The 1,153,433-nt window shown below is 35.5% G+C and overlaps 2 protein-coding genes and 1 long non-coding RNA gene across 52 annotated transcripts; 2 read left to right on the top strand and 1 right to left on the bottom strand.

Moving 5' to 3' along the window:
* Nucleotides 1–200,112: 200,112 nt before the first annotated feature.
* On the bottom strand, nt 200,113–1,056,226 carry LOC105463581 (adhesion G protein-coupled receptor L3). 50 transcript variants are annotated; one of them, XM_071093422.1, is made up of 30 exons: nt 1,054,784–1,055,232; nt 877,804–877,869; nt 863,437–863,493; nt 769,251–769,478; nt 749,042–749,245; nt 677,501–677,714; nt 580,216–580,325; nt 526,132–526,146; nt 523,210–524,010; nt 459,507–459,587; nt 380,797–381,099; nt 377,886–377,989; nt 362,988–363,173; nt 359,934–359,972; nt 335,843–336,026; nt 334,826–334,948; nt 329,762–329,970; nt 328,617–328,793; nt 297,880–298,089; nt 293,597–293,817; nt 280,301–280,367; nt 278,406–278,497; nt 245,085–245,111; nt 242,304–242,472; nt 236,433–236,558; nt 228,470–228,566; nt 226,066–226,107; nt 209,432–209,560; nt 204,873–204,890; nt 201,368–202,929 (listed from the first exon to the last, which is right to left on the bottom strand). In XM_071093422.1, the coding sequence occupies exons 4-30, from the start codon at nt 769,303–769,305 to the stop codon at nt 202,130–202,132; spliced, it is 4,803 nt and encodes a 1,600-aa protein (XP_070949523.1). In that variant the 5' UTR covers nt 769,306–769,478; nt 863,437–863,493; nt 877,804–877,869; nt 1,054,784–1,055,232; the 3' UTR covers nt 201,368–202,129. The 50 variants fall into 50 exon arrangements, with proteins under 50 accessions (XP_011709073.2, XP_011709074.2, XP_024643037.2 ...); XM_071093421.1 differs by lacking the exon at nt 863,437–863,493 and adding an exon at nt 843,461–843,582; XM_071093431.1 differs by lacking the exon at nt 1,054,784–1,055,232 and adding an exon at nt 883,666–885,068.
* LOC112423432 (small ribosomal subunit protein eS12-like) lies at nt 499,290–499,762 on the top strand. The gene has a single exon (XM_071093458.1). It carries the CDS (start codon nt 499,299–499,301, stop codon nt 499,695–499,697), a length of 399 nt encoding a protein of 132 aa, XP_070949559.1. The 5' UTR covers nt 499,290–499,298; the 3' UTR covers nt 499,698–499,762.
* Nucleotides 1,056,227–1,115,006: 58,780 nt separating the features above from the next.
* On the top strand, nt 1,115,007–1,118,455 carry LOC105463580 (uncharacterized). The gene is made up of 4 exons (XR_976420.3): nt 1,115,007–1,115,608; nt 1,116,734–1,116,800; nt 1,117,508–1,117,561; nt 1,118,094–1,118,455. It is a non-coding gene; the product is annotated as an uncharacterized lncRNA (long non-coding RNA).
* Nucleotides 1,118,456–1,153,433: the final 34,978 nt, after the last annotated feature.

Raw genomic sequence — 1,153,433 nt, 5'->3', positions numbered from 1 at the left:
AAGGGAAAGAGTTGGGAAATAGGAAGAGATGCAAAAGTTAACTTCACAATACTATTCTCTCTCGGGGAATGGAATAAATGCTTTCTCTAGGAAATAGATTTATAGGGAAATAAATTGCACTGTATCACTCCCCAGATCTTATTCTCTTAACCTATGGGTCTTAACAATTAACCCTTAATAATTAAAAGTTCTGCCCTGGGTGGAGCAGACCATTATTCTCTCAGGCTAGTGCTACTCCCACTTCCTAAAACAATTGCCCTATTCCAAATACAGCCTTTTTTCGTATTATCCTGGGACCACTGGATGTGGATTTAGCTTTTGCCTCAAGAAAATATAAGATTAAATCAAAATATTACACAAAATTAATTCCAAGTTCACACTACCCCACAGGCTAATAAAGTGAAATAAAATAAATTGCTTCCTAGAATAATTTCCATCCTAAACATCATATCTTGTAGCAAAGATTGATATAGCTTTCTAGAAATTTGGTAATTAGCTCGATGACAGAAGAAATATGCCTTAAAGAATACAAATATTTATATGTCTAACATGTAAATGTTATTAATTCCTCTCCCCTTTAGGACAGTCCAGGAAAATGTTAAAGCCCAAAATTTAATTTCACTCCAAAATTAATAAAATCTCAAGAAAGTCCACAATCATCATTCTCAATTTCTTACTCTGCTCACTCTCAGCCAGAGGGTTCTCTTGGAATCCCAGGATATTATTCTGTTGACTGGTTTTCCCTCGAAAAAACAAATTTCTTTTAGGTTTTAAAGTTGAATTAATCGAACCTTAAATCTATTTATATTTTAAATTCCAAATGAAGACCTTAAAATAACAGTGTCTGGCACATACTGAGAATGATAAAAAAAATTATTATTATTATTGTATGTATTATTGTATTAAAAGAGCCTTTTACGATTGCTAGGACATGTATTGTCATTGCAAGACCAGCCCTATACTCTGTTAAAAGAAAAACTTCAGCTGAATTAAAGTTAAAGGAGTTTAATTGAGCAACAAATGATTCATGAATGAGGAACCCCTAGAATCACAGCAGATTCAGAAAGACTCCAGCATAGGCATATGGTGGGATAGGGTTTATAGACAAAATAAGGAAAGTGAGGTAGAGAAATCGGAATTGAGGTACAGAAACAAGTGGATTGGTTACAGCTCAGCGTTGGCCTTATTTGAACAGTTTGAACACTCAACAGTGTATGAGTGGTTGAAGTATGGCTGCTGGGATTGGCCAAGACCCAGGTACTGTTACAGGCACACATTCCCATGTTAGGTTCTCGATCTTGTCTACCTGTTAAGTTAGGTTGCAGTTTGTCCACAAAAACACAAATATAGAAGTGCGGAGTCCTTCTCAGCCTATATTTAGTTTCCTTTAACAACTCATAAAATTTAGAAAACACAAGAAATTCCCAAGTGTCCATAGTTAATATTGTATTTTTATTGTTATACATTCTCCATACTAATGATCCCAAAAATTCCTGTTATCTGACAAAAGGCTTAGACACCAAGATACCATGATAAGCAAGGAAAAATCTTTTTGGTTTCACCTCTAGTGGATGCCAATTAGCCTGTGAAGACTGATGGAGTTCACAACCACTGAGTTTCCTGTCAATGGACAGAACAGTTGGTTATGTCACCTTTATCATATCTCAAGACTGGGGGAGTAAGATGAAGTGGGATCAACCTCTTCTTTCTGCCTTCTTTCCCAGCAATTGACATTTGTGATGACCTGTTTTCATGTAAAATGTACAAGTCTGCAGCAATGACTCCCACAGTCCCTGGGTCTAAAGTGATGTTCCTTGTTTCTTCATTGGGCATTTTAAGCCACTTACTATTGCCGCTTGCTCTGTCCATTGCTTAACCCTGTTTAATCTTCCTACTAAGGAGAAGTTTCTCCTCACAATTTTTTTTCCTTAGCTGAAAAATTATCCAAGGAAGAATCTAGAATCAAAATTACATCTGTTCCTTCTGACGCATGTCCTGAAATTCAGAGAACCATAAATGCACCTTAAAAATTGTCCTTTTAACAGCTTTTTCACTTTTTGTATCTTGAGCAATTTCTACTACTTCAATATCAACGTAAACTTTTTTTTCAACAATTGTTTTTGTCTGCTTTAATGAGACATCCCCTAGTGTTCGATTTTCCCCTGTGGTTTCTCTATTTCCTTGAGGCAGGCTCAGCAGAGTGGTTAAGATTTTAATTTTTTAAGCTATCCCTTTGCTTCTCTTCCAATTGTACTTTCTTTTCGTTTCTTTTCTTTTTTTTTTTTCTTTGTTTTTGGATGAAGATATTATATTTTGGTTTTTTGTTTGTTTTGTTTTTCATGATTCTTAAGATTAAATGTTCAACTAGCCCAGGATTAGACTCCATCTGTTAATGTCCTGCCTGGTTCCCCTTTAGTATATTTCACACTTTGTGTGCCTTCCCTTAGAGTCCTAACTATATATTTTGCTGGTATGCTATCCAACGGTATATGTCACATTGAAAGTAATCTAAAAATGGTAAGACATGTCAAGATTATCTTCTGAGGCTTCTCTCAAATTTATTCAAATTCTTATTTTTTACCCATTTTAATGTGTTCCATTCCTCAATGCATGATTAGTATAAGTGCTTTTATTACTGACTTGTATCTGAAGTTTAATGAGGTGCCTCTCAGGGTGTCCTGGGATCCAGCCTTTCTGTGGGTTATCACTCCAGTTCACTTCATGAGTGAACTCTTCTTTTCTGTTAGCTTTCTCTGATCCGAGTCAACCAAGTAATAACTCACATATAACTGCCCATATTATTAATACCATTCAAAAAAGTTCTGAGTATATCTGTGGAAGATGAGCCATACAAAGGGCAGACATTTTTGTCTTACTTTTTTTTTTTTTTTTTTTTAATGTGAGGTATGGCAAGGGCCTAAGAAAGTATTTTTTAAATGAATAAATAAATCTATATTTTTAGCCTGTCATCTAAATCTAGTTTGGTTTCAATAACCTTGCCCCTTTTTAAGTACGCCCCTCCTGTATGCCTTGATACTTCCACAGCGCGCTTGCTATTTCCAGAGCTAAAATCACTTCCTGAATTTCATTCATCTAACATCTTGAAATTTCTCTGATGTCCCAATTTCTTATAGTCTTTCAGATCTAACAAATTCTCTACAGTAAAACACCCTAAGTACAAGCCTTCTTTACCAACTTTGACCTTCAGATGTACGACAATCTCATCCAAAATTTTTTCACCCCTTCCAAATGAAAGTAATATTTTCATGGAAATAGAATCCCCTCACCCTTTTCTGATTTATCTACTCATTTATAAATATTCACCACTTTTCCGTGGTTGAGAACCCTGACTGGCTTTTGAAGCAAGATCCATAGTCAGAGCTTCTATAATTAATAAATCAGACATGCTTAAAAACTGCATGTTCGAGAAGTAGTAGTTGTCCTCAAAACTATTGGACAGGCCACATAAATACAGGAAGTTATCTGCAATGTTGTTTATTTGATCCTGAATACAGCTAATAAAAAGATAAAGTAGAACAATTATTTGTCTATTGATTTAATATGTCAACTAAGGCTGAACACTAAAATGACAAGGCTAAAACCTCATGTTCTAGTGCTTGTACCTCATGTGACACATAGCTTCTCTTTGAGGTTTAAAGTCACAGCCTGTAGGCTTTATTGAGAAAATACAAGGAGGAAAAGGTCTCTCAGTGACCAGTGTATACAAAGCCTGTACACTGCTCTCTTTGAGGTAAAATACCCTCTATTGAGACTAAAAGACTCTCTTTTCTTGGTTCTGTAATCCCTGGCTCAGCAGTGCCTACTTGGGTTTCCTCTGTAATTCAAGGTCAACCTCAGAGGCATGGATAATCATATTGGCTAAAAACAGCCACCATTTTTCCTTCCTTTGAAAAAAGTATCTTGAATCTTATCACTAAGTACTAAGAAATATTTATCTTATTTATTTCTCCAATTGATATTTATTGAACACATCCTAAATGCCAGACAGTCCAGTAAGTGGTAGGACTCAAATGGTCCACACAAGCCACATGGCTTTCAGACTAGAGACAGACATTAAATAAATAACACAAAACAATTATATATAAGGTTTCATCAGTTTTAAGACACTTTTTTTTTTTTTCACATTTTATTGTACTTTACCATTGCATGGTATCTTACAACCAATGGGGTTTCATAATCTCTAAAAGCCAGGCAAGAGTCACCGTGCAGTAGTCACTGTCGGCATGACTGAGCTGTCCATTGTTGTCACTTAACTTGAATTATGTGTATTGTTGAATATACACTGGTAAATTTCAGTGACATTTTAATGTCTCAGAGAGAGAACACTATGATTTGACCTGAAATTTTAAAGGTTATTTTGTGTGCAGAAAAAGACAAACGGGGAAGGGCAGTGTCAATGTAATATGAAAGAAGAAGTAGTCAGTAGTCAGATCTCAATGGTAGCTTGGAGGCTACAGTAATAAATTTTAATTTTTATCTTAAGTGCAGTGGTGAGTCATCGAAATATTTTAATCAGGTAAGTAACATGTTCCAATTTGTATTCTAATAGATCAGTGTACCTGTAGGTTAAGCTAATTGAGAAACAATAACAGAAGGGGGACCACTTAAGATATTGATTGTTGTATGTTATTGATAAAGTAGGATGGTGGACTAGCAGAAATTGGGAGAAGTATACGGATTTGGGATATACTGGGAGGTGGAACTTAAAAGAACTAGATGTTAAACTGAAACTAAATTTAGGGAGAGAGGCTGGTCGCATTGTTCCACTCCTGTAATCCCAGTGGTTTGGGAGGCTGAGGTGAGCAAATCACCTGAAGTAAGGAGTTCGAGACCAGCCTGGCCAACATGGTGAAATCCCATCTCTACCAAAAAAATACAAAAATTAGTCAAGTGTGGTGGTGCACATCTATAATTCTAGAAGTAGATTCAAATGGGTAGCTGTTACCTCTAGACTGAGGAAAAGAAAGAATAAAGGAACTAAGAACTAGGTGAGACCACCACTCAGAAATGCTGTGATTCAGACTTCTACAAAGACAGTATGGCTACCAAAGGAACACGTAGCCTGTCAGTGACGAAACTTGTCAAAGGTGTTGGACTAACAATAGTTTCAGAAGCAACCAGCTGTTGGAATATGGACAGGCTGGAGCCTTCAGGAGGACAGAAGAGCTGCTGGTGGGAAGAACATGGCCTGAGGGCACAACTGGGGCATGTCTGCACAGACCCCTGGAATCATAGGCTGAAAAGTCAATATGGAGAACTTGAATCTGGAAGGGTAGTATTTTTCTACTACTATCTCTTTGTAAGATGACTTGCAAAGGAGTTTACAGAGCCTAGCTCCAATATCGCAAAGCAAGGTAGACAAGGTTAGATTTGGAGCTGACAGGCAATACATTGATCATTGGCACAGTAATTTATGTATTAATTGTTTTAATAATAATTTACTGTTTATATATAGTCAACTTAATTTAATCTACTATATTTAAGGTTTTTGCTGCATATAAGGCTATCATTAGCTAACAAATTTCTACAGATGTCAAATAAAAACAACTCCAGACATTGATATAGAAAGAGTTTATCAGAAAAGACAATTGCATGAGTGGGAAAGGGACTATTGTAATGGCGTGGGGAGACTATCGCAATAGAGAGAAGGCTCAGACCATGAGATCTGCAAGTATCTCAGAGGTCAGTCAGAAAAGGGCTTTTCTTTTATAAGGAGGAGTAAATAAGACAAAAATGGATGAGAAGTGGGCTGAAAGGAAGGTAGTAGATCAGAAAATGTTTTATCCTCAGGTCAGCCTATTCTTGGGAGAGGCTATTAAGTAGGGGTTGTTTGCTGGTTCAGGATGTGCTTATACCAGTGTTCTGGGCCTGGGGAAGAATAGCTTAACCAAAGTCTGGTTAACAAGCATTTTGTTCCTGTTGATCAGCAGGGACAAGCAGTTCAGCTAATGATTTATGAAGCAAAAAATGAGAATTTGAAGGGTCTGTGTCTGGCCTTGTCTTAGGTTAAGAAAAGACACATCCATGAATTTTATCTCAGCCATGTGAGGAGGGATGATTTTTTGCACTAAACTCTTTTCTGGAACTTTAAAAAGGTGGGGGAATTTATCTAACCATCGCTGTTTCAGAATCACATGGCTTGGGTAAAGATCAGCATTGTCACTACTGATCTATTTGGAAAATAAACATTGTCCTTTTCAGGATTGTTTCTATAATAAACAAACCAAGTATACAGTTTGTCCTCCAATTCTTTCTAGTAAACATATACACAATTCTTAAAGTTAGAATATGCAAAACAGTCTGTAAGTGCCATTGGACAATTTCTCCTTGGCCTTCTGAAGGTTCTGAAAAAAATCAACTGACAAAAGACAAATTAGTTGTAGAAAACACATACAAATTTATTTAACATGTATGTAGGGCAGTGTGCAAAATGGAGACCCAAAGACACAGGGGAAATTGTCCATTTTTATGCTTAAGTTCAACAGAGGATGGACAGTCATGTAGAAATATGATTGATCAAAAGGTTATGTTCTAATCCCCACTGAATGGGGAAACCCAGCAAGGCCTGTCTGTCTAGATTCTTCCTGGCCTCTCTGTCTGTGTGGCATTTCTTTCTTCTGGGTGTGGGGTAGGGCACTCTCTGGAATGTGGACCTTATGACTTACACTCAAACAAGGTAGGTCAGATCATTTCTTTATGGTCAGTTTTTACACAGAAGGGTGGAAGGAAAATAAAGTAATGTTTTTATGTTTTATGGCTGACTCTGGAGAAAAGATGTTCTGATTTCTATGACCTGCCTTTGGGAAGAGGTATTCCCTTTCTATGGCTAACCCCAGGGGAGAATCGGACTGAGAGACAGGAGAGCAGGAAGAGGGCAGCAAAAAACTTTTGCTTCAAGGCTGCTTCTGAGGCCTTCATTTTGGGGTATTGTTTTCTCAGCCTCAACAGGCCCCTTTCAAATTATTCAAAACTTACAGTTCAGAAAATATAGCAGAAAGGAAAAAGTTAGAACGACAAAATTATAACATAAACTCTATTAGTCAGGGTTCTTTAGAGGGACAGAACTAATAGAAAAAAATATATATATATATATTCTATTATATATCACAATAATCAATATCTTAAGTGGTTCCCCTTCTGTTATTGTTTCTCAATTAGCTTAACCTACAGGTACACTGATCTATTAGAATACAAATTGGAACATGTTACTTACCTGATTAAAATATTTCAATGACTCACCACTGCACTTAAGATAAAAATTAAAATTTATTACTGTAGCCTCCAGGCTACCATTGAGATTTGGCTACTGACTACTTCTTCCTTCATATATATATATGTGTGTGTGTGTGTGTGTGTGTGTGTGTGTGTGTGTGTGTGTGTGTATTTATGTGTGTGTGTGTATATATATATATATGAAAGGGAGTTTATTAAAGAGAATTGACTCACACAGGACTATCACAAGGTAAAGTCCCAACATAGACTGTCTGCAAGTTGAGGAGCAAAGAAGCCAGTGGTGGATCAGTCCAAGTTCCAAAACCTCAAAAGTAGGGAAGCCAACAATGCAGCCTTCAGCCTGTGGCCAAAGGCCCAAAAGCCCTGACAAACCCAGAGCTGGTATAAGTCCAAGAGTCCAACAGCTGAAGAACTTGGAGTCTGATATTCAAGGACAGGAAGCATCCAGCACGGGAGACAGATGATGGCCGGAAGACTCAGCAAGTCTCTCTCAAGTTCAAAGTTCCACAGATCTCTAGGGCAGGGGCAAAATGTCACCAGTCTTTTAGCAAAGCAAGAGTGACCTTTACTTCAGTTCGTATTAAGTTCCTCACCTCAATCTGAGACCTCCTCAGCCTGAACTTCATTGTCCATATCACTGTCAGCATTTTGGTGAAAGCCAAATGCTTTCAACAATGCTTTTCAACAAGTCTCTAGGAAGTTCCAAACTTTCCCACATTTTCCTGTCTTCTTCTGAGGCCTCCAAATTGTTCCAGCCTCTGTGTCTCTTAACCAGTTCCAAAACCGCTTCCACATTTTCGAGTGTCTTTACAGCCGCTCCCTACTACCTAGTACCAATTTACTGTATTAGTCCCTTCTCATTCTGCTAAGAAAGATATACCTGAGACTGGGTAACTTATAAAGGAAAGAGGTTTAATTGACTCACTGTTCAGCATGGTTGGAAAGGCCTCAGGAAACTTACAGTCATGTCGGAAAGGGAAGCAAACACGTCCTTCACATGGTGACAGCAAAAGGAAGTGCAGAGCAAAGTGGGGGGGGGAACCTCCTTACAAAACCGTCAGATCTTGTGAGAATTCACTCAGTATCACAAGAACAGCATGGAAGTAACTGCCCCCATGATTCAATTTCCTCCCATTGAGTCCCTCCCACAACACGTGGGGATTATGGGAACTATGGTTCTAGATGAGACTTGGGTGGGGACACAGCCACACTGTATCATAAGACTTTTATATAAAAACACCTTTAACTAAAAGGACTGTAAGTTAAAGCATTTTATAATGTTTGCAACTCAGAACAAATCCTAGCATGGCTATGCAAAACAATATAGGAAAATAAATCCATCATTAGAGCTAAGAAAAAATAAAAAGGGAAGAAAATAAAGTGCAGAGTTCCACAAAGAGCTACGTTATTTAGTACTTTGCCAGATAAAGTTCTTAAATAGATCCCACAGGTATGGTTGTCCTTTTGCTTTCTACCCGTCTCTTTTTGCTATCTGTTTTCACACATAGACCAGAAGAGAAAGCCTTAACTGCAACTATTTAGAAGCAGCCCATCTATCATATCCTGTCACTATCTGGAGAGTGTTATGAAGACTATTTCAGCATGAAATGCTAATGTAACTAGTGTTGTAATCACAGTGAAAATGTTAATGATGATAATGCTGTTAACAATGATGATGATGATGGTGATGCTGTGAAAGAATGCCCTAAGAAAGCCATAACTCTGAAGGGTTTTACCATTAACAGGGAAGAAGAGATTTTCAACATCAGGCCACAAGCCTAATAGAAAGTTAATAATCTTGACTTTTTTCCTACATTAACCAATTTATTTTAACTACATCTCAATTTTAACTGCCATTTTTAGGAGGACAATATTTTTCTACCTTGGAAGGCTATTGCAAGGGAGAATTAACTTAATTTCTGAAGGCCTTTGTAATTTGAAGTTATCCTTAAATCATTCCTTTCAACCACTCTGGTAAGGAGATACATCCAATGCCATGCTTTAAGAGCCAATTAATTTTTAAAGTCAGAAAGATATAAAATAGGCATGTACCTGCCCCGAGAGAATTTTGTTTATTATTCTTCCTCATAGAAGGTCCCAAGGTTAGGTATATATGCCTATATAAAGGTATATGTGCCTTCCTATCAAAATGTATTTAAAGTCACAAACTATAAATTAGTCTGAAAAAGGATGACACTATTTACTTCTCCTTGTCTAATCCTCAGTAATAGACTTTTATTCTGTTTGACCACAAACCATAAATAACTTCTTTTTCCTTTTACTTTATTATTGCACTTATCCATATAAACTCTGACAAAGACTCTTTCTTTTGGCCAAAAGTTTAGTGAGGCACCTCTGAGTTTTCTGTTTGACTAGTCTTGACCTTGGGCTTTCCCCCTCTGTCTGTAAAATTCATTTTGAGCAAGAATCCTGCTAAGTCTCTTGTTATCTGAGCACCCTGGGCATCTTATCACCCTGACCTGCCTTTAGCAATACTCCTCTCAAATAAGTTTAGCCAGAAACCCCTTATCCTTGATATTTCCTCTTAGTAATTTTCCATCCACTCACCCTCATTCTTCCTTTTGGTTGTAAGTCTCCAATTGTCCTTGTCAAAGTTAGACTTGAGTTCAATCTCTCTCCTCTACTGTGAGATCCCATTGCAGTCGTTCCTAAAGCTATCTCCATGGCCCCATCTCAATAAAACTTGCCTTACCATCTTTAACAAGTGTCATGAATATTTTTTTTCTTTATCTCGAATGCACCAGTTATTGAAAAGCAAATGTTGCTGTGCCCTGTTTCCTTTTATATTCACAGGGCCTGGATCATGGTCAGTCCTCAAGGACTGGGCCTCAATACTCTTACCCTAATGCAACTCAGTTGGGAATTCTCCTAAGGTTCAAATTTTGAGAATCAATAGCTAGCCTCCACACTTCATTTACTGGCTATTCCAGAGTACATCTCAATAGCTTAATATTTTTTTCAAACTGGGAAACTTATTTCTTAATGCTTTCTTCTATTGTCTAAAACAAGTTGTCCTTCACTAAGTCACACACGCCTTTCACATATTTTCAGCTTATTTTCCTAATTGCATTTGCAACCAATCCATGTGCACACAGCAACAGCATACCTTGACATTATTTTTAAATGCAAATTCATCTTGGTTTGAATACACAGCCGCTATGCAAATTTGACACATAAATTCATGATTTTACTAAAAGAAATGAGTAAAAGAGGATGCTACTCACAGGGATGGAGAACCAAAGGTGGATCTTTAAAGAGTTGAATTTTATAAAATATAGGAAGAAGAACCCAAAAATATAAGTAGACACAACTGCAGTCTGGTGAGAAGAAAGTCACAACAACCATGTGGAATGGAAGTTCTCATACTTCTGATTAAGAATGGCTGAATAAGAGAATTTTGATGAGGTGAAGAAAAGATGAGGTAGTTGCGGTGGGTAAATTTGGCAATTAATGATTACAAGAGAGGAGATGCAAGCTAAGGGAAAGGAGGTATTTTTGTCCACTAGACCTAGTTATAACCACCACAGATCTCAACATTTTGGAGATGTAGTCTTTAATGAACTCCTCTGATGTAATTTAATTGTTTCAAATTGATTATTCACTCTTTTATATTTCTTGCTTAAATAAACCATACCAAAGTTTTTATTAAGCAGAGCTAACATTTCAACATGAAAACAACTGCAGAAAAAGAAAAAAATACACTGCATTCATGAGTGTAATAGTCACATTTGTTAAGTGTCTATTTGGATGAAAGCTGCTATACAATGTATGCCCATCATTTGCATACATAGATTACATCTACAATTGGTTTGCAGAAGTTTCTTAAGAGATTTCAACCTCTTAATTATTTTCTCTGAGCCCCTTCTTGCAATAACCATTCATTATTGACAGCACTGTAATGCAATTCTTCTTTCAATAAAGGGCTTTATTGATTTAACTAACAAAACACAGTAACTCAGAGCTCCATGAAGGAACTTCCCTAATGATAAAGAAATATAAAGCAAGAATAAAAATTCCTACAGATGATTTCAATGCAGGTATCAGCCAAAATATGTTTCTCATGTATTCAAAATATAAAGAGGGGTTTCCATATGCAGATGAATTGAAAGGGAAATGATACTCACTTCAGTTCCTACTTATTTACTTTTATTTCATACTGTGTTGTGCCTTCAGAGTCTACAGACACTACTAGTAGGAGAGGTGATTAGAAATGAAATCTCTTGGTACATGTTTGAGGTTGTTGAGTCAAAAAGCTCTCCAAGAGTGTTATTAGGAAAATTACACTCTTCTTGAACAGATCCCATTAATGAAAAAGCATCGAGCCCAGCAGGTGCTTCTAGTAAGAGTGACAGACTCAGGAAAAAAGAGAGCAGGTCATGTTAATAAAACCAGTTATTTTTTGTTTTAAGATTGGCTATAGAGAACAAACAAAATTAAATGTTGATATTTCAAACCTTTCTACCAGTTTCTTTGTCTTCTAGAGTAAAATTTTTTTGTTTCTCTTGCTATGAATGTGTATGTAAATCAAGTGAAGTTAGGGGAAAAGAAAACATTCTCTGAGAGGGTAAGACTAAAAGAAGTGTATTTTTCACTAAAGAGATAGTTTCTGAAAGCTGTCTTTTTGATTGTTTGTTTTTTGTCTTTTTTTAAAAAAAGAATACATAGGTAGAAACTGACAGAGAAGAGTTAAAGTAGGGCAAACATTTACAATCATCATTCTCTTTAGTATAATTTATCTGTCTCAATTATTCTGAGATATTGTATTGAATGTACCCATGATTATATAATTTCACTTCAGAATTTTCACTTCTTATTGATAAAGCTTAATATCAAAAATCACTTCGATATACGCATTTAAGTTTTCCTTGGGAATTTAAATTGATATGCTCTACAACATAAGAACCACCTATATGGCTTAATTGAGTTTTACAACATGCAAACAAATTTGAATGAAAGTCAATATTAAAAATCCTGTAGCAGTTAAGAAGCATAGGTTTAGATAATGATAAGAACACACTTACTTAATATTCTATGCAATTTAATTGAATTTAGAAATCTTGGCAGGGCACTGTGGCTCACACCTGTAATCTGAGCACTTAGGGAGGCAGAAGCTAGAAGACAGGTTGAGCCCAGAATTTCAAGGCCAGCCTGGGCAACACAGTGAGACCCCATTCTCCACACACACACACACACACACACACACACACACACACACACACTTACTTCAGTTTAGAAATCTTTTTTCCCTTGAAGATGCCCATGACTGGACTTCAAAGGACATTCCGTCTAATATAACTTCATGTAAATTAGTCTTCAATTTAAATAATCTCTTTTTATTTCCTAAATTTAGGAACTACAATATGTTGTTCAAATTCAGGGGATAATGGGACTTATTTTGTTATAGTAATAAATAATGACAAATTTTTTAAATTAAAGGGAATTTAATTCTAGAAGCTAACCTTCAAATGCAACCAAATTTGAAGTTACCACAAAAAATATCTATATCTAATGTGTTTATCTTTGGAGATGATGCTTTCATATGGTCTAGAAAAGAACTCATACACAAATTAATGTTCTATATTTGAAAATATTTTTCTTACTTCAATCTATGACATAATTCAAGAAATAAAGACTACAACCTAGCTGTCATATTTTGATTTACTAAGGATTTTGTTATAATAAAAGCTAATAGAAATCCTAGAATAAGCCAAAGGGCACCAAAAAGCCAACATGATCCCACTATTGCAGTTATAATTTTCTTGAGGGCAAGAATTCTAGAGAATTTCTATTTATGTGCTTTATATGGCCTTTAGCATAGTACCTTGCATATAAAAAACACTTCACAAATATTTACTAAATGAATAGTTTTGAGTTTATACTGGTTTTCTGTTGTTGGGTTTTTTTGTTGTTGCATGACAAATTAGTACAAATATAGCAACTTAAAACAACATACATTTATTACCTAACAATTTATGTGGATCAGGAATCTGACTATAGGTTAGCTGGGTCTTTTATTCAGCATCCCATGTAGCTGCAATCATGGTCTCAAGCAGGCTGTGTTCTCCTCCTGAGGCTTGACTGGGGAAGAATCTATTTTCAAGCTGTTTTAAGTTACAGGCAGAGTTTATATCCTTGCAGTTGTATGAAGTCATGTAGGCTTCTCTAGCATGGCAGCTTACTTCAGCAAGCCCACAATGGAGGGCCTAATTCCTATTTTACAGGCTTCTGCATGATTATATCATGTCCACTCAAGTTAACCTCTTTCTTGCTTAATTCAAAATCAGCTCATTTAGGAACCTTCGTTGCATCTTCAAAATCCCTTAACCATTTCCATATTCTGTTAGCTAGAAGCAATTCATAGTCCTACCTCCACTCGAAGAGTATGACGATCAAGGGTAGGAATCATGAGGGCCACTCCAGGGTCTGTCTGCTGCAGAGATGATCTGACTCACATAAATAATACGAGTCTATAGTTAGACAGACATATCCATACTCTTATTATCTATATGACCTAGGACAAATCATTTAACCTGTGTAACCCTCAATTTCCTTAACTGTAAAAAGGAAGTGATAACAACTTTTTACAATTGTTATCAATATGAATAAAGTATTATGAATATGTAGGAATTTGTATATTGGTAATCATTTTTATAATTTAGCCACTGTGTGAGAAATCAAAAAGATTAGACCTGACTTTGTCTTAATTAAATTTATTGAATTTGTCAGACCTAAAATAAAGCAAACGTATCTGTCACTGATGCATTCTCACTCTTGCCCTCAGATTTTAGTTGAATGTTACAGTAAGCCAATTGCACAAGTGAAGAGAAGATAAGCTACTGTTTATCACTGGTTAACTGGTTCGATCAATAGATGGAGATAGAGATGATAGACATAGAGATAAATGTGTGTAAATATATATGTCCATATATGTATATATGTGTGTGTGTTTGAACATATTAATAACATCCAAACATGTGGGGAGAGGGAAATATTGTTATCCTATTTTACTTCAGAAAACTGAAGCTATGACTCTAAGATAAACCAAATGGCCTTCCCCTTGTCACATGTAGTGAGAACAAGATAATTTAAGTCAAAAAACTACTTTGAAATGATAACTCTACCGTTAAGCAAATTATTTAATTTCTCTCTGTGACTAATAATACCTCCATAGAGTTGTACAAGTGTTAATAGAAATAACATATGTAAAGCATTTGCATTAGCCTAAAACCCAATTACTATTAGCTATTATTATTATCATGATTATCATTCTTAGTAGTAATAGTAGTATCATAATTGTTTGGAATTGGGATTTCATTCCAAGGTCTAACCTATAATGATTATCTTTCCACTATGACATTACATAGTGCTAATTCTTCTTGAAACTAAAGGTGCACACTGTAGAGTGCCCAGCCCAGAGTTGCACCTGCTTAAGAAACTCTCTAAGGTAGCTGTAAACTGTTGAGCATACATTTTCCCAAGTAGAGCTAGAGGTTGCAGAATCTAACATAGAATAGGTGGAGTTTACAAAGACCTGTAGCCTGGAAAAGTGCATTCCTGCTTAGACAATAAAATAGGGAATTGCAAATAGCCTAGTGTGCTCTTCAATTTAGCAACTGTCACAGACAAAGGCTAGGACTCTTCAGTGGCCTGACACCTATTCAGTAGTCCTTCCTCTCCATGTAATTATATTATAGTTTTTAATACTTCAATAATTTTCACGGTTTTTCCCTGCAATCCACCTCTCTCTCTCTCTCTCTCTTTCTGTCTCCTCCCAGTTCCCACTTTCTTTCTCTCTCTCTCTCTCCTTAAACCAGTTAATATGTCTCTTAATAAAATCTAAATAATAAAATATTACCTCAAAGCCCATCCATCTCAGTAACACAGTTCTTTAGAGGAAGAAAAACCAACCAACCCACATTAACTAAATACTGATTAGTCATCTTCATGTATGTTAAATAGTTCATCACTCTACTACATTGGTGGTAAATTTTACCGTTATCTAGTAAAAGAGTACATTTTCTCTCTAGAATTTGCCCTAGAGATCAATTGTAATATCTTAACTTTCAGCTTTAAGTGTAAATGGAGAATAGTGTAGAACAGGTACAATCCAGAGGTCATATCTGTTGACTAGATATATCTGTTAACTAGAAACACAATGGACTATATCCATTTTTATTTCATTTATAATTTCTATAAATTAAAAAGAAAGATAAATTTATTCTCATCTGAAGATTGCAAACCCAGAATTTGAGTTTTCTTGTCTTCTTTCTAACAATTGTAAATCACCAATGTATCATCAGATTTTAGCTTTGGAGGACTCTGGGAAATCATCCAGGCTGCCTCTTCATTTTCCAAATGTGTCAAGCAAAGCCTGGGGAGACTTAACAATTTGCCCACATTTCCTAGTTATTAGCTCCTAGTGAAGGATGAAAAGTCAGGTTTTTCTGATTCCTAAATTCTATCTTGTTCCCATCAAGTTTCTTACCTTTTTAACAGAATTATTTTTCTTACTTCAATCCAGCTCACCCCCCCCTTTTTTTTTTACCTTTGACAGTTTTATACCTATTACTTTTCACAGCACATCATCAGTGATGCATTTATTACCGCACATCTTGATGTTTTATAGTTGGCCTCAAATATTGAAGGCAGATGCATTTTGTAATGGTTTGTCAGTTTTTCAATAAAGGAAAAGACGGCAACTGAGGTATGTACCTGTTCTATTAAAAACAAGGCAGAAGGACTAACAAGTTTTAAACTACTTTTGATAGCTTATATTAAGAATCCTTGTCAGAATAAAGGGAAGTCAAATTCTGATTGATTAGAATTGTCTGTTACATCATTGTCCGCTGCCATAGACCAAGGGTCTTGTGTTAATGCAATTTGTGTGCTACTGAAGCCTGTCAAAATGTGATCACACAACTGCTGTTCTGCTGCCGCCTTCACAAAAATAACTTGATGCATTTTATAAGAGCTTCTCAGGGTGCAAAAATTTTTCAATAAAGAAAAAAATGTGACAGTACCATGCAGTATTTCAAGAATACTGTTTTGTTTGTCTACTTATTTTTTTAGATACTGTCCTCAAATGTGTCTCTACTTTACCTGTGTATCGTTTTCTCTAACTTAGTATCTTAAATGTAAGGAATGTTGAGATCTGGCAAATGTATTCTATTGTTTGGTTATTATTTTGTTTCTGGAAAATATTTCTTAATGTGAAGAACAGAATATTATATGATGTTTTCCTGTGTTTCTCTTTCTCTAACATTTTGTTTTCTTTTTAAAGGCTGTGAAAACTCTAATCAGTAAGGAAAATCCTATTTTACACATCGTATTTAAGATACAGTTCAGGTAGCCCAACTCCATAGTTACTGTTTAAATTGCTTACACTGTCTTTGCTTAATTAGTTCCTGTTTTCTTTACTTGTAGTTTTTGCATTGAGTTTATAATACAGCAAATATCGAAGGGGCTGAAAGCTGCGAATAGTTGCTTAAAGATGTTCTTGCCAGAGTATTTTGTGTATTGTTACTGATATTAACTCCTGAAATCAACTTTACCACTGGCAAATATTTTTATGTGTCCAATTTAGATCAATCAGGTCTGAGTGTTGATTTATCTCACCCTTTCAAAAAGTGTTTAATAGTCATCAAATGAGAAGCAAATTTAGATAGCCATCTACCTACCCTAGCACTTTTAATATTTTTACAAACATACTTGCTTCCGGGGAAAAACTTATCTGCCAGTTGTAACTAAGCTATCTAGTTCAAAATATACAATTAAAACCATGGATTGTATTATCTATCATGTTTACTCTAGGTGGAATTAAACCTCTTACAAAATTCTTCTGTAATACCTTTTTTGGAGGGGTTGGGGATGGAGTCTCACTCTGCTGCCCAGACTGGAGTGCAGTGTTGCAATCTCGGCTCACTGCAACCTCTGCCTCCCGTGTTCAAGCAATTTTCCTGCCTCAACTTACCAAGTAGCTGGGATTACAGGCATGGGTCACCACGCCCAGCTAACTTTTGTATTTTTAGTAAAGATGGGTTTTGCCATGTTGACCAGGCTGGTCTCCGACTCCTGACTTCAGGTGACCCATCTGCCTCGGCCTCCTAAAGTGCTGGGATTACAGGTATGAGCCACCACCACACCTAACCTATACTTTTTTTTTTTTTTTACCTTTTTTTTTTCCATTTTGGCTTCAAAATTTTGATTCTAATAGTCAAAGAAATTCTACCTACAGCAAGGGCTTTTTAACATCACTTTATGAGGACAATGAAAAATTTTACTCAAATTAAATGATTGACAACCATACCATCAGAAAAACAATTTAAAAAAATATGCATACACTTAAATTAATATATTTTAAATAATATGCAAATAGGTACAGGTGTTTCTGTGTGTGTGTGTGTGTGTGTGAGAGAGAGAGAGAGAGATTTAGAAAATTCTCAAATCTATTTTCAGTTTCTCGGTAAGGAAACATGATAATCCTTAACTAGTATTGTTAAAATCATTCTTTCTATTCTGATCTAGTATGGATTTCACTACAGAAGTTTCAGTGCATCACTTCCCATTACAAACAGGTTTTAGTTTGTCCCAGACTATTTGCAATAGTATGAATATTTGTTATTTTAGGAATTTTATAAATATTTGCAAACCTATTTGTTGAAAGGACAGAAATCAAGTGCCGATTCTTTAAAAGTTGATATGGAAGAATGACTCATTGAGAGAATGTCATTGTTCCTGTAACTTTCTCTCTGAATATATACTAACAGTGGACAGAAATCGGAATGGTGAGGCAGGGCTGGCATGACGCCACCTCTGAAGACAGGAGTGGGAGGGATTGACTGCCACTCTTGAATGGTGGCAAATAAAACTTGCCTGATCTTTTAGGATGAATGGCAGCAATATAGGCATCTTGGCAGACTTTCTGGTATATAGAACGTAAGAGGTGGCAGGGTGAAGATGATGTCTACTTATGCTGTTGGAAATTACAAAAGACCACAGTTTATGATCTAACTAAATACTTCTTTTAGGGGAACTTAGCATAAATGGGAGCCATTTTTTACCTTCAGTGGATCATGCTGGCTTCTCCTGGGAACTAGAGCCCAGCCAGACTTCATGCACGGTGGATGTTCATCCATGGCAACACATGGGAGTCCAGACACATATGTAATAGAAGTCAGAAACACGACCAGCTAAATCCACAAGGCTATGGAAGATGAGCTTTCTTCTCACTATTTGAAAATATGTTAGCCCTCCAGGTTTCTTGGACAACTGGGCAGGAAGGGGGCCTTACAAGAACATTACCATAATTCCAGAGATTTAGCAGAATTTAATTTGATTTAAAAATAAACTAAACAAATGGGACTCATTGAATGTAATTCTGGAACCAATATTATTCTTCCATCCTAAATATTCATTCATAGTCATCGTGTATGTCTGGTTCTTCCCTGACCCTGAGTAAAATCTTGGGCAGGCCTTAAAACTTACCTTCTAACTCTCAGACAATAAAAATTATTTCTTAGTGTTTAGTTATGGATCTAATTTCATTCACACAACTAAAATGTCCATAATATGCAATAATCAGAACTCTGAATTACATTTCAAATATATTTCTCTCTTTTCTTTAACTTGGACATGGTGTCGGTCACAGTCTTACTTGACTATTACTGTCATGAGGGTCATGGTATATTCTGGACCAGGTAGATAATTAAAACAATCTCTTTTTCTCATGCTGTAGTTCTGTGGATCTCTAAATTCCCTCCCCCATGGCTGGAGATACTTTATGTTCTTCATTAATGTCTAAGACAGCCTAAGATTGGCTCTGTGTTTTGTCTATGGCCCAAATTTGGTCAACAAGAGACATACAGCCTTGATCTACTGTATCAGGAGTGGGAGTGTAGTTACTTTGCTAATGCAGCAGTCTGTTCTGTTGCTACAGAACATTTCAGCCAGCCTCTTGCTTCTAAACTTTTTTGAGAGGAGAGAGTGACTGGAGAAGGTATTGAGATATGCATCCAGTACCATCCAGTTCACTATGCTCCCAAACTGCAGGCACTGTAAATCAAGACCCACATGCTTGACTTGAAGTGATGTAAAACATTGTCTCCCCTACTCCGTGTAAAACAAGTGCAAACTTCCTTAAGAAATCTAATTCCCAAATGTAGCCTTTGAGGCTGAGGTGGATATTGAGCTAAAGATTGCCAAATGAAGTTTTAGTCTCTTCATTTACATGTCTAGCACCTCAATTGGAATCCTGAAGCACTTAGCAACTGATATTTTATTCTTGGTCTTGCAGGATCATTTTGGCATTCTGGTACACAGACAAATAAATAAATAAATACAATGTCATTCACACCTTAAGTTAGTAGAGCTATTCATATCAATTTTCTTCCTCCTAATATGTTATTCAAAATGGTGGCTTCCAGCTTCATTAATTGAAAAGCATGACTGAATATTGTTGCAGTTTTAACCTCAACTTTCTTATTCTATGTTTTTGTCAATAGTAAGCAGTATCCTTTCTTCCCTAGTCAGCATGCTCATCATCATCGTAGTTTTGCCTACTGTGATAATATTAAAGATGTCTTAAATTCCTTTGGCAGAGAGGTGCATTCGCTGTTGAGATCTTTTATGGGCAGAATTATGCCTCCCCAAAATTCATATATTAAGGTTCTAACACCCAGTACCTCTGAATGTGACTATCTTGGCAGATAAAACCTTTAAAGAGGTAAAGCTAAATGACAATGAGGTCATTAGGGTGGGCTCTAATCCAGTATGACTGGTGTCATATAAGAAGAGATTAGGGGCCAGGTGCGGTGGCTCACGCCTGTAATCCCAGCACTTTGCGAGGCTGAGGCTGGTGAATCACCTGAGGTCAGGAGTTGGAGAGCAGCCTGGCCAACATGGTGAAACCCTGTCTCTACTAAAAACGGAAAAATTAGTCCAAGCGTGGTGGTGGGCGCCTGTAATCGTAACTACTCCGGAGGCTGAGGCAGGAGAATCACTTGAACCCGAGAAGTGGAGGGTTGCAGTGAGCCAAGATCACGCCATTGAACTCCAACCTGGGCATCAGAGCGAGACTCTATCTTAAAAAAAAAAAAAAAAGGGAGAGAGAGAGAGAGAGAGAGAGATTAGGGCACAGCCAGGTACAAAGGAAAGATGGCCTGAAGACACAGAGAGAAAATGACTTCTACAAGCCAGGGAGCGACTTCAGAAGAAAACAACCCTGCCAGCAACTCCATCACAGACTTCTGGCCTCCAGCATTGTGAAAAAATAAATTTCTGTTGTTTGAGCCATGCGGACTGTGGTACTTTGTTATGGTAGCCCTAGCAAACAAGTATAAGGTCCAAGCAGAAAACCGGATATTATGAATAGGATATTCCTATGCAAGTCCATTAAAATTACCTTCTCAGTCTTCATGCTATAGAAACTCAGAAAGGGGTCCTATGTAACCATTTCAAACTCATTATTATATAGTTGTGACAGTCTATGAATCATAGCAGTAATTATATACACCAATCTTCATTTAAAGAAAAAGGAAGACACTTTCTCATGAATAAGGTATTATCTTCAAAATGAGAAAAGAAATTAATACATGTTAAAATTCCTATTAAATTTAAAATATTTGTGTAAAATTTGTTTAAGCTGAAAAGGTGGAAGAAGGAAATGAAGTTTTAACAATTCAATTGCTATTTAAGTTTTGTGTAAATCATTCAATTGCAGTTTAAATTGTGTGTAATATGTAAACAGAGTTGAAAGAGAATCTGCTTCCTTAATTCTGCATATTTGACTAATTACAGATGGCTAGATAGATCTAAATGAGCTTTTAGTTTTCATTTAAATATATTGCTTTGTGTGGACATGGTTCAACTTTACTTTCAACAAGTGAGATAGGGAAATCAGAATTTTTGATGTTTTATAATAATAGAAAAATAAACCCTATAAAAATAATTCATATAAACAAATAATTATCTAAAAGGTGTGTTTCATTTTCTAAGATGCTCAAAGATAACATATCCAACGAAGTAATCAATTTAGGTCAAATTATGTTTAACTGCAATAAAGCAATTATTTGTTTTAATCAAGAAAAATCTTATTAAAATTTCTCCCTAAGAATAAAGACAGCTATTCCTTTAAAAGTGTTCATATAATTTAGAAAAAGACCTAGCTACATGATATGAGGTCTACTTATATTTATCCCATGAATAATATTAGTGAAGTTAAGGATCAAGAAAGTAATTAGCACCTAATCAATTTTCTCATATACATTTCTGCATTGCCTCTGTGGTAAAGGCATTTCATTTTTCTAATGGCATAAATATGATTAGAAGTCAAATAAATTATTTCACGTTCATTTCCAAAGACAAAACTTCTCTTTTGGACTTAGTGATTTTTGTTTTAATTGATCCTCCGTAGGATCAATTGTTCTGTTAAGGTAACATTTGTTTAAGTGAGGTCAGACCTTTTAAAGATCCATGCATCTTCAATTTGATTTAAAGGTGGTTTTCTTTTCCAAAATGTAATGATTCCTAAATAGCTAGCAGACATTTTTATAGATGTTGAAATAAAATATATGTACAACAGGCAGTTCAAGAATAAATAGTAACATGAGAACTGTAGAAATCTCTTGCATGGCAGCAGAACAATAAAGTGTATAAAGTTGAAATACACTGTTAGGAAGTACACAGTAACCAAACTTGAGAGGGTATAAAGTAGATGAATACATTTGTATATCTTAAATTTTATGTGTACTTCAGGACAAATGCCACATCAGGATTGGTCTATCAGACATTATGATTTGTCATGATTTAACAGAACTCATGGCGATGAATTGTGCATATGTTATAAATGTGCTCATCTTGAGAAAACCTATCAAGATAGTGTAAACCTGCCCATTATAAACCCTATATAAGTTGAAACTAAGTCTTTTTTGCAAATTCTGGTGCCTATGCTACATTATCAACAAAATACTTCCCCATTAATGATTTCTGTAATTTGTACTCCATTGTCTAGTGACTGGGCTCCAGTCCTGTCTCCATGTTCACTTTCTTATCTAAAAGAGTTCTTAGGTGGACTTAAACAGCAGGACAAACTCATTTACCCTGACCTTTTTAAAATTATTATTGCCTTTGTCTTGACCCTCATTGCCCAGGATAGATAATGACAATTAGGGTCCAGTAGTTATCTTGAAAACATCAACAACAAACATGCCTTAAGGAAGAGGGAATAAAAATGAGAAAGAGCCTCATTTCCTGCTTATATCATATAAATTAATGCCAGTACTGAAATTCCTACCTTCAGACCCTTTTATGTTCAGAAATAATAATAATAATTAACATCACTGTTTTCCAGGACTCTCAGTTGATATGTAAATTCAACCAATATAATAGCTATATCATTTGCAAATAATGACCATTTTTCTTCATTTTCCCCATAGTTTTGCTACCTACATTGTATATGATTTTTGTTTATTTGTTTGTTTGTTTGTTTGTTTTTGAGATGGAGCCTTGCTCTGTCGCCCAGGGTAGAGTGCAGTGGCGCAATCTCAGCTCACTGCAACCTCCGCCTCCCTGGCTCAAATGATTCTCCTGCCTCAGTTGTATACAATCTTATTACATTGGCAAGACTTTACAAATCGTGTTAAATAATAACAGTGACAGCTTCTTGGATCTAAAACTAAGTTGAACATTTTTCTATGTCCCTAGGAGTCCCATCTGCCCTATATACAGGTCCCCAATATTTAATATATTCTAGTTCACATTCTGGTGGGCATCCTTAGAATTAACAGACCACTCAGTTTGTTGCCATATCCAAATTCTGAGCTTTGACTCTGCCTTGCAGGGGCTACGCTTCGTTCATTCTCAAAGTGATTGAAATGATTTCACTTTGACCCTGTTCCATTTGTAACTGCAGCAAATGTGAAAGAGAGTAATGCAGGGGATCACGCTGGAGAGTGAGGTGTTACTTATAATAGCCGATCAGTGGTCTGGAAGCTACATAGAATTCTATGACTATTTGAAGTTTGAAAATAAGGTTGCTGATATAAAATTAAAATCTGTGATATAAATGTGAAAAACTGTATCAACTAAGTGAGATAAAAGCTAGCATTTAGCCTTTTATTAAAAGTCTTTAGGAAATTATATGTGGTCATGAAAATGTTATATTTCAAAAGGGCCTTTCAAAACTACAGAACTATCTTTGGGAGCACTTTTGTGATTACGAAAGAGAATTATTCCCTGCACCTAGCATGCACCTAGCATGGTAGAACAATGCACCTAGCATGGCAGAAATGGGAAAGTTATTTTTTTTTTACATGTAAGTGCTTCTAAGTTTATCAATAAGAACAAATATTAAAGTGCAAAACAGAAAAAACTCAATCAGATAATAAGTCCATTAAGAGTCATGTTGTGAAAAAAATATGAGTTTCAGTATCTGATGTATTAAAACTCTCCATCAATAACTGTAAAATAAATATAATAGTAATTTTATTAGAAGTGAAGAAGTGTGATTAAAATTCATAACAACTAACAGAAATTGCAAAAGACAGAGTAAGAAATGCCTGAAGCCATGGTTTGTTTGAAGAAGTGATTAAATGGTTGCAAATAATAAGAAAGTGTAATGGCTAACTACATATGGAGAAATATGACACATAAAGTATCCTTTGTGGTAGTTAGAAATTTGTTATATCAAAGACTGATTCACTTTTATTTCCATACAAATTCTCTTTCCTTGTCCTTCATAAGGACCTTTGAGAAAAAGAACAGGACCTTGTAATCTTTAATATTAAAGAAACTCTATACCTGGGGTCAAAAAGAAAAACAGCTGTTAAACAAGAACTTAAAAACTGATTTCTCTCCTCTCAACTAGGAAGGAACTAAGCTAGGCTGAAAATTAATAAGAAGAGCTGTAATGAGAAATAAGTGGTAGCTCATGCGGTGATACGTCTTCTGCTCAAACTGACTCCATCCCACCACTACATTCTCTTGCCAGGAAAGGAAGGCAAAAAAGAGACACAAATATGAGCTCAGGAAACTTATTGGTTGAGCATAGAGTAACAGAATTGGAGTCTGATGATTTGGGGAGATTTAGTCTTTCTACCTTGCTATCTCTCAGTATTGTGGCCTTGTCTGCAAGCTAGTTCTACATAAAGTTGAAGACAGCTACCACACATCCAGCCATCTTCAAATGCTCATTCAAAACAATGCCCACAGGAATGTGTTTTGTTCAGAAATTCTCAGCCATCTCAAGAGAATTTTTTAAGTCCAATGCTAAAGCAATTTTTCTGAAGAATGAAACTACCAAAATAAGCTTAATTTAGGTCAGGTGCAATGGCTCATTCCTGCAATCTCAGCACTTTGAGAGGCTAAAGCAGAGATCACTTGAGGCCAGGAGTTCAAGACCAACCTGGGCAACAGACCAAGATCCCATCTCCACTAAAAGTAAAACAACTAGCCGGGTGTGGTGGCATGTGCTCATAGACCTAGCTACTTGGGAAGCTGAGGCCAGTAGATCTCTTGAGCCCGAGAGTTTGAGGCTGCAGTGAGCTATGATCATGCCATTGCATTCCAGTGTGATTGACAAAGTGATACTCTTTTTGCTTAAAAAACAAACAAACAAACAAACAAACAAAAAAAAAACAACGTGAGGGGTTAAGACAATAGAGCAAATGATGCACTGGGGCATGTTCCAGTGCAGGAATAATAGTGTTCTGTTTGTTTTGTTTTTTCCAGTCAGGCACTAGTAGACAACAAAATGATATTAATATTATTTACTCTAATTCTGTTCTTAACACAAAATCTTATAATTTGCCTTCCCTGTTGTTTGTCTATGGGAAGATCATATGTATAGGAAGATAATACGGAAGTATTAAAATCTTGGCTGTTTCACAGTTGTTTCGCTCTCTGAAGTAATACATTGGCTTGCTGATTTCACTAAAGTAAGAAAAGAGATGATGTTACAGCCAAAAATTCCTGAAACCAGTCATGTCAAACAAATCCCTTCCAAGGAAATTTTCTAGGATACTGTTTACAAGGTGGGAATAGAAAGTGACAATAAAAGTATAAATTGACTTGGCTTATCTCTATCTCTAACTTAAGTGTAAATATTGAGATTATAATGCTTGGCCAGCTTCATGCTATAGGAACTTGAAGCTTTGATAAGATCTTTAGAGAAAAAGTGTGGATGTCATTGATTCTATATGTTATAAATGCAGGAATATGTATCAGACACCACATGTCACTGAATCTAAAAAGTCATTAATTTAAAAATTATCATTATTTATGATATTTTAACCATTATTTCATTTACCACTAAGAAAATTCATGACAAGTAAATTATGACATCATTGTCAAGAACTGTAAAGGATCTGAGATTTTATTCCACTCAAGTAAACCAAACAAATTAACTTTCTATAGTCTCACAAATGCTGGAGAAGACATGAGGCCCCTTGGTCAGGAGGCAGAATATCAGCATTCTTGTGCCGATTTTCCAATTGATTATTCCCACTGGGCAAAGTAAAGAGGAGTATATGACAACTGTATACATCGTGAGCTGCATTACGGTGGAGAAATTGAGTTAATGGAACATGAATCTATTATAATGGGTAGTCAGATATTTTGTGGACATCTCAGGTAGGCAATTTTTAGGTCTCATTAGCAAAAACAAAATTACTCATGATGACAATGATTTCAAGTTTATGAGATTATTAAATAAGATAAAATGTATAAATGTATATGTAGGATAATTGTCACATAATAAAAGTATTAAATAAATATTTGTTTTCTTTTTTTCTTCTCATGTTTTCTGCTGTGAAAAAGGCACTCTAGAAATGTCACACCCTAGCTCCCCAAATTCTACAATCACTAACTACTTAAAACCTGACCTCTTAATAGAGAAAGATGTTGCATTTGGAAATTAGATGTTGCATTTCAAAATATCTGAGTTACAGATATTTCAAAAATTAAATATTCACCTTATATGGGGTGACAAAAGAGCAGCAGAATTGGTACATGTGAGGATACAAGTTACTCAGTAAATGAAGAAAATATGGACAAAAGAGGACCTAACATTGAGCGAATAAAACTGGAGTCATGAAGGACAGACGTCGCTTAACTATTTAGTATTTGGACGAGTCCAGGCTTGCAACCACCCATACGACTTAGGCAATGCATTTCCTTCCATAGACCTCTTCTACAAAATAGGACATGGAAAATGTTGGCCCAAATCCAAATTGGAACAGTTAGGGTATCAATGAAATGCTGTCTTGGTGACAGGATGGATGAGGCAGCTACGTTGTGAGCAGCAGTTGTAGACTATGTGGGCTGTGGCTTTCACAGGAATTCGTCAGGCTAGGCTAGATTTCATGTGAGAAACTTGAAGCACACTTAGTGAGCCTGTCTACATGGGCTGGCACAAGTGTTTCTCACTATTGCCGTAGGTCGGCTACACACATCGCCTTCTCTCACCTTTTGATTTGGAAGCCAACTGTCAGTTTTCGATGACTTCACCTGATAAAAACTGCCTAAGAATCATTTTATTCCACTGTGGATTTAGTTAGTGAAAGGGAAGCAGATAAGCATGCAATTTTAATGTTGAGGAAAGGGCAGTGCATAGCATTCTACCCATTTTCATTACCTTTGGCAGTGTCTTGTGTTTGTGACATTGTGTGTGCTTGTGTATGTGTGTGTGCCCGTGGGTTTTTTGGGTTTTTTTGGTTTTTTGTTTTTTTGGTTTTTTCTCCTGCTCCTTTTCTTTTATTGCCATATTGACAGAAACCTGCGCCCTTTTGGACATACCCAGTCAAAATAGAGAGCAATCTAATTTGAAATGGCAATTTTAAAGAATAATTGGCTTGCAGAGACAGAAACCTCTAGTGGGAAAGAAAAAAGGAGTACAGATGATAAATGAACAGAGGTCTGAAAATTATTAACAGAAAAAGCCCTCTCCCTCTATGGTAATGCCCATTCTTCTCCTTGCCTGTTCTTCAGAGGTCATTTTAAAGCTCTCATCCTCTGTGAGGTCTTCCCTAAACGTTTCTAGCCGTAACAATTCTTCTCACCCCTAAACTAGTGTATTACGTATGGTTTACAGGGTACATTTCACTCTTCATCATTTTCTAGCTATTCTGTGAATTAAACTGTGATTTTCTATGAAAAGAAATAAATGTCTTTTTAGAACTATTTCCTTGTGTGTCTTTGTACTGGATTAGGGACAGAGAGAACAACAACCACAAAATGTGGACCTTGTCCACGTGAAGGTTACTTTTTATTGGAAGGAAACAGACAAATAATGAAATAAAATATATTCACATAGTCATAGGTGACACACAGAAATTATAACATGCTGATGTGATACAAATGGTGGGAGTGAGGACAGCATATTACCTTGGGAGATTAAGAAAAGCCTTTCAGTATATGAGCTGAGCTCTAATGTATGAGAAGGAGCTAACCAAGTACCCACCTAGAAGACTGTACCAGGCAGATGGGACAAAAAATTACTAATTGGTTAACTGAATTTTGTTACCTTCAGGGAGAAAAACATTTATCTCTGTCTCCACAATTTGGTCCCCATTATACCTCTTGGCTTTTTACCCTTGCCCCTAGCTCTTCAGTTTATCCTTTTAATCTCTCCAATTGTGTTTCCTTAACACTTTTCCTTACCTCCAGGAGTGGGTAAAAAATATAGGAGTGATGCTGATCTAAAGAAAAATTAGAAGTGGAGAGGGTAGTGGGGAAAAATGGATGTTAATACAAAATTAATGAGCGAGAAATACACAAAGATCTGACAAAAAAAAAGGAGGTTATCTTTGGATAACCTATGGAAAAGCAAAGTGATCGAGTTTTCTTGAAATCATTTTGCTCTTTCTATGGAAAGCAGAAGCATATTGTTCTATGTTTGAATCATATTGCTTTATGGAGACCAGAAATTAGCTCAAACTTTCTTTTCCAGCAAGAATGGCACTAAATTTTACCATGAAGGACGTCACCCAATGAATTAGGACACAAAGTTTGCTTTAAATGCTCTTTTGGGGGAGGGGACACCACACTTCTATTTAATGAAGAGAAAAATAAAAGGGCTAACTTCGGAATCCAAAAGTTGTTATTTTATGCATTTTATTTACACCGTTATGCCATGAGTTCTTAGAGAATAGATTCCAACAGCTTAAGCCTCTTTCAACTGATTCTCAAAGTGTGTTTCTCAGAGTGGAGCAGGCTGATTCTTCAGGTCAACCTGGGTATCTTTCTTTTTGGCTTCCTTCTTTTTCTGATTTTCCTTCACTCATTTTAGAAAGCTATCTTAGCTCTTAGAGTGCTTAATACAGCCAATACCTATATTAGTTTTCTTGGCAAGAGTCTTGGCTTTAACTTGCTTATTTACCAAGATGACAACAGCATCCTGGGTAACACTGTAGACTCTTCTAGTTTTGTCATGGTAACATTTGCTGGCATTTCTTTCTGATCAGTGCCATTCCCTTGATGTCTACAATATTTCTTTTCTTGTACACTCATAGGTATATGGCAGAAAGAAAAATTCCAAGTTTTCTAGAATGCCTAGAGAACATATAATGGGTATCTTTCTTCTTTCTTTTTGTGTTTATCATTTTGGTGGATTACTGGAAGATGGAAGTTCCAGCTGAAAGGAGCTCAAACATTTCATTGCATGTAAAAACAGCACCTAGTGTTTTATTATAATTTTGAGGGGAAGCACATAGAAATACAGCCCTGAAGGATGCCCCACTTTAGAGAAGACAGGCCAAGCAAGTCTGTCTGAAATGACTACCAATGCTCCCTGATCTTGTCTTCACAAGAAATCAGAAGTAACCACTGCCTGATTTAGCATCTTTGACTGATGTAACTGAGGATTCACATCCATTTCATACGGTGAAGTCTCTATCAGTGCCTCTCAGTGACTGACATTCTTATATTACGAAATAGTCTTTCTGTATGTGCCACTACCCCTCCTCTTGATTAATTCATTCAAGAATACTACACATATAGATATTTTAATCAGCTCAGGAGAAATGGATCTGTGTTGTGGTGACTAAGTGGGAAAATAAGGTATCAGGAGGTGGTGCTGCCACTATAAAATCATTGCTTTTTGCTTGTTTTTTTTTTGTTTGTTTGTTTTTTGCTTTGTTGTTTGTTTCTTGTTTTTCCTGATTGATGAGTGTAATTGTTTTGTGTAACTTCAGATCTGGAAAGTCCTTCTAGAACATAGCTTAAATGCAAGCCTTTCAGGAAATATATTTAAAGCATACTTTAATATTTAAGTGAGAAAGTGGTTGAAGGATTTACATCACAATAAAATATCAGTTGAAAACATACTATAAAAAAAAAAAGAAAACATACTATGTTAGTCATAAGTATTATTAAGAACTATTTAACTTAGCCTTTCACATTTCATGTCCTCATTAAACTATTGTGGTCCTTACTCCCCTCTAGTTCTCCCATGTCCCTTAGGAGGGAGAAATGCTTAATAACATTTTCATTTTATTTCCTAGAACTATGAGAACTATTCATAATTCAAATTTGTTGAGAATGTTTAAAGTTGTTTCAAAGAACAAAAGAGAACATAAAAATGTTCTTAAGAATTTAAATATAGGCTCATTTTAAAAGCAAGCATGTTAAAAGGTTCAATGTATGTCTTAAAGAATGTTTCCCTCTTTATGTTTCTAGAAACCTTGACTTTTTAAAAGTAGTCCTAGGAACCTGGAACTACTGAACTGAAGAGGGCATTTGAGGTGTCAGGAGAGCAGGTGTGAAAGCATAAAGTCATGAAATAGCTGAACTATAAATATATGCGTTCAACATATGAGTTTGGACTGCACCCTGTAGTTGCACAGAGCCACTGCAAATAAACGTGAAAGCAACATAATCACATTTGCACTAAAAAAATTCTGGTGACAAAGTAGAAAATGCAATGTAGAGAATAAAGCTGCATGCAAAATTACATAGGAAAAACAGTCTAGGTTGGAAATAAAAATAAATTTTAAAGGTGGGAAATAAAGACATGAACTTGGCCAAAGGAGATGGTGCTAAGACTAGAGAAATATTTAAGAGAGAAGATCAACAGAGAAAGGAATGTGGGACCCTCTCAGGACTCTGGTCATTTTTATTAGACAAGTATTTACTGATCATCCTTTGTGTGTATATTAATATTCACCACAAGAATCAATTCATCAAGGAATCTTATATTATCAAGTGGACTTCTATGATAAAATATTGTTATGTAAGGAAGTTTTTTTTTTTTTTTTTTTTTTTTTTTGAGACGGAGTCTCGCTCTGTCGCCCAGCATGGAGTGCAGTGGCGCGATCTCAGCTCACTGCAAGCTCCACCTCCCGGGTTCACGCCATTCTACTGCCTCAGCCTCCTGAGTAGCTGGGACTACAGGCGCCCGCCACCTCGCCCGGCTAGTTTTTTGTACTTTTTAGTAGAGACGGGGTTTCACCGTGTTAGCCAGGATGGTCTCGATCTCCTGACCTTGTGATCCGCCCGCCTCGGCCTCCCAAAGTGCTGGGATTACAGGCTTGAGCCACCGCGCCCGGCCTGTAAGGAAGTATTTTAATACACCAATATCTCATTTTTGTAAGACATGCATGTCTCTATGTAATTTAAAAGTGTTTAAGTAAAACCTCGCTCCCATCCTAAGGCTCCTAATGAATAATAGCTAGATGCTCATTGAGGTGCCTCACCCAAAACTGACTTCCAGTTGCTAAATAGCTAAATGATGCTGACCATGAGCGACCTACTTTGGCTTTAAATGTCTCTTCTAGAATTGTTTTTTAGTTCTCCTAAATGTTCTTTATCATTTCATTTGAATAATATGGTATCCCATAGTTTCTATTGCACATTAATAATTAAATTTTAATAGGTTTATATTAATTTAATAAAAATCTATTAACATCTGGTATTCCCTGAAATAACAGAGTCTATTTCCCTTTTTTAACTGTGTATTTTCCAAACATACATAACCTGAGGATTATTAGTATATAGTAAGTCAACACCCAACAAAACAATAATCCAAGAAATGCGCTTTGGAGACTACCACTAAAGAACTCTAAAGATGATTTGCTTATGAAAATGCCTGAACAAATAGAAGATAGTTGCTGCTAAATGTCCTCCAAGGAGAAATGTGTGTGTAGGTGTGTGTGTATGTATGTGTAACTAGGCAAAACATTTTATTACAGATTTCAATAGGGACAAAAAACAGAACGGATTAATTTTAGTCTATAGTTCAGTTGTTCCTTATGTAGACTTTAATGTAAGATGTCATCTGTTATATAGTAAAAAAAAAAAATACTTATTTTATGAACTGTCAGATAATTATTACACTGATTACAGCTAGAAACAAGAAGAAAATTCTCATATTTATATGCATGTGTGTCTCAGCGTATGTATTTGCATGTATCCATGTATATAAATCCATATTGAAGTTTAACTATGAGAAAGTGGTAAAGATGAAAATACTGAAGCTCCTGTAATCACATAAAGGCTTTAAAAGATTGGAAGAAAGCTGATGTTACAAGCTAGTGCTTTGACCCATGAAGGTGCTAGTTATATAAATAATGTTGAAAGATTTCTCTTTTTATACAAATAAAAGGATCAGTGATGCTAGAGGTTCCTGGTATGAGAGCCATAATATAGCAAGGCCATAAGCGAGGGATTGATATCAAGGGACTTTGACCAATTAAAACTGTAGCAATGTGGATGGACCAGACAGATCAAAGCATGCTATTTCAAAGGGCATTGGTGTAAGCTGGAAATGTAAGGACAAGAGTCATGAAGATCAAGGCTGCTGCCTTCTGACCAGCCTGTCTACTGCTGTCCTTTTGAGGCAGCCTAGATCTAAATTGAACCAAGTCTCCTTTAAGTGACCTTCTTATGCAAGAGAGCTAGAGCAGTCACTCTAACTTGGTTGTCTTAATTTTACCACTTCAGACTAAAGTTGGGCAAATGATTTAAGAAATTCACTTTTTTAAAAGACTAGAGATTTTAGGAAAATTTTGCATATGTTAAACATATTTTATATGCTAAATTAGCCATTTAACAGATTTATCACAATGCAAAATCACATGTCTTCTCAAGTTCACTATTTTTATACTCTGGTGAAAATGGCAATTTCTATTTTCTAGTCTGATTATAGTTAGAAAAGCAAGGAGAGATTTCAGAGACACAAGAAAGAATCGTACAGTAATCAATAATGTCATCCTTAGGTAACATATTCCTAGATGGGATATTCATACATATGATAACAACAATCATTTAATATTTCATACATTCTGAGAGTTAGAGATTCGCAAATGGCTTAACTGGGTGTTTATGTCTCAGTGTTTCTCATGAGGCTGCAACCATATGACATCAGGTGTGTTATAGACTGGAAGTTTGGGTTCCTCCAAAATTCCTTTGTTGAAACTTTACTCCCTTCCCAGTGTGATGGTTTTAGAAAGTGTGGCCTTTGTGAAGTAATTAGGATATGGTATGGTCATAAGGATGGAGCCCTTATGAAAGGACTAATGCTCATATGAAAACAGACTAATACAAATGGGAATTGTGCCCTTATACGAGTTATAAGAGTCACAGAGAGCTTGTGTCTCCTCTCTGCTCTCCTCCATGTGAGGATACAACAAGAAATTGGCAGTCTGCAACCCAGAAGAGAACTCTCAACAGAGTCTGACCATGCAGGCACCCTTCTCTTGGACTTCTAGCCTCCAGAACTGTGACAAATAAATTTATGTTGTTTATAAGCCACTTGGTTTATGGTATTTTGTTATAACAGCTCAAATTGACTAAGACAGGTGCTGCCATCTCAACGGTCAATGAAGAGAGGATCGCTTCTAAATCCACTTACACGGCTCTTCGTTCTCAAGGATCTATGTCCAAACTCACTCATATACCTGTTGACAGGGTTCATATCTGCTTCCAAGTTCACTCGTGTGGGACTCTCCACAGGCTGCTTTAGGACATGAAAACTGACTTCTCCCAGAATAAGCAAATATAATAAAAATTGAGAGAAACACTTAAGACAGAAGTCATAGAGTTTTTCATGCCTAATATCAGAATTGCCTACCCAACACCTTTTCTTATATTCCATTCCTCAGAAATAAATTCATTTAAGTCCAGCTCACAGTCAAGGGGACAAGATTATACAAGGGCATTCATGCTGGGAGGGGAAGATCACTGGGACTATTTTTGTGGCTGCCTACCATTTAAAGAAAATAAAGTAATTGAGTCCTCAAAAAGTTAACTGACTTGACCAATAGAACATGAGTTTCTTGACAAATTAACATTTAAGTGCCTGTTTCTAGGAATAACATATAGCTGCTGAACAATTTTAAACAGTAATATTTTGGCATGATGTGAAAGCCAATTGTAATAAATAACACCTAAATAAGTAAAATGTATGGGAATGAATTCAGTATCATAAACATAAGACAGTAATCTTTGAATTTATTATGATGAAAATTACAAAGTTTGTAAATTTTAACAGCAGTACAATTATTAAATTATTTGCTACATAATGTAAGTTAGCAGTGGTATCCTTCCCCTACAAATATTGGCAGTTGAATGCAAACTATTTGTAGCTTTTTTGGTATTGGCATCAATTGTCCAGTATTTCCCTATCAAGAGACAAAATAGACAATTTTGAAATTGACACTTTAGCACCAAAATGGAAACAGAGTCCATCATATATATTTACAGTGTTTGAAAAAAGCATCTGGTTCAATTTCAGGTATTCCAAAGCAAGAATTTCTTATAATTACAGACCTTAAGTTATAAAAGTATTCTTAGAAATCACGTGGTCTAATGGTAATTAAACTTATTTTTGAGTGCCTACTCTGGAGCAAGGAGAGGTTAGTCTAATAGCAAACATGAAATGCAAAAGTCCGAAATGGAAGCATGATTAGCATGTTTGTGCAAACAGCAAAGATGTCCAGAGGACAGGTAATGCAGAGAAAGCAAAAGAAACTTGGAAAGGGATGAGACCAGAGTATGTAGAAGGGGACAGCTCACACGGGTGCTTGTGATATCATTATGGAGCAAGCCAGAGAGGGCCTAAGTGATCAGATATCATTGAAGAGTCATAAGCACAAAAGTGAACTGTCTTGACTTATCTTTTTAAAACCATTATTCAGACTGTTCTGTTAAGAATAGACTGTATGGTAACAAGAGTATCAAAGAAGACCAACTGGGAGGTTATTGCAATAATGTAAGTAAGGAATGATAATGGTTTGGAACATGGTAGCTAACAGTGGGGCTAGTAGGAAATGATCAGAGTCTGGATGTATTTTTGAATACAGAAGCAGTAGAACTTGTGTCACTTATGGACTGTGAGAAAAATAGAACAGTAAAAAATGAAATCAATTGTTTTATTTTAGTAGTAAAATATTTTCTTTAATTAAAATATTTAGAATAAGTAGGAACAGAATCAAACTGGTTAAGCAAGGGGTGATGAGCTCAGATCTCTCACCCAAGTCACCCCTTTGCCCTTGATGTCGTTCTGAGGGCCTAGACCTGTAGATCTCTTCAGAGAATAGTTTGAAAAACACTTGCAGTGCATACACATTTCTCAATCTATATTTTATTTTTTTTATTTTTTACTACAACCGAACTTAGTTTTTGTCTCAAACTTTTATTTCAAGTAATCATCAAAACCATGATCTTACTAAATCTCAGATAAACACTGTCATTTCAGGTATAGTAACTTTAATTTAGGTTAGTACCCTCTACAGCTTTTTGCATCCAGGGATTCGTTATTATTATTATTATCATTATTATTATACTTTAAGTTCTAGAATACATGTGCAGAACGTGCAGGTTTGTTACATAGGTATATACGTGCCTGGTGGTTTGCTGCACCCATCAACCTGTCATCTACATTAGGTATTTCTCCTAATGCTATCCCTCCCCTTGCCTCCCCCGACTGACAGGCCCCAGTGTGTGATGTTCCCCTCCCTGTGTCCATGTGTTCCATTGTTCAACTCCCACTTATGAGTGAGAACATGCGGCATTTGGTTTTGTGTTTCTGTGTTAGTTTGCTCAGAATGATGGTTTCCAGCTTCATCCATGTCCCAGCAAAGGACATGAACTCATTCTTTTTATGACTGGACAGTATTCCATGTGTGTATGTGCCACATTTTCCTTATCCGGGCTGTCATTGATGGGCATTTGGGTTGGTTCCAAGTCTTTGCTATTGTGAATAGTGCTGCAATAAACATACATGTGCATGTGTCTTTATAGTAGAAAGATTTACAATCCTTTGGATATATAGCTAGTAATGGGATTGCTGGGTCAAATATTTGAAGTAGCTCTATCAAGTTCCCTATAGCACTCAAGGTGGATAAAAATGTGGTTTCATTCCATTGTACTTCAGTAAATTAAAGGAGACAAAACAGTTGAAAGAGGCATACATATGTAGAACATATCTCAATAAGAGCTGTTTATGAAAAACAGGTATTTCTGGCTCTAGATCATTGAGGAATCACCACACTGTCTTCCACAGTGGTTGAACTAATTTACAGTCCCACCAACAGTGTAAAAGTGTTCCTATTTCTCTACATCCTCTTCAGCATCTGTTGTTTCCTGACTTTTTAATGATCGCCATTCTAACTGGCGTGAGATGGTATCTCATTGTGGTTTTGATTGGCATTTCTCTAATGACCAGTGATGATGGACTTTTTTTCATGTTTCCTGACCACATAAATGTCTTCTTTTGAGAAGTGTCTGTTCATATCCTTTGCCCACCTTTTGATGGGGTTGGTTTTTTTCTTGTAAATGTGTTTAAGTTCTTTGTAGATTCTGGATTAGCCCTTTGTCAGATGGATAGATTGCAAAATTTTTCTCCCATTCTGTAGGTTGCCTGTTCACTCTGATGAGAGTTTCTTTTGCTGTGCAGAAGTTCTTTTGTTTAATTAGATCCCATTTGTCAATTTTGGCTTTTGTTGCCATTGTTTTTGGTGTTTCTGTCATGAAGTATTTGCCCATGCCTATGTCCTAAATGGAATTGCCTAGGTTTCTTCCAGGGTTTTTATGGTTTTAGGTCTTACATTTAAGTCTTTAATCCATCTTGAGTTAATTTTTGTGCAAAGTGTAAGGAAGGGGTCCAGTTTCAGTTTTCTGCATATGACTAGCCAGTTTTCCCAACACCATTTATTAAATAGGGAATCCTTTCCCCATTGCTTCATTTTGTTAGGCTTGTCAAAAATCAGATAGTTGTAGATGTGTGGTGTTATTTCTGAGGTTTCTGTTCTGTTCCATTGGTCTATATATCTGTTTTGGTACCAGTGCCATGCTGTTTTGATTACTATGGTCTTGTAGCATAGTTTGAAGTCAAGTAGCATGATGCCTCCAGCTTTGTTCTTTACGCTTAGAATTTTCTTGGCTATATGAGCTCTTTCTTGGTTCCATATGAAATTTAAAGTAGTTTTTTTTTCTAATTCTGTGAAGAAAGGCAGTGGCAGCTTTATGGGAATAGCTTTGAGTCTATATATTACTTGGGCAGTATGGCCATTTTCACAATATTGATTCTTCCTATCCATGAGCATGGAATGTTTTTCCATTTGTCTGTGTCCTCTCTTATCTCCTTGAACAGTGATTTGTAGTTCCCCTTGAAGAGGTCCTTCACATCCCTTATAAGTTGTAGCCCTAGGTATTTTATTCTCTTGGTAGCAATTGTGGTCAGGAGTTCACTCATGATTTGACTCTCTGTTTGTCTATTATTGGTGTATAGGAATGCTTGTGATTTTTGCACATTGATTTTGTATCCTGAGACTTTGCTGAAGTTGCTTATCAGCTTAAGGGGTTTTTGGTCTGAGGCAGTGGGGTTTTCTAAATGTACAATCATGTCATCTGCAAACAGAGACAATTTGACTTTCTCTCTTCCTATTTGAATACCCTTTATTTTTTTCCCCTGCCTGATTGCCCTGGCCAGAACTTCCAATACTATGTTGAATAGGAGTGGTGAGAGAGGAGTGGTGAGAGAGATTGTCTTGTGCTGGTTTTCAAAGGGAATGCTTCCAGCTTTTGCCCATTCAGTATGATATTGGCTGTGGGATTGTCATAAACAACTCTTATTATTTTGAGATATGTTCTACATATGTATGCCTCTTTCAACTGTTTTGTCTCCTTTAATTTACTGAAGCACAATAGAATGAAGCCACATTTTTATCCACCTTGAGGGCTATAGGGAACTTGATAGGGCTACTTCAAATCCCATTTGCCACTTAGAACTTGAGCGATTATCTAATTTATCAACCAAAACTAGGACATGTGGTCATGGATAAATGTTACTGAAAAGCAGATGTAAATCAGAAATGTCCTGGGCAAACTAAACTATATAATTATCTTACATCCAGCTCTGATAACCATCTATCTTCTCTTGCTCTCATGCCACAGTGACACCCCAGAGCATTTGCAAGGCTGCCATTTTTAGGTTTAACAGACACTTCTGGAGAGCATGGCCTCCTTTATACTTTCAGATGCCCAAACTTATCTGAGATTTTATTCTCCCAAACTTGGATGCTAAGGCTTAGGGTTGACATATCTGTGTTTTATTCTCCCAAACTTGGATGCTAAGGCTCAGGGTTCACAAGTCAGAGCACAAAGTCTCTTCATTCACTGTGGTCTACTTTGACTTCCTGTCATTCTCATGTCTAAACCTCAGCCCAGAGTTTCAATCTCTTATAGTATGGGGACAACTTACACAAAAAGTATTCTTCCAGAACTCCTAATTTTACCCGTGGACTGTGACTTAAGAGTCAAGCATGTACAGTTTCTATTCACCAGCTTTACTAACATGACCTTGTGACTCAAATGGGCACTTGCATGCGGTTACGGGGAAGAATGAGGTGAAGTAAAAACACAATAGAACTTTATATATAAAATCATTCATGCAACATTGACCAAATAAAATCACTTTATAGATGGCATTACTTATATCCCAGATCACATAGCTAGATAATAGCAGAGTTAGGATGCCAAATTAGTTCTAATGCCTCTACTATTGGACTTGATTGTTTAGTGGTACCTTTAAAAATTCTGAATTGTTTAGTTCATGTTCTTATTGCCTCCACACTCCCATTGAGTAATACTGTTTCATTTCTTAAATCTTTAAGCTTTATAATATGCATAACAGCTTGAGATAAACTCAGAGTGTCTACTTTCTCTTAATATATGCCATCTTCTTGATTTAATACACCATATTTTAAAGTTATCTCACTCTATTTTAAAGGCCACTTAGTATAAAATATGTAGAGAAATAATTCAATCAATTAGTTTAAGTGAAAAAAGGAAATCTTTATATAAGATAATCTTGCTATACAAACTACAATGAATTCAAAAATCTATTTGATTCCAAAAATTATTGGATTTTTATGATTTACTGAGTATAGTAAAATGTATCCACCATCTTACACTGAGTTTCAGAAACTTAAATGTGTAAAAGGTTGAAATGTTTAAAATTGATGGCATCTTGGGATAGCTAAAGATTATACTATTCCATTTATAAAATGACTATTAACCAGTAGGGAACAATTCAGAACATGCTATGTTTCCAAGAGGAGGTAAATTGTAGCATGTAAGGCTAGAATACCGAAGACATAAATTAGCAACATAAAAAAGAAATAACCCATTTTGTGCATATGGAAAAATAATTTAAGTATAAACCTAAAGTTACATGTGTGTTCATATAAACCCCCTAATTCTGACTTAAGTTTATCTAATTTAATTCAAAATATTTTATTTATTCTCTTTGAATCTACATATGCAATAGGATTAGGAAAAAAAACAACTTGTTAAATTGAGCAACTGAATTTTCCTTAGGAGTAACTTAGTGAACTACCTATAATGCTAAAGAACAACAAAATTAAAAAGTAAAAGAAAATGTGCGCTTTCAAATCATTTACTTACTCATCTATTCATTTATTTGTCTTTTTTTAATATTGAGTATTGTTTAGGTTCTGTTCTTGGAGGGCTAACGTAGTGAACAATACAAAGTACCTATACTCAGAATAACTTACAATCTAATAAGGGGAGGAGTCCATTTAGATAAATTTAAAAATAGCTACTTAGAACTATAATATGAAGTACTTTTGAGCTATGTAAAAATAAAACGGGTAAGAGGATAAAGAACAAAAGAGGTAGAGAGTGGAGGGCGCTATTTCAAACGTCATAGATCTCATTCCCTCAGGAAGAGCCTGAGTCAAGGGTAACTTTCAAATGATTTACTGAAGTGTTTTCAGGCCAAGGGGTGCAATGGAAGTGGATAAAGGAGAGGAAAAAAACATAACAAGAATATGTGGTATCAGCCAGAAAGTAGCTTCAGCCTAATTTCATAGAGAAGTTAGGGATATAAATTGCCTTGCAAACTTGACCTCATGTCTCTGTTAACTAGTGACTGACCAGTGCTTCTTGATTAAGTATTTTGAAGAAGAAGGTAAAGTTTCAGGAGCTTCCTTCTCACTTTCCTTCTAGCTCTCACTCCACAGATCAAGGAAAAAGTGTGAAGGTTCTGCCAATATAAATCCAGTGGACCCACTTTAAGGTGGACCTGAGCTCTGTTTATAACTTGATCTTATAATTCTGAGTTTAACAGGGAGGACACTTTAGATCCTTAAATATCAGTGCCAACTCAGATTCTGCATCCAAGAATCCTCTAAAACCCTGGTATTCTCCTTTCCCAAATGTGTAGCTACCCAAATAAAAGGCCATCGGTCCTTCTTTAGAGGAGCTCAGGAGATCACTGCAGCTCAGTCCATGAGCTCTGGGACAGAGAAATGGCTCTTGTGGAGAAATTGAACAATGGATCATGACCTTCCTTTGGGGCAGGTGAGCTCCACTTCTTGTTTATTCTTGAACTTCTAATACGTAGGCATTAAGCAGTAAACTGTTGGCTTCTTATCTATCTTGCCCCAAGAATATGATGGATCCCATCACATCGTATCAAAAGCCACATGCCATTTGAATTAATTTTCAAGTATTTTCATGTATTTCTCCAATTTTACATAATTAATGTTACTAAATAATATTCTTCATATTATAATTTTGACAATTAAATTATATGTTAAAATGTTTAACATTTAAAATAACACTCTTCTGTGTAAAAAAAGAGAACTATTATGCATTAGGCACTGTGTTTGGCATTGTGTTAACTTAGAAATAGAAGTACTGCATTCAATTGCTGTGGTAATTTTGGAGCGCCAAAGACAAATTTTCTAAAACTCAGTTCTTCCAGTCTCTACTAAAAACATTTGCCCTATAATATCTTTCAGTTTTGAAGTTCCACATTAACATTAAATAGGTTTTGTTGGCCGGGCGCGGTGGCTCAAGCCTGTAATCCCAGCACTTTGGGAGGCCGAGGTGGGCGGATCACAAGGTCAGGAGATCGAGACCACAGTGAAACCCCGTCTCTACTAAAAATACAAAAAATTAGCCGGGTGCGGTGGCGGGCGCCTGTAGTCCCAGCTACTCAGGAGGCTGAGGCAGGAGAATGGCGTGAACCCAGGAGGCGGAGCTTGCAGTGAGCCGAGATCGCGCCACTGCACTCCAGCCTGGGCAACAGCGTGAGACTCCGTCTCAAAAAAAAAAAAAAAAAAAAAAAAAAAAAAGAAAAAGAAAAAAAAAAAAATAGGTTTTGTTGGCAAATATAAAAGCCATCTATAAATATCATTTACATAACTATGTTCATTTGTGCAGAATGTCTTAGGTGTGTAATATTTTAGAAACTATATGTGCATGCATATATGTGTGTGTTTAGATATATAGAGAGAAATTAATATATAAATTATAATGACTTAGAACATCGATAATATTTACCAATAACCACTTTTAGCTCATACAACGTTACCTTCTTTTCACTTTTTAAAATTTACTATCCTGGTCCTAAAATATAAACTGTTTAAAAATTTTTTAATTTAAATCTAGTCCTTCCACTACATGACATTTTTTGCTTCCATAAAGGCCTCCTTGTAAAAGCTACAAAAGACTCTAACACTTCAAATAGTTCCCTCAGATATTTCGAAACGTGTAAATGAATTTTTTAATCTTCTGGCAGATTCATAATGCCCTGCAGATGTGTCTCTGGCTGAGAAAATCACATGGACATCTCTGTAAGAGGAATGCTATCCCCCAACAGCTGCTGGATTGCTTCCGGTGCCTAAAGTGCTATTCCCAGCTGCCATTTCATCCTTCCTAGAGTGCTTTTCTGTTACAAACTTCAAGTTAGTAGAGCTTCTCTAATTACAGCAGATCAGGAGCAGCTTTCTTCTGACAAACTCCACTGCATATGACCTGAGACTCAAATAAGAAAACAGCCACTGAGTCACTTTAAAAGTTACTTGTCAAAAGCAAAATTTCCCTGGGAGGAGAGAGACAGAGCCATGGAGAGAAGGCAGAGGAAGAAGTAGGGAGGGAAAGAGGAAGGGAATGAGAGAAGTTTACACTGAAGCAATTTGTTTACTGTATATTTTATGAGTAGAATGTGTTTATTCACCCAGAAAAGCATGTATGCATAAGGAAATACCACTGAGGCATGTTCTTCAACAATATTTGTGCTGAGGAACCCCAAGGGCAGACAGAAAATGGAAACAATTCAATCTGAATATTGCTCAATGGTACAACTCAAAAATTTTCACCCATGAATCGTGTCCTCTCATAAACTTAGTTTACATTATCAGATGTTTAACATTAACTTAAAGTGATCTACAACAGTATAGTTTAATTATGTGAATTAAAATAGCGCAAGTACATATAGCACAAATATATCTTGAACATGACACTGGTTATTTCCTATCACCTCTCCTGTTCTATACATGTATTTAATGAGACGTGGCTTAATAGGTAAATTTTACTTGTTACCAGATGTCATTTTTTTTTCTACAAGCATCAGGCATTTTATTTCAGTACTTCATTTTTCAATTTCATTTTCTCATTATAAAATGTATTCATTTTAAAGATCTCCTACTTTAACAGGTATTCACTTCAGAGGGCTTTTCTGGAATGGATTTTCTACCAGGAAGGTAATTTATCGTATTGAGTACTGTCTCTCAAGCAAAAAAAGAAATTGGTAGATAATAAACATTCTCAATATACCCTATGTATTTGCAAGTGCAGTCTTTAAAATAAGACAGATACAGTTGAAGCAGTTTAAATGGTGTATGATGCAGTGCCTAACATGTGTATACATTTAGTCCAAACTATCTTTCTTGGCATACTGTAGTAAAGCGTTTATAAAGTGTGAAACCTAGTCATGTTTTAAGATAACCTGAAGTTCCACTTTTATTTTACAACACATATACCTATTATAATAACATTCTATTTTAAGAAATCCTTACATAGAAACACAGCTTTATAATATATATATTATTTTTAATGTTAATATATTTACCAAAGCTTTCTAATTTTTTTACAGTTAATGTTTTTTTTCTAAAAATTGATTTTAAAATCAAATTTTAAGTATATATGCATTTTCAGGAAAAAAAGGTCAAAGACTACATCTAACATGTAAGTTCATGAGAAAATTGGCATGTAACATGACTCTTTTGGTATTAAGGTCTCATTTGAGGAGAAAATCTGTATCTTTTTCTGCATCTAAGTTCCAAATTATACTTTAGGAACACGTATTGAATGGGAAATTGGAAAACACATTTTACAAAAGCATTTTGGTTGACTTCCTAAGCCTTCTTTGCCATTCTGGTTGTGCAGAAACTTCTGATACGTGGAGACAGTGACATCATATGTTGAACAGCCAAGGCCTTTCCAGAACTTCATTCATTCATGTAGCACAAACTCACCAAGTACCACTGTGGACCACAAACTTATTTTTAACATGATATGAATTCAGCAGTTGTCAAAAACAGTCTTTTCTCCATGGTACTTAATTCTATTTGGATATTTTTTAGGTAAACAAATATTTCAGAGAGTGCCAAGAGCCATAAAGAATATTAAGCTGTGTAAGGGATGGAGACTGACTTAGGGTTGTGGACTGGGGAGGGGTTTTAAAATATTTTGGTTAGAGAGAGGCTTGCTGAGAAAAGGACATATGAACACCGAAAGACATCACAAGAAAGAGTGAATCATTCAAAGATCTCAAAAAGTGGTGTTCCAGGTGAGGGAAGAGAAGAATGAGGGGAGAGACAAGAAACTTAAACAAGACCAGCTGGAATCTTGTGAATCATTATTTCTAGCCTTCATTTATTCTAGCTGAAAAGGGAAAGCATTAAAGGTTTTAAGCAAGGAAGTAGCATGCTAAGATTTAAAATTTTTAAAGATCACATTAGAGAGAAATATTGTGAGCATTCCAAGGAGCTATGAGCAAGTTGAAGGCAAGAATAATATCTAGAATCTATACTTTTGTATCTCCATTACCCAACGCAGCCCTAGACATCATGATACTCAATAAATGTTTGTATAATTACTGATTTCAAAACAGTTATGAAATTGCAAGAGACAGAAGGCAACCTTAATCCTACCCCTGGTAGTGTTCTAGTTCTTTGAGAAAATATTTTAACTGTTGGTCTATTATTTGTAATAGGGAAAGTATATTCTTTTATTATTTGTGTGTTATTTACCAAAGAATTTCATTTCTAGGAGTAAAATTCCAGTAACAGGTCATTACCACTGTCCACATTGTCCAAAAGGTAAATTTCCTTTATCTGGCAACAAAGCAGTTTCTTTATACCCACTGAAGCAGCATGATTTGTAAATATGATTTCTAGAATATTTACTCATAATCCACAGATAACTTGGTATGTTCAATATATACTTTATTTCAAGGAATGTAATAGTAATATATTATAAAGGTTTCTATATTAAATCTTTCACTGTGTACACATGAAACAGTGAATAAAGACTACAAGAATTTCTCATAGGAATCATATAGTCAACGCCTCTATCAAAATTAAAGGGTGATTTTATTTTGAAATTTTTTATTTGACTAAATGTTTTCAAACTTGGATCTAATTCCCGGTGAAACTGATAGCACATATTTAGAAACGATACATTTTTTAGCATAGTCATTACGCAGGCATTCTTTCTTCTGGGAGTGTTTTATACATGAGTCCCTTTTTCATGCTTCACTCATTTTCAATCACATTTCAGTTTCATTGTTTGGAGAATAAAGCCCTAATTCATTGACACATACAATTTACCACACTGATGTTTGGGTGGACATTTTTTTTTCTCTTAAAATGCTCGCATACACATACTGCTGCAGCACCAACCGTCTTTGGAAAACAATCTAGTAATGATAGCTACCAGTTCTGTTATCTGTCAGAAACTTGATGGCTGCAGCTCGGCTGCCCTGAAGCATTCACTGTGTCACAGCTCTGTCCTTTTACTCTCTTCCTCTCTGTTAATTTGGTCACTGTGCTTCGGTTTTCAATTCATCCCAGTAGTTAGTTTATACAACAGACCAGGATCTTTCCAGCTTTTCTTTGTACTATGCAAGGTGAAAAAAAATACAAGTGACCTGATTCTTAGGATCAAAAATACAGAAAACTCTCAAGTATAGAAAAGTGTAGACATAGAGATGAAAATAATGGAAGACAGCAAAAGAAATATAATGAAGGAAAACACAATTTGGGAATACTTACCCTGCCATTAATCCCTAACCTAATAAAAATTGATATATGTTAAAAGAGATTCTCTAATCTAATCATATATTCAGTCACTTCAGTCCTGTTAAACATCTGTCTTGTGCCAGGCTTTACACTAGTGCTTAGATTAGAGTGATGAGCAGGACAGATTCCTATTTCTTAAGAAACTTAGATTTTCGTAGTAAATATATACTGGTAAAAATGTAATCCCAATGTAATGAGAGAAATGTTACCATGGGAGAAGTGTGAATTAATTAAATATTTTTTCAAGCTTTTTTGTGACAACTTAAAAGAATATCTCAACCAGATTTGGGGTCAATAAAGGTGCCTATAAAAAGTTATATTTAAACTGAAACCTTAAATATGAATAAGATTCTTGGCAGAAAGGGCTCTGGGCTAAAATTTCTGCATGTGCTGCATATCAGAGCCAAGAGATAACATAACCTTTCTCAGGGAATACAAGCTTAGTCTGGCCGAAGGATGGAGGGTAAGAGATGAGTGAGAAAAGACAAGGGTGGAGAAGTAGACGGAAGGCAAGGATACGTAAGTAGCAGGGAGCTCTATCAAATCATGTAGGGAATTTGACCAAATTCTGTGGTCAATGGGAAGTCACTGAAATGTTTATGCAAAATCACTCAGAAGGTTGAATTTGAGATGAATTGAAAGGAGTTAAAAATATGACAATTACGGAAATGGTATTAGGAAGTTTCTGTAGTAGCTAGCCAAGAGAAAAGCTAACCTATTCATATTGAGACTGGAGAAAAGTCAATAGGTTGGACAGATATTTAGGAGAGAGAACAAATCTTATTCTCCCAGGCAATTCATGAAATATTAGAAGAATGAAGAGTTAAGAATGATTTCCAGTCTCCTGACTCAAGCAGTTGCTGTCATTGCTGATGGGTAATACAAGCAGTCAGTAAATATCAGACCAAGAGTCTGAACAGTATATGCTATTCCCCTGGTTACTCAGGGTATGTTTTAGAGTTTCTAATTGTTCCAGAAATCTAAATCCTTGTGATTTTCTGTTATGGACTGTATCACGCTCCTACAAAATTCAGATATCTATCTCCCAGTGTGACTATATTTGGAGACAAGGCCTTTAAAGAGGTAATTAAGGTTAAAGAGGTGATAAGGGTGGGCCCTAATTCAATATGATTGGTGTCTTCATAAGAGGAGATTAGGACATTTAGTGACACCAGGGATGCACACATACGAAGAAAATGCCATGCAAGAACATGTTGAAAGGAGAGTCATCTGCAAGTCAAGGAAAGAGGCCTCAAGAGAAACCAACCTTACAGACACCTTGGTCTTAGACTTCCAGCCTCCAGAACTGTGAGAAAACAAATCTCTGTTGTTTAAACCACGCAGTATCTGTAACATTTTGTTATGGCATTCCTAACAAATTAATATACCTATACTCCCTAAAGCAGAATTCATCTAAATAGCAAATTCACCTTAAGCATATCAAAAATGAATCATATTGGTCAGAGATCCTGTTAAAGTTCAGTTTTAAAATAAACATTAAAAATACAGCTTTTGACTGGGTGCGGTGGTCCATGCCTGTAGTCCCAATGATTTAGGAGGATGATGTGGGCAGATCGCTTGAGCCTAGCCTGGGCAACATGGCAAAACCCTGTCTCTATAAAAAATACAAAAATTAGCCTGGCACACATCTGTAGTTCCAGCTACTTGGGAGGCTGAGGTAGGAGGATCTCTTAAGGGAAGTGAAGGTTGCAGTAAGCCAAGGTCACACCACTGCACTCTAGCCTGAGTGTCGTTCTGTATCAAAACAAAACAAAACAAGCAAACAACAGCAACAAAAATCCTTTTAAGGACGAATAGCAAGTATATATTAACTATATATCAGTAATATAACAAATATTCTTTCTCAGTTAATGTCATTGTAAGTAAATTCAGCATTTGTTCAGGTCAATGGAAAATGTCCCAAGAAATTAATTATAACAAATTAGTTTATTTAACACACTAAACTCATTCAATGAATGATTCATCCAGTGGTTATTGCATGGGTGGGCTTGAGGATGGTGTCTCCTCCATCTCCATTAGCCCCCTATCATCTATATTCTGTGGAAAAATGATGGGCTTCCCAAATAAACTCAGTCATAAGTCAAGTCTACTAACCCATTCTCCAACCAGATTGCTGTCCCTAAAATTCTGTTCCATAAAGTTTCTTGTGCTACTATTAATCTTCTGCAGGTTTTTAATGTTTTCTTGGTTTCCTGGTTATCTGTAGCATTTTCAAGGCTATACTGGGAAATTAAATGAATGGCCCAGCAGTTTATCAATTTTCACTGGGCTGTAATTATTTACACAAATGATTTCTACTTTCATAAATTCATAACATTATGTAAATTAAACCTCACATATTATAATATTTTTTCAAAAGTTATGTACAGTATCTAGGATTGTCTACATTATTTGCACTATTTGCTATAATCAAGTAAAAGTAACAGTTGTACTCTCTGAAATCAGAAGTGTTGAATTTACGAATAACCTTGCTCTGAGACTATTTTGAAGATAAGCATTAGTAAAATTTGAAGAGGCTGTTTTTTAAATAAATTGCATACATAAACATAAAATATTTTGGGGTTAGGTACCTATTATTATGTGGAAATAAAATAGCAAATGATGAAAAAAACTCCTTTGCTGTACTCCTATAATATGTTTTGCCATTTTAGAACATTTTCTATGTTTTAATTTTTGTACAGTTATTTGCAGTTGCCTTCTATTCCCTAATATATTATAGAAACTAGAAAATAGCCTTGTGTTATTTGCTTTGATTCCTACACAGTGCCATTCACAATGGTACATACACAATATACATTTCTAGATTAAACAAAACCAACTATACCACCATATATAGAATTACTGAAAATCACAACATTTTTTGTAGAGAGCCTGGTGATTCCAGAGAGATTAAAGAACATACTAGGCATTATTCCTGTCAATGCAAAAATGAAACATGTGCTCCAACTAGACTTCATCATTGATGTAAATCTTACCAGATGACTATTACCAACAAAGAAAATAAGCTTAAATTGCATTGAAGGAAATATCCACAAGGAGGTTTTATTCTTTTTAATTATTAACATCAAAGGGCGAATTCAGCGGTATTAATCCAGGTTTGAAAGAGAAGGCACGCTACCTTTGGAAATACAGTTCCACGGGGATCAATTTATAAAACCAATACAACTGAAAATGCAACACTGTTTAACAAGTCTAAAGAAAAAAATAGTTTAAAACTGCTGCATAAAGTAATCTAGTCATCTAGTCTTTTTCTGAATTATTATTTCAATAGGCTCATGGAAAATATATTTATGGCTCAAAACTACTGTTTGATGGTGATAAGAATTTCTGTTCTCTTCCACATCATATGTATCATAAAGGATCTTTCCCCATGTCCTATTCATTGAGTGATTTGAGTTATGTGTCTGTGTGTGTGCACCCATGCCATGGTGGTAGAACTGAAAAAGTGTCAAAAGACAAAAAAGAAAAAGATGCAAAAAGTATTTTACTGCCATTGTAAATGTTGTATAATGACATCTTTGAAATACAGAAGTTACAGTTATTTAATATGCAAACCAAAATGAAAATAGCATGTCAATCCAAAAGGGAATTTATGAGTGCTTTGGTTTTGAAATTTAGATTCCTAAGATACGGAGTAGACTCTGAAATATTGGTCTCTACACATCCAGATGTCAGTTTTTGGGGTTTTTTTTTTTTGTTTGCTTGTTTTTGTTTTGTCCCTCATAGTCAGTTGAAGAGCAAAGAAAGTACAAAATAGAACCAGGGATAGAGCTTGCCTGAAATGGAATACTGGAAGGAATTTTTTAATGAAGAAAAATAAGAGTAAATCACAGACTGAAGCCACAGTGAATATTGATGGGTTTTCATGAGACAAAAAGGAAACTCTATTGACCTTTGAGCCTTTGAGCTAGTTGTTACTGAAGAATGTATGAAGAAGTATTTCTCAGAGTCAGGAGATGGAAAGCAAAATCAAAGTTATAGGACTTAGGAGACTGCTCATGAGCCATCAGACACCATACAGATTACATGTATTTTCAAATACCAAATTCCTACTACTCCCAGAAATCTGGACAGACTCATTCTTTAGTAAATATAATATTACTTTAACCTATAGACTATCTATTGTAATAATTCACAAGATTTTTTAATGATGTGAAATAAATTTGCAGTTTTGTTTCTAAAAACTGCATACTGTCAGGTAAACAATATGCATAGGCCTCATGTTAATATTCATTTGAATTGATACAACTGAATATTTGCAATGCGTAAGATTTTCCAACATCTAAATGCTCTATATTTCTTCATCTTTTGTGAGTATTAGGAGCTTACAAGAACAGTGTCATCTAAGCAAACAGTAACAATTTCAATACAAGAAGATAGTGCCCTAAAATAAGCGTACAGCTAATTAACCATCACTTGAATATTTAGGACAAGTAAGTAGAATACATTAATTTAACAAAACTAATGTGCAATGGTGCTCTCTTTTTACTGTAGTATATGTGCTCTATTTAAGACTGGAGCTATGAACATGAAATTCACTAATTATGAGTTACTGTTAAAAATTTAACAAAAACATGACCTAAAGAAACTGAAAAGTGTTTTCAGTTACTAAGATTAAAAATTTTTAAGGGTATGGTGGCTAGTGCCTTAGTCCCACTTAAGTGGAAGGCTGAGGCAAGAGGATCGCTTGAATCCAGGAATTAGAGGCCGTGGTCCACTATGATTGCACCTTTGAATAGCCACGGCCTTCCAGCCTGGAATTCTTTTTAATTTTGGCCACTATCACACAGCTGTACAGCTGGCATCTATTTTTTTTCAATGACATGTGGCAACATCACAGATTGAAGAGTTTTTCTTACGTGGACAGTAGACGTTAGAATCACATTGCCACACTATTTCCTCTAAGTAGCATGATGCTTTTCCTTCTTGCAAACAAACCAGGTGATAATTTGAAAATTTTGTACCTATCTTGGCACTTGCAACATGTGTCACAAAGTTTAAATAACAATATACTGCCAGTTTGTTATCTCTCTAGCTTGCATCAAATACTCATGTTTATGGTGCCTCTTACATTAGTGCTAACATCAATACAAGATCTAGGGTATACACACGCATGATATATATGAAGGGAGAGTTTTGTCTTCATAAGTAAATGCTAAATTTCAATGCCTTTCACTATTTAATTAGATTTTTTCAAGGATTCACAAAGGAGATTCACAACTTCTATCAAATGTTTGAAAATGATTCGGAGCATTTTCTTTCACAGGAAAATTCTGCACTTGAAATTTTTCTCCTAAATAATTGTACTTTGAGTTTTACTTCAGAGATTTGGACATTTTCTTCCAAAGTTATCTTTTTAGGAGAACTACTGAATTTATGTGAGTAATAGAATGTATTATTCCAATTGTAACTCTGGAATGCACAAAAAGCATACAGTTTTATTCCTTTTGTTATGATAGAATAAAATATAACAGTGTTTCATTAGTTAATATGGCCAGCTGTAGTATCAACACACAATCGAAAAGAAGTACAATTTCTGTGATTTCTCTATCAAAATAGAATTTTTTGAATTTACTGTTTCTCACTTGTCTCAGTGTAAAATTGTTTTGACTTACTTGAAAATAAGAATTCTCTTCATCAACACAAACATGCTTCTCATTGCTCTTCAACACCCACTACTGGTATGGCCAAGCTATTTTACCTTGCTCTCACTAAAATAAATTCTCTTCTCCCTCGGACATTGATTAGCATTCTCTTTCCCTTTGAGAATGTACCAAATATTCTCTAGGCACCCAAACATCACTCCTGTTATAGCCCACACATATAGGTGACATACTATTTCAGTGAGTTTACTAATAAGCAAATCAGGAAACATTCTTATTGATGAATATTGACATTATCTAATCCTTTTATGTTATATATATAGAAACATTGAAACTATTGAATAAAACCTTGCATATAAGTTTGAAGTTTCTTAGAGAAACAGCTAAATAAAGAAAATTGCTAGCAATTTACTGTTTATTAAATACTGTGTTGGAAATTATAAAGGCAAAAAGGATTTAACTTTAAAGCAAAATATTGGGTAAAATACAAATGCATTTATATGACTGTGTCTCAGTTATTATCATGCCAATTTAAATTGCTAGCTGTTCTGAGCTCAGCTGTTCCTTTTGACTTTAGTCCAGTTACACCCAAGGCAGCCTCAGAATGAGAGCTCCCAGCTCTGGGGGAGCTGGCCTCATTAGTCTTCAGAATTTTTTGACATACTTAAAATTTACTCTGGGAGATCTCAGGAAATTTTCTAAGAACAATTTTGCAGAATAGTTGATTCCAGCACGTCCGATCTTTTGCTATAACTACTCTCTTTCCTCAGATGAAAGATGAGCCTTAAGATTTGGGGGGTTGCCAGACAGGAGGCAGTCACAGAGAAATGGAATGCAGAGAAGAAGAATTGCAGGAACTGAGTGGAAATGAGCGGCTGGAGGGTTTGTCCGTGAGGGTGCCAAGTTTGTTTGGGCAGAAAGTAGTGGTGAAAGGTCAGAGAAATAAAAAAGAGGAGGAAGAAGGCCCAGAAGAGAATAGGGTTGCTGATTGATAGCACACCAACTAAAATGATGGTACTTGGGGGGCTTTAAAGTAGAGCAGATGTTAGAATAATGAAAGCATTTTGACTCCAGAAATAATCCACACACTCAGATGAGGAGGGGAAAACAGTTTGTGATAACTTCGACGAGATAGAACTTGGGACTTCACATATTAGAGACTTCAAAATCTCTGTTTAAGGGCATATGAACTGAATCTTAATTCATGTTGGCAGGCTGGAGGTAGAGAGGCTCCTATTTCAAAAACTGTGAATACATGTGAATACGTGGGTTCTAAAAAGTAATTCCATTAATTAACTCAACAAAAAATACTGTCCTCCTCCAGCACTTCCACGTGTCAGACTCTGCACTGCGTGCAGGAAGAAATATGTTGATGCTGGCTCCCTGAGAACGGCTCCATTGAGCATCTTTTTAAAGGTCGTTGTGTTATATTTCTCTTCTAGTGTTCCTAAGCCTTCAGTAAAATCTTGTTAAACATTACAACCTGTTCTCAGTGATTCCTGTGGGGAACTGAAGAGGCAGCTCACTGCCCAAAATTAGAAGGAAGCAGTTCGGACCAGTAGCAGCTGCCTTTGAGAAGTTAGACTGAACACAGAGGATGACATGACATGCTACAAGGGCCTGGTAAACCGTGAGCAGGAGGATTCTAGGTCAAGGTGGTTGCTGGATGTGGCAAACAGTGACCCGAACAGATATATATGCATTCCCTGGAGAATGCCAGAAGGTCAAAAGTAGTATAGTCTGGTAGAAGCCCAAATAGAGTGTAGTCAGGTGAAACTTCAGCTCTCTGCTGTGCATTAGAGGGAAGGATTATGACACATCATCTACTATATCCTAGGATATTTCATTAGCATTATTATTAGATTAATAACTATGTATTTAATTATACATACTGTGAATGCATCATCATTTTTTAAAAAGAGTAAATACATCCAAGATTTGTTTTTATTTTGGTGTATTTGATTAGTTTAAAATTCTATGGCTTAAAAAATTTAAAGGCTATACAGGTCTCAAACTAAGTAATTTTAATTATGTATTCACCTATTAATTATAACTTCTAAAATCTACTAATTCATAGCTAACTCCTTTTCTCAGTAAAATCTAGACTATTATTTCTCAAATGCCTGAATAGTCTCATGGACTTTGGTCATTCACCGGCAGGAAAACTAATGCAACTCAGTAGCAAATCTAGAAATGAATCTGACCATCATTCTCAGACTATATATGAACCAGGGCTTTGAGTAGATTGGCAAGTGAGGGAGAGGAAACAAGAAGAGGCAATGAAATGAAGTGAGCAAATTGTAATGATAATACAATAGGGAGACTTCCCTACCCCTTTTTCTCCATTTTGAACACAAATGCAACTCTAGGTGCATATTAAGCATGAATGGACTCTACGCTAGATATACCTACACATGCTGACACACACAGAAAATCATTTAATGTATATATCCCTCATCTCTTGAAAAGAAGTCATATCTTCCTGAAGGCCTGTAGTCTATATATTACCTCAGAAGGAATAAAACTTCAGAAGAATTCTTTCAGTTATGCTTAAGAAAATATAATATGAGAATTCTTACCTAAAATTTTATTGGTAAGGACCTCAGTACTATATATATATATAGTGCTGAGTTATATAGTACTATATAACTGAGATTATATATATATGTAACTAGATATAGTGCTTCAAGAAAATATAATGCATTTAAAATATGAAAATACTATACCTTTATTCCTATCATATGTTTATTAATTTTATATTTCAAGGTACATCTAAATTATATTTTAGGAATCTCACAAAGTAAGAAATTAAGAAATTAAAGACTGAGAGATTTCTATATTTATAAAAATATGATCTAATTATAGTATAACTTTAATGTAAATGAGACTTGCTTCACAGACACTAAAAATAAAAATTGCTGGTGACTTTTAAAAAAATCTCATAGTTATTACACAGTGTCTAGGATCTTATATTGTGGCAGATTTACTATTATTTTAAATTAATAGAATATAGTTAGATCTTTGTAGAACTATGAATTACATTTTAACTGAAATTTGTTCTGAGATTCAATGTAATTGTAATTTTTGCCAGCAGTAGTATAAATTGTGTAGCTTTAAAAGTTATGAATGTTAAATTTACTCCTTAAATTTCTTTTCATCTAATTTACCTCAGCAAGTCACAAGGTGGTTACGTACATTTCCTTTCACTTACAAATATTGAATTCATTCAAAAATGTTTATCTAAGTTGGGTCAGAAGAAAATGGATTCAACAAGTATAAGAAGTGAATGAATAAATAATTAAATATTCTTTCCAATTGATAGTGACTTTTTCTAAACAGAGATACATACATCTAATTTTAATTGCATTTTTCCATGACAACTAAGATGTTTAACCTCAAACCTTTGTTGAGAAATAAAATGTATTTATGTTTTAACTATTTATTATACTACCCCCCTTGATTTCTAATGTATAATTTCACAAATAGCTTACATTATACTTCATCAATTAACACAAAAATATACTCCTGGTTCCTTATAATTACACTGTGTAATTACATTCATATCATATTTCATCATTCAATTTATGAATATCCCAAATACTAGCTTTTTGTTCCATTGGTGAGGAAAGAAAACATTATATACAATGTAGCTTACATACACAAAGGTTCTTATTGAATCTGATGTTTCAAATAGCACACTTGACAATTTTATTGTTGTCAGTGATAAGAGTGCAACTCAAACAAAACAAATGCCCTTTGCTGTCAAAGACAAGGATATCTCATGTCCTGAATGCCATCACAGGCAGGAAATTTTTTGCACTGGCTTGAAACAGGAATTTCAAGAAGGTAAAGGGAAAGTCTTCTTGACAAACTGCGTTCTTCAAAAAATGTCCATCAATCACAGCGGGAAAAAATCTTTAGATTAGATGTTACTTCTTTTAACAGATGCATGTGGCTATGCCAACTATTCTCCATGCAAGAAAAATCCAGGGATTTTAATAATCAAAAGAGCATATTCTGAGAAACTTACTGAGTTTCATCTATTTTGTTGAATTACAGTTAATTAAGTCACATAATAAAATGAAAGTATGTTGAAACATGCATGTTAACTATAATTTTAGATTACATTGCTTAAACACATCAGTAAAATGTGTGAAAGTTTAAAATAAATAAATCTTGATTGTTCTAATTTTTAAAACATATAGTTTATAATGCATGCATTTAAATGAAAAAATCCGTGGGATAAATAAACCACACAAATATTTTAAAGATCACATACTAGAAATACAGTTTGGGGTATGTTCTCCTCAAATTCAGTGTTACCAATATCTTACTCAGTTATTTGTGTTACAATCTCAGTTGACTGGCAACTAATTATCCAGGTACGTTGGCTTCCAGAGTAACAAGTCCTTTTATTGCAGTTTCTTTCCTTTGCACCTTGCCACAGTCTTTTTTTTTTTCTATTAAGAGACACTTTTGCAAGTGTGTTCAGCACAGTTTGGAGAGGAAAAGTCTTCAATTTTCAATTGCCTCTGGGATGAGGTAAGAAAATTAATTAAATGTATTATTCTATATACTGATTGGAAGACATCAATGTCATTATTTATATTTCTCAAAGTATTGCTACCTATCACAAAGGCAAATCTGATTTAGGAAATAAATCCCAGCCCATGAGAAATGGGATTAAAAAGTAGTTGCTCACAAATGAATAGAATTTAATCAATAATTCTTGATAATCCATCTTATCAGTAAGTTATTGCAGAACTCATATATATTTCATGATAAAAAGATATAAAGTAAAACAGGGTGAAATATCATTATTTTTTTCTCTTAAATTAATAGAATAAGAACATAAAGATTTAGGAGGCATTTGTGTGTTTGGGACTCAGTGTGAGTGAGGTGTTAGACGAATTGGCTAACAAAGAGCCTGTGCTTAAACCTGTGACTGAACTGGAAAAATATTGTCACTAATGGAAAAAAGGGCAGAGGCTTTACATCTTTCCCATATTCCATCTCGCTGTGAAGTCAATGGGGCGAGAAATATAGGCAAGTACAGAACAGAGATTCATGGCTGAGAACTCACTGAGAAACAGTTTAACATCTTAGAAAGAACAGAGAAGGCATTCCCAGTCATTAATTATCAAAAAGTCACAATAAAAAGCATTGCATTGAGCCTGCTATCCACCAAACTCGTAGCATTTAGCTGGAGGCAATATTATGTAGTACTCTGAGATGGAATTTGGGTGTCAGACAACATAGGCTCTTTTTTTGGATCTGTCACTCCAGTGTTTTGTAACTTTGGCAAACTCAATTAATAATCTTTCTTGGCTTTCATTTATCCTTATTGACAAATGAAGCTAATACCTACAATACTGAAGTACACCTATGCCTGCAAGTCAATTTCTGCTGCTTTCGACACTGCGCTGATGAACCTCAAATATTGACTTACAATAACTTCCTTCAAGTCACCAATTGATTAAATCACCATGGTACTCCATTAGTTACTGATAGTCTTCTTAAGATCTTAAAGTAAAGATCTGTTTAAAGTGATGACTTCGAAAGTTTTACAGTATGTCAAAAGCTGTATACTTGCCAATTCCTGTAAGTAAAGGAAAAAAGATCTATGATTTGAACAAAAAAGATAAATTCTACCTAACATGACCATATTAGGTGAACAAGTTCAAACTGCCCAAGAAAACTGACAGGAAGAGTAGATAGTATGTCCTTTTATATTCAGATGAAAGTATTTGAATGGTATTGACTGGAATTTCTTTCCCTATGGTGCTGACAGAACTTTGTGTAACAGTCATATAAAATTTCTGGATATTTATGTCTGTAATGAAAGAGATTTCTTATGAAAACAATACCTCATTCTACATTTAGGACAGGTGACTTATTCTTGCAATGAGTATCTAAGGATCATTCCTAATTTTTCTAATTCATTATAATAATTCTAATAAATAAAAAGATGAATATAAAATTAAGATATATTTTATTATTAAGTATTGAAAAACTAAAAGAGCAAAGTAATTTATATTATTATAGTCAGACTTACTCTTGCAAATAGGTTTTAAGTAATAAAACTGACTAATCTATGCAGTTCAGATGCCCATTGGCCTTCTTTCTGTTTCTCAACCACCTCTCAGGCTTTGTGAAAACACCTTTGCAAAAACTATAACAGTGAGAAAATTATGAGAGCGAGAGAGATCTGATCTAACCCACCCCATCTTGCCTCTAACCTCCAGAGTATCCTTTTTTATTCCTGGGCATAGACTGAACTCACTTTAGGAGAAATTTAGATTATAGTTTAATTTGAAACTAAGATGGTAACAGCTCTTTCTTGAAATGAACCCCTTTTTGCCTGGAGACCAGACTTCCTTTGTAAGACACAGAGAGAGATCACATTTCAATGGCTAGTTTTCTATCTTTTCTTTCTCTATTCCAACTCTAAATCTACCTTCCCTTAAAAAAGTGGAGTAGGGGAGGGGGAGAGAAGGTTTAGATTGCCCTTCCTGTCGCCCATTGCCCATTCCTTATTCCCACCAAATGTTGCCAAGAGCCTCAGCAATTGATACTGTTTACTACCAAGGGAATTATTTTGGATAATGCCCAAAGGTAAATTGGTTCAAGATAATGAACCTTGAATGCTCTCTTGAGGTGTCTGTGCATTTAACAGTAGATAAGTCATGCCATTAAAGGTATTTGATCAAAAATTTGGCAGCATCATGTCTGTGTTTTGCAAAGAAACTTAATGAAAATTGAGAGAATAGAGCTACACAGAGACTGGAAAAGTCAAGAAGCTATTTTAACGGTTTAGACTACAGATGTTAAGTTTCTCACTTACTGCAATGTCAGTAAGGTTGTAATCAGAAAGGACAAATTTGAGAGATATTTCAGGAACAATCTTTAAGAGACTCAATGAAAATTAAGGGGCAGGCAAATGTAAAGGATGACTTTCTTGTTTCTATCTTGAGTCATAACTTGGATGGTGCTGACATGCACTGATGGAGAGTCAGAAGAGCAGATTTGGCTGTGAATGGAGAGAGGACAATGAGTTCAAGGAAGAAGAGAGATGAAACAAAAGCTATAATCAGTCTAAAAGTAGGTAGGCATGCTCAGGCTATAAAACCCAGGATTTACCACAAAGAATATGAGTTCATCTTCTCACACATTAACCAATCGGAAGAGTTTGATTGTAGGCTTTCTTGAAAGTGTGGCACACAGCTGTGCCAGTAAACTGGTAGGAATCTTTAAAAACTGTTTTTAAACCCTTATGATACTAAGTTTTATTTCCAAAGGTGTTAACAATCTCTCTTTCCGTCCACTTTGTCCCAGTGTTACCACACCGCCACACTGCTCACCTGTCATTGCATTTCCTCTAAGCTTTGACACATTTCCAGCCATGACTAGCCATTTGGAAAGTATCATCCATCATCCACTAACTGAATTCTTGAGATGAGCAGTTTGTCTAGAACCCTACTAGATAATGTGTTTTCTTTAAAAAAAAAACATATCATAGATTTGACAGTTATTAACTTATGCAAATACTATAAAAAGCGATAAAATTAGTGGAAGATACAGAAGAAAATTCGCTGAATCCAGTTGGATCCAATGTGGGAGGAAAGAACACAAGGGGCTAAATACTAGGAGGCGAGGGCCATTGGTGATTACCAAAATAGATAAAATAGAAAAAATTTTGCTCAAAGATTTTTTTTTTTTTTTTTTTTTTTTTGAGACGGAGTCTCACTCTGTCGCCCAGGCTGGGGTGCAGTGGCCGGATCTCAGCTCACTGCAAGCTCCGCCTCCCGGGTTTACGCCATTCTCCTGCCTCAGCCTCCCTAGTAGCTGGGATTACAGGCGCCAGCCACCTCGCCCGGCTAGTTTTTTGTATTTTTTAGTACAGACGGGGTTTCACCGGGTTAGCCAGGATTGTCTGGATCTCCTGACCTCGTGATCCGCCCATCTCGGCCTCCCAAAGTGTTGGGATTACAGGCTTGAGCCACCGCGCCCGGCCTAGAATTTTGTTAAATTAAATCTGAAAGATCAATATAGCAGTGTTAATATACAATGATAAGCTTATTTTATTCACAGTTAAAAGTGAACATTATCAAGTCACATTCAACTTATTGTTAAATTTTAATGTTCAAAAAATGTATTTTCAAATGTCCTTATCTTTGTCAAAGATACCTTTACATTTGGGAATGTGAAATAAGACCATATTGATAATCATTAAAATAAATTCAATTGAATCCAAGTAAAGTTTGAAATGCAAACTACTTCACAGACCATGTTAGAAAAAGAAGTCACGTAAATTATAAACCTTAGCATATTAACAGTCAAATTAAGTGAACTTCTATTTATAATTTTAAACCTGCACATTGAAATCATTATGGGAATATTTCATAAGTCCAAATGTCTAAATAAGGGTACCTAACTAAATTATATATTAATAATAAATTTTACTTTGCTATATATCAAAATAATGGGAAAAATGAGCTTGCTTGGTTAGCAAATGTTTAACACACATTCTTGGATCTATGTTGTCTTTCTGTCTCTCTCTCCCTGCCCACTCTCTCTCTCACACACACACACAAGCACACACACACAAATGCAGAGGCTATTCATCTTTCAAGATGCTTTATAGATGCAGTAGTCTATGTTTTGTAGTTTATTGATCATAATGTCATAAACGATCTACAATTTCTGGAATAATTACATTATGCCTGTTTTGTTTTTTCCTTATTGTTAGTATTTTACACAGAATATTATCCTTTGACTTTTTTTAACCCAATAACTATTCAACAATCAGTATATTATCTGAACATCCAAAGTGATATTTTTAGATTTCTGCAATATCAAAAAGCATAGAAAAAAATCGCAAAAGTGTCTTAAAGGCAAAGTCTACTTCATGGTCTCATCAACCACAAAACAAAGTACTGTGCTTTGCACTTAGAAGATATTCAATAAGTGTTTATGTGGTTTAATAGCATGGAGTGAAGGGAAGATACTGTAATTTCATAAGATCTTGAAAAAGCAATTTGGTTTAATGTGAAGAAAATTATGCATAGAATACTGCCATCAATTTTGGAAAGAGGAAAAATGTATTTGCGCACATTATTCAAAAATGGAGAAATGAACCTAAAACAAACAAGCAAAACCAGCTTTCAGATCAAAGGAAATAAGAGTCAAAAGAATTATATAAATATTTTCCATAACTACTAAACAGAAGTTGTTTTTAAATTTTAAAATTCTAACAAGTTAATAAAAAATAGGCACAGCTTGTATAGAATTAATAAAAATAACTACATTGGGAGGAGATATTTATTTCAAGTGAGTGTTAAAACAGAGTAAATTGGTTGTTTATTCCCAATGTGATATACACTAAGAAAAAAATTAGAAAAGGAAAAGTCCTCAAATTGTTTTCAGTAATCATACTTTTGAGTACTACTATGGTTTTCCTGAATGTGCTACACAGGACAAAGCAAATAAATAATAATGATATCATTAAGAATTGGAATTTTGAACATGAGAAAAAGGAGACACACATGTGAGAGGAATTTGGTTAAGAAAAAAATCCTGAATTCCTGAATTTGCTAAATTTGACTTGGAGTATAAACATGAATATATGGTATATTGTATATATTTTTTAAATATGTGATACTTCTGTTCACTAAAAAAGTGAACTGAGCAGTACTTATTGTTCCTGAGCAGCAGAAACAAGAATTCTTTCACCCAGATTTTTGTCTCCAAATAGCATTTCTCACAAAGGAACTAGGGTTCTTAAAAAAATTTTAGATTTCAAGCTGGGACAGCAAATATACATGTTGCATCCAGAACATATTGTCAAACCAGACAATAAGAACACAAAGACTGCTGTGATCATAATAAAAAGGACTCAGGAGCCAAGTGAGAGAAACTCACACTATCCAAAGCTGGCAAGTTTGAACACCAATAAGAATTACAATTTTACTTCGTTAAGACAAATTAGGTGTTTAAAATCCATAAGCTCTTAATAACATATATTTTTACAAAACAAAATTAATCAATCTGCAAGGATACTGGGAGCCAACTCATTATTTTGAATACTGGTAAATAAGAAAATTACCAATACATTTATATTGCAGTTCTATCCTATATGCTCTGAACTCAGCAAAACAAATATTTGATGGAAGATAATTTTTTATTCATCAAAGTAGTTCAGATAATAATTAAAGTTATTTAATTATAATATCACCCTTTTATAACCCTTTATGAAATAATGGATCTAGCAGTAATCATCAATGGCTACTAAATGCACAAAAAGAGAAACAGTCAGATATTAAGGGCCTTTTATTGGAATATAATAGTAGCTGTCACATATTTTTGCTAAAAAAATTCAAGCGTCAGTCTGATCAATTTATGAGAAAAGGAGCAGTGGACCCATTCAGAAATACCACAAGAATGTGATCAGGGCATGGTGGCTCACACCTGTAATCCCAGCACTTTGGGAGGCCAAGGCAGGCGTATCACTTGGAGTCAGGAGATGGAGACCAGCCTGGCCAACGTGGTGAAACCCCATCTCTGCTGAGAATACAAAAATTAGCCTAGCGTGGTGGTGCATGCCTACAATTCCAGCTACTCAGGAGGTTGAGGCAGGAGGATCACTTGAACCTGGGAGGAGGAGGTTAGCCTGGGCAACAGAGCGAGAATCTGTCCCAAAAAACAAAAACAAAACAAACAAACAAAAAAATAATGCAATCAGCAAGATACAGACTAGGGGAAACTATAACACAACCTTCAAGATTTTTTCAACAAATAATTGCAGAAAAAAAAAACACACACAAAACAGTGAGTTGGAGATAGGAGCTAAAGATTAATAGAAACTTTAGAAATATGTTCACTAATTGCTATACATAGAATTGGTCGGGCACCTGATTTGAATAATTAATTTCTTAAAAAGACTGAGAATTGTGGAAATTTAAACAATTTTTGTATATCCAAAAAAAATTACGGAATTTTTGTCAGTATTCTGTGTGTCATAATAGGGGTAATATTTTTAAATGAGTTATCTTTTAGAGATATATTCAAAATACTTGAAAGTCATATGATGTCTGGTGTTTTCTCCAAACTAATCCAGGAGAAAGGAAGAGAAATAGCATGGTAGTATAGATAAAATAATTAGACAGAATTAATAATTATGGGAGCTGGATGATGCAAATCTGGGGGTGAATTATATAATTTCTCATATTTTGTATACATCTAAAATTTTCATAATAAAAACATTTGAAATACTAAAAAAGTTGCAGCCATCAAAAAGGATGAGTTTGTGTCCTTTGTAGGGACATGGATGCAGCTGGAAACCATCATTCTTAGCAAACTATCACAAGAACAGAAAACCAAACACCGCATGTTCTCTCTCATAGGTGGGAACTGAACAATGAGATCACTTGGACTCAGGAAGGGGAACATCACACACCGGGGCCTATCATGGGGAGGGGGACGGGGGGAGGGATTGCATTAGGAGTTATACCTGATGTAAATGACGAGTTGATGGGTGCAGCACACCAACATGGCACAAGTATACATATGTAACAAACCTGCACGTTATGCACATGTACCCTACAACTTAAAGTATAATAATAATAAATAAATTTAAAAAAAAAAGAAATACTAAAAACGTTAAAGTAAAAAATAAAACAAAACAATTGCCTGAGTCTTGAAAACCCCATGTAACCAGAACAAAAATAAAAAAGGAAGAGAATGGCCCAGGGAAAATGTTCAAGGAACAATCCATTTCCCATGTCCTCTCCTAGTACGTCCCCGGTCAAAGCCCTCAAGTTTTGCTATCTTTTGCACCTTCTGCCTGAAGGAATGATGCAGTCAATGAGGCTAAAGAATCGAAATGAAAAAAAAAAAAAGACAGAATACAGAGACATTTTTAAGATCATGAGCTATCGAATTGACCATCTGTATCTCAGGATAAAATGTTTAGCAAAAAACAATAAAAACCAAAGATGGAATCTGTAATCATTATTTGCCCACATTCTTATCTGAAAAGTAGCACTGGGGAAGGAACAATAGAAAAATAGATCTACATTTGGTTTTTATTCATTCAGTAGCATTTCATATATATGAAAACCAACAAAGCTACTAAAATCAGGAGTGGTCATTTTTTCATCGATCAAAGTGGACAGTTAAGAGAAGACACTCTCTGAAGTCTATGCATCAGGAAACAGATGTTCAAGCATATTATATAAATTTATAAAGTTAAATGTGCACCAATATGAAAGTCGAGATAGCAGATTTAGAAAGTTTATTAAGAAACAAGTAAACAAAAGCAGAATCTGTGAAATAAGCAAAGCACTAATAAAATAAAAATGACAGAAGTATGACACATGATACATATAGAACATACTATTATGATGGCAGAAGATACTACTATAACATGCTACTTACATTTCTTCTTAAGAGATCATGAAACATTTATAAAAATTGATCAAGTGAAATGCTCAATAAATCACAAAGTAATTTTTGAACTACAGATTCTATCAGCTAAAAACTATGTAATCATTCTAAATAGTGTTAAAATTCAGGAAAGAAACAAAAATATTTAATGGGCCAGGTGCAGTGGCTCACACCTGGAATCTCAGCACTTTGGGAGGCCGATGCAAGCATATCACTTAAGGTCTGGAGTTCGAGACCAGCCTGGCCGATGTGGTGAAACCCAGTCTCTACTACAAAAATACAAAATTTAGCCAGGTGTAGTGGAACACCCCTGTAGTCTCGGTTACTCAGGAGGCTGAGGCATGAGAATCACTTGGACCCAGGAGGTGGAGGTTGCAGTGAGTCGAGATCACACCACTGCACTAGGGCCTGGGCGATAGAGCAAGATGACTCTGTCTCAAAAGTAATAATTATTATAATTATAATAATATTTAATGTTATTTCAAATATTTTAAACTCAAATCAAAAAGTACATAAAACATAAATGCCCAATTATTTTAAAAATTATTGTAGCAGTAATTGGGACCGTTCACGAACATTCCATTTATTTTTTATTGGTAGGCACATGGTCTATTTCTCCTCTGATATTTCCATGTCAATAAGCATGAAGATATCAATTCTTTCCAGTTTATTTACAAATAAAATGACATCCCTTTAAAAAAAACCCAACGTTTTAATGGAATCAGAAAAACTGATTTTAATGAATGAAGTACCTTTACAGAAGAGAAAAAAAAAATGACAAAAATAGATAGCTTTTTTTTTTTTAACTGTGGTAGAATATTCCAGTAAAAGCTTCTAGAAAGACAGAGTAAACCGGTGAGGTACTGAGAACAGATATAGGCAAGTGAAGCAATGAACAGAAGGGAGATTGCAGAAACAGACTGATATTATATATAAATAAGAATTTCATCCATTATTAAGTTGGCCTTTGAATTTAGCAAGAAGTATGCAGTTTACTTAACAAATAGTTTGAAGATAATGTTTAGAATTATTCAGAAAAAAAGTAGTGAAATCCATACTTCATGCCTACCTAACGAAAATTCTAGTAGCTTAAATAGTTTAATATAAGAAAGATATAATGATATGCTTTTATTAGTTTGGAGGTAACAAATTATTTCTAAGTATGACACAAAACACAGAAGTCATAAAGGAAAAGATTGACTTACAGAGTTACATAAAAATGCAAAACTTCTAAAATACAAAAGCTATCAATAAAAACTTAAAAGTTAAAATAAAGAAAATATTTTTAATTTATAAAAAATAGCTTAACATTCTCAATATATAAATTATTCCTAAAAATCAAAAGGAAAATATAAATGATCCAATAGAAAATACAGTCGAAGTTTGTTTAGAGGTTTCTCACAGAGAAGAGAATAAAAGTGGCCACTAATCATATATGAAAATCTGTTCAAACATAATATTCTGTTAAGAACTTGATATCTATTTTTCATTGCACAGATAAATTTAAAAATTTGTACATTTATTTTTGATAAAATAAGTTGGTGAATTCATTGAGTAAAAATTTGTGGAACCTTAATGAAAGGTAATTTTTCATTGCCTATCACTCTAAGGAATTTATTCTTTAAAAATATTCCTATATGTTTACAAAGACATGTGTACAAGCTATACACTTGTTTTTAAATAAATTAGATTAGAAACCATATAAATGCCCAACAAAATATGTAAATAGTACACAAATTATGTTTCTTCTATATTCAGCAATACTATGTAGTAATTTTAAAAATAGTATAGCTATTCTAAATACGGGTTTCTCTTCATGTATTAGTAAGTTAAAAAATCAAGTTGTAGAAAAAACTTAAAATTATCATTTATTTTATTATATTTATAAAAACGAATCAGACATAATGTGTGTGAAAGCATATGTGTATGTATGTATTCATGTTTCTGTTTAAATTCATAGAGCTATGTCGGAAAACATTTGCAGAAAACTGAAAAATGTTACAGTTAGTAGCAAAGAAAGGCTACTTTGAAAAATGTTACAGTTAGTAGCAAAGAAAGGCTACTTTCTATTTTAAGTTTTTGCATCTACATGGTTTAAATTTTTCATAATAAAATGTATGTAAAATAAGTGGAATTATCTAGATTTTTTCAAAATCCAAAAGGCCTAGCATCAATGCTAGGTCTGGTAACTACCATTACGGTTACTTTGAGACTCAGTTTTCATATGAGCAATAGGGATTAAATAGAAGTGGCTCATTCTCAGGGTCTCTGAAAAATAAAATCCTTACAAAAACTGCAAAAAAAAAGTCAAGGAAACTTAATATATTATTATTATTTTTATATTCGTATGACCCTTTGGTTCTATCAGTGGTGTATCATATTGCCCACAGGATAATACGATATATAGACAGATAATGCTCTTCTGCCCGTCAGAAAACCTGAACAAATCAGCCTTATCTACAAAAACAGTCTATGTTGGCAATACTTATCAAAGACATATTAGAATGAAGTTCTGTCTCTAAAGAAGCTTCATGTACCTTGAAATCATATTTTACCTTTATAAGTAAAATGTACATTTTTAACTAAAACTACCTGGTTTCTCCCTTTGGAGAGACAAAAAAAAAAAAAAAAAAAAGCAACTAAATTTTTTGGAATAGTTTTCACACATCGTAGAGTGTTAAATAAATGCCAATTGATTTCTCCTCACTTGATTGTCTTTATGTCAAGGTAAGTCTAGCCAGTCTCACCTATAACTTACTCATTTCCCTAAGCTTTAACAGACTGATTCTTCTTAATAGAACAATTATGCCCATGTAACTAAATCAATCATTCTTCATGAGGCATAGGGTTGCATTTACTCATCTGGATCAGGAAGGCTGAGGATAATGGTTCGTTAAGAAGAAAGCTTTTCCTAGCCACAAAAAAATCATGAGGCTTATTGGCAAAGAATCAGTTTTTACTCATTGTTTGAGTAAGAAGGAAAATCTTAAGAGGGTCAATTTGTTTATAATTGGCTTGGAACACTGCCCTTTCCTTTAAAGCCCCATAGTGACAGAATTGCTTATTTTTACTTCAGAATAATTATTTTAAATTAGGACCATACATTTATGGGATTACTGACCCTGGAAATCTTTTATGAAAAACAAACAAAATCATCTCTGATTATCAAATTTTAGATAACATCATATTAATAACCTAAAGCTGTTTTGAAATAAAGAAAATGTGTCTTTATGTTAAGTCATATTCAAAATATGGAGAAAAGAGTAACTTAACATTTAGAACAGGATCCTAAATGATTTCTCTCTTTCCCATCCTAAGCAGCATATTTGAATTGATGACTTGCCAAATTCACATAAAAAAAAAATCTGTTACTCCCATTTGAACTTGGTCATTTGCAATAAGAAAAATAAGTATGTGATTCTAGAAAAAAAGGTGATGGTGAAAATGTTTCTTGTCTCTAAGAAGTTCATCTCTAAGGTTCCTGCTAGCTATGAAATACCATGAACATGAACCAAAGACAACTAGACTGCAGAGATGTAAAAATAACTTTCTGATTACTTACCAAGAGAAGAGTGTGTATGAGAACTGACATACAACTCTACAGAAGCACATAAAAGCCAAGCCCTTCTTTCCCCAGACCAGAAAATGCCCCAGTCTGTAGTGATAGCCTGTTTGGGGAACACTTTCTCTTTGATTGCGCTTTCCTCTTTTGCAAGCTAGTATCACTTGGAAGTGGCAGCACAATGCCTAGGAGCACTTTCTCAGTGAGGCATTTATTTATGGAGAGATGGGCTAATAATACCAATGGGAAGAGTTGGCGGGAGATTTGCATCTCACCTCGGTATATTAGCCTGATAGAATCAACTTCCCCTGTTTCTCAAACTGTCCTGTACCTGACAAAGTGACCTACATTTTGGCAGCCCTTCCTTCAGTGCAAACCTTCTAGCAAAAAAGCAAATGCCCTTTGAATCCCAGGCATAAAACCAACAACAAAAAAAAAATTCAAAGATGCCATAATGGTAACTTTCATATTTTTTTCCATTGTATATTAAAATTGGTATAGTTAGGAAAAATAAAAAAATTGAATGAACTCTGTAGCAATTAAAAGAGAATAGCCTTTTTAATAGCTCAAGTCTTTTTAACAATAATCCCTACCAGAAGTTATTAGCCAATACCTATTCTTTATTAATGAGCTCTTATTGTTATGCCTCATGAATGGTGTCTTATCAAAAACTGCATTTCTAAGCCACTGATTTATGCTTTTAAATTGTTTTCAAAAATATTTCTTTACTGTCCCAATAAATTCTTTTTTTATATAATTTCGTAAATAAAAAAGTGACACACAGATGGTAAATATAGGACCATAATTTTGTGGGTGAGAAAGCTAAATCCTATGTGCAAGTTAGGGATTTTAGAATCCCAGCTGTTGATTCAGCTGCCGCAGCAAAATCTCCCAAATGTGGTATTAGTGGGAGCTACTAGGTGCTGAGCTCGCTCTACCCTCCTGTTTCCAAGAGTGACCTGAGGTGACCTCAATTTGAAAACCAACTTATTTACAAAGTATCTATTGCCTGAAGAATAGGATTATATCACCTTTTCACAAATTGGACTCACACAAATCCCAGGTCAACTCCAAGGAAAAAATAAATCACTTGTCCAAGTCATACAGAAAGCCATATAACAGCTATTACTAAGGACCTCAAGCTAAAATCCCTCAAGAATATAAGGTCTGTGAAAGTGGGGACTTGTCTGTTTTGTCCTATGTTCTATCCCGTCTTGATTAACAATGCCTTAAAATAATCTGTCTAAAATTGGGAAGCTGGGAGATCTATTGCTCATTTTCAAGACAAACCAAAGAATTGTTCACTGCTGTGGTTTGGTTCACTTCTGGATGTAGCACCCTATTTGACCTGCAGAAGCTGCAGACACACAGGTGCAAGTGTCGTACTCAATTTCAAGGTGGCATGTTGTAATACATCGTAACAGCTCTGAAATCTGATCATCTTACAATCAGTAGAGTTTTACTATTCACTATTGATCAGTTCTGACACAGTGGTCATTGTGAATGTCATTATTTGGTTGCTCCTCCTATGACATGACTGGAAAATTTCCTCCCTAAACATTTCAATGAATAAACCATTTAAGGATCTTTTGAAGAAAGAATATGCATCCTGATTGTTACCTATCTTTCGAAAAGATCAAGAAAGTAACTTATAGGAAGGATATCAGGTACTTGGAAGAGAATCCTATCAACAGTAATAGAACATTTTAAGAAATATCCCATTACTAATGTTCTTCATGACACAGAACAGGAAAGTATGTAGAAAAATTCAGATATCAATGACACCGAGTCTCAGGAATTCAGTTATATTACACTGAATATGAAGACATTTTAGAACTACATTAATAAATGTACTTCACTTGCAGCTTTCATTTTTATGTATGTAGTAGGATGTTTAAAAATTACATAAATAAATTTAAAAGAATTTCTTCCATAATAAAAAAATAAAAACTAGAAGTGATAAAAATAAACATTAGGATTATATCACAGTATAATTGGCAACAGGTTTTTTTTTTTTCTTTCTTAGTGGTGCATAGAGGTATGGTTTTTAACCATTAGCATCTTAGATTCCATAAAATACCGTATATCAGTTCAATTCTCACCACAACCCTGTGAATAAGTAATAGTTTCCCATTATCTTTCTTCTTAAAGCTTTGAAGGGTCCGAAAGAGAAGTTTGTCAGTAGGGAAAGAAGTAAGAGAAAGAGAAAAGAATCCAATTATATCCATTACCTAAAAATAGGCAGCCCGCCCAAAGAAGATGGGAAAACCAGAAAAAGCCTTATCTTTGAATGAATATTAAACTGTCCATTAATACAGAAACCAGAGACTTTCATGCCATGAATCAATATGTAGTTTGCTATTTACAGTCGCCAAACACTTGCTATTAACAAAGAGTGAATTTAAAAGTCATGGGTATTGCCTGAGTTTTCATCAAAGATTAATGAAAAGTCTTTTCTGTTTCAGCAGGGGGACAAAAAGACAGTAAGAAGACAAAAATAAAGTTGCTTTTAGGATTATTCTCCATATATTTTTCCTGTTCAGTGTACCTACTACACATGGAGTAAGCTCCTATAAGAAAGTCCCAGTGTAATTAATGTAGTCATCTTGCATATGTTTTCTTTATATGTAGATGCAAGATGCACATAGAAATAGGTAACATAGAAATATAGATATATAGGTACAGATATAGATTTTCCCCCCAACAGACCACATTCCTGAATGGTTTTTGTAGGTGATTGGGCAGGGCCTGGTGACAGTTTTGCAACAGGATATAGGGATAAAGAACCAGCATGCAGGGAACTGGAGACCTTCCTTTCTCCCAATAGTATCTGAAAAATTAAAAAGAGTATTGGCCAGGTGCAATGCCTGACACCTGTAATCCCAGCACTTTCAGAGGCAAAGATGGCAGGATCCGTTGAGTTCAAATGTTTGAGACCAGACTGGGCAACATGGCAAGACCTGTGTCTACAAAAAATTACCAAATTAGCCAGGTAGGGTGGCTTGAGGTTGCAGTGAGCCGTGATGGAACCACTGCACTCCAGCCTGAGCAACAGAGTGAGACCCTGTCTTAGAAAAGAAAAAGAAGAAAAGGAGGAGGAGGTGAGAAATAGAAGAAGGAGGGAGGAGGAGGAGGAGGAGGAGGAGGAGGAGGAGGAGGAGGAGGAGGAGGAGGAAGAAGAAGAAGAAGAAGAAGAAGAAGAAGAAGAAGAAGAAGAAGAAGAAGAAGAAGAAGAAGAAGAAGAAGAAGAAGAAGAAGAAGAAAAAGAAAGAAGAAAGAAGAAAGAAGAAAGAAGAGGAGGAAGAGGAAGAAGAGGCAGCCACAGAGGCAGTGGCGGCAGCAGCAGGGGAGGAGGAGGAGGAGAAGGAGATTTCATTGTTGTTTCTTTGCTCTGCTCCTATCCCCAAATCCATCATGCAAGTCTGTGTTTATCTCAGATTCTGCTGTTTCTCTCTCAGAAACCAGTGCTCTCACACCGGAGGCTGATTGCAAAGTCTTTCTAGAGCAGTTCACTGACTTGAGCCTAAGGATAAAAGTCATTGTTGTCAGCCTATTTGTTTACAAGAGAAATAAAGAGGCAGTTACAAGGCTGTTTAATGAATCACTGTTCTCATTACTCCCTGGCCCATTCCCTTGCACAAGTTAGTTCTGACTTTCAAGTCTCTAGAGAAGATCTATGCTTACATCTAGTGCCCAGGGCCACAGTTTTCTCTTTTCTTTATCCCTCAGTCTTATTTTTATTTCATTCTTTAGGAATTCTTTTAACTTTTGTTATTCTGAAGGAAAGTTTTCTTGATTTCTAATGACAATATTACTTCTTTGTTGTTTTTAAGGTTTTTCTGTAATTGAAGCAGAATCCTCAGAAAAGAGGAAATAGATAACTGAGCTTAGTATTCAGACTCTTTCAAATGGTTGGATTCAGCCAGAGAGATGTTTTGTTTTTTTCTTTTCTTTTCTTTTTTGAGCCATAGTCTCGCTCTGTCGCCCAGGCAGGAGTGCAGTGGCACCATCTCGGCTCACTGCAACCTCCACCTCCTGGGTTCAAGCAATTCCATATAGAAACAGCAAAATTTAATCTGTGATGTATCAGGTGGCAAGTTTAAGCTAAGCCACATGTAAATGGAAGTTATGTGGAAATAGAAAAGCCCCTCAGAGAGGAAGTGTTTCCAAATAGACAAAAGGTGTGGTTCATGTTCCATGTCTTCCAGCTCCATCCTGTAACCCACCTGAACTGTCAGGTTCCCCTCTATAGTTTTTTGGAAAGAGATTTTAAAAAAAAATGAAAACACAAACCAATGATGTTCTCAAGTGATAAATAGAAAAGTCATTTTATTTTATTTTATTTCTTTTGAGAGAGAGTCTCGGTCTGTCACCCAGACTGGAGTGCAGTGGCGCAATCTTGGCTCACTGCAACCTCTGCCTCCCAGGCTCAAGTGATTCTTGTGCCTCAGCCTCCCAAGTAGCTGGGATTACAGGAGCATGCCACCACACCCAGCTAATTTTTGTATTTTTAGTAGAGATGGGGTTTCACCATGTTGACCAGGCTGATCTCAAACTCCTGACCTCAGATGGTCTGCCGGCCTCAGCCTCCCAAAGTGCTGGGATTACAGGTGTGAGACACCATGACCAGCCCAGAGAGACACTTTTCAAACAATGGCAGTAATTATTAATAATATACTAAATGGATCTTTGTCAGAATTTGAATGGTTATTCTTTAGATTCAGCTTAAATAATTCAAATATTTTCAAGCTTTTCATTTGTGTGTGTGTGCAGAAATATTGGCATGAAATAGTTATTTTTCATCTTCTAAGAACTGGAACAAAATTTAAAATGCCTTTTCTGGCTGAGCACAGTGGCTCATGCCTGTAATTCTGGCATTTTTGAGAGGCCAAGGCAGGCAGATCACTTGAGGTCAGGAGTTTGAGACCAGCCTGGCCAACATGGTGAAACCCTGCCTCTACTAAAAATACAAAAATTGGCCAAGCCTAGTGGCACAAGCCTGTAATTCCAGCTACTTGGGAGGCTGAAGCACAAGAAACACTTGAGCCTTAGGCCGGGCGCTGTGGCTCAAGCCTGTAATCCCAGCACTTTGGGAGGCCGAGACGGGCAGATCACGAGGTCAGGAGATCGAGACCATCCTGGCTAACACAGTGAAACCCCGTCTCTACTAAAAAATACAAAAAACTAGCCGGGCGAGGTGGCAGGCGCCTGTAGTCCCAGCTGCTCGGGAGGCTGAGGCAGGAGAATGGCGTAAACCCAGGAGGCGGAGCTTGCAGTGAGCCGAGATCCGGCCACTGCACTCCAGCCTGGGGGACAGAGCAAGACTCCGTCTCAAAAAAAAAAAAAAAAAAGAAAGAAAGAAAAAAAAAAAAAAGAAACACTTGAGCCTGGGAGGCTCACTTGCAGTGAGCCAAGATTGTACCACTGCACTCCAGCCTGGGTGACAGAGTGAGACTCTCTCATCAAAAGAAAAGAAATAAAATAAAATAAAATAAAATAAATGACTTTTCTATTTATCACTTGAGAACATCACTTTTTGTGTTTTCGCTTTTTTTGTTTTTAATCTCTTTCCAAAAAAACTGTAGAGGGGAACCTGACAGTTTAGGTGGGTTACAGGATGGAGCTGGAAAATAGGGAACTGGAATCACACCCTTTGTCTCTTTGGAAACACTTCCTCTCTGAGGCGCTTTTCTATTCCCGCATGACTTCCATTTACATGTGGCTTAGCTTAAACTTGCCACCTGATACATCACAGATTGAATTTTACTGTTTCTATATTATTCATTTCATTTTCCTCTGTCTCTTGAAAAAGGCTTCTCATATGAGATTAGAAGTAGTTGTGGCACACAATGAATAATAGACCAAAAATCAGAAGATCTTAGTAGCCAAGATCTTATTAGGTCAAGTGTGAGGTTTGGCCTTTGACTTGAGGTTGTATATGTTGGCATACTTCTGGTGTGTTGTGTCCCATTTCCCTTGATTCTTCCCTTAGGGTGAGCTGCTGCATGGGCTGTGGCCTGCTAGCATTTGATAGGTGAGCATGCGCAGTGTGTTTACTGGAGTTACATGCATGCTCATCTGAGACAGTCTTCCCTTACCGGTCAGATGCCCCTGGGAGATCACATACTAGCTAAACTCTGCCATTTTGCCTCTTAGTGTGCATGCTTGAGCTCATTTACCCAACTCCTGAGATCTTAGGAAGCTGCCGATCACTAGTTTCAGGTGTGTCCTATCTGTAGGGCGACTGCCTTTCCCTGGTGCTGGCTGCAACCTATTATTATTTTAGAGAGGCAGTGTGACAACGGCCTGACCATCACCTGATGGTTGCCTGACTTTCCTGGTGGGGTGTGGGGGCCTCTCCTGCCCTGTTACTGTCTGAATAACCACTAAAACAATCTCAATTCAAAATCTAGCCAGATGTTCAGCTTGTCTTTAAACCTCTAAGACTCCTTCATTTCCAATAAAATGACATTAATAAGAAATTTCACGGAGTTTTCAGGATCACATGTGCATTTTTTAAATGGGAGAGCATTATAAAATCTATATAAAACTTAGTTGTTATTAAATGGAAAACATCATCTTTTATAGTGAGAGTTGACATCATCTGGCCATAAGCTTAATTTAATATGAATTATAAACATTTTTTCACATCTAGTAATTTATTGTTTCTCAATTTGGATATAATAGGACACAATTCAAAATATGCATTCACCACCTGAGGAAAATATACCTGTCATTTTTCTGAAATCAATGCTTCTGTTTCTCACTAGCAAGCTAAGTGGAAAAGGTATATACAGGTCAAATGTAGCAGGTTAGACTGTAAAAAAAAATTACACATAACTCTCGACCTGACGGAGGGTATTCACTTTCCCTAAAACAATCTTTTAACCACTGAAAAGTAAACTTCAAATTTCAGAAGTTCAGTTGAATTTAAGCACCCCCAAAATTTGGCTGTTGATCCAAATGTTATTTGAAACTTTATACCACATATAATTATACTGAAAAATGTATTAAAACAGGATGACTGTCTGGTACTATTTTCATGCATTTTGCCTTTTTATATAACCATAACAGAGGGTCAGAAACATACGTAAAAATAATTTATGAAAATAAGCCACATTTTTTGGAAATATCGGACAGGACTAAAATTGGATCATGCTTATCATGTATAAAGTTCAAATTGTTTTAAATGCATTCCCACGCAGCAGTTCAAGAAAGTGAAAAGTAAATGGTTCAGGTGATGGTTTTCTCTTTAAGGTGTGAAAGCAGATAATACAGCGATGTAAAGAAAGCCACCAATTTCTTCACATATAGTAAGATAAGAATTGTTATTCCATATGTAGAATACTGGAGAGTATGTATATGAAATACCCATCTTGCTATTGGCTGATAAAGGTTTACTTAATCAAAGACTATAAAATTCTCGAAGTTATGAGCTGTGGTGGCTCAGGCCGGTGTCCTGGTGCATAAGGAAGTGAGACTACGTGTTCACGGCCAACATGGGCAACATTATAAACCTCTCATCCATTTAAAAAAAAAAAAAAAAGGCCGGTCACACTGGCTTACACCTGGAATCCCAGCACTTTGTGGAGCCAAGGCGGGTGGATCGCAAGGTCAGGAGTTTGAGACCAGCCTGACCAATATGGTGAAACCCCGTCTCTACTAAAAATACAAAGCAATTAGCTGGACATGGTGGCACACGCCTGTAATCCCAGCTACTCAGGGGGCTGAGGCAGGAGAATCGCTTGGACCCAGGATGAAAAGGTTGCAGTGAGCCGAGATTACGCCACTGCATTTCAGCCTGGGTGACAGAGTGAGATTCCATCTCAATTAATTAATTAATTAATTAAATACAATAAAATAAAATTCTTGAGGATACAAATTGTACTATATTTGAAAAGACATCAGCTAATTTGAGTTTTATCTCCATTTAAGGTCAATGAATTTGCAGCTATGGGATATAAATTTAATTGCCCTCCCTTTTCCAAATAGTATTCCACAGCACAAGTAGATGTTACTATCAGTTACTTTATTTTAAAACGTGTAAAAGAATAACACAATTTTTAAAACCTGAAAAGTACTCCGAATTTGTACGTGAACTATACCATTGTCTCATTCCCTAAAGGAAAGAGAAAGAGCAAATAGCATTTTTTGATGTCTACTCTGTGTCAAGTTTTGTTTTCTCATACTATTTCATTTGCCATCATTTGGTCTTGATTTAAAAAAAAAAAAAAAAGGACTGGGGGGCTATGCATATAAATAATAAGTATTGTTAAAATATTTGTGGAGTAGGGAAAGTAAGTGTGAACACAGAGCCTGGAACTTAAAATCAAGCTTTATTTCCTTTTGTTTGAAGTACATTTTGGTATACTCATGCATATGGCCTCTTTATGCATATGTGTCTGTATTACTTACCAATCCAAAAGGAGAGGAGTGGGGAGGGAGACAAGAGAGAAAAAGAAGAAAAAAAGCAGCAGAAACCTCTGCAGACGCAAACGACTCTGTCTGACAGCTTTGAAGAGAGTGGTGGATCTGCCAACACGGAGGTTGAGATCTGAGAAGGGACAGACTGCCTGCTCAAGTGGGTCCCTGACCCCTGAGTAGCCTAACGGGGAGACATCCCCCACTAGGGGCAGTCTGACACCCCACACCTCACAGGGTGGAGTACACTCCTGAGAGGAAGCTCCCAAAGTAAGAATCAGACAGGTACACTCGCTGTTCAGCAATATTCTATCTTCTGCAGCCTCTGCTGCTGACACCCAGGCAAACAGAGTCTGGAGTGGACCTCAAGCAATCTCCAACAGACCTACAGCTGAGGGTCCTGACTGTTAGAAGGAAAACTATCAAACAGGAAGGACACCTACATCAAAACCCCATCAGTACATCACCATCATCAAAGACCAGAGGCAGATAAAACCACAAAGATGGGGAAAAAGCAGGGCAGAAAAGCTGGAAATTCAAAAAATAAGAGCACATCTCCACCTGCAAAAGAGCGCAGCTCATCGCCAGCAACAGATCAAAGCTGGACGGAGAATGACTTTGACGAGATGAGAGAGGAAGGCTTCAGTCCATCAAATTTCTCAGAGCTAAAGGAGGAATTACGTACCCAGCGCAAAGAAACTAAAAATTTTGAAAAAAGAGTGGAAGAATTGATAGCTAGAGTAATTAATTCAGAGAAAGTCATAAACGAAATGACAGAGATGAAAACCATGACACAAGAAATACGTGACGAATGCACAAGCTTCAGTAACCGACTCGATCAACTGGAAGAAAGAGTATCAGCGACTGAGGATCAAATAAATGAAATGAAGTGAGAAGAGAAACCAAAAGAAAAAAGAAGAAAAAGAAATGAACAAAGCCTGCAAGAAGTATGGGATTATGTAAAAAGACCAAATCTACGTCTGATTGGGGTGCCTGAAAGTGAGGGGGAAAATGGAAGCAAGTTGGAAAATACTCTTCAGGATATCATCCAGGAGAACTTCCCCAACCTAGTAGGGCAGGCCAACATTCAAATCCAGGAAATACAGAGAACACCACAAAGATACTCCTCGAGAAGAGCAACTCCAAGACACATAATTGCCAGATTCGCCAAAGTTGAAATGAAGGAAAAAATCTTAAGGGCAGCCAGAGAGAAAGGTCGGGTTACCCACAAAGGGAAGCCCATCAGACTAACAGCAGATCTCTCAGCAGAAACTCTCCAAGCCAGAAGAGAGTGGGGGCCAATATTCAACATTCTTAAAGAAAAGAATTTTAAACCCAGAATTTCATATCCAGCCAAACTAAGTTTCATAAGTGAAGGAGAAATAAAATCCTTTACAGATAAGCAAATGCTTAGAGATTTTGTCACCACCAGGCCTGCCTTACAAGAGACCCTGAAGGAAGCACTAAACATGGAAAGGAACAACCGGTACCAGCCATTGCAAAAACATGCCAAAAAGTAAAGTCCATTGATGCTAGGAAGAAACTGCATCAACTAACGAGCAAAATAACCAGTTAATATCATAATGGCAGGATCAAGTTCACACATAACAATATTAACCTTAAATGTAAATGGACTAAATGCTCCAATTAAAAGACACAGACTGGCAAACTGGATAAAGAGTCAAGACCCATCAGTCTGCTGTATTCAGGAGACCCATCTCACATGCAGAGACATACATAGGCTCAAAATAAAGGGATGGAGGAAGATCTACCAAGCAAATGGAGAACAAGAAAAAGCAGGGTTTGCAATACTAGTCTCTGATAAAACAGACTTTAAACCATCAAAGATCAAAAGAGACAAAGAAGGCCATTACATAATGGTAAAGGGATCAATTCAACAGGAAGAGCTAACTATCCTAAATATATATGCACCCAATACAGGAGCACCCAGATTCATAAAGCAAGTCCTTAGAGACTGACAGAGACTTAGACTCCCATACAATAATAATGGGAGACTTCAACACTCCACTGTCAACATTAGACAGATCAACGAGACAGAAAATTAACAAGGATATCCAGGAATTGAACTCATCTCTGCAGCAAGCAGACCTAATAGACATCTATAGAACTCTCCACCCCAAATCAACAGAATATACATTCTTCTCAGCACCACATCGCGCTTATTCCAAAATTGACCACATAATTGGAAGTAAAGCACTCCTCAGCAAATGTACAAGAACAGAAATTATAACAAACTGTCTCTCAGACCACAGTGCAATCAAACTAGAACTCAGGACTAAGAAACTCAATCAAAACCGCTCAACTACATGGAAACTGAACAACCTGCTCCTGAATGACTACCGGGTACATAACGAAATGAAGGCAGAAATAAAGATGTTCTTTGAAACCAATGAGAACAAAGATACAACATACCAGAATCTCTGGGACACATTTAAAGCAGTGTGTAGAGGGAAATTTATAGCACTAAATGCCCACAAGAGAAAGCAGGAAAGATCTAAAATTGACACTCTAACATCGCAATTAAAAGAACTAGAGAAGCAAGAGCAAACACATTCAAAAGCTAGCAGAAAGCAAGAAATAACAAAGATCAGAGCAGAACTGAAGGAGATAGAGACACAAAAAACCCTCCAAAAAATCAATGCATCCAGGAGTTGGTTTTTGGAAAAGATCAACAAAATTGATAGACTGCTAGCAAGACTAATAAAGAAGAAAAGAGAGAAGAATCAAATAGACGCAATAAAAAATGATAAAGGGGTATCACCACCGACCCCACAGAAATACAAACTACCATCAGAGAATACTATAAACACCTCTACGCAAATAAACTGGAAAATCTAGAAGAAATGGATAATTTCCTGGACACTTACACTCTCCTAAGACTAAACCAGGAAGAAGCTGAATCCCTGAATAGACCAATAGCAGGCTCTGAAATTGAGGCAATAATTAATAGCCTACCAACCAAAAAAAGTCCAGGCCCACATGGATTCACAGCTGAATTCTACCAGAGGTACAAGGAGGAGCTGGTACCATTCCTTCTGAAACAATTCCAATCAATAGAAAAAGAGGGAATCCTTCCTAACTCATTTTATGAGGCCAACATCATCCTGACACCAAAGCCTGGCAGAGACACAACAAAAAAAGAGAATTTTAGACCAATATCCCTGATGAACATCGATGCAAAAATCCTTAATAAAATACTGGCAAACCGGATTCAGCAGCACATCAAAAAGCTTATCCACCATGATCAAGTGGGCTTCATCCCTGGGATGCAAGGCTGGTTCAACATTCGCAAATCAATAAATGTAATCCAGCATGTAAACAGAACCAAAGACAAGAACCACATGATTATCTCAATAGATGCAGAAAAGGCCTTTGACAAAATCCAATAGCCCTTCATGCTAAAAACGCTCAATAAATTCGGTATTGATGGAACGTACCTCAAAATAATAAGAGCTATTTATGACAAACCCACAGCCAATATCATACTGAATGGGCAAAAACTGGAAAAATTCCCTTTGAAAACTGGCACAAGACAGGGATGCCCTCTCTCACCACTCCTATTCAACATAGTGTTGGAAGTTCTGGCTAGGGCAATCAGGCAAGAGAAAGAAATCAAGGGTATTCAGTTAGGAAAAGAAGAAGTCAAATTGTCCCTGTTTGCAGATGACATGATTGTATATTTAGAAAACCCCATCATCTCAGCCCAAAATCTCCTTAAGCTGATAAGCAACTTCAGCAAAGTCTCAGGATACAAAATTAATGTGCAAAAATCACAAGCATTCTTATACACCAGTAACAGACAAACAGAGAGCCAAATCAGGAATGAACTTCCATTCACAATTGCTTCAAAGAGAATAAAATACCTAGGAATCCAACTGACAAGGGATGTAAAGGACCTCTTCAAGGAGAACTACAAACCACTGCTCAGTGAAATAAAAGAGGACACAAACAAATGGAAGAACATACCATGCTCATGGATAGGAAGAATCAATATCGTGAAAATGGCCATACTGCCCAAGGTTATTTATAGATTCAATGCCATCCCCATCAAGCTACCAAAGAGTTTCTTCACAGAATTGGAAAAAACTACTTTAAAGTTCATATGGAACCAAAAAAGAGCCCGCATCTCCAAGACAATCCTAAGTCAAAAGAACAAAGCTGGAGGCATCACGCTACCTGACTTCAAACTATACTACAAGGCTACAGTAACCAAAACAGCATGGTACTGGTACCAAAACAGAGATATAGACCAATGGAACAGAACAGAGTGCTCAGAAATAATACCACACATCTACGGCCATCTGATCTTTGACAAACCTGAGAGAAACAAGAAATGGGGAAAGGATTCCCTATTTAATAAATAGTGCTATGAAAATTGGCTAGCCATAAGTAGAAAGCTGAAACTGGATCCTTTCCTTACTCCTTATACAAAAATTAATTCAAGATGGATTAGAGACTTAAATGTTAGACCTAATACCATAAAATCCCTAGAAGAAAACCTAGGTAGTACCATTCAGGACATAGGCATGGGCAAGGACTTCAGGTCTAAAACATCAAAAGCAATGGCAGCAAAAGCCAAAATTGACAAATGGGATCTCATTAAACTAAAGAGCTTCTGCACAGCAAAAGAAACTACCATCAGAGTGAACAGGCAACCTACAGAATGGGAGAAAATTTTTGCAATCTACTCATCTGACAAAGGGCTAATATCCAGAACCTACAAAGAACTCAAACAAATTTACAAGAAAAAAACAAACAACCCCATCAAAAAGTGGGCAAAGGATATGAACAGACACTTCTCAAAAGAAGACATTCATACAGCCAACAGACACATGAAAAAATGCTCATCATCACTGGCCATCAGAGAAATGCAAATCAAAACCACAATGAGATACCATCTCACACCAGTTAGAATGGCAATCATTAAAAAGTCAGGAAACAACAGGTGCTGGAGACGATGTGGAGAAATAGGAACACTTTTACACTGTTGGTGGGATTGTAAACTAGTTCAACCATTATGGAAAACAGTATGGCAATTCCTCAAGGATCTAGAACTAGACGTACCATATGACCCAGCCATCCCATTACTGGGTATATACCCAAAGAATTATAAATCATGCTGCTATAAAGACACATGCACATGTATGTTTATTGTGGCACTATTCACAATAGCAAAGACTTGGAATCAACCCAAATGTCCATCAGTGACAGACTGGATTAAGAAAATGTGGCACATATACACCATGGAATACTATGCAGCCATAAAAATGGATGAGTTTGTGTCCTTTGTAGGGACATGGATGCAGCTGGAAACCATCATTCTTAGCAAACTATCACAAGAACAGAAAACCAAACACCGCATGTTCTCACTCATAGGTGGGAACTGAACAGTGAGATCACTTGGACTCAGGAAGGGGAACATCACACACCGGGGCCTATCATGGGGAGGGGGGAGGGGGGAGGGATTGCATTGGGAGTTATACCTGAGGTAAATGAGGAGTTGATGGGTGCTGACGAGTTGATGGGTGCAGCACACCAACATGGCACAAGTATACATATGTAACAAACCTGCCCATTATGCACATGTACCCTAGAACTGAAAGTATAATAATAATAATAAAAATAAATAAATAAATTAATTAATTAAAAAAAGAGAGAGAAAAAGAAGGGGTGGGAGGGAGGGAAAAGAGAAAAAGAGAGAGAGAGAAATTCATACAGTTGATGGAGCTCATTTTACTTAATTAAATGTTATGAGTTAGTGTTATATTCAACTTTATATGACAAAACAAACAAACAGGCCTACAGGATTTAAACAAAAAAGTGTAATTCACTCTGGCAGTCCAGAGTGGAGCTAGCAGCACTGCAGTTATCAGGGGTCCAAGTTTTCTCACCCTGCTGTACCAACATCCTTCTGAGGTCTTGAGTTTGAATGCTAACTTGGGATCCAAAAAGTCTCAAGGCTAAAATTTTATATTATGGATTTTCATTTCCATAAAAGAGTATACGTATCTAACCATCTTTTATTTCAAAGATATTTCTTCACAAATCAAGTTTCCAGGGTGCCAGACTATATATTTTGATTACCAACTAATTCAATAGTACTTCTTATTTGAGTTGGAAACTGAAAACAGGCCATCCTGAAATGCAAATTCACAAAGTGCTACCAACCAGATGAAATATAATCCGTACTCAAATACTTCAGTCTTTTAGGCAGACTGGTGGCAAATACTATCTGACACTTACACATTTTACTTCTGAGTCATTTTACACAGCTCAGTCCAAAAGTGTTTTTTCTGCCATAAATTTTAAAACTAGTGCTTTTTTTAAACAGAAGGATAAATCAATGAATGAAGAAATTCAAAGTAGCTTTTCTAAAATCATGTAAAGCAAAGTATTCATGGAACACAGACAGAAATAACCTCACCCCGTGTAGTCTTAATGCAGAAAGCACACTCGACCTATAAGACCACAGCATGCTTTTAGAAATCCACTGAGGTATATTTCCTCAAGTCATATTCCTTAAGGCATATTTTAAATGAGTATTTTGCCCAAAATGTGAGGGTAGTACAAATTATATTCCATTTAATAATTCCTCAGTGGTATTCCAACTTTCGAAGTAGTTCAGTATAATTTATATTTATAAGCTTCACTTAAGGATAAGGAAATTACCTGGATATTTTTATTTATTGACAGCATTGCTGCAGTCCTGAGATGCAGTTGGCTGTCACTCTCTTAGCACTAAGAAAAAGGGACCCTAAGATTTAAGATAGTGAATGTAGAACCAGAGCCAGCCATTATGAGATCATGAGAATGTCTCATCCTTGGTTTTTATTCATATGGTTACCAAACATTAAAAAGTAGCTTAGGCCGGGCGTGGTGGCTCACGCCTATAATCCCAGCACTTTGGGAGGGCGAGGCAGATGGATCACCCGAGGTCGGGAGTTCAAGACCAGCCTGACCAACATGGAGAAACCTCGTCTCTACTAAAAATACAAAATTAACTGGAGTGTTGGCACATGCCTGTAATCCCAGCTACTTGGGAGGCTGAGGCAGGAGAATCACTTGAACCTGGGAGGCAGAGGTTGCGGTGAGTCGAGATTGTGCCGTTGCACTCCAACCTTGGCAAAAAGAGCGAAACTCTGTCTCAAAAATAATAATAATAATGAAATTAAAGAGAAATAAATAGCTTAAGGACTAAATGCCATTGCTATTTTCCACCAAGTTTAATAGGTTCCTTTATATCATTGTAGAAAGAATCAAATGCTATATGCAAGGGCCTGCTTCAAGAGACTGTGAATTTCAGTTACTTACCATTGTAAATGCAATTATTAAAGCCATCATCTCACCTTAAAATTTGCTCAATTATCTTAACTAGATTGTTTTTTAAATAAAAAAATTAATTTTGTTAACTATTGATGAACACAGTCTTCTGAGGAAAGTGGAAATAATCCTTGTCATCCTCATTCCAAAAACTTTCTTCATATGGAATTCAGTTACATAAGATTAAAAACTAGCTGGGAAATTATATAACAAGAAAAAAAATGTTTTCTTTTTCTATTTTGATAACTGATGTCTTCTTTGCACAACCCTAGAAATTCTGCTGGAGTACATGTCTTAATTTGACACCTGTCAGAGACAGCCAGCCCCACCAATTAACAGCAAATCTCTTTTGCTGCTAAATCCTGGCAGCCAACCTGTATTTCTGTAGAAAAGAGCCTCTAGAAATCTCATGAACTGCTTTTTCCTCAAAAGGCATGAGAAATGAACCTCTATATTAACAGAAAGATAATATTAAACAGCTGCTCAGAATCTCTTTCCAAAAGCACTTGATTTCTATAATAAACAGAATTAAATTGTGTCCATTTCTGGTCCTAAACAACAGGACTGGGCTTAAAAATGTAGCCCAGGCACATAAAATGCCACTGTAAAATTCAGCTTCTATCATAAATAGGGTAGTCTAGGGAAATTCCAGATTGAAATCGTGAGCCAAAGCTTATTAACCAACCACTTTAAAATGACATAGACAAGTTTTGTTTTAATTATTATTTTTTTTAATTCCTGCAAACCAAATGTTTTAAAAACTCACTTTTCGTTTGAAAAAACAGTGAAGTTTTTCTTTTCGATTTTTTTTTTTTTTTGCCTTTCTAATTTGGATGAAGATAAAATTAAAATTGCCATTTTTGTTTAAATGCCAACCCCTGTCATTGTGCCCAAATGGCTTTACTCTGTGTACCAGCCCCATCAATTAAAATCCACAAGTAGAAGGGACCAGGAGATTTAGTGCTTTGCCTGCTGCGCGGCTGGTGAGCAGAGGAGAGAATTTCTTTCCTTTCATGCATAATCCCTGACGACTCCAGGACTGCACACAAACTCTGGTGAGGATAGTTGGATTATTTCCAGACTCCTTACACCTCCCCAAAGCCCTTAGAAGCTCGGTTGTTTTGTTCTGTGTGCCCTGAAGACATCAGAGCAGGGCTCTTGGATCTATACCACATAGGACGCAATTCCTTTGGTCCATTTGTTTTAAGTACTCCCTCTTCTAATGCTTGAATGAAAAATAAAAGCACTAAAAACCAGAGGAAATCAGGGCAGAAAGCCCAGAAGAAATATCTGAACGGCAAGAGACCTGAAGGGCAGACATTTTGGGAAGCTTCTCCTTTTTTCCTTTAATTGTGACTAGATTCTACCCTAAACAGCAAGAGAAATAACAATAGTAACTTGAGCTTATAAACCTCTCTAAATGTTATGCCTCTCAGATTCCTAATTCAGGTATAAGGGCCAGATAGAAGCTAAGGAAAAATACCCTGAATGAGGCCCTGGCCATTCAGAGACAAGCACTGCACTGGAAAATAGCCAGTTTACTAACTTGAGTAAGCTGACCAAGTGACAAGATTGGCTTTGTCATGATCTACTGGCTTAAATAGTTAAAAACTGTTTTAGACAATCCTAACTTCACTGAAAATGTGTACGATTCATTCAGTAAGTAATTTGGGCTTGATCAGCAATGACAACAGACATTAACAATGAAAACAAATCATAGCAAATGTTTACAAGAGTATTTTTTAAAATATAAATTTACTTCCATAAAATGTATATGTATTATAGAAACAAACAAACTCACACAATTGGCCTGGTGTTGTGGCTGACGCCTGTAATCCCAGCACTTTGGGAGGCCGAGGCAGGTGGATCACCTGAAGTCAGGAGTTCGAGATCAGCCTGACCAAGATGGAGGAAACCTGTCTCTACTAAAAATACAAAAAATTAGCCAAGCGTGGCGGCGGGTGCCTGTAATCCCAGCTACTTAGGTGGCTGAGGCAAGAGAATCTCTTGAACCTGGGAGGCAGAGGTTGCACTGAGCCGAGATTGCGCCATTGCACTCCAGCCTGGGCAACAAGAGTGAAACTCTGCCTCAAAAAAAAAAAAAAAAAAAGAGAAAGAAAGAAAAGAAAAGAAATAACAGAAACATTAATAAGTGTTTGGACTTTCCAGATTACTGAACAAAGAATACAAATTTCAGCCTCAAACTATTAACAATTATTTTATTTTATATAATTTTTTTATGGACCATGAGTCTTGCTATACTGTCCAGACTGGTCTTGGACACCTGGCCTCATGCGATCCTCCCACCTCAGCCTCACAAAGTGCTGGGATTACAGGTATGAGCTACCATGCCTGACCTATTTTAAACAGTAAGAAATAATGTTCTGAAAGTCATATGTATGATATATACTCCTTTATATAAGTTAGTAAAATTGAAGATTTTTTCTTGATAATGAAATTTTTAGTAGAAATACCTTGAAATTTTCTTTTGAAAAGAGAAAAATACTGTGAGACTATTTCAAAAGTTTTCCTTGGGTGACATTGAGAATCCCAAAATCTATTTTTTTTTTCCATTTTTGGATGCTTGGAAAATATTTCACCAAATAAGTATAAAATGAAAGTGTGAAAACTTACAGATTATAAGCTCTCTAAACAAGGAAATATTAAAACACACACACGAAAACCCTTAACTGTCTGCACTGAGTTACTTTCTTGAAGGAAGTTCTGAAAGTCCAACGGAGAGATTTATTTATTTACCCCTGAGTTACTTATTTACAGTACATTACATGACTGAGCTTTCATTCTCGTGGAGAAACTTAAAGGATCGCATATTTTGAAGTCAGACAAGGTTTCATGACACAGACCCTCAAAGCATAACCAAATGTTAAGCTAGTCCCAGCAAATGAGGCACGAATGTTGCTGAGTGAATAAAAATGATCAATGACAGTAAAATTAGAGAGAAAAACTGTTTTAAAAAAACACAATTTTGATGTCATTATAAAAATATACTTGCTTAGAAATGAGGGATCCTCATTTTAATTTACTGTCTAATAATAATGAAAGAGCTTAAGGAGATTTCCTGGTTCTTTCTGGCCACTAATATTTTCTCTGAATTCCTTATTCAGTGGCTAGTAGCCAGAAAAGGTGAAAAAATAAAATGAAAATGAGTCATTGATTTTCTAGTCAACATGTTCCAAGTTGGCAAATTGTTTCCAGATCAGGCTTCTAGTTGTGTTTTAGAATGTTTTTTGGGCTAAAGCCTATTAAAAAATGCAGTGTCAACTATTGCCTTTATTTTCACTTTTTTATTTATTTTTCCTCCTGGAGAACATTTTTTAAATCAATTACTTATGAACAGTAATAACAAGTAAAATTTTATTTGCAAATATATTAGTAACATATTATAGATATATGAAGTAGAATATTACTTACAAACAGTAAATAACACCCATTTTAAGCATATAGCTCTGAGTTTGGCAAATGGATACTGAAATGTAACCACCACCACAATCAAGATATAAAACATTTTCATCACCCTGAAGTAATCCTTTGTTCACCTTCCTATTTGATTCATCCCACAACTCCCGGTCATCTTTTTCTCCTCTAAATATAAAATCCAAAGCCAACATTTATACTGAATCTTTTTTTAACTTGACAAAAGCTAACATTTGTGTTCTAAAGTTCTAGATTGAATTTTCTTCATCTCGACTTCTCTACTATCTTCTTGAATTTGTCTTTTCATAACAGTTGACCACGGTCTTCACAAAGTTAAACTCATTCCACATTTGGCCAAACTTCCTGATATGTGTCTGACAGTACAATATTGTGAAATCTCAACTGCATGTCTCTTTAGAAAAAAAAAAATCACTTAAATATTGATATTCATGTACCTCAATACCATTAAGAATTTACTTTGTGATGGTCTCAGAATATGTTGTTAAATAATTTAGATAAACTCTCTGGCTTCATGTGGATTAAAAGCTAAGTCGAATAAATTTACTGTAAACCAGACCAAATATCTCTAATTTTATTAAACCTAATGTATTATATACAATTTTAACACCACAAAAATAACAAAACTGCTTCAGCTAAACAGAAACTCTATGTATTTTACATGTATACAATTAAATGTATATGAACAATAACATAATTTTATATTTAATGAATTTTTTCCATTTTTTGATTTATTGACTTCATTAATTGGATGGTTTGAAGAATTACATTATCTACATACATATATAAGATAACAGTTTTGAAAACTGGTACCAAGAATCTTTTCTTCCATTAAAAATGATTAACACAATACATTATATGACAGCAAAACTCTTCTGCTAACATCAATTCATATTCCTTTCAGTGTCTGTCACCTTACTCATCAATCTGACAGCTAAAATGATTCTTACACTCTTCTATTATTTCTCATAATTCTGTGACACCTTAAACAAACCTTTTGAAGTCTAAATTTTTATACAAATGTATTTCTCCCCTGAGTTAAAATCATCTCTACAAAATATAGAAATGGCTTAACTGAATGTGTGTGCAAGCTAGAGAGCAAAACAGCACAGTCTCTATTATATGTTACTCGATGAAATAGAAATGAATGATGAACTGAATGAAAAAATATACAAGCAAAAATGGCATGCAGCCAGAGAGCTGGTAAATGGAAGGTTGCAATTAAGCAGGCACCTAGTGGAATAGAGGAAATTAGACTGCTGCTGCTGTGTTTCTGCTGCCAGCACAGAGTGCTTTTTAACTCAAAATAGTCAACAGCCTACCAAGAGGACTGTAATTATATATTTTTAATTTTATTTCACAGGGTATGATTGCAGACAAGATAGAAACAACAAAAATTGAGAAAACTGCCACTATTAATGATACTAAGTTTTGTTAAGTATATATCTATGTGAGAAAAGTTATCAAAGTTTAACTTAAAAGTTGGATTGTGTATTTATTTTAATTCCAGTCATGTGGCATTCAGTCAAGTCTCCAAGATAGAAATCAAAAGGTAAATATGTGAAGGATTTCATTGCCAGTATCCTGCACAAGAACATCTGGCATCGTAATCCTAAAATAACATATATGAAGAGCAAATGCCTTGAGCTGAATAAATAAATTCAAAGCATCTCAGGCTAGAGCATCTACATTTTGAATTAACTCTGTTTCTTAGCAACTTTGATTGAGGGCCAGCTTTCCGGAAAATATACAATTCAAGGAAATTTTCAGAGGACTTATCTATTAGCTGCCTCTTCCTTTTATACACTGTCCTCTTACCAACCTTTCCAACTGCCAATGTGTCTACAACCCCCATTCAGTTACCATGAGCTTTCCCGATTCTAGTTCCCCACGGTATTCCCCACAATGGCTCCCAGTTTGTTAGTCTTTGTGCCAGAAGCAAATCTGACAACTTAAATCTCAATCACTAAATGAATAATGTCTTTATGTGCTACTGGTTCTAAAGAACATCCACTTCTATCAGGTAATATTACAACTGCAATCTAGGTGGTAAAGGAAAATAGTGACAAAACTTCAGGAAGTTGGAGGAAAAAAGTTCCAGAAATTAATGCCTCATCTGATGTGATAGCTAGATACCAAATGTCAGATCATGACGACATGGCTGATCATCCCTTTCTCTTTCATTTCTACCCTCAGATTGTGTTATAGGTGTCTGCTTCCTTTTCCACTGCTGCTACCAATTATAACACTAACTGCTCTAGATCGGTCATTCTGACACAATTCTCTATTTGTTTTTTTTTAATTGTTGTGGGTACATAATTGTTGTATATATGTATGGGGTACATGAGATGTTTGGATACAGGTATGATATTGTTAATAATCACATCATGGAAAATGGGGTATCCATCCCCTCAACAATTTATTGTTTGTGTTATCAACCGTCAAATTATACTCCTTTCGTTATTTTTAAGTGTACAGTCAAATTATCATTGACTATGGTCACCTCATTGTGCTGTCGAATACTAGGCCTTATTCATTCATTCTAACTATTTTTTGGTACCCGTTAATCATCCCTACTTCCCCCAAGAACCCCCACTATTCTTCCCTGCTCTGGTAATCATCCTTCTGTTCTCTATCTCAATGGGTTTAATGTTTTGATTTTTCAATCCCACAAATAAGTGAAAACATGCAATGTTTGTCTTTCTGTGCCTGGCTTATTTCACTGAATATAATAATCTCCAGTTCCATCCATGCTGTTGCAGATGATTGAATCTCATTCTTTTTGATGGCTGAAAAGTACTCCATTGTGTATAAGTACTCTATTTTCTTTATTCCTTCATCTGCTGATGGACACTTAGGTTGTTTCCATATCTTGGCTATTGTAAACAGAGCTGCAGCCAATATAAGAGTGCAGATAACTCTTGAATATACTGATTTCCTTTTGAGGGTTATATATCTAGGAGTGAAATTGCTGAATTATATGGTAGGTGTATTTCTGACAACATACCCTTTAAAAATAGGTTGGGTAAGTCAGTTGACTGCCATCAAATGGCCCTCTGCCTACTGAGACTGTCATGAGAAACTGCATGAAGTACAGCTACTGGGTAAATAGGCTCTCAACAAATATTTCACAACTAGAAGAGTGAAGAGGCTTGCAAATCAATATAATTGAGATATGAAACTATCCTACATATGGAAAGATTGTGAAGAATCACTTTCGGAGTTACTGGGAAGTGTTTAGAATTATGACTTGGTTGCTGAAAACTGGACATAATTAAGTGTGGGCTATTGAATAACTATTGTCCAAAAAATAAAGAAAAAAAACTGGCTTTAGGCAGTAAAAGCACTTTTATTATAATTCATTCACCCAATTTGCTATGGAGCAATTAAAATTATATAATTTTAGATATGGAAGACACTTTAGGGATGAGGTAGCTAAATACTTTCATTTAAAACATGATGAAACAGAGTCCTTAAGGAATAAAGCAATTTACACAGTCTAAAACAAGTTAAAACCAGAAGATTCAATCTCATGTCTTCCAATTTTCAATGCAGTATCTTTCCTTGACAGCAATGAAAACTGAAGATTTTTTTCATGCTGATCAATTCAGGGAAATTAAAATGATTATTGGCGACACGTTTTTCTTCATTCAAAAGTAAAATAATTGTATTAAGACTATAAAGGGAAAGAGTATATTCTGTATATTAGATTGCTAACACAGGGTATTTCTGAGGAGTTAGGTGACTGGGAAATTTCACTTTCTATTTGGCATACGTAGTCAACGTATTCCAAAGTCATGCAGCCTTCCCAAGTGAGCCTTTAGGAATATCCTAATGAAGTCAATTCAAGCCTCCATCCCATGAAACTGGAACAGGTTTATTCGTATTTCTGAGACTTCCTGAGATGACAAACAATAGGGGCATGCAGAAGGGATACTTATACTTGCCAAGATATTTTACTCTGAATCCCTGCTACTGGTTCATTTTTTGATTACGCAGTTAAACCCCAATGCTTCCACAGGCTGCTCTAGTTTTCCGTGGGTCATTTTATTCCAAAACCTTTTTTTAGTTTTTACTATATGCCTATCAGTGGTCTAAGACCTTTATACACATTAACTGATTTAATCTTGACCATAACTCTATGGATTCAGTACATTTTGCTCCCATTTTGGAGCTTAGGTAAATGAAGCACTGAGAGGCTGGTAGTCATGTGTTAGAGTCAGGATTTGAACTTACATAAGCTTGGCTGCCAAACCTGTGTTCTTAAATGTCTGCATTTTAAAATACAATGAACATAACATTATTGTATGGATCTTTTAATAAATCCATGGTATACTAGAGGATAATTGCAGCAGAACAAAAATATAAAGATTAAAAGCTAAATGGTGGCCGCTATTGTTACTAAATTTCTAGCTATCTGTGACACAAATAATTTCTTACTTTCCTTTTTTTGTTTCCCAGTTTATCACATCATTGCTCCCCTTTTAGGGAATCTCTTACCCATTTCCCTTCTTCCTTTGAATCTTTAAGGCAATCCAACGTCTTACCTCCTGAGTGTTCAATAGATAAATGAAAACTCAAATTTTCTGTTATTATTTTAAATAAAGAATACCTAGTTTTATTTGTCCCCTCTCTATAGTGGCCCGAGCTTTGACCTTCACTACCAAAAGACCTACTGATGGGAGCTCATTCTTAAACAATTCATTTATCCTGATCAATTCCAATTTTTCTTCCAAAATGAAGATGCAAATGTAGTTAGATTTTTTTTTTTTTTTTGGAGCTTTTATTTTAGGTTCAGGTATACAGGCACAGGTTTGTTAGATAGGTAAATTGTGTGCCACAGGAGTTGGATATACAAACCATTTTGTCACCTAGGTGATAAGTGTAGTAACTGATGGGTAGTTTTTTCATCCTCACCCTCCTCCCACCTTCAACCTTCAAGTAGGCCCTGGTATCTATCGTTCCCTCTTTGTGTCCATTTGTACTCAATATTTAGCTTCCATGTACAAGTGACAACATGAGGTGTTTTGTTTTCTGCTCTTGTGTTAGTTTGCTTAAGATGATGGCCTCCAGTTCCATATGTTGCTGTAAAGGATATGATGATCTTCTTTTTTATCACTGCGTAGTATTCCATGGTGTATATATTATTATTATTTTGTAATCCAGTCTGCCATTTATTATCATTTAGTTTGATTCCATGTGTTTGCTATTGTGAATAGTACTGCAGTGAATACGTGTGAATGTCTTAATGGTAGAATAATTTATATTCCTTTGGGTATATAACCAATAATGGATTGCTAGTTTGAATGGTGATTATATTCTAAGTTCTTTGAGAAGTCACCAAAATGTTTCTCACAGTGGTTGAACTACGTTACATCCCATCAATAGTGTATAAGTGCTCCCTTTTCTCTGCAACCTCACCAGCATCTGTTATTTTTTGACTTTTTAATAATAGCCATTCTGACTGGTTTCAGATAGTATGTCTTGTGGCTTTGATTTGTATTTCTCTGATGATTAGTGATGCTGAACATTCTTTCATATGCTTGTTGGCCACGTGTATGTCTTCTTTTGAAAAGTGTCTGCTCATGTTCTTTGCCCACTTTTTAATGGGGTTGTTTGGTTTTTGCTTGTAAATTTGTTTAAGTTTCTTATAGATGCTGAATATTAGACCTTTGTCAGATGCATAGTTTGCAAATATTTTCTCCCTTTATGTAGGTTGTCTGTTTATTGTGTTGATAGGTTCTTTTGCCATGCAGAAGCTCTTCAGTTTAATTAAAGTTAGTTAATTAATTAGTTACTTAGTTCCCACTTGTAATCTTTTTTTTTTTTTTTTTTTTTTTTGTTATGTTGCAATTGCCTTTGGCGTCTTTATCATGAAATCTTTGCCAGAGCCTGTGTCCAAAATGGTATTTCCCAGGTTTTCTTCTAGGGTTTTTGCAGTTTTAGATTTTATATTTAAGTCTTTACTCCATCTTGAGTTGATTTTTGTATATGTTGAAAGGAAGAAGTACAGTTCCAATCTTCTGCATATGGCTAGCCTTAATAATGGTTGAAATGCTATTCAACTATTTTTTTTTTTTTTTTGAGACAGAGTCTCACTCTGTTGCCCAGGCTGGAGTGCAGTGGTGCAATCCCGTCTCACTGCAAGCTCCGCCTCCCAGGTTCTCACCATTCTCCTGCCTCAACTTCCCCAGCAGCTGGGACTACAAGTGCATGCTGCCACGCCTGGCTAATTTTTTGTTTTTTTTAGTAGAGAGGAGATTTCACAGTGTTAGTCAGGATGGTTTTGATCTCCTGACCTTGTGATCCACATGCCTTGGCCTCCTAAAGTGCTGAGATTACAGGCATGACCACCGTGCCCAGCTGCTATTCAACCATTTATTGGATAGCACCATTTATTGAATAGGGAGTCCTCTCCCCATTGCTTGTTTTTGTCAACTTTATCAAAGATTAGACAGTTGTAGGTATATGGCTTTATTTTTGGGCTCTCTATTCTGTCGCATTTGTCTGTGTGTCTGTTTTTGTACCAGTACCATGCTGTTTAGGTTACTGTAACCTTTTAGTATAGTTTGAAGTGGGGTAAGGTGATGCCTCTAGCTTTGTTCTTTTTGCTTACGATTTATTTGGCTATTTGGGACCTTTTTTGGCTTCATGTGAATTTTAAAATAGTTTTTTCTATTTCTGTGAAAAATGGCATGGGTAGTTCGATAGGAACTGCAATGAATCTGTAGATAACTTTGGGCAGCATAGCCATTTTAACAGTATTGATTCTTGCAATCCATGACCATAGTGTGTTTTCATTTGTTTGTGTTGTTTCTGATTTCTCTGAGCAGTCTTTTGTAATTCTATGACAAAATCATAACCAACATTGTACTGAATGGGCAAAAGCTGGATTTCCACTGAGAATCTGAACAAGACAAGGATGTTCACTCTCACCACTCCTATGCAGTGTAATACTGGAAGTCTTCGCCAGAGTAATTAGGTAAGATAAAGAAATAAAAGGCATTCCAATAGGAAGAGAGGAAGTCACACTACCCCCGTTTGAAGACAATATTGTTTTGTACCCAGAAAATCCCATAGTCTTTGCCCAAAAGCTCCTAGACATGATAAACAACTTCAGCAAAGTTTCAGGATACAAAGTCAATGTACAAAAATCTGTAGCACTTCTATATACAATGTCCAACCTGAGAGCCAAATGAAGAATGCAGTCCCATTCACAACAGCCACAAAAAATAAAAAATAAAATAAAATACCTAGGAATACAGCTAATCAGGAAGGTAAAATATCTCTATAGTTAGATATTGTTTGAATTTTTTTCTTACCATTGCATTTATTTTACAAAAAGAACATCTTATTTTTTGAAATTAGAAGTTACTCTAAAAGTATAGTTTGTTTTATACTTAATTTTTAAAGTATCAATATAAAAACTGACTATTTTCTAGACATTAAATGTAATACAGCAACGTGTTTGAGAACTCAAATAGTAGAGGTTCCTTTCTACTTTTTCTTGCTGACTATAAATGAAGGACTCCACTATAAATCTAGATGGCCTCATGTCTGTTAAGCTATGGAAAATTGCTCTGTAATGAGGAATCAAAAAGGAAAAAACACCATCTATGCAAATTACTTTAATGTAATAATTATAAATTATTATTTATCACCTATTATGTAATCATTATTTGGACTATTAAAAATTAACCATCTATGATAATTTGAGATGTTTTTCACTTTTTGAATTACTAACTCGGAATTGGATGAAAATTACAGACCCTTTAGGGAGAAAAATGCACATATATACATACAAAAAGAATTTTTTATAAAATAACAGAAAGTTGACCCAACAGGAAGAGATCCAATGGGGTACCTTTGATCCCTAAGTTGAAATAATAAAATGTTATATTCGAAATGCATATTTTGGGAAGATGCTGTGGCGATTCCTCAAGGATTTAGAACCAGAAATACCATTTGACCCAGCAATCCCATTACTGGGTATATACTCAAAGGATTATAAATCATTCTACTATAAAGACATATGCACATATATGTTTATTGTAGCACTGTTCACAATAGCAAAGACTTGGAACCAACCCAAATGCCCATCAATGATAGACTGGATAAAGAAAATGTGGCACATATACAACATGGAATACTGTGCAGCCATAAAAAAGGATGAGTTCATGTCCTTTGCAGGGACATTGATGAAGCTGGAAACTGTCATTCTCAGTAAACTAACACAAGAACAGAAAACCAACCACTGCATGTTCTCACTCATAAGTGGGAGCTGAACAATGAGAACACATAGACACAGGGAGGGGAATATCACATACCAGGGCCTGTTGTGGGGTTGGGGGTTAGGGAAGGGATAGCATGAGGAGAAATACCTAATGCAGATGACAGATTGATGGGTGCAGCAAACCACCATGGCACATATATACCTATGTAACAAACCTGCAGGTTCTGCGCATGTATCACAGAACTTAAAGTACAATTTTAAAAATGCATATTTTGTACAGATATTAATCCTGTTTTTACTAATGTTAAATGGTAAACTTAGGCACATTTAAAGTTTAAATAGTTTATTTGAGTAAACAGTGATTTATGACCCCAGCAGCATCAGACCACAAGTGGTTGGGCTATACCCAGGGGGAGCCTTTTGTAAGGTGCTTCCCACAGAAACAAGGCAAAGAAAATACTTTCGATTGGTTCAAATAGAAATTCCCTAGTTAGAGACTAGTTTGACAGTTTCTCATTGTTTAAACTTAAATTTCCTTTTACTTTTTGCCTTGACTTGGACTTCTCTTTGCTTAAATAGGAACCCAAGGCACTAGAACGGTCTCAGGGTAATGGCTTCCCAATTATGTTTTCTTAACACTAAGGAATTTTGTTTTTAATTTGGAATATACAGTTGATCTTTGAACAACACAAATTTGAACTGTGCAAGTCCACTTATACGTGAATAGTTTTCAGGCAAACCCAGTATTCACAGGATACAAACCTGCATATAGAGAGGACCAACTTTTCATACCTGCGGGTTTCACAGGGCCAACTACAGATGATTGTGTGTGGATTTGGGTATATGCAGAGTCCTGGAACCAGTTTGCGCTTACCAAAGGATGTGTGTGTTACCATATTTAATTATATGTTGGTCATCGCCATTTGTAAGATGCCCCATTATTTTATGTTTAAAGATAAAAATCATTACATTTTAATTGTAGGGTGTCATTAATGGTAAAATGTCTCCAGGTTTCAGAGATGTTAAAAATGTAAAAAGTGCATCTTAGAATCAATAAATTATGGTATTTCTTTTTACTTTAGACATGAGAAATTGCTTTTACTTCAGACAAATGAATATATAAAATACATTAGGTCTTATAACATCTGCCATTTCTATTATTTTCCAAGAACTGAATTCACCTTCCTTAGGAAACTCATACATTTGTATCTAATTTTATTGTAGATCTATTATTTCTAAAAGAGAATCTTAACATCGCTGACCTTATCCTATAAACTTTTGACCTCCTTCTTGCTTAAAATGATATCTCAAGACCTGAGCCTACCCACTCTAGCAAGTACTATAAATAGAGCAGAATCCAAGCAGCCTGCAATTTCTAGAATCAATCATAATCATTCTCTGATTTCTTAGATATCTAATCTTACCTTCTGATATATTTCAATCAGGTCTTCAGAGTCTAGAACTGAGGCGTCTGGCAGACCATTCATACTTGTGTGGTTTTTTTTGTTTTGTTTTGTTTGGTTCTGCCTCCCTTAATCAATGTTATGTTGATGTAAAGGTCTCCTGTATCTTTGATCCGAACATTTGCTTCAAACCTGTCCTAAGACTATCCTTCTTATCCACCTTTGCCAGAGGTACCAACAATGCCAACAAATAACTGTTAGACTGGCAAGATTTTCCATCTGGGACATAGTTTTTGGATCTGATAGCTCTTCCTCCTCATTTCCTCATAAGATGAATTTTATATCATTATCTTTATTGACAGAAACCAAATGTCAAAAGTCAGTGAGCCAAGAGAGAGCTAAGAAAGATTAGAAACCTTAAGGTATTGAAGACACAAAGCCATATCAACTTTCTGCTAGTTCTGCTAGAAAGAAACCATAGGTGGAAATGCTGATGGGAGTTAGGCTTATTCGTGTTTCAAAATTTTTAATTTACCAAGTGTCCTGGGAAGTCATTTGACTGATGAGGCCTATTCAACTCATCAGATGTGTGAACAAAATAAAACATTTATTTTAATCTTTGAATAAACATTTATATCTTTGGACAAAGATGGAGAATGATTAATTAGTTAGATCATTACCTTTGAATGTGTTTAGAAACTGAAAATATATTAAAGGATGTGGACACTAGATTTTCTGAAGGACTATTTGAATAATGGCTGAAAGATTTTGATGTATCCAAGTAAAACTAAAACCCACAAATTATAGTCAAATTCATAGATGCAAAAAGGTTTTCAAAGTATTAACATTTAACATGGACAACCAAATAAAAGCAAATATATATAACTTCCTAACATCACATTTATCTAATAATGGAAATACGTTAAGAATTATCAGGGTTCAGTGGTTTCAGTGCCAATACAGTACAGAATTTTTGTATATGCTATATCACTAACTTACATAATCCCAGCTTTTACATGCATGTGTATGTTTTACAGTTTGAAAAGCAGTAGTATTTGTCAAGTATATATATTTGTTATCACACACACACACACATACAGCTTATCCTCATTGCTCACAGATTTTATATTTGTGAATACACAAATATAAATTTGGGGCAAATTTATTTTTAGCCCCAAATCAATACTCATGTCACTTCTGCCGCCATTCAGACATGCTCATCTACAGGGAAGCAAAAAATCGGGCCTACCCAATGCTCACATTCCCAGCAGATTTTGAACAAGTTCATACTCTGCCTTCTTGTTTCAGTTCTCACACTGTAAACCCGTGTACTTTTTGACGTCTGTCTAGTGTTACATTATTTGCATTTTTGTGCTGTTCATTGGTAATTTTGCTGTTTAAAATGGACCCCAACAGAGTGCCCAAGTGCTATCTAGCATTTCTAAGTGCCAGAAGGCTATGATGTGACTTACAGAGAAAAGGCATGTTAGATAAGCTTTGCTCAGGCATGAGTTATAATGCTGTTGGCCAAGAGTTCAATGTTATTGAATCAACAATATATATTAAATAAGGTATCTTTAAAGAGAAACACACACAAAGCAAGGTTGTGTGTTGATTGGTTGATGAAACTATTGTGACCAGAGGCTCACAGGAAGCTATACCTTTATTTTCTTTAAAGGCAATTGCTTAGCACTCCGTAATTCAGTGTTTTCAGTGACTTTATAGACTATAACTACTGTAATTAACAAGAATCAACTGTCTATATAACATGGGATGCCACATTTAGATGACAACTGTTTTTGCTTAGTTTCCTTTTGTCCAAAACCTCTTTCTATTTGGTGGTGGAAATTCCCCTATTGTTCAAGTCTTGATTGGAGTACAAGTTGGCAAGCTGAAGGGAATCAGATACTGTCTCTCCGCACTCCTGGAAGTAAGGATGCAGGCACTTGACCTAGATTCAGCTGATTAAATGCTGCTACCTAGGACACTGAATGTTGAGCTTGGGGTGTAAAGACAAAGGCTCACTTCCTAAAAAAGATACATTTATTCCCATTGGCAGCTTGCAGCAGCAGCAGTGTTTGGCCATGGAGATCACACTAGACAACTTTACAATGTGACCAGAGCTGAGAATGTTGATGCTGATGCTTTCTTGTTTCCTTTCCATTTTCTGAACCTGATTCTCTCTAGTCTTCCCATCAAATCTGTGAGTGACAGCCCCATACACTTTCAATAAATTATTTTTCTTATAACTTAGCCAGATCTTGTGTTCGTGCCTTGCAACCCAGAATCCAGATGGATACAAGCATCATATGCCAAGTGTTATGCCAAACGCTGTCAAATTATATTAAAAATCTATATTTTATGATTCTGGGAGTATTACAAAAAATATAAAACCTATGTGCAGTAAACATATTTCCCTTAAAGGACTGTCATCTTTTGTCAGCTCTTTACCTAATATTTTATCTAAATTATAGAGGGGAAAGCCAGAAGTTTTTAAAGATTTTTAAGATATTTTAAAGATTAATATTTATTTGATAGAACTATTAAAATATACATTAAAGACTTCGAGTTACATAAAATTAGGATCTGGACTTAATCAATTATTTTACTTATAAATTGGTCTTAATTTTTACTCCTTAGAAAGAGCTTTCACGAAATTTTACTTTTCTACAATCATTCTGAACTTTAGGGTTGACATTTTCTCTGCAGAAATACTTTGAAATTATTATCTATAATTGAATTGCCTTTCAACTCCATCAAAACATGTAAATATATATTTAAATAAGAATTAAAAGTTAATGAAGCCAAGCAGCTATTCTATAGATGTTTCTTACAAATATAAGTTTAAGAAATCTGATAAAATATGAACGTTGATTAGCCACATATAATTCAGTATTTATAGAGTAATTTTCCCGGCATATAGGAATAAATGCTTTGCTTACAATTTATTTCCTATTGGCTGCCTATAAAGTAGATAAAGCCAACAAAGATATTCAGGCTTCTAGTTAATCCTTCCACCTCCTGTACAAACTATTCAGTCCTATGGTGCTTTGGTTTTGTTTTATTTCATTTTCACATTCAATTTCAGAAGTGTTGAATAATAAAACTGTTTTCGCAGATTATATTACTCAAAAATGTTTAGATATACTTGCAATTTCTTTCACTTCCTAAAAAAGATGATTCCCAGTCCCACATGTTGAAGTGTTAAAGGCCCCAGGGGGAAGAAATAAGAGTTTTGTTACTCTCAGATTAAGCCCATCCCTGAAAGCAGTCAGAAACATTCCTCACATGCTGGAAATGCAACTGTTGAATTCAAGAAAGTACAGCCATCGGCTCCACCTGAGAAGCACAGACACAGGCCAAAAAGAACCTCTCGGGGTGCTTAATGTCTTGGCAGCTTCTGAATGCCCATCCCTGGGTATTCCTAAACCAGACAGGCAAACTAGGCCATCACAGAAATATGTAAACATGTTATCTGTTCAAATAAAATCTGTTAAAGTTAAAAAGGAAATATACAGCCATTACACAGTGACCAGTGAAATTAGCATTGCTCGGCACCGTGGCTCATACCTGTAATCCCAGCACTGTGGGAGGCGGAAGTGGTCGGATCACTTGAGGTCTGGAGTTCTAAATTACCCTGGCCAACATGGTGAAACCCCATCTCTACTGAAAAAACACAAAAACTTAGCTGGGCATGGTGGCAGCACCTGTAATCCTAGCTACTTGGGAGGCTGAGGCAGGAGAATCTCTTGAATCCGGGAGGCAGAGGTTGCAGTGAGCCAAAATTGCACAACTGCCCTCCAGTCTGGGCAACAGAATGAAACTCAGTCTAAAAAATAATAATAATAATAATGGCAAGACAGAAAAGCCAGAGGGCCAAAAAGATACTCTGCATCCTATCATCTACACTCTCCAAAAAATTACCCCCTTTCTTTGGGGATTTTTTTTAGAAACATATTCCTAGAAATATGTCTGAATTCCAATACTTAGTTTTTTATATCAGGATTTTGGAACTATTTTTCCAATTTTTTTCAACCTTCCCTTAAGATTATGAGCAATTTTATAGGGAAGATAGATAATAGTATATATTCCCTGTATAGTGTCACCTGCTACTTTATCTACTTTCCTACAGTAACTACCAGTTAATTCAAGTTCTTGATTCTCTACTCACTAACGTGGCCAATTTTCTGCATAACATATGCAGAAAAGTAGCAAGGAATGCATTTAATTTGAAATAAAATTAAATTCTTGGATATTATGTGAATTTAGAGATCTCAAAACTACAATTTTTTGTTTCTATTGGATAGTTATGATCTCTAACATAAAATTGAATCTCAAAGGCACTGTGGCACTATCAACTTTCCTACATAGCTTGTAATGAGAAATTGACATTAGGTTGATGGGGATAATAATTCCATTTTTACAGCAATAAAAGGTACTCTTTTTCTAGAAAGAAAGCAATTTCTAAAAGCAAAGTAATCATGTAACTATTGATTTACCATCAAAAATGTATGTCTACCTGGTAGTGAAAATAAAATTTAGAGATTTAAAACAACACTGCACAAATTTATAATTATTTTCCTCCTTCAACTCAATAGCTTTTAACTGTGTCTTATCTCTATCCTGAGATTAATTGATATTTTTTACACTTGGAGAACGATTGACTTTTAAATTTTTTCCTGACACTATCTAATATTGCTTTGATCTCCTAAACTCTACTCTGAACCACTGCAAAGATACCTCTGTCCTCATAATTCCATTTACAACCTTCTTCATTACCTGTAATATTTCAATAAGAAATGTTGTCCATGGCCTTATGCTTCTCATCTGGACTTTAAAAATATTCCCAATAAGCAAGCTCTTTATTATTATAAATAAGAAATTTAAAAGATGAAGAATTAACTGCATTGCTACTCTTTTTCCTCTAGTTTCCTAAGACATCACAAGTTGCCTTCTGGACGAGAAACAGATGAATGGATTATTAAAGTCTCAAGACAGAAAGGAGTTTATTTTCTCCTCTCTAAGCTACTCACTCTCATCATCTTGTAATTAATGAATGAATTACATTGAACGACAACATGTAATGTTAAAAAGAAAACATATTTGTCATTGTTGTTGTTGTTTTAGAAATTGGCAAGCTAAAATTTACATGAAAAGCCAAAGAACTCAGAACTGAAAAACTAAGTTGGGGGATTTATAATACCTGATTTCAAAACTTACTAAAGGCCAAGAGTAATCAAAATAGTGAGTATTAAGCTCTGATTTTTTTTTTTTATCTTATCCCAATTCCTAAGGGGTCTGGGGAGTCATGCCCTACAAACCATAAATTCTCATCAGATGCATTTTATTTAACCCTATATATTGTGACTTACTTTCCAATCTGACTCTGGCATAACATTATGTGACAAAGAAGAAAGTCAAAATATTTTATCCCCAAACATGTTTCTTTGACATATTTTGAAATGGCCCTGCAAAGCTGTCCTTTGTGGGAGAGAATCTGCCTCTGTAAAGAATATCTATTAACATGGCTAGATCTTTTTCTTCCAGACTCTCCCAATCCTAAAGAGATGAACTAAGAGTCTAGCACCTTTAAAAATCTGAATAGGAAACATTCGTCATCTGCTATCTCTAAGGCAGCCACTATAAGACTTCAAAAGAACTTTGGTCTCCACAATATTTTATCTTAACCTGAACATTTTCTTTCCGTGGATGCCAGGTCTTTACACAAACTCAACCAATTGCCAATCAAAAAATGTTTAAATCTTTATATTTACCTATAGTCTGAAACCCACCTCCCCACCCCCTCAGGCCCCCCATACCTCACATACCCCCACTCCTGTTGCTTTGAGTTCTCCTGCCTTTCTTAACCAAACCAATGTATTTCTTAAATGTATTTGATTGATGTCTCATGCCTCCCTAAAATATATAAAACCAAGCTGTACCCCTACCAACTTGGGCACATGTTCTCAGGACCTCCTGAGGGCTGTGTCACAGACCATGGTCACTCATATTTGGCTCAGAATAAATCTCTTAAAATATTGTATAGAGTTTGACTCTTTTGTTAACAACAGCTTGGAATGGGCATAAAGACAGAAAAAAAAATCATAACAATGAGACAGAATAGAGTCCAGAAATACACTCAAACATGTAAGATCAATTGCTTTTCAACATAAATATTAAGACAATTCAGTGGGAAGTATAGGGGTTTTCCAAGTCAGATGATCCATTGATAAATCCTAAAGAACCAAGCAGTGTAACTCTGAACATTTCTAATTTCTCTTAATGCTTCAATTTTCCTATCTGAAAAATAGAAAAATACTAATACATATTTTACAAGGTTTTTTTAAAAGAGGCTAATAGTGACATATTTAATTGTTTAGCACACTGGTACATTTGCTATTCATTTAACACATTTATTGATACCTATTATTGATGCCTATGCTTTTCTCAGACCTGAAAATACATTCTTGTGACTAACCCCATAGATAATCCCTGTTAAACCGCAGATACACACTAGAACGAAAAACAAATTCTTAAAACTCCAAATAAATTCTGTGTTAAGAAACAGAAAGACACAATAATGAAAAGGTAGCTACTTAAGATAGAGGATTCAAGGAAATTCTGTCTAAAGAGGAAAATTTAAACCAGCATCTAAATCACAAAAGGATCAAGATAAGAGAAGATCAAAGAGAAATTCATTCCAGGTAGAAGGAACAAGACCAGAATTATCTTGGTGTGTTTTAGAAACATAAAGAAGCCTAAGTTGATGAAGCAGGGAGAACAAGTTGGAGAGTGATAAGAAATAAAAGTCACAGAATAGACAGGTCTCTGCAAACCATTATAAGGAATATAGGTTTTATCCTAAATGTAATTGGAACCATTGGAGGGTTTAGTAGAGAAATGACAAATTGGATGTATGTTTTACAAAGCTCACTGTGGCCTCATGGAACATTAATTGTGGTAGGTCAAGAATAGAGACTAGCTGCAGGCTACAAGGTTGTTCAAAAAAGAGGTGTGTTGGCCTTTACTTCCCGGTTGTAATGTAGATGGTGAACAACTGTGTCGGACATTCTTGTGGCTAACCCTACAGATAATTCCTGCTCCCTTTTCCCTTGCTATCTCCTCAAATAAAGGTTGGAAAAGCTAAACTTTTACTTTTTCTAAGTCCCTTAAAGCAAGGTATAGCTATTTGCCGCAGATATGGCCAAAGAGAAACAGAAGCCTGTTGGGGGTTTTTGGAGAAGCTTTTAGCTTCCTGATAAAGGGGATACTCCTTGTTAATGCAGATGTAAAGCCACAACTGCAGAAGCTCTTCTGCTCATGAGGAAATCTGATAAGCAAGAAAAATGTCTGAAATAGCCATTTTGTTGATGCAGGAAAATAAAGCGTATTGGAAAGTGAAGTAGAATTATTTATTTATTTTATTTATTTATTTATTTATTTTTTTGAGACGGAGTCTCGCTCTGTCGCCCAGGCTGGAGTACAGTGGCCGGATCTCAGCTCACTGCAAGCTCCGCCTCCCGGGTTCACGCCATTCTCCTGCCTCAGCCTCCGGAATAGCTGGGACTACAGGCGCCCGCCACCTCGCCCGGCTAGTTTTTTGTATTTTTTAGTAGAGACGGGGTTTCACCGTGTTAGCCAGGATGGTCTCGATCTCCTGACCTCGTGATCCACCCGTCTCGGCCTCCCAAAGTGCTGGGATTACAGGCTTGAGCCACCGTGCCCGGCTAGAATTATTTAAATAATTAAAAGAGGAAAGGGAAGCAGGTAGAGAATAAGAGATTGGATGAGATGCTGAAGTCATCCTGAAAAAGGGAGTGAAATGAATGGAGGTTTATAGATAACTGCTACAAAGAGATGCTGCAGGAGACAGAGCCTAATTATGACTTTAAAGAAGGTGAAAATTTTATATGTACAGGGAGGAGAAATATTTTGAAAACAAAAAAGTATAAAGCAAGAATAACATCTGTTCTCACCTCAGATATTGTTGTATATGGGGATGTTAGAGAGAAAGAGAGGGAAAGAGAAAAAAAAAAAGATTTCCCTCAAGAAAGTGGCTAGAAAGTAAGGTCAATGAGACATAGCCAGTTTGCACTGGCATAAGAGTGTGAAGGGCAGGTTTAGGGAAGAGGGTCAGAATATAGGGATTTTTGCTGTTGACAGACTATTTAAATCCAAGAGAAAAAGATTGATAAAGCAGAGATTAGCAAGAGAAAGAAACTGGGCAAGGTTAATGAGTGCGCAGAGAAGTAAGCAGAAGTAAATCAAGGAGATGATTGATAATCTAGAGTGCTTTGGTTCTAATGGTACCTGGAATGAACAGGGACAGATGCATTTATTTCTCATAATTAGGTGAAGTGAAAACTCTATCACATGGCACCATGAACAACTCTTCTTCCCTATGGTTATCAGTGATGCAGTAGCGTGGAAGGAGTCCAAGCTTCTCAATGGGCTTACATTATTTATTTATTTAATCAGTATCATCAAGTATTTATATTATGTGAAGCTCTTTTAGGTTGATAAAAGAGGATGGAGAAAAGCAAAGTCTCTTCCCTAAAAGAGCTCACAGGACAATGAGGAAGGACTGACAATAAAGACATAAAAAATATAGCTACTATATTAAGTGATGGTAACTTAATACAAATCAAGCAAGGTAAAGTAGATAGAGAATTTCAGGGAGTTGTGCTGCCTCCTCTCTGAGGTGGTGATGGTTGATAATTGGGTGAGGGGTAAGCTGTGCAAATGTCTTGGTAAAAAGCACAATGAAAACAGTAAGCACTAAAGCCCTGAGATGGGAACATGTTTTGCATGTTCAAGAAACTGAAGGGGAGTAATAGATCACAAAAATGCCAAGGAAGCCAGATCATTAGACTGGATAAGGACTTCAGATTTTTGCTTTGTGGAGATGGATCACCACTAGAAGGCTTTGTAGGAGAGTGACATAATCTGATGTGTTAAAAAGAACTCTCTGGTTGGATGAGACTAACCTCTAATAAGACAAGGGTGATAATTATGAGGCTACTGCAGCAATCCAAGTAAGAAATGCTGGTGTTTGGATGAGAATGGTTTCAATGAAAGTGGTAAGAATTAGTGAGATTCTATATTGTCTTTCAAAAATAGAGATGATAGAATTTGCTATTGATTTGGATGTAGGATGGGAAACCTTGACATAGTCAAGGTTTTTGGCTGAGCAGTGTGGATAACAGAATTGACTGTGAGGGAGGATTGAGGAGGGAGAGGGAAGTAAATATGAGAAGGGAAATCAGGAACTCAATTTTTGTTGTTATCTGTTTGAAAAATCTAAGTGGAGATGTTGCATGGAAATTTGACATACATGTCTGGGGTTTGTAGAAATGGTTCAGGCCACAGATACAAACTTAGAATCATCAGAAATATTGATGTCATTTGAAGCCATGTGTCCTGATGAGATCACTGGAGGTGGGCAACTAGATTGATAGGATTAAAGCCTTTAGATTAAGCCCTGAGCACTCCAACTTGGAAACATTAGAGAAAGCAGAACAAGCAGAACAGACGGAGAAGTAACAGTCCATGAGGTAGAGGAGAAACAAGAAATAATTCTGTCCTGGAAGTCAGGAGAAGAAAGTGTTTTAAAGAGAAGAGGTTGGTCGTCTATTTCAAATGTAGATGATGGATGAAGTCTGCATCTAACCACATGGAGGTCACTTGTGTTATCCTAAGCTTCCAGGAGCATAAAATGCTATGAAGCCATTTTCATTCTAGAGACTGTAGGGTGACTGCTGGGCAACGAGTTGTCTCATATGAAGTAGGAACCCAGGGACCTCCTCTTTTCCAAGTTCATTGCAGCAAGATACCCCATCCTATTCATAATGAAGGGATCATGACCAGTGAAATGATCGGTTTTATACTCTGTCCTTGAAATCTCACATTCAAACTTCAGACCACTAATTTTACCATTCAGAGTGAGTTCTGCCCCAGCCACACCCTCCCAGGGCTATGACAAATTCCAGCATCTGTGAAAAAATGATAGAGATTGGATTAAATGACATTAGAGGCATCTTAATTAAGAGGATACATTGCAGAGAGAGTGGAAGAGTAATGTGATTTCAGAGTTACTGGAGTAAATGAATCATAATCGTTCAAGGTACTTTTCATAATTTATACAGTCTTTTTATAATTCAAAAATTAGTTATCTCATTGCTATCAGTTGAAGAGGCTACCTCCCACAAGAGTTTTAATTTCCTGAGGGCAGGTTTCATTCATATGTATATCTTCAAATGTTGGCATAATGCTTGGCCAATAGGTTTTATTCTTAATAAATGTGTTTTATGAAGTTACCAAAACCCAGCCTCATCTAGTGTGTGAATAATTGCCCTATTCTAATGCTTTATGGTTCACTCATGGTTTTATAGGTCTGAGATCCAGACTATCTCCTAATATTGCTAGTTACAGAATCTTAACTTGCTTATATTGAACCATATCTCCATAATACACTTCCTGTTGTTACCAGATTCATTTCCTGTTACCCGTCATTTAGATCAATGTCCTTCAAACACTGTGTCTTTATAACAATACCATGAAGGAAACAGGGGAAGACATGTTGATCACCATTTGATGCTAGAACGTTTAGAAACATCATGCTCAGCATGGTATTGAAAAGCAAAGAACAGTAGATTATTTTATCTCTGTTTTTTAAGGTTGAGGCCATTTGCTTTCGATTCAAAGGATAAAAGAATTGTGCTCTTTATAGGGTTACATGAGACCAAGGAAAGATTAACTATGAAGCTAATTTAGTAGCTTAAACTTCAGGGTCATCACTAAATCACACCAGTGCCAAGGTCCTAGGAGTAGCCCCAGTAGTTGTATGTTTGTAATTCAGTATTTTATTTCTTTTAGAAAGCTTCCACATTTTTATAAGCTTTAGGAACTACAAAATCTGTATGCACGCTGACTAAAATTCTTTCATTTGATAGATAGATTAAAACAAACCTAGTCACACAACACAAAGTACCATTAATTAGTATTTGTTGGATAAATCTACCTCACAATAGAAAGACACTTTATTTTTTAAAATTTTATTTATTTATTTATTTATTTTTTGAGATGGAGTCTTGCTCTGTTGCCCAGGCTGGAGTGCAGTGGCCTGATCTTGGCTCACTGCAATCTCCATCTCCCAGGTTCAAGCAATTCTCCTGCTTCAGACTCCTGAGTAACTGGGACTATGGGCATGCGCCACCATGCCTGGCTAATTTTTGTATTTTTAGTAGAGTCGGGATTTTACCATGTTGGTCAGGCTGGTCTTGGAACTCCTGACCTCGTGATCTGCCTGCCTCGGCCTCCCAAAGTGCTGGGATTACAGGCATGAACCACCGCGCCCAGCCCAAAGACATTTTTTTTAAATGTATACTATTTGTTCTGTTGAACACAAAAAATACTATCTTTGTAAGGATAGCAGAAAATGAAATGTATTATGATCAAAATAAAAATCAATGCTGCAGGTTTATTTATAATATTCTAAATATTTTCAAAATTAATTCAGGACTACTGTCCCATTTTAACCTATCAGGTCTCTTTGAGTAAGAAACTATGAGCCTCAGTTGTAACAATATATAGGTTTTATGTTTCGATATATCAGCCTTCAGTCTTACAATCTTTGACAATAGATCTTAGGAAGAATATTTAAATTGACATTTTTTATGAGTTCTTAATATTAGTGTTTGTTTAAGACTTACCAAATAACTTCTATGAAAATCTGTATCTTTGTCAATGTGCCTGCAAAATATGGTAACTCATTTTATGGGGAACCTTTCATTTTTGAGACAAAAGATTAAGTGAAACTCACATCTGCCTGCTCTGCCGGCAGTGACTGTCAATCTTCCAGGTGCTCACCAATCCTCCTCTGACCATCCTGTAATTTAAAAGTGGTCACAGGAACTAAGACAGAGCTTCACTAAATATTGCTCAGTTTGTTCAGGGAAGATCAACTAAAATGAGTTTTCAAAAAAGTGTTTGTGTGTTTTAATTCAATCTGTTTTTCTCCACATTCTCCCAAACTTAAAACAAACAAGTGTAATTCAGTTTCATTCTGACTCTTTTTCTAAATATTGTCTGTCTCTGCATCTCTGCATTTATTTTTCTTTCTCAATTCCACAGTTGTTATATGAAGTAGGATTGCAAGCTCAAAATGAAGAGAATCTAATTCTTGTTTTGTGTGAAGTTCTTGTGCAGATAAGTAAACCTTCTGTCCACATAGGGAATTAAATGTCTATAAAGCTTGTGCATGATGGAGGCCCTTTCTCTTCAGTTATAGCTTATTGCTTCACCTATTGACTTGAGCATATTAATTCTCATGCATTTAATTTCTTGCACTGATGAGAGAGAGGTTGAAAAGCACAAAATTTAAAACTGCTTGCACACATAAAGTGTAAGTATGCCAGTCCTCTTACTCTTTTCTCTCTCTCTTCACCATTTTTTTCAAAGCCTAGGAAACTAGGAAGAGAAAGAACATGTTATAAATAGAAAACACAGCACATCCATGGGTTGTCCCTTTGTCTTCAAAAAATGTAAGAGAAGCATGAAGTTAGTTTCCTATTAGTCCCAATAGACCAAAGTGATGACTAGAGACAAATATGTCCCTTGCAAAATATTACAGAATTTCTGGCTCTCACTTCAACCTTCTTTTTGACTATGAACAAAATTAAATTTTTCTTGGTTATTACTCAATTGTCAAAATGTTGAAATAATAAATGAAAACTTTTGATCATTTTTGAAATATATTACTGACCATTTGCATAGATAACTCTGTATTGCAAATGGCAACATCTATGAATCTTCAATCTTTCCACACCTTTTTTTTTTTTGCAATGTGTCTCTCTCTTCTGCTTTCTGAAAAACCACTTAGAAATTTTAGTTTAGAAAACTAAATTTGCTCAAAGCAGCAAAAAAGATATTGGTGGAGATGGGCTTTTAAGAGGTGTCATCCAAGCTATGAAACTTAATAAATAATATCAAAACTTAGTAGGGGAAAAGATTTGAGTCAGCTATTATGGCAATTTATACCACATTACCCACAATGCCCAGTACTTGGAATAGTATTTAAGAAGTCATCATGATTACAAAGGAAAGAATACAAAGAAAACCTTAACAACTATTCAATCTAAATCTCAAAATCAAATTTGTGATAATCACCTATTAAGTTGTGCTGAGATTTGCTTTTCCGTGCTGTTTGTAAATAAATAAAGAAAAGAACATGAAACGAAAGTAATTTTGTCACACAATAAGGGATTGCATTTTAGTGCAAAAACAGGTCTCTGCAGGGCCATCAGACAGCTTCCTGGAGTGGAATAATTAAGGTTGAGATTGCTGGAGGGGACTGCAATGGTATTTTAGTTTATAGCCTCAAAACCAAGGGGATCCATTAAAATGAAATAAGTGAAATTGTACTAGCTCCTTGTAGGCCAAGTACCTGAGTGACATCACCATCATCAAGGTAACATGCTTAAATTATGCCAGACTACATTTAATAACAGCACAATCTCAGACAGTCTTTCTGCCACACAGGGATAAAACAATACTCTAAGGAAAGGGATCTGACAGAAAACGAGCCAGGAAAGGAGAAACAATTAATTAAAGAGTCATTTGGGAGCTGATAAACAGTCATGAGAAAGCCACTAAAATCTGATATTAAATGTGATTTAGCTGAATTAGTTTAGAAGATAATTTCACATTGTGATTTCCAGACAGTCTGACACCAAAAGTCAGAGTTTTCTCATCTCCAATGGGAGATAGGGGACACAGCAATATGGCATGATAAGTATTGACCCCAGATGACAAACTCTTAGTAACATAAGCAGTACTCAGTTTCTTCTGAGAATCACTAAGTTTCAAATGAGCTATATTATTATATAACCTAAATAGTATGGAACACATGTGAAATATTAAGCAGGCATGATTTTGTTATTTTAATAGTGGAAATGATGGAGATTAAAATGCTTCAGCTGAAAACTAGATACTGTTACAGTCCACCCATTATCTATGGCACTGAGAAAAACAGGAATATTTCACGTAAAAAAAGAATTATTGTATTAGGGTTCTCTAGAGGGACAGAACTATTAACAGAACAATTAATGGAATTGATGTATATATAAAGGGGAGTTTATTAAAGAGTGTTAATTCCCACGATCACAAGGTCCCACAATGGGCCATCTCCAAGCTGAGGAGAAAGGAAGTCAGTCCAAGTCCCAAAGTTGAAGAACTTGGAGTCCAATGTTTGAGGGCAGGAAGCATCTAGCACCAGAGAAAGATGTAGGCTGGGAGGCTAGGCCAGTCTAGTCTTTTCACGATCTTCTGCCTGCTTTTATTCTAGCTGTGCTGGCAGCTGATTAGATTGTGCCCACCCAGATTAAGGGTGAGTCTGCCTTTCCCAGTCCACTGACTCAAATGTTAATCTCCTTTGGCAATACCCTCACAGACACACCCAGGAACAATACTATGCATCCTTCAGTCCAATCAAGTTGACACTCAGTATTAACCATCACAAGTTTACCCTTTGTCAACTTGAACTCATACACATTTCCTAAAATCATATATAATCTTCAAATAAAGACAATAATAAGGTCATAATTTTGCCTAACAAAATACAATATCCTTTGTACAACCAGAAATGCACCAATCCACAACCCAAATGCTATTACACAAAGTTAACAACACTTAAATGCTGATATGAAGTCAATAAATATTATGTCACATGATAAAGGAAAAAAGGAAATAAAATGAAGATGTTTTCTTACTACAAGTGTATACATGCACAAACAAGTTTTTAACAAAAGAAGGAGGAAATACTCATGACAGTTATGGTCCTCGTTTCTGCAATTTGTCACATGTTCGTAGCTGGTATTAATGACTACCTTCTTCTACTACCCATTCTGTATTCCCTCTGCCTTCAGCAAGCACCTCAGCAGGTTGTGGGTTTTTTCTTTCCTGGGGGAGTGACCCAAACCTTCATTTTTGACAGATCTAGGCCATTTGTAGTCCTGCTTGGACTGGGCTGCTGTAGCTTCCCATTGACCTTAATCACAGGGCATGGTAATTCTAAGAGATGCCCTAATGGATCTCCTGTATACTATGCATACTCTTCCTTACCTTCATTGTGGAGTAATAGGCTGATTTCATCTTGATAGTCCAGGTCAATCACCACAGCCAACACAGTTACTCCTTCTTAGCCTGTTGACTTACAGGTAGGAGGAGCCCAAACTGTCCAGGTGGCAATCTTAACTCCCATTTTAATGAAATTGTTCTTGTGCCTCCTAGTGACAGTGTTCCTCCCTCTGGAACTAATACCTCTAGGCCAGCAGAACATAATGTCACAGGAACAGGAAGCAAAAATTTTGCTAGTGCGTTACTAGGGGTGATGGTGAGTGGTGCCACTTCCACTTCCACCCCTTGATTTCTGGACCCGTGAATCCTGGCTATGGGAGAAAGAGTACCATGTATTGGACACTGCTTCAGAGCATACAGGATATTCTGGAGAATTTTGCCCCAGCCCTGCAAAGTATTGTTGCCTAGTTTGCATTGTCATTGTAACTTCAAAACGCCATTCCATAGTTCTATTAATCCAGCTTCTTCAGGATGATGGGGAACATGGTAAGACCCATGAATTCCATGAGCATGAGCCTAGTGTGTTTGCTACTTCTCACTCACTGGATCCAGTCAGCATAATGTCATCAGTTTTGTCCATGAAAAGAGTTGAACTCTACAAAATATTTGAAGAGATTTATTCTGAGCCAAATATGAGTGGCCATGGCCCATGACACAGCACTTAGGAGGCCCTGAGAACATGTTACCAAGGTGGTTGGGGAACAGCTTGGTTTCATACATTTAAGAGAGGTATGAGACATTTAAGAAATACATTGGTTTGGTCCAAAAAGGTAAGATGAATCAAAGTGGGGGCTTCCAGGCTATAGGTGAATTTAAACATTTCCTGATGGACAATTTGTTGAGTTTGGCTAAAGATCTGGGATTGATAGAAAGGGAATGTTCAGGTTAAGATAAAAGATTGTGGAGACCAAGGTTCTTTTGAAGCCTTATACTGGCTGCCCTTACAGACAACAGATGACAAATGTTTCCTTTTCAGATCTTAGTTAATCTCTTTAGGATTGAGAGGGTCTGGAAGAAAAAAATCTGGCAATGTTAATAGAGCTTTTTTACAAATGCAAATTTCCCCCAACAAAGAACAGCTTTGCAGGACCACTTCAAAATATATCAAAGAAACATGTTTTGGGGATAAAATATTTTGATTTTCTTCTTTGTCTAGTAATGTTGTGCCAGAGTCAGGTTGGTTACGACATATAGGGTTAAATAAAACTCATCTGATGAGAATTTATGGTTTGTAGGGCATGACTCCCCAGACAGCTTAGATTAGAATTTGGGCAAGTTAAAAAAAAATCAGAGTTTAGTCCTCAATGTAATGGACCAGTGTGATATCTTGTGGAAGGGAAAATTGATCAAGGTCTCTCTGAACAAGGCTATGACACAAAGCTGAAAAGCTGATATACCCCTGAGGTAGGAGAGTAAAGCTATATTGCTGTCCTTGCCAGCTGAAGGCAAACTGCTTCTGGTGGGCCTTATAGACAGGAATGGAGAAAAAGGCATTTGACAAATAAAGGGCTGCATATCAGGTACCAAGAAATATGTTAATTTGCTCAAGCAATGAAACCACATCTGGTACAGCAGCTGCAATTGGAGTCACCACTTGGTTAAGCTTACAATAATCCACTGTCATTCTCCAAGATCCACGTCTTCTGCACAGGACAAATAGGAGAGTTGAAGACATTAGTCTTTTGTCCACTCAGCCTGGAAGTATTCTGCTTATTTAAATTAAGTAGGAATGCAGTAAATTTCCTATCAATTTCACTTCTAGGATCACCGTGTTTAACTAGCCAATGACAGAGCTCTACATAAATCAAACTATTCTGATTGTTGCTTCGCCTCTGTTGTCCTTGATGGTAGCCATGCCCACTGTGCCTTTGATGGATGAGTGTCACCACTTGGCTCCTGCCACCTTGGGTTCCAATTATTCCCATTGCATTTATATTTGGTAGTTGAGTGACTATGGTTCCCACTGTTAGATATGGCATATGGAGAAAAGCAATACATACAGAACTCTTCAAAGATGCAGGTGCTGCCCTCACAAATCTGTTTTCCAAAGCATTGGTAAAGGGTATATCTTCTGGACCTTCCTAGCTAGTATAAGTAGGCCTAAAGCGACTAATCCACTCTAGCATCCCAATCTCCCTAAGCCTTTGGATCCCTTCCTCTACATTAAACCAAGGGAGGAAATCAGGCATTTCCAGTTCGCTCACAGTGAGCCATCTCTTAATCCATATTTCAGCTAATGGAGCAAATAAACTATTAGAACCTTTATTAACTCCCTGAGCTGCAACATAAAATGTAGAGTCCCTACTTAATGGGCCCAAATCAATAAATTCAGCCTGATCCAACTGTATGTTCTTTCTACCATTATCTCATACCCTTAATATTCATTCTCATACCTGTTCTCCAGATTTCTGTTTATATAAATTGGAAAACTCAAGCAATTATTTTCAAGTATAGTATACCTCCTTGTGGGTCACACTCTGAACCTCACCTCTAGGGGCCTGCCAAAACTTTAATTATAAGTCTAGAAGCAAACAGGGGTGTTGGGGGGCAGCAGGGGGGAGGATCCTGAGGAGAATCAACATTATCTTACCGAGTAACTGCCTCAGGGGAGGCCATCACTCTTGCCTCAGGCAAGGCAGGATTCATCTCCTCAGACAAAGATGGAAAGGCTAATGGCAGCATGAGTTGGGGAGGGGATGTTGCCACTACTGGGGATGGAGAAGCTGTTCCTTCTGGCGGAAAAGTTTCATCAGAGTTTACCAGCTCAGTGTGCCCAGCTTCATCAGGGTCCTCCCACATATCCCAATTCCAAGTTGCAAGGTCCCATTCTTTTCCAATCAATGCTGTCACTTTAATAGTAGACACCTGGCAAGGCTGTGCATGCACCTTTTGTTAAAGGTCAGCCACTCACATGGTAAGTCTGTGTCTGATTTTCCAAATTTCAGCTCTTTCTCTGCGGGAGATAAGACTCACTCAGGGCAATCTTAGCAGATTTGAGGCTCAGTATCTGCTTCTGAAGCCAGGAGTTAGAATCCCTGAGTTCATCATTTTCTTTCATCACTTTGTCCAGTGAACTTAAGAGCAACGAATCAACTTCATTATGTTCCTTAGTTCTCCACATATAGTCAAAGGTATTATGTATTAAGTCACTAAACTCCTTGTCTTTCATGAGCAGTGAATCAAGAGTGTCAAATGCATTTATTTTGCATAATAACTCTCTAAATTGTTCATGCCGAGGACTATCATTGTTCTCCATACTATTAGAATTAGAGTCCTTAGCATTTTTAGGTCTAATCACATTAAGAAGCCAACTCCAGAAACCTGAAAACCAACAAAAAAGACTCCATTTTTAATATTCTTTTCCTCTAGAACCACTCCTGGTACCAACATCTGTATTAGTCAGGATTCTCTAGAGGGACAGAGCTAATAGGATTGATGTATATACAAAGGGGAGTTTATTAAGGCATATTAACTCACACGATCACAAGTTCCCACCATAGGCCATCTGCAAGCCAAGGAGCAAGGGCAAGGAAGCCAGTCAAAGTCTTAAAGCTTAAGAGCTTGGAGTTCAATGTTTGAGGACATGGAGCATCCAGAACTGGAGAAAGATGTAAGCAGAGAGGCTAAGCCAGTCTAGTCTTTTCACATTCTTCTGCCTGCTTTTTATTCTGGCCATGCTGGCAGCTGATTAGATTGTGCCCACCCAGATTAAGGGTGAGTCTACTTTTCCCAGTCCACTGACTCAAATGTTAATCTCCATTGGCAACACCCTCCAGGCACACCCAGGAATAATACTTTGCATCCTCCAATCCAGTCAAGTTGACACTCAGTATTAACCATCACAATTATCAATCATAGTACTTACTGCTTGGATTCTATTAAGCAGTATAACTCATATGATGACAAAACTGGACTTCAGACATGAATAAAGTACAATCTCTTTTTTTTTTTTTTTTTTTTCCTCCCACTTAGGGGAAGGTAGGTTAGGAAAAGACATAGAGACCATCTTCCCCATCCCTGTACAGAAGCTCATGTAGGTCCCAAAGTTTTTTGGCACATTGTTAGAGAATATATCACAATATGATCACTTTAATTTGCAAACACGTTTCAGTCCAGTAATTAGAATGTCCATTACAAGATAGATCCTCAAAGTATTCCAACCTTGATGTAGCCTTAAATCTCTTTTTTCTCCAATTAGATGCTTGAGGAAAATGGGCTAAGGTGATATCTGGTGCCTCTACTATCTACTTTCTGGAGTTCCCTTTCTTCTGCACTTGCAAGCTGTTGTTTGGCTCTGTATCACATTTAGTTTGGGTGGCTTTGTGCTATCTGGACAGAGTAGATCAGTGAAGCTGATATTTTTCATAAACTTGCCAGATGATTAAAACCTACTCTCTCTCTCTCTCATGATTTTGATTATAGGAGCTTGCTAATAGTTCCTTGCTCCTCCTCTTGTCTGAAATGCTCTTGTCTTGGGCATATCAGTGTCTACAACTTGTGGATTCTTCTGACCCTTCCCTAATCCAAGGGCATCCAGCAATACACTTGCAGCCCTTATCCCTCCTGAGATCCCAAATGGACAGGTCCAAGAAGATCCCGTACCACATAGCCCACATCCAACTTACCAGAAACAATCAGCACACACATCCGGTATCCTGACAAAGCTAGGAGAAAGTGAACCAATCTCAACATAGTAGCATCCCCTGGCTCAGCCACCAGCACTGTTAGACCTTCTCTCTTCTCCTGAACCTCCTGGGAAGGAAAGACCTCAGAACACTAACTGCTTTACCTTCCTTTGCTGGGATCAGGCACTTATCCTCAAGGTTTTTTGACCATTTCAAAGATCTTCAACTGGGTGCCTAGAAGCCCACCCTCTTCAATATCGGGACTGGAAAGTAAACCCCTGCCTAATGTCTGTCCCCTAAACGAGGATGCAACAGCCTGCATGTGAAGTGCACTCTCCAAAGCAATGGTTTTAATAACCCCTTTCTTAAAACCTTCTCTTGAGACCGTGATTCTCTTGCAAATTTCCTAAGTACGTGAGAGAGTTCAGGAATTAAGAGTTTCAACAAGTTTCTTTTAAAGTCTCCATACGTCAACTATTCTCACAGGATATTTGGTGTCCAGTAACAACAAAATGGAGTCTAAGTTGAAAATGAAGCAGGAAGAATCCCACCCAATCACATTACCTACAGTCATAAATGACATGTTATCTTTGATTAGAGATAAGCTTATTGAGCTTACTAAATTAAATCATTGGAATGCACAAATGAAATATATGGCTTTCAGGAATGTCACTTGGGTAGAGTTGAATGCCTTGGAAATGAAGTGAAACTAGTCTTTATTTGAGCAAAGCCTGTCAAAACCAATAGTGTTCCTGGATTGTAAAGACCAAAATAACATATCGCCACTATCCATTAAAAGGCAGAATAATTCATATATTTAGTGAAACATTTAAAAAAGAGGAGAAATTAGATCTTTGCCTGCAAAAAAGTAGGAAGCTGAAATTTCAGGGAATCTTAAGGTTTGAGGGGGTCATGGATAATCAAATTTTAGAACAGGATCATACCAAATGGGCCACTTCCTGCCAAAATATCATGCAGGTATGCACACACATGCACACACACAAAAACATGGGGACAAATGCATAAATTATTGCATGAAATTTCAGAACTTCACAGATAGCCTGAGGCTGTGAACCCTAAAGCACCTCTCAGGGACATGGACAGTCACAGGTTTCTTTGAACCAGGTTGCTACCTTGAGGAGCAATTTCTGTGTTATATAATTCTGTTGTCACATCCTCTGCCAGACAAACTTCATTAGTGGAGCCCCTTAGTAGAGTTAAAAAAAGAAATATTTCTCACTGACAGTATAAAGAGATTCCTTCTGGGTTGTCCTGCTATCTATATACAGTGTCAATCTGGGTTTTATTTCAACCTCCAAGTTTAGTTTAGTTTATATATATACAAAACTTTACAGAAAAAAATACAGAAAAATGAAAATACAAAATAGGGAGAAAGAAGTTACAGAAATGCCTACCCTAAACGTTACTTTTGTTGCTCAATTCAACAAATGCACTGAAATTTAAAAATGTACATTTTTATAAAGAAAATGTAAATTAACTTTTTCTATTATTGCTGAATAATGGGGGAACCAGAGTATGATTCCTGACCTCCATTTTCTATTTCTCACAACAGCCACACTGTTCCTTGACTACATCAGCTGCTCACCACATTTGCAGATAAAGCATGGAAATTTTCAGTAGAAATTACTATCTCACTTGCTTACTTCTCAGTTGTAATTAAAGGGAATTAAATAAATGAGCAAATAGGAAGCTTGATCTGTGGACAAAAGAAAGTAAATTGCTGAAAGGGGAAAGATCAGATGACTAACTTTCTTTAATTTTATGCCACCTTTTACCTCTTCGCAAAATTTTTATGTCAAATGACACTTAATTATCTTGCATAATAAAAATTTTCTTCATAACTTATGCACATGCATATATATGTATATATACACACATATGTATGATAGTACTTGATATCTCTGTACTAAGCACCTATGAGGATCTCATTAATATTTTCATTTTTTAACATGTACTAATTAGATATTCAATTAGAAAGATAAAACATTTGAAAATTAAATGATGCATCCTCTTTATGATGATGAAAATGCTTTACCAGTTAACACTGAGTTGATCTAATTTATTAGTTTAGATTTTAAAATCTCCTCAGTCTCATAAATATTTTAGTCGTAGCAAAACCATAATTTTGAATATATTTACAAATAACCATACACAATATTTAGGGTGCTATACTTCTCTCATATTAAATCTAGACTTGAAAACTGTACCTACTCAGGAAAACATCCAATGAGTAGGTCCTCTGGCAGTTGGTCTCAGGTTGAAGTTTTTACTATGCTACAAGTAAAACCAGATTACTTTAGGTCCCTGATGACTAAGAGAATATTATAGCCTGAGAACAATAACATATTAAAGGATATAGCCAAGGGATAGGTGAAGACTGATATATGTGTGTATATATACATTAGAATATTGATGACCTCTGAGATTTTATAGACCTCTGACAGTGGATATAGAGCAGTGCTACCAAAACAATTTTCCATTTTTATAAAAAATACTTTGTAATAAATGCTTTACCACCTGAAATGAAGATCATGGATATAAAGGTCTACCTACACATAGCTTTTTGAAAGAGTCTATATAGTGCCTTATCTGAAATTTAATTTAAGTATAAATAACAAGACAGCAGTTCATTAAGAAGAAATCTGAAGTTCGTTATGTATATTCAGGCGTGACTACATGAGAAGATTGCATGAAACAGTCAGATGCTGACCTCTATCTGTATAATCACACGAGTTAAAAACTACAAATGCTGCTTGACTCAAGTGTTATGGACTCAAATTCTATCAGCAACTTGCTATCACTGAAAAGATTTTCAGAAAGGGTGGTTGATACTAGATAATGATGGAAAAAAATTAATAAAATAAAGTGCAATAATTACTCAATATAAATAGCAATTGTATTTCTGGAAAATATGAAAAAATACTTTACTCTTCTGTCTGTCTATCTACTCTCTATATAAATCAGAATTTGGATTATGCTCAAGTAAATATGAACAGTTTCTGCGTTAATACCCTATGTATCATTTGAAAATCACTCGAGACAAAGGACGATTGCATATATCACGTTTCTGATCCCTACTTACTAAAATGGCTAGTAGCACCCACTCCCAAACATTATGACAAGGGAAAAATGACCCCATATGTTATCTACATGCCCATAAAGAGTGGATATATGGACATTTAAATGTGGAATGGACATTAAAAACCATCTATCAGAGCTTAGAAACTCACTTCAAGAAGTCTTAAGATTAATTCAACGACTCAGGTTGGTATTACCACTCTCAAACTGGTCACAGTCCCCATTCGAAGTGACTACTTCCTGCATTTACTTTTCCTTCTAGCTCCTGAAATCGTTTGGGTAAGCAATTACTGATTTCAGTCAAATTCCCTCACTTCACAAAAAAGTAAGTTGAACAGTTGAGTTGAATGTCAAATATAGAGTGAAATCAAATCTTGCTAAGTGCTTTTTCACTCTAAAGTTCCAAACTCACAAACTCATCTGATGCTAGTGGAGGGATTTTGTGTTAAGCATGTATAGCTGGTGGTGAAGGGAAACGTAATCCAATGCCCAAGAATCAGTAACCCTGACCCAAAGTTTAGCACAATGCGGCATTAGCTACCCAACATTTTAAAGAAAGCTGGTTAACAGTTAAGGCAAGCATTGTATCCCCCAACACCTACTCCTGAATTTATGGGATTGGAGAACTAGCATTAACTCTACCACCAGCTACATTGTCACTTTCCTTCCCAATGCAGGAAAGAAGGTGAGTCAGTATGGAATTAAGGAGATAAAAATATCAGGTTGTTGTTCTTGTAGAAACTGTAAGCTCTTGGAGAATAATTATTAACTCCCCTCCCCAAAGGGACAGGGGAGCTGCTTCTCAAAAAATCAGAAACCATATGACACTTTTAGAAATCGATTTCTGACAAGAAATGGCATACCATCCGCCTAGTTAGTTGTCTGTTAGACAGTAAATCTAAAGCAGAGTGAGAAAACTGAAGACAGCTACAGAAGTGAAGGGAATAAAGCAACCTGTCTTTTATATCTTGCACGTTGAGAATTTCTGAGTTTCTCAAGATCAGTGGGATGCCACCAAAGGACTAAACTTTCTTACCAGAACTGCACACCATAGATGAAAACTTACCTCAAGACAGGAGGATGATATCTGCATGAGCTTTGGCTATACTCCAAGTTACGGGAATGAAGAGGAAGGGAAAGTTACGTTTAAGGCTGACCTTCCAGACTGGGGAAATGCAGTGGAGAGACTCTCTAGGATTCTCTTAAGAACTCACACATGCAAGTCAACAGAGCAAACATTTGGATGGCTGTCACAGAGGCATCATGAGTTTGTATTAGTTTCCCAAGGCTGCCATTATAAATAAGCACAAATTAAGTGATTTAAACTAACAGATATGTATTATCTCACATTTCTGGAGTTCAGAAGTCCAAAATCAAGGTGTTGAAAGTGTTGCTTCTTTGTGGAGGCTCTGAGGGAGAATTTATTCTATATCTCTTATGCACTTTTGGTGTCTGCCAGTAATTTTAATGTTCCTTTGCTCATAGATGCAGAATTTCAATCTTTCTCTATCTTCACATGACTTTTCTTCCTGTGTGTCTCTCTGTGGCTTATTTATTTATTTATTTATTTATTGAGACAGAGTCTCACTCTGTCACCCAGGCTGGGGTGCAGTGACGTGATCTCGGCTTACTGTAACCTCTGCCCCCACCAGGTTCAAGCAATTCTCGTGCCTCAGCCTCCCAGTAACTGGGATTACAGGTGTGCACAACCATGCCCAGCTAATTTTTGTATTTCTAGTAGAGATGGAAATTTCCTCATGTTGGCCAGGCTGGTTTTGAACTTCTGACCTCAAGTGATCCACGTGCCTTGGCCTCCCCAAGTACTGGGATTACAGGCGTGAGCCACCGCCCTTGGACTGTGGCTTCTGTTTTTATTTTTTTAAATTTTTTCTGTTTAATTTAATTTAATTAAAAAATTTTTTTTCTATAGGTTATTGGGGAACAGGTAGTGTTTGGTTACATGAGTAAGTTCTTTAGTGGTGATTTGTGAGATTTTGGTACATCCATCACCCAAGCAGTATACACTATACCATGTTTTTAGTCTTTTATCCCTCACCCCCTTCCACCTTTCCCCCTGAGTCCCCAAAGTCCATTGTGTCCTCCTTGTGCATTTGCATCCTCATAGCTTAGCTCCCACATATCAGTGAGAACGTACAATGTTTGTTTTTCCATTCCTGAGTTACTTCACTTAGAATGATAGTCTCCAATCTCATCCAGGTTGCTGCGAATGCCATTAATTCAGTCCTTTTTATGACTGAGTAGTATTCCACTGTGTGTGTGTGTGTGTGTGTATATACACATATATATATCACAGTTTGTGTGTGTGTGTATATATATATCACAGTCTCTTTATCCACTGGTTGGTCAATGGGAATTTGGGCTGGTGTCACGTTTTTTGCAATTGCGAATTGTGCTGCTATAAACATCCGTGTGCAAATATCTTTTTAATATCTTTTTCGTGTAATGATTTCTTTTCCTCTGGGTAGATACCCAGTACTGGGATTGCTGGATCAAATGGTGGTTCTACTTTTAGTTCTTTAAGGAATCTCCACACTGTTTTCCATAGTGGTTATATAGTTTACATTCCCACTAGCAGTGTAGAAGTGTTCCCTGGTCACCACATCCATGCTAACATCTACTATTTTTTTATTGTGGCCTTTCTTGCAGGAGTAAGGTGGTATTGCATTGTGGTTTTGATTTGCATTTCCCTGATCACTAGTGATGTTGAGCATTTTTTCATATGTTTTTTGGTCATTTGTATATCTCCTTTTGAGAATTGTCCATTCATGTCCTTAGCCCACTTTTTGATGGGATTGTATTTTTTTTTATTATTATTCTTGTGATGTGTTTGAGTTCATTGTAGATTCTGGATATTAGTTCTCTGTCAGATGTATAGATTGTGAAAATTTTTTCCCACTCTGTGGGTTGTCTGTTTACACTGCTGACTGTTTCTTTTGCTGTGCAAAAGCTCTTTAGTTTAATTAAGTCCCAGCAATTTATCTTTGTTTTCACTGCGTTTGCTTTGGGGTTCTTGGTCATGAAATCCTTGCCTAAGTCAATGTCTGGAAGAACTTTTCCAATGTTATCTTTTAAAATTTTTATAGTTTCAAGTCTTAGATTTAAGTCCTTCATCCATCTTGAGTTGATTTTTTGCATTGATTGTTGGTGAGAGATGAGGATCCAGTTTCATTCTCCTACATGTAGCTATCCAATTATCCTAGCACCATTTGTTGAAAAGGGTATCCTTTCCCCACTTTATGTTTTTGTTTGCTCTGTTGAAGATCAGTTGGCTTTAAGTATTTGGCTTCATTTCTAAGTTCTCCATTCTGTTCCATTGGTCTATTTGCCTATTTTTATATCATTACTATGCTGTTTTGGTGATCATGACCTTATAGTATACTTTGAAATCAGGTAATGTGATGCCTCCAGATTTGTTCTTTTTGCTTAGCCATGCTTTGGCTATGAGGGTTCTGTTTTTGGCTCCTTGTGAATTTTAGAATTTTTCTAATTCTGTGAAAAATGATGGTGGTATTTGGATGGGAATTGTGCTGAATTTGTAGATTGCTTTTGGCAGTAGAGTCATTTTCACAATATTGATTCTACTTATCCATGAGCATGGGATGGTTCCATTTGTTTGCATCATCTATGGTTTATTTCCTCAGTGTTTTGTAGTTTTCCTTGTAGAGGACTTTCACCTCCTTGGTTAGGTATGTTCCTAAGTTTTTTGTTGTTGTTACTGTATTTTTTGCAGCGATTGTAAAAGGGGCTGAGTTCTTGATTTGATTCTCAGCTTGGTCACTGTTGTTGTATAGATGAGCTACTGATTTGTGCACATTAATCTTGTATCCAGAAACTGCTGAAATTTTTAATCAGTTCTAGGGGTTTTCTGGAGGAGTCCTTACAGTTTTCTAGGTAAATAATCACATCATCAGCAAATAATGAGAGTTTGACTTCCTCTTTGCCAATTTGGATGCCCTTTATTTCTTTCTCTTGTCTGATTGCTCTGGTTAGGACTTCTAGTACTATGTTGAAGAGGAGTGGTGAGAGTGGGCATCCTTGTCTTGTTGCAGTTTTCAGAGGGAATGCTTCAAACTTTTCCCCATTCAGTATTATGTTGGTTGTGGGTTTGTCATAGAGGGCTTTTATTATTCTGAGGTTTGTTCCTTGTATGCCAATTTTGCTGAGACTTTTAATCATAAAGAGATGCTGGATTTTGTAAAATCCTTTCTCTGCATCTATTGAGATGATCGTGTGATTTTTGTTTTTAATTCTGTTTATATGGTATATCATATTTACTAACTTGCATATGTTAAACCATCCCTGCATCCCTGGTATAAAACCCACTCGATCATGTTGGATTATCTTTTGATATGTTATTGGATTTGATTAGCTAGTATTTTGTTAAGGATTTTAGCATCTATGTTCATGAGAGATATCAGTCCATAGTTTTCTTTTTTGGTTATGTCTTTTTCTGATTTCGATACAAGGTGATACTGGCTTCACAGAATGATTTATGGAGGGTTTCCTTTTTCTCTATCTTGTGGAATAGTATCAATACAATTGGCACCAATTCTTCTTTGAATGTCTGGTAGAACTCTGCTGTGAATCAATCTGGCTCTGGACTTTTTGTTGTTGTTGTTGGTAAGATTTTAAATTACCATTTCAATCTTGCTGCTTGTTATTGGTATGTTTGGGATATCTAATTCTTCCTCATTTAAGCTAGGAGGGTTGTATCTTTCCAGGAATTTATCCATCTCTTCTAGGTTTTCTAGTTTATGCACGTAAAGGTGTTCATAGTACCTTGAAGTGTCTTTTGTATTTCAGTGGTATCAATTGTAATATCTCTCATTTCATTTCTTGTTGAGCTCATTTGGGTTTTATTTATTATTTTCTTGGTTAATCTTGCTAATGGTCTATCCATTTTATGTACCTTTTCAAAGAACCAGATTTTTGTTTCATTTATCTTTTGAACTATTTTGGTTTCAATTTCATTTAGTTTTGCCCTAATCTTGGTTAACACTTTTCTACTGCTGATTTTGGAACAGTTTGTTCTTGTTTCTCTAGTTCCTTGAGGTGTGACCTTAGATTGTCTGTTTGTGCTCTTCCAGACTTTTTGATGTAGGCATTTAGGGCTGTGAACTTTCCTCTTAGCACCACCTCTCCTGTGTCTGAAAGGATTTGATAGGTTGTTTCACTATTGTCGTTCAGTTAGAATAATATTTAATTTCCATCTTGCTTTCATTTTTGACCCCATGATCATTTAGGAGCAGGTTATTTAATTTCCGTTTATTTGTATGGCTTTGAATGTTCCTTTTTGAGTTGATTTCCAGTTTTATTCCACTGTGGTCTAAGAGTGCTTGGTATAATTTCAATTTTCTTAAATTTCTTGAGGTTTGTTTTGTGGCCTATCATATGGTCTATACTGGAGAAAGTTCCATGTGCTCTTTAATAGAATATGTGTTCTTTGGTTGTTGGATGGAATGTTCCATATACATCTGTTAAGACCGTTTGTTCCAAGGTAGTTTAAATCCATTGTTTCTTTGTTGACTTTTTGTCTTGATGAACTGCTTGGTGCTATCAGTATTGAAGCCCCCCATTATTATTGTGTTGCTGTCTATCTTATTTCTTAGGTCTATTAGTAATTGTTTTATAAATTTGGAAGCTCCAGTGTTAGTTGCATATATGTTTAGGATTGTTATATTTTCCTGTTGTACAAGGTCTTTTACCATTATATAATTTCCCTCTTTGTGTTTTTTAACTACTGTTGCTTTAAAGTTTGTTTTGTCTGATATAAGAATAGCTACTCCTGCTTACTTTTGGTGTCCGTTTACCTGAAATGTCTTCCTCCCCCGACCCCTTTACCTTAAGCTTGCATGAGTCCTTATGTGTTAGGTGAGTCACTTGAAGGCAGTAGATAGTTGGTTGGTGAATTCTTACCCATTCTGCAGTTCTGTATCTTTTAAGTGGACCATTTAGGCCATTTATATTCAATGTTAGTATTGAGATGTGAGGCGCCATTCCATTCATCATGCTATTTGTTGTCTGTATGCCTTGGTTTTTTTATTTTTGTTTTTGTTTTTGTTTTTTAAGTTGTATTTTTGTTTTATAGGTCATGAGAGATTTATGCTTTAAAGAGGTTCTGTTTTGATGTGTTTCCAGGATTTGTTTCAAGATTTGGAGCCCCTTTCAACAGTTCTTGTAGTGGTGGCTTGGTAGTGGCAAATTCTCTCAGCATTTGTTTGTCTAAAAAACACCATATCTTTCCCTCATATATGAAGCTTAGTTTCACTGGGTACAAAATTCTTGGCTGATAATTGTAATGTTTGAGGAGGTTGAAGATAGGGTTCCTATCCCTTCTAACTTGTAGGGTTTCTGCTGAGAAATCTGCTGTTAAACTGATAGGATTTTCTTATAGTTACCTGGTGCTTTTGTCTCACAGCTCTTAGACTCTTCCTTCATCTTAACTTTAGATAACTTGATGACAATGTACCTAGGAGATGATCTTTTTGCAATGAATTTCTCAGGTATTCTTTGTGCTTCTTGTATTAGGGTATCCAGGCCTCTAGCAAGGCTGGGCAAATTTTCCTCAATGATTCCCCCAAATATGTTTTCCAAACTTTTAGATTTATCTTTTTTCTCAGGAACAGTGATTATTGCTAGGTTTGGTCATTTAACATAATTCCAGACTTCTTGGAGGCTGTGTTTATATTTTCTTATTCTTTTTTCTTTGTCTTTGTTGAATTTGGTTAATTTGAAGACCTTGTCTTTGAGCTCTGAATTTCTTTCTTCTACTTGTTCGATTCTATTGCTGAGACTTTCCAGAGCCTTTTGAATTTCTGTAAGTGTGTTCATTGTTACCTGAAGTTTAGATTGCTTTTTATTCATGCTATCTATTTCCTTGAGTATTTCTCTCTTTACTTCGTGTATTATTTTTCAAATATCTTTTCTCTCTCTCTCTTTCTCTCTCTATCTCTTTCTCTCTCTCTGTCACACACACACACACACACACACACACACACACAGAGTTCAGTTTGCAGTATTAGTTCACGCACTTTCTCCACCATTTGAGTGAACTTACATAGAATAGTGAATTTAGCACAGTTTCCAGGATTCTTGGCATTAACATTTCCTAGTTTGTTTAGACATACATCTAGCTTTCTGACTCAAAGATACGAAGCAAGAAGAGAATGTTTTTAAAAATACCATTTAACACACAGCTACTTATTTTTGTGAAAGTTATAAAAACTCTGCTTGGATTTACCTTACGAAGCAAGAAGAGAATATTTTTTAAAATACCATTTAACACAAAGCTACTTGTTTTTGTGAAAGTTATAAAAACTCTGCTTGGATTTACCTTCCTTAAGTCATTTAAAAAAATCTTTCTTTGATATTTTTACTTTGATCTCATTGCTTCCTTTGATACAAAGAGAAGTCTGGTAGAATCTTTCAATCTACCCATAGTGGACCATCCTAAGAACAACAGGAAATGTTTTAAAAGATCCTGTGTCCTAGAAATAGTCAAATATTTCATCTTGTTAAGACTCCTGCAGGATTATGAGTTTTTGATATTTTGCTTCTTCATCTGTTTTTACCAGTATTGTTGACAGCTACATTTTTTTCAAAGAGACACAATTTCCTCGCATTACATGGAACAATATTTTTGTTTATAATTCACACATAGTAATTATACATATTATGGAGTATAGTGTGATGTTTCAACACATGTATACATTGTATAATGATCAAAGCATGGTATTTAGCATATTCATCGTATCAAACATTTACCATTCATTTACCATTTCTTTGTGATGAGACATTTAGAATCCTCTCTTGTAGTTGAAATATACACCATAACATCATTTTCTATATTCACCCTACTGTGCAATAGAACACCAAAATGTATTCTTCCCATGTAACAGTAATTTTGTACCCATTGATAAATCTGTCCCCATTCCCTCTTTCCAAGCCCTCCCCAACCTCTGGAAATCACTATATAATTCTATTGATATCTTTTTTTTTTTTTTTTAAGATTCCACAGTGAGTGAGATTATGTGCTATTTGTCTTTCTGTGCCTGGCTTATTTCACTTAAATGTCCTCTAGGTTCCTTCAAGTTGCTGCAAATGACAGGGTTTCATTACTTTCTGTGGCTGAATTGTACTCCATTGCCTATATATGTTTTCTTTATCCATTCATTCATTGATGGACACTAAGGTTGATTCCATATTTAGGGAATTGTGAATGCTGTTGCAGTAAACATAGGAATGCAGATAGCTCTTTAAAGTACTGATTTCATTTCCTTTCGGTAAATAGTAGTGGAATTTCTGGATCATATGGTAGTTCTATTTTTTATTTTTTGAGGAAACTTTACACTGTTTTTGTTGTTGTGTGTTTTTTGTTTGTTTGATTGGTTAGTTTTGGGGGGGTTTTTTGAGACAGGGTCTCACTCTGTCACTCAAGTTAGAGTGAGGTGGTAATGATCACAGCTTACTGCAGCCTCTATCACCTCAGCCTCTTGACTAGCTGGGACCACAGGCCTGTACCTCCATGCCTGGATAATTTTCCTTTATTATTTGTAGTGACCAGGCCCGTCTGTGTTTCTCAGGCTGGTCTCAAACACCTGGGCTCAGGCGATCCTCCCACTTCGGCCTTCTAAAGTGCCGGGATTAGAGGTATGAGCAACCATGCCCAGCCCTTCATACTGCTTTCTATAATGGCTATATCAATTTACATTCTACATGGAATAATTCTTAAAGTTACAAATTGCATTGCTGTTATAATAGAAAAGGCTTATAAAAGAAAATGAAAATAACATTTATGAGTGAATATGCTAGATCAGTTTTTCAGACTACCTCACTCTCTATGTGTTAAAAGCCGAATGTTCATTTTCCCCCCAAATTTTTATGTTAAAATCGAATCCCGAGTATCCTGGTATTTGGAGATAAGGCTTTTGGGAAGTAGTTATGTTATGAGGGTGGAACCCTCATGAATGGGATTACAGCCCTTATAAAAATAGGCCAAAGAGCTATCTTACGCTCTTTTTCACCCTGTGAAGATACAATAAAATGGCAGTAATCTACTCAAAAGAGGACCCTCACTGGAACCTAACTATGCTGGCACCCTGATGTCAGACTTGTAGTCTCTAGAACTCTGTCAAATAAATCTCTGTTGTTTAAAAGTTACCCAGTTTATCATACTTTGTTATAATGACCCAAATTGCCTAAGACTCCATGTAACAATCCAGAGAAACTGATATTATTTCTATATTATTTGTCCGAAGTCACATGATTAGGAGTTGAAACCTTGGGATTACAATCCTACATATATCAATTATTAATAATTATTAGCTATAAGACCATAAAAAATAAATTATTCCTTTGAAATTTAATTTCTAATCTGTAACATGGAAATAATAGTATATGTCCTGCTAAGTAACTGATAAATTTTCTGAAAGAGAGGCAAAGACTAAAAGAACAGGGAGAAAGAAAGAGAAAAAGAGAAGAGAGAAAATGAGGTGGAAATGAAAGGTGATTTGATAATTGCAAGGTACAATATAGGTATGATTTATTATTATTAATTAGACAATTATAATTATAGAGTACTTACATATGGTATATAATCAAAAACTAATATCAATTGACAAAAACCAACTTTGTGCTTGAATAAGCATATTGTGTCTCCTAACTAAAATCTGTCCTGATACATTACCATCTCTTTCTGAAATTATATACTTAAATATTTATTAATATAGTATTTCTGTTGATATTTTTATGAATATATGAATACATGATATCTTGTAGAACAAGGGTTTGTGGTAAATCTGAGCTAAGACAATTGCATGTCATATTTTATAGCTGGAATTTGAAGATGAATAGAAAAGCAGTTCAATGAAGAGCATATGAAATGTATCTCAAGATTGCAAAATATAAAATCTTAACTCATTCTTTAGACAAGTAAAAATGGATGCTAGTATAATTGCGTATTTCAATGAGTAAAAATCTCACACATCTAACTGGAAAAGTCAATCAGAATCTACATGAAATTAAATTAAACCCAATTATATTAAATCTTAATTATTTACATATTACTGTGAGCAGCACCAAGAAGTCAAAAGACATGGATACTGTCCTGATGGAAATTAAAAGCCAATTGGGAAGATAAGACTTAAAAAAAAATGAAGAATTTAGATACCAGTGTGGAATAATTTTTAAAGAGTTGTAAAGCAACAAGTAATATAAGATTTCAGAGGAAAAAGTGTTAAAGGGGGCCAATGAGGAAAATTTATTTGAAGAATTGAAATTTGCAGAATAAAACTATCAGAAGACGGCATTGCCAGGTGAAAGAAACACATTTGTAGATGTATATTTATTTTACTCAAAACATCACTGTTGTGGTTTAAATGTGTCCCCCAAGATCCATGTGCTTGAAATGTAATCCCCAATGCAACAGTCCTGAGAGTTGGGATCTTTCTAAGATAATCAGTGCTATTATTCTGGGAGTGGGCTAAATATTGTGGGAGTGGGATCCTGATATGAGTATAATTATAAGAGTATTACTATCTTCCTCTTTTACACATGCTCTCACAACGTGATGACTTCCACCATGTTATGTTATGACATAGCAAGACCTTCACTAGATGAGGCCCCTCAGTCTTAGACTTCCCAATCTCCAGAGCCATGAGTCAAATAAACTTCTATTGTTTATTAATTACCCAGTCTGTAGTATTCTGTCATAGCAGCACAAAATGAACTAAGACAACAACATAAAACAAGAATTTCAGTATTTGTAAATGTAAATGACTAAGAAAAATATCTTAACATTATAGTAGTCTCATTGTAGAATCTGACATATTTACTGATTGTATTAGGCTTTTCTTGCATTGCTATAAATAAATACCTGAGATTGGGTAATTTATAAAAAAGGAGGTTTAATTGCCTCACAATTTTGCAGGCTGTACAGGAAGCATAGTGCTGGCATCTGATTTCTGGGTGGCCTCAGGAACGTCACAATCATGGCAGAAGGCAAAGTGGGAGCAGGCACTTGACATGGTGAATGTAGGAGCAAGAGAAAGAGTTGGGGGTGGAGGTACCACACTTTACAACAACCAAATCTTGAGAGAACTCATTCATTATTGAGAGGACAGCACTGAGACATAAGGGATCAACCCCCATGACCTAAACACCTCCCACCAGGCCACACCTCCAACATCAGCGATTACAATTCAACATAAAATTTGAGTGTGGACAAATATCTAAACTGTATCATTCCAGCCCTGTCTTCCCCCAAATTACCTATTCTGTTCACATGGCAAAATACAATCATGCTTTCTCAGCAGTTCCCCAAAATGTTAACTCATTTCTTCATCAACTCAATCAAAAGTCCCAAGTGAAAAGTCCCATCTGAAAATGAGTTCCTTCCACCTGTGAGCCTGTAAAATCAAAACAAGTCATTTACTTCCAAGATAAAATGTGGGTGCCAGCACTGGGTAAACATTCTAATTCCAAGAGAAATAAATCGGGCAAAGAAAGGGACTAGAGGCCTCACACAAGTCTGAAAACTAGCAGGACAATCATTAAATCTTAAAGCTCCAAAATAATCTCTTTTGACTCCATGCCTCACATCCATGGCATGTTAATGCAAGGGGTGGGCTCTCAAGGCTTTGGGCAGCTCTTCCCCTGTGACTTTGCAGGACACAGCCCCATGGCTCCTTTCAAGTGCTAGAGTTGAGTGCTTGCAGCTTTTCCAGGCATAGAGTGCAAGCTACCAGTGGATCTACCTTTCTTGTTTCTGGATGATGGTGGCCCCCTTCTTACAGCATCACTAGGCAATACTCCAGTGGGGACTCTGTGGGCTTCCAACCCCACATTTACCCTCCACAGTGCCCTACTAGAAGTGCTCTATGAGGGCTCTGCCCCTGCAGCAGGCTTGTGCCTGGACACCAGACTTTTCCATACATCCTCTGAAGTCTAGTCAGAGGTTACTAAGCCTCCTTAACTCTTGCACTCTGTGCACCCACAGGCTTAACACCATGTGGAACCTACCAATTATTATATCTTGTGTCCTCTGAAGTGATGGCCCAAGCTTTACCTGGGCCCCTTTGAGCTGAGACTGGGGCCAGAGTGACCAGAATTTGGGGAGCAATGTCTCAAGGCTGTGCAGGGAAGCAAGGTACTGGGCCTGGCCTACAAAACCATTCAGTCCTCCTAGGCTTCAGGGCCTGTGGTAGGAAGGGCTGCCAGGAAGTTCTCTGAAATGTCACTGAAACCTTTTTCCCATTGTCTTGGCTATTACCATTTGACTTCTTTTCAGTTATGCAAATATCTCTAGCAAACGGTTGCTCAACAACCTGCTTGAGTTTCTCTCTTGTAAAAGGTTTTTATTTATTTGCTACATGACCAGGCTGGGCAAATTTTCTGAACTTTTAAGCTCTACTTCTTGTTTAAATGTAAGTTCTAAATGTAAGTCATTCCTTTGTGACTCCATCTGAGCATAGGTTCTTAGAAGCATCCAGGCTGCATCTTTATAATTTGCTGCTTAGAAATTTCTTCCACCAGATACTGTAGGTCATCATTCTCAACTTCAAACTTCCACAGATCTCTAGGGCATAAAAACAATGCAGCCAAGCTGTTTAGTAAGGAATAATATGCATAATCTTTGATCCCAATACATTTCTGATTTCTATCTGACACCTCAGCAGCCTGGACTTCAAAGTTCATATTACAATCAGCATTTTGGTCACAACTATTTAACCAGTCTCTAAGAGATTCCAAACTTTCCTTCATCTTCCTGTCTTCTGAGCCATTCAAGCTCTTCGGACTGCTGCTTGTTACCCAGTTCCAAATTTCCTTTCACATTAGCAGATATCTTAATAGCCATGCCTCACTCCTGGTACTATTTTTCTGTATTAGGCCTTTCTTGCATTGCTATAAAGAAATACCCATGACTGCGTAATTTATAAGAAAAGAGGTTTAATTAGCTCACAGTTCTGTAGGCTGTACAGGAAACATGGCACTGGCATTTGCTTCTGGGGAGGCCTCAGGAACCTTCCTATCATGGCAGATGGTGGAGCAGGAGTGGGCACTTGATATGACAAAAGCAGGAGCAAGAGAGAGAGTTGGGGGTGGAGGTGCCACACTTTACACCAACCAGATCGCAACAGAACTCACTCGCTATCTAGAGGACAGCACCAAGACATAAGGGATCAGCCCCTGTAACCCAAACACCTCCCACCAGGCCCTGCATCTAACACTGGGGATTACAATTCAACACGAGATTTGGGTAGGGAGTAATATCCAAACTAAATCACTGATATGTTAAAATATACACCAAACTATCATGCTCTATCTAGGGCAAAGTGATAATTGACCAATTCTTTCAAAATATTCATTTCTGAAATATTTTATTGGAAAACGCTTATGAATTTGGGTGAGATTTTTACTAACAAATCTCCTGAGTTATGTCAAAGGAAATGAATTTTTAGTATCAATGAACCCTTACAAAGAAAAAACACGAAAGTCAATTTTATCAAATAACATGATATGTAAAAGAGTTAAAATAATTATACCCTTATAGATATCAATATATCTTTCTTATACTAAAGAACTATATTTCACACAATATGTGGCAAGTTTTATGTACATTATTATGTATATGATACTAATAATACTGCCATTTTTTAATGGACTTTTTCTTATCCAAGTAATGATCCAGGCAACTAACTTTCCTGTTAACGAAAGTCCTGTTAAGGAATTTCCTTTCCTTCAAGTGGCCTCTTTTGCCATTTTTAAGGCAGTTAATACAGGTTTATTATCAAGAGTTTAAGAGAAAGCTATTCCAAAAATGCAATTTTATTTCTTTGCTGCCATTACTTTCAATGGCAAAAAATGCAAATACTTTTGCATCAACCTAATAGCTTATTTCTGGTTAAAAGACTAAGAGTTCATGTTCATTTAAACAAATGGATTTTTAAAATTATTATTGAGGAATATTTATCAGGGATAGATAAAATGTCTTTAAGGAGCCTGAAACATAATATGGAGGACTCTAAGAAAATAAGTAAAAGTTACATATTTGAAAAAAATGATGGTAGCATAAACATTACAAAATGTATTTGTATTAACTGCCTGATGCATTTGTATACCTTTCCTATATGTACTTCAATAATGCAGAATTAATGAAATTACAACTTACAAATACAATTTAAGTTAAATTTTGCATTTGCTTTTAGGTTATATTATCCCACACAAGTGTGTAATCAAATTATTAGTGTATGCATAGGTAGGCAAAGATGAGTAAGTTTTCTCACCAGATCACTTGATTCTTCTGGGTGTTTTGCAACATTGGTGACAATTTTCCAAGCTGTTTCATAGGAGCTGCCATATTTTCCCAAGATAATATATACCAGTTAACACTACAACATAATATTTTTTGTAATTAATTAATTTTTATATCTTTAGGGGGTACAGGTACAAGTTTCCTACATGTATATATTGTGTAGAGGACACAAGTCTAGGCTTTTAGTATACCCATCGTCTGAATAGTGAACATTGTAACCAATAAGTAGTTTTTCAACATTCTCCCCACTTTGACCCTCCCACCTTTTATAGTCTTCAGGGTCTATTTTGCCACACTGTATGTCCACATGTATCCATTGTTTAGCTCCCACCAATAAGTGAGAACTTGCTGTATTTGACTTTCTGAGTTATTTCACTGAGGATAATGGCTTTCAGTCCCATCCATGTTGCTACAAAAACATGATTTCACCCTTTTCTATGGCTGAATAGTATTCCATACTATATAGAGATTTATTTTCCTTTGGGTATATACCCAGTGGTGAGACTGCTGAATCTAATGGTAGTTCCATTTTTAGTTCTTTGAGAAAGCTTCATACTGTTTTCCATAAAGGTTGTTATGATATACATTCCCAGCAACAGTGTATAAGCATTCCCTTTTCTTTGCATCCTGGTTAACATCTGTTGTTTTTTGTCTTTTTTATGATAGCCATTCTGACTGGTGTGAGATGGTATCTCATTGTGATTTTAATTTGAATTTCTCTGATGATTAATGATGTTTAGCATTTCTTTCATGTTTTTTGGCCACTAGTATGTCTTGTTTTGAAAATTATCTGCTCTGGTCAGGCACCGTGGCTCACACCTGCAATCCCAGCACTTTGGGAGGCCAAGACGGGCAGATCACCTGAGATCAGGAGTTCTGTCCAACCTGTCCAACATGGTGAAACCCCATCTCTACTAAAAATTCAAAAATTAGCCAGATGCAGTGGCATGCACCTGTAGTCTCAGCTACTCGGGAGGCTGAAGCTGCAGAATCACTTGAACCTGGGAAGCGGAGGTTGCAGTGAGCTAAGATCACGCCACTGCACTCCAGCCTGGACAACAGAGTGAGACTCCATCTAAAAAATATATATATATATATATACACACACACACACACGGATGTGTATATATATACATATTTATATATGTATATATATTTTGTTATTTTTCATATTTTTATGTGTGTGTGTGCATATATATATATATATATATGCACACACACATATCTGTTCATGTCCTTTGTTCACTTTCTAATGGGGCTATTTATTTTTTCTTGAGCTGATCAAGTTCCTTGTAGATTCTGGGTATTAGCCCTTTGTTAGACGCATAGTTTGCAAATATTTTTTCTCATTCTGTAGATTGTCTGTTTATTCTGTTTATTGTTTCTTTAGCTGGGCAGAAGCTTTTTAGTTTAATTATGTCCTATTTGTTTATTGGTTGTTGTTGTTGCATTTGCTTTTAAGGACTTCATCATAAATTCTTTGCCTATGCCATTGTCCAAAGGAATTTTTCCTATCTTTTCTTCTATGATTTGTATAGCTTCAAGTCTTATGTTTGGATCTTTAATTCATGTTGAGTTGATTTTTTTATATGGTGTATGAGTTTGTTTTCACACTGCTGATAAAGACATACCTGACACTGGGAAGAAAAGTAGATTTAATGGGACTTATAGTTCCACATGGCTGGCAAGGCTCAGAATCATGGCAGGAGGCGAAAAGTCCTTCTTACATAGTGCTGGCAAGAGAAAAAATGAAGAAGATGCAAAAGCGGAAACTTTTAGTTGTTTACAATAACTAAACTTAAGATTACATGTCTGAGGATTGGAAAATATTTCTACAGACTAGCTTCTGGCTCTGTAATTTTCAAACTTTGCTTCTTGTCCAAAATCACATAATTTTGGTGCGGAATGTAATGGGATATAATATATGTTCATATAAGATTTAAACTCTGCCTCTGCACTGAAGTACACCAATGCCAGATAAGTCAACAGAATGGCCAGTAAGAGGATTCCTAGAAGTCATTTTCACACTTGAATAACAAGCAATATCCAAACTGTACCTAGAGGAAATATTAGCCATATAAATATACTCCACTAGAGTAAAAACCAAATATACTCTTAACTCTTAACTCCACTTTACTTGGATAGCCAAAATGCCCTAAACACTCCAGTGCCACCCAATATCTGGCAAAGTGTGATAGAGAAGAAATCAGGGAGGGGAGATACAGGTAACTTAATCAAACATGGTTAAAATGTGTCTTCATTTTGCAAACTTTACAAATGCTTGACCTTCTGAACATTTTCCTAGTGTCTCTTTGAAAGCCTTAGAAGGTTCCTGTGCAAGGAAGAGACTAGAAGTTAGAATTTTATTCATTTCATGATAAATCTGATACAACAGAGTGTGGAAGCTCTATTGATGCACTTCTACCCAGACTAAATAGGAATGAGAACTGTTGGTTTCTCTCAGTCTACACAGAAAACAAAAGAGAACACAGGCAATCATCTGGGTTAACGTGCTCAGCCAGTACATGGATGAGCAACTTTATTAGCCAAGGTACTGTATTTTATCCCACATTCTCACTTCAAATTTCTTATCAGTCATGCTTTCCTAACTTTTTAGGTTCTCCATTTTCTTCATGATTCTACAATAATATTGAAGTGGTTTGGCTCTGTGACCCCATCTAAATCTCATCTCAAATTGTAATCCCTACCTGTTGAGGGAGACACGTTATTGGATTACAGGGGTGGTTTCCCTTTGCTATTCTTGTGATAGTGACAGAGGCATGAGGCAGACAAATCCTAGGCAGACAGGGGTGGGTCCCTGGCAAAACCTGACCTTCAAGCCAGGACAGTTTAAAGTCTAGCTACAAGTCCCAGGTAAATCCTCAGGCTGGATCGAGAACCTGTCTTCCCATTTTCCATGTGTTTCTCTGATTGATCCCCACCCTTCACCTATTTTACATATGCTTATCTTTCCCTAATTGGTTTTTTATAATGTCATGCCCACCTTTGAGTGGTGTCTTTGTTTTAACCTTTTTTGCATCCTCACAAACTGATCAGCACTCACTCTTCATTCTGAGCCCATAAAGGCCTCAAACCCAGCTGTGAGAGAGACTACACAACTTCGGCTGGGGCACCACCCTCACGTTCCCTCTCTGCTGAGAGCTGTTTCATTGCTCAATAAAGTTATTTTCCACCCTCCTCACCCTTTGATTGTCAGCATAACCTCATTCTTCTTGGACATGGTGCAAGAACTCAGGACCCACTGAACATGGGTACAAAGAAGGCTGTAACACTGTGGCCCTCTGCCCCACATACTGGGAAGTAGCTCAGCCCCGGAGCAATGGGCCCAAGTAGGACAAGGGGTTGATAGAGCTGTTAACATGCTGCTGTCCATCGGGCTGCAGACAGCAGGCCTGAAAGAGCAAATTAGCATGCTGTAACACCCTGTCTGGGGCTTCAGGGTCACAGACACCACTGCCTGGGCACCACCACATTTCCTTCATCTGGACACTGGAATCCACCATGAGAGTCACTTGTGACATGCCTGGTCCAGCCACAAGCCCCACATTGAGCCCTCTCTTTTTCCAGCACTTGGGATGGCTAGCTGGACCCTGCACTTGCTCTCTCACACACCCCCTCCAGCCAGGGACTGAGTGCTTAGTTGCGGCAGCCACAGGATCCACACACTTACCACCATATAAGACATGCCTTCTTCCCCTTCTGCCAAGATTGTAAGTTTCCTGAGGCCTCCTCTGCCATGTGGAACTGTGAATCAATTACATCTCTTTCCATTTTAAATTACCCATCTTGGATCTTTCTTTATAGCAGTGTGAGAACCGATTAATACACATATATCCAAAGTGCAATTGAGTTAAACAGAAGTTATCAAATGATCACGTTTGCCGACCACTCCGCGACTTCTCTCTCCTCCCATTTTTACTTCACATTTTCCAATATTTGGGAGGTGACAGCAGTGTCAAGAGAGCATGACGAAAGCCACTTTAGTGGCTGCTTCCACCCTTTTAATAAATGAATGAATAAAATAATTCTATTCAACATTTAGTGATGGTCAAATGTAGTGCAGGCACTGTTAGGCTGAACCTCACAGTACTGAGTTGTTCTTTTCCCTGGCTTCAGATTTTATCTCCTAAGATAAAATTATTTTGCTTAAGAGTCTTTCTTTTCTTTTGCTTTTTTTTTGAGATGGAGTCTCGCTCTGTCACCCAGGCTGGAGTGCAGTGGTGCTATCTCAGCTAACTGCAGCCCGTGCCTCCTGGATTCAGGCGATTCTCCTGCCTCAGCCTCCTGAGTAGCTAGGATTACAGGTGCCCACCACCACACCCAGCTAATTTTTGTATTTTTAGTAGAGATGGGGTTTCACCAGTTTGGCCATGCTGGTCTGAAACTCTTGACCTCAAGCGATTCACCCGTCTCAGCCTTCCAAAGTGCTGGGATTACAGGTGTAAGCCATCATGCCCGGCCTAATTGCTTAAGAATCTTCATTGTGTATTACGAATGATTTGCAACACACTTACACAAGTAGCACAGTGCCTGGAACATACTAAGTGCCCAATTCTTTTGATAGATCATTTCCTCAGTGATCACTGATTAAGAGTTCTTTAAAAGTTCAAAGACAATAAAAATAGTATATTTTTGTGATTACTTCTTATTCTTACATAAATTTTAGTGAATTAATGAATTTAATATTTTTAAAGTGCCACAACTGACAAAGATGACCTTCAAATGCTGTGTTCAACCTTGGGTAGCCTTGTAGGGTGATCCTATGCATGTATCAAATACAGCGAGTTTGAAATAGCACATTAAATTACATATTTTCAATTATCAGAGATCTTGCAATGTTTGCCTATTTGAGCCTCATTCTATCACTACATCACATGTTATTCATGTCCAATTTTGTTTTTTCATTCTCTTACCTTTTTTTGTAATCCACATACCCACAGTATAGTTCTTTATTTGATGCTTTCATCTTCTAGCTCAAGACTAAGACAATGTAAAGACACATGATGAAAAGAAATTTGGATTTGTAAACATAAACTCCTAGATCTCAAGCATTCTCCAAGTTTGATTATGTTCCCCCTACCCAACAACGAGAAAAAAAGTGTTAGACTCAACATGCATAAATATTGAAAAAAATGACTTGCCTAAACTGACTGAATTTTTGTCACTTTTAATGGGAACTCATAACAATGACACAGCTTCCTTTGTATATCATGGACTTAAAATACTGCCAACTGCACTTTTACTGAGCCTCTAAGTCATGTGTTGAGCATGCGAAGGTGAAGGATTCTATCAATTTTATTTCACTCTTCTCTTGGCCTCTGCATTGCACATCTTTGAATAGATTTTTCAAATAATCTCACTGAAATCGAGACTCTTAGAGTCCCCTCTGGCAGATCTATAAATCACATGCTTTAATAGAGACTTCTATATTCTGGACCTTCTCTATTTTTCTATTAGTTTGCACATAAGGTTGTTGTCTACCTTACAACTTCCATGAGCTATAAAGTTATATCCTTAAGCATAGTGTTCTGATTTTCTTCTGGATCAGCTAATTTAGCTCTTTACTTTTGTCATAAGAGTAACAATAATTTATTTTGGACTTCTGTATACAACTGCTTCTAAACTTCCGAGATTTCTATTGCTGTTACAAATGACTGCGTGTCTGTAACACCGATTATCCCAAAAACTTTTCTCTGAGCCTGCTAGCTAATAAAGCAATTGCTAGACCAAGGAACCTAACTTTTGATAAATGGTCAAGTACTTTAGGGTCGTTATCTATATAAAACAAAGAACCTTTCAGATGACCTTGTGGATACTTCAACACCTGGTAAAGGTATAAATAAATTTAATTGCCAAAGATCCACACTTAGGAAGATAAAAGGGGCAAAGGAGACTGAACCATACAGATAACACCACAAACTTCATTTAGTCATTAGATTGAACTTCACTCTTGCAGTTTCATCTCCTCCTTTTTTTTTTTTTTTTCTACAATGAAGTTTCTGAAAAGTAGTACAGCAGGCAAAGAAAATCTGCAGGAGACAGCAGAAGGAAAAGCAATTATTCTGAATAATCTACACATAAAATGAGTGAATATCTTTATTTAAAAAAATCTAAGTTGGTGGCTGGCACATAGCTTTTATTCCTGAAACAATGGCATAAACCTATTGCTCTGAATTAAAAAAAAATAATAATAATGATAAAGAAATTAAAAGTAAAATTGACCTAATCAACCCCAAAAGAAAGAAAACCCTGTAGAATCATTTATTTGAAAGTCTAATTAAATATGTGACGATTTAGAAATCTGAAGTAGTATTATTTGGCAGCCTTTCTGGGCAAGACAAAATGAATTGAGTATAAAGATTAAAATGAAGCTAAACAATACATAAAATAAAGATCAATTCAGTTCCAATAACAGCATCTGGCAACTTACAAACTCAAAGTAACTATTTTTGAAATTAAAAATATAAGCACAAGATTAAATTGAAAGGATACATACCATCTCAGTAAAATTTATGAATTGCTTCAAGAATAGGACTTGACTTCTTTTTAAAGGTTTAGTCAAAAATGTTTGCATTCATACGAGTTTATAACAGTGTTCTATTTCTATTTGATTATTATCAGAACCACTATTAATATTAAAAAACCATTTCCTGTGGCCAAAGAACATATTCTTTTAGAATTTTCATATGCAATGAAATTGTTTAAAAATAGTTAATTCTTTGCCATTCCTCCAGGAACCACATTCTCTGTCAATCTAAAGGATTCATGTGGTGACATTCTATGTTCCAATTTCAATCTTAGTCACAAAGTCAAGCTTTCTAATTCTGTCATTATTTAATGATAGACAGATGATTTTGCACTCATTTGACCTTTACCAAGCTCTCTTGTTTGATTAGCAGCTCATTCCTGTTCTCTTATAATAAAAGGTAGAATGGATTAACCATTCAGAATTCAGAATATTGAAGTAGTTAAAGCATAACAACAGACCACTGCTGGCATTAATGGAGACATTAAAATTCTAATGACTCATTCCCCTGTCGCAGATGAGGAAAAGAATAGAAATAGACATAAAAAGGATCTGTTCTTCTGAAACTAATTATAACAGGAATTTGAGATGGTAAAGACTTCATCTATTCATGTAAATCAGTGTTTCCTTTAACTTGGTAAAGAAGGCCCTGTGATTTACCAAAATTGAGGATTTCTGGACTCAGGTTAGTTTAGGGTTCAGTACTAAAAGAGTTCTTTTGAAGATAAAAAGACAGAGGGTGATGTGAAAAAAGAGAGAAAGGGGGGTTATAAACATAGGTATACCCTCCTGAGGGCATAATTTAAGAAAAATTTTGATTTTTTTTTTTTAAAAAAAACAGACTTTAAGGAAAAAAATTATAATCATTCTATGACAAGAAGTGAATGTCTATACAAAATGTTTCCTTTTTTGTGTTATCATAATATAATCTCAGATATTAAACACTATTCTTATCCTACACTGTAGGAAATAATAGTTATAATAATTAATATGTATATTTCTTGAACCCAGGACAGGTTCTTTGCAAGGCCCTAGTGATATCAGATGATAAATACAACATGTTTCCTGTCCTCTTGGAGCCTACAGTTGAGTTACTAAGAGATACATTAATCAAATAATCACACAAAGAAATATAGCATTGCCACTGTAATAAGAAATATGTTAGTCACACTGAGATTATTAGAATCTCTAATGTAAGGACCTGACCAAGATAGGGGGTCCCAGAAAGCTTAGCCAAGGAAGTCATGATTGACTGAAACTTGGAGGAAAGGGAAAATTAATTGGTGAAGAGGAGAAAGGACTCCTGGTAGAGGGAATCTCTGAAAATGGAAGGACAGGAGAAAACACAGCAGTTTTGAGACTATGAGAGATCAATGTGCTTGGGCTGTACAAAGATTGAGGGAAGGATTTTGCATTAGATGGAGAAAAATAGGAACCAAATTATATGCAAGGGTTTGTATCTTATATTCCATGTTAAGTATTTAAGATCTGTTCTTTTGGCAATTTCAAGTTTGTGTTATTATTAACTATAACCACTCTGCTATGCAATAGAATTAGAGAACTTACTCCTCTTGTCCACTTGAAAGATTGTAACTTTTGGCAAACATTTTCCCATATCTCACCCTCTCCCAAGCCCCAGATAACATCACTCTAGTCTCTGAGTTCTACATTTTTAGATTCTACATATAAATGAGATCATGCATCATTTGTCTTTCTGTACCTAGCTTATTTCACTTAGTATAATATCATCCAGGTTAATCCATGTTGTTGGAAATAACAGAATTTTCTTTCTTTGTAAGGCTAAATAGTACTCCATTGTGTGTGTGTGTGTGTGTATGTGTGTGTGTGTGTGTGTGTGTGTGTGTGTTTCAGAGGAAAACTCCAAAACTGCATTTTTCTTTTGCCTCACTTCACCACAATCATCAACACAGAAGACGACTCCTGTGACCAAAGGCGTGGGAGTTTTTTCACACACACCAAGCAGTGGACACCAGCTGGGTGTCCTTCAACCCAGTTTTAACACCATCTACCCAGAGAGAGTGTCAGAATTCACAAGTCGAGGGCTCAGTCTCCCAAGACCGCCCCCTCCTTCCCTCTAGTCACATGTTCGGGCCTCTAGAAATTCTGACTGACTGGCTTCAAGGCGGAGTTTCTACAACCTTCTCTTTGAGTTCAGTTAATGTGCTAGAGCAGCTCACCGAAGTCAGGGCGACGTTTACTTACACTTACTGGTTGAGTAAGGAGATCTTAAAGGACAAATAAACAGCCAGATGAAGAGACACATGGGGTGAGGTCTGGAGGGGTCTGGAGCGCAGGAGCTTCTATCCTCATGGAATTGGGGTGTTCCACCCTCCTGGCATGTAAATGAGTTCTTCTTTACCTTTCTGTCAACCTCCATGTATCCAGCTTTCCAGAAGCTCCCCAAACCCTGTCCTTTGGGCCTTTTACAGAGACTTCATTTATTGTCCATGATGGAAGCATGAATAACCATGTTTAATGTGATTGGTCAAAAAGAATATAATCTAAAACCTCTGAGGCCTGTATGTTGAGATTCTTCTTTCCCTCTCTGTGCAGAGTTGCTTCCTCCAGAGAAGCAAGCAGGAGTCTCTGGAAAGAGGGTCTTATGACCCACAGTCAGATTAGAGTCCTGCCTTAGGCAAGTGAAAGAGGGACACAAAAGGGTCAGAGAGACAGGTTTTGTTTCCTGAGTTCTGCTTCTGAGGCTTTAAGTGCCTCAACGTCATAACAAAAGACTGTAACAATGGTTATGGGAGTTATGAGCTATGAACCAAGGCTGAAAACCACTCTACAAATATATTCATAATATCACAGTGTATATATACCACATTTTCACTATTCATTCATTCATTGATGGTTGCTTCTTTGTGTTGACTATTTTGATAATCCTGCCAGAAACATGGGAGTACAGGTATCTTTTCCACACACTGATGTCATTTTCATTGAATATATAGCTAGACACAGAATTGCTACATCATATGGTACTTCTATTTTTAATTTTTTGAGGAATCTCCGTATTAGTTTCCATAGTAACTGGAGTAATTTACATTCCCACCAAGAGTTTACAAGGGTTCCCTTTTCTCCACATCACCAGCTCTTATGTTTTGGCTTTGTGATACTAGACATGATAGCGCATGTGAGGTAATATCTTGTTTGGTTTTAATTTTTATTTCCCTGATGATTAGTAATATCAAGCATTATTTTCATGTACATGTTGTTCATTTATATGCCTTCTTTCGAGAAATATCTAATCAACTTATTTGTTTTCTTGCTATTGAGTTGTTTTATTTCCTTATATGTATTTTGGGTATTAATTACTCATCAGATATATGATTTGCAAATATATTCTCTTACGCTGTATGTTGTCTCCTCACTCTGTTGATTGTTTGCTTGGGTTTTTTTTTTTTTTTTTTTTTGAGACTGAGTCTGGCTCTGTCACCCAGGCTGGAGTGCAGTGGCCGGATCTCAGCTCACTGCAAGCTCCGCCTCCCGGGTTTACGCCATTCTCCTGCCTCAGCCTCCAGAGTAGCTGGGACCACAGGCGCCCGCCACCTCGCCAGGCTAGTTTTTTGTATTTTTTAGTAGAGACGGGGTTTCACCGTGTTAGCCAGGATGGTCTCGATCTCCTGACCTTGTGATCCGCCCGTCTCAGCCTCCCAAAGTGCTGGGATTACAGGCTTGAGCCACCGTGCCTGGCTGATTGTTTGCTTTGTTATGCAGAGATGTTTTGGTCTGATGCAATCCTATTTGTCTAGTTTTGCTTTTGTTGCCTATGCTTTGAGTCATATTCAACAAATCATTACCAAAACTAATGTCAAAAATCTCTTTTTGCATATTTTCTTCTAGGAGTTTTATAGTTTCAGGTCTTATGTTTAAATATTTAATTCATTCTGAATTAATGGTGTCACATAAGGATCCAATCTGATTCTTCTGCATGGGGATATTGTTTTCTCAGCAGTATTTATTGAAGAGAATCTTCTTTCCCTATTGTGTATTCTTGGTACCTTTGTTAAAGATCAATGACCATAATTGCCTGGATTTATTTATAAGCTCTCTATTCTGTTCCATGGGTCTGTATGTCTATTGTTATGCTATTCTTATGCTGGTTTTGTTTGTTTGTTTGTTTTTGTTTTAGAGACAGGGTTTTCTTTGGCTGCCCCATGAGGTAGAGCTCAAACGATCCTCTTGACTCAGCCTCCTGAGTAGCTAGGACTACAGGTATCCACCAGCACACTCGGGTTTTTTTTTTTTTTTTTTTTTTTTTTTTTGGTAGAGATGGAGTCTCACTATGTTGCCCAAGCTGGGCTCAAACTCCTGTCCTCATGTGGTACTCCCACCTTGGCCTCTGAAAGCACCAAGATTATAGGCTTGAGCTACCATGCTCAGCCCCCGTGCTGTTTTGATTACATTAGCTTTGTAGTATATTTTGAGATCAGGTAGTATGATGACTCCAGCTTGTTCTTTTTGCCTAAGGTTGCTTTGGCTATTAGATTCCAGAGGTTTTACTTACACATTTTTATTAATTTTTTCTCCTCTTACTGAATGATTTGAAATAATCTGTTTCTGAGTTTCCTTATTCTTCTTCTTGTTCTCATTTTGTGTTGAAGCCCTGTATTGGATTTTTTAGTTCTGTCATTGTAGTCTTCAGCTCCCAAGTTTCTGTTTGCTATTTTTTGTTTGTTTGTGTTTGTGTGTATGTGTGTTTTACATTTTTCTATCTCTTTGTTGCTCTTTTCCTTTTGTTCTTATATTGTTTTCCTGATTTCATTAAATCATTTATCTCTGTGCTTGTAGCTCACTGAGCTCCTTTAGAACATTTATTTTGAATTCTTTGTCAGGCAATTAGTGAATCTTCAATTCTCTGGAATTAGTTACTAGATGTTTACTGTGTTCCTTTGGTGGTGCCATGTTTCTGATTCTTCATGATTTCTGTAACCTCATGTAGTTCTCTACACACTTCAAAAAGCAGTCTACTCTTCCAGACTTTTTGAACTGCATTTATATATGAAAATCTTTGTAAAAGAATTTTACTTGTTGGGGTTGAGGGCACACTGGAGTGTGCTGTTGCACCTGGTCTAGTGGTAGGGGGCACTAAGTATGGAGGTATGGATAGGTTGGGGGGGTGTAGTGTCTTGGGGGTTCGGGTAGTTAGGGTCTGTGACACTGGCAACTGCATGGTTCTTGGTTGCAAGAAATACAGAGTTTTACAGTAGTTGTAAGGGCTGCTGGGGTCGTAAGCAATGCCTTTGGGTCCAACAGCCGAAGACCAGAGTTGGGGCCAGTGGTGTTCCTGTGCTGGAGTATGGAGACTAGCTCCAGCATATGTGTAGTAGCAGGGGCCAGCTATAGGCACTCTCACAGTGGCAAGGGCTAGGGTCATGAGCAGGGACCCTGGCTGACTGCAGGTTCATGTGCTGGTGGGAACTGGAGCTGTGTCCAAGCACAGCTATAGGAGTTAGGGCTGGCAGCTTGCATGTCAGTAGTTGCAGGGGCTAACTGGGGGCTGTGGACAGGGGTTAGGCCAGCTATGTATGGCTGTGTTACTGTGGAGACCAAAGTTGGCCTTGGGCACATGCACACATCCATAGCTGCAGAGGTCCTATGCAGGGAAGCATGCAGCAGTGAGAGCTGGTAACAGAGGTCAGATGACTGCATCTGTGTACTCAGCTGCAGGAACTGGAGCTGCACATGTAAACACAGTGATCAAGGCCAGAAATGGGAGTTGGACCCAGCTGCTTGTGTATACACAGCTGTGGGAGCCAGGACTAATGTTATATATGAACCTGGCTACAGGCATATGTGCTGCAGTGGGAGCCAAGGGCAGGGCCTGCAGTGTGGTCCCAGGACCATTTTCATGCATGTGTAGTGTGGCTGCTCTGGGTCCCTGAGCCAAGGCACCTGGTATGACAGCAGCTGGTGTGGTTCCTGTGAGGGAGAAGGAAGATGAGCAGTGGCTCAGGCACCTGGAAACCGCAAAAGCAAAAAGCTGTGGAATCCCCTATGGCAAAACCTGCAGGGCATCCATCGAGGCTATGTTGGTTGTTGATTTCTTGTAGCAAAAGCTGCTAATGTCTATGACAGCGAACACTGCAAAGTCCTCAGCAGTGAAACCTGCAGTGCGTGCACAGTAACCATGAGGACTATTGAGGTCCTCAGTGGAGGAGGCTGCTGGACTGTGTCCAGAGCAGGGCACTGGGGACTTTAGTAGATTCTGCTCGTGTAGAATCTACTAAAGTACTTTAGTACTTTAAAGTCCTACTAAAGGACTTTAGTAGATTAGTGGCTTGTGCTGATAGATCACATCCATCTTCTTTGCTTCTGGTTGTCTCCAGACATCACAGATAATACCAGTCTCCTTAGCAATCCGGGTGAGGTGAAAGAAAACACGTTTGTTTGAGCAGTGCCTTGAAAGACTGGGGAAACTAGTTGTTCACACCATATTCCTTTTCTTTATGAGAGAAAATCGAGAGCTTGGGTGTTCCCTTTCTGTGTTGAGCAGTACAGATCTGGGGGATGGGATGATGTCGGCAAAAGAAAACACTTTTATCTATTTTGTGTGGTTATTTTAGTTTTTTTTTTCTTCGAGAGGTATGGCTATAGGTTCCTAAGTGGACTCCTTAGCTCTTCTAGATTTATTTTCATTTTCATACAGCAGTCTAATCATTATTCTTTATGGGGAAAATAAAGGCTGAGGTTTCCTACTCCACCATCTTACAGATAAGAAAACAAAAATAACTCTATGGTTAAAAAAAATTCCAAAAATTTCATTTAAAAAAATTATTTTAGATTGAACTATTGCCCCGATTCTTCTCCCCTACCTGCACTCACACCATTGTCATGGCCTCATGATGGATGTACTTACTCAATTGTTGACTTTGGGCTTGGTCAAACGACTTCCTTTGACCAAAGGTTTCTATATAGAAATCACAGTTTGCCAGTGTCAAGCCTGAGTCTTAGGAGGATGCACGTATTTGTGCTTATTCTCTTGCACCTCTGCCAGTGATATGAAAGGAAGAAATATCTCTGGCGACCTGTCTGACACAAGGAGAGTGAAAGACACTGAAGCTGGAGCACCCACCCTGCCTTCAGTTCCTAACTTGGAAGCAGGATGCTAACTACCATGGACTACAAAGTGCTACCAGTTGAGTCCAACCAATATTAGCCAAGCCCCCAAAGACACACAGATGTACAGGAAGATATGAGTGTTGCTTTAATTCACTGAGTTTTGGGGTGGTTTTATACAGAACATTGCTGTGATTTCTCAGAATCTTTAATATGCTAGGAGTCTGAGGATGCCTCCTTTGGAGGTGGAGTTCTCTCAAACAGCACTGAGAAATGCTAGATTAGAATAAGGTATATCAGTCAGAAATAATCTTTTTCTCTAAGTCTATCTTAGTTTAATATGCCTTCATTTTTCTGAACAGCAAATGAGCATATTCATATATGCCATATGTTATAGAATGTTGAATAGGTTGCTTCCTATCTACTTGAAAATTCTGGCTAATTCCCCAGAGCTACAGATAGTAGGTAATATATTACACTCACATTAAAAGAGAGCTACAAACATATTCCCACAGAGCTTACTAACAAATGATTAAATTGGTCCTTCAGCTACCAACTACTATCACCCACTTCCAGTCTCTGTTAAAAGTGACTGGAATATACACTGAGGAAATTACTTAAAGGAAATACATATGAATAGAGAATGCTATGATCTCTCCCTTTCCTACTCCCATGGGGAGGGTTTGTCTCTCCACTGCCCCCCAACCACCAAGTGAAGAGAGGTGCTCAAGAGAATCATTCCTACTGACAGTTATTATCTGTAAAAGGGATGATAAGCATCTCTCTCCCTAACTGCCTGTGGTGCCAGTTAAGCTGCAAGGATGTAGGGTATGGAAGAATTCTTAGGAACAACTGGATTAGTTCCTAGGATTTGTGAGCATAAATGAAGATGAAGTTTGGAATATGCTTCTCTTGGGAAATTCACTGGACAAGATGCAAGCCTTGGTAACCTTCCAAACTTCTTCTGAAATCCAGGTGGAGGTTCTCAAACCCCAATTCTTGACTTCCGTGCACTAGCAGACTCCATATCATGTGGAAGCTGCCAAAGCTTGAGTTTTGCACCTCTGAAGCCATGGCCCAAATTCTATGTTGGCCCCTTTCAGCCAGGGCTGGAGTGGCTGGGACACAGGGCACCAAGTCCCTAGGCTGCACACAGCACAGGGATCCTAAGCTGGGCCAACAAAGTCACTTTTTTCTCCTAGGTCTCTGTGCCTGTGATGGGAGGGGCTGCTGTGAAGACCTCTGACATGCCCCGGAGACATTTTCCCCATTGTCTTGGGGATTAACATTCGGCTCCTCATTACTTAGGTAAATTTCTGTGGCCAGATTTAATTTCTTCTCAGAAAATGGGGTTTTCTTTTCTATCTCATTGTCAGACTGCAAATTTTCCAAATTTTTATGCTCTGTTTCCCTTATAAAACTGAATGCCTTTAACAGCACCTAATCACCTCTTGAATGTTTTGTTGCTTAGAAATTTCTTCTGCCAGATACCTAAATTATCTCTCTCAAGTTCAAAGTTCCACAAATCTCTAGGCAGGGGCAAAGTGCCACCAGTTTCTTTGCTAAAACTTAGCAAGAATCACCTTTGCTCCAGTTGCCAACAAGTTCCTCATCTCCATCTGAGATCACCTCAGACTGGATTTCATTGTCTATATTGCTATCAGCGTTTTAGTCAAAGCCATTCAACAAGTCTCTTGGGAGTTCTAGACTTTCCTACATTTTCCTATCTTCTTCTGAGCCCTCCAAGTTTTTCCAACCTCTGCCTGTTACCCAGTTCCAAAGTCGCTTCCACATTTACAGGTATCTTTAAAGCATCGCCCCACTCTACTGGTACCACTTTACTATATTAGTCTGTTTTCACGCTGCTGATAAATAGATACCCAATATTGGGCAATTTACAAAAGAAAGAGGTTTAACTGGACTTAAGTAATACATGGCTGGGGAGGCCTCACAATCATGGCGGAAGGTGAGGAGAAGCAAGTCATGTCTCACATGGATGGTGGCAGGCAAAGAAAGAGAGAGTTTGTGCAGGGGAATTCCTCTTTTTAAAACCATCAGATCTCATGAGACTTATTCACCATCAAAAGAACAGCATAGGAAAGACTTGCCCCCATAATTCAATTACCTCCCACTGGGTCTCTCCCACAACACATGGGAATTCTAGATGAGATTTGGGTGGGGACAGAGCCAAACCATATCAGCCCTCTTTGCTTATTATATTATTTTATAATTAGAATCCTTACCATAGTTCCTCTTAGAACAATTTTAAGTGTACAATAGACTATTTTTCTTCATTGGCATTATGGTATACAGTAGATCTTTAGAATTTATTCATCCTGTGTAACTGTACATTATACTTCATTCTCCTTTTTCTCTGTGGGCATAGAACTACTTACAAGCCAAGAAGATATTTCTCAGTATTCTATTCTGCAGGCTTGGGGAAGACATGATGTGAGTCATGTAAAATTGTTCTTACCATTTTCAATGCACCTTATTTGTTTGTTTCTTTCTGTGCTCCATCCAGTTGCTGTAATTTCTCACCTGGATTCCAGAGCTCTCATGAAGATATTTTCATCCATGGATGGTTGTTAAATCTGTGTTTCTATAAAAGAGCTGGAACATCTCATTTAACTAAGACTTTTTGTGTATAGAAGTTTCTTTTAAAGGACATAAGTTGTCTAGTTTTTGTGATTTATTTCCTTTGTTTTGTACTATAAAAGTCCTCTCTATAATACAATTTGAAATTTACTTATTTTTTATCTTTTTGTTGTTGTTGTTGTTGTTTTTTTTTTGTTTTGTGTTATTTTTGAATACCTGGTTATGGTCCTCATATAAAATACAAAGAAGACATTGGCATGCTGAAAGAGTAGTTTACGTCTTTCTGAAATTTGACTGCCCAATTTTCTCTCTTTGAGAATGCAGACAACTGTGTAAACTGTTTATATTCTTTAACAAAAATTTAAAGACTCTGTCACTCTCAGGAAATCCAAAAACTGTGTGTCTCCCACATTGTTTGCAAAGACTAGCTATCCATAGAGCTTTGCAACCATAGACCTTACCAATTCCGTTAACAACAGAGAATGCATTCCTAATGAGTGGTAGTGCATATTGTGGTCATGTTTGATATGATTTGACAGTCTAAGGTCATTTCTCAGAAGAAAGAAGAAATAGTCCATTGGATAAAGATTTTCTTCCATCTTCTAGTTATGAAAGATTTTACTCTACCTTTGTCTTATTTGGATTTACTCATAATTCAGCACCTTACAACATTCTGGTATTACACCAGGAAACAATACTAAAAATAGTCAAAGATGAGGAGCTGAGTAGGAAAATTTTGCCTCATTGTCTTTAACAAGACAACTGTCTCTGACACCTCTTAAATAGCAGAAGAAAACTGTCGAGGGCCTCTCAGCTAAAAGATTCCCAGGGGCTTCACCAAAATGCCTTAGTATCCTAAATAACAGGACTTTTGTCTAGTTTGTAGCATATGTTTCTTATCTTTTTCTTGATTTGTGGGGTCTGCAAAAATCAGTAACATCTAATTCCATTGTGGGGTTGAGGAAATAAATTCAATACAATGGATAAACCATAAAAATGGTTAAAATCGTAACTGTATATGTGCAACAGAGGCCTAATGGAAGGGTCAAATCTGTGAGCAAACTGTGAACTCTGGCTTGTCATTTATTTTAATGCAAAATGCATGGCCTCCTTGTGAAAGTACCGTGAATTCTGACAGTTAACTTCAGAATCAACCAAGAATCTATACAGGGTAGGCACCAGAAATTCCCTTTGTCTTATTTTACCACAATATACATATTAAAACAAGCAGCAAATTTATGAAATTTACCTCCTAAGAAATGTTTAAGCTCATCCACTCTATTCCATTTGTCATTTTTGGGATGAAGCCACTGTTCTGTCTCAACTGTATTAATGTAATAGGCTCCAAGCTACTTCACCCAAACCATCTCCAAGCTTGCCATTTAATCTAGCCATACAAGCTAAAAAAGATCTTCCCAAACACCAGTCTTGCAATAGCAATACATTTCAGAGGCTCCATTTTACTCTTTTGTTTTTCCTTTTCTGAGACAGAGTCTCACTCTGTTGCCCAGGCTGGAGTTCAGTGGCATGATCTCGGCTCACTGCAACCTCCACCTACTGGGTTCAAGTGATTCTCCCACCTTAGCCTCCCCAGTAGCTGGGACTGTAGGCCTGCACCACCATGCCCAGCTAATTTTTGTGTTTTTAGTAGAGACAAGGTTTCGCCATGCTGGTCTCGAACTCCTGACCTCAGATGATCTGCCCACCTCGGCCTCCCAAAGTGCTGGGATTACAGGTGTGGGCCACCGCGCCTGGCCCCATTTTGCTCTTTATATCGAATCTAAATGTCTTAAAGTACTCTCAAAATCCTCAGGATCTGGCTAATCTCTCCAGTCTTCTCTTCTCAGTACTTGAAATGCTTCAGCTGTCCCAAAATTCACTGAGAACTTTACAAATGCTGTACTCTTTTATTCTCCAGGTTTTTGCTTCAGACTTTTCTTTCCTCTTTGAAAACTGTATTCTCCCTACAGCCATCAGTCCTACCCATGTTTGCACACATCCTTTGTCTATGGACAGCTGTTAAGTCTCACCTTACCAACCATTTTCTCCAAGGGCCATCCTCACACTCTCCAAATCAGAGTTAATCGCCCGCCAATAGGCTACCCACAGTACCCTGAATCTCTAGCATATCATCCTGGATGATAATTACCTGCCTTTTTAAATTTCCTGTACCTAATTGTGAACTTCTTGGGCAGAGACTGTAGCTTTTATGTTCATCAGCATAGGCATGATGTGTACTAGATGTTTAATCATTATTCATATCCTAGCTCAGTAGAAAACTCATCCTGTCTTTGGCAAAAGGCGAAGTTTTCATCTTGAACAGCTTCTGTTAATGAGGCAGCTGATGGTAATATTCTCCAATGAAACCCCAGGGAAATCTGCTTGAAGCGACTTGTGAGAGAAGGCTGTAAGAGATCTATAGATGTCAATTAATTATGGAGTGTACATTAGACCTGGTTAAAAAAAAAAAAAGAAATGCAGGTGAGGAGGAGGGCTCAAATACTGGGTCAAAATATCAGGGTGATGAAGGGAGAAAGAAGCCCTGCCTTGCATACATGGTTGAGGACTCATGATGATGAACCGACTCAGTCTCAGTGCCAGAGCTGGATACATCAAGAGCAGAGCCATGATGTATCAATAATACAGGAAAATGCAAGGTGGACATTTTTGCAGATCAAAGGATGAAAAGTGAAAATCAGGAAATAGGCAGAAAAGAAGATTTAAAAGTACCATAGAATGCAGACATGCTTACTTAGAATTATGTGAAGGAAAAGAAGGGATTGGGTGTCCTTGGAATCCCAGTATTCCACAAGGTGAGACTCAGAGAGAAAGGCAATTTCCACCTTTATTGCTTTTGTAATCCACAGTCTTTGAATAATATTGATAAGGTTTGGCTGTGTTCCCACCAAAATCTCATTTTGAATTGCAGCTCTGATAATCTCCACATGTCATGGAAGGAACCTGATGGGAAGTAACTGAGTCATGGGGATGGATTTTTCCCCTGCTGTTCTCATTCTAGTGAATAACTCTCATGAGAGCTGATGGTTTTATAAAGGGCAGTTCCCCTGCACACACTCTCTTACCTGCTGCCATGCAAGATGTGCCTTTGCTCCTCCTCCACCTTCTGCCATGATCGTGAGACCTCCCCAGCCATGTGGAACTGTGAGTCCATTAAACCTCTTTTATTTATGAATTACCAAGTCTCGAGCAGTTCTTTATAGCAGTGTGAGAACAGACTAATACAAAAATATCACACAACAGTGTAGTTTTGAAGGAAGCATGTGATCCCAATGTGTATAACTATAAATTCACCTCTTTCACAATAACAGTAACTTAAAGCACTTATTGAGTAAGCATTTACTTAGAGGCAGTGTAAAGTACTTAACGTGCATCATCGTATTTATGGTAGGATGAATAATGGTGCCTAAAATGATCTGCATCTTAATCCCAGAACCTACAAATGTTTCCTTATATGGCAAAAGAAACTTTAGAATGTCATTAAACTAAATATGTTGATGCACACATATGTTTACTGTGGCACTATTCACAACAGCAAAGACTTGGAACCAACACAAATGCCGATCAGTGATAGACTGGATAAAGAAAGTGTGGCACATATACATCATGGAACACTATACAGCCATAAAAAAGGATGAATTCTTGTCCTTTGCAGGGACACAGATGAAGTTGGAAACCATCATTCTCAGCAAACTATCACAAGAACAGAAAGCCAAACACCACATGTTCTCACTCATAAGTGGGAGTTAAACAATGAGAACACATGGACACAGGGAGGGGAACAACACACACTGGGGCCTGTCAGGGACTTTGGGGCTGGGGAGGGATAGAATTGGGTGAAATAGCTAATGTAGGTGATGGGTTGATGGGTGCAGCAAACCACCATGGTATGTGTAGACGTATGTAAGAAAACTGCACCTTCTGCACATGTACTCCAGAATTTAAAGTATAATTAAAAAAAAAAAAAGTATGTTGAAATGGGAAGTCAATCTTGGATTATTTGAGTGGGCTCTAAATACAATCACAAGGAATGTAGGTGGTCACTAGCAGTTGAAAAAGTAGGAAAACAGATTCTGCTCCTCAGAGCCTGCAGAAGGAACCAGTCCTACTGACACCTTGACTTTAACCTAAAGAAACTGTTAAGAATTCTAAGTTCTAGAACCACAGGATAACACATTTGTGTTATTTTATGTCACTAAGTTTGTGTTAATTTGTTACAGTAGCAACAGGAAAGTAATACTGCACTTACTCCTCATAACCACTCAATGTAGAAACTGTCATTATCCCTTTTTATATGTGAGGGAATGGAGGTACAGAAAAGTTAACTAAGGTGACGGAAGTAGGATCCAGTCCAGGCAGTTGGATTCAAAAGTCCTTGTCTTTAGCCACCATGCTATATTCCATGATAAGAAAACTGACTGGCTTGCTGTGTATACATCTATGGTCCATCCAACCACACATGGGTTTTTAAATTAACCAATTTCATAAATATTCAAAAACGAAAATGCACATTTTTAAAGGGAAACTGGAAATGATCTCAGCCATTTTTAAGTTTCTGAGAAATATTATGAGAAATAATCCTGCAAAGGGAACTAGCCCTGCTGACACCTTGACTTTAACATTCCTGATTATTTCTCATAATGAAGAATAATTACTCCTTCTACTGTAACAAAGATTTTGAAAAACTATCCAAAGACATTAATTCATTAGCTATTGTCATCACATTATTACTATAGTCACACAAATAATATGCTCAATTGTAATCAATGTATGATTCTGTTCCAAGAAAAAAAAAGCTTTAAAGAAAATGTATAATGTGCATAGTTGACTATTAGAGACTTGAACTTAACAAGTTAGCAGACATGAATTTAAGCAGCACATTTACTCCTTAGAGTGTAACCTTTAGCAAGCAATTTAACCTCCATTGATTCCCTTATCTATCAAATGTGGAGTTTGCCCTATCAGCCACCTTCCTTTTCTAAGATTCTGTGTGTCTGTGATTTGATTTGTTCTTCAAGCTTGTTGGTGACACTGGATTTTTCCATATAAAAAATTACATCTTTGCCCTGTCCTCAGCATACTATTCCAAATTTGATTCTAAGCAGAAATCCATCCTTTTGGCCTATTATTAGCTTCTTTTAGCCTGTTGGTACTCTTTGACTTAACAGCAGACAGAGGCATTTCTAGTGTCATTTCCTGTGGAACCAAAATATGATGAACGAGGTGGAGGAGCTTTAAGTATCTTCAAATACTTTTGCTTAGTATCTCCCTAATCCTCAAAATAACCCTTGAAAATAAGTGTACCCTTCTAGTTTAATAGATGAAGAATGTAAGAGACTATTTAATAAGGGTTTTTAAGTTAAAAGTGGCAAATGTCCTGACCACCAATCCTTGCGTTTTCCACAATTTCATACTATATCGTATAAAAGTAATAATAGCTTCTATATGTTGAGTACTGTAGAAGATTTAATTTTCTAAAGATAATCACACAATATATGCACCCCCATCCCACATGCTGTTTTCATAATGTGAATGAAAATTCTCCCATCAATAGATCGGGTTCCATTTTTCTTCTACTTGAATCTAACAAGGGTTTGTGGCTGCCTTAACCCACAGAGCATGGCAGTACGATGTCATATGACTTTGCAAGCTAGGCTATATAAAGGATGCAGCTTCTACTTGGTGCTCTCTCAAGACAATTACCCTAGCAACCCAGCTTGCTGTGAGGAAGCTAAAGTAGCCCTCACTTAGGGAGCTGATGTTCTGAGATACTAAGGCCCTCACATGACAGCTAGCATCAACTCTAGATATATTAGTTGATGATTTCTTCAGATAATTCCAGCCTCCATCTTCAAGTCTTCCAGCTGAGGCCAAAGACATTGCAGAGCAGATATGAAAATTGAAGTATTAAAATGTGCCCTGACTTGCAGACTCACAAAATCCATGAGCATGGGTGTTTTATACCATTATATTTTGGGAAATTTGTTAGGCATCCCTGGAATAAATATGTATCATGTGCACAGTACCTTAAATTCTTGCCAGATTACAGGCATGAAAATAGTCTCCAAGAGATTATATGACTCACTGAACCACACAGTTAGTACATGAAGACTAACTTAATCTTCAGATGAATCTCAAGGGATTAAAACACAGGTTGTGTTTTATTTCCAAAACTTATAATGCTGAATTATCTCCTAAGAGAAATCCAATTTGGAAGTTGTTGAACTTTAACTTTATGGATACTCACTAGCCTATAGAAAAATACCACATTTTAGTACAACATTAAATTTTTGATATTTGATAAATCTAAGACCATTCCATATATGCAATCTGATACACTAATAAACAAATGAATAAAATATGCTTTGGGGAAGACCACATTACTTCTAGGTCATCTATAGCTTGCACCAACTTTTATTTGTTAATTTATCTATTTTCATTGACTTTAAGTTACATTTTTATGTTTATTATGTTTGACTATATACATTTTTTAATTTGGGGGGTGATGAGAAATACATCAATTAATATATGAATGTAGCAATACATTAACATTATACTTCAAGTGCATTGAATAATTTGACTACACCAAGAGTAATTTCAAATAAGCCCTTTAAGCAGAGGTGGACCATTGCCTATCCAAAAACCTTTCTGTCTTTATCCTTGCTCACAGAAATATGATTTTGCTTGATATTTACCACTCCCTTCAATTCTGAGGAGAGATTACTTCCAAATATAAGTAAAATGAATTCTGCTAATCTAAATATTCTTGTTTTTCTGGAAAAAAATATTTTAAAGAAATTATATGATAATGTGAAGGAGAAATCTCTCAAGTAATATTTTAAAGCAAAACTTAAAATTCACTGTATAGATACAATGTATATCCTATGTTTGCCTTGCAACCTCAATAATTATTACAAAAAAGTCTTTAATCTTGTATATTTCTATTGCTTAAGACCTGATGTCATTTCCCCTGTACCTTAAGGGTAGTTTATTTTAAAGGACTCTTCCTTTTAAAAATGAAATCACTGAAACACTAAGTAAACCTCAAAAGAGTACTTTGTTCTGATTATTTATTTTAAATTTCCCCCATAATACAATTTCTGCATTTCCTCTCTGAATTCAGGCAATTTTTCAATTTTTTGAAAACTCTCTGTGGAAATAGGTCAATAATTTTGCTGTGAGATTAAATGTTGACCTTCCTTTCTTTAAACATGAAGGAATATAAGTGCTGGTCAATAGAACTAAATCTTTGCTATGCCTTCTCAACAATAATGCGCAGAGTTTCTTACAGGAGAACTTTCTCCTTAAAGTAAATTAAGTAGTATAATTGTTGCAAAAGAAATATGAGACCACTTTTAAGATATTGTGCCTTTTAGTAGTAATTTAATAAATTCAAAAATGCCAGCTTACTTCCTGAGAAATGTTTGTCACTGATAGAATCTGGTTCACAATGAATGAAATGGCAGGCATTTTTTAAACCAAACATATGTTTCCAATAACACTCTTGTATATGCAGTGCAGTGTTTTAAATGTAGATGAGGTACCCTGGTGACATCATTCTTTAAACTCTCTTTAGGTAAACCAGATGGCTGGCTTGTATGCAGTAAGAATGCTATTAAACTGTCCAGAGAGAATAGTTTAATCATCTTTAATAATGTCACTAATACCCAACATGTGTATTTTTAAATGGGTAATTGTATTGAAAAAGCTGATGTCACAAAATCTGTTTCAGACACTTTTCATTTAAAGTAAGTGATAAAAGTTGCAAGGTTTTTAAAAAACACACAAACAATAGTCTTGAAAACAACAATCAATATGTAAAATATCTGTATACTAGCTAGTGATTTGTTACCAAACTACAAAATCAATAGTATTAAAATTTGTGCCATACTACAAATCGATAGTATTTTGTTACCTACTATCAATCAATAGCTATAATTTAGTTTTTATGTTGAAAAATAAAAAGAAAAGAAGCTTCTAAAGAAGTTTGGAGATTAAAAAGAAAACAAATATAAAGGTAGAACATAGAAGGAAAAACAGGCAAGGAGAAGCAGAATTCAAGTTTATCCATTCATTAAATTTTAGAGCCTAGAACTCTGACAAATAAATCTTGTCTCCATAGCTTTCTTATGCATTCCACACACAGGGTTTCATGGGAAGAGATTAGCTTCTTATGATGATGTAATGAGTCTAATTGAGGTTGGAGCTGGAGGAATCCAAGTAAATTGAGTTGATCCAATGAAAAAGAAAAGTAAAAACATATTCTAAATTTGATACTTGAGATTTCTATCTATGTAATTGCATTTTAATTAATGCTTTGCCCCGAGACTTAAACAACGAGCTTCCTTCCATGCCTGAACTTAAAATATTAGAGAGAAAGTTGAGCAGAATAAAATACACAAACTTAGAAGAGGTTTGGCAAAGAAGGTATGTCCTTTAATTGACAATGTTAAAAAGGAATTTAACAGCATTTAAAATATATATTCAATGATACATTTTAATTCATATTTCCAAAGAATGGGCTAGATTTTATTATTCTGAGTGTTGTAAATCCCTACTTATTCTTATATAAAATATAAAATACTATTTAAAACACTTCAGTTGAATAATCTATCCTTAGATTCTAATAACTATTCAGAATGTTAAAATACTATTATTTACCAGTTCTTAGAATGCCTTCAATTCCATTGTATAATTAAAATTGTGTGGTATCTTGCTGAATTATCTTGAGAAAAAAATACGGAGAAGCTCAAGTTACCTTGATGGTAGGAAGAGAAATTATCTTGATGATGGTATTGGAAGAAAGAAACATGTATGACTCATGGCAACCGCTGTGCTTCTATTTTGTCTGCAGGAGGCATGTGTGCTGAGTTGTTCTTTATCTCATTTACAAAGGTATTGAAAAAAGGCCTCATATGTCCACTCTAGAACTGTACAGTTCTCCCACTAATAGCATGAGTTAGTCTAATACAGAAACAGATTATTAACAGAACAACCTAGCCTTACATTTAAATTTACCTTTAACAATTAATCATAATTGGAAATAAACATATTTTGATCTTTGACCTCTAAATCGATCTTTCAGTTCATTTCAAACTTGAGAAAATAAGAATAGCCTTATTTATAGTCTGCTATAACTCCAAAATAAAGAATTCAATGTGTTTTTATGTGAAATACATTCTACCTAAATTTTTCATCTTAGAAAGTATACGAGATGAGACATAAGAAATGAAATATTGAATCAGAATAATATTCCACCTAACCCCATGTTTTACAGAGATATTAAAGGCTATTTGCAAAGTTTTTTTTTTAAATAAGTTTTAATGAGATCAAAAATTATCTTTGTGATTATAAGGAGGCATAAATTTACCACATAACTTTCTAACCTAGAGTTTTAGACCTAAAATGTTGCATAGGATATCTGTGGCAAATCTAATATTGAATTAGAAAGTTAGAGTTCTATTTATGGAAAGAAATTGGCAAAAATATATGTAAACATCACCAAACAATGTTTTCCATGTTGACTTTTCTCTCTGCTTAGCTGTTTCTGACATTGTGTGTATACCACGGTGTAAGATTACATGAAGTCAACCTAAACGAAGAATTCAGTGAAAAACTCCAAATGGCTCTTACTGTCAAATTCAGGCAACACATGCTATTTTCAAGTTCTTATTTAAAAAAGAGAGCTAATGATAATTACTATCTAACCTAAAGCAACCACAATTGGCTCAGTAAGAAATAGGCTGATTTTAAGAAGAAAACTCCTTTTCCAAGTAATCAGATAGAGTAAAACTAGTTCTAAATACAATAGGAAGAAACTTACTGTCATGAACCAAATGAAATTAAAAATGATCACATAATAAAATACATCATTATAACAAAAGTAATTTTTATTGATGCTTCCCCTATGCTAGAATATATACATGTTTCTCTTAATCCTCATAACTTTATATAGAAAGTATAATTATTATTTTCACGCTACAGATGGGAAACTGAGGCTTAAGAAGTTGATATGCCTAACTTGAGCTTATGCAACAAGAGGTTGAACCACAATTCAAATCCTTGTCCATTCAACTTCATATGCCAAGCTTTAGAGTGAAGATGTATACTACAGCAATAAGAGCAAAAAAGAAAACCTAGCTAAAAACAACCATATTTGTAAAAATTGAGTTATATCAAAATCTAAACAGAAACAAACATAAATCAGAAAAACCTATGTAAATTATTTGGAAATGTTTCTGGCATGCAATAAGCATTAATAACACCTAGCTAATAATGTTTTACTCCACAACATACACCTATGTGAAAATTAAAGGTATATAATACCTAAGAGCTAAGGACTTCCATTATTTAAAAAATTTTTACCTAGGTTACTTGGATTACTTGTTTCCATCTGAGTTGCCAAATCAGCTATTTCTTTGGCAATTAATGTAAATGTATCATACTAGTAAAATTTAGAAATATTAGAAATACATTGTCAGTGGATATATTGTGCTATCTTTTATACATAAAATTGAAACTATTGACCCACATTATTAAGACCTGTACCTTAAATTGTTTGACTTTCCGCTAGGGGAAATGAATTTGCAGTAATATATACAGTCACTCTAAAGATTCCCTTTATATTATAATTTTAAAAATATATTTCTACTGTAATCCCAGCACTTTGGGAGGCCGAGATGGGTGGATCACGAGGTCAGGAGATCAAGACCATCCTGGCTAACCCGGTGAAACCCCGTCTCTACTAAAAAAATACAAAAAACTAGCCGGGCGAGATGGCGGGCGCCTGTAGTCCCAGCTACTGGGGAGGCTGAGGCAGGAGAATGGCGTGAACCTGGCAGGCGGAGCTTGCAGTGAGCTGAGATCTGGCCACTGCACTCCAGCCTGGGCGACAGAGCGAGACTCCGTCTCAAAAAACAAACAAACAAACAAACAAACAAAAATATATATATATATAGTTCTAAAACAGTTGATAGGGATTCTTCAAGGATGCAAAGGTTTAACTCAGAAGGCTAAATGGTTAAGTCTGGTTAGGAGTAAAATGTACCTTGAAATAAAATCAATTTTTCACACACCTGGGTACTGACTTTTTAATAGACTAGAACCATGTTTTTAATTTTTAATGTGATACAAATCACTTGAGAATCTTGATAAATGCAAATCCTAATTCATAAGGGGTAGGGTAGGTTTCAGAGTCTAAATGTCTAACAGGCTTCCTGGTAATATTGGTGGTATTCCATAAGCCACACACGCAGCCTCTGGCTATATGCAGACAATTACTGAATTTTTTTTCCGGCATCTCTTTTCTGGAAACATTCCTTTCTCCTTTCATCAACACTGGTAATGTGGCAGCCACCACATTCACACTTGCTCATCACTTATACCACGGGGATGAGCCCTAAACTCAACCAATCTGTCCTCTTTTCAAATATTGGGAACTGAGATCCAGACAAAGTCAATTCAGTATTTCTCAATTACTTCATGATTTTACATAAATTACATAGCATGTGTTGGTAGTTTTCTACCTATGAGACTGAACCAGAAAAAGCTATTCTGCGACCAAGGAGAAAAATAAAGCATGACATACAGAGAGAAGTAGACACGATAGGCACCAAGAGAGAAATTTAATGGATTCTTTAGTGTGTTGCCATTCTAATTCTATTCCTGAGGCCCAGGTATATTGCTGCCCTAATAAATTACCTTTTTGCTCAAGCTGAGTGGGTTTCTATTTTATACAACCTAAGGAGTACTAACTTTATGCTCTAAAGTGTAATGTATTTTATCTCTGTACAGCTAAAAGCACATAAGATTGGGATCCATAATCACAGCCTCATTTATGTGAAGTGCTAAGAATCTGTGCTAAGAGGGAAAATGTATGTATGTCATAATATATATTACACATGTGCAAATTTTTGTAAAAATTTTTTGCATCAAATTTATTTCAGCACATCTGTTACTTTAGAACTTGGTGCTAAATAAATAAAGATAACAATCATTGAACTTACAGATGCGCAATGATAGAAAAATCTATTAAGTGCCACTTTAGAGTGAATATTATATTTCCATAAGCTAAAGAGACTTTTTAAAAATGTATGCATTTTTTTCTTTAAGCAGCTCACTAGTTAATTAGAAGGATGAAAACCCTTACATTAAATGTATTTGTGGATTGCTAACAAAGGCGCCAGAATGGTATTCTCCTTTAAATAAAGGTATTTAAAACTACTGTGGTGCTTAAATTGTTATTCACAGGATATATATGTTTTTTTTTTACTGCTTAAAAGTTTAAGCTGATTAAGCAAAATGTTTACAAATAAGCAGTGCCATAAAAACATCTCCAGTTTTTGGGCTGTAGCCAAATCAGCTTCCTGTAAACATCCAATGTTGAATTTTATAACTAAATAGCTAATAAACCCATCTAACCTTAAATCCTAAAATGAATTCATACATTTGTAGCAATCAGATCATTTCAGTTACACAGGTGTTATAAAGCTATCACAGAAACTAGGATCTAAATAAAATAGCAGATCTCATATTCCTCAAGTACTTAAACTAATTGCAATGCAAGCTCAAAGTTGGTTTGTTCATCGTAAACACAACCAATTACATTATTTGAATAAATCACCAACATTAAATTCCAAAAGCAAATGTATATTATAAAATTGGCCTTGCAAAGTAGTAACTACAGGTTGGTTCTCAGCTGAATTTGCAGTCAAAAATTCACATTGTATAGGTAACCCATAAAAATGAGTCATAAATTTACAGTACAATTGTTAGAGATTGGTAGTACTTTCAAAGATCTTAAAAAGGCAAACAAAAATCTTCTCTAGAGGAGCACATCTTCATCTTAGAACTCAAAGAATCCTCATCAACAATTTCTCCTCAAACCATAAGCAATTCTAAGAAAGAAAAAAATTTAAAAATACTGAAGGAGATAATACACTATGTGTAAGAATCAGTCCATCCCCCCTTAAAAAAATCAAAAACCAAACAACAGAAATAGACCATACATTCATCATATAATCACATTATTAGAATAAAAAGTAATTATGCTGGCTAGAATTTGAAAAACAAAATACAAGGTGAACTCTATCTCTAGGGATCTGGAAGCTATAAGGAAAAGTAAAGGAGTTTTGAAAATAGACAACTCACAGAAACTAAAAATATAAAAATTGAATGAGAAACTCAATGAATGGCTATATCATTATATTGAAAAGAACAGAGAGAGTTAGCGAGATGGTGGACAGGTGAGAAGAAATTAAACAGAGTATAGCACATAGAGAAAAAAACACGGAAACTATGAAAAATAAGTTAGGAAACGGTAAAATTAACTAAGTCTAATATACTCCCAATTAGTGAACCAGATAGAGAGAAAAGAATGAATTAGTAAAAAGAGAATGCCTGAGAATACTCCCTAACTAATAAAAGATATCATACCAAAAATTCAAGAAGTCCAATATATTATTTGTAGAACAAGTCAAAAGAAATCCACATCCAGAAATATCTGCAGAACATCAAATAAAAAGATACATTAAAGAAATGTGAGGAAAAAAAGGCAGATTATGTTCAAAGTATTGAAAAATGAACAGCTAACCTTTTAGCAATAGAAATGCAAGACAATTTCAAATGACAGATCAGACCAAATCTTACAGACAATAAAAAAGAGGAAATCTTTCAAACTAATTCTACTACTTCTGGAAACACCTGATATTAAATATATATATACATATATATATATATATAAAATAATAAAGGCAAATAACAGACACATTTTACTCATAAATATGGATGCAATATCCTAAACAAAAGATTATAATAGCAAATTGAATCCAAATGTATTTTTCAAAAAATATAGCTTGGCCAACATTATATTCTCATTGTATGAGAACAGATCAATATTTTCAATTTCATACATTCAATTTGACAAATTAACATATTAAAAGAGAGGAAAGATGATCATTTACTTAGGCTGAAGAGAAATATTTAATAAAGTTCAATACCCATTCATGATATGTATTGTTAGGAAATAAGAAATAGGAAAGAATATCTTTAATCTTATAAAAATGATATATATAGGGTAAATATTTTCCTGAAAGGGGAAAGATTTAAAGAGTTCCCTTTATAAGCAGGACCAAGATAAGGATGCACAATGTCAGTACTCTTATGCAACATTGTATTAGAAGTCATAGCAAGTGCAATAAGACAAGAAAAAAAATGGAGACATAAAGATGCAAATTAGGAAAGATGTAACCTTTTACATAAAAAATGAAGAGTCTTCAAATTACTACAAATAAGTTAGTAAATTGGTTGTATATAAAATTCACATTTAATTAAATATAATACAACATTTGTCAGTTGCATTTCTAATTACCAGTAACAAACATCCTAATAATACAATTAAAGAGAGATTATAATTTACAATATTATCACAGAATATCAAGTATCTTTTCAAATATTCAAAACTACTAAAGGGAAATTGCTTCAGTAAAGGATATTAAGGAACACTTCAATATATGGGATGATATGCCAAGTTCACGCCTACAAGAATGTAGTATTTGAAAATAGTATATCTTTTGCTAATAATCATATCCAATATAGTTCCAATGTATAACAAGGTTATTCATGATCTGATAAGATGATTTTAAATTTTATATGGAAGAGTAAAGGGCCAAAAATAACCAGAAAGAACAGAGACAAAGAATTGTTCAACCAGCTAATGGAAATTATTATAAAGCTATAATACATATGATAGTGTAGAACTATAACAAATGAGAATAGTGTGGAGATAAACAGTGTGACACCCAAAATAGAACAGAGAACTCAGAAACATATCCATACATGTTGATTTTTGACAGAAGTGACATTTTAGATCAGTAGGGAAAGGGATGATTGGAGAATAAATGACTATCCATATGGAAAGAAGAAAAAATTGAAGCCACTTCACACTATATAAACATAAACTGCAGAAAATGAAAGATAAATGTCAAAGTGAAATGTCTAAATAACTACTTGAAAAAGTTCATTTGGAATGTGTTTAGGTTTAGTGGGATGAAAAAGTTTATTTAAAATATTTTTTAAGGCTGTTCTGCCTATGGAGTTACCATTCTTTTATTCCTTTGCTTTCTTAATAAACCTGCTTTCACTGTACTCTATAGAAAAAAATAATAAAATAAAATAAAATATGTTTTTTTAAAAAAGAGTTGATCATAAATAAGAAGACCTATAAATTTGACTATATCAAAATTGAGAATTGTTACAAATCAAAAGACATATTAAAAGAAGTGAAAATATTATAAACTGGGAGAAAATATTTATGATACAGATAACCAACAAAATATTAAGATGCTATTTAAAAAAAAATTTTCCACAATTCAGTATGAAAAACTTTTAAAAGATAGAAAACATGTTCAAAGGCATAAAGAGACTTTTCACAGAAGAGAAAATGTATATGACCCATACAAATATTAGTAGTGATCCCAGAAATACAAAACATGACTATAGTAAAGTACCAGTTTACATGCACTTAATAACAAAAATTAAAATGAATGACCACTCCAAGGGGAGGAGATACGTCAATCTAGGTTTTATGTGAGTCCAGAGGTTTATTTAATTTGGTAGTTCATTCTCTAAGAAAAATACATAAAAAATTAGCTAACAACAAAAATTAGTTGCACTTTATAATATTTATTTGGAATGAGAAAAAGAAATCAAACCAAATTACAGGTTTTAAAAAGCTGACAATACATTAAATGACATACGCCAAAATAAAAACTTTTAAAAATTTCCTTTTGAACACATATATATAAAATATTATTTCCTTAAATACTTTGGCTGCATACTTTTTAATTTTATAACAACAACTTTGAAAACTTTTGGCAAACAGGATAGAAAGATAATTCCAATTATTTAAGGATCATTACAATTTGGTTTTAATACCGATAGTATAGAAAAGTTTCAGCTTTATGACTAGTTATTAGTAATAACCACACAGATTTTTTAAAGATTTTTGTCAAATTTGGGAAAACCTCCCTATGTTTATTTTCTACATAAGCTGTGAGATTTTAGAGCGTTTAAAGTTTTATTGTGCAGGGAACTATATTAAAGAATTATGAACTCATTAACTAGATTATTGTTGATAGCCTCCTCGTGTGGTGGATTTTATGTTATATTCATCAAAGTTAGTATTCGGGGTCACATTAGCAGGAAATATACATCTATTTTTATATGAGCAATGGCATCTGGGGCTTATAGAACACGATACATCAGATATACCAAGATATACTCCCATATGTTGAGGTGCATAAAACGTGAGACTTGAAGACACTGACCCATTTATTTGTAGAATGCCTAAAGATTTATGCCCTACAATGCATAGGCCGTCTAAAATATTCTATTGTGTAAAATACTTTTAACAATTGCATATTTATAATTGTATATGTGAATCACTGAGTGTATACCTGATGAGAGGAAGCTTCTGTTTTGACTAAACATCAAAAAGAACCAAACAGGCTGGGCATGGTGGCTCACGCCTGTAAACCCAGCACTTTGGGAGACCGAGGTGGGCGGATCACGAGGTCAGGACTTTGAGACCAGCCTGGCCAATATGGTGAAACCCCCTCTCTACTAAAAGTACAAAAATAAAAATAAAAATATTAGTTGGGCGCGGTAACGCGTGCCCATAGTCCCAGCTACAGGGGAGGCTGAGGCAGAAGAATCGCATGAAGCTAGAAGGCGGATGTTGCAGTGACAGAGCGAGATTCAATCTCAAAAAAAAAAAAAAAAAAAAAAAAAAAACCCTTTGCTTGCAATTTTAAATATCTTTGATTGGAAGAATTTTACATTCATATAATTCAAATTTTATTTCTGCATTCATACATTTCCAAACTTATTTCCTCTCCACTCACACATGTGTTTGGTGCCAGGTACTGTAGAGCAAGTTCTTATAGCAGGGCAACCTCAGGTTATAAGTATTGTGAGATGATGCCAGCTGAGTTAGCACAATGCATAGCAGGAGGATTCCTGGAAAGCTTTCCTATACTAATATGGCACACAATAACTAAGTATCCAGGAAAGTGACTCTAGAAGTCACATAAATATATTCCTCTACACCTACTTTAGCTTAACCACCAAAATTCCAATGGCAATTTCATTGTCATTTATCAGGTAGGGAAGTATGAGCAAGAAAAAACTGCATGGGAAAAAGCAGCAAACTTATTCAATAGCAGTCAAGATGCCTATATTGCGTAGTTAACCAAAACATATGGCTAGTTAATATATTGCTAAGGCCTTTCCAAAGGTCTGGCTACATGTACAAGAAACATCTAAAATTGGAAAATAAGAAAGTTGAAAGTAACAAATTTTTTTGAAGTTATAATCAAATTCTTATCAAAGAAAGCTTGCATAGCTCTATAAATATTAGACAAAGTAGACTTTATGTCAAAAAGTACAGGTAAAGACAGTGATTTCATAAAGATAAAACATAATCATTTTAAATTTAAAAAGATATTCAGGTAATAACAAAACCAGAAAAAAATAGACAAATCCACAATGAGGCAAGTAAAATTTCCTTACAACAACACTATTCACAATAGCAAAGACATGGAATCAACCTAAATGCCTTTTAATAATAGGCTGCATAAATAAAATGTGGAACATATATACTGTGGAATACTAGGCAGCCATAGAAAAGAATGAGATCATGTCTTTTGCAGGGAAATGGATGGAGCTGGAGGCCTTAACCTTAGCAAACTAACACAGGAATAGAAAACCAAATACTGCGTATTCTCACTTATAAGTGAGATCTAAATTATCAGAACACATGGATACATAGAGGAGAACAACACACACTGGGGCCTGTAGGAGGGTGAAGGGTGGGAGGAAAGAGAAGATTTTTTTACAATAACTAATAGATACTAGGCTTAATACCTGGGTGATGAAATAATCTGTACAACAAACCCCTATGAAACAAGTCTTCCTGTGTAACAAACCTGCACATGTACCCTGAACTTAAAAATAAATAAATGAAGTTAAATAAATGTGTGATTGCTTTACAATTATTCCTTAAACTATACATTTTGGGATTCTTATACAAGTGTGTGATATATTTTTTCTTTTTTTTCTTTTTTTGAGAAGGAATTTCACTCTTGTTGCCCAGGCTGGAGTGCAGTGGCGCAATCTTGGCTCACTGCAATCTCTGCCTTCCGGTTTCAAGTGATTCTCCTGCCTCAGCGCCTCAAGTAGCTGGGATTACAGGTGCCCACCACCATGCCCGGCTAATTTTTACATTTTTAGTAGAGACGGGGTTTAACCATGTTGGTCAGGCTGGTCTCGAACTCCTGACCTCAGGTGATCTGCCCGCCTTGGCCTCCCAAAGTGTTGAGATTACAGGAGTGAGTCACTGTGCCAGGCCATATGTTATAATTCTTAAATGTGTAAAAATAATGTGTGGGGTAGCATTAGTCAGGAAAAGACTATAAGAAGGAGAAGTATAGGTAATCACTAGTTGAATGAGTGAGGAAATACCAGTCAAAACAACCTACCTATTTTCTTTCAACAGATGTGCATTGAATGAACTGACTTGAATGACTGACTGCAGAGTCATGGTACAGAACACGGGCTGGTTTCAGGACCTGTGGAAACCAATAGGTGCAGGAGCCTGAGTGCTATATTTAACTATTTAGTTTTATTAATTAAATTTGTTTCCTACTAAATGTTTTAACATTTTCTTAATCTCATTACTCATTGAATGCAAGAGTAATTCTTGACAACATATCTGTCTGTCTATCTATCTATCTATCTATCTATCTATCTATCTATCTATCTATCCATGTCCCATGTTTTATTCCTCTTCAATTTGGAAAAACAGCTTATTTAGTAGATGTCTGATACATAATACACAGGAATTAATACCAAATTTGCACACGTGCTCCATTATAAAATGACTTTCTATTATCTAATGATTATCTAAAATCTAATGATTTTTACCAGACTCATCTAAAACCCTTTTAAAACTTCTTTTATTTTAATTAAAGCTGGTCTCTTAGTTAAGTGAATACGTCCTTCATGCCACAAAGTGACCTCCTGCCGAAAGCATTCTATTCAACTGAGAAAAGGACATATGATATGTCTTTCTCCTGAAGGTAGTGCTCATGTACCCTGGCATGAACACTGCAAATGCTGTTCTATTAAAAGTAATGAAGTAGGAATGTCAGTACAATTATCTGCAAACAGTTTGTGTCTGTTCAGGCTTTTTCACAGTTCAGGGTAATAACTGCTGTAGGCTTATAAAATTGATGTGCAGCATAGCCTAACTGCACGATGTTTATGTGGATGTTAACTCATAGTTGGCTTTTTTTTCTTCAGATACCCAAAGGCCTACCGAGAAGATGATTTTGGTCTCAAAATCAGTTACTAGAAGTGAATTGGGGAGTATCCAGTTCACAATATTTAGACAAAGGCTGTGTGTATGTATGTGTGTGTATAGTGTTTTACACTGTTTATGAAAAGGTTTTTTTTAATATGTGTTTATATATACGTATATGTATACACACTTTTTTTTTCATGCTGTAGTGGTATCAATCACAGAGTTGGAGATAGGCTGACTAGTTTTTGCTAATTGTATGATTTGGTGCATTTACTTAGATTTTTCTTTGCCCCAGGCTCCTCAGATATAACAAGGGAAAATAGTATTACTTAACTCTTAGAATTATGCTGACAACCTTATATGAATACTAAATGAGATCAAACTTGTATGCTATTTATCTTAACATTGGGCATATAGTATCTAATAAATGTTAGCTGTTAGCAGTAATAGTAAAAATATTATCAGTAATAGTAAAAATAAAGAAAATACTGATATATACATCCCATGCATATCTAGATTTACTTTTATTGATAATAATTGATAAATATGCTTCTTTTCTTTGGCAACCCTCTATTTCATAGATAAACCAATTTTGCAGAATCAGTACAGAGAGAAAAATTGTAGGCAGACTTCTAAGATGCCTGTAATGACTCTTGCCTCATATTATTCATGCCCTTTTCTAATTCCCTCCACTTGCATCTGGGAAGAACCTAGTAACCCACTTCCAGTGAATTGCATAAAGCAAAGGTGATGGGATGGTACTACCAAGATTAGATTAGATGGCACTACCAAGATTAGATTAGTGATTGCCATCATGCTAGCACACCTCTCTCTTGTCTTTTTGCTTGTTCACTCTGATGACGCAAGCTGTTATGCTGTGAGTTGCTCTACAGAGTGGCCCAAGTGGCAAGAAATTGAGGGCAACCTCTGACCAATAGCCAGCAAATAACTGAGACTCTCAGAGAAACTGACATCTTCAGTATGACAACCATGAGCAACTGAATTTTGCCAGGGACCATGTGAATGGGCTTGGAAGGGGACTTTTTTTTTCCAGTTGAACCTTTCTATATCTGCAGTCCTAAACCCCACCTTGATTGCAACTTGAACCAGAACACTCAGTCTGGCCTCACCTGGATTCTCAAACTATGAGACAATAAACGTTTTTGTTTTAAGCCACTAAGTTTAGGTAGTTTGTTGTGCAGCAACAAATAACTAATATAAGGAGCAAGGATTTGAAACAAGAGCCATGTTTTCCAGTATACCAAATAATCTCTAAAGAGAAATTAGGGGACGTTAAGACCTTTATGTGTAAACTACAAATACAACTGTTTTGTAGAAGAGATTGTGCTTACTCTGTTTCTTTAAATCTAAGCCTTGCTTTTATTCTTTTTAAAGCATTCTTCTCTACTTCCATAAAAAATGAATCCAAACAATAATTATTTTAGAAACTGTCTTTGTACCCAACTGATGTATTTATGATATTAAAAATGACTACTTTTATGGGTTTAAAGGCTTTATAAAGATTTATATATGATTTTCTGAAGGGAAATTGGAAATAAAAAAGGATAACAATAGGATATTAGGCAATAAGCAAGTCCAGAAACAAAGTAATTTATCTTTGTAGCCTTAGCAGTTAACACAGGATCTGGCACACAGAACACAACACAGGTTTGTTTTTCTTGCTCTATGAAAACAATCGTATTTTTTTAAAATAAGAACTATGTAAATAGAGTACAGATTTTAGAGCCAGGACTATTTTATTTCAAATGCTGCTTCTACCCACCACTAGCTATGTGACCTCAGGCAAGCCACTGTTCCCTTAGAAATGGAAAATTACAACTGAATTTCATTTTGTAAAAAGAAAAAATTGAGAAAGTTTGTTGAGAGGGACATAGTCCTTGTATTAGTCCGTTTTCATGCTGCTGATAAAGACATACCTGAGACTGGGAAGAAAAAGAAGTTTAATTGGACTTACAGTTCCACATGGCTGGGGAGGCCTCAAAATCACGGCAGGAGGTAAAAGGCACTTCTTACATGGCAGTGGCAAGAGAAAATGAGGAAGAAGCAAAAGTGGAAATCTCTGATAAGCCCATCAGATCTCATGAGACTTATTCACTATCATGAGACTAGCATGGGAAAGACCAGTCCCCATGATTCAATTACCTCCCCCTGGGTCCCTCCCACAACACATGGAAATTCTGGGAGATACAATTCAAGTTGAGATTTGGGTGGGGACACAGCCAAACCATATCAGTTCTGATAGATATTAAAATATTATAATGATACTTTTAAGTGAATGTTTATAGAAAATAATAGGCACACAGTTCAGTGACTCAATATTAAGTGTCCATTAGTCAATCTAAGTACAGTTTGGTAATTTAAGAGTAGTAAATATAGGATTTCAAATAATTTAGGGAAAAAGGATATTTGGATAATAGGATGTTTAAATAATGGGATATTTACAAAAAACAAAAGACATGGAATACTTTATGACACATAAAAATTACCATGTTAAAACTCCCAAAATAAACTTGTTAGTATACTAAAATACTAAATTAATACAAACAAGGCCATTAACCTGTAAGAAATGTGTTCAAAGGATACAAAGCATAAATCCATAGGAAAACATACACGATTGTCTAGTACATCCGGGAAAAAGGACAGATTACCTCTCCTTTAAGTTGCAATCATGAAAGACCATGTAAAGCACTGACTTATAATTGCTTATTGGTTAGATTGCCAAAGATGAAAAGTATTGGTAGTATCAAATGTGTGTCATGATGCAGGGATGTTACCCAAACACCAGGGTTTGATTGGGGTTCTAATACTCACTGCATAACCAGCCAATAATTGAGACAATGAATATTACCAGGGAAGAAGCCTTTATTCAGATGCGGCAGCTAAGGAGATGGAATATAAATCTTGAATCCATCTCCCCAATTCTCTGACTATAATTAAGGGTTTATATAGTGAGGAAGGAATGTAACTATGTGCAGGAAAATGGGAATTAGGGAGGGAAGGAAGAGGATTTGGTCAACAGGAAGCAGACGATCAGTTAGAAAAGCAGGAATTAGGGGTTAAGGAAGAGGCATTTCAGCTCCTTAATAGTATCTGGGAAGCCTGGGGGTTGGTTTCCCTAGGAGGGAATTCATATAAGACAAATGCAAGTTTCTAGCTTTAAGACCAGGAAGGTCAATTTCTATGTTTATTCAAACAAAAACAACAATAAAAACAAAAATCAACTGTAAATATAAGTTCTATGGGGAAATTGAACCTGTTTCAGGGAAACAAACTTTTATAAACTCTATGTGAGATAATACAATGAACAAGTCTTTACTGAGGGGCATTTGTCACTATCTATGATAAGTAAGAATCCACACACCATTCTAGGCCAGGCACAGTGGCTCATGCCTGTAATCTCAGCACTTTGGGAGTCTGAGGTGCGTGGATCACTTGAGGTCAGGAGTTTGAGATCAGCCTAGCCAACATGGTGATACCCTGCCTCTACTAAAAATACAAAACATTAGCAGGTGGTGGCATCTGTAATCCCAGCTACTTGAAAGGCTGAGGCAGAAGCATCACTTGAACCTGGGAGGCAGAGGCTGCGGTGAACCAAGATCGTGCCACTGCACTCTAGCCTGGGAGGCAGAGCGATACTCGCCTAAAAAAAAAAAAAAAAAAAAAAAAGAGAGAGAGAGAGAGAACCCACAAACCCACACACCACTCTTCTAGAAAATTCTGAGGGGATGGTTATTGTGGCATAAAGTTGGAATTTCCAAAATCAAATTGTAAAAAGAGACACAGAAAGTAGGATAGCAAAACAAAACCTCGCAGCAAGCAAACACAACAAAAATGGATAATAAAGTATCTCCATGGACTCCAAAATACAAGCAGATGGAATAAACCACCAATAACAATATTATTGCCTTGTACAAAATGTCTAGGAGGCATGAGAATAAAGCCAATGGACACCTAAATGACCTGGAAAAGATTCTCACCAGAAAACAGTCACTGCAAGTGAAGCCTGGTAAGATGCAAAATTCAGATTGTTATAAACTCCACAAAGTAAACAACATGTTTTCTTCAACAACAACAACAAAATGTAAGGAAAAAAAAGGGATAATGGGATGCCCAGGAAGCATTATATCAGGTTCCTGATTCAAGCAAACTATAAAACAACTGACAACTGAAAATATGGACACTGACTAGCTAGATATTTGAGGATTTTTAAAAAGAACTATTTTAATATGTACAAGTTGTATCACAGGTTACAATTAGAAGTCAGTATCTCTTAGAGAGTTATATTGAAATATGTATAGATGAAATGGCATGATTTGCTTTATAAAAAGCAATGCTAATCATAAAAATGATATTCTTCAAAATAAAATGGGAAGGGAAGAAGTGGATGGGAATATAGGTGAAACAACACATGCTGTTTGTCGATAATGATTGAAAGAGAATGCTGATTACTTGTGGGTTTTGTACTATTCTTTTTTAGTACATGTTTAACATTTTTGATAGTACATTAAAATTGCATACACCATTGACTTGGTAATTTTACTTCTATCAGTTTATCTACAGATATATTAACAAATATAATTGTGAAAGAGATGTAAAATGAACAGCAAAAAATCTAGAACTAACTTAAAGGAGAGGTTGTACCCGGTTGAAAATCATAAAGTGTTATAACAATAGGTATTAAATAGCAAGCTTCCTGTGGACTAACCATAATGTTAAAAAAAGAAACTTGCACCAAATTATTTATCCTAAGTAATATATTAAATCTACATATAGCAGTCCTCCCTTATCTATGACTTCACTTTTCATGATTTCAGTTATCCACAGACAACTGCAGTTCAAAAATATTAAATGGAAAATTTTAGAAATAAACAATTTATAAGTTTTAAATTGCATGTCGTTCTGAGTAGCATGATGAAATCTCGCATCATCCTGCTCCGTCCCACCCAGGATGTGAATCATCCTTTCGTCCAGCACATCTATACTGTACGGTATGAATGCATAGAAAAAATACAGTATATATAGAGAGGTCAGTAAAATCTTCAGTTTCAGGTATCCACCGGAGTCTTGAAACATATTTCCTGTGGATAAGGGCAGACTACTATATATAAATTTAGGTCAGTGAGATATATATATAAAATTAAATAAAGTGTGTGTATATATGCTTGTAAATATATATATACACACACACATATGTGTGCACACACACACGACCACACATATACATTGTATGTCCCTAGAATATTTTTGGTAGAATATGCACCCAATTGGTATCAGTGGCAAGTTTTATAACATGGTTTTTTTTGTTTGATTTTGTTTTCATTATCACTTATCCGTTTATTCACTCATTCATTTAACATATATTTATTTAGCATATACTATTGTCATGTACTATTGTAGGTATTAGAATATGCTACTTAACAACACAAACATAAATCACTGTTCTCCCAGAAATATGATCTTGAGAGATGGATAATATACCAGATAAATACGTAAGAATTATAGTATGTCAAGAGAGAAACAGAAAAGGAGTGGGAGAGGGAGATTGATGAATTTTTAGATAGAATGGCTAGGGAAAGTCACATTGAAAGGGCAACTTTTAAGTAAAGACCTGAAGGAAATGTGGGAAATAAGCTTAGTGATTTTCTTGGCAAAAAGCTGTAAAGCAGAGAGAACAGCAATTAGAAGATTTTGTAGCAAGATTATGTCTTCTAAATTTGAGGAACAGCTTGGAGAACAGTGTGGCTGAGAGGAATGTGGGGAACGGTTGTAGGAGATGAATTCAGAGAGGAAGCTGGGCACTGAACCTTGCAGTAAAGATTTAGTATTTTACAATGAGAGAGATGGGAAAAGGCATCAGATCTTTCTTGTTTCTGGAATACTTGCTTCGGAGATTTTCCTTTTATAGTTGTTTTGTTGTGATTTATAAGAAGTTTGTATTATTTTTCATAGGAAGATCTTTATAAAAAGACATCTCCAATTGTCTTCATTTAATTTGAAAGTGTTACGATTTCCAAAAAAAAAAAAGGCTTTCTATTAGGTTGGCTGTCAATGGCCATTCATCTGTGTGAGAACCACAGAAACCAAACCTTGAGTCATTTTTAAATAGTCTTGAGTTTACCTCTAATAATCTTCACTATTCCTTCTTGTAACCACCTGCTAAAACTCATCTCTTCACGTGTCACTGCACCTAGATCTACTCTGTGTTTGTTCTGTGTAACTCCCGATAACAGAAATACCTGCATGCAGACACAAGATGTTGCTTTTATGAACAGAAATTCATTTTCCCAACAAGTGGTTTTACCAACCAATCACTTATAATATACAAGTAATTATATCATGCTGGTCACATGTCTTGTGTGTCACCTAAAGAGAGCGTTACATCTTTCTAAAGTCATTCAGTAAGATGGCATGTCCTCATGAAGAGAAAAGTAATATCCCATATATGATCATCTCTCCTCTAATAAGATAGTAGAGCTTTCCTTCAATGGTCACCTCATGGTGTGTTTGCCAGTATAGCCCTTGCTAAACCTTATTTAGTGCTGGTTCCTAATTGAGTAGTTAAGTGTTGGTATAGACAGCTTTTATTTATGAGTCAAGAAAGAAAAGAAAGATATGTGTTGCTATCAAGTTTTAATTGAAGCACACTTTACTATCTTTTGACGAAGTACCTCATTGCCATTTTCATAATGATTACAACCTTGAGAGGAAGCTCTTCTGATGACTGCAGGCTGGTAATGAGAAAGCATGCTGTGCTGTAGCTAAATGACAGGTGAGATTTCCCTCACAATAATATATAATCCATGAAGAGATTAGAATTAAATGGAATTGTCCTGTTTTAAGCAGTCTAAAAGGAGCCTTTGATATGAACTTGCAGCTTAATGTTGAAATGTAAAGCTCTGTCGCTCTATCCTTATGTTTAAAGAAATGGCATGATATTACCTCTCCTCACCTCCACCAAAAAAAAAAAAATACTAATTTTCACTGAATGCTCTATCAGTTAGGAGTTATGTTTAACTGTCTATGACAGGAATGTCTAAATAATGATGACTAAAACAAGACATATTATTTCCTCACTGATTAAAGAGGCCTGACAACAAAAGCCAAAATTGACAAATGGGATCTAATTAAACTAAAGAACTTCCTGCACAGCAAAAGAAACTACCATTAGAGTGAACAGGCAACCTACAGAATGGGAAAAAATTTTTGCAATCTACTCATCTGACAAAGGGCTAATATCCAGAACCTACAAAGAGCTCAAACAAATTTACAAGAAAAAAACAAACAACCCCATCAAAAAGTGGGCAAAGGATATGAACAGACAGTTCTCAAAAGAAGACATTCATACAGCCAACAGACACATGAAAAAATGCTCATCATCACTGGCCATCAGAGAAATGCAAATCAAAGCCACAATGAGATACCATCTCACACCAGTTAGAATGGCAATCATTAAAAAGTCAGGAAACAACAGGTGCTGGAGAGGATGTGGAAAAATAGGAACACTTTTACACTGTTGGTGGGATTGTAAACTAGTTCAACCATTGTGGAAAACAGTATGGTGATTCTTCAAGGATCTAGAACTAGAAGTACCATATGACCCAGCCATCCCATTACAGGGTATATACCCAAAGGATTATAAGTCATGCTGCTATAAAGACACATGCACACGTATGTTTATTGCAGCACTATTGACAATAGTAACGACTTGGAATCAACCCAAATGTCCATCAGTGACAGACTGGATTAAGAAAATGTGGCACATATACACCATGGAATACTATGCAGCCATAAAAAAGGATGAGTTTGTGTCTTTTGTGGGGACATGGATGCAGCTGGAAACCATCATTCTCGGCAAACTATCACGAGAACAGAAAACCAAACACCACATGTTCTCACTCAGAGGTAGGAATTGAACAATGAGATCACTTGGACACAGGAAGGGGAACATCACACACCGGGGCCTATTGTCGGGTGGGGGAAGAGGGGAGGGATGGCACTGGGAGTTATACCTGATGTAAATGACGAGTTGATGGGTGCTGATGAGTTGATGGGTGCAGCACACCAGCATGGCACATGCATACATATGTAACAAACCTGCACGTTGTGCACATGTACCCTAGAACTTAAAGTATAAAAAAAAAAAAAAAAAAAAAAAAGAGGCCTGAAAGTTGGCAGTTTACATTTGTACAGAACTTTGGCTTCTTCATTGTCTTTGCTTTGCCATCTTTAGCATATTGCCTTTTTTTCTTTCTTCTTTTTTCTTTTTTTTTTTTTTTCTCTTTTGTCCACGCTGGAGTGCAAAGGCAGGATCTCGGCTCACTGCAGCCTCCGCCTCCTGAGTAGCTGGGATTACAGGTTCCCGCCACCATGCCATGCCAGGCTATATTTTGTGTGTGTGTGTGTGTGTGTGTGTGTGTGTGTGTGTGTGTATGAAGATGGATTTCGCCAAGTTGGCCAGGCTGGTCTCGAACTCCTGAGCTCAAGAGATTCGCCTACCGCAGTCTCTCAAAGTGCCGGGATTACAGGTGAAAGCCACTGTGCCCGGCAGCCTATAGCTTTTTCTATTTCAAGCTTTCCTAATGGTCCAAGATGGCTGCTAGAGTTCTAACCATCATAGCAACATTCCAGCAAGAATAAGGAAGAAGAAGAAGAAAGGTAAAGGACTCACTGCTAGCTGAGGCAGCTCCCTGGAAAAAAAAAAATCAATAATGTCTACCTACATCTCATTGGCCAGCTCTCACTATAAGAAAGAATCAGCAATATAGACTTTTAGATGGGCTAATTGCATCTTTATAATATAAGGGTTTTATTAAAAGTAATTGCAAACACTGCAATTACTTTTGCACCAACCTAATAGTAAGAGTACTCATAGTTTACTTGGCTGACCTCTGCTGATATTGATCCTGCCTTTATAAAAGGGAAGCTCCGAATGACGGCTGGGCCTGAGTAACAAATAGCTGGTTAGTCACTAAAGAGTGAGTTTACTCTGTCACTCCTTTCCAACATTTTAACTATAAAAGAGAGCACATTTGAAAGCCTGCTGATTGAGGAGTAGGTCAAGAAATCAATGATTGTGGACTTAATAATGGAACCCTAAAGTTTTTTCTAATTTGATTTCCTTCCTTTATATCCTATCATTTATCTTCCTAATGAATATTTGGTTTATGCTTTCTGTAAGGAAACACAGAGTGAAGGTTAGTGTGTTAAAGCTTTTGCTGACCCTGCTGTTAAGAAATGTGTTTAAAGGTGGGTACAGTGGCTCGCACTCATAATTCCAATGATTTGGAAAGCTGAGGCAGGAGCATCACTTAAGACCAGAAGTTCAAGAGTAGCCTGGGCAACATATCTGGACCTCCATCTCAGAAAGAAAAAAAGAAAGAGAGAGAGAAAAATACATTTGAATATGTTTGATCTAGTCTTTCTGAAATTACTGAGCTTCAGAAACCACCTCCTCTTGCCTCGCCTTAAAAACACACATAACATCTCAAAGAACAGAAAAATACCAAAATAGTTCGGGAAACATGGAGTTAAGTCTTAGAGGAGTTTCTTTATGCTTCATCGAGACAGAAATGTTATCATGATTGAGATTATTTTGAAGGTATGATAACTTTTTCTAACTCTTTGAATAAGAGATATAATATAAATACCAATTTACTGGGAACCACTAAGCTTACTTTGAGAATCAGTAAATCAGTATTTTTTTCTGTTTTTTTTGAAGAACTACAAAATGGAAATACTTATCCAAAAGCTTTATCTTTAGCCCTTTGTATTTCAGTTTTTAACACAGTAAACCTTCTCTTGCCAAGCCATGGTAGCTTTTGGTAGAGAAAAGAACCCTAGCAGGATGTGTTTAAAAAACAAACAAACAAAAAAAAAAAAAACAAACCATAAATAAATCCCTGGAACTTATAAGAGACCCTCTTTATTCTGCCATTTTTTTCACATTACTTTCCTTCCCCAAGTTCATTTAATGTAGTTTGGAGTTCCAGTTCAAGTTCCAAGTGGATCCCTGTATGATTTATTACAAAAGAGATCACATAATAGCAGCTAAATAAAATGCATGTCAGGTCATCTATTCTTTCATTTAAGAAAAATGTTTATTAGAATAGTTGGCAAGATGGCCAAATAGGAACAGCTTTGGTCTGCAGCTCCCAGTGAGATCAAGGCAGAAGGTGGGTGATTTATTCATTTCCAACTGAGGTACCTGGCTCATCTCACTAGGACAGGTTAGATAGTGGTTGCAGCCCACAGAGGGTGAGCCAAAGCAGGGTGGGGCATCCCCTCACCCGGGAAGTTCAAGGGGTCAGGGAGCTCCCTCCCCTAGCCAAGGGAAGCCTTGAGGGACTGTGTCGTGAGGAATGGTGCATTCCGGCCCAGATACTACACTTTTCCTATGGTCTTCACAACCCGCAGACCAGGAGATTCCCTCCGGTGCCTGCTCCACCAGGGCCCTGGGTTTCAAGCACAAAACCTGGTGGCCATTTGGGTAGACACAGAGCTAGTTGATGGAGTTTTTTTTCATACCCCAGTGGCGCCTGGAAGCAAGACAGAACTGTTTACTCCCCTGGAAAGGGTGCTGAAGCCAGGGAGCCAAGTGGTCTAGCTCAGCAGATCCTACCCTCATGAAGCCTAGCAAGCTAAGATCCACGGGGTTGAAATTGTTGCTGTCAGCACAGCAGTCCGAAGTCGACCTGGAATGCTGGAGCTTGGTGGGGAGAGGGACATCCGCCATTACTGAGGCCTGAGTATGTGGTTTTCCCCTCACAGTGTAAACAAAGCCTCCAGGATGTTCAACTGGGCGGAGCCCACTGCAAGTTGGCAAAGCCGCTGTAGCCAGACTGCCTCTCTAGATTCCTCCTCTCTGGGCAGGGTATCTCTGTAAGAAAGGAAGCAGCCTCAGTCAGGGGCTTATAGATAAAACTCCCATCTTTCTGGGACAGAGCATCTGCGGGAAGGGGCAGCTCTGGGGACAACTTCAGCAGACATAAACATCCCTGCCTACTGACTCTGAAAAGAGCAATGGATCTCCAGGCACAGTGTTCAAGCTCTGCTAAGGGACAGACTGCCTCCTCAAGTGGGTCCCTGACCCCCATGCTTCCTTACTGGGAGACATCTCCCAGCAGGGGTCGACAGACACTTCATACAGGAGAGTTCTGGCTGTCATCTGGCGGGTGCCCCTCTGGGATGAAGCTTCCAGAGGAACGAACAGGCAGCAATCATGGCCGTTCTGCAGCTTCTGCTGGTGATACCCAGACAAACAAGGTCTAGAGTGGACCTCCAGCAAACTCCAGCTGACCTGCAGCAGAGGGGCCTGACTGTTAGAAGGAAAACTAACAAACAGAAAGGAATAGCATCAACATCAACAAAAAGGACATCCACACAGAAACCCCATCCAAAGGTCACCAACATCGAAGACCAAAGATAGATAAATCCATGAAAATGAGGAAAAACCTACACAAAAAGACTGAAAATTCCAAAAATCAGAATGCCTCTTTTCCTCCAAAGGATCACAACTCCTTACCAGCAAGGGAACAAAACTGGAAGAGAATGAATTTGGCAAACTGACAGAAGTAGGCTTCAGAAGGTGGGTAATAACAAACTCCTCCGAGCTAAAAGAGTATGTTCTACCCCAATGCAAGGAAGCTAAAAATCTTGAAAAAAGGTAAGAGGAATTGCTAACTATAATAACCAGTTTAGAGAAGAACATAAATGACCTGACAGAGCTGAAAAACACAGCATGAAAACTTCATGAAGCATACACAAGTATCAATAGCCAAATTGATCAAGCAAAAGAAAGGATATCAGAGATTGAAAATCAACTTAATGAAATAAAGCATGAAGACAAGATTAGAGAAAAAAAGAAAGAAAAGGAATGAACAAAGCCTCCAATAAATATGAAACTATGTGAAAAGACCAAATCTACATTTGATTGGAGTACCTGAAAGTGATGGGGAGAATGGAAACAAGTTGGAAAACACTCTTCAGGATATAATCCAGGAGAACTTCCCCAACCTAGCAAGGCAGGTCAACATTCAAATTCAGGAAATACAGAGAACACTGCAAAGATACTCCTTGAGAAGAGCTATCTCAAGACAAATGATCCTCAGATTTACCAAGGTTGAAATGAAAGAAAAAATGTTAAGTGCAGCCAGAGAGAAAGGTTGGGTTAACCACAAAAGGAAGCCCATCAGACTAACAGGAGATCTCCCTGCAGAAACCCTACAATCCAGATAAGAGTGGCGGCCAATATTCATTCTTAAAGAAAAGAATTTTCAACCTAGAATTTCATATCCAGCCAAGCTAAGCTTCATAAGTGAAGGAGAAATAAAATCTTTTACAGACAAGCAAATGCTGAGAGATTTTGTCACCACCAGGCCTGCCTTACAAGAGAGCTCCTGAAAGAAGCACTAAATATGGAAAGGAAAAACCGGTATCAGCCACTGCAAAAACACGCCAAATTGTAAAGACCATTGACACTATGAAGAAACTGCATCAACTAATGGGCCAAATAACCAGCTAACATCATAATGACAGGATCAAATTCACACATAACAATATTAATCTTAAATGTAAATGAGCTAAACGCCCCAATTAAAAGACACAGACTGGCAAATTGGATAAAGAGTCAAGACCCATTGGCGTGCTGTATTCAGGAGACCCATAACATGTGCAAAGACACACATAGGCTCAAAATAAAGGGATGGAGCAATATTTACCAAGCAAATGGAAAGCAAAGAAAAAGCAAGGATTGCAATCCCAGTCTCTGATAAAATAGACTTTAAATCAACAAAGATCAAAAAAGACAAAGAAGGACATTATATAATGGAAAAGGGATCAACGCAACAGAAAGAGTTAGCTATCCTAAATATATATGCACCCAATACAGGATCACCCAGATTCATAAAGCAAGTTCTTAGAGACCTACAAAGAGACTTAGACTCCTATACACGATAATAGTGGGAAACTATAACACCCCACTGTCAACACTAGACAGATCAACAAAACAGAAAATTAACAAAGATATTTAGGACTTGAACTCAGGTCTGGACCAAGTCGACCTAGTAGACATCCACAGAACTCTCCACCCCACATCAACAGAATATACATTCTTCTCAGCACCACATCAAACTTATTCTAAAATTGACCACATAATTGGAAGTAAAACACCCCTCAGCAAATGCAAATGAATGGAAAGCATAACAAATACTTTCAGACAACAGTGCAATCAAATTAGAACTCAATATTAAGAAACTCACTCAAAATTGCACAACTACATAGAAACTGAACAACCTGCTCCTGAATGACTACCAGGTAAATAACAAAATTAAGGCAGAAATAAAGGTGTTCTTTGAAACCAATAAGAACAAAGACACGATGTACCAGAATTTGTGCACACAGTTTACAGGGAAATTTATAGCACTAAATTCCCATAAAAGAAAGCAGAAAAGATCGAAAATCAACACTCTACCTTCACAATTAAAAGAGCTAGAAAAGCAAGAGCAAACAAATTCAAAACCTAGCAGAAGACAAGAAATAACTAAGATCACAGCAGAACTGAAGGAGACAGAGACATAAAAAACCCTTCAAAAAATCAACGAATCTAGTAACTCGTTTTTTGAAAAGATTAACAAAAAATATAGACTGCTATCCAGATTAATAAAGAAGAGAGAATAATCAAATAGATACAATAAAAAAGGATAAAGGGAATATCATCAGTGACCCTACAGAAATACAAAGTACCATCAGAGGATACTATAAACAACTCTACACAAATGAACTAGAAAATCTAGAAGAAATGGTTAAATTCTTGGACACATACACCTTCCCAAGACTAAACCATGAAGAAGTCAGATCCTGGAATAGACCAATAACAAGTTCTGAAATTGAGGCAGTAATTAATAGCCTGCCAACCAAAAAAAAAAAAAAAAAAAAAAAAAGCCGCGGACCAGTTAGATTCACAGCTGAATTCTACCAGAGGCACAAAGAGGAGCTTTGAAACTATTCCAAACAATAAAAAAAGAAAGACTCCTCCCTAACTCGTTTTATGAGGCCAGCATCATCCTGATACCAAAACTTGGCAGAGACACAACAAAAAAGGAAAATTTCAGGCCAATATCCCTCAAGAACATTGATGCCAAAATCCTCAATAAAACACTGGCAAAATGAATCCAGCAGCATATCAAAAACCTTATCCACCATGATCAAGTCACCTTCATCCCTGGGATGCAAGGATGGCTCAACATATGCAAATCAATAAACGTAATCCATCATATAAACAGAACCAATGATGAAAACCACATGATTATCTCAATAGATGCAGAAAAGGCCTTCAATAAAATTCAACACTCCTTCATGCTAAAAACTTTCGATAAACTAGGTATTGATGGAATGTATCTCAAAATAATAAGAGCTATTTATGACAAAACCACAGTCAATATCATACTGAATGGGCAAAAGCCAAAAGCATTTCCTTTGAAAATCAGCATTAGACAAAGATGCCCCCTGTCACCACTCTTATTCGACATGGTATTGGAAGTTCTGACCAGGGCAATCAGGCAAGGGAAAGAAATAAAGGATTTTCAAATAGGAAGAGAGGAAGTCAAATTGTCCCTGTTTGCAGATGGCATGATTGTATGTTTAGAAACCCCATCATCTCAGCCCAAAATATCCTTAAGTTGATAAGCAAGTTCAGCAAAGTCTCAGTATACAAAATCAGAAGCATTCCTATGCACCAATAACAGACGGAGAGCCAAATCATGAGTGAATTCCCATTCACAATTGCTGCAAAGAGAAAACCACACCTAGGAATACAACTTACAAGGGATGCAAAGGACCTCTTCAAGGAGAACTGCAAACCACTGCCAAGGAAATAAGAGAGAACACAAACAGGAAAACATTCCATGCTCATGTATAGGAAGAATCAATGTTGTGAAAATGGCCATACTTCCCAAAGTAATTTATAGATTCAATGCTATCCCCAATAAACTACCATTGGCTTTCTTCACAGAATTAGAAAGAACTGCTTGAAATTTCATATGGAACCAAAAAATAGCCCATATAGCCAAGACAATCCTAAACAAAAAGAACAAAGCTGGAGGCATCACACACCTGATTTCTATACTACAAGGCTATAGTAACCAAAACAGCATGGTACTGGTACCAACATAGATATATAGACCAATGGGATAAAACAGAGGTCTCAGAAATAACACCACACAACTACAACCATCTGATCTTTCATAAACCTGACAAGAACAAGCAACGGGGAAAGGATTCCCTATTTAATAAATGGTGATGGGAGAACTGGCTAGACATATACAGAAAACTGAAACTGGATTCCTTCTTTACACCTTACACAAAAATTAACTCAAGATGGATTAAAGACTTAAATGGAAGTCCTAAAACCATAAAAACCCCAGAAGACAACCTAGGCAATACCATTCAGAACATAGGCACGGGCATAGACCTCGTGACTAAAACACCAAAAGCAATGGCGACAAAATCCAAAATTGACAAACTGGATCTAATTAAACTAAAGAGCTTCTGCACAGCAAAAGAAACTATTATCAGAGTGAACCGGCAACCTGCAGAATGGGAGAAAATTTTTGCAATCTATCCATCTGACAAAGGGCTAATATCCAGAATCTACAAAGAACTTAAACAAATTTATAAGAATAAAAACAAACAACTCCATCAAAAGTCGGCGAAGGATATGAACAGACACTTCTCAAAAGAAGACATTTATGCAGCCAACAAACATGAAAAGAAGTTCATCATTGCTGGACATTAGAGAAATGCAAATCAAAACTACAATGAGACACTATCTCACGCCTGTTAGAATGGCGATCATTAAAAAGTCAGGAAACAACAGATGCTGGAGAGGATGTGGAGAAATAGGAATGCTTTTACCCTGTTTGAGGGATCATAAATTAGTTCCACCGTTGTGGAAGACAGTGTGGCAATTCCTCAAGGATCTAGAACCAGAAATACCATTTGACCCGGCAATCCCATTACTGGGTATATACCCAAAGGATTATAAATCATTCTACTTTAAAGACACATGCATGCGTATGTTCATTCCAGCACTGTTCACAAGAGCAGAGACTTGGATCCAAACCAAATGCTCATCAATAATAGACTGGATAAAGAAAATATTGTTCATATACACCATGGAACACTATGCAGCCATAAAAGTGGATGAGTGTATGTCCTGTGCAGACACATGGATGAAGCTGGAAACCATCATTCTCAACAAACTATCATAGGAACAGAAAACCTAACACTGCATGTTCTTACTCATAAGTGGGAGTTGAACAAGGAGAACACATGGACACAAGGAGGGGAACATCACACACCAGGGCCTGTGAAGGGGTGGGAGGCTAGGGGAGGGATAGCATTAGGAGAAACACCTACTGTAGATGACAGGTTGATGGTTGCAGCAAAACACCATGGCACGTGTGTACATATGTAACAAACCTGCACATTCTGCACATGTGTCCCAGAACTTAAAATACAATAAATAAAATGTTTATTAAATGCTTACTATAGGCAAGGCATAGTTCTGAGCATAGTGTTAAATATTTGCAAAATAATTGGAAATAATTTTTTGGCTAAGCTGTTTCCATCTAGCAGCAGTTATGTATTTATTATTCCACTGACCCTAACGGTGTACTCTAACTTAATATGTAGTAGTAAATAAATATCTAATGGGATAATTAAATCTCAATAGGGACATAATTGCTGAATAGCATTCTAAAACTCTGGAGACACCAGAGCTCTAGCTCATTTAGTCAAATAAATTTTATTATATGCATAGACAGTTTGTATTTTCTCTCTGAAGGATGGTCTTTACAGCACCTGTTTTTCTGTAACAGTTACATCAGGATTTATTTGTAGCACAATATGCTTAGTTACAATAGTCTTGAGAGTTATAATCCTTTAAAGCACTCCCTTCTATTGAAAGCATTTTCAAACACTTTGGGCATGCGACTACATAAGCCCCAAGTGTGATTTAATCCTCAGTATTGTGTGTTGATCTTGAAGCTGATACTCCTCTGAGCAAATTTAAAGTATATGTTGATTTTGTATGTTGTTATTTATCTGGGATAACAGGAAATGAAAATCACAGATCATTCTATCACCTACAAAACTATAGTTTACCAAAATCATGCAATTGCTTTAATGTGAAGCCTACATACATAAAGATATAGTTCTTTTTTTATAATCAAATTCCACAATTCCAAAATAAATCTAGCCTTTTAAATCTAGCGAATCTTCAATCAAGCATTACCATTCACTTGAACTTTTTTAACTTGATAAAATTTAATCTTATCTGTAATTAAATCACAATTAGGTTTCAATTATTCTAATTAAAGATTTGTATCATTTTTTTATGATAATCTCCTCTGTAGCTTGTTTTAAATTAAATCTATTAGAAATAACAAGTAATTTATTCCGATGTATGTCCAAGTCAATGAGTCTCAGATTTGGAACACTTCAATCTATTTTTTTAATGAGACTACTCAATAAGTTTTTATTTTTGTCTGGCTTTTCATATTTCTGGAAATACTTCAAGAGAAAAATGAAATTTTAGCAACACATCTTCTTTTTGTTTACTTATAAAACCTCAGGCCACTTAGAATAAAACTGAGAATCCCAAAAAATAAAACACAACTCTATACACAGATGGATCATGGAGCAGAAGAAGCAGAATTGTAATTGCTCTTAACTTCTGCATTCTTTTGGTAACTGGAAATCCTATGGCATTATACAAGGAATTGTATCTTCTCCTCGACTCAAAGAATGTGCATCACCCAGTGCATATTGCCTGCATACTCCTCTTAGAGTCTCTATGAAATTGGAAAAAAAAAAAAAGGATTCCTTTTTGTCTGCTAGAATTGTGTGTATATGTACACACACATACAGAGCACCCATCCTACACTGCTTAAGTGTTTCTCCTGGGGAATGAACCCCCTCCGCCACGCCATGCTTTTGGCTTGCCCCAGACATGAGTTTGAAGCCCTCTGGCAAAAAGACTCAGAAGCTGGAGACTGGAAGTCACTGAGATGATGGAAAATAAACCCCAAAACATATTTGATCCTGGATTTATCTTCTCCTACTTCAAAGCACACTGTGTGTCCAAATATTGTGGTCTGGTAGAAGTTACTCTCAGTTAAGAGAAAAGATAGTTGGGTCTTAGTTCTGATTCTGCTGTGTGAGCAAGCCAGGTCCTCCATTTCCCTGGGCCTCTTGTGCCATAGTTCTAGACGCTGGGAAGCCCTCGGTCAAGGAGACGACAATCTGGTGAGGGCCTTCTTTTTGTCTTTCAGACTGTCACATTTGTCCTTCCTTGCTGCTGTTGGTGACTCTGCTCCACAGAGAACAATCTTCCCTTCTCATCCCTGTTGTGAATATATATATATATATATATATATTTTTTTTGCACTTCTTTCTTTTCCAACAGCCGAGTGTGTGTGTGTGTTTGTGTGTGTTGTGTGATAAGATCCGTAATCCATATTCAGATAATATGCTTAGGTGCAAAGTATGCCTTGGGAAAGTTCCCCCAATTTTATCTGAAAGATTGTTTCAAACTGAAAGAAGAATCCTTTTGAGTGTAACAGTTATTGTATTTAGATATGCATATTGTGGTGGTGTGTATCCCTCAGCTATAAGCCTTCGGACTTGCTGAGAGTAAAAGCCTTTCTGGATATCTCTTGCTAATCCTGGATTAAACCTAATAGTATTTTTATTTCTATCCTATTTTGAGAAGGACTTTTCATCAAAACCAATTTAATTATCTTTTCAAGGACATGTAAGTGTTTAGAAAAAGTAATATTTCTGTATTTGAAAATTTCAAAGTTACAGAATGAAATTCAATGTTTTGTTATGAAAATGAGAAGAGTAAATAGAAGAACTAAACTTTTTCTGATTTCCTAATGTTTACAATCAAGGCCTGTTAAGGACAGCACAGAAATTAATTACAACCAATAGTAACGTGCAGCTTTGTAATATTGATTGAATTGGGACTTTAACTTTTGCTTTTTATTAGCATTACACTGGTGAAATGGAAATGGAATTGAGTAAAGATAAATAGCCACTCTCAATCAGATGTGAAGCACGATTCAGATATGAAAGAATGAAGTTCATGCAGATCATATCTCAGACAGACTTGGCAAGCTGTAGTATTGTAACAACCGATGCTAATACCGGTGTATCTGTTCAGCTTCCCCCTCATGCCAGCTTCTAGTAAGACTTCGCTGTTCTAGCCAAAGATATCAGTAGACTAGGGTGGACCAATCATGGTACCCAATCCTTTGGGCAAAACTGGTTCAGGGAAAGTTGAAAGAACCAAGCGTGGTGAGTCTGAATCCTTCCTGGCAGCTTTCTAACTAGTTTACAGGGAAGAGATCTTTCATAGTCTCATGGAGCCATTTGATTGAAATTCCAAGCTGCTTTCAAACATGCCTCTGTCTATGAAAAGAGGCTGTCCTGCTGCAACAATGATAGGTTGCAATCCTTAAGCATTTATTATGTGTCAGGCACTGTTCTTAACAATTTAGTAACTCATGCTTTTAACTCTATTACCCAGCAGCCCTGTGTGGTAGATTTTATTATTTTCCCAATTTTACAGAGTAGGGAGCTAGGGGCAGACAGGAATTTGCTCAAAATCACAAAACTAGAAAATGGAGGAAGCAGGATTTTAACTCAGGCAGTCTAAAGTCAAAGTCTGGACACTCAGCCACCATAAAATCGTGCCTTTCAGTAGAAAAAAATCAAGTTATTACGCAGGAAGAAACAGAAATAAGACGCAGGAAGAAACAGAAATAAGACACAGAAAAAGTCTTTAGTGTGTTTATTGTCCTGGTTCCCAACCAGCTCTGGCACCATCCAAAATCACCCCTGATGAGGTGAATCAATAAATTCCATTAATTCCATTAAAAGTACTTTTAATTCTAGTAAAGCATTGGTTTTTTATTTTAAGTTTACCATAAGTAAATGTGAATTATGACTCTGTTATTTAAAACCAAAGTCTCCTGAAAAATACCTAGTAGGAAAGGAGAAACTAGATCACATATGAAACAGATATATCATGGTAGGAGGGTTTAACAAGGTAAATAGAAAAAAAAAATAACAGGAAAATGTGCTGATTAGGAAACCCTGATCATTAATTAGCTCTGCCATGAATGAGGTGTATAATCAGATGTCCTCTGTAGTTCTCAGTTTACCGTCTATAAAGGAATTGGACTAAATGGTTTCAAGAATTGTTTCAGGTCTTCAGTTCTGTGAATTTACATTATGCACAGAAAAGACAAAAAGCTTAGAGTGATAGGTGGAGAAACCCTGGGAGATGAATGAAAATGACTAGAATAAAATGCAGCTGAGGGCCGAAGTAAACTGGATTTGGGACTACTGAGAGACAGAAGGGAGACAGGAAAGAGCTAGTTGGTAAGTAAATCTCTAGACCAAGTGAGACAAGACGCTGCTGATTGATGGAACAAAGAAATATCAGATAAGATATAAATGACTTTTGTGCAACATAGAAACAAAAAGAGAAAAAGACTAAGGCTAAGATTAAACATAAAATGAAGACTGAGAATAACATTGATAGGTAGGAAAAGAGTAAAAAAGAGAAAAAAGATGCTGTATTGCAATGAGATTGAATGGAGCTTAGTCCAAATCTTAAGGGAGACTGGTTAGGAATGTGGCCAGATGGAAGTGATGATTGGATAAAGAAGAAACCTCAAGTATATACCTCTGTGAAAAGTAATGTAAAATAAAATCATTCTAAACATCACTTTATATAAGTAATATAAATTAAGCATCTGGAACAAGCAGAATATATGATATAAATAATTTTTCTGCTCCCTTTAGAAAATATTATCTATCATTGCATAACCAAAGTAGCTATCATCAAAAAAAAAAAAAAAAAAAAAAGGTTTAGGGCTCCAAACTCTTCTAAAATATGTGTGTCAGTTATTTGTGTTAACAACTTGTATGTCAGAGATGTCATATAAATTGCACATGAGTTGATCATTTTCACCTTGGTTCTTTTCCCCGTCATAGCAGACATAAATAATCCATTAAAGCATTCTTTTTTACGAATACTATAGAAAGCGTTTGAGGACTGTGCTCTGAACAGACATTGCCAGTTGATCAGGAGTTGTCACTAGAGTCAAAAATTATTTGCCGCCCCATCACATTATCCATGAAAGTTATATGTTAATTGGTTTAGGCAATTTAGATGCATAATTCTATGTGTTATTCCAAAAATTGAAGGAGAATACTGGTGGGTGTGAGAAAGAAACAGAAGTGATTCTTCTATCTAATGAATTTGTTCTTATCTTCGATGCAGTCCTCCATACTATTCCTGTCTAGAGAACCTTTTAGAAATCACTGTCAATTATTTACTAAAACTTAAAAAGAAGAATGTGATTTGGGTGACGCACGAAAGCTAAATACAACACTTAAAGTCATATTGAAGAAACAAGTATTATTATTTTCATTATTTATTGTGAATAAGAACATGACAATCCTTCAGCTTATAGCTTTACTCTATGGAATTATACACAACTAAGTTTTACAAAGAGTAGGTTTTTGATAGTTGTTACGCTGTACTAAATGCCATGTAGACATATGGTCCAAGGATTGCTAAATTTTCCAGAAAAACTTGATTTTGTTCCATGTAAATAGTTCCTGATATGTGTCTGTGATTCTGCCTGATTTAAAGTTAATAACTGACCTCTTTCTACTGTGATAATATTCATAATCCCCTCAAATGATGATAGAAACACAGATATTTTTAAAAAGAATGTTTATTCTGTGAATTAAATCATGAAAAAGATGATTTAATAATCAAGTTGTTTTGTACTTGAATAATATACTATCCATTTTATAAACTGGGAGGTAAACCATATTTAGGCAATTAGCTGGATTCATCTGGGGACAAGAAATTTTCTATTTTGAACTTCCTTATTCATCTTTCTTTCTTGCTTTAAAAAGTAAGAAACATTTAAAATGTTTTTAAATATTTCAAGGATATTTAAACATGATTAATGCAAATACCTAATATTCATTAAGCAATTAACTCTGTGATTCTCAGTCCAAACTGCACATTGAATCATTGGAGGGCTTTTAGAATTTACTTATACCTGAGAACCACCCCCAGAGATTTTGATTTAATAAGTGTGGTGTGAGACCTGGACTTTTTTTTTTTCTTTTTAATGTGCTCTAGTGATTCTAATGTAGGGAAGCCTGGGAAATACAAAACTACTCTATTGACCTTCACAGTATTTGAAAATAGAAAGATAAGTTTTATCAAGGTCTTTCCAAAATAAGTGACTAAAATGTAACACTGAATTATTGTATTTTTCATAGGGTCAGTAATCAGTCTTGACTCTGTCTTCTTGAATATTATTCCATTTTTAAAAACCAAATAATATCATTATTTATTTTTAATCTTTTAGGCAACGTACGTACACATAGTTTGCAACTGCAAAAAATTTCTATTAATTAAATAATTTTAGATTATAGAGGAAAAAGCCTAACAAATCATGAAAATTTGATAAATGAAAATTTAAACTAAAGACTAAGCTAGGGCTGAAAAACTACCTATTGGGTACTCGACTCATTACCTGGGTCATGGGACCATTCTTACCCCAAACCTTAGCGTCACAGAGTCTACCCATGTAACAAGTCTGCATATGTAACCCCCTGAATCTAAAATAAAAGTTGAAATTATTTAAAAAAAAGTTTTTATGCATTTTTCCAGTTTGTCTATATCTTCTTACTGTGTTATTCCGCATTAATGGAAACTAATGGAATTCTGTTTTCATCAGTTACAATGGAACGATAGAATTAACAATGTGCTAAAGACTTTCTAAGATGTGAGAAATGACCAACTTTAAGAGGTATAAAGGGTAAGACAAGCGGAATTTTATTTGAGTACACCTTATCTTTTCTTCCCAACATTTAAAATTAATTGTTAATTTTGGAATATGGGCTTGATTCATGGAATTAAGGCTGTATACTAAATATCAAATACAAATTCTTTACATCTTGTGGTAAGCAAAGCATGAATATCAAAATAAAAATAAAATATTTTAGTGAAGTTTTTTTTTCCCAATTGGAAACATAAAGAGAATTAATATCTTGGAAATTCAGTATGAGTCTTGCTTTCAGATAATTATGATTATCTGAAAGACCATGTTCATTATAAGGATTATCTAATTCATAATTAGACATTTTTGTTTAATACAATGATGTGTTTTGACATTAATACATTTAACACACAATCACCAATCTGGACAAGATCTTTTATTTCAATGTATACATAAAATCTTCAGAGCAGTTAACATCCTTGAAACTTTTGGATAAAACATTTATATTTTCTACTGCCATTAATGGCAGTAAATCCCGAATAACGTGTCTCAGAGGTAAATAGAGAAAACAAGTTCACTTTTATCTATGAGATATTTTAATCAAAGAAGATTATTTGCTAGCAATAAAGTTTTTAGTATTATAATGAAACAAAAAATTATAATTGATATTTTTAAAAAGTATTTATAAAATTCAAAGTGATATTACTTCCTGGACATTCTTTAATTTTTCACTTCTTGTCATACCTACCTATGTGATTATTCTCCACTTTACACAAAGATAAGACCAGCAAGTATCTCCAATTGCAACAGTCAGATTAATGTTTCACATGCTAAAAATGTTAGTTATCTCTAATAGCTATTTCCACCATGTCTTAGATAAGTGTTTATGAGGAAAATAACACTTAGCTAAGATCATTTTTCATGATAAGCAATTACTTCATGTATATGTGTATATTTTACATGTATATGCAATTATATATATGCAGTTACACAGAGACATACACATAAACACATAAGACACACAGACACACACATACATGCGTGTGTGTGTGTGTGTGTGTATCCTTTTCCCATGACGTTTTTCACCTAACATGCTGGACTAAAAGAGCCGTGGCTTTAGCTTCAGTACCGTTGTAACCATTACCAGCTTTGAGAATACGCTGTATTTATTTCCAAGTATCAAAACATATTTATCTTTTGGTAAAATTGAGCAACATCTAGACATGTTTTTCTCCTTTCCTATAATATATTCCCTAGTACCTAAAAGTTACCACTCAGAGGAAATAATAAACCTGATCACAGGCATATGGAAGACATGGAGAAAGCCCAAGTGCCCTGATACTAGCTGGAAGAGCCGCAGAGTCATCACTGAGCACTTGTTTGAAATGCACCACTTCAGACCCCTCACCCCCAAAGACTGACAAAAATCCAAATTTGCATTTTAACAAGATTTCCATTTCATTTATTTGCAGGCATCTCTGCAGTTATTTGCAGGTAGTCTCCTTTTCCCTCCAGTTGCTGCAGCCAGATAGATACTTGATATTAGAAGATAGGAAGCTATATTAAAATATAGAGACTCTACGGTTAGGGCAGAATTCTTAGGGCAGTATTAGTCTCAATTTTTCTTTCTTCACCTAAAGATTAGCAGCAGAAATTTAGTGGGGATACTTTAAAAATATTAAATCATGAGTTATAAAGCCAATTAATACCTGTATTGGAGGAGTCACACCTCCAGTATTTCATGAACATAAAATATTCAGAAAAAAAACTCAATAGTAAAAAAATATTTTGAGGGGTGTTTCACAAACTGTGTTTCATGAATCAACAGGTTCATAATGTATTGCTCTTCAGATTCCTTGAGGATTTCAGGTCCAAACAATTTTAGTAAACAGCACAATATATGCTCCTCTTGGAGTTTTGCAGTGCATTCTCTGAAATCCTACAGTTTAAAAATCTGTGTTGTATTTCGTTTCACATCTCCTAAATGTATTTAAACTTAGAACCATCTTTTTTTTTTTTTTTTTTTTTTTTTTTTTTTTTTTTTTTTGAGAAAGAGTTTCGCTCTTGCTGCCCAGGCTGAAGTGCAATGCCATCTCTTTTTATCAGGTGCAAACTGCTGCAAATAGACTACAAAATGATGTGTTATCACATTGGAAATACAGTTGTTAAAACTGTAAAGATTAAATTTTGAAAATTTCTGTACATAAACTTCTAATTATTATACATGCCATAACAATCAAATGAGCCAGCCATACATATTAAAGTGGAACTTTAACTAGAATTTGATTTCAGAAACAGATTACTATTATCTAACCATTATTGGGGGTGAGAGGACTAATAGAATCAACAAGACACCAGCAAAATGTACTTAGTACTATCCCAGAATCTGTTTAAGAATTTCCTGGATGAGAATTTTATGCGTACCTAGTACACTATATATATGTGTATCACAGACAAAATGCTGTATTTAGATATTTGGAGATGAGAAACCCTATTCTTAGAGAAGTTAATTTGTTGAAACTTACAGAATAAGTGACAGAACCAGAATTCAAAAGTCAGGCCTCTCTTCTCTCTCAATAGATAGATAGATAAATAGAAATAGATATATTGATCTCTTTCTATCTTTGTACGTATATATTATATTTATAGATATATTAAATACCTTATAAAGCAGGTTCACATAAACTGTGAGTTCCACGTTATTGCAACATTTCTTCAAATGCCTGTTTCCTCCCCTTATTTAAATGAAAAGGGTTTGGTTCATTTCTTTTCAACTAATCATTTTGTTGATGCAGTATAAAATGATTAATAAATAGAGATTTTGGTTCAAAACACAATAGCTCTGTGACTGTGAGATCTGAATTTCAGTTTCCTCCATAAAAGGAGTACACAGTAATATATTCCCTTTTGTCACATTATTGGGAAGATCAAATGAGGCTATGTAAAGGGCCAGACATACACTAGGCACTCAGGAGCTGCTGATTCTCTTCCATTTCCTTTGCTGAATATTTCTTATGGAAATGAATTTTCAATGTTATAAAAAACTGGTATCTGAATTTGATTTATCCAGCTGATATTTGCGCTCATTCAACCGACATTCAGAGTTAGTAAGCTAAATAATCAGAATCCGTGACACTACAGAATAATGATTATATGACATCTATCTTTGTGATCCAAAATATTTACTAATATATATACAACTTTTTATTCAAAAGAAGAATGACATGTCAGAACGCATAGCTCTAAACTCTTATTTGGACCAGAGGTTGGTTGGTGACTGACTGTCCTACTCCCTAGTTTGAGATAAGGAGAAATACGACCAGACAGTAGATATAAGACTAAATTTGATTATATCTCATTAATGGCAAATTTCAAGGTCAAACAGTAAATTCTTAATTTAACTTTCTATCTTTCTGGAAGAGAAAAATTGCCTTATAGACGCCTCTGGTGGCAGCAGGTCTCTGAAAACAAAAGTTAAAAAGGTCTTTCATTATATTTTCAATGCATGAAGGGGAGGGTGGCAGGGTGTGAGGTAGTGGACATAGGAAATATATTAGGAACCCATGTTTCAGTTATTATCCTGAAATTTGAAACACTATCCCAAAATCAAAGTTTTGGTAATACCATATAATAACAGTAACTACATCACTTCTTGTTTACTGATATTTTTATTGAGGTTTGTAGCTGATGACTTTACATGTGATTGTACAGAGCATTTAAGGAAAAAAAAAAGGATGTAAAGGTTGTACAAGGGAAATATCCAATAGCTTGAAATCTGGTAGGTGTATATGAAAAGAATAACGCCATGTGTAAATATATGAGGATCCTAGGAGACCAAAGCCACAATAGCTATACTTGTTTCTAAAAAGTGAGTTTTCTTATCAACAAGGAATAGGACAATTAGTTGTTAGTTTTAAAAATAAACTACTGTTTTTTAGAAAGACATATTTTGAATTAGATTTAATGCTTGGCAAGGCGGAAAACAGTATGGAAAAACTTCCAAGTTATCCATCCACTTCCAATGCATTCGCAGAAATCAAATGAAGGCAAATCAACCTGACTCTACAAATCTTGATTTTCTAGTTCACAGGCAAAGGTCAGCGTTAAAATATACAAACAAGTGATACTTTATAAATGAACACATTCTGATTATCTGTAGTTGTTTCAAGACATATCAGTTTTTATTACTTAGGGTGATGAAGGAAATCCTTATTCTCAAATGAGACATGAAAACCAAATTTGAATGTTTTTTCTCATTTTTATTGATTCAAAATGTCATTCAATATGTAAACCAGTTTGACAACTTGAAATTCAGGGCATTAAAAAAATACTCCAGAGGACTAGGCACTGATTAGTCTAAGAATATACTCTGTCCTAGTCACTGTATCCTGAGTTCCAACCCCAAAGACTTCTACCTACTGCTAAAGCATTGAAGATACTGACTTAACTTTGCCAAACATCTTTTAATAACAATCAGTATATTTCATTTTGAAGTCAGGATCATTTTGCCTGTTTTACATTCAGAAGAAACACAGGGATTTTTAAACTTAGAAAGCTATTTTAGGTCTTGGTTTTAAACATATTTCCTTGCCAATTTAGCATGAATTTTTGTAGTCTTGGATCATTGAGATGAACTTAACTACTTTAAGATTTAAAATCCTCTGATTTTGAACTAATTGTAAATCTTTTGTAACCTCATCTATAGATCAAGAGTGGAGCATCATCATTTAAAAATTATTCAATCTGAATGGCCATGTTTAAATTGTATAGTTAGAAGCCTGCTTTACTTTCCTCTTCTTTCAAACTCTTTCCTTTAGTATTCTAGAATGAAAGGAGCATTGGGAACACTTTCAGGTGCATTTGGATTATGGAGTACTTTGATAACCCACCATATACAACTGTATGTAGAATTTTATGAATTGACTACAATAATTAAAGGCAGAGAACTTGAGAGTAATATTTGGAGCAGAGTAGTTATTTGTTCAGTCTCAATGTAATATTCATATATATAATAATAAATTATTCTATAGTATGAATATTGCTTGGTTATGAATTATTTTGTACAATGTACATAATTCTAATATAATATTAATTTCATATGTATTAGAAAGATTCATAATAGAGCTCTAAACAGTACAAAGCTACTAAAAGCATTAGCTCTGTTGGTGTTGAATAGAGTCAGCAGATTAGAGAGTGAAGATGAATTGAGACAAAATACTTATATTTAAGAAACATTTATAAAATATTGATGTTTCCTTGAGACAAGGTATAGCTAGATAAGAAATATCTCAAGAGTGTTTAAAGTATTTATTGTTTCCTGTGGAACTAGCAGAATATCAGAATATAAGAAACTCCAATTTTACTTTTTGGAATACACCTGTAACATTTGGCATAGTCTATAAGATTTTTATCACTGCAAATGACTTCATTATTCTTTCCTGGGAAACTTTTCTCTGTAACTCTAGTTTAGGTCCTGTCACCTCACCATAAGTTTGCTAACTTGGTTGGTTTCTGCTCTTCTGTTGTTCATATTGTAGTTGAAGAGACTTGTTTACCCCAATAGAGATTTGTTCATGTATAGTCATTCTTGATTTTTTCACATAAGTCAAAGTTCTTTCACAATTCTTCTTAAAAATTAGTTTGCATTTACCTTTGAAATACTCTAATGGGACACAAATCATCAAATGAGAACAATGCTCTTGACACACTACTAAGAGAAAAAGAAACATCAAAACTTAGCTGAAATCAAGACATTTGAATAGTAACTTAGAGGTGCTAGATGTGAAAGAAATGCTGACTTTAATTTTTTTTTTTCAAATAAAGAAGGGATAGCAATATCTTTCAATGACATTATGCAAAACTATATTAACTACCTGTTTTATTGCAGAAATCACGAAGTTTTAAATATCGTAAACAAGCTATTTCTTCTGCAGGCTGTAAATAAGCGGAATCAGAGTGTGTTAGTATGTGTACAGGTGAAACTTTCCCTTTTAAACCAAAGAGAGTGTAATCAGTGTTAATTAGTAAATAAGAAAGTTTCTTCTTATGGCCTAATCAGGAAAGAAGCAACTACCAACACATTTAAGTTCTGCTAGCCTAAAGATGAAAATTTAGTTGTTTAATATTCTTCAGATATTATAAAGAACATATTTGCTGATTACAAAATTAAATTTAATGTTGGGATCCATTGAATATATTTTATGAACTCAAAAAAGCTTCTTATGTAAAATCCATTTGCACAATAATGCTTCCATAATCTATTGTGCAATGTTGTTGCTTTGCTTTTGGGCCTCCATCTTCCTAATTTAATGATGTGCAGAAATCTAACATAAGCTATATTGAAAGCATTACTTAGAAATGCATAGTAATTGTTTATGTGGTAAGTTAAAATTATGAATCACTAGAAATGAACTAATTAAATTTCAACACCTTGGTCTACAATATACTGGGAAGTTCATATATATTGTTATTTTATCTCAAAAATTTTCTTAGAGAAGAAAGGGATATTCATGACAATATCTTCAGATCTGCTCAAAACTAAAAAATTAGGACTTTGAGTTTTTGGTTTTTTCACTCTCTAAATGAATTGACATGCATTGTAGTTCTGTAGTGTTTTTTCCCCTCCACAATACATCACAGGCTAAGTGCTGTGGCTCAAACCTGTAATCACGGCTACTCAGGAGGCTGAGACAGGAGGATCACTTGAGACCAAGAGTCTGAGGCTGCAGTGAGCTGGGATTGTGCCACTGCCCTTCAGTCTTTGTGACAGAGCAAGACCCCATCTCTTTAATACAGCAGAAAAATCCAAGCAGTAGCACTGTGGTACAGTACTGATAGACAAATTATAAACACAAATTGTTTCTTCATTATTAGGGGATGATATAGATTAGTCTGGAGTTGATCTTTAGACAACTCATAAACTATTTTTCCTCTCCCTTTTGGTCTTTACAGTAATGTAGAAAGTCAGTCAAAGTTTTTAATGTCATTCCTTAAAGTAAGCAAGCTTGACAATAACATTTCAACATGTGTTGGGGATCCAGGGAAGCTGAAGACAATGCCTAAAATTAAATATGTGGGTCCTTTATAAATGTTACTAATTCCCTTATATGTTTATATCTATTATGAAAAGTTTTGTCATACCAATCAATATTGATAAAAATCTTAAACCTAAATCTTAAAGATCCTTTCCTTAATATGTCCACATTTTTAGTTATGATGGATATTTTAAAATACAGATGATAAACTACATCTTAATTTAGAGGCATTGTGAATTATTTTTTTACAGGAAGTTAAGGATATTTCCCTTACCTGCTTTTTATTAATGTATTTTCCTGATTATTGTTACTTCAAGATAATTGTTCTGTCAGTTTGTTTTTGTTATTATAATTATTTTAGCACAGTAATTTATTATTCAACTTCAGTGTGTTTAATTATAATATAGTGGAAACAGGAAGGGATGCCCATAAAATTTAATTCCAACCAATTTCTCCTTCACCAAATTTGGACTTTGCCACAAATATTTATCAATTAGGAACAGGGGCTGTGCAACAATCCATCAGCTTCAGAATTAACTGAACATGAGGTCCATTAGCTAGTGTCCCTGATAAAATATCATGTGAACTAGACTTCAAAGAGGAAAAACAACCAAGTCTAAAAATGTTACAAAAATATTATTTGACAAGAAAGTAAACATTTGTTTGTTTCAGTGGCATAAGTTTTACTTCTAACTGGCTAAATAAGCTGTATTATAGCTCTATAGTATATCTGTTTGATGGAAATTCACTTCTTACTGGAAAGTCAGATGAACACATAAAAATATACAGATAAGCAGATCATAAATGTCTCAGGATATTAAAAAAATTGAGTCACAAAAGATGGTAGAAAAAAGAAAAATTTAAAAATCATTAATCATCAACAGCTCTATAAGAAAATGTATATGAAGAAGATTCAAGTTCAGGAATTCAACCCTTGCTAGTGTAAACAGGGCAAAATGAATACATTAGATATATGCAAATTTCTATTGAAATGTATGTAAAATTAGTTCCTTTATCCAATTTAATTTTTTATTATGGTTACATAAAACTTGCAGGGGAAATCTCTCTCTGTTATAATCTTTGGGATCTTAAGTCTCTCTGAAAGCATGCCATTTATGATGTATAGAGTTCAAAAATCTCACTCTTTTTTCTTGATGCAAGAGCGTGGTAGTAACTTTATATGCTGAATGTTCTTCTGCACCAGTTTATGTATTCAAGTGATCTTTCTTCAACTTGGTCTATGTAGAGCTTGAGAGGCTACCTGCTTCAATTTTCCATATAGAAACACAAAAATAATGGGCAGGGAGGTAGCAATGTCAGAAAATCAGCAAGCTGAATTGAGGTAGTTTCCCCATTTTTCTGTGAAACCAGCTTCTTACTGACAGAGATACTTTCATGTAGGTTACTGTTTGACAAAACAAGCATAAGTGCTCATAATCCACAGACCACATTTGTGTTTCTGAAGTTACCATAAACACATCTAAAAAGGATTCTTTTATTGCCAAATGTATTCTACGTATCAGGTGGGTTAAATGCCTTGGACGTGCTAATATTGCCATAGTGTGGTGTGAGAAAACCGAATTACCATTAATGCTTGTCATTCTCCTCCAACATAAAATCTGTAGACTTAAAAAATATTCATGCCAATTGACTAAAAAGGAATGATACATAAAATATTTTGAGGTGATGTGAAGGTTATGATGCACTCTGGCCTAGCAGAAATTTTTTTGTCATGTATTTATAAACTATATACAGATTATTGGCCATTCTCTAAACTTGGTTTAAGATAGTCATTTATAGATGGATAGTGTTTAGATTTTTGAAAAAGGAAACCCCAAGATAAAACACGCCACAGGAGAAATTATAATTTGGCAGATTCCGTTTAGCTTTGCCGTAACAGGGGATCTGTACCTGGACACTGCTATAAAGGATCTGCAGTAATGAGAGATCTAGAAAATTTCTTGGAAAGAACTTCTTTATCTTTTCCTATTTCCATCACATAGAATAAGAAAAAAACACAATAAAAGTCTTATTATATCTTTATAAAATGAATATTCTCTTTGCAGCTTTTAGCAAATTCAGGAAATTTGAATTTCTAACATCAAAATGGAATGTACAAAGGAGGAAAAAAATATGACTCACCCAGACCCCAAATTTGATATTTATATCTCTGATTGAATCTATTTTTAAAGGTAAGCATAGTGACTGCACCTGGTTTTAGATAGTAAATAGTAACATATATGTTAACCTGCTCAAAATTAAGTGATGCATCTGATTTCAGCCAAAATAAACATGCCCATTCCATTTTTCTGGTTTACTTTTGTCTGCAAACCTGTAAGATTTTGTGCTTAGCTTATTCATCTAGGCAGAGTGATTTCTTTTGCATGGCTCATTTGGGCCATGGAGGATTAGCAAAGTTTATGTATTGAAAACAGAAGGAAAGAAAGGCGAGAAAAATAAAAAGACTAATTAATCATATAGTACATACATCAATACAATATCTTCTAAATCTCAATCAGTTGTTTATTGGTTGGCAAACAAGTTTCACTTTTACAACAAATATTAGTAATGAGGTCATCCAACTTTGAGACCATACAAAATGGATCATAAATTAAAAAAAAAATTATATGTGCTGCTAATTTACCTTTTGTATTCCTACATTACTCAAAATCCTGTCAAATAAATAAATTTTCCTGTTAATAAACAGAAGACTTTTTTTAAAAAAATCACTTCAAAATAATTTGACCTTTCAATTCTTACTACGAGGGAGTGAATTTCCTCTAAAAATCGGTAGTGCAGGTGCCCACTTGGGGATCAGACTGAGCATTCAGCACTTTAATGCCTATGGAAAACCGTTTTCACATGCAGAAGTCCCACTAGTTCTATAGACACCTTTTGACTTCTAGAATCATAGCTAGTGTCCTGGTGATGAACTGCTTGCCAAATATGCTTTGCATTACAACAGATGTGCCCTGTAAACATAAAAGTTTGTCCTGCTCTAGTTTGCAAAAAACACTGTTGGAAATATTCTGACTGCATAAAGATATATAGTGAGGGAAGGAAGTCTAATTTTATTTATTTTATTTTTTTGTAAAAAATAATTTGTTTGCATTACTAGAAAATGATTCTTATAAAGTGATAGTTTCATTTATTTATTTTTTGCCAGGCGAAGTTTTAAAGGAAAAAAAGGTGAAAAAGAAAAAAAGAAAGAAAACGAAGAAAGAGAAGAAAGGAAGGAAACTTTGCTCTCTTACTGGTAGACAAACTTGCAAGACCAGCACAAAAGAAAAAGAAAATTTTTTTTTTTTCTACTACATTAACAGGACTCAAATTCTGGAGGAACAGAAAGCAGACTATATGTGCAATGCTAGTATCTGTACATTACATAGAAATTGTTCAGCTTTTTTCTGCCATTAGTTTTATCATCAGTTAATACAGCAAATCATAAAATATGCATTTAGCATATAATTCTAGAATTCCCCTCCATTTCATTATTAATTTTGTTGTTTTATTTTGTTTTCCACAGCTATTGCAGTTGTGGTGAATTCAGGCTGTGAGTGACCGAAAACCCTATGTGATACAGTTTTGCTTTGCTTTTATGTTTGCTTGTGCAGCACTCCAATCTAGATGCAGCATTGTTACTAATTTCAGACAACTGTTCTGGCCTTTTAAAAAGCAGGTCCTTGTAATTTTAGTAACAGAGCATCAGAGATGTTAAAACAGACACAACGTAATTCAACAAGGCCACAATGAGTGCCATTTTCTTCATATCTTGTTCATTAACATAATGAAGTCTCCATCTGAAGGGGAAAGGACAAGAAAGGATGGGGTACAGGAGAATTTTAGCAGTTATCTTTCTCCCCTGGGCTGACCTAAAAATCCCATTTAAAAAAAAAAAAAAAAAAAGTCTGAGAGTTTGTGTTTGTCTTTTGAGGACAGCATAAAGATTTAGGAGTACACACATTATTACCACTGCTTATATCAACTCAGAACAGTCAACAAGATGTTAGCAGTTTTGTTGGTTTCAATTTCTGTCTCATCTTCTATAGACTAGTGACCAAATGAGCAGGTCCTTTTGAACTTCCCTCGGGAGGGGTCCCATCTTTGTTTGGAGGAACTATAAATCCATCACTGCTGCCGCGACCTAGCTGGTAGTAAGTATGCAGCTGATGGACGTGGTTTCTGGAGCCTAGGTTTGGCATGCTTTTGTAGTAAACATCTTCGGCATCACCACATTTGGCCGGTGGGGGTTCGGTCTGGGTGCTGGTGGTAACACTCTCTGTGGCGGCCACACCAGCCAGTGTCGGCATGCTGGTATAGAGAGAGTCTCTATGGGGTGACTGGAGATCTTCTGTGTGCTCGTTGGTTAGCAAAGGGAAAAAGCTCTCACTGTGGTCTTGGGGGATCCGCCTTCTGGTATAGTGGTGTGGCTGGTGGTTCTCGGTGGAGTATACTCTTGGGGGCAGCAAAGGAGCATCAGATTCCTCATGAATGAGTTCCAGGCCCAAACTCTCCTCGTGGTTAAACGAGGAGGCATCATCCAGGACAATGGCATCTTCTTCCCTTCCACTGCCAAGGTTATTCACCAGCTTGTTCATTAGATTCCTGTTCTGTTCGCTGGAGCGCTCGTGGTTGTTCAGGTAAGAAGGGATATAGTTGGAAGTGAGTTCCTTCAGAATCTTTTTCTCTAAGGCGGTCTCGTTATGGTTATAGCCACGGTCTATGATTTGCACACAGTTGCTCAGGTATTCGCCGCTGGCAATGCTGTAACTATTGCCATGGTTACCATTCAGTGGTAGAGTATCCATGACACTTGTATCCCTGGCATTGTTCAGAAGCCCCTCTGAAAAAGATTACAAGATACTATGACATTTATATCCAACAAGTCATAGAACACACACACACACACAGAAGCAAAAACATTCATCGACTATGAAATATGTATAAATTGCTAGCATTTACTTAAGTATAAAATGTTTGGAAGGAAACCTAAAATATTATTAAATCTATATATGTGTATAATTGGACCAGTGATTGAAATCATATAAATGGGAAAATCATATTTAAAGTAGATCTTTAAAAGAATTTTTAAAAACCTATAAATTATCAATTTGCAATTGCCACACAAACATTGGCTGACATTATTTGAAGTATATTTGGTTATAACTTGACGAAATAACACAAAATTTTGGTATAGTCATTCATAGCTTTCAATTTATACACATCAAAGTCAGTTAAATAATTCATTACCTTTAATTTTACATATTGTCTTAACATCAAAATAGGTATAATATTAACATAATTCATGTGTGGTACTTTGAATATACTGGTCAAAAGTAAAAGCAATAAGCAGTGTCTAATAAATTGATACTGAATTTTGTAAGATTAAAAATAAGCCCTACATAGAAAACCACAAAAGGATTATGTTAAATTTGTCAGAATGATGAGGTCATGAGGTAATGTTTAGTCAGATAAATGGCACGTCAAAAGAACTGACACCTAGGAATTTTCAAAACAAAAGTATTTGGATTTACTTTCCAATTTTTTTTTCTGCTATAAGGACTTTGGCTGTTATTGTATGCTATGTTATTGTATACTATCCCATCAGAGATTTTTTTTAGGGTCATTAGGTAATACTAAAAAAGAATGTGGAAAGACACAGGTATCTGGTGCCTGAAAACATTGTGTCAGTATTAATGTTACCATTGTGTAATGAATGATGGATTTGTGTGCATGTTAAAGTTTGGGTTTAAAAGAGGATAAACATTTTATTCTGGTAAGAAACAGCTGCAGTGAAATAAATCTGACCACATATTTCTTCAAGGTTTTTGCCTTCCCTTGAACGAACAGAAATCCGAGAATCTATAGTAGTTTCATAAATCACTTCAAATGCAACCACAAAATGAAAAAAACACATTTAACCAATACTGGTAAATAAGAAAGGGTGTTTATTTACAGAAAAATTAATTGGAGAATTCTATTAAACTTCTTAATATATTGGTAACTTGTGAAAATACAGCATTCATTCTATATCTGTGATGCAGTTATTTATCAAAACCCAACTAGTTTCATTACTGGTTTAAATTATGTGTTTCAAATATGTCAATTTTTATTTGGACTCCTGATGCATACTGTGTATTCAACTAGGACAGTTTTCAAAATTAGCAATGCATAAATTGTATTAATAAGCAGCCATCACAGACATAGGGTGAAGCAATTTATTTTCATTTTATATCTTGTAGACAAATCCACAATGTTAAGAAAAAATAAAAGTAAATGCTTCTTAAAGGGCTGTATGTGATGGGTGATAGCTTTTGCAGAAGCTGCTATGGTATGCTTGATGGCTATGGTTGGATGGCTGATGCATTGAAACACGTGTTTATTATTTTGGTTTATCAATGCATTAGGTAAGGGCTGAAAACAGCCATAGTAAAATAAAGTGGATATGTTGCACGTGACACATTTTTATGATGGAATGTACTAATAAAAATTAAAAGTTTATGAATTACTTAGCAAAAATAAATGCTTAATTTAAAAACAATTTAACTCACACAAACATTACATGAAACTTAACAACTATGTTGATTATGTGACAATAAAAGAATCAGACAACAAAAGCGTCTAATCTCTATTAACATATATTTATATAAGTTGATTCATAGGCTTTTTAGTTTTTAAATTGTGAGATGAACTGTTTTTAATAACTACATCATCTATATGTGATGCAATAAAAGTGAACTAAAAAAAATTACATTTGATATGCAATGTTTAGCTTTACTCCCATACTTGTCTCTCTGTAGGGCTCTAAACGACAGCATGAAGAAAAGGAAAGAAAAAACAACAAGTAAGCTTACAGCGACAGTAGAAGAAACATGAGTAAAAAGCAAATTGATGATATGCAGAAAAAAGAGTCAAAGGAAATAATTTCCACTGCCCCAAAATTCATGAGTCTGGGTTACATGATTTCTCATAATTAAAAATACTGAAATGTTAGTCAGAAAATAAGAAATCCCCCTTAACACATGCTAATATACTGAGTCTTTTAAAAAGTGTTTCCACCGTTTGTAAATTTCAAACAAATACACACTTAAGATTATCACATAAACCAAGGAGAGTAAAAATTTGAGGGCAGACCATGACTATTTTCACCAATATATTTCAATGTCACATATGTGTGTGTATGTTAGAGTATACCTGCTTCAAGGAATGTTATTTATTTTTAAATTTTTTCGGTAAAAGTATAAATAAAATCTGAAGCTTTTATACACAGAGAAACCAGAGTTGAAGACTTTCATAATTGTGTTCATTTTTTCCCGCCTTCTGTATCTTCTCTTTTCCTGCACAAAAGTTATTTCCCTATTTTATATATATGAATTTTTAAAATCAGTTTTAAATAAAAACTGATCAACATTGTCATTTTTGGAACTCATATTCAAAGGTTGTGTAATTATGGAGGAAAAAAGATTAAATGTATTTATTATTCTGAATACAGAAAATGTGAAAGGGGAAAAACGCAACCAACAATATTAGGTTTTCTTCTGGATTGTTGCACAATTGTATGTGATCAAACATTTTGAGACTTGATCCTTTAAACAACAATCCTGTCCAAATTATTTTTTAAGGGAAAAAACCTCTTAACCAAGTTAACAGAGTTGTTCTTGCTGATTTTGTCTACAAAAAGACTAAAGTATCATAAAATAAAAACCAGCAAATTCACTGGGCCAGATCATTGCAAAGGGTTCTATCTTATTATAATTTAATGATAGTTTAAAGAGACAGTTTTGGTACTTTAAAGGTTGATTTGCTTCTCAGAAAAAGATCAACAACATTTCAAAATGCAAAGGAAATCTCTTTTAAAGTTCAAAAGAGTTTAAGAATAAGAATTTGAAAGGAAGGGCCAAGCCAGTATATCAAGAGATGTAAATGCTTGGAGGCTCATTATGGCTCATTCCTTAAATGAAAACATTTTAGAACTGGAAAACACATGAGAAATCACTGAAGTTCAATTCCTACTTTTCAGAGAAGAGGAGACTGCAGCCGAGAGGGGCTGAGCCTTTATCTAACACCACACCCTGCTAATATGGCAGAACTGGGATCAGAAAAAAGTCTTCGAGACTTCTTCCAATTCTGTCTAGCTTCAATCTCCTTCACTTCACATCTGCCTTAGGCTTTGAATACTATCACAGAAAATCTATTTATATACATTCTAAAATGATCTTGTATTCTTACCAACTGTAATATATTCTTCACTATATTCCATTCTAGGACTATGTTTCTTTAAAGTTTTAGAATTGAATTAAATTACTTTAAAATGTAAATTATTTTAGTAAAATCATGACTTCCTCTCTAAATTATGTTTTGTTGACAGGTTTTTGTATAATGAGATTTATCTTTACAAAAATTAAATTCCTAATACTGACAAGAAGATAATGGTCCTAATACTGACAAGAAGTACTCAGCATGAAATTTAAAACATTTCCAGATAGACTCTGAATTCAGTGTAATAAAAGTATATTATTCATCTTCATTTCTAATTCTGTATGCTTCAGTGACACAATAAACACATCTTTACATATTTTAAATAAATGGTGTTACAACCAAGAATAGATACTTTAAATCAGAATGCTTCTATGCTTGGATAGCATTGGTGCAACTGAACCAGAGGACCCACAGAATAGAACCAAGTGGTAATTCAATATAAACCACTCCAGTACATACCGAGCCACCTATATTTCATGTAAGATTTCACCTTGCCAGTAAGAATATAAGTGCATTCATCTGAAAGCATAAGATTAGTAGCAATATGACAATCACCAAGATTTATTTTTGGTCAGTGGTAAAAAAGAATTATTTTAAGCACTACCATAGTTTCTTAACATCTTAAAAAATATTAAAACATTATATAGTGTACAATTAAACTTCTGACTCTGGAAAACATTAATAAAGTTATTTACTTTTTTTTTTTTAAAGTCAGTAAAGTTATTGAATTTACTGGAATAAAAGACAAATTCATTCAGAAGAATCCTTTGTGTATTTATTGATAATCTCAGTAGCAATAACCAATCATAGATCCCAAGAATAAAAGTTTGTATCAATACAGTATTATTTAAAATTCTTACATTGTGAGAATTGCAGTTTGATAGTTTTTATGGAAGTATTCCATCCTTGGAAAAATCTCATACTTTAAGATACCAGTAAAAATAAAGTAAGACAAGAAGGCAGATATTGAATTAGGAAAAACATACAGATTAATCAGTGTTACTTTTTCATTATATAAGAAATTAGAAATTATATCTGAATTAGCAAAAAAGTTAAACAAAATGTGGTCCAAATTTATTACTTGTTTTGAAATAATTACCTATGACTCTTCTATGTAAGGTGAATAAATGTAGAATACATTTAATTTCCAGATAGGGTGAAAATCTTCATTTAACATCATTCAAAATTTACTAATATGTCAGCACATATTAATATGTTTATAATGACACAATTAACCTGTCACTTGTCCTAAGGAAAATAAAGAAAAAAGCAAAATAAAACAAGCCTTTATAGGGTCTACTAAATTGTCCTGCCAAACCACATCTGATACATTGTGTAATGTACAATTCATTGAGTGCTACAATGAAATAGGGACATTGAGATATAAAGAGACACTTCAGGTAGGGTAACCAAGAAGAAAGACCCAGAAACTGTCTCATATTGATGGTTCTGATTCATTACAGAAATGGAAGACTAAAGGAAGACAGGATAGCTGTTTCCAAGTATTTAAAGGATTGCCATAGACAACAGAAGAATGCTTTGCTCTTCTTTGTTCTAGAGGCCAGAGACAAATTTCAGCTTAGAGGAAGGAAAAAAATATACATAACAAATGGAGTGTTTCAACAATAGAATATATGAGATTCTGAGGTAGGATGGGCCCCATTAGGGGAAATACTTAAGCACAAGCTGACAGAATGTCAGCAATGATGTAAAGAGAATTCGATGAGCTCTGTGCTTTCTAATTCTAAAGACATGCACCCTTTAAGAAATTTGAAATTGAAAGTGAGCTGAATTATTTCATTGTATCGACAAATGACTTGCCTATATTCCTGCAGTCACTTTTGATTATTGACTTTGGTGTTTCTGAAATAATGTAAAATCATCCTTCGTATCTGGCAAGATGCCTCCTGAGGAAGCGCAGATGGTTTTAGACACACAATGGCCTTATTTTAACAAATATATCCTTTTCTGCAATGGCACATTCACACTAAGTTGCACATACTCACACCACTAATCTTTCACCTGTGACTAAGAAAAACAACAACAACAACAAAGATTTCCACAGAGGATAGTAGAAATGTTATTTAAAATTGCCTAGAAAATTTAAATACTGCCAGTCACATTCAAGTTGAAAGAATCATGGAAGTCTCTTTGTAATTGTGAATTTTCTTTCAAATATAATTTCAAGTAAGTGGATCACTGACTAGGACTTTTAAAAAACTTTTATTTGAATAATTTTCTCTTGTGGTCTCTTTACATATGATATATTTTAAGTTTTCTGTGTCCCTAACACATTTTTATACTCAGGAAAGATAAAACCATGTCCGAATGCTTATATTGTAAGTGTTTTTAAAGAGATCTATGGTTTTTTTTTTTTTTTTTCTGAGATACAATTAATTTTTGGGTCATTTTCAAGCTGGAGGACGTACAGAGGAACCATACTCAAAAGCCTTGTTTTTAACATGTAGCTGCAGAAGAAAAAGCAATTTTATGATCTGCCCGAGCCAGCTCTTACTGGCAATGGCAGAGCTAAGGCAGAACCCAAGCTGCTACTGCCCAGTACACTGTTTTTATCCTCCACTGCTTAGTTCAACGTAATTCTCCCCAGAGTTGATTTAAATGCTTTCATCAGTACTAATGGTTTGTGCTCAGAGTGTACTTTATGGTATAACAAATTAAGATTTATTTTCTTGATCTTGTAATATTAAGACTACTGAATCAAGTCTTCTTTTATGTTACTTACCTTAAGAAAATATCTCATTTCTCAAAATGAATACATAGATATTTAATATAAAAACAAATGAACAACAAGTACTGACAAACCACAATACATTTTATAACATTATGGAGAAACAAACACGTATTGATGAAGCAGGCATTTGTTTATCAGAAGGAATCCATTTCTTACTAAGGAAAACCTAAGGAAAATGGAAAATAAAAGCACCAAGAAGGGTGGAATGCGAAAGGAGTCTGCATGTCTGCTTCCAAAACAAAGAAAAGCAGGAGAAAGAAAAATAGAATGTGCCCATAAAAGCTACATAAAATGGGACTCTCACTTGAAAAACTTAAGATAAACTCCAGCACACCTTGTGCGTTGTACATGCTGACAGAAGGGTTGTTACAGACCGCCGGTTCCCCAAGCAATGTATTATAGGGATTGTTAGTACCATGCGGACGAAGCAGAGCATTGCTTATAAGATGATTAGCCATGGCTCCTGGAGCAGCCCCATAGAAAGACAGAGAAAAAAAAAAAAAAAAGGTCAATCAGGCAAATGTGTTTGAAAAAAAGAAAGGAAACATTTAGAATGACAACAATTGATATAGTCCTGATTACAGGCAGGCAGCTAACTAGACTAAAAAAATATGCCACTTAGAGCACACATTTCCAACAATGCACATATCTGAGTCAATGGGAAAGAAAGAAAATGATTTACAATGTTGATTAAGCTACATTTAAGGTTTTCTTTTTCCCAAGGTGTATGTTAGAATATATTTCCATGCTTGCTAAAAATGAAAATGAAAATGAAAAAAGCAAAATCTAATCATTCATACAAACAAAACACAAAACAAAAGTCAAAAAAAGTTTAAAACAGGAAAAGAAAAGCAAAAATTAAAACATTCCCTCATTCACAGAAACCACTGGGTTGTTTCCAATGAAAGTAAAAAAGGATAAAAGGCAACATTTATGATAAAACACTCATTTGGAGAGCAGTTGTTGACACAACAGAATTTGACATTTCTGAAATTCTATGAAGAGGAATCATTTAAGATGAAATAAAACAAAATATAATCACCCATTAGTACACCATGGTAAGCATACTAATTTGGTGATCTTACAAATCTGATAAAAAATCATAGAGATGCTATTTTTAAATATTGTAAGTAAATTATTAAGTTTACAATGTCAAGCAATATACATATATATACATATATAACACTCCATTTTCCGTTTCCCAACTGGCTGTTTGGAATTTGACATAGCAACGAAACAGTATTAAATTCTTTCACCCTTTTGTGAATACTTTTTGTTTTTAGTTTCTAACACCATCAGCATGACTTGCAACTTTCCATCCTCCAAAGCCATTTAACCAAGAAGCAAAGATCAGAGGAGAAGTTTTATTAATATACTTAGGACATTTATGAAAATAATAGAATTGTGTATTTGTGTTAGATGAGAAAGAAAGAAAAAGTCACAAAGGAAAGGAAAATACAAATGGCATGGGAATAGTCATGTTGAACTGACAAGTATATGTTTCATCACAGGATGAAAACACAAGCTATAGGCTGGGAGACAGATTTGTATAACAAATTTACAAATATTTTTAATCCAAAAAAGAACTAGTATCGAGCATGCAGAAAGAAGTCTCAAAAGTCAACATTAAAAAAAAAAACTAATAGCAACAACAAACACTCCAATTAGAAAATGGTTCAAAAGCGTAAACAGATATTTTGTGGAAGAGGATACACAAGTGGCAAATAATCTTATGAAACAAATTGTTATTGGCCTTAAAGAAATACAGGTTAAAACCACAATGAGACATTACTACATATCTAAAATAAAAATGATGAAAAATACTAAATGATGGCAAGAATGCAGAGAAATGATTATTTGGACATCGTTGGTGGGAATGTAAAATAATACAGCCATTCTGGAAAACAGTTTGGCAGTTTCTTATAAAACTACTTGTGCAATTATTATGACACCCAGCAACTGCATTCTTGAAGATTTATCCCAGAGAAATGGAAATTTACATTCACACAAAAACCTGTATATGAATGTTCATTGCAACTTTATTTGTAGTAGCTCCAAACTGGAAACAACCCAAATTTCCTTCAACTGGTGAGTGGTCAAACAATCTGTAGCATTCCCATACCATGAAATACTATTCAACAACCAAAAGGAACAAACTATTGATACACATAAAAACTTGGATAAATCTTTAGAGAATTTTACTGAGTAAGAAAAGTCAATCCCCAAAATGTACATACTGTTTAATTTCATTTATACATGTAATGTTCTTGAAATGACGAAATTATAGAAATGGAGAACAGATAACTGGTTGCTAGGGGTTAAAGATAGAGGATGGAAGTAAGTGAGTATTGTCATGAAGGGCAGCATGAAGCATCCTTGTGGTCATAAAATTATCTACTCTGTATCTTCACTATGATGGTGTAAATATGAACTTACTTTGTGGGTAAAATTGCATAGAACTAAACACATACATACAATTAACTACAGGTTAAACTAATTGCATAGAACTAAACACATACATACAATTAACTACAGGTTAAACTAAAGAAATCTGAACAAGAGTGGTGGATTGTATCAATATTAATATTCTGGGGTGATATTGCAGTATAGTTTCACAAAATATGAGGGAAACTGGGTAAGTGATACAATATCTCTCAGTATTATTTCCTACAACAGCATGTGAATCTACAATTATCTCAAAATAATAAGTAATTAGGCCGGGCACAGTGGCTCACACCTGTAATCCCAGCACTTTAGCAATCCATATTAAATTAATGAAACAACAAAAAAAAAGTCACTCCTAAAAACTGTTAAAAATGAGAAGGGAAGTGTGGGTAGTAATATTTTCGATCTTTTCTAAATTATAACTCTTTGTCAGAGTAAATTATCAGTCAAGTAACAAATGTCTTAACCTCAACATTGAAAAAATGAACATCTCTTGATTTAAAGGACACTATCCCTTGTCAGATCTCTAGAGTTGGAAGGCATCAGTTCATTCAGGAAATAACTCATGTGTTTGCATCCTGTATTTCTTGCAAATAATTAGCGTAGAACTGTCACCGAATTTTTCACTTTCTAAGTGTTCAATATTTGCTTTCTGAAGATGTAAAACATATACATCTAAATGTTCTTACATAGTGCAATGGCAGATTTGCAATCTATTGTGTAATGGGCCTATAAGGGCATTATTTTCCATTAATGAATTAAATATATGGTATTTTATGAGAAAAAAGGAGTTCATCATAGTGCCTTTCAGACAAAAAAATAAAAAATCGTGCATCTTGAACATTTATATTGTTGATGTTCTGCAAATTTAAGATGAATAACAGGATTTAGTCTGCATAGCATATTAGAAAACCAAATTATCTGTAAATTATACTTCCCATCTTATATTTATTATTCTAGATATTTTTCAAGTAAAAAAGTAAAATTAGTTTTCTAATACAATAATTTCTAAAATCACCCTAAATAAGCATTTAAATAGAAAATGAAAGGTATAAGTTAAACTGAACTAGTGTAAAAAATCTTAAAAAACATATAACTGCCAAAATTCTTTATACTCCCTCAAAGATAAGGGCAAGATTTTTATGGCTAAGGCTTGCAGTTGCATCTCTCCGTATTTCCCTTCATTGCTATACATTATCTAATTTGAACTAATTGGAAAACAAATAATAAGGTAGGGAGATTGCACGCCACTCTTCTTCCTTGCTTCATATAGCTCCAAAAGTAAAATATTTCTTTGTCTTAAATACATATACATTTTTTCTCTGTTGATCTAAAAGAAGATAACTTGAAAAAAGAAAAATGCACTTTTGAATAAGGAACAATTGATTTGGGAAGAATCAAACGCAAGCAAGAAGCGGATGACTCAACTTTCTGGTTTCTGTGTTTATCATTCACTTTATTGAAAAGCCAAGAATACAAGAACAAAAAAGGATTCATCATACAAAGAAAGGGGAGTTTTATATTGGATTTCTAATGAAACTATCAAAGATTTTAAAAATATTCTATGTGGTTATATCGATCCTGGCATAAGCTTCCTTGTCAGTTTTTGTAAGTGTTTTCTAATTTTGAATGTATTTTAAAACTACTTTGATCAGTGAAACTATTAATCTGAGAAGACAGTTAGTTCTAAAGTTCATTTTCTTTTTCAATCATTTCTGCAAAGCTGGAAAATCCAGCAACAATGGCAGAAATACTATATAGCTAAGTGTTATGACACAATGGTGGCTACATGGAACAATATTTAGTCTCAGCCATGTGGCTTTGGTAGGTTGCTTCTTCACATCTCAATGTAATCCAGAATCAGTTATTGATCTGTAGCCCTAATGAGTGTCATGCAGTCATAACTGGAGATCTATCTGCTGGTTACACTGAAACCATATAAAGACTTATAAAAAATAACATAAAAGTATTAAGGAAAATGCATGTTCCTCTTTACCCTTGTTATTAAGGACCTTTTCCTGACAAAAGAAAATAATCGCTACTTAAAAATTACTTGTTTCTTTATTGTCTAGCACTCACTTTCATGCCTCATGCACCATTTGAAATCAATGTAATTATTGTTTCTGAAATTAACTCTGCAAATGGAGAGTTATAATTCAAATGAGGTCTTCAGCAACAGAAACAAAAAAGAAAGAAATGGAATTTGATGATTAGTGTTTTTCAAAGTGTATAAAGACACAGATAAGCTCTGTGGGTTTGTGAGTATGAAAGAGTAAGGGATATGTCTGAGTAATCAAACAATTTTTCCTCATTTGATTCACCTAATGTAAGAATTAAATACTTTTCCATGACTATTTAGGACTCGGAGTGACCTCGAGAGGACATGCTTCCTATCACTCTACCAAACAAGTACAATTTTTCTGGAAGGTACTATCACATAGTTCCTACAGTCCACACTCACTAAGTAAGCATTTCAATTATATTTCTGAATAGTAGCACTGACTGTGCTGAAAACAAAACCTAGCTTGCTGCCAATGCCTAGATCTTTTAACTAAAAACTTGCACAGAAGCTGTCTTCCTCCCCCTTTTATGTGCAAAGTTACTTTTGTCTTTTCTCTGTAGCTGCACTGCATTTCTCTTGCCTTTGCTGAAGTCTATTCTGTTTGCTTTTGGCTGTCTCCCCAATTGACTTAGGTCATTTTTAATTCTAATACTGTCTTCCAGGATTCTGTCTACCCTGTCTCTTCCTCTTCCTTCCAACCAGCTTCTGATTTGTAAACCTCCCTTCTAATAGCTGTGAAACTGTTGAAGACTTCCAAGAAGTTCAGTGTTTACAGACCATCTGTCACTGTTTCTCAGCTGAAAAGTTGGGCTTACTCGTTAGTCAGTTTGAAGACATACATATGATGGTGAATTTTGGGGGCTCAGGGAGGACGAGATAGTTACAATATTACATATGTGAAAAGAAGGTTCATGTGTTCATGTGCTAATTTTTCCCGGAATGGAGAGGCACCATGAAAAAGCAATATACAGGGGTTTTCACTGCTCTACATCAAGTATCTCAATAGTCCCTAGAACTCAAAAAAATATTTGTTTAATTAATGAAAAAACTTACGTGAAATTGATGGCATCTTGAAAATATAAAACTAAATCAAATTTATCCATTATGAGTAGTCTTATAATTTTAGTAAATTTTTAATAGTGTCAATTGTCCAGTTCCTAATGTAATTTATTTCCTTCTAATCCTATACCAGGTACTCTACTATCTAAACTTTAAAAGCAGAAATAAACAATCATATGTTATTTGGAAATACAAAAGGCTACCTGAATACTAACTGTGGATAACAACAGAAAACAAAACAAAACAAAACAAAAAACAACTCACTACCTGCCATGACTCAAAGTAAAAAGCCCAAATTTGGGTTAAAAATAAAGTGGCTATATGAAAATGACAGTTCCTTAATAATTTAACTCACAAACTCCTGGCTGCGGTCTAGTCATACTTGCTTAATTGCTATCAGAAACAAGAATTAGCCCTCTAATAAAGCCATGGAAAATTATTTAAGATTGAATTACAGTATATGTGTATCAAGCACAGCATAGTGTCTCACGCCTGTAACCCAACACTTCGGGAGGCTGAGGTGGGTGGATTACTTGAGGTCAGGAACTCAATATCAGCCTGGCCAGCATGGTGAAATCTCGTCTCTACTAAAAATACAAAAAAATTGGCCAGGCATGGTGGAGCATGCCTATAGTACCAGCTACTCAGGAGGCTGAGGCAGGAGGATCTCCTGAGCCTGGAAGGCAGAGGTTGCAGTTAGCTGAGATCACACCACTGCATTCCTGCCTGGGCGACAAAGCAAGACCCTGTCTCAGTAACTAAATAAATAATAAAGGAAAACAATATATGTGAATCATTACCATGGTTTTCAATAGAAGGCCCAGCACAAAATTTTTATTTCTGATGAAAGTGAGATACAAAGCAAAAATGAATTTCGTATTCTATACTGAAAAACTTGGGGAAGTTTCTTTAACACATGTTTAGAAGAAAGTCAGATCCTAAAGCCACTGAAATAGATTCAGTTAAACTCATAGTCATTTTAAGAAGGGTTCTCTTCTTTTTTTTAACTTCATTTATACCTGAAGATCTAGACTGATATAAAAATTGTGAATGAGTGAATTTTGAATGAAATAATGAGTCACACTCTTCTCAAATGTATAGTTTTAACACAAAACTGTGATTTTTTTTTCTTATGAAAATAGAATAGGTGTTTTGACATTGGGAGGCCCTGAATGACAGCACTGTCTGGGCTGGTTCAGTGTAACTGAGGACTGGAAATCTAAGGCTGAATGATGTGCTTTGAAACTGTAAAGTAAAAAACACATCTGAAAAAGGATGACAGTTGGATCTCACTTGACTCTATCATTCAGAAACATAATTCAAACAACGCTTCTTCTTGACAGCAGGCTAACAAATGTATACTGAAAAGATCTTAAAATAACTTGAATTGCCACTCTACTCTGACCTCAGACTTTATTTCTTTTTTTAAATGCACTTACACTCTGGTTTGATCATACTGAATGGCCAAAGTTTTAAAATTCAAAACCTTGGTGATCTAATGAACCAACTGAATACAACCATTCATCAACAGTCACATAGCAAGATGCCTCAATTTTCAAATTCTTTTATCTATAAATATTTAAGATGACAAATGTTCTGTTTGCTTTATCCTAATAAAATAGTTATACTCTGATGGTTCTTTCTTCTCTAATATCCTCCAGTCCAGTCCCTTATGTTTCTCTCTCCTTTGTCTTGACATAACATTTCTTATGAAGTCATTTCTAATATATACATTAATGTATATAAATTAGAGTTTTGCATAAAACACAGTTACTACTGAGTGATGTCTCTCTATTTTTGTTTTCAGAACTTAATTTTGCCCCACAGTGGAGACTTAATTTGTAACAGGCAAAAACAGTTTTTCTAATGGTTGTATTTTCTAGGGCATTAGAACACTAACTTCAGTGTAAAGCAAGGGATCTTTCACAGGGAGATGAGACATATGAAGTTGGGAAATCCTTAAACTGCATGTAAAATGGTTTAGGTATATGTTTGTATGCTAAATTGTGCACATTCACATGTCTGCACTTCCTTCTGCTGAAAGAGCCCAATGGCTTTTATTTCCATTACGAAGAATTAAAAAACTGGTATAGAAGAATAAGAGGCAAGTTTCTTTCCTTAGTGAGTAAAATATAATATAAACAAGAAAACTGAAAAAAGTAAATTAGAAGTACTCCAAATATATGTTATATTTATATCACCTAATTGACTGTAAGATTGCATTATGGAGAAAGGTTATAACTCAAAATTTATAACTGAATACAATTTTTAACATCATCTAATCTACCACCATTATTTAATACATAAAGAATAACAGGCTGAGGTATTTATAATTTATTCAAGGTCACACATGACCTCTGGTAGTTTTATTTAAATATGTTTAAATCTGTGATTTTCAAAATATTTTTTAGGATCCTCTTCCTCAAAAAATGTTTCAACATAATTTTATTAGGAGCCTTGTAGGAGTTCATTAATCTTTCCATACACTTTCTGATAATATTGAATTACTTTATTTTCATATTCTTGTATTAAATTATATAAAATAAATGAATAAAAAAGAAAGTAAATAGACAAAAGAAGCAGCTTCAGAATTACAGAGAACGGATTCAGTAGGCATTGCCTATTTTAAGTATTTTGTTTCCTATTTTTAGCTTTTTGGTGTAGCAAAACAATATCAACACATATAAACAATCTACAGAAGGTGCAAACAATGATTAGTTCAACTTGGTTGGGCTACTTTATAAAACAGGGATAGCTATATAAATCAATACCAAGTCACTTATTAAAAAAACAACGAATAGAATCTACATGACACCTTTCAGTTACATAAGTTTTAAAATCACAGAATCCATAATTTTAGATTTTAATGTTTTAATTCGAACAATGAAATTACAAAGTCAAAAAAGAAATATTTCATTAAACGCTCAGAACTCTTTCATCATTTTTTTCCTAAAGTCATAAATTGAAGAGCTGACATCTTGATTTATCACACTGTGCACTTTTAATAGCCAACAAGTTTGCTATTAAATTTTAATCAACCTGCCTATTAAATTTCATTCAAATCGTTTGGAGATACTTCAGCTTCTTTTAATAGCTAATTCATTCACTGGGAATCCATTAATATGGATTTCAATGACACATTTTCTCTAAAGTACAGATTAAGTTATTGTTAGTTCAATATAAAATGACATAGTCTGAATTCAGAGGTGTTGCCTCTATTTTAACATACAAATCTGAAGATTCAGAGTTGGAAACCCTAGAAGTTACCTCTTCAATTCCTCTTATTTTGTACTAACTGGCTACATACGTGTCTTCTTGTTCGGACACGAGTTTTTCCACAATAAATACTTAAAAGTCAAATCACTAGGTCATATCTTGTGCACATTTTCAGCTTATTGAAGTAACATACTGCCAAAGTGCTGTCAAACGTGCTTGTACAATTCACTTTCCCATGAACAGTGCACTTATTCTCTCAAATTCTTGCTAGGATTTAGCACTGTCAGACTGACATTTTTGCCAATCAGATAGAGTATAAAATGATATTTCATATCACTGTTATACTCTGCATTTCTTATTACTACAAAGGTGGGTAATTTTTCATATATTTATTCGCTATAAGGGTTTCTTTTTTGTGAGTTGTCTGTTCTTATCTTTTGCTCACATTTTTATTGAGTGTTTGAATTTCATTTATTAATTTGTAGACATTCTTTATACAACATGGGCACTAGCATTTTGTTTTTTATATATGTTGTTTACACTTTCTCCCTATGGCTTATGTGTTATGAGTACTGTTTCAATGTTGAGACAATGACCTTATCTGTCTTTTTCTTATAGGTTGTGATCTTTTTTTTTTTTAAAAAACTCCTTCTTTAATCTAAAATCTGAACTACAATTTTTAAATTTTTAGGGTTTTATATTTAGTATTTTTCCATATTATGCAACACAACACTATCATATTGCAAATGAGAAAACTGCTGTCATTAGATATTCAATGATATTATTCATATAATTAGCTAGAAACCAAAGCTCTTTAGAGATTTTAGGTTTTCCAACTGCTTAAGCCAACAACGGTAGGATTGAAACTCAGAATTGTTGGTGAATCTGCTTCAAAACAGAGAAAGTGGTTGGTCTGCAGAAGTGAGGGACTCTTATTAGTAATTTATTAATCTCTAAAGCTCATCTCTTGCAGTCAAAGCCATGTATTTCTGTCTTCTTTTAACTTGCACATTTTGAATTCTTTTGCATAGTACTCAAAGAATACTGTGTCTGGAAATCCTGGGGCAATTTTCCTTAACCACAGGCAAAATAGCAGTAAACTGCAGTTCTTTTTAGTAAATTAAAGGCACTTAGCAAAAAATATTTATCTTTGTCATTCACACAGTAGCAACTCAATTCATTTCCTCTAAATCAGATTATTCGATAGTCTGCTAATGGTATGTAGTCAATCCTATAGCTATATTTATCTGTTACTCACACATTGCTTGTGAATTTGTTCTGAAATAAAATACAGAACAAATGAAAGTATTATTAATAAAGATAAAATAATTTACCAAAGTGAAAAAAATATGACATTTAGTATAACTCACTGCCCAATATTGGTGTATTTTTAATATTGTGCAAATTATATAATCTTACATGCAGAAGGTCTGTCGTGACTAAAATTTGATCTTTTAAATTGGAACCTATATTTGAAAACAGTGTGTCTGAACAAAATAGACATGAGTTCAAATAAGGTATCCATGAATAAAGAGATTTTTGATAATGTTACAGAAGGCTTATTTTATACTATGATCATAGTCAGCTCTGTTCTATTTAGATTGGGGCTGATTCAGGAAACATATTGTTTCCATTTTTCTAAATCAAGATTGACTATCTTCCTTCAATCTATATATCCTCTCAACTCTTTCTTAATTCTCCAGTGATTTTCCAGGGTTGTAAATTACCTTCTATGAACGTGGTAGCTGACTTGTCTTACATTCTGAAGTGGCCACACTCCTTATTATGACAAACTATGAAGAAAGCTTATCATAAAAATTCATAGGAGAAGCTATCACATACACAAACTTTTAAATGGCATGTAGTATATAAAGCTGAGCTATATAAAGTGCAAGCCTTTGTATGCAATTCAACAGGAGCTCATTTAATCAAATACTACTCAATTATTGGTTGTTACAATTTAAGTACTTTTTTTTTTTTTCCAATGAGGCCTTTTTCTCTTTGCTAAACATATATCCTCCTTTCACATTTTAATTTTTTAGATAATTGAGTTAACTCCCATTTACCTCACAATAGCAGACAGAAATTAATACAGCCTATTTCTTAGAAAAATAATTTGAACCAATGATGACTCTGCTAGAATTAACTTTGAATATTATATATGGTATTTATATCATCACAACCTTTATGTTTACAGTATTAGCAGGAATATTTTTCCAGATAAGAGACACAGTTCAGGTTTTATTTGTTTTAAAATTTTGAATTATAAAGCATATCATACTTTTTGTTAAAACCAGAATTAGCAACACAATAATAAAAAGTTTAATTTATAATATTATCACTGCAATTTCAACTGAAATTTATATTCTACTTATTCCAGGCATTACTGTATTGTCCTGTCAGAAAAGGGCACAGCTTCAAAAAATATCAAATTCAGGAGTACAAAGATCTGGGAAAAGTCATATCTTTTCTATTACTACATGATTATAGGGAAAAGCTATTTACCTGTTTTCTAACATAATCTTTGCCCTTACCAAAATGTTCATCCTTGTACTGAAATATAAAAATTTTAAATTAAAATAAAAAAGATTCTACAAATAAAATACTTTGAAAGCTTCCAAGAAAGAAGAATGACAATGAAATTCTTCTTACAATCTAAGCCCTACAATTGGGCAATAATGTATAATAATTCAACATATTCTAGATCAAATAGCTTTGTAAAAGTAATACGTGATTTACCAAACTATGTCCTCATATATTCAGTTTTTTCGAGCTTTTCTTCCTTACATGGATAGGAAGAATCCACTCTAAAAAACTGTGCTTAGAATAAAATAAAATGGAAGCAAATGAATAATACATGAAGGAATTTTAGAAATAAAGATGTGAATAACTTCACTGTTAAGAATATCTATTTCCCATATTAGGTGATAAAAATAAAGGTCACTTTGAAATACTTCCTTCAAACAACTATATCTATATTCTAATCTTCAACTTCATGAAAAATTGTCATTATATGGAAAGAATGAATGTTTTTGTTATCCTGTACAGGGCTCTGTGGTCGGAAAGACCTTGTTTGGAATCTAGATGTTGCCTTTAATAGTCATGTGATCTTGGACAAGTTACTTTGACTACCAAGAAACTCAGTGTCTTCATGGATATAAAGAAAATGGATAATAAATAATGAACAGAGTACAATATGCAAATGATTACACACATACTAAAGAAGAAACATCACATTTATCAACAAATATAAAGAGGCATATTGTGCTCTATCAGAGAAAGGAACACCAGTAACTCCTAAGTTGGAATCTTCACACTTAGCTCTAAGAAAAGAAATGTTTAAAAATTATGTCCTCAATAACTTACATGAAACAAATAGTAATATTTTAGAGCTAAGTGGAAATATTCTATAGCGCTTATATTTAGAATTTATCAAGGTAGCTCACTGCAGCTTGTTTGATTCATAATAGAGGTAAGGAATACTACTCATAATACGTGAGGTAATAAGGTAATAAATCAATAACCAAAAGGAAATTAAATAGAATTTTACAAACCTCTCTTTTTAAAAGGATCTATGAGAGCTTTAGGTTAATAATAATAATAAATACAAACTTTATTATTGCTTAGTTGGCTGTGACAGACTGGATTACTTGGAAGAGTCATATCACAGACAAAGTTGAATGTAATGCATAAGAAGGACTTGCTGAGTAAGCAATACGAAGATTTTTCTTTTTCAGATCCTGCCAACGATTTATAGCCAAGGACCTTTGCCCTGGATTGACTGGATGTCAATATTTCATATATTTCATTTTGCCACTTGAATAAAGAGTTAACTCTGAAAATTATTTGACTTCCTTGGGTTAAAAACCTGGATATTAACAGCCTTGTTTAATTATCTCTTTGACTCAGCATCTCACTTTAAAAATCTGAGCCTATTTTTGCCTTTGTGTTATTAAACTGATTTTCCTAACACAGGCTTCTTTATGTTATTGTTCCTTTTCTGATTGTGTCTATTGATAACATGTACATATATGTCTTTTGTGTATATATATATCCTTTGCATATATATATATACACACAGAATGCTGTTGCCTCATTTACACAGAATATAAAGAACAAAATTATAGACATACTAGACATAAATATAACAGTATTTCTCAAAAGAAAAATTTACCTATGTCATTGAATACTTATATTTGCATTCATATCAGGATAATGCTTGTTCAAAATAAGAATAGTTTGTTATATAGGTTACTCTGATTTGTTAGCTATGCAAGTTCCATAGGCACATTATTAACTGTTTTTGCAAATTTCATAAGTAGATGTCAGATTATATTAGGAGCTGGTTAATATTTACAACCAATGATTTTATAATCCTTCAGAACAGTAAGACTTTTGGGCAATACAGCCTATTTTATGCATATAAGCCAAATTATATTTATTGACATTAATAAACAACAGTGAATGAGTATGAGTGTTTTGCCCTAGTAGCTTTAATTTATATAAATCATTAATCACAGTAAAACACCACTTAAATTTTTTTCATTTGCAATTTTTCTTTAAAAACATAAAAGCAAAATATGTTTAGAAGCTTGAATATTAATGGGAGGGCAGGTGATTTATTTTGAGGTTTCTTCTGCCTCAGTGACCTACCTCCTGGGAAAGACAATACAGGCTCTGAGAAAACTTTTGTTAAAAACGGGTCTGAGCCACATCCCTGCTCCACTACATAATTGATTATATAGCAGAGCTGTCTGAATTGGAATAGTGTTCTCTAAGCTTCTGAAGGGACAGGACAGGGCTTAGAAGAAAAGTGAAGGCAGTGTTTGCTTATGTCATTATCTAAGGTAGGGAGAAGAAATATATTACCTTTATTTCTTTGATGCTAAAACATGGTTATAAATCAAAAGTGGGAAATACAAATAAGCAGATGCAATGTGCATTTAATTTCTAATTTAGAAGCGACAACTCAGTTTTATTATTTTATTTTTTGTTAGGCTCCAGGGTAGCACAATCATTTATTTTACTTGACATTCAGTTAACCACTTCATTCTTCCCACCTATTTCTGCAAAATAAAAATGAAAACAAAACTTCGGTAGTGAATGATGGATTTTAATATCTGATTACTTGAGAGCACTAGCAAGGACAAGTTTTCATTTTTTAGAAAGTATAAGTGAACTTCTGAATAAAATAATAATAATTATGTTCCAGGCCCTGTTGTAAGCAATTTACATATTAATATATTCATTTACTCCTCTTAAGGACCTTCTGAAGTGAGTACTATTTATTTACCTATTGCATAGACCCTGAGAAGTTAAGTGATTTGCCAGAAGTCTCTGGATTAAAACTCAGGTGTCCATTCTTAGAACTATTATGCAAAACTAAAATGAGTAGGTCAACTACTTGCAAATATCTATTTGATAGCAGCATCTTTACCCTCTGTATCAACCATACTCCTAACAGGCGGGGTCACCATTCAGCAGGTAGCAAAGCCACTAGCTACAAGCCAAAATTTACCCTTAAAAAATCTATTAAAATAAATCCATTGTCATAGGCAATCACAGTTTTGTCAACTACATGTATTTACTGAGAATGCTTTTGCAGATTAATAAAGATCTGAACTCTGAAAAGAGAATGCATCAGCATTTATAAATGTTACACATCTACAGATCAGTCTTCCTACATACAACAACTAAATTTGGCTTAAATAAATACACCCTTACTAGTCAGATCTCTATGCATAAAAATCTAAATCAAATTAACTTGTGTGGGAGGTTGACAAGATGGAGGATAGGAGTTTAGGGAAAAAAAAAAAACCCATGATGCTAGCCAAGCAATTGTTCCAGAAGAAAAAAAAAATGCCCGTTTTTCTAATTCTACCGCTCAAATTGCATATTTTTGCAATAACTTCAGGGCTGGGATGGGAATGGGGCACTCTTTTGTGATTCAAAGATCCATATTGGTAAGAGCTACCTAGCAAACCTTCATTTTCAAAGGGAAGTCTCTGACCTCAATCTAACTAATTAAATAAAAAGAAAATGAAAAATATAATATTTATGATGAGATAAAGCCAATAAAATATTTATAATGACATAAAGCCTAACAAATATAATATTTATGATAAGATAAAGCCTAATTTCAGAAAATATCCTAATTTTTATATAGAGTGACAAAAAAAGTAGAAATATTTAACAATTCATACCACTGTCAGAGGAAATTTCTCAGTAAACATTTCATTTTTGGATCAAACTAAAATTTTAGATAAAACTAAAGTTTTAGAGACATTGTTAATCTAAATAGTTCTAGGTTAGGCACAGTGGCTCTTGTCTGTAATCCCAGCACTTTGGGAGACTGAGGCAGAAGGATTGCTTGAGGCCAGGACTTCAAGACCAGCCTGGGCATCATAGCAAAACCCTATCTCTAAAAAAAGTGGAAAAAAAAAAAATGGTGTGGGAGCCTGTAGTTCTACCTACTCAAGAGGCTGAAGCAGGAGGATCACTTGAGCCCAGGAGTTCGAGGCTTCACTGAGCTATGATCATGCCACGGCACTCCAAACTGGGTGACAGAGGGACACCCTGACTCAAAAAAATAAAAATAGCCGGGCGCAGTGGCTCATGCCTGTAATCCCAGCACTTTGGGAGGCCGAGGTGGGTTGATCATGAGGTCAGGAGTTCAAGACCAGTCTGGCCAACATGGTGAAACCCTGTCTCTACTAAAAATACAAAAATTAGCTGGGTGTGGTGGTACACGTCTGTAATCCTAGCTACTCAGGAGGCTGAGGCAGGAGAATTGCTTGAAGTGGGGAGGTGGAGGTTGCAGTGAGCTGAGATCATGCCGCTACACTCCAGCCTGGGTGATGGAGCAAGACTCTGTCTCAAAAATAAATGAAAAAAATGAATAAAATAAAATAAATTAAATAAAAGTAAATAAATACATAGCTCAAGATAAGATCTGGCCTGCAGAGATTATTGGTAGGAGCTATGGGTGGAAAAGACTAGCTACAAGTCATTTTCACCGCTACCAGAAAGTTGGAACTACTAGAGATTTGAATTCGATTTCCAGCAGCCCTGGGCGGAGACTGGGGATTGAGTGCTGACTAAACCTTCAAGGTATGAGCAGAACAGTAAATACTTAAATGAACCAATGAATAAACCATACCGAAGTCCTACAAGTTTGTGAAAACTTGGGTTTGGCGTAGAGTTAATCTTTGTTGAAACTCTCTATAATCAACCATCACCTTACAGCTGTTCTAAAGCTCCTTCTACTTGTGTATTCAGCTGGATTGCTAAAGTTAACTTGATAGTAGTGCTGGGGTATTGGCCTCAAGGAATTCTGAATTTGTCTAAGTGTGTAACATTGTGCCAAACAAGTTGGCTGAAGAAAAATATTTGAAAATGTATAGAAAACATTTTGTGAAACATTTTCATATTTATAGATATTCAAAGTACAATTTTAATGAAAGATTTTAAAAAGATAAAGTTATAAAACAACAAACTTCCAAAAAGAATAAAAAGGAATTAATATACTCATTGAAAATTATTATTTCAATAAATCTTCCAAGGTTTCACATGCTTCCAAGGAGTAAAATCCCAATAGTAATCAAATTTATCACATTGGGTAATCTAGAAAGGTAATCTCATACTTATGATACGACAAGCTAATTCAAGAACAGAATATTTGAGATGGTTTAAAAAAATAAATACCATTGAGAAGTAGTTCTACACTGCATGATGTATTCTTTATTCCTAATGGATCCTAAAGACAATAATGATTGATTCTTGTTTGTAAGAATAGATGATAAAACATACAAAAATTTAAAATAATACTCTTTTGATGAATTGACCAGTGGAATGAACAGGAAAGAAAACCTAAATTAAAAATAGGACTAATTTTTGGACAACAGGTTGTCATTTTCAAGGGTCAGAACTATCTTAAAGACAAAAATAAGAGATTTAATATATCTAACTTAGAAAGAAAGGAAAATGGAGTCTGAATTTAAAATAAAAGCACTATCTATAAAAAACTAAATGAATGGGAAGTTAGAATATATGAAGATGTAAAGATGTAGTATCTAAGATTTTTATTTTAGTAATAGAGAATATAATCGATTGAATAAACAGAAGTGAATAATTATGTTGCTGAGGTGACTATTTATCTGAAAAGATGAATCTTGGATGTCACCTACCTAAATATGATACACACGCCTGAATGCAGGGAAGATAGGACCCTGGGAAATAAGACAAGATTAAAGAAGGAGGTTAAAGACTATCTTCAGAGATACAATATGAAGAAACAAAATTTCAAGTAGTCCACTCATCTAAGATAAAAAAACAAGATGAGAATAAAACTAGGAGTTTCTGACTTGAGGGGCACTAAGAAATCAATATAGGAAATGAAGAAGATCACTATGATTTCTAGCACCAATAAAGTCACTAAGTGAAAGGAAGAATATATATCCTGATGAAATGATCACTATCTGGGCAGCTTTTAAATGATAAATTCAATTGAATTCTCTATAAAAAGGCATCATTAAAGTAACTTATTCAATGTCACAAGAAATTGTATACCCTTCCTTTAATAACTGTATGAAATATCTTTTAAAACTAGAGATTTTGATAAACAGACTTAAACATATGACCAGACAATATAAAATAATACTATTTCCTTTAAATATATTTCAAATTGATCCAGTTATCCACACATCACTATATTCCAAGTTGATTAAATTCTTGAGAAGCAATTAAAAAGGAAGAAACTAAATGTAGTGTTATATAGTGATTACCTTTAAGCCCATAAATAGTATCCATTCATAGCAGTTTTTACTGAACTTACATACCTTATTATGTTTACATGAATTTAGATAACAGTATTAGACAAAATAATAATTTTACATATTTTATTTATCCTAACAATATAAAAACAATTCATCATTAAAATCATATTACCTCATTCTTTGTTTAATCAATAATTATTCTATGGCTGCCAGGATCTTTAAATGCAAGATAGTTCTATCAATAAATCCTATGGGTAAGGACAGTTCTCTTTCTTGGAACATGCAGTAAATTTTCTTATATATGGAATTGTTTAAAGAATACAGAAAATTAGTCATCTGTAAGCAAATTAATCCTAGGTTATGGAGGTATTTGTAAGTAATTTGTTCTCTACGATTTAAAGGTAATGTCAAAAAGTTAGAATACTCATATTAAAAGAAATTTTCACAAACTAAACATTAAAACTCAATTGAAAAAGATATGATACTTGAGAGATATTGTCTACATGAATATATTCTAGCCAATAAAAACAAACTAATAATGAAACAAAATACTAGGAGGTAGTTGTTTTATTTTAATATATTTTCTTCATATTTGGAGGAATATTCTCACTCACTATTCTTACTAATCAAGAAAAAGTGATGTAGATAATTTTAAATCATCACTAGTTTATAGTTTCTATATTGTTACCCCAAACAACACATGAAACTCAATTAAGATTATATTAAAACATGGATCCCTGCATCAAATTCAATCTTGACACTGCCTGTCCTAACTTTTTTATATAAATAAGATGTAACTTACTTGAGTACAAATGATTGAGAGTACTAGTATCTGAATGTTTCTGAATCATATATTATAATTACTACATTATCTCTTCCTAAGTCATAAAATATAACAAAAAAACTAACAGAAATGAGTTAAAAACAAAATAATAATTCTAGTTTGGGGATAAAAATAATAATATTGATCATAAAAATAACTTAAATTCATACAAATGCCTCCTTCCCGGATAAAACTATATTCTAAACATTTCCCATTGCTGACTGTAGTAGCCTCTTGGTCTCCAAAAAATTGCATCTGGTCATTTTTACCGCAGCAAAATGAATTCTAATCATATCCCCACACATACACACACAGAAAGAGAGAGAGAGAGAGAAAGAGAGAGAGAGAGAATATAAGATCAAGGAAAAAAACTCGACCACAAACAAAACAATAGATTAAGGGAACTTCATTTCTTCATTTCAAAAATCTAAATGCCTCCCAGGGAGCACTGAACCACAAGCATATACACAAAAATCATAATATACCCCAAAGTATCTTTTCTCCTAAATCTTTAAATATGCAATATTATCCAGATAAGTCTTTTAGACATTAAGATGTGATTTTTTCCAAGTACATAGGTTGCCTTAAGTATGTATTAGACAGTATACTTTTACTTCCGCAAAGACTATGAAATTGCTTTATACCTAAGACAATGTGGAACTCTATGATGCTTAGCCGACTATATAGCCACATAATTGCCCATTTTCACTGCTTCCAATGAGGCCTGACAGCTCTCGTTTATAGCAGCAGCAGATGATTAGGAAAAAAAGTTTCTTATTTTCTAATTTCCTTTTGGAAAAGACTTCTGGAAAATTCAGAATTTTTTTTTAAAGTGTCTTATGAATAAGGAACACATTGCTACATTCAACTAAGTTTTATGTTCTTACAATATTTCTATCACGTGGAACAGGTTCAGAAGTTGCAAATAAAGCAATGCATTTAAGAACTTCTTAATCAGAAGATTAATAAATATGAAAAATTATTTCTAATTACCTCTGTTGAGTGACGCTGAACTGTTTATGTCTCCAGTAATAAAGGAAGACTCTGACTGCTTTCGAACCGTGTCATTCCACATTCTACGGATTCGGCTCTGGGTGGGGGAAAAGGTAGAAAGAAAATGAACTCATGAGACAGTGAATTTTCACACAAATTATTATTTCCTTTTCTGTCATAGTTACATGAGATGTTTGTTTCTAGTATTTGGCAAATAAACAAATACATGTTTGCAGTACAGTAGCATGAGAACATCAGAAATAACATTCATGATAATACATGGTTCTCATTAACTGTATTCCTAAATGCCTATATACCAAAGATAATTATAACTATGAAAAAAGAAATAAATGTAAAGTACTATACCAACTTAAATATGTTGAAGATATACAGACGTATATATCTTCAGACAGAATTAGAAAATTTTAATTTCCAAGGTGAAACAATTTTTACTGTAAATTTTATTGGAATGGGAATGTTTAAATATGCATTAAATTGTCAGTTCTAACAAAAGATTTAGTTTAAGAAATCAGAATCTTGCAAAACAGTTTGCTAAGAAAAGAAAAGAGAACATTATTAAAATGCTACCAAACTTAACTCATAACTTTTATAGGAAGATCAATGTAATTTTAGGGATTACATAACTATCCTGACTTTTCTTTCTTTGAAGAAAATAAAGTTAGTTGATTCATTGCTTCAGTAGGAAGTTTTATAGATAACTAAAAATTCTTACGTTATTATTGACATTCTTAAATTCAAATTTCTAAGTGTCAGATAATTCAAGAAAATAAATATTATAAACTTTTTCCATTGGGGGGATTTTTTTCGGTTTTATTCTGTTATTTTATTGAGTTATAGATCAAAAAAGTATTAACAATCTTGTGAGGAAGAAACAAAATATTTTCAGAAGTTTTTTCAAGGTTGAAATAGTTATAAGAAATACTACTACTACTTATGAAACCATGCCTACAATGGGTTATGTTCCAAATACATTTGAACTTCTTGAATAATGGGAGTAACCAATGTTAGAATATTAGACAATTGGTTTTATGAATCTTGGAACATGATTATTCTTCAGATATATTGTTGTATATCACATTTTCCCTAGGTTGACAAATGCCTGCACGCACACACACACAGACACAGACACACACAGAAAACTAATAAACAAAAGGACAATGATGGGAGCCAGTCTCTCACATTTGTTTCATTAGTTGGTTAATTAATTAATTAATTAAAAATATCAATTACCCTCTACTGCCTGCCAAATACTAACCTATAAGATACAAAGGTGAAATGTAAGCACAAAATGTCTTGACCCTGACGGAGCTGCTAAACTAGTAACAGATTAGTTAAATTATCACAAAAATAAATGCAAACGTACAATATGCCCACAAATCTCCATACAGTCATTAAATATTATAGCTGAAATATGAACAATCAAAATGACTGTCAATGGTAGAATGGATGAATAAACTATACAAAAATATAAAGCAAAGAAAATTAAAGAGCTCACAGCCTCCTGCAGTAATGCAGATGTCTTGGGAACAAAGGAAAACATAAAAGAGTATGTACTAAATGATTTCAGGTGAATAAGCATCAAAATATGCAAACTAAAATGTGCTATTAAAAGCTAAGATAGTGGTTATGTTTGGAGGTTAATGATTGAGACGGGTTCAAAGGGTTTCCAAGGTATTCTCAGTATATTAATAGTTGGCCTGGGAAGTGGTAATAATTAATTGTGCCATACATTTATGTTTTGTATACTTTTGTGACTATTCTTTATACTACAGAATTTGTAAAGACTTCTACCAATTATACCATATATTTTTACCATATATTAAAGGATATGTCCTTCTCTAGGGAGTCTGAGAACAATGCAGACTGAAGAAGTAACATTTTATCTGGAGTTGACGAAGTTATTATTGTTAGGTGATATTTATACGAGCTGTCCCCATTATCTCATCTCCTATTTATCTCCCCCATCTGCTCTAGCTGCACCTGTCCCCTTGCTGTTCTCTAACATGCCAGGCATGTTTGTGCCTCAGAGCTTGGCAATGTTGGTTGTTTTCTCTGTTTGGGTGCTCTTCCCCCAGACACAGGTATGCATAATTCCTTTACCCTTTTAACTCTAAAATATTTTTTTCTGAAGACATAACTTGACCACCCTCCTTAGAATTGGAGGCTACACACACAATTCAATCACATCTCAGTCCCTTTTCCCCTACTACATTCCCCCAACAGTCACTAACATCTCCTACAATACCATGTATTATATAATTATTTCTTACATTTATACTTAATAGCTAACCATTTAACGTCTGATGTCTGCAATAGGCTTGAGGCTCTATGAAAACAGAATTTTTGTTTTTTTTGTTAATTGAGGTACATATACTTGGCACATACATACATAGTGTATGTATATTATATATGTGCATGTGTGTGTATATACATCTGTATCAATTTTTCTATGCTCTCTTTTCCATAATATACACCTTTCACGTATTCACCCATCAAAACCTCATAAGAACTCCATGAAGTAGGTAATACTATACATTAGAAAACCGAAGCACAGCGGTTAATGAACATTCTAATGGCACAGACCTAATAATCAGCATTGGAATGCAGTCATCTGGCTCCTGAGTGCAAGAGGTTAACAACTCACTGCACTACACCAAACATAGTTTAAGAGGAAAAGAGAAAAGAAGAAAAAAGGAAAAGGAGAAAAAGGAGAAGTATTGCAGGCAGAGAAAAAGGTATATAGTATACGGCACAGAGGCCACACTTAGATATTTATGGAATGAATCAGGAAGGGTTTTAGAATATGGGAGTGAAAAACACAAGTCAGAGAAGTCTACATACAATCAAATACCATTTTTAAACAAAGATTTCAAAAAGGAATGCTGAACAACATTTTTTGGAGGGAAACTATTAGAATAAGTTGCAGGAATGGAAAAATAAAATTTAGGGGCCTCTCTGGAGGAAGACATAGGGGTTGATTAGGGAGAGGTTAAATAAAAAGGAAAACACATTGAAAATGTTCTATTTCTTCGGTTGGATGTTGAGTTCACAGGTGTTCATCTTATTAAAATGTTTCAATGTTTCATATACATATGTCACTTTTTTATTTTTCAAATATTATATAATAAAAAGCAAATATATCTAAAAGTCAATAAAATACATGAAAGATAAATGACAAAACAATTACAAGAAAGTCAAAAGATATTATTTCAGTCCATAGTTTAAAAAAATTTTACACCCATTTCTGTGAATATGTTTGTGTGACTGATGTATATTATAAAACTTTTGTAAGTGATTAGGATCAGGAAGTAAGTTTGGAGGAGCAAGAGGTGAAGAGGATTTTTACTTGTTAGTCTTGGCCATCATCCCCTCCATTATCCACAATGTAGCAACATAATGTTTATTACATGCGGATTGTATCCTACCATTTTCATTTCTAAATTATCTCACTGGCTATCCAAAGTAATCAAAATAAAATTTAATTTTCATACTGTTACAAATACCTAGGGATCGGTCTCTTTCCTTTTTTTTTGACTTTCTGTCTCATTCTCCCTCTAACCTACTTTGGCCAACAGTTTTTGTAAGTTCTCCACACCGTAAAGGCTTTGCATTAGACATTTTCTCACTTTGAATTCTGTTCCCCTGAATGTCCTTTTCTCCTTCATTTAGAATCTTGTAAATCAGACTTTGGCATAAGTACCACTTCCAAAGGTAGTCTTTCTCTAGCACTTAATTCCAGTAGCCACCTGGCTAATTGACATAATATTTTTGTTCTCTGCCAGCTTTCTCATTTGATATTTTTGTTGGGTTGTTTGTAATTAATACACTTTCTATCTTCCAATACTAGAATAAAAGTTCCAGATCACAGGGGAAGTTATATGTCTTTTAACCATTTTATTCCCAGAGATTAGAAAATCAATGGCATTATATAGGAGGCACTCAATATTTCTAAATAAAATAGTTATTTTAGAAGTGCTCTTATGTGAAAGATGCATCCATACTCCCCAAATTTTGTTTTCATATCAGTATTTTAGCATTTGCTTATGGATGGCCATAATTAGTGAGAAATGTATTTACTCGTCTTACCTAAACAAATTATATAGATTTAAGTAACTATAACCTTACATAGGCTTGGATGGTCATAGTTAATCAGAATTAGTATTATATTAAGTATAAGAAAAAATGTAAATTATTTTCCAAGAGTAGAATTGTGATATTACAAATTGCAAGAGTGAGGGGAAAAATATGATACAACTTAAAATATATATACAATAATATTCTATAATAACAACAGTAATAACTGGTAGCAACCACCATTTATTGAGCACCCACAATTTATTCTGTTTTGTGTATATTAGTTCAATCTTCTTAGCAACTTAAGACGTCGGTATTTATTATCACCATTTTACAGATGAAAAAACTGAGTGTCAATGAAATTAGTAACTTGTTTTGTGTCATAGCTGGTATGTAGCAAGGCCAGAATTTAAAACAAGGTATACCCACCCACAGAGTTTATTATTATTCCATTGAGCTGTACTGTCTTAATTCATAGTTTAGAAGTATTGCTAAACATTGCACAACTCTGTTGTAGCAAATGAGACCCCCAAGTATTATTATAATATTAATGATATATTTCAATAAAATGACTATAGGATGGTAGCTGATGAGCTCAGTAATGTGAAAAGCATGTGGGATCTAATCAGGCTGGATGATATAGAGAATCTCAGCAATATCAATTGAAAAGTCATGGAAAAAGGTATTACAAAAAGCAGGGAAAGAGCAAGGGATTATAAGTCTGAAAATAAAGGCATTAATTATTAAAGGGGCTCATGCTATAAGCATTATCCTGCTCTGCCCCTACTCTTATGTGAGAATTCAGATCTCTGATTGGCAAATTTAGTAGTCCTAAACTCAGAAATTTCCATCCATCTGAGTTGGGACAATTGTTCCTCTGATTTGCAACTTTACAACCTCAGTGTAGTGTGTAAAAATTAAATCAAATTCAGATTATTAATAATCATGCAATTATATTTAAGTTTCATGATTTGTGGTTGGTAAAACTATTTAAGATAGTCTGATATTTTTGACAGTTATATGTTAACTTTTATTTTTTTATTTTATTTTATTTTTTTAATTAATTAATTTATTTATTATTATACTTTAAGTTGTAGGGTACAAGTGCATAACATGCAGGTTTGTTACATACGTATACTTGTGCCATGTTGGTGTGCTGCACCCATCAACTCGTCATTTACATCAGGTATAACTCCCAATGCAATCCCTCCCCCCTCCCCCCTCCCCATGATAGGCCCCTGTGTGTGATGTTCCCCTTCCTGAGTCCAAGTGATCTCATTGTTCAGTTCCCACCTATGAGTGAGAACATGCGGTGTTTGGTTTTCTGTTCTTGTGATAGTTTGCTAAGAATGATGGTTTCCACCTGCATCCATGTCCCTACAAAGGACGCAAACTCATCCTTTTTGATGGCTGCATAGTATTCCATGGTGTATATGTGCCACATTTTCTTAATCCAATCTGTCACTGATGGACCTTTGGGTTGATTCCAAGTCTTTGCTATTGTGAATAGTGCTGCAATAAACATACGTGTGCATGTGTCTTTATAGCAGCATAATTTATAATCCTTTGGGTATATACCCAGTAATGGGATGGCTGGGTCATATGGTACCTCTAGTTCTAGATCCTTGAGGAATCGCCATACTGTTTTCCATAATGGTTGAACTAGTTTACAATCCCACCAACAGTGTAAAAGTGTTCCTATTTCTCCACATCCTCTCCAGCACCTGTTGTTTCCTGACTTTTTAATGATCACCATTCTAACTGGTGTGAGATGGTATCTCATTGTGGTTTTGATTTGCATTTCTCTGATGGCCAGTGATGATGAGCATTTTTTCATGTGTCTGTTGGCTGTATGAATGTCTTCTTTTGAGAAGTGTCTGTTCATATCCTTTGCCCACTTTTTGATGGGGTTGTTTGTTTTTTTCTTGTTAATTTGTTTGAGTTCTTTGTAGGTTCTGGATATTAGCCCTTTGTCAGATGAGTAGATTGCAAAAATTTTCTCCCATTCTGTAGGTTGCCTGTTCACTCTGATGGTAGTTTCTTTTGCTGTGCAGAAGCTCTTTAATTTAATGAGATCCCATTTGTCAATTTTGGCTGTTGCTGCCGTTGCTTTTGATGTTTTAGACATGAAGTCTTTGCCCATGCCTATGTCCTGAATGGTACTACCTAGGTTTTCCTCTAGGGTTTTTATGGTATTAGGTCTAACATTTAAGTCTCTAATCCATCTTGAATTACTTTTTGTATAAGGAGTAAGGAAAGGATCCAGTTTCAGCTTTCTACTTATGGCTAGCCAATTTTCCCAGCACCATTTATTAAATAATTGGAAATATCAGATTGATATTAAAGATATGATTTTATTTGTAAAATTAAAAACTCAATTGGTGAGGAAACTATGAAAACACTGGTCATTCATTGATTTATAACTGGTTCAAGTGCTAGTTAGGTGTGTATGACTGTTTAGTCTGACAGTTGATGTGTTTGAGACAATCAGGTATATTAAATTTATAAATGATGTTTAAAAGGTATAAGGAAATTAAATTTTCTAAGCATATAAATGAAATTATTTAGGGAAATTTAATCTATTAAGCTTACAAGCCAATTGAACATTCATCAAAGAAAAAATGAAGTAATCACTCTTATTTTATATAAAATAACCAAATTTATGAAACAATAATTAAATTTATAGGTTGAGCTAAAAGATTGATTTATAACTTTATTTATCAATTTAAACTCAAGTCTTCCTCAGAAAAATTTAAGTGGCAACACTGAAAACATGACTTTTGTTTCTACTGAATCATGCAATCCTAAAAATACTAGTCTAGGTGACTTACATCTATAATCCCAGCACTTTGTGAGGCCAAGGCAGGTGGATCACCTGAGGCCAGGAGTTTGAGACCAGTCTGGCCAACATGGCGAAACACTATCTCTACAAAAACCTCAAAAATTATCTGGGCATGGTGGCACATGCCTGTGGTCCCAGCTGCTCAGAAGGCTGGAGGCTAAGATGGGAAGATTGCTTGAACCCAGGAGGCAGAGATTTCAGTGAGCTGAGATTGTACCACTGCACTCCAGCCTAGGCAACAGAGTGAGACTCTGTCTCAAAAAACGAACAAACAAATAATACTAGTTTGCTAGCTTGAATCAAACTCACTCATGACCTACACAATTCTAAGTCTTTTATTGACAGGCTCATCTTAACATACAGGAGTTGTTAAAATTTCTATGTAATAATCTTTGAGCTGACTCTGTGCCCTGGGAAAAATGGCACACAGTTTACCTAAAAGCTTAAACTTTTTCTGGTAAGGTACTATTCTGCTATGTCTAGTGTTGGGCGAATGGGAGTGGGGCTTAGACCAGCTATGTTAATAGTGCTGTTGTAGTAGTCTTCACTGCCCTGACTTTTCTTCAACTTCTCAGCACATAATAGGGTTGAGTCATAGTTATTTTTCCTAAACATACCATATCATATGTAAATTGTCTCAGTTTGTGATAATTATTATACTAGTTAGAAGAATTATAAGAATTAGAATCATATCAATATATCACATTTCTATATACATGAAATATTACTTTCTTTGAATTTTGGGTGAACTGGAAAATTATTTTCTTTACCTGCTGCATTTATTGAACTGAAAGCAATCTGAAGTCATTAATTATTATGCAAACTGAGACCCCAATTTCATCATTTTAATACAGTTTTAGTTTCTTCCATTTTTGTCAGAATCATTCCCATGTGAGACAAGTGAAACAACAAAAACAAACGATGTGTTAAGCACAGAATAGAAATTAGCTCCAATCATAAGGGACAGGAACTGGTTACAGAATATGGTTAAGAATTACTTCATTTCAGTGAACAAATATTGTTTACCTGTGAGCCTGTGGTGTAGCGTCCAGGAGTTCGAGAACCAGATGTTTTCCCTGAACCAATGGAACTCTCTGTACTTTTGCCACTACAGCAATGTGTTCGCAGGCATTTCCCATACTCTTTTCGTACCTAGACAATTAAATATTAACTTCTGTTAGCAAGTAATTCATTGCAGGTAGGAACAAAAGTAGACAATATATGTGAGTTTTATTTTTAGATAACATAATTTTTTCCTTGCCCTACAGATATAAGAAAGTCTGTTCAGCATGTATTTTACAATACAACATAATTATATGCATACTGTCAAGCTTGAAATTTTGCCTAACTCTGGAGCCTTTTAAAACACACACACACACACACACACACACACACACACACACACACACACACACTCATACACACATACTCACACTCCTCCCATCACATCATAGTGGTACTTTCTCTTAGTTCCAAGAACATATACTTAAGCCCATCGAAGATACTATTTTTAGCTTCATAAATTTTATATAAAGTAGCCTATTGGTGCAAGGGAATTGTAGTTGTTGTTCTTTAGGTAGAAGCCTAGTTAGGAAGTTAAAGAGAGTGGGATGGAGGAAGTAGGGTAAGAAGTGGGGGAGAGAGACAGAGAGAGAGATCAGAGAAAGTGAGAAAGCAGAGAAAGGATATTTAAAGACAGAAAATATGAGTAAGTTGGGCTAATCATTTCTTCTAAATCTATATTTCTCTGAAGTTTATTTTAAAAGAGATCAAATGTTCAAATTGAGAACAAAAATTAAAAAGATTGTAAATGCAGTCCTTCAAAATAGTTCTACTCAATAATCACAGAGAAATATAATTACTTTTCTTTATAGCATTCTTGATTAAATACTTAATCTTGGTTGTAATATAAAATTACAGGGAAAAGGAAAACTTTTAGCTGATGTTTTCAAGCAGAGAAATATATCAACTTTCGGTAAAAATTTTAATCATGTCTAAAATTTTTATTACTGCCTATTTAATTGAACAAGACATATAAAAATAAACAGTAACTGCCTTAAATCACATATCTACTATCAATAACAACAAAGGGACATCTTATTATATCGATTATATGTTCATGAATTTATATTATGAAACAACATCATATACATAAATTATTCTTAGGCCTTTATGTATTTGATCTCACATTAGTTCATTTTTTCCACAACTTATGATAATGTAATATTCAAATAAGATTTTATTTAAATCAAAGTTTTAAACATGTGCTTTAAAAAGGGATGTTATTTAGAATCAAAAGCAAAAAAAAGGTATGTAAATGATACATTAAATTTAGTATTCAAAATGGGAACGTTTCATCTTATTATTGTAAAATTCATTGTGTCAAAGACATAGGAGAATCAAAGACAGAACATATGCAGATTTGCTCAAAGAACTCACATTTATCAGTGCTTATTATGGGATAAGAACAGTGACGGAGATAGGGTCAGGTGACTCAAACACAGAAGAGGAGTGCCTGTGGGAGGTAGGTGTGGGGGGCCAAGGAGGGCTTCTTGGGGAAGAGAGCTTCCCAGAAAGCCTTCAAAAGAGCGGCTGGAATTAATTCATAGAGTGAAGTTGAAATAAAAGATAGGGAAGAAGAGGAGAAAAAGGCATTCTCACCACAAAGAATAGAATGAACAAAACAGGGTTATGATGTGCTGGTCTTTAAGGCCTTTCTCTGCTCTGGCATGGCAAAATTACTTATTTTTAATGTATTTAAAATGCTATTGATTTGTTTTGCAACCAGTCTCTTCTGTGCTACATTTATCAATAATTTGAAATAGAGACAATCATTTTTGTTCAGTGTTTACAAGTTAGTCCATATTTTGTTTATTTAAAAAAAAGACACCAGTCTGCAACCAGTTATGTGTGTTTCTAAGATGCATCTGCAGGGAGGGTAAAAAGAAGAAACTTCTACTTTTTAACTATTATGTGTCAGGAATTGTGCTAGGTATGTCCCTCAAAATGAGTCTGAAAAATAATTATTAATTTCATTTTATAGATTAGGAGATTGAAATGGGTTAAGTAATGAGAGTAAACAAGACTGAAAAGGTCAAGCGATGTGCTCTAGGAGAAAACTCTAAATTTTATGAGTGCTGTATGATCAAAAAGCTCTAAGATGCCATATTTGGAACATGAAATCATTGACCAGCACAGACATTGTATATCACTAATATCATTATTAAAGTAATCTATTAATTATCTCCTTCTTTGTGTCTGGAAAGAATGAGGACAAATGCTTTAATTAGAACTCGAGAAGGCTTAAAATAATCTCTAACCAAAAGTAAGCAGTATCAATGATAGTTTAGTAATTTCTACTGATTTATGAAACATCTCTAGGAATCTAAACTTTGATCATAACTTCCCCCTGCAACATCCCATTGTTTTCCTAAGGTAAACAGCAAATGATATGTTTGTTTCTAGATGAGAAATGGTATTTGAATGAAGTGATATAAACCTAAACAAATATTTCAGTACAATGAGGAATAAAGGCAAAGAAGACAGAAAAAGAACCACTCTCCCTCCTGTTACAAAATCAGCAATATTGTTTAAGCCACAATAATTCATCATGGACTATCTGAATTTTCCAACAAAGATTAAATGTTCTGAACTGATAATATAAACAACCAGAAAATCAAGATATTTGGTGATGCCAAGTCTCGCATTAGCTACATTACTTACTGAATCATTATACTGACTTTATTTTGCTGTGATTTGATTTGAAATGGTAAGCATATGTCTTAAAAAGAAGAAAAAAAAATAACATGGACCGTGTCCAGGAAACATTTTTTAGATTACAATAAAACAGTTATTTGATTGTTCAATCATTTGCATATTCTAATCTACTATTTCACATGGCACTGCATCTTAGTTACCCTAGTTAGATGATATCCTATTTTGGTGTGATGCTGTTCTAGAACATAGAATACAGGAAAGAGAATATATCTTACCAATAAAATATTTCTGATATTTCTCATATCAGAAATAAAATGATCATGGAAGCTCTGAGAATATATAAAATATTTGAATGTACAACAAAAGTAAAAGTGACCACTTTAATGTGGCCAGTGGAAATACTGTTTACACAATCCATACTCAGAAAAAGACTGATGACTCAAAAATTTTAATTTTACGAATAAGTTGAAGCAATCGACAAATAATTCAATAAGACAACAATTTTCAAATATGAAATACTTCATATTTATCTAATCAAAATATATAAGCAACTATACCAGCGATGGCATATTAGTGAAATTTAATCTGATGGCTTAAAAGAAAAAACACCTCCCAACCATTTCTTCAATTTCAAAGACAAGTATATGACATTTTTTATATAAAATAAAAACCAAAAATAATTATGTTTTCTGTATTTTCTCATGTTGGCCCATACACTTGACACCAAATACAAATGCAACCAAAGTTTTAAAATTCAAAACATGGAATGGATGAAAGAACAATATGTATTACTTGTTATCGTAAATCATGAAAATAAACTTTCAAAATCAGGGCCTGGCAAGTTAGACAAGGTCCAGGTAGTCAATATTTTAAGGTTTTTGAGTCAGGAGCCAAAACTAAGGATATGGTGTATATACTTATTTTAAACTTTATGTATTGAAAATGTAGTAACCATTCCTGGCTTCCTGGCTGTAAAAATAAAAGGCAGCTGGATGAATTTGGCTCATGAGCCACAGTTTCTGGAACTCTGTTTTAATGAATCACAAAACTGAACTTGATGACATATATATTTTAAAATTTAACTTATGTTAAATATATTAAAAACTCTAAAGTTGTTTTAGGGTTGTGAGATGTAAAATCTCTACCTGGGTATCAAATGCAATTCTTACTTATTCCAGTGATATGTTTATGTTAAGACAAGAAAAACTAAAATAACATTTTTATTAATGTTGGGAAAACTGAAAGAGGTGTTGGCTAATAAAAAATACTCAAAGCAAAATAATCTGTGTGTAAAGTACAAAAATTTCTTTTCTGCCTTGCAGAAAATTTCCAAATTAACTTTAAAATTTAAAAATTACTTCTTAATGAGTTAGTAAAAAAAAATTAAATAAAAATTTAAAACTATGTTGGTCCAAATTTCCAGCTAATGTACAAAATAAAGATGACAGGCAAATAAATCTACTATACTTCAATATGTTATGACTGATTATAATGACCCAATACATTCCCTTTTTTTCACGGGCAAATGCTATGTTTTCCCTTAATCTCCTGATTTTGTTCACATTTTTTGTATGTATTTCTCTTGAGCATCAGTTATGGCTATGGCTTTCTTCTATCCAAATCTAAACATCTTTCCCAAGTTTTAGTCTCTCTGACTTCTCTAAAGTCTTTTAGAATACCAACCACTGTCTTCTTCTTGACATTTTCTCCTATCTTTAATTCAGTGTATCATCTTGATTCTTGTTCTTCCTTCCAGCTCTATTCTCACTCGTCACTTACATGTCTCCTATTCTTTAAATACATTAAGTGTGGCAGACTGCCATCTATTCACCATACCCAATTTCTTCTCTTTGTAACTAAGAAAGCTATACTATGTTTTTCTGTCTCCCTTGCAGTTTAGGTGGTACCATCGACAGAGTCCTATCTGATTAAAAAAAAAAAAATTAGTAGAAGCCATGTGAGCCACTTTCAAATCTTTAGTACAAAATCATCTCTCTCTCTCCCAGACTTCCTGTTGGATGTCAAAACCAAAGAGGACTATAAAATCATAGAGTGAGGTTGTTTGAATCTTCATCAGCCTATGTCCCTTCATGGGGCAACCCCATCCATTGGGCAATGAGTAAAACATAAACATATGTTGAGTAAGGCTTCTGTAATTTGGGAGGTATACATATTAATTATTTGGGAGGGTTCATCTATTTTATTGTATTTTTATTTTTTCTAAAACATCCTGTTATAGCAGGATTCATCTATTTTAAAACAACCTCTTTATAAGGAGAATTCTAATGAATTAGATTAGAATGCATCCATTCTAATGTTACCTCTTTCCTTTTCTGTAACATACGTTTAGAAGCCTGCCTCATCATTACTACTCTATTCTGTATTTGTGATCGTGTCAACACATTTTAGATATCTACTACCTTCTAAATTTGAAACAGAGTAGTGTTTTGTTTTATGTTTGTCCATCTTGTGACAAGTGGACACTCTTTTCAACTTCTTGTTTTGGTCCCACCAGTCTCTAAAACTAAAAATCCTAGAAAGGGATATCTTTACTTCTTATTTCCTTTGTTTTCCAAAGAAAAATTATAAATCTTATTGTTTCTTTCCCACAAATTTTAAAACATAATGTTCTACCTCATTTTCAGAGTCATCTCTTTGAATATTTTATAATTATTTTTACCCCCTTCATGTCACACATGAGTAAACTGAGACATGGGGAGGTTAATTAACTTGCCAAAAGTCACATACGTTTTTAAATAGAAGAACAGAGATTCAAACCCACATATGTTTATTTCCTATACTGTGATATATTTCCATGATGTGTGTGTGTGCATGTATCTCATGCCTCCACAACATTTTTAGAAAATAATTACTTCCTAATATACAACTACAATTGGCCATCAATGGGAATATTGAAGACTACAAAGTCAAATCTACAAGAAAATAATTTTTGTTAATATTTTAAATCTGAAAATGTTTTTATTGTTTTTTACTATTGGACACTCTCACCAACTATTATGCTTGTATTTTGTGTTTGTTTTGCTTTACTATTATAAAAGATGAGTATCTTCATTTCTTGTAGACAAACATATCAATAATAATATGTTAGAATATGTTATGGCTGCTTTGCTGTCATGAAATGTATGCCATTTATATTTTAAAAAAAGAATTCTAGCTTACCTTCTTCTGTAGGACACAATGGAAAATAAATATAAACATTCCCTGTAGAGAATTGAAAATGGTGAAGAGATACGCCATGATGACTGTGCTTTCATTAATATACATGAGTCCAAAGGCCCAGGTCAATCCTAATAGGCAGAGAAGAGCTATTGCACCTATAACCCATGACCTGTAGAGAGAAGAGAAAATTAAGGGTTATTAAATAATTGGTCTTTAATTAACAACCATATCAGATCAACAATACGACACTGAAAAAAAATGTTACAGTAACTTTTATTGACAGAAAATGTAAGACAGGTGGTGTAAGTACTTTAAGGTTTTAATGAGACTACAAGTTTTCAAGCTTGAGGAGATATACATGAATGAAAATGTAATGAACACAGAAATTCATTTAAGCAAAAGCAGATTTGTACCATAAATTATTCATGTATTTGCAGCACATATGCAAATGGCATGAGGTGTAATTATGGTGAATGGCAAGAGGAAAGCAGGCTATAAAGCTATGTTAGTCTTCACTGGGCTCACAGGGGTAACATTTGTTTGATTGATTTCCCTCTATTAGTGCGTCTTCTGATACACTTGTACCTCATTTTTTCAAAATTTCCTCTTTTTCCACAAAAATTTTATTGTTTACTGACAAAAATATAACTCGTATTAGGAGGAAATACATGGATTTGAAGTTAATGTATGAATTTAATGAGCCCTACTTGTCTAACCTATATTTATAAAGACTAAGAGTGAGGGATAGTAGATGGAAAAAAATAGTTCCACTCTAATGGAAACACTCTGTTTCTACTCTCCTTCAGCCTTTGGATCACTCTCTTCTATGCTACATTGTAGTAGATTTTAGAAATCAGTCATTTGGCAGCTTTGCTGAAAAAATTTTTGAAGGCTCAGAGAAACTTCACTTCTTTGAAGTGTCTGTAAACTCAAGGGAGAAGATGAAGCTGAGAATGAAGATGGAGTGGTATGAACGGAGTGGTATAGAATGAAAGACAAGCTCTCACTCCCATTCCATTCTCTTAGTTTCCTCCAAGATGTCATTTGCAAGAGTATAAGCAGGTAACAAAGTTCATATATTTGTGGTTAAGTTATGTATTGAATATCAAGATAAAATGAATTCTTGCAACAGGTGGGACTCATAACTGAAATGAAATCATTCTCAACTCCTAAGTATATGGGAGAACAGGACCAAATCAGTAGAGATCTCTATACACTAAAAAGCCCAACCTCTTTATTCCCAGCACATCTTCCTTGAAAAGGGTGAATTCATATTTCTTTCTAGCAGATTATTATCCTCCACTATAATGTCTCTGGAAGATATATTTACAGGGATTGAGACTTTGTAAAATGAAGGGGAAAGATCATATATGTTTATGATAATCTGAAGCTGAGTTCAGTTTGTTTTTTAGAGGGAACTGCATCTTAAGAAAGATATGGTTCCAAAGTAGTTAATTATTAAAGTCTTATTAAAATTAATTATAAATATTTACTATTTTTCTCCCATAACAATCAGCCACTATATTTCATGTTTAAATGCCCACTAAATTTAACACGTTTAACTGAAAACATCAACATTCTTGAATAAAGAATCTCTAAAGGAGTTTTGCTATTACATGTTACATGTTTCCTTATATCATTTAGAAAACATTTTAGGTGTTAATATTTTATTCTACAGCGGGATTCAGAAGTATATTAACTTTCAAGGAAAAGCTCTCAGCTTCTTATGGATGTTCAAAAAAGAAAAAATAAGAATTGCCATTAAATCAAGGCAATATTGCTATTTAGATTTAGAAGCAAAATAATGGGATCAAATACTGAAGTCAGGTATTAACCACTGGAAAACACATGATGGGCCCAAGGGTTAAGTTGCAGAAAACTGCAATGAGCCCCAATTTCTTAAAAAAAGAAAGAAAGAAAGAAAGAAAGAAAGAAAGAAAGAAAGAAAGAAAGAAAGAAAGAAAGAAAGAAAGCAAAAGCATGAAGAAGCAAAATGGCACTAGAAAAAAATGAAAACAAAGGACTCTTCACCAGAAGAACAAACTGAAAGTCTACAGCAAGATTGCCCATAGGTTACCAATCTTAGTTTATTCTTGCAGGACTTGTAATTTTAAAGTATACATGGGAAAAATGTCCAAATGTTAACATTTATGTTCACATTTGTTAGATTAGTACAGACTTGTGGCTTTATTTCAGAAACTGAAATATATTCATACAGATTAGATCATTAATCAAGTGATAGGTGTCAAATTTGAAAGGGATAATTTTGCATATGTAAAAATTAATTTTTAGGAAGGCAATTTTTTCTTTATTTATATTTAGTATAGCAATTCATTAATATCAATTGCAATTGGGTAGTTTTATACCCGTAAGATCATTTTGAAGATATACCAGTAAATGACAGAATAATTTTAGATGAATGATGCCCAAACAAACAACAGAAAAGCGGACGTATGTGGCACAGAGGAACACATCACAGTGAGAGGGAAGCTATTAAAAGAGAAACAAGTCTGTACCACAGGAAATTGCTATTGCTGTGGCACTAGATTCAGGTGATATCCAATTAACAGAGGTGAAGCAGAATTTTTTTCTTTGGCAATACACCTGCAGCATATTTATTCTGCATGTAAGTTGTATGCCAGATTATTTTCCTGCACAGTTTGCTCTTCTGCCTCAATGTGAATGACAGAGGCTCTAATGATTTTTCAGTACTGATCTGACAGCTGGTTCATGGGACCACACTGATAAATGGAATTTATCAGCCATTCAGGTCATTCTTACTTGATGAAGGGTCTGTTATCCTCATAGCTAAAGAATGCATAGACATAAAGACAAGAACACCAACATTAGCATTTTATGACAAAGAATTTCATATGAAAAATATTCTCCTGGTCCCCAAAGGCTTCTGTCCCCCACCTCCCTAAAAGAAATCATAATCCTTTATATCTAGAAGGTAAATCCTAAAACGACCATGAGAACTTAAATAACAAGAAATAAAAGCAATTTTATAATACTGCAATATCCCTTCTAAGACTCAAAATTCCATTTTTTTCATGTGCTCATATTACTTGTGACTTGAAAGAGACATTTATTTCTTAGAGATCACATTTCTCTAGAGAATGAGAAATTTTATGAGCAATCTTGAAAAGGCTTGGGGGCATGCTTAAAATGACAGATTTCATGTCACCTAAAGGTATTCTTATTCCGTAATATTAGTAGGTAAGATTACTTAATTATGGACAGTACGCTTCTAAGTAATTTTAACTTGGAGATGATTGACCTGAGTTAAATCTTAACGTTATAGCCTTTAGAAAATAATCTATCTTGAGTACTTTATAACTCTTTCTGTTTGTGTTCTGAGTAAGATAAACCTGAATAATCATTTGTAGTAATAGGAACAAACATACAGCGCCTGCTTATTTTCACTTATGTTTACTAATTTATTTAATATCATTTGGATAAAATAAGGTACTAATACTCAGTGAAGATAAGGAATGGTTTGGATCAATTTTTATAAACATAGTTTTTGCTTAGAGAATTGTGATAAGAAAAAGAAAGAAGAGAAACTGTTCCTTTCTCTTCTCTCTTGTCAGAGGCAAGACAGTTTCCTATATTATGCATACACAAATAAAGCTTCTAGAAAGGCTCCAACTGTGATGTATTTTGAATAAGGAGAACCACTGATGAAAACTTACTCTCCAGAATGATGAAATAATAAAGAATGGTATTTGAAGCCAGTTTGCGTGAGGTTTACATCCTAGCTCATCCACTTACTAGCTACCTATTTGATCTTAGACAAAAATTGATTAACTTATGGTTGTGTCCTTTTATACATATATAAGATGGTGATAATTATAATGCTAGTTTCTTGTGATAATGAAACAATTTATTATGAATAAAATGCTCAGAACCGTTTCTAACACAAAATGTGTTCAACAAATATTATATAGGTATATTATTATTAGACTACTCAAAGCTAGGAAAAAATCACACCTAAAATACAAAATTTCTCACCCAGAGAATAAAACCCCAAATACATACATGTTGAGTAAGTAAATTTATTGAAGGATATTTCAGGAGTAATATGATGCAGTAAAATAGATGTGGCTGAAATAAGTTGGTAAACGGAGTGGAGAGTGACTAGAACTGTATGTCCAAGGGGGTGATCACTAGTCACGTCTGGCTATTTACATTTAAATTCATTAAATGAAATTAAGTTTAAAATTCAGTTCCTCAGTTACATCAGTCACAACACAAGTACTCAAAACCTTCACATAGTAGCTACCATAATGGATATGTCCATCATCACAGAAAGTTCTATTGGTCAGTACTGGACGAGAACATTCAAAGAGAGTTTTAAGCCAAGAAATGGAAATCCAAGAGATATTTAAATAATGCCATGGATGTGTGAAAGATAAAGAGAGAAGAATTTGTAAGAATTGATGGTATTTAACAGCTGTAAAACAGGCCTAGAAAGAAAAATCCTGTACTTACATTACTATCAAAAATTTATAAAACATAATATGTGATATTTATTATACTATATGCATTCCCATTGCATCAGTATATTCCATCTGTGATGTACTATTCATGATTCGAATAACTCTACCTTAATTCATATAGTACAAGGTCAAGAAAAGAAAGTTACAGAGGTTGACACATAGGCATCCATGCAAAAATGCTCCAGGAAATGGATTAAGCTTTGTATATATTTTAACTAAATTTCATTATGTATATTTTGGATACACAGCATGATGCTATGGGATACATGTAGACAGTAAAACTGTTACTATATTGAAGCAAATTAATGTATCCACCATCTCACATAGTTACCAACTTTTTGTTTGTTTGTTTTTGTAGCAAGGCAGCCAAAATCTACTCATTTAGCATGAATCTCATACACAATGCAATTTTATTACTTATAGCCCTCATGTACATTATGTCTCTAGACTTGTTCATCCTATGTATCTGCTACTTTGTTTTCCTCTGATCTACATCTCCCCATTTCTTTCCCCTGTCCCTGTGTTTTGTTCTCTATCTCTGTACTATAAAAATGTTTGTAAAAATTAAAATACAAAGTTTGAGGACTCTGTTCTGTTCCATTGGTCTATATCTCTGTTTTGGTACCAGTACCATGCTGTTTTGGTTACTGTAGCCTTGTAGTATAGTTTGAAGTCAGGTAGCGTGATGCCTCCAGCTTTGTTCTTTTGACTTAGGATTGTCTTGGAGATGCGGGCTCTTTTTTGGTTCCATATGAACTTTAAAGCAGTTTTTTCCAATTCTGTGAAGAAACTCATTGGTAGCTTGATGGGGATGGCATTGAATCTATAAATTACCTTGGGCAGTATGGCCATTTTCACGATATTGATTCTTCCTATCCATGAGCATGGTATGTTCTTCCATTTGTTTGTGTCCTCTTTTATTTCACTGAGCAGTGGTTTGTAGTTCTCCTTGAAGAGATCCTTTACATCCCTTGTAAGTTGGATTCCTAGGTATTTTATTTTCTTTGAAGCAATTGTGAATGGAAGTTCATTCCTGATTTGGCTCTCTGTTTGTCTGTTACTGGTGTATAAGAATGCTTGTGATTTTTGCACATTAATTTTGTATCCTGAGACTTTGCTGAAGTTGCTTATCAGCTTAAGGAGATTTTGGGCTGAGACAATGGGGTTTTCTAAATATACAATCATGTCATCTGCAAACAGGGACAATTTGACTTCTTCTTTTCCTAACTGAATACCCTTGATTTCTTTCTCTTGCCTAATTGCCCTAGCCAGAACTTCCAACACTATGTTGAATAGGAGTGATGAGAGAGTCCTCAGAAATAATACCACACATCTACAGCCATCTGATCTTTGACAAACCTGAGAGAAACAAGAAATGGGGAAAGGATTCCCTATTTAATAAATGGTGCTGGGAAAATTGGCTAGCCATAAGTAGAAAGCTGAAACTGGATCCTTTCCTTACTCCTTATACGAAAATTAATTCAAGATGGATTAGAGACTTAAATGTTAGACCTAATACCATAAAAATCCTAGAGGAAAACTTAGGTAGTACCATTCAGGACATAGGCATGGGCAAAGACTTCATGTCTAAAACACCAAAAGCAACAGCAGCAAAAGCCAAAATTGACAAATGGGATCTAATTAAACTAAAGAGCTTCTGCACAGCAAAAGAAACTACCATCAGAGTGAACAGGCAACCTACAGAATGGGAGAAAATTTTTGCAATCTACTCATCTGACAAAGGGCTAATATCCAGAACCTACAAAGAACTCAAACAAATTAACAAGAAAAAAACAAACAACCCCATCAAAAAGTGGGCAAAGGATATGAACAGACACTTCTCAAAAGAAGACATTCATACAGCCAACAGACACATGAAAAAATGCTCATCATCACTGGCCATCAGAGAAATGCAAATCAAAACCACAATGAGATACCATCTCACACCAGTTAGAATGGCGATCATTAAAAAGTCAGGAAACAACAGGTGCTGGAGAGGATGTGGAGAAATAGGAACACTTTTACACTGTTGGTGGGATTGTAAACTAGTTCAACCATTATGGAAAACAGTATGGCGATTCCTCAAGGATCTAGAACTAGAGGTACCATATGACCCAGCCATCCCATTACTGGGTATATACCCAAAGGATTATAAATTGTGCTGCTATAAAGACACACGCATACGTATGCTTATTGCAGCACTATTCACAAAAGCAAAGACTTGGAATCAACCCAAATGTCCATCAGTGACAGAATGGATTAAGAAAATGTGGCACATATACACCATGGAATACTATGCAGCCATAAAAAAGGATGAGTTTGTGTCCTTTGTAGGGAGATGGATGCAGCTGGAAACCATCATTCTGAGCAAACTATCACAAGAACAGAAAACCAAACACCGCATGTTCTCACTCATAGGTGGGAACTGAACAATGAGATCACTTGGACTCAGGAAGGGGAACATCACACACCGGGGCCTATCATAGGGAGGGGGGAGGGGGGAGGGGGGAGGGATTGCATTGGGAGTTATACCTGATGTAAATGACGAGTTGATGGGTGCAGCACACCAACATGGCACAAGTATACATATGTAACAAACTTGCACGTTATGCACATGTACCCTACAACTTAAAGTATAATAATAATAAATAAATTTAAAAAAAAAAAAAGAAAAAAGAAAATAAAATACAAAGTTTGCAATATAACTGGTGAGGCCACGTATGTTTTGCTTTTAAGATGAAATATGAAAAAGTAGAGATTTCAGGGTGCAATTCAGCAGTTTTTATCAATTGGTGGGGACCATTCAGTTGCTCCATTTAATAACAAAGACAACAGCAACTCCAGCTTCACTTACAGTTTGCTATAGTTATGTGTAGAAGTAGTGTTCACAGGGATGTGGCCACAAGTGAATTGTGACATTTCTGGGTCTTGTCAATTAAAGGATGGGAATTGGTCTCCTCTTTACCATTTGCTGCTGTCCTTTTACTAGGAGAAAGTGATGCAGAGCCTTAGGCATCAAAATGGAAGTTGTTTATTTATGTGGAGCTGAAATATTAGGTTTAGACTACCTACTACTAGACTCTCATAAAGCAGAGTTTAAGGCACAATATTTTAGAATTTTTTTTTGCAGTGGCTTGATTTGTGCAATAATTAACAAAGCATTTATTTTATCCCCAAAATGAGACAATAATATTCAATGATTTAAAATCTAAAGATCACTAAAGGTAACCTATAATATGTCAGTACCCTCCATAATTTTTGTCAAATATTCTACCGGTCTAGATGATCTAGTTTTATAGTTTCTCTCCATCAAATCCAAATTAAATTGACGGTAATGTCATCATGCTGTTGATTCTTTTTTTTTTTTTTAATTTGAAAAAGCAGATCCCCAGAACTAGTTTCTATAGCTGAATAATTTTTATTATGTTTTACCAATGATAATCCATTTAAATAAAATACTATTACAGGTTGTATGACTAAAACAATTTTACTGGAGTATATTTAAGAATTTTGTAAAAATGTCGATGCAAAGGCCTAATACGTTCTTAGCAGATGTTAAGAGGAACTTACAGGTTACCTTATCATTTATAAGTAGTGACTTACAGATTTTTCAAGATCAAACTATTCCTCATAGAAAAAAAAAAAAAACGGTAAAATATTCTAATGGATCTGTATGTTGAGTGGGCTTTTCCTCAATCAACAACAAGGCTTCCAAACTGAGGACTAAGAAGATTCAGTTGCCCATATTCTAAAAGGAGCCAGCAGTAACCTGAGATAAAGAACTTCCATAAGGTTTACTTAGAAGTGATCTAAGAGACACTGCTTTGCCATACTATAAGCCCAGGTGTTCCAAGTCCTTATAAATGCAAGGGGACAAACAAGGCCATTTTAGGATTGTAGTATTCACGGAATATATTAAATAGTAGGAAGAAGAAACAACTTTTATTATACTAATCCCCTAGCCACAAATCTTAGCAGGCAGTGGAGGAAGAATGTTTTACGTGGGTATGTTATTAAAGTTTTAAGTTGGTCAGACATATAATAACACGAATAGATTGGCAACATTACAATGTATATCTAAAATAGCAGTAAGTGATCTGCTACCCAGTGGTTCAAGGATATTTAAGATAGCATAGCTAGATTAGTGATCAGAAAAAAAATCTAAACATTTCATCTTTTATTCTATTACATTAAAAATGCTCAAATGGTTATACTTATGATAGAAATCTTGACAGCTTAATATTTCTTCCAAATGTGACTTATGTTAATGGGACTATACCATCCTGAAATTATATTATTATATTTGTTATTTGTTCATCACTATAGGAAGAATAAAAGGAAAAGGAAAAGGCATTCAGAATTTTTTTTTTTTTTTTTTTGAGACGGAGTCTCACACTGTCACCTGGGCTAAAGTGCAATGGTGCAATCTCAGCTCACTACAACCTCCGCCTCCCGGGTTCACACAATTTTCCTGCCTCAGCCTCCCGAGTAGCTGGCAATACAGGCGCATACCACCACACCAGGCTAATTTTTTGTATTTTTAGTAGACACAGGGTTTCACTATGTTAGACAGACTGGTCTCAAACTCCTGACCTTGTGATCTGCCGCCTCGGCCTCCCAAAGTGCTGGGATTACAGGCATGAGCTACCGTGCCCAGTCTGGCATTCAGAATTTAATTCAATGGTTCTGAGTAAAATATTAACAATTTTTATCTATGGCCATATAATAAATAAGCATTAAAGATATTAAAAATTATTCAAAAACATGAAAGTCACATACATATAAAAATTATAAATGACAGATTATTATATTTCAACTATGAATTTTTTTACCATTTAAGTATTCCTACCAAAAGCTATATTCCTATGTTTTGTTCATAGGAAATTTATTAAGAGAATGAAATGAACCAAATAAATAAAATAAATGCTTTAGAATACATCACAAACATTTTAGAATATATAATAAATATTTTATCCCTATGACTCAAGGGTACCATAACAATGTTGCAAATTTGAAAGCAAAACACCAATATTAAACTTTAAATAATAGATTGTGTGCTGCTTATGAATCAGGTAAGTCTGAAATTAGGAAAAATTGAGTATAATAAATTAAGACCAATAAATATCAAATCAATGACAGACAAAATTTTACTTTCTCTACTACTCAATGTTATACAAATTATGTTTCCTCTACAACTCAATGTTATATAAGTTTCTTTAACTCAACATATTAATACTATCAAAGAATTAATTTATATGTGAGAGAAGTTAAGGGTATCAACAAGGAGAAAGAATCATGAAGTATTAAATTGTACTTCGTTTATATAATTAAATGCTTATTAGAACTTAGTATCCCTCTCTATCAGATTTACAAAAATGAATTGGTAGGTTGCATACAAATAAGATATGGGCATACCTCAGAGATACTGCAGGCTCGGTTCCAGACCATCACAATAAAGTGAGTCACAAATTTGGGGATTTTCCAGTGAGTATAAAAGTTATGTTCACATTATATTGTAGTCTATTAAGCATTAAATAGAGTAAAACACTATACATACCCTAATTTAAAAATACTTTATTGTTAAAAAAAAAAAGTTACCAAATCTGAGGCTTCAGCGAGTTCTAATATTTTTGCTGATGGAGAGTCTTGCCTGGATGTTAAAACTGCTGGATCATGAGTTGCTAAGAGTTATGGGAGCTATGGAAATTTCTTAAAATAAGACCACAGTGAAGTTTGCCACATCAATTAACTCTTCCTTTCATGAAAGATTTCTCTGTAGTATGTCATGCTGTTTGATAGCATTTTACTCACAATAGAACTTCTTTCAAAATTGGAGTCACTCCTCTCAAACCTTGTTGCTGCTTTATCAACTAAATATGTAATATTCCAAATCCTTTGTTGTCATTTCAACAATGTCCATAGCATCTTTACCAGGAGTAAATTCTGTCTCAAGAAACAACTTTCTTTGCTCAACCCTGTAAGAAGCAACTCTTCACATATTAAAATTTGATGATGAGATTGCAGAAATTTAGTCGCATCTTCAGGATCCACTTCTAATTCTAGTTATCTTGCTATTTCCACAACATCTGCAGTTATTTCCTCCACTAAAGTCTTGAACTCCTCCTTCATCCATAAAGGTTGGACTCAAATTCTTCAAAAATCCTATTGAAGTTAACATTTTTACTCCTCCCATGAATCACAAATGTTCTTAATGGCATCTAGAATAGTGAACACTTTTCAGAAGGCTTTCAATTTATTTTGTCCAGATCCATCAGAGGGAGCATTATCTATGGCAACTAGAGCCTTAAAAAACTTATTTCTTGAGTAATAAGATTTTAAAGTAGAAATTACTCATTGATCCATGGGCTGCAGAATGGATGTTGTGTTAGCAGGTAAAAAATATTAATCTCCTTGTATATCTCTATCAGAGCTCTGGGATGACAAGGTGCCTTGTCAGGAAGCAGTAATATTTTGAAAGAATATATATATATATATATATATTTTTTTTTTTCTGAGCAGTAGGTCTCAACAGTAGGCTTAAAGTATTCAATAAACCGTGCTGTAAACAGGTGTGCCTTTCATCCAGGCTTAGTTGTTCCATTTATAGAGCACAGGCAGGGTAGATGTAATATAATTCTTAGGGATTTTCAGAATGATAAGTAAGCACTGGCTTCAACTTACATTCACCAGCTGCATTAGCTCCTAACAAGAGAGTCAGGCTATTATTTGAAGATTAGAAACCTTGAAGCCAGACATTGACTTCTTCTCTCTAGCTAATAAAGTTCCAGATGGAACTTTATTGTTCCAACAGAAGGCTGTTTTGCCTACATGGAAAATCTGTTGTTTAGTGTAGCCGCCTTCATCAATGATCTTAGCTCTATCTTCTGGATAATTTGCTGCAACTTCTACATCAGCACTCGCTGCTTCACCTTGCAGTCCCATGTTATGGAGCTAGCTTCTTTCCTTAAATCTCATGAACAAGCCTCTGCTACCTTCAAAAAAACTTTTCTTCTACAGCTTTCTCACTCCTCTCTGACTTCACAGAACTGAAGAGAATTAAGGCCTTGCTCTGGATTAGGCTTTGGCTTTAGAGATTGTTGACACTGGTTTGATCTTCTAACAAGACCACTAAACTTTCTCAGCAATAAGGCTGTTTGGCTTTCTTATCATTCATGTGTCCACTACATGAGTACTTTTAATTTCCTTTAAGAACTTTTGCATTCACAACTTGGCTAACTGGTATAAGAGGATTAGCTTTCAGCCTGTCTCAGCTTTTGACATGCCTTTCTCACTAAGCTTAATGGTTTCTAGCTTTTGATTTAAAGTGAGAGACACTTCCTTTCACTTGAACTCTTATAAGCTTTTGTAGGGTTATTAATTGACCTAATTTCAATATTTTTGTGTCTCAGGGAAGAGGGGAACCCAAGGAGAGGAAAGGGAGAGAGACAGAAGAATGGCTAGTTGGTGGAACAGTCAGAACACACACATTTATTGACTAAGTTTGCTGTCTTATATGGGTATGGTTCACGGTGCCCTAAAATAATTGCAATAGTAACATCAAAGATCAGTAACCATAGATAACCCTAAAAGATATGATAATAATGAAAAAGTTTTGATATATTGTGAGAGTTATCCAAATGTGAAATAGATCCATGAAGTAAGCACATGCTGTTGGGAAAATGGTACTGATGGACTTGCTTGAAATAGAGTTGCTACAAACTTTCAATTTGTAAAAAATGCAATGTCTGGGAAGTATTATTACCAAAAAGAGAAGTACAATAAAATGAGGTATGCCTGTATGCAATTTTTGAGTCTTATGTTTGAATAAAATAATAATATCATTCAATTATTAATTAATATTAAAGTATGAAAGGCTGTATGCTGATGACTGAAAATATGGACGTGCAAACCAACCTGTCTGAATTTGAATGACAGCCAAGCATTTTAATAACTCTGCAATATTTCACTAATTGCGCCTCATAGCCCTCTTCTGTGAAATGGGGATATAGACACTGAAGTTCCTTCATAGGACCATTGTGCGCATCAAATAAAAGGTCTTGGTAGTTTTATTTATTACAAAAAACTATGCAAACATACACAATTTTTATGTGCAAAAGTACTATATAAATATTTGCTATTGTAACTGCTGTTGTGTATTGACCTTCTGACTTCAATAAAGGGGTTGTAGGAAAAAATACATACATGATTCTATATTAGGTTTTTTTATTAAGTATTTTGGAAATTATATATTAAGTGTAAATACAAAGAAGATGAGGAAGTCACTGCCTCTTTCTGAGTTGATCTTTAATACATACATTTAAAGGGCCTCAGTTTATATAAAGTAGCATTTTCTTTTAGATTATTAGTTTAAATTTAGTAAATGCTATGCATTTTCATATTCTGAGTTGAAATTGAAGTATTTCCAAAATTCCTACTGAACATTAAAAGAGATAACCACAGTTCTTTGGTTTACATGAGAACTCTAATTCATGAATATATTATATCCTTAGTGTTGAAAAGTCCATTATATAATGGCAATGTTCTGCTAAGTGTAATCATTTGACTATAAAGAATAAAAGCCATAACATCACATGTGAAATGTTCCTGAAGATTCAATTAGAGATTTAAGTTCTGGAATTGGATTGTTTAATGTTTTTTTCTTATGACTTTTCTAAACTTTGAAATTTGAATAGGAAAAATGAAATAAATGAGAAGATGCTTATATATACACATTTATATTTATTTCCAACAGTTTTTATTTTGAAATCAGTGGAAACTTGAAGTCAGTAACACTTCAAGATCCATAAAATATTTTTAGCAAGTTGACATATCTTAATTATTGATATTTATGATTAAAATTTACAATGTTTTCTGGTTCACTTTTGGAGGTCCAGTGTTTTCTACACTTACATTGAGCCTTAGAATTCATGAATTCCTTAGAACCTGTAACTGTGGGGCTGATAAAATATGGTCATTGGAATGTAAGGAGATGAAGTAGTTTAAGGACTATATTACCTACTCTCAGGATTTATTTTTTCCACTTACAGAATATACAAACTTTTAATTTAAGTAAAATAAGTCAAGAAATTAAAAACCTTTTGTAATCCTTGCCAAACATGCTCTGACTAGGTGAAATTCTGTTATATTCTTCCTCATACTGTATGGTATTTTCACCTCTCTTTTCACCAACTTCCAACGGAAACATTCATTGAATAAACAACGGATTATAAACTGCTTGGGAGAATAACTAAAACACAAGGAAAGCACAACTGAGAATTTAAAAGACATCTGTACTAACTAAAGATTCCAACAAATGGAACCATCGAAGGCACTGCAACACAGTTGGAAGCAGGCAAGGTTTATTTAATTTTGGAAGTATCTTATCCTATTTATAAGCCTCAGTTTTCTCAACTCCACAATCAATAAGATAATCTCACTGGGATCTTTTTAGAGTTGAGTGGACTCAAGAAAAGAATATTCGATGGTCCTTAAAAGGTTACAAATTAGTAAAAGCTTTTGAAGTACACTCTGAATCATTGAATTTATCATTTATATGGAACAGTGAATGTCCATTGTAATTTTTCTTGTAAAGATTTTGAAAAAAATCACACTCCACATCTACTGCACAAGAGCTATTACTTTGTCAGAGAAGACCTGATTAATTACTTAAGAGCTCTATCTCAATTCTGCTTTTAATACAGAAGTCCAGTGAGATATAATTATTCCTAATTCAAATTGTTAAAAGAAATTGAAAGATAATCTTCTTAAAAAGATGTCAATGAGAAAAACATTAATAAATATTATAGAATATTTAAACAAAATAATAAATCAAATTTTATAAATACATAAAAAGCTCCAAGTCACAAAATAAAAAAAATTATATCAAACATATTCTAAGCCAAATGGCAGCTTCAAAAATGTACTAAGAATTAACATCAATTGGAATTTACTCTCTGATGATAATAAAGTTAGATACCAATAACTAATAAAATATGTATATATGCATATGACTACATGAGAATTATCCATTTGCTGCTGTCTCTAAGAAAGCCTCAAGTCCCACACCACTTTGCAAATAAGTTCTACCTAAAACTCAACAAATAATTCTTCTTCTAATCTAGGTTAAGCCTAAAAGAAAAAAGAAAAACTTTTTATATGTATATAAAGGATTTAAAAATTCAAATTTAGAAAAGCAAATGTAAAATGGCTTGGGCTTATAAAACCAGAATTTATAATTATCTGTGAATAGTCAGAGATAAATCATAGAACTATTTTGATTACAAATCCAAAGTAATGTTAATGTTGGTTACAGAGTCACTTTCCTGTTCCCCTGATGAGTCCAGGTGTTAAATTGTACATATCCCCACTGCTATGCAAACTCCTTCATCTTCTTCTCCTCAGTGTTTCCATACCCCAGCTGCATCACACACAGGAGGCACATCTTCCCTTTCATAGAGTGTATCAGGATGATATCTCCTTTTGGCTTACATCAGCCACCTTCTGTTTACAAATACCATACCTAACGCCCCCAGTGCGTGAACTCTTCCAAGTCTTCTGCATCCACAGACAGTCTCCCTCAGTCCCAGTTCCAGCAGGACAGGCCTTCCTCTAAAGGAAAGCTGGGGCAGTGAGGCCACACCAGTCAGCATTCCGTCCTTCCTACACCAATCCAGTTGGGCTCCTACTTGTCTGGCACTTTCACACTCAAGAAAGTATATTGTTCTCTCTCTCTCTCTCTCTCTCTCTCTCTTTCTCTCTCTCTCTCTCTCTCTCTCTCTCTCTCTCTCTCTCTCTCTCTCTCTCTCTCATTTCTTGCCAGTATTCTGCCTTTTCCTGACGTCTATGCCAACAAAATACCTGGTCATTCCTACGTCTTGTCTTGCACAGCCATTCATTGATAATTGAGTAAGTGCAATCACCACTGCAGTGCTGAAAAGCTCTTGGTCTTTTCCCCTCTAAATCTGTATCTACTGCAATGAAACAGAGTCTCTTCTGGTAACCAGGAGTCTTATATCAGAGACTCCTCTCCTGACACCCTCAATCTCCTAATTGATCTACTCAATAAGAATCTGTTATCCTGAAATGCCTACTGCTCTGCAAACTCTTGTAAGAACACAACACAAAACTCCTGAGAGCTCTGTTTTCCTCTGCTTTTAATATGCCTATGTTCCATCACAGGGAGCCAAGGAAGCACCTGCTGGCCTTTGGGATGCCTCTTGGTATCTAGCACCTACCAGGTTAAAGTGTGTAATCCATAACTAGTTATATTTTATGACCTCCACGCAGTACATGTTGCAGCACTGCTCATTTGCAAACAGTGAAATTTTTCAGGAATCTACATTCTCTTGAATTTGATCTTAGGTGCTGTACTCCAGCCTGGGCGACAGAGCGAGTCTCCATCTCAAAACAACAACAACAACAAAAACAAAGCTCTACTTTTAGTATGTCCACATTAAATGCTGGACAAAGGGTTACTTAGAGAAAACATGGACGATTTCTTTAAGAAAGGAACCATGCTTTCTTCTCCAGCACAGCCAGTGGGTGGAAGGCCTGCTTCCGTCCTCCTTTCCATTCTTTCAAGAAAAACTTTTATGAGTCTACTCATAAAAGTTTTTATAATGTATTTTTTGTCTTACCACAGAACAAAAAATACATTATACTAACATTTTATTTCAGAACTTAGTTAAAAGCCTTAAATAAGCTATTAAATAACAAAATGTAATGGTGCATAAACATCATAATCAACTAAGATTTATTCCAGACAGTAAAAAGAGTTAAATCAATCTATCATGTCACTTACTTCATAGTCTAATAGACAGTCTCAAAAAAAAAAACTCCCAATAAAATTAAAAAAAAAACTATTTGATGAATTTTAGTATTTTTCAAGAAAATACAAAACAATTTAGAAAACTAGTATATAGTAGTTTCCTTAACTTGGTGAAATCATTCATTTTTTTAAATCCATAGCAAATATTATATTTAATGGGGAAACTTCAAAATGTGTATTATTAAACCTCAGGACCCAAGCAAGGATATAGGTTATCCTGGGACCTGCTCAATTATGATACAAATCAAATACAAAAATAAATAAATAACTGGTATAAAGCTGAGACGTAGAGAGATAATTTTTAACTTATTATTTAAATATGACATGATCATCTCCATAGAAAATACAAATGAGTGCAGAGAAAAGGTGTTGTAACTATTTAATAATGTTCAATAAGTTTGTCAGATATAAGATCAACATGCAAAAATCAACATCATTTTCTTATTTGGCAATAATAAACTAAAAAAAAAAAAGGGAAATTAGGTATCATACCTAATAGCAACAAAACAAAAAGAATCTATACAGAAATCAACCAAGCAAAGAATGAATGGACATTAATGGAGAAAAATCTTAAAAACCTATAAAAGGATATGACGAAAGGCCTCAATAATAGATAGGCATTTGTATGAATGGTATGACTTAACCTCATAAAGATACCAGGCCTTACAACATAATCCACATATTTAATGTAATTCGAATTGAATATATTGAAAAAATTTTAACAACTGATTCTGAAATTTATGTGAAGGAATAAAAAAAATTATGAGTAACTAAAACAGTTTTGCAAGAGATGATCAAAACGGGAGGACTCGCCCTACCAGATATTAAGCAAGTTCTAGTAATGATGTAGTAATGATAGAAAAACACAAAGTATGTCCATGGAACAGAAGAGAAAGCACAGAAACAGATTTAATGTAGGATAGTATGGTAGCATAAATGTTCAGAAAAAGGATGGATTATTTAGCAAATGGTGTTGGAAACTTAGCTTATTACATAAAGAAACGGAAAATGTCCTTCAAAGAGATTAAAGATTGTAACATTAATTGTAAAACTGTGAGACAAACAAAATATAGAATGGAAAATAAAAGTCCGGGCGCGGTGGCACATGCCTGTAGTCCCAGCACTTTGGGACGCTGAAGGGGCAGATCATGAGGTAAAGAGATGAAGACCATCCTGGTCAACATGGTGAAACTCCATCTCTACTAAAAATACAAAAATTAGCTGGGCATGGTGGCATGCACCTGTAGTCCCAGCTACTTGGGAGGCTGAGACAGGAGAATCGCTTGAACCTGAGAGGCGGAGGTTGCAGTGAGCCGAGATCATGTGACTGCACTGCAGCCTGGTGAGAGAGCAAGACTCCATCAGAAAGAAAGAAGAAAGAAAGAAAGAAAGAAAGAGAGAGAGAGAGAGAGAGGAAGGAAGGAAGGAAGGAAGGAAGGAAGGAAGGAAGGAAGGAAGGAAGGAAGGAGAAAGAAAGGAAGGAAGGAAGAAAGAGAAAGGAAGGAAGGAAGGAAGGAAAAGAAAGAGAAAGAAAGAAAGAAAATAAAAGGGAATGAAGGAAAAACTAAATTTTAAAATTCTTAGTTTAAAAGGATTTCAGTTGAAAGACTTCAAAAGCATATACCTTAGAGGAAAAAGTTGATGGTTTATATTTATATATTATAAATTATATACTTATATTTGTACCAAAAGGAAAAAGTAACAGAGAGGTAACAGACTGGAAGAAGATATTTGCAATAGCAAAAGCATTCAAAATGGATATCAGCAAGTAAAAGAAAAAGGACAGGGAAGCTAACAGAAAAAAGTGGAAAAAATTAAAACCATTAAAAAAAGAGAGAGAGAAAATCTAGTAGAAACAAATAGGTACACAAGTTTTACTAAAATGTCTCTTTGAATATTAAGAGATATGCTGCATTACAGCACATTATTAAAACTTACAGAATGGGAGATCTGGCAGCTTTAGAAACCTTTCCACAGCTAATTGTGCAAGATGCAGTAAATTCAATGAAGGCAGAAAAATCAGAGCACTGTGATGATGAAGACTATTACAAAGAAAATGTGCTACCTTTTGAGTCATAGCATGGTACGTATAATATATTATCTAATAGTGTCAATACTTGTGCTAATAAATTATTACTTTTTATGCTCATGGGTTATTATCTTAATCTCAAAATTAAATAGTTTTAAATTGTAGCCTTAGACTGTCAATCTCAGTTGTGGAACAAAGAGGATTTTTGTGTTAGCACTTTGAAGTATCTGGTTTAAAATATCAACTTCCATAGGCAGCAATCCAGAGTACTGCAGAATGCATGCTCAAGTAGCACATTTATAAAAGTACCAGGGACCTTGATGACAGACCTTTTAAGAATACATAACTGTATGTAGTGGAGAAAACCAGCAACAATTGGTTCTCAGCCAAGAGAAAATTAGATTAGGAAATTTTCAAGTGAGGACTGAGCGGCTCAAGATGCTTAACACTCCAGTATACTGTCTGCACATTTTAATTACAAATCTAATGATTTAATACAGTCTTTTGTCTTAGGTAACTCTGACTTGTATGCTTTCAGCACTTTTCAAATGAGGTAAAGAAAAAATAGCATTTTAAAACCAAGTAACACTCCTGATGGAAACCACTGCCGAAAAACAGGAGAATGAGAAAAGCTGAAATCTGTTACCTTATTGTTGTTTTGCTTAAACGGGAGGTATTTGTTTGGAATTGGGGGAAACTGATAAGCACCTGGAGTATAGTGAAGCATTTGGCATTCCGTTTGTGTAATCCACTAACCTTTTCAGTGATGAATTTGCTAATCAGTGATCATCTGCAGTAACTTCAATGATAGAACATTTTACAGACTTCTTTTATGAACAGTGGTAAAATTGAATAGCTTGAGCAATGATTCTCAAGATTTATGTATTATAGTATTTTTTGGAATTTGGGGAGAATGTGTATGTATCTAAAGCAAAGCAGAAGTAGTGTTCTCACCCATCTAGGGGGCTTTTCTATCGCTAATGAGTGGGATTCTATTGCCCAAGATTGTAAGTGACTGCATGCATATAGTAAGTAATGAATTTAGGCAACAAAAATTGTAAAAAAAACTTGTATTATAGGCTATTCCTTCCTTTCTTCTGACATTTTTGTATACCTCCTAGACCAACTAATTTTCTACCATTTCCCTTTCTCCCCACAAATTGTATCCTGTCCTTTGAAACTCATGATCCAAACTCAACAAATTCCCTTAAATCCTAAACTTCATTTTTGGTGTTTCTGTCACTTACTGCTTTTAAGTGAAATTGTTGCCCACCAGCAGCGCTTTCCCTTAGGAGCACACAAACTCAAAGGATTGGTTCTCTCTCATCCCTCAGGTGGTGGACGTGCCATCACCAGATCATGATTTCCCCAGTGCAAAAACCCCAAATCCTCTGAGGTTTTGCCATGGGTTATTCAGTACTATCTTCTTGTTTTTGTTATCTTGCACATTCCTAGACCTCTTCTTCTTCTGTCTCTCCATCTTTCCACTGCATTATCACCCAATTCATGTTCATACTTTCCCCCATGAGCAGCCCAGATACTATGACCATTTACTTTTTTATAACCCCTTTCCTCTTTAATGATTTGAAAAAAACACACACACATTGAGGTAGCTGAACAAGGCTGAAGAAAAAAAAAAATGTGTTTTTTGTTTTTTTTTTTTTGTTTTTGAGATGGAATCTCGCTCTGTCACCAGGCTGAAGTGCAGTGGTGCGATCTTGGCTCACTGAAACCTCCGCTTCCCGGGTTCAAGTGATTCTCCAGCCTCCTGAGTAGCTGGAATTACAGGCGCCTGCCACCACGCCCAGCTAATTTTTGCATTTTCAGTAGAGACGGGACTTCACCACGTGGGCCAGGATGATCTCGACCCCTTGACCTCATGATCTGCCCATCTCAGCCTCCCAAAGTGCTAGGATTATAGGCACGAGCCACCATGCCCGGCTGTTTTTTGAAGACATGTTAAATTCCTAACAACTGTCTTTTTTTTTTTTTTTTTTTGAGATGGAGTTTCATTCTTGTTGCCCAGGCTGGAGTGCAATGATGTGATCTTGGCTCACTGCAACCTCCTCCTCCCAGGTACAAGCGATTCTCCTGCCTCAGCCTCCGGAGTAGCTGGGATTACAGACACGTGCCACCACACCTGGCTAATTTTTGTAATAGAGATGGGGTTTCACCATGTTGGTAAGACCATGTTGGTCTCGAACTCCTGACCTCAGATGATCGCCCTCCTCGGCCACCCAAAGTGCTGGGAATACAGGCGAGAGTCACTGCGGCACCCAGCCTGTAACAACAAATTTCTAATGGCACTTAATATCTGAAATGCCAATCATACTTCCCCAGTGCATGTGATTTCCCATTCTCCATAAGGGATATTTCACATCTTTCTTCAATTCCAAACCTCTTTCCCATCACAACTCCCTCAGCTGAGTATTTCCTAGTTTCTTGAAAAAATGGAAACAATCTGACAGTGCAAATGTTTGCACTGTCCAGACCTGTCAATTTCTTGTACAGCACCCAAACTCATCCCCAGCTGCTGCTTCCTTTGATTTTTGCTTTCCATAACATGATGTTTTTACATTTACCTCAGTGACTTTTCTTCCCAAGTCATCTTCACCAGAACAATATTCTTCTTGAATAGTTTCACTCAGTAATTCACTTTACACACTAATAACGCTGAAATCCCTGTCTCTCATCCTGACAAGATTACTGTACACTAAGACGCCTTATAATTGCATTCTGCTGGCCAGATTTTATAGTTCATAATTTAAAATATTAACATAATCATAGGTGTTAAAAACAGGACCCTTAATGATCATCATTATCCAATCAATATCAGGATTAAAGCTTTTTGAGCATGCCCTAGAAAATGATCTAAACTGATATGTTTTCTGAAATGACAATCTCTTAAAAATTTGACACATTTTACTAGATTTATAGGTATGCAATTTGATGTGACAAGGACTATATCTAAGAGTTAAGTAAATGGACAGTGAAGCCAGACTGTCTGTTGAAATCCTGGTTCTGGCACTAACTAGATCTGAGGTTTGAAGTGAGTTAATTAACCTCTCAGAAACCTCAAAGGATTATTGCAAAGATTAAATAAATTACCACATGTAAAGAACTTAGAACAGTGCCTAGCACACAGTAAAATGTCAATAAACTAACTATTCTTATTATTTGGCACACATTTTCCAAATAGACACAATATTTAAAATTCAAGTTGGTGTTTAATCAGGTGCAGAGATTACAGTTGATATGAGGGCAGAACCAGGGAGCACCTATCTTTTATTTCAGAATCTATGACTACGTTTTGAGTATGTGACTCAAAATACAATGGAATGTTTAACTTCAATGCCTCACAAAGTTTCACTTTATCTCCAAGAAGCTTTAAAAAGAGGCTGGTTTGAACTTGGAGGCCCAAATCTTTCAGTCTAACATCACTTATTTAAGTTTTCGCACAAAAAAATTTTTAAGTCAGCAAATTTTGGTCAATTTTCACACAAAATTATATGTATTAACACATATAATCATCATATTAAATAAAGCCCTCAATTTAAAATAAGTTGTGTTATTTTAAAGAAAGCTATGTTAGGAAAAAAAAATGTATTCCTAGTTGGTTTTTGTTATAGCATACAAGGCAAACTCCTAAAAACCACAAGATTATATTATCAAAGAGATTTAAGGCGTATTTCACTTAGCCTTTAGAAGAAATTGTATTTCTGCTTAAGACGTTTAAGAACTTTGACTTTAAGTAGTAACTAACTGGTTAAAAATCGGCTTATGTATTTTTAAAAAGTTATGTTCATTTTTCTTAAAACTGGATTCAAACAAAAAAAGATATGTTCAGAAATAATTAGAAAGAGATTTACTTGATACAGTTCCAGACATAGTATCCTAAAATATGGCACCTTCAGATTTGAGAAAACAGCAAAAGTGGGAAGGTCTCTTTGACATTGCCCTCACCCTTCTCCTCTGAAACAGACCATAAAAGAATTCTCTGACCTTTCTCTCTGAAGTAGATCATAAGACCCTTACCCCAGAGATAACCGCCCTGTACCCAGAGGAAAGGAACATTTTTATCCTCTAAGACAGAGAGACACCCACAATAATCTGAGAATAAACAGGCCTTGCTAAATTCTCCTCAGTTTATTAACATTGAATCATAACCTTTTGTCTTCCAATCGTATTTCTCCACATCCATCCACTTCTTCATCAAACTTAGTAAAAAATATTCTCAAGTTTAACTGCGTTCCTTGAGTCTCCATTTCTGAAAGCTCTAATAACATGTAAAACTTGTATTAAATTAATTTGTACGCATCTATCTTGTTAATCTTTAGTCATAGGAGTCTCAGCCATGAACCTAGTAATGGGTGAGAAAAGAAATTTTTTCTCCCCTATGGAATCAAATACTTTATTTTGGAATGTACAGTTCCAAATCCTATTTCTTGTGTAGTTGTTTAGGAGCTGAAACTGCACTAAAATAAATAAGTTAAAAAGTTTATGAAGTCATTTTAGGATATTTTTTAGTTTTACCTATAGCACATGAGATTCAGTTTTACAAGTTGGAACTAAATATCATTAAAGATAAGCACTCGGTTTTGAACTTTTATTCTAAAGTTTAAAATCCAAGGTAAATAAATAGCAATTACCTTTTAAAAGTGAATACAAAAGATAAAAACAGAGTAAGTTTTAAAAATTTTATACCCGAATCAGAAGTGGATTCTTTCACTAATATTTTAATGATACAAATAAGAGCAATTCAACATTAGAGTGAGTTCTACCTCATAAAGAATTTGCAGACAGATAAATTACAATAAGTAAATGTTCCCATTTTCATAAGACTTCATTAAATTTTCATTATGTAGATATAGCCACAGTAGCATATTAACAATAGAATACCAGACTTGATTTTTTAAAAACTGTTTCACAGCTCAAAAATATAGAAGGATAATCCTTTCAGGGAAATGACATTCTTATATTGTTCTTTCACAAATATGTTTTCGGACATAACGTAGGGTGAGATATTTTTAAAATAAAACGTTTTTATAAGAGTACTATGTATTCATCATACTAGCTTCTGAAAACTCAAGAGTGAAATGGTGTAATAAAAAATAAATATTTGTTCTTTGTACCTGATTCCTGGCACAGAGCTCCTAAAAGCCCTTGAAATCTCCCATGTACCTTCTGCATACTAATGAGATGACTAGGTGTGTTGAGGGGGAAGGTGTGTGGCAAGGCGATGGCAGGAGGCTAGAGAGCTTCAGCATGGGGCCTCGTTCCCAGAAGGATCAAGCTAACATTAAAAAGGCCGAATGAGGCCGGGCGCGGTGGCTCACGCCTGTAATCCCAGCACTTTGGGAGGCTGAGGCGGGCGGATCACAAGGTCAGGAGATCGAGACCACGGTGAAACCCCGTCTCTACTAAAAATACAAAAAATTAGCCGGGCGCGGTGGCGGGCGCCTGTAGTCCCAGGTACTTGGGAGGCTGAGCCAGGAGAATGGCAGGAACCCGGGAGGCGGAGCTTGCAGTGAGCCGAGATCGCGCCACTGCACTCCAGCCAGGGGGACAGAGCGAGACTCCGTCGCAAAAATAAAATAAAATAAAATAAAATAAAAATTAAAAGGCCGAATGTTCAGCCTCCTCTACCCTCCTGCATAATCACTGGGGAAAAAAGGGGGGCTGGAGATAGAGTAGCCAATGTTTAATCAATCATGCCTATGTGATAAAACCTCCATAAGAAATTCCAAAGAATGGATTTCGAGAAGCTTCTAGGGTGGTGAAAACATCCACATGCCTGGGAGGGTGATTTCTTGGAAAGGGCATGAAAATTATGCCTTCTCCTCCATACCTTGCCCTTGCATCTCTTCCATTTGGCTGTTTCTGAGTTATATACTTTATAATAAAGCTGTACTTAGAAGTACAGCACTTTTCTAAGTTAAGAATTGTTCTAGTAAATTATCAAATTTGAGGGATGGTTGTGGGGACTCCTGAATTTGTAGTTGCCTGAGCAAAATGTGGGTATCCTGGGCACTCCACTGGCACCTGGTGCCTAAAGTGGGGGCAGTCTCGAGGGACAGAGCTGTTAACCTGTAGGGTCTGCGCTAACTCTAGGAGTTAGTTTCAAAACTGAATTGCATTGTTGGACACCAGTTGCTGCTGGAGCACTGGTTGGTGTGTGAAAAAAGGACATGTATTTGGTTGAGAAGTGGTATCAGAAAACACCATGCAAGCGCATAAAAAAGAAAATTTTAAATTATGCATAATCCTGACACTAAAACATTATCATTATTAACTTTAGTACATTTCCATTTAGTCTCCTTTTCTCTATGTATAATCATTTATTTCTGACAAATAACAATGAGTGTTCATTTAATGTCCAAAAAGGTATATTACACACAGCTATTTTATAAAGTACACTTCATAAAATTTTATAATATATAACACTATATTTTATTTTTAGAAAGACAGTTAAATAAAAAATTATAAGGTATCAAAATGCGTGCCTTATTATTGCTTGAAGGAAATGAATTGTGTTGCTTAGGTAATTTTCATTGACAAATAATTTTTCTCCAAAACATGTGATTTATTTAGTTTCTTAAATTCATGAAATTACACAACAAAGTTACTAAATGTGTTTTGATAACTAACTTTTATATGTTAATAAAGCCTTTGGACAGTTGTATTTTCTAGAAAGCATATACAGTCATGTGTCATTTAACGATGGGAATACATTCTGAGAAATGTGTCCTTAGGCGATTTCATAGTAGTGTGATTATAGAGTGGTCTTATACAGACTTAAAGGATTTAGCCTACCACACATCTAGGCTATATGGTAATGCTTATTGCTCTTAGGTTATAAACTTGTATAGCATGTTACTGTGCTGAATGTTCTAGGCAATTGTAACACAGAAGTATTTGTATATCTAAACAAATGTAAATGTAAAAAAGGTACAGGAAACAAACAGTATTACAATCTTATGAGATCACCATCATATATGCGATTGTCGTTGGCTAAAATGTCATTCCGCAGTGCATTACTGTGTGCGTGGATATGTGTGTATATATTTCGATTATATATAAGCATATATATGTATGCTTGTACCTATATACACACACACGCATATATATATAGATATAAATAGATTTTATAATTGGAATATTAATTTATAACCTGTACATATATTACTATATATTAATATCAAGGGGAAAAATAGAAGATTAAAACTTCATAATAATGTTATATTTGTCAATATTACATAATTTTTTTCTAGGTAAATAAACGTTTTTCAACACACTGAATACTTATGAATCATGATAATTTATTGCATTACTTTAAAAGAAAACATCTACTGGTGAATAGGTTAGCAGGTCTCAGTCATAATTCTATCACATAAAGAAATAATGATATTGTCTGCATCCTTCTTATCTAAGATCAGCCTTCACTTGTATACTGTATCCCATACTCTTTTGCCTATTCAAGTGTAGATGCCAGATCCCATACAATTTCCTCTCTCTTTCCAATATCAACTAATTATGTATTCTTACCAAATTAAAAGGAAAAGACTGTAACATATCTCATACTTAAAAACAAACCAATTATTATCAACAACAGCAACCTCCTGAACCTAAGATCTCTGTCCACTACTACATTTCTCAGCTCTTGTTTACAGCAAAAGACTTGAAAAGATTGTCTTTACATGTGGTTTTTAACTCCTCCCCTCCCATTCTACCTTCACTCTATTCTAATAAATCTTCATCAACCACTCTGTCAAGCAGCCTTTGTCAAGTTCACCAAAGATCTCCATGTTGCTAAATTCAGTGGTCAAGTCTAAGTTCCCATCTCATTTGAAAAGCTAGATTCAGCTAGCTTCCAGGATCTGTAGATTTCTTCCTATCTCACTGGCTACTCCTCCTCAATCCAGTTTGCAGGTTCTACACTTCTTCTAAGATCTCTAAAAGTCAGAGTGTCCCAGGGTTACAGTCCCTAGTTCTCTTATTTTCAGTGTCTACCCTCAATCTCAATATCTTACCCAGTATCATGGGTTTAAAATAAAATCGACCCTGACCCTTTCTCCCAAGGTTGTCTAGGTTTGAGGAGTGGCCAAGGGGTGCAGGTTGGGAGAGGTAGAAAAACCTTGGACGTGTGGGGCACAGTGTCCACATACCTGTGCATGAGGCCCCACATGTGGTATCTAGCTGGAGGCAGCTAGATAGAGAAGGAAGACAGGCAGTGAGCCAGGAGCCATATCCTGGCATGGAACTCTAAGACGTCAAAGGATTCTAAACTCACACTTGATCTTCCAAGTGTTTTTGAAGGTGTATCTATCACAAGAGGAGGTTAGGAGATATGTCCTCTTGCCCTGAGCTCTGCAAATGTTGAGACTGTCCTGTTCCCACAGCCCCTTTGCCAGACCTTTGCTTTTCCAGATTCCCTTCTAGCCAGGAGTGGTCATATGACTCAGACATGTGATGCCAGCAAGGGGCTTCTGAGGAATATTTTACACCCTGAACATGGGAGAGAAGCCCATGAGGAAATGCTCATGAGGAGAATCCCTTCTCTTATCTCTTCTTTCCTGCTTTTGAATGCAACCAAGAAAGGATATAATAATGCTTAGAGCTGAAGAAGTCATCCTTGGACCGTAAGATGACACAGTGCATGACAACAGTCAACATTCCAAGGATGATGTAAGAACTTTGGTCCTTGTTGACATTACTAAGCTTTTGAACCAACTCTAGAACACTTATCTCTGAATTTTAAGTTTCATACATCACCAGTGTCACTATGATTTAGGACACCATACTGGTCAGCATTTGATACTTCCAGTAGTGGCCATTCTAACAGAAACATACTTTATAGTGACTAGTGAGAGAAATCAGTTTGGCTGGAAAATCACCATTTCAATTGTTTACGATATCTCTATGCCTCTTTCACTGTTGTATTTTTTTCAAATCATCTCACTTTTATTTTCTTAATGTTTTAAAAGGAAATAAATAACTGCCATAAATTTTAGAAAACCAGGATAATTTGCTATTATAGAAAGTAATAGATATATAAAGTGAAATCAATACTGAAAATAAATAAAACATGAGTAACACTAAAAACAAAAAAATAAAATCTATACATTGATGATTCCAAATTGTATCCTCAGCTTTCACTACTCCAGCTTCCAACTCAGCATCTGCACTGAGATATTCAGCAAGTTATCTTACAAATAAATAAATAAATAAATAAATCTGTTCAACCCCCAAAACTGATCCCTCCACAGTTTTCCGCATTTCGGTAACAACCATTCACTGTTCTAGAACCTCAAGCCAAAAACCTTGGAGTCACACTCCACTCCGTTCTCTTAGAATCTACATAAAAATGTAGGCTGGGCTGGGCGGCTCAGGTACTTTGGGAGGCCAAAGCAGGAGGACCACTTAAGGTCAGGAATTCGAGACCAGCCTGGCCAACATGGTGAAACCCCGTCTCTACTAAAAACACAAAAAAATTAGCTGGGCATGCTGGCACATGTGTGTACTCCTGGCTACTTGGGAGGCTAAAACAGGAGAATCCCTTTAACCAGGGAGGTGGATGTTGCAGTGAGCCAAGATCACACCACTGCAGTCACTCCAGCCTGGGCAAAACTCCTTCTCAAAAAAAAAAAAAAAAAATATATATATATATATATAAATAATATATGTATATATAATGTATGTATATATAATAAATAAAAACTAGCTAATTCTGTAAACTCCATCTTTGAAACATATCCACAATTTTCATATTTCTCATTTGTTGAATAAATTAAGAAATAAGGATCAAATCAAATCAAAGTTCATACATTAAAATTAAAATCAAAATATATGAATAATATGGAACACAAAAGTTAATTATTATAACTATTCTCAGATTTATTCTACTCTTATGAAATCTTACTCTTCACTATTTGGGGGAAAAACTACAGTCTTATGAATAGCTAGTTTAGATTAATTCAGATTTTTAAGCATTTCCTTAGACTGATTGCACATTTCTAGTGGGATATAAAGGTAATCTGAGTCTAAGCCCTATATAAAGAACAGAGAACCTGCTAATTTTTATGTTTTCATTATGAAGAAGACATTTTCCCCTTAGATAGGTTTTTAGACTTTCTCATCCTTAGATAGCACTTGACTCTCCTATATCTGATAGAAACCTAATTATTTTGGGGAAAAGTGAAACTATAATTTGACCTCAAGGTATAATGGAAAACAATTCCAGTGTGCCTATGGCAGTCATCCTTCAAACCAGTTTTCTGAAATGTGAGCTTCCAGTCGACGAAATATGTTAAATACACTTATTCATAAACCCTGATTCATAGGAAGATCATATGGGAATTTTAATGCATTTTAAAGAAAAGCCTAAAAAGAGAGCAGTCCTTTTACATTTCAGAAAACTTAAAACCATAGCCTAAAATAAAGAATACAATGAGACTGACAATAACACTTGCAGAATGCACAGTTTTTTGAATCAGTGACTAAAATTCAGTTTTTAAAGAAGTGATTGCTAAATGCATTTAAATGCTAAAATTAAGGCAATCAGCAAAGGACCCACTATTACCTTAGAAAAGTCTTAACTTGTCTGAAGCAAGTCTAGTAGTGTCATTAAAAAATACACAAAGCTCCACACAATGTTGTTTGGATTGTACTACTCTTTAAATACACTTGGATCGCTTATTACATCGTTATGGTGATTTCTAGTAATGTTTAAACATAGATCAAAGAAATAGAGGAAGATAGAAAAAATGGGATAACAGACAAATTATATTCACTTTCAGAATTATCTTTAAAAATGATTCTATCTTATTACAATGAATAAAATAAATTTATTATTGGTTCTAGCTAATTCTTAAAACTAAAGTATTCATAGTATACATGGGCATTCAGAAGTATATTTGGTTTTTAAAATTTGGGAAAATACATCTTCAGTATAGCATGTTGACCTAATAATCTTTTTACAAAACGGGTAACAGTTTTTACACATACTATCTCTACATAGTTAAAATAATTAGAAATCTGTAAAATCTTGATTTTAATTGAATAGCTTTGATGGTGAACGATAAACCATGAATAAAATCAGTTGTATAGAGATATAAGCTAATATTTTTAAGTTCGCATAGATGATTTTGAGCTTCCTTCTTAAAAATAAAAATCAGTATATCAATATTTTTATCAGTAACTAGTATTTTGAGAATAAGTTCTAAAAAAAAATTTCCTCAAAACTCATCCAGAAAACTCTGCAATTGATGAAATTTTTACTACACAACTCAGAACTAGATTTACTGTTCTCATAAAGGCTTAAACTTTTAAGTTATTGCTTTGACTATAGTATAGAGATGAGATAATTTTAGAAAGTAGGCTATATATATTTATTACTTTTAACATATTAAGATGAATGTTTTCATAAGTATATTCATTATATTAATATGAAATTGAAAAATTAAAGCATTAAAATATTTTTGTGATATTGTTGTATTTTTCAGGAACATGTCCATTTGGTTTTCTGCCTTTACTTTTTTAAACCTCAACCACAAAGTACTAATATAATACTAATCAAGCTGAACGTAATTCTGACTTAATTGTTTTTACTAACATTTAGACACATGTTTCTCAAAGTAAAGGTTATATTCTTAAGAAATATAATAAGTTATTATGGGTACTGGTAAGGTATTTTGCTATTCATCCCTGAAGCTATTCAGAAGCCTTCTTAGATTTCTTAGCATTTGGCAGGTGTCCAACCTCAATGAGAATACTTTTTTTTTTCCTTCCAGAACTAAGAACAAAACTAGTTATTTATTAATCAAATGAGCATTCCACCCCTGGAGCCAATTCTTTCATAATAGGATAAGTTTGGCTTAAAAAAAGAAAGGATCATATCAAGCATAATTCTTCATGATACCATATGGTAAACAAAGCCAGTCAAATTCTAAAGGGATTTTCATAGAGGCTGAGCAAAGCTTCACCATTAAAAACACAAGGAACCAAAGGCAGCAGGGCATTTCCATACAGAGTGGTTAAAAATACTCAAACCACCCTGTATGGGCAACAAATTACGTGCTGTATTCTTTACATATGTGATTACATGTAATTATCACAAAGCTCTATGAAACAGGCATAATTATTCCCAATTCAGAGGAGAAAGTAAGACCCAGACCGCTGATGTAACTTGCCAAGGTCTTGTAAACACTACAGGACTGAAGAGAAATTCAAACCCAACTAAGTTGGACACTCAAGTTATTACTCCCCTTGACCATTATGTCTTCCTTGACAGTTAGGACTAGGGAAGAAGAAAGGAAAGTAAAAGTTATATCTTTAAACAAATACTTGTTTAAACCATCTGACAGAGTCTTTGCCAACCTATCACTCATATAAAACCTAAGGAGAGAGACTAGAAATCAGAAAACATGACCCGGTGAAATCCTAAGTCTTCATGCAGAAGTCCGTTGATGAGAAGGGACAAAGGGACAGATACAGAAAACCAAAGCCTGGGAGATTCTGTGTTCCCTTCACTTAGGCACCAATGTTCTTTCCTACGTCTTAAAACGGCCACTATTTCATTTTTTCTTCAAAATAACTTGAGATGTTATTAAACAAATTATTTTGAAATACAGTTGTTAATATTTTTCAATAACAGAAATGGGTGATTAGAGAAACTATCCATTTTTATTTTATTTTATTTTATTTTTATTTTTTTTTAGAAGGAGTCTCACTCTGTCGCCCAGGCTGGAGTGCAGTGGAGCGATCTCAGCTCACTGCAAGCTCCGCCTCCCGGGTTCCTGCCATTCTCCTGCCTCAGCCTCCTGAGTAGCTGGGACTACAGGCGCCCGCCATCAGGCCTGGACAATTTTTTGTATTTTTTTAGTAGAGACGGGGTTTCATCGTGTTAGCCAGGACAGTCTCGATCTCCTGACCTCGTGATCCGCCCGCCTCGGCCTCCCAAAGTGCTGGGATTACAGGCTTGAGCCACCGCGCCCGGCCCCATTTTTATTTTGAAGGTAAATGTCAAGAGAGTTCTAAAGTCTCCTCACAAATTAAAGTTTCACATGTCATAGTACTTCAGCCATACTGTAAGTTAATTTTGTGCTGGTAACAATTCAATAATAGTTTTATTCATATTTACATATACTATTTTTTAATTAGGTTAGAGTTTTGCTATGATAATTGTAAGCATTGATTTTGACCTGTCAGAAACTCAATGAGAATATTCAAATGATTGGAATTCTTTCCTCTAACTATAATTACCTATTTGAATGAAAAAGAGACAAAGGACAAGTAAGCAAGCAGGAAATAATACAGACAAGTATTATTTAATTTTAACTACTTTTTTAGTTAAATCCAAGAATTAGCATACCTCAGTTCCCCTGTAATCATATTACCTATATTACCTCACTCTATTTTTTATTATTTTTTCTAGAGAATTCATTAATATAGTAACAAGCCAACTAATTAAATGTTCTCTATTAACATCAAAAGGGGTTTTCTATGATGACTTGCAGTAAATTTAGAATTTAAAAAAGTTAATTTTTAAGATAATACAATAATAATTCAATTAATTAGGATAAACAGGAGTCAGCCAGTCATAGTGTTAGGGAAATGAAAGTCAGTAGAGAAACAACAGAGGTAAGATCTGAGGCAAAAGAGAGCATATCTAGAATGGCCAGAGGGCCAAAATGCATAAAATGAAGCTGAAGAAAGAAAAGGGCAACTAGATCAGGGAGGTTTAATGGGCCTTGGCAGGAAGTCTGACCTTTAGTTCAGAGTAATGGGCTCTTTTTGAAGAGTTTTACCCCAGAGTGTTGTATGAATGGTTTTAAGTTTTTCAAGAGATCTGTCTGGTGAAGGCAGGGGCAAGAATTGATGTGGGTAGAGAAGTTAGGAGACCACTGCAGTGATTCTGAAGATGATAGTGGCTTAAAGAAAACAGTGCCAGTGAATATGGGGAGAAGCAAACACATTTTAGATAAAGGAGATATATGTGTGTGAAAGAACGTGTATAATCAAAGCAACGAATACTTGGTAAATGAATGAATGACTTGTTTTAGAAAGACAATGACTTCCAAAGGGCCTTACATGGTGATTTTTTATTCTTAATACATTGAACAAGGGGACCTGTCTTGTTCACCATTTTACAAAAAATTTTGAAAAATACAAGTAAACATTAACTTTTATGCTTTCCCCAATATACTAAAAAAAAGTTTTCCGGATAAATGATGCTTATATCTTTAAAGCGAACACTTTCACATTTCCTATACCATTTTGAATACATATTATACAGAGCTTTATTCTTGTTAAAAAAAAAAAAGCCAGATTTTCAGTTTTAGTTAATGTTCAACATCATTATTACTCTTCTTAACTCCTTTTTTCCTTATAAATTATGCCCTGCTGATTTCTTTACAACCACTTCTTAAACAGTTAATATAATGTATTTTAAATAAAATGAAATTTTCTTCAGATTCTGGAAAACATTAAGGGATATTTTCTGGAGATATCTTTCTCGTTGTTTTTCTTCAACATGTCCCGTTATCCTGCCAAAAACTATCTTTCCTAACTCACTGAGGAGACTACGCAGAAATCCCTCAATTCACTGCGCTACCGCAGTTCCACCAACATATCTGCATCACACCTATCATTATTTATTCCATTCAGTCTCAGTGGAAACGGATCCTCCTGCCTGGCTTCTTTTAGCTTACTGGACAAATGTCCTTCCTGAAATCCAATGTAGAGGAATTGCTCTACCACTATCCTGGATCACATTCTCTACACAACCTCACATCACAACTATAACAGTAATTCTCCTTTCCTATATTCTTAATTTCTTTATCACTGGTTCTTTTCCATCAATATATCCATATTCATAATTCTTTCAACTTAAAACCATCCTAGGCCAGGTGTAGTGGCTCATGCCTGTAATCCCAGCACTTTGGGAGGCTGAGGCAGAAGGATAGCTTGAAGCCAGGAGTTCGAGACCAGCCTGGGTAACATCATGAAACCCCATCACTATTAAACAACAACAACAACAACAACAACAACAAAATTAGCCAGGCATGATGGTGCATGCCTCTGGTTCCAGCTACTAGGGATGCTGAGGTGGGAGGATATCTTGAGCCCAGGAGGTTTAGGCTGCAGTGGGCTTTGATGGCACTACTGCACTTCAAACTGGGCAACAGAGCGAGACTCTACCTCTTGAAACAATAAATAAATAAATAAAAATAAAAACAAAGAAAAAAAAAGCCATCCTCTATACCCCTTCTAACAACTACCCAATTTCTCTCCTTCATTTACTAAATTTTTTAAAAAGCATCATCAAAGGTTTATGTTCTTCTGCCCGTTTAATGGTCAGGTATATTTCATTATTATACCCATTTCAAAGAGAGGAAGACTCAGGAACATTAAGCACTTTCCAAAGAATATAATCTAGAAGGCAGTTTAGACATAATTGAATTTAAGATATTTTCATTTAAGGCTTTATTTGCTTTGTAATATAAAACTTGATGCTACCAATGCCACTAAATATAATTATTGATTTTTTCATGTTTAATTATTTTTCCAAACAGTAATATCATAAAAATTCATCCACATTATGTAAAAAAATACATATGAACATTATTCAAACAAATTGATTTTTAAAATATGTGACAGTACTAAATACAAATCATAAAGTTAAAATTAAGCAAAGGCTTTACCTTTTGTTGAATTAGACAAAAAAGTTAAAAAGAAAAAAACAATTACCTAAAAAGTATACTTGAAATATAGGACAAAGAATGATCCTTTTTGCCAATTTATAACCTAGTGTTACATAAATGTTAAAGTCTTATTCCCTTATTTCTGCTAGTATTTAAATATATAATATAAATAATAAATAAAGTGTTACTTGTGTTTTACTTTATACTACAAAGTAGGTACAAAGATGTAATTTGTGCTAAAGTGGGTAAAAGTACAATATGATAAATATATTTTATGTGCCTAATTGAATATGTGCCAAATTCAATTTCATCAGAACAAATAGTCTAAGAAACCAACATTGTACTTCAGAAGGACAGTTTAATTGTATATAATTAAACAATATGATGACTACTAGCTCAACTAAGTAATATTGAGAATTACAAAAGGCTATCACTCATTGTAGATAATTTCTATTTTGCACCACTATGTTTTAATTTTTCTAATTCCTTGGTTATCCTTTTTATTTAATGTAGAGAAATAATTCCTTCAACAAAATTAACTACTTAATGTCAATACACCTTAGGCACTAAAGTCTTTAATATGTTACTTTATTCTGTAAACATTCATTGAGGGTCTACTATGGGCCAGGAACTGTCAGGCATTGAATGTAGAAAGATGGAAAATGGGTGACATAATTGCTATCTGAGGTAGTTCAAGGAGAATGTCAGTAGCACAGAAAAGTCACAGATTACCTCATGAAACTTCTGAAAATACATTCATTTAAATAAAAGCATTTAACAAATATAACACTAGCATAAGCAAATTATATGAAAATGCAATTCAATATACCATATCTTAATAACTAATATGCATTTAAATATTACTATCTTTCTAAAATATGATACATTCCAAAGAAACAATATTTTTTTTTGTTATATCAAGGATTGCAACTCTTCTTCTTTTCAGAAAATGCAAATCAGCTACGTTTTTTTGCCCACATAAAGTACTACTACTGTTGAAAAGTAATGTGAATGTTTTCATATTTCTGCATGGCAGAACTTCCTGAACATATAAAAGTAGATCTTGGGATAAAGAAGAAACTTTCAAACTTGAGAGATGATTAAATAGATAAAGACTTCTGGAGAGATTTAATTTTGGCTCCCAGAAGGTTAAGCGTTAATATTTCAAGGGGAGGTAAAACGTAGAGCCATATTTTTATATTACAAAGTATCTGTTTACATTAGGAAGGTTTCTTTATTTCTCTCCGAAGATGGCAGCCATGTAACAGCTCTTATATAAATGCCCAGATTCATAATTCCAGGGTTCCTCTTCTGTGATGTAAAATTCCCCTTTTGGTACTTGTAGGTACCATCATCTGGCTCTCATCACATTGCTCTGGAGTGAGAGGAGTGTGAGGAAGTGATGTGGTAATTGCTCTAAGAAACAATAACCTGGCCAGGCATGGGGGCTCATGCCTGTAATTCCAGCACTTTGGGAGGCCGAGGCAGGTGGATCATCTGAGGTCAGGAGTTTGAGACCAGTCTGGCCAAAATGGTGAAATCCTGTCTCTACTAAAAATACAAAAAATTAGCTGGGCGTGGTGGCGGGAGCCTGTGGTCCCAGCTACTTGGGAGGCTGAGGCAGAAGAATCCCTTGAATCCGGGAGGAGGAAGTTGCAGTGAGTTGAGATCGTGCCATTGCACTCCAGCCTGGGCAACAAGAGGGAAACTTCATCTCAAAAAAGAAAAAAAAAAAAAAAAAGAAACAAAAAAACAGAATAATCTGTCCTAAATGGAAATGTTGTGTTTGTTTTCAGGACAAAATGAATATATATATTTAAAACTTATCATGTTCCAAATTAGAATTTAGGAGAAAAAGTATCTTTGAAAACAGAACTTTATTATACTTATTTTCAGGCAGATCAAGTCACTTTGATAGTCAATCAATAATCTTATTCAGCAAATTCTTTATCTTTTTGTCGTAAGATTTTGGTATAATAGAAAGGATAGTTTGTAGTATAAATGTAAGGCAACCTATAGAAAACAAAAATAAAAATCACTTACTTGATGTTATCAAGACAGCCTGATTCAGGTTTCAGTATAGCAGTATGATGAAACATTTTATATAAAGCAATCCCAAGGAAGATTACATTAAGCTGGAATGCAAAAGGTAGTGTTATGTAGCATAATTGGAGTAGGAAAAAAAAAACAAATCTATTCTCTGTAACAGGTGAGTTGTTCTGGGAAATTAGGTCTCAGTACACTTTTAAAGGAATTGGATCATAGATGACTGCCTAGTGTTTTAGTAAAGGCAAGAAGCCAGCTTTGAGAATTGGGATACTACTGAGTTACAAAGCACTATTATGCCTGCTATGCCAAATCACACAAATACAAAATCAGCATCAGCTGGAATGATGCTGTGGAAATTGTGAAACAATTCAAAGTCTAGTGTATGTCAAAACAAAAACAATACTTTTTTAGGTGTGTTACTATTTCTACACTCTGAACATTTATCTAAATTTATTGTTTAGTGACACATTTTCAAATACTGTATTACAAAAATGCAAATACTAAAATCAATATATTTTTGTGTAGCTAGTTCAAAAGGATTATAAAATGTTGGTTAAATTCTGATGCTACAATAAACTAGGACTAAAGTAAAGGGAACCACCCGTGGTATTGCCATGTCACTGGAAACACAGAAAGCATAAAATTTGAAACAAAACAAAACAGAAAAACAGAAAGCTCTGATGTAGACTTCATATATCACACACAGGTAAACTGTACAAAAACCACATAGTGAGTTGCCCTTTACCACTTGATTAATTTATATATTCCACAACTTGGCAATAAAGGCACTCCTGAAATTCTCTCAAAAATACATGTTTGCAACACTTTATCAATCATCCCCAAATCCAAAAAGTCTGCAAAATGAAAGTTATTTTAAAAAATCCATTCAGTGACCAAAAAGCCTAACATGAAGTAAATCTATGTGGTGGGAAAACCTAATTTGAATTGACATAAGGCTGTCCATGGTCTTTCCACTATTTGCTCTTACTTTTCCTTTTTTTTTTTTTTCTCTGTTGAAATATTGTATTTGATTACAGACTGCTGCCTAGTCTCCACTGTGAGTATTTGTTGATGTATTTGATTTTGGGTAACTGCCTATTCCTCAATAGGGTTATTGTATATTATGCAGTGTATGTACCATATTATCTTTCCAAAGTCTGAAAACTTTCTGATTCCAAAATACATCTTGTCCCAAAGATTTCAGATAAGAAACTGGAGACCTATATTTATCCAAAGTCAGTAGGCTAACATTTTATTCACAAAATGGATAGCAAATTTGTATTTTTAAAATGGTAAGTATATAAGCAATTCTACTAACAGTTTTACCTAAATTAAGTTAATCCATTTTTGAAATCAGAATATTATGGATCTAAAAACAGAAAAGGAAGCATGATTCCAGAATGTATGCCTAATGCGATTGTGCCATTCTCAAGTAAAGTGTTAAAGTTTTGCTTTTAAATTTTAAAGTTTTCAAGATTCATTTAAAAAACAAAGCTGATAGGAACAGTCAGGTATTTTCCCACCTTTCTAAGTTATATCAGTTCCCAATTCAAATTATCCAAAAGAAAAATAATGGAAATACACTGTTGTCAACCTTAGAGTTATCCCTGTTCAACTATCTATGAAACCAAATGGATTATGTTGGATTGGACCCTTGAGTAGCTCCATAAGCTTTTGCAAATGCATATTTTCTTTCCCACCAGTTTTGATTAACTATTTTACAACATAAAATAGACTATAATGAGTGTTTAATTGCTTGAATTATGTTGGGTCAAATAAGTACATGCTTTCCCCAAATCAACCTCTGTAAATTAAAGACAGTCAGAACTGGGATAGTGAAAGTTTTATATCTTGAGCTGGGAAACACATAGTTAATTAGGAATTCTTACCATAATTATCAAGGTTGCTGGTCCTATAAAACTCCAAATGAAGTAGGTGTCAAGTCGGAGCCAACATCTGCAATGAAACACAAGGGAGAGAAGGCATTCAAGGACTGGGTATGGGACATACATCAAGAGTGAGCAAGTGACAGAGAAGAATGTGAGCTGCAAAGCATTCCACTGGGAGACAGGAAATATTACATTGCTTGTTCATTTAAATGCTGAATTATGTGCTCAATTTCTGACAGCACTATTGATGGAGTAAGATAATTACCCCTGGAGGAAGCAGGAAAAAATGGCACTGGGCCTATTTGCTCAGACCTTTTGTGTCTGTCATAGAAACTTAAAAAAAAAAAAAAAAAGAGAGAGAGAGAAAGAAAAAGCCATACACGTAGCCATTAAATCGAGGAGCTTTAAGCTATCCTTTTCTCTTCAATTATGGTGCTATATAACCTGTCTATCAGCTGTCAGGCAAAGTGACATTTTCCTGTCAAGAAGATCTGAGGAAATGCAGTACAAAGAAGAAATAAATTTGGTATCAGAAGATTGAAGTTTAATTAGGTTGGGCAGCCAACCTTTGAGATTTCTGGAGTCTGAAAAAGTGCGTTGTTACTGCTCATTCTTCTGGGGTTGCAAATGATCCTTAGCATCCCATGAAGTTGATTCATGACCCGGAAGTAAATTATTAATCACTTAATTTCAGCTACATTTAATACTCCCCCAATTCTTAAAACCTCTGGGAAATTACATTTTCATTCTTCAGGATGACAGGAAGACAAAATGGAAGTGACTAGTTATGAGAAAGATTAATGTAAATTTTGAACAAATTACATTTGATGTTAAAAATAATATCTTGAATTATTTGCCATTTTGCTATAGTTAAGGCATAAGAAGAAAATAACTCCAGTGGTAAATATTCAAGACTGGTTTGCTATATAATATAAACATGCAAATCCTAAGTACTCAAATATTTCTGTGATTATAAAAGTTACTTAAACCTAAGTAATAATGGAATAACAGAAAAACTATCAAGAAGGGAAATTAGAAATGCCTATCAAAAAAGGAATGAATAAATACAATATTTTCTATTCATATGATGAAATGTTATAAAACAGTTAAAAAGGAGGAAGTAGATCTACATATGTCAATAGGATAAATAAAAAAACAAACAAAGTTGGGGGCTGGGTGTGGTGTCTCACATCCGTAATACCAGCACTTTGGGAGGCCATGGAGGGCGGTTCACTAGAGCCCAGTAGTTTGAGACCAGCCTAGGCAACATGGCAAAACCTTGTGTCTGCAAAAATTAGCTAGGCAGGGTGGTGTGTCCCTGTAGTCGCAGCTACTCAGGAGGCTGAGGTGGTAGGATCACCTAAACCTGGGTGGTTGAGACTTCAGTGAGCTGAAATCACAGCCCTGTGCTCCAGCCTGGGTGACAGAATGAGACCCTGACTCAAAAAAAAAAAAAAAAAGTTGAGTAAAAAAGTAAGGTACAGAATCTAAACTATATCAAATGTATATATAATATAGTGTGTATATATACATGTTAAATACACACACACAGACATTAAAAACTACACACAATACATTTTGATGGATATATATATATATAAAAATCACCAAACTCATGTTAGTGGTTGCCTCTCACATAAGAATAGAGAGCACTAGAAGTGAACAAAATGGGCTTTAGCCATATGTTTTAGGTTAGTAATTACTGTTAGCAAATACACTAAAATGCTAACAGTTTTAACATCTGAGTAATGGAGGCAATGATGTTTATTATGGTTTTTGGCCTTCACTTTGCTATAACTTGTAAACTTATTTTAAGAGCTAGATTTTTAAGCCAAAAAAAAAAAAAAAGTCTTGAACCCAAACAGATTGCCTACAAAAAGCCCATTTTAAAACAATGAAGAGGCTGGGCACAGTGGCTCACCCCTGTTATCCCAGGACTTTGGGAGGCCAAGGCAAGAGGATTGCTTGAGCCCAGGAGTTCAAGACCAGCCTGGGCAATATAGTGAGACCTCATCTCTACAAAGAAAAAAAATATTAGCTGGGGATCGTGATGCATGCCTGTGGTCCCAACTACTTGGGAGGCTGAAGTGGAAGGATGGCTTGGGCCCAGGAGGTCAGGCTGTGGTGAGTCATGAACCCGGCACTGTACTCCAGTCTGCCAACAGAGTGAGGCTCCGTCTCAAACAAAAACAAAACAAAAACGAAAAACGAAGTCTGGCCTTCTTCTATTAAGTTAAATACATGTAAACTAATTTCAGTAGAAGTAGAATAGGCACTCTAAAAAGAAACTGACTACAAGTTCCCATTTTTTATGTAGACAAGATAATTTCTATATTCAAAATAAACACAATAATCCTGTTTGAAAAAATGCTATTAGTGAAGCAATCAATGTTTAAACACCACTGGTTTGTTTGGATAATTAGTTACCCTTTTGTTGTGGTGGTGTTCAAAAAACTTGGTCATATGAAATAGAAGTGTAGTGCTAAATATAAGCAGAAACAAACCAGAGAATTCAAGGTTGAAATATGAACATTGTCTTCATTCTGATTATAGGCTAGCTTGTCATCAACGTAATAAAAGAGAGAGACAGAGGGTGTATGTGTGTATGAGAGAGAGAGAAAAAGAGAGAGCGACAGACGGGGGCAGAGAGAGAGAGAAAAAAGAAACCCTTGGGGAAGGAAGATTTTCAAAGGTCTGAGTTCTGAACAAATATCCTTTTTTCCCTCAGGGTAAAAACAATGAAGGAGGCTGGGCACGTGGCTCAGGCTTGTAATCCCAACACTTTGGGAGGCCGAGGTGGGCAGATCACTTGAGGTCAGGAGTTCGAGACCAGCCTGGCCTACATAGTGAAACCCCATCTCTACTAAAAATACAAAAATTAGCCAGGTGTGGTGCCTGTAATCCCAGCTAATTGGGAGGCAGAGGCAGGAGAATCTCTGGAATCTGGGGGCAGAGGTTGCAGTGAGCCAAGATCGTGCCATCGCATTCCAGTCAGGGCAACAAAACAAGACTTCATCTCAAAACAAAAACAAAAACAAAAACAAAAAAACAATGAAGGACGAGACCAAAACATGGACATTTTCCCAGACTAGATCAGACACACACACACACACACAAACACACACACACACAACTGCAGCCCATGAATGCTGCTGAAATTATAGCAACATGATACAATACTAATAATACGTTTTAAGAATGACTTAATAATATAACTCTAGTTATTTTGTAGGTCAAACAAGTTTTTGAAAGCTAATGTGAGAACTAAAACACGTTTTCAGAAAAATTTTTAATAGGAAAATGTGCTTCACAATCTTCTATAGAAGATTATTTTACAAGTTAAGGAATCTTAAACAAATACCTTTATATTATTAACAGTTGTCTTGGACTAAGGGAATTTTAAAATATTAAATAATCTTACCAAATGTTTCAATAAAGTAAAATAGTATCATTAAATTATAGCCTTGCACAACTTTGCTTTTTTGACAATGATCTCAGCTTAGCTAACGCTTTATTTGGAAATGTGCTTTCAGCATAGTGATATTTTCTAAATGTAAAAGGGCATTTCAAAATGATTATTTTTATTCTTTAAGAAAAATTTTTATATCAGTTTGGCAAAATGGATTTACATTTCATTTGGAACTGAACAGTGAAAGAGGCAATATAAAATAAGTAAAATGTACTTAACAAATCATCCCTCCATGAGGGCTGCTGGGGCTTTACTCTTTTCTGGAAGGCTGTGTGGCAAGAATCCCTTTTCTAATTTGATTGCCATATGGCCACACCTGCTGTTGTTTCTGGCCACATGCTGGCTTTCTCAAAGCCTTCTGTATTTCCTCCTATTCCTATTAAGTACCTTAAAAGTTTGCATGATTCCCGTCCCAGTTCACTGTGTCTATGTTACAACACTTCACTCAGCCTTTAAGGTGGAGAAGAATATTACGTGGGGTGTATGTATACATGCCTGAGCACATATATCCTACCTCAGAGTTATAAGTCTGACCATTCAATGACATTTAGATACAAGGTAAAAACACTGTTTAAGGTGAGACAAAGCTAGAAGAACAATTTATCACACTAAACACACTGAAGTCCAGCTTGTGAATGGTAAGATAGACCCGCTATTGAAGAATACAATTTATCTGAAAATTGCCTTTATCTATCTAGCAACATTTAATTTTTGAAATTAGTAATTTGGATTGGACATTCACATTTAATTTTTAAGATATGGCAATTTCTTTTTTATAAATGAAATTCAATCATTGTATATCATCTATACATTATGTTTATAAAAGTACTGTAACAAAAGACATAAGAGACTTGAGAAAGCAGGTGCATTCTGACCACACTCGTGTTTATTTGAGGCCATAGTAAAAACCTTTTGATACTAGATATATCCTATAATTCAAAGAAACACTTGTCATATACCACAAACCTTGACTTGACCTCCTTTTCATTTATCTAATATAAATATGTTGTTGAAATTCATTTTGTAGTATAATTTTTTTCAAATAATAAAAGTAACATATATTGTTAGCTACATGATGAAGTCTTACTGAATTATACAAGTTTATTGATTTCAAAACTCTAAAGGACTGGTGTTAACCCACAAGAATAAGTAGTCTTTGTCCTTGTGAATTACTCTATTTCAAAATATTAACCAAAGTTTTTTGGGGTAATGTAAATTAGCAATATGTTTGTTTCACTTTCTACAGGATGCTAAATCACAGACTGAATTATTCTTGATGAGTATTAAATGTAACCAGTAAACAATCGTTGGCTACTATTAGATGATGAAATTCACAAGGCTTAATCATAGCAAGTTGTTTATGAGAATTTTTAATTATATAATATCTTTTTCTCTGTAATATGTGCCGACATTGTTATATTTGTAATATATATATTTATATGTAATATTATATATATTTATGTATTGATGTATTATAAATATATTTTTATATAAATATAATATGTAAATATAATATTCATATTATATTTACATATATATATACCTGGCAAGATTGAGAGAATAAGAAAGGAATAAACTGGACAAGAAAGAAGGACAAGAAGAGAAAAAAGGGACAGGTATATATATCAAGTATAATAAATCTGGTCCTCAGTTTATTGCATAATACGATTGTTAGGGATTTTTTAATGCCATTTTCATCACAGCACATTCATACATCTAATATTGAAATACTTTGCAAGCAAGTGCATGAATTTTAAAAAAAGGTTGGTGGAGTGATACAGGGATGCAGTGAAATCAGCGGTGGTCAAGACTAGCATTTGAGGTTCTGCTACAGTTTTGGATCTTAGAATTAAACACTACCTCTAATATATCAAAAATAGATTGTGTTGTCTTTATTTCCTCAACATGTTATAGTTTTTAAAAGAATTTCATTATTTTTTTGGTAAAATGCATACTACATTCTATGATGGACTATAAAGGTAAGAATTATAACTATTATAATTTATTAATACTACTAAATGTTGAGTGATTGCCATGGTCTCATCTTAAGATTATATCATAAGAATTGTGTACAAGAAGCCCCTGTGACACAAGTTTACCTATATCATAAACCTTCACATGTACCTCTGAACCTGAAAGGTAAAAAAACAACAAACAAACAAACAAACAAAAAAACCAAGAATTGTAATCACTACTCTAGTGAATGGTTGCTTTTTAATACAATCTATTTTATAATTAAAAACAATGTTGCTGATCATGTCTGTATTTCTTCATTTGTATCAGCCAAATAATAGTACCAGTAATAATAAAAGTTCTAATTTAATAAATACTTATCTATGCTAGTCATAGATGTCTAGCATATGCTTTACATATATACATACTGTTTACATACAAATATACACTTTATGTATATACTCTGATTCATAAATACACACACACACACACACACACACACAGAGTTTCAAACATTGGAAGAGTCTTGCAAGGTACTTACAATAACTCCCATTTATGGATTAGGAATGTGATACTCGGGTAAATACACACAGACCCATAGATAATAAGTAGTTGAGACTGAATTTTGTTCTAGTCTACCTGACTCCAAACTCACTGTGGCTGTTAGATGTTTCTCCAGAGAATAAAGATATAAATTATAAAACAACTAAAGGTGTAGCTTGGTTGATAATTAAAAATTCTCAATGAGTAGGTGAGAAATTTATATGCTGTATATAATGCACAGATTACTGAAACAGTTCTCAAGTCAAAATATCAGATCTTTCTAAATATAAGGTCATCTCGATGTTAGTGAAACTTTTAGTACTATTAAACAGCTTCACTGCAATATGATTTATATATCATAAATCATTTATTTAACAGAGTATAACTCTAAGGTTTTTAGTATATTTAAGAGTTGTGAACCCATCAGCATAATCTAATTTTACATTTTCATTTTACCAAAATGAAACTCTGTACCCACCAAAAGTCACTCCCCATTTTTGACCTCCCACTGCCCTACAATGACCCATCCACCCTCTCCCCAATTTTAGCAACGACTATATTTTCTGTCTTTAAAGATTTGCCTATTCTGGACATTTTATATATATGCGAACATATAATATATAGTCTTTTATAACTGGCTTTAATCACTTAACATAATAATTTTATGGCATGTGTTAATACTTCATTTTTATTGCCAAAAAATACTCATTTAGGTATTTCACATTTTATCTTTTCATCAGTTGATGGACATTGGTTATTCCCATGTTTTGGCTAACATAAATAATGCTGCTATAAACTCTTGTATACAAGTTTTAACGTGGTCCTTAGTTTTTATTTTTTAGTTTTTGATAAATACTTAGGAGTGGAATTGCTGGATCAAAACTATGTTTAACATTTTGAAAATCTGTGGAACGATTTTCTGAAGTTGCTAGCTACATCATTTGACACTCCCATCAGCAATACATGAGGGTTCTGATTTTCCACATCTTCAACAATGTTTGTCACTATGTACTTTTTAATGTAGTCATCCTAATCAATAAAGTCATGCTATATTATACGTGATGCTCTAGATGTCTAATGATAGCTGTGGAAGTTGTTATACTTCTTTGATTCCAATAAGAATTCAGGTCCAATATTCAATTTTAAGTCTAGCATTTCATTGCATTTTAAAAATAACAGTACAGTGGTCCTGATGATCTCTGACATAATTCTAGTATGGATAACTTCTTAATAGAAAAAAATTATGCTCAACCCAGAATTCTTGTATATATGATGATAATTTTATATGTTCAATCAATCATTGGCTTTCTGGATGATAAAATGATGACACAATAACCCTTCAGCATTTACTACACATACACATAAAATGCTCTTGGCCTTGAATAAAATAGTATATAAACATATACATGTACTCCCTGTAGACATATTGAATGACGACCTTCATATGTCAATAACAAATACTTCTCCATTATCTGTATTATTTCCTACTGGCCAAGCTATAGTCAAACACACCTGGTGATAATATTACAGCAAGGCAGATGCTTTACGTCAACAAAATGTTATAAGAACATTTTATAATATCATGTAATCATTGCTTAGAAAAATACTCCTTAAGTGAAAATATGATTTTCTATGAATTTGAAATGCTAAGGAATTGTGAACAAGGTAATTAAATAAATCTATGCATATAACTTGCAGGTACCATCGAGTTCAATGTTCCTTAACTAATCTCTTTCTTGAATAATACTCTAATCTGATATCTTTAAAAAATCTATAATCACTTTTCTACCTACATGATTATGCTGGTTAGATGATGAAGTGAAAATAAGGAAGTCTGGGGTCTTTTAACTAACAGAGGAGAGATTACCCCTTTTAGAGATACTCTTAAGCTAATGAGCTGGAAAGACAAATGTAAAATTTAATAGATAATTTACAACAATTTTCAGATCATAAAATTTGATTTCAATTATTTTTAACAGCTTGGCTATTCTTCTAGTACTCAAGAATATTCTGATCGATTATAAATGTTCATGACTTCATCCACATATTTAGAAACCACTCAACAATTTTTTAGCCCAGATTTTCTCTCCTAGACAATTCTCTGGGCTTAACCCCTTCCCAGTGTACTCTCTCCCTCTTCCTGGTACCCACTTCTAGTTCCTTCTTCCAATCCACTCATGATGGTAACCACTGCTTTTCCATACATGAGATTGAGTGGAAAATGCTATAAACTATCAATGTGATTTTTTCTTTAAATAAAAATTTACTGTTCAAACAGTTTGCATGCTTTGGTAATATTGGAATAATTAAAGTTTAAATGAAGTGATTAGTTTCAGGTCATAAAACCAAAGTATTTAGCACTGAATTTCCAAATCTGTCCCATTCGAATTATTGTTAAGTCAGTGCCAGCCTTCGCTATAGTTTTCTTCTGACAGTATCATATTGATGTCATCCCACTGAATATCCATATGAATAACACTATGAGAGACATAAAAAGATAAAAGAAAGAGGTAAATGAAAATAAATGCCCATTATTAACAGTGCAATTTATACCTGTGGTCTACTAGCAGAGTTTTTTTTTTTTTTTTTTTTTTTAAGATTATTGTTTTTTAAAATGGATTTTTAAAATATCTAATTATTTTAACCAGATGTTATTCTAAGTACATTCTTGAATATAATGTCAGTACAGATAAAAAGGTTTTGTTAAACAAATAATGGCTCCTTACAAGCACTGCAAATTGATGGCAAATTAAGCAACTTCTCAGAATCAGATTTGTATGCTTTGTGTGTATGTGTGTTATATAAAATAATAAATTCAATAGCCCTAACAACATTTCATAGAAAAACGTCAAAATCCATCAGCCAGATGGAATATGATATTTATCTCCATATCTGTAAAAATAGCATTTATTTAACCTATGAAACAATTTTATCTCTGATTTTATCTCCTACCATTAATATAATTCTCTATATTTTAGAAATGTAAGGTATTATTATTATATTAAAGGTTTCAGAAATAAAGCCTCATTGTCAGTATAATAAATACATTAAGAGGAGAGAAAAGGGAGATATGTCTATTATCTGAATTATTATAATAGACATTCAATGGTTTTATTCTAGATGTACTCTAAGTGGGCAAGACTGAAGAATAAAAACTTAAGAATCATGAAGTTGCAAAAACAAGTAAAAAAGATTTCCAAGACATACAATTTTACTGTATTGAGCTTAATAATAATTTAAAGAAAATAGTTAACAATATTTCTCTGATTTCTGGCTAGTTCCACTGTATTATAGGCTGTGGACTATACATTTTCATACTTGAAAAAATCAGTGTAGTACATAGGAAGGTGACACTGCAAACAAACAAACTTGAGACAGCAGAGATGTGTGAAAAAAAGATGCACGTGGTGAGCAGGGAGTGGGAAATGTCATATTAAATAAAATAAAAGCAGGCCGGGCATGGTGGCTCACACCTGTAATCCTAGCACTTTGGCAGGCCAAGGCTGGTGGATCATCTGAGGTTGGGAGTTCGAGATCAGCCTGAAAAACATGGAGAAACCACATCTCTACTTAAAAAATACAAAATTAGCCAGGCATGGTGGTGCATGACTGTAATCACAGCTACTCGGCTACTCTGGAGGCTGAGTCAGGAGAATCGCTTGAACCCGGGAGGCAGAGGTTGTGGTGAGCCAACATCGTGCCATTACACTCCAGCCTGGGCAACAAGAGTGAAACTCCATCTCAAAAACAAAATAAAACAAAATAAAAGCAATGCACAACAGCAGGAGAAACTGGAACAAAGACAGTCTCGATGATAAGAAACAAGATATATAATTCTATATACAGAAATCCTTTGAGTTGCATAAAAATTAATGGCTTCTATTTTCATTGCGATGTCTTGATTAAACCCCAATGGAAACAATCTGGTTCACTTCAACTTTTCAAGCAAACACCATGGCTCAGTACTGGTTCTCTTTTCAGTATCTGCTTCTTCAGTGGGCAAAACAGCACTGTATAGATGTTGGACTGCGTGAATTCCGAAAAAGTAGAAGTTAAACATTTTTTACATGTATTCTGAAGGCTTCTCTGTGGACAATTTATTTAAAATGTACAACAAGACACTAAAATGTGTTATGCCTGCCTGTGAAATAATTGAAATAATGAAATTTTCTCTATCTTTTCCTCTTTATTTTCCATCTACCCTCCCTTTTCACTATATCTGTTTTGCTTCTCTTTCTGTTGGAAAAAGTGATAATTGCAAAACTGAACTGTTATTAAGGCTTGTTTTAAATCAGTGCCTGGGAAATAAATTAGCCCCTAGTCTCACACAGTAATAATGTCAGTAAATGAGAGCTTCCAGTTATGGTGCAGGAAATTAAAGCAATGATGGCCAAAGCTTTAACAAAGTCACAAGAGACTACATATTATTGATTCTAAGAAAAGATAGATTTCTACTATCCAAAAAATGACATCTGTCTCAAAGTAAATGACTAAAACACAAACCAAACAAATTGAATGAGTTCAGTAACAGGACAATTTCCAAATACCTAAGGAGAAAAAAAATAATGTAAAAGAAAAATATAATTTGGAACTTCAAGAGAGCAAAATGGAGCTACTTAGCAACAATATTTGAAATAGTATAAGGTCACAGATAACTATATTACTCAATTTCGTGGTAGAAAATGCATTGAGAAAAATGTAAAGTCCCATGATCTAGGTGAAATGACTGCTAGGGGCTTTCTTTTTTGTTTCGATGAAAATATTCTAAAATTAGACAATAGTGATGCGTACATAATACCATGAACATCCTAAAAACAACTGAAGTGTATGCTTTAAAAGACTGGATTTTGTTATATGAATATATCAAAGATATTATTTAAAAAAACAAATAAATCTATATCAATCTAACACCCCTCCCCTAAGATATCTTTAGGGACAACCTCAGATAATGTGTTTTGTTTGTTTTTTGTGTTTTTTTTGCTAATCCTAGTCTGTATCACAGATGTCACTGGAATCAACAGAAAAAAATCACAGACTTGATTACAATTCACAAAGGTGAGATTAAAAAAATAATAGTTATTGGCATATTTAGACAAATAGTTTTATACAGCCTGTCAGTGTACTCAAGACAAAGACTAGACAAATGGTTTTATACAGCCTGTCACTGTACTCAAGACAAAGACTCAACGTGAATAAGTCTTCTTTTAATTGTAGTGTTGGTGCCTAAAATAGCATAGTTCACATATGCTGTTTTAACTATGCTCCCAATAATTCTGGCGTCCTCTTCTTGTCGTTCCCTTTTTATGAATCCTCACTTCTGAGAAGCAAGCTGTTTTACTGCCAGCATGTTCAGACTGCTAATTGCCGGTGGAAAGTCATGAAATTTGGCTTATTAACTTCTGTACAAATTGAAGTTATCTAACCTCATCTGAGCCTTCACTGCTGCTTGAAAATCTTTTTATTAATATCTAATTGGCTCCTTAGCACATTTTCCATAGTCTTCATTTCAAAGCTTTTCAAATCCGTTCTCTTGACGTGACCTCACCTATTCACTCAATAGAAATCAGCATCTTTTACTTGATGGAAAAGTTCCTCTGCTTCGAAATGTACCTTGCCTGTCCTTTTCTTCACACTCACCTCAAAAAAGTGAGGTCATTTTACAGTTTCAAAAAAAAAAATTCCTAGTTTATTTGAAATAACCTGACTTGGTTTATCTCACATCTGCTACCAACTAACTCTATAACCACAGGCAATGCAATTAATTAATCTAGTATTTTATTTTCTCACCTGTAAAATTAGTGCCATGGACTTTGCAAATTCTAAGACCACTTTTATTAATAAATCAAGAGTTTCCTAATCTTGTGTTGAGTCTTGTGTCATTCTAACCCCCAAGACTTTTCGCTTTCATTTGGCCCATATGTACCATAAGGAATTTTCTCTCTACGAATCTCCTCCTATTAATTTGATTCCTCTCACCCTAGATATGCTTAAGACTTCATATTTAAAATCTTCCTTCATGATTATCACATAAGTTAATATTTTAACTATTTTTCAATCAACTTACTTCCAGGTGTACATACCACTATTACTACTGACTTATCTCTTCACACCTCCCAATTTGACTTCTGCTTCCAGTACTTTGCAAAAATGGCTGTTGCACTACTTGGGAGGCTAGGCAGGTGGATCACTTGAGCCCAGAAGTTCCAGCAGCCCAGGCAACATAGAGACCCTGCCTCTTAAGAAAAAAAAGACTTAAGAGGTCAAATGTTTTTTTTTGTTTGTTTTTGTTTTTTACTTAAGTTAATTTTGACATAAAACACCACTGATGGTGGTTTTCTGTTTTAGTTTTGTTTTGCTTCTTAGAGATGAGTTCTCACTCTGTCATCCAGGCTGGTGTAAGGTGGCATGGTCACAGTTCTCTGTAATCTCAAAGGCTGGGCTCAGGCGATTCCCCTGCCTCAGCATCCTAAGTAGCCTTATAGACATGCGCCACTGTGTCTGGTCACTGATGGTGTTTTGAAACACCATCTTGAGACTTTCTTCTCCCTTGCCTTGAATCTGAACCTCATGGTAATCTTTATAAGCCTCTGCTTACCTCTTCTTTTTCTCTACTTGTAATTTTTCTCCTGAGGCTATGTTCTAAATATGATTATTCATCAGAGGTCTATCTTGGTTTACTTTCTAATCTTCTCATAAAACTTTGATTTACTCTGGAGATCTCAACTGTTATACGCATGTAGATTACAAACATATTTTTCTCTGAACTCCATGCTTATATGCTTCACATCTTGATAGGTATGTCTTAGCAATTTAAAGCTATGTTGAAAGCAAAATTCATCACTCTACCTCAATGTCTACCCAGGAAAAAAGGGGAAAAAACACAGGCTGTCCCTGCTCCTATACTCTTCCTGTTGATGACATAAAAGGCTTTCCAGTGACTTGAACTGACCTGTCAGGAAGAAGAGAAGCCAGCAATGTCAGGGACTGCACCATCCTATACTAGCAAACAGCTCTTCATACAGCTAGTTCTTCCTTTGACTAATGTCTTAATGTTCTGAAGAAAAATAAAATTATGATCTCTTCGTAATTACACAAGGTTATGATGTGGATGTGGAAAAATTATACTGTTTTAAAACAGCATCGTGGTAAGTCTCAAGGTATCTTTTTCTTTTTACATCGTAACCAAAGTATAACCATGGATTGAATTATACACATTTGCTGCTCAGTTTCTTCATTTATTGCTGTGAGGTAATATAAAGACCTTAGCTTCCAAGAAAATCCAACACTTTTATTTCACCTAGATTTAAAAAGAAAGAAAACAATAAACTTACACTTTATCTGTTCCATAACTCCTGTAGTCTACTGCAGCTGACACAGCCACAATGAGTGCAGGCATCCCATAGCCGACCAGATAAAAGTATTTCCTACGTGAATGTTCACTCTCAAAAACCTCCACCAGCATGATATAAAGCTGCACCCCCTCCAGGAACATCCAAGTGAAGGCAGCCAAGAAGAAGAAATGTAAGAGGGCAGCGAAAACAGCACAGGCAATCTAGGAAAAGGAACAAATGATTTAGTCAAATCACTACCACATGGGATACTGGTCAACTGCCATAAAACCAAATTAAATATTTACCGAAACTGCATTACAATAGGTCTGCAAAATAATCATCTAGGGAAGATTCTTAAAACACAGATATTAAAACTAACATACTTAAATATAATCTACCTTTGAAAACTGCCTTTAACATTAATAATGGCTTATGGATGACAGCATATCATCAGAATAAAAAAAATACTTAGGAAAAATTCTAATAAAAGTTTATGAATAATTATTCCTGAGAAATGAGCATAAATATTTTAAAAGAGATTTTAAGAATTTTTTCTCTTAGCCATAATCATGAGTTAGAGTTAGAGTTAGAGTTAGAACATACTAACCGAGTAAGTTTTTCAATAGTCAATGAAAGAGAAACATTAAAACTAAGGGGAAAATTAAATAGTGTAGTTAATTGCAGTCTTTTCATGATGAGATTATTACTATTTGTTTGTTTCATGATGAAATTAATTATTAGTAGTTGTTTATTTCTCCCTGCCTGGTATCAAAAAGGATTTAAGGTGGTGGTGGAAAATTCATGGTGAATATGAATAAAAATTGATCTACTTAAATGTTCCCAAACTGCTTTCTTTCTTTGATTTTTTTGTTATTGTACTAAATACTGGTTTAGACAAGCTTGGTCAAAAAAGGCAGCCAGTTCTCATTTTTGTATATTTTCTAAAGTACTACAATTTTCAGCTGACCAACTATCAATTTCTTACCCTTATGTTAGTTCCTGAATTCTCATTTCTTTGAGTTCTTCTTCCTTATAGGAAGCCCTGATTAAAATCTATAACTGCTACTGGAAAAGGGCAACAAACTTACAGAAGTTATCAGAGTAATAGAAATTCATTGGTGAGTATAATCTCTATGAAATGAGACAAAAGGGCAGGTGAAATTTTGGGTTACAAAGATGACAATGAAGGAGAGATCAGGAAGTCTTACATCTGAGGAGCTAGAAAGCTGGTCCTAAACACTACGTGGAGTGCAGAAAAGGACACCTCGCTAGCAAGGAGAGTAAAGACAAGTTTTGCTGAGCTGCACTCTACCCATGTTTTTCATATCAATCATTGTTCTCTATATTACTTGTTAGAAATGAGTTTTGTGTAGTCTGCAATATTTGGCGAAGTTTTTCATACCATATGTAACATCAGGAAACAAAAATAAGAATAAGGTTTCTAAATGAAAAGAAATCACACAGCATTTGAATTGCAAGCTAACAAGAGAATAAAATGATATATTCTTGGAAAATAACACAATTTTCCATTTCTTGCTTTTTTGAGTTGGAACTTCAACTATTAATTTTTGTTATCATAAGGCTTTACTTTTTTGGGGAAAGAAATGTGTACTTTGATTGCTTATTCATAGGTATGCATTTATGGGGAAAGCTGTCACATTAGTATATGATACCCAATTAAAAATATAATCACCATAATTGTACCCTTTACAGTCATTAATCATGAATGTGTAATCACAAACATGAATCCAACTGCATTTTTATTGTAAAGTACTCCATACATATGGACACATACCAGAAAACAGCATTAAGTAAGCGAACTATTTATTATGCTCAAAAGTCTTCTACAAAATGAAACTTTTCTGCTCATTTGCAATTTTACTCATGATAACAAACTTGTATCATGTGCATAAATCTTAAGTAAACTGAAACTGGCTCACAAAAATTATAAGTGGGCATAAAGTCTGTGTAATATTAAGATACTGTCTATTATTTACATTTTCTGTTTGGTTTTACCAACAGCTGGCTAGTGCTGTTCTTTTTTTTTTCTTTTCTTTCCCTTTTTCTCTTCCTCCTTTCCTTGATACGAATAAATGTAGGGTGCAATAACGTGTAAGGTTAGCACTTAAAGACATGACCAGAACTCATCCAAATATAAAGTGCCAAACGAAAACTGGGAAGAGCTTACATATACTAAAAATGATTTGCAGGTTGTACTATTTTCCAAAATACATCAATTAGAAAAACTTATTTTAGACCTGCAGATTTTCATATAATATTGTCTATTTTTAAGGCATATTACAAACTTTAAAACATTATTCTGGCCGGGCGTGGTGGCTCACGCCTGTAATCCCAGCACTTTGGGAGGCCGAGGCGGGCGGATCACAAGGTCAGGAGATCGAGACCACAGTGAAACCCCGTCTCTACTAAAAATACAAAAAATTAGCCGGGCGCGGTGGCGGGCGCCTGTAGTCCCAGCTACTCAGGAGGCTGAGGCAGGAGAATGGCGTGAACCCGGGAGGCGGAGCTTGCAGTGAGCCGAGATCGCGCCACTGCACTCCAGCCTGGGCGCAGAGCGAGACTCCCTCTCAAAAACAAACAAACAAACAAAAAAAAACAAAAAACACATTATTCTATTAATTGGAAAAAAAGATATTCTTTCATTTTCTAAATAATTTTACCAAAGTTTCCTCAATATTGAGCCCTGTGGTTAAAACAAAAGAAAAAAAAATGACAATATGTAGTTCCTTAGAAAAACAAGTTTATGAAATAATTTCTGAAGAAATGTACATCTCCTTCATTGCTAATGGGAACACAAAATGGTACAGCCACTTTGGAAGACAATTTGTCAGTTTCTTTAAAGCTAAATATACTCTTACCATGTGATTCACAAATTGTGCTTCCTGGTTTCACCCAAAGGAGTTAAAAACAGGTCCACACAAAAACCTGCATACAAATGTTTATAGCAGCTTTCTTTGTAATTGACAAACGCATAACTGACATCTTGGAAGTAATATCTCATCAGACAATGAGATACTATTTAGCACTAAAAAGAAATAAGCTATCAAGTCACAAAAATGCATGGAGGAAATTCAAATATATATGACAATTTGAGAGAAGCCAAGTCCAGGCATGGTGCTTCACATCTGTAATCCCAGCACTTTGGGAGGCTGAGACAGGTGGGTTGATTGAGTCCAGGATTTTGAGATCAGCTTGAACAACATGGTCAAACCCTGTCTACTAAAAATACAAAAAATTAGCTGGGCATGGTGGCAAATGCCTGTAGTCCCAGCTACTCCAGAGGCTGTGGTGGGAGGATCGCTTGAGCCTGGGAGGTGGAGATTGCAGTGAGCCAGGATCATACCACTGCACTCCGGCTTGAGTGACAGAGTGAGACTTTGTGTCAGAAAAGAAAAGAAAGAAAAATGAAAGAAAGAAAGAAAGAAAGAAAGAAAGAAAGAAAGAAAGAAAGAAAGAAAGAAAGAAAGAAAGAAAGAAAGAAAGAGAAAGAAAGAAAGAAAGAAAGAAAGAAAGAAAGAAAGAAAGAAAGAAAGAAAGAAAGGAAGGAAGGAAGGAAGGAAGGAAGGAAGGAAGGAAGGAAGGAAGGAAGGAAGGAAGGAAGGAAGGAAGGAAGGATGGAAGGAAGGGAAGGAAGGAAAGAGAGTGATCAATCTGAAAAAGCTACATACTAAATGATTCCAATCATATGACATTCTGAAAAGTCAAAACAACGGAGATAGTAAAAAAGAAAAATAGTGGTTACCAGAGATTAGTGGGAAAGGAGAGATTAAACAGAGGAAGCATAGAGGATTTTCAAGGCGGTGAAAAAAACTCAAACCCAGAGAATGTACAATACCTAGAGTGAAACCTAAGGTAAACAATGGAATCTGGGCGATAATGATGTGTTGATGTAGGTTCATCTGTTGTCACAAGTGTACCTCTCTGGTGGGGGATGTTAATAATGAAGGACACTATGCATGTGTAGGTGCAGGGAATAGATGGGAAATGTCTGTAGCTTCTGCTCAATTTTGCTGTAAAGCAATAACTGCTCTAAAAAACAAAAGTCTATTTAAAAATGAAATATACACCTTATTCATAAAGTTTGCTGCTTATTTATGATGATGGGATATGAAAAATGGAAAACTGAGTAAGGCCTGAAAATTAGTATCTATCTTAGATGACCAGAAGAAATGATACTTTCAAACTAAGTAGTTTTAGTATTGGCAGTACTGAAAAGCTGGAAGTGGAAAAATTCTTCACTGGTATCAATGTAGGTTGCTTACTGGTTGGTCAGTTCGGTTGATCCCAATCAGGAAGAGCAGCTCTGCTACAAAGAGACTGATGCAAAGGTTCTTGTGGATGGTGTTACGGTCACTCTGGAGCCCGCGGAAAAAGCAAAATGTGAAGATGCAAATCAGGAGACAAACAAGCGACAGCAAAATTCCAACCCACGTGATCACATCCAGAAGGAGGTCATGGACCGCATCACTGTGCTGGAAACACAACGAAAAAGCCATAAGTTGCGCTTATGCATAACCAATTACAAAGTTTTATAAGGGCCTGGATTCAGAAAGCATGATAGTAATAATGCACAAAATACCCTCTATACCCACAACGAATAAAGTAACTTAATGATTTGGGTTTTCTCTTCCACAGATAGAGCGTTTTATCTTTTCTGTAAGGTGTAAATCAGTTTGATATTCAGAGATGCCAATAGTGTTTGCTTCTTTCTCAGCTACAAACATTTTCAGAATATAAGTAGTTAAAGCAGACCGACTTAATTCTGGCCAAAGATTTCGAGGTAAAACATTTTATTTTTTAAATTTGTATCACTTTTTTGGACTAATTTTCAGACCATCTCCACTAGGAAACACTATTTAAAATTTTAAGCTTTATACTTGGGGCAGTTGTATCTCAACTAATTTTTGAATCATCTAAGGATTTTTAAAATTAAAAATGCAATTCCTTTGTCCTATAAATCTTGTATCATAATTTCCAAGGTTGTGTTATGTAAGTATGTATTTTCATAAAGATCCCCAGGGAATTCTGATGAATAGCCACACATGTGTACCATTTATTTTTGGGAAGATCTAAAAGAATGAGGATATTCATTGGATTTATATTCATATTGAATGGCTTAGAGACATCAGCAAGTTTGATCTTTGAAAGATTTTGCATGAATAGAGCCTGTTATACATTGACAGAAAATAAATATTCAGAATTGCTATACTAAAGTGGCATATAGCAGACAATAGAGCTAAGAAACAAGAAAAAGTTCGTGAACTGTACTGAAACATCATGTTTTGGTTCTATTAAAATAGTAGGGGAAGCTCTGTGTCTGCCATGTTCCTTGGTTGTCAATTACTTCATTTCTGTCCTTGTTTTAAGATTCAGAACTCTTATTTCCACCTTGAGATATTTTGTCCCTACCCTAAAAAAACTTCTGTGAAACTTTAGAATTTATAGAGGCCCAACAAATAAGTATATCAAGATGTTGAGAAAAGTTGAGAAATTGTCTATGACTGTCAATTCTTTTCCTTCAAGGTTTTTTGAAGAGCCCTAAATACCTAACTTCTATCAGTAGCAGAATGGATAAATGATTGGGTAAAAGGTTAATTTGTACAATGATATTTTAAAGAGTAGTAGAAAATCAGTGTACTATATTTACAGTCACAAACATGGATAATACACAAAAATCTAATTTTTTTTTTTTAAAAAGCAAGCATCAAAAGGATCTACACACTATGACAGCATTTTTGTAAAATTTTAAAAGATGAAAATCAGGCCGGGCATAGTGGCTCATGCCTGTAATCCCAGCACTTTGGGAGGCCAAGGCGGGTGGATCATGGATCATGAGGTCAGGAGATCAAGACCATCCTGGCTAACATGGTGAAACCCCATCTCTACTAAAAATACAAAAAATTGACCAAGCGTGGTGGCGGGCGCCTGTAGTCCCAGCTACTCGGGAGGCTGTGGCAGGAGAATAGGGTTAACCCAGGAGGCAGAGCTTGCAGTGAGCCAAGATCGTGCCACTGCACTCCAGCCTGGGTGACAGAGCGAGACTCTGTCAAAAAACAAACAAACAAAAAAAGATGAAAAATCAACGGCATTGACTTTTATGAATATACGTAAAATTGGTAAAAGTATAAACATTACATGGAAAAATTCTGACAACAAAGAGTTGTCTTTCTAAGTGATGCCTTTTTGAGCTATATAGATCATACACACTGACTTTTGTTTTAGGATGGAAGTCGTCACATTTAGTAGCTTCCACACTAAGCCCAATTTTGACCTATATAAATGTTCAGGTTTTTCAAATACTGCATGTTCTCACGTATAATCAGGAGCTAAACACTGAGTATTCATGGACATAAAGATGGCCGCAATAGAAACTTGGAGCTACCAGAGGTGGGAGGTAGGGAGGGGGGCAATGGTAGAAAACCTATTGGGCACTATGTTCACTCAATACCTGGGTAATGGGATCATTCGTACCCCAAACTTTAGCATCACAGAATACACTTATGTAACAAGCCTGCCCATGTACCCGATGAATCTAAAATAAATGTTGAAAAAAATGGATTTTAAATGAGGACATTTGAAAAACATATATCCAGATTTTCTTCTTCTTTTTTTTAACTTCATCCTTTCAAAAATTTTTCTGGATGTGGAAATTCTTAGAAGTGAGCCATCATGCTGTAATCTGAATCACAGCATTCCTCATACTGCCAGATATGACTTCACAGTTGTTATTTGATAAAGACCTCCACTAGAATACTGTCAATGAAACAGTTTCGAAATATTCCTGCATACCTCTTGATATATTTCTCAGAAGGAGCTCAGGTCATGAAAGAAAACCACCTGAAATTTTGCTTTAACTGCTTTGTTCTCTGGGGGATACTACCAAAGCAGTGCTGGGTCTGCGGTAGCTTAAATTACTTTTAGTGTTTGAGAATGGAGAGTGGTTAGTGCTACCTGGTTCCCTGAATAGACAGCTATTTGCTCTCTTCTTTGATTCAAAGGAAAGATGCTGTGATTTGAGAATCAAGTACCAACGTTTAGCACAGCAGTCTCTCATAATGGAAAAATGGCAGGCATAACACCCTCTCAAATGTATCCAAAAGACCTAAAACACCCTTTTGAAAAAAAAAGAAAAAAAAAAAAAAAAGAAGAAGAACAAGAACAAGCAAAAATGATAAGAAACCAAAGAACTCCCACTTTTATCTGGGTAGATGCATTATTAGAAATTTATTTATTTTACTCAGTGCCTTAGTAGGCTCTTCAAAAACCCCATGCAGAGTTACTAAGAGAAGAGTATCAGATCTTGAAATGTCAGTAGCAAAAATTTGTAGCACTCAAATATAGAACAAACAAGTCTAGTAAATAAGTCACTTTTAGTTATGACTATTTAGCCAGGAAAACATCAACCCCAACCACCTATATGTCCATGATACTGGGAGGGCAGCACTCATCAAAGACAACTCAATACTTGAATTTTACCAGTAACATGAACAGGAAAGAACAATGGTGTATTAGTCCATTCTCACGCTGCTGATAAAGACATACACAAGACTGGGTTTATAAAGAAAAGAAGTTTAACAGACTCACAGTTCCACTTGCAGGCCTCACAATCATGGCAGAAGGTGAAGGGGGAGCAAGACACGTCTTACAAGGCAGCAGGCAAGAGGAAGTTTGTGCAGGGGAACTCCCATTTATAAAACCATCAGATCTCATCAGACTTAATCACTACCATGAGAAGAGTATGGGGGAACCACCCTCATTCAATTATCTCCACCTGGCCCCACCCTTGACACATGGGGATTATTGCAATTTAAGGTGGTATTTGGGTTGGGACACAGTCAAACCATATCAAGTGGACACTGAATGTAAATAACAGATGTAAATATGAAAAGCCTTGTTTATAATTAATAGTCTGCCATAATAGAACTTCTAGGAAGGAGGTCCATGTATGGAAAAAAGCAAACTCCTTTCATGAGGACAACCCCTTGAATTAAACTCCTAGGTATAGTTGTACCAATGTGATAATGGCACAAGGATTCCTTTCTGAGATTACATGTTTGTGAACACTACATAACTCAATCACCTATAAGACAAACTATATACCATTAGGTGCCTTGAGAGCAGGCATTATATCAATTTTATTAATATTACATCCTAGCACCTAGTACTGTGCTTAACATTAAAACAATCTATAAAAATATTTGGTTTTGAATGATTATATTCCCACTTCTATTAGGCTAAATGCCTTAGAGCTGAACCCTCTCATATCAGTACAGCTTTAGCACCCATTTAATCTCCACTTGGATATTTAATAAGATATCAAATATTATATGTCTAAAACAGCTCCTGATCTTATCCTATTCTGCTCTCCTGGCTTCAATCTGCTCTTCCTTCTGTTTTCCTCATTTTAGCAAATAGCAACTTCATTCTTGAAAATGTTTTGGTCAAAAACTCAGGAATTATATTGACTCCTTTATTTCCTTCACACACTACATTTAATCCAACAGGAAATCTTACAGGTCTTACCCACTAAGCCTGCCAGGTTCTTATCTCAACTGCACCAACTTGATTGGAGCCATCTGATTTCTTATGAAGAGCCTCTTAATTGATTCTTAACTGATCTCCCTACTTTGACCCTAATCCCACTTCTCTCTATATTTAGCAGAGCAGAGAGATTCTTTTTATATATAAGTCATACAACATCGCTCCTCTAATCAAAGCCTCCAATGGCTCCCACTCAATGAAAATAAAACTGAGTCTTTACAAAAGACTTACATAGCCCTAATAACTGCACCCCTGTGACATCATTTCCTATTCTTCCCTTCCTTCAGTTCATTCCACTTCCATTGGCCTGCTCTGTTCTTTGAATGGGTGAGAGATATTCCAGTCCCATGGCCTTTGCATCTGATGCTCCTTTGGCCTGGAATACTCTTCCAAAAGATATCTGCATGGCTTACTTGCCACCCTCCTTTTACTATTTATTCAAATGTCACCTTCCCACAGAGGGTTTTTTCTGAGTCTTCCTATCTAAAATTACAGACCCGTTTTCCGTATTCTGACTCTATTGCTTTTCTTGTATTATTTTCACCTTACTCCTTATCACTTATGTAAACTATATATTTTAATAATTTTTTCTACTTATTTTCTGTGCCCTTCCCAACCAGAAAGAAAGCTCAAAGAGAGTAAGTTGTTTCATCTCTTCTGATTACCACTCCTCCAGGTCCTGGAGAAATAGGTGGTATACAGTAGCTGCACAATTAACGCATTGATTGAATAAATGACCTCTCTTTAATCATCCCTCTCTTCTACAATGGATTTTTATTCAAACTACAAGTTGTATCATGCTGCCCACTAAACAGTCCTTGGGACTCTTCCTCTTAAATCATCAGCTCTAAAATGTTGAGTAAAAGATAAAGAAAATTAGAGCTAGAAAATAAGAAGGTTGTTACATCACAATACCTTAAGGTATCCTATAATGTGAAGGTGTCAAACAACTACAAAAATGAAGACAAAAGTACAGATGTAAATAAGAGGTATCTTGAGTAATTCTTGGAGTCTAAAGCCTTGAATTTAATCTTGTCACTTCAATTTAGTCATTATTACTTTTAACAAAGTACTTAATCTGTTCGAGTATCAGAAGTCTTATCCACATAGCAGTAAAATAACTGAGGCTTCAGGATACTGTGATAAGTAATTCACATAATATATGAAAGTAAGAAAGCGAGTATTTCTTTCCTTTTTTAAATCTGAATGTATTCTGAATTTTTTCATGTTCAATAGCAATTTTCATTTAAATAATAAAAAGCCTATATAAATGATATAGGGAGGATCAGAAAAATAATAACTATAATAATAATAAATGTTAATGTTATTTTAACTAAGAACACCAAAAAATATTCCAATCAAGTATGAGTTATCTAATTTCACTTTATAACATTTCCAGCTTAGTTATTATTAATATTTGTGGTAGTTATAAATGAAGACTATAAAAATGCCTATAGCAGCCAGGCGTGGTGGCTTATTCCTATAATCCCAGACTTTGGGAGGCCGAGGCAGGCGGATTGCTTTGAGTCCAGGAAATCAGGACTAGCCTGGGCAACATGCTGAAATTCCGTCTCTACAAAAAATACCAAAATTAGATGGATAGGGTGGAGGGTGCCTGTAGTCACAGCTACTCAGGAAGCTGAGGTGAGAGGATGGCTTGTGCCCAAGAGTTGGAGGTTTCAGTGAGCCAAGACCACACCACTGCACTCCAGCCTGGGTGACAGACCCAGATCCTGTCTGGGAGAAAATAAAACAAAAAACGTCCAAAGCAGATGAAGACAGCAGATTTTAACTTTTGAATCTGAATTACATCTTGATTACTGTACAATTGCACTTATGACTTTTAAATGATAAAACAAGAAAAACACTAATTCATCTGTATACTTTTCCTTAGGTTAGAACAAAAAGACAAATAAAGTAGCAAACAAAGAATGACACTAAAAAATTTTGTCAGGGTCTGTACCACAGACCAGTGTAATTTTTGCAAGGAACTCTTGGAAAACTCATTAAAAAATAACAATAAACAAAAATATCAAAGACTTCAAGGAAATTAGCTTCTTAAGGGAAGATAAGGAGATGTGAAAGAAAAATCAGAGGAGAATGACAGAATTATTCCTCAGAAGATAGTTTCAGAAAATTCAATGAATCTATCATCTCTAGAAAGAAATTTTTATATAAAAAATAATTGTTTTTCAGGCTTTCTGTGAAGTTTCTATTCATATTCAAAAGGCCAAATATTTTGTAAAACTTACATGAAGCTTCTGATTTTCCTTTTATTTTTGTCTTACCTAATCTGCTTTGTCTTTGTCACTGAGTGCTCACATACCTCGAAAGGGGAGTGATGGGAAGAAAGGATGGCTTACATAATTATTGTCACTTGTGAGAGTGACTCTGTCCGTGTAAACCCCTCCAATATACCATGAGGTACATTTAATGATACTAAGACCAAATTTCTGGAACAGGGAAATGTGACTTTTGCCTTATGATTTTAAAAAAAATAATAATCTTAGTACACGAAGACTTTATGTGAAACTGTTGATATTTCTAACTTTATTGTCAAAAAAGCAAGTCAGCAAATGAGATAGACAGATCTTAAAATAGTTTTCATTTTTAACTATGTAAGTGTTTCCAGATGGGATACAAACTATACAAATTAATTGTGAACGCTTCTCGATAGTTTTTTTTTCCTTCTTTTTTGAAAAAAATAATTTTAGAGAACTGCATTTTTCAGACTGTTTGAACAATCACCCTGTAATAATTATCAACTGCTTGCCAATAATTATCAAGAACCTATTTTACTTTTTACATAATAATGCATTATTTTAATGTTGAGCTGGATTTGGTAAAGCAGAATAATATGAGTTTAAAATTGCCTCTTCAACATATCGTGTTCTGAAATATTTGTAATATAGCTGAGTTTCTTTTTTTAATGAAAATGTATGAGTGTTCACCTTACCACTAACATATCCATGAGCATAAAACATTGATTTGAATCGTAAATTAAACTGAAGACAGCAGGATTCCAAAAAGCCTATTTTCAGATAAATGTGGCATGAACTCTGTGAAAAAAATTCCTGGCATTGATCTAACTGTTAAGAACCAGGTCATCAGACACAGAGGTCACCTCACAAGCTCTTGGGAAAATGAAGGGATTAATGGTCTGAAGAAATTAGGATTTCCTTTGCAGAACATACCATAGTTGGGTAACCCAGTAAGAAGGACAATATGATTATATTTCTTACTTCTTTTTAGGTCAATTAACTGAAACAACCTACCAACAACATTCAAGTTTGTATCAAATTGAAAACCAGTCTAAGTATTTTCATGCTTTAATTGGTAAAAGAGAAACACTAGCAAGTGTGTGCTCTTAAGAGCATACAACATTCATATACAATTATCCTTTGGATTCAATGGAACTTCTTTAGCAAAATTTCTGGCTTCAGAAGCATAGTTACTATGATGAGCACACTGTAAGTTATTGGTGATCTTCTTGCTTTGAATTAAAAAAAAAAGCCAAACAAACAAACAAACAAAAAAACTACATTTGGTGTACCAGATTTGCAACTACCATAACAAATGAAAGAAAACAGCTGAAATTGTTAAAGGAAATGGAATGATCAATCAATAGAAAGAAAATAATTTAAGAGTGTCTGGGATGGGGATGAAGGTAGGAAATGAAACTAGGCAGATGGAAAAATTTTATCCTTTGCATTTCTGAGTTAAATAAAGTGGCTAATAATGATAGCAGTAATAACTAACACATAATTTTCAAAATGTCTGATTCTATTAGAAGAGCTTATTTATTTTCTTAAGGTACTCATTTTCATTCTATAAAACACTGTGATGTGATACTATTATTATCTCCAACTTACAGATGAAGAAACTGAAGCAAAGAGTATACAGAATTTATCCACAATCATTCTACTAGTATGCGGTAGAGACAGAATTAATGATAGGGCAACCAACTGCCCAGGTTTGCTCAGTACTGTCTTGGTTTTAGCAGTAAATTTTTGTTTTCTGGGAAAGCCTTCTCCAAGACATAAAAAGCCTCAGATTTCAGAGATGGATGCAGAACGTTGAAAGAAATCTACAAAATCCACAGGACCACCTAGAAATTGGAGGCTGAATGCCACAGTATTTTTAGTGTTGAATGGATGAAGCATCAATTACTCATTTTTCTTAATGGCGCCTTCAAGTTTTCTCCTTACTACTGAAGTTGGTAATGAAGATTTGTGATCCCAATACCAGTTCATCCATTGTTGCATTACTCTAGATGATGTGATTGAATATTTAACCCACATGCATTGTGATCCTGAGCTCCTCTTTGATTTTGCCTGTGAATTAACTGTAGTGATTTGTGTCAAGATTGTGCTACTTTAATCCCTATATTGTGAATATCGTGACCACATTTTCCTACAGTTCAGTGATGAAAATGAGTATGACTATAATACCAAAGCTAGCATGACAATACTGACAAAAAAAATCTAAACAATTGTGTTACTTTAAAAATAACATAGAAGGATGCATGGATCTAGAATAGGGAGAAAATCAAAACAGAGTAGTGTACAATAAACAGAAATAAATTTGATACTAGACAGAAGGTGATGTGAATACACCTGTAGAGCCTAGATCTCAGAAGACTAGGATGAGACAGGCAAGTTTTTGTAAGTCAATCAAAACCATTTTTTATCTCCTCCCAACGCCCCCCCCCAAAAAAAAATCAATGCTCTTTTGAAAATGGAATAAGAATAAACATGCATTATCATTTTGTTCTCTTGATTGCTCAACACACCTGAGTACAGTTTTTTTTCTGATTCAAACATTGCAACTAAAAACGTTCCTGAGGGTAAACAAAAGAGGAAATTTTGAGGACCAATATATTGACCCCTTAGAGTGTAGAGCTGATTTTGTCAGATCTTTTTAATGATCATGGTGCTACAAAATATCAAATGATATGTTGAATCATGCTAGCAAAACCATGCTCCCTCTAGCTCTTGGAATTTTTAATTCTAAAATGGAGTTTCAAATCATCTCCTGGAATTCTGTGAAGATTTTAATGAAATTTCAGATGACATAAAAGATGTTGCATCTTGTCCAAATTTAAAGTAGACTCTACTCATTTATCTGTATATTTGACAGACTGTGCAAATGTAAATGTTGGAAAATTCCATTCAGCCCATAAATGTCTTATAAGAGAAAATGAACAGTTCTTACCTATTAAATGTCCTGTACATCTTTATACAATATTAATAAAAAGGTATGTGGTTTGCTTAGCTATGATATTGTGGTTTTATAATGAAATTTTTGGGTCACTTTTCAGTTTCCTCAAAATGTGCAGAGCACTTAATGAGCTTTTTGACTTTCTGGAAATGGAAGAAAATATGTACTTTGAGACATATGCCGACAAGATGCCCATCACTGTGGCTGGCCATAAAAATATGTTAAAATATTGGCCTTCTGTAAAATTATATTTTCAAAGCATGGAACAAAAAGAATGTCTCTCTTTGATTTTTAAATACACGACAGATGAGAACAAAGAAAAAGATTACCATGACACAGAAATGTAAATGATGTTTCTCTAACACTGTTTAATGATCTCTAAAGAAGATGTAAGAAACCTAGAAAAAGATGAACTGACTCTACTTGAGTTGTTTGAAGTTCTGTGTAGTTTAGGACAAAAAGCCATAGAGGGAAAAAAGGACTCATTTTTAGGATTTAAGACTGTTTTCAAAAAATGTCACTGGAAAAGGGCAGTCAAGTTAAACAAGAATTTCTCACTTATTTACTAAAGCTGTAACTTGTTTAGAATCTGCTCTGGTTTGAATATGACCCCCAAAGTTCTTAAGTTGGAAACTTAATCCTCAATGCAACTGTGTTCAGAGGTAGGAATTTTAAGACGTGATTAGTTTATGAGGGCTCTGCCCTAATGAATGGATTAATATTGTTATAATGGGAGTGGGCGAGTTCGGCCTTCTCTTTCTCTCTTGCCCTCTTTAGCATCCCTGTTCTCTTGCCCTCTGCCTTCTGCCAGATTCTGGTGGCATGCTCTTGGACTTCATAGCCTCCAGAACTTTAAGAAATAAATCTCTATTCTTTATAAATTAACCAGTGTGTGGTATTCTGTGATAGCAACACAAAATAGACTAAAACAGCATCCAATCTCTATTTCATAAGGTAAAAAACTATGTGCTTTACAACTATTAATCCTGATAGTGTTTTAATTTATGTTGACATCCAACATACTTCTAAGTGTTTAAAACTGATGGACATTTTGGACATAAAGAACATATATGATGAATTCATAGATGCAAACGACCTGATTGAAAGGCAGCTGGTCTACCAAAACAAGCATGTAGATACAAAGTGGATGGGCATTTTGCAGAGCTGGGAACTAATTCCTACAAGTCTGAAAAGCTATTTAGTAAAGCTATGCAGTAAAATCGAAGGTATTCCATGCTCAAACATTTTTTTTGAGAGGATATTTGGTTTGATGTTATCACATTGGACTGACACAAGAAATCAACGTAATATGGGATTAATGAGGGCAGAACAGAACTATGACTCAAAGTAAATTTTAGTTTTGACTGTATTCATTTTTACCTCTATTAAAAAGAAAAGAAAGGAAAGGCAAATATAAACATGCCATAGTTATTTTATTAAATAAAGGTAATATATATTTAATTACTACATTGTATCTACCTTTTAAAAAATTCTTATATTTACTTAAAAATGCACAATAATACAGCCTCAAAATTTAAATATCCAGTGAAGACTTAAAAAACATTAAAATAAATGTCTGAATCAGAAGACAGAAACGTTAAAAAAATTAATACATTGTTTCATACTATTGGCCCTACTATGAACTAGCATTAAAGTACTATTACTTTTCATTGTTAAATAGTAATAACACACACGTGAATAATTATTTATGGTGTACTAAGCATATTTTTGGTCTTGCAGTGCTATCTCCCGTTGGCTCTCTAAAAACTTGGTCACCCTAACTGGTAGCTAAATATTCCATGTTTTCAGCAACATCATTAACAGTGGGAAGGTCCACAAATGCTTGCTATATTTCCTTCCATGACCAAACATAGGTGGCCCTAGATTTACAGTAGTTTGACTGATGATTTTTTGACTTTACAACAGGTGTATGAGCACATAACCCCGTCACAGATTGAGGAACATCTGTATACTAAGCCCCTAGAACAGGAAAGAGCAAGGTTTACATGGGTAAAAATGTCTTAACTATCCTTTGAATATAATGATTAAACCCAGATATCTTGTTAAAACAGAGTTTTCTGGGCTCATTTCTAGCTCTAAATTTTCTTATTCTCTGATAAAATGGATAACTTCTGTTTGTCTTCATTCTCACACACACACACACACACACACACACACACACACACCCCTTTTGAAAGTACTTCTTAAAGGGGTTGGGTGATGTGGAGTGGAGTAGAGCAGCTGAAGAGTAAGGAAAAGTAATTCTAGAAATACTAGACATGAGTTAACCTGATATGTATACTTTTTTCACTTTATCATTCTCACAGAGTTATTACCTTTAGCTTGTATGAAAAGAGAAATTTACCACAGTGAGAAAGAAAATTTTGAATTATAGATGAACAGAATTAGAATTAAAGGAGAAGGTAATTTTTTATATCTAGATTATAAAAACCATGTAATAGACATTGACAAGGCAAGAAACATTCAATAAAATTTTGGTAGATTAATTCTAAGAATATTTATTGGGTACCTATTATGTGCCAGGTACTGAACAAAACAGAATATAAATATAAATATAAATATGTACATGTGCACATACACACAGCCATGTCATTTTTTTTTTCATTTTCGTTTGGTTTTCTTAGCTACAGCAATTTCAGGAAAAAAAAAGAATATTTATTAGGCTCTGTTTTTTACATTCTGATGAATAAATGCATTGCATTTTAAGCAGAATGCAGGTCTTCCAGGTATTCTAGAGACAATTATCCCACAGGCTTAGTGACAATAATGTGAGATAATACAAAATTCAAAAAATAATTAACATCTTAAAAGTTTCATGAATTGGATTTTTAAATTAGCAAGTAACTATAGGAGATTTTTAAATATTATTTACATTGCAATGATACACAGAGTAAACTCGCAATCCCTTGAATTGTACATATCAAGATAGGCAAAATGGTTTAGTTTAGCCATATTTTTATTCAAATGCTTTTTTTTTTCCCCCTTTTTGTGAGATGGAGTCTCGCTCTGTCGCCCAGGCTGGAGTGCAGTGGCGCCATCTTGGCTCACTGCAAGCTCCGCCTCCCGGGTTCACGCCATTCTCCTGCCTCAGCCTCCCGAGTAGCTGGGACTACAGGTGCCCGCCACCTCGCCCGGCTATTTTTTTTTTTGTATTTTTAGTAGAGATGAGGTTTCACCGTGTTAGCCAGGATGGTCTCGATCTCCTGACCTCATGATCCACCTGCCTCGGCCTCCCAAAGTGCTGGGATTATAGGCGTGAGCCACCACGCCCGGCCTCAAATGCTTTTAAAATCTTGTTTATACAATTTGTCATTATTGTCTATCTTATAAAGCTATATAAATAACTATTCTGGAAAACCTAGCCTAATTCTAGTAGTTTTCTAACTTTATCACTTTATTTACTAGAAATAGCCAAATGAAATAGGCCAGAAAAAGGCCAGGTACAGTGGCTCACGCCCATAATCCTAGCCCTTTGGGAGGCCAAGACGGGCGGATTGCTTGAGCCCAGGAATTCAAGACCAGCCTGGGCAACATGGCAAATCCCCATCTCAACAAAAAATACAAAAATTAGCTGGGCATGGTGGTGGGTGCTTGTAGTCCCAGCTACTTGGGAGGCTGAGGTGGGAGGGTCACCCAAGCCTGGGTCAAGGCTGTGGTGAACCATGATCATGCCACTGTACTCCAGCCTGAGTGAAAGAGTGAGATCCCGTCCAAAAATCTAATAAGCCAGAAGAAAAGAAAAATGATTACAGAAATGTTGCCATGTTAAAGTAAAATTTTGTGATCTGGAACAAATATAGTTAATAAACACCTCAACTAGTTCTTACCAGGGACAGTACACACAATTGAAAATATTTTTAGGATATTAGGATGGAAAGGTTTGTAGGTATCTTCTGCTTCGTTGATTGATTATGCTTAAGCATGAATAAATTGGATGATTAGAACCATTATATTTAAATTATTTTTAAATAATAATTCCTTCAGTTAAACAATGCTAAAATCATTTCACTAATGAAGAAGAAACCGAATCAATAAAAAAGATTATTTATTTTTAGTACTGATTTATGATTGTACTTAAAACTAAATTGAGTGATACTGATATTGTGGGAATTCCCAATGTTCATACAACCAACATTTGAAAGAGTTGGGAAGTTATATGTAGTTATATCTTGCCACAAAGCTATTATTAGATAATTTCATTATGAAAAAAAAAAAAAGAGTCTGTCACTTCTAAACCCAAGGCAAAGCACTGGCCTAAACATTTCTCTTTCAGGAAAAGTTTACCTGATTAAATGTAGATAAAATCATTTTTTTTATTAGAATCTCAATCATGTGTTTGTGCCTTGAGAGTTAACTACATCCAGGATGAAGAGCTTTAAAGGCTTTGAGAATAGTTAAACAGTGAATTAAAAATCATATTTCCAGAAAACTTTATAATTCTCAATATGATTCTTATAGATTTTGTTATTCAATTCCTAAAATAATTGACAGACTGTTAGAAAAAATTGTGTTAGTCATATTTGATCAATTAATAATGGGAACAGGAAGTTCAGATGATTTGCCTAAGAACAAAATGGAATTACTTAAAACACTGGAATCAGAAACCTAGGCCTCCTGATTTTTAATTCTTATTTCTACTTTCCTGAATTATAAACTTGGAAAATAAAGAATTGTGATGACAATATCTTTTGTGATGCTATGGATTAAAATGAGGTAATCTATGTAGACATTAAAGGAATGATGTTCATCCTTATTAGGAAAGGTCTTGAGACACTCTGAGAGTTGAAGTCTTCATCCAGTGTCCACATTTAGGATCCCTTATGTACTCGATTACTTTTTTTTCTTACAAAACGTTTCTCACTAGAATTGCAGATGGACCTCTAGTTGCTATTTTTAGCCAATCTTATTTGCTGAAGATGAAATAGAATCTAAATATTTCAAGTGTGAGGATCCAAGCTGTGCATGGGAGGATCACGGGATTCTTTCTGCTTAAAAGTTATATTGTCCATGATTCATAATAGTAAATACATGGAATCAACCTAGATGCCCATTAATGGTGGACCGGAAAAATAAAAATGTGGTACATATACACTATAAAATACTATGCAGCCATAAAAAGAATAAAATCACGTCCTTTGCAGCAACATGGATGGAATTGGAGGCCATTATTCTAAGAGACTTAATGCAGGAAGAGAAAACGAAACAATGCATGCTCTCTCTTATAAGTGGGAGATAAATACTGCGTACACATAAACACAAAAAAGAGAACAATGGACACGAGGGCCTTCTTGAGGGTAGGATGGGAGAGGGGTGAGGATTGAATAACTACCTATCAGGTACTCTGTTGATAATCTGGGAGACAAAATTATCCGTACACTAAGACCCTGTGACATGCAATTTATCCATGTAACAAACCTGCACATGCACCCCCTGAACCTAAAATAAAAGTTGGAAAGAAAAAAAAATTGTCATAGTAAAAGAAAAAAAAAAATTCTGCTATAATCCAGAAAAAAATTCAAACGAAGCATGTTATTAAATAATATAAAATGTATTGAAAAAATATATATAGCAAAACAAACAAACAAACAAAAAATACAGCCTTATATCATGCTATCATAATTGTGTCTCTCGCTTTGCTTAAATTAACTGTCCTAGGAAGTGATGTCACTTCCTCTAGGGTGTCTTCCCTGACTCTTCAAGGTCCAGGTAAAGCTCATTCCCATGTGTTTCCACAGAATCCTCTATAGTTGTGAGAACTACAACACATTTCTCACAAGATGCTGATTTTGTTGATCAGTTGTCTGTATTACTAAATAAACTGTAAGCTTTGCTCGTTACCAAGATGGTACTCAACTATTTGGGGAACAATAAAGGATGGATTGAGCACATTATAAATTTAAAAAATTAAGATTAATAGAACAAAGTTTCCAAATACGTTCCCACAGATTTCTCTTAATTACAAAAAGTTCAATGTTTCTGTACAATGTCACTTTTTAACTAAGTGATCCAATTCAGTAATACAAATGACTAAATTGATAGTAACTGGACCTCTTGATGCAACGGAAAGGATACAGCATTTACTACATGGTGTTCTTGACAAAAATGTTTTACCCAAATCTAATCATGAGGGAAAAAAATAAGAAAGGTTGTGACTGTGGAACATTCTATAGGTCAACTGACCTGGACTTTATAAAATGTCATTCTTATGAAAGAGAAAAACAGGCAGAAAGACATAAAAGAAGATTAGCAACAAGGCAAATGAAGGCAATGTATGATCTTTGGTTGGGTCCTACTTGAAAAAACAATGACTCTATTGGGACAACTGGGAAAAATTTTTTTGTGGATTATATAGTAGATGATAGTATTGTATCAATGTTAAATACCTTGTTTGTGTTAACAATAATGTTCTTAAAATATAATTGCTTGAAATTTTAGGAGTTAGGTAATATAATATCAGTAATTTACATTCTATTTTTCTATTTTTATTTCTTTTTTTATTATTATTATTTTTTTTTGAGATGGAGGCTTGTTCTGTTACCCAGGCTAGAGTGCAGTGGTGCAATCTTGGCTCACTGCAAATTCTGCCTCCCAGGTTCAAGCAATTCTCCTGCCTCAGCCTCCTGAGTAGCTGAGACTATAAGCCCATACCACCATAGGCCCATACCATCATGCCTGTCTAATTTTTTGTATTTTAATGGAGACGGGGTTTCACTGTGTTGCCCAGGCTGCACAATTTACTTTCAAAAAGTCAAATAATAACAGCAAAATATACACACATGCACAACATATACAGAAAGCCAACTGTGTCAAATAGATATGAATTCAGAAAAAAGGGGTATATGAATATTTATTGTATCATTCTTTCACCTTTTCTATAAAAGTTCTGTAAAGGAGTGGAGAAAAAAAAATAAAATGATTTAAATGGGTTTTCTTCAAGTCCATAATGCTCTCTTTCTACAAATAATTTTAGACGTATCTTTTTCTTTCATTAATTTAAGAAGATATACAACAAGTTGGTGTCAATTCCCCTCCTCAAATAGAAACACTATCTTTCTCATTATCTCTAGGTAGATTCTCTTTCTTCTTTTTTTCCTCCCTGCCCTTCACAGAGATAAGTAATGGGGAAAATACATAGACCCTTTACTCTTCTTCCTCCAATGATTTTTCCTATTCAGAACAATTTCATCAGAAATGAAGTAAAAGAGGTTTTAGATAATTGGTGGTCCACTCTAGATGGGAGAAAGTGGTATGGAAGGCAGCGTTCTCCTTTTCCTGTTTTGTAACAGGAAATGAACAAAAGAGAATTAGAGTTAAGGTTGATGTCCCAGGAGCTATGATGGTAGGAAGAAAATTCTCCCATTATACTCATTCATATTTTGAAATGCCCTTTTTCTGCTGATTGTATGCAAGTGAAATATAGTTCTAAATACTCTCTACAACCTGGGGAATTAAAACATCAGTGTTTGCAAGTGTCTGGCACAGAAGGAGCGAAAGCGAGTGGACGAGGAAGGTGGCAGCTATCTTTTTTTAAGTAAAAGGGATTTGTTGTTTCTTGGTAGCCTGGGCAAAAATGTAACCAACTCTTATAAATGGTTAATATCTAGTTCTAGACAATTATAAATGGTTAAGAACTAGCTCTAGATACATAGGAAGCCTGAGTAAACATGCTAACTGATCTCAAAATTTAGAGGGGTTAGACGTACAGACCTATATTGCAAAATACAGATTTATTTTAATGTAAAAATTAGGCTGGGTGTGGTGGCTTATGCCTGTAATCCCAGCACTTTGGGAGGCCGGGGTGGGCAGATCATGAGGTCAAGAGATCGAAACCATCCTGGCCAAAATGGTGAAACTCCATCTCTACTAAAAATACAAAAATTAGCTGGGTGTGATGGCACACTCCTGTAGTCCCAGCTACTCGGGAGGCTGAGGCAGGAGAATCGCTTGAACCCAGGAGGCGGAGCTTGCAGTGAGCCGGGATTGCGCCATTGCACTCCAGTCTGGGTGACAGAGCCAGACTCCGTCTCAAAAACAAACAAACAAACAAACAAACAAAAAAACTAATCCATACTTTTAGGAAGTATGTACATCATTGCATCATTTAGGATCTGCACATGGGCATGGCTGAAGTTTCCTTTTTAGTCAATATAAAACTGGTAAATGTAAAACATTCTATATATTAAATATTTATAAAACAGGCCATGCTGCTCCTCTGCTCAAAACTCTCCTGTGGCTTTCCAGAGTGCTCAGAGTAAAACCCAAACCTAGAGTCCTTCCTATGTCGTACAAAGTCTTCTGTTCTAGACCCTGCAGCCTGTTCTGCTAACATACTCTCTCTCATACTTTTTCCACTCCAACCATACTGTTCTCCCTGCAGCTCCTCAAACATATCAAAATCATCCTGGTTCAGGGACTTGTTTTTGTTCCTTCTGCCTGGAAGAGTCTTTCTTTCCCCAGGTGATCTTCAAGGCCTACTCTCTCACTTCCTTCAGGACTCTGCTCCTAATACTGAACTTGGACACAAGAGGAGGAAGTAAACAATAAAACAGCATACTAGCAAATAAATAATTTCAAATTTGAATAAGTGTATGAAGGAGATATATTATGACAAGTGTGTTCAGTGAGAAAGCACCAAAAAATTCTTGGTTCTAAAAGGTTAGCTTTTGGATAAAGTTAATATTCAAGATAATATAATAAAATCTTACGTTTTTGAAACCAGTTTCTTTTCAAGAAATTTTCTGTATTTGGAGGTACTCAACATACAAATTATATAGTTTTTCCTTAAATAAATACATTACTTAAGGTACTATTTATACTAAAGTATTATACTAAAGTATTAGCTATGATTTTTAATATCTACCTCCACCTAAATCCCACCATACTATAGACAGCAAAATACAAAATGAGTGTAAGAACTAGAAATAGGATTGTGCAACTTTTAGCATCATAAATTCAATATTTTGTTTTCTAATAATAAAATTAATTTCTTACATTTTTAAAGTAACTTTCTTTTTGGACGTTAAAAAGTAAAAATATTCTTTTTGAAAAACAAGTACTTTCATGTTCAACTGTAGAGCCTTACAATGTTAAATTACCTAGTGTTTTCTTCTAGCCTAGAAAAAGTTTAGCCATAAAATATTCAACACACAGAATCCATGGTATGGAATTAAAATGTTCCAACCTGTGACTGTTTTCAATCAATTCTACATTTAGAAAGAAATACAATGGCTTTAAACAACAAATCAAGTTCTATACTTGGAATGAGGTGAAGTTGGGATGGGGTGATAATAGTAAGCTTTAAAAAAAATACAATCATCAAACTAAAGAAAGTGAAGCATTTTAAAGATAATAAAAATCAATGACAAGTTGAATTGACAGGAGAGAGTAGGCAGACTTTTTGTATTATCTCCAAAGAATTATAATTTGACTAGAGAAAAGAGCTAGTAGTATAAATTATAAGACCATTTTCTGAGGCATTTTTACAGTGCTCTACAAAACCACAGTAGAAATGTTAATATAATTACTTTGAAACTTATGCTCCTGTAAATTAAAATATTCCCTCCACAAAGGGGGTTACAAAAGAGAATTACTACTAAGAGATGAAGAGACATTTGGATTTAGTTTTTTAACATTCTTCTAAACAACAGAGAAATCTGCAATTCCCAATAATGGAAAGTTTTAAAATATCATAAATACTATATCTCAGTTAAGTATACAATTACATGACCTAAATTTTGTAATGGTTACTTTTGTGTCTAAAGGAGAAGACAATCAAATGTTTCCTTAGACAGTAGAAGCAGGGGGAATTCAGTAGTTAACCAGCTGTGTTGCCACCTTGAGGTTTATGGTAGCAATTCAGAAAAGTTACAAGTAGATGAGACAGGCTCTTCTCACCTTTGGATGTTAGCATAATTGGGAATTCAGAGATAACACTGATATAATTTGGCTCTGTGTTCCCACCCAAATCTCATCTTGAATTGGAAGCCCCATGTGGGGAGGGAGTGACCAGGTGGGAAGTGATTGGATCCTGGGGGTGGTTCCCCTACACTGTTTTGTGATAGTGACGAGTTCTCATGAGATGTGATAGTTTAAAAGTGGCAGTTTTTCCTGCTTTCTCTCTCTCTCTTGCCACTTTGTGAAGAAACTGCCTGCTTTCCCTTCACCTTCTGCCATGATTATAAGTTTCCTGAGGCCTCCCCAGGCATGTGAAACTGTGAGTCAATTAAATCTCTTTCCTTCATAAATTACCCAGTCTCAGTTATTCTTTATAGCAGTGTGAAAATGAACTAACACAATTCCTCATAGCAGTTGGTTTTGTGGTTTCTAAAGAAAGAAAGAAAGAAAGAAACAAAAAACCCTTACAACATCAGCATTAATAAACTTACAATCAATTAGAAACAAGAATGAAGACAAAGCAAAACAAGACACTTTTTGGATATTTAAAAGGTCTTATACCATATAACATGGTTTTTCTTTCAATGAATTCTGTCCACTTAGTCAAAAAAGATTATTTTATATACCATACAAGGCACTGAGGTTGCAAACAAGAAGAAAAGACATTCCCTAATAGGAGGAAGTCACAGTCTAGAGAAGACAAATACGTTTCAAGAGATGATTATAATATAAAATGATGAGAGGTACACAAAGTATTTTAGAAATACGTGAAAAGAAAGTTAACTTTTACTGAATACTCATTATGTGACAAGCACAGCTCCAAATCTTTAAATTTGCACAACTGCAGCAATTTCTGAACACACAGATTAGAAATTAGTAACATTTGTGAAACATTAAAAACAATATTTTTTTTATAGAAAGCAAGAGGCAGAGTCTGTTTAATTGGCAAAAAGCATGTATGAAGGAAAGAAAATGAAATAAAAAGATGCTATAGGATAATTTTACATTTGACTAAAAGCTTCACCATTTTTCAAATTGTAATTAGGTATATTTTTCATAAATGTAAATATTTCAGAAATAATCAAAACAAAGCTTTAACTAGTTTTCCTTGTATCAACAGTAGTGTCCTTGCACACACAAAAAAAATTTAGTTTTTCCTAAGGTCTTTGTCAATTCCAAATTGTAAACTACTATATAAATGTAACCTTCAGCCTGGGCAACAAGAGTAAAACTCTGTCATAAATAAAAATAAATAAATAAATAAAATAAATAAAAACCCAAAAGAGAAAAAAATGCACCATTAAATTAATAAGTAATCCTCTTTTATATAGAGAGATTACTTATAATTTGGCTATGCTTATTTATGGACTTTGAGATGGCCAGGCGTAATTACTCTTTTATATAAAAGTTCTCACATAGCCAACTCTAATAATTGAGAGGTATAAAACGACAAGCATTCCTTTACACCAACAACAGACAAGCAGACAGCCAAATCATGAATGGACTCGCATTCAAAATCACTACACAGAGAATAAAATACCTAAGAAAATAGCTAACAAGGGATGTGAAGGATGTTTTCAAGGAGAACTACAAATCACTGCTCAAGGAAATAAGAGAGGACGTAAACAAATGGAAAAACATCCCATCTTCATGGATAGGACAAATCAATATTGTGAAAATGATCATAGTGCCCAAAGTAATCTATAGATTCAATGATATTCCCATCAAACTACCATTGACTTTCTTCACAGAATTAGAAAAAAAACTACTTTCATATGGAACCAAAGAAGACCCCGTATAGCCAAGACAATCCTAAGCAAAAAGAACGAAGCTGGAGGCATCATGCTACCTGACTTGAAACTATACTAAAAGACTATAGTAACCAAAAAAGCATGGTACTGGTACCAAAACAGACATATAGACCAATGGAACAAAACAGAGACCTCAGAAATACCACCACACATCTACAACCTTCTGACCTTTGACAAACCTGACAAAAACAAGCAATGGGGAAAGGATCTCCTATTCAATAAATGGTGCTGGGAAAACTGACTAGGCATATGCAGAAAACTGAGACTGGATCCCTTCCTTACACCTTATACAAAAATTAACTCAAGATGGATTAAAGACTTAAACGTAAAACCCAAAACCATAAAAACCCCAGAAAAAAACCTAGGCAATACCATTTGGGACACAAGCATGGGCAAAGACTTCATGATGAAAACACCAAAAGCAATTGCAACAAAAGCCACAGTTGACAAATGGGATTTAATTAAACCAAAGAGCTTCTGCACAGCAAAAGAAACAATCATCAGCATGAACAGGTGACCTACAGATTAGGAGAAAAAATTTGCAATCTACCCAACTGACAAGAGTCTAATGTGCAGAATTTACATGGAACTTAAACAAATTTACAAGAATAAAAAACAAACAACCCCATCCAAAAGTGGGTAAAGAATATGAACAGACGTTTCTCCCAAGAAGACATTTACGCAGCCAACAAACATAGGAAAAAAAGTTCAACATCACTGATCATTAGAGAAATACAAATTAAAACCACAACGAGATACCATCTCATGCCAGTCAGAATGGCAATTATTAAAAAGTCAAGAAACAACAGAGATGCTGGTAAGGCTGTGGAGCAACAGGAACACTTTTACACTATTGGTGGGAATGTAAATTAGTTCAACCATTGTGGAAGGCAGTATGGTAATTCCTCAAGGATCCAGAGCCAGAAATACTATTTGACCCAGCAATCCCATTACTGGGTATATAGGCAAAGGAATATAAATCATTCTACTATACATGCACATGCATGTTTACTGAAGCACTATTTATAATAGCAAAGTCATGGAACCAAACCAATTGCCCACCAATGATAGACTGGATAAAGAATATGTGGTACATATACACCATGAAATACTATGCAGTCATAAAAACGAATGAGGTCATGTCCTTTGCAGGGATATGGATGAAGCTGGAGTACATCATCCTCAGCAAACTAACACAGAAACAGAAAACCCAACACTGCATGTTCTCACTCATAAGTAGGAGTTGAATAATGAGAACACGTGGACACGGGGAGGGGAACAACACACACCAGACCCTGTTGCAGGATGGGGGGCCAGAGGAGGGAACTTAGATGACAGGTCAATAGGTACAGCAAACTACCATGGCACAAATATACCTATGTAACAAATCTGCACATTCTGCACATGTATCTTGGAACTTAAAGTAAAATAAATAATAATAATAATTGAGAGGTGTTTCTTTATTGAAATGACTTTCCCCCAGCAGAAATTCATCACTAATTAGTTTAAATTAGTTTTTGTATTTAACTGTCATGTACTTAAAGAAAAATCATTTCAAAGTATATTTTATCTTTGATATGGGATAGCTACAATGAATGAAACTACATGTATCTTAATTAATTTAGTAAGCATTCATTATTATGTAGTTTAATCTGTTTACGTTATTTTGTTCTAAAGTTTGAAGAACATATCTGAGGTACAAGTAATCAGCAACTCTAATTTAAAGTATATTTACAGTGTTTTTACTAATGTCTAGTTTGAAAGCTAAGGACTAGATCACTGAAAAATAGTTACCCAGTATTGTCTTATTCAGACCTCTGGTGCTAAACTAAAAGTTTTGAACAAATAATCAAAATAAGAAAAATTTAAAATTTTAGAAAGAAAACAAAAACAATAAAAAACACTTACCCTAACCCACTATCCCCTACTCTGTAGGAAAAAACAAAATAATGTTTGTGAAAAGGTAGAAAAGTTTCAGTCCTCGTATTTAATTTTCTAAGCAACGTTCAGCTGGAATTATGCCATTTACTTTTCTTGTCTGCCTGAGGGGAACCTAGCTGAAATCTCTCTGAGCACCCTAGTCAACAATCAGCCTTGACACAACCTTCCCTTGATAAACTATAAATTCTCTGAGGCCAGGGACCTGGTTTGCCTTACTCCTTCTATATTTTGTGGAGATGGGGTAATCTAAAATGTTAAATAGGGTGAACAAGGAAAGCCTCATTGAGAAGGTAATATTTGAGCAAAAACTTGAAGGAGATGAGGAATCTTGGCAAGTGCTATCTTTGTGGGGGTGGGGTGGGGAGTGTTGAGAAGAGAAAGACACTTAGGTCTAACTAGGACACATCTGATGTGTTTGTGGAAAGGCAAGGAGTGGCTTTCCACTGTAACCAGTGGCTACAGCAGGGGAGCAAGGTGAACAGTGGTAGGAGAGGATGTCAAGAGATGCTAATGGGGGCCAAGATTTGAGATTTTTCTCTTACTCAGATAAGGAGTCATTAGAGATTGAATCAAAGGTATGAAGTGCCTGATTTGCATTTTAAAGGGTTTTGGGAATAAATTTGAGGAGTGACATGATCTAACTCACAATTTAAAAGTATCCCTCTGGCAACTATGTTGAAAATTAAATTAAGAGAAACGAAGAAGGAAACAGCAGTTGAGGCGCTATAGCAAACAAGTAGAGGAGAGATGATAGAGGTTTGAACCTAGGTGGTAGAGATGATGTTGAGAAGAGGTCAGATTCTGGATCTGGCAGGAGATGTTGATGGGATTGACTGTGCAGTATGAAGGAAAATAAACAAATCAAAAGTGATGCCTGCTTTAGGACCAGAGCATCTGAAGGAACAGAGTAGTCTTTTACTAAAATGGAGAAGACTTAGATGAGAGAATATCATAAGTATATAGCTCTAGGATTGTGACACTTTTAGATAAGTGTAAGTAGTTACATCAAGCCACTGGTGAAATCCGAGTCTGGAATTTAAAAATGGAGATAGAAATATGTGAGAGTCATGAGATGAGGTATAGAGCCATACGACTGCATGACATCTCCGAGGGAGAAGAGCAGGTATTTAGGATTATGCTCAGGACCAGAATGGCAATGAGAGGTCATGCAGATGAGGAGAAAACAGCAAAATATGCTAAAAAGGACAAGTTGCTGAGAAAGGAAAGAAACTAGGGAGTGGTGTACCCACGGCACAGTGAAGAAGGTGTTGCAAGAATGAGGCCAACTCAAATTCTCCACACATTAACTCATGAAATACATCTGATCTTCGTAACAGGACACTTCTTTGATAAGCCCTTTCTGAGGACTCCTGGCTCACACAGATGATTTTCCCCTATGTCTCTAAATCACAGGGTAGGCCTTGGTTATAATTCTTATCAAAACTATGACTCTAGCTGCAGTTTCTCTTCTGTGCCCTTCTTCCCTATCACCACTTCTCTAAAAATACGAGTTTCCTGAGGGCCTGAAGTTTGCACTGGAGTCCTTGGAATCCAGTAATACATCTGACAACTAGGAAGGAGGAAGTTAAATTTATTCAGAGCCTACTGTGTATTAGGCAACATGTCAGTATCTTCATGATGTTTATCTTAACTTACGTGATCGAAAATGTGAATAAAAGAATAAAGAAAGTGTTGACCGAACAGCAGAAATAACACATAGGACAAATAAAAGCTATTCAGTGTATTGGGAGAGCTCTGGAGTGGAGAAAGATGCATCAGGATACCATAGCTTGATGCCAATAGCTATCAAGATTTTTGAGCTAACTCTTCCTGCACTCTTTCCAAATTCCTCAAACAAAGTTCTCCAATGATAATTTTGTTTCCTTTACAGGTTTTCTTGTAGAGTTAGAAACTGAAAACTAGAAGACATAAATATCTGTTCCAACTGGCTGCTGTACTTCTCACTGTGTATGAATAAATTAATGTTCTGTTTGAAACATTAGTCTTAGGTAAGTTTGGCTAGTGTGTTTCTTTTTGAAACTCTAGAGATGATCAGTCTCCTTGTCTTCTGTTTTTCATTGACGGCTAACATTTCAAAATCTTGTTGTGAGATCCAAATGGGGCTGACGCAGATAATCACAAGAGATTATGATATAAGAATTCCAGGACACACATGCTTTGTGATTGACTGCTAAAGGAAAATATTGATTTCCATTTATTTTATCTCTTGTTGACACACAATAGTGGTCACAGTCATGACTGTTATACAATGGATTGGGGAAAGGTTGTTAGGCAATGAACTGAGCATAAAATGATATTTTTTGTTGCTGCCTCAAATTTGATTCATTTTTCTGAGTCTGAGTTTATAACCTAACCTAAAATGTAGGCTTTCAGAGCCAGAGTAATACAATCCAGATTTAAATCTATCACTTGTGAATATATAGCCAGTCTTGCTAAGATGGATCATTTGTGATGCTCTGACAAAATAGAGTTTGTAGTCCTTCGAACATCAAAATTTAAACTGTGCTGACACAGCTAAGATAATTTTACTTTTAAGCTGCTAATTGAGCATGAATTTGCTCTCCCTCTGGTATACCTGCACCAACTCTCTCTAAATTTGAATCAAATAAAATTTTGGACGAAATTGTTTTGTTCTGAGACAGGGTCTCACTCTGTTGCCCAGGCTATAGTGCCGTGGCACAATGACAGCTCACTGCAGCCTCAACCTCCTGGGCTCAAGCAATCCTCCCACCTCAACCTCCCAAGTAGCTGGGACTACAAGGGCATGCCATCACACCTGGCTAATTTTTGTGTTTTTTAAATAGAGATGAGGTTTCACTGTGTTGTCTGGGCTGGTCTTGAACTCCTGAGCTCAAGTGATCCGCCCGTCTCAGCCTCCCAAAGTGCTGAGATTACAGGCTGCAAGCCACCATGCCTGGCTTGGATGAAATTATTTGGATCAATAACATAAGGTAGCTAATAATTCTGCCATCATTTTTACTTTGTAAAATGTTAAGGACATTAATACTTTCCCTATTTTTACTGATAGCAGGGAGAAGACAATGTACATGTGTATAGCCCTTCTATCGACCTCTATAAACAAGGGAGTAAGCCATTTATATTTTGTATCCTAGTATATCTGAAATATAAATCCTCTTCATGACTACTACAACAGCCCTTGCCTATGCCCTAGACATCCCTTACTTTACCAGGACTTATTAAAATAACTGTCACACTACAACCAGTCTAATCATTTTGTTTGTTTGTTTGTTTGTTTGTGACACAGTCTTGCTTGGTCACTCAAACTGGAGTTGCAGTGGTGGATCTCAGCTCACTGCAACCTCTGCTTCCTGAGCTCAAGTGATCCTCCCACCACAGCCTCCTGAGTAGCTGGGACTACAGGCATGCACCACTATGCCCAGCTAATTTTTGTATTTTTAGTAGAGATGGATTGCCATGTTGGCCAGGCTGGTCTCAAACTCCTGACCTCAACTGATCCAGCAGCCTCAGACTCCCGAAGTACTGGGATTACATGCATGAGCCACTGCGCCCAGCCAGTCTAATCGTTTGACATCTATCATCCACAAAGAATTGGGAATAATCTGTCTAAAATTGCAACATAAACTGGTGCTATTATTGTTTTTTTAAATAGGAACAGTCATTTTTATGCTTTATTTAAAAAGCCTTAACCAGTCTAATTTAGTTTTCTATTTTATATACATATATTTACTATTATTATTATACTTTAAGTTCTAGGGTACATGTGCACAACGTGCAGGTTTGTTACGTATGTATACATGTGCCATGTTGGTGTGCTGCACCCATTAACTCGTCATTTACATTAGGTATATTTCCTAATGCTATCCCTCCCCCCTCCCCTCACCCCATGACAGGCCCTGGTGTGTGAGGTTCCCCACCCTGTGTCCAAGTGTTCTCATTGTTCAATTCCCACCGATGAGTGAGAACATGTGGTGTTTGGTTTTCTGTCCTTGCGATAATTTGCTCAGAATGATGGTTTCCAGCTTCCTCCATGTCCCTACAAAAGACATGAACTCATCCTTTTTTATGGCTGCATAGTATTCCATGGTGTATATGTGCCACATTTTCTTAATCCAGTCTATCACTGATGGACATTTGGGTTGGTTCCAAGTTTTTGCTATTGTGAATAGTGCCGCAATAAACATACGTGTGCATGTGTCTTTATAGCAGCATGATTTATAATCCTTTGGGTATATACCCAGTAACGGGATGGCTGGGTCAAATGGTATTTCTATTTCTAGATCCTTGAGGAATCACCACACTGTCTTCCACAATGGTTGAACTAGTTTATAGTCCCACCAACAGTGTAAAAAGTGTTCCTATTTCTCCACATTCTCTCCAAAACTGGTGATATTATTGTTTAGAGATCTGGCAATCATTTTTTAGTTGCCCATGGAATCACAGCAAAGATCCATACCACAGTTATACCCTGAGACTCTGGAAAGAGAGCCCCCCCATCCCCACGCCTCCTCCTTTTGAAGGGGTTGGCTAAACCACTGACTGTGAGCCAGGAGTTGGCTCTTCTGACACTGCCATGTACAGGTGCACAACTCTGGGGATTCTGAGAATCTTAAGTTCAGATTGTGTGTCTTCAGTTATTATAAAGCTATATTTTGTTAAGTCAGGTTATATTTCATTTTTCCCAACTTTATGTATTACTTGTAAATATTTAGACATGTAGGATATTGAGACTTCTACTCCGAGACTACAGATGTTAAGCCCATCTAAATTTCCACATCGTCCTGATTCAAGCACCAGAGATGGAAATAAATAAATTATGCCCTTCATGGCCACAGTCCTACTAAATTCTTCAGTCCGCCTCCAGTTTCTAACTACAATGAAAGATGGTCATATGAATGGGGTTATTCTTGTCATACCAACTAAAACAGAGGCAAAAGACAGGGAAGAAAGCATTCAGGGCACAAAACATGGCTCCAAGAATGGAATTCACTGTAAGCCTGCATGCTGAAACTGTCTGTTGTAACCTGAAACTAGTTTTACCCAATAGCTACTGAAACAACCTCCTTTGACTCCAAGACCCATTGCCTGTCACTCACCAATCAGAGCTTGCCAGCTCTCCACACTTGACTAGTGCCAATGAACTTTCTGGGAAAACAATATGTAACACTTCTTCTTTTTATGAAATCTCCAACTTTCTTTTTGTTCTTCAGGCATAAGGAAGACCATCCAGTCTGTATGTATACCTGAACTGCAATTCTTGCTTCCCCAATCAAATCTTACATTTAGATATTTTATTTTGACTTAAACACTAGCCTTGTTATACTTATCGTGTATTAAATTCTAAACTCTTTTACCATGCTCTACACAGCATGGTATATAACATCTTTGTGTTTTCGCTCCTGCTGTTTTCTCTGATTGAAATGGTCTTCACAACTTTTCTGGCTAATCCATTAATCTCTTAATATACAGCTTTTAAATCTCTAAGAACTTCTCCAGACTTTTATTATACTTATTCAATTTTCCCACAGTACACTGTTCAAACTTCATTCTTATCACTACCTTATTAACTATATAGCTGTTTTTTTTTCTGTCTCATCTAAAGAGAAAACCTGTAAACTTTTGAAGCCAGTGTTCATATCTTATATTATTACACTAACATATATGTGCTGAACTGAACAGTATGGTTAAAAATACACGTTATTTCACATTTTATTGAACTTGTAAAGACAATTGTTTTGAAAATACTATTTACCAGTTACTAAAGTTGAAAGCTAAGTAGTATTAGTTAAATAGTGAACAATTTTAATGAATTGTATGAAAGAATGTTCAATCTTTGTGAAAGCCATTCCAGGGTTTTAAGTACTCATTTTCTTTTCACAATGAAATATGTACCATATAATTACAGCAGAGGTATTATAATATAAAAAGCTGTGAAAACTAAGCTTTAACTTTTGCATAAAGTGTTGAAGCTATAAGTGCTTTTCCCTACCAAAGCAAAATACCAATGCTAGTTCTAAAGACAAAAATTTTGTATATATTATACAGGATTAATAATCTTAAAGACTAATACATATGAAATTGTATTTAACTTATAAAGACATTTTTAAAAAAACAAGAAGCTATATTTCAAGATTTTTTTTTTTTTTTTTTTTTTTAAATTTGAGACAGAGTCTCACTCTGTCTCCCAGGCTGGAGTGCACTGGTGCAATCTCAGCTCACTGCAACCTCTGCCTCCCCCGTTCAAGCGATCCTTCTGCTTCAGGCTCCTGAGTAGGGGGGATTACAAGCATGCATCAACGCTTAGCTAATTTTTGTATTTTTAGTAGAGAGGGGTTTTGCCATGTCAGTCAGCCTGGTCTCGAACTTCTAACCTCGAGTGATACTCCCGCTTTGGCCTCCCAAAGTGCTGGGATTACAGGCATAAGCCACCATGCCCAACCTATTTTAAGATTTTAAATGTCATTATCCATTTAGTTTAAGACATACAATATTTATTTTAAAAGTATTATTTTTGTTGAGCATCTTGTTTCAAAGTTCAAAAATTAAATTTTTAATGCCACATAATGTATATAATCTATTAATAGCCTTCTTCCAACTAATAACAATTGGTGGAATCCAACATGTGGATCTGAGTCAGCCTCAGTTCTTAACTATTGTGATGAGGGAAGCAAGATATTTGCATTCTCGAACATCTCTGGCCATGAAGTATCTTGCTTGAAATAAAAATTGAAGTTTTCAACCCCATACATTTCTATAGGTTAAGTATTAATATTACTCAGTGTTAGCAATAATCTTACCTACTACTGATGCACTGACCTACTTAGCGTTTTTTTCTGTTTCCTGGCCTAGGCCTCCTAAAATCTGATAGTTACTGCATTTCTACCTTTTACTGTTATTCTGCTTGAGTTGATCTCCTGAAACCCTGTCAACCTTCCCTTCCCTTGCAAACTCATAGACTCCATCTGACAACCCTCTATCCATATGAAAGCTAGTCACACTGGGAGGAAATTGATGCAGCCATGTTTCTGACTTTGGAAACTATCTATCATCTGGAATTTTCCTTAGAGTAATGTCCTCTTGCATGGGCAGAACCCATTTCCTTATGTCAGGGTATGCCAAGTCCTTTGCACTATCATTCTCTGGGTATTGTGCTTGAAGGTTGCTTTCCCAAGAGTCAGTTTGACTGTATTTAACCTATGCATAGCTCTTTACTTTTCCACCTCACTAGTCCCACCTTTCTAAACCAACCCCACTGGCCTTTGGTCCTGGGGTGCTATCTTACCCCGTTCGTGAGGTTATGGTCTGACATTTATTATACAAAATAACAGGGGGACTAGGGGAAGTTTATTAAGCAAACTTCAATTTTAAGAACTATATTGATAATAGGAAAAGAGATAACAAGTTCTTTGAATCATCCACAAGGATATGGTTTGAACATCGAGAGTTCCTTAATAGAATTACTACGAAAGTAGAAAAACATTGAAATATGATAGCCCATATAGTTAGGACTATTTACAGTTAGTGATCATATTATGTACTAAAACATTTTCATTGTATGGTATATATCTTACCTTAACTTCCACATGTGCCATCAGTACTGCAAAATTTGTTAGGTGGTTACAAGAGCATGTAGTATGTGTCTTATTTGTTGTCAGGAGCCGACAGCCTTGTGTTGACCAATAACCTGTCATTGTACGCTTGGAGTAGCTCCAAAATGAACAGTTAGGGTTGAAATTTTCCTCTGACTGCTAAAGGGGAAAAAAGTCCATAAAATCAACAACTACTTTATGATCATGTAAATTAAATTGGCATTTTCTTTACATATAATACAACTTCATATTCTATCTTTTTTTTAGAGATGTCTACCAATGTTTCCATGAATGGGCCTCATCAATTCTAAGGGAAACTGAATATATGCTGTTGTTTGTTCCCTCTGACTAGAGAGGAGTGCACTATTTTTTTAAATTAACAGTAAAACAACATACTAGTATCAATGTTTCAAAATCACACTAATTAATACACATTGCAAAATAAAGAGGTTAATTGCTCTTAACAACCAACATCTGAATGGATGATCTTTAGAAATCTTTGTTGAATTTACAACCTCAATCTTTGTATATATGCAAAAATATATCTTCACATGGACATAATTGCTTGAAATATCAAATATAGAACCATGTCTAGTTCTGTTAATGTACTCCTATTCTTCTTTAAAAAACATAAATAGTATTGTGAATATTTAAGGTATACAACACAATGTTATGAAATACTTGTAGATAGTAGAAAGGTAACCAAAGTGAAGCAAATTAACATATCCATCATCTCACGTAGTTACCCGTTGTTTTCTTGTTTTTGCGGCAAGAGCAGCTAAAAATCTATTCATTTCACATGAATCCCAAATACAATAGAATTTTGCAATATTATCTATGATTTTCAGGCCGTATTTTAGATCTCTACACTTGGACTAGGTCTTTTTAGTTATGGAGAAGCATTTATAAATCCATCTATGAATGCTTTCACCATAAATATTTACAAATGCAAGGATGATTCTCCTCCAAATCTTATTTCTGAAAAAAAATTACCACTCTATTGTACAAATAATGAACTGCTATATGTCAAACAGAAAAAATATTAAAAGAAAATTAATACACTTAATGTTCAGTGTTATAAAAATATAGATAATATGAACAACCAAGTTAATATGCCATTTTCTTACCTTGATATGTTTAACAGTAAACACCACAGGATCAGCCAAATAAACCTTGTTACTGAACTCTTTGTTTATTGCTGCCGTAATAACAGGAGAATTGACAATAACAGAATGATTTGTGGACAAAGCTTCCGTTCCCAACTTCATACTGGCATTCTCCGTGGACAAATAAGGACCCAAGTTGTTATACAGCACAAAGGCCACTCTGATCTCTCCTAAAATAAATGCAAACTCTGATTAGTTTGTCCATTCTACTTAAATTAGTTAGTACTAATGAAACAGAAAATTAAATTCATATAGTATGTATTCACACAAAAAATTCAGCATTCATTTCAACCAAAGTACCAAGTCATTTATGAGAGGAAAGTCAAATTATGCTAAAACAACTACATACCACTATTTTAAAAAATGAACCTCAATCCCTAACTCACTCCATACTCAGAACTAAATTTAAGATCGATCATACACCTAAACATGAAAACCAGAATCATAAGGCTTCTAGAACAAAATATAGAAAAATATCCTTGAACTTTGAAGAAGGCAAAAATGTCTTCAATAAGACCCCAAAACATTTATCATAAAATGATAAACTAAACTTTATCAAAACCAAAAATCTATCAAAATACATTATTAAGAAACAAGCAGACTGAAATACATTTAAAAATAAGATTCATTAATATATACAGCATTTTTACCAACTAACAATAAATTAATGGCATCTTAAAATGGCAAAAGACATAAATACACACTTTAGAAAATAAATAAAGGAAAGGCCAAGAGACACATGAAAAATGATCAGCATCATTAGTAATTAGGGAATGAAAAAATAAGACTACATTGAGTTACCATTTCATACCCACAAGAATCTCTAAAATTGAAAAGACTGACCACACTAATGTTGATAAGGATGTGGAAGAAACGGAACTCTCATACACTTCTGGTGGTAGTATAAAATAGTTCAACCATTTGGAAAAAATGTTTGACAATTTCTTATAAAATTAAACATACATCTACCTTTCCTAGATAAGTGGAAACATATATCCACCACAATACATGTGGATATATATCCTTATTCTTAACAGTCCCAAACTGGAAACAAGTCAATTATTATTTATAGGAGGACAAATAAATTATGGCATATTACATAATAGAATATACTATTCATCAATAAAGAACAAAGTATTGATACATGGAACATCATGAGAAAGTCTTAAAAATATTTTGCCTGGTTAATGAATTCAGACAGAAAATGGTATATACTGTATGGTACCAGTTATATGAGGTCTTAAAACACTGGCAAATTTTGGCTGGGCACTGTGGCTCATGCCTGTAATCCTAGCACTTTGGGAGGCTGAGGCGGATGGATCACAAGGTCAGGAATTCAAGACCAGCCTGACCAACATGGCGAAACCCTGTCTCTACTAAAAATACAAAATTTACAGGTGGCACACGCCTGTAATCCCAGCTACTCAGGATGCTGAGGCAGGAGAATCACTTGAACCCGGGAGGCAGGGGTTGCAGTGATCTGAGATTGTGCCACTGCACTCCAGCCTGGGTGACAGAGTGAGACTCCGTCTCAAAAAAAAAAAAAAAAAAAAAAAAAAACCAAAAACTGTCAAATTTGGTCTACAGAAATAGTAATGAGAAGAAAGTTTTATTAGGTGAGGAGAGGGAATAAGAAGACTGGTAAAAGACATGGGAAAATTTTCTGGGTACAGAAGAGATTTATTTTCTTTCTTTTTGTGATATTATAAAAGAATGTACAACTGTCAAATTCCCAAGCTAAATGCTTCCTCAAGCTAAATGTATATTTTAGTGTATGTAAATTATTTCTCAATTGCAATGTTAAGGAAAACACATAAGAATTCACAGTCTTTACTGTCTTAAAACTCAGCTGTCATGTTATTTTAAGGTCACTGTTTCCACAAAGTCACCAAGTCCTTCCACCTAATTTTTTTCCTTTATGACAGTCTCTTAAATGTAATCCTCTATGAAGTGAATTTTCTCTTAACACACTTTTAAAAATTGTCTTATTTCCTTTATTTAAAAAAGTCAAGCCCTATATCTTATTTCTGGCCCCAACTACTATGGTTACTAGGAAGAGGAAGTCACAGTCCCTATCTCTGAATCTTAGAATCAAGTGGAAAAAAAGAAAATTGAGTCGTGTGAGGACATAGGCAAAAAAAAAAAAAAGTTACTTTCTTTTTTCTTTTTTTCTTTTTTTGAGGAGGAGGGCTATTTAACATCTAACTCCCGTGTTTGGGAAATTCCCTACTCTTCGGGATTTATAGACACAAAATGGACATATACTTGCTTTCCTAGCTTATTGTGAATAGGTTGCTCTAGGCACTTCTGCTAGATGCATCCAATCAGATGCAGTAGCCTCAGATATCAGATGAGGAGCTAGTGATACAAATAAGCAGGAAGTGGTACAGCAACAGCAGCAGCAGCAGCGGCACAGTTACTGCTACAGAGTTCACTTGGGGCAGCAGTGACATTTCACAGCAGTGATTTTGTGATGTAGTATAGGCTGCTGTCAGCCTCCTTGCTCTAGTGTATCTTCTGGGCCTGATTCTCCAGCCGTCTCAGTGATTCTATGAGATATCCATTATCATTTCCGTAATCCAGCAAAGAGATTATGATGAGAGCTACATAATGGAAGAGAGCATTCTTATCTAATCTACAAGTGTTAATACAGTACTGAGCAAATCATAGTAATTCACTAAATACTTATCTGTTATAACATACAATTTAATTTTGTTCTTTCCCTCTAGATTTGGTATTAAAATGCTGATTTTTGAAAGGTGAAAATTAAGAACATTCATGCATTTTTCTTGTTGACATTAAAAACTTCAATTTTAATTGGTTTATAATTGGCTGATAATTCATGCCAATTTCCACTTCCAGGATGGCGTCATTTTGCCATCCCACTGTGTGTTACCAGCACACTTAGTCACTGGCAATTCTCTCATATTCTCTGCTCTAAAATGAATGCTTAAATGTGACTTTAACAAACAAAAACAAAAACAGGCTGGGTGTGATGACTCATGCCTGCAATTCCAGCACTATGGGAGGCTGAGGTGGGAGGATCCCTTGAGGCCAGGAGTTCAAGACCAGCCTGGGAAACACAGAAAGACCCTCTTCTCTATTAAAACAAAACAAAACACACAAAAAACAACTATATGTTAATTTAGAAAATAAATGAACACAGAACTGAATTTGACTAATATATTTCTACATGTCTTCGGATACACAGCTTTGTATCTGAAGGTTCACACATTTATTGTATACTTAAGTAGTGAGTATATAGATGTATAGATGAACCAGGCACTGAAGTACTAGGGTTACATCAGTGAACAAGATTAGACAAGGCCCCTGCTCCCATGGAACTTACTGCCTGGAGGGAGACCCAGGCAGTAAGCAGGCAGATTGAAAAATAATAATAATATTATTTCTTATAATGGTAAGTGAATAAATGCTATGAAGAAACATTGGCATAATCATGGCTAATGGGGAAAGAGTGATTGGGAAAGAGGAGTTTACCTTAGAGGAGATAGGGAAGACTCTCCTTATAGAGGTAGATTTATTCTAAAAAGTGAATGATAGAGAGGGTGCCATGAAAAAAAAAAAAAAAAAGTAAAAATTGTATTCTAAGAAGAAAGGTTTAAAAACACAAAAACAAAAACACCCCAAACCTGATGCAGGAACATGCTTGGTGTGTTCAAGAAACAGAATCAAGATTACTCTGTCTGGATCACACACAACATGCTGAAGACAAATGTGAGGTGTGGCAAATGAGGCAGGAAGGAAGTGGACCAGGTAGCACCTGGCAGGCCTAGTTAAGTCATGAGATCTCATTGTAAGTGTAAGTGGAGGTCAACTGGTCAGATGTATGTTTCAGGAATAACCCTTTGTCAACAGGATATACTGTTGGAGGGCAAAAGAGTGGAAGCAGGGAAATGATTTAGGAAGCTAATGCAGGAATCTAATTTTGCTCTACTTAATCTTACTGCTGTCTCAAAAATTTTCTTAGTCAAATGAGTAACATAAAAATGATTTCTAAGTTTAGTCTTACAATATTTCTAACATTTACAGACCATTTTATTCTGATGACAACAAATGTAAGTTGTTTTTCTTGATATTATTTATCAACACTGTTCACCCTGCAATACGAAATATTAGCATTAAGTTGGTGACTAGGAACTGAGGTCATCTTCCTATCACCTGGCAGATTAAACAATCTCCCTTTCTTGGCAAAAAAGAAATATCTCTGTGTGTGTGTGTGTGTGTGTGTGTGTGTGTGTCTGTGTATGCATATATGTACAAATATGGGAAAGAGGGGTCTATTTTAGAGGAGATATATATATACACATACATATTATATATACACACACATCTATACATACATATATACACACACATACATATATACACACACATACATATACATGCACATACATGTGTGTAAGTTTAAACATTTTTTAATATTAGTGAAGTTTGGGACATACTTTATAAGATTATTTATTGAATTTTAATTATTTTCAGTGTATTCAATTTAGTAGTAAGCTAAGCTGATTATATTTATAGTTCCATTTCCCAAAATCATCTCCTTATATTTAAATGTTTGTATGCTTTGCAAAGAAAAGCATAAAAACTCTCAAAAAGAAGCTGAATAAGCAAAAAAAAAAAAATTTAATTAAAAGTAAAATTTCCATAAAAAATTTTACAAGTGAAATCTGCACACTCAGTGAGAGTTCCTCCTTTTGAGGAAAGATGTCAGATCCTCTGAATTTTGTTGTCCATAATTTCCTTTATATTTAAGTTTCTGGCAACTGAAAAGTAATGGAACAATTTCCAAATCTGATTGGTAATTTTGTAGAATAAATATCACTGTAATATTGATGGTGCTGTACAGTAGAGAAAGAAGAGGAAGAGGAGGAGAAAGAGAATAGTGTAGGAAAAGGAAGAGGGGAAAAGCTCCTCAATAGTGGATCTAATATTCTGGGCCAAAAAAGAATGAATTGATGCAAGTTCAATTCCCTCAAGCTTAAAAAATAAACTCTAACCTACCATTTCGGCCATTTTGCTTTAAAGTATTTGCAGACAGCTGGATAGTGCTTCCATGGCCCATGTTTTCTGGAAATTTTAGGTCTTCTAAGTTTCCTTCTGTGCTCAGTCTTGCAACTTCCAATTCTGTTAATATCAAAGAGATACCCGTGCTCATTGAGAAACATACCTAAGCTACAATAATTTCCTAAATCATTGCAGTATTTCTGAAATCAAAACACTGGAATTCTCGTTCTATTTGTCATGATTTATGAAAATCTTTCAGAAAATATATTGTTCGTATTTTATAAAAGTAATGCAAATAAAAGTTATTAAAATTATGTAAATAATACAAACATGTCAATAATAAAGCCTAAAATTTAAAATTCAATCCCAAATTGTAATACATTGTCATTGGCCTTAAGTTTCAAAATATAATCTTTATTTTATAAATTAAATAAAAATCCTTTCATAATCTAGAGCTGTACTATCCTATCAATATTGATCTTTAAGCCCAATAAATTTGAAACAGCTTTATCATAACTTCTGAAATAAAAGTGTTAGCTACTCCTAATCCACAATAAAAAGATTGATATCCTTTATAAGTCAAATAACATGATTATCAAACACTGTTTTATCATTTTCACTCAAATGACTTACTTCTTTATAATGTGAATTCAAAGATACTCTCATTATAACTGAAATAACTCCTAATAGTCCTGTATTAAGAGGATAAAATTTTAAATGGTATAATACATACATAAAAGTCCTTTAAAAAAACAAACCTCACTGTAAGTGATCTCAGGCTACTATGTTCAATATTGAACCTAATATTGAAATGTCCTAAGACAGATAGCACACATGATTTTCTATCCTTTTAAGCCAATGACAAGTGATGCCCTCTTTATTTTAGAAAAAGAATGACTTTTCTCCATTGAAATAAAGTATCACTCATATCTGGGACACCAGAGATACTTTTTTCTTTTCCCTCTTCAGATATACAACAGTGTCTAGACCTTCTGTATAACAAAGGCCACTTACTAATATTGTCTGTGTTCTCCCTGACAATGTCAGTCTTCAAAAGGTTATCAGCCAGCACAAAAGCACTTTCCTCCACAGTATGAAGCAACATGGTGGCCGCACGTAGCTGATCGCTTATAGTCAGGTCTCTCCACGCATTCAAAGCTTGTGGCTGAAGGAGGTTGTTAACTGTCTCGACCATTGCCTATATAAGAGGATGAAAAGAATGATAGAGGTCTCTAGTGAACCCACATAGCTGTCAGAAATCCAGGTGTACATGTTGCCCAGCAAGCAAGGATCAGCAGTGTGCATGAGTTCAGTATTGTCCCAGCCTCCCCTGTGACATGCTGCAGCAGAAGCATTCATTATTTTGTTCTGTAAAACCCTAGCTGAGACTTTGCAAAGCAAGAGGAAAACCTGTTTTTGTTTTGAAAGACAACAAATAAAGTCATGCTTTCTTCTTAGAATCAATAACACAAGCTTCAACAAGACTATGATCACATAATTAAATTATTTGGCTGGGGAACTGTTGACAAAAAATTTAAACCAAGAGTTTTACCACATGACTCAGAGCAAATCATTTTTTCTGTACATTACCATAAAACTGGATGCTGAACACAACAGAGATTAAAAGGATGACCATAAATGTGACAATCCAAGAATTTGTTGCCTATAGGTTGATGACTCACATAGCAAACCTATCTGTTTTTTAGCCAGCTAGTAAAATGTCAGAATGGGGAAAATATCAAAGCATACATACTCCAGGGGCTTTAGATATGTTATGTACAAAGAGAAACGTTCTTCATGCTGTTTACTACTAAGGAGGGGAATAAACAGTTGAACCTTACTACCTATGGTCCTCAGGTGTTTTATCTTTAAAAAATCAGCAGTAGGTACACCCACACATAGAGACAAAACACTACAGTTCTCATTGCTTCATCCAAAAGAATCATCTCTATAGTTACAATTTATATATTTCCTGTGGTTTGCTTTATGCTGTCGGTTACAAAGAAAAACAGTTCTCCCAATAAGGTCTTGGGTTTCATTCAAACATAGAAAATTGTAAAATAGAAAGATACAATACCTTCAGCTTGAAAGTGATCATCCCTGAACCCAAATCATTATGAAATATGCATCTAATCCAGAAATAAAGTTGAATAAACAGCCAACACAGGCACAGTTACCAGGCAGCACATAAGTGTTTTAAAACAGGACTCACATTATTGACACATTGGCAGAGGGGCTGGGAGACACTAGAGAAATACCCTCCACAAGGCAGTGTTTTCTCCTGGCTGGTGTTTTCATAGTAACCAAGTAACAACTGTTAAAAATTCAGCTTCCTAATGAAACACCTTGGCTGCCAATTAACACCAGCTTCAAAAACTAATTTGCCTTTTGATAAAAGTTGTTTTTCTTGATATTTTCCCAGCTATTCCAAGTTTTGGTCAAAAATCAACATCACTGTACTTTTAAGTAAAATAATCCTACTCACAACTTGCATGCTTTGGATTATTTTTTAAAAGAGGAACAACACAAATCGAAAAAGTCTCTCACAAGTTTAAACACTGGACATTTTAATATAGTGTGCTTAGCTCCGTCATTTATTCTTGGTGTAAAGCATGACCTAGTAGCCAGACAAAAGTATTTCTGGATCACAACAAAATGATCTGCTTTCCAGGAAGTTCTCTATAAGGGAATGCCAACAGGATATGCCAAACAAAGAGATGCCAGATAGGAACCCCCCCCCAAAAAAAAAAAAAAAACTTTAGATATTTTCTGAAGCCAAACAGAAAACAAGAGAACACAGACCTCTTCAGTGTAAATAAGTATTCTTTCAGGGATTAGATGATACTGTGAATTCATTAAAAATGCTCTGAAAATCCCACATGCAAGAGAAATTATGCCTGTTCTTTATGGAGCAGCCATTTTAGCTGCTGATAATCTTAATAATTAGTTAATAATCTTATAATAATTAATTAAAATCTTACCTTAGGGGAAATTTTATTGGGCATAATATATTTCTCTTCTGTCCTTTATTGTTTTTATTTTCATAATTTAAAAAATGCAAGATGAGAAAAAAGGAAAAAGAAACAACTATGGTCAACTCCGAGAACGTTCCAAGAAAGAACGTGTTCCAAGACTAAATTAGGAAAAAATAGAAAGTCTGACTAGACCTATAACTAATACGGAGATTGAATCAGTGATCAAAGCCTCCCAAGAAAGAAAAGCTCAGGATCGGATGGCTTCGCTGGTGAATTCTACCAAAGTTTTCTGCACTTAAAGAAGAATTAACACTAGTCTTTCTCAAACTCCAAAAAATATAAGAGGAAGGGACACTTCCAAACACATTTTTATGAGGCTAGCATTACTTTGACACCAAAGCCAGACTAAGACACCACGAGAAAACTGCAGGCCATATCCTGATGAATACAGATGCAAAAATTCTCAACAAAACGCTAGCAAACTAAATCCAACAGCACTTAAGAAAAAAAGTATAAACCATGATCAAGTGCAATTTATCCCTGAATTCAAGGAGAGTTCAACATAAAAAAAATCAATGAATGTGATACACCACATTAACAGAATAAAGGATATCACATGATTGTCTTAATAGACGCAGAAAAAGTGTTTGACAAAATTCAGCACCTTTCATGACAAAAACTCAACAAACTAGGAACAGAAAGAAGTTACCTCAACATGATAAAGGCCATGTATAAAAGCCCTTAGATAACATCATACTCAACACTGAAAACCTGAAAGCTTTTCCTCTAAGATCAAAGACAAGGCAAAGATGCCTACTCCTGCCACTATTCAACATAGTACTTGAAGTCCTTAGCCAGAGCAATTAGGTAATAATAATAATAGGCATCCAAATTGAAATGAAAAAGCAAAATTCTCCCTGTCTGCAGATGACATGATCTTATATACAGAAAACCTGAACGACTCCATTAAATATATATATACATAAAAGACTGTATATATGTGTGTGTATATATATATGAAAGACTGTATATGTGTGTGTATGTCCTTTAAATATATATACACACATAAAATGCTGTATATATGTGTGTATATATCTATAAAATACTGTATATATTTGTGTGTATGTGTATATATATATTAACTAATGAACAAAATCAGGAACGTGTTTACAACAGACTGCTTTATCTAAAAAAACTTTGTATGTCTTTGAACCGACAGCAAATAAATCAAAGGTACCATTTATTAATTTATCTTAGTTTTGCAACTGAAAAAGTGCAAGGTGCAATATTTTTTCATAGCTACAAGTATTCAACAAGTGTATTCTTCAAGATAAGGCAGTCTTTAGGAAGGCTTTCTACTAATTTTGGGCTTTAAGCCCAAACAATTGCCAAGTTTACTAAAAAGCAACACACTCAACATGTGGCCACCAAACCTAGGATTTGGTGAGTTATGATACCAATTTAACATTTATTTAGTCTGCTCAAAGACACACCTGTTCACCATTGCTTAAGTATAACTGCAAGGAAATGTTTACACAAGGATCGAGAGACAGTATTCTGTAGTTCTAAAATCAGAGTGTGGGATTTGGAACCACATCCCCCAAATTGTACCTTCACAGTGCCTCTTACTGTGTGACACTGGGCAAGTTATTTAACTTCTCTATACTTCATCTACGAATTTGGTATGATAATATAATCATCTCAGAAAGTTGTCTGGCTCATAACAAGTGCTCAAAATGTAACCTTGTTTTTACTTTTAATTGATATCACAGTCCAGTGTAGGAAGAAGGGAAGTCTTCACTTAGAAAGCACATTTCACATCTGATAATTGCTAAATAGCCACACTGAATTGAGATCTGGAAGGAATAAATCTTCAGTAATGCAATCTGCATAATTTGGTCTCTTACACAACTACAGAAGCCTATACTACCTGAAGCTTTGAGGAATTGGAGAGTAAAGGCAACATGTGTATTAAATAGTTCATAATGATTTTTTTAGAGACTTGAATAAAATGCCCCATTTCCTGCTAGTGAGACAGCACAATTAAGTCCATCTTAAAAGCTTTATAATTATAAATGACTTAAACTTTCTAAAGCTTGCTGACATGTCCCTTTACTAGCTAAATGAAGGTTAATTAAATAGTTACAACTCCTCAATGAATACCTATATTTGGATTTCCTTATACATTTATGTATTGTATATTTTATTCACACACTATGACATCTGGTCACAAGATAATTATTTTTTCTCAAACTAGTTATTTGCATTCTTTTCATAAGCTCAACATAAGACCTATTATATTTCAATTTGAGAGTAGGTAGGGGTGAGTATTATCCTTTTCATCATACAGTATACCCACTAAACTCTCAGTGACTTTTGACTGTTTCTAAAAATCAAACACAAATGGGAAAGAGCCAAAAGTCATTTTGATTCACACCAAGATTATGGACATACCATATCCTACTAGATATATATTTGCATTATTTTTTAATGCAACATTATTAGGACCCTTATCATTAAATTCAGACCTTAGGCGAATTCAGTTGACGGATATTACTCATAGCATATAATTCTGATATGTTCGTTAAGGATGCTGTATACTTTATAATTACACTTTATATATTTCAAAATACAGAGTTTATTTGTTATAACTACTGCAAAAGCCTTTGCGAAAAACTGCTATATATTTTTGCAATGACAACTTTTGTCATTATTCCAAGAGGATGTATTTGTGAAATAGCCTAAGATTTCTCAGGAAGAATACACAAAAGAATCAACAGTGAGAAACACATGAGTGGCACCTCTTACCCAGGTGAGCAGTAAATATCAAACTATGAAAGTAAGCAAAATCATCTGGGGAACTTAGTTATCCCCTCTTCCTCCATTTGAAAATCATAAAAATAAATACTCCAATAGAAGGAATGCCTTATGGAAAGATGTATAAATGTCTAACTTTACCACCATGGCTTTTTTGTTTTTCTTTTTGTTCTTTTTTTTTTTTTTTTTTTTTTTTTTTTTTTTTTGAGACAGAGTCTCACTCTGTCGCCCAGGCTGGAGTGCATTGGTGCCATCTTGGCTCACTGCAAGCTCCACCCCCCGGGTTCACACCATTCTCCTGCCTCAGTCTCCCGAGTAGTTGGGACTACAGGCACCCGCCACCAGCCCCGGCTAATTATTTTGTATTTTTAGTAGAGACGGGGTTTCACCGTGTTAGCCAGGATGGTATTGATCTCCTGACCTCGTGATTCACCCGCCTTGGCCCCCCAAAGTGTTGGGATTACAGGCGTGAGCCACTGCGCCCGGCCTTGCAGACAAGTTTTTAAATCACTAGCTCATTCAGGTTTTAGCTCAAATATCATCTGCTCTGAGAGGTCTTCCATTATTAGCAAAACCAGGGGAAAGGTGGGGGAGAATCCCCCCATCCTTAAATCTATTACCTGTTTTGTTTTCTTTGTATCATATGTCATTATCTAAAGATGTCTCATATATTTGTTTACCTGCACAACTATCTTAAACTTCCCATTAGACAGATGGCGAGCTCTCTGAAGGAGGAGACACTGTCTCATTTACAAGAGCCCAAAGCAGTGTTCGGTAACTCCTAGATGAGGGATTTGCCATCCGTGATAACTCATACGTAAGTCAGTTTTCTCCATTTTCATATCAGCCAAAATAAAAATCTCTGAAGTTATTAGTCTGATGAGTATAAGAGCAAAGAATAAATAGAAATGATAAAACTTATTAGCTAGCCAATACCTCCCTGAATTAGTCTCACTTCAGAGAATCAATACCCCAGTGGGCTCTTAGTCCATTTGGGCTGCTAGAACACAATAGCTTAGACTGAACAATTTTATAAACCACGGAAATTTATTGCTCACAGTTCTGGAAGCTGAGAAGCTCAAGATCAAGGTACCTGTAGATTCACTGTCTGGTGAGGTCTCACTCTCTGCATCCTCACAGGGTTCAAGAGAGAAACAAATTACCTTGGGCCTCCTTTGTAAGGGCACTAGTAACATTCATTCATGAGGGCTTTGTTCTCATGGCCCAATCACCTCACCAGAAGCCCCACCTCCCAACACCACTATACCGCAGAGTAAGTTTCAACACATGAATTATGGGGAGACACAAGCAGTCAGACCACAGAAGGCTCCCATTTTAGTATTTGTTTATCTTTAACAGAATTATCCATATTTGTATCTGGTTTTCTCACCAGACTACGATGTCCTCAGAGAAGAGATCATATTCATTTGTGTTTTCCCAGAGTAAATTTTAGTGCTGTGATACCTTTTAGGTATTCATTAATATTTATCACATAAAGATAAGTTACTTTTATTATCAAATTATTAATGACATTATATACAATAGGAAAATTGAAAGCATCCTTTTTTGTTTCTTTAATTTTTTCCCTGTCTCCCCAAATACTTCTGAGAGAATAACGTGTTCATATATCACCATAATTTGGGAGGGAGGCAGGGTGAATGAGAGGAAGTTAAGATGACAGAGTTCAGAAGAAGAAAATCTGAACCACAGGTTATTATAGTGAACACAGGACACTATGAGTAAGAAAAAATATATATATATATATTTTATAAAAAGTTTTCCATAATGTTTCCAAAGGTAATTTCTAATGTAATTTAATAAGATTTCATTAAATATGTATTATATGCAAAAAACTAGGTAAGGCACTGTTGAATGAGGTTAGAGAAGAAAACATAGAGTTTGCCTTCAATTTACCTATGATCCAGCACAAAACAGATCTAGAAACCCACAGCATACAGCAAAAAAGTAACAGATTCTTGCTGGGGAGGACCATAAAAACATCCCAGAAAATGTTTATTTTTGAGTTAGACACTAGAGGATGAATACATTTTCTTTGACTCTGAAGAGGAAATCCAAAGCTAAAGTACGTAATGAGCAAGCTGATGATGATCAAATAAAAAAAGCAAATTGATATTAGGCAGCCCAATACAAAGTTGGAAACAATTATTTCATAATAATAGATACATTTGTACTAATGAATTGCCTAAATTCTTTTGAAAAACAGCCTAGTAATATACATTATATTTTACTCTACTTCCACTTTTTAAATATGTCTTCCTGAATGCATTATGTCCTTATCAATATATACCATAATCATGCTGAATAATGCTATTTTATTATATTATTATTTTATTATATTATACAGTTACATTTAAATATTTTTCTTCATATCTAAATCTCAGGATATATTAAGGAAGAAAAATATATTTTCAGGTCTCTGCTCCCATTTCTTGCTTTCTGAATGTATACACTGTAGATAGATAGATGAAAATAGTATCCATTGATTTATAATTTGAAATAATAAAAACAAAATGTTCTTTAATTCTTTACTTTGACTTCTTGATATAAAGTTTATCAGTTGAGAGTAAAGTAAAATGAAGCAAAAGTTTAAAATCATTACTGAATAGGACACATTGTACTGCAATCTGCGTTTAGATATTGATTCAAATCAAAATGTAAAGGTCAAGTGTTAGAAGTGTCTTCAAAACAGTTTATAACTTGCAGGTTTTTTATTACAAGTCAAGTTGAATGACTGATATTTACACATCTGATCAATAAACCTAAGGTGCTTTTTATAACCACTGTCATTTGATATTATTAAGTATATAAAAACCACTAATCTCTGAACTACCTTTTATATTACAGTGAAGTGCTGGCATTTTCAAATCTTAATTAAAATTAGATCATATAACACAAGTGACCTTAGTATAGCAATAAGGACCTTTAGGAGTAAAACAAGGTGAAACTAAAATTTCATAGAACAGAGTGTGTCTTTAAGAGACCCTTATTTTTTTTAAAGCATTATTTTTTGCAAACTGTATTTGATCATATCACTGTTTAATTCTACTTTAGAATGAAATGACTGAATGCTGTCAAATAAATCTCTATCATGTTACAGGAATTAAATGGATCTACAGACCTGTCTTAAACTCCTTGCTAACTCAATATTCATTCAACAAATATTAATTGAGCATCTTCAATGTGGCAGTCAACTGGGATGCAGCAAGAAAGACAGATGTTCTCCCTTCCCTGAAGGTAATGGCAATATAGTTAGGCCAGGCAATTAAACAAGTAATTAAAATCCAACATGGCAAGCATTTTAATGATGGAAACATAGAGTTCAAGCTCTGTATTGGAAAAGCTCCATGAAGTGGGACATTTCCAAGATGAAACTCAACACTGAACAAAGAGACAAAGGTCACAGCGTGTACTTACAGGCACAGAGGTGAAAGAGAACAGGCACTGCGAAGGAACTGAAAACAAATTCCTTATGGTAGAGCAAAGAGTATAAGGGGTTCAGTGGTAAGACTGGTAAGTGAAGGCTAGATTTCAAAGAGGTTTGCAAACTATGTTAAGGTATTTACAATTCTTCCCCAAAGTGACAAATAGTCACTGCAAAAAAAAAAAAAAAAAAAGAAAATTTAAGGTAACAGAGTGATACACAGTAACAGTTAATGTTTGTGGAGTGTATTCCAGACCTTGATATGAATGGTTTACATGCATTAACTCCTTTAATTTTCGAAGTAACCCAGCGAGGTATAATTTATTATCATCATCTTACAGTGAGAATACTGAGACTCATAGAAGTTAAGTAACTAGCTAAAAGCTAATTAGCTAACATAGAGTAGAACCAGGGCTCAAGTACATGAATTCTGGTTCTGGAGAAAAAGAAAAGCAGGGATTATTCCAAAGATATTTAAAATTATTTGCTGATTAGCTAATGTCAGTTGACGAGGAAAAGAAAGAAGTGCAATGCGTAGAATTTGGGGTAGTCAAGGAGGTAGCACTTACTTCAAATGGGAATTTTGTTTTTCAAAAGGTAGTGGGCATAAGAGTATATGTGTGGGTGGAGAGTATGAGTAACACAGTAAATTCAGGTTGCCTATTTTGAATGGAATATACAGTCTTGCACTGAATAATGATGTGTTGCTCAACAATGGACCATGTATACCATGGTGGTCCCATAAGATTAAAATGGAGCTGTCCTATTCAGGTGTACTAGCTTTTATCTTTTTATCATATTTTTACTGTATCTTTTCTGTGTTTAGATACACAAATACTATTGTGTTATAATTGTCTACAGTACTCAGTACAGTAACATGCAGTACAGGTTTGTTGCCTAAGGAACAGTAGGCTATACCACGTAGCCTAGGTGTGTAATCTGCTATCCCATTTAGGTTTTCGTAAGTATACCCTATGAGGTTTGCATGACAGCAAAATGAAGCATTTCTCTGAATGTATCCTCACTGGTAATGCATGATTGTAGTTGAATGGCATCTAGATGGGCCTGAAGCTTATATAAGATATCTGATATTCAAATATAGTTCATGAGATAGTTTGGATATTTTTCCTTTTAAATCTCATGTTGAACTGTAATCCTCAATGTTGGAGGTGGGGCCTGGTGGGAGATGTTTGGGTCATGAGGGCGGAGTACTGTCCTCACATAGCGAGTGAGCTCTTGTGAGATCTGGTTGTTTAAAAGTGTGTGACACCTACCCGACTCCCTCTCTTGCTCCTGCTTTTGCCATGTGATATGCCAGCTCCTGCTTTGCCTTCTTCCATGAGTAAAATCTCCCAGGGCCCTTCCCAGAAGCTAAGCAGATGCCAGTGCCAAGCTTGTACAGGCTGCAGAATCATGAGCAAATTAAACCTCTTTTCTTTATACATTACCCAGGCTCAGGTATTCCTTTACAGCAGCAGAAAAACGGCTTAATACAATGCATGCATCATAAATTTAAGTAGGCTTATTAAAGCCATTGATATATCTGAAATTACCCAGATAAACTGTGTGGAAGAAGAATTGATGGTACAGAAACACTAACAAAATAGAGGGGCAAATGAAGTAAGAATAGTTGACAATGAAGATGAAAGAGTAAGCAGTCAGAGAGTGTGGTATCACAGATGGAAAGAGGGTTTTCCTTGGTTTCAAAAATAATCAAGAAAGTGTCCAAAAATTCTTCTTTTTGAACTAGAAATAATAACTCTATTTTTGTTCCGGGTAACAGAGTGATTGTAAAACAAAAAAGAAAACCACAGAGATACTGCTTTTGAGGAGCAATCAATACAATTTTATGTATCAACACTTCGAAGCAGGACATCTATTCATTTAATTAATATTTCTTGAGCCCTTAACACATGCCAACACTGTTCTAGACCCTTGAGATACATCTTAACAAAACAGAGAAAAAATAATCTTAGAACTGAACATTCTGGCAAGGGAAGCAAATAATAAACCATATACTGTTAGAAGATGCAATGTACAGTGTGAAATAAAAGAAAATAGACAGGATAGGCGGATCTAGAATCAGGGATGGTGTTGGGATAGAGGTTGGCTTTCAAATATGATGGTACAGACGGGCATCACTGAAAAGGTAACAATTCAAAAACGACAAAGGAATTAAGAGAGTTAGCCATGCAGGCATCTGGAAGAGAAGCATTCCAATCAGAGAGAACAGCCAGAATAAAAGTCTTCAAATGGAACTTTTGAAGGTTTGCATGGTCCAAAACCTTAAAATGGCAAGCGTCTGGAGTAAAGTGAAGGAAAAGAGTAGAGGTGGGAGGAGGGGCTCAACCACTTCAACTGAGATGCTGAAGAATGGTTTGCAAATGAAGATTGGGAATTCAGTTATAGATATGGAAAGTTTGAGGTGTTTATTACACAACAAAGTGAAGCTATTGAGAAATTGGCTGGAAAATTAATTCTGGAGATCAGGAGAATGGTCTGTGCCATGGATAATATTTGTAGGTGATAGACGTATAGGTGGTATGTAAATCAATGAGATCACCAAGGGTGTGAATGTACAAAGCTTAGACAAGAGGACTAACTGTTGTGCTAGGGGGCACTCCAAGCTTAAGGGTTTGAGGAGAAGAGGAGGAACCAGCAAAGGAGACTGGAAATAAGTGTCAATTAGGTAGGAGAAAAATAAAGTGAGTTGTCCTAAAGATAATATATCAAGGAAGAGGGGGTGATCAGCTGTGCTAGATGTTTCTAATTAATCAAGTAAGGTATGGATTGACTACCGACTGTTGGTCTAGCAGCATTTAGAAGTCATTAATGACCTCAACAAGGTCAACAAGGGCAGTTTCAGTGGTGTAGTGGGGGCACAAGCCTGAGGAGGTGAATTTAAGGGAGAATGCGAGGAGAGGGACTGGCAACAGCAAATGTTGAAAAGTGTTGTCAGAATTTCTGCTGCAGTGGACATACTAGTAGGCAATCAGAAATTTGAGCCTGGAGCTTGAATCAAACAGTAAATATTTGGAGACCACTTAATATGTGCTAAATACAATTTAAAAGGTCCTGAAGATGTAGAAATAAAAGTGGCACTGTTCCTTCCCAAGCAGCTTATTGATAGAGAGAATGAAGAGACATTAAAATACAGCTTGATAATTGAGGAAATTGTAATAGAGGAAAACTGAGAGTGTTGTAAGTTCGCATAAGAGGTCATTCATTCAGACTAAGTGGGACAAAGAATGCTTCCTTAGAGTGATTGACATATGAAGTGAGTGTTGATAGGTAAATCAAAGTTACTGGAATAAAGAGAAGGAGAAAGGAAAGCAAATCTAGAATTAATCCAAGCAGAAGGGGCTGTGACTATAAAGGTACAAAGACACGAACTGAAAGTATTTAAATCCTCTGGCAGTGTAGGATCTGAGGAGGAGCCAGTTAAAGGGGTGAGAAATTAGCAACAGGAGTCTGATATTCAAGCACTGTAGTTCAGAAAAGGATTTTTTTTTTCTATAAGGATAAAAAAGAGTAAGGGACAAGCTGAATAGGGTCAAGTCATGATCAAATTTGCATTTTTAAAACATTACTCAGACAGTAGGTGGAATGGATTAACAGAGGAATTTGACAATGTGTAAAGCAGTTGTTTAAATTTTTTTTTTTTTTGAAAATCATCTACACAAGGATAATAGCTGAAGTTATAAGAATCAATATCAGAGGAAAACAAAGTTTGCAGCGAAAGTCATTTTGCAAAAAATACGTCATGACCCTGGTCAAAGGTTTTTAATAGCACTCAGATGCTTGACTTTTTTCCATAGCCTTCTCCCTCAACCCATTGCTTCAGGCATATTTGTCTTTTTTCTATTCCCTGAACTCTCCAACCACTTGTCACTTGACCATCTCGGCCTTGGGTGACCTTTGATCTTGGATTGCTCTTCTCCAGGTAGTCACATTGCTGAATTGCCTATCACTTCCTTAGAAAGTCTTCCCTGATCTGCATGAAATGAAGTAATCATAAGGTCATATTTACTCGTATGACTGCTTTAATTCTTTGAATAGCATTTCTGCAATCTTATTTTATTACTTTGATTGATTGACTGATTTACTGGCTATTTTTCTCCATAACTCCAGCTGGCTGAACTAGGGTGTGAGCCCTAAGAGACAGAAACTCTGTCTGTCTTCACCCCCGAATCCCTGCACCTGAAATAGTGTCTGAATGAGCTCAACAAATGTTGCCTGATTGAATGAAGGAATAAATCTATGCTTTTCTTAAAGTATATATGTTTACTGTTTTTTAATAAAAAATGTATTTTTCAGACTTTGAAAAGGAGATACTTGTTGGAAAGTCTGAAAAACTGCCACAGCCTAGCAGAGCCAATTAAATGTAATATGATATCCTGGATAGGATCCTAAAACAGAAAAAGGACATAGATAATAAATTTAAAAATCTGAATAAACTGTGGACTTCAGTTAATGATAATATATTAACATTGGTTGATTAATTATTATAAATATACCATACTAGTGTAAGATGTTAACAATAGAGGAAGTTGTTCATGTCAATGGGAACTTTCTATCAGACTTGATCAATTTTTTAGATTTTCTAGATACAAATCTAAAACCATTTCAAAAAATAGTATCTATTAGTTTTAAAAAGACATATTTACAAACAGTTTTAAATTACAGAAGTATATATGGTAAAAGCTGAAATTCCATTTATAGAACACCGTAAAACTCCACACACAAAAAATCACTTTTGACAGTTCATTGTGGATCTCTCTAGACCTGTAAATATTTATGTATTTATGAGAGCAAACTCAGTCCGTACAATAAGGTTGTTATCTGTCGTTTTTGGCTTGCTTGTTTATTTTTACTTGAAAATATATCACACCTATCTTTCTAAGTCAACACAAGTTCTACCTCACTGTTTCTGAGGCTAGGAAGTATTCCTTTATTTAGTAGTTTATTCAACCGATTTCCTACTGATGAAGAGGTAAGTTGTTCTGTTGATACAAACACTACCCTAATCTAGCTTGTGATCCTGTCTACACATTTACTCTTTTCCAGGGCGGAATGCTACCCCATTGTGTGGGTCGGCCACAAGTTACCCCAAAGTCTTTTCTCTCGACAAGGAGAACAACACTGTTTTGTGATTGTATGACAAGATTTATAAAGAAACAGTATAAAAATATAGATGTGAGTAAAAATAGTCTCCTCTGGTAAGATATTTAAAAAGCTAACAGGCCGGGCAGGGTGGCTCACACCTGTAATCCCAGCTACTTGGGAGGCTGAGGCAGGAGAATCACTTGAATCCGGGAGGCGGAGGTTGCAGTGAGCTGAAATCGCGCCACTGTACTCCAGCCTAGTGACAGCAAGAATCCGTCTAAAAGAGAAAGAAAGAAAAGAAAGAAAAGAAAGAAAAGAAAGAAAAGAAAGAAAGAAAGAAAGAAAGAGAGAGAGAGAGAGAGAGAGAGAGAGAGAGAAGAAAGAAAGAAAGAAAGAAAGAAAGAAAGAAAGAAAGAAAGAAAGAAAGAAAGAAAGAAAGAAAGAAAGAAAGAAAGAAAGCAAGCAAGCTAACAGTGATCATGCTTTGGAAAAGGACTGCTGAAAGACCGTGAAGAGAAAAGAGGCCGGGTTGAACTACGCAACCGCAAGAGGGCACCACTGAAATAGACAACAATGTCAGTGGCGTGCCCTGGAGTTAGTAATGCAGAGGTTCCAGAGGGAGGGAGAAATAATTATTTTCTACCTTTAGAATTTTATACCATGTGTCTATATTAGCTATTCAAAAAATTACTTAAAAGGTAGAAAAATGCAATCTGAGAAGTTTCAAATCGCTTTTAAAAGTTTTTTTTTTTTTTTAAGACAAAATGATTAATCTCAAACTATGACTAACAGAACAAGTAGAAGAACATTGTTATCTATATCTAGGGTTCAAAAGTTACCTTTGTATTGTCAAAAATCTATGGTAGGTTATTACATTAAAACTGAGTAAGATTTCACTGTTATTAAATAAGAAAAAGAAAAAGCATTTTCGTTGCATCTGAAGCTGCTAGTTGCCCAATATCCCTCTTGTGTTAGACACAGAATCATTGGACACTATGCCCAGCTGCAAAGCTGCACCTATTAATGAAGTATTTAACCATGCAAATAGGCTGGCCGACATAATATAATAAGAAATAGTTTGGAGAGACTCCTGGAAAGTACTAAAAGGGACAAATCCTTCCGGTACTTATCCTTTTCCTTCTTCCTTTTGGAAGATTGGCATGACGTGATGATTGGAACTTAAGTAGCCATCTTGTCATCTTGGGGATGGAAATGCATGTGCTAAAGATGATGGAGCAAAAAACCAGATGCAGCCTTGGTCCCTGATGATTTCATGCAGTTTCCAAGCTAATCTTGGACTGCCTCGTCTGCATTTTTCATATGCAAGAATAAAGCCCTGGTTTGTTTAAGCTACCATAGCTAACTTTCCGTTACTACCAGCTGTCCAAGATTCATATATTAAACAAAGGAATACATAAAAATTGTAACTCTGGGAGCAGTCCTAAAAAATCATTTGTTTGGTTCCACACCCTCAGACAAATACTTTACTGCAAATTGGACTTCAAAATTTCCATTTCTTTTCTGATCTGTACCAAAAAATTAATGATAGTTTCAGAAAGTAGGATCTTAAATCTGTAATGTTGTTTTTTTTTTTTTTTGGTTTTTTTTTTTGAGATGGAGTCTTGCTCTGTTGCCCAAGCTGGTGTGCAATGGCACGATCTTGGCTCACCGCAAACTCCGCCTCTCGGGTTCAAGCAATTCTCCTGTCTCAGCCTCCCGAGTAGCTGGGATTACAGGCATGTGCCACCATGCCCGGCTAATTTTGTATTTTTAGTAGAAAGGGGTTTCTCCATGTTGTTCATGTTGGTCTCGAACTCCTGATCTCAGGTGATCCACCTGCCTCGGCCTCCTAAAGTGCTGGGATTACAGGCGTAAGCCACTGTGCCCGACATGTAATGCTGTTTTTAATATCCTTTGCCTTCTGGTTAGCTATGTAACCATCAAACTATTAAATAAATGGAAAAGTAAATTGATATGTATTCTCTTGCATTTGCATAGAAATAATATCTATTTATTTTCTATGTATTTAAAACTTTTCTGAAGGTAAACTTATGTTCAGAAAGCATTGATGCATAGAATGGACTTTAAGTAAACAGTTTTACAATTACATAATGGCCCAGACTTTGATCAGAAAATTAAATAAGAGAAGAGAACACAAGTTGGTGCAAAGAAGAGAGAAAACATTTTTGTTTTAGATGACAACATTTTATTTAAAAACAGAAAGACACTTTTTTCACACCCTCATTAGAATTACTTCCTGAAGCATTCACAAACCATGCATATACAAACAGCAGCTGGAACATTTGTTTATTTACAGGAAATGTACAAAACGAAGGAGGCAGAAATGGCTTTCTAAAGCAGTCATTTCTATCTAACCTGACACATTCACTAGGGGAATTGTGGGAGATTCCCAGAATGATGTTCTTTCCACGTCAGTGCAGAATCTCCATCATCAACATCTGTCACTGTCCTTTGGAAGTTTTTAAATCATTAGATTTACAACTTGACCTGTTCACATTTTTCAATAATACCTGTGTGATTACTCTGCTTACATTACTTATGATTTTACTCTTTTGATTCAATGATTGCTTTGTATGTAGTAGCGTTTAAGGTCTACAATTTATAGAAAGGAATTCTTATAACCATTCTTTATCTGAAAAAAACTACAGTACTCTGGTTTTGTAGATAGAAGTCACTTTCTTTGATCTCAATGTCTTTTAACAATAGGTTTAGGGCACCAGAAACATGCAGGGTGCAGATTTATATTTTCTTTCTTACTGACATAAATCAAGTGCAGATTTATCAAGCTGTGAAATATATTAAGTTCACAGGGTTTTAACAAAGGGTTACCAAACCACAAGAACCTGCTGTGATTCAAACTACTTTCAGATGTCCTTTTAATTATATTAAATGAAAGTTTGGGTTGGCTTTGATGCTTATGGGCAAACATCTAAATCTCTTGAAAGAGCTGCTAAAAGTACTCCCTGTTGCTGCAGTTAATATACTACATTGTATGCACACTGCTAGCCAATTTATTCTAGCCACTTTAACAAGGATATCCAGCCTGACAGGCCACACAGAATAGTATCACAAGTCAAGCAAAGCACAAATCATTAGAGGACTCTGAAAGTTGTTTGACATGCACCACAGAGCTCTTTGTCACACAGCCAATTAAGTGACCAAACAAGGAACTTGAAAATACTCATTAATTTCTTCCTAGCAGTATAAATGGAGCTTAGAATCCTTCTTGTCTTATGCACCAAAGGCACACAAGTAAAACTGGCATAATTCAATTTGCACTTTGTCAAAGGCGCAAGTAGCAACTTTGGTTCACAGAAAGTGTGCATTTATAATACAAAAAAATTGAAAAGAATGGGCAAAAATGTTTAGATATTGCATGTAATAATGTAGACATGTGGGCTTTGGAATTTTTTTAATTATCAAAAGTTGACATTACTTTTATCTTTGAAAAGCTGTATCAGCATTTCTGAGCAGATTCAGCAGCACTTCACATCATTTCATCCTCTCTGCAATAACTTCAGTTGACTCCAGGATACCATACTCTCCTGGTGCTCCTCATTCCTTAAGGCTGTTTTTTAGTCTCTATTGCTGACTTCTCTTCATTTCCCCAACCTTTTCATGTTACAGAGTCCTAGGGCTCAGTCCCAGATTCTCTTCTTTTCTCTCTTTATACTCATCCCCTTGATGGATTCATCTAGAACACTGATTTCAAATGCCACTCTAAGCATAACACTACCAAATAATTATTTCTAGGCTAATCTCACAAATGAACACCATGATTGTATATTTAATGACATATTTAACATCGATATTGCATGTCTAATAAGAATCTCAAACTTAACATGAGCCGTAGTGGAGTTCTCTTCCTGACCCTCCCAAATTGGCTGCAGATAGACCATCTCAACAACTAACGGCGACTTCATCCTTCCAATTGCTCAGGCAAAAAACATTCTGTCATTTCAACTCCTCTTTTTCTCTGAAAACTCCACACACTCTCTTAGCGAATCTTATTTCATTTTTTTTAAAAATTCTGAATCCGAATAATTACCTCAGTATGCGCACTAATATACTAATCCAAGTGGCTGTCATTACCCAAATGGTCACCCAGCTTTGGCCCTTACTTTTCTTGCTATTGGCTACTCTCTACTTGTAACACACATCAGATAATTATCCTCTCCTCAGAAACCTGCAGTGGTTTGTTTACTAGGCTTTTCTGAATAAAAGCTGAAGGCCTTACAATCATCTATCAGAATCTGAGCCTTGTGGTACCACAAGCTCACACCCTGTGATCCTCTTCTTTTTCACTCTGTTCCAGTCGCACTAGCCTCCTTCATTACCAACAAGAATACTTCCGCTTCAGGAACTTTCTGTTCTCTCTGCTAAAATGCTCCCTCCTGCGTATCAGCATAGTTGACTCCTTTATCTCCTTTCGAGTTTTGCTCAAATATCACCTCGGTAATTCATTTCATGCTTTCTTGCTTTATTTTACTCTATAGCATTTATCATCATCTGGCATACCATATATTTTACATATTCAGTGTATTGTTCATATTCTTTCACTAGGATTTTCACCTTAGAAGAGAGTGCAGGGATTTTTGCCTATTATGTGTACTGCTGTACTCGCAGAGCTGGTAAGATTATACTGGGCACATGTGCTTAACTAGTAATTCTTAAATATTTTTGTTGTTCACTATGTGATGGTTTTCCATTACTAGGATATAGTATTATATCATACTATATATATAAAATATATTACAGTAATAAGCTCTCTATGTCCTATATACCTATATAGTATATATATTGCATACTTTAGTATACTATAATAATACTCTTTAAGCATGAAAAAAATCATATAGACTACCTGCCTTTCAAAAACAAAAGAAGAAGAAGAAAAACCAGGTGTGTGATTTTTGTTTTTAAATTCACACCTGCCTTTTTTTTTTTTCTGATCAGTTCTCAACCGAGCTATGCAAGTGACCACAACAGAGTCTACACAATGACTCAAAGGAATCACATCAATACCTAGATGAACTTATATTTTCCATTAAGCATGGTCAACTGCAGACTCTCTAGCAAGTACACACTGCCTCTGAGATTTGGTGGGCAAAAGAAACTATTGATAAAAATGAAAATATTTTTAATCATGAGGAAAATGTCCTGTCTTAAAAGTAGTAAAAAATAAACACCAGTAATTCTTAATAGTTCCTGCTAAAGAGGAGAACAATGCTAACAACTATTACTATTTTAAAAATGACAATTTGAGGTTGAAAGATAAGGAAAAAATGCAAACCTAAGTTCTGGTCACATTTAGAAAACATAAAGGCAGTTGTTCTTAAGCTCTTGGAGGTCATACTCTACTCCCATATTCTCACGAAAACCATGAACCTCTCTCTGAAACCACATGATTTGTACTGGTTCGTAAATTATATTTTTAAACTTTCCTCTGCCCCCAATCTCATGACTACAGTCAAGAACTTCCTCAATTCACAAATACTAGCATGGCAATAGTAAGAAAGACAGAAAATAACAAATGTTAGTGAGGTTGTGGGGCAACTGGAATCCTCTTTTTTTTTTTTTTTTTTTTGGTGAGACGGAGATTTACTCTTGCGGCCCAGGCTGGAGTGCAATGGCATGATCTCGGCTCACCGCATCCTCTGCTTCCCAGGTTCAAGCGATTCTCCTGCCTCAGCTTCCCAAGTAGCTGGGATTACAGGCATGTGTCACCAAGCCCAGCTAATTTTGTATTTTCAGTAGAGACAGAGTTTGACCATATTGCCCAGGCTGATCTCCAACTCTTGACCTCAAGTGATCCGCCCGCCTCGGCTTCCCAAAGTGCTGGGATTACAGGCGTGAGCCAGTGCGCCCAGCCTGGAATCCTCATATATTGCTGGTGGAAAATGGTACTGTCTCTGGAAAACAGTTGGACAGTTCCCCTTTAACATAGTTACTGTATCTTTCTGCTGGTTTTTTATTCTCTTAAGATGAAAACTTTTTCATCAGAGTTTCCTCTGAAAATAAAAGGACCTCAAAGCAAATTATATTTGGATATGACCTTAAGATGGCAGCACAAAATTACCACATAGCCATTTTACCTCTGTCTCAAAAAAGAGATTAAAAAAAAATGTTTTACTGCATTCCATGCTTGGAATACAGTGCAAAAAATCAATAAACATAAACCTAATGATATATCTTGCCCCCTATCACCAAAAGATGAGATCAGTCCTGCTAATAACAGTATCTCAGAGATTAGGAGCACAAGCATCTGAATTAGAAAAACTTAGCTTTGAATTTAGGGCACCCTCAATTATTATTGTGCGATCTTGTGAAAGTCATGTAACCCTCCCTGGGCCTCCAATTTTTCATTTGTAAGTTAAAAATCACAATAATTATATCATATGGTGGTTGTGAATATTAAATAAGAATGTATTCTAATTGCTCTGTACAATAATGGCACATAATTAATGCTTAATAAATTTATTTTTATTTATTTTTATTTTTTTGGAGATGGAGTCTCACTCTGTCGCCCAAGCTGGAGTGCAGTGGCACGATCTCAGCTCACTGCAACCTCCACCTCCCTGGTTCAAGCAATTCTCCTACCTCAGCCTCCCGAGTAGCTGAGATTACAGGCATGTACCACCATGCCCAGCTAATTTTTGTATTTTTAGTAAAGACAAGGTTTCACCACGTTGGCCAGGCTGGTCTCAAACTCCTGGTCTCAAGTGATCTGCCCGCCTTGGCCTTCCAAAGTGTTAGGATTCCAGGAAATTAATTTATTTTTAATAACAAATCATTGTTATTCTTAATCATGGTGTTGAAGCAGCACAGGACACATGTCAGGAGAGAAGCAGTAGTACCATCAGTGCTATTTGTGTGACCCTGGGCTAGTACACTATCTCATCTTCATCTATAAGGCCTCTTCTGTTAATATTAAATCACGGTAACTGTTTAATATGCACGTGTAACACAAGTCTTACTTGTTTTCTCTAATATAAAACTGAAAACTCTCTGTCTTTTCTTGTTTTTTTAAGAGACATGGGTCTCACTAAGTTCCCCAGGCTCAAAAAATCCTTCTGCCTTAGCTTCTTGAGTACCCGGGGCTCTGTAGGGCCATGTCATTGTGTCTAAGAAATGGAAGTAATATGTTTTACTATGACACATATCAATTTATATCTTGTGATACCCAACAAGAATTTTAGTGTAATCTAAGATTATAATTACAATTAAAATATGCACATTAAACTCAATTTTTTTTTTTTTTTTTTTTTGTTAAAACTCTTGGGATGCAAACATAATGGCTTTTAAGGAGATTCACATATTATTTAAAATATCACACCAGCCACTTTTAATTGTACAACTACAGGTCAGTTATCATAGTTGACAAGTGATAGTTAAAATTTCACTGTGCTTTCATTTGTGTGTGAGATAAACAAAAGGTTAAAAGTAAGAAGATACAAAAGATAACTCTGGATAATTCATAAAATAGACACTGAACTTCTAAGTAATTGAAAGCTAAATGGAGTTAGACAGCCAAAATCAACCCTAAAAGATTCATTGCTTATGCCTATGAAAAGGCCATATATTTTTAAAAAATTTATGATGACTTAGAAATAATCTTATTTCAAATTTAATGCATAAAGCACTTCAAACATATTTCACACCTATTTCATAGATAGGTCTGAATGTACTCTGAACATAGAAACAATAAGAAACATAAAACAAGTCTTCAAAATGTAAATAGACTAAAGTTTAAAGGATTATTCACTCTGGAATTTCATGGAATAATGATTTACATTAAGAGGAACAGAGGTGGTGTAATGTATTAGAGAGCAGAGCATTTCTGATACACCAATATTCTGTTTGTGTTTGGTGTTATAATGTTTACTCAGTAGCTGAAACATTTATTCATAGTGTTATAACCCAGGAAATCAACCATTGAATAAACTGCTATTAATTTTGCACCAGAGATTCATGTTTGAATGACCATGCATTTCATAGGTTTAAATACCAAAAGACTAATTATCCCAAAGGCCCCATTAAAGGATAGCATAGATTGCAATCAAAAACAATCCTAACACTGCTCAGCTCAAAAATGATCTTCAGCTTTTGATGATAAAGGATATTTTTATTTCTCTACCTACTGCACTCACTAAGAGTATAGGTCATATATAGATATATATTTATATATACATATATATATGTGTATATGTATATAAACACACCTATATAGACCTCGCAAGCAATTTTCCCCAAAACCTTAGAAAAATAAACCTGGACAGTTTCTTATACACAAAGATTCATTATTTTATAAAATAAAACACAAATTAAAAGTTTATCTTCCTAATCTCTGTTCAATGTTGAAATTTTCTTTTTCCTTTTAAATAGTATTTTCACAAAATGTCCTTATTAGCCTTATTCTAATAGCTTCGCTTCACATTCAGAATGAAAAGCGCAAGAATAAAATAATATTTTTTTTCAATCTGGTTTTTAAGTTTCTAATTGCTCATTCTGCAAAACAATGCTGAGATTAAAGTAGTAAGAATGATGAGACTCAGAACATGTGACTCCAAAATATGGCACGTTGGCATTTGAGAAAACAGCAAAAGCAGGAAGGTAATTCTCATCTTCACCCTGCCTTTTTCTCCTGATGCAAATCAAACAACTGAGCAAGAATTTTCTAACTTTCCCCTGAATCAAGTCATAATATTCTCCTTAAAGAATGTCCAATTCTCAATTCTATACTACCCAGAAGGATAGTGGAATGTGAATATTCAGATCATTGGAAAGGCATAAATGAACAAATTAATTTTTAGCGTTTACATCAACCTAATTCACATCTCCCTATACCTCAAAGGAAGGATCCCAAGACACAGAGATGCCCAGAACAATCTGAACAAATGCCTTGCTAAGTTCCCCCCAATGTACTACCATTAGATAATTCCCCCTTTGTCCAGTTGCACTTTCCCACGACTGTCTCCTCTTTATCAAACCTACACATAAAAAAATACAAGTTTTTCTGTTTCTTGGGGTCATAACCAAATGCTGCTATCTCACATAAAACTTACACAAAATAAATTTTTGTTTTTCTCTTGTTAACCTGTCTTTTGTTATAGGGGCCTGAGTCATGAACCTAGCTATAGATCAGGAAAGAAATACTTCCTTCCCTACAGAAACCACACATAATCATAATAGACACCTTTAGCCAACTACAAATTTAGCCGACTTATAGGGAACATTTGTAATGTGTTCTTGTGTTGCTCAGGAGACTTAGAAGACACCAAATCCAATCAAAGTGATCAGTATACATTTCCAGAACGAGAGTATATCTAAAGAAAGTTGAGTCTACTCAACTGCATTTTCATTCCTCTGAAGTGTTAGAGTACTAACATTTATTAATCAATGTTTTCTCCTAGATAGTAAAATTCTAGACAAGGACTGTATTATATTTGCTTTGTTCACTTATAATTGTTGAGGATATGAAGATAGTCAAGTATAGAATTTACAAATGGCATAGCTGCAAGAAAAAGAATTTGCCAGCCAGAATTAAGCAAATGATTATAGCTGGCACACAGAGGTATTTCCATTCATTAAAAAATCTACTGTATTGTGCTTTTCACAATCTAAGTTTGTCCCAAGCCTATCCAGTTCCTTTTGCTATGATTTTATGCTCATTAAGTCACTTTCTCATTATAAATCCAATTCTCAATTCTATACTACCCAGAAGGATAGCAGGTGTGAATATTCAGATCACTGGAAAGGCATAAATAAACAAATCAATTTTTACTATTTATATCAACCTAACTTAAGAATTTTGGTTTAAAGAAGTAAACACCCTGATATTATGTTCACCTTCAAATTAACTGATAAAGTTTTGTTTTTAAACTGCCATTTATAAAGAGAGACCCTCAAGAACCAAATTAATCTCATACCCATTAATTTGGTTCTTGAGGGTATCTCTTTATAAATGCAGATGGACTTTCTTTTTTAAAATGCTGTGAAATGTATACATGTAGAATAAAGTTTACAGCCAAACATTTTCATTGTTCCTCCTGCCTTTTTTGTTTCTTTCCTTAATTTCTTATAAAACAAAACAAAACAAAAACTAGAGAGCTTGCTTCTGAGGTTGTTCTCTGTCATACAAAATCCATAAAGATAGGTATGGTTTATTGCTTATAAATTACAACATGCTTACAAATTAGAGCGTGTCAGCCAGAAACACAGCACATTTACATTGGGATTACAGTTTTCGCAATAAGTAAGAGAGTAAGATAGTCACAATCATGCCTTGAGCCAATAAACAGCTTTACTGAGGAACAGAAGCATGATATTCCAAGTATCCTGGATTACTTGTTGTTTTGTAAGACTGATTTAGTTTCATTTCTGAACGACTTGCTACTCAAATATGGGCTGACCCAATGAAAAAATGAAATGTTTTCATACCACCGCTATGAAAAATAAATAGGGATTTTATAGATAGGGATTTTATAGATTATACCCAACTCACCTCTTAGTGATGATGAAAAAGTTCACACCTCAAGTTGCACCTCCTTCTTAGTCTGTGTTCCTCTTGTTTGACAGAGCATTGGCCCTGCCAACGCTTTTGTTTTTCTGTTCCCACCCTTCTGCCCCCCATGAAATTCCTTTATTTCAGTAAGGTACATTATCGTTTTTCTATCAGGTGTCCATGCATGCCATCACAACACAGACATTCAACAACTTAACACATTTATAAAAACGCAGAAAGTACCTGGACATAGGCTCTGCAAGAGCGCTCTCTTTTCTGAAGCTGAATCCATTAAGACAGCAGATTAAACACAGAATAGAAAAAACAAGTTAGTGACAGAAGAAAACAAGAAAAATAAAAGAACACATCTACACAAAACACCTTATTTTGTCATTCACTGCTTTTCAGAAGAAAATGAAAGCTAAGCAGCAGCAAAATGTAAGCAAGCAATGGCTTGAAAAATAGTAGCCAACATCCTTTCAGAACAACCTAAGTGAAAACTGTATGGTATGAAGTTGTTAATGATAGCAAGAAATCTTTGAATACATTTAGTAGAAATTAGTAAAAATCAATATACTTCATTCATCTGCAATGATTCATTTCACATTAGGTTAGTTATGAATTTATGGGTGACAAAGACATGAAGTTAAGGAAATTACGTCAAAAGTTTGGAACCCATTTTTCAAACATTATTTGTGGTTTACAGATAATATAAATGGTTAATGTGCACCACAAATCATATGTTCTTCATATATACAACAACTTCTGTTTATCAGGAAAAAGGAAATGCCCATTCATTATGACTCTTTGATTCTAATGGGCACATACTAGAGATAACTACTACTGATTAAAAGAATGTGATTATTCTCCTGATTAATCGCTGCTTTTATTTCTTGAAGAATTTCTTTTGACAGTTTTGGCCAAAAATCAAATGATAGAAACTTTGGTGGGATAAGAAGTATATTTCTGTTTGTTTGTTTGCATAGAGAGTGATGTCTTTCTGGGCAAAAGGTTAGCAACAACTCATGTTATGTCCCAAACATTATTTCCTGGTGATAAAATGAATAATTAATAGCAGTTTATCCACCATGTTTAAATAAATGAGCTAAAATTTTATAAATTCATTTGTGGGTTTTCCTCTTCTTTCCTATATATATATATTTTTTTCCTTAGTAGCCTTGATTGTCGAAGGAGAAAATTACCCAGTTTTAAGAAGCAGTTACCCAGATGCCTTTTGTGTGGCTTATACTCTCCCAACTCTAATTCATGCATTCTTCAATGAGCATAGAGCAGTTACTCCTCTAAAGAATTAAGTGAGGAATGAGTGCAAGTAAATTGCCAGGGCTGTCATTTGGATCACTGACTTGCATCGTAGTTTGCAGGACTCTAACCCTCTAGAATTTCAATACAGAGCACAGTTAATTTGTACTGAGTTGACTTTTCAAATCTGATGGGTTATAACTGCTTCAGGGAAAGTGGGAACCACAGGAAATGAGAGCAAGCCAGCAAGCATGTAAATAAACTTTGCCCTCCCTTCTCCTTACCCCATCATGCAAATTAACATATGACAAACCACATTATATAAACAATTGAAAAGAGCCAAATGGGTAACAAAAGAAAGCATTAAAAAGCTTCACAAATGGAAATTTGCCCATTATTTAGTTATTTAATATTCAGAGTAGGCAAGCTGATTAGCTGTAGCCAGTTAGAATGTGACATTAATTGCCAGCTTTACCTGATATTGTCAGACATCAACACCATTTTTAAATAAAGATACAAAGTACTGCTATAACAAGTCATGTTATGGATATGTAACATTAATAGAAATGACTACATCCAGTACATTATGATAACAATAGCTGGCAGCAATATTCATTAATAGCATCCAGCCAGTCTGGGCAACAACGCATTAAAATCACAGCATGCCCAGATTATATAGGTAGCTGTGGATTATATTCCATCAAGCAATTAGTTGTGATTCTATCAAGGGCATAAGTGACAAAAATAACTCCTTTATGCTCAGAATGAAAAAAATAATAATTTGTATCGAATAATAAAACTGTACCTGTTTTCTGCAGATGAAATTGCAAAACAAACAAAAAACAAACAAACAAACAAACAAAACTGTTTGCCAGATAAAATACCTGGCTTTTCTGTGTTGAATAATCATTATTTAGAAAATTTATTTCCCTTTGATGAGTGAAATTCTTAACCTAGTAAGCCATAGAAGAACTAAACATATTAAAAGACTACTTTGCAGTCATTTTCATTCTAAACGAGAATGTTCTTTTAGTGAATTCCATAGAGGAATATTAGTCTGGCAATGTCAAATTCTTCTTTTTTAAAGTAGTAAGGCTATCATGATATTCAAGGCCCTAAAATTCAGTTTCAATCATTGAACATCTCTACTACACAAATGCCAGCCAGTCAGGGAACACATGTCATTTGAAGGTAGCTATGCTAATATGTTTTACCATGGGGTTAATTCACCATGTGATATTTTGTTACATAATTATATTATTTATAAATATATGAAATATATTTTAAATGTTTATGTAAATAAATGCCTATTTCATTTACGTAAATATAAATGAAAATTCATAAAATGTATTTTCCCTGAAGTTGAAAACATAAATAATTTTTTAAATTACAATTCAAATTTGCTGGAAAATATTTAAGCTTTTAACATTTTAATGTTAGTGATACAAAATCTGAGTGATTTCAAAGTCAAAAGGAAGTAGAAATTAAACTTAATTACTTGCCTTATGAATTTTTTAAAAGTTTTATTAATTAGGGTAAATTATCTCAGTTTTTAAATAATCTATAATGGATGTTAGAGATTCATCCATCCTTCCAGAAGAAGATCTGTAATATCTTCTTGTTATTATGTTCTAAAGTCTTACTTATTGATTAGACATTTATTTCATTGTCAATTATCTTAACATAAAAGTTTGAAAGAAAAAAGAAACTGCATTTATGTACATTAACCCTCTCTGAATTTAGCATACCAGAATAACTGCCATGGAAAACAGAATTATAAATTCAAAATATATATACAGAGATTATCATTTATCATTTCTTTAGATTAAGAACCACGTAGTTCTATTATTATAACGAAATAACAAAGGAATTGAAAATAACTTGATTCTCTTTATAATGATTATATTCTATAGAAGGGGGAAAATTAAGCAGTGAAGTCTTTCTGATTTTACGAAAACTTTAAAGACATATATATACACACACACACATATATAGACACACACACCACACACACACACACATAATTGGGGTCCTTACCTTGTTCAAACTCCGGGCAGCGCTATCTTTTCCACCTGGGGTCAAGTTCCGAAGTTGTACATCTAGGAGGCCTACCAGCTGGTCCATGGCCCGGACAGAGTAGCTGATGTCCCCAGCATTCAAGTGATTTCTTGTCTGTTCAGCCAGCTCTCTAGCAATGTTGGCAGCTGTCTCACCAGATTTCAACTATAATTTTTAAACGGAATACAAAGGAAAGAGATCTCACATAAATACTTTTATTGGTTTCTTTCAATGATCATGTTTGCATGTAATTGTAATGATTGATTAAAGAAACAGTTGTTAAACTCCATCTTCATCTGGAATACACTCCCCAATTTTTCCTGCGAATTCATCTTTTTCTTCAAAACTTGACTTTAAACTCATGTCTTCAGAAAGCTCCTCCTGAGGAAACTTACTTTGAAAAATCATGTTTACCTTAATTATCTATTTGGGTAGTTAAGTCTAAGGTTTGCCCTGTGGTTTTTCTCTGTGAGTTTCTGAAGTTGACTTAGTTGCTTGTGTGTTGTGGATCCCCAACCACATTGTAAGTTCTCAGAGGCACGTACACATTTTCCTTTGTGTCTAGTTTAGCACTTAGTTCACAGTGAATACTCATCAGCTGCTAAGCTCTGTGAAAATTCTACCAGAAATAAAATCTGGGCTTTTCAAAGTGATTTTCGTCTTCTTACTAACTGAATAAGGAATTTCTCTCCCGGTATGTTATTGCTTAGTTTCTAGTATTTTTTTTCTCTGAAAGTACATGCTGATTTTTCAAGTACATTCTACAAGAATATGTCAAATTGTCAACACTCCAAAAATATTAAAATAGATAAAGACCTAATACGTCATCATCATTAGAACAAATTTGTTAGCCATGGGTAATTCAAACATAGGAATATATATTAATTGGTAAGAAAGTCATGAGAAACAAGAATGAGTAAATAAGTGTAATTTCCCAAGTTATACTCTTCTTTGTTTTGAAATTAAAAAAGTAAAACAGGACTATAACACATTTACATTAAATAAATAAAAAGTGTACAAAGTAAAAATAATGAACACCTCTATTTCACCTTTCTATATTCTCACTTTCTAGAGACTCTTTATTTATTTATTTATTTATTTATTTATTTATTATTTATTTATTTATTTTTGAGACAGAGTTTCCCCTTTGTCACCCAGGCTGGAGTGCAATGGCGCAATCTCTCGGCTCACTGCAACCTCTGCCTCCTGGGTTCAAGCGATTCTCCTGCCCCAGCCTTCCGAGTAGCTGGGATTACAGATGCCTGCCACCACGCTCAGCTAATTTTTGTATGGGGGTTTCATTCACATGTTGGCCAGGCTGGTTTTGAACTCCTGACCTTAGGCAATCTTCCCGTCTCGGGCTCCCAAAGTGCTGGGATTACAGGTATGAGCCACCGCGCCCAGCTTTTTTTTTTTTTTTTTTTTTTTCTTTGGTAAGGCAGGTCTCACTGTCACCCAGGCTGAAGAAGTTCAGGGGCACAATCATAGCTCATCACAGTTCACTGTAACCTTGAACTCCTGGGCTCAAGGCATCCTCCCAGCTCATCCTTCAACATAGCTGGGACTACGGGTGTGTACCCACTATGCATGGCTAATTTTTTTTTTTTTTTTTTTTTAAATTTTGTAGAGATGGGGCTCCTGGTCTTATGCTATCCTTCTACTTTGGCCTCCTAAAGCGCTGAGATTATAGTTGCAAGTCTCTAGGAGTTTCTTAATAATTTGATATTATCTTTTCAAACTTTAATCTGTCCTACTGTCAGAGGCCTTCCAACCAGAGTAACTGCATTTTGAGTGAGGGCTAAGAAAATGAGGCCGGGACTCGCTGACTTGCATTCTCAGAAAGTTAGGCATTCCTAGCTTCTAGATATTTATGGTTAAGGGAACAAACTAGTAATGTTTGCTAAACAGACGCAGCCTTGGGAGATATCCCGATATCCAGAGAACAAAGGCATTCCTAATTTTGCTTTAAAGACAACAATACTAATTTTTGCAAAATATAGTAATTAAGAAAAGTAGCTGGATGCGGTCTCCCAGCCTTTTGGGAGGCTGAGGCGGGCGGATCACGAAGTCAGGAGATCGAGACCAGCCTGGCCGACATGGGGAAACCCCGTCTCTACTAAAAATACAATAAATTAGCCGGGTGTGGTGGCAGACGCCCTTAGTCCCAGCTACTTGGGAGGCTGAGGCAGGAGAATGGCAGGAATACGGGAGGCGAAGCTTGCAGTGAGTCGAGATCATGCCACTGCACTCCAGCCTGGGTGACAGAGCGAGACTGTGTATCCAAAAAAAAAAAATAAAGACAGAAAAGAAAATTAACGCTTTATCACAAACCTTTGGAGCATAGCACATCTCCCCAGTATCTCATTTTATCTCATATATATAAATACACACACACACACACACACATATACAAGCACTGGGCTGGGCACGGTGGCTCATGCCTGTTATTCCAGCACTTTGGGAGGCTGAGGCGGGTGTATCATGAGGTCAGTTTGAGGCCAGCTTGGTCAACATGGTGACACCCCGTCTCTAGTAAAAATACAAAAATTAGCCGGGCGTGGTGGTGCGTGCCTGTAATCCCAGCTACTTGGGAGACTGAGGCAGGAGAATTGCTTGAACCCAGGAGGTGGAGGTTGCCCTGAGCTCAGATTGCACCACTGCACTCCAGCCTGGGTGACAGAGCCAGACTCTTATCTCAAAAACAAACACACTAACTAACTAACTAACTAACTAACTAACTAACTAGAAAAAATATACATATACAAGCATTTTATCTAGGGTGGATGCTTTCCTCCTCTTACTTTTGGGAACGTCCTACACTGCCTATGGAATAGCTATCCTTTCACCACTGTACTTTCTTAATCAACTTGCTTTTGCTTTGCACTGCGGACTCGCTCTAAATTCTTTCTTGGGCAAGATCCAAAAGCCCCCTCTTGGGGTCTGGATCTGAAGCCTTTTCCTGTAACACCATTACTATTTAAATATATAATAGTGTCATTATGTACAAAATTATTTTCTTCCCCTTTTTAAAGGTAGTCCAACACAGAAAATGGGAACAAAAAGAGAAAGCCATACTCTCTGTAAGTTGTTTCACTAATGGCTATTCAGAAAGCTAAAAGGGGGACAAGTAAAACTCTTATTTAAATAGGTAGGTTATCGGTTATAATGATCTACTTGGGATGCTTAGCGTTTGTATCAGGATTGAATGTTAAAGAAACAATAAATTAATTAAACTGATTAGAACACCTAAATTATTTACAGTCATATTCTCATGTATATAGAAAAGCCTAACTCAAAAAGTAAAAACAAAACAAAACAAAAAAGATTTAATATCATTAAGTGGTGGCAAGGGTTTGTTTCAACAAATATCACCTTCATAAACTACTATTGGTAGTGTATATTTGTATTGCTCCTATGACAGTAAATTACCATTGTCTATTAAACTTTGACATGTGAAGACTGTGTAACTCAAAGTATCAACCATAAGAAATAATCCCACAGATATACAAAGAGAAATGTTCAAGGATGTTGATTCCAGCTTGTTTATGATAAACAATAAAATGGATTATGACTATATAAAACTCTGCAGGAAGATTCTTACCTTGGAATTTTCTTTTAATTAATTTTTTAAATTAAGCCAGTCAAATTTGGCAGTGAGGGGGTTGTATAGCAAGTATATTGACACTAATGTTAATAAATTCTGATAATCCACTACCATCTGATCCATGAAATATTCCATACCATGAAATATTATCCAACAGTTTAAAATTATGAATGAGATCAATAATGTGAAGATTAATCTTCAGGCTATATTGTTGAGTTAAATGCAGATATGAAAGTTATTTACATATACATGCTAATAAATATTTGCATGCTATTGAGAAATATAAACACACTACGTAAGTAATTGTAAATATGCTACTTGTGAAAAAGAAATAATATATACAATATTTGTGTTTATTTATATATGTGCATTTCTATATATTTAAATATATAGAACAAAGCCTAAAAAGGGAGAATCAAAAGAAAAATCCTTACCTATAATGTTAAAATTTTACATGAAAAATATTTTAAACAATTATTATATAATCAATACTTTCTAGAATTTTTTTTTTTTTTTTTTTGAGACAGAGTCTTCCTCTGTCTCTGAGGCTGGAGAGCAGTGGCATGATCTCAGCTCACTGCAACCTCTGCCTCCCCAGTTCAAGCGATTCTCATGCCTTGGTCTCCTGAGTAGCTGGGATTACAGGTACATGCCACCATGCCCAGCTAATTTTTGTATTTTCAGTAGAGATTAAGTTTCGCCATGTTGGCCAGGCTGGTCTCGAACTCCTGATCTCAAGCCATCTGCCCGCCTTGACCTCCCAAAGTGCCGAGATCACAGGCGTGAGCCACTGCACCTGGTCCAACTTTCAAGAAATTCTTAAAATAGAAAATATCAGGACTGAGTATAAGAAATTTGTAAAATATGGTCAGGGTCTTTTTGCCTAAAATACCTGTAAGACTAAAAGGAATACATTATAGGGTTCAAGGATATGTATGTAACAAATTCAATGTAGATCAAAGTAGCACTCGTGGCCCACTGGTGGGTCATGAATGTACTTTTAAGTGTTCATAAAGTGATATAAATGTGATTAAAGTCCATACGTTTAAATTTCTGTACATAAATTAGGGCTACTTACTGATAATATAGTAAATCAAGTAACACATTCTAAAATTCAGTGTTCATTAATTAATTTAGTGAGATGCCAGTATAGTGTAAGTATTCAAATTCAATATTCCATCAAGAAGTCTGGACACCTGATACAACTGATACTTTGGAAAACTCCCCCACTGGGCATGGAGATATCTAAGATAGCTGGAATTCCTATAATTTTCCAAAGGGACATTATTTTAATTAATGTGCCATTCATAGTGTCTTGCAGGTTATAATTTTTCACCTATTATACTCTTATAATAATGAATATGTTTGTAGAATTACTATTGTTTTATTTTGTTAATCATGGGTTCTTATGTAATTATTTTGTTGTTATTATTATTAAGTTTCTTTCTCTGTCTTTGTTACCATACAATATCATTTCTATAAGAAAAAAAGTCAGTTTGATGGACCTCTGAGGTTTTATGATTCACTACGGTGAATCATAAAATATACTACGGTTTTAAATATACTACGGTGACAAAAGTTTGAGACCTACTAAATTAGGTAATCCTTTTTTCTTCATCAATACATCTTCAAAACTAAGCATACAAGTATTGACTTTAATTACATCTATCGGTGATCATTATGAATAGCAAAATTAGTCATCAAATAGAGAAAAAAATGAAATAATGGTACTGGTATTTTCCTATTGTAATTCCATTTCTTTTTTTTTTTTTCTGTGTGGTTATACAAGTATAGTTTTCAATATGAATTATTACATTATTGGAGTGGGAAATGAAAAGGTGGAAAAGAAGGCCTATGTAATTCCCTTATATAAAAATTTATCAATATAAAAGGGCAGAAAAAAATTAAACATTTTCTTTATGTGCAGTAATGAAAAAGTTGAAAATGTAGATGACCAACAAGTCAAAATGTAATTGTTCTCAATACAAAAGATAATAATGAAGGCCAGGTGGATGGCTCACACCTGTAATCCTAACACTTTGGGAGCCTGAGGTGGGTGGATCACTTGAGCTTAGCAGTTCAAGACCAGCCTCGGCAACACATTGAAACCCCATCTCTACAAAAAACAGCCAGGCAAATTCATCTGTCCATATATGTGTCAACAACAGTGTAGTTTTATAAATCAATAAGTAAAATAAGAAAATCACTAATGAATTCTCTTATAAATAGTAACTGTATTTTAGCATTCAAGAAGTGGGGTTTTTGTTGTTGTTGTTTGTGAACAATAAACTTAATCCTTCAAAAGAGCCCTGGAATTCAATGTTTAACAACAAAAATGTTGGAAGGAAAAAAAAAAACTGAAGTGCAAATAGGTTATAAAAATATTTGTAGGCTGGGCATGGTGGCTCACACCTGTAATCCCAGTACTTTGGGAGACCAATGCAGGAAGATCACTTGGGCTCAGGAGCTGGAGACCAGCCTGGGCAACCTAGGGAAGCCCCATGTCTACAAAATTAAAAAAAAAAAAAAAAAATTCTCAGGGCCCACAGTGGTCCCTGCTACTTGAGAGATTGAGGTGGGAGAATTGTTTCATCCTGGGAGGTTAAGGTTATAGGGAGTCATGGCCATGCCACAGCACTCCAGCCTGGGTGACAGAGTACAGAGTAAGACCTTGTCTTTAATGAATAAATAAATAAATATGTTTATAGTAAAAATATGAAAAGTACCTTTTTAGGGTAAAATAAAAGCTGCTATAACAAATTATTTTCTGACCCTCTATTCTTTTTTTTTTTTTTTTTTTTTTTTTTTTCTATTTCCCAAGCTGGAGTGCAGCAGCACAATCACAGCTAACTGCAGCCTTGAACTCCTGGCCTCAAGCAGTCCTCCTGCTTCAGCTTCCCAAGTAGGTGGGACTACAGGCCCTCTCTTCATCTTAAAGTGAATAAATCATAGCAAAAATGTTTCATTCTTTCAATGATTCTTTGCACACTTGTTATTTCCTGAGGAAATAAAGATGAATCTTACACAACTCTTGCACTCATGGGGTTGGAGTGAGGTGTGTAAAAGATCATATGAGTTCACAACAATTCAGTTGTTGTGACAGGAATGTGTATGAGGTATTATGGGAACAGAGAACAACCACAAAGCTGAGGGACGGCAAGAAGAAGTAACTACCAAGTGAAATCTTAAAAGATAAAAGTCGAGGGATACAAGGTACAATGGAATACTAATCGGTGCTATTGAGGGGAAAGAATAAGCCAAGAATATGATACATAAAAAGTAAGATCTAAAATAAACATGGCTTGAGTAGACATAGTACTAGGTACGATAAGAGGAAAAAAAATTTTTTATACTTTCAGAATCCAGTATTGCTACCTGCATATCCGTACGTTTTTGTCTAGCGATCTCCATCCGCTTATCCATCCATCTATTATTTCAATGATTGTTCATTCAGCCTATATATTCATTTGTTCTTTGATAAACATTTGAATCTCTATAGCCCTGTGCTAAGGTCAGTGTTGAATAAAATGCTTTCTAATGAGAGGGAGTTTATATACTAGCCATGGAAATAGTTATTAAGAATTTAACTGTACAAATATATAATTTTAATTTTGTTGAGAGCAATACAGAATCCCAGTGTGGTAGAGTAGTTTGAAGACATTTTAACCTGGCATGGAAATGCTTCTCTGAGGAAGAATGTTTAATTTGAGATGGAACAGAAAGAAGAAATTAGATTGGGATGTGGGTGGGGGCATCTGGGCAGAGGGAACAGCTTTTAGGAGGGAGGGGCATGCAATCTTAGGGAAATTGCACAAAGGGCACCATATCTGGTGTTTAGGCAGCTGGAGAGGTGAGCAAGGACAGGATTAAGTAGTTCTGGTTTAGAAGTTATCATGAAGATTTGCGGAATTATGTTAAGAATAATGGGAAGGTCCTGAAGAGCTTACATGGGATATGCCAAATTAGGTTTGTATTTGAAGTCAAATTCAGGGGAAAGGATTAGAGGGTTCAGGAGTGAATGAAAGGAGATCTGGGTGAGGAGAAATTGCTATGGATTGGGGTAGTGGGTATGGAGAGAAGTGAAAAGCAGTGGCCTGGCCTGAGAGGAATTTACAGTTACACCTGACAGGACTAGTGTCTTACTGGGTGCAGGAGGGGAAGGAGAGGGAGGCACCAAAAGCCATCCTTGGGTTTCTGGTTTTCCTAACTACACGGTGGTACCATTAACTGATTTCTCCCATAGCTGCTCCCAATTCAGTTTCATGGCCACATTTTCTGTCCGGCTGTCACGGCCCACATCCTCTCCAGTGGCATCCAAAGTGAATCTCTTTCTGATCACCCTGTTTACTTCTCTTACTCCAGTTATTGCAGACTATAATGATCTTATTTCCATACAAAAATATATATATATGTTGAATGTGCCTCAAGTTTTCTGTGCACATAGGCAGGGCTGAAATACATTTATTCTACATCTCACAGCTTAAAGACCTCACTAACTTCTTTTGCTAAATTCTACTAAAATTTTTCTCAGAAATAAGCAATACACACTGAGAAATGTTACAAGTTTTGTGAGGATTAGTAAATTAATGCCTATATTGATATGGTGGGATTATATCTAGGATTTGAATCAGGGAGGGAAAACCCAGCAGCTTTAGTTAAAAATAATAATTATGATGGAGACAGATAACATTTTAAATTTGGATACAAGTCAAAGCAATTTTTAAAAAATCAGCATTGAGATTTTATTATATCAACCACTAATCAAGTGCCAAAACAATTTATAAAGGAATTACACACAGCGTTCAAGTACATAGCTACCATTTCTTTGAGATCTATTTTACCATAAATCTGAGTCAAATGGGTATACAAGCAACAAAATGCTTCTATCTTACAATTAAACGTAAGTTAAATAAGTGTAAAATTTTGGAATTGCCACTCATCTCTGACAAAATAAAGAAGCAATTTACTTTTATTTCATGCTAGATCTAAGGAAGATAGAATGGGGAATTTAAGATACAGGAGACAGGATTCAACCTAGTTTTTAGGGGAGATAACTGACTTATGTTGTAAAGTAGCTACATTCTTTCTAGATTTTCACATCCCTCTTCTTTAGAAAGTAAGGAATAACCTTGCATTATCTGAAAATCTATCAGTAACTTGTATACAAACAGAAACAGAGGCACTTTGGTTTCTTAGAAATAGGAAGAGGCTATTCTCACCATTACAACATTGACAATTCTTTTTCATGTAATAGTGGAATCAGGCAATGGAGTAGGAAGCTGACTTCCCTTTGCATGTAAATAAGGAAGCTATACAGAACTGTACTACCACCAAACTTGAAGTGAAAAAAGATGGGTGAAGTTATAAAGCACAATGCTTTCTTTAAAAGTATGCAAAATAGTCTCCTTTTTGAAAAATTGAGTGCAAGCTGGAGATCAAGCTGAGGCAAGAGACTATGATTTTACAGCAGTCATTAAAATAGGTGAGAAATGGGATATTTTGCCTTCATGTTTCAGGAGGCATGGCTCTAAGCCAACTTGTTGGCTTTCAATAAAAACTGGAAACTTTTTTTAAAACATTAATTTGAAGACATATATCTCTCTTCCAGTGTATGTAGATATGTATACAGATATGTATCTATTTATGTACCTATCTATTCATTTATTCTTCTACCTACTTTTCTCCCTTTTTTTTTTTTTTTTTTTTCCGAAATGGAGTCTCACTCTGTCGCCCAGGCTGGAGTGCAGTGGCGCCATCTCGGCTCACTGCAAGCTCCACCTCCTGGGTTCATGCTATTCTCCTGCCTCAGTCTCCCGAGTAGCTGGGACTATAGGCACCCGCCACCACGTCCGGCTAATTTATTGTATTTTTAGCAGAGACAGGGTTTCACCATGTTAGCCAGGATGGTCTCGATCTCCTGACCTCGTGATCTGCCCGCCTCGGCCTCCCAAAGTGTTGAGATTACAGGCGTGAGCCACCGTGCCCAACCCTTCTACCTACTTTTCCATCCATTCATCCATCCATCCATCCACGTACATCCATCAAGACTTCCATCCACCTGCCTACTGGCCTGTCTTTTCCTCTCCCTTTCGCTCTCCTTTTCTCTATCTCATTGTTGGAGTAAAGGTAACCTTTTGTACAACTTATGATTTTCCTCCTTTCTCTTCTGCACAAATAATTTTTTTAATTAAATCTCATCTTTATGAATGTATCCAGCTGGTTTATTTACAACAAATTCCTTTGTGATATTCTAACTTTAAAAGCTTACATCTTCTCTAGTGAAAAGTAATCCACTCTTTAGTGTCACACAGAACTTAATCTCTAACTTCACAAGTACATAAGTGACTCAAATTCATTTGTGAGTTGAAACTGTCAAGATTCTTTAGCTGTTTTCTCCCACTTGGCCTGATTGCTGGGGGAAAAAAACATAATTCATGTTTTCAAGAAAATGTAAACGTAAGATTTCCTATTTTGAACTAAAGTCAGCAACTTGGTTCATTTAGTTGAGTATAACTGCTACCTATGCAATCTATAATGGTGGTGACATACAGTGAGCACTGTATGTCTAAAATTTAGTGAGCACTAAAATTAATGATCTACTCTATTTTACAAAAGGGGAAACCAATCCAGAGGTTAATGCTGTGTCCACCATAACTCAACAATCAAGATCCTCAGGTCAGTGCTCTTTCCTTCAACATTCTTAGGAGTTCTCCGGGGCACTGTAAAGATGAGAAGGAGGTTGCAGTGATCTGAAAGTTTATGTCCCTCTAAAATTCACATGTTAACATTGAATCCTCAATGTGATAGTGTTAAGAGGTGGGGCCTGTGGGAAGGGATTAGGTCATGAGGCCAGAGCCCTAATGACTGGGATTAGTGCCCTTATAAATGAAGCCCCAGAGAGCTGTCCCTTCCACCATGTGAGGATTCAGTGAGAAGGTGCTGCTGATGAACCAGAAAGCAGACCCTCACTGGACAAAGGATCTGCCGGCACCTTGATCTTGGACTTTCCAGCCTCCGGAACCATGGAAAATATACTTCTGTTGTTTATAAGCTACCTCGTCTATGGTTTGTATTTTAATTTTAATTTTAATTTTTTTTTTTTTTTTTTTTTTTTTTTTGAGATGGAGGTTCACTCTGTAACCCAGGCTGGAGTACAGTGGCATGATCTTGGCTCACTGCAAGCTTCGCCTCCCGGGTTCACACCATTCTCCTGCCTCAGCCTCCCGAGTAGCTAGAACCACAGGCGCCTGCCACCACACCTGGCTAATTTTTTGTATTTTTTTGTAGAGAAGGGGTTTCACTGTGTTAGCCAGGATGGTCTCGATCTCCTGACCTGGTGATCTGCCTGCCTCAGCCTCCCAAAGTATTGGGATTACAGATGTGAGCCACTGTGCCCGGCCTTGTTTGTTTTTTTAACCATAAACCACAGCAGTCCAAGTGGACTCACCCTTCAGGGTACATTAATTCACAAAATCCCTGAGAAGAAGAAAACTAGCATTTCAAATATATACTTTTTTTTTCTTTGCATGTGTATATTGTGTTTTTTTCACTTGTGTTTCCATTGGGGGTAAAAAGCATTTCTTTGCTTTACGAGTTTGAAATTCACAAAACTATACTGGCAGCAGGGGGAGGGTAGCAGGAAGAATGAAACATTAAAGATATCTATTTGACTTCAATTTTTCAACGTGGTAGACGGCAGAAAAAAATCAGTTGCAGAAATGGAAAGAGGTAGGAGATGAGAGCAAAGAGTGTGTGGGAAAAAGGAAATCAAAGAGGGAGGAGAGGGGAGGTGAAGGGCAAAGGAAAGAGAAGGAGATGGTGATACAGGAATTAAAAAGAAATTATTTAGGCAGTTAGGGTAAGAAAGTCCTCAGTAAGGTTTTCCTTTTAAAGAAAAGCAGCCCCAAAATCATTTCTTTTCTAACAAAGAGTAGCCTGTAAAATCAAGCTGCAGACATAGAAAGGCAAGCTAGAAGCTTGCACAGGTGATTGCTGGCAGCTGTGCTGACAAGAGAAGGCTACCTGGGACTAGGCATGTTCAAAATGGCAGCTCCTTCCCTTTGCCAGCCACGTGCACAGTGAGGAGCAGGCAACATGGCAGGCCAAGTGGAAAGCCTATTTGCATAATAAGATTAGTGTGGTGGGGCATGATGGCTCACTCCTCTAATCCTAGCACTTTGGGAGGCCGTAGCAGGCAGACTGCCTGAGCTCAGGAGTTTGAGACCAGCCTGGACAACATGGTGAAACCTCATCTCTACTAAAATACAAAAAATTAGCCAGGTGTTGCAGTGTGCGCCTGTAGTCCCAGCTTTGGGAGGCTGAGGCAAGAGAATTGCTTGAACCTGGGAGGTGGAGGTTGCAGTGAGCCAAAACAGTGCCAGTGTACTCCAGCCTGGGTGACAGAGCGACTTCATCTCAAAAAAAAAAAAAAAAAAAAAAGATTAGGGTGGGGTGGCTAGCCTTCCAGTCTTCCCTGCAGGCTATGTAAACGTCACACCTGGTCCAACCAATCTTGGGCCTTACATAAATCAGACACCATCTCCTCAAGCCTACCTATAAAATCCGGTGAACTACCACTCCAGGTTGGAATTCCCATTTTGGAGCCCCTTTCTCTCTCTCACAAGAGAGAGAGCTGTTCTCCTTTCGCTTCTTTTGCCTATTAAACCTCTGCTCCTAAACTCACTCCTTGCGTGTGTCTGTGTCCTTAATCTTCTTGGCTCTAGATGATGAGCCATGAGCGCTTACCCTAGACAACAATGCTGATTCAATGGGAGAAGGAAGAAGGGTGAGAGAAGGGAGTGGAGAAAAGCCAAGGACTATGTTGGGTACCTTCCATTTGCTAGTTCAGGGCTACTCTACCTTCCTCCATCCTGCCTTCTGCCCTACAAGGTGGACTTACAAGGTAGTCATTAAGTGTGTCCTTCTTTGGCTTCTGGTTGGGTTTGGCCAGTGGGGTGGCTTGGCAGGTAAATGGACAGTGGACGGTAAGTAAGGTCAGGGTATTCATTCACCTGGATTCCTTTCTGAATGGCCACCTGGGGCTAAGCTGTGTCCCTTGCCTTAAGATCATCTTTCTTCCCAATGACAAAGAGCTCCTTATTTTTGGTCACTCCTTTGATCTGGTACTCTATAGGCCTGGGGTTGGGAACAGCTCCTCCCCTGCTACAAGCTCTGAGTTCCTGCTCAATCCCTTGCAGTTTGCCTTTACTGTCCCATACCTTTGTAAACAAAACCTCCTCAAGTGTTCCATCTGTGTGGACTCTGGTATTACGCAGGTATTACAATGAGAGGAAGGAGATGAGAAAAGGGATGAATTCTATGAAAGACAGCCTGGGTAGGAGGAGGATAAAATATAGACAAATAATCCTATGAATGCTACAACAGATTCTTGAAGTTTTCAATACTAATATTTAAAAGTGTTAGAGTTTTGTGGTAAAGAAACCTGTTCAACTATCATTTATAGCCAATGAGTATCATAAATATTTGGAGGCATAAAGGACACAACCAAGTAAAAGGGTAGGCAGAGTGCAGAGGGACAGCATAGGTAACTGAGTGTAAGGCTATGAAGCCAATCACAAGCTATCCATGGTTTAACCAGTGTTGTGGTTAAGTATGATGTCTTCATGAAAGTAGTCTCAACTACCTTCTCCACCACTGACTTCTTCTCCACCAAATACCAGCTCCACCACTGACCTTGGACAAGTTACATAAGCTGATTCAGAGTGCTCAAAAGTCTCTTGCTGCACTTTTTAAGACTTTATAAATTTTTGAGTAATCAATCTAAGATTTTTTTTATAAGTTCCAATTACCTAAGTTATTTAAGTTTAAATGTAATGATCACATAACATAGTTTTGTAGACTCTACAGGATGAAACAAAAATGCCCTGGAAGAATAGGAGGTATTTTTTTACAAAACAAGAACATCCTGTCTATAAATCAAATGGACAACAGCTGTCTGGTCTTTGAATTATCTTTTGTCCTAAGATTAGCTGGGCTGCAGAGAAAAGAAAAGAATTAAGCATCATTATCAGTTAAAGTCACCTAGTAATTTCTACAATAAAATGATCCAACTATATTCAGAAATTATCGTGAAAACATTCAGCCTTCTAGAAGAATTATTATTGAATTTATATTAACCCCTGGGCTAAGTATCTAGGGACTATTTTTAAAGAATTGCTAATGCAAGGAGATATGCTACTGATCTTTTAATCTGATCACATCCAGCAAGAGTTATTTGCCCTGGGGTCTGAGCTACATTGTAATAAAATCAAAGGACATAAAAACTGTGGCAGGAACAGTGCTGAAATTGGAGAAGCATCATTATGAATAGCAACAAGTATGGAGATGCATATGTAAGAGGGTAACTAGAGTCAATATAACCACTATTCTTCCATGATTTAGGGTAAATAGATAGTTATGGCTCATCTGCTAAATGATCTACTGGGTAGATATTTATGGATTATTATACAGTATATTATTGAGGATAAGTCTGGTTAAAAACAAATAGAGAAAACAGCAAATGGCACAGGCAGGCTTTTAGTAAGGTCATCATTTGTAATATTTCTCGGGAAAATCTCTCTCAGAAATTCCTCAGCATAGCTAATGTGCCATAGAAGGACTCTCCATTTTAGGAGTGCATAAATTCACATAAATTGCTATAATAAGGATTCATCCCATAACCCTTTTGGCATAAATGCACATCTGGTCTCTGTTTGTAATGAAATCAATTCAAAGCCCCACAGTGCATTAATAATAAAAATGTTCAACATATTGCAACCAAATAAGTTCTGAAAATTTGAGTCTGCAAGATTCTGTCACACATGTGTATACTTTTAACACTGATAAATGACTAGGTTACAGAACATTAATCAGATGCCTTAAGATTCCAAAGGTAGACTTTGAAAAATTATAATTATTATTTCCACAGGAAAACCCATATGTATGTATGCTAGAAACTTTTACTTGCTTAATTTATAATGCCTCTTGGACTTTTATATCTGTAGTTCACAATACCATAGAAATTTTATTAATAATAAAATTATTATAAGCAATATAAGAGGAAATTCATGGATTTGCACTTTAAAAACAACAAAATTCTAGAATTAGCTCATAACGTATTAGAGGTTGTCATTAAATGTGAAATTAAATTAAAATGGAAGAATTTTTCTACATTGATTTTAAAAGAATTCTTGACTGTTTTGTTTCCAACAGCTATCATCAACAGCAGATAATATAGTTTTAGCAAAGACTTTCTTGTTAGTCACAAGATTTACCTTCTGTGTTATATGATTGACCCAAGGAGAAGAACAGTTGCTGAGATCTGGTCCTTGGGGATCCCAAATTCCATCAGGAGCAAGGCATAGATAAGTTGATACACCTATAATAATGAGAGAAATATATCTGTTTCTTTTTCTGAGAATGACTTCACATCCATAGTATATTTAAAAATGAGCAAAGGTAAAAATGAGATAATTAAATTGACACAATGTTTATTAAAACACCAGATACAGTGCCAGGTAAGCATTTAGCACTAGAGAAATGTAGTACTCCAAACAAAAACATACAATATATTTGAAGCACTTGTGGCAGCCACATTAGGTATGGGGACTGTTTTGTTTTGTTTTGTTTGAGACGGAGTCTCGCTCTGTCACCCAGGCTGGAGGGCAGTGGCAAGATCTCGGCTCACCGCAACCTCTGCCTCCCGGGTTCAAGTGATTCTCCTGCCTCAGCCTCCCAAGTAGCTGGGACTACAGGTGCACCCCACCACGCCCGGCTAATTTTTGCATTTTTAGTAGAAACAGGGTTTCAGCATATTGGCCAGGCTGGTCTCAAACTCCTGACCTCGTGATCCACCTGCCTTGTCCTCCCAAAGTTCTGGGATTACAGGCGTGAGGCACCGTGTCCAGCTGGGGACTGTTTTTAAAGAATTTCATGTGTGAGATGATGTGATATGTGCCTCCGTGGAGCTTAGTGCTTGACTTTGTAGAGGAAAAGTAGCAGCTGAGCCTTAAAGGAGTAAGTGTGCAGGTTTTTCAGAAAAAAAAACAAGGTGGAAAAGGCCATTCCAGGTGGAAAAATATATGCTCTTTGGGAAACGTCAAGTTTTTTTGAACTGGGGTCTACTGGACTGGGGAGTTGTATTTAATGAAAGTGGAAAAGTAAACCAGATCATAAACTCCCTTGTCTATCATCTGTGGGTGCTGGAAAATCAATGAGAATATTAAAAGAGGAGATAGATGATGAGCAAATTTGAGTTTTGAAATGATATTTCTGGCAGGAACATGGAAGATGAATTTCAGAGAGTAATGGAGTGATGGTGAGGAAGCTACTGCAATAATTCAAGTGAGAGACTGTGGGGGCCTAGACAAAGGCATAACAGAATGGACAGAGATGAGTAACAATGAGACTGGGGTGTATTGACAGTAATCCCTGAGGGCTTCAGAAAATATCTTTTCCAATTGTCACAGAAAAATAATGACACATTTCTGCAGAGCAAAGTGCTTTCAAATAAAGTGTTTCACTAATCTTCAAAACAAAGTTCTGCAGTAGGGGGCTATTATTATTTTTCTTTTAGAAGTAAAGGAACTGAAACCTAGAACTAAGGAAACAGAGCTAAGAAAGAAGGTGGCTCCCAACTGTTCTCTGATACCAGGATCACAGAAAACTTTACAAATAAATATTCTCCCTCTTTTTCTTAAAGAAAATGAATATTTTTGAATGTTTTTAAATATTTTGCTGGAAAAAAGTGTATTTTTTATAAAAATCAAGATACCCTTTGGTCTTCCCACCCACCATTTCCTATACCACGGAATATGAAATGATATACCCATATCAGAACTTTCTAAAAAAAAACTTCTTTCCTTAAAGGATCCAAATCAATAATACCCAAGGAGAAAGTCCCTGAGAATGCGAGGTGACATATATTGTGAATTTCTCTTATTTACATATTTTAGAGAATAATGCAAACGTGACAAGTATTCATTTACGAATATCAATGTATGCAACAATAAGAAAATCAGAATACCTTTGCTTAAGCAAAATAAATAATAATATGGTTACCATATGAAGATATTATGAATTATATCAGTAATAAAATAGGCAAAGAAGGCCGGGCGCAGTGGTTCATGCCTATACTCCCAGAAATTTGGGAAGCTGAGGCTGGCGGATCACCTGAGGTCAGGAGTTTGAGACCAGCCTGGCCAACATGGCGAAACCTGTCTCTACTAAAAACACATACACACGCACAAAAATTAGCTGGGCATGGTGGTGGGCGCCTGTAATCCCAGCTACTCAGGAAGCTGAGGAAGGAGAATCTCTTGAACCCTGGAGGCAGAGGGTGAGCCGAGATCATGCCGCTGCACTCCAGCCTGGGCGACAGACTGAGATGCCACCTCAAAAAAAAAAAAAAAAAAAAAAGAAAAGAAATATTGAGTTCTTATCTATCCCCTAGAGGAAACAATGCAGGATTGTTCTCTGGTGGATGCATGAGTGCTAGGTTGACTCCTACAGCGTGGTCCCCAACAGTGTTAAGAGCCTTTGACCATCAGAGGACAACTACAATGGCTGATAAAAAGGAGAGTCAAACGTTCTCTTTTGTAACACGTTAGGTCGTTTCCATGATAATCTTCTAATATAGAAGTCCTCGACCTCATTTTCTGCAATCAATATCTGATGGTTGGTGATAAGCATGAGACTAACTCCCAGCAATCAAGTAATCCCCTCTGGACTGCTGCATAGAAAAGCTGAGCCTCTAGAGTAGCCTGAACATCTGCAGCCTAACTTTACCTTGACCCAGAGACCTGAGACTATGAGGGCAAAACGCAGATCTCACAGGTTACCTGTGACTTAATCAGGTTACATTTTCAAACTGGAAAATAGATAGCTTTAAATTATAATTTAGCTGAGTTCAGAATTTAGTCAAATGTCAAGTAATAAAATATGTTGTAATGAAAATAAGAAAGAGGAAAGAAAGATGGAAGAAAGAAAGAAAGAAAGAGAAAGAAAAGAAAAGAAAAGAAAAGAAAAAAGAAAAGACAAAAGAAAAGAAATGAAAAGAGAAAAGAAAAGAAAAGAGAGACAAGGAGGGAGGGATGGAGGGAGGGAGGAAGGAAAAGGAAAAGAACACTAGAAAATAAAGCCAAAGTAACACAACAGTTTTAACTCAGTGCTTTAGCACAGACTTACCTATAGTTCCTGCAGGGCATGGCTGCTTTGCTATCTGTCCTTGACGGGTCTTAAACCACATGATTTCTCGGGCTTCCACAGGCTCACAGCTCTCTTCGAGAGCTGGGATTTGGGACGATGCTGATGGAAGGTGTGTGGTCATGTCATCAAGCACCTCAACAGCTGGATATGGGGTGCTAGTACTCCGGTTTCTTCTTCCTGACACTGACGGGGTGGTACTCCTTCCTGGGCTCAAAGTTGTGGTCTGAAGGGTGGTACTGGTGGTCGTGCTTCCCATGCCAAGGGGTCCTGTGGTAGAGATATCTGAAATAAAATTAGAAAGAAAACACCTGCATTGCTTGTTCACAGTAGGACCTCAAGATGTCCTAACACTTTAGAAATTATTTTTATTTGACAGTTGAAAGGGCTTTAAAGCTCTAGAAGTCCTCAACCTGATTTTCATTTTAAACATGGCAAAAATAAGCCAATACCAAGGTATCAGGGTGCCACTTGAGTATCAAAGCAACCAACTGATCACTGCCAAACACAGGCTTTTTAATGGTTCTTCGAAACTCAAATCCTAGAAAACAAAATTATAGCACAACTCAACTCTTCAGTAAGCTTCTTAATGCTCCCAGCCTTTTTGACAATTAGAGGATTAAAACTTTAAGCCCTCTCCTTAGAATTATCAAACTTTGTATAGAAGAGGGAACTATATAAAATTTTATTTTCACATGAAGTATAATATGGATTTCTATATATGCAGCAAACAGGGGAGAGGTCAAAAAACAAAAACAAACAAACAAACAAACAACCAGGAAACAGAAATTAAACTGCTGACAAGCTAAAAAATAAAGAGCAATTCTGAATATAGTCTCCTTAATCACAAATTGGAGTAGGTTAGTGATCTACTTTATTGCTCTTAGAACAGACTCACCTTCACACAATTTGCAAATTTGATTTTTATTAATATACAGTATAAGTAGTTTCCAAATGGTTACAACTCTAAATTATCCTCTAACAAGATTTTTTGAATGGGAAAGTGTATTCCAAGTTCCAAATAAAGATAGTTAGGTTCTTTGTCAGGTAATTGAACCTATGTTTCCAAGGAATAGGCATACTACGGAAATAACCACTGCAAATAATCATCTTTCTGGGAAAATATATTCATATTCTCATCATGGGAATGCAAGAGTATGCTTGTCCTTCCTGTACACAGACTGTATTCCTATCTGTAAGATTAGAAACTACTGCTAACCTCACTTATTGGCAATAAACTGTAGGAATATTGGTTCTAGTCTGATTCAAGATCACTCATGTTGAAGGAGATGTAGGGCATTCTGATACGAGCCTCTAGCTGTTTGTAATTCATTTTCTACTTCCCTTAAAATATCTTCACCTCTGCTACCCCAAGGAAGTCCCAGGTTCATCACAATGTATTTGGTGTATATAAAGCTTCCAAAGAAACAGGATAGAGATGGTGAAGGGATGGGATATTTTTGAACATTTCATCACTGACACTGCAGTATTTTCTGAAGTGATGCTTTTTATTATGCCGTTTGCCTCTTTCTTCAATTTTCCCTCCCAGTCTTCTCAGCTTTCCTTCTCTTTCTCTCATGGTCCCTTTCCATATGAATGGTAATGTTCAGAACTGCATCTACTCAAAGTTCATACAAGAAGGCAGAGTGTCTTATTTTCCCTCCTTCTTCCACATACACTATATCTCCCAAATAACCAAGTCTTTTTGATTCTGTCTCATGCCTTTATTTGAAATCCACTTATTTTTTTCTTTCTAATCATCACTACCTATGTTCAGCTCCCCATCATCAACTTTTTGTTAATGAAAGCAGTAGCAGAGCAAAATGGCAATACAGTTATTTCAATATTTACTTTTGCCAAATCAAAGCTCATGATTAAAAAAATAAAGCTGACACTAAACATATAACACAATCCCAACATAACATTTAATAACATATTTCAAAATACTAAGTGCAATTGAAAGCTTACAACTATACACAATAAAAATGACTCTAATATTTATAATTTGCATATATAATCAATCAAATGTTTTAAAAAGAAAACATTACCTACAATCAAGAAAACTGAATAACTTAAAAACTAAATTTTTAGAAAGTATTAGCTTAAAAAAAAAGTGTGTCAGTGGTGTCACTGCTGAGATGTAAGAACATTTTGTGCTGATTTTTCCAGCTGACAGAAAAATCCTTTTTGACATCATACTACTTGGGGAATGCAACAGTTTAAATGTGTCCCCCAAACTTCATGTGTTAGAAACTTCATCCCCAGTGCAAGAGTGTTGAAAAGTGGAACTTTTATGAGGGAATTAAGACCTGAGGGATCTGCCCTCATGAATGGATTAACGCCATTATTGTGGGAGAGGGCTAGTTATCTAGGAAATGGGTTTCTGATAAGAGGATGTGTGTTTGGTCCCCTCCCACCTGTCTCCATCCTTCCCACAAACTGTATGCTCTCTTGCCCTTCTGCCTTCTGCCATGGGATGATGCAGCAAGAAGAATTTTGCCAGTTGTGGGGCCCTTGACCTTGAACTTCTCAGCCTCTAGAACTATAAGAAACAATTCTGTCTTTTATAAATTACCTGATCTTGGGTATTGTTACAGTAGTAGAAAATGAACTAAGATAGGGAAGTAGTAAGGCAATAGTTAAAAGCTAGCTCCAACTATTTTCTCTAACTATTAAAGTTGGAATTATCCTTTAATTCAAATAATGCCAGCTCTCATTTGTACTTCTGAAGGGACGGTTTTGAGCAACTTTTAATTTTTTGACAGGGACTATAATCTTCTCATTGATAATGAGCTACAGTTTTTGTTTCAAACAAAGCATTACGATTTCTTCTTTGTCTTCTTTAGTTTGATCACGTAAAAATGGAGATTCTTAGCAGTTACCTGTTATTAGTTAAATAATCTCATGCTCAACTTAACTTGTTCAGGAGGCCTCTGAAGTAGAGTAGGAATTAATTTTAAAATAGAAGCTGTGTTTTTCAATTGTCTTCTTTCCCTTCTTGAGGATTATGTAGGTACTGACAAATGCTTTCTAAACGAATGCACCTTTCTTCGATTAGATATTTTAATTAGCATATAACTCTCTGGGAGAAGAAAAGATTTGTTCAGCAAAATCATTTTCACTATGACAAACTACCTAGTTACACACGTAGTGCAAGATTTCTCCAGCCTATTGTCTCAACTGCACAAATCATGCACAACGGGCCATGGCACACCACCGCAAGATTTTTGCTGGCTGTGTGGTGTAAGTATTTTAGCATGGGTTTAATAATACATCTTTATCCTCTATTTAAATGATTTATATTTCAGATTTTTAAAGATAATAGAATCAAACCAAACATAATTTAACAATAGCACCAGTACCATGTAATGAAAATTAATGTTCTTTCTTTCTTTCTTTTTTCTCAAATGACCCTATTCAAATCATTCTCTACCTTGTTCCAGAGATACTCTTAGGGTATAAATTGGAATATGTTAGTTTACTGATTAAAGTGCTTGAACAGTTTCTATCTGCCCTTCAAACAAAAGCTGAATTGTTTTCTTCATGCCCAAGCTCTTCATGAGTTTCTCTCTCCAACTCATTATAATGCTTTCTCATCTTTTAAGTATATTCTTTAAACCACACAAAATTACCAGTGGTTCCCAGCTGCGCCCTGTTCTTTCTGCCTCAGGGCCTTTGCATATCCTGTAATGTGTTCTTGCCCCCATTTTCACCTGGCTAACGAACTCCTATTTATCCTTTCGGTTTAGCTTGGATGCTATCTCCATCAGGGAGCCTTTCCAAATTTACCAAGACTGGGTTATACACTAACATGTGTTTTGTTAGGATTAGTTCCTTAGCTTTTAGCGTTGTGCCTGACTAGGAGTAAATGAGCTCTCAGGAAAGGGAGATGAACATCAGGACTAGGTCAAGAAGGCAGTGAAGGGTATAGTATCCCACAAAAAGAGAAGCATAACAAAAGAAAGGAAAGGATAAATAGTAGGACAAGCAAATGGGGTAGTTAAGAGTTTATACAATTAATAGACTGGAAAATTTATTTCTTAAATGCATTTTACATTGTCCAGGAAATATTCAGGAAGAAAATTAAGCTCCCTTTCCCCCAAATGATCATATCTCAGAACAATTCTATGAAGCAATAACAATGATACAATATTTTTTAAAAACTTCAATTTGGTATGAAATACATCGGAAGGACTTAGTTTAATAGACATACTAACGTTAGGGATCAATATAGAACTTATTTTCATGGAACTGTGCCACAGAGAGATTGTCTACAAGCAGGGTCATACCATTCCATTTAACTTTAAGCAGAATTAAAATCGATTTTAAAGGCTGTCCCTGATCCCCCATACCCACCCTTCCATTCACTGCTATGTAAGACTATCGCAGGCTCTGTTCAATGCCAACTTTTGGCAGAATAAATCCTAGTGATAGACATGCTGTCACCAGTGCCCAAGAAAGGATTCATCTTATTGCTAAATACAAGAGAAAAACAAAATCTAGATTTGCTGAACAGTCACTGATTGGCAAAGTTCTAGCCCATATTAATAGGCTATGAGAGTTTATATTCCAGGAATGGAGAGGTGACATGACACTTTTTTCAATATGTACTATTATTGAATCTTACCTGATGACATAGCTAGCTTAATAAAACTATGTGTTATAAGTGCTTTGTATGGTTGTATATCAGAGAAAAGTTATTGTCTAAAAGAAATTAAGTTTAAGTGACTATTTACATATGACATTTTATTAAAGTTTTGCAATTTTCCTTATTTCGTCACTGTTTTTGTGCTCATTGTGCTTATACAGACTAGTATTTTCATAAAAATAACTAAATAAAACTCCTTCTTAGCATTTTACCCTCATAATCTTACTTCCAAAAGAAAATTTTAATTCTCCTGTCCTTTGAAATTCACTGTTCATAACTTGTTTCTTTCTTAGAATTTGATTTATTTTGCTTAATTTTTTTCCTTCAGCCTGCCTTGTAAAGTATAAGCATTATTTTGAATGCTATTACGAGTTATAACTTCTGGAGTACAATAATAGAAAACAGTGAAAATAAACACTTGTAAAGTTCTTTACATGTTGCAATTATTATTATTATTTATTTTTTTTAGACAGAGTCTCACTCTGTTGCCAGGATGGAGTGCAGTGGTGCAGTCTTGGCTCACTGAAACAACCGCCTCCCGGGTCCAAGTGATTCTTCTGCCTCATCCTCCCGAGCAGCTGAGACTACGTGCCACCACGCCCAGCTAATTTTTGTATTTTTAGTAGAGACCGGTTTTCACCATGTTGGCCAGGATGGTCTTGATCTCTTGACCTCGTGATCTGCCCTCCTCAGCCTCCCAAAGTGTTGGGATTACAAGTGTGAGCCACAACATCTGGCACATTTTGCAATATTTTAAAGTCACTATCATCTCATTTAATTCAGACCAAAAAAAGTGTAATTATTACTATATATTCCTAGTTTTAAAAATGAGAAAATATAGGCTCAACTAGTAAGTGAATTATAATCATACAAGTAGTAACTAAACAGGCATTCTCTGACTCCATATTCCATGTTTTTAATACTGTGCTATTAAAAATGTCATTCTCAATGATTTCATGATTATGATTAATTATAAGTCTTCCTTAACACTTTAAGAAGAAGCTGAAGGAAATAAAAAGAATCTAGTAAAGTATTACTATTCTTGATCACAAACATTTTTATTATTTGGGATGGGCATCTTCTAAAAAGATTTAATACTTAAGAGAGAATATAAAATTATACAATCCAAGATAGTCTAGGCTGGGCACAGAGGCTCATGCCTGTAATCCCAGCACTTTGGGAGGCCGAGGCGGGCAGATCCCACGAGGTCAGGGGTTTGAGAGCAGCCTGGCCAACATAGTGAAACCCCATCTCTACTAAAAATACAAAAAAAAAAAAAAAATAGCTGGGGCATAGTGGTGGGCATCTATAGTCTCAGCTACTCAGGAGGCTGAGGCAGGAGAATTGCCTGAACCCAGGAGGTGGAGGTTGCAATGAGCCAAGATTGCCCCACTGCACTATAGCCTGGGCTACAGAGCACACTGTCACAAACAAACAAACAAACATATAAACAAACATAGTCTAAACTGCACAAGAGAAGAAAGGTTTACCTTCTACTCATAAAATGCATTAATTTTCTTTTTTATTCTCCTTCATGTTTTCCTTTGCTCTCTAAATATGTGCCTTCCTTCATGGTTTTCCCTTTACAAATCTTTCTTTTGCTCTAACTTCACTCTAGTAGACAATCCTTTGGCTGACTACAGAAGCATTTCCTTCTGCCCACCCTTCAAGCGTTCATTTACATCCAAAGTCCATTACTGAAGAAACCTTACCAAGGGCCTAATAGAGGAAATAAGAAAACTGAAACCATAACAACGCTCTCAGTAGCTTTTGGCTACTTGTGCAGTGCCCTGGGTAGAAAGAGGAAATTCTGCCTGAGACCCCATGGCTATCAGTTGGTGGCAGCAGATTTGATTACATCTAGTTTTTAAAAAGAAGCATTCATATTATCAGTCATGAAATTATCCAGTTCTCTTCGGAATTCATTTTAATACTTGGCTCCATGGCCTCCTGAGATAGTGAAACTCCACAGACTATCAGCAATATGAAAGTATATTTATTTTTGTAATTGGATCCATTTATATTTTCTAGTTCTCTCACGGCTAGGAGATTGAGGAAGCTGTTTTAATAAACAGAAAATTGTAGTGGCTTTATCATGTAAGATTTTGGGGGGCATTTATTTATATTATCTGGTGCATATTTAGCCCCTACCATGCCAGAAACTGTGCTGAATGTTTTACCTATGCGCTCTCGAATTTAGTACTCGCAAGCAACTTTTTGGTAAGCATACTCATCTTCATTTCAGAGATGAAATAGGTTAAATTAAATAATTTGCCCAAGTTTACATAGTTGGCAATTGTTAGGACCATGATTCTAATCCAGGTCTATTAAAATCTCTCCCTGTCCACTAGGCCAATGCTGTTGAAACTTTAACACATATGTAAACATATGTAAACATTTTAATGGATTTGGAAATTAATTTGTCCCAAATACTGCTCACATATGCTTTTATAGGCTTTACTATGGTCCAGACCTGTTGAGAACTTACTGTGCACTTATTATGGACCAGGCAATATTCTGAATACTTTACAAGGACTAACCCATTTAATTAGAACAACATATCTGTTAGAAGGCACTATTAATTATCATTATTTTACAGATGGCAAAACTGAGTCACCAAGAGATTCAGTAATTCTCCAAAGGTTACAAATTCATAAGTAGAACAACGGAACAACACGGGCACTGTTAAGGAGACCAACCGTTTTTTTTTTTTTTTTTTTTTTTTTTGAGAAGGAGTTTCACTCTTGTTGCCCAGGCTGGAATGCAATGGCGCGATGTCAGCTCACCACAACCTACGCCTCCAGGGTTCAAGCGATTCTCCTGCTTCCGCCTCCTGAGTAGCTGGGATTACAGGCATGCACCATCACGCCCGGCTAGTTTTGTATTTTTAGTAGAGAAGGGTTTCACCATGTTGTTCAGGCTGTTCTCGAACTCCTGACCTCAAGTAATCCACCCGTCTAGGCCTCCCAAAGTGCTGGGATTACATACGTGAGCCACAGTGCCCGGCAAGGCTGTTTTGTTATGGATCAAGTTCAGGTTCTTAATATTCCAAGTTATTACAGTGAAGAGTTGGGTCTTGGCCGGGAGCGGTGGCTCACGCCTATAATCCCAGCACTTTGGGAGGCCGAGGGGGGCGGATCACCTGAGGTCAGGGGTTCCAGACTTGGCTGGTCAACATGGTGAAAGCCTGTTTCTACCAAAAAAAAAAACAAAAATTAGCCGAGCGTGGTGGCAGGCGCCTGTAATCCCAGCTACTCCAGAGGCTGAGGACTGAACCCAGCGGGCAGAGGTTTCAGTGCGCCGAGATCGCGCCATTGCACTCCAGCCCGGGTGACAAAGGGAGACTCTGTCTCAAAAAATAAATAAATTAATAATAATAATAATAATAATAATAATAGAAAGCAGCCTGCTCACTGCAGTTGACAGTAGAGGAAGTAATCTTTACAGAGCTAATTTATTTTTGTTTATGGCATTTTAAATCCCCTAAGTAAGGGTTCAGGACCATCTAAGGAAAAACTGTTGATTCCACAAAGCTTGCTATAGTGTTCAGCATAGAAATAAGGCAATAAACAATGAACAAACAATAGTGTGAAATAAACTCTCGCATTTCTTGAGCATTTATTATGCACCAAGCAGTGTTCTAATGCTCTACATGCATAACGGAGGCACGGAGAGGTTAAATAAATTTCCCAATCTCATAGCATTCACAAGTGGTAGAGCCAGAATTTTAATGCAGGTAGTTTGACTCAAGAACCCATACGTACCCATATTTTCTGATGAACTGATAAAGGTTTGCAGTAATTTTTAAAAAGTGTCAGACTATGGCATATGTTATATGCCTGTGAGAGAGCTCAGCTCTGGGAATTATAAGATTAATTTATTCCATCCATATTTATTAATCAACTATCATGTGACAGGTATTATATTGGGAATAAAATGTTGAATAATAATTATGTTCCTTGCTCTCATGGAAACCTTCTCTAAAAAGCCTTATAGAAAAAGCTATTAAAGAAAATAGAAAATACAAAGAGGAGAAATATGCAAACTCTGTTCATTCAGCCTATATTTATTGATATTTGTCTTGCATTACACATTGTGCTGGGCATCAGGGATTCAGAGATGAAGCAAAGAGTACTACCCTTAAGAAGATTTAATAAAGTGTATCTTATGGATGCTACAACATCATCAATTATTCTATGTACCACTTAGAAAGAAAAAAAAAAAATCTCTGTCAATTTAACTCTGACGTGCCTTCAATGGTTAGGCACATCCCAACTCATGAGATGTTAAAGGGTAAAATGAGACTATTCGAATTAATGAAAAACGTAGTAGTAACGGACATATCTCCTTACAATATAATGAAGTAAACACTCCATCATTTAAAAGCGATGTAACCTTGGACAAATTGTAATGCCTCTCTGTGCCTTAGACTTTTTTCACCTGCTAAACAGAGATAATAATATATTTGTATTTATTTGAGGAGAAAAATGGAAATATGCATTTTTAAAGTACCTAGCAAAGTATATGGCAGAGAATAATAGCTTAATAAATGTTTTCTTTTTTTTTTTTTTTTTTTGACACGGAGTCTCGCTCTGTCGCCCAGGCTGGAGTGCAGTGGCCGGATCTCAGCTCACTGCAAGCTCCGCCTCCTGGGTTCACGCCATTCTCCTGCCTCAGCCTCCTGAGTAGCTGGGACTACAGGCGCCCGCCACCTCGACCGGCTAGTTTTTTGTATTTTTTAGTAGAGACGGAGTTTCACCATGTTAGCCAGGATGGTCTTGATCTCCTGACCTTGTGATCCGCCCGTCTCGGCCTCCCAAAGTGCTGGGATTACAGGCTTGAGTCACCGCGCCCGGCCAAATGTTTTCTGTTAGTAGTAATATTGTTATTTATTCCTTAACCAAGAATTATTGATTGCTTACCACATGCCAACTACTATCCTAAGTGCTGGGGATACAGAAGTAAACCATGAAAACAACAAAAAAATAAAAATATCTGCCCTCATAGAGCTTACATTAGTAGGAGAGACAGACAGTAAATAGGATAAAAGTGAAAACATGCATTATATTAGATATTAAGAAGCGTTAAGGATAAGAAGAAGAAAAGCAGAGGAGGGGGATATGCTGTGTTGGGGGAAGGGAATTGCAGGATTTTTTGTTTTGTTTTGTTTTTTGAGACAGAGTCTCACTCTGATGCCCAGACTGGAGGGCAGTGGCACAGTCTCAGCTCACTGCAACCTCTGCTTCCTGCGTTCAAGTGATTCTCCTGACTCAGCCTCCCCAGTAGCTGGGTTTACAGATACCTGCCACCATGCCTGGCTAATTTGTGTGTGTGTGTGTGTGTGTGTGTGTGTGTGTGTGTGTGTTTTGTATTTTCAGTAGAGACAGGGTTTCACCATGTCGGTCAGGCTGGTCTTGAACTCCTGACCTCAATCAATCCACCACCTCGGCCTCCCAAAGTGCTGGGATTATAGGCATGAGCCACCATGTTCAGTTGCAAGTATTAACTGGATGTCAAGCATAGCCTGACTGTTAAGATGACAATAAAGATTTTGATAAAAGAGGCAAAGTGAGGGGTGTAAATAACTTTTTAAGCAGTGGGAATAGCATCTGCAAAGGGCTAGACACAGTGAGGGAGCAATGTGGCTGGAGCATAGTATGTCAGTCATATGAAAGGCAGTATGAAATGAGGACAGAGAGATGATGAGGACTACAGCATATGGGTGTTGACAGGCCATGGTGAGAACTTTGGCATTTACTCTGGGTGGTGTGGGAAGCCACTGGAAGGTTTTCAGCAGAGAAATGATGTGATAAAACTTTCACTTAATAGGATCACTTGAGTTGTTGTGTTGAAGAGTGATTGAATGAGAGAGGAGTCAGCGTACCTATTTGGCTAAACATCTGTGGTGGTAATGGTGATAATGACAATTAGAATGGTATGGATATAAACATACATAATACAGCATGGGGGTGTGAGAGAGGTGGCGGTGGCTTTTGAGTATGGATACCATGATCCTCACTGGCACATGGTAGCCCTTCAGTCATTGTTGGCTGAATTGAACTAATGTTTGCTGCTTCATTGTAGTGAAATGAATTTGTTCTTCTTATACAAATTCTTCTATAGCTCCATTTCAATTATTATTACTTGTTTAAACTTGAAACAATCAAATAAATATACTGACCCCAAGCAGTATGAAAATGTTAATACAGTTATGTTAGTGTTCTCATTACTGTGAAATTGCTAAAAGTTTTAATTGATGGGAATGCCAAATAAACTTTGGGAGTGAGAAAAACATAAAAACAAATAAATAAACTGGGAGATTCAGTTCAACTGAATCAGAGTTGATTGATTTCTCAGTGAACAACAAAACATACCAAGGGCATAAGTAGTTGAATTAGTATAGATTTAGAGTCATTTCTTAGGGCTAGCCTCAATATTGTATTTTACTTCTCGAGTTTTGATATCATTGTTACCTAGTTACTGAAGTTATTGCCTAATATTTCTAGAGACACATTTTTTTTTTTTTTTTTTTTTTTTTGAGATGGAGTCTCGCTCTTTCCCCCAGGCTGGAGTGCAGTGGCGGGATCTCAGCTCACTGCAAGCTCCGCCTCCCGCGTTCACACCATTCTCCTGCCTCAGCCTCCAGAGTAACTGAGACTGCAGGCGCCTGCCACCTCGCCTGGCTAGTTTTTTGTATTTTTTTTAGTAGAGATGGGGTTTCACCCTGTTAGCCAGGATGGTCTCGATCTCCTGACCTCATGATCTGCCCGTCTCAGCCTCCCAAAGTGTTGGGATTATAGGCTTGAGCCACCGCGCACGGCCAAGACACATATTTTTATATTAACTTGTGAATTATAATTTAAGTATGATGATAAAGGGATACCAGAATATAAATGCTGTGGAAGATTTAGTTATGAATAAGTATAAAGTTAAAATAAATTTAAGAAAAATAAAATTAGCCAGGCGAGGTGGCTCACACCTGTATTCCCAGCACTTTGGGAGGCCAAGGCAGGGAGATCATTTGAGGTCAAGAGTTCGAGACCAGCCTGGCCAACATGGTGAAACCCTGTCTCTACTAAAATAAAAAAACTAGCCGGGCATGGTGGCATGCACCTGTAATCCCAGCTACTTGGGAGGCTGAGGCAGGAGAACTGATTGAGCCTGGGAGGCGGAGGTTGCAGTGAGCCAAGATTACGCCACTGCACCCCAGCCTGGGCAACAGAGCTAGACACCATTTCCAAAAAAAAAGAAAAAGACAATTATCCTCCATGTTTGGAAATAGAAAATTTAAAGTGAACAGTAAAAACAAGCCTGTAATTTAAACTTCAAGTTTTTTCTCTTTTTAAGAATGCACTTCTGGTAACTTTGATCTATTGCAGATGGTTAGAGAATAAATATGCATTTGTCTTTGTTACATATGTGTTCATTTCTATGAAACGGATAAAATGTAAGGCCCTATTTTGATTATTTGTTTTGTTGTTTATATTTAGAGTCTGGAAGACAAAGAAGATTATATTACTTTTCAAGTACCATATCATAAAATATGTCTTTAAAAAAATTAGTATTGATTTTTCATCAAATAAACATAAGGATGAAACAAACAAGAGATCCAACTAGGTGCTATAATGGGAATACATGGTTGAGTAAAACAAGGCCCCTTTCCTCAAAGAGCTTAAAATTAGACTCCTTAAGGAGTCTAATTTTATCATGGGTTGTAGAGTTAAAGCTTGACTCTTCAATGTGACTACCTAATAATGAGACTCACTGAATTTTCTCTAAGACTGGTGAGGCCATTAAACATTTCATTTTTCTGAAGTAATTTAAATAGCAAAAAAGAGCGAGCTGCATAATTGGCATATAAATGATTCCTGAATTCAAGTGAAACCACAAAAATATTGTAAATCTTTTTTTTTGAGACGGAGTCTGGTGCTCTGTTCCCCAGGCTGGAGTGCAGTGGCGCAGTCTCGGCTCACTGCAAGCTCTGCCTCTAGGGTTCATGCCATTCTCCTGCCTCAGTTTCCCAAGTAGCTGGGACTACAGGCCCCCGCCACCATGCCCGGCTAATTTTTTGTAATTTTAGTAGAGACAGGGTTTCACTGTGTTAGCCAGGTTGGTCTCCATCTCCTGACCTCGTGATCCGCCCACCTCGGCCTCCCAAAGTGCTGGGATTACAGGCGTGAGCCACCATGCCTGGCCTATTGTAAATCTTTCTAAATCACTTAATAATCAGTGTACAGAGTATACACACTTGATAGATAAATTAAGTCATTCTACCACAACCACATGTAAACTATACAGTTCTTCTTAAGTGCAAGGAAATTTGGCATTCCACTTTGTTTTCCTTATATTACTTGCTTTGTAGTAAGTACTCAGTAGATGCAAAATGGGTGAGTGACAAAATAAATATCTATAATTTATTTTGAAAAGTATATTTTCAGAAGATCTATATATACTACTATGTCTGAATTACACTGTGACTTTGATAAAGTTGGATTAAAGATTTGATCACCCACTCCAGACTAAATTTTATAACAAAACTTAATATGAGTTTTAAATTTTAACTTGCATATTTTTAGTCACTAATTCATAATTACTTTCCTCTAGAAATAGAAGAAAGAACAGGAATCACCTATTTGGAACTAATGACTAAGTGGTTGAGTAATCAGGACAATGTATTTTCTGATGATATGGATTTGGAAACAGAATTCTGGATGTTTATCTCTAAGACAAATATTTGCAGTTAGTCTGTAGGTTGAGGACTCAGTAACTTCTCCTCAATCACTTATTTATCACTTTATTTTCTTTCTACTATCATGGCCAACCAAGCCTACCCACCACCTTTTAAATTAATAGAGTAGCTGTGCATGGCGGATCATACCTATAACCTCAAGAATTTGGGATGCTGAGGTATGAAGATTGCTTGAGCCCAGGAATTTGAAACCAGCCTGGACAATATAGCAAGACCACCTGTCTGTACTAAAATTTTTTAAAAAATCAGCCGGGCATGGTGGTGCATGTCTGTAGTCCCAGCTATTTGGGAGGCTGAGGTGGGAGGATTTCTTGAGCCCAGGAGTTCAAGGCTGTAGTGAGCTATGATTGTGCCACTGCACTCCAGCCTGGATGACAGAATGAGACCTTGTTTCAAATAATGATAACTAATTAATCAATATAGTAAAAAGACCTGAAGACCTCCCAATTTTGCTTTCTCTTGATTGTTTTCTTTTTAAGAATATGGAGTCTTGCTTTCCACAAGTTCAAGTTAAGCATCCCTAATCTGAAAATTTGAAATTGGAAATGCTCCAAAATCTGATGTCACAAGTGAAAAATTCCACACCTGACCACATGTGATGTGTGCACAAAATTATTAGAGATATTGTGTAAAATTACCTTTGGGCTACATGTGTAATGTACATATAAAACATAAATTAATTCCGTGTTTAGACTTGGATACTATCTCTAAGACTTCTCATTATGTATATGCAAATATTCCAAAATCTGAGAAAGTCTGAAATCAGAAACATTTCTGCTCCCAAGCATTTCAGATAAGGTGATATACAACCTGTAGTAATAAATGGGTCAAAGAAGCAGATTGCTTAGGGAAATCTGCCCAGAGGGTCAGTGAGAATTCTTATATTTATTTTAGTAATACCAACACACAATATGTTATTTGGTAACACATAATGTTATTCAACAATAGTAACATTATAATCAAATTCAGATTATGCCTATATATCGTCAACTCTGTTTCAGGAGAGTTCTAAAGACAGAAAAATATTTCTTCAAATTCTCTTGCCTACTCTATGATATTTCAATATTTCAGATGATAGAAAATTGGGGCATAAAGGATATAACAATCTTTAAAAAAAATAAACCTTAAAGGGACATATTAAATCAATATTAAAATGTACAATATGAAGAAGATCAAACTATTTTGGAATCATAATTGTAGATGGCCCATAGAATTTAAGAGTCAAAAATAATAATAATTTAAGAGTCAATGAGTGATAATGGAATTCCACTCATACCTTAGCCTCTTGGAAGTATAGACTGATCTTCATACAGGGGAATGTCAAGAATTTATGTAAGACTCTGCAGACCAAATTTTACCCCAAAAGCACCACAAAGACAGAGACTGTTGCTGTTTTGCTTGATAACAACTCTCAATGTCTTGAGCAGCGTGTGACACAGAAGGGGGGTCAAATAATAGTTGATAAATAAATGAACTCTAACATCAACAACCTTGATTTACTCCAAAATATTAACATTGAGACTCACAAATGTGATCATTCATGTACCCAGAGGAGATCACCCTACTTCATCTTTTGACTATTTTCACTCTAATATGTCTGTTCTATTACAATGGCTTGTTCAAAAAAATTTTTATTTCAAAATACTTATAGACTTACAGGAAGTTGCAAAGATAGTCCAGCTTCCCTCAATGACAATGACTTTTACAGCTATAGTAATATGCAAAACCCAAAAAACCAAACATTGGTTACATGGTCATTAACTTGACTGCAGACCTTATTCAGTTTTCACCTGCTATGGGCTCAATTATGCCTCCATTTCCCCAAAATTCATACATTGAAGTTCTAATCTTGGGTACCTCAGAATGTGACTCTATTTGGAGATATAGAGCTTTTATAAAACTAACTAAGGTAAAATGAGGTCACATGGGTGGTCCCTAATCTTATATGATTGATGTCCTTATAAGAAGGGGAGATTAGGACACAGATTACACAGCAAAAGGATGTGGAATAGTCTGTTTCCACACTTCTATAAAGATACTCCCTGAGATTGGATAAGTTATACCAAATTGGTCTGACTCACAGTTCACATGGCTAGGGAAGCCTCAGGAAACTTACAATCACGGTGGAAGGCGAAGGGGAAGCAAGTCATGTCTAGCATGGCAGCAGGCAAGACAGAGTATGAAGGGGGAACTGACAAGCACTTTTAAAATCATCATCAGGTCTCGTGAGAACTTAGTCAGTATCATGAGAACAGCATGGGGGAACTGTTCCCATGATCCAGTCACCTCCCAAGGTAATGGTCACGTACCAGGTCCCTCCCCTGATATGTGGGTATTACAATTTGAGATGAGATTTGAGTGGTGACACAGAGCCAAACCATTATCAGGATGACCATGTGAAGACAAAATGAGACAGTGGTCATCTCCAAACCAAGGACAGAGGCAAGAAACCAAACCTACAGACAGTTGAAGCTTGGACTTTTAGTCTCCAGAATGGTGAGACAGTAAATTTATGTTGTTTAAGCCAGCCAGTGTCTGTTACTTTGTTATGGCAGCCTTAGCAAACTAATACATCACCATTTCAAAAAGTCTCCATTCACGTGTGCATGTGTGTAGTTCTCTGCAATTTTATCTCATGTATGGATTTGTATAACCACTTACAATCACATACAACCACATTCAAGATACAGAACAGTTTCATCACTATGAAAGAATTGTGTTGTGCTACTCCTTTGTATTCATACCAACTACTCACTCCTATCCCTATCTCCTGGCAACCACCAAACTGTTCTACATCTCCATAGTTTCACTGTTTCAGGGATGTTATATAAATAAAATCATACAGCAGGGAACCTTTTGAGGTAGAATTTTTCACTAAGCATAATGTTTTCAGGTCCATCCATGTTGTATATATCAATAGCTAAATTATCTCTCTGCATCATCCCATGATTTCCTACCATCAGTCTTTCATCTTGCAGCAGGACTGACCTTTGAAAAATGCAGATTTGATGTTCTCTCACTTTTAAAACTCCCATCGATTTCATCAATTCAGAATCCTCAAACTTGTTGTAAAAAGCCCTCCAATCCATGTTCTGCCAACCTCTCAAAGTTCCACTTGAGCTCCTCACCTTTGCTCTCTCTCTTCTAATTATCCTAGGTTTATTTCCTGTGTCCTTAAAAGGCCCCTTCTCATCTTCAATGATGTGGATATTTCTTTCTCAAACTCTCTATTGTCTTCTTCCCTCCCAGGCATTTATTTTTCATACTCTCTACTCTCTTCTTCCCTTCTAGGCCCAACTCCCTTTACTTAATTATACCACTAATTCTTTGAATATCTGTGATTTGTAATGATTGTAAGCAGAAAATAAAAAAAAAAAGAAGAAAGAAATCGTCATTTTTGGATTAGTTATATTTGTATTCAATATATGGCTATTTTCTAGACATTAATTCAGAAAAAGAATTCAAAATTTCATTCTTGCTGGGAAGCAGTCATATTTTACACCACTAGCCAGGCAGGGCCATGCATCAGGGGAAGAAACAGTTCTTCATGAGTATCAGTTATTGTATTTTCTTACTGTGAAACTTTGGGCAAACCCCTAAACTGGACTAAGCGTTGTTCCCTTAAAAAAAAAAAAAAAAAAAAAACTGAATAAAACAGACTTACAAATGATATTGTAATATTGAGCATCCAGCAACCCAGCACAGTTTCTGATATACAACAAGTGCTGAATAAATGTTTTAAATATTTGATATACATGTGAAAAGTCATATGAGATATGCAAATAGTGCAAACATACAGAGAAATTATTTAAAAACTATCTAAACCTATTTGATAGTATAATTTCCACATCTCCTAAAAACTGCATTATGAATACAGCTCTTTTTCTGTTTTCTAATTTTTTTTAGAGACAGGCTTTCACTATGTTGCCCAGGCTGGTCTCGAACTCTTGGACTCAAAAGATCCTCCCACCTTGGCCTCCCTAAGTGCTGGGATTATAGGCCTGAGCCACTGCACCTGGCCTGAGTACAATTTATGTAAAACAGAAATTCTGGTATCTCCTAAAAAAGTGCGAAGTACACTTTCAATCTGACATAATGCAGTATTCTCAGTCATCACATATGTTGACCACAGAATATGCCTTACAGTACAAATCAAACAGATGAAATAGTATCTGAAAAGAACTCTAGTTGTTTGTAGACCTCAAAAGAAGGCAATGGATAAAAAAATTCAATGTAATCATAAAACTTGTGTTTAGCAATATTTGTGTCACCTTGCTTAACAATGAATCCATTTAATGTTATCTTTTTAGTATTACCCTTTCACTTTTGAAATTAGTTTCCAACACTATGTAGAAATTAAGTTGGCTTATATTACAAGCAAAGGAAAACAGAGTTCAGTATCAAGGAATGAACATTCAGCTTATACTTAAAGTATAATAAACAGGCAATGTTCTCCAGCAAAGATCTAGTAAACAAAATTTATTATAACAAGTCCATTTAAATTTAGGTTGGAGAGAGAGATTCAATACCTATTTTTGTGTTATGTGATTCACATTACCTTATTAGTCTTTCACTATTCCATTTATCTTATTTATAATTATGTATTCTAAATGCAAGAGAATTTCCATCTACCACTGGCAATGAAGAAAAATCCAGGATGGCTTTTCCATTCCTCAATCCTCCAACCCTAAATAATGTGGAAAGTCTTTTATAGAGAGAAAGAAAATGAAACAGAAAGAAGACTGACAAAGTGCAGGTCTACAGAAAAAAAGGCACAAATAAAACTAGGCAATTTTGTGTGTTGACTATAAAAGAGCATTTTGATGTTGTTGAAAATATTTTACACAGGCTGGGCGCGGTGGCTCAAGCCTGTAATCCCAGCACTTTGGGAGGCCGAGACGGGCGGATCACGAGGTCAGGAGATCGAGACCATCCTGGCTAACACAGTGAAACCCCGTCTCTACTAAAAAAATACAAAAAATTAGCCGGGCGCGGTGGCGGGCGCCTGTAGTCCCAGCTACTCAGGAGGCTGAGGCAGGAGAATGGCGTAAATCCGGGAGGCGGAGCTTGCAGTGAGCTGAGATCCAGCCACTGCACTCCAGCCTGGGCAACAGAGCGAGACTCCGCCTCAAAAAAAAAAAAAAAAAAAAAAAAAAAAGAAAATATTTTACACAAATGAAAAAGTGGTGATGGTTATCATGTGAAGGGGTTCTGTGGTCTCCCTTTCTCTTAGTTGTCTGAATAATAGTGTGTATATTTTACTAGCAGACTTTTCACATTTAGCCTATCAACTTTAAATAAATAGCAATATTATTTAGAGAAAAAAAAAACACATGCAAACGAAAGAGAAGAAAGACAACTTTTCTAGGGCAGACAGGCTCTAGAGTGGCCCCTCTTGCTGATATTCACAGCTTTGTGTAATTCCCACCCCTTGAACGTGGGTGGAGCCTGTACTTGCTTATACCTTATAGAATATGACTAAGGTGGTGCAATGTATATGATTACACGCACTGATTACATTATAGCAAACTCTAACATTAATCTTGTAAGTAGATTTTCCATATGGTTTTGAAAAAACAAGCAGATTTGTTGTGAGCTACCCAAGAAGAGAGCCATGGGGCAAGTTGCTGAGACCAGCAGCCAGCAAGAAAATGAAGTCCTTAGTTTGACAGTCTACAAGGACCTGAACACTGCCAACAACCACATGAGCTTGGAAACAGATTCTTCCCCAGTCAAGGTTTCAGATGAGAACTTTGTCCATAGTGGCACTAGTACTGTGACCTTGTAGAGGACCCAGCTAAGCTGTACCTGGTCTCCTGACTCAGAGAATCTCTGAAATAATAAATGTGTATTGTTTTAAGCCACTAAGTTTGTCATAGCATTGTTATTTATCAGTAAGTAACATAAGCCTAATGCTTATCACAATAGGAAAAGCTTTTAAAATTTAGGATATGATCCGGCTTTATATCTTTACTCAGAGCAAGAGTTCTCAAACATGGTACTAACTGACATTTTAGGCCACACAATTCTTTTTTTGTGTGAGTAAGGGTGTAAAGGGTTGTTCTTTGCATTGTAGGATATTTAGCAGCAGCCATAAACTCTACTCACTAGATGCCAGTAGCACTTGCCACTCCTCATTGTGACAAAAATATCTCTAGAAACTGTCAAATGTCATTTGGAAGGAAAAATCTCCCATGTTTGAGAAACAATGATTTAGAGGAATTTCTTCATTTACCTCTAATCTGTATTTGTTCAGTGAGAGGGCTACTGCATGCTGATAATGGTCTTAGGATCTTTTAAATATGTAATAATCTAAACATGAAATGGCTGGATGGTTGCTTTTCAATTTGTGAAATGGCTCAAAGGTTGTAAATAAAAGGAAACTGGATGGCTTTCAGAAATACAGATTATGCTTTTTCCAATTTCTAGTGATTCAATGCGTCTAAGACACACTTCCTCAAATCACACATTAATATTTAAAAATTGGTTTTATTTTGCTATTTTACTTAAGGAGAACATGCATAACAACATATCAGGAAACTAATGCAAAGCACAAAATACAAAGGATCTCAATTGAATGCTTGAATTAGCTTAGGGAGGGAAGTTGGAGAGAGAAACAGAAATTGTGAAGGCTTCATGCTTTTTGATTTCAGAGATTATACTGCACAGAAGAAACTCTGTGAGCCTCTTGTTTACTACATTATATTTGCCTTTCAACGATGTTCAATGCCCCCAGTGTCCAGTTGCTTTCTGAGTGAGAAATCTGAGAATGAAACTTCTTGCTTCATCGCCACTCCATTCAGTGATCACAAATTATTAGCTTTCACATAAGCGTACCTCATAGATGTGTTCTCAAGTTAAACATTTAAGGAGGAAATCAAGGAAAACAAACAAGCCTGCTCTTTGAAACAAGTTTTATCTTCCCCTTCCTATTTATTATACAGTTAGATTCACATCATTAACATGCAAATCATACGGCACTACAGTGCATTTTAAACAAAGAACTGAAAGAAGGCATTGTAATTTCTTTATTGGTCAATAAATAGATTTTTCCTTTAAAGGGTAAAATAAACACTAATCAGTTTAGGTTCACAACTTTGGCCTAAATAATAATTTCAAACCAAATAAAAAAATGCTACTTTTCTCACCTTGCCCATGGATATTGCTCATTACCCTGATTTTGGTGTGAAATCTAAATGCTGCTAATTATCAAGGAAAGTTGGGAAAACATACATATTTTTTTCTGGATGGCAAAGTGTTTTACCTTGCCTAAATTCCTTTTTTTTTTTTTTTTTTTAAACAAGGTTAACATTGAGACTAGAAACTGACTTGAGACTGAATAAGTAAATGTCTGAATTAAACCTGGGGGAGAAAAGTCTAAAATAAAATAATAAACAATTATAAATTAATCCTACAAATTATATATCTTTAGTGTCACCAATACTTCTAACTACTTGATAACATAAACTATTATGGAAAGGGTGGGAGAGTAAAAAGAAAAAAAAACAAAACCAATTTTGGAGACCACTTCTTATAAGAAAAAAAAAAAAAGGAAGGAAGGAAGGGCGAAAGGAAGAAATGGTATGAAATGGTATGTTGGCAGGCATTATTCTCTGCTGCCACTAATGCAACACGACTATCATTTTATTTCTCCGTTCACTTTCCTTCCATCATTCTCTGTTTGTCTATACGTAATATGTCTATGTAACATATTCAGTCACAGGGCTTTTCCCTTCCTTTACTGACTTATTTATCATCACATCAGACACACACTATGATCCAGCCACTAAGAACCACTTGTGATGTCCATACAAACCAGGCTGCTTGGGACCTAAGTGCTGTCACTTCAAGTCTTCACTAAACATACACTATGTGCCAGGCATTTTCTAGAAGCTAGAATTATAGCAAGCAATCAAACAAACAAAAAATCCTCACTTTATAAGGAAGTAGACAATAAATATGAAAATAAGTAAAATATTGGGATAGTAGTAAGTATAAAGAAGAAATTTTTGACATTTAGATTAGTTATCAAGGCAGGCGTAACTGAAATGTAACATTTGAAGGCAATGAGGCAGTGAGCCACACAGATAAACAAGGAAGATCATTCTAGGTAGAGGGGATAGCAAGAGAAAAGAACATGCCTCTCTGCATATTTTTTTCTTAGCTTTTTAAAAATGACAGCTTTATCGAGATATAATTCACATATCATATAATTCAGCTAAAGTGTACAATTCAATGGTTTTTAGTATATTCATAGAATTGTGCATATAACATATTTTAGAACCTTTTATAACCTGAAAAAGAAAGCCCTTACTCAACAGTAGTCATTCCCATGTTCCCCAGCCTCCCAGCTCTAGAAAATAACTAATCTACTTTCTATCTTTATGGATTTGCCTGTTCTAGAGATTTCATATAAATGGAATCATACAGTATGTGCCTTTAGTGACTGGCTTATTTCATTTAGCATGTTGTTTTCAAGGTTCATCCATGTTGTAGCATGAATCAGTACCTCATTCCTTTCGATCACACAATAATATTCCATTAATCTGTTGCTGGAAATTCAGATGATTTCTACATTTTATCTATTATAACTAATTCTGCTATGAGCATTTCTTTTTTTTTTTTTTTTTTTTTTTTTTTTTTTGAGATGGAGTCTCGCTCTGTCACCCAGGCTGGAGTACAGTGGCGCGGTCTTGGCTCACTGCAAGCTCTGTCTCCTGGGTTCACACCATTCTCCTGCCTCAGCCTCCCGAGTAGCTGGGACTACAGGAGCCCGCCACCATGCCGGACTAATTTTTTATATTTTTTAGTAGAGACGGGGTTTCACCGTGTTAGCCAGGATGGTCTTGATCTCCTGACTTTGTGATCTGCCTGCCTCATCCTCCCATACAGGTGTGAGCCACCATGCCCAGCCCCCGTGCACACTTTTTTAATGTAGACATATGCTTTTTAATTTCTCTTGGGTATATACCTGGGAGTGGAATTGCTGGATCATCTGGTAATGCTATGTTTAACCATTTGAGGAACTACCAGATTGTTTTCCAAACCAGCTACAGCATTTAATAATCCCACCAGCTGCGTATAAGTGTTCCAATTTCCCCATATTCTGGCCAGCACATAAACTTATCTGTCATTTTGATTACAGGTCGTCTAGTGATTTTGAAGTAGTATCGCATTATAATTTTGATTGTATTTTCCTGATGGCTAATAATGTTGACCACCTTTATAAGTGTTTATTGGTTATTTGTTTTTCTTCTTTGGTGAAATGTCTGTTCAGACCCTTTGCTCACTTTTTAATCAGGTTATTTGTCCTTTTATTATGGAGTTGTAAGGATTCTTTCTATATTTTGAATACAAGCGCCTTATCAGATATCTGATTTGCAAATCATTTCTCCAGTTCTGTGGATTGTCCTTTCATTTCATGCCAGTGTCTTTTAAGCACAATTGTTTTTCATTTTGATGAAGTCCAATTTATCTTATTTTTCTGTTGTTGCTTGTGCTTCTGGTGTTAAATCTAAGAAACCATTGCTTAATCCAAGGTCATGATTTACTTCTTTTTTTTTTAACAGTTTTATAGTTTTAGCTCTTATGTTTAGATTTATGATATATTTTGAGTTAATTTTTGTGTACAGTATAAGGTATGGGTCCAACTCCATTCACTGGTATGTGGATATCCAGTTGTCTGAAAACCATTTGTTGAAAAGACTACTCTTCTTTCCCTCACTGAGTTGTCATTAACTTCTTGTGTCTGGTGGGCACCTTCCATCATCTAAGCAACTCCAGTTTCACTAAACTGTCAACAATTATAGAACTGTGTTGTTTTCAATTTCAACACCACACTGAGTCCCAACGACAGGCATTTTCCTTCCTTCCTTCCTTCCTTCCTTCCTTCCTTCCTTCCTTCCTTTCCTTCCTTCCTTCCTTCCTTCCTTCCTTCCTTCCTTTCTCTCTCTGTCTCTCTTTCTTTCTTTCTCTTTCTTTCCCTCCCTCCCTCCCTCCCTCCCTCCCTTCCTTCCTTCCTTCCTTCCTTCCTTCCTTCCTTCCTTCCTTCCTTCCTTCCTTCCTTCCTTCCTTCCTTCCTTCCTTCCTTCCTTTCTTCCTTCCTCTCTCTCTGTCTCTCTTTCTCTCTTTCTTTCTTTCTTATTTTTTGAGACAAAGTTTTGCTCTTGTTGCCCAGGCTGGAGTGCAACGACATGATCTCAGCTCACCACAACCTCTGCCTCCTGGGTTCAAGCCATTTTCTTGACTCAACCTCCCGAGTGGCTGGGATTACAGGCATGCACCACCATGCCTGGCTAATTTTGTATTTTTAGTAGAGACGGGGTTCCTCCATGTTGGTCAGGCTGCTCTCGAACTCCCAACCTCAGGTGATCCACCGGCCTCGGCCTCCCAAAATTTTGGGATTGCAGGTGTGAGCTACCACTCCCATTCTCATTTTTAAATCTCTCAGTACTTGCTACATAGTAGGAACTTGGTAAATGTTTGGCATGTTATAAAAAAAGAAAAAAAAAATTGGCTGGGCATGGTGGCTCACACCTATAAACCCAGCACACTGAAAGGCCAGGGTAGGAGGGTGGCTTGAGCCCAGGAGTTCAAGACCAGCCCCTCTGTATAAAACCCCTCTGTATAAAAAGTACAAAAAAATTAGCTGGGCATGGTGGCCTGAGCCTGTAGTCCCAGCTACTCGAAATGCTGAAGTGGGAGGATCATTTGAGCTCAGGAGGTTGAGGCTGCAGTGAACTGCCATCACCAGACTGCAGTGAGCTGCTACACTCTAGTCTGATGACATACAGAGACCCTGTTTCAAGAGAAAAAAAAAAAAAAAAAAAAAAAAAAAAACCTTTCAGGTGGATGTTGGGTCCATCGTGGTAGTACTTGGACAATTAATAGCATCGCTGGAAAGCAGTTTAATTAGGGTTGCAAAAACTGGGTCTTAAAGTGAGTGAGCACAGGAGCCAAGGCAGGCAAAGCTGCAAAGACAGGCTGAGGTGAAACTTTTCAGCAGCTGGAAATGCCTTGCCAAGGACTTTAATTGTCTACCGAATTAGATATTTTGAAGCTTCTGTTGAGATTTGTGAACAAGGAATGGAGTTCTGTTTTAGAAAGATTAATTTAGCTGGATAATATAGAAGAGGAAAAAAAGAAAGACAAGTTTAGAGGTTGTTATCATAATCAACAGTAAAGTTAAAGGCAGTAGGGTCACAATGACAGTGGTATTGAAAAAGGTAGTATGCATTGTAAAGTGCATTCCTTTCATTAGTTTGTTATAGAGACAGAGATGTCAAGCAGGGATTTGGAAATCCATAACTGGGGCTCAGAAAATGGTTGGGCTAGATATGTAGATCTGGTAGTTACCTATTCAAAGCTGCTAGAGGTAGATGTGGGGATAGATGGTGCTAATGAGAGAAAGAGGGAAGAAACAGAAATAGAAATCATTTGACTTTTAAAAGAATCAGAGCTGAAATTTGAGATTTCCTGAGACCTATGGGGAAATAAATGGACTGAAAAAAAAAAAAAAATCTACAGAATCTTGTTAAAAGTCTCAATCACTGAATTACTTTTATATTTCTAGGATATTTAAAAACCAAAGACATATTTTATTGCCAAACAAAAGAAAACACACACACACATATATATATATATATATCGCCACAAGAAAGTATATGATTCAATTTAAATTTTTTGTGCATATCTAAACCACTAGCTAAGCCGAATAATATTAAAACAGGATATTATAAAGCTTCAAGCAAAGAAAATCAAAGCCATAAAGTGACAACATGTAGAGAATGAAAGAAAACCCCATTATATCTCCTTCTCTTTACATACCCACTTAGGGGACTATATCACAAGGAAATAATACAAAAAAATCCAAATATTTATAAAAAGTGTTGTATATCTATGCTACCTATTAACAAGATGATGAAAGGATTATAAATATGCACAGTTTGAGGATGGCTTAAGTTGCCTCTAGATTATTGTCACTGAGGCTGGGTGTGGTGGCTCACGCCTGTAATCCTAGCATTTTGAGAGGCTGAAGTGGGAGGACTGCTTGAGCCTAGAAGCCTGAGATCAGCCTGGGCAACATAGGGAGACCCCTATCTTTACAAAATAGTTTAAAAATTAGCTGGGCGTGGTGGTGCATGCCTGTAGTCTCAGCTATTTGGGAGGCTGAGACAGAAGGATCGCTTGAGCCTGGTAAGTTGAGGCTGCAATGAACTGATTGAACCACTGCACTCTAGCCAGGGCAACAGAGCAAAACCCAGTATCAAAAAAGAAAAAAAAAAAATGTACTCTTGACACTGAAAGTGATAAATATATAAGTTACACAGGTATATCTAAGAGTTTATACGTAATCTAACAGGAAAAAATAAAAAAGCACAAGACCTAACAGCATATGCCTAATTATTACAACCATGCAAAATCGAGTAACAGGCACAGCACTGGAATAGAGTACAAATACTGTCATATGCTTAAAAGTATAGTTTACATTTCTGGATTGAATATAGATGTGCTAAGTAGTAAGTAGGAAGAAAATGCCCTGTCATTTATATTGGTCTATATGGTCTATTTCATATTCTTTGATTTTTACCCAAAACTCCTTACTTCACTGGGAATTAAATAAACGAGTACATTTATAGATATACGTTTATTTAGAAAGTTATGGTGAATAATATGCACTTGTCACACTTATATTGTAACTTATTAGATCTTAACACTTATTACCATAGATATTGAATAAAAAAAACTGTTAATAAAAATTCAACTTCATTGATATATAATGGCCTAAATAAAAGCATTGACATTTCATATCAAAATGCATATTATGAAATATTAGGATGTAAAAGTAATTTTAAAAGGTTCACTGCTGTACCCTCTTATAAAATATATTTAATTATATTCCTTTTTTGAAATGCAGCACGTTCCTAAAACTAAATTACTGTACTATCATCAAAAACACACAACTGCTACATTTTGATTAAGTGAAATTTCCCATAAAGAAGAAAAGATATAACTTCACCTTTATCATAACATAAAAAATCCATTATTTCTTATCAAGTAGCCTAAATTTATTTGGTAAAACTGTAAGAACTGCTTCTCCTCACTGAACCAGTTTCAAATAGCAACACAAAAGCTCTTTGCTCACATTTGATTATAAACATTGGATAAATTTACTAGTTTAAGATTAGTAAGACTTAAGATGTTGCATACTATTAATACACAAACGAAGCTGCATTTTTTAGCTCCTTCTCTAGAAGATACACACAAAATTTCCTGTCGGATTCCACCAGTTCTTCCTTAAAATCAGCCTCACCTAAATTCACTTGTTTGGTCATTGGGGGTAAAAAATTTACTGCATCATTTTGGAAGGGCAATGGTAATAACTATCAAAAACAACCACTTAGAGACACAGATATTGCAGGGAATCAAAACCAGGTCTGTATGACTCCTAAGGTGGATCTTCTCTACCTATCAAGTGATATTTGGTCTTGTTTTATTCCTTACTACCTTTCTAAATTCCTACTCCTACGACTGCTTTTGTACCTTCTTACAGGCTTGCCTTCTCCATGCCCTGTGTCCTTTCCCTTCATATATAGTCTTCCTCTTGTTTAATTTTAATTACAATTCTTTAATGTAGTTACTACTGGGCGTTGCTACGATTATCTGATGAGTTCAGGACACATTACCCCAAAATACGGCACCTTGGCATTTGAGGAAATACCAGAAGCGGACCGTGGAAGCTGGAAGGAATTCTTGCCCCTTCTCCCTTGAGGTGAGCCCTAAAACCTAACTGACTTCCTCCTGAAACACCTTCATTCTAGAAGGAGTCCTGGCCTATACTCAGAGAAAAGGAATGTCACACAGAGACACCAAGAAACCTCTGAACAAACAGGCCTTGCCATAAGTAAACACCTCCCCTCCTCAGTTTATGACGATTAGATCATACCCCTTTTTGTCTAACCATGTTTCTCCATAACACCGACTTCATCAGACTTAGCATAAAACAATTTTCTCTGCTTCTTTTGGTCTTCATTTGTGAAGGCTCTTGTGTCACGTAATAAATATTAAATAAATCTATACGTTTTTCTCTTGTTAATTTGTCTTTTGTTATAGGGATCTCAGTCATAAATCTTAAGATGGGTAAGAAATCTTTTCTCTCCTACAATTATACATATATAAAATACATATATGTATTTACACACACAAATATGTGTGTGTGTGTGTGTGTGTATATATGTATATATGTACCTTTTTTTTTTTTTACTTTTTTTTGAGACAGGGTCTCCCTCTGTCACCCAGGCTGGAGTGCAGTGGCACAATCTCAGTGCACTGCAACCTCCGCTTCCCAGGTTCAAGTGATCCTCCCGCCTCAGATTCCTAAGTAGCTGGGACTACAGGCATGAGCCCACCACTCCTGGCTAATTTTTATATTTTTTGTAGAGATAGGGTTTCCCCATGTTGCTCAGGCTGGTCTCAAACTCCTGAGCTCAAGTGATCTGCCCACATTGGCCTCCCAAAGTGCTGTGGTTACAGGCATGAACCACTGTGCCTGCCTCTCCTACAATCTTAAATCATTTACATTTAGATTCCAATTTTTGTCTGGTTTAATCGTAATAATGCAAATATTCTTTAGCATATCTGCTAAAAAATAGATAGGGGCTGGTATCATAATTCTTTCTACTATTAAAATTCTTTACCTAAAAAACATAATTTGAAGGCCAAGTACACATGAATTTTCCATGTTGTAACCAATAGAAGCTCTCAACAAAGTCAATACAATCCTTATACAGTCTGTGCATAATCTTTACTGTGCTTATAGTTGACTCTCTGGGAGTGCATCTGAATACAATGATCTTCAAAAAAGCAGAGGGGCTTTTCTTTTGTCTTGTTTGATTTTGTTATTCAACAAGCACGTGGAGGATTGATCGATGTGACACTACCTTTAATCCTTAAAACAGAATTACAAGAGACATGAGAAAATAACCTTCCCTCAAAGAGGGCCTGAGGGTATACTCAGGGGAGAGATGCATTTTAGTTAATGCCAGAAGAGCCTTCAGAGAAAGCACTGACTGCATGAGGAGTTCCTTCATTATGAAGTTTCAGAAGGCATATTGGAAAGCTTAGAGGCATTTTCAAATCTGAGTGTTTTCCAGCCTCGGCATTGACAGGAAGCAAGAGAATGAAGTAGCTCTGGGCCAGTACGAATAGCACCTGAGCTTTTCCTAACACGGAGAATACAATGCTGACGACAGGCTGACCAGCTGCAGAGCACACAAATCTGATGTCATTAAAGACTGAAGATGGTCCTGAGGAAGTTCACGATGATCCTGAAAACTTGTGCATGAACGTGAAGAACACACTCCAATGAGTAGAGTATCTCATGCCATCAGCAAGTCTATTTATGTTAGTGAAGGGCTATGGCATTTCTTCTCTCCTCTCTTGTTCCTCTGCCATATTCAGAACAGAGGCTGATTTGATGCTTTCCCCTCATTTAAACTTAATGATAAGGGATTCATGGAGGTTTAATATGTTTGCCCTAGAGTCTGAGGGCAAAACAGAGAAACAGAGACTAAGATGCATAGCGAGCTAGCTATGATTCCACTATAAAAGTGAAAGGAAGGCTGCATAAATTTCTCAGGGGCAGGGGATGGTGCTTGCCTGGAAGCCCAAAGCAACTTTCTGCAGGTGTCTGTGATATCCACAGAAGAGGTATACAACTGGATTCCCAGGCGCACAAAAAAGAAATGTAAATGGTCATCCAGATGGAAGAACATGCATCATTCATTTTCAGTCAAACATTCCTCAATGGGGTAGTACAAAAATCCCATGAAATCACTTATACTACTATTCAGCTTTCAAAAATCTGCCTAAGCCGGAGATTCATCTTTATCCATCTTCCTATGAAAAAAACTGAAACTGGATTCTGTCAAAGCCTGTCATTTAAGACGTTTCCTGCCCAAACCTGTGCTCCCCTCCTCCCTCTTCCTTCCATCTTAACCATGTAGGAGTCAGAGGTAGTCTAGCAAACAAGAGTCAAGTGGAAATATCAGGTAGGGAAACTGAGGAAACCCACTAAACACCTGTTTTGCGTGGCAAGAACTGAAAAGAGGAGAACGTTGTGAAGAAATTTACTTTAAATGAAGTTCAGAAATTTTACTGTCATCTGGAACTGTACACTGAATTTCAATAACTGGATTATTTTTAGGACTAAAAGTAATGTTTGTGGTGCAAAGGAGGAGCTATATGGGCAGAGAAGGCATATGGTACAGTCAGAATAAAGTTGTTTTATGATTGGTCTCGAAATCCTTATTTAATGTGCTTATTTACAATCTAGCTGGTTATTTTAGTACACTGAAATGTCAAACCACAGCCTTCCAGTTACACATGCTATTTAAAAAAATCCTGTCCAGATTATACCCCCACAAGCTTCAAGTTGGTGGAAAGGTAAAAGTCTAATAATTTTTTTCAAAACGACTTAGATTTAGATAATTTTTTTAAAGTAGCTTGTATATGGGGGTGGGCAATACAGATTACATATACAGCTATTAGTCAGCCAAACATATCTTAGAGAATTCTTTTGTCCACGGAAAATTGATTATGAAAATACTCATTTTATTCTTAAGACCAAAATTTTATTTCATAGTTTATGCTTAGTGTAAACCAATCTCATTCTGTGAGAGATGAGTGACATGCAGATTACAAAAATTCAGGCATAAAGAAGAGCTTCTATATTTTACCCTAACAGGCTAAAAATCACTAGGTTCTGCATATTTGGCCATTTCAGGCAAAGTAACAAACATGTGATAGTGTATGTCCCTCAAACAAAACAACAACAAAATACAATTAAGTAACACATTACATTCTATGCTTCCGTTGATTGCATTTTAGTTCCACAGCTTCACAATTTTACCTGTTTTCCAAAACTGTGATTTTTATGTCTCTTTGGGGCTCTATTCAAAGAACTCTCTCAGTTCAGTAAATTTAACACTTTTTTTTTTTTTCTCAGTTGCTTCAGAACCAGATTCAAAAGAATCATTGAAAATTCCATGATTTGCTCCAGTTTCTGCTGGTGACCTTAGTTTTATTTGTTGTCTCAGCAGTATAAAGTTATTCTAAGCACAAATAAAAGGAAACACAGATAAAAATTCTGTCCTTCTAAAGCCAGCATTACTATAGTTTCTGCATGTGTTTTTGGCAGTAAGTGACTATCACAATAACATCTAAAAGCTTGGCTTTTTGTGGAGCTCAGTTAACATAAGTATCTGATACTCTGGGGCTTTGAAATGTTCAGAATCAAATGCAAGACAGGGAAGAGCCAAGGTTTTATGTTTGACATTCAGATATTTACTGAGGCTCATGAAAGTCCTTTTGCACAGCAGACAAAACTAGTTAGTTTGCCTTCTTGCTCTAATCTGGAGCTTAAATTCAATGGGGAAATTGTTATTGACTTAGAGAAGTTATTTTTATAGGCCAGTTTTCAATATTTCTTGCCAATTCACTGATATATGAGAACAAAGATATGGCAGTCATTAATGAATAATCTAATTTAAAAAGAAGACCTAAATCGATTATTACCAGCTTTTAAAACTAAGAAGCTTTATTCAGTAACTGAATTTCCAGGGATAAGGTACATAGTACAGTCTGTTCCTATAGCAGCATTGAGTACACTATCTTCCATTTAAATATGTCCAGGTTATTTTCAAGATTTTGATGACAACCTAGCTACTATCATATAAAATATATGTTATAAATGCTTGAAACCATTTTCCTTCTATTCTCTTGCAGAGCTAGACATTAGAAATAATCAATTCTGACCAAACCTTCATAGAGAGAATTGCAGTACAGGATTTCATTCCAAACACCTGATTGAGCATACTTAAAATATCCTTTGAAAAATCAGCTTTGTCTAAGACCATGGTCTTAGACAAAGATGGATGTTTATGAAACAATGCTTGTATGATTCACAAAGATGGATGTTTATGAAACAATGCTTGTATGATTTTAATCTCTTCAAACTGCCCTCATGCTGGCAGTGATTTTGTGCCTTTTGTTGCCAATAAAAAATTATTACCTTAAAGTTCCAAAATGCCTAAATTCCTCCCACAACTAATATGATATATTTGCAAGTCTTCTATTAAATCCTGGTTGAAAAGAAAGTTATTTCATGTGTACATATATGTGTGTGTGTTTGCATATTGCTACCAAGATAAACATCCACTTTCCTAAAAGAGGTGGGATGGAGTAAGTGAGAATGAATGATGCCCAGACATGATGTGCAGAAGCACGTTTCCTTGTCAATAATGTATTGATCTACGTTAGTCACTTCAGGGTATCATGCATGTCGTGGAATGTCGGAATGAAAAAGGATCACACTGTTCATCTGGTGCCACCAGCACTTCTCAAAGAGGAGTCACACAGTTTTGAAGTGGCTCAGGTGGACTGCCAACCCTGGTTTCTGAAATCCAAGTCATGTTTTTCACCTATACCACTGTTTCCCCAACCTACTCAATTAGAATCACTGTGGTGACAGGACCTAGGAAGCTGACTTTAGTCTGATTTAAAATAAGCTCCCTTTATCCCCACCCCCTCAAAATCCCAACCATTTAGTTTGAATATACTCCCAGGATGAGAACCACTGATCTAGTAGTAGTGTTGAGCAGTGCTTCTCAAACTTTCGCAAGCATCAGAATCACCGGGAGATCTTGTTTCAAAAGAGTCCTAGGTCACCTCCCAATGATTCTGAATTCAGCAGTCCAGGATAGAGACCATGAATCTGGAGTTCGAATAAGTTCCCAGAAGGTGCTAATGCTGCTGGTCCAGGGATTATACTCTGAACTGCAATACTAATGAGAGGAAGGCCATTATTGGTTGCAGAGACTTGGAGCAGAGGAACCCTAATTCCCAAGGCTGGTGGTGGTGGGACATAATATCAAGGAACACGTGTGAGGGGAGAACTGTAGGCTTTGTTTTCACTCAGGGTTAGATTATTCAACATAATATCCCCGTCCCATCTCCTTCTCTCCTGAACTACAGCTGACAATGCCAACAAACAACTCTAGTTAAAAAGTGGGTCATGCCAGCTGAAACATCATTCCAATGCCTGTGATTTGGCTGATGTAGACTCTGGCTGGTCATAGTTACAGCTCTGTCCCTTAGTCCCCATCTGGGATGCAGACTGTATTTTGACCAAAAATCTTTTCTTCCTGATGTTCTTCTGAATGTGACTTTGCCATAAAGAATCCAATTTGTTCTGGTTTTCCTGAGACTTTCCTAGTTTTAAAATGGAAAGACCCATGTCATGGTAACCCCCTGAGTCATGGGGAAACAAGGAAGTTTTATCACTCTACCTTACCATTTTCCTATGAAAAGGAATAATCTAATTCCTTTCCTCTACAGTCTTGGCTGTCCTTAGTGACAGCCTTGTGCCAGGAGAATGTTCCCAAAGTCAAACTATATGACTTGCAAAGCTATGTAAAAAAGGCTGTGTAGTTTCTACTGTTTTCTTGGAACATTTGCTGTTTAGAAGCTTTCTTCTGGGACACTTCTTTTCAGAGAGTAGAAGCTGTGTTGTGAAGTCAGTCCTATGTGGAAAAGCCACACGCAGGTGTTCCGCTTGTCAGTTCCAGGTAGGGCGGGCCTTCAAGTAATCAAGCGCAGCAGTAGACATGTATGTGCAGGAGCTCCTGGAAAACTCCATTCCACTCACTGAAGTCACCTCCAGTCTTCAAATCTTCTCGACTGTGTCCATAGACATGGTAGAGCAAAAGCAAACCAATCCTACTATGCCCTAGATGAATTTGGTAACATAGACTATTAATTACTATCATTTTATTCTGCTCATGACAAGAGTTCATTTTATTCTGCTCATGAATTCTTGTCATGAGCAGAATAAAATGATAGTTTATGCCACCAAATTTGAGGTAATTATGCACCAATAGATAATCACAACCCCACCTAATCCAAAAGGTATCATCTTTGTATCTATCTTGACTTGACTTTGTCAAGATTGTTGCTCAACCAAGCATACTGTTTCTTGGTTTAATTTTCCAACCCATTAATTCCTTGATTCAGTGCAACCCTCCAACCCAGTCTTTCAGAACCCTTTTCCAAACAAACAGTTATGAGCTCTAAACATTTAGCAGGCATTATCATAAATCAATAACCTGGATTATTTGATTTAAACTTCACAACACCCTGTTCAATTATTATCCCCATTTCTCAGATGCTTAAATTCACATCTTATAAGCACTGGATATAAATTCAAATACATGCCTTATTCTCAAATCCTTGCATACACCCCGACTCTCAGCTTTCCCTGGTCCTTCCCTGGTAATCCTGAAATTGGTTTTCTTAAGAAACAAGTGGACACAATTGCTCTGCTGCACCTACCCTATTTCAAAATTGTGTTTTCATCTTCACTATATTTGGAAATAGATTTCAATATTTCCTATGTAGAAATGTTCAGTTTGACACAAAATGATGAGTGATTTAACGCCGTAACATTTGGCAGTGTGGCTTAGGAAAAAATGCAAAGACTTAACAATCAGACTGAACATGGTTCCTATCCTGGCTCTATCACTTTTTATTGACATTAAGTTACTCTGCACTTGCTGAGGTTCAGTTTTTTTATTTGTAGTAAGAGGATGATGATAATAATAACTATCTAATAATACTATGATGATCATTAAATGAGAAAGTATAAAACACCAAGAAGAGTAATTGCCATATGACAGGCACTCTCATGGCAGCTATTAATAATATGAAGGGGCTCTGAGATATGACTGCACTGGAATGAGGCATTTCACTAACAACTTAGCCATGGCACTCAGGGAAGGACCACAGATAGAGTAGAGTGGATAAGAATTGTATGATGCTGGCAACAACAAAGGGGCCCAGATATTGGCATTGGCACACTGTATTGATGCCAGCATCATAAAAGTCTTCTACTCCACCCCGATCCAGAGAGATAAAAGGATTAGCTGGCAGTGGCTACTAACCAATCTCTTTTTGTGGGCAAATTTCTTCATTTTCCAATAAGTTACGCAAATAATTCCACATTTCTTTCCAACTCTGATAATTTGATTTTGGACAATGCTAGTAAAGTAAAAGGGCATATGTTTATCTGTATATTGTTAAAGAAAAAGACCAAAAAAAAAAAAGATGAGGGGATGGAGAAATGAGACTGTTGTTCAGTTCAGTTGTCCTAAGTTGGTTGCCAAGAAGGAATAAAACAACATACACACAAGCACACCCACAGAACACAACTGTGTTTCTTAACTTTAAGCTATGTGTTGGAAAGCACCTGGGGAGGTTTTAACAATGCCCAGCCAACCAAAACCTGCTGAATCAAGACTCTCTACAAGGAACACTGAAGCATGCCCTGTAGCAGAAGCTTTGTTTCAAAACAGTAAACACTGAAATACACCTTTATCTCTATTTTTTTCAGGTGAGTATAAGGATTTTCATTTTGAAAAATATTCCTTCACTTTTAGTGTAGTGTTGTTATTTTGTTAACCTAAAAGCAGTTAAGACCATATTTCTCTAACTCAGACAAGCACTGGAAAAAGACAATGTCATTTATTTCTTTAACATAAATAATTAGGCACTGACTTGTTCTCCTTAAAATTGGTTTTCCTGATGAGATAACCAGCTCTGTTTAGTGCTTCCCTTTTTAGTACGAATACTGTCACTTTAGTACTACATACCACAGAAATAGATCATTATTGCAGATCCACAGTCTCAGTTATTCCTCAGCATTCAATCTGAACTAAGTTATAAATATGTTCTAATGGTATTTTAAAACTTATTTACATTTAAATTTCTTCTGTATCTTACAGAACTTCATGAGGTTACTGCTGTTTCTATGTCATGCTTTTTGACAACTTATACATTGTAAAGAGAAAAAATGGCATTAAGTCAATGTGAAGTTTGGATCACTAAAACCTACCGAATGATTAGGAGCTTTATTAATAAATGTGTTTTTAACTAATCATTTTTCAACATCACAGAATTAAGAAAGCAAAAACATTTAACACCATCATGACTGGAGTATAACAAAATTAAATTTAATCACTAATTTGCCATATTGTCACTACAGATATTTTTATTATTACTTGATTTGCAAGTTACTTCAAAGATTCTAAGTATTTCATTCAGCTTCCTTTCTGCTTATCTAAGTTAATATGTAGAAAAACAAAACAACCCACCACTTCAGGTGTTAAATCAAACACCTCTAAATAAGGAGGTATTTAACATGTTGCTAACCATCCATCCCTTAAACAGACTTTTCAAATGTTAGCTCTATTTCAGGTGGTACAATTATACTAAGCACTGAAAAATACACAGAAGGCTGAGATGAGTCCAGAAGTGTTCACAGGATAGTATATACACGTAAGTTTCATAACGTTAATATATGTATTAAACAGTACGATAGGCTTATTCATCACAATGCAGGATTTGTTTTGCCTTCAAAATCTCTTTTATTGACTCTGATCTTTTAAATTTTAATGGTCTCCTAGCCTTATCCTCGCCATCTTTTTAGTCTCCATCAATCCAAAGAGGTGATTGCATTCACAGCCACCACTTTAGACTTTTCTCTATATGTGAATAACAGAAAACTCCCATTTCTAAGTCAGACTTCTTTCTAGATCAAGGGTCTGCAAATTAAGAACGATGAGCCAAATCTGACCCACTCTCTGCTTTTGTTCAGCCCACAAGTAGGGAATGTTTTTTCCATTTTGTAATAGTTCAAAAAACAAACAAACACAAGAAGAGAAATACTTCATTATGTGTAAATTATATGCCATTTAAATTTTAATATTCATAAATTTTTTTTGTTTTTTTATTTTGTTTTTAAGACCGACTCTCAGTCTATCTCCCAGGCTGGAGTGCAGTGGTACGATCTGAGCTCACGGCAACCTCCGCCTTCCAGGTTCAAGCGATTCTCCTGCTTCAGCCTCCTGAGTAGCTGGGATAGCAGGCACATGCCATTACGCCAGGCTAATTTTTGTATTTTTAGTAGAGGTGGGGTTTCACCATATTGGTCAGGCTGGTCTCAAACTCCTGACCTGGTGATCCGCCTGCCTTGGCCTCCCAAAGTGCTGGGATTACAGGCATGAGCCACTGTGCCCAGCCAATATTCATAAAGTTTTAATGGCGCACAGCCATGCTCATGTGTTGATATATTGCCTATGGATGCTTCTAGGCTACAACCACAGAACTGAGCAGTGAGGGAGGCCTTACATAGCCTGCAAAGACTGAAATACTTACTATCTGGTGTTTTATAGTAAAAGTTTGCCAAGTTCTGCTTTAGATCATTTGATTTACTGATATTGGGTATGTTACCTCTGCATCCTGTAGGTATCTCAAATTCACTATGTAGGTATCTCAAATTCAATATGCAAAAATTTAATTCATTATCTTTTCCCACAAAGCAGCCTCTGTTCCTTTCAATAATGAAGTTATTTGTGACCTTTTCTTTACAATTACCACCTACCAATGATCAAGTTCCCAATGATTCTGCCTCATTAAAGTTTCTCACATCTGCCTTCGTCCCTATTACTATTACTAAACCTTAATGTAAACCTCCCAAATTGACTATTAAAACAGTTGTGCTATTAGGTGGGCATGGTGGCTCTTGCCTGCAGTCCCAGCTAATCTGGAGGCTGAGGCGAGAGGATTGCTTGAGTCTCGTGAACTATGAATGCACCACTGCCCTTCAGCCTGGGTGACATAGCAAGATTTTGACCCTAAAAAAGAAAGAGAGAAGAAAGAAGGAAGGAAGGAAGGAAGGAAGGAAGGAAGGAAGGAAGGAAGGAAGGAAGGAAGGAAGGAAGGAAGGAAGGAAGGAAAAGGAAGGAAGGAAGGAAGGAAGGAAGGAAGGAAGGAAGGAAGGAAGGAAGGAAGGAAGGAAGGAAGGAAAGAAGGAAAGAAGGAAGGAGGGAAGGAAGGAGAGAGAAAAGAAAAAAGAACACAACAGTTGTCCAATACCTTTCTTGGTTGTGTATAATCTATAATCTTAGACCCCATCCAAAGCTCGTCTCAACTTTCTGACCCATCACTCTTCAGGGCTATTTTAGCACCATTCTTAAGTACACTGTTTCATCATAGTGAAAAAAACTAGCAGTGGTTGGTTGGCTGAAAATTAAAAGCCCCCCAAGACATTCTGACAGGGAAGCCAACCTCATTTTCCTTGATAAATAGCTGTTAGAATGATTTGATAATCTTATTTCTTTACTTACTCTAGCCTAATGTGCAAAGCGCCTTACAACCTGACCTATGCCTGTATTTTCAGGCTTTCTCTTATGGAACCTTTTCTCCTGTAGATACTATACTCCCAGCATGATTAAGAAATTATCAGGTGTCAGACGCAGTGGCTCATGCCTGTAAGCCCGGTACTTTTGGAGACTGTGGTGGGAGAATCGTTTGAGGCCTGGAGTTTGAGACCAGCCTAGGTAAGATAGCAAGACACCTGTCTGAAAAAAAGAAGGAAGGAAGGAAGGAAGGAAGGAAGGAAGGAAGGAAGGAAGGAAGGAAGGAAGGAAGGAAGGAAGGGAAGGAAGGAAAGGAAGGAAGAGGGAGGGAGGAAGGCAGAGGCAGGGAGGCAGGCTGAGCACCCTGGCTCACGCCTGTAATCCCAGCACTTTGGGAGGCCAAGGAGGGTGGATCACCTGAGGTCAGGAGTTCGAGACCAATCTGGCCCACATGGTGAAACCCATCTCTACTAAAAATACAAAAATCAGCCAGATGTGGTGGCACACGCCTGTAATCCCAGCTAATCAGGAGGCTGAATCAGGAAAATTGCTTGAACCCTGGAGGTGGAGGTTGGAGTGAGCTGAGATTGCACCACTGCACTCCAGCCTGGGTGACAAGAGCAAGACTCCATCTCAAAAACAAAACAAAACAACAACAACAAAAAGAGATAGAGAAAAGAAAGAGAGAAAGAGAGAGAGAGGGAGGGAGGAAAGGAGAGAGGAAGGAAAGAGGGGAGGAAAGAAGGAGTGGAGGGAAAAAAGAAAAAAGAAAGAAAAGAAAAGAAAAAGGAAAGAAGGAAGGGAAGAAGGAAGGGAGGGAGGGAGGGAGGGAGGGAGGGAGGAAGGAAGGAAGGAAGGAAGGAAGGAAGGAAGGAAGGAAGGAAGGAAGGAAGGAAGGAAGGAAGGAAGGAAGGAATTATTTCTCAGACACAGTTCCAAGTTCTAAGAAAGGAAGGAAGAAGGAAGGAAGGAAGGGAGGGAGGGAGGAAGGAAGGAAGAAGGGAGGGAGAGAGGGAGGGAGGGAGAGAGGGAGGGAGGGAGGGAGAGAGGGAGGGAGGGAGAAAGGAAGGAAATAAAGAAGAGAAGCAAGGAAAGAAATAAATAAAGAAAAATTCACAGACATAAACAGTTCTTTCAAATTTTTATTTATTTATTATTTATTTTTGTAGAGGTGGAGTGTGGCTATGTTGCCCAGGCTGGTCTCAAAGTCCTGGATTCCAATGATCCTCCCACCTCAACCTCCCTAAGTGCCAGGATTACAGGTTTAAATCACTGTCCTTGGCCAGTTCCCTGAATTTGATAGACTGCTTCATGCCTCTGACTATACCTAAGGTTTCCCAACTCTTTCAGTATGGTGAGATACGTTTAAGTTCTAGACTCGCCTGTTCTGTAAAGCCTTTTTCAACTGTCTCCTATCGTCTGGGATTAATGACTCCTTTTTCAATATTCTCAATGAACCCTGACAGAGAGTGTACTTAATTGCTCTTTTAATTATATACCCATTGCCTTCTACTGTAACATCCTTGAAATTAGGGACTAGGTTTGTATCCCTATAGCCTAGAAATTGGTAGGCATTCAATAAATAGTGGTTGAAAAAAAGAAAGAAATTACGTCTGTCACCATTTAGGTGATTATTAGGCAAGTATTTTTTTTTTTTCTTCTTTAATAGCTCACAGTCCTCATGGAACTATTTTTAATGGTTTAAGGTAAGTTATTAAGGTCTCCATATATTTAAGCCCATCAACAACATGTTGATATCAAAAAGAACATAAATCTCATGATATTTTCAATAATCCCAGTTATTTTTTAAAAAGTGAAAAATAATATTTATCAATATTTCTTATCAATATATCAATATTATTTATCTATAGTTAATCCACTCACTAAACAATGAGTTTTAAGTCAGAACTCTTATCTGTGGAAAAGCAAGCAAACATATATTTTATATTCTTCAAAGTTTTTCTAGCTCTGACTGCTTCCAGAAAATATTCTTCAATATAAAAATTAAGTCAACTATATGAATTGGATATTTTGGTCTCTTAATTTTATTTCTTTTTCTGTGTAATTAACATTTTATTTTACAGCTTAGAAAGATGATAGTTCCTAGTTTATTACACAAAACTTGTAAACACATAGTGTTCCCCTACAGCCAGCATTCCGTTTCTATTTTTAATATCTTACATTACTGCGGTACACTTGTCTCAACTAATCAACCAATATTCATAAGTTATCATTAACTAAACTCCATTGTTTTTAAAAATTTCATTAGTTTTTCCTCATGTCTTTTTTTCTGTCCCAGAATCCCATCCTGGATATTACATTACATTCAGTTGTCATATCTTCTTAGCTTCCTCTGGTCTGTGACACTTTCTTACACTTAGCTTGTGTTTAATGACCTTGAGGAGTGCCAGTCAGCTATTTGGCAGAAAGTCTTTAAATTTGTGTTTGTCTGATGTCCTTTTCTCATGGTTATACTGAGATCATAGATTTTTGGAAGGATGACCACAGAGGTGAAGTACCATTTTGATCACATCATAATCAAGAGTAAGTACTATTAATCTGACTTATCACTAACAATGTTAAATTCATCATCTGACAAAAGTAGTGTCTTCTAAGTTTTTTTCTCAACTAAAAACTTACTTTCTCCCTCTTTCCTCACTGTATTCTTTGGTAGCAAGTTAGTGCAGCCCACACTGAAGAGGAAGGGATTCAGCTCCATCTCACTGAGGAAGAAGTATCTGCACAAATTACTTGGAATTCTTTTCTACAGGAGATTTGTCTCTTCTCCTTCACATATTTACTCGCCCATGCATTTATTTGTATCAGTATGAACTCATGATTATTTATTTTATATTCTAGGAGATAATCCAATATTACATTATTTAATTTAAATTTTTCAGCTTTTTCATGAGAGATCTTTCAGTTTGATTGCTCCTATCTCACTTTGACATATTCTTATCAAATTATTTTTTGAGCACTTCCTTACTTTCTGGTGCTGTAAGATTCACCAGATTTATTTTGTATATTTCATCCCCTAGCCCTAGAATCAGCCATTTCTCCAAGGAGTCTGGTGTTTTTATTAGAGAATCCTAATAGATAATCCTACTAGAAAACAACACATGGGTGCTGGTTGGTTTCTTCTATTTCCTACTTTTACTTCAATTCTGTGAGGGAGGAAAGTATTGTCCAGTAAATGCTCTGGATGCCCTCCATTACAATTTCACCACTCCTTCTAATGAATATGAATAAAAGCATATTCACACACATATACAATTCTACCAATAAAGAAGCAATAAATTCCCAGATGCTCTGGCTTATCAACATACAAAGATAGAAGATTTCTTAGAAGATAAACTAAACCGTATCTGCAAATGATAACTGTCATGTATCAGCATCCATAAGTACCGGAAAAGACAGACATGCTTGCAAAGACAAGTAATAGATCTTTTAAGTTCAGGCTATAGAGAAGAGACTATAAATAAAAACAATTATGTTAGGGAATCATTACACCCCATGCTTCTCACATCTGGCTCTCCCTTGTTGAGCTTTACAAATGAAACCTGTCTTTTGGGACTATGACTGGGAAACCTGGAAAGTAAGAATAAATCTCAAATATTAGGAACCATATGTAAACATCAACTTCAGGAATGCAAATCATGTAGGTAAAGAGAAACAGCTTTTGAAGGTAGCTTTCAGATAACACTCTTAGTTGGGTAACAGACTGAGGACACAAACACAAACAGGCTTCTTTATTGTCTCTAAGGGGGAAATATTCTTCAACGTAACTCAAGTAATAATAAAACTCTGTAGCCAGAAAGCGATTTTAATTTTTTCCAAGTATTTTCATAGCCATTATACTAAAGCTTTGCAGCCAAAAGTGAAATCAAGTAGTAAAATATAAAATAATTAGCAACTGATGGGACAGCAAACACACTGTGAAAGCTTACTGATGGTTTGGGAAGGGAAAATCTGAGTAATATTTCACTGTCCCCAGAAGTCAAACTGTGGTATACTAAAAAACATATTTGTTCTTCAGCCTTGGTTCCTAGCATAGATCTCCTAAAACCCTAGAATTTCATGAGTGGTAGGAATGTCTTTTGTTATTCATAAGGAGACCCTTCAAACGCATCTGAGTTTATGCCAATGGGGTGACCCAAGGTGGGGCCTCTAATGGTGTCAGGATGGGGGCTGGTCACCAGAAAGACCAAACACAGAATTTGAAGTTAGGGACTTTCAGCCAGGGGCAATGGCTCCACACCTGGAGAGTAGAGGGAGGTTGCAGTGAGCCGAGATCACATCACTGCACTCCAGCCTGGGTGACAGAGCGTGACACTCTCTCAAAAAACAAAACAAAACAAACAAAAACAAACAAAAAACAAGTGTGCGGAGAAGGATGAACACTAAAAAGAACACTTCTATAGCATTAAAGTTTCTTTCTTTTCTAAAAGTGAGTAGCTGGTGACAGCAAGAGAGGAGTTAACTGTAGTTTTTAAAAGTAACATGCTCTAAGCACAGCTGCATGTAAAAAACAATAAATAAATAAATAAATAAATAAATAAATAAATAAATAAAAAGATGCTGAGTTCAGGATTCCTTTATGGAGAAAAATACCTACTCACTAACTCTGCACAATTTTAGACTTAACTCGTAAAGACTTTTTCATATTTAATTTTACACATTCTAATCAAATATACTAAACAGACTAAACTAACTGTGGTATTTGCACTCCAAAACAGATTTTTTTTGTTATTCTAAATAATTAAATGGGCCAGGAGCAATGACTCATGCCTATAATCTCAACACTTTCAGAGGCCGAGGCAGGTGGATCGCTTGAGGTCAGGAGTTCAAGACCAGCCTGGCCAACATGGAGAAACCCTGTCTCTACTAAAAAGACAAAAATTAGCTAGACATGGTGGCACATGCCTGTAATCCCAGTTACTCGGGAGGCTGAGGCACGAGAATCGCTTGAGCCCAGGAAGTAGAGGTTGCAGTAAGTTGAGACTGTGCCACGACACTCCAGCCTGGGCAATAGAGTGAGACCCTGTCTCAAAAAAATAAATAAAATAAGTAGTTAAATGCAGCAATTTTGGACTTCAGAAACAATTTTTTATTTTATTAAATAGTTAAATGCAACAATGTATATCAGTGTTAACTAAGCAGAGTATAGAAAACATTTATTTATTTATTTATTTTATCTTTTAAAAAAGGGTCCTAAGAAGTAAATGGGAACACAATAATATGGCTACCCTCAGTTTTGCTATTTTCCACCCTGGAAGCTTCCCAACATGTAAACTTTGAGATCTAAATTTTGATTTGCTTTGGAAATACTTAGACACTAACCACACATTTATCCATGGCACTTTTTTCTCTGTAAACACATGCGTGATGACATAATCAGTTCCGGAAAAACTAAAAACTATGTCAATGTTTTCTCTAGGTGTGTGGCAAAACAAGTCTATTATTGTATATTGACAGTGCCATTCAAGAGTTTTAAAAGTCAACACATTGCATCTATTATATTATGCCAACACCACATAAACAGTTTCACAAGGCACTGGAGAGGTTTGTTCTACATGACATCACAAAAAGAAAATAACAAATTTTAAAATCTATTTTTAGGAAACACCATTTTAGAGGGATATTCTTAACAAATGATCTTCTAAAGTTGCTCGTCAGTAATTGTCCCCTGAAAATGACACTCAAATGCACTGAATTAAAAGCCTCAATTTTTTTTTTTTTTTTAATTTTTTTTTTGAGACATGGTCTCACTCTGTTGCCCATGCTGGAATGCAGTGGCATGATCATGCCTCACTTGCAGCTTTGACTTCCCAGGCTCAAGCTATCCTCCTGCTTCAGCTTCTCAAGTAGCTGGGACTATAGGTATGTGTTACCACACCTGGCTAATTTTTGATTTTTTTGTAGAGACAAGGTCTCTCGTTATGCTGCCCAGGCAGGTCTCAAACTCCTGGTCTCAAGTGATCCTCCTGCCTTGGCCTCCTAAAGGGCTGGGATCACAGGTGTGAGTCACTGCACCCGGCCACACCTCAATTTTTTATTAATATTCTAAGTATGTAAAAAATGCTCTTAAAATAAATATATCCCTTTCTGAGATACACACCTTTGCTCACTTATGTTACTGCTAAAGATCTTTATAATTTCTCTGTCATTCAGATATATCAGTATATTTAAAAAGAAACAGATAAAACACTTGGATACTAAAGTATGTAATTAAAAACAGTAGATAGGAAAGTAAAATTACACGTTTAAAAATAATGGATATGAGGCAATTAATTCAAATTTCAGCCAGTGAATGATTAAAAATGACAATTGATTCACTTTTTTATTCACACTTGATATTAAGAAATGTGCTTTTTAAAATTTTAATAAAGTGATGCCATTGGGGAAGATGATTCCATTTAGGAACTGAATTTTCAACAGCAGTATTATTGTAAAAGTGAGTGATTTATTATTTAATTCTACTTAAAGTTAAGGATAAATTTGTAATGATGTGTTATAGCAGCTCAGAGGGTCATGGATCTGCCCCTCTAACATATATATATATAGAGAGAGAGAGTATCCCTCATGGCTTGGTGCTGTCTTTGTGATGATGAATTCTTATGAGATCTGGTCATTTAAAAGCATGTGGCACCTCTCCTTCTCCCCACCCCTCCCCACCTTGCTTTCTCACTCTTACTTTCACCATGTGACATGCCTGCTCCCCCTTCATCTTCTGCCATGATTATAAGCTTCCTAAGGCCTCCCTAGAAGCCAAGCAGATGCCAGCACCGTGTTTCCTGTAAAGCCTGCAGAATTGTGAGCCAATTAAGCCTCTTTTCTTTATAAATTACCTAGTCTCAGGTATTTCTTTATAGCAAGGCAAGAACAGGCTAACATACCACACAAATTAAATGCTACATGAACATTAATGATACTATAGAAAAATATTTATGTGGAAGGTGTTTTAATGACCTATTTTGAAATAAATAAAAAAGCTTGCGAAACAGAATGCACCACAGGATTACCTGCATAAACATTAACAGAAGGCTAGATGGCTATAAATGCAGATGATAATATTGATAACCTGTGGAAAGTAGGCAATTGAAATTTTTTTTAAATTTTATTCACTTTCTTTAGTATGTTCTACATGAATATGTCTAACTTTTTAATAAAAAGTACTTTATGATTTCTTTTTTTAGAGACAGGGTCTCACTCTGTTGCCTAGGCTAGAGTGTAGTAATGTCATCATAGCTCACTGCAGCCTCAAATTTCTGGGCTCAAGAGATCCTCTTGCCTCAGCCCCCCAGATAGCTAGGACTACAAGTGTGCACCTCCATACTCCACTGATTTTTAAAATCTTCTGTAGAGATGGGGCTCACTATGTTGTCCAGGCTGGTGTTGACCTCCTGAGCTTAAGAGATCCTCCCACCGTGGCCTTCTGGAATGCTGGAATTACAGGCATCAGCCACCATACCTGGCCAAGAAAGGACTTTAATTTGCATAAAGACAAACATTTGCAATGAACAAATGAAGGAATTGCTGCCAACAGAATATTATGCCAATAAATGCTATAAAACTCTACTAAATACTACACATTAATAGGAACGGTACTAGTAAGCAATTGCTAGTAGGAATTGGTTTACATCAAATGATGTAAACATCTACATTGTTGCAATTTTAAGTGTATCACTATATTGCTATTATTTTCTGATTTTCTCCAGATGGCCATGTCTCCCACTAAAGCCATTTATTTCTGTCATTAAGCGTTAATAATACCACTGAGCAAATTCTGGGCCATTAAATAAAACATAGTAGAGAACGATAATTGTTCATAAAAGAGGGGAAGGCTGGGTGCCGTGGCTCACACCTAGAATATCAGCACTGTGGGAGGCCCAGGAGGGAGGGTAACTTGAGCCCAGGATTTCAAGACCAGCCTGGGAAACATAGTAAGACTGCTGTCTACACAAACAAACAAACAAACAAACAAACAAACAAACTTAGGTAGGTGTGGTGGCATGCACTTGTAGTCCTAGCTAATGACTGAGGTGGGAGGATGGCTTGAGCCCAGGAGTTTGAGGGTGCAGGGAGCCATGATCATGCCATTGTACTCCCAGCCCAGGTGACAGAGCAAGGTCTTGTCTCAAAGAATAAAAATTACAAGAAAATTAATTAATAAATACAAAGACAAAAATAAAATAAAAAAAGAAAAAGAGAAAAATGTAATGGGAAATCTGCGTAGCTTCTTCATGTTTCTCTAATATTTTGGACAAGATAAGAGATTGTCTGAAAAAGAAAAGGTGAGGGTATATTCCAAGATATTTTATGCATCAAAGAAAATTAAAATGCAAACAGACTGTTAAAACAAAAACATTGTAATAAAGATGATCAAACAGATTATAAATGCATTTGATGACTACACATAAGATTCTAAAAATAAACATAAACAGGAAAGCTGGCTTACTTTAAGAAAAAGTACTTCCATCTTTCCCACTTTCTCTTCCATTTTCTTTCTTAATATTCAGTGAGTAGCTACTATATACCCACTAGTCATGTAGGAACTAATGGTTCTGCTGTTTTTAACTGACATGTGAAGAATAATTGTGCAGTGTGTAGTTCAGTGTTAAAGAGACATGAATACACAGTAGCAGAAGGGAGTGAGGGAGCTAGTCAAAGAAGTGAAAGTAGCTTGAATCTGTTGGAAAAAGACAAAGAAAAGATGAAGAGAGTCTGCATTAAGGCAAGACAGTTACGATGAATGTCAGAGCTTATCAATGAGGATATTTCAAGCAGCGGTGTTCAAACTACAAAACAATGAGGTTATTGCGATTATTCATTTTAGTCAGTCTTTTCCCTCTTTTTCTGGGGTGAGTAAAGTAAATATAGTCACACTTTTTTTTTTTTTTCTTTTCTGGGACAGAGTCTCACTTTGTCGCCCAGGCTGCAGTGCAATGGCACAATCTTGGCTCACCGGAACCTACGCCTCCCGGGTTCAAGTGATTCTCCTGCCTCAGACTCCCTAGTAGCTGGGATTACAGGCATCTGCCACCACGCCTAACTAATTCTTGTATTTTTAGTAGAAATGGGGTTTCACCAGCTTGGCCAGGCTGGTCTCGAACTCCTGACCTCAGGTGATCCACCCACCTTAGCCTCCCAAAGTGCTGGGATTACAGGCGTAAGCCACTGCACCCAGCCATATATAGACATTTTAATTAAATTATTTTTCTGAAACCCTTTTTTGACTGTTATTTTTGTTAAGACGGTTAGCAGCCACTATATTCTGGGAAGATCAGCATAGAAAGAAAAAAACAAATAGGAAGCAAAGATAAAACAGAAGACACAAAATATATGATTTCCAAAATTTTTATAAATTTTTGAGAGGGCAAGACCCCTGTGAATGTGACATGGATATAGTCTACCGGTGATTTTTTTTTCCAAGACAGGGTCTTGCTCTGTCACCAGGTTGGAGTGCAATGGCACCATCTCAGCTCACTACTGCAGCGTCAACTTCCCAGGCTCAAGTGATACTCCCACCTCAGCCTCCTAAGTAGCTGGAACTACAGGCACACACTACCCACCATGCCTGGCTAATTTTTTAATTTTTATTTTTGTAGAGATGGAGATCTTGCTATGTTGCCCAGGCTTGTCTTGAACTCCTGGGCTCAAGCGATCCTCCTGCCGTGGCCTCCCAAAGTGCTGGAATTACAGGCATGAAGCACCACACCTGACCTACTAGTGAAATCTTTATTGGATCTTAGGCAAATTATAATAGGATTAGGTCTGTTAGTGACAGAAAATCCAAAATAGCAATGACTTATTCAAAGGATAATTTTTTCTCTCTCTCAAGGCAAAAACAGTTTTCCAGAGCTGGTACAAAAGCAGCCATCTTTTCATCATGCTCTTTGTTTTGCCTTCGTAGAGTCTACTTTGTGATCCACAACGGCTCCTCTTGCATATTGTACCAGCCAATAGGAAGGATAGAAAAGGGAAAGAGAATGAGACCCTCATTCAGTAACACTTCCTGGAAGTTGCACACACCAGCATTATTTATAATACTATTGGCCAAGACACACCTAGCTGCTAGAAAAAGTTGGAAAACATCTTTATTCTCAGAAGTTAAGTGGCCAGTCAAAAACAGGATGTTCTAACACTGCAGAAGAAAAGGAAAGTATATTGGTGGATATTATCAGCCTCTCCTACATTGGCTTTTGCATATCTATTAAGTTTATATCCATAAACTTAGAAATGACATCAACATTACCCAATTTCTGAGAGTGAAGGAAATTAAACAAGTTTTATAGTATGAAAAGTGAATCCGTCTCTCTCTCTCTCTTCTATCATACCTTTCCAACCACATTTTGAAAGATCTAATCCTTGGTGCTCTTTACTCCCTTTTTTCAGTTGAATCTCTCAATACCAGTATACAGGAGGTAATAATTGCAAGAATTATAAGTTGCTCTTTTTCTCCTCTTACATGTGTTTCTTCATAGCCTACTACTGAAAGCAATTTGTAACAGCCCTTAAAGAACCAGTGCTGAAACACCTGTTTCCAATTTCCAATATAGAAACTATCATCTTCAGTGTAGACTATATGCATTCACGACTAGAAGGCTTCACTGAGCTGATCTTTTCAATGAAATTATACTAAAATCATCAGCCACTGAAAACAGCAAATGATGCAGCTTCTTACAAAACACAAACTGCTTTCAAGTGAATTTACCCTGTAGCGTTAGGGTTGCAACAAACCTGATGGACTTTATTCATCTGGGATCAATACATTAATAAGATTCTGATTTTCTTAGGGATACAGTCAATTTTTTTTAAAAGGAAAAACACCTGAGAAGATGGTGTTTCAGCCAGATGTTTTTTCTCCCAGGGGAAGATAATTCACAGTCCATAGCTATCTTTGTGTTTGTACCCCAATGCAGAAGAAAACGAGCTCACTGGCCTTTCAATCAGCCAGCTACCTAGATCTAAACTAGGAACGCCCCAAAGCAGAAGATGAAGAATTTAGTGCTTTTAGATTAATCCCTTTAATTACTCCAAAACAATTAAATATCCTGTAGACTAAAAAATTTATTAGTCAGAAGATAATGTAAACTGGATCATATACTTATCTGTATAGAAAAATCTACAGTAAACAAAAATGAAAGAAAATAGTAGTATAAGGAAAAATTCTCCCACCCAATGTATGAATTTCTTAGCCACCTGCAAATATTTACCTCAGTTCTCTCATGTGAATAATATTTTAACCTAATTTATTTTCACTTTTCTCTGTAATTTATTTCCTTTGGTATTAAAATGTTTTAACTGTATAGAATTTATTCACTAGTGCCTTTTTAACTTCTCTGTGTTATGAAATTCTGTTGTACATTTTTAAAAAAGCAGATTTAAATTAGGCTTTGAGAGTTTGCCATTTCATATAATTTTCCCTTAGGAGATTCAGCTAATTAAACAAATGATTGCAAAATACCCATGGTGTCAATCCTGCTGGCTCTTACTAAGGACAACTAAAGCCAAATTTCAGTCATTTATCTCCATCCATGCTGGACTTTTCTCACACCTTCATCTTACCCCCAGGACAAGTATGTATTATAAAAACAATGTGTGCACACATAAGAGTAAAGTCTAGGCAGCAAGGAACTCGAAACTTTCAACAAACTCCAGCCAGGTACAGATGATTTAATATTCTTATAGGCATTCAGCAGTGGAAATTATTTTTTTTCATGATAAGTAATTTATTTTACTTTATCTAATAACAACAACAAAAAAATCCATTCTACAATTTTGAAATTCTCTCATGGGTTAAATGATCTCACAGGTGTATTCCTTCCTCTCCTTAGAGAGAATCTATCCTCAGGTATGAACTGTTCTTCAAAACACATCTTTTTGCCATCTTTAACCCCTTTGTCTCATCTTCCATGTTCAAAATTTCTAACAATTATGTAGTGCTGACATAAAATTTTGGGTCAATTACAATGAGTGTTTGATGAAATGGTGTGAAGAACAGAAAAATTCAAGAAAGAGCTTCCTCCAGGGTACAAGCTACTGTAATTTGGACTTGAACATCACCTGAGACTACTTGCAAGGCCTAAGAATATATATATGCAAATTTAAGAAATGACCTAATTTATATGCAAATACGTAAGTGAGCCTCCAGCTTATTGGAATAACCTGGTAGAGATCAACAATTTTCAGTCATGCCTAAGGATTTTCTCTCCTTGGGTTTTCAAACGCTTAAGGTTTGAACTAGGATATTCATTGTTGCTTTTATTTTTGCAAGATATGAAAGAGGAGATGGTAGAGTAGGGATGGCAAGAGATGAAGAAAGAAAGGGGAAGGAGGTAAGCTAATAGCCTGCCTTTTATGGAAATCTAGAGTCTGTGACTTTACAATCCTATCCAATGAAAATATTTAGTTTACAATGATAAAATACACCTAGCATTTAGTTATTACTCCCCCTTGTGATTAGAGGAAGTTTGAGGAGAAAACTCAAGATTTGGAATAGAGAAAAAGAGGTGGGGAAGGAAGGAAGCAACTCTAAAAGATAAACTCTAAGCCAAAACCAAGCAAACAAAAACCCAATTTCCTCTCCTTCCACCAAAGAAGGAAACTTCCCCCCAGTAGCATGTTTTGATACATCATTCAGAAGCAGCATCAGTTATTTCGAACCTTTTTCTCTTCCCAGTTCAGGTGCAAACTCATGAACATAGGCTACTTATTCCTCCTTCTCAAATTATCTGACTTACCCTTTTAGGGAAAAATTCTCATCTCAGGAGGTGATATCAAAGAAACTAAACAAGCAAACAAATACATTTATTATAACCTCCCAAAGGCCCTAGTACAGTAACCAGTAAAACAGACACTGAAAAAGAGAAAAGCAACAAGAGAGAAATTCAGTAGTGTTTCCTCAGTTGAAGGTAATAAAAGGAGATGCTCTCAGGCTTAGACTCAAAAAAGTGTACAGTATAATGTGTTATCATCAGGTACAAACCAATGGAGTTTCTCTTTCCTTATGTGTAAATAGGATTTAATACCACAACATGTATTTGTGAAAGTTAAATGAGACAAACAAGCTGGGCGCGGTGGCTCATGCCTGTAATCCCAGCACTTTGGGAGGCTGAGGCAGGTGGATCGCTTGAGGTCAGGAGTTCCAGACCACCCTGGTCAACCTGGTGAAACACCATCTCCACAAAAAGTTCAAAAATTATCAGGTTTTTTTTTTTTTTTTAATTGGTTGGTTGAAATTGCTTAGGCTTTCGAGATAAGACATGTGCACGGGCATGGTGGCAGACGCCTGTAATCCCAGCTACATGGGAGACAGAGGTAGAGAAGAGCTTGAACCCAGGAGGCACAGGTTGCAGTGAGTCAAGATTGCACCACTGCGTTCCAGCCTGGGACACAGCAATACTCCATCTCAAATAAAAATACAAGTAAATCAATAAGTGAGACAAACTAGTTGATGGTTAATTCATTTAAAAAAAAAAGTAAGATTATCCTATGTACATCATTCATTACATAAGAACCTGGATTTGCTTTTTTTTAATGTCCTTTTTTTTTTTTTTTTTTAAGATGAGGGTCTTGCTCTGTTGCCCACGCTGGAGTGCTGTAGCCTAATCATGGCTCGCTGCAGCCTCAAACTCCTGGGCTCAAGTGATCCTCCCACCTCAGGACTGCAGTCATGCACCACCATGTACGGCTAATTTAATTTTTTGGGAGAGGGGTGGGCAGAGACAAGGTCTCGCTATGCTGGTCCTGACCTCTTAGCTTCAAGTAATCCACCCACCTTGGCCTACCCAAAGTGTTGGGATTACAGGCGTGAGCCATGGCAGCTGGCCTTTTCACATGTCTTTTTTTTTTTTTTTTTTTGAAACAGAGTCTCACTCTGTCGCCCAGGCTGGGGTGCAGTGGCCGGATCTCAGCTCACTGCAAGCTCCTCCTCCTGGGTTTACACCATTCTCCTGCCTCAGCCTCCCAAGTAGCTGGGACTACAGGCGCCCGCCACCTCGCCCGGTTAGTTTTTTGTATTTTTTAGTAGAGATGGGGTTTCACCGTGTTAGCCAGGATGGTCTCGATCTCCTGACCTCGTGATCCACCTGTTTCGGCCTCCCAAAGTGCTGGGATTACAGGCTTGAGCCACTGCACCCGGCCCCCACATATCTTATCTCTAAAGCCTAAGAAGTATCAACCAACCAATTAAAAAAAAAAAAAAAAAAACCTGACAAATTATGCCCATTATAAAGAAAACAACAACAACAACAACAACAAAACTACCATAACTATACTTTTTTTTCCCTTTTAGTTTAAGAATCATATGGCCAGGTGCAGTGGCTCATTCCTGTAATTCTAGCACTTTGGGAGGCTGAGGTGAGAGGATTTCTTGAGCACAGGAGTTTGAGACCAGCACAGGCAACATAGTGAGACCTCTGTATCTACACAAAAAAAACCAAAAAAACAAAAAAAATAAATCAGCTGGGCATGGTGTTGCATGCCTGTGGGACTAGCTACTCAGGAGGCTGAGGTGACAGAATCCCCTGAGCCCAGGAGGTTGAGGCTGCAGTGAGCTGTGATAGTGTCACTATACTCCAGCCTGGGTGACAGAGTAAAGACTCCATCTCAAAAAAAAAAAAAAAAAAAAAAAAAAAAGAAAAAAAGAAAAAAATCACAATCTAATTACAAACTTCATAGTTATATAAAAACAAAGGATACCACAGATTGCAATACATATTTAAAACTACCACATAAGTTGCATTACTTTTAAATACTCCAGTACACACTTCCTTTCTTCCTTCCCCATTTCCTTCCTACACCCTGCCCAAGTTTCCTTAACAAAAACAAAAAACAAAACACTCTCTATGTACAGGACTCCTTACAGTAGATGACTTTGAAGATCACTTTCGTGTTATTCTTACTGGAATTTAACTTAGATTTCTTTAAGGATCATTCTCATTTGCTCTAGGCACTTATAGCAACAAAAGAATGTAAGGTAAGTTATAGGGAATGCCTTTCATATTTTATTAAATTAAATTAAATTAAACCAACCCTCTTCCCTCCTCTGCAATAAAAAATAACAAGGAGAAGAAATGGAATAAAACCGTATCTTCATGTCTTTACTTAAAGATAAAAGGCATAGACCATTTTTACTTTCAACCAGAGAAATTATGATTTTTCTTATGATAAAACTTAATTTATTAACTTAATATAACCGAGTTGGTTATTCTTTAATTTTTCTACTCAAAGATGCTAGACATTTGTGTTTCTGTATTAGATATCTACATCTTTATTAACCCAAAGTAACTCTATCATACATGTTCAAATGTAGTTTTAATTTACTTCACATGAACAAAATTTGAAGTTCTAACAAATATAAGAATGATCTTGAGTTTACCTGCTTTACAATCTTACATCCTTAAACAGAATCCTAAATAGACAAATGCTTAACTGCCATGAGTAATTCTATAAACATTTCCTGTTTATTTCTGTTTTCTTTTTATAGAGCTAGGTTAATATTGTGCCCAGTAAGTAATTTTAAACCACTGTAAACACCCTCTTAAAATAGCTGTGTTTTTCAGAAACTGTTTATAAGGCTTCTTGATTTAAATTTGATTTTTATCTTTATATGTAATGAAAATGGTCAAAGTGGTTTATAAACATTTCTTTCTCTCTCCTCTTATGATAGAATCCAGCAAGTATAATTACTATTAAATAGCACCATGATGTATTTATTTAGCTATAGCTTGGGATCTGGGGAAGGTGATTCATGGTAAAGAGAGTTTCATGAGAAAAAAATTTTATTTTCTTTCTCTTTCTTTTTTTTTGCTCCCTCCCCCAAACAAACTTTATCAACAACAACAACAACAATGCCATTCTAGAGCTTACTCCTCAACTGTATGAAGCACATCATGACAATGGAACTCTTCATTTGAGAGCACTATCCATGGAATTCTCATTCATTTAACTTTAAAATGATAATGCAATGCCAGCTCCCCACCCTATCCCTAGTAAATAAGGTCTGTTGACTGACAACAGTGTGTAATTGTTTCTTCCTAGAAGACTACCATGACTATTATTTTTAAGTTGTTTCATAAGAGATGATAGTGAGGGGCCACTAAGAACTTCACAGTTGGCATGAAGATTATTTTAGGCTCAAAACCTTTGAGAATCTATAGATGCAGACAGAATCCTTCCCAGAACTTCCCTAAAAACAGAACTTCTAAAAATATGAGGCTGCCATAAATTCCCATTTCAGGGTGGGACTACTCCTAGTGGGTAGACAGAGAACATACCAACTCTGAGTCCCTTTTGGAAAATTTTAATGCCCTAAAGAAGACAAATAGACCAATCAGACCTGTATAGATGAACATTATCACAAACTTTCCTATCATCTTCCCGTTCGTTCTCCTAAAAACTCATTTGTCCTTTCCAAAGAAACCATAGAAGTCTTTCTACCCTCTCCCTTTCCCCAAATAAGATAGGTATGTAAGCACCACATCCTAATTGCCTTTGTGATGGTAGTGATGATAAGTTACTCACCACTGAGCAGTCTGCAGGTGCACTGCACTTGTAAATAAGCTTTTTCTCCTGTTAATCTGTCTTTTGTCAGTTCAATTTGCAGGCCTCTTAAAATAAGACCTAAGTGGGTAGAGGAAGTTTTTCCTCCCTGGCACAGTATTTTGCTACTTTTATTGTATCTTTTACCAACTCTAAAAAATGTGGTTACTGTTTATAATCTATTCGAGAGTCCTGACTCTAGCACTTAATAGCTGGATGAACTACTTAATCTCTGTAAGCCTCGGCCTTTTATTTCTATAATGAGGATAAAAATATTTATTTTGTCAAATTTTCAAAAGAATTTGCAATATTCTATATGAAACACCAATGTAGCAGGTTTAGAATTGCCATTCAGTCAGTGGTGACCTTTCTTATCCTTATTTTATTGGCTACTGAAATTTCTTTCTTTCTTTCTTTTTATTTTTTATTTATTTTTTTTTTTTTTGAGAAGGAGTCTTGCTCTGTCACCCAGGCTGGAATATAGTGGTGTGGTCTCGGCTCACTGCAAGCTCCACCTCCAGGGTTCATGCCATTCTCCTGCCTCAGCCTCCCAAGTAGCTGGGATTACAGGCACCCGCCACAGCTAATTTTTTGTATTTTTAGTAGAGACATGGTTTCACTGTGTTAGCCAGGACGGTCTCGATCTCCTGACCTCGTGATCCACCTGCCTTGGCCTCCCAAAGTGCTGGGATTACAGGTGTGAGCCACCGTGCCCGGCCTGCTATTGAAATTTCTAATGATATTTCCTAAGTCTTTGATTTTGATTTTTCTTCTATTATTCAGTATTATCACTACATTTACAGTGGGGTAAAAGTCATATTTTAAATTACATGTTTATAAAGTCAAAGTTTTTACATGATGGAATAAATGGAAACCATTCATCAATTTTTTCCTAATCAAGAACATATAAAACGTTCAACAGAAGTAAATTTGTTTCATGATAAATACAGTCATTTTAAAATGAAATGTTAATAGGTACCATAAGTATTCATGAATAACATTGTTATTCAAGGAAAAATATTAGCATAAGGAAGACATTTGGGTTTTACATGTCTCTTGATTTGAAATTATGGGGTACTTCAGATTCATATAGTTTTAGAAATGCATAATGTCCTAATACCACACATTCAACTTTCATGGGTAAAATTGAAAAAGGGACTATAAAGTTTCATATCAACCATTTAACATTATCTACTCTAAATCACAGAAAAAAAAATCCAGTGGATCTTATACAGGAAACGCTACACTTAAATTGTTTCCACTTGGCTTCTATGACTTTTAAGACTCCAATGTTTCAATAATTTTTGTCCCAAATATTATTCCATAGTACAGACAATAAGATATTTACATAGTTTAAGAGAAACCTAGTTATAGAATGTTTTTCTCAGAAATCATAGAATGTTGCAGCTTTAATATAATGAATAGTTTTTCTAGCCTAGACATTTTAAAGGGATTAATCTTTGTGAAATATAAGAAAGGACTAAAATTGGAAAAAGTGTGATTTTTCAAAAATTTGTCATTATTTTTAGATTAGATATTCTTCAGTGGGCACGAGGTTAAGCTTTTAAGGACACAAAGCAATACTGGATAAAATTTCTCTGTCTTGTTTTTCATCTTTAAGAGCTTAACTTTGCGACCATGTTGGGAAACTTTTTTTGGTTTCTGACATCTGGAGGACAGGACTTTTGAGGTTCATTTCGTGGTTACCCCTAAAAATTATCTTGAGCAGTTAAAAGCCTTTGCAAGCTCAAAATTGGCTTCTCTAGGCTCCTTATGGGAAAAACAATAGAAATCGCTCAATGCTGTATAGCTCAGTAGTTAAGGCTTTATCTTTTGACAATGGTGGCCCAGGTTCAATTCTTGGCTTCTGGAATGATTCATTTCTGGTTTGCTATTTGTATAACTTTGCCATTTATTGAGGTTTTTTGCCCCCCATGGATAGCTTCTGATTTTCTGTCTTGAATTTTCCTTTCTCTAAACTACCCATGGGGACACTGCAAATCTTGTAAAAAAAAAGAAACTCCTTACCATGTCTTTGAAACACCTGAGAGGTTACCTTTGGCAAAGCTCAAAAGCTAGAAATATTGGCTACTTGATACGGCTAAAGTCAGATAATACCAGATTTAAAAGGATTTATTTTTTTAAAGAGCACTATGGTTAAACATCAGCTTAATGGATAAACAAGTTATAGATATATTTAAAAGGCCTTTATGTTTTTCTCTTCTTGGATCTTGTTTTTCTGGAAAAAGGTTTTTTTTTTCTTCTCAGTTGCATCATTTTTCTTTTTTCTTTTTTTTTCTTTTCCAGTCTTGACACTCTTAAAGCACACATGAGAGGTCCTAAGGTAACTTCTGCTAGTGGTAGCCTAGGACTCCTTGGGAAAAACAGACGACGAGCTGCAGAACTCGTTTTGGAAAAAAAACAAAAACAAAAACAAAAACAAAACTCTGTTTTCCTCATGAAACCCCGGGAATTAAAAGCAGATAGATCCCTCTCAATATCTAAGGCTCTGTTGTGTCTTGCTTTTGAGTTATCCAATGGTTTTAAGTTTTGGGGGTATCAAAAATTACTCTGAATTATGGGAAAGCTTTTACCCTTGGTGTATAACATACAACGTAAAAGCACATACTTTAAGAAATGGCTAATGTCATTTATGAAGAGATACTTAGCTCTTTGCATGCTTGGATCAGAGAATCATGCTCTCTGCCACCCGGAAGACATGGAAACATGTGCAACCCCCACTGAGAAATGACACTCCCATGGGGGATGGGCTGATTACAAAATGGGCTGACTGGCTTTGGGTTTTACCTTTAAAATTAGGAATTGCACTCTTCATCCTAGTACTCATTATTTACCTTATAGTACACTGTTCACTTCAATACTGTACTAAAATTATAGATGTAAGTACTAATGCCTTTGTCATGCAAGCCTTGGACCCCCAGCCTGGCTCATGTGAGTTTGCTCACCCAGGTACAAAGTGGTTTCACTCCTCTCACCTTGGGATCAACTCCCATTCTCGCTATGCCCCCTGTCCGCAGGAAGAACCCAGAGCCCTTGATGGCCTTTTCCGATCTTCATAGCCTACACCTTAAGATTAACACGTTTTAAAACCCAAAGGGGGGGAACTGAAACTGCCTTTGCAAAATTATGACTGAGACAGTGAAAGGGATCTGACCTAACCAACTCCATCTTGCTTCTACCCTCCAAGCTGTTCTTGTTCACTCCTGGGCATAGGCTGAACTAACTTTAGGAGGAACTTAGTTTATAGTTTAAAATAAAGACAATAACTGCCTTTTCCCAAAACAAACCTCCTTCTTGCCTGGGGACTAGTTTGCCTTTGCAGGACTAACAAATTAGCCACAAGATTAGAAATTATGGTTTGGGAGTCATGCAGCTGGAGGCTACAAGATTCTGACCCTCTCTAAACTGCTCCTAAAATCACTGCTTGAGATATTTTGCAGATCCTGCACTTGATGGATCAGCTGGCACCACCCAGACTGATAAACTGGCTCATCTGATCTTGTGGCCCCCACCCAGGAACTGACTCAATCCAAGAAGACAGCTTTGACTCCCTATGATTTTTCTCTGACCTGACCAATCAGCACTCCTGGTTCACTGGCTTCCCCCTACCCACCAAGTTGTCCTTAAAAACTCTGATCCCTGAATGCTCAGGGAGACTAATTTGAGTAATAAAACTCCAGTCTCCCATATAGCTGGCTCTCAGTGAATTACTCTTTCTCTACTGCAATTCCCCTGTCTTGATAAATTTGCAATGTCTACGCAGCAGGCAAGGTGAACCCATTGGGCTGTTACATGTTCACCTTTACACATTTTTTTAATGCAAAATAAACCAAGTGTCCTTGCAAGAACTATGCTCCTTATTTTATATAAAATTTCAGTGCAGCCAGTATTTTTTCTACCACCTACAAAGTGTGATACATACTTAGATTTGCAATTCAGTCTTGGCATAACCAGCAAAAATAAATATATATTTGAAGATAAAAATATAAATAAGCACTTTTTTTTCTTTTAATTTCTAGATGGTACTATTACTTAATGGTTTTATTTTCACATGAAAATCCTCAAAATCTTAGATGTAGGCACTTCAGGAACTATATGTGGCTCTACATGAACTCAAAGGTCAGAAAGAAGAGAGAAACATGCTGGTAGTCCCAGCTACTCGAGAGGCTGAGGTAAGAGGATTGCTTGAGAGAATTGCTTGAGAGGTGAGTGAGCTATGATCACAACACTGCACTCCAACCTGGACCAGGCTCTCTCTCTCTCTCTCTCTTTTTTTTTTTTTTTAATGGAGACCACTTCTTAAAGAAAGAAAGGAAAGAAAGAAAGAAAGAAAGAAAGAAAGAAAGAAAGAAAGAAAGAAAGAAAGAAAGAAAGAAAGAAAGAAAGAAAGAAAGAAAAACTGATTCTAGGCCAGTCAAGTGATTGATTATATATTCAGGTTTTCCAACAAGGTTTCAGATGATTAAGCTAGATTTTTGATATAGTCAATCCAGTGAAGCTGTGAGAAAAATACATATAAGATGATGAGGAAAGAATAGTAGATTACAGGAGGTCCCTGCTATTGGGGCACAGAAAATAATTCCCTAAAATATGGTGCTTTGGCATGCTTAGAGCTTTAAAAATTCAAATGTCTCAGAACAAGGTCTGATGGTCTTTCTGGAAGCACTGGAAGGGATTTCTGCAGAATTTCCTTATCTGACTAAGAAAGCTTCTTTCTAAAAGAAACATAATTGTATTAAGATCCCCTCCCTAGGAATCTCAACAAATATCCAGGAAAAATAAACACTGGAAAAGACTGACTTTCATCTGGTGTCCTGAGAAGAGCTCCAAGAGATTACGTGGGAAGCTTTATCTTCACAGTAAGTCATAACCCATAGGTCCCATCCTTTTTCCTAAGAGAATCATTTACAAATTAATGTTTGCCTGCCAGGCCCACACATCTCTCCCCTCTGAAGAGAGTATTTAAGCCTAAACTACCTGGCCCCTCTTCAAGTGTCATGCATTGTATATGGCTCTTAAGTCCATATGTGCATTAAAGAAATCTTGTATGCCGTTTTCTCGTTTGGTCATTTCATGTTCAGCAAACATTAGGGGGCAGAAAGAATGCTTTCCCTTGGCCCCTACACTGCCAAATGCCAGTCTTGTGGTTTAGAACAGGCTCTGAGGTCTACTCAGCTGTCTAGGGCTTGAACTGGCTCAGGGCTCTTCTATATAAAGCTTAATCTGCAGGCTTTAGATTTTTTTTTTTTTTTTTTTTTTGCCAGCCAGCTGAAACTTGCTGCCACCTCCCCCTTCATTCTGGTTATACTTGCCTGAGGGTTAAGACATGTAAAAGACAACAGTCTTGATCAGTTCTTGGGAAGCTTGCACCCCTAAATAGTCTCAGCCAGAGCCATGCTAGGTCACCTTAGCATGAGGTTTCACCTACTAAACCTTAACAATTTTATTTGAGTTGGCTATTAAAATATCTTCCCCCATAACCTAGACACCTTAATGAACTTTCCAGCCATTTAGGTCAAAGGTATAGTCTAGAGACTAATTATCTATTGACCAATAGTGTCCACTGGGAGTAAATCTCAGAGGCAGTCCATGCCAGTTATAAATGCATCAGTGTGGCCAGACATTGAAAATGCATTCTTTCACAGTACCAGGGCTTTTAAATTTAGAATGTTAGGAATACCTAGCCCACCTCCCCTGCTTCACTCCTGGTTATCCCCCACTTAGCATCTTTTCCTTTCTTCATTTTCATGACATTTTTTAGCTGTTGAAGACATCACCAAAATGCATGGTTTCTTTAAGAAGCATATAGGCCTGGCAGAGAAGTTAATGACCTTCTATTCTATCACCTTGCTTCCAGTGTGAGTGCCATCAGTCATGAGAATGAAACTATGAAAGTTGTCAGAATCAAAATTCTCCCTCTCTTATTTGTTATTGAAAATGACAAAGCTAGGCCGGGTGTGGTGGCTCACACCTATAATCCCAGCACTTTGGGAGGCAGAGGTAGGTGGATCACATGAAATCAGGCATTTGAGACCAGTCTGGCCAACATGGTGAAATCCTGTGTCTACTAAAAATACAAAAATTAGTTGGTGTGGTGGTGGGCACCTGTGATCCCAGTTACTTGGGTGGCTGAGTCACAAGGAGCGCTTGAACCTGGGAGGCAGAGGTTGCAGTGAACCAAGATGGCACCACTGCACTCCAGCCTGGGGACAGAGCGAGACTGTCTCAAAAAATACAAAATAAAATAAAACAAAACAAAACAAAATAAAATAAAATAAAACAAAACAAAACGGTAAAGCTAGAACTAGGAGGAATAAAGGTAGGTTGATAATATTATGACACTGACACGATCTCCTTTTTGGCATCTCTAGCCCTTCAAATAGCTTAAGACAATTCTAATGTCTATTGTAGATTCATTCTCATACCATCCATCTCTATTAATAGTTTGTTAAGGCCGGGCGCGGTGGCTCAAGCCTGTAATCCCAGCACTTTGGGAGGCCGAGACGGGCGGATCACGAGGTCAGGAGATCGAGACCATCCTGGCTAACACGGTGAAACCCCGTCTCTACTAAAAAAAAAAAAATACAAAAAACTAGCCGGGCGAAGTGGCGGGCGCCTGTAGTCCCAGCTACTTGGGAGGCTGAGGCAGGAGAATGGCGTGAACCCGGGAGGCGGAGCTTGCAGTGAGCTGAGATCCGGCCACTGCACTCCAGTCTGGGCGACAGAGCATGACTCCGTCTCAAAAAAAAAAAAAAAAAAAAAAAAAAAATAGTTTGTTAATATTTTCCTATTCTGTAGCATTCAGTTTCTTCCTAATCTGGCTGGTCAAATAGTTTAATTGATTCTTAAAAAGTCTTTGAGACTTCTTTCCCCCTACAGTTAGTCTTATCACTGCCCCCATTCTAAGGTCCTCATTAGATAATAGGCTAGACATCTCTGAAAGAATCTTTTCATAGATAGTAACTTCAATTGAGAGTCTAAGGATTTCTTTAATAATGATCTTGAACATAGACATGGTGGAGTTCCGATAGCAGGTTCTTATGTCCAAAGAAGAGGGCAAAAAGATTCTGCAGATGCCAGCAGGGAACATTAATTCTTTTTTGTCTGTTTGTTTTGTTTGTTTATTTAGAGACAAGGTCTCATCTCACTCTGTTGCCCAGGCTGGAGTGTAGAGGTGTGGAGTTAGCTCACTGTAGCTCACCTTCCTGAGCTCAAGCAATCCTTCTGCCTTAGCCTCCTGAGTAACTAGGCTAATTTTAAAGGAATTTTTTGTAGAAGCCTGGGCAACATGGCAAAACTCTATCTCTACAAAAAAAACAGAAAAATTAGCTGGGAATGATAGCACTTGTGCTTGTAGTCCTAGCCTGGGAGGCAGAGGTAGGAGGATTGCTTGAACCTGGAAGGTCAAGTCTGCAGTGAGCCACGATGGTGCCACCACACTCAAATCTGGGTGCCAAAGTGAGACTCTGTCTCAAAAAAAAAAAAAAAAAAAAAAAAAAAAAAATTTTGTAGAGATGGGAGTCTTGTTATGCTGTCCTGGCCAATCTCAAACTCCTGGTCTCAAGAGAGCCTCCTATCATGGCCTCCCAAAGTGCTGAGATTGTAGGTGTGAACCACCACGTCCAACCAGGAACATTAATTATTAAAGCCTACAAAGTACCAGTTCCTTGACTGTCTTTATTCCTCTTGGCGCCTCTCTCAAAAACCTAAGCTTCTCTTTTTGCTGTGTCTTTTGTACATATTGCTTTGATAATGCCACAGTTAACTAACTATACCCTGTTTATGTTGTCCAATGGAGAAGTTCTTTAAAAAAAAATGTGGTAAAAAAACACATAATACTAAATTTACCCTCAACTAATTTTCAGTGTACAGTACAGTATTAACTATATTCACATTATTGAATAGCAGATCTCTAGGGCCGTTTTATTTTTTTTCCAAAAAGCATTGTCGCTTTACCAAAATCAAACTGAAATTCATTGGTAAAGGAAACAAAAGAATTGTGCTTATTTTAAACAGATAGGGGCATTAACATAATTGAGTATGGAATTTTACATCATATGTTATTCACATTTTCCCACTTCTCAAAATTCACAAATATGAAACAAAACATCTTATGTTTTAAAATCCCAAAGGATATCAGATTAAGTCTGTGTGCTTTAAAAAAAGGGGCTGGTATTAGGAGAAACACATTTACAGCAAAAGTGACGTGAATGGACTATTCATTTGTTTGGCCACTAATTCCATAGGGCAACTGATCATAAATTAAGTGCCTGACATTCAGTAATAGATGATTATATCTGACATAATGAAGTTATAATGGAAGGTGTTCGCACACTGCTTGACTATTAAGTGCCCATTTATTGTCCCTGCACCAGGTGTGATAGTGATAGGCTATACAAATCATCCGGAAGAAATGTCAAAATAGGCTCCGTTACTGATAAAGCACCACACATGTTTATTAATATAGCAGCTTGTCTCAGGTCTGGCCCATCTGCTCATTTAAAACAAATCTTTTCCCTATAAATATTTCAGTTAAGAGCATGATTGCGAGTAATAGTTTTAGAGCAACAGAAATAGTAAGGGAAGAGGAGAAAAAGAAAAATAGCTGAGCTTAAATAAAATATTATGTTCTTACTTTTGTCTTAGATGCGTTTAACAGAAGAAGGGGCAGGGACATAGCTTTTCATATGACATTTGCTTTAGATTAGTACTGCGTGAGTGTAGGCCATCCTAAATGGGCCAGGCTCCAGCTGTTGCTGATGCCAGGTGGGAAACAGCAAATTTCACCAATGTTTTCAAAGTACACATTTCAATAAAGTACAAAACGAAGTACTCAATTAAGACATTCTGTAGAGCATACAGTTCATACGCATTTAAATTCATACGCATTTAAATTCATCAGAAAATATTTCAGCTGGGTAGATTTTATAAAGAAAAATAATAATGCAGATTTTTGCGAAGAGGATGGGATGATTTTTAAACTCTGAAGATTTGCTTTTAAAAACTCATTTTCTGTAAGATACCAACACCAAATTTCTGTATTAACGGGGGAAAACAACAGAAGCAAAATTTAAATGTTTGCCCCTACATCCACCTCCCGACACCTCATGCTTTTTATTTTTATTTTTTTACTTTAGCAAATCAGAATTACAAGGCTAACACATTTTCCATCTGGTATCTCGGGTTTTATGTGCTTGCATTGCAGCCTGTATGCTCTGTGTTGTGCCTTAGGATGGTTTTATCTAACAAACAAACAAGTATGCCCTAAGGGTTCCCTCTTAAATGAACAGGCACATTGAAATGAAGAACTACAATTGTTCAAAATAGTGAAACAAAGAAAAGGCATGGACCATTTGGTGACCAGAGGTGGTTCCCACTCTATAGCCCTGGCTTCATTTATTCACTTATTAAAACCTAAATAAATTCTGGCAGGCATACCTTTCAACTTCCAGGAAAGATCTTTATCAGATTCAGTATCACATAAATCCACTAGTCATACTTTTCTAAATAAATTACATCTCAAGATAACTAACCACCCGGTGACCGAAGGGCCAATTCAATTACTTAGACAAGGCTAAAGGTCTCAGACACTCCTAAAATTATTATTTTTTTCATCTTTTATAGACTGAAAGGAACCACTTTGCAATCATGTTTCATGTTACATGTACTTTCAAAGAATCAATAATGGGTGATCTTTAGTCTGAACATGAATTGCCCTTGTCTTCCAGAACAGTACCAACATCCATCCAAATTATCTAAATTAGGTATCAAGAATTTCTCTCTTGACATTTCCAACAATTCTAAACAATCAAGGAGATCTATTTATGCTTTAACTGCAGTCTATGAATCCATCATGTCATCTTTATTTCCATTGCTATTGTCTTGTAGTTTGTACTCTCAAGAGCATTTTATGAAATAACCTACTAATTCTCTTTGTTCTCAATCCACCTTAAGAACTGGAATCAGGCCAGGCGTGGTGGCTCACGCCTGTAATCCCAGCACTTTGGGAGGCTGAGACGGGCGGATCACGAGGTCACGAGATCGAGACCATCCCATCCCGGCTCACACAGTGAAACCCCCTCTCTACTAAAAATACTAAAACTAGCCGGGCGAGGTGGCGGGCACCTGTAGTCCCAGCTACGTGGGAGGCTGAGGCAGGAGAATGGCGTAAACCCGGGAGGCGGAGCTTGCAGTGAGCTGAGATCCGGCCATTGCACTCCCGCCTGGGCGACAGAGCGAGACTCCGTCTCAAAAAAAAAAAAAAAAAAAAAAAAAAAAAAAGAACTGGAATCAATATTTATATGCAAACTAATTGCATTCATGCCTTCTATGCTTGAAGTCCTTTGTGGTTTCCCACTATCTATAGGATATTTGGAATTGCTAGGTTTAGTATACAAAGATCGATTATAACCTAGGCTATGATTTCTTTTGTCAGTGTCTTTCTTCCCACTTCGCCCCACATCAGTTGTTCACACTGAAGCCCTACTCAGTACTAGAAGCAATACAGACTAACCTTGGCAATAGATTAACAGATTCACAATCACCAGTCAAGAGTCTAAAACTATTCGTGATTTAACAGAATCAATATTCAGCAGGAGAATCTGATTGTGTGGGCACAGTAAATGCAGTCTTTTCATTGGTTATCCGTTAGTAGTTAATGCTCTTATGCTCAGCAGAGGCTTTAACCCCAGGACATATATTGGAATCCAGGAATGTGTTCCTTGAGATGCTGCTCTTAGAGACTCAGAATTTAGTCTTGCAATTTGAATTTGCCTGTTTCCAAACTATTCTGCTACATCTGATCAGAAAAGGCAACCCACTTTGCCCACGGAACAATAACTAGTGTGGGAAATGGAGGGGAAAGAAGGGAATGGAATCTTCGGAGAACAGAAGGGACAGGAGGGAATTCTGTAATAAAATTTTAAGGAAAGGTCACACCAGTATGATTGGATGTACCTCTCTGTAAGTCATTCTCCATTTCGTAGCTAGAGTCATCTTTTAAAAATTGAAACCACAGTATGTAGTACTCTATGTTATAAACCCTTCAGAGTTATTCACAGCTTTTAAAACAAGACCATAACTTTCTTCATGTCTTACAAGACTCCACATGACTGTGGTATGATTTAGGTCCCACCTAAATCCTCTGCCTATATCCCTACTCTCTCCTCTTACTATATTCCAGAAATTAGCTTATCCATTTATTTGCCTACTTTTTTGTTTATTTATACTTTCCTTTGTCTAGAATGTGTACTCCATGAGAATAGAAATCTTGACAGACTTGTAAACTGCTCAGTCCCACAAATGCCTGGCAAATATGAGGCCTTAATTAGTCTTTGCTTAGTGAGTAAATTAGTTAACATACTATAAATTTCCTACTTCAGGGCCTTTGAACACACTATTCAACTGTAATCATGGACAACTCACTTTCATTCTTCATGCTTAGGCTCAGTGGTCACCTCCCTAGAGTGGCTTCCTTTGACTAACCATCTTATATGTCTTTTATGGCTATAATAATGATCTCTTTATAATCTTGACTGTTTAATCAATAATTTTTCTATTGTTTAAATCTCCCACTACAAGATAAAGTCCATGAGGGCAAAAATCTTCTCTCTCCTAGACATTCACTATTGTACAGTCACATCAAAAATTAATTTGATTTAAATTCAACTGTATGCATTTTAAAAAAGTTTGAGAAAAGATTCTATTTGCCATTTTACTCAGTAAGCACACAGCCCAGAGCGAGTGAGGAGCAGTGATCAGGTGCCCTCAATGCTGTCTGTGTCTCTCTACACCCCCATCACATAGGTATCTAGACACCCCGGAGCAATTTTATGACATTTTAAAATTCACATTTTCTAGTATTAAGGAATAACTCATTATTAGACCACATATCATGGGTAATTTAACAAATTTTTCAAGATCTATTTTTTTTTTAGCTTCACTCTACAATTTCAGAATTTAACCCATGCATAAGACGCAACTGCATAAAAAATATTTGTTGAACAGTGAAGGACAGTTGGAGTCCTTAGGAAGAACACAGAGAAAAAGTCATGTGTAGTTTTACATAGACTATAATAAATTATTTGACATATATTTGAGATTTTTAATGTATAGCCACTCACAACTAAAATGTTTTCATATAAAATTAAAATTGTATCATAATTAAACCAATAGGATTTAAGGAGGATAAAAACATTGAAAACTCAATTGAAAACTGCTTTATTTGATCTTACCATATGTGAGATATACTAAGCTTTTGACTAGAGCAATAGAGTATTGCTGCTCAATTAAATTAACCAATATTTGTATAGCATTCTTTAGGTTATAAAGCATTTTCACATATAATATCATACTCAATATTTGATACTTAACCTTGGGAAGGAGATTTGCTGGAAAATCTGAGGCACTGTGGCAAAGGTTTTGTCCATGGCCATATACTTACCAAAGTGGGATATCAGGATTAAATGCAGGCATTGGTATTCATGCTGTGTACTTAACATTTGACTCCACCTAGGATATTCTAATGCCACACTTAACAGCAAGGGATATTGTTTTTTGCTGCACTCTTAAAAAATGGAAATAATTGCTGGACCCAGGGCTATCACTAGCAAAGAGAAACGTGCTTCTTGGCATTGAGAGAGCCAAGTGCTTCTTAGTGTCAAGGTAACACCGGTTAATGTGCAATGGGACAAATAATAGCTAAAGTCAATGCTTCCCAAACAGAAGCATATGCCTTTCAGCAGCAAAGAAGAAAAGATTCTCATTCTCGAAATGGCATTATATAGGCTGATGTTGTATGTATAACAGTTCCTACCCCTACTGTTAGGGTATAAAAGATCTCAAGAAAGATCTTTAACTTCAGGCAATTGACTCTAAGATTAAAATTTAAAATGTAAGGATTACCAAATATAATTTTTGTCATGCATATCTTCTACATCTACTGTCAAGTAGGAATTGTTATATTCAAGAAGATTCCCCTGAGTGGCATCCGTGTGTGTGCACGTATGCATGTGTTATGTTGAGTATGCCAAATAATTTGGAACCTTGCAGCTGTGGATATGCAGCAGGTGGGGCTGAAGAGACTGTTACATTTGGAGGTCAAGGCAGACCTCCTACTTCACCCCCTCAGGCTTTGGTGGTAACAGCCAACACAACTACCAGCCAGCTGTCTGCTCCAGGCAGTAAGCTAATTAATTTTTACTATACGGGTATAAAACTATTTTCTGGTGATAACATAAACATTAACCATTTGGGGGAAGAGAACATTGAAAAAAATTTAAAAAAGGATATTTTATCAAATAAAATATTACGTTTTAGTATTTTACAAGATTTAGTACATTAACTTATATACAATTTGTAATACATCATTAGAACGTCTGACCGCTTTTTGCAGTATGATTTTAAATACTTTTTCTGAGAGAAGCAGTATATGTTTATGAAAACAGTAAAAGGTAAAGGGTGATACTAGAACAAAGACGTTTTATGGAAAACAACAAGCACACAAAAAATTATTTTTCACTTGGTGAGTAAATAGTAGATATGTCTTCAAAATACTTGTGTCATATTGTATTCTTAACATGAATAAATAAGATGATGAAAGATTTTCTTAAAAAATACTACACTATGGATAGTCAGATCCTCCCTGCCTTGCTGGTACTGTTTCATTAAGGATGACCTTTTTTTTTTTTTGAGACGGAGTCTCACTCTGTCACCCAGACTGGAGTGCAGTGATACGATCTTGGCTCACTGCAACCTCTGCCTCCTGGGTTCCAGCGATTCTCCTGCCTCAGCCTCCCCAAGTAGCTTGGACGACAGGTGTGTGCCACCATGCCTAGCTAATTTTTTGTATTTTTAGTAGAGACAGGGTTTCACCATGTTAGCCAGGATGGTCTTGATCTCCTGACCTCGTGATCTGCCCACCTCATCCTCCCAAAGTGCTGGAATTACAGACGTGAGCCACTGGGCCCAGCCTAAGGATTACTTATTACAGTGTATAGGACTGAGCACTAAGTCGAAGATCCTTTCCTATACATGAAAAACTGCCATAGCAGATTTTTTTTTTTTTTTTTTTTTTTAAATACTTAGGTTTGAATCCTGGCTCCAAGGCATAGTATTATCTGTCTTACCTTTATAAGGTTAAAGAACTTCTCTATGTCTCAGTTTTCTCATTCACAAAAAGACAACAATAATTGTCTACCTATTTCATGGGATTTGGGAGATTTTTTTGTTGTTGTTGAGACGGAGTCTCGCTCTGTCACCCAGGCTGGAGTGCAGTGGCGCATCTCAGCTCATTGCAAGCTCCGCCTCCCGGGTTTACGCCATTCTCCTGCCTCAGCCTCCCGAGTAGCTGGGACTACAGGCGCCTGCCACCTCACCCGGCTAGATTTTTGTATTTTTTTAGTAGAGACGGGGTTTCACTGTGTTAGCCAGGATGGTCTCGATCTCCTGACCTCGTGATCCACCCGTCTCGGCCTCCCAAAGTGCTGGGATTACAGGCTTGAGCCACCGCGCCCGGCCACGGGATTTGGGAGATTAATTAAATAATAATCCATGTCAAGTGCTTAGAATAGAGCTGGGAACAAATAAATGTTCATACCACTCAAAAGGTGATATCTATGGAAAAACCTGAAGAATAGTATGATTTGTTCTCTTTGCGAAGGAATAATGAGAGAGGGAGTCATATGAATTGTATTAGATTGAACACATGATTTCACAGTTAATTTGCAAAGTAAATGTTAGCTATTATTATTGTCATTATTGACTAGCAATGCCTCAGTCAAAACCTGTGATACTTAGACATTAAACATATTTTTTCAGAACAAGATAACACAGTTCTATCAGCACTTTTCTGAAAGAGACCAAAAACAAAGTAAGACAATGAAAAATAAGCCTTGGAACCTATAGTAGCAATCTTAGGGAAGCTAGGCCAGTGCATAACCTTAGGAGAGAGAACACAGGAAGCTCCGTGTGGTAGTTTGGGAGGGGTGAAGTTGAGAGAACTGAGCCTGATCATAGCTACTTAGAGACATACTAATCCCAGTGACTTTCTCTTTTCTGGAGCAGTGCTCAAGGGCAGAATCACCATCGGGGAACCACGGTATTCAATGTGAGCATCATTATCACAGGATCTGCAACCAGTCACATCAAACCTGAAGAAGAATGTTCAGAGCATGACAGTACCAAGCCTTTATTTAACGCCCTTTGAATACTAAGAATACCATTCCATCAGCCAGCATGGAAAGAGAATTTGAACAAATTCTTTTTCCCTTCTCAGTCTCTTTAGAGATCACCAGGACAAATTGATGCACAACCAAATATGAAAAACTGTCAAATCATTCTACTTTCTGGGATAATTATTCTCAGTATGTGAATTACAGACCACAAGGGGCCAGAAAGAGTATGCTAAATTATTTCAAATTATAAAAGTTAGCTTTAAACAAAAACCTATAATTGGAAAGTATGTTACAGGTTTACAAAATCCTCATACTTATTCCTGACAATACTGAATAACAAATACATTTTAGCATTAAGTTTAGAATATAATTTTAATTAAAGTCAACACATTCCATTAGTATTATAGGGTATCACGGTATCATGCAAGAACCTAGAGATATGATAATCATGATCGTTAAGTCTGAATAAAAAAGTAATAGGATCTTTGTGAGACTAATTGAGACAATGTGTATGAAATATTTTTTTCTGTGTTTGATACAAGGTACATACTTAATAAATGGGAATTGTCTTTATCGTTAATAATAACAAGCTATACTCTCTGCCTATATCTTCTAGGTGTTGACAGTGTATTTTAAATAATAAAAAAAATCTTTGGCTTTACAAGTGTAGGAACATAGGAAAAGGGATTTAATTTAATGCAATCAAAGAACTCTGTGATATGCAAGTTTCATTTTTATTCTATTGAGATAAGAGTAGGTAAAACTAGGGAATTTATGTTCCCTCCCCCTGTAATGTCTGCTAATCAGATAAGTTAGAAAAGCATCATCATGGAATATTAGAGAACAGGCCTGCAGACTCTTCTAAGAGAATGCCAGATGTGACATTCCTATTTTAGTCAATTTCAACTGTTTTTATACTTCACTAGATAATAGCATGTGTTAATGTCTCTAATTTGTGATAGTAAATCTTTGGCTACAGCCTATTTCTAATATAGATGCACTAGGCAGGACCATCTGCTTATTTTGAACTTTAAAAAATATTTTCAGTGAGTGGATTTGCTGAATATAATTTAATTTGCACATGAAACTTAATGCTTGGCATTACTCTAGTTCATTGATTATGTGTCAGTTGAACCCTGTTTATATTACTTGGTTTATTTGAGGAAAAAAAGCTAAAAATAATTGTAATTTTTCAAATGTGAAAAATTAACTTTGTCTCAGAGTATACATTGTAACTGTCAATAGTTAGCAAATGTATAAATTAATATCCAACATTAGACTCCTTATTAAGACCCTACCTATAGAAAAACTCTACAAAATTCAGTAGATTTATAGAAAGTAGTAATTAGTCAGGCATGGTGGCACATGCCTGTAATCCCAGCTACTCAGGAGGCTGAGGCAGGAGAATCTCTTGAACCAGGGAGGCGGAGGTTGTGGTGAGCCGAGATCAAGCCACTGCACTCCAGCCTGGGCAACAAGAGCAAAACTCTGTCTCAAAAATAAATGAGTAAATAAATAAATAAAAAGTAGTTCACTATATTGGAAGGTGGAATATATTCAATAATTGTCAATTTTTTTATATAGCAAAATATTCAAAATATCATCACTAGCATGACATTAGGAGGGCATTTTTTAGAAGTTAATGTCTTTTATTTTGTTTTTGTAATTGACAGTAATTTGTCTAACTTCAATTGTTAGTGATACTGTAACGAATTTCTGTAATGGATTTTATAATGCACTGCTAAGGCTGTCACCAAACTGTACAGGAAAACAACGAAACAGACAAACCCAACATAAAAACAACAAAATCTCAACTGAACGGTGTGTCCCAACTGGTATATGGAAACCTCAAATAATATATGCCTCTCCTTAGGATTCTGATTTACCTTTAACACAAATTCCCACCCAATCACCTTCATTGAGTGACTCTGTCTGTAATATATTAAGACATGATTCTGGTGTAGGGCGTTTTACACATGAGTAGTTAGGAGGCAAAATAACGGTTGGGAGAAAGGAGAGTTGGTGGAGACATATGACCTTCAGAATTCTAACTTTCAATGAGTCCTGCTAAGAACTCTCATGTACTTATTTACAAATTTGCCATAAAATCACCAAAGTAGTATTTGTTTCATTTCCACTTTAGTAAAACTGGGAAATATGCATTAAAAGCATGCACAGCTTACTTGCATACAGAATTATATAATCAATCTCATTAGATGAACTACAAAATTATAACAAACTTGTTCTAATAATGAAAGTTTTAAAAATAACAGTGCTTTGAGATGAAGCTTCTTTAAAAAGTCCTGATTAATAAGACGTATGGCAAGAAAAATTACTATAATGGCGAATGCTGATTCAGAACCTTATTTTTATTAAGTAGTTTATAGTGAAGGCTGTGACTATTTTTTTCTATTTATAGTGGCAGCTCTGGTTAATTACCTTGTAATGAATTGTGACTTTAATGTACTAGTAAACTATTGGAATTTACACCCCTATTCAGTAATAAAATCTGTAAATTGAAGAATGCACATAAAGCCATCACAGCCATAAATTATGGGACCAAATGCCATGTACTATCACATTAGATTTAAAGAACAGAATCTCTCAAATTTGCTCATTAGTATATAAATTCAGTGGCTACTTTGCAACTGCAGAGAGTACATTTTATTCAAAGGTATTTTGTTACTTGTTACTGTATTTTCCTTTTGATCACTAAGAGCAGATTAAACATAATTCAAATGAACACTATCAGAAAAGAAACACACTGTGACTATGGTAAACAAATGTAACAATAACACAAAATACTTTTTCCCTAAAAAATGTGAGAGTGAAAGTGGAATAAATCAAGGGAATTGAAAGGAGGCAGAATAGTGACCCATGGATTAAAACTAAAATGATTCACAGGTGAGGGGGCAGAAGGGGGTTAGAATGTCTCTCTCTCTCTCTCTCTCTCTCTCCCCCCCATATATATATATTTTTTTTTTCAAAATAGAGTTTTAAAACACAATTTCAAAGTTACCAATAATTACTTAATTGTCTCAAACTCTCAAAGCACAATCACTATTTTAAAAAGTAAGTATCAAGTAATCCAAGATATTTCATATGACAGAAGAATAAAATGTCATAGTATCTGAAGCATTCTGTGTTATTTTTAGATTGAGTTCATATTGTTAGGTTGAGTTTCCTCTGCTAATATTTATAACTATGTTAATATATTTTAAATGTTTTTGTTTCATATTGCTAGATTGATGAATAACAGAAAATTAAGTATGATTTTCCTATAGGAATATAGTCAAGTCCATAAACTATAAAAGGAATTAATATATGAAGCAATAATTCCTGAAACATTAACATATATGTAGACTGGTGAAATTGCTTCAGGAAGAGAAAGAAAAAGATATAGAGAGTCATGGGTGAATGGAGTAAGGGGAACACCTAGAAATGCTGCTCATATTTTCAATACGTATGAAATTACAGTAGAAAAACAGAAGAAGAAAAGGTAAGATGGTTAACTGGTGTTAGTTTATAGGTAATTCAAAGGATATTGCTATATATTCTCACAGAAAATTACTGGAGATAGAATTTCAATTATTTAAAGAACCTAATTTGTCATATTATATACATTCAAATAAAAATCCGTAACATTCAAGAGAAACTCGCTCTCCTCCTCCTCTCTCTCCCATGTCCCTTGTCAACAGATGAGCAGATACTTATAGAGATGTATGTACATTTTGCATGTATAATTTGACTGCATATAAGTGTCAACAATAATGTACAATATACTTTTAAATTATAAATAGAGATGGGGGTTATAGTTGAAAAGAAATATTTTATAGTTCCAAGCTAACGATATTATTATACCAACTCTATCCCATTTCCAATATTTGTCTTTAAATATAAGACAGTCTTAAGATAAATGAATAAGAGTTTTTGCATTGTTACTTTGGTAATTTGTACAAATCTCTTCTTTATTTGTCTAATCAATCTTATTTTTATTTTGAAAATTGCAGGTCAGGGTCACATGAGCTAGTGATTATAACTGCAATTGGATTGAATAATTAATCACAGAACCCTTTAGGAGAGTCTCTAATCTGTGCAAGCAGAGGAATGTATATCATTTCTCTGGTATAGCATATACCTCCTAAATCGAATAAGTAGAATCTATCAGGACAACCATTTTAAAGTAGAGAGCACAATTTGAGGTAGATATCAAGCAGAAATGACTGTTGGATTATGGTTGATATGGTTGGGATCTGTGTCCTTGCCAAAATCTCCTGTCAAATTGTAACCCCTAATGCTGGAGGTGGGGCCTAGTGGGAGGTGACTGAATCATGGGGCCAGATTTCTTATGAATATTTTAGCACCATCCCCCTTCAGCCCTGTTTGTGTTACAGCTCCACAGAGCTGTCCTCCAGTCCACAGAATGGTAGGTCCACTGATGGCTTGCACCATGCACCTGGAAAAGCTGCAGACGGTCAATACCAGCTCATGAAGGGCTGTGCCCTGCAAAGTCATAGGGTGGAGCTGCCTAAGACCATGGGAACTCGTATCTTGCATCAGTGTGACCCGGACGTGAGACACGGAGGCAAAGGAGATCATTTTGGAACTTTAAGGTGTAATGACTACCCAATTGAATTTTGGACCTGCATGGGGATTGTAGCCCCTTCATTTTGGCCAATTTCTTCCATTTGGAATGGCTGTACTTATCTAGTGCCTCTATCCCCATTATATCTAGTAAGTAACTAACTTGCTTTTGAGTTTACAGCCTCATAGGCAGAAGGGACTTGCCTTGTCTCAGATGAGAGTTTGGACTGTGGACTTTTGAGTTAATGCTTGCTACAATGAATTAAGACTTTGGGGAACTGTTGGAAAGGCGTGATTGGTTGGCTGTGTCTCTACCCAAATCTCATCTTGTAGCTGTCATAATTCTCATGTGTTGTGGGAGGGACCTGGTGGGAGATAACTGAATCATGGGGGCAGTTTCCCCTATATTGTTCTCATGGTAGTGACTAAGTCGCATGAGATCTGATGATTTTATAAGGAGCTTTCCTTTTTGCTTGGCTCTTTTTCTTTCTTTCTTTCTTTCTTTTTTTTTTTTTTTTTTTTGAGATGGAGTCTCGCTCTGTTGCCCAGGCTGGAGTACAGTGGCACAATCTTGGCTCACTGCAAGCCCCGCCTCCTGGGTTCATGCCATTCTTCTGCCTCAGCCTCCCAAGAAGCTGGGACTACAGGTGCCTGCCACCACACCTGGCTAATTTTTCTGTATTTTTATTAGAGATGGGGTTTCACCACATTAGCCAGGATGGCCTTGATCTCCTGACCTCGTGATCCACCCACCTCGGCCTCCCAAAGTGCTGGGATTATAGGCGTGAGCCTCTGCGCAAGGTCTTGGCTCTTTCATTGTCTCTTGTCTGCCAGCACATACGATATGCCTTTCACCTTCTGCCATGATTGTGAGCCCTCCCCAGCCATGTGGAACTGTGAGTCCATTAAACCTCCTTTCCTTTATAAATTACTCAGTCTCAGGTTTGTCTTTATTAGCAGAGTGAGAATAAACTAATACAGTGAGCAAGGTGGACAGGAGCTTCACTGAGGGACAGAATGGCTCTCAGGAGACCCAAAGTGGGTAGCTTCTCTCCACAGGCAGGTCATCCTGATGAGTGTTCAGCTCTCAGTAGAGAGGAGACTGTTAGTGGGTAACTCCCTTCTGCAGGCAGGTCATCCCAACATCTGTGCAAGTATGGCTGAGTCTGGGGTTTTTATGGGCTCAGAAGGGTGGAAGTGCATGCCAACTGGTCCATGGGCAGCCATGGGAGGGCTTGAGAAAAAGGACCATAAGTTCTCACTCCAGGTCACAGATTCTACCCAGAACTGGCAGTCCAGCCCCCCGGCTTCAGGCCATCCCTTCCTTGAAAGTGGGGTTTAAGCTGGGGACCCAGTCCTTTCAGCCCAAGAACCTGTCTGCCTCCTGCCTTCAACATGCCATCCATGGTGCCCAGGCTTTTCATGCCTAGGGAAGTCTGCAGGCCTGTGTCAAGCTACCCTCAGCCCCTTGAACCTGGGCTTCCATTGCTGAGCTTGTCAGTGTTCAAAGTTTCAGAGAGGGTTGAGGTGGTGGAGCGGGACTGGGATGTAAGCACCACCCAAAGCACATGCACACCCAGTCGGGATGCAACAGTGACCATGCTCGGCTTCAACTTTGCTCTGAAATTGGAGCAGGCACCAGTAGCAGGGAGAGGACAGGGAGTAGGATCAGTCACTTCTGAGCCTGCAGTGGCAGTGGGGGCTTCCTGGGTCCCTGAGAACTCAGGGATGGCTGGGTCCAGAGCTGCCCGCTAGGAAGCCGCGGCTGCACCTAGGAGTACAGGGTTCCTGTCCCTTTAACTCAGTAGGGGGCACCTGTTCCTGGCCCCTGAGTGCTCAGCAGAGCATGCCGCCCTAGTCGTGCCTCCCCTGCTGCAGCTGGCATCCCCTCAGCGGCTGCTCTAGACAGGTCATCACCACCATCACTTGTAACTACAAATGGGAGCCACTGCACCTGGCCATTTATTAGCTTCCAAATCCCTTTATCAGTCAGTTTTTTGTCTTGTTTGATTTTACATTGATTTTACTTTTTATATGACTACCTATGGTACTTTATAAATTGTTCCAATTCCTCTTCTTCTTATATTCATGGTCCTTTGAAGTGTGGCTCCTCAGTCAAGGGACATAATCTATTTCTGCTCTCCTAAATTGAATTTGCTATGTGACTTGCTTTGGCTAATGGGACATCAGCAAACATGACAGTAACATGCTGAATGAAGAGAGAGACCTGTGACCATCACCCTAGAGACATCAGGGCAATTTTCAAAAACATGAGTGAGTCTCCTCCTCTGCAAAACCAACCAGCCTGTTAACTATAAAACATTCAGCCTCAGCTAAGTCAGTGGACATCAACTAACTCTCAAAACTACAATGAATATTTCTTGTTTTAAGTCACTAAGTTTTGGAGTAGATCATTATACTGTCTTATCCATGACCCTAAAGTAGTACTCGTTCTCAAATCATATTGGGATCATGCATGAGGAACTGAATTCTACTGAAGTCACCAACTTCTATTAGTAGGACTCTATCTTCCAAGTTTAGTAGGAATATTCTACTATGGATTAATGTGTCTAAAGCAATGCATTGATTTATAATTCATATCTATTTCTCATGATGAGCAATGATGTCATAAGCATCCAGCTCAGTCCGTTTGTGATGCTATAACAAAATACCTGAGATGGGATAATTTATAAAGAATGGAAATTTATTTTCTCACAGTTCTGGAGGTTGAGAAGCCCATGATCAGGGGCTGGCAGATTTAGTGTCTGGTGAGGGCTGCTCTCTGTTTCCTGCTGTGTCCTCACATGGCAAAACGCATAAAAGCAAAAAGGACCTAGCTAGTTTCTTCCAGCCCTCTTATAAGGTCATTAATCCATTCATTAGGGCAGCACCCTCATGGCATAATCATCTCGTAAAGGTCTACCTCTTAATACTAATACAGTTGTACTGAGGATTAAATTTCCATATGAATTTTGGCAGGGATACAAACGTTCAAACCATAGTAGCATCCAAGCAGTTAATCAATATAGAAACCTCAGAGGCATTTCTGCCCCTTTCCCTGTATCTATTCATTGAAATGTCATGTCTCTTCAAAATACTTATCAGATCCTCACATTGCCAGGACACACTCCTGATTTCCCCATCATCTTTTATCTGAACTGCTGAAAAGTCTCCTTCTGCCAATCTCTTCTCCAATCAGTTCATCACCTACACTAACACCAGAAATATGTTTCTCATATCTAGAACTGATAATGTTATGATGTAACACCCAACTGACCTGGGGAAAAATAATTTAAAATATTTCATGTTTTTATCCAGGATAAAACACAAACTCCTTGGTATGGGATACAGAATCCATCACAATCTGCCTCATTACATCTCTCTAGTCTTCTCCTCCAGAACCGCTCCCCTTTTACTGTGCATCCAGCACATTTCCTTAAAAATACCTTCACATATTTATGTTTTGTCTTATTTTTCTTCCTTTTCATGGGATTTGCTTATCATTTCTCCTCTCTTTTTCTCTAATAAAGCACAGATGCATCCTTCAGGATCTATGCTGTCACCTTCACTGTCAGTACCTTAGAAATCATTGAATGAGTTTCCATTATGTGTCAAGCACAGACCCGATGGCTCAGGGAAAAATAATAAATAAGACACTCTGTGCCCTCACAGAGCATACAGATAAGGGAAAGGAACATGTATGCCACAAAATAAAATCCAGTGTCTTAGGTGTGTAATAACTGAGGCAAGCACAGGGGGCATTTGGAAAACTGACACATGCACATATGTCCACCCTATCACACAGTCAGGGAAAATTTAATAGAGAAACTAATACAGAGGAGGGCCTTGAAATGTTGGTGGAAACCTATCAATTAGACAAGAAGGGATAAGAGATTCTCAGGAGAGGAAATAGCCTATACAGAAAACATGTTCAGAAATGTCAGACCTAATGAGTTTTAATTTATTAAGTAATTAATACTGTTGAAAACATGAGAAAATATACTGCATTAGTTAAAACCAAAAAGTTGACCTTGGAATATTTGGTATTTATAAAATTAAAAGGCATGTCCACATATCAGCTTTGAGAACAAGAAACATTTTGAAAATCATTGATAAATATTTATTTAAAAGCTGGAGGATTAAATTTGTATTTAGATTATGATGCAGTAAATGTTACCTTTAATTTTTATTTTGTATGACTATTTACAAAAATCTTTAACTGAAACAGGTAGCATCAATTTAAAAATACATAATTTTAACACATATTTTAAAAACTAAACGAGGTTAATATAAAATGACTTAAGAATAATAAAATATTACTTTTCAGGGGAAAAAAATCTGTCAATATGATTTAGGTTAAGACATGTTAATGTAAAAAAAAAAAATAGAATAGTACAAAAAGAAGGTCCCAGTAGAAAAGTTAGGGTTATCTGGTAATTTCTAAATCTAAATTGGTATTCAACTAGTCCTCCACTAGTTGAATCACTATAAATACTCATTTATTGAAGCCATTGTATTTTGGTTTACAAACATTTCTCAGAGAAATATTTCACATTTTGGTTTATAAATGAGACTTGCTTTATCTCCAGATTACTCGCATACTTAATTTTACCCCTGCTTTTTGAACAGGCACTGCATTACAAAATACATAGGTACAACCATCATTGCTTTCATCAAAGAATGAGCAGAGTTACTTTTTCTTTAAATAAAGAAAAACTCACCTTTAACAGAGGGTCTTTCTAGCTCAGAGTCAAGATGAATTGGTGGAGAAATGTATGAAACTTGTCCATGATGTGCCTGCCCTGTGGACCCAAAAAAGAATTGTTAAGAAGACATCATTCGTATGTCTTTTCCCTTTATAAATTGTTTTTATATTACATTATCTTACTCTAAACTCAATTAATAGCCTACATTAAAAAGTGTAGATATATCTGCCCAAACATAAAAACAATGTGTCATCCAAACATCACCCAATTAAAGTAGTGCTTCTCCAACAATCTGAGTTATGTTTCTTCTTTTTTTGTTGTCGTGAAATTACAAATGTGTTATGGAGTGGTAACTTTAAAAACACAATAAAAATGAGTTATAAGAAAAAAAAACTCAAAGCGAAGACATATAAAACAAAAGTCCTTTTTTTGTTGTTAGATTAAATAAATATTAAGTGGTATATTTATTTGCTGTAAATATTTCTTTCTTATTTATTTATTTATTTATTTATTTAGAGACGGAATCTAGCTCTGTTGCCCAGGCTGGAGTGCAGTGGCGTGATCTCAGCTCACTGCAACCTCCGCCTCCCGGGTTCAAGCAATTCTCCTGCCTCAACTTCTTGAGTAGCTGGGATTACAGACGCATGCCACCACACCCAGATAATTTTTTTTTTATATTTGTAGTAGAGACAGGATTTCACCATGTTGGCTAGGCTGGTCTTGAACTCCTGACTTCGTGATCCACCTGCCTTTGCCTCCCAAAGTGCTGGGATTACAGGCTTCAGCCACTGCGCCCAGCCTGCTGTAAATATTTCTAAACTCTCTCAATTTCTGCACCTACCTCAATAAAGATCAGTAATAAACAGTCTGGAGACTGGCACCCAATGTACAAATAACACTTTGAGAAACATTTATTTAGATCACTTTACAATTATGATTAATTTATATTTTACCTTTAAGATTCATCTCCACTACTTGAATACAAAAGTGTTCCTATCTGTATTTAATAATAAAAAAAAAACACCCACAATTTAAAAGGGAAGTAGATGGATTAATTCTGTGTTCCTTGCAAAACATTTTATTAACTAACACACAAATTTGTAATACACTTTCTATTTCATGAGATGAAAGCATTAAAGTGAATTTTAAGGTTAAGATGCTGATTTGAAAAATTGTTAGCTTAAATATAAAAGAATTCTCTAATTCTCAAAGTAGCCATAGTTTGTATACTGACAATAATAAGCAACTAGGATTTTGAGGCAAGAAAGCATAATTACAGAGTCAGTTCAATTTCTAAAGCTACTTTATATACAGAAGGTGTGACTGGGAGTGGAGGACCCACTACTTTCTTTCTACAATGGGAATATGCAGTTATATATTTCATACATCTACTATAGCAATTTACAGGGTTGTTAATCTCTTTTCCTAAACAAGTAAAGTTAATGATACATAGATTATGATAACAGTTGGAGTAACCTTCCCATTTCAAGTAATATTCGACTTGTAATAAACTCTGCTGATTCCTCTTATGAGGCACATTTCAAATAATTAATATGGCTCCCTGTTGATAGTAGCTGCCGTTGCTCCCAGCATTTTTCCGGCTAACAGCAGAGACGGTGGAGAGACTGTAATATACAGAGTCCCGCATAATGGTAACTAAGAATATTGCACATTCACTGGCCATGTTTCAGTGGAATACTAAAAACATTATTATAAAAGAATAAGACACCAATTGTGTACTGTTAGCAGTCCATGTTCAATACTGTTTATTAAGAACTTCAGATAATCTTAATTATAAAACCACCTCTTGACCTATGTAACATATTGGTTGCAAAGACATTTCTATTCTTCAGGCCCTGTGTCATTACATATAGATTGGTTTGAAACTTTGTAGGTCTTGTAAATACAAATAATACGTTGCTTTCTTTATATTGGCTCAAAATAACCTTAGCATATAGAATAATATTGATTTTCTGTTTAATACCGGAACATAGCTTTCGTCACCTAAGACAGTAACCACAAAACACTCACACATACCTAATCTCCTTTCATCCAACCCCCATCACTATGTACTTTGTTAAAATACGAGCATTTTTAAACCAAAGAATAGTGGCAATAGAGAAAAGGGAGGCTGGCTTGCAAATTAGTTTGATTATATTTACTCTAGGTAAAATGATACATTTGTATGGAGATTTATATATATATAGAGAGACACACATACATTTATATATGTATCTTAATTAAGCATAATTCACATACTACAAGCACCCATTTAAGGTATACAATTCAACATTTTTTTTTGTTTTGAGACGGAGTCTCGCTCTGTGGCCGAGGCTGGAGTGCAGTGAGTGGCATGATCTCAGCTCACTTCAAGCTCCGCCTCCCGGGTTCCCGCCATTCTCCTGCCTCAGCCTCCCGAGTAGCTGGGACTACAAGCGCCCGCTACCTCGCCGGGCTAGTTTTTTGTATTTTTAGTAGAGACGGGGTTTTCCCGTGTTAGCCAGGATGGTCTCGATCGCCTGACCTTGTGATCTGCCCATCTCGGCCTCCCAAAGTGCTGGGATTACAGGCTTGAGCCACCGCGCCCGGCCAACAGTTTTTAATATATTCACAGTTATGCAAACACCACGACCAATTTTAGAACATTTTCATCAAAACCAAAAGAAATCTGAAGTTCATTAGCACTCACTCCTCATTTCCTCCCAAGCCATCTCAGCTCTAGGCAGCCACTCATCTACCTTCTGTCTCTGTAGATTTGCCTATTCTGGACTTTTCATATAAATGAAATTATAAAATATATGTTTGTATATTTTGTGATCAGCTTCTTTTACTCAACATAATTCAAAGAAGCTCATCCATTGTTGTAGCACAAAGCAGTACTTTACTTCTTTTTCCTAAATAATAGTCTATTGCATAGACATACTACATTTAATTTATCCATACATCAATTGATGAACATTTAGAATCATTTCCACTTCTTGACTATTGTGAACAATGCTGCTTTGAGCCTTCATGTGCAAATTTTTATGTGCATTTTTCTTGGATATATTCCCATGAGTGGATTACTGTGTCATATGGTAATGTTACATGTAAACTTTTGAGAAACTGTCAGACTGATATCCAAAGAGGCTGTACTATCTTACTTTTCGATAACAGGATATAAAGGTCCCAATGACATGGAGACATTTTGAGGGTTTTTTGTTGTTGTTGTTGTTGTTGCTGTTTGTTTGTTTGTTTTTAAGGTGATAGTATAGTTAAGTCAGCTTTCACCAGATTTTGAAATGATTAATATTATGATGACTGTAAAATCTGGGAAAGGACCAATCTCCCTGAGTATAGAAAGATAAATCAGAGAATTTGAGCCAGAAATTATGTCCCCATTGAGAGGGTAGAAGGAGAAAAATGATCTAATGAACAGAGAAACACACACAAAAAAACTTTTGTTCTGAAATGAAAACGCGGACTCTCCACTGTCAGGTATGCCAGATAAGTAAAAATTTCAAGGGCCTGCTCAATAAAGCCCAGTGCTGTAGCAAAAATCAAAAGGCCATTATGGATTCTGGAAAAGCCTTTATTTTTCTATCTTCAATCTCTTTTTCAACTTTCATTTAATTTCTATTTTATTGAGAAACCCTGTGCAATTTCTACTAAAGTTCAAATAGAAAAAGGACTTGACCAGCATTTGGTACAGGAAAATGCTCTTCTCTCTTTCTACTGTCAATACTTTCCCTGTACATCTGAGCATAGAAATACTTTCTAGAACTATGGAACTAGGACGGAGAAAGACATTTGATAGCTTATATTCCAGAATCCACATTTTAGAATGAGAAAACTGACATCTTGAGAAGTTGGAGACTTTTCAAAAGTCAAGTCAAGATGGTGGTTGTCAAGAGTGATGTCAGAGGCCGGTTAGAAAGCGGATGCTTTACAGCTAGCCTGCAGAAAACTGCCAATAATCCTCATCCTCTTACCTCTCAAGCCTCACTTAGAATGACATTATTTTCAAGGTGTGTGGGGCATAATGCTTCATGTGTGTTGAGACATTAAAAATATTGAGAGCTATTTATTTATGAAAATATGTACATTTTTCCCCATAAGGCTAGGTTTACAAACTAGAGGCAGTTTAATTTAATGGGTAAGATCACGGCTTCAGAAGCAGGAAGTCTGTGTTGTTACCCAGATTTTGCCACTTATTAGTCATATAACCCAACTAGTTAAGTAACTATCAAGTTGCTTCACTTCTATGAGTCTTAGTTTCCTCATTTGTTTATTGAGGATTATAACAGCACTGACCTCATAGGGGCATTCTGAAGATTAGAAGAATTTATACATAGGTAGTAATTAAAACAGTGCTTAGTACACTGAAAAGTACTTATTAATTTTTAGCTATTATTATTACTAGAAGTTCGTTCTTTTGTTCATTAATTCTTGAGGCACAGGTGCCTTTCTAGGTGTTTGGCATACATACAACACCATAATAAATGAGAGTCCATATTCTTATGTAGAGTGAAAAGAAAGCAAGCAGTAAACATAATAAATATATGAATTATATCATATGTGCAAGATGCTAAGGACAATGGGAGCAACCTAGGTTAAAGGGTATCTGGAGTGGGACGAGCAGTTAGCAATTTTCAATAGGGTGCTCAAGGAAGGCCTAATTTAATTTCCATGAACAGCACTTACAGAGTTTAAGAGATGACAAGAGGTAATATCTGACTTTTATGAGAAACTCTAAAAGGATAAATGCACAGAAAAAGGCTCAAACCTAATTTTAATAAGTAAGACTTAAAGAACTACATATGCTGCTATCAGATGCTTTTCCTCTAACCCATTTATTTCAAATTCTTTGCATATTTATAGAAATATTAATACTGTCACCACTGACCAATGGATAAAAGAAGATATCAATAAACCATGAAGATATGCAATTGGGAAAATAACCACAACTTTCTTCTAAAAGGAAAACCACATTTTACTACCATAAAATCCTCATTGATTTCTACAGTTATACCATTTTTCAACTCAACTTTTTGCCATTTACTATACAGTACTGTAAACAAGTTGAATAGCTGATGGTCTTCCAGGCAGATTTTATGCCTTTTTTGTTGTTGTTGTTTGCTTTACATTTTTCAACTGTTGATCATGATTATTTTACTCTAGAGGTATGACATTCCTGCCCTTTAAAGACAATAAAATGGATGCCACATTTTTACTCCTGAGATTTTTAATAATATTATCATTTTGCTTTTATAACGTTTTGGATGTTAGTAAGTTATATCTTTCTGCTCTACTACAATAATAACTCCACGTGAGGAAGAGGGAACCCACACCATACTACATTTAAAAATGGCATGTGGGATTTTTCTAAGTTTTTAAAACACTCTGAAAGTAGCTCTGATCCTCCAAAAGAAAAAAAAAAAAAACAGAAAGCAAGCCTGATTTCTTGTTGGAAATAATCTCTACTGCTGAAACAAAACAAAACAAAACATAGGTCAATGTGTTGTTTGTGTTGATGGAAAACTGGACATGCCTAGCATTATAACAGCTTGAAATTTTTTTTTTTTCTTCAAGTCCCACTCTGACTATACCCATCTGCATTTATAAAGTTGGCTCTCAGGAGATGATGTAAACACCAGTCAAAAGTCATCATCAACCAAAAACTGTGTAAAGTCAATTTGATACCTATCCTTTTATTCTGGTTTCTTTTTTTCCCCCTTCATCTTAATAATCCTACAGATTTGCAGTGAATTTAGTAAAGTATGAGGTAGCAGAGAAACAACTACATGCTTGATTTATCCTGGACATAAAGTCATTGATGGAGGTGCAAAGGTTACTGATGGGCCTCTCCCTAGTGGATATTACTTGTTGCACAGAAAACACGGAGTACTTTGAAGCCAGGTAACTTTGTGTTTGTCTGTGTATTTCATTTGGCACCTGCTCCCACTCTGTGGTCGGTATTAAGGATACCATATGAACACTATTCCTCTACTGACAGATTTCAGTCTAGGTGCAGGACTAAGCAATTACAGGAAAGTCTGATACGTACCTTGATAAGAGGAGAGAGAGAAGAGCATAGCAGTGGCACCTAACTGAGGTAAGTAATGGACAATCAGTACCTGGAGAAAGCTGAGATCTGAGGGAAGAGCATGTCGTAGTCCAGTGAAAGACTGGGGCAGTGTATGCGAGGCAGGAGCAACATTTTGAGTGGATGTCTACAGATCACAGGAGTGAGAGATAAGGGACAAGAACCCACATGCCAAAAAGATGACCAAGAAATAATTAAAACTTCAGATATGTACTCATAAAATAAGAAAAAAAGAAGTACACGCTTATCATCCAGCTTTAATAATCAATTCTGGGCTATATTGTTTCATCTTCTTCCTATGCTGCTTTCCCCATCCCAGAATATTCTGAAGCAAATCCAGGACATACAATTTCATCTATAAATTATTTGAAAATGCATCTGCAAAACACAGGAGGTTCTTTTTTTTTTTTTGAGACTGAGTCTTGCTCTGTCGCCCAGGCTGGAGTGCAGTGGCACAACTTGGCTCACTGCAACCTTCGCCTCCCAGGTTCATGTCATTCTCCTGCCTCAGCCTCCCGAGTAGCTGGGACTATAGATGCACACCACCACGCCCAGTTAATTTTTGTATTTTTAGTAGAGATAGGGTTTCACTATGTTGGTCAGGCTGGTCTCGAACTCCTGACCTCTTGATCTGCCCGCCTTGGCCTCCCAAAGTGCTGGGATTAAAGACATGAGCCACCACGCCCAGCCTAGGGGCTTCTTTATACCATTATGACACCCCCAAATTAAGAAAATACATTTTGAAAATGAATTTAGTGTGAAATTTAATATAGCAATTGTTAGCAAGAAATCAACTAATCCGAAAGGAATGAAAATCTTTTAGCCTGCAGAACATCACTTGGTCCTAATGTTGAAACTACATTGTAGCAGGATGAACTGCAGACAAAACTCCCCAGACACTGAGTTAAAGAAGGAAGGGGTTTATTTGGCCGGGAGCATTGGCAAGTCTCCTGTCTCAAGAGCCGAGCTGCTGGAGTGAGCAATTCCTGTCCCTTTTAAGGGCTCACAACTCTAAGGGGATGTGTGTGAGAGGGTAGTGATTGACAGAGCAAGCAGGGGGTACGTGACTGGGGGCTGCATGCACCGGTAATCAGAACAAAACAGAACAGGACAGGGATCTTTACCATGACTTTCCATATAATGTCTAGAATCTACAGATAACATAAACCATTAGGTCAGGGGTCAATCTTTAACTACCAGGCTTAGGTCAGGCAGGCCCAGGCCTGGTTTCAGGTCTGGTTCCTTGGTTTCGGGTCTGGTTCTTAGGTGCCGGGCTACCTGCCTTTAGTTTAACTTCTCTTTCTCTTTCTGATTATAAAACAATATAAAACAATCTGAGAGGATCTGTCTCACTTCTCTCACATTGGCGTGAGAAATGCTTTAAATTTATGATAAATTTCAACTACTCACAGATACACAGGGAAATCTATTTTATAAAACCATACAGATGCCTTTCTTTCATAAACATGAAAAATAGACTTGGCGGTTAAATGACAAATGTTAATTTTGAAAGCACCATTAAAAAATATATTCCATGAAGTCTCAAAGATCTACTGTAGCAAGCATTACTACAAAAAACTTAAAAAAAAAAAAAAAGAAAAGAAAAAAAAATTAGAGCAATTAATTTTTGCAAAGATTGAGCAAAATAACACCTCAACACAAATAACAGCCAAAGAGAAAAAAATGTGAATGAGCTTTCACTAATTGCCTCATTACTAAATTATTCATTTGGACAATATGTAATGTGTGCCTACTATGTGATTGATACTAAGTACTGAAAATAAACTGGTGAACCCGTAACTCTTGAAACTTATAATAAAAAATATAAAATGATTGATTTCAATTGAGAAATCCATTTCCTAAAGGAAAGGAAACCCAATCAATATGGGTGTGACTCACAGTAGGTATTTAAAAATGCTTATTTTTATTACTTCTTGTTTATAAGAAAGACAAAAATAATCTTGATAACTGAGAAGTAAAATCTCTTTGGGGTGACTCAGGAAAGACTGGTAGAGGAACAAATACAAAGCAGACACTGTGACTATGAAAGACAAAATTATCTGTCACATTTAAACTCGCAATTCTCGTGTGATATTTGAAAATAGGATTCATCATATTATATAGTGCTTTTGAAAAAACAGAAAAAGATGAGGCATTTCCTTTGACATTTTATTTATGCCAAAATTTAGATAAAGGGCATAATTTATGAATTTCTTGAATCTGTATTTTTACTTATAAATCAATTCACCTATCAAAACTTTACATTAAAAGAAAGTACCAATTATTTAACCCTTTTCAACATGTAGCCTAAATAACAAATTCCAAGAAAACAAAAATGATGACATTGGCTCTATACTCAAATTCTGTTAGGAAAATTTATTTAATACTTATAATTTTGTATGCTCCAGGTAGTGTATATTAAATAAAACAATACTAATAGCAAATATGCATTTATAATAGATGTATTACATACAAATACTTGCTATTTATATTAGCAGGTGTGTGTAATATAACTTACATATTTTATTTATATACACTATATATCTTTTGTTTATATATAAATATAAATACACACACACAAACATACACACACACAACTTGGTTATCCACAAATTCTTCTAGAATTTCTAAAATATTTTAACATTCGCTATATTTTTAAAGACAATGAAACCAAAACATCCTTTCCCTTTTCTAACCTCCCTTTATTGGAAGAGTAACCTAAATGAAAACATTCAGTGATGACTAAATAGGATGAATCAGATATAAAACTCCACGAGGGTTGGAAGTATCAACTGCAGCTCCTATGTGTTCTCTGTCATCCTAGGACCTACTAGAATGTCTTAGACATTGTAAGAGCTCAGTGTATTTCTGGTGAAAGCACATATGAATGACATAAAAAAAAGTAAGGCAAATGTTAAAATTGCTATATTTCAAATCATAAACAAGATAAACACTGAAATTCTGGGGAAATTTCAAAAGTTAAAACAAATTCACACTGCAACTAATTCTGTTTAATTGAGAAGTGTTGCAAATTTGATAACTATGTTAACTCTCAGTCTACCTATTTTCTAGCAGAAAACATTCATGGAGTTCTTAAAAAGGCCTCCACCAAATGAAGGGTATAACAATTCACCAAACAGTGATTTTAACCCAGTGCCCTTATATAAAGTAGCTATTTAAACATACTCCCCTAACGTACTTTTCTCAGTTTTATTTTTCCAAAATAACATAATTACTAGGTAGGGGGCAATTGTATCATTTTAGTAAACTATAATATGAAAAACTTGGATTAATTGGCACCATATTTCTATTATTCATCTATTTAATAGAACTGAAAATAGTTGCTGGTATAAAGAAAATATTGAAATTATGTGTTTAGGATAAAGGGTTATGGTGCTAGAAAAATAATATTAGAATTATTTCAAAGGAGAACTAGCAGGAGAAAATTTGCCTCTAGAACCACAGAAGCGAACAGCAAAACCATAAACCAGGGAAGTCACAACAAAGAGGTTTGTTCCCTAGAGGACAGATCCAGGAAGTTGGCCTGCTGTGCTTATGTTTTTAAAGTTCTGCTTTAAATCCTATCTTGGCATGCTAAGAAAAACATAATGTGGTAAATTTTCTTTTCCTCCCTGCTGATAGATCAGAAAACATTCAGTAGCACTAACTCAAAAAGCAGAATAAGAAAGCATGTTAAAGGCACAGGTGACAGACCCGGCACAGTGGCTCACGCCTGTAATCCCAGCACTTTGGGAGGCTAAGGAGGGTGGATCATGAGGTCAGGAGATCAAAACACAGTGAAACCTCGTCTCTACTAAAAATACAAAAAATTAGCCGGGCATGGTGGCACGCGCCTATAGCCCCAGCTACTGGGGAGGCTGAGGCAGGAGAACTGCTTGATTCTGGGAGGTGGAGGTTGCAGCGAGCCGAGATTGTGCCACTGCACTCCAGCCTGGGTGACAGAATGAGACTCCGTCTCGAAAAACTAAACTAAACTAAACTAAAATAAAATAATGAAAAAATAAAAGGCACAGGAAACAAAGTTAATAGGTGGATTGCAACAAAATGCTAACACCTCTCCCCAACCCCTCCCCCCAAGGAAGGCTCTACGACACAAAATGTAGTAGCTGGAATTTGACTGAAAAAATGTTATCAGTGATGAAGTGTGACAATATAGATCTCAAAGTAAAAGCTATTTATCATGTATTACTCTCAAATAATGGCCAATAGGCATTCTCCGTATCAGCTCTTGAGTCAGTAGACCTTAAAGAAGGCATATCTATAAGGGAATTAGAATGAGGTCTTTCAGTACCAGAGTCATAATAAACTAAGTGTAGCTCAACTTAGTTGAGAGAAGACTGAAAAATTTTAAATATGTCCATTACGGCTCCAGTGTTCAAAGAGTTCTTTACACCTATAATGATATGGTTAAGCAAACTGATGAAGAATCAGAGGAGGAGGTTTTTAGCAGAATATCTATAAACATTGTGTGTCCAATTAACTGTTCTTATAAAGAAAAGAGACAAGGAGACTCTTATTTTCCTCATAATTAGTTCAGAATCTCCTCTTCCTTTTCATTAATCCAAGTGATCTATGAGAGGATCTGCCAGGAAGATGGCCCAGCAGGACTTGACAACATGTCAGTTAGCTGATTGAGATCAATATATGCCCCCAAAGACCCGAATGCAGGAAGTTCCCTGCAAATGTATTGCAAGGCTTATAAAAATGGGATCAGAATGACCTAAGTATAAAGAGACCAGATTGGCACATAGAGAAATTTAAAAATATGGATATTCTCCCAGGATGATGACAGTGAATTTTACCACCTAATTCTTTTCAAGATAATTTAAAATGTATCATTGTATAGAATATAACTGCCTGTAGTGAAATTTTGACAACTCCCCTCTGTGTGCTAAAATGCTGTCACCTGGGAAATTTGAATTCTTTTTGCAAATTGTTCATTTTTGACAGATTCATCCCACTTTTATGTTTGTAGCATTAATCAAAGGAATTTGGAAAAGTCAAAATTTAGTTTTACACTCAAAGAATAGGAGGCATTATTAGCATAATTTGGGGGTACTAGGTATTTATATTACAGTTGTCTATAAAAAGTAAAAATTGTCATAGAAGGGAAAATATTTACAAAGTAACAGTAGAGAGCTTGATTGATTTTAAGATACTGTGTATTAGACTTTAGTAGAAATATCATTTCATAGTTATAACATATTTAATAGTTTTATGTTTTCTTCTTTAACAGATATCTTAATATTTCTAAAACGGTCATTCCATTTCATTATTTCAACTTAATGTAGGATTAAATGAATCACTTGGTTCCTATTATATTTCCATTTTGGTTTCCTTTACTATATAAAAAATATCATGACATTTCAAGGTAACTCTTACTAAAACAAAGAAAGAGAGAGTGAATGAGAAAGACGTCATAGTGAAAGACAAATACAGCTCTATGTCATAGATGAATAGAGCTTTCTCTCATATCACAGACTCCAAGATTAAATATTCAGAAAATGTATGTATTAAATCAGACCTGTTTACCTAACAACATGCACCAAGTAATACTCATTAAAGTTCTGAAGAACACCTGAAACGGGGAAAGGTGGAAGAGGTGACTTTAATAGAATATAAAAATTCATAGTTTAGAATTTCAATATAAGCTTCAAACAAGGCTCAAATAATTTTTCCACATAACTCTTGTATGAAAAATCAAGCACAATCAATTTCAGATAATTTACTTTATGCTTAAACAAAAAAAAACTTTGTCCATTTAAATGTTCACTGGGCTATGTGCTATCATTGGGGAGTTTTCATAGTTTTTGTTTACTTTGAATGTTTTAAAGATTCTCACTGATACCACTAGCAAATAGAAGTAAAAATGTAAAGGAGAAAATTCTGCATATTATAGTCTTATTTTTTTCCTTCAAGGAAACAGTATCTGATAGATATATTAGCTTGCCTCATGTGGGATTAGAAGTGGTAATTCTTATTCATGAAGGATTTTTCTTTTAAAAATTATATTTTGGGGAAACAAGCAAAGCAGCAATAAAAATGACACCAAGGACATTTTTATAAAAAACAAAACACCTCTACTAGAGTAGATTTAGATAATTTTTTTATTGTGTCATAAAATTACATGCCTAATGCATCCCTTGTTTCCAGATACCATATACCATTCAATATTAATCCTGCTCAGTTTAAATTGTTTGGGGAAGGACTTACTCTCTCCAGTATCTCTAAAATCAGAGAGGTGAATCCATTACCCGGGTTTGGCCATTCAGAGGGTTTTAAAAAGTCTGTCAGAAGGCACAATCAGATTGTTCCCTGATGACCAATCAGTAGTGCTCATAGAGAGAAGGAACACTACTTCTACAAGAATATGAGCTCTATGAAAAATCAGGTTTGAAGATGCCCATGGTCATCTTGTTGACATCTGGAAGAAATCTATCTGAGAAAGCAGCCAATCATACAGAAGCAAGTAAAATTATAGTGATGGTGTGAGACAAAGGCTTTATAGCAGAATATGAACTTTTTAGGTCTGAAGCAAGCCTCATTCTTTGAAAACCCAATTACCGGAGAGATTAAATTCCTTATTTTAGTTTTGGAGAATTTGAGTTGGGTTTTCTCACTTTCAAACAAAAGCAACTTCACTGATATTGTGTGTGCAGACGTGCATATGTGTCTGGAAAGCAGAAGTGTTTTCTTCCTTTAATAAGTTTATCAACTCTTTTTCTTTGGCCATTCAAAAGTTTACTTTCATGGTTTCAATTCAACTAATTCAGCCACATATAATTCAACGGACACATCTTAATATTCTGCTTTGAGAATGAGAATATTCAGAGGGCTAGCATATGATCATTTCAAAATTATTCATTATCAGTGCTCTCCAAGTGCTCATTAATTGATAAAGGGGAGACAACTTGGAAATTTCAGACAGAAATGTCTGCAAATAAAAAAATAAACATGGTAAATCACTTCACATGCTAGTGAGAGAGAAACACTCATGTATATTTTACATATATTTGGAGAACATGAAATTAATAAAGCATTAAGGAGCATATTCATTACTGAAAATTATTTCAAAATCCAAAAAGTTTGAGGTACTGTTGTGTCTTGATAATATACTTTTGGGACATTAGGCATGAGTGAAAACCCTTAAATCCTACTGTAAACAACTTATATTATGGAATGCTGGACTTGATACTATATCCTCTTTTGGTATAGAAGGAGTAATTGACGCCTTATACCAGGAGGCGTCACAATATCCCTCATTTTTTTCTTTTTGTATTTCATTGCTAAATGATTTAAAATGTCACAGTTCAAAGTTCTACTTGTAACAAGAAACTATGGTTTCAAAGAAGCAATGCGGATTATTTCAGTTTATGCTACTACAGACCACTTTATCATCTTGACATGAATGTGAGAGTCTATTTTTAAAAACAGGCTGAACAATAGAGTTTATGTCCACTCTTAATTTAATTAAAAACCGTCATGCCATATAAAAATTAGTGTTTCCTATCATCAACATTTTATGTCAGGTGCTGGAGCTGTCCTCAAATAGCTTTGATGTTCTAAGAATTGTTCCTAGAAATGTTATTAATATCTCAAGAAAAACAATCACATAAACCTACCAAAAGCCATTATCCATTGCTTCTACTGTCATGATGGCTTTATCAAAATGACTTTACCAAGTACCAATCACTAACCTTATTTCTGGGAAAAGCATATTTTCAGGTAGATTATCTTTACAGAAAAGCCATGACGTTTTCACCCACAGGTGTAAACTGGAAAAGCAATGCTGAATACTAATGTGCTGAACCACCTGCCACTAAACATTTGAGGAGATGCTGTACTTAGGAAGATATGTAGCTAGTAGACCTTCTCAATGATCTTTTCAACCTGATTAAATTGCAGTTAACTGTGTAGATAGCAGACTTGTTTATATAAACCAGGTACAAAGAGCAATACTGAAACTGGCTGGAGAAGTTCCAAAAAAGCCATTTGTCCTATCTGCTATAATGTGTACCTTTAAAGAAAAAAATTAAATTGTAATTCTAGAACATTGTCATCACATCATCCTGAAGATATTACAAACAAAAAGGGATCATTTTCATGATAATATTTTTAGAATTATGCCTGATGGTCTGTAATTGATTCTGATACTGAGAAGGCTTTAGAGGAATTTAGTCTAAATCTACCTGTTCAGGATAACCCATTAAAAGAAATTTCCTTATTAGAAAAAGACCAGAAATGCCTAACAAGTATCTTCAGTGATGTTCTAGAATAATTCCAGAAGAGCTTCCCTATCAAAACAACTTGGCAGACGTTAACTTTTTTAAGACAGCACTTGCACTGAGGTTAGGAATATCATTGGCAGTATCGTTGACTAAATGCCACTCTGCTTTTTATCAAGAAACAGTTAACCTAACAGAAGATTGTACAGACTAGAATGGACCCTCTACAATAGACTCATGAAAATTATTAGCTAATGGATTGTGCCAAGTTTTCTCAGTGTTCAAAGTGTCACTCAATGCTCCAAAACAGCAGTCATTCCTCCTGAATTTCATGACGATAACTCAGGTTCTGCCTTAAGTGTACTATTCGGAGAATTTTAAAAATATTATATATGTATATCTTCATAGCTATATTTGTATATCTGTATCTATATATCTCATATATACAATATATACATACATTATTTTTCCTGTTTCTGTTTCATTTCTTTGCTCATTGTTACAGATGGTTAAGAAGGTTTCTTTTTGCTAGACCTTACAAGGATAAGCTAAGTAAATTTCACTAATTCTAATCAAAGTCACATGTCCCAGTACACAAGAGGTTCAATGATAAGGCAGGGTCGTGCCATGGCATTGAACACAAGTTTGAGAGATGCAAAACCTGTGTACTAATTTTAGTTACATAACCCGTGAAGTCTGTGGCCTGGATATATTAATCTCTTAGCTTCAGTTTCTTCATCTATAAAAGCAAACAATCCCTTTTCATAGGATTGTGGTAAGGATTTTTTTCTAAAATCATATATATGAAGCAGAGTACTTGTCACATAACAAGCACCCAAATGTTGAACTATTGTCATCATCATTGCCTGTATCATCACTGTGTCACAGTTGCTACCTCTGAGACAAACAAGATAATACCAGTATGGTTAATCAAATCCCTTCTGAGACATTTAGCTTGGTGAATAAGAAGCTGGTATTTAAAGAGCATATTGTTGCCTGAAGTTCAAAACACTATCTTAAACTGAGGCACTCTGGGCAAGTTGGTTAGCCTCTTGGGGGTTCTGCATCCCTATCTGTAACATAGGGCTATTGATAGATATTTCATAGAGTAGGGGTCAGCAAACCATGGTCTGCAGACAAAAGCTGGCCATGGCCTGAGGATGTGTGGTCTGTCACAGAAGAATGATTCCTCTATTTTTAAAAGTTTAGAAGAAAAAATATTCAGAAGTAGTTATAGAAAGAGAAAAAGGAGGAGGAGCAGCTACAGCAGAAGTACTTCCAACACTAGCAGCAATAGGGATCATATGTAGCCTGCAAAACCTAAAATATTGACTATCTGGTCTTTTACAGAAGAAGTTTGCTAGTCCATCTCATATAATCATTGTGAATGGTAAAGGAACTAATATGCGAAATATGCTAAGCAGATAACCTGGCATAATTGTAGTTATTGTAGTTATCATTCTTGCTACTAAACTTGTCAGCAGTCCTCTAAAGACCATAGTAAAGGATGCACCATAAAAAATCATTTTGGACCACATTTAACTGCTGATAATGGATATTATATATATATATAGTATATATGTTATATATAAATACATATTTATTATATAAAATATTCTAAACTCATTAGAAAAAGCCTTCTGAAAAGAGTTCTAGCCAGGTGCCAAGGCTCACAACTATAATCCCAGCACTTTGGGAGGCTGAGGCTGGTGGATCACTAGAGGTCAGGCATTCAAGACCAGCTTGGCCATGGCAAAACCCCATCTCTACTACAAACGTAAAAAAATAGCTGTGCATAGTGGCGTGCATCTGTAATCCCAGCCACTTGGGAGGCTAACGCAGAAGAATCCCTGGAACCCAGGAGGCGGAGGTTGCAGTGAGCGAAGATCGTGCCACTGCACTCCAGCCTGGGCAATAGAGCAAGACTCTGTCACAATAAATAAATAAATAAATAAATAGATAGATAGATAGATAAAAGAGTTCTACTTTCCTTGGTTCACAAAATATGTTAAATATGGCAGAGGAAGATGTACAATATTATCTTTGCCAGTAATCATTTGGCAAAAACAGTTTAGATGATTTTGTATCATGCATCTGCATTTAATGGCAGTCAGTCCTACAACAAAGATTTCCATTTCAGAAACATATGTGTATGTAAATGTAGGCACACACACAGCCACACATGCACACATACAGAGAGGAAAGAATCATAGGTTTTGCTTTGTGTGTACCTACCATGTGCTCAATTTTATCACAAGCAACAGTCACATACTATGGGACTCGGAAATTAATTTCCAATGAGGTTTAATGTGATTTTTAGCTCTGACAAGTTTTTAAAGCTAGAAATTGTTGATTCTCATCCCTTGCTATTTTATTACTAATAAGTACAACACAAGACAATAGTATAAAAGTAAAAATTGTTTCAGAAAATGCATTTTACCCTATTTGCCCATAAGGCGCAAAGGTGGAAATGAAACAGAACTGAACAATAAAGATCAAGATACCTTTTCTAAACATCATGCTATCATCCTCACCCTTATATTTGCCAAATGTTCTAGAAGGCTATGCCTTTTCATATTAATAGATGGATGTGAGCCAGCGATTTTTATAAAGTCACAAAGCCCGTAAGAGGTAACTGTGAAAATAAAATAGCTAACAAGTACGACAATATATTAATTATTTAACATTAATACTTTGACATTAATTATTTAACATTAATAATGACATAGATCCTGATACCCAAGTTGAACATGAAGGAGAAAATTAACCCATCCATTAGGAATTGGGAATTCATTGACGTGATAGTGAAACTTAATCTATGTGGTGTTGGGATTTTTTCTCTAATAGTGTGAATATTTAGAATAAACATGCAGATTTTTTCTTCGTTTATCATTTGGCTTCTGTAAAAAATAAACTGTTATAAAAGGTAACATGATAATGAGGAAGAGGATAATGATCACACTGATGATATTTATTGAATATTTAATTCTGCTAAACTTTCTGTGAACTATTTTATAATCTCTTTCTGTCCTCACACAAATCAATGAGGTAGTTGCTATAGTTCTTTCTACTTTATTAGACAGGAAACCAAGTCTCAGTTTAAATTATGTTTTATTTTTGCCCCATACTCTGCCTCAAATTTGTATTAAGTTCGGAGAAAATAATGATCCCCAAATTAACACCCAGGATCCTTTAGAAACACCTTTTTTGTAGGGTACTTAATTCCAATATTTGTTTAAAATTAAACAATTGATACTTTGAAACATTAGTCTTCATACATAATAAAATGTGAATATCCTTCTAAGACACCAGAGTTGTAACCAAAACTCTGATTTTCCTATGTTTTAATTTACCTTGCTTAAATTCTCTGTAGATACAAAGCTTCTGAAGAACTGAGAGAAGGAAAGTCTCTAATTTCATTTGATTTGGCCATGTAAGGATAAAAGGCAAGGGCTTCTGAGAAATCTCTTCAGTTCTTCGGAGAAGTAAAGGGGTGCTATGCCTGAGAAACAAAGGCAAAGCCAAATTGACAGGACAGGAAAGAAAGGGAAGGCTGTGAATGCTGAACTTTAGAAATGCTAAAGATAAGGGGAAAACAATTCCACCACAAAATCACATGGTTCAATTTCCAAAACCCCAAATACAGAAGGGGTACTAACTGCTCCATGCTGAAATACTTCTTTGTATTTTTTTTATCCTTTTGTATTTTGTTTTCTTTTGAAATTTGTATCTACTCCTTTACAATTAGATTCACTAATGTTTAAACAATTCTAAAGAAAAATTCAAGAGCATATCTGGTAAGTAAAGAATTGCTTATAAAAATTATAACGACAGCAAATACCAAAAAATAGAGGCTATCTAGAGTTAGCACGAAAAAAACTCAAGCAAAAGAGTAAAGCCATTTTCAAAGTCATGATAGATTTAATCATGTGTTGTTATTAGAATAGGCATCTCGTCTTTTGTGAAGTCATCAACAAATATTTATTGAATCCACATAATATATACAGCCAGTGATTCTCCAAGCCTATCCCCTCAGAATCTACCTTCAGGGCATTGTCAAATTTCATAAAAGCTCTGACTTCAGTTTCTGATTTGGTTAATTTATCTTTGATCTAGAGAGCCCCAGCTTTTCTAATCTCCACCAAGACTTACTATAGTTAAGAGGCAAAGACACTGATGACAGAAAGAAGTCCAATAGATATGCTGGGGTGGAAAAAAGCTGAGTCTTTTCTGTGGAGGAATTATGATGAAGATTTGAAATGATTAAGGCCTAGATCCTTCCCTAAGAGACATCATTCTAATAGAGACAGCAGAGAGGTGGCAGCATGTGCAGGGGGTTATTTGCATGTCACAGCACAGGGACCACAAGCAGTCCGTTGTGTTGCGATGCACACTACAATGTATAAGAAGTAGGATATTGGCTGGGCATGGTGGTGGCTCAAGCTTGTAATCCCAGCACTTTGGGAAGCCAAGGCAGGTGGACCATGAAGTCAGGAGTTCGAGACCAGCCCGGCCGAGATAGTGAAACCTTGTCTTTACTAAAAATACAAAAATTAGCTGGGTATGGTGATGGGCACCTGTAATCCCAGCTACTCGGGAGGCTGAGGCAGGAGAATCACGTGAACCCAGTGGGCGAAGGTTGCAGTGAGCTGAGATCGCGCCACTGCACTCCAGCCTCGGAGACAGAGCTTGACTGTGTCTCCAAAAACAAAAAGAAGCAGGATATGATGCAAGATATGCAAGCACGATCAGATTATGCTTGTATTTGCCAACATGGTTGATGAATAATCTGGGGAAGTGAAATAAAAAATCTCTCATTTTATTTTTTAAGAATAGTAGTTGCTTTGAGATTCTCAATAAAGTACACATACTTGTATACAATAGTGAAAGCCCCCATGAACAGCTGAAAAGTATTCATTTGCAGATGGTAGTTGATAAGCTGGAAACGTGACTCATTTTCTTTATGTTTATACATTTTATTTTACAACTTGTACAATATATACTCCCTAGACATAGTTAAATGGAAATGAGTTCAAATGATTCGCTCAAGATCACATATGAACCGAAAAGAATAAAATGCAAGAATTTGAATCAGTAGTTGCTGTCTAATCATTCTTGAGGTGTTCTTTTTAAATTTAGGTTGAGGCCCACACAGTGGCGCACACCTGTAATTCCAGCCCTTTGGGAGGATCACTTGAGGCCAGGAGTTCAAGAACAGCATAGCAATATGTGAGACCCTACACACAAAAATAAATATTAGCTAGACACAGTGGATTGTGCCTGTAGTCCCAGTAATTCAAGAGGCTGAGATGGGAGAATTGTTTGAGCCTAGGAGTTCGAGGTTGCAGTGAGCTATGATCAGGTTACTGCACTCCAGTCTGGGCAACACAGCCAGACCCCATCTCTAAAAAATAAATCCATAAATTTAAGTTGAGCACAAAACTGATATTTTTCCATTTTTTAGAGAATAGTTATTATTGTTCTACTTGATAGGCAAAAAGATCCTATGAATAGCTCTTCAATTTCTCAGTAGTCTGACATAAAATTATTCATGTAAAGTGCATTTATTGCATAGGAATTTTCTGAATTGCTTAGGCATGAAAAGAGGTTGAGATAAGAAGTTATTCATGTAGAAGTAATTGTGAAAGCAATGACAATAAGTAACTTTCCTTAAAATAATTCACAGTTAAGAGCTATGCTCAGAATTGTCATTAGCTCACAAGCAAATGAGAGAAAACTGAAGAAGCCACCACCTAATGGTTTACTTCATTTAGGCTTAAAACTTACAAATGAGTTAGTGCCTCTTACAACACTGCTACCCTATTCTTTAAGTCAGTCAATCATCACCAAGTACATTCTGAGTTCCTCTTCATGAAGAATATCTCCACAGGCAAGTGAACAATCACTTGTCTTTCCTTTCCAGGAATCTCAATAACAGAACGCTTTTATTTGTTTAAAATGGGAAGAAATGGACAACTAGAAATGAATCATGACTATACAGATTAGCATTATTTCTTCAAATGAATTCACAGAAAAAATCACTCATTATTTAACAAGAGACAGGTGTTTTCTTCTTCGATTAACTTGTTTAAAAACCAACCAATGTGGTTTTTTCAGAAAGTATTACAAGCAGAAATTTCCTTTCTCTTTTGAATACATTAGTAAAAGACATCACAAAGGCATAAGCTACTATGGTGAAAAAAAATACTAAAGACAATATGTTGTAATAATTCATCCACTCATGTCCTTGTCTTGTGAGAGCAAAATGACCACCTGGCTAATGCTCAGGTGACAATGACTTGTTTTCTCTCCACCGGTAAATGAAATTATAAGTAGAAGAAATGGCTAAATACATTTGTTTGAATATTGTCAATGAAATTAGTTCACATGTTTAAACTCTTTAACAACAAAAATAAGTATGATCTACCTGGTTCTCTCAAGGGCGATATAATCTTAGCCAGTATGACTGCATCTGTGCAAAGTTAGTTATGACATCATGCACATAGCACCTAGCACCCTTTATTATCTAACAGATTTCTAATGATTCGATGTACTGGTCATTAAATATTAGAGATTTATTCTACTTTTTCCAGGTCTTTAATGTATTTTAAATCTATATTTTACTTAAATTTAAATTACTATGTTTCTTCTTTGAAATTAAATATGTAGACTACATTCTCATTCATAGTATAGATGTAGGTAAATTATGACTACACATTTGTTTTTGGTATGACCATATGTTGAGGTCATATTTCTCAAGGTAAGTTTCATCAAGTTTATAAAAAAAAAAATAGGGAGTTAAAAAAATAAACTATACTTTATAACTTATCGTTTTGAGTTTTGGAAATATCCGGTAGCTCTCTGGAGAGTAGACTGAGAGTGGGAATAAGGATGGGGAGGAATATGTTGAGAATGGAGACTGGGGGTCAAATTAGTTGTTGCAAAAGATAAGTAATGTTGGGAGCCTGACATGATTTGGCTGTGTCCCCACCCAAATCTCATCTTGAATTGTAATTCTCACAGTTCCCACTTACTGTGGGAGGGACCCAGTGGGAGGTAACTGAATCATAGTGTGGGTCTTTCTTGTGCTGTTCTCGTGATAGTGAATAAGCCTCATGAGATCTGATGGTTTTATAAAGAGGAGTTCCCCTGCACAAGCTCTCTGTCTTTGCCTGCCTCCATTCAAGATGTGAATTGCTGTTCCTTGCCTTCTGCCATGATTGTGAGGCCTCCCAGCCACATGGAACTGTAAGTCCAATAAACCCTTTTTTTTGGTAAATTGCCCAGTCACAAGTATGTCTTTATCAGCAGTGTGAGAACAGAGTCATACAGTAAATTGGTACCAGTAGAGTGGGCCATTACTGAAAAGATACCTGAAAGTGTGGAAGCAACTTTGGAACTGGGTAACAGGCAGAGGTTGGAACAGTTTGGAGGGCTCAGAAAAAGATTTAAAATTGTGGGAAAGTGGCCAGGCATGGTGGTTCATGCCTGTAATCCAAGCACTTTGGGATGCTGAGGCGGGCAGATCCCGAGGTCAGGAGTTCAAGACCAGCGTGACCAACATGGTGAAACACCATCTCTACTAAAAATACAAAAATTAGCTGGGTGTGCTGGCACGCACCTGTAATCCCAGCTACTCAGAGGCTGAGACAGAAGAATTGCTTGAACCTGGGAGGTGGAGGTTGCAATGAACCGAGATCATGCCACTGCACTCTAGCCTGGTGACAGAGTAAGACTCCATCTCCAAAAAAAAAAAAAAAAAAAGTGGAAAAGTTTGGAACTTCCTAGAGACTTGTTGAATGGCTTTAACAAAAATGCTGATAGTGATATGAACAATAAAGTACAGACTAAAGTGGTCTCAGATGGAATTGGAGCAAAGGTGACTTTTGTTATGTTTTAGCGAAGAGACTGGTGGCATTTTGCCCTGCCCTAGAGATTTGTGAAACTTTGAATTTGAGAGAGATGATTTAGGGCATTTGGCAGAAGACATTTCTAAGCAACAAAGCATTAAAGAGGTGACTTGGGTGCTGCTAAAGGCATGCAGTTTTATAAGACTTGGAAAATTTGCAACCTGACAATGCGATAGAAATGAAAATCTCATTTTCTGAGGAGAAATTCAAGCCTGCTGCAGAAATTTGCGTAATGAGGAGCTGGATGTTAATCCCCAAAACAAAGGGGAAAATGTCCCTAGAGCATGAGAGAGGTCTTCATGGCAGTCCCTCCCATCACAGGCCTGGAGTCCTAGGAAGAAAAAGTGGTTTCACGGGCCGGGCCCAGGGTTCCCCTGCTCTTGGTACCCTGTGTCCCAGCTGCTCTAACTGTGGCCGAAAGGGGCCAATATACAGCTCAGGCCATGGCTTCAGAGGGTGTAAGCCCCAAGCCTTGGCAGCTTCCACATGGTGTTGAGTCTGAGAATGCAGATAAGTCAAGAATTGGGGTTTGGGGACCTCCACCTAGATTTCAGATGTATGAAAATTTTGCCATTTAGTCATTTGGAATTTTGCCATTTAGTCATTTGGAATTGCTGTATTTACCCAATGCCATACCCCATTGTATCTAGGTAGTAACTAACTTGCATTTGATTTTACAGGCTCATAGCTGGAAGGGACTTGACTTATCTCAGATGAGACTTTGGACCATGGACTTTTGAGTTAATGCTGAAATGAGTTAAGACTTTGGAAGACTGTTGGGAAAGTATGATTGGTTTTGAAATATGAGGACATGAGATTTGTAGGGGTCAGAGGTGGAATTATATGGTTTGCTTGTGTCACCACCCAAATCTCATCTTGAATTGCAACTCCCACAATTCCAGTATGTCGTGGGAAGGACGCAATGGGAGGTAATTGAATCATGGTGGTGGATCTTTCTTCTACTATTTTCATGGTAGTGACTAAGTCTCATGAGATCTGATGGTTTTATAAAGAGGAGTTCCCCTGCACAAGCTCTCTCTCTTTGCCTGCTGCCATCCTTGTAAGACGTGACTTGCTCCTCCTTGCCTCTACCATAATTTTGAGGCCTCTCCAACCATGTGGAACTGTGAGTCCAGTAAACCTCTTTCTTTTGTGAATTACTCAGTCTTGGGTATGTCTTTATCAGCAACATGAGAACAGATTAATACAGAGCCTAAACTAATAGTTCTGGTTTTTAGCTTCCAGATATTTAAAAGGATTAAGACATACTTCCATCAGAAACACTGATTCACAAAGCAGTCATTCTCAACAGAGAGAGAAAGAGAGAGACCACATTCATATAACTTTTATTACAGTATATTTTTCTAATTGTTTCTATTTTATTATTAATTATGGTTGTTCATCTTTTACTGTTCCAAATTTATCAATTAAACTTTATTATATGTATGTATAGGAAAAAGCATGCATATAAGCTTTGGCATCATCCACAGTTTCAGGCATCCACTAGGAGTCTTGGGATGAATCCTCTACCATACGGGCAGCCCTACTATACATAAATGAATGTACAGTCAATTATTATGATAGGAGTTGTGTAATATTCCCAAAATTTGGTTTAGAACTTTAAAATGAACATATATTTCAAGATATAGGCAATCAATTTCCAATAATGTCATAGTAAAAATAACCTATTTGTTTTAAAACCACAAATTTAAATACTAAATACATAAGGCAGGTATTAAAGAAACCCCAACATAATGATAATCTGTAGTGACCAAGGAAAAGTTAAAAGTTAAATGTAGTTAACTTTGCTATAATAAAAATTAAGTATAAAAGTTACAGAAAGGATCTATTCCAAATGACTAAAATGTATCCTAAAAGTTTTAGTGCTTAAACAATCTGATTTAGGTAGAATATTCTGCTACTCAGCATGACTCATTTTTTAAGAGATTCAGACATGAAAAGATTTATTCTATTTTTAATAACAGGTGCTGAGGAAAAGGTATGGCTCATTTATGCATTTGTATTTTATATTTTGCCGTTCTAGTTTTGATTATTCAACACTTTTTCTGTGCCTATTTTGGAAGCTTTAACATTGTAGTTACATAATGTATATTCTGGTATATAAGCATATTTTGGTAAAAGCAAAAATACTAATTAAACATTAATTGCACTTCGCTAGTAATGGAGACTTATTTCATTCCTTAGAGAATTGTTTGAAAATCAACTATCAGTCAATTTTACTATGAAGCATCAATTAAATACTTAAAGTTCAAACTTACCAATTAAAAGAAAGGTTAGTTTACTATTACTAGCATATAATCGCTCAAGCATAATTAGAAAATTTAAGCAAAAGGTACTTTATTATATATTTTGAAGAAAAAGCAAATCTTAAAAATAAGTTTCTTTAATGAGATCCCATTTGTCAATTTTGGCTTTTGCTGCCGTTGCTTTTGGTGTTTTAGACATGAAGTCTTTGCCCATGCCTATGTCCTGAATGGTACTACCTAGGTTTTCCTCTAGGATTTTTATGGTATTAGGTCAAAGAGCTTCTGCACAGCAAAAGAAACTACCATCAGAGTGAACAGGCAACCTACAGAATGGGAGAAAATTTTTGCAATCTACTCATCTGACAAAGGGCTAATATCCAGAACCTACAAAGAACTCAAACAAATTTACAAGAAAAAAACAAACAATCCCATCAAAAAGTGGGCAAAGGATATGAACAGACATTTCTCAAAAGAAGACATTCATACAACCAACAGACACATGAAAAAATGCTCATCATCACTGGCCATCAGAGAAATGCAAATCAAAACCACAATGAGATACCATCTCACACCAGTTAGAATGGCAATCATTAAAAAGTCAGGAAACAACAGGTGCTGGAGAGGATGTGGAGAAATAGGAACACTTTTACACTGTTGGTGGGATTGTAAACTAGTTCAACCATTATGGAAAACAGTATGGCGATTCCTCAAGGATCTAGAACTAGATGTACCATATAACCCAGCCATCCCATTACTGGGTATATACCCAAAGGATTATAAATTATGCTGCTATAAAGACACATGCACACGTATGTTTATTGCAGCACTATTCACAATAGCAAAGACTTGGAATCAACCCAAATGTCCATCAGTGACAGATTGGATTAAGAAAATGTGGCACATATACACCATGGAATACTATGCAGCCATCAAAAAGGATGAGTTTGCGTCCTATGTAGGGACATGGATGCAGCTGGAAACCATCATTCTTAGCAAACTATCACAAGAACAGAAAACCAAACACCGCATGTTCTCACTCATAGGTGGGAACTGAACAATGAGATCACTTGGACTCAGGAAGGGGAACATCACACACAGGGGCCTATCATGGAGAGGGGAGAGGGGGGAGGGACTGCATTGGGAGTTATACCTGATGTAAATGATGAGTTGATGGGTGCAGCACACCAACATGGCACAAGTATACATATGTAACAAACCTGCACCTTATGCACATGTACCCTACAACTTAAAGTACAATAATAATAAATAAATTAAAAAAAAATAAGTTTCTTGCATATAATTGGTGATTAATTGGTCTGTTTGTATGCTTGGTGATTAATTGGTCTGTTTTTAAGTGTGCCATATAGTAAAGCCCTCAGGACATTTCTTACATTTCTTCTCTCTAGGAGTTTCTTTGTTAATAAAGACCAACATATATGTGTGTGTACACACACAAACACACACACACACACACACACACACAGAGAAATTTTACTTGTATCATTTAGTGAAAAGTGTTCCAAGAAAACATAAATTTGATAAATAAATACATAATTTTCTAATCAGTATAATCTAAAATCAAGGTTTAGTTATCTTTTTTTAAATCCTGAAAATAAGTAAAAAAAGTCTAGGTAAATAACATATCTTTGGTTCATCTGTTTGTGACATAATGCATGAATTTCTAATATTATGACTCCTTTGTTAAATTTGATTAAAATGTTTCTTATTCTCTCATTTTAAAAGTGAAGAACTGAGACTTGATTTAAGATTCCATAACTAGACTTTAAGATTTAAATCTTTATTTAAAATTCCATAATTGGTTATAAAACAAATAGGTTATTTTTACTATGACATTATTGGAAATCAATTGCCCATATCTTGAAATCTTATTTTGGAAAAAGCACTAATTAGTTTTCTTAATTGTAAACTCATAAATCTATGGATGTACATAGATTCTTAAACTTTAATACACTCTCAGTCTACATTAACATGGTCTTCTATTTTGAGTAGCTTAAAAATCAACCTCCTAAATTCTTTTCTGGCAATTCAGAGATTTCTTCTTGGTTTGGATGCATTGCTGGTGAGCTAGTTTGATCTTTTGGGGGTGTTAAAGAACCTTGTTTTGTTGTATTACCAGAATTGCTTTTCTGGGTTCTTTCTCATTCGGGTAGACTATGTCAAAGGAAAGATCTGGGGTTCAAGGGCTGCTGTTCAGATTATTTTGTCCCACACGGTGATCCCTTGATGTGGTGCTCTCCTCCTTCCACTAGGGATGGGGCTTCCTGAGAGCCAGACTGCATGGATTGTTATTGCTCTTCTGGGTCTAGTCACCCAGTGTAGCTACCGGGCTCTGGGCCTATATTGGAGAGTGTCTGCAAAGAGTCATGTGATGTGATCTGTCTTCAGTTCTCTCAGGTGTGAATACCTGCACCTGTTCCAGTAGAGGTAGCAGGGGAGTGAGGTGGGACCTTGGTCGTAGTTTTGATTGCTGCACTGGTTTTCACTAATGCTGGTAGTGCTTGCAGTAAAGTTGTCACATGGATAGACTCAGGATCTCTGGTAGCCAGGATGTTACAGGCGGTGGGGTTAGCTTTTGTTCTGTTGTTTTCTCCTTTCTTGGGGAAGGGTTGTTCTTTGATGAATTGCTCTAACGGTTATAGCAGCACAATTCCCAATTGCAAAAATAGGGAACCAGCCTAAATGCCCATCAATCAACAAGTGAATAAAGAAAACGTGGTGCATATATATATATATATATATATATGTATATATATGTTGTGGACAGCTATCAGTTTTGCAGTAGCATTTTTAGCCTTATTACTTTCTTCATTTTATTTTTTTCTATCCTTTTTTTCTAAATTATTTTCCAGTTTTAATTTATGTGCTCTGTTTCATGTGCCAAGGTAAGATCTTTTCTGGATTTTTTAGAGTGATGAAATTATTCTATATCTTGATTGTGGGAGTGAATTTATATGAATCTGTCATAATTTTCTGTGCCCTGTATTAAAATGAGTGAATTTTACTGTATAAAAATAATATTTTAATTTTTAATAATGAAAAACACTATTTTGGAAATAAGGCTGGGTATTCATAAACAAATAAAGAAGAGAATATATTTTATAAATAGTTCTGACAAGCTTTCAAGTACTGATAAACTACTGGAAAAACAGAATTCTTTTGAATGAATTTGTTTTGGGTATTAAATTCCACTGGATGGTTTTCTTCCTTCATTGGCATAAACTAATATGGGAGTCCCCAAAACACTCTTTACGTTGTTACTGTATAAAATTGTAAAGAACATACAATAATATTTTCGAAGCATGCAGTGCTAGATATTGTCTAGCAAAAAATTAGTCATTCCAAAATCACTGTTATATATATGTGCCTAGGCTTTTTAAAAATAAAGTATGACTATACTTTTAATATTTGCTAAAAGCTGGGATATTTGAAAGATAATGTGAGGAAAGTTGAAAATCTTTATAGAATTTCAGGAAGTCCAATAATGTCTGGATAGCATATGCAATTAGTGAAAAACAATAATTCATCCTATGTGACATATCAATTAGAGAAAAATGATAACTTCAATTGTGATGTTACTGAGTTATTCACAAATTTTATCATTTACAGAATATAAGAGGAATCCTTTTACCTTTTCCCCTTGCTTCTAACAACCTCTCAAGGTATACCTTGCCCAGGAAACTAAGAAATGTCTAACAAATGTATTTTAATTAATTCTGTTTCAAGTTTTTATCTATCTTTTGTGTATTCATGAATGCCATCAGTCTTAGCATCACAGTATTAGCAGTGTGACATGTTTTTCTCTTTTTTAATACTGAAGAATCTCATAAGTAATCAGCATAAGACTTCACAAAGATCTATTTTGTATTGTCACTATAAAATGAGAATTGTCAATATAAAATATTTGATTTTATTTATACTTTTTTTTTTTTTTTTTTTTTTTGAGACGGAGTCTCACTCTGTTGCCCAGGCGGGAGTGCAGTGGCCGGATCTCAGCTCACTGCAAGCTCCGCCTCCCGGGTTTACGCCATTCTCCTGCCTCAGCCTCCGGAGTAGCTGGGACTACAGGCGCCTGCCACCTCGCCCGGCTAGTTTTTGTGTGTGTGTTTTTTGTTGTTGTTGTTTTTTTTTAATTTTTTAGTAGAGGTGGGGTTTCGCCGTGTTAGCCAGGATGGTCTCAATCTCCTGACCTCGTGATCCACCCGTCTCGGTCTCCCAAAGTGCTGGGATTACAGGCTTGAGCCACCGCGCCCGTCCTATTTTATTTATACTTAATAAGCCTATCCTAGATGTGTGCCTAGATATGTGAAAACACAAGGGACAAATGTTAGAATATTTTTGGAACAAAATCTCATTTAAGATAAAAATCTTACTGATTTATAAGCTCATCTATGGGATAAGAGCTACAATTTTTAACACATTGCTTATGCTTTCCAATATGATGTCCTATTCAGACAGGAAATCTGTTTAAAAACAAAAACAAACAAAAACTATGGGAAGTGTAATACTCTGATGGCTAATGGCAATAGCAGCTAAGATAAGGGTGCCTTGCCAAATATCTTGCATCTCCTCTTTTCCCCCTTTGAGTATTATTTTATCATCTTATGAGCATTCATCTTATGAATGTTCTTCTTATTCTTTCTCCATCTGGTTTCTTCATTTAAAGTCTGTCCCCAGTGGGAAGGTGTTCATTTTTGGCAAAAGTCATATGTTACATCCTCACAGTGCTTGCCAAATAACCTCATTCAAAGCTGAATGAGTGAGTGAATGAATGAATATTTAAACTGTAGGAAGAAGAGTAACAACTATTGACTAAATGCTACAAACTGGCTGCTTACAAATCACATTCCAAACTTTATACATTTCTAGTAAGAATAAATTAGCCTTTCTGAAGACAACCACCGAAACCAACATTGAATGGCTTTCTATTAGCATGAATGTAGAATGTATGTATCAGTGGAAACATGAAACTAACATTCTGCAGATAAAGTTGTATATATTATCCAGCTAGTGTATATAATTATCTTAGATATATGTCTTTTAAGCACATAAAAAAAAAATCTATTGTCTAATTATATAACACTACACTGCCAATAGCTCTGTCGCCCGGCCCGCGTGCAGTGGCATGATCTTGGCTCACTGCAACCTCTGTGGCCCAGGTTCAAGAGATTCTCCTGCCTCAACCTCCCAAATAAGTAATTTTTAAAAATATCATTCCAAAAGTTCCACTGTTTCTTCCTAACCAAAGTTTTTACTTTGGAAATGTTACATTAAATTGATCTTAGCAAGAAACATTCCTCTAAAACCATTAAGAATAATCAAGTTCTATAAAAAGGATAAACTCACTGCAGTATGCCTAGATGCCAGAATAAATCTCTGATAATGCTAAAAAATAGCACTGCATTGATGAGCTTTTATTTGGTTAAAGAAGGAGAGAGAGACTAAGAAAATTCTATGGGTTTATTCCGATAATCTGTGGCAGAAGAGCTCCTGAAACAAGACAAGAAGACTTGCAGTTACCCCTCTAAGTCAGCTATATTATCAGCCAATAGGCAACCATGCCTTAACACTGGATTTCCTCAGGTTCCAATCATTATCAGATTATATTTTATTTCCCTGTTAGAAGGTAACAATATTTTGAAATTTTAGACCTTAAAAGCAGTGCCACCTACTTTACATGAAAGGTATCATGTGAAGAGGCAGAGTTGTTGAAGTTAATTTTGCCAATTTTGCATCACTTTAGAAATGAACAAGATTTGGAGCACTGCAGAATAAAAACTGGCCAAATAAAAAAAGAGTATATTTTATCAAAGAATAAGGATTTGTTTTCACCTAGTGATTTCTGGCTACTTGATCATGCACCTTTTAGGAAGAATGAAGCATGGATACTTTCTCTTCCAAAGCTTCTTTTCAGATATTTCAAAATACCTTCCATGTCTCTCTCTTAATCTCCTTCCTAACCCCTCTTATTTATTTATCCCCTATCTAGCCACCTATCAATTTATAGATCTATCTGTCCATCTATTCATTTATTTACATTTAGCACTCACTTGTCACTTACATGTCATTCATTGTTTTAAGTACTTTACAAATATTAACTCACTCTTCTTAACAAATTTGAGATATAGATACTGATATAATTTCTCTTTTTTCTGATAAGAGTACTGAGGCTGAGAAAGGCTCAGTAACTTGCCCAATGTTATATAGCTAGAAAGTAGTGGAGCCATTTTGAACCCAGGCAATTAGACTTGATTGCCATTAGCTAAAAAGCCTCATCCTTCAACCTTTCATCTATTGGATTATGGTTCCCAGAATTCATACCAACATAAGCATCCTCCTGTGAACCAAGTCTCACATTTTGACATTCTTCCTAAAAGCTGATACCCAGGAGTTCTGAACCCAATTCTTAGGAAGTGGTCTGACCAAATGGGAATAGCATAAAAATGTTCACCTTGATTCTAGGTGTCATTGTAATTATTACTATTATTAACGTACCTGAAGACTGCATTCATCTTTCACACCCCATACCCCAAACTGTTGTTACAAAGTGAACCTGTGGTTCCCCACATTCTGTAAACTTGTGAGAACAGGGATTGAATGTGTTTGAGTCATTGCATCCTCAGTATCTTATAAAGTGACTGGAAAAAAGTGAGTTAACTAATATCTATTTGCTGGCCGAAAATGAATTAAGGGTTTTTGTTGTTGTTGTTGTTCACATGTCAAGCAGAGTCTCACATTTTGGAATTGTATAATATACAAGGAAATAAAAAAAAAAAAACCCTAAGCATAGGACTTAACATTTATCTGTGTTAGATTTCATCTTTTAATTTTAGAACCTTGACACAGGCTGTTCAAAACCATTTGATTCTTGATTTTATCATCTGGTCTATTAGGGTATTCCTTCTAAATAATCTGTCATCTAGCAATGCAAATTGCCATATCTTCTATATCTTCATCAAAGTTCTTGATGAAAAATATTGAACAAGAGAGGGCCAAGGACAAATCTTGTCAACATTCTCATAAGACTACTTTCTAGGCTAACTCTGATGAACAGACATATTGCTTTACTCTCTCTGGGTAATTCAAGCTACTTGTGAGAACGATACATTATATTAGGTCAAGTCATAAAAGTTGCATTTTCTTACATCAAAACTGTTAGATATTGGCAATTTCATATAATTTAACCTAATCTAATGTAGTCCACATTTCTTCATTTTCTAAGAGTGTCATATGAGATTTTACTAAATATCTTGTTTAAATAAAAATAAATCCACATCATGCATAACTTTAATAAGATGTATATTATTTTAAGATTTATTATTATTAACTTGATAAATTTTACAAAAATAAGAAATTTTGTTATTTGGCATAACTTGATTCTTCAAGTTTGTTGTCTTTATAACCAAATAATTAATTCCTCATCTATGGGACCAAGGCTTTTACTTTATCTCCCACAGCTTTCAGTAAAGTATTTTACATATCATAAATATTCATCAAATGTTGAATAAATAAAATAAAATAATTTTGAATGTGGTCATAACTCATTCAGCAAAGAACCTTCATTGAGAGGCTTTATATACAATTTCCTAGAACTATCTCTTTTCAAGATATTTCCTATCACTAATCTAACTTCTACTGGCTTTAATAACTATTGGCACAGCCCACTCACTTGTGGACATACCATATATATATAGAGGGAAAACACCCCTTTTGCATTAAAAATAACCTCATAATCTCTGAAGGTCTATGGGAATTAAATACATACTAAATCACCCAGGCACTTGGCTCAGATATAGAGACACTGCTGATGGTGGCATGACAAAAGGATAAGGTAAAGTAACACCATCTGTCACAATCATAATGGAATCCCAAAATGAGTCACAGAGTCCTTTAAGCCACTGATATGAAGAAATGCAAGTTTAACCTCTGTTTGACCCTCAGGCAAAATTGATGCCACATTTAAATACTCTGATAATAGTGTTTTTGTATCACTATATCAACTACTGCATGACATTCTAATGCTTAGCCAATAGAAACTAATTTCTGATAATGCCAGGTCTAGTCAGTGGAGCCTGGGAATACGTTTCTTATCAAAATCAAGAGTTCTTAAGGAAGCTTATGATACAACAAAGTCACTTATAATTAGAGAAAAATATCAGCAGTGACTATGGGATTCTTTCCAATTATGGATTTCCCAGTGCTTGAATTAAGACTTTGGCTCTAAAATGAAGCTGACTGACACATTCAGACTATGTCTGTCAATATTTCTGGGCTAGAAAGCTCAGATAATTCCAGTATCCTTTGTAAGCTGTCTGACTGCTTTACTGGCAGCGTCTTCTTTCTCTATCAGCATGAATTTAATATTAAAAGATTACTGCTTATTTATTTATTTATTTATTCATTTATTGTTAACGTAAGCTTCCATTTTCTACCATTTAGTAGTTTTAGGTTAAGAGGAAAGAAACACCACTGAAATTAGTAGTGTCCTTGGTATGTGCATGTATATTTATCTGTATTATTCTTTTGAAACCACAAAGCCAAAGCATTCTAAAATATTTTTCCTCATAATTTGACCATTTTCCCCATTTATCTGAGGTTTATTATGTTTATCTGTGGATGACTACTGTAATATTTTTAGCACTACTTATTAAAACTCATGTCTTAAAGTCTTGTTCAATATTGCTAATTAACTTCTTCATTACCATAAGCAATGCTGCTAAGCTACAGTACTGTCATAAAATTTTTAAAATGAATAAACAAAATCATGTAATATAAACAATGATGCAGCTGCTCATTGTTTATACAGCTCAGCAAATAATGGCCAAGTGCTACTGACTGAATCAGTGAATATTATTCCTTCTCATTAATGGAAAAAGAAAGGAATGTAGAATAAGCTGTGCACATCAAAATAACGGGGAGCTCACATATTTAGGATGCAATCAATGTTGCATCTCTGTCTATAGTACTCATCAATACTCTGCCAAATGGTAACTACATCCTCCTCTTCCCATTTCAAGTAATACAGTCAGCCCATTTTAATCGTAAACAATTGCTTTGTAATTTAAAGGGATCAATTCCATTACACAGTCACTGTAATTCATTTAAGGTCTGAAGCACAGAGTTGGGCACAAATTTAAGTATTCGATAAGTATTTGTTAAAAGAGTGAAATATGTAAAATTACATAACCTTATCATTAAGAATAATTAAGGACACCTAAAAGTCCTCTGAATTATCTCAGAGACAGTATACTTAGAATCTAAATATAGGTAATCATGATGGCTATTAGTGAAACAAGAAATGGATTCATATTTTAAGCTTTACTTTTTCTTATAGTTTAGAAATGCTTACACTTCCCAAGGCTTGTGTAAACTTTAATTTTACCACTTTTAGTATTTCGTATTATTTTAAACAGGAATAATATCAGAATTGCCACACATCCTAATAGAAATAGGGTAGAGTATGAATAAATAAATCAATATCAGTAACAAAAATCAATAGTATTTTCATTTCTAAATTGGAGGTAGAGTCGGGATAAAATTAAAAGAACTAATGAAAACCCAACAAAGATCTTCACAACAACCAGCTACTACCCACCTTAGTCACTAAGCCAAATATTTCTGGAAGTAAACTATAATGATGCATACAGAAAAGAGGTGAAGAGAGAGGTAAACATAAAGAAATGTTTCTCTTAAATAGTTATTTCATTAAGTGAGACAACACTTTGTTTTTTCCTTTTCCTTTTTTGTTTTTTTTTTTTGGTAGAGTTTTGCTCTTGTTCCCCAGGCTGGAGTGCAATGGCACAATCTTGACTCAAGGCAATCTCTGCCTCCCAGGTTCAAGCAATTCTCCTGCCTCAGCCTCCCGAGTAGCTGGGATTACAGGCATGCACCACTGTGCCCGGCTAATTTTGTATTTTTAGTAGAGATGGGGTTTCTCCATGTTGGTCAGGCTGATGTCGAACTCCTGACCTCAGGTGATCCGCCTGCCTCAGCCTCCCAAAGCGTTGGGATTACAGGCGTGAGCCACCGGGCCCTGGCAGAGACAACAATTTCATGCATAATTTTAGAAATTAAAAAGATATGTTATTGGAGTCCCTTTTAACCATATTAGAATATTTAATTCAACAGATTCAGATTTGAAAAGATGCTTTTAAATTTTTAGTCATAGTTGGACCAAAGTCAACAGATGTTTCTGTCTTTAAGAGAAAAGTAAGAGCAACAGGGGGCTGGAACAAACACATCAGCCTGATTCAGGATGGGCAAGATCTCTGGTTCCCTACATTCACTCAGACCTCAGCTAGCAAAGCTGAGTGCCATTCATGCTGGTCTTGCAGAGCCAGAATAAATTAACACAGTCAGAAAGAGGGATTGGTCTCACAGCATTTCAAAACAGCCCTTCATCTGTCTATGTTTAGGGAAATCAGTGGGAATGGACAGAAGAAGGAATCCATCATGTGTTATAGACTATGAGTTAGTACACTGAGAAAATTACAAACACACATGAAAAATTGAAACTCTACCTGCTCCCTATTTTTGAGTATGAAACATAACCTTTGCTTAAGTTAAAATATGGAAATCCAAGGTATTGCCCATGGTGAGAATAGAAACCTACTGGTTCCTTTTCTAAATTCCTTTAACCTATACTAACAGGTCTAATTTGTCTTTTTGTCCATTTTTCACCTCTTCCCCCTCCAACATATGAACAGATCAAAACACTGCATGACTGCCTCGAGTCTCATTGCTCTTCTCACTGTGTTAATTGATTCCAGCTATTCAAGGTGAGGATAAACAGTATTCTGCTTGGCCAGGATAAACCTGTGAGGGACATACCCATCCTATATCAGATGGCTGCTCTTCTCTGTCAACCAGACAGGCAGTAATTCTGTGAGGACACAAAATAGGGTCATTTAACAAAACAAAGTGATGTGCTTCACTGCCTGAGCAGCCTAAGTCTAGAGAGGGAGGCAGCATATACATCGCTCCACAGCTTCTTTTTTTTTTTTTTTTTTTTTTTTTTTTTTTTTTTGAGACGGAGTCTCGCTCTGTCGCCCAGGCTGGAGTGCAGTGGCACGATCTCGGCTCACTGCAAGCTCCGCCTCCCGGGTTTACGCCATTCTCCTGCCTCAGCCTCCCGAGTAGCTGGGACTACAGGCGCCCGCCACCACGCCCGGCTAATTTTTTGTATTTTTAGTAGAGACGGGGTTTCACTGTGTTAGCCAGGTTAGTCTGTATCTCCTGACCTCGTGATCCGCCCGCCTCGGCCTCCCAAAGTGCTGGGATTACAGGCGTGAGAGACCGTGCCCGGCCGCTCCACAGCTTCTTAATAGATTAGTACACCTATTCATGCTAAGATATAAATTCAATTCAATGTTAGGAAGTTGAGAACAGTGATTCTTTTCCAAACCCAGAATCACCATAAAAAAAAAATAGTGACCCAGGGCCTTACTACAAATACTGAATCAACACATCTTAGGGCTCTGATTTGATGAGATGTGGGAGAGACAGAAAATTAGCATTTTAACATGATCTCTGGGTGATTTATAGAGCCTCCTTGCATTAGATAGGAAATTCAGAAACATCGAATTAGTCATTAGGAGATTCAGAAACATCTACATAAACATCTATATAAAGGCAATCAACAAAAATAGTCACAGAAATTTAAAACACAAAAAACATTTTAACATATTTTTATTATATTTTGTAGCTTATACTAACCTAGTAGTAGTTATGGAATACATGATAATTATCTCCTTTTTTTTTTTTTTTTTTTTTTTTTTTTGAGACAGAGTCTTACCGCGACACCCGGGCTGGGTGGCTCAGTGCTCGATCTTGGCTCACTGTAACCTCCACCTCTGGGTTCAAGCAATTCTCGTGCCTCAGCCTCCTGAGTAGCTGGGATTACAGGTGCCTGCCACCATGCCCACCTAATTTTTGTATTTTTAATAGAGAAGGGGATTTCACCATGTTGGCCAGAGTTATCAAACTCCTGACCTCAGGTGTTCCACTCACTTAGTAGCCTCCCAAAGTGCTGGGATTACAGGCGATAATTCTCAAATTTAAGCAGCTTGTTACAAGTAGATTACTGGTCTCCACCCCCCAGGGTTTCAGATTCAGTCTAAGGTAGGACCTGACAACTTTTCTTTGTAACAGTCCTTAAAAAAAATTCAGTTAAGTGTAATCTATATGCACATAAGTTTGATTATACAAATGAATATGGATAGTACACCTCTAATTCATCAAAGAATTTAAACTCACTGATCACTAAAACAAAATTACATAACATTGTAGTAATACACTGTAATATTTCCTCTACAAATGATTTTTTTTTTTTTTTTGAGACAGAGTCTCCCGCTGTCACCCAGGCGTGAGTGCAATGGCATGATCTTGGCTCACTGCAACCTCCGTCTCCTGGGTTCAAGCGGTTCTCCTAACTCATCCTCCCAAGCAGCTGGGATTACAGATGCCTACCATCGTGCCCGGTTCATTTTTGTATTTTTAATAGAGATGCGGTTTCGCCATGTTGGCCAGGCTGGTCTTGAACTCCTGAACTCAGATGATCCACCTGCTTTGGCCTCCCAAAGTGCTGGGATTACAGGCGTGAGTCACCGTGCCCAGCTTACAAATGATTTTTAATATTATTACACTATGATAATGACCATCAGTAGTGCTTCTCTCATCAAAAGCATTCACTCAATATTAGGCTAATAGTCAATACTAATGGTTAATATTTATAATAACAAGGTTTGATGAATATACGTACCTACTCCTTCCAAGGGAATGTAAGTACAACATAAAATAGCCATAGTTGTATAAATTAAAAAAAAAAAAAAAAGAATGTTGTAGATAGGCAATTTTTACCTGTTTTACTGTGAAAGCTGAAAGCAAAAATTTTAAAGTTTCACCTCTGATTAGAATGGTTGACTCTTCTTTTATTCAAATTCAATGTTGACATTTTTACACTTCATGGTTTTCTTTTCATGTTTTTCAATATTTGTCCTTACAAACAACTGGTGAAAGCTGTCTGTTTGAACTGTTTAAATGTGAAAGTCAAAAGAGAGTACCGCTTAATCAAATAAAGGTTGAGTATTCCTTCTCTGAAATGTGTGGGACCAGAAGCATTTTGGATTTCAGATTTTTCCAGAGTTTGGAATAGTTGCAAATACATATTTGAGATATCTTGGGAATGGGACCCAAGTCTAAGCATGGAATTCATTTATGTTTCATCAACACCTTATACATACAGCCTGAAGGTAATTTTATACAATGTTCTTAACAATTTTGTGCATGAAATAAAGTTTTGACAGTATTTTGACTGCAATCTATAACATGAGGTCAGGTGTGGAATTTTCCTTTTGTGGGAGGATGTTGACACTCAAAAAGTTTTAGATTTTGGAGCATTTCAGATTTCTAATTTTCATGTTAGAGATGCTCAATCTGACATGACACTAGAACTATTTCTTAAGTCTCTGGAGTGAAAGACCAACCCACTCTGTTATTCTATGTTTCCCTAGGAGAGTAGATTCAATGTGTTATATACTTTTTCAGGGCTATTTAATAAATAGACAGAAGCAAATCCCCTAGCAATACTCAAAACTTTTAAGAACTACTTTTTTTTTTCCGTCCTTAGCAAATAAATAAATAAATAAATAAATAAATAAACAAATATTAGAAATAGAGTAAGGCTCTTCTCTTGCAGTTTTATTTTCACAGTAATACTTTGGCACTTTCCTGGGAATTTGTGTGTACTAACGATGAGCAGGTGCCAATTAGCTAGCTGGATAAATCTCCTGAACACAATTAGCACTTTTTACATTCCTTCATGGAATTCTAGGTGAACTATCAGTCCTGTGTTCATGTGAATTATTAAATTAATCTTCAGAAATTTATTTCAAAGACTGAATATATTCACTAAAAATTTTGGTAAAATGCAGAAGAGCTCAAATCTGAAACACTCAGATTTTAATGGTACTTTTATTAAGTACCATTAAAACTTTGGATCACATGTAGTAAAAACATGTACTACATAAAATAAAAAGGCATATAGTGAGTAATTTAAAAAAAAAATTTTTTTAAGAGAAATTTTTTTTCTTTTCTTTTTCTTTTTTTTTTTTTTTTTTTTTTTGAGACTGAGTCTCGTGCTCTGTGGCCCAGGCTGGAGTGCAGTGGCGTGATCTTGGCTCACTGCAAGCTCTGCCTCCTGGGTTCACGCCATTCTCCTGCCTCAGCCTCCCGAGTAACTGGGACTACAGGCGCCCACAACCACACCCAGCTAATTTATTGTATTTTTAGTAGAGACGGGGTTTCACCGTGTTAGCCAGGATGGTCTCAATCTCCTGACCTCGTGATCCGCCACCTCAGCCTCCCAAAGTGCGGGATTACAGGCGTGAACCACCGCGCCCGGCCAGAAATGTTCAAACATAAACAAAAGCAGGGAAATTAATAAAGATCTAAATTCCAAATCATTTTAACCTGCTTTCAAAAGCAATAGCAATGCATAATGAACATTTCTCAGATCATTATATATGTTTAATAGTCGCACTGTTGACACACGTAGTAAGTGATCTAATAATTGCATACAATTTTAATGGAAAAGTATAAATCAATATATTCAAGAAGACTCTTGTTGATGCATTGTTTTGGGAAAAAGTTCTCATGGAAAAGATTTATCAACACAGAAATAGCAACTGAATTTTTTTTTCTTAATACAGAGGATTGCATCACAGATACATTTAATTTACATAAATTCAAGTAGTTCTTTTATGTTATTACAATACTATAAAATGATACTTTGTAAAGATACTTTTCATTATGTACTACACACTTTGTACAATAATATGTAATAATATCTGTACACCACATAGGAATATATTTTTTAAAATTCAGTATATTTTATGATCTAATGAAGAAGTTTCAAAAATAATTTTGATTATACTAAAATTTAATAGTTGATTTCAGACCCTGACCCCAACATATAATTTAATTCAACTAGGTGATTATTTCAGATACTCAATTTCTTATGTGAATTCTGTCCTGCAGTTTAAAACTTTCATAAATCTTTTCTGGTTATCTCGTTTTAGTAGTTAAAAAAAAGCAATAATAATAAAATAAAAGAACTCAAAACCCCTACCTTCATTCACATGTAATAGTCTTCTTGCTCACTGTTAGGTTTAGAGAATTTTAGCTTTTCGGCGCGTGAGGCGTTTTTGCCCGCCACCACTGAGTCGTGCGGAGGCAGAGGCTTGGGTGCATTCAAGATTCGGCTTCACCCGTAACCCACCGCCATGGCCGAGGAAGGCGTTGCTGCTGGAGGTGTAATGGCCATTAATACTGCTTTACCAGAGGTGCTGAAGACCGCCCTCATCCACCATGGCCTAGCATGTGGAATTCGCGAAGCTGCCAAAGGATTAGACAAGCACCAAACCCACCTTTGTGTGCTTGCATCCAACTGTGATGAGCCTATGTATGTCAAGTTGGTGGAGGCCCTTTGTGCTGAACACCAAATTAACCTAATTAATGTGGATGACAACAAGAAACTAGAGGAAAGGGTAGGCCTCTGTACAATTGGCAGAGAGGGGAAACCCCATAAAGTGGTTGGCTGCAGTTGTGTAGTAGTTAAGGACTATGGCAAGGAGTCTCAGGCCAAGGATGTCATCGAAGAGTACTTCAAATGCAAGAAATGAAGAAATAAATCTCTGGCTCACACGCACAAAAAAAAAAAAAAAAAAAAAAAAAAGAAAGAAAGAAAGAAAGAAAGAAAGAAAGAAAGAAAGAAAGAAAGAAAGAAAGAAAGAAAGAAAGAAAGAAAATTTGAGCTTTTCCGTGATTGTAAAACTAGGAACTTGAATTTGTGTCATGGTATTTCAAATTCTTAACTCTAGAACATGATCAGCTAAATCAATAGTCTTGTTCATCCACTGAACTACTTTGCCATGTTCCTGAAAGCTTTTAGTTAAAAATAAATAAATAAAAATAAAAAAGAAAAATGCTGTCATAGGAATCCAGACCATCTGGCAAGTCAATATATTCATACTTGGGGGAAAATTCAGTGAAGGTTATGAAAAGTAGCAAAATATGCTGCCCCAAAATATGCCACTTGGCATATTGATGATTTTGAACTGAAGACAATTGGAAGCAGATACAAGGCAAGCTCTAAGCAGACTATAAATTTACAAAGGTATCCCTCTCTCCTCTCTATTAGGAAAAATAGAAGTTAATCACCAGAGACAACTTTAAACATTTATCAGCCTGGAGATGGCACCAGAAGAATCCACATAATAAATGTTACTAACTACAGTAGTCTCCACTTACCCATGGGAAATATGTCCCAAGGCCCCCTAGTGGATGCCTGAAACAACCCATAGCAGCAAATAGTACATATACCACCAGGTTTTTCCCTATACATACACACCTACAACAAAGTTTAATTTATAAATTAGGCACAGTAAGAGATTAACAACAGTAATTTATAATAAAATAGAACAATTATAATAACATACTGCAATACAAATTATGTGAATACAGTATCTCTTTCTTTCTCTCAAAATACATTGTACCGTACAGTCATCTTTCTGTAGTCACGTGGTATTGGTTCCAAATCTTCCCGGGGATTTTTCTGTGGATGCTTAAGTCCCTGATATAAAATGGCATAGTATTTGCATATAATCTACACACATCCTCCAAAACAGTTTAAATCATTTCTGCATTACTTATAATCCCTAATACAATGTAAATATAATTTAGGCAGTTGTTATACTGTATTGTTTTTTCTAGAAAAATCGTATTATTTATTTATTTACTTTATGTTTCCATTTCCTGATTTTTTTTTTTTTTTTTTTTTTTCTTTGAGACAGAGTTTTGCTCTTTTTGCCCAGGCTGGAGTGCAATGGCGCAATCTTGGCTCACTGCAACCTCCGCCTCCCAGGTTCAAACGATTCTCCTTCCTCAGCCTCCTAAGTAGCTGGGATTATAGGTGCCCACCACCATGCCCTGCTAATTCTTTCATATTTTTAGTAGAGACAGGGTTTCACTGTGTTGGGCAGGCTGGTCTTGAATTCCTGACCTTAGGTGATTCACCTGCCTCAGCCTCCCAAAGTGCTGGGATTACAAGCATAAACCACCATGCCCGGCCCATTTCCTGAATATTTTTGATCTGATGTTGTTTACTCACCTGTTTGCAGACCTCAGTTGACCACAGGTAACTGAAACTGCGGATAGCAAAACTGCAGATAAGGGGGAACTACTGTAGCTCTCATGTTCCATTAGTTTCCCCCATATATTTACCTTCCCACAATTTGCTGCCCTTACAAGCTCAAAGTTCTTTTCCTTTGTTTTGCCACTTCTCTACAAAATCTGTTGTTTTTTGTTTAGATGCTATATAACCCTAAATTTCAATCGCCCCGTTGAGTTACTCATCAGAATTCTCCCATGTGCGTCCATGAAGCACTCTTTACTAAACTGTTTTTCTCTTGTTAATCTGTCTTTTGTCAGTCTAATTTGCTGGGCCCCACCAATGAACCTAAGTCAGAATGGAAAGGGGTTTTTCTCCTTGCCTGGAGTGGTATAAAAATAATTTTTTAAGAAATTACATTATCAAGAATTGTTTAATAAGCACAGTACCTGAAACACATGGCAGTTATTCTTATAGGCCACACTCAATTAAATTTTCAGAATAAAATTTTACTTTTTGGAAAAGTGAGGGCTTCTTTTACTAATGATGTAATAATTTGATGGAAAGAGTTATAAGAATAAAAGGTTGCTGGTGCTTTAGGAGGTTATAATCTGGATTGTTTTGCAATATTATTGCAGCTTGAGACCGAATGAGACAATGGTACTAGGAAAAAGAAAACTCCAGTATAAGGTCAATTCTTATTCATTATTTCATATATACCAATACTTGATTTAGTATATTACTAAGGGGTAACTGATCACATAATGCTTTTCTCCACATTTCATGTTGTCCAGGGCTTAAAAAACCTTTGGTGCCAGTGCAGATGATTGTCAGATTCAAATCTTCTGCTCCAGCTCGGCATTATCCACCTGGACAAATGCAAGCAAACTGTGCTTTTTCTTTCTTCCCTATTCCACCCTGTTCTCTTTTACTGAAGAACAGTTCAGTATGATTGACTTTTATGCTATTTTAAGCATCACTGTAATGAACACCTTATGCATGTCTTTGCACACAAGTATGAGAGTTTCTCTAGGAGGAAAACTTAGAAGTAGATTTCCAATATACAAGGTATGTAAAACATGATATTTTTTAAACACGGTATTTTAAACATGGTATTTTAAAACATGGTAATATAAGGTAGTAAAACATGGGTTTTAGTAGGTGAGGAGGTTCAGAACGTACTACCCCATAATACAGAGCTCTGACACATTGAATATTTTAAGAAATTGACAAATAGCAAGTGCAGGAAGGTATCTCTGATTTTCTCCTGAAGCATTTCATAAGAATCTCAAATGAGAGCTGCCCTCCATATACCCAGTGGCATTTTTATCTCCAAAGATGGAAGGGCAAGAGGAATCAGAATGAATAGGCTTTGCTAAATTTCCCCCAGTTTACTTCGCTTAACCCATACTTTGCCCTATCACACTTGTTCATAACTTTGCACACTTCATCAAATCTCACATAAAAATACTCAGGTTTAACCTTTTTTTGGGGGGGGGTCTTCATTTCCTTAGGAAGGCTCTCATGTCATGTAAAACTTAAATTAAATAAATGTGTATATTTTTCTATTGTTAATGTCTTTGGTTACAGAGTCCCAGCCAAGAATGTAGACAGGTAGAATGAAAATATTGCTTTCCTTCACTGCAGTTTCTGGTGATGAGGATGGCATTGCATTGGCTAGGGCACTCAACGACTCTGGGGCTGTCACTGACTAAGCCAGCAAAGAATTCTTACTGAGTCAGTTTCCTAGATCTCTATCTGCAGAGGCCGGTTGAGAGAGGAAGGTAAGATTTTTTTCCCATCCAGTCCTTTCCAAATTCAGATTAGTAGGAGAAATTTGTAAGAAGTATTCCTTTGAATTGTAACTCTTACAAATTTGGTTCGAAGTACTCATTGATTATTGATCTTTTTCCTCCCAGGGACAGCCATGGCATTCCTATTTGTCTCACTTTGTATCTTGAGAGCTTGGCTTGACTTTACACCTGTCAGGGCACATTGATTGTCAGGCCTGCATCTGCAGGTGGCCAACTGTTAGATAGGGGCCCTGAGATATGAGGATGGCTGAACAGAAATGTGGGCTGCACCCCATTTGCAGCTGGTATCCTGCTGGCATGACTAGCTCGTAGGAGGTTTTGTCTGCATCTGTCATTCTTCTGTCTGTTTTTGGTAGTGGCTCTGGATCATGAGGGTGTCTTCTTCTCTGGGGATGCCTCTTGCGTCTGTGATTAGGCTATAAAAGGGCTTACTGATTTTGATTTTGAGTCACATGGAATAGATACCCCTTTGGTTTAAAAAAAAGGCAGGGTGGCAGGGGGCAGTTGCAGTTGGCTCATGCCTGTAATCCCTGCACTTTGGGAGGCTGAGGCAGGAGGATTGTTTGAGCCCAGGAGTTTTGAGACCAGTTTAGGCAACACAATGAGATCTTGCTCTCTGAAAAAATAATTAATTAAAGGAAAAGGGTTCATCTCTTCTTGGTCTTTACAGTTAGGGGAAAAAAGGGGATTCAATTGTGCCGGAAAATTTACTGTTTGTCCCATTCAAAACCTGACAATCATATTTCAAAGGATTTTTTTTTTTTTTTTTTGGCCAAAATACTCTACGGTCAGAAATGGGCTTAATTGGAGGTTGATCTTCAGAGCCTGAGAGGAACTATTTTTAAGGCCTTCTCTTCTAATATGGAATTATGCACTTATGAAAGGAGTTATCCAGCTTGCTTTAGGCAGACAGTAAGGGAAGGGTCCCTGGAGAACTTCAATCCACCCCAGAAGAATTTATACCAGATGTTTTTTGCAGATAAAGGAACTTGCACAGGGGTCTTGCCTAAACATGCCCATAGTGGACAATTCCATTCCTTAACATATGTGCGGTAACAGAAATAAATCAATATGGAGGAACTCAGCCTAAGGACCCACATGTGCACTGGAAGGATGGGGTAGAATTCACACCTTAAGCCCTCATATTCAACTGTGAAGGAAGCAACTGGAAACCTGCTTTCAGGACCCTTTTTTGTTTTTTGCTGAGAGCTTTCCTTTTGCTTAACAAATTCTGCTCCACTCACTCTTTGATGACCTTGTGCCTAATTCTTGGTTGTGAGAAAAGAACCCAAATCTGGTTGAGCTAAGGAGGAAAAGCTCCTGCATCACTTAGAGAGAAAGAACATTAGGAAGGCTTTGTGTAATAATTTATTAAAACATTCTAAAGGCATGCAACTCAATCTAGAACATAGGGATTTTTATTTTCATCTTAGTTAGAAATATGTTCTCTGATATGAAGTAGCAAATTCAATATAATGTAATTTGATAGGAAGGTCAGCCTCTTTATTATTCAGGCTGCAACACAGTTTTCTGAAGAGTTTAAAACAACTACCCTTGTCTTACAAATTGAGTCCATTAAAAACAGAAACGCAGCACTAGGAGCAATTCAAAGCCCATCCATCCTTCTTAACAATCCCCAAATCTCTCCTGTTCATATCAAGATGCTTGCAGATACTTTAAAAAGTCAAAACATTGGAAATAGAATTGTCCTGCACTTAGAAAAAAATACCCTAAATCTGTGATCATTGATATGCCCCAAAATGCTCTCAGAGAAACCTTACATCCTTTCTTTGTACCTTTCAGATATAAATATTTGACCTTGTCCTCTCTAGGACCTGAGGGCAATCTATTTGCTATGCAAACTTCCTGGGAGATAACTCTTGCTTCTAAACAACAACAACAACAACAACAAAAACAGGCTTTTTGAAAACAAAATGCTCCAGTGTCCACCACTTCCAGAAAATTACTTAATAACAATAAACAAAAATCTTAAAAGCCTCCTCCATAAATATGAGTCAACAGGTAACCCTAACTTGTCCCATTTGCCAGAAATACAATTTGGATACAAATGTAAAGTGGAGATAAACCCGTGAGTTTTTACTAATACGTTTACTGAATCATGACTAAAATTTTAAAACAAAACTCTAAGATCTCTGTTTGAAGCTGTCTGTATGGCTATGTATACTTAGGTTTACTTGTATATGTATATGTACTGTATACATGACAGTTTTCTACCTCTGAATAGTGTTACCAAATTAATTTATAAAATTCTATAATGGTTTATTCAAATTGGCTTAGAGATAAATGAACACTTACATAAAATAAATATTCCTAAAACCCCAGGAAATACAGAAACTAACCTAAATGCTTTCATGTTCACATGACTTGGATAAATTGTTGATATAAAAGATTAGTTTAACATGGTTGGTTTCATAAAAATAGCTATGTATTCTAAGTTATCAGCATTATGTATAATATGAGCATACATTTTTATTCTACTGGATTTAGTAGCCAAATAAGGTTAAAAATAGTTAAGAGGGAAATAAGTTAAAATGTTGGTTAGCTTTGTTGGGTATTATAATATGTCTGCCTAAAAACAGTTTCAAAAATGTTTATGGTAACTTGAAACCTTAGAATTATGTTAAATTATACATATGTATGTATGTATATATATAGTGTGTATATATACACTATATATACACATAGTCCACATATGTATATATGTGTGTGTATATATATATGTAGAGTGTGCGTGTGTTCAAAATTTCCAAATAGGATAAAATGCTGAAACATTCATTACTGAACATAAGTTAAATCTATGTATTTTTGGCATCTTGTTTTTATATGTTATAAAGAAACGAAATATATGTGGGTATGTTAATACACATGAGAAACTATACCATGAGGAAACAGTATATATCTATAAAAACACAAAATAGTGTATTTGCAAATGTGCCAGTCAGTTACAGAACACTGGCATATGACAGGAAATTCACAATTGTCTACTTCCTAGTTTTCTCTGTAAAAGAAATGTTGATCACTTTGTGGGGCCAAGGCAGGCGGATCACGAGGTCAGGAGATGGAGACCATCCTGTCTAACACGGTGAAATAAAAATAAAAAAAAAAATTAGCAGGGTGTGGTGGCACATGCCTGTATTTCCCAGCTACTCGGGAAGCTAAGGCAGGAGAATCACGAGCCTGGAAAGTGGAGTTTGCAGTGAGCTGAGATCACACAACTGCACTCCAGCCTGGGTGACAGAGGGAGATTCTGTCTCAAAAAAAAAAAAAAAAAGAGGAAATGTTACTCATGATTAAAAGTTATACTGAATTTACATAAATGAAACTACTATGAATAAAGAGAGTAAAGAAAAAAAAACTATGCAAAGTGTGCAAGAAAAGTAGGATGTGTTTTTGATTTAAAAAGAGAAATGTGGTATGAAGGATATATTTTTTTAAGGGGGAAAAAAGAGTAATTTTGTCCTAAGGTAGAATGATTGGTTGTTCCAGAATGAGAAAAAGGAAAAGAGTAGGACCAAAACTCAATGGATTTTTAAAAACACGTAGAGGGTTCGTGGAAAAATAATTTTATGTGTAGTCAGCCGCTAAGAGAGAATTACTTTATTTCTAAGTTAAAAAAATGAGAAAACTTTAAAAGCATACTAATGCAAAACCAGAATGACAGTTTTCTTGGATTATTGGTCTGGTCTTATTAAAAAATAAGAGATTTCTCCTTATCTTTTAAGTAATCTACTTAGGAAACAAAGATTTTGTATCTTAGCAAAATAATTTCCTCTGCTTCATGTTGTATTTATCAGATCTTTGCTTAGGAAAACCAAGTTTTCTCAATATTAGAAGAGCTAAAATTTTTTCACAGCTATATAATTTATGGTATTTGCCTTTGAAATATTTTATTGTCTCACTAGTTAAATAAATAAATATTATTTCATAGTAGTGAGCCTACTTAATGAAATGTTCAAAACTTTTCACATTTTTGACAAGCAACTCAATATCAAATTTAAATAGTCATTTTGACTTCAAAACTAACTTTGTGATTTCCCAGAGCACCCCTGGAAAATCTTAAATAATATGTTCTCTCATCTTGTAAAGAGAGAGATGTTAAACTCATTAGATTTATTTGAGATACTGAATTACATAGAAGCATTGTCAAAAAGTAATGCTTAACCTTCTTCAAGTTGCATTTATATGGGTATACATTTTTAATATAACTGTTTCAAAAATTTTATGAAATTCCTAGAAATATGTCAATGTTCTTTCTGTCTATATGAATCAATCATAATTCAGTTATCTTAGAACGTGATATGCCACATTATAATAAGCTCCTATCAGATCTTTAACCATGACCACTTTAAGTCTTTTGTCATTTACAGACAATTAGTTTTATTCAGATTCTTCTCTGAAAATGTTCACAATTAGCAGCAGGCCAAAACTGCTCTATCTTCAAAGAAATTCATGAAACATACTCTAATAAATACTCTGAAGTACAGGTTTCTGATAATTGTATTTATTTGTTTGTTTATTTATCCATTTATTTATTTATTAGAGACAGAGTCTCACTCTGTTGCTCAGGCTGGAGTGTAGTGTTGTGATCATAGCTCACTGCAGCCTCCAGGTCCTGGGCACAAACACTCCTCTGACCTCAGCCTCCTGAGGATTTGGGACACTATAGGTATGTGCCACCATACCCAGCTAAATAAATTCTTTTTTTTTTTTTTGTAGAGATGGAGTCTCACTTTGTTGCCTAGGCTGGTATCGAACTTCTGGCTTCAAGCAATCCTTCTATCTCAGTCTTTCAATGTGGCAGGACTATAAATGTGTGCCACCATGCCTGGCTAAATTTTAAAATTTTTTGTAGAGATGGGATCTTGTTTTGTTGCCCAGGCTGGTATTGAACTCCTTGCTTCAAGCAAACCGCCTGTGTCAGGCTCCTAAAGTGCTGGGGTTAAGGGCATGAGCCACCCATGCCTGGCCTCTGACAATAATAAGATCATACGCTTTGACTGGGTAAAAATTTCCAGAACCCTAGTTTAAAAATCTGATTGAGTCATAAAACTAATCAAAGATGATGCAAAATTATAACTGAGCTGACGTAACCAACTCCATCTTGCTTCTAACCTCCACTGTCCTTGTTTCTTCCTGGGTGTAGGCTACACTAACTTTGGGAGGAACTTAGTTTATAATTTAAAACAAAGACGATAACAGCCCTTTCCCAAAACAAACTTCTTTCTTGCCTGGAGACTAGATTGCCTTTGTAGGACTAACAAATTAGCCACAAAGTTTAGAAATTATGGTTTAGGAGTCATGGAGCTGGAGGCTACAAGATTCTGACCCTCCCTAAACTACTCCTAAGATCAGTGCTTGAGATGTTTTTGCAAACCTTCACTTGATGGACCACCTGGCACCACCCAGATTGATAAACTGGCTCATTTGATCTTGTGGTCCCCACCCAGGAACTGACTCAGCACAAAAGGACAGCTTCAATTCCCTATGATTTCATCTCCTACCTAACCAATTAGCACTCCTGGCTCTCTGGCTTTCCCCCACCGAGTGTCCTTAGAAACTCTGATACCCAAATGCTTGGGGATACTGATTTGAGTAATAATAAAACTCTGGTCTCCCACACAGCTGAGTCTGTGTGAATTATTCTTTCTCTATTGCAATTTCCCTGTCTCAATATACAGCTCTGTCTAGGCAGTGGGCAAGGTGAACTCCATTGGGTGGTTACAATCAAGCATAACAAGAATTAATTACATGGAACTAAATGAACTGGTAAGGAATATTATAATTTTTAAATTACTTTTTTGATTGAGACATTGCTGGTTCTTTAATATTTTGTTTTTCAAATTAAAGTTTTTCTCTTTTTCTCTCAAGCTATCTGTACCTTATAACAATCTGGCAAACTATAAAGAAAAACAAAATATTTATTTGTTCTCTCTACCTGATCTCTCCAGAATTTGGAAACTATTGTTGATTATTCTTATTTTCAAGGCAATATAAATATATGCATAAGTTCAATAAGAATATGTACTTCTGGCCGGGCGCGGTGGCTCAAGCCTGTAATCCCAGCACTTTGGGAGGCCGAGACGGGCAGATCACGAGGTCAGGAGATCGAGACCATCCTGGCTAACACGGTGAAACCCCGTCTCTACTAAAAAAATACAAAAAACTAGCCAGGCGAGGTGGCGGGCGCCTGTAGTCCCAGCTACTCGGGAGGCTGAGGCAGGAGAATGGCGTAAACCCGGGAGGCGGAGCTTGTAGTGAGCCGAGATCCGGCCACCGCACTCCAGCCTGGGCGACAGAGCGAGACTCCGTCTCAAAAAAAAAAAAAAAAAAAAAAAGAATATGTACTTCTTATAACAGAAAATAACTAGAAACGTTGATGATATTGCTAAGCCTATACATTTGAGAATATGTATAGAATCAGATATGACTAGAAAATTTTAAGGAACTAAATTTGATTTCATGGGGCCAATGATTACAAAGACCCTTGGAAAAACTGGCCTTGGACCTGGCTTACAGAATTCTTAGCCTTACACATAAGGAAGGTCACTTCCCAGCAGGTCCAGGAACTTCAAAATACACTAAGTACCTTGGGAAGAGTGGAATTCACCAAAATCTATAGGTGCCACAGGCAAAAACTAATGGCGAGTCCTGTGACTCCAGGCACTTTTAAAAGTCTAATCTGAGATTCCTTATCATAAGTTCCAGGGAAACAAATTCAAAAAAAGACCTATGTGGTCAAGTACATTCTTGCTGCACTAATGTAAATAACCAGGAGAAGTTTAATGGGGTTAGACTTATTTTGCTATCTAATTAGTCTTACTTTGTTAGAATTGGAAATAACTATAGAGAATAAAATTACTCCATTATTATTTCAAACATAGAATCTAATCCTGTTCTCTGTCTTTGAAGCTTTATTATGTCTCTGTAAAGTAGACTAGATCATGCTCAATTCTAGCATCCTCCAATACCTGACTATAACTCTTCAAATTAATGTTTCCAGTTTTTCTCTCACCCTCTTAAGTTGGTACCACTGAGGGTTAAAACCTTACTGCTCAGGTCTTTGTTAGGAATATCTAAAGAAGCCCTGGACATTGAGACTGGAAACTTCCATATTTTGCTCTGAGAAGTAACTGTAACCCTTTCATCACCAGAGGCATTCAAACTGCAAGCCAGGAAATTTATTGAATGACTACTTCCATTTTCATGCTATCATCTAAAGTCACTTTGAGCCAAATGTCCTGAAATCTTGAGTGACTGCTTTCTGGAATCAAAAACAGGGTTTACAGTTTGTTCTAACTAGTTATCTTTTTCATTTTTTTTTTTTAATAGAAATGTACCTTATTAAATGCTTGATTGTTCATACCATCTAGAGGAGTTCGAGGAGGGAAGCACCCTATTTCTACCTTTATGGTGTCTCCCGAAATGAGATACAATTATTTAACTGAACTATCCTCTTCCTAGGACTGAGAGACTTGTTCATTGGGATACAGGACAATCTACCAACTCAGTTTTTGGACTGTAAAACTTCCTGTGGGAAGTTCCAGTTGGAAGAATAACAGATTCAGTACACAATACCCCCAAATAGGACACCTTTGCATATTGAATACATCTATATTTTTGATACAGGATCTTGCTCGGTCACCCAGGCTGGAGTGTAGTACAGCAATCTTGGCTCACTGCAACCTCAGTCTCCTAGGCTCAAGTGATCCTCCTACCTCAATCTTCTCAGTAGCTAGGACTACAGGTGAATGCCAGCATGCCCTGCTAATTTTTGCATTGTTTTGTAGAAACGGAGTTTCACCATGTTATCCAGGCTGGTCGCGAACTCCTGGGCTCAAGCAATCCACCTACCTCAGCCTCCCAACGTGCTGGGATTACAGGTTGTGAGCCTCTGTGCCCAGCCAGCATACTGAATATTATAAGCTGAAGAGAAATAACTTTTACAGGAAGATATCTCTGACAGTCCCCTGAAGCAGAACATAAGACAATCCTGTAAGAAGTACTCTCCAAATACTCAGAGGAAAGGAGCTTTCTTATCTGTGAGGATGAAGGAACGCTGAGAGAAGTCTGAATGAACAGAACTTGCCAACATTTCTCCAGTCTACAGCTTTTAACTCATACCCCTTTGTCCTATCACATTTTTCCATGGTTTTTCATAATAATAGGCTTATTAAGCAATATAATAATAGGTGATATAATAGGCTTTCCAGGCTAATAATAGGCAATATAATAAGCTTTCCAAGCCTATTATAAAAACACTGATGTTTAATCACTTTGGGGGTCTTTATTTCCTTAGGAAGCCTCCTATGTTATAAAAAACTTATATTAAATAAAAGCAACAATTTCTATTCTTTCTCTTGTTAATCTACTTTTGGTTACAGAGCCCAAGCTGAGAATCTATAAGAGCAGGAACAAAATACTTTTTTTTCCCTAGGTAACTATGGACAAATTGCTCTCCGAGTGGTTACAACATTTTATACTCCAACCAGCAGTATATAAGCACTCCTCACTTTGTCCTTAATCATATTGTTAACTACTCAAGGTTAGTTAAATCAATCCTGGGAAATAACTTTTTAAAATAAAAAAATGCATGTTCTCTCATCACTTTCTTTTGAAGAAAGTGAGATCATCCATTACTTGTACATTTATTTTCAAAGAAAAAATGTGTATTTCCCTTTTATTTCTCTTTTCTTTTCTTCATTCTACTCTTCAGCTTTTCACCATTTTGTCAATCCTGCCCATAGATTGTAAGCATGAGAGTGTTGTTAGCAATACATCTGAATGTCCAGTTTACAGCAAAATTAAGAACATGCAAATAATGTATGCTAGAGTTAAATCTAACAAATATTCAGTCTCCAAATCTCTAGTCTTTCAATTTGCTCAGAATCTCTGCAAAAGTTTCTAACTCATCTTTCTAATCCTCCAATAATTAAATCTTTGTTTCTTCAAATTTGTCTAAGCTAATGCATACACATACATACAACAATCCACACACCACTACATCACTATCTTCTGTATGCTTGTGTGCATTATATACTTTTTTCTACTGAAAATACAAAGTATTTCAGCTTTATAATTCAGAGTTGAGCCCAAATCTACACTTACAAAATGGATTCCTCTGGGCAGGAGACTATATCTCTGAATCTTAGTTCCCTTCTCTCTACCTAATAGTGTTCAAGGGTTAAATATGTAATCTCGAAAGAAATAATAAATAATAACTTATAGTTTTTAGTTAATCAGTGAATAAGGGGCAATAACATATTTCAGATGTTATTTATTTAAAAGTCATACCTTATTTTCATTTAGAATAATAGGTTAAAATTACCATTTCAGCCTCTGATTTGAAAAACTAAAGCAAATTCTTAACTCAGGAATTTGGGGGGAAGGTTTCGAGATGAAACTGTTTCATCTCAGATCATCAAGCATTAGATTATCATTAAGGAACACGTAATCTAGATCCCTTGCATATATAGTTCGTTATAGGGTTCTCACTCCTATGAGAATCTAATGCCACTGTTGATCTGACAGGAGGCGGAGCTCAGGCGGTAATGCTGGCTCACCTACCGCTCAACATGTGCAGCTCAACTTCTGCTGTATGGCCCTACTCCTAAAAGCCCACGGACCACTACGGAGGAATCCTGCTCTACAACACTGGTTACTGTTTGCTTGTCCTGATTCCACTTCAAGATTGACATGTCCTTGTTGCCTTGCATTTATTTGCTCCTTTAGCTTATCTGCTTTGACTTCAGTTCTAATGTATGTCCACTGCTTTCCTGCTTTTCCCCTTGTTTCTCAGTTGTGGCAACTGTATTCTTTTAAATCCCTGATGGAGGCAACGTGACAAAGCAGAAAGTCAGGCAGACGAGGATTCTAAATGTATCTCTGGACTACCTATGTCACATTTTAATTATTAAAACTCTCTGATGCTCAATTTCTTCATCTGGTAATGAGTATAATTGTGTCTTTGAACGATTATTGTTAGATTCAAATCTGATAATCTTTGTAAATGGTCAGCAAACACCTAAAAAATAGTAGGGAATACTATATATATATATATATATATTTTTTTTACCATCCCCTTTTTTCTTTCTTCTCAATTTGTTTTTAATAGACTCTAAGTTCATGACGACAGGGCCAGTGCCTGCCTTGTTCTTTGTTGTAACAACCACAGAACATAGAATAGTGGTACGGTTCAGTTCTACCTAAAGACGTAGTTCCTGACTGAAGGGAAGAAAGAAATAAAAACGAATCAATCAATGAATCATCCATCTTCTGATGTAAACCCAGTTTCAACTCCTGCTTCTACATCTCACAGCAGATCTGACTTTGTGCATGAATTCCATTTTTCATTTTTGTCTTTTTCTGAATTCTTTCAATTCCACTTTAAACTACCTCACCACAAACTACCCATGGCCCTCAGTGGGCTTCTCATAAAACACGGAAGTCTAAATTTTTATTTACTATTTAAATATGCATGCTAACAGCCAAATTATCGTAGATATTGAAAGGTTTGCCATGTTTTAAACATAATCTATTTTATATTTTTAATGAGTACTGTCTTTCTAAATATAGTACTATTATCTTGTTTTGAAAGGCAAAAGTTTCTTCAAAGACATTTCTCCCTTAACAAAAAAATTAGCATTAGAGATAATTTTCAGATAAATCTTAATGTCAACAAATACCTTACTCTTCACTTATACCTGTATGTTTTTTGGAGAATTGTTTTTTCTAACATTATTGAGAAAAAAAATAAGTTTTAAGGCTAAAATATTGCAGTCACAAGGCATTTTATATAGAAAGCACTGGCTAATTTTAATTTGTATCTTTGCTAGTATAAATAGATGCAAAAAGTTTGGCCACTGATTTGTACTATTGAAAGGCATAATGAAAAGCAGCCAGAATTCTTTTTAAGTAAATAAGATGAAGTATTCCCCATTTGTTTTCAGGGAAATCAGTTAACATACCTCATCTTGTAAAATTATATAGTATAGTAGATTTTAACTGTCATTTACGTGTCCTGAATTATTTTGTCATTAATCATTAGTATCCGAGAATTTAGCTTTCTAGTGGTAAAGTAGTTATTAAGAAGGAAATACCTTTGTGCTTAAAAACTCATACTATTGCCCGTCAAGCCTAGTCCAAGGTATTTGACCACTACTTAAAAATGCAAAAAACAGACCCGGCGTGGTGGCTCACGCCTATTTGTAATCCCAGCACTTTGGGAGGCCGAGGCGGGTGGATCATGAGGTCAGGAGATCGAGACCATCCTGTCTAACACGGTCTCTACAAACCCCGTCTCTACTAAAAATACAAAAAATTAGCCCGCCGGGTCTTTAGTCGCAGCTACTCGGGAAGTTGAGACAGGAGAATAGCGTGAACCCGGGAGGCAGAGCTTGCGGTGAGCTGAGGTCGCGCCACTGCACTCCAGCCTTGGCGACAGAGTGAGACTATGTCTCAAAAAAATAAAATAATAATAATAATAACAATAATGTTAAAAACAGAGAAGTGAAGCAGATGTCTGACTTGGCTATTGTAACAGCTATTATGTAATAGAGTCTACTCTCACTTATCTATGCTAAGATGGGTAGAAGCATAGGACTCTAAGGTGGAACCCCTAGATAATCATTTTTGGCACTGTTACCAACCCTTACAAGATGTGCCAATAAAGAGCAGCAACACTATTCCAGTTCCACCTGCCTGCCCTCTGCTGGACATGCTAATGAGCAGTGAAATGGCTACAGAAAGGACAGCTGGTGTGAGCGGGAAGCTTATGCACAAATAAGTCATCTTTCTTTATTACTGTAAAATACATGTAGAAATGATTTTGATTACATGTCTAATAATTATACATTTATCAGGGACATCACTCTGTAGAAACAACTAACGTTAGAGCATTTGTGAACCTTTTTATTCCTTATCCCTTCTGTCATCCATTTGGAAGGTCACCTAGTCAGATGACTAACAAACAGTAGGTTCAGCTGTATTGCTAAGTTCAGCTTTACTTTGTACAGGACTGTGATTCTTTTACTCAGAGCCTGAAAGGCAGATGCCATTCTGGGAAGTTTTACCCTCAATTATGAAGAAAGAAAAATACAGGAAAGGTTTTTTAAAAAGTGTAAGAGAAAATTCAGCTGCTGTGAAGTGGCAATGGAATAGCTCTTGCAAATTTCGCAAGCTTTGGCTGTGCTCCCTGAAAAACCAGCAGCAGCAATGTCCTTCAGGCAGCAGCTGTCACTGCAAGCAAAGCAGCAGCACTGGAAAGAAAAAGAAGGGGTTCCTCTGCAGACAGAGAAAACAGCTGATGCATAAAAATACAGATAGGGCTGAAATTAGCAACAAGTTGCTGACTATTTTTTTCCTTTTTGTAAAGTTCACTCAGCTACTAAGATAGATGTAAATTAAACTTTAGAGACAATGTGGAATCTCAAGTGCAACTGTGAAGGAATCATACACATAGGCTGAAGACAAGTTTGATTTAAGATCCTACTACTTTTAGGCTCTATTTTCTGACTAGGGTGCACCATATTTAACTAAACCATTCAGGAAGCAGATTCAGCTACCTATTAAACACGTGACAGTTTCAAAATGTTCAGGATTCTCTGCCCAGTACTCACATTACTCAGCTGTCATAGTAAAGCGCTCAGATATATGATGTGAAAATTACATTTTAACGAGGTGTCATGTGTGTTTAAAGTTCTTATTCATCACTACACAGCCACAGCTTTTACTGGAGACACAAATGTACTTAATTTGCATATTATAAGGACAGAAGGTGCACCATATCCTCATTGTTAAACTGTTATGTGTAGGCTTTTTGTTGGTTTAGAGTCTACTATCTTTAGCGTACATAAGAATGGTTATATTTACATAATCTCAAATGTCTTTCAAGAAAATGTGGATTGTGTTTGGGAAGCAGAACAGCAGGTAACAAGACAGTAGCTACATTTCTTTATCATTCTATTGTTAGTACTTATTGCTGGATGTGTTTTTCACTAAATCTCAGTAGATTTTTAGATCTGTTAGACATACTAATTTTAGGAAATTTTTGAAACTCAGCTTCTCTGCCTGTTATTACCAATTTGAACCCTCTTCCCCATCCTCCTTCAGCAGGAAATACTGAAAAACATTTGAATATTTAACAAGGAAAATTAGACTCTTGATGGACAGCTTAGAAACAAACTGTAAGAGTCAAAGAAAATACCTCTCATCTAACTCTCCTTTATTAATGAATAATCAATTCAGCAGAAGGTGGTTTGGGAGAGAGAACAGTGAAGGGTGAAAGTCAGTCAAAACCAGCCACTAATCATAGCTAAAGGCAAGTGATGCAACTATCTGACTCCCTCCCACCAGTTGCATCAGGATATAGCATATGGTTTTAGAGTTATGATGCCCATGTGAGAATCACTCAAATAATCTGTGAAACAGCTAAGTATGACTTGAACATTTTAAATGTACATCTTACAAAAAATAACCAATTAAACGTTATAATAAAGGTATACTTTTATATTGTATTTTATAAGCTAGAAAATAGGCTCGGTTGAAATTATATCTGAAGAAAATTCTAGATTTGATAGTTCTGTATCTGGTGCTCCCAGAAAAAACAGAGGAAGTGCTTTCACATGTACTTTGTACTCAAGTGCTAATGCTTAAAATCATTTTGGTACCTGTGTACAAAGCTGAATCACTGGTTCTTTAGACAAAACATATTTTCAAGAGAATACAACTATTATGCATTTCTAAGTATAACATATTTTCCATTTTCTCCAAGTTGAAGAAATCCCTACAATTTGTCAACTAAACAATTTAAGAAAACGTTCTTAATATAGAATTCTTTAAACAGTTGCCCACTTTCTTCCATACTGTAAAATCACTGGCCTTAATTTCTTCTGGAAGAAAACACATTAAGTATTTATGTACTTTGGTACTTATCTTTATCACACGCTAAAATGCCCCTTAGATTACCAAAGCTCACAACAACGTGAGTGAAGGAGGGGAGAAGCTGGAGGTACAGGGTGGGGGTGTGGAGGATGACTGAGTGACTTAATAAAACTTAGATTATAGATTCATGTGCTGACAGCGAAGATGACTACCTGAGGAGCATACACATAATCTTAGTAAATCACATTTAGAAACTATACTCCTATTCACCTAATATCTTGAAAAAGCAGATTTAAAAAATATAGTCCATTTATCCATTTAATCACTCAACAGTCTTTTAAAAGCACTATTTATCAGACACTTTAAGAATCTGTAGACAGGCCGGGCACAGTGGCTCACACCTGAAATCCCAGCACTTTGAGAGGTCAAGCTACTCAGGAGGCTGAGGCTCAAGAATCGCTTGAACCCAGGAAACGGAGGTTGCAGTGCCACTGCACTCCAACCTGGGCAGCACAGTGAGACTGTCTCCAATCAAACAACAAAAAAAAGGAATTTGTAGAAGAAACTGATAAAACAAAATCAACAAGATATTACAATGTGAATCAAAGTCTAATTAGTTCCAAAAAAAACTTTTTATAAAACATTAGATATTCTTTGCATTTGTGTTTTCCTTAATATGTGAAATATAACTATATTACTTAAAATTTTAAGAAATTATTTGCAAATCTATTTGCTATATGAATGCTAAATAGCAGTATCAAAATAAGTTCAGATTTATATTTCTACCAACTTAATGCTGGGAAATGACAAAAATGTTGGCAATTTTACATTTAATATCATGCAGAATAAGTGACAACAGGATGGTGTTCCAAAAGTAATGTTTTTAGGGAACATAGTACATGAATTTTAAACTTCTTCTAAACTTTGCCAAGAAAACTTGGCCAATTAATGATTTTTTTTCTAGGAGAAACTTCACTTACAGTCTCTGAAAACATTTTAAATACAATTTTAAAAAGTCAATTGAAATGAATTTATTAACATAGCTATTGTTGAAAACAATGTTTCACAGATCCTACCATTTCCCAAGACATTTCTTCTGAAAAATAATGCAAACATGTATGTCACACAATTGAGCAGCTCAACCAAAGGCAGAGAAATTTAAAAATGTAACAATTAAAAGTCTGGGGATGAGTGTTGGGAAAAGTAAGGAACTAGGATTAATAACTCCTGAAACCACTTTTAGAATACTTTGAGGAGTTGAGCTTTTGTTTTTTTTCATATTCTTCCTCCAAGGTTACCATTTCAGACTTTAAAAATGACCCTTGTAGAATACAAACTAGTACGGCCACTATGGAAAACAGTGTAGAGATTCCTTAAAGAACTAAAGGTAGAACTACCATTTGACCCTGCAATTCCACTACTGGATACCTACCCAGAGGAAAAGAGGTCATTACACAAAAAAGATACTTGCACACATATGTTTATAGCAGCACAATTCACAATTGCAAAGTATGGAAATAGTTCAAATGCCCATCAATCAATGAGTGGATTAAAAAAAAAAAACCTGTGATATAAATATATAGAATAGAACACTACTCAGGCATAAAAAAAGAATGAATTAATGGCATTCTTAGCAACATGGATGGACTTGGAGACTATTATTCTAAGTGAAGTAACTCGGGAATGGGAAACATACGTTCTCACAAGTGGGAGCTAAGCTATGAGAATGCAAAGGCATAAGAATGATACAGTGGACTTTGGGGACTTGGAGGAAAGTGTGGGAGGGGATGAGGGACAAAAGACTACAAATTGGGTTCAGTGTATACTGCTTGGGTGAAGGGTGTACCAAAATCTCACAAATGACCACTAAAAAACTTACTCATGTAAACAAATACCACCTGTTCCTCAAAAACTTATGGAAGTAATAAGAAAAAAAAAAAAAAAAGAATGATAAAAAGACTGAAAAAAAAAAGGCCCTTATAAAAACAAATCATTTGATTTCATGGTTGAAGAGTAGATACAATTTTTAGAGTACAAATACATCATGTTTAACTTGTAATACAAACTACAAATGATGCTTGTATCTAGAGGTGCCAACATCTGGGCAATTTTGGAATAAGTTATATGAACTGAAGTACTTTAAAAGGGCCTTCATTTAGAAAACATGGATAAAAATGGTCCTTGTAGGGTTGGTGCAAATTTATTAGGTTGTTACTGTATTGTGCCTATTACATACATTTTCTCATTAAAAGAAAACAATAGTCTTGTGAGGTTGGAGTTATTTTTTTCCATTTTATAGTCTGAGGAAATCAAGATTGAAGACTGAACAACCTGCCCAGAGTCAAACAAGAGACAGAGAGAATTCAAACCTACATCCTTCTGATTCCCAAGCTCATGTTCAGAAGCCTGTGCTACCTATGTGTAAGCATCACCAAGTGTCACCAGAGGATCTTTATATACCCAAGAGAAGCATATTTGCCTTTTAGTTTTCAACACCAGATCTTTTTACAAGAGACATAAAACATAGAAACCCCTTTACATAAAAACTTCAAAAGAATGAATTTTCATTGATTAGAATACAGTTAAAATCATCGCAAAAAGATTTAGCCTGCTACCAACAGATGGTAATGACAAATACACTTTGGGTTGATAGATTTAGGATTAGTTTTTGACTCTAACATATCTGTAATAAGTTGAGGGTTTCTGTACATAGACACATAGGACCCAAAATAAAATGGCAATAAAAATTCACTAAAGGCAATTTCTTTGGGGGAAAAAAAAAAAAAGTCACTGTAACTTACTAAACAAAAATACCCAGCTGAAACAGTATGAAATAAGAAAAGGCTCTACTAACGTTAATTGAAATTTTCCTATCAGCACACATCATGCATAAAATTTATTTCTATACATATTCTTTCCACCCCTAAACTGCAATAAGTCCATGCTAAAGCACTAGCTTTTCAATTTGAGCATTCATGCATGAAAATTGATAGTTTTTTTGTGATTATATTGACAAATTTAAAGGGTGAAATTTCACTATTTGTAAAACAGACAAAGTCTTAATTGTCATTGTTCAAAAGGAATGAAAATTCAATCTCCTGACTTAAGTTAGGAATTCATTTTAAAAGCTGAAGTCTATCACTTCTTAATGTTTGCTACTTCAATAACATCCTTTTATTTATTTATTTATTTATTTTTTGAGATGGAATCTCGCTTTGTCACCCAGGCTGGAGGGCAGTGGCGCAACCTCCGCTCCCTGCAACCTCCGCCTCCCAGGTTCAAGCGATTCTCCTGCCTCAGCCTCCCTAGAAGCTGGGATTACAGGTGCCCACCAGCTTGCCAGGCTATTTTTTTTGTATTTTTAGTGGAGACAGAGTTTCATCATGTTGGCCAGGCTAGGTTTTTGAACTCCTGACTTCAAGTGATCCGCCCACCTCGCCCTCCCAAAGTGCTGGGATTACAGGTGAAAGCCACCTCGCCCAGACTTCAATAGCATCCTTTTAACAAATAATAGGCACTAGTACATGAGGGAGAGACGGCCCATATTTTAACTACCATAAACAGACAAACAAATACATTTTAAAAAATTAAATGAAGGTGTAATTTTCCTTATGTTCACAATTACAATAACTCATTCTCTTACCCCCTCCATATATATGTACACATATATGGAGGGGGATATGTACATATATATAGATGGGGATATGTATATACATATGGAGGGGGATACATGAATATATTAATATATAAACATATAACCACCATATGAATATGTATACTAATACACATGTGACTATACATGTATACATATATATATAGTACACACAAAAAGCATAGTCATATATGTGCATGAGTATATATATTCCTATGTTTATTATATGCTAAAATTGTGTGTATGCTAAAAATATTTTTGGCAAGTTTTTAAACACATGGGATTATGGTACCATCTTATTCTTTAAGGATAACTTAATAAAACCGAGTTAAGAACTTGCTTTAGTTTATCATATCAGAACCTGAAATGGTAATTAATTATAACCTATCTGTTACTCTAAATAAAAATAAGGTATGATCTTTTAAATAAAATTTGAATTATGTTATTGCCTCTTATTCACTGATTAACTAAAAAAAGTGTTATTATTTATTATTCCTTTGAGATATTAGAAATCACTTCCTGTTCTAGTTAAGAGTCAAAAAAGACTAAGAACCATCCATAACAAAGTTTTCACTACCAAATATAAATTTTAGTTTAAGAATATCATGACTATGAAAGGAGTGTCTTCCCAGATACTCTAGATAATGGATTATTGATCGGGTTTTAAACTGTAGAATGCAGTGGTTTAAAAAACAAACAAAAAACCTTACCTGTACAGCGGTGAGTCAGATAATAGAGTTGGTCTAGGAGATGTTGTTGAGGACTTAGGTGAAATTGCTTTTGTTGCTATTGCATATTTAGTCTTTTCTTTCCGTAAAAGCTAATTCAACATAATATCAGCATTGCTGATTGTGGAAACAAGTGCTGTCACTCTGACTGAAGCCTCTCCATGATTAGAGAAAATACTAAAAAATAATTTGTCATCCTATCTGAATAAGAAGTGAAAAGCCATTCATTCATTCATTCATTCATTCATTCATTCATTCATTCATTCATTCCACAAGAGTGATTGAGCCTTATTATATATATGCAATGTATTATACTAGAGTCAGAGAAGACAGAAATAATGGTAAGAGAAAAATACAATAAAAGAAAGGGTAAGGCAAAGCCATTGACCATAAAAAACTTAGGATCTAGTTCAGTAAAAAGATATGCATATACTGGACTAAGAGGAATGTCGTGCTAATAAAAGAGTAGTTCAACACATAATGCAGAAAATATGAAATATTAACAGGATTACATTTTATTTTAGCAAAGGTTTTGTGCATGTCACTATATAAAGAACTAACCTGCTGAATGACAAATGCCCTTCAAAGAAGGAGTGCTAAAAATTGGAGTTGAGCAAAACAAAGGAAAGTCAATTCCTTGTAGTTACACATTTTTAAAGCTGAATGGCAAAAATAATTTAATTTTTGAATTGCTATATTACTGTCAAAATTCAGACACCCCTATCTTAGTTTTCCATTATACTTTATCTTGGGGAAGACTATTATGACTAGTTGATTTGGTTTGGCTCTGGATCCGTACCCAAATCTCATCTTGAATTGTAATCCCCGTATCCCCACATGTGGAGGGCAGGACCTGGTGGGAGGTGATTGAATCATGGGGGCAGTTTTCCCTGTGCTGTTCTTGTGATAGTGAGTAAGTTCTCATGAAATCTGAGCGCTTTATAACAGAGTCTTCCCCTTTCGCTTGTTCATTCTCTTTTGCCTGCTGCCATGTAAGACACGCCTTTGCTTCTCTCTCACCTTCTGCTATGATTGTAAGTTTCCTGAGGCTTCCTCAGACATGCAGAACTGTGAATCAAGTAAACCTCTCTCTTTTATAAATTATCCAGTCTTGTTTATGTCTTCATAGCAGTGTGAGAATGGACTAATATGCTAGCTAAAAATTTTAACCTTTAAATTAAGATAATTGTGTTGAGTACATAAAAATGAAAAAAATTAAAGCTATTTATGATTGTCTTTAAACAACATTAAAAGGAAATGGTATGTTTTTAATGGAAAAAGGGCGCTTGTAAAGAATTGCAATTAAAACTATAAAAAATTCCAATGTCTTATAAAAATCAAGATATTTTTTCCTGTACTTATCAGTTATGAACATTTTTCTCAATATACCAATTAAGTTCATTCAGACACAGGCACACTCAAACTGACAACTTTCCCAAAAGGGTAGGTCATATATGATGCTCTCTGTGAGGTGAATACATTAGTGCAGGCTCCTGAAACATAATATCAAGTTAACCCTTTGACATGTTCCAAGTAGACAGCACTTCAGTGGGCATTTCACAATTAATTAGACAGGCTGGCATTCTATTTCAGCAATGGTTTTGTGCAGTTCACTACACAAAGAACTAACCTGCTGAAAATAACAAACACCCTTCAAAGGAGAAGAGCTAAAGACTGGAGTTGAGCAGAACAAAGGAGAGTCTACTTTTCGTAGTTACAAATTTTTACAGCTGAAAGTGATCAGCAGCAACCTTCTTTAGAGCAAAGACAAAGAACAATTTTCAGGTACACAGGCCAGAAGACCACAAAGAAAGTTAAAAAAACAAAAACAAAAACAAACAAACAAACAAACAAAAAACCAACATAAAATGAACTTGCTGAGAACAAACTGTAAATATTTCCCCAAAGAGTACCATAAAAGGTTGAACTTACCTGATCTACTATCCAGCGGTCCAAAATCCAAAGAATATTTCACGACATGATAGTTATTCCATACATAAAGCAGGTTGTCCCTGGGGTTGTAATCCACAGCTGCAATGTACTGGTATGAATTGGGAAAGGGTACATCCACCAAACTATCCTTGCTTTGGTCAGTGTTGTAAATGTAGTCAATCTTATTTCCAGTGGCCTCATTGTCATCATCCTCATATACAGATTTGACCACATACAGAATTCCACAAATCATAAAGGCATTGGAAGCTGACCTTTTATCATATGCAGTATCCCATGTTCCTTCGATCCGTAGGGTGTAAGGGTTCAACTGACTAATGACAATTTTACCGTTGTTTTGTTCTGTTGCATAGATTACCCATAGCCCATTCTCATCTACTGCCAGGTCTATGTCAGATTTGCCTCCCCATCGGTAAGGGGAGGTATCATGGTAATTGGCATTTGCTATGATAGCCTCTCCACTCTTTATCCTAGTCCGCAAATCAAACTTTACTATGTTCCTGGTGCGCTCTTTGTTGAAGAACAAAGCTCCATCATACACTACAAATCCTGTGCCATCCACCCTATGAGGGAGCTTGTAGGTTGTAGTTGGTCTTCCAGCAATGAAGTCATCCTTGGATGAATACTCAGTCAGGGTATCAGTTCTGTAGGGAGTCCAGGGCATATAATAAATCTTGTCAGATGCCTGCAGAGGGTCTTTGCACCACGCCCCAGATTGGTGGTCAGACTCAAACAAGTGTTCACTCTGATATACTCCTTTTAGTAGTCCAGGACAAAGAAAAACTGTTGGAAGGGAAACAGTTAAAATAAATAAATACATTAATTTCATATTTTGTTATTTAGTCTTATTTTTCACCAAATGGAATGCAACTCTAACAGGAGATACCCACCATCACTTATTTTGCTGCATTCTTTTAAGAACACAAAGTATTCTTCCACATTAATTTTGGCTTCATTTCAAAATCATTTTGATTTCGATAACTGAAAAATATCTAGCCTTTTTGTGAGTAGCTGTGCCTTCCTGTGATTGTTACCTTTGTAAACACGCTACAATATTTTTGGAAATATATATTAGATGTGACATATGTCTACGTATTCTATAGACATATAAGAAACACAAATGTTTATACACAATACTTTTAATAGTTCACTGAAGAACATATTTCAAAACAAAAATTATTGTTTCCATTCTGATGAAATTAGCCATTCAGTAGTTATCATTAAGAAACAGATGAATATCCCATAGTAATTTTTTAATAAAGGAAAAGAAAAGCCCTGTAATACAGGCCACTGAATCTTTTAGCAAAAAAGCTCTCAAAGTTGCTACAACACACACAGAGCATGCAACCCACACAATTAAAAATGAGTGATGGATGGATACTGGAAGGAAAAGAGAAAGGAAGAAAAAGAAAGGAAAGAAGGAATAAGGAAAGAAGAAAAGGTGAAAGGTTACAGAAAAGAACCCAAGATCTAGATTTTAATCAGTTAAAAATGTCCTGTTAAATACAGTAGTATTGGAACTTAAAAACATGTACCTTTTACTGTTACATGAAAAGAGCATTAAAACCCAAGATTACTTGCTATAATATTTTGCTGCTCATACTTCAGAATGAAAATGGCTAGGAATCATCTGATTCACTTGATTTTTGTATGATTCAGTAGCATATCATGTGAATGGTGGTAAGAAAGCCTGGCTGATTCATCTGCAGTGAAGGGGCTATAAAGCAATGTTTCCCAAAGGTTGGTCCTTGAATCACGTGTTTCAAGTGGCATAGCTAGATGTTACACAGAAAGAAAAAAGGGATCCTTACCCACATGTGTTTAAGAAATGTTATATTAAATATAACTGTAGCAGAGATTCTAATAGCATAGGTACATTCGTGAATCTCCAAGGCGGAAGTGGGAAGGGTGAGCAAATTTCACACACTAATTGGATCATGGCACCTTTATTATAGAGCTTCTTTGGAGTATAGAGTTCCACTGAACCTACTATGGGAAACACTGCTCTAATATATTTGCAAAGCAAATACACTGAAAAATAATCATGCAGTCTACTGTTATGTTTGGAATGATTAGAAGTGTACTGGGTGAAAAAATTAGAAAATCACCGTAATTTGGACTTTGACCCTTTTTTAAATGATTAAAGTAGTATTATTTTGGCATTAGTGATTAGCTTTTAAACAGCAACTATAAGCATAGATGCAATGGAAAACAATCTAAGATGAAACTCGGGTAGATTTTGGAGATTATCGAAAAGAAAAGTACATTACTAAAATGCCTAAAGTTTTACTTTTAGAGAAATAAGAAGTTTGGGAACAGGCTAACTACCAAAATCTTCCATAGCAAGGACAGAGGGCCATCATCAATATATAATCCATAATAATATTGATTATAAGAATTTCATATGCTTGCTATAATTATAAAGGATAGGTATCCATTGTTATCAAAACTGTATATAAGCTTTATGCTAAAATTAATAATCATCCTTGATGACTAAAGTAATTTACTTTAGGTGGTTCGGAAAACTATTTCCCTTTTCCCCCAATAGTTAAAAATTAATGGAATAGGGAAACCATGCCAGAGCTATGAAAAATTGTCTAGTATAGAAATAAAAACAAATTAAAGCAACTACTATTCATCACCATGAGTTGGATTTCTAACTACTCAAAAATAAAGGGGAATAAAATACACTGTGGAAACTTTTATACTACTAAACTCTTCTTAGATAAAAGAAGCTGACACTTGTCAGTAATACAGATTAAAGTGAAGTTGAGCAGCAGAAGTAGTAAATAAATTTTCATAAAATAGATAAGAATTAATAACAAAATTATTGTAACTAAATGTTAAACTGTTAAATAACTTAGCCTATAAATAGTATATAATTTATGAAAGGTATTTAATTACCTTTTTGTTCCACTTCTATTGGAGAGAGAGAAGTAAAGAGAGAAAGGAGAAAAGAGAATAGATTAATGGTACGGTATTGGCCAAGCACTTTTTATTCACCTCTTCCAAACTGAAAGTAAATAATTTATTTCACTCATACTTGCTTTATTGAACATTATATGTTTTAATAAACTCATCTCTCTAATACAGTTATTTAAAAATAATCATATTATATTCTTTAAAATATATTATAAACTTTGAGGAAAAGGGTAAAAATTAATCAAACTATGATTAAATAAACACACCATTCCAAATTACAGACATAGGAAATGCAATATTCATAATAAGAACACAAATATTTCCATTTGAAAGGCAGGTCAATAATTACACAAAGAAAGCTTTCAAATAGTTTGACTAGTCTCACTTATAAATATTATAGTCTATACCACTATTTCACATAATAGTTATGTTTTCTATGCATTTCAAAGAGTTTGTTCAGAAGAAGAACTACTCGGCAACTCATTTCCTAAGGCCTAAGATTTCCTGTAGCTTGTCAGTCTTATGAGAAATGCACATCATGCGACTACACATTAATGTGGAATGCTCTTACCCTAAATAAATTGATTTGGAATCCTTATTGAAGAAACTTTTCTCCCTGACACTCAGTAATATTTGATATTACTGTGGAAAAAATATTGTGTTTCAGAAAAATATGTTATCAGAAGGTTTAGAAAAATAATGAGCCACTGGCTCTGGTCATTTCTGAAACTCTTAACAGAGTCAACATACACTTATAAAAATAGAGATCCTCAAACATGTTATGTTTATACATTTCAAATTAAATTCCATAATTATTTTTAAGGTATTGACCAATATAAGTCAGTAAAAAATTTGGAAAATTGTTAACATATTCACAAACTCAGCAAGCAGCATCTCTTTATCTTATAAACATTTTGTTTCACCAAAGACAATGTGCTATATTCTAACATGAAAAGAGGGACCAATAAGAAAAAAGAGGAGAATGTCAGGGAAGAATAGTTCACAACACAAACTTCAAAAAAATCACAGATTTCAAGTGATGTAAAACTAAAGCAATTTCAGTGGAAGAGATGAACTCAGATATTATGCACAATAAATAAATGTAAAACTGTAGTAAGATTTCAAAAACAAGTGAGAAATACTGTTTGGGATAATTACATTTGGGTGATATCTTTATACTTTGATCTAAGCTTGCATGTTTCCAGTTATTGTCAAATCCACACTCGTTTCTCTCCAACGACTTTTTTGAAGCCTCAATATCATGTTGCAAAGTGATACTGAGTAGTGATATTCCTCAATCTCACCAAGGAAAAACTGGCATATATCAAAAGTTCTGCATAGAAAGTTGCAAATAAGGTTATCAAATTTTAGATCCTTCATCTCACTAATAAATATTATTATGTTTTAAATAATTCCAACTTTTATTTTAGAATCAGGGGTACATGTACAGGTTTGTTACATGGATATATAATGTGATGCTGAGGTTTGGGGTACAATTGATCCCATCACCCAGGTAGTGAGCATAGTACCTAATAGTAAATTTTTCAACCCTTGCCCCCCTCCCTCCCTCTCTACAAATATTATTTTTAATGATATTTCTTGGATGCTTTTAAAAACTCTATTATATTGTCATAATTTATCATCATCCTCAATTAATCTTTATTGAGTAACTCCAGGGTTTACTGGACCATATGTCTCAAATAGGCTAATACAGGCATCTCAAGCCTTATCTGGGATGCACTTCATGCTTATACCAGAATAATAATAAACCTGTGTTCAGACTGACAACTAGAAGAAGCATAACTAAGCACCTTAACAAATTGCATAATTGATAGTCTCCAACGTGTAGATTTGAGGCCCATTATAATGAAGGCTGAGATTGGGGATAGAAAGTCATACTAGAGTTGATATTTTTCAACTACTAGCCTACAAAGAAGTTTTCAGAACTAATTTTGTTCCTTGAAATAGCCTTAGATAGAGATATATTTCTGATAAATACACACACAGAGAGAGTTTTACATTCTAAAACACAGAAATGCACGTTCATGGAAATTTAGTCTTCTTTCACATAAAACTCATACACAATCTTATTTTTGAGTGGAACTATCCTAACTTCTTTGTGAGTTTTATTTATCTCTTCAACAAATATTTAATGAGGAAGGAAGGCTGTGTGACAAAAAAAGTATTGGCAATGGTATCTGTTATATTCTTCAAATATTATCTTACACTTTAATGGAAATTTTTATTTTTTGAAGAGTTTTAACCTCTATTAACTCAACTGCCATTTAGTAAAATTTTGGTTTTGATTCTCTGGTCCTGTTTAATATCAGAGACAGTGGCATAAGCTGTACAATAAGTAAAGCTTGCCTCTGTTGATTGCTGGTTACTCAAAATGAAGATTTATTAGGCTGTTGTGCTTTGGAGAAAATTATTATGATCTTGCCCATGTCATGACTGGCTGTAGCTCATTTATCATTTATTTGATATTTTCAAGACTGAAGTAAAATAGTCCTATAATTTAAGTTGAAACAAGTGCATACAAATCATATTCCCATAACAAAAACTGGCAAGACAACATAATTTGTCATTGAAAAGCTTAGTAACACTAAGGATTGGCCAGTCATTACCTATCATTTAATTCTGATTCTAGAAGCTTCCCTACACTGAATAAATAATCAAATTACATGAATACAAGAAACAAGCACACTAGTACATCCTGCATAACCACATAATAAATACTCAGTGAATAGCTCTTGAATTAAACACATAATCCAAATAACATTGAATAATTTTGCTTCTTGATATTTAAAGCATGTTGTAGAAAGAAAAAGTGGTGAAATAGAATCTGCATTCACTATATAAAATCATATTGCAATGCATTATCTGCATAATGTCAGTATATTTTAATAGGTGGGGAGGAAAGTAAAATTTATAAGCAATTTATATCTCTAACCCATTAAATGTAAAACTGGAGAGCAAAAGAAGAAAAAGTATATGGGTGGTATTGTGGGTTATACTGGCAAAAAACATTTGTTGCTATGAAACAGCCTGCAATGATCTAAAAACACAGGCCTAAAATACTCTCTTCCCTCCTCTCTGTAATAAGATAATAAATAAATGAATTGCATGATGACAACTGTGTGAGGGCCTTTTTCAGGATCTCTTGTTTTTTAGTCTAGTCCAATATCCTGAATTCTGGCATAGCTGTCATTGTTCATTTCCAAAAGTTTTTGAAACTAGTTTGTCTCCTTTTCTCTCTACACTTTTAATTTCCAAACTATTTTTACTGTGCATTCAGCCTCTATAAATCTGTTTATATATTTCCTTAAAGTGATTTCATCGTTATCCTTTGTCAAACTTAATGTCATAAGCTATATCCTGTGGTTAGAGTAAATGACAAATTCAATTAAAGAAAATTTTATTCTGTATCAAAGAAAGAAACAGGTAAAAATGACTAGTAAATTTTCCTCTATATTTTCCAAGAGTTCATAAAATAGATACAATATATAGTTATGCTACTGTTTTGAAAAATAAGATATCTGTTCAGCCATTTCTGAATCATATGCAATACCTTTGAATTGCATTGTTTAATTAGAAAAGGCATGGATCAGAGAGCATATGTATGTATTGCCAAGCTTTTTAAAATTACATTACAAAATAGAGAGAAATACATTTGTTGCATGCCAAAAAATGTTAATGCCATAACTAAGAATTATGAACTTGTATTCAATTCTAATGTTTAAATTATCTTTTCTTTTAAACTACAAAAATCATAGAACACATTTTCTATTTACAATGTAGAATGTTACAATCCAATAATGCCCCTATATTTCTGTAATCTATAAGGAAAAAGACACTTATAGAGGACATAACATGGTAATAAAATATTAAATATTATAAACTTTTTTTTTCATTGCAATGTAATAGTATTGTTAACAGAACAATTGTCCTTATTACATTTGGTTTAGACTATTAAAATACACTTGGGTACCCTTATCACATCCCAGCGGGGCAGCTGGGATATGGCAGAAAGGCAAACTAAGAAAGTAATAAAAAAATCACAACCAGTTACCTATAAGTTGCATAATCAAAAGCTCACAATAATACAGGTTGAGCATCTCAGATCTAAAAATCTGAAATAAAAAATGTTCCAGGCTGGGCACGGTGGCTCACGCCTATAATCCCAGCATTTTGGGAGGCCAAGGTGGGTGGAACACAGGAGTTTGGGAGTTCGAGACCAGCCTAGCCAACATGGTGAAACCCCATCTCTACTAAAAATACAAAAATTAGCTGGGCGTGGTGACCCATGTCTGTAATCCCAGCAATTCGGGGGGCTGAGGCAGGAGAATCACTTGAACTCACTTGAACCCAAAAGGCAGAGGTTGCAGAGAACCAACATCGCACCACTGCACTCCAACCCAAGTGACAGAGTGAGACTCCATCTCCAAAAAAAAAAAAAAAAAAAAAAAAAAAAAAAATGTTCCAGTGAGTATTTCCTTTGAGCATCATGTTTTCAGATTTTGGAGCATTTCGGTTCTCCAAAGGCCACTGCACCCGACCTTAAGTAGACATTTAAGTGCAGGCATTCTCATTATCCCAACTTTTCAAATGAGGAAACTGAGGAACAAATATCATGGCTCTATGGCTAATAAGTTTAGGTAGCTAAGCTTTGTTTAGGTAGAGTTGAAACAGGAATATATTGAATATATTTTAAAATCCCAAACATCAGAAATCTGAAACATTACTGATCCCAAGCATTTCGGATAAGGGATACTCAGCCTATACTTTATATATGAACAGCATTTTATAATTTAATAAAATGTTTTCACATGAATCACCTTATTTAGTTATTGAAGAATTAACAGCACAGTAATGTGATGCAGTATTTATTATTCCCATCAGAGAAGAGTAAAGAGGGTCAAAACACTAAAGGATTTGACCAAGGTCAACTCTGGTAGGTGGCACAGTCCTGCCATTTATCTAATACCATACGCTGACTCTCACAAGGTACAAACTCAATGAAACACAGTTTAATTGTTGTACTCTTGTTCTCCATTTCCTCCCTGTCATCAAATCCTTGAAAAAGCATACTTTAGAAAAGACAAAAATATAAATAGAATCTCCCTGAGGGTAGGCACTATATCTGGTATAATATTCTTTCATTAAGTACTGAAATTTTGCATACAAAACCAATGAATGTTTAAGTAGACCTTTCTTTTTTTCTTTTTTTTTTTTTTTTTTTTTTTTTGGCACGGAGTCTCGCTCTGTTGCCCAAGATGGAGTGCAATGGCGCGATCTCGGCTCACTACAAGCTCCGCCTCCCGGGTTCATGCCATTCTCCTGCCTCAGTCTCCCCAGTAACTGGGACTACAGGCGCCTGCTACCACGCCTGGCTAATTTTCTTTGTATTTTTAGTAGAGATGGGGCTTCACCTTGCTAGCCAGGATAGTCTCGATGTCCTGACTTTGTGATCCGCCCGCCTTGGCCTCCCAAAGTGCTGGGATTACAGGCGTGAGCCCCTGCACCCGGCCTTAAGTAGATATTTAAATGCAGGCATTCTCATTATCCCAACTTTTCAAATGGGGAAACTGAGGCACAAATACCATGGCTCTATGGCTAATAAGTTTAGGTAGCTAAGCTTTGTTTAGGTAGAGTTGAAATAGGAATCCAAGTTTAGATATTATTCATTATCGATGTTCAATAAGATAAAAATTCATCTTATTCATCTACAGTGCTCAACACATAAACAGAGCTTAATTAATATTTTCCATGCTTTGTGCAATGACTAAATGGCACTATGGTATTTTCAAAGAAAGGGACTGACTGACACACTTTTCAGTGCTATCACCCCTTGAGACTAGTGTACTAGTGTTACAAAGCAACTCTCCAGAGAAGATAAAATAACAGGAAAAAAAAAAAAAAAAAGGTTTCCAGATTTCTTGACCAAGGGAAACCAAGATTTCTCTTATCACTGGAAACAAACCTGTGCTGAATAACTCTCATGTCTCCCTAATTGTTATTATTCTGAAACAGATAATTCTTTTTCCATTTCACTTCCACCAAGAAATACAGAAGCACTTCAGTAAATAGAAATTAAAAAAAAAAAAAAAAAAGTGAAGTTCACTAAATTTTTTGGTATATTGCATATCAAAAATTCTGACAGACATCTGTCTCTTTCAGTAAATAAAGTACTAATCCTTTATTTAATGAGAGACAGGAGTAATCTCTGCAGCTCAGCTTCTAAATTATGTTTTTCAAATAATACCCACGCATCACTGAACAAAAGTGCTGCTCAAGCACCTTGTATTACAATGGCTTTATATAATTTGTTTCCAAAATTAACACCTCCTAATGAATTTCATCCTGGAGTGTGCAGATTGAAAATGTCAATAATTCATAAAATGCTTTTGCTAGCCACATTCTAATTTAAACACTTAAATGCAGTATCTATAGATGCTACAGAAACTGAGATGGCCTTTTATTTTGCATTAACATTCCATGCCATTGATGTATCTGCAAAACCTTTCAGACTATTAATTTAGCTTTTTAGAAGAAAATGCAGCTCTCTTAGTAGACTCTTTTGAGAATCTATTTATAATAGCTTTAGTAAAAATAATAATTTTTCAAAGTTATTATTGGTAATACTTAAAGTTGATCCATTTGCTTCTTCAATGATGTACCGTTGTTATAGTGATTTGTTACTACTGTGTGATAACCACATGGCATTTAGAGTTGCTAAACAAAAAACAAAGGCAGAGTTACCTCAGATTGTATAAGACTAAATATGCATGTTTATATATTACATCCACTGAATGCATCTGTGGAGCTCCTGTTATGTGCAACACACTTAAGAGCTGTAAATAGAGACAAATAGTAACAATCATAGCACTTAATAGTTACCGAATATGTACTCTGTGAAGAGTCAATCTGTGAATCATTTTATTTCATCCTCATCGAAACTCATGACTTTGGTGGTACTATTATTACAGGAGTTATTAAAAAATTATTTTAGGTACGTAGAAAGGGTAAGGAGTCCTCGGTAAGGCTTTTTCTTTTAATAAAAACAGTTCCCAAAACATTTCTAATAGAAAGCGGTTTGAAAAGCCTGACGGGCAAGCATTGATATGCAAATGCTGGGGAATAGAAACCTGATCCACCCAACATGGCGGTTCCCACCCTCTTCTAGTCACCACATATGCCAGGTGTCTTGGCTGCCCCTGGACACCACCACCTGTGCAAGACATCATGGCGACCTGCATCTGTACATTAAATGGCTAAGGTGGGAGGGCCAGTTTTTTTCACTGCTTACGTGAATAGTACACCTGGTAAAACCAATCCCCTGGGCCCTATGCAAATCAGACACTGCCTCCAACAGCCTCCCAGTATAAATGACTGCTTTCTGTGGAAGGGGCAGGGGTTTTTATCTGTTCAGAGCCCCCACTCCCTCTGTATGGGGGAGCTTTATTTCTTCCTTCTTGCCTACTAAACTTTCCTCTCCTTAAAACCACTCCACGTGTGTCCGTGTCATTAATCTTATCGGTGTGAGACAAAGGGCCCTGATGTTTCTCCGGTCATCGAAGCCATATGACTACTACGACCATGCTATAAAGGACAAACTAATCTCTGCATCAGGGAAATTGTAGTCTAATAATTGGTGATTTTCAGTATATTTATTTACTAAAGATAAACTGTTCTTAAATGCTGTCAAAGAAACCTGTGTAAAGACATTAAAAACAGACAAGAATAGAAGTGAATGACAGAGAAAGGGGGAATTGTCAAAAGAAGCTGAAGTTAGAAACACAAGGCACAACAGTTTGACTAAAATTAACTTTCTATGGAAAATGTCATCTATTTGTTCCTAAGACATGTATTTTTGACTGATTCTTATTACTAGGTTCTATACATCCAGCTCTGGATATGTAACAAATATGATATTAAAAATGAATCTAGATCTAATTTCAGAAATGTCATAAATACTTTTAAATTAATAGTCCCAGAGTTTGGAGGCTGAAAGTATGTTAGATGCCATTTAGTTTAGTTGATATTTTATAAATAAGAAAAATGAAACCAGATAATTGAGATATTAGCTCCAAATAACAGTTTATGTTAGATTAATTGGCATTCCAATTTTATCAAATACCAAAAAAACTGATGAGTAAAGATCTTAAAGCTACCTTCTAAGGGCTTCAGTTGACATGTATAGGATATATTTGACATATTTTCTACATGTCAATTTCTAAATAATTCTACAATTAGTTTTTTTTTGTTTCCATTCTAGAAATCATATTTGTACTAATGAACATATGATTCACCATGTTATTATTAAATACAAAATATTTTCTGTTCTTTGGCTAGTAAATCCAGCCCCAAGTCGACAGAGGCGTTTGAAAGAATTCTACAAAGTACCAGAGTATTCCATAGTTTCTTAAGCATTCCTAGGCTATTCCTCAAGATGTTGGGTTTTGTTGGTGTTTTGTTTTTTTCTTATGGAATGTCTTGGTGGGTTTTGTTGTTCTATTCTCTTGCATGAAATGATGATAGAAAGTTACCATTCCAAGATTAATTCACAAGATTTCAAGAGCTCTGGTACAGACAATAGTTATAATTGTATGAGAAATAAACTGACTTGACTTCTTACAGCTAAATGTTTATCTTGTCAATAGAATTAGGATAGCAATTTCTGCCTTCACACTCCATAACATTGTTAAGTGAATCAAAAATTATCACATTACTTACTACTGTATTTTAAACACTCCTAAGAATTAAAAAGTAAACTGTGATTTGAGGCTAATATCTCAGTTATCTGGCTTCATTTCTTCTTAGTTATAAAATATTGGCTCAAATAAAATGATATCCAAATCTTTAGATTCATCACTATAATCTTCCAATATGTGTTTCTTATATATTTTTATATAATTTCAGAAAATTCAATGAATCTATCATCCCTAGAAAGAAATTTTTATACAAACAGTATTTGTTTTTCAGGATTTCTATGAAATTTCTGTTCATATTTGAAAGGCCAAACATTTTGTAAAACCTACACGAAGCTTCTGATTTTCCTTTTATTTTTGTCTTACCTAATCTGCTTTGTTTGTCACTGAGCACTCACATACCTTGAAAGGGGAGTGATGGGAGGAAAGGATGGCTTACACAATGATTGTTGCTTGTGAGAATGACTCTGTCCATGTAAAACCCTCAAATATACTGTGATGGTTAGTATTGAATTTCAACTTGATTAGATGGAAGGATACAAAGTATTATTCCTGGGTGTGTCTGTGAAGGTGTTACCAAAGGAGATTAACATTTGAGTCACTGGACTGGGAGAGGCAGACCCACCCTCAATCTGGGTGGGCACCATCTAATCAGCTGCCAGCACAGGGGCTAGAATAAAGCAGGCAGAAGTTGGAAAGAGCAAACTTGTTAAGCCTTCTGGGCTTCATCTTTTTTCTGTGCTGGATGCTTCCTGCCATCACACATCAGACTACAAGTTCTTCAGCTTTTGGACCCTTTGCAAGGGCTCTCAGGCCTTCGGCCACAGACTGAAAGTTACACTGTCAGCTTCCCCACTTTTGAGGTTTTTGGGACTCGGACTGGTTTCCTCACTCCTCAGCTTGCAGACAGCCTATTGTGGGACTTCAATTTGTGATCGTGTGAGTCAATACTCCTTAATAAACTCCCCTTAGTATATGCATCTATCTTATTACTCCTGTCCCTCTAGAGAACCCTAATACTGTTGATAAGAAAGATTTGTAATCGGTGGAATTCCTCCTTATTGATATTCAGATTTAAGTTATTCTTAGTCCTACTTATTTAGCATTTACACTATACCAGTATATTTGCTGGGTACTTCCTCTATTATCTTATTTAATCCTCACATCAACCCTGCTGAGATTATTGTCACCATTACGCAGATGAGGAGACAGTAGAACACTCATATAACTAGTAATTGGTAGAGCTGGTGTTTGAACTCTGAAGCCTGCACTAAACCTCTGTGCTATGCTCCCTGGGAAAACAGAACAAAAGGATTATGATAATTATGAGAACGACTCATATTTATTAAGTGCCTGGTACTTCCTTATTATCCACTTAATGCATTACCACTAACAATTAGATAGTGTCATGATTTCAATATTACGAAGGCAGAAACAATGGTATAGATAAGTTAAATAAATAGTAAGTGCCACATTCAAGATACAATGCCAGGCTTCTCACCAGAGCACAATTGCTAAACCACTATCTTTCATGTGCAAGCTACTATTATTGAATATCTCCATTGATTAAACAGAAAATACTATTCCCAGCTACCCCTATTCTCTCTACATGCCATCAGTGCTTCATCTGCTAAGTAATATTCAGCAGAAATAGAAAATTATATGATGGGCTGCTCTTAATACAAATATGATTGTGATTACAACAAACAAAGCATTTCAAAGTTAAAATCAGTAGCTAGGAATAACTTATCTTAAAAAAGTATCACTCTAGCCGAGCATGGTGGCTCATGCCTGTGATCCTGGCATTTTGGGAGGCTGAGGTGTGTGGATCACGAGGTCGGGAGTTCGACATCAGCCTGGTCAATATGGTGAAACCTCATCTCTACTAAAAATATATAAAGTAGCCGGGCGTGGTAGTGTGCGCGTGTAATCCCAGTTACTCAAGATGCTGAGGCAGTAGAATTGCTTGAATCTGGAAGGCAGAGGTTGCAGTGAGCTGAGATCGTGCCACTGCACTCCAGCCTGGGTGACAGTGTGAGACTCAGTCTCAAAATTAAAAAAAAAAAAAAAAGTATCATTCTGAGTTTTGCTAAAAAATTTCTTCTCAGAGTCATCTATTTAGGATCTCTTTTCAGATTACATTGCTTTTCTTGAACACCATTTAAGGCAGTATCACATTCCAGACTTACAAGCACAATGTTTGTCACTTGGAAAGCAATGAGCCAGCATTTGAGTTAGTCAATAATGTCTGACAGGGGGCGTGAGCGGTGGCTCAGGACTATAATCTTAGCACTTCGCGGGGCTGAGGTGGGCAGATTACTTGAGGTCAGGAGTTCAAGACCAGCCTGGCCACCATAATAAAAACCCGTCTCTACTAAAAATACAAAAATTAGCCAGGTGTGGTGGTGGGCGCCTGTAGTTCCAGCTACTCAGGAGGCTGAGGCAGGAAAATCACTTGAATCCATGAGGCGGAGGTTGCAGTGAGCCAAGCATGACCACTGCACTCTAGCCTGGGTGACCAGGTGAGACTCTGTCTTTAAAAAAAAAAAAAAAAAAGTATGACAGAGGTGAAAGAAACGCGGGGGTAGAAGAATTAAATATGCCAAGAAGAAAGTGGTACACAAAAAACTATTTGCTAGTATTTGTCTTACTTGAAAGAAAAATCATGTTTTATTAATCATGTAGAAGTAGCAGTTTTCTCATGTGGTTCCTCCTATTTCTTCTTTTATTCTTCAGTGACCATCACAGTGTGTTCATGACAATTCAGCAGCATGATTCCACTGGCCTAACCAAATATAGTTAATTGGATAGTGAATGGTTTCTACTTGTTTTCCACTCTTTATAAAGGATTAATTCTGCAGTATTGGCATATTTAATACAAGAATTGCATGCCTCTGAGAATGATGGCATCATATTCCCTATCTGTTTTCCTTATGAATTTATGTCCTCCTTTGAGAGATACTGACAGAAATAATAAATACTCGTTAAAAAAACAGTTATAAACTGGGTAGGTCAAAGTTGACAAAGGAAATAATAAGCAGATAGCTATCCAAATGTATATAATGTGATACAAAATCCAAAGGTGAGAAATTGAATAGAAAAATTAAATTAAAACAAATAGAAACACAGCATGAAGTATACTTTCCCTCTCATTCTTTATAATACTCAGCCAACATCTGTGAGGCAATTCACTAAATGCATGTCTTGTTTATTTTAGTGAAATGTGTCAAATTAGAGGAAAAGTCAGTTTTAGAGAATGAAACAAATGACCACATTATTCTTTGCTCTATTGGACCACTGTCAACATCCTTTACAGTCTATTTAAACTAACTAGCCCCAACTATTTTTTTTTTCCTTAAAAGCCATCTGTAGAAGGGTCATAAAAAGAAATTTGTTAGTGAGATCATTAAGGAAGGAACTACCAACAATATAACATTACTAGGTGTAACCTTCTCACCAATTAAATCAGCTTCTTGGTAGACAACAAACAGTGGTTGATATCTATTAAAGTGATTAGAGTTGAAACTTATTGAATCTTTAATTTTATGTTTATATTCACTGTAAGTACTATATAAATATGAGTACATCTTCCACATAAGGTGATCTTTTTTGTAAAATAATTCAACTTTAAAGAACAAATAAATTTTAAATGGAAGTTATATGTTTTCAGGAACCGCTATGTAATGACAAATTCTGCTAATTTACTAGAAAGTAACCTGTATATGTTTAATGACTGCTTCATTCATTGCTGTGAAATATTCACTTAAAACAGGCCACTCAATAAGTATTTTAAATTTATTAAATAAATACAAGGTTTTTCTATCTCAGATGCTCTTGAGTAACAGGTACAACTTTATTTGTATTAAGAAAGGCACATTTAAAGAAAAAAATAAAATAGCTATGTGGATTGTACCAATGCTATGCTGAAATGAATATTTTCTGATTATAAAGTTTAATGAATACATCTATTTGTTATTTTTGGTTAATATTCTAATTACAAAAAACCCCAATAAAACCCAAAAACCAAACAACCATGGTCTGTTCCATTATGCTACATTATTTTATTTTATTTTATTTTATTTTACTTATTTATTTATTTTGAGACAGAGTCTCACTCTGTCACACAGGATGCTGTGCAGTGGCCTGATCTCGGGTCACTGCAACCTCTGTCTCCCAGGTTCAAGCAATCCTCCCGCCTCAGCCACTCGAGTAGCTAGGACTACAGGCATGTATCACCATGCCTGGCTAATTTTTGCGTTTTTAATTGAGACCAGGTTTCACCATGTTGGCCAGGCTGGTCTCGAACTCCTGATCTCAGGAGATCTGCCTGCCTCGGCCTCCCAAAGTGCTGGGATTACATGTGTGAGCCACAACGCCCAGCCCTATTATGCTACATTTTAAAATAATGAAAACTGCAAACAAAAGCTTACATTTGAGGGCATTTTAAACATAATTACATAAGTGCATAATTTTAAAACAAGAAGAATTTATAGAAAAAACAGCCAACAGTTATTGAATGTTTACTATGTGTAAACTCTTACTACTAACTTAATTATCAAAACGACTTTTTGATAGGAACGATATCACCATTTCACAGATAAAACAAGTGAGGAGAAGAGAAATTAAATTACTTGCTCAAGGTCACAAATCGGGTAAGAGATAGAGCTAGGAATTTATAAGACAATCTGGCTCCAAGGTTTAGGCTCATTGGATAGCATATAATTTCCCAAGAAGATTACAGATCAGTTGGTACTCAATTATTTTTTTCTCACCCAGAAAATGAAGTAACACAATTCTGATGCCCTATTTCAAAGGTCAATGGATTTGAAAAATACATTCAAATGCATGATGTTTTAAACGAAATCTCAAGTCATGAATTTTGGATGGTTTGTCACACACACACACACACACACACACACACATACACACATAAACTATGTGGCCTACAGAATTTGGCATCTACTTTGAAAAAAATGGTATACACATTTGGAAACAGTGTGGAGGTAAAGTTTTAGGTTTCTGAGATTTATGAGATGTATATTTACTAACCACAAACAATTACATCTTAACCCACAGGACTTTCCTTAACATCAGTTCCCCTTTCATGCATTTAGATGCATGAATTCATCACACCATGGTCAAGTTCTAGACTCTTCTGTGCCTTATTAATTTTACAGAAGAAGAGAGATTTATCACAGAAAATATTAACTCCTTAGCGATGGAAGTTAACATCAAAAGCCTACATTACAAAAGGAAAAACAGTATAAAATCCTGATGTGCTGCAATGCTATGATAATTTTTTTTTCGTTCTTTTTCAAAACACGCATAGTTTCATCTACCATTGTAAAACTGATGTCTTAATAGTACATCTAAGTTTATGCATTTGGAGGATTTGGCAGTATTTTATGAATCTTCTCCCTTAGTTTAGTGAACTATATATTATCTATTTGAATTCAGGGCCATTAAATTCTTACAAAGTGTTTATTGCACTATACATATTATTGGTCCTGTCACTGAACAGTGCCCTCTTTTTGTTTTATAGCTAATGTAGCATTTCTCCATGACATCAATAGATCAAAACATTTACTACCAGAAAAATTATGTGAAAATGGAGCAAACTCATTTTGCTACAAGCTAACTCAATAAATCTGTCCAGTTTACTGATGTTCACTTTCCTTTAAAACCGGTATGTATTTATCTTGCAAACTTCAAGAAGGCAGAAGAGAGAGGTTAATTTTCTTTTTTTCTACCCCTGGCAGCAATGCTACATTGTTAATGTTAGTAAATGGCAGTTGAATAGAACCAGATCTATATTTCTGATAAGTACTCGGGAAAATTTAGAAAAGGGTCAATGAGGGATATATTAAGATTTTAAAAGGTTCCCTATCTATTGTTTTCAGGGCCACACAACTATTTCAATAACAGAAGAAGGAAGTACAGCTAAAGTTAATTGGTTGAATTTTATGATGCTAACTTGATGCCTTTCTTAAATTTATCACCAAAAAATAAGTCATTAGCAAATCTAATTTGCTTCCATTCGAGCAAATAAAAATAAAATACAGGCAAATTTAGTCTTACATTTTTAAGCTGATAATTGAGGAATAAAGAAAATGGTAGAAATAGTCAGTACTTTTCCTGACAGTATTGTTGAGGAAAGGATTTTTTAACTTTACGGGTAAACAAACTCTTCCTTTTCCAATTCCTTTCCTGTTATGAAAGGAGATGGTTATGAAAATGGCTTATGTTACTGCCTCTAGAGTCATGCTGACCAATTGGCCAAGCATGCAACACTTAGAATAGATGCCCAGAGACAATACAAGCTCATCTCTCCAACCTCTATGTGACAACTGTGTCCTTGGTTATGGCAATAGAGTGGAAAGAAAATAATACATGTCTATTAAACCAGATCATATTCATAGCTGTAAAATAGCTATGTAACATCTTTTTTTAACTACCACAAGTACAAAATATCTCTGATTAGATATATGCCAGAATTTTTATTATGACACATTTAGTCTTATTTCTGAAAAGCTATGTGTGAATGAATAAATGTCTTGCTTTCATTTATATATATTATTTTCTTGAACATATATTAATACTTTCACACAAGAAAAAGTAAGTTGCTATAGAGCTATTCTTCCTTAATTAGCTGTTTTGGAATTAAATATGATTCTCCTATATCTGCACCCCTGCACACACCACTCACCACTGAATACTGCCTTTAACAAATCTCCTATACTGTCATGTTAAAATGAGTGAAATCCCACCTTCACTGTGACATTTTTGGCCTGCTTTTAAAAGATAAATCGTAGGAAGAAAGTTTTATAGATATTTGCCACTTTGATCTTTGAGTAAGACATCCTCAATTACAGTGTTAACAAGAACTTCAATAACCAGTAGAACGCAAGAAAGAAGCAGATTTTGTATAATATTGGCCAACTGTTTCAAAAATGTAAGTCTTACTTGACCAACAATATTACAGCTGCTCTTTAAGAAGGTAGATAACATGCTAAATGTTTAAAAAGGTGGTAAGATAATTAACGTTCTACCAAATCAGATCTCCAAATGGTTATGTAATATTTTCATAATACTAAATAATTAAAGACATGAAATACTTACTGATTGATGATGCCTACAAATGTTTTGAGTTACTCAAACATAAAATGATCAAATACTACTATATGGCATAGCATTCCAGTTTGGGATCCCCTAAAAAGTTGAGCCCAAGACAAGAACTTTGATGCAGCTAGTTTACTGGAGGATGAACCCAGGAAACAAGTGTGAAGGAAAGGAGAGGCAGAAAAAGAGGAAGAGCCAAAACTATGTTGCTATTATTACAGTTGTTGCTATTGGCAAGAAAGACCAAATTCTGTCAAGATCTCTGAGAAATACAGACTGCCACCCAGAATTGTACAACTGAAATAGGAAGCTGGAAAAATCTGCATGACCTCTTCCTCCCCAGTGTTTGAGGACAATCTTTACCAGTATGACATCCACAGCACACAAGCAGATGGCTGGGGTACCCACCACCCAAGCCACTGGCATGGAGGAAAGTCTCCGGGAAGAATGCGTAAAGACAAATAGAAAGCATTTGAGATAGGAATTAGGTAGCTGAGGTAGGCCCGAGTGCCCACAAATAGTTCATCTCAGGTTGGCTGAAATCAGAATTGGGCCAAGGGGATACAACATGTATGCAGAGGCATCTGTTAAATATGTGTGTGTGTGTGTGTGTGTGTACTCAAGTACACATGAACAAAAAAATACACTGACCATAATCTTTAACTCCGATTTTCTCATAATATCAAGGTTTTTTTTTGTTTGTTTTGTTTTTTGTTTTGAGTCTCGCTCTGTCGCCCAGGCTGGAGTGCAGTGGCCGGATCTCAGCTCACTGCATGCTCCGCCTCCCGGGTTTACACCATTCTCCTGCCTCAGCCTCCCGAGTAGCTGGGACTACAGGCGCCCGCCACCTCGCCCAGCTAGTTTTTTGAATTTTTTTAGTAGAGACGCGGTTTCACCATGTTAGCCAGGATGGTCTCGATCTCCTGACCTCGTGATCTGCCCGTCTTGGCCTCCCAAAGTGCTGGGTTTATAGGCTTGAGCCACCGCGCCCGGCCAAGTTTTACATTTATTTAACAGTCATTTCAATTTTGTCACTGCAAAATATATTTTTAATTTTGTGTGTGTGTGTGTGTGTGTATTTTACATGGCAGCTTTTCTTCACTCATTCTCCAACAACAACAAAAATAACTTTTTTCTTTCTTTTTTTTTTTTTTACTACTACAGCATTACTAGCTTATTTTTGTAACTTTCTTTCCAGTCACATGCAGCTGAGAGTGAAAAGTTCAGAAAAGAATTGTAGCTAGAGGTCCAACATTTACACATTCCATAGAACTCCTCCTGCAGGCATAAAAAAGGGGAAGAAATAGAACTTGTGGTTGATTCTGTCTATTCTCTTGTCAATACAGGGAATGGAGGAAGAGAAAGATAAATCACCTAGACCACGAATCCTGAGTTCATAAACAGTTTAGATACACCTGATGATTGGGACTTGGACTGAAGTAATCATTCCTTTCTTCTGCTTCGTTCTGTGATACAATAACATTTATTTGAAGTTAGCCCTTGAATAGCCTTTCCTGTTTTGATGAGAGAAAATGTGTTTAGATAGACCTCTATCATAATAAATCATTAAATAAAATACTTTCTACATAAAAAACATTGCTTATTTTCTGGGCTCTTATTTCTCGCTCTTTTAAAGTACATCTTAGAAAGGAACTTTGAAAAATCATCTTTAGTTCAGTATAATGTAAAGAAGTCCAGAATTCTTGAATAAAAAGTATAAAAGAGACAGAGAATGCTTGGAATTTCAACTCATATACTTTCATTTACTAACTTACATATACAAAAGTGAGCCCTTGCAACTTTTAAGATTCTCAGAGAATGTAACAGAACTAGAATTAGATCAAGGTCGATTAATTTAACACAGTAAATTAGCAAGAAACTTGAAATATTTATAAGCAATTTAAAGGCAACAGAATGTATGCTTTGGTGAACACTAGGCACACAATAAATACTTGCTGATTCATCACCTTAATGAACTTAATGATGAGTTAATAAGAACTAATTTCTAGTTGGAGAAAGAACATACAGGAAAAAAATGAGTATACTCAGTGCTTGTCACACAAGCATAACCGGTTCCAAAATGTCTTCTCATTGCAGGAAATTAGCACAAGATATCATTACTTACTGGTATAATTAATATAAAAATGCAGAATAAGTTTATTACTGTTAAAAAGGGCTCCAGAGTCAAGCTAGTGATATAGTAATATGTAATAATATTTACATAATTAAATAATTATAAAGTTTTATCATTACATATTTATGCAATTACTTTTTAATGCACAGAATTGGTTGCTGCAGCTGCAATATCAGGCCTCATCATTGTCCAGGTATCTGGGTATTGTGCCACTCAGATCCCCATGTTTGACTGACAGTCTTGAAAGCATATAATAGTCATTTTTGTCACAATTTTAAATTTTAAACAATACATTTCAATGCAGAAACACGGAACATAAGTGTATACAGAGAGAACCATATCAAGAGACAAAAGGAACTAAAACCACAGTAATGAACAAATAAGACAGCATTGGCTTCATGCAGATGGAAGTTATCTTTTGAATTTAAATAGATGACCAAAGTATGTTCACACAGTGGTATCAATGATGTAACTGCATGGACCATAAGTCAAAACTTGAGAGGACTGGGATATATGGTAGTGAATTACACACTTTAATTTTAAAATTCCATTCAATAAAGTGAATGGAGTTCAAACAGTATAAATACTTGGCATTGTACTGAGCATTTTACATACAACTTCTCATTTATTCATCTTATAATATCTTCATCTTGTGAATAAGGGATCTGAGGCTAAATGAACTGAATAGTCTAAGGATACACGGCTTGAAATTTATGAGTTTAGGATTTCAATTCACATTTGTAGATTCCTAAACTTTCTTTTCTTTTCTCTTCTTTTATCTTCTTTTCTTTTTTTTTCCCCCCTTTGGCCTAAGACAAGGTCTTGTTTTCTCACCTAGACTGGAGTGCAGTGTGGCAAAATCATGCCTCGCCGTAGCCTTAACCTTCCAGGCTTAAGTGATCCTCCTGCCTCAGCCTCCCGAGCAGCTGGAACTACAGGCGTACACTACCGTGCCTGGCTAATTTTTTATTTATTGTAGAGACAGGGTCTCAATATGTTGCCCAGACTGGTCTCGAATTCCTGGGCTCAAGTGATCCTCTCGTGTCAGCTTCCCAAAGTGCTAGGATTATAGTCGTGAGCAACCACACCCGGCCCAAAACCTCCTTTCTAACCAAAATGCTATACTGTTGTTTGTGAATGTAACTGAGTATGGAATGAAATGCAAAGGTGAAAGAAAATTTTTACTGCAATGATTCCTAAAACTCTCAAACATGTTTTTCCCTGATAGTGTTTAAAGCTAGTGGTACTCTAACTGACTTACTGAAAATGGTGTCTATTCTGTTAAATTGTTTGGCCCAAAGCTGCTCCTGTACATATTTTAAGTTTGACCTAAAGTTTTCTCCATATACATTGAACTGCAATCTCACTCGATGTGTAAATAGACTGTAACTTGGTCTTTAACAAGTAGTGAAGTCTCTGCCAACAACAGACAATCAACCATTCAAAGCCGGTTCAAATAAGTCACACACTTACGTGTAACCAATCCAGTTGTTTTCGTACTGCACTTTTGCTTTCTGTATGGCACTTTCTTTTTTCTGTCCATAAATGTTATCCAATCATGTGGCAGCCCCAAAATTGCTCTGAATCTATTCTGGTATTGGGGGCTGTCCAATTTGCAAATCATTCTTTTCTCAATGAGATTGAATGTGCCTGAAGTTTTTCTTTTAACAGTTCTACAATCATTCTCTTTTACATATATATATATAATATTTATATATATATAATATTTATATATATATAATATTTATATATATATTATATATATAATACTATGAAGTGTATGTTTTAAGATAGCACCATTAGGTTTGCAAGGTCCCTTGTTGCCAACTGGATCTTAACTTCAGTAAGGGAAAGGACAGAAAGTAACACTAGCAATCATTGCCTACTTTTTATGTGCAGGATTTCCACATTGCAAACTAAACATCATTTATAACTAGTGCAGTGAAATACATTCTCCTGCAAAAATAGTAACAGGCAAATACTATTTGGTCACATTGTCTGCGAAAGTTGGTAGTGGTGCTACAGTATGTCTTTTATGAGAACAGCAATCTCTGATATAAGAAGTTGTGCTCCAAAATGACATTTCCAATTAGATATTGCTATCTTGGGATTGGTTCTCCCTTAGGCACAATGTCCACCTGTTGGTAACTTTCATGGACAGAGCCCTCACATCTACATAATTTATAATGTACTACAAATCCTTTACAGATGTGCCATCAAATTTTGATCAAAGTGGAAAATGTATTAATACAACTGAGAAGTATGTCTGCTGGATGGAATGTTAAATTAAGTGAGTAGAGTCATGTAGTAGCATGTGAGATACCATTTGAAGTACAGCCAACATCAAAATAAAAACAATAAACAAAAAAACACAAATCAATAATATTTATTTAAAGTATGTGAACTTTGCTTGACAAGTATATTAGAGTGTTGTCAGATTAGCAAATAATTACATAGAGAGTGTAACACACTATGTGAATGTACAGTGCTATATTATTAAATGAAATTTAGTTCATTAAAGAGAATAACCAAGATTATCATATTTAGATGTGTTTTGAATACGTGTTTAAATAAACATGTACACAAGTTTAGCGCCATTTATCTATAACTTAAGAATAATATGCAACACACTTGCTTAGTGTAATTCATTCAAAATCCAATTTGAAAATTCAAATATTCAATTAACTGTTACAGTTCTCTTGGTCTGCCACCTGGGCATGAGGATCTGTGGAGCTGTTATTTAGGTAAAAGATAATGGTTCTGGTTGGCAGGCACATGGAATCCTGCAAGTAAGAGTCTCTTAGAGAATAAAGGGACATTCCAAAGTGAAGTCCCAAAAGGCCAACACCTCCTCCTGCATAAATTTAAGGATATTTTAAAGTTCAAGATTGGATCAATGGACATTCCCCAAGACTGATCCCCATTAGCTTTTCTTTATGTAAATGTCACCTATTGTTCCTGAACAATAGAGTCAATAATATTTCTTTTACAAATATAGACACACAGGATTTCACAAAGGAGAAAGGCTTTGACTCCAAAGCCTGGGAGAAACCTACCATTCAGCCACAGACTTCAGAACTGTGTTTAAAGCCATGGTTTAACTATCTGGATAAGATGAAGAACTCACTTCATTCTTAAATGTCCATAAAAGTAGCTTCTATTAAACAATTCCAGTTTTAGAAATAATAAGTATGTTTTCTATGTTGGCAACATCAGCTTGACTACAATAAAAACATATGCTTCCTTGAATACTTTTCTAACAGATAGCATGGCTATATCATGGTAAAAGTCAATGAGATCCACAAACCACTCCAGGAAGTTAGATGCATTTTTTCTACTTAAATTTTATTCTATCATGCTGTGTAATCCTCTATGCCAAAGTACTAGCTCTCTTAGATACACCAGAATTTGACTGTAATCATTAATAAAATAAATACTAACCTCTAGTGGCAGAATTCAAATTTATCTAGGTAAAAACAATCTATTCAATAAATGTTGTATTGGATGTGTTTTCTCAGGGGTTGAGGGGCACAGTTATTGGCAAGGTTGTGAGACCAGGCTTTCGAGTCACATAATTAATTTCAAATTCAATCCCAGCCAGTTCTATCAATGCTTGCCTATGTAACAGTGAGTGAATTACATACAATCTTTCTTTGCTTCAGTTCCCTTTTTAAATAAAAGTATAATAAAGATCTCTACCTCCTTGGCTTATTGTGATGCTTATAAAAAGTCTGGCACAGATGCTTGGAAACTAACAGGTATTCTTATTATTAAATGCAAAATGATTATCATGACTGAAAAATCAATAGTAAACACAAAACAGGAAAACACAGTATTTGTTTCCACAGATTTCATAATTTTGCTAAGGATATGACTTATACTCATGTAATAATTAGGCAATTAATTGCATAGGCCAATTAGGTAACATTAAAATAAGCAGTAATTATTAAATTATGTATAAATTATACTAAAATAAATTTAGCTACAATAATGGGCAAAATTTAAGAAGCTGATATAATGTGGTAGAAATGGTCAGAAGAGGGTAATAATAAGATTAATATAACAAATTAGGAAATTTTCTCTGTGTATAATAGGCCTTGAAGTTTAAGAATTGAGTTGGGTACAGTGGGTACCTTGAATCCCAGCACTTTGGGAGGCTGAGGTGAGCAGGTCACCTGAGGTCAGGAGACGAGACCAGCCTGGCCAACATGGTGAGACATTGTCTCTACTAAAAATACAGAACCAGCTAGGCATGGTGGCACACGCCTGGAGTCACAGCTACTGGGGAGGCTGAGGTGGGAAAATCACTTGAACCCAGGAGGCAGAGGTAACAGTGAGACAAGATCACAGCCACTGCATTCCAGCCTGGGCAACAGAGTGAGACTTCATCTCAAATAAATAAACGAATAAATAAACAATGAATAAAGTTTAAGAACTGGCAAGAATGGAACAGGAAACCTTTCAACTTTGATCAATTTTTATTTTTAACTGAAAAAAAAAACCCATATAAACAGAAAATACCATGTACTTCTTTGAATTTTTTTGTTTTTCTATTCTTACAGAAAAAAAAAAAAATCATCCATCTGATCTGTGCAGTAAACCACCATAGCACACATTTACCTATGTAACAAACCTACACATTCTGCAAATGTACCCCTGAACTTAAAATAAAAGTTGGAAAAAAATAAATCATCCAAGGAAACTGAATTTCCAACATGAAAATTTCCCAAAAAAAAGTAAAAAACAAAAACTATAAGACTTTAAATAACCAGTAGTTACATTTTTTAAAGTACCTTTAAAAACATGTTTTAAACCATATTTTAAATATTGCATAAGAATAATCAAAGCTCTCTTGCTAATAATATAAGAACACAAAACCCAAAAAACGTAGCAACTACAATTTAAAAAGGTATTTGAAAGGTCAGATTTATGACTCTGATATATTACTTCACTAGAATGAGACAATACATAATGCCTCTAAATCCCTCTCCATACCAAGTGACACTCATTGTTGGCACAGTGGCCACTTTCTCCCAGAGTCAGTATAAATTCACATGATAGTTTTCATGAATAAGCATGAAAGTATCTGCAATACTGAACAAAAAGGAGATGGTATGTTTGGAAATAATCCAATAAAGCAGTGCCAAGTGACCCACAAAACTTGAATCTCAGAAGGGAATAGCTGAGATTTGGGTAAGGTGAATGTAGCATATTTAAGAAAACTTAGTTAAATCACACATTAAACCCACAAAAGAAGAGAAAGAATAAAAGCAAGAGAGAGTGACCCACATTGAATTCGAAATGAATTAATACAAGCAGTGACATGGTGAGTTGAGCCCTCCACAATGTCCCTACTGCGGTCTTGTTATGCTTGCAGAAGGTATCAAGTACATATGGGCCTATCATCAGGGTGTCTCAGAAGAGTGGATGGTCTTACATATCATGGAAGCATGCTGGGATACATTTGAGGAAGGTTAAGCACATGAAACTCCAGGGTTTTCCTTTCTTTTACTTATTCTTCTTCATTTGCTTAATCTCCATACACTTACAATGTTGTATATTTCTAAGGGTCTTATTAGACAACTGAAAACTATTTCTAAGGTCCAATTAGAAAACTGAAAATGTTCACATCTGAGCAAAACTAGACTAACATAACCTTAAAAAAATCAAGGTCAAACACCTTTAAAATCAACTGAAGAAATAATATGAACTACTTAGGCATATTGAAAGAAATCAACAAGTTGTTATTTATTTTTAAAAATCAACATTATCTCTCTGTATTTTACTTTTCTTTCAGAGTATTAGCACAGGCATATCTCATTTTATTGAGCTTCATTTTACTGTGCTTTGCAGATACTGCATTTGTTTGCAAATTGAAGGTTTGTGGCAACCCAGCATGGAGCAAGTCCATTGGCGCCATGTTTTTCAACACTATGTGCTTACTTGGTGTCTCTGTTACATTTTGGTAATTCTTGCAATATTTCAAATTTTCATTACTATCATATCTGTTACAGGGATCTGTGATCAGTGATACTTGATGTAACTATTTTAATTGTTTTGGGGACCACGAACCATGCCCATATAAGATGGTGAACTTAACAAATGTTTGTGTTCTGACTGTCCCACTGATCAGCCATTTCCTGTCTCTCCTCTCCCTCTCTCCTTCTTTGGGCCTTCTTGATTCCTGAGACACAACAATATTTAAATTAAGCCAATTAATAATCCTGCAATTGCCTCTAACTATTCAAGTGAAAGGAAGAGTCCAAGTATCTCACTTTAAATCAAAGCTAGAATGATTACGTTTAGTAAGGAAGCCATGCTGATAGCTGAAATAGGCTGAAAGTTAGACTTCTGGTACAAAATGGTTAGCCAAATTGTAAATGCAAAGGAAAAGTTCTTGAAGGAAATTAAAAGTGCTAATCCATTGAACACATGAATATTAAAAAAGCAAAACAGTTTTATTGCCGATATGGAAAAAGTTTTAGTGAACTGGATAGAAGATTCAATGAGCCATAATATTCCCTTAAACCAAAGTCTAATGCAGAGCCAAGTCCTAAGTCTCTGTAATTCTAAGAAGGCTGAGAGAAATGATGATCTGGAAGAATAATATGAAACTAGTGAAAGTTGGCTCATGAGATTTTTTAAAAAGAAGCTGTCTCCACAATTTTAAAATGCAAGGTGAAGCAACAAGTGCAGGTGTAGAAGCTGCAGTAAATTATCCAGAAGATCTAGCAAAGATAATTGATGAAGGTAGCTACACTAAACAACAGATTATCAATGTAGATAGAACAGCCTTTTATTAGAAGTAGAGACCATCTAGAACTTTCCTAGCTAGATAGAAGAAAACAATGTCTGGCTTCAAAGCTTCAGTGAACAAGCTAGTCTCTTATTAGGGGCCAATGCAGATTTGAATTTAAGTTGAAGCCAATGCTTATTTACCATTCTGAAAATCCTAGGGCCCTTCAGAGTTACACTAAATCTACTCTGAGCTCTGCCTGTGCTTTATAAGTGGAATATCAAAGCCTGGATAACAGCACATCTGTTTACAGCATGGTCTACTCAATATTTTAATCTCTGTTTTGAGACCTACTGCTCAGAAAAAGGTTTCCTTTCAAAATATTACCACTCAGCTGGGCGCAGGGGCTCATGCGTATAATCTTAGCCCCCTTGGAAGGCCAAGCAGGGGGTGCACATTGCCTGAGCTCAGAAGTTTGAGACCAGCCTGGACAACATGACAAAATCCTGTCTCTACCAAAAATACAAAAAATTAGCTGAGCGTGGTAATGTATGCCTGTAATCCCAGCTACTTGGGAGGCTGAGGCACGAACATTGCTTGAACTCAGGAGGTGGAGGTAGCAGTGAGCTGAGATTGTGCCCCTGCACTCCAGCCTTGGCAACACAGCAAGACTAAAAATACATATATATATATAAAATACACATATATAACACTATATGTAATATATAACATATAAATATGTATCTAATATATAACTAATATATATAACTCATGTATATCTAATATATATAAATAATATGTGTCACTTGTATATATACACAGGTGATCCACCCACTACTCATTGAAGAACATACCTAGACACCTCAAAGCTCTGATGTAAAAATGTACAAAAACACTAATGTTGTTTTCATGCCTGCTAACACAATATTCATTCTGTAGCTCATGGACCAAAGAGTAATTTCAATATTCAAGTCTTATTATCTAAGAAATGCATTTCATAAGCCTATAGCTGCCATAGATAGTAATGCCATAGACAGTGATCTGGGCAAAGTTAATTGAAAATCTTCTGGAAAGGATTCACCATTCTAGATGCTATTACAAACATTTGTAACTCATGGGAGGAGATTTAAATCTCAACATTAACAGGAGTTTCGCAGAGGTGGTTCAACTTTCACGCATGACTTTGAAAGGTTCAAGACTTGGGTGGAGGAAGTCAGTGCAGATATTGTGCAAATAGCAAAAAAACTAGAATTAAAAATGGAGTCTGAAGATGTGACTGAATTGCTGCAATCTCCTGACAAAGCTTAAACAATGAGAAGCTGCTACCTATGAATGGGCAATGAAAGTGGTTATTTGAGATGGAATCTACTCCCGGTGAAGATGTTGTGAACACTGTTAAAATGACCATAAAGAATATTACATAAATTTAGTTGATAAAGCAGTGGCAGGGTTTGAGAGGGTGGACTTCAATTTTAAAATAAGTTCTTCTGTGGGTCAAATGGTATCGAAAAAGCCTGCCATGCTACAGAGGAATTCTCTGTGAAAGGGAGAATCAATCCATGTGAAAATTTTATTGTTATCTCATTTTAAGAAATTACCACAACTATTCCAACCTTCAGCAACCACCAGCCTGAGTAATCAGCAGTCATCAGCATCAAGGTGAGAGCTTCCATGAGCAAAAAGATTAGGACTAGCTGAAGGCTTGGATGATCATTAGAAATTTTTAGCAATAAAATATTTTTAATTAAGATATGCATTTTTTAGACATAAATATCATTGCACACTTAATAGACTACAGTATAGTATAAACATTACCTTTATATATACTTTCAATCAATCTTGGATGTGTTATGATATCAAATAACAAAGTCTGCCTATACGTGACCTTCATTAGCAATTATAATTTTTATGTTCCCATTAAAATCCTTCAGCAAGTAATAGAGTTGCCCTGTGAAGCATTGTTAATTAGATTTTAAAGATAGTTACACATTAGGTCTTCTAAAAACCATAGGTGCTGTATCTAAAGAAAGAGTATGCTGGTCAGCATTTTTAAAGCAAGTATTCTATGCCTGCAATGCCAACTGACCACCTGCTGGGGAACAGATACTGTTCCTCAACTTATCTCCACTCTAACTTCCAAACAAACCCTTTATTTATGTAGGGAAAAAAAGGCTAAAATAAACATCAAAGCAAACAATAGAAGGAACATATAAAGAAAGTATCATATAGCCTGCTGGAGAATAGAGACATAGATTCTGTGATGACACAGTTTGGTCTTTTTTTAATCCGTTTTCTCTTTCATCTGCCCCTCTCTGTCACTACCTAGCAAGACTGTCCTAATTTACTACATCCAACAATAGAAATAACAGTCTTTATGTCTATCTCTTATAAACGAATCAATTTTTTTTCTAAAAATCATATCCTATTGTTCTAATACTTCGTTTTTTAACTCCAAAATCAAAAAATTATTTTTAGGAGTTGAAAGAATAAGCAGTTTGCATTCTTACATATTTTTAACCTGATAGATGTCTAACACAGGATGTTTATGTAAAAATAATTAAATACTAATCTTTCAGCATAACCCTTTCACTCCTCAAGCTTAGTAATTGAAAGAAACTTTTGTTTTTACTTAAATCTTTTCTGTTCTCAAAAGCACTTTCACAGGAGGATTGTAAATGGATCATGTTTCTTACTTGAGACTAGAGTACTGAAAAAAATATCAACCAAGATTTGTTGAGCATCTACATTGTTTCAGATAGTGTTTTAAGCATTTAAATTTATTTACTGCCTGTAATAATTTTATAAGATAGATATTATAATCATTCCCATATTACTGACAGGGAAACTGAGGCACAGATAATTTATGTAAATTACTTAAGGATTCTCACTCATTATCATAAGACCACTTCAGAAATAGTGTAATAAAATACAAAGGAGGCTCTGGAGAAACAAGGTGACAAAGAAATACCTTGTGTCAAAATGGAGGAAATGTATGTTTAAAAAACATATTAGTGATACTGAATTAAGACACAAGCAAGATTCTAAAGTGAATGAAGAGATGACTGCTCATTGCCTAAGAATGAAAATGCAATCAGTTGCAAATTATATCAAATCAATATAACTAGAATATCAAGAAAATACAGGAGTGAAGCTTCAACTACACTCTTAATGTTTTGACAAAGTTAATCTTGATATAGGTATAGACATAGGCGGATAGAATGCAGAAATATAAGCAATAGTGATGATTCATTTAAGAGGACTGAAAATTGGAGCCAATGAGTTGGACACAATAACTGTACCTAAAGGGATTCCCAGGTAAGTTAATTTTGAATAATGATTTCTAGAGGCTTTCAGCAAATTTCTTTTCCTTACACTTATCACTTTAATATTAATTATTCCCTTGAAGAAATCAAAGGGATAAAAATAAAAGTAAAACCTGAAATTCACACAAAACTAGGGGCTCAAATAAAATGAAAGTCAGAATGACTATTTTAAAGAACTAGTTAAATGCCAACCAGGAATAAAGGGCTGATGCTAATAAAATGTACGTGTAAATTATAAAATAACGTTATAAAATAGCCTTAAAAAGATGTTTTGTTCATGCGCAAAAGTTGTATAGCTACTGAAAAATCCATGTAAATTGCATAAAATTGGCTGGAATCATAGGGAATAGCCCTTCTGATCATGCTGTCAAAAAAGACAATGCATAGTGCCTTGGAAAGAACCAAAGTATTATTTTCTGTTGAGTAGCTTATTTTGAGAGCAATATCATTAAAGACAACTAGTCTAGAGGTTGAAATTAGAAAGAAATGACATCTAGAAAGCATGAAAAAAGGAACTGGAGTATTTAGCAGAATGAAATTCGACAGGAATAGCCTGGTATTTCTATCATCCTTTACATATCTAAATCCCCTTCAGTCAGTCCATGGGCAGCCCTGCAAGTGACCCCTTCCTCAGTAATTCTAACACACAGTCACTGAACTAGTGATCTTACACTTATGTCCTAATTCTACAATTCCATAATTCCTTGTTTCAGGACTTTTCTTCATTTTTTAATTCCTCATCCTCATGCCATACTTAAACTGTGCTCTTATCTCACTACTGCTTTCTTTAACATTCCTCAGATCCTAACAACTCAAGACTTTTCTTCTAGAATCTTCATCATATTCCAAAACATGATTCTTTTGTAAAACATATGATCAAATATGTATTTTTTAGATTAAAAAAGAAGAAGGTGCCTTCTAAGCTATCATGAAGTTATCACCTTCCTTCAATTATTTCGGCTGCGCGAGGTGGCTCATGTCTGCAATCCCAGCATTTTGGGAGAATAAAGCAGGTGTATCACCTGAGGTCAGGAGTTTGAGACCAGTCTGGCGAACATGGTGAAACCCCATCTTTACTTAAAAAAAAAAAAAAAAAAAAAATTAGCCGGCATGCACCTAGTTCCAGCTACTTGGGAGGCTGAGGCAGGAGAATCACTTTAACCTGGGAGGCAGGGGTTGCAGTGAGCCAAGATCGTACCACGGCACTCCAACCTAGGTGACAGAGTGAGACTCCATCTCAAAAATAAATAAATAAATAAATAAATAAATAAATAAATAAATAAATATAAAAATAATTATCATACCTTTAATGTGCTTCAGATCTCTTATTATGTTGTCTTATAAACTTCCTTGATCATGTCACCATTTTTTGCTCTCATCAAATATATTGTGTGGCTGATATTCCATGTAACCTACTTTGAGACAGGCTGCCTTACAGAATTCTATAAAGCTAAGGTGTTTGTTTCTTTAAACTCCAGCTTTTTGTGACATTAGTTTATTTGCTAGATTCTGTATTAGCTGAACTTTGACACACCTTTTCTATATACGTCTTGATTTGTCTTCCTTCTCCAGTCTTCTAGATTTTCCAACTTTTCTTCTCTACCCTTTCTTCTTTAGTCATTTTTAGACGTTCTTACTGCTCTCAAAATTTCAATTCTACCTCATACAAATGATTCTTAAATGTCTAGTTCATTTCTGAGTGACAGTATTGTGGTATCACTCTGTGTAATGATCTGAAGGAATCCAAACTTCAGGGCTCTACTTACAAGTGGGGTTAAAGAAGTATTTTCTCAGCAAATTTTAAGAATTAAATTAACTTTTCAGGTAAAATGCCTCAAACATTTACTCTTAGCTATTACTATTCTTTTCTTTCCCAAGTTCGTTCTTGATCCCCAAGCTATCATCACTGTTGAGCACGGCATTTCACCAGCAGCACCTCAAACTTAATATGTTTAAGATTTATTTTTAATCATCAAATGACTGAAGCCTACAAGTAAACATTTCTTGATTTTCATTTTGGAAATTATGATATCACCACTGTACAATCACCTTGGCTCAAAATTCAGTTACTGACTTTTCACTGCATTCAAGAATTTGCTAGTTTCTGCCCAATTTTCTCTATTACTTTACCCCAAACTAATTTCTTTTTATTACCATCATTGGCACCTTAGCTCAGTTGGATTACTTGGCATCCATAGTATGGCATTCATCTGCTAATTCAGTTACCTATCTATTCTTTCCCGAATCCACGGTACCCTGAAGATAACTGCTATATTATTCTATAAAACTGTTTTGCTAATACTTTTGTCTTCTTTTAAACTGACAAGTAAGGAAAGTTCTGTTCTCTCTTCAATCAAAACTTGTTATTTTATTTTCTGCTATTCTCGAATGTAAAACATACTTGTGTTTCCTAGTTGAATTAAGTTTCTTTTTTCATATTCTATATTGTGATACTTAGGGCAACACGCCTAGTATTAGAGTCCTTAAAGTAATTATTTATACTTTCCAGTAGACTATGAGTACTCTGAATATAGAAATAATGTGTTATTTATGTCTATATTCTCTTTATCTCTTTGTATAGTGTTTAGGAAATAATACAATATTTGCTGAATTTGTTAAGTATATTTGTATACATTTTATGGATTGACTCATGTACAGACTCTTCGTCCCTCCTTACTCTTTCCTCAAGTAATGGTTTTCTGCATTCTTACAAGAACTTACACAGCCCACATGACATACATAAACGTCTGAATTTTCCTACTAGGCTGTAACTACTTATAAGCATAGTTTATCCATAGTACTTTTTTCCAAGTTAAGCAATTTTCAAGTAGTTTCTGAATGAATGAAATAGCATATTATATTTAAATATTTAATACATTTAACATTATCTATTCCTATACAATTGCATGATTGCATCAAATTAATTATAGGATTTCTAGAATTATATTTTTAAGAATCACTGAACATGTGGTTAAGAGATAAGACCAAAAATGTCCACCATACAATGTTAGAAATAAAAATCCTAATGGGTCTGTTAGAAATAAAAATCCTAATGGGTCTGTTTACTCTTCTATATCCCCGATTTCACATTCTACCAAGAGTGACTTTTTTTTTTTTCCTTAAACTAAAAACTGGCTTTAAGCCCTTCAACAAACTTCTGCCACAATCCATAATCCTTTACCTGGTCCACAAGGCCCTGTAGGATCTGAGCCATGTGTCTTTCTCTCTAACTTCATCTTACTTTATTTTGTTTCCTGCCATATTCAGTGTCTAGTACAGTGCTGGGCATACAGTAGCCAATTAATATATAATTGCTGAAAAATAATGAAAATATTAAATATTATAATTGCTGAGGAAAATTATTTTTAATAAAAATTTACATCCTTTTGGGATGTGTCTGATATTCCCCTTAATCACCCTTCTCTCAGTTTTTCCATCATTTAAAAATGCTTGTTAAAGTCATATCAGAGTGCACTCTTAAAATCACTTTTGGAGAATTCAGTTTTCTCTTTCACCTCATTTTTCCAGCTGTAAATCTGAAAGCATCTATTTCGGCTGCCTGGCTACATCTTGGGGATGCTGCAAACACTAATAACAAGGTCATGTTTTAAAGTGCTCAAGACTTCTTTGGATGAAAGATGTTACCAAGTACAAAGTATTATTACCATTTCTGATAGGATTACATTCTGAACGGGAAAGTATAAATGGAAGTCCCTAGAGGAAGAAGCACACTAATGGTTTAAGTGAGATGCTAAAGCCTCAAGATAAACTAATTTAAGTCAAAACCCTACAGTTAAAAAGAAAGTATTTTTAACTGGATTAAATAATGCCACCCATAGCGTACGAATAGTCTTCCATTTACATAATTTTAAGTGGATTTTCGGGAAGTCAATGTAATATGCAATTATCTCAGTTTATAAGCTGTGGCTGGAATCAAAGGTTGCAACACACCATTACTGAATGGAGGCTCACACAGCAAAATGATTCTTTATAATACCTAATCACATATGTCATAAGATAAACTCACAAATTACTAACACTTTTATAAATAATTTATTTCATGTATAATTAATGGAATTAAAAAAAAATACTTGAGAATACCACAAGAGCTTGAATGAGTGAAACCTCTTTTCTCCTTTGGCCTCAGCTTCTCACCCAATGCATAGCACAGCACTGGAGCTAGTTCAATACATATATTTTTGTTTGTTTCTTTTGTTGCTATTGTTTGTTTGTTTTTATGAGATGGAGTCTTGCTCTGTCACCCAGGCTGGAGAGCAGTGGCATGATCTCAGCTCATTGCAAGCTTTCTGCCTCCCGGGTTCACGCCATTCTCCTGTCTCAGCCTCCCAAGTAGCTGGGACTACAAGTGCCCACCACTATGGCTGGCTAATTTTTTTGTATTTTTAATACAGATGGGGTTTCACTGTGTTAGCCAGGATGATCTCTATCTCCTGACCTCGTGATCTGCCTGCCTCGGCCTCCCAAAGTGCTAGGATTACAGGCTTGAGCCAGCCACCACGCCTGGCCTCTCTCTCTCTCTCTCTCTCTCTCTCTCTCTCTATATATATATATATATATATTTTTTTTTTTCCAAATGAATCAGTAATGTTCACAATCATTGATACCATATAACTTCAAATAGGCAAGTACGTTTTTGTATTGGTGCCACAAAAGAAGAGTTAGATTCTCCACAGAGAATGAGTTACGTTCTCTTCCATGGCTCCCAATTCCTAATAGTGGGGGAGCCTGTTGAACAGTATTTCCTGATTCTAAATATTTTTCCATAGCTTGAGATTTAATGGTATAGAGGAAGATGATCTGCTATAGCCTAATGATCACGCCTGCGCTTCATGTAACAGAATTTTTTTCTGGTTAAGTGGTAAGCATGAAGAGCAATATCCCCTAAGCATAACCAAAGTATGCTACAATTATTAGGCCTGGAGAATTCAGAACAGAGAGGAATTCAGGTGATCGTTTTCTTGAAAACACCTCTGCCATTACATCTCCTGTACATGTCCCTCTGATGTTTCTTACATTGAACTTTTGCAAGTTTTTACCTATTTTTATAAGAGTTCACATAATAGCAAATGTTTGATTCAAAGCTTTATTGAAGCCTATTTATTAGTATCCTTCACCAAGAATATTACTTCTTCCTTGAAGTTCTGGATAACATTTTACTTTTTTTTTTTTTTTTTTTTTTAGAAGGAGTTTCACTTTTGCTATCCCGGCTGGAGTGCAATGGTGCAATCTTGGCTTACTGCCACCTCTGCCTCCTAGGTCCAAGCAATTCTCCTGCCTCAGTCTCCTGAGTAGCTGGGATTACAGGCACCTGCCACCATTCTTTGCTAATTTTGTATTTTAGTAAAGACAGGATTTCACCATGTTGGCCAGGCTGGTCTCAAACTCCTGACCTCAGGGGATCCACCTGCCTCAGCCTGCCAAAGTGCTGAGATTACAGCCATGTGCCATCGTGCCTGACCCAATTCTGGATAACATTTATTTTAAAACATTTGTCTAAACTACTATAAAACTTGATAGGTGATATTTTTGGATTTTACCCCTCCATCATTGTAATAGTTATTTGTGCATTTGTATTATTTCTTCTATTTGGTGATAAACTTTTTAAGGATATTGAGGTTACCTTTGTATGTAATCTTCAATTGATTATTTAATCCATGCTAAGTATCTACTATATTAAGCAGTGTGATACATAAGGGGTTATGAACATGGATAAGAAAGATATAGTTCCTGACCACATAGAACTTGGAGAATATGGCCAGGCATGGTGGCTCACGCCTGTAATCTCAGCACTTTGGGAGGTGAGGCGTGCAGATTATTTGAGGTCACGAGTTTGAGACCAGCCTCATCAACATGGTGAAACCTCATCTCTACTAAAATACAAAAAATTACCTGGACGTGGTGGTGGGCGCCTGTAATCCCAGTTACTCAGGAGGCTGAGGCAGGATAATTGCTTGAACCTGGGAGGTGGAGGTTGCAGTGAGCCAAGATCACGCCACCGCACTCCAGCCTGGGTGAGAGAGCGAGACTCCATCTCAAGAAAAAAAAAGGAACTTGGGGAATGCATCACCTATCATACATAAAGAAGGCATTCAGTAAATATTTATACAACGAAAATTAAAAAAAAAAAAGATTTTCGTGGTAGGTAGAATTTTGAAATATAGTATCTGTAGCAATTTAATTTAAAATATAAGCTAGTTGGACTTCAAGTACACTAGATAGTTAAATTAATAAATCATGACTTAATCTGATAGTATTGGTAAAGAAAAGAAATAAAGTAGATAATTAAATTAAGTTAGTCTACCATTGTCTTATAAAAGGAACATTACCATAAAGATTAAATATCCTCTTCAGGTAACTTACCAGTCAGTTCTTGGGCAGGAAAAAAACCTATCCTAGAAAGTACGCTACTTTTTGGAATAGAATATTCCCAATAACTTTGGGAACTCAAGTCACATGCAGATTAAGAAATGACAAATTTGATCAAGAAATTCTGCCCTCAGAATGACTGAAATTTAAGTCTCTAGCACCAAACACTCAAGTTGTTAATACCAAGAAAAAGTTCTTGAAGGAAATTAAAAGTGCTACTCTGATGCACGCATGAATGATAAGAAAGTAAAACAGCCTTATTGCTGAAAGAAAGTTTCAGCGGTTTGGATAAAAGATCAAATGAGCCGTAATATTACCTTAAGCCAAAGCCTAATCCAGAGCAAAGTCTTAACTTTCTTCATTTCTATGAAGCCTGAGAGAGGTGAAGAAGCTGCAGAGGAAAGGTTGGAAGCTAGCAGAAATTGGTTTCTGAGGTCTAAGGAAAGAAGCCATCTCCATAACATAAAAGTACAAAATGAAGCAGCAAATGATGATGGACAGGCTGCAGCAAGTTATTCAGAGATCTAAGATAATTGATGAAGGTCAATAAAACAACATATTACTATGCTACACTACACTAAAGGACCAATTATCCATGTAGACAAAACAGCCTTCTATTGGAAGAAGCTGTTATCTAGTACATTTCTAGCTAAAGAGGAGAACATAAGGTCTGGCTGTAAAGCTTCAAAGGACAAGCTAAGTCTCTTATTAGGGGCCAGTACAGCTGGTGAATTTAAGTTGAATCCAATGCCCATTTACTATTCTTGAAATCCTAGGACAATTCAGAATCATGGTAAACTACTCTGCCTGTACTCTATAAATTGAATAAATGGAATAACAAAGCCTGGATGACAGCATATCTGTTTACACCATGGTCTACTGAAAATCTTAATCCCACTGTTGAGACCTGTTACTCAGAAAAAGAGATTACTTTCAAAATATTACTACTCATTGACAATGTACCTAATCACCCTAAGCCTCTGATGATAATGTACAAGGACATTACTGTTGTTTTCATGCCTGCTAACACAATATTCATTCTGTAGCCCATGGACCAAAGAGTAATTTCAATGTTTAAGTCTTACTATTTAAAAAATACATTTTTGTAAAACTACACATGCCATAAACAGTGATTTCTCTGATGTGAACAAAGTAAATTAAAAACTTTTGGAAAGGACTCACCATTCTAGATGCTGTTAAAAACATTTGTGATTCATGGGAGAGTAAAATATCAACATTAACAGCAGTTGGTTCTAACCCTTGAGGATGAATTCAAGATTTCAGTGGGGGAAATAACTGAAGATATGGTACAAATAGCAAGAGAAGTAATAGAACTAGAAGTGGAGCCTGAAGACATGACTGAATTGCTGCAATCTTGTGGTAAAACTGAACATGAGGAGTTGCTACTTATAAATGAATTTTAAAAAAGTAGACCTTGAGATGGAATCTAATCCTGGTAAAGATTCTGTGAAAATTGTTGAAATGACAACAAAGTATTTAGAATATTACATAAACTTAATTGATAAAGGAGTAGCAGGGTTTGAGAGGATTGACTTCAATTTTGACAGTTCTTCTGTGGGTCCAATGCTATCAAACAGCCTTGCATGCTACAAATAAATCTTTTGTGAAAGGGAGAGTCAATCCATGTGACAAACTTCATTGTTATCTTATTTTAAGAAATTATCACAGCTATTCCAAACTTCAGCAACTATCACCCTGATCAGTCAGCAGCCATCAGCATCGAGGCAAGATCCTCCACTAGCAAAAAGGGTAGGACTAGCTGAAGGCTCAGATGATGGTTAGCACATTTAAGCAATAAAGTATTATTAAATTAAGATATATATATATTCTTTTTATAGACATTGCACACTTAATAGACTATAGCATAATATAAACGTAACTTTTTATGTGCACTGGGAAAGCAAGAAATAAAACTCTTTATTTTAATATTTCCTTTATTCTGGCATTCTGGAACTGAACCCACAGTATCTCTGAAGTACGCCTATATTTAAAAGGACTGGGGCCAGGAACACGTAATCCCAATACTTTGAAAGGCCGAGGCAGGAGGATCACTTGAGGCCAGGAGTTTGAGACTAGCCTAGGCAACAAAGCAAGACCCTGTCTCAAAAAAACAAAAAAACAAAAAAAACAAAAAACAAAAAATAGTAACAATGAAATGACAAAATTTTAAAATAGTATAGGACAGAAAAATAGCATGATATAATATAATGGGTGCCTGAGTTGCAGATAAAATATAGAAGATAAACTGTCTGGAAGTCATTATTACCACCTTTTGAGAATTACACTCTGTCTATAGATGTATTTTGTTGTTGTTCAATATTTGTACAAGCAGAATTCCACAAGTCACCAAAAGTCAGTTAGCAAATGAATGTCATACTTAAGATCCAAAGATATATTTCATACTTTTAGCATTCAGAAACTTAGAAGTTATTAACTACTTTGACAAAGAATTTGGACTTATCATTCCTCTCATAAGTGGAATCAAAGTGTATCTGCTTCATATCCCTGCAGATAGTGTTTACTAAATTTCACAAGATGCTATTTAGTATCAAGCTGAAGAAAGCTGACACTGCCAGTCCTTTCTTGCCAAATATTGGAAAATTTAATTAAATAGACATTTGACTGCAAGAAGGCAATGTTGAAAACTAAATAAACTTTATCCTTTTAACCTTATTGACTGACCAAAGTAACACAAAACATCAATACCTCATCCGAAACAAGAACTCATATTGGATGAACTTTGTCTCTGTCAAGGATGTGACTACTAATGGAGGTGGTGGAGCAAGCCTTAAAATCAAATTACTCTGATGTGACAGCTTAATCTCAGACTTAACATAATCTTTATTCTACCACTTTACAACTTCTTGGTGATTTAATAATACTGATTTTAGGGATCTAGCATTATAAGTTTTAGACATGCCAGTTAGAATTCTGGCATGCTGTATCTTTGGTTTGTCTATCACATTAAAAAAAAGAAAAAGAACAAACTTTGGTTGGAACTAGAAAGGTGAAGCTTTAGAAAGGTGAACATGACAGTTTAATGTTAATTTAGTTACTTTATATAGGAAACTAAATAAATAATTGTAATAATAGTGAATTAAAGCATAAGAGAATAGCATAAAACAAAAGGTTATACTTTACATTATTATTCCAATTATTGTTTTTCTTTTCACAAAGTGGATATCATTAAGCCTTACAAAGCTAGGATAATAATAAAAAAAAACCCGTTCTTATCTTTAAATTGTTTTATTCATAAATTTTGGCATTGGCATTTTCCTGCAAGTTCTATTTTCACACAGGGAAGCATTATAACAAATCAAAGTAATTTGGTTACTTTGGTTTGTTTAGGGACATGAAGAGCTGCTAAAAAGGAAAGTGATCGAAGCCTAATAATTTTCAAGGTAAGAGCTCACATTTTTCCATGACTGGTCAAGAACACACTAAAGGTACCCACTAAATGTTTGTTAAAAGAGTAGAAACATATACTTTTTCAAAGTAAAGTAAAAATTGTAATAGATTGAATTGGGGAACAGCTATTCAAAAATTTAAAGAAGTATTAACACTATCAATAAGATGGGAAGAGAGAGGCCAGGCGCGGTGGCTCACACCTCCAAGCACTTTGGGAGACCCAACAGACAGATCACTTGAGGCCAGGAGTTCGATACCAGCCTAGCCAACATGGCGAAACCCCATCTTCACTACGAATACAAAAATTAGTCGGGCGTGGGGGGCAGGTGTCAGTAAACCCAGCTACTTGGGAGGCTGAGGCAGGAGAATCGCCTGAACCCAGGAGGTGGAAGTTGCAGTGAGCTGGTATTAGGCTATGTACTCCAACCTAGTTGACAAAGCAAGACACTGTCTCAAAAAAAAAAAAAAAAAAAAAACCGGAAGAGAGAGAAAGAGACTAAATGGTGACTAATGACCAATTAGAAGGCAGACAGAATTTTTTTTTTTTTTTTTTTTTTGAGACGGAGTCTCGCTGTGTCTCCCAGGCTGGAGTGCAGTGGCGTGATCTCGGCTCGCTGCAAGCTCCGCCTCCCGGGTTCACGCCATTCTCCCGCCTCAGCCTCCCAAGTAGCTGAGACTACAGGTGCCCGCCACCACGCCTGGCTAGTTTTCTGTATTTTTAGTAGAGACGGGGTTTCACCATGTTAGCCAGGATAGTCTCGATCTCCTGACCTCGTGATCCACCCGCCTCGGCCTCCCAAAGTGCTGGGATTACAGGCTTGAGCCACCGCGCCCGGCCAGGCAGACAGAATTAAGCAACCAGTACGTACTTTGATTCTGAATTCTTTATATGGGGTTGAGAAATAGAGGAGAATGAAAGGAAATTCAGAGCAGAGGGTAGAAAGGAATTGCCAACTTGGACAAGCTACTTAATTCTTACTCTATGTTCCTTATGTTTAAAATAAAAATCCTATTACCTAATTAAACAGATTATTATGAAAATATGATAATATTGTATGCAAAGTATTTAGTACTGGCACATGGTACTTGTTCAGTGAACAGCATCTACTATTAGGAAGAAGCTTTTAATTTTGTCTAGCAATTTCTCTTCCTTTTCTGATTATGACAAAGAGGAGAAAATCAAGTAGGAGAGTCATAATCTATTTTTATTAAACACCCCAGAATATTCTTTCTCAATCGTTTCCTGAGCTGTCATCTTCTAAGTCACTCTAGCTTACACTCCAATCAGAAAATGAGCTGCTAGTGTTTAATGATTAATTTGCATCAAAAAAAATTACCTAGCAACCATCACTAATATAAAATTAGATCTCAGTTTCTGTAAAAGTCTACAGTCTACTAAAAGGATCTGAAGGTAGATGAACACTAGTTAATGTCATAATTTTAACTCTTAAAAGCACATCCAGGTAGAATATCTCAAGAACTTAAATCAGAAGAATACAGTAATTTTTAAACCTTGGTATTCAGAACTTTATGATTTAGTTTTTCCAAAAATAGGCTAAATATCCATATTGGATTCACTTTGTTAAAGTAATTATAGCAAACTTTTATCAAGCACTACTTATGTGCTGGAAACTGTTTTAATTCTGTTACATGCATTACTTATTCGAATAGTCAAAGTAACCATGAGGTAAGGGCTTGTTTTGAAGAAATAAACCCTTTTTCAAAAACATCACGTTCACCTGGATATTTGTAGTAAGCAATAGGACTCTTTATCTCCAATATCCGTAAAGAAGGGAAAAATTTCCTGTTTTCCACGAGTTAGGTTAAAAAGAAAAAAGGCCAGTATGGCCTCCATAGATTGGTCCCTATCAGCCTTAGATCTTCAAAACCAACAATAAATGGGATTTTTGCTAAAAAGCTCCTAATAGTGTTCAAGCTACTGTCTGAGGATAAATATAAGGTATTTCAACATTTTAGAAACTGTCATCAGATAACTAAGTTGCAGCGACTGTCAAGATTTGATCAAGTACTACAATTCATCATAAATTCTCAAATTGTGTTAGAATCAGTGCTAATCACAAATGCAGACCATATCAATAAGTGAATTAAGAAGTACAGATTCCTAAAGACACAGAATAACATGTTTCTCACTTTACACTTACCATTCATTCTTTAAAAGAGAAACATAAGCCATGTGTTGCAGAGCAGTCATTCATAATTAATGAGACTCAAACTTGGTGTTTGAACCCGTTTAGTGTATTAGTGAGTGCCTAATAAAGTGGAAGGAGAAATTCTTAGAGCTTTTTCTTGATAATATCCATAGTCATATTCTTTTCTAAGCAGGCAAGTTTCTTGAAGATAGCTTGATGTGTCTGAATGAGTAGCTCTTGATAAGTAACAGAGAAGGACAAGACCAAACCCCACCATTAAAAGTTTCTATTAGACTCTGATACACACAAGTAGCCATCTACCAATTCTGTTGGTCCTTGAGCAATCAGAATGAATCCAAGAGGAAAAGAAAAAATAAATCTTGTAGAAATAAATACATTCCCTCTCCAGCAAAAGTGAGTATGATTTCTCTTCTGATCCTTTTGGTGTTATCTTGTTAAATGTAACATCAAATGTGTTCTCTAAGAGTTAAGGTGAATATGGGAGACAGCAAGTCAAGGAAAAACCATAATAGGATAACTGTTATGTTCTACCTTTTGAGAGATTCAGTCTTTCCTTCTCTCCATAATTCCATTAGTTTTCCTTTTATTGCTTTTTAACTTTAAATTAAAAAAAAAATGAGTCAGAGTCTTGCTCTTTCTCTTAGGCTGGAGTGCAGTGGCATGACACTGCAGCCACAACCTCCTGGGCTCAAGCAATCTTGCAACTTCAGCCCCCCTAGTAGTCGGGACTACAGGCATGCACCACCACACCTGACTAATTTTAAATTTTTTTGTACAGACAGGGTTTCACTATGTTACCCAGGAGGGTCTCGAACTCCTGGGCTCAAGCCGTCCTCCTGCCTTGGCCTTTCAAATTGCTGGTATTATAGGTGTTAGCCACTTTGCCTGGCCAACTTCAGACAACTTTTGGTATCTATGAAGTTTCTGTTACTGAGCATTGAACACATTTCAAACTTCTTTAAAAACTACGCCCAGAAAATATTTGCCAAAGAAATATGAATGCATATTTGAAGGCTTCCAAAAAGCAAATGGTTAGTGTGTAGCGATTTAGTGTGTAGTGAACATAAAAGAAAATTTTATACCCACCTTCCCTAATAAAAAGTTCATTTACTGGCTTTTTCCAGGTAGTTTTGAAACGAGTTTATAAGAAACACCATGAAGTTTGAGAACCAACCGTAGGTAAAGAAAGACTGTTCTTTGATAATATTGAGGAAGTTGGTTTTTGATTTGTCAGTATGCCACCAAGTGCCTTATCATAGGGCATACTGAAAGCAACCAAAGGCCAAGCAATCAATCAGTCACATCAGGATCATTTTGAATTCTGAAATTTCTCTGGAAGAATCTGAATTAAAATGAGAAACTGGACAGAATGCAAATTTCAATTAAAGAGATTATATTTTAATCTTTTATATTTTTGAAAGTAAGCCTTAATCACTCCTTCCATCTCTAGAGTACAGAAAAATTACTTTAGAAATTTTTCGAAACAAAGTAGCATGATGGACAGAGAAGTCAAATGGCAGTTAAGAGCCAGTGAGTTCTAATTGTATAATCATTGACTCTTTCACTTATTCTAAGTCTTAGGTTCTTCACCTATAAAAAGAATTAAAAGACAATTTAGATTGTTTTATAATTAAAATACACTGTTACTATCTAGAGACAGAATGTCAAGACTCATATAATCAGGTTCAGCCAATATTTGTTGAATGAAATAAAAGAACATGGCCCAAAGACCACCTGGAAACATTTAAGGACATGGACAACTCCTTAAGAAAAGGGAGAGGCTTGTTATGTATGGGGAGAGCTGGGCCTGGAGGGAAATAAACTAGTACCAAAAGCTAACACCAGTGGAAGGAAAGTAAGAAAATAAAAGACATATAATTCATGAAATTTTCAGTACCAGCATGTCAACTCCAGAAGAGCTGAAGAACAGGAAATTTCAGTAACAAAATAACCCAGTGAGCTGAGCATAGATTCAGAAATTTTGCCTGATGCTACAGTGAGCCATTATTGGTGCCACTGTACTCCAGCCTGGGCCACAGAGTGAGAACCTAACTCCAAAAAATAAAAGTAAATAAATAACTAAACAAGAAAATTTGTCTGATGTATTTTAGCTATCACCTGGGGTTAAAGAAAGCAGCTGCGTAAAAGAGAACTGGTTTAAGAGCTAAATCATATGGCAGATGCTTTTGTAATTAGCTCTGTGTGGTTCAGAGTGGGACATAAAATCCAGCAGTGATTTGAAATAAAAAATGAAGAATTAAGGCAAAGGTCTTGTCTGTGAAATTACACAAATAGTCAAGGGAGGTAGAAAATACTATAACTCTTAAGATGGTTGGAGCTCCCCAAATCCTAGGATAAATTAGGGGGATTACATAATTCCAAGATCCAGTGCCTGATAGCACTGATTATCAGAAGACATTACAAATGCATGGCATGCAATACGTGTATTAATTTGAATGGCTATGATAGACTTAGCATTTCTAATGTGGCCATCACAGTACAAAGCTTTTTGAATATATTTCATTTTAATTTTTCACACAAACTCTGTCAATTGATTATCATCTCCATTTTCTAGGTGAAGCCATTCACTCAGAGCAGGAAAGTAACTTGATTAGAACACAGCTAGTAACTGGCAAAACTAGAACACAAATTCAACTCTGATTCTAAAGCTCTTACTCTTAACCACTAAGTTATATTCTCTAGTGCTTGAGGGAAATCAGTAAGGCAAAGACAGCGAAAATGTGGCCAGACCTAAAAAAGATGTAAATTATAATTAGAATATGTCTTTGCCATAGAGATATACTAAGAAACAGTCACTTATTTTTTCTCCAAATCACTTACTATTCTATTCTGTATTTGTTTCTGTTTTAGCCAAAGTAGAAAAGCAATTAGCCACAGAGAGAAGAAAGCATATATTTATAATATATAGTATGAAGAACCAAATGGTATAGAGTTCCTTTCCCAGTCTTTGATCCTATCTTGATATAATTACTTGGATGATGACAGAATGATGAGAAAATTGTATGTTTCTGGAAGCTAGGAACCAGTCATGTTTGTATCATGGCAGGGTGGGCATTTGGACTTCATACAATGTTTTCAATATAATTAAGTTTTCATGAAATGTTGGTAAAATTAAATTAATACATACAAAGCAGACCTGTAAGTCAGTAAATATGCATTTAATTCAAGTTTTACAAGTAAGTTATTGTGAAAAATTCATCTGTTTGAAGATATGAGAAAATACAAATGGAAAACTCACTACATGTATTCATCCCATTAATCTAACACATATATTCATAAACAACTCTTTATTTACCCATTCACTATTTTTGCTGCCCTATATAAATAGTAGATGAGTATAATATAGTAAAATTAAACTTTACTAAATGATAATTTGACCTGGGTTTGCCTTGGGTTTAATATATTCATAAATGAAATTAAAATGACTTTTATCTATAATGGTATACTTTACACCCCACCCTTCCCTAGTCCATGACAGATAAGGTATATGTTTACATTTTAAAAACAATGTATTAGAAATATACAATAAACTTTATTTAGAAAGCAAAACTATTAGAGGCTTGTGACTCCTTCCTCCATCTTCTATGTATACCACTCCAACCTTTGTTTTCAATTGTCACATATCCCCTTCCCAACATTGACTCTCTTGACTTCCTCTTATAAGGACATGTGTAATTAGATTGGAACCACTCAGATAATCAGAATAACCTCCCATCTCAATATACTTAATTTAATCACAACTGCAATATCTCTTTTGACATTTGAGATGACATATTCATTCTGAGAATTAGAATATGGCCTTCTTTGGGGGAACTTTATTGAGCCTATCATATAATAAGTATTTATTTGACTTTGGATTTTATAAAAGGGTTTTGAAAAAAAAATTAGGCAATTAAAAATGTTATGGTATTAACAGGAATTATGATCTCCTACCATTTGATACTTTCTTCCAAAATATAAACAAAAGTATTAACATATATATTCCTTTACTAATTACTAATTTTAATGAGGTATCATGTTAAATTTAAACATAAAAAAGAATGTAATTCTGTCATTTGTGACAATATGGATGAACCTGGAGGACATTATGTTAAGTGAAATAAGCCAGACACAGAAGAATATCTCATGATCTCATTCATATGTGGCATCTAAAAACTTTGATTTCATAGAGGTAAGAGTAGAACAGTGACTACCAGAGGCTGGAAGATGGGGAGGAGGGAGGAATGAGGCGAGATGTGTCAACATGTAAAAAGTTACAGTTAGATGGGAAGGATAAGCTTTGTTGTTCTATTGCACAGTAGGGTGACTTTAGTTGATGATAACAAGTTGTATATTTCAAAATAAGTGGAAGAGACTATTTTGAATGTTCATACCATAAAGAAATTAATTTTTGAAGTGCTGGATATGCCAGTTCCCTGATTTGATCATTACACAATGTATAGGTGTATAAAAATACCACACTGTATCCCATAGATGTATGTGTCAATTTAAAACAAATCTTTTAAATAAATAAGTATTTGAATGATGAAGTGCTTTCTAAAGCAATTACTTAAATTTTTTAGTTTCGTAAGATTCATGATTGGAGTAGAAGAAAATCAACAATGCTCATTTATAGCATTTTACTCAATTTTACATTTATTTAGAACAGTTTTATCTGGAAACTTACTTTATAGATCTCACACAACATGTTTTCCGTAAGATCTTCTCAGCAACAAATACTTTGGGATGAAAACCTTATCTTTGTATGTTTTTTACTATTCTTCTCGTATGCGGTATATTTTTAAAACAAGATATTTTAATCCCATGTTTATAGTGTTCAATTTGAATAACTTATAGAAATTTCTTTGAATTAAATTTAAGTGCATAAGTTCTATATTTTACTATTTTGAATAAAGCTACATGAGCATGGTTGAGCTAATCCCTTCAATCTTTTATGTCTATAATAAAGTTTTACTTCCTAAACCAAATATTTTCCTAACTCGGTCAATCCAATTAACTTTTTAATGCTCTCAATTCATCTTGATTCCTTACTAATTAGTATCTAAGTGTACATTTACATATTATTAATCTAAGTCTATATGAATCTTATCAAGATGTTTATACCATCTGATGTTTGGTTTATTTGATGTAAGTTTATCCATATATCTGTAGTATAATGTGATATTTTCTAAAATATATATTAGAAAGAGAAGGTCAATTTATTCAATTTTCTTCTGCAAACATATTTTCATTCTCAACAGATCCTAGAAATTTGAAAGAAAAACTGATTTAACGAAAAAAACTGATTTAATGAAAATCAGTAGTGGTGACAGTGCTAATTGCTGGTTAGCAGCACTCCAAGTCTGTCTACCTCATCTAACTGGACTTTGGCCATACTGTCTTTCTACCACTTATGAGAACAGGCCAACCTCTTCCCTACCTCAAGACCCTTGGAGCTGTTCTCTCTGCCTTGAGAGTTCTTCCCCAGACTCTTGGCCTATCTTCTTCTTATTCTTCAGGTCTCAAATATCTTCTTCAGATATTTCATCACACCCTCTGTAAAACAGCCCCTTCATTGTTCTTTATCATAGAATCATACTGATTTTCTTCTCTTTTATCATGAACTTTTGATTTCTTTTATCATTAACTTTGTTATTTACATGTATTGGTTCATGTGTTCATTATTTGCCTTACCTGTGGGACTAAGGTCTTCACTGGCATTTAGCATAGTTATTGGACCATAGTAGGCAGCAATAAACTTGTTTGATAGAATTATTGTTGCTGCAAGAACTTATTACTAGCTTTTGAGACTTAAAAGAAAAAAAAAAATGTGCCAAGAGCAGTGGCTCATGCCTGTAACCCCAGAAGTTTGGGAGGCTGAGGTGGGTGGATCTCTTGAGCCCAGGAGTTTGAGAGCAACCTGGGCAACATAGTGAGACCCCTGTCTCTACTAAAAATTTAAAAAATTAGCCAGATGTGGTGGTGCACACCTGTAGTCCCAGCTACTTGGGAGGGAGGCTGAGGGAAAGAATTACTTGAGCCCAGGAGGTGGAGGTTGCAGGGAGCTGTGGTTGTGCCACTGTACTCCAGCATGGGTGAAAGAGCGAGATCCTGTTTAAAAAAAAAAAAAAAAAGCGCTAACAATTAAGAGTGCTCTTACGTCTATTAAAATGAAACTCTAGAGCAACAGTTGCAAATTTAGATACCTTTCAGAAGCCAGGAAATATTTAAAATTATTCAAGTGAACCTTTAGAATACAATATAATGAATTACTGAAAAATACAACACACAGAAAAGCACAGAACCCACCCAAAGTGGGCAGAACCAAATCAGCCCTAGCCTGTTGCTGCCCAAAAGGAACACAAGGTCTGTGTTGCTCCAGACTTTATGTTAAATCTTACTTTTAGGTGTTTCAGAGGCCTAGGGAATCCCTTGGCAGGCTGAATCTGGCCCACCACCACTACCCTGCAGTCTTTGCTCTAAAGTCTTTATGGGGATCTGACCCTTCCTGGTCACACCTAAGCTCTTTGCCAGCCCATTCTTCTTCCTTCGGAACAATACTCTGCTACTGAATTTCGTGAAGTCTTGATGTCCCAGCCTAGATAGTTACAGGAATTAGATTAGCGGGAACATAGAGTCCCGATGACTCTTACTTTTTCAGAGGTCCGGCTTTTCACCTTTTCTCTCCTTTGTTTCTGGAACTAATACTTTGTATTTGGCCAATAAAAACCTCTGCTTTATTTAATTTAAACTAGCCAAAGTTGGTTTTCACAGATTTTCAAAAAAAACATTTCTTAATAACATATGAATTAATGACATTCAGAAATGGCTCGCTACCTTCTCCATGTTGTACACTGTAATTGGTACTAGATTCCAGAGAAATCACAGCATACAGGGAAGTCCAAGGTTTCTGCCTTGCCTATCTGTGGGTTTATTTTCTGTGCCTCTTGCATTTTATATTTCATGCAAATACCAAACGGTTTTAGTTTCACATTCTCCATGCAATTTACTACCTATCTTGTCTTCTCTGCTAAAAATGATTGCCCTTTTTCTCTCAGGAAAGTCTATTCATATTTTAAGACTCATATCTAGCAGGGCACGGTCCCAGCACTTTGGGAGGCAAAGGTGAGAGAATCCTTAGAGCGCAGGAGTTCAAGACTAGCCTGGTCAAAGTAAGAGCAGCAGGAGGCAGCCAAATGCCTAGGCAGATAGTGGGGGGTCCCCAGTGAAATCCCACCTCCAAGCCACAGACAGTTTAAAGCCTGAAAGCCAAGCTATAAGTTAAATCCTGGGACTGGATTGAGAACTTGTCTTCCTGTTTGGTGCGCTTTCCTCTGATTGATCCCTACCCTTCATCTATTTTGCATATAGCTACTCTTTCCTAATTGTTTTTCTACACTGTCATGCCCACCTTCTGAGTGGTGTCTTCACTGTAACCATTTTTACACACTCACAAACCAATCAGCATGCACTCCCCATTCTGGGTTCATAAAAGACCCCAGACCCAGACACACGGGGCACTTTTCCATCTTCAGGTAGGGGAATCCCCCCGAATCCCCTCATTGCTGAGAGCTTTCCTTTTGCCTAATGAATTTTACTCTACTCACTCTCCAGTGCCCGTGTGGCTAATGTTTCCTGGTTGTGAGACAAGAACTTGAACCTAGCTGAGCTAAAGAGCAGAAAGACCGCAACAGCAAGCAAAATGCCATTTCTACAAAAAATACAAAAATTAGTTGGGTGTGGTGGCATGTGCCTGTAGTCCTAGCTACTCTGGAGACTGAGGTTGGAGGATCGCTTAAGCTAGGGAGGTCCAGGCTGCCGTGAGCTGTGAATGTGACACAGGACTTCAGCCTGGGTAACAGAGCAAGACCCTGTCTCAAAAATAAAAACAAAAACAATATAGCTCTCTAAGGGTCACCTTCTCTAGAAGAGCATCTGTGAAGACATCTATCCCCACCACCACCACCCTAGTCAAATATCAGTCACTTCGGATCAGTGTGCCTTCTCTGTATGTTTCTAATGTGAAATGCTTAATTGCTTAAGCTAACATTGTAAATTTAGTACTCTAAGCCCCACTTGACTGAACTCCTTGAAGGAGGACAGAATCTTTATCTTGGTTTTTGACCCCTAATACTTCATTATAGTGCTTGGTATGCAGTAGGTACTCAAAAGATGTTGAATGAAAGGGATATAAAAGAAGGAGGTCTCACAGGCAAGTAATATAATCTAGTTGAAAATAACTTCCATGTACATGTGAAGAAGTTCAATAAAGATAGGAGGAAGTTTATGATTAGAACCTGTAAGAAAGTATACTTGCTGGGCACAGTGGCTCATGCCTGTAATCCCAGAACTTTGGGAGGCCTAGGCGGGAAGATTGCTTGAGACAGGAAGATTGCTTCAAGACTAGCCTGGGAAACATAGTGAGACCCTGGGTCTACAATTTTTTTTTTTTTTTTTTAAGAAAGAAAGTAACTCCAGCTATGCTTACTATTTTCTAAACAGAATGATGATAGCAATGTATATGAATATGCAATATTTTTGACATATAAGCAGGGCTTAAATTAATTATTAATTAATCACTGGTTCATTTCCCAGAGCTTTCTGAATCATCTGTTATATAAAAGATACTGTAAAGGACAGAAAAATTATTTGGAGGGAAAGAAACTGTGGTAAGGGAGAGAAAGAGTGGGAGAGAAGAAAAAAACATTTTGTTGCTCTTGATATAGATATAACTCTAAAAATATTTATATAGCTGATACAGAGAGAGTAACACTTAAACTAGGGACAATACTTCCTATATTATACAAAGGCATATGTAATAATAATAATATGAAAAAAAGATGGTTGCTGGTATCATTCTTGAGGATTGCAATCGCCAAGTAATTTGGAGAAACTAAAATGTATGTAATGTATATTTTAAAAAACAGATCTTTCTTTTGAATTAATAAGGTCTTATTTGCAGACAAGAGTTTCTTGTGTTTATGATTCTAGCAATGAATGCAGTACTTCTGGAGAAGCCATTTGACTACATTTTCTTCCTTCTTCCAGTCCTTCAATACATATTTATTCAATGTCTACTGTATATATGAAACAGAAAAAGACACTGTAAATTAAAATATACCTTGGACATTTTTGTGATCTTTCTAATATTAAAACTATCAGTTAATTTCAGCACGATGAGTTAAAAAATATGTACTTATTTATTTACATAATAGTTATCAAATGTGTACACATTTAAATATGCACTCATTTGGACATTAGTTGCAAAGATGTATTTAACTGTTTATAATTAAATATTTAGATTGTTTTAAATGCTAAATGTGTAATACATTTTTCTTTTAGTAAAAATGATGAAAGTTATATAATTATTTATAAATATCAATTTTCCAATAATGCTCAATTTTCTTTCCTGTTCATAAGGACAATCATGCACACAACTATTCAAATGGTTAACGTGACTAGTAAGAAAGTCTTAAGTGCTATAACAAGTTTGTTTTAATCAAACATTCATTGCTAGTCACTTTCCAAATTGCGTACTTCTCCCCGCAATTTCCTAAGAAAATTCACCATGATTGCTAGAATAAGTAATATATGCTTTATACTTCTGAAAAAAAAAAAAGAAACAAAGAATTGAAGAGAAAAGCTGGATTGTGAGAGAAGACAAACACCTTTTGAGTGTAATGTGCGTGAAATTGTATGCCTCCAAAGAAAGACAATTTGTCAGCAGGATACAAAGTAAAGATTCTTTGCTCAGAAATACTCTGAGTAGGTGGTTAGTTGTTTTATTGTCTTCTCTCCAATACAAGTCATCCCTGTAACCCTGCTGAATGAAGGAAGCTCTAGATGACACAATTTCAATCTCAAATCAGGTCAGAAGGGAAGGAGGTAGGGTGAGAATAAGAAGAAAGATGGAAGAGCAAAAATGTGGCATTGGTAAATGTGAGGTTTAACCTCTTGAATATGTGGGTCATCTCCTGGGGAGAAAATATCCACTAAAGAAGAATATTAAACCTCCTAAGAAAATGCAAAGGCTACAAAAGTCACACTGCAACTGAGGTGTGCGAGGAACAGAGAAAGTATTGATTCATCTGTTCCAAATTTTTTCAGAAAAAGTGTGTCTGTGAACCCAAACAAGAAAAAACAGAACAGAAGTAAGAAGGTAGGACTTAGATAAGATTAAATATATAACTTCAGTGATTCTGAAAAAGGAGTACAAAACACTCAAAGAAAGTGGTCTCAGTAAACAGTTTAAAAACTAACTCTTCTTATTTTCTTTCTCATTGGCATCTTTAAAAGTCATACCATTTGATTGATTTAAGCTAAAATTCCTCTAAAGTTGTTATTGTTCAATTATGTACCTATTTAGTGACTCCTAAAATTCCGTGCAAGAATTACTGCAAGCTTTCCTCAGATACTTTAAACTCTACTTCTCTTATGTGATACAATGAACTTTATTGACTCTTTGTCTATATTACCTTTAATATGCTTCATTATTATTACATTTTCCTATAAATTTTGTTTTTCTACATTTTTTCTATGAAAAAGTCTCATCTTAAAAATGAATATTGCCATAGAAACACACAAACACACACACAGACACACACACGACTATGTATAAATAAAAATAATAATAATGTTTCTTCCACATATCAATATTAAGAATAAAACATTCATAAATAGTAAATATATTACTATAAACACTAAAGTTTGTGGTCATAAATCCGAAATGGAAATGGATATTACTAAACTGTATAACAAACAGAACCTAACATTGTTTGTTCAGTTGTTTAATTCCAATATTAATATTAAATCCTAAGTCTGAAGCTTCCCTCACACTAATGAAATAGGGACCTTTTATCAAGGATCATAAAATATTGTTAAGCACAAGGATTTTCTCTAATACAGGAAATTAAAAAAGTATTTTACTTAGGAGCCTCATTCTAAAGTGCAAGTAGTATTTTCATGGTACAAACTAGTTACACCATAAAGTTTCATAAAGTGTTTGGGAAAATAAAAGTTTGTAGTGATTCTGCTGCTTTAAGAAAAAGAACAAAAAGTCTTTAAAATAAATAGGTAAAGGACTAAGAGAAAGGGCTTCGGCCCTTGAAGCACTTTCTTTCACCACATACCATTAATGTACTGATGAAAATTATGAGTTAAAAATAGTATAGAAGATTTAATAGCTCATGAAAATATAAATGAAAAACAGTTATGGAGAGAAATACAGCTAGGTCCTTAAGAACAGGTATTAGAAACAGACCCAAATCTAGTCTTTGCCATTCTCTAGCGAGTCTATATTTCACACAGGACATTTCACTTTATCTACTGACCTTCAGTTTCCTCTTCAGAAAAATGGTGATACTCACACATAACAGGGAGGATCTTGTAAAAATTAAATAACTTATGCATGTAAACACTATCCATGTAGAAAATGGCATGTGGTTAAGTGTCAATAAACAATAACTCTTTTAAATAAGTAAATCTTTTCACCATTAGAGAGTCATGAATTTTATGCTTAAGAAAAGAAAAAAAATAGCTGAGTGTTGAAATAAATCAGGATTTATTAATAGATCCAGGAAGGTCTACAAGGTGAGATCCAGGAGAAGCACCTAGCTTTTTGTTAAGTAATCAGACTGTATTCTAAACCGAATGATATAGTTTGTATGTATGTCCCCTCCAAATCTCATGCTGAAAAGTGACCTCCAGTGTTGGAGGTGAGCTATGCAGGACATGATTGTGTCATGGGGGCAGATCCCTCATAAATGGCTTGATGCCCTCCCCATGGTAATGAGTTCATGTGAGAACTGGTTATTAAACCGAGTCTGGGAGCTCCCTTTCTTGCCATATGATGTACCTGCTCCCCTTCACCTTATACCATGAGTAAAATCTCCGCGACGCCTCACCAGAAGGAGATGCTGGTGCTCTGCTTGTACAGCCTGCAGAATTGTGAGCCAAATAAACCTCTTTTCTTTCTAAATTACCCAGTCTGAGGTATTCCTTTATAGCAACACAAAACAGACTAACAAACACACCCATGTTCTCTAATCTCTGGTTGTCTTTCTCCTAAACCAATCTGCCTTTCAAATGAGTAACTATAGTTTATTTTATGATTTATACTTTCTTTTAGGTTATTTTCTTTTCAAATCATGTTAAGTTTATTAAATGAATTCCAATTCTACATCATACTTTTAACTGAAACATATTCCAGATAATTTAAACAGACATGATCGGGGTACAATGTGTAAATTAAACCAGTATATAAACTGGCAAGTGGGTATACCTGAGTGTATAATTCTTATTTAATGAAATTATTAGATACATATTTTGATATAATTTCTAAGGTAGTCAGTAAACTTTCAGGATGATCAGAATTCTCTAAATATAGGATATTAAGGAATCAAATTGCCCATCTCTGAAAATTTATTAGAGAAAGGAAATCTGTGGTAAACCATAATCCCTTTATGCAAAAGTGTATGAGCAAGTTATTTATATTAAAGTGATTTAAGTAGATGATATTTCAGAATGAGTTTGGCAGAGGATTTTGAAGTGGCTATCCTCAAAGACATTTTAAAGGAATACAGGAAATTGAAGAGACAGCTGTGAAATTCTTTAATTAAAAAATTATGATAAAATCTACAATCTGAAATTTTACTTCACCTTTTGTTTCAAAATATGAAAATAAAAATATGAATGTAAGTTTCCTAAAACTGTCTTTAAAAGCAAGGTTCACCTTATTGCATTTTTAAATAAAATGCCTTTGTAGAAAAGGAGTCTTTATATTTCACAAAGGTCTTATTGTGCAACCCAAGTATAATTGTCCCAATTCCAAGATGGTTTACAAATTTTATTTCCTTAAAATATCACTAGTGAATAATAATGGCCAGTAGGGGCTTTATCAAATAGAAGGGCCTATAGAGATACCAATACAAGAAGCGTAAGCTAAATGAGCTATCAATAAATCCTGTACTCTAAGGCTTTTTCATAACAATGATCAGCTTATAAAACTTCACAAGATAAACTTTCTCTAATCATTCATTCTATAAATGAAGCTGAATGAAATTTTCTCTCAACTGTTTTCACTACTATTTTAAAATTTCAATTCATCTCTTATTGGCCAAATTTCTATCACTGAAGTTTGTATACTTCCAGCTCACGAGTAATGTCCTGCTTCTTTAATAAGTGTGAATGAAGCCAGCCTAGAAATATCTTTACAAAAGTAAACTTGCTGATCCCCAGATACTTTGCTTCTTATGAAACATCAAAGGAAGTCGAAACCTAGGATTTGTTTACGATACCAGGTGTTTTCTCTCTCTGGGATAAGCTGAATATCTATTATGAAAATACATAATTTCTGAGTGATTTTCACTAAGAATCTCATAAATAATTAACGAGTTAGATAATTTTTTTTTTGAGATGCTGTCAGAAAATGTTTCATTTTAGATTTTTTGATTCTTCATTATTCCTGGAGAAAAGACACATTGTTGGCATATACCATATCTGATAAAAACATTGCAAAGACATAATTCTTGAAGCTGTAAAACATATAGTCTGAAGAGTACTTTAGATCTTTTAATCTTTATTTTTTTCTTTCTGGTCTACTCCTCCCGGATGAATATATTTCTAATTCTCAAAATGGTGACAGCAGATGAAGCTTAGATATAATTCTTCTATCAAATTCAAAATGTATAAATTGCTATACATTATATATATAATTGTATTGTTCATTTTCACTTCTTATCTGCTTGGACCTGGATAATTGGTATAATACTCCCCCAACCTTTTTCTAAATGTTTTATATTCTTGCATTAATTAAGAAAAGTGTGTTAGAATAGATATTCATATACAGAAATAATCACAAGTAAATGCTGTAGGATAGGGTAGGCAATATCTAATTCTTCTGATGGCGGGGAGGGTCTATGATTGTCAAAACTAATATTAGCCCATTTTTTCATTTAATTTATGTGATTTATGTTTTCATAGAGAATATTTGTCAATGCATGCAAAACACAGTTTAATATCGTTTGTCTTTCCAAGAAAAGTATAGGAATATACATACTGTAAGGGACACATTCATACTGCACTTCAAGGTATTTATAGGTTCCTGGACACGGGTCTGGAAAAACATCAGGACCTGCCACCACTGCACACTGGGTTCTGTTATTGCATCTGAAGTCAAAAGAAAGGAAAAGAAGTAGTAAGCTTACGCAAAGTTAAATTATTATCAACATCAACACTAATTTTATTTCAGTTCCTGTTATACAGATTTGAATAAGGTTTTGCTTAATTTGGGGCTTTAGGCCTATTAAGAAAATATCTGTAGTACAGTTTTTAGAAACTAGACATTAAAATCAATCTATTCAGCTTGCTCATATTAACTAATTTAAAATTTGGTTGAATACAGCGTAATTTCTAGTTAGAAGTGAAATATTGCTGAAGCAACACTAACTGGTCCACAGGATATTGCCAATATGAACACAAGTAGGAAAGACTATTTGATAGGAAAGACTCACTCCAGTACAAAAAAAAAAAAAAATAGATTTTAGAAAATATAACCACAGAGTATATTAGGCAGTTGTAAAATAAATTCACTGACTATGATGACATTCATTTTAAAGGTATGAAAAGTGGTATTGAAAAGCTTTATCTGAGCCTAACAAATTAGTAAAAAGTTAATATTTAAATATTAAAATGAGTATTTGAATTTATTTTGTATAAATTAATATAATATTACTACTTATTAAAACCATTTTAGGAACTAACTGTCATGTCCTTTTGTTCAGCCAAATAATGATACGATCCTCATGGATTACTTATCACAAAGGTCAATATCTTATACTACAAAATAATGACTTTAAATTTGTAAAAAGAATAATGACATACCACTATTAAAACATAAATATAAGATGAAACTGGAGGTTATCATGTTACGTGAAATAAGGTACAGAAAGACAAACTTTGCATGTTCTTATTTATGGGAGCCATTAAACCCATGAAGCTATAGGGTAGAAAGATGGTTACCAGAAGATGGGAGGGGAATGAGGGGTAGGGAGGGGAGGAAGTGAGGATGGTTCCTGGGTACAAGAATTGTTAGAAAGAATGAATAAGACCTAGACCTAGTATCTGACAGCACAATTGGGTGACTACAGTCAAACATAATTTAATTGTACATTTAAAAATAACTAAAGATCATAAACGGATTGTAGCACAGACGATAAATGCTTGAGGTGATGAATATCCCATTTACCCTGATGTGATTATTACACAATACATGCCTTTTTCAAAATATCTCATGTTTCCATAAATACACACAACGACTATGTCCCCACAAAAATAAATAAATAAATAAATAAATAAATAAATAAATAAATAAATAAATCTTTCTAAACCACAGGAAAAAAAAAATATATGAATACAAACTTGGGCACTTTTGTGGCAATTAGGCTAAATAAATCTGAATTGATTAATTCATGGGGAAAAACAAACATGTTGAAATTAATTATAATTCTGAAAAAGATACTCATATTCACAGTGGACTAATTACTGTGAATTTCATTCAGCAACGTTCTAAATTCAAAAATTTATCCTTAAGTATTTTTCTATAAAAAACTAATGGTTTTTCCTACCCATAATATTGGCACTAAGTCTATAACATGTAATACTCTAATTATCTCCCGTGTTTTAGGTTCTTGTTTATTCATTTCAGAAATATAACCTCAAGGCTAGATTTTTCTGTTAATTCCTTACGGAGATGTTCTGTTCTCTGATGTGACCTCAGAATACTTGCAAGGATACTGGCAACATAAAGAACATCTAGAGCAGAACTCACTTTGATTTAGTGTAAAAATACATTGTGTTTACCTGAGGCTACCATTTGTCAGGCTTAACGAGGATTTTATTTAGTCCGTAAATTAAATTTGATTCATTAATGAATTTCTTAAGTTGAAAAATATATTATGTGTTATCAGTGAAAGATGAATAAAAGCTAATGCTCCATACTCATCAGGCAATTTAGCATAACAGCTAATACTGAGAGTTAACAAGTTGTAAGGATTTTCTGTGTCAGAGGCTGATGATCAGACAAATGTATAATAACATTAAGGTAAATGTGACTGTCCTGACACATGTGCTCACAAATATGTTATCTTGATGTTTTGGTGTACTCACACCTTCTTAAAATAGCAGATCTTTCATATTAAAAAGAAATTATTTGAATAAGCTCTTCAAGTCAAGTGACATGTTTTTAGCAATTAAAACAATACAATTTTCACATTACACCTTGAATATACAACCTCATAAATCCATCTAAGGTTTTTAATACAATAGGCAGGGATATGAACTCATAAAGTTATTTTTGTATTTGTTATAGAAAAATTAGCAATTATCAGGAACACATTCAACATAGACATAATGGAAAAGTGGCACTATAAAATTTAATATGATGTAAATATTCTGTAAACGTAATATTAATTCTGATGTGTGAATATTTATACATATCTCCTTTTCTTCTTATCTTGGTCTACAGTCACTTTATTCCCTATTACTAAACCTTTTTAATTACTATACCTCTAATTTCAAAAATGTATTTAGAAACAATATCTACTCTTGTAATTTTCAGATATAAATAGGCAACTGTAAATCTTTTATTTAAATAATCAATGTATGATATAAACAGATCAGCTTACTACTCATTTCTGACCAGAGCATAATAGTTAAAATTTATAATTATAGAAGTATATGTTGCACAGAAAGCTGTGCTGAATCAATAGGGATTTCAAATGGTTATGTTTATATAGATTAGATTAGAAAACATAACCTGGAGTCTATCCATATCTATCTATCTATTTACCTAAAAGTGCATTGACCAATGTATATATTATATATTATTGAGTTGTAAATTACTATTTATCTATATGTAAGAAAATTATAAAAGCAACTATCTCTTGTAAATAATAGTTACCATTGTGAGATCCAAATAGCTTATTTAATATTAACTGAAGATGAGTCAAGAAAGCCTTCTAATTAATGAGATAGTGTCTGTTCGGTGGTATATAAAACAAAAAATGTTATGCCTATATTTATAGTCATTATCATCATTGTTCTATATAAAACAGCAGGAATTTATAACATTCACCTTTCAAAATAATTTATGATTCTATTACTATGTTTGCATCAAAAGTTCATTATAAATTATGATTTTAAAAATAAAATGGAAAAAGGTAGATTCAATCTCTGGAATACTATTTTTATATAGGATGCATTATAATATTGATTGTTTAAAGACTAGCTATATTTTGAAAACAGGAGTTTAAAGGTTCTGTCCTTTGCTTTCGTTTTTTAAATGACTTCAGTTACTGTGAGTTAAAATGAAATTAAATATAATTAAAGATTTGTAAACAATTTAGTCCACAAAGATTCTTTCAAAATTTATAAAAGTAAATTCATTCTAAAATACTATAGATGAAAAAAGTGAGATAAAGTGATCTAATGTTCTCAAATGCTTTAGTTTCATTGTTTATTTTTAATGTAAACATAAATTAAAAACATGCTTTTCAGTATCCCTATTACCTGATGTTTACATATATATATATACACACAATGTAAAATGATTACCACAATAAAGCTAATTAACATATCCATCATACAGTTATCTTTTACTGTGTTGTGTGGTGAGAAAATTTAAGATCTACTCTTACAGCAAATTTGAAGTATATAATACGGTATTGTTAACTGTGGTTACCCGACTGTACATTAGATTAGCGGAATTTACTCATCCTGCGTTACTGAAACTTTGCACCCTTTGATCAACATCTCCCCATTTCTCTTATCTCCCTAGCTTCTGGCAACTAACATTCTACTTTCTGCTTCTAGAAGTTTTGACTTTCTTAGATTCCACATATAAGAGGGATCAAATAGCATTTGTCTTTTGATGTCTCACTTATTTCACCTAGCGTAATGTCCTCCAGGTTCATACATATTATCACAAATGAGAGTTTCCTTCATTTTTAAGGCTGAATAATATTCTATTATATATTTACATATAAATATATTTTTATTTACTTTTTATCCATACATCTGCTAATTGGCAGTTAGGTCAATTCCATATATCTTGTTTATTGTGAATAGTACTGGAAGGAATATGATACTACAGATATCTCTTTAAGATATTGACTCATTTCTTTTACATATCCATACCCAGAAGTAAGACTACTGGATCATATGGTAGTTCTATTTTTAATTTTCTGAAGTACCTACATACTGTTTTCCATAACGGCTATACTAATTTACATTTCCATCAGTAGTATATGAGGATTGTCTTTCCTCTACATTGTCATCAACACTTATCTTTTGTCTTTTTGAACATAACCATTCTAACAGATATGCAGTGATATCTCATTGTGGTTTTAATTCACATTTCCCTGACGATTAGTGAAGTTGAGCACTTTTAAACTTACCTGTTAGCGGCCATTTGTCTTCTTTCAAGAAATATTTATCATGTTTATTGCTGATAGACTGAGTCCACTTTTAAATTACGTTATTTGTTTTCTTGCTACAGAGGTGTTTAAATTCCTGGTATACATTGGCTATCAACCCCTAAATAAACATGTAGACCAATGGTACAGAATAGATGGCCCACAAATTAATGCACACGTTTATGGTCAATTAATTTTCAACAAATGTGCCAAGAATACACAATGAGGAAAGGATTGACTGTTCAATAAAGGAGGCTGGGGAAACTGGATATCTACATGAAGAACGAAACTGGATCTCTATCTTACATGACATACAAAAGCCAAGTAGAAAGGGCTTAAAGATTTACATGTAAAACCTAAAACTATAAAACTATTAGAAGAAAACATAGGTAAAAACCTTCTTGAAATTGATCTGGGCAATTTTGGGGAGAATATGACCCCAGAAGCACAGGTCAAAAAGCAAAAATAAACAAATTGGAGTGCATCTAACTACAAACCTTCTGTACAGAAAATAAAACAATTAACTAAGTGAGGACACAAGCTACAGAATGGGAGAAAATACTTTTAAACCTATTTGTCACTTCTTTCTGAGATGAATAATGCTACCCTCAATTTTACAGAAAATAGAATTGGAATGAAGACGTTAAATGGCTTTTCAGACTCTCAGTAATCAAATAATAGCCAGTGGAGTCCAGAACAGTGGCCTGAAAATCATGATACTGCTGTCTTGTGGGAGAATGAGTCATACATTTCATGGTCACTCTGGGACCCTGATTTAATTCACCCTGACCTGATAGGTTCTCAAGAGTACTATGATGATCTGATGAAATAAAGACCATCTGTGAAATATCTGAGTGCCCCAGAATTCATTCAGTCATGATGTAGATCAGGCATTATATAACCAGGCCCTCACAATTCAAATTGGCATACGGAAATCAGAAAGATAAATTTCAGAGCCTAGTAATGGTATGATGCATATTTATTTATACATAGATTTTTCCACAATAAAAAATGCATGCAATTTTAATTTAACCCACATATAAACCTCCAATTTACATGTAACTGTCACCTATTGATCATGTTTAATAAATTTTAGTTAATATGTTGAGTTCTATTAGTTATTAGCACTAATTTTAAAGCAATATTGTTAATTCAAGAATGTCACATGACTGCCATAGAAGATACACATCTTCCCAAATCACAGGACTAGTAATAGGAAAGAGAATCATTTACTATTAATTTGTCCATTTCAACGTGGTTCATTACAGTGTAGAAGAAAAATTAACTAAGTGTGAAAATGAAAGTCATTTCTGGGTAAACTTTTCCTCTATTTGCCACAACATACAGCACCATGTAGCAAAAATGATATTGCTGGATTTACATGCATATTGACTATTCAAATAAATAGCCTATTTTTTCCTGCTAATTTCAATAAAATTGAGAGAGGAGGCAGGTAGGGGCTGTTTACGCAGATAGAGAGGCAGGGTCTCAGAAGAGGGACGATGCCTGCAAGAACACACCTGTACCACCCCTGTTATGTAGCTAGCAGGAGGGAATGTGGTTAAGAACTTCCTATTATACCCAGATGCTTGCTCAGAAAGGACTTTCTAGCTGCCTGTGCAGGCACAGGCAAGGACCAAGGACATCCTACAATGACCCTGAACTCCTTATAATTCTATGAGCATTGTGACTTTAGCCCCACTGTGGGTTTCATTTAGGCACTCATAGGTAATCAAGATGGAATTATTATGGCCAACCCCAGGCAAGAACAGACACAACACCCCTGGGGGGAACTTTACCCGTTCCTTTAAGGCAGAACCACAGAAGACTCTTTTTCTGACACATAAAAGACCCAGAACTCACCCCCACTTTTTGCAACCATCTTAGGATCCCCTCTTGCTGCTGAGAGCTTTTCTGTCACTTAATAAATCCCACTCTGCCTTACTCACTCTCTGGTGTTTACATGCCTTATTATTCTTGGTCATGGGACGATAATTTGGACCTTGCTAAACTAAGGTGTAAGGAGACTTCAACAAAATGATGCTTCTTTCACTTCCATTATACAGACAAAAATTAGCAGCCCACTATCTCATGTTTGATTATAACATACTTGTACATGAAGCATATAAAAAATAAGCCTTAAACATACCTATATTTTTAAAAATTCTTACATAATAGACATATAAAGATGATATTATTTGATTGCACAGCACTATAGATCTAACACAGTATCATTAAAATGTTTTTTGTTTTTTGTTTTTTTTTGAGATGAAGTCTTGCTCTGTTGCCAAGTTGGAGTGGAGTGGCACAATCTTGGCTCACCGCAACCTCCAACTCCTGGGTTCAAGACATTCTCCTTTCTCAACCTCCCAAGTAGCTGGGACTCAAGGTGCGCAACACCACACCTGGCTAATTTTTGTATTTTTAGTAGAGATGGGGTTTCACCATGTTGGCCAGGATGGTCTCGATCTCTTGGCCTTGTGATCCACCTACCTCAGCCTCCCAGAGTACTATGATTACAGGTGTGAGCCACCACACCCAGCCTAAAATAATTTAAGTAAAATATTGTAGTGTTTACATGCTGGGAATATAATTCACAGGGGTTCTAGGTTAATAAACCCTTCAATCATGAATGTTTATCACATTCTAAAGTCAGTGTATACAAACAAACAATTCCTCAGAACGCTAAGGAACTTTTTAAATGAACTTTCAGCCATGTATAAAACTCCAAAGAAAAGCACTGACTTTTTAAAGACAGGATAGGATAATGTTTAAAAAAGAGTGCCTTGTGCCTTTTTGTTAGCAAAATTAATCATATGAATTTATAAATTTATATTAGCACTTATTAAATAACATTGATACTAGCACTTATTAAATGACATTTATACAAAAGCATGTGTTATGCAAAAACACACATCCACTTAGTATACTTAAGAAGTTCATAGCATCTAATATATGATGAATCAGTGCATGATTCATAAAGGAAGATGGAATTATACTCCAATAGAAAAATATTTTACAGATATCTTATCATTTAAAAAGCCACATCATATTCTATTAATGTTTAAAATCTCAAAATAGTTTAGGTTATCACAGTAACTATGGGTTTTTAGTTCTCAGGATGGAAGGATGGAATGAAGCAATAGAAGAAAACATAAATAGATGCATGAATATCAGTATTTTGCTCAACGTCAATCAATTGGACAATTCTCTATTTTCCTCCTCAAGACAGTAATTTCCTTATTTTCTACTGCCTGTCATCCTGAGACATGTTTATATGACATCCTAATCATGTTTATATGACATTCATTCTGAACTTAGAAGACCAAAAAAGATGAGACAACTATCTAATGGTAGAAAACAAATATGTAGGTCATAAAGGAATCAATTAGATTTCAAATAAAAAGAGAACTAAATGGCTATGAAATAAAAATATTAATCATGATCAAAACTAAAAGAAATCCTCCCATGTATATACTATAGCCATACATTCAGCATTTATTAAAAAGTTTAATGATGTCATCCGCTTATAATTTAAGGGACATTTTAAGAAGAGTTATAAAAGTAATAAGACTCCTAATCTAGCTTAAAAAATTTTTTTTTTTGAGACAGGGTCTCACTCTGTTATCCAGGCTGGAGTGCAGTGGTATGACCTTAACTCACTGCATCTTTAATCTCTGCAGCTCAAGTTACCCTCTTACTTCAGCCTCCCGAATAACTGGGACAACAGGTACACATAACCATGCCCATCTAACCGTATTTACTTTTTGTAGAGATGTGTTACCCAGGCTGGTCTCAAACTCCTGGGCTCAAGCGATCCTCCCACCTAAGCCTCTCACGAGTGTTGGAATTACAGCCGTGAGCCACTGTGCCAGGCCTCCATTTCTGTTTTTTTTTTTTTGAAAAAAATTGTTTCTAAACCATAAACTAAAAGTACTATAGGATCTTTCAGAGGACATTATGGCAATGTATATAAATGAAGATCTGTGATTCATAAAGTGATTCTCTAGCTCCAATTCTTTCATTTCCTATATTCTTTTATGTGTTACTTCACTAGCATTCCTTTACCTTAAAGAAATATAATTTGAGGGGGCGCGCCCAAGATGGCCGAATAGGAACAGCTCCAGCCTCCAGCTCCCAGCATGAGGGACACAGAAGACGGGTGATTTCTGCATTTTCAACTGAGGTACCAAGTTCATCTCACTGGGGCATGTCAGACAGTTGGCGCTGGTCTGTGGGTGCAGCCCGACCAGCGAGAGCTGCAGCAGGGTGAGGCATCGCCTCACCTGGGAAGCGCAAGGGGGAAGGGAATTCCTTTTCCTAGCTAAAGGAAATTAAGACACACAACACCTGGAAAATCGGGTAACTCCCACCCTAATACTGAGCTTTACCAAGGGTCCTAGCAAAAGGCACAACAGGAGATTATATCCTATACCTGGCCCAGAGGGTCCCACGCCCACGAATCCTCCCTCATTGTTAGCAAAGCAGTCTGAGATTTAACTGCAAGGCGGCAGCGAGGTTGGGGGAGGGGCGCCGGCCATTGCTGAGACTTAAGTAGGTAAACAAAGCTGCCGGGAAGCTCGAATTGGGTGGAGCCCACCACAGCTCAAGGAGGCTGGCCTACCTCTGTAGACTCCTCCACTGCGGACAGGGCATAGCTAAACAAATAGCAGCAGAAACCTCGACAGAGGTAAATGCCTCTGTCTGACTGACAGCTTTGAAGAGAGGAGTGGATCTCCCAGCATGGAGGTTGGGATCTGAAAACAGACAGACTGCCTGCTCAAGTGAGTCCCTGACCCCTGAGTAGCCTAACTGGGAGACATCCCCGACTAGGGGCAGACCAACACCTCAAACCTCACATGGTGGGGTATACCACTGAGACAAACCATCCAGAACAAGAATCAGACAGCAACACTCGCTGTTCAGCAATATTCTATTTTCTCCAGCCTCTGCTGCTGATACCTAGGCAAACAGGATCTGGAGGGACCTCAAGCAAACTCCAACAGACCTATAGCTGAGGGTCCTGACTGTCAGAAGGAAAACTAACAAACAGAAAGGACACCCACACCAAAACCCCATCAGTACGTCACCATCATCAAAGACCAAAGGCAGATAAAACCACAAAGATGGGGAAAAAGCAGGGCAGAAAAGCTGGAAATTCAAAAAACCAGAGTGCATCTGCCCTCCAAAGGAACGCAGCTCATCACCAGCAACAGAACAAAGCTGGACGGAGAATGACTTTGACGAGTTGAGAGAAGAAGGCTTCAGTCAATCAAACTTCTCAGAGCTAAAGGAGGAACTATGTACCCAGCTCAAATAAACTAAAAACCTTGAAAAAAGAATGGATGAATGGATAACTAGAATAATCAATACAGAGAAGACCTTAAAAGAACTGATGGAGATGAAAACCATAACATGAGAACTACATGACAAATGCCCAAGCTTCAGTAACCGACTCAATCAACTGGAAGAAAGAGTATCAGTGATTGAAGATCAAATGAAGGAAATGAAGCACGAAGAGAAGTGTAGAGAAAAAAGAGTAAAAAGAAATGAGCAAAGCCTCCAAGAAATATGAGATTATGTGAAAAGACCAAATCTACATCTGATTGGTGAGCTTGAAAGTGACAGGGAAAATGGAACCAAGTTGGAAAACACTCTGCAGGATATTATCCAGGAGAACTTCCCCAACCTAGTAAGGCCAACATTCAAATTCAGTAAATACAGAGAACACTACAAAGACACTTCTCGAGAAGAGCAACTTCAAGATACATGATTGTCAGATTCACCAAAGTTGAAATGAAGGAAAAAAAATGTTAAGGGCAACCAGAGAGAAAGGTTGGGTTACACACAAAGGGAAGCCCATCAGACTAACAGCAGATCTCTCGGCAGAAACTCTACAAGCCAGAAGAGAGTGGGGGCCAATATTCAACATTCTTAAAAAAAAGAATTTTCACCCCAGAATTTCATATCCAGCCAAACTAAGTTTCATAAGTGAAGAAGAAATAAAATCCTTTACAGACAGCAAATGCTTAGAGAATCTGTCACCACCAGGCCTGCCCTACAAGAGTTCCTGAAGGAAGCACTAAACATGGAAAGGAACAACAAGTACCAGCCATTGCAAAAACATGACAAAATGTAAAGTCTATTGATGCTAGGAAGAAACCATCAACTAGCAAGCAAAAAAACCAACAAATATCATAATGACAGGATTAAGTTCACACATAACAATATTAACGTTATATATAAATGGACTAAATGGTCCAATTAAAAGACACAGACTGGCAAATTTGATAAAGAGTCAAGACCCATCAGTTTGCTGTATTCAGGAGACCCATCTCACATGCAGAGACACACATAGACTCAAAATAAAGGGATGGAGGAAGATCTACCAAGTAAATGGAAAACAAAAAAAAGCAGGGGTTGCAATACTAGTCTCTGATAAAACAGACTTTAAAATATCAAAGATCAAAAGTGACAAAGAAGGCCATTACCTAATGGTAAAGGGATCAATTCAACAGGAAGAGCTAACTATGCTAAATACATATGCACCCAATACAGGAGCACCCAGATTCATAAAGCAAGTCCTCAGAGACTTAAAAAGAGACTTAGACTCCCATACAATAATAATGGGAGACTTTAACACCCCACTGTCAACATTAGACAGATCAACGAGACAGAAAGTTAACAAGGATAGCCAGGAATGGAACTCAACTCTGCACCAAGCAGACCTAATAGACATCTATAGAACTCTCCACCCCATATCAACAGACTATACATTCTTCTCATCACCACATTGCACTTATTCCAAAATTGACCACATACTTGGAAGTAAAGCAGTCCTCAGCAAATGTACAAGAACAGAAATTATAACAAACTGTCTCTCAGATAACAGTGCGATCAAACTGGAACTCAGGATTAAGAAACTCACTCAAAACCGCTCAACTACATGGAAACTGAACAACTTGCTCCTGAATGACTACTGGGTACACAACAAAATGAAGGCAGAAATGAAGATGTTCTTTGAAAACAATGAGAACAAAGATACAACATACCAAGAATCTCTGGGACACAATTAAAGCAGTGTGTAGAGGGAAATTTATAGCAATAAATGCCCACAAGAGAAAGCAGGAAAGATCTAAAATTGACACCCTAACATCATAATTAAAAGAACTAGAGAAGCAAGAGCAAACACATTCAAAAGCTAGCAGAAGGCAAGAAATAACTAAGATCAGAGCAGAACTGAAGGAGATACAGACACAAAAAACCCTCCAAAAAAACAATGAATGCAGGAGCTGGTTTTTTGAAAAGGTCAACAAAATTGATAGACTGCTAGCAAGACTAATAAAGAAGAAAAGAGGGAAGAATCAAATAGATGCAATAAAAAATCATAAAGGGGATATCACCACTGACCCCACAGAAATACAAACTACCATCAGAGAATACTATAAACACCTCTACACAAATAAACTAGAAAACCTAGAAGAAATGGATAATTTCCTGGACACTTACACTCTCCCAAGACTAAACCAGGAAGAAGTTGAATCTCTGAATAGACCAATAGCAGGCTCTGAAATTGAGGCAATAATTAATAGCTTACCAACCAAAAAAAGTCCAGGACCAGATGGATTCACAGCTGAATTCTACCAGAGGTACAAGGAGGATTTGGTACCACTCCTTCTGAAACTATTCCAATCAATAGAAAAAGAGGGAATCCTCCCTAACTCATTTTAAGAGGCCAACATCATCCTGATACCAAAGCCTGGCAGAGACACAACAAAAAAAGAGAATTTTAGACCAATATCCCTGATGAGCATCGATGCAAAAATCCTCAATAAAATACTGGTAAACCGAATCCAGCAGCACATCAAAAAGCTTATCCACCATGATCGAGTGGGCTTCATCTCTGGGATGCAAGGCTGGTTCAACATAAGCAAATCAACAAACATAATCCAGCATATAAACAGAACCAAAGAAAAAAACCACATGATTATCTCAATAGATGCAGAAAAGGCCTTTGACAAAATTCAACAGCCCTTCATGCTAAAAATGCTCAATAAATTCGGTATTGATGGAACGTATCTCAAAATAATAAGAGCTATTTATGACAAACCCACAGCCAATATCATACTGAATGGGCAAAAACTGGAAAAATTCCCTTTGAAAACTGGCACAAGACAGGGATGCCCTCTCTCACCACTCCTAGTCAATATAGTGTTGGAAGTTCTGGCTAGGGCAATCAGGCAAGAGAAAGAAATGAAGGGTATTCAGTTAGGAAAAGAAGACGTCAAATTGTCCCTCTTTGCAGATGACATGATTGTATATTTAGAACACCCGATTGTCTCAGCCCAAAATCTCCTTCAGCTGATAAGCAACTTCAGCAAAGTCTCAGAATACAAAGTCAATGTGCAAAAATCACAAGTATTCTTATACACCAGTAACAGACAAACAGAGAGCCAAATCATGAATGAACTCCCATTCACAATAGCTGCAGACAGATTAAAATACCTAGGAATCCAACTTACAGAGGATGTAAAGGACCTCTTCAAGGAGAACTACAAACCACTGCTCAGTGAAATAAAACAGGACACAAACAAATGGAAGAACATACCATACTCATGGGTAGGAAGAATCAATATTGTGAAAATGGCCATACTGCCCAAGGTAATTTATAGAGTCAATGCCATCCCCATCAAGCTACCAATGACTTTCTTCACAGATTTGGAAAAAACTGCTTTAAAGTTCATATGGAACCAAAAAAGAGCCCACATTTCCAAGACAATCCTAAGTCAAAAGAACAAAGCTGGAGGCATCACGCTACCGGACTTCAAACTATACTACAAGGCTACAGTAACCAAAACAGCATGGTACTGGTACCAAAACAGAGATATAGACCAATGGAACAGAACAGAGTCCTCAGAAATAATACCACACATCTACAGCCATCTGATCTTTGACAAACCTGAGAGAAACAAGTAATGGGTGAAGGATTCCCTATTTAATAAAAGGTGCTGGGAAAATTGGCTAGCCATAAGTAGAAAGCTGAAACTGGATCCTTTCCTTACTCCTTATACGAAAATTAATTCAAGATGGATTAGAGACTTAAATGTTAGACCTAAAACCATAAAAACCCTAGAAGAAAATCTAGGTAATACCATTCAGGACATAGGCATAGGCAAGGACTTCATGTCTAAAACACTAAAAGCAACAGCAACAAAAGTCAAAAGTGACAAATGGGATATAATTAAACTAAAGTGTTTCTGTACAGTAAAAGAAACTACCATCAGAGTGAACAGGCAACCTACAGAATGGGAGAAAATTTTTGCATTCTACTCATCTGACAAAGGGCTAATATCCAGAAACTATAAAGAACTCAATCAAATTTACAAGAAAAAAACAAACAACCCCATCAAAAAGTGGGCAAAGGATATGAACAGACAGTTTTCAAAAGAAGACATTCATACATCCAACAGACACATGAAAAAATACTCATCATCACTCACCATCTGAATAATGCAAATCAAAACCACCATGAGATACCATCTCACACCAGTTAGAATGGCAATCATTAAAAAATCAGGAAACAACAGGTGCTGGAGAGGATGTGGAGAAATAGGAACACTTTTACACTGCTGGTGGGACTGTAAACTAGTTTAACCATTGTGGAAAACAGTGTGGCGATTCCTCAAGGATCTAGAACTAAAAATACCATTTGATCCAGCCATCGCATTACTGCGGATATACCCAAAGGATTTGGTATAAGGATACCAAAGGATTATAAGTCAAGCTGCTATAAAGACGCACGCACACGATGTTTATTGCGGCACTATTCACAATAGCAAAGACTTGGAATCAGTCCAAATGTCCATCACTGACAGACTGGATGAAGAAAATGTGGCACATATACACCATGGAATACTATGCAGTCATAAAAAAGGATGAGTTTGTGTCCTTTGTGGGGACGTGGATGCAGCTGGAAACCATCATTCTCAGTAAACTATCACAGGAATAGAAAACCAAATACCACATGTTCTCACTCACAGGTGGGAATAGAACAATGACATCATTTGGACACAGGAAGGGGATCATCACACACTGGGTCCTATTGTGGGGAGGTGGGGGAGGGATAACATTAGGAGATATACCTAATGTAAATGATGAGTTAATGGGTGCAGCACACCAACATGGCACATGTATACATATGTAACAAACCTGCACATTGTGCATGTGTACCCTAGAACTTAAAAGTATAATAAAAAAAGAAAGAAAGAAATATAATTTGAATCCAGCAAGTGAAAACATAACCAAAGAGATGAGCAAGGAAAAGTATGGAACCTAGGATATTGTATTAGCTTTTTGTTGTTGCTTCTATATCAAACTACCACTAACTTAAAGGCTTAAAAGAATGCAACTTAATGATCTTATAGTTCTGAAGGTCAGAAGACCAAACTATATCTTACTAAAACCAAGATGCTGGCATGGGTTGTTTCATATGGAAGCTCTGGGGAAAATCTGTTTCTTTCCTTTTTTCTAGACTCTAGAGACTGTGCCCTCATTCTTTGGCTTGTGGCCCCACAACAGAGCACCTTTTCTTTCTCATTTCTAAAGTCACATCACATTTTCCCTTTTCCAATTTTCCCATGTCCCTCTTAAAAGGACCCATGTGATTCCATGCATGGCCCACCTTCATAATCCAAGGTAATCTGCTCATCTCAAAAGCCACAAAGCTTCATCATATATGAAAAGTCCCTTTAACCATATAAGGTAACATTCACAGGTTATGGAGATCATAAATCAAATATAAGGGTGGGGTGGGAGTCACTATTCATCCTACCACACGTAAGTAAAAAGGCATACTGAAAACAGTGTCTCTTCGGGTGGGCACCTTGAAGTCTGACCTAGTGAGATGCATGTCATTGCCATGGAGCATGGCTAAAGTGGTGATTATTCCTATAATGTACACTTACTTTTCTTAAAAAGCATGTAAGCCCCAATTTATACATAGTATCCTCTAGTATAAGTAAATGTTTTGACTTTAATTTGGTTAAAAGATTATGTTTGTTTTGCTTTTATCACAATGGAATTCTCAGCATACAAAGCATATTGCTATAGATGAGGGAAATTGAGCTACATTTTAGCTGACCAAGTCCTTTTTTCCAGACTTTTCTAGATAAAGCATTTTATGGAAATTGGAATGTATTTTCAATTTGGACTTACATAAAACCTATAAAATGTGAGATATCAAACATTAAGAAATTTTTAACCAACTCCACAGATTTATGTTAAATTAAATTTATGTTTCAGTGTTACTATATTTTTCTAGAAAAAAGGAAAAATGACTCATGTTGATGGACCGAAATAAATCATTTTATTCTGACAAAATACAATTTATGAACTCCCTACCATACTACAAGATCTTATTTGCCTATGCTCTAAAATTTTTCAGTGGCAATTTTAAAAATACTAACTTCTTTTGATTTTCTTACAATAAATATATATTTATAAATGTATGAATCTTAAAGCCTTATTGCTAGGAATATATAAAATTGACTTAATAGTATTCTGAAAACATAGAAATGTGTTTGAAAATGTGGTAATCTTGCAAAGAAGTCCAATTTCCAAATACTGCACACACCTCCGGACAATATTTGATAGAACAAATTATCATATTCATCGGTCAACATCCATAGACTATTTCACAGAGCCCATTCCAAAAATAAAATGATTAGCTATGTCAGACACATGAGTAAAATTCATAGAAAGATTCATCCAAAATAAATGGAAATGTGCTTTTAAAATTAACAAGTTCACATACATTGCTTGGAAAAGCATCTCAGCCCTGACACTTCTATACTGGTGATTTCTAAGCTGTAATCTTACAGTAGTTAAATGCTTTATCAATGGCCAGATAAAATGGTAAAAGGTTTTCATTTAAAAATAACTGGAACGGCATCTGTATTCATTTATTACTATCTACTTGTAGCAGCATTTTAGAGTTGAACATTCTTTACTTGGATGTATGGTTAACCAAATGAGCTGCAGTATGTGACTGAATTAATTATCTGAAAGTGTAGCAAATAAAGATATTGCTTATGTTCACGTAATATAAAGGAGCAATATTTCATATACACCTTATATATTACATATGTTATATCATACACTAATTTATTTCTCTTAAGTTAAAACAACGTCCACTTCACTATGAGTTAGTTAGGATATTACTATTTGAATCCATTTTACTGGACCATTTACTATTCTATTCTTTTTTCTGTTCTGTTTTTGTTTTTTTTTTTTTCCCCCATCAGGGACAGATTTAATTCATTATACTTCAGTGGAGTGCTGTAAGGCATTCTTTTCTTTTCTGAGCAACAAAAATGTCCTCTCCGCATGACTGGGCTGAGACAAGGAATGTCATACTGAATCATTTAGTTAAGACATTTTTCTTGTCAATATGTGATATTTCCAAGTCAAATGACTTATGATTCAAAAAAGGAGAAACAGAATCAAACATTTAGAAAGAGAAATGGAAAGAAAAGGAACTTTTACTAATACTAGATATTGAAGTCAAGTAACATGAAAGTCTTTAAAAAGAAAAATATGAGATGAGCTAGGAAAAATGGCTTTGACTTCCTCATATTTGCTTTTAATAAAGTTGTAAACAAAAGCGAAGGGATAACTATGTGTGTGTGTGCATGTGTGTGTCTGCGTGTGTGCATATACACTCAGGCTTTAAAAAAAAAAAAAAAAAAAAAAAGATTACCCAAACAGGAATACACAACAGAAGTAAACGACGTCTGGCACCTAACTCTGTCATCTACACATTTTTGAAGAGTGCAGTAGTAACTTATACTACATAAAATAATGTTACTTGTCTTCATGCTTTGTAAGAATAATGTAACAGACATGGCACAGCATAACAAACCACGAAGCAGAGCGCACAAATGCCAGTGACTGAAGACAAATAAATCTCAAGGGCCCCTTTCTCCATACATGTTTTATCTCCCACTTGGTACTAAGGCTAGTCAGGCTGACTCTGATGTATTAAGTCCAGGGATGACTTCAGAGAGACACATCTCAATCCTAAATCCCACTGCTTCAATTTATGGTGTCACCAGGAAGCAATAAATAGAAATGTGATGGCATTTCTATTTATATCAGAATACTTTAAACAAAAACCAGCAAACATAAATAAAAGCGGCTTAAAATAAGAATTATATCATTTTGCATATTAAAAATTGAAAGGTGGAGGGTGGAGCAAGATGGACGAATAGGAACAGCTCCAGTCTCCAACTCCCAGTGCCAGCGACACAGAAGACCGGTGATTTCTGCATTTTCAACTGAGGTACTGGGTTCATCTCACTAGGGAGTGCCGGACAATCGGTGCTGGTCAGCTGCTGGAGCCCGACAAGCTAGAGCTGAAGCAGGGCGAGGCATCGCCTCACCTGGGAAGCGCAAGGGGGAAGGGAATCCGTTTTCCTAGCCAGGGGAACTGAGACACACAACATCTGGAAATTGGGTAACTCCCACCCCAATACTGCGCTTTAAGCAAACGGGCACACCAGGAGATTGTATCCCACACCTGGCCGGGAGGGTCCCACACCCACGGAGCCTCCCTCATTGCTAGCACAGCAGTCTGCGATCTCGCAGCAAGGCAGCAGCGAGGCTGGGGGAGGGGCACCCGCCATTGCTGAGGCTTAAGTAGGTAAACAAAGCCGCTGGGAAGCTCCAACTGGGTGGAGCTCACAGCAGCTCAAGGAAACCTGCCTGTCTCTGTAGACTCCACCTCTGGGGACAGGGCACAGTAAACAATAACAAACGCAGCAGAAACCTCTGCAGATGCAAACGACTCTGTCTGACAGCTTTAAAGAGAGCAGTGGATCTCCCAACACGGAGGTTGAGATCTGAGAAGGGACAGACTGCCTGTTCAAGTGGGTCCCTGACCCCTGAGTAGCCTAACTGGGAGACATCCCCCACTAGGGGCAGTCTGACACCCCACACCTCACAGGGTGGAGTACACCCCTGAGAGGAAGCCTCCAAAGCAAGAATCAGACAGGTACACTCGCTGTTCAGCAATATTCTATCTTCTGCAGCCTCTGCTGCTGATACCCAGGGAAACAGGGTCTGGAGTGGACCTCAAGCAATCTCCAACAGACCTACAGCTGAGGGTCCTGACTGTTAGAAGGAAAACTATCAAACAGGAAGGACACCTACACCAAAACCCCATCACTACGTCACCATCATCAAAGACCAGAGGCAGATAAAACCATAAACATGGGGAAAAAGCAGGGCAGAAAAGCTGGAAATTCAAAAAAATAAGAGCACATCTCCCCCGGCAAAGGAAAGCAGCTCATCAGCAACGGATCAAAGCTGGATGGAGAATGACTTTGACGAGATGAGAGAAGAAGGCTTCAGTCCATCAAACTTCTCAGAGCTAAAGGAGGAATTACGGACCCAGCGCAAAGAAACTAAAAATCTTGAAAAAGAAGTGGAAGAATTGATGGCTAGAGTAATTAATGCAGAGAAGGTCATAAACGAAATGAAAGAGATGAAAACCATGATACAAGAAATACGTGACAAAGGCACAAGCTTCAGTAACCAACTCGATCAACTGGAAGAAAGAGTATCAGCAATTGAGGATCAAATGAATGAAATGAAGTGAGAAGACAAACCAAAAGAACAAAGAAGAAAAAGAAATGAACAAAGCCTGCAAGAAGTATGGGATTATGTAAAAAGACCAAATCTACATCTGATTGGGGTGCCTGAAAGTGAGGGGGAAAATGGAACCAAGTTGGAAAACACTCTTCAGGATATCATCCAGGAGAACTTCCCCAACCTAGTAGGGCAGGCCAACATTCAAATCCAGGAAATACAGAGAACCCCACAAAGATACTCCTCGAGAAGAGCAACTCCAAGACACATAATTGCCAGATTCACGAAAGTTGAAATGAAGGAAAAAATCTTAAGGGCAGCCAGAGAGAAAGGTCGGGTTACCCACAAAGGGAAGCCCATCAGACTAACAGCAGATCTCTCGGCAGAAACTCTACAAGCCAGAAGAGAGTGGGGGCCAATATTCAACATTCTTAAAGAAAAGAATTTTCACCCCAGAATTTCATATCCAGCCAAACTAAGTTTCATAAGTGAAGGAGAAATAAAATCCTTTACAGATAAGCAAATGCTTAGAGATTTTGTCACCACTAGGCCTACCTTACAAGAGACCCTGAAGGAAGCACTAAACATGGAAAGGAACAACCGGTACCAGCCATTGCAAAAACATACCAAAATGCAAAGACCATCGAGGCTAGGAAGAAACTGCATCAACTAACGAGCAAAATAAACAGTTAATATCATAATGGCAGGATCAAGTTCACACATAACAATATTAACCTTAAATGTAAATGGACTAAATGGTCCAATTAAAAGACACAGACTGGCAAACTGGATAAAGAGTCAAGACCCATCAGTCTGCTGTATTCAGGAGACCCATCTCACATGCAGAGACATACATAGACTCAAAATAAAGGGACGGAGGAAGATTTACCAAGCAAACGGAGAACAAAAAAAAGCGGGGGTTGCAATACTAGTCTCTGATAAAACAGACTTTAAACCATCAAAGATCAAAAGAGACAAAGAAGGCCATTACATAATGGTAAAGGGATCAATTCAACAGGAAGAGCTAACTATCCTAACTATATATGCACCCAATACAGGAGCACCCAGATTCATAAAGCAAGTCCTTAGAGACTTACAAAGAGACTTAGACTCCCATACAATAATAATGGGAGACTTCAACACTCCACTGTCAACATTAGACAGGTCAACGAGACAGAAAGTTAACAAGGATATCCAGGAATTGAACTCATCTCTGCAGCAAGCAAACCTAATAGACATCTATAGAACTCTCCACCCCAAATCAACAGAATATACATTCTTCTCAGCACCACATCACACTTATTCCAAAATTGACCACATACTTGGAAGTAAAGCACTCCTCAGCAAATGTACAAGAACAGAAATTATAACAAACTGTCTCTCAGACCACAGTGCAATCAAACTAGAATTCAGGGCTAAGAAACTCAATCAAAACCGCTCAACTACATGGAAACTGAACAACCTGCTCTTGAATGACTACTGGGTACATAACGAAATGAAGGCAGAAATAAAGATGTTCTTTGAAACCAATGAGAACAAAGATACAACATACCAGAATCTCTGGGACACAATTAAAGCAGTGTGTAGAGGGAAATTTATAGCAATAAATGCCCACAAGAGAAAGCAGGAAAGATCTAAAATTGACACTCTAACATCATAATTAAAAGAACTAGAGAAGCAAGAGCAAACACATTCGAAAGCCAGCAAAAGGCAAGAAATAACTAAGATCAGAGCAGAACTGAAGGAGATACAGACACAAAAAACCCTCGAAAAAAATCAATGAATCCAGGAGTTGGTTTTTTGAAAAGATCAACAAAATTGGCAGACCGCTAGCAAGACTAATAAAGAAGAAAAGAGAGAAGAATCAAATAGACGCAATAAAAAATGATAAAGGGGATATCACCACCGACCCCACAGAAATACAAACTACCATCAGAGAATACTATAAACACCTCTATGCAAATAAACTAGAAAATCTAGAAAAAATGGATAATTTCCTGGACACTTACACTCTCCCAAGACTAAACCAGGAAGAAGTTGAATCTCTGAATAGACCAATAGCAGGCTCTGAAATTGAGGCAATAATTAATAGCTTACCAACCAAAAAAAGTCCAGGACCAGATGGATTCACAGCTGAATTCTACCAGAGGTACAAGGAGGAGCTGGTACCATTCCTTCTAAAACTATTCCAATCAACAGAAAAAGAGGGAATCCTCCCTAACTCATTTTAAGAGGCCAACATCATCCTGATACCAAAGCCTGGCAGAGACACAACAACAAAAAAAAATTTTAGACCAATATCCCTGATGAACATCAATGCAAAAATCCTCAATAAAATACTGGCAAACCGGATTCAGCAGCACATCAAAAAGCTTATCCACCATGATCAAGTGGGCTTCATCCCTGGGATGCAAGGCTGGTTCAACATTCGCAAATCAATAAACATAATCCAGCACATAAACAGAACCAAAGACAAGAACCACATGATTATCTCAATTGATGCAGAAAAGGCTTTTGACAAAATTCAACAGCCCTTCATGCTAAAAATGCTCAATAAATTCGGTATTGATGGAACATACCTCAAAATAATAAGAGCTATTTATGACAAACCCACAGCCAATATCATACGGAATGGGCAAAAACTGGAAAAATTCCCTTTGAAAACTGGCACAAGACAGGGATGCCCTCTCTCACCACTCCTAGTCAATATAGTGTTGGAAGTTCTGGCTAGGGCAATCAGGCAAGAGAAAGAAATGAAGGGTATTCAGTTAGGAAAAGAAGACGTCAAATTGTCCCTCTTTGCAGATGACATGATTGTATATTTAGAACACCCGATTGTCTCAGCCCAAAATCTCCTTCAGCTGATAAGCAACTTCAGCAAAGTCTCAGAATACAAAATCAATGTGCAAAAATCACAAGCATTCTTATACACCAGTAACAGACAAACAGAGAGCCAAATCATGAATGAACTTCCATTCACAATCGCTTCAAAGAGAATACAATATCTAGGAATCCAACTTACAAGGGATGTAAAGGACCTCTTCAAGGAGAACTACAAACCACTGCTCAGTGAAATAAAAGAGGACACAAACGATGGAAGAACATACCATACTCATGGGTAGGAAGAATAAATATCGTGAAAATGGTCATACTGCCCAAGGTTATTTATAGATTCAATGCCATCCCCATCAAGGTATCGATGAGTTTCTTCACAGAATTGGAAAAAACTGCTTTAAAGTTCATATGGAACCAAAAAAGAGCCCGCATCTCCAAGACAATCCGAAGTCAAAAGAGCAAAGCTGAAGGCATCACGCTACCTGACTTCAAACTATACTACAAGGCTACAGTAACCAAAACAGCATGGTACTGGTACCAAAACAGAGATATAGACCAATGGAACAGAACAGAGTCCTCAGAAATAATACCACACATCTACAGCCATCTGATCTTTGACAAACCTGAGAGAAACAAGAAATGGGGAAAGGATTCCCTCTTTAATAAAAGGTGCTGGGAAAATTGGCTAGCCATAAGTAGAAAGCTGAAACTGGATCCTTTCCTTACTCCTTATACGAAAATTAATTCAAGATGGATTAGAGACTTAAATGTTAGACCTAATACCATAAAAATCCTAGAAGAAAACCTAGGTAGTACCATTCAGGACATAGGCATGGGCAAAGACTTCATGTCCTAAACACCAAAAGCAACAGCAGCAAAAGCCGAAATTGACAAATGTGATCTCATTAAACTAAAGAGCTTCTGCACAGCAAAAGAAACTACTATCAGAGGGAACAGGCAACCTACAGAATGGGAGAAAATTTTTGCAACCTACTCATCTGACAAAGGGCTAATATCCAGAACCTACAAAGAACTCAAACAAATTTACAAGAAAAAAACAAACAACCCCATCAAAAAGTGGGCAAAGGATATGAACAGACATTTCTCAAAAGAAGACATTCATACAGCCAACAGACACATGAAAAAATGCTCATCATCACTGGCCATCAGAGAAATGCAAATCAAAACCACAATGAGATACCATCTCACACCAGTTAGAATGGCGATCATTAAAAAGTCAGGAAACAACAGGTGCTGGAGAGGATGTGGAGAAACAGGAACACTTTTACACTGTTGGTGGGATTGTAAACTAGTTCAACCATTATGGAAAACAGTATGGCGATTCCTCAAAGATGTAGAACTAGATGTACCATATGAGCCAGCCATCCCATTACTGGGTATATACCCAAAGGATTATAAATCATGCTGCTATAAAGACACATGCACACATATGTTTATTGCGGCACTATTCACAATAGCAAAGACTTGGAATCAACCCAAATGTCCATCAGTGACAGACTGGATTAAGAAAATGTGGCACATATGCACCATGGAATACTATGCAGCCATCAAAAAGGATGAGTTTGTGTCCTTTGTAGGGACATGGATGCAGCTGGAAACCATCATTCTTAGTAAACTATCACAAGAACAGAAAACCAAACACTGCATGTTCTCACTCACAGGTGGGAACTGAACAATGAGATCACTTGGACTTGGGAAGGGGAACATCACACACCGGGGCCTATCATGGGGAGGGGGGAGGGGGGAGGGATTGCACTGGGAATTATACCTGATGTAAATGACGAGTTGATGGGTGCTGACGAGTTGATGGGTGCAGCACACCAACATGGCACAAGTATACATATGTAACAAACCTGCACGTTATGCACATGTACCCTAGAACTTAAAGTATAATAATAATAATAATAAATAAATAAATAAATAAATAAAAATTGAAAGGTGGGTTGGTTCTAAGTTGATTAAGAGATGATCACATACAGTATCAGAAGACAGTAAAGCTCTACTATGTGTTTTTTTTTTTCCCCCGAGACAGAGTTTCGCTCTGTCACCCAGGCTAAAGGGCAATGGTGCAATCTCGGTTCACTGCAACCTCTGCCTCCCAGGTTCGCCCAATTCTCTTGCCTCAGATTCCAGAAGAGCTGGCACTATAGACATCCGCCACCATGCCCAGCTAATTTTTTGTATTTTTAGTAGAGACAGGATTTCACCATGTGGCCAGGCTGGTCTCGAACTCCTGACTTCTGGTGATCCACCTGCCTCAGCCTCCCAAAGTGCTGGGATTACAGGCAGGAGCCACCGCACCCGGCAGTTCTGCCATTTAAAGAGTAAGAATATTCTACACATAAATCATTAAGAAGACCACCCCTTAAAGAACATTGGCCACATGAGTCATTGCCTATGGCACGACAACATACTTATGCCTAAAATAATCACGTAAGGGGAATGATGTTTACATGATCATCTTAGGACCTGAGAGGCACACAGTTGCCTCTTAAAGACCTGGCCACCTATAGGAGATGGAACAAATAGAGTTTTTCTAACAAGGAAGAAGAGGATGGGGGTCAGAGGATGGGTTTGTGGTAGGCAAACAACATTATATTACATAGAATCCTCTCAAGTCCCCCTGTCTAACGAAAATTACTTCATTTAAGATACTGTAAAATTGGTACCACAATAACTAAGAACAACAACAAAAAAAAAAACCCTGAAACATATAAAAAATATTTTTTCACACTTAAAGAACAATTATTTTACTTTAAATGTATATGATATGAGGCATTGTACTGTGTAGTCTGATTAAACACATTTAAATGAATCCCTACTATGTGATCTTAGAAAGACATTAAAATGAGGCAACTCTTCCTTTATTGAACTGAAAAGAAAATCCATACTGAAATTTAAAATGAAAGGATTAAAAATGTGTTGTAGCTGTATGCATGCGTAAAGGTAGAGAATGGCATGAACATATTTATAGCGACAGTGATTATCACTGAGGTGTAGGATAATTGTGATTTTCAGTTTCTTAATACTTTTTCTGCTTTTTTTATTAAAACAAATTGAACAGTTACTATTTCTCAATTACTCCAAACCACATTTAAAATTTAAAGAGGATGATATTCTTTCAGGACTATCTGAATTAACTACTCCATATTCTGATAAAATTTAATGCTTTAAAAAAATTTACACATTTTACATAACATCTACACAATGCAGCTTTCATAGAAATTATTTTTTTCTGTAATATTTCCCAATAGTTTCTCATATATTTACTACGTATCTCTTTGCTCCCAAAACATTACATTTGCTTTCAGTATTGAGTCTCTTTTTAGGGATAATGTGCAGGTAGAGATCACCTAGGATGTCTGGCATGACGGGAATCTAGCTTGCCACGTGCCTAGGAAGCCAGAACATATCATATACAAATGAATGACATCTCTTCAGTTGCTATAGGCCTTAAGATGATAACAATGTTAGTTGATGTGTCTTAGAATGACTCTGACGACAACTCATGACATCTTATAATATGAGCAGACATTGTCTTCAGGGGGTGTTTCACATTTTTCTTTTACAAAGTTGTAGTTTTAATTCCATATCTAAGAGAAACATAGTAAAACGGAACTATAATACTCAACCCAAAACAATGAATTATCTGAAACATAGGCTTCATAACTTACATGACTGAGAAAACCACCAACGTTTTAAAGTTCAGTTGAAAGAGAAAAAGGGAAAAAAATTGGTATTGTCACAGGAACCTTGGGATGTCACTTTCCCATCCAGAAACCTCTGCAGCCGGTGGCATGTTTGCCTGAGTTTTGCTCCGGCCTGCTGGGCTCATTCTGCCCACTTAACCTGGCAGGTTGCACTCAGCTTGTGCTACTGGCCTGGATCCCATGCCTGCCTAGGGCGAGCCAGGCGCAGAGTGGTGAGGGGTGTGTGAGCAAGCAAGCATGGGGTCCAGCCACTGCACACCACCAGGCATACCAGCTGCGATGGGATAGGCACCTTTAGGCAGCAGCACAGGTGCCAGCTCGCTGCGAGGCTGTGGCTGGACCAGGCATAGTGCAAACAGCTTCTATGGCTGGGATCTACAGCTGGCATCCGAGAACGCAGTTTCTGCGGAAATACAGAAACTTGGAGATGCCAGGAACGACAGAGCTCCAAAGAGGGTATCACAGACCTGGCTCAGGGAGCTCCTAGGTCTGGGCTCCCTGAAGGGCCGCAGCTATCCTCACCTTCTCTCTTCTCTCCTTCCCATCACCCACAATGTAGTGAGCAAGGGGTGTGTTTCAGCTCTGCTTGTGTTACAGCTCTTTTATCCCCACCATTTGGAGGGTCCTGAGTTCTTGTCCCATGTTCAGGAAGAATGATGTACACAGACAAGTGAAGGGTGAGCAAAGTAAAGAGATGCTTTATGGAGTGACAGAACAGCTCAGAGGAGACCCACAGTGGGTAGTTCCTCTCCACAGGCAGGGTGTCCTGATGAATGTTCAGCTCTCAGCAGAGAGGAGACCCACAGTGGGTAGCTCCTCTCCACAGGCAAGGTGTCCTGACAAGTGTTCAGCTTTCAGCAGAGAGGAGACCCACAGTGGGTAGCACATCTCCACAGGCAGGTTATTCCATCGCCTGCCCAAGTCAGGCTGAGTCCGAGGGTTTTTATGGGCTTCAGAAGGAAGGATTGGTCCATGGGGTGGCCAGAAAAAGCCCCATAAGTTCTCACTCCATTCTGCAGGCAGCCCAGCCCCCAGACCTCAGGCTGTCATTGGCATGAAGATGGGGTTTCACTGGGGACCATCCCTTTCCACCCAGAAACCTGTCGGCCACTTGCCACCATTAGCCTGCCATCCATAGTGCCCATGGGACACAGGCTATTCCTGCCGAGGGGTGCCTGCAGGCCCACACTGAGCCACCCTTAGCCCCCACCTTTGGCCTTCCTCTCATGCTCAGTGGCACCCAAAGTCTGGAGGGGGCCAAGGCAGCAGGGTGCTGGTATGTCAGTGCTGCCCTGAGTATGCACACACCTAGCTGGGTTGCAATAGCGTTCAGGCTTAGCCTAAACTTCACTCCAATACTGGAGTGAAAAGAGGCCAGGACGGTGGCAGCACGCACTTCTAAGCCTGCAGGAGCAAAGGGTCTTCCCAGGCCCCTAAGAATGCAGTAATGCCTCGGTCCACAGCCATGGGTGGGCAACTACAGCTGTGCCTGGAAGGGCAGGGCTCCTCCTGCGCCTGGCCCCCAGGAACACAGAGATGCTTGGGTCTAGAGCCATGGCTGGGAGGCCACAGCTGCACCCAGGGAGCACAAGACTCCTGTCCTGATGGCTTGGAAGGGAGTGGGGCTTCCATCTGTTCCCAGCTCCTGCCAGCTCCGGGGAGCACAGCCCTGGCCTTGCCTCCCCCACTTTGGTGGCATCATGGCAGCAGCCACTCCAGATTGGCCACCACTGCCTTCACTATTACAACTTGCTTTTCAGAGAGAAGAAATAACATTTAAAAGAGTAAATACAAGTTATTTATTTTCTAGTTTGTCATTTTCAATAATAGGCATTTGTTGCCTCTTTCTGCATTGAGAACAGATAAATAAATTAATACTTAATGAATATTACATAAAAGTTGAAGTTTTAGTCAAGGAACTTTTTAAATATTGATCCCAAATAAGATTAATCATATATATTTTTTGTATTTTATTAGTTTGCTTTATAATTATGAAGTTAAAAATATTAAATATAAAGTATGAAACCAAATGCCTAATGCAATGTTCTGAAAGATATTATAATGAAATACACATGATCTCTACTTTATGTCTTGAACTTCAGAAATAAAATATTAATCAATATTAATATTACTTCATAACACTGTTCTTTTTTTTTTTTTTTTTTTTTTTTTTTGAGACGGAGTCTCGCTCTGTCGCCCAGCCTGGAGTGCAGTGGCCGGATCTCAGCTCACTGCAAGCTCCGCCTCCCGGGTTTACGCCATTCTCATGCCTCAGCCTCCCGAGTAGCTGGGACTACAGGTGCCCGCCACCTCGCCCGGCTAGTTTTTTGTATTTTTTAGTAGAGATGGGGTTTCACCCTGTTAGCCAGGATGGTCTCGATCTCCTGACCTCGTCATCTGCCCGTCTCGGCCTCCCAAAGTGCTGGGATTACAGGCTTGAGCCACCGAGCCCGGCCTAACACTGTTCCTTCCTTTAATAATTGTTTCCTTTAAAGAGACAAAGTTTCATAAATATTTCTGATAACGAACAATCACACAATGAAAATAAAAATATTTGTATGAATACCTACTATGTAGTAGACTTCATTATTCACATGTTACTTAGGAGAATGCTCTGATATAAGGCTCTGATTTTCAGTCTTTTCAAGAATATAGTTTCCCTTTATTAAGAAGCCATAATTCAACTACAGGATAGCAGTTAGAGTTTTTGATTGAAAAAGTCAATAATGGAAAGTGATCATTTTATCTTTACTATTTTTAAATGGATCTATACTATATTATTCACAACAGATTGTATGCATATTAGAAAAATATGGAATATGTGCAAATGTCAGGATATTGACAATGTTTAAAATGTGAAATAATTTTTAAAAACTCAGTCTAAAGCAAATAGGTTAGATACCATTAGTGAATAAACTCAGAAGGCTACATGTAATATTGTGAAAAACAAGACAAGTTATGTAACCTCTCAAAGCCTTAATATTTACTTATTTGTATTTTTAATCTGTGATTATTTTGAGGTAATAACATATAGGACAACACAACATATAACTCAGCTGAACATAGATATTCAATAAATGATGAGTTACTGAATCTAAGATATATGTGATAATACTTAAAAATAGTAAAAAGTAAGTTATTTAAAAAGGTATAAACAGGCCTTCTAAAGAAAATTTGACTAAGTGAAGTTTTTAATTTAGATTCTAAGTAAAATAAAACAATTACACAGGCAACCAAGTAAAGTATTCTACATCCAAGCCACACAGTTTCATTTTTGATCAATTGGGTTTAATGTGGAAAGTTACTCAGAAGAAAGACACCACTTAGCACTGTAAAAATCACACTGGATCACCATCTACTAAGATTATTAATGCATGGTAATCTTTATATCACTATGTCATTATACTTTATTCATGAACAGCTTAGAGTACCCTGATTAACAGAGACAAAAATAGGAAAGCATTTAGTTAGGGAGAATTGGGCTGTACTTTAAAACCCTCTTAATCTCCACATAAACAATATTTTTGTCTTTAAGGGAGATCTTGCAAATAAATAATGACTAAATAAAAATCTATTCATTTAAAATAGATTTAAAAAAGGAATACATGTGGGTATAGTCAGAGAAAGTATGATTAAAATTACATATATGCTTTAAGAAAAAGATTCTTAATCAAAAGACAATTTTAAAAGTAACAATTGTGTAAGCAAACAACTTTATCCTTCTGAGTTTTACTATACTCATGTAAAACAACAGGACTGTAACAGAGCTTCACCTCCTTACATCAAAGTTAACATGGTGTGGGAAACTGTAGAGAGGAAACGTAAATATTTTATAATTATATGGTATCATAACTTCAAAAGAGGTCTCACTGAGGTACACATACACAAAGAAAAACACTAAAAAGCCTCACACATTTTTCAGGAATATCATTCAACTACTGCCTAAAATTTTGGATTCCAGCCTCTATAGCATCGTATTTGACATTTGGTAAGCTGTGTTCCACAAATTCATTTGAGAGTGCTCCTTGAATATCTTTCTCCTCTGTCCTCCCAATATCCAATCAGTCCATATCCTATGTGTGCTCCTCTTAATCGCTGGTGTATTGGTGTAACCCTCTTAACCAGCTTCACTACAGCTTTTTTTTTTTCTAATTTTCACTTGATTTTCATGACCTTCCATTTCCACCAGAGTGAAAACCAAACTCCTTAGCATGAACACCAGGCTCTTCATAAGCAGTCTCTACTTTCTGATTAAATTGAGTCTCTGGTGGTTCTAAAATGGGAAATGCAAAATATAAATATCTGAAAGTGAACATGAAAGCTATAATTTCTTTCATTTATATTTTATAGATATGCATGAAGAAATTAAGTAATTTCCCCAAGGCTGTATGAACAATGAAGACCCTGGGTAAAGAACTAACTTCTCTTTGTTCTCGATTCAAGGTATTCCTGCTTCCTTTTTCTGTAGTAATGGGATAATATAAAGCTGGTTATTAGACATTATATGGCATTTTTAATCTTTGTAATCTTTTGTATCATAAGACTTGTTTTTTAAATAGCAAATTAGATTATTCATTTAATCAACATGTATTAAAAGACTATCATGTGTCCACTGCTGGGAACAAATATAAATTAGACATGGGACATTCTTTCAAGAACTCAAAAAGGCACAGGAGATGGGCATCTGGACAGGTTATCAATATATGATAGGTTTAGTGCATCTATGCACAGATGATATGAAAATACATAAGGGTCATTATTACAGGTTGAATTGTAGTCCCCAAAAAGGTATGTTTAAGAGCTAACCGCCAGGACCTCAGAATATGGTTTACTTAGAAATAAGCTTGTTGTAGATGTAATTAAGATGAGGACATAATGGAATAGGGTAGGCTCTCAATCCAATTTTACCAGTGTCTTTATAAGAAGAGGGAAACTTGGATGCAGATACAGAGACACACAGGGAGAATGCCATATGGTAATAACGATGTAGCTTCAAGTCAAAGAATGCTAAGGATTAATAGCCACAACCAAAAGCTAAGAAGAGGCAAACAATGATTCTTCGCTAGAATCTTCTAAAACAGTATCTTGCTGATACCTTAGCACTTCTAGTCGCTAGAGCTGACAGAGTAAATTTCTGTTGTTTTAAGTCACCCTGTTTGTGGTACTTTGTTACAACAGCTCTAGGAAACCAACACAGGTGCCTAACCTGGGCCAGAGTAAGGGCCTTCAGGGCAGGTTTCCTGAAGGAGTAGACTCCAGAATTGCTTGTTACCGGACAAGTGTCAATCAGCTTGATGAAATGAATGAAGGCAGAAAAGGCATGGCAGGCAGATAAAAAGAGAAAGGGAATTGACACAGGGTGGTAACGTACTGATCTGGAGGTCACTGGTGCTCTTAGATTATAAGGCACAGGTTAAGAAGAGAAAAGGTTGAAAGGTAAGTGCGGGTCAAATATAGAGATTTTACACAACATGTTAGTAACTAATAGTTGCTAACACACATTGATCACTTTCACTGTGTCCAACACTGTGCAATGTGTTTTCCTTATCTTGTGTAATCTTCACAATGACTCTACTGGGGCCATTTAAGTGAAAAAGAACTAAGGCTTAGAGAAATTACGTTATTTATGTAAAGGTTATCCAGCTAATAATTATATGAGCCTGGACTGATAGAGCTGATTATATGAAATCATAGAAAATGTTATAAGCAAGGAACAATATGGTCTCACTGCTTTTGATCCAGGTAAGTCTGTCATTTTTGTAGAAAAATGAATCAGTACAGTACAGGCATAAGGATCTCATAATGGATATGGAAAAAATAAGTAAACTCAAGAAATATTTAAGGTGGAAAATTGGCAAGTCAATAATTAGTTGAAATGTCAGGAGTTAAAAGGAGGAAGGAAAGAAGGTGGAATCCAGCTTTAGAATATGAATGGATGGTGGTGCAAACTACGAAGAAAAATAATACAAAAAGAAGCATAAATTACGGTGGACTGACTTTAGGAAAATAACAAATGAATTACTGGTTGATTTGCATACAGTAAGAGCACTGAATTGCTGCTACCAAACCTCCAGTGTCTTTCATCAAGCATTTGATCCTCTGCAATACCATGCTAGAATGTGCCATGGGGGCAGATAGAAGCACTCCTCTCTCTTCCTCTCCAGTGTTTATTGCTGATCCTAAGATATTTAGTCTAAACCTCAATCTCTGATGTCAAAAGGAATAACTTGGGCATTCATTTGGTTTTCTAACAGATATGTCTGAAATGTTTAGCCCTCTCCAATGCAATATGCATACGTTTACAAAATTTGAATGTTTCATTGTTGTTTGCTTTTTTCTCCAAAGCAAGGGGACATTTTCAAAATTATTCAGAAGACCTTGACTTTCTCAGAAATATAATTTGAGAAATGGTTCAGGTAACTGTAGTTGGTTAAGTTGTATTAAAAAGACAACTTTGTTTGCTGGCTCTTGGTGTTAAATCAGAATTTTTATGCCATATTAAAAAAAAAAAAACTGAATCTATAGAGAGAACAATACCTATGTGAATACAATTCCCATACTCTCAGATATTGATCTGAGTTACCATGGATTGGCAACATATTTTGAACATGTGAAATGATAAACAAACATTTATTTACCAAAGGCATATATAATATGTCTGCAGATTGTGGCTCTTGGGGGATATGAAGTTTGAATGTGCTGCAGGGATGACAGATAGTCCCTTTAGGTATGGAAGAAAGTGGCTGTTTCCTTCTGCAGAATTCCCTATAGTCTAATTATAGAGTAATACCTGCGTCAGTTGAAGGCAAAGCCCCTCTTATGGCTTCTCAGTTGGAAGCAAGTTATACAAAAAGGATGGGAAAAATAGAGAACTCTAAATAAGAGTGAAGTACAAGCACAAGAGCAGAGAGGGGAAAACACATGTTTTTTATCGGCTACTGTATTTCAAGCATTTTAATCCATTTGATAAATAAACACATGTTTGCAAATAAAAAGTATCAAAAGAATAGACATTTGGCAAGAGTGTGCAAACTGAAGGATGTGTTTGCTGCTTTTGCAAGGGGAAAGGAATACTGGGAGACTGCCATTAAGAGAATGCCAACTTAGAAATGCAACAGAAGTTTAGCAGAGAGAGAAAATAGCAACAGAGAAAAATTAAGCAGCTGAAATGTCCAAATGGATATCGAAAATGTTTAAATGGACATGAATAATTAGTCAACTAGCAAGCATGATGGTATATGCTGAGTGAAAATACAGTTAAATCTAGAAAATTCATTGTTTTATTATAACTCCCTAAATCCTACACTGGATTTCCTTTCTGTCAGTAGTGACCCAGTCACAGAATGTAGCATACAACTGCTACATCTCAACTTGCCAAAATTTAAAAAATACCTTTTGTAAAAAACAAAACAAACTAAAACCTTTTGCATACCTTTCAAATATCTTCAGAAAATATTTTCTTGATTTTCATTTTACCCAGGAACCAAATAACTTCCCTATATAGTCAATTTTTACCTGTGGTTTTAAAGTTTGGATTCCAAAACTAAGGAATATTGGTCTCAATAAATATTTGCCCTAATCTTCAAGGACTTCTTGAGGCCATTGCATGCAACAATGAACAAAAGCATCACAGAATGTGGCTTTTGTATATTTCAACTAAAAGAAAGTACCCTTATTGCACTTTTCTTTTTCACTCAACAAATAGTCACACGTAAGTTTAGCTTAATATAGAAATCATAATCTGAGTCATACTAATTTTTTAAAGACATTTTAAGGTCCTGTATTACAGTCACATATATAAGTGATAGTACCGAAAGATAACATTAAGGAACATTCATAAAATATGTGTTATTGTCTACTGAAAGACAAAAAGTACACCTCACTAGAACATTGCCCTTTTGTTTTATTGCCCTTTTGGCAACGAAATACGCATCTGATGCTTTACTTCAACATCAAAAACCTGTGATTAAGAAAATGCATTGCAAGCCACTGGGGAAAACATAACAGAGAAAACATAATGAAGTCAACCACCAATCCTGAATTTCAGCATAACAGAGAAAACATAATGAAGTCAACCACCAATCCTGAATTTCAGCATTGACAAGGAACAGGTTTTTTGTTTGTTTGTTTGTTTTTAGAGGGAGTCTCGCTCAGTAGCCCAGGCTGGAGTGCAGTGGCCGGATCTCAGCTCACTGCAAGCTCAGCCTCCCGCGTTCACGCCATTCTCCTGCCTCAGCCTCCCAAGTAGCTGGGACTACAGGCGCCCGCCACCTCGTCCAGCTACTTTTTTGTACTTTTTAGTAGAGACGGGGTTTCACCGTGTTCGCCAGGATGGTCTCGATCTCCTGACCTTGTGATCCGCCCGTCTCGGCCTCCCAAAGTGCTGGGATTACAGGCTTGAGCCACCGCGCTCGGCCTTTTCTTTATAATATCAGTGAGTAAGCACATTCCCAATATCTAGAATATCAGGAATTTAAAGAAAAATATGTTTTTACTCAAAATTTAAAGATACAAACATTCCATTTGTTTCATTTGAATTAAATTCAAGTTAACTGTATACTTAGGGTTCCATAAGAACTAAAATAAATCTTATTTGGGAACTTCATTCATGTGAAAGTATAGTTTGCCACTTTATATCACAATTTTCCATAGCACTCAGCAGATGGAAATCACTGATTAGAAAACTTTTTGAATGAATCTAACAATTAAGAGAAAAATGACAACCTTCTTGCTACTGACCACAATCCCAGCTTTGAGCCAAAATGCTAAACAAGAAAGACGGACATTTACATAAAAACAACTCAAACTTTAGGTTAAATTTTTCCAAGTGTAAGTGTATTTCTATTTTTTTCAAAGTGTATTTTTTGCTTTTAATTTAATTTAATTTATTATAGTTAATACTGATGATTGATGGGTAAGCATGATAAAACATATTACTATAAAAGAAAATAATAATTTGCTAGTGAAAAATTTATATATATACTTTTGCTTTTATTAAAGTGCTTTTTGAATGTATAATTTTCAAATTGCATCACAGAGGTAGAGAGGCAGGCTTGTATCCATTAAAAATATTCTCTTAGAAAGTAGGCACACTTGAAGATGAATCCTTAGTCACTTGTCAGCTATTACAGCTTATACAAGCTCCTTAACCTTGTCTAGTCTTCAAACTCATATACGTAGTGGAGATCGTAATTGTACCCACACATGACAGAGTTGCTGTATGAACCCTGTAAAGGCAAGTCATACAGTATGTGTGAGTACACTGCTGGCCACAAAGAAGATAATATTATTATATTTTAATACAGCTGATAGTAAGAGTCACACATAAAATAATAATAATGAAAAGACAACTCATTTAGAAAAGTCATAAGTCTTAGATAATTATTTCCTCAAAACACTGTTTCCTCCTTTCTTTCTATAGACTTACATACATGAGTTAAAGTTTCTTTTTTTTGTTTTCTTTTTTTTTTTTTTTTTTTGAGACGGAGTCTTGCTCTGTTGCCCAAACTGGAGTGCAGTAGTGAGATCTAGGCTCGCCGCAACCTCTGCCACCTGGGTTCAAGCGATTCTCCTGCCTCAGCCTCCCAAGTAACTGGATTACAGGTGCCCACCACCACGCCTGACTAATTTTTGTATTTTTAGTAGAGACGGGGTTTCACCATCTTGGCTGGACTGGTCTTGAACTCCTGACCTCCTGATCTGCCCACCTTGGCCTCCTAAAGTGCTGGGATTACAGGTGTGAACCACCGTACCTGGCCTAGTTTCTTTAAAAGTAGGCTCAGGTATTATTACTATATAATACAAATTTCATAATTATTTTTATTTTAGAAAATAATAGAGCATAAAATGGAATAGAATTCTAAAAAGTACATAAGTGTTAAAATCCTTTTAATATTTAATTTAAAGCCAGTACATCCCTATAGCATATTAACAATTTTATATATTCATCTGGAAATGCTTAAAATCACCCCATAGATAATGAGTAAAAAGAATAAAATTTAATATTTAAATCATGTTATATTTATATGCATATCTAAATTTGATGTGAAATTTTGTAAAATTTTTAATGTTAAGAAAAAATTCAAAATTTTTAAATAAAAAAGCCACATTCAATACAAATGATGATATTTCCATTATCGGGGATATTACAAAAACCAAAATATTTGTTGGATGCTTCAAATTTCTGAATTAACTAACTACCAGTAGGTACTTAATATGAGAAATTCAAAATTTTACCAAAAAATTAGAGTTAGTATAATCCTCTCCTGTAGAATACTTTCCCCATGTATGTTGCCTAAGACAAAAGTTACATTCTTTTTAGCCCAAAATACCTTTAAAAAATCACTGGAGGAAATCACAAATATATGGAACTAGTATACTATTGAAGTTTCTTGAGAACAACAGCTTTTAGGCTAATTGAATGTAGCAGCATCTATTTGCTCACCTAGTATTTACTCCTATAAGAACACATGGGTTTTTCTCTGGAAAGTCATTTATTCATATTCTCAGTCTGCATGGGTACGTGAACCATGTGTGCCCACTTCATGTCCCTTGTCACAGTGATTGATTTAGGAACAGGCATGCAATCCAAGAGAGGTGAATGAGACCCAAATCTGGAGTTTTTGCTACAAACAGTGGAAAAAGGTTTGCTGGTTATCTTAAAACTGTGCTTGAAAGGTTAACCAAATAAATCTGGTGGTGCTGATGGACAATATGTGTACCTAAAAATGAAGTCCAATACAAAGGACAAAAGAAGTGGAGGGAGAGAGATCTTTGATTACATCGCTTGGGCACCTAGATGAAGAGATACCCAAAGCTAGTTAAACCCTGGACTTTTCTATTAAAAGAGTAATTTCCTTCTCTCTAAGGCATTTTTAGTTAGAACTGAATTCCTTGCAACTGAGAGTCCTGAATAGTTTTGGTTCCTTCCAGCCAAACTCCATTTTGTCTTGGGTGTACAATGCATACATTTTAGCTCAGGCTGCCATAACAAAACACCAGAGACAGGGAAGCTTAAATACCATAAATTTATTTCTTACAGTTCTGAAAGCTACAAGTCCCACTGCAAGGCCCAGCAGGCTTGGTTTCTGGTGAGGGCTCTCTACCTGGCTTGCAAACAGTTGCCCTCTTTCTGTATTCTCACATGGCTCTGTGTGTCTGTGTGTGTGTGAGAGAGGGAGAGAAAGAGAGAGAGAGAGAAAGAGACAGACAGACTTTCTCTTTCTCTTCTTATAAGACCACTAATCCTATTGTATTAGAACCCTGCCCTTATGACCTAATTTAACCTTAAATAAGTTAAGGTTAAACTTACTCATTTCACCCAAAACAGTTACATTGGGGTTTAGTGTTTCAACATATCAATTTGGCCGGGGGAGGGGAGGTGGGGGGTGCAGCCATTACTCAGTGCATAGCATCGTAGATTGATTTATATTATCAATGACCCTCCCACTGGATTGTGAACATTATTCACTTCTGTATCACTAGTACTTAACACATTTTTCTGCCTATAGCAAATGCTCAGTAATTGATTAAAGCATTAATTATTCTATTAATGTTCTATGAAATTATTAATTAATTATTCTATTAGCAGTTCTATGAAACCTGTTCTTACAGGGGAAAAAGTGGTTATAATTATGACAGAAATATAAATGTTGTAGGTCAGAGAAGCATACATGGAGATAATCTTAGGTGCGCTTACAGATGTCCAGATACTTGTCTACAAAATGATTTTTTAAATATACATCATAATATGGCTGATGATGTATGTATAGCACGTATTTATTAATATTTCAGAGGTCAGCATGAGTTTTTGTTAAAAGTTCCGATAGTAAATATTTTAGGTCATGTAGGCGAGATGGGTTCTATCATAATTATTCAACTCTGTCAATCTCTGTAGCAAGAAAGCAATAAACACATAAAGTGTGTTGAAACAGGCTTAGTTTATAATGATGGCGATTGCTTGCTGACCTCTGCTTTATTTAATCAATCAATCCAAAGAACCTTTCATGTTGGTTTCAACAATAATATGTATCTTTAATCTTCAGACTGGGTAAAAAATGTAAGTAAAAGTAATATTAAAATTCTATAATTAAAAATTCTATGAAATAATATGAAAAATTTCTCTATTTTAATTATTAAAGCTTTGCACTCCATGCATCATCTTGGTATCTTTAAAAAACCTCCCGATATTCTAATGAAGTTATCTACACTACAGGCCACTCTTCGAATACTTGCCAAAATATAGAAAATAAGCTATGTTTTCTCTTACACATTTTTTCCAGTTCTTTTATAGGGTATTAAGTACATTCCTTTTCAATATACACATGGAAACTATGTCAGAAAATATTGTTAACAATGAATACTTAATTCAATTCTTCATTTTTGGCTTAATAAATTTTTTCTTTATTTAATACAAATTGTGTTTTTAAACATTATTAAAGTGACCTTAAAAAGTTATTTATTTTGGGCCAGGTCCAGGGGCTCACACCTGTAATCCAAGCACTTTGGGAGGTGAAGTGGGCAGATCACGAGGTCAGCAGATTGAGATCATCCTGGCCAATATGGTGAAACCCCGTCTCTACTAAAGTACAAAAAAAATAAAAAGTATAAAAAACAATTAGCTGGGCTGGTGGCATGAGCCTGTAGTCCCAGCTACTCAGGAGGTTGAGGCAAGGGAATCACTTGAACCCAGGAGGTGGAGGTTGCAGTGAGCCGAGATCGATCCACTGCACTCCAGCCTGGTGACAGAGTGAGACTCTATCTCAAAAAAAAAAAAAAAAAAAAAAAAAAAGTTATGTATTTTGAAAACATTATTCACTAATATTTTAAGCCCTCCCCCAAACAAATACAAGTCTATAAGGAGTTTTGATTCCAAATTGCAGAAGCATTATCACTTTGGATACATTTTCAAAACTAAGGATGCTGATAAGGCTATTGCAATTAGAAGTGCTTTCATAAAGCAATTAATGGTACAGGAATTTAGATAATCTAGTAATTGTTGATTTAGGAAATAATATACTAATATTGAGTGATATTTTATGATTTAGGAATCAGAATAAACATAAAGGATTATATTTATGGTGTACCTTTATTAGCTTTTCTTATTCCATCTGTGCTATTAGGAGATTACAATTATTCTTGCAATATGATCCCCAAAATAGAGTAACTTCCAATTTCTAATGGACAATTAACAATTTATTAAGATTTCTATCCTTTTCTCATATAGAAAATGCCTCCATAAGCTAGAACTTTTCTTTCTAACATTTTTAAACTGCCAAGTAAATAGAAAAGTATTTAATTTTCCCTCAAGAATCGTAAGAACTGAGGTTGAGTATGAGCGGTATATTACTTATTTAAATCTCTTTGTCATTTCTTTGATTCCTTACTATTTTCCATTATTTCTTTTTATTTTTCTCAAACAAAAAACATATTCAAAAGATATCCTTCCTAAAATTATTAATTATTCATTGTTCAAAATAAATATGAATATTGTCAGCTCACTCCTGCTTCATTTATAAATCTAGAAACCATATTGACTTTCATTAGTTTCATAATTATTTCATTTTAATTTTCATGTGCTATGGTTAAGGTGAAGTATGCACTCTAATCACAGCCTTGCAGTTGGAAAGTCAAGTTGTCCTCCGTTTATAAAGATCTCTGTCAAATTATTACTATTTGCTCATTTAGCTTACTTGATAGTCAATTTTACGACAACGAATCTCACAATTCCCCACCCTCAACAAATAGAAAGGAAAAGAACCCAGAATATATATTTAAAGAAAATAAAATAACAGCACCACCACAAAAGGTAGGATTCAAAGCTCTTTAATATTGTGAGGAAAAACGTTAAAAAGTAAAATTTACTATTTAAGTTTTCACAACATGTCATTACAAAAAATATGGAGAAACCTCAGTCAAGATAAGGGTACAGGGTTAATAATATAACTGCATATTGAAACTGATAAAAATATTTGGGAGCATTGTAATATGCTTTTACTCATTGCCTCTCATGTTACTTAAGATGTATTTCTTTTACCGTTTACTTTTTAAAAAGTAATACAATAAGTATTTTGAGAGAATTAATCACAGTCTAATTTTGATTATAGTTTCTAAAAATAGGACTTTATTTTATTAAAAATGATATTTTATTTTACAAAAAAATTATCCTGCTTAATAAAAAGTACATTATACATACTTATAATATAGGATGACATGTAAAACATCTACTCTTGTTCAAGACAAAGAATAAATACCATTATTTCTCTCAGTAGATTTAGTTGCCCTAAAATGTTCTTCTACTTTCCCACAGTTACTGGTTGCAGTATTCTCCTAAAAGGGCAGGAAACAGGCAGACAGCAAACTGCAGCTTTAACTCCACTTGCCCATCCTGAAAAATGTCACAGGAAAGTCTAGGCAAGACTGAGTCAGTAAATCTTTGTCACTTCTGCCGGAACAAAAATCACAATTCCCTCCTAAAACATGAAGGGTCACTATAACAAAAAAGCAAACTGGGTTGTGACTCAAGTTCATATTATACACACACACATTTTTGCAGGTCAATATTTTGTAGAGGTAATAACTGATACAGAAAATGTACCATGTCTGTTGGTTCTGGTCCTTATAATGCTGACTAGTTGAACAATATTAAGATTGACACTTTTATTTTACTACCTACAAAAGAGACTGGAGTCTCTCTAAACATTCGTTTTAAACAAACAAGGATGCAAAATGATAAGACATCCAATTATTAAATTTAGCCCAAAGGAGGTTTTGTGTTTTGCTACATGTTATAAAAGTATCAATTACTAAAATAAAGAGAATGATAAAAGGCTAAACTCTTCTACAAAGTACATAAACTATAAATCCAGCAAAAGAAGTAAAGAATCTCCAGAAAATAAATAAAATACAAAAAAGCAAAGTTCCACTCACAAATCTATGGAGAACTGAAGGCACATAAGCAATAGAGAAACAGATTCTGAGAATTAAAAAAGACCTACAGCCTTAAACCTTTAATTTGGCAAATTTAGATGTTGCTGCTATTAAGAATGAATTAATTATAAACCTACATCTTATTAATATAATACCAAGTCCTAGAGGCATACATATCTGGTTATCATATTATCTTAAAAAATTGTAAACTTGATTTTTTTAAATTGGCAAATGAGTGATGTTACATCCATATGTAACTACTAAAAGGAATGACGTGCTAGTAAACTACATTTACTAGCATGCATTTCCAAAATACATTTTAACTGCAAATATCTAGTTACAGATCAGTAGATAAAGATCTTATTTTCTTATATATAGTAAATGTAAGTGGCATTAAAACATGACTGTTAAAAGTGGCTACTTTTAGGAATTAGATCTGGGGTTGTTGAGAAACATAATTTAAAGAAAAATTGAAAAGAAAGAAAGATAGTATAGAAAATACTGAAAAGGAATAGCTTGGAAGTCATGGAAAACTGTTCTTATCATGTCCCTAACAGTTTTAAAACTATGTATAAGAATGTCCACATCCATTAGGCCTCAATTTCTTCATCAATAAAATCGGAACAATATCCAGATGAGTAGTTTAAATGAGAAGTAATTGAAATGATACATGTAAGGTGCTTAACAGTGTCTGGCACACAGCAGCTACTGAAAGAATGTCGGTTCTCTCATTTTTCTCCCTGTTCATTAGTGAAAGGCAATGATGTTTTATATTCTAGACTGTTCTTTCTCCTCTAGTTAGAGAATAGAAGCACAGCTTATTAAAAATTTAGTTTCACAGCCTTAAAAGGGGGATTACTCAGCACAGAAAAAGACTATTAAAATCTAAAAAAAAAAAAAAAAACCACAACAAAAAAAATTCTAATGCAAATTAATCTGTGACTGATAAGAATGACAATACAGATAAATCCTGGACATGATTAACTTAGTGACCTGGAAAGGAATGTGTCTCATTTCAACATAGCCTAGCAGCAAATCACTCATTAAGGGTTGTCTTCAACTTCAAAAAAAAAAGCAGATTTCATTCCCTAACTCTTAAAAGCTACTCACTAGAATCCTGGATTAAGTATGAAAGATTTCTTATTTTACATATTTTATTTCCATTCTATTTTTTTTAAGGTGGCATAAGATCTGGAATACTTAAAAGTCAAATAGCATACAGCATATTCAAGGAGTATACAGGGTGTGCACAGTGTCTTCTATCCCTTCACCTGGTTTTGGTACAGCTGATCAGCTCATATAGTATTGAAATAATAACAGCCATTATTTAAATACATGTCAGTTCAATGGAATCTCTCTGAAAGAATCATTATAAGAAATAAGAAATGGAACATATATATTTTATAGGAATATATTGTGTATGGTTATACATAAAATGTCTTCCCACAGAATAGGAAAGCTATGGATCATAAAAATTTACTTGAAGATTATTTTGCTTTGGAGAAAGTTTACAAACTTCCTTTTAAATATAGTAATATCCAATACTTGAGAGGCCATGAAAGAAAGAAAACGTACGGTAGAAAACTGGTGGAAAGAAAATAAAAGGCTATTAATAAATGCATGTTTTCTATTTATATAATTTCTTATACAACTTTTTACTCATATATAATAAAAAGTGAATTGCAGTGTAAAAAGTCTATTGTTAATTTTTGCATTCTTATTGATAATTTCAGTAGAGTACAATTACTGTATCATTGTAAAACACTGGAATATAAAATAAATTTATATCAGCTCTTATGAGAATTTTATCTTTTAAGTGATGTTCTCATAATCCTCCAAAAATTTGAATGGCACATCTACCATGAAAAGGCTAACATCAAAAGAAAATACTTCTTCCCCTCACATATAAACCGTCAGTGAGACTTCAATGCAGCATAAAGTCATGATTTCATACTGTTGTCTACAAATATGTGAAAAAACAGGTACTCAGATGTGGGTACAAATCCTAGTTCCACTGTCTTTATAAGATAATAAAACTCAATTAATTTTAATTTTTTCATTTGTAAATTCAAAGTGATGAAACCAAAGTTTTTAGGCAATTTTAAAAGTTAAATCAGAGAATGACTGTAGAGTGATTTAGAGAATAAGCACTCAATAGTTACTATTTTTACTGTTATTCAAAAATAAATGTTAAGAAAGATGTTGTATATCACATACATATACATATATATACACACATATGTACACATATGTGAAAAGAAATAAAGGATAAAAATAAACAAAATTTACAACAGTACCATTGGTCAGATAAGAAAATAAGCATATGAAAGGACAAGGGAGAAGGATGTCATAAATTGAATATTTAATAGTAAGAAAGAATGCATTTAAGTGTCTGTGATCAACTAGTAAAAGGTGATAATAAAATTCAAAAGTATTATTATGAGACTAAACATATAATTCCTGTATTCACTCATTTCAATGTCTAAAGGGGATTAAAGTTATTTTAGTAAAGAATAGCATTTATCTTTATTTACTACATAACAAGCACTGGGCCAAGAAGGCATCAAACTATGTAAACATGAAAAATTAATCATCAAAATAACCATGTGAGATTGGTATTATTCTTATTCCTATTTTTAAATTTAAAAAAATGGGTGAAATAAGGTTAGCCGGAACTTTATTTGAAGCCAAATTTATCTGACTCTATCCTTTAATGACCACAGTATTCTGTCTTCTTCTCAATAATACTCAGGAAATATAAACTGTTTAAGTGGAAACAATATATAGTGATCAAAAATATATTTTGAAAGCGCTTATACAAAACTTTGAAAAATGTATCATTGAATCCAACAAACTGAGTGTTAGAAGAATATTAAGCAGAACCTTGTTTGCTCAAATTCTGGTTAATTCACAAAGGACAATAAGCTTATCCTAGACAAAGTATTTTTGTTAATAAAACAAAACAAAAGAGCCCATCCGAGTAGCACTCAAGAATAACAATGAGGTCTGCTGACTACCATATGTAAGGAACTAAATGTTGTCCCATTTTCTAAGTACTGTCAGGTGGAAGTCAATAGAGTTTTCTTAATAAAAAGTGTTACATGCAAACAAAAATTCCTATTGATTGTCTAATATGTGTCATGTCCTGAACCAGGAATCACCGGTCATCACATAAATAAACAAAACATAGTTCTTACCATCACAGAATTATTCCACAAAGAAGAGATAGATATGGATAAATAAATCAAAAGGCTTATGATAATGTGTCACAACTACAAGATCATATAGTGGGAAAATGGAGCAAAGAAGGCTTTGCTCTCAAAATCCCACATAATGGAACTGTTGGTCCTAAGAAGTCAACTGAAGGTAAATATGTAAACAGGGATCTTTGGGGTAACATGAACCTTTTTATTTAACACCACAGAGGGCAGATGTCTCTGGTGAATCTTGTCTGAGGGAGAACGATCTGTTCTGTAACTAATTCTCATAAAACACCTATTACAAACCTGGTGTTTGTAACTAATTCCTTTTTTTTTTTTGCATTTTTTTTTTCTATCCAAAATGAAAACACACTCTATTATTTCCTCTTGCCATATTCTGCTTGTTTAACAGCTTTGGTTTGTGGCAGCAGCATGATCTGATAACTTGGTCACAGCAGTTTAAATGATTCTAAGTAGTCAGGCTGCTGAAAGTAAAAGGAAGTGTTAACTATTCTGGCCACTTCTTGCAGAGGGAGGTAAGAAAATTATACTCTTAACTGCTCCCCAGGTTCCAGCTGTCAGCAGGAAAGTCAGAAGTAATTTATTCAGACAATTCCATTCTCCTTTAATTTTAGAGTGTGGGTACTAGTTAACCTCTATGAAATATAGACAGTCTCAATTGTTTGTCCATGTAACTTGCAACATGAAAGACTAAGTAGAAATCTAGATACCAAATTCATTAGAGAAGATGGCCAGTATTAATTAGAATTTAATATGGGCTATATGACTGAAGTTGAAAAATTATACTGATGAACACAATACTTCTGAAAGATAAAAATGTGAATTCATTTTCCTTAATTTAACTCACTACTGAGACTACAATTTAAAAATCCTGTTTAATGAAATGTTATAACCTCTCTATTTCAGTATATGGTTGCTTCAGTAAAGTCTTCAGCAGAAAGTATATTTTATTAATTGAGTTAAATAAATTCCCCTAATGAATCAGTATTATTTTGGATAATAAACCTATTTTCCAGAGGGATTTTAATTTATATTCACGCTTTCCTATGTCTGCAAGTGTAACTGTTGAAATTTCCTTTCTATGTTAAAAGTGTACAGTATAGGTTTTGATAACCAATTTCAGAACAAGGCAGTAATAATGTTCAATCCTATTTTAGGATATAGTTATTCTAATTTTTCAAATTTTGTCTATGATTATTTTATTTTTATAGGTATGGCATTTATTCATATACTACATTAAACATCATATCTTACACCTAAGACAGTTACAAAGACCAAAGGCCTCAAAAACTTTACATCTTTTAATAATCATCACAATACACCTAACATCCATGAGGCAGTGGGGTAATGGGGACTGGAAGACAAATATGGCTTAAAAATGGGTTTTCTATTTTAGAGTCCAAAGGCACTTTGAATTGTCACTTCTTCCATTTCTAAATCTATTATACTCACATAGGAAATAACCTCACTATTGTCTTTGGTTTTCTGGCTTCTTTCAGTAACCAGGTTTTGTTGACGTGGGAGTACAGTCTGACTGGCTTAGGAAATGTGGTCAGTACAAGAGGCCACCAAGCCTTACACCACATAATGTTAAAAAAGAATTACTTCACATATATGAGGCATGGGACCACTCAAATTAAGTGAAAAGCAGGAGGAACTAAATTTACATATAATTGAGTTTTTAATAGAAGAAATTCACTGAAGTGAGTCAGAGCCAAAATATCGTCATTTCAGATTTGCTTTAACCACTGAACGCATCACCAATTCTGGATAAACATATGATCAACATTATCCCTCTACAGGGGAGGGATAATTATACTGAGTCTTTCCTGTTTAACTTAAGAGTAATTTTGAAGCCTAAATAAAACACTATTTCTGTAGAATATTTTGTAAACTGGAAGTCAGTGTGTAAACATTACTGCTAAATATTTGTAGTAGTAGTAGTAACATAACAGGAGATTAAATCATGGTGTACAGTGGTTAGTAAAGATAAACTGTACTGTAATTTAAAAAGTGGACTGTATGCCAGAATAAGTAAATGCTTCTTTTTTTATTGCAAATTACATACCAAAAACAAAGTGATTTTAAACGCTTTTTGGTCAGTTTTGACAAATGCCTAGATTCACTTAGCCCACACCACTATGAAGTTTAGGATATCCTATTACCTCAGAGTAATTATACAGTATTAAATTCTGGTGCCTGGCTTCTTTCATTCAACATTATGTTTCTGGGAGTCATTCATTTTGTGGTATACATCACTAGTTTGTCCCTTTCTATGGGCGAAAAATCTTCTATTGTAGGAATATGCCAGTTTGTTTATCCATTCTCCTATGGATGGACATCTAAGCTACTTCCTGATTTTGACTATTATCAACAAAGCTACTATGAATATTCTTATACAAGTGTTTTTGTGGATGAAGGTTTTCATTTCTTATAGATACTTAGGATTCCAATTACGGGGCCATAAAGTTGATATGTATTAATTTTTATGAGAAATTGTCAGTTATTATCCAGTCTGTCTATTAGTTGGGATGTTTACATTCAATGCAATTATTGTAATGTCTGGATTTAGGTCTACTATCCAGGTATTTGAATTCATCTCATCCAATCTGTATTTTGTTTCTTTGTTCCTTCTTTCTGCCTTGTTATGGAAATAGATGATTCTACTATTTTTCGTATTCCATTTTATCTTTCCTATTGACTTTCTCGGGGGGTGGGGGAATGGAGTCTCACTCTGTCACCCAGGCTGGAATGCAGTGGCATGATCTTGGCTCACTGCAACCTTCACCTCCCAGGTTCAAGTGATTCTTGTGCCTCAGCCTCACGAGTAGCTGGAATTACAGGTGGGCCACCATACCTGGATAATTTTTGTATTTTTGCAGAGATGGGGTTTTGCCATGTTTGCCAGGCTGGTTTCCAACTCCTAACCTCCAGTGATCTGCTCGCCTTGGCCTCTCAAAGTGCTGGGATTACAGGCATGAGTCACCACGCCGGGCTTCTATTGACTTTTTACTTATGTCCATATTAGTTTCCTAGAGCTGCTGTAATGCAGTACCACAAACTATGTGGCTAAAACAACAGAAATTTATCATGTCTACTAGTTTCTGGTGATTTGTTGGCAATCTTTGGCATTGCTTGGCTTCTGCTGCATGAGCCCGGTCTCCACCTTCATTTTCACATGGTTTTCGACCTATATGTGTATGCATGCCTGTGTTCAAATTTCTCCTATTTATTAAAAGGACACAAGTCATACTGGATTTGAAGTCCACTCTAATATGACCTTATCTTAACTAATTACATCTTTGGTGACCCTGCTTTCTAATAAGATCACGTTCTGAGGTACTGGGGGTTAGGAAGTTAATATTTGAGTTTGGGGAGGAGGGGCTCAGTTCAACCTGTAACAGTGGCTCTCTGTGCTGGTCTTAGTCTTTGGTCATAATATTGTTATGTGTACCTTTAACATATATCACAGTCTACTTTCAAAAAATAGTCCACTAGTTCATGGCAAACCTAAGAACCTTACAACAGTATACCTTCAGTTATCACCCTCCCATCCTTTGTGTTCTTATTATTACATTTTACTTTTATATATGCCGTAAACACATTATATTGTTATTATTTTTCCTTAAGTCAGACAAATGTGTTTAACAAAATTAAAAATATATGTATATTATATAAAAATATTTATGTATATACATCCTATATGCATTTGCCTATGTATATTCCTACATAAATATATATTCTTATACATATACATACTATATTCCCATTTATATAAATGAAAATTTCTTTTTTTTTTTTTTTTTTTTTTTTGAGACGGAGTCTCGCGCTGTGTCACCCAGGCTGGAGTGCAGTGGCGCGATCTCGGCTCACTGCAAGCTCCGCCTCCCAGGTTCACGCCAATTCTCCTGCCTCAGCCTCCGAGTAGCTGGGACTACAGGCGCCCGCCACCACGCCCGGCTAGTTTTTTGTATTTTTAGTAGAGACGGGGTTTCACCATGTTAGCCAGGATGGTCTCGATCTCCTGACCTCGTGATCCACCCGCCTCGGCCTCCCAAAGTGCTGGGATTACAGGCTTGAGCCACCGCGCCCGGCATAAATGAAAATTTCTTTATATTTATTTACATATAATTCTCTGAAATGTTCTTCAACTCAAAGATCACTACATACATATCTGGTATCATTTCTTTTTAGCCTAAAAAACATTTTAAAAGCATTTCTGTTGTAGAAGAGCTTTAGAGAAAAAATTAGCTTTTTAAATTTTGAAAAGTATCTCCATTTCACCTTCTTTTTAAAAAAAAATTGGTGGAGTATTAATTCTAGGTTGACAGTTTTTTCTTTCAGAACTTCAAATATGTTATTCCATTATTTCCTGGCTTCCACTGCATCTGATGAGAAATTAGCCCACATGTTGTCCACCATTTCAAATAAACCCCTTGATAAATTTATTATAGGAATTTTAAAATCCCTTACTGATAATTGCAACATTTGAGGTATGTCTACCTCTGATTTTATTGATTCCTTCTTCCTCTCTTGGCAAATGATTATATTTTCCTGCTTTTTGTGTATTGTAATTTTTTTAGGGAATGTGAGCATTGTGTATAAAAAATTAAGGACTGAGGGAACATTCAAACACAGCAAAAAGTACATCATTTGTCAGACAGGTTGTCAGTACAGTCCAATGAGTTAGTCTAGTGTGTAGTTTCGATAGAGGTTAGGAGGTGAATTGTATTCCCTTTTGCCCAAATTCATATGTTGAAGTCCTAACTCCCAGATCCTCAGAACCTGTCTATGTTTGTAGATAAGGTCTTTTAAGAGGTAATTAAAGTTAAATGAGGCCACTAAGGTGTCAATAACTGAGACTTGTACATAGTGCAGCAGTGATACACAAATATAGTAGGTCCTGGTCCAATATGATTGGTGTCCTTTGAAGAAGAAATTAGGACACATATACACACAGAAGGAAAGACAATGTGAAGACACAAGGAGAAGATGGCAATCTACAAGCAAAGAAAGAGATTTCAGGAAAAAAAACATCCCTGCCATCAACTTGATCTTGGACTTCTAGTCTCCAAAATCGTAAGAAAAAATTTTTATTTAAGAAACCCAGTCTGCGGTTCTTGGTTATGGCAGCCCTAGGAAACTCATACAGTGGGTCTGAGCTTTGTTGTTTTAAGTAAATTCAGTTCACCATGGGCTTCAATTTTGAGGTCAAAATCAGAACCCTCTCTGCAGCAGGACTTAAGATTCTCAGTGTCTAAAGGTATTTTTCTTAGTTCTTGTGTGCTGTCCTCAGATGCATGAGAGGTATACCTCAACTCTCTTTTGCCTGTCCCAGTGGTACAGGGCCATTTCCTGGAACTTTTGCAAGGTCCAAAACACCTGTGGGATTTCTCTGAGTTCTTATTTCTACCATCAATGCACTGCACTTGTGAGGTAGAAGACTTTTCTCTTAACTCTTCTCTCCCTCCCCGAATGTAAGACACGTATTGGGTCACTCAACGGAGAGTACCTCAGCTCCCTCCATTGCTCTCAGGCTTTAGCAATCTGCAAGTGAAGTCTCAGCTCCTTTTTCTCCCCTTCTCCTCCAGCTTAAGATCTAGTCTTGTGCATATGTACCTATGATGGGAGGGGATCTATCAATTTTCCTTCCCCTTCTCCTGAGGTAGACTGTCTCTGCCACTTGCTCAGTGTAAGGCCCAGAATGCAAACGCCCTTCTTTTAGTTCTCACTGAGACTACAGTAGACTCAGTATGCCTGCTCCTTAAAAGATTTACTTCTCAGTTTTCTTGCCCTTGCCTCAGTCTTTCTCATGAGTTCTCAGTGAAGATGAATGGACAAGAGATGGGGAATAGGAAATGGTTCCCCTTTGTAAATAGGGCTCTTGCAGATTTTAAATGAAAAATGCTCATTCCAAAAATTAAAGCCATTATATATCCTATATATAGTAGGAGGGATCACATTTGGATTTTAATTCACTCAGTTACTTTCTCTTTGGACCTTACTCTTTGACGAGCTAAAATATTTGATTTTGTAGATTATGCAGCTTACTTTTAACATTAAGCTGGGAAGGACATTCACTTTTTAAAACCATCTACATTTTAAATAAAAAGAGCAGCCCATCATATTTCTTTTTAATTACCCTTTCTCATCTCCCCAATTGTTTCTCTTCCTTTTCATTTCTCTTTTTTTCTTTGTAGCTGTGTGTTTTGATGTTCTAGGGCTTGCATATAGTTTGAAGTTTTCATCTTATTTTTTTCATAGCTAACAATTTTCAAGTGTTTACTAAATAGACACACTGCATTAAATATCTCACACATATTATGCCATTTAATTTTCAGAGAAACACTACAAGAAAAGCATTTTAATGATGGCCCCTTTGCATTTAAGAAAAATGAGTCTTCAGTAACTTGGACAAGGTCACAGAGCTTGCAATGGACGAATTTAAGCCACGGTAGTCTGACTTTGTATGGAGCTCTTAAGTAGTTCACTGTTTTTACTTCTCAGTATACTAACACTTGTTTCTTTTTTGTGACATTAAATGCTGTGAAATCGTATGTTGACAGAATGCTATAATTCAGGGGTGATTTATAATTAGTGTTAATACTAAGACTGTCCACTTTATTTTTATATTGTAAAAGGAACACACAAAAGATAAAATAAGCGTAGGATTGTACGTAAAATACATGTCAAGTCTAAGTATGTCTGTCAAAACAATACTCATACTTTAAAACTCAAAATTGCAATATAGGTCCAATTTTATCAAGTTACACCTCCAAGAATAAGAGACCAAGAAAAATTGGTATTAGAGTTGCTCCAATAGACAGCTCCAATATCCACTATGTATATGAGGGCACAATGCAACTGACTTTTTCTAATGTGCAGTTCACTCCTTCGTTATACAGAATAACAATGTCTATAATCTTCACAGGGTTCTGCAAGGACCAAATAAAATAATACATGATGTCAAACCTAAGTATGTGTGTCAAAACAGTACTCATACTTTAAAACCCCAAATTGCAATATAGGTCCAGTTTTATCAAGTTACACCTTCGAGAAGAACAGAGTAAGAAAAATTGGCATTAGAGTTGCTCCAATAGTCAGCTCCAACACTATGTATACGAGGACACAATGCAATTGACTTTCTCTATTATGCAGTTCACTCCTTCATTACACAGAATAATAATATCTATAATCTTCACAGGGTTCTGCAAGGACCAAATAAAGTAATACATGAAGGTATGCTTGAAAATCTGTAAAGCAGTTTTCAAATATTTGATGTGAACAACACCATTAATATTGGGAAACTCTAAGCTTTAAAAGTTATCAGTGTTATTTCCTGAAAAAAATAAGTAATGAGCTTTGTAAAATGGGAATATCTCAGACTTGTATATAACGCATCAATCCTACAGAAATATGGTACATCAACTAAGGTTAAAATATTCTGGAAACCCAGAAAGGTCATTTATCTCAGCTGATGATTATAATATACTGGTAATATGTATTTACACTTTATAAGGAAACAATAAGAGTTATTGTAATTACACTTAGCAAGAGAAATAAAATAAACAAGAAAGAAGAATAGTTGTGTGGGTATAACAAGGTTCTGAAAAGGAAGCTGATAATTAACTTCCTGGTATAAAATATCAAGGGCCAATATCTAGGTTAGATTATGACACTAGTTCAATTTTATCATGGACTTAACAGGCTTGACACCAGACTGTACATCTAAAGGCTGAACAAAGACTTCCTAAGCTTGGAGGCAGGGGAAGAAAAAAATGAAAGTAGAAAGAGCAAGAAAGAGGCAATTTCTTCATTGATTTTTAAACAATATATGCTTTGATGATGACTATTGCTTTCTTTCATTAACTTAAAAAAACAAGCTAGTACTCACAGAGATTTAAAGACTCAGTAAGATAATCTCATTCTGAATGTGACTTTCACAATATATATAGGCATTTACTTAACATGAAAAGATTATTACAGCCTTAAAATTTCTAGCGGGCAAAAATAAATGTTTTTTTACATAGGAATTTCAAAACGAAAAACTCACTTCCTAGTATTCATCATTTTGACTGAAATTATAAAATTAGACAGGCAAATAAAAATGAAGAAAGCAATGATCAAAATTAATAGCAACTGACTTGTCCTATTAGTAATTATCTTTGACTTGGTGAGTGTGTTCTAAGAAGTCCAGATACCGTTTCATAGTTCTCTTATAGGCACCTTATTGATATAGGTACATAAATAAGAGTTTATTTAAAAAAAAAAAAAACCCACTAGTTAGATTGTTCTTTTTGAAATTATATTCAGCAACTAGGCACAGTGGCTCATGCCTGTAATCCCAGCACTTTGAGAGGCCAAGGCGGGCAGATCACGAGGTCAGGAGATCCAAACCATCCTGGCTAACACGGTGAAACCCCATCTCTATTAAAATTACAAAAAAAAAATAGTAATAATAATAATAATAATAATAGTAAATAAATAGCCGGGCGTGGTGGCAGGCACCTGTAGTTCCAGCTACTCGGGAGGCTGAGGCAGGAGAATGGCGTGAACCTAGGGGGCAGAGACTGCAGTGAGCTGAGATCGTGCCACTGCATTCCAACCTGGGCAACAGAGCGAGACTCTGCCTCAAAAAAAAAGAAAAAAAAGAAAAAAAAAAGAAAGAAAGAAAAAGAAATTAAATTTAGCTTATTTTAGTTGAGTAACAAGTGTCACATTTTAGTAAGCAATTTCTTATTTTAATTAAACCCATTTTCTTCTTCATCTGTGTAGTTAATCCAGCCAACAAAAGTTCAGTAACTACTTTCTATGTGCCCATTACTTGGTGCTGTTTTGTAGTAATTATTTTAACAGCAATGTATACGATGGAGAGACTCAGCAAGATCATAAGCAAAGAGAAAACAGGAATCCCTTCTAAGAGTCTACCTCAGTATTTACCAATCATTGATCTATAGAACACCAGTCTTATGAGATACTAACAGGTACTTTACGATGAAAAGGGTTCCTTGGTTAGATGCTTTAAAGAAATGTTGGGTTAATCAACATTAAATGGATTTCTTTATTACAGAATTTTTAAAGTCATTAATGTGCATTGTGAATCTCCAAGGGGTGATAAAGTATGCAGCTTTCCTAAATTTATTTGACCTTAGAAACCTTTTATTATTTTTCTCCAGAACACTCATTAATATATCACTGGTTATTACTATTCCATAAAATTGAATTTAGAAAGTGCTGATCTAGGTCAAGTCAGAATTACCGAGATGTCACTAGAAATATTGAGAACGGTACAAATTCATTAGACATAATAATGGAACAACAAAAAGAAAACCTTTGAGATATTGTAAAAGAGCACAAAAGAGAAGGAAGAGTCAAAGGTAACTGCCACAATTTTTAGTCCAGGAAATGGGAATATAATAGAATTACCAACATAAGTTGAGCTATGCTAAGACAGGCCTGCTATCCATTACTTCATTCATTTAATCATCTAATAACCATTTATTTTGCACTCAGAATTATTTAGAATAGTAAGACAGGTAGTGAAGGGAAAATTATGGTCCTATTTCGACCATAATACCTAATGACTGCTACAGTATCTTCTAAATGACAAGGTAAGTAGGCATCTTTCAAGGAGTCTACCACTGTCTTCTCTGAGAACTACCATCTATCTCCCTGTTCATAAAACGGCTCCTTATGTGCTTTGCATACATTTGTTTTTCTACTTCATGAGCATGATGTACAACCTAACCAAATATTCTTTCCTGGCATCTGGCTAGCCAACTGTAACTGATTTCTTAAATTAAGGACATGTAAACATGATTACTCTGAGAAAGTTGACCATTTGCACACTTTAGCAGTAAGAATCATTTAACAATGACAAAAATGAGTGAAAAAAAGAGAGAGTTATAAAGAGGGTAAGGGATAAAAAGAATGAGTGAGAGGAAGATAAACAAAAACAATAGCATGTAGATTTCTGACTCCTTGAATCTTTACAGTTTTTGTCCCAGGACAACATGAAGTCAGTTAATGGTATTTTTCCAAAAAAGAATTTCTTTCTCAATCAAGCTATTCTTTATTGAGTTCCTATTACTTGCAGTAAAAGAGCTATGATTAAAACAGAAATGTCATGAATAAATTACATATATGAAATTTTAATAGCATCAATAGTGAAAAATTACTTCACCTTTCAAGAAACATTATATTAATTAGGAAGGTTTAAGTATGCCTGAAATATTACATGTGTGTAAACCCTGTGAGAATTTAATGTCAATTCAGTTCAGAAAACTGGGATAATACCCTGTTCCAATCTATACAGTACACTAAAATCCATGAAAAGTATAATAACTTTGAAGTACTAATTTCATAGGAGTCGTCTTTCACATTTAAAGAAAGTGGGTATGCAAAATACATAGATGAAGCGATCTGTCATATGGCTCTCACTCTGGGGTGTTAAAATAGCAGTACTGGGCGGCATTTGCCCAAAGATTGGCAGGAATTGTGTCAACGACTTAGCATAGTAATTGATGGGAAATCCAGAATGTTTAGACAGAATTGATTAGAATTAGTCCTTACAGAATATCATGCCAACACATGGATACAATTAGGACACATGTTCAATGCAAATGACTCTGATTCTGGCAGTCTGCATTATAATTTTTGGATGAATCCAAATTACTTGGACTTTTTTTTTATTTTTTATTTTTTTTTTTTTACCCCCAAGACGGAGTCTTGCTTTGTCGCCTAGGCTGGAGTGCAGTGGTGCGATCTTGACTCACTGCAACCTCTGCCTCCCTGGTTGAAGCAATTCTCCTGCCTCAGCCTCCCGAGTAGCTGGGATTACAGGCTCCCACCACCATGTCCAGCTAATTTTTGTATTTTTAGTAGACAGGGGGTTTCACCATGTTGGCCAGGCCAGTCTTAAACTCCTGACCTCAGGATCCACCCGCCTCGGCCTCCCAAAGTGCTGGGATTACAAGTGTGAGCCACCACGCCTGACCACTTGGATTTTTTTTAAATGGGGAAAAAACATATAGAACAACTTGAGATACTAATAGTTGATGGCTCTGAATAAATAAGATGAATAGACTTATGTTGTTAAACTGCAAATATATGTCTACAAAGTAGGTAATAATAGGGGCATAATTACTCTCACTACATTTCCAAGAAAATAAATATTTTTCTCTACTAATTTCTAATAGTGTCAGTATCACTTATTTGCAAATGTTCCAGGTTTTTCTTTCAGAAAATGAAAATGAATCTTTTCTATCTCCATAGTACTTCTAAGAGAAAGAGGTTCCCAAAGAGTCTCCATCTGTATATGACAAATTTCACTAATTCTCACCCTGCTTCTCTGCAAAGCATATCATTCTCACCAAAGTCTCACTTGTTTTCTCAGCATGGATTTGTTACCCTAGTGCTGTAGCAAGATCTCAGGTCCCAGAGACTGGGAGGCTGTCATGCAAGTGAAGCTGTATTTGCTTTGTAGAAATAGGTGCTATGTAAACAGAAAGTACCAATGCCATCCTGTGGCAGCACTTACTCTCTGGGGGTTTTAGATATTGTCAACGAGAATAAAGTCCAATTTTATTTTCTTTAATGCTAAGATTCTTTTACAGGGCTGTCCCTGAGCTGTATTTTGAAGTAGAGTAAGTTGAGTTTTGGCAAAGCAGTTCCCACCATCTTTACAGCCCTCTCTTTGAGAAGAAATGAACACATCCCTTAAAACCTGAACAAGAATGAAAAAAATGTGAAGAGTAATCTTTTCTGCAGGAGAAAAGAACCAACCATCTTCCATGCTAGGAAACCATACTAGAACTTTCTAAGTAGGGAGGGCAATATGTCAAACTGTGATTGAGACTCACACCCTTCATTTATAATTAAATTAAACTTGTCATTAGTAAGATGAAAAATGTTAAATAAAATTGCTGAATGAATTCAGTCATGGGTAAACCACATTATAAATACTCATTATTCTCTAAGAGCTTCTTTGTCTTAAAGTGAATACTTTGTCAAAGAATCTGAAACAGGCATTATTTTCATCTTACTAATCATTAAGTCACCGTAGCTGTCATTAGTAGGTAGGACCAGCAAGGCTGATCAGATTGGTAGTGCAGGGTAAGAGTAAAGAGGAGAGAGACTGTAGGATCGAACTGCTCACATTTGTCTCCAGGCTTCACCACTTCGTGGCTGTGTAATTTTTGGCCAAGTTATTAAATCTCTCTCTGTCAGTTTTTTTCCACAATGTAATAAGAGACAAAATTAGTACTTACATTTAAAGGCGGTTACAGAATTAAGTAAATTAATAGCAAGCCTTGCACATAACCATGTTATGTAACTATTAGCTGCTATTATTATTACTATTACCATTATCATTAGAATGTGTACCATGTTATCAAATTAACTCCAAGGAGAGTTACTCTGTAATATGAACCCATTTGGTCCAAGCATCCTTGTTATTCAGGTTTGCTCCCTGCCTATCTATAGAGCCTTATTTCTGAGTGTTCTCCTTTCATCTCCTCAATCCCCTAGCCCACCCATACACAAAACATATGAAAGTGACTCAGATAATCTTCAAAGCAATGTGTTCATATTTTTTTAAAAGTTTAATGCAAAAGAGAGGTTTAAAAAATTGGGAAATTAAGGCAATATAAGCAGGCAGGGTGGACTTAGAAGGGTACTATCCCCTTGGAAATACCCAAACCCTACCATTTATCCTACTTTGTAGAATGCAGTCTTTTGTAATTCCAATATACTGAAAGGCACTATTTATTTTGTTTGTTTGTTTGTTTTTTAGATGGAGTCTTGCTCTGTTGCCCAGGCTGGAGTGCAGTGGCATGATCACAGCTCACTGCAACCTCTGCCTCCCAGGTTCGAGTAATTCTCCTGCCTCAGCCTCCCAAGTAGCTGGGATCACAGGCACCCACCACCATGCCCAGCTAATTTTTGTATTTTTAGTAGAGAGGGGGTTTCACCATATTGGCCAGGCCATGGTTGATCATCGGACTCCTGACCTCAGGTGCTATCTGCCCACCTCCGCCTCCCAAAATGTTGGGATTACAGGTGTGAGTTACCACATTCGGCTAACTATTCATTGTTAATAATTACCACTGCACCAGCTCTGAAGAAATACATAAGAACATTTCTAAAAATATAATTTTTTTTTTTTTTGCACAAGCTACAAGTAGAAAAGACAAATTTTAAATAAGGGAAAATTAATAAAAGATCAAGTAAAGGTTCAAAATTCCACAAAATAGTAGTAATACAATGTTTTGTGATTCATCAGAGAAATGGTAATTGATAATAAAAATATTAACCAAAAGGAATAAAGGGTAGAGGGTTATTTTAATTTATTTGAAAAGTAGCAAATTGAGATTACAATTATAAATTAATGAAGTATACTCTTTAGGTATTAAAAATGTCAAAAACAGCAATTATTTTCACATCAACCTAATAGTTAAATGTAATGACAGACATCTAATTTAAAATATGTAGGAGAAGTCAAAAGAAACTACAACTGTGCACTACCTCTAAGTCAGATACACTGAAGTGTCTGAGTATATATGACATTTCATTTAATGTTTATAAAAACCTATATGTTCATATTTGATAATGTTATTTCCTTTTAGAGATTAAAATAGTAAAACTCGGGAGGATTATGTAAAGATAATTTCACTGATAAATAAAAGCTGTTACTTAACTTAGGTCTGTATCACTTTAAAACTGTTCTTTCGTCAGCACCAAATTACTTCCAGTTTTCTTTCATTAGGTTATAATAGAAAATACAATGATAAAATAAGGGATTTATATAAACATAACTTAGGAAACATATCCTTGGTCTTGAAGTTACATTTTTAATTAGTGATTAATGATTTTGTTGTGCTTGATCCCTCTTGAGAAAGAAGAAATTTCACGTTTCAACTTTGCCATAGGGTAGACAATACTAATAGGATATTAAATTAGAGAGAAAAAGAGAAAAAAAAATACCTTTAAAGATGTTTGAGGAGATTATAAATGGCATACAGTCAATAACACCAACTTGGTTCTTACTTAGATTTTGCGTTTGAAGAAACAGGCTGAATTATGAATTGTATGAAAATATGAATACCTGATAAGCAGTTTAAGCCAAATAAATGGATATTTAGAGAAAAAGAAATAGAGCTAACGACACACTTAAACAAAAGCCACTGTGTAAAACATTCATTTAATCACTATCACAGTAATATTTTAAAAATCATTAAGTCACATAAAAAAGTAAATTATTTTATTTTTGTAGATTTTAAAGTGAGAAATGACTTAATATTTTTACCCAGGGTTTTCTAATTTCATTTTAAGATTAAATAAAAAGCCATGTAAATATATATTTTAGCCATGTAAATATATATTTTAAACTGTAGAGTGCTAAGAAAGTATAATGGCATTTAATTTACTCTACAAAAACTTAGAGTTCTTAATAGTTAGACACTTGCAGACACTTGATCATGGTTGTATGCTATATAGAAATACATAAAATAGAGCAAAAGAAAATACTGCCAATGAATGCAGTTTTCACCCTTTACTTACTTACTGTTCAAAATTTGTTTAGTGTTATGCCTAGAATACCCACATCCACACTTCTCTTCATCTTTATTCCTCCTTTAAGAAGTTTAGTCATCTCTGTAAAGTCTTCCTTACCATATTATGCTGAGACATATGACTTATCAGTGTGATCCTACATCACCCTGTACTGACCCCTATCCAAGTTCTTAGCTTTGTATTATACATTTTTATATATTTGCCTGACCTCTCATTAGGAACCTAAGGTATGTAAAGGTACAAATGGCCTATATTCAAATTCAAAACTACTTAAATTAATAAGTAGAAAATATCTAAGTAAGGGTTGATATATAGAAAAATTATAAATTAACAAGGTAACTAATGTATGTACTGACATATATATACATACACCAATTCATGTTGGTATGTGTGTATGTGTATATATATGTGTGTGTATATATGTTTTATTCTTACAAGATTATTATCTAAAGAAAGTAAAAAAAATAGCATTAAAGCATCTAATATTTATACATTAAGTTCATGTACTTTTTGGAATAAATACTACTAATTATGTTTACGACTGAACTTTTCTGAGCACCCTGTATAAACAGCAACCTGGCCTACCCCACCCACAAACAGATACACTTTATCTAGTTTGTTCACTGCTTTATCTCAGTGGCATGAACACTGCTTGGCATATATCAAGCACTAAATAAATAACTGCTGAATGATTTGGCTGGATAAAAGAAGATGAAAAACAATACTTTACCTTAATGTAATTACATACAAGATTCAAAGTTCACATGACATTGTTTCATTTTCTACATTTCACTTTCTACATTTGTGGCTCTTTTGGGTTCAGTATCATCATCTAGGCAATTTTTCAAAATAATTTGCATTTCTAAAAAAGGCAAGAAAATTATCCCTAAAGTACCTGAGAATGAGGACATTAATGAGGCACATCTACTACAATAGTGTAATTTTGAAGTAATTTATAAGTTTAAAAAAATAGATTTTTTTAACTGTATATAACAAAATATTTCAGCTGGTTTTGGGGGTAGTTTAGTAAATAAAATTACATCATTATAGTTAATCATATGACAATGGTTTTTTCTTCACTTCAAATTCTTAATGACATCTCACATCCGTTAGATTCAAGGCACAGATAGAATATCTGGCATAAAGTAACTCAGCCTTTCTCAACCCAGGTTCCAGAAAACAATCAAACCCTATACAAAATGACTTTATGGACTATTTTTTCAATTCTTCCAAGGATTACAAGACTGGTATCATTCTAGATGCATAGGAAAGAAGTAATTTGTTACATACAATAAATGTTTTTAGGAGGCATTTAGGGCTTAATTCTTTCAAAGAACCCTGACTGGGAAGGACTTGAGTTGGCACTCACAAAATATTTGCTGAATTAATAATCTGCCCAAAACTGTTCTTCTTCCGGTTTTTCTTCCTTACTATCATCTGTCTAGTAATATAAACCAAAAAACCCAGGAGTCATCCGGAATATATCTTATGGCCTCATTTTCTATAGCCCATTCTTCATTATGGGCTATTTTCTATAGCCCATTCTGCTATCATAGTTCCCTTAGACTCTAATAATCTATAAGAGCTGTTTGCTGACTCCAGTTTGAATATCTGCTCCGGCTCATGAAATCCACTCTAAAGCCATATCTCTTCAAAATGCAAATCGATTTTATTTTTTTTCTTTTTTCACTAAGCCATTCATTTCCTAAAACATGCAAATTGGATAGACTGTTTTTCACCATTGCTTGAATCCATTCAACAATTCTTTACTATCTATAGGCTTAAACCAAAATGTTGTCATGCAGCCAATAAAACCTTGCATGATCTGAAACATGCCTGAATCTCTAGCATCACTGTTTACTCACCCCCTTGTACCCTGAGTGCCAGTTACAAACTTTAAATGGAGTCTTTAAGGCTGGCTTTTGGCTATGTTGTTTCCTCTTCTTGAGTTCCATCCCACCTTTATGCACTTCCTGACTCTTCTCCTTGGTTTCAGCTCATGTCCCTTTTAGGGGTTATACATGACACCCACCACCACCACCACCACCACTACCACCACCACCACCACCACCACCTCAGACTAGATCACATTCCTTTATTAAGTGCTCTTATATAACAGTGCTATCCTTCAGAGGACATCTATCAGACTAATAATATACTTCTTAGGGTTATTATCCGAATGTTTGCCTTCCTCAATAGAGACTCCCTATAGCCCAGTAAGTGCCAAACACATATGAAGAGTGTGGTAAATACTCGCTGAAAGAATTAGGGTAAGGGACAAATTGCCTACCAGTCACTGGAAATTACAGGTAAGGATGGGAGAGAGACTGAATCAGTTCTTAAACATGAAATGTGTTTTATTTTTGGAGAAAACTAAACAGAAATACTTCTGAAAGGATTGTATCCTAAAATTCAAACTTCACAAAAGAAGGTGATACAGTATTTTCTGTTGTTCATTCATCCTATTTTATAGGGTTGTGACTACATACTTCTGCTTGAACACAATCCTTTCTCTTAAAAAACATTAAAGATAACTTTTGTTGTACCCACTTTTGGAAGAACCAAAGCACACTGATTGGGATAGTCTCTTGGAAAGTCAAGACATTGCTGAGTGAGAACTGGTTTTATCAGGACAATGTGTGCAGTTAAACCAAGAGAAGCAAGAACAACTGAGGAACTTAGGGAAGAAGACATGTGGCAAAGACTAAATGAAAGAGGGCAGCAAGAACAGAATAAGGTTTGAAGTCTATAAGCCTGGGTCAGTTCTTCAAGTTGGTAGACATGTTATTCTAGGCCATTGTGGGAAAAATTAATGCTTAGTTAAAAAGACAAACAATTTAGAGAGCTTTCAAAACCATTTTCTGTTTATCGGTCTATTAATGTGACCTCTGGAACATGAATTTTTTGAATGTTTTTCCCTCTGAAATGAAAAAAACTCGTGAAGAAATAGGTCGTTGTCTCATTTTGTGCTTAATTTTTCCTGAAAAGGATGACAATATAATAGTTTCTTTATGATATGACTAAACTTGGCACTGAGGAGAAAGGAGTAGAATGTTATGATTAGAGTGAGTTCTTGAATATGACTGCTTTGAATTCAATCTGAAATCCATTACTTACTAGCTATGTGATTTTGAGAAAAAATATTCAAATTCTCTGAGATCAATTTTCCTCATTTTTAAAATAGAAACGCAATTTGTATCTACCCATTTCTTATGGGGATTAAATGAGAAAATCCACATAAAGTGCACACCAGAATGCCTAGCACATAGTAAATGTTTCATAAATGTTAACTATTCTTTTTTTCTTTTTCATCATCATCTTTGTTGTTGTCTCTTCTTCCTCCTCCTCCTTCTTCTTATCGTTATGGTTATTGTTTTAATTATTATCCCATCACATGTATAAAAAGATTCTTAATGGATCAGACTAAATTGCTAAGAAAAGCTTTGGAAAAATGGGAGGCAATGATGAGAATGTTAAATTAAGACTTTTTTTTCCAATAAGTTCATCCTTTCATTGTTGGATATGTGTCCTTTGTAACACCCAGTGAGAACATCATATGGACATTTTTGTTTAAGCCAATAGCTATAATGTCAATATTGGTATGAATTAGCATTCTCTTTTTCTTAATAGAACAATCTGCATATGGTAGGATTTTACTCTGAATATAGAGGATTTATATAATGTTTTAAATGAAAACATTGAGCTACACTGTTGTTAGGCTAATGGTTGCACATAATTTTACTTTAAAAGACTACTTTTATTTGAAATGTTTAATTCAGCCCCAAAGTTTCCTTTGTTCTGTACACATGCCTCTAACTTGGTTCTATAAATTCTTAGAAATCACTAAAAGTAACACTGATTTGACATAAATATACCAACACAGCCACCAACATGCAGGCAGGCTCTTGATGAATAATTACTGCAGTCTAATTGTCTGACTAAAGTTTTGCTTACAAGTACAGACATAGATGAAAACAACAATTTCTTCTACCCTTAGTCTTCACTCGAATTAATTCTGGAGGTGGGGATTAATTGCCTTTTTCTCCCTTTAAGGCAAAAAAGGAGAGGTATAACTATTTTTCTTCTTTAATTTTAAATGTCATAGCAAAAATTAAAACCACAAAGGAAACAAAACACTAAAATTTCCTTGTTTTATTCAATTAATTAGCTCTGCTATCTTGATGACCACAAGTAAAAGGAAAATTAGCTGTTTAGAAGAACTAAATAAGCTTACTGAGGAAACAAAGGGCCATGTTTGTCATACCGAGAACAGTTAATATATTTACAAAGATTTTCACTAATATTAAGATTACAGTATTTTTTAAAAGATAATGAAGAGGATCAAGGTGTTAACATATGATAATATCCCAACTCTGAACATTCATTAATGAAAAATATTCAAAATTAATAATTCTCCTTTTCCATTCAGATTTTTGCCAATTTACCATATAAGGTTCTCCAACAACTCTAAACACTAAGAAATTTGCAGCAAGGATACTGTATCCTGGGGTGGACTGGTTAGAGAAAGGGAAGACAGTATGGCCGGGCGCGGTGGCTCAAGCCTGTAATCCCAGCACTTTGGGAGGCCGAGACGGGCGGATCACGAGGTCAGGAGATCGAGACCATCCTTGCTAACCCGGTGAAACCCCGTCTCTACTAAAAAGTACAAAAAAAAACTAGCCGGGCAAGGTGGCGGGCGCCTGTAGTCCCAGCTGCTCGGGAGGCTGAGGCAGGAGAATGGCGTGAACCCGGGGGGGCGGAGCTTTCAGTGAGCTGAGATCCGGCCACTGCACTCCAGCCTGGGCGACAGAGCGAAACTCCGTCAAAAAAAAAAAAAAAAAAAAAAAAAAAAAAAAAAAAAAGACAGTAGTATCTCTCTTAGAAAGAATGTTACTATCATGTGTTTATCACCATTGTTGCTGCTTAAAATCCAGACAAAAATTTTGTCTGTGATAATTTCATTGTAACATCAAGGCCTCAATCCATCAATGTTATTAAAATAAACTATATAATTGAGACAGGATACAGATAAAAAATGAAGCTAGAAAAAAGAAAGAAAGAAATGTAAGAAAAGGATATAAAAGCACTAATCAAAGTTAAATAAAGCCATAAGATTGTTTATTATCAACATGTACTTGTTCAATAAGTAAGTCCTCTAAAGAGTCCTAAAAAGACTTTACTGTTTAAAACAAAACAAAACAAAGAGAAAAACAGAAACAAAAATAACAAATAAATCGATAAATATTATAAAATCTGTCCATAATATAGAAATGAACTATCTTTTAAAAAAGGTCACAATTGGCTGGGCTCTGTGGCTCACACCTGTAATCCCAGCACTTTGGGAGGCTGAGGCGGATGGGTCATGAGGTCAGGAGATCGAGACCATCCTGGCCAACATGGTAAAACCCTGTCTCTACTAAAAATACAAAAATTAGCTGGGTGTGGTGGTGCGCACCTGTAGTCCCAGCTACTTGGGAGGCTGAGGCAGGGAATTGCTTGAATCCGGGAGGCGGAGGTTGCAGTAAGCCGAGATGGCACCACTGCATTCCAGCCTGGTGACAGAGCAAGACTCCATCTCAAAAAAAAAAAAAAAAAAAAAAAAGTCACAATTTACACTATATATACTATACACCGGATTAGAAAAGCCAGCTTAACTGTTTGTCTACTTATTTAAGAAGTGAAGGAAAGAGAACGCCAGGCATACAAGAGACACTGTACCTGGGCTTCAAGTACCTACGCTTCTTTGGGAGTTTGAGTTACGAAGTAGCTTTACTTTTATTTTATTTTCCACCTCAGGAAAAATCATCATTGGTACCATCACTGCTTTAGACATTCAGATGAAGGTTATTTTAAGCTTCTCTCAAAATCAGTTTAGATCTGAAGTTTCTCAGGTATCCTCAATTAGTTACCACTCATCCAACTACCTTCCAGTTTCCAAAGCTGTCTAACTATTATCTCCTGTCTTGTGTCTTGTTCTTTCCATTGCTTTCGGATGTATGTGTCTTAAAAATCTCTTTACTGTCATTTAGCAAACGTTTCAGAAGGTAGAAAAATTAGTTTTATGAGTTTAATCTGTTATATTTACTGGGAAGTATTTCTGTTCATTAAAGACTCCCTCACATTTTTTTAAAGAAAGAAGCATAAAGCCAGCCTTATTTCACATATTTATATATATGTTATATATATATAATGTGTGTGTATTTATATATATTTCTAAAGATATGAAAAAGTATCCTAAATTACTTAATAAGATTTAAATATTTTTCATTTGTGATTTTACTCAGTTCTACTCTTTTTACTTATAAAGACTCCAAGAGAAGAAACCTGACACAGATAAAATTTTAACTATTTGCCATTACAAGAATGAGAAGCTGCACATTTTTGCTTAGCTAGCAGTAAGCTCCAGAAATTAAATTTGCCTCCTCCATAACAGAGTTCAAATGGTTGATATAGTTGAATTGAACAAAAAAAGAAAAATATGAGATCAGTTTCAGTCCCTAGAACTTTCAAGTGTGAACTGCAGTGGCTCCAGTGCCTCTGCTGTGAATGGCACCCTGGTGGCCCGAAAGCACCAACAAGCCACCTTATGAGTTTCAATTACTAGCTAGAAGTACTTCGAACACCAGGGAAAAATTGGATCAAAAATATCATAAAGGTTGCTGTAAATCGACAGTATGACAAATACATAAATACACACACACGAGGTTATGATTAGAGTGTGTGTGTGTATCTCACATTCTCCAAAAACCTAGCAATAAAGCAATGAAACAAAAATGGAACATTTCAAATGTCTGTGTTGAATAGCATGGAAATTTCTTTAAAAAACAATATAAATATCTCCTTCCAAAGAAAATAATTTTCTTGCCTCTGATTTCTTAACAGAATTAATAAATTAGAACTAGAAAAAAAGGTATTGAAGGAAGTTTTTCATGAAAGATTACAATACAAAAAAGTGAAGCAGACAAAACAAGAAAATCCATGAGGAGGCTGACATACTCATGATATAACTTTGTAAAGTCTATGCACGACTGGTAGATTACAAAGACAGCCACAGCTTGTTTCTGTCCTACTGCATATACTCTGTTTTCAATGTGAATTTGCAGCTACTCTCTTAAAAATGTTTCTTCTTTCTCCACAAATTGTCTCTGTGATTTGCCTTCTACAAAAGTTGGCCATGTGATTTGCTTTGCCTAAAGGCTCATTTAAAAAATGTGACTTAAACATAAACTTGGGGCCTGGTATGGTGGCTCATGCCTGTAATTCCAGTACTTTGGGAGGCCCAAGGAGGGCAGATGGTTTGTGTTCAGGAGTTCGAGACCAGTCTGGGCAACACAAAGACCCTGTCTCTACAAAAAAAAAAAAAAAAAAAAAAAGCTGTGTATGGTGGTGTGTGCCTATAGTCACAGCTACTTGAGTGACTGAGGAGGGAGTGTCACTGAGCTATGATCGTGTCATTACACTCCAGCTTGGGTGACGGAGTGAGACTCTGTCTCAAAAACAAAACAAACAAACAAGGAAAAATCATAGACTTGAAAACTGCTTGCACATTTGGCCTTGCTCTTTCTTGCTGCTCACTGGAACCTTGAGATCACCTGGACTGCTATGTTAGTGAATCAGAGATCAAGTAAAGCTAAGATAAGCAACCCCATCTAAGATCCCTCCTCCCCTAACCAAACTAATCAATGGCCAACCACTAGAAATGTTGGTGTGGCCACTTGATCCATCAAGCCCCAGCCTAGTAGGCTCAGATCAGATCAGAACCAAACATCTGACAAACAGAATTGTGAATGTGAGAAATTGGTTAAGACTCTAAGTTGGAGCAATTTGTTAAATAGAAACAGCTGATACAGTAATTTTATGCCTAATCTTGGTTTATCTGATTGAAATTCACAAGGATAATAACATTTTGAAACAAGTATTAACAATAATCTGTGTTTTACTAAATAAAAAGATAAAACATAGTTTTCCTTACTCCCATTCTATTTCATATCTCAGAGATTCTGTTGTTAGAAAACCTTCCTACCTGCTTACTTTTTAAGGCAGCATCTTTTTCAGAAAACTCTCCCTTGGTTTTAAGATTGCACCAAGAAATCTCTCTGTAGATCCCAATGTAACCCTGATTATTCCTCAATTCCAGGGCTTAGGCTGAAATTATCTATTGATGTGACTTTATCCCCCACTAGACTCTCTCTCAAAGTAAAAAGGATGTGTTACTGCCATTGAAGCCCTAATACTCAGTCCAGTATTAAATATTTCAAAGAGTAAATATCTAACCTATGTTCATTGCTACGAATTTGCTAGGACAAGCACTCTGATTTCCTTGCCACAGAGCAGTCAGAGAAAATCCTAGCTAGATAATGGAAGTACATATTTAAGTAGGATTTATAACACATGTTAACAGAGAATACGTTGAGGATTTTGCTTAGGGAAGAAAATATGGAGCATGTCTTTAGAATTCAAGTAATGCAAATAACATTCAGATTTCAAGAAACAACAAGTAGAGCTACTGTGCAAGAAACATTGAAGTGGCCTGATTTGGGAGCAGATGCTGTTTGAATTTTTTGCTACCTCTTACTTATCCCGTTTTATACATGCGGAGCAGCTTTTACAAGGAAAGATCTTTCTAATTGAGCTGCAGAGGTGTTTTTCTTACAGGAAACTTTGCAGTAATTTTGGGAAAAATGTAAGAGGTGTAAGAACCAGCAGGTGACCACGGAAAATAATGAGAAAAATTAGAGACCTGGAAAGATAGTGTTCATGAAATGGCTTAAAGTAAGCAAGTTATTTTACTTTACAATGCTTAAGGAAATATGCAAAAAAGGTACAGTGAAGAAAATGTTTAAAAAAGAGAAGAAAATAAGGAAAATATGAATGAACTCAATCACCAAAAATTCTAAAGGCCACCATTTGTCTTGAATAACATACATTGGAATTAATAAAAATCATATTAAATGAAAATGCTACTCTGTTTATATGTGAAGTTACATTTTCACACACTTAAAACATGAGGAAAATGTCATCCTAATGAACAATGCAGACCACCTGCCTTTCGTGACCAAATCTTTTAGGAATCAGAGTTAATCAATCCTATGCCTAAGAAAGGACCCCTGAAATTATTGTCCGGATTTTCATGAAATGGAAGAAACATAAGCAGTGTTCACTGTACCACAAATACAAAAATTTATCTTAAGGATAAATCAGAAATTATAGGATCCTATATAAATATTAAGAATCCATTCAAATTAATAACATTACTGGCTGGTCCCAGTGGCTCATGCCTGTAATCCCAGCAATTTGGGTGGCTGAGGCGGGAGGATTGCTTGAAGCCAGGAGTTTGAGATCAAGCTGGGCAACATAACAAGTCCCCATCTCTAAGAAAAAGTTAAAAAAATAATATTGATAGCATTTCTGATTTTGGATACCAAAGTAAGACATTATATATTTATAACTTGGAAGTTTAATTTTTTATATTAGTCACATCATACAGCATGAGAAACAGAACTGAAAGTCACAAATTACTATTAGAAATTGGGCCTTTCATATTTCAAGTATCAATCAAAATCATAAAGGAAATCTTGGTCAATGTGGGAGGTTGTAGTCAATAGTTGGATAGAGACTATTTTTCCAACTGGGAGCATGGATTTTTGTTTGTTTGTTTGTTTGTTTGTTTTAAATCTTCAACTAATCAAGCTGTTTGAGAAAGACAAGGCGTCTCTTGTGGTTTTTGTGTTGATTAAAATTCTATGAACATTCAAGTTCATTTCTCTGATTATTGAAGTGAAAATTAATGTCCAGTAGTAACGAAATTGTTTTGCCCACTTAATTATTCAGTAGCTTTTACTATCAAAATAAAAATATTAATGGCTTTAAATTATATATTCACATGTCAAGTATATGAGTTTTAGGCATCTTTCATACTTACGTTCATATTTTCAGTAAGACACTGCTTTTTAAAACTCTCATTTCTAATACTGTTTTAGTTCAATAACATATCCCTAAGTCATAGCAATTATATAACTACCATTTTGATCAAGTTATTTTGATCAAATAACTTGTTCAAATTCATGTTTTCTTTTCCTATTACTTATACTGTCAGTCTTTAAAAATAAATATCTTTTGAACTATTGTCTGTCTAATTTCCTCATAATGTTCAATATGACCTTTACAATGTTTGCAATGTTTTCCCTTGAATCTAATGAAATAGCCAGTTTTATTGAAATATATGTTCTTAGACTGTGAGAGGCAAACTTCCCTACTCATTATAGGGCAAGTTTATTCCTTATCTCAAGGTGTCTCTAAGGAATTTTGAAAAGAACCCTGCCTTTGATTTCATGTAATCATGAGAATAGAAAATCAGACTAATAAATTCATGTATACCTGTATTTGAAATTTTTAGTACCATATATATATACATATAAATACATATATATAGTCAATAAAGAAAACCTATGATAGTTTTCAATACAAGTCATAAATTCCCAAAAGCAACAAAATGACTCATTAAATAAGGTAAGGTGGTCTCTTTACCTTCTACCCCAAAGTACCCTTTCTTTTTCTCCATCAGTTTCCTGCTATTCTGTCACATAACGCACATACACAAACATACACACACACACACACGCAAACACACACACAGTATTACAATCGGCCTATAAAATTCTTTCTTACACTTCTGTTCTTCTTTGTTCTTTTGTCTAACCAACCAACAAATCCCTATTTATGAACATATTTATATATTCATAAATCTCTATTTATAAAATTTCAAAATTCAAATTGAATATCATCCCTTTTTTGAATCTTCCCCTTAATATTGCAAGGTGTTTTTCTTCTTTATTCTCACAGACCCTTTTACCAGCATTTATTTTAGCACATACATAACTGATTAAATTTTTTTTTTACTAATTCTCATCCCTCTCGACTGTGAATCTTTGAAGGACAGGACAAATGATCAATTACTCTTTTTATGTAATGCCCAGCAAAACACTGGGCACATTAAAGATAATTTAATAATTATTACAAACCTTATTTCTCAAAATGGTAGATTTCTTAAAATCTTCATCCTTAGGCATGCCTCAAATTAATATTTTTATTTACTTTCAAACTGTACTCATTTTTAATCATTGCGAGATAAATTAATAGCTTCTCTTTCATTATAAAGGGTTCTTTTAAAAGTCTTTCTGTATTCTAAGATTGCTTACAGAAAATGCCTTACTTTTGTCCCAGTGAGAAAGAAGAACAACACATTCTTTCTTCCTCCATATCATTCCTATACTTATTTCTTTTAAAATGCTGCTTATGTCCAGGCACTGTTTTTAACACCAACATAAAGCAATGAGCAAAAAATCCAAAGTCTCTATGCTCACAGAGCTGATATGCTAGTTGGATGAGACAAAAATAAATAAATCAAAATTAAAATAGAGTATAAAGACTGGTAGTCATGTCTGAAGAAAAATAAACCAAAAGAAAGGAGTAAAATAAGTGTGTCTGATGGGGTTGGGTGCTAGTGACTGCTATTTTAGACAGGGAAGTAAGGAAAGACTTATTTTATGAGGTGACTTTTAAGAAGACACTGAATAAAGTGCTCATCATTCCACATACAATATGTCCTTCCTTGACACCTTGGATTTTTTTCTCTATTAGATTTGATAAATTTACCTTTATTCTGTTAGCAATAGGGTGATTACTATGCTAAAAGTTGCTTTAACTCTAGTGTGGCTTGTTGAAAACCATCAGAAGCTAGGCTTTATATTTTAGTCATCAGGATCCCAACTGATTGCTCACATCCTGCAGTGAAAGTATTTGAAGGAGGGATGAATGACACACAGAATAAGTAGTGACCTTAAACATTAACTGCCTCCTAGCAGACAACAGCAATTGCTTAAGAAGATCAATCACTTTCTGAACTGCATGCTACAAAGTTTGGAAAGAGATCCTTCTGAAGTTTGCCACTTGGGATAAATTCAATTTTTTTTTGAGGTGATTCTCAATGTAAGCATGCATAATGCTATTAGTGAGAGGTCTGTATTGAGAATTATGCTGGCAGCCTTTGAATTTTCCAGTATACAGACAATGTTCACTTCTGTGCTGACTGGTAACTGTGAATACTGCAAATATACTTAGCAACAGTACTTTTTTTTTTTTTTTTGTAATTTTTTGAGCTATAGATATTGTATTTCCTTTGTAAAAAAAAATACTATTTTTTCAATTTATTTTAAAAAATAAACATGTGGAGAAATAAATTCATTATTCACTAACCATCCTTACCACTACATTTTGGACAAATTCATACTGCCGATTTTGATGCACAGCATTTTGAAATAGTATACATGCCTCTTTCTTCACAGTTGGAATCTTGCGCTCAGTAGTATCAGGTTGCAGCACTGCTATTCCATTGTTCATTTTCATAGGTGGCATCTTCCTCCTGTTTGCACCTCAGTTTACATATTTTGTTTAACATCATACTAATGTGGTTACAATTAAATGTATTACTACAACATGTAAACAGGACTCACTTGGAATCCATCTCTGTCACCCAGGCTGGAGTACAGTGGCACAATTTTGGCTCATTGCAGCCTCCGCCTCCCGGGTTCAAGTGATTCTCCTGCCTCAGCCTCCCAAGTGGCTGTGACTACAGGTGTGAGCCACCACGACTGGCTAAATTTTGTATTTTTAGTAGAGACAGGGTTTCATCATGTTGGCCAGGCTGGTCTTGAACTCCTGACCTCAACCAATTTGCCTGCCCCAGCCTCCCAAAGTGCTGGGATTACAGGCGTGAGCCACTGCACCTGGCTCAGGACTAACTTTTGATCAATTTTTTAAATACAACAATTTTTAGAAAACATCAGTAAAACATTTCAGGATACAAGAATTTATGACTGTGTCTTAAATATACCATGTCAAATATAAAAGATGATTCTTCTTTGTAGTAAAATATTCAAAACAAGAAGAAAAATAAAAATTATACTCTCATTTAAATCTGCTGCAAAGAGTCCTCAGATCAATCTAAAGAACAGGTAACAAAAGAACATACCCAGCACCACAAATCATGTGAATGGAATTTGGTGAGCATGGGGAACGTGGCAAGAGATGATAGGATTTAAAGGTTCACATCATGTTGAGCACTGTAGACCATGGTAAGGCACAAGATCTGATTACTTAATTTTCAGAGCTAATTTACCCCTTTAACACTTCTGCTAAATTACTCCAAATCACATATAGGTATCCTATACAGTCATTTAGGATGATTAAAAAAAAAAAAAAAAAAGAAGCAAATACATGTACCTGGTTGAGATTTTAAAAAGCTCTAAGACTTCTTCTTCTCTCTTTTCTCCCCTTATGTAGACAGTAACTCCCAGTCATGCACTGGGGGTTACACCTGCTAGAACCTAATGTGGAACTGCCAGTCTTAGGCTCAATGGGTTAGACTAAACTAGAAAGCATAGCACTTCAGACATCCCATACATAGTAATAAGTAATTAGAAGTATTCAGAGTAATAAAATCTAAAATGGCCCTTTATTCTGCATACTAGGTTGCAAAAGCCAAAATCCATCACTTTTGGTTTTAGCAACATACTCCATTTTCCAAATGATAAAAAGGGACCGATTTTTGCATTTTAGGTTTTTTAACAGTGTGTTTAGTATTTTAATGATCTTCCAAGGCATGTTACTCTATCTACTGAAGGTAATAACTATCCTGTAGAAGTAAGGAAAAGGTTATTGTGGTAATGTGAACTCTTTAGAAACTAGCCAAGAGATTCTTAATATTTTTGGCTGATCCAACAAATAACTAAAAGGTGTATATTTTCAAGACAAAACACAGAAATAACTAACGTTCTTTTCACCATCTAGTGGCTGGTGAGCCTTTGACTATTGCTTCTGGTTTCTAAGGAGCTATTTAGCAGACTATCATTTGGACATTGGCAACAAGTGAAGAGAGGCTTCCCACCAATAAATGATTCAGTTGATAAAATTAACAATAACCTCATGGCTGAAAGACAGAAGGGTATCAAAATCATGCCAAGAATTGTATTATACCTGCTTTCATTTCTGAAGTATTCATCATAAGCTTAAATTGGCCACATTTCAATCTAACTAGAGTAAAGGTCGTTATTTTTTGTTTGTTTGTTTTTTATATGGGAACATTTTCCAATAGAAAAATTAAGCAAGTCCTTTTTTACATTTTCAACTTTATTCTCTTTAAATGACCAAATTTCCATTTTTACCATTTTTACCATGAGTGAACAAGAAATGTATGAGGCTTAGTCTAAAACAGTAAGGCAAATGAGTTACTTATAAGATTCCTTTCCATATATTAAAAAAAAGTATATACATATATTTTAGACATGATCTTACTCTATCACCTCGCTGGAGTGCAGTGACATAATCATAGCTTACTGTAACTTTGAATTCCTGGGCTCAAGGGATCCTCCCACCTCAGCCTCCTGAGTAGCTAAGACTACAGGTACACACCACCATGCCCAATAAATTGTTAAATTTTTTGAAAAGATGAGGTCTCACGATATTGCCCAGACTGGTCTTGAATCTGACCTCAAGTGATCCTCCAACCCCAGTCTCTGAAAGTGCCAGGATTATAAGCATGAGTCACCCGTGCCTGGACTTAATTTTTAAACAATTAATTCATGCACATAGTATTAATTCAAAATGTAAAAAAAAAAAAAAAAAAAAAAAAAGATATTTACTGAAGATATTTTTCACTTAAATTTCTGTTCTCCCAGGGACTTAAGCTTGCCTACCTAGAGGCACTCTGACAGCTTGTTAATACTCATATTTCAAATGGGTTTTCACCATCAAATTAAATTTACTATAGCTACTATGACATAGACAGCTAGTTTTTCAACAAAAAATCTAGGTTTTTTTTCTTTTCTTTTTTTTTTTTTTTTAATTCCTGCATGTGGGAAGGGGCTGCTCACTGGAAAATATATAGGCCAGCACAACACTCTCATCAAGTATGGCCATGTGACTGGTTCTTGCCAGTGGCTTGTGACTGGAAGCAATGGTGATCTTTCCAGGCCATGGTTTTGAGGACCTGTAAGGGTTCTTCTGCATCTCATCTATTTACTCTGTCTGCCCCACAGGCTGGAGGAGTGGGACTCCTGAGTCGTAGGGATGACAGGAATCACAAATTTCATATGAAAGAAAACCACCTGTTAAGCATCAACTCTGAAAAATGCATATGGACAAAAAATAAATTTCTATGTGTTAAGTCACTGAAATTTCAGGGTTTATTTCTGAGAGCATCTAACATCTGCCTAACACAGAATGGTCCTACATATATTAACATTTTGACATAATGGTCTTGTTTGGGTAAAGAAAGACAATATTTTCTCTATGCCTACGAATATTAAAAGATTTTGATAAGTAGTTGTCACTTTTTAATCAAATTGCTAATGCTGATTGTATGCAAACACTCTTCACCCCACTAGCTTTTGAATAATTGTTTTCGACCTCTATAAAATGGATTCTAGTTTAAAAGACAAAAAAAAGATTTCCTCTTCCAATGCATTAATGTAATGTTCTGTTCGCCATGATTAAAGTCATTTTTCCTTTATCTGTCTACAGACAAGCAGATAATATGTTAGAAGAATTAACTGAACATTTGAATGTTTGTCTACAGTTTTATTAAAAATCAAGAGAAAATGTGACATTCTCTAGTTACTTGACCATCTCACCATAAATTCAATGAAATTATATTTTGAGAAATTATCTTAGACTTGGAAAAAATTCTTAGACTATGGTTACTCTTAATCTGCCACATCACTTACATTATGAAAGATTAAGTTGTATTTCACCAAGATTGGAAATAATTTTTCTCTGTTCATCACAACCATTAAAGATCAGTCCTGATAGAAGAAGATGATCTATCATGTCTAAATCTGAAATTACACACCTTATAAACTGTAGTTGCTGACATACCCCTGGGTAATTCTTGGCAGTAGAACTAATCAGAGATGAAGAAACTATGAATTACCCACATAAGTTTAAAATTAAGAATGGGTTACAGGAATGTGATACTCAACTCAAAGAAAAGTACTAGGTTAGAGATTTAAATATTATATATTAAATGTTCATGTCATAGATTCCCTTGCACTAGAAATAAAATCAGGCTCTTTTATAAGAAGTAGGTATATCACTTCCCTTATTTTAACATAAAATGCTGATAAAAATATAATTAATTCTTTTTGTTAGACTTCATACACACGTTCCAGTTAGTATAGAACCCTCTGGGTATACCACTATAATTTTGATATAATTACTAACACTGCCCATTTTTACTTTCAAAAATGTCTGTATTTAGACATAAATACAAACCACCCTGTGCATGACACATCTTTGGTACCTATTATATATCTGTTTCGTTTCAATTTCTTTGGGGGGGTGGGTTATTAAAGGTAGCTAAAATAACCATCCATAATTTATGCCAAATTTATTCTGTATATAAAAAATGACTGCTGACAGGCCATTTTAAAATTCAGATCAGAAGCTGGAGGTTCCTAATTTAATATATTTGTTATCACAATGCTACACATTTGAAAATAACACAGGGCATGCCCGAGGGAAAGAGGGATTAAGACATAACAATATTAGGTGAAGCTGGGCTGCATAATCAGGATTGTACATAAATTCAGTAAAGAAAATTCAGGAGGAAGAATTCTAAAATACTCAAAACATATACAGAGAAACTGAACTCAATATTAATAATGTAATTTAAGACATGAAATACTTTAAAAATGAATCCCAAATATTTTGGGTGTTTTCTGCATGAACCATGTTTACTTCTTTAATTTTAAGAGCTAGTCTATTAAATATTAATAACCATGAAAATTAATCAGGCACTGTCTTACTCATAAATGACTTTATGAAACCTAATAAAGGTTTTAAAATAGTCTTTAGGGTGTAGTCCAAAATAGTACATACAGCATATTATACTTTGCTTATTAATTATGTATTTACACATGTCTGCAGAGTTAAAATTTATTTTTTAGGAGGTGAGGAATAACACATGAGTTTAGATTTCTCTGAGAATACTGATGAGCAAGTTTTAATTAATCTCAACATTAAACAATTTGGAACTCAGATATCTTTTTCTATGTAAAATTGGCAAACAGACTAACCAATATAAATATTGTTGGCAATGATTTTCCTGCCTCATCCGTGCTGTGACTTCCTTTTTACAGTTAATAGCTTCACAGTTGATAAGGCTTATCTACATAAACACTAACAAATAAACATTATCTCCCATTCTAACAGAACGCTAAACTGTAAAGAAAAAAAAAAGACAAATTTTAAAGTGAAAATAACTATTACTTTTTTTCACCTTAATCTTAAGCAAGCAATTCCAAATGGTTCACAGATAGTCAGTGAAATATTAATTTTCCAGAAGAAGAAACTAAGCTTGTTTCAAGAACACCGCCACATGATTTGACTGAGATGACCAAATGTCACTACCAATATCCGTTATAGTTCTAATCTAAGTCATATCTCTATGCTGTTGCATATTTCAATGATTTAGACTATTGTCAATTAATAGTACAGATAAATAAAAGTTATAGTAAATTCCATGTATCTATGACCTTACAGTGCCCCAAAAAAGAAAAGGGACATATTTAGAAAATAAAATTCTCAGATGAAAATTTTACCTCCTCATTCTTATTATCTCCTTGTACACATAGAGTAAAATACGCAGAAAGGTCAGCAAAAGAGCCAAATAAATAATAAAACAGCTAAGTAACAAATTTCAATACATTAAAAAAATGTGGTTTGAATGAGTTTGCAAATTGCCTTTTTTCCTTTTGCATTTCTAATATTTGCCTCAGTTTTTGTTTGATTGTTTTGGGATTTTGTTTGGTTTTTACTTCCGTTTATTTATAATGTCAACTGTATTTATTTAGAGGGATTTTTTAATTTTTTCTGTATATTCTCTGAAACAGTCTTTAGCATTTTACAGTAAATTAAGATGAACAGTGTTTATGCTGTTAACTTGATCAATGGAAGAACTAATAGCATTGTTAGATGCTCGGCCTCTGCCAAGTTCAAGCACACCATCGTGACTGGATCATATGGAACAAGATTGGGGGTACAAAAAGTCAAAGATGTGTGTGCAAATGTGGGAAGCTGGTAGGAAGCAGTCAGTGGGGGCCGACTGGTCCAGTTTAATGGGCCTCACAGAGGCTCTCCTCCTATAGAATGCTACCACCTAATTCCTAAGACAGAAGCTTTGGATTTATTCTGTACTTTTTTCTTTTCTTCATGCTCTAAATCCAATTAACAACGAAACCACCTTTGCAATGATTATGACAGTGAGAGAAATCTAGCCTGGTTGACTCCATCTTGCTTCTAGCCTCACAGACTGGCTGTTCTGGCTCTTAGAAAAGAGAATGGGCCAGGCTAACCCTAACCAGGGGAGGAATTTAGTTTATAATTCAATTATGAAGCAAGGATGATAATAGTGGCTGGCTCCCTAAAACTGATTCCTTCCTTGTTCAGGGGCTGAAACTGCCTCTTTAAAACTGATGAAAAGTCACAAGATGAGGATTATGGCAGAGGTCTGAATTCTGCAAAAATGTAGGCATAGTTTTTATAATCCTTTACTGCTCAGGAGTCAGATGGCCAGAGGTTACAAGATTTGTGACTTCTTCAATTGTTCCTTCAGGTAATATCACTAGTGTAGAACCTAAGGTGTTTTGTTTTGTTTGTTTGTTTGTTTTTGCGAAATCTCTGTCACCCAAGCTGGAATGCAGTGGTGTGATCTCCGCTCACCGCAACCTCCACCTCCTGGGTTCAAGCAATTCTTCTACTTCAGTGTCCCGAGTAGCTGGGACTACAGGCGAGCGCCACCACGCCCAGCTAATTTTTCTTTTGTATTTTAAGTAGAGATGGGGTTTCACCATATTGGTCAGGCTTGTCTCGAACTCCTGACCTCGTAATCCGCCCACCTCGGCCTCCCAAAGTGTTGGGATTACAGATGTGAGCCACTGTGCCCGGCCAGATTGGTCTTCTGAGACTTTTTGAAGACTTCTGCATTCTGGCAACTGACTGACTCCACACACACTCATGACTCATGACTCCACCAGTTGTGAACACCCAACCAGAGGCAGACTTGATACACTGGGAGTATTTTCCACACCCCTACGATTGCATTCCCCCACTCATTAGCAGCACCCATTCCCTAGTCCCCTGCCCACCAAACTGTCCTTGAAAAACCCTAACATCTGAACCTTTAGGGAGACTTATTTGAGTAATAACTCCTCTTCTGCGTGGCAAGGCTAGTGATAATTTAACTCATTCTTTACTGCAATACCACAGTCTCAGTGAATTGCTTTTGTCTGTGTAGAGGGCAGGAAGAATCTGTCTGGCAATTTCAACACTATGGTTTTCTCTCAATTCCGTTTCCCTTCTCCATTCATTCCACAGCCACCCTAGATCAATCTTCTCATATCTGGACTTGTTAGGTTTCCAATTGGTCCTCATACCCCCATTCTTTTCCCCTTAATTCTATTCTCATTATGCAAGACAGGGACTCTCCTAATGCAAGAATTTATTTTGCTTCCTCACTTAAAACTGCAGTGAGACCTCTTCATGATCATTGTTATGGACTAAATTGTCCCCTCTCCCTGCCCCCAAATTCATATAATAAAGCCCTAACCTCCAACGTGACTGTATTTGAAGATAGGGCCTTATAAAGGTAATTAAGGTTAAACGAAGTCATAAAGATGGAAGCCTCGTCCAATAGGACTGGTGTCCTTAGAAGAAGAGAAAGAGATACAAGGGATGTAAGGGCACAGAGAAAAGGCCAAGTACGGACATGGTGAGGACTTGTCTGTCTAGAAGCCAAGGAAAGGCCTTGCCAATACCTTGATCTTGAACTTCTAGCTTCCAGAAATGTGAGAAAATACATTTCTGTTATTCAAGCCACCCAATCTCTGGTATTTTGTTATGACAGCCTTAGCAAACTAACACAGTCATTAGAAAATCCAATGCTCTTAACATAACAAGCAAACTATTATTTTGCCTTGACTGTAGATACTTCATCTTTTACAGCTCTCTGATTTACACTTTAACTTCAAATGTTCACCAAACTGCATTAGTTCGCTTCACATCTGTGCAATCCCATACTTCCCCCTTAGCCCATGGTAAAGCCTTAGCCTAGAATGCACTGTGACCCCTCTTTTTTTAGTGTACAGTTGAAGACTGAGCTAAGATTCTAACTTCTCTCTGATATTTTCTAGTTCACTTCAGGCTGCATTAGGAGCCCTTCCAGGTGATACTTTAATTACCTGTATCACTCTCATTGCATCTACCATATTTTATGCAAAGTATTTGTCATGTCTCCCATTACATCTCCTTGTAATTTAGGGACTATTTTAGTCATGTTTAAGCTCCCAGCATTTAGTATGATTCCTGGCTGAGCAGTGGATGTGGAAGAATATCTTAGATGAAGGCTTATTTTCATGGGCATTTTGAGTTTATGCTGTCAATCCTGGACTCGCTCAGCATCAATTCTCAATACTCATTTCACATACATAAGCTTTTCATGAAGGTCTATAGAAATACAGAAACCCTGGATACGTGTTGCTTGCTTAAAAAGTAAAACTCACACTTTTTTGTATCAAAGTAATATTATTGCCAAAACAACAGCATTTTGGTTTCTCTTATATGTTAAGTTTGAAATCAATGATCTTGAACGATACATAACAGACTTGTATCCCTAGACTATAAGTAGAACTACTTACTCATCACAATGTTCACATAGAATATGGAATAGTTAATTAGAGTATATATTGTTGCACTTATTCTGACTTCAGTAGAGTTTGCCAGATGCTTCTACAGAGTACCATCACGTTATCTATGTAGTATTATTGTGGACACACATTTGCTGTTGATTTCTCTTATGAAACATCAAGTTCTCTCTGATAAAACAAAATTGACAATCTTCTCCACTCCATGCCTATACATAAACAGTAAAAAATATTATTTACTCTTTTAAGATCCAAATTCTATGAAAATTACTGCCTTATTTTCTGTGGAAGTGAAAGTTATAATGAGACAAATTTAAAGCCTCCCCCAAAACACCGAATAGTTCACTTTTGATTTCCATTGTGCTGCAAGACACTTTTTATAATCCAAATTTTCTAATTTTTTGTAGATTTTGTGATCATAATACATTCTTTTTCTTCTTTCTTTCATTTTTTCTTTTTTTTTTTTTTTTTTTTTTTTGAGACAGAGTCTCACTCTGTTGCCTAGGCCGAAGTGCAATGGTGTGATCTCAGCTCACTGCAACCTCTGACTCCCAAGTTCAAGTGATTCTCGTGCCTTAGCTTCCCAAGTAGCTGGGATTACAGGGATACGCCACCACATCTGGTTAATTTTTGTATTTTTAGTAGCGATGGGGTTTCACCATGTTGCCCAGGCTGGTCTCAAACTCTTGACCTCAAGTAATCCACCTACCTTGGCCTCCCAAAGTGCTGGGATTACAGGCATGAGCCACTGTGCCTGGTAACTTTTTAGTTATTTTCTATTCAGACTGAAACATTTGATTACTGCTAAAAACAAGTTTTGTTTTTTTCTGTTACAAATGAATCACAACATTTACTATGCATTATCTAACAATGCCTCATTTAGTATATGTGTTAAAAAACAAGAAATGTTAGGACTGTAAAAACAGTAACAATTATTTTTAGAGTAGAAAACATGGAATTATTTTACTGAGTTTTAAAGTTCAAATTGAACTAAAGAAAGGGGAAGATAGGATCATTTGAGTTTCAATATTATTTCAAGAGTTTGTTTTTGCTAAGTCATATTATATGACGTTAAATATTTAAACAAATTTAACATGTGATTCATCGGTTATTTCATTCCAAAAGAAAAATATGATGGTATTTCTTTGCACCTTTTATAGGCATTTTATACCAGAGCAAAAATACCAGCAATTAAACAATTTCAAAATAATTTTAAAAGTTATCATTAGTACTGAGCATGGCTCATGCTTCTATATCATTTTCTTTTAATTATCTATACCTCAACAACCTGGAGTGGAGGGCAGACACTGACACAATGAAGGCATCCAGGTCTTAGCTCAAAATCAGGAACACAACCGCGTGATTCTAGTCTTACAGAAGAATGTGTTTATAAGCAAAGGAGAAGAACTCTGATCACATTTTCACTTTGTGGTCTTTTAACCTAGAACGGCCCAGGGCTTCCGTATTCATCTCCCAGACCAGTGATGATAAGAGAGAGAAAGACTTTAGGTGCAAAAGTTATGACAAAACTAAAATTAGAATTCAAATTTAATTAGTGCCAAAAGTCTCTCTCATGCAGGATGTCCAATCAGATCATAGGGCATCCAGCACTCTAAATGCCTCAAGATGAATAACGAGGTACTGATGTTTTCTTTCAGAATTGAAGGCCACCATATGGGAACAGTGTTTGTCTCCTTTGATTGGCCTCGTTTTTGTGGATGCATATGGTGCTGCTGCAGGAACCTCAAAGATTCTGAGATTCTCAATCTTTGTGACCAGGGTGAATGGTGCCATTAAACTGAATCCCAGATGTCAGGGAAAACACACACACACACACACACACACACACACACACACACACACACTAAGAGGGATGGGAGTTGGTAAGTTTAATTTTTCAAAAGCATCTGTCCCTTGTTCATTTTTTCTTACTGAAAATATCTTAAGTGCTGAGATACAAGTGCTGTATTCCAAAAACTTTGAGCATACATAAAAGAGCCTAATTAAATACTCGTGGTTCTAGTCTTACAGTGGAATGTGTTTATGAGCAAAGGAGAACTCTGATCCCATTTTCACTTTGTGGCCTTTTAACCTAGAACATGACCAGCTATATAGAAAATGAGTAGCAATACATATTTGGAAAGAGCTCTGAAGTTTTCTAAACTCCTAGGCTGGATTGTTTAAGAGGCATTTCCTTACAAGTGTAACTCAATGGTAGCAAACTTTATAGTCTAACCCTTCCCTAAGAGTTTGATCGTTTCTATTCCAGAATTTAGCCTGCTAGGTTTAAAAATGCAGCTGACCACCCACTGTGCTGGTTATTTCATTCAGAGGAAAATGTTGGAGTGTTGGTAATGCCTCTAATCCCTAAAATTCTATTCCTGTTAATTACTTATGTAAATAGTGTGTGGGTGACTGTTACTTATGTGGTCTATCAAAATGTTTTCAACAATATTGACAGAATGAAATGGCACTGTGAGACAATATTCACAAGGATAAACCTCCTTCTCTAAAAATCTACAAAGATTATTGCTTGAACTATCTTACTTTAATAGAATAGAGAAAATCTAAGAAATTCAATTATTCAATACCCAGGTCAAAGGAATGATTTGTGGTGATATGATGTGCTACATTTCTGATTAATATAGTGACATTTTCATGGCTCAAAATATAGCCTTTTAAGTATGTAGATTAACTCCTGAGTTTACTTTGAGAAACTAATAATATCCCTGCTCATAGTTGTAATATATTGCACAGTATTACACTTGGCATTGTTATTTCTAGTGAAGGATAAACTGTTTTGCGATTGTTCTGCATAATAATACTGAATTGCCTTTGAAGTAAGGGATGGATAGTTTTGATTGTTTCCTCAGCATCCGTTTCTCAAGCTTTCTGTCAAGAACATACAGATTGACCTTTGGTGAGCTTTCTTCCCTCATTTTTCAGTATGTGCTTCATATAGGACTGGAACCAATCTTAGCTCCAAGGGTGGTCACTGATTGCCTTAAGGCAGGGTTTCTCAATATTGGTAATATAGAAATTTGGAGCTTGCTATTTTTTGTTGTTGGTGGCTGTTCTGTGCATTACAGGACATTTTGCAGCATGTATGGCCTCTTCACAGTACAAATCATTAACATCTTTCCAGTTTTGACAACCAAAAATGTCTCCATGCATTGCAAAGTATTCCATGGAGGCACAATTAACCCCAGATGAGAGTCACTGGTTTAAGGCAATCTATGCTTCCCATCCTCTCACCAAGTAATTACTTTAGGGATATGATGTCAAGCTGATCCAATAAGGATAAGTGGGTTTTTCTGGAAATGTAGGGATAAAGAGGCTTTTCATTGGACTTACTGAGTCTTGAAACTGCTTTAGCTTTGATGGGGAGACCCTAGGGTTACTGGGGGTTATTACACATTGGAATTCTAAGGAAGCAACCAAACCAGGGTGGGCAGATAAAAGACAGGGAGGTCATTTTAGCATGATGAAGCAACTCAAAGGCCAAGTTCATTATTCAGTTATCTGAACCAATGTATTTCCATTTATTTATTAATCATTTACTTATTTTACTACTTATTATTATTTACTACTTATCTTAGATTTTATCCTACTTAAAAGTGAAATTTCCTTAACACATTTGTGATCTAACAATGTATATTCACAATCATGCAGAAGGCAGAATACTAGAAAACTTGTTTTAGAAAATATTAATCACTTTAAAGACACATGGATGATGGAAATACCTAAGTATAGTAGTTGAAAGACTTTAAAATAGTAGTGCTTCCACTTACATGCTAAAAGAAGATACAAATTTATTTCTATTTATCCATGCACCTCTGAAAATCTTTTCAAAAACAATTATATTGCCTTCCTTAACAGAACGGCCACAGCTGAATGCTTACAGAATAGTCCCTACCACCACTGGCATTAAGTATGATAGGGAAAACTAAAATTGAAATATTTATGAGTCTTAGCATGTAAACAGATGCTTTTGTAATATCATCTAGGTTCTGAAAACTGTAGGAAAAATGATAATTTATTTACAATCATGGTTATTTGGACTTCATGAACACAATATCAAATATGTGCAAAAACTTGTTCCCAAAATTATGACCAACGTTTATTGTTCTCTGTGGGAATAGTTTGAATTAATTGTGCAGAACTCACTCATATTTTTAAAATTCTGTTTAATTGATATAAATTGATTAAGGAAAGGAAATATTTTGTTGTTTTTACAGTTACTAAAATAAAGGTTGTGTTCTATAGGTTTCAAAAACTGGTCAAATGGTAGAATATTAAAGAGTATAGTTCTATGAAACAAAAAGACAAAGCAATGGGTGTTCCCTGTGTGATCTGAAAGGAAACAAAGTATCTTTGTTGAAATTGGCCTACTAGATTTTTGACCCAGTTGGTAATAGATAAATTGAAAACTTGTAAATCACAATGACTCAAATTCAAAGAGAGATAATTTTAAAGTAAAAAAGTAACAGCATTCTTATATAGAAATGCAAAGGAAGGAGTGGGGTAGGGAATAGATACTATCCATACTATAGAAATGAAGCTTGATGTGCTAGAATCCTTAAAAGACTGAATGCCCCCAAATAAAAAACAAATGCCCCCAATTTCTAAAACTTTTCTGATTTTAAAGGCTAAACTGCATATGTTGTAAGAATTTTCCCAGAACCAGAATTCTATACCCAAAAGTCATATAAGAAAAGAATTACGTATCAATGGACAAGTAAAATGTAAAACATTCACAAATGTAAATATATCTTTTTTTTTTTTTTTAGAACGTGAAGCCAACGTATTGCTAAAGGCATAATAAACAGAGATTATTTTTCAGACACGAATTCTTTAAACCCTTCTATTTTGACTTATATAGAGAAATAAACATTATCAAAATCCAGAATGACACCTCTGATTCAGTAACAGAGGACCATGTAAAAACATTGATCTCTAGTCACAATAATAACCTCTTTGACACTCTCGTGCTATCCTTGTGGAAAAACAGATTTTTCTATGTTTATAATAAGCCTTCAAAGCAAGTATTCTAAATTGCTTCAAAGTAGTGTGTACCAGGACATGTGGCCTGGATGCCAAACCAAAGCCTATTGCGAAGATTTCAAACCACATGCTCTGAATTTACAGATGAGGCGTAAGTATCTGAGGAGTAGGGGGGTCTGGGTTCTAAACACCTTCCTAAACCTAACATAATTTTGGAGCTCCAGGAGACAACTTTTTCTTAAAAAAATCTGCAGTCGTTGAATATCTCATTTCCAATCCATTTCCTCGTTGGTTTGTTTTTTGTTTATTTGTTTGTTTTTTGCAATGGAGTCTCACTCGGCTGTCCAGACTGGAGTGCAGTGGAGTGATCTCGGCTCACTGCAACCTCCGCCTCCTGGGTTCAAGCAATTCTCCTGCCTCAGCCTCCCGGATAGCTGAGATTACAGGCGCCCACCATCACATCCAGCTAATTTTTGTATTTTTAGTAGAGAAGGGGTTTCACCATGTTGGCCAGGATGGTCTCGATCTCCTGACCTCGTGATCTACCTACCTTGGCCTCCCAAAGTGCTGGGATTATAGGCGTAAGCCACCAGGCCTGGCCCATTTCCTGTTTTAACTAGAAAACTTTCAGTTTAAATCAATTTTTTATCCTGCCAAGAAATGGAAGACACACTTTTCTATCAAAATAACAAATATCAGTCATTTTGCTTTCCAAATAAACTAGTTCAGAAAATTTATTTATAAAATTAAACTTGGAGTAAAAGCTGTTGTGACTCAGAAAACAATACCCCAAAATGAAGGCCTCAGAAGTGGCCACAGAAGCGAAAATTTTTCTCTGACCTTCTGCTCTCCTGTCTCAGTACCATTCATCCTGGAGGCCAGCCACAGAAATCAGAAACCCCTTTCCCCAAGGCTAGCCATAATACTTGAAATCATTACTCTACCTTTCCCTCCTGCTTTCCTTGGAAAAACTGACCATAAAGAGATTATCTAAGCCAGGCGCAGTGGCTCATGCCTGTAATCCCAGCACTTTGGGAGGCTGAGGCGGGTGGATCACTTGAGGTCAGGAGTTCGAAACCAGCTTGGCCAACAGGGCAAAACTGTGTCTCTACTAAAAATACAAAACTTAGCCAGGCGTGGTGGCAGGTGCCTGTAATCCCAGCCATTCAGGAGGCTGAGGCAGGAGAATCGCTTGAAACCGGGAGGCGGAGTGAGCCCAGATCAAGTCATTGCACTCCAGCCTGGACTGCAGAATGTGATTTTGTCTCAAATAACAAAAAGGAATTATCTGACCTATCTTGTTTGACTGTAGGTGATAAAACTCCCATTCCAGAGAGGGTCCTGCCCCATACCCAGAAAGAATGAATTATCTGAGAGGCCAAGAAGAATCTAGACAGATGGGGCTTGCTGGGTTTCCCCACTCACTCAGTCTATTAGCATTAGGCCATACCATTTTGTGTAATCATATTTCTACATGGCTGTCCATACTGTGTTGAGCCTAAGCATAAAAATGAATGATTTATCCTGTATCTTTGGGTCTTCATTCTGAAGACTTCTGTGTACACATTCCTAAAATTTGTATGTATTTCATCCAATTAATGTGCCTTTAGTGAGTTGATTTTTTCAGTGAACCTTCAGGAAGCAAAAGGTAAGTTTTCCCTTGGTCCCTACAAGGCATAGGGTCATATCCTTGTATTAATCTCTTACCAGTTGGAGTATCAGCTCTGTCATCAGTAAAATAAAATAATTATGTCTGCTCTATCATCCTGACAAAATCAAAACAAAATTTTAAATAAAAAATGGATAAAACAGAGTCATTTACTCCTTAATAAATGAAAAAAGTAAGCTTTTTGAAATCTTAAACCATTAGATAACATTTTTTATGAAATTAATTTGCATCTTACAAATATATGTCATATATACCCTATATACTTATATCAGAAGTTATGATCTCACTCGTATGTGTGTAAATTTGTGTGTTCACATGGATGCCAACACCACTGGCATGCTACTTTCAACGGTGCCACTCTAAGGATATTTAAGTTCATTCTGTAACCACCAAAACACATGTTCTTCAATTATTTCTGACAAAAAATTACAATACAACAGATTAAAGGAATGTAGGGGATGAGATTTATGTTGTAACTTCTTTTTGTTATTTGTTGCTATTATTTTGTAATGAATTACAACTATGAAATATGAATAGATATGTATCTGATAGCATCTCATGAGAATTATTTTCCTTCACGTTCACTCATGTGTAACATTTTAGATGCTATGTACTTCACAAATTACATTAAGATCCACTTTTCTGTTAGTTTGCAGGAGGTTCATGTTGCCCTCCAGTATCCATGTGGGCTTATGCTGTTAATATTATTTATGCTTTTCCACTTCTATGACTTTCCCTAAAAAATTACAACACACATGTTTGTTGTTATAGTTGCACATTTTTTTTAAATGTCACAGCAGGGAAATGCTAACTTACTATAAACCATTTGAAGGGCTCTATGTTTGCTTTAGAAATGAACTTAGAAAGTAATTCAGGATCGTATCTCCTCAGGCATGATCTACTTGAATTACCTAGAAAGGTGAAAAACCTGTACTGTGAAAAACATTGCAGAGACTAATTTGTGAGAGAGCAGTATGTTTTGTGTCCCTAATTTCTAAAATACATACAGATAAAGAATTTCCACTGTCCAGAAGGTTTTAACTGATGAAACTGGCTACAGGTATTTTTATACCAAATTACAATAAAAAGACAGATATTTGTGACTTGAAGAGAGAAAGAAGATAAAAATGAGTGTCTAAGTAGTTAGAAATATGTAGCTGTAACATATATGAGAAATAGATATGAAATATATATCACCTATAACAGAAAACCTGAAGGCTGTACCGTATATCCAGGCTTTAGTGGACTTCACGTATATAGTTGTAAAATTAAAACAAACAAACAAACAAAAAAAAACGACTATTACCACGAAACAAATAAAAAAGTCAATGTTACTAAATCAGGGGATCATATTATAATATTATCTTTTAAAAAATGTTTGCATTGGTAAAGAACTGTCATAAATATTTCATATAATATTGATGCACTAAATTTGCTAAGTAAATTAAAATCTCCAGGAGAACATTAATATGTAATAGTAAAATATACAGAGTTGTTCAGATGATCATTGGTGAAGGTTTGGGATCAAAGTGGCTCTAAATAATTCAACAACATCAATAATCTTAAGTGAAAAGGGTCCCTTTAGTTCAATTATCATCTACTCACCATTTAACCCATAGACAGCTAGTCTCCTCCTTTTGTAACAACTATCTCTCCTTCTTGTCTTTTTATTGCTTTTGAAGTGTATTTTCTTCTTTTTATATTACAGCATTCCTGTAGACTTACATTCTTTGCCAAGCATTACTTCCTCAATACACGAACGAGTCCAAGAAACAGTTCCAAATGTTTATTTTCAAAGATTGATAGTACTAATAGTTACGGGCACTAACATTTTTGGAAAGATCTCAAGTCTTTTTGAGCCAGAACACAAACACATATATATTTATATATTGAAATTAGCCCTTATGCATGAAAAAATAAACATACTTCACTTTTACTATTTGGAAATCTTAATTACAAACAGATATGATTTATATATCTTTTTCTACACAAGTGATAAGGTAAACATCTAACTTTACAGAAGCCATTATCAATTAATGCATTTTTTCATATTAACAAATACTGAAGTAACAGTTATTTCCCAACAGTTTTTTGAGACAGGATATTCCTCTGTCACCCAGGCTAGAGTGCAGTGAGGCAATCACAGGTTCCTGCAGCCTTGAACTTTCAGACTCAAGCAATCCTCCCACCTTACCCTCCCAAGTAGCTGTGGCCACAGGAGTATTACTTATTTAATTTAATTTTTGGTAGAGATGAGGTCTCACCATGTTGCCTAGGCTGGGGTTGAACTTCTGGGCTTGAGCAATTCTCCTGCCTGGAGAATTATAAATAAACAATGAGGCAATATAAAGCTTATGATTGGTAGACAGATACAGTATTCAAGGAGGCAAATTTCATAATGTGTTTTCAGCATAAGTTGAGCTTTGGCAGAGAGTGAAAAATAAAATCAGAGTGCTACACAATAATAAATTTAACTATATCATAAACCAAAGTTACTAGTGTGGCACAAGTAAAAATTCACTTTCATTTTTATAACTTATTAGCAAAAGGTTTGATTGTGAGGATTGCTCCGTCTAAAGTCTCAGTATGTAAAATTTATATAGCACTCAGTTAGTTATATTCAAGTCTGATTACAAAAGGCTGGCGTGATACATTTTCTCATTTACAAGTATTTAAAAGTAGCTAAGGGGCAGAGCAAGATGGCAGAATGGAAGCATACACCGTTTGTCCCCTTCTGCTGGAACAGCACGTTTTAACAACTGTCTGCACACAGAAAAGCTCCATGACAAGAACCAAAAATCAGGTGAGCAATCAAAGTACCTGGTTTTAGTTTCATTTTGCAAAAAGAGGGCACTGAGGGGAGCAGGAGAAGCAGTCTTGAATCGCCACTGACACCCCTCCCCAGTCCCCTGCAGTGGTCATGAGGTACACAGAGTATCCGTGCACTTTGGGGAGGGAGACAGAGTGACTGAGAAACTTTACATTGAACTCAGTGCTGCCCCGTCACAGCAGAGAATTAAACCATGTTGGGCTCAGCCAGCACCCACACAAGGAGGAAGCATTTGGACCAGTCCTAGACAGAGGGGAATCACCCATCCCATGGGCTGGAACTTGGGTTTCATGGCAAGCCTCACCACTGTGGGCCAAAGTGCTCTGGGGTCCTAGGTAAACTTGAAAGGAAATTTAGGACACAAGGACTGCAATTCCTAGTGCTAGGCTGGTCTTAGAGCCAGTGAACTTGGGTGGCATGTGACTAAGGAAGACACTACCTGGCACAGCTCAAGGAGTGCTTGTGCCATCACTCCTCCAACCCCAGGCAGTGCAGCTTGTAGCAATAAAAGTGACTCCTTCCTTCTGCTAAAGGAGAGAAGAGTGAAAAAGAAAGAGGACTTGTCTTGCATCTTGGATACCAGCTCAGCCACAGTAGGATAAGGCACCGGGCAGAATTATGAGGTCCCCGTTCCAGGCCATAGCTCCTAGATGACATTTCTCAACACATCCTGGGTCAAAAAGGACCACTGCCTTGAAGTGAAGAGACCAGTCCTGGGAGGACTTATCACCTGATGACTAAAGAATGCTTGGGCCCTGAAAAACCACCATTGATACCCAGGTGGTGTGCAGTGGGCCTTGGGCTCTGAGATGTGCTGGCTTCAGAAAAGACCCATCACATTCCCAGCTGTGGTGGCTATGGTGAAATACTTCTTCTTTTTAAGAAAAGCAGAGGGAAAAATAAAGGGGATTTTGTCTTGCACCCTAGCTTATCAGCTCAGTCACAGTGGAGTAGGGCAGCAATCAGGCCCTTGGAGTCCCTGAGTCCAGGCCTAGACTCTTAGACAGCATTTCTGGACCTGCTCTGGGCCAAATGGGAATACACTTCCCTGAAGGGTGACCAGGCCTGGCAACATTCGCCACAAGCTGAGGAAGATGCCTTGGGTTTTAAGTGAACATTGGTGATAGGCTGGAGAACCCCCGTGGACTAGTAGTGATGGGAGCCACAAGAGAGGATCTTCAGCCATAGGAAGAGGAGGGAAGAGTGGGAAGGATTTTGTATTGTGGTTTGAGTTCCAGCTTAGCCGCAGAAGAATAGAACATCAGGCAAATTGCTAAGGTTTTTGGCTTCAGTACTTGGCTCCCAGACAGCATCTCTGGACACTCCCAGGGCCTGAGGAACTCACTACACTAAAGGAAAGGCCTTGAACAAGTCCCAGTACCATGCTGGCTTCAGGTCTGACCCAGCATAGTCCCAGTGACGGTGGTCACAGGGGTACTTGCATGGTTACACATCCTGTTCCAGTTGGCTCATCACATAGAGTGACACTCAATATGTTTGAGAGTAAGGGAAAAAAAACAAGTCTCTGACTGGTAAGTGAGATAATTCTTTCAGGTCTTATCCAAGACCACCAAGGCATTACCTCTATGAGTCTACAAAAACCACAACATTATTGGGCTTGGGGCCCAAGTCCCTTCAAATACCTGGAAGGCCTTCTCAAGAAGGACAGGCACAAACAAGCCCAGACTGTAAAGACTACAATAAATATCTATCTCTTTAACTACCAAACACTGAAGAACACCTATAAGTATCAACAACATCCAGGCAAACAGGACCTCATCAAATGAACTAAATAAGGCACCAGGGACCAGTCCTGGAGAAACAGAGATATATGACCTTTCAGAAAGAGAATTCAAAATGGCCATTTTGAGGAAACACAAAGAAATTCAACAATAGCGAAGAGAAGGAATTCTGAGGTATATCAGATAAATTTAATAAGCAAATTGAAATACTTAAAAGGAATTAAGCAGAAATGCTACACTTGAAAACGCAATTGGCATGCTGAAGAATATTTCAAAGTCTGTTAACAGCAGAATTGATCAAACAGAAGAAAGAATTAGTGAAATAGAAGGCAGGCTATTTGAAAATACACAATCACAGGAGACAAAAGAAAAAAGAATAAAAAACAATAAGTATGCCTACGGGATCTAGAAAATAGCCTCAAAAGAACACATCTAAGAGTTATTGTCTTTAAAGAGGAGGGAGAGAAAGAGACAGAGGCAAGGGGGATTCATAGGGATAATATCAGAGAACTTTCCAAACCTAGACAAAGATACCAACATTCAAACACAAGAAGGTATAGAACAGCAGGCAGACATAACTCAAAGAAGACTACTCTGAGGCTTTTAATAATCAAACTTCCAAAGGTCAAGGATAAAGAAGGGATCCTAAAAGCAGCCAGAGCGGAAAAACCAAACCAAACCAAACCAAAACAAAAAAACCCAAATGACATAAAGCTCCAATACATCCGGCAGCAGTTTTCAGTGGGAACCTTACAGGCCAGGAGAGAGTGGCATGACATATTTAAAGTGCTGAAAGAAAAAAACTTTTACCCTAGGATAGTATATCCAGTGAAAATATCCTTTAAGCATGAAGGAGAAATAAAGGTCTTCCCAGGCAAACAAAAGCTGAGTGATTTCATCAAAACCAGACAGGTAATGCTAAAGGGAGTTCTTCAATCAGAAAGAAAAAAAGATGTTAATAAGCAATAAGAAATCACCTGAAGGAAAAAACAAAACAAAACAAAACAAAAGAAACAAACAAACAAAAACCTCACTGGTAACAGTAAGCCCACAGAAAAACACAGATTAGTATAACACTGTAATTATGATATATAAGCTTCTCTTGACTTAAGTAGAAGGACAAAATGATGAACCAATCAAAAATAATAACTAGAGCAACTTTTCAAGACATAAACAGTACAATAAGACACAAAGAGAAACAACAAAATGTTAAAAAGTGGGAGGATGAAGTTAAAGTGTAGAGTTTTTATTAGTTTCCTTTTTGTGAGTTTGGTTCTTTACGCAATCAGTGTTAAGTTGTCATTAGTTTTAAATAGTGGGTTATAAGATAGTGTTTGTAAGCCTCGTGGTAACCTCATGAAAAACATGTAATGGATACACAGAAAAGAAAAAGCAAGTAATTAAAGCATACAACCAGAGAAAAATCTGGTTTTGACCTTGTAGACTCCTTAAAAGGGATTCCAAATTTCCATGAACCAGGCTTTGAGTATGACAATAAAGGGTTAATAGTTCCTGTTGGCAAAGGAGACCTAACACAATTCCCTCTAGCTTTCCCCACAAGCTAGAATGAAATATTTGAATCATTAAATGAAATTTTTAATTTTGAACAATGCATATGGTAACATACAATTTCTTTCAAAATTTAATGAATAGCAAGAAATACTTGAAAGTAATTTAGCAGACATTATCAAAATGTACTTCCAGAATTGAAAGAAGCTAAATATTAGAGAAGAAGAAATAAATAAATGCCTTCCATATAGGAAATTTCCTGTTTCTCCATATTTTTTACATTTGGGCCTTGGAAAAAGTTACCTTCCTTCTCTCCTTTCTTTTCTTCTATATTTAAAAAGACATGCACACAGACAGTAATCTTTAAGTAATGTATTATATATTACAGGTTCTATGTCGTTCTTTCTTCTTATTACATAAAATGTGGATTCAATGGAAAAGTTCCTAACATGAGGAATTGTTTCTGATCCGTTATAGTTTATAAGAGATATACGAGACAATATAATGGATCTGTCAAAGAAGTAAAAGAGAATACTTGAATGGAACAACTCATGTATATAAATGCAGTTATTGTAGAACACTTACTAGGCTATGTACACTCCAAAACTGCCACTGGCATTTCACCTCCTCATACTGTTGAAAAAATTCTTAGCATCACCCCGAATGACTTCAGCACAACGCAAGATCTTTTGTAAGCTATAAAATTACCTTCAGTGCTATTGATATAAACTGAAAACTAATTTTTCAGAAAGATGGGAAACAACAATTTCTCTATTTTTTTTTTTTAAAGCAGTTTCATTCTGTCACTCAGGTTAAGTGCAGTGTTGTGATCACAGCTCACTGCAGTCTTAACCTTCTGGGCTCAAGGCATCCTCTCACCTCAGCACCCCCGAGCAGCTGGGACCATAGGTGCACCCCACCAGGTCCAGCTGACTTTTTATTTTTTGTAGAGACGGTACATCCAGGCTGGTCTTGAACTCCTGGAATCAAGCAATACTCCTGCCTCGGCCTTCCAAAGGGCTGTGATTACAGGTGTGAGCCACAGCACCCGGCCTTCTCTCTCTCTCTCTCGCTCTTTTCTGCATGTTCCTAATGTGACTGTAATATGTGAACACCCTGAGTCTAAAACAAAACTTAGATCACTCCTTTAAACAGAAAAAAAAAAAATACGCTTACTTTGTACATTTGACACCTGTACTTGATAGAAAACTCAAAAGAAATAATTTTTAAATGTCTAGATTCATGATGTTTGATTCTAAGAGTATTCAAAATGCAGGCAATATATCCATTTCCATACCTCCAGAAATAACTGCCAATATTTCTTCTATATTGTCCCCACTGAAAAGGCCATTAAATTTAACTTGGTTTTAAATACTCATTTTTTCGCTTTAAAATAATACATTGAGGATAAACATATAGACAGAAAGTAGATTGGACATTGCACAGGATGAGGAAGGAGATTGGGATGAACAGTAATTGGCATGCAGAATCTTATTGTGATGACAAAAAATATTCCAAAACTGATTTATTGCAATGGTTGCAACACTTGCTAAGTTCACTAAAAACATCATTGTACAATTGAAATGAGTGAACTATATAGGATATACAAATGCTTCAACAGATTTACATTAAAAATAAATCATTACATGAGAGGAGCCAGACAAACAGTATATAATATATGAAACCTTTTACTAAAATTACAAAGTGAGCAAAACTAATTTAGAGTTTTCGAAATCAGGATAGGGCAATCCTTGTAGGAAGGAATATGGCTGGTGCAGAGCACAAGGGAGAGCTTTCTAAGGCGACATTAATTTTCTGCCTTGTCTGTGATAGTTACATGGATGAGCTTGATTTGTGAAAATTCATTGAGGTGTACATGTATGATATATGCAATTTTCTGTAGATATATTATACATCAATAAAAAGTCCACAGCAGAACAGTAATAAACTTGTGAACGGAGGATGAGCAAAATATTACTAGAAAAAAGCTATGCCCTTGTGTTCTTTAATAGTGTTCTTCCACTTACATAGCTAGTATCACTTAGGTCTCTTCTGGTTCCACTAATGCTGCCATCTTTCAAGAAGCAGCTCTAAGATTTCCTCTCCAGTGAAATGCGCTCTTATATCATTTAGCTGAAAGAGCCTTCCTCCTTTAATCTCTTCAATACATATAAATGAGATAAAAAGTAAAATGTTGAGCAAATGATATAGTTGAGTTTTCTCATCTGCCAAAAAATACATAGTTTTATGGGGAGAAAACACAACTAACTTATTTATCCATCAAACCCCAAAGTAACTGTCATGGTAAACTGAACGTTGTAAACTTTCAAGTAAGTGCTGGTTAACAACTGAAATATTTCCATTAATAGTTAAGAATAACATGAAACCTAAGCTGAATGCCAAATGTAAAATTTCTAGTTATCCAGTTGCTAAACTGTCATTTTCATATTTAGATTTCCAAAGTTATGTGTAATATTTTTTTAAAAACTCTCTAAAATTTATAAAAATAAAACAAAAAGAAATAGAAACCATTCAAATAATAGAGTTAAGAAAGCTTTTAAGTGGCATAACAAAATTAGAGAGCATATTTATTTATTAATTTATATATACAAAGTTGCTTTTAGGTAAAATCAACAGGCAGTCTGCCTTCTAGAAGCCCACAATTTGCTTTAGACAAGGCAGCTGTATGATAATATAGGTTTGTTAATGTTTAGATGAGATTAAAGAGGGATGTAGATTGTAATAATTGAGTAAAAGTATAAGTTCCTGAGAAGGACAAATAAATCTGTTGTGATATTTTAACAAGTTATCTGGTAAGATAATGAAACAGAGGTAAAGCATGGACTATTGGTGGGTGGTGGACAGAATGGCATGAGAGCACACATGATTGGAGAACATGAAATCTGGAAAGCAATGAAGAAAGTGGCTTCTCTAGAGCATATATCAGATTACATAGCTCCACTGAAGAAAAATATGGAAATCAAGAGTTACAGCCTTTCAATTCAACTTCCAAATTTTTCACACCTAGCTTTAATTTACACGTCAGTATGCAGTTTAATTTATGCCTTTGTTCAATGTGTATTCAAACATCTGCCTCAATGACATTTCATGTCACTCCTTGCCTGGGGCATCTGTCTACTGCATCAAGCTGAAGCAAGTTATGGGCTTTTTAAACAAGGTTATACACGAATACAGTGATAATAATGCTATTTATACTGAGTAATAATCCTTCATAAGACACGCTTAGAAATGTTTAGACTCTGATACAGTCTCTTTCTAGAAGTTTAAGCAAAAGAAAAGAATTAAGATACCTTTTAAAAAAACATGTTTTCCATTATGATTTCAGTTTAAATGCTTTAATCTATTTAAACTGTTTATACCATTAGTATGATGTCCATATCATAAGTAGTAATTATTAGCACTATTTAACATGCTGTGGTTGGCATAATAGTGTAACTAAGTTCATTATAAAGCAGCTTAAACAACCATGACCATCGCGTCTCTTGGGAGCTTACAAAATAGAACCTGATTTCTTTTCTCAGAGAGTCAAAAACGCTTACTTTGGACAAGTCTAAATGTAGTACATTTAATAGTTAAAAGGCAAGTGAGAAACTTGCTTCCATGGAGAATTAACCACAGTTATTTCAGCTAACTGACAACTCATATTTGTGAAACCACCAGGAGGGCTTACACAAATGATTTACTAATGGTGCTTAAAGTATTTTTACTCTACAGATTTGTCACTTAGTGTACGCATCCCATATAGTTCAATGGCTCTAAAGAATCCGTTATAACTACTTTTCTGAAATAATTATAAGATTAAAGGCTTATTTTTGGAGCCGTTAATGATATCAATGAAAGGATTAAAACAATTTCAGTGAAAATCATACAGAGATGAAAGAGCTAATGCTTCTATTACATTTTAAGTGACAAATGAATCAGAGAAAGGCAGAATTTCCTTCTCAACTCACATTCCAAATGAATTCTACAGAATCTGATGTTTGATTAACTAAAACAAATAAACATAACAATTTAGTCCTAGTGCCCACTGAATAGTACTCATAGAAAACCACTCCTGAAATGCCATTAAAATACCTACAGACAATGAAATAATTAGAAGTCTTTCAGGCATAGCATTTAATATAGTTGGAGATACGTATATCAAACATGTAACAATGATAGAGGCACACAAGAACAACAAGATGCAACCAAACTTTTATCAAATGAAATCTCTAATTTTAATATCTTATTTCTTATTAATGCTCACCTTAGCATGAGCTGTCATTTTAGTAATAGACAACTAAAAGCCCTCAGATTTGCCCAGATTTCATTATCCTTCAAGTACACTTCAGATGCCTTGATCATCAAAAACTTGACATATTATAACTTGTATTAATAGTTTATACAACAGTAATTTATAAAAATAAGATATCGACTATGAATGTATTAATTACACACAAAAATACTTGCCAGAATTTTGAATATGAAGAAGACAAAAGGTGAAAAATAACAAAGGCTTTCTTAAGTACAAGAGAGAGAAACCTTGAAATCTACTGTTTTTGTCTTTAGACTTCAATTTGTTTAGTTTTATCTAAAATATAGTTTTCCCTATATTTTAAAAAGTCATTAAATAAGAGAAGGAAAAGAAATAACTGAATAGCTGTAGACTTATAGTAAATGAATGACTTTATCCCTGATTTCCAAGAAAGCATGGTAATAGTGAACAAATATCTAAGAGGTATATAATATATAGCTAACTTATCAAGAAATTTTAATATAAGCCTTATATAATATGCATTCCTATTGACCAGTCTTTTTAGAATCAAAAATATTTTTCTTACCCACTGATATTATATATTTATATTTATGTTATGTTAATATGGCCATATTTAGATTGCTCAAATATTTAAATTAATTTCATATGCTGAATAGCAAAAGAATACTTTTAAAATTATTTTCCATGGCCAACTAATCCTTAATCAATACTCTTACTATATTTTGATTAATGATTATAAAATTACCTATTAATTTTACTTCTTCTTTTTTTCCCTACATTGTTAGAAAGTTATTGTTAGCAGTAAAATAATTTTTCTGCCATATTTGGAGAAAATCCTATTTCTGCAAATTGTGAAAAATACATTTATTCTCTCATGTAATGAACTCAGTTCTAGAGAACACTATCAAAATAACAGCATGCAATGTCTTGCAGACCGTGAAATGTAATAGATAATCCAGTAAATTGTAATACTTTCCAAATGCTGTTTGCAATTAGCATTTTGGTGATATAGGGAATAGTCAGATATGGAAAACTATTTCAGAATACCCTAAAACACATAACACTGTTTATGTTCTTATGTTCAATATGTAACACAGATGCATGTTGAAGGTTTATATTATGCACAAAGAAAAGAATATTAGAAGTATCATACCTTTGAGACATAATCTTATAGGCATCTGGCAGATAACATCGGATATTCTCCATCTGAGCAGGGTCAGAGTCACAAATTTTGTCATCAGTCCTGCCATAGTTCGCACTTTCTATCATGATGACGTCTGTTCCTGGACAGCGGAGCTCTATAGGATAGCTCTCACAGGATAGCTCTCTGCGGACCACAGCCATCGGAATTGGGGCACGGCTGAAAGCTGCCAAAAGGAGGAAGAAGAAAAGAGATGCCATTCTTACCACATACAAAGGAAGATTACATGTGTTTGCTTTTCCAGTGTTTGGGGTAAATCAAGACCAAGATACAAAGCAGTTAAGATTCATAATCTTAATTAAACTAGAATATTTTTCTATTCAGTAACTTTATAACTATTTTTATTCTATTTTAACAAAAACAGTTCTTAAAATCTTTATCATATTTGTTTTTCTTATAAATGGAAAAAGGTATTGTCGATTTTGTATTAAACTCTTGGCCTGGTGCGTCCGATTAAAACTAGATAGAGATATCATCCAGTTTATACAGTCAGATATTCAGATAAACCTTGCAAGTGTTCCTTTCTTCTCTCTTTTTAATAACAAAATCATCATTGAAAAATTGCACTATCGCTGACTTTAAATATACTTAATCTATTTCAATTTTACAACATACTTCCATTGTTTGAGGCAATACTTCATGACTTCACTGTAGAACTAATGCATGCTATTTATTTAAGAAAATGGAGATTCGTTTGGAGGAAAAGTTATATTTTCCTTTAGCTCCTCCCCATACTCTTCCCCTAAAGTCAACAGGTAACTAGTTACCCATGTGGAGACCTCCAAATTATAATTTTCTTCACAGAAACAGACATGTGTGTGTTCTCCCACTCCTCGTTTCATTTTACTCTGGTAATTTTACTCAGGTAGTATCACACTATACACATTGTTTGATATTTTGTATTATTTTATTTATAAATATAATGATATATGATGGAAATCTTTCCATATCTGGATATTGTTTCCTTCATTTTTAATGGCTACATCTCATAAAAATATAAATTATTTAACTGGTCCTATGTTAATGGACACTTGGAAAAGTCTTGGTGTTTTTGTGTCATAATACTGCAAGGAAGCCTAAACCTATCTGTGCACCTTGGCAGTAATATATTTGAGAAAACCTAATTATCCAAATACATTTTATGGTATATTTCTAAAAAATGAGATCGATGGATCAAGAGGGCAATACATTTCAAATTTGGCAAATATCAATAGAGTTCAAATAAACTTGAAAATGTATACTTTCTACCAACAATACTTTCTTTTTCAAAACTAAATATTATCAATTCCTTTAAGTTTTGTCAATTTGATAAAGAATGGTATAATATCTTTAACTTGTACTACTTTACTTGTACTGTGGAATATATTTTCATATGTTTATTGACCTTTCATATTGCTTTTATTCGTGAATGGTTGCTTACATTTATGTAAAGTTTGCTGTTATAAAAGTTTTTTTGTAAAAGAAAAATAAACATTTGTCCTTTACATTTATGAGAAATACACTTTTTCTAGCTTGATATTTAATTTTAGATGTTTGCTGGACATCTATATTTAAGTTTTATACAGAAAAATGTCTGCCTTTTCCTGTCAAGTTTAACAGTTTCCCTCTCCAAGATTGTGAACATAATCACTGCATTATTGGGAAAGAGTCAAATGTTAAGTAATGATAACTCAACAAATCTTCTTTAATAAGTATGTAATTAAAATTTTAAATGAAGTGTTTACTGTCAAATAAGTTGATTTCCACATTAAGAGAATCAGTTATAGAGAAACATGTGATAGCTTAAATTTGCATTTATAGTTGATTAAATCACTAATGTGCACATGCACAAAAGACATGTATTTAAATAAATATGTGCTTGTCTTCTTGTGGCTTTTTTACGAAGCATGAAATGTGAAAAGAAGGGAGAGAGGCAGGGAGGTGAAAAATGGAGGGGCAAAGAAAAACATATAACTATAAATATTTTCACTTAAAGTTTAGAGAAAATATTGATTTGGTTTGTGAAATATACCCATAATTTAAGAGTTGAGAGTGATATGGGTTTTCATCTCATTTGTATGATATTTTTGAAAAAGTATGACTGTACCACAGACCCTAGGCAAAACGTCTTAACAGGTTAACAGGTCACTTGAAGTTCTTTAAGCTGCACTGCACAGTTAATTCCATTCTGGTTGGTGTTCAACATTTTATTTCTCTCTCTCTCTCTCTCTCTCTCTCTCTCGTGTGCACACACATACACACCCATAGAAGAATCTAGCATATCCACAGCATTGACTGAAGAGCGTTAACACAATTAAACGTTGGCTGTAATGTTATTTTTAAAGTTTGTTATTGTGTCAACACTTGGCAAGGTACTCTCACAATAGACACTAAATTTCTGATATGTGCATTTCTATTGTCCTTAAAATAAATTTCTTTGTTTGTCACTCAGAAATTGGATGCTTATTTAAATCTGAAGTCATTTTCAATACTGAGATTCTATTTTCATGGATACAGACATTTTCAATAGTGTATTTAAAGTCTTATATAATAGAATCATTGAATTAAAAAAAGGACTTTGGTGAATTTAAATGGAACATAGAGGTGTTTTTGTTTTTGTTTTCACAAAAGTCCTTAATATCAGAATTCTCAGAATGTTTTAGAGTAAATTTTTACACATTTATTAAGAGACAAATTGTTTCTTAACTTTTAAAAACATTTTATAAAAATTCACATTGAAACTGCTTCCAAACATTGAATTCATTATCTAGCTATAGTATGTTGACAAAACTAGTCAATTGTTTTTTTATAAACAACAAAAAAAAGGTTAATGTAACAATAAAACAACAAATTAGCAAAAAGCATCTGTTTCACTAAGTGGAGAATTTGGTTTATAAACTCATGGGTCAGTTTTGTCAAAACAATGGCATAACTTTAATTTGGATCTTCATTGTCAAAAATATGATTTAGTACCAGACACTAGACAGTTGCAAAGTCAATTAAAATGTCGAGGCCCGAATTTTCCATGTATCTTTTGGACTTGTAAGAATGATTCAACAGTTATGGATATGGCAATTTTTATGGAGAACCAGAGTTTATTTGTGTATGCTTTCTTCCACTAAGTGTATAATTGCATTTATATCATCAGTAACCCAGTGACAAACTGCACTCCATAAACGATGCATGCTTTGTTTAAAGGAATTTGTTAATGGGAATGTATTGCTGGAAACTACTCTATAAGATTATCTAATTAGCTATTTAAATTACTTTTAATTATTTTACTGTTTTAATAACAACCAAACTCCAAAGGAAAAAAAAATGATTTTTGTTAAGAAAAGGTTTCTGCCATTCAGTTATCATGCTACTAATAGAAAGACGTGGTTAGAAGAGGAAAACACTGAAACATGGAAAACGCCAACAATTCAAATGCAGAGTAATCAGTCAAATAGTCTACTGCATGTTGTGCCAAGTTAACATTGCATTGGGCATTGTGGACTGGCTCATAACGTAATAATTTGGAGCAAAGAAGGCATATACATACCTTCTTATGCTCCTTCCCATTTTTATTCCATGAGGTAATCTGTTATATCAAAGATTACAGTGTCATCTATTAGGTGTGTAATAAATATCTGCTGAATAAATTGGAAAAGGTTTAGATGTGAAATCTGGAAACCCTCCACTAGGATGCCACACTTTGGAACTACTCACTGACCACAGGACTGACTAAAGGGACATGAACTAATTACACTTCTCTGATAAAGATGCCAGAACCTCAGAAAGTTTCCAAATTTCATATCAAACATACAGCTAGTGAAAAGTTCTTTTGATCATGGAAATAGCTCCCTATTCTTGCTCACTTGTTTTCCACAGACATTAATCTGAATTTTTACTTATTTTCTGAGATTTTAGCCACTTCATTACTGAAACCTCTTGTTGTTCTGTTTCCTTCTCCTTGGGCTCTCTCCCTTACTGATAAACCTATTTGCTGCTTTTTGACTCAATATGCTATAAGTCCTTGATGAACTTGTGTGTGATAACTAAAGATACCAGACTAGGAATGGGAAGTGAGGAGGCTAGAAGTAGGCGACCAATTAAGAGTCAGGTGATTCCTCTTGGTCTCCAAGGACTGGGGTCAGAGACTTGCCAAGGTAATCCTAGGTTATAAACAGGGGGCTTTCAAAGAAGGGAATATTACTTCAGACATGCAATTATGGTACAAAACATATCATAAGTAAAAGACTAAACACAGTCTAAGAGGCAAGTAGCCAATTAATTGGCTGAGGTTATAACAAATATAATTAATTCAGTTGAAATGCATTAAATTTATGGTGTTAAGATACCTGCAAATGGTTAATAATCAGTTGGATGCATGAGTCTAGAATTCAGGAGTAGAATATAGGCTAAAACCATGTTAATATATAAAGTAGCTAAGTGAGTATCTATAGAGTAAGAGAAGAGGGATGAACAAAGAAGTCGAAACATCAGTGGTCACTGACGACTTGAAGAAGGTGCTCCTTATTCATGGGAGAAATATAGAGAAGGGCATTTCATATATGTTCAAGGAAGATTTTGACTGTATGGACTAAATCACCTGCCACTACACTGGCGGAAGGGAACGTAAATAATTACATGATAGATGAATCAAGCATTTTTCTGTCTCTCCCTGAGCCAAGTCTTCAATGTCCTAGTCAAATCTGTCTTTTTTTTTTTTTTTTTTTTTTTTTTTTTCATGCAGTAGATGAGCTAACCTAGAGAGGGAGTGCAGATATTTAAGGAGGTCAAAGTGAGTCAGGATAGGTAATCAAGGAAGTGACCATGTCCTGGAGATGCAGCAACTGTGGCCCTTTAAGAGCAATCCTTTCAGTACTCACATTGCAGTCAAGCTCATTCAAGAAGAGCTATCTCTAGGAGGGAATTGTCCCATGGAGGACATGCACATTTTGATTTTACCTGTCCTCAAACTTACTCTTTGCTGGTTATAATAGTGAAAAACACACCCCCGGATGGAGATTTAAGATGCTAATGAGACATGTGATGTATAAACAAGCATGTACAGCTACTGCACATGTGCACCCAGAGGACCACTCAGAACATGCTTACTAGTAACACCTCTTCCCACCCTCTCATGAATAATCATGTAAGATGACTCCCATAAAGGGAGTTTTCCCAGTAACACTGGCTGTCTTGTCCTTATGAGCAGCCCTCTCTGAATCATCTCTCAGGGTGTACTGTCTATTCTGCACCTCTGAATCATCTCTCAGGGTGTACTGTCTATTCTGCACCTAACTTTCAAAATATTCTTTCTTCTTTGCCATAAATTGCTCCATGCTGCATCTCCATTGCTGTGTGTCTCTTATTTAAATTCTTTAAACTAAGAAGAAAAGAACCAAACTTTCACAACAGCCATCAATACATGTGGCAGTTTTAAAATGTGTTCACAGTTCTTTGATACTCTTCCAGTATTCTTCCCTTTCCTTTTGAATGTGGATGTACTGAGTGAATCGCTTCTAAAGGACTTAGTGTTGTATAAATGAGTATATGATTTCAGAGAGTAGTTCATTAAAAACACACTGCCACTTCAGTCTCCCTTAGGTCCCTTGTTTTGTGCAAAGCCAACTATCGTATCTTGAGAGCACTCAAGCAGTCCTATGGAGAGGTCCAGGGAGCAAAGAACTGAGGCCCCCAGGATAAACTTGGGAGGCACATGAGAGAGGCACCTTGGAGGCTGATCTTCCATCCACCAGAAAGCCTTCCTTCAGGCAAATGCAACCCCACGAGACACCCGGGCTATACCCAATTAGTTAAACTACTCCTGGACTCCTAACATACAGAAACTGTGGAAGATAATAAATGTTTATTGTTTTAAGCCACAGAGTTTTTGGCTATACAATACAGTGCAGAACCAAGCCTGAGGGAATGTTTAAAGAATTGACACTGAAACTGTTAGATAGATATTGAAAAATTACCAAATCAATGAAAGAAAAATATTATGAATGATCATACAAATAGTCTAGTATTACCAACCATTTGCTTAAACAGCATTTAGGCTATTAGTATTTTTATGGAAACAGTGCTGAATTACTAATAGGTGCTAAAAATGATTTTTCCCCCTGTATCTCACTGATCATAAGGAAAAAGAAGAGCTCTTTTGAAAATTAAAAAATAAAAATGAAACAGATTTGATTCCTCTGAGGAAGAAGTTAATTAAATTATTTGTAAGTCAAGGCTAATGATTCTAAAAGAGTTTCTTAATTATAGATATGAACACTTACATATTTGAAAGTGTTCAAATATATTTATTGGCATGCCTTTGAAAAACATATTACTTAAATGCTGCCAAAAAGTAAATACTATCAATTTTAAGTTTCAGCCGAGCCTTTGACATAATTTTCTTAAATACATGTATTTTCTCTGTGTCATTTTACATGCCAACACATTTATCTAAGTTTTAAGAAATGTGCTCTGAAAATCTAATCCAAAACACTTGGCAGCAAAAACAACACTGGTAACCAAAAGAAATAACCCATCATCTACTCTCTTTAAAAGTACATATGCTATCAGTAAGCTTCTAATACACTGAATTCTAACAATTCTATTTCAAAAAAGAATACATATAATTTAAATGGCATTTTAGCATTTAACTAAGTGTAACAAAGTGACAATTAAAACTGACACCCTGAAAGAATAACCGAAGACAATTATGTTCTGAGGTCAAAAGCATGAAATTCAGATGTTTTAATATAAAGTTTCTGAACTTATAGAAAAAAAGTTCTAATGAGTGTTACATCATAAAACAATTAAGCAGCTATTCTTTTGACTTGTGGAGCTTCATCATGAACCTCATCCTTTTTGAGGGCACTTACACAAAGCTGTGACCTTCAAATGAAATTGTCTATGTGAAGACTGCCTAAAAAAGCAGCAAGTGTTTGAATACATGCATTCCATATCTACTTACTATAGCATTTCAACATTTAATAAAAATCACTTTCCACATTGTCTTCCAATTCATGAGGAATAACATTTCTAAAACTTTATCAAATTTCACATATCACAATTTTCCCAATCTTCTAAATGTCAAAAATTCCAAACCAGCTGTTCAACATGTTCTTAAGAGTAAGAACTGTAATTTCAAGATAAACAAGAATCCACTGAAAAGAATTATTTAGTTCAAAAGAAATTTCTTAAAATATTCCAATTTAATTCTAAATGCATATTGATCCCTTACAACGTGGATGCTGGGAGTTATTACACATAAGATATGGGTGTCATCTAAAGTCTCTCTTCACATTAGGTATTATCTCAGGCCTAGGAGTGGTCCTATGTGGGATGGAGTTCCAAGAGTCTAGCAGAAGCTTCAGAGTTAACATGTGAAGTAAAGGAAATGATAAAACTTCACATATGTGTAGCAAACTCCCAAAGGCAAGGGATGTTACTCATGATTAACAAGACCAGAAGGGGGAAAGTTCAGAGCAGGAGAGAAGAGATAGGTTGATGACCCAGAACATGGATACTATGAATCTTTCTGTTCTCCATGGGACTCTAGAAGCTTGTAGCTGGAGAAAGAATGAATACATGCCTATGCAAAGCTTAAAACATTATATAGCAGAATGATGTGGAACAGATAAAAAGTAAGAATTTCAGAGAAATCAAATAAACATGTGTTAGTGTGCTTAAAAAAGATTTCTTGAAGGAAGAAGATTTGAGTTGGCCTTTAAAGATGAAACAATATGTGTGGATATCGGAGAGGGGAAGAGCAAAATACTTCAGGCAAAAATTGTGAGCAAAGAAAGGTGTATTTATAAGGGAGGTAGGAACAGAACCAAACAGTGGTAAAATCAGAGAAAGTCTTAAAGTTAGACACAGAATATAGTTCAAATTAGTTAAAGCGATAGAAGATTATGACATAATACAATTACATAATAAAAAGATTTATCAAATTAATCTTAAAAATTATTAGACAATAGATTATTTAAACAGATTAGGGTTGAAGGAAAGAGAGTGTGGGTATTAATGAGGAAGATATTGGAATGAGCTATTCAGGGCAATATGACAATGATAATCGGTAACATTTATCAAGTGTTTTTCATGCACTGGTGCCTTAAAAGTATCACTTTATTTCAAATTCCCAATGATAACAGTTTAGAAAAATTATCATCCCCATTTACCAAACTGTGGCTTAGACAAAGATAAGAAGAATAGAAGGCATGAACTAGAAAATCATAGAGACAAAATGCAATAACTCTCCTTGGGTGTCACACACAGAGAAAAGAGGAAAGGGAACTTCTTTTAGGAAATATATAAGGTGATACAAGAATATTGCACTAATAATCAGTGGTATAATCTTTATGGATTCCCATTTCATTAGTGAAGTGAAATCTAATTCCTGAATATGAAATATAAGTTAAACATTCTATTCCATTTATTGTGCCTGGCAGGAACTTTTTTTCTTAACAGTACAACACATAATATAATTTTAAGAATTATTTCCTAACTCTAATATTATACTATAAAATTTAGTATGAATCTTGGTATAAAAATCTACTGTAGTAAAATAGAAAATATTACTTCAATTTTAAAATGTGATATTCACTGTCAAATTTGGTCACTACGCTTTTTTTTTTTTTTTTTTAAGAGACAAGCTCCCACTCTGTCACCCAGGCTGGAGCACAGTGGCATGATCATATGTCACTACAACCTAGAACTCCTGGTCTCAAGTGATCCTCCCACTTCAGCCTCCTTAGTAGCCGGAACTACAGGCATGCACCACCATGCCTGGCTAATTTTTTTTGTTTGTTTTATTTTTTGTAGAGACAGTATCTCACTATGTTGCCCAGGCTGGTCTCGAAATCCTGGCCTGAAGCAATTTTCCCACCTCTGCCTCCAAAAGGGCTAAGATTACAGGGGCAAGCCACCTCACCTGGCCTCAACATACTTTCACAGCAGTATATAAACATCATTCTTCTTTATTGCAAACCAACAATTACAAAGTTTATGTTATTCTTATGGTGGAGCCAAGAAAATTTGTAATCATGCAGATTTTAACAGAAGAAACCATAGGAAATTTAGTGAATAATAAAAAAACATTTTGAATAAACAGAGATAACAATTAAAACTATACAAAAATTTAATTTTCAAGGAAAGGGGTTATTAAGCAACAAATAAATGCCTCACTGCATTATACATGCTATCAAGAAATGCATAATCTATTCACATTCTTCCCTTCCCTCCCTCATCCCTCCCCACTTCCCTAACACATACACACACACACACACACACACACACACACACACACACACATTCCCTCTCTCTCTCTCACACACACACACACAAATTATTCACTGGAAAGGACAAAGAGCTTTCAGTGGCATATAATTTTTGTTTCGTTTTGTTTTGTCCCTAGGGAAAGTAACACTAAGGCTTTTCTAATTCTGAAGCATAAATCTTCCACAATAGAGACCTTGTAATAACTTCTTTGGTAATATCTTCAACATTGAAAAACATGTACAACAATGTCTATAAATCCGTTATCCACAAGCTTTACAATGGCTTTGGAATGGAAAATATTCCCCTTTATTCACCCATTCAGAATTGGACTATTGCCGTCTACGTAATCCACCTGAGATTAGAACAATACACCTAACTGTAAACAGTCTGACCAAATTTGTATTTTCACATTGTTATGTTTTCTAACTGAAGTTTCGGATTGCATGTTTGTAGCAACTAGAATTTGACATGTATTCCATTGCATTATATGTGCTAGGAATAAGTCTGCAAATTGACTATGCCGCTTACAAAAATCAAATGCTTATTCTTTATTTTATTTCCAGAGAAACTTTCATTAACAATGTTTCCACACAAGCATATTTTTATTAAGAAGTTGACTGCACACTAGACGCTAAATGTAAATTCCCACTCTAAAGATAGTGAATCTCTGCTTGTCATATCGGTAAATGAGGAATGCATTAACCAACCAAGTCTCTAAACCTATGAAAGCCCAGATCATTGCCAAATGCTAGAAATGTGGGACAGGAAGAGTAGCCAGTTTGCTTTTTCATATATTCTAATGACAGTTTTCTTTCCAAAGCACAAAAAGCACAAAAAATAATCAGATTGTGATAGATTAGCCAAAATGAAACCATCAATTCTACGCAAAATATACCCTCAAAACCAAAGAAAGCCCCACATCATATGCCGGATAATTCTGGACACTAGTGAAGACCTTTTGAGTGAAAACGAAATATGTAGCTCGTTTAGGAAGAAACTCTCAACTCTCCCAAGCTTTTCAGCAAAGCCATCAGAAATATTCTGAATGAACAATTTTTATGGTCTAACAGGAATAGCAACAAAAATAATATTCTGAAAGGCCAAAAACCAGCTCACACACTTAGCTTTCTAAAGCTGTGTGAATTGACTCAAAAACCACATAAAGAAATCACAGGAAACAGGTGAAAAGGCTTTACCAAGGATTATATGTTGAAAAACTGTCATGAAATGACACAGGACACGTAAAGCACTCTATTATATTTGTTCAGCTCAACCACAGAATACACCATTGGGGTTAATAAAACACATATTCCCATCTACAAAAAAATTAATAGAAAGTCTTAATAAAATACATTTTTCAGGGCCACACAGCGAGTTTCTAGACTAGATTAAAATAAAAGTTCTGGATTTCTACACGTTTCCTCAATTCATTAAACGTATAATTAAACATAAGTTGTTAAAGAAAAATGAATTTTCAAAATGGTGGTTGAGAAATACATATTCTGACATTCCTGACTGATAAATATCAACCCTTCACCTCAGTGATTAACTTCATTTATTTGTCCAACAAATAAAAATTGAGCACCGTTCGAGGTGGTGACTTTTCAGTGGTCAATAAAACATTGTTTCATCAGTTTATGAAATGTACAAAGTAGATGGGGGCAGGAGATAAACATTAAAAGTGAATAAATACACAAGATTTAAATAACCCCAAAATGTCCACAAGAACTATGATAGAAAAACACAACAAAATATGATACCATGAGACAACATACCAGTTTTATCCATAGGTTAACCTGTCTCTGTATCTATCTCTGGCTCTCTCAAAAAAGTGGGAGTATACAAAAGGATTTTAAACAACAATACTTTTAAAATTACTAGAACACAAGTTTAAAATCTCATAAAGCATCTGCTCTCTATATTATTCAAAATAAATTATTTCTTTAAGTCTTGCTAAAACTCTTATTAGAGGAAGCTGAAAGCAAATTATTAAAAACAGACATTTACTTGAATCAATAACTTATTGTAGGAGAAAGTAGAAAGGATGATTAAATTCACAAATGGCTTTCTGTGATTCAAACCAAAAAAGGATAAATGAGGGGATAAACTGCATTCCTTTTTCCACTTCAATCAAACCAAATCACGCTGCAAGAATATTCAAATACAGGTGGTTAAGAAAATATCAACTGACATTTTTAAAGAGACATTTAGTTCTTTAATTCAAGTGGTGTAAAATACAATATTCCTGAGAAAGCAGCTGTAAAATGATGCTTGCAAACATTAAAAATAATATATAAGCCTTCTAATATCAATAATAAATAACATACTAAAATTTTCTCATATAAATTAGCCAAATTTTCTATTTCTAAAAAATTTGCATGAGCAAAACAATAAATCCTAAAATTATCATTTTTGGATTACAAAGTGAAAGTTGTTTTTAATGAAAGAATCCTCTCAATGCCTAGAAATGTACCCCAACTTCAAGAAATGCATCTATCATTAGAAATACATTAATTCAAAATTATTTTGTATGTCAACCCATCTTCCTGTCAAACCATATTGGTTCATTGAGTTTAACGTTAATTATATCATTCTGATCATCTATTTTCATATTTACTAACAACTTGGCTGTGCTCTAGTATCTCCAAGATTCTTGTTTGACGCTGATTATTGTTGATATTTTTCTACCCTCTAAATAAGAGTCTACCCTTAATATTTGTAGTAAAATATTTTTTCAATTACCTTGCTCACTGTATTTAGACTGTAAGTTCACAAGGCATTTTGCCAACATTTTACTGTTTTGAAATTAACATTTCTACTTAATTGGTAAGGTTCTAAAGTGATAAACTGATAAATTTTTATGAATGATAGTTACATCCACCTGTACCTTATTGCAATTATTCTATTTGTTTATGCTAGATTTCTCAATATATGCAAGATGTTAAAAAACACACACACACACAAATATACACAGATACACGTATGGCTGCTTTATGAAAAATGTGCATTTTTAATTATCTTTCTAGTAATGCTGATGGTTTACTTTAGGTCTGATGGAGTTGCACTCTTTCTCTTAGTTTGAGTTGAAGCAGACTTTCACGGTGACTGGATAGGTGTAAATTCCCTAGTTATAAAACAGGTTGAGTAACAAAGGCCTTTTGGTTTGAGAATGAAAATATTTCTCTTTAATCAAACAATTTTAAAAATAAACTATGAATATATTTTTCAACATTTTTCATTTTTATTGTCTGTACATTTACATGGTCAAAGTTTTGTATTGCCTTTCTGCCACTTGAGGTTTCAAGAAAGAGAGGTTAACGATTGTTAAAGTCAAATGCCATTCCATAAGAAAATGTGAATAATATCCAGTATTTCACAGTCACTATGCTTTCTCTGATTGTTACATATGTCCAAGCCTGCAGCACTGAAAACAATTTAGTAGCCTTATTTGTTGAACGTAGGTCCATAAGAAGTATTTTTCCTTTCATTCTTTATATTTATCAGTTTTAATTGAATAGCCTTCTTGTCCAAAGATGCTCCAAAGACACACCAAAGAAGATATTATAGTTGACAAATTGATGGCAAACATGAATTAATGGATTTCTATTTCGCTAAAAAATAATTTAATATTACCTGAGTATCAATTTAGAAAAAAACTGTTACATCACATTAGGAATATAGCGGGATTACCTGAAGGGAATAATAGAGAGGGGGAAGAATTAGAAATTAGATATATGTTCCCACAATCATTCACTCATTCAATGTGCATTAAATGTCTATTTAGCATTTATGAAATATGTTTAGGCATTTGAAATATGGAAAATGAAAATAATTTTTTTTCTCTATAGGGAGCCATGGCTAAGAAGAATGCAGATGTATTTAAAATCTGTGTACTATAATGATGATAACACAAATCCAATTTGACGACTTCATAATTCTGATTTGGAAAAAAGTTTGGAAAAATATGAAACTTTCCACAATATTCAAAATTATATAATATTAGGGCCAATATAAGCAACATACACATTATACTTAATGGGGTTATTCTTTCAAATGTGACAGAATATCCTGCTGGATAGCAATACCTTACACTATGCTTAGCACACTGTTGGTGTTGAATTTTTATTGAATAAATGCTTTTACATCCCTAGCTTTCTGTGCTAATAAATAACTGTTATGTAGGTCCTAAGATTTGGCTCAGATGACCCATAAATCTTGTTTTACAAGTGCCCTAAGAGTTTGGCATGTAAGAAATCTGAATTTTTGGCAAAAGATGATCATTTACATAAAGATCCTTGGGAACGCAAAATGCTGAAAGCAGTTCTTTATTTTGGGTGGTCTCATAGATGAGGTCAGATCCCAGGATGGAGCCTTGAAAAGACATCATGGAACTTTTACATTTGAAATAATTATAAATCTCCAAAGTGCTTAATTTTACATGACACAAATTAACACACTACTATTTATGGGTCAAAAAATTATGACATAACTAAGTGAAAATTTAATTAATCACAACTCACTGCTGTATTATTTAATTTATAGTATTTTGAGATACCACATTGCAATAAATCCCACCAGTCACAGAGGCCATGTTTTAAAATTTCTAAGGATTGGGAAATGTATTTGTTAAAATTTATATTTAAAAGTAGCTTTATCTGTAGTCACTTATATAATTCATACTATCTCATAAATTACTTTTAAATTTATATGCATTTAATATTGTGTTTCTTTCCTCATGTTACGATATCTGGGTACACTAAGAGTTTTCAGTAAGTCTAGTAACAGACTATGCTACAAACTGGTACACAGAACACAATAGAAGACCATGAGAAGCTGAGTGAATTGTGGTTTTCACTGAAGCACAAAATGACTCAGGGAAGAATAACTGCACACAAAGTACTTGTTAAAAGTTAAAGTTTCTTTGGTACTTGGGGTCCCTTGATCAGTTTCCATAGAGGAACTCTAAACCCACTGGGATAATATTTGCACTTTCAAAGAAAGGAATTGCATGATTATTGTATTTTGTATGGTTTATGGGCTTGTTTACCATAACATAAATCTATTACAGAAAGTATTGCCAAGAAAAAGGATTTATAAAAAGCCAAAAGAATTTTCAAAAACTCTCTAACAAATATTATTAAAATCTTCAAAAACATACAAACAGTTCATTTGGGAAAAATCATATAATGTGAATCTCTTATTATTTGTTAGTTAATACAATTTATTTATCTATCTGCTCAACCATTCATTCAACAAACAGCTGTTGAGTTTTATTATATGCCAAGAAAGAAGCTTTATTCTCTGGGAGATGAATATGAATGTAATGAATATGAATGCCGTGATTCTTGTCCAAAAGCTATTTATTCATAACCAAATTTCTCAAACTTTTGAAGTAGTAAATAGTAAATGAGGAAAATAACTTGAATTTCCCTCATTGGAATTAAATCAATTATCAAGCACAGTGCTAGGCACGTAGTAAATGATTAGTCAATATTCTATTTCTAGTATGTTTTGATGCTACTAATGTTTCACGTAAATATATGAGATATACAGAAAATTATTCCCAGTAGAAGTGATGGTATGAACACAGGCATACAGAGCCATCTGGGGGCCTTAAGTACACACAGGTATCTAATAAAATAACTATTTGCTTTCATGCAAACAGTTATTTTGTTAGATACCTGTGTGTACTTAAGGCCAAACTCTCCAGGTTCCTTAAGTCTGAGACTTTCTATTTTATTTTTTGACACAGGGTCTCTGTCACCCAGGCTGGAGTGCCATGGTGCAATCATAGCTCACTGCAGCCTTGAACTCCTGGGCCTAAGCGATCCTCTCGTCTCAGCCTCCTGAGTAGCTGGGACTAAAGGTGGGTGCCACCATACCAAGATAATTTTATTTATTTTATTTTATTTTATTATTTTGTTTTATTTTGTAGAGACAGGGTCTTGTCATGTTGCACAGGCTAGTTTCAAACTCCTGGCCCCAAATGATCCTCCTGCCTCAGCCTCCCAAAGTGCTGAGATTATGGGCATGAGCCACTGTACCCGGCCTTTGAGCCCCTTAATAGACCTGATGTCTGTAAATGTATCTAGTCTTTATGGTCTCCATTTCCATATAAATCTTTGGATTTTATGCCTTTCCCCCAAGATCATCTCTTGCATCCCCTACTCTGTCTTTACTATTTGTAAGTATCTTTTGAGATAACATTGATTACAGGTTCTAAGACAAAGGGCCATTTGAGCAACCCCCCATTAATCCTGCACCATGGGCTTCCAGCCTCGGTTATTTCCATGCTTACCCACTTCTTCACTTGGCTTAAACTGAAATAAACACAGAAGAAAGAAAATATGCATTTATTTGGAAATAACAAGAAGTATAACTTTGTCATACAGCTACAGATACAAGACAAGACATAATGCAAATGACCTGGGAGAATATGTGTTAGATTACGTTGAAGAGAACACTGGGTTTGGTTCCACAAATAATTATTGAGTTCCTTGATATAGTGCAAAGAGCTGGGGCACAGAAGTAAATAAATGGAAAAAACAAAAGAATCTTCTAGTCTCATGGAGTTTAATTTCTGATTGTGAGAGACAGAATATAAACCACAAATTCATACTGTCCATTAGTGGTAAGTGTAATGGTGCAAAATTATAATACTATGAAGGATAGGGAGGTGTTTCAGAGATGAGGCATTGGTATCTTTGAGAATAGTCTTGATTTGGTTCTAACAGCACATTAGGAAGAATAATATGCCTGGGACGAGCAAGATGAATTTGAGAGAATTTAGAAAGAGGCAATGGTAGAAGGAATAACAAGATGATAATTGTAATCACCCAGATAAGATGGAATAAAAGTTTGGATTATATTATGTTAGCAATGAAAATAGAGAGGCCGGGCGCGGTGGCTCAAGCCTGTAATCCCAGCACTTTGGGAGGCCGAGACGGGTGGATCACGAGGTCAGGAGATCGAGACCATCCTGGCTAACCCAGTGAAACCCCGTCTCTACTAAAAAAATAGAAAAAAATTAGCTGGGCGAGGTGGCGGGCGCCTGTAGTCCCAGCTATTCGGGAGGCAGAGGCAGGAGAACCGCGGGAACCCGGGAGGCGGAGCTTGCAGTGAGCTGAGATCCGGCCACTGCACTCCAGCCCCGGCGACAGAGCGAGACTCCGTCTCAAAAAAAAAAAAAAAAAAAAAAAAAAAGAAAATAGAAAGAGAATAAAACCCTGAAAGATTTGAGGAAATTACTATGAATTTTGTTAACTGTCAGGATGTGGAGAGAAGGGACAGGATGGTATCAAAATGGACAGAGATGGCTGTATTACTAGAAGAAAAAGGGGAAGTCAGGGGAGACAGCAAAGATAAATTCACTCATTTTTAAAGGCAATACAAAAAGCTAAGTAACTATTTAGCCCGTAAATACAAGGTTTGTATGTAAATCAGTTATGTAAATGATGATCATATAAATTAAAAATGATACATGAAGTTCATGAATGAAAAAACACTGCCAACAAAAACTTGTGCAAATATGTTCATAGTAGCAATATTCATCATGACAGCCAAAAATCAAAACAATCCAAATGTTCATCAAATAATGAATAGATAAATAAAATGTAGTGTATTCAGACAATGTAATGTCTTTCAAGAATAAAAAGAAATGAAGTGGGTGATAAAAATATTTCTGTAATTTGATATATTTGGTTGTTGAACATTATAGTGAATGTGCTAAGTTCCACACAGGTACACATTTTAAAATGGCTAACCTTATGCTATATGACTTTCACCCCAACAGAAAAATTAAAATTTTTAAAAAAGGATTGAAGTACAGATATATGTTATAACTTGAATTAACCTTGAAAACATTATGCCAAATAAAAGAAGCCAGACACAAAATACTAGATTGCATTATTCTATTTATGTGAAATATCCAGAATAGTCAAAGGTATAGAGTTAGAAAGTAGATTAGAAGTTGCCTAGGGCTTGGGAGTATTTTTATTAATGCCATTATCAGAGACAAGGTATTGTTATATTGTCCAGGATCGTCTCAAATTCCGAAGCTCAAGTGATCCTCCTGCCTAAGTTTCCTGAGTACATGGACTACAGGCATGCTCTACTGCACCCAGCAGGTTTGGGAGTTTGAAGGAAAACTGTGAGTGACAGTTAATAGGTACAGCTTTTCTTTTTGGGATGATTACAATATTCTAAATTCTAGATTGTGAGGATGGTCATACAACAGTACAAATATACTATAAAACCCAACTGAATTGTATACCTTAGGTAAATGAGTTTTATGACATGTGAATTACATCTAAATAAATTGTATTGTGAAAAAAATAAACATGAATTTTATCATAAAACGTATTATGAAAAAGCACAAAAATAATGCCAAGGAAGACAATCTAGTCAGAGAGGTGCTTCTGAAAGTCTTTTAACCATGACCTTATAGTTAAGAAATACATTTTCTCTTAACCCAATACAAATCCCCACCCCCACCCCCACCTCTGCCATACTGCCACATATAATGAAAAAAAGTCTCTCCAAACAAAACTAATGCTTGCTATATGAGATTCACTCTGTTCTATTCCGATTTATCAAAATAATTCTCATCTGATTCCATTAAACTGACTTCATAATGCAACCATTAGTCACGATCCATAGATTGAAGACAGCCACTGTTCGAGAAAAGGCAAGATAGGTGAATATCATCTGAACGATTAGATTAAATTTGAGGGAAGGCAGAGAAATAGAAGAAAGAATCATGAGAAAAAAGGAGTTAAAGAAGCAAGAGGAGAACCATGTTTATGCCTGATAGAAGCAAATGCAGAAAAGGGATCTGAAAGATATAACACGATCAAATAGTGCAGAATTTTCAATAAGGATGAAGGCTGGAAAAAAGGCCATTAACTTGTGCTTTAGTATATTATAGGAGGACTAACATAGACTATGAAGAAATTCTTTGTTAAGGAATCCTGACTTCATCACTTTTTAAGTATATTATCATGGGAATTTTCTCAGTTTCTCAGAGCTCCAACCATAAATGTAAGCAATTACTCCACAATGACTTTCTTCTACAGCTTCAACTTATTAAGAACAGTTTCTGTACCATAGTGGGGGTACTTAGACCATGAATTTCAAAGAGAAAAGAAAGGAAAATACAAATTAGGATCCACTGAATATAAAGGTTAAACTTAGTTACAAAGTATTAATATAATTTGAAGAAAACCAGAAGAGAGGTTGTTGGAGAGTAGTGTAGTGTATAGACTTCTAGAAATTACCATAATTCTTATTTTGTTTGTTTGTGCATGTCTTGCTGGAGAAGCCTTAAAAATGTTTATAGATATTTGATGTGGGGCTGTGCAAAAAAAGATTAAAAATGAAAGGAGATAAGATTATATACTGATAGAGAAAGAATATTTCTGATGAAATCAGATAATACAATAATCACATAATTGGTAAATTCAAAGATAAATGAAAATTGAATGAGAAAAAATATAAGGTACGACAATAAGAGAAAAGATCACAACAAAACAAATTAATAATTAGATTCAATTTACTTCCTGCCCTAACAAGAATGGTATGAGGAAGACATCAGTGAATTCAATGGAGGTTCCAGGAGGGAATAAGGGATAAGTAGCAATCTAAATATTCAGATGGTGAGAAGACAAAGGGTCTTGTTTAAGCTTTACTATTAATTTTTCTTCCTAACAATTGGCCAGTAGGAATTGAGGTGCAACTTCAATAGTCCCAAAACTACAAGATACATACTTTATTGTCCCTACTTATGCATGTACTTGCTAAAACTTTTAGTAGTTTTATTTAGGGTTGTTTGGAGGACAGGGTTGTGGAAATCAGTGTAGGTTACTTATGGCTTTGTCTTAGTCTCTTTGGGTTACTAAAACAAAATACCATAAACTGGGTGGCTCATAAACCACAGACATGTACTTCTCTTCGTTCTGGAGGCTGGGAGGTCCAAGACCAAGGTGTTGACAGATATGATGTCTAGTGAGGACCCCTTCCTCATAGACAGCACCTCTGGCTATGACCTCATATGGTAAAACGGGCAAGTCAGCTATCTGGGGCCTTTTTTAATAAGAACGCTAATGCAATTTATGAGGGCTCTGCCTTCATGATCTTATCACCTCCCAAAGGCCCCACCTCCTAATATGATCATATTGGTGATCAGTTTTCAAGATATAAATTTTTTTTTGGGGGGGACACAAACATTCAGAAACTAGCAGCTACTAAAACATCCCTTGACAATGATCTTGATTGAACTGATTTAGAAGTTAGTGCAACAGTTAAGCCTGCACTTTGGTAATTACTCTACCAGTGAGCTAACTGTATGACTGACAAATTATTTAACTTTTCTGAGCCTTAGTTCTCTCATCTGGAAAATTACAGAGCTGATGAACCCAAAGGTCCTTTAAAATTGTAAAATTGTTGAATTTCTGTTCTATAACATTTGGGTTCTTGCCCTGCATTTTCTACTAATTGCATAGAATTTGGCAAATCCTTTCCCTACTTTAGACATCCACTTCCTTATCAAGTAACATGGGAAGTAAAGTAAATGATTAATAATGTTCTTAAAGCTTAGAGTACAAGATGAATGGGTGATTGATGAGACAATATGGGTAATTCCACATTATATAAGTTAGGATGTTATATTTTTGTTGAGCAAATAAATTAGATTTCCATGAAAAAAGAAACTTTAATAATAACAGTCAAAAGGAGCAATAAAACTATATATACATATTCCAATCATAGTAAATGTGTACAAATTTTATACTAAATCTGTTATTCAAAAATATTATTTATAAGGATAAATTTCCTGCAAACTATCAAAATTTCATTATATATAACTCTTAGCTTTATTATGTATTTTTTATCTTCATCAGATACACTAAAAGTATTCAGTTTATGTCAAAATTTATTTTGTTAGTCTCCTCCAATACATACCACAGATACCAAGAAAAGATTGATATCTTAAAAATATCTTAAAATTGCAAGTACAAACCTGCCAGAGGAAAAAAATTTTCCAGATCATTATTTTAAATTCAACTTTTCCTTCCTGTTATGTGTTAAACTGTACCCACTCCCTCCAAGTTTCTATGTTGAAGTCCCAACCCCCAGTGCTTAAGAACAAGACCTTATTGGAAGATAGGGTCTTTACAGAGGTGATTAAGTTAAAGCGAGATCATTAGGGTGGGCCCTAATCCAATAGGACTCATGTCTTTATAAGATGGGGAAGTCTGGACACAGACACACATAGAGAAAAGACAGCCAACTACAAGCGAAGGAGGGACACTGAAACAAATCTCATCTTCATAGCCCTGAGCAGAAACCAATCTTGCAAACACATTGATCCTGGATTTCTAGATTACAGGGCTGTGAGATAATAAACTTCTATTTTTAAGACACCCAGTTTACGGTTCTTTGTTGCGACGGCTCCAGCAAACTAATAAACTCCTATAGTTCAATGTTCTGTGGCAAATCCCCTTACCTACCTTTCCTTGAATCAATATAATTTTAGACTTTTCTCTTTCACAACTGTAAACTGGAAATCATGAATTTCAAGAAAAACTTGGTATATTTCATAGATTTCCATTTTAGAAATCTATGAAAATTCAAGAAAATCAGGGTGGAAATCATTTTAGTAGTAACATTGCTAATCTATATAATAGATGCCTAAATCCGACTGGGCACAGTGGCTCACGCTTGTAATCCCAGCACTTTGGGAGACCTAGGCAGGCAGATCGCCTGAGGCCAGGAGTTCGAGACCAGCCTGGCCAACAGGGTGAAATCCCATCTCTACTAAAAATACAAAAATTAGCTGGGCATGTTGGCAGATGCCTGTAATCCCAGCTACTTGGGAGGCTGAGGCACAATTGCTTGAACCCCGAAGGCAGAGGTTGCAGTGAGCTGAGATCATGCCATTGCACTTCAGCCTGGGTGACAAGAGTGAGACTTCATTTTTTAAAAAAAAAATAAAAAGATGCCCAAATTCAAGTATATTGAAGAGATCCCATGCATAAGCTGATCCAAGTCACACTGAGTTTTTCTATTTAAGTTCCAATTTTTGTCAGTTATACAAGACTTATTTCCCATATCATCATTAATTATGACAAAATAATATGTCATTAAATAAGAATTTCAAGTCTCCTTCAAAACATTAATACACACTTATGGCCATCTCATTAATAATATATACATTTTCAAGAAGGCAAGCCTAAGATTTTTAGTAAAACCATACAATAGATGATATAAAAAGAACACACATCATGTCAGTGTATGTGTATGTATATACATGCACTGGCATACCTTGTTTTATTCTGCTTTGCTTCATTGCACTTCCCAGATACTGTGTTTTTTACAAACTGAAGGTGTGTGGCAACCCTGCATTCAGCAAGTCTATTGGTGCCATTTTTCCAATGGCACGCACTCACTACCTGTCTCTGTATCACATTTTGGTCATTCTTGCAATATTTCAAACTTTTTCATTTGTCATTATTTTCACATTTGTATGGTGATCTGTAATCAGTAATCTTTGATGTTACTATTGTGACTGTTTTAGGGTGTCAGGAACCATGCCCATGTAAGACAACAAACTTTATCAATAAATGTATGTGCTCCAACTGCTCCACCAAATGGCCATTTTCCCATCTCCTCTCTTCTCCTCTTAGGGCCTCCCTATTCCCAGAGACAAAACAATATTGAAATTAGGCCAAAATGGCCTCTAGGTATTTAATTGAAAGGAAGAGTGGCACATCTCTCACTTTTAATTAAAAGCTAGGAATGATTAGGTTTAGCGAGGAAGGCATATCAAAAGCTGAGACAGGCCAAAAGCTAGGCTTTCTGTGTCAAGCAGTCAAGTTATGAATGTAAAGGAAAATTTCTTGAAGGATATTAAAAGTGATATTCCAGTCACACATGAATGATAAGAAAGCAAAACAGGCCAACCACTCTGGCTCACGCCTGTAATTCTACCACTCTGGAAGGCCAAAGCAGCCAGATTGCTGGTGCCCGGGAGTTTGAGATGAGCCTGAACCTAGGCAAAATCCCATCTTTACAAAAAATACAAAAATTAGCCAGGTGTTGTGGTATGCACCTGTAGTCCCAGCTACTAAGGAGGCTGAGATGGGAGGATCTCTTGAGTCTGGGAATTCGAGGCTGCAATGAACTGTAATCAAGCCACGGCACTCCAGTCTGGGTAACAAAGTGAGATCCTGTCTCAAAAATCAACCAACCAACCAACAAAAACAAACAAACAGAAAAACAAACAAAACAAACAAAGCCCCCCAAAACGAAAGCAAGACAGCTTTATTGTTGAGAGAGAGAAAGTTTCAATGGTCTGGATAAAAAAAAAAAATCAAAACAGCCATAATATTCCCTTAAACCAAAGCCTAATCCAATGCAAAGCTCTTACTCTCTTCAATTCTATGAAGGCTGAGAGAGGTGAGGAAGCTGCAGAAGAAAAATTAGAAGCTAGCAGAAGTTGGTTTGTGAGGTTGTATTTTTATTTATTTAATTTTTTTTAGACAGATTCTCGGTCTGTCTCCAGGTTGGAGTGCAGGGGTGCCATCTCGGCTCTCTGCAATCTCTCTCTCCCCCAGTTCAAGCAATTCTTCTGCCTAAACCTCCCGAGTAGCTGGGATTACAGGTGTGCACCACCACACCTGGCTAATATCTGTGTTCTTAGTAAAGATGGGATTTCACCTTGTTGGCCAGGATGGTCTCAATTTCTTGACCTTGTCATTTGCCCGCCTCGGCCTCCCAAAGTGCTGGGATTACAGGCGTGAGCCACCATGCCCGGCCCATGAGGTTTTAAAAGAGAAGTCATCTCCATAGCATGAAAGTGTGAGGTGAAATAGCAAGTGCTAATGCAGAAGCTGCAGCAAGTTACCCAGAACAGCTATCTAAGATACCTGTTGAATGTGGCTACACTAATCAACAGATTTCCAATGCTGATGAAACAGCCTTCCCTTGGGAAAGGGATGCCATCTAAGACTTTCCCAGCTGAGAGAAGTCAATGTCTGGCTTCAAAGCTTCAAAGGACGGGCTGACTTTCTTGTTAAAGAAGATCCTAAGGTCCTTAAGAATTATGCTAAATCTACTCTGCCTGTGCTGTCTAAATAGAACAGTGCCTGAATGACAGCACATCTGTTTATGGTATAGTTTATTGATTTTTTTAGCAAATTGTTGAGACTCACTGCTCAGAGGAAAAAAAAAAAAAAAAGACTCCTTACAAAATATTACTGCTTATTTACAAGGCACTCTGTCACTCAGGAGCTCCAATGAAGATGTTCAAGGACATTAATGTTGTTTTCATGCGTGCTAACACAACGTCCATACTGCAGCCTATAGATGAAGTAATTTCAACTTTCAAGTCTTATTTTAAAAATACATTTTATAAGATTTTAGTGTTATATACATATAACACTCTCTATAGCTGCCATAAATAGTGGATCCTCTGATGACTCTGAGATTGCAAGCCTTATGGAAAGAATAATTCATGATTTAATGAATCACCTATGTATTTTTTTGAGACAGGGTCTTGCTCTGTCATCCAGGCTGGAGTGCAGTGGTGCACTCATAGCTCACTGCAGCCATGAACTGCTAGGTTCAAGCAAGGATTGAGGATTTACCATTCTTAATGCCATTAAAACATTCATGATTCACTGAAGGAGATCAAAATAAACAGGAGCTCAGAAAAAGTGGATTTCAGCCCTCATGGGTGATTTTGAGGGGTTCAAGACTTTGGGGGAGGATGTAACTGCAGATATGGTACGAATAGCAAGAGAGCTAGAATTAGAAGTGGAGCCTGAAGATGTGACTGAGCTGCTGCAATCTCATGATCGAACTTGAACAGAAGAGGAGTTGCTTGTAGGGGATGAGCAAAGTGGTTTCTTGAGATAGAATCTACTCCTGGTGAACATTCTGGGAGCATTGTGGAAATGACAATGAAGGATTTAGAACATTGCATAAACTTAGTTGATAAGGCAGCAGCAGAGTTTTAGAGGACAGACTTCAATTTTGAAAGAAGTTCTGCTGTGGGTCATGCTTTCAAATAACCTTGCATGCTACAAAGAAATATTCTGTGAAAGGGAGAGTCAATCAATGTAGCAAACTTCACTGTTGTGTTATTTTAAGAAATTGCCACAGCCATTCCAGACTTCACCACCACCCTGATTAATAAGCAGCCATCAGCATCAAGGAAAAATCCTCCACCATCCAAAAGATTACAACTCACTAAAGGCTCAGAGGATCTTTAGCAATTTAAAGTAATTTAATTAAGGTATGTATATTGTGTTTATAAATATAATGCTACTGCACACCTAATAAGCTACATAATAGTGTAAACATAACTTTTATATGCATTGAGAAATGAAAACATTCATGAAACTTGCTTTATTCTTGCTTTATTGCAATATTTACCATAGTGGTCTGGAACCAAACCCTCCATATCTCAAAGTTATGCATGCACATATAGATTATGATACAGATACAGATATAGATATATATAAATATGTGAATTCCTAAAGGGATCTTCCAGCTAAAAATAATTTTAGCTGAGCATGGTGGTGCATGCCTGTAATCCCAGGTACTTAGGAGGCTAGGGTAGTACGAATGCTCAAGGCTAGAAGTTTGAGACAAGCTGGGGCAACATAGTGAGGGCTCATCCCTCCCAAAATAATAATAATAATAATTCTAAAGTCAACCTTATTGAGAATTGATATAATAATTCATGTTTATATGATACATTTTTATGAGATTTATAGGTTAGAAATTACAAATTTCTAATTACAAATTGAACAATTGTCAGTGTGCTTCATAACAGAAACTGCAGTAATATTTGTTTTCTCTATAAGGATTTAACTAATATTCACTTAGCATAAGGCTAGATATTTAAGATCTTTTAAAATTTCACCTCAAATCAGTCAAATACCCTAACGACATTTTTGTCTCTCCTTCTTCCCCAGCCCCCAGAATCATCTGTTTTAAAAAAGCCAGAAATGTCTTATTTTTCTTCCTGGAAAAGAGAAGCTTTGTCAGGTAACATAAAGATTCTAATGTACCTAGAGTTAAATGAGATTATAAAGGAGATGTAGTTTGAAGCAATTAAATCTTGATCAATAAAATGTCTATCATTTTCCAACATATACATTACTTTCTCAACAATTGTCTTAAACCAGAAGATTGGGTATGGAATCCATTCTTTCAAAATTACTTTAAAATGGCATTGTTAAATAATGCAAGATAAGCAGAATTACCTACTCTTCTATCTTCTACCAAATAAGGTATTAAACATGAAGCATTGCATACTAACATAAATGAATCCAGAAGGGCAGAATTATTTTTCTCTGAATGGCAAATATATCTGATATAAGAGTTTGTAGTGTAACTACTGATTAACCTTATTAATAATGCACATTCATACTCCTCAAACACCTTGAGACAATGTTACATAAAAGATACTTGTTAATTTATTTATATACTATATCTTTTACCAATACATATATATATCTGTCAAGTTATTAGCAACCCAAGTTACCATGATCTTTCATCTGAAAGAAAACAGCTACAACCTTAAATAAATCAGAGAATCTATATTTTAGTAAAATGAAAACAAATCTATGGTTGGAGAACTGATAGGCTTATCTCTTTCCCACTGGTTTATTGACATAAATAGGGAGATCCATATAGAGCAGGCCTTAAGTAGACGGACAGGCCATATTGACTCAGTTACATGACATAATAGAGCTTTGTAAGTTGTTATAAAGGGAGTAGATTCTTCTCCATTTCTTTAAATTAAGGCAAAAAAAAAAAAAATCACAAATTCAATGGGATTTGGATGTTGGGCAGATGTAGTAGGACTGTGTTTCTCCATCCCTACTAACTTAATGACCTCCAAAGGCAGGTATCCCCCATAGTTACTATAGGTGCTCAGATTGTCCCGCCATTTCCCACAAGACAAATCCAATAATCACAGAACAATTTCAAGACACATTAATTTGTACTTTGGAAATTTAGATTCTACTCGTCACTTAAAGGTCAAATACACTCAGATTATCATTCTTTTTTACAATTTCTACTTTGAAGTAGAAAGCAAATGATGTTATATTTCAGGTGATTTCTAGGTGCATGAAAGATACCTTATTAACCATTATACTCAACACACATTATCTTATGAAACAGGTTTTTTTTGCATATTACAAGCTAATCATTATGGTTTAAAACAACAATAAAGGTATACTCATCAGTTCCCCTAGTTTCTCTTGTGTTTCCACGCAAATAAGTAGTGACAATATAATAGGCTAAGTGTCATAATAGAACTACGGAGATTAGACATTGGAAGCAAAGAGGGATCTCTTTAATGCTCCCTGGTCAGAAAAGGAGTAAGGCATTGGGAAGCTTTTTTAAAGAAGGAATGAGTCTTGAAGCTTAATCGTGAAGGATTAGTACTTTTTCATGTGAATATGTGGGGGATGGTTAAGGATCAAAGAGAAAGAAGAGAATGTCATGTAGACAGAATAGTCATGAATAAATAAACAGTATGTTCTGGGAGTGATGATCACACACAGCATCATAGTTTATAAGAAATAAACTATAGTTTATAAGAAATTAACTGAGAAGACTCAGTGAATTTTTTATTTGATAAAACATATATAACCCCAGAATTAAAAACACATGATTATGGTTTTGCCTAAGTACCCCATTATTTCCTCTTTAGGCGAGTAAATTATACTTACTAGTATGGACATAAGCAAATAGAGAAGAGAGATACAAATATTTCACTCGTGCTTTTCTTGTTTCCTACATTTTGAGTCACTTTCATCCCCTTATGGCATGCCAGAAAAAAAGTAACACATAACAAATATGTCCACAAAGTAAGTACAAAATATTACAAAGCATGAACATTTGTGCTGGAAAAACCTATTGCCAATGTGTCAGACGCACTGACTATTAGTGCACAAGGAAGAGCCAAATTCAGGCTAATCACACTAAAATGCCATGATGGGTGCCGTCCAAGCTTTTATTTTTAAACTTTTTCATTTTCTAATTTTTATTAAAGTATCCAGTCAGGCCATAAACAAAACAGCTTAGATTGGCAAATGAATGGCAATTGACAGAAGATATTCCAATCATCCACAAAAATTAAATGGAATTTAAAAACAATTCATATCCACTGAGTTATTTCTCTACAAGTAGATTTTGTTTATTATTCAGAGAATAAAAGTTGACATTTTATGTAGTAAGAAAGGGTCAGTGGTTGGGATGGTGGTGGTGATGATGATGGGAATTAAGCTACTACCATTGCCAAGTGCTTATTAAGGGGCAAACACAGTATTAAATTTATTCTATAAACTGTCTAATTTTTTCTTTACATAGAAAAATACATGATAATTATCATAATCCTGAAATGTGGAAAAGCACTTATTCTACACCAGTACCTGTGCTAAGCATGATTCTCATTAATCCTTATTACAATTACTATTTTGTACACAGTGTTTTAATATTTATGATAACTGAAGTATTATGATCCCCTATTTACTAATGAGGAAAAAAAGGACTCAGGAAGTTTAAGACATCTGCCCAATGAAACTTTAAAAGAGATTTTTATATGTCAGATATGTTCTTTGCAGCCTAGAAAATGATGCTGTTTTTGCCAGGGCTTACTAAGATTCATTTAAAAAATAAAATAGTCCCATGGAGGAATCTTAAGAGATTCTGCAGAAAAAACCTGAATAACCATGATGTTCCTGGAGCAATTTTAAAGGCAGTGAATCTAGATAGCCAGATATAGTGAAGATAAATAGACACATAGATAGGCAGGCAGACAGACAGGTGAGTGAGAGAGAGAGAGAGAGAGAGAGAGATGATGGATGATAGATGTTATATAGACAGATTGATGAACAGATATTTAAAAAGAGAGGGGGAGAGAGAAAGAGAGAGAGAGAGATCGATCTCCAAAAATAAAGAGAGATCTATTTTATCTCTGGTCTCTGGTATTGGTAAAAGACAGCGGGAACTGAAAGCAATATTATGGATTAGAGGATTACCAAATAGCTAAATATCTATTTTAAAGTTCCATATTTTCTTACTTGGCCACTAAAATGAGCATCCAATGCAGACTAGAAAAATCCAAGGAAGAAAGGATCCCAGGAACACATAAGAAAAACTATATAAAAGTACAGTTCTGTCAACCTTCATTCAAGTAGACTACCCTAAGATTTTCGTAGCCAGGAAATTCAGGATACTGTGATAAGACAGAGTGTAAATCAATGTATACCTAGAGGAATTTCATAGAGAAGTACCTCAAATTTTGAACTAACTCAGTAGAGCTATTAAAATGCGGAATATGTATTCTTACACTCTCAAAACTTGAGACACTTTTGAAATCGTATTTCACAAGCCCCTACATCAAGGTTGCTATAAGATGCACAATGGGGTTTTCAGGTAAAGATCCACATGACCTCAATGGAATTGTTTTGTAAATATACCTATCCAGGCAACCTATCTTCCCTTCTTATGAAAACTGCTGGAGCCATAGTTCTCTAATATACTTTGTAAACAAACAAACAAACAAAACCAATCAACCAAGAAGAAAAAAAAAAAAACCCACTAAAACCCTGATCAATGATTCAGAGCAGAATAGCCAAAGTATACATATACTTTCATACTAAAGAATGCACCCTCTGTGAGGAATTCCTAAGGTTAGTGTTTGAGTGCTCTTATTAATTGCAACTCTGGAGATCTAAAGCACTTTAGCATTAAAGAGTGAAAGGCAGTCAGCCTGTGTACAATTTTACATTAGTAATGACTTATAAATGCCACTGTAAGGCAGCTCTATCCACTGGAATAGGCAGTGCCATCATTAAAATGCCCATTTCTTTAGAGGGTATGCATAGATAATAAATGGGCTATCGACTTTTACTGCTTTATTTTTCCTAAAACTACATAGTGAGTCTATGGATTCAAGCAATTCCTGGTGCCTGAGGTCTGTGAATCAATGATGTATTTGTAATAAAAACAACTGAACCATCCATCCATTATAGGTTCATAAAGGAAATTTGTTTCATGTTATATGTTTGTATGAGTGTTCCTGCTATTTAAGGATTAAGTATTCTAATGTGTGTTTCTGTGAAGAATCATTTTAAACTGATAGCACATTAAAAATCATTAAGGCAAACAATGCCTTAATTTAGGCCATAATCATTATTGGATTATGACTAAATATTTTTAAGAAGAAAATTTTATAAACCTTTCACCTGAAAAAAAAAAAAAAAGAAAAAAAAACACTAAATTTAGAGACTGATATCTCTCCCATCATCTTTTAACTTACCTGATTTATTTACCAGTGTTGAAACTGCTGGCTTTATCTTGCTGTAGATTAAAAAATGCAAACTGAAGGCTTTCTGGTAAATTCCACCCTTAGACATGCTTTAATTGGCCCAGACATTCTTGCACTGAAGACAGTCTTAAATACGAATTAGTATCTATATGTCTAAAACTCAGGGGACTTATAAAAATTCAGAGTCTAGGCCGGGCGCGGTGGCTCAAGCCTGTAATCCCAGCACTTTGGGAGGCCGAGACGGGCGGATCACAAGGTCAGGAGATCGAGACCATCCTGGCTAACACGGTGAAACCCCGTCTCTACTAAAAAATACAAAAACCTAGCCGGGCGAGGTGGCGGGCGTCTGTAGTCCCAGCTACTCGGGAGGCTGAGGCAGGAGAATGGCGTGAACCCGGGAGGCGGAGCTTGCAGTGAGCTGAGATCCAGCCACTGCACTCCAGTCTGGGCGACAAAGCGAGACTCTGTCTCAACAAAAAAAAAAAAAAAAAAAAAAAAAAAAAAAAAATTCAGAGTCTAACCTTCTTTTAAAAGCTTTGAAGAAGACCCAACAACACTTGGGCCTATGTTAACACACTGTAAAAACTGGAGGTGAGCAACATCTACCCCTCCAAAGTGGGCACCCACCAGTGAATCTGATACAACCTCAATAACTTCTTCAAATCCTTGTCACCGGGGGTAAGTACCTATTGCCTTTTATCATCTTACATCCAGCTGCTTTAATCATTTATTTTTACTTTTTCATATTATCTTCTGGCCCAGTAAGCAAAGCATTTGTGTTTGAGTCCAGCTTTAGTAGGTATTTGGCCACACCTTTAATTTGAAAGTCAGAAAAGCCCTTCCCTACTGCAAATGGTTGTCCATACTGCAGGGAGAGTGACTCTTATCACACACCGGGGCCTATCATGGGGAGGGGGGAGGGGGAGGGATTGCATTGGGAGTTATACCTGATGTAAATGACGAGTTGATGGGTGCTGACGAGTTGATGGGTGCAGCACAGCAACATGGCACAAGTATACATATGTAACAAACCTGCACGTTATGCACATGTACCCTAGAACTTAAAGTATAATATTAATAAAAAATAAAAAATAAAAATAAAATAAAATAAAATAAAATAAAAAAAGAAACAGCGAAGTCAAATCCTGTTACTGCTCTGTTCAAAGCCCTCTCATTTTCTGTAGGTCCAAAGTCCTTACTCTGCCCTAACACCTCCCACCTCCATGACTCTGCTCCCTCCCCACTGCTCTCCCCTGGCTCATTCTGCCTTAGTCGCACCAGATCTCCTTGCTGTTCCTCAAACTCCTGTCTCACAGCCTTTTGTACTCCTTGTTCCTTCTGCCAGTGCTCTTTCCCTAGATATGCCATTGCTCAGAAGTCACTTTTTCACTGAGATCTCCTCTGACTATATTCTTTATATTTGCAAACTCCAAAAGATCAACAATCCCATTCATTCTTCCCCACCTTATTTTTCCCCATAGCACATATAAATATAGGTATGACATATTTTAAACCATATTTTCATACTTTTATTCTCTCTCTGCTCCTGTCAGAGGCGTGTGAACCAAAGCAACTCCATCTTGAATAGGAGCTGGATAAATAAGGCTGAGACCAACTGGGCTGCATTCCCAGATGATTAAGGCATTCTAAGTCATAGGATGAGATACGAGGTCAGCACAAGATACAGGTCATAAAGACACTGCTGATAAAACAGGTTGTAGTAAAGAAGCCGACTAAATCCTAGCAAAACAAAGCTAGCCACAAGAGTGACCTCTGGTTGTCCTCATTGCTTCACTCCCACCAGTGCCATAACAGTTTATAGATGCCATGGCAACATCAGAAAGTTACCCTATATGGTCTAAAAAGGGGAGGCATGAACAATCCATCCCTTGAATAACCATAAAAATGGGCAACCAACAGCCTTCAGGGCTGCTCTATGGAGCAGCCATTCTCTCATTCCTTCACTTTCCTAATAAACTTGCTTTCACTTTACAGACTCGCCCTGAGATCCAAGATCCCTCTCTTGGAGTCTGGACTGGAATCCCTTTCCTGTAACACTCCCACTAAAATGCCTTCCCATGAGGCTATTTTGTCTGTTGCTTATCCCCATCTGGCTGCTGTGTTCTCGGCATCTAGAACAGCTCTGAGAGCATAGTATGCATTCAATTAATATTTATTGAAATAGAAGCAGAATGAATACGATTCTGGCTTTATTTTCTGAAGAGCCTCATGTGTTATTTGCACTCACAAAGATTTCTGCTTTTAGGTGGCACATAAACAGCTAAGGTATATAATAAGGTAAAATTAAAATATGTCTATACAAATTGGAAGAAATTTATCTTAATGAACCTTTAATAATATTCTAAAGCAGATGAAGGGGATCAGAATATGCCATCCCCAAATATTCCACTTTGGCATAAGGATTATTTTGAGCTGAAGGCAATTAAGAAACCAGCAAACACAGAGCTCTCTCTGCTTTCCTCTTTTGTGCCTAAAAGCTGGGCATAAATTTCACTTTTGTAAGATAAATTAATATTTGTAAAGGAAATTTACATGGGTAAAAGCGTTCTCTCCTGTACCAAAAAGAAGAAAATGAGACAGCTCTTACTACTGGAGGGACAAACTTTACTAAACAGTCCTTACTTATCATACGTTTCCTAGTCAATTTACCTGCTTCAGTCCAAACTTCCTTTTCCTTTGTCTAAAATCTTCTCCATACTTTGTTACTCTTTGTTAAAAAGGTACTTAAGCCCCTGGGTCTAACTCCCTCTTTGGGGTTTTTGCTTCTTTTATGGGAAACCCCTGTGTGTGAAATAAACTTCTTCTGTCAATCTGTCTTCCCTCAGTTTAATTCACAGTCCCCAGCTCCATAACCTAAGGGGGAAGAGAAAAGTTTTTCTTCACTTACACAGAGATACAATTTAATTCAGTATGGCCACCGAAATTAAAGTATAGGAATGTTGTGAGTTCAAAAGCTTGTGCTACTCAGCAATTGTTTTCAAATCAATTTTCTCCTCTCTCTCTCTGTCACATACACATGTACACATACACATACACAGTGCACACACGCAAACCTACACAGAGATCGTGGTAAGAAAGCAGATGGATGAAATATTAAATATGAATAAAAATAAAATACCTAGGTTGGGCACAGTGGCTCAATCCCAGCACTTTGGGAGGCCAAGGCAGATGGATCATTTGAGGTCAGGAGTTTGAGACCAGCCTGACCAACACTGCGAAACCCCGTCTCTCCTAAAAATACAAAAAAATTAGCCAGACATGGTTGGTAGCCACCTGTAATCCCAGCTAATCTGGAGGCTAAAATATGAGCATCACTTGAACCTGGGAGGCGGAGGTTGCAGTGAGCCAAGATTGCACCACTGCACTCCACCCTGGGCAACAGAATAAGATTCTGTCTCAAAAAATGAATAAAATAAAATAAAATACCTAAGTTAGGAGATAATTTTTTTCATAAGCAAATAAGATCCAATATTCAAAATGTAAAAAGAAAAAAAAAAAAAAAGGCCCAAGCCTAATTTCCAGTATATATCTGTAACTATGACTTTGAGATTCTTATTACCTTTTTTTCTTCTTTTACCAGATTTCACTCAAAAATTTTCTCCTCTGTTCTCTGGCAGGTAGGAGCACTGCCCTAGCACTAATTTAAAGAGAACCCTACATACGATTGATATGTAAATTCTGATTGCCAGAGCTCAAAAACTCTTCATTCGCATACGCTAATTTAAAAATGGGTTGTTACCTCTGTTCTGTGCTTGAGAAGCTAAAACCCAACGGTGTGAATTGTAGGAGTTAATTCAGAAGTTCAGAGAGCTTGGACCAAGTCTACAAAATACCCTTCTGCGTAGCCACTGATTAACCAAACATTTCCATTGGGCAAGACATTTAGAACAGGATAAGCACTTGAAAAAAAAATGTACAATGAATTAAAATTATTGAAGTTTCCATTTATGCCTACACTTGTTATTAATACCTAAATAATACTTATTTCTCTTATTATATTGTGATGTCAGACAATAATCAATAATTCCATGTGGATAAAATAAAAATAAATAATGGCTCATAACCACACATCTAACCAGTTGTGTAATCAATTTGGGAGGCTGAATCTATTTTAATGCTAAATCATTAACACATTTCAGCTTCATTTAGTATTCTGAGAAGTATTGTATGTATGTGAGAGAATAATTAATAGTTGTATTATTTTATCAAGCTCAAGAAAATCTCATCTGCCTAAAAATCTATTTTTCCATTTTGTCTACTGTATTGAAAGCTTATTTATACTTATTTGTATTATGATTATTTTTTATCTCAGTTAAATATTTTAGGTACAGAGTTGCTTATGTTGAATAGAAATGCTCTTATACCTGTGGAATTTCAAACCAAAGGAGAGTGAAAATACAAGAATAACAGCTGTTTCACTTATTTCACAGCACATTTATATAAAATTTGATTAGGGGAGATCTGTCCAGGCAATTTAGTAACATATCCAAATGTGCAATATGTACCTATGAACTACGCTTATTTCTAAAAGTGACTGGAGGCAGCTTATAATTCAAATGGCTCAGGTGCAATAAGCCAAAAACCTTTAACATGCACTGAAATTACCTGTTTCCCTGCCTACTAGGTGGAGATTGACAGTATATATCTTTGTTTCACAGAATTCACCATAGTCTGACTCACTGTAAGGCCTTCATAAATATTTATGGAAATAGACCAATACAAAAAAAGCTGAATGTAGGACAGTATATGAAGACACAAGACAACAAAGAAATAAGCTAGACAGGGAAGCAATTTTAGATATTTTTAGCATACAAAGTCTAATAGTGTACTCTTGGCCTTGATATTAAAAAAGCAGATGGGACACGGTGGCTCACACCCATAAGTCCAGCATCTTGGGAGGCCAAGATAGGAGGATCACTTGAGCCCAGGAGTTCAAAACCAGTCTCGGCAATGCAGGGAGACCCCATCTCTACAAAAAATAAAAATAAAAAATTAGCCAAGCATGGTGACACACACCTGTGATGTCAGCTATACAGAAGGCTGAGGTGGGAGGATTATTTAGGCCTGGGAGGTTGAGGTTGCAGTGAGCCATGATTGCACCAGCCTGAGTGACAGAGTGAAATCCTGTCTCAAAATAAATAAATAAAACTAAAAATTAAAAAGGCAAGTGACATATTACCTTCCACAGATTCAAAAGAAAATGTGAGTCTGTTTTGTGGTACTCACCCAGTGATAGAGTTTGGTGATCTTCTGGGGATTTTTTCTTATAAGGAAAGAATACTTTAAAGTTGAAACATGTGAATCAAATGTCTGTAACCAGTTACCTGAACTATAGATTAAAAAGTAAAGAAAGCAACTGGTAACAAATGCTGAGACATTGCCTGATGTTATAGTACGTGCTCAATAAAAGGTTGAATGAATCAGTAAGTGACATGTATGAGCCTGTTATTGTCATCAAGCAGCTGCTTCTGTGTTTATTGGGTCTGTTACCTAGGCACTCACAAATTCTATACCTATAATCAATACGTAGTTTAAACACTTAAAACAGTCCCTAAATTGGTATTGTTATAATAAAGGTGATCCATCTAATAAAATGTTGTGGTTTTATACTTACACCTTAGTGGAGTGATAATCTCTACATTTTGGGCAAAGTTGCAATATGTAATTACATTAATTTTGAGGTCATCACACACAAACATCTTATACTATATATATATAGTATAAGACGTGTATATATATATACACATACACATGTGTGTGTATATAAACACATAGTTCCATTTACAGTCATAAATTCAGCCTTTTCAAAATATTGCAAATTATTATCTTTCTGCAATTACCAATGTAGGTTTTAAAAATGTATGTCCTGAGGTTTTATTTACTCCTCAGTATTGTCCAGGTTTGTGATTCCTTGCAGAAATTTAGTTGTGACTATGTTTGTTTGAGATGAATGTGTAGCATAAATTAGGCCATTTATAATCTGTGTAAATTATCCCATAATTAGAGATTTATCAACCCAAGGGGTGAGAAAACAACCTTGTTTATCTTAGCAAAGGAGTCACATCTAACTCTCTATATAATGAGTTATATATAAGAGTTATATATAAATGCAATCACAGTTCGTATAAATGCCAACCGTATCTCATATGAGTAAAATGCTGGGTTCTTCAATTATCACAGTTCCTTCAGTATCCTCTAGAATTAAAATCTTAGTTTTGATGTACGAGAAAAATAATCAAAATACTTTTTAAACATAAAAACACCACAGTGTCATGACTTTTTAAATACGTATTTTTAACTCTAGCTGAAATGATGCATTCTGATTATGACTTTGATATGTGTCATTTCTTTTTCACTGACTACAAAACTTTTATATAAAAACCACCATGCATTTGATAACACCTTTAATAGGTAGCTAAATAATTAAGTTTTAAGTGTTTAAGGAGTTACTGTATGATTGCGATTACACTTGTCTCAACGCCTGGTTCTGGAGAAACAGCCTCACAATCCTTAATTTAATCTAAAAGAAATATGCACAGTCACCCTTGGATCAGGTGTTTACTTACTGCCTACTAACATGTAAGCTGATATTGAGAGATCACAATGTGCTAGCGGCCCTCACTCTCGGCACCTCCTCGGCCTCAGCATCCACTCTGGCAGCACTCCAGGAGCCCTTCAGCCGGCTGGCCGAGACCACAGCTGGCTCCCTCTGCTCGCGGGGAGGTGTGGAGGGAGAGGCACGGGCTGGAACCCGGGCTGCGCGCCTCGCTCACAGGCCAGCACGAGTTTCTGCGGGCGCGGGCGCGGGCTCGGGCTCGGGCTCGGGCTCGGCAGGCCCCACACTCAGAGCGGCTGGCCTGCGCCGCCGGCCCAAGGCAGTGAGGGGCTTAGCACCTGGGCCAGCAGCTGCGGTGGGTGCGCTGAGTCCCCCAGCAGTGCCGGCCCTGCACTCGAGTTCTCAACGGACCTCAGCTGCCTCCCCGCCGGGCAGGGCTCGGGACCTGCAGCCCGCCATGCCTGAACCCCGCCCCGCGCGGTCAGCTCCTGCGTGACCCGAGCCTCCCCCAACGAGCGCCGCCCCCTGCTCCTCAGCGCTCAGTCCCACCCACCGCTCAAGCACTAAGAAGTGCGGCCCGCCGCGCACGACTGGCAAGCAGCTCCGGCCGGGACCCTGGTCCAGGGTCCCCTAGGTGAAGCCAGCTGGTCTCCTGCATCTCGGAGGGACTTGGAGAACTTTTATGTCTAGCTAAGGGATCGTAAAGGCACCAATCGGCATTCTGTGAAATGGACCAATCAGCTCTCTGTAAAACGGACCAATCAGCTCTCTGTAAAATAGACCAATCAGCAGGATGTGGGTGGGGCCAGATAAGCGAAGAAAAGCAGGTTGCCCCAGCAAGCAGTGGTAACTCCTTGAGGTGCGCTCCACGTTATGGAAGCTTTGTTCTTTCTCTCTTTATGAAAAACCTTGCTGCTGCTCACTTTTTTGGTCCACGCTGCCGTTGTGCGACGTAGCACTCACTTGCCAGGCTCTGCAGCTTCACTTCTGAAGCCAGCGAGACCACAGGAAGAAGGAGCAACTCCAGAGGCGCTGCCTTTAAGAAGTGTAACACTCATCGCGAGTGTCCGCGGCTTCATTCTTGAAGTCAACCAGAGGAAGAACCCACCAATTTCGTATACAATATGAGAAAAGAAAAAATAGCTACCATGTGATTAATATCTTCAATGTAAAAATTTACAAGTGCCTAATAACACACATACACACACAAGCTGACAGAGAACTGTAAGGCGGGACCTGTGGCCAGCTCAACTTGTAATCTAAGTAGTGAGATATATAGGAATTACCTGGATTTATAGAGCCATTATTAAACAGGGTAACTACTTAGTTGGCCAGCTCCCTAGATTAATGACCTATATATTAATAACTATATCATGGCTCTAAAACTAAGCTTTAGCCAGCCTCTCCAAATCAATTCATTTCACAAGTAAGAATACTGTTAGCATCATATGTATATTCTTTCCTTTGCTACCCTCTTGACTACTACTACCAATATCACTGATGTACCATTCCCCACACCAAAGTATTCTGAAATTTTTTCAAGAAAATCTTAAAACTTTTCCTTTGGTATCCCCCCTTGACCAGTACTTCAAATATCACTGATTCACCACTCCCCATACCAAAGTATCTTTAAAATGAATCAACAAACGTTATAGGACATAGAAATAATCTGTTTTGCCATAATATTTTCTTGTCATATCCAATTATACATGCATGCATGTATATCTGAATTATGGTAGAAGTAAGGCATAGCACTTTCTGAGAAAGTAAACAAGTTCAAAATTGTCTTTCCTAATAAAAATGAATTATTTTATCATGCTAACTTTGTAATTATTAACAGTGTTGCCTTTTAAAACAACATCTAGGTAGCCTTTTAATCCTAGAAACCATAAAAGAAGAAAAAACAATTTTATTCTATTAACCTACCTATGTTCTTGACCTCAACTGAATCCCAAAGTAAAATTATTCTGATCAAAAATATTTTCATAAAGATGAATATACTATCTGAATTAAATAAATCTTCAAATAATATGTTACATGATATTTCTATATTTTGGTAAATAATTTTATCTCCTTGTGCTATTGTAATATAATTAAAATTATACACTAAAAATTACTCTAAAATCAAAACAACATTAATTTTGACAGTTGATATGTTGTATCTAAGTATATTAAATGTGATTTAACAATGAAATCACAATTTTTAAATGTACACTTCTAAGATTAAAAAGAGAGGAAAAAGCCACAAAAATTTGATTTAAATATAAGAATTTACTGCTGGGTTGAAATGTGTGTCAATATGTTGCTGAAAGAAAAAAAAAATTATCCCTTCTTATTCACATTATCAGATTCAGAAACTAATTTTAATCAGGGAAGTTATATTAATTTACTTAAAAATATATTCTAGTACTTAATAAATGCAAGATATTGTTCAAGGCCCTGTAAATACAGCAGTGATTAAGCCAGGCAATACTGGGACCCGAATCTTATGGTAAATTATATTTTAGAGGAATAAAGTAAAATCTGGTAGGCAGATAATAAAATTAAAAAAAAAAAACATAAAAAATAACATCTAGTCTTCCATAGAGAATTGAAATAGAATGATACAAAAAGGAGTAACTGGTAAACTTGTTCTTCAGAGAGCATGTCTCCACAAAAATGATAATTATAATGAGGATTGCAGAGGAAGTTATCAGGCAAAAATGAAGAGGAACAATCTAAGCAGAGAAAATAACTAATGCAAAGTTGGGTAAAAACTGAAAGCATTCCCCTTGAAATCCTGTACAAGACAAGGATGCCCTCTCTCATCAATCCTATTCAACATAGTACTGAAAGTCTTGGTCACAACAGTCAGGAAAGAAAAAGTAATAAAAGGAATCCAAATAGTAAGAGAGGAAATCAAATTATCCCTGTTTGCAGGTGTGATTCTATACCTAGAAAACCCCATAGTCTTTGTTCAAAAGCTCCTTGATCTGATAAACAACTTCAGCAGTCTCGGGATAAAAAATCAATACACAAATATCAGTAGCATTCCTATATACCAACATCCAAGCTGAGAGTCAAATCAAGAATGCAATCCCATTCACAATAGCAACAGAAAGAATAAAATACCTAGAAATACAGCTAATCAGGAAGGTGAAAGATTCCCTACAATGAGAATTGTAAAACACTGCTCAAAGAAATCAGAGATGACACAAACAAATGGAAGAACATTCCATCCTCATGGATATGAAGAATATTGTTAAAACGCCCATATTGCCCAAAGCAATGTACAGATTCAACACTATCCCTGTCAAACTACCTACAACATTCATCACACAATTAGAAAAAAAAACTAGGTAACCATAGTTCTAAAATTCACATGGAACCAAAAATAGCTCAAATAGCCAAGGCAATCCTAAAATTCATATGAAACCAAAAAAGAGCCCAAATAGCCATGTCAATCCTAAGCAAAAAGAACAAAGCTGTAGGCATCACATTGACTGATTTCAAACTATATTACAAGAATACAGTAACCAAAACAGCATAGCATTAGTACAAAAACAGACAAATAGACCAATGGAACAAAATAGAAAGCCTAGAAATAATACCACACATAGGTAACCATCTGATCTTTGACAAAATTGACAAAGGCAATGGGGAAAGGACTCCCTAGTCAATAAATGGTGCTGGGATAACTAGCTAGCCATATTCAGAAAATTGACATTGGACCTCTAACTACACCATATGCAAAACTCAATTAAAAATGGATTAAAGGCTCAAATGTAAAAGCTAAAACTATAAAAACTCTTGAAGATAACCTAGAAAATATCATTGAGGACACAGGTCCTGGCAAAGATTTCATAACGAAGATTGTCAAAAGCAATTGCAACAAAAACAAAAATTGGCAAATGGTACCTAATTAAACTAAAGAGCTTCTGCACAGCAAAAGAAACTCTCAACAGAGTAAACCGACAACCTACAAATGGAGAAAAAATATGCAAACTATGCATTTGACAAAGGTCTAATATCCAGAATCTATGAAGAACATAAGCAAATGTACAAGCAAAAAGCAAACAACACCATTGAACGTGGGCAAAGGACATGAACAGACTTCTCAAAAGAAGACATACATGTAGCCAATAAGCATATGAAAAAATGCTCAACATCACTAATCATCAGAGAAATGCAAATCAAAACCACCTTCTTACACCAGTAAGAATGGCTACTATTAAAAAGTCAAAAAATAACACATGCTGAAGAGGTTGCAGAGAAAAGAGAACACTTATACATTCTTGGTGGAAATGTAAATTTATTCAGCCACTGTGTGAAACAGTTTGGCGATTTCTCAAAGAACTGAAAGAAGATATATCATTTGACCCAGTAACCCTATTATTGGGTATATACCCAAAGGAATACAAATTGTTCTACTGTAAAGAGGCATTCATGTGTATATTCACTGCAGCAGTTTTCACAATAGCAAATACATGGAATCAACCTAAATGCCCATCAGTGGTAGACTGGATAACATGGTACATATACACCATGGAAAACTATGCAGCCATAAAAAAGAATGAGATCATGTTCTTTGCAGTAACATGGATGGAGCTTGAGGACATTATCCTAAGCAAACTAACACAAGAGCAGAAAACCAAATACCACATACTCTCACTTAAAGTGGGAGTTAAACATACAGACACAAAGAAGGGAACAACAAACATTGGTGCCTACTTGAGGGCTGGGTGAGAGAAGGGTGAGGATTGAAAAACTACCTATCAGGCACTATGCTTATTACCCTGTGACAAAATAATCTGTGCACCAAATTCCTGTGACATGAAATTTACCTATATAACAAACCTGTGCATGTATCCCTAAAACTGAAAAAAAAAGTAAAAAGAAAAAAAAAAAAAAGAAAAAGAAACCCAGAATATCATTGTGGCTGATAGATACACAGAAAGCAATGGTGTGCTGGTAAATATTTAACAACTGGTTCTTTAGAAAAACACATGTATGTATTCAGAAATGTCCATTAAATTTATTATAATTTTACTGATGTAAAATATGTAAAGCACATAATCTGCAAACAATAAAGAAATGCACAATGCTTTCTATAGTAATTTCTATACAGCTAATTGATTCTCTTGGAATATTTTCACTGAGTTTTGATGAACTCCTGTATCTGTTATCAAACTATGGTTGTAGCTGATAAATGAGTTTAGTTCTGAAATAAACATTTTTTGATATTTTTGTTTACTTTCATGAGCAAGACGAAAGTGAAACAAAAAGACATACGGTGGAACTTCACTTGCTCATCAGTGATGTGAACAACTTTTTTGCTGCATTGCACAAGTTTCCAAATACTGGAATATTTCTTCAATTTTTTTTTGTGCTATTCACAATGTAACAGCTATAGACACACCCTTTTAACTTTAGTCTGCATTTTAAACATTTTCTCATATCTAGACAGTCAACAAATCATTAAATGAAACTCTATTTTGTAATACTTGCCAATTTCTGCGGTGTAAATACTCCCTTCAGGGTTGATTTCTGGCTATAAACATGACTTCATTGAACATGAAGTTGGGAAAGGATGTGCAGTAGTACAGCATTATATGGTATTTCTACTGTACACATACAATATATAAAAAGACACCAAAACATTGAGAATAGTAAAATATAGTAAAAATAACTAGGAAATAATGACCTTGGAGTAGTTATTATATTTCCTTATAATGCAATCTACTTAATTGTAAGATTATATAATATTTGTAATAGTCGGTTTTAACAACTGGCTTGCAAAATTCCTGAAAATTTAACAACTGGTTCTCACAGGTCAAGTGTGCAAGCCAGCTTGAGCACACTGGTGTAATATAGACATATAGTAATATTAATGAGGCTGCAGATGTAAACAGAGACATATCTGGCAAGGGCTTGTAAACCAATGCAGGGAGTTTTTATTTCATCCAAAGAGTAAAGTTAAGCCATCAGAGAGTTGAAATCCAGAGAGAGATATATGACTCAATTTGTGTTTTAAAATGTTCCCTCTCAGTGTTCTGGAGAATTAATTTCAAGTAGGTAAGAGCAGAAGCAGTGTCACCAGCCAGAAGTTACTGGAAATAGTCTAGGCAAGAGATAACCAGGGCTTAGACAAGAATGGGGATGATGATTTGGAGGCAGACTGACAGTGCTTATTGATGGTTTGAGGTGGGGGCAGCACAATCCTTAGATTAAACCAAGAGGACCCACATATCACAGTCATAAAAACATAGAAAGTTTTTTTTTTGTTTTGTTTTGTTTTTTTTTTTTTTTTGGTTATAAGAAAGATTTTTGAAACCTTAAACACCAAGCATAATTACACAGAGAGAGAAAGAGGCCCCCGGGGTGGCTCACGCCTGTAATCCCAGCACTTTGGGAGGCCGCGGCAGGAAGATCACCTGAGGTAGGGAGTTTGAGACCAGCCTGGCCAACATGGCAAAACCCTGCCTCTACTAAAAAATACAAAAATTAGCCGGGTGTGGTGGCGTGCTCCCCAGCTACTCAGGAAGCTGAGGCAGGAGAATCGCTTGAACTCGGGAGGCGAAGGTTGCAGTGAGCGGAGATGGCGCCGCTGCACTCCAGCCTGGGAAACAGAATAAGACGCAAAGACAGAAAGAGAGACAGGGAGAAAAGCTGAACTGGCTCCGTGAGGCGGAGGAAATGCGTTTGAGAGCTAATGAGCAGGGCTGAGGGTTGAAGGTGGCTATGGGAGGAACAAATCATGGTTTGTGCATTGGAAAATCAGCAAAGGAGTGGCTACTTTTGTTTTAAGTTGGCTTTCTGGAGAGGCACAACGGCTCATGCCTGTAATCACAACACTCTGGGAGGCCGTGGTGGGCGGATCACTTTGAGATCAGGAGTTCAAGACCAGCCTAGCCAACATGGTGAAACCCCATATCTGCTAAAAAGACAAAAATTAGCCAGGCGTGGTGGTGCGCCCTTATAATCCCAGCTACTCAGGAGGCTGATGTAGGAGAATCTCTCCATCCCAGGAGGCAGAGGTTTCAGTGAGCCAAGATTGTGCCACTGCACGGCGACAGAGTTAGACCCTGTCGCAAAAATGTATAATATAATATGATATGATAAATTATGATATAATATAATATAATATAATATAATATAATATAATATAATATAAACTTGGCTTTCTAAAATCACCTGAAGTCAGTGTCTAGGCAGTTATTTCTCTCTCTTCTCTGCTTGGAAGAGCCTGAACAGTCTGGAAATCCTGTGTTGGAAAAGTAAGATATGAAAGAGAGGCACTGCCCCCACCTCTGTCTCTAGGGGTTCATTAGGTCAGTCCTAGCTCTGGGTGGATCCTGAGCTGAACCCAGCTTCTACTTTTTCCTGCCACATACATCAGTACTAACCAGGTTTGTCAGGGTTGACCCTACAAGGAGGGGAACTCCTTTTGCCTCCAGATTTCAGAATGATAACTTCAGTGGGAACGTGGGCTGGGTCACGGGGATAGCTTGGTCTGTAATTTTTAACTACAACTTACGATATGCAGGCTTCCATTTAAACTCCTATTTTATGTCCCACAAATGTTAAGGACAATGCGGGAGGAGAGGTAAAGGAAAAAGAAAAGTCCAAGATTACTTCTAGATTTTTGACTAGATATCAGCATGATTCACTTGATCAACTTCCCACAAATCAATCTAAGTTCAACAAACTTCCAGTCAAAATCCAATTATACTTTTAAAGAGGAATGTGGCAATGTGTTTTGACATTTTTAAGCTAATTCTGAAAAAGAAGAGTAAAATTTAAAAAATACTTGTTAAAGTATTAAGCCATATTGCAAAGTGATAGTGAAATAGATACAGACTAATGAAGCAGTGAGAGAATAAAGAGTTTATGAATACATGGGAATTTGTTATAAACAACAAACATCATAAATCATTGCAAAGAGGTTCATTATTTGGTAATATATGTTGAAAAAATAAGACTCGCTCCATAAACAATGTATTTCTAACTCATAAAATATAAAAACTTCAAATTAATATATTTAAGTTCTTAATGCGATTATAAATGTGAAAAGTAAAATATTTGTGATACTGGGTAAAGAATGATGTCTAAGCTAATACTTGCAAATATAAAACCAAAAGGGAAAAACCAGAATTTTCTGATTACATCTCAGTGAAAGATTACTGTCCACATGTATCTAAAGGGAGACAGAGAGGAAGAAGCTATTTGCACATTTGAAAATGGCAAAGGTTCTGACTTACCATCAGTAGTTCTTACAAGCTAGGGTTAAAAAAATACAAAGAGAAAAAATAGGTAAAGACTATAAAGAGTAAATTTACAGAAGGAGTTTTCCAAATAGCTAATTGGTATTGAAGAAAAGTTCATTCTCTTTAGTAATCAGAGAAATGCAAATCAAAACAATGAGATACTACCTAATGTCTCTCAGGTATATAAAAAAATCAGAAAATTGAACGCCATTAAGCTTGGGTGCAGCTACGAAGAAAGGGGAGCTGATTCACTGTGCAAGTGAAAACTGATGCAGTCATTCTGGAGTATGGTCAATGCTGCTCAATAGTGAAGTTATCTATATATATAATCTACTCCTAAATATATTCCCAAGGAAACTCACACTGATCCACAAAAAGACATCCAGGACAATGCTTATCACATTGTTTTTGATCGTAAAGACTTAGAAGCATCCTAAGTAGTTCTATCACTTAAGTAGACTGTGATATACACACAGAGTGGACTAATATGAGCAGACAGAATCTCAAGGAGACCGGATGGGTAAAATGCCTAAGATGAATGATGATACATCAGCGAAATATTCAAATAATGGAAATATCACTGAAAAAACTTTTAGCAATACAGATGCAGTTTAAATATAGCATCATGTGAAAAAAGTAGTAAATAAGATGAATAGCACACCACCACCTATGCATCTATGCATGGTTAAAAACATGAAGCATTTTCTATTCTATTAAGGATACAAGTATGTTTAAGTAAACTTTGAAAGTAAGACTGGAGGCCGGGCGCGGTGGCTCAAGCCTGTAATCCCAGCACTTTGGGAGGCCGAGACGGGCGGATCACAAGGTCAGGAGATCGAGACCAGCCTGGCTAATACGGTGAAACCCCATCTCTACTAAAAAATACAAAAAAAAAACACAAAAACTAGCCGGGTGAGGTGGCGGGCGCCTGTAATCCCAGCTACTCGGGAGGCTGAGGCAGGAGAATGGCGTAGACCCGGGAGGCGGAGCTTGCAGTGAGCTGAGATGCGGCCACTGCACTCCAGCCTGGGCGACAGAGCGAGACTCCGTCTCAAAAAAAAAAAAAAAAAAAAAAAAAGTAAGACTGGAAGAATAAACATTAAGTATACTAGAGTGAGGCAGGAGAATGAACTTGAAAATGGAAGAAGAGAATGTATTTTCTATCGCTGCAGTAACAAATTACCACAAAGTATGTGGCTTACTACAAAACAAATTTTATTATCTTCTAGTTCTGTAGGTCAAAAATCTGACATGCTTCTCTCTGGGCTAAAATCAGCCAGTCAGGAAGGCTATGTTCCTTTCTCTGCCAGCAAGGGAGCATTCTAGCTTTTAGAGGCTCCCTTTCTCCATCTTCAAAGATGGTGAACATTGCATCTCCTCGTGCCTTTCTCCCTTCTTCTTCTCACTCTCCCCTTAGCCTCCTGCTTCCACTTTTAAGGGTCCTTGAGATTACAATGAACCCATCTAGATAATCCAGGATAATCTGCCTACCTCAATGTCCTTAATTTAATCACACCTGCAAAGTCCTTTATGCCATGTAAAATTAGAAATTCTCAGGTTCCAGGTATTCAAATGTGGATATTTCTGGGGAAGCAGAGGTGGGGGGAGGGATAGGGGGATTATTCTGCTTACCATAGAGAAAGGTATTAATAAATACATTAAAAAAACTACTGAACAAGTTGGGAAGAATGATAATAGTGTGCCATCCAATGAGGGATAAAATCAACTCAATTCTGTGAGTCTGACCAAAAAATAGAATAAAAAAAGTGGAAGATGGGACTAAGGAGTTGTTAATGGTGTCATAGGATGCTGAGAAGTCAACTAGAATAAGGTAGAGGAAACGAACATTGAGTACAGCAAAACAGAAATACTTGACCTTAATAAAAGCAATCTTAGTATGGCAATAGCAAAGAATGTAGGATTAAAGTGTATTGAAGAGAGGATGTGAGGTGAGGGAATGGTAAGAAAGCACAGTCACATTTCCATAAACATTTATTTGTGTTATGCAAAAATCTCTTTCTAGCAGAAATAAAATGCCACAAAATAGGGAGTTCATTAAAGTAAATCATTCCATCCCCTTAATGGATTATGATGCATAAGCAACTGCTATAAACACTTTCAAAGAGTCTGATGTTCTCAAAAGAAAAAAAAAAGGCAGATAAAGCATGCTTATGTAGTACAATCGCGACTGCATTAAAAGAAATAAATGCATAGATAAAACGAGAAAATACATGCAAGCCTCCATAGTGGTGGTCTTTATCAGGTTGATATGTAGATTTTTGTCTTTTAAAATTTGCTTTATTTTCTTAATTATCTATTATGGACAGAAATTATTTTTCAATTCTCAGAAAATGTTTAGACATAGGGGAACTTTTTGCAGCTGTTTTTATTTGAGCAGCTACAAACAAAATGTAATATTTCACCTAAAATGTGTATTTGTTCACAGTAAATAAATTGTAAAACTTGATTAGAAATGGAACCAAGATTCACTAAATTGGTCTCAGCCCATTAACTATGAGGAAGTTACATAAAACCTCTAGGCTACAATTTCCTCTGGATTGCAGCTATGATCCCAAAGGTTCTTTTTAGCTTAAACATTTCATGAGAGTATCCAGATTCCAGTTACAGTCTTATAGTCACATAGTCGTCTCTACTTACCTAAAAATCTATGTAATTAACTTAGATTAAAAATTATCAGGAAAAAAGGGAAAAATCTCTTGAACTACTTCTAATAATCAGAGTTTGTTAAAGTGTGGATAAATAGGCCACAACCCCATATAATGTTATCACAAAATACGGTGATAGTCACATAGAGAATAAAACAATTTAAAATGGTTTCAAAAACTCAATGAGCTCAGTTACTGAAATACTAGTGTGTGTGTGCATGTGTGTATATATATGTACACACATATATATTTAAGGCTCAAAAAATTCACTTGCCTGGTTGGTTGCCTTTCTTTACAGATTATTTGCTGTGATAAGAGAGAAAGGCCACACATAAAGCCACAAGGGAACACGGGATAATCAACGAATTATCTTTTTAGCAGAGAGCTCCCTCTGGAAATGTAGCGAGGAATTGCTCTCCAGGCAACCAAGCTGAATAAGCTCCCATTTCTACCTTCTGGCTTTCTTAGGAGCAACTTTCTGGTCATAATGACTTTGGAGTTCAGCTACCACATGGGACCAAACTACCCTTAGTGAAGAATGTCAATACTTCATTTCCAATTCTTTCTGTTGATATTTCCTTAGACACACAGGCTTTCAAAGATATAAAATGGAAGTCTGCATGCATGAGATTACAGGGAAGTCCATTACAATGTCTGGCTAAAAGAGTCAACTACATGTGACTTTCCCAGGTGTCAGAAAAAAAGAGAAAAAGAAAAAGAAACATCTATCAGAAAACAGCATCTGCTCCACCCCTGCCCTCACTGACAGCCAGCTGTTTTCAGTTATTCTCACCTGCTGTACAGGTTCTCTCAGGGTGAATTCTCACCAGGGGTGAAACAAATAAAGACAACCAAGACTGAGCAATCAAGCTGCTTCAGTACTTTTTTTTTTTTTTTGCTGCTGGGGCCACGAACTCCTTCTACCCATCTCACCCGGGATCTTTCACTTCCTATAACTCTCCAGGCTGCCAGCAGTTTCTATGAACTTTGGAGTGCCCCTCTTACCCTGCCTCTGATAACAGTGTCCTACTGGTTTCTGCTTACCAAGCCTCTCACACCTTACCTCCTCAGCTCAGCTGATAATAATTGCATTGTGACTAAACACATATAGCTATTTTTTTTTTCTTTTGGGGAATACGTTCTATACCAAATTTAGCCTTTGACAAAAGTCCAGTGAAATGACTGTTTTATGTTTTAACTTATTTTGTATACCCAAGGATGCCCCTTGCTGTTCTTAATAGTTGTAGTAATCAGTAAATCCTGATAGGCACATGTTTAATGTTTTTTTGTGTGTTCCTTTAATATATCAGCCTGGGCATTAAATTTACATTAAACTTCAAGCACAATGAACTTAACCTTAAAACTGTGTTCTATTCTCAAATTTTGTCCCTAAAAGTATTGCTATATTCAATCCAGTTTTAGGAATGTGCTTAATAATTTTAATGTCTAAAAGATATGGAAATCTTATATCCCTCGAAGAAAATCCATTGCATTTTTTTTCTTTCTTCTTCTTCTTCTCCTTCCTCTTCTTCTTCTTTTTTTTTTTTTTTTTTTTTTTGAGACAGAGGCTTGCTCTGTCAACCAGGCTGGAGTGCAGTGGCAAAATCTTGGCTCACCACAACCTCCGCCTTCTGAGTTCAAGTGATTCTCCTACCTCAGCCTCCTAGGTAGCTGGGATTACAGGCATGTGCCACTACATCCAGCTAATTTTTGTATTTTTAGTAGACACGGGGTTTCTCCTAATTGGCCAGGCTGGTGTTGAACTCCTGACCTCAAGTGATCCACCTGCCTCGGCCTACCAAAGGGCTGGGATTACAGGTGTGAGCCAACGCGCCTGGCAGATTTCCACTGTATTTAAGTCAGTATTGGGTTTTAACATGTGGTAAAGTGATAAATATTTCAGACTTTGAGGGAAGATTCCCTGAGCTCAGATCTTTAGCCCGATATGACTTCGGATAAGTTATGTAATTTCTTTATTTGTAAAAGGGGTAATAATGGTACTTACTTCAAAGATTGGTTATGAATTAATAAATGCATAGTGCTTAAAAATGTACCTGGCATTATTTTTTTCCCAAGATGGTGGCCTAGGGAATGCTTAGTTCAGATGCCAGTTCTCCTTAAGAAGAAGATCAAAGTTGTAGGTGAATGGTCATGATTTGAGCCAGGCCCTGTCAGAGAGCCCATGGGAAGAAGCCAGGGCACAGAAAAGGGAAGGAGAAAGGCTCTGGCGGAGACAGTCCCCTGAGGGACTTGGAGCCCTGTGGGAAGGGTAGGTGGGAGTGCTTCTCTGCTCCCCTAACCCTTGCAACCATATGCTTATCACCAAATTGTCGCAGAGAAAGTCTGCCCTTGGGACCTTGGGCAACACTCTCAGTGGTGATTTGTGAACTTCCCAGAGACAGAGCACCAAGTAGCCAGCTTGGACAGGTACACTGGCTGTCCCCCTCAGGCCTCAACTGAGACGATGCACACCACACTGGTTGTGTACCCACCGTAGGCTACTGCTGGGTCTTAGAAACCTCAGACTTTCTGTCACCACATCACCTGATCCCCTACAGAAAGACCACCGAGCACACTATGACTTTTGCAACTGCAGGGGACTAGCAGGTCCTTGGAGAGTTATGAGGCCCCTGAAGACCTAACACTCAGTGAGGGCCACTCATAGGAGATAGGGGAGTGCAGCCTGCCAAAGCCCACTAGGCATTGTACTGGTAACTAGGAATAGATGTGGAGAGAAGGCCGTCTCCTGTTCCCTAGCCCACTGTGACAGACACAGCAGAGGATCTTCTCACCAGGGGCTGGCATCAGTGCCCCTGGAGACAGCCAGTCTGTGCATTTTGTGGCAGCTGCACCCCTACCAAAAGTAAGCTAGCACTGCACAGGTTTGCATGAAGGGTGTAGCCCATCTTTCCCTCCCTACTAAAAGCACTAGCTTGTGTAGGGGGCAACACAGGACAAAATAGTCACAGAGCTGTCAGTTCTGGACTGGGGGAAGGGACTCTGCCTTAACCCCTTTTTGGTGGTAACCAGAGACAAAGAACAGTCTATATGAGCTGAAAGTCATGATCCCTATGACGGATGGAATAGGAAAGTTGATCACATTCCTGCCTGCACAGGACAAGAAGCTGGTGCAGCCACGCCTACCACCCCTGCTCCTGAGACTTCAGTGCAACCCATCGCAATCTTCCCCAGCCACCCCCAGTCAGGGCAGGGGCTTCCATTCATTGTTAGATTATTCAAGGGCACATGCCCATCTACTGAACTGGAGATTAAACTGTACCACCAAACAAAAACCTGCTATCAGGCCGGGCATGGTGTCTCAGGTCTGTAATCCCAGCACTTTGGGAGGCCGAGGTGGGCGGATCAACAGAGGTAGGGAGTTTGACCAGCCTGACCAACATGGAGAAACCCTGTCTCTACTAAAAATACAAAAACATTAGCCAGGCGTGGTGGTGCATGCCGGTAATCCCAGCTCCTCGGGAGGCTGAAGCAGGAGAATTGCTTGAAGTTGGGAGGCAGAGGTTGTGGTGAGCTAAGATCGCACCATTACACTCTAGCCTGTGCAACAAGAGCGAAACTCCATCTCAACAAACCAAAAAAATAGATAAAAATTAAAAAAAAGTCCTGCTATCAGAAGGGCATAGTCCTAGTATATGAGATAAGCTCCCTAAGACCCCCACACTCTCAGACCTGCAGAAGATAGTGTGTCAACTCGCACATCCAACACATCACTACAACAAGCATCATTTGAGAAAGCCACTACGTAGAAAAAAGCTATTTACAAGAAAGGAACACATAAAGAGTCTTAGCCCCCTGAAAACACCTAGAAAAGAAGCCAAAATATACACAACAAATACTACAGACATGGCCTCAAGGGGAAAAACTTTTTTTTTTCTTTTTTAATTTTCCATCCAACTGAAGCCATTTAAAAAATAAAAAGTGATTGCTTCTACTGATGAGAAGGAATCCATGTAAAAACTCCATCAGTACAAAATTATTTAGAGACCTCCAAAGGATTGTACCAGCTCTCAGGCAATGAATCCTCACCAAAATGAAAATTCTGAAATGGCAGATGAAGAATTTTAAAAAATGGATTGCAAGGAAGCTTGATGAGATCTATGGGAAGGTCAAAAACCAGTACAAAGAAACCAGAAATACAATTTAGGATATGAAAGACAAGATAGCTAGAATAAGGATAGAGGAAACAAACACTGAATTTGGATTTAGTAAAATGGAAACACTTGATCTTAATAGAAGCAATCTTAGTGTAGTGATAGTGAAGAATGAAGAATTAAATGTTTCTCTCTATACAGAACATTGGGAATTTAAAGATTCACTAAAGGAACTCCAAAATACAGTTGGAGGCCTAGATGATAGATTAGACCAAGTAGAAGAAGAAAGAATTTCAGAGACTGGAGACCCGTCTTTTGAATTAAGCCAGACAAAAATAAAAATAAAGATTTTTTTTTTTTAATGAACAAAGTCTTTGAGAAATATAAAAGTATTTAAAGTGACCAAACCTATTACTTGTAGGCATTGCTGAGAGATAAGAAGAAAAATTAAGCAATTTGGGAAACATATTTGAGGGAATAATTCAAGAAAATATCCCTAACCTTGCCTGAGAGGTAAATATCCAGATACAGGAAATTAACACCTACAAGACACTACGCAAGCTGAACATCACCAGAGCACACACTCATCAGACCAAAATCAATGCTGAAGAAAAAATCTTAAAAGCAGAATAGAGAAAAGGGTCAATCACTTATTAAGGAAATCCCAACAGACTAACAGCTGACTTCTCAGCAGAAACTTTACAAACCAAAACTGTTACAAACCAAAACAGATCGAGTCTCTTTTTAGACTACCTAAATTAAAAAAAAAAAAAAAAAAGCAAGGCAAGTATTTCAAATCTGCCAAACTAAGCTTCATAATGAAGGAGAGATAAAGTCTTTCCCAGACAAGCAAATGCTAAGAATTCTTCACCACTAGACACATTCTACAAGAAATGCTCAAGTTCACAGATCTTATAAAAGCAGTTACACAATTGCGAGTACAAAGCAAGTAGTTAACAACACTATGACAGGAATAATACCTTACGTATCAATATTAACTTTGAATTTAAAAAGCCTAAGTGCTCCACTTAAAAGACTTACCTGGCAAATTGGAGGGGAAAAAAAGACTCTACCATCTGTTGTCTACAAGAGACCTACCTAATGTGTAATGACATTCACAGGTTCAAAGTGAAGGGGTGGAGACAGATATATCATGCAAATGGAAAACAAAAAAGAGCAGGGATGGTTATTCTTGTATCAGTTAAAAGACACTTTAAACCAACAATACTAAAAAAAGACAAAGAAAGGCATTATGTAATTATAAAGCATTCAATGCAACAGGAAGATTTACCTATCCTAAATGTTAATAGATATGCACCCAACACCAGAGCACCCACATTTATATAACAAATACTACTAGACCTAACAAAAGAGACAGATATTCATACAATAATAGTGAGGAACTTCAATACCACACTGAGAGCACTAGACAGATCATCAGTGCAGAAAACAAACAAACAAACTCAGGACTTAAACTAGACTATTGACCAAATGAGCTGAGTAGATACCTACAGAACACTCTATCCAATAAATGTAGAATATAAATTTCCCTCATCTGCACATGGAAGATTCTCTAAAACCGACCAGATGCTTAGTGATAAAGCAAGTCTCAATAAACTCAAAAGAATTGAAATAATATCAAGTATAATCTTAGACCACAGTGGAATAACATTAGAAAGCAGTACCACAGGGAACTCTCAAAACCACACAAGTATGTAGAAACTAAACAACTCACTCCTGAATGACTTTTGGGTAAACAACAATATTAAGGCAGAAATCAAAAAAAATTTAGAAACAAATAAAAGACATAACATACCAAAACCTCTGGAATACAGCAAAAACAGCAAAGTTTATAGTGCTAAATGCCTATATCAAAAAGATAGAAATATTTCAAATTAACAACCTAATATTCACACCAAAAGGAACTAGAAAAATAAGAACAAACCAAACTCAAAGCTTGTAGAAGGGAAGAAATGACAAAGATCAAGAAGAACTAAATGAAATTGAGCCTAAAAATACAAAGCATAAATGAAGTAAAAAATTTGTTCTTTGAAAGGATGAACAAAATTGATAGATGCCAGCTAGATTAATGAAGAAGAAAAGATGGAAATAAGCACAATGCCAAAGAAAGACAAAAAAATTATCAGAGACTATTATGAAAATCTCTATATGCACAAACTAGAAAACCTAGAGAAGTGGATAAATTCTTGGAAACATACAATCTCACAAGACTGAACAACAAGAAAAAAAATACAATCTTGAACAGGCCAATAATTAGTTACAAAAATGAATCAGTAGTAAAAAAACTACTAGGATCCCAGGACTAGGTGGATTCACACCTGAATTCTACTAGATGTACAAAGAAAAGCTAGTGCCAATCTTAATGAAACTACTGCAAAGAGTTAAGGAGAAAGTATTCCTCTCTAACACAGTCTATGAAATCAGTATCATCCTAATACCAAAATCTGGCAATGGCACAACAAATGAAAACTGCAGACCAATATCCCTGATGAACACAGATGCAAAAATCCTCAGCAAAATACTAGCAAACCAACCCAACAGCTTATCCAAAAAATAATCCATCACGATCAAATGGGTCTTATTCCAGGGATGCAAGGATGGTTAAACATACACAATTCAGTAAATTTGATTTACTCCATACACCAAATTAAAAACAATTGCCATGTGATCATCTCAACAGATTCAGAGACAGCATTAGATAGTACCCAGCATCCCTTCTTGGTAAAATCCCTCAACAAACTAGGCATCAAAAAACCATACATACTTCAATATAATATGAGCCATATATGACAAACTAATGGCCGACATTATACTGAATGGGTAAAAGTTGAAAGTATTCCCCCTAAAAACTGAAAAAAGATGAGGATGTCCATTTCTCAGCACTCCTATTCAACATAGTATTGGAAATTCTAGCCAGAGCAATCAGGCAAGAGAAAGAAATAACAGGGATTTAAATTGGAAAAGAGGAAGTCAAATTATCTCTGTTCACTGATGACATGATCTTATAAAATCTTTAAGACTCTTGCAAAAGACACCTAGACTTGATAAATGACTTCAGTAAAATTTCAAGATACAAAATTGATACACAACAATCAGTTGCATACCTATATGCTAGCAATTCTCAAGCTGAGAACCAAATTAAGAACTCAATCCCATTTAAAATAGCCACACACAAAAATAATAAAATATCGATGAATACATTTAATGAAGGAGTTTAAAATCTTCTGCAAGGAGAACCACAAAATACTGATGAAGAAAACTGTAGATGACGTAAACCAATAGAAAACATGCCATGCTCATGCATAGGAAGAGTCAATTATCATTAAAATGACTATACTCCCCAAAGCAATCTAGAGATTCAATGCATTTCCTATCAAATTATCAACATCACTTTTCACAGAATTAGAAAAAAAAAGTCTAAAATTTATATGGAACCCAAAAAGAGGCTGAATAGCTAACACATTCCTAAGCAACAAGAGCATAGCTGGAGACATCACATTTCCTGACTTCAAACCATAAGGCAAGAGTAATCAAAATGGCATGATGTTGGCATAAACGTAAATACATAGACCAGTGGAACAGAATAGAACCAAAAACAAAGCCACACAGCGACAACCAACTAATCTTTGACAAAGCTGACAAAAATAAACAATGGAGAAAGGACACCTTATGCAATAAATTGCTGCTAGGAAAGCTGGCTAGCCATATGCACAAAAATGAAACTGGGCCCTTATCTCTCACTGTATACAAAAATTAAGATGGATAAAGATGACTTAAATGCAATACCTGAAACAACAAAAACCCTAGGAGAAAATCCAGAAAAAACTCTTCTGTAAATTGGTCTAGGCAAATTTATGACTAAGACCTCAAAAGCAAATGCAACAAAATCAAAATTGTGTCACCGTTACACAATACACCCATATAACAAACCTGCACATGTATCCCCTCAATCTGAAATAAAATAAAATAACAAAAAATACGTACATAGTGTATAGCATTTTTTCACTAAGTTACTTATTGCAATCATTGTTATTAATCTGCAAATTTTAATGCTAAAATGTCAAAAAGAGTGTCCATTTCACCAGTAATAAGTTATTTATTAGGAGAACCTTATCAGACACTTGAGTGCAAAGCTATGCTTTAGAAATCATAATATTAGAAAATTAATCCATGTGGTCATTTCAAAAAATAGAAAATAGACAACCTAACCATTTTACAATAGACATAAAAAACAATTAAGCATGGTATGATATAGAGGCTAAGGTCAGAGAACAAAGAAAAGGATCTCTACAATTTATTTAGATTTTATTCAATGGTTTATCTTCTGGTTATTGAGGTTAGTAATAGTGAAACTAGTGAAAATAGTTACAATAAAGGTGATAAAGAAATACAAATGCTCTCAGAGAGAATGCAATCTAGCCCAGTTTCCCAGGAAATATATATTGTCCAAGTCTAACCTAGTTCCTTTGCTTTCACAAATGAGGACTCAGACTCACAGTCCAGAGGTGCTGTCCTAATTCCTGTGGTTTGGAAGTGAGTCAGAGCTAAAACCAGTCTACCTCTTCCTACAGAGATCCCATTTGCCACATCACAATGATTTCAGCCTTTGATATCTTAGGTTAAAACTGCCAAGGGTGCACGTTCAAAAGCTTCATCATATATACATTTTACTGACAAGACACCCACAGAGTACAAGATTTAATTCTGGGTCTTCATTGGCCAGAAACGTCCTTATCAAAATTCTATCAACTTTCCTGTCAATTTGCTTATTCTTTTGTTTTATGGCAGATAGATTGTTCCCTAATTAAGGCTCCTTTCAGAATGTAGAGATCATGCACTACACCTTGTCCTGAGAAGTAAATCCCTTTTCCAAAGGGTCCCATGTTCTTAATATCTAAAGGAACTGAGGCAAAGAAGCGGAACATAATCCAGTCCTCCTTTTCCAACTGAGTTTTCATTTCATACTTCACTACAGTTTCTCTAATCCCCACTTTCTCTTTGGGCTGCAGTGTATGCCAGACACGCAGCGGGTCTAAAATCCCTGCTGATCCGCTGAGATGCTACACAGTGCATGGCAGAGTTTGGCCAGCATGTGTGTTGAGACCTTTAAAAAAAAAAAATTAAATAAAACAGAGCCGGTGTCACTATCGGTTTTACTCTGTATTTGAGGCCACACTGAATCCCTTGGCTGCTCCCAGTAGTGCCTCTTCATCTAACAGGCATCATCCTAATTGGAATCTGACCAAACAGCTGGATTTACAGTGAGGCATCAGCCATCAGTTGAATTCCTTACACACACACACACACACGCACACACACACACATCCACACGCATGCAGCATCCTGCAGAAACAAGACTTACAAATGAGTACTTGAAGACTCATTTCTCACTCTGACCCCTGGGGTCAATGATGTCAGAGAAACTATTTCTGAAAAGAGCTCTACAGTGGGAGTGAACAATCAGGACCAACAATAATGAGTAGCTCTTGAAGGTCACAGCTGTTGAGCAGCTAATTGTAACTTGAAAAGCGGAGTCTCAAGTTATTAATGATCTTGCTGATAAAGTTTTTTCCCACTCCAAGTCATACAAGCTTTTATTCTAACTTTGAAGATAAAGCAAAAAGCTGCTCTGGCTATAAATGCAAGACTTTTTCTGTCTAGATGCAGTCACGCATATCTGACGGCCTTCTTTCCTCACACACAGTATAAACTGGTGACCTTTGTATAAATTAAGGTACGCCTTCTGATTCCAAGATCACTCCTAAGGGAAGAGATCATCAATTCTGCCAAATATTTTGTTTTAGCTTATTGATTATTTCATGTTATAAAACAGATTGAATGATATCAAATAAGCAATTTACTCAGAGAACCACAATGATCCTTTCCTTATTGTATGTGCATGTGGTAGAACACACCACCTTCATTTGAAACACAGACACTGTATTACATACTCTAAAGTCAGGTTATGAAAGGTGAAAATAATATTTCCATAGGCTAACAAAATTTATACTGGATGATAAAAAGATTTCCAAAGTATACTATTGGAAATTTAGGAAGTACATCATACCTGGAAATTCTATTACAATAAGCATCCTGTATACTTCAAAGATTACTGAAATCAATATTGCTTTCTCTGCTTCTTCTTATATTTTATCTATTCATTTGTAATTTCTTCCCAAGTAGGAGTTAAATCTTCAGATTTCTATCATAGGTCTAGATGCAGTCATTTATGTACACACAGTAGGTGCATAGTCAATGCTTGCCGAAGGAGGGAAACAAAATGCCATAATCATAATGTCTTTCCTGCTGGAAGGTTGTTCATCGCTCTCACCACAGCAAGCCACTAAGGCTCTTGAATGAATCCCTGAGGCTGCCACAGAATGATGCAAGGCACTCACCTCTTTTCCCTTTCCACAATCCCAAGGGGATTAGTGAGCAACTTCTACAAAGCCCAGAAGCAAACAACTGAAATGTGAACTTTAGCATGTTAGTGTAACGCAAGTTAGACTAGGGGAAAACAAAACAAAACAAAACACCCTTGTTTCCTGTAGGATGCAGGTAGGAGCAATGCACCTAATTATTTTTACCAAGATTCAGGTCTGTGAAAGAACATGTATGCACACACATACACTCATTTTCTTTGCTTTTATTTGCTCAACAGGCTTGAAGTGATATGCCAATATAATCATTGCAATATTTTTTCAGCAACTTCATGTTTTCATAGGTGGTATTCTATAAATTACAAATATTTTGCTATTTGCATTACAATTAATAACCAGTAAGGAAATATTTATTGAGTTAACACTATGAGCCATGGATTATATTAAGAACTCTGGCAAATATATGATAAAGCACAGGCCCTTACCTCAAGGATTTTATAACCAAATAAGGAAGAAAAATACACATAACCATAATTAAAGAGAATGTGATAAGTTCTCTAGTACATTTAAGCGCCAAGTGTTGCCATCTACATTTATACTAATGTCCATAAACTGCCAAAAATACACAGAAGAATATGTTTCCAATATTCTTGCTTCTCCATACACCCATAAGAGTGAGGAAGTTTTCAGCAGCTCAAGTCACCTAATCACCTATCAAATCTCTTGCTATTTTCAAAATTAATGAGGCAATATAGAGAGCTGGTAGTATCATATTTGCAGTAGAATCAAATCATCTAAGCCAGGGTGCAGGGAAACTTAAATAATGAATTACTATATTATCCCACCCCCTCAGAAATGGAGTAACAACAAAAGTACAAAATTCCAAAAGACAAAAACCTATCTCCTCACAGTCTTTTGTTTACCACACTCAGCACTGAGCCATGGAGCTGTCTAGCCTTGAGGAGAGCTGAAACAAGTACTCTCACATTAAAAAGAAATAGTTCAAATATCCATATACTCTGGGAAGATTTTTGTAGGGAGGGTAGCAAACCCAATTTCTATATGGCAAGACCATATATGGCAAGACCATATAGAAATTGGTCCATATAGTGGTACCTCTTGAAAGACCCAGGGAACAGCTGACCAGCAGAGACCGTCAGAAATGCTATCTGCATTTTCTTCACTATCCTTCTATATCTACACTAACACCTTTGAGACAAATCATGCACTTATGCAATATTCTCTCTGTAGATAATGTCTAAATCTGTGGCAAAATATTCTATTTAGTTTAAATCCCATTATTTTCAAAATCCGTACAGAACTGGCTCATGAATCCCTGGAAATACATCATACTGAAAACTAAAACCATTAATTTCCTTAGAAATTAGTATTCCTTGCCAACTCTTTACTCCAATGTACAGATAAGGAATACAAGCATAGGTTGAATTTAAAGCCATAAAATACTTTTAAAACCACATGTAGTGATTTCAAAGCCCTTTATTTAATATACTCAATTCTAAAGAAATTAATAAAAGCACTTTTAGTTTCTTTACTTTTAAATCTATGGTCATAATATCTTAAATATTTTGTCCCAAGTATAAATTAAAACTTCAATTTTGCACATTCTAAAGCAGTTAATGCATACACTTATGCTAAACTTGCATTTAGAACCATTTGTAATGAAAAAAAAAAAAGGTGGTCTTCAGGGCAGAAATCTTATGAATAGCCTTAAAGAAGTAAAATGCTTTATATATCATTCCATAAATGTCAAATAATTTCATATTTAGCAAGAGCTTTACAAATAATCTAGCCCCATCCACTAACTAACAGATGAGATATTAAATAATTTACTTCAATTTACATAGTTTTATAAGTAGCAGATGTTGGATTATAACCAAGGTGATTATATAAATTATAACCCAAATCAGGACACTTTGGGAGTGAAAGAGGACACATTAAGGATTACTGCAGAATAGCAGGTATAAACTGAGACTCTCTGAGCAAACTAGAACATAAGGTTAGCCTAACTATAATACATGTAGTATAGTGTTTGCTGTTTTAATTGAGAATATCCAGTCTGCTGTAGGATAAAAGAAGCAAAAGGCATAGATAAAACTTATATATTAAATATACATACTGGATAGACAAGTAGCTTGGGAAACACATCCAGAACTCATAAGGTATACTTAGAATAGAGAGTAACTTAATAAGCTACAGACATGTTATAAAATACAGTTCTACTGAACATCAATAACAAGAATGGAACAAATAAGACTGTCACTTAGAAAAACATAAAAATACCATAAATTTTGAATATTCATAAAGCCCAGATCATATCACCTCCAGATTGTTATTGACTCTAAATCTGTCTCATTTAGTAACATCCATTATGGCATCATTATGGCCATAATGAGTTCTCTGCTTGAAAAACTCAGACATAAGCCTTCGTAGCTCACCAGGTTAAATCAGTGAGCTGCAGCAGTGCTCAGTGTCTGAGTCCCAGCATCTCTCCAATAGAGTAAGCCTTGTGCTACTACCTCTACCTCTAGGCACCTTCCAACTATTGAGCTTCCTTGCATATCTGGTCTTTGTAACCACACCATCAGCAGAAATAGCTGATGTGACAGAAAGTGAATCATGATACTGCAACATGGCATAAAACAAAATTAAGGAAGTGTGGTTCTTCCACCTCATGGATTTCTATCCTAATTGTGTAAACCTACCCCCATCTGCATCCTTGCCTCTGGCTAGAAAATAAATAAACCACATGATTCTAGAATTATGGCACCTTGGTCGCTTAGCCTTGCAGTTTCCTAGCTTCTATTAGAGCTTACTCAGTATGGTAGGCTATTGTTGCATCTATATAAATCCCCATATGGTGGCACATATCTCCAAAATCCCATTAATGTATTTACTCATTCAACAATTGTGAGTACCTTCTACACAGCGTGCTCAATTCTGGGTGTTTGGGATATAAAGATGAAAGATATATCCTCTGTTCTTAAACAGAGTCCAAGGAGAAAAACAGATGAGTAAACAGACTAGGTATGATAGTGTTGTATATCCCAACCTCCAGAGACCGAGAAAGACTTCCCAGAGGAAGTGACACAGAGAACATAGAACAGAATAAAACAGAGAGAAGAGAGAAGAATAGAATCACTAACACTGACTGCTTACTGCAAGTGATAGTATTTTCCAAGTAATTGATGTGAATTAACTCATGTAATACTCACAACAATCCTATGAGTTATGATTGTTATTATTTCTATTTGAAAAATGAGGGAACCAAAGCATAGTGAGGTCACACATCTTTCAAATGAGTCATGATTGGACACCCAGCATTGTGGACCAAGCATCCATCTTCTTAATCACTAAATTACACTGCTTCACACCCCAAGTGCCAAGAACTAAAAGATGACTGGAAGTTAGAATGGCAACAAAAGAGAGGAAAGGGCATGGTGGTGAGAGAACACAACCAACAAAAGTGGAGTCTGAACACAGTGTAGGCACCAGGAACTGTACAATATGATCCTGTTAAAGTGGGAAGGCCTAGTCAATGAGAGGGTTTTAAGTTATGCTTAGTTTTAAAGCTCTTACCTTATTGTCTCCTTTGCTATATTGCTCTATAACTCAAAGTCTATATCACAATCTTGTTAATGGAAAGAAAAGTAAATACATTTCATATGATTAAAAACAAAAACCAAAGCACGACTTGAAATTTTCAATTAATAATAATATTCTTCTAATTTACATCAACATCTTACAAAAATTCCAAATGGAGGATTCTCTGAACTACAACAAAATCTTAAGTGGCCTTCACAGTTAATCGAAAGAAGACTTCTATCCATGAGTTACCTAAACATTTCTAACTTGTTTAAATTGCACATATGTAATGATTATATATAAATTTATGGATATGTACATATGTGTATGTATGTCAATTAAAGATGGGAGGAATGTAATAATAGGTTTCACACAAGTATCTTTTCAGTAATACTATGTTGCTATAGCTGTTGCTTTAAGACGACAAAGAATTTGAGAAATAAAATATAGGTAAGAAATAATCAACAAAATAGGTCATTCAAATAATTCTGCTAGGTTATCTTCCCATTAGACATAATTATATTATTTAATATAAATGAAAGGAAATTTATAAACATTAGATGGACAGAATGGTATATTTTTTTTCTTTCAGATGTGAAACTATGGAAATACATTACATTTATAAGAAGTTTCCAATAAAATTGAGAAATCTATCTGTTTTTGAATTCCTGATATTTTTAAATTATGAAAGAATGTATTTACTAGCTGGCAGAAATAAAGATGAATATAAATATTTCTATGTCTAAAAAACCTGTTGCAAATAATGTTGACTTACTTTTTCATATTTCAAGGCTAGTTTCAATAAATGTATCACTCATGACAAATATTTTGGCCATAGCATAATTTTTTAATTCTAAAATGACTTTTTTAAAGTCTTAACTTTGTTTTTGCTATAGATTATTTGAAAATATATTTATATTCATCTAGTTACTGATTCAAAAATATCCCAGTGTTTCTCTACTTATAAGGTATTACAACATTCCTCGAATTAAATACTTTAAACTTATTTATTTATGTATTTATTTGTTTTTTGAAGTGGGGTCTTACTCTGTTGCCCAGGCTAGACTGCAGTGGCATAATAAGCTCACTGCAACCTCAAACTCCTGGGCTCAAAAGCAGACTCTTGAGTACCTGGGACAGCAGGGATGCACCACCACACCCAGTTATTTTTTTCCTTTATAAAGACCGGGTCTCACTATGTTACCTAGGCTGGTTTCAAACTTCTGGCCTCAAGTGTTCTTCCCTCCTTGACCTCCCAAAGTGTTAAGATTACAGGCATAAGCCATCATGCCCAGCTAAGTGTATTGCAGTCTTCCAACTTGTGTTCACTCCAACACGACTTTAGCCTGATGATTTACAATTAACCAATGATCAAAAAAAAAAAAAAAGGTATAATAATTTCAAAATGGAGGAAAAATCACTAAATGTAGTCATATTTCTTCATTTCTATCAGATAAAACTCACAAGCCTAATCCTCTACTACTTGCGCTCCTTACAAATATGGCATTTATGAAAGGTCATTGAGTCAGTAATTTATCAGTGAGAATCAAAACCAATCATTTTCTCATCCACTTAGTTCATGCTCTGTGATCACCCTATTACATCTGTATGAACTTTCTGTGGATTAGCATTAGCAGAGGCTGCCCGAGGGGCAAAGCATAAGAAAAGTATGGAACTTCACTTCAGTTTACCAATTGTATCAACCCATGTCTTGATCACTCTCAACGGCTTGCATTTTTTCCTTCTCTAAAGGTAAGTGCATCCTCAGCATCCCTCCTTGTCCCTTCCCTGCTTGGGCAATCTCATCAACCCCAATCAACGTCTTTATCAGCTCTGTCAGAAATTGCCAACTTTTATCACTAATGATCACTTTTCTCTTGACAAAGATTCACATTTTCAGAATCTGCTTCACATTTACAACTCTAACTCAATGTATCTAAGACCAACTTCAACATTATTTTTTTCCTGAAAAGGCAATGCTCCCACCTGACATCCTAATTTTGTGAATGGTACCACCCAGTCACCTCAGCATCTTTGATTCTTCCCTCGACCTCACCTCTTACATCCAATTAGTAGCCCAGTAGTGCTATCTGTGCATCTCTCACATCATTCCTCTTCTTTCCATCCCCATTGCTATCTCCCCAGTTCAGACACTCATTACTTTTCACCCTATGGCAATACCCTAACTGAGCTGTCTACTTTTAAGTCCCACTCCATCCTAACTTTTCCCACACAATCCTAGCAGGTTCTAAACTGCAACTCTAATTAGGAACTTCCAAAGAATCCCCACTACAGACAAAATTATGTACAGAGTCTCACTCTGACATTTAAGACCCCCTTATAAGATAGCTACAAACTGCCTTTCAAACTTCCTATCTCACTATTTCTTTCCCCATGTTCTTGTTGTTGGTTAAATTAGACTATTTGACATTTCATAAAAATGTCATAATTCTCTCCAACTGTAATTTTATTCACATAACTCAGTTCTCTGGAACACCTTCCTCTACTACCTCTCATCCATGCTTGCAAATTATCCTAGGGATTTTTTCCTTGAGAGTTAATTAAAATACTATCTTATCTAAAAGAGCTTTATCAATCCTCCTTTCTCCTTTATCCCCATCTCATACCAGGAATGTTGTTTCCTTCTTCTGTAAAATATGACAGCATTTAACTGACACCATATTCCACCAAATCATAGAGTTGACCGCATACTTGGTTTACCTATTCTTTCTCTTGCCAGCAATAGATTGCAAAGTCCTTGAGGAAAGGGACAACCTTACAAAGGGTACCATAGATGTTATAGGCACAAGAAATATATGAATTAAATTACTGTCTCTCCCAAATGTTTATAATCAATGTTCAGTTACCCAACCTACGAACCCCTGAATGTGCCCAAAATATAAAGCCAGTATTTTCAAAAATTATTTTGCTTTTCCCCAATCCATACAGCTATATTAACAAGTCAATAAATGAATTTATTAAACATTTTTCATGGATTTCCCATTATATATCTCTGTTTTGATTATTATAAAACAGAAAGTTAAAAAAAGGGAGGAACAGTAGTAGGGAACACTTACTAGGTCTCAGGAACCACATGATTTACCATTTCACAACATCACTACACTGTATGTATTTTTATATCACACTTTAAAGATGTAGTAACAAAGATTTTAAGAATGTAAGTTCCTGGACTTGGGTAAGACAGTTAGTGAACAGTAAAGCTGAGACTGAAACAAATCTGACTTTAAAGCCCATTTACTGCAATTCCATACCAGTAGCATCTTTGCAGCAGTAAAAATAAACTAGCGAAGAAGAATTAAAGATATGCCTAATAACAAGGAAAAAGAAATACTCCTTAAGCAGTAAGAATTAGAAAAAAAATCATCAATTTAATTAATTGTATATATGAAAGAAAAAATAAGTTAGAACACCTGGCCAAATTTCTGCATTTCTGTACTGGAGACTTATATAAATGGGAAATGCAGATTCTAAGAACGGGAGCATAAGGCGGTCTACAAAAGTCTGATGTTTTACGGACATCGTCTGACTTGCCCTTTCTTTTCACCTGAATTTTGTGTTAAGACTTCTATAAATATAATGTAAGTTTTCTCTTTGTATCTGGGATACACTTCAGATCTCTATTACACCACACATTGTTTTAGGTAAGGGGATGGAGAAGAAAAAGGAAGATATTTCCTAGTAATGACTTATTCTGAGAAGTATCTGCCATTGTATAAAATTTGTTCCTTTGAAACACACATATAATACTTTGAGCATGGCAGATGCTCAATAGTTTAAGGAGACAATTTAAAGCACATTCTTAATTAAATTTAAAACCAAAACGTTTTGAGCACTAAATGTCAAAGTTCAGCACCTATTTTCTAGTTATTAATATTCTTGGTAAAAAAAATCAGTAGTCAAAAGTATAATTTCTGTAGGTATTTTGAAAAGCTACTCACATGCGTTTTAAAGAAGGAATATAAATTGTAATTTAGACCAATAGAAAAAAGAGACTGAGATTATCATATTATTCTGGAAATACTTGAAGGTCAAGCTCGCACATTTATTTTCAATTGGATAACTCCTTCTGGTATTTACACCATTTAGGGGAAAAACAGGGTCTTAAAGAAGTTCTTTGAAATTATCTTTAGGGCTACCAAACATTTAAAAAATAATCTCAATAACTGACCTATTTCCCTAGAGGCCTATTACCTTTCTTCCCACATAAAATCATAAGATGACCTTAGCTGCACAAAAGAATTCTGAACAGTGATGTACAAAGAATGTATTATGCATATCAATTAGACTCTAAGTCTTGTCTAAAATGGCAAACCTCACTGAAAGACATAAATAAATGTGGGCTTTTACCTGAAATAATATTACAGTGTCATATAGAAGAAGGCAGCTAACACAGCACTCTAAAAGCCACATTATATTATTCTCCTGCAGCAAAGAGATACATCCAAAAGGCTGAACTTGTAAAACAGAGTTTTCCTTTGCTGTAGCAACATTGATCCCTGTTCTTCTGTTAAAATATCTTTCACCTTCATACCTCCCCACAAATTCCTAGACTTCACCTACACGCTTCAGACTACAATGTAGTAACAAAATTAGAACCACATTTTCCAAAAGTTTAGGAGTAAGGGAAGTAAGAACATGATAACATGCCAGAAGGATTACTCATCATTGTCACATATGCATGCACAAGCACACACACATACACACATACACACACACACGTGCACAATTTTCAGACCAGTCAAATTCAAAATCAGAAGAATAGAAATTGTTTTGTCAGGAATAAGGCTATGGATGAGTGAAAGTGGAGATTCAACACTACAACAAATATTTAAGCTGAGTTGAAGAACAGTTAGGTGGTCTATAGGACGTTCCAGCCAACAAAGGTAATACTTGCCAAAGGTATAGTGGCAAGCATGGTTTGTCTAGTAAATTGACGCAACCTCCATGTGGCTGAAGGATAAGACATGTGGTGATGATGTGATTTGGAGCAAGAGAGAAAAGTGCTTCCTACTAACTTCATACTAGATGTAGGCCTTCTGGCTTACAGGTTTTAAAGCAGCCTACATTTACTTCTTTCTGTTCTTCATTTAGCCCAGTGTGAATGACTTCTCTAGTTAGTGATCTCATAATGTACAAAAGAACTGGCTCCCTCCATTCCCAAATCATGGTGTTATAAGCAACCCAACAAATGAGGTTTTGCCACCCTTTTCCTGCTCGTATCAGTCTATTACATCATCGTATATAAAATTATTTAAGCTTTGCAATTGTGGTCTTGGATCTTCAACTTTGAAAGCACTTCTTTTTTGAGCACAGTTTTCATTTTCAAGAGTCTTAATCAATGCGAACATTAACCATTTCCTCAAGATAAAGCATCACTTTACACTGTCATCAAGGGACATGCTATTTAATAACCAGTTATAATTAGGCAAGAGATTAATCAAGGTTCATTTCTGAGACATTTTCAAAAGACACATGGAGATTACTCTTTGTTATTATTTTACTGAAGTGTGTGCTATGTTACATTATTAATGAGAGCAAATACGAGCAGAGTAGTCTCCGCTTCTTTCCAAATTTTGCCTTGGAACATTGTACTAAGAACTGAATGAACGTCAAATATATCTAGGCCTGGAAAGACAGCAGAGCTCAAAATTCAGAACCAACCTTGGTTCCACTATATCCCTGCTAGGTATTACTGGGAAGTAGAAGGAAGGATTGAATGAAAATCCTGGCAGAAGCCCTTATGTTTCTGGATATCTTATCACATCTGGGCCAAAAGAAGATGCCTAACAAATAATAATGCTACCTGTTATTTATTTATTTATTTATTTATTTATTTATTTATTTCATTGAGAATCACTTACACTAAACACATAACATTTTTAGTTTAGTTTTTTTTTTTTTTTCCCCCCTCAGATGTATATGTTGTATTTAAGTTATGGGTACTTAAATTTGGGGGCAGAAAGTTGGGTTTCTGTTAAATCAGTAAATGGTTGGTTAACAACATCATCATCATTTCTTGCCTACATTCTCCATCTCCTCTAGTCTTTCTTATCTCAGTAAATGGTACAACTCATTCATAATGCAATCTCTCAAGCCAGACACTTGGTTTTCTCCTTTGGGTTTTCCCTCTGTCTTACTCACATGTGCAATGAATATCTAAGTCCTATTATTTGGCTGTTATCATCACTACTGTCACTCACTGCTTGAGTCAGACCCACCAATAGAACAGACTCTTATCTATCTGCATCAATATGATGAACACTCCATTGGTCTTGAAGCCAATTTTGTTAATTCTTCAAATGTGTCATTCCTTGCTTAATTCCTCTAAGATCAACTTATTTTTTTCCTCATTACCATCGGGAAATTTTAAACTCCTCATAATGTTATACCATTATGCTCTTCCTGGCCAGATCTCTGACCACTTCTCCAGATCATTTCTAGACTGATATCTAGAAATTATCCTTGGGACTTCTGTGTTCCAATCATCCTGAAGTAGGCCCTTGTGTTGCTGTTCCCTCTACTCAGAATAGTATCTTTCTTCTTCCATATCTGTGCTTGGCGAACTACTACTTGTCTGTCAGGTTGCAGTTTAGAGACCACTTTATATTCAGGGACACCTTCTCTAACCTGCCAGCAGATAATCCCCTTACATGCTCCACAGGACTTTACGCTCACCCCTATAATAGGTATTCCTAGTATTGCCTCTGTTACACAATTGCTACTGTGTGGGCTCTGGGCCAGGGAATGGCTAGTGACATGAGTAATTATGTAAGGGATATTTACCTAACGCAATGGGGATTAAATTTCCTTTCTTAGAAATCTGTACTAAGAGGCAAGAAGGATAGTACCAGTTGGTTGTTGGTGCTCTGGCGGGGAGGAGTGGTGTGCAATTCATGTTGACAGTGACTTATAATGACAATGAACAGATAAAGCTGTTGGAAAGATTGAGAAAAGCAGAAGAAAAATTGGTTTCACAGGAAAAAAAAAATCCCTGGATGTTATTTCCTGGTATCTAAGGTTTAGTACTCAAGGGTCCTTAGAATTCCGTAACTATGACATATTCTTAAAACATTATTCCTGCATTTAGTACCCCCCTCAGACAGACAGACACACACACACATACTCACACACAAACACACACAGAGGTTTATAGAAGCCTTCCCATCTATAAATATTAAAACCCAGGTATGAAGGAAAAAGTTTTGTTTTTGTTTTTTTTTTTGTTTTTTAAGATTATAGTAGAGTTTGATGTAATTCTCCAAATGGACCGATCAAATATACAACCCTCTTGTGGAAGCATTTTTGGCTCTTGCAAAAGATGAACTTTAAAATGAGCCCAGAGTAGAGTTTTTCAGACGTTTTGTCAGGCCTGAAATGCTTTAGCTGTTTTCCTAGAGAAAACTTGTACTGGCTTGGCATCACTGTCTGTGTGGCTTATAGGAACATTATTTGTAGATCTTCTCAATGAACTTTTAATGCAGCTGCATGCAGATAAAAAATAAACCAAGAAATATGCTGATTGAAAAAACGCATTAACATTCCTGTAGCTTCTAGGGAAAGCCTTGATATCTAGTCATTAAGTAGGAAATCTACCCTTAGACTTCCTTCTGCTTTAACATACTAAAAAGAAACTTAGGAGAACTATTTTTAAAAATTCTTCAGGCTTTGCTGTTTTACCAAGATGTCCTAATTTGTATGAATCCAAATACTCATTAACTCTCAAGTGCTATTAGCTATCAAGAGTCAAACGAATTCAAAGCGGGGAAAAAAAAAAACAAAGTTTAATTTCAAGCCAATAAGGGCATTTTGTTATGTTGTTGTTATGGCTGCTTTCATTGGATTTGTACTTGCCTGTTTGGCTACCTACAGAACGAACAGAGGTTAATATACTTTTAAGTAATATCAATTTTTTTTTCAAATCAAAGATTGCAGTAATATCAGCCTTTATTATTTTATTTATTTTTGAGCTTTATATTCTTAAAGTATCTTGTTTCTATAACAGACTTGTTTTTGTTTCGTGAAGGTGGAGGAGGGGAGGAACGGTAAGAACTTGAATTCACTGACATTTTCTTGTTCGAATTCCTCCATGTCTTTTCAATTTAAAGAGCTCGAGATAATGTGATATCTCTTACTTCAATTTCATTTTTAATACCTGTCCAAGCATTCTAGCTGTATGTACTGTCTTCTATTTTAGGAAAGATTATGCCCCTATAATATTTACTTATTCTTCTTTATTCTTTCTACAGGGAATATTCTAAGATGACCTTTATTTTCTGTCTCCTTGATAAAATTACTTTCACACAAAAGCAACTTTCAAAAAGTATCAACTCATCATAACAGATTAACACAATTCTGTAAGCGCCTTTTAAATCACAAGATGTTAACCTCAGTCTCCATTAAACATATCACATAAAATCGGCTTGTACTCTCGTTTTTCATCTCTGTCCAAAACAGAATATAATACAGCTTTTCCATTTGTAAATTGATTTAAAAATGTGATTTAAAACCCATCACTGCACTGTAACTTGCCACATACATGGCAAAAACTAAAATCTAGTGATATAGAACAATCTTATTAAGCTATAAAAATTGGAGAATATTTAAATTCAGTATAACGTTCTTAGAAACAATGATTCTAATTGATATTCTGAATTTTTGTCAGAAGACAGAGTTTCCAGCAGCTGTGTGCGTGTGTTTACATTAGTTGCTGATTTAAATATTTATAGAATTCATATAAATTAAATATTATTTCTGTATTTCTTCTTAATACTAGAAATTCTGATGAATGTATAGGCATTGGAGTTAATTAACTAATATTCATTATATATTATTGTTTTACAATATAAAACATAAGACAAAGTTATGATGAAATCTTTGTGACTGCTGAAGCACATTCTGGGAATAATGAAAGTGCACCCAATTTAGAAAACTTCAAGTTTGAAAAGGTAATACAAACAAAACAGGGAAAAATAAGAAGTTCTTAAGGAATGTTTACTATCTATTGTCCTTGAATTTTCAGAACACACTGGAGTCCATTCTACAGGCTTCTATGGAATTGCATGGACTCATCCACCACTTTGCTGCCTGTCGTCATCACTGCTGCTACTAAACCACCACTACAAGGAAGAAAGGCCAATCTGAATGGAGAGATTTGAGGCTGCTGATTGAACGATGTGACTTTGGAGACAGAGCCACTGTGAATGCAAAGTTACACATGCTCTTACTCTGCCTCATGGTCACAGTAATTGAAGAACTACATTTAACTCTCACGGGTCTCTCACATCTCAAATGGATTAATGATGCACTTTCCTTAGGTCCTAACAAACAAAGTATTCCAATTTATTTTACCAGATAACTCTTTAATGGGGCTTAGAAGATAAACTCAGCTAATACTGTGATATTTCATGTTCTTTTGCTAGTATTACTTATATGTGTATCCCTCTCACGACATTTTTGGGTCAGAAGAGTGACTGTGTTTCGGGAAAGATTTGATATTCATAGTTCCCCCAGCCAAATGCTTCCCAGCTTTTTTCTTTTTCACAAAGAAAGTTACAAATACTATATTCTCTGGAGGAAATGACAGAAATAAGAGTACCTATATGGAGTTTTGCGAGAAAAATAAAAATGACAGTGCCTAAATATTATGTAAATAAAAAATAATATGTGAAGTGTTCGGGAATACGACCTAACGTTCCTCACTGGAGCTTTCGGGGCTGGATGCCACTTGCTATACTTTCCGGCTGCAGAGGCAATATTATAGAAAGAACGTTCCGTATTTTCATAAGAAAATTAGGTTGTTTCAGTAACTATAACTTTTCTACCAAGTTTTACGCTTTAAATGACTAATACGCAATTCCTAACCAAGACGTCTTAATCATAATATTTTCAAAATCTTGATAGTTTTCATTGGTGAAAATTTTTTCAAACAAGCAGATGATCAGACATGTTAAAACTTACGGAGCCTTTCAAATTTTACAAGAGTTGAAAGTGTCACTAAAAGTAATTTTAAATTTCCTGTGATAATGCAAAAATACTTCAAACCCAATCAAATATTTTAAATCAAACATTTCAAAATAACGATGAAGCTCTAATGCAGAACAGGCATGCATTGTTAAAACTGGCCAGGATATCACTAAGTGGTAATATCAGCCACAAAAGTGAATGCAGACAGTAAACTTACAAGAAGACACAGTTGGGGGCACTTCCTGGGGCTGAGCCTCTCAGGAGCCCCTGCCCAGCCACCCCCAGCCCTCTCTCCCCACCGCTGGCCGCACCTTGGGCTGCAATCTGTGCTCCTTGGGCACCTGGACCACGAACTCCTCTGGTAGCTCCACGGGGCCCTTGTCCACGATGAGCGGCGGTGCGCTCTGCAGCTGGCTGCTGAAGTAGATGTCTGGGTGGAAGAGCGCCTCCTGGGCTGCGCTCTGCGTGTCGCAATGGAGCAGCAAGGGCTGGATGTCGTTCACTGTGCTTGCCACCTGCGGGGACCGCAGGGCGCACCATCAGACCCCTGCTCACCTCAGTCCCACCTCAGGGGAGCCCTGGTGGAGGCTATTTCCAAGGCTGCTCTCTGCCGCAGGCTATAGGCCCAAGATTCCAGCCACCCCAGGCCCTACTCAGACAACCCTACAGCTGAGAGGACTACCTCCGGGCCCCTAGTATAATGCTATCCTAGTTAAACACTATCTTAATTAAGCTAAAAAAAACCCTCATCCAAATCTCTAATAATGATTAGAAAATTAGACATAATTATTGAAAGCACAGTAAGCTACCTGAAAAAATATAAATATTATTTTTATTTTTATAGATTCACAGCACTCTAATGTAAATTAAGGACACTAATATCTACATAAGTGCAAATAAGAATAATGGTTCCTAAACTCAATTTTCACACAAAATGTTTGATAAGGTAATTGGTAAAGAAAGTCCCAGAGAGGTGTTTTTCCTTTATTTGTTTTGTTTGAAGTATGGTTACACTTATATGGATTTTTTTATACTTATTTATATGTTTTCAGGTCATTTAACTACCATTTTTGGAGAGATACTGTATTAAGATCTGTGGTGGACATTAAGGTGAAAAGGATATACACACATTTTTTACCATTTAAATACACAGTGATTTTACTGACAAATGGTACATATTACATAAATGAGTAAATATGAAAGACCAAGACAATAATGAAAAAAAGGTATACATGATTTTTAAAAATAATTCAGAAAACACTCATACATTTTATGCTTTGAAAATAGAGATATTTAAATATAGGATTTTTTTTCTGATAAATTGACACACGAGATACATATTTCCCTACACTGTTTGCAACTAGTTTAATAAATAGGAAAGATAATGAAAATATGTCTGCCAACAGAAAGGATAAATTTTACAAAGAAAAAGATTTTGCTTCACACACGTATTTTTTAACATGTTATAACATGCATGTATAAAAACACAATAATGTTATGTGGCTAACATTAAACAGGAGAGAAACTAAGAAAATCAATAATGCAAGAGAATTTTATGATCATCTTTCTAATACTAGAAATTTATACAGTGGTGCCATAATTTCTTGCTATATAAAATATTTGCAAATCAGGAGTGTAAAATATATCCCTCCCAAAACACATAAAATAATACAACTTTTATAGAAAAAAATCATATTAAGAAATATGTTAAACAATGTATCTATAATGGAAAACTTTAACATATAAGTGTGAGACATTGTCCCAAAACAACATTTTTATTTGAATTTATTACAATGTATAATTACTAAAATATCTAGGCAAACATAATCTGAATGCCATTTTTATAGCCTGTGTAAATGAAAAAGGTGACAAAGAAGAAAATAAGTTTCAAGACCAAAAAGCTGTGAAAATCAACATCTCTAAGTAATTGCCTTCATTGATGTTTCACTCTAGTGGCATCATTTCTGATCTTTTGGCTCCTAAGATATCCCTCTCTTCATTGCCTAAAATGACAATATGACTAATATAAAAATATTTTTACATGAATATATACAGGCGTGTTTTCTCTAACATCTTTATTACTACTCTATGGAAGAAAATTAGCCAAAGGTTATCAAAATAGGTTATCCTATAAACTTCTGTTATTCAAAAATTGAAAGATTTTATCCTCAGCCAAGTTAAAATATAAGCACATCTAGAGTGGGGGAGAATGTGCTTATTTGTTCATTCATTCAACAAATATTTATTGAGCTCCCATTACATGTTGGGTCCTATTCTAGATGCTGGAGAATTTGGTGAAGAAAACAGACCACAAAGCTACTTTAATGAATCATACATCATTATGATTATGAGATTAGAAAACACACAAATAAACATGAGAGAAAATATACCATATAAGTATGAGAAATCTATGAAAAATTTAAATAGAGTAATATGTAAAGACTACTTCATTTAGGTTTTTGTGAAATACTTGGATATGGAGATAAAATATAAATTGGGATTTTAGTGAGATTTAAAGTCACTAATCATACAACATTCAGTTGTATGACTGTAAGTTGACAGCCAAAGAACTTCCAGGATACAGGAAAGGCCTCCTGGCTAGATCCCCCTTGGTGTGTTTGAGAAAAAACACAACGGCTGGGTATAGTGGTCAAGGTGAAGAATAGTCTGGAAGGCAGAAAGGCAAACAGCACCCAGATCATGAGCTTTTTAAGCCAGGGTAAAAAGCTTAGTTTTAAGACAATCTGTTTAGGATAATTATTAAAACTCTGGGGAAGAAAGGGTAGCGTAGGATAGGGAGGTGGGAATAGGGATTTCTTCTGAACTAGAGAGCAAATATTTCTAGAAAAGGTCCATTTCTAGAGTAGGCAAAGAATGACAATTGATTTAAAAATGAATAAACAATGGAATCAAGCATCAACTAAACAGTATAATAGTGCCTGTATCTAAATGAAAAAAATCTAAGAATAAAGAAAACATAAAGACACATGTCAATAGAACTAGGAAGCAAACTCTTAGGGATCTAAAAAGAGTAGTTTGGCTTGAGGAGTAAAATGATTTCATGGAGTAAGACTAAAGAATACAAAATACCAGGAGCTTAAGTAGACTTTGACTGTAAATTGAAAAAAGTAGACTGATGTGTTCTATGGAACCAAAGTATCTTATGTGTCTATAGTTTGTACTCTCATTTAAATTCACTGTATCTATAAAAGAAATTCAATGGGTGGCAGGAAAACTAGAGAGGCTGTTACACTACCCACATAGAGAAGGGTTATTAGAACAGAGCCAACATCTCAACTTTTGCTTTAAAAAATATGTGTGTACTATACTCAAGATATTGTATGACTTCTGTGGAATTATTTATTTGAATTATAAATATAAATCCAATTTGTCTTCCTGAAGCTATTATACAAATAAGTCTTCAAGATAAACAGCACACTTACAAGTCTGGTGTCTGGTATTCTGTTAGAAACACGAATCTTAAGTCTACAAAGATTCCTTCAACTCACATGCTAGAAAGCTAGAACGTTCCTGCTACACAAATCTCCCAAAGTTCACGTGAAGATGTTATGCTCAGAAACTCACTCTCCTTGGGGCACAATAGCATCTGAAGCAGCCAGTTTCCTTATGTCAAGGAAGGTAGTATCTATGCCCTGGCATTCTTCACTCACTTGTCTAAATTGAATACATAGGCTACAAAACCAAGTCAAAGTACTCCTCGAAGGTTCTTTTCCTCAGATATTTAAAGATAGTTTTCACATTCTAAATGTCTCTTTTTTTCTCCAGACCTTTAAGAGAAAGGATTCTTTCAAATTAGCTATGAAAAATACACCAGCATGTTGTGGCATTAACCATAAGTTGAAGGCAACCCTCCAAGTTTCCTTCCCAATACCGTTTGAGGCCACAGTTTAAAACTCTGTTGTATGCAATTTTAAGATGTCGCAAAGTTAATTTTGGCTCTGAGACAGGAATCTATAATAAGGTCAATATATCTTGTTCTTTCCATCCTTCTTCAGAGAAATTTCATGTTTATCTTTTAAAAACTGCATATCTGATTAGGATTTTATTTGAATTGAGGGGGCAATTTTCTATTTTAATTTGTTTTTAAAGTTTTAACTTTTAAATCACACATAATATATAATACTCCTTGTAAGCAATATGAGTTATTGCCATATACAAATCATCCTTATATTTGATTTATATCCAGATATTTTTACAATGCAAGTACTTTCATTCTGCTTCCCTAGTGGGCAAGCATGAAATATAAAATTAGTATTTCATAACCTATTAAGTGATCAAAATATTTATCCCATGTCCACATCTCTTAAATATCAAAAGCCATCAGAACATCACTGTTCCAGAATGTTGGTTGTGGGCAGATATGAGGCTAGAGGTAAGCAAAAGAAAAATAATGAGTTTTTAAAAGGTAAAGTATTTGTGATGATAATACGAGAGTTTTCATATTATCTGTGGAACATATAATTGGTATAAATATCAATAAATATCAGAATTCAATGATAGATAACTTTCAGAGATCAATACTGATTTATATATATTTTTAAAGTTATGTAAGTACTGTTTCTAACCAACTTCAGCTGTTTCTATTTTCTTGTTCTTCTTACATGAGCAGCTTTGTAATTCAGTCAATTATTCAGCTTATTCCTCCAAACAGCTATTAATCATAACAGTGAGCTGGGACTCTAAACAAACAATGGGCTAATTCTATAATGAAAGAAATGCTAAAAACAAAATACAACCTGGGCATATTTATCAGAGTTACAAGTGCTTTATTTTCATAAACTAACAATTTTTCTTACAAGTCATTTATTTTTGTGTTTTAGGGTTATATTTCACCATGTCTTTATTAGCAACCATGAGCTTTATAGAGTTTGAAATGTACACTAATATAGCTATGACTCTAACCTACATATTACACTTTTTCACCGTGGTAGTATCTCTTGGAAAGAGAATACTTATCCTCCTGAACATACCTGCCTAATCCTTTGTACAAATTATCCTTCCTAGTAGGAAATCTTTTCTCCTACTGCTTAGGCTTTCCAAATCTCACCACTTTCTAATATCACTCTTTCCATAATTTTACCAAACAGTTCTCTCTCTATAAAATCATCATCAAATTTCATAATATTTTCCTTCCATTCTTTACTAAAACATACTCAAAATCTTGTTGCTTTTTATTTCCAAGATTTAAACAAACACGGTATTGCTGTCTTCCCTAATTGAAGATTTTAAAAATTTACTTATTTTGTTTTATTATATTCTAGCTCAATCTCAATATGTTACTTTGGTTGGTTTACAATTTAAATCATAGATCTACAAAATAAGGCAAATGCTCAGTAGGTTATAAAAATGACTATGGAAGAACCTCCACAAGATGGCTAAGAAATTTTGGGTTGAGTTTCTCATCAAAAGCCACTTAAAATATAGTATTGCATCATTACATTCACAGCTCTGAGTCTATTTTTTCATCTGAAAATTACCAGTCCTACTACCTATGACTCATTGGATTGTTATGAGTATTCACTGAGCTATTATGTGCAAAACTCTTTAGCTAACAGGAAAGTATTGTGTAAATGCTGGAAATTATATTGAAAAAGTTACAATAGCAAATGGTTCATTGCTACCAAAATGTCTACTCCAACTTCACTGCAACATATATAATAAAAGGGAAAGAAAGAGAAGAGTTGGGGGCAAAGAAGAGACCACTGTTTTCATTTCCTTTTCTGTAAATAAAGGCACATTTTCAATCCTGCTTCCTGATGCATACCTGAAAGGCTCTCTCCCACAGTACCTTCATTTTAGCCATAAAAAGATTATGCCTTTCTGGATTTCTCCCTAAGGTGTATATGATAGCTGCATAATTTCTTTATAGGCTGGGTAGTAATCTCTAACAATAGTCATAAAAGATCCAATTCAAGCACCTGAGTAAAGATGCCATCAGGTAGAAATTGCAACACGAAAGTTCTAACACAGAGGGGTAAATCTGTTTCAAGTCCGGATCTTATAAGAAAATAGCTGAGCTAAGTAGTAACAAATTGTCCTCTTGTGTATAATGAAACAGATTTTATGGTGTACCTGAATGTTATTTAACTCAACAGGTTCCTTCTGCAGACTACCTTGTTTCATAAAGTACTGGTATGCCTGATGTGGGCAAGAAATTACACTTCAGACTACATTCCTCATTAATTTTCTCCAAAACATAGCTTGTTACAATAAAAGAAAACAAATAAGTAAGATAAACTTTTGTAGTCATTCAAATAAGAAAAGAAGTAATCAAATAATCTCTCTTTGCTAACAATATGATTCTATGTCTAGAAAACCGTAAAGACAGCAGAAAGCTCCTAGACCTGATAAACAACTTCAGTAAAGTTTCAGGGTATAAAATCAGCATACAAAAATCAGCAGCTTTTTCTGTCATCCAGGCTGTAGAATGCAGTGGCGTGATCTCGAGAGGCTCACCACAACCTCTGCTTCCTGGGTTCAAGTGATTCTCCTACTGCAACCTCCAGAGTAGCTTAGATAACAGGCACCCGCCACCATGTCCAGCTAATTTTTTTGTATTTTTAGTAGAGAGAGGGTTTTGCCAACTTACCAAGGGTGGTCTTGAACTGCTGACTTCTGTTGATCAGCCCACCTAGCCCTCCCACAGTGCTGGGATTACAGGCATGAGCTACCTTTATACACCAATAACATTCAAGCTAAGAGCCAAATCAAGAACATAATCACATTTACAATACTCATCAAGAAAACAAAACATCTAGGAATACATCTAATCAGGGAGGTAAAAGATCTCTACAAGGAGAACTACAAAACACTGCTCAAAGAAATCAGAGATAACACAAGCAAATGGAAAAACCTTCCCTGCACGTGGATTAGAAGAATTAATATTGCTAGAATGGCCATACTGCCCACCCAAAGCACTCTACAGGTTGAATGCTATTCCTATAAAACTATCAATGTCAGTTTTTACAAAATTAGAAATGAACTATTGTAAAATTCCTATGGAATCAAAAAAGAGCCCCAGTAGCCAAAGCAATCCTCAGCAAAAAGTACAAAGCTGGAGGCATCACATTGCCAAATGTCAAACTACCTTATAAGGCTACAATGACAGAAACAGTGTGATACTAATACAAAACAGACAAATAGAAAAATGGAACAGAATAGAGAAGCCAGAAATAAAACTACACACCTACAACCATCTGATCTTCAACAAGGTTGACAAAAATACACAATGGGGAAATGAATCCCTATTTAATAAAGGGTGTTAGGGTAACTGGCTAGCCATGTATGCAAAATAATGAAATAAGGCCCTTACTTTTCAGCATACGCAAAAATTAAATCAAGATGTATTAAAATTTTAAATGTAAGACCCTAAACTATAAAAATCCTAAAAGCAAACCTAGAAAGTATCATTCTGACATCAGCCTTAAGAAAGAATTTATGACTGTCCTCAAAAACAATTGCAACAAAACCAAAAATTGACAAGCGGGACCTAATAAAACTAAAGAACTTTCACACAGCAAAAGAAACTATCAACAGAGTAAACAGACAACCCACAGAATGGGAGAAAATATTTGCAAACTATGCATCTGACGAACGTCTAATATTACAGAGAGCTTAAATGATTCAACAAGCAAAAAACAAATAACCCCATTAAAAAGCAGGCAAAGGACATGAACAAACACTTCTCAAAAGAAGACATATAAGCGGCCAACAAACACACACACAAAAAAACACTCAATATTACTAATCATCAGAGAAATGCACATCAAAACCTCAATGAGATACCATCTCACACCAGTCAAAATGGACATTATTAAAAAGACAAAAAATAACAGATGCTGGAGAGGCTGTGGAGTAAAAGGGATGCTTACATACTGTTGGTGGAAATGCTAATTAGTTCAGCTGCTGTGGAAAGCAGATTGGAGATTTCTCGAAGAACTAAAACCAGAACTATTGTTCTACTCAGTATTCCCATTATTGGGTATATACTCAAAGGAAAATAAATTATTCTACCAAAAAGACATATGCATTTGTATATACATTGCAGCACTATTTATAATTCCAAAGACATGGAATCAACCCAAGTACCCATCAATGGTAGACTGGATAAATACAATTATATATATATCTCTCTCTATATATAGAGGTATATATAGATATATGTATGTATATATACACACACACCATGGAATACTATGCAGCCATAAAAAATAGTGAAATCATGTCCTTTTCAGCAACATGGATGCCAATGGAGGCCATCACCCTAAGTGAATTAACACAGGAACAGAAAACCAAAGATTGCATATGTTGACTTATAAGTGGAAGCTAAACATTGAAACTTATGGACATTAAGATGTGATATGACCCAGGTGCAGTGGCTCACACCTGTAATCCCAGAACTTTGGGAGGCCGAGGCGGGTGGATCACCCAAGGTCAAGAGTTCAAGACCAGCCTGGCCAACATGGTGAGACTCTGTCTCTACTAAAAATACAAAAATTAGCTGGGCATGGTGGCGGGTGCCTATAATCCTAGCTACTCAGGAGGCTGAGGCAGGAGAATCGCTTGAACCCGGGAGGCGGAGGTTGCGGTGAGCCGAGATGGTGCCATTGCACTCCAGCCTGAGCAACAAGAGCAAAACTCTGTCTCAAGAAAAAAAAGAAAAAAAAAAAAAAAAAAAAAAAAGATGCGATATGGTTTGGCTCTGTGTCCTCACCCAAATCTCATCTTGAATTGTACTCCCGTAATTCCCATGGGTTGTGGGATGGAACCAGTGGGATAGTTTGAATCATGGGGACGGTTTCCTCCATACTGTTCTCATAGTAGTGAATAAGTTTCATGAGATCTGATGTTTTATCAGGGGTTTCCACTTTTGCATCTTCCTCATTTTTCTCTTGCTACTGCCATGTAAGACGTGCCTTTGCCTCCCACCATGATTCTGAGGCCTCCTGAGTCATCTGAAACTGCAAGTTCAGTTAAACCTCTCTTTCTTCCCAATCTCAGGAATGTCTTTATCAGCAGCATGAAAACGGACTAATACAAGATGAGAACGATAAACACTGGGAACTAAGAGAGAGAGTTAGGCAAGGTCGGAAAACTACCTATTGGGTAGTATGCTCAATACCCTGGGTGACAGGATCATTTGCCTCAGAGTCATGCAATATACTCCTGTACCAAACCTGTACATTTACCCCCTGACTCTAATACAACAATTGAAATTATAAAAATAAATAACAGATGACATGAGGAAAAAAGATCCAGATATGATTAGGTATGTAGGTTAAAAAAATTTAAAAAACCTCTGTATTTATAAAAGAATGAATAGTCTGCTTTTACACATTAGAGTCATCATCAGAACACTAAGCTACTATGTTACAAAAGTTTTATAAAACACGCTGAGAATAGTGAAAGAGTCAAACACGTGACTGTGAATAAAGCTAAAGGGAAAAATTTCATTTTGTTAAAGAACAAAAGAACCAGCTTTTTAAGATTGCTTTTTAATAGGTTTTCATAGCTTGCATTTTATGTATCCTATCAATAAGGGGAAAAATAGTGACTTTCATTATAATTGTTGCCTAAATTGTAATACTGTGATGTAAATACCTTAAACACTTCTGAAAATGAGTAAGCACAGATTTCTGTTAGTGATATAAATTTATTAGAGATTTAGCTTCTGACAAAAAGGATGATTTTTTTCATTCCAGTGAAATAAAATCTGTATTATGTACCTTAAGATGAGTGATAACTAATAGTAAGATTTTCCAAACACCTGCCTCCTTGTAAACATAATGCAAACACATTTAAATTCATGGTAACAAAAAACCTTTAGAATTTATTATTTGGATAACATTGACTGTGTTTTTCCCTCCACTCCCCTCCTCAAGAATATCAATTTTTTAATTGTATGGCAACTATACTTTCAGAATGTTGTAAAGTAAATCCCTTCTTTAAAAATCTTTACAACTATAGTAATGAGGCACTCTTCCTTAATCATACTGCCAATTATAACTAATGTGTGGGCAAAATGAGCAAAAATGATCCATATATTGACAGAGGTTTGTTTTGCTAGTGAGTTCTAGCTCCTTCTCCTAAGTAAATAGTAACTGGCATTTCTGAAGACATCTGAGAAGAATGAGAACTGTTTTGCTTTTTTATGGTAGTTAAGATATTTTTCCCACCCACCCGCCTTTCTCAACACATACACACAAAATCAATCTCTTTTAAAAAGTCCTTCCCACAACCCGTGGGAATTATGGAAGTGCAATTCAAGATGAGATTTGGGTGGGGCCACAGAGCCAAACCATTTCACATCTTAATGTTCGTAAGTTTCAATGAATGCCTAAATTCTTTTTAACAAGACAGCAAATATGTTAACAGGCTCAAATGTCAAAATGATCGATTACGTTATGTTGGTGGTATACATAGAATGTGATTATTATTGGACACCTACTTTTAAAAATCGACATGGTGGTTTTTTATCTGTCTGCAGAGGGACAACATAAAGCCTGCCAACAGCCTGTAACCTCTGATACATCTGTGTTATCACAGCTATTCCAACTATTCAGCTATTGTAACTAATCTAAAAGGCCTCCTTTTAAGTAATTGTGTAGTGTTCCCTGGAGGAAGAGCATCATACCAGCCTGTTGCTTTAAATTTTATGCATTATTTGTCTTCATTATTAAATAATGTGCCCTTAAGGTCTGCATGGTTTCATCAACTTCCCTATCAAAAGTAGAAAAAAAAGAAGAAAAAGGATCATTGCTAAATTGTCACCACCATTGTTGATTTGTATGGAGAGCTATACTAAAGATTAGTTCTGATCTAATTCAGGTAATATTTATGTTTACTACTCTTGTGATATCTCTAACAGCTTGGAGAGAATCAGTAATGAGTGAAAGCAGACTATTTGTTCTTTTATAAATACAGAGGGTTTGTTTTTGTTTTTTTTTATTTTTATGTTTTTAACCTACATAACTAACTAATCATTAGGTATTTTCCTCACATCATCTGTTATTCTCCAGTGCAACAACAAAATCAATCTGTTTTAAAGTCATCTGAGTCCAAGAAAAAAGAATGAAATGTTGTAAAATGCTATTTTATGCTTGCATGTTTTTATCTTTGCATTTAATCAAAAGAATGATTTCTCTAATTTAGGTCACTGAATTTACCCTTTTTAATTTCACATAAAACTAATGATACCAAAATGAGGGTATATCCGTCACTCACTATTCAATTTTTTCAAACTTAGAAAGAAGAGTGATGACAGGATATTTTATTGGGCTTACAGTCTAATTAAAAGTGACAGAATTGCACTTTGAATAGCTTTTCAACACCCTTTAACATTTTTCTTTGAATGCTGATCTAAGCTTAAGATGTTCATTAGTAACTCATTAAAGACTTAGTTACAGTCCAGTGGCTGAGTCCTAAATATAATGATGGGATGTGTGTACAAATGTGTAGACTCATAATTAGAGAAACTGTCACAATGGGGATTAAGAATATACAATGCAGTCTTTGAAAAAGAACTGTGGAATGTAAGTGACCCCAAGATGGTGTTGTATTTTAAATTTTGCTTACTATTCAGATCATTTGTTTTTTGGTTCTAATTCCTAAAGGTATGTTTTAATGACCCCATTCTCCCAGGATTAAATGTATGAGGCTTTGTATTAGGGCCTTTTTATACATTATTTTATTTAATCCTTACACTATAACAAAGTAGGCCTAATTACTTATTTAACAAATAAACAAACTGTGATTTAAACTCTTGAAGGTCATATATCTTGGAAGTAATGGAACTGGACTTAAACTCTAAGGCTTAAGATCTTTCTACTTCATTTAATAGGACCATACAAGATAGGATTCTAAAGCAGTTTAGATTAGATGATCTTGTAAATTTCAGTTTCTGGGCTTCATGTAAGCAATAATTCCTAAATATGCTGACACCATCTTCTGTAGTTCCTGAGAATTACAGGAGCTATTCAGTATCAACATTTATAAATCATTAATTATCCTTGCCATATAAAACACCAGGTTCTCTGCTGATTTCCATTTTTTTCATTAAAAGATGTGATGTGAGTCCAGAGGACACTAATATATAATATGTGGATTTGATAGAGAGATGCAAAGTTACAGAATTACTCTTGAGATGAACTAAAAGAGGCATTCAGTAATTTGCAGAATATATTAGAGAAAAACAATCTACAGAAATAAAATGAAAGACTCAATATTTATAATATAATTTGAGCAAAGATATAAAAATATAAAAAAGAGGATTTCCAAAATCTCAAAAAAATTCAGACTCAACCAAAAATAGAAATTTTTCTTGGCTACCAAAGTTTGATTATCTTCATCATTTTCTTAGGAAGAATAATTGAAAACTAATAGAACCCAATGAATTGCCTTGCTGTTTTGTAGACAATTCACCAGTATACAGGTCTCCTATAAAAATAAAGTTTCAATTATGGACAATTATTAATTTTGGTAGTCATAATAACAATAAAAAAGTGAGGAGAAAATCCACAAGAATGGGAGAAAATATTTGCAAACTATCATATGACAAGGGTTAATAACGCGAAAAAAATCAATCTGATTTTAATATGAGCAAAAGATGTGAATAGACATTTCTCAAAAGAAGATATACAAATGACCAATAGGTAAATTAAAAATGCTCAACATCACTAATCATCAGAGAAGTGCAATATATAATTATAATGAAATATCATCTCCCACAGTTAAAATGGCTGTTATCCAAAAAAACAGGCAATAGCAAACGCTGGTGAGGATGTGGAGAAAGGGGAACCTTTGTCTATTGGTGGGAATGTAAATAGTGTAACTACTGTGGAGAACAGCATGAAGGTCCCTCAAAAGACTACAGGAACTACCACATGATCCAGAAATCCCACTGCTGGGTATATGTGGAAAAGAAAGAAAATCAGTATATCGAAGAGATATGTGCACTCCCATTTTAATTGCAACATTATTCACAATGGCCAAGATACAGAATCAACCTAAGTGTCCATCAACGAATGAATGGATAAAGAAAATGTAGTTACATATACACAATGAAATATCATCCAGCCATAACAAAGTGATGAAATTCTTAAGCCAGGTATAGAAAGACAAACATTGCATGTTCTCAGTAATATGTGAGAAATAAAAAAAATATTAAACTAATGGAGACGGAGAGTAGAAAGATGGTTACCAGAGGATGGGAAGATTAGTGGAGAGGAGAAAGATGAAGAGAATATGGTTAGTTGGTACAAAAATACTGTTAGGTAGAAGGCATAAGACCTAGTGTTCAGAAGCAAGATATGGTGACTATAGCCAACAATAATTTATTGTATATTTGAAAATAACTAAAAGAGTAGACTTGTAATATTCCTAACACATATAAATAAAAATAGTTGAGATGATAGATACCCTAATTACCCTGGAGTAACTGATCCTTACAAATTGTATACTTGTATCAAATATTATATGCATCCCATAGATATGCACTATTAAATATCCATAATAATTAAATTAAAAAAATCCTGAATGAATGAACTTCTTTGAGGAATCAAATACATGAGTAAAAGGGGGCTGAGTACAGTGGTTCACACCTGTAATCCCAGTACTCTGGGAGGTCAAGGCAGGAGGATTGCTGGAGGTCTACAGTTTGAGACCAGTCTGGGCAACAAAGCAAGACTCCATCTTTATGAAAACATTTTAAAAATTAAGCAGGCATGGTGGTGCATGCCTGTGGTCCTAGCAACTTGGGAGGCTGAAGTGGGAGGATTGCTTGAGCCCAGGAGGTTGAGGTTAGAGTGGACTCTGATCATGCCACTGCACTACAGCCTGGGTGACAGAGTGAGAACCTGTCTTAGAAAAAGGGGGTTGAAGAATTTGAAGTGATGAGGGTAGAAAAATGGTGCACAATTCAACATAAAATACCTGAGAATTTAAGTGGGTAAATCCAGGCAAATGGCCTCCCAGAAAATCTGAAACGTTCCCCACACAAAAAAATGAAAAATGATTGAAGTTAAGAATATCCTAAGTACTCTGATTTGATCATTATACATTGTATGCATGTATCAAAATACCATATGTACCCCCATAAACATGTACAAATGTTTTGTATTAATAAAAAATTACTTTTTACTAATAACAATATTTGAAATTTTTACTTAAAATTAAAATTTTAAAAATAAATAAAAATTTAAAAGCTATTCTTAGAAAAAAGTCTAAAAAACTCTTAAAACTAAATGTCTTCTAATGATATCTTACTGTCTTTTCAAAAAAGATATTTTTATAAAGAATGCTCATAATTTGACAATATAAAGAAAAATAACCCATTTATAAACCCAATTATACTGAGGATTCAAGTAAATAGTAATCCAAAGAATAAGAAAACAATGATTTTATATTGTATATTCAAATATTTTTAAATTTGTTCAACATTAAATATAAAACAACAATCCTATTGCAGTCAGAGTCCACCGCAGAACAAGAAATATAAAAATGTGATAAATTACAAGCACCTCAAATAGTCACAATACATAAAATTTCAATATAGGAAAATGCTATTTTACTCCAAATATGTACATGTCACTCATAGATTATTACTACAATTAAATGCATATGTAACATCTTTTGCAAGTACAAAAGTTAAAAAAAAAATTATTTTCCAGCTGCCAAACTGCATTTGGGAAAGTTTCTAAACAAATTCTTACACATAAAGTAAAGCTATCAGCCATGCATGTTTGTAGCTTACATTGTGATACTAGCGATTGTGTAGTTAGCTTACAAAATACATATTTTAAAACTCAGTAGCCACTGGCTAATGTGGATGGTGTTGGATGTGTTAGCAGTAACCTCATATATCATTACTATGACACGGATTTTTCTGTATAATGTATTTGACCATAAACATAGTTATATTACTGCAGATATTACAAATTACCTAGGCTGGCAAGCGTTATAAACATTTCAAGGATGATTAATTTCTAAAAATAACCAAGTTAAGCAGAGCTTAGAAGTCAACCTGACTCTTTCAGAACTAATAAAACACATCTTCATAGAAAGAATTATATGATAAAATGCTACGTAGTTAAATTTAATTTTGTACTTTTTCAAGTTTCATATCTTATTAGAAGTTACAAAATATACGAGTATTATCTTAAATCATTGACATCAGAATCATAATTGTAAACACAGATTAACAATAAGGTGAAAATTACATAAAAACAAATATGCATCTGATCATTCTTTTATCCCTACTAAGAACTGTTTATTATAAGTCATTTCTTGCACATGATGAAATGTAGGCTAACCAGTAAAGTCCCTGAATATATAAATACAGATGCAACTTTAGCAATAGAATTGCAGAAAAAAAGCATGCATAAGGTGGTTCTAGAAGATTTTTTTTATATTGTATTTTTCTTTTTCTGTGAAGACGCTGTAAAACATACTGCTCGCCGTTATTCCTAGTTTAAGTGCCAACGATCCTGCTTTCTACCTCTTCAACTATGATTCAGTCTTTACAAGTAAGGTTCAAATAAGCTGAGGTGTAGTTGAAATATTTGAGCACCACAATCACCTTCTGAGCTCCCGGTCAGCTGGGGCTTGGGTGTAGTAACCTCCCAGGAACAGATCTCCCAGCCCAAGGTCCCACATTGGACCTTGATGTTTCTTTACTGCCAATCAAAATGAGCCCCAGGTTATTACTGGGTTCTTGCTCTCCAATTTCCTTATTTTTTCCTTGCTCCCAACCACATCAATAGAAAAACAACAAAAAGAATCCTTTATCTTCATGCAACACTACAGTAGTGCACAGCAAAGAACTGGCCATCTGCTTCAGCTGCTCCTCTTTACTTCTGCCAGGTCTCATTGCATTATAGATAAGGATTTTATGGCTCTACAGGAAGGGAACACAGTCATGGAAAACAGAAAAAGAGAAATACAGAAGTACACAGAGACACGGAATATGGACAGATAAACATAGAAGCAGGGACATCTCCCAATTTAAATTGTACATATTTATACGATATTGAGGTACTTGTTTTGTTTTCCTATATAAAACATTGACCGGACTATTTAGAGCAAATGGGGATTATTCAATTAACATACACATTATCAGAATTAATTATTTAGCTTAGTTTTTAATTTTGTCCATGTAGAGATTATGCAAAAATATAACCCTAGCAATTATATATAACCAATTAAAATAGTAATTTAAACATTCCTACATAGTGAGAATAATTTTGTTTAGATATTAGTAATATTGATAATAATTTTGTTTAGATACTAGTATTTAGAAATGTTTGGCAAAACATAAATATTGAGGTTTGAATAGAAAAAGATTTATTTCCATTCTCAGGGTTAGAATAACAGTAATTATTTATTTTCCTTACCTTGCTCAGGGATTTACCTCTAGTTCAAGGTAAGAAAGGAGTAGGGAAAAAAATGAAAGGTTTATCAAATGCCAAAGCACCATGTTAGAAGTTATACATATATAATTACATCCATTTCTTAAAATAGCTCTGCAAGGAATACATGTTCATTTTTACAGATGAAAATTATATTAAGCTACACATTTTTAGGTTACTGTAAGCTCGCTGAGGGAAGAAATACAAGTCTTTTGTTCACTATCTTGTCTTTAGCATCTAGCAGTTTTCTGGCTTGTAGTGGGTAAATTAATTATATTTATTAACCAGTTGACAGATAAAGAGGATTACAGAGCCAGTAGGTGGCAGAGCTGGAATTTCATCTCTGGTCTGTCAGGCTTCAGAACCACAGTCTGTCTGTCCCAAGAACATGGAAGAGGCAGATGGTCAATGTTTCTGCCTCACCTGCTCCCAAGTGACCAGGAGGGTTGAGACGAGATTCTATGTAAAGAGGAACGGCCTTGATAGGAATTGGATATCTACTGCCAACAAGAGCAGAGCTCAAAAGCCAAGTCCTTGATTTTAAATTCCCTCTGTGTCACTTAATAGCTGTGTGACCTCAATTTACTTTATCACTGTGTACCTCAATGTCTTTATCTGTAAAGATGGTGATGATAATAATAATTACAAATAATAAAAAAACCTATGCAATTATAGTGAATATTAAGTGAACTAAAACATCTAAAGTTTATGGCCATAAAATCAGTAGTCATCATTACCATTTTCTCTGAAGAAAGGGATAGCAATTCAGATCATTACTCAGAAGAATTAATTCCCAATGATCAAGAGGGCAAAATATCTGGACATCTTAGCAGTAGCAAGGAGACATCAGCAGAGGATATGTTGGAAACAAAAGTACTTCTGTAACTATGACATACATTTTAACTCAGTCATCTAAGGTTTCAAGTTATGCAGTATTCTCTTAAGCCAGGATTGATGGGGACTCTAAAAATTCCTATCCTATTATATTTCAGCACTTGATCAAAGGTGTATTTTTCTATTTATGAGCAAGTTAGGTTCCAAAAGGCTGCTTATAAAGCCCTTCATTCACAAGTCAGAAGTGGTATCACAAAGGCAAAAGAAAAAGCCTTCTTAAAGAAGGAAGACAAAACCGACTTGTATTTTCTCAGGTGCAAAGTTTTAAAATAAAGGATAAAGTTTATCAGAAAAAAGATTCTCTATTGTTTTGTCCTCTATAGTTCAAAACTCAAGATAATATTGAATAGTCCACATAAAATGGAAATGATTATTTTTTTTGGCCCAGAGTATTTTACATATCAGATCAGTCTTTTATGTGTCCTATCATTATACTAGGGGTTGATTTAATACTTCTAAAAGTTACTTGGAGGTATTCTCTCTCTCTCTCTCTCTCTCTCTCTCTCTCTCTCTCTCTCTCTCTCTCTCTCTCTCCCTCTGTGTGTGTGTGTGTGTGTGTGTGTGTGTGTGTGTGTGTGTTTTCAATGCAGATTATCAGTCCCCAAGCCAAGACCTAAGACCCAAGGCTCAGCCACATTTAGGGGTCCACTGAAATACATAGTATGTGTCAGTTTTAAGGACCAGGCATTTTAGTTCTGAAAAAGGAATCTTCCTTGCAACGTCTGTTTCTGCTATTTTTAACCTAATTTTCTCTAACAAGGGTAATTTTAGTTTGATCTTTTAAATATGAATTGTGTGTGTGTAAATATATATGTAGATATTTTTCTTTTTTCCTTAGTATCAACATTAAATAAATCAGCTCTTATGGCTAGCTAATTCCTGGTTGTTATAATTTACTGGAACAAAAATTAACTGGAGGGATAGATTGTATGATGAAGGAAATTTACATGTTCAAGCACTAAATATTTTCTGTGCACTGTGCTGTATTATTTACATATGCTATTTATTTTATTCTCAAAATAACATTATAAGGGAGGTATTTTTATAACATAAAAAGTCTAATTTAAATCACCTTTACATATATTGATACTTAGAAAAGCATTGTTTCAAGTAACGTAATTATATTTATTTTCCCACATCACAAAATGTTATATGTGCCCATGCAGAGAACGTGAATGTATCCGTATATGAATTAAGAAAATATTTTGATATTTTAGACAAGTTTGCTTAAAACAAGATGGTTGAATAAGTAGGATACTCCCATTTTACAAACATCTCTACCTTATAATAGAGTGGATTATCAGAACTAAATATGTTGCATCCAGGGAACTTTAGAGGAAAACTTCAAAAGAAGTTATTTTACCCAGTATTTAGAATGACAGCAAAATGCAATTCATGTTAAAACTTAAGAACACAGGCCAGATTCAGAATTGCATCACTGATGAACTACAATGAGTTTCTGTAGTCAATTAAAAACCAAAAGTGAGCTAAAGAGGCTAAAAATTCATTTCAGCTGCTTGCTACACTATAATATTCTGAGACCTCCTAAGCAGTGGCAAATACAGCTGTGTCCTTTTTTCTTTGCTATAATTATCATCAACATATGAGAGAGCGACTATATTACAACATTTTCATCTTAGGGAAAAAAATCAATGATAATTAGCCAAAAACATTAAATTGTGTAAGAGGAACTTACATATAGACTTTAATTTACCAGGTTTGAGAGAGATTCAGTGAATATTACATTAAGTTGTACAGAATATAAATGTCTCGCTTATATATTAATTAATGTGATATATTTTATAAAATTTGCAAAGGTACGTCATTTCTAATCTATCATATTTGTTATAATTACAAAGATGTCTAAATGAACATTAAGTATACATGTCTATTAAGTATATTAGCATGTTTCCATAAACTCATCTTTCTTTAAAAAGTGAAAATAGACATTAATATTATTATTTATTTATTTATTTATTTATTTATTTTGACGGAGTCTCGCTCTGTCGCCCAGGCTGGAGTGCAGTGGCACGATCTCGGCTCACTGCAAGCTTCCCATCTCTGGTTTACTCCATTCTCCTGCCTCAGCCTCCCCAGTAGCTGGGACTACAGGCGCCCGCCACCGCACTTGGCTACTTTTTTTTTGTATTTTTAGTAGAGACGGGGTTTCACCATGTTAGCCAGGATGGTCTCGATATCCTGACCTCGTGATCTGCCCGCCTCGGCCTCCTAAAGTGCTGGGATTACAGACCTGAGCCACCGTGCCTGACCGTTCTTTTGTTTTTTGTTTTTTTATTTGTGTTTCTGCATTACAAGGTATAGTACAAAAATAATTTCCCTTTATTGAGAGATTATAGTTTGTGTTCTGTATATTAAAGATTGTGCAGAATAGTAAATACTCAGAGAAAAAATAATTACTTGGTTGTGTAAAGCAGATACTTTTGAATAAGTAGGATTTTACTTTTGGAGTTTTCTTTCAAATGCCCAAATTTACTACATTAAAAATGTTTTTTTAAGTATGAAACTATGCAAGCCAAAAAAATCACAATAAATGAGATAATTAATAATTCAGCTGATTTTCCAAAAGTGTGGTAAAGTCTAAAAATAAAATGCAAGTGTTCTTTTTAAAAAGCCTTTTGGTTTTAAATACATTTCAATAGGCACTTTAAGAAATGCAACTGAAAACTCATAACTATTTCAGCTTAAAATACACATTACGGGCTGGGCGTGGTGGCTCACGCCTGTAATCCCAGCACTTTGGGAGGCCAAAGCGGGCAGATCACGAGGTCAGGAGATGGAGACCATCCTGGCTAACACGGTGAAACCCCGTCTCTACTAAAAATACAAAAACAAAATTAGCCAGGTGTGGTGGTGGGCGCCTGTAGTCCCAGCTATTCAGGAGGCTGAGGCAGGAGAATGGTGTGAACCCGGGAGGCGGAGCTTGCAGTGAGCCGAGATTGTGCCACTGCACTCGAGCCTGGGTGGCAGTGTGAGACTCCGATTCAAAAAAAAATAAAAAAATAAAAAATAAATAAAAATAAATAAATAAATACACATTATGTTCTTTTATTTTAACTTACTCATACTAACATATGGTAAGGAAAAACTACAAAGTAATCTCAGAGCAAAGATCCTAAGGAAGTGTCTAGTATGAATAAGTGAGAAAACGTTAAGCATTACACAAAAATCTGAAAAATCTTACCATGAATTATTGGAGCTAAAAGCATCATGAAAATTAGTAGCTGCGATGGCCACATGGCTGTCCACTCAGGTATGGAGTATTCCTCAAGAATGACTGTTCAAATGTGAAACAAAATACGTATATTTCTAGTTCCTCTTCTGTATTCCGAAACTGATGAATTTTCTTTAAATTAAAAATAAAAAGAATAATTCTTCCGAAACAGAAACACCAATATCCCAAATCTGAAACCTGCAAAAAAGAAAAAAGAAAAAAAAAAAAAAAGGGAGGGGTTATTGTATAAAATAAGTAAGTAATCCAAAGACATTATTTATACAATGCATATATTACCATCATGTTTATATCCTGGCCTCAGATCTTAGTGAAATAAACAATTCAGTCTCTACTGAACAAATTAACTTAAATATAATGATTTTTATTTTATTTGATTTGATTTTTGAGATGGAGTCTTGCTCTGTTACCCAGGCTGGAGTGCAGTGCCGCGATCTAGGCTCACTGCAAGCTCCGCCTCCCGAGTTCACGCCATTCTCCTGCCTCAGGCTCCTGAGTAGCTGGGACTACAGGCGCCCGCCACCACGCTCGGCTAATATTTTGTATGTTTGTAGTAAAAGACTGGGTTTCACCGTGTTAGCCAGGATGGCCTCTATCTCCTGACCTTGTGATCCGCCCGCCTCGGCCTCCCAAAGTGCTGGGATGACAGGCCCGAGCCACTGCGCCCGGCCTTTTGTGGGGTGTGTGTGTGTGTGTGTGTGTGTGTGTGTGAGAGAGAGAGAGATGGAGTTTCGCTCTTTTTGCCCAGGCTGGAGCGCAATGGCGAGATCTCGGCTCACCATAACCTCAGCCTCCCGGGTTCAAGCGATTCCCCTGCCTCAGCCTCCTGAGTAGCTCCACCCCGGCTAATTTTGTATTTTTAGCAGAGACAGGGTTTCTCCATGTTGGTCAGGCTGGTCTTGAACTCCCAGTCTCAGGTGATCCACCCACTTCGGTCTCCCAAAGTGCTGAGATTACAGGAGTGAGCCACCGCGCCTGACTAAATATACATATATATATATATATATGGATTTAGGGCTTACTTTGTGTAAGCTTTTACCACAGTATAATTTCACCAACATTAGAACAGTAAAATATTTCATTCATCATTGTTACCATAAATAAGTTTAAAAGAAAAGGTAAATATATGAGTCTTACTTTCATCTCAGGCTGCAATATTCATTCAGAAATTATTCTACATATTAACTACATTACTTTTCTAAACATCCCCGTAAATCTGTGAACATCATGGATTTATGTTTACAAAAGATGCTACTCTTTTTGTTTGAATGTCAAAAGCTTCAGTACTGAAAATCAAGGCAAAGTATTACCTCAATAACAATGTATGATGATTAAAAATAGATTATTATGCCTAAAATTTCATTTTCATTTAAGTTTCATTTATGTTATTCTAAATAGCTTATTTTAAACAGTAAGCATATAGATACAAACTACATTAAAATGCAGTTTTAACATAATTCATTCAACAGAGGTTAATTGAATGCTCACTAAAATACAAAGCAGTGGTCCAGAAACATGGAATAGAATATTGAAGAAAACATGAAACCTATTCCCCAGGATTGTACAATTCAAGATGAGGAATCTTGCTGAGAGGTGTCAAACATTAATAACTTTACACACTGAAAAAGAAACTTTATTGAACCAAAGTAGTGTAGTTGCCTCCTCTTAAAGTCTTCACAGATTTATCTTAGGAAATCAAAATACTAAGGGAACATGATTCAAATCCTGAAGACACCGTCTTTTAGAGTCAGCACCTGTCAAACTGATCAATCAAGCACAAATTGGGCCGGCCTTCCTTTCTTCCTTCCTTCCTTCCTTCGTTCCTTCCTTCCTTCCTTCCTTCCTTCCTTCCTTCCTTCCTTCCTTCCTTCCTTCCTTCCTTCGTTCCTTCCTTTGTTCCTTCCTTCCTTCCTTCCTTCGTTCCTTCCTTCCTTCCTTCCTTCCTTCCTTCCTTCCTTCCTTCCTTCCTTCGTTCCTTCCTTCGTTCCTTCCTTCGTTCCTTCCTTCCTTCCTTCCTTCCTTCCTTCCTTCCTTCCTTCCTTCCTTCGTTCCTTCCTTCCTTCCTTCCTTCCTTCCTTCCTTCCTTCCTTCCTTCACTCCTTCCTTCACTCCTTCCTTCCTTTTTTCTTTCATTCTTTCTTTCTTTCTTTTTTTTTCTTTGTCCTGGAGATTGATACATATTTTCAATAATTTCGGACTTTTAGAATTAAATTTTAAAATCTTCTGAAAAGGGATATTCAAAATTGTTTACTGAGGAAAGTATTAATATGCTTCATTCTGTCAAAATAAAAACCAAAGTCTTTAACAAAAGGCAAAATTACACAAATTAATCGGATGTTTTGATATTGTTATTTACGGCATGGTAGTTAAGAGCACAGATTCTGGAGCCAGACAACCTGATCTCAACTACTGTTCTACTACGTTGGGCAAGTCATTTAACTACATAGCATCTCAATTTTCCTGTTGACGGTCATTTACTATAGCATCTCCATTTTTCTATCTATGTAATGGGTAGGGTGATATTACTTAATTTATATGGTTCTGTGAACATTAAATGAGTTAAAATTTGTAATTTTTAATTACATAAAACACAGAATAATAGCCAAGAACAGTGCTGGCATGTGGTAGGTGCTATAGCATTGGCAATTATTTTGTCCTACTCATCCTTTCAATGTGAATCCATAAGAAGCAAGATCATTTGATAATTAAAAAAATTTTTATTTATTACTATTGTATACATAGGCTCCTACAGTACTAAATATGGACACAATAGATATAAAGAGTTTTCTCTTCAATTTCATTGATATTATGGGAAACAAAACTCATTCTAGATAATCTCATAACATTTTACCTTTACAAACAGAGAAAGCATTGACAAGAAATTAAATATGTGACTGAGATAAAACAGAGACTAAGTGAAAAGGAATCATGCACAACATTTTCATTTTGTTTTCTCTTACGCAACTCTGACTCACAAGAAAACCTGAAAATCCATTCTCAAATGTCATAAGTGTATAACTCACAAAAGAAATTTCGAAAGCAATTGCTAATTTAAAATTACATTATTTAACATGCACAAAATAACTGACAGCTACTTGAAGAGGGATATTTAAGTTGACAGATAATTGACAGACTCATGAACAAGATCACAATGCTCTATCCTAGCAAACCTCAACATTCTATTTCTGTGTCTTTTTTGCCTTCCTCTGTGACCATGGAGTATACAAGAGTCAAAAGTTGTTATCAGGAGATATATGTATACACACATACACATATAAACGCATACACACAAATAGAAGATAAATATATATATAGCATTTCATTGCTAGAAGAAATTATGAGCTGCCATCTAGATGAATTATTTATTCATTCTCTCAAACACATAATACTAAATTTCTACCACAGTAGATTTTACAGAAAATGCAAATCAGTAGAACAGTTTTTCTCACAACCCATACTGTAGTGGGGGGAAAAAAAAACCCAAAAACAGGACACAGTAAAGTAAATGAAGTCACAAGATAGAGAAGAATTAATCTTCCTTTAAGTACTTACCACATTTTACACACTGTGCTAGATATTACACAAATTTCCTAATATAATTATTCATACAAATATATAAAGCAGATAACATTGTTCCATGTTTACTGAGAAGGAAAATCAGACATGTTATGTGTCTAGAATTTCAAGCCAAATTGACTTCAACATTAGTGCTCTTTCCTCTATGGCACAAATAAACAAGAAAATAAATGAAAATAATTAGGAACATTAATTGTGCAAAGGAAGGGTACAACATGGGATTTCCAAAGAAGACTTAGGCCTTGCTTAAATGAAACATTATTTGATTGTGAAGAGTGGAGAACCCGGAACAGCATAGATGCAAGAGGCAGGCAGGAAAGCACTCGGAGAAGAGAGGACAAAGAACACACAAAGGGTGGTGCTTTTCAGGACACCACCCTAATTACAGTGCCGCATCTGTCGGAGGAGGAGAGAAAATTATTTCCATAGTGAAGGATGAGTATTACTATTGTTAACTTTGGCTTCAATAACAACCAGAATCATTTATTTCATATGATACCTATTTTACAATGTTGAAACAATGGTTGAAAGTTATTTTATAGAAAGAATAAGGAAGTACATACCTATTAGTTATTAATAATGATTTCTTTTAAGGTATTGCAGCAGGACAAAGAGCCATCTCTACTCAGACATTTGACATTTGATTTAGGCATAGGGATTTGTTTTCATAATTATAATGTAATGGAAATGGAATTTATAAGAATAAAAACTATTGTTTGAGGAGGGTCACATGTCCTCCCACTCCAGCCTCACCACTTGCCTCTCTCTTACTCACAACTCCAATACTGTGCTAATTAGGGGACATATATAATAAACTTGCAATAATTATACAATATAAGTTTTAATAGCTACAGAAATATATATTTAATAGCTACAGAAATATATTTCTCATAACCTACAGAAATATGTATCACCACTCTGAATTATAGTAGTTTTTTAAAAGAAAACTTTTTATGATTTTTCCATTGAAATGTTGTCATTAACTTCACCAAACAAATTTCTTTTCTTATAAAAATCTTGGTGGTTATCTGTCTTCAAACAAAACTAAGTTCACTGTTCTTCACAGTATCTAGAATTTAAAAGTGAAGTTGATTAAAATGACCTAATTCACATCATTCATGTTTAGGTTTAGAATTTTAAAGTTGTGTTATTTGATACTAGTTCCACTGAAAGTTAGAAAAGAATATAGTATGGAAAGAAATTCTACAAAAAGCTTAAATAACTAAAGTCTTCCCTCATTAACTACTTGGAAACTTCCTTATTTATTAACTATGCTACTTTTTATTCAAATCTAACACAACTATACTCTAAAAGAAATTGAATTTTTTTTGTTATTCCTTTCAACAAAAGTAAGTCTTCTAAATGGGAGACATTGATTTTACTTTCTGGAAACTTTCATCTTGCATTCTAGTGTCATAATTGTTTCCCCAGTTTAATTTTTTAGTATTATTTTCTTTTCAAATCATGCTAAAAATTTATATTTCTATCTTATATTAGCTTCCTTTCTATACATCAAACAGAGGTTAACATTACAGTCTCAAAACTGCTTATCTTGGGAATGTGTTAGCTACTCTTAAATCACATTTCTGTAAGATAATTTACTCTCAAACATTCCCCAAAGTATACTGCATATTATTGTACCTTTCCCATCATAATACCATGGACAAGAAACTATATTTTCTTTATAAATGTTTAAATTTCCCCAACTCTTAACTTTTCACTTGTTATACATTCTAGCTACAAATTCTACTTCCATATTGACTTTACAGATTTTTATTAATCCATACCTTATTTTGCGTATTTACTTGTATTTGTCATATACTTTTTGGAGGTCATTGTTTTCTGACATGTTTGGCACATACAAAATATAAAAAATGCCATTTGGCATTATTATAATGGTGAATTGGTATATAGCCTAATTTCTAATTGCAATATAGGAGTTTCCCATGTTTTGTTTTGTTTTGTTTTGTTTCCTTGTTCCATAGAGGGAAATCATAGCTATGACCTTACAATTTTAGGAGCGTTCAGAATTATCACTTGGGTGTTGTCTATATTCTTCCAGGGTTAGTATACGGACTTTAAAATTTGAAAAATTTAAAACCATTTTTATTTAAAAATCAAAACAAGCCATCTCCATAAATTACCTTTTTAATGATATAAAATTAATTTACAGCAACGTGGTATAAAATTGTATCTAAGGTATAATTTGGCACCTTGATAAAATGGTAAAAATAATATGACATTGACATATGAAGAAAAGAAATAAGGGTAGGCATGGTGTCTCCTGCCTGTAATCCCAACACTTTGAGATACCAGGGTGGGAGGATTGCTTGAGGCCAGGTGTTCAAGATCAGGCTGGTCAACAAAGCAACACCCTGTGACTACAAAAAATAGTAAAAAAGAAGTGATACAATTAACTCAGGGGAAAAGAGTAGGACAGCAAGAAGAAAAATTACCTGACTATAACACAGGTTCTTTCCATCACCATCCTAGCAAATGTTAATATATTTGGTATGATCATCATCGGGCAAAAGCAAAATGGGTTTTAAAGGAGTTTGAACTCAGTAAAATATATTATGTTTTGTAAATTTTAGCTATAATTTACAATGTCTGAAACCTACACATATGCTTCTCCTTTAAGGTTTTCTTGTTTTCTTGAAAAATTATATGTATTGTTTCTCAATTTACAGAATGCATGTGAATATACTATGGAACTGTAAAGCATCATTAGAATGGGTCCTCACATTATTCATAGAGTTTCTCCTGAAAATTTGACTCTGAAAACCAAGGCACTTACAGTAAGATTCAAGGATCTTTTTTTTTTTTCAATATTTAGGGGGTCAAATAACCTTGTATTAAATAAGTATGAAGAAAGCATTTAACCATTGAGTTTAGTTAGCAGCAACAATGAGTTAAATGAATACTTTCTTAAATAGTGCTAACTCCCTTTGGAAATTCACAGAGGACAAACTTTCAATCACCTTCTTCAATATTTTCAAGAAACATTTAATTCAACAAATTTACATGTGTGTTTCTTTGTTAATTTATTACAAGTATGCACTGTGTTTGGTCATGGGGATGTGTTAAGATATACAAGGCATAATTCCTGCATTAAAGAAGGAGGAGGAAGAACCAATGAAAGAGAAGGAAACAATAAGGAAGAGAAGGAAACAATGAGGAAGATAAGGAAGATGAAATAATGTAGTAAATACAAGTGGTAAAATATAAATCCAAATTTGATAAAGAAGAAGAGTTGAAAAAAACAGAGGAGATAACACACCTTGAAAGATCTGGAAGACCTGTGAGAGTGGTAATTGTGCTATAATTTGAAGAATGGCTAAGATCTCACTCAACAGTAGGTGGAGGAAGAACGTTTTGGATTAAGAGTTGCTATGGTAAAGGTAAAGAGGTGGTAAAAGGCAGCGTGTTGCAGAACTGCAAGTCATCTGGTTTCTCAGGAAGAAGTGAGGAGCCGTAGAAAGTAATAGGAAGGATCTATTAGGGTGGAATAGGAAATATTTTGAAGACTATACTAAGGAATATAAATTCAATTTGATTGGTTTCAAATCATGAAATTTATAACAGTTAAAGACACAAAATATATCAACACAACACATATAAATTATCTCAAGTATTGTCTTTTAAGAATGGGAGTAAATATTTATAGCAAATATATCCCCAAAACTGTTGTAGTCTTCTACATTGCTCCTAACTATTCAAACATTTTGTTGCAAATTCAATTTTTTAAATGATCTTTGGTTTGATATGAGGAGCCTGAGTCAATAGAAGTGTTAAATGAATCGTTATATTAATAAACTATTATTTAGAGAGTGACATCACAGAAAAAATGCAGTTTTTGCATTTTTTAGTATAATATTTTTGTCACAGTCCCAAATTTGCATAACACTGCTTAGCAGTCATTATGCTATTTGAGATCAAATATTGATTCCAGATAATTACAGCACTTTTAGATAGAATGGTATTGTTCTGCAACTGGCAGCAATGACTTATCTGGATAGATGTATATTTTATAACATATTCAAGTCAAACACAACTTGGAAGAAATTTCATCTATAGTAAATATGTATTTACCTTGACCTAGAACTGAATGTGGCCATATTTTCCTAGTCCTTCATATCTGCACACATTTTTTTAAAAAAACTAAGCTACTGTTTTCAAGTATAAAACATCAAAAAATCTGGGCCATGAGGAGCAGCATGAATAGAGGACATAATATGAGCTTTGGAGTGTGAAAAGGACAGTTTTAAGTTCTTTCTCTTTGAGTTGTGAGCTGTATGACATAAGCAGATTATTTAAATTTTCTATACCCTAATGTTCACATCTGAATTTTATACTTATTTTACCAGGTGGTTTAAGGCTTAAATAAAGGTAATATATATAAGAAGCTATAAAGTTTCCTGGCAAGAGTAGGCATTCAATCAATGAGAAAAATTCTTGTTCTCATTTAGTGAAGGATTTATATTTAAAAGTGGGGTTATAAATGGTAAATTAGATTGCATTTAGTGGTAAGCGGGATAGAAGAACATTCAATAAAAGACTGTGAGTGGTCAAGTAGAAAAGGGGATAGAATCAGAAGGTCCATTGTAAATATCATGCTTTTAGAAGATTAAATTGGTCACAGTATATAGGAGAAAATGGAGAGAAAAGAAAAATACTTTAGGCAATCAGTGTCAGTAACAATATTTACCAGAGTTAGTATGGTGGGAATTCACAATGACCTGTAAGTCCAGCATGTGATTTAAATTAATATACTATTTAAAGAATGTTAAGTCAACAATTTTTGAAATTGTAGAAATATCACTGTTATGTCTTGTCAGTGTGGAAGTAAACATAAGTCATGAGGGAAAACAGAAGGGAAAAAACATAGGATAGGCACAGAAGATACAGTAAAAAGTTGAATCAAATTGGGAGTAGGGAGCGTAGTTCAGGTATAAAGTGACACTTCCACTACAACTTTGAGTCATGACTCCATTCTTCCCTCATTTCTTCTCTGCAACCCCCTACATAAGTTTCAGAGAGATCAGAGCAAGAAAGACTTATTTCTCTTCAGTGAATTTTATGGTTAACCTTAATTTTAAGGTTACCTAAAACATGTTTCAAGCAATTAGATGCTAAATCTCAACACATCATCTGAAACACTGGCAAATAATATTTATTTTTTTATTGCTGAAGTAAAAAAGGCACATCTCCTTATAATTATATTTTAAATATTATAACTTGATGCTAAGTTAGAAGACAAATAATCTCTCTAGGGTAATTTTAATAAGAAACTTTTCTAGCATAAAATTTCATTTAATTGTCTCTCAGTATTGTGATTTAAGAAATGTCTGTTAATGTCTAGAAACAAATTTATATTTAATGAACATTGCTATTTTTTGGCTGTAGAGCAGCACATCTATTATCCAGGAAATAGATTAACGCTTGACACAGGATCACTTTCTTATGAAGTGCCCTTGAGTTAACATCTTTTCTGAGATCCCATAAAGCATTTGATTGGAGAACATATCCAATAGGCTTTGATAATATTTGTCTATATTGATATGTTCAACTGGAAATAAAATCAGTGAGTTTTAAACTAAAGGTATATATAAATAATTATGTTAAAATCAATTAATTTGGAAAACACTTGCTTGACTACCCAATAATTAAAAGCAAAAAATGGATCTCATGTTCTTTCTATATGTACAATTGGTAAAATAGAACCTTTGCTCTTTAAAAATAAAATCACTCATAAAATCTCAAATATTCATGATAATTAGTTGTGAAAAACAAGTCTAAATGAACATAGCTATAATTTTAAAATATATTCAAAAAAATTAACAACTATTTACAATATGTCATTTATGATAACAATCAAGGATTGATTTTTATGATTCCAAGTCTAGTAGAAATCAGGAAGGGCAAGTAAGTTACACTTAAAACATTCAGAACATAATAGGTGTCTATCTGAAAGTAAATAAATCCATTTCAAACAGGAATGTATGAATTTATTCCAAAATCTACAGAGAACCAAGAAAAATAATCATCTTCCTCATAGTAACTACTAACATTTATTAAGCCCTTAATATGCCAAACACTGTTCTGAAAGTCTCCCATGTATTAACTCATTTAATTACTTCTAACTATGAACATTATTGTTAATCGTATAATAACTCCATAAGAAAGGGGCTATTCTATTCCTAATTGGTAAATGAGGAAACCAAGGGATGGAGAGTTAAAGAACTTGTTGAGGCCACATAGTTAAAATTAATCAAGCCCAGATTTGCATCTAAGCAGTCTAGACCCAAGGGTTGTGTTTTCAGTCTTCAGATTCTACTGCTTCTCATCACTTATACTGACTACAGACTCTGTAGCATATCTTATGTAAAGGAGTTTATGTGAGGAGCTTTCAGCTAGGTGTGATTAGTCTTTAACTTGTGGGATGAACGGAGTGAGTTGAAGACCTAGAATAAACAAACTTTAGCCTGCAAGAATCATGCCATAAACAGAAGACCCTCAATATCTTCACTGAATAATTTTTATCTGGCATTACATATGTCTTTGACACATCTGAAGAGATAGCAATAACCCATTTTACTCATGCATGTATTGGGTAAATGAAGGGCAACATCACAGATTTCTTTAGGAGAGTAACCAAGAATCATGATCTTCCAGGTTCTCAGAAGGCAAGCCATTGCTTTTTAAGTTACAACAAAAGTTGAAAACAATCAGAAAAAAAAAAGAAAGGTACTTACCAAATAAAAGTTTTTTTTTTTTTTTTTTTTTTTTTTTTTTGAGACGGAGTCTCACTCTGCTGCCCAGGCTAGAGTGCAGTGGCTGGATCTCAGCTCACTGCAAGCTCCGCCTCCCGGGTTTACGCCATTCTCCTGCCTCAGCCTCCCGAGTAGCTGGGACTACAGGCGCCCGCCACGTCGCCCGGCTAGTTTTTTGTATTTTTTTAGTAGAGACGGGGTTTCACCGTGTTAGCCAGGATGGTCTCGATCTCCCAACCTCGTGATCCGCCCGTCTCGGCCTCCCAAAGTGCTGGGATTACAGGCTTGAGCCACCGCGCCCGGCCCATATATCAATATAATTTCAATCAGTAAAAGTATTTAATTCTATTATTAATTTTCCTTAAAAGGGAACTGAGATTATTCTGAATATTACCGAGAATAACCAAATATATTTTCGAAGTTGAATTAGTTGTGACTTTCTCATACTAATTCTAACTCAAAGATGAAACTTGGTATATGATAGGTCAACGTATCCTCAAATGTTTCTAATATTTACTGCATTTTTACTATCTTAGAGCCTTTATGATTAGGATAGACTAATAAGCCTATACCCATGGCAATTGAATAAATAAAATCACCTGAGTAGTTCATGATTGATAATCGTGACAATATATTGTATCTAGTGACAATTTGTGTTATAAATGGAATTCCAGGATTTGATTTAAATATCAAATCAATGTCATCCTTATCCTGTGAAATTCTAAAATCATTATCAATGCAACTGGCACTATAGTCAAGTTTGGTTAAAAAAAATTCCATAGCTGAAAATAATGAGCTTTAAATATCTTCTTAAATAATCCAAATCATATGAAGCTACAGTATGTATTTCAGGGTCTAAACTAGGAAACAATATCTCATTTCTTAACACTGTTTCTCTGACAACAATGACAGTTCCTAAATAACTGACTTAAAAATAAAGCCTAGAATAGAGAAGTTGTAAGAATTGAGGTCGTAAAGTCAAATTCATCCTATTCCAACTCCTTCCAGTGGAAAAGGAAAAAATACACATCTACTTACACTTTCTTTGAACACTTTCCAAGACAAAGAGGAATGCAGGGGAAGGTATATCTCATCATGAGCTAGGTTAACATAACATCGTTTCACTGATGTTTGGTTACCATGAGGGTCAGTCCCATGTATCTCTTTCACATGGAAAATTTGAGTTTAAAACCCTTGATATTCACATTTTTTAAAATTTCAATATTTTTTTCAAAAGGGGCTTAAACAGTAATGAGAAAAGATTACTGTAAAATAATGGAAATAAATACATGTATAGCAGAAAAATTAACACATTTAAAATAATTATTTACATAAAAGGATAGCTGTATAATAAGTCTTAAATTGTTCTTGAGATTATGAAAGAAATGTAGTCTCTTGCAACTCACAAAATATCGCAATATAATTTTCCCATATTTCATTATCAGTAGTGTATCAGTAGCAACCAGGCAAGAGAGAAAATACACATGTTTTTGAAATTATCTCATCTCAGTATGGCACAGCTAGATGGGTCTCAAATTAAACACCTTTCTTAATGGCCCATTATGGAATATCAGTGCCTAAAATACCCAAAGGGAGGCAGGGACGATTACTGCCAAGGGAGAGTTTCTGAGGTTGTGCTAGATGATGCAGTATCTCTGCTGTAACTTTAGCCTGATTGAGAATTTATTTAAATACATATTTATCATTTTAAAATCAATAGCTAACATAGTAAGTTTACAAAGACGTATTTTGAAAATATAAATTCAACAACACATTTTTTTTACAGTAATGGTTTGATAATTTGCATTTATACGTAGCTACCAAATTACGTAATAGGTCATTTTACAAAAGCTAACTTTTAAAACAGATGATTGAGCCACAAAGTATAATCTCCATGGGGAAGAATATAATACTGAAAGTAATTTTAATCCTTGAAGTTCTTCATAATTACACATAATTATTGAATTGTTCAATTTTAAGAACCCTTAAAATAAATACAACTTAGTAGAATAAGATAATAACAATAATAACAGCTTTTTCTGAAGGGTTTTTAATAGGTGCCAACATACTGATAACATTATTTCATTTCATTCTAACTATGGTAATGTTTAATATTTGGCTCCAGCTGGAAATAAAGTAAGGGAACACAGATTGACTGTGATGGAAAATCCATCAGAAACAACCAAGCTGGCAGGTTATTAAAAATATGATATCTAATACCCTTAAGCTAACATTTTATTTAAATCTTCGCAAAATTGACTTCACAGTGACGACCAATAAAGCAGTGATGACCTAACTAAGGAAAGGATTAGATAGAGATATTGACATTCCAAGTTCCAGGATAAGGAAGACTGCTTTGCAGTCAAAAATATCTCCTCAGCTTTTAGGATTTTAATTGGTAGTCAAAATAGAAACTTGGTAGGCAAAATGGAAATAGATCCAACAAATGGAATGGATCCATTTGTTCCACTCATCTCGCTTACTTAGTCCTATCAGTGTAGAAATTGAACTGGAGCAGCATTAGACAAACTATAAAGCACCCTACCATGTTCTAGGTGTCACTTATCAAAAGGTTGTGAGAAAACAGTAAGTCAAAAAAAACAGGGGATGAGGGGAGAATTTCCAAGTGGTAGGATCTAAGTAGAAAAGGAATCACTGGACTAATTTGGCTAATATCTTTAAATACATGAGCAGAACGTATTTAATGTATTTAAATATATGAGCAGAATATAAGTTAGGTCCTGTTTAGATGCCTATAATTAAAGAACTTTATAACAGAACACATTATACTTAGTCATTAATGTACTCTTACTAACTCATATAGATTATATATTTAAACTCATATAGATTATATATAGTTATACATATAAATAGTTATGATAGCATATAGATTTTAATTATGACATTCATTCATGTATTTATAAAATAAATATTGGAACTCGAAATTTCATAATTTTTTTTTTTTTTGACAGAGTTTTGCTCTTGCTGCCCAGGCGGGAGTGCAGTGGCATGATCTCGGCTCACAGCAACCATCGCCTCCTGAGTTCAAGCATTATCCTGCCTCAGCCTCCCGAGTAGCTGAGATTACAGGCCTGCGCCACCATGCCCGGCTAATTTTGTATTTTTAGTAGACATGGGGTTTCTCCATGTTGGTCAGGGTGGTCTCGAACTCCCGACCTCTGGTGATCTGCCCACCTCGGCCTCCCAAAATGCTGGGATTACAGGAGTGAGCCACTGCGCCAGGCCTATAATTTTCTTTAATAACATAGCACAACAAGAGAATGTCTATAAATCCATAATTCAGTGCTATCATTATTTAATTGCTATGTGTATACATTTTGTATACTTTGGTATATTTTATAGTGGTAAAATCAATGGCACCACAAAGTAAATATGTCAAGCACTTATTTTTAAAATTACACTGAATGACTCCTAAAGATGTCTATACAAATAATATAAATTTTATGATGTAGAGAGATAATTAAATCAATCAAATATAGTATCTTTAACTAAGACAATAGGAAAACCCCAAAGAGGATTTGGTTAGTGGAAAGAACAGCACTTGAAAAAGAATAGCCTCATTAAGAAATGTGAAAGTTATGAAGAGGTAAATACAAAAGTGGACAGACATATCTCACTTAGAGTTCTTTACACTGCATACTCTGGGAGTCTATGCTATTCACAGCACCTCAAATTTGGAAATTTCAATGAACTCATCCCAGTGATTTGAGTCAGATAGTATTATACAAAGTAATTATTTTTATTTCCCATTAGGTTGCAAGATATATTATATAATTATCACCAAGTTACATTTGAGTTAATTTAGGCCAAGCAGCAACCCATTCTAGAGACCATGCACCTGAAATACAGAAAACTTGCAAAATAGCAGCATAAAAGTGACTTTCCAAAACTATGTTGACAAAGACTACTTTTAAATATAAAAGCCTGTAGAAAACTTTTTAATACATTTTTATTTTCTTAATAATTAAAACATTTCCTAAAATGGTTTAAAGGCTCCTATTTTTATTTAAAGATACCACCACTTTGATCCCTGCAAAAAGTCTTTTCTATCTTGGGTAAAACATTTTTGAGTTATGTAGCTTAAAAAATACATTGACGTTTCAGTAAATAAATCATTTCCTTGTTCAGTCTTTTCTCGGCAGAATGGTGATTCACAAGGACAATTCAGGAGCACCTAGGTTCCGGAGTAACCCAAATTGGCAAATTGTACAGAAAGATATATAGTGTCACTGTTTAATACTTGGCTCCAGCTAGAAATAAAGTAAGGGAACACAGATTGACTGTGATGGAAAATCCATCAGAAATAACCAAGCTGGTAGATTATTTAAAATATGATATCTGAATACTTTTAAGCTAATATTTTACTTAAATCTTCTCAAAATTAATTTCACAGTGATGACTGATAAAGCAGATAATTTTTTACAATGAAAAGTGTTGAAGCAACTTGAGATTAAAGCACTGTTTAATTCAACAACTACATTTGTGCCAATTTTTTGAGAGTTAAAAATTGTGTGAGAGTAATTATAAATCTTTCATTTATCTGTTTTAGAATCAAAGGTTATCTCTGCTTTCTTGTTTTGGCTCTTCTAGCATGTCTGTGATTGTTAAAACAAGACACAGTTTTGACAGCTAACCCCCAAATTATTTTCTTCTTTCTTTTTGGACATTGATTTATTTTTTAGTGATATTTTAGGTGTTTCCTGAAATATCTCAAGACAATAGCATTCAGAAAGAAAACATATTTTTGCTTTTATGAAGATTTATCTTAATAATTTTTTTAAAATGCTATGTATGAAAAATGACAGTCTAATCACAAAGTTTACATCTTTTACTTTTTTTTTCTAAAAATGTTAAAATAAAGGGAAGATCATTACTTTTTTCTGTCAAAGAGTAAGAAGATTATTTAATCAACTAAATAAAATAGTGGCCTCGTGAAAACAGTTCCTTCTTTCTTTTTTCTCCATGGTATATCTTCTTTTATCATTATTAAAATGTATATTCTAATATGTGATTTTAAAATAAAACATGGATATACCATCTTTCAAACTTCCATATGGTCTTGACAAAAAAAAAAAAACACTCATTAATATATAAAATCCCAATCCCTTCCTAACATTAAGGTTTCCATGGATTAATTTTATTTTATGAGCTTTGGAGTTCATAAAATAAAATTTCACCATTTGTCAAGAGTGTGTTTTGTTTGTTTTTGTTTTTTTTTTTTAATCTTAACAAACTGCAGTGGTTTTGTCCACATGAGGGACATGTACATATATGGTGGCTCTTTTTGGCCTTTTAGGGTTGAATAATTTTGAGGTCCATCTTCCTATAAAGAGGCTGAGAAAACCAAGCCCTAAATATTGGCATCCTCAGATATCACACACTATTTACAGAAAACCATCCTGATTTTCTTTTCTCTTCTTTGTCTTTTGCTTTTTATTCTTTTTATATTCACTGCATGAATAAAACTTTGTAATCACTTGGTAATTTTAGCAAGAATGAAGAAATGCATGAAATTCTTTAATTTGATTAAATCCTATCATTGAGCTTAATTAGGTCATTGTATTAATTAGGTCATTGCAATTATATAATTTCAAACCCTGGCTGCCTGAAATAAATGAGTGTTCATGACCACGGCCAACATATTACTAAGGGTGTGTTAAGCACATTTTAATTTTTCTATATTTAAGATATCAATATTGATTATTGTAAACTGTTCAGCAAATATCAATGTCTTTTAGAGTGGTTGGCTGTGGCTTGAAAATAAGAATTCTGGATTTTATCTGCATTTCCCTGATGTTGAGCACCATTTCATATACTTGTTGACCATTTGCATGTCTTCTTTAGAAAAAATGTCTATTTAGATCCTTTGCTCCTTTTTATTTTTTATTTATTTTTATTTTATTTATTTATTTATTTATTTATTTATTTATTGAGAAAGAGTCTTGCTCTGTCACCCAGACTGGAGTGCAGTGGCACGATCTCTGCTCATGGCATCCTCTGCCTCCTGGGTTCAAGAGATTCTCGTGCCTCAGTCTCCCGAGCAGTTGGGATTACAGGCACCCGCCACCACGCCAAGCTAGTTTTTGTATTTTTAGTAGAGACAGGGTTTCACTATGTTGGTCAGGCTGGTCTTCAACTCCTGACCTCAGGTGATCTGCCTGCCTCAGCCTCCCAAACTGCTGTAGTTACAGGCGTGAGCCACCATGCCACCTTTGCTCATTTTTACACTGTTATTTAATTTTTTTTTGCTATGGAATTTTAAGAGTTCCTTACATATTTTGAATATTAACAAACTGATACAGAAAATGTGGTATATTTAGACAATAAAATATTATTCAGCCTTAAATTTGAAGGAACTATTGCTATTTGAAACAATATGAATGAACCTGGAGGGCATTATTCTAAGTAAAATAAGCTAGACACAGAACAACAAATATTGAATGACCTCACTTATATTTGGAATCTAAAATAGTCAAACTCATAGCAGTAGAAAGCAGAAGGGGAGCTGACAGTGACAGTGGAGAAGGAGATGGACAGAGGAGAGATGATGATCAAAGGGTATAAAGTTTCAATTACGCAAGCTAAATGAATTCTCAAGATCTAATGTACAGTATGGTAATACAATTAATAAGAGTACATGCTTCAAATTTTCTGATAGAATAGATCTTTAAGTGTTATCACAAATTTAAATAAAAAGAAAAGCAAATAGTAACTGAGAGATGGATATGTTAACTAGCTTGATTGTGATAACAATTTCACAAAGCATACATGCATCAAAAAATCACTTGTGAACCTTAACTATATACAAATCCTAATTGTTAATTATACCTCAATGAAGCTTAAAATTGTTTTAAAAATTAAATTGATAATTTTGTATTCTTGCAGATAACAAGCATGCTAATAAAAAAAGAGAGAGAATCCATATCATTAGGAGCACTGTTGACGTGAATATCAAAATTTTAAACCATCATGCAAACACTAGTATGGTCATTTCACCTCTAATACACATGTTTCAGTGAATTTACACCATTCTTTTACTCCTCAAATTTATTTAATCACTTTAATCAAGACTTATGCACCATGGTGTTTTCTTCAGTGTTGGGTTCTGCAAACAGTTTCTGGTAATTTAATCTTCACCAATTTCCTGTATTTTTTATTCTACTTATAATAAAATAATTTAAAGGCTTGCATACAATAGATCCCTTTTAAGAATCATTCCTATCAGTGGGCAGAGACCTTACATTGGGTACTTTTGTAGATATAAGGAATGCTTTACATCCCAACTCTATTTTTCACCAAGCTACGCTATAGGAAGGTAGGTAGGTAATATAACCAATACATTTTTTTGAGAATGGCCCTTGCATGGGGGGCGGTGTGTGTATTTATATGTTTAAACATTATGTGTGTCTAAACATCTCTTCATAAGCTCCTTTTTTATAATATGTAAATTTTCTAGCATAAGTAGTTGATTTATACTCAGGGATTATATAAAGGAAAACTTAGGATCTGGTTGGAAGCCTGGTGTCAAAAAAAGGAAAAAAATGTTGAAGAGTCAAGACATCAGGAGGCATCTCCTTGACAATTTTGTCTAGAGTTGATCTGCTAATAGCTAACATCTAACAATTTTTAAAAGAAGGGGAAAAAAAGAAAAAGAAAGAGAAAAATGTTGACAGTTCACCTGTCAGTTCAGCTGAAGTATAGCTTTAATGTCTATCAATCGGGCAAAGATCTGTTAAGTATTTTCTACATGATCCACATTACAGAAAGAAATTCTTAAGAATTTTTTAGGGTATATTTCTATGGGTTTTTTCTTTACCTTGGAAACATAACATTAACTGAAATAAAATTTGTGTTTTTCTTTTGAGTTCACATTAGTACAGATAAAACTCACACATGTGCACTCACACATGTGCACACAGACATGTACCTACATTTTTTTTTGGTAGGAAAGCAAGTATTATTATAAATCAATACTTAAGAGCAAATTTGCTGAATACTGCCAGTAAATATCAAATGGCAAGACATCATTATCCAGATCCAAGAAAGAGATATAACAATGATCCTCTTTATTTCATATAGAAGGAGTCAAAGAGCTCTATATTGGATTGCCCAGATTTTGTAGAGATTCAGATATGAAAACATATAGCAGAAGCCAAAAACAAATGTGATTGGCCATCTGGAGAACATCAGTGTTCCCAGTGATTAAAACAGTTAATCTAATGGAGAAGTTTCTTCAAATTCTAAGGAGCATTAAAAAGTACATTTTAGAGATCATTAAACCAAAAGCATCCATTAGCTACTCTCAGACATGACCTCTCTGTGTTTCTTTTTTTTTTTTTTCCCTTTCTCTTTTGCTTTGTTGATTCACAGTGGTCCAGCCAAAAAAGCAAAAGTTCACTAACACTATTACCATAATCACCTTGACATCACTGGAAATGCTTTTAAACAAACACATACCTCAATATGAGCTCGTATATCTTAACATTAAGCAGAAGATCTAAGATTATTAGAAAAGAAGTGTGGCATTAATCCTTTTAGCATATAGTTCATCCTAAATGCCCATGAGTACTCTGACATATATAAACTTTTTATTGGATATGGAGGATTCTGTCCCAAATGAAAGTGATTATTATTTCATGTTTTATTCTCCAAGCAAATTCATAAGAAAAAAATGAAACGTGACTTTTAAGACATCTTTATGGAGAAATTAATTAAAATATTTTAATATACGTAAAAAGTACAAAGTCCACATTTGGATAATCACAGTGTTTCAGAACTAATGAAAACTCTTAAAATCACCTATTTCACGTCTTTTTTGAAGATGAGAAATGTAATACATTAAACACTAAAAACTGGCAAGTTTTTTCCACCTATTCTGTAGTAAAAAATATACATATTTCAACACTATATATATATGCATGTGTGTATATATACAGTGTCAAAATAATTAAAGCTTTTAAACATAATAGCGATAAAGACATATCATCATATTAAGGCAGAATGTACTGATTCCAACCCACAAATCCACAGTAAGATACATTTTCAATTATGGACAGCCTCTTAAATCCCTGAAGACAAGTGAAGAGGAGATAATATTAGCTTTCTATGCCCTTCTCTTACACACACTTCTATCGCTGGACCACATTGGTCAAATGTCTCAGAGAAACTGAAGAAAACATACAATGAAATTGGGAAGCAACTTCTGCTTATAATGAGCTGAAGGGTATACAGTTAAAATCCTTGATTCCATAACATTTTTGTACCAAGCACTTTGGTGCAGATAATTTATTCATGGTATGTTAATATCTTTACAGATCAAATAGCTTTTTTTTGCATAAAATTGTGTGTGTGCATGTGTGTGTTTGTGTGTGTGTATCATCACCATTCTATATACAATAACTATCTTTAAAAAGCAAATGCTACCATAGCTTAAGAATAATAAAATAGGAACGACCACCTCACCAAAACTTGACCATGTTGTCAGATTAAAATTGGGTTATGAATTTTCTGACTTAATAATGGAAAACTCGTTCGATTTTTCTGGTGTATTTGACTGTTTTGATTTTATGCAATTTGAATAGAGGCTCAAACTATGGCTGAAATTGAGTTTAGATGTATTGAACTGAAAAACGCTATGAATTTTTTTTTTTTTTTTTTTTTTTTTAGTTATGTATCAGATATATTTCTGAATGGTGCTTTTTTCAAGATTTGGTAAAATATTTTTTCATTTATTTCTGTATATTCAGTGTTTTCACATGAACCAAACAAAATAACTAACTACATAAATAATTTTATTAATAAATAAGTAAAGAAATAAAATAGGGAGGAGTGGACAGCATAGAAAAGTCCTAACAAGAGTCAATGCTGGCCAGGCTCCATGGGTCATGTTTGCAGTCCCAGCATTTGAGGGGCTAAGGCGGGTGGACTGTTTGAGGTCAGCAGTTCCAGACCAGTCTGGCTAACATGGCAAAACCCTTTCTACTCTTCTCCTGCTTTTGTGTGTGTGTGTGTGTGTGTGTGTGTGTGTGTGTATGACGGAGTCTTCCTCTTGTTGCCCTGGCTGAAGTGCAGTGGCATGATCTCGGCTCACCGTAACCTCTGCCTCCCAGTTTCAAGCGATTCACCCTTCTCAGCCTCCCAAGTAGCTGGGATCACAGGCATGTGCCACCACACCCGGCTAATTTTTGTATTTTCAGTAGAGACAGGGTTTCTCCATGTTGGTCAGGCTGGTCTCAAACTCCTGACCTCGGGTGATCCACCCACCTCGGTCTCCCAAAGTGCTGAGATTACAGGCGTGAGCCACCGTGCCTGGCCAAAACCCTGTCTTCTAAAACTACAAAAATTAGCCAGGCATGGCGGTGTGTGCCTGTAATCCCTGCAACCTGGGGGGCCGAGGCACGAGAATTGCTTGAACGTGGGAGGTGGAGGTTGCAGTGAGCCGAGATCGTCTGCCCACGGCACTCCAGCCTGGGCCACAGAGTGAGACTCTCTAAAAATAAATAAATAAATAAATAAATAAATAAATAAATAAGAGTCATTGCCCTTATAAACTATTGATACACAAGAATATTTCTTAAGTAATTATGGTAAGAAACAGTAGAAAGAATAATTAATTGAGAAAGTCATCCTCCAAAAGAGAGTACTATGGCGTTGTGCAACAGAAAATCTGACGCCTAAATACAATGATGAATATGAGGAGTCATATGACCAAACTCAGCAAAGCCCAAAGAAGTGCCCATGAACCAAGATAGACTGTGGTGCTGCTAATCTACCTACATTTTTTGAGAAGTTTTTAAAATTTAAATCCTTAACTAAAATGCTTGCATAACATTGCAGATTTTTGAAATTAAAAGGTATCTTTATTTGTTCATCGGTACATGATCTACACATATGCTTAAGAATGAATAAGAGAATATCTACAGGTTTCAACACTAAATGCATACAGCCTATAAATCTATGAAGTAATATAATTTAGAAGCTTCATTTATCATTGATTTAATATTCTTCGATTGAAATTTAAATCCCTGAAATATTATCAAAGCTACTACGGTATCCATATAGTTATAGCAGTTAACACAAGATCTTGGCAAGTAGTTTGATAAAACAAATAAAATGTAATATATATTTTATGAATATTAATCAAGATCTACACTTGGTAGTCATACCTCATCATTACATCAAAAAATCAGAGTGGCTTTGCTAACATTTCCTAAATCCACCTTTAATATGCACTTTCATAGAAGATATGTTACCATTAGCACTAACTGTTTCTTATGTACTTCAAGAAAGATATAGGATCATGGGGACTAAGTGGGGATGACAGGAAACAAACCCACAAATTTTTGTCAGACTTTCAGAAATGAGCTCTGAATTCAACCAAAATGAAATATTACCCTTGGCTGAGCTAACATAGTGGTTTTGTTAATTGTATCTCAACTAATACTATCCCCTTCCAGTTTAAACAAAATACGCTTAAAATATCATGATTTAAACAATACTTTTATTTTTTACAAATAAGTAAGACATCCTACAGCATGTGATAAGTAATAAACACTACTACAGAGCAAGTCAATGATAAGCAAGGAAGCATTAGAAAATTTCCTAGCTTGGGACAACTCCATTGAGAGTGTTCAATTAGAGTACGGAAAACATATATTTCACATTTTTCCTCCCTGTTCTAAAATACTTTGTTAGATTAGCCTAAAATGGTTTAATTGATTGTTATGGGATGCACACATTCTTTGGTGAGAGATTAATCATTTTAAATTAAAAATGTAACTGTGCAATTGGGCAGTAGTAATTTAATAAGCCTGGGACAGTAATTTATATTAATTTAACCTGCAACTTCAAAATCTTGTGGGGGAAATGATTTATCTTTGGAAGAGATGTACTACATTTGGATAAATAGGTGAAATATAATAGTACTCAAGTGAACTATATTTATGCTTTTAGATAATAGAGAACTGCTCATCCCTCAGTGCTAAAGCTTTGAAATATATGTGCCTTTTCTTCTTGTAAAGAATGCTGATGAAGTTAACATATTTCTTTCTGTTTAATGGGAAAAAGAAATTACAAAGGCAACACAATGAAGACATTTCTCATATTTGCCTTTTTTGTTATTTGAAATGTTCTCACTCTTCCTTATTGTTAGATAAATTTTCTTTTTATTTTTTCTTAAAAAACCCTTTAGGGCAAGGATGACATTACTTCAGTTTTATAAATTTAGCAATTAATAATGTTCTATAAAACACTGCCGTAAACAAGTGCTGTGAATAAATAAATTATCTCAGTGTTCTACAAGCAGTATTTATCACAAAAGTGAGACTTCTCTGTTGCCTGTCCTTAACTTTTAGATCCTCACAAGGTAGGGAGGCAAAACAATCCCTCTGGCAGAAAACAGTCAAATTGATTTTTTCACTGTCATTCACAAAAGTTCCTGGGATTTTCACATTCTGTTATTTTCCCTATTTAGAAGTTATTCGCATAAAAGGACACTTGCATGTAAATGCCAAGACTGCATTCTGAATATTTCAGAGGAATTTTGCTCAAGTTGTCTTACATTCTCAGTGCACACCAAAACATAACCTTCTAAAATGTTCTGTCTGCTGGCTGTATTGCAAAAGTAGAAGCTCAAGCATGAACTGCCTAATCATCTTTATTTCTGGAACAAAATAATCCCTACTTCTGTAATATTCACAGATATTTTTTCCTCTGCAAAGATTTTCCTGACAATCCCTCAAAATGCCTATTGACAATTCCATTTCAGGGTCCAGAATACTTTATTATTCTCATTTGTCCACAGGTGTATATCCACTCCTAGACAATAAGGCCCAATATACAGGTTCATGTTTTATTCATCTTCATGTCTCCATCAACTAGCACAAGACTTGGCATCTAACAGACGGTCAATAAATGTCTGCTTATCTAAATTGTGCTAAAACAAACAAATGATTAAGATTCCACAATGATTCCAGGCCTCACAGATAGAAGTAAGCTTATTTATTTATTTTTTTAAATAGGTTGAAAATCTTTTTTTTCTAGATAAAACAGATAATAGGAGTAAATACTTATTAAGCTCTTAGTGTGTCTCATTTCCTATTATAAACTCTATACATGTTTTGTTTTCTTTTCCTCCTAATTTATTTCTTGTACAGACTGAAATTATATCACTTTTATATATGGAAAAGCTGAGTCACAATAAGTTTTAGAAACTTGTCCAAACACATGTCATCAAACAAGTAAGTGCTGGATCCATGTTCTATTCAGGGAGTCTCATCCTAGAGCCTTCTCTTAACTATATATTCACTGCCTAAAATAACAGAAGGAAAAACTGCCTTTCTTTCACGTACACACCCTCGCCGTGTGTTTGGTTTGTTCTAGGCACTGTGTACAGTATCCAGGGTACAAAAGTGAACAACACGAGGGCTTGTTTATAAAACCTCTAATCTCTATCTTTCTTGGAAATGTTTTAAAAGTTTCTCCTGCTTAAACACACACACACACACACACACACACACACACACAAGCACATACAAATAGGTGTTTTTTTTTTCCTTTCACTGCCAAAATTCTCACCTTAGCAACCAACAACTGTTGGCTGTATTACGTCAAACACACTTCAATCTCTAATTTCTTCCAGGTTGCCCTCCTCAGTCACTGAAAATTCTGGACTTATTGTCAAATCCCATGTCCTCTTCATAGTTTTCAATTTACTTAATTTATTTGTAGCACTGACAATCCCTACATTGAATCAGATTCCTTGGCTCCTAAAATTCAATCAGATACAAGGGACAAAAGAAAATAGTACCAAATAATAACAAAATTTTAGGTATAATTGAGCTCAGCACTTCAGTTTACATATGAGAAAGCTACAACCCCCAAAAAGATAAATCAGTTCTCTGAGGGTCACATCTTGATTTAACCATGGAGTCATGATTAAAAGTCAGGGCCATCTCTCCAAAGTTTATCAAGACTTTCTTTGAAATAGATCTTTCTATTACTTCTGCCAAATCTGTATCTCAGGCCTTAACTTCGTAGCAGGCAGTCTTACAACGGACCCATTGATTCATGACTGCATTCTATTCCTCTTCAGGCTGAGCAGAACTTACTCATTTCTAACAAGTAGAATATGGCAGACGTGATGGGATTTCACCTCCAAGATTAGATAACGAAAATACTAAGGCTTCCATCTTAGACATCTTCTTTTTTGTATGGTTTACTCTGGGAGAGGCCACCTGCCATGTCATGATGTATCCCTATACAGAGGGATAGGCATGAATAAGTTTGGAAGTGGATTCTCCACAACTTGTGCCTTCAGATGAGACTGCCGTCCTGGCCAACAGTTTTACTGCAACCTCATAAGAGACGAGCCAGAGGCATTAGTTAAGTAACACCCAGATTTGTGAGCCATAGAAAATATAAGATCATATTTAAAGTTCTGGTCTTTGAACTTTTCATGCAGTAATAGATGGCATCTAAAATAACATCTCATTCCGGTAATACTGTAATTGTTTAAACACTCCAAAGTAATTTGTATTGTTCTATCACTTCATTCTTCCCACAACATCATATGAACTATGTTTTCCTATTCATCAGTGTTCAATAAGCAATGTCTTTAAACACAATAGCAGAGAAAGTATATGTTGAAAGTACTGAATCTAGTACTCAAAGCTAACTAAAATATTACACTTTGTGTTAACTGGCTTACTGTTTCTTAAATGCATTTATTGTATTTAATGTATTATACTGTATATAATACAATAATTGTATTATAATAAATAATTGTATTATAATGTATTTCTTAAACACATTTCCTTCTACTTCTGTAATCATGACATTTGGAGATTTTAGAATAGGTATCCAAATCTTACAAAAATGTTTACAATTAAGAAAACTCTGTTCAATAATAGCTTAATCGACCATTTCTGTGATTATAAGAAATCCCTGTAACCTAAATCAGTTAACTACTTAAATTTGTCAGTTAACTACGGCCCTATGTCAGAACCTGAGAAAACACAAATGGTCTCTAAAGGGTATGGCGCTCCAGATCATTTTAAGATAATCAACTTTCAGATCTTAAAATTCAATGTAGTCTCCTTTTTAAAATGAATTTGCCTCAGAAGACACATCAAAGATCAAGAATCACTTCTGTGGCCTTTTTCAAAATCACAGCTTTCTCCATTTTATAACAGAAATTCCTCTCAGCTATCTAGAATTTCACTATGATGTCTGCCTAAAATAATGAAAAAAAAAACCAAATTGGTATTTAAACTATTTATTTATCTGTATACTATTAACATCACTTCCATCTATGTTACTGAAAATTTTATTACCAACATTTTATATTTTATAATAATATTTATCAAAATAAATGCCTTTTACGTAATTTTGTTCAATTGGATACTACTATTATATGTAAACATAAGTCAATATAGATGAGGCTTTTAAAAGAAACACTTAAAGCTTTATTGTTCCATGGAAAATATAGACTACTGAATATTCACATGCTAAAACGAAGCTTGAGAGAGTAAACAAGTAAATACTTGCAAGCACAGAATCATATTACTATGAGACACAATTTTGTGAAATAATTCAAAAGGAAGAATGAATTCAAGCAGTAAAAAGAACAAAGTAAAATATCAACCTGTTAAAAAGACATTGTTCAGAGATGTTTTTAGTTGAATAATTGTAAATATCTAATACATACTGTATTTAAGTCCTACTGAATCAATTTAAAAGAGAAACTGTCAATGTTTTCAATGTTCTAAAATATATTCTTTGCAACTTTCAATGTTTATAATGAAAATGTTTTCAATGTTAATTTAAAATATTAAAGAAGTACATAATGAATTTAAAAAATTCCTTCAGGTGGTAAATGAAAAAATATTTCAAAACCACTGTTTTATTATTATTTTTTTTAATTTTTGCAGTAATTATTATCCTCCCTCATCAACTTCATTTTAAATGTCATTAAAATGAACCATATTACATGAATGTCTTCTTAATTGTACCATAGCACAGTACCTTACTCATAGTTGCTAAACCAGCATTTGTTTAATTTGGTAAGTTCCTCAAAGAGGAATATTACCTTTTAATATACAAAGTTAAATTATTTCCTGCAGCATATATTTATATTCGAAGTCACAATTCAAAATTTTAAAATAAGGGATACTTATCTATAAAGAAGTAAATATGCGGTCATTACAGGAACTCAGATTTCAGGAAAGCACATGGATTACTTTCATTGATTTAAGAATTTAATCATGCTAGTCTTTATTACTAACAACAAAAAAGGCGGTGTCTATCTGTTATTGATAGGAAAACCAATGCTAAGAGAAATAGTTGACCCTCCTGCAGACAATTAGGCTACTTCTAGATCCTGTAGCTGCTAAATACAAAATATTACCTGCAATGAGTCAAGGTGTTTAAAATGAATACCCTTCCCTAGATGCTAGTATTCTGACTGATTTCTGGAATGCTCAGCATGGACTTGAGAAACGTGAAGGTTTTGGAATTTTATCCATTGCATTATGACTTAAGAAATTATTTATGTAGTAATGCAAATTATGTTAATGTTTACTCTTTCATACTTCCATTAGGAGTATGATTTATAATACCTGGATAATTAAAAAAGTTGCAAAGGATATGCTGAATTTAAATTAGCCTACCTTATTCAGTGTGTAAAATCTATAATGATAAATAAAGCACCCAGCTGATAGAAAGCATAAGTAATAATACTTCAGAGTGCTGGGGGTTTGTTTTTATTTTTGTTTTTAAAACAAACTAAATATAATAAAATTAATTATTATTGGGATACGATCATGACATAAACATATTCTCTTCTTTGACTTCATATGCATATAGAGTTTGAGACCTTGGAATTATCTTTGACTTCTCAAGTAAATCATCCATAACTATGCCCTAAGTGAATTTCTATACTATTTGTTCCCTTGGCACTTGTATTTTGTGCAACATCCTTATGCTGTAAACTATAAATGGCCTTGAAAATAGGGAGCGTTTAGACCTTAAAGATTCATATGGCCAAATTTATTTATCTCTTTATCTATCCAAATATTTTACAACAAGGAATAAAATGCTATTAGGATAGTGTAAAAGCAAATTTTGATGCAGAAATGGCTTCCCGGTACTGAATACTTACTATGTGCTTGTCCTTGCTCAAAACACTTGGCAAAGGTTAATTCATTTAATACTCATAATAATTCTTTAGGTAACACACTGTTATTATCAGATGACTTTACAGGTGAGGAAACTGGGCATAAAACAATTAATTTCCTAAGAATACGTCACGGTCATAAAATCACCTAAAGGCAAAAGAGTGATTCACACCAGGCAGGCTGGCTCCAGAGCCCTTATCTTAAACTAGAAGGCAATACTGCCCTTCTAAGATCTGGGGACTGAGTAGGAGTCAATTAAGTATATGGGTAGTGGGCTTCCCAATAAGAACATAGAAAATTCTAATACTCTATTGGTCCCTGGAGCTGGGAAAGAGTCATATGACTAAACCCAGACAAGTAGAGCATATAGTCTAAAGTTCTGAGTCTGGCTCAAGGTACACACACAAAATAGGAAGAGTTTAATTATACATTTTTATATATACTTTATTAACCTATTTTAATTTTATCCTTCATATTCCCTGTTACTTGAGAAATGAGGAGCTCTGTCAATAGAAGGGAGTGGTTATACTGATAAAACTAAAGTGGACAAACTCGATGTCTTTTTTCCTTGGTTGAGTCTGTGGTGTAGACTCTGACAAACAACATTCACTCTCTTTATGCCAGCCACTGGAACAGAGCCTTTTTTATTAAGTCAATTAAACAAGAAACCGTGGTGTCTCACAATTGTTAATAATTATCTTAGTCCTATTTTCTAGCCTCTATGGCAAGACTCTCAGTTCTGTCTCTCCACTATTTGTAACATGCACATTCATAAGATGCTATTATTTTGGACAAAGGGAAAGAATTTTTAACTTAGTTGAGGTTAAGGCTTTGATAAAGTGAAATCTTATCTAAACTCTAATCATCCTGTATATTACACACTATTTAGGATACTCAGAAAAAGACTTTCAGAGAAAAATGGTTCCTTTCAGGCTGATATGACAAAAGCAGATCTGTTGGAAAAAAGAGATCCTTCTCTAGCCATCAAGTACCGGATTTCCAGCTGCACCTCACACTGAGTCACCAAACCCACAAAGTCAGGAAAAATGCAGAAGCTGAGCTACCTGGTATTTATAAGCTTAGTAGTAAAGCATAGTCATGATTTTACAAAAAGTTGGCTCATTATTGTTTAAGAGACTGTGGCAGCTATATGGGTAGAAGCTGAGGAAATGGGATGGAAGAAATTATGCCAGTGGTAACTGTTTTCCAACAATGGGGTTTTTACGTTGCTTTATTTCCTTTTATGTTTAATTCCTTTGCAGCCACCTGTTGCAATATAGACTTCAATGATTTAAAGAGCTGTGGGTCTAAAGCGATTTTTATAACAATAAAGTCTACAGGGGAAAGCCTGTTAGAGAATGGTTATTTATTGCCACCCTAGCACACAAATAAAAGAAAGCAATATGTGTACAAATTTGTCAGAACATAAGTTTACATAGGTTAAATTACTTAATGTCAAATTATTGTATGTTATACATACATAGAACCATTAAACTGTGAATTCTTAAAAAGCAGTATTTTATAAGGATAGATGTTTGAAGAAAAGAACAAGTAATTTGATGTAGTTAGGCATTTTGCATCAATATTTAATTTCTTAAATTAAGGATAATTATTTCATGTGTACTACTGAAAATTAATCAAACTTTACAAACAGGATAATAAGTTGTCAAATAATTATGAGGTGATTTAGCCATATTCACATAAACTTTGACAAGAAAACCAGAGATCAAATCCACTTCAGAGTGCTTCTACTTTAAATGAGAATGCTTTCCATGGACACAGCTTTTAAAGTTACTATTTTTCATTTATATCTATCTCAGTCTTCACTTATTTCTCTCCCTCCCTCCCTTCATCTCTCTCTCTCTCGTTCTCTCTCTCTCTCTCTCTCACACACACACACACACCCCCACACCCACATCTGAAATGCAATCAGACTTCTCATTAATTTGTTCTTTTAGTCAACATTCAACATATATTTCTAGACTATCAGACACTATGTTAAGCACTGAAACTCTTTAAATGTATGATTTATAATACCATAACATTAATTCCAAGAATAAAGCATGAATGTCGAGTGCAACAGTAATATTATCATGTGCTTTAAGGAAGCTCAACAAGCTTTGACACTGAGGTTCAAAAGAGATTGAAACAAAACATATCTAAAATAAAATGCATGTCTTAACATTTTAATGTTTATACCTCTCTTATGAACATTAAAAACATTGGTATTATAATTAATTGTTTACACAATTGTTCCTTCTGCTTGACTCTGAACTCCTTCAGTTTGCCTCCTATTATTTTCAGCATCCACGAGACCTAAGTCAGAGCTTGGTGTCACAAGTACTTATCACATATTGATGAAAAAATCAATTCATGCATAGTCGCTTTTAATAGTTACTTTAAAAATGTGTAGTTTCCATGTTTTGTGCATTTGGCTAAATACCTGTAGCACATTTTTTTTCATTAAATCTGTACGATAGTTTTATAATTTAGGTATCGTCATCCACATTTCATTAATGTGGCCACTCAAAAAAAAAAAAAAAAAAAAGTCAAGGAGCTTGTCTAAAATAACCAAAGCTGACCTTCAAGCTGGAGTTTGTTTGATTGTAATCCCATTTTTTAATTGATACACAATAGAATTTTCCTAAGTATTATCAGTTTAATGAGCACAGAAAGATGATGTTCATTCATTCAACAATTATTTTTTGAGTGCCTACTTTGCACCATACATCTTAAAACAGAGCAGGAACAAAACAAGAAAAATCTCTGACCTCATACAACTTACAATCTCCTGATGATATTTAATTTTCCAAATAGTACCAGGTCCACTCTTTGGCAATATAATGGCATGAATAAGGAAATGTAAAATACATTGATGCATAATCTGATTTATGCATCCTCTTGCTCCAGCAAACCAGACAAAGTATAATTTCTACAATGGAATTATAGAATGAACATTTTATTCTTGGTACCTATATTAAACATTAATAATACAAAATGCTTAGGGCTTTTAAAATGCTATTTTTTCATAGAGCACAAGCATATGCTGAGTTAATATACATTTTACAGTCATTTTAGAGATGACAGTTTTTCAAAAATGTATATTCTGAATTAATTGGGGATAATCTAGAAATTAGATTGAAAGGAAACAGGTAGTGGAAATTATTTTAAATGTTACTATCAACTTTAAAATGCTCTCAAGTTTTCACATTAAAAATGAGTTGGATTATTTGTTTATTTATTTATTTATTTTATTTATCATTTTTGAGATGAAGTCTTGCTCTGTCGCCCAGAGCTGGAGTGCAATGGCACGATCTGGGCTCACTGCAACATCCGCCTCCCGTGTTCAAGTGATTTTCCTGTTTCAGCCTCCTGAGTAGCTGGGATTACAAGTGCATGCTGTCACGCCAAGCTAATGTTTTGTATTTGAGTAGAGAGGGGGTTTCATTGCGTTGCCCAGGCTGGTCTGCAACTCCTGACCTCAGTCAATCCACCTGCCTCGGCCTCCCCAAGTGCTAGGATTACAGGCGTGAGACACTGTGCCTGACCATGAGTTGGATTATTTTTATTTTGCTATGATTATATATATTCCATATAAGATTCATATATATATATATATATATATATTTTAAAATCCAGAGTCAGTCCAAGTATCCAAGATAAAGCATGTTGGACAATCTTATCAACAGAAAAATTAATTTTAGACAAAATTCTTATCATTTAGCAGTTAGAAATATATACATTCTAGTACTTATTGCATATTTTCTTTTAACATTTAATTTAAAAAATAGAAGACATAGGTAGAAAGTATATATTTTTTTCTTTTGGTAAAATACAATATAAATTCATTTCGATTATTGATAGAATAAGGACCAATATGGCTTTGCAATTGTATCCCAATTATATTTAGACATAAGTCTGTGTATTGTGCTGGAGTTGAGTAACTCAGGCCTGAGTAACCAGAAAGCAGCAATTTCTAAGAACTATACAAATTATTTTTAAAACTTCTCACAAATATTTCATGGAAGAATACCCATCTTCCTTTGGACATGCTATACTAACTTTAACATGGCAAAATATTTAATAATAAATAAAATGATATTTAAAGTTTTGGCATATTCTTGTATTTTTATACTTGCATGTCTATGCTTATAAAATAAATGTACCTAAAGATATTTTTATTGGTATACAAAATACTTTAAACAGTTGCATTAACTAGGTTTTTTCATCAACTATGTGGGTCTTCTGAAATAGTCACAATATTTTAAATTCACTTAAATTTATTTTCCCAATATACTCCGATATCAGGATCCCATGGCTGAGTATCAGGATCCCATTCTCGAGCAAAACAATTTATCATGGACATTTCAATCAAAGTCTGTGATACACATTTCTTAAGGAGACCCCAAAGTTTTTTGGTTCAGTTTGAGATTTAGAAGGTAGTGATGTAAGATAAATGGTTATAATAATCTGCTGACTCATGTGCCTGTTGAATTGCCAGAAGCATTCAGGCAATTCTATATGGCATAAATAAAACCCATTGACTGAGTAGAGGTAGTAAAGTGAAAATGAATTTATGTGCTTCATCCTTAACTAATTTTCTGGGGAACAGATAATTAACAAATACTTTGCATAAAATATGAGGCAATTTCAAATGAAATGGTCGAAACTGAAGAATATCTTCCATATCAGTTATATGAAATTCATGTTCCTGATCCTATATTAAAATGGGTATTATGTCGTATAGATTATGTAGAAATTGCCATATTAGTTATGTATTATTTCTGAATAATATAAACATACTTTAAATACTCTGATTTTAGAACTTTAATTAAAATATTCTCTAAAAGTCTGAATTAAATACAAGAGATTTTGGGAGTGAATTAATATTTCAAAATATCATATACAGAAACAATACAGATCACAAGTTAAATTTTAGAAATGAAAAAGTCCTGGTCAATTGAGTGAGCCTGATTTGGCACGTCCCAGCGAACAACTCTGTACATTTACATTCTTAAGACAGACACTAATGACCCTTGAGTTTCACCCTTTTGCCATATGCCTATATAACTCTTTATTCTAATATGCCAAACTTTTACAAACTATAGTCAGTTCTGCTATAACACTTGTTTTGAAAATGTAAATTTGTTCCAAAGCAACTGATGTGTTAGGGAATTATATGAGGATAATGCCACTTTTCCATTTGCTATGTGAGCTTTTATAGGCAAGAAACACTAAAAGTCGTGGACCTACAATCTATGCAAACCCGGTAGGTGGCCTGTTTTTGTAAATAAAGTTTTGTTGGAAGACAACCATACCCTTTTTTATGAACTGTCTTTGGCTGCTTTCATGTGTTAAGTAGTTCTGAGTAGCTGTAATAGAGATATTCTCTGGCCCTTTAGGGGAATGTCTGTTGAGCCCTGCACTGAGTGATCAAAGAAATCGGAACCCTCCTGAACCAAGTTGAAGAAAAATGCACAAAATGCACAAAAAAATCTTCAAGTATCTACTAGCTACTTCAATTCCCTGTGTATGTTGTGAGCCATGCCCATCCACATCTAGTGTTACAACTTTTGTTTAATTTCAGGTAATCCTCATACCCACCCCATCCTCATAATAACTCACAAGCTGACACCCACTTCCACGGCAAACTTCAGCTATTTTTCAAGGCAAAGTACCATATTTATTATTTTCCTATATTTTTTCTTTTCAATGCATCACTGATAAAATTTTAGAGTGCTGTGCCCTTAAAGTAGGTTTGCCACATTTAGCATGTAAACAAAAAATCTAAGGTAATATGGTTTGGCTCTGTGTCTCCACCCAAATCTCATGTCCTGTTGTAATTCTCAATGTTGGGAGAGGGACCTGGTAGTAGGTGACTGGATCATGGGGGCGGATTTCCCCCTTGCTCTTCTTGTGATAGTGAGTTCTCAAGAGATCTACTTGTTAAAAGTCTGTAGCACTTCCCCCTTCACTTTCTCTCCGTTGCTTTGCCATGTCAAGATGTGCTTGCTTCCCCTTCGCCTTCTGCCATGATTGTAAGTTTCCTGAGACCTCCTAGTCGTGCTTCCTGTACAGCCTGTGGAACTAAGTCAATTAAACTCCTTTTCTTCCTAAATTTTCCAGTCTCAGGTAGTTCTTTATAGCTATGTGAGAACAGACGAATATAGAAGGCTACTCTGTGAAATTTGAACTTCAGATGAACAACAAATGTGTTTTAGTATAAGTATGTCTGACTATTGCAGGTCATTACACACACCCCTTGCTCCTCCCGTTTAACCATACCTAGAAACTAGGAAAATTAAGAGGAGCCACGTTTGATCCTTTTGTTACTTACTATGTTCACTTTACTTTTAACCTATTTCACCTTTAGAAGACTGTTAGATCTGTAACTGGTCTTTTATTTTTCTAGCAGAGACCTTGGAGGTGGAAAAAAGCATACATCTGAGCATTGGGCTGTTGAAACAGTTCTGACTAGGCCCAAACGTGACTAATCTTTAATCTCTTTGACGCAGGGATTGTGCTATTTAGCTTTGGTTCTCTTCCTTTTGCCAAGAATCAGGTACCGTATATCCATTACACACATGGAACAATGGCTGCATATCCTGAGTAACATCGTAATGCCTGGCTAGGCTGATGCCCCAATATACTCGGCCAAGTTTAAAGTAAAACAATCAATATAACTTTTCATAAATCTTCTCTTTCTGTAGTTTTTTATTTGCCTAAAATATTCAGCTCTATTATGGCCTCTGTTAACTGACACTTAGATAATTTATTAAGGGACAGTAGCACCATCAAGTCATCATATCTTTAGTTTATTATGTTTTAGTACATATTTTTCTGCTGATTCATGTGAACAAGATCAAACCAAGCCCAACATATCCAGAAGATCACCACCCCGTCTCTCCTATTCTGGAGCTATTGTCTCCAATCTAATATTTCCTTTCTTCTTTACAAGCCCCTTTTTCTCAAACTCTGACTTCTTCTTACATGCCAGAATAAGAAAGTAATGAGAAAATCCCCTTCACCTAAAGTTCTGCTGTGACTCGAGTTGTTATCTATCCCAAGAGCATACGTATTTTAATAAAAGACAAGATTTGATCTTAATGTAGATTTCATGCAACAGCAAAGTAAGAGATTAGTGGATCCAGAAGCTTTCTGGTTCCCCTGAAATCTCAATACATAGGCTGTAACTTACTCTATTTCTAAATTCAGCCCAAATAGGAAACACTGGGGTTATTGTTTCTTCCTGTCTCCATTTATGCATTCAGTGGAGATTACCAGGTTTGCAAAAGGGCTATTAAAATAAAAGGTCAGGTTTAAATTTTATAACAAGATGCTATTTAATTATATCTATAAATATTACATTTTTATTACATCTCTTGAACAGTTAATAAAAAGTGCTTAAAATGTTTCAGAGCTTTTGTTTGAATTTTGTAATTAACTATTTTAAGTAATTAGGAAAAGGCAGTCAGTTTTTCTGAGTAGATGAATTAAAAAAAACAAGAATGCATTTCTGAGCTGACACATTCCAGCTAAGAGGCATGGGACTGAAGCTGGCTGTAATCTGGGAGTAAGTCATTGATCCAGCCTGGGTCTTATATGTTACACATCAGTGTTTCTATAGATCCTTTCAATATGGTGGCTAATAAGGTTGTTTTTTGTGTCCCTAATATTTAATGTGGTGAGTTTATAAATATAATTCATATACAACAGAACATGAGCTGATAAACTAAAATTCACTTTTGTCTGTGGCATAAAATTTATATATTCGGTTAGCAAAACACATTGTTTTTGTGAAATAACTGTTTTTCTTTAAAATACATTTTTGGTTTGTAAGAATGTTTATGGGCCGGGCGTGGTGGCTCACGCCTGTAATCCCAGCACTTTGGGAGCCCGAGGTGGGCGGATCACAAGGTCAGGAGATAGAGACCACCTTGGCTAACACAGTGAAACCCCGTCTCTACTAAAAATACAATCTAATTATTTTACATGTCAGTAAAATAAGAATTGTTACGTAATTTTCCTAAAGCTCAAGCACATAGTAGCAAACTTTAAAACAGAAAGCATGAATCCTAACTGCTGGTTCAGGTCTCATTGTAGGATAATATACTGAATTTGATCAGACAGAAAGAACAAGAAACAAGTCAGGAGGGATTAAAAATGTAAATTAAAGGCCCATTAATTTGATTAAATTCTCATTATTTAACAATATGTAATTTGCATTTTAACAGAGGTTTTCAAACTAAGCTGCTGCAGAACATAACTATTATATGATTTAAGCTGAGAGTTCTGGTACTAAAACTGCATTCACAGGAAAGAATAAGCTAATAGAAATATCTTAATTTTAAATTTCTCTCCATTTTTCCTTAATGTATGAAAAGGTAAGTGATTTAATAAAAATAACATTTCATTAATTTTTGTTTAATAATCAATTATTTATAATCTTGTAAGTTAAAAATTATGACTACCAGATGCCAGCCCCTAAATATTTGAGAATAACTACAATACAATTTTGTGAAATATGTTTATAAACTACTAAATAACTCTATTTTACATGTGAAAAAATTATTAAATTGGGGAATTATAAATTTTTAAATCATGTTTTAATAAAGGGAGATTGATTTTTAAAAAAACATAATGGAAATAATCACTGAATCCCATTCTGAAAAAAATTTAAAGGCAACAAGAGTACTTCATGATAAATGAATTTAAAAAGAACACACAAACTGAACATGTATTATTGTCCATACCTTAGAAACACATTTATACATTTTTTAAAAGACTAAAAAGAATTACATGAAAACATATATAAAAAGATATTTATTGGTAGAAAAACAGCCTACTCCTACAAAAGTGAGGCAGTAGCAATAACAAACATCAAAACTAAATTGAGAAGAATTAATGTATACAACTCCCTAATTTTCACCATATCATAATAAATTTATGACTGAATTTTCACTGACAAATGAAAAGTGTTTTCCATTTCCTCAACATGACTTCCTACGCATATTTCAAGACCCACCTCAAAACACAGCATTTAAAAACTCTTAGTTTCCTCTTCTAGAATCAAAAATGGTCACCCATGGTTTTATCTGAGCCACATATCATTTTGTACTTACTTCTCCCAACTTTTTATCTGCCTCTGCTACACAGGAAAAATAGACAATAAGTATGGGTTAAAGCCTGGTTAAATAAGTAAGTCACTGAGCACCTTTAGTGTCATATATATTTATATATATACACACACAAGCAAACATATATATATATATATATATCTCCTTCAAATATCTGGTATGTTTTAATTAAATATATGTGAAACTAGTGGTTAAATAAGTCACTGAGCACCTTTAGTGTCATTCATTCATATATATATATATATATATATACACACACACACACACACACACATATATATCACCTTCAAATATTTAGTTTGTTTTAATTAAATACATGTGAAACTAGTGGACAATTGGGGAGAGGTCAAGAGAATGAAACAGATATGATCACTATTACTTATGAAAATTACTTTATGAATCGCCAAGCATATATATCCACTTTTTTATTGATCAAAGATGCTTTACATCTCATTCTGGAATAATAGGCTTCATAATTTCACAAGTTCAATAGTCTAAGAAGAATGTATTTCTTAAAATAATGAAGGGTCAGCCGGGCATGTTTGCTCATGCTAGTAATCCAAGCACCTTTGGGAGATCAAGGCGGGCGGATAACCTGATGCTAGGAGTTGGAGACCAGCCGGGCCAATATGGAGAAACCCCCTTTCTACTAAAAATACAAAAACTAGTCAGGCATAGTGGCAGGTGCCTGTAATCCCAGCTACTCGGGAGGCTGAGGTGGGAGAATCGCTTGAACCCAGGAGGGGGAGGTTGTAGTGAGCCGAGAGCAAACTACTACACTCCAGCCTGGGGGATAATGAGACTCTGTCTCCAAATAAATAAATAAATAAATAAATAAATAAATAAATAAATAAATAAAATAATGCAGGATTATTCTCTGAGAATATTTATTCTCACTTTAGAATCAAGTAAAGAATAGAATAGAATACAATAGCTGAGAAGTTGTAGACTATTAATATAATAATACAATTTATTACACATATATCTACTTCCCACCATCAGAATATAGAATGAAATAGAATAGCAGAGTTCAGTAGTTGCAGACTATAAATATAATAACACTACATATTATGTTCATGAATATTTAATTGCCTACTTCTTCCCAGCAGAATACAAATTCCATGAGTCAGTGCTTTCTGTCTGTTTTGTTCTCCCCCACAATCCCAGGGCCTAGATGGCTAATTTTCAGGAAATTATTTGAATAAATAAATGAATTATTTAAAAACTTGTGGTCTCAGAATCCAATCTCAGATATGGCTAAGTGCTCACAATATACTTACTTTTTCTTGTTGCAAGTGTCCTCATCTATAACCTTTGTCACAGAAAAACATTTTCAACTTTGAAAATATTCCAAAGTTATAATTAATTTTCCTTTTTCATTTTTAGTCATACTGCTTTGATGCTATTCCCACTGATTTGTCCACTCCCCCAACCTTCATGTGAGCTTCTCTCAGCTTCAAGAGTCATGCTTAGTTGAGAAATAACTAACCCCTTTGAAGGGTTCCAAATCTAGAAAATATCTTTTCCTACTCCAACCCATCCTTACTATTTTTGACTGATTAGAACAAAAAAGGGAAAGCCAACTAAGAACTTAGTTCAAGAGTATAAAATCATTTGGGTTGTTCTTGGTTTTTGCTTTGCTCTAACTTACAGGGAAAATATGCTACTGGCCACATAATGAAATTTCTCATATTTTGTCTGTTAACACCATTGTCGCTGAGGAAGGATTTCCAATATGAAAGTTGGATTTAGCATTCGTGCCTTCCCACTAAAGTGGGCTCTGAACAAAAATCAATTCCAAAGACATACACTACTCTCACTTGTAGATTAAGGAAAAAAAAAAATCTATCTTCCATTCTGTCCAATCACATATTTGTATGAGTGTCTACTTTTTGTGATAAAACAGTATTTGTATATGAGTCTTGCACAGACAAAAGTTAATATATAAAACACTATGTATGCATGCTTATATATATATATACACATCTCATGTAATATTTATGTACATATCCACATACAGACAACAAGCTTACCACTTGTTCAGCCAAATTCACACAGACTATATGCAAAATAAGGTATTCTCAAACTCAGAAGAAGCTCACTGCTGTAATTTATGATTTATTCATGTTAACTATCCAAGGTTATAAATCAAGCTCTTCACACTTCAGTACACTGTAATAATACATCATACTTCTCACCAAAAAAAGTATTATTTGCATATATCCCCATTGTTTTGTTTTAAAAATAAATCTTTATTTTGAAGTAAATTTAAAATGCAAAATATTTGTGTTATAAGTTATCTGAATATTATTCTAAATGAAAGGTAGAAATAAAAAACAAGCCAAGCAAAAAAACCAATAATCAAAATGCACCTATATTTCTTAATCATTTTTTTTCAAGTAGTGCAGATTGTTTTTAACCTCTTCTCCAAGACCACAAAATTAAGGTAAACCCTAGTTACAGGAGTTGTTTAATCAAAACCTCATGTTAGTGTTGCAGAAAACTAGTTCCTGGGTAGGCAACCATGAGAGCTGAAGGTCTCCTTTGTGCCATGCACTGTGTTGAGCCCTTTATATGGAATCTAAAGCAACAGAAATATGAATGCAGATACTAATCAAATCAATTTTGAAATACTGGCTAAATGGATTACCCATACTAATTCAATTACAATGAACAACTGAACAATCACAGGAATTTGAAAGTAATTTGAGGTAAGATTATATATCAATTTATATATATATAATATTAAAATTTGTGTTGTGAACTGGTACTTAGGCAACTCTTAGATAATATTGTTCCTAGTGCCACTACTTATTATAATGTTTCTAAAATTAAGTAAGGAAGCTAGAAGAAACTAGCAAGTTTCTCAATCATAGTAGAGGTTAAACTTTGTATTTCGTGTAAGAAATGGACAATTATAATTATAGATTGATGTACAGCAGTGAATTCAAATCAGTTTTCACTTATCTGCACAAGCTTGAGGTACTAAGTAGGAACCAACATGGATTTATAAAGTATAAATACTTCCAAACCAATTTAATTTCCTCCTGTGATAAACTTAGAGGCAATATAGATAAGGGGAAAACAATATATTTAATCTGTGGACTACAGTGATTGTTTTGATTTTAACCCATACGGCATCCATAAAAAAATAAAATAAAATAAAAAATTTGAGACTAAACAAGCCAATTACCAGCTATCTACAGGAGGTGTGCAAGTTACACAATACTCTGAGATAATGCATGTCAGTCATTACCCCTAGGAATCAATCCAAAAGATGATAAATATAAACATATTTCTGAACGTTTTGAAAATAATTGAGAATGTAATTATCAAGCCTCTTTCCTACATGATTAAGATTGCTTCTTAATGGAGTCCTTCCACCACTGTCTTCCTCTCCCAGACATTACTGTTATATCTGTTATACATTTCTCAGATGTTACCAATTCTTTAAATCCTTTAAAACGACATAATGCCTAAAAAATAAAGTTCAATGTCCTTCAGACATTCAAAATGTTTCACAATCAACCATCAGGAATCAAAATGTTTCACAATCAACCTTCAGGAATCAAAATGTTTCACATTCAACCTTCAGGAAAGAGCTAGTCCCTGTTCTTGCATGAATCCTTTACAATTACTCTATTATACTTCCAAACTACTGTGCCACCTATGGTTTTATCACTTAATTATAACTTAGTATATGATTTCTAATAATATTATCTATGCATGGATCTCTGTGCCACTGGAAAATTCACATGAAACCTAATATGAGTATTTCCTAACTAGTCTAAACAATTAAAAAAAAACTCAGAATAATAATAATAAATCATTCATGAATTACCAAGCCATTTTACATGTTGGCATTTTTGTTTCAGGCATTTTGTACATAAGGCTTATCTCACTTGGCTATTCTGTTATCTAAAGAAAGTAAATCATGAGAATTTATATATCATAAATGCTCCAAATTTCATACCAGATTGCAGACATATTATATTCATTATAGCCATGCCAACAATGTTAGTGAGAATGATAAAAATAGAGGATTAGGCTTATATATTTTATGCCTCGAAACTCAATGGTTGACAAGATGCTGAGAATGATTTCAAACACTAAGCAAGGAATCTCTAAAAGTTTCTCACACATTACCACCAAAATTTCAACAAAGAACAACAGTTTGCCTTCCTGTTTCAGAAATCAACAGAAACTGAGACAATATCTGCAAGATCTGGAATGTCATCATGAATGTGAATACCATTGTAGGTCAGATTCCCTGATTCTGAGCTGGAGATGGTTTTTGCAGCATGGTTACTGCAGGAGGGTTACACCCAAGAAGTAAGGGAAACAGAACTGGGCAGAAGGCAAGGATGAACTGTTACGAGTGTAACAGAGGCCTCAGCCTGTGCCTCCCAGAGGCTGCAAGATGACCCTCCAGAGCAGTCCCAGAATGAGGTAATGGAGAGTGTCTTGGAATCCTATTGTCGACCACTCATTGGAGGAAGACCTCTAGGGCAGAAGCATAACTTTGAGCAAATCATCTCCTTGATTGAGAGAAATTCATGCGGAGTTATTCAGTTGTGAGCCCAAGCAGCCACACTCCATACAACTGGGGAATCACTCTGAAAAAGGGTAATCTGAACAATGAATACAACATCTGTCACAACCAGTTATTTGATTTATGTAGGTAGATGGCAATGGCTTTGAAAATAAAGTGATGCAAAATCAAAGTTCAATACATAATAAACGTAGTCTATTGTAGCAAAAGCCCTTTATCTGGTCCCTCTGTTACATCTTCCTGTTACTTCTGGGAAACTGACCTCTATTCTTATTCCACTAAAACAAAATATGATTAAGGAGGACTGCCATACAGTTGAAGCAGTAACCAGAATATATCCAAACTAGGTTATGAAATGAAGTAGCCCAGACGTATAAACATATGTATACATATACAAAGGCAAGTTTGGAGGATTACAGTTGGGCTTCTAGAATGAATAATGTAATCATCACTTAGGTGTCATTTTCTGCAGCTCTGTATCTTTTGGTGAGGAATTTTTTTTTTTTTTTTTTTTTTGAGACGGAGTCTGGCCTGTCGCCCAGGCTGGAGAGCAATGGCGCCATCTCGGCTCACTGCAAGCTCCGCCTCCCGGGTTCACGCCATTCTCCTGCCTCAGTCTCCCGGGCAGCTGGGACTACAGGCGCCATCACCACGCCCGGCTAATTTTTTGTATTTTTACTAGAGACTGGGTTTCACCGTGTTAGCCAGGATGGTCTCGATCTCCTGACCTCTAAACCTCCATTTACACTAGAAAATACTGCTCATCTCTTTGCCTTGTATGTTGACTGCTCTGAAATTTTGTGGAAAGTATTAATAAGTAAACTCTTTATTTATCTTGGTGATATTTGAGGTAGCATACTTTTCAGTCTGAACATTGTTCAATCTATTAGCATTCAACACAGTGGTTGGCTGTATAGCCTTGGTGATTTTTTTTATTACCCATAAGCTTATAAGCCCTTCCTCACTCACAGATAAGTCATATTTTGCCCTTTTTTCATTAAAATGTTATATATGTTACACTTAGGTCTCTAAACCATCTATAACTTATCAGTTATGTGGTATAAATGAGGGTTAATGGATTTTTATAGGAACGTCTGACAAATTATCACAATAACAATTCTTACATAGTCCAAACTCTTGTCTATATGAGTCATCTATTTTATCATATAATCAGAGATTTTTTTTTTTAAATGGGTCATTTTTTTTTTGTTATCTATTTATTTTAACGCTCTAACTATTCTTGTACCAAGCTTTCTATTTTAAAAATACAATTAGATAATGAATGCAATCATCAGCAAACAGTAAGTGCTCACAAAATGGTTACTAACTTTTTTTCATCTGGTTACACTTTCAGATTAAATTTAGAATAATCTAACACTATTGTAATTGTGTAACTCATAAGAATTTATATATTAGTTAATAATCAAAATCTTTTTATTCACTTTTCTCTGGGAAGCAGTTATGACTCTTCATTTGATAAAGTCTCGTCTTCAGTAGTTTTTCAAATTTTTAGAATATTTTTAATGTGGTTCTCAAATATATCTTATTATGGCTGTTCATAGATGTTCAAAATGTTTAAGGCTATTTTAAATGGAAATTCTAACAACAAAATTTCAAGCCGCTTTTGCCTGTATATAAGAAAGTTATGATTTTGGGGATCTCTGTTTTTCATTAGTCCATGTTATTATACCTATATTTCAATAACAAGCAATTGCATTTAAAATAATCTAAGAGAAACAAAAGCAGAAAGAACAAATAAAAATTAATTACTAATCTGGCAGCCTTAAACTATATCAATATTTATATTAAGTGTAAAAGAAGTCAATATGCCAATTAACAGGCAAAGATTGCAGGGCTGGAAAAAATGTAAGACTAAACTATATAGTACTTATAATTGTATTGTAAGATTTTGATTTTAAATCACAAATGGGTGAATGTATGACAATTCATTATTGCATTATGAGGACCTTCACCATCATCAACTAGCAATTTACAATAATACATATTCTACTAGGTATTTCGGTCTTACAATATTAGGAATTTTTAAAACTATAGTGAAATTAACAGTTTTCATTAAAGTAGAGGTTGATTAAACAATTAAAGGAAGTTAAAAATAATTTTCTAAAATTACTTTATAGTCTATTAAAAATGTAAATGTAGACTCTTCAGAGCTACCTTTGATTGAGTGACTGTATACCACATTGTTGCTGAGCAAGCCTGCAGACAAATCCTTTTGGGTTTTAAGCCCTTACTATTCTAAGTTGACTTCAATAAATTGGTTACTGATTAACTGTAAAACAAAGCTCAAAATGAGTCAATCATTATTTTAAAGTAATAGAATATCACATTATAGTTTCTAATGGACATCATGCCTAGAAAAACAACATTATATCATCTTCTTTGTAAGGCTCTTTGCATTTTCTAATATGCTTGTTAAGTGTGGTGGAGAAACTCAGGTTGCCATTGACTAACATTAAGTGTGTCCAGTAAAGGCGGTGAATATGAACACTTTACCTGTCATTTCTAGAGTCCTTGATTAACTAACAAGCAGGGAACGAAAACAACTTGACCTAAAGAATGAGATGTTCCTATTATCTAAATAATAACTTCCTGTGTGGAAATACTTTAAGTAACTAAAGTCAAGTTAGAGAATATTATATATGAAAGAGTGCTTTGTTAATAGTCCAGACTGGGAATCTAGGAACTTGTGTGATTTAGGACAAGTCACATTACTTGACTGTGTCTAATTATTCTTTGAATAAATAGGTAGACACAATTAGTGTTTTTAAACTGTACCTGCCTAGTCATACAGTCTCGCATTTATCTTTTTAATCCAAATAGTATGTCACTAAAAATAATGGAAAAAATAGGCCACGTGTGGTGGCTCATGCCTGTAATCCCAGAACTTTGGGAGGCTGAGGCAGGCAGATTACGAGGTCAGGAGACCGAGACCATCCTGGACAACATGGTGAAATCCTGTCTCTCCTAAAAGTACAAAAATTAGCTGGACGTGGTGGTGCATGTTTCTAATCCCAGCTACTCGGGGAGGCTGAGCCAGGAGAATTGCTTAAACCCAGGAGTCAGATGTTGCAGTGAGCCAGGATCACGCCATTCCACTCCAGCCTGGCGACAGAGTGAGACTCCATTCCAAAAATTTAATTAATTAATTAATTAAATAAATAAAAAATAAAAGAACAGTCCTTGAATTAGAAGATCTCTAAAGGTCCCCCAATGTCTTCAAATTATAAGTGTTCTAAATAAAATATATAATTCTTAACAATCTCTTCAGTTTATTATTTAAAAAGGGAGGAAACATAAATCTCTACATAAACATGGCTTTCTCAAAAAAAAATCTCCTAATTAATAACTGTATTTGTTTTTGCAGTTAGTTCCTCTCCCTCCCTCCCTCTCTCCCTTCCTTCCTTCTTTCTTTCCTTCCTTCCTTCCTCCCTACTTTCCCTCCTTCCCTCCTTCCTTCCTTCCTCCCTTCTTTCCCTCCTTCCCTTTCTCCTTCCTTTCTTCCTTTCCTTCCTCCCTCCCTTCCTCCTTCCTTCCTTCCTTCTTTCCTTCCTTCCCTCCCTCCCTTCCTTCCTTCTCTCCTTCCTTCTTTCTTTCCTTCGTTCCTCTCCTTCCACTGCCATTTTTGCCCCTTAAACTTCTAATGATATATATTTGAATCAAATAGCCATTTTAATAGTTGAAGCTGACAGAATGTAAGGAGTGATGATCAAATGAGGAATATACTATAATGTTCCAAGCACTTTACATACATCTTGTCATTTAAACATCACAATAACTTTATAAAGTATTTTTATTATTCTCATTCCATAAATAAAGACAAAAACTAGGGCACAGATAGGTAAAGTAACTAGCCCGAAGGTCATCCAGACTCTAAGTAATACAGTAGGATTCAAGCCAAAACACGCTCATTCTTAACCACTGGGCTTAAAATTATTTCCCACAATCTTTAATCTCTCATTATTGTTCCGATCTCCACTCCTCCTTCCTAGTTATTTTTAAGCTTTGTAACAGCAAACATTATTTTAGCAAGTGTATTTTGTGTTGTACCCTAAGCCTAAAAGAAGTTAAATAAATACACACCTGACTGTGTATGACTTGAGAGGGAAGCAGGGGAAGATTTTATCAGCATGCTATTAGTGATCTCAACCAATATGTATTACTACTCTGTGTACACCACTGAGCTAAATTCTGGTGATTTAACAAAAACAAGATTGCCTTTGCCTTTGTATAAATCTTCTCTGACTTTCACTGTACTCATCTATGTTTTCTCAACTGCTCTAGGCAGTACATGTAGAATACATCTCTTTCTATAGGCAGCACCACCAGTATTAACCTAGGTTCAGGCCCAGGTCCATATTATGTTGTTGTTGTTTGGAAGTCAAGTTTTGTTTTTATATGAACAGAAGTAGACCATCTAGAAATATTTCAGTTTACCTAAATTGTTAAGTAGAATATGAAACCAAATTTGTAGCTAGTATCACAGAATGGACTTAACTGTTTGATGTTCAATGAGAACAGCTTCTACACAGGATCCCAAAAGACTTACAGAAAGGGGCAAAGCCATAATATTAAGCAAATAAAACTCATGTTTCAAACAGATTATACAAAAATTGATTTATACTCCATTTCCTTTTTTTGATATTTAGAAAGTGCGGATTTAACAAAAACAAGCCATATCCTTTCTATGTACAATGCCAATTATAATTATGCAAACAAAACTGTCAGTCTGTTATCTAAAAATTTGAATATACCAAACCTGTATCACTAAAGAAAATCCCACCCATAAGTATCATATTTTCATAATTTGTCAACTCTCTATCGTATCAATCACATACTCAAGAAATCTAATCCAAAATGTTTGTTCTAAGAATCCAGAGATTACTGAGGAAGAGAAAGTATTATAAAACCTGGCTGACGATTATCTTATAACCATGATTTGACCAGTGGCAGTACAGGCCACACTGAATCCGTTGAAAATCAATACTGGATTATAAAATACAAAGTGCTGGGTGAGGAAATAGAGAAACAGTAACACAAAGGGATGTCTATATTAAAAGATCAAACGACAAACAAAAATGATGTACAGAATGCAAGAATCACTAAATGAATGATCCAGTGCCAAGACCAAGACCCCTGATGTTTATGAGAAGATTAGAAAACAGGCAGTTATCATGGGGCCAGGCAGGTGGCTGCCATCCAGCATCTAGTCATCCATAAACAGGGGTGAGAAAACTGAGAAAGTAATTCATTTAGGATCCAAGTTAACTGAGCAAATTATATCTGATTCCTAATAATAGAGTTTATTGGTACTTGGAGCACGGGTATGCATACAAGTACGGGGTCAGACAGCTATTCAGGAATCCTAAGAGAGCTGCCCAAGCAGAGAACTACATGAAATTTGACACCTACCTTTTACTGTGATACAACTCTTACTCTTCTATTGCAAGTAGGGAAAACAAATGGGTAAAGGTTCAAAAACAAGCATTTTTTAAACACTTACTAGGAATGATGTTGATTTCTGTATATTCATTAATACCTAACTCATCTACTTCTCCTTTTTCACATTTTATGTCCTCATATGACCAAATTGGACTCAGAGCTCCATATTTACAAACTGTAAGGGTCAAATGTGGATATGATCAACAAACATATTACCTTCATTTATTCAACTACACCTGGACAATCAAGGCAACATGGCACCAGACAGACCATTAACTAGTATCGGTGGTATTTCAGCTTCTATCTAGATGTAGGAGAAGGTATGATGTGAACAGTTTGGAAGGTTTCCTCCATCTCTTACAAATATACCTCCCTCAAGAGCTTGGAACCATATATTCTTAAAACATAAGACATTGCTCAAATAAGACATCAATTCATTAATACCATCACATAAGAATAAACTAGTTCGTCAAATTAACCGGCCTGAAACCATGAGTAAATATATTTGCTAGAAGAATAGAAAAGGCTAGGAGTGGATTAGACAAGTCTGAAGTGGAAATGAAGGGGAGTATACATTATTGCGCCTAACTATACACGTTAAAACCACACACATTTAGTTGCTTCTCCACGCATAAAAGAAAGTGAAAGAGGGAGACAGAGAGCAAGTGAGAGATATATACACACATATGTCCAGGGCAGAACTCATATAACAATGAAGATACACTGTCAGAAATAATGTCATTAGATGATTTTGTCATTGTGCCTACACCACAGGGTATCCTTACACAAACCCAGATGATATGGCTTACTACACATCTATGCTGTCTGCTATATACAGCCTATTGCTCCCAGGCTATAAACCTGTACAGCATGTTACTGTGCTGAACACTGTGGGCAGTTGTGGCACACTGCTAAGTATTTGTGTATCTAAACACATAAACATAGAGAAGGTAATGGTTGTGCTAGGGTATCACAATGACTATGACATCACGATGTCAGTAGGCAACAGTATTTTTTCAGCTCCATTATTTTATATGTGGGCTTTCATTGACTGAAATGTCAACATATGGTGCATGGCTGTAGTTTAAAAGCATTTAAGGCTAAGAAATCTGACCTCGACTGAGAGCTCAATATAAGTCTCTCTGAGAAAGTAATGCTGAAATTTAGATCTAAAGTATCTACAATGAAGGAGAGAGGACGATTTATGTACAAATATAGCAACCACACTTTGGTATTATTACAATAGCAACTGCCTCCTTAACTAACCTGCTCCATTACCTCATTGCCATTACCCACTTATCGCTAAGTCAACACTATCTCTCTCAAGGCCTATGGCACTCCTACGACATCTTTTTCATTGCACTTTAGAATCCAAGTTAAATAGTGAACAGGCCTTCCTGTGACTTCTTTATGTTAAAAATTATATACTTTGTGTAATTCCATGAATTAATCTGAGTTCTAACATCATAAATGGAATGTTCAGTTGACTTCTGTCACTCAAATATTTTAGCTAGTCTTCAGATTGATATAGCAGAGTGTGAGTTTCTTTTATATTGGGCAAGCTTGAGATCAAGTCCTGGCTCTGTTGCTAACTTTACAAGTCTTTGCGGATCTATCCTCCTCCGGGTACCAGTGCCATCATTCATAAATGAAGATAAGAAAACCAATCTCATATGGTTTCTCTTAGAATTACATAAGATAATGTATAGAGAGTATCTGGAGCAGAATCTGGAATAATGGAGGGATTCAATAAACAGTGAAATTAACTATCCTCCATTCTTGAAATATAAGCATTTTTTTTTTTCCTTTTTGAGACAGTGTCTCCCTCTTTCATCAGGCTGGAGTGCAGTGCAGTGACACGATCTGCTCACTGCATCCTTGACCTCCTGGGCTCAAGCGATCCTTCCACCCCAGCCTCCGAGTAGCTGGGACTACAGGTGTGTAACCACTACATACAGGTAATTTTTGTGTTTTTTATAGGGACAAGGTTTCGTCACATTGCCCATTCTGATCTGGAACTCTTCAGCTCAAGTGATCCACCCACCTCCACCTCCCAAAGTGCTGGGATTACAGGCATGAGCCACTGTGCCCGGACAGTATAAGCATTCTTAATGTGTGAAACTGATTGCAGAGATTCTTGTATTTAACCTGAAAGAGTTTTTCAATGGCAAAACACCTCATAACAATAAGTAATTCCACCAACATTTCAGCCAAACAAACAAACGAAAAACCTGGAGTCAGGGAATATATGTATGGGAGAGGGTGTGAGTATAACAGACATGGGAGAAAAGGGGAATTTTTTTTTTTTTTTTTTTTTTAATGGATGATAAAGGACCTAACTTGACCACAAAGTGGTTTTGGTGCATCAAAAGTTGTTGACTTTGAGAAGGTACTAAGGAAGGTAGGCCAAGGTCTAGTTCTGAAAGGTGTTCAAGAACAAAAAACCATGGTGAGACAAAGTGAGCTCCAGGCAAGGGCTGGCTGGAGACAGCAAGACAAAAGCCACTCATGGAATCTGGTGGAAGCAGAAAGCTAGTAAGTGTGTGCATAGGCAAGCCCAAAAGTTTGGCAAGAAGACAAGGCTTGGGATTCAAGAATTGCCTGGCTGGGAAAACTGCACCAAAAGTCTATGAACACAGACAAAACTCCAATCTTTCTAAAAACTGTTCATCAGAAGGAATTAATCATATTAACGAATACATCCAGTGAAGAAAATCACAAACATGCCTTCATAAATGGAATGGCATTACATCTCTAAATGTTAAGATATTTAATGCATAGAATGGATTTGCATATTGGGAACAAGAAGTGCTTTTTTATCTCCAGCAAATACAGTCCCTTTGTCTGTATTACAAAATATAAACACATTCCTGTCATTGTTTCTCAATGACACTCACACTGATTCAGGCACACACTAACACTACACACTGATTCAGGCATCAAAATCAAATATATTTGCAATGTATTTAAAATGACACCCACTGAAAATGAAACCACCTAAATCTAGTGTTACTGAATTAATAAGTTTTTGATATAAATTTCACATAATTTATATTGCAATTTGTCTTTTTACCCACCATTGCTCTCATATAACAATGAAAGGACTTTCATATTTGAGATTGGTTATGGCTTATCTCCATCCTGCTTTTTTCCTTGAAAAATTGATGAACGATTTTTCAGTGAGGAATAAAATGAGTATACAGAGACAAAATGCTATAGATTGCATACTGCTCCCACACCAGCTTCAGAAGGAAAAAAAAACATAAAATATGAAGCATACATAACATAAAATTAGTAATATCATTATCAATTTTAAAGAAATGTATAAAAAATAGAATTAAATATTAGCTGTTTATGAGCTAACTTCATTTGAATATTTTTATTTTTTTCTAAGATAAAAACCATAAACAACTTAGCACACAAAGATATTATTTATTATTTACTTTTTACTTGAGTCAATTAGTAATAATAAATAATATCATTGTTAATGATAAAAGAACATGCCTCTAATTGACTTCAAAAGATAAAATTGACTTAAATTTTAAGATTAAATAAACAGCACTGAAATATTCTTTAGAGTATGTGTTCCTTTAAGTCTCATTTAAAATTTTAAAATAGAGTATTTGCAAAGAGCATAGCTATGTATGTTCAATGGGATTTTGAAAATTACTTCGGTTGCTGATAAACAGACTATGCTGCATAAAACAAGGACTAAATTGCCGTTAGTTGAGAAAGCTACATGACTCTATTGATATAAAACTCACTGAATTTGGCAAGAAAGGGTCAGAAACAGTGCACTGGATTTAGAACAAAATGGCTTTGTATCCAAGTCTTATAACTTCTGTTTACAATACAGTCTGTTTTATGTTTCCAAGACACATTATATTAAACATAACTTAGGACAAAAATTAATTCAAATTGAAAAATTCCCCACAGCAGTCAGTGGCTTGAACAAGAATGTTTTACATTCACTTTCTCTTTCTGGTCATCAAAAGCCTTCCGTGTTTGGAAAGGAAAGACTATAATAAAAAATATATGGTTATATTGGGGTGTTTAAAGTATAAATTATTAAGATGCATAATCATATCTTGACTTCAAATAACCCAGATATTACCATAAGTATTTGTCAGCCACTAAGATCAACTCATTACACTTGTTCTCTCTCCCAGTCTTCCTGCTTTCTATTCTAAATTGGTGGCACTATCACTCAACTCAGATGTTCAAGGAAAACATCTAAGTCATCTTTAAACTCATGCCTAAAAGTACTATTTTCTTCTACTCCTCATACCTGCCTCCTTCCTCTTATTACCTCTCCCAGTCCAAGCATGATCTTCTCTTCTAGATGATCAGAAATAGTTCCTAAATAATCTCCCTGATCAGCTTTTCACTCTCTCCAATCTAACAATTACAGTGTGTCACAATATGATTGTTACCTCTTTACTTGCAATAATCCAATGGCTCCCTTTTACATATTCCAGCCTATTTTCAACCTAACGTCCAGTCATTTTCTCCTACATATCTGATGCTCTAGCCAAACTGGCTGCACCCACCTTCCTCCAGCACACCATAGTCATTTCTCCAAAAGCTAACACTGTCTCCTTTACTTGTCACAGATTTCTCATATTGTCATTTATGCCTCAGGGTTCAACTTAGATATAACTCTTCCATACAAAATAACCAACTCTACTATTTCCAAAATACTTTATTTGAACTAACATTACAGTTATCATCAAAATGATTTTGTTATTAATAGCTAGCATTCTAAGCACTGGGTGGAGGTCTTACTAACTTCCAGGTACTCAGTACACTACATTCTAGGTGCGTTAAACATTTTCTTGAAATCAAAATAATTAAATTAATATGTTATACTGAGGTGAGTATTACTTTGTAAGGAATAAAATAAACATTTGGTAGTCTTTATAAAGAAAACCATTTGTTCCCTGGAATTCAAATTATTCCTTTATTTGAAACTACTATTCATAATTTTCACTGGATAGCATAAAATATTAATTCTTTGACAAGAATATTATGAACATCATCTTGAACCATATTATCTAGTCAAAAGTAGTGATACTAGAAAGAAAGCGTATTCAATCAATTCAGAATCAATCTGATTCCAGCAAAGACAGTACTTCATGTGAAGTCAGAGTTTTAAAATTATCTACATATTTTAACAGGCAAGTTTAGAAAAAAAAAAAAAAAAAAAAAAAAAAGGCCAGGCATAGCAGCATGCAGCTATAGTCCCAGTACTTGGGAGGCTAAGGCAGGAGAATTGCTTGAACCCGGGAGGCAGAGGTTGCAATGAGCTGAGATCGCGCCACTGCACTCCAGCCTGGGCGACAGAGAGAGACTCCATCTCGAGAAAAAATAAAATAAAATAAAGGAGTGAGAGGAGGAGGTTACAAAGAAAGAAGAGAGCTACAACAAGGAAAGGACATTAATGAGAAATGGACGGGTGTCTAGTTTGACTGAAGTTGTGAGAACAATTTCTGGGTATATCCAGTATCTGTTAGCATGCTATTATGAAAGATAGTGAACACCGAATGGCAATGGTGGCCTCTATAATTATTTTTATGAAATGAGGAGGTAATGAGGGCTGATGGAATAGAAAGAGAATCTTTACAATCGTTTTAGAAAAATGATTCAGCAGTAACATGAAATTTGTAGGGTTATTTTTGGGATATAAAATATACTGACTAGCAATGATATTTAAAATAATCTCTGTAGGCTCAACGTGGTGGTTCAGATCTGTAATCCTAGCAGTTTGGGAGGCCAAGGTGGGCATATCACCTTATACCAGGAGCTTGAGACAAGCCTAGGCAACATGGTGAAATTCTGTCTCAAGACCACCCTAGACAACATAGTGAAATTCCATCGCTACTAAAAAGGCAAAAATATACCCAAGCCTGGTAGTATGTGCTTGTAGTCCCAGCTACATAGGAGGCTGAGGTGCGAGGATCACCTGAGCCTCAGAAGTCGAGGCTACAGTAAGCCATGATCATACCACTGAACTCCAACCTGGATGACAGAGGAGACTCCGTTTCAAGAAAAAAAAGAATTGTTTATAGGAGGGATATTGTAGATATAGAACAGTGAAGAAAACCAGGGATGTGGATAAAATCAATATAATGTGGCCCTTGTTGTGGGCAGCAATTGAAAGAAAGGATGGTGACAGAGTATGATGTGAGTTTGAATAATTAAGAGGAAAATTATATCATTAACCAAGAAGAATATGAAGTAAATATTCGTAGAAAGAAATGTTCCCAGAGTATTTTCAGGCTGAGAAATTGGTCAGGCATTTGGAGATATAGATCAGAAATGAGAAGAAGGAAAAAGATCATAAATACCAATTTAGGAATTATCTAAAAGGAGATTAAAATTGATGCCATGAGATGCAGCTGGAAACCATCATTCTCAGCAAACTATCGCAAGAACAGAACCAAATACTGCATGTTCTCACTCATAGGTAGGAATTGAACAATGAGATCACTTGGACACAGGAAGGTGAACATCACACACCGGGTCCTATTGTGGGGAGGGGTTAGGGGTGAGAGATAGCATTAGGAGATATACCTAATGTAAATGACGAGTTAATGGGTACAGCACACCAACATGGCACATGTATACATATGTAACAAACGTGCACGTTGTGCACATGTACCCTAGAACTTAAAGTATATATTAAAAAAATTATGCCATGAAAATGGGTCAGTTTGACAAGAGTAAGAAAGTATAAAGAGAAATAACAGGAAAAAAGGAATTTTGGAGAGTAAGTCTATAATCTCTCAGCTATTGGTTCTGCCACCTTGTAGTTCCAAAATGTTGAGCAAATAATTTAACCTCTAAGTCCTAGAATGTTGTAGAAATCAAACGGCATGTGTAAACTAAAGAGTACATGACTGCATATATATTCAGATATCGAACAGTTAATTGTAATTCTGTTATTATTATTGGTGGCATGGTCATTATCATCATCATTATCACCATTGCTACTAGGAAAAATGAAAACATGAAAAGGAAGAGAACTAGAAGAATTGGGATAAGGAAGTACAATACAAATCATGTTAGGATAAACGAATAGAACATCATGGACCAACAACACACTGTAATGTATCATGTGCATTCTGATCTTACATTTTTCGGATAGCAACTTAGCTCCTACCATCTGTAGATGCTAGCCTCTTATAAAATCACACTCAATCATGTTCTTAAGAAAAGCCACTCATAAACTATAAGGAATCAATTAACATGGCTGAGAAGTCTGAGAAGTCTCTTGAGATAACAGATGGTACTTTATAAATAGGCTCTGAATCACCTGTTACATGACTTGAGCTGCCCAATTACCAAGTCCTTCTTCTAAACTTTGTTGTAGTTTCCAAAACGAATTATGGAGCAAAAATAGTCAAAAGGCAAGAACTGTAAATTGTATACTAAAATCAACATGGGCCAGGTGCAGTGGCCCACGCCTGTAATCCCAGCACTTTGGGAGGCCGAGGCAGGTGGATCACAAGGTCAGGAGTTTGAGACTAACCTGACCAACATGGTGAAACCCTGACTCTACTAAAAATACAAAAGTTAGCTGGGTGTAGTGAGGCATTCCTGTAATCCCAGCTACTCAGGAGGCTGAGACAGGAGAATCGCTTAAACCTGAGAGGTGGAGGTTGCAGTGAGCCGAGATAGTGCTACTGTACTTCAGCCTGAGTGACAGTGCGAGACTCTGTCTCAAAAAAAAAAAATATATATATGTATATATATCTCACAGATATATATAGAGAGAGTACAGATGCGTCATTGATGGGGATAGCTGAAACTGCAGCAATTTCATTGCATATGACTTACGTATAAAAATTAAATGTATATGTTATGTATGTGTATCCATGTGTACATGTATAAAAGAGAGGATGGAATGGAAAGAGAGAAGGATGGAGGTACAGGGTAAGTGTAGGAGAAGATAGAAAAGAAGGCTTTCTAAAATCTATACTTCCAGGGGTCATCTTATTAAAATAAACAGGAAAGGGACATGGATGAAGCTGGAAACCACCATTCTCAGCAAACCATCACAAGAACAGAAAGCCAAACACTGCATATTCTCACTAATAAGCGGGAGTTGAACAATGAGAACATACGGACATGGGGGGGAACATTACACACCGGGGTGTGTCGGGGGTTGAAGGGCTAGGGGAGGGATAACGTTAGGAGAAATACCTAATGTAGGTGACGGGGTGATGGGTACAGCAAACCACCATGGCACGTGTATACATATGTAATAAAACTGCACGTTCTGCACATGTACCCCAGAACTTGAAGTATAATAATAAAAAAAAATCAGACAATACAACATTTATATCTGTTTTCTTAGCAAGAAAAATGTCACCTCTGATTTATAAAAGGGTCTCTCTCAAACATTACTTGAAACCATATCTTGACGGAAGAATAAGCTGAGAGTTAGTTGCTCTTCTCAAATATTATCTTTCAAGCCCCCATTTTACTCTTTTAAAAATTTCTAAGTACAGTGGTCTCACAATGAATAAATCTCAGATAGATTCACAGAGAACAGTACAACAGATGGTACTTTATAAGTATAGAGAAGACTCGTTTATGAGATGCGACCCATATCAGAAACTTTTAATTTAACACAATACTATAATATGATAATGTTTTCATAAGTGCCCTGGTTTTGCTCTATAATATTATTTACTTAGCTCAGTATCTTTTTTTTTTTCTAGGTTTCTGTTTCCTTCAACTTACCACCCAGTGAATACAAGTAACATTATCGTTAGATCCCATCTTAAGATCCTAATATAGTATGACTCTGCTAAACTTACTTAATTCATCCATCCATTCAATTAATATTTAATATTTACCAAGTTCCAGACACTATACTAATGCCGGAACCTAGTGGTGAAAACAGGAACATCTTCTATGGAGCCTTTTCTATGGGAGTTAAATATATAGTAGATTTTTTTTAAAAAGCAAAAAATAAAATAAGTTCATTTCTGATAGTACTTAGTGTTATGAAGGAAATAAAACAGGTTAATGTGAAAGTGATAGAGTGATTCAAGTATGTACAGTTTTATATTTTCATATGCATTTTAGCATGTAATTTCCCAAAAGAGGTACTAAAATATTCATACCTCTTTTCACCCATGTCATATTCATATTTGTCCCCTTATTAAAGGCACATTTGTTCTATCATGTCATCAAAAACTGCTCACAGAAATGAGTAATACAATGATGAGCAGCAGAAATTCCAAGAGGAACAAAGTAAGTTGCCAGCCCCTGCAGAGTTTTCCAGGAAGGCAGGAAAAACAAGGTACACGGGCCTGAGGAAATCAATACTAACATTCTGTTAAGGATGCTAACAATTATCTTTGGATTAAGTTCCAAATGTGAATGTGTGTCATATGAATTTGGAGAAAAGTGTCATTAATGTCCAGTGGAAGAGAGTGGGACTTTACCTGGACACTGAAGTGTGGGCAAGTGTTGAAATAGGAGGGAGGGAGGAGGATGAGCAGAATTCCAGAGCAGGGAAAAGAAGTGGGTTAAGTATGAAGCAAGCTTGTTTGAGGTGGGGCTGATAGAGAAGGAGAAGCTTGTATGGGGAGTTTGAGGACAATCTTGCCTATGGATTTTGATCTGTATACATCAACTAGATAGAATTAATTCAATATTTCTAAGGAGAATTGTATGATGAAAGTGATATTTTATAAAGAAGACTCTGAGATAAGTATGCAGCTTGAAAGTGGCAGATGAGAGAAAATTTAAATCAGTTAGAAGGTTAAACCTTCATGTAAACTCAAATAGCAATGGCAGCAAGAAAGCACACATATGAAACCATTAAAGATCAAAGAGACAAGGCACTGTGAATGATGAGATGAGTGGGGTAAAAGAAATGAAAAAGGGAGGGGCCCAATTTATCCCAGCCAAGGAAATAATACAAAGTGTCTCCCTTACAGTCAGTAATATACTGAATAAACTTTGCAATGACAAAAATGCAAAGAATATTTTTAGAATGTTTTCAAATTTCTAACAGGTAGCCTAAAGTTTTTTTTTTTAGCAGTATTTATTATCTTGCATATGTTTTATACAGGAGTTTAATAAACTTTCCAAAGCTTTGAATAAAATTTAACCTGAACATTCTGTATTTTTTAGTTTTGGATCAATGTTGTACTGGTCACTATTATTTCACCTTAAACATAACTTTTCTATATTTAAATGTAACAATATTTTGACGAATTATTCTTCCATTTTTCTACATTTAGGTTCCCATCAACACTATATAACTCAGTATTACTTATGAACTTTAGATAGCTATGCATTATAAAAATAAAGTTGGTAAGGGCTGTTATGTTCACAGTTCCTGAAATTTTCAAGCAATTCGCTTTTTTCTATTACCTATGGCCTGAGCAACCCCAAATGTTTATCTCCAGCTTAGACTCCCTTTTTTTTGATATCAAGTACCACACATTTAATAGCACTATTCCAGTACTCTCTGTATATGAACAATAACTGTGGATCTCACCCTATACTTCACATGAAGTGTTAATGTTCCCCTCTATAAACTTTACCACTGTGATTTTCAGGAAATTGGCCTCAACATTTACAAGGAGACTGCCCCACCATTGTGCTTTCACGTTAGGGACCACCATGATGTTTCACAGCACTATGCCTTTGAACATGTTCTCTCTACCTAAAATGAGCAGCCTCCAGTGCTAGGTCTCCTGGTATTTATTTCTTTCCTCTATGAACTTTGGCAGATTTCATTGCTCACCTATGTTTCAGCAATGCTCGTTGTTCATATATCTCTTAAGGAACTTATCACATTTCTGTAACAATTTATTTACAAGTCAGTCTTCCCAAAACAACTATGACCTTTCCCTACTAAACTATGAGCTCCTTGAGAATAGAAGAATAATTACCAGCTGGTATAAATCCATATGCATGCTTTGAGCTGACATAAACGTACATTTTTTCATACGCAAATGTGAATGTAAAAAATGTAAGAAGCTTGTGAAATAAATCTTCAGTTTTTTTCCTCTCTAATACTTGCCTAACATTGATTTTTTTTTTTTTTGGATCTAGTTGAGATACTTCCTTTATTCTATATGAACAATGTTTTATAACCTCTTTAGAAATAAATTGCCCAACAAGAGTCTTTTAATGTTTTACAATACACATATTGCTAACAAACATCTGCAAGACTATAGTTTATTCACTAAAATAGCCTGCAAAAGGAAGTCTGTATTACATAGGCAACAATGTTTTTAAATGGTTATGTAAACATGGAAAGGGATATTAAATCCTCATTCAAAAGCTTTTTAATTTGAATTCCCATTATACTTTGAAATATTTGGCATAATCTACCATTTAAAATTATTATTTAATTTTTAAATTTTAAAATATGACTACTACAAAAATGATCACTAGTAAATGTTCAGTAGACATACTAACTACAAATGAAACTGAGACAATGAAGATTAACTTCCCATTGATTTTACTATGGACTTCCCCAAATAACGAAATAATGGTGTCTAATTGGAAAGTTTTAAGCAGAGAAGTAATGAGATTAGATTAACCCTTTGGGATGGTTTCACTGACTGTTTTATGGAGAATGGAAGGTGAAGGACAAGAGAGAAAGCAAAGGACCAGAGAGGAGGAGAATGCAATTGTCCACCTGAAAGGTAACATATTGGACAATACATTTAGGAATTTGTGAAAAATAATAAGATTTAAGACACATTTTAGACTACAACAAAATATATAAAATATAATGCAGACAAATTGACTTGCTGAGTCTACATATAGAAACCGGAACCAGCCTTTCTATTTTCACACTGGTAATGGGCAAATGTGCATTCATCAAGAAATGTACTGATGTGGAAAACTTAAAATATTTATGATGAATCCATACACTTCTGAATGAAGTTCAATTTAAGCAGAGGATTAGAAAAAGACCTTTACTTTTACTCTCTATATTTGCTATTTCATTATTTTATCATTTATTTATAGTAATGATCATGAACTCCTTTGGAAAAAATAACATACTTCTATTTCAAAAAATTTTTAATGAATGGCAATGTCAATGACTCACTATTAATTTCAGGGAACATATCTTGCATAAAATAAAAAGGCTCTACATCAAATTTAAATTGTCACATCACATAAAAATTTACCAAAATATCATAATTATATATGATAATATGTATTACGGATAAAATATTTTCAAAACATGTAGCACACCAAAATTGTTCTGGCATTTAAAAATGTAGATTACTTTGCTTTTACTTCAATATCATCTACCATAAATGAAATTATGAATTCTATGTTCTGCAGTTTAATGTCTGAAAACTTCTCATATAATTTGAGTGATATTTTTAAATCTCAGTGGCCATCCTGCCATACGAAACAGTTTTGTTTTATAAAATGTAAATTAAAACATTTGCAAAGCCATTTTGTTTCAAAATGAGAGAGATGAGAGATGAGATGTACATTTTTAATTTTACAAATCTTAATTTTTACAAATTATATCAGTTAAAACAAGCTGTGAGTATGTTTTAAAATCAGCTCTAATCAAAACCTCAAAAGTAGCATATGTGAAGAACCCTGGTTAATTTTGAAATTATTCAATGAATCAAAAGCTAAAATTTCATGAAATACAGTAGTACAAAGAACTGTGCTTGATTCAAAATTACTGCATCTGAAATTTGAGAACATTTTAAAAATAGTCAGCAGGATTCGGAGTAATCATTAAGCAAGCATTGATAATGCAGAAAGAAACCATTCTGTGTGTGTCCATTATCTATTATCTCTTCTGACCACAGAAATAAAAGATTAAAATCAAAGTATTTCATTTTTAGCACTACAAGAATACATGGAATTTCATAGTCAAATACCATATGTTTTGAGTTAAAGATATATGTATACATGACATATACATACACGCATATCCATAGCGTGAGTCATCTTGTCAAAATGTATCATAGCATCAAAGCTCCAGAAAATGTTCATCAAAAGGGTCATTTAAATTTACCTCAATAATATCCGGATCAATTAATATAGAATTTGCCAGCATTTTTCCTACTGTGACCATTGCTGACCTCGTTATCATAGTATCATTTATCAATGATTACAGAAGAGGCTCTTTCAGGAAGTCCCCATCAATCCATTCACTCCACAAATATTTGTCAGTGTCTAATGTGAGCCAGACATTGATCTAAGCACTTGAAAAATAACCAGATCCAAAACAGAACTAGTTCCTACCCTTAACAACCTTACATTCTGGTAAAGGAGACTGAATCAGAAAATTGGGTGGCTTAGATTAAGTTGATGGCAGAGATATAATGAAAACTGAATCAATATAAGACATATTTTGAAGGGTTCAATTAATAGGACCTAAGGATGGACTTGCTCTGGAGGAAGTAATATAGAGGCATCAAAAATAATTCTAACGTCTTTGACATGAAGGGAGTATTATTTATTGAGATAAGGAAGACTGTTGGATAGAAGAGTTTTGAAAGGCAGAAAAAGATTTTTTAAAAATATTTGTGAAATATTAAATTTAAGAAGTCTATGAGATATCCAACTGGTATGTCAATTAGACAGCTGATTACATGAGTCTGGAGCTCAGAAGGAAACTCAACACACATATAAATTTGGGAGTCAGTGACACAGATTCAATACTTATAAAGAAATGTTAAGAGGTCAACTAGAATAGAAATCCAAACGCGAACAGCCAAGCTATGAAGAACTTTAGCATTTAGTGAACAGGTAAAGGAATAAATGCAAATATATTCCCTAAAACTGAAAAGGAAAAGCAAGAAATATGATTTGTTTCACCACATTAAAAAAAATTTTCAGAAAAAAGTAAGTCTTTAGATGCTTAAAATACTATTCATATTTAAGTAAGGTGAGACTGCAAAGTGTCTATCAGATTTAGCAACGTAGACATTATAGCTTTAGTAGGGAGAGAAGTGGCCTGATTAAAAAAAAAAAAAAAAGCTATTCAGTCCTGAAACTACAAATTATTTAACATCAAAAGCCATTCCTTGGTAAACATTTAATCATCTGAGGCAATATTAAAACATCTTACATACTACATACATATTGGCAAATTAAATTTAACAAACTATTACTAAATTCATTCTAAGTGACAAGCAATCTATTATGGTCTGACAATTCAAACGAAAATAGGACAATAGACACAGTCTTTACATATAATGAGCCCATGACATTATAGCACAAATATACATATAAAATGCTGAAAATACCAGATAGAAGCCATGCATAGTGATGCCCAGGGGCCATTGGAATGCAGAAAAATAATAATTTTGTTTCTCTGTTCTATGCATTTTTGATCTAGAATTGCCAGTTTTAATGTTAAAATAAAAAGCTATAAAAGCGGCCTGGCGCAGTGGCTCACACCTGTAATCTCAGCATTTTGGGAGGCTGAGGCGGGCGGATCACCTGAGGTGAGGAGTTGGAGATCAGCCTGACCAACATGGAGAAACCCCATCTCTACTAAAAATACAAAATTAGCCGGTTGTGGTGGCTCATGCCTGTAACCCCAGCTACTCTGGAAGCTGAGGCAGGGGAATCGCTTGAACCCAGGAGGCGGAGGTTGCGGTGAGCTGAGATCATGGTGAGCCAAGATCGCACCATTACAGTCCAGCCTGGGCAACAAGAGTGAAATTCTGTCAAAAAAAAAAAAAAAAAAAAAGAAAGAAAGAAAGAAAGAAAGAAAGAAAGAAAGAAAGAAAGAAAGAAAGAAAGAAAGAAAGAAAGAAAGAAAGAGAGACAAAAAGAAAAGAAAGAAAAGAAAAGAAAAAAAAAGAAATCTAGAAAGGCTATTGTTTTGTAGCTTACAGTAAACCTGAGCTTTAGGAAATTAGCAACTTCATACCTATGCCAAGAATAAGTAAGAAAAATATTATGGTTAATAAAGCACTTGCAATACTGATTTAGGATTAGGAAAGAGTACAATGTAATTTTTACTTATCAGGCTTCTCTTGTCTTTCAAAATCAAAAGCCTGCTTTATATGTAATCTAATTGCATGGCAGAAGTATGTAGATGTGGAATGAACTAAAAATTGATGAGTATAAAAGAAACGTGGCATGGGAGAACAGTCATAACCAGGCTAACATGACATAATAACTTGATTTTAAAGAATCAACCTTTTTGTCTTTATAATTACTACCAACAAAAATTTATGACATTCACAGAATCATAAAAGTTGCAGCGTAATTTCAATTATATCTTGAAATGAGTTAGTATCAAGAAACTGGTCTTACACTAATGCAGGAGAAAAGTTCAATTGGATTACATATGCCAAGCAAGGCAACTGATTCTGCAAAAGCTCCGTAGGTCCATTTTGTTAAGATAAATACTAAAAATGGTAGCAACTTACTCTTTGCTGAACACAATATATATTGACTCAATCACCAAAACAAAACTATGAAAGTAGCTAGCATTATCCCCATTTTACGTATGAAGAAAGAAAAGCAGAGATAAACTCATTAACTTATCTAAGGTTACTTAGAGAGGAAGCATTATGACTATTATTACATGTTATTTAAGAGTTTAAACAATCTTTGAAATGTTACACGATTCTAATAGACAAGAATCTCATAAACTATTATTGACATCCATATTATGACTTAAAATACATTCCTTTCTGAGGTAAATTTAATATTAGTCTACCTTTTAAAACGTTCTTGCTTTCATTCTATCCAAATAATTTCTTATATGGTGGCTTCGGAACCAGAAATTTGTTACATTCCAATCATTTTGTTGATACTTAGTTTGTTCTCTGCTCAACATTTTTATCTGTAATTGACTAAGTTCTATCAATAAAAATATTTAGAACAGTTTAATTTCAATGGAACTTGTTGGAGGTGGTAATAAACAGGTCTAGTCACCTGGGACTGATCACTCTTTAAAAGAAGAGTTGTCCTCTGTCTCAGTGGGTCATTAACTATTGAATGTTCAGCCTCTGAAAGACAACAATTTCCCCTGACAAAGGCTTGAAGAAGCACCTGCTATCCAAGGAGGGCAGCCATGGGGAGGACAGCTGCTGCTGCCAGATGGTCCTGACATCTCTTGGTCCTATTTTATAGAGGGATTGTTTAAGCACCTTAAAGATCCTATTTCATGGTCAGTGAAATTTATTTCCGATTCCTCACAAGGATACAATGTTTCCACTAAAAAAACCAGAATCTACACAGAGATTACATCCCCAACCCATCTTTTTTCTTTGGTTAAAAGTGATGATGATCATGGTTATAATAAGAGATTTAAAATTAAGGGAAGCAACTATCTATCTTACTCTAGCTCTGGCTCATACTTTAGGGAAAAGGCCAAGACACATGGAAGGAAAACAGATATTAGTAGCAATCAATGACTATTTGTACATCAAAGACATTGATTATGAAACTATCATTTAAGACTCATTACTCTTAACAACCACCTTGAAGCTTTCCTGAGCTTGAGGTTATAATGTTATCAGTAAACCTCTAATTTCCTTAATACCAAAATATGCAGGAGAATATATTCTGATATCAGCATATCAGATATGTGTTGCACTCACAAAAAAAATTTAATTCTACATAGTCATTAGTGGTGAATTTAATTTCTCAACTCCATATTATATAAGGGGCAGTGAGAAACATCATTCCCTGAATAAGGGATGAACAAAGAAAGAAATTAGGTGTATTTTATCAAGTTATTTATGTATATTTGTTTCTCAGTTTTATTGATTGTGGGTTTTAAGTACAACCAATGTTAAAATGTACATTTCAATAGGAATAAAATATATTGGCTAAAAGAAGAATGAAAAAATAGAAATAAATTTTCATTTGAATTCAATACCGTTAATGCAAGTTGCATGTACAGTGTCTTATTCTCCCTACAGCGGTTGTACTTTAAATTGAAATGTCATTGATATACTTTTATAAATCAGAAGTGCTAGTTCATGTATATTTTATTCTCTATACCAATCCTTTTAGGACATAATTAAATGCAAACAAACAGAAAAGAACTAACTTGAATCAATGTGTCCTTCTGAATGGCATATCCTTCATACCTGCAAAGCCATCTCATCAGCTAGACTACTGCACTCATGCTCATAAATTTGACAAGGTTGGTTGATTCTCTTCCAATCCCATTTACATTTAGAAATATGTAGCCATATAGGATATTTTTCTATTAATTTATAAAGCGCTTCAGTTATGATGAAAGGCAACATTACCTGTCTGTTTCCAGCACAGGTTAATATTTTGATTACCTTTGTATCTCATTGTTAATGTAGAGTTTTTGAATAGAAACTGAAATGCAGTACAGATTTTGCTATGTTTTAGAAGATAAAGCATTCAGTTAGGATAGTCCAAAACTGTCGATGGGATCATCTTTCATTAGGGCCACTTAAGCCAATATATGGATAAAATGATTCATCACTTTAACTCTAGAAGCCATTATTTCTAATTAAAAACTACCCCATAAATACCTATTTTATTATGACATCTGTGTGGTAAATAAATTCAAGCTATCAGTAAAGCACTCACCAAGGAAATTACCTTAAAAAATTACTTCATTTCCAAGTGTATCTTCCTAATTAAAATGACTATTTCCCATCCATATTTCTAAATTGCAATTTATAATAACTTTAGAGTCTCTGAATATCTAACACTTAGGGAAGTTATTATCTGGATTTCTTAAATCACAATGCCTACAAAAATTTAACCATTTATTGACCTTTTACAATTATGTGCATGAAAATTTATAGAGCTCCCTGATACTCAAAGAGAAAAAGAACAAACTGATAAAACTCTATAATCATTTTCCTCCAACTCCAATCTACAGAAGTGGGGGTTAATTCCAATTCAATTACATCAACTGTACAATTATCACGTATACTACTTTGGGATATAAAAAGATATATAATACATGAATTCACATACTGACGTGACAATCTTCCAAAGCATCTTGTCTCTCCAATATTTATTTAAGGTATGACTGATTCCTTCACCTTTAATTTTTAACTTTGCTTTCTACCCACCTTTCTTTTCTAGGTAGACAACATGGTGCAATGAAAACAACTTGAGGGTCGTGTTCTTTAGATTCAGATATGGATATTTACTTTGCCATTTACTAGCAATACAGTTTCCCTTACTAAAGTTTAGTTTACAATTGTCAAGCTTCAGTATCCTATCACTGTCTCTAATTTCTCAGTCTGAGCTGATTTATGTTCTCAAACAATACTGTGATTGTTGGCTGTGCTAACAAAACTGTATGCAAACAATGGACTGTGTCTTCCTGGAGAACAGAATACAAACTTTGGAGTTAAATTATACCTGGGTTTGTAACCACGTCTCCCTACCAATATCTAACAATATCTGTATTTAGAATAGATTATTTCACTGAAAAATGCTTTTCTTCATTAAGCCATAATTATATGAGATATAAATATATTTATCTGGAAAAATAGATAGATGATAGATAGATAGATAAATAGATAGATAGATAGATAGATAGATAGATAGATAGATAGAGATAAATAGATAGATAGACAACAGATAGATATCCAGAACATGTGAGATATATGATAGTCACAGAGATACAGATAAATGGGTCTATGTTACAGATACTGGCTAAGAATTTCACAAATATTAATTCATTTAATACTCATGATGTATTCATAAAGTGGCCACTATTATCACTCCAATTTTACAGATGAGAAAACTGAGGCTAGACATGACATAACTGTACCAAATCACATAGCCAGAAAGTGGCGGAACCAGACAACACACTCCTGAACCTACTCTTACCTCGTAAGTTATATATACTGTCTCAATATTTGAATATAAACTAATTTTCTGGCACTAGAATCTTTTCAGATCTAACTTTGGTAACCTTTGAAACTATTGATGGTCTTTCCTTAAAATTCTCTTTAATGTTATCTTCTGTCACTGTGAGGAAAATGGCTGTGCAGCAGTCAAGAGTAGGCCAAGGTAAACATCTGGCACAGCATGACACAGCAGGATTGGAGCAAAAGTGCACAATCCCTTGCATTATATAACCACAGTTATGTAACCATGTTATGAGTGGGCTCACCACCTGGCTCTGAGCCACTGTTGTCTATGAAGTGCATAAATATATCACTGACACTGTGAGGGGTGGTGCATAATAAAGCCATGTCCCACCTGCCTATGGTCCCCCTAGTGTTCTTTCAACTACCTGCCACCTATTCACCAACTCCCCTAGGACCCCAGCTCAGGTTGGAACCTCATAATTGGCGTAGTCAACAGGATTCCAAGGTGAGTGAGTTCTCAGCTCCTGATGGTCCTGGGTCAGCTATGTGGTCTCAGCATGGGTTGTGGTACCTTGTGGCAGCCTTCCTGCTCAGATGGGCCCCGGTGAAAACACGGGTGGTGGTGGATGGGTCTCCCGTGACCATGGAGAAGGCACCGAAGCACTGTGAAGCACAGAGCACTGAAAAGGAGCGAGCCTCTGCTGGCAGAGTTGGATGGGCGTTTTTGACTGTGCTATGGGAAGTCCACATTCAGTCCCTGTGGGATACAGCTCAGGTAAGGGACTTCCAGGGGCAAGCAGAGCACCTGGAGATCCATATACGCAGCTTGAAATGAGAATTAGGGCCTGCTGTTAGTGTGGGCCTGGGTCAACTATCCCAGTCAGAGACCCCCGCCCAGTCTGATACCAAGGAGGAAGAACCTCCACTGCAGGCTCACCCAGTGGTCCGTCAGAAAATAGAGCAGGAACAGCCATTGGGGCCCCAGGGGGTGGGGGTTCAGGGACACCCTACTGTGGTGGATCACATGTCATACAGTGCCTATACCCCAACTGAGTTGCATAAGTTAGTTAACAGTGTCAGCAGTTCATGGGGGAACCCCTACCCACCTGGATGCTTTGCCTTTTGGATGAGGGAGCCTATGGTATTGTCTGCTCTGCCTCTGAAATGGAAAAGTTGGTCTCCATTATGACCCATCCCTCCCTTCATCAGCGATTGCAGGTGAGCAGGCGGTTAGCACGGAGCAAGGCGACCACACCCTGATTGAATGGCTGATGGCTGCTATAGAATGGTATGGAACGATGTCAGAGAAATACCAAAAACTGAGTAAATAGCAATCATATGCAGAGCTGGTGCAGGTAATTCGGGAAATGGGCATGTGGCAAATTGTGTTTGATTTAAATACCTGAGGGCCATATGTTGAATGCTTTACCTCCCACATGAGGGGCCTTGTGTTGGGCTCTGCACCCCCGCGTGCTTTCAGCTCTCTGGCCACTGCCCTTACTCTGTATGTGGGGCACTGTGTACATGAGATGACTACTGCCATGGTGGCCCTCAGAGAAGCAGAGGGCCATTGGCGGGACCAGGGATTTTGTGCCATAAAAAGGGGGAAGTTACCCTTTCCACAGGTGGCGCCTCATGGGACATAAAAGGGCCCCAGCGGGTGACCTGCACACAGATGTGAATTGATTCAATTTTGGCTGGGGTTGACCAAGATAAAACTGATAGGCAACCCAGTGAAGTGTTGTTAACTTTGTGGAGGCAATTGCCCCCAGAGCAGCAATTCCAGAAAATGTCCAAGATGGGGCAGGACGATGTTGCTCAACCCAGTCCCACCAGGACGCTCCAGCTCAAAGACTACTTGAAGGTGGGTGGAGTTACACAGCCTTTTGTGTTTCATTAGGGAACTGACCAAGATGCCTGGCTTGGGGGGAAACCAGACGACCAGAGGCCACATATGGAATTGGCAATCCACTCTCCCCACTGCCGGCACTGGTAGACGCTGGTGCAGAGTGTAGCCTCGTCTATGGGAACCCAGATAAGTTTCCAGGCAAGGCTGCATACATAGACAGCTGTGGAGGCCGGTCAGTGAAAGTGAAAAATATAACTGTGCTGCTGACTCTGTAGGAGAGGGGCACCCCCACATTCCCAATGGGGCATGGTATATGGATGGGTCCAGCCAGGGTGTGACTGCTACCTGGACTGCTGTTGTGGTCCAGCTTAGTACTGACACCATATGATTTTTTTATCAGGTGTGGACAAAGTAGTCAAGGGGCTGAACTCAGAGCAGTGTAGATGGTGATCACCAAGAAGGAGACACCCATGGCAATCTGCACCAATAGATGGGCAGTTTATCAGGGCCTAATCTTGTGGTTAACTACCTGGAAGTTACCGAATTGGCTAGTTGGTCACCAGCTCATTTGGAGCCAGGCCACGTGGCAAGACCCATGGAAAATGAATTACGTTTGCATGTTCCTCCCCGGCCTTTGTGGGGCTGGAGTTCAAGGTTGGACCTGGTGCTCCAAACCTTGAATGAACAGCCACAGAAAGGCGGCCCAGCCCCAGTGGGGCACTGCTACACTGGGCCGCTGCCTCCATCCAGTTACAGATACAGACACCAAGGATGACCTCCTCCGACTGGACATGGGGATGAATGGTAATCTGTTGTTGCCTGCCTCAATACCCCTAAAGGCAGGAAAACAAAAAGCCTGGCTTTGGCCATGGACCCTCGAAGGCCCCACTGCCGATGGTTAGCTATCATAGTCCCCTGGGGGGAGGGCCTACTGTATGATTTACATGTCACTCCTTGGGTATTTAATATATGGCCTCTGTGAATGACTGTTCATAGGGGAATGGCCAGGGAAGGAACCCTGCTCTGGGGGACATATGTACCATTTGTGTGGCCTAATATGAGCTCCCCACTAACTTTAGCACAGATACAGCACGCAAAGGAACCATGGGGAGCATCGTCTAGGGCAGAAGCCCCTGGCAGCTGCCAGAAATGAACAGTTAGCCTGTATTTTGCCTGAGGAGCATGATTCATCCGTTAGTACCTGTGCCCACTTTGTCGTTTCGACCATAGATTGACATGCTCCAAAAGCATTATGAAATGGGCCCACACCTACACTGAGGTGACTAATATTTCCAACTGTAGGATCTGCACCACCCTTCCAGCAGCAGCTGCGGACTGCTTGCCCTGGCACATACACTTAGCTTCTATGGAGAACTGGGCATGGCTAGAGACTTGGGGTCCCATATGCGATGCCTGGAATGTGAAATGGTCAACTTTGGATAGGGGGCGCAGCAAAATCCAGGGCATGCCCATCCCCTGGCTGACCCATAATGTCTATGACGAATGGGGCTGGTTAATGGGGGAACATGTAGTGTCCCCACCACAGGTACCGTGATGTATAGAGCAACAATAAGACGGCATCAACATGGGGTATTTGCCCACCATAGCCTGCACAAATGTAGCATATGTCACCACACCAAGGGTGTAGTGGAATAGGTGGCCTCATCAAGGTCAAGCTCCAATGGACTTTGTGTCCCCTGGGAGTTTATGGGTCTGTGGATACAAGGAATGGCCATATTTGCCAGTGAACTGGACTGGCCCTTGTACTTGGGGGTGGCCTTTGTGCCACATTGGGGTGGCCCAATGTGGGAAGGCAATGTGCTTCCCACATTGCCTAGGCGCCCACATAACTGGGAGGTGCTGCGTTCCCACTTTTTGCAAGTGTTGCAAGCCCCTTGGTGGCTCTGCCCCGTAGCTTTGACCATCCCTGGAACAGGTGTCATTACTGTAGAAACGCAGGTTACAGCCCTTGCAGAGTACACAGCTTGGTCCCCGAATTACACCCAAGTCACCCTCCTGTTAACCAATGAGGCTGATCAAACCAGAAAAGTGGTGCTGCAAAACTGGATGGCCTTAGATATAGTAACAGCTGCCCAAGGTGGCACCTGTGCCCCTATAGGGACACAATGTTGTACGTTTAGTCCAGAAAGTCAACAAAACATAACGGCAGCCTTGCAAGGGATGTCACAGGAGACTGAAGCAGTTGAGAGCCTTACTGATGACCCCCTACAGAGATGGTGGACATTCCTGAGCTCTGGCCTATGTTGGGCCCTGATAATCATGGGGAGCCTAACAGGGATATTAGTAGTAGGTTGTTGCTCCTTGTATTATTGTTGTGGCCTATGGGTCCAGGGTGCCACCCTGTGGGCAAGTTTCCCCACTAAGAGGACCCTCTCGGCCTAGGGGGTAGAGTGTAAGGAAAATGGCTGCGTGGCAGTCAAGAGCCGGCCAAGGTAAACATCTGGCACAGCATGATGCAACAGGATTAGGGCACAGGCGCACAATCCCATGCATTATATAATCACAGTTATGTTACCATGTTATGGGTGGCTCATCACCTGACTCTGAGCCACTATTGTCTGTGAAGTGCACGTATGTATCACTGACACTGTGAGGGGCAGCGCATAATAAAGCCATGTCCCACCTGCCTATGCCCCTCCACTCCCCGAGTGTTCTTTCAATTACCCACCACCCGTCCATCAACTCCCCTTGGACCCCAGCTCAGGTTAAAACCTGACAGTCACATTGTCCTATTTTTGTAGGTTCCTTTCTAAATCTCTCATTAACATTCACCCTTATTGGCCTCCTTCACTCACTCTTCGTTTTCTACTTTTTTAAAGTCCAGATTCTCTAACACAGTGTTCAATAGCTCTAAAGTTAAACTCCTATACACTTTCCCATCTTGTCTTCTATCAATCCTATCCACATTGGATTCAATGCTCTGTGAAATATGGAAGTTCATCGCCTCTGGCTTTGCCCATACTGTTCCAAGGGCTGCTCCTATTTGTTCCTTCTCTATGTATCCAAATCTTAACCATCCTGTTTATCTACTGAAATAGTCAAGGTTTTCTGGTCGTTTCATTTGGGTAGTTAACTCTCAACTTCAATATCCCTTTCTTTGGAATCTTCTGATCCTGTTGTACAAAAATACTGCATAAACCAGATACGTAAAACTGCAAAATTTGGAGAGAAAGTAACTCAGATAAGCTATATAATTTTACCTCAAAATTTTACCTTTTTTTTTTTTTTTTTTTTTTTTTTTGAGACTGAGTTTCGCTCTGTCGTCCAGGCTGGAGTGCAGTGGCCGGATCTCGGCTCACTGCAAGGTCCGCCTCCCGAGTTCACGCCATTCTCCTGCCTCAGCCTCCCAAGTAGCTGGGACTACAGGCGCCCGCCACCTCGCCCGCCTAGTTTTTTTGTATTTTTTAGTAGAGACGGGGTTTCACCGTGTTAGCCAGGATGGTCTCGATCGCCTGACCTCGTGATCCGCCCGTCTCGGCCTCCCAAAATGCTGGGATTACAGGCTTGAGCCACCGCGCCCAGCCAATTTTACCTAATTCTTAATGTCTGAGCCATGTGTCCCCAAAATTCATATCAGAACTCTCATACTACAAGCTCACTTAGGTCTCTCAGCCCTACCTCTTTATAATTCTAAGGCTAAGAATTAATCATGAGGAATTTTCACCTTTCTTGGATTTATCAAAATTGTTACTTTTTTGGTCATCTATATAACATTCTTATTTTGTGCCAAACCAAGATAGCAACCCACCATTTATATGTACACATATATATTCTTAATCATACATATTTCTAAGAATATATATTTATATGTTTTATCTATTAATATATATATACTCTTAAAGCCTGATGCAAAAATCAAATCACATAATTAATTATTTTATGTAAGTGAAAACTATGTGGGCAGATTACTATTCATTTATAGAACAGATATTCCCCCAAGCAGGGTGTTACTAACTTTTATAATATCAGTGAATTAGGTACACTGAAACATCTACATTAGTCTCAAATGCTTATTTGTCGATTTTACTTAGGAAGATATGTTGGACCAATTCTGGTTTTATCATGTTTACAGAAAAACTCTTAGAAACATTAGTAAATAATATAACCAAGTATAAAATAAGGTACTCCATAATTCTTCTACTTTTCCATATCTGTGTGTATGCATAAACATGGCATGTTTGTGAATATGTTAGTGTATATTCATAAGCATGTTAGTGGCATATGTTTGCCACAATCTTGGCTGAAAATATATGATGAGAAATCAAAGAAACTACTATTTACTTCTTAGAAAAAGCCAAATATTTAAGAATGTTTTAAGGAAGATATTGTAGTTGGTTATCTTTCTAGGGACACTAAAGCTGACACATTGAAAATGTTATACACCTATTTTAACTCTAAGGCTTTAAACTTTACTTTTAATGAAAGATTCTCAAGACTCCGCAGTCTGAACGCATAAACAGTGAAATTTGTAGATCACTCTTTCACACGTAGAAAGCCACAAAAATACAAAGCAGTCATTCACTTTGTTAGGACATGCCTTTGATTGGACAATTTTTAAAGTATATCCTTCATATAAGTTATAAAGATTATATAAGTTAAAAATCAAGTTACAAGAAGATTCACACAAGTTGTGGTATTGAATTGAGTCCTTAGCAAGGATGAATAGATGAATGATGAAGGATAAATAGATGTTTTTAAGATGAAAAAGGGATGTGGGAATGAATTAATAATGAATGAAGAAAAGTCATATCTAATTATAAATATTGTCGATAGTTTTCCTGAAAATAAGTACTAAAATCTTTATGATCAAGGTGTTTTGACTCATGGGCATCAATTGTATCCATAGAACTATCTGTCATTACAATACTTTACTAAATTCCCTAATATTCCTTTACTTAGTAGTATGGATCACACTATTTATAGAAATTAAATTTTAATTATAAAATTAAAAAATAATTAATTTTAATCATAAAAATACTAAATTAAATCATATTGAAATCATGAGGAAGTTTTTCCTACTTGTAAGTGGTATCAAAGCATTTAGAAATATTTTTCCTGATTTCTCTGTATAAAACGTAAGAAAAATAAGCAGGCCAAATGAATAAGGCACTGGAGTAACAATAAATAGTACTTTTTAAAGTGCCATAGAGAGAGAAATTATTCTTGTTGTTGACACTTTATTAGATTTCTAGTGCTGTTCACATGCATTTCATTTGATCCTCACAGCAACTGTGTGAATTTGTTAGTAAGATGACATTTGACAGTTTTTCTTTTTCTGTTTTTTTTTTTTTTTTTTGAGACAGAGTCTCACTCTGTTGCCCAGGCTGGAGTGCAGTGGCGTGATCTCAGATCACTGCAAGCTCCTCTTCCCAGGTTCTCACCATTCTCCTGCCTCTGCCTCTGGAGCAGCTGGACTACAGGTGCCCACCACCACGCCCGGCTAATTTTTTGCATTTTTAGTAGAGACGGGTTTCACCGTGTTAACCGGGATGGTCTCGATCTCCTGACCTCGTGATCCGCCCACCTCAGCCTCCCAAAGTACTGGGATTACAGGTGTGAGCCACTGCACCCGACTGGCATTTGCCAGTTTCAGAGAAAATACAGACAAGTATTTTAGCCCAAGTTAGACAGTTATTAAAAAACAGAGCTAAAACTTGAATATAGGCCTTCCACTAATACTACAAAATAACTAGAGTGGAATTTTTCAACTAATGTGAACGTTTGTTCTTTGATATAAGTCATAAAAACAAAGATTTATATAATGAAGTTCTTATTCACCTCCAAATGTAAGTAGACTTTTTTGTTTGTTTGTTTGTTTTTACCTTGGGTACGACCTTAGGTACTCTGTGTTTTAGTTTTTCCACTTACACAAATGAGATTTTAAGCCAATCTTTAAACTTTCCTTTGGAGCAAATATTTTATTATTATAAGGTTCATCATAATAAAAATATGTGAAGAAAAGCTAACCAACGAATATGTTATGGAAACCAAAATATTTTTAAAATACTGATTGGAAAATCGAATCCACCATCATATAGTGATACTATTTTGCTCACTTAAAAATACTCTCTATGTGAAAGATATCATGGGAGAAGAAATGAAGACAATAGAAAAGTGTGGCATAAAATATTTTACTATGTTGTCATGCCCAGTCAGATTTAAAGTAAATTAAAAAGATCATTTAAAATATCTAAATATGGGCTGGGCATTGTAGCTCACACCTGTAATCCCAGCACTTTGGGAGACTGAGGTGGGTGGGTCACCTGAGGTCAGGAGTTGGAGACCAGCCTGGCCAACATAGTGAAACTCCGTCTCTACTACACATAAAAAAAAAAAAAAAAAATCAGCCAGGCATGGTGGCACATGCCTGTAATCCCAGCTACTGGGGCGGCTGTGGCAGGAGAATCACTCAAACCTGGGAGGTGGAGGTTGCAGTGAGCCAATATTGCACCATTGCTCTCCAGCCTAGGTGATGAGAGTGAAACTCTATCTCAAAAAAAAAAAAAAAAAAAAAAAAAACAAACAAAAAAAAAAAACTAAATATGTTTAAATCTGTGAAAATCACAATCACAAGTTTTTAAAAATCACAACACTGCTAAAAATTGACTGCATACAGCATATCCTCAAATAAGTTCTTTCATTAAAATGTTGATGAGAAAAACAAATTGATTTCCAGGGGACCACTGTCTGTGTGGAGTTTGCATGTGTTCCCCGTGTGTGTGGGTACTCTTGGGGTAGTCTGGTTTCCTCCCACATCCCAAATTAAGTATGTGCACATTAGGTCAACTGTTCTTACTCAGTGGTTCCAGTCCAAGTGGGGGTGGCTGTGTGAGTGTGCCTTGCAATGGAAGGACATCCCGTCCAGGGCGGGTTCCCAGCTTGCCCCCTGGGTTGGCTCTGGCCACTGGCGACCCTGAACTGGAATAAGTGAATAAACAGTTATCTCACTTGTTTTCATTATTCTTTCTTAAATGTATATAGAGCTCACATTTATTTCAGTGTTAATATTAGAAGTATTTTGATCTTTATTTAGAAATTGGTGATGTTTGTGTCATCAGAAATATATCTTAGGAACTTATTTCTATTAATTAGCAAATAGTAAAATTGCATATAGTAAAATTGCTTTCATTATACATCACTTCACTTACTTATAATAGCAATTTCCAAGGACCTATTAATTATGTTAAGTGAAGATTTACTGTATATTATACATTAAATATACCTACATCTTTTTAATTGTGAGTAAGTATACCAACATTCTTAACAAAATAATCGTCATCTAAGCTATGCATTCTGAGAATTATGTCATTGAAACTATAATAAAGTTTTCTAAATCAATTAAATTATTGAAATTCATGACATGGGATTTCTATTTATAGTCACTAAACTGTAAATAAATGTCTGAATTAATTTAACTTTTTTCTTTTTATACATGATAGAAGTTTTAAATGTTACTGTATGCTACCTGTATATCCAACTGAGTATCTCTTCTTAAATGGCCCTCATGAACGCATGAACACTTAACACAGTTAATAATATTAAGTACCATTCCATTTTAATTTCATTAACACATATTAATGTGAATTAATAGATCATTTTATTTAAAAATGAACAAAGATTTGACCCTACTGAGAATTTTCTGAATGCAGCTTCTCTATTTAAATAGTCTGTTTTAATTCAGTGTGTTGTTTTCCTTTGTGGAATTTATCACTCTGTGTTATTTTATCAAAGAACAAAGCTTTTAGTGAGACGAGAAAGTATCAATAGGAAGAAAAACATACTGCAAAAAGACAAAGGTGCAGACCATACTGAAGACACAGAAGAAATGCACACAAGATGACCCCAAACAAAGTTTTATCTAAATTTGCTTCCATTGTGAAGACAAAACCATGTCCGATGTTCAGAACCTGAAATATGCTCAATTGCAAAATATCAGACAATTGCTATGGCAGAGACCACTAGGTGACTACCCAGTATTGATTCCCTACTTCCCCTTTAACAGAACTCCAATTCTCTTGGCAGCAATCCTGTTCTCGCCCTAAAGAGAAATTGCACTTCTACTCTTTCAGATATCGGAGAACACATGATATTTTGTCCAACTAAATATAAGAGAAAGTTGTTGAGCAAAACTTCCAAAATGGGTAGCAATCTTATGTGAAATGTGCCTTTTGCTTCTTGCTCTTCTCTTTTTCCAGCCAGAACACAGAAACTGGCTGGCATGAAAATGAAGGTCACATGTAAGGACAGCAGCAAAAGAATCTTGCAGCCACAGAAGCCTCCACTCCCTTTGTCCAGTCTTTAAGCAATTTAGACCAATCTCAATCTCCAACTGAAACCCTTGCCTAAAATTCATCTTTCATTTTCTAAAAAATTCAACACGTCTAACTGAAGGCCTTCATTGCTCTACTACCAACATACAATCAATTTAATCCCTTTAACCTATTCTGCAGTCAAAGGTTAACCTCCAAAACTATCTCCCTCACCTGACTCCATATTCTGTATGTCTCATTCAAGGAGTGAACCCAATTTAAGCACAAGATAGGATTCTCTGCACCTCCTCTAAAAGTGAAAAAAAAAATGTAATTTGGCATAAACTATTTTGAAACATCAATTATCATTTTATTAAACATTAAAGAAGGTTTTTCTAAATTTTCTCAAGAATAACCCTCTACAAAAAAAATCACCTCAAACAATACTATTTTTTTTTTTTTTTTTTTTGAAACCAGTGCTTCACAAACTGTCTATGGTAAAGGACCTCTTTGATTTTTTTTGTTTGATGTTTTGTTTTTTATGTTTTTTTGAGACAGAGTCTGGCTCTCTCACCCAGGCTGGAGTGTGGTGGCACAATCTCAGCTCACTGCAACTTTGACCTACTGGGTTCAAGAGTGATCCTCCCACCTCAGCCTTGCAAGGAGCTGGGACCACAGGTACGCACCACCACGACTGGCTAATTATTTTATTTGTAGAGATGGGGGTCTCACTGCATTGCCCACGCTGGTCTTGAACTCCTGGGATCAAGTGATCTGTCCACCTTGGCTCCCAAAGTGCTGGGATTACAGGTGTAAGCCACCGCACCTGGTCTTGTTTGTCAATTTTTTTAATGCAGGGATCCCCAACCCCTAGGCCATGTACTGGCCCATGGCCTGTTAGGAACCTGGATGCACAGCAGGAGGTGAGCAGCAGGCAAGCAAGCATTACCACTTAGGATACGCCTCCTGTCAGATCAGCAGTGGCATTAGATTCTCACTGGAGCATGGACCTTAGTGTGAAGTGCACACGGGAGGGATCTGGGCTGCCTGTGTCTTATGAGAATCTAATGCCTGATGATCTGTCACTGTCTCCCATCACCTCCAGATGTAGTTTCAGAAAAACAAGCCCAGGGTTCCCAATGATTCTACATTATGGTGAGCGGTATAATTATTTCATTATATATTATAATGTAATAATAACAGAAATAAAGTGTACAATAAATAGAATGCACTTGAATCATCCTGAAACCATCCACCACCTCACCCCACCCAGGTCTGTGCAAAATGTGTCTTCCACAAAACTGGTTCCTGGTGCCCAAAAGGTTGGGCACCACTGCTTTAATGCATCTGTTTTATATACCAATTCTTTTATAAAATTTACCCTCCTCCTCAACAACAGAAAAATCCACTGGTCATATGTTTGAATGTTGTAACAAATATTAAATTGTTATAAAAGTTTCCAAAAGCTTATTCTCAACTTTTACTTGGCTTGTTGCAAATAGGAAACAACATTACTCCTACATATACTAGCTGAGTTTAATGTTCAACTGTCCTTTTTCTTTACTACAAATAAAAACTGAATTAAATAACAGATCATCTTGAGAAGTCTGTAAAATTTTAAATGCCCTTATTCCTTAATTTTAAAAAGAAAAATATGTCAGTTCAATTGCTTTTTGAAAGATGTTTAAAGGCTTTTAAATTTTTTTTCTAATAGGCGTAGAAATATTAAAATACTCATAGTTTTGTTTTTTCCTGAAAAATTAATAGTTTCTTTGATTTCCATAATGTTTTTACCCAAAATTGAGACTGACATATTTCATTATTATGCTTGTAAAAATATGCTAAAATAATTTCAAATTAACAATGTCATATAGCATTTTTATAGATTTTTACCTAATCTAGATATCAGCACATGGTAAAAATAACTGAAAAATACCTTTATATTGTAAAAACTATATTCTATATTACTGCAAACTTTTTAACACTAGAGATTAGAGAAACTAGGTGAATGTTTATTAATTAAACCATAGAAGAGACAGATGGAGAAAAAGGTAGCCTTTTAAAAGACATAAAATACTTTTGAACTCTGCAATGCTTTATGGAAAGAACAGTTCAGAAGCAATACACTATGTCTGTATCAGGAGTTGGAAAAAATGCCGTCATCTAGGCTCCCTACTTTGAGAAACCTCACGCCATATTATTGAAATATATGTTCCTGGTTTAATTCAATGATTATCTAAAAAGCTGACAATATATGCTATATTAAAAAGAAGGATAATTTATTTTAAATAAAGATCATTTCTTTCATGAGATGGTAGAAGAGGAGAAAACAAAAAAGGAAGAAGAAGAGAAGGTTAAAGGAAGATGTAGACAAAGACAGAATAGGGAAAATTGGGATACATTTAACAATGGTCAAATTTATATATGACAGTTAACATAAATTAACTTAGAAATTAAAATTACTATTACTATATTTAAAAACCCAGCACTTCAACCCTAGGCAAACAATAATATGGTAGATGGTAAAAATCATAACATCGCTGTTGCTTTCATGTAATAAATTTCTAGTTTAGAATTCTCCATGACAATTCAATATTAATGTTCCACAGAAATTCTTTTGGATACACTGTGTTGGAAAAAAAAAATGATCTTTCATTAGTAATTCTTTGGTTCTTGTGAAAACAAATCTTCCTAAAATAAAAAGACTTCAAGGAAATAAGGCAGGTACTTATAAATAATATTTTTCAATAATTACCAATATGTGAAAGGCAAGCATGAATTTATTGGTATGTCTTTTAATAAATAGATCTGGTGTTTTTGAAGTACTAGTATCTCAGCTGAGGTCCTTGATATCATAATAGAAATATGCCAAAAATAGACATTCCTGAACTAATGTATTTTAATGTTCCTATTTCTAAATGGTCTTATGTTTTTATTAAAGACTGTGTTCACTAAAAAATACCTAAAATTATTTTTTAATGTCAAAATAAAAATAAGAAATATCTCTAAAAATAAGTGGGCATCTCTTTTCATTTAGACACAATATAGTTTACACATTTCCAATTATTTTTAGAATAAGCAGAAAGCTACTATGCAGACTAAATAGATAATATATTTACTCAGGATCTTGATGAAAATTTAGAGATTTTAAGCTGAGATAACGTAAATATCAAAATTACTATTATCATTATTTCAATGACTATGATTGGAAAACTGACTATGTCCTTTACAAGACACTAAGTGAAAAACCACTTTAGAAGAATAAGCTTTGGTAGTTTATGACAAATAACTCAAGTAACAACCAGAGATCAAGCAGAACAAACAGAACCAGAAATATACCTCTTTGATTTGATATACTATTCCCCAAAAAAAGCCATTCTTATATTTTGACTGTCTCTGTCTCCTCCTTTCCCTTAATATAACTGCAAAATCACTCAGTGACCAATAACCAGAGTCAAGCAAAATACCAAGCATAATCAACCAATTGTTGGAAATATTAATTTAGATCATGTTACCTGAAGTAACTCATCTATTTACCAGAGGAGAAGAATAAAGAAACTTAAGATAATAAAATTTTTCTGGGAACAACAACAGTATGTTCTTACAAGGGAATTCAGAAAGCCCTCAAATTTCAGGTCCACTGTTCAAAATAATTAACATACGTTTAGTAGTAGAAAATTTTTCTTTAAATCACATGCAAGGGACAATGTATCTTACATTTGTGATGCATTATTTACTGAAAAGTTTATGAAACTTTACATATTTTAATTAGACCTAACCAAAGGTAGGAAAATGCTTTTGTTATTATTATTCCCATTTTTCCAGGTGAGTTAGTTCTAGGCTGCCATCTGCATGTAATGCTTCCAGCCCTTCAGAATGGTCTGTGGCAGACTAATAGTGACTCCTGAGATAATTTCCTGATTTGTCTCATTTTCCTACAGAGTTGCCAAATTCTAGTCCCAGCAGTGTGGTTTAATTCAATAATAGAAACAGGCGTTTCAGACATAAATATTCACAATGACTATAGAAAAATTATATGCAACTGTCAAATATGTAGAAATTATTTGCAAAATGCATGATTTTAATAAAATGGTCCCAAACCAGTATTCTCTGTGAATGAAGGAGGACTATTGTATACAAAACAAACATAAGAAGACGCTGAAGGATGGAGAAAATAAGGCAGACAGGCCTCGGACTCATGGAACAACGTGGACTCAAGGAACAACATGGCGCTGATTTCCCTGGTTTCATTCATTTGTTTGTTTGTTTGTTCGTTTGCTTGTTGTTTAACTCATACTTCCAGATGTGGAGCAGAAAAATCTGGCAACATGGAAACACCAACAGATACAGACCCAAAATGGCCCAATAAAGCTTGCTTTCCTTAGCCAAAGAACCAGGAAAGGGGCAATGAAGTAATTCAGAAAACTTTTAGATAAACACTGCACTACTCCAGGCAAACAACAGAGAAAACTTTAGCCCCACCCACACCCACATTACCAAAGACCAAAGAAAGCCTAGAGTTCCACCTTCACTAGGTTATAACCCCAGCACCTCTATGCACCCCCAAAAAAGGTGGTGTCAGGCAGGATCTAGTGGGGACCTTGGACTTTCATCCCCACTCCAGAGTGGCAATGACCTCCCGCCCCGCATTGTCAGTAAAGAGCACCCTTTCCCCACCTCCTAAGACGCTGGTGTAAACAGAGGCCTGGTGAAGACTTTCATCGATTCCCACCAGTAAGGAGGCACACTGACCCCCTGGTATCAGTGGAGGTCACACAGGGGTAACAAGGCACTCATACCCATCTCAGTAAGGGCAGCATCAATAGAGCCCTAGTGAGGAGCCTAACCTCCTGAGCACATCCAACAATAATAAAAAGCTTCAATATCAGCAGTAGCTGAGTGTGGAACGTGGACTTCTATCATCTCCACCTGCAGTAACAAGGCAGCTACAAACTAACCTTCCTGTGAGAAAAGAAATCAGCTCAAATGGAAGATTTAAATAAAAGCCAGAGCCTCATAACCTAATACACAGAGTATCCAGTTTTCAATTGAAAATCATGCATCATATGAGGAACCAGGAACGTGTCAAACTTAATTAAAAAAAACACAATCAATAGAATCCAATATCAGGATGACAGAGATGTTAGAATTATCTGACAAAGATTTTTAAAGTAATCATCATAAAAATTTCCCAATGAGCAGTTACAAAAATGCATGAAAACAGATGATAAAACACCATCTTAGCAACAAATAGAAAGTCTCCAAATAAAAAATCTAGAACAGGAAAATATACAATAACCTATATTAAAATAACACCTGGGTTCTACAGCCAAATGGAAAGGAAGGAGAGAAGAATCAAGTTAGTTAACTTTAGGATACAGCAATAGTACTGTACAATGTGGACACAGAGAAACACTGGAAAAATGAAAAGAGCCTCAGAAACTACAACAAAAGATTTACCATTCCAGTTGTGGTAGGCAGAACCCACGTTTCCACCAACACCAAAGATGTTCATGCCCTAATCTAGGCTAGGCTGAGTCAGGCATCCACATCAGTGTTCCCAGAACAACCAATGCCTACCTTTTTCATAGGGTTTAACCCCACTGAACTGAAACTGTAGTATCTTTGGCCAAGAATTGTGTGCTGGCCTGGTGTCGGGGACCACACCTATAATCCTAGCACTTTGGGAGGCCAAGGCAATAGGATTGCTTGAGCTCAGGAGTTCGAGACCAGACTGAGTAACAGAACAAGACCCTGTCCCTACGAAAAAATTTTATTAAAAAAAAATACTTGGGTACAGTGATACATGCCTGTAGTCCCAGCTCTCTCATGAGGCTGAAGTGGGAAGATGACTTGAGTCAGGTCAAGGCTGCAGTGAGTTGTGTTCACGCCACTGCACGCCACCTGGACAGCAGAGCCAGTCTCCAAAAAACAAACAAACAAACAAAAATACCAACAACACCACCAACAAAATTGAGCTTTCTGAGACAAGAGACCCATAGCACCTACTTTAATGATGTAGAGGTGTGAACAATGATGTATTATCCAGAATTCTATTCATATTTATTAATATTAATATATGAGGGTTAACACATTGTTAGCTTTTCATCTAAACAGAAGAAAAGTTTCAAAAACTTAGTGAACTTAGTGGAATTATCACTTTCATAGCTTAAATTTCAAAGTGATTTTCTCTGCAATATCATTTCTTCTGAAAATGTTTGGGGAATCTCTGAAATATCCCAAGTATTTCCTGTCATCTAGTAAATAAAATATAAGCAGTCCTTCCACCAGCTCAGCCTAACATCTGCATGAAATTTATGACAGATCATGAATGTGGAGAAAACATAATTTAATAAAGTTGAGAGAATTGGTCATCTTTCTGACAAAAGATAAGGAAGGAAAGAGAAATTAGTGAAAATTGTATGTAAAGCTGCAGAAATATCATTAATGACTCAAACCTGGAAGTTGAATGTTGCTTTGAAGTATTAACACAGGTCTTCTGAAATTGGAAATAGCTGATTATCCACATATTAGGCAAAGAAAAATTGGGCAAGCTATTTAAGAAAGAATTCTGCTGTGTTACAAAATAATGTCTATAGAGGGAGGATGCCTAGAAAATTACTGTTGCTGACATCACTTGCCTCCTGATATGATACCCTGAAAAGAATATTACATCATTTCTGTAGTATTCCTGCCAAAACATATCAGGAGAAAACATCTGAAAAGCTCAAATTGGGAGACAGTGAAATAAACTGTCCTATATTCTTCAAAATATCAATGTCATAAAACACAAAGACTGACAAACTATTCTAGAAAAAAAGAAAATGAAGAGACATGATCACTGAATGCAATATATGATCAGAAATGTTCTTTTGTTGTAACTGACATTGTTGGGACAATCGACAAAATCTGAATAGGTTTATAGACAGAGCTGAAATCATGGGCATACAACCAAGTGCAGCTGCATGAGGCTCCATACTCAAAAGGATCAACACTTGGAGTTTCATACTCTCAATAATCTTCCTGAAATTCTTACCAATTTCATCTCTGAATTTGTGTTTTGTAAGTGAAGCCCAATGGGATGACAGACACCAAGGGCCTTGGTTCAAGTATAATCTGACATCCCGCAACCACCACAGCATGGGTTCTCAGTTACTTGATTCAGACCTTTTGGAATCCCAGTTCCTGCTGGCATTCCACTCTCTGCCCCAAAACTGCATCAGCAGCTCCGTCACCAGTCAGGATGTCTGAGCTTGGGGGAGCTTGGGGCAAGGAAGTGACTCGTTGGCCCAGGACAGCAGCATCCATGATAGTGTATTCTGTGGGCATTCAGCAAGGGTTTCTCACTCAACCCTGATCCAGGACATATTGAGTATGTACAGGCACAGAAGTTGGAATCACTTGGAGATCACCTGTCCACCATGGGTTGGGGTGGTGGGTCCACTGGAGAGGAAACTTATTTCCCCTGCCAAGGCCCTGAATTATCAGTTTGCACTGGGTCCTGCTAATTACATAGGTAGCCCTGTTTATAGATTACACAATAGTATTGTAATACTGTTGATTTCTTAATTTTGATCACTGCTGTGTGGTTATATAAGAGAATATCTTCATTTTTTCAAAGAAAATATGCACTACACACTAAAGTATTTAAAGAAAGGGCAAATACACAATACATACTGAGGTAAAGAGAGAAAGAAAAGGAAAGGGAAAAAAGCAATGTGATAAAAGGTACAATGTTTACATTTGGGGAATATAGTTGAGAATATACAAGAATTATTTGTATAATTCTGGCAATTTCGTCGAAAGAGAAAAAATCCTATTGTATCTAGCTCATCTCTAAATGCTACTCATTTTTAGAACCCATGAGTATAAATTTACAAATAGAGTCATTTTTTTAAAACATCATTTAAAAATGTTCAACATCAATTATTTTAATGTCATGAATTACTAGAAAAAAATAACTTTCAGAATTTTAATTATTCCATCCTTCACTATTTGCCAAAGTAATAATTTAAGCAGTTTTTGGTTTGGTTTGCTTCTTTAGAGATTAAAAACACACATGCAAAGACCTGATTATTGTAAAAATCTAGTACACGCATCCACATACACAAAAATGTACCATATTATGTTCTCTCTAAACTTCCCATTCTGTGATCCCTTAATAAAGTTCTGACCAGTTTTAATACTATAAAAATTGAATTAAAAAATGCACTTGAAAATGTAAAGATAACACTTATTTAAAGGTAAGAAAGGCATAGCAAACCCATTGTTCTTTTGAATTAACCTTACAGATCAAATCATTGTCAATTTTATTGTAATAATAAAAATCATGACGTTTGATTTTACGGATCAAATTTTGGTTAAAAAAGGCATATGATCACATTATTTAAAAAAATATTGCTAAGACAGAGTGTCTATAACGGAGACATTTAGACCTCTACACAATTAGGCTTTCTGAATGCTTTTCTTTTGTATCATTCATGTGAACTAGCATTTTGGAACTATGAATTAATTAAGACTATCACAATGCCTTATTCTTAAACATCAGAAAAGAAAAATGAAATATATCCTGCTTGATAAATATGAAAAGGAAAAAAGGAAAAGCTTGGAATGAGATAGACTTTATATATATTATATATATAAATATATAAATATATATAAAGTCTATATTTATATTTATATATAATATTTATATATATAATATATAAAGTCTATATCATATATATTATATATATATAACATATATAATAAAATTTTTCAACTAACTGGGATTTTTTTAGTGACTTTCTTTTCCTCAAAGCATATCTTGACTTTTATTATAATGTAACTTGAAAAGCAAGTTAATGAACCAGGCAGAGATAGTCCTGGGGCAGAATCTGCAAGTATTGTAATTCATAGCAAAAATGATTGTTTTTGATGACACATTAAGGGTCAGGAATACAAAATTAATGCCGAAACTGCATAAGATTTTAAAGCCAATATATTTAATCTTAAGAATCAACAGTTTTCTTTATTCCTGATGTTTATTTGAAATTAATCCACATAAAGGATTTAAACACTCTTAGAAATAAGCTTAAAAGCATGTTAGACTTAGCAAGAGGCAACACAAATACTTTAGCATCATCCAGACTCAGTGTTTTCTCACTTCCAAGAAAAAAAAAATCAGGTTATAACTCAATTTATATTTGAATCTTAGTCTAAAACCATACATATTAATTTTAAGAGCTTTAAAATGTATCATGATTGCTTCTTTTGTACTCTATATAAATAATTAAATAATCTAGATTAAACAATTTATTTCCAATTTAAATATTGGTAAGTAGGGGACATTTTCACAAGGCTTGAGACAGAAAACCAGGCTACAGTCTGGCCAGTTCTCCATACCAATAAGAACTGGAAAATATATGTAGGGCTTATGGAAATCTGTTCTCATAAGCAGGGAATGATCAAAGTAATCTCTGTATAGTCGGCAACAAAGCAAGTCTTTACAAGCAGCAGAGCAGAAAAAAAAAAAAAAAAAAGGACAGCAGCTAATACCCCCATGGGCTGCAAATACCCAGGTGCAGGGTCAGTAGTTTAAAATAGCCTTCTCATTGGCCAACTGGGGCTCAGCGAGAGAGGTAAGAACCAAGCTAATAAGCTCAACGCATTTGGAATTCATTGAAGACCAAGGGAAGGAAAATCTTTAACAAAAAGAAAACACACAGAAGAGTTTAAATAGTCAATTTTATGTGATCTTTAAAAAAACCCTTGCAGGAGTTTAAATTCTGGTGAGATTTCTCTGACATTCTTAGATTCATCTTATAAATAGTACTGGGTTCCTTCATTTTAATTTGTTTTTCTCTTATTTTCCTTTCCTCTTCCCTCTCCTGGCTCTACAACCCCAGTCCCTGCCAGAAGCCCCAATTTCTCATTTCAGAAATGATGTAATATAGAGTTACTAACATATGTATTTAGATAGCTATTTTTCCAGATGCATTCCTCCTAATGATAATCTACAAAATGTTTGTTATGGAAAACCAATTTATAATTTTGAGTTCAGGATTCACAAAGGATCCCTTTATTTGCTTCTCCATTCAGTCATGTATTCATTCATTCTCCAGTGAACTCATTCATTTAGAGAGGACATACATACTTGAGAATGCAAGCCAAAAGTGTTTTTATAGCTTTAAATGCATGCGTTTGTAAAATTAATGGTAAAGTATGTACATTACATATGAGCTAATGCAGTCTCCCTCATCTCTTGGGATTTGAATCTCTACTGCCTTTTTCTAACCCTTCAAGTTGTTCTTCAGTGATGACAGAGAAACTGTTACTGCAGAGCTTTGCTTGGCAGGTAAAACAAGATGCAAGTTAAACTAAAAATTGGTTTACACAGCTGGTTGTTTTCTTCAGTTTCTTGTGGACACCTCTGTGACACCATCAGCATGTTGTGAATACAGAAAATTTGTGAGAACCACCGATCTTGAAGTTTGAAGGCTTCATAAGATGTAAAGAAATGAAATTAAGGGACTAAGTATTTATTGTATTATACTTTCAGACTTTATTCAAGTTTTAAAAGGCAGAGACTATTTTTTCATTATATATTTTGAGAAAAAAGAAAATTAATATGTGAAGACTAATGACATATCTACTTCTGCAATATCAAAGCAAGTTATTTTTTAAACATGTTATTTTAGCATAATTTTTAATGCAATTTTTTCATGTGGATGCTATCTTGACTTCCAGTTACAAAAAAAAAAAAAACCTCAAATTATCCTTATTATGAAATCTGCAAAATTATAATAAATTATTGTAAGGGTTTATTGTTTCAGATTTAGGCACTGAATATAAATTTTATCACTGAAACCAATTACAGACATCCTGCTGAATTACTTGTATAATTATTTGCCTAACTTAGAATGCCTTAGGAATGCAATAAGACCTTTACAAATCAGACTAAGTTAATCGTATCCATAATATTTTATTTTGTTATTTCTAACCTTAGTTGAAATATAAAACCTTACACTCTCATTTATGACAGTTGGTTCCATGGAATGATTTGTAGTATGTAGCATACTGTTATTAGCTGAAGGAAATTCCAATGACATCATTTAGCCATTATAGGAGATAAGCTCACCTATTAAAGAACAATACTAACAGTGTTTTATATTTTTACCAACCTGGCATGCTGAATAATTTGTTCAGAGTATTTTTCTTGTACAAACACATTACAGTTAAAATATCTGAACTACCCTTGCCTCTCCAAACATGAATGTGTAATATTTCAAATGTTTAATATCTCCAATGATTTATTAACCACATATATATCCTAGTATTTTTAAATAAATACAAAGAAAAATGCTAAATTTAAAATAATATAAGTCTAGGAATGACATAACACCTCACTTAGTTTTTTATTAAAATGCATCATGTGTCAATACAGAGATAGTAAAAACAACATTAAACATCGAAAAAATCTGCAAGTTCAATGGAGAAAGACATATTGATAAAATAGTATCTTACCTACTTTAATAATATATATCATCTTTAAAATGTATTAGTAATTTATATAAGCAATATGTACTCCCTCATTAATTATGAGAATTAAGTCATTTAACCTATGCAATTTAACCACCCAACTAACTTATTTTTATAGGTAGGGTAAAAAGTTACGCTACACTATGGCCAAATAGACGGAAGCTATATTGTATGGCACTTGGGTGTCAGCCTGGATTCAAAGCTTAGCTTTCCCACATGTTAGCTGTGTGACATTCCACAATTTTTTTTTGTCCTCAGTTTTCTCATCTGTCTTTGAGGAGCACACAGAATCTGTTCTCACAGAGTAAAAATTAAACAAGATAATACATATGCAGACAGTAGATATATAAGGCCTTCTTAATAAGTATTAACTATTTTCATTATGAATGTTTTTACCACTTCAGTGAATGAATGTATAAAATGTTTGAAGTTTGTTTATTCCTGGTGATATCTTTGACTTCTTTTCAAATACATTTGGCTGAACTGAATAAAGTATAATGTAACTATAAGTCACATCTGGCAAAGAGTATTTCTGGTAGGTTTAGCATTATAGTGACATCCAGACGTTGAATTATACAGAAGAAAATGTGTTCTTTTTCTGATTGTGGCTGACCATTACACTGAGTAATGTTAATTATTTAGAAAGCTTACCATTAGGCAATGTGGAAAATATGTTTTGCATTTAATACAAAAAAGCTTCTCAACATAAGAATTTGGCAAAGTTAGGGTAAAAAATCTGTGATTCCAAATTCTATTTTATCTCTAGTTTTTTTAAAAAAAATACTGTCTCTCATAGTCTGTACTAATATTCAGCATATATTTTACATATTGTATTTTTATCTGAGGACTACAAGGGATTTGAATAAACTGAAATAAGTGATGTGTGCCAGAAGACAGTTTGGTATTCCATTAGGATTAATGGACAGTTCTCATGCTATAGGAATGCTTCAGTAACTTAACAAAATTTTTATTGTCATAAATCTCAAATTATAGAATTTCTTTCATCATAAATCTCAAATTATAGAATTACTATAGATATGCATCTAAACTGGGTAGCTCATAATAAACACAGCTCATATGCAGTGCTAAACATTTACAAATAATACCTGTTACAGAACTGTGTCCTTTACATACAGTAACAAGAAATGTATAGTTACTATAATACTAATCACACACATAAGAAAGTATGTTAAAGCCTAAGAAATTCCGTGTTTCCTTTCCTACTGGAATCGCTTATTCAGTGCAAAATCAATTAGTTTTTAATCTGCCATTATTTTAAAATTCTCCATAATGGGCAGGTAGCAGTGGTTCCAAAGACTCATGAAGTCTAAAACTCATACAAGATTCCTTCCTCAATTAATTTCATTTCATTCCAAAGAAGTAAGTAGCTACTATGAAGCCTTTCTGAGATCAAGTCTGGAAAAGGGGTTAACAAAGAACTTCTGACCAAGTAGAGTCCCAGGTAAGCATAGTTATTCCATTATTTTTATATCTCACCTGTTTATATGAATACCATCATTTTAGATGATATTCTTATGTGCATTTTAAACATTGTTAGATATTTCTCTGCAATATGAGGATACTAGCAACACAGTAACACATCAGGGTTCTAAAAACTAAAAAGCTTTACATCTAAGCCATTATTTAATCACCACCCTGACACTTTTTGACTTGATTATTGAAAACACGAATGGATCTGCCTTCTTGATTAATATTAACCAGATACTTTTTGCGAAGGACAAAAGTGAACATGGTGTTGATTGAGACTAAATGACTTATATATAGCATAAACATTTTTATAATTCTTATTCAGGGTGGTGATTTTTTTAAAACTGACATATTTAAAGAGTGTTCTCACTTCTCAGCAGTCACACCCACCTGAGGCATCCTCCACAATAATAAATATTAAAGCCAGAATAAAGAAATGCTCAATGACATGATTCTATGCATTTTCAGGTAAACCATTTGAAGTTCAACCAAGTAACTTTTTATAGCCCATGGATTTATTCCTGTATTTTTGTACAGCAAAAAGTCCATTGCAATTGGAAAATAGCAAGGTACTAGTCTTCCTCAGACTAGTACAGGAGTAACTAAACAGGAAAACATGCTCTCAAAATGTTTCCTTTCTTTAGAACACTCCTTTCTAGTCCTCAGGGAGGTCTGCTCTGAACACACTGGGCTAGGTTAGATTGGTTTATTGTATATGGCATATACATTCTTTATAATTATAATGCAGTCAAATGATATTGTTCCATTCATTCAGAGAATTTATTTCAGTTTTCAGTTACATATTAGTTAGTGCAATTATTTTAGTTATGCCTGTCTCTGCCAATGGACTGTAAACACCATGCTGCCAGAAACTTGCTAACTATTATATATCTACTAACTAGCAGAGAACCTGGTACAGTGTAGATATTATAGACTGAATGTTGTCCCCTAACGTTTCTTATATTGAAGCCCTAAACCCCAAAGTGACTGTGTTTAAAGATGAAGCCTCTAAGGAAGCAATTAAGATTAAATAAGATGATAAGGGTTGAAAGTAAAATGCCTATTTTCTCACTATACTACTATTACCCCCAATACTTCTGGTCACCAAATGTGTGGGGATTTTCCTCACACCAACCAATTCTCCAGCTCTCCAGGTACCAGTTGTGTGTCCTATAATTTAGTTCAATACTGACACCATCTACCTAGGGTTAGCACGGACTCCACAGGTTAAGGGGTCAATCACACAGCCTGTCCCCCAACTTCAGACACCTGTTGCAAATCCCAATAACCAACTGCACCTCTGACTCCCTAGCTATGAATAGCAGATTTCCACAAACAACTCCTTGGGTTCAATAATTTGTTAAAGTGCTTGCACAGTTGATTCTGAATTACCAATTTATTATAAAAGCATACAACTGATAAACAACCAGGTGGAAGAGATGCATAAGGCAAAGTATGGGAGAAGGAGCACGGGGCTTCAAGGTCTTCTCCAGTGCAACAGCCTCCCAGCACCTTCACTGCACACCAACTGAGAATCTCTCTGGGTTATGAGACTTCACTAAGTAGGCACGATTTGACAATCATTAGCAATTGGTGGCTGAGTCTATTTCCAGGCCCTTTCTCACTTCTGGAGGTTAGATGGTAGGATATTCAGTTCCCACCTTCTAATCACATGGTTGATGTCCCCGGAAACTAGTCCAGATTCTGAAGGTATTTAGGAGCTTTCAGCCACTATTAATCTCATTAGCCTACAAAAAGACACTTGTCACTTCAGAGATTCTAAGGGTTTTAGGAGTTGTGTGTCAGGAAACTGGGATACAGACCAAATATGTATATCTTATTGTGTTACAAGGATGAAGCCTTTTCCCAGTAGGATTAGTGCTCTTACACCAGAGAGTTCCCGCTCCCTGTGTGCACACAATAAGGAAAGACCAGGTGAGGATATAGTGAGAAGGCAGTCATACACAAGCCAGGACGAGGGCCTACACTGGAAACTGGCACCTTGAAATGGGAGACTTGTAGCTTCTAGAAATATGGGGAAATAAACTACTATTTTTAAGCCACCTAAACAATGGTATTTTGTTAAGGCAGCCCAAGCAGATAAATACAACAGGTAACTAAAAAGACTTGTTAAGTGAGTGAATGAATAAATGAATGAATAAATGAAATATGAGGGAAAAGCCCCCCCTGCCCCCCTCCTCACCAAATTCATTTGTATTAAGAAAGAATAACATTTAATGTAAGTTTCTGGCAGTTGCCAGTGTTTCTTCACTCTGCTGGAGGGAAAAAGGGTGACTTCTCTAGCTGATAAGTTTAGGAAAAGAACCTGACATACTCAGTTCATTTCTTTTCCCTCTCCCATCTCCGGGCAGCCAAGCATGCAAAGGGAAAGAGATTCTGGTGTATTATTCCACACCATAAGTGTTGTAGCAGCATCACCTTACCTAGGAGATGTGTTTGTATCCCGCTGTGCCTGAAACTGCTTAATTTGAGGTGTGTTATTAGGAAGCCCATTGCAGCTACATGCTCCAACTACTTTATTAACATTTTTAAGTTGATCTGTCCAAATCTTTGTCTAGCTCTCAACTTGATTAAAATTCATATGTGTTAAAACAGTGCTACTTATTGAACCTACCAAATCCATGTAGATGACAGCATTATAATTTCAAAATGGGGAATGGATCATCAAATGATTCAATCATTGGTGGAAACAAAGAATAATTTTTAAAAAAATATTTATGAATATTTAAGCACTAACTTTTCTCACGCAGGTAAATAATATCAAAATAAACGAACAAACAACCCCTTCCTGTACAAAACACAGGACATCCAATAGACCAGGCTTTAGCAAACTACAGCCCACAAGATTAATTTGCCACATTGCTTGTTTTTGTAAATCTTTCAAGCTAAGATTTTTACATTTTGTAAGTGTTGAAGAAAGTCAAAGAGGAAGAAATATTTCATGACATGTGAAAATTATAGGAACCTCAAATTTCAGCACCTATTAAAATGTTATTGGAATACGGCTATGTTCATTTGTTTACTTATTGACTAAAGCTGCTTTTGCACTACAACAGGGAAGCTGAGCAGTTAGGAAAGACCACATGTCCCGCGACGCCTGAAGTGTTTACTATCTGGCCCTTTACTCAAAAGGTTTGCTGACCTCTTCAACAGATTAATGGTCTGTAAAATGATGTTTGATCTTCAAAGCTGAAACACTGGCATTCACCTATGCCTAAGGATTACTAGAGAAATACTGAATCTACATACCTGGTTTGAATACATGTTACGGGTTTTTGAACCACATTGTGAGAAATATTAGTCTTACTAGCATTTTCCATATTTAAAGATGAAAATGTAGAAAAATCTGTGTCCTTATGTTTACTTATTTTCGACAAAAATACCACTAGACTGTATGTTTCCTGAAACATTTCAACTTAGATGATAATAAACTTAGCAAAATTTAAACCATAATAGTTGTTCAATAGATCATTCTTACACAAAAAGCTCTACATTTGAGCAGGCTTTTCTGTTTCTACAGCAGAAGCATTTCTTGTCATGCCTATGCATGTATTTAATTGTGTGAAACATAACTATTTTCCATTATACACTAAATATTTCATTTTTATTTAAAATGGCGCAGGAATGTAATATAATCGTTTAATGATTATTATCTCTGGGTTAAATGTGTTCTTCAAAAATAAATGTTCTCCAAATATATTTTGTCTGCAGTGATCAGTGACCCCAACTCCTTTTTATAGTTACACTCTTTTTAATAGATCCAGTATTCTACACACCCTGAATTAATCAGTATAATTTGTTGCTTACGTTGTTCTACGTGATAAAAATTAACTTAATAAAAATGAAACTTTAAATAACTTTCTTAACCTCATTCAAAATGAAAAATTATCAGCAAAAATTCCAGGACTATAATTCTATCCACTGCATTTAAAAAAAAAAAATTTTTTTTAAATCTTCCTTACACATAAATTGTCACAGGGTCCCTAAAGTCAGATTCTATAATTATTTTTAAAATGAGAAAAGATAAATTCAAAAATGCAAAAGGTGCTATAAAAATAATCATTTTAAATCTAATGCAAACAGAGCAACCTCATGAGAATTCTAACAGACCTTTCAGTGTACTGCACAAGCACGTGACATTCCATTAAGGAAATATAATTAAGGACAAGGGAGCAGGACTTTTTTTTTTTTTTTTTTGTAACTTTAGCTGCACATATGGAGATTTTTGTTTCACTTCTGGTTTACTTTCTTTTAATCAAAGACCCCCACTGTAATGCCTTCACACAGGACTCAGTGTTGTGGTTACCATGGAAACCATAATTCTGAATGTCCTAACTTGTGTGATTAAAATTTAACACAAAGTAACATTGATAGTTTTCCCCATTTCCACTACCACCAATATCCAATTCTAATTAGCAGCACAATAACTGGTTTGGAAGGAATAAAGCGCTGTGACTACTATAGCCCCACATTGCCAGTTATTCACAGGGAATCCCAGGAACAATATATAGTGATGGTTCTCTTTTACAAAATGCCTGGTTTAACGGAGGAATTATTTCTAGTTCACTTTTCATCACCTCTAGAAAATAAAAAGTATATCGTTTTTCTTCTTTTTATATACTATAAAAGGTTTTTTTGGGTTTTTTTTTCCCTATATTTATTTCACTTGCTTGTTCAACTGGAGCAACAGCTTTTTAACACAGGTCTGACATAGTAAAGTAATAAATGAAACTATGACATTTTAATTCCTCAAATCCACAGGTAATATTTATATTCATTTCTATAATTACTACCTTGGTTTCTTCAATATAAAATTAACCCTTCTAGATATATTAACCATGCAAATAACATTGGCAAAATCCTTTTATTTAACTGAAGCTTAAAAACTAAACTCAATCTTTCCCTTTTCTCCCTTTTTTTTTTTTTTTTTTTAATGAGCACTCCAGTAGAAGCTAATAAACTCTCAGTACTCCATTAAGGAAATATATGCTCTCTTGCTGATTATTTTGATTCGCTGAAAATTGTCTCAGGGGTATACTTGCACTGATCGTATGCCTTGGTACTCATCGCTTCTACTTATAACAGAGTACAAATTTATTGCATTAGTCAACACAACATTTTAAATGTAGAAATTATACTCTGTCATTCCAACTGAGCTTCTTGTCTACCTTAACATCTATAAGAGCAAACACAAATGACATTCCTTCTCATTCCTAAAATCCCAAAGGAAGCAGGTTAAATTTATAGAGCAAGAGGGAAGATTTTAAATATTAAATGTTTAGAGTTCAGAGGCTATCTTAGTCATTAAGTCCAACACTCTCAGTTTTTAGCGTAGAAATTGAGGTCCATGAAGCTTAAGGGATATCTTTGTAGTAGAACCAGTACTAGTAGTTTTAGATGTTGATTTAATATTTTTAAATTATTCACTACAGAATAGTGACATTTCTCTTACTATTTGTTGACATCTTCTACTTATGTTTATAAATCTAATTACCTTGAATGTGCACACATGACATTTGTAAAACAGATCTTGAAAACTAATGAAATGAACCTAAAAAGATGAAATTGGGATTGTTTTAATAATTTTGTTATATGTCATTGTCTGATATAAATTTTGTCATTTCAAATTTTATTTCACACTGAAAATATTTTGTTTTTAAGATTATATCTTAATGCAAACTTTCAACATTATGGCTAAATTAGTAAGCAGTTCACTTTGCTAATTAATTCTTACTGTGAAAAATATTTTAAAATCATCTCTATTCCTGAGCATTTTACATATTTCATTTAAATATTATATATCCTTGACTAAATATTTGAGTATTAACTGACATAAACAATTTTTACTTCCAACGTCATTTTGACATTAGAATAAATAATAATTTTAGTAACGTCTGATTCCATCAACAATTTCCATTTCCATACGCTTTCTACTTACAAGTAAAGGATTGTCCTGTCCTATAAATGGTCCATTCAGGACTTTTATTTCTAATTAGAATATGTGAATAAATTCAAGTAACCCAAGAGTAAGTTATTCTTTTCTTTGCAGTTAGACAGAATGATGGAAGAAAAAGCACATATATGTGTTTTGGTGGGGGTTGGGGGAAGTTAAGGAGACACAGTTTTGGAAAGAGAAAAAGTGCACGTAAAAGACGACGAGAAGAAAGAGAAGGATAAAAATTAAGATTCCTTTATTTACATGTTCTTTACTTCAGATTAGATATTACATTTTGAAAGATCCTTTGAATATATCAGTTCTTATTTCAAGACTATGGCAAGGGAGTCAAATATATTGAGAGACAGAGAGAGAGAGAGAAGAGAAAGAGAGAGAGAGAAAGACAATGTATACCAGAGGTTCCATAAATGAAATGGGAGGATAAAAAAACAGAAGAAGTCAAAAAGATGGAAAGGTCAGTAAAACCTAGGGAAGACAGGAAAGGCAAAAAAGAAGTAATTACTTTACCAAGTAAAGTAATTAGGTTAAGTTTGCTAGATAGGACCAACATGAATGAAACTTGCTAACCAGGTCTGGCTGAAGATTTTAAATTCAAAATTCTTGCCAGGTCTTAAATATTAGTAGACATAAGAAAAAAAAAGATAACTTATCTCAGTGAAAAAAGAATAATCCATCTTCAGGTTGGAATGTGGTATCATTTATTGTCAATACATTTGATTGTCATTAACTATCACCAGAAAAATAAGGGTCTACTAAAATTTATTTTTTTTCAATTCATCCAAATTCAAAGTAAAAATCATCATTTTTTTTCTTTTTAAAGTTCCAAAGTCTGCTTTCTAGTAAAATACTCTTTAATCATATTCCTTTCAATGATTTCTTATTCTTAATTCTTGAACATATCACAAAGAAGATTAACGCTTCCAGAACTGCAGTTTCAGCGAGACATTGTTCAATGATTTTGTTCACAAGGTAAAGTAAAACACATCAAAACCAATATTACTTTATTATTTTATCATTCAGAGTTTAGCCTGGTGAGCGTGATAAAGACATCAACAATAATATGAAGAATGGCTCCCTCCAGAAATTTCAACAGAGATCTGTTTACAAAGTCCAAATTTACTTGCCTGTTCAAATTACAGCATGGACAGCTCTCCAATGACCACTTTATTATTTACCCATTATATTTTCAACAGCTATACATTCCAGTGATCTTGGGAGTCAAAGACAGAGAAATAGAGTCTTTCATTTAAAGTTTAAAATCTGTCTTTGGAGAAATGATTCTTAGTGATAAGAGATTCAACATACCCCTTGGAGCCTGAAAAGGCCAGTTAATACTGACAATTTTTTATAGGAAATTCGCTAATACTACGGGTTATCCAACCTTCCTGGTAGAGGTATTCATATGAAGCAATTAGAAAATTGAAGCACAGAACTCTTCTCACCCAGAATCTTAGGAATACTAACATTCTGGCTATGTCGTGTAAAAGAGTGTAAAAGTAAAAAAATAAACAAGAGAGAAAACCAGGAATTGAGAGCTAAAAAGATGCTTTCAACTCACAACTCTCTAGGCAATAAGGTGGGCCCTGAAGGAGTTTGAAAAAGCAGGACCACAGAAGGTCATGTGCTTTCATATTCCCCACCGCCCAACATGCCCACATTTGCCTCATTTCTTTTTGACTATTTGTGTTTAAGGCTGGAGAGAACACAAATGGAGTGTGACTCAGCTTCAGTCACATCTGTCCTGTTCCTTAATTTATTTTTCTGTAAATGGATTACTTCCTAGAATGATTGTGAAATTCATTTGAAATTTTAAAAGTTTGTGAGGAGAACAAGTGAAAAGGTTTTAACAACAGGAAAAAGACAGAGGCAATGTTAATGTGCAAGAAGAAAAGTTTGTGGTTTCAAAGACTTAACTTTATATAATTTGGTAACAATTGTAAATAATGTCATAAAATGTGATGATATTTGCTAAAATATTGAAGTCCTAGAAACTGCACTATTTTTGTTGTTTTGTATTATTTTATAGTATATATACTTATCATATTAGAAAACTAATAAAATATAAACTTTTTTATTTTCCTGAATCAAAGTCTCATTCAGCAGGAATAATAATAATAATTTATTTCTTACTAGGCTAATAGATTATTTAGTAAATTACATGAAAGCATGTTTCATAGGGCCTAGAACATAATAGACACTCAGTGAATTTAACTTGAATATGCATTTACATGTGAGAAGTTTCAAAAAGGCCGAAGTACTATAAAAATACATATTATTGGTGTTGAATTATAAATGAATACATTTGCTGGAAAAAAGGTAGATTTATAGTAAATTTATAGTTACTACTTTATACAGTAATAACAATGACAAAGATTTCCCTCCTGGATGATAAAAGCTTTGATGCCACAAAAAAGACAGTGATTGGGAAAGTCAAAATTGTGTTGGTTACTCATCATTTTGACCTACACTGTACAATACGTTGTTAGAGATCAAAGTCCTTAAAATAAAACAATGCCCAACACCTCAGTTCAACTGAATCAAGTTGGCCATCATTCAGCCAATATAAAGCAGATAAGACTCTCTCCTTAGGGATTAACATCACAAATGTGATTATGTAATTTGATAGGTATATTCCTATAAAAGTTTTATTTTTTAAATACTCAATTTGGGCTGATCTATGGCATTATCAAAAAAGTAAATAACGTCTTTTTTTAAATGAAAAACTTTATCATCATTAATGACAGAAATGGTCCAACATTGTAATTTAGTTTGCATTCTAAATATATTAAATATAAATAATGAGAAAAATCTAATGGTTTTTCATTAATTTTAAACTTTGTTAAAAGTTCACTTTCTGCTACAGCTAAAGCTAAAAGGATGTTGTCACCAGATGACATGTATGTATAGGAAATCTGTCAAGCACTTGGGTGAAAAGCACACTGTAGGTAGCACTTTACAAATAAATCCTTTCCCTCCTTAGCTAAAATAGGCTACAGTAAATGCAATTTGAATATGATCTCAATTCAGGTGCGTTTTTCCAAGCTTATGGTCTCACAACAACAAAACACCCTGGTTAGTTTGGTGGAGACTCCATTCATTCATTATTCCTTGTTTGTCAATTAGCATTAGCTCAATGTGCTCTCAACAGGTGGGATAATAAATCTATGCGCTCCTCCTTCTACATTAACACTTCAGTTATTCCCGTCCATATCAAAGTTTTCCAATTTGTTTTATATTAAATTTGTTCCCTGGTATTTTATTGAAGTCCATGCCAGTTAAAACATTTTCAGATATCATTTTCTGATACATTATCATTTTCTGGTCTCTTTCAAATGAGTTACAATTGGCTATTTTTTCAGCGAAAGCTTTAATTTGTTATAATATTTTATCAAACAAATCCAGAATAGGTCATTACCTATTAAAACCTTCATATTTTTATTATATTTGTTGTGTAAAATTAACATATAATAGTGAGTATGTTTTAACTAAAGCTAGAAAATAGACCAGCTGAGAGAGAAAGCACCTGAAATAACAATAAGAGTAAAGCAAAGTTAATAGAAATTATCTGTATAAGTTTTGTGAATAAACTGTGGTCTTAAACAACAAAACACCCTGGTTAGTTTGGTGGAGGACTTCATTCATTCATTATTCCTTGTTTGTCAATTAGCATTAGCACAATGTGCTTTTCAGAAGCCATATAAGCTATATATACATTTCCTCTGTCCTTATCTTATGAGCAATTATTTTCAAAGGTGGTATCATAGGGAATTACTGCTGCAATATTGACTGATAGTAGTGTAATGAGAAGAAGCATTCATTTTTCTTGAATATTTATACTATGTCCAGAATAAATATCACACTTACATTTTCAACCACCTTATCACTAGATTGTCCTGGAACTGACAATCCAAAAATACTATTAGTTCAGTGTATTTAATCAGATATGAAATTAAATTGAAATGAAACATAATCTATTAAAATTTTTATTTGTGGAATAATTAATAACACTGAAGATTTTTTCAGTTGTGGCTGAGAACACTGAAACACAATTAACAAAAGTATGTATAAAATTTAGTTTCTTCATTTAATTTTAAAATGCACAGTTTATAAGATTATACACACATTATACCCAAGTTTTATAAAAATCTAGCCATTCAGAATTTTGGCAACAAAGTCAGCAAACAACTGCTTGCTTCCATTATGCTTGTAAGAGGCAATTTGAGAATATACTCCCCAGGAATTAAATTTTGTGAATAAACATTTTAGCTAATTGCATTATTGTTCTCAGAACACTGAAGGCAGCAGTAAACCAAACCAAGCAATCCAATTTCTTTATTTCTTTTCTTAAAGCAATTAAATTCTCTTCCACAAACACATTTTAGAAATCAAGGAAAAACTACATGTATTGTATACTGGATGGATAGGGAAGATATGTAATTTTTTAATATATATATTTAAGTATAAAATTTGTGCTGTTTTAAAGAAGAAAAAGTTCAGTATTCAATGGTTTGTGTAAAAGTTCAGTGAGGGGAGCCTGTCATTTGAACTTTTCATCAGTGCTCAGGGCACTGCATTTTGGGAACAGTGCGAAGAATACTATCTGTTCAAATATACTATCCGTTCAAAGTATACTAACAATGAATGGCTATCCGATCCAGCCATCCATTTCAGATTTTTATCTGATCATTTAATCCCATCTTTAATGTATGTCTTACACTCTTTAGAGATCTTATTATTTAATAAAACAGTATCACAATAATACCTGTATATTTAGGTCTCTACTAAATACATAATAATATAAAAAGAGTTCTCCTAATATGTCCTTAAATTTCCTCTTGTTTGCTTCCTAATCCAATACTCTATCACTCAGGAAAATTATATTTTCTCCAAAACAGATTATTCATTATTTTATAATAAATAATGGTCTTACCATGACCATACTCTTAGAAAGCCCATTCTAAGAGTTCTCCACTAATAAGATCCTTTTCATATGCTATGAAATCTGCAAAGTTTTCACAAAGAATTTTATTAAGAATTAATTACTCTCTTTTCCTCATGTTCCTATTAGAGTACTTGTCATATTATCATACAGCTAGCAGTACATGTTTTTGTATCCCCAACTAGACTTTCAGTTTTCTCCAGATGGTATGACATTATTACTCCAGAACACAGCCGAGGTCTTATGCACACCAGACGCTAATACAATATGCACTAAATAAATGATTTATTTTAAAGTAAATTCAAATTAACATATTTTATTCTTCATTCCTCTTCAAGGGTTATGATGACATTAATTAGCGTTTGAAACATGGTACTTAATGTTCTGCATCACACCAATATAAGTAAAAGTGATATGTTTAATGTTTCCTTTTCTTGTAAGCATATAAGCTTGAAAATTTTAAAAATGTATATTCACCCTGAAAAAAAATTGAAAATTTATAATAAAGCCAGTGTTTCATAATTAAGTAAAGGCTCTAAATTATTACTGACATTTTAAATTCTGAAAAAAATTAAAAAAATGTAATGCTCAATAAAATTCCATTATACTAAAAAATGAGGATATGAATTTACATTTACTCATGTACTTGCCTAATCTAAATTTTTTTTAAATATTAAGCTTTTGAAAACCAATACCAAAATTAATGATTCTATAATACTTAAGCTACTGGATTACTTAGCGCATTTCTGTCAAGCACTAAAACTTTTTCTTTAAGTATTTTTTAAGGTCTTTAAAAATGTACATATCTTTGACTTCTCACAAGAGTATACAAAACACAGAGGCCAACTAACTTTTTCTTCTCAATGACCCAGGCTCATCACAGAATTGCAACATCTTATTTTTTTAGTTCACGGAGGTTATTTGTGAATAATAGAGTGCTGTTCTTGCTAATTGGACAAGTGAGAATACTACAATCCAGGGAGATCGTGTGGTGTGCCCTGGGTCTCAGAGCAAGTTAATGGCAAAACCAGGCTTAGAATGGAGAGAATCTTATTCAGGGTTCTTCCCAATAGGAACCACATTTGAAAATTGTGTATAACTCAGCGGCTCTTAGATACATAGAGAAACTTTGCTGTGACATATAAGGGATATAGCCAGCTATATTTAATAATTTTATGATGATTTTTAGTGTTTATTGGGTTCCTATACCTAATATCCAATGTCAGAATCATGTTTTGTTGTATTTCCATTGTTTCATAATTTGGTGTATTTAATCAGAGAGGTTTTGTATACTAGATGACCAAATATGTTAGAATACATTTGTAAATATTTTCTCATGAGACTCTTCTTTCTTTCTCTTTTTTTTTTTTTTTTTCCTGAGACGGAGTTTTGCTCTGTGGCCAGTCTGGAGTGCGGAGGCGAGATCTGGGCTCACTGCAACCTCCGCCTCCTGGGTTTACGCCATTCTCCTGCCTCAGCCTACCAAGTAGCTGGGACTACAGGCGCCCGCCACCACGCCTGACGAATTTTTGTATTCTTAGTAGAGAAGGGGTTTCACCATGTTGGCCAGGATGGTGTCGATCTCCTAAGCTCCTGATCCGTCCGCCTCAGCCTCCCAAAGTGCTGGGATTACAGGCGTGAGCCACCACGCCCACGCATGAGACTCTTTTGTACGTAAAAAGAAAACCATTTATCAACGTAAATTCTGAAGGGCACTAGACATGAGCTTTAATTAGAATAAAACAGCTGAATATTCATTCACTACGGAAAACAGTTAAGTCTTATTTATATGGTCAATCGTTTTGGCATCATCTACGATAGGAAACAAGACAAAATTCATAGAGAAAAGACAAAAATATCAAGGAAGGAAAATATCATAAAAGTAGCATTTTGGCCGGGTGCGGTGGCTCAAGCCTGTAATCCCAGCGCTTTGGGAGGCCAAGGAGGGTGCAACGCGAGGTCAGGAGATCGAGACCATCCTCGCTAACACGGTGAAACCCCATCTCTACTAAAAAATACAAAAAAAATTAGCCGGGAGAGGTGGCGGGCGCCTGTAGTCCCAGCTACTCCGGAGGCTGAGGCAGGAGAATGGAGTGAACCCGGGAGGCGGAGCTTGCAGTGAGCCGAGATCGCACCACTGCACTCCAGCCTGGGTGACAGAGCAAGACTCCATCTCAAAAAAAAAAAAAAAACAAAACAAACAAAAAAAAAAAAAGTAGCATTTTCAGTTGGATTATTGTCTTACCTAAATCTAAACATCAATAAAAGCAGGTCTTGCCATAGTCATACTAGAGTTAAAAAAAAAATTGACAAAATCCAGTGTTTGAAGAAGATAAAAGTTTCTGCATACCAACAATTTATATAATAAAAATGGCACCATAAATAGAAATAAATAGAAACTAGAACAAAATAGGTAACAGAAACGAAATTTAGAAATAATAATTTAAAAAATCAATAGATAAACTTACTATATGACCAGCAATCCCACACTTGGGTATTTAACCTAGAGTGATGAAAACTTATGCACACATACATGCAGACTCACACACGTTGCAAATGAATGTTCATAACAACTTTGATATGGTTTGGATGTTTGTCCCCTCCAAACATCATGTTGAAATGTAATCCCTAATGTCAGAGATGTAGCCTGGTATGAGTTGATTGGGTCATGGAGGTGAATCCCTCATGAACGGCTTAGTACCCTTCTTGATAAGGAGTGAGTCCTCACGCTGAGCTCATGTGAGATCTGGTTTTTTAAGAGAGTGTGACACCATCCCCACCTCTGTCTCTTGCTTTCTCTCTGGCCATGAGCTACATCGGGCCCTCTTTGCCTTCTGCCATGATCGTAAGCTCCCTGAGGCCCCCAACAGGAACAGATGCTGGTACCATGCTTCCTGTGCAGTCTAGAGAACTATGAGCCACAATAAATCTTTTTCTCTTTATAAATTGCCTTGCCTCTAGCATTATTTTATAGCAGTACCAACGAACGAACACAATCTTTTATTATCACTACAAATTAGAAATAACTCAAGTGTTTTTCAATAGGTAGATAAATGAACTGCGATACATCTATACAATAAAATACCATTCAGCAATAAAAACAGGAATGAATTATTGGGGCACTCAACAACAAGGATGAACCTCAAAGGTATTATGCTGAGAAAAAGAAGTCAATCTCACAAGGCTACACACTGTATGGTACATAGGAATGGAGAACAGACCGTGGTTGCTGGGAATTTAGGGGCAGAGGCAGAGTGTTTGACTACACAGAAGCAGCACTAGGAAATTTTTAGATGATAAAACTGCTTTGTATCCTAAATGTGAAAATTACACAATTCTATACAGGTTTTCCATTTCATAGAATTTTCAACAGAAAACAAAGCATACAAACAAAAAAACTATATGCATAAATATAGATGGAAAGGCAACAGTTGTGGTTGCATAGGTATCTATATTTGTTAATTCATCAAATATTTACAATAAGTAATTTTAAATGTATGTTGTCAAAAAATTTTAATGTATATTGTCAACTGAAAGAGAACAATGAACAAATCTCCCTCCCGCAAGAAAACAAAAAGTCAATAGCTAATAATGCACTGTTTATGACACAAAACACCAATCTATAAATATTTATAGCTCAGAACAGACCTCACTCTATTCAACATAGCATCCCTGATTCAGGCAGAAATAAGCAGCCTTTTTTGGACCATCATAATATTTGTTCAATGATGTGGGTTAGACACAGCAGTGGACATTTTAAGATAAATAATATCTGGTCAAGACAAGGATCAGAATACAAAATTTTGACTGGGCTACTCTACTGCTAGTTCAGGGTTTAGCCGTAAAAATAAGAAAAAACAGAGTTAACATAACAATGAGTATGTACTCACTTTATAACATAAAAATTTAATAATAAACATTTATTTTAAAATAACTAAATTTTAAAATTAGTTATTAAATTTAATGTAAGTTTTAACAGATTTAGTGAGAAAAGCTATACACACCAAAAATACTGATCCAAGAAATTGGTTATAACCTTTTGTAAAATTCTGTTAAAAATTAATTTTATTTTTGTTTTGGTGGGGAAAAAAAAAGTATTATTGTTGTTTTGTATACACTCCATTTGCCGTTCATGGCTTCACAGCCCGCTCTGTGGATTAAGTAGTAGCTGACAACTTTTGCTTTGCTCAACTGACTGGCAGCTATCATTCGAATACCAGACTTATCTTTATGCAGATTTCTAAAGGTCACCATTTATGCATGTAAATTCTGAAGGGCACTAACTATGTACAGCTGACAGATTCTGACAGCCACGATATCTCCAAGAGTGGAATAAGCAGGAATGCCTGTCTGAATAATTAATGTGCTTTTACCCTGCCCATAGCCAGTTTTTACATCCCGCACATTCTGACTGTGGTTTTGAAATTAATTAGAAAACATAATCTCATAGCAAACTAAAACTTCCTTTTTAAATTTCTACAAAAAAAGGGGTAAAAAAATGAGACAATTAAAGGCCTTCAGTTTAAAGTGTTAAATTTATAGAAATCACTCCTACCCAGAGATGAAAATTAACATCTAGTTCTGGATATTATTTCTGGAAAAAAACAGACATTACTGTTTCTGTGAAGACATTACATCGTTACTGTATAAAAAGCGTATAAAAGCAAATAAGCAAAGAATTCTGCTCCCTACACTGCTCAATAAATGGCCCCATCACAAACAATGTTGCCACTTTCAAACCTGAGACTGATTCCTGATTTCAACTTTTCTCTCACTACTCAAATGCAATCAGTCACTAAGATCTATCAGTGAGCCTTCTAAATAGTCTTAAATGTGTTACTCCCTGTCCATCCCCATTGTTGTTGTGTTAAACTGGATCTTTCTCATACCTCACCTGAGTTATTACAAATATTTCCTGGGTAATCCACCTGCCTCCAGTCACATGATCATGCATGCTGCTTCCAGAGTTATCTTTCTAATATACAAATCCATGAGCAAAGCCAATGGTGCAATATAAAAGACACACAAAAACAGAAATTAAAAGGATGCTATAAAGAGGAAATATTTAGAATACATAAAATAATGGAAGGAGGCAATAAACAAATTTTGTGTAATGTGGTAATATATGCTCTGGAGAAAAAATAAGGCAGGAGATGGGGAGAGGGTACTCCCAAACAGTTTCCATTTTAAATGGGAATGTGCAGGGAAGGCTGCCATGAGAAGAGAATACCTGAAGTCTAGGAAACAAGCCATGTGAATAACTGGGGAGACTGATCAGTAGAAAGGCCCAGGACATTCAACCCTAGGTATATATCCAAGAGAAATAAATACATACACCTACACAAAAACTTGTACAGAAATCTCCAAAGCAACGTTATTCATAAGAGCTTAAACATTTCAAAAAGTCCATCAACTAATATTAGGGGAAATATCAGCTGCCATTTTCTTATTGTTGCCTTGGTCATGTATTAATAAAATAATCTTCATTTTTCCAAATTTGATGTTAGGGCTACATAAAAGCAATTTTCTAGATCTGAAGACTAGTTTAGTTAAAAATCATAGAATTCCATAGATGCACTTAACCAAATTCATGCAACGTGAGTACAGTAAAATACCCTTTCAAACAACCACCACCATCAAAATCCCAATGAGTAGCCACTTGAATACTTTTGAACACTCTGGGGGCATCTAGGATAGATGCTTAATTTTCTATCCTAGATGCCCCCAGAGTGTTCAAAAGTATTCAGGGGGATGTTGGAATATAATTTCAGAACATCTCCTCATGTTTATTTTCTTTATGAAAAATCAGACAGCATTACGACTTAATAATATTTAATTTAATGACTGTCACAGGTCCCAAATATGAAGTTTCTGGAGAAATCATAGGGATTGTTGCCATGTTAAATGTTTGGCAAGTTTGTTTTCTAATATATTAATTGAGATCTAATTCATATACCATAAATTCACCATTTCAAAGTATACAAATAGAGAACCTTGGCATAGTGTTTATCCTTTCTTTGCTTCACTTTCCTCACCTGCATAATTGAGTTAACAATATGATCTACCACACAGTATTTAGAATAGAACAATGCATATCTTAAGGACTACGTAAATTTTTGTAAAATACGCTACAGTTTTTTGAGCTTCCAAAGGAAAGACATGCCGGAGAAGGTCCATTTTGCACAGGAAATCACCTCTTTGAATGTATTTAACAGACAAATCCTTGGAGTAATTCTTTAATTCTCTATCTCACACATTACACATCCATCAGTATATTCTGTCTGACCACTTCTAAACACCTCTTAGGCTACTACCTTTATCCAAATCACAATCCTCTTCTGCGTGGATAATTACATCACCCTCCTTTTTTCTTTCCTTGCTCCACTGTTGTCACAGACAGCAACTGGAGACCTGATCCATCTTCAACCTTCTTTGCTCTCCAGCTGCCCTGGCTTCATTGCTGTTTGTGGAACACACTAGGCCACTCCACCTAAGACCATGGGCCTTTCCATCAACTAAAAAATTGATAAACAAAATGTGGTGTATATCCATATAATGGAATATTATTCAGCCATAAAAGAAATGAAGTAATGATTCCTGTTACAATAAGGGTGAAACTTGCAAACATTATGCTAACTGAAAAAGACAGACAGGAAAGGCCAAACATGATCATTTTTATATGGTAGACCCTCAGTGAAAGTATGTTAGTGGTTGTCAGACGGTGGGGCAAGAGTGGAATGAAAAGTAACTGCTAATGGATACAAGGTTTCCTTTTGGGGAAATAAAAATATTCTGAAATTAGAGAGCAGTGATAGCTGCACAACTGTGAATACAGTAAAAGAAAAAAACAAAAAAACAGTGAATTGTATACTTTGAAATGGTGAATTTATGGTATATGAATTAGATCTCAATTAAAATATTAGAAAACAAACCTGCCAAACATTTAACATGGCAACAATCCCTATGATTTCTCCAGAAACTTCATATTTGGGACCTGTGACAGTCATTAAATTAAATATTATTAAGTCGTAATGCTGTCTGATTTTTCATAAAGAAAATAAACATGAGGAGATGTTCTGAAATTTTATTCCAACATCCCCCTGAATACTTTGAACACTCTGGGGGCATCTAGGATAGAAAATTAAGCTTTTGTAAGGCAAACATGATACTTCACGGACTGTTCCAGGTCTACTTCACCTGACTCCTCTCCTAACCCTGTCTTACCACATATGCAATCTTTCAGCTGCAATGGAAGCAGCAATCTTTCAATGGCCATCCCTTGCTCTTTCACAAACTAGTGTGTGGGCCTGGAATGTATAACCTCACCTTCCCTGTCACAACAACTCCTCCGTGAATTTCACAGCTTCTCTGAAAGTTTCGGAGCCTCCAGCAGAAGTGAACTGCTCCCACCTTTCTTTCTTTAGCAGTCTGTCAGGAACTCCTTCAAAATGTGCACACTAGTATCTGCAGTGCTTCATCTTTTTCACCAGTTTTTAATATGTCCACAGCAAACATATCTAAGTTTGCTTGGATTATTTTTTTAAAAAAGGATGATTGCCTGAGTGTGTTTTATATACTGATTTATTTCACCAGCGTTAAGTACTAAATAAACTATTACATATCCAACATAGTAAAAGAATGTCTGCCAAATTTAGTTGTTAATATATAAATAAGCTAATAAATACGAATGAAAGACAGTCAATCACATCTATTCTGAAAGAAGGAAATAATATTAATTGTTCGCAAATGTGATTGAGTGTGAAGAAGAAAACACTGACAAGAAATTCCAAATGAAAGAAATTCAATCATATCTCTTCTGTGAAAGAGGAACAACATTGCTTGCATATAGAAATAAATACGGGGAAGAAAACAATGACAAAGTAAGGCAAAAATACTTAAAAGACAAAACATCAAATGGAAAATGTAGTGCATATAAAGGCAGGTGCAATGGTTTTACAATTTAAAGTCATGCATTACTCTTAGAGTTCAGAAAAAAGTACGGAATATTTGAAAATAGATGATAGCAATTAAAGTACATATCAATTATGTCAATAATTCAAAATAAAATGAACTTAAATCATTTTAATATGAAGAACAATAGGAAAGTTGATATCAAAATGAAATGAACTTAAATGATTTTAATATGAAGAACAATAAGCAAGTTGATATTTCAAATTTTAGGCTATGTATTTATAATAATGTACATGCTAAACTTTACAAAGTAACTTTATAAAAATTACTTTCAGTAACTTCAAGAAAAGAGGAAATTCTCATTGTACTGTTGATTGATTAATATGCGGGCCTATTTTGCCTTCTATGATTTTCTGGGGAAAATGTAAATATGGATATTGACATAAAGTTACACCGTTTGAAATATTTTATACTGGACTTCATAAACATATTTCTGATAATTAACAACATAATTTTTGAAAGTAATTTGCTTAATATTAAACATCTGGTTGCTACCAAATGAATATATTTTATTACCTAATATTTATATTCAACATTATGAATATGTAATTGAAAACGGAATGAATTAAACAAAAATGACTTTATCACATTGTGTTAGTGTACATGCAGCAACTGAAAAAAAACTCAGTATGGTTATTCTGCATTAGTTAAGAAAGTAATAAAACATATGTGCCTTTCCAAAAAGGTGGAGACCTACTAAAACTATTATTTTTAGCTCATTTATTTTTCATATAGCTGGAGTATATTTCCTCACAACAGCAATATTTTTAATTAGATCACTTATAATTTGTTCACAAGAAATATGATTTTTGGAAAATGTATAACAAGAAATGGCAATTTGTTTTCCAAAAATATGTAAGATTCCATTTTAGTAATACAAATATGCTGACGTTTCAATATGGTAAAGACTCATAAAATAATATACTAACTTGAATGTAAATATTTTAAAATAAATTTTGAAATTATATGGTTGGCAATAATAATCTACTGATTACCTTAATTTGCTCTTCAATTTCTAAAAATCCATGGTTTTTTCCTCCGATTTATCAAATTAAACATTTCTGAAAAAAAAGAAAAAAATATTTAATTTCATGATGAGAAAAAATAAATACTCTGTGTTATGGTTACAGTTGTAGAACTATTTGAATATTTCTTGTTGGTTGCCAAGATTATTATTTCCCACAATGCCTGAGGTCTCACAGCAGAACTATGGTATGTAGAGGAAATTTAGGACACAGATGACACATCTTCTTATACTATCTAGTTTATTATAAGGTTTACTGGGAAAATTGATGGATTTGATAGTCAAGATTTTTTTCTAATTAAAAGAATATAACATTTTTAATATAAGTTTTGCTATTTCCAAGAAATATCCTTATTTCTTGCCATAGGCTCTTCTAGCTAAGATACTGGGATGAGTCTTATCACTTTTGCCATTAGATAACAGGCATAGAAAACAAACTGAGAAGCACCTTAGCACATCTAATCATACACACACACATACGCACACCCTTATTTGTGTATACAGACACAAATACTGTAATCTATTTATTTGCAGTAATCTAAATAAATTTGGATTTTAAAAAATAGAAAGAAATATACAAATAATCAAAGATTTATAGAGGTATTTGAGTTTTTATTTTCTTTAAATTACCGTATGTTTTTATTTTAGTAAACAAGTAGTAAGACAGACTTTTTACACCCAAAAAATAGTATTGTCCTTCAAAGTATTTTCTTTAGATATTTAATATTTTCTAATGGTTTTGTAACTGGCCATATCCATTTTTGAATGTTCCAATAGGTCTATTTAAAGAGCTTTACACAAAGCTCTTTAGTTTTAGTTACTAGTTTTAGTTACCATACAAAGAGCTTTACATAAAGCTCTTTAGTTTTAGTTACTAGTTTTAGTTACCATACAAAGAGCTTTACACAAAGCTCTTGTGTTTAAGTTACTAGCTTTAGTTACCATACAAAGAGCTTTACACAAAGCTCTTTAGTTTTAGTTACTAGTTTTAGTTACCTTACAAAGAGCTTTACACAAAGCTCTTTAGTTTTAGTTACTAGTTTTAGTTACCTTACAAAGAGCTTTACACAAAGCTCTTTAGTTTTAGTTACTAGTTTTACTTACCATACAAAGAGCTTTACACACAGCTTTACACAAAGCTCTTTGTATTAGTTAGTTATTATTATATTTCGTATTTATTTATGCTATTAGTGGTAGTATGCAATCAGGAGGTTAAGTAACTATATATATGATAAACAGTGACAAAATCCATTATCTATTCTAAAATTTTGTCCCCAAATGGATAAAGAATGAGATACAGGGCAGAAAGTCAATAGCATAAAATTAAAGTTGAGCTCTACTTTACCAAATCACTATTGATTAAAATAAGATATGCTATGATATAAAATGAAAACAAATTAGTGAAAGCTATTCACTGATAAAAGCATTACATTTTGTTCAGGGACTTAAAAAATATTAAAGCAATGAAACTCACTGTATTTTTGGAGTGAGTGTCCATTTGTATTTGCCCAATCAGTGAGGTTTTTGTACCACAAGAACAATTAAAGATCATACTTGAATGCCACACTTGACTGCTTGGACAGGAAAAACAAATTTTTAATCAACTGCTTAAATTTCACTGGACGATCATTCTAGCATGCTCTCTCAATAATTACTGGCTGTCACTTTTTTTCCCTGGTTTTTGAAGAACTGGCATATCTCATCTTCAAATGTTCTACATATCTAAACAATCATGGGTTGTTCTCTACAGGTTTGCCTACAATACTATCACCTTTAATATCTTTTATTGTTTCCTTCCTATCTGGGAAATACATTCTGACATCCAAGCATGACTAATTTCACAAAGTTCTCCCTAATACTACCAAACCTACTCCACCACAGACAAAACTAATCTTATCTTCCCTGACACTCCTATACCTCTTTGTACATTTCTCTGTTTTGCTGAAAGCTACACTATAGTATGAATTGCTAGAGAACAGAGACTGTGGCTTCTTCAATCTGTATTACTCCTCCCTAAAGAACTAAACACCTAACAGCGCCACAAAATGCTGACTGGGTAAACAAAACATTTCCATTTCTTAATTGAACACACACGCGCACACACACATACACACACACACAGAAACTTGTTTATTGGAAACTGTATTGGCTGAACATAAATTAAGACCAAAAACAAAAGTACACTCTTATATGTGTCTTTGAATTTGTTTGTATAGCTACCTTTATAGGTTCGTTTTCTTTTTATAGGTAAGGACAGAGAATCTTCCATTTACAGTTTGGTTATTCAACATCTCAGTGCCTCTCTCAATTACAGCCACTTATGGCACTTGAGAGTCAGCAGACAGCTCCGACCAAGGACAAGCTTACATAGAGCCACTTAGCCTGCTAATGAGAAGGCAACCAGGTGTGAGGGAAAACGCCAGAAAGAAAAAGGCAAGCAGGAGGGTGAAGAAAATAGAAAAAAAAAAAAAACTGCAAGAAGGGCAGAAAAATGTATTATATCAAATGATACTATTCTATCAGTAAAAGGTAATAAGACTGAATTTATTTTGTAATTAATAAACAATCTAAAAGGGATCTTTTAAAAGGAGCTATAAGAAATATTGTTTTAAGCAATATGATTATTTTTGTCAGGGAAGACAAAAAATGTAATTTATTTTAGATAAAAATAAATGTCTGCAAATATATGTTCATAGTTTCATTACTTTATAGTTCCATATGGTTCGAAAGAGACATAAAAAGCAATGCACCAGAAATTATTGCAATTCACTCTAGGTCTTGAGAATTAAATGGAAACGTTTTGAGTTTGAGTACTAGATTGTTTTAATTAAAAATTAAAAGTTAAATTAATTTCTGCTTTAAATCAAACTTTGTAAAGCAATCACATGTATAAGATCTCCAAAACGGAAAATAAAATAAAAATGGCATTCAATCCATCAATTAAAAAAAAGCTGGAATACATGATAAATATGAATGTTCAAGGTACATTTTGTAATCCCAAAATAGAAAGTTTAAAAAGTAGAGAAATTCATTGATTCATCAAATATTTACTCAATGCCAGGCACTGCTCTAGTTGGTATGAATTCAGGAGTGAACTGAACAGATGAAAATTGCACTCACAGAGCTTACCTCTGCATTCCAGTTGTGGAGCAGTAAGTGAGAGTAAGAGATAGATACATGCATACACATACACACACACACACACGCACACAAACACACACACAGAAAATGTGAGTCTGTGTCTATACGTATACATATACATACACACATTTTTACATATTTATAAAATATATTACCATACTATTATGTGTAATAGATATAGGTGTAAACAATTTACATACATTTTCTATTTACATGTAAAATTCTTACTTTTTTGGCAGGTTAAATTCACATTTAACCCTTAAAACAATTCTCTGAGGTTAGTACGGGTATTAGTGACAAGACCAGAATTTGAATGCAAAAAAGCCAAATTCAGACTTTACATCCTCAAGCCTTTCAAATAACATACTTATTGTTACTATGTTTCTTACAGGGATGTTTATAATGAAAGACAATAAACTTCCTAAAATCTGTATTTTAGAAAATGATCATCTCAGAATTTCATGACACTGATTACTGTTAGAAGATACTTTCACATTTTGGTATTAAAACAAGATTCCAGGAATCCCATTAAAAATAATGTGGAATTAAGATGGAAAATATGTTATTTTCTCAGGCCAGGTGCCATTAATTCCAATATTATGTGGCATCACCTACTGAACTATCCAGTCAAGGTTCATGAGTCAATGAAGAAGTGACATGAACAAACATGTTTTTAAAAGACTATTCTGTTGTCAGTTAATAGATGGCTTTCAGCCTAAGATGACAGTGATATTTTTTAAAAAGGTCAGTGATAATTGAGACTTAAAAACAATACAATGAGTTAGAGAAATTTTTATGAAGAAATATCTTTTTGTCTATGAGAGTTAATCCTTAAATCATTCTTAAAACTAGACCAACAGTTACATATTAGGTATTACTAATATAATTTTATTATTTGTAAAAAGAAGTATATCACTTTCACATCCATCATTTCAATTTTTTTTGGATATAAATAGGAAAATGTGGGTCAATGATCTGAAAACAGACATAATTATCACATTTATGACAGTCCACCTCCACACTTTCAACTAGGTCTTCAAATGTTATCTTTTTACTTATGATGGTCAAATTCTTTTTCCAACTACCCCCTTCGGGTCTCACCCAACTAGCCTATGGGTGATTTTCAAATATCTTCTACTTTGATTTCTTATTGATAGGCATCATCTTATGCCACCTCTTTCTAGATAGTGTTCAGATTGTTTCTTCATCTCTATTTCTAATATCATAATCCTCATCACTGTGTAAAATAGAAAATAAATTTTCACCCTATTTTACAGATTAGAAAGCTATAATTCACAAATATTACCATGGTTATTACATAATATTTTAAAGACAAAAGTCCAAGACAATTTGTACTTAGTTCAACCGCCTGCCACTCATCTTGTCTCACTGGTCTACACACCTCAATAGTACCTCTTAGAACACCATTCAATCCCCTCTCAAATCTGCCTTGCAAATGATTCCCAGAACAACTTAAGACTTCATTTTTCTCATGATGATTTTCTGCTCTGTAATCCACAAAAGCACTGTTTTAATTTTCACAGAGCCTGGTTTTCAAGAATTTATAAAGGATTAATACAATTTTTGTATTACAAACACCACTTTTTGACACCACTCTACTCCAAATAGAATTTCCATAACAGCGAGCTTGTGTTGCTGACTGGCACCTCAGACAAGACTATTCTGAACAGAGTGGCTTGTCAGCTAATGCGATCCCCTGTACACTTGTTCAAAGTTTTAAACACTGTGCTGAAGTCTCATCTTCCCAAAAAATTAGCCTCAACTGTTTTTGCACAAACTCACCTCTAAATGCTTGGTAAACTTTAAATCAGTAGTACAAAGTTTAGTCCTACATGCACCCATATTTTCTAGCTGTTAGCCTATGGCCCCAAGAAAGAGTATTCCATTATATAAAGTATCTGGGGACGGAACAGTGAGAATGGCTAAATAGTCTCCACAAAAATCAACGATAGAACTGGACAAAATTGCTAAAAACAACAGTTTCAGGACTATAGAAATTAACCAGTGATTTAACAAATTAGGAAATGTTTATCAAGAAACACTACTGAACTTCTGGTAGGAACAATGGGGATCCCATGTCATTTTACTTGGGAATTTTCCTCTCTCTCCCATCCCCAAATAGGCTTAATGTCAGATCAAAAAACAAATCGTAGTAAATATAAAAGGATGAAAAATCATATAAATTGTGTTGCCTTACCAAAACAGAATTAAATTAGAAATAAAAAGAAAAATAGATTTTGGAAATCCCTAAATATTTGGAAGTTTTAACATTTCTATATATCCCAAGGGTCAAAGACAAAATCACAAAAGAAATTAGAAAATATTTTAACTAAATGGAGCAAAAGCATACCATAACAAAAATTATGAGATGCAGTGAAAGCAGTGCTCAAAGCCAAATTTATAGCTTTAAATGCCTCCATTAGAAAGGTAGGAAGATCTCAAATCAATAATCAAAGCTTCTACCTTAAGCAAAGAGAAAAAGAAGAGTGGGCTAAATGCCAATTAGGCAAAAAAAGAGGGAATAAAGGAAAGAATAGAGGAATAAAAGAAAGAAGGTGTAAACTTTACCAGAAGACCAATGTTAAAATGACTGCTAATTATTTAAAATCCCACTAATTAATATTAAAATCCCACTAATTATTTATCTTATGCTATGAAAAAAATTCCTTACCTTCTGTATCTGGTAGCATTTTCATTTTTAACATGACACATCAATGAAATTACTCTGGTTTCCTCCTCATTGAAAAACATATAATTGATTTTTTGGTAATAGTCAACAGATCTATAAAGTATATAAAAATGCACAACATACAGGAAACTCACAGGTTATTATTAGGGAAAAAATACAGAAAATCCAGAGAATGATCCTCAAACCTTTGTCAATATATTACCCAAAAAAGTTGCTTAAAGAAGGCTGAGCTTCTTACATTTTGTTTATATAAATACTAAAATACTTATAATTAATGCAAGGAAGGGCAGAAATATATTGTGGTGACGGTCAGTTTGCCTGTCTGTATATATAAGGTAGAGTAGGATAGGACAGGATAGGATGATGGGATAGGATAAGATACTGTACCATTCCGTACCATTCCCTACCACACCATACCATGAAAGCAAAGGCAAAAGAAGGAAAGAGAAGAACCCGTGCTGAGGTGTCTTCTATATACCCAGCCATTGTGGTAACAGCTAGGAATAGGGCAGTGTAAACAGATACAGTTCTTTCCCTCAGAGAAGAGATTTTTTTTAACATTAAAACCAAGGATTAGGTCTTTTCTCTATTCCTTTAGTGCAGAGAATTATTCTTTCTCAAGTATCAAAAGCTACTCAAAGCTCCCACAGGTTCCACAGTCACAATCAATTCCGTCGTCGTCTAGCCAAGAACTGACTCACAGATGCTTCAACTTACTGCTAGTATCTAAGGAACTATGTAGCCATTCTCTTATGACATAATAAAGGAGAAAACAAGACCTGCTGTGAATAACGCACCCTCAGGAAGAGTTCTAGCATTCTGTTGTAGATAGGAAAATAAGAAACTTCTTATGAAGGGAGAAAAGATGGTAAAATATACAGCAGATGTGACTGATGGAGGCTTGAACAGACATCTAGAAAAGGATTCAGTACAGAATGGAAATTCCATATGGGCAAGATGGACTAATGGCTGGGGGCAGTGGGTTTCCTGCTCTCCTTTAAACACTTTTCTGCATTACAAGTAGTCAGCAGCCCATGTCTGTAACCCTAGGAAGACTTGGTGGGCTTCCAGGAAGATATTTCCTCAGCAATGCCTGCTCCTTTCTCTCTCTGCTTGAGAAATAGCTTTCAAATTTTCAATATTAAAAAAAAAACTTTACCCTCTGTTTTTATCCCTCAAAAATGGCTATGTTTTGACTATAATTACACATGACAAGTGGTATTTGCATACCAATCGTGGTTTCCAACTTCTATAATAATGGGAATTATTAAGCTTCTCTCATTTATAATAAAATGTGCCTACCTTCTATATACTTTTAAATGGTAATTTTCTAGTAGAACATGCTGAAATCTACCCTGCAGTTTATATAATGAAAATAATTGTTAAATAGTACATACATTTACATATTCTATGACAAAACAGTTCAAAACAATTGGAAGTTTGCTTTGTAAGTAATGAAAATATAACAATAATTTATATTTAAGTATTTAAGAAGTTTTAGTAAGAAGGGGATTATAAAGATCAATGTTCATTTGTTCAACTTCAGTAGGAATATAGTATATTTTAATAATAAATATTGTTCAAAATACAAGGGATAAAGTCAGGAAAGAAAACATCTGTTCTTAGAATTCCTGTTAAAATGAGAAACTACCACTCATAAAGCAAAAAGTTAATTTTCAATATATACCTGCAATTAAGTGACACTGATTGCTGTTGCTTCTTCAGATATGAATTCTAACCTCATGTATTTTTTTCTAAGATGAATATACAAAGAGAACATATAGACCCTTTGGTCTTTACAGTAGCTGTATTTTTGAAAGATTGCATATTAATTAATTCATTTTGAATGCATTGGAGATATTTACCTTTTACACAAGCTTCATACTAAATCATTTTGAAATGCATTGCAAAATAATCAGCTTTCAACATATATATTATTTAAGCACTCTACCATTGCTCCATCTCCTTTCCTTTCACACTGTTCAAACATACCAAAATCTAACCTGAAACATGCATGCTGGGACAGTGTAAGTCAGATTAACTTAGGGAGTACACCTGAGATATGATAATTGTCTCAGGGTTATGGATGTAGGAAATTTTGTCCTGGTTTATGTCCAAAATTTGAGTAAGAAATTTAAAAAATTCATTAAAGCAGTAATGCTCTCCTAAGAAAAGATCCTTTTCCTTAAACATTTATGTATCCTGTCTTTAACTATCCAGTTTTTAGTTCACAAAACTGTACTTTCCCTTCATGGTAAATTTAGATTAAAAAATTTAGAGTTTAATCTTGAACTATTAAATACAAGGAAAAATCGCCTAAGAACAAGTTATTGCACCAGCACATGCTACCATATACCTTCTACAGACTCATGATAGATTTTTTTTTTAAGATTTACTGAATTTTTGTAAACTTAGGCAGTTTCTGAATGTCAGTTCCAGAAAAATGATTTTTATCTCACATATCTAGAAGGCCAAATTGTCAGGTGATACAAATCCCAACGAAAATCCACTATGCCAGAATCCTTACTGTTTTACTAAAGACCTGGCATCTAAAGGTTTAAAATAGTTTGGATTGCCAAGCCAGACACTGAATCTCAGATGAACTTTTTCCAAAAATCCTCATTCCTCTGGTTATTAAAAAAAATCAATAAATGTATTCTAACTAAAGTTTAAAAAGCTTCTGAGAAGTGACCTCTGCCAAAGTGTTTTGGGAACATTCCAACTGTGCAGGGGGCAGAATGTGGGATCAAAAAGCAGAAAGAAGGAAATAAAGAAATGCTTCTGCACAAGTGAAAAAAGAAATCTGGCTGGAGGTCTGAAAGGGATTAACTTACATATCAAATATCAGGTTTCCATTGCATTGCCATTCTGCTTTCTCCTTTTTTCTCTGCCCCCTTCCCACATTGCCTGTAGTTCATCGCATGAAGCTTTATTTCTCACTTTGTCTAAGATTTCAAGCAGAAAATCTTCAGTACTGAGGTCTTAAAAATTTGCTTTATGTTCCACAGTAATAGTCCCTTATCTGAGACTCCAACATCTGGAAATCAAACCAATGTAACTTACAAGTCTGAATTAGAAAACACGTTTGAAAAAAAAAAAAAAGGCACACTGCACTAAAATTCAACTTCATGGAATGGCCCTCAGTCAAGACCTACTTATTCTTTCTTTCCTATACAGAGTTCTAACAAACAGAAATCAGAAGAAGCAAAAGCAGAGTATTGACAAACTGACATCCAAAAGAAATACCTAAGGCTCTGAGGAAAACAGAAAAAAACAAGAAAGAACTTTGGAAATAGCTTTACTATTCAAATGCAAACATCTGCAGTGGACACTTGAATAGGAGGAATATTTGCCCCAACTTTTCAGAATTTTTTTTTTCTACCCAAAGAATTACCCCCACACCCACCCAAACAAGATCCTAGCTATTTTACTCATACATGATTCAAGCTAGTCATAATAAGGTTAGGTAATACTGGTATTCTAGATAAGCAAAAGTTAACGCCCTTGACTAAGTTCAAAGGATTTGTATATGTGTAGGTATTTTACTCTGCCTTTTGAGGACATTACTTTTAAGTATTTATATTTTATGTCTATATGTTATAGCTATAAAAAGAAGAGTATATAAATCTAAGTTTTAAGTTATTTAGATATTGCATGCCTATTGGGGGAAAATTCATATCAACCTTTCATATAAGATTCACTAAAATTTTTTTAACCTGTTGGCTTTTTGTAGGAAAACGTTAATGCATCCATAGACCTTTTTAAAATTAATGGATGTTGCATACAGTTAGCAACACAGCTGTTTGAAAAGTAAAAAAGTCATTAAAGTGAAACAATATTTTTCAGAATAACAAAAGTCAAAGAACAGCAAACTACGAAAATAATTTACCTGAATTAAAATATTGTGTTATTTTTTAATTTAATTGATGCTAAATTTAATTTCCATTGTTACTAAATGTAATCAATTAGTTTTGAAGTATACATTCCAGAGATATAAAGGAAATGCTAATAACAAAAATTTTAACATTTTAACATTTTTTCTACTTTCCCCCTTAATGAAAGTTAAATTCTCAAATTCATATGGGATAAATAGGCAAACATAATTTTAAGTATATCTATAAATGAAAATCATTACGTCTCTTATTTCTTTAAGATATTATTTCAAATTAAATAACTATGCTTTATAGAAAAGTCATACATTTATCGTCTCTTACATGAATGTTATATGCTTATTATAATTTTAAGAATAGCATGCTGTGGTTATTACAATAAAAAATCAAGATCAAAGATGAGCTAGGTATTTTTGGAAAAGCGATAAAGAAGAGTTTTAAAAAACTTGTCTGAAATCATTTTTGTATATCCCAAATTTGCTATTTTCTTCTAATGTTTGGCAAAATTCCTACTAATAGGCAGCAGCTTTTTAATATTTTAATATTTCAATGTGTTACTTTAACTTTTATTTCTATTAAAATGGATGACACATTAAATTACATAAAAGGCAAACTTTTATATATTTAGATTTCAAAAGAACATTGTTTACAGTCATTTTCATTCAATAATCAATCTAATAAACAAAGAAAAAGCCACAGTAAACCTAAAGCTGGGCTAGCTAACTGCGCTACAAAACTGAGTTAAATATTGTTCCTATTACCAGGACATTCACAGGCAATTGCAAACTTTCTTAACAGTACACAACAGTGTTGGTTTGGCTATTTAATGATCAACATTAGGTATATGAATAACAAAGAGTGAAAATAACAAAGCAACAGCAATAACAAGCTTAAAAGGTCAACTAACTTAATTGAAGCACAATTTAGATCTTAATCCATATAAACTGTTAATAATTACAATGGAATACCAAAGCAAAATTACTAAAAAATATCACTTAAATGTTAAATAGCAAATAAAAACAAAACATCTGTCTCTACTTCACTGCAGTCAAAGACAGTCAAATGCAAGTTGATCCAATTAAGCCAATTTAGTATCCACAACTACTTAAAAGCATGACCTATATACTAAGTGATGAAGGCAAAATGGATTTGGTCCAAATCCGCTTTATTTGCTTAGATGCTATTTATTATGGCTATATTTTATTATACAGTAGTAAAAAATTACAGTGTGACATCCTGTTATTTCCCACTGGGAAAAGTGATACAGATGCACTATTAAACCTCAGCACAGGCATCAGGATGTCAGGCTACACTCCACTTGTGCCTTTATAATGTGTCAATAGACGTTGATGTTTATGCAGCTGATGGTAAAGCCAGCCAAATTACTGCCACTTAAATGTTCCATAAAATCATGGCTTTATAGAAATCTAGAACCTTTTCAGCATTTCTGGTGACTGTACACATATTGGAAAGAGAATGCTTATTTTAAAAGAAAGCAAGTAATGACCATTAGTTCTTTTTTAAAAAAAGTAATTAAATGCCTTAAATTTTCCCTAAAACTAATACACATTTTCAAGGAAAGGATCTAGCATATCACAGAATACCTAAACATTTATCTTTGCAAACAAAATTTTAGGTAAGTTGTAAGCCCTAGTTCGGACCAGTTCTAAAAAAATAATTTGTTGACAAATTATGCTTCACAAGAGAATTAAGATTATAGCTTTTCTAAAACTCATAAATATCTTTCCTGTTTCATCATTATTCTCATCAATTTATATTCATCATGCGTTGAAAATGTTGTAGAATTCTAACTATACAAATAGAAATTCTCATTTTTTTTCTGTTACTTGAAAGAGAGAAATGGTAAGAAAAATTAGTTTTTCAATTAATAGTTGCCAGTTCTGAAAATACTAGCTGGTGTTCTACAGTGCTATATGCTTTAGGCAGGAAAATATTCAGAGATTCACCTGCAGAGATTCAGGTGTTCCAAAATTTGTTTTTCCTCTTGAAGCTGAAGCAATTTTAGATTGGCTGCCATGGGGCATCCCCCAGCCTCAGCAGATCCTGAAGCTGAGACTTCCTAGTATCCAACAGCACCACTGCAAACTACATCTAGGCTTCCTGAAAACAGAGTAAGTGAGGCACCAAGGCAGATACATTTCCCTTGCCTCCAATATATGAATGATCTAATTCTTTCTGAGATGGTTTAGCTCAAATGCTCTTGAACATCAAGAGCCTCTGTTAGCTGGGAGTGTGTTCTATGCCTTTTGCACTTGCCAAGATATTGGTCCCCTTAGCAGTCTCAGTAAAGCAAAAGAAAACTACACTGTATGGCCGGGCGCGGTGGCTCAAGCCTGTAATCCCAGCACTTTGGGAGGCCGAGACGGGCGGATCACTAGGTCAGGAGATCGAGACCATCCTGGCTAACACGGTAAAACCCCGTCTCTACTAAAAAATACAAAAAACTAGCCGGGCGAGGTGGCGGGCGCCTGTAGTCCCAGCTACTCAGGAGGCTGAGACAGGAGAATGGCCCGAACCTGGGAGGCGGAGCTTGCAGTGAGCTGAGATCCGGCCACTGCACTCCAGCCTGGGCGACAGAGCGAGACTCCGTCTCAAAAAAAAAAAAAAAAAAAAAAAAAAAAAAAAAAAAAAAAGAAAACTACACTGTATCTGTTAAAACAATCAGTTAAACTTCTGAGTGGTATATTGTATTCAATTTTTTTGTAACATTTTGTGATCTCCCAGTCAAATAAACTCAATAACAACAATTTCTTTTTTTAAAGTCTTCCTATTTAGAGAACCAACTTTGGATAACGAGACAGCTGGGCAGTATGCATCTGCATTATTGTCACAATGTCATAACAATTTTCTATAACTTGGGCATAATGATACTAGCCTACAATACTCATCGTCCATTCCCTTCTCCAGATAAGCATTTTTTTTTCTGTCTTTTAGAGAATATCCTACTATTTTATGATCCCTCTAGAAATTCAACCTTAGGGTAAGTAAGGTTTGTCATAATTGTTAGAACTTTAAGAACACAAGCACAGAATTATTATTTTCCATACCTGTTAAAATATCATGACACAGCCATTCAAAAGTTGACATTGAATGACATTCAGGTACTATTGAAAAGACCTCCACAAACAACATTACAGTAACCATTGCTATTATTACTGAATTTTGGTGATGATTATTGTCTCTCAAATGCTCGCTCTGTCTTCATCTCTAACTCCAACCTGTTTGTACGTATGGTGACTCACATTTAGAATGTCCTCTAATTCTCCATCAATGTTAATGGCTTCATTTACTTATTCATTCATTTATCTTACAATAGTTATTCTAAACCTGCTGTGTGCTAGACAGTGTATTATTTTGTGTGCTACAAAAATAAATAACTGCTTAATTCCCCGTGGAAGAAAGTCGTATAAATGAATACTTTAAAAACATAAGGTCGGCCGGGCGCGGTGACTCACGCCTGTAATCTCTGCACTTTGGGAGGCCGAGGCGGGCGGATCACGAGGTCAGGAAATCGAGACCATCCTGGCTAACACGGTGAAACCCTGTCTCTACTAAAATACAAAAAACTAGCCGGGCGTGGTGGCGGGTGCCTGTAGTCCCAGCTACTCGGGAGGCTGAGGCAGGAGAATGGCAGGAACCCGGGAGGCGGAGCTTGCAGTGAGCCGAGATCGCGCCACTGCTCTCCAGCCTGGGTGACAGAGTGAAGACTCCGCCTCAAAAAAAAATAAAAATAAAAATAAAAATAAAAACATAAGGTCAATGTTTTGTTTAAAAAAAACAACTGAAAGCAGTGAAGAAGTACAATAGGTTTTTAAGCAAAACAAACCAAATCCTCAATATAGTGATACCGTTAATTTTTATAAATCATGACATATATTGCCTATATACTCATATTTCATGTTTTTTAAAGTTTTTATTATTATTATTATATTTTTGAGACAGAGTCTCACTCTGTCACCAAGCTGGAGTGCAGGGGTGCGATCTCGGCTCACTGCAATCTCTGCCTGCTGGGTTCAAGCAATTCCCCTGCCTCAGCCTCCTGAGCAGCTGGGAGTACAGGTGTGCACCACCATGTCCAGCTATTTTTTTTTTAAATTTTAGTAGAGATAGGGTTTCACCGTGTTGGCCAGGATGATCTCGATCTCTTGACCTTGTGATCTGCCTGGCTTGGCCTCCCAAAGTGCTGAGATTATAGCTGCGCCCGGCCTATTTCATGTTTTATTTATCATTCACTATAATAAACCCAGAGGATGGGTTTATTATATTTTATTTATCATTCACTATAATAAACCCATTTATCATTTATTGAGTATTTGACCACACCCACCAATTATTTATCACAGATTATATACATGACATATAAAATAAATATGCATAATAGTGAACAACTCAAAAGGTGTGTGCTCTGGACACAGGGTGCTTGATTACAAAATCTACCTCTTACATTAGCTGCATGAACTTACTTAAACTATTTTTGCCTCAATTTACTCATCTGCAAAATTGGGACTATGAGATATCTTAAAGCGTTACTGAAAAGATTAAAAAAATAATCCAAGTAAACTATCCAGAACTATCTCTAGCACACAATTGGCACAAAACATGTTCAGCTAGTCAGGCCTTAAATGCTAACTTGATGTTTCATATGTATATCCTTTTTGAAATCCTAATTTATAGAGTAAGTAACATTATCACCATTTAACAGATGATGAATCTATAGTTCAGGGAAGTTAACATTTTCTTAACATGAGAGAATTTCTAAATGGCACAGTCACAAAGCAACATATATCTACAATATTCAAAAAGGAGAGAAATAAACATCATGCATATATTAGGTTGGGCATCATAACCTACATGTTCACAACTCTAGCCATTTCAAAAGAGACAAGTGACTGTCACTACCAGATAAAAATATAGCAGAGTAAATGAAGAACAAACTCTGTTAAATATTTAAAAATCCTTAAAAAAAAAAAAACAAAAAAAAAAAACCCGGCTTTTACTTCAATTAATTGGAGCTTTAGGAAGACAATAATTACAACTGAAAAATCCCCCCATAGCAGTAGGAAGGTAGCATATCCCTAGGAGCAATGTGAGTTTTCATTATATTACAACAATCTCCACTGAAACTAAAGTAAGGATAAATGCTACTCATATCCAACATATTGCTAAAATTGAGAACCTGCCATCTTGGTATCACAGTCTATTCAATGTAAAGTTCTAAAAGAAATATTTTAAATTCCTCAAGCTAGACAGCTATATCAATAACACAGATTTTAAACCCACGAAAAAGTCAGTTAAGGGATATTCTTGAGACATTGGTGTCAATATGCTATGCTTTGAATCAAAATATAGGAGGATGAGATTTTCATTGGTAAATGGCTATACAAAGCTTTGAAAACTATACATTAGCAATAGACATGGAGATATATTACAGCAGAAGAGATCAGAAGGTAATTTTTTTCAAATCATATGTATTTATATGAAAAAGTCATCTATATGCGAAACTTTACATAGTTTGACTCTTAAACAACATGGGTTTGAACTGCATGAGTCCTTTTATAATAATTGGGATTTTCTTCTGCCTCTGTCACCCTTGAAACAGTAAGAACAGCTCTACTCTTCCTCTGCCTATTTAATGTGAAGACGAGGCTGAAAACCTTTGTGATGATACACTTCCAGTTAATAAACAGTACAGTTATTTTCTCTTTCATATGATTTTCTTAATAACATTTTCTTTTCTCCAGCTTACTTTCAGAATATAATATACAATACATAACATATAAAATAGGTGTTGATTCCTGTTTAAGTTATGGATAAGGCTTCCAATCAACAATAGGCTATTAGTAGTCAAGTTTTAGGGGAGGAAGAAGTTATTCTCAGATTTTTAACTATATGTTGTGGGGTTGGGGGACAGGTAGGGGGTGGTGCTCCTAACATCTGAGTCATTCAAGGGTCAAGTGTGTGTGTGGGGGTGTGGGGGTGTGTATATATATATATATATATATAATTCTCAAATATATGATCATATCGGGTAGGGCGCCATGACTCATGCCCGTTATCCCAGCACTTTGGGAGGCCGAGGAAGGCAGATCACTTGAGGTCAGGAACTTGAGACCAGCCTGGCCAACATAGTGAAACGCCGTCTCTACTAAAAATACAAAAATTAGCCAGGCGTGGTGGTGCAGGCCTGTAGTCCCAGCTACTCGGGAGGCTGAGGTGGGAGAATCGCATGAACCTGGGAGGTGGAGGTTGCAGTGAGTAGAGATCTCTCCACTGCACTCCAGCTTGGGTGACAGAGCAAGACTCTGTCGCAATTTATTTAAAAAAAAAAAAAAAATATATATATATATATAATGATTATATCATTAAAAAAGCCTTTCTCAGATAATTTTTATACTACAGCTCATAATTTAATATCTTCTTTGTTTCTGGACATTTTTCTTCAATTTTATGGTTGAGTATACATGTTTTATACTTTATGCTTATTTATTTAAAAAACACAAAACTCCGTGATATTCTTTACATTTTAAACACTTTTTGATAATATTGACAAAAATCTTTCATAGTCTTCACCATCTCCTATTCTGTTTCTTTTAAGTCTTACTGTTTATTGCTTCCAGAGTATTTGTCCTAAATACAGATAATTCACAATAAAAATAGCTGTCTTTATTGTGTGCCACACACTGCTGTTAGCCCTTTGCCTACAGTGACTCATCTAATCTTCACAACATCGAGAAAGTGGATATCATTACTGCCCTGATTTCAAGATGTAGCTGTGGAGGCCTGGGAATTAATTTGTAATTGACAAGGCCTAGACTAGAAATCAAGCCTATCTAACCCCAAAGGCCATACCCTTAAAGTACTTCATTTTACTCTTTACTTTCTTTGACAAGTATGTTATTTATACTTTAAGGCTCAACTCAAAAGCAGATATTTCAATGATGCTTTTTACAATCGTGCAATCTGAGTCAAATCAAAGCTTCCCTCTCATCTCATGATGTTGTTATTCTTCTCTGATGGCTGACACTTAATGCATATTAACACTGTTTTCTACACATAAATCATCTCACAGATGATATAATTATTATTATTAAACCCACTTTTTAAATGTAAGAAATGAGAGCTACAGACATTTAGAAAGTCACAGGAAATCAAAGGGCTATGAAAGGATTCAAGCCCACGCAGCTGATAGCATGCTCATCCCACGGCATTCTAGCACTTGTTAGAAAGAATAACACTGGGGTTAGGAGCACAGGGTTTGGAGTGAGCCATAAGTGCTCCTAACCACATCTCTGTACTTATTAGATTAATAGCATTTTGTGGGTTGCATTACCTCCTAGCCTCAGTTTCTTCACTGGCAATACAAACATAACAATAATATCTACCTCACAGTATTGTTTTGAAGACTAAGTGAGACAACACAGACACAGGCTTACTTAAAGAATGTGATACATAAACTTCAGGTGCTGTTATTATTGCTGTCGTTTACATGACATAGTCATCCTTTAGAGGAAGGCTATTTGAAAGTACACTATACACTAAAAAATGTTGTATCTCTAGTATGTGGTATATGACAAATAGATAATAAATGTCTAAAGGATTTTCCCCTTCATTATTTGTTATTGTTAAAATTTCATTGAAAAATGTTGCATTCAGCCGCTATATTATTTATGCATCTAAAATGCAAATCCTTCTTAGAGATTAGTTCATTGATTAATTCCAAGAAAGAAGTTTTATTTTATTTTTGAACTACCATGAAAGACTAAAAGAAAATATTTTATTAAATAACATATCCTCAAGTTTAACAACTATAACTTTCAGGAATTTTTAAAAATTTGAGCCAAAGACCACTGCGCAATTTTCTTTGTTCTCTTTTTGGTAGCTATAGAAACGATTTGGTCAGTGCCATCTGACATACACTTAAAGACAGACATTTCTTGACTTTTCTTAAGACCAAATAATCTCAACATCTTTAGAAACTTCATATATCATCATTTCTAGTGATTTTGGTCACTTTTAGAACCGCTACCTCTAACAAATAGCTCTGTGGTTTGGCTTTAGTAGTCAAAGTTATCTCAGAAATATTTAAAATCCTTAAGATCACAGCATGAAATTGTCTAGCTCTCATGTCCACATCAAGCATAGATTATTATCTCCTGAGATCCCTCTCAGGAATCTGTGTTGTGTCCTAATTCTCATATATTTTATTGAATGAGAGAAAGAAACACCCTCACTCTGATGTCCCTTTCCACTAACAGGAGTGTAGCAGTAGATAATCTGGAAGACATTTTCTTCCATGGAAATGCAATTGAGGTGAAACAGCAGCTGAAAAATTAATACTACAGATAAAGACTAATCAGTACTATACATACCACTATATATAATAATAAAATCAATAACATCATCATAATATTGCTTCCTATGAACTGAATATGTACTACGTGATTTAAAATTCACTCATTCAATGAATATTTAATTAATTCAACAAATGTATTGAGCTGTTTCCATGTGCTAGGCATTTTTATAGGTACTGGGAATAAGGAAATGAACAAATAAATAACCCTGGCTTTGTGGAGTTTAGAGTAATAACAAAACAGGGCAAACAAACAAGGTACGATTCAGTGAGCAGTGATAAAAGTGCACTTGTAAAATTTTACGTAGTATGACCAAAGACTCTTTCATTGAGAAGGTAAAATGTGTAAAAACCTGAATGTAACTGGTAGCAAGCTATGTGGAAAATGACAAGGATAGCATTTCAGAGCATTTCTGGCAGAGGAAACAAGGGCAAAGGCCCTCAGGCAAGAGTTGAAAGGGATTTAAATAGCAGCAAGGAGGCAATTGGGAAGCTGCAGAGTGAGGGAGGAGAAAAATGGTAGGAGGGATCAGACAGCTAACAAGGGGCTTAATACCAATTCTGGTAGAAGTAGGTAGGCTATTATTCATACTCTAGCTTTTATTTCATGAGCAGAATCCCACTATAAAATTCTGAGCAGAGGAGTAACATGATACAACTTATATTTTAAGTCGATCATCTGGCTTCTGTGTTGAGAACAGATTATAGGCAGCCAGGCCAACTAGTTAGAAAGATACACAATAATCCAGGTGAGTAATGAGGGTGGTTTGGTTGCAAGGTATTAGCGGCATAAGCAGTGAGGGGTAATTTCTCAATGTACGTAAGGTAGAAGTTATAGGATTTGCTTATGGATCATATATGTGATGTATGAGAGGGAGAAGTCAATGTTTTTGACTTTTGCAAATGAAAGAAAGGAGTTGTCATTTTTGAAAGCTTTTTAAAAAAGACATTTTTAGGGGTGTGGGTGGAGAGTAGAAGTTAAGCTTTGGACATATTAGTTGGATGTGCCTATCAAAAATCCTAGTGAAGATACTTGAGAAAGTAGCTATATACATGAGTCTAGAGTGGAACATTTGGGCTAGAGGTAAAAATTTGGAAACAATAAGCAATTAAATCACATATAATGCTAAAGTAGAAGAGACTACCAAGGAAGTGAATATAGAAAACAGAAGAGAACCCAAGACTGAGCTTTGGGAATCTCCAAAACTTGTAGATTAGAGAGGATCATGAGAAATCATTGAAGAAAACTAAGGGAGATGCCAGAAAAATACAAGGAAAGTTGGATGACCCAGAAGACAGTTGAGAAAAGTTTTTCAAGAAGACATCAATGGTCTGCTTTCATGAGCAGAAACCCACTATAAGATTCTGAGCGATGAATAACATGATACAACTTACATTTTAAAATGAACATTCTGGCTTCTGTGTTGAGAACAGATTATAGGTGGCCAGTAGTTTATATTAAGAAATAACGTAAAATGAGAACTGAGAATTAAACTTTGGATTTGACAACATTAATATTTTTTCAGATAAACAACAGCTTTGGTAAAACGGCTAAGAACTAAAGCCTGATGGGAATGCGTTCAAAAGAGGAAGAAAGGAGAAATATTTGATCAGCAACTTTCACCCTTGTAACTACTTGTAATTCCCTATTAGAATAGGGAAGCTAAGTAAATTGTTCATAATTAATCATTCTAATTCTAAGGCCTGTACCTTGACCACCGACTATACTGTTTATTTAAACCTTGAAGTTTCCTTCAAATGTTGGTGTCTGCTTGTGATTTATTTTAGATTTTTCATAGAAATGTTCTATTTTAAATATAGTAAACAGTATCTTCTCAAATACTTAATGTTTTTCTTTTTCCAAACAGATCAAAGTGTTTATTGATTGCGGATAACTTTCATGTGTGCCAAAAAAAAATTTACATTACTGTATTTTCACAGGGGCCAAATTTGGCCAGCTATTAATATGAAATTGCTATGAAAATTGACTCTTGATGCATAAACCAAACCACAGTCAATATAGAAAATGTAAAATACTCTTTAAAATACTTGTAATACAATGTAAACGAAAGAAAGCAGGAAACCTATGTAAGAATACTATAACTATGTATTTTAAAATACCTGTAAAAATAGGTAAACTGATATACATTAAACAGTTTTAGGATTTGGTCAACTTGCAAGTACAAATTTCCTCTTTGCTGTATTTATTCCTTAATAGACATACATTAATATGACAATGGAAAAATACCAACATGCTCTACTATTATCCTACAATGTAACTCAAAAAATTCTACTACATTATTCATTATAATTATATTGGAATTGAACCCTTCAGAAAATAGTTTTATTATTCCTAAATACTATTTTAATTAACATCATTTATGAATCAAAACATATATTAATCATTAACAAGCAATTAATTTAGCACATTCATACTGTAAAATCAGAAAATGTAATTATTTGATAAAAGTAAGGCTATGGTTCATTACTTTCCCCAGATCGACATTAAAAAATAAACATTAAAATCCCTAATGCTAATGAAGTGAATATGTGGGGACAGAATTTAAAATTAATGACACTTTAATTGACTTGTTGAGTCATTTTGCAGATACAATTTGACCAATATTTTACTAAAAAAAAAAAAAAAAAACACTGTATTTTGTCAGTAAATTATATCAGCAAGTTGGCAAACACCAATGAGTACATTGAGAAAACAGCCCGAATGTGTTCAGGGAGGAAAAAGTGCCTGATGTTTTGACTCGCTGTGTCAAACAAAAAGAAACAGAACCTTCAAGGCCAGGACTTCGCAGTCATGGTTATTTTAGTGGGTTGTTTTTCTAACAACTTATCTTTGTCCTCTCTATGATAAATGATGAAATGTATTTCCAAGTCATTTTGTTTATGATAAGTAACTTCAAGGAAAATTTTTATGTTTGTTTATAATTTAAATCAAACCAAGCAAATAAAATTAAGAAGCAAAAACTCAAGAAGCTATTTAAAGCAATGACCTTGTCAAATATTACATGGAATGACATGTGTTTGCTTCACTGCAGTATTGCAAAGTGCTTACAAAAATGAAAAAATACTTACACAAATGAAATAAAAACTACAATTAGTATTGTGGAAATGAAAAAAAAAGCTGTTGTATATGATCATTAGTTAGATAACTATTTTTTTTTTTCCTGAGGAGAAATAAATTTGTTTTTTTCTTAATATATAGAATCATTTTTACTGAAATAAAAATACAGTGTTCCATTTAACTAATGATGTACCCCTCAACAGTGCATTTGATGTTGCCTTAAGTACTTTGTAGAAAAGAATTAATCAAATCCTGCATAACAGATTTCTTAAGGCTTAAATGTACTCTTTTCCAAAATCATTTTTATGTTAAAATCTATAACCTTACCTAGACACCAATGAGAATATTAGTAGATGGGTAATCTGAGTAAGTAGTGGCAAAAGCTTTTATGTTCTTCTGTTTTAGGAAGAAAGAAAGAGTCAAATAAAAAGGGATTTATCACAAATGAAAGAAACGAAGGTATAGTCAAATTTGTATCATCTCCACCAGTTATAAATACTGCATTCTATGTGTAAGTATCAAGTGTCAGTTTTCCTACAGAAATGGCATCCCTACCGTTTATAGATATGGATCAAATAAATTATAAATTATTAAATTATTACTAAAACTTAATTATTGGAATCATATTAACACATTAAGAGCTTCAAGATTACATTTCAAAACTTGAATATTACTATGAATATCATCTGTGAAGCCAAAAGACTATATCCTTAAAATACAAACTTTATTCTTCATTTATTCAACATTTGTTGAAAAACTGCCATTTCTTTTATTCTGTGCTAGATCTGTAACTACTGTAGGAGGATTAGCATGGCTGCACCAAGAGGTGAAATGTTCAACAACTAAACCCTGTCTACATATTTTATGGAGACAGTGGATCAATGTTTGCTGTAACTGCCGAGGTGTATTTTGTCTAAATAGACTTGGATATAAAGGGCTCAGTCACATGTCTGTCACAGATTAGAAATACCAATTTAATTTTCCAATGGCCACTTTTAGAAAGATAGGTAAAGTGCACGTTTCCATATTTTGATAAGCCCCATCACCTGAGAACTTAGAAAATGCGTTCAGACCAAGAACAATCGTACTTACAGACAGTAGGAGTCAACTATCTCCGTGGAGTGAGTAATGCATTACTATTAAGAACTGCAAAATTATCAAAAAGATGAACTATAGATACATGTAATATATATTCTGAGAATAAGATGTACTACTTCTGAGAGAAAGGCACTTCAGAAGAGGCTTAAAGTAAAACTGACACAAGAATATTAACAAAAATCAGTCACAATAATATAATATGAACAGATGTGGGAGCTGTTTAAATATTTTGTCTTACTTGACCCTAACAGAATTTCTATACAGCAGAGTCGATCTCATTTTGCCAAAGTTTAAGATGAGATCGTTGAACCTTAGTTAAACGTCTTGCGTAACATCACCCACCAGAGAGTTAAGGAACTGACCTTAGAATAAGACGTCTCTGCTCTTATTTTCACAAAATAAACCTAGTCTTTGTATTGTTACTTTTAAGGAACTCAGTAAAGGACCAAGGACAAATTATTCTGGTCCATTGACCATAAATATTCCAATCAATTCAGTCTGGAACTAAAGGAAAGTTGAAACCAGAGACTGACCTGCTGTAGCAAGTATAAGCTAAAATGAGAAAAAAAGGCCACAAAACTATACCACTGTTCAAGGCAGAATAGGGACTCAAGGTGAACACTAGAAGCTTTTTAAAGAGACTTGGCAAGGTCATGCTGATAAATTGAAATGGATACGACTTGGAACTACTAATAAATCATGCTAATTTCTTCAGAACCCACTGTCCTGGCCTCTCTGAACCCAGAGGTAATGGACAGATTATTCACATTCCTGATTAATAATTTTGAAAATTTTATGTACCTTACAATAGCTTATTGAGTTGGAGTTCAAAGTCTGTATTTTATTTGGGTCACTAAAGCGCGCGCGCGCGCACACACACACACAGACACACACACACACACACACAAAGTCTTACCATCTATGAGGAATAAAAGACTTTATATGAAATATAAAATACATGCTGCTTTTGTGATCATACACCATTTCCGAACTAAACAACCTCAGCCATTAAAATATCTTCTCATTTTAACCTTTATTTCAATCCTATAATTATTTGTATTGCCTTAACATGTTTTTTAAACAATTTATATAAAAGTGGATGTCCATTGTGTTGCATATGGAGAACTCTCATTTATTTGAAATAAACTGTCTTACAGAAGCAATATTGTTTATTGGTTAATAACCTGAGCAACATAGCTACACTGCAAAGGATCCCATCCCTAATCTTTCAATTAGTCATGAGAACTAGGACAAGCCATTTAATTTATCTGTACCTCAGTTTGCTACTCTATGAAACGGGATTATATTATTTCCTATTTAATAGGTGTGTTGTGAAGATTAAATGAGTTTATACAAGTCAATCCCTTAGATAATACACGGTACATAGTAAGCAACCAGTAAATGTCTGGTATTAGAGTTATTATTTATAGATGATGTTTTTCTGAAAGGAAAGAAGAGAAATAAATACAAAGCACTGCTGACTATAGGGTACACATAGGAAAATGAAAATGAGAATGTTAAATCCACCTATGATATTAGAAATAGTAAGGGAAACTGTATGGTAAATTTTATTACTTAAAAATTTCAAATTAGAAAAGTGGAGAGAAAAATATAAAGCACATACTTATGCCCATCATCTACATATAAAAATTGTTAAAATTTTTCCCTGTTTGGTTCATCTATTTCGGGGTGAGCAGAAGCTGAAATATTTTCAAATAAATAACACTTAGGACCGGGTGAGTGACTCATGCCCATAGTCCCAGCACTTTGGGAGGCCAACGCAGGAGGACCACTTGAGCCCAGGAGTTCAAGACTGGCCTAGGCAATATAGTGAGGCCTCGTTTCTTTAAAAAAAAAAAAAGAAATTAGCCAGGTGTGGTGGTGCACATTTGCAGTCCCAATTACAAGGGATACCTATTAAGACACCTCTTTTATATAAAACAGAGAACAGACTAATAGCCTTTTTACACATATGTATTTTTAAACCCACATCTGTACAAAGCTCTAAATGACTAAATGGGCTTTTAAAACATATATTCCATGGAAACAACTGCTAACATAAAATTAAAATGTCTTAAAAATGGAAAGAGTATAAAATGGTTGTGTGTATATATATGTATATAAAATGTATATATTCACAATAAAGTGAATATTGTGATAAAACACACACTATGTATATAGCTATATATATCATATATACACATGTATTCATATACACACACACATAAATATATGTGTACCTACATATTTATATGTGAAAATGCAGACTTATTTATTTACTTATTCAAAATAGCACACAAATAAAGGACAGCATAAACTACCTGGATCACTTTGCTGAGAGCAACAGCAAACTCCTCCTTCTGGGAGATTCTTGGGCCTATCTCCCTAAGATACAGTAACTAAGCCAAAAAGATTCTTTCATAGGATTTTAGAACCTCGGGTCAAATAGATGTGAAGACTAAGTTCCTTTCTATTCATACTGCCCTGCAAGTTTGGATACTAGCAGGCATGGAGTATTTTCAATTCATATCTATCACTCAAATCATTAGATATATTAGGTTGGTGCAAAAGTAATTGCGTTTGTTACCACTGAAAGTAATGGAAAAATTGCAATTACTCTTGCACCAACGTACTACAAAAATAGTATGGGCATGCCGCGAATATATCGTAAGTTAGGTTCCAGATCACCACAATCAAGTGAGTACTGTGACAAAGCAAGTCACAAATTTTTTGTGGTTTCCTAGTACATTTAAAAGTTATGTTTTGGCTGGGCACAGTGGCTCACCCCTGTAATCCCCGCACTTTGGAAAGCCGAGGTGAGTTGATCACCTAAGGTCAGGAGTTCGAGACCAGCCTGGCCAACATGGTGAAACCCTTTCTCTACTAAAAATACAAAAATTAACCAGGTGTGGTAGTGCATGCCTGTAGTCCCAGCCACTCGGGAGGCTGAGGCAGGAGAATCACCTGAACCTGGGAGATGGAGGTTGCAGTGAGCTGAGATCATATCACTGTACTCCAGCCTGGGTGACAGAGTGAGATTATATCTCAAAAAAAAAAAAAAAAGGAGATTATGTTTACTGTAGTCTATTAAGTGTACAATAGCATCATGTCTAAAAAAAGTATATATCTTACTTTAAAATCGTTTATTGCTAAAAATGCTAACAATCATCTGAGTTTATTGCTTACAAAAATGCTAACAATCATCTGAGCCTTCAGCAAGTTATAATCTTTTGGCTGGTGGAGATTGTAGCAATTCAGTAACATCTTCAATCTCCGTTGGTAATTCTAATTCTCTTGCTATTTCTACCCCATTTGCAGTTACTTCCTCTACTGAAGTCTTGAGTCCTTCAAAGTTATCCATGAGGGTTGGAATCAACTTCTTCCAAACTCCTGTTAATGCTAACATTTTGATATTCCCCCATGAATCTAAAATTTTCTTAGTGGCATCTAGAATGGTAAATCCTTTCTAGAAGGTTTTCAATTTACTTTGCCTGAATCCATCAGAGGAATTACTGTCTATGGCAGCTATAGCTTTACAAATTACATTTCTTGAATAATTACATTTGGAAATTGAAATTACCGCACTTCAATTGATCTGTGGGCTGCAGAATGGATGTTGCATTAGCAAGCATAAACACAACATGAATCTTCTTACACATCTCCATCAGAGCTCTTGGGTGACTGGGTGCATTGTCAGTATTTCAAAAGGAATTCTTTTTTTTTTTTTTTTTTTCTGAGCAGTAGGTCTCAACAGTGGGCTTAAAATATTCAGTAAACCATGCTATAAAAAGATGTGCTGTCATCCAGGCTTTGTTATTCCATTTATATAGCACAGGCAGAGTAGATCTAGCATAATTCCTAAGGGCCCTAAAATGTTGGGAATGATAAGCGAGCACTGGCTTAACTTAAAGACACCAGCTGCATTAGCCCCCACTGAGAAAGTCAGTTTGTCCTCTGAAGCTTTGAAGTCAGGCACTGAAATTTTCTCTCTAGCTATGAAAGTCTTAGATGACATCTTCTTCCAATAGCAGGTTGTTGTCCACATTGAAAATCTTTTGTTTCATGTAGCCACCTTCATCAGTGATCTTAGCTAGATCTCCTGGATCACTTGCTAAAGTTTCTACATCAGCACTTGCTGCTTCACCTTGTACTTTTATGTTATGGATATGGCTTCTTTCCTTAAACTGCACGAACCAATTTCTGCTAGTTTTAAACTTTTCTTCTACAGTTCCTTCACCTCTCTCAGGCTTCACAGAACTGAAGAGAGTAAGGGACTTCCTTTGGATTAGGCTTTGGCTTAAGGGAATATTGTGGCTGGCTTGATTTTCTATTCAAACCACTGAAATTTTCTTCGTGTCAGCAAAAAGGCGGTTTTGCTTTCTTATCATTCAGGTTTTCACTTGAGTAGCACTTTTAAATTACTTCAAGAACTTTTCCTTTGCATTCAAAAGTTGGCTAACTGGGACAAATGGCCTAACTTTCAGCCTGTCTCACCTTTGACATGCCTTCCTCACTAAGCTTAATCATTTCTAGCTTTTGATTTCAACTGAGGCGCAATTCTTCCTTTCACTTCAACACCTAGAGGTCACTGTAGGGTTATTAATTGGTGTAATTTCAAAATTGTTGTGTTTTAGGGCGTAGAGCGGGGGAAAAGAAGGGAGACAGATGACACAACACAGCCGGCTCAAGGAGCAGCCAGGACACGCACACATTTATCAAATAAGTTCACTGCTGTGTTTTATGGGCACAGCTTATCATGTCTCAAAGTAATAATAGTAGTAACATCAAAGATAACTGATCACAGATCACTCCAATCAATATAATAATTTTAAAGTTTAAAATATTGTAGGAATTACCAAAATGTGACACAGGGAAATAAAGTGTGTATATGCCACTGGAAAAATGGCGCTAAAAGACTTGTTTGGCACCAAAAGACTTGTTCAATGCAAGGTTCTCCCAAATCTTCAATTTGTAAAAATCATGGTATCTATGAAGTGCAATAAAGTGATACACAATAAAGGTATGTCTCTAATTGGGGATAACGTAAAAGAGAACTGTATCATTGCTCTTACATTTATACTCCTGTGAAGACAGTTATTATCAAGGTCTACATTTCACCCAGTTAGAAAAAAAAACTCCATCAGAATGTTTTTGGGAGGCATACCTTTTCGTAAAAATTATACTATTCCAAAACTATTCCTCTATACAGAATTCAAAGTCCAAAATGGACAATAATGACTGTACTATATTAACTGAAAATATTAGAGATACAGGTTTATGCTCAAGGATAACAAGACCTCCAATTATTTTCTCTAACTGATATCAGCAACATGTTTTAACTTGTTTCCCTGCTTTCAATCTGCAATATCATCTACAGCGCCTAGTCCTTAGTAAGTATTCAATATATATTTGGGAAATTAATGAATTTTCAAATAATGAAATATATCACTGGCCAGATGATAACCTTAAATAGTGTTCTTGTTCTGAGTGATTATTCAGTAAGTATTTGTTGAATAAATAAAAGAATTAATGCATGTTTATATTCTCAGGGGCTACCTGAAAAACAAATAAGAACAAGGTATGGAAATGCCATCCATGAAATATTCATTCATTCATTTATTGATTCATTTAACAAATATTTTCTATGGGCGAGGTACAATTTTAGGAGCCAAGGATAAATATCACAGAGAAGAAGGCCTTATAGGCCCTGCAGTTTAATGTAAAATAATGACACCTAACAGTTATTGAATGCTTACTTTATGTAAAGGTACCAGAATTTGTTGAGCATTATTTCATTTAATCTTCACTACAATCTGCACTGCAGGTACTAATAGGGTGCTATTTAACAGGCAGTAAAGGAGGTAAGCAGCTATAGTCTTACATGTAACAATGCATCCAGGAGTCTGGACTTGATCAAAGTTTATAAAGGGATACTGGTTTAAACTATGGTGCACTTTAAACAGGGAATCGTGGTGCAGCACTTTAGGAAAGAGAGACTTATTGCTAAAATAACCATGGGTAATTATTGAGCTGTTATATTTTGTAAAATCATTCACAGAAAAATTATGACCAAATACTTAATTACGTTTAAAGTAAAAAACATATACTGGTTCTCAGTAGAATGAAAATATTTAAAAATTACTATTATCTGCTTTTCAGAGAACACTTTTTAAATGTTGAAAATTGTGAAGGAAATAAATCCACGTATTGACGGAACACATTTCTGAACACCAAAATAAAAGTCTATTTATTATGAAGTTTCGCTACTTCATAAGATTCAAAATGTTCTGTTATTTTTAAAACTAATCCTGCTAATTTTACACATGGTAACTAGTAATGTATCATAAAAGTGTTATTTGCTTATTCAACAATAGCTGGTTCTTAACTATTAGGAGTAAGATAAATATTTTAAGGCAGTTAAATTAAATATATTTGTCTTAAATAACTACCCCCCCCCCCAATCTCCTTCTGCTATATTCAAACTTCTGAAAATATACCAAAAAACTCAGTTAAAATAATAGTTTTAACTTCTTAGGTCCAACTCCAGAATTCTTTACTTACACTGTATTATTTCTTTGGCAAGACTTCAGATTTCCACATTCCTCAAGACAGATTTAGCTAACTATTGCAGTAAAAGACAAAGAAATAATTTATTTAAAATATTAACCACTGAGTATTAAAAGGCAGATTTATCAGATTGCCAGGTCTTCCAGTTTATGAAACAATGTCTAATAAAGTGGTATAGTCATGATTTACTAAGGTATTTAAATTCATTATTGTATCAGCCATATTTTACACCTTTGACTAGTTCTTTTCTCACATTCAGGCTTGCTGTATTGCAGAAATTTATTTTCACCAATTAAATAACCTTAATTCTTAATTCTGTCTTGTAAAAATTTAATTTGAGAATTATGCTTCCACCTTCCAAAGAATGTAAGTTTGGTTAATGTATGGTAAGATTATACATTTGTTCTGGCACTACTACTAGGATACTCATTTGAATATGCCATGTTTTTTTCCACAACTCTGCTTTGTGATAATAAACAATATTTATTACATGATCTCACTGAAGTATTCAAGTAAGAATAATTACAGAATGTTAAAAAAGCACACTGTGGTGATTTTTTTCTTAAATAAAGACAAAGATTAACAGATGTCTCAATATACATTCACAAAATATCCTCCTGATTATTTCAATGTATGTGCCTTAAACATAACAAAATAATGCATCAACTACAAAGGAAAATAACCATATTATGATAATTTTGATTACAACATTTTTATGTGCACATAATAATAAAGAGTGTCTCTGGGTTTGGGGGTTTGATCTGATGTAGTTTCTTCCTTTTGGTACTATGTTCTATTTTTTCAAATAATGTTGTTTACCTTATAAGCTTGAAAAAGTGCTAAAATTATCCAAGGGTGCTTTCTGGTTTTAGATGATGAGGAAACATTAACAAGTCACCTTGTCTGCCTTTAATAAATGGTGAACAAGAAATGATTCACTAGGGGTGGAATCATTCACTAAGAGAATCTGTTTTAAGAAATGAGAATAAAAAAATGTGAATATGGTCTTTTTAGATAGATTCAGAAAGAATAAAGTGGGACATTTTCTAATAATATTTTTAACAATGATCTCAAGCTGACTTTTTATTTTACTGTGGTAAGACAAATGCAAATTCCCCAGATATAAAATGCACAAAATATGAGTAAATGAAAAAGATATCAAGGATCACACTGATTAATCCTTCTCTTTTGATTCTGGTTTTGAGCACAGTATGGGACTTCAACATTTTTTTCTCATAGAAAATGCACGATTTTCTAGGGGCCAACTTAATAAAAAGCAAAGCACTGTGATAGATCCTTTCATTTGATTGAGTCATTACTTTCCAAGGACTTTAAATATGAGGCCAGGGGGAAGGGGGATTAACATAGGCATACATTGCATTTGCTTCAATTTGGTGAATTTAGGCATCATACTGTAGGACTATAGTTCAAAACACCATTCTAAGTAGTCATGAGATCATACTGAATACTAGAATGGTGTGTTAATAACAATGTGCTCTATTATATCCATAATGCATCGAATGATACCTGCTGGCCTAAAAGAGCTAATGCACCTTCCTATAGCTCTAGGAACTTAGTCGCTGGGGGGAATCAAATTTAATATCCCTCTCTACCTAGTAACAAGAAAAAAAAAAAAATAACTACGCCTCTTTTTAAAAATTTTCCTAAAGCCAGAAATTTTCTTCTGGTGTAATGAAAGGCACATAAAAAGTTTGAAACAATTGTCTTTACAAATCTAGGGTCAGTTTCACATTCCAGTGGAGACACTTAAGGTTCCGAGCACATTCACTGTATGTAATTAAAGGTGCTAGGAAAGTCGTTTTAACTCTAACATTCTGGACCCTTACAAGAAGCTCTAATAGTGAGAGCATTGACCATGGCATCTGCTAACATCTATGCAAAGCTATCATGCCCCCTGTAGTACTCTCTTCCTTAGGCTAATATTTCTTTACGTGACCCAGTTTGGAACCTCACAGTCACAGTTTTTCATAATTAAGACCTCTAAAACTGGTACTAATTTTTAAAATTCCTTTTTGTCCAACACTAATAACTGCCTTATTCAGGATAACATTAATTATTAACACAATTTAAATTCACTTTAGCTTTGTTTTTGTTTTTGTTTTTGTTTTTGAGACAGGTCTGGCTTTGTTGCCCAGGCTAGAGTCCAGTGACACAATCACGACTCATTTCAGCCTCAAACTGCTGGATTCCTGAGCTAATGCAATCCTCTTGCCTCAGCCTTCAGAGTACCTGGGACAATAGTCATACCTGGGACAATAGTCATGAGCCACCATGCCTGGCTTTTTTTTTTTTTTTTTTTTTTTTTATTTTTCTTTTCCAAAGACGGTGTCTTGCTATGTTGGCCAGGCTGGTTTCAAACTCCTGGCCTCAAGTGATCTTCCCACCTAGGCCTCCCAAAGTGCTGACATTACAGGCATGAGCCACCACACCTGGCCCATCTTAGCTTTTTATGACACCACCACAATGATCAAATTTTGTTAACATTACTGAAATCTCAAACTTCTAAACTGATGCCCAATGTTAAAATGACTTTCATTTTCTCCCCATACAAACCATCTACTTCTGACACAGCTGTGTGTGTGTGTGTGTGTGTGCGTGTCCGTGTGTGTGTGTGCATGTGTGTGTGTGTGAGAGAGAGATAGAGGGAGGGAGGGAGAGACTCACTATGTTACTGTGTTACCCAGTTACACAGGCTGGACTAGAACACCTGGGCTCAAATGTTCCTTCCAACTCAGCCTCCCTAGTAGGTGGGAATACAGGTGCATACCAGCGTGCCTAGTCACTGACAGAGGATCTATAATTTTGAACTGGACTAATTTGTTTATATCTATTTCAGCTATAATTACACATGCACAGGAGCAGCTGGGCCTCGAATATACTAAGTCTTTGAAAAGGTTTGACAAATGAATAAAAACCCTTCAATCTTATCAACATGAGCTGGCCTTAACCCACGTCACCCCAACATGGTATTTTTTCTGATAAGTTCTTGGATCGAAGAGGATAAGATACCAAAAATCGACAACTCATGCAAATTTTATAGACTGTATAGACCAGTTTTGGAATTTGCTTCTGAAATGAAATATTTTGCTACTAAATAATTATCCTCCACAAATATAGAGAAATTCTATTTGATGTCTTTATTCAAGTCACTATCAAAATATTGAACATTTTGTAAGAGGACTAAAGAAACAGAAAAGTGTAATATGCCACAGAAACTTTCCTTTCAGAAAGTTCCAATAATGACTATATTCTAGGTACAATTTCCTTAATAAATTAATAATATATATGCGACTTCCCTTGTACATGGACCACAGATTTTATTCTTGTTCATGCAATAATCATAGTTTTTCTTATTAAGTTAACATGAGCTTTTTGTTTGTCTTACAAAATATTTTCTAAAAAACAAAAATCAATTGAGTGAGTGAGAACTCAGTCAACATCACAACCAATAAAACAAATAATTTTAAGAAATAACAAAATATGTAATTATTTAATCATAAGTTATCAAAATTAAATATAATTTACTTACTCAGAGTCATTAATTATGTGGAGTTGAAAAATTGCACTATTGAAGCAGTCATTTAATCATTAGAGCTACAAAAATGTCTAAGTACTAATTCATTATTTCTGCTATGCTCTTGGGAAATTATATACCATATTTATAATAAAACCAACATAATTTTTTAAAATCCATAACTAATAACATTGGCATGAATCTTTAATATTCTGGCATACTATATTTTTTAAAGGTCAAATTAAAAAAATTTTTTTAATAAATTTAAGGCCGGGCGTGATGGCTCAAGCCTGTAATCCTAGCACTTTGGGAGGCCAAGACAGGAGGATCACCTGAGGTCAGGAGTTCAAGACAAGCCTGGCCAACATGCTGAAATCCCATCTCTACTAAAAAATACACACCAAAAAATAAAGATTAGCCAGGCACGATGGCAGTCACCTGTAATCCCAGCTACTCAGAAGGCAGAGGCAGGAGAATCTCTTGAACCTGGGAGGCAGAGGTTGCAGTGAGCCAAGAGTGCGCCATTGCACTCCAGGCTGGGCAACAAGAGGAAAATTTCATTTCAAAAATAAATAATAAACAAATAAATAAAGTAAATTCAAGACAACGAATCCAGTAAACAAGCAAAAGAGATGTATGCAATCTATAGAGCTATGATTTACATGTAGTACACTTAGCTAATTTCATTAAAAGATACATCATTTTATTACTTAATGACCAGGACAGGCACAATGATCATTCTCACCAATCTCACACTGTAAAATCTGTAAAAGAAACTTCAAAAGAAAAAAAAAAGTCTTATAGCTTTCTTGACTTTCAGGATGCCAGGAAATACCTAAATCTGAAAATTCTCTTCAAGGGAATAGTAGACAGAAGCAGGACTTTGGCTGACCTTTTAGGGGACATTATTCAAGGATTCATATGCTGCAGAATTACAATTAGTCTCTGACAGTGACTTTTGTTAATCAAGTTTGCATTTCCTTTGAACTTTACAATCCTGTACTTGCGTGCATCTGTTTAACTTGTACTTTACTCAGGCAACCTATCAGAATCACTAAATTATGCAAAGCAACTGTTGGCAACTCTTATATATATGCAGTTGCAAAAGAAATGTATCTACTTTTCATTCAAGTGACTTTGAAGGAAGGTCTTAAAGAAATCTTTTTCACTGAGCAATGCCTATGGAATAAGGAATTACTTGCCATGCTGTAGTTAATAAATCATAGCAATTGTTTCTCTCTTTCTATCTCACATAGTAGATAAAATACTGCTGATCTCAAGAGAATACTTCTTTTAAAAGGACCACTATCAATACACTATTTCATTATTTTACTTGTGGGTGATATGCTGCATAAATCCATCTCACTGAATTATGGAGATGCTGAAGTATACCTATCACAGACATTCAGAGTGACTAAACAAGCACATAAAGTGAAGTTATAGAATCACGAAATTAAAAATGAAAAGTAAATAGTGCTAAAGATAATCTGGCCCAGTATTTCCCAAAATGTGTTTAACTGAACCCAAGTTCTGCAGAAATGAATTAAGGGTGAAAAGCTCAGTAGTCAAATAGGTTGAGAAATGCAGGGATAAACAATGTTAAATCATTTTTCCCCCTGTGGGAATTCGCAGAGCCTTTAAGATATTATGCACTGTGGATTTACAAGAAGAAATAATATGCTGTGTTTGCCAAACTCATTTGACTGTGGAACTTTTTTTTCATGTTAACATCTAGGTCTAGAATCTATTATGTCTTAGAATATGGTGCCCTAGTCCAAACACCACAATTTATTTACAGCCTAGGTCAAAGAAGTGACTTGCCACAGGTTATATAGCTAGTAAGCCTGAGACAGGACCAGAGCCTGAACTGGCCAGATTCCTTCCCACACATCACTTTTGATACAGGGTAAGGTATCTTGCCAGGCTGCTGTGATTGAGGGATAAAAAGCAAGGTTTCTGAGAGTACTTGCAAGGCTGTAAGAAAAAGCATGACCCAGGAACCTAACATGAGTAAAGAAGAAAATCAACGTATTGACAATATTGACATTATGAGGATATCTGAGAAAGCGAGTTGGAAGAATAGGAGTCTGATGGCAGAAAGCGCTGATTTTTGTGGTTTTGAAAATTAAAATATCTGGTGACAGTGAGATTTAGGATTGATATGGTTTGGCTGTGTCCCCACCCAAATCTCATCTTGAATTGTAGCTCCCATAATTCCCGCATGTTTTGGGGGGGACCCGGTGGGAGATACCTGAATCCTGGGGGCAGTTTCCCCATATTGTTCTCCTGGTAAGTGAACAAGTCTCACAAGATCTGATTGTTTTATAAGGGGTTTCCTTTTCACTTGGCTCCCATTTTTCTCTCTTTGCTGCCATGTGAGACATTCCCCTTGCTCTTCCTTCGTCTTCCACCATGATTGTGAGGTCTCCTAGCCATGTGGAACTGTGAGTCAATTAAACCTTTTTCCTTTATAAATTACCCAGTCTTGGATATGTCTTTATTACCAGCATGAGAACAGACTAATACAAGGATAATCATGGCAGAATGGTGAGGCTACTAGAGATGATTAAGCCAAAGAACTGAAATGTGTTAAAATTATGTTAAAATTTGAAGTCACTGAAAACAAGTGTAAGGGTTTGGTGAGACAAAAGCTATGAGATGGGTGCTAGAATGTTCCTTAATGAAGAAAATGACAAGATCAGTCACATTGGCAATAAATGGGAAAGAAGGTTGGAGAGCCAGATGGCAAGAGTCTCAAAAGAGCATAGCTTGTCACAAAAAGAGGATAAATATGAAAGAGGTAATGGCAACCAAAGAAGAGACTGACCCCCTTTTCCTGTCCTTAGGCATGAGGGGTGTGGGAGGCATGAATGTAGAAATACGGTCTCCTCAGAGATCACCCAGAAGTTGACAAAGTATAAAAGGATTTTATCTGTATGGCATTTCTCTAGAGAAATAGCCTGAAGTTGTCATTATCACTATTAAGTATTTATATAATTTAGTAGTTTATGATTACCTATTCCCACAATGTTTATAGACTATAAAGTAAGTAACTGTTCATGAACTGTTTAATAATTTTGGTCAACTGGCAGACTCAAGAGGTTTATCCAAGTTGTAACTTTAAGCCAAAACTAGACAAATGCATATACACATAAGGAATAATATTCTGGGACTTAAAGGAGTTAAATGGATTGTAGGCCTCCAGGAATCAGAAAAACCCCTCAGCAGCAGCAAGGGAAAGTTGAAATCCGGCTACAAGTAAATGTATCAAAATATCAACAGTGTTTACTTCTAGGTAGTAGGATTATAAAGCTTTTATCTTATTCTTTAACACTCATATAATTCTAAAATTTCTACAATGAATATACGTTATTTTATAATCCGAAAAAAGTACTTATCTGAAAATATCAAGCTCCTATCTTTAAATAACCATAGATAAGAAAGAACACTTACATTTTAGAGTATTTTGTCAATATTCAACAAAATATTAATGACAAATTTTATGATTTCCCTTGTAATCCCACTTTTACAAATATATTCTCCACCAAACATGAGTGCATCCATAAGTATGCCCATGGTGTCTGCTGCAGCTATGTTTAAAGTATGAAAAAGCTGAAAGCAATGTTAAATTCCCAGAATAAGAGACTGAAAAACTAAATCATGGGCCTTGCATATACAGACTACTATGGGACTGATGAAAAGCATGAACTAAATATACACTAACCGAAGAAGATGTCTAAGATATCTAAGATAAATTTTGAAATAACAAAAACATCTAAGAGAATATTTTGCATAACAGCTATATTTCTATTTTTAAATAAATGAATATCTTATGCATTACATGTGCATAGCATAAATATGTGTGTATATATAAAAATATATATGTAGCTATATACTGCATATATGAGGTATATATGGGGAAAAGTCTAGAAAAATATATAATAAATCACTTATTGCATTTGCTGTGGGCAATGAGGTTAGGGGTTCAAGGTTCATACTTTTTATTTTACATACTTATGTACTCTGATATTTTTATAAAAATTCATGAATTACTTTTATAATAATATACTAATAAAGTTTACTCAAAGGGAAATATTAATTAATATCCTCATACTGGCAAATCTCCCCACAAGTGAGTTTTGAAAATATGAAATACAGCTATTCCTCGAAATTTATTGATTTTAATAGATTATAAATTTAACAAAATGGTTTTGCAATAAAACAAGAACCAAAACCCCACATACAACTTATTCTGAGCACAAGAAGAAAAATGAAGGAGAGGTAAATATGTGTGTGTATAAATATATACATGTATATACGTGTGTGTGTATATATATGTGTGTATGTATATACACACACATGCACATATACACTACAGCAAACAAACCTACATAAAAATCCATTGGCTCTTGACGTATCAGTACTTACTATAACTGTATTGTTGCTAAATACTAGTAAATTAGCTTCAAAAGAGGCTTTAAAGGAAAAGTCTGTGCATAAATCTCCCAGATAAGCAGTGATATTCCACATAGTGTAAGATACACAGCATAAGAGAGATTGACTGGTATAAATTATGTTTAGTTTTAAGCTGGACAATAGCACCACTTCACTCAAGACCCTCAATAGCATATTAAAGTCGACCTTAGAAAGATGTATCCAAATGACAGATGTATTCATTTACGTTTATTAAGCATTTAGTATGTACTTGGGATTATACTGGGAACTTGGAAAATTAAAGCTGTACAGAAAAAAAGAGAATGCCTATCCCACTAACCCCATGCTCCCAAAGTAAGACAAGTTATAAATCTTGAATTGCTACAATAGAGAAAAGCATGGAAAATGTGGAATCAAAGAGGAAACAAGAGAATGAATTCACTGAGAAGTGTGATATTTTGGACTGGGCTTTAAAATGAGGATAACAGAACTGGTAAGGCCATCTTTTAGCAAACGACAAACAGTCAGATGTGGGTAAAGCAGAATATCCAATTTAGTTTGAATCTGAGGGATAATGACTCTGATGCATGTCCTGTCTAAAATACAAGCCTAATCACCACATCACAGCTGCCAAAATAAAGTGCTGCATCCTCAGATGGAGTACTTTATGAAGTGCAGAATAAGCACAGATACCCTACTCAACTTCATACTCTTTACACAGCCTCCAGGGCCAGTTAAGATGGATTTATCCTGAAGAGGGATCCCAATAATGTTGTTTTTCAGTTATTTGACCAAACTGACTCCTTCTCTCTGCCTGAAGAGTTACTTCTAGAGCATCTCCTCTAAAAATATGCCAGCTGGCCACAGACTGGCTCCAAAACACCTGGCTTCACAAACCCAAAGACCAAGAGACCCAAGATTGTCCCCTTGGGCTCCATCACCATGTAGAACCACTGCCAAACTACAGAACTATCTTTGACAATTTATATTAACATACAAAGGACAGGACAATTTTAGTTACAAAGCTATGTAACTATATGTTGTTATAGAACAAATTCAAAAGATTTTTTAAAAATTATAATATGAAAAATAGTTCACATTCTTGCTAATATTTAAAAAATATGTGAAGTCTCTTGCATGGTACAAATAACTAGAAAGTGGGTGCTAATTTGGCCGGGCGCGGTGGCTCAAGCCTGTAATCCCAGCACTTTGGGAGGCCGAGACGGGCAGATCACGAGGTCAGGAGATCGAGACCATCCTGGCTAATGTGGTGAAACCCCGTCTCTACTAAAAATACAGAAAAAAACTAGCCGGGCGAGGTGGTGGGCGCCTGTAGTCCCAGCTACTCGGGAGGCTGAGGCAGGAGAATGGCGTGAACCCGGGAGGCGGAGCTTGCAGTGAGCTGAGATCACACCACTGCACTCCAGCCTGGGCGACAGAGCGAGACTCCGTCTCAAAAAAAAAAAAAAAAAAAGAAAGTGGGTGCTAATTTGATGGCAGTGAACTCAACCTCTGTGAATTAATGCATCTTAATTTAATATTCGCAAGTACAGTCCATTCCTGGATCAAGTAAACCAAATCCAATGCCAGCTCACTTATTATTCTGTACATATTTTCCTCAGTTTCTAAAATGATGGTGGACATGTATATTTACTTAAAATATCTAAGATCTCTGTATTGTTGAGTTTAACAATTATCGAAATAAAACAAAACCATGGTGATACAATCACCAAATTTGCAGATTGTATGTGCTTGTTTGACACCCCTGAGCACCTAATTAAACATATAGGAAAGGTTTTGTGTGTGTGAAGCATTGTATTATGGGCTTGTTCATATACGCTTTCATCAAACCTCAAAATAAACCTATTAGTTAGGACTACTCTTATAATCATTTAAGAGAAAGTACTGAGAAGTTAAGCATCTTGGTCAAAGACTAGAAAAGACTCAAGTTGGATCAATCACTTCTAGAGTCAATCTGACTCTATAGCACTTAAATACTCTATTAGTGGTCTATGAGGGGAATTTTATAAATCTTCCCCACATTATCACTGTCATCAGTACTCATTAACAAGGGCTGTAGGATAGAAAAGGAATTACTTTCCACGTGTAAAACATGTAGTGATCATGAGTTAAGTTTGCTAACACGTGAAAATGTCATTACTTCACAACTAATATAAATTAGACAATCATAATACTGTTACATTCTCTTAGTTTATTTACATTTTGTTGAAAAACTACAATAATGCATATTTACATAAAATGTTTATTGTGTTGCTGACTTTCACTTAATATTTATTCAATAGTTTTTGAATGATGAATGGAAAACATATTGGTGTATATTGGTATATGGTTCTATCTGTACAATATTTAAATAATCACATATGTACATAAAATGAAAGCATACAAAGAATACATTGTTCTCATGGACATCCAATTCGGAACTAGCAACATAGAGTTAAATCAGTTCAGTTTGTGAGTACAGTCTCACTCAAAATGATACATTTATAATGCTGACTGCCACATATAATGACTTTTCTTAGTGATCCTCAAACTATGGTCTCTGAGCCTTTTGCACAGAAATTAAATGTTTATTTAACATGCAGATCCCTTTGCCACCATAACACCCGCTAAATCAAATCAGTCCCTTCTCTCTCTCTTTCTCATACACACACACACACACACACACACACACTGAATGATATTCGCACTAACTTTTGAGAACCACCTTAAAACGTGAATAACAGAAAGATGTTTCCTTGATTCTGTATTGTATTGTCATGAAAGTCTTTTTTTAAGTTTTTTATTGAGACGGAGTCTCACTTGTCACCCAGTGACATTGTGCATTGGCACAATCTCAGCTCACTACAACCTCTTCCTTCTAGGTTCAAGTGATCCTCTCTCCTCAGCCTCCCGAGTAGCTGGGATTACAGGCCTTTGCCTCCATACACGTATTTTTTGTTTATTTTTGTTTTTTTTTTTAATTATTTTTAGTAGAGATGGGGCTTCACCATGTTTGCCAGGCTGGTCTTGAACTCCTGGCCTCAAGTGATCCGTCTGCCTCCGCCTCCCAAAGTGCTGGGATTACAGGGGTGAGCCACCATTCCCAGCCTGTCATGAAAGTCTTCTAAGTACTACTCTGAATGTATTAAAAGTCAATGTTAGAGAGATTATGATATAATGAGGATTTTTTTCCTTTATTTAGAGAGAGAGAGAGTATGTGTTTAAGAGTATACATATAAGAACCTTGCAGGTTAGTGCTCTGTCCAAATAATTGAGAGACACAATAATATAAATAGACTTCTGTGCCTTAAAAAGCCAAAGAAACTTCAAAGGAAGCAAGCACTGACTTTCATGGTCACATGTAAGTACATCAGTTAAATAAGAAAATTCACGTGAAGCATAACACACAGCAAGTGCTCAATAAATTTTAAGGTGACCATTTAAATGTCAGTTTAAACTGCTTTATTAAAGAGTGAACACATTATCTCCACTGGAGTCAAAGATTTCAAGAAAAACTAAACAGGAAAAGAAAATGAGAAGGTAGTCCCTTGACCTTCACAAAACCTCCGCAAGACCCCTGAGAAGGGCAGGAAATGACCGGAAAGCAGAGGCACAGCAATTCTCCAGTCTGCTGTAGCAACCCAAGCATGTTGTATTTCTTCATAACTTGGGTCTTTGATTCTAACTGTAAAGTAATGGGTGGGAGTGTGGAGGGAAGGAAAACAAATCTTCCCTGCTTAATTTGTAACTGTCACTTGTCTGCTGACACTTGTCTGTCATTCAACTCTATTCTCAAAGTGACCTCAAGGCCCCACAGACAAGAGGGAATAAACAAAACAGATCAGACGAGGTACTCACAAAGGGGTCAGGGGTACATCTTCCTTGGAGATGAGAGTTCAGAGCTAAGAATTCTACAGGACTGCTGTGGACAAAGCAGGAGCTTACAAGGATCAGAGAGGCACTTCTAAAGCACATGCCAGGAATAATCAATGTGGCCACCTGCCAGGCAAGGAAACTGCAAGAAAACAAAAGGCAATTCATCCACACCTCCACAGGTAAGAAATTAGCCTCAAATTTGGCCCATTTTAGTCTAAGGAACAAATCAGCTGCACCTCCCCACCCCAAACACCGCTTTATGAAAGTATGGAACAGAGTGGTGACTGCATGCATTTTCATCCCTATTTTAAGAAAATCCTTTCTTCAAAGCTAGTTAAAAAAAAAATGGAACTGTAAGAAAACTAAGAAATACAAAGGATGCCTTTGTTGCTCAGCACACTGTTTATACCCAGATATCATGAAGCTTTGCATTCAAAACCCAGTCGTAATGGAGTGCCACAGTAGAATGGGTACAGTGAATGTAACCACCATGAATGTTGGCAGATTATTATACAAAGGGCATTTATCCCACAGAGAGGGCTGGCAGGTTGACAGAGGACCAACAAACGAATAAACTGAAAGGCATAATGAGCCCCATTTCCACCCTCACACCACCCTACCCCTCACATGCTGAGGAAAATAAGCCACCAAAATAACCTGTAACCTCCATGCTCTTGACTTTGCTTTTTAGAGAGGAAAAGCCCAAACAGATAGACCTTCTCAAGACAGTACGGTACTCGTCAGAGAATGAAATGTTACAACGGAGCAGAAACTTAGCTCCACAGACCTTCCAGGACCGCACGGACTCCCACAACATGGGAAGGTATTTGCAATCCATATGGAGTGTGGATAACAACCAAATCATGCCTCAGGTCCAAATCACTTATGAAATGAAAAAGGAAAACAGCCACCCCAATCCATTTTCCCACAAAAGGGTAATTTTTCAAGAGGCTTCAGGGGAAACTAATTGTTTGGATTTGACTCTAACAACCTGAAAATAGGGATATATACAGTTTGTGAAGTCTCCACTGATCTGAATATAATTTACAGTATTTTTAAAGCAATTTTAGTATTTTATATTATTCATTTTATACACAATAGATAAGTACATATAGAATACATCAAATATAGCCTTTGTTCTCTAACCAACAGCTTTTCCACATATATGTGACTTCCTTGGTCTTCTCATTATCAACCTGTTTACAATAAATACATTTAGAATTATCCACAAAATGAATTTTTAAAATTATGAGAGCACAGCTTCAAATAGTGAGGTGTAAACAATACTTAATTGAAAACTTTTCTCCCACAATGACAATGATATACTGGGTTGCAATCCAAAGTCACTTAAGCATTTAAAGAAAAGAGTTTATAAAATTAAGAAATATTTCTCAAAACCCTGAAATTTAGGAGGTAGATGCAGCTCTTCTCACACACATACAGTGAATTGATTTGTCTTTCCACTTCACCTCATAAATTATCCTAGAGGTATATAAATGCAGGCACCCTAATATATATTTGAACATTTATTCCTATTTCCTCAAATCATCAGCCAATCTTTGCCCTGATAGCTATGACTGTCAAATCTCTTCCTTTTTGTGCTGACTAAATTGCTCTAAGTAAAAAAGAAACTGACATTCTACTCTTAAAAAATGAAGCTTTTGACATTTCGGGATGTTAATAGATGGATAAACTGTATAACAGGAACATCAGTCCTGAAAGAAAATTTGACCTGAATAGCCACGCACTGCACTCATGCATTTATAATTGTGCTAGCAAATGAATGAGAAAAGATGAAGTGGAACCATTTTTCAAGAGGCATGCTGTGATTTCTCATTACAGGAATAATCTTAAACAGTAATGATATTTCTTTAAAAACTGAATAATCTTAAGAGTAAAATGGAATGAAAAGAAATCTATGCTTTAAATCCTGCTTTTATAGGTATCCCCCATGTAAGTAATATAAGCCCATTCTCATAACTCCAGAAATGAATTCTTCTTAAAGACGAGGCTTGTTTAAATGCCTTTTCTTCAAACAAAAAATAGAAAACTAACTATTAACCCAACATTTTATTAGTTTTTAATAAACCAGTTCTATTATTTTAAGCAACCTCTTCCAAAAAAAGCAGAAATCATTCTGCTTTTATATTGATATAAACAATTCATTTGTAAATGTGTTTTTAAAAATTATGAATTCACTTCATACGGACTATAGTTATTCTTTTGTTTAATGAGGAAGAAAATATTTTACCAACAACATAAATTTTGGTAAAATTTTATTCATTGTCATGGTAAGATACAACTGAAGTCTAGATTTTATCCCCATTTAACCTATTAGGATGACAGAGCTCTTCCTAAATCCAATTTGATGAATAGAAAAATGCCACCAGAGTTGTCTCACATATATAACTCAACTGAATTTGAAAAAGACATATTTTATAGTCTTGCCTAGGAAAGTCTTTAAAATATATATATTATATAATTTTTTTCAGGTTTCATGTTCCTAACCCAAAAAAGAGATTGACATAGCAAAACCCAATTGGAGACATATATGCAGAAGTTTTCCAGCATCTTAAAGTATGGTTAGAGAAACCTTACTTAGTAGACACATTTTCTAGACCTGTGGGAACTGATCACAGTTCATATCAGAAAAAGAGGGTTGCCCCAGACAGCACTCAGCCATGGTTTTCTTTTGATAGTCATCACTCTGGATCCTTCTTTGACACCATTTAAAATTATTCCTTTCATGTACATTTCATATCAAATACACCCTTTAAACTTTGCTGAATTTAACTAATATCTCTCCACCACACCAAATTTGAGTTTATTTCTAGGGTTCACCAGATGGAGGGGAGCAATTTACAAAAAGTTGCCAAGGTAGATCCTCTTATCAAATGCCCTGGTAAATCTATTCTAAACCTTGGACAGAGGAGAAAAATATTATAGTTCTTGTACAATATAAAAAGCATTAAAAAAAAAAATTGGCTGGGCGTGTTGGCTCACACCTGTAATCCCAGCACTTTGAGAGGCCGAGGTGGGTGGATAACGTGAGGGCAGGAGTTTGAGACCAGACTGGCCAATATGGCCTGTCTCTACTAAAAATTCAAAAATTACACAAGTATAGTGGTGCACACTTGTAATTCCAGCTATTCAGAGGGGCTAAGGCAAGAGAATTGCTTGGACTGGGGAGGCAGAGATTGCAGCAAATCAAGATCACACCATTACACTCAGTCTGGGAGGCAGAATGAGACTTTCTAAAAAAAAAAAAAAAATGCAGGCAGGGCACAGTGGCTCATGCCTGTAATTCCAGCACTTTGGGAGGCCAAGGCAGAAAGATCACCTGAATCTAGGAGTTTGAAACCAGCCTGGGCAACATAGTGAGGCTCCCTCTCTACAAAAAATAAATACATTAATAAACAAATTAATTAGTTGATGGATATGGTGGCACACTCCTGGAGCCTCAGCTACTCCAGAGGATGAGGCAGGAGGATGGCTTGAAGCCAGGAGTTCAAGACTGCAGTAAGCCATGATTGTGACCTGCATTCCAGCCTGGGCGACAGAGTGAGATCCTGTCAAAAAAAAGAAAAAAAAAAAAACTGCAAATGAGATTTTATTATAAAGGGTTTGGTAATACTAAGATTAAGAAATGCCATAAAACTAAAAATTTAAGCAAGTGTTGAACAACAAGTGAAGAACAAATACGACACCATACAAGTGATATACCACATTTCAATTAAGGTGGCTTTTAATTTAGCACGTTCCTAGGATATTATATTACTGCATGTATTTTGTGATGTTTTACATGTACACTGAACAACAGAACACTAAATAAAACAGGACCCCATTAGTTTATAAGGATTCCAGAGTTCCAGTAATGTCCCCTGAATCATTATGGCTCTTTGTGCTAAGACCTTATATAATATAGCTATTTTACAATGAAGATATTAGTTCCATCAGCAATACCAGTATTATGTACATCAGAGTTAAAATCTTCTGATGTATTTTTTTCATTTACTTTACAAAGAGCCCAAAGAAAATAAAATTTTATTAAGTATTTTTATGTGCTTATAACTTAAACTCAAAAAATGCCATTTTTATCTGTAGTATATTGGTAAGGAGACAGCTTTTTAAGTTAAGACAGGCATACACACATTGCTACATTTCCCTGAAACAGAAGAAATAAATCTCATCATTATACTTCTCTGTAATGTATACTATTTATCACATGGGTGAGAAGTTCATCCATTAATGGAATACGGATTCTTTCACCATGCCTTCACCATGCCAGCAACCCAATCGTCAAAGCCTTCAAAGACAGTAAATTCCTTAACCCTGGCCTAACATATAAGTGCACTTGTTTCAAGACAGAATATGCAAGCTTGAGATGACGGCTTTCTGTTAACCTCTAACCACTTACTTACCTGAACTAATCTTTCTGTAGTTCATTTTGGTCACTGGCATTGACCAGCAAACGTCCTTGTATTTGACAGATACATTAAAACTTTAATTATCAACAAAACATCAACTAACTTTCTTTATTGTACTACTTTTTTAGAGAAAGAGATAAATCATGAGAAAACACATTATAAATTATTATTATTGAAACACTGTTAGCAGAGTCAGTCCTGGACTCAGGAGACATATAACCTAAAATTATAATTAGAAACTTCATATTACAAAAAATGATCCTCAGACATTATAAGCCTATATCAAAGAAGATATATCATTTTTATTACATCCTCTTTACAAATAAATGTGCTAAAACATTTTAGGAATATTGATAATAGAACTGAAAATTGAAGTAATTGGTTCACGCTTTATAAATTTCAAGCTCACTTCACTCAGAATACTTAACTATTCAAGAAATCAATTTGTCGGTGATTTCTTATACTTTTGAATACCAAAAATGTGCATTGTTAATAGTAACACAGGCCCACTAAAGCTTGCCTTTTAAGAATTTAGTCAAGATATAGTTTGTTTTCAAGTCAATTTATGATGGTAGTGCAAAATATAAATAGAAGTCACTAGCAAATTTCCAAAGGTTCTTTCTTATTCACGGGTATTAATTCCTGTTCCTACTTTTTTTTACAAGTTACATGTGATCATCTCCTACGTTTGATGAAATTGAGTATTTAAAGCAAATAATTTAAAATTTTATTGGAATGAAGCCTTTGGAGAAAGTAAATTTTAACAAAAAGCTGGTCTTTAAGCTACTTGTCCACTCCTATAGAACAGTGACTATACCCACTTCTCTCATGAATAGTATAGTGAAAGGGTTTCAAAATGTATGCTCTTATTTCCTCAAACTGGGAAATAAAAGACTGATTTAAAATGGCAATGCATGCATTTAAATTAGAAAAATCACTAAACTGTAATCTAATTATATATATTTTCATACCTGTATTAGCAACTTATATATAGGAATGACTAAAGCTATTATTTACAGCTAGGGTTAGTCTTATTTAAAATGTGTATTCTTTAATCCAAAATTCTATAGTATTTAAAGATAACTAGCTAAAAAATTCAAATATCTATATGGCAAAATCACCTTAAACAAGTTTGAAAGCCTAAATTGGAAAATAATTTATAATCAATGATAGACAAAGTATCAATAATACAAATATTAAGGAAAACCTTTTTCAAATTGAACAAAACATGGTAATAGAAAATGTATTCGAAGAAAATTTGAAACAGAAGAAATACTAGGAAAATGTGTAAAAATTTTTAACTTTACTTTTAAATAAATTTTATTGAACCATAATTGGTCATAATTTTTGGGCTATCATATAGGCCAAAGTGAAAAATATCGACATCCCAATATTGTTGATATAAGTATCAAGGACAAAGCTATTTCAGGAAATATTGGAGGAAGTATCTCCTAGATAACCTTTCTGATGATTAAGGTGACGACCTATGTTAAAATTTACAACATGTACTTATTAATCTTAAAATTTACTTATAGGTATTTATACTAGGGTTATAATTTGTTGTGCACAAAAATACATGCAAAGTTTATTCTCTTTCTATCCTCCCCACTTCTCTTTAGAAACAGACACAACATATTATCTCCATAGTCCCTGCTAAGGAGCAGTCTCCATGACCCCTCCCCTTGAACCTAACTGGTTTCAAAAGCAGGAACCACTTGACCCATGCTGGTTGTATTAGTCAGGGTTCCCCAGGGAAAGAGAACCAATAGAAGAAAAATACATGTGGAGATTTACGAAATTGACTCACATTGATAGGTGAAGCCAGCTGGACTTCCTGGGTCGAGTGGGGACTTGGAGAACTTTTGTGTCTAGCTAAAGGATTGTAAATGCCCCAATCTGTAAAAATGCAACAATCAGCACTCTATGTCTAGCTAAAGGATTGTAAATGCACCAATCAGCACTCTGTAAAATGGGCCAATCAGTAGGACACGTGCGAGGACAAATAAGGGAATAAAAGCTGGTCACCCCAGCCAGCATCGGCAACCCGCTCTGTCCCCTTCCACGCTGTGGCAGATTTGTTCTTTTGCTCTTTACAATAAATCTTGCTGCTGCTCACTCTTTGGGTCCATGCCACCTTTAAGAGCTATAATACTCACCACGAAGGTCCATGGCTTCATTTTTGAAGTCAGTGAAACCAAGAACCCACCAGAAAGAACCAACTCTGGACACAACATGATTATGGAGACCAAAAGTTCCCATAATCTACTGCTGTAGGCAAGCTGGAGAACCTGGAAAGCTGCAGGTATAGTTTTAGTCTAAACCCAAAGGCCTAAGAACCAAGAGATCCAATGTCTGAGAGGAAGAGGAGAAGATGGATGTCCCAAGCTCAAGACACAGAATTTAGTCTTCCTCTACCTTTTAATTCCATTTGAGCTCTCAATAAAATTGAATCATGCTCATCCACATTTTTGAGGGCTATTGTCTTGACTCAGTCTACCAATTCAAATGCTAATCTTTTCTGGAGACATCCTCCCAAACACACCTAGAAATAATGTTTAACCAGCTATCTGTGCATCCCATATCCCAGTCAAGTAAATGCATCAAATTAATCATCAATCATATTCACCAAATAATACCTCTCTCCTTGAAAGTTGGAAATAAAAAAGAAAACTTCAATCAGTCTCAAATTGTGAAGTCATGTAGGAGTGGAGCAGGCATTTTCCAGCATATGCACAATGCAAAGATAACCGGGACTCTTATTAAAAAGACAACCAGGCGGATACCAAAGAGGAGCTAAACCAAGAGAATGTGTCAAAGTGATTGCAATTTCCTTCCTGATTCTAGGCCCTCAAGGAGGCCCAATTTCATGGAATAACCTTAGGTTTTCTGAGGTGTGTCTGTACCCTACTAACACCCCTATTTGCTCATACAACTCAAATCATTCTTTTCTGACAATAATCTTTGAATAAGACAGTTATTCCACAGCATTGTTTATATTAAACACTCCATATGTCCACCAGTAGAAAATCACTTAAATATCTAAATCCTATGCAGTCATAAAAAGGCAACACAAAACTGTATACTATATGTATTATCTTACAAAATGGTCATGACATACCGTTGAGTAAAAAACATAGTTTACTAAACATTAGTTCAGTATATGTGCACAGCACAGAAAGATATCTGGAAAGATAGAGAAAAATTTAACAAAATTTATTTTTGTGTAGCTTCCAGGTGGTTTTATTTTTCTCATTATATTTTAATTGAGCATCATCTATCATTTTTTATAAATTAAAAATTAAATTTCTACATTGAAAAATAAACCTGAAGAAAATTTTAAAAAAGAAATAAAGTTCAGTGCAACATCAAAGGACTGATTTTTGACAAACAAAACAAAGGATTTCAAACAAAGGATGGTTTGATCTCTACAGGAAGAATTATTTGACATCACTATCTGCTTTCTAGAGTAAGTATCAGAAGTAATACAATACTGTTGAAGATTTCTTTTGAGCTTTTATTAACCATCTAAATATGTATTTTTTAAATTATAAATATTTTACTTTATAAAGTTATTTGAAACTACATCAGTAAGACTCGTAAGAGTAGAGGAATATTTTCACTTAAATGGTTGGGTTATAGCTTTTAAATATGCATGCTTTCATCTAGCTGCTCAGGAGGAAGAGGGAAAAAAAGTCAATAAACACCAGTCCTTCATGACTGCTCAATTTAGCTCTTTTTGTTGAGCAACTAATTCCTTATGGCACACGTCCAAAGCATACAAATTTCAGGCCACTTGACAGTCCTTTCAACCAGGTCAGTCCTAACAGAGATAGTAATCAAGTCTCCCATGATGAATTTCATTCACACAGCGGAACTGATTACAGAGCAGGTCGAATCACTGCACACTATTGACTGGAGATCAGTTTTCAGCTTGAGGGATTATGGAGAACAGTGCACAACAAGGCAGGAGCAGGAATAGGAGAATTCAAAAAACAAACCAAGCCAAATGAGACCCTCTTAGTATGAAAAGAGGCCAATTGTATCATCTAACATCCCTAATATATTATTCCAGAAAATACTCTACTTTGAAAATTAAATAACTTGAAATATGCAAATAAAGTTTTATCTGAAACTTCTTTGGCCCCATTTGACATAGCTCAAATTAGTGATTAATAAAAATTAAACCAAAAAAATAAATAAAGAAATATGTCTAAAAATCTATACTTGTAACTTTTTCTGTTGTAATAGATAGTAGTCTCCTTGTCTTATTCTTTTATATGCTATAGAAACATCCCCTATAAAAATGTCTTAAGTCATAGCTGTGTTTCTGCCTTTTCCTTTCATTGCAAGGAGGACATCCTGTAACATATAATGACATCATTGGCATATGCCTTACAAGTTTTGCCTATGCATATAACCAATCACTGGGAAAGCATCACTGGTTCCTATTATCTCTGAAATAAATGTCAAAATGTTTCTGTGCTCTGTATCATCCAGAACTCTAAAAGCTTTCTAGGTTGCCCCAGCCTATCCACTCAATAGATTAGGATTTAAAAATTTAAGTTAATTCACTCAAGCTCTACATTGGGGTTTCCACAGATTTTAGTTTACTAGGCACAGTCACAGTGTATGCCTGTTATCCTGGAGTCATTGCCTCATTTTCACTGTTAGAAGTAACCCAGTTTGGGATACATATTAAAAGCTCTTCCTACTACTAAGTGTATGCAAATTTTGCCAATCCAAAAGAAACAAGTCAGGAAAAAAAAATCCTCCCCTAACTCATGCTCCATTGCACACTACCATCTTACTGAATGCCTTCTCACTGCCAATTTCTTGAAATAATTTTTGACAGTCTTAATAGCAATTTTCATTTCTTCATTTTCCATTCATGCCTCAATATTTCATAGTCCAAGTCCTATTTCTTTAAAACTACTGAACATCATCATGGATTAATAATTAAACGACCATTTCTCCATTTATATGCCTATAATACTATGGAACATTAAATATTTGATCACCTCATCTTAAAATTGTTTCCTCCTTGTCTATCATTTCTACAACCTCTTCCTAACTCTTCAAATTCTCTTTGTCAATCTCTTTATCTGTATTATTTCTCCAAACATTTCACCTCTTATTCTACTTGCTTTTTCTTAGTGATCTACTCCAATCCTAGAATTTCAACTGCCACCTCTATGCTCATGACTCCAAAATCAGTCCTTTGAATTGACGGTTTCCCCTATCACAAACTTTAGATTTTAATCTGATTGGACGATACTCTATGGCATCTAGAGGCACTTTGAACTCAACAAGTCTAAACTAGTTTTTATCATTCTTAAATGCATAATTTATCTCCTAGTACTTCATTTTTCCATTCTAGAGAGCTCTAAAATGGAAAAGGAAAACAGGTAGGAGCAAACTTTACAGGAAATCTCTATCTACCCTAGCCAGCAAAATTAAAAAAAAAAAAAAAAAAAAAAAACTGAGTAAAACTCAATGTGTAGCTTATACTAGATAGAATGCTTTTGAAACTCTTGATGTACATAAATTAAAAATAAGGACAGTAGGGAAAAAAAGGGACATTCTAAGAATACATTTAACATACAGCATTGTATTAGCGAATTGTCGGGTGTTCTCACTTTGCGCCTTAGTGGCTTCTTTTAAGAATCATAGCGAGGAGTAAAACGAACTCAAACTGAAGTAAAGTATCTCTGCCTTGTGTGAAGTAAAATATATAGTTTGGTTGACTGAACACCACTATTTCCAATATTAAAATGCAGAGTATTAGGTTTGGTGCTTATATAACAATTCACATAAATATCAAATAAATATTTTTTAAACTGTCTAAATATAAATTTATACCATGGACCACAGTAACTCTATTTTAGCATCAATGATAACCAAGAAACTACTCAAGCATTAGGGGGTTCCTTTTTAGCACAGCATGAGCAGATTTAACTGAGAGATTCCCATTAATGTCAATAAGAGATGCACGGTTCAATGTTAACACATACTGTGTTGAAAATTTACCCCAAAGCATCTGAGCAATAGCTCCTCAAAAGAAGGGAATTTTTAAATTTTTCAACATAAATTTAGGTTTTTCAGGATAATTATCCATTCACCATTCTTAATTTTTGTTTTCCTAATCTCTCTCTCTCTCTCTCTCTCTCTCTCACACACACACACACACACACACACACACACACACACAACCTGGCATAACTGGCTAGCTGGAGACAATAATACTGCAAAAAAAATCACAATTATAATTAAATTCCTAAACAAAATATAATAAAAATTCATGGATTTTTTCACACTAAACGAGCAATTGTAGCTACTATTAGGGGTAATACTAGTTTGTTACCTCAATTTTGATTTATGTAAATTATAATGGTTAAAAGAAAAACAGTTATGATTAAAAACAGTTATGATTATAAACATTTTCTGTATTGAAAGATCTAATAAAACATAAAAAATGGTCAGGAATTTCCTTCTCTGTCTCCTGAAACTTTGAAAGGATGTGAATATATGTCTAGATATTTAGGTCCTAGAGGAAAAAAAACTGGCTAATTCCTCTTCTTATACCCGGCACCTAGTAAATAGTAACTACTCAAGAAATGTTTTTTGAAAGCATGCATACATTTAAGCATGTATGCGTTAACAGCATACATATATGCACTGAACATCTCACTCAAGGGAATAAGTAACATAAAATCCAAGAGGTCAGATTTTATTTGAGTTAAAAGCATAGGTGTTGGAACCAAACACACCCGGGTTCCCACCTTAGCTGAGGGCCCTCATTCCTCACTGCAGTCATGGACAAATAACTCTATAGTTTCCAGTGTCTCTGTCACCATATTTCTTAATATGCTATCTGGAAGTTAGACTTTTGAATGTAATGGGTTCTAATAATCTCAGAGGGACACAATTCTCTTCAATATGTTAGTAATCATGACTTTTATTTGCTTAATGACTCTTCTCTATTTCCACAGTGAGTTACTTAATATCTTTAGTTCAAATGACAATAATTTGATTATTTTATTAAACATATTTTTACTCTACTAATTTATTTTATATCTTCAGTAACAAAAGAATAGTATAAAATTAGCAGGAAAGATAACAAAGACGTATCATGTTAGAAAAAAAATAAAATCAAGCTAGACTATAGGATGCACAGGGGCAGAACTTTTTCTCTTCTGTTAACCTGTCACTCAACACCTAGAATTATAGGACATGCTCAATAAGTATTCGCTAGATGAAAAAGAGAAAAAGAATAAGCCTGTTAAACAAATGAGAGTTCACACTCAACCTTCAGCTCAACCTTTCTATTGAGCTACTGAGAAAATTCTTTCCACTTGTTCATATTTCAAAAGTACTACTGCATTAATATATGAGCATATGTTAGTATAAAATACTGTACTACAACATAAATAAAAATATCAATAAAAATACGTTATAAATTGTCTACATGCTATTGTTTCTTTTTGTTTTTGTTTTTTTGAGATTGAGTCTCACGCTGTCATCAGGCTGGAATACAGCGGCGTGATCTCAGCTCACTGCAACTTCCGCTCCCTGGTTCAAGTGATACTCCTGCCTCAGCCTCCTGAGTAGCTGGCATTATAAGCACATGCCACCACACTCAGCTAATTTTAGTATTTTTAGTAGAGACGGGCTTTCACCATGTTGGCCAGGATGGTCTCGATCTCCTGACCTCATGATTCACCCACCTCAGCCTCCCAAAGTGCTGGGATTACAGGCATGAGCCACTGTGCTCAGCCTACATGCTGTCTTTAAGCAATGCATTTAGTAAAGTAATCTGTAAAGTCAGAGTTCCAAATGGTAATAAGAATATTATTTAGTGCTTTAATAATTTAAAATTCTATTTAATATAATGAACTAATGAATTACACTATGCAGATGATTAGTGAAAATTTAGTTTCTTTCCATGACAATGTAAGTACTATATTCACAATATTTGTCACAAACAGGAATAGTAAGAGCCAAGACAAAAATGCCAAAAAGCTTAGTATATGGTTATTGCTGTCAAAAATCTTAAATCTAAAAATTGCATAAAAAGTGTTCACTATTTTCAAAATCGATGTAAGATATAACATTTTGCTGCTTCCTATTTGCTTGCTGAGCAGAAGGGTCCTAATAAGTGCAATATTGGGCAGATTACTCTTCACTTTCAACAATACAAATTACAAAAACATATCTATGTCTGAAGTCAATTTTATAATCTAATGTGATTTTGCTTTTGATTTTCTAATCTGAAAATATTACATTTAATTATAGGGCTATTTATTCTTAGAAATAATCAACCCTACCTTACTACATCTTCTCAAACCTGTGTCTCTTCCTTAAAATCAGGAGAAAAGCAGGAAAAATCAGACTCTCATTCAAACATTCTTTTTTTTTAACATGCTTATTAATCTTTTTGGTAATGCCCTATTTATTCCAATTTCCAAGTATATTTTTCTCAAATATAGAATGTATTTGATTTAGTAGGTACATATGTGTATACAGAAAATGTCACTGTGCCTCTAGACTGCAAGATAACTTAAAACAGAAAAAGTGGGTGATATGGTTTGGGTCTGTGTCCCCACCCAAATCTCATCTTGTAGCTCCCATTATTCCCAAGTGTTGTGAGAGGAACCCAGTGGGAGATGACTGAATCATGGGGGCAGTGTTCTCGTGATAGTAAATGGGTCTCATGAAATCTGATGGTTTTAAAAACAGGAGTATCTCTGCACAAGCTCTCTCTTTGCCTGCTGCCATCCAAGTAAGATGTGACCTGCTCCCCCTTGCCTTCCGCTATGATTGTGAGGCCTCCTCAGCCACATGAAACTGTAAGTCCAATAAACCTCTTTCTTTTGTAAATTGCCCAGTCTCAAGTATGTCTTTATCAGCAGTGTGAAAACAGACTATACAGTAAATTGGTACCAGGAGTGGGGCATTGCTGAAAAGATACCTGAAAATGTGGATGCAACTTTGGAACTAGGTAACAGGTAGAGACTGGAACAGTTTGGAAGGCTGAGAAGAAGACAGGAAAATGTAGGAAAGTTTGGAACCACCTAGTGACTTGTTGAATGGCTTTGACAAAAATGCTGATAGTGATATGAACAATAAGGTCTAGGCTGAGGTGGTCTCAGGTGGAGATGAGGAAATTGGGAACTGGAGCAAAGATGACTCTTGTTATGTTTTAGCAAAGAAACTGGCGTCACTTTGCCCCTGCCCTGGAAATTTGTGAAACTTTGAACTTGAGAGAGATGGTTTAGGGTATCTGGTGGAAGAAATTTCTAAGCAGTAAGATATTCGAGAGCTGACTTAGGTGCTGTTAAAGGCATTCAGTTTCAAAGGGGAAAGAGAGCATAAAAGTTTGGAAAATTTGCAGCCTGACAATGCAATAGCAAAAAAAATTCTGTATTTTGAGGAGAAATTCAAGCCAGCTGCAGAATTTGCATAAGTTAATGAAGAGCCAAATGTTAATCACCAAGACAATGAGGAAAATGTCTGCAGGGCACATCAGAGACCTTCGCAGCAGCCCCTCCCATCACAGGACTGAAGGCCTAGGAGGAAACAGTGGTTTCCAGAGCCAGGCGCAGGGTCCCGGTGCTGTGTGCAGCCTAGGGACTTGGTGCCCTGCTTCACAGACACTCCAGCCATGGCTAAAAGGGGCCAACGTAGAGCTTAGGCTGTGGCTGCAGAGGGTGCAAGCCTCAAGCCGTGGCAGCTGCCATGTGGTATTAAGCCTACAAGTGCACAGAAATCAAGAATTGAGGTTTAGGAACCTCTGCCTAGATTTCAGAGGATTTACAGAAACACCTGGTTGCCCAGGCAGAAATTTGCTGTAGGGCAGGGTCCTCATGTAGAACCTCTGCTAGGGCAGTGCAAAAGGGAAATGTGGGGTGGGAACCCCCACACAGAGTCCCTACTGGGGCACCACCTACTGGAGCTGTGAGAAGAGGACCACCATCCTCCAGACCCCAGAATGGTAGATACACTGACAGCTTGCACCGTGTGCCTGGGAAAGCTGCACTCAATGCCAGCCTGTGAAGGCAGCTGGGAGGGAGGCTGTACCCTGAAAAACCACAGAGGTGGAGCTGTCCCGGACCATGAGAACCCATCTCTTCCATTAGCGTGACCTGAATGTGAGACATGGAGTCAAAGGAGATAATTTTGCAGCTCTAACGTTTGACTGCCCTGCTGGATTTTCGAATGGGGCCTGTAGCCCCTTTGTTTGGGTGAATCCTCCCATTTGAAATGGGTGTATTTATCCAATGCCTGTATCCCCATTGCATCTAGGAAGTAACTAACTTGCTTTTCATTTTACAGGCTCATAGGCAGAAGGGCTTTGCCTTGCCTCAGATGAGACTTTGGACTGTGGACTTTTGAGTCAATGCTAAAATTAGTTGAGACTTTAGGGGACCGTTGGGAAGGCATGATTGGTTTTGAAATGTGAAGATAAAAGATTTTCGAGAAACTGAAATGGTTTGAATGGTGGAATGATATGGTTTGGCTCTGTGTCCCCACCCAAATCTCATCTTGTAGCTCCCATGATTACCACTTGTTGTGGCAGGGACCTGGTGGGAGACAACTGAATCATGGAGGTGGATCTTTCCTGTGCTTTTCTCACAATAGTGAATGGATCTCACCAGATCTGGTGGTTTTAAAACTGGAGTTTCTCTGCACAAGCTCTCTCTTTGCCTGCTGTTATCCATGTAAAATGTGACCTACTCCTCCTTGCCTTCTGCCACAATTGTGAGGCCTCCCCAACCATGTGGAACTGTAAGTCCAATAAACCTTTTTCTGTTGTAAATTGCCCAGTCTCAGGTATGTCTTTATCAGCAGTGTGAAAACAGACTAATACAGTGGGTTATCCTGGGTTGCAGAAAATTTTTTTTAAAAAATATGTAATAACCTGATGATTATTTAATCTATCTCCTTCCTTCTAACCAATTTATATTATTTTTATTTCTCTGAAACAACCACAGTTGAAATCTGTAATTAAAATACAGTCAATGCACCATATAACACATTTTAGTCAACAACAGACCACATGTATGACATGGGTCCCATAAGATTATAATATCATATTTTTACTGTACCTTTTCTACATTTAGACATGTTTAGATACACAAATACCATTATGTTACAATTATCTACAGTATTCAGTACAGTAACATGCTGTACAGATTTGTAGTCTAGGAGCAACAGGCTACACAATATAGCCTAGGTATCTAGTAGGCTACACCATCTATGTTTGTATAAGTACACTCTATGTTTGCCCAATGATGAAATCACTTAAGGACCCATGTTTCAGAATGTATCCCCATCCCTGTAATTAAGCAACACATTACTGTTATAAAAAATAATGTAATGATTTCCTGATACATGCTTTTCTAGGTGATTCAACTTATTGAATCCTCTTAAGAATTGTTAGTTCAACTTATAGATGAGAAAAATTTGGGGCAAAACAATTCAAAGTCCTTTCCAGATGTGCCGATATAGTAAGAGGAAGAGCTAGGACAACCAACTTAGGTGATCTGACTCCAAGATCTGGCCTCAACAATGAACATACATTTCTTTTTCCATGAAGATCAGCAAGTGTGGTAGGTCATAGAATGGCCCACCAAAGATGCCCATGCCCTAAAGCTCAGAACTTATTATGATACATGGCGAAAAAGGAAAAAAGGTTGCAAGTGAAATGAAGATTGCTAATCTGCTGACCTTTGGATGGAAAGATTATCTAGGATTATCTACATGGGTTCCATGTAATCACCCTTATAAATGAAAGAAGGTGGTAGAAGAGAGAGCTAGACAGAAGGCAGTATGAGAAGGACCTGGCTTTGAAAATAGAGGAAGGAAGCCATGAGCCAAAGAATAAAGGCAGACTCTAGCAGCTGAAAAAGCAAGGAAATGGGATATTTCTCCTAGGATCTCCAGAAAATCTCTGCCCTAAAAACGTCTTGGTTTTAAGCCAATGAGAACTATTTCAGGCATCTAATCACCAGAAGAGCAAAATAAATTTGTGTTGTTTTAGGCCACTAAATTTGTAGTAATTTGTTATAGCAGTGTGATAGTTATTTTAAGAGTTAACTTGGCTAGAGTTTGATGACCCATTGGTTTGGTAAAACACTACTGTAGATGTTGCTGTAAAGGTATTTTTTAGATGTGATAACATTTATAGTCCGTTGACCTTAAGTAAAGGGGATTAGACTTCATAATATGGGCAGGTCTTAAGAGCAGAGATGCAGGTTTCCTAGGGGAGAAGAAATTCTGCCTCCAAGCTGCAACATACAAAGTCTTGAGTTTACCAGCCTTCAAATTCAAGACTGCAAACAACAACTCTTACCTGAATCTCCAGCCTACAGGCTTGCCCTACAGATTTTGCACTTGGGAGCCCCACAATTACGTGAGCCAGTTCCTTAAAATAAATCTCTCTGTGTCTTTCTTTCTCTCCTGTTAGTTCTGTTTATCTAAAGAACTCTGACTAACACAAGTAGGAATGACACACTGATATAGTTAGTAATTTACACGGATCCTTAGGTATATTTGCATATAAGAAGGTACATTAGTCAGCTCGGACTTCCAGTAACAACATACACAGATTAGGTAGCTTAAACAACAGAAATTTACTTCTCACCGTTCTAGAGGCTAGGAAGTCCAAGATCAAGGTGCCAGCCTATTCATTTCCAGATGAGGGGTATCCTTCCAGTTTGCAGAAGTCCACCTTCTCACTGTGCCCTCATATGGAGGAGAAAGAGAGGTCTGGTGTCTCCTCCTCTTCTTATAAGAGCATTAATTCTATGCATTAGGGCCTCACCCTTAGGACTTCATTTAACTATGATCACCTTCTCATAGCCCTATTTCCAAATACAATCATATTAGGAGTTAGGGCTTCAATATATTAACTGGGCTGCGGGGAGCACAATTCAGTCCATACCAGAGGAGAAACAATTTTTCAAAGCTCATGCATATATTTTAGTAGCTTTTATATGTAAAACGTAAGAAAATTAGATCGACAAGAGCACCTTACCTCACTCAGTTGCCAGAGATCTCTAGTTTACTACATTAAAATAGAATTAATTAATTTATATAGCACTTTGGAGTTTACAAAGTACTCTCAAACAGATTACAAACAACATCATTAATAATTATTCTCATTTTACATACAATCAAATTTGAGCTCAATGAGATACATTAATTCTCAGTTTATTAGTCTGGCAAATAGTAAGCTGGGCCTTGGATCTAAGGCCATTGATTTTAAATAGGCTTTGCATATTCAGATCTGCTCATCAGCTGCAACATATGAGGGAAAGGGGAGGGATTTCTAGACCAACACAATATGGTGAAGTCAATTTTCAGGAATTAACCAGACATTTCTACCCTTATCTTAGATCTAACTATAAACATATACATGTTCTCAGGATCTTAATATAATAAAAGATAACCAAAGGCTTTCAGAATCTTGGGCATATGGGGCAGAAAGTAATGCTGATGTAAAGATATTTTTTAAATTACTTAGTGATTTATTTAAAGTAGTTGTAGGGAGGACTGCCATTTTCTTTCTCCAGAATGAGACTAAAAGTTGTCATGTATTTTCGTTGAGTGGCGTTTTTCTGGTTTCTGGAAATGCTACATCTCTAACAAATTTTTACACTTTTCACCAAAAAATGACCCTGGGGAGTGTTATAAGGTAGTATTTCAGTGTATACATCCTAAAACCAGGCAGCCTATTCCTTAACGACACCATTCACCAGTTGTCATCTTGAACAAGCCCGTTAGTATCTAAGTTTCCATTTTCTTTTCACTAGATTGGCACAAAAATATGGGACTGCTGCAAGGATTAACTAGAGAATAAATTTATAGAACTTGCCAAATATCTGACAACTCATAATCGCTAAATAAAGGTTAGATGTAATGAGTATTGACTGTCAATATAAAAAAATTATATTATGTGAAATATTTTAAATTATCTGAAATATTAAATTTGCTAAGGAAAAATCATAGAAAATTGAACTGAGGAAGTTTTCAATTTTGCAATCATATAGTTTGTAACTGGGCAAAAGTGTGGTGTGCACTATAATCAGAGCTGTAGTGTACGGGGGTGGTGCAGAGCCATTACCCTGATGAAGGACTCTAATGGCGTTTACCAAAGATTAAATTCATAATGCCTTTGTCATGTTGTAGCCTAGCCTGGGTTAAGGTCCTAGCACAGAGTGATAAGGCTTCAGCAGACAGCATGTTCAGTTAATTCTTCTGAAAAGGGGTGATGACTCAAATCAGGGAAATTATAATGATATTATATACTACTTCATGGTTCACAAACTTTTCTAAGCATTACCTCACTTGATCCTTAAAACAATCTTGAGATAAAGGCAAGGCAAATATTATAGCCCTTTTGTGATGAGGGTACTGAAGCTCTGAGAAGGTAAAATGTTAGCTCATCAGCAAAGCTGAGCTAAAATCCATATCTTGAGTCTTCTTGTCCAGTGCTGTTTATGACAGTCTTCCAAAGTTGTTTAAGTAGACTATTTCCAGAATCATTCATTTATAATATTATCCTATATATTTTCTTTGTGTGTGTGTGTGTGTGTGTATTGTTTTTTGTCTTTTGTTTTTGTTTTGAGACAGGGTCTCACTCTTATCACCCAGGCTAGAGTGCAGTGGTGCGATCTTGGCTCACTGCAACCTTCAGTTCACTGCAGCCTACACCCCGCTGGTTCAAGTGATTCTCCCACCTCAGGCTCCCAAGTAGCTGGGACTACAGATGTATACCACCATGCCCAGCTAATTTTTTGTGTTTTTAATAGAGATGGGGTTTCACCATGTTGGCCTGTCTGGTCTTGAACTCCTGACTTCAAGTGATCCACCCACCTTGGCCTCCCGAAATGCTGGGATTATAGGCCTGAGCCACCACATCTGGCCCTATATATTTTCTTTTTTTAATGCATAGAAATAACTGTCTTGTAAGTTTTTATATCAGGTTGGAGAGGAGTAAAATAATCTTAAGAAAGTATTTTACTATTAATATTGTTGGTGCGATAGATTGGAAGTATGATATATAGACTCTGGTTACTCTACCTAGGATAGAAGTTACAATCTTCAACCTCTGTCTTTCCTTCCCCAATCAAAAAGTGTAACTAGGAACAAGCTACCTTGCTCTCCACTAATCTGCATTTACATTTCACAACTCATTTTCCTGTGTCCTTCAAAACAGTACCAAACCTAATACACAAAGAAAAACCTACTATTATAGGCCTTACAGAAGAAGAAAAAAAATGAGTTAGCAGCTTTTGATATAGAAAAATCCATTTCCAGCGCTCCTGTAAAACCCTTAAGGATCTTGGCAGTTCATAATGAACGTACTCTAACCACTCTTTGAATTACGAAATAGTGAAAAGTCTTTGTAAGGATGCTATTAATCTTTGGGTCAAACATGCCTTACAATCTACTAGGGTACTTTCATATGGTTCCACCAAAAATCTTCTGTAGATTTTTAAAAGTTAAAATAATTACTACTTCTTTAGCAGTACAAATAGCTAAGATAATGGTCTGCCAGATACACTTCCAGATTTAGTTCTAAGAAATGTATTAATGTACTTGAAGAACAGGTAATCCAGGCCTTGAGGTTTTTAAAAGAACAATCACACAAAAGTGACCAAAGTTTCCAGAGATGCAAGGGAATTTAGAAATCAACAGTGCTTTTATTTCCACAAGTTTCAGGGTTTACTCCTCTCTTATACCTTTCTAGATAATGAAAGAAATACCCACAAAGGTAAGTATTGGTGGAAGCTTAAAAGGTTCAAAGCTGGAAGGAAAAGGCTTAAAAGAAATAAATTTCTATGTTCAATTTCTGTATTGACAGGAAGAAAAGCAGCCTAAAATTCCTTACTTCCTTTTTACATAGTGTCCAGACATGTAACAACAAAAAAAGAGGGCACAGAAAGACACTTACGTATCAGCCACTTAATATGTTGTTAGCAAAATATATACTAAAATATTTTAAATTATCTCAAAGTAAACAATCATACGAACATGAAAATGGCATAGAAGTTAATAGAATCATTTTCTGAATAACCAGTTCTTTTTATAGTTCACAGCTACAATCTGAGCAAGTTATCATTATCTATCACCTGGAAAACTTCAGTAGGCTTCTAATTGACCTCCTGACTTCTAGTCTTACTCCCATGGCACCAGCAGTTCATTACCCATGCATACAGTAACCAGATGATCTTTTTACGATGTAAATCAGATATGTCATTCTTCCTTCTTATAACTCGCCAAGAGAATTCACAAGAAAGTGTTAGGTTGGTGCCAAAGTAAATGGGGTTTTTGTAATTACTTTTAATGGCAAAAATCATGACTATTTTTGCACCAACTTAATTTTTAAAAATCCAAATTTCTTGCTCTGATGTCTTACGGTGCGACCTATTTTAGACCCTGCCTATCTTCCTAATTTTTGTCTTTTACCCTACTTGGCCTGCCATACTAAATGCCAGCCACAGTCACACTGACCTTTTCTGCCCCTGAAATAAGCCCAATTTGTTTGTTTCGGGGTTCTTTCAAATGCACTTTTTGCATATCATCAAGAGCTTTCATCTTTCCTAGCATTTGGGTCTTATTCCAAATCTCATTTTTTTTTAATAGAGCCTACCTGAGCCTCATTCCCAAATCATTCTCTGTATCTGTATTTTGTGCTATTTTAATTAAATTTAACACTATCTGGAATTCTTTTACTTAATAAGTTATTTATATTTTTTTCATAATCTGCCTCCCCCAAATGGAAATAAGTTTCATGAGAGCATGGACCAAATTTGTTTATTGTTTTATCCCTAGTGCCTCAGTTTTGGGACGTAGTAGGCGCTCAATAAACATCTGATGTATGAAAGAGAATGTATGATACTTCTGAACAGTATTTTTACAAGATAAATATCTGGAAAATGGAAAGAAGAAGGCAAACTTAGTCTACAAGTTCATTTGGCATTTAATTTGTTGCCAAGAAGTAGTAGTATCTTGAGGATCCTTTACCATCTAAGACTGAAATAGCAGGTCTGAAAATGATTTTATGGTGGTTTAAAAAACAGCTGCCAAGAGCCCTAAACAACCCATTCAAGTATGGCTACTCTTATGTCTCTACACTCCTACCTTTCTTTCATGGTTTCCAAGAGTTGCAGATAAAATGAAAGATGCTATTAAACGTATATCTCCAGGGCTCAAAATCAAGGCCAGCCGAGTTGCCTTTGCAGCCCCTCCTTCTCCACCAGGATCAAGTGAACTATACTTTTTAACATTGCTATTAACAGTCTTAGTTCCTGACCTCGTAGAAGGAACTTTACACAAAGTCCTTGCCTAATCCCGAGGCTCACCACCATGAATGGTATTTATAGCTAGTCTAGGTTGAACACTGAAAGTTCCACTCTGTTCCTATTAGCAGTTTGACAGGACCTATAAAGCACAATCAATCCTGTGTCCTGGAAACAGGGTAGAAAAGCAAATACTTACCATCCATGGGGCAAGATATTGGATCACAGGTAAGGAAGAGGACCTATGGACAAGGCAGCTGCAAATTCAGAACTTGGGCAAGAGCTTCCCCATGTTGAGAAGCTTGTCTAGACTCAACCATATCAACCATAGGGAGCGTTCGCTTTGCTTTGAAGGCTTTTCCCTCTCCACACCCTTCCTTACTGTGATTACAAATTTCACTATCTCTTATTCTTCAAATCTCAGCTTACATGTCCCTTCCTTAGGTAGCCTTCTTTCATAACCCAGATTAGATCAAGATCCCATGTATAGATTCACCAATAAAAATGAATTACCATTTCCAATTATAGTGGTTATCCAGTAAGTATCCATTGAATGAATTAATGAATGATATAGATAATCACATAATGGATTCAATTTCCAACAAATCATTAAAAATTGCTAATAAACAGAATTTCTTAACCACAAGACTATTGGAACATAGCAGTGGATACTTCTTTGTTGTGGGATGGGCAGTCCTATGCATTATAGAATGTTAAGCAGCCTTCCTGAACTGTACTCACTAGATTCCAGTAGTACTACCCTCAGCCCAAGTTGTGACAACCAAACAGTATCTCTAGGCATTGCCAAATGTTTCCAGGAGGGCAATAAACCCTGGGTTTGAGAATCACTGGGCTAGAAGTAAACTAATAGAATAAACTGCAACTTTGTTAGTTAAACTTTTCAAGGAGCCAGCAAGATGATAAAACTTTACCTCCCAGGAGTGGTGGAGCTAAAGCATCCATGAGATCATGAGATCACTACATGGGAACAGTGGCAAAAATCAAGGTAGGGGGCTGGGCGCAGTGGCTGATGCCTGTTATCCCAGCACTTTGGGAGGCCAACGGGAGGATCACCTGAGGTCGGGAGTTCAAGACCAGCCTGACCAATGTAGAGAAACCCTGTCTCCACTAAAATACAAAATTAGCCAGGCATGGTGGCGCATGCCTATAATCCTAGCTACTCAGGAGGCTGAGGCAGGAGAATCGCTTGAACACAGGAGGCGGAGGTTGCGGTGAGCCGAGATCATGCCATTGCACTCCAGCCTGGTCAACAAGAGCGAAACTCCGTCTCAGAAAGAAAAAAAAAAAAATCAAGTAGGTATACTCAGGTAAAACAAAGTTAGTATGTGCTAGATGGGTTTATTAATAAAGAAAAGGACAAGCATAGCAGTCCCTTGAAAAATGTCATTTTGTTCAATGTCATTCCATTAAAATGTTGATGAGAAAAATAATCAGTTCCTGGCTGCCAGGAGCCACTGTCTGTGTGGAGCTTGCACATTCTTCCTGTGTTTTTGGATTTTCTCTGGGTACTGCACTTCAACATCCCAAAGATGTGCACCTTAGGTGAACTGTCATGTCTACAGGTTCCCCGTCTGAGTAAGTGTGGGTGTCGTTGTGAGTTCCCCCTGCAGTGGGATGGTGTCCTGGCCAAGGCTCGTTCCCATCTGTGCTCTGACTTGTTAGGTTAGGCTCTGGCCATCTAAGACCCTGAACTAAAATCAATCTGTAGAAAACCACCCTACTTGTTTTTATTAATCTTTCTCAAATGTATGTATAGTTAACATTTTAATGTTTAACATTAGAAGTATTTTGGGTCTTAATTTAGAGGTTTGGTAATGTTTTTGTGACCAGAAATATGCTGTAGGAACATATATACAGTGGCATGTATCCACCATTGCAGTGCCATATAGAGTACACTCACTGTCCTAAAAATCTCCTGTGCTCATCCTTCTTCATCTCCCCATGATCCTCTGGCATCCACTGATCTTTTCACTGTCTCTATAGTTTGCCTTTTCCAAAATATCATATTGTAAAATCACACAGTATGGAATCAGACTGGGGTTTTTCACTAAGCAATATAAGATTCACGTAATGCTTACATTTCAAGCATTTAGGATGTCCCTGTGTCTTTTCTGTGGTTTGATAGCTTATTTCTTTTTATCTCTGAATAACACTCCATTGTATAGATATACCACTATCTGCTTATCCATACTTATTGAAGGATATCTTGGTTGCCTCCAAGTTGTAGCAATTAAGAATGAGGCTCCTGCAAACATTAATGTGCAGGGTTTTGTATGGACATATGGTTTCAACTCAGTTGGGTAAATATCAAGGAGCACAATTGCCTAATAGTATGGTAAGAGTATTGTAAGAAACTGTCAAACCATATTGCAAAGTGGCTGTACCATTTTGCGTTTCCACCAGCAATGAATAACAGTTTCTGTTGCTCCATATTCTCACCAACATTTGCTGGTGTTGGTGTTTTGGATTTTAGTCATTCTAATAGGTATGTTGTGGTATTTTGTTGTTTAACTTGCAATTCCATAATGTCATATGATGTTAAGCATGCTTAATTGTTTTCTGTATATCTTCTGTGGTGATTTGTAGGTTCCAGTCTTTCGCCAATTTTTAAATTGGATTGTTTTCTTATTCTTGGGTTTTAAGAAGGTTTTGTATGTTTCAAATATAAGCCTTTTATCAGATATGTGTTGTTCAAATATTATTCTCCCAGATACGACTAGATTTTTCATTACTAGTTTTTAATTTTAATGAAATTCTACTTATCAGTTGCTTTTCTTCCATGGACTAACTGTGATTGTGTGTATAAAACCTCTTTGTCAAATTCAAGGTCACCTAGATTTTCTCATATGTTATTTTCTACGATTTGGATAATTTTTCATTTTACATTAAGGTCTTGATCCACCTTTGAGTTCATTTTTGTGAAAGGTGTAAGGTCTGTATCTAGACTTTTTTTTTTTTTTTTTTTTTTTTTTTTTTGCATGCGGGTATCTAGTTATTGCAGCACCAGTTGTTAAAAAAGACTATCCTCTCCCTATTAAATTGTCTTTGCACTTTTGTCAATGATCAGTTGACTATATTTGTGGGTCTATTTCTGGACTCTCTATTTTGTTGCATTTATTTTTTTAAAGGTTTTATTTTCTTCAGAGCAGTTTTAGCTTCACAGAAAACCTGAGAGGAAGGTACAGAGATCTCTCATATACCCTCTGCCCCATACATGCATAGCCTCCGCCATTATTAACATCTCACATGTGAGTGTTATATTTGTTCAATTAATATACCTACATTGACACATTCTTATCACCCAAAGCCCATAGCTTCTACCACAGTCTCTCTTGGTTGTATAAAAATGTATATGGGTCTGCACAAAAGTATAATAATGTGAAGCTACCGCTGTAGTATCATCCAGAGTATTTTAATTACCCTAAGCATGGTTCTTTTGACAATAAGAATCTGAATATTTTTCCACCAATACCACAGTCTTGATTACTGTGCTTTTACAGTAATTTTTGAAGTCAGGTATGCCAGTCCTCCTACTTCATTCTTCAGCTTCTCGATTTTAAATGATGTGTTATGAAAACTAAGACACATAAGGTATTTAGGTGTGAGTAACATTATTTGACAGTGCCACTGAGGGCAAAAGCACAGGTTGTATTATGTGAGCTCATACGAGCACTAACTATGGCAGAGACAGTGGGGCCTGTTCATCACATTGTTTCTTCTTTCTGAATACACAGAAAATATTACTTTTCCCAGATCCCTTGCAGTGAGGTTGCAAATGACGTGATTGAGTTTTGGCTTATAAAATGTGAGCAGACCTGGCCCTCCAAATACAGCTCCCAATATTTTGGGTCTCTTTAATACTTCACAGTAACTGTAGAAGCTATATATTCCAGAAGGAATAACAACAAAATGGAAACAATCTTGGTCCACAGATCACCATTTGGAGAAGAGACACCCAAGAAAATGATCTGTCACGTACTGAATACAATAAACCAAACTTTGTGGTGTTAATTAATATCTTATTTGTCACTGCAACATAGTCTATACTATCTTGAATAATACACTAAAAATATTAGGGGTTTTTTGTGTTTTTGTCAGCATCACTCACCAGTCAGGATAACGAGCTCAGAAAACATTAGATTTTTTTTTTTAACCTAGAGTTGAAATTTGGCACAAAGTAGTACGTCCTTGCCGAAGATCTAGATATCCATTTTTTCCCCTATCAAAGTAATATAAGGCACCTAAGATATTAACTAATCGTCTGTAACTACAACCTAGACTGGAATATATGCATTCCACTCTTTCTAACTTCTCTGTAACATGCATAATTTATTTAGAGACATTAAATTTATAGGGTCCACAAGCACTGAGCCGGAGGTGATTCAATTATCTTCCCCTGAAGTGGGACAAGTAAAAAGCAGCAGATGAAAGAAAAGGGAACAAAGGAATTAAAAAAAAAAAAAAAACTGATCTTACAGGGTACGGAAAAAGAGTTTCTTAGAAAGTAGTAATAGTAATGAGGGTGCTCATCATTTTCACATGGTATCTTTATTCCAAAAAAAGCTCAAAGGATTTTGGATTTGATCTTGCAATTTAAATACACGTATGACTGCTTGAGAAAACTAATAATTCTCCCAAAATATTCTCTTTGAAGGCACCAAAGAGTAGGATATAATTGTATGTCCCAATGGATTGATCACTTGACTGCACCCTGGAATAACCCATGCCCTTGGCAAAACATGGAAAATCGGTGTTGTTCTTCACAGAGAGAAAACAGTCCGCCTTTAAACACTCATTATATAAAGTCAGGAAAGACAGTAAAACTATCAGTACATCTGTCAGAAACCAATGCTTTGGGGAGAGTTTACCAAGAGCCTACGCATTCTATTCCTCCATAAACAGGGTTATTTAACAAATAAATAATCATTGACTGTTTAATCAGAATGAAACCTGGCCCATTTTATATATTTTAATTTATTGGGTTTTAGCTAGGGGAAATGAAGTCTCTATTTTTATAAGAGCTTTCATACTCTGCACATGATCTCAGGAAGTGGGCATCGAGAGAGACTATCTGGAATGTTTTCTAGATCTTAACCTTCTCATGACTTTTTGAAATTCAACAAGCAGAAGACCCTTGAATAGTATATTGCATTTATATCTAATGTTTAAAGGTTAAACAGTGCATATACATTCAGCACACAGTTGTGCTATGTGCCAAGTGCCAAAAAATAATAACTTAGACCTCAAAATGAGTAAGTGAGTTTCTTATACATGTAAAGTTGCTTGCAAAGGAGAAAAATAGATAAATTAGCATAATTCCTCCTTTCCTAAATATCTTTGGCAGCAAAGAACAAAACCCCCCACTGGTAAAAAGCTGTTCCATCTGCCACCCTATTGCAAGAACAGCTCTCTTTCTTGGAAAGATGATTTATGGAACAACTAAATCCTATCTTTCACTTTTTTGAGTGGAAGACAGTGGTAGTGAGATTTTTGTGGGAAGTCCATTGGTGAACACATCTAAAAATTAAGACTCTAAACCAATGAGTTATCAGCAATCTATCTTCTCTTTCCTTCCAACCTCTTTAAAGCATGACATTCTGACTCCTATGTGAAAACATTACTACATTATAGACATTTATTAGGAAAGTTGCATACATAAGAAATAGATTTTTTAGTATGATAGATGATTATTGCTATACAGCAACAGAAAAATATTATGGTGGATGTAATTGTCTTGGTAGTTTTCACACATATGCAATGAGTAAATAAGGTGCTTGTGACATACTCCACTGGTTACTAAGCTGCATTTTAATTTGTAGAGGCTTGATAGAGGGAGTGAAAAAGGTGTTTAAATGACTTGACCCAAATCCCCATTGTATAACAGTGGGAGAACCAAATTAGGGTACCAGATGTCCTGACCTCAGATATTGAACCACAGAGTAGACAAAGCCATCTTTTAATTTACTGAATTCAAATAGCTTTACGAAAAGTAATTGACAGATGTGACTTCCTTTCTTTCTTAACATTCTCTGCCCTCTAGAAAATTAAGTCGAAATTAGTAACATTTAAAACTTTATATTTTCATGACTCAAAGTAAATTCTTTTAAATCTCTTTTAAATTCTTTTAAATCTCTTGAAACTTACTTTAAAATCATACAATGTGAAGGTGAATTCTTTTGTCTACATGTGCAGCAAAAACATAATTGAAGAACTTGCCAAACAAACATGTATATGACCTTATTGTAAAGAAAGAAAAAGTGAAATGAAATGGCCAAATAGTATCATGTATTCTGAGGTACTAATTTTTTAAACAAGACAGTAAACTGTAAAACCCTATCACTAGTTCAGTCAAGCTGATTGTGCACTTTCTTCTTTCTTTGACTTCATGACCTTCAAAATTTCAAACTAATGATGAGAAGGTTTCAAAGACCTGTTTAAGACAAGGTATATCTCTAGGACTATTATTCCATTCCATTTTACATATGCATTTTAATTTTTCTACTTTATGACTCCATTAATCCCTCATTTTCAACAGCCTCCATTTTTAATTAAACTACAAGCTTTGCAGACTTTATTTTTATTACTGACTGATGCCTTTACTAATGGTTTTTATTTTATTGTGAATTTCAGATGCAGTTATGGTGCCAGACTGAATTAACACACTAGCAGCAGACTCAAATGAACAAATAGGTTAGGCACAGTAAGTGTCCCCTAAGGAAGTCTTAAAAACACTAAAGTATGCACCCACAAACACTTTCCTGTCACTCAAACTGAAACCTCTAGTGTATGACAAGAATGAGCAACAATTAATATAAGGAGGATCCTTTTATCCCTTCCTCTCTTCTCACTGCCACCCTTATAGGGAAGTACTGGTACACTTCCAGCAACCCTTCCATTCTCAGGAGCAGTGTTAGGGTGGGAGATTTTGCTCCCCCTCCACCTGGTGTTTGTTTCTCCCAAAGGAGTGGAAGAATTGCTAAGAAACTAGACTTCAGTAAGTCATACTCATTTTGGGTGGAGCCGCTAATGCATGAACATCACCACTCCAAGCTGAGGCCCTTCTCTGGGTCTTTTCCCTTTCTCATAGATCTGCATGCTCATAAGCAACTTTTTCTTCCCAAGTGGCCAATAACTAGGACAACTCTTGCTCTTGCTTTCAGAGAGATCTTTATTCTCCAGCTTCTTCCTGGACAAATAAGTAGGCGAGACCATTGTAGGGGGATGTAGTTGGAAACCTTGCTTTGTGAGGCAACTTGCACTTTTAAAATTAGTCTTAACCATCTAAAAATGACAACATGATCTTGATTTTCCAATTGGTTGAGAAATGACAGAGAGGAAGAATATGATTAATTCATACTATTCAACCCCCAACCAATAGGACAAAAACTTAAATTGCTAATTATCCAGTGACTGAATTGCAGAATTCACCCTTCAGTACAATGTGCTATCTAACTTAAATGCACCTTACATTGGTTCTACGTTTTCATATTATATTACATTTATACACAAAACATTTTTTTCATCCATTTTGTTTTGATACTTTTTGAAATATCCATATTGTTTGCATACTTTCATACTGCATGTTCATTAGCTGATATTTGCAATTCATAAACATATCTATCAGAGTGAATAACGTATTAAAAATAGTTTTATTTCAAAATAAAAATCAGTACTTTACAACAGTAAAATATAATTTAAGAAAGTAATTTTATGAAAAAAAAAAAAAGTCTTTAAAGTTAAACGTCCCTGGTTTAAATTTCAGCCTCATAATTCATTTGCTATGTGAATCTGGGCAAGGTACTTACTAACACTAGTATTTATTTTGTGAAATCTGTGAAATAGTGATAAAAAATTATCTCATAAATTTGAACATAAGGTTAGACATAATATCTCAGAATTGTGTTAGTCAATTAAAATATCAAATATTTTATATATTGTCACAATCATGTAGTAATAACCATTTTTCATTATTATATTAATTTTCAAAAATATCTTTCCAGTCTTATAGCAGTGGAAAAGTAATCTGGAAAACTATGGTCTGATTTTTCATTTCCATTTTGGCTAAAAGCTGTTTAAGATTGGGCAAGTCACCTATTTATTATAAGCCTCAATTCTTGCATTTAGAACATGATGCATTGAAACTCACAGAAATGTTTACACACAGGAATTCAATAAAATTAAGTGGTGTGCACAAAAATGCATCCAACAATTATTATTTTCTCTCTCTTCATCCCATCCAAAGGAGTAGTACATTTTATTTTGTTTTATAGCAGGAGATTGCCAATGGTAGCTGTAGCCCTTGGGCTTCATTTGGTGTAAAGACACAATTTCTTTGTTCTATAATAGAAAGTTCTAGAAAATGGTTGTACACGTGAAGGAATGAGGAATTGACTGGAATGGGGCAACAGAGAACTTTCTGGGGTGAGGGAAATGTTCTAAATTTTGTTTGGGGTGGTGGTTGCATAGTTGTATATAATTGTCAAAAATGGTGAAAGAGAACACTTAAGAGGTGTGCATATTATTTTCTATTAATTGTGGCTCCATTTTTTAAAGCACAGGCTAATCCTAGAGTTGGATAAATGAAAGCTTTTACAGAAAGACACTGCACATCTGCTCTTAAGCCAGGCATCATTAAATAAATACAGAAAAGCAAGAATTTGAACTAGTAGCCATCGTTTTAAAACTAGGAAAGTGCACATGGAAATTTACATGTTACTCAGTGTAATGACTACATGGCCTCATAGAATTTCTACCCCATCTTAACTCTGCTTATCTTTAAGAAACAGGAAGCCCACAGTCAGAAGTTCAACCTTGGCCGGGAGGGGTGGCTCACACCTGTAATCCCTGCACTTTGGGAGGCCGAGGTGGGCAGATCACAAGGTCAAGAAATCGAGGCCATCCTGGCTAACACGGCGAAATCCCGTCTCTACTAAAACTACAAAAAAATTAGCCGGGCATGGTGGCGAGTGCCTGTGGTCCCAGCTACTCAGGAGGCTGAGGAGGCAGGTTGAGGCAGGAGAATGGCATGAACCCGGGAGTCAGAGCTTGCAGTGAGCCGAGAAAGCACCACCGCACCCACTGCACTCCCGCCTGGGCGACAGGTCGAAACTCCATCTCAAAAACAGAAAACTTATTTTTTTTTAAAAAGAAGTTCATCCTTGTGACCAAACCAGCTAAAACTGGTAGGATCCAAGATGGCAGCTCACTTGAAGAACCTCTAACTTCATTATAATCGAATTTCCCTCCTAAATGACACCCCCACCAGTGCTATGACAATTGGCAATCATGACAATGACTGGAAGAAACCATAAACAAGGAAGGCAGCACTCTGGTTCTCCACCCACCCTCCGAGAAGACGTGAATATTCCTCCCCTTGCTTATAATGCCCAACTCCTTCATTAAAGATACCTTATATCTACAGCTTCCTGGCTTTCATGAGTGGAGGAGTTGATTTATGAGCTATGCTCCCACTTCTCCATTCCATGGCCATCAAATAAAGCCTTAACTGCTTGACGCTGAAGTTGTTTCATGTATTGGCTTCACAACACCAAACACGCAGAGACCCTATCTTTTGGGGGACCAGCTTTGTCAATAACATAGATACTCTACTTCTCTTTATAAATCAGAAGTTCTAGAAGAGTGAACCCAAATTTCCTCAAGGCAACAATCACTGAGGCTGAGTAAAAGCCAGCCCATTTAGAAAAGGTTTGCCCCAGACCCTCCAACTCAAGTGTGTCCTATACCAACTACATCTACTTATGTAAACAGAAGCCTCACTGATTTTACAACCCATTCCATAACACCATATGTACTACAGTTATTTTAGTACTTTAAACTTGAACTCCCTTTGTAAGAGGTACAAGATGCTACAAATTTTCTGTAATGATATAACAATATAGAAACTCTTAATACATGTGTGCTGCTACTGAGAAGCCTCAATCTAGACTGAAACTCATTCTTCCAAGGAAGATACTCATAATTTAAGTGTTGTAATAATAATGTATCTTGTTTATTATAGACTCAAAATAGTTTATAAAAAAGTAACTTGGAAAATCTGCTGTTCCAAAGAATTCAGTGCTTCAAATTATTCCTGCAAATGGTTTATGCAAAGCACCAGGCTTATGATTGATAACAAAACATGAGATGCTTGATTTTGAATAAAACAGTCTTCTCTTTCAATTTAATTAGTTATAAATATAAGCCAGGACTCTGTTTCTTTATCTACATCTTGAGCAATAGTCTTCAAAGACAACGAATTCTAAGGCAGGTACCAGTGTTACGCTGTCTAAATTGATTCACTTCCAGGACTATCAGAATCACTTTAGGTGATTCTTATCTTAAGATGGATAGCACCTTCCTGTCAATGGTCCATGCTGCTCTGGGATTTTAGTAAGCATTCACTATATGAGTAACACTCATTTATGAGATCAAAATCAATGAGAAGACCCCCAAGAGAAGTTTTACCAATCAAAACCCTTAGGGGCTTATTAAAACAGATATGATCAGAACTACAGAAATATTTTATCACAAGGAAACCACAAATACAAACACACACATGCCCACACACACACAAATTACATACTCACCCAATTTCTCCTAAAATGAAAATGTGAAAGTTATAGCAAACACCAGAATGAGAAAAAAAAATGACAAGGATACTTTTTCTGGAAAACACTCACACACAATTAAAGGGTAAGAATCCATAAAGTACGAAACCTCGGCATAAAGCTTTAGAAAACACTACCTTTTTAAAAAGAGCATCTCCTCACTGCCTGCTGCCATTCAGGAGCTTGTTTTTTAATAGCATAATCTAAAGGTTGGTATGTAATCACTTTAGTCAATAATATAAACAAAGAGGCTGAAAGTCTCACAATCTTAAACACATAGAGAGAATTTCATCTACAATAGCAAGGTGTGTATTCCCTTGAGAATTGCACAACCACTGGATTAAAATCAAATGCATTTCACTACAAAATGAGAAACAAAGATTGAATCAATTACCTGAAGGGAAAACCAATCCACACAATGAAGTCTTTACCTCTATGAATCAGCAGAAGAGCAACGTAGGTGGGCTACTGCACAAATATTCTACAATTATCAGCAGCTGCTACACAAACAACATTGTATCTCTCATTTACCTGGAGTGCTATCACATCTGTGCACAGCAGTCACAGCTGCTACCCAAGTCAGAGAAGAAACATGTTCATACCCTTGGAAAAAAAGGTATCTATTATCTCCTAATACTGAACAGGATGCCTTGTGAATAGGACAGAGATTCTGGGTTGTATTTAAATATGTATCTTTAAATTGTGATTTGTGTACGGTTTAATACAGCTTCATTTTTCTGTCAAATTTGTGTTTTGTGTAAGCATCCAAAATTGGTGTGCATTCTTTGGTATTTATAAAATAAAATGAAGTAATCAAACTGTACTAGAGAGTCTGTAAAATCACTCATAAATTCACCACTAATGTTTGAGAACACAGAAACATTTTAAAATCCTGAGAGGGAAAGCTGTACTAACTTTAAAAATCCCACTTTTTAGATACCTAATGATGCCACTTGAAATGTAAAATGTATAAACATCTAACCAATTATTCTTTATTACAGAAGTGTAAGATTTCAAACAATTAATCAAAAAAATGACAGTTTTAGTCACACAATGATATTTTCCAGAAACAGTTTCTGTCACAGCTACTTTCAGGTAAAAACTTTTTTAAAGGCCATTTAATATTACTTTTGTTAGTGAAGAAAAAAAGGACTGGCAAATCCAGAGTTATCTGTAGCACCTTAATAAGTGTCAACAATTAGATAATATTTTCCATGTGCAGGGCACCATTCTAAGCACTTCGCATGCACTAAGTCATCAATCTTTACAACCTTTAAGGTTATTATTTCCAATTTACTAAAGAATAAACTGTGATACAGGAAGATGCAGTGATTTGCCCACTGAAAACTACACAGCTGGTAATGGCTAAAACTGGGCTTTCAAAGTAGGCGTTGTATCTCCCAGTCTTTGAAAGTAAAACTACTTTGCAATTAGTTATCCAAACCACTCTTCCAAAAAGCAAACGTCTGGTGTGTTAATTCTATCAATAAGAGTTCTAAATTTGGATAGTCATATGAGTTGATATTTGTACTCATTAATTCACTAACGTTTTGGAGGTGTCAATGAGTTCTATATTATGTTTAATAGCATACTGCCATCTTTTGTGAGTGGATTTCATTTTTTTGGAAAGTCCTAATATATTTGAAGCCAAGCCCAATGAGGTGAAGTGACAGAAAGAAACATCCACGTAGTTTTCAGCAAATCAGTGAAATTTATTTTCTTATCCATTCCTGATTATAAAGACAATTCCAATGAAATGTTTCAAAAATGATTCACTAATATCTTCATCACTGGAATAAGTGTATAGTTTTCCAGGATGACTACTTCTAAAATGTACCTTATTTGCATTAATTGTTCTAACTTGGGTACTTGTTTTTTTTTTTTAATTACACTAGTTTATAGTTATATCTCATAATCTAAAATGAATAATGAGCTAGAATTTTGTTTTCTGGGTATTTTAAAATATTATTAATGTGTATAATGAAAAACGTTAGTAATTTTGAATCTGAATAATCAAAATTTCACAAAACTTTAGTAGTGAAATTAAATCTTTAAAAAAATCTATGACAAAAGACTTTAAGTAGGACAAGGAAAAAAGAGAAAATGAAAGATTAAAGTAAATAATGCTCAGTTCCACATACTGTTCAACTTTTAATTTAAAAAAAAAATCCAATACCTAGTTTTTTAGATAAAAGCATAGACAGAACCAATTATGAACCATTTGCTTCGGAGTCTCCACTAGTAGCCTTTCACTTCACTTTCTTTGGTCTCTGTTAATTCTCACTCTCCAAACAAACTCGTGGTCTCTTATTAAGACATCAGCCTGGTCTTATTGTTTCTCCACCTCTCTCCTTCATCATTTTGATTCTATTATTGCCCATCATCACCCTTTCAATAAACTCAAAGGCCCACCTAATCTAGGAAACAAAAATTCATCTGATCAGGTCTCAAGCACAATCTTCTGCCATTTTTATCCTTTCAATCTACTTCTGCAATAACACCACGCACTCTGATGCTCATCTACCTTAAAAATAACTTCTTGAGACCAGAGATTACAACATAAACTTTGTATGATAATCTAAGAGTCAAGTAGACAATTATTCCCAGTTTAAGAGATCCCTTCAAACTGATTTCTAGGCAATTATTTGTTGCCTTTGCCAACCCTGATCTTAAGTTTCTGAAGATTAAATTCTGGGCTTCGATTATTTTTTTCTTTTTAAGCTCTAGTAATAGCACTAAAATTCACCACTGAAACATTTGCTGAACTATTCATTGATAACAATTTTTTTATGTTCTTTTTAGTGTTATTTCAGATTTGTCCTTGTCCATGGACAAATTGAAATTTGTTCTTATTCTCAATATTCCAGAAAAATCTTTTCTACAAAAATTGCTTACTTAGCTATGTCACCACCAGAAGATTAAAAGAAGGCAAAGCATCAAAAAGAGATATCTGTTGGCCCGTTTGGGGGAAAGAGAAATTTTTTACACCAGTTAAGATGGTTCTAAATGTATTTAAAATATTGACACAAGATTGGCAGCTGCTCACATTCTGCCTGAAAGGTTTACTACTGGCAGGAACTTCCAGCAGCTGCTTGCTTGAAACGTGAGAAAACATTTGGACAGTTAGGATAGCCTGATTTTCCCCTTAAAATCTGTTTGGCAAAACTTCCTGGCAGTTAATATGATCCCGTGAAAAAGCTTTTAAAAAGTGTTCACATCTCTTCATAAAATTTGTTTTGCCAGTATAGACAATATTTCTTAAAGTGATATTTTAAACTCACAATCTTCTTATTTCTGGCTAATATTTTTCTTTATTTAGACAATACAAATGGAAAATGGATTGCAAGGTCATTTGTGTATTTATAATAAAATGGCAGTCCCAGGTGAAATATTTTAAACAGATTAATTACTAGTATCTTCCAGACAAGTTAATATTTTATACAAAACTGAGATTTGAACAGAGACCATAATCTGCAGCTTTATCAATGACTTCCAAATCTTTCTTAAGTAATTACTTTATGCTAGAATTTAGAAAACGCATTATTGGCCGGGTGTGGTGGCTCACTCCTGTAATCCCAGCACTTTGGGAGGCTGAGGCGGGTGGATCACAAGGTCAGGAGTTCAAGACCAGCCTGGCCAAGATGGTGAAACCCCGTCTCCACTAAAAATACAAAAATTAGCCGGGCATGGTGTTGGGCATTTGTAATCCCAGCTACTCGGGAGGCTGTGGCAGACAATTGCTTGAGCCCGCGAGGTGGAGCTTGCAGTGAGCCGAGATGGTACCACTACACTCCAGCCTGGGTGACAGAGCAAGATTCCGTCTAAAGAAAAAAAAGAATAAAACTCAGTCTCAGGCATTAGGGCAAACTTGCAGAGAATGATTCAAACATCTTAGTCCTGGAGCAGTCATAGAGTAAAGTAGTAAAGACCAGCATGAGCCATCTCATTCGTTCATGTACTCTGCATAAAATAACCACTACCCAGAGATATGTAATTTGTGTACTCAACTTTTATAATAATTTTCTGAGCATTTCCTTTCCTTAATAGGTGTTCCTTTCTCACTTTAACTGCTTTCCTCTCATTCACTTTCAAGTATGTCATGGCCTCTGCAGTGCTACCCCTTAACCAAGGCAGAGCAATCTAAAAGATATTGATTTATGATGGCTATGTAATTTACACACTCTGCAATTTTCCTGTATGATTTATTCAAAAAAATAGATTGTACATTAAGCTTGGCATTCATTAGACTGGCCCATTCCAATTTGATATTAATCCTGAATCAGATTTGTTTGCAAGATTTATGCATTTAGAGCATGTAGAGTTATTTGGCAGATTTTAAAGTATTTGCGAAATCCAAGTAACCCTTTAGACACATTTGTATTGAAACATTGAATGAAGGCCATGATACCAGTAACCTGAGATTACATGGAGATAACATACTGGTATTATATATGAAAAATGAGTTTTTCAGTAAACATGAATTTCCAGTGAGTTAATTATCTCAATGAGTGAAACACAAGAAACTTGTGAGAATTATTTATTATTAACAAGTGTAAATTGGGTGTATTCTTAAACCTATAAAAAGTCGACTCTGCAACATACTGCTATGGCTTGTTTATAAAAAGAAAACTGGATTTCAATATCTGATAATAAATAAGACAGTAAGCGAAAACTAGAAAGGTAATAATAATAATAGATGACATATATTCTACTGTAAAAAGTTAAATTTTTTTGGTAATCTTTTAGAAAAGCATTTTCTAGCGAACTGTGAACTGTTAATTATTAAGCTTTTGCCAAGAACTGGGAAAATGTACAGCATAAATCTTTATATAAAGAGTTACACACAGATCCTTACCAATAGCCCTCACATACACCAAAGTAAAAGAAAGCATTTCTTTGGGTCATGTGACATAAACATCTTATTTTCATATAACGAAAACTGAATTTAAATTAATATAAAGCCCCGCATTTGCTTAAGTTGATGCTGACTCTGAAAGTAAAACAGATCTTTTCAAAGATGTAAAGTATTCAGCAGAAGGTGGCAACATTGTGCATAGATTGATGTCTCTAATTCCATGTGTGACTTAAAAGCAAATTGCCAGCAAACTGATAATCTGAGTCAGCATTTACATCTCATTTTCTTTATTTTTAGAATAAGATAGAAATTAACTAAGGATGCTGACAAAAACACAGGCTTTCATTTAAGACACTAGTATGGAATAACACGATCAAAGATATTTAAAATAACGATAACCTGATGTTAAACAAAGGAATTCTATGAATGCATGTCCCTGACACAGTCATTATGATGCTGTATCAATTAATACTCATGTTTATGCTTTGGTTGTGATATGTGAAGTGTTATTTCAATGTTCTGAATGATGCCACTGAAATCTAAGAAAGACACATCACAGAAAAGGGGGGGAAGATGGGGAGGGTGGGCATGTAGCGAGAAAGATGGAGGGGAAAACAAGTTGAAATTTAGAATATTTTCTAATTTAATCACAGATGCATTATGTATTTAAAAGCAAGTTAAAATTCAATATTTACTGTACTTATTATCTGATTTACAAAAGTAGAATCACAATACTTGCATGCATTAAAGGTATTTCAAAATTTATAATTATTCAAATGGTACAATTTTTGATTGCTGTCACTAAAATACTAAATGATTAAAGCCAACATCTGATTAAGTTATCGTAGCCTCTAATAAATCACTTGAAGTCATTTATTTGGAAATGGAACCTTTTATAACCTTCTCTATTATTAAAATATATCAATCTAATCAATTAATTTTCAACACAGATATTGCTTTTCCTTACCTGTCAAAATGTACAATGGGATTTCTACTGAATATAAGTAATTAATTTTTAACTACAGAAGTAAAGAACTCTGCTGTTTAAGGATTTGATTTTATTATTATTTTTAATGTAGAAATGGTTGTCCTGATCGTTATTATTTGGCTGAATGAATTGAAGTAAGGCTCCCTGGGCAGCTGCTGACATAATGACTGATTGTGTGCAGAGCAGAGAATGTGAATGATAAATTTTGAAAGGCTCTGGAATTTGTGAATAACAAAAGTAGCTACAGTTCCTAAAATCTAATCATTTGTTCTCAGCAACAAAAGAAGACTCAAAAAGGCTTTTGTTTAATGAAATGATTCAAAAACTGGATAAGGAGGAATTAAGGGTTATCTCTACCCGCACAATTGAGCAAGCGGCACAATTGTCCAAGTAGAGGGATCACAAATGTGGGCTGGTTAACGTGGTATAAATGAAATTAATCTAATTCTACTCCCCTGAATATTACTATGATATTCCCATGACAGTTGTATCTTCATGCATTTGGGGGGCAAGGGGAAAGCATAGAGAAATAACAATTTAAATAACTTTTACATGGGGAGGGTAATAATTACTTTAACAATATTTGGTAATTAAAACATACCCAATTTAATTAGTAACAAAAGTATAATACATGGAAAAATAAACAGTAACTAAAATCCCTGAATGTAATATATACTAGTTGTTTAATCTTGAGGAACTGATTCTTCTTTCACTGCAGTTTCCTTACATATATAATGGCTATTTAAAGTATTATATAATTGCCTTTGAGCGAAAGGATGGAAACATAAAATAAAGTATTATATAACCTTCTTAATGTAAAACACACAGCAGAAAGTCTTGCAAATTATACTGTAATAGTGGTCAGCAGTAGTAGTAGTGGCAGTGATGATGGTGATGATGGTGGTGGTGGTGGCGATGGCAGTGATGGTGGTGGTGATAATAGTTGTAGCGGTAGTACTAAGTAACATTCCAGAGGGCATTTCATTTAACATAAGAATCTCTTGAGATAACTAAAACAAACCCTGAGTCAAAAATAAGAGAATAATTTAGGGTTAAAAAAAGGTGGCAATTTAGTAAATTCTGCCCATTCAAAATCCCTCCTAATCTCCAGGATATCTTGTGCCTTCAATTAAAGTCATAGAGTTCAAGTAAAAACCAAGAAAAAAAAATCTTTTGTTGAAAGTAAGTATTGTTCCTTAAAACTTTACAGAAATTCAAGGCAAAAAGTAAAATTAATGCATATTTTTATAATCATCATTAATAAATTAGAAATTTATTTTCAACATCTTTATTTTTCCCACAGTTTCTCAAAGTATAGATGCATCCCCATTCCACTGATAAAGATTGAAATCTGCAATTTAGCACATATTATATAAGGCATATGCAAACTAATAAGCTGATTAGGTAGCTGTCTAATCAATGCAATGAAAGAGAAACACAGACACCCCAAAAAAGGTTTCCTTTTCAAAAAACATTTCTGGGATCTATTTTGTAATGTTTTTAAATGTAACCCAGATCAGAATTATCTATTTTAAAAACAGACCAGTTGTAAAATAAACTGTTACCTATGCAATCAAAAAGTGCAACAGACAACATCAAACACAGAAATAAGCTCATTGCTCTTATTAAGAAACATATAATGACTTGAATAATGTTGTATTTATAACAATGTACTATACATTGATCTATTACTTTTGGTTGTTTATAGTATCTTATGGAGTAGGGGGAGTGTCAACTGCTCTAAAAGTGATCTTTCTCTTTTGAAATAGTGAGTTTTCAAATAGTATCAATATGATGTATGTCAAATATATCATAATGCATTTTTGATTTCATGACATAATTAACGTAAAATTAAATGAGTCAAAGAACAGTAATATAAATCATACATTTGAGCACTGCTTCTTTCATGAAGTAATACTTTATAACTATAAGGTGTTTAGCTTTGTGTAAAGGTGCTTACTTTCAGAAATAAAGGTACACAACATCATATCTTATAATGACACTATATTTTGAAAATATGAGAGTCTTCATTTCTAAATGAAGTTTCAGGTAAAGCCTTTTGCTATTTACATTTTCTGACAACACTGTTTTGACACGAAGTAATCTTGATTTTCTGGGAAAAGGAGACTAAATAAATCCCTTAATTCTAATCCAGTATCTATCATCTGTACTGTGGATGGATTTAAAAATCCTTAAGCAATTTATCTATCGAAATACAAGGCAAGGCAACTGCTGATTTTTATTTCACATATCTACTGAATTTACAAATCTGCTGAAAGGTGCACCAGGGCATCAAAGGCTCTCTCATGCCTAGGTTTGCAGACATTTACCACGAAAGGGCAATAAATTTGTCTTTGTTCCCAGCCCCAGACTTTCAGTTAACCTGAGAGATTTGTTCTGAGTAAAGAGTCACTCAGTCTTCTGTTTCATTTCCTGTGAGTCTCAACCTGTCAAGTTCTGATTCTGATTTTTCATCTCTGCACTCCGACGCAAGTCTCCCTCATCGCATAATTTGACACAGCAATGGAAAAAACAGTATTATTAAGTTAGCTTTGCTTTTGTTTCTTATCCAAATAATTAGTGTCTATTTTAAAATACTCTTTTTGTACTACACGTATAAATTGCACACATTCATACTATGCAGCCACCAAAATCAATTTACCTTATATAAGAAACCATAGAATTTTGATTTTAAAACACATAATATATACTAAAAGGTTCAGTTATCAATGTCATACTGTGCTCTTACTTGTGTTTTTGTTTTGCTTTATTTTAATGTTTTCAGACAGGATTTCACTCTGTTGCCGATCCACAGCTCACTGAAGCCTCACACTCTTGGATTCAAGCTATCTTCCTGCTTCAGCCTTCCAGGTAGCTAGGACGATAGGCACATGCCACCGCCCTTGGCCTTTTTTTTTTTTTTTTTAAGTCTGTGTAGTGACAGTGGTCTCTCTATGTTGCCTAGGCTGGTCTCAAACTCCTAGGCTCAAGTGACCCTCACGCCTCTGCTTCCCAAAATATTGGATGGGATTATAGGCATGAGCCACTGTGCCTGGCCTGCTCTTACTTTTTTAAAACTCCTAAGTATTATACAGAAATCAATTGTTTTATAGGAAATTTGATGAGGTATGGAAATATATTTAACTAAATAATAACAATTACTAACCTGCTCAAAAGTTTAGTACTGTTATATTTGTTTGCTATTTGCTAGATCTCTATTTTATTATACATACACAGGCATTCCCCCTCGATTCACAGGGACTATGTTCCAAGACTCCCAGTAAATGCCTAAAACTGCAGGTAGAACTGAACCCTATATATACCATGGTGTTTTTCCTATACATATATACCTATGATAAAGGTTAATGTATAAATTAGGTACATTAAGAGATTAACAACAATATCAAGTCATCAAATAGAAAAATTATAACAATGTGGCAGCATCACTATTCTTGTACTTTGGGGCCATTATTAAGTCAAATAAGGGTTCCTTGAACACAAGCACTGCAATACCTTGACAGTTCAACAGATAATGGAGATGGCCACTAAGTGATGGAAGGATGGGGCCTGTAGACAGCTTGGAGATACTCAGCAAAGGAATGATTCATGTCCCAGGAGGGACAAAACATGACAACGTGAGATTTCATCATGTTACTCAGGATGGCAGGCAATTTAAAACATATGAATTGCCTATTTCTGGAATTTTCCATCTAGTATTTTCAGATCATGGCTAACCTCAGGTAACTGAAACCTCGGAAAGTGAAACCGCGAATAACGGGGACTACTCTGTGTGTGTGTGTGTGTGTGTGTCTGTGTGTGTGTGTGTGTGTGTGTCTGTGTGTGTGTACAATTTAATTTGAAAACTACAAAAGGAGTTTACATTGAGTCCCAGATAGCAATATTAAATATTAATATTAAACAATGGCTGACAAAGTCAAATAACAGTTCCGCAGTAAAGTAAGGGACAGTAATAGCGCCTATTTCCATGTTGATGAGATATTAAGATGCCTCTAATCAAAGGGCAGAACATTATTTTATATGCCATTTTACGAACCATATTTCAACAATGATAAGATGCCTCTGATTATAAGACAGAACATGATTATTTTATGTACCAGTAAGGAAAATAATTTTCCAATTAAACTGATGCACTATCCATTACCATGATGCATCCAATTTCAGATATGTTAAAATGTGAAGACAGATCGTCTTCGACTTATAATAGGGTTTGGTCTCCATAAACCCAACTTAAGTTGAAAATATCATAAGCTGAAAATGCATTTAATACACCTAACCTATCAGAGCACCATAGCTTAGCCTAGCCTACCTTAAACATGCACAGAACACTTAAGTTTGCCTACAGTGGGCAAAATCATCTAACACAAAGCCTGTTTTATAATAAAATGTTCAATACTTATGTAATTTATTGAGTACTGTACTGAAAGTGAAAAATGGAATTGTGCTGTAGGTACTCACCACACACGTACTCAGCTGGAAGCACACTGGACCTGAAGGTTGTTTACCCTTGTGATCGCAGGGCTCACTGGGAGCTGCAGCTTGCTGCCCAGCAAAACAAGAGTGCCCCACTGCATACCGCTAGCTCAGAACAAGATCAAAATTCCAATTTTGAAGTATTTTCGAAAGTGGTTTCTACTGAATGTGTATCACTTTCAGGGCATTATAGTGTCGGAAATCATTTTGAACCATTGTAAGTTGCGGACTGTCCATACCAATGTAGGTCTCAGAAGGGATAAATTACAGTATGTTCCAGTCACTATGCAAAGCTCTTAAGTTCGTTACCTATTTTATCCCTAAAAACCACAAGAGAGCTTTTCACATCTGTGAAGTGGAGAAACTGGCAGAGTGAGATTTAGTTACTTGCTCTAGGTAACATAATTAGGAAGGTCAGAGCTAGGATTTAAATCTATTCCCACATTGGTTGACCTTTCCTCAAAGCTCACTGCTTGCTATATCAGAATTCTCATTAACAGATTTGTAGTTGGATGAGCTTATTAAAAAGTGAGTTTACAAATATTCTATGCTTTATTCTAGGTATTATCAGCAAATGTAACATTAACCAAACAATTTTCATCTGAATCTATTAATTTCTGATTAACAAAGGCAGCTGTGACATGGAACACATAAGTAGGCATTTACTAATATATGCAGCACAATTGTGTATATCATAACTAAAATAAGTCATAAGTCTGAAATCTGAGTACTTCAGCTACTTATATATTTCCACTTACAGTTAAAGTACAGTTTTAATATCATTGTGAGAGCATGAAAATAAATCCATTTTAGAATTGTGTGAGCAACTGCTTTTAAATCATAGGGTTTGCAGGCAAAATCAAGAAAGCTTTGTTCAACAACCATATTTAATATAAACCTAGCAGAAATCATGTTTTATGCAGATCCCTGTCAATAAGCGGTGGTAATGATGGCTTAAAACACAAAAGAGGAAACAGAATTGTATACTCTCCACTCCCTGTGTCCGTGCTCTTCCTTCTGGTGAGTCTGCTTCCCAGCTCTTTTCCTCTCAATACACTCAGAACTTGAGTTTGACTTTGGTGTCTTCCACTTCACAAAACCTCCAGCTGCTACACAATGTGTCTCAGCAGTTCACCAACACTGCTCCCTGCTCGGTCCTGCTCTGCTAAGGCAAGTGTTCAGTATTTGATAACTAGCCATAGGTGGGACTGAAACAGAGGAAGCAAAGAAGACGATTAACCTGAATACTCTGTGAAATCCCTTTTTATGTTCCTTTGGGGCCTGAAATTGGATAGGCGATCTTAGGAAATTACAGGTCAGAAGATATAGTCAAGCCACTCAGGTACACATTTTGTTAAAATTACTCTTGGTTTTGGTCAAGAAGGTTCTATTTGCCTTCCCAGTGGTGCAATCTGAAGGGGAACATTTTGAGAACAGGCATCAAAAAGAACATAAAAAGCATCTAAGATCTCCACCATTGCAAACAAGATTATTTCCTGCCTTCCAGCTTCCCAACAGCTTTCAAGATTTTCTTTCTTTGACTCCAGGTCTCTAAATTTGGTATTGAGAAAGAAAGCCCCCAGGTAGACGCTCTGGCACTTGTGTTATTCACTCTAGTACTACCATGCATCGGATGCATGGCACAGTCATACGCACTGTTGGCAGTCTTTAAACTGGCAAGTTAAAGTCCAGATTATGAATACACAGTTACACATACACACACGGCATGTTTCTATATAAACAAAAGATAATTACATGCATGTACAGGCTAGCTAACTAGCTGAACAATAATCTGGTTCCCAGACACTATCAGTCTCTTTCATATAAGTTGTAGTTAATATTACTAGTATCACAACCATAGCCTCAAAACTCCCAGAGATTGTTTTGTTATTATACTCATTTTTATCGTCACATTTAGAATACTTTCTCATTGAAGTAAACACACAAGATTAAATTTACTTTCTTTCCCAGAATATTTTATACTTCAGACCAAATGGAAAAGGAATATGTTTCAGGAAGGCTTAAGGTTACAGTTTTAATTATGAAGTGATTTAGTCCTCTATAAGTTGCAGCTGCTCTATTTATTGAGGCTCATGCTGACTTCAGTATTAATTGTTGCTGTATACTTTTGACCCTACAAACCTTATACCATCAATGAGCACTACGCAATTTCTATCTCATTTGTTCTCCCATAACATGTGGAATATTTTCTCCTCCCTTTTAATACTGATTAAAAATGCCATTACTTTTTTAAAAATCATTGTTTAAAATGGACACTTTCAACAAAGAAAAACAGTGCATCAACCTGTAAAAATGATCATACCATAAAATGTAAAGACCTAGCATAAAGAATGCCTACTAGATGTAACAGAAACAAAATATTCTCCCAAAATGTGATAATAATTATACTCTTATTCTCATATAGAACATTTCCATTTTATATTAATACTTCTGTCTCAAAAGCAGTTTCTTTTAAACTAAGAATAGTATAAGGACAATTGAATACTTTCCATGAGAAACTATTGTTCAGCTTCTGTATTAAGCCATTCATTCATTTTCTCTCTCTCTATAGATATAAATAAATTATATATATATGTATATAAAAGACTATGTGTATATATATACATGGTCTTCCCTTCATATCCAAGGAGGTGGTTCCAGGACCACCATCCCCCAACTCCAGGATACCAAAATTCCCAAATGCTTAATTCCCTTATATAAAAAGTTGTGATATCTGCATATATCCATGTACATCCTCCCATACACTTTGTCACCTTTAGATTACTTATAATATCTAACACATTATAAATGCTAAGTAAATCATTGTTACCTCATATTGTTTTTTATTTGTCTTATTTTTATCATTGTACTGTTACTTTCAATGTTTTTTTCCCAAATATTTTTGATTCTTGGTTGGTTGAATTCATGAATGTGGAATCCATGTACACGGAGGGGTGTGTGTTTGTGTGTGTGTGTGTGTGTGTGTGTATTGATCCATGCAAAATCTTAGGCCTTTAACATTCAAAATACATATAGCAAAGTTCTTTAAAACTGAAAATAAACATAGAAAATATTTTAATAAGAAAATATAATGGCATGGGCAGTAATCTTTCCTTTACCAATTTGTAACTTCCCCTTTCAGTCAAGATTAGTATTTTCACTAGTGGCCGCAAGTGACTTAAAGATAGCAATCCAGTTTTTAAAAAAATCAAACATTCACATTTTTAAGAGCTCACCCATTTTTAATATTTTGCATTTATAATATATTGCATTATTTTTATCTAGAAGTATGACAAAGTAAACAATCATAACATGCCACTGAATAAACATGAAATTAATCAGTAGTCAACGTGTTCAGGGTCTAACACATTGTAAATAAAAAAACATATGAAGACTAAAATTAATTTTCTTTCTTTCTCTCTCTCTCTCTCTCTTTCCTTCCTTCCTTCCTTTCTTTCTTTCTTTTTCTTTCCTTCCTTCCTTTCTTCCTCCCCTCCCCTCCCCTCCCCTTCCGTTCCCTTCCCTTCCCGTCCCTGCTTTACACTGCAGCCTCAACCTCCTGGGCTCAATTGATCCTCCCTTTTCAGCCTCCCAAAGTGCTGAGATTACAGGCATAAGCCACCACACCTGGCTAAAATAATTTAAATGTTATCCTTATGTTCCTTACCATTGTATATGCACATGTGTTTAAACACAGCAAAATAGTGAGAAAGATAGAATATAAGCCACTACATTGTTTGTAATGATATGACAATGTAATAAATTAGAATGCTAAATTTCATAAGTATTTTAATATATTAATCAACCTAACCATATGTTCTGATAATATATGAATGCCAAGTCCAATAGGTCATCAACTCTAAATTAATCTCAGATAAATTTCATAAAGATGATAAAAGTTGTGGCTGATTAGTACGGATAGGTTCAAAATGTGGTACTAATCAACATTATTCAATGATCCAAATACAACTATGGAGCCTGGTATATGTTCAAAGCTTTCTGTAAGTATGATCTAAAAGCTAGTGGACACACAAAGACCCACAATCCTTCCTTCATAGGGGAGGCATGTTCTGTTTGTTTTCCATTTTTCAAGATATAACTTTACATTTAAGTATCTCTCCCGTAAGATTCACAAATCAAATTATAATGACAAGTGCTAACAGTTACTAAGTGCTTACCGTATTTTAAGCACTACGCTACAGATTCACATGGGTAATTTTGTTTAACTTTTGTAACAGCCATTGTATAGAAGAGCAACCTGAGGGTCACACAGCTTGTAAGTAGTGAGCCGGGTTTTCTGCTTAGACATTCTGCCTTTAGCGTCCTCTTACTGTCTCCTTATATTATGCCAGAATCCCTAATTTGGCCTTTGTATTAATTTAAATTTGCCCAGCCTGAACAAAGATAACATAATCATGTAGAAAATCCTTAGTACATCAATATCCAATTATTTGCCTAGTTAAAAGCTTGGAAACATGGGTTCAGAATATTTCTCATTCTGATGGCATAAGAGAGAAAAACACTATTACCTTAGACCTTAACTCTAAATGGGTGCCTTACTATATTATAAATTATGACTATGACATAAAGATAATTATTGCCATAATGTATATCCCTATAATCTACTACACAGCATGTTAATGGTCTTCTAATATTGGAAGTGACCAGTGAAACAAAATTATTCATGTCATAATTATTTATGTTCGGTACAATTACACGTATCTTATTAATCAAATATAAAGTGAGAAAAAGAGAAAGATGGTATGAAACACAATAAGCAAATTTTACTCAGGGGCTAATATTTTACGGTGAAATATTTAAGGTGAAAATACATCTAGCATCTCTTAAATATAGCCTTCACTGAATACATACCTTGAGTGGACAGATAGCCAGTGATGCCTGTTAGAACTTATGAAAGAAGAAAAGTGTGGGAATAGGAAATGAAAGAAAACTATGATGAGCCTGTTTCAAGTTACTAGAATTCATCAGCTGTGCTACATCACAGAAATTTATACCCTCCATATTGCGTTATCTTATATACATATATTTAGGTGTCTACGTTTGTGTGTGTATATATAAATATATGTATAATTTTACCTTAATTTTTACATTATTAATTTATTTTGACCCATCCTGTTTCTGAACCACTAGTGCCCTGGTTGAAGAAGCACACCAGGATAACAAGTTTAGTATAACCAGTTGTGTTATATGAAATATTTGACTAAAATGGCACTGTCCTAAAAATTTAGAACCACCGAAAAGCTCAAGAACTAAACCAGAGAAATGGATCTCAACGCAAAGTTTTCAGTATGAGACCAACCTCTTATTTACATGCCTCTATACAAAACAAAGGGAGCTAACTCTTAATTACTCTTAATTACAGTTTTGGGCAACATTGACCACGCAACTATTCTCAACACATTCTATGTGATGCAGCCCCTACCATAGAAACTGAAAAATTCAGATATGCATTTACCAGCCTGTGCTGTAGCTAGGAAATATTATGTGACCTAGTCCTAGCTAATAATATATAAAGAGAGTGCTTGAAGACTTCAGAAAACCATTTATTCAATTCACTATATTCTATCTTTGAGTGATGTTATGTCAAGACCTGATGTCAAGCTATCTGAAAGTCATCTTAACTAGAGATTAAAAAAAAAAAAAAAAATGAAACAGCAGCAACTGCCTACCAAAGATTGTGAAAAGAGAGTCGGTCCCTGATGATTCAACTTCAAGGTCAAACCATCACAGGGACCACTTTGGAAGTAATATTAAGTAAACAAGCATCTTTTTAGTTAATGCTGCTAGTCAGCTTGGTTTTCTGTTATGTATAGTTGAAAGCATTCTACATGATTAAGCCAGAAGTATCTATTTAGTGAAATAAAAATACCTTAGGGAGAGAGAAAGGGATGTTATTTAGTGAGGGGAGGGACATTACCAGGAGAAAGCATAAAACGGTTTTCTCAGTGAAAATGCCTCTCTCCCAACAGACCTAGGTTTGGGGGATGTCCAATATAATTGTATTAGATTCTGTTCTACTTATAGTGTTCAATTTCATTTTTTCCAGTACACTGGCTGTATGGAGTATTATGAATAAAAAGATCCTAAAAGTAAGGGGGAGAGAGTGAATGTTAATGTTTAAAAGCATAAAACTTTAAGCTAAGGCCCACTCAACCCATAGATAGTCTCAATGACCCTGAGTTTCATGAATATTTGTTATTTTCTGCCCCAGAACTTGTTATGTTTTTCAAACAGTACCCCAAATTTCCTAGCCATGGGAAATTGGTCTCACGCCCATCCAGGGATAAGCCTTGGTTGAGTTAGGGCAATTAGTACGTGTCATCCTCATGGCATTACAGATGGATTAGGATAGACACACCCTCCAAATCAAGCCAGTCAGACCCAATAACGACTCCTGGGACTTTTATAAAACACAACGGGGAGCCAACTTTTCTCCTTTCTATCAGAATTTTAAAGATTTTACATTTCTATGCCCTTGATTGTCAGACTGAAAGCTACATACAGAATTCATTTATAGTTTGGTAATGCACATAAAACAGGAACATTTATTCAAACAACTGCTTTCCAATAGTATAAAAAGCAGTAAATTAAATGATCTCTTATCCCTCATGGTGAACACTTTCTTCATTTAGGTAATTTTTCTACTGTTTTAAGAGCATATTAAAGTTATGCTCACCAGACAAGTATAGTGTAATAAAATGGAAATGACGATATGTTAGAACAGGAGAGTTCGCCTTTAACAACATCATCAAATGTATTTTTACTCTTGCAGGCAATACCACAGCACAAAAAGAGACTGTATTAGTATTATTAAAATTAGCATTATTAAAATCCTAAAGTATTCAAGAAGTCAAATGGTCTTCACGGCAGTACACTTCTAGGATATGATTACAAAAACTGTAAACATTATGTACTTGGACTGTTTCTATCTTGGTGTGGTAAAAAGTATTTTCTACTCAAGTACAAAGAAGATGGGATCTTCTACATATTGAAAATCCCTACTACAAAAAAATCCCTTATTTATTGGTAATGTTAATTATTAAACATGAGTCAGTGAAAGCTAGATAGTTTTCTTTTCTTATAAACTGATAGAGGCCTTTGACTTCCATAATTACTAAAAAATATAGATATCCTAATTACCAAAAATTTAAAAATAATCTAAAATTTGAAAAGAGAAAATGTATACACGACTAGTGACCTCTAAGAGAAGAAAATGTACAGATTTTGTAATTATTAAAGATTATTCCCAACATTATACATTAGAAATTACATGTGTGGTCCCCTTTCTCATGTCATTCACGTTAGGACCTTTAAAAAAAATGCTGTTTTTTAAAAATATCAATGAATATGATAAATTTACATAAGAATTTACAACTATCCACAAGGTTTATCTGGATATATATAAAAGGAAAAAAATCATGTCAAACTGAATTATTATATTTAATTATTTGCACAATCTCCCAATTACTAAGTAATGATATATAATTCACCAATTTGCTTTAGTTATATAGGTACTATCTTAAAGTCAGACTGAATTTATCTTCTCATGTAATGACTTCTGCTAATATCTTAAATGCTGTAAAATATTCTAGAAAAAATTTTAAATTTTACTCTCAAAGAAATATAAATGACTATAAAAAATCAAACACCTTTTAAAATTTCACTGCTAATGTCAGCTAGCTGGCATGATGAGGTGAAAATCTTAATTGCTGAGAAAAATACTAAACAAGTGACTCCATACTCTAAAATAAAAAAAATTTTTAAAAAAGAAAAAAAAAAACCCTTCACGGCTCTCTGAAGATTACATGAATTTGGCAGGTAACCCATGTGAATTATTTTACGGGTTCAAATAATGGAGCCAAAAAGATAAATCAAGTTTTAAATAATTGTATTTTTAAAAATACACAATATATCCTTATGCCAAGATACTGTGAAACAACTGACCACAAAAAAGATTAATTTTCCAGCAGAATAAATCAAAATAGTTTAATATATTTAAGATCTAGTTTCATTTTGAAATGATTCTGAGAGAATGAAACACTTTTCTGTAGCTCTCCTTTGCATGAGCTGGAGGGGAAGAAAAAAGTAAAGTAGAAACCTATGTCAAAGCTGTCAAGTAAAAGCAAGTGATTCCTTTCTCAATTTCCTAACAGGAATTAGCCTCTATTCATATCTGGTACTATACTGAGTGAATTCAAGTTCACAGGCCTGTAAGGAGAGCACCAAAAGGACAAAGTATTTCACAAAATACACAACAATTTTTAGGATAATGCCAGGTTCAAAATTGGGTTCCTTTACACCCCTAACTAAACAAAGAATAGATTAAAAGTGAAGTTAGAATACACATGCTTTCCCTTTGTTTACAACAATGCCTGACTGTCTTGAATCACCCTATTTTACCAAGTGGCACAGAACAGCTTTGAGGATACTAACGCATGACTGTGGGGCAATGCTAAATATCAAAAAATATCTAAATACATGAGGACCAACCCAAATGGATTTGCAACTTAAGCAGATGGTTGAGAAACGGAGAAAAATATTAAGAGAATCATTTTAGAAAATGTATTTCCTCGAATTTAAGATCAAGAAAATTACTGAAGTAGTTGACTTGAAACACAGAACAGTATCCCAGATATGAAAACTAAAACCATATATATCTGCCCTCCCATTTGTCAATAAATATTTGATAATTTTATGCAGTAAGCTAAATCTTTAATTTAATTTGTTAAAGGCTTACCTAATTTGTCCAAGTGATAAAATGTTTTACTGTAATTAGCACTCAGTGATATGGTATTTTTATGTCTGATATACCAGTGGGTTTAAAGCATTATTCAAAATAAAGCTAGGGTCATATATTTTTCTTTCTCTACAGATTAAGTAGTTTCTCTCTCATTACAAGACTCCATATCCAAGTAACTACCTGTGGTCAGCCATCTCACAAATACATACTTTTGGATATTAAGATCAATAAGTATATTATAGAACAATTTTAAACAAAGATTGATAACATACATGAAAAAATACAGAGTAGGGATTAAGAGGGAGGGATAATATGAATGACATGAAGAAAGGAAAGGAGAAAAGTATAAAAGAAAGTAAGGAAAACAGGCATGAAAAATATCTTTGTTGATTTATATATAGAGATATTTTTTCCATTTTTATTTTCCACCCCCTCCCCCACAAGATAATGCAATTTCACCATTTGTTTAGGTATTTTAAGAAAGCACACAGCCAATGCTAAAATTTTGATTACCAATGTCCAATTATTTTGATAGCTAGACAAAGCTTTCTCATAAAAATTTAAACCATAGTTTTAAAACATGAACATCAAATGTATTTAGTAGTGAAAAAACTGTACATACATTTACACAGAAAAGATATATTTCTGGATTAATCATTAATATGCAGCTTACAAATGATATGTGGTAGGAAGCCTTGGTAAAGAGTAGGTGCTAAACTTTTATCTAAATTTGTCATACAATTTTCTGTACCTAGTGGTGTAGGCTTTATTGGTTAGATTAGGCAATTATAAAACAAGCAACTGTCCACTGTTTCTTGTAGAAGCACTAAAAGCAATGGAATAACCTGATGCTGATATTTCAGAAGGGAAATAAGTGGTCTCGGTGGTTAAGGAAGTTGATTCTACGTTTTAAGTAAGTTAATACTCTGTCACAGTGTTGCAATGTGATGGTGAGTTGTGACCTCTAAAGAAGTAACAATTTCTTCAAAGTCAAAGGTATCTCTCACTTTAGAAGGCCCCTCTCACTTACCTGACTGCAAATTAATGCATGTTTGGGCAGTTGTTTATAAGATATGGAGAGTTAAGCACATATGTATCACTTTACATCAATTAAGAGGCCACGGAACAAAATTGAACAGGGCAGGTTATTCTGTCAAAGACAAACTATCCAAAGTGCATTAGGATCCATTACATACTTGGTTCACAAACACAAGAACTACCACCTTGTGATTATATATGCAAGCAGGTATTGTTACATAGTTATACAATTAAATTGAGGGGGATGTTCCAGAATGTAGACCTTTATACTATAAATCATTTCAGTGTAAAGAGAGATAGGGACTTTGGGCAGAGCCCTTTCAAATTTGGGCAAAAATGCAGGGACAATTAGGTGCTTAAAGTACTCTACTTGGTAGGGTCAACTGGCCCAGTTACTTGTAAGCAGGGTAAAAAGCTAAAAGACTCTGAGGACAAATTTAGTCCCTGAGATCTGAGAGTTCTTTAATATTAATAACATAGTAATTTGTAAGTTACTATGTCATTTTCCCCCCCATTTACCTTTAAACTTGCAGTAAAGTCTGAACCATCAGATCTGTACTTTGGAGAACTGAAGAAACAATCTGTACCATTTCTAAAACAAAGTTGCAAATGAGGAGAGTGGTGTCCCTCATTTCCAAAGGCCAGAGTTAGTGACAAAATTTGTCATCAGTAGAGCTGAGAAGACAGGCTGGGCAAATCTCACTAATGTCATCAGCATATGAGGCAGCTATTGAAAAAAGGAATGAAAAGAGAAACAGAAAAAGATGGAATTGAAGAATCTGAGGTCCTATTCTTGAACACAATTGAGAAAACTCCCTGAAAAACTCTTAGTTCTTAGGGGAGCAATTTTTTATGGTGCTAACTTTTAGCCATCAAGTTAGCAGTGGCTGCAGTTAGCATAAAACAGAAGTTCGAGTTAAACATTTGTTACTTGCAGAGAAAACATGAACACAAAGGGAACAGAGAGGAATACTTTTATCTTTCTAAATTACAACAAGCAGTGTGTAATACAATTATTCATGGCCTTGTAGATAACCCTTCTAAAGTGAGATCTGCTAGTTAGCTAAACATAACCTTCCATTCTGGCCTCTTAATGTTCTGTTTGCCATAAGAATGTATTACAAAGGAAGAACCATGTAGATAAAAATATATCTGAACCATGATCAAACAAAAAAGGCTTGATATCCACTGTGAGAATTCTATATTTCATATTAAGAGAAGGGTCTTCACATTTGAAGTTTTTCAATGGATAACAAAAACTCTGGGTCTGTCAGGTAATAATGAACAAAATATTAATAACTACTGGTTGTCATGCTCTATGAATAGGTTTAAACTGTTTAACTGAAATTTATTTAATTTTCATTGTGAATCTAAAGATCAGTATCAAATCTCAACTATAGAACTGTGAAATATAAGATTTTACTTTTTATCAGTGCTTTTTATTTTAAATCTGTTACCAATATTCACACTCAGTAAACAATTCTAGGCAGTGTAAAACAAGATAAAAAGATTTATAGGTATAGGAACTAAAAAAGAATTTACTATGTTTAGTGAAAAAAAGCTAGCATACCTTTAATGAAGCTACAAGTCATCCAAAAAAATGCCTAAAAAATTCATAAAATGTTATAGTTGTTGAAGACCTTCAAAAGCATTATAAATCTAACTTCCTGCCTCCAAAAGCCAACTTCCCACTATACTACACTACCACATGTGCAAAAAACCCACACACGAAATTATCTTATATGAATATTAAAATGGTTACAAATCAATTTAATAACCAAATGCAGATTTTAAATCTGATGTAAAATGTGATATAAAACCTCATTACAGAGTCCTGAATTTGATCTTGCGAAAGTAGCAGTTTAACATGGTCTTTAAAATTATGAAACTTACCTTTTTCAATCTTCTTTAGCTGAAAATTCTATTATCAGGTGCCATACTTTAGAGAAAGAATGAAAGCATATAAATAGCATTCTTTACAGACTACTCATGAAGCCTCCTTAGAACTTGAAAATACGCAAATTAGTATTCCCACCTTCATCTCAATGAATGATTAGAGGAGACTGAAGTTATCACTTTTTATTTTATTATATTTAATTTTATGACCACATTCCCTATTAGCAGAAAGGAAAAGCAGAAGTCATTCTATACAGAATCTTGATAGACAAATGAAAAACAAGTTAGATATAGTTCCCACAGCTAGAGGAGCTAGAGACAGAGCCAAGTGCCCTACCAGCACAGAGAAACAAACTGGGTGGTTTGGAGGATATATTCACATTGGTGAATCTAGAAAGATGATGTTGATGAGATAAACTGAAAAGACGTTCTAAACTTTAAAAACTATTTTTAAATATAATACTTCCAATTTTAAAATGTTCTTTTCCAAATCAATGTCATGGTTTTGTCTAATAAAAGAAATAGAATACTGTAGAAGAAGATTTTAACAAGACAAGCAACTAATGCTCAGTCAAGGCCAGCTAACATCCTGAATCTAAAAACGAACATCACACACCAGGGCCTACTATGGGGAGGGGGGAGGGAGGAGGGATGGCATTGGGAGTTATACCTGATGTAAATGACGAGTTGATGGGTGCTGACGAGTTGATGCGTGCAGCACACCAACATGGCACATATACATATTATACATATGTTACACATATACATATGTAACAAACCTGCATGTTGTGCACATGTACCCTAGAACTTAAAGTATAATAATTAAAAAAAAAAAAAACCCGAAATTCTACTGATTTACTATGCCCTAATCTCTCCTGCATTTGCTTCATGGTCATAAGGCATCTAGAAGGAATCAAAGGGAAGGAGTACCTTAATCTGAAGATTCAGAAGCAAAAATTCTGCCTTCTCTTCCACACCTGTTAGTAATTTAATGCTTCATCCAGGAGTAAAGTCCCCATAGCCGTTTTTAGTGATTAACAATTTCTAAATGCAATAAAATAAAGCTACCTGCAAGCATGTAAGTCCTCTTAAAATATTTAGTTCTCATTAGAGACTACAGTTTTATGTGCGAGAGATTCTCCTCTTGGGGTACCCAAAGGTTAGGTCAGAGAAATATTGTGAGATAACAAATGGAAGCTTACAAGTAAAAAAGCTTTAAAAAAGAATAGCAGCAATGGACAAAGCTAAAAATCTGGATGTGAATATTATCATTTCGACGTTCTTTGGGATGGTACCCCATTCAGTACTACCTTTTCAAAATGGCTACTCTATTAAAAAAAAAACTACTATATTTTTTAAAAAACTGAAAATAGTTTCGTTACTTCGATGATAAGGCAATATTTGTCAACCTTTAAAATTAGGCATATATATGAATATATATATATGAGATAAATACAAGTAATTACTGGAAGTATTAACTAATATATATAACATAAATACCAGAAATTACTTGAAGCATAACATTTTGATGTATAATACTCCAGAACTTTATATATTATTATTCTACCTATCAATATGTTTCATTAAAAAAAATTAGGTCGTATTAGGTGACTGATTCATCTTTCTTGTTCTATAAAATACCACAGCTATTTTCCAGGTCAGTAAGTGTAAATTTTGTATCAATAGTTTTAAATGTTGCAAAACATTTTGCTAAGTGTATATATTACAATATATTTATCTATCTCTTTTTGTTAGATATATAAGTTAATTCTAATATCTTGCTCTTAAAATATGCATTTTTACATGAACTTCTGAAGTTAATGATCTATTTCCTTTTAAAAGGATGTTAGATACGTTTTTAATCATTAAACAATAACAATCTTATAATTTAGAAAGCCAATCTACTCCGAAAAACCTTTCTCAGGAAAAATAATTTCAGGCAATACAAAGCTGTCATTCGGGGAAGGAAATTTTAATTTAACATTATCCAACGTTTAATCTCTATTACCTCTCCAAAAACAATACGGTGTGTTTAAAGGTAACTAGTATACTAGGTATGTCAGGGAGAAGAAAAAACACCTTTAACAAAAACTTCTTTTATTTTCATTAATTTATACTTCTTCTTGAAAATAAAGTCTGGGCGCAGTGGCTCACGCCTGAAATCCCAGCACTTTGGAAGGCCAAGGTGGGTGGATCATAAGATCAGGAGATCAAGACCATCCTGGCCAACATGGTAGAACCCATCTCTACCAAAAATACAAAAATGAGCCGGTCATGGTGGCGCGCTCCTGTAGTCCCAGCTACTCAGGAGGCTGAGTCAGGAGAATCGCTTTATCCTGGGAGGTAGAGGTTGCCGTGAGCCGAGATCACACCACTGCACTCTAGCCTGGGCAACAGAGTGAGAGTCAGTCTCAAAAAAAAAAAAAAAAAAAAAAAAAAAAAGAAAAGAAAAGAAAAGAATATAATTTAAAATAATTTAAGAAAGAAATAAACTACTTGGGTTTGTATCTCCTCTATTAGTGTCAACCTTTTCTGGATGAAGGTACCATAACACTTCTCAAGAATACATTCCTATGTATTTGTACATTCGATATAGAAGTATCAACCAGCTACTACTACTCAGTAAGTAGTTGCAACAAATATTTATCCTCATTTTGCAGATGGGGAAACTTTGGCCAAAGAAGTTACATGACTTGGCCATATCTCATATTTGTCAATAGAACATATAAGAATAACGCACTTGATATCCATTTCCTAAATCCAAATGCTCTTTTCGTGGGGTATCGTGGTGGAAGAGGGGTACAGAATTGGAGAAAAAAATATACATAATAGATGGACAAGGAGGAAAAGCAGCAACAGAAACATGTAAAGTCCTCAAATGGAAAAGTAAATCCATGAAGAAACATGCTAAATTCAGCCACATGGGATTATATCACTTTTATACATACAGAATCATAGATGTGGCCTTAGATAGCATAAAGTCCAACCATATCTTACAGATGAAGGGCTAGTTGTAATGTTTTAGGCCTGAGCTTAAATGCTGTCTACTTAAAGATGCTTCCCTTGACCACACTCTCAAAAGGAAATCTCTCCTATTATAATATTCATATAAGGTGCTCAGCAAACGTATTTTGAATGGATGAATGGGAAGACACTAACCTGGATGATAGGAAAAAATGAATCTTATTCAAAGAATCTAGCATTCACCTAAACTAGTATTTAGAGAAACTATTCACCTAATAGATGCAAAACAAAATACTACTCAGAAAGGTCAATGAATACCCAATTTTGATACAGCAGTTTACTTATAAGTAAACTAAGTATCAGTAGTGATACCCTTTTGGCTTCAAAACTCAGTCTAAACAGATCTATATTTTTAAAGTATCTGCCCCTAAGCTGAAATATTACAACTTCCATTATCACATAATGCAATATCCTTTTTGAAACCTGTCTAGACAGTCATGATCTGCTGGAGTCTGAAATATTTTTCTTTTATGATCATGAACAGACGTGGAGCAACAACATGTTTAAAGCACTAAATTGTAGACACACAAGGATTTTATTACTAAAGGAGTTTTGCTCAAGGTTTAATAAGCATTGGCATGCCTGCATGCAAACATACAAAATCTACAGTATAAATTAGGCTTTGATATTGTACTTGCTCCTATCTGTTACTTTTTGTAGGTGTGCTCAAAACCATTTCTTACTACTGAAGTGCTACTTTTGCCCTTTGAAGTAGCACCACAGCCAGGTGTGGTGTCTCACGCCTGTAATCCCAGCACTTTGGGAGGCCAAGGCGGTTGGATCACTTGACGTCAGGAATTCGAGACCAGCCTGGTCAGCACGGTGAGACTCTGGTCTCTGATAAATATACAAAAAAATTAGTGGGTGTGGTGGTGCATGCCTGTAATCCCAGCTACTCAGGAGGCTGAGGTAAGAGAATCACTTGAACCCGGGAGGTAGAGATCACAGTGAGTTGAGATCATGCCACAGCACTCCAGCCTGAGCAACAGAGTGAGACTCCATCTCAAAAAAGAAAGAAAGAAAAGAGAAAGAAATAGTACTGTAATGTTTCCTAAGATATTTTGGAATCTGACGTCATGTTTCTTATTTTCAACACTGAGACTACTACTAGAAATAGCATAGAAAACGTTTTAATAGTCTTCTAAAAACTAAAATTCAATTTGTTACTAGCTCATTAATTATCTTTGCTCAGAACTCCAGGGTTTTGATGTGAGGGGAAAATTCCCTTGACGAAAGAAGAAATACTTTTAGATCTTAGCTGCATGTCTGTCAAGGAGCAACAGAAAGGGCCGATGAAAGGGACAATCTTTTCAACATATAAACATGATTCATGCCATAACTATAGGCAGCCAAAGCCAGTTATAATAGGGTTTTTTCTTAAAAAAATGAAAGGATCAGCTGTGTCTCAGTTGAACAATTTTAAGTATCAAGATCCAGGGGAAACATTACCCAATTTTACTTTAATCTGTTCTCTTAATTTCCTGACCAGCCCTTTGGAAATTGTTGACTGCTCACAGTCACAAAGCCTTACAATGGAGAGTTTACCCAGCAGGTATAAATTCTTGGCTGGCTTCCCTCAGGGGATTAGGTCATTACCGCTTCTTCTACAAGTCTGAGAATCTGTCTATATGCTACTTAAGTGGCTACTCCTAATATTTACATTGCTACATCTAATATGAACAATAGCATTTATTTTTATAATTTATTATAAGCAATAGAGCTTAAAATACATTTTGACACATATTAATTTATTTGATCCTCACAACAGTCTTTTTTGGCACATTGGATAGATATTATTATCCTATTTTTATAAACGAAAGAGATGGATTTCAGGAAGGTTAAGTAAATTGTTCTGAACAACACAGCTGGCAAGGCGTGGCTCTGGAACTGGAATTAAGATCTTTAGACTCCTATTCAAGCATTTTTTTCCAACTATATCCCTGTGATTTTAGATTGTGGATTCCAGTCAGTTCTACACCAAGATGCTGACTCTACCTAAATAACTTAAATTTATTTAAACCTTGACTAAAAAAGAGTATTAAATATGACATAAATAAATAAAATAAAATAAATAGGTTTAATGAGAAGGGGAGAATGGAACTAATATGTGTGTTTCTACCTGGGTCGTGCGGTATAGTAGGTACTTTACATGTTATCTGCGTTCATCAAGACAAAGCAGTATGAAACATTTACTGAAGTACTTTAATCTGTGTACCATTCTAAAAATCGCATGCGTAGCTCCGGTCCTTATAACTCGGTCAGGCTTATATTATCATTCAGAAAACGTAGAGCTTGAGGCTCAAGAGAATAAATGATTTATTGGTCCCAAATTATACATCCACTATGTGGCAATGTCAGAAACTGAATTTAGATGCCTGGTCCTAGTAATGTATGTCTTATAAACTCCATCTAAAGTAGCCAGAAACCATCAAAAAACACTTGCTAAAATTCAGACATTATTTTTTAAATAAACAAATGAAATACAGGGGAGTTTCATTCTAATAGTTACAGTAGAAAATAAAAATTTGAGCTTGTACAGGACTTCAAAGTTTCCAATTTCTTTTAATCATTAATTTTTGTATTCTCATAACAGTACCTGTTCTGTTTAATATTGGGTACTGTGATGTCTACTCTGATAATATTGGGTGTTATTCCTATTTTACAGATGAGCACAATATGAGTGTTAAGCAGTATGCCTACGAGTTCGTGGTCAAATTTTTTTTTATAAAAATTAAAAAGAATTAAGATGCAGGCTTTCTTTCTAAATTTCAGTTTTCTTCTTACTAAAGTCCCAGTTTGCAAAAAACAAAATGGGAAGACTATCAAAACAAGAAAAATAAACCTAACTAAAATGAAGATCAGTTATATTTTACTAATTGACTAAAATGAATTAGAAATGTACAGCAAGGATTCAAAAATCTATAACACAAAATGATTCCTTAAATATATCTGTGGAAATCCCACCAAACAATTTAGCACAGGAATTTCTAGCCCCAAAAGCCAAAACAAAGAATAAATGTGATCAAAATCTATAAAATCATGACTAGTGAAAATTCACTAAATTCATATATAGCAGAATTGAATGCTGTTCCTTTAAGTTTAAAGGAGGCAAATGTATAACAAATGAAAAGATATATTCTCTATACTGCAAGCATTACACATAAAAACCTGAGAAGTCATAGAGACACAAATATAAATGGTTTAAAAGCATCTAGACTTATGGCTGACATACCTCTAATGGGGTTTGTCAGGGAAGTGCTAGAGTAATGATGGGGAAAGAGCCTTCTTTGTTGAGGATGTCAACATATTGAAGATGTTGAGGAAACTATAATATATTCCTTTCTCCCCAGCAGCATGACCTTTATTTAATGGATTGGTTTTCAGAGTGAGATAATCAACTTCTTCTGTCTAGCAGCCTTTGCACCCAGGTACTTACTCTTCATTTCACCAGAATAACTCTCTCATCTTTCTGTGTTGGGCCTGCACCCTGATAACATGAACTCTGATGCCAGCTTATTGTCTTTTCACTAATGTCTTTCACTGGCCTGTGCTACACAGTCTGAGCTCTAATGCTGGAAAAAAAATAATAAAATAAAAGTTGAGTCACAAATGTCTACTTCTTTAATCTTTATTTAGTTTTCTACTTTTATTTTTAAGAGAATAAGTAGATTCAACAGGGTCTCCCCTGAGGCCAACAGACATCACTTTTATTTTAGATATGTAAGTAACCAAATGCCCAGTCTTGATCTGTCTAGACATGGTTCACACTTAAGAGCCTACAGGGACCAGGCAGGTTATATAAATGAGTCAAGTGGGTTGAGAAGAAGTAACAGCAAGTGGCAACATCTATGCCAAACTGAAACCTGCATGCTCCCTCTAAAGCAATCTAATTCAAATTTTCAAAGAACATAGAGAAACAAAATTTTCAGACTAGATCGACTATGCATGACACTCTGAGATTTCTGGGGAAAAACAGAAAAACCAGAGGCCCAATGCTTTATCTTCAGATAACATGTTGATTAGATAGCATACTCTTTATCAACATGAACTCATGTATGCACATCCTACGAAAATGAAAGCAAATACTCTTTAGCTACCAACACTAGGCAGATACTCTAGGAGATTTAGCTATCATTAAATGGTACCTTTTGTGATTACTGAAGAAAGTGTTTTATCAGATTTTAAAAAGCACTGTTACAGGCACCATTTTAAGTTGATAAAGGCAGAATCCTTACCCTCAGATAAACTTATAGAGTAATAAAGATAGTTACTCTGATAATACAAAAGAGTGAATCACAGGTTTAAATGGCACAGCTGACAACATTGACAGCTAAGAATAATTACCTTGTCCCAGTTGTATGAACAGTATGTAGTTTGGGACAGAAGAGCAGGTTGACTCCAACCTCTTTATAAATTCTGTAGGCTAAAAGTGCCCTCAGTTGCAATTCTGGGCCACTGCTTTACAGAAAGAACAGTGAACCCTAGAAAAAAAAAGTGACTTTTCCAAGGTAAACGCACAAACAAACAAAAAACTAGTGAGTGGCAAAGCCAGAGGCAGATTTCAAAGTGTCCATCTTGTTTTTTGTTTGTTTGTTTGTTTGTTTGTTTGGTAGAGACGAGGTCTTGCTATGTTGCCCAGGCTGGTCTTGAACTCCTGGCCTCAAGCCTCTGACTCCAAGATCACTCCATTTTATCTGGCCTAGTCTGGTTTTTTTACTGACCAGCACACTGTCTCTGATAACCATAAAAAAAAAAAACAAAAAACAAAAAAACAAACAAATAAACAAAAAAAAACAGAACTTATCCTTAATGTGTTATTTTTTAAATCACATTCAGTTATTCAATGCATCTACTGAGAAGCTCTGGGCTAGATACTGGAAGTATAAATTGCTGAACACAGCATAAATAGCCCTGCTCTCATGGAAATTCAGTGTCACAAGGAATTTGATGTTTTCAACATGGGGCCAACATAGTTTAAAGCTCATAACATATTCTTCTCTTCTTGTCTTCCATTAATGGGATACAATTTGAAAGTAACTCCTTAATTTCATACTGGAGATGGCAGTCTCTCCCATGGATTCTATAATAATGTTAGCATTTATCATTTTTATATTTGCTCATTAAACTGTTAGAGATTCTTCATGATGAAAGGTAGAAAAAGACTATTCATGCCAGGACTCTGTCATCAAATACTTCTTCAGACTTCTATACTTTAGCTAACTTTTTCTTGCCAAAGCTGTTCAAAGTACAGCAGCTTCTTCCTCTGATATTGCTACATATGCACTTTAAGGTTTCTTAATCCTTTGCTCATTTATTATGTTGTATATGGATTCACCTTTTAATACAAAGATAAAGGTCGCCTTAGCATGCTTTATTATAAATGGGAATGCTGAAGACAATAGAGTATTCATTGTAAAAGTCAGGATTTTCAGTTTCCAAGCTATTAATAGTTACTATGTCAAATTCTCTTAAAATATCATTCTTTTATGCCTAGGAACGTATATCATTGTGGGAGAAATATCTTTAAAATAAATATTAAAATATATATTAGTAAATAACACAAAATGTAATTAAGACTTGCACCACCAATTCCACGGGGTGGGGGGGAATTAGTAGTTAACAGTGAAAGCATTTGTGATAAATTTTAAATGTTTTATTATACGCAGCTGTGAATTGGTAAATCTGAAAGTATCTGAAGCTACTCTTACATGTCACATATTCGAGGGTAGGGAATGGAGTGCAAAAAAAATTTTACTGTGGCTCCTGTAAAATGACACATTTTCTAATGCTATTTCATTTTTTTTTCTTTTTCTTTTAACATTGGCTAGGAAACAGATGGTAGCAATTCAATGCCACAAAATATGCCACAAGGCCTTTCCATGCAAACATATTTTTCAGCAAGTACAGAATCTGTGCAACTCTGCAGAAATGGCTAAGTGCATGGGCGCATTCACGGTGGAGGAGGGTAAATATGTCACTCACACTGAGTGGACCAAATTTCTTCATATCCAGGACCGGCCATCTAAGCAGTGACTTGCCTCTCCCAGCTGGGAAAAGACATTATATTGCGTAACTCCTTTCAAATACCACACTTAGGGAAAATAGAGCTCCAGCGTGATGACATTGGTCTTATTTAAATATTATTTTCCATGGCAAAACACAAAAATCCAGCAATAGTAAACTAAACTCTGGTCCTGAGTACATCATGTGTCCTTACTCTGTGTTAAAAACAATAGCAACAACAAACATAAAAAGAGCTAACAAGTCAGAAATTGTATTAAGCATTTACATAAAACTCATTCCAGTCCCACAACAATTCTAACTAGGTCTTATCATCGTTCCCTATTTACAGATGAGAATACTGAGTAGTAGAAAATGTAGGTAACTTACCCAAAGTCACACAGCTAGCATGACTAAGGCAAATCCAGGCACTCTGAGTCTAGGATCCACATTACAATATCCTACACCTCTCCAGAATACCACACAATAGCTAAAAGCTGATTTGACTTATCTTCAACATACTATTTTAGTAGAGTATGCTCTATACAGCAATGTCAAGTGTTTTGATAGTAAATTTGATTAGTAAATTTTACTTTAAATGAAGATCATTTCCTCAGAAATATCAAAATTAATTCAATAGTATTAACAATTAAAGTCACTCAAAAGCTACTTTTCATTTTAAATTTGAGGTATGTCAACAAAATAGCAGAAACAATGTTGGTGTTAATTAGCATCATTGAAGAGGCCTACTAGAGGCCACAGCAGTATATTCCATGCTGTCTGAGGAAATGTTAGACTAGGGCATTTCTAAATAATGAAAATCATGACTACGTTACTTTTTTAATTTAAAATGAATGCTCATAAAGTAAAATCTATCCTATGGTCCTCATTACATAAAATGCAGGGCAGATATAGATATTAGATTTATATAAGAAGTGAAAGTAATATTATTCTTACCAATTAATTTTCTTTAATTTCTCCTGAAAAAAAGTATGATATTACTGTATTTCCCATTTTCTTTTCTTATTTTTAAAACCTAGGGCTTATGACTTCTATATACTGATTTTTGATCATAAAAAATTGTCATTAAAATTCAAAAAACTGACACAGAAAACTTTAAAAATTACTATCACGAAACTACTTTTTGTAAACTCTGTAGAAGCACTACAGAGCACTGCTTTTGCATAAGAAATCATCTGCATGATAAAGTACAATGTTTTAGTCTCTTATAAGAAACTACAACTTAAAGAAATCAGGGATTCTAAATAATAATCACATATCCAAATTACATGGAACTGGCTGTGAATTTATTCCACTACCCAAAGACCTCAGAAAATAAAACACTTAAAAAACAATGTATTTTCATCTCTAGTGGTAAACTTAACATATACTGAAGAGATCTTTGTTAAAGAACTACGTTTTCTTTCCTCTTGCTTTGCATTAAACATCACACAAATGAACAGCAAACATCTAGAAGTAGATGGAACTATATATTACCCATTCATTCTATAATGAGAATGAACATTTATGAAAGGGAAACCTTTTACTATTTAGCCCTAAGACAAGCCTAGAGAAGTTCATGACATCTAAATATCCACCTCTTCCAACGTTAAGTGACGTCTTCCTCTATCCTGGTTCTGAGAAGGGCACTTACACATTAATTCTGGGCTGGCCATGAATGCTGTCTCTGAGTAATCTGAAACAGTTCAAAAGCAGTGAATAGTCTGTTGTAAACTAGTAAGCTGTAGGACACAGCTGCCTCCAGCAAAGAGTTCAGAAATGTGGGTAGACTTCTCTGTTTCTTTACCTATCTCAGCCTTCAGTAATTTACTTTTTGTTGTTGTTGTTCAATGTCACAAAATCAATCTCATAAAGACCTACTTCACATTGATGTGTGTATAAAAGCACTATGCACCATAAGATAGATTTCATTTTGCAATTTTTTCCATTTAAGGTCTAAAGTACCAAGAAATGTTAACAAAACTCTTATTCTAAGCCACAAATAGCTCTAGGAGAGTTATATTTCTTAATGCCATAATGCACAACCTCGTGTGAGATGAGACATTTGAAAAACAGGGTAACAGTCATTTCTGTCAAATCTTGAAGAGCAAGGTCTTAGGCATTCAATGCTACACAACTGCAAAGAGCAAAGATTTACAAGACATATAAATTTCACAATTTCATTTTTCCTTCCTGGCCCCGGAAGTCACTTGAGTCTATAGTCCTGACTTCAACTCTGAAGACCTGGATTTGAATTCTGCCCCCTCATACCTAGATTTCCCTGTTATTATTTTTTAAGAACACTAATACCTTCCTTTACCATTTTCTAAGGGAAGGTGTCTCACATTCCTCTCATATAGGAGGCTCTCAATAAATGACACTGTTTACTCTTCTTTCCTGTAACCACAGGTTTCTTCCGTTTATTATGAGATAGAGTTTTCCAAAGTACAAAAGTGCCATAAGAATATTATCCTTTTCTATTTGAACTTAGAAAACACCAGTATCAGGTCTTCCAAAATGAAGTCTCAACATGATTACAGACAATGAAAAAAATGATCAGTAAAGTCATAAAGAGACTTTATGTTTGGGGCATGGCAAGCAGTAGACTCCATATGCTTGCTTTCTTACTGTATTAGCTGTTATAAATGGCAGGTGTGAGGATATTTTGCATTTCTTGGTCATTCTTATATTTAGCCTGCTTAATGGCCACAATAATATAAATATACTTCTGATAACAACAATTTCCTGCCTTGGCATTTTATACTTCTTTCCTCTAATATGTCACTATGTTATATGCAAAGTCTAAACTACTAAAATTATCACTCTCCTAATACAATTAGAACCTTTTTGATTAGACAGATATATGCTTCAGGAAATGTCTAATTTCAAATAAACAGATTTTTTTTCATATTTAACTGAAAAGTAAACAAATAGTATTATTCCAGTGTGGGAAATACTGGTGTTAGTAACATGTACAATTCTCTGAAATTCTCACCTTCTTTGGAATATTTAATTATTCAGGCAACAACATTCTGTGAGTACTCAGGCCTTTAAGATTTCCTTTTATGAAAACCTAGAAAATATGGTCCTGGCACTTACAGAGCCTACAATTTAAAGTTTAGGCTTAAATGCTGTACCTCTTATTTCTAGGCCTCTGACATTTAACCTTTATGTATTCTGATCTTTAAACATGATTGCTTTTTGCATGCCCCACAGGTCTAAATTATTATGTATTGTATTATGATAACTCTAAGTAAACTGGGGCGTGAAAACAAATCAGTTTATCTATTAATAAATAAATTTAAGCAAGTATTGTTTTTTATATATAGTAACAAATCTCTTTGACATGCTATTTTAAAAAGAAAACTAAATTAGAGGAGCTGGTTTCTCTAGCAACCATTTGACATGTAACTTTAAGCATGCCATTTAATTTCTCTTGGTCTCAGTTTCTTTATCTGTAAAAGAAAGGAACAAAACTAAATGATTTGTAAAAGATTCTGCCAGCTCTCAAATCTATACTCTGAATTAAGTCTTTAAAAGAAACGAATTAAATGGCAAGTTAATAAATCATCTAGCAGATTAAATGCGATAGTCTGGTTAAGATTTTGTTGCAGGGAAGGCAGAGACCTGCACTTTGGTTTAATTTGTAAAATAATAGATCTAGTCAAATTTAGAGCTTGTTGAATGTGACAGCTTATTCTGCAAATGACTTTATTACTTGAATAGAGCATTAGGCCATATTTAGAAAGCATTTGAAGTAGCAAAGCAAAATAGATTTTTATGGCTTTATTTAATGTCATGTTTCCAAAAAATCACAAATCAGTTCCATTAAATTTAAACAAAGATACATTTAAAACTTGGCAAAGGTGGCTGTGATAATGAAAGATGATTATTTCTCTACCTGTCTCGTACAACAAGGCTACACACAACCATGATCAGATTTAATCTACTCAAACTTGAAACACATGGGATCAAGTGGATAATAGCTAAATTTCTCAAAATCAGATCTCTTGTTCTCAAATTCCCTTTAAGAAATACCTTCTAAAAGGGGCACACACCAGAGAAAAGGAAGGAGGAGAAGGTAAAAAGCTATTAAAAAGCATATATGCTATTAAAAGAAAGAGAAAAAGAATGTCTGAATTTTCATTCCACCTTGATGTTCTAATTAAAATTGGTCATACAGCAGACACTGCACCTGCCAGCCAAAAGTTTATAATGAACAGAGAGACTTACTGTGAGTCTCTTATCAGTGCAGCTCCCTTGGGGCCAAAAATATTGATCTCTTTCATTGAATAAATACTAAAGTAACAACAAGAATCCATTATGTCTGACCTAACAAGAATTTTTAATTGAACAAGTTACTGTCTGAATGCCAAAGAAAGAGTGGATATACTATCAGTTACCATTCTCTTCTTAAAGCTCTAAGTATAAAGGGTAAATGATGAATGAGTTGACGAAATTACTCATTTTCCCAACAGTGCTCTCCAAATACATAAATGTCCCTAGTTTTAAAGAATTAGTGTAGCTTTTGCCATCTTAACAACTTGATCATATATTTTCCATAATCTAGTAGCAATGTTTCTCAAGAAATTATCTTGCTCAATTAATAAAATGATGCATTACAGGTTTAACATCTAATTTTATGTAATGTATTTTTCCAAATATGTGTCATATTTTAATATACCACACACCACTGGAATAAAATGAAAAAGAATGCCATTTCTTTCTCTTTGGAGTCGGTTATTAGCACTAAAAAAGTATGCTAGCAACTAGATGTTAAATATTTCATAGATCATTTCCTCAGGAAATTAAGTTACATGAATATTTTTCTCAAACCGCAGTATTTACCTCAAATAAATGGCTGCCCAAGAAATTCCTATACAACTTTATTAGACCCTGGGCTAAAACAAAACAGAAAATAAGATGATGTATATTTGGTTAGCTTAATCAGCAAATAAAAGATAACTATTCCGCTTGAGATGAAGTTTTGTATTTTTCATCTACATAGAAAGAAGAAATAAAATCAGAGGAAAAAAGCTGCTGCAGTTATTTCAAATTGCACTATTAGGCCTGTGACTTCTGCACCAAAATTTGGACGTTTTCCATTAAAAATAGGAAAAAATGTTTGAAAGAATTGAAGCAATTAGTTAGCTTATTGAGACAGAAATTTCCCCCCAAGTTACCTATATTTTATTTTGTTTTGGTCAGTTAGTAATTTAGATGCATATTAAAAGGAAAATAAATGTTATGAACTTGAATCTATGTTTGAGAAAAACAGTCATACATTTACATGGAGTCATTTTAAAATGGCACGTTGGCCAATGTGATAATTATACATAAATTGTAAGGTCAGGTATCTATTTTTTCTTGCCAAGATTTTGTACTAAAAGCATGCTCCTCTACTTCCATAAAACTTGCTTGATTAGGATATTTTATTTTTTAAAGTATTTTCCACACCACTGTGTAGAAATAGTTATGCTACCTATTTCATAATTATAATACTCTAATTAAAACTTCAAAATAAAAAAAGGGAAGTCAATGAAAATACTCCATACCCTAACTCCAATTTGAGACCGATATCTTCTCTGAAATAGATACAGAGATTAAGTTCATGTACAGCCTGCCTTTTCATGGAGAGGCTCACAGTTTTTGTATGCCAGTACATGAGAGAGAGGCGGGAAAAGAGAAAATAAGGCATCTTTGTTTATTTGTTAGTAAACCATGGTATCAGGAAAAGGGGCAGCCATCCCTATTAACCATACTTACAATATCAATTCACAGTAAATGTTCATTCTTGTCTGTGCTGTAATGTTGAGAGTGGCTTTTAGGAAAGCTAAAATCAAAAGAAAGATGAGAAAACTGACACTGTAGGTGCAAATGAATCAATCTGTGCTTCCTCAACTCTCCAGGGATGATATAGAATGGTAGTGGAAAACAGGAAGGTGTTTGCAAGTTTGCCAGTCTCTGAGCTCAATGATGGTACAGTAGGGTTACAGGTATTCTCTCTGTGTGACTCTTATTTAACACACATGAATCTTTCTTAGGGGAGGGAGCAGAGACTTTTATTCCTGCTAAGTTGCAGCTATGGCCATTCTTGAAAATAAGAAAATGCTGATTGATGCTTCATAAATATCACATTCTGGCAATTTATTACATTAGACATTTATTTTGTTTTTAGAAAAGTTTATTATAAATATATTCCAGTGTAATTGAAAGTTTAATTTTCCAGCTAGCAGTATAACTGTTTTCATTATGCTATGTATTTATTTTGAATCTGCTTAAACCTTTTAAATATGTTTTATATATGACATTCAATACATTGAAACTACTATGAGGCTCAGTATTATCATACTTTGACGAAGTCTAATACTTAGACCAAAATTTAAAATATTTGGAAAAATACTATTAAAAACTAAACAGAAGTTCATTGATTAGTGATAGTCCAGCACATTTCCATTAATGAAATTATGATTTTGAACGCTCCACTACCTTATTGCAGTAATGTTCTTTAGATTTTACTATTAAAGAACAATGGCACTGGCATTAGTCCTGGTTTTCTTCAGTCAATGGACTACTATAATTTGGAACAAAAAGATGTTTGTATTAAGCATAAAATACATTTGGAAGGCTTAGATTTACCGTATATATAAAACAACTTTCATTCTATAAGAATAAGCATTAAATTCGAAATGACAATTATGACACTCAGAATTATGTCATAAAATTTGTATCCCTATGTTTTTATATTAGTCTGTAAATCTCAAATGGGATCCACAAATTTCAATATGGGATCCACTGCAGAACATTTCCTATCTACAAATTCTGTCCACAAACATCCAGTAAGGCTGTAGTAAATCAAAGCAATATATGATAAATCTCTTTTATCAATAGAAGTGATGTTAAAATTGAATGGCATGTTCTTAGAGTCTAGAACTCTCACTATATAAAAGTCCTCCCAAATATAAGTCAGCTGTATGTTCTGCTTTATGAATATGTTTGAGCACAATTTAATCTTTTTAAAGTATCCATAAATGCATTTAAAGATGTAAGAGAAGGCATAGAAAAAGCCTAGAAAACATCTCTGTCTAAAGTAGTCCCAAAGCCAGAAAGATCATGAAATGGAGAACCAAGTCCAGTGTCAGAAAACCTTTAGAATACAGACCTTTAGGATATAATCGTTCAGGGTGGCTAGAGAAGACATGAAGCAGAAAGCCCAGAGAACCTCTCTGAAAATGGAATCTCTGTTAGAATATATAAAGTATGCAAAAATTTAATCAGTAGATTATCTGAAATGGTGCAAATTACTGTTGAGTTCGTTATCAAGTTATTACATCCTGTATGAAAATTCTAGAAATATAAAAAGACTTAAATATGTGAAATTCAAAAGTTAGTATCCCAGAATTGCATGTTAAATTTATACCACTGTGGATCATTTTCCCCAAATATCAATGTATATTGATGTATGTGGTTTTGCAAGAGACAGGGAAAAGATAAATTCAAAAATGCAAATTTTGAAGATTATATTTTAAGTTAGAATTGTACTGAAGGTCAAAAATCATAGATTGAAGCTAATTTTTCACATTATCTTACTGTGTGTGCCAGGACCTCCTATTTGCTGGAAACGACGAACCTCTACAGTATGTTATATTGCTTTAATTCAAAGGCCAGGTTGATTCAGCACTTTTAGTTATTCATCATTGTTCAAGGCTAGTAAATTTCAAAATTTGTCCATTTCAGCCAATTATCTCACTTTTTTCTCCTGAAACAAAACTCGTGATGTTATACTCTTTATCATATTGCACAGCACTTTTAGCCCACAGAGATTGGAAGCTGCTTAGAATATAAGGTATTCCCAGCACATTTTTCTGCCACTGTTCAAAGCCACTTTAGTTAACTACTCTCCTCCGCTTAGTTGTCCCAGGGATATAGGGAGTAACTGTTGATCTCAAGGGATGGGTATGAAACCTAGAAGAGACAGCCCAGAATCATCAGGCATATGGCAGTTCTCATGGAGCATGGGAAAAGTCAGTAAATCAAAACCACCTTAGAAATACTCTTGTGAATTGTGAATGTGATGAATAAAGATCATCAGTAAATGACAAAGCTTCATTTATTGAAATCCAGTATTAACAGTTTTTTTTTTTTTGGCCGGGCGAGGTGGCTCAAGCCTGTAATCCCAGCACTTTGGGAGGCCGAGACGGGCGGATCACGAGGTCAGGAGATCGAGACCATCCTGGCTAACACAGTGAAACCCCGTCTCTACTAAAAATACAAAAACTTAGCCGGGCGAGGTGGCAGGCGCCTGTAGTCCCAGCTACTCGGGAGGCTGAGGCAGGAGAATGGCGTGAACCCGGGAGGCGGAGCTTGCAGTGAGCTGAGATCCAGCCACTGCACTCCAGCCTGGGTGACACAGCGAGACTCCGTCTCAAAAAAAAAAACAACAGTTTTTTTTTTTAAGTTGTTCTTTGGTAGATTCTAATTTCCCAGAAATAAGAACTATTACTCAAGTTGATACAATTAACAAAAATCAACCCAAAGATTCTGTATACAAAGATAACACCTACTACTGATCATCATCAAACAAGCATGTTTTGAAGAGTTTGTAATTTTGTCTTCTCACTTTTCCTTTTTTCTCCTCTATCTTTTCCAAGTAGGAAATCCTACCAATGCTCTCTTGCCTTTCACTTGGGTGATCAACAATACAACTTTATAGACTAACTGTAACCATGAAACACACAAGATGCGTTTTACTGACATAGGTGGTTACTGAGACCCTATGACCTTGGCCTTCCTAGTTTGTATTGGTACTTACTAAAAAGTATTGGTACTTTATTTAAAGAAACACTTTTTCTCAAGCATAATGTATACTTTCAATACAATGTACCTCTTTTTCCCTCCCACTCTGTAGAGCACAAGAGATAAACAATGGAATTCCAATACTAGCAGCATTTGCCATAGGTCAAGTATACTACTCTAAATGACAATTCTCTTCTTTATCAGTAAAGAGTATGTTTGATCGAGTTTCCTACTGTCTTCCAAGCACAGTATTTACCATTATGGATTAACAATTTGACACAAAGCAAGCAAACCTTTGCGTAATATATACTGGTTTTACTTTTGTTGAATACACACATGGATGATTTTTATAAAGGAAGAAAGGGAGGGAGAGAGAATTTGAATTTTTCTGTGATTTAGAAAGAAGGAGCAACCCTCATACACTTACTATATGTCGCAAACCTACTTTATAATGTCTTTCCAAGTTTTAGGTTTTGAGCAAAACCTAATTCTAGATAGCATGGTCCTTCGCTATGTTTGCCCATTTGGGGTTCTAATTGTGGAGAAGGTAGTTTAAGGGAAAGGTTAATTAACACAGCTGGACCTACATGAAACATTTTTGAAGCTAAGACAATTTCAATTCAGTTCCTCTAGAAGTCAATTCACTGGAATTCTTGGCTTTCTCCCAAACAGTTTCTTAAAAAGGTTACCAGTTTAATTGAACGAAATCAGACTCTGCAACCATCAACAATTATCTATAGAGCAATACTTGTTATTAGGCTGAATAAAATCAAAACCAACCACAATTATTTATGGAGCAGTAATTCTCGATATTGGCCAGACTGATTGCATCGAACTATTAAGAAAACTTCCTGAAAATCTACTTGCTTCCTCTTTCATGCAGACACCACACAGATAATCAAGGATACCAACAAGCCTATCTCAAAATAATTTCCAGTTATTTCGAAAGAAATCAAAATTAACCTGGAACAAATGAAAAAAAAAATCTGCCCTAAATGGATAAATAAACATAGCCTATTTTATCTACAACCATGAAACTCTGAACATTACGTTTTCTGTTGACCAATCAATCACTTCTACTTTATGGTAGGTGTGTTGCTTAGCATTTCAATCTTTATATCTCCCTGGTCCCGGAAACTCTTTTTGATTCATTTGAGAAGCAAGTGCCCATAATTTTGATGGACAGAACTTGAAATGACTGAGCAACAGAGTCACAATCATACTGCATTGAATGCCTCATTTAATGACTAGCAGCACGTCACATATCATTTAAGGCTTTTTCTGGTACCTCATGGAAAACAGAGACATTCTATTGAAATGAGTAAGATTTAGGAGTATTTATACTTTTTGTAAAATGAAACGCTAGAATTACACATTAAAAAGTAAAAGAAATGAGACTTTTTCAGGGTCTTTTTTTTTTTTTCCAAATGTACTCTATGCTAGACAACTTGCTTTACAATTTACATTCAATTACAGCTAATACTGAAAGGGTTAAACGCCAATTGCCAGATTTCTCCTCATTAGGAACAGCCCAATATTTTTTGAATGCCAAAGTGAATTTAAATATTATTTTTCTAGGAAAATTAGTTTTCTTTTTAACCACAAAACTCAATTTCTATTAAAATATTTTATATATTCTAAATTTCAGTTTAATTATTTGCACTTAATAATGTTAAAATGATATACATTCAGGAAATAATAAAGCAAAAAGTAAATTTGAGTATGGTTTCTGCAATTATTTTACATTTGCATAACTTTTTAATTTAGCTATTTCGTATCTACTTAATAAATATATTAAGATTGCATTCAAGAATTTTCAGAAATCATAAATATGAAATTTTTATGGTTGTCTTAGAAGCTAACCTCTTATAAATATGCATAGATCCTAATTTTCTTGGTGCTATTTTGCAAATCTTCCCCAGTACTTAACACTTGAGAGATGAGAAACTAGTGGCTGGTCCAGAAACATTTTTAAAGATATATCCTTCTTGGGTTGAGTTACAGCAGTTTTTAAAGAGTGGCTGTAGTGCATCAAATAACAAAAATAATGAATTGGTTTCACATAATAAAAACTATTTAATAAAAAAGATAAGGAGTCTGTGATTCTGTGGTAGGTTGGTAGAATTGTATGAAGTAGAACAAAATTAGAGAGAGGGAGCATAAGTCCTCAGCTCCTGTTTTCTTTCTCTTTTTTTTATTAAGATAAATGCTCTTAACAATGACTATGATAGAATAAATATGGTTAGGATAAAAGGAGGGACCAAAACAGAGAAAATAATAATCAGAGACCAGAGAAGTTCCGGTTACTGGCCCGGGTAGGAAGCAGCCCAGGTAAGTAAAAGATACAAATATGATGAATGCTAATACAGTGTCTGGAGAATCTGAAAGCAAATGTTGCCCAATTTTTTTTAAAAAAGGGTGAAATATAGAAATAACACAATGGCGACATTAATTTTTTTCTAGTAAAACTATAACTGATACAATACAGAATTAGCACTTACAGAGAAAAGGGGTGACTTTTAGTGAAATCATGCCAAACTGATTTTATTTTCTAATTTTGAAAGGGTTACTATGATCAGACACTCAGCACACTGAATTTCACAAAGACCTTTACTACAAAATAACACATGTGATACATAATAAAAAGAATGTATTATAATTACATTGTCATAGACGGCTGAATGATCATACCACATGCCATGACACTGCTATGGCATTGCTGAAATGTAAAAATCATTATTATAACATGAGCGTACCAAAGATGACGCTCAGAGATAAGTCTTGATTCCATGATGAGCACTTTCAACATGGAATTGTGTTCAAAAATAAACCTTTGAAACATAGTTTACTAAGCCCTTCCTTGGTCTCTGTTTTAATATTTAATCTTATCTTTCCCAAACATTTCTAACTCCCCTTGAAGTCTAAGCTCTAACCATACTGAACTCAGTTGTTTAAAAGAACAATCCTCTCTTAGTTTTGGAACTTCACACACATTGTTTCTTTCTGCCTCAAATATTTTTATCCTCACTCTTTGCATGACAAATCCTAGCATCTTTCAGAACTCAATGTAGATATTACTGCTTTTGAAAGGAGATGCTCTCCTTGACCTCCCTGGCTGGTTTAGATGTCCTCACAAAGACTACACTGTAACACTATATTATGTTTTGTAGCATACTTTATTGTAATTATTTCTTTAATCATTTGTCTCTTTTATTCAGCACTACGCCTATAAACCAGCTCTTGAAAAAAATAAAAATTCCTTATTTATAGTGTTGGCCAAATTCCATGGGAAAAATATCCTACCACCACCACATACACACCCTGGCAGATTTCAAAATACAATTGCCCCCTATCCGTGGGTTCAGCATTAATGGATTCAACCAACAATGCATCAAAATTATTCAGAAAAAATTTCCAAAAAGTCCCAAATACCAAACTTGAATTTGATGCCTGCCAAGTGCTACACCGAACCCACGCAAATGAAGAAATGTGTAAGGCCTTGTAGTAGGTAGCATAAGTCATCTAGAAATGATTTAAAGTATACAGGAGGGCCAGGTGCAATGGTTCATGTCTGCACTCCCAGCACTTTGCGTCGCTGAAGCAGGAGGATCTCTTGAGCCTAGGAGTTTGAAACCAGCCTGAGGAACATAACAAGATCTTGTCTCCTATTAAAAAAAAAAAAAAAAAAAAAAAAAAAAAAGGACGAAGAAGGAGGAGGAGGAGGAGGAGGAAGAGGAGAAGGAGAAGGAGAAGAAGAAGAGAAGGAGGAGGAGAAGAAGAAGGAGAAACAGCTGGGAGTGGTAGTGGATGCTTGTAGTCCCAGCTACTCAAGAGGCTGAAGTGGGAGGATCAAGCTTTAGCCCCAGAGATTGAGTTTACACCTTGGTAAACTGATATTTTTCTCTTAATACAAATGAGAATGGTGAGTGTGTTGGCTCATGTCTGTAATCCCAGTATTTTGGGATGCCAAGCCAGGGGGAATCTCTTTAGTTGAAGAGTTCAAGACCAGCCTGGGCAATACAGTGGGACCTCGTCTCTACAAAAAAATACAACAATTAGTTGGGCATGGTGGTACATGCCCATAGTCCCAACTACTTGGGAGGCTGAGGTGGGAGGATCACTTGAGCATGGGAGGCAGAGGTTGCAGTGAGCTGAGATCGTGTCACTGCACTCCAGCCTGGGTGACAGAGTGAGCCCCTGTCTCAAAAAAATAATTTTTTTTTAAAACGCTACTTAGATTCTACTGCATAAGATTACAAAACTCCTTAACCAGTCTCTTAACTCAAGTGATGGTCATATTTCTATATATTAATGCATATTCTATGCCATATATTCTGCTGGGTACTTTTCATTCATTATCTTACTTAATTCTTACAACCACCCTAAGAGAGAAAATGAGACTCGGTGATATTAACTGTTCCAACATTAGAAAGGCAGTAAATGTCAAAAATAACATACAATATCACATGTCTAACACCAAAGTCTTTGTTCTTACCATTACACTCTATTTCTGGCATAAACTGCACCACACCATACAGTCTCTATTCATTTCATTATTCATTAACATGGGATTCCAGCGATGCCCAGAGAAAAGAATAGGCAGAGATGTACATTCTTGGTTTTTCATGTCAACAGCACTTGGTTCAATACTTTAGTAAAAGGTAATAATAAAATGAATTCAGTTCATTTTTGCCTTTATCTGTTCTCTCTCTCATCCATATAATATAAAACAACCATCATTAGGTTTCAAATACCCTTCAAATGTTTCATATATTTACAGGTTTATTATTCAATGAAACCATCTTCAAATATTTGAATCATTCTGATCTCTCCCAACTCTGACCTTGAATGGTATTAATATCTAGCGTGTTTATCGTACATTTTGCCATTTAATCTTACACATCTCATAAGTACCAATGAAATTTGAAGTTCCTTGATTGCAAGAACCATTTTAATATTTTAGGGAGAAATCCCTGAAGCCTCTAGTAGTGTTAGATATCAAGTACTTATTCAAATGCTTCCTAAATTGAATCATAAAGTAATGATTTTTGAAATTGTTGAAAAGAGAAAATCTAATATGTCACAGGTCTATATCTTGGTAACCTATTTGAGTCTGCACTGATTTGCCTCATGTTATATTAGAATGTCAAAGATTTCCAATGAAAGTGAGTACTTGAGAATATAAATATGTTCAAAGGGAAAAAAGGTAACAGTAAAAAAGATATAAAAATAAACACTTCTGCTTTCCTCCTTTCTCACACCTCATTGGTGAGGAGGACATTTCCTTGTGATTTCAGCAGTAAGCATATGGACGTGCTGTTCAGGAAGGCTTCATGCAATATAAACACTAGGAGTATGAAAGTGAAAACCCTAGGCTGTGGGAACAATTGCTTTGTTGAGTTTCCTTAGAATTAGGAAGAAGCCTGACCAATACTGAGCAGTAATGGTCTTCTATTAAATCGTCATGCCATTTTTATTTCTTAAATGTTAGATATGGTAACAATGGGAAGATGCTAGTGAATGATTTTATTGGCATATATCATGAATTCATTTTGAGATAAGTTCAATTGATGGGGAAGTGTGCCTGGAGTGATAGAGATAATGAGGCAAATTTGGGAATGTTTTAAAATTTTGGAAAGATAGAGGAAAGGCCAAATTAGTATCTTCTTATCTTGATACGGGATTTAAGGAAGCAAAGTAAATAAGGATTATTTTTATTGCATTAGCAATGTTCAATATTATCTAATTATATTTCCTAGAAGTAGGTTATTTTATTTTTGTGATATATGTGAGTGAAGTGAGTACTGGTAAGGGAGCTAACTTGCCTATTGTTTATAGACTCCCTGACATTATAGTTCTAGGGGCTACAAAGAAGAAGAAAGAATAGTACACTGGGTGTACTCTCCCACCAGCAAGATAACACCTTACAAGTGTCAATAATAAGTCATTGATTTCATTGTATATAATGTATACACTGACTATATAAACATTGATTTCAGTATCACTGACTGAGCACTTCATATATGCCTAAAACAGACCTAAGCAAACAGGCATTATGTCATTTAGTTCTCACAACCATCAGGAGTCAGATGCTATTTGCAGTGCCCTTCTACAAAGGAAAGAATCAGGGAGGCAACATTTCCAAGGTCACTCATCCCAGAGGAGCAGAACAAAAACTTGAATCCAGGACTCCGGGCCCTAAGGCTTCATGAACCACATTGCAATGATGCAACATAAACCACATGCTTATGAATTCCAGGGGATCCTGGTGGGTGCTAAATATTGCAAGAGCTGTATGTAGAGAGGATTGTAATACAGAAGGAAATTAACCATCAGCACCAAAACCATGGTGACTCGTGGCCAAAGTGTCTCCTCATTTGCAGAATCTTTGCTGTTGTAAGAAGGAGACCTCTATTACTGGAACCCCAACTACAGTTTATCAAGGGACCTGGTCCACGAGTCCATTCAGAGCTAGCAAGCAAGATCTCTTGTGATAATCAGTATTCAGTCTTGGGGGGATAGGTCCTCCCACTAAGGTTTAAAAATTATTAGTCCTGGGGGAAAATGGGGCTGGTAGCAGCTAAAGGAAGACAGACCTTGGGGACTCCTAATCTGTATGTACTCACACACCACTTCTGACTCTCAGAGAAAAATCAGGCAGCTGGGACCACACACACACATTTTCCCCAGAACTGCTGTGCCTCCTTCCCAAAGCATGGGGTGCGCATCCCCGCGCGCACACACACACACACACACACACACACACACACACACACACACATGCCTCTAATTCAATTAAGTGAAATAAATAGAAAAATGGTATGAAGTGAAATAATCTTTAATAAACTTTATAAACTGACTACAGATGATCACTGATACCATATTAACATTATCATATCTTATTCGATTTTTACTTTCGACTGTTACTTATCCTATCTACCAAAATACATCCATATTGGGTTTTGGGGGGAGTTGAACTTTAATACTTATCTTTGTCTTTAAAAACTGCACTCATAAAATACATTTAATGTCTTCCTGAGCTACCTATTTAGTATGTCTAACACTATGTTCAAAGAACCCTAATCTTCTTAAATACACATCTTGTCTATGGACTTAAACAAATAGGTTCACTGGCCCACACAACATATACCTGCTACAAAGGATTATTGCAGTTTTAAGAATAATAATCAACAGAATTAATTAGAAACCATAAATAAATATTATATTAAAGCTATTGTTTTGAATAATTATCTTATTTCTTCTCTCCACAACTTGGAAGCAAATGGAATTTTTTATTTCTTTCAACAGAGTTAAAAATTGAAACAAGATCAGTTTCTTGACATTGCGATCTATCATAGACTACAATGATATTTTTCATAGGAGGACAAATGTGTCAGTGATAGACTTGGGAATATGGATTTAATAGAAATACCGCATTTTGATCCTGAGGAATTCAAAATATTGGAAGGTGAAATAAAATCATGGAAAATATTTTACAATGAAACTGCCTCTAAGGACTATGGGCAAGATTTGTCATTGGCTTTGTGGAATGTACATTAAGATTTTTCAGCATACTTTTGTGTTCAGCTGGGAAATATTGTGTTATAATTTTCATGTTTCAATTCATGCTAAAATTTGATTTTATGTGTGTGTGTTAAGGATGTGCATAAAAGATCTCAAGTATAAGAAATAAGAAAGAGAATCAAAAAAACTGTTAGCATTTTTGTAGGAAATATTAAATTTAGTTTTTCAAAGGCACAGATTATTTTCCCATTAATGAAAGTAGGCTATGAGACTACAGTTAGTCAAATGCACTGCAAATTTAACCACATTTTTGAAATGTGATTTTAACCTGGATGTCTGCAATCATCCTTAGAGTTTATAAACTCAGTTTATTTCCAGATTATATTTAATAGAAGGTAAAAATTAACATAAAGTGAATCACTGGTAAAGCAAAAGTAAAAATGCGCTTTCTGTGTTTGATTTGGTATTCATTCACTCACAATACTTCTTCACACAAAATAAACAAACAACAGATGCTAATCTCTGAAAATTTATGTTGAAGGAGTTAAATGATGTTCTTGAAAATGTCAAGTCCTTTTACTGGCTCATATTGAGAAAAAAAATGGATAATTATTGTATTATTGTTACCAGTTCAGAAAAAAACTCACAGTTTTCATAAATTCTAGTCAGCTTTGCAGAAAGATAACTTCTGATGTGTTTTAAAATTCCTAATTATCCAACAAATGCTGCTACAGTTTAAATCAATACTGATGCACATAACAAGGAAAGAAAGGGCATACATTTTGAGATTAATGGTGTAAAAAGTAAAGGATAGGCAAAAAATGATTAAAAAACAGCTAAACAACCAATTGTTATGTTGTCTCAGAATTTTCTGTCAAGAGAATGGCCACCTGATTGAAAAGAACAGAAGAAAAATTTACCAGAAGGAAAAGTGAAGCTAATGGCTAAAAAATGTGTTTTGAGAAACACTCATTCACTGAAAAAGTGTTTCAGTCCCCTGGACCATTTGACTAAGGACCATAATTTTTGAGAGAACTTGCAAAGTAGATCCAACAACTGCAGTAATCTTTGAAGGAACTTAAAAGATTGGGGAGGGGCCAGAAGACTGCAGGCCAAAGCAGACACATGCATATTCACTTTGCAAAAGAGGAGAACAATAAATTCTTCAAAATATTGACAGAGGAGCTTTACACTATTCTTACAAAAGCTTCCATAACAACTTATTAGGGATTGATTTGTATGGTGCTAGGAAACAATTTATTGTACCCTGACTACACTAACCATGAGTTATTTCAAATGAAATAATGAGAGGCAGACAGGATAGTGGTTAAGAGTGAGATTTCTGTGTTAAACTTCCAAGACTAATTTCCTACCAGTGCGATGTGGCCAAGTAATTTCCACTCCTGTATCTTGGCTTCCCCTCTGTAAAATAATAATAATGGAACTTCATAACATTGATGTGAAATATAAATGTATTTGATAGATCTTCATGGCAACGTAAGACAATAATTTACATGTCTCATTCAGAGTAAATTATCAAAAATAGTACATCTAACTATAATTTCTATTATTTCAGAACATATCAGACATGTATAGCTTCGCAATGTGGAAGATACTGTCCAACTGGTTTTAACAACGCAAATGCCAAGTTCACTCATGACGGTCTTCTCCATACAGTGGAGAAGAAAAAAATAATTTACAGAAATAAAATCAAACCAATGTTTACTAAGAGGAATCTCAAAACTATTTCATAAGAAGACCAAACGAATCATTTTGAAAACTCTAGTGCATCAGTCTGAATATGAATATACTATAACTTCTGGCCCTAAGATTTGCTTCAGACAGCAGCTCTTGAGAAGTTTCTGCCTTAACAATTTCACTGAAGTGAGCAAGTCTGTGTTCAAGAACAATGGGATATCAACCAACCCTGACTGTCAGCAACAAATGAATTTAGCAGTCAGGAGATGTCATTCTGATGTCAGCCATAGCAACATCCCTTAATCTGGTATATGTTCATGATATTTATGTTGCAATTTTAGTTAGTTTGTGTACATTGTCCATCCTATTCTTGCAGTGATGTAAAAAGTACAAGAGTATCATATTATGAAATGACTCTACTTGAAAAAAAAATAAAAGATAGCATGCATGAAGGAAGCCATTGGTGCTGTGGTGTGCAGGGATGATATTGAAAGATAAAAAACAAACTGGAAAAAATGTAAAAGGTTCTGAGCTGATCCACAAGGAAGAAATGACTGATAAAAACTAAGTTTTGAGTGTGCAGATGACCAGAGGATCAGCGTCCATCCTGGATGCCTGTCAACTTGATGTTAATTTAGGAGATAAAAATTTGTTCAGGAACTTAATAAGCATGGTAACAACTACTGAGGATCTTTTGTCAAAATCCATGGATAATCATAGTTTCCAGGCATGTTCACACTTGTACAACCGTGCAGTGAGGGAGTAAGTGGAAATCCCCAAGAGGAGGGATCTATAAGGGTAAATGATTCACAGCAGAATATCTAGCAGCATGAAGTTGAAGAGCATGCCTGGTTTTAAGGCAGAAGTTAAAGAATGAAGAGACCTGGTCATGCACAGTCATGTCATTCTTATTTGTTTATCTTTTTAATATTCAAGATTTTAAAATAATTTCAAACAGCACTAAGAAGGTACAAACTTTCATAACAAAAATCTGGACTAGTAGTTTCTCAAAAAATAATGTGAGGTTCTGGCAACATTTACACACTATATCCCTAATTCATTAATGACAACTGCCTAACCCATGAGGCTTCTGAGTTTACAATCCCCATTTTAAAACATCTAAAAAAAAATGCCTCACAATTCTACAAGATAGAAGTGAACTGGGGACTGCACTGAATGCTTTTTCACCTTGACTTAACCCAGAGATGCTGAATGTAAATGAACTCCTCTAACTGAAAAAGAAATAATGCATAATGAGTTTGAGCAGTGGTTAATATGAAAAGAGCCCAAATTAGCAAGCTTTCTTTTTCTCAACTACTGATTATTGATAATGTGACTTGATTGCTTGTACAGTATTTTGATAAAGATGTTTACACTCAGAATTAAGCAAAGGCCAAAAATCATATAGGTGGAGGCTTAATTTTGGAAAAAAATAATCGTGGTTCACAGAATCACAGGGATTTAGAGCTGCAAAAGCATTTGGAGATCATCTGGTGTAATTCTCACAGAGAGAACCATTTACTAACTTATATGCCAAAGTTCAAAGCCTTTGAAGCTCACTTTCATTACAAAGTACAAAGTAATTTTAGAAATAAATTTGTAATACAAATGGTATTGATTAGAAAGGCTATAAATATAGTTAATCATATATATATATATACACACACACACATATATATGGAACTGAACATACAAAACTGTGTACATATCACAAAGTAGGCCCATGTCAGCTCTCTAGGCTCTCAGCCCTGTGACACAGGCAGTATGCTTTAATGAATACCCAAGGGGATCCTGCAACACAATATATTCCCTGGCCTGTTTGGAAATCAGACAACAGTTCCTCTTGGTGTAAGTGTTCGGTACAAAGACTTTCCTCTCTTTTCTCCCAACAAATGAAACCCCATGTTTATCAATGGAGTAAGAGAATACTGATTACCTACCTCCAGTGAGTACACTGAATCAACAACCTAGAGGTCTGAGACAGTCAAGGGGTCTGGTAATGAATGTCCTACTCATTCTGCAATAGAAATTACCAAATAATAAATGCTGAATGTTTGGAATTTGGAATAGCCAGCTTTATATTTTTTAAAAAAGAAAATCTTATGCATGAGTCAGAATCATTAATATAACTTTGCTGTGTTTGCAAATTTCTGGCAGGTTAATTTTTGATAGCTGGGGAAGAGCAAAGCTTCCAACCAATTTTCTAAATCATCTTTAGGCAAACGTCCAGGCGTAATCACCTGTAGACTGCTGCCTAAAGGACCAGGTATGTTTTGAGAATGCAGTCAGATTTCTGAATGATTTACAAAGTTAACCATTAGAGCTACTCATAGAACTGGCTTAGACTGAAAATAAGTAACCAAAAATACATGCATGACACACCTTCACCTCAGTGTCCTCACCTCACTCGGAGGAGAAAAAAGCATCCAGAAAAGGCAAGTTTACCCTGGCTATTCAAATCATTTTCAGACATAAGCCTATGTAAGATACGCCTACTCTGAGGTCACTAAAAATAAAAATTAAATAGCAGACATGATGAGCAGAAGACAGTACGGTCATTTAGATGTAAATATATTTCCTTTTTGATCTTAAAGTTTAGAATAGTATCAGTAACTACTGGGTGCCAAAATGTCACATTTTGAATCAAGCTACCAGGACTAAAAAAAAAAAAAAAAAGAAAAGACAAAAAAGTTCTTCTAATTTGAGACAAATGAAATCAGAAACTATCTAAAATACGGTGATCTGACAAAGAGAGCTATTAGCTGAATTTGATATTATTGTGCTGTCACTTCCAAACAAATAACAGGGATCAATTTGTAAAGTTAATGAGACATTTACAACTGAAACACAATTATAACTACAGCCCCTAGAACAAAGTTTTAAAAATATTCATTCACTGTCATTCAAAAATGTGAATCACTTATTTGTCTGCAATGAATTCTAAGTTTAAAACATTTATCAAACTCACTTGTTTTTCAAATCTTTTGACAGAATAGTGTAATGATGATGTTAATGATACAATATTAGTAAATAACACACTGAGTTAAGAATAATTTATCTCCCGTAGTTCCTTATAGCTTTTAAAAGGGGCTTACAGACATGTTATTTAATTTAATGTACACATAATGAATTTATATGCATAATACCGATCTAGATATTTTTAAAATAGGCAATTTAGTCCTCATAAGACTTGCAGGGGCTGGGTGTGGTGGCTCACACCTGTAATCCCAATACTTTGGGAGACTGAGGTGGGTGGATCACCTGAGGTCAGGGTTTCAAGACCAACCTGGCCTACATGGTGAAACCTTTCTCTACTAAAAATACAAAAAATAGGCCAGGCGCGGTGGCTTATGCCTGTAATCCCAGCACTTTGGGAAGCCGAGGTGGGCAGATCATGAAGTCAGGAAATCGAGACCACGGTGAAACTCCATCTCCACTAAAAACACAAAACAAAATTAGCCGGGCATGGTGGGGGGCGCTTGTAGTCCCAGCTACTTGGGAGGCTGAGGCAGGAGAATGGCGTGAACCCAGGAGGCAGAGCTTGCAATGAGCCAAGATCGCGCCACTGCACTCCAGCCTGGGCGACAGAGCGATACTCCATCTCAAAAAAAGTATATATATATATGGGCATAGTGCCTGTAATCCTAGCCACTCAGGAGGCTGAGGTAGGAGAATCACCTGAACCTGGGAGGCGGAGGTTGCAGTGAGCCAAGATCAGGCCCTTGCACTCCAGCCTGGGCAACAAGAGTGAAACTCCATCTCAAGAAAAAAAAGAATCTTAGGATAAGAAACTTCTGCAAGAAAAAAAAAGTATTGAGGATCACAATGACTTTTAAACTAAAAAAAAAAAAAAAAAAAAAAAAAAAAAAAAAAAAAAGTTATGCTAGAATTGACAGTGTGAAGATCCAAGATTAATAAGATGAAAATCAAGGATTAAATTTACAGTGATTTTAGCCTCTGATGGAAACCTGAAACTGCTTGCCCATAGTAGGTGGTGACACATTATAGTTACATTACTTTCTTGAGAATAATTTATAGAAAAATTGTTTTCAAAGTTAATCATGTTTACTCCTTGTCATCTTTCATCCTTCTATAATGAGCAGCAAGGCATTGGTGATGACCACAAGTCGCTTGACACTGTCCCAAGAAGACTTAAACGTCAGTGTCCTTTCACCTTGAATCTGGGAGGGCCTGTGAATTCTTCAACTAATAGAATGTGGCAAAAGTGATGTTATGGGACATCTGACATCTGAAGTGAAGTCATCAAATGCCATGCAGCTTCCTCTTGGTCACTTGATAGAGCGTTCCCTTTTTTTTTTTTTTTTTTTTTTTTTTTTTTTTTTTTTTTTGAGACGGAGTCTCGCTCTGCCGCCCAGGCTGGAGTGCAGTGGCCGGATCTCAGCTCACTGCAAGCTCCGCCTCCCGGGTTCACGCCATTCTCCTGCCTCAGCCTCCCGAGTAGCTGGGACTACAGGCGCCCGCCACCGCGCCCGGCTAGTTTTTTGTATTTTTTAGTAGAGACGGGGTTTCACCGTGTTAGCCAGGATGGTCTCGATCTCCTGACCTCGTGATCCGCCCGTCATACTGCGAGAAGTCCAAGTGACATGGGAAGGTCATGTGTAGGTTCTCTAGTCAATGGTCCAGCCTTTGGTCAGCACAGCCTTTGGTCTGTGCAGCCCAGAAACCAGGCATGTGAGTGAAAGGGCCTCCAGATGATTCCAGGCCCCAGACCTCTGAGGCTCACTCAGCCTTTGGAACCTTCCCCACTGAGGCCCCAGGCATGACGGAGCAGAGACACCTTCACTGCCCTGTCCAAAGTCTGCCCACATAATTTGTGAACATAATAAAACAGTAGTTGTTTTCTGCCACTAGATTTGGGAAGTTTGTTATACAGCAACATATAAATGGACTGTCACTCTAGTTAAACTATCTAGTTTTCTAAGTTCATTTCCATAATAGAAACAGTAGTAATAAAATAATTTTAATGATCTCTTTCTCCAGATACACTGTTAAGGCTTCATATTTACGATTTTATTATAACACTCCCATTTAACTGATAAAAAGAGTATTATAAATATTCCCATTTTACAGATGAGGAAACTAAGTCTTTAGGCATTTAAGTGACCTTACCAACAGCACGAAAGTAACAAATATCAGAACCAGTGTTTACCTGGAGTTATTTGTAACTTCTCAGCTGTCAGTAACACACAGCTCATTTGAGAGAAAAAATATGCAGTTCTTACATAAACATGCATGTCAAAAATGTACTAATGTAAGTATCACTAAACGATTTCACTTTCAGGAATATTTACTTGAAGTGGTTCAAATCTGAATAATTGGCAATTCTTAGAATTCAAGAGAGAAAAACAGAGAAGTCAGTATCTTAGGCAACAAAAATCAATGGTATAGACTATAAGCTCCTTCAAGACCATCAGATCAGCCCCTCACTATCCAGTCTACATATAAAAGGCACCAAACATCACAAGAACCTGTGTATGGCTTAAAAGATGTGAGGAAAATGGAATTCCTGGAATCATGTTATTTAAGAAGTAAGAAGAACCCCAAAGATCAGCCAATCCAACTCCTCCTTTAACAAGAAAACAGTCCTGTAACCCACTTGAGGCTGCCCTTGGTTCCTCACTGCCATTGAATGCTCTGTTCTAAAGAGCTTGTGGTTTCCTCAGGTAGACTGATAGCTTCAGAGAAATCTGTAGTCCCCAAATTTTCAGGAGGATAGATATATCAACCCTCTGGCTAATCCTTTTCCACTTCAAAGAGTGACTGATCCTCAATTCTTAGTTATATAGGGCATAAAGACAGAACATACTTACATCCCAACACTGAGTATGGCATTACAGAAGGGAGACAATGCAAGGAGACACCAATTGCAAAACAAAGCACATATTAGTCCCAAAAGTGAAATAATTCACAAGTTAATGTGGATCATCATAAGAGTCCATAAAGCCTTGAGACTTCCCGCTGCTTTAATGTTACAGTAATGGTAAGGGAAATGAGAATTAGAAAGGGAACCATGCTAATGTTTACTATGTTCCAGGCCTAAGAATCATTTACGCAGTATACCCCTTAATCCTCATAAAACTACCATGAGAAAGCCACTCGCTCGCTCATTTTAAAGATGAGGAAATTGAAAATGACAGTGACTGCTAATTGTGCATAATATCCATTCTCTCCTTTTCAATTTTATTTATGGGGCAGTACACTCAGTTAAAAGACTACATTTCCCAACGTTTTCAGCTAGGTGTGGCCATGTGATTAAATTCAAGCTAATGATACATAAACGTTCTGTGGAATTTCCTAGAAAGCTGCTGATGAGCTGGAAAATGCATTCCTTTTGTCACCCTGTTAGATTCCTTCATTTCCTTCATGCAATATGGAATGTAGATGAGGTAGCTGTAGCACCAGAAGCCATCTTCAATGTGAGGTGATCCAGAGAATGAATGCCAGAGTCAAAATGCAGAAAGAGGAGGAGTAGGGGGAGGCAGGAGCTTTGGTCTCTCCAGATCATGAAGACAGCATAGAGCCATGCATCACTTACTGCTAAACTTCTTCTTCCAAGACAGAGAAATGTATTTCTGTACTGTCTAGGCCCCTAATATGTTGGGTTTTCTGATAAATGCTGTTGGACACAGTTAATCCATATGAATGTATTACCTTTACTGAAAGATTTTGCCAAACACAATGTTGAAAGCTCCAAAAAAGAAAAAGAAATCCATTTATTTCTAACAGTCCACTTCACTGTAATTTCTATTTCATCCTGCAAAAATCTCGTACTTCATTTCCAGACTGAATGCATAAATTTAAAGATAGACATGAAGACTCTCATTGTCTAAACTTCATAATTCTGTTTGCATCCTTTTGGAAACAGGAAGGTTAGATGGAGAAGCGAGCTTAACAAGAAAAGGAAAGCTTAGGGAAGAATCAAAATTGCTACAGTTAGTTGACTCAAGCTTTATGCTGTGCACGTAGAATACAACCAACCAAGAAATTTGACCTATTATTTACGTAGTGACAGATAAAGGAAAATGAGGTGTAGCTCGATAAACAAGCTCTCTCCTAAAGCAGATTTAGACACTATTCATTCCCTTCCTTTCAGTCCAGAAGCCTGCTTAGGTGGAACTGTAAAATAAATTCCAGCACTCTGAACATTTCAAGGAGAAATAATTTTCAAAACTGGCTCAGACTCTATTTTTCTTCACTTTGAAATTGATTAGATGTGCTTTTAAAAGAAAAATTGGTCTCAAGGAATAAAGAGTATTTTAGACAAATATAAGATAGCTAATTTAAAATCCATTTAAGATTTTGCCTAGATGTTCTAGCCATTAACCATTTAATCCCATTTGTCAGCAACCTACAAATAAATCATGTCAGATTAAACCAAAAGATAGTCAATATTGTAACGTTAACCCAGTATTTGCCATTTAGCTGAGCTGATCATAAAATAGCAGTGAAATTTGTTCTTTAAAAGACCTTAAATAAACAATAAATTGACTGAGGCAGTGAAAATAAAATCACTGATGAGTTGCTTAGTAAGTAATCAGACTCAATACTTGGAAAGAAATGTTACATAAGCAATAATTTAATTTAACTTTTCAATTTAGGGCATGCTTAGTCATATGTAACTTTCTGAAATGAAGCATTTCAACAACTCACCGTGGGTCTGCTTTAGAAGATAATCTGAAAATCTATGAGAATGACCAAAAAAAAAAATTTACTCTACAGCAGCACTTGATCTAACTTCTAAAGAAGTAAAGACAAGTAAATGAGAAGGTTTCAATTCAGTAAGTCAACACTGCATTTCACATATAGAGCAGTTCGCCCCTCTAAACCTTTTAAATGAAATTACTATACTCTTCTTCTGCAGGGATATCTAGAGTAAATAAAATAGCTCTAAAACATAAATCAAATTAATTTTGCTTTGAAGGGTTTTGCATTTCTTCAAAGCATAAATTAGGGATTCATATGGTTCATTTATTTGCTATTAACTCTACAAGCAAGGAAACATATCACAGGATAACTTCCGTGGCTACTATAATGTATCGTTCTGGTATCATTCTTGACAAATCCTCCTGATCTATAAATTATAGCTATTATTATTATTATTGATACTTTTGAGTTCATTTTAATATCTAAGAAAGGAAAATAACAATTTCTCATAAACCTAAATTATAGGGGGGTAGGAAAAGGCAATCATATATTTCAATGTAAAATATGTAGAACACAAAACTACAGAATGTAAATGCTCTCACAAGTATCCTTTTGTGGTTTAATTAGAAAATCCTACAACTGACTGAAATTTACCTGAAAAAAGTCAATATCTAATTACCATTCCGGGTGAGGAGAGATGGGCAACTTTGAATTGTGGCATTACATGGGAAATAAGTTGAAAAACAAGCCCTTTGAAATACGTTTAACTACCATCACAACCAACGCAGATAACAATTTTATCCACGATTTACAATTTGTGCTGTCAAAAAGTGAATGTCCCAAGAACTTTCAGAAAAGAGCTAAGCATGTTTATAGAATCTACATTACAAGAATTATCATATATATCTTGGTCTGTCTATAGGAGAACATACACAGGCAGGGTTTCTGTTTATAAAAAGCACTCTCTGAATTGCAACAGAATACAATGAAGGCTCTTTATGTGTTGTACCCACCACTCTATCCCCAGGATGTAGCTCAGTGTCTGAAACTTTATGAGAACTCAATAAATATATGATAACTTAATGGTTAAATGAATTTAGATAAACAAAAAAAGAAGTGACTGTTTTTCATCATGGTTTGAAAGCCAATATGCTCATGGCAAAGATGCCTGAAACTAAAATTTACAGAAAAAAATTATTTCTCTTCCTTTAGAAAAATCTCAATCTCACATTGTTATATTATTACATATCCTGTTTGCTTGGAAGATAATCCATTAGTGGTAGCATTCAATTTGTGTTGTGTTCTATAGTATAAATTGAATTGAATATCTTTCCTGTAAGCACATGATGAATTTTAATTCCACACAATCAGTAATCCTAGTAAATCTTAGCATTTATTCCAATTCTGAGCCATCTCCTTTCCCCCATATATACATTCTTTTTCTGAAGAGGAACTTTATTAGAAGGTATATATGGGAAGAGGGATGGCTCAGAATTGGAATATATGCTAAGTTTTATATAAATATGTATACACACCTGATTTTGGTTAAACTATTATATAGGAAAAGGGTTATTATCATAAATCTGTTATTTAGGGTATAGTTAACTTCATTTTTGCTGGAAAACACAAAATTAAAATTATAATGTAACAAAAATAAGACAAATAATAAAAAATAAAATTTACATTCGACTTGGGTGTCCTCAAAGCCATTATTGTTAAGTTTCAACCTAAATAACACATCTAAATTTAAATGTATGGTAAAACCAAACGAATTTGGGTATATGAAAACAATCAACTCCTGTAAATTTGTAGATTTTGTCATAAAATATCTCTTTTAAGAGACCCTAATATACAGCAACATAGTAATGACTAAACTCCCCCCGATGCTTGATATAAGTTCTGTCAGGCACCATCTAGCTACCCTCATAACTAGTCTTGTTATTAACCATCCTACAGAAAGCTCTTCCCTGATCACCTGTTACAAGATAGATAGCAGCTGGGCTATTTTATGTAATAAGGGACTTGGGTTTTCAAGGCAGTGAGGGAAAAGAACCAGAAGCTTGGCAGCTGTGAGTCAAGGGCCCCACCCTTTCACTACATAACAAAAATCAGCTGTTGCCTCAACAGCTGGCAAGTGGCTGACAAAAATGAGATCTGAAAAGAGTTGTAGATTTTATGTAGAAAAGGGCCATAGTTAGGAGACAATAGAGAGTAGAAAAGTGATGATAAGTGTGGGAGACACAGAGAAAGCTAATATAAGTGGTAGCTACAGATCAGACGCTAACAAACTATGGCAGGGAGGACTCACAGATATCACAGAAGCCTACAACCTGAAAAATCTTGCAAAAGAAAATAAAGATGAAGAATAAGGACAGACAGCTATCTGCCTGAAGGTATTTTATTGCCCTATCTGAAAGCAGGGAGCCTAGATTATCATTTGAACTATTTCTTCACCCTTGCATCTGTTTACCACTTAATGCTATTACTATGTAGTGATGTGTTTAAAATAAAGTATGATAATTATAAATAGGAAGACATTTGTGACAAATGTGAAGATGATGGTTCTCGCTCCTCTTGCAAACTGCATTTTGAGACTGGCAACATATTCACAGGCATTGATTTACTAAACAAATCTAAACTAATGCCAACCATGTGCCAAGTACTGGGCAAGACAACAATTAATGAGGCATGGACATGGCCTCCAGTAATTGCATGTGGGAGAGAAAGGCATAAACAATAATGACAATGCCTCTTGTGTTGTACACGAAAGAAAGAAACTAACTGTGCTGGGGACAAGACATGAGGAAGATGGACAAGAGGAAGTGGCAGACTATAAAGCTCATAAATTGATGTAGCATTCCAGACTTGCCTTGAAGGATGACTAGGCTTTATCTGGAGAAGAAGAAATTTTTTAAATGTATTTCACGAAAAGAATAGCACATGCAAATACAAAGAGCATGATAGATGAGAAAGGGAGCTGCCTGGGAGACAGGGAAAGGATTTGCTGAGTGGTACTCAAGGTTCGGCTGAGGCTAAAAACCTTACATGTGTAATAGCACTGATCCACAAGTCTATTTGATTTTTCTTCAGCTGTCCTTGACAGTCTGGCAACGGAAGCAGAAGTAAAGACAGCAAAATTGAATGTGCTTCAGAGAGAAGAGAACAAGAAGGAACAAAGAGAAAGACAGAATGCACAAGATGCTGTCTCCTCATTTCCTACAGCTCAACCCACTCACCGGTTTGCAGCCCAGTTCTTCATGCCAGTATCTCCAGAAGAGTAGAGGAATGGAGATTGTGTGGATAGTGCCCCATTCAGTGAATCCTTCACTTATCTCTAAACAAACACTCTTCCATTACAAAAAACAATACCAACAATATAGCAAAATAAGCAAAGATGAGTGGTAGAAATAAACCAGTAGAAAAGCAGAAAGATGGAACAGAAGTCACCGGTGAAGTTGTATCACAGTGCTACGTGCAAATATTTAGCTGAAAATGATCACTTTGTCTGCTTCTCTGACCCACTATTCGAGATTCCCAGTATCATTCCTATTTCTGCCAGAGTCCATAGGTTCTATCGAGTCAGAGATTGTGTTTTTATGGGGGCTGATTCCATCTGTGTGTTCCCAATTACTGACTCAGGGTACAGCCGCTCCATAACAAGAAATCCGAGAATGGGTTTTGGTTGGCTATTTTTTATGAGTTTATTTTATCATTGTACAATAACTCTAAAAAATTAAATGCTAGTTTAATTTTATCAGCACTATAGATATAAATTCATGTAATATAAGAGAACATGCCACACATGTATTTACACATGCATAAATCTATTTGAGGAGAGAAAGAGAAAGATCGGTTTTATTTCTTTATTACTTGTGTACCTATTAGGCCTTATATAGAAAGAAAATTAAATTCCGCCACTCTTCTATAATACTGTTTAATTGAAAAAATATTTACATTCTATTAAATGGGCATTTATATCATCGAAATATTTTATAAGGAAAATATGCCCCAGAGAGTAGATGACTTGAAATACAAGTCTAATCCCCTCTGTTCTACTGTTTTCTTACCAGTAAAACACAATCCCTCCCCTTTCATCATATTTACTACTGCATAAATCAGTGTAACTGGAGTCAGCTAATAAACTTTCACAGCCAAAGGTCTCACACTGAAGTCCATAACCTACAAATATTTGCTCTATAAAATATGACAGATAGGGAAAGTTAGGTAGACCCGATAGCAACATATGATCCTAGTCTTTGCATTCTATCAAACAACTTTATTTACAATTGCCAGTACAAATTAACCTTCACTATAGTAACGTTTCTTCAATCTAAGGATAGTATTTCATGAAAATATTTTTAGTAGTAAAGTAAAATTGAATTTAACTGAATCTTAATAGTGTGGTTAGGTTTATTAGATTGCACAATGAAATAATGTCCTTTAACTTATTTTATGATGACTGTATTAAAATCAACCCTGGGTTTCGTTCACAAATCGACCATAATATCGTTTTAATATTATTTGCCCAAGATTTCCACTAGTACAAACATGACTTCCTTTTAAATGTCTTGGAAGGAAGAGGGACTAAAATGGACATTAAATAGTTTTTCTTCCAAACAAAATGATGGCTTTAAAGAAAAGCCAACATTAGAATAAAAAAGCTCTTATTTAACTACTACAGGTATGTATCTTTTAAAATGTAGGCAAGTTTCTCTTTAGAAAAATACTACTAGAGGAAACTCTAAGTCTCTCTCTCATGCAGAAACCTGTACTTCGAAGACAAACACATGCTAGAAAATCTCTTCATTCCTCAGTTGCTGATGCCTAAGGGAGAAAAGGAATTGGGTGGGACCTCCAGTGTCTGCCATTGATGTCTATATTCTTCGATTTAGCAAAAAAAAAAAAAAAAAAAAATTGTAAAAATTTACAGTTCACACAGGACCTGGTTCTCTTCTCTCTCTTGGTCTGGGTAAGTTTTAACTCTAGAGGAGAAGGACTTGCAAAACCATTTGGCTGCAAGTCCAGACTTTGGTTTTTAACTGAGATCTACTATTAATAAAGCAAATAGTTTGATCTCTACCTGATGCTTTTGTTTACTTCCCATTTAGTTTGAAATTGAAACCCTGTACTAAACACAAAGAGGGTGTCACATAATTCTTACTAGTCTAACAAAAATCTTACTCATCTTTAAATGTTCGTGTCTAGTATCACCTATTTCACTGAAGGTTTATTTGACTCCCTTGTTGAAATTAATTGTTTCCCCACGTGTCCCCATGGCTGTTTGTAGACTGCTTATAGCACTTGCCCTATTTTCTCACTGGCTTACAAATAGACTCCTTAAAGTCCGAGATTATGCTTTATTGGTTTGCACTCTAAAAAGTGCCTTGCATAAAACAACTGTTCAATAATCGCTTAAAATAAATTATAGAATTAATATATTCCTTAATATTAAAATTTTAAAATTAAATAATGTGTTTATTAAGTATGAAGAGAATGACAGTCTGTAAAAATGAAATCATCACACATATTCTATTTACCCAACAAATAAGAGCACATTTCTATACAGTTAAGGGTAAGCTGTTAGCCAACAGCCTTAAGGCAATGAATACATGTGTACCGGGAATTTCTGTGCGTTTTCTGCACTGCTAATTCTAATGTTCATAAAAAATGCATGTAACTGTTTCATTGGAAAGCTCCTGACTGATATACTGAAACACTGGTTTTTGTTGGGGTTCAGACATTAATTCTGAATGCAAGCTTACATAAAGATAGGGGATGTAATGTTTAAAATAGTGTAAATGGTCATTGAGTCAAATATAAATCAATATATGAGATAACAGAATAAAGAAAAATTGCAGAAGGCTTCAAACAGCTAACAGGCTTCCTTGTGGCAATTCACACCCCAATGTGTTTGAAAAACATCAAAGTACAACTTAATTGGTCTGGGAGACATTCATTCACCTCATTTAACAAATATTTACTGAACACCAACTACATGCCTGATCCTCTGCAGGGCAACGAATGTAACACAGTGTGACATAATAGACACGATCCCCATCCTCATTGAGGTTACAATCAGAACAAGGAGTCAGATATCAAACAGATGATCAAGCAAATACAATCATGAATAAGTGCTGCCCGGGAAAAAGTGGGTGGGGTGAAAGATAATGCTCTAGGTAAAGAGAACAGTCTGCATGAATATTCTCAATCAGGAAAGAACCACAACTGAAGAAACAGTACAGGCTGCTGGAGCAGAGTTGGCCATGAAAAGAGGGATGTGAGAGGAAGCTGGAAGGATGGATGGAAGCCATAGCACCTCAGGCCTGGCCATACTAATTATTTGGATTTGCATTCTAAGAATAATGCAAAGAAAAGAGTTAAGCAAGGAATTACATTATCAGATCTATTCTGACATCTAACTCACGCTAAATACCATAGCAAATTTAGTATGTTTAGATATATTATAAAACATAAAATACATTTCTCCCAAATATAGCAATGTTAAACAAAATAATGGAATATAAGATTCAAACTATAATGAGTCAATGGTGTGTCTGATTGTATTTCTGTGCTCAAAGTAAAAAGGTTTATATATTAAGCTGTAAACAAGTGATAAATATTGTGCTGCTTACTAAAATCTCAGGAGTGTTAAGATTAAAAAGGGATATAGGTAGAAGACAGGTCACTTCCAATTCAAACTGCATATTCTGTTTCTAAGTAACTTATAAATTTAATGAAAATCAAATATGAAATAAGAATTAAACATTTTTTTACAATGGCAAGCCTAAAAATAAGTAATCTTTAAAAATATTTCCAAGCCACTTGTAGATTAGTCCAGCTAACACAGGTAGTGATAAAAGTAGGTTCAGTATATTGATTCCTAATTTAAGAATCTACACGGTGTCCAATTTCCTGATAAAGTCAAAAATCCTATGGCTATCATTCAGGATCTTCTGGAATCTATACTGAACCACAGATCCTCATTCAAAACTGTGACCCTACATACTCATGAAAACTATCGCCTTTGTTACCTTTATCAAATCATCCTATCTCTTTATTCATCTAATCTCCAAATTATTTCGTTTTTAAGGCTCAACTGAGCTATATCTGCTTTATTCGGCCATTTGTTATATTGTTCTGATGCTTCCTAAGAATTATGAAAGATTTATACCCTCGCTATAAATCTGCACAGTGTTTTAAATGTATGTGTGTGTAAAAGATACATATATATGTACACATAGTTTTTTATCTAAAAATGAGTATAGCAACAAAATTTTTAGGATTTTAAATGAACTAATGCATAAGATTAAACAGTAAGTGCTCAATGAGTATTATACATTACAACTAGATATCCTAGCCATTAAAATCATACCTATATATTCATTTTGGCAAAATCTCTCATTATTTCATTCAACAAATATTTATCAAGCATGTCCTATGTCCCTAGCCCTATGCATAAGATTGTAATGAACAAGATAAATTAGATTCATCCCTCATAAAACATTAAACAAGTAAATACATAAACAAAAAATTACATCTTGTAGCAAGTATTAAAAAAGAAATAAACATTTATGGAAACTCTGCTGGCAACACATGAGTATATCCCTAGCAAAACATCTGTAAATAGCTCTACATATCCATTGAACTTTCTTAAAATGTTTTAAAAAATTGAGTTAATATAGAAAACTGACACCTATTTAACTAAATTTTATTTCAGTATTAAAAGAGTAAAAAATTACAGATAAAGACATCTACATCTCTTTCATGGATGTTTAAGCTCTACTTCATTTGAAAGAAAAATAAAGTTTTCTTATACTAAACTTGTGGTGCAGAAAGTCTTCCTTAGAGATGGGCAAACAATGAAATCTTGGAAGATCCTTTTGCAAAATACTCCTGCTATGGTATGGGTTGTTCGTATTTGTCCCCCCAAAATTCATATGTTGGAACCTAAGACCCAATGTGACAGTATTACGAGAAGGTAACTTTAGGACGTGATTAAGTCATGAGGGCACTGCCCTCACAAATGGGATCAGAACCCTTATAAATTATCTCTAGGGAAATAGCTGGGCCCCTTTTCGCCCTTCCACTTTCCACCAGTGAGGACACAGTATTCAGCCTTCTGCCATGCAAGGATGCAACAACATTAGGCACCGTCTTGGAAGCAGAGAGTAGCCCTCACCAGGCACCAAATCTTCTCATGCCTTGATATTGAACTTCCCAGCCTCCAGAACTGTGAGCAATAAGTTTTATTTTATGAACCACCTACTCTCAGATATTTTGTAAAGCAGAGCAAACGGACTAAGACAATCCCAAAGAGGTAGGTCTGAAAACTGAAGTTGTTGCCAAATAATCAACGGCCTCTGATAGTGAACGAAATGTGCACTCAGTAAACATTTAGGTTGATGAACTTAAATATCCTAGCCAATTCTTTCTCAAGAAACTATTTCTTAACTATTTTCTATTTCTAACATAACTCTCCATTTCAATGCCATATTTTGTTTTACCTATTTTGAATGAAAGTGATACACTGGAAGAAAATCCTGTTTTCTCTTCATGCTAAAATTTAATTACATTCAAGCACCACTTAAACTCTCATAGAAATAAAGCATTATATTTCCTGCTTCTTCTTTTTTTCCTGTTTTTCATTTGAAAACCTACCTTGACTCATTTTGTTACCCCTTCTCTGTGTTTGTATTTAAGTGGGGAGGCAGCAAGCATTGGCGACAGAGATTTAGACTGTCAATCATTCTTTTCACTCAGAGTTTAAGTGATCTGTTTGTTGTCTCCTGGGAGAGTAACATCCATAGTAACAAATGTAAATGCATTTACTTTAGGGCTATTTTAATAGCCATCAGTGGAGGGGAGAGGGGGAATTCTATATAGGACGAAGTCTCTCTAGGCACTAGGGATCACCAGTAATTTCCTCTTTGAATACTAATGGCTAAAGTTTCATCATGCTGAAGTTTGATACACATTAAGCAGTCAAACACATATTTAGCATCTCTATAAAATATCACCCCACTGTCTACCTTCACAGCCCTAAAAATACAGCCTGTATTGTTCACACAGACAAACTGCCCCAAGTTATCTAGATGAGTATTTCATCATTCATGCTTTGACTCTCCCAACCACCACCATTTGTTACAGAAACCATTTAAAACAAAAAATAAAACCAGCCAGTGCTTGGTGGTAGTTTTAGTAAGGACAACCAATCTATCTATAAGGATTCCTTGGAGGAGTGACCATGAAGAAGGGCTAGACCGGAGACACAAATGTCTTTCTAGAGAGGAGGTAGAAACTTAACATAATGCACATAAGAGTGTCTAAAAAGCCTGCAGTTCTAGAATAAGAGGACTTATTCATTTTAAAAAGATTTAGTTATTCTGTAGGTGTCTAATTTGTTTTATGTCATTAATAAGCTAAAACAAGTTATTTTTTTAATGTAGGCCATATACAAGAACGAGTATTACTTCATATATACAGTGTTTTTAACTATAATAATCCCTCATTATTTAATGTATACCATGTGCTTTATGTGAAATTATTTTAATCTTCAAATAATTCTATTATAATCTTCATTTTACAGATGAGGACACTGAGAAGTAACTTGTTAAATAATTTGCCCTAGGAGGTGGGACAGTCATAATTTCAATCTAGGTTTGCCTGAAGGAAAACCCCCAAGTCTTAACTCCACTGACTGTCTGTAATTGGGGCTCATCAATTTTAGGTTGATCCTCAAAATAACTTTGGATATACAGTGGGTGTTACTGCTATAAGCACAGTCCAGACACCAAGACTGTGGACATGTTCAGAGAAATACATACATGCACATATACACATGTACACACACACACCACACATTATAATTTACCCTTTAATAAAACTAATGTTTAAGTTTCACTATGAAGTGTCTAGATAAACCTCGAAAACAGAACCTTACAGAGGTAACAGAGAGTATAAGGGAGTTGAAAATACTTTTATCTTAAGTGAATCCTCAATTTGTTAAAATGTAGTACCACAGTGACTAAGTGCTTTAATAATTTTAAACCTCTCTCATAAAGATCTAAAGAGGCAATGTAAGGAGGACACAGTGGCTCTATTTGCTGCAGTACTTAGTTTGTGCTCTTGTACTATAAGAACAAATGCTAATTACTGTTCAACCCTAATGCTAATCTCAGCATCTGCTAATTAAAAGATCACATCTTCTGCAAAATCAGCATTACCATTCAAATGAAAACATTAATCAGTTTGAAAAATCCAAAATCAATCAGCTGAAAGGAGAAAGTTGTAGGCCTCCAACGAATTGATAACAGCACAAACTCAGGAGTGCAAAAGAGCAAATGTCAACTTATGTGTCTCAGCAACACAGACTCACACTGTTACAAAAGTTACCCAGCAATGTACTGTATTGTGTTTCAATATTTCACCCTAACCATTTCACTACATATGATGTTTATATGCAAAATTACAATATCACCTGGCTCCTAAAAGGGTCTTGTTTTAAATTTAATGCACTAGAGATGTGATTACCGACCAGATTTTCAAAGTGGATGTTGCAGCGTTTTTCAAAACTGGTGCAAAACTTCATGAGATAATTCCAGAATACTAATAACTGCAGAGAAGCTCAGTTGTATTAATTATTTTACAGCTAATTTTTTGCTTTTTCGAAGCTAACCAATAGTTCTATCTTTTGTGGTCCTTATCAGTATTCAGAACACCCAAAGTGCAGACCGGAGTTATATTTCGGGGTCAAATCAAAGCAGCCTTTTTTCTCAGATTCCCTCATGGAGCTGTCAGAGACAAAAGATTTAGATTTTGTTCGTGATGATCTCTTCTGTCACATTTCATGCTCCTCCTTGTGTTAAAGAATAAGGACTAACAGAAATCTTCTCTCTGTGTAGCAAAACACAGCAAACATAGCTCTGTTAGCCAAATGAATATTTAAACAACCAACAGAAACCCAGGACCAAAACACTAAGAATTGTCACTTATGTATGGATAAAATATGGCAATATAAAAATACTTCATTTAATGCTACTTAAAATTGAAAGGATTTAATGTACATAGAATTTCCTGCAGCCACAATGAATATATATACTTGGAAAATGTGAAGATTCCTAGCATTTTCAGAATCTCATTGCTAACTACTCATGCATTAAAAGAAAACACTATAGGGAAAATAAACTTAAGTGAACTCTTGCTGCAACAACAATAATGTAAAATATAAAAATATGAATTGGGACTACCACTGTGAAGGAGTAAATAAAGTTTCTTTTCATTTTGAAAAATAAATGAGTAAACATTATACGTGAATTCACATGCAGAGCAAAAGATATTAATGTAATACTATCTGAAATAGGAAGTAAAATTCATAGCCTTATTTTTCTAAAAAGATAGGAAGAACTCAGGCCCAGACAGATTTACAATAATGATTTCATCAGGCAGACAAATAGTTTTGATATATACCATGCCGAGAAAACTTAGCTCTAATTCACTTTATTGAATTAAGAAATGAATAACAACTTCATGTGACAATTATATTTCAAAGAAATTATTACTGAAATTTACTGTGTTTTCCTTAAAGTTAATAAGGCAGACAACATGAGCCTATATATCTTACACTGACCTCTACTTATGGAGGCTAAAAATCATTAAAGATAGTTTGTAATCATAATATTGATACATACTCATAAAAAATGTATTTCATACATGTAACCTTAGAAAAATCTTATTAGAATAACATTGAGGGGGAGGGACAAAAAAAGAAATAAAAGAATAATATTCATATGTGGTAAAGAGTATTTCCATCAAATACCAAAAAATAAACAGGAAGTTTTGAATGGTATAAATTTTTATTACTATGATACACAGAGTAGAAAAATGGCCAAGGTGGTCACCAAAGAAAAAGCTCCAGGGTGTCTCACCTGTGATCACATTACAAAGAGAAGGATTCACTCTCTCATGCTTAGAAACACTGATAAACAGGCAGGGCACGGTGACTAAGCCTGTAATCCCAGCACTGTGGGAAGCCGAGGCGGGTGGATCACCTGAGGTCAGGAGTTCGAGATCAGCCTGGCCAACATGGTGAAACCCCGTCTCTACTAAAAATACAAAAATTAGCCAGGTGTAGTGGCAAGTGCCGGTAATCCCAGCTACTAAGGAGGTTGAGACAGGAGAATCGCTTGAACCCAGGAGGTGGAGGTTGAAGTGAGCTGAGATAGAGCCATTGCACTCCAGCCTGGGCAACACAGCAAGAATTCATCTCAAAAAAAAAAAAAAGAAAAAGAAAAAAGAAAAGGAAAGGAAAGGAAGAAAGAAAAGAAAAGAAAAGATGAAAGAGAAAAGAAAAGAAAAGAAAACACGGATAAAAAAAAGCACATATAGAAAATAAATGGTCTCTCAGGAGAAAACTCACTGGATCCAAAGTTGACAGAAGCTGATATACATAAATGGAATGTGACCTTATTAATTTACAAATAACCTTCACGGAACCAGGATATTAGGGGTCCCACCTTCTAGTCAATTCTCTTCCTGAAAGCTGGCTTCAGAGAAGTCAAATAAACATGGAAACAGAACAAAGGGGAATTAACTAACTCAAGTTCTTAATGGCTTCCATAGGTTAGTCAAGTGATGTTCTTAGCCAATAGGAGCAGGATTTATTTTCTATACATCCACAGTTAACTAGCTCTTATTTTGAGTGACGCATTATTCTTTCAGGTTTGGTGATACTCCAATGCAGTCCTAGGAAAGCACCTGGCCTGGGAGTAATTACACCTATGCTTTTTCTATCCTATGCCCATCTCATTGTTTATGGGATTTGTAGTTTGCTTCTTTCTCATTTCTGTAAGCAACGCTTTAGCCTACAAGCTCTAATACACTACAGTATCATTCTGAACTCAAACATTATAATTTGTAAAGCTTATAATCAATGACATAGCCAGAAAAGATGTGTTAATTTAAAAATTGGCCAAATTATAAGTTTATACTACAAAAAAGAATTAGCAATCAACCAGTTCTCAACCCTTTCTTAATTATCACATATAGGGTAAAAACATAGTACAGTCGAGTACTTTCATTTAATACATATCTACTGGGTACAAATTGTAGATAAGCAAGGCACATTTTTGCAGTGAGGATTGGGAGGCTGGAGGACGTAACATTTACTGAGTGTCATCTACTCACAGCTCTACTAGACAAACAAGGAGGTAGTTTCTCATTTATTTCTTATAGCCTTAAAGTAGATACAGTTGTCTACATGTGCACAAGAGAAAAGAGGCTCATTTCCATCTCTTCTGGGACCTTGTTTGGTTGGTTGTCTTGTTTTGCTCATGTTTTCACTTCTGGCTAACGTCATGCAACTCATAATCACATTCAAGCATCTCATATCTTGAAAGAGCAAATGAGCAAGACAGTAAACAAAAACCAAACTTCACAGCTGTCTATGATTCTTGTTTGCACACTGCCAAAACCTTCCTTGTTTCCTTTCTCAACCGATGGGGAAATAATTTACACCTGCTGTCCGCTACTACCCCTCATTCAGTCATCAACCTACTGCAGTCGTCTTTCAGGTACCACCACCCTTCACTAAAACTGCTCTATAAAACAACACTCATTACACTTGAACAAGAACTTCTGAAACACTTTCTTTACTTCTATTTTAAGCTCCAAGCTGTCTGACCATCCCTCCAGGCTCACCGACCATAAAATATCAGAGTTCTCCGTGGCTTTCTCCTTGGCCATATTCTACGCCCATTCCTTCTGCTTCCTCCTAGAAATGTAAACCATATATTTGGTCTCAACCTGATACAGTTTGGCTGTGTCCCCATCCAAATCTCAACTTGAATTTTGTCTACCTGAATTCCCACATGTTGTGGGAGGGACCCAGGGGAGGTAACTGAATCACGGGGGCCGATCTTTCCCATGCTATTCTCGTGATAGTGAATGAGTCTCATGAGACCTGATAGGTTTATCAGGTGTTTCCACTTTTGCTTATTCCTCATTTCATCTTGCCACCACCATGTAACATGTGCCTTTTGCCTCCCACCATGATTCTGAGGCCGCCCTAGCCATGTGGAACTGTAAGTCCAATTAAACTTGTTTTTCTTCCCAGTCTCAGGTATGTCTTTATCAGCAGTATAAAAATGGACTAACACACAACTTCTGCCTCAAGGTGCCAAAATCTATACTTCTAGCCCAATTCTACCTCTAAGCTATATCCATCCTATATCCACTTGTAGGGGATAGAAATGTCCTACTTGAAAGTAGTATCTCTCCCTTTCCCATCAATTTTTTCATAATCTTCTAAGACCACAAAATGACATCACCATCCTCTCTATCCCCCAAGTAAGTGAGCTATAAATTAACCTAGACTACTTTACCTTTATTGTCCATCTTTAATTTAGTCATAGATTAATGAAGATTTCCTTAGAACCTTATAATCCAGTAGACACTCCCACCGTTTCCATGGCTACTACTTGGTTAGGTCCATCAAGGCCCAGAATTAGGCTCTTACCTACCTTTCTAGCTTTAATCCTCAGAAGTCTTGAGTTTTCCTAAAAACTTGTAGAACACACACACACACACACACACATACATACACACCACTTTTATTTCCTTATTCATGTCCTTGCCATTTATACATTTATTTCATTTATCCATTTCCTTAAATGCTCTGTTAACATGTTTATATTCAACTTCCCTGTACATATTGACATCCTACAAGTCTTTGTTCAAATGTCACCTTCTCAATGAAGCCTCCTCGCCTGCCTGTTTAATAGAACAAGCTGCCTTCTATGCCCCCAACTCAGTCTCAATCCCCTCATACTGCTCTTCTTCTTCTTTCCTCCATAGGACCTATTACCTTCTTCATTAATCTACCAAGGCAGAAAGAGGAAAAAAAAGAGTAGTATAATGGTAGAAAAGTAGGGCAAACCATGGTCTTAAAAAGCAGAGGAAGGTAGAATTTCTAAAAAGGAGATTTAAAAAAAGAAAAGAGTAACTGTAGAAATGTTACTTACCTACTTCAATCATTCAAATGCCTACGTAGATGGCACAGTTCTAAGTAAATGTATGTGGAAGCTCTTAAACAAAACTTAAGTTTAATACCTTAAATTATATTAGATGATATTATTATTACTAGGGAAATATTACATTTTCATTAATGTAATCAAATAAACTGGATAATGATTTTTTCCTATTGGATTTTAGTAGTAATTACAATATAAGTACATCTGTTTGATAAGTCTGTACAAATATTCAAGCACATAATTCTGCAACAGAACTACATTATAGAGTCACTGAGGTATCATCACTAACTACATCTAAGCTGGCATGGAGGCAAGAAAACTATGAGTCTGATTACAATGTTGGGTAAGTCAAAGTCCTGATAACAGTTTCACAGTATAGCATTGCCTCCCACTTTGGCTATATTCTGGCAAACATCCTCATAAAGCTGAGGACTTATTTCTAACATCATGTTGTGAGTGTCTTTACCTACATAATAATTACCTTAAAGCACATTTTCTATGTTCCAGGCACTGTTCTAAACAGTTTACATGTCTTACGTGACTTAGTCCTTATAACAATCCTGTGACAATAATAATAATAGCAAGTGCTATTACTACCCCACTTTAAAAATGAGTACGCTTGTTCTTCCAAAGTGGCATTGTTGGGGCTGGGCACGGTGGCTCACACCTGTAATTCCAGAACTTTGAGAGGCCAAGGAAGGTGGATTGCTTGAGGTCAGGAGTTTGAGACCAGTCTGGTCAACATGGTGAAACCCTGTCTCTACTGAAAATACAAAAATTAGCCAGGTGTGGTGGCGCATGCCTGTAATCCCAGCTACTTGGGAGGCTGAGGCAGGAGAATTCCTTGAAACTGGGAGGTGGAGGTTGCAGTGAGCCGAGATCACGCCATTGCACCCCAATTTGGGCAACAGAAACAAAACTTTGTCTCAAAAAAAAAAAAAAATGAAGTGACATTGTTGGTCACTGGTAAAGTTGGAATTCAAACTTAAGAAAATGGGCTCCAAAATTGATATTTTGTCTCTTTAGAGCACTTGGATAGTTGGCTTAAATCCAAATTAAAAATGCAATATAACATAAGCTTAAAAATGTGATCATTTACTCTTTAACAAGCATGATTCTGAGTGCTTCATATGCATCCAAACATTTAACCTTGACAGCAATTCCAGAAGGGAGATATAACAATTCTCTCCACTGTCTTCAGAATAGGAGACTGGGGCTCGAGGAGGTTAAGTACTTGCACAAGGTCAAACCTGTTTACAATTCTCCTAATATATCTGTCTAGTAATGCTTCCCCACACACTGCCTCCTTTGTTTCTTTATGCTAAGCTAGTGGTCTCATTCTAGCATTGTAATATTATGGAGTCATAATTACCTCCTCAGCATTATATGCTGAAATACACTCCTCCCAAGGTACTGTAATTACAATGCAGGTATCTGATACCATGGATACCTTTTATTAATTTATATTTAGTACTTACCATGTGCCAGGAAGTTGGCTGGACCCAAAGGATAAAATGAAGAACATTGATACCACCCCTCGACGTCTTATTTATTTATGGGAAATAAAGCAAGTAAATAGACGTTACAAAAAGCCCTGAGAAGCGCTGCGGCAAGGGAAATGTAGTTTCTAAGGAAATGCACAGAAGTACCTTACCTAGATCTGGGGGAGGCAATGACTAATCTGGGGCCTAAATGAAAAGTCTGAAACAGCCAGGTGAAGAAGGAAGATGGAGATGTAGAAATAAACTACAGTGTTCTCAAAGAAAGAAAAGAATGAAGATGCAACACTGGAGGTTGCTTGTGCTAGTTCCCTACACTCCACCCCTACAACCACTAGAATTATTTCCCTGGGGGAATTGCTAGTCAGCTTTTGGTCTCTTCATCCATCAAACCTTCTCACCTGGAGACATAGGATATCTTCCAATTTCTGTTTCTGCCTCACCCAATTGCCAGTGAAAGCATAACATGAGCATAAGTCTAGAATATGAACATTGCTAAATCCAAAAAATAAAATTCATATGCGATAATATCAAGTGAGGTCACATGGATTTAGTTTTATGACAACCAACTGACATTTTGGCATGCCTGGGTCTACTATTTCCTCACAGACTTTTTACTGTTGATCTTCATTGTTGATCCACTCCAAAAAAAATTGGACTTCCACCTCAGTTTACTTGTCTAACAGAATAATTCATTAGTGGTATGTTACAGGGCCACCCTCACTACAAGGGTGTCTGGAAGAGCAAGTAATTTTTAAATAAGCATAGTAAGTCCTGCTTGGACTATATGCTTGCACTGGACAAAAGCCTGACAGACTGTGGCCAAGCCACCCTACCTGGTTTTTATCAGCCCTTTTCCCCAGGAGGCTGAGATTTAAATTTTAGAGAATGAACTGCAAGTTTGATTAGCTTTTATTATTAGCCAAATCAGGATACGAACTCCTAATTAGTGCTCTGTAATATATTGTCAAATGGTTAAGTAATACTACTATAAAACTCATACATGATAGGTGGATGAGATAAACAGTAATTTGTATTTTTTTGTAAACATAAGCCACAGGCCATGCACAGTAGCTCACACTTATCATTCCACCACTTTGGGAGGCCGAAGCAAGAGGATCACTTGAGGCCAGAGTTCAAGACCAGCCTGGGCAACGTAGTAAGACCTCATCTCTACAAAAAATAAAATAAATAAATGAATAAAAATTAAAAATAACATAACCCCCAAATTAAAGAAACACACTCAGGATGAAAGGTTTAAATAAATTGGGAAGAATCCATCTCTCCTTACAATTCCTTAATAACTTTTGCGATCAACTCCACATTACTAAGTCAGAAATAATAGGGAAAGGCTGCAGCACGTGGAACACTTACATCTGCGATGTCTACTAAGCACTGTTTCATCTTAATTAAACCAAGACTAATCTTGACAATCAGAAAGAACTCAAGTGTAATACAGTAACAATAATAATAATGGTAGTAGAATGGCTGCCAGTCATGGAGCACTCCCTATGTGCCAAGAACTGTGTTAAGGGCTTCTAGCAGACAGTCGTGATTGCTTACCATCACTAAGTAAGAGAACCTTCATTTTATTCACCATCACAATGTGCTTCTTTTACAATTACTTGCTTTCCAGATACCCTTGTAGCTACGGTGGCCCTATAACATTACACTGATGAAAGATACATGGCATTCCAGCTTTAAGATATTTTTGAGTCCTTATGGTTAGAAACATGTAAAGATCAGATATTGAAAAAAGTTTTTCTAAAGTACATTCTATCTATATAATATGTATATATGTGTGTGTGTGTGTGTATGTGTATATATATATTTAAGAGGCAGGGTCTCACTCTGTCATCCAGGCTGGAGCTCACAATCTCGTCTCACTGCAGCCTGCAGCCTCAAGTTCCAGGGCTCAAGTGATCCTCCAGCCTCAGCCACCCAAGTAGCTGGGACTACAGGCAAATGCCACCATACCCAGCTAATTTTTAAAATTTTTTTTTTTAGAGATAGGATCTTACTGTGTTGCCCAGGCTAGTCTCAAACTCCTGCGCTTTGGTGATCATCTCACCTTGGCCTCCCAAATTGCTAGAATTATAGTCATGTGCCACCATACCCAGCCTAAAGTTTTGACTCACAGGGTCACTTAATATTAGCCTGACTTCTTTTCACATATTTACAAACTTAAAGTTACCCAATACAGGATTAAAAGAAACAGTTTTTAAAAAAGCAATACTTCCAGAGTTACTCTGAAGGGTATGATGTATACTATGTTAAAATTCAAATCTAAAAAAAATCCTTGCTAGCCCCAAATTTAAGTTCTATCAAAACAATGCAATAAAGCTAATAATGCCCAGATAGGGCTACCAAAGTAATTACTTTCATTGACTTATCAATAATTATTTAGAAGTTTTACTTCAAAAAGGTGCTATCTATACAACTCATTTGGTATAGGTTATTTTATAAGCATTCATTATTCATAAACAAGTAAATAAGGCTTAGGTAAGCACATAAGCAAAGACAGAAACACAGGAAATGCTGAGCCAATTGGGCAAACAGTTGGCTGAGTGAGAGTTAAGAAGGTACTGGAGACCACTTTAAAATAATCAATGCCTGGGGCCTATAGGCTAGAAGATCACAGCCCTCACCTTTACGTCTCTTGCTTTTTCTCTACATCACAGCCTCTCTCAAGTAAAAGACTGTACTCTATCTGTACATGTGCCAGATACAATATTCAGCTGAAGCACACAAGGATAAGTAAGAGACCAGGCGTGGTGGCTCATGCCTGGAATCCCAGCACTGTGGGAGGCTAAGGTGAAGTTTGAAACCAGCCTGGCCAACATGGTGAAACCCCATCTCTACTAAAAGTACAAAAATTAGCAGGGCATGGTGGTGGGTTCCTGTAGTCCCAGCTACTTGGGAGGCGGAGGCAGAAGAATTGCTTGAACCTGGGAGACAGAGTTTGCAGTGAGCCCAGACCGTGCCATTGCACTTATTAACTACTGTTGACAAAATAAGAGGGATTTAATTTATGCTGCAGTATAAGTTCAGACATAAAGACAAATTTCTCCACATAACGGGTTGTTAAATATGTTAAGGACTAAGGAAGCTCTTTTACAAATAATCCAAATTTTCATCTGTCATGGTCTGCTCTTCTTAAAGGTCCTCTCGGTCTAGTTTTAATCTAGAACATTTACATTTTAGCTCTTCCTACTCTGTACTATATCAATAGTGGTTATTGCGATTGATGACACTGACGAGCTCTATAACTTTCATAGTATTACGGATCTAAACATCAAATTAGAATATGGAACTTCACTCTATGTCCACAACCACATGGAAATGTGGAATGTATCATGCTACTGAGATCACTGAAATGGGGTAAAAATAAAATGTTAACATCAGTAACATTGAATGATTTCCTAAAATAGTAATGATATTCCTTTTCTCAAATGGTAACATTCAAAAATGTACTTCAGAATAAGAAGAAAAGGACATCGTCATTCTCATAGCATCAGAGGTTTGTTAAATTCTGTCATTACTTTTTAAAAAGTCAGTTAATAGCAAAACTTATCAACTTTACATAGTTACAGCTATGAATCACTCCAAATTTTAAAAAACTCCTACATTAATGGAAATGCTGGTGAAATTTGAACAAGATCTGCAATTCAGTTAATAGAATTTTATGAATGTTAAATTTTCAGATTTTGATAAGTGGACTGCAGTTATGTAAATGGTAATACCAGAAGCAGATAATTAAGGAGTATACAGGAATTCTTTGTACTATTTTTGCAACTTTTATCTAAGTCAACAACTGATCCAAAATAAAAAGTTTAAAACAATCCCTAGTTCTTTTAGCACAAAATTTCATAGTAGCAGGCTAAGCAGCCCAGATGCTATAGAGCATTAACAATGACCATTTCAAATATTCAAAGTTTTAGAATATCAGCAGATTGCAGCATATGTCGACTGTGTTTAACAATAATGGCTTATTACCCTTTGATTTTTGACAAAAGAATATTTTTAAAAGATGGATCCATGAATGATAAATGAAAATTTAAGTGATACATTTGAATGAGGGATGAAAAACATTGTATTTCGTTAGTTAAAAAATTCGACAGTCAGCTCAGTCAAGGAAAAAATTTAAGAACAGATCATTCTTTGCCATTATGACTTTGATATAACTCTCAGAGATCAGAGATAAGAAATACACTATGAGAAAACGAGGGCTGGGCACCATGGCTTACACCCATAATCCAGCACTTTGGGAGGCCAAGGTGGGAGGGTCACTTGAGCCCAGGAGTTCAAGGCCAGCCTGAAAAAGGTAGGGAGATCCTATCTCCACAAAAAAAAAAAAAATCTAAAACTTAGCCAGTCATGGTGGTGCACACCTATAGTCCCACAAACTTGGGAAGCTGAGGTGGGAGAACTGCTTCAGCACAGGAGGTTGAGACTGCCATGAGCCATAAGCAGCCCACTGCACCGAAGTTGAGACTGCAGTGAGCCATGATCAGATCTCTGCACTCCAGCTGGGGTGATGAAGATCCTGTCTCAAAATAAAAAAAAAAAAAAAGGGAGGTGCCAGAAAAAATGACAAAAAACCTCCAAGTCATCTTCTGCAGACATTTTTATGAAGACAAAACAAAGTGTTACCCCTTCATTCATGCAACATGCATTATGATGTCCTATTATGTGCTAGCCACTATAATTCATTTTAAGTTTCAGAAAACATAACTTTAAAAGATTTCATGATCATTTAGATATAAAGCTTACTCCCAAAGCAAAGATTAATAAAATTATATTCTAAATATCTAAAAGAGATTAAATATGATTTCACAGCAGGATATCTTTCCCATTTATCCTTCATGAGAGTTCAAATATCTAAATTTACGAAGATAATGGCATTCCACTTATTCTGGGGATAGTAGCAAAGAGTTGGATTTTTGTAAAGAATCCATTTTCCATTAGTTTTTTTTTTTTTTTTTTCTACTAACACCTAACCATCCTGAGTAGAGTGAAATTATAACTTCATGCCACATTCCCACCTGAGCAACCTATCAGGTATTCTGCCAGGCACTTTGAAATGGAAGTAGAAACTTCTTAGGGTCTTCCTCCATCATCCCATAAAATAAGACAAATAAATAGAGATCACATATATCCTACTTTATAATTCAGAGATTACTGACCTTTGTATTTCACCTAAGGTCAAGAACCTGAAAAATATCATAAAATGAACTATCTTCCGCTATTCATGCCACATCAAAATATGAGTTCTGCTATTAACAACGGTAACATTAAAATAGTCTCACATGTGCACAGAAAACAAGAGATTTCTGACACTGTCGAAAGTAATGGGACAGCTCAAACAAACAAAGAAATGAACAAAGATTTTTCTTGTCTCCTATACTTCAAACTGCAATTATTTATTTGCTGTTACAAGTCCTAAAGACTGCCTACTTATAGCTAAAATAAACCCACAGTGTTTTCTTTTAAAAAGTAGTCATTAATCACAGCCAATTGGATAACTATAGATTCTAAGACACCCCCTCATAATGCTAGGAGAAAGGACCATGCTAATGTCTGATGGAAGGCGGGATAATTGTAATTGTTTAGAAATGTTAATGTGTATGATAATATTTGAACTAAAAAAAAAACAATAGAGAACAAAACCTAAGTTGGGCAAAGTGACTCACAGGTAACCTAAGATGAGTCATCATAAATTCTAGATGGTAATTTTGGGGAGACAAAGACTTGGGAATGGGGAATACTCTGAGAGCTGTTACAGAAAAATGAGAACTTGAGAGCTTTTAGCCAAAGAATTCAGAGAACAAGAAGGTAAAAAGCAGTGATGGAAAAGATATTAAAGAAGACAAGGAAAATATTACTGGATTTTTACGCTGACCATGGGCCAGTAAAGAAAACAGATATGGAACCAAATCCAGAGAACTTAAGGAGCTGGAGTTGAGTCACTGAAAGGAGAACGGTTTGACTGTTCACTGGGGATCCCAAAGAAAGGACTTGGGCTCCTTAAGAATGAAGCAAGCTTAGCTCAGGAATGAAACTGGATATCACTGAAAGGGCAGACGGAAGTAAAAATAGAGATGCCTATTCAACTGATGCCTGTTAATATACATTAATCTATATTTTGCTAAAGTGAATAACAAAGTGGTGTTTGTAATTACTGACACATATACATCTTGACTATGGTATTGGGACTGATTTTCACACATCTTACATAATGAATCATATTTAAATCATAGTTAAATGATATATGTTTATACCCCAGGACAGCACTGAGGTTGAAGAGGATGAGGGCAGGAAAAATAATGCCCCTATCAGAATAGAGACAGGAAGGTGGAGAAATGGGAAGGTTATATATTGACACAATAGCTATATAAAACTGAATGTTTCTAAAGTTTTTGGTTTTACATAGCCCTTTAACTGTGGGGCTATCAATTCAAGGAAGATAGGTTTGGATAGGAACCAATGAGCCCACAGTATCATCCAGGAAGCAGCACAGGTAACAACAGGATACTAAAGGAATGTGACTGTTCCCAGTGCCTGGAACCATTGGATTGCCCTTCTGCTCTGCCAGGCAGCTAAGCTGAAACTACCAGAGTACAAATTACTAAATTCCAGGGTTGAATTATAATCAGAGGTTGAAATGACAAAGCCGATTTATATTTTTCTTTCCTTTTCCACCAATAAACTACAAAGCAGATTCTGAGTTAGAAGTGAGAAGACTGGAGAAGAGAATTAAGGAAGCATAAAAGAGGGATGATTTGTCCTTCCCCATTCTCCACAATGCTTGGGGTTCGTGCAGACAGGGATGGTTGGCATTACATTCAGAAGATGAAGTTTAATAAATAAGAGGACCCTCTCCTTTTGAGTACAGACTGTTTCAAGCTCCATCACCCCTACAGAAGACATCAGAAATGGTTATGTGTTGCCATCCAGTTAGAGAAGTCAGTGAGAAGGTGTCTGCCGACCCTTGGAGTCCACCATTCCTTCCCTCAGGTTCTGCCAAGGATTTCTGAATGACTAAGAGCCTAAAGTAGCATGCAGTTAGCCAGGGCACTGAGTCTGGACCAAGTTCACAGAGAATTCAAGGAGGTGGCCTCAAGTAAGCAGTTGTGTGTTCATGTCTGCACCTCTAAGTGACCACTATGAATTGTTAATCCTCTACTCACATACTTTAAACAACACCATCCCCTAGGTATACACTTTTTTTTCTGGCCTTAAGAAATATAAGGCCAACTTTTCTATATTTCCTCCAGAGAAAATCTGGAAGACCCAGTTTCAGTTTAAATACATAAAGATACATAATGCTGTAGTAAGAAGCAATAAATTTTTAATTTGGAAACTTTTAAAAATGAAAGACCAAAAATAAACCTGTGCATTTAAAGTTTTTCTGGCCACTACTATATCAAACTATAAAATTAAAGGGTGGCTCCCACATTGAAACAACATATATTTAACGGCAATGAAGACCCAAATTAAGATACATAAACACATGTTAAATATTTATGAGTTCACCCAACAAATTTTAGCTATGGAAACATAAACATATTTAAAGTTGTCTGGAAGCTGAAATAAAGAGTAAAGATAAAAGTAGTTATTGTAGTTATTAGACAGGAAATTTTCATTAAATCTGATTTTGAGGCCCCAAACGGTATACATGAAGATTATTTTTGAAAATAAAAATTTAAGTATTATTTTTGAAAATAAGAATTTAACAATTTTAAAAAATTTAATAATTTTAAAAAATTATTTCAAAAAAATTCTAATTTACCAATATAGAAATGTTATGAATAGAAAGTGTTGCTTAATTAAGCAAAGCATGAAAAATTTAAAATAAGCAGTTAACAAATACAAAGACACTTACCTAGCACTTTATAAGCTCATAATTCAGAGTGCTATATTTGGAAATGTCCTCAAATCATTCCTTCACTTAAAGTCTGGGATCTGTTAGAATTTTACTCTTGGAAGACGATGGCTTGCTTCTGTATTGTCGTTTCTATTGTGTTTCTCAAGGCATAGGGAAGCAGACAGAAACTGGCCAATGTAAGAATGACAAGGTAACCCAAAATGCCCAAACAATCACTAAGTCACAGACACTCAGACACACACCCTCAACATTAGAGAAAAAAATAAAAATCAAATACGGGTTGTTACCCCATAGTGTGTGGGCAAACACCCACGATGTTGACATATAAATCTTACACACAAGTGGAGGCATTTGACCGACAGACACCACCTCTCACCAATCTGGTTCTACACCTACTTTCAAAACCACTGTGTTTCAGAAGCTGAGAGTATTGTTTCACTTCTCATTCCTCAAGCCACTGAAACAAGAGGCCAATGAGAAATCCATAAGAGAACAATTTTGCATCACTCTCTGCTTATATTGTAGGTTGTATCTGTAACTGCAGAGAGCCCATCAAATGTACTTTCTACTCTTTCATCAGAATGCCATAATGAAAGCAAGAGAAGATAATAAAACTATATGTATCATTTCACCCTTTTCCTTGGCAGTCTAACATGTCTCCAAAGGGAATTTTGACAAGTGCTTCTAACCAATTTTCTATCCAGCAATTAAGAAGAACCCTTTCAAAAGTTGCTTTCTGAAGAGGGTATCAATAAAACTGAGATAGAGAGATAATCTGACTTAAAAACCAAATCTGACAGTCATCCTTAAGAATTATTATTAGAGGTGAAAATAAAATGATGCCTTCAATCTTCATTTTCTATATTTCCTCAATAAATAGCCTAGACAAACATCAGCATGAACAATCAGTTAATGCTGGTAACTATTACAGTTCATAGTACTTTTCTACTATCTTAACAATTTTCCCTGCAAATGTTCCATACATTTGACAAAAATCAGTAATTATAACCATAACATCGAACCCCTCACTACAATTCCTTTTAAACAATTAAGGACCCCTAAGAGGAAATATAAATTTAAAATCAAACTTTATTATTATGGGAAAGTGATGTTGTTGGTATTGTTTCAGAAGGAAATTATTCCCTTTGTAGTCTGGGTTTCCCTTTCTCTCTTTCTTGACTGTACACTAAGAAGACTAGAATATGGAACCTCGTTCCTTACCAGTTTGGTTCCTGTACTCACATGAGTCCCTGTCATTCTTCTCACTGGCATTTCCAATGGAGCTTGAAATTAACATTTTTTCTGGCCTTATGCCTAATTTTGTTTTGTTTTGTTAGTTCAAAGTTGTTTTCCTTTAGTGATTTACTTTATGCAACATTTTCCAGGAAGTCAGCATAACTACAGAAGCAAGCAGTTTGTCTTAACCAATGCTATAGAACCAAAGAGAACGAAGAATATATAAAATATTGCTTGTTATTTCTTTGTGTTTGAGATGATGGATATGCTAATTACCCTAATCTGAACACTCTATATTATATATCAACACATTGCTATGTACTCCATAAATATGTACAATTATGAATTGATATAAAATAAAAACAAAAACATATATTTAAACTTCTCCCACGAATTACAACAGATTTAAAAGAAAGGTTAAGATAAGGTTTATGTTTGGGACCCCAAAAAAATCTTGACCAGATCACATGTTCTATTTGGACAATAAACTACCCAAGAGTATCTTAACAAGGTATCTCAATATGAGATTAACACAAACATGAATGAGCAAATAATCTAAATGAAAAGCAGAATCTAATTCAATGCTTCCAGAAGGATTTAAAAAAAACCAGAATTCATAAAAATAAAAATCTGAAAGGCTTCCCTGCAATTATGGTTATGATAGAGTTGGCACAGCATGGTTTTAACCACATAGAAGATTAATATTTATTTTCAACAAATGTAGCTAGAAAAATGTTATTATATCTCCTCCTTTTTTCACTGGGAGCATGCTGATTGAAATGGATTCATTTATCTATGCTGACAGCTAGACAAAACTATATTGCGAATATTTTTTATCTCTGATTAAATAAGAACTTCCCAACATCTGGTTTGCTACAACAATTACATAAAATTATCTAAAATAAGTTTTTTGAATATGTTTAAACATGTCACAAAGTGTTTAACAGCTCTTTTAATAAACTACTCAGAAAAAAAAATAAATAGTAAAGCAACTTATTGTAGAAGTATTAATTCTAATAAGAGACTCAAAAACATGGAAAAATTACCAATTCACTTTCATAGCAGTTAGGATTACAAATAAAATATGATACTTGGTTACCCAGAACAAGAACTTAAGGGTTTTTATGTCCTTTCAAAAAAAATCTTTTCAGCTATCAAGAGAGGCTTAAAATTGTATCTCTCTCTTTTGAATACTGTAATTAGAGAGCAGACAATGTCTTATATTGAAATAGCAGTTCTTGAAGAGGACACAAATATTGACATCATATTACAAGCCTACCTTTGAAGGGCAAGTTCTCACAGGCCAAATATAAAGACACACTGAGTCCTAGTTCATACACCTCTACAGGTGCTTTCAGAAAACCTGGCTTCAAAATGTTCTGGAAAATTATACTATTTTATTATGTATGTCAGTTGTATGTTTTTTCTCATAATATCTAATACATTTGCTAAATATTATTTAATTATAATCCCTAATTAATACATGTTTATGAAACTATTGCATTCAATAAGAAAGAAGTTAACTCAGGATAAAGGTCTCTGAGCTCATATTCCGGCCTCTGTCACAGTAACTCTTTGCAATAGTGAGACTGTTTTCTTAAATTGTCACTTTCAAAATAAGCAATTTACTTCAAGTTCTAAAAGTAAATGTTCATTGGGGAAAAAGAAAGACTATGTCTGTCCTAAAATACTAAGTATGCAAGCTGTATTTTACAGTCCATATATTATGTATATGTGCCTACAGAATGCGGTATTAGAAATAAGTAATAAAGTCATTTCTGGCGTGCTTATCTGATGCTGCTATAAGTTTCAGGCTTCCATTTGTATCTCACAAATTGCCAGATAATCATTCCTTTCAGAATAAGTCAGAGATAAAAAAAGACAGTTTGATATACATGAAGCAGCATGCCAGAATGATTCCAAATGGAAGTCCCTGAAGATTGAAAGCAGCAGATATAAAATGCAATGTCAATCTTGCAAAAAGAGCAGGAGCAAAGGGGAAAAAAAGGAAATGGCTTGAACCACTGTGTTCCACTCCCTTTTTCTACATGAAGCAAGGGTGGTGATAGCACTAATTTTTCCTAGCTGAATCTCACAATGACTAAACCTTCTGCCCGTGCATTAGATTACATGACTGAATTTAATTCTCACGATCCTTCTATGGAACAGATATAATATCAGTCCCATGATGTAGAGCGTAAACTGATACTTAGGAAGTGACCCAAAGTCACATAGCTGCTATACGGCAGTCCCGTGGTTTAGGCTCAGAGTCTTCTGATTCTAAAGCTCATGTTCTAAATCACTAAGTATCATGACACAAACAAGTTATTAGAGCTTGTTGTTCTATTACCTTTTAAAATCATACAAGACACATTTCACGTATGCTTCATCTAATATACAAAGCCCTTATCTTTGAAAAAATCAAATCTCATTTTCATAACCAAATACTTTAGCTTATGAAAAGACTAAAAGAAGTTCCAGCCATTGATGACTTTGTATTTTCTTTTCTTTCTTTTTTTTTTTTTTTTTTTTTTTTTTTCGAGATGGAGTCTCTCTCTGTCGCCTGTCGCCCAGGCTGGAGTGCAGTGGCACAATCTCAGCTCACTGCAACCTCCGCCTCCCAGGTTCAAGCGATTCTCCTGCCTCAGCCTCCCAAGTGACTGTGGTTACAGGCGCCCGCCACCAAGTCTGCCTAATTTTTGCATTTTTAGTAGAGGTGGGGTTTCACCATGTTGTCCAGGCTTGTCTCAAACTCCTGACCTCAAGTGATCCTCCTGCCTTGGCCTCCGAAAGTGTTGAGATTACAGGCGTGAGCCACTGCACCTGGCAGATGACTTTATACATTTTCATAGAGGTTTAAAACAGGAAGAGAAATAATCGAAAGTCATGGCAGAATGTCAGAAATGCCATAAGAGAGAGATGACAAAGAGCAATGATGAGTTAGAGGACAGAACACAAGGGGAAAATAAAATATTTACATTATTAATGAAAAGCATAAAAGCTGAAGTGTTTCATAAGTTCTTAAATAATATAGTCAACTATTTTGTATCTGTCATTCAGAATATTAAACCACTATTAGAAGAAAAATGTACTACTCTCTTTTCAGGTATCATCGAAACAGGAATTCCCTGACTTCAATGATGGGTGTTTATAAATAAATCACTGTAAACAAAATGAAAGATCTTCGTGGTTTCAACTGTCTTAATTAAATTAAATGCAGTTTCAACATCTGGCTTTATGGTTTTTAAATAGCATTTAAAATACAAACATATTAAAAATTCTAGTTTCGGCCGGGCGCGGTGGCTCAAGCCTGTAATCCCAGCACTTTGGGAGGCCGAGACGGGTGGATCACAAGGTCAGGAGATCGAGACCATCCTGGCTAACACGGTGAAACCCCGTCTCTACTAAAAAAAAATACAAAAAAACTAGCCGGGCGAGGTGGCGGCGCCTGTAGTCCCAGCTACTCCGGAGGCTGAGGCAGGAGAATGGTGTAAACCCGGGAGGCGGAGCTTGCAGTGAGCTGAGATCCGGCCACTGCACTCCAGCCTGGGCGACAGAGTGAGACTCCGTCTCCAAAAAAAAAAAAAAAAAAATTCTAGTTACATTACAGGTCTCCAGAGAATGCCTTTTAACTTTCAGGTGAAAGATAAATCCAGATTAAACAACTGGATACAGAATGATAACTGCAACCATATCTTATATAGGTAGATCAGTGAAAAATTGTAAAGTTTAGATGAGGTCATTTAACCAATGATCACCATCTCATTTAGGTCCTCCATATCTTTATAATCTAATTAGAGTACAGCATAGTACAGTCAAAATGGGTATTATTCAATGCAGACCACTTCTTTACACATGAATCAACTGAGGCCAGAAAGAAGCAGGATCTATCCTTTGCTGCTTAGCTCAGAAGCAGTAGGGCAGTGGCTTAGACGCTCATGTAGCTGGTCTCTCCACAGCCCCTCTTGATGCCTCCTCCAATTATGTCTACACAGAGCAGCCAACATAATCTTTTTAAAATGAAAATCTGATCTTGTTATTACCTTGCTTAAAACCTTTAATGGCTTCCCATTGCTCCTAAGATAAAATCCCAAAATACTTAACCTTAGAAAACACTACAAATTCTGGCTACTACTTACTAGCCAGATCTCACATCACTTCTCTCAATCCTTATGTTTCAGGTTCTCTAACCTCTGAGTTCCTCACAAGAACTGAGCCCCTTTCTTTAAGCCTTGAAACAGGAGGTTCCCTTCTTCAGGAAGGCACTACTTGACGAGTTCATAAAATGCAGTATTTTTCCTGTTTAATCTTTATCACAATTGTGTTTAACTGTGTCATATGAGAAGCACTCAAGCTGGGCACACCAGTGGCTTATGCCTATAATCCCAGCACATTGGGAGGCCAAGGTGGGTGGGTAACTTGAGCTCAGGAGTTTGAGACCAGTCCAAATAACAAAGCAAGATCTCATCTCTACTTAAAAAAAAAAAAAAATTAGCTGGGCATGGTGGTGCACACCTGTAGTCCCAGCTACTCGTGAGGGTGAGGTGGGAGGATCCATTCTGTTTAGGAGGTCGAGGCTGCAGTGAGCCATGATCGTGCCACTGCACTCCAGCCTGGGTGACAGAGCAAGACCCTGTCTCAAAAAAAAAAAAAAAAGAAGAAGCACTTAATAATATTTCTTGATAAATGAATGAAAAAGATTAATGATTCTAAATATAGTATCTTCTATTATAGGACTCTTCCTCTTTTAAAAATTTGATTTCACTAAGTTAATTTTCCTAAACCACACTTACTTAACATTTTGCCCAAAGACTCCTAAACAAAAATCATTTTTTAAAACATACTTCACTATTAATTAGTATTAAATAATTTGTTCCAAATAATAAATAATCTTTATCATTACATACTGTAGAAAGTCCCCCCAAATTTAAATAACCTTAATCCTAGCAGTGAAAAGAAGACAAAGTCTACTGTCTTTACTAAACAATAATACCACATTTTCCTTAACAATTGTTTTTCAGATTGATATTTTACTGCTATTCTTTGACAAATAGAGTCATAACCATAGCCTTTTCTTTAGCACTGGTATTCCTAAAGCTGGCTCCTCTATTTCTACAGAGTTTCTCAGGGACAAAAGATACCAGGTACTTAGTAAGTCAATAGGGATGGGAAGAAATAAGGATAAGGATGAGTAGGAACCAACCTTCTGGAGTAAAACTCTCCTCGTTACAATACGAACAGGTACATATCTCCAAAACTAAACTCTGAAATCTTCATTTCAATATTTGTATAGATCTTACATATTCCTGCTCATCTCAGATCTTCAGTGCCTGACCACTGTTTATGGTCAATAGAGAGTTTATTTTCTGGCATCCTGAAATTTAATAGTAAAGCTAGACAAGTGGTATTGAAACATTCTCAATGTTAACTCACTTTCTCTGTAAAGGAAAAATTTCAGATTTGTTGTCTCCATTGCCACATGAAGGCATCAATGTTCAGTTTTCCTCCCTGTACTCAGCTCTATTAACCTCCCCCACCAGAACATGCTTGGGTCTGTGATGAGCTCTTCTGATGACAGAAAGTGAAGAGAGCACATTCTCTAGGGCTGCCTAGTCAACCTTCCTATCTCAGTTCACATGTCACTGGCTCTGAGAAGTCTTTTCAGATCCCACTCACCACCCAGCTCAGACAAGGTCTGATTCTGCTGCTAAACTCTCATAGCATCCTGGACTTTTCCTCTGTAGCACTTACCACAATTTTAACTATGACTAATTAATGAGGGATACATTGCTTAATTCCTCTTTATTTCCATGATTTTGCATGTGCCATAAAGTCAGAGGCTCTTTCTGCCATGTTATGCTCCATATCCCCAGCACCCTGCAGACATCTGGTGCTAACAAATAAATAGTGAATTATAAAATTAATGATTTAATGAAACTAGTATTTTGGGAACTGTAGAAAAATAGAACAATTTAGAGGCCCACTTAGGAAAAGGTAGCAGCTTCAACAACAAATTAATGAAAAAATTAACACAAATAATAAAATGTATTGGGTGCTTATACAAATCTAGACAGTGTGCAATATGTTGTATGTGCACTACCTCAGTTAATCCTCACAGTAACTCTGAAAGGTAGGTATTGTTTTTCTCCTTTTTCCACACATGAAGAAATTAGGCATAGAGAAGTGAAGTAACTTTTCCAATGTGACATAGAGGAAAGATTTGAAATCATGCTTGCCCTTTTTCTACTTTTCCTCTTTGATTTTCATTCATGTGTATACATTTTTATTACTGTAATTGATACTTTTCTATTTATGTGTTTATTAAGCCCAGCCAGTAAAGATCATTTCATTAATGTAGAACTAAACACAATTTAATGTTTGAACCTTATAAGAAATTGTAATAATTTTACATAAACATATTCAGCCATAAGAAAGAAAAAGGAGTAAAAGGAGGACATTGAGAATTCTACACTCAAGGTATACACTTTTGCTTTATAAATGAAGAAAAGTTGAAATTGCCTTGATACAACGTAACACTACTATGGGCCCAAAGCTCTGAATCTAACAAGTATTGAATATAAACAGAAGAAAAAGAAAGTTGATATAACACACTACACCAATCCTCAAATCATTTATTAGGAACAAAACGTATTACTATCCTTAATAATAGAGAAATATCATAAAAATATATCAGACTCCTTAATGGTTTTAAATCATGCAAAGCATCTTCATTATGTCACTTTCCCTTTAAGCCATCACAAAAAGATGGTTTAATCTATTTCATCTTTTTAAAATATGCTATTACCACATGCAATACTGAGCCTTAGCTCTTAACAAAGGAAGAAATGTGAATTCTTACATCAACTACCTATTAAGGTTTTTTTTTGAAAAGTATACCTTGCAAGCAGAAGTATTCTAATAAGCTTTACCATTTTATTTTATCCCATGGATATTTTAGGGTAAAAGGACCACCCACCACCCTATCTTGGACTTACAGATGAAACAGACCTACGGAAGTTACGTGACTAATTCGATACAAGATAGAGAGTGATAACATCATTCCTGAAATCAGAAATGAGAACTCTCAAGTGCAAGACTAAGAAATTCCAGGCCGGGCGCGGTGGTTCACGCCTATAATCCCAACACTTTGGGAGCCCAAGGTGGGCAGATCACGAGGTGAGGAGACCGAGACCATCCCGGCTAACACGGTGAAACCCTGTCTCTATTAAAAATACAAAAAAATTAGCTGGGCATAGTGGTGGGCGCCTGTAGTCCCAGCTACTCAGGAGGCTGAGGCAGGAGAATGGCGTGAACCCGGGAGGCGGAGCTTGTAGTGAGCCGAGATCGAGCCGCTGCACTCCAGCCTGGGCACCAGAGACTCCGTCTCAAAAAAAAAAAAAAAAAAAAAAAAAAAAGAAATTCCATAATAGAAGGCAGCACGTGCTACAAAACTGCCATGTCACTTTGGGCAAGTCACTTCAACTCTTGACAATATATTTTTAAGGAAACTAAAACACAGAGAGTCTGGCTTTCAAGATTCCTTCTGTGCCTTTCTTTATTGCACGCGCATGTACAGAGCAATTTTCAATGGCACTTAAATTTATCTTGCAACAGTAACTTCAAAAACTGCTTTCATGTTCAGTTGTTTCTTCTAGGTCCATAAAGCACATTCATGCAGTTATACAATCATTTATTTATCAAGCATTAAACTCTGTCCCATAAATATGTTCTGGTGCAGATTTAAACAAAATATCGATAGTGAAAGTAGAATATGTTTCTACTCTGACTGCTAGAAATGTATCGTAAATATGTCTGTACAATTGGAAGCAGAAGTCACAAAAATACTGTTTAAAGTCTCTCAGAACAAAGAATGAACTACAATGAAATCAAATTCAGTAGGTACCAGCATTACTGGAAAATTGATTTCAAATTGCATTATCCACCTGCTGTTTTACTTTTTAATTTTACCTAAACACTACTGGACATTTCACATTATGTATCTATTTTTATCGATTTTTTTTTTTTTAATAGTCGAGGTCTCACTCTGTAGCCCAGGCTGGAGTGCTGTGGCGCGATGATGACTCATTGCAGCCTGGAACTCCCCCACTCAAGCGATCCTCCAGCCTCAGTCTCCTGAGGAGCTGGGACTACGGACATGCACCACCATGCCTGCCTAATTTTCTAATAATTTTTATAGAGACAGGGTATAACAATGTTGCCCAGGTTAGTCTCAAACTTCTAGGTTCAAGCGATTGTCCTGTCTCAGCCTCCCAAAGTCCTGGGATTATAGGCATGAGTCATAGCATCCAGCCTGTACCTAACTCTTATTCCTACAGACAGATCTCCAATTGAGGTTACACCTAGCAAAACCTGTGTTCCCGTTTACTTATTATAAGCCAAAATGTTCTGTTTAATTACTTTTCTGACCCGTCTACTTTTATAGACAAACTTCATTTATTTTAAATGCATTGACTGATAATTTGCTCCTACTTTTCATACTTAAATTTTAGAACAATAATCCAAACCACATTTGCTTTTGTTCCATAAGAAGTATGGGAAAATAAAAGTTTTTTTAAGTTGATACTTTAGATAAACTTAAGAGATATGAGGTCCACTCAAGATCAGTGAAAGAAACTAAGAACGTTTATGGAAATATTAGACACACGGTGGACTCAGTTCTTCATGGAGCAAATTCGTTGTATGGTTTTGTTTTAGTAATATGTTAAATTCAAAGACATAAGGCACAATTTTACTTAAATATTAATAATCAGTAAATTTCCATTTATTATTATTATATTGACCTCTGCTTTTATATATTGGCGTACATGTAAAGCTGAGCATTAGTAATTCTTAAGAATTACCAAAAACTTAGTAAAAGTTACTAACTTTACTAACTATACATAACCAAGAATTAGTAGCCATGAACTATATACACTACTGAGAGTTAACAATCCTTTTTTTTTTTTTTTTTTTTGAGACGGAGTCTCGCTCTGTCGCCCAGGCTGGAGTGCAGTGGCCGGATCTCAGCTCACTGCAAGCTCCGCCTCCCGGGTTTACACCATTCTCCGGCCTCAGCCTCCAGAGTAGCTGGGACTACAGGCGCCACCACCTCACCCGGCTAGTTTTTTGTATTTTTTTTTAGTAGAGACGGGGTTTCACCGGGTTAGCCAGGATGGTCTCGATCTCCTGACTTCGTGATCCGCCCGTCTCGGCCTCCCAAAGTGCTGGGATTACAGGCTTGAGCCACCGCGCCCGGCCGAGTTAACAATTCTTAAGAGTTTCCAAAACCTTCAGAGGACCAGTTATACAGACGGCAATGATGCATCTGGATCCGTAACCAAGTAGAAAAAGTCAAAGGATTATTTACTCCTTGATCTGGTAATTGTACTTCAAGGAATCTGTACTACAGAAAAAACTAGAGAACAGGCCAAGCTTTCAGCACTTGGGTAATCATGGTGACATCACTTATTCTAGCAACAAATGACAACCCACATGAATAAGTAAATGTTTGAATAAATCATAGTATATCTACATTATGAAATATTTTACAATACTTAAAATAATGCTTTCAAAAAAATAATGGCATTGAGAAATTGGAGATAATTCTACAAACTAAATATGGTTTAATCTCATTTCAATTAAAACAAACACAAACACAAAATACAGATGCAGATAATCAAAGCAAAAATTACGTATGATGTAATCTCTGCGAACATGGTGGTATGCCACTCTATTATGTTATATTGTGTGATTTCAGTTTTAACTTTATGTATCTCTGTATTTCAAAAGTGTTCAACATGAGCATGTACTATAATCAGAAAAAAATTTAAATATGATCTTCTATACTAGGAAGAAAGAATGGGAATCAAAATTCAGCCATTACCAGCACCCAAGTAGAATCGAAAAAGCACGCACAAATGATGTATGTTGAGGAAAAATTCATTCCAGAGTAACCTCTACTAAGCTAAAAGAGAGTAGCCGGGAAGGAATTAACATACAAGGACTGCTAAAACAAAACATATAGGCTAACACAGTGTCCTCTGACATTGATACTATGAGTCCCTCATACAGACTGTTCATTCATTTGTAATAAAGTAGGTTAATTTCTCATATATAAATCTAATGCTTTCTTTCATACCCCATTACTTCTCTTGTTGTTGTTGCTCTAGCTCAACATCCCCTAAATTCAAGGAAGAAAACATATATACACACACCACTGTTATCTCACTATCATCTATTATTTAAGAAAGGTCTCATTGAATAAATGTCTACTCAGAGGCTCTAAGCAAATTTCATTTCTGAACACTACTGTCTGCAGCCCAGCAGGCTATTTCACCAAGATAAAATCACACATTTAATCAAACACACCAGAAAAAGAAATACTCGCAAAGTTTGCTTAATAACGTCAAATCACAAAAAAAAAAAAAAAAAATGTTGACAGCATACTAATTTTTAGTGCTCCTTCTTCTTTGAGGATTTGCAATAGTAAGGAAGGTCATTGTACATAAGATTTCTGCTAATTAGGCCTTCTACTAACCTTTAAAAATTCTTCCAAATTATCTTCATATGTTACTACTTATATTGATTTGGTACTTTTAAATGAAAATGAAAACTCAACATAACTTTCTTTTCTGAATACAGGAAAAGTAACATAATAAATTTAGGAGTATTCCAAAGAATACATACAATAGCTTTAAGCCACCTCAGGTGGTTAAGTGTCAGCATTAATATTCAGTCTCTGGTTTTGGTAATAATGGGCCCATATTAGATGTCTATCATTTGAAAAACACTACTGGATACACTGAAGTATATTTTGTTTGGATGCTTTAGGCAACTATAAAGTTATCCATGCTCAATTATCTGAAATATCTTACTTGATATAACTTTGAATACTCTGCCTCTAAACAGAAGGTTTACTTGAATAAACATAAATTCTCATCAGAAGCATGACATAATGAGTACACAGCAAGTGTAAAATAATTAGACGTCTCAAACAGATGGATGGATACATATCTACAAACTCACTTTTTCTGGTTTTACTTCTATTTGCATTTATTTTATGCTGTATTTGTTCCTATGCCATAAGTTTTTGTTTCTTCAGTTTCTTCTGATATAACTTTTTCTTCTGTGCAGTCTCCACTTGTGGTTTTGGAACAATTTGTTCCTTTTCAGTAATGTGGCCAGCGAAGCTCATACATGGGTTAATTCAACCATGAGCACTATCAGGTGTCACATCTTGGGGATTTTGTTCATCTGAATCTACTCAATGCCTAGATAGTCTCTATTCAAACCTTGAAGATCAGCATTATTCTCTGCATTTTTAAGCATGTACAGGAAAAAATCCAGCTCTCTTTGTGCCAACAAACCTGTGTCCAGCTCTCCCATATGGCACTGAACAGAGCCATTGTACAGTGGCTCTACCACTGTAGGATGGAAATGGCACACTGCTTCTGCAAAGGCACTTCTTTCAGATATTTGGTGGCTTTTCATATATACAGAGCCTAGATATCTTGAGCAGTTTAATAGATAACTTGGGTGCTCTTGAAATGAACCTGAAGATTTGAACCTCCCGATTTGCATAATTTTGTTGGGTTTTGTTGGTCAAGTGAGTAAGGAACCATTTTCTAAGATCACTCTGGCCTCTTATAGGAAGAGGGTAAACCCATTTTCAATGATTTTCCTAACCAATTCTTCCAACACCTGATTTGTCCCAGTTATTAAAGAATCACTATTCAGATACTATCAGCACCTCTTTCTTTTTGTGTGAGCAACATCCCTCTCTTAAATGAGCCTTTCTTCTTCAAGCTAGCTATCCATTCATCCACAGAGGAACTGCAATATTCTTACTGCCTCCACCAAGCTGATGACAGTCGATCAGTATAAGACTGAGTACTTAATTCAGACTGTGGTGAAAGGGAATGAATCCAGTAGTCAGAGAAAAAGAAAACTGGTCGGCTGGGTAGGCCTGGAACTGGTAGGCATGGAATTGAAGAAGAAGCCTAGAGGTATCCAATTTTTTCTGATACCTACGTAAAACTTCACTGTTTCCCAAGAATCTTTAGGTGAGAAACACAATAACTTCCCAATAAATTAATCAGTTCAGCAGAAAGTTAGCTGGAGGTGTCTTTGCAATTAAAATAGAAATAGTGAAAACACCCATTCTATTAAATATTTTAAGTTAAATTTAAGTACATATTACTTAGATACTATCATAAAGTTGCACCATTTTAGAATGACTGTAATATTTAACCATCACACATAAAAATTAAGAATCATAGTGAAAACTAATTGAAATTGCCTAAACCTCAAAAGATGATTGTATGTAATTTTTTAAATGGCTGCCTAAGCTCTTCCTCCAAAGCCAACTACAGTTAATAATATAATTAAAACTCATTAGACAACATCAACCAAACATTTAAAGCCAATATAAAGAAAGGCTATAGATACACACATGCCTTGTGTTAACAGAAAATGATTTCTCAATAGTTCTTTGTCCACGCCTTGAAGTCATGATCAGTATTCTGAGTCAAGGTTCAAACAACAACCATAAGCCATTGACAAACCAAGAACACTGAAAATTTGAAAAAACAAAAGGTGTTAATGAAAACCAGTTGAACCCTTCCATTCTTGCCAGAAATAAAATCTCATACAAAAAGATGACCATCAGTCAGGACCATTTCCTTTTATCCAAAAGTCTTTGGAAGAGTTTGAGAAAAAGGAAACGGGGAAGGGGGGAACCAAACCAAATCAAAACAAAACAGGAGACTGTTGAAAACCCTCTTACAGGGTCAGCGTCAATGGAATGCATTTTAGTATTCAGGTTACCCACCCAAGCAGAACATCAAAAACTGGGCTTGAGTCTCTCCTCTATTCTCACAGGCTCAGGCTACTGTGGAGCCACTGGGGCTGTCCTGAATAGTAACACGCTCTGCCTCTGCGGGATGCGTAAACACCAACACAAGCTGATCAAACAGGAGGGGGTGTTGTTTCTACTCGGCTTTCAGTTCCTTGAGTCATACTTTAAAACACCTAATTCTGGTGCAATTTAGCAAGCCAGTCATCCAGTCCAATGTGCAGTTTACTTTTTCATTCATTTTTACCACCTACCATATCATATCCTTTCCTTTTCAGTATACATGCTGGATAATTATAGAAAAAGTCACACATTTTAATAACTTCTGTTATTGGCACTGTCACTGAAATACAGATGTCAATTCTAAAATTTGGACCTATTTACAAGCCCTTCAAAAGTTTTAGTCTTTAAAGCAATTTTGGGATTTGAATTTTATAGGTTTATCTCATTTATGGCATTCTTAGGAGACTTAAAATCTGGGATTATAAATATTTTAAAAGTATGAGAATCCTGATATATTCGACGTTCATGATGACTTGATATGGTTACAGCATTACAGAAAATTCTGATGCAGTTAAAGCTTAAAGAATGATTGACATGTGAAAAGATAACAGGGTATTTAATTTAAAACATCTTAAATTGTTACTTTCATTTTATACCCAATTTAAAGTCAATCTTCGGACATACTATTTGGTAGATGTCAAAAATATTTTTCTGCTAGGATTGTAATTTTTGATGGGGAATTCGGAGCAGAGCATAACATTTTAAGATGAGGAGGAGCTCAGAAATAAGTACTTAAAAGGTTAAAAAGGGACAGAGGGAAACAACATAGTAAAAATAAATACAAGAGTCGAACCTTTCTCAACTACTTAAGAAAATGCTATTGATTTTCCCAGCTCATCAAGAACTCTTCAGTTAAGAAAATGATATTTCATTTAGCTAAGTTTTCTTAATAATGGTACTCAAGGACATTTCTAATAATACTATGACTAATAACAAAAGGTACTATGCATGAAATATTCACTCCACTAGGTACTTTTATATTTACTTCCTATTACTCCACTCAAACCAGCAATGTAGACTTTATTATCTCTATTTTACAGGTAGTAATAACAGAGGTAGAAACTTGCACATTTAGGGTTGTATTCAAGTGACTCTCAGTCCAAACACCATTTCTGAGAATCTCATAATTAAAAACACTGCCCAGCTATTCCTATCTATGGAGGATAATTTAGTTTCTACAACACTAAATCAGAATCGACCAAAGTTCTGGAAGGAAAGTGCTATAGTACTAATTTCATAGTGATAGGCTGGGTCAGAAATTATAACAAGCCATAGAATATACCCCAAAAATGTATATAACTTATAAGCACATCTGTAACTTAGAGTTTTCAAATAGTTGCCAAAGTCTCATTCAAAAATATTACACAGTTCTCCAGTTAAACTTTAGCATCTAGTAAAGCTAATCTGAATGCATAGCTTCTTTCACTAGTTAGACATATCACTACTCACAAACAGACTGAACTACAGTATATAATTGCCCCAAGGATCCTTTGCACTGAAAATGGCTTGTTGTGGTGCTTAGATAGTGATTAACAGATTAAGAGTATAGTGAGTCATCTTGATATCACTTTAGAAAAGTGATTTCCTCTCTAATAATTCCCAAGATACATAAATATTCAATTAGGGTCTTTGAAATCTAGTTTTAATTGGGCATTCACATTCACTATCAAACTTCAAACTTAGCTCAAGCTAACAAAGGTGTTTTATTAATTCCTCCTCTAAAAAATGCTAATAACCCTTCATGAGTTTTATAGTGTGAGAGTAAAATAAAGTCAAGATTATCTTTTATATGAAATTTTAAAATTTACCAACATTTTAAGACATACTGTAAAATGGTGTGAAATATAATTATGTATCTGAATCACATGGGGAATTGATTAAAGTTTCCTAGGACTCTCATGAGACCCAATAATAATGATGATGATAGTAATAATAATAGCAGAAAATAATTATGTTATTATTATGCACAAGGAACTGTTTTAAGGACTCTGCATAGATTTACCAATTAAATCTTCATAATCATCTGTGAATTTGGTAAAATTGTTAAATCCATTAAAAATGTCAGGAAATTAAAGCGTAGAGCGATCAGGTATCTTAACCCAAATCCAATAGTTTATTAAACCTAGGCAAACACTCCAGAGTCCCTTTCTGTTCATCTCGACGCCACTCTGCCTTTCTAGGTATCAAAATATCTTGATCTAGGCCCTAGATCAAGGCCCTAGATCAAGATATTTTCCCCTTGACTCCTTTGTAGCCTTCTCAAGAGCAGTCAGCAGATCAGGCTGCATATCTGCTGTGTTAAAGTTTCCATTTCCATAAATGGGGACAAAAGTCTAAAAACAAGTTTCCTACACTGGATTATTTGGAAATAAAATAATGAAAATGCCAAATAATTAATAACTATATCCAACCTACCTATCTTTTTACAGGTTGGACATCTAATCATTTTCTCATCCTACATGGCTCTTTATGTGGCTGGATGGGTGGCATTTTAGAGTACAAGGAGGCAGATCTCAGAAAAGTCTACTTGAGCCGTTCTCAGACTTTCTGGTCCAGGACCGTTTTACACTCTTAAAAATTAATGACCTACATTAGAGAAATGCAAATCAAAACCACAATGAGACACCATCTCATGACAGAATTGCGATCAGTAAAATGTCAGAAAACAATAGGTGCTGGAGAGGATATGGAGAAATAGGAATGCTTTTACACTATTGGTAGGAGTGTAAATTAGTTCAACCATTGTGGAAGACAGAGTTGCAATTCCTCAAGGATCTAGAACCAGCAATACCATTTGATCCAGCAATCCCATTACTGGGTATATGCCAAAGGATTATAAATTATTCTACTATAAAGACACATGCACACGTATGTTTATTACAGCACTGTTCACAATAGCAAATACTTGGAACCAACCCAAATGCCCATCAATGATACACTGGATAAAGAAAATGTGGAACATATATACCATGGAATACTATGCAACCTTAAAAAGGGATGAGTTCATGTCCTTTGCAGGGACATGGATGAAGCTGGAAACCATCATTCTCAGCAAACTAATACAGGAACAGAAAACCAAACACTCCATGTTCTCACTCATAAGTGGGAATTAAACAATGAGAACACATGGATACAGGGAGGGGAACATCACACACCGGGGCCTGTTGGGGGGTGGAGGCTAGGGGAAGGATAGTATTAGGAGAAATACTTAATGTAGATGATGGGTTGATGGGTGCAGCAAACCACCATGGCACGTGTGTACCCATGTAACAAACCTGCACATCTGTGCATGTATCCCAGAACTTAAAAGTATAATAATAAAAAAAAATGACCTAAAGTGATTTCTTTTTTTGTTGTTTGTTTTCTGTTGTTTTTGAGACACAGTCTTGCTCTGTGGCCCAGGCTGGATTGCAGTGACGCGATCTTGGCTCACTGCAACCTCTACCTCCTGGGTTCCAGCGATTCTCCTGCTTCAAGCCTCCTAAGTAGCTGGGACTATGGGCATGCACCACCATGCCCAGTTAATTTTTGTATTTTTAGTAGAGACAAGGTTTCCTCATGCTGGCCAGGTTGGTCTCGAACTCCTTACCTAAAGTGATCTGCCCACTTCAGCCTCCCAAAGTGCAGGATTAGAGGTGTGAGCCACTGCACTCAGCCTCTAAAGTGACTTTTGATTATTACACCTGTAACTGTCACCATTCAAGTATTGATAAACTGGGAAAATTCTAAAACTTGCAAATACATAAGAACATATGACATATGCCATCAGAGCAATGATGTCATCACATATCATATACCTTCTGGAAAATGCCACTGAACACTTGTTAAAGAATACAAGTGAAAGGCAAATAATGTCTTAGCATTATCATAAAAATGTTTTCTTTTCACATTTCCTCTGAAGGGGTGTCAGAGATCCTCAGGGTTCCCCAGAGGACACTTTGAAAACACTGATAAAAGAGCATTGTTTGCTTTACAAAGAAACTGACATGGAAGTTTTAGCAGAAAGAAACATTCAGTTGGGTGATTTATTCTTCCATCCCAAAGATAGTTTTCAAAATAAGTAGGATTATCGTCACAATACTCTATTTAAATTCTTGAATAATATGGACCAATTTTTCACTTCTTTTAATACCTATTTGTTATCACTTTTATGAAGATACTTGTTAAAATTGAAACTAAGTTCCTGTTTTAGGTGTCAATAAGACATAAGGAAGACATGATTTATCAAGGTCTATAGAACCTATTATGAGCAAATACAGAAACTCTCCCCTTTTATTCACCCCCAAAAATAAATAAAGAAGTTCAATTAATTTCAAGTGGGACAGCTACTTTTCTCTTTTTATATTTTGTGCTTATGAATCGATAAGCATATTTCACAATTCTAAGAAAAAAGTTACACCTGGTTTCTTATGCAGCAGTAGAGTTAATTTTATTGGGCCATGCTGACACTCAGATCAGAGTAATGACATTAAAGATTTGGGGAAAAACCTGCATACCTTAGATGCATAAATGTTATTTACAGGCATGCTCACACTACATTCTTGCAATGTATTACAACGAATGAAAAATCTGGATTTTTCTCTTCATTGATCAACAACTCTCTAACCCTCTTCCTACCCCTACTCGACAAAACACAGAAAGATAACCAAGGAAAAATGTCAGGAGGACCTTACTAATACTTGCAAGTTTTACTTTTTATTTAATTATAAAAATGGTTATTCCATAAAGAAATGCATTTGCATGAAATAAGAAGACATAATAATAATCTAAGGGCAAATATATCCTTGTGGACAAACAAATAATAAATTACAATACAGCCATATTCTTTACGGTTCCTCCCAAAGTGAGCAAATGCATATTTTGAATATAATGCAAATCTAGCAAAGAGAAGGCAAAATAGCCATTTGCAAAACTTAAGGACAGATCATCCTTTTAAAATTCCAACTGCTCTAGCCATTCACACCATGCTAAATTAAGGCTGCACAGCATTTCTTAAAATCACTGTTTGATCCTAAATATGAAAATCGCAATCAGTTTTCCTTGCTGATTTCTGGGCCAAAACTCCCCACTTCTAACAGTAACTGTCACTTCTACTTGGCAGTCCTTTTTAAAGAGAGTTTCAACCAACACTTAAAGTGGTCCAAATCAAATCTGAAAAACAATTCAGTTTTGCATCATATTATTTGACTAACTTCAATCCTCATGATTTTATAGTCTTTTTAATCTACTATTTTTGATTTCCTTGACTATAGCACACAAAGGAATCAATGGTAAATCAAATCCATAAAAAAATCTGCCTTTCCTAATTAGTAGAAACAATGCCAGCCTGTGTAGCTGCAGCCAGTAAGTGCCATACTTGCTATTATTCCCTGTGGAAAAGAGTGTTTAAATCTGCAAAATGTAAGAAGATCATGATTAAGAAAATCATTTCTGAAAGACTTTCCATTCATATTTTTGAGGAGCACTCTCAGTCTGAAGGATAATCACACCAAGAAACCTAAAATGAGACATCAAAAGCATTTACCCATCAGGCAAATCACATGCTGGCTTATCACTCTTCAGGCCGGGGATGCCTGATGCAGCCTAACATCTCTATCTAAAAAAACATTAATAGTTCATAGAAAACTTTGTGTTAATCATTCCTCCTACCCCGATTTTGTAGAAATAGTCTAGTCAACCATATACACAAATGGATCAGGTTACTGAATACTTAGTGATAAGGAAGAGCTATGGAATGGCATTCAAATACTCTGACACATTCACCTTCAGCTAAAGACAGCACAATACACTGACAGACACAGTTCTAATGACATCAGGACCTGTGGAATGTATGACTGCTAGGGAACACATGCTGCTAGGAAACAAAGAACAGATCTGATCAAATCTTGTAATGTAAGGACTGGGAATCATTGTGATTAGATCTTCTAAAATGGGAGGACAAGTATTCTTTAATCCTCAGAAATATTTGCAAGTATAAAGACTTTAATACGTATCATCTAGAAATGAAACAAATACATGAAGCTAGATTCTCATGAATTAAATCAAAATTTTCTAAGTTTTCTGTTAGGTGATGGCCATTAGCAATATCTCTCATGAAAATATAACTTAAAGTCAACCATCAGTGATTCAGTGTCTTTTGCAATCTATGCTTTTTCAAGAGGTCAAGGTCTTCAAAAAATAATGAAGACATCCAGAAATTATTGTACCTAAAAACAAAGTACCCTGTTACATTAAGAGCCCTATACTTTTTAAAACAAAATAGAACACAAGTATTTGCAACAAACACCAAAGCAGTCAGAGCTAATCTAGACCTAAGGAATTTAATACATTTTAATTATTGAAAGTAAAAAGTAAAAAGCAGTTTCACTTGCAAAAGTAACAGTTTGTAAACTGTGTTTATCTTTGTGCATTCTTTACCCTTGCTTTGGTTACAAAAAAAAAAAAAAAAAAAAAAAAAGATTGGGTGAAACAAAGCTGAGAGATAATTCAACAACAAATATCCTCTTAACTCCTATACAAATTATCTGGTATCCTATTTTGGTGATTATAAAAGAGCTGAGAATTCTATCCTATTTGTAATCCACATACAGATAAATTGGGCGCCAGAAATCCAGATCATTTAGGACCATTACAGATGGGAAAATATACAAAAGAAATCTTACCAAACTCTGTTTATTCTCGTAGGGAAATATAGGAGAGTCTCCAAATGAAAAAAAAAAAAATGCTAAAGAAGTATTTCTTTGCAGATTCTACGATGACATTCTTTAACTAGTGATGATAGCCCATATGACACTAAAATTAGCAGACCGCCTATTTACTTCAGAGCAAAACACAGAAGGCAATTTTTCCTTCCTGCCAGAGTCTATGTGTCTCCTCATTTCCCCAGCAGCTGGCTGGAAGGATGTAAAATCAGAGGTGCAAGAAGTCTTATACTTCCTAATGAGTAATACAGCCAGGAAAGTAAACACAACAGAGGACAGCAGGTTCGACTCTAAAGGAGACTGTGGCAGGAGTGCTTACACCGTTGTTTACAATGTGCTCTAACTACCGCAGGCAGGGATCACACGCAGACACAGGGAGGAGACACCCTGGAGGTGGCTCGCAAGGCTCGAGTTCGCCCAACTGCTATGATATCTCTGGCCATAAATAAAAGCAGCGCATGTTTCTATCAGAGCGAGGAAAGTGGCCAGAGAATTCCAGGGACCAGGAGTTATGCTGGCTGGACTCGATTACTTCAATCTGCTGGAGAGATGACTACCCTATGAGGTTCTCATCAGGGCCAATCTGGGGTGCATGGAGCGCTGCACCAGCGACTCTCACGCGCCGCACGCATCTCGCCGAGCTGCGCCTCTCCAGGGGAAGGGGACATGGCAAGGCTTCCTCGCCACCCTGCGGGGGCCCCCGTGGCCTCCTCAAACCAGATTTTCCAGTTAAGCGGATCCCAGGCGATTTCAATAAGCAAGCTCAGCTCCAGTAGCATCAGCTCCAGCATCCCCGCAAATATCTATCTGCCGTCCCTGGGGAGCAAAAATGCGCACACACTCAAACGCCGACTCCGCCGCCAAGTAACCCTGGTAGAGGAGGTCGCCCCCACCCCTAAACCACACACACACACACACACACACACACACACACACCCCTACAGTGCTGGGGGCCTGGCACCCTAAGCTTCTGAGCTCAGACGCTCCGCTGCAGCCTGGAGCCTTCCCTTCTCCCGAGAGAAGCGCCGAGGTGCCTTTTCTCCTACCTGTAACCCGCCAACCGCGACCACCAATGCTCTGCCCACCCCGCCCTGGCGCCGCGGCCGCCCGGATTCGTGCAACACCGCCGCCCCCCGCCCAGTGCCCACTACCAGCATAGCGCAGCCCGGGCCACCCACGAAAGTGGAAGCTTTCTCCAGTCAAAACCGCCTAACAAAGCCTGGGCACGCAGGTCTAAACCAAACTGCCGTGAAGGGGACACAACAGGCAGGGCGCGGGGAGGCAGCGCGACTCCACGACTCAGGGGCGCGACCTGGGCAAAAGGGGCCACCACGGATGTTCCAGGCAAGTGTCGAGGGAGAATAGTGTCGGGCTCGGCACCCTGCATTTTCCATCTTCCCAGAGCCCAGCTTCTCACCCAGACCCTGTCCGTCCTCCAGCCTGCTCCCGCCTCCAGCCGCACCAGTTCCAGCCAGGCGGAGAAAAGGCGCCCTCCTGTCCGCTTTCTGCTCCCACCAGGGGATGGCACTGGGGTGAGAGGGAAGGGAAAATTCACGGGGTGGGAACTGTTCCTATTCCCCAGCGTGTGCAGCTGCGAATGCGCCCAGTCTCTTATCCCCTTCACTCCCCTCGGCCGCCAAATCGCCGAATGGCTGGAAAAAACTCGAACCCGCGCCAGACCCGAGCGCCCACCAGCCAGGAGGTTCCTTTCCCGCCCCGCATCACGACCGGATGAGTGTGTGTGTGTGTGTGTGTGAGGGCGAGTGTGTGAGTGTAAGGGCGAGTGTGCATGCACCCCGCACCCCCTCTGTTGCCCGCCCGGTAGACGCCGAAGCCTGCGCCCGGCCAGAGCGACCCCTATTATGAAGAGTGAGAAGAATAAATTACCTTTCGTAACCGCCGGTCCCTGAGATCGTCCCATCAGTTGCTCAACAACCTGAAGGCGGGTGCAGTTTCCACAATCCAGCCATTGAGCTCGGGGCAAAAGACCGGCCGGCCCCTGTGCAGACACCCCCAACCACACGCGGCAAAGAACGAGAATCGAAGCGCAGAGAAAGCAGCAGGAGGGTGGAGACCCCAGTCAAGGAAACAACAACAAAAAGTCTCTCTTCCCTTTCTTCTGCTACACAGCCACGGAGAAAGAGGAAGGAAAAAGAGAGCCAAATGCTCGCCTTCCTTTACGTTCCTCGCTTCACACACCCCAAGGGGGCAAAAGCGGAGCGAAGAGAAAAGAGGGTTCAAATGTCTCTGCCAGTCCACAGTTGCACAACTTCGGAGTCAGGCTCTGTCTCCAGCAGCAGCCGAGGGACCCAGCGGCAGCTATTAACATGCGGCAGTCATAGCTGGGGTTGCTTCTCCTCTTGCTGCTGCTGCTGCTGCCGCCGCCGCTTAAGAAAAGACGCTGCCGAAGAGACCAAAAATCTTCCACCATCCCCCCAGCCGATCTTTATATCCAGTTCTCCCACCCCACCCCCCTTCTCTTTCTTTTTCTTCTTCCACGTCCTCCCCTTTCCGCCTCGGAGCGGGAGCGATGGAATAGGTAGGGGGAGCCGCGAGGGCCAGGGGTGGCTTCTCCGCCAAACCGTCCTCCTCCTCGTCCTCCCGAGGTTCTCTCCCAGCCGAGGGTCCCCTCTCACGCCCGCAACCTCCGCGGACAGCCTGAGCGAGAACCACACAAACTCCTTCCCCGGTGCACGGAGGGGGCGCGCGGGCAGAGCGGGCGCCCGGCCGCCGAGGGCTGCGTCCCGGGGGCCGGCGAGCCCCGAGCCCGTGGGGTGGCTGATTAGCTCGCCGGCCGGGCCGGGCAGCTGCGGGCATGTGGGAGCTTCATCGCGCAGCCCCGGGCTCCGCGCCGCCGCCGCTGTCTCTTTGGTTCTTTCTCTTCTTCGACTCCCCAAGAGCGAGCGAGGCACTGGCGCTCTCCAGACACGCACACTCACACACGCGCACACACGAGCGAGCTCCTGCCAAAGCAAACCGTGCAACCCGCGCGCGCGCACACCAGTAGGAAGAGGACCGAGGCAAAAAGAGAAGAAAGAAAGGGGAGGGGGCGAGTCACAGGCGGCGGCGGCGGCGGCGGCAGCAGCTGCCGGAGCGGAGGCAACGAGCAGTCCGAGAAAAACCAGCAGCGGCGGCGGCGGCGGCGGCGGCGGCGCCCACCCCGACCAGCTGCAGCATCTGCATCCCCGCTCCTGGGAACTGGAGCGAGCGGTGCCCGGCCAGCAGGCGAGGGGGGCGACGCGCCGAGAGTGGGGCAGAGCGCGGGCGCGCTGGGGCCGTGCAGCCTGCGCGCGGGGTAGTCGCAGCCGGGGCCCAAGCCGAGGCCAGAATGAGCCGCGGTCGGGCGGGCCAGCGGCGAGAGCTCGGAGAGCCGAGGAGGGGGCTAGCGCCAGGGAAAGGGGTGGCCGACAAAACCTGGATCTGGAGTGCTCGTGGGCTCCGCGGCGCGGGCTCCACCTAGCAGTTCGGCAAACGCTTGGAGGTGGGAACGGGAGGGCTGCTATAGAGGCTTCCCTTTCAGGGTTTGTCAGACAAAGGGTACCTCTCCAGTGGCTTCCAGGCTCGTCTCGGCTCGCGCTCTCTCTGTCTCTCTCTCTCTTTCTCTCTCTCTCTCTCATTCTTTCGCTCTCTCCCCTCCTCTTCCTCCTCCATCCCTCCCTCCCTCTCTCCCCCTCCCACTCTTCATCACCCCCCCCTTCCTCCTCCTTTCTCCTCTAGTCTTCCTCTCCAGTTCCACCCTAGGTGAGTAAACGACATCAGCTTGAAAGTCCTGCCAGTGTCTCATTTTTTTCAGGTGCGAATTATTCCGTATTTCCATTATGCAAGTACCGAGTCTGAAAATGTTTCCTGCCTTTGGTCCATTTTATGTTCCTTCAAACTTAACCTGCAAGTTCATTGCACAGTTTAAAGTATCCCTGTCTGGTGATCAATCGTGGAAATTCAATTATCTTATTTCACAACATCAATGGAAATTACCATAATGAATACAGAAAGGTGCCGATTCCAAAGCCATGCCTTCTGATAGAGGAAAAGTCTGGTCAAGTTAAATGAGTGACCTTGGTCAATTGCTGAACCTTTTGGTGCCTTCTTTGTAAAGGAGAGCGTTGAGTAGATAATTTGTAAGATCTTTTCCTGCTCTAAAATTTCGTGATTTCGAATAGCTAAGATGTTATTTTCTATACTAGTACACTCAAATCGCTAAGATTTATCATATTCATTCAACAAGCACAGTACATCCGTAGCTAAATTTCCCAAATTGTATTTGATTGTATACATTTAGAATGATCTAACAACTTGTAGGAGCTCTTTAAAAGGTAACATCAATCCTAGTATATCTGAAGAAACTGAAACCTCATTAGAATTAAAACCATACCCAACACAAAGTGACAGTTAAAATCTCATTCATTCTTTAAAGCTCAACTCCAATCCAGCATTCTCCAAGAAGCCTCTTCTCACCAAGTTCCCTCCCCAAAAATCACTCCTTTCATGATACCCTGAAACCCTTTGATGATATCTCTTCACTAACACCTATTTTATTCTGCCCTTTTCCTTGTTCCTTTTTAATCATTAATGGTTTGTCCATTTGCCTCTTCAGATTACAGTTTTTCTTGAATGCAAATTCCTAGTTTTAATTATCTGTATAAGGAAAGATTATATCTACAGTCCTTTGCGCATAGTTACTCCTTAAAAAAAAATCAGGGGTGGGAAGGGAGATTTAATGATATTGCTAAATTCTGACCAACTAGATGGTCACAAGCTGAAGTTAGGCTATTTGAATTTGCCTAATACAGGACCTCCATGAACTCCCCTGGGTACTTAAAGAAAATACAAATTGACATCTGGAGTCACTTGTTACTTAAATAGTTTTGGAAAGAGTAGACTCTAGCCAATTGTGACAAGAGGCTCTTATTTGTAAAGGAGGAAAAATGGAAGTTACTCAATTCATCTCCCAAATGCTTAATGGTTTATTAAGAAAAGTAATAAAAATAATATTGTAAGTATATATATATATATATAATGACAAGTATATGTATTAAAGATGATTAGTGGTAGCATCAGAAAGATTAAATACATACTTAATATTTATTTAGATCGATAAAATATATATAATGACAATATACAGATATTAAAGATCATTAGTGGTAGAATGAGAATATTAAATAAATAGTAGCTATAGATCAGTTTTTAGAATCAGCTTTAACACAATACCAGAGGTCTGGAGGGATGCAGGAAAATGAAATTTCAAAGTAAAAGTTTTATATCTATACACACACACACATATATGTACACACATACATATACATATATATGTATCTATATAAATGAAATGTTAACTGAAAACTAAGCATAGTCAGTTAAATAAGTAATTGAAAGTGTTCACCACAGAGAAGTTGACCACAAATAACCAAAATTACAAAGACAGTAATGAAGGAGAAAGAACCAAAAATCGGGGGTGGGAGGTGTGAATAAAAATAACCGATGAGTAAAGAAAAGCAATGAAAGAAAGATAACAGATTAATTGTTTATATAATTAATCAAATGTCAAGGCAACATTATTTAAGGCAGCTGCTTATATTCTAACCTCAAACTTCAAGCTTCCAAATCATTTTTAATCTCATGGACATAGTCTTCTAGATCTGATTTAAGACATAAAGCATCCCACTTCGTTGCCAGGAAATCCATGACTCTTGCCAATGTTTTTCTAAGGTGAAGCTTCCATAAAAATAAAATAAATTCTGTGTCCTCTTAGCTACTATATTTAACACCTTCTTCTCAATGAGGAGACGTCATACAGATGATGTTTGAGCACAGATACTATCATATGACATAACTGTGCAAACTAGAGTGGTTTTTTAATAAAAGATGGCACTGTTGGTTTCAGCACCATTAAAATTGAAAAAAAATAATTTTCACCAAAGGGAAAAGGGCTCCAAAAATGAAAATAAAAAGTAATTATCTAATCAAATAAGAAAAAAAGAATTAAAACATTTAAATGACTATTAAAATTTTTAGACCAAAGACCCTTTCAAATCAATAAGAAGTATACTAAGATCCCCAACACTATGGAAGTTGATAGAAGACCTTAAAACCATCTGTTCACAGAATAAATACAAACGGCCAATAAATGTAAGGAAATATGTTCTGCCTATAGAAATCTAATACATAAAAATATGTCCAATTAGGAGATCTATCATATTTCATGTTTTTTCCATAAAATTAGGTGAAATAGCAACAGTGCTCTATTACTAAATGCTAACGAAAGTGTGTTGAGACAGGCATGCCTCTATGCTAGTAATATACACTGACACAATTGCTCTAGAAAGAAAGCTGACAATACGAAACAACTGCTTTATAGAATATATATGCCACTAAATCCAGTGTTTCTATTTATAGATATCTCTTCTACAGAAATAAGCAAAGATATGGACAAGGATTTTGTATAATGATATACATCTCAGCCATAATTGCTATAAAAGGGGAGAGGGTATGTAATGTTTACATATTCAAAGTAATCTTGTTTTTTTCATACTCAACAAAAGTCCCCTTATCTGAATAAAATCAATAGTTAGTGGGAAAAAATTGATTAAAGCGAAAATAATTTTTAAAATGATGCATACATACTGTATTAGTTAAGACTCAATTTGGCTTCAAGCAACAGAAACAATAAATAGCAGTGACCTAAACAAGACAAATTTGTTTCTTTCTCAAATGAAAATCTAGAGATAGGTGGTCTAGTGCAGGTATGGCCATCAAAAGCATTCCAAACTGAAATAGACACTTTCTGTCTTCTTGCTCAGCCATCTGTGGCCACTATTCCTAATTTCAGTTCCAGTAATCACACCTACCTTGCAAGAGCAAAGATGAAAGAGAAGAAGGAGGAAGAGAAGAGCATTCTTGCATCCAGGGAAAGTTTCCTAAAGTTGCATACACCATTTTCCCTTTCATTCCATCCTTTACATGGGAAATGTAGACTACCTTAGGCAGTCATGTGTCCAAGTGAAAATCAGGATTCTTTCATGATTTAGCTCTTCCTCATCCTTTGACTTACCATTGCATACCACCCTGGGCTAGGCTTGCATATATTAGTCTTTCAGTAACAAAATGCATGGATAAGGCACACACGTGACAGTGCTACTCTCACATGAAATGACCTTCTACTTCAATCAGATGTAAGCTTTCACAAGATTTCCAATTACTGAGCTGTTGCCATCAGGGACAATACTCTCTAATACTCAGTCAGATATCCGCAGACAGTTACTATCTTAAATGCTACTGGGCCTAAATTCACTGACAAATCAAGGTAATCAGAGTTAAATCACATCTGCAACGCAGACAGCAAAGCATAGCACTCAGACTCCTAGGATGCCATGGCGTGAATAGAATTTTAAGGCATTTGGAAATCAGTAGAATAATGATGAAAATATAGATTACATAAGGCTATCAGAACGTGTTTGACTACCCTATGGGATAGCCCAATCCTAAGAAGCACTCAGTGACCCTTTCTGTACCCTGGGATATTTCTGAAAGGACCATTTTAAGTCTGTAAAATCTTACCCAGATTATATTGCCCTGCTAATTTGGTATCTTCTATTCCCTCCTTGCTTCAAGTAATTCACCCCCCTTCTTTTTCAATCCAAAAGAGACCTATGAATTGTACATTCTTAATGACTTGAAAGCTTAGCTATAGATACAGATACCGATCTAGATATAAATTAAATATTTTTAAACAGCTTCCCTAAGTAGTAAACGTTTTCCACATATTGATTTCTTTTCTTCCAACGGCAGTGTCTCCTTAAAACTCTTTATTATAATTTCTCAAATGTTTGCATACATGCATGCCAGTTCTGAAAGACTGTGAAAGCAACAACAGTCTTTTTTTCTTGTAACTTTGTTTTTTTCCTGTAACTTTTCTAACTACCTTGTCTTTGATCCCACAGTTAGATTACCTTTCATAACTCCTCATTAGTTTCAACACAGAATGCTTATAGCTACTTACTATAAATGTTAGTGATAGTACCCTGCTCTAGTAGAAGCATTCAACACTCATAGAGTTGCGTTAAAAGCATAACATCACAGTGCCTAGATTCTAGTCTCCAGAAATACAAAAGCATTCAAGAGCCCAACACTATTTTCTTAAGATCCTCCCATCTTTATAAGATAAAGTATACAAATATGTTTGTACTGTACTAACAAAAACATCGTGGTCAACCAGAGATAGTCAGTAATAACTGTCATAGTCTAGAAAGGAAGAAAGTGGAATTTTTGATTCTTTATAAAACACTGCTACTTTTGTGGGCTCTGCTTTTCAGCCTCACTCCTTTAAGACTATAATAGACACAGATAGTAGATGTCTGACTCATAATTACTCCCCTTTCTCTGAGAACAGCTTCCACACATGATTGGGCAAACGTGTCTATGATGTGGCCTTGTCCATACTCTTTGGCCCTGACCCTTGGCCATGGTTGAAGGGTCCAGGTACAGGCAACTAATGCAGGCTTGGCTAATCAAAATTATTGTCAAGAATTTTTCAGATTATACTATACTATACCGAGGGTCTCAATATATTCCTGATGGTAAGGGAGGCTAAGGAGCTATCTACAGTGGACTGGATGTTTGTGGTCCCACAAAACCCATATATTGAAATCCTAACTCCCAACATGATGATATTGGGAGGAGAGGTCTTTGGAAGGTACTTAGGTCATGAAGGTGGAGCCCTCATGAATGAGATTGGTGCCCTTATAAAAGGAACTTCAGAGAGCTCACTTGCTCTCTTTCTGCCATGAATAGACACGAAAAGCTGGCACTCTGCAGTCCAAAAGAGTGCCTTCACTAGAATCTGATCATGCTGCCACCCTGATCTATTTCTCGAGAACTGTGAGACATAATTTTCTGTGTTTATAAGCCACCTAAGGCTATGGTACTTCATTTTAACAACCCAAATTGAATATGACACTTTTCACAGCTACATTATCTGCCACATGGTGGTATCTAAACCTGACTTAGTGCAATATTTTCCTGAAGAATGCAATCAGATTAAAATAAGTATTGCTAGCCTTTATCATAAATTCCTGTTTCCTTTGCATGCATATTTTAAATCCCAAATCAGATAAGTATAGGGAAAATTCTGTATGGATATGTAGTTATAATGCTAACATACAGCCTGTGTTATGGTGATAGCTAGGAAGTTAGCTTCTCCTTCAGATTACCTACTGGATTTCTTTAAAATCTGAGCTCATGGAAGGCATGCGGCATTACCCTTCTGAGAATGTTGGCCACATTATTTCTGCAATACTCTCAGTTAGATGATTTTCTCATATCTGACATCATATTCAATTATATGCCTCACCTATTTTCCTATAAATAACAAAAATAAGACTGATCAGAAAATAATGGTTATTCTCCACTCGGAAATATGAGGGGTCTTCAAAATGTTCACAGAAAATATGTATTATTAAAAAGAAAAACTATGCATGGATTTCAAAACTTTACTGCACCAAAATAAACTCATACTAGCTTGTTATAACATGACTGATGATGATCTCATTTAAGCCTCTGAAAAAGGTAAGATATACGTTTGAAAAGAGCCCCTGTCAGAGAAACATGCATTCTGCTACAATTAAAGCAAAAGCAGACATCACATTTATCATGACGCTTAGGTAGAAGAATGGTGAGCTCACCGATGCTTTAGAACAGTTTATGAAAAGAATGCCCGAAAGAAACCCGTCATTTACAAATGGATAACTAGTTTTAAGAAGGGATGACACAACACTGAAGATGAAGCCCACAGACGCAGACCATCTACATCAATTTTCAAGGAAAAGAATTCATCTTGTTTGTGACCTAACTAAACAGGACCAATAATTAACAACAGAGACAATAGGCAAGACCACAGACTTCCCAATTCATTCGCCTGACACAATTCTGAGTGAAAAGTTAAAGTTGAGCAAACCTTCCACTCAATGGGTGCCAAAACCATTGAGTCCAGATCAGCTGCAGACAAGAGCAGAGCTTTCAATGGAGATTTTAAATAAAGTGAGATTAAGATCCTGAAGAATTTCTTTGAATAATTGTAATACTAGATGGAACATGGCTTTACCAGCATGATCCTAAGGACAAAGCACAATCAAAGCAGTGGCTACCAAGAGGTGAAAGTGGTCAGTCAAAGCAAAAGCAAACCAGTTGAAAGCAAAGTGGTGGCAACAGATTTTTGGGATGCTCAAGACATTTTGCTTGTTGTTGTCTTTCCAGAGAGCCAAAGAATAACATCTGCTTATTATGAGGGTTGTTTCAGAAAGTTTGTCAAAGCATTAGCAGTTAAATACCTGGGAAAGATTACCCAGAGGGTCTTTCTTTACCAGGATGATGCTCCTGCTCATTTCTCTCATCAAATGAGGACAATTTTGTAAGCATTTCTAAAGGAAATCATTAGACATCCACCTTAAAACCCTGATTTGGCTACTTCTGACTTCTTTTTGTTTCTTAATCTTAAAAAGTCTTTAAAGGACAGTCATTTTTCTTCAGTTAATAACATAAAAAAGACTACATTGACATGGTAAACTTCCCAGGATCCTCAGTTCTTTAGGGGTGAACTAAATGGCTGGGATCATTGTTTACTAAAGTGTCTTGAACTTAATAGAGCTTATGTTGAGAAATAAAGTTTATATTTTTTACTTTTATATTTTAATTACATTTTCATGAATTTTAAGTCCCCCATGCATTGCTCAGACCCCTAGCGGGTATTCAATAAATGTCTGATGAATGAAATAATTCAAGATAAATGTTATATAATATATAATATGAAATACATAAAATGTATAAATACATCCGTATCTATTAAACTATGTCTGATTAATATTAATATATCTATCGTTCTCTTAAGATTATAGATTAATAGAATTTATACATCTAAATGAGAGTTATCAAGTTCAAATTAGTCACCTTGTCTAGGGGAGGCTGCCATTACTCAAATCAAGTTGAATCCTTTTGAAATCCCTTTGTACTGTGGCATGATTTGGAATAGCCTTAAGATATGAGCAAATCTCCTGATTTTAAAGTGCATTTGATTTTTTGTTTTGGTTTATTTGTTTAATGGTTTGGAATCAACTAGTGGAAAATCATTGGCATTAAATAACTGGAATAGAGCTTGGCAATCATCTAATTAGGTTATACAGCCAGAAGACAATGTTTTTACTCAAAATAAATAAGAATGACAAATTTTTTCTTATGATTTAATTTTAGACCATAACCCTTTTAACCTTCTATGTGCTAGGGCATTTTTCATTATAATTAATCCTCCCCTAAAACAAGCAACATAGACGTCATTTCTACTTTATTAACAATGATGTTGAAATACAGAGGGTGTAATGACTAAGGCTGAAAAATCCAGTAAAGTATATACCATATAGACATGTTTACTTTACTAACGCTCTGCTTACATGGTGGAGATTCCAATGGCAAGTTTTGATAATGAGAGACTTCCCCACTGGCTACAGTTTATTGGATCAGTGAGGGAAAGAGGTAACTTCCTTAATTAGCAAGCTAATCAGTTCTTCTTAGGGAAGTTGGAATTGGGGCTAAGAGAATCATTGTTTCTTTCATTGTTTCTTAATGGGCCATGTAAACTATCAAGCTGTGGTGTGGCCCTCTTCTCTCTGCCATATCAATTCAAGAATCAGAGGTGATTCGCTCTTGATGGGAGTCATGAACTATTATATCATCAGTTGAACCTGCTTTTAGCCACTGAGCACAGGTGAAGATAATAGGAATCTGCAGAAAGTGGCATGAAGCACATGCAGAGAGAGGAGCCAGAAGAAATGCAGGGAGAGATTTGGGGTGGTTTTCTGAATCTTCATTTTATTTCTTTCCTAAGATCCAACTACATGCCTATACTTAGTTTCTAGAAAACAGCCATTGTAGTGTTACGGTACATTCACCTTTTGATGAAGCCAGCACAACTTCTTAGCAGTTATTAATGGGTTTTGTCTGATCATTTCTCTCTTTCCACTTCTGGAAATAGCATGCCTCTTCCTTGGGTATCCTTCTACTCTTCACTTTATGTGCTAGTAATGGTATGTCCATCATGATACCCAACCCACATAGGAAAGGCAAATTATCCAGGCCACATAAAGTATTGCAACCAGCTCTACCCCAGTGATTTGTTTAGGGATAGCCACATGACTTAAACCAGACTTCTCCCCTGGGTCTTTTTTTTTTTTTTAATTAATATGAGCACAGGAATAGAGAAATATTCCCTCCTTCTCTGGCATATTTTTAGTTAGAATGATGCAAACCAGAAGCATTTATTTATTCATTCATTCATTCATTTATGTGCTTATTTATGTATTTGTTTATATTGTTCCATTTTGCCTCCTAGAGATTTAACAATTAGGAAAATAACATAATAATATTCCTTCAGTTTATCTCACTAAATGGTCAAAAGATTAAACATGCACTTGCCAACATCTTTCTATATTCTTAGGTTAAGTTATTCAATATTAGACTTAAATAAGATATATTGGTTATACTTAAGCAAAATGCCATGAAATAAAATTCCAAATCTATACTGTAATATCCCACATAAGGATATGCATATTGTGTTTCTGATTTTTCTAATGATTGAGAGAACCCTGAATCAGAACTGCAAACTGGAGGGGAGTGGTAGTATGTGAGTATCTTTATTCTTTTTAGACATTGAGAGGTCTAGGCTGATGAATATTCCTTCGTCTTAACACATGATTTTCAAGGCTGTACGAGACAGCCCATGGGAAAAGAGGAAGGGATGATTTTCTTAGCATTTTGTATGGGCCTGGATGATCCTTATCACCTACATTCAGATTCCATTCACAAACGCTCAGTCATATGGCTACACCTAAATGTAAGAGGGGTTGGCAAATATAGTCTAGGTTTAGGTCCAGGATGAAATTGATGTGAGTTTGATAAACAGAAATCCAGTTCTTCCTCTACACTCCCTTGGTGATTCGGAAATAATGAAGTGTAGAAGAATATGCACAAGTGTGTAGCCTCAGCACTGCCACATAACTGAAGTAATATTTACATCAAATGGCCTGGTATGAAGAGCTCAAGACATGAATTCAGAAGACCATGCTTTCAGTCCCATTCCTAACACAAACTAATTCTGTGCTATTGGTCAAGTCACTCAATATTTCTGGGCTTTATGTTCTTTATAAGTAAAATGGGCATATTAAAATACCTGTCTTCACCTACATCACAGGGTTATTGTCACCACCAAATTAAGTACAGTATGTTGAACATTTTGAGTGCTATACCAATGGGAAGATCCTTGCTGGGACATGTAAACACACAACTACACCATTCATACACAAAGAATTCCGTGCACACTAATATCTTGTGCTGTTTGAATCTCACCTCTATAGGTGCAATGTCCTGTTTCAAGGATGCTGTGAATAGCTCACATATTCCTCCTCCCCAGGATGAAAGTATTCATTTATACAGCTTGAGGAATATAGCTGCTTGCAGATGAGTTCCTCAAGTATTTCCTTCTGTTTGCTGAAGGAAGCTGTCTTGCTCAACGTTATATCCCCTCAAATGGGCTAGCCCACATTCAATACCTATACTACACAGGGTTACTTAGAGTAGGCCCACTCCTCACATGTAGATGATGACTGGGAAAGGTTATTCCAGATTCACCACTCCACCTCTTTCTCCACTGGAGTGCCTGAGGGCTCTTTGCCTCTTCTTTGTAGCCCCACTTCTCTCTCTTCCCGATACTGAGCTCCTCATTCCTCGCACCATGCAACACCACCACCCCCCATCTTGCTCCCAAGAGCATTCCTGAAAAACCTCCTATTTGCAATTTCCTATGAATCTGCCTCCAAGGATACTTGAATCATAGTTAGCCTCCCATTCCCACCCTTGACCTAGCTCTAGTTTATTTTCGACATTCATCTGGAGAGACACTATTAGAACAATGTCACACTGTTAGTTTCCTGGGGCTTCCATAATACAGTACTACAAACTGCATCACTTAAAATAATATAAACTTGTCTCACAGTTCTAGAGGTTAGAAGTTCAAAATCAAGGTGTCAGCAGGGCCATGCTCCAATCCCTCCTTGCCTCTTCCCAGTTTCTGGTGGTGGCCATCACCTGGTGTACCTTCACTTACAGCTGCATCACTCGAATCTCTGTCTCTGTCATCACATGTTGATTTCCCTATGCGTCTTGCCTCCACATAGTGTTTTCCTTTTCCTATAAGGATACCAGTCATTTGGGATTATGGTCCACCCTAGTGGTCTCATTTTAATCTGATTACGTCTGCAAAGACCCCATTTCTAAATAAGTTACATTCACCAGTGTCAGGAGTTAGGGCATCGACATAACTTTTTTTTTTTTGAGATGGAGTCTCACTCTGTCGCCCAGGCTAGAGTGCAATGGCACGATCTTGGCTCACTGCAACCTCCATCTCCTGGGTTCAAGCATTCTTTCACCTCAGCCTCCTGAGTAGCTAGGATTACAGGCACCTGCCATCATGCCTGGCTAATTTTTGTATTTTCGTAAAGACAGGGTTTCACCACGTTGGCCAGGCTGATCTCGAACTCCTGACCTCAGGTGATCCGCCCACCTCGGCCTCCCAAAGTGCTGGGATTACAGGCTTGAGCCACTGCACCCAGTCCAACATAACTTTTTGGCGTACACAATTCAACCCATAACATGGAGCTTGCCCCATATCCTCCAGTTGCTTCCTATCTCATTCAGAATAAAGCTGAAGTGACATACAAAGCCCCACACATCTGATCCCTGACTCATATGACCTCACCTTTAGTTCCTCTCCCCAGAGATCACTTTGCTGCAGCCTAATGGCCTCCTTGTTGCTCCTTCTATCTTGGAGCTTTGCATCTGCTTCTAGAATGCTCTTTACCCAGAGATCTGCATGGCTGTTTACCTAACCTCCTTCCACCCTTTGCACAAATGTTGTTTCCCAGTGATGCTTTCTCTAACACTCTATGAAAAATTACAAACAACCTTACCCGACAGTTTATCACACTTCCTTTTCTTCCTCCACAGAGCTTCTCACCTTCTAATACACCATGATTTACTCATTCATTGTGCTTTTTACATGTCCACAACATGACTTCCCTGGGCCTCTTCAGCCATGAAAAATATTTTAAATTATATTTTACATCTACATTGATATAAAGACAAATATAATCTAGCATGGATGTATTATTGTAATATTTCTAATTTTTATTTCGATTTTAAAAGACAGTGAAATGAAAATATTTTTTGTGGGACACTTTGGGTGTTACAAGCCTTATGCTCTGTGTCTACTGTGCCTAATGGATTAATTGGTCCTGGTTTGTGTCTCTCTTTTTCCATCAGAATGTAAGCTCTTTAAGGATGAAGGCTTTCCTTTATTTTCTTCATTGATGTTTCCCTAGCAAGTAAAATAGGGCCTGGCATATCATAATGCTCAATAAAGATTTGTTGAACATATGGATGGCTAAAATTATCATTTTGCTTCTCCATTAGAATTGAAGTTTTTATTGTGGTAGTGAACTAGGTTTGTGTGGCCTAACATAGAATGTGCTATTGTTTACATGTCAGTACTTCATTTGTCAACATGAAGGATACTTCTGCTATAGGCCAACCAATCTCTGAACTATCAACTGAACTCCAGCCTTATACAACCTTACAAAATTCTTGGGAACCATGGGAAGCTTATGAGAAGTGAAACAGAGGAAATATTTTTCTGTAGCCCACTTTGGCTCTCTGGAGAGTCCTATGCTGGGTCAGGAAATTGTTACAAATATTATGAGACACAGCTTTTTGAACTTTTAAAAAACTTCCATAAAGGATTAGAAAAAAAAATTTCCTGGTACCTTGAGGTTAGCCATAATATTGAAATATATTCTGGTTAACAAAATATATCAGGAAAAACCTTAAAATAATTTTATAGAACTAAACAAGCGTGGTTGCCATATTACACAGATTTGTTTTAATGAAAAAAATTTTAAAAAGAACTCTGAAAACTGGTGGGTCTCAGGTGGTAGAGCAAAGATAAGAGAATAACTAAATTTGATTTGTATTTATTAGAAAAGGAGAGATCAGACTTTCAATTTGATTTGGGAAAACTGAAGCTCAACGTGCAGAGCTACAAATATTGCTTATTTTGTACTGAAAAATCCTGGGTCTTATGCATTTCTTAGGATAAAATGTGAGCACTGAAACCTTTTTTTGAGAAGAAATGTTATTTCACGGAAGGCAGAAACTTAGTACAGTGCTGCATACATTTAATAATATGCACAATATTCAAATGTACGGCTGATTAGCAACCTTCAGGGTTATTTCTTTACCCATAGTAGAATGACTGTGAAACGTCTCATTTGTTCACCTTTCAACAATCTCATAATGTTTTTCTCAGAACTTGATTAACATTTAATATTTAGTTACTAATGTCTGTGCTCCATTACACTGGTGAGGACACATATACACTTTATTTTAACACATATGTTACTGGGCACTATGCCTTTCATCTTGAATAAGGTATTTAAGGGTGGAACTGTTGAATGCAAAACAATTTAAGAACGGTAACATAGGATTATTTTCTTGAGGTTGCTTTCATTGTATAAATATTAGGAAATTCTTTCCTCTGAAGGTTTCTTTTTTACTATCTGGCATGTATATGTTTCATTTACCTATTTAAGATATGGAGTGCCAATCTCATCAGAGCAAAGCAGAGGATAGACCCACTACTTATCAAATATATGCCTAGAAACTTGCAGGGGACATTATATATAGAACCTCATTTAATAGTTGTATTAGTCCATTTTTGGTTGCTTGTAATAGAATAGCTGAAACTGAGTAATTGATAAAGAAAAGGGATTTATTTCTTATAGTTATGGAAGTTGAGATATCCAGAGTTGAGGGGCCACGTCTGGTAAGAGCCTTCTTGCTGATGGGGATCCTCTTCATAGTCCTGAAGTGGTGCAGGGCATCGCATGGCCAGGGGACTGAGCATGCTAAGCTGCTAACTCAGGGCTCTCTTCCTTTTCTTTTAAAGCCACTAGTCCCACTCCATTAATTCAGTAACCCATCAATTCATTAATCTATTATTTCATAAGTGGATTAATTCATTCATGAGGGCAGAGCCCTCATGACCAAATCACCTCTTCAAGGTCCCACCTCTCAATACTGTCACATTGAGGATTAAGTTTCAACATGAGTTTTGGAGGGGATAAATAATGAAAACATAGCATATAGTCAACAACTATTTAGAGCTATAGAAGTTATTTACTCCATATTATAAATTTTAAAAAGGCCAAGTGCCAAGTGACTAACTGACTTGCTTAAGGTCAGTCAACAGGTTACAGCAAAAGAGGTTAAATTTGAAACTGGATCTATCTAATTCCAAAACCTACATTGTTTTTCCTATACCTTCACATGAGCAAAAGATTAACTCTGTGTAGTAATCTGGCATTTAGGAATGGAGCAAGGTTTTTTTTAAAGTAACATATTAAAAGATAACATAATAAATTTATATAAAATAGCTTAAATTTTAATTCAGTAGCCACCACATTAAAATAAGAGTTCTTAATACTAATTATTTCTGTCAAGGAAACTTATATGAAAATGATGAGTACATTCCTGGGAAAATGTAGGCATTTACACTGATAGATATTGGCCAGTGGGATTTTGTATCATTTTTACATATACATTTTGTCATATTCAAGTAAATTGTGAAATTGATTCTGTGGTTTTACCTTCTTTGTTCTTCCTTTTTTGGGATTACTTATTTCTACCTATCTTCTTTAGTCATTTTAAACAATTTTAATTAGTGCGTAAAAATTGTACATATTTGGGTAGTACCATGTGATGTTTCAATACATGTATATCCTGTGAAATGATGAAATCAGGGTAATTAGCATATCCATCACCTCAAGTGTTTATCATTTCTTTGTAGTAAGAATATACAAAATCCTCTCTTCTAGCTATTTTGAAATATTAGGTACATTATTGTTAACTAAAGTAAAGCACTGTGCAATATGACATGAGAACTTATTCCTTCTATGTAACTGTGACTTTGTACATGTTCACCAAATTCTTTCTCTGTGCCTCTCTCTTCCCCAGTCTCTGGAAACCAATGATCTCTACTTCTATGAGATCAGCTTTTAAAATCCCACATATGAGTGAGATCATGCAGTATTTGTATTTCTGTGCTTCACTTATTTCACTCAACATGATGTCTTCCAGGTTCATTCATGTTGTCACAAATGCCAAAATTTTGTTTTGTTAAATGTCTGAATAATATCCCACTGTGCATATATGTACACTACATTTTCTTTATCAGTTCATCCACTGATGGACACTTAGTTTGATTTCATATCTTGGCTATTGTGAATAGTGATGCAATAAACATGGGAGTGAAGACATTTGGTTGACATACTGATTTCATTTCTTTTGTATGTATTTCCAGTAGTGGGGTAGCTGGATTACATTGTAGTTATAATTTAATTTTTTTTTGAGGAATCGTCATACCATTTTCCACAATGGCTGTACTACTTTACATTCCCACCAAAAGTGTGTAAAGTTTCCCTTCCCCCATATTATTGTTAACTCTTATCTGTTGGCATTTTTTGTTTGTTTATTTTGTTTGTTTTTTTCCTTTTTTCTTTTTGAGACAGAGTCTCACTCTGTCATCCAAGCTGCAGTGCCCTGGCATGATCCAGGGTCACTGCAACCTCCACCTCCTGGGTTCAAATGATCCTCCTGCCTCAGACTCCCAAGAAGTTGAAATTACAGGCGTGTGCCACCACACCCAGCAACTTTTTGTATTTTTAGTAGAGATGTTGATAATAGCCATTCTAACTGGAGTAAGGTGATATGTCACTGTAGTTTTGATTTGCATTTCCTAATGATTAGTGATGTTGAGCATGTTTTCATATGTCTGCTAGTTATTTGGGGAATGCCTATAAAGTTCTTTTGCCTATTTTAAAATCAGATTTTGTTGTTGTTATTGAGTTGTTTGAGTTCCTTAAATACCTGGATGTTACTTGCTTGTCAGAAGAATAGTTTGGCAATATTTTCTCCCATTATTTAGATTTTCTTTTCACTTTGCTTATTGTTTCCTTTAGTGTGCAGAAGCTTTTTAACTTGATGTAATCCCATTTGTTTATTTTGGCTTTTAATTGCTTGTGCTTTTGGAGTTTTATTCAAATAATTCTGCCTAGTTTAATATTATGACGTGTTTCCCCTGTGTTTTATTCCAACAGTTTAATATATTTGAATCTTACATTTAAACCTTTAATCTATTTTGAGTTTATTTTTATATGGTGAAAGATAGGGGTTCAGTTTCATTCTTCTGCATGTAGATATCCAATTTTCTAAGCACCATTTATTGAAGAGACTGCCCTTTCCCCATGTGTGTTCTTGGAAACTTCACCGAAAATCACTTAGCTATAGATGCAGAGGTTAATTTCTGGATTCTCTATTCTGTTACATTGGTCTATTTGTCTGTTTTTATGCCAATATCATGCTATTTAGGTTACTATAGCTTTGTAATATATTTCCAAATCAGGTTCTGTAATGTTTGCAGCTTTCTTCTTTTTTTCTTTCTTAAGATTGCTTTGGCTACTTGGAGTATTTTGTTGTCATATACAAATTTTAGTTTTATTTTTCTCTATTTCTGGGAAAAATGTCATTAGTATTATGATACAGATTGCCTTGAATGTATAGAATGGGTAGAATGGACAATTTAGCAAAATTAACCTTTCCGATTCATGAACATGAGCTATCTTTCCATTTATTTGTGTCTTCTACAATTTATTTTATTAAAGTTTTATAGTTTTCAGTGTAAAGATATATTACTTCCTTGGTTAAATTTATTCCTAGGTATCTTATTTTTTGATAGCTATTATAAATGGGATTTTAAAAGTTTCTTGTTCATACAGTTCACTGTTAGTATATAGAAATGTTACTGCTTTGTGTGTTGATTTTGCATCCTACAACTTTGCTGAATTTGTTTATTAATTCTATCAGGTTTTTTGGTGGAGTCTTTAGGGTTTTCTGTACATATGATTATGTCATGTCTAAATAGGGACAGTTTGACTTCCTCCTTTCCAAATTGAATACTTTTATTTCTTTCTCTTGTCTAATTTATCCAGCTAGGACTTGCAGTACTATGTTAAATAGAATGGTGAAAGTGGGCATTTTTGTCTTGGTCCAGATCTTAGGGGTAAAGCTTTCAGCTTTTCTTCATTCACAATGATGCTAGCTGTGGGCTTCTTATATGTGGCTGATATGATTTGGATGTGTCCCCTCTCCAAATCAATTTGCAATTGTTATATCCTCTTCTGAAATGGACCCCTTTATCATAATATAATGATCTTATTTGTCTCTTTCTACAGTTTTGGTCTTAAAGTATATTTTACATGATATTATATATATCATGTTATATTTATATATAAATATAAATGTATGTAATATATATACACATACACACACACACATATATATGTGTGTATATAAACGTATAAAACTACTCCTGCTGTCATTTGCTTTCCATTTACATGGACTGTCATTTTCCAATCATTCACTTTCAGTGAAGAGTTTCACTTACAGGTGTAGTGAGTTTCTTATAGGCAGCAAATAGTTGGGTCTTCTAAAATCTTTTCAGCACTCTGTATCTTTTAGTTGGAAAATTTAATCCATTTACATGCGAGGTTATTATTTATAGGTAAGAACTTACTCCTGCCATTTTGTTAATTGTTTTCTGGCTGTTTTGTAGCTCCTTTGTTTCTTTCTCACTCTTTTCCATCATGGTTTGTTGGCTTTCTGTACTTATAAATTTTGATCCTTTCTCTCTCTCTCTGTTGTATATCAACTGTAATTTTTATCTTTGTAGCTACAATGGGGCTTACTTAAGATTTTGTATAATTATAAGAAGCTATTTTAAACTGTAACAACTTAACTCTGATCACATACAAATACTCTAGACTTTTCTCCTTCCCCACTTCACAGTTTAAAATTTTGTGTTGTTGGTTTAGATCTTTTTATATTGTCTATCATTTAATATTTTATTGTAGATATAATCATTGAGCATTCTGATTTTAATCTTCATACTGGAGATTTAAAAGTTTATATACTACTGTTATAGTAATAGAATACTCTGTTTATGAATTTACCTCTACCAGCAAGGTTTATCCTTTCATATGTTTTCACATTAGTAGTTATCGTCCTTTCACTTTCAGTTGAAGCGCTCCCTTAAGCACTTCTGGTAAGGCCTGTCTTGTAGGGATACATTTTCTCAGTTTTTGCTGCCTAGGAAATGCTTTATTTCTTCTTCCCTTCTGAAGGATTGCTTTGTTGGGAATAGTATTTTTGGCTAGCAGTTTTTATTTTTCAACACTTTGAATATACTCTTCCATTCTCTTGTAGCCTGCAAGGTTTCTGCTGAGAAATCTGCTGATAGTCTAACATAGATTCCTTTATATGTGATTTAATGGGTTTTTCATGCTGCTTTTATAATTCTCTCTTTGTCTTTGATTTTTGACAGTTTGATTATAATGTGCCTTGGAGAGGACCTCTTTGGGTTGAATCTGTATGGGATGTGTTTCTGGTATCTGGATGTCTGTATCTTTCCCAAGACTAAGGAACTTTTCAGCTATCATTTCGTTAAACAAACTTCCTCTGCCTTTCTATGCCTTTGCTTAATAGTGTCCTGTTAAGTCATGTAGATGTTCTTTATTCTTTTTCTTGCATTTTCTCTTTTTCTTCTCACTGTGTTTCAAAAGACCTGTCTTCAAGTTCAGAAATTCTTCTGTTTTATCTAGTATGCTATTGATGCTTTCAACTGTATTTTTATTTTATTTATTGATTTATTCAGTTCCAAGATTGCTGTTTGGTTCTTTTTTAATGATATCAATCTCTTTGTTGAATTCAGATTATAGATTTTTTTCTGATTTTATTGAATTTCCTATCAGTATTCTCTTGCAGCTTGCTAAGTTTTCATAAAGTCATTATTTTGAATTTCTTTTCAGGCAATTCATAAATTTTCATTTATTTAGGGTCATTTACTAGAGAATGTTTTTGTGTGCTCCTTTGGTGATGTCATGTTCATTTGCTTTTTTATGTATCTTTTTTTTTTTTTGTCCTCTGTTGACATCTGGAACAGTCACCTCTTCCAGTTTTGTAGGGAAAGACTTTCACCTGCAGATATGTCTTGGGTTGTTAGTTCAGTAGAATGTGTTGGCTATGATTCCAGGTGGGTGCAGTAGTGTAATCCCTGAACAGTTTATTCAGCTATAGTCAAATTCAGCAATACCTGCTAATTCCTTGGTGGCCTCCCTGTAGGAGTTTGTGTGGCAAGTCCACTGAATCAGGATAAGGCTCTCCTGGGAGTAACACACGCAGCTGGTGAGTTCAGGAGTCCACCAGCTCATAGTAGGGTCCCCCTGGAAGTGGCATATCTCTCTGGTGAGTATGCTGAATAATCCACAGCTTTGGGATGGAGACACCCTGGAAATGATGCTCCTAGCTGATAACTGTGCTTGAGGCACCTGGGGGCCAGTCTGCTGGGTTTGGCAGAGATCCACTGGGGGTGGCATACCTGATGGTGAGCACAGGAGCCAGTGCACTGCTTTGGGGCAGGAAACCCCTGGAAACTGTGCACATGACTGGTGAGCAAGTTGGTGGCACTTCTAGGCCAGTCTACCAGTTTGATACAGGTATCCCCTGGGGGCAGTATGCCTCATTGGTGACGACACCAGTGGTGCACATAGACACACTCGATATTTCCTTCAGTCTTCTAGATCTTGTCTTCATCTGCACTGGTGATTTCTTCTCTTTTATGTTTATTTATTTATTTATTTATTTATTATTGTTTTTTGAGATGCAGTCTCACTCTGTCTGCAAGGCAGGAGTGCAGTGATGTGATCTCAGCTCACAGCAACTTCTGTCTTCCAGGTTTAAACAATTCTGCCTCAGCCTCCGGAGTAGCTGGGATTACAGGCATGTGCCAGCACGCCTGGCTAATTTTCATATTTTTGGTAGAGATAGGATTTCATCATGTTGGCCAGGCTGGTCTCTGGAACCCCTGACCTCAGGCTATCCACCCGTCTTGGCCTCCCAAAGTGCTGGGATTACAGGTGTGAGCCAATGCACCCAGCCTGAATTCATTATTTACACCAAGTTTCTATCTTCTTTTTTTTCTTTTCTTGAAGGCCTAATCACAATATTATGTGTAATTCCAAAAAGTCCCCAAAATAGACTCATGCATTGTTACTTCTCAGATTTCAGACCTAGGAAAAATATCTCTTTCCTGATAATTTGGTTTTCTGTATTATTGGCTATTGTGAGTGATAGATCCTGTTATGTTCCCGTTTTGCTTTGTATGCCTGAAAGATAAGCATTTGCTTTTGTGCACCACAGCAATAGTATCTCTAGTCTTCAATGTCTGGGGTGACTATTGGTCCCATCATTAGTTGTCCATTGCCATTTTTTAAAAATGATGTTACAGTTTTTCCATGTGTAATCTTGACTTTTAAGATATGTCACTTTTATATTGAAGGTAAGAAAGAAATACAGAAAAAGATGAGGAAGATACTGAAAGAAAAAGAGAGAAAAATGGGAAAATGAAACATTTTAAGTTTGCTTCAAGTCTGGCTTTGCCCTGCTTTCTTCACTGTAAGTTAGTGATTTCTGTCTTGATCAACTGACCAAGTTCTTGCTCTGTATCTAACTTGGAGTAGCTAGGATGGCTACTTTACTCTTTTGTGCTTGGAAACACTTCCTGATATCTCATTTCCTCTGGAACTGAAGCACTTCTTCATTTTGAAAAACTGTTTTTATAGCTTCTCTTCGTCCCAAACTGGAGCCCTCCTTCTGAATGCCACAGCTACATAAGAGGGTCTTATGCCATTGGTTAATATCCCCAACTGTGGATGTGCATTCAGAAGGAGTTATGTAACTAACATAATGCATTTTTCTAATTCAATTAATCACAACTTTACTGGGTTTCCACTGTATACAAAGTGTTATACGAGCTCCATAATCATGAATATGAATAAGACATGAATTCTATTCTTTACAGAGTTACAAGCTATGCTGATCTATGTGCATGTCTACATATATACCTGTAATACAGTTCTACATATATACCTATAATCAAGCAGACAGAGACGTGGATCATAATAGCGCTCCTCAAACTCTAGGACTGAAAGTGTTGCCTAATGGCACATTCTTAGGGCAGAGCCAAGGATGTGTGTGAGCTCCACAGCACCAGCTCTCACTCTGATATTTCCCTGTCTATTCAATGGTGGCAGTAGTGGTGGTGGATTGTTTTAGGAGTAACATTGAATTCAAACTCCTGAATGCTAGCTATGTGAACCTAAATCAGTTACTTATCATCTTTGTATTTCATTTCCTTTTTAATAGTATATAGTCATATGCATTTATTAAATGAATGAACATAGATATAATGTATGTACCTTGCACAAACTATTCTAGGCCCTGGAGATACAGTGGTGTACAAGAGAGTTAAGTTTCTGTTTCATAAAGATTAAATTTGGAGGACATTTAGTGTATAACCATACTGGTCAAATTATAGTAACATAGAGTTACATTTGCAATATATAGTATATTATAATGATATGTGAGTGATTGTTTAATGTAATATATTCTATATTTGCTAATATTTATTAGAATATAAAGAGTGAATTTTTTCTTGCATTATCCGGGAATCAAGGTGGCAAAGATGTTACAATCACAACGTGTTTTACATATATCAAATATATTTAATATTTGGTCACAAGCTATAGAATAAAGTATAGTAATTGTATTTGGCAACTTTCATTCAATGCAGAGATGTAGTAGCTGTTTTAAAATGCAGCCTGATTTGACATTTTGCTGATTCTTGTGTCTGGCAACGGAGATGAATACCAGAACTCCTAATACGCTATGTCCTAGGTTTTAAATCACCTTCTGACTTCTCTATTATTCTCTGAACTTAATAAGGACATTATGCCCATGTGTTTTCCAGATCTCATAAAGCATAAGAAGATGTAACCTAAGGTGTTAGGGGAAGGAGTCAGTAGATACCTCAGAATGACCCCTTTCATCCTAATCACATTGCATGGGACGTTAACAATGATCTATGCTCTTCTCCAGCAGCTTGACCCCGAGGTAACCTCTGATAAATGCTGACCTCTGTGCTGGCCTTATGTAGAGATGAAAGAAATGTATGTGTGTGTACTTTAAAAAGCAGTTATTAAAACTATTTCAGGCTTTCTAATATTCTTTCATCATTTACCCAAATCTGAGTGTGAGAGAGTGTGTCATTAAAGGCTTTTTGTCAAAATGTGAACAAATGAGATAGACTTCATGTCGTATTCTCTAGTGCTCAGTGAGAGAAAAGGTGCATATGAATTCAGGTATATTGGACCTCAGTTTACTTACCTGTAACACAGGGACAATAATTGCAGGTCCTTTGAAGATTAAGTTAGAAAACTTCTTGGCACATAAAAAGTGTATTATATGTGCTATTATTGTTAAATTGTTTAAAACCTGAGTACCTAAATAATTATGAGATATTTGTTTGAAGGATGTATATCCACAATGATGGATTTCTGAGCAACACAATTGCAGGTAATTTTTATTTTCCTTTCTTACGTCCCTGTTTTTTCTGAATTTTCTATGATGAATACAAGTTTTACTTAAGTAGTAAGAATATTATTAAAAAGTACTTCTTAAAGCTATTGAAAAAAAAATCCACTAGAAAGTGTTAAGTGTGTTATCACAGTAAAGGATAAGGGATGACCAGGCACAATTTAAATATTCTAAGAGCTAAAAGGGCAGAATAAGAGAGGAAAATTACATTTTGCAGTCCCGTCCTTTTTGGGCAGGAACTGAGCTAAGTCAAAGGAAAAAATATGAGAAGGGACTCAAGAAAATCTCTTTTGCTGCTACCCTTCCAGAAGTGAGGTCTGCTACAGCAGTCTACCAGCTGTCAAAAGAATGGTGTCTTTGCTGTTCACCAATTAAATAGGGTACTATTTATCCATTTCTGCATAGCAAATTACCCCCGAACAGAGAGGTTTAAGACAAAAGATGTTTATTATCTCATAATTTATAAGTCTTGGAAATCTGAGGTCAGTTTACCTGGGTTATCTGCCTCCAGCTATCTCAAAAGGATGTGATAATGGTATTAGTTGGGGCTAAGGTCATCTCAAGGCTAGACTGGAATAGGATCTGCCTCTGAGCTCACCTGTGTGGCTGTTGGCAAGCCTCAGGTCCTCACTAACTGTTGACTAAAGTATCCGTTGCTAGCCCTTTATGCTTCTCCATAGGTTACTTACAACAGGGCAGCTTGCTTTCCCCGGTGGGTGGGGGAGGGATGTGTGTATGGGGAGAGAGAGAGAAAGAAGAGAGAGAGGGAGAGCCTTTTAAAGTAATCTAATCTCAGAAATGATAGCTCATTACTTTTGCAATATTCTGTTTGTTAAGAGAAAGTCGCTATGCCTAGCCCCACACTAACAGAGGATTACATAAAGGCCATGAGTACTAGGATGTAGGATCAGTGGGGCCATATTAAGTCTGACCACCAAGATGTCCTGAAAGATGCTTGTTAAGCTACATTGTAGCTTGATCATCCTTATTTCATTCATAAATACTTGAACAAATGTTTGGCATTGATATTTCTAAACACATACATATTTTTCTCATTCTGTTGGTTTCTGTGATAGCTATGAATATTCTGATATGATTTTAAGTTAACCAAATTATAGAGTTGAAAGGAGCTTCTAGAGCTTTTATTCCACATGAAACTGAAGACAAGAAAAAGGGAAATGACTTCAAACAAGTTATTCAGCTGGTTGCTAACTACTTACAATACTAGAACAAATATAGGTTTCCTTACTTACAGTTTTTAAGACATTGAGGAAGATATTATACAAATGAAGTTAATCGTATAGGTGACTGTGTTAAGCTGCTGAGATTTTGGCATTTACCTCTTAAGCAGCTTGTACTACTGTAACTAATACACAAATTGCTACTAGAAGTAAGTAGGAATTCTAACAACAACAACAAACCTAAAAGGTACATCATGGCTGAATGGGAAGTCAGCCGGTGTCAAGAAAATTTGTTTCAGAAATTGGGAAGATTGAGACTCCAGATATGCAGTGGCAAAATATTTGCTAAAAATATCACCTGCAAATCCTGGAAGATAAACTAACTATATGCATACCAAATTTGCATCAGTCTGAGTTCCTGAAAAATGAATGGGTCAAAGCCTGTGCCTTACCTATTATATTTGAAGTGAGTGAGAAATACAATTTTGTGGGTTAAGTAAGCCATTGAATATTTCAGGTTCATCTGTTATTACAGCTATGGCTGCCTTAACTAATTTTATCTTCTGTGTACAAAGCAATCTGTTGTTTTGGTGTTATTAATTTTTGTATTTAAGGAGAACTTTCTTCCCATGAATTACTTCATTTTGTGAGGTTTTGTATAAATTATTTTAAATTCACTAGAGATTACCAATAACTAGTATTTCCTTAAGCACTTGCTTTCTGCTAGCTACTGTACTAAAACATTTAAATTATCTCACTGATGATTTATAGTAATCTATAGCAAATATACAGTCATTATTTTAATTGTACAGATACGAAAACTCAGGATGAGAAAGCTTCAGTAACTTGGTTAAAGTTAGAGCTGGTACATGGAAATTGTTAGAAACTTAAGACTGTAGCTAGGGGATAAAAATGAGATTGATTATAATCAAACTAACGAATATGGATGATATCTCCTAGAGAGAATATGTTACATAAGAAGGGAAAACAAACAAAAAATAAATAGAAGACAAGAGAAAAGAATCTACTGCAGAAATTTAGAAATAGCTGACTTTAAAGCTTGGGTAAGAGAAGCTGTCAAATGAGAGTGATCAAAGAGTTAGAAAGGTAGGAGGAATGACAACACAATATGTTTTTGTCAAACTATGGAGAGTAAATGTTTCAAAGAGAAAGTAATAGTGTTAAGTGTCGCAGAGAGGGCAAATAAAATAAGGACAAAAGGACATGTTTCCATTAGAATTATGAGTAAAAATGTGACCTTGGCAAGAGCTATGTAAGAGATGGAGGTGAGTCAGATTTGCAGTGCAATGAATGGAAATGAGGAAATGAAGACAGTGAGTAGAGATAGCATTTTAAATAAGTTTGACTGTGAAGAGAGAAGAAAAATAAGGTGGTAGCTGGAGTGGACTGTGGAACTGACTTTTTCTGTTTGGATAACAGGTTGTGAAGGAATGAGTAGAAAAGGAAAGGCAGGTAAGGCAGAATAGAGGACAGATATATGAGAAAACATATTGGTCTTCTGAGAAATCTAGAAGGATGCAATCTAATTTGCAGGAGGAGGATTTACTTTTCAACCTGAGGGAAAAATCAAACGAATAGGTGGTGATGAAAGTAATTATGTAGAATAATTTTTGGTAAGGAAGGCAACACAAGTCTTCTCTGGTATGTTCTATTGTTTTTTTCAAGAAGGATGTAGAGTTAGTGACTGCGATTAAAAACAGTTAAGGGTTTGAAAGGAGTGGTTATGATTTTAAGCATCTTCAAAAACTGGAAAGAGAGCTGATAGTAAAATGCAAACACAATGCAGCTCTGCAGCTTGGAGAGCCCCACTGAGGTTGGAAGGCTTTTACAGATTAAAAGCACTAGAATTTTGCATTGTCTTTGATCTACTATGTTCAGATTAGGAATTTATCATAAAGAAATAATCATGAATATATCCAAGATAGAGCCATAAGGATATCCACTGTGATCAGACAGAGCAAAGTAAATGCCCCTCTATACACTAAGATGGATCCTAAGGTTAAGGAAACAAAAATTACTTACAGGTCAAGAATTCAGTGATTGGCTGGCATGGCAACTTCCTAAATACCTCTGTCTACAACATAAACCACACTTGCTAACACCCTGACAATAGGAGCTGTGAGGCCAATTATCAGATTCCTCCTAAATTTATTTTACAACACAGACCATTACAACTCTGATTGGACAGAGGACTGTCTTACATCCTTGCCTGATAAGCAACTGCAGACCATAAGCCAGTTTCAACCAGCTTATAGAGACTGCACACGAACTGTGTCCTATGGCTCGCTTATTGATGTAAACAGCCAAATTCCACAATTTTGATGCCAAAACCCCACCCCAAAGTAAATATGGGATGCATATTACATATATGTTTGCCCATTATGCATGCACTCAACACCCCTCATAAATATGTATAGCCTTTCTCCCAAACTTGCTGAATATGCGTAACCCTATTATTTAATATGGGCCATGTGAGGCATAAAACCCAACTCTTCTCTTTTCCTCTTTGAGGAGAGAGCACCTTTGGTACAAGCTGGAGGCTGTCTCTTCCCAGTTTGCAAACTGATATCGCCACTAAAACTCTCCTCTCTATTATTTAGCCATCCTGATGGTCTTTTGGATGACATCATGGTAGAATTTACAATAGTAAAAAACTGGAAGCAACTTAAATGCCTATTTATAAGATTTGTTAAATAAATTATGGTTCATCTGTAATTGGAATATCATGCAACCATAAGAAATTATGTTTTATAAGGAAATTAAATAGCTTGAAATATCTTTGTCATATGTCTAATGAAAAATGGAGGTTATAGAAATAAACTTGTATAATTCCATTTATTTTTATGAAAATGAAAGCACTTACTATGTACACAGAAAAATGACATAATGGGATTATATGTGTCTTAGTTTTTGGACTGCTATATCAAAGTACCATCTACTGGGTGGCTAATAAACTATAAAATTTCATTTTTCTTCATTCTGGAGGCTGGGAAGTCCAAGGTAAGTTACAGGCAGATTCAGTGTCTAGTGAGGATGGCCTGCTTCCTGGTTCATAGAAGACTGTCTACTCCCTATAACCTTCCCTAAAGGAAGGGGCAAGGTACCTTTCCCAGACCTCTTTTATAAGGGCACCAATCCCATTCATAAGGGCTTTGCCCTCATAATTTAATCACCTCCCAAAGGTCTGATCTCCTAATACAGTTCTCAACTTGAGAGTTAGGATTTTAACATATTTTGCAGGGACACAAATACTATATGCAGCAACATGTGAGTTATATTTCTGCAAGTCCTTGTCTGTATTTCTATTTCTTCCAATTAAAAACATTTCTAATTGCTGTAATTAAAAATACCTTCCTTTTAGAGGATTTATTGAGAGTTAACTGAAGATCTAAAATATGATTCATGACATAGTATAGCATCCCCCTTCAGCAGCTATTGTTCTGAAGGATATCATTCCTTGGGCTATTAATGGGCATATGTGGGGGGAAATGTTCGCACAGATTTGAAAAATGTTTTTTTCTAATTCATTTCACAGTGATGATGTTTAATGGTAGAAATCCTCAGAACTTCAAATATGCTAATTTTCATTGTGACTCTTCTTTCTCAATTTTAATTGACCACTGAATAATTTCTGCTTGAAATATTTATTGACATTTTTAAAAACTAGTTTTCCTTATATTGCTTTGCAAAATGGTGTGTTAGCATAAGTTACCTTATAAACATGATCCTCACTGTCATTGAATGTCTTATTGTCATGACACAGATAAGCAAGAGCGAGGATATGAAATTTTATGGGCTGATAAAACCTGTCGGTTTTTAAAAATCTATCTTCAAGAGCACACTAGTCAATGGATAAGGTTTGGTATTTCTCATTTCAGAGGTATTATTTATTTTAGGTGACAGAACTTTTTCACTGCTTTAGAAATGCAACTCTTGTGCCTTTTAACCAAGTTAAATTAATAAAACTCTCTGACTGAACAGTGCTTATAAAAATAGCGTCTGAGAGATATACCAACCAGTGTTATGAGAAATAAAGATACATAAAAAGGTGCCAACATAAAACTGTAACCCATAAGCTTTTTCTTTAATGGCTTCTGTAATTCATTTCATAGATTTTGTTTTGTCAAAATGAAGTTTTAATTATATGCTTTAAATTTATTTAAGATACTTTACTTTAAACCTGTGGAGGTACATTTACCTTTCTCTTATTTATTCAACTGTAATTTCTACTTACCACAACCTGCTTATTTTTTAAATGAACATATGGCAGAAACTTATTAAATTCATTAAGTAATGAGGAAACTAGTAAGATGGTACAACCAGTTTTTAGGAGAATCCAAAGAACAGGCACCTACATAGGCTCATGTGAACACTGGCAAAATGGATCAATATCCCCAGAGCTATAATCAATTTCATTCCATTGAACACAATAAATTTACCTTGTGTGACAAAGAATCATTCACATTATTATTGGTTTTCTATACATTTTACAGAGTTATAAAATAGTCAAATATAATGAAAAGGGTAAATCCCATAGAGTCAGATAATCCAAAACAGTGTGCTCTAGACAATGCTATTTTCCATTGAAAATACCTGGTAACCTTTTTGCTGTATTTCAAAGTTTTCATAATTTTTCCTAAAGGTGTCTTTCTATCTTGTAATCATAATAATTTAAAGAAAGATGCTCTTGAATACAAGATAAGGCTAGTTTTACTAGGTTTGACCTGATTACTTATGTTAAGTGGTAAGGGTATTAATTCTGCATACAGGCCTTTTTCAGTTTTTTACAAATCAAGAAAGACAAATCATTGTAAATCGATATGGCTTTTGATTTGATTGGACAATTAAAAACACCACATGATTAACTTCTGTATGGAAATATTCATAAGTAGTTTCATATTTGACTTATAAAAGGTTTATTATTTACTATACCAAGACTAGAGAACTAAGCCCAAGATACTCTTTCCACCATAGCTCTAAATTTGGGAGGTTTTTTTTTCTTCTCAAAGTGCTGCGAATGTTTTAAAGTTCTTTACCTGTCAGGAAGTGACCTTCCTTAACACCTATAAGGCTGGGAAGCTGCAAGCCACATATTAGGCAGTTTTCCTGGGAGAGTCTAATATTCATTGGCTCCATAAGAAAATCAACTTTTGTTTCTCAAAAGCAGCTTGTTATATCCGATTAAGTAATCATTGTTCTCAAATATGACAGTCAATTTTACAATTATTTTATTATATTATATCTTGGTGAAAAGGAAAGCATTCTTACTGAGCCTATGCAGATAACTATATTGCCATAAAAAACCAGAAGCAGTATAGAGTTTCTGAATTAGGTGATCAGTAAGAATCAGGGATCTTTTTAAATATTTCATTTCAGTTACGAAAGCAGAGTTAACTCATTCGTTCCGGATTTTAAATAGTTTAGAACTTCCCTCTTTAGTTCATTTGGTCTTCTGTAATTAATTCTTATTCTGTTGGATCTTGGGTTAGTATTTTCATGAAGACATTTGCTTCTTCAGTAAAAAGAGTTGGGGAGATCTTGACTTAGCCGCCTGCTACCGTCTAACAGTGGTCTAAGCAATGTTGAGTCAAAGCATATACCCAACATCCTAAACTTTGAAGGACCAATAGTTGGAAGTACCTAGTGTAGGTTTTACCCACAAGTTTTGGAGACTGTCTTTTATGGAAAGAGACTGATCATTTTTGTGTGTTTTAAAGACAGTGAATGCTATATCTATTTTTTTAAGGATGGATTCTTATAGGACAAAAGTCTTAAAATATTACATATAATGATTCCTGAACTATACATATCAAGAGTATACCAAGAATAACAAGTAAAGTCTGGAACAGAATCTGCACATGTGTAGTTTTATAAACTCCATAGGAAAGTCGAATGTTCACCACTGTGTGAGAACCACTGGCTTAGAAGATGCTAGATTCAACATAAAAAATTAAGACTGTGGCCTAAGAACACTTTAAGTAAACCGAAACTATGACTCATAACATTTTCCTTTTGTTGACTAATATTAGATAAAGCACTACTTAAACTCTGACAAATATAGAAAAAAAAAAAACTATTTCATAAGAGTATTTTCAGTGTTTTCTTGAGGATGATACATATTATTGAAAGCAAGAGCTTTAAACAATACCCAAAGACTTCCCATAAAGCATATAATTTCTGAAATATTTACATTGATAACATTTAACAAATAGTAATTTAACCTAAAGAAGTCTAAGTATCTCTTCTGATTTGACAATTCTTGTCATGCAACTCATCAAAGAAACCTAACTGGATACTTCTGTCATCTCCTTTTAAGAGGTAAAAGAACAAATTGTTGTGATTTTCTAGAGACCCTCTAGAAAAGCATTGATAGTTTTAGGCATAAAAATATCCTGCACATTTAATTTCTTTTTTTTTTGAGACAAAGTCTCACTCTGTCACCCAGGCTGGAGTGCAGTGGTACGATCTCGGCTCACTGCAACCTCTGCCTCCCACATTCAAGCGATTCTTATGCCTCAGCCTCCCGACTAGCTGGGATTACAAGCACCTGCCACCAGGCCTGGCTAATTTTTGTATTTTTAGTAGGAACAGGGTTTCACCATGTTGGCCAGGCTGGTCTCAAACTCCTGATCTCAGGTGATCTACCCGCCTCGGCTTCCCAAAGTGCTGTGATTACAGGCATGAGCCAACGTACCTGGCCTGTTTTTCTATATTTGGAATCTGATTTGGGGAAGGCAAAAGTTTTTTTAAAAAATGTTTTCAGAAGAGATTTGGAGACTCGATTAAGACAGAACTGTGAGTACTTGGAAAAAAGTACCTGGTAAAGTATTTAATTAAAGAGACAGTACCCCCACCCCCTACCCCCCAACACACATACATCTTGGAGCATAACAGGATTATAAAGAAACTTAGCTCTTTGAGAAGTGAGAACTTTTGCTTTCTGTCTTTTGTTTCCCCTGAAATAATTGAGGATATAATTGAGTTAACATAATGCACAGAAAATTATCCTGTTTAAAAGCAAAATTTTACAATCTAGGCAGATTACACAAAATACCTTTCACATTGTAGGAACAGGTATTAATTGATAAACCAAGGAAGAAACCTCATCAGGATTGACCATACAGCTAAAGTTTTAATGATTTTCATAGCTTCTTTATCTTTTTAGTTATTTTTGTATCATGTATCTAGCTACACATGCCCAGTATATACACATATATATACACATATATATGTTTTATGTTTATTGAACATGTGCTTTTTAGAATCATGGGAAATAAAGAAGTGAAATATAAAATAAAATTTACTTAATACATTTTCAAAAGTAGTATACTATAGTTCCCCTAATTTCTAAACATATTTTATTTTATATATATATATATATTTATTCTCTTAACTTTAAAGCCCTTTAGAAAATGAAATTCTGCCAAAATCTTTCAGTATTCAATTTTCATCTGTTCTGCCAATAATAATTCACTAATGCCACCCTTTAATACCTGTAGTTAAGTGCCTAATAATTCTTTTAAAAATTCAAATATTATAATTTTCATTATTTGCTTTATCTTTTGTGAATCTCATGTTTATTCCATAGTTTTCTTTTTTTTTTTTTTTTTTTTTTTTTTTAGTTCTACATAACTCATTATCACCAAGCATGTATATTTACTGAGTGCCTGTTTGGTGCAGGACATCATAAATTGTTAGTTATATAATATTATTAGCTCATTTTCTTTTTCCAGTGTGAGAAACTGCGGTCCTTAACCCACTTTAATAAATGTGAGTTTTCTTTATGAAGTCTTTGTTTCTCTTATATATCTTATGCCTTTTACTCTGAATAATGTTTTTTTCTATAGGTATATGGTACTTTATGTTATCAATATCTATAAACACAAAAAAGGCAATTAAAATGAATCTTTATTTCAAAAAGGGATTTTTTTCTATATTATGCTGAGGAATTGCTTCACTAGTAATTTTTATAAAAATTGGATTTTGGAATTTCCAGGATAACATCAGTTACATGAAAAGGAAAATACCTGTGCCCATTTTTCTCATTTCATTCTTTTCTGCCGAGACATTCTTTTGCTTGCTAAAACACTCTTTGACTTAGTAATATCTGAAAATATTTGCAGCCTAATTACTTAGGCCTATATAATATTTCTCAGTTATTATTACTCATTAATTTCTCTTGGGGAAGACATGACAATGAGTAATGCTCAGAAAATAAAAGCGATGTTGTAAAAAAATCAAAAGTCTCAAATAAACATAATAAAATTGAAATGTTTCCACTCTTCCTGTATTTTTTTTCTTTTTCCTCTTATCATTCATTTATCTGACAGCAACTCTCTGTTTCTATAGATATTCTGCTACTTGAAAATGGAGACAGTGAGGTGTTCAATTTGTATTCCAGTCAAGACTTAGTGGGAGCTCAATAAATGTCTGTGGAATGGTTTCAATAAAACAGTGAATCTCAAAATTATACATGGCAGAGGTAGAGAGTCTGACCTCTACATGTAGAAAGTATAAATTTCTTTGGACTCTCAGGTTTATATTTAAAAATTAAGCCTTTTTAACATTCATATACATTTATATATATATACTTATATGTATTCACACTCATAATTTTTAGTAGTTTTGTGATTTTACCAGTTAATATGAAGGGGCAGAGGCAATCTTAGATTTTGTAGATACTAATGCTTACAAAATTATTGTTTGCTCATTAAGAAAATGAGTATAAAACTGTCTACATAGGCCGGGAGTGGTGGTTCACACCTGCAATCCCAACACTTTGGGAGGCCTAGGTGGGTGGATCACGAGGTCAGGAGATCGAGACCATCCTGGGCAACATGGTGAAACCCTGTCTCTACTAAAAATACAACAATTAGCTGGGAGACCTGGAGCGTGCCTTTAATCCCAGCTACTTGGGAGGCTGAGGCAGGAGAATCGCTTGAACTAGGGAGTCGGAGGTTGCAGTGAGCCGAGATTGTGCCACTGCACTCCAGCCTGGCAACAGAGCGAAACTCTACCTCAAACAAACAAGCAAGCAAAGACCCCAAAAACTGTGTATATAAAAATGAGTATATAAGTAAACATTTATTTACAAAGAGAAAAGAAATCACAATACCACAAGCATCACAAAATCTAAAAAACTCTTTATAAATTAAATGGGTAACACACTTCTATACCACTTTCTTTTGTCTTCAGACTCATTGCCACTTCAAATAACATGAATTATACAATGTCATTTTTTATAAAAAATAATTTAGCCTTCCTATCATAATTGATTTTTTTGCTATTACTGATATTAGAAAAAGTTTTTTTTCTGCATCACAATTCATTATTTATAATGTGTAAATTTTTAATCTATTTTAAAATTGGAGAAAAGCTCTGTCAACTTTATTTCATGTATAAGCTACAAGATTTGGAAGAATTTCCTAGAGACCAGCTTCTGGCTGTATACATTTCAAACCTCTATTACCCACATACTTCCAATGACAGGTGCTACAGGACGAGTTAATGTATCTTGTGGTATAAGCTCTTGTCTTTCACCGTCCTGTCATGACACTGGGAAAATCAGCACAGGAGTTGTAACCCTGGAATGCATTTTTTCACCAAAATGGTAATATCTTAACTATATATGCAAATTATTCAGCTAAAACCAAAGCATCTCTCCAACTCAACTTACCCATGGCTGAATCTGAAAAGGGCCTTGATCCATTCCAATCCACCTGACATGAAAGAAAGCTGATGAAGAGGGAATAAGAATGGAAACGGTCTCTGCCTTAAATGACTATGAATCAATCTCTTATTTTTGTATATTTACAAAAAGAAAAGAGCTTGTGCAAAGATTGCAAAGGTACCTTCCAAGGCTTGGAATGAGCTATGCAAGAGAACTTTCCTAATTCCAAGGTTTATAGATTCATGGTTAAACTCGGCTTTAGTTTCAGGCGCTATTCCTTTTATTTTTTTTTTTTTTTCAACTTTTATTTTAGATTCCGGGGTACATATGCAGGTTTGTTACATGGGTATATTTCATCCAGGTAGTGAGTGTAATATCCAAAAGGTAGTTTTTCAGCCCTTGCTGCCCTCCTTCCCTTCCTCATCTAGTAGTCCCCAGTGTTTATTGTTGCCATCTTTGTATCCACAAGTACCCAATATGTAGTTCCCATTTACAAGTGAGAACATCTGGTATTTGGTTTCTGTTCCTATGTTAATTATCTTAAGACATGTACTCCAGCTGCATCCATGTTGCTGCAAAGGACATGGTTTTGCTCTTTTTATGGCTGTGTAGTATTCCGTGGTGTATATGGACGACATTCTCTTTATGCAGTCCACCATTGACAGGCACCTAGGTTGAATCCATGTTTTTGTTATTGTGAACAATGCTGATATAAACATAGAAATGCATGCATCTTTTTGGTAGAGCAATTTATATTACTTTTGGTATATATACCCAGTAATGAGATAGCTGAGTCAAATGATTGCTCTAAGTTATTTAAGAAAGCTCCCAAACTGCTTTCCAGAGTGGTTTAACTAATTTACGTGACCACCAGCAATGTATAAAATATTCCGTTTTCTCTGCAGTCTTGCTACCATCTGCTGTTGTTTGATTTTTTAAGTAATAGCCATTCTGACTGGTGTGAGATATCTTATTGTGGTTTTGATTTACATTTCTCTCATGATTAACGGTGTTGAGCATTTTTCATATGTTTATTGGCCATTTGTATGTCTTCTTTTTACAAATGTCTTTTCATGTCCTTTGCCCACTTTTCAATTAGGTTATTTGTTTTTTGCTTGTTGAATTGTTTAAATTGCCTATAGATCATGTCTATTAGACCTTTGTCAGATGTATAATTTGCGAATATTTTCTTCCATTCTGTGGGTTGTCTGTTTACTCCATTTATAGTTTATTTTGCTGTGCAGAAGTTCTTTAGTTTAACTGGGTCTGGTTTGTCAATTTTTGTCTTTGTTGCAATTGCTTTTGAGGACTTAACCATAAATTATTTCCCAAGGCCAATGTCCAGAATGATGTTTCCTAGGTTTTCTTCTAGGAATTTTATAGTTTTAGGTTTTACATTGAAGTTTTCAGTCCATCTTGAGTTAGTTTTTGCATATGGTGAAAGGTAGGAGTAGTTTTATTCTTCTGCATATGGCTAGCCAACTGTTCCAGAACCATTAATGAAACAGGTGATTATTTCCCCCATTGCTTATATTTGTTGACTTTGTCAAAGATCAAACGACTGTAGGTGTGCAGCTCTATTTCTGGGTTCTCTATTCTGTTCCATTGGTCTATGTCTGTTATATACTGGTACCATGCTGCTTTGGTTATTGCAGCCTTATAGTATCGTTTGAAATTGGATAATGAGATGCCTCCAGCTTTATCCTTTTTGCTTAGGATTGCTTTGGTTATTGGGGCTCTTTTTGGTACCACATGTACTTTAGATTTTTTTTTCTAATTCTATGAGAAATGACGTTTGTAGTTTGATCAAAATAGTATTGAATCTGTATATTACTGAGGGAAATCTGGCCATTTTAGTGATATTAATTCTTACAATCCATGAGCATAAGATATTTTCCATTTGTTTGTAATATCTATGATGACTTTCAGCAGAGGCACTGTTCTTCCAAGTGGTTTACTTGTATTAGCTCAATTAATAACCATATTAAATGCTATAATATTATACTAATGAATGTTTCCACTTTATACATGAAGCAAATTGAGGCATACAGATGTTAAGAAACTTGCCCAAGTTCATGAAGTTAATGATTGTTAAGATAAGCATATGAACTGAGGCTCTCTGGCTTTAGATACTGTATTGTTAGCTACTTGTTCATTACTACGCTTGTTTTGATATTATACACTGAATTCCCTTTTAAAAGTCTTCCTAAAATTGAGCCTATAGGAATATATGCACTGTTTATCTTGTGCAGTTAACAGGTATTCCCAGCACACGACTATACACATCTAGATGGGTCTAAATCACATTTTAAGAAGCACAGAACAAGCATATGGTGTTTTTTGTTTTATATTCCTCAAAAATGAAAAAATCAGGGACTATGTGCCTTCTTAATTAGTGCACCTGTACAAAGAACCAAGAAATCTGTTGATATCTAATACTATTGAATATAATGACAAGATATCACCATTCCACTCTTATAAAATAACATTTTTTAATTTAATCGTGTCATCAGACTACCAATATCAATCAAGCATGATGCTCCGAGGCAGGCGTATCACTTGTAATTATGCAAAACAGGGTGTATCTGGTAATTCGCTTATTTTCATGCTGTATTAATATTCTTAAAAATCACAGGTATGTCTTAGATCTTTCAAAGCTGAAGTCTAATAAATCTAAGAAGACACAATTTAAAGTCTGGGGTTATCTATTTTATTAATTATGTCACCATCAGAGTTCTTGGTAATTGCAATCAGCAATAGGACCCTGTATAAAAGTAATCACTAATAGCATTATCACTGTTAATGCTGGTGAAACATCTGCTGTGTATTAGATAACATGTATGCTTTATTTCTATTGATTTATTAAAAAAATAAAAACATGTAGATATTATCATATTCTTTTTATAGTTAAGTTAAAGCTAGAAGTTAATTTAACTGAAGCTACACAACTAGTAAAAAAGGCACCGTCAGGACTTAAGACACCAAAGCTCAGATGGTTTTTACTAAAGCCCATTTCAACAGAAGAGAGAAATTTGTGGAAAACATCTTTTTTGATCAATATATTAGTTTCTTAGGGCTGCCATAAAAAATTGCCACAAATGTGGTAGCTTAAAACAACAGAAATTGCTTGCCTCATAATTCTGAAGGCTAAAAGTCCAAAATCAAAGTGTCAGCAGAGCCATGCTCCCTCTGAAGGCTCCAGGAAAGAATCTTTCCTTGCCTCTTCTTTGCTTTTGGTGGTTGTCATCAATCCTTGGTGTTTGTTAGCTTGTAGCGGCATTACTCCAATCTCTACTTCTGTTGTAACCTGGCCTTCTTCTCTGTATGTGTGTCTGTGTATCTCCAAATCTCTCTCTCCTTATTAACACACCAGTCATTGGATTTAGAGCTCACGTTAATCTGGTATAACTTCATCTTAATTGGTTACATTTGCAAAACTCCTTTGTTCCAAATAAAGTCACGTTCATGGGTATCAGGGCTTAAGACTTGCACATATCATCTTTGGGACATAATACATCTTGTTGAGACAGTCTTCAATCTGTAGAGTTCAAGTGTACTTGCGTCTCCATCTTAACATCAACACATTTATACTTCCTCTATTACTTAGCTCACATATCCCTTTGTTTTTAGTCTTTTCTTATTTTTCAGCTAGGAATATACTTTGCACTTGCCTTTATAACTCATAAAGTATGTTGTTCCACTTCTAACATAAAATAAACAATTTCTTTCTGTTATATTCATTCAGTTACATGCTTTATTTCACTTAAAGCACTGCTACCTATTCAATATAGAAAATGATCATTTCTTATATGTTCTTGTTATCTGCAACGTCTAGCACAGAAGTAAACATAATATGCATTCAACCATTATTTGCTGAATGGATTAGTTTATTTACTTGATAGCAAAATAGACTTTTCATTTTTGCTTTAGGTATTTCTGGATTTGTTGTATAGTACATAGCATATTTTTAATTTAATTCTCTTTGAAGTTCAACAGATGATTCCTTTAGATTTGAGAATTAGATTCTTCTGATGTCCAAAAGCTGTAAGTTATTGAGATATCTCACCATGGAAAGAAGGGAAATCTTCAAATTTTTTAAATGTGGATAGCAAATGTTAGGACTATTTGTCAGAATCTGCTAATTTTCAAAATCAGAAATAATAAATCACTGAAGAGGGGGAAAAACACCTCCTCCAACAATAATTTATTTGGTGGAATGCTATTCAATTCAATTATATGTGATTTAATTTAACACAACACATTTTTAGTAAAATATAATTATGCACAAAAATGTTCGGGCATTTCCAAGACGTGTAAAACATCCTATCTTTTCTGAAGAAAATACAATTTAAATTATTGTTTAAATATTAGGAAATACTCGAGATATTCTTTGCATAAAATAACATACTTAACTCATGCAATATTCCCAAAAAGACAGCCTGATTACATTTATTGTGAACATTAAAATTTAGAGTTTAACCTCAAAAAAGTTGGGGAAAAAGGAAAAAAATAGCGTTTAATAATAATGATACTTTTATAATATAATTATTCACTATAAAAGCAAATATTTTTAATGTCTTTGTCATGTCCCAATAACTGTTCTAAACATTTTACATGATATATCTTATGTATTCATCACCTATATATTAGCAAAATACTATTATCTCCATTTTGTAGATGAGGAGACTGAGACACAGAGAGGTTAAGTATCACACAGGATGCATGCAGCAACTGGTCCAAGATTAAAGTAACTATTTCAAGGCAAACCAGCCAGTAATTGTGAGGCTGGAATTTCAACTTGGGTCCGTGTGACATTCAAAGTCCATGTTTTTTGCCTTCCTTATGCTGTGCCAGGTGTTTTGAAGAAAATAAAGCCATGTGCATACAAAACTATTATATAAGGCCAAATGTGATATGAATTGCAAGTATTATGAATTGCTATTAGAATTCAGTAGTGGGCTCAGCTGATGAGGGAAACTTAAATGTTGGAGTTGACCTAACTGGATCTCAAAGAATGAGTCAGATTTAATAATAACATATATCTTACACAATTTCTATAAGTGCATTCATGTGTTTTAGAAATTTCTTAGTTTTTTGGTGTGGATCCTCCAACTAAAAATGAACGCTGAATAGGAAATGAAGACCAAGAGAGAAATAAAGGCACATATACCTCAAAGTATGTAAGAAAAGCATTGAATACAATTATAATTTCCTTGAAAGGGAAGATGAAGACTAGCATTTGCAATGGGGAGACTAGAGAAGTGAAACATAGTTACACACCTCCTTCACATTTTCTAATTTTCATGAGCAAATAGTTCTTTGGGAGGAGGGAACAAAGATCTCTACCAATATTATGAGTAAATAGAGAGACTCCCCTAATCTAAGACACTCATCTGAAATGTGCTCCAGGCAAAGGTGCCTTGAGTGCCTAAGCCAGAGAGAGAACCAGGACAGAACCTGGTGCAGCTCACAGTGAAAGCTACTGTGAAGAAATTCATCACAACACTTGTGTATTAGCAAGTTGAGAAATGATCATGTGGGATTTGATGCCACAAGGCATAGCATACCATAAGGTTTAGTTTAAGTCCTTACAGACTTCAGATTTACTGTTGATCAGGGTTGTTTTCTGTTACTTAACTCTTTTGAACCGCTGGATAGAATACTTGCCTGTGGAGGGCCAGGCCATCCAGGAATATCTACTATCTGTTGAATGGCTACTAATGGCTAAGAGCTTTAAATGTATTATATCTATTTCTCCATAAGTACTTCAGGGACAAATTCAGGTTAAGATAAATTAAATAACTTGTTTAATATCCAACAGCTAATAAAGGATAGGAGCGGGATTGAAACACAGATCTGTCAATTCCAAAGTTCGTTTTCTTGTACAAAGCTGACTCCAGTGAAACATTTTTTTCTTAAGTGTTGAACAAGGGCACAGGACAACCAAAATGCTGTTTCTTTCTTCACCTTGACTACTGCAGCATAACTAGACTGCAAGCCCCAGGCATCTTAGACATAGGAGTTACATAAACCGTAAACCATATTTAATCATGATAAATATAGGCAATATATTTCTTCAGTATTGTCTCATCTATTCAGTGTTTATTAGCTATTCTTCAATCTAACAATTATAATCTGGGAAGCTGGAAACCTTAATATTAGTGCACTGCTAAGTCATTTTCAGCATACGGCCATAGTGTGCAGCTCAGGATCTAGTCTTGAAATAAAAAAAATTCATGCGTCAATGTGAAATTTTATACTGACCAACCTTGAAATAAATAAAAGTGTTGAATTATTGAAAGGCTCTAAAATTCAGAAAAGGTAATTCATAGTGAAGTCTAAAGCCCAAATCTTTAACGTTTTACAGATTTGTTTCATCTTAATAAGTATGAAAAAAGGAAGCACTGGCAGAAAAAGTTCATTTTTCCCATTTCAGGAGGCTAGTAAGAGTCAACAATGGATTTAAGATGAGAGAATACTGGCTTATTGTAAGTGTAGAAGTGTATAATTCATATATAGGAACAAATCTGGAGTCAAATTATTTCATAATAATATCCAATAAGTTCTCATAATACTAGCATTATTATTTATAAACTAATTTTATGTTTAATTTCAACTTAACTATTGTGATATATTTTAATATTTTATTTTGTATAAAATATGTTTTCAAACCCTTTGGGATATGGCAAATTGTGATTATGCAAAATATTTTGTTTATTTAAAGAAAAATGAAATTATGGTCCTATAATTACTAAATATCTGTACATTCCCCTTAGCCAGAGTGGATAATTTTAACTAATATGCTTCTTTGTATTTGAGTGTTAATAATATAATAATTTTCTATCTGAGGTAATATTAGTAGCTAATAACCATTATTAATATACTATCTTAAGAATACTACAATAATTAAGTGTTTCTTCATAAAAGCCTATCTTTCAAAAGCAAGTTGACACCGTTTTGGGAGAGTAAAATTTTCTGAAGTAGAAATGAACAAAAAAAGTTTAAGAAATGTCTGTTCTTATATTCCTTTTGCAAAATGTTAAAGTTAATGTGTTAAAAAGCACTTCAATTTTATATTTAAGAACAAAAGCAAAACAATTAATATATGTAGAATCAATACCATATAGGTAAATGAACATTTGTGTTTCCTTGGATCAAGTAGAATATAGTTTGCATGGAGTTGATAAATTATTGTTAAACATTGGCTGAGTTCCTCTATGATTAGATTATGACGAGAGATTAAGATTTATCTTCAGGCTAGTTTCTTGTCAGTCCCTCATACTTCTAAAGGAAATAAAATTAGATTAAAGACATTTCATAGTAAGACACCTGTGACAATGCTTTAAGAATTCGAAAGGCAGTATTTTTAAAACTTTTTGTTAACATCTGGATCCCTTGTGGATTTGTTTTTATTGTCTATTGTTTTTCTGTTGTTTCAGTCATATGGTCCTGACTTTTGGCATGGCTAGTTATGTTTGATTAAATGCTGGTAGTGAATACAAAATACTGTAGAAACTCCAAATAATGCCATCGTTCTCTGGAGATGGTTTACCTTTTCCACTAGTCAAAGAGTGTGATCTCTTAATCCATCATGGATTTTACTGAGTAGAGGCTGATTGTAATCATGGTAAGGCTCAGTCTGGTTTTGGTCCATTTTTTTCCTGCAAAATTTTCAATTGAGAGTCTAGGGAGTTTTCTTGAAATTTAACCCTATCTTTCTCATTTGCTAAAAAATATGATTTTTTTTCCAGAGGCTTTCCACTTAAGTTTTTAGTCTCCTACTCTAACAGAAACTGGCCAGCTACTTGAGGATCCCTGAAGTCCAAAAGCTTTTCTGGTTTTTCTGTGTCTTGTTCTTTTTATCAGTATAACTACCAGATTCTCAGACTTCTGTCTTTGCTTGGAATTGCTGCATAACACATTGAAGCAAACTTATTATCTTAACATCCACTTATTAGGTTATATTTCTGTAGGTCAGATATCTGGGTGTATGACTGGGTTCTCTGGTCATGGTTTCACAAGGCTGAAATCAAAGAGTCAGCTGGGCTTTGTGCTCATTTGGAGATTTGACTAAGGAAGAATCTGTTTTCAAGCTCATTCAGCCTGTTGGCAGTTTATTTAGTTCTAGTTCCTTGCAGTCACAGACCTGAGGTCCTCATGTTTTTGTTGTATTTTGTCCAGGGGTTATTCTCAGCTATTAGAAGGTACTGCTGTTCCCTGCCTTGTGGCCCCCTTCATCTGTAAACCAAGCCTCAGAGAATCTGCCTCATGTCAAATCCCTCTCACACCTGGAGTCTCTTCACTAGGAATAGTCCAGTTTCTTTTAAGGGCCCGCCTGATTAGATTAGGCTTGTCAAAAATAGTCTCACTTTCTTAAAATCTTAAAACCTGTGCCATATAACATAACTTAATCATAGGGATGACATTCATCATCTACAAAGTGACTTCTACACTCAAGGGGAGAAAATTATACAAGGGCATGGGTCAGAGGGAGTCATCTTAGAATCTCCCAACTATGGTTGGCAAATGCCATGGCTATAGAGCTAAACTTAGCTTTTCAAGCTTCTTTATTCTCTGGAGTCTTAGCTCTTCCAGTGTGCATTGTTTAAACAACTCTCTGAGCTTTCAGTTATCTAGTTTTTGTCGTTGTTGTTGTTGTTTTGAGATGGAATCTCACTCTGTCGGTCAGACTGGAGTGCAAAGGCACGACCTCGGCTCATTGCAACCTCCACTTCCTCGGTTCAAGCCATTCTCCTGCCTCAGTCTTTCAAGTAGCTGGGACTACAAGCATGCCCCACCATACCTGGCTAATTTTTGTATTTTTAGCAGAGACGGGGTTTTGCCATGTTGGCCATGTTAGTCTTGAACTCCTGATCTCAAGTGATCCGCTTGCCTCGGCCTCCCAAAATGCTGGGATTATAGGCGTGAGCCACTGCGCCAGTTTGTTATCTAGTTTTTCTAGGTGGGGCATTCATCTGTTGCAAGTTGCTTCATTCCACTTGAATGCATCTTTACTAAGATTTAAAAATTCTTGAGTTACAAATTTCTAAGAATAGTGATAAAAGTGAACTGGGATTTAATTCCATGTATAATTTCACAGTCCTCTGAAGAAAAAGTGATATTACAAACACATCTCTGATTATGTGATTTGGTAATTTGCTCTATAAAACTCATCAGAATGTTAGCTTTGTTAGATATGACTCATATAGTTTAAATATTTTTAAATGAATATTTATAAATCTAAATACATTTCTATAAAATGATATTGAGATTTTGAGATTCTGGGATTTCAAAAAAAATATTTTTAAATAAATTAACATTGAAGCTTCTATCAATAATAGAAATATTTCTAATTTTATTTTAAGATCACACAGCTATTTTTTTTTTTTAAACATGAGTATACACTGTGCTATGGTTTGGATGTTTTCACTCCAAACTTCATGTTGAAATTTTATTCTCAATGTTGGAGCTGAGACCTAATGGGAGGTGTTGGGTTATGGGAGCAGATCATTCATAAATATATGAATGCCCTCCCTCAGTGGTGAATGAGTTCTCACTCCATTAGTTTCCATGAGAGCTGGTTGTTCAAAAGAGCCTGGTATCTACCCTCTCTCTCTCTCTCTGTCCCTTGCTGCCTTTCTCACCATGTGATCTCCACACATATCAGCTCCCTTCCCCCCCACCCTCCCCGGTCAATGGAAATAGCCTGAGGCCCTTACCAGATGAAGATACCTAATCTTGAACATTCCAGCAACCCGAATCATGAGACAAATAAATAATTTTTATTTATAAATTACCCAGCTTCATGTATCCCTTTATAGTAATACAAAATAGACTAAGACACATGGGAAACATAAATTTACTGAACAAACTCAGTTAATAAGGTAATTAATTTACTTTTAGGAAACATGCTAAATTCTGCTGCTATAGTACACTAAGGAATCAGTAATCCTTTCTTTCATTCGTCTAGATTGTGAGAAGAAGTTTTAGAACTTCTGCTACAGCCTGTGACATACACCGACTACGAATTCAGAATTTTGGGGGTTTATTTTTAAATTTGAAAGTAGTTAGTCTTGGCTGGGCACCATGACTCACGCCTGTAATCCCAGCACTTTGGGAGGCTGAGGTGGGGTCAGGAGTCCAAGACCAGCCTGGTCAACATGGTGAAACCTCATCTCTACTAAAAATACAAAAAGTAGCTGGGTGTGGTGGTGGGCACCCGAGGCAGGGGAATCACTTGAACCCGGGAAGCGGAGGTTGCAGTGAGCTGAGATCGCACTGTTGCACTCCAGCCTGGGTGACAAGTGCGAAACTCCATCTCAAAAAAATAAAAAAAATAAATAAAACTAGTTAGTTCTAACTAAGATGACACTATTTCACCCAAACATATACACAATTAAGAGGATTTTTTTTTTTTTTTTTTTTTTTTTTTTGAGACTGAGTCTCGCTCTGTCGCCCAGGCTGGAGTGCAGTGGCCGGATCTCAGCTCACCACAAGCTCCGCCTCGCGGGTTCACGCCATTCTCCTGCCTCAGCCTCCCGAGTAGCTAGGACTACAGGCGCCGCCACCTCGCCCGGCTAGTTTTTTATATTTTTTAGTAGAGACGGGGTTTCACCGTGTTAGCCAGGATGGTCTCGATTTCCTGACCTCGTGATTCGCCCGTCTCGGCCTCCCAAAGTGCTGGGGTTACAGGCTTGAGCCACCGCGCCCGGCCAAGAGGAAATTTTTTAAAAGAATAATTTAAAAACTAAATTTTATTTTCAGTTCAGCTGAAGTAGACGTATTGTGTATTAGAATCCAATTTTGGTATTGCATTTAAGTGTTAATAGAAATATATGCCAAATGCCTACATGCAGCTAGGCAAAATTTAAAAGTCAATAAATTAATGATTCAATCCTTTTATCACTTAAACACGCTATAGAAACAACATTGACAGTGTAAGAATTTTTTTTTTAATGTCTTTGTAAATCTTAAGTTATGTAAGTGAAAGTGCCATAGGCAGGTGTATGTTAGAAATGTCCCATATTCTGTGGTGCTGTGGTTTGGATGTCCCTTCCGAAACTTACGTTGAAATCTAATTGCCATCATGAGGGTATTAAGAGGTGACACTGTTAAGAGGTGGTCACACTACAGAGTCTCTGTCCTCATGAATGGACTAATGGCATTATTGTGGGAAGGGGTTAGTTATTGCAGGAGTGCATTTCTGATGAAATAGATGACTTCATCACCCATCCTCTCTGATTCTCTCCTGCTCTTTTGCCCTTCCACCTTCTGCCATGGGATGACACAGCATGAGGGCCACCTAATGCCAGCACCATGCTCCTGGACTTTCTATCCTTTAGAACAGTGACCTAAATAGCCTTCCATTGTTTATAAGTTACTCAGTCTCAGATATTCTGTTATAGCAATACAAAGTGGATGAAGGCAGGCAGCAATTCTCATTTAAATTCATTATAAATTATAATATTAAAATATTATTAAATACCACCTGTGGATACTGATCTCTTAAATATTTTAGACAAATGGTATTTTCTTAGCTTTGGATCTCAAGAAAGATTTTATTTTTGATTTTATTTTACTGGAGTTCTTATCTTTGATCTGTAGATGACTTTTGTAACATAAAAATCTTCAAATTATATAATCTGTCTTCACCTATCCACTCCCTGAAATGAAAATCTCTGCAGTATCAATGAGAAGCCATCTTTACTTTTAGTATGAGAGAATTTAATGATGAGAAAAATATTCATGTGTACAGATTTTGTTTTAAATTTATTCAAGAAACAAGTATACACACTGTGTTTTATAAATGTAAAAACACACATATTTGTAAATATGTCTTGAAAGAATTGTCCCCGTATGGTGGCTCATGCCTGTAATCCCAGCACTTTGGGAGGCTGAGGCGGGCGGATCAACTGGGTTCAGGAGTTTGAGATCACCCTGGCCAACATGGCAAAAACCCTTCTCTAACTAAAAATACAAAACTTAGCCGGGCATGGTGGCAGGCTCCTGTAATCTCAGCTCCTCAGGAGGCTGAGGCAGGAGAATCGATTGAACTTGTGAGGTGGAGGTTATAGTGAGTCGAGATTGCACCAAGGCACTCCAGCCTGGGCAACAGAGTGAGACTCTGTCAAAAAGAAAGAAAGAGAGAGAGAAAGAGAGAGAGAGAGAAGAAGAAGAAAGAAAGAAAGAAAGAAAGAAAGAAAGAAAGAAAGAAAGAAAGAAAGAGAGAGAAAGAAAGAAAGAAAGGGCAAGAAATCATTCAGAAGACACACTGTGATTTGAAAAAAGTTTTTTTTTTTTTTTTTTTTTTTTTTTTTTTTTTTTTTTTTTTTTTGAGACGGAGTCTCGCTCTGCCGCCCAGGCTGGAGTGCAGTGGCCGGATCTCAGCTCACTGCAAGCTCCGCCTCCCGGGTTTACGCCATTCTCCTGCCTCAGCCTCCCGAGTAGCTGGGACTACAGGCGCCCGCCATCTCGCCCGGCTAGTTTTTTGTATTTTTTAGTAGAGACGGGGTTTCACCATGTTAGCCAGGATGGTCTCGATCTCCCGACCTCGTGATCCGCCCGTCTCGGCCTCCCAAAGTGCTGGGATTACAGGCTTGAGCCACCGCGCCCGGCCGAAAAAAGTTTTATTATTCACTTGCCTACCAAATACATGTATAAGCACAATGTAAAAGATAAGGGAAAATGTGAAGAAACATAAAAAAACTCATAGCCACAATTAATATGTGTTTGCACTGCAGTAGTAATCGTTAGGTTATGCTTTGTGTTATTCTTTAACTTCTAGAGATTCTTCACCTTTGAAAGGACCAAGGAAGTAAATTGTCTAGTGTACTCACTCTGTTTGGAGCAGTGTAGTATCGTGGACTAAAAGCATGACCTGTAGAGGTCATTAAATCTGTTTTCTTACCTTTGCTCACCTGTGAGAAAAAGAAAGTAACATACACCTTAAAGTGCTGTGAAGATTCAATTACATATAAAAGCAGCTGACTGAAGGAATGTGCATGGATTCTTAAGACAAAAACCAAAGCAATTAGTATTTAACTGAAGATTTCAGCAAATGCATATTTTAGAAAAACTGCATTTCATCTCAAATTTAAATTTTGTTGTCATTCATTCATTGGACAGGTAGGTTTATGTACTCGGAAAAGTTTGTTTAAACTTTTTAAACAAAAATTTCAAAAAAATTTTCAAAGATTGTTTTAGGTATCTCACTGGAATTATTCCAAGAACCAGAATGAATTTCTGAATGTCTGAGGACATTTACAAATGGTTCTATTTTCCTTGATACTAAGTTGTAGAGTCCCCAATGCTGATTACTACTTTATACACCATGATTTTAATTCCTATGTTTCCATTAAATTCATTTAATATATTGTTTTGAGACTGAACACTGACATTTCTGAACTCTTATTAGCTCTAGGAACAGAAACTATACATTTTTGGTAGCTGGAGACTATCTCTTGATAAATACAGGCAGTTCAGTCTCTTTCACCAATAATTCTGATGTTTACTTGTCTTCAACTCTGAACATTGCATGTTTATTACTCCAACAAGTGTGGAACTCCTTGAGTCACCTCTACTACCATATACACAGAAGCTTTCCCTTTATTCCTTAAAATACCACTCATCTGAAATGTTTAAATTAAACATTCCAAATGTTTAAAATAACATTAAAAAGTAATAAAAATAGCCGGGCGCGGTGGCTCAAGCCTGTAATCCCAGCACTTTGGGAGGCCGAGACGGGCGGATCACAAGGTCAGGAGATCGAGACCATCCTGGCTAACACGGTGAAACCCCGTCTCTACTAAAAAATAGAAAAAACTAGCCGGGTGAGGTGGCGGCGCCTGTAGTCCCAGCTACTTGGGAGGCTCTGGTAGGAGAATGGCGTGAACCCGGGAGGCGGAGCTTGCAGTGAGCCGAGATAGCACCACTGCACTCCAGCCTGGGCGACAGAGCGAGACTCAGTCTCAAAAAAAAAAAAAAGAAAAAAAAAAAGTAATAAAAATAATCATCGGAAAGAAAAATTGATCTTCAAGCCTGAGAGCCTCCCCATTATTCCATGTTCTTAGTAGTTGTTATTCCCCTTTGGCCAAACTTATTACTATGATCTTAGGGATCACTTCTTACAAAAACTATAGTCTCTTTTTTATATTCTCTCTTTACTAAGTCCCTTTACCTAATATCTGGTCTCTGAGTCCTCAGATAACATAATAATTATCTGGAGAGAGATATCCCTACCTAAAAATTATACATTATGAAACAGATAGTTTAGCATCTTAACCTGAAACATCTGCTTTTGAATTATTCGCTATTTGGATGTCTCTATAGAAGATGGAGTTGGCTGGGTGCGGCAGCTCATGCCTGTAATAACAGCACTTGGGAGGCGAGGTGGGTGGATCATATGACGTCAAGAGTTCGAGACCAGCCTGGCCAACATGGTGAAACCTCGTCTCTACTAAAAATACAAAATTAGCTGGGCGTGGTGGCGCATGCCTGTAATCCCAGCTACTTGAAGGCTGAGGCAGGAGAATCACTTGAACCCAGGAGGCAGAGGTTGCAGTGAGCTGAGATCGTGCCACTGCACTCCATCCTGGGCAAAAAAAGTGAAACTCCATCTCAGGGAAAAAAAAAAAAAAAAAAAAGAAAGAAAGAAAGAAAAAAGAAAGATGGAGTCCTTTTTTTTTTTTTTTTTTTTGTATTTACCTTACATCTGCATGACTATAAAGGCTCTTCAGAATGTTAGCTTCCAGAAACAAGGATGACTCAGGTACCAAAAATGTATAGCTTGTGTTCCTAGAGCTAATAAGACTTCAGAAATATCAGTGTTCAGTGTCAAAACAATGTATTAAATGAATTAATGCCAACATAGGAATTAAAATTAGGAATTATAATTAAAGTAGTAGTCAGCAACGGGGACTCTTACAACTTAGTATCAAGGAAAATGGGACCGTTTATAAATGTCCTCATTCAGAAATTTATTCTGGTTTATGGAATAATTCCAGTGAGATACCTAAAACAATCTTTGAGAAATTTTTTGAAATTTTTGTTTAAAAAGGTTAAACAAACTGTCTATAGAATTTTGCTGCACCCTGAAGATTTTTGGTTAAACTGCTTTTGGCATGCAATGTCAAGCATCCTTTTGCTTTCTTATTGGTGTTAGCAAATTAAATTATTTTTCTATAATGTTTCCCTCTAATTTGTAAACATGTAGTCATAACTTTTTCTCATGTTTAAGAGATCACAATGGACATGTACTTTTCTAGAAGGAAATAGACTCAATTTTCTCTATTCTAGAGAACATCTTGACAGGTTATCTGCTTCTTATGCTTTAAAAGGATGATAAAAATAATCAATGCACAGTGAAGTGTTTATGAGCATAATTTCATTTCTAATGCATTATCAAAATATCTGTTATCTACACTTTTTTTTGAGACAGGGTCTCACTCTCACCCAGACAGTTAACAAGGTTCTGAATCTGATTCACTCCTGTGAATAATGTACTATTTTATAAATAAAGTACCTAATATAGCAGTCATCTGCTGAGCATGTCCTGTCTATGATAAACATATAAAGTTTGTGAATCCTAGAACTTCTGATTCCATCTTATTTTTAGTCAAATTCAAATAGGTATGCAAACAGCTAAATGTAATAATATTTCTGATATTTAAATCCTGGAACTGTTCTCATTATCTCTTTTGTCTTCTCTTCAATTCTGTACTACCTTACACTGCTTTGGAGACTGCCTTTCTCTAAAATGAATGCACAAAAATATATCTGGGTAGATAACAAGTAAATAAATAATAATAAATCCCCTTTCAATGCTATCCGATCAATTCAGATTTTTCTTTTCCCTATTTTCCAATCTCTAATTATGTTTATTATGTAGGTAATATTAGTGGCTTATAAAAGGTCTTTTCCTATTCCACTTCTTTGTTGCTTTCTCTACCTATTTATTCTATGATTCTGCCTCATGAAATTCTGACAAATAATTTTTTAAAAGGATGGGCAGTGGAAAGGAACTCAATAAGGAAAAAGGACATTCTCTTTCTCTTTATTTAATTAGGTAAAATGACTGGGAAAATTTGTAAGTTAAAATTTGCACCCTTTTAACACATTTACCCTGGTAAATATTCATAGATACCTTCAAAGGCAAATCCAATATTTAAACAGGACTTGCAGATGGTCCTTTTATTGACAATCTGTTACCGGCTAACCCCCTTTCTTTTCGTTCTTTTACTGTGGGCAAGAGAGGAGGAGGGCTTGGCAAGTGCCGCATAACCGATCTTGAAAAATTCCAGAAACGCTGCCAAGCGGAGGCTTATTGGATTCATCAAAGTTCCACCTCTCAAACTATAAGCTGGGGAGGGGGACTTACTATTTATTTCCCTTACTTTCCACATGTCTGTGAATAGTAGCTTCAGAAAGGAATTTCATCTGTTTGCTTTATAACAATATTAATAGCTGTTTACCACAAGAAGATGTTCTTTGCTCAAACCAAAGCAAAAATGTAACCAATTTTAAGTCCCCTGTTAGCACCCCTTTCCCTTGTGAGGATTTTATTTTGACCACTGAGATATGGGAAGAAACTCTTACTTATTCATAATAGGTGAACTTGGAACTCTTCTTATTTCTCACAATGACTTTGATTTCTTAAGAAACTGAGTGTGGGGATGTGGGAATGTGTGTGTCAATGGGCAGGTAAAAATTGTTTTCCATCTCAACACTTAATAAAGGGATATTTTAGCTTCCTTAATGTAGGTCTGTGTTTGTTTACTTCTATGGCTAGTATATCCACTTTATAAATAGGTATCTTCTTTAACTTTGTCCTGCTGACTTCATTTCATTGTCATCTTCTTAATGGTTCTTTGACTTTCTAATTCAGAGAACCCTGATTAACCTTTGCTCTTTTGTATCATCATTCTAAATCCATACCAGTTCTGTTTTGTTTAATGCCAGGATTATTTCAAAATTTTACCGCTGTGTCACCCAGGCTGGAGTGCAGTGGCGAAATCTCGGCCCACGGTAATCTCTGCTTCCCAGGCTCAAGCAATTTTCCACCTCAGGTCCTGAGTAGCTGGGATTACAGGCACATGCCACCATGCCCAGCTAATTTTTTTATCTTTTGTGAAGACAGGGTGTCCTCATATTGCCCAGGCTGGTCTTGAACTCCTGTATGCAAGCAATCCAACTGCCTCGGTCTCCCAAAGTACTAGGATTTGATTTCTCGACCCATGTGTCCAAGGAATTGCAGTGTTTGAATGATAAAGCTCCATCTAATGAAAAACTCCATCCATCTATATTGCAGTTATCTTCACTACCCAAATATCAACCATCCGTCTCTCTTCATACTACTCTAGTCCATATGGCTTCTATTTTCTTTCTTCTTTTTCTCTCAGGTTCATTATATGTTTCTACTTGGCCTTTTTTTTTTTTTTTTTTTTTTTTTTTTTTGAGATGGAGTTTCTCTCTTGTTACCCAGGCTGGAGTGCAATGGCGCAATCTCGGCTCACTGCAATCTCCGCCTCCTGGGTTCAAGTGATTCTCCTGCCTCAGTCTCCTGAGTAGCTGGGATTACAGACATGCGTCACCACTCCCGGCTAATTTTGTATTTTTAGTACAGACGGGGTTTCTCCATATTGGTCAGGCTGGTCTCGAACTCCCGACATCAGGTGATCTACCTGCCTTGGCCTCCCAAAGTGTTGGGATTACGGCATGAGTCACTGCGCCCAACCCTTGGCCTCTTTTATATGTTGCTACTTGGCAAGTTCTTGTCTTCCTCCCTATTCTCACATCATTTCTTTTTTGTGTAGTATCAAATTCTTTAGCACAGAAGAGCTACGTTACAGAGGGCAGGTAGTTTAGCAGGGAGAATCGGATGGATGAGATTTTGATATGTGTAAGGTGTTAGCAGTATTTGTATATTATTAATCTTAGGCTTCATAATAATATCAATAATTAGAGGAAGAGAAATTTACGGTTGCTCTCAATACTAATATTATTAATAATAATGTTTATAATAATAAAAATGTTCTTCAGTTATATTTTCTTCCAAAGGTCTCTCTGATCTTAGTGAACCTTTTGAGAAGCTAACTCTTATTTCTCATTTCAGAGCAATATACTGTTGTTTAGGTAAATAACTTAATTAGTTGCTATCAAAGTATAAATTGTAGAATGATGACTATACTTACCATATTAAATTTTTCCTAGTTAGTCCAGGAATAATTAAATAAATTCTAGGAAACATTGAATAAACTCTAAATGGAAGAATTTTTTATTTATGAGCATTAAAATTAATCTAAAGTTAATGTTCATTGGATTTTAAATGAAAGAAAATTGTATAATAACACTTACAGGCCTCTAAGTACTCTGACAAATCCTCTAAATTGCTAGCCCAGACCTAAAAACATTTAGCTTACACTTAGTTTCCAGTTTCTCCAAATACTTGTTATAAACGTCTGAAGCAGCTTTTCTGTTACAAACTTTAAAAGTCTGTGAATATTAAGCAACTTGTATATGAAAAATAAAAATACACCAATATTAATAGCATTTTATTCCTTAAAATGAATCCTTAACACAGTGTTTTAGTCCAGAAAACTAGCATTTTGATGTAGAAAGTGTTATGAAACTGCAAGCATTTTCTTGTATTGGCCAGTATAGGTCCTAGCTAGTTTGCAATCATTTCCCACTGCAAATGTCTCATGGGGAAATGGCATTCAGTATTCATACATTCCTTCCTCTCCATCCTACCCTGAGGCTACTTCACCATCTTTAGCCACAGGCTCTTTCCCCCATGACAGTTGATCTACTCTCAACCAGTAACACTTCTTGTTGGTCTGCACAATGAATTGTCATCGTTTTTTCAGGGGCCTCTCTTCTTCCATATCAGCAAGGTAGAATATATGATTATTTTCCACTTTTGCTCTGCCTTTTCTAGGCAAACATTTTCTGAAACAAGGCAAGTTGGCCTGGTAAAGTCAGAGAGTGCTGCTGAAGTGACTGCAAAATAAACACTTCCTGTTGAGCGCAGATTTCCATGCATTTTTTTTTTCTTTACTTTTCACTATGAGTTTATTTAGTGGGTACTATTTTACCCTTATTTTGAAATGAAGAAAATTAATACTTAGAGGATGATACTTCTGATCAAATGTAATTCATCAATAAGTAAAGAGACTGGGAAACTTCAGTGGAATTATAATCCTGCCCCATATTACAGGATGAACTCATATATAAATATGATTCATGAACTTGACCTAACCACTTAACTTTTTAATTTTCCCGTTACTGATTTTTTTTTAAAGTAAAGATAACTATCTTTTTTTCTCATTTCACACAGGATCAAACTGACTCCAAAATATAATGTGTAAACATCTATCAAATGTAAAATATTTGCACACATGGTCATTTAGACATCTGTGTCTCTTTGCTACTATCCCACTGTTGCATTTTATCCACAGAATTTACTCTTTCTCTTTCTGTCTTAAAGAGAGAGAAAAATAGTTTCTCGCACATATGAAAGCAAGAAAAGTCTTGCATTTTGAATTTGAAGTCATCATAGCAAATAATTTCTAGAACCTTTAAAAATATCCAGAAATCTCTTTCAGCTTCCTTACGATGCCTTCCCACTCTCTTTAAAGTACAAATGATTTGTTACCACAAATCAGACACAGGTACTTTCATTTGAAACAAACTGAATTATTTTACTGAATAATTGTTACTCTTCCATTGGACTTAGGACTAGAGACACAATTATCAGTGAATCATGTTTGCCATCTAATTTTAAAAGCATATATATATATATATATATACACACACACACATAATTAGAAATTAATAAAATACATCCTAAAATTCAGTGCTGTGTTAATCAAGCAGGCATTCATTCAGTCTGGAGTGGGTAGTATAAAATTTGGAGAGAAAGGAGAGAGGAAAGCGAAGGTAAAGGGATCGATATTGAGAGGGAGAATGCAGAATATTTAATAAAAGAGATGTCTTATGACTTAAAGCAACATTGCAAAAAATTGGGTGAATGAACTAGTGAATGAATGATCTATGCATTAAATTAAATGATTAGAAATTTTACTGTACACTTATAGAGAATAGAGGGATTTTAGACAGTTGAAAAGTGAGACACTTTACAAAATTCAGGGATTCAAAAGTCTCAAGCCATGAGAAGATGACTTCCTTATTTTTAGAGGGCTCTTTGAAGAAAGACTTCAAAGTACACATTCTTCAGAACGTTGCTGTTGAGTAAAAACCTGGCCATTTCCCCAGACCTAAGCTGTCTCTTTTGGTTTTTCTGGCTCTGGGCCTACTCCAGGGGTGTGGATATATACTGGACAGATGGTTACATCAACCCCTGGTTGATTATATCTGTTTTAAGGATTGACGAATGGTCAGTTTGACCTTGAAGTTTTGAATGTAGGCATTGCCCTGGACAGAGAAGACAAGTCCATGCTTAAACATTCACTCAGGCATTCATCCATTTATTCATTATTCTTTCACCTGAAATGGAGCAAGCCCTTCTAGTGAAGAGGGACAGTGCTACATTTTTAGTTATATTTCATTTTAGCATACCCTTTCCTTAGAGTGGAAATTTTCACATTAGCTATAAACAGCTTTTTGTAGTCCATATAGAAGACATGGGTAGATACAATGGCTCTTTTTTTTCCCTTCTCTTGCTGTTTATTTATTTATTGACAGAATCCATTATTAGTTGAGACTTTCATGTGGCCTTTCCCCAAATACTGCAGATAAGAGCATGTAATCCAGCCTCGGTCAATCAGACTGTATCATTTTCCTTGGCCTCATTGATTGGTTTAGGAAAAGACAACGTCCCATTTTTTTGCTAGGACAACCCAAGTCCCCCTAGGGCACATTCTCTTGACCTATTATTGGTAAAGAGGTTATTTTACTTTTTGGCTCCCAAAAGCTAATATGAAACTTAAAGTTGTTGTAGTTGTCATTTTTGCTACATGTAGAGAATCTGCCTGAGAAGAAAGCCAACACATGTGAAAGCAGAGACAAGAGACAGAAATATGAATAGGGATACAGTTGTACATATGTACATACATACATATATATACAATATATATATATACACATATATATGTTGAGAAAGAGAGAGAGAGAAAGTCCTGCTCTAGCCATGTAATCTATGCTGAGATTTCACCTTTGTACCTATTTCCATTTTGCTTAATTTAGTTTAAGCTGAATTTCATTCATTGCAAGATTCTTGAAAGATACAACATTTATTATCTACTTTGATAGTAGAAACAAAACTAACTCAACCTTTTTTTCTTTACCAGATAATTATAAGGTTGTAGCATTGTTCTGATATTTAGCATCTTAGAAAAGGAAAATGTAAAATAGCATATTTTTAGTTTTGGTCTCTATGGTTATATTTTGGATCAACATAATTTCAAAATAAATTTGGAAAAATATAGCAGATTTTAACTGGAGTTTGTATTATATTTAGCATATAATTCTTAAAGGGTTTTCCCATGATTGTGAATTTTATGAAATTCTCATCAGTCATTATGATTAGTATTGGGATTAGCAGTTAATAACTGAAACAGTCAAATGTGGAAAAGAACAGCTGTGCTTTAGAAATAAAGATAGTTATGCAAATATTGATTGAAATAACATTACAAAAATTTAAATAATAATGAAAAGTAGGAAAAGCCTGATAATCAAGGAAAGCTGTATGCATTGCTTTAGATCTGTATAAGCTATGCTTATTTTATTTTAGTGGTGGAATTATGACAAAAGAAGAAACAGAAGAAGAAAAACAATCCAATAAAGACCTAGAAAATAAGAAGCAGAGGTTTGAGATCACTCTTAGGAATCTCAAAGTTGCAACACAGCTCTTTGGAAGAACCTGCTCATCACTGACTTATTGAAGTCTATGGCTGGAGTCAGGGGGATCTTAGGTATTGCAAAACCGAAGGCCAAGATGGAGACATAGATTAAGTCAGCAGCGACACAAAGGAGAAACTAATATATGGTGCTGGAGACATTCAGAGTTTAAACAAGAGATAAAATCTACCACTAATGGTAGGATTTTGTTAAACTTTTTCTTGGGTGTGCTTATACCAGGGTCTGAAACCTTAAAATCTTCTGTTTAAAATCTCAATGAACTAACATAAATTTAGGGAGCCAAGATATGTACTCCTATATGAGAAATCAAACACAAAGATTAGGAAAGAAATGTGTAAACCTTTTCAGGGAAGAGTAAGACTAGCCTCTCCTATAATACTGAAAAACAAAGGCAAAGGTGTAAATGGAATAATCTGGCTACAGGGTTTTGTGTTACCAAGGTTGGAAATTCACCCAGCATAGTTCAAAACAGGAATGGGCATTTTTTTTTTTTTTTTTTGCAAATAGCCATTTAGTAAGTATATTAGGGTTTGCAGGCCAGATGATCTATACCTAAACTACTCAAGTTTGAGTTGTGAGAAGGCATAGGTATACATAAATAAATAGGTGTGGTTGCATTCAATAAAGCTTTATTTAAAAAATGTTGCTTTAGTCTGTAGACCCTTAGTAGAGCAAATAAAAATACTCATAAGCGATGTGTCCCAGGTGAAAAATGCATGCCCTAATGGGTGGTATTTGCTCATTTGCTCATTTCCACGGTATGAATACTAGCACTGTGGCTAATTTTAAACTATCAATGGCTGAAAAATTGATTTGAAAAATTCCTGAATAATTAACAATCAGCACTTTGAGCTAATTTCGAACAGTTGTAGGACAATATATGATATGATCCACTTACGGAGGAGTAGATGAGCCCATGTCCTGAGCCTTAGTTTTTCAGGTTTTGCAATCTTACATTATCTTCCCTCCTTCCAGGTTTCCCTGTCCCTGTCGCTCATATCTGCTTACTAGAGTCACAGTCTTAAAAACAATCTTCCTGCAAGCATTTGGCTTAGGCATAGCTCAACCTCAAGAGTTATAAAACATTTATACATCATTTTCTTTTTAATTCAGTGGCTTATTTATGCATATTTCCCTAATATGAGTAATGCCATTTTGAGCAAGCACCTATATTATAAATTATTAATTCAAGAAAGGTAGACACCTAGATATCCGTTGATGAATTTATATTGTAGACTTATAATAAAAATTACCACGTATGATGAAGTATTCACAGTCAAAGGAAACAGTACAAAAGAGAATATGTTCAGGAGGAGACCACAGAATGGGCTGAAAGAGAACATAATTATAAAAGAAATGATGAGAAACAAGCTCGGGCTCCTTTGGGGAGGGATAAAACTCTAGATCCAACTACTCATTATTAGACCATTTTCATAATGAACCTGTTTCAAAAAACAGTCAAAGTGGATATGCACTTGGTGCTAAATGAGTTTAGAAATAAAACAAAGTTGCGAAAGCCTTCTTTTATCCTCTGTCAAATTAGAAAAACCAAGTAGGCCTTTGTACTTGTAATAGTCTATTTGTTTAAATACATAGACAAGTGGCAGGGGAATCATTTAAATGTTTGCAGGCAGTCAACCGCATTAAAGAATCACAAGAAAACAGGCTGAACTCCGTAGTCAAACTGCTAACTTTATTCTAATTAATAACCCTAAATTGTGGAGCTGTTCATGGATTGCTTACATTTGGGATATATGAATGTTGAAGTTAGAGGCTGAAATTCGAGGTAAAATAAAATAAAACCATCAGCATATGTGAAATTTTTGGTAATCCTTATACCAGTAAAAGGAGATTGTACATTTTTTGAGATTTAAAAGATTTGATCATAGGAATAGTGTGTACCAACCAAAATGCTCTTATTTCATAGTTATTTCACAGTCTTGTATTCACATTCATTTAACTCTCACTAATCTGTCAGGGACTCTCATCCTTGTTGTGCATCCAGCATGTGCATCTCCTTAAAGGTTATTTATAGATGTGAGATACAAGCATGGGGAATATAGTCCACAAAAATCACTGTTTAGTTTTTAAAAAATGTGTTAAATCCTTCATATTTAGGTAACAAAACTCAGCTCTTGTCCTCCAGAAACTTACAGTTTCTACCCCCATTTTCTCTGCTTCACTTTCCTGGGAGGATCTTGCTGCAAAGTTTAATGAGATAAGTATGGGTTATTATAAAGCAGATTGGAATTTTAAATGACAAATAGTAGTAACCCTTAAGTGCAGGTAAGATACAAACCTCCCCCATCCCACTTTCAGAGGTTCTGCCTTATCAGAGTCCCTGACCCACAGTGAGAAATTAATACACATATTTTTGAATAAATTTTGAATAAGCTATTGGGGATTTAAGTAAACAAGAAATTATCCTATAGTGAGAGAAGATTTGTAACACGTGGTGAGAGGTACAAAGTAGCATACCCCAGATCATGGGTTTTTTATGACTCCCTTTCCCGTGCTCTTTCTCTTTCTCCACACCAGGGATGAGCTGATTTGAGTAATTTTATATAGAGTTGGTAAATGTCAATGAAGGAAGAATGAAAGTAGATAAAGAAAAAGGGTCAAAACAACGAAGTTTTATAAAAAGCAATATTCAATATCTGAAGAGGAAAACTTTACTGTCTTTTTTTTTTTTTTTTAGTGAGACAGAGTCTTGCTCTGTTGCCCAGGCTGGAGTGTAGTGGTGCGATCTTGACTCACTGCGACCTCCACCTCCAGAGTTCAAGCAAGCAATTCTCCGGCCTCCCAGCCTCAGCCTCCTTAGTAGCTGGGATTACAGGTGTGTGCCACCATGCCGGGCTAATTTTTGTATTTTTAGTAGAAATGGGGTTTCACCATGTTGGTCAGGCTAGTCTTGAACTCCTGACCTCATTATCCACCTGCCTCGGCCTCCCAAAGTGCTGGGATTACAGGCGTGAGCTACTGTGCCCAGCCTTTACTGTCTTTTATAGACTATACTGGAGGCCTTTGCTTAGTCCACAAGTCATATCCTTAGCATTCCTCCATGGAGAAGGCTCATGGGCAGCTAACTTTGTTGTGCATGATCCTAGGTCTTTGTCCATTAGTTTACTGGGCCAATGAGACTTTTTCTCCTTGGAATTTGTAATTAGCATTCAAGAATGGTTGGTAAGTCTCTACAACCTGCTGAAAATGGGATATGTATAGACTGCGGACCATGGAGAGCCATCATCAACCATGTAGACTGTCAAGCGGAGAAAGTGGGTCTGCCTGAAGAGAACAAAGCAGATGTGCAGAGAGAAGCAGAGAAAATCAGCAGGGAGACAGCACTCCCAGGTTTCATCAGGCTTTCTCGGTGGTGGTCATGCGGCTTTCCTCAGTCTTTTCATAAGTTCTCTGAGATAACACCTCCTTCTTATGTTAGTTAGCGTTACTTGATTTTTATTAATTGCAAATTTGGTTTTTATTGCAAACTTTTATTACAAACAAAAATGGAACTTAAATTGTTGTTTCGTAAATTTTCTATTTTGCGCCTTTGCCCAAACATTATCATTTCAATAAAATCTAACTTGATCATTACACTGAAAATTTTAATTTTACTCCCCCTGCTGTTATGGGCTGACTTGTGTCCCCCATCCCCCAGGTTTTATATTGATGTCATAATCCCCAGTGCTCCAGAATGTTCTGTACCTGGAGATTAGATCTTTAATGAAATAATTAAGTTAAATTATAGTCATTGGAGTTGGACCCTAATCTAACATAATTGGTATCCTCATAAGAAGAGGATATTTGGACACAGAGGGGTACAAAGAGAAGACTATTATAAAGATACAGAAAGAAGACAGCCATCTGGCTGGGCAGAGTGGCTCATGCCTGTAATCTCAGCACTTTGATAGGCTAAGGCGAGTGAATCACCTGAGGTCAGGAGTTCGAGACCAGCCTGGCCAACATGGCAAAACCCCATCTCTACTAAAAATACAAAAGTTATTCGGGAGCCTGAGGCAGGAGAATCGCTTGAGCCTAGGACACAGAGGTTGCCGTGAGCTGAGATCGCACCACAGCACTCCAGCCTGTGTGACAGAGCGATACTCTGTCAAAAAAAAAAAAAAAAAAGAAAGAAAGAAAAAATGGTAGCCATCTACAAACCTGGGAGAAAGGTCTGGAGCACATCCTTACCTCACAACCATCAGATGAAACCAACCCTGCCAACACCTTGATTGTAGACTGCTATCCTCCAAAACGCTGAGAAAATACATCTCTTTTTCTTTAAGCCATTCAGGCTGGTGTACTTTGTCATGACATCCCTAGCAGGTGAATATACTACTGCCTACACTGATCTCCCTGACCTTGTACTATTGCATTAGTAAATATTCTTCTCATTTTTATCTTTCTCTCATCACTAGAATGTAAATTTATGAGCACAGAGAGTTTTGCCTATTTTGTTCTCTGATATTTTTCTCAGTGCTTTGAACAATGTTAAATACACATATATACACAAATAAGAAATTGTATTAATGCATGATGTTTCCGTACAGATACTAAGTACCACATGAAGAATGGAGATGCTTGTGTCACTCTGGGGAAATCAAGTCAATTTATAAAAATCGTAATTATGTTTTGTTAAAATGAAATGTTGGGACTTCTTTAAAACATGAACTAGGCCGGGCGCGGTGGCTCAAGCCTGTAATCCCAGCACTTTGGGAGGCCGAGGCGGGCGGATCACAAGGTCAGGAGATCGAGACCACAGTGAAACCCCGTCTCTACTAAAAATACAAAAAATTAGCCGGGCGCAGTGGCGGGCGCCTGTAGTCCTAGCTACTCAGGAGGCTGAGGCAGGAGAATGGCGGGAACCCGGGAGGCGGAGCTTGCAGTGAGCCGAGATCGCGCCACTGCACTCCAGCCTGGGCAACACCTGAGACTCCGTCTCAAAAAAAAAAAAAAAAAAAAAAAAAAAAAAAAAAAAAAAAAACATGAACTATACAGCATCCTATAATTCTGTGAAAAGAAATGAATACTCAGTTTTTACCTTTCTGCTAGTAAAAAGACTTTGGCTTTGTAATTTTAAGACCTTCAGTGAAACTCTGTGTATCCAAAGGTGTTTCTTCTGCCTTTCTGTGAAGACTCTAGGGAATATTTGTGTTTCTTCTTGCTTTTAGAAATTTATCAGTGAGTCTTCTACATGTGATTTGGGGATGAAATGAATATGCTTATAATTAAATTCTCAACTTTATTTACAAATATTAATAGTAAGTTAAATATTCTTTTAAGATTTGATAGGAATTAATTTTTTCATGAAGAAAACATTTTAAGGCTATTTGTGAAAAGGAATGACTATTATAGAAAATCCAGTTTTATAAAATTATGTGATTATTACGATATATAAAATCACATCCTCATTGGAGTTCCTTTCTTCCTTTTATTCTGTAAATTTATTAGTTATCAGGCATTCCTTTTAACTTAATCCAAGCTCTATTTGGGAAGAAGTTACAACTTGTGTTGCAAGGTTAGTTCAAATTTTATTATTCATTTTATCCTTGACCTCAGTGGTTAAAACTATTAAGTAAAGTAATGTTAATTGTGGTGGTGTTTTTTTGATTTAGACACTTGTCCACTAGGAATTGGACTGAGACCAATTCATTTCATTCCAGCCACTGAACAGACATCAAGCCGTAATGATTTTTGGTCACTGTTCAAGAGTTTACATTAATATAAAGGGCACACAGGGTAAAACTCAATCATAAATACCACCCTATACATTTAGGTGGACGTTTATGTACTAAACCGTGTGAAGTAATGGGGGAAATTATGAATACATATATTTTAATATTTTGCAACTGAGTATGAAGCATCACTATGAATTTTGTTCTTTTTTTATTGTATAAAATAAGACAGGGCATTTAAAATCTTTAAAAAGAACTAAAAGAAATTACTTGTCTCAATCCACTAATTATTTGATTACCCAATATTCCTCAAGTACTACACAGGAAATATATAACATCTGAAATTGAGTAAGGTATGATCTTGGCCCTGAGGAGGGTTGTGGTTTAGTACAAGAAATGAGATAAGTAAATGGGTAATAAATGGCAAATTTAAGATAATGGATAACACTTATTGAGTACTCACCTGTTCCAGGCAGTCTTCTAAGAGCTTTATATATATTATGCCAACTGAAACTTTTAACCAGACATTGAGGTATGTATTGTTTTATAGATAAGGAGACAAAGTCACAGAAACTGGAAGCAAGTTTGTGAGGTCAGGAAGTTCGTAAGTAAACATGTTGCCATTTGAACTGATGATTTTGGCCCCTGAATTACATGCTTAACCTCAGTAGTTTGCCTTTAGGGTAAACTCCTTAAGAACAATGTAAAAACACAACAAAATGAAAACCCTACAATCTTGTGTAATACTTCACATGAGGCAGAAATCATGTCTGTGTTGGGGAATCCTAGAATATTTCTTGGGAAGGATGCATTTGGAAGGGTCCTTAAAATATTTAATATGCGGACATCTAGATGAGACATCATCTTTGGTAGAGAGACTATGTCTTAGACTGCCTAGCTGATCACCAAATCTTCCTGTACACAGAGGCAGACTACCTTTCTCATCCTCCGTTGTAAACAGGTACAATCATGTGACTGAGTTCTCTACCCACAGGAATGTCTATTGTATATACATTGCAATGTATATAACATATACTGTATCTACAGTAGAAATGTTATAAGAGCTGCATACTTTTAGGCCAGGCCTATACAATTTCTTATGTAGGATTTTTTCCTGCTTTTCCTCCTTATTGCAGATGATCCATAGACCTTAGTTGAAGATGGCAGACCACATTCACAATATGAAAGAGGCGCAGATCCCTGAGTCACAACTTGAAGAAAAGTCAACTACCTACTGGGCAAACCCTTTTTAGGCATTTTTGAATGAGAATAAATGCTTACTGTAGTAAGCTACTGATATTTTCACATTCATGGACTATAACAGTTAGCCTACCTTCACTTATATAGGAAATATAAGAAACAGAGTGTCCTATAAGGAGAATAAATTAAATTTGCCTGTGATCAGTGGTTGGGAAGTGTAATTTGAGGTCATATGAAGCCAATAGAGGTTAAAATTGCATATGGCAAAACTACCCTTAAAATTTCCGATACAGTTCAGTGTATACAACATAGCACAATACAAAATAAAATTTACTTAGCTGAGTATTTAGAGACCTATAGATGATTGTATCAGTCCTTCTCACTCTTGCATTGTCAATGTTTTTCTAGTGTCAATTAATTATTCAACTTCTTCCTTTAGGATATTGATGAAACCATTAACCACTTATTTGTCTGCCCACCTGAACCATATGTTCCACTTCTTTAATGGAGAAGAAACACAATCTTTCTAAAGTGTTTGGCAAGGAGTGTTGGTTATTTCAGCCTAGGTTTCTGCCACTGCCTGAGGCATATTACATAATGTGATTTCATGGAATTGAGAGGCAGTTAATATTCTTAGAAAGAAAACAGGCTTTATCAGCAGAGAACTTGGGCTTGAATTCCAGCTTTTACATTGTTCTAGTTATGTTGTGGACCTTGGGGAATTTACTTTTTTGAACTTCTATTTTCCAATTAGTAAATTGGAGATAAAAATAAAGACATTAATTTTGTTCCAAAGATATGTTTATCTATAATAACTAATTTTTATTGAGCATTTATCATGTTGCATTTTCTAAATCAATTGCTCTTTATATTTTCTATAATTTTCAGGTTTCTGTGCTTTGTAGACATTGTTGGTTTTGATCTGTGCATGTAATACATTCTGTTAAGTATATATAGAATTCCCAACTCAGGAATAGACAGCATTTTGACTTAATTATTTCCTTCTTCTCTCTTTTTATTTTTTACTTGTTTATTTTTTTATGAAACAAAGTCTTGCTCTGTTACCCAGGCTGCAGTACAGTGGCATGATCTCGGTTCACTGCAACCTCTGTCTCCTGGGTTCAAGCGATTCTCCTGCCTCAACCTCCCAAGTAGCTGGGATTACAGGCATGTGGCACCATGCCTGGCTAATTTTTTTATTTTTAGTAGAGACAGGTTTCACCATGTTGACCAGGTTAATTTGCAACTCCTGACTTCAGGTGATCTGCCCACCTTGGCCTCCCACAGTGCTGGGATTCCAAGTGTGAGCCACCTCACCTGGCCCCTTTTTCTATTTTTCCCTTTATTCATATCTCCCTTTTACCATTATACCTACATTCAACACATCTTTAATCTCATTTGCTCCATTTCTGTTAAGGTTAATCAATTACATAAAAATTGTATTTTTAAGTTAATGTGTAAATTACTAACATTTTTAACTTTTCATTTACAGCAAACTTAGTATCTAGTTAAGGAAGGTGCTGTAAACTTCATTTGACAAAGAGAGCAAATGACTTGTCTTATTATGTTCCACATTATTTGGTGACAAAGCTGGGACTAAAAAAAAAACAATTAACAGTTATGGAGCGCTTATCATTTGTCTAGCACTGTTCATATATTAAGTAATTTCCTGCTCATAGCACTTCTGTGAGTTAAGTACTATTATTACCACCAAATCATATACGAGGAAAAGGAGTCACAAGGATGTTTGAGTAGCGTGCCAAGGTCATATAACTACTAAGTGGTTGATATGTATTTGAACTCAAATGTTTGTATGTCTAAACCATTCGAGGATGTGGATTTTCTTAATGTATGATGTTTAGTACGGTGACTATATATAATATCAGTAAAGGAAAGACATTGTTATTGGACTGTTCAGGAATCTCAGAAAGTCAATAACCAAAGTCAATAACCAAATGATCCTGTTATACAACAGTAGAATATTTAGCTAGTAAGGCATAGTAGGCACACACATTGATGTTCGTAAATGCTGTCTTGCATCTACATGCTTAAACATCAAACATTATTGTTGTTTCCTTTTTAAAAGCATGAAGTTTAAAAAGTGAACAAATAACATAACAGTCTTCAATTCTAGGGCTACACTTAAAATTTAAAAAATAAAATAATCCTCCATGTGGACATTTACCGGAAAATGTTGTCTTTTACTGTGATAGGATAAATTTCAGCTTTTGGAAAAAGTATATATGACAGTACCAACAAAAATAGATGATTAAATCATTAAATTTAAAATTCTGATATGATAATTTTTGGTTTTATACTGAATATTTATATTGTAAGAATCTGTAACTTTATAATATATCCTGGTCTAGTGAGAGTATTTTAAATAGCTATATGCATTATCTGTTGGTAGGCAGGAACAATTTTTCTGTAACATTATGTCTACCTTTTGGAGCTTTGGTTGATGCCTGAAATGTATCAGAAACATGTTACCACTGTTATATTTATTCTTTCTAAGTGATTTCCACCTAAAAGGAACTCACCTAAAAAGTTAAAGGTTTTCATTTTCCAGCCAGCACTGTGGTCTCAACCTAAGGCTTGAAAATGAGGTTGTGCTCCTTCTCCCTCTCATATATTTATAAGAAACCTGAACTCTGCTGCTGGAAATCAGCTAACAAATTTGATTATGATCCTATAGCAGTAGTTCTGTAGAAAGACCGCAATGGGTCTTGCCACAGAGCCAATTATCTTGATTATGAATGTGCTATTTTTAAAAACGTGACCTTTGTAATTTCTTTATAGATGATCTATAATCTGTTTATTCATGAGTAATAATTAAATATTTCTGCAATTATTTAGATATGTATATAAAATAACTATATTTTACATAAGATATCCAAATTAAATGAAATGCTATATTTACACATAATCTCAGTCTACTATCTGAAAAACCTTACTTTTCAACAACTTGCCATCTAACTAGTGGGATGATTAGTTGTGGGCCAAAGGGAAGGTTGAAAGAAAAATTGAATAGCTTTTTGCTTCAATAAAATTTAATTCAAATCTTTAATGTTTATTATAATCAAAGCACTAAGGTTAGAAGTGACTCCAAAATTTTCATGAGTCATGTTTATTGATTGCAATCTAGTGAGAAAAGGAGATTAGACTAGTTTGGGCAGTTTTTGCGTAATAATTGTGCTTTTTATTTAGATTTTAAATTGATACGGTTAGAATGGAAAGCAGCAAAGAAATTATGGAGAGGGCTACAAAGTCAGATACTTATGGGAACCACCACAATGACATGATATAAAAATAATTAAAAGGCTTTGTGTGTGTTATTTAACCTGTTGATGGACACAGATACATACAACTAACTCTAAGACTGATACCATGAGAAATGTAAACTGAATGCCTACATTAGCACAAAGGGAACCATTTATGCAGAGCTGTGGATTATAACAGGTGTCAATGAAAAAGTTGTATTTGAACTGAATCTTGAAGGATAAGTGAGACTTTAAAAGAGGGGATAGCAGGGCCCAGTGGCTCATGCCTGTAATCCCAACACTTTGGGAGACTGAGGCAGGTGGGTCACCCGAGGTCAGAAGTTCGAGATCAGCCTGTCCAACATGGTGAAATGCCATATCTACTAAAAATATAAAAATTAGCTGGGTGTGGTGGTGCATGCCTGTGGTCCCAGCCACTTGGGAGGCTAAGGTGGGAGAATCGCTTGAACCTGGGAGGTGGAGGTTGCAGTGAGCTGAGCTGAGATCGTGCCATTGCACTCCAGCCTGGGCAACAGAGTGAGACTCTGTCTCAAAAAAAAAAAAGAAGAAGAAGAAGAAGAAGGAGAAGGAGAAGGAGAAGGAGAAGGAGAAGGAGAAGGAGAAGGAGGAGGAGGAGAAGAAGAAGAAGAAGAGGAAGAAGAAGAAGAAGAAGAAGAAGAAGAAGAAGAAGAAGAAGAAGAAGAGGAAGAGGAAGAGGAAGAGGAAGAGGAAGAGGAAGAGGAAGAGGAAGAAGGAGAAGGAGAAGGAGAAGGAGAAGGAGAAGGAGAAGGAGAAGGAGAAGGAGAAGGAGAAGGAGAAGAAGAAGAAAGGAGTAAGAAAAATGTTCCAAGCAGAGGAAATGCTATCCACAGTAGTTAAGGCTAAAAACAGTGGAGAATCACCAGTATCCAAAATGCTAAGGGTCTATTAGCAAAATGGAGAGCAATGTAGGTGAAGTTTGAAGGAAGGTATGAAGTTGAAATGTGGAATTAAGAATTGGAAACCAGGAGCATATAATGAGTTTTAGCAGGTCAGTGTGGGCTTGGGGAGAGATTCAGGTCCTGAATCATTGGTTGGCTGTCATTTGTCATTTGCTTTTAAAAACTTATAGCAACTGGTTGCAAAGTCAGCTTAAGAGAGCCCCCTGCACCCCAAAAAGTCAGGGATAAAATTGAAATAACCAGAGAAGAAAATAAAATCAAACATGTAAAATTTTGCTCCCTCCTATTTTCCCTTTGAGCAGTTGGCTCTTGCTTATTTCATCTTTTCATGATTCCAGTTGCCTGAAAGGAGAATGGGCTATGTAGAGTAAAGTTAAGCACTTTTGTTTCTGTAAGGGAAGGACAAAGGCAGACCTGTGGTGGCAGATCAATGGGTGCTGTTTACACAGTACCTCCATTCTTACCTTTTAGCTGACTCTTCTCAAGCACTGAGCCAATAGAGTAGCATTCGAAGAGTTGTACATTACACATTAAATTGAACAAAGTTATATCCTGTTCAAGAACAAATTTTCTTAGTGGGTAAATAAAGAAACACTAGTTACACGAGGTAAGTGAAATGGAATTACTGTTTCCATGGAGCCAAAGAAAATGCAAAGTAGTGTGGCAGACACTAAGGATACACTATTTTCATACTTTTGCATAGGATTGGTCCTTCCTTCCTCTTCACCAGATCAAATCAAGTCATCCTTTGTTTTATTCCTTTCCCTCTCCAATGTTACCTTCCTGACCTATAAGCTCCTAGCTCCTTACTTCAACCTGTGTTAAATTGCCCACCCAGATTACTGATCCTCACTTTATCCCTAGATACAACGCTGACTCTTCTATATCATCTTTCAAGAACACAATAGTTATCAACTGAGTGGGTACAGATTCTCTTCTGTGTGAATGGATGCTGCAAGTGGTTGAATAGATACAGTCCTCTCAGAGATGAGAAGTGGGGAATCCAACTGGGTGTTTGTTTTGGGTGACTCTTTTCTTTTAAAAGTGTCACTAATATAGCATCTGACACATTGTTGAAGCTTAATAAATGTTTATTGCTGCTAATCAAGGCCAGTGACTTCTTGTCATCTTCAAGTTGAAGAACCAGAAAAGTCAGTGGTGAAATGTAATTTATGAAATGAAATATCCAACAGGGAAAAATGCATAAATTGTCTGACTGGTCTGCAGTGGAGAAATAAACCAGCTGTATATGTGGTGCACAAGAACAAAATAAAAATACTATTTTGAGATTCATTTGGAAATAGCTGTTTCCCAAGACCTTGCAGATTGTGTGGGCAAGATTTTAGCCTTGTGTAATTCCACAGGACAACTCTCTAATCTGCAATGATCAAAACACAGTATTTCAAGACAATGATTCATTATTTTATTTTTTATAACAGAAACTTCTATTGTTAGTAAGATCATTGCAAAATCAGTGTATTCTCATCAAGTCATAAATACCATTATGTTGAAATAATGAATTTTGAAGTTGGAGATCATTATATTAAGAAAGATAAACTGACCAATTATAGGAATCATACATTGAAATAAATGTTTATTCTTCTTCTCCAATGCCTCAATTTTTTAAACCTAGTGTGTGATGAATAAGGATCCTTCTCTCCATAAAACATTTGGTCATTTCCTAAATCTTTCTTATGGTTAGAGCTTCAAAATGACAGTTCAAAGCATCTGTATTAGTCTGTTCTCACACTGCTATAAAGAACCACCAAAGACTGGGTAATTTGTAAAGAAAAGTTTAATTGGCTCACAGTTCTGCAAGCTGTACAAGAGGCATGGCTGAGCAGGCTTCAGGAAACTTACAATCATGGTGGAAGGTGAAGGGGAAGCCAGAGCATCTTACAAGAAGGAACAAAAAGAAGAAAGAGAGAAGGGGAAGTGCTACACACTTTCAAACAACCAGATGTGGTGAGTACTCTATCAAGAGACAGAACTCTGGGGATGATGCTAAATCATTAGAAATCACCACCATGATCCAGTCACCTCCCACCAGGCCCCATCTCCAACACTCAGAATCACAATTCAACATGAGATTTGGGTGGGGACACAGAGCCAAACCCTATCAGCATCTATCAACCAATAAAATACCAAAATCCAAATGAAAACATGAGACTTCATCACTTTCTGGATGTGATAGCCCCAGTAAGTTGCCATAATTTTATTTAGTGTGGTCTACTCCATCATTTTGTTATTTGAGAGTCCCACCTAATAAGACAATTTCTGAATTGATATAAAATTATGCATTTACCATCATTAACTAATATTTATGGAGTTGTTTTTTATTATGAATTATTATATACATAATCTTCAATCTATTTATAAAGATGAGTGAAAAACCATTGGAAAGACCTTTTTTCTTCTGATTTTCTTTCCTCTAAAAACTGGACTAGAGAAAATAAGTTTACAAATAAGAAGAGGTCAAGGGGAAAGCTTGTTTCTTCTTATTATAAAGATTTAATTTATATTTTAAAAAACCACATTAGTTAAATATTCTGCCTAATATGCCTTTTTGTTGTCCAAGTATTTGAAGTAAAAAATGGATTCATAATTAACATATGGCAGCTCTCTGATGCCTTAATAAATAGAAAAGAGCTTTTGTTCAAAGCTGTCAGAGCTCTTTCACAAATTAATTGACCCTACCTGGCGAATGCAGTGTGTGTAGCCCCATATTCTGAAGCGGGATACGAGGATAGCCAGCTTAAAATAAATCCTAAGTTGTAGAACATATCTAAAAGTGAACAAGAAAAGTACTTCTGAGAGGTATATTTAGGGACAGCTTTACATTTTCCGGTCCTCGTCTGGTGACAGAGGCACCACTGCTATCCTTTCATTCTGACCTCATATATTATAGAACTAGTTTTGTCTTTTGTTCCAAATGCATGGGCAGATGTCAAAGCTGTATTTCCACGGTTACACTAATGAGGTCCACATGATTATATTAAGAATTTGTGTGTGTGTGTGTGCATGACTTGTTTGCACTTACATGGAACATTCAACATTAAAAGATTAAATACTTTATAATTTCACTTATGAGACATTCTGGAAAAGGCAAAGGTATATTGAAGAGAATTCGCTCTTACTAAGTGTTGGGGCCTGCTGTGACTATAAAGGGTAGTCCTAGGAAGCTGTTTTTGTGAGTAATAGAACTATTCTGGAGCCTGATTGGTGTGGTGGTTACACGAATCTCTGCACGTTCTACAATTTCTTGAACTGATCTCCGAAAAAGGTCAACTTCACTGAAGTAAATTTATAAGGTACAAAAAAGGTTGAAACATGATTTGTTTTTTTTTTCTTTTTAGCATTAAGTCTTAATTTTGATCCTCTTCTTATATGGTAGAAAGATGTTTAAATGATTTATAGGAATAGTTGATAAAAATATTTCCAGAATTATGAAAAAATTTTCGGATCTTTAAATACCTGTTGTGATAGTTAATTTTTGGTGTCAACTTGACTGGATTAAGTAATACCTGGAGAACTAGTAAAACATTACTCCTGGGTGTGTCTGTGTGGGTGTTTCCAGAGGAGACTGGCCTGTGAGTTGGTGGACTCTGTGGCGAAGGTCTGCCCCCAATGTGGATGGGCACCATTCAATCCGCTGGGGTCCCAGGTAGAAGAAAAAAGGCTAAGGAAAAGCGATCCTGCCCTGCTCCTTGATCCTCCCACCCCCACCCTCCTGGAGCTGGAACACTATTCTTTTCTTGCCCTTGGACCTTAGAACGCCATGCTCTCTAGCCTTTGGACTCTAGAACTTACCTGAAACCTCCTGCCCGCATCCATTTATTCTCCAGCTTTTTATCACGGACTGGGATTTACACCATTGGCTTCCCTGATTCTGAAGCTTTAAGTCTTGGGCTGAGCCATGCTGCTAGCATCTCAGGGTTCCTAGTTTGCATATGGGCTGTAAGCGAAGTTCTCAGCCTCCATAACTGAATGAGCCAATTCTGCTAATAAATCCCCTCTCGTCTGTCTATCTATGTATGTATTTACGTTTTATTGGTTCTCTTTCTCTGGAGATCCCTAACTAACACATCTGTTCATTTTATTGATGACTAAAGGGATACTGTGAAACCTTTATGTAATACAGCCCTCCAAGGATTAAAGCAAGAGATCACTTTAGAGCTGGGATTCCTTTATTGCATTTACTATTCAAACTTATCTGTTGAAATGAAAGATAAGCTTTCTTTCTGATGAATTATTTGTATTAAAGTGTTGTAGTGAGACTTCATTGTGTTTTGCCATGTATTTTTCAGATTTTTGCAAGTATAGAGAGTAGAACGTTCTTATAGCTTTTTAAGTTATGTTTTGATTAATTTCTGTTAACTTGGATATCCAAGTTCATCTTACTCAGTTTGGCAAAACAATAATTTATAGTTTATTTTTTTAAAGTTTCAAATCTGAATCACATACTTCATAGCAGGAAAATACATATAAAAGGGAACAAAACTTACAAACAATAAAAAGTATCACAGAACAATAATTTGGTAAATATCCAATCACTCAAATTGGCTATGGATCTCAATATGCAGTTTTTGAGTTCTAATTGGATTTGATAACCTATCACATATTTATGCCTGCTTGCAGAATGTATCTAAAACCTCATCTCTTTCTTGAATAGTTTTGATAAACAATTAAATGTTTATACTGTGTCTTATATCATGCTGAAATTATATGATTTTTTGGTAATAAATGGCAACTTGATCATGTCTGTATTTATCCCTCATTAGTCTTAGAACTTCTCTGCTTATTTTTAAAAGCTAATGATTTCCTTGGTCATTTAGCATGTACCAATTTTCTTCCGCAGATATTCAGGTTGCTGCAAACTCATGACGAAAGAAAAAAATTGGTTCATATATACATACATTTATTTTGAATAAGAAAAGGCTGCCTTGAGATGTTAAAACAAGAGAATTGGAATTTTCTGAGCATTTATTCAGGCTAAAACAAATTTCACGGTTTACATTAATTGGGGTAAAATTAGGGTTGCCATTCAATATTTTCTCTCTCTCTCTCAAACTGATATGTTTGATTATTTGCCAAAAATCTAGCTCCCAAATTTCAGGAATGCAGAATGTCCTAGGATGATGATTTTCACTCATTTCATGTCTTTCGAGGTTGCTAGTAGGGATTATCCAGGTTGGTGTTCATGCAAGATCATCCAGTGAAAAAGGGAGTATTCTTTCCTAATAAGCACAAAGAAAGAACTGAATTAGAGGAATTCGTGAGAGTTTCACAATTATAGAAGCCATCTCAGTTGCCACTTAGACCTCTGGTCCACTCATTGTTTATAGTAAACTTACTTGAAATTGAAGTATATGTTTATATGAAATGAATGTTTAATTATAGAAGGTTATTTAACATGATATATATTATAAAACATTCTTTCCTTTTCTTGAAGGATCTTCTAAACCTATCAGATTGTACTTTCGATTAATCTTGTAGAGTTGAATTTGTATTTCTACAGTTTTTACATTGTTGAGTCAGCACAGCCAGTTTTTTAAAAAATGAAGTGTAGTCATGTATGGTGGGTAGGCTTTTAAGATGACCCTGAAGATTCTATCCCCTTCCTTTGAGTGGGTGGAACCTGTGACTATGATGGAATTATTCTTGTGATTATGTTATCTTATATGGCAAAACAGATTCCACAGATACAAGTAAGGTCTCTAATCAGTTGACATTAAATTAATCAAAAGGGAGCTCTTCCTGGTGTCCTTGAAGAAGCAAACTACCATGTCCTGGACTGCCTATGGCATGGGCATTGGCAAGTTTCTGAGGGTGGCCTATAGAAGATAGGAGCAGTCCCTGACCTACAAGCAGCAAGAAGCAGGAGACTTTTAGTCTCTATGGGCTCAAGGTACAGAATTCTGCCACCTCTAGTAAGTATGGAAGAGCCAGAAGCTAAAATGAGATTGATATCCTGGCTGCCACCTTGATTTTGGCCTGTTAGAAACTCTCAGAGGACCCAGGTAATCTGTATTTGGACTCCTGACCCAAGGAAAGGGTAAGATAGTAAATTCATCTCATTGTAAGTTGCTAAATTGGTAATAATTTGTTACGCAGCAGTAGAAAGCTAATCTACTAAAAATGGATCATTTTTAAAAGAGCATACTTGCTCATAAAAAATGTTCATGGAATAATACTTATGAAAATTAGTATTTATTAGCATAAATAAGATAATTCTTAAGGAACATTAATATTCCTGTGCACACTCAGGCAGGAGGTGTGCAAGTTTCTAGGTAGACTGGTGGAATGCCCAGATGGCCAGAACACCAGGCAGGTTTTTCAGTGGTGGGGAGTAATTGTTTACAGGTTTAGAAATTCCCTTATCATTAAACACTACAAATGAAGACGTTATTACCTTAGTCAGCACACAACTTTTGGTTATCTGATTCTGATGAAGTTGAGCAATCAATTTTCAAATAAAATATAATTCATATTTAAGTGCCAAGCAATTATTTTCACTAGGTTCATGAATTAACTACAGTTATTTTATAAGGAAGTGGTTGGCTAAGTTTTAATGCTTATTTACATGACATAGTGCAGTATATATTTGTGAGGTGGATGGACACAAATAATTAGAGATGTCTTAATATTCTGATAATGAAATCTTTCAAATTCAATTATTTGGTGTAGGTGAAATAAAATAATACATATGAGTCATAAATACAAGCTTTGAAATCTATTCGCTGTGATGATTTTTAATTTTGTTTTCCTTTTGTATTGGTGGGTACATGTTTTGTGAGATTGTGATATGCCTTTAAGTTATTATTACTTGAAATAATCATCCTTGAATACCTCAATGTCTCATTCATGATGTCTACCACCTGTCTCCTAATATGTAAGTAACAAGCAAGGTGATTTTAAGAATGATATGTCGGGCCGGGCGTGGTGGCTCACGCCTGTAATCCCAGCACTTTGGGAGGCCCAGGCGGGCGGATCACGAGGTCAGGAGATCCAGACCATCCTGGCTAACACTGTGAAACCCCTTCTCTATTAAAAAATACAAAAAGTTAACCGGGCATGGTGACGGGTGCCTGTTGTCCCAGCTACTTGGGAGGCTGAGGCAGGAGAATGGCGTGAACCTGGGAGGTGGAGCTTGCAGTGAGCTGAGATCCCGCCACTGCACTCTAGCCTGGGCGACGAGCGAGATTCCGTCTAAAAAAAAAATAAAAAGTCCTTGCTATATAATGTTATACTTTTACTTATTAGGGTCACAAAATGTAATTAAAGGTGGATAAGTGAGAAAATCCTCTGTGGTGGATTGTTTTATCTTTCCTAACTAATCTCTTCCCTCTTTGATAATGAACTATGTATTCACCCCCCATCCATCACTTTGCCATGTGGATTGCCATATTTCTTGCATGGTTGAGTACACTTTCTGACTACTTGTTTAGTTTTCGCCATGTGACTTGTGGGAACCAATGAAATTTGAGCAAAAGAGATTGAGTTTTACGTTTAGCCAGGAGCTTTAAGAACATTGTGGGTTGCTCAGTGCTCTTGGTCTTTTTGATATACCATGAAAACAGTATGTCCCAGGTAGAGCCTGCTTCTTCAGTCTGATCTAAAAATGAAAGTCTTGGGCAGCAGAAGTGTAGCCTGGCAGCCAGAATTGATCTGCAATTGAACAAGCAGCCATTGAGACATAATTCCTTTTGTTGTTTTATAAGCTTTTGATGTTTGTTTCCACAACAAAACTGAACGATGTAGTCTGAAATTTAATTTTCTTTGAAATGAAAATGTGACCAGTTTTATTTCCCTGATTAGCATTTCAGTAGTTTTATATTGCCTTAAGACTAAAGGCCAAAGTCAACTGTTTCATAAGATCCTGTATGTTTGGGGCCATATTGCCCAACCCCCACCCTTTTTTTTTTTTTTTTTTTTTTAAAAGCAAGAGTTTGTAAAATTCACCAGATATTCTCCTTATGTCAGGAATTCTTTCCTTATGTCCCTCCCCACCCCTTGCCTCTGACATCAAGAATAATATATGCAAAATTCCTATGGTTATACATAATTATATGTGGAATTCATGTCTTATTTTGTACTGTCTTTCCAAAATAATAGGGATTGTGTTGCTTTGTATTCTATTTTATCTACAATACCTATTACAGTGCTAGTACACAGTAGAAACTAATAAATGTATATTGAATGAAGCAAAACATAAAATCAATTTTTGATATACCATCTTTATCCCAAAAATGTCACATACTGTCTTCAGAATTTTAGTGTCATTATGGTGCTTTTAATTTTAATTCATTTCTAAAGACTTAGAACATGATATTTCTATAAGAACTGTGTTTTTAAATATTACTGAAATATTTATTTAGTCAAAAGTGTAACAGGTATGTTGCATATCATCTGTACTATTTTTTCTCATGGAGCAAGAACTCATTTTCACTTTTCTTAGTGCCTAAGACTAGTTGAATGGTTTTCTGTTGCCATAGTAACACTACTCAGTTTTTACAGTGGTTCCCACCATATTTTAAGCATTGTATTATTTCATTAAAGGAACTTAAGAATTTTGTGGCAAATAATACTGTTCCTAAAGGCTAAAATATACACAATTTCACATGCTTTCTGTACATATTTAAATTTGACTTTTAAATTATACTTATTTTAATGTAACTCCACTCTTTCATGTTTTAAGCTTTATGTATTCCAATTTATAGAGTCAACCTTTATTCTTTTTTAAATTTATTTTTTTCAGTGTGCGTTCCTAATAAAAAACATTGCTTTAATCGGTCAAATTTAAATTTTAGCTATTAAGATCTGAAAAGAGATATAGCACAGCAAAAGGTGGATTCAGAATAGACCAGAAGGCAATTATATAAGGCACACTTGGAATACTATTGTGCTAATCAAAGATTGGAGGGCATCTGGCTGAGATGTTGACTGGAATATTGTTTGATGAAGGGCATACAAAATGTAATACATTGATAAATGTGGACCAAGTTGGAAGGATAAGTATTCTCCTTTAACAATCCTAAGCAGGTATAGCTGGTGCTCTGCATATTTTTAGGACACTTAGGTATAATGTGAACAACAAAAAATGTTGAGAGGGCATAAATAACTTAGATATATTTGTGGCAGATTTTTCCACAGGATAATATTCAGGGTATGTTTATGTATTATTATCGTTCAATGTTATATCTTAACAAGATGTTTGGGATAAACTCATAATGTATGCTTCACAAGTTGTATAGCTGATTTCCTGTGCATTTGGCACATCTGCTTTGCTTCTGATGGTTATATATATTTCTTCTTCTCTGAGTGTTGAATTAATATCTAGGGACTTTGTAGAACGGACAGAGGGTCACCAGCTGCCAAAGATCTGACAGAATCATAGGAGACCTCTTTTCTGAATTTTCATACCCAGAAGAGCTTGTTAGATGATACAGCATTTTGGTCTAAGCTAAATGTAAAATAACACATTTCGTCTCTCCACAAATAATATTGTAACTTTGAACTGGTCTTTGGAGTTTTATATTCTAGGGTAAATGAGTTTTTGAGACTTTCTTGGAAGGAATGGACCTGAAAAATAGAGTTTGAAGAAAGAAATAAAAGCAGAAAAAAAATAAAATAAAATGGTAGGTGAGAAATCAGTAAATTATTTTATTTTCTTGAAATACTGAATGAATTTTAATTTGGGAAATGAAAAAAGAAGAAAGCAAGCAAGCAAGAAGGAACAAGGAGAAAGTTGTTAGGTTCTAGGCTAAGCTTCTAGGTATACACATTTATCGCTTGGCTATGAAAATTTAGATTTTGCAGGGAAAAGTGCAGTGTTGTGCTGATAGAACTCATACACAGTGATAGATAATATCACAGTCATTCTGTATTTTGTAAGGCATGTATGTTGGGAAATCTTTTGTTCTCTGCAATTAGTGCTTTGTGTATCTTAATTAACTTAATGTCCATCAATTAGCAGGTATCGTTCCCAACCTAAAAAGCAAATTTCAGTAAATTGTGCATATAAATGCTAGGTTATGAAGTAGTTCTTTCCAATCTTATTGTATTGACTTGAATACTGTTGATGGTGATGATAACAGAGTATAATGATTTATTTTTTGTCCACTATGTAACAGGTACGTGCCTTTTCAACTTAATAACAAATCAATGAGGGAAATATTAAGCCTCAATGTTGCAGCTGTAAAGACTGAAGCAAAAATTGTATTTAACCTTTCATAAAGATTATAAACATTATAAGAAATATTTGGGGAATTTCAACCCAGTTTCCCTATACTTTTTCTATTATTCCATGTTGACTCATTAAAAGCAAGATTAACAGATGTTAATGAAAAAATGATAAATAGAATGAAAGTTAATCTAAAGTCTATTGTTTTAGAACACTTAAAGTGAATTCTTTTAATTGTAATATAATAGGTAATGGTTTATGTGGTAAGACATTTGGAATTGAGTGGTCACAGGTCGTTAGGAAATTGGGGTTAAAATGATGTTCTTTTGAATGAGAATGGAAAAACATGCACCCTAAAATATCTTATATTTGGGATTAAGAGCAATGTGCATGCCATAAGACATGTTAAATAATTTGGCCACATTTTTGAAAATGAGATGTTATTTTATAGTGCATGGATACTGTGGTTTGTGGTGTGTGTCTTTGGAAGTTTTGCTGGGCACAGAGACCAAAACTTGCTAATTTGATGGTGTTAATGACCTACTCAGGGAACAGTGAGTGTTGATTAAATGATATTTTATTAGTGAGCAGTCTTGGCTAGCTGTGGACATTTCAGGATATTTGGAACCAAATATGTGTGCAAATACTATTTACGAGATGGGTAACTTCAGAAAATTTACTAAATCTCTCAGGCTTCATGTTCTTTGAATGATACTCAATGTATGGCAGTAATAGCTCATATTTAAAATGCCAGGCATATATGAAACTTTCAATCATATTAGCTCTATTCTTTCAGCTCCCTCCACTACTTGTTTGCTCTATGCTGCTTCCAGGCTCTGAAAGGATCTCTAATTTTTCTCCTCTCTCCAGTTACAGATGAATCTTTCTTAACATTTTAGTAATATATTTACATATGTGATTATCATGGAAAATATGAAAACATTTATGTCAGTAGGTAGCCAGTTTGCTTTCCATCTTGCACACTATTCCTGATAACTTCAGTAGAATTAACTCGTTCCACTCTATCAGATAGAAGAGGGAAGGAGAAATGCTTATCCCATATTTAGAGTTGACAGAGCAGAAACAAAAACTAAAATGAGGAGGGGAGAGGAAGAGAGGGAGGGAGGAAGGGAGTGAGGTGGGGAGATAAAGGGTGAGCAAGCAAGCACACAGTATTTAGATTGATTGGGAGAGAGAGAGAGATCTACCTGCTGACCAGGAGCAATTCCCATTATTGAACAAAAAGCAAGAAGTGTGACTGGGAAGCTTCTGGGACTTAATTTCAGTAGAAAAAAAAATTGCAGAGGAAAAAAGCACAGAAAACTCCTAAAATATCAATACATGATATGGATAAGAACACCTCATTTAGATAAACTGAGTAATTAATTACTGAAACAAAAACCAAGACCGTCATCTGTGAAACAGCTTATTTTACACAATTAATTATTCTCTGTCATATGGTTGAACACAGACCAATTGTAAAGAGAGACTACTGTGGAGCAGTTTTGAACAGAAGAACTTGTGCTGAACACTGACATTCCATCTCTGAGAGAAATCATTGAAGATATTTAGGTGAAGGATTAACAAAACTGCCCAGTTTTCAATGTATATTTTCATGTTTATTGAAATATTAATATCTAACGACTTTCTTCAATAAATTGGGCAAGTATGTATGTGTCTATCTATCTGTCTATCTATCTATCTATCTATCTATCTATCTATCTATCTATCTATCTATCCATCCATCCATCTCTCTATCTATCTTTTTAGGAGTTAGGGACTCACTCTGTCACCCAGGCAGTGGTATGACCTTGGCTCACTGTAGCCTGAAATTCCTCAGTTCATGTGATCCTCCCACCCCAGCCTCCCGAGTAGCTAGAACTATGGGTGCATGCCACCACAACTGGACAATGTCTGTATTTTTTTTTTTTTTTGTAGAGACAGCGTCTCGCTATGTTGCCCAGGCTGGTCTCAAACTCCTGAGCTCAATTGATCCTCTTACCTCAGACTCCCAGACTGTTGGAATAACAGGCATAAGCCATTGTGCCCAGCCTATACTTAAAATTTGCTTAATAAAAAAAGACTCTATTTGCTTGAATATTATGACCATCTGACTTTAAAATAAATTCTACTATCAAAAGCTACAACTGTGGGTCATGGCAGTTCATATCTGTAATCTCAGCAGTTTGGGAAGCTGAGGTGGAAGGATCACTTGAGCTGGAGAATTCAAGACCTGTCTGGACAACATAGGGAGATCTCCTTTCCACAAAAAGAAAAAAAAATTAGCTGGGCGTGGTGGGAGCCTGAGGTAGGAGGATCACTTGGGCCCAGGAAGTTGAGGCTGCAATAAGCCTTGATTGTGCCACTATACTTCAGAGTGAGACCCTGTCTTAACAACAACAACAATAAAAAACTACTAAAAAGCTGCAGGCAGCTACCCTAAGCTATCGAAAATATCAACAGATAATCTACAATCAAGAGCCTTTGAATCTTTTGAATTCCAGATAAAAAAAAATATTGGAGAGAAAAGCCATTTGTTAATAGCTAATCTTATGATAATTTTATAAGCAGAAAATCTAAATGAGATCGTGAAAACAGCTAAGCTTTTCTGAGCACTCACTCTGTATTAGGCATTATGGTAGTGTATTATAGGTTTTTCTATTAAATTGATTAGGTGACCTCATCGCTTTGAAACCAGTCCCTTAAAACCCCACAGTGGCAGCAGAAAGTCACACCAATGTGACCACAAGGAATTGGTTATTTTTCTTTTTCAACTTTTATTTTATATTCAGGAGGCACATGTGCAGGTTTGTTGCCTGGGTATATTGCCTGACGCTGAGGTTTGGGGTATGAATGACTCTGTCATCCAGGTACTTAGCATAGTACCCAAAGGACTGCTATGTTCTTAGTATTTCTTATTACTTTAAAATTCTTTACTCAAATGCTGATCTCTAGCCCCAGATTTCAGGAGTACTTTTGTTTGGCTGAATAAAGACAAGACTATGCCAGGAATAGATTAGATGCTATTATCCACTTTGGAAATTCGTTATACCAGGTATATTTTCTTGATGCTCATGCATAACTTCCATTAGCGTTAATGAGAGTTGCATTCATGCATGGAGTAGAGAATAGATCCATTATCTCCAAAGGGCAGTTTCCTTTTTAATATGTTGCTCAACTTTTATTACATGTTTCCTTTTTGTTTATATTACAGAGTCACTCCTTTATTTATAGAAAGGGGTATATAACTGCAGGATTAAACATTTTTGCTGGAAATTTCTTCAGAACAGTTTTTAGGCCACAATGGTGTGGAACTGTCACAACTAATTTTTGAAGTCTCTCTTCTTGTAAAACTGTTAACATTCTGGATGCATCTGGATCCAATAAAATAATTTTGATTTAAATTAGACAATCACTGCAGTAGTTACTGAATCAATTGTTCATATTCACCATCATTTTCAAATGTACAAGCAGTTTCCTCAGCAACTTAACCTGATGTTTGAGTAGAAGGGAAAATAAGCTATTCATGAAAACTTAGATCTTTCTATCATGTTGGGCCAACTTGTATAGTCACAACTAAAATATTTTGGATTTATTTTTGTTTTGTTTTGTTTTGTTTTATTTTATTTATTTTATTTTATTTTAACAGGGTCTGGCTGTGTCACCCAGGCTGGAGTGCAGTGGTGCAATCTTGACTCACTGTAACCTCCACCTCACAGGCTCAAGCCATCCTCCCACTTCAGTCTTCCAAGTACCTGGGACTACAGATGTGTGCCACCAGGCCCGGCTAATTTTTGTATTTTTTGTAAAGATGGGGTTTCGCCATGGTGCCCAAGCTGGTCTTGAACTCCGGAGCTCAAGCAATCTGCCCACCTCAGCCCCACAAAGTGCTGGGATTACAGGCATGAGCCCCTGCACCCAGCCGAAAATATTTTGCATTTTAAAATATAGTTTAAATGTCAAAAGAAAAGAAAGAAATTGTAATGTTTTTGACAATTGTTATTAGGATAAGTTTAAATAATAGTAGAAAATAATCGTAAAGATTGTACAATTATCTCCTATATTCCCCACTTCCATATGGATTTCCTCTTAGATATTCCTTCATCACTGCTATGAATGATGAAATGAACCAGCCTTCAACAAGACAATAATTTATTGATATAAACCATAAATTGTTAATACTTTACTGTCTCATATGCTAAACAATACTATGTTGAATCAATAAAGTACCACTTACACACATAACATTCCTTCCATGTTACTTTGTTGTAAAATATTAATGAAACAGCTTTTGATGTTTGTCATTGCTTTATAATAATTAATGCATAAATGATATTTCCATTTAAACAATTAGAGCATGGAAAATAATGAATCCCTACTGACTAACTTTTCAAACCTGTTCCCTTTTTAGTTGTCCTCTGATGAAAACATGGCAGATGTATTCTCATTGCTTCAACCCACTCCTTGAAGACATCCTGATTCTTTCACTCATGACCTTCCACTAATATGTCAAAGGGCCTTAAATCTTTTATGATTGTGGGCTCTAAATCTAATATGACTGTTGTCCTTTTAAGAAGAGGAAAACTTGGAAATAGACAAAGATACATTAGGGAGAAGGCCATGGGAACACAGAGGCAGAGAACTGGCACGATGTATTTATAAACCAAGGAATGTCTAGTATGGCTGGCAAGCATAGAAAAGGCAAAGAAGAATTTTTTTTCCAGAGACCTCAGTGGAACCATGGCCCTGCCTAGACCTTTTTTTTTCCTGATTTCTAGCCTCTAAAGTTATGAAAGAATATGTTAATGTTGTTTTAGCCACTCAGTTTGTGGTACTTTTTACCACAGTCCTAGAAATCTAATATACCTGTTAAGGTGGCGTATGCCAAATTTCTCTACTGTAAAGCTACTCCCTTATTAAATGAGCTACTGTAAAGCTATTCCCTTATTTTCACACAAATCACTAAATCCACTCCACATTCAAGGGAAGGAAATTTAGCTTTATCATCTAGAGGAAGGAGTGTCAAATAATTTGTGGACACATGGTAAAACCACCACAACGACTAGTAAATGCTTTTGGGAAATATGTCAAGTCTTTGAAAATATTCTGTTTCTCTTAAAAGGTTTGCTAGTAATTTTAGTATTCTTCAGTAGATTTTGCCTGCAACAGTTATTAGTGTAGTGTTCTAATGGTGATTTTCTATTTCCCTTATTCCTTCTTTATTTACTAATTGGAATTATTCTCTAAAGAGATTGTTCATTTTCCTATGTATTTATTCAATTATTTATAGGAGAATGGATATATAAATATATATTGTATTCTTTGGATTTATAATTCAATATGATCTTCATCTATTGTACTTACAGAAGTGGTTCCGGCTTTGATCATTGGGAACTCTTAATGTTTCAGTTCTGTGCCCCTTTTACAGGGACTGTCACCTCTTCTCCCTTTCTTGAGCACATTCTAACTTTCTCTTACTACAAGATACTCTGGGCTTATCATGCATTTCCTCAGCTCCAGTCATAGAATCATAACTGATGTATTGTACACATATCTATGTTATGGAACCTATCTATCTTTAGACATTGTAGAATAAACGTAAGTTCTCACTGATACCTCTGAAGCATATTCAGCACCACAAGGCTCATTCTAGCCTTTCTTCCTTCCTTATTTGTAACATTTTTCTCTGGCAGAGAGAAACTGGGTCCCATTATGTACAATCTATTTAGCTATATGTTCAACTCTAGATACATGTAAAGTAGTTTTAGAATTGCTAATTTGTATTAGCAATTCAAAGTTTGCGAGGAACAAATTTACCAACAAGAGAATAGTTGTGTACTGTTCTTTTTGTCTTTAGCCTTACAATATCCAGTCAAGGCTGTTCTAAAGTTATTTAGGTCAGCTCCTTTCCCCCTCCATGCCCTTCAGTAAAGCTGCCAAATGCATGTAGTTTAATAAGATTTGTCACAGTCTACATTCCATCCTGTGATCCCCCGACATCCTTATTGATTCTTTTAAATTTACAAACAGTAAAATTCAATCTTTGTTGTATGTAATTCTATGTTTTGACAAATGCATAGAGTCATGTATCTACCACCCAAGTACTATGTAGAAAAGTTCCATCACTCCAAAAAGTCCCTTCTGCAGGCCCCTTTGTAGGCAACTGTTTGTTTTACTCCCAATCTCTGGTACCACTGATCAACATAATCATACAATGTATATCCTTTTGTTCTAACTTCTGTTGCTTAATGCAACATATTAAGAATTATCAATGTTATGTGAATCAATAACTTATTTTTATTGCTGAGCAATATTTCATTGTATGGATGTGGCACCATTTACTCATTGAAGTACATCTGTGTAAATAATAGAGGTGGGATTGTTGGGTCATATGGTAAGTATATATTTGACTTTGTAAAAAAGTACCTGTCTTTCAAAATGACTATACCAATTTTGCATTTCCACCATCAATGAACAAGGATCTCTGTTTCTTGCATCCTAACCAGTGTTTGATATTGTCAGGTTTTCTCTCCCTCCTTCCCTCCACTCCTTCCTTCCTTCCTTCCTTCCTTCCTTCCTTCCTTCCTTCCTTCCTTCCTTCCTTCCTTCCTTCCTTCCTTCCTTCTTTCCTTCCTTCCTTCCTCACTTCCTTCCCTCCATTCCAATAGATTTCTAGAATATCGCATGTGGCTTTAATTTTTCCATTTCTCTAATGACTCATGTACCGAATGTCATTTCACTTGCTTATTTGCTATCCATATATCTTTTTTGGAGAAGTGTCTGTTCAGATCTTTTGCCTACTTTATCTCTTTTAAAGATGAGGCCACACTATATTGCCCAGGCTGCAGTGTCATGATTACTCACAGATGATATTATAAGGCACTCTAGTCCTGAATTCATGGACTCAAGCATCTATCTGCCTCAGCCTCCTGAATAGCTGTGACTACAGGCCCTTGCTACTGTGCCTGGCTTTTGCCTATATTTTTTTTTTAACAAGGTTGTTCATTTCCTAATTGTTGAGCTTCAACAGTTTTTTTGTGTATTGTGGTTACAAGTCCTTCATCAAGTGTGATTTTGTTGTTTATTTCTAAAAACAGTATCAAACTAAAGGTTTATGTGGATTTTCATTTATGTTTACCTTTAAACTTTTTAAACTTTTTGGTTTTATATTTCACATTTAGGTCTTTTTTTGGAATTAATTTTTACAAAAGATGTGAGTTATGTATCAAGAGTCGCTATTTTGCATATGGGCATCCAATTGTTCTAGCACCATTTATTGTAAAGACTATTCTTTCTCTATTGGATATCTGTTCCACCTTTGTAAAAAATCAAACTACATTGATTAGGTGTATTTCTGGGCTCTCTGTTCTGATCCATCAGTCTCTGTCTCTGTCTAACTCTATGTTGACACATGCTGCCTTTTTAACTGTGGCTTTACACTAAGTGTTAAACCAGATAGTGTGAGTTCTTCAACTTTGTTCATTTTTATAACTATTTTGGCTGTTCTTATTCTTACGGACTTTTTATATGACTTTTAGAAACACATTGTGGATATACTACTACCTGTGATTTTGGATTGAGATTATTTTGAATCCACTAATTAAATTGGGAAAATTGATATTTCAAAAATATTCAGTCTTCTATGAAAGTGGTACATCTCTTCATTCATTTCTTTCATCAGTGTTTTGTAGTTTGCAGCATACAGATTTTACAAATATTTTATTAGAATATTTTTGGTGAGTTCTGAAATATATGTATTTTTATATATGCACACACTATATAACATTTACATAGATACATGTATGTATATAACATACATAGTGTATATATATATAGAGAGAGAGTATAGGATATATGTATATATCTCACACATTTAGGTGATATGTATATATCCTATAACATATACTCTTTTGCTTTACAGTATATTTTAGAACAATTAATATAAAAACCTAATTTAATTGGCTTTATTCCATTATTGACATTTTAGGTTCTTTGTGTAGATAGTTCTAGGTTTCTGACATATTTTTTTCCCCAGTGAACTTCCTTAAACATTGAATAGATACCATGGCATTAAATCCTCCCAGATTTTCTAGATCTGGAAAAGCTTTAACTTCTTTTTGTTATTGAAGGTGGTTTTACTGAATATTAAATTTTGGGTGGAAAATTGTTTTACTTTAAGCACTTTAAATATGTCATTGCATTGTTTTTTTGATTGCATGCTTTTTTTTCTTTTCTTTTCTTTTCCCTTTTTTAGAGACAGGGTCTTGCTCTGTCAACCAGGCTGGAGTGCAGTGGCAGGATTGTAGCTTACTGCAGTCTCCAACTCCTGGACTAAAGTGATCCTCTCACCTCAGCCTCTTGAGTAGCTGAAACTATAGGCTCTTGCCACCTCAGCTGGTTAATTTCTTAAAGATTTCTTTTAGACACGGGGTCTCACTATGTTGCCCAGGCTGATCTCAAAATCCTAGCCTCAAGTGATCTTCCTGCTTCAGCTTCTCAAAGTATTGGGATTACAGGCATGAACCACTGCACCCAGTCTATTGGTTGGATTTCTGAAAATAATTCTGCTATATTTGTTATTCTAGTCCCTCTACAGGTAACGTATATTTTTTTCTTTGGCTTTCCTCAAGATCTTTGTTTTTGGTTTTAGTGGTTTCAATATTACATATGCTCGGGTTTTTGTTATTGTTTGTTTGGTTTGGTTTGGTTATTGTTATCCTGCTTTGTTATTTAACCAGCCTGTTGTTATCTAAATTCTTGGATCTGTGGTTTGGTATCTGCCATTAATTTTGAAAAAAAATATGGCCATTATTTCTTTAAATATTTTTTCTACTCATTCTTTCTCTTTTCTCTTTCCATGTTACCAATTACACAGATATATTTATATTTAAGCATTTAATATTATCCCATAATGCATGGATGCTCTCTTCTTTCTTTTTTTTTCTTCTCTTTACCCTCCACCCATTTATTTCTTTTTCCATTTCAGCTGAGGTGATTTTTTCTGACCTATCTTCAAGTTCCCATTTTCCTTGAAAGTTTCAAGTCTTTTTCTATTGCCCATTTTATTTTTCTTATAGACTTTATCTCCACATTGAAATAACCTATCTGATCATGCATGATGTTTATCTTTTTATTAGATACTCTAATATATTCATTATAATTATTTTAAATTCAAATTCTAATTGCCTTACTATATGTGTCACATGTTACTCTAATTCTAATGAAAGTTTGTCTTACCAGATTGAACTTTTTCTTCCCCTTTTGTATGATTTAAAATTTTGGTTGAAATTCATAAGTGTTGTAATTGACAGTAGATAATGTAAATATTTTTTCTGTTTGTCAGTATGTATGCCTTTTTTCTGCTAGAACTCTAGTGTGGGGATTTGTGTTAATGTTGCTGGATTTAATGTTTGTTCTTGCTGCTGGGGTTACCTCAGTGCACCACCAGCTTCATATTCTTTTAATGATGTCTTGTGTTTTTGGTGTGGACTAGTATTTAAGAAGGTAATTCTCAATGTGCGCTTCTTACTTGGCTTTGGGATTTCCCTTTGCAGTGCTTCCGAGATAGCATCTTTGTCTTGGAGCTCTCCCAGTGTATTCCAATGTAATGATTGCCTGACATGTTGGTATGGTGGTGAGTAGTGGGGATGGAGACCTTTTTTGCATTTGTAGTTCAATGCTGCAACTTAGCCTCCTACACATGTAGCATATGTCCTACCCTATCCTTAAAGATAGAGATTTATGGCTTAGCTATTTTTTCTCCACCTGCAATGTAGTTCCGTGAGTGCCCCAAAGTGACAATTTTTTTGGCTCTTTAATATGCAGATATAGGCTTTTATTTTATAGGATTGATAGAAGAGATGATTCTGAATGGAGTTTCAGCAGTAGCTGCTCTTATCCTCAGCCAGAACTGCAAGGAAATCTTTATCAGGATCGTTCCTAATTTTCTTTGTGAGGACCTGGTGGGCTTAATGAAAAATAAGGCTACAAAAATAGTCACCCTCCCCGCACTCCACCTCCACTGTCTCTAAGATCCTTAGGGTTTCTTCTTTTCATGCTAGCCACACATGGCGTTTAGCAATTTGTTAAAACATTTTTTTCATAAATTTTTATAGCAATTTATTTGGTGCCTGGTGTTATCTACTCCTGTAAGCAACTGAAGAGGTTCTGGATCTCCCCATATTTTGGATTTGTTGTTTGCCTTATAATCTTTTTTTTTTTTTTTTTTTTTTAGGATGTATCTTTTTTTTTTTTTTTATACTTTGAGTTCTAGGGTACATGTGCATAACGTGCAGGTTTGTTACATATGTATACTTGTGCCATGTTGGTGTGCTGCACCCATCAACTCGTCAGCACCCATCAACTCGTCATTTACATCAGGTGTAACTCTCAATGCAATCCCTCCCCCCTCCCCCCTCCCCATGATAGGCCCCAGTGTGTGATGTTCCCCTTCCCGAGTCCAAGTGATCTCATTGTTCAGTTCCCACCTATGAGTGAGAACATGCGGTGTTTGGTTTTCTGTTCTTGTGATAGTTTGCTAAGAATGATGGTTTCCAGCTGCATCCATGTCCCTACAAAGGACACAAACTCATCCTTTTTTATGGCTGCATAGTATTCCATGGTGTATATGTGCCACATTTTCTTAATTCAGTCTGTCACTGATGGACATTTGGGTTGATTCCAAGTCTTTGCTATTGTGAATAGTGCCGCAATAAACATACGTGTGCATGTGTCTTTATAGCAGCATGATTTATAATCCTTTGGGTATATACCCAGTAATGGGATGGCTGGGTCATATGGTACATCTAGTTCTAGATCCTTGAGGAATCGCCATACTGTTTTCCATAATGGTTGAACTAGTTTACAATCCCACCAACAGTGTAAAAGTGTTCCTGTTTCTCCACATCCTCTCCAGCACCTGTTGTTTCCTGACTTTTTAATGATCGCCATTCTAACTGGTGTGAGATGGTATCTCATTGTGGTTTTGATTTGCATTTCTCTGATGGCCAGTGATGATGAGCATTTTTTCATGTGTCTGTTGGCTGTATGAATGTCTTCTTTTGAGAAATGTCTGTTCATATCCTTTGCCCACTTTTTGATGGGGTTGTTTGTTTTTTTCTTGCAAATTTGTTTGAGTTCTTTGTAGGTTCTGGATATTAACCCTTTGTCAGATGAGTAGATTGCAAAAATTTTCTCCCATTCTGTAGGTTGCCTGTTCACTCTGATGGTAGTTTCTTTTGCTGTGCAGAAGCTCTTTAGTTTAATTAGATCCCATTTGTCAATTTTGGCTTTTGTTGCCGTTGCTTTTGGTGTTTTAGACATGAAGTCTTTGCCCATGCCTATGTCCTGAATGGTACTACCTAGGTTTTCCTCTAGGATTTTTATGGTATTAGGTCTAACATTTAAGTCTCTAATCCATCTTGAATTAATTTTCGTATAAGGAGTAAGGAAAGGATCCAGTTTCAGCTTTCTACTTATGGCTAGCCAATTTTCCCAGCACCATTTATTCAATAGGGAATCCTTTCCCCATTTCTTGTTTCTCTCAGGTTTGTCAAAGATCAGATGGCCGTAGATGTGTGGTATTATTTCTGAGGACTCTGTTCTGTTCCATTGGTCTATATCTCTGTTTTGGTACCAGTACCATGCTGTTTTGGTTACTGTAGCCTTGTAGTATAGTTTGAAGTCAGGTAGCGTGATGCCTCCAGCTTTGTTCTTTTGACTTAGGATTGTCTTGGAGATGCGGGCTCTTTTTTGGTTCCATATGAACTTTAAAGCAGTTTTTTCCAATTCTGTGAAGAAACTCATTGGTAGCTTGATGGGGATGGCATTGAATCTATAAATAACCTTGAGCAGTATGGCCATTTTCACGATATTGATTCTTCCTATCCATGAGCATGGTATGTTCTTCCATTTGTTTGTGTCCTCTTTTATGTCACTGAGCAGTGGTTTGTAGTTCTCCTTGAAGAGGTCCTTTACATCCCTTGTAAGTTGGATTCCTAGGTATTTTATTCTCTTTGAAGCAATTGTGAATGGAAGTTCATTCATGATTTGGCTCTCTGTTTGTCTGTTACTGGTGTATAAGAATGCTTGTGATTTTTGCACATTGATTTTGTATCCTGAGACTTAGCTGAAGTTGCTTATCAGCTTAAGGAGATTTTGGGCTGAGACAATGGGATTTTCTAAATATACAATCATGTCATCTGCAAACAGGGACAATTTGCCTTCTTCTTTTCCTAACTGAATACCCTTGATTTCTTTCTCTTGCCTGATTGCCCTAGCTAGAACTTCCAACACTATGTTGAATAGGAGTGGTGAGAGAGGGCATCCCTGTCTTGTGCCAGTTTTCAAAGGGAATTTTTCGTTTTTGCCCATATGATATTGGCTGTGGGTTTGTCATAAATAGCTCTTATTATTTTGAGGTATGTTCCATCAATACCGAATATATTGAGCGTTTTTAGTATGAAGGGCTGTTGAATTTTGTCAAAAGCCTTTTCTGCATCTATTGAGATAATCATGTGGTTCTTGTCTTTGGTTCTGTTTATATGCTGGATTATGTTTATTGATTTGCGAATGTTGAACCAGCCTTGCATCCCAGGGATGAAGCCCACTTGATCGTGGTGGATAAGCTTTTTGATGAGTTGCTGAATCCGGTTTGCCAGTATTTTATTGAGGATTTTTGCATCGATGTTCATCAGGGATATTGGTCTAAAATTCTCTTTTTTTGTTGTGTCTCTGCCAGGCTTTGGTATCAGGATGATGTTGGCCTCATAAAATGAGTTAGGGAGGATTCCCTCTTTTTCTATTGATTGGAATAGTTTCAGAAGGAATGGTACCAGCTCCTCCTTGTACCTCTGGTAGAATTCAGCTGTGAATCCATCTGGTCCTGGACTTTTTTTGGTTGGTAGGCTATTAATTATTGCCTCAATTTCAGAGCCTGCTATTGGTCTATTCAGGGATTCAACTTCTTCCTGGTTTAGTCTTGGAAGAGTGTAAGTGTCCAGGAAATTATCCATTTCTTCTAGATTTTCCAGTTTATTTGTGTAGAGGAGTTTATAGTATTCTCTGATGGTAGTTTGTATTTCTGTGGGGTCGGTGGTGATATCCCCTTTATCATTTTTTATTGCATCTATTTGATTCTTCCCTCTTTTCTTCTTTATTTGTCTTGCTAGCGGTCTGTCAATTTTGTTGATCTTTTCAAAAAACCAACTCCTGGATTCATTGATTTTTTGGAGGGTTTTTTGTGTATCTATCACCTTCAGTTCTGCTCTGATCTTAGTTATTTCTTGCCTTCTGCTAGCTTTCGAATGTGTTTGCTCTTGCTTCTCTAGTTCTTTTAATTGCGATGTTAGAGTGTCAATTTTAGATCTTTCCTGCTTTCTCTTGTGGGCATTTAGTGCTATAAATTTCCCTCTACACACTGCTTTAAATGTGTCCCAGAGATTCTGCTATGTTGTATCTTTGTTCTCATTGGTTTCAAAGAACATCTTTATTTCTGCCTTCATTTCGTTATGTACCCAGTAGTCATTCAGGAGCATGTTGTTCAGTTTCCATGTAGTTGAGCGGTTTTGATTGAGTTTCTTAGTCCTGAGTTCTAGTTTGATTGCACTGTGGTCTGAGAGACAGTTTGTTATAATTTCTGTTCTTGTACATTTGCTGAGGAGTGCTTTACTTCCAATTATGTGGTCAATTTTGGAGTAAGTGCGATGTGGTGCTGAGAAGAATGTATATTCTGTTGGTTTGGGGTGGAGAGTTCTATAGATGTCTATTAGGTCTGCTTGCTGCAGAGATGAGTTCAATTCCTGGATATCCTTGTTAACTTTCTGTCTCGTCGATCTGTCTAATGTTGACAGTGGAGTGTTGAAGTCTCCCATTATTATTGTATGGGAGTCTAAGTCTCTTTGTAAGTCTCTAAGGACTTGCTTTATGAATCTGGGTGCTCCTGTATTGGGTGCATATATATTTAGGATAGTTAGCTCTTCCTGTTGAATTGATCCCTTTACCATTATGTAATGGCCTTCTTTATCTCTTTTGATCTTTGATGGTTTAAAGTCTGTTTTATCAGAGACTAGTATTGCAACCCCTGCTTTTTTTTGTTCTCCATTTGCTTGGTAAATCTTCCTCCATCCCTTTATTTTGAGCCTATGTATGTCTCTGAATGTGAGATGGGTCTCCTGAATACAGCAGACTGATGGGTCTTGACTCTTTATCCAGTTTGCCAGTCTGTGTCTTTTAATTGGAGCATTTAGTCCATTTACATTTAAGGTTAATATTGTTATGTGTGAACTTGATCCTGCCATTATGATATTAACTGGTTATTTTGCTCGTTAGTTGATGCAGTTTCTTCCTAGCCTAAATGGTCTTTACATTTTGGCATGTTTTTGCAATGGCTGGTACCGGTTGTTCCTTTCCATGTTTAGTGCTTCCTTCAGGGTCTCTTGTAAGGCAAGCCTTGTGGTGACAAAATCTCTAAGCATTTGCTTATCTGTAAAGGATTTTATTTCTCCTTCACTTATGAAACTTAGTTTGGCTGGATATGAAATTCTGGGTTTAAAATTCTTTTCTTTAAGAATGTTGAATATTGGCCCCCACTCTCTTCTGGCTTGTAGAGTTTCTGCCAAGAGATCTGCTGTTAGTCTGATGGGCTTCCCTTTGTGGGTAACCCGACCTTTCTCTCTGGCTGCCCTTAAGATTTTTTCCTTCATTTCAACTTTGGTGAATCTGGCAATTATGTGTCTTGGAGTTGCTCTTCTCGAGGAGTATCTTTGTGGCGTTCTCTGTATTTGAATGTTGGCCTGCCCTACTAGGTTGGGGAAGTTCTCCTGGATGATATCCTGAAGAGTGTTTTCCAACTTGGTTCCATTTTCCCCCTCACTTTCAGGCACCCCAATCAGACGTAGATTTGGTCTTTTTACATAATCCCATACTTCTTGCGGGATTTGCTCATTTCTTTTTCTTCTTTTTTCTTTTGGTTTCTCTTCTCGCTTCATTTCATTCATTTGATCCTCAATCGCTGATACTCTTTCTCCCAGTTGATCAAGTCGGTTACTGTAGTTTGTGCATTTGTCACGTATTTCTCGTGTCATGGTTTTCATCTCTTTCATTTTGTTTATGACCTTCTCTGCATTAATTACTCTAGCCATCAATTCTTCACTTTTTTTTCAAGATTTTTAGTTTCTTTGCACTGGGTACGTAATTCCTCCTTTAGCTCTGAGAAGTCTGATGGACTGAAGCCTTCTTCTCTCATCTCGTCAAAGTCATTCTCTGTCCAGCTTTGATCCGTTGCTGGCGATGAGCTGCGCTCCTTTGCTGGGGGAAATGCGCTCTTATTTTTTGAATTTCCAGCTTTTCTGCCCTGCTTTTTCCCCATCTTTGTGGTTTTATCTGCCTCTGGTCTTTGATGATGGTGATGTACTGATGGGGTTTTGGTGTAGGTGTCCTTCCTGTTTGATAGTTTTCCTTCTAACAGTCAGGACCCTCAGCTGTAGGTCTGTTGGAGATTGCTTGAGGTCCACTCCAGACCCTGTTTGCCTGGGTATCAGCAGCAGAGGCTGCAGAAGATAGAATATTGCTGAACAGTGAGTGTACCTGTCTGATTCTTGCTTCGGAAGCTTCCTCTCAGGGGGGTACTCCACCCTGTGAGGTGTGGGGTGTCAGACTGCCCCTAGTGGGAGATGTCTCCCAGTTAGGCTACTCAGGGGTCAGGGACCCACTTGAGCAGGCAGTCTGTCCCTTCTCAGATCTCAACCTCCATGTTGGGAGAGCCACTGCTCTCTTCAAAGCTGTCAGAGTCGTTTGTGTCTGCAGAGGTTTCTGCTGCATTTGTTATTGTTTACTGTGCCCTGTCCCCAGAGGTGGAGTCTACAGAGACCGGCAGGTTTGCTTGAGCTGCTGTCAGCTCCACCCAGTTCGAGCTTCCCAGCGGCTTTGTTTACCTACTTAAGCCTCAGCAATGGTGGGTGCCCCTCCCCCAGCCTGGCTGCTGCCTTGCCGGTAGATCACAGACTGCTGTGCTAGCAATGAGGGAGGCTCCGTGGGCGTGGGACCCTCCCGGCCAGGTGTGGGATATAATCTCCTGGTGTGCCCGTTTCCTTAAAGCTCAGTATTGGGGTGGGAGTTACCCGATTTTCCAGGTGTTGTGTGTCTCAGTTCCCCTGGCTAGGAAAAGGGATTCCCTCCCACTTGCTCTTCCCAGGTGAGGTGATGCCTCGCCCTGCTTCAGCTCTCGCTGGTCAGGCTATAGCAGCTGACCAGCACCGATTGTCCAGCACTCTCTAGTGAGATGAACCCAGTACCTCAGTTGAAAATGCAGAAATCACCGGTCTTCTGTGTTGCTGGCTCTGGGAGTTGGAGACTGGAGCTGTTCCTATTTGGCCATCTTGCTCCGCCCCCTGCCTTATAATCTTAAGTCTATGATAAGCCCAAGAAAAATTTAAAATTTCCTTTTTCCCTTTTTTTTTTTCCTGCTTGTTATTGCAGGGATGATGCTCTTTATATCTCTCATCGTCTCTGAACTTAAACTGGAAGTTTCTACTTATTTCTTTTTAAATGAGTTATAATTCACAGACCATTAAACTAATCATTTTAAAATATACAGTACAATGATTTTTAGTGTATATACAATGTTGTGCAACCACGAGCACTATTTAATTATAAACATTCTCATCTGCCCTAAAAGAATGCCATATGCATTAGTAGTTATTTTGCCTTCCCCTCTCCCTCCATTTCCTGATAAACACTAATCTATTTTGTTATAAATTTGTTTAGCCCGGACAATTCATGGAAATGAAATTTTATAATATTTGGCATTTTTGTGTTGGCTTCTTTCACTTAGTATAATGTTTTCAAGGTTTATTCATATTATAGTACTTCATGTTATTTAATGGCTGAATAATGTTCCATTGTATAAATCCACAACATTTTGTTTACCTGTTCACTAGTTGACCTTTTCTGCATTTGGATTGTTTCCATTTTTTGGCTATTATAAATAACACTACTACAAACATTCATATGAAAGCTTGTTTATGGACATACATGTTCTATCTTTTGAGCATACATCTAAGACTGGAATTGGCATGTCGTATGGTAACTCTACATTTAATCTTTTGAGAAACTCACCAACTGTTTTCCAAAGTGATTACAGCATTTTACATTCTCATCAGCAATTTATTTGGATTCCGATTTATCCACATCTTTATCAACACTCGTCTGTCATTTTTAGTATAGTCATCTTCCTAGATGTGAAGTGGTACCTCATTTTAGTTTTGATTTGCAATTCCTGAGTGACTAATGAGGCTGTGTCTCTTTTTATGTGCATATTAGCCATTTGTGTATTTATTTAGGAAAATGTCTATTAAAATATTTTGTCCAATTTTTAAATTGGGTTATTTGACTTTATTATTGAATTGTAATGATTGTTTAATATATTGTGGACAATAGACCATTAGATATATATTATTTGCAAAGGTTCCCCCCCCCACCCCATTCTGGGTGCTGTCTTTACTTTCTTAATAGCATCTTTTGAAGAACAAAGTTTTTAAATTTGGATAAAATATAATTTATTTTTTCTTTGGTTTTGTCATTGTATCTAAAAATATCATTGCATAATCAAAGGCCACAAAGATTTACACTTGTTTGTGGGTTTTTTTTAATCTACTTGTTAAATAATTTTAGCTTTTACATTTAGGTCTTTGATCCATTTTGAGTTAATTTTTGTATTTGATTTGAGGAAGGTGTCCAATTTCACAATTTTCTATGTGACTCTTTAGCTGTTGCAGCATCATTTGCTGGAACAGCAAAACAAAATTATTCTTTCTCCTTTGAATTCCTTTTAGAAAATTAGTTGATCAGAAATGTATAGACTTATTTCCAAATCATTAATTTTATTCCATTGATCTGTATGTATATACTTATGCTAATATTACATGACACGGTTTGGCTGTGTCCCTATTCAAATATCATCTTGAATTATAGTTCCCATAATTCCCTTGTGTGGTGGGAGGGACCTGGTTGGAGGTAATTGAATCATGAGGGCAGTTTCCCCCATGCTAGTCTCATGATAGTGCGTAAGTTCTAATGAGATCTCATGGTTTTATAAGGGGCTTCCCCTTCACTCAGAGCTCCTTCTCTCTCCTGCCACCTTGTGAAGAGGTGCCTTCTGCCAAGGTTGTAAGTTTTCTGAGGCCACTCCAGCCATGCAGAACTGTGAGTCAATTAACTTCTTTCCTTTATAAATCACTCAGTCTTGGGTATTTCTTCAGAGCAGCGTGAAAACAGAATAAAACAGTAAATGGTACTGGTAGAATGGGGTGCTATCTTAAGGATACCCAAAAATGTGGAAACAACTTTGTAACTGGGTAACAGGCAGAGATTGGAACAGGTTGGAGGGCTCAGAAGAAGACAGGAAAATGTGAGAAACTTTAGAACTTCCTAGAGACTTGGAGGACTCAGAAGACAGGAACATGTGGGAAAGTCGGATACTTCCTAGAGACTTGTTGAATGGCTTTGACCAAAATGTTGATAGTGATATAGACAATAAAGTCCAGGCTAAGGTGGTATCAGATGGAGATGAGGAACTTGTTGGTAACTGGAATAAAGGTGACCCTTGCTATCCTTTAACAAACCGACTGACAGCATTTTGCCCTGCCTTAGAGATCTGTGGAAATTTGAACTTCAGAGAGACGATTTAGGGTACTTGGGGGAAGGAATTTCTAAGCAGCCAAGCATTCAAGAGGAAGCAGAACATAAAACTTCGGAAAATGTTCAGCTTGACAATGCTATAGAAAAGATAAACACATTTTCTTTGGAGAACTCCAAGCCGGCAACAGAAGTTTGCATAAGTAATGAGGAGCAGAATGTTAACCACCAAGAAAATGGGAAAAATGTCTTCAGGGCATATCAGAGACCTTTACAGCAGCCCCTTCCATCACAGGCCAGGAGGCCTAGAAGGGAAGAATGTTTTCCTTTCATGCTCTGTGCATCCTCTGCTCTGTGTCCCAGCTGCTTCAGCTCCAGTTGTGGCTAAAAGGGACCATTGTTCAGCTTGGGCTGTTGCTTCAGAGGGTGAAAACCCCAAGCCTTGCCAGCTTTTATGTGGTGTTGAGCCTGTGGGTGCACACAAGTCAATAACTGAGGTTTGGGAACCTCTGCCTAGATTTCAGAAATGTATGGAAATGCTTGGATGTCCAGGCAGAAGTTTGCAACAGGTTCAGAGCCCTCATGGAGAATCTCTGCTAGGGCAGTGCAGAAGGGAAATATGGGGTTGGAGCCCCCACACAGAGTCATCATTGGGACACTGCCTAGTGGAGCTGTGAGAAGGGGGCCATTGCCCTCCAGACCCTAGAATGTTGGATCAACTGACAGCTTGCACTATGCACCTGGAAAAGCCACAGACATTCAATGCCAGCCCATGAAAGTAGCCAGGAGGAGTTTTGTACCTTGCAACACCACAGAGGCGGAGCCATCCCAGGCCATGGGAGTCTACTACTTGCATCAGTGTGACCCAGATGTGAGACATGGAGTCAAAGAAGAACATTTTGGAACTTTAAGGTTTAATGATTGCCCTGTTGGACTTCAGACTTGCATGGATCCTGTAGCCCCCTTTTTTTGACCAATTTCTCTCATTTGGAATGGGTGTATTTACCCAATGTTTGTACCCCTGTTGTATCTAGGAAGTGACTAACTTGCTTTTGGTTTTACAGGCTCATAGACAGAAGGGACTTGCACTATCTCAGATGATATTTTGAACTTGGACTTTTGGGTTAATGCAGGAATGAGTTAATAATTTTGGGTACTGTTGGAAGGGCCTAATTTTGTTTTGAAATATGAGGACATGAGATTTGGGAGGGGCCATGGGTGGAATGATATGACATGATGTGATGATATGAATGAAATGATTTGACGGTGTCCCCACCCAAATATCATCTTGAATTTTAGTTCCCATAATCTCCATGTGTGGTAGGAGGGACCAGGTAGGAGGTAATTGAATCATGGGAACAATTTTCCCCCATGAGAATGTTTATTCTCATGATAGCAAATTTTCACAATAAGGGGCTACCCCCTTCACTCAGGACTCATTCTACTGCCTTCCTGTGAAGAGGTGCCTTCTGCTAAGATTGTAAGTTTCCTGAGGCTTCCCCAGACATGCAGAACTGTGAGTCAATTAAACCTCTTTCCTTTGCAAATTACCCAGTTCTGGGTATTTCTTCATAGCAGGATGAAAACAAAGTGATACACCACATAATAGCGATTACTGTAGCTTTATATTAAATTTTGAAATCAGGAAATGGGAACACTTCAACTGTGTTGTTTTTCAAAATTTCTTTATTCTGAATGTCTTGCATTTCCTTACGAATTTTAGAATCATACTGTCAAATTTTACAAAAAACCCAGTTTGAGATTTGCTAGGAATTATGTTGATTATGTAGATCAACTTGAGGATCATTTATTTTTAAATCATTTTACCTGGCCTAATTTATCCCTTAGCTAAATTATTTAAATTAATTACAATGTTATTATGTAGGAATGAAAGGAGATAACTTGAGAAGAAATAAAATGAAGTAAAATGGTTGTAAGGGATGGTCAGGAATATACTTCAGCTAGAGCAATAGTTTCCAAATGCTTATGGATCACTGGTTCCACTGTGAAAAATTATCTTTTCCAGGATCAAAATGGGGTATACAAACTGACTTTTTTATTCAGAAATTATATTTTTCTTGCTTTTGGTGTTATGATGTTTAGTGTTTCTTGTTTAATGTTATGATTTTAATCTTAAAATCGTACTATGTTGAAATAGCATATTTTAATTTCATGATATTTTCAGCTCCTTATCTGTTTGATATATTTTTATTTTCTCTTCTAAGTGGCTTAAAAGCTTCAAATTCTGGAATCTATCTA

The sequence above is a fragment of the Macaca nemestrina genome, chromosome 3, assembly GCF_043159975.1.
Source record: "Macaca nemestrina isolate mMacNem1 chromosome 3, mMacNem.hap1, whole genome shotgun sequence".
Lineage (NCBI taxonomy): Eukaryota > Metazoa > Chordata > Mammalia > Primates > Cercopithecidae > Macaca > Macaca nemestrina.
Note: the sequence above shows the minus strand (reverse complement) of the source record. Positions and strands in the feature narration are given on the sequence as shown.

Bases quoted from the DNA above. Each gene is read 5' to 3' on its own strand.
- LOC112423432 (XM_071093458.1), top strand. From the start codon at position 499,299: ATGGCCGAGGAAGGCGTTGCTGCTGGAGGTGTAATGGCCATTAATACT.
- LOC105463581 (XM_071093422.1), bottom strand. From the start codon at position 769,305: ATGTGGCCATCGCAGCTACTAATTTTCATGATGCTTTTAGCTCCAATA. The intron at 580,326-677,500 runs GTATGATACTTC...TTTTGACTTCAG, and splicing joins TATAAGATTATGTCTCAAAG to ATGCAATAACAGAACCCAGT. The intron at 242,473-245,084 runs GTAAGAATGACC...TTCTCTCTACAG, and splicing joins GATAACAGACCCTTCATCAA to GTCATGGGTTATAGGTGCAA.